The sequence below is a fragment of the Thunnus albacares genome, chromosome 11 (genome assembly GCF_914725855.1).
Source record: "Thunnus albacares chromosome 11, fThuAlb1.1, whole genome shotgun sequence".
Lineage (NCBI taxonomy): Eukaryota > Metazoa > Chordata > Actinopteri > Scombriformes > Scombridae > Thunnus > Thunnus albacares.
This window is the reverse complement of record NC_058116.1, coordinates 15300235-16453490: the sequence shown is the minus strand read 5'-3', so window position 1 is coordinate 16453490 and position 1153256 is coordinate 15300235. Positions and strand designations below refer to the sequence as shown.

Sequence of the window (1153256 nt, the reverse complement as noted above, 5' to 3'; positions counted from 1 at the left end):
TATTGGTCTGCACTCTCACTTTGTGTGTGTCCTTAAAGTTAGAAATTGATACATTATCTGTAAAAATGATCTGTTCGAAGATGTCAACAGCCTTTGCTTATATCATGTAGATCTATCACAGAGAATGAGGTAGGCTATTTTTTTGGAAATGTCTTGCATCTTAAATTGATCTTATACATTTTGATGTGATATATTTTTGCTGATGTGGGGAACTGATTTCTCCATAGGCCTCATTAGAGGTGCATATCTGTTTGAGGTAACAAAATATATTTTTAAGGTATTTTGTCCAGACTATACTGATTGAGACGTGGTTTTGCAGGTTATTCTCCTGCACATCTATATTAACTGTGCATGGCCTTGAAAGAGGGAAGTGATCTCTTCTCCTTTGGGGAAGCATTGAAGGAAGACCCTGGTTAGACACATGATATGAGTATCGGCACCAAAACTCCAATTATGCCCTCTGATATCCATACCCAAGGCCCTAAAAGTGATGCATTGATTCAGCCTTCAGTACTCCCTTGACTGCACCATGCTAATTCCAACTGCATGAGGTCTTTGGAGAAATCCTACCCATAAGGCAGGACACAGAGCAGACGCTGAGCTGCTCTGGACAATGACAGTTTAAGCTCATATCATTCACTCTGGTGTCCCCGTTAGCAGAGAGTCTCTGTTTTCCATCTATGTAATTCCTCCCAAACACGATATTGTATATTGCTGAAAAGCTTATATTAGAATAACTGCATTCATAAACCAAAGTTTAGAGAGAAAAGCAACTGTAGATTCTGTCAAAACTGTCCAAGAATTAAACATATAAACAGCAAAATGTAGAGAATCACAATAACAGAATGAGATCATCTAATCAGCTGCTGGTTACTTGAGGATGCATGAGAGAATTTCCCAAGCAGAGTGGAATAATGGCCTCTTAATACTCATCTGACTCGACCAGAAGTGTGTGTCCAGGCTTGTAGGAACAGCCTGTGGAAATCTCTGTGTGCTATGGAGGTCACAGTGAAAACAACAGCAGTGCATTTCCAGGTGTAGCCACGTCCATTGTCTCCTTCCTCATATGGGCATGTTCGTTCTGTGCCTTTGTCCTTGTGTCAGCAGGCAGGACATTCTAAATTATTTTGCTCAGCTGCCTCCCTGAACTCTTGCTACAGCACGTCAATACACACATCATGCGGACACCTGCACATACAGCTACAAGGTTTACAGTTCATGTCCATCACACACTTAAATCCTCCTTGACACAGATGAAACCTACAGATGAAAAAAAAAGTTATCCAGTTTGCTAAGAGATTTGTCAGATTATGGATTTTGTTAATGATTATCTGAAAAGATTAAAGAGTGTAATATTAAATGTGCTTGTTGTTGAATTAAAAAAAAAAACACATATTCATCTTAACTCTCCCGGAAAAGGGATATTAGAGCATTTTTTTACATGAATATCAGTTCTGTAACGAGCAGTCACCATTTGGAAGAATAAAAACTGAATGAATGTAAATCACTTGCTGACTCTGTCCTGCATGCATTCACACACACACACACACACACACACACACAAACACATACACACACACATACACGGTGAAATTGTTCATTTCCCCAGGAACGAGGTTAGGCACGTCACTGGCTGCTTTTTTAACCTTCTGCCTAAAGACTATTATGTCATGTGTGATCACTTCAGCGATGTTGTCGGACGTTTATTGTTTCTGCCATGAAACACTGACTTTGGAGAAACCAGCTGCATCGTGCCCTTTCTCACAGGAGCATGCATCTTGATGTAACAAAGAGCTGTTTTTATTCCCCTGATCAGTGGTTTGTGGACATGTTGTCTCATTTTTGTGATTTTAACATTGTGTGATAATAACAGCACGTAGCATCAATCTTTAAACCAAATAAAAACATATATTGACAAATTCCACTGGCACTGAAAAGTCATGTTTTCCCATCTCCAAACTGTGTTTATATTTTCTGTCATTACACCACTTAACCAAATGTGGTTTGGAGCTTTTCATGGAGTGATGCCATAATCAACATAATTTGCCGAGATCCTGTACTGTATCTCCGGGCTATCAACAGCCAGCGACTCTGATTAGGAATAGAGATATTTGAGTAGAAATAACACACACATTTTTAAGCTCATGACACTGTAGTCCAATTGCAGCAATGAAACATTTTTATTACAAAAGAGCACCAGCTATTATGGAGAGAAAGATGTATAAAAAGTGAAAAATTACTGGCTTGATTTCTCACATTATTTCAAGATGTGTATCCAAGGCTCTGTATAGACTAGGGCTAAAATCCTAATAGGGACAAGCTTGAAGTGAATAGAGCCCACAGAGGATAAGCTACTAAATCTTGCAATAAAAGCAATGTGATTTACAGTAAATTCCACAAGGCTGACAGTGCCACAGCTGAGGGCATAAACACTCCTTTCAATGCTGCGCCTCAGTTCTGTCTGCTGTGAACTACAATCACACAGGCACGCTGCTCAGCAGCAGTGACTTTGATAAATCACCAGGAAGTCTCACTGTTGGCTTAAAACTAGAACTTGTTCAGTTGCAATTCTGCATTTGTCCCTCTTTAATGTGTATGGAAGTGGCTTTAGCAGTAATCTGTCAGTGATTGATTAGGTGTAGCCAAATCCCCTCTCCGTTCTCCTCTGCTGGCTGACTGTTCAGACACAGCTGTGTATTTACAGAGAGATGGCTGTATTAGGGAAGAGGCTGCCTTATTTACCTGCAACATAAACATAGTTACTTCCACTCGGGCGACTATACACTCAGGATGACCACCAGTGAAAGAAGAGACCAGAAACGACATGTTCTTGTTGGCAGTGAATTCATGCATTGATGGATAAACAAACAGAACTTATAGACTTATAGACCTGTGACTGATTTGTTTTGGGAAGAAGAGATCACATTTGACGGAGTCATGTATGTTTGTAACAGTCAACAATCACACCGGAGTGCAGTCTAGACAGCGGAAAAATACCCACTAATATCTCAATGTTACACAATCACCTTTTATTCTGTGATATAAAAACAAGACTATATGTAACCATTAAAACATATTTATTTTGTATGTGACACAATAGGTTGAAAAAGCAATTTAGAAAGGGTGCTGGATATTGATTACAGTTACCAGCAGATCCATTTTAATTAAATATTAAGAGAGTGTGCTGCATTGATAGCAACTGAGCAGCAACTGTTTCTTGCTTTTCTTTTTGCCGTCATTTAAAAAAAAAAAAAAAAAACTAAAAAAGAAGACATGCTTTAATAAAACTCGCATGTAATTAGACTTGAAGTATTTAAGCAAGGCTGGGCTATATCTGATACATTTTGTATTCAAAGAATATTTTAGTTATTTTTAAAAGATTGTCTGAGTATGAACATCCGTGCATGTATTTTAATGGAGATACTTAAATGGTAATTATTCCACTCAGGCTCAAACGTAGGTAACAAATGGAATTCAATCAGTGTCCGTGCATAATGATGGTCATTAGGAGAAAGAAAATAATAATGACATCCTATCTGCATTAAACCTGCAGACACTTTACACAATGATCCTGCAGCCATTATTGATCTCCATGGAGATAAGCAATTGTCACTTTTCAGCATTGTGCCTGAATGTTAAATACAGCTCATTTTGTTTTTCTGCAAACTATTTCAGCCAACACTAAATTTTCATTTAATTTACTTCACTACTTGAAATCCTTGATCTCGTTCCACATGATTGTAATTTTGGGTTCATTGTCATAGCTGCCTCTCCAGTTCCCACTCTCTTTTCCACAGATTCCACATTTCATAAGCCTTGAATAAAACGAACATTACACCTGAGTATGCCTGTAGTGATACTTTACGAGCTTCTCTTGTGTGTATTTTATATGTAAACATACTATATGTAAGGTAATGTAGCCATCCAGAAATCAATGCTTAGTAGGGACTGTTGCTTCCTCCTTCTCAACGCTGTATTATGTTTTTGAAGTAAAATTGAGGGCAAAATGCCAAATGGTTTAAGCAACATTTATTGGCTCACAAACTGGAGTACACTGATACTAAAATATGTAGTCTTCTACCAGATATTTCATATATAATATAACAACGCAATCTCGTAGTTTTCATCTCTGCATAACTCATTATTAGTTGAATATAGTAACAGTTGCTTACACATATTGTACAGTAGGCAGCATGTATTGAGTCTTCTCCAAGACCGCCACTTGGTTGAATAATTAAATAAGATCTCCAATCAAATGATCCATGATTTGCATGCCTTCTGTTGCCAACGAGCTCCATCTGTTTGGTTTTGAGAGCTCTGACACAGTGGCTCTTATGAGTGAAACAGCAATAATGTAATTGTGGATGTGACAGATACACCAGATGATGCAGGGACTGTTCGAAAGTCTGGTCCAAGGCATACTGTACAGCACGGTGTCATATGGTCTGCAAGAAAGCATGACAAAAACAGTTTCATATTCCGTCCCTTCATCGCGATTATCTTTAAACAGCCTCAATCTGCAGCGACACATTCATTCATTTAAATGCAAGCGCCTAAAACTAGAACTGTGTTTAAAGCACCTCTTGAAGCATGCATTGCAAAGTTACTGTATCTTAATTGAATAGCAGGCTTCAGAGCTTTGAGGGTGAAGGACAATAGTAGCAGGCCAGTTTGGCTGGGTGCCAGTGGACAATGCAGAGCAGGCCTCAGCTCTCAGCAGCGGGCAGAGTCCATGCCGGAGTCCGCATCAGGAGAGACAGCCTCTGCTGCTTTGATGGATCTGTCATAGCTGCCAGTGTCTGCCCTCAGCTGGGGTTCAGGTATTCACCACCAATAGCATGTTACTATCCAGGGTTAGGTTCTTAGTCTGTTTTCTCATGTTCGTCTCACTTTCCTGATGTGTTTAAAGGACAATATATTACCTCTGATCACTTTGTTTTTAAAACGACTTGTGAGTTACGTGTGAAAAGTATTGTTTAATTACAGTCGGTTTTCTAACTTTATCAAGGGTCTTCTAAAGCTGAGACACTCTTGTGTTGCAGATGACTTATATTCTCCACTAGCCTCATTTATTCAACTTTCTAGAGTCTGATTCCAATTAACAGGTAAACATTATTTGGACCAGCAATAAACAACATTCAAGACATGGTCAAATATCTACAGTAGATGTTGAAATACTCGCTAAAACACAATTTTCTCCAGGTGTATGCCTCTTACATTGAAGTGTGTCTGCTTATTAAAACCAGTGATGCCAAGGTCATTCAATTAATGTTGCTCCCCTTTATCAGCTTCAATAGCTCCACGGCGACTGAGGGCCACTTTGCCCATCACACTCAAGTGCTTTTTTGCCCAAGACTGAACTCCACCATGATCACACATTATATTCTTTGAATCTAGTTAATGAAAATGGAGATAAATAATTAGGATATTTTACTTTTGTTTTGTTTTGTTTACAGACTGGGTGTTATTTCAGTAGCTATGGCCATCATTGCCATATGTGGTAAATTAAAACTATAGAGATAAAATAAACTATAGAGATAATTGGTGATAGTGACAATATACACTCACAGCTTTATGACAAAGTAAGTTTTACTGTAATTTATTGTGGTTATTTGAAAATGAAAACAATAAACATTAACATTATAACTCTACACTATTGTACATATGACAGTACAACCCCTCTTATTCATTCATGTACTGTTAATAAGCCTTTCTAGTCTAGTAAAACTATTTGTTTTAATAATTTTCTAGTATCAGAATGTCAAAACAGTTAAAACTGTTTATCAGATGTTTGTCTCTAAAAAGTCTAAAGGGTCTTTAGAGACCTGAAGTATGCAAGAGTGTCTTTTTTTATCAAAGTATACAGTTAGCAGGTAATAGCAGGTGATGTTGTTCTTTCTTCTTTGGCCTCATTTTATGTCCCCAAAACTATGAATTAATGCAGATACAAATATTGGGTAATTTCTTCATGTTACATTACTGTCATAGTAACATGACGATGCAGCGCTGGTGTGCCAGGTTCACTGCAGCACAACGCTTACACAACAAATACTCTGATAAGAGAAACTCTGAAAAATGCTGTAAGCAAATGATGATGAGGATTACAGTTTTCTGCAAAGTAATCAGTCAAATATCTCTGAAGTAAAGCTGGAGTATGACAGTATAACCTAAGAGGTCATGAACTTATACTGTCATGCACAGCCATTCTGCAATGACCACAAGACAATTACTGTGATACATGATTACTGCGCTGAGTGTCAGTCATTGAGTAGTACAATACATGTAGCCTACATGCTAGGCTACATTAGAAGATATCAGTAAATTTTGAAAATAAACTTTTTTGGCATCCATACATGATTGAAAAAAAACACAAACAAATGGCAAAAAGATTGCAAAAATCAAAAATCTGAATCTAAAATCTAAATGCTCCTGTAAGTTATTGGTTGTTCTTTTGTTACGGGTTGCCATAAAAAGATTAACATGAAACTTACATTATCATTAATACAAATAAAACATTGACCCTCGGCCTGAGAAATATTAGCATGTTCACCAAACTTCATTCACAACAGCCTGTGAGAAAATCAGAGCCTTGTGAAACAAACTGCCTGGAGTTGGATTCATTTTGCAAGGCATTGCTTTTCCAAACGGCTCCAAGACTTCCTGATCGTCTGTAATCCCCAGCTTTCACACATAAGTCATTGAGAGCGATGGAGTCCCCTCTGTTTACTCACTCCAAACCAAATGATCTTTCACAAGTAGACCACTTCAGATGTGAAATGGAATTTGCCAAGGTGTTCTATCCCAAGTCTATTTCTCTGTACGCTTTGCCAATTCCCAAATAGGGTTCAGTCGCTCACAGATAATGTCTGTGAGGATTGAGCTAGGCTCCTCTGCTGTTTTAATGGCCCACGGGAAAAGGTATTTGACGGAAGTAAAGAAGTACTCTTAAGCACACACGCAGCACTGAATTTCATTTTGTTTTAGTTGCTGCAATGCATTAGTTCACTGGACAGTAAGAGGTGTTTATATCAGCGTGTGAATGATTTAACATTACAGCACTTGCACTGTATGAAACATTCAACACCAAAATGCAACCAACATGCTCATCCAGTTAATAATCTGAGAAAAAAAGGAAGGATATTGAATTTTTAATAATATATTATGTATAATAATACAGTAATGTAATATAAAGTATAATTTCTTTGCTAAAACAGAAGCTGTTTACTCATACACTCACATGTTAGAGTTAAAAGAGCGTAAAGTAGCTGATGGCTTTATCCTCTCAGCAGCTGACAGTGTTACTGCTTTGGTTCGTAGTTATGATAAATGGTTGTTTTAGGAGGGCTGCATTTACTTTGTAGAGTCATTATGAGAATATTATGTATGAGAAAACAGTCATTAATATTCATTATAATTGCAAACTACTGAGCTGAATGCTGATGGAGTGTGTTCAGATGCCAGCACAGGCCCCGCGTTTTCTACTGTATCTCTCATTGCATCTGTGCAGCAATACATGTAGGTGTTTAGGAAGGAGTCTGTTAGAGAGCCATCGTAACAGAATCTGACTTTTACTCAATTTTCCATTCAATCAGCAAGCTCATGACAGGCTTGCAGGAAGTAGAAATTAACATACAAGAGACATAACATGCTCTTACAGTACAAAAATCACTGCTGTCATGGTAAGGTATAAACTCAGATATTATACATTTATCATTAAACTATAAAAGGCCTCATTCTCTGTGCATTTGACCCACTTTTGTAGAATCCAGTGCATAAGATGCTTCACAGTCTCCAAAGGATACAGTGTTCCTATTCCAGGTGATAAGGGCTCCAATTTTGTTTGTGTCTGGTAATTGGAGCAATGTTGAAGTGAGGAGCACTGATATATTTCCCAGTCTATGTGTGAATGAAGCTGGCTATGGAAAGGAAAGGTCAGGCCCTGGACCTGCCTTTGTCCCCCAGGGCCCTCCGCAGTAGGGGCTAGAGAACACCACAAACAATTAAACATGTTGCTTCGTAGGGTAGAGCAGCTGGACTCCTGTTGGTTAGAGAAGTTTTTACCTCAGTGGGTTGCTGTTGGTCACTCTTCACAGCAATAATCTGCAGGTCTGAGCAATCAATACAGCCGCGAGTGCCTGTGCATGAGCAGAGGAGCACAGAACAGGCATCAACGAAGACATCCACATGCACACACATACACATACAGATATATTCAAGCTCATGCACAGATTCACTTATGTACATGCGGGCACGTGGGCATCAACACTTGTATGTACAAGGATAAACAGACATAGAAGGAACAGAGACAGACACAAAAACATATAAAATACAGAATATTTTGATTCTGTAATATTATATTTATCTCAGACTTTTTTTCTGAGAGTGTAAAGAATCAATAATACTTTCTCCTCTATGTATCATTTTCCCAGAGATTGTAAAATAACCAAACAGACCACTTCAAGAGAAGTGGAAGAGCACTGAAAACACAACGTACACTAACTAGGCCTTTACCAATCCAGCCTGTTCTCATTCCCAGGGTGTCCAATCCTGACACTTTGTCATGCCCCTCAGTGTCTGATACAGACGCACAAGGCCCCCTCTAGTGTCTTTATGGGACAACGTGTTGGCCAATCATAGCTAAATGTCTCTTGATCATTCAGACTTCTTTTTTGTTGTATGCAACGCACTGAAACTATTATATGAAAGTCATTTGCTGCACATCCTGTAGCTTGCAGGATTCTAATTGAATGCATAGAAGTCAAAAGGATGTTGACAGCACCAGATTTCAACAGTGTAAGGATACTGATCCGTACCTCACTGACAACTCCTGTGTATGGTCATCTGTTGTTCCTGAATAGCAGATAATAACAATGCAGCCCTCTGAGCCTCTGAGACAGCGCTGTGTCTGCTGGGGCTCGTCCATCTGTGTGCTCTCGCTTGCTTTTGAGCAAGCACAGTAATGGACTCAACAAGTGAAACCACCATTGGCATATCTCCAACAAGACATGGCCCCAAGGAAGGCAATGCTACAGCTTAGCTTTACAATTAAGCCAACAAAGAGATACCACGCTAAATGCTTCCTAGTGGAAAATCACAACATAGAGTAGGATTTTTTTCAATTATTCCTTGATGTGAAAAACACTAATTGGTTGCCTTGCCTATTGTTTGTCATCACCAGCACAGCAGAATTGCATGTGTCTTACCATTCAGAGTTGTCAGTGTGAACATGGAAAAAGGCTACTTAAGTGCTGTGTAAGGATGACTGTTGTAAAGGAGTTATTAGAACAAAAATCAAAGTCTAACCTTATATATTTCAATGGCAGATTTTATATTTTATTATTTATTATACTTGATTATTTTGAATTAATATTAGAACAATGTAAAACTGTGCAAAGCAATTGTTTTTGTCCTTTTGTATTTGGGCAATACTTCCATTTTTCTTTCTTTTTGGGGGGCAATGAGCAGAAGAATATCTGTGCTGACAAACAGCAGAATGAATTTCTGCCTGTTTGCAAAGTCATTGGAATGATAAAAGGAGAGCAATTCAGAATGTGGAAAATACTCAAGGTTGGTTTAAAAGAGGGCTGTTTTTCTTACATTCTTATCATCAATACCTTTATCACTGTACTGACAATAAGGTGCTGAAAAGCCCTGAGGGAAGGTGATTCACGATCTGGATACACACCACAAAATTACATGCTTTTGTACTGAGCAGATAATGATTAATAAAAGGTCCTAAGTAGTTTAATCTGAACCAGAAACACTTTATACATCTATTGTGCAGAAAAGAGGTATGACCGCAGCTTCCAGAGAAGCCAGCTCTCTATTTTATGATAATGTTATGTGCTTGTCCGTCCTCTTTTTAAACAGGAATGTGCTTTAAAAAACCTGTAAATGAAAATCTCACAGGAATTCCTGTTTAATTGAGTTTTAAACTGATGTCACTGTATTCTGTCCCCCCAAGTCCCAAAATCACAGATGAAGGTTTTAATGATTGGTGTACCCCAAATGATCTTTTCTCCACTTTTCTTCCGATATGTGAGATATACTGTAGTTTTCATTTTGCTTGCATGAGGCAGGTTAATATTTGTCTTGTGAATTTTTCTGTGAGCTGTGTGCAGTCACAGTCCCCTGCAGGTTCAATTTCTCTTAATTGTTCTGTGACCTTTCTATATACCGTTAGCAATTAGCTGATGAGTTTGTCTGTGCTGTGAGTCAGTATCATTAGGTTGTAATCAACACAAACACAGGGAGGCTTTTCAGAAGAGGGACTGGCTTGGCATTCAAGCACTCTTACCTAACAACATTTTATTAATTACAAAACAATAATCAAATACTTTTTGATGAAGGGAAGGCACATAACAAATGTTTACCTCGATGCAGTTCGTGAAATGTGCAGCAGAATAATCAGACTGAACCCTAGATGGAAGACATTCACCTCTGTATTTATCTAAATAAATCTAAATAAATATGTGTAATATCAAGAATGCTACAATACATAAGCACACACACACACATATCCGTTACCACCAACAGACAACAGTGGAATATCTCCATAGCAGTCTTGTAGTGGGAGAGCTTGTTGGGCATAAAAAAGAGCACATTTTCCAGTTGCTGCTATTTGTCCGAAATGTCCATCTGAAGAGTTACCTCATTCATTGATTCAACTTCCAGATATATCTGCCTGATACAGTCTGTATGGTGGACCTGAGTTGCAAAGCACAACAATACTGGATAAAGCACATGAACAAAACATAAAACACAAAGGGTTAATTGTGGGTTTGTTTCCAGAAGCCAAAAAGGAAAGCAAATGAAATACGTTGCCAATGAATGTTTTGCAGATACATTACGTATGAACATTTTACAACTGCTGATATGTTCTTTAAAATTTTTCCTTATTATAGTAATTATACAAGGGACAGGTCATTTTATTTCCTGAAATTTGGTTGTGTTTTTCTGATTTTTTGTTATGTTTGTGTCTGATTTATGATTTTTTATCTTTCTTTCTTTTTTCTTTTTTTTTGTCCATTATTGTTGTACTTCACCTGTTGTACTGGCCTGAGGGCAGACACAGAGAGGGTGATAGAGAGTGTCCAGAGAGCAACAGACTAACAGACAACAGGTTGTACTCGTCATTGCCCAAACCAGCAATTAGGTGTTAGTTCGGCGATAGTTTGGACTAGTTTTATTTAAATCAAAGGTTTGACAGTAGAGTGCAAGTGATAATGGATCCCAGATTTCCTCTTTGTGGTTTTGGACAGTGACACATACATATTGTCACCAGACGCTAGCTTATTCCTACTTAGAGGGCAGCCCGGTTGGGGGCGGCAGCACCAATGAACACTGCTGTAGTCTTGTTCAGCAAGTGAGGCAGTCATTATTGTGTTACCATGGAAAAGATGTGTCACAGACACAGTTTTAACGACGGTATACAGCTCAGTAAACTATTGGCTGAGCTACTGTAACTGGACCAGATTGCAGCACTGCTTCATAGCTTGTTTAATGAATTCCTTGAAAACGAAATATCATTTCCTGTCCACAATATATAAAATAGTACTTAAACATTGCCATCATTGTGTGCTCATATAGAGACTACTGGTAATTAGATGCAGGAAGGTGTTCATTGACACAAGGTGATCAGGTACACCCACGGTCTCCCACCACCTGAGTTGTGATATTCCTTTAAAGCTGCAATTATCAGAAGATTAACAAGTTCATGCTGCTACGACAGGATGCTGTGAGAATGAATTTTGGTTCCAAGAGCACTTGGCCGCTTGCCATCGCTGAAGGTGACAGAAATCTTGCCGATCTTGCACGACGGTGAAGGGGGATGGACAGAGCAGGCTGGGTGGAGCTTAAGAATCTGAAAGTCATTGCTGTTTGGGCTTCCACCCTGCCCTTACTGCCCCAGTCCACCAGATCAGCTTTACTCAGCAGATTCCTCCCCGGTGGGAAACAGAGGAGAGGCGGCAGGCGGCTGAAAGCAGTCTAACCTAGCACGTGGCTAAAACCCTCACTGTTCTGATGCTAATTATTGATCAGATGATTAAGGCAGATGAAGAGATTTTTTTTGAAAGCGAGAGCTGTGATTGTGCATCTCCGACTTGTCTAGAGAGAGCTGCCAAAAGATCAATACTTTCAATCATGCCAGAGAGCTCTTCTGTCAGTCACGCTGAGTAAGGTGATTACAATTGAGTCTTAAGACAATGAAGAACTTCACGGGGCTTCCTCAGGCACACTCAACGTCCTCGCAGGGAGTCTAATGAACTCAGACCTGCTAAAAAGGCCTGCAAACCACTTCAGTTTAGATCCTGAGAGACTGACTCACCTATGAACAAATTCCATGCGCACACAAACACACAGATAGACCAGGAGCAGCAAAGCTGTAACCTTTAAAAGAAAAAAGAACAAGATTAGGTAAAAACCATGAATATGGCTGGACCGTGTATGTAACGCTAGAGGGCTTTTAATATGTGTGTCTCCTGATTATCATCAGACATGGACATTGCAGCATTTTTAAAATGTTTGTTTTTATGTAAGTTTAAGTTTATTTATCTGTACAGCACTTTTAATATTGTGGCTGTAATTCGAGGTGCTGTACACATAAGAAAAACATGAAAAATACTTAAAATACATCACACCAGATTTTGGGCGTAGACTATATAGTGCTGTTGTAAGAAGGGTTGAGTTAAGATTTAGGCTTTTTTAAATATGTTTTATATATTTCACTTACCCACAACCCCAAAAATAATTTCAATGCAGTAACTATTAAGTTAATCATTAACGCTAAGTGCAAATGACCCCAATAGAGTGTGTTTCACGTGTTTAAAGTTTGCATTCGTAAATGTATTTGTTATATCGCTTTTATTTTATATACCATGAACATGGAAGTGCTTTATTTTGAAAAGACACTAGACATATGAAACATGCAGATATTGACAGGAAGTTACACTGACAACAGTGTACAGATCCTCTCTTCTCACATAAATGTCACATGACAGTCTCCTTCAGTAGGTAATCATGCCCCTATCCACTCCTCATAGACTGCTATCAGCTGAGATGACCAACTGGCACCCATTCAGCGACTGCTCACATCTCCGAAAATGTCGGAGCAAATTTTCAAATAGTTATTTGGATAAACTGATCACATATTGGGAATCTAAATGGTTACTTTCTCTCCTGAAAAAATATTAAAACTTAATAAAGTGACATATTAACAGTCCTACAGCAAATATTACAACAGCTTGATATCTGCCATTGCTGTAGGCTGGTGCAAAATGCATTCTGGGATACTTATTGGTTGCCATCAGCCAACCAATGGTGTAACTTCATCACTCAGGCAGTAACATTATAGGTCAGCCCCCATTGTTGCAGTCCAGCCCAAAACAACACTGATAACCATTGAAACCTTGCAGTGAGCCCTTATACAAATCATTATTTCTTATGTGTGGAATCTGGAATTTGAATCCATGTGCTGGCAGGAGATTAAACCTGACAGAATGATGGCTCTTCCTATATTCAAAGCAACCTGACTAATGGATAAGCAGACATGTATAGTGTTGTGTTTTTGTATATACTATTCCTAACTTATTTGTGTTTTAATTTCATTTGACAGTAGATGTATTTTTACTGGCAGTGTAAACCTTTTTTAAGTGTCATCTTTGGAGAAATTTGACAGTTTTTGCCTTCAAGAAAGGACATAAATGATTGGCAAGTTGAAGATTAATGCTGTTGAAAAACTTTCTTTTTGACTCTTTTTCTTTTATACCGACAACTGAAAGACAGCTGACTCATATCAGCTCTATTTAAAGCACTTCTGTGAAAATCTGATGAACAAAACAATTTCCAAATGCAGCCACATAAATATAGTCAAGTAAATACAATGATTGAAAGATGGCAGAGTAAAAAGACCCTAAAAACAATATTGCAGAATACCTGCTAACAACAGTGAGAAGTAGGCATGTCCCCTGCAAGTGTGCAACAAAGATCCACTAATAGTTTTGTGTTGGGGATCTTTCTATGTCTTTAACAGGCAGCATGTTGCAGCATCCGTCCCTCTGTGGCTGACAGCAGCCTTTCAGGGAGCAGGTGACTTGTTAGTACTCTAAGCAACAACGGGAACAGATGTGTCCCTGACAGTGGATGGATGGTCAGGGTCCATCTGGTCAGTGCAGCCCTGGACAGGAATGATGAATACAGCTTCATCAGTGAATAGCTGTCATCAATCGCATGGCGTGGCGATGGCCGGTGACAGCCACACGCCAGCCCTGGGCCCCAGGTGTGGTGAGCAGAGAGCGGGCAGGCTCTGGAATGCAGGTCAATCAAGCAAGTCCGAGCCAATGTTATATATCGCAATGTAAAGTTTATGCATTACAAAGCAGATGAAGTGCATTGCTTTGTCAGGGTGGTCTGCTGGCTCTTAGATACAGACACAGACTATGCCTTAGATTTATTTCAGTGCAATGCAGGGTTGTTACTGAGCCACTGTGCTAAGGACGAGTACCAAGTGTCTAGACAAGTCATGGCTCTACATTGTCTTCTCTGGCAGTCCCAAATGAAATGTGCTGCATCCTTGTCTGCTTCAGTGCATAGACATGCAGAGGTACTAAAACACTGACCTTGCGCTGGACCATTCTGAATATGTTATGGCTCTCAGGTTCCCTTGAACTGTCACAACTTTAAATCGACCACTTCTAATGGTTTCATACACTGTGTGGTGATCATTATGCAGGATGGCCCACCCGCTCTTAGTCCTGCTTCGAAACAAAAATATTACTAGAGATCATACTGTAAATCCCTCTAATTATTTTATTTATTTATGGCTGTTGTAAGAAAAGACACATTAATAATTGCAGCTAAGCCTATCTAGTGGCCAGGAATGCTATAGTGGGAGTGTTCAAGGACCTTAGTGTTGGTGAAAACAGGTAACTCTTTACAGTCTGTAAAGTGGCAGCTTCTAATAATGCATTAATTTTTACCTGGCCATTGCAAAAAGAATTGGGAAAATAAATGCCAAGTGTACAGTACATATTTTACATATGGAACATTTCATGACCAAATTTAGTATTTATTTTAGCATCAAGTACCAAAATTGTCTATAATCCTGAGTGGTGAAAAACACTAGAAGTAAAAGAGAGAAGTAATACAGCAGAATGTTGTATGGAATAAGAGGGTCATAAATATCAACCAGAACCAGAAATGCCTCCTCATGGCAGTCTGAGTAGATGTTTTTTTTTTTTTTTCAGAATCAATTACAGATTAATAGTCATTTTATGCAGCTGTCACTGGTGTCATCTAGACCTCAGTGTCAAGATATAAATAGCCTGACCACTAAAGAGAGGACCTAAACACAGGTGCACATATGACCTATTACAGAGCAGCAGTCTAATACATATTTATTGGCACATTTCACTTCCACTGTTGCTGAACAGCCAGTCTGAAACACTTTGAATTCTGCTGATGTTCAAAAGCCCCAATCAGTCACTTTTTTGATAATTGAAATTACAGAAATAGTTAGACTTACAGATGGAAAATAGCATTTTTATGCTAATCAATTGATCATTTATGAAAATCAAACCTGTTTTACTTGTGTGCTTACAAATATTGCTGATATAAATAAACTTTAAATAACCTAATAATTTATATTTAGAAGTTTTTATAGTGTTAGCCTATGTAAGAAAAAGATCTGTCAGTCAGTTTACTAGAGTCAGCAGATCCTGATCCTATGTTTTGTATTTGATGGCAGTGTGGTCCAACTGTACCTGTAAAGTCTTTATTTAGGTTAAGGCTATGATGTAAATAAAATATGTATTTTGCATTTATTTTTCGTTTTTAAATACCGGCATATTTGTTTTTATGGTATGTGAATGTTCAAGCGGTAGAAATTTGGGTACCACTTTCTGATAAGGCACCCTTTATAAAGGCTTTATAAGCAAAAAATATGATTATTAATGGATTATAAATGATTTATAAAGCATTAGTAAATATTCATTAACCATTAATTAAGCCATTAATTAATGGCCATAAACCCTTTATAAAGGGTGCCTTATCAGAAAGTGGTACTGAAATTAGTTTTTAAAATGTTGACTACTGGATGTTTGCTCATAATAATATGTGCTGGATTTTGTCTTCTGAAAACAAATACACTCATTTTAAATGATTTGTCTAAAAAATGAAAAAATATTACTGGAAAGCAATTTAACAGCATCTAGAATCTATGATGTGAAGTTAATATATCATTGTTATTACACCTCAAAAAATTAGCATGACAGAAGAGGATTGCTCCTCAATTTTTTATTCCTTTGGCATGGTTCAGACATTTTCTCTGTGAGCAGAGAAAGGTGGTGTAAGCCAGCAGAGAGCTAGTTTTGTGCATTTTTGCTGCCCTGTCGTTTTCTCAGCAGGGTGTCTCTTGGGAAAATCAAGGGGAGGGGAAGGCCATGGGGGGAGGGTCTAGCAGAAAACACATATACAGGCATCACATCTCCAAAACACATCGCAGTGTCGGCTGTCTGATGCTGCTTACATGTGATTAAGCCTCTGCCTCTAAACAGGATATGTCTGATGACCCTGTTGGTGTGTGTCTCTGATGTGTTGTAGTGCTATCTCTCTCTCCTTTTCTCTCTCTATTCCCCCTCTGTTTTTTCTCCCTTCCGACAGATGCTGCAGATGACCGTCTCAACAAGAATCACTCTCATGTTTGAGGCTACACTTTGCTTTGTGAGGCTCCCTGAAACTGACATTAATCCACTTTTTCTTCTATAAACTGACAAGAGCATGAAATGGAGGTGTCACACTTGCAGACAGTGGAAGGGGCAGTTCGGCTTTGACAGCCCTGCTAAAGCACTGCTGCTGCCTGTAACAGTCAGAGCACTGCAAATTGGAAATCCAGGAGAGATCATCTGTAAAGAACATGTCCACTGGTGGTGTGGGATACAACTGAGTCAGAGAGTGGAGATGAGAAAAAGCCAGAAAGCAAACAGCCTGGTATAAAACCAATAAAAGCATTCCAGTCATTCTATTACTAGCAAAATATAACCAAGAAATTTCTAAAGCAAAAATTCCAAAGAGAAACGAATTCTGCTCACAATTATCCCTTGAGACATTACCAAAAGAATGTAACATGGAACAGGTAATATATCCTGTCATGTGTGGTCATTCAGCTGTTTGGCAGAAGTGTATGGTTCACATCTTGGCAATCTTCAAACAAAAACTCTCCATCTCTCTGACATCTGCTGGGATGTTGAGTTTTACCAGGTTCCCTGAGTATTTATTAGAGCATGTGGGGCAAATTGCATTACCTAAAGGAATGTGACCAGGTCAGATGCAAAGATTAACTACATGTATTAAAGTAACACTTTTCTTTGGAGGAACATATTGGCTTCTTATGAGGAATATCTTATTTTCTGAGGTCATTCCATCACTGGCCAGTATCTTGGGATTTCCGAAGCGTTACTCTATTCTCTTACATACTGTGTAGCATGTATAAATAAAAGGATCAAAAGTGCTGCTTGTTCTTAACTCAGCACAGTAATACACATGATTACGTCACAGCTGTAACATCGAATTGCATATTAGACATGCTTACTATGATGCAAGGAAAGAGATAAACATAAAAAGTGCAAAAACTGCACTTTACAGAAATGACATAGTGAGAAACTTATGAATGAGAAAATTATAAGTGGTTCATCTAAATATTTTAAAATAGACATGGTAAACTTCAGCATTAATTACAATTAACATTTTCAATTAAGACTGATGAAGCAAGTCATGTAATTGTTTTTCAGTGTAGCACCCAAACTTTAATTGAATGATACATTTTAAGATAAAACTGTGTTTTCTGTTTTTATTCTCTATTCCCTGTGGATCACCAGCTACAGTGACAACTTTACTCTGTGATCTAGGCCAAGATCTTTGCTGTTGGGTAGAATCAGTTGAGTCATTTGGATGCCTTGCTTATCTAATGGTTTGGTGATGGCAGAAGCCTTCAGCCTGCATTAAAGTAGACATCAGCCTACAAGAGCAAGAGAGCCGGGAGAGAGAACTACAGTACAAACTAACAATGGCAGCTCCAGTTTTTTTATATTTATAGCGCCCAGCAGGTGTCAGCCACAGCAGTCTCTCTGCCCCCTTTGACACCCCATGGCTGCTCCTCCGCTCCACCGTATGAAAGAAAAGCGAGGGGGGGGGGTGAGGGGGGGTGCAGCTGCCACCTGGGATTAGGTACCTGAATCCAATCTTGAGGAGCAGTGGGCTCCAGTGGCGTTAAAGTGTTTTCTGGAGAATTTCTCATGTTCCCCACTAGCTGATTATTTCCAGATTTTAGTTCTGCCTCAGCGGAGATGAGCTCCACACAGTTTTGCCAGTCGTGGTTAAGATGTAGCTTGACACTCGCTGGCCACACTCAAATGAGTTGTATAATCCCATTTAGAGAAGCACATCCCACAGGCAAATCATATTTCCCCAAACTAGTATTGGCGTTTGTCAACATGTTTGAATACTGTAATGTAAATGCTGCATTTTAGACATGCAGTAGGTAAAGAGTTGTTACCATCTGTTATCTCTATTTCAACCATCAAAAAACAAAGGCATTCCCTTTTCACCTCTCTTTGCCTTCTTCTTTCACCAGTGTCAGCACTGCTCTGTCTACTCTTGCTCATTAACCTTGCTTGTTCTTCCACTTCATAGCCTTGCTAATATGACCCCCACCCCCAACTCTTAGAAGACTCTGAAACCCTTTGAATAACCAAAGGGAGGGAGGTAGTTATTGAAATGTAACTGTGCAGTGATTTGCTTCCAGCAGACATCACTTCAAAAATTTACCCCAGTGCAAGCATGTGTGCATGTGAAATAAACTGCTAAATTTGTGAGGCTGTAACCTGTCATTATAAGGCTGCGTGAATTGTTATATATTGGCATATACAGTATAATGAAGTTTAGATGAAAAAAAGCATTATTTCAGTTTATTGATTATTCAATATTGTTATTATTATTCAATTGAAAATCTACTCCTGTTATAATACAATAATATTACAGATATAAAAAGAGTAAACCTATAACAGCATCTCAAAACATTAATAACACAGATGAAGTTGTTGTCTATAGTGTGTGCGTCAATTTGGGTGTTTCAGCAGGGATCAATCCTCTTTTTTTTCAAGAGGACTGATCAACCAGAATAACTGAAAACACCGGTGTTGGAGTATATCTCTTTTCTTTTTTCTTTAGTTGCTTAAACAACAAAAAATATGACGTTTTCACAGCAGACATTTTGACTTGTCATAGTTGGGATAGCACAGGTGTTACTAATAACATTAACGATGGCTCTGTTCTGTTCAAGTGTCCCAGTAAGCCATGACCGTGTGACAGTATGCCAGCTAAAAGGAATTCAGCCATCGTTAATGTTATTATTTATACCTGTGCTTTTCCTACTGCAACTTGTCAAAATGTCATGTATAGAAATGCCTATGTTTCAGTAGTAGTGCTAACATTTTAGATTAGATTAGAGTAGATTAGATTCAACTTTACTGTCATTGTGCAGAATACAGGTACAAAACCAATGAAATATAGTTAGCATCCAACCAGAAGTTCAAAAATACAGTATTATTTACAGATGAGTGCAGGATAGTAAGTGCTACAGCATAAGTGATGCTATATCTTCCAATATGTACAATGATGGACAGTGGAGTTAAAATATACAGATATTATATATGTAAATATTTTGATTACAAGAGTAGGTTGTATCTACAGTATGAGCAGCATATGTACATTTGAATAAGTATGCAGTGTATAAACAACATATGTATAGTTGGTAATATGTACAGTAACATTATTTGAACATGTCTCAAGATTTTCAGTCATCCGGATCATGGTTATCCATGGAGGGTTGAATTGAGGGCAACTGGACTTGGTTGAAGATACTTAAAGACATTTTGCCTCTCATCCAAGGGTCACATCTCATCCTTCAGTTCTAACTGACTGGTGGAGTCCCAGGTATTTAACTTCTGTGGGGTCGTTATCAAGGTCATTGATACCACTTGGTTCGTTTATATGCTCCTGATGTAACGACAGTTGTTAAGAGTCATTGGAGTCACCTGAGGTGAGGAAGTGTAAATGACATCCATTGGAGTTGTCACATGAGGCCAAAAGTGAATGGTTTTAAATCTACTGAGAAGGGATGAAAAGACAGTAGAATTGTAAGTGGGCGATAAGTGGTGTCGTAGACCTCCTTCTCCGTTAAGAGTCGTTTCTCTACTTTGACATAAGCCTCTTTCATACATGCAGCCTATACCTGAAATGTTCTGGAACATTTCCTGCATGAGGTCATGTGTAAAAAGGAGCAGGGATCAATATTTAGGGAAATCTGTACCTCCTATTTCCCACCTCAAGACCTAGTAACATTTCAGGGAAAATGCCGGTATAGCTTTGTTGTGAATGAAAGCAGTAACATTGCAGGGACAAGCGCATAAAGGGTTACATCCATCTGATGAAAGGTACTTTTACATGGGGCGAGTGAACCAATCACAAGACTTGACATATGGGTGGTGTACTGCGAGTTGGGCGGTGCTTGGTTTTGACTTGTCTGTTTACACGGTCACATCACACCCTTTCCCATATTACGGCTAAACACTACACTAAAATATGTTTCTGGAAATGTTTGAGATGAGAAATTGGCAATGCAGTAAAATAATCTTGATTCATATTTGATCAGGACTGCCTAGTTTGGAAGCTTGATCTGAATTTCGCTGTCTTCTTCTATTGAATTTTATGGTGGTTGGCATCCATAAGTGTTGCATTACCGCCAGCTGCTGGCCTGTCCCTTGCCCCATCTACGCTAGCATTGCCATGGCATGTGTGAAAAGCGCAAGATGGAAATGTTCCTGAATGTAGCTGCATGTGTGAATAGTGTAAATCACTAGTGGTGGTCATTTACTGGGAACTATGTATGAAAGAGGCTGTAGATGACCTCTTTCACTCCTCTTTCAAACCATCTGTCCTCTCTATCCAAAATACACACGTTGTTGTCCTCAAAAGAGTGTCCCTTATCTTTCAGGTGTAGGTAAACTGAGTCTTGACCTGCGGAGTCGGCCCTCCTGTGTTGAGCCATGCATTTACTTGATGGTTGTTTAGTTTCCCCAATATACAAGTCTGTGCATTCCTCACTGCATTGGACTGCATAAACTAGATTGTTTTTCTGGTATTTGGGTTTGCAGTCCTTTGGGTGGCCCAGTTTTCCAATTTTTCCTCCCAAGTTCCTTAGATACTCTGGACAGGTAAAGAATGACAATGTTGTTGCATTCATTCTTCTTTTCTTCATCACCTGCAGGGTTGTTATTCTTCCTGGATTTGTGGCTGTTTTCACAAAGGTCCAGTTGGGTTATCTGCAACATTTAAGTGCATCCTTCAGGTGTTTGTGCTCCTTCTCTTGGGCCTGGGCAGTTGTTGGTACATTATCAGCTTGGTGTTGCAGGGTTCTGATAACTCCTAGCTTATGCTCCACTGGGTGGTGAGAGTCAAAGAGTTAGTATTTTTCTGTGTGTGTGGAAGCTCCTGTCCTCTTCAATGTGTAGGGCACAAACCAAAAAAGCCAAGCTGTTGTACCTGACATCACCTCTTGGGAACTTGATGTTACTGTCCACTGAGTTTCAATGTGTTCTGTGAAGGCTTGTACTTCCTGGATTTTAATTTTGACCCATGCGTCATTCATATATCTAAAGCACTGGCTCGGCACTGTTCCTCTGAAGGAGTTTGTTAAACCCCCCATTGTACTCGAAATAGGCAGTGTTCAGACAGAGGTCCAGCAGTTCGCAAATCTGGTCTGGGCTGAGGTTGGTTCTATTGTTCAGGGTGTTGGGATGCATGTAAACAATGAGGTCACATCAGAGGACACCATGGTTTCATCTGGGTCGAGTTTCAGTCTTTGAACCTTGTTCACAAAGTCCTTGGAGTTTTGAACATGGTGAGGAGTGTTACCAACCAAGGGGACTAAGATGGTAGATATATGTTTGGCAATGTTGTAAGTGAGTGAGTTGATGCTGCTGATAATGAGCCTCAGGGTGTCTCCTTCTTTGTGGATCTTGGGGAGCCCATACATGCATGGGACAGCTTCTCCAGGATACAAGCAATGGTCTTGTTTATGATTGATAGTTTTCTCCTTCTGTAGCTGTTGTGTGCATTCTAGGACCTTTTTCTTGTATCCACTGGTATTTATTAGTGTAGTGAGTAGTGTGGTGACCCTGGCATGGTAGTCTGCTGTGTTTAGGACCACAGTGCATCTTCCTTTATCAGTTTGTAGAATGGTGATGTTTTGGTCCTTGCTCAGTGACATCACAGCCTTCCTTTCCTGGATGGTGAGGTTGGAAGGGGGTGCCTTTACTTTGGAAAGGGCTGCCGATACCTTCAACCTGAGCTGTTCTGCCTCTGTTTCTCTTAATTTGTTTTTCCTTATGGCTGATTCTGTTGCTATGATGAGATCAACCATTGGCAAATGCTGTGGTGTGATGGTAAAGTTTAATCCTTTGGCTAGGACATCATTCTCTGAAACTTGGGCAAATTCCTTGTCTGACAGGTTCTTCACCCATCTGTCTTATGTTTCATCTAGTATCAAACTCCCTTTCTTTTGCTTCCAGGTAAGTTCTTCTGCTTTCCTAGTGTTGCTGGATCGTAGGTTTTTGAATTTCGATTGCCCTTGATTCAACCCTATTTGGATTTTATGAACAACGTAAGGGTTCAGACTGTGCAAAATAAGAATAGTGCAAATTACGTGTTCATTAAAGTACTGTAAACAGTGCAGTAATGAGTGCAATAATGCAATTAGAGTGGTGGTGTGGAGTTCAGCAGGGTCACAGCCTCAGGGAAGAAGCTCTTTCTGAGCCTACTGGTGCGGGAGCAGAGGCTCCTGTAATCCTCGATGATCTTTCTCACCCTGCCTAGGCGGTGCTTGTGATAAATGTTCTCGATTGTGGGTAACTGGGTGCCAGTGATGCATCGGGCAGTTTTCACCACGTGTTGGAATACTCTATGGTCTGATGCGGAGCAGTTGCCATACCACACTGAGATGCAGTTCATAAGTATGCTCTCAATGGTAGAGTGGTAGAAGTCCCCCAGTATCCTGGAAAACAGGTAGCAGGAAGTAAAGGCATTGTTGTGCCTTTTTGACCAGGATTGAGGAGTTCAGGGACCAGGTGAGATCATTGAAGATGTGTATGCCAAGGAACTTGAAGCTTGACACACGCTCCACCACAGCTCTGTTGATGTTGATGGGTGTGTGTGCATGACTCCCAGCCTGCCTGAAGTCCACGATGATCTCCTTGGTTTTATTTACATTTTGATCACAGATTATACCTTTAGGGCTTTGACTTGAAGGTGCCCTATTTCAAACAGGGTATCTTTACATTAAGGTCAGATAAACTACACTGCATATTTTTTATGTTTCATTCTTACAAGCATGTTTGTGTGTAAAATGGTCCAGTAGATTTGTTTCGTTCCAACCTGTCATCATAAGCCTGTGTGATTTGTTATGTAATCATAATCATGTTATGTAACTAAATGTATAATGTAGTTAAATTCAAATTGTTGATTTCTAGTACTGATATGAGTTTTATTGACATTCTTTGTATTTTTCACTGTGTTGGTGTTGGTGTTGGCCACATTTAGAATAGTTGGCACAAACAACTGTGTTCCATGTATATTGTGTCAAATCTCGATGACATGCTGGTGTTTTAAAAGGGAATTGCCGTAATCTCCTCACTTATGACAGCAAGAGGGCAAACAACCTCCTTTTCCTGGTATCATAAGTTATTTCTTGCAGTTAGTTTCTCACTGGTCAGACAAAATCTTCATAATTCAAATTCACCCTTCGCATCTCTCTGCAGTGGTGTCTTCACAGATTACAATACATGTATCTTGTGAGTGTGACTTGGACAGATGATTTACTGACTTCATACTGATTATGGAGTGAAAAGTTTTGTTGCTCGGCAAAGTCCAAAACAATTAAAGTTAAGTGAATGCATTTAAAGTTTTGATCACTGCATTGTTGCCTTTGTAGTTGTCATGGTCGTAGGTTGTCACTTGTGTTTTGATTAGTTGCCAACCTCATAAAGGCACCTCTTACATAATATGAGCTAGTCTGAGGTCAGACAGCCAGAGAGAAGAGAGTAGAGCTATTGACATATGAGTGTGACATGCCACAGATGAATGAAAAAAGCAACTTTTCATTAAGACTGTAATGGACAATGAGTGATATCCCTCATCCCTGAGGTATTTTGGTTTAGTTTCTGTCTTTTTGGTAACCTAAATTAACTAAAACCAATATTGAGTTCTGTGCACAGTTTTTGACACAAGGTTCCTTGGACCTTAAAGGAAGAACTTTACAACTATCTTTACCATGACACATGAGTACAACTGGCAGATGAGCATCTTAACAATGGAGAAAACTGTAATACAATGACAATACAACTGTGCACAACCTGTAAACTATCAATATCTTCTACTGAGACCTCTGGAGATATATTACAAGCAGCGGCAACAGCAGTTTGTTTTGGCTTAGTGAAAAAGGAGCCCCTCTTTTCCAGCTCAATCTCAGCAGACTGAAGAGACCACTCAACAACTTCTCTCAGGTTCACAGCGTTTATTTCTTGGCACAGCACAGCTGTTAGACAAACACATGAATGTGGTTGTTGGTGATGGTGAAACATACGGCTCCTGCCCCACAGCTGAAATCATCAGCAAGCGAAAGGGTACTACATCTCATGTAGTTTACAACTCTTTTACAATGTGATTGTATGGTTAAGTGAATTTCTACTACAAAATGAAAACCTTCTTATACAAATGTGCATTCTACTTATCTATGTAATATCTTGTTTCATCACATAAACTACAATGAACCCATTTTCTAGATTTATATGAAAAAAAATATAACAACACATGAAGCAGTCGCCATTTTACATAAGTTGCACAGTAGACTGAATCACTGTGACGTTGTGCTAAAAACGACACTTCCAGGTAGACAACTGGCAATTGATTTGAATTGCAGAGATATGTGATAACTATAACTTTAAGATATATCGTTAAACACAGTGGTCCGACCTATCTGATGTTTCTGCTGTGCCTATTTTATGTAGTGTTGCTTTGCTAGCATCTTTGATAAACCAAATCTACCCAACAGCAACATCTCACCGCTGGTCGGACTAACTGGTGGCTGCCTTTGTCATAGTAGGAAGCCACCTTACCGCTTTGTTCATTTATACTTACTTATGCTTACTTTTAATTACTTTTACTACTTATACTTACTTATACTTATGTACATATGCTTCTTTGTTTACTTCTTTCCTAGCTTAAACTGACATTTATTTTTGCTCAGCGCCATTAAATTGCATGTATGTGACGCCAGGGTTTTCTACCCAGAAGTTATTGTAAACAAACATTGTGATTGGTTCTATACTTCCTGAGAACACTAGTGCATGAGGCACAGCAGCTAACCATCATACAAGCTAACAGACTTAGCAAGCTATAGCTTCACTCGGCCAAACAATAGAAACACAGAATGACAACTTACTGACAGTCACAAAATGTGACAAGACTATTCACTGTAATTTTGAGTGAAGTTAGTTTTATAACTTAGTATTTGAAAAAACACAGAGCTGTTTTTAGTATATACCGCAGCTGAAATCGTCAGCAAGCAAAAGGGATGAGCTGATGACTTCTAGTCACTATAGTTACCACCACCCACCACATGAGGGTGCTCCAATAAAACAAATACAAGGAGCTTTGCATTGATAAAGATAGGAAATTAAACTATTTCCCAAGGAAATAAAAAACAACAAGATAACTTGCATGCTTCGAAATAAAGGGAATACTGAATGAATATAGAAATTAATTTTGACAAACTTGCCACCATGGATGTATAAAGAGAACTGGATACAGCGTCAGAGGCAAGGCGCCTTTCATGACAGTTGTTAAGTAGTGCATGAAGCCAAAAAGCCACTTCCCGCTATAAAGAAATTACCTGGATGAAAACATGCTGCGCACACTCTATGGGACACATGCGCCCATGGAGCGTGCTCACATCCGTCAGCTGAAATGGCTAACTTCCAGTTTAGCCCTCCAGCTAATTTGAATCGGATAAAACAATCCAATGATGTGGCTTTTCTAGACTTTTGAAATGTGATTGGACCAAATGGATCAAATTCTGATAGTGAAATGAATCATTTTCCGGGGGTTGTGACGCTCAAAAAAATGCATTCGCTGATTTACAGACATCTTTTTCACAATGCAAGTCTATGGGACAGTCTTTTTGGGCCAGTGTGCATCACGAGATGTTGTAATTATACAGTTTGGCCACTATGTCAAATTTGCCTCAAAGCCCAGTACTGTTCCCGTATCCAGTTCTCTTTATACATCCATGATAACAACCTTGTTACATTAGCACAAGCTACAACATGTAAGAGCAGAGAAAGAACGACACCTACAGAGAGTCAAAGCATACTCTGTACCAGCCATACCAATTGATTGCCAAGATATCCCTGCAAAGGTGCAAAAACACCAATGCTTATGTGCTGGTTACCATAGGAACTGTACAAGGTAGACCTAGGTGCTGTCATCACAATTAACCCCTTTTGTCTTTTTACATTTAAGCTATTTCTGCTTGTGTAATCAGGTACAGACCAGTTCCTATTTGAACTTATTGTCATGTATTTCAGTCTTTGGTTTAGTAGATGTACTTTCTTACAGTTGTTGTTGAGGGGTTTAGACACTTGAAATTGTAGGTTTAAGCAACTTTTGACTTTAAAACAGTTGAGATGCTAAATTTGCTTAGTGTGAGTGACACTACAATGACAGATATTTTTTATACAGGTTTAAATTTCACAGTGAAGTGCAACATTGCAAAAGTTCTGCAAATTGGGCATAATTATTTTTATTTAAAATATTTTCCATGGCACTTTACAACCATGTAGCCACTGCTGGAACAGAATCAGAACCTGATACACACTTTCTCTCCTGATTTTCCTCCAATTTGTGTCATTCTGAGCCAATCAATCATCTGAGTTAAAGCTCATTATGAGTGGAAATCCAAAGTCCTTCTCACTAAAGAATGGACTGAGTTCTAATTACAGTTTTTCTCATTTGCTTAAGCACATTTTCTGAAACACTGTTGCAGTTGTCAAAACATTAGTTGTCAAAAGGTGACCGAGTTGTCAAAAGGTGACAGAGCTTTTTACATCGCTGCTCCCAGACTGTGGAACAGTTTGCCCCTAACTGTCAGATCTTCCCCATCTATCACCATATCTAAATCCCAGCTAAAGACCCACCTTTATAGAATCACTTTTACGTTCTCCTAATTTCTTTTGTTTTATAGCATGGCAAAACTTTTAACTTTGTCTATTACAATTTATTTATCTATTTATTTTTGTTTTGCTTTAATTACTGGTATTTAATGGTATTTTACATTTTTCTATGAAGCACTTTGGTCAACTTCTGTTGTTTTTAAATGTGCTCTATAAATAAATTTGACTTGACTTGACTTGACTTGATTAAGGACAATCTTCAGCCTTCCAGCGTTCTGATGGACTCAAAGGAAGAAGTACTGTGACGTTATAGAGACACAAAGTCCACTGAAGGTTGAATTCGGGCTGGAAGGATCGGTCAACAAAATGTAGGGCTTTGCCAGTCAGCCTTTATTTGGTTTCTTTTAACCATGACCACAATCACTTCCTAAAATTAACTAAGTAGTTATTACTGTAACCTTGACAACGAAGGTCCTGTAATCTTAACAAAGTGGTAACTTTAACCCAAACCACGATGTTTCACTAACCTTAACTAAGTACTTATTTTAACGTAAACCATTTTTCCTGACGTACGTGCTCGAAACCTAACCACACCTTAACCACAGTGTTGTCAGATGATAAAACAGATTTATTTTTATTTCCAGTTTTGGAAGGCACTGACAAAATGATGTCATGCTGTCTATAGGGGTGTCAGATCAGCAAATGCTTGAATGTGTCATTCTAGTGTGAACAATGTATTTTGTCATATAATTTGGAGGACTTGTTTTTCCTTCCATTTTTCCTTTATTGTAGTTTGGTAATTGCACTACCTTGTCATGTGTGATTTGTAAAGAAAGCACAATCTAAAGCATCCAAATAAGGATGAAATTTTTTCTCATGTACACAGAAAGAAGGACCTTTTTTAAGCTGTGGAACTCCTCATCAGAAACAATCTGGTGAATTTCTTTCAACATTTTTTTTATGATGTACAAAAACTCATTGATTACTGTCATTTTCTTTCAAAGTTGCATACAGGAAGGAGCAGAGTTTCTATGTAACCACTAAGGTCTCACATACAGCCAACCCTGAGTGTACAGTATATCCAACAACATGCTAGTGTTGCTTGTCACTGAGACTAGGTTATGCTGCATCTTGAGTTTATTTGAAGGTACCTTAAAGAGAAGCTACAAAAGGTGTGACCATTCTTAATGTCTTATAGGTTGTCCTCATTGACATGTATGGTTAAAAGACTTGTGTGGGTGATCATATATAGTAAATGTAATTAGTAGTGTGAGAAAGACATAGTGAAGAAAATCAGAATGATACTTATGAGAGTCAGGAACTATACATCTAGGAAAAGCTTTAATTCTTGGCTTGCTTAAGCATCAAGAGTAAAAAAGCCAAGGATTAAAGCTCTTTGTTGTCACTATTCCCTGCAATATGATGGCACAGTCCACACATTAAAACCTCAGTGTTATTTCTAATGATGACAGAGGAGGCCAATATGGCAGCAAGATCCAGGGGAATTTCACTAAATGCTCATTAAAAGGTCTAATAATTAAAATATTGATTAATTAGTCTTACATTGATTTACAGTCACACTTTATCAAACCATGAGGCACTAATTACCATGCCATTATGCCACAGACTGACCTACTCATTTTTTTGTCATGTGTAATGAAAAAGAACATTTCTTTAACTGCCTTTTAAATTTTTGACCTGTAAAATTTTAATGGGGAGTACAGTGGGTGTCGAATCTGGATTGGCAGTAAAGTCATGGGTGGCTAATGTCTGTGAGTCTGGTTAAGTGGCTGTACACACCGGGAGCTGAAACACCTCTCTAGAGGGATTGGTCAGGGTTACTCTGTTTAAACAAAATTGCATTCACCAGTCTCTGCAAAGACACAATGAATAATTACGCAAAACTTGACTTTTCTAGTGTTTCAGTGCACTTTTTTTTTTTTTCAACAAAGCATTAAAACATCTGTGAAATACCCCCAAAATGCTTTTAAGAAGCATGGAAATGCAGTTATAAAAGTTGTTTGATACAGGCTCTTTTTGTAGTTGGCATTTGGTGGTTAGTCAATGAAGAGGTGTTGAACAGGAATTGAATCCTATTTTCCACTCCATAGAGTCAGAAAATGGTACTTCAGACACTCAGGAATCCCAATTTTCCTCCTGAAATTGGAAATGTGTAGACATGAGAGTGTGGTGCAAATCATCAACATAGTTTTGACTGACCAAAAGTGCTGATTTCAACTGTCCATATATCGCTGTCTGTCTATCAATATGCTACAAATTATGCTGCATATGGTCATTTTATATACTCTGTATAAAACTAAATTGTCAGTTTAACTTCACCTGTTTTTTGCAACAAGCAGCATTCCCTGATTTTCTGCTCTTGATGCCAGAAATGTTTGGAAGAGATACATGTTTTCCTGTGGGATGGTCCAGGACAAATGATTTTCCCCAAGAGAATGCCATCTTTACGCAGCAGGTCTATTTGATAAAAACATGATAATTGTTATTATTGTTATTAGTGCAGGCATCTCCAGCTGATAGGTACATAAGTTGTTAACAGTCCTGCAAAAGCGAATCCTCAATCAAATGCTACAGTGCAAACGCTACAGTGCAATTGGAAAAACCTTTCAAAGAGCATATTTATTTACATTAACATAACATATGAACACATACAATTATAAAAGTAATAACAGGTTAATATAATGTAACACATAATGGGGGCACTTTTCATAAATTGCCTTCATACAATCACTTAAAGCCTCCCACCAACCTCCCACCCGATTTTAAATGCTTCCCAGTTGCATATTTTACAGAATTTACCACCTAAAAATGAGGCAGTGCCTGCCTCATTTTGTACCACAAGTTTTATAAAGATAGATAGATGGATAGATGGATAGATAGACATAAAATATACATTGACAAAAGCTTCCCATTCTTGAGTGATGGAAATGAAACTCTAAAAATGTCAAATCTCATTACAAAACCTCAAAAATCACAGCAAGCCCATTAAGAAAAGGTTGATGTCTGATGTCTTTCATATTTTAATGAGATATGAACAATATTACACCTCCATGATTTTGCTGCATCAGAACCTATATCCACTCCACCTTTGTTTGCACCCTGTATTTGCATTTCAAAGGGAGCCCCTGGGAAGCCGCTTTGCATATTTACATCTGATTAACAACTTTAAATGAACATGTCAAAATCTGAAAATTGTTCATCACTGACGTGGAGAGGACTAAATGATTCTGTAGCATAAGATGCAACGCCAACAAAACGCTGAACACAAGCTCTCGTTAGAATGACATGATATTGGCCAACACTTGTAAATGCTTCATAGAGTTACTGTGAATGAAAACATCATGTTAATTAAATATGTTTCAGAAATTGTGGCGTACGCACAGATGAGAGCATAGTGTTAGGAGGTGGAGAATCTGTGCCTTGACACATGAGTAGAATACAGCATGAAGGGAAAAAATAATATATTGTTTCCTCTGGCCACATATTCTAAACCACAAGTTTAAACTCGTAAGTAAACTAATTCATGTTTGGAAAGGGCTTAACTAGTCAGAAACTGGCTGTACTGATTTAGGTATACATCTTATTTCAGAGTGTATTCTTCCAAGACGGACTCATTCAAATTTCATGACCATCCCTTAGTGATCTCATTATTATGTATTTTTTACACATCTGCCCATAATAGTGACTTAAAACAAGGGTGAAAGAATGGTCAAGCTCACACATCATTAAAAAAATCCCAAATTCTAGCATTCGAAGGAAAAGAAAACACAAAGTTCACAGTGTTAAGGCAAAGCTTGGTCATAGTTAAGAAGAAAAAACAGTCTGTAAATTTCCAATGGAGCCTTTGTTCTGCTGAGCTCTCTATAAGATATAAAATATGAACTAACTATGTGATTATTAATTGGGCCCATTGTAATTTGAGGATTCTGGGCTGCATATTGTTGGCAGCTCTCCACGGGGTCTGTCTGTGCAGGAACGTGTCGAGGGGGTACCAGCCAGGATGCCTCAGCCATTTAGAGAGCAGCTTGCCACTCGCGCATCGGCATACCAATGAGTGGGGTTAAAAAGGCACGGCTCCTCTCAGAGACAGCCCTCCTTCTCCAGCTCAGCTCCAAAGGGTCTCCACGGACTAATTTCCAAAACCACCTCTTAATGTGGGCTTGTGTCAATCACCTGAACAGACAGCTTCATCCCCTGATATGGAGTAGTCACACAGTAGAGCCAAGCAGACCAAAGGAAATACAATAGTGCTTTACAGTAGCAGCTGTATGGAAAATAATTAAGACAGATATTTAATATCACATGGATTATTAGTATTAATAGCTTATATTTACATTACAGTGGTAAAAACTTAAATCAAAAGAAAAAATAATGTTACAGTGACACATTTTGTAACTAACTTGAAATCTGAATTTCAGAGATTTATTCACAAATTATAAATCTCTCATCTTTGCTTGGTTCACTGTGATTGTCTACTTGATGTCATCAATATAAATCTATTTCATATAATTATCACATAAAGAAATATTTATTCAAGTATTATGTGCATGTAATCAAATCATGTAAATTCTCTTTAAAAAGCAAGTATTGTCCCATATTTGTCCTAAACATAAATATGCAGCAATATGAGGGACAAAAGACTGCATGTGCAAAAAAATAAATAAATAAATTTAAAAAATGGGTGGATAAAAAGGAAACATTCAGGTTTTGTAATCCACCTTTGAGCTCTGTTAACTAATAAATGTCTCAGTGAGTCTCTAAATTAATATATTACACTGCATGGTAACAACAACACAGTGAAATTCACAAGCACTAATTACAAATATGTCAGTAAGCATTTTGGCCCGTTTGTGTGTGAATGTAAAATAATAAATTATAGTCTAATGCAGAGCATATTTGATGAAGAATCTTACAATCTCATAAGAGCAATAATAGCGTCACTGCTAAACTTGATTGCAAATTAGCTGCTGTATTATTAATTGTTTTGACTTTTCTTTAATTTTGTATATTGTCACAAAACAGGTTCAATAAATATGGATAAAAAAGCCATATGTATGAAACAGAAATAGAAAATAGAAATAGACAGTGGAAAAATAAAACAAACATTCAGCCAAACAGTAAAACATGTGATTTACTGTGGCAGTGTGGCTTGTATAGAGATACAACTGTCATTTCTGATTCACAAACAACTACACACTCTACTTAACTCCTAAACACAACTTATCTCGCACTTCTTCTGAAACCCTTTCACGCTCTGGCCTCTCTGCACATTGAATTGCTGAGAAACCATCCCTCATACTGAGTTTTGCTTTTTGTGTTACTATCCAAGATGACATACGACACGAGAAATGATGAGAAAACTGTAGGGAGGCTTCCAGTAGATTGATTCTCCCATCGCTTCATTCTTTTCTAGTTAGTCTTTTATTGGCTACAAAGGTAGAGTCGTTGTGAAGCAGAGTGAGAGAGGAGTGAACCAGCCTGCCCTGTTTAATCCACGGGGCATTGAAGGAGGGTGATCACTTCTTAAGAGCACAAAGGCCTACAAGGAAATCAGTGCAGTCTATGAGATCCCAAAGCTGATTTGAAGGAGAGATGTCCCAGCTTGGGCTCCAGGCCTTTAACAGGAATAAGGCCATTCTGTACAATAACAATCTAAGACTCCAGGGGAAAGCACTATTCATGGTCAAATAAGAAGGTCTCAGGTTTGGATGGAAACCCTGTGTCCCTTATAGAAATAAAGACATTTGCCTCTCACAGACAGGAAAAGTGATATCTGAATTATACACTTGATGCATCAGAGGCATTGCATGCAGTAATTCTAGATCTGTGAAAATCTACTGAAGTAATTCACTCAGATTATATGATTGTTTAGTTATATCTACTGTGTATATCAAACATTTCCAATTACATGCATTTACAGTGAAGAAGGAAATCCTGTGAAATGTGTGCTCCTTTCCTCTTACAGGCTGATCAAGTCCATCTTTGCCCAAAACCCTAATCAAAGCAGAGCTGCCTCGAAATGAAAACCCACATCTTCCATTTTAGCGTCAAAGAGGGAACAGAAGATAAGGATGTTATTTATATGACTGTACTGAATATGAAATACAAAGCCACCAGATGTAAAAAGATTAGCGACACGACAGTTGGCTGGACAGCCAGTGGCAATTTTAGGGAGATAATCAGTGTTCTTGGGCTTTCCTGCGGCTTTGTCATCTCTATTTCAAAGGAATTGATTGCACTTATGAGCTCTTATCTACCTGATGATGTGTATTCATTCACACAATGTTAACATTATCCCAAACTAGTAAATTAAAGTTTATGTAATTTATTGAAAATAACTTTGTACTAGTTTTGTTGCCAATACAGGCTGAGGACCAGAACATTTGTGCACTCTGTTTCCCATTTCTAAAGACTGAGTGCAAAATTAATGAAGGGGAACTCGGACTTTTAGTCAATGTAAAAATTTCATTAATGTGATTATTCAGTCACCTCTATGGTCCTGAATTTATATCATAGAGACCTCATGTGTTGAATCCTGATTGCACATATTTCCATTTCTTCAACATCAGGGGACCTGAGAGCTGAGAGAGGGGCATCAGGGATGCTCCAAATGAGAAACGCATGAGCGACATTAGTGTAACTGAGAGCTGAATATTTTTTCTTTTGTGTTGTACCGTACCCATACAAACCATTCATTTACCTGTAAAACTCCTTTCTCCAGTTTTAATTTTTATGTAATTTATCACATTTAATCTGGAAATATATGTTTGGTATGGAGGAATAGTCAAATATTTTAATGACATGCATTTGATGAATAACAGCAGAGGATTTAGAAGTCAAAATTAGCGGGTAGGTTTCTTAATGCTGTTTGTATATTAAAATATGGCTTAAAGTCATTTTTAAAGCAGCTTTTAAAACACATTCAGTATCTTTAGAGTGATAGATCTGCTTGTTCATTCTGTTACTCTTATGGCACAATAAAGATTAAAATGTGCTATAAAATCAAAGCAGGAACATGATTTTAGGGCAATCCATGCCAATATTTGCATGGTCATATAGCTGAAAAGAAAAGCACCATATTGCTAGACATTTGATATTTTGTTCAATTGTATTAGTACGATGAGTGCATATAGGTGATGCCATTATGATGACCTATTAAATGGAAAACTATACAGACATGCTTTGTGATTAGGGGGAAAAAAAACAGAAAGAGGAAACAGAGAAATATATTGGTTTTAAGGATTGCCTTGGAGTCTCATTGATTCTTAGTATTCATATCAGATCAGATCGTTGGTTTCCTTCGAGCAAATTTGTCATTGATCTTCCTCAAATATGATCATGGATAAATCATGGACAGAGCCAGGCAGTATTTAAATGACAGTGGTGTATTAATTGAGTACTCAATGTCATTCTGCGTCAATATTACGGAGCTGACAAGTGCAGCTCACCTCACCTCGATATGAAATCAACTCAAAATGGGCTTCTGTTTGTTTCCTCCTGTGCTTCTGCTTCAGCAAACAAAAGTTTATCTTTTCACAGAATTATACTGAATACTCAATATTGACTTTAAGTTTGTGAAACCGCAAACAGTCTCAATTTCCTTTAACGTTTAACTCAAAAGTATGGTGGCTCTAAGAGTTTAACACACTGCAACTTAAAAAAAACACATGTAAAAAGAAGAAACACAAGCCAAGAAGGGAAACCTTTTCACCTTTTATATATATTGCCAAGTTAGTAAAGATGTTTCCATTACTTGCTTGTGTGCTTTAGTTGCAGTGATTTGAGCTCTCAGGGCCACCATATAAAATAATCACATATTAAAACAGATCAACACTGAAACACAAGTCAGTCGGGAGTAGCACACAGCAGCGTTTGTTGATGATTACTGATGATTATTATGATGTGGCTTATTAAAATTGATCATGTTGACCAGTTAGCAGTGATTCCTGTAGAAGATCAAATGATCATTGTAATGGTCAATATTGTTATACTGTATCTCCCAATGCACTTACTGAAAGAACAGACAATGTTTTCTCACGACGTTACCAAATCTGAGTCCTTTACTGTTTTCTCTGTGAATCAGGTATCACATTGTTCTGAGCTCAGCGTAACACTCTAACAGCTCGAACCATTAGTAGCAACCTGCAACTACAGCTGTACAACACAACCAATAATTTGCTCATCTGGTTCTAATGGAAACTGCTGGGCTTAGCCTTTATTAAGCTCAGCCCTACACAACTCTGCATGGCCTGATTTGGACCCATGGAACTGGTAAAAATTAAGCAATATTTATCTGTCAGGTGTATGTGAGGGGGCCAAGATGATATATTTGTGTCCCTTGAAGACTTATTTGTTCATATGAAAATGTTTATACTGCTAGACTTTTTTTCTGTCATACATATTTCACATATAAAACATTTCAATGATCTTTCCTGCATCCCCCATTTTTGTTAGTGTAGCTACATCACTTTGATTTTAATTAGCAGGTGACACACTGAAATTGGATATTGAAACCTTAATTCTGGAAGATATGTATAGTGCTGACTTTTTATTTACAGGGAGAAGATGGGGTTTTCCTATTAACTTCATTTCTCACAGTCAGCAGTGGTACTGCATCGTTAGGCCTCCATATTCAGACATGGCAGTTCTCAAATGGACTAGATCAGATAGAGTAAACAGTTTAAACACATTGTCTTTTGACCTAATTAGAGGATTTCCCTACAATGTGTGCTAGAAAAAAAAGAGAGTTCAATATAGTTCTACATGGGTAAAAGATCAAAATCATCAGCACAGCTCAGTTTGTCACATTATAGCTTGTCTTCTCCATACAGTCTGTGGTTTACTCTGATAGAGGTGGCAATAAAACACTACACACTAATTACACTATCTACAGGTACAGCATTCAAGTAATTACTACCCGCCTGATATTTTCTTAAAATGGCTCACTTAATGCCCCTCATTATGCTGTCATTAAACACCTAGACATTTTAATTAAAAATAAAAATTATTTGTTTATTTTATTAGCATTCAGCCTTCACAAAGATCTGACAGAGAGTCTGTATCAAAGACTTGGGGGAGCTTAAAAAATAACCATAAGAGAATATGAAATAGGTGCTCATCACACTGTTAAGTGAAATACATGCTTTTACTTTGGTGAAAAGGTCCTCTGCCAATTGTGTTATCCTCATCACAAGTTCTGCACAGATACTATATGAGGAGATGCCCGTTTAAAAAAAATACAATGTCAGATCTTTGAAATTTCTATAAGTCATAATTAGATCTCAGCCATAAATGGACTATGCATAGAAAAAGCATATGTTGATGAAGTCAAGTCTAGTTTGAGATATACAGTATACATTGAGATAAGGGTATATTGCAGCATAAAGAAACTCTTTCTTGAGCAGCCGCACATAACTACTGACATGAGAAGCTACTGACATGAGCATCTGTATTAGCAGAACAGCAACATACTGTGTCTACATCTTTTGTCAACAACATTATTTCCATGTTTTCACACATGGAAAACATAGACTATACACTATTGATTTTGGCCCACACTACATGGCCAAAAGTATATGGACGCCTGAACAAAGTATGCAAACACCCCGACGTTACATTGATATACAAAACATTCATTATGAAAGCAGAAACTCATCCCAAATATCTATATCATATCATTGTCATAGTTTATATTTGCAATTAATTTCACCCTCCTGTTAAATTTCACCTAATCTAATCTATTTACTTATTTACACATTGAAGTAATTTGTGGCATTTATTATGAATACATTCAATTTTTTCTTTGCAGCAGTTGTCCCGTACAGTATGTGTGTATTTCTGTCGAAGAAGAGGTGATGTGTTTTATGTCTTAATAGCAGCATTTTTTATTTGAAATACACAGCTTAGGGTTGAAATCTTTCATTTGAAATTAAAATATAGATTCATCTCTTTTTTTCTTGACCAGACTGTAAGCTTGATAATGCACTCTGAGGTGTCAGGTATAATACAAATAAGCCTCAGTTCCTTTGAAATGTTATGTTTTGCTACAGTTTTTACATTAGCTGTAGTGTACACTAGATAAAATGTCATGTAATTTATAGAAGGAGGGGAGGGGATTACCAAACAGCAGAGTCAAGGCCACATTTGGACACAGCAGGTTATTTATCTGATTATGTAGTTAAATTAGCAAACATTATGCATGGTCAGCTAAAATTCTTTGGCTGCTGCACTACCACAGGCCGTGTCTTGGCTCATGTCACTGTTTGTCTTTGGAAGATTTGGCTAGAAGAAAGGCAGAGGCCCACCTCTGGACCCCTCTCTCGTTCAACAGCCTCAACGATACTACTCAGCACACCCACTGTACAGAAGAGGACAGAGCATCTCTGGCTTCATCATCCATTGGTGCACAAAAATGCTTCCATAACCAGCACCCCTCAGCAGTTGGGGAAACTGGTGGACTAATGAACACCTTCATCCTTGTGTCTTAGGAACCTACAGCAGTGGTTCTCTACAACTGCTCATCAGCTGCTGAGAACCACTAACAGGTGGTTTAGAGGTAGGGGTCTGTTATTGACTGTCTCATGGCATTGTTTAAATTCAATCAGGTTTGACTGGCAAGGCTTTACCTTCCAATCTCTAATGTGAGAGGGCAGCCTGCCTTTTTGCATGAACCACAGTCATGGACATTGTGTCATGTTAGTACTGATTTCATCACATTGCATTAGATGTATTAGAATTGTGAACACTCTGCTAATTGACTGTGGTAAGGCTGTAGCATTATAATTTCATCGTCTTGCTCAGTGGATGGAGTTTGCACATTTGTCATTAAGGTGTAAACATGTCCCAATATAGAACCTTGATAAAGTGATCACAGGTCATATGTGAGAATTATCAAACCCAGGTCATGTGATGACAATCGAACTATTTTGCTGATGACAAAGCAAAATCACCGAGGAAGACTGTGAGATGCAGTGGAATATGGATGATTTAAAATGCCTAAATAAAAACAAATCAAACAAAGAAATAAAGTGAAAAACATTACACATACTATATGTATTTACTGTGTCATAATTCAATGAAAAACATGTAAAGGGACAACTATTTAGCTTTAAATCCCAAAACAGAAACAAAGTGAAGAGGTGTATTTGCATTTCAGTGTTGACCAGCAGAGAGCATTATAAACCTGCCAATAATAAATGCAAAGCACTGTCATTAGTTTTCATGACGAGATGTAGGAGAGAGCTTTTTTTCCAGATAGAGATGCATTCTCCATGCTGGACAACACTGCAATGCAATACACCTCCTTGTTTTCTGTGTTGGCATCTGATTTTAATGTGGCACAGAAAATTCATGTCACGTTGGGAAAAAATTAATTCAATTATTGAAGTCAAAAAGCAAATTATTGTCCTTTTAACATACAGTATGTTTTTCATTTAATTATGAAACAGTAAATCCATACATGAAAAGGAAATACACATAACAATGTGTATTGTATTTCACTTTATGTCTTTGTTTGATTTGTTTTTATTTAGGCATTTTAAATCTTCCACAGTTGAAAGCTCAACAAAAAAGCTTTTTCACTGAAAACAGCTGCCTGCTGCAGATAGAAACACAGTTGATGAGAGCAATGAGACCGAACTAAAACAGTAAGCATGTTTGTGCAAACTAATATTTGTTTTAATATAACCTACATTGGCTAATTTGTGACATACTTTAAAGTAAGTGTAACAAACAACATAAGAGAACAGTCTTATTCTGTGTGGTGATAAGTAACAACTTGGGGGGTGGGGAAAAGTCTTCTGACCAGTTTTTCACCCAGGGCTAAAATGTGAAACTACATGTGTATGTTTTTATACCCATGTGCTGATGATGCTTTGAGCACCAAACACAAGCTCCCATCCGCCTCCATCGTTTACACACATGGACACACAAACATGTACACACAGAGACTATAGCTAGTAAATTCTTATTGCCATGTTTCAGTTATTGGAGAAATATGACAGCAATTACTCTACCACCATGTTAGTTGACCACCTCTGCAAACCATTACACATAAATATGTTGTGATCCCTGTGTTCAACAGTCGGTTATGGACAAAGATGCATTCCTTTCCTTTTAGTGTGCAGTAATGTCTGAGGTCATGGCCATTTTGTCCATATCCCATTTCCTGCTGTATCTTTAGCAAGCCAAGCAAACCGTGAGCTGTGGCTCAGACTGAAGTCTTTCTCTGTTGTTGTTATATGTGGGTCAAAGAGGAATCTTTTGAAAACAGGAAGATAGGAATACTGCCCAGCACTAAATGAAACAGGTTTACAGAGTTAGAACTATTCTCTTAAATGTCTGACCAGAGCAAACTGATATTCAGTGGAAATACTCTTAAGTGCAAATATTGCTACACCTGCTCCATCACTTTTGTACCTTTATACACACAGAAGCATCTGGAAGGCAGTACTGGACTGAGATTCAATTAACTTGTGTTATAATAAGGGGCAAAGACAGGGAGTTAGCAGTACACAACTAAGGTCCAGAGGTATGATTGACGTTAGCCTCCATTCAACCTCAGCAATGAAAGGAACCACTAAGTAAACAAATAGCATGCTCTGAAAATATTCTCTGTGTATAAAATTGTCAACAAAAAAATGTGTTTTTTAGTAACATGAAATGGTGTTTGAACACGATTAAAAGGTACTGCGCTGTCTACCGGATCAGTGCTGGAATGTGTATGCATTGTGGCTTGTTGATGAATTGAATAAGTCTGTGAGCTGTGCTGTAAATCTCCGAGTTGAAGGACAAGCTGTATCTCATACTCGGCTCTATCTGAAGGAGGAGAAAGCCTCTGGGCAATGATAAGAGAGGTGGAGGGGACAGTGAAGGGCTGGTGTTTTTAATTTTTCATTATTTATATCAAAATGGCAACAAATACTGATTGATCACGGTGGGTTCGCTTTGTGTCGTTTTCCTGGTGTTCTCATAGCTCTCTGCAGATAATAAGTTTCAGTGACAAATGGCTTTTTATGTGTGCTGAATAAATGACAGTGTCAGATGCTGTCGCGAACCTTTTATGTTTCACTTCACTGCACATTTCACAGCCTTTCTCTTTCCCTACAACAGCCACAGAATATATTAGTCTTGTTGTTCTGGTGCTTGGTCATGTTGCCACACATACTATACATATAAACTAAACACTAATCTAACACATTTAACACTGATGTTAAAAGGCATGACATGTTCACTCATGTTTTCAAAAACGCAAACTTTTCTTTCAGAGCATCACCTGTTTTAAGCAGTCTGATTTCAATTTAAATTGCTACCATCATGACAGTATTGCTTGTATCAGTCACAGTGTAATAGAACTGCTGAAACACTGAGCATAGGTGTTTTTACACTGTATAACCACATGCTGTCACCTTAAACAGCAAGCCAGTCTGTCACTCCATGTGGTTGCTTTGTTGGACTGTGTCAGTGTGTCAGTGTGAGTAAATTAACAGCTAATCAGTGGGTTGTGTTATGTATGTTTTGTGCTATTTTCATACCTCTGTGTTGCTGTAGGACTTGTGGGGCTGTATCCACCCCAACAAGCATCGATCACCGTTAGAGGGCCGATTAGTCAGCAAAGTCTCAGCTCTGCAGAGTAAAGACAGAATCTCGTTGTGAACTACAACTGACAGCTTGTCTCTTATGTTGTAGGTTTATGATTTTTATACTTATTTACTTTAGGCTTGTTTATCTTTCTTTTGTTTGTTTTCTCCTACTATAACTTTCTTTTTCTCTCTTTTAAGTATTTTGCTCCATGGAGGCCAATCAGAGAGGACAGAAAAAATTTCTGCAATTTTATTGTATAGTGTAACTCATTCTCTGTGCATGTGACAGTGAAGCTTTGAATCCTTCATCCCTCCAAACTAAACTTTGAATTATCCTTTGTTTGGAATCTACTGAATTTGAAAACATACAGTAATTGTTTTCTGCATAAATCAGTGACAATATTGTCTACTAATTTAAAGCTGAACTTACATTTTAGATTTGTTTTGATTCATGGTGTAGCACAACTGACATTTTATATATTTCTCATAATTTCTAGCTTAATTCAAATTCCTGTATTTATGTTAATCGTTTGGAATATTTGAAATGCAGCTGTTATTTGACAACAAGCTGTTTAACTGCATCCTCTTCATCTCTATAAGATCCATTAAACCATTGTGAAACGCTGATACCAAACGATGAGTGCCTCTCTGCCATGCAGCTGTCTGTCTGTTCCGATGAGGAATAACGGACATTTTCTCCAAAGTACTATACAGGCACCATCGTTAAGAAAGTAAGACCCACACTAAACAAGGGCTGATGGCATATACAGTATAGTATAATGAATTGTAAATTCATTAGATTGTGTGTGTTTGGATAGTCTCTGCCCTCTTGTGGTGGCACTTTATGAAGGCATATAGTGTATAGATACATGAGAAAAATAACAATAATAAAGATTTTGATGCATATAATGTACTGTAAAAGAGAAATAAATATGATCACATGTAATAATGTATAGCTTAAATTACAGAAGCAACAGTCAGTTTCATGCAAATTCGAGTACATTGTATGTTAATTACATTTTTAGGTTTTTGTTGCTAAATTCTTAATATGACACTTTGACTTGTAAAATTAAAACAAAAACATTTAAATAAAGACATCAAAGTAAATGTATGAGCAGAATAGATTAGCATAATTTAGAATCAACAACATGATATAGTAACACAGATCCTCCCTGACTCTGAGCCAGATTATACGGAGAGTGAATCTGTTCGCAAATGCCTAGCAAAAGGTCAGCACGGTATTGAATTTTTTCAAATATTTTTCAAAATACCTCCTGGCATTGCAAATATTTTTGACCACTGCGTAATACTTTGGGGAAGGATGAATCCCCTCTCCTCCATGCCCCCATCTCTCTCTCTCTCTCTCTCTCTCTTCCTCCCTCTCTCCCTCTCTCTCTCTTACACACACACACACAGATACCACTACACAATGCCTGCCAATCTGCACAGAAAAACACCGCTCTGGGTTATTCATCGATTGACCATTCAAATCCCAACATATGCTGCTCTGCTTCTATTCCACTGTGTTCTCAGAAATGGACCATTTCCTAATTCTTCCACAAGGCTGCCTACCCTGTTCAGGAGTCACTCGCACACCATGTAAATGAGAGAAAAAAGTAGGCAGGAATGTAAATTGATCCAATACGAGTGTAAATGTGCTTGTGAACATGCGCACGTGCATCCGTGTGTGCCACTGTGAACGTTTTGACCTATTTTGCAGAAAAATGCAAGGACAATATATCATCCTAAGATCTACTCTGTAACCTTGAAGTAAATTGCCCCGTGATATATATCATGTTGTTTTGAAGTTTCTTTGCCCAACTGCATGTTGTGGTATGAATGATAGCAAATACAGGAAAGTGCATCTGAGAGTTTGGGTGTACTTTTACAGTGTACAATAATATTCACCCCAAGTGCTGCACTGTCAAACATCTCAGCTTAACTTTGCTTTTCATGTCTTTCTACCTTTAAAGTCCAAAAATGTTTTCCTCTCCAAGATCCCCTCCCGATTTTACCCCTGTCGTTTTCCTTTTCTTATCCATCCTTTTGATCACCCAAAACATCACTCCATCACCACCAGAAGCTGTGGTTTATGTCTCCCTGCTGTCCATAGCTCACTGTCTGCCTTCCAGTGAGAGCTCCCCCCGCTGAGCCGCTGCCCCTTTGCCAAACTCGAGTGTTTGTAGGAGAAGTGAGCAGGTTTTACATGGAGGACTGCCTTAATGTTGTTCAGTTGGTGGGCAGCCACACAGGGCGCTGCACTTCAGATTCACTGTTTGTTCATCTGTGCAGGGTGAAATTCATTCCTCTCTCTCTCTCTGTCTCTCTCTCCCCCTCTCTCTCTGTCTCACTCCCTCACATACACACATATAAACACAATCTATTCCTAACACAAACACAATGTTTTCAAATGAAATAATCTGAATGAAATGAATATGTCTTGATAGATGTCAGGATTATCGTCTGATATCATGTAAACACTTGGCCTGCCGGGATGTTACCATTTCGTCTGAGCGGTAGAGGTATGCCTTTCAACTGGGGATTAGGAGGGGACGTGGCCTCTATAGGGCTCCCTCAGAGCAAAGCCAGTCCTCCCATGTTAATTTCTCAAGGTCAAGAAGAACCTCTGCAATGTTTCAGCTTTGAAGGTGGACTGAAAATACAATAACAGGAACCCTGCTGTATAAGGAAAAAAGAACACACGGATTCAATACCACAACATCTACCTGTTTGCTAAGATCGAAGAGGCCAGTTAGAGAGGTGTTTCTGGCGGACTGACAAAAGACATATATATGTCTGCTTAATGTGAGTTCATATAGGACTTAAATTAAACTTCTAGCTTCAACATAATAAAAGCAGTAACTCAGGAAGAAAAAAAAAACAAGCTGATCTGTATTACTTTAATAGAGCATCTTCCCACTCTTGTCGTTGTTGTCTCAGTTCCTGTAGGAATAAGTGTTAATATGACCATTCATCACTTACTGTCTTAACCAGTTATTCTACAAGCTGCACTGTCAAGGTCTAATTGAGCTACTTTAACTTGCAATAAGGAAACAAAATGCACAGGATTAGAGCAGACCCTGTTCCCTTATGTATTTAAAAATAGGGCTTTGGAAAAAGCTACATTGTGTGTGTTTCGCCTTTTGAGATTTAATGACTATCCTGTGACTCCACAGAGAATTACTGCCAGTAATTGATTATTAAAACTTGAAATTGCAAACCACATCCATTATTTGACGAGTGCGTGTGTTATCCTTGTAATTAACAAAGCTTGCTACTTACCATTTGCCAGTTCCCAGACCCCCAGAAAAAATATATCAGAGGTTAGAAAGGCGACTTATAGAGCAAGCACTGTCTGAGCAATTATCTGAGACATAATATATTACCAAAGATACTCAATACACTAACAAAATCACCCCCTCACACTACAGCAGTGTGAAGAAAAGTATGAAAGACATTAATTGTGTGGTAGCTGTGTTGTTATTGTTGCTAATATAATTTCATATATTTTTAAACTGCATGTAAGTCAGAGATTTCAACCACTGAAGACCTTGCTGCAAACAACCTTGCTGAAAAAATATCTTGTATATCAAGCAATGTGCAACTGCTTGGATTTTCTTTACTGATTTTAAAAACCTAGATTTTCATTTCATCCATTAATTATATTTAAAGCAACAAATACATAATTTACTGTATATTCGGTATATTTAAAATTTCGGTGGAAATTTTGAATTTCTTCATGTTACAAAATATAATAGGTTGAAATATATAATTTCTTGGAATTCTGAAGTACACCAAATAATGTGTCACTGTGCATCTATTGTTTTTCACTTAGCAATTATTAGACATTAATACAGGTCTGTGTTGTACCTAAAATAACTAGCACTATTGCTGGTTTTAATAAATTAATTTAAAACAAGTCACATTTTACAGTTTGTTATATTGTTATAAATGAATCCATAAACTGGAGTGGCATCACTGTTTTAAGAGCAATCTCTCCTCAGTCTGGGTTTATATGCACATAAAAGAGAAGTGAACAAAAAAACCCATCCATGTTCATGACATCTCCTGTCTCCAGCTTCTGATCTATAATCTATTAAGATTATTATTATAGTGTGTTTGGACAATGTCTATGAAAACTGAATGTTCATTACTGGAAAATGAATATAAAGTAAAACCAAAAAGCAAAGCACTGCAACTGTGTAATGTAGTCCAAAGTAAACCACAGTCCACAGCTTATATATGATACATAGCCTAGATGAAATCATTAGTTCAACACTGTTTGATGTGTGTTTCATCCGTTATCTGAAACTCAAAACAGAAGAATATCTTACATGCATTTAATAATTTTTTCAAATCGACCTATGGTTATCTCTACTCCGGTCCACTGTGGCCAGTGTAGCTGAGATGTTGGATTTGCTTCTGGCTTTAGATACTCCTGATAGGAGAGCCCTTTGCAGAGGAGCTAACCTTCACTATATTCAATTCCTCACTTTTATCTGGTCAAGTGCCTAATTATTTTAAATCTGCTACAGTTCAACCACTTCTCAAAAAGATCCATCAGTTTTAAATAACTTCCGCCCAACATCTAAACTTCCTTTCCTGGCTAAGGTCTTGGAAAAAATAGTTGCTGGGCAGCTCATCGATCATATGAATGGCAACAGGCTCTTTGATACATTTCAGTCAGGTTTTAGGGCGGGTCATAGCACTGAGACAACACTTCTTAGAGTTCTTAATGATATTCTTTTAGCAGTTGACAATGGCCAAACATCTGTTTTATTGCTTTTAGATCTTACTGCAGCTTTTGATACAGTTGACTATGTGATTTTAATTGAACGTCTTAAGCATTGAGTTGGCCTATCAAGTACAGTTTTAGATTGGTTTTATTCCTATCTTTCTAATAGGAAATTCTATGTGGCCATTGGTGACTTTAAATCCTCCACCTCCCATTTCTCCTATGGAGTGCCTCAAGGTTCAGTCCTTGGCTCTTTATTATTCTCCATTTCTATGTTAGCTATCTCTAGTCAAATCTTTCATAAGTACAACATCAGTTTCCATTTTTATGCAGACAACTCCCAGATCTAATTCTTGTTTGACTCCAATAACACAACACAACTGGTCAAAATACAACCCTGTCTTACAGATGTTATAAACTGCATCTCTCAAAACTTTCTTCAGTTAAACTCAGATAAATAAGAAGCCATTATTATAGGTCCAGACCCCTTCATCAAGCATTCTCTATCTTAGATTCTCTATCTTGTTACATCAAAACCCAGTTCAGAAATCTGGGTGTTACTTTTGATAAACTTAACTTTGACCAACAGGTGAAGTCAGTCGATCAATTGTGCTTTCTGCAACTTCGTTTTTTATCCGCTAAGAATCTGGAAACTGTCAAACATGCTTTCATTACATCCTGCTTAGACTATTGTAACTTGCTGTATTCCTTTCACACTCAATACAATTTCTCCAAACATCAACTAGTTCAAAATACTGCAGCAAGACTACTCAAAAAATCCAATAGAAGAGTCCACATAATACCTATTTTAGCATCTCTACACTGGTTACCTGTATATTTTAGAATTGATTTTATAATTTTAATGATTACTTTTAAAGTACATTTGGGGTTGGCCCATGATTATATCACTGACTTACTAACTCCTTAAGAGCCTGAATACAGCCTGAGATCCTCCGGCAGAGGTCTGTTAGTAATTCCTAGGTCAAGGCTAAAAATCAGAGGAGAACGAGCCTTTGGAGTCAGGGCCCCACGACTCTGGAATGACCTGCCGGAGGAGATCAGGCAGGCTAGCTCTGTGTCTGCTTTTAAATCTCCCTTAAAAATGTGTTTTTTCAGAATTGCTTTCTCTTGAATCGGTTATTCTTCTGTTTTTACTTTACTTGTTTTTACTGTGTTTTATGCCTCGCTTGTCATTATTACTGTAGTACTTTTATTTATTACTTATCTATTAATTTCTCTTGTTTTTATGTCTTTGTAAAGCATTTTGTAACTTGTTTTTGAAAAGTGTTATACATAAATAAATAAAATTATTATTATTATTATTATTATTATTATTGTTGTTGTTGTTGTTGTTGTTGTTGTTGTTGTTGTTGTTGTTGTTATTATTATTAGTGCACCCCATAAACAAACCTAGCCTCACTTCCTCATAGACTCATACTCAAGTCCTGATAATGCCCTTTTGTGGATCAAGAGCAGAGCAAACAGCAAGGTCTTCACTTCATTGGATATAATCAGTAATTGCCTGAAGACAGCAAAGCCAGATAATTGAATACAGACTAGGGGAACACAACAACAAGACGGGCATTTAAGAACAGAGTGAAGTTGACAACTCTCAAGTACAAAACCTGAAGTCATAAGAGTGAGAGTGCAGGCAGGACTAAATTCAGTGTAGTGGAGTGAAGAACGGTGGTGCTTGTCCATGGGGCCATCTTGTCTAGGGCCAAGACAGAGCGGAGAGAGGCTTTCTTTACTGGGAGAAATGCTGTATCCACAGGCCGTTTGTGCTGGATGGAGCTGGATGAATTCATTAAAGGAAGCGCAGTCTCTCCCAGCTGCCATCTCTCCCCCTGCAGCCAGACTCCGATCAATGGCAGGAATACATCCAAAACAACATTTAGCACAAGACCTCGGAAGCAGGGGTGCATTTAAGACTTCTCTGTTTGTGCACATCTCCCCTGGATGTGAGCACTGTTTCAAAATGTGCTATTGAAGTAGAGCAGGGGAGGTATAGGGGCAATGTGTTTGTATCACAACAGAGAAGATTGTTTAACACCAGTGCTTCAAGACAAGACATTCTGCCGTTTACTATTGTGCAGGGAACCACAATCTTACCTAACACAAAGTTACTCATGTTCTATGAAGCCCTGAAAAGCTGAAGTGAAAAATATGATTCATTACATGCACCTGTAATATTCATTTACTCATCATTAGAGTGAGAGCAGGCAAGCTAGATTGTTGTTGGTGTCAGTTAAAAAATACACTTTCTTATCCTCACATAGGTGTACGCATCTCTTGGTGTATTTTCAGATAATTCTTCATACATAAAATATCAGATGTTCAGCACCACTGAAGACTGGGTCACACAAGTTTTAAGTAACTTAACTTTTTTCAAAGTTAACTTTAAGCCATCTTTGACACATTATATATTTATTATGTAATTTAAATTGCACCAGACCCATTTGTGTCAAACACAAAACTGGACAAGCAAAAGCAAAATGCTTCTAGTACCATCTAGTGGTTGTAGGAATTATTAATGTGACAGCACCCAGGATGGCACTGTGGAGAACAGATAAAGTCTTTATGTACTGTGTGAGCACAGAATTCAGTAAATCATACTTGACATTGTAAAACTAATGTGTCTCATACACAAGCTATATAGCATGACTAACAATGTACTCGTTCCTGTGACAAAATCATGACTTATGTATTCACTATAAAAATCTTTCTGAGCAAAGGAGCACCCCACTGTGCACTGATAAAAAGGTTCAGTTAGACATTCAATTTTACTGTTATTTTTAATGTCTGTCATTGCATTTAAATGTAGAAATCACCTCAGCATCAAAGTTTATAACTCCTATTTACTGAGAAATATACAGTATAAAGACCATAATGCAGTGTTATATGTTAGATAAAGGCAGAATTTATTAGTTGAGGGTTATTTTATCTTGCCTTATCCTGTCTTTTTAATTTGATTTTACCCTATTTTATTATATTTATCCTTGTTTTATTGTAAATGTTATTCTTTGCTTTTATGTTAAGCACTTTGTTACATTTTATCCATGAATTGTGCTATAGAAATACAGTTCATTATTATCATTATCCAGGTTTCTGAGTTAAAGTCTTTACCAAGCTGCATACACAGCAAAATCACTGAAACCCACTGTAATATGGCTTTAACTCACAGTGTTCTCACATTGCAGCTTATTATTAAATGTAACAATAAGTCAAACAAAACCATACATTACAGACTTTGTTTATATATAAAACCTTGCAGACCTTGACATTCAATGTTCAACACATTGTTAAAAAAAGAAAAAAACAAACAAAAGATGGTCTTTTCAATCATATCAGTGATTTAGATCACTTTGTTTTTAAAAGCTGATGCATTATTAGTTTTTTGAAAACAAACAGTATCCGACACCGTATGTATCCACAGCTGTGGAAAAAACATCAAAATACAACCAACCCAGGTGTTGCAAACTGTATACCTGAATCTCAGTAAAATATAAAACCCAAATTTCAATTTACATTTAATTCAGATGTGATCAAAATCAGTCATACAGTATTTCTGATTTTTCATCTTAATTGCTTATATCTGAAATTGATATATTTTACTGCCCTTGCTCTAGAGCGAGCTCACAACTAATTTCATGTAATACAAATATTTCATTTAATCACATACATTTAAAATTAATGTACAGTGCAGGCTAGTGAGGTTGTGTGCCGTTTCTCCCCACCTGTACATTACCTCTTTTTTTCTCCCTACAGCAGTCTCAGTCCAGCTTACAAGGCATTGCAACATGACACTTCCTGAGAGGTTGTTTTATCTCTCAACTAGAAAACAACAATCATTTTCTTAAAAAAATACCTGAATACTTAGAGATACAATGACAATGAAAAGTAAGATAGCTTAGTCTTATTCCATTTTAACAGGACAGAGGTGTTGTGTCCTATAATTCCCAGCATAATATGGTTGCAATACATACATATACATACAGAACATGTTGTATATAAATTGTAGTAGAAATTCTTTTTTTAAGATAATTTTTGGGCAGTTTGGCCTTTAATGGATAATTGATAGTGAATAGGCAGACAGAAAACAAGAGGAGAAAGAGATGAGTATGACATACAGCAATATTGTGGTTATGTGGTATGTACTGTAACCATTCAGCTACTGGGGTGCCACCAGTACACATTCTATTCTATTGAGTGAAAACTCAAATACCAGCTGCTGTATGTTACTTGCCAAGAAAAGAAAAAAAAATTTCATAGGTGTCAAAATGTTGTTAGAATCACAAGCTGTTTAGAGTACACATTCAGCTTTACAATATACAGTACAACAAGAGAATGGATTTACTGCCACATATGGGAACATTACAAGGCTGAAGAATAATATCCACAGACAAAATAGCACATTATGTTCAGCACTCGAGTCACTTATTATACAGTATGTTGTCATTTCAGCTTTTGCTAAAAAAAAAAAAAAAAAAAAGGACAGAACAGCCACCACATTATAAATGCGGATGTGTGGATGATTCAGCTAGCATGGCCGTTCACTTTTGCTGAGTATCTTTTTTTCTTCAAGGCACAAGAACACTGGGAGTGCTTGTCCAGAAACACCCTGGAGTTAAGGTGCGTGTGGGCCATCGAAGGTCTCTTGTTCACAGGGTGATCCGGGCACAGTAGTGTTTGAGTTTGCAGGGCAGCACCCCACGGTTTAGCTGGTAAAACTCCACCAACTGGATCAAGTCACTGAACCGCGTGTGACCGTCATCCGGACTGTAGAATAACTCCCCTTCATCATCCACCTACAGTGTAGTATGCACACATACACATGCAATCATCCTCACACAAAGGAATCACACACAAGAAATAGGTGACTTATTCAACATGAGGCTCATATTTTGAGGTACTTGTATAAAATGTATGGCAAAACAACACATTGGAGCTGTATGTCAAAATGGGGCTAGGTTAAGGGCAACTGAACTTGCTTGAAGATGTTCCACCTCTCATACAGTACAGTGACAGATTGGCAGAGAGTCCCAGTCAGTCAGAACTGAAGAAGCCTTTTGGATCAGAAGCGAAACGTCTTACAGAATCTAAAGCAAGTTCAGTTGCCCTTGACTTAGCCTTTCTGGATGTCTCATGACCTGGGTGACAGAGAATCTTCACAGACAGTGGATTGTACTCACGGGTAAGATTTGAAAGTGTTTGATCTTCTGCATGTGGCACATTGACAGTACGAACGTGTTAGGGTTGCTTTGGCTGTCTCTCAGAAGAAATACTCTGAAAGCAAAAAGGAAAACTTGTCACTGTTATTCTAAGCCCCCACTTCTGACCCATCTTAAAATATACAGTAGATAACAATCTAAACACATCATGCAACATTTACTAGTATTTAAAGAGCGACATAGAACAAACTGTCTCTTATAGTCCTGTCTAAAATGGACAACTAGAATATGTAGCCTTAGCTCCCCAGAGACTTGCTTCTGTTGACAGTGTGTGTGAACATGTAAAGATACGTTCAGGTGCTGTGATAATGCAATAAATAATGCTAATTAAATAATACAGTTGTAATTCCGTTTCTCATGTCTTCTGAACAGTCACTCTCTCCTAATGATTATATTTTGTAACTAACAACCATCTATTGCACTACTGTACAGTCTACTTGTTAAATACACATGATTTCTCTTGTGCAAGGAATTCCAATGTGACTGACATTCATTTTATTAAACAGGAAAGGAACCTTTTATCTACTACCATACTTGTCCTTTATAAAAGTGGTTACTGAAAAAAACCCTTCACTGTTCATGATCATGTACCAAATCCAGTTGTCAACTTAGTACCAACAAGCCAACAATTTCTTAAATGGCACAATGTAAACTAAAAAAAAAAAAATGTAGCTGTTTACCCATCAACAAGACCGTGCTGAGTGATTAGACGCTGAGCCTCATCCCGAGACAGTTTGCCGTGGAACCAGGGCTGAGCCAAGTGAAGAGCTGAAACATGAAGAGAGACAATAGGCTACAAATGTTCTTTCTGTTGTGTACATACAGCAAATTGGAATAATATATTTAGTGTCTCACAAACCTATGCTTGACACTGAGCTTTGTGATGTGGAGGGGCTCCCATGTCCGCTCAGACGGTGGCAGCTTTTCCTCTGAAAAGGGGAGAAATGAGTTCCAGCAACGATACCAGCTGAAGTAATGTTAAAGGGGACCTATTATGCTTGTGAGCAAAAAGCACCGGCCTCAGACTGCTCTGAATGCTCGGTTTCCAACACTTTTTATACTTTCAGGCAAAGCTGACGTTGGCTTGTGATGGATTTCTTTTTATGGTCATCAGCTCCATGCACAGTGCACAAGTTCACTGCTCTAGTACACTAATATTATGGCGTTTTCCCATTGTTCTGAGGGTAGTCATGTCGAGCCATGACTCGAGTCAAGCTGGCACACTGTGAGTGTTTTTCCATTACACAGCAGTGTAAAGTAAAATAAATAGCATACCTGTTGGAGGTGTGTAGGTTGTCTGCAGCTCTTCATCAGCATCATCATAAATATGGCTGTTTCTGCTTGTACTATTCCTCCCTGCATTATTTCTAACTGATCTGCTGAACAAAGAGCTCCAAATATCTCCATATTTTGTTGTGTCAGCTGTTTTTTAGCGTCGCTAACAAAGCTCTGCTAATTAGGTGAGGAAAACGTTCAATTTCCTGTAAATTCTTCACAATAAAAGGTCTCCTGTTATTTAGTCATTTAAAAGCTTCTAATATAAAGTGACAAAAGCAGGAAATGTTGGGTTTTCATCAGCAGTAACTTAACACAGCTCTGATACATGCTGCCCCCTCAGCAGGCTTACAGAGAGCTGGCCAATCAGAACAGAGTGGGCTCATGCAGCTGAACTGTGGGGCTACATAAAGGGCCAGTATAAGATAAATAAGGAGTTTTTTGAACTGTGAATTATGCAAAGCTACTCTAGTGGAGTCCCAGAATAAAAATATTGAGCTGGAAATGAGCATAATAGGTCCCCTTCAATACAAAGTTCATTTATCCTGTTTCTCTCACCTTGTTATTCTAAAAAGGTAATATTTTGCTTACAACTGTTAACTTAATGAAGCTTTATTTTGTTGTGTTAACCCAATGTATAGTTGACTATACTGTGTTTTGTGCAATGATATTACATAAATTCTTAACTCTTGTTACAATGGACATTAATACACATGACAAGGTTGTAAATTGTAAGAATACATGATTACATTTGAAAAATATTTGCCTAATTTACTTCAAGGTCGCCAAAGTGTCACAATACATGTTTACACTGGGTGAAACAACAGGAATATTGCTATTGTTAAATAAAACATTATTGGTTCTGAACCTATTTTTTTCCTTTTTAACAGTGTTGGGAATTTTCTCTGTTATTTCCCAGTTTTTTTGAGCGAAACCTCTGACTTACCCTCCATGACAGGCCTTCCTCTACAGCCACAGACAGTGCCTCAGATGGGTTTTCGATCACCCGGCTCTTTTGCCCAGAGAAATCCATGGCTACTAGTGAGTTCTCTGAAATGCTTCTCTGAAATGGCACAATTTTAATACATTGAAATGTTATTTTTGTATTGACTGTATGGATTTATGTTTGTTTAAATTATTCCTTGATTTTTGCTTCATCTTTTCATAAAACTTCATTACATTTATAATGATAGAACAACCAAAATATGTATTTGACTCTACAAAATACCAAAAGGTTTTTCCTTTTTAGTTAAATTCCCTTTGTACACTGTTGAAAGAAAGTAGACTGACTTAAGCTGTCTTGTGGTATTGTATTGCCATCTAGTGTCTGAGTAATGTGACTCCATTTTCATCATTTCTAGATGATTCCAGACAGAATACTCCCATGAAAAGGGATTAGAGTGGCTTTGAAAAGAATGACACATGGGCACATTTCAGTGCTTTAAGCTGCCATGTAGTGAGTGACTCTAAATAACTGCACACACAAGAAAATTCTTCTTATCAGGATTACCAAGAGACTTTTAAATCACCACATTTGTTCCTCTACCACCTACTAAGCTTACAATTGCAAGTGGATGAAACAAAGTAAGCAGTGTTTACTTTAAGGATAGAGACATTCCTGTCCCACTTATCCACTCTGCACCAATTAAATGTGTTACTTAACCTTGTATTTGAATTCAGGTTTTATTTACTTTTCAGTACGATCACATGGAGCAGTATCATCAAGATAGTATGTTCAGCTAAAACAGTCAAGTAGACCGCAGAAGACTCAGCAGCCTAACCCTGCATTTGCACATTCGTGTGCTCTCCTATCTTTCTGGCTAATCCTTTTGGCAAGGCTGTTGGTCACATATGACCCTCTGACAGCAGAGAAGAGGTGATGAGTTGTTAAATCTGAGAGCAGCTGATCATTGTATTTTTAGAAAGCAGAGTGTTCATGAACATGTCCAAAACCCATAAATAGATTGTGTTCACTGCCACAAAAATACTCCCAGTAAAGCCTGAAGCTATTCTGGGGCAGTAAACTTACATTAACACACTGAAGGTGCCTCATTTGTCCTATGCAATTATATTACTACACTGTGTGAGCTTCAGCATATTTTAAAGACATAAAAAAATTGTCTTTAAAGCTGTATTAATTGATTTTTTTGCTCACTTGCAGCAGCTGAACAAGCTGAAAACACAACATTGATTATCACCTTATAAAGGTGTAATGGTGAACATGTTAGCAAACAGTTGCTTATTTACACATCCAGCAGATACAGAACAACATTATCAATAATTTGGAAGTGTGTTTCTGGCCCCCCAAGCCCAATAATCATTCTCTTTAAGCTCTGTTATGTTGTTCACCAAAACATCTGGCCCTTTAGCTTTGTAGATGATCCACTATTCAGTCAGTTTAATTATATATCAAGATAAGCCCCTTGAGATTTACATTCTCTTTTTTATGGAGGGTCTCAAATGTTCACCTGTTAGTGGCTAACTTTGTTTGCTATTTATTGCTGGGAACATATGGTACAGTGAGTTTATCACACAGTAGTGCTTGAAAACAGCTGCCTGCTGCGACTAAAACAAGGGTGACGCGGGTGGATTTTTTGGGCTGGAAAACCAAAACAATGAGCTATGCTAAAAGAGGCTAAAAGGCTCCATACAGCTGAGGGCTGTGAACTGCAAAGTTGTGTGGTATTGTGGGTGTCACTATGTTATGTTAAAGTAATTTGATCCCATTTTAATCTAAAAATATTGACAAGTGCAGCTTAAAAAAAGACATTTTAAAGTCTTGATGAAACCATTTAAGTTTCAAGAGAATCACAAGATATATAAGAGCTTCGACTTACCATTGGTGAAGCTTTTTGTTTCTGGTGTGGCTGAATGAAGTTCTGGTACAGTTGCATCCCATACTGAAACACAGAAAAATAACCAGATTTTGAATTGTAATCCCTAATATTTAATACAGAGTAGATACCAATAAATTACAGTCTGTTGTGTGGTACTGTACATTATTTATAGACTAGCAGCGGAATGACTAATGCTCTAAACTGTATCCAGCAGATATCCAGACAATGAACACATGCTGCTTCTATCAAGAGTGGGAGCACTAATCCAGCATCACTCAATAGTTTCCCTTGACCTCCTCACAAAGCTAAATCTGATTCTAGCACTGACTCAGCATTCCTCCTCTTAGACATCACCCGGAGTTAGTGATCAGCAAGCCAACCTTTAACAAGCGCATGGCCGTGATCCAGCATGTCCTGGTCTGCTCATCATCGGCACAAAGCAGCTTCAAGTCCCGGGCAGAACTACACTTCGTGGACTGGAGAAAGATGTTAGGAGGAGACAAAAGAGTGCAACATGCCGAGAATCAATACTCTGCTTTTGCTCCTTTTATATAGTTTTGGCATTTCTCTGTTTTATGGCAACAATCCTTGTTACAGTTCTTGAAAGAAAGCAATAGTACCTTGACACAGAAGCCAAAATCTGTAGGTGCTCCATGTAGTTTTTTGGCTGCAAAAACTGTGTAGACATTGCTGTCACTAAAGTCGGCAATGAACTGGAGATGCCTTGGTTCCTGTAAAACAAAGAGAGGTCATAATAAAACAAAAGTACAGTATAGATATGAACTTTCAGGCAACATCAAATGAAGGAGTTGGGTTTTAACTATTCATCTCTACATGCCTGCAAATTCAGTTTCAAATTCATGTGAGGGATGGAGACACATGCAAGTCCTGCATATTTATGTTTCAGCATCTGTCTTGCTCCTTCAATTATGTCGTCATAAATGTGAAGAACACAAAAAGAACAAAATAATGCCCAGGACAGTCATTTACTTTTAGAAATGAACATGACATGCTTTTATAGGAAAACTAAAACCTAAAAAAAAAAGTGGATTAATACCACCAGTATTTGAATTAAACCATGATCTGATCTGAATCAGATCTGCTGGGTAGAATAAACAAAAAGTTCATTCGAGACAGAGATGGAGCCTATTACACTTAAACAATACCTATTTATTCATAAATAACGCTTATCAGCCCTTCTGGGTGTGGTAAACATATAAATGTGATGAAAGTGATAAGGATACATTTAGACAAATTGATAAGGGTTATATTGAGACAGTATCAACAGTCACTGTGCCAAAGATAAATTTCCAGAGAAAAAGAAGCACAAAGACTACCATTGTTCGGCTTTCATGTGACAGCTTCGGTCCCACTTCCTTATTTAAAGTAATGCCACAGCTGTTGGTGTCTGTGCTGACTGACTAGATATGTGTCTGACCAAGAACACATATGAATGGTAAACCAACTAGAGTAAAAGTGGGCACCAAACCAAATCCTGGCTGTACTCGACAACAAAAGGTCTTCTGTTGTAGGAAATGAAAGCAGTTGAGAAGTGGTTGTGTTGGCATGGCTGACGCCTAAGTATAAGCTTCACTTGTCAGCAGCATTCAGAGTACTGTTTCTGCATGGCTGCCATGCCAGCTGACCTTAGGAAAATCAAGCTCAACCTGTTCCACTGCCCTCTCGCAACATCAGAGAGATTTATACAGTGCAGAGGATGGACAGGTGATCCCATAGTGTACAAATAGAGGACTAGGATGCATCTTCATGGATTAGTTCAAGAATTTTTATTTTCCAATTGGCACTTAAGTTTTTAGTACTTTTATAGTTAGAGATGTTTACAATGACTATTTGCACTTGAAGTAAGGGAAAAAAACATGGCAAGACCAATATAATGCAATAACAGAATGCAAAAAAAAAATACATACAGTATGCAGTTTTCTGTTTTTTATATTGCTTTTGATTCTCCTAAAATGTATACTGACCTTGGAAGTTCCTTTATTGGAGAAATAAAGCCCTGACCTCCGCAAGACAAAATAGAACTTCTTCCATGACTTCCTGCTTTGCTCTTTGGCATGGAGGTGTCCATGGATCTCTGGACAAGTGCTGGAGTTGAGAAAGGTCTGTGTTGGGTAGAGAAATATTTGTCCATAGATGGGTGTGTACAGTAGATATCAAGTTAACACTCCAACACTGTGACAGAGGCTGAGAACCTCACAACTGCCACTCAAGAACAAAGAGAGTGCACTGTAAACATAAGAACTTGATACCTGTATAAGCTGAGAGTGATCCACCATGCCGTTGGTTTCACTGGATATGGAGACCATGTGATCAGGGAAAAAGTCCTGCCATTTTGAAAGCAACATCAGTTATTACCGCACTCTATACTGTAAAACTTATACACAGTGAAATAAATACAGGTGGGATGGTTAAAACGGATTTCACAGACTCACCAGGGGTTTCCTGAAGAACTCATATTTAGCATAATTCTTCCTAAAATACAGCCGGCTGTCCGTGTCCATCCCCCAACCTGACAGCACCTCCATAACGGACTCATGGTCTTCAATGGTTCTCTCTAGTGACAGCAGGAGGGAACAAAATGAATGAAAATTCAACCTTGGCTTTTCACAGCTCTACAGGGAAAAGATAGAGAGCAAAAAGAATCTGCTGGAACGCCACACCAAAGTTACAGAAATTACAATACATTAATCTCTGCAAAAGATTTTCAGGTGAAGTGTTACATTGCTTTACTTCAAGCAAGGCAGGCAGATTGATTATTAACCTTATTTGATTATTAACCTTATATCAATGTGTAACCTCTGAATGACAGCATGGCTCTCAAGTCAAGCAGTATAATGTAAACATTAATTATTTCCTAGAACTTAAAATGATTGTTGAATTAATAGAAAACTTTTTTTTTTGTTCAGACAGCCGTGTCAAGCAGTGTTGAACAATAAAATATGAACTACCACCAATAACAGAACAAAGAAGTCACCAGATAACAAGCAACTAAGTCATGATTGAATGACTGACATTGACACAGAGTTCCTGCCTTGTTAAGGAATTATGATCTGATCTGAGGATTGTGCCAAAAAAAGCAGCCCACGGCCAAAATACTATGAAAATATCCACAATCTCTGTTTTTTCTGAATTAAGAAAAAGAGCCTTGAGTTTTGAGACATTCTAAACTAATTCAGTGGATTCTTAATGAGTTATGTTGGCTCAGGGGAACTTTTTATGTTTATTTGAAAACATAAAACAACAAATATCAAGATATACGCTTTTCACTAGACAGCAACGATATGTAGCTTTGATTTTAAAAAATAAAACACTGACTGTAACAGACCAGATGGATGAATTATGTAATGTGTACAATAGTGTGAAAATTCTGCTGAGAAATCTTTTTTTTGCAATCACATTTTCACATTGACTTACCCATATGTGCCTGTAATGTCCCTTTAATTTAAAAATATTACTGTCACTGTATATGTTAATATACAGTGCTAACATCCATGTTTACAACTGTTATTTCATTGCTGTTTCTGTAATAAAATGGAAGCCCCTCAGTTAAGATTGGAGGATGCTTTCAAAGTCATATATTAGTCAGGTAATGCTGTTGAGAGAATCAGACCACACATCAACCTCTTGCATTCAACAACAACAGCCATGCACACAATTCTTTACACCATGTGATAATAAATTGGCTTTGGATTCAACAGCACACAGAGGACAGAACTCCTACCACCACTCCTCCCGTCAAACCAAGCAAACCTCGCCCGTTGGACTAACATTACCATCACATGATTAATACCAGCACTTACTGTAAATATGTCAAAATCAAGGAGGTATTTGTTTGATGCACAAATTTAGGCCAACAATCTTTAACGTTAACTGAACTGTTCAGGTTAAGCCACAATTTGATTTTTAGATTGGAGTCAAACCATTAAAGAAAACTTACTAACTAAAGAACTAAAGGTTCATTGAAAGATTATTGCTAACACTGATTGAGACAACAAAATAATTACCTTTTGATTAAATACAACATAATTTTGAGATTTGATTAGGATATTGATTATGTTGTTATTGAGGTTTTTACATTCTCATCTCAATGCAACTGCTAGAATTTGCACAAAAAGATGCCAATTTTGCATGAAACAAAAGCTTACCTATTCCCAGATGGGAGAGGTGCTCAAAAAGAGTCCAGCTGTGGTCATCAATGTAGTGGTTCTTCAAGACAAACAGCTGGCATATGTCTCGGGCAGTGATGTCACTGGGAACCTCCACTGCTCTGCTGGTGTTATCTTCATTATAAACTTTGATTACCTGCAACAGAAGCATCGAATTAACAACCGTTCAACCATTCAGCAGGATTGGATACTTTTTTTTACCTTAAAGCAGTACTTGAAAGCAGAGTGCTGTTTTTGGTTTGAAGAAGAGCAATGAGCAGTAGTTAAGTGTGGAAAAGTATCTGACAAATTAATCAGTTTAAACCACATACTGTAAGGCAGTAGTTGCAGAAGTGGATTGCAACTAAATATTCAGAGAATCGAAGTTGATGAAAGCCCTACAAAGTAGAGAACAATGTACACATCATGTTCCAGGATGTAAAGACTTGAGCTTCTGAAGGAAACAGTGCAGTAATCTTGCAACACCACATTGAGACATCAAATACTTAAATTAATCCATCTGAAAGTAGAACTTACCCCCCTGTTTGGAGCCACGCAGAGTTCTGAGTTTGGGCAAGGTCTGTAACCTATATATGGCTGACTACACAGCATTGCAAAAAAGGGCTTTTGTGAAAAACATAAAAACACGTATCAGACAGCACAGCGAGTGTCAGCTGGGAAGCAGAGAGTCTCCCTCTCTTTCTCTCTCTTGCTCTGTGCTGCAGTGGCGCTGAAAGGAGGTAATTAGACAAAACTGCCTCTTAACACACAGCTTTCCTGATTCCACACATATCTGTGTCACTGGGGCTCGATACCAAATCACCTGCAAAGTTTCTCCACCACTGAAAGTCAAGAAGCCGGAGATCAATCTGCTCATTCACTAGGGGGTGGAGAGTGAGAGAGGCACACAAGGCTCCAACCCCCTCTCTATTCACATTCACACACCCACAGCAAGCAGAGCTACCAGCATAATGCCCTGTAAGAGCCCAGAGAGCAATTACAAAGGTGCTAGTTAAATGTAATGCTAGTTGGGTCAACTAAGTCTAAAGTTGACAGAGGCGGGTGCAGAGATAGGGGGGGGGCAGGGAGAGGGGCACAGTAAAGACCAAATAGCTGTCTCTTTTCTCTCAGTGAGTTCTATTTGTAGTTTAAAGCCAGGCAGGACGAGCCTGACTTCTTTTGTGGACAGAAAGGAGGTCAGAGCTCTCCAACAGAGCTGGGGTTTGTGCCCTCAAGGAGCCATCAGCAAATGGGAGCCTCCAGCAATGACATCACCTCTCAGTATAAACCGCTTAGTGTTTAATCAGTTCCTTAAAAGACAAATATCTTTGTTTGTAGTTGCCTAACAAAGATGAAGACCTGTATTAAACAGATTACTCAAGCAGCTACTGTTAGGTGTTGAACACACTGCATTATAACACTGCATGCTCATTGCACCAAATGAGTGACATTTGATTTCAACATAAACAGAGAACTTGATACAACAGTGCAAAAATAATTTTCTTTTAAAAAAAACAAACCGACATGTTTTAAAAAAAAAGCTGTGTATATGATATGTATTCACTGCACTGCTGGTGATAACTGCATCAAGTCTGGATTCCAGTTGAGTTGCTGTAAAGAAGTGGCTTCCTATGAATTGGTCAAATCAAATCATTTGGGCATCACATTCCACCAGGAACAGGGTAGCACAAGGAAAATTTTTATGTTTGCATTACTTTGCACAAACAAACTGAAGATATTAGAGTTAGTTTTGTGCATTTTTTAGTTGGGATGAAGACAGACAATCAATTCCCCTTTGTAGATGAAATTGTTTTTTTATTCAGATCATAGCCTTAAAAGTGCACTACTTCCAACAGCCTGACTGTCTTATTAGAAAAAGAGTCAAGAAGACTATGAAATGTTAAACAGATGATTTTATGTTATAAATTTCGTTACTACATATGATGTTCTGTAAAGAAGGAACTACTGTGTTCCATGGTTGAGATGGCAGACAATGTGCATACAGATGTTTGATGAAGTGCTTCACCAGTCGCAGAATCATGACAGAGTGACAAAGTTGTGTTTGTGCAAATTTAGAAAAATAATTAAGAGAGATGGAGAAAGGGAGAGTCGTGACGGAGTGAGTGAAGAGCATTAGAGGTGTCCTGATGTGACACAATATCTATGCCATATTTTGGGAAGTGCTTTATCACCAAGATACCACTGTTGGAGAGGGTGGACTATCGTCAGAGCTACAAAAGCAGACCAGTGTCCCCTGTATGTAAGTGCTGTCTCCATGGTTACTGTGATAGTATTATTTTTTAATTCATTTACATAATTATCCCCAATTATTTGATGTCAAATAGTGGGTGTTTGGCCCAAGGCATCAAAATTGTGGTCGCATGGTTTGCGACCAAAAGCTATTTAGAAGTAAGGCACAGCACCAAGGAAAATGAATTCTATTTTGCAGGTTGTTTTAGATTCACTAATTAACTTAGCTGATCTCTGAGTCATGCAGAAATGCACCAGATGTTGTTTCCAAACATAATATCCAAATAAAATTACATGCAAGACGTCCAAGATTTTCCATTTGATGTAATAGCGCAGTCATGTAAAATGCAACTTTATGTTTAAATTATATGTAGATTCTGTAAAATCTTCTGCAAAATGTCAGCATCTTGTTGACCTCTATCACTCAAGTTACATTTCAGGGAGACACCACATAAGAAACTTTAAAAGCAGCAAACTTTCACTTATCAACTGAGAAATATACAGTAAATACTGTTGATAATGTCAACAGATGGCTCTAATAATCATTATTGCAGGAAATCAAAATGAACTACTTACGAATTACTGTATCATTATGCATCATTTTCACTGCAGATTAATTGACAGCACTGAGTGGATATTACTGTTAATCATTGTTGAAGTGTTTCTAATGAATGACCATGCAAGGTAACATGCTGTGTAAACTGATGATGTCGTTATCTGTGAACACAGAGCTGCATTCATCAGCAAGTCGCCCTGATCCAAATGTACACATGCTTTCACCTGAAAAGCATTCATGTCTGCCCACCTCATGTCAGTCAAGTATACCTTTTATGTTGTACTGTGCAAAAATAAATGAATGTTACCTGGAAACTTACTTTTCTATTCCATTACTGTCCCTCACTTAAAAGAGCAAAATAGCAAATTGGCTTCAGCTGTTCAACTAAAAATATGAGTTGTTTTGGAACTGCAAAAAGTCTTGTGCAACAAAATGAGATGCTTCTCTTGAAAAATGTGGCCACTACATCATCAGAGTAGATGGTACAATTAAGTTAACCTCACTGGAGAATATTGGACAACAGTTTTCTCAAAAGTGCATCTTTACACGCTGTAGATGCACAAGGGAATGTGAGTGCAGTTTGATGTTGTTCTACCAGAATGAATGGGATTAATCTACACAAACCTGCAGGCTTGTGACCTGCTGAGGGGTGATGTTCAACAGATGTACAAGTGTATTCTGACTCTGCAGGTACACTAGGCCTACGCCACCTACTGATATTTGTTATTTAACATGAAACATAAACAAATAAGATAAGAACCTCTTAAATTTGTTAACACCATGACCACTGAGAATTCTTCATTCTGACTGGCTGGAAGGTGTGGATTAACTTTTAGTAATCTGACAGCATAACCAGATACCTACAGTATGATGTGGGTGTTTGTTTACTGCTCTAAATTATAGCACTAGTATTAATTTCTAAGTAAGGAAAGCAACATGGAGGCTTAGCTAAAGAGCTTGGAGCTTGTGTTATTAGTGTCACCAAAATCAACAACAAAAAAATAGAGAGTTGACTTCTAAGTGAGAACCACTCGTTTCAAATGTGTTTGATATTTGCATGAATCTGAATGTTCATATCACAGAGGCCTTTTCAAGTAAAGTTAGCTGCAGTGAAGCTGGTAGCCTGTGGGTCTGAGGGACAGATGCAGGGGAGACGAGAGGACATGTGACCAAAACCACACAAAAAATAACAAGATTAGAGAGAGAGAGAGAGAGAGAGAGGAGAGACAGCAGTAGAAAGCCAACATGTTTGTGTGTGTGTCTGTGACAGAGGGAGGGGAGAGAGGCGGCCTTGTGTGTGTATGTGAGCGAGAGAGAGAGAGAGAGAGAGAGCTCCGTTGGAAATAAACTGTTAATAATATTGTGGAGCAAGATGCAACACTATTGGCTGAATTTCATTTAGCTGCTTCAGTTTCAGGGTCCTGATTTGCTGAGACACTTGAGTAGAGCAGAGCCATCGTTAATGTTATTAGTAACACTTGTGTTTTTCCAACTATAACAAGTCAAAATGTCCACTGTAAAAAAGGCTTATTCTAAAGGTTCAGGAACTATATTTTAATGCCGTTTAAAACAGAAAAGTGAGATCAAAATTAGTTGTATGGGTAAATTAACTAATTATATTCTAATTTGATTGCATATGGCTGCTTCATCCATTACAGCCATGTAAAACTTGTCGGGTATTATCTCTTACATATTACAGAATTGAAACCAAGATATACTGTATACTGACTGAGTGACATTTTATTGTTGGAAAATAAACTTGTCAGTGCCCTCTGATGGACAAACTATGAAATGTTTCTAATTTATCGTAATCTTATCTTGGGCATTTTGTGTTACATCAGCCAGCAGATATACTGATACTGATATGTGATAAGCTGTATTGGCCAATAATATCTGAACACCAACTGCAAGCCACATTCAACACTGAGCTGTATCACAGAGATGACATCCACAGAACATAATGTGCTGTGTTACGAAGGCCTTTCAATGAAAAGCCAAAAAAACCCGTCAGGACAAGGCAGAGTAAATCCAGACATTGAGCATGCACTAAATATAGTCTTGTTGAGCACAGACTCTATTAGACCTTATCTCAAGGACAGGACGGTGTGAGCCATTTTGCCAATTAGACTACTCTGGTTTAACCTTGAACTGCACTCCCACAGCTGCAGCTCTATCACTGAGTGATGGTAAAGAAGGAGGTGGCCTCCAGCTTTGTCTATCTCAGAAACTGTTGAGAAACGTCCTCCAAGCTCCTCATGCTATTTACACCTTAACAGTTGCACTTCTTAACTGCATTATTGGTGGGTTACAGCTGTTGGCTCCCAAACATTAACCATGTTACTAGTGCTCTGAGTGCAGAAACAGAACTGGACCACTTCAAAATACAAAGTACTTTCCATAAAACCATTTGCTTTACAAGCATTCAGTGTGCACCAAGGAGGAGATGAATTACAATGGCAGACAAATGTTATCAAGCTATGCTGATAAGCATGCTGGGAAGCTGGTTGCTACTTTAGACAGTAAAAAATATTACTGAGCTGATAGGGGGTCACTAGTTCAAACATGTAAAAATTATTGGCCTATTATTTATTCTTTTTTGTTGGTTTTGGATTTGCACAACATGTTTCACTAAGAAAGGAGATAGAAAAGATACTTGATGAATATAAAAATTTTGTAAGTTATTAGAACATTGTAGCTTTGCACATGTACCCCTTTAAAAAAACTTATGCCTCTCATTCTACCTTTACATGGTTCACAAGAAAGCACCATTTGCCACACAGGTCTACACTTCATTGTAAATTTCAACTTTCTGTGTGGTTTACATTCAAGGTTGCCCCTTTCAGTAACAGGTGATTTCATTGTTAGTGTGATATACAAGTTAACAACACCATGTCAAAGTAAACAGTGAGAACAAGTCATAAAAAGATAGAAATAATGGAGCAGTTATCACTCAGAAATAACAGAACCAACTCTCCAGACAGGTGTGTCCAACCAATAAAGAGCAAATTCATGCTGCACAAATAATACATTAAAACTGTCCGCTCCTACTCCGACTCAATATGTGGGATTGCTTTGTTCAGCATTGTTTTATATTAAAAGTTAACTGCACATTTATCATTTCGGTATATTAACAGCACAATAAATTTCCAGCCACAGTAGTTTCTGAGTTTAATACACTATCTTCCCAATGACATATTGCATCTTCGTCAAAGAATAATTCCAAGAATGTGCTTCATGCTCAAGTAAAATGTCTAAAGAACCCAAAATTTAAAATGATCTTGAAGAGGAACAAAAAGGAGCACTTTGCTAATACAGAGGAAAAAGAGAAAGTACAGAGGAGATCCATGTGAGAGTCCTACCCGCTTTTGCAGACAAAGTGGTGTGATGGCAGGCAACGTAACTCTTCTTGCATGGAAATTCATTCTTCTGCCTTAGATGCGCAATTAACTATGTGAAAAATATCCGTACATAGTAACTGCAGATAAGGATAATCTACAAATTATAGCTCAAATGATGAAGACGCTTCATATTTAATTATTTACATAGACTTTTTTTCTGTATGATAACTACTGTATATTGGAAACTATAGAAAACCTGTTACAGTGAGATCATTCACAATGAAAGTGTGAGAAAATGAATCATGTTGCCTCCCCACAACACAAACTCCTCCTTTGTCCTTGGGAAAGTAAAAGCTCTCCTTTTAGAAAGGCAGCTCCACTAAAGAACTTTGTTTTTAAAAAAGATTCTCTCATGGTGAACAGACTTGAAATATACAAGGTCAGCGAAAGCAAAACACTTGGAATAAATTCTGCCCAGTGATAAAAATAAAAACTTGCAGCAAAGTAGCTGAGGATTTTCCAGCAAGTACATGTATCAGATTGTTTTTGCTGACTTTGTAACCAGACACATGTAGCTATTTTTAGTCTCTGACATGTAATATTGATATATTTCATCAATCAAACATTCATACTGTATGCATATTTTCAACATGCTGTACATTATGCCCAAAGACTGACTCCTCACAAGGCTCATGTTGTGAACTCACGCCTGGTTCAAGTGATAGAGAAGACAGATTATATCAGTAAAGATTGAGAAGAGATGACAAAAACGGTACAAGTAAAGGAGGGAAGCAAATATAAGACATATTGTGAACTAAACCCTGAACTGACTTTCCAACCAGTACTCAAATTTGCCTGATTTGAGTCAAATTTGGGCATAACTCAAATTTCACAATTTTACAAATCACTGTTTATATGTAAAAAGAAGTTATGTTGCATACTTGCCTTAAAAATGTTGGAATGTTACCATGCTGTTGGGTGATTTTGTTATTGTGCTGACAGATTCTTGTGTATGTATGAGAGAAAGACAGAGGGAGAGATCCAAAATAGTGCTTACCCCCGCTGCCACAATCACAACCGACATCTGTTTAACTGTATCATTAGACAAAGAGGCCTTGTGACAGAGAGGCCATTGTGAATATGAATGTGCCACCTTCACAGGATGAGCCAATTTTCAAGCCTCAGTCTTGATCATAAAAGTACTTATGATTAGAGACAAATGTCAAATAAAACCAAGTTTTAGAAGTGTGCAGATATACTGTATTGTAGGTAAAATATACTTTTAAATTTGTCTGTTTTGACATATTACAATACATATAAATTTCATCTATAACTATGCTAATAACCATTTCACAAATGACAGAACGAGTGAGCAAGATATGTATGAACATATGCAAAAAATACAAAATGCTGTGGAGGGAACAAGCCCGTTTCATAAGGCTAGAATAAAACTATTAATTTATGTAGAGGAGAGAAGCTGTTGCAGATCATAATGAGCCTGAAATGTCTGATAAGGACCACACAAACTCATCTGGCTCTGCTACAGTAATACTGTATATCTGGTTAATTTTAAAGACAATGTGTACATATTTAGTTATCTACAGTAGATTACAGACAGTATATGACTTAACAGGTATAGTCATATATAATATATATATATATATATATATATATATATATATATATATACACACACACACACACACATATATATACACACACATCCACACACACACACACACATATATATATATATATATATATATATATATATATATATATATATATATATATATATAGAGAGAGAGAGAGAGAGAGAGAGAGAGAGAGAGAGAGAGAGAGAGAGAGAGAGAGAGAGAGAGAGAGAGAGAGAGAGAGAGAGAGAGAGAGAGAGAGAGAGACAGAGAGAGAGAGAAGTTTCTCATATTATTGCTAAACTTGTGTGTAACAAAAACATAGCTTTAAGTAAAAGCCTAAAGTAAAATCTGGTACCGTGTATTTTAAAATATGCATGGGCCTCTATTTGCTTTATCCTCTCTTCTTATAGACAAATACAGTACGTGTCATATTTAACCTCAGAGCGCTGAACATGGAAGTTTGGCACCAATCACTGTCCTCCCTTTCAACTCATGAGAGCACACAAGACAAGAAGACCCTCCCACAGCAGGCTTCATGTTTATCTAGAAACACGGCACACTGACTTGTGAGAGCCCAGACAAGCAGACGCTGCTAGTTATCACACAGCTAAAATGAATTGGAATTAATGGAGTCAGAATGATAACAAAGTCTCCATAACTCCCATAACAAAGCCAGCTCCAGACACATTGTCCTTGACCAGGGTTGATTCAATCAAGACCCCTTTGCAGGCTCTGTCAAAGTATCAAGACAGCAACCAGAGGTGTAGTGATGCGTATATGCAGGTATAAAGAGTATACCCACCTCTGGGCAGGGGGATTTACACTATTCCCACCTAAAAATATCACTACCCATCTTGCAGAGTGAGGATGCAGTCAGTCATGTTACAAACTTATCTATAAGAGACTTGTTTTCCTCTGACTTTTGTACCTTAAAAATGAAGACTGTCCTCCCAAGAAAAACCACACAATAGATCGTAATGTCAGTTGCCCAAAAATGTCATATAGTTACATTTGAGTGACAGATGCCATCTAGTGGACGTAGTAATGATCCGAAACAGTGGTGCATTTGAGTTGAGGTCATATATGTTGACAAATTTCCCAATTCGGAGGAGGTGCAGCTATAATCCAACAGCTGTCCTGGCCACAGAAGATGGCTGTTCATTTCCAACCGCAACAGTTTTTTAGAAACGCAACTACAATTGTCCCCTAACCTTAACCCTATGGTTATTATTGTAGCCATGATGACGAAGGTCTCCTAACGTTAAGGAAGTAGTAACTTTAAACCACACCACATGTTTCTCTAACCTTAACAAAATGATCATTTTAACCCAAACCATGATCTTTCCCTAAAACTGCCTAAACCAAATCATACCTTAACTATAGTGTTGTCACAGCATAGAACATCATTATTTACAGTCTTGGAAAGCACAGACAAATGATGTTGTCCTGCTGATTACTGCCAACAGGGGCGCTAGATTACAAAATTGGCGTGCATGGTCACATATGCGTATTTGGTTGTTTACTTTGGAGGACTTGTAAAAATGGCACCTAACCTGGGAGAGGCTACATCTTAGGGATAAACCTACACAGGGATTAAAGTATTAGGATTAAATTAAACAGAAAAACACAGAGTATACTGTAGATAAAATACAAAAACACCACTAGCTGTCATGCACACGCACAAAAAACAGTAAGCGAATAGACCGAAGCACATGATTTAACTAAAAAAAAGTCTAGCAATGATGAAACTGACAAAAATCACACATAAAATCCAAATTTTGGAAGGATGATGCCTGCGTGGAGCTGAGTAAGGGATGAGTAAACAGTAACAGCTCAAGAAATGTCTTTTTCATTCACACAACCAAATGTTTGACTGACCAAATCCAAGTCACTCCTCAATGTACTTAAATGTGCATTCACACAGTATTTAGCATGCTCATGATAAGATCAGAAAATTGTGAACACAGCCTTGACAATGTGTGTCTGTGTTTTAATATCATACTAGTCTCGTACTTTAATCCCTGGTGGTTGCTGTTTACACAAGACCCGCATCTGCAGCTGTCATTCCACACATCACAGTTAAACCATACAATTATACCAGGTCTTGTATACTTTCTAAAGATAGCTGTACTTGAGGTTCAGTTAAAATTGTCACAGCAATGTTTACACTGAGCACTCAACAAGAATGCAGAAGAATTGGGGTTACTTTTATTGGATTTACCAATCTCAGAACCCATCGGCTATCTGTCTGATGACGATTTAGCCTCTGGGGGCAATGGCCAATATTTTGGGGCTTCTGGTGTATCCAGCAGATATCCGGATAACAGATATCCAGGCCAAGACTTCCTCTTCTGTGCGCTGGTGGTTGTTTACAGTCCAATTAGCAACTTGAGACGGTCAAGACGACATTTCGGTTAATCTCTATAAACAGATATATGCATATGAAGGCAGATAAATATATTTAAAAATCTCATAAAAAACTAAATCATTGTCAGTTGATGGGTTCCAAGATTGCATTTCGGCTGATGTGTTCTGCTTCTTTTGCTCTCCACATGGACTGTTTACCTGCATGCAACCAAAGCCCGCTCAAACATGATTGGTCAATATTACTCTACAAACGACTACAAACAGACTTCAAATAGAAACCAGAACACTTCTGGTACCAAACTTTGGTCCCATTGCCTACAGATTCTGCATTCATATGCAGATGTCTTATTTATATGGATTTACTACTTTAACTTGGTCTCTTCATTTAGCAAAAAAATGCGAAAGAACAGAACTTATCATTACCTTCCAATATCTTCTATATGATTTTTGTAATTCTTTAATAATTCTACAGTAACTGTATAGTTATCTTATAGTTCTTATGGAAACCACTGTCCACTTTTTTCTTTCAAAGCCAATTATTGTCAGACCCGCATCAAAACCTGTTTAAGAGCAAGGTAGATGATGAATGCTGAGCTGTCCAGAGAAGAACAAGAAACATGATTTTATCCCACATTACTGTTGGGACATAGAGGGAAATAAGGGGCTGCACGTGCATCTAACACCAGACGACTGCCTATATATAACACACACACACACTCTGTTAGGCACAAGGAATGATAGCTATGTGCAGAGTTTATAGAGCAAGACTCCTCTGATTCTGACTCCTCCGATTCTCCCATTGAACTATTGCATTATTGAGGCTCTAAAATCACTGAAGGTGTGTTGTGCAAAATCAATGATGTGATAAATGATCTAACAACACCAACCCCCTGTAGATTCAATGATTCACTAAACACAAGGGGAAGTCTGTAAAATTCAAATGATACATAATGTATGGCATCATCAGAACAGCTCTGTCTGGTCAGTTTATATACTGCAATAGGCAGCGTAGTTGAATGAAGAGAACATGAATAAATGTTTTATATTTGTTAAGTGTGACCCAGAGGACCGTGTAACATGTGCTCTAGAGGAGAGGCTGAACATGGACATGGTGCATCTGAAATAACATCTCTAGAGGGGCAGGCATTTCCTCTGAGTCATATGGCTGAACTGAACACTCAACACCGTCTGGACACAGACTGTGTGCTTATAGTTTTTGGTAAGGGTCCAAGCATGACTGCCCACTATATTCCTGGAGAGTGGAATCTGTGCCAGCTACTCCCCAAAAATGCTTTATTCTACCATTGCATTATGAAGATATGTGCTTGTGTGTTGGTGTTACTATTGTTTTGGCAGTACGTTTTCCATATGTTGTCTGTTAGGTGACCAAACTAGTTTAGATTAATAAAGTTATGCATCTAATCTTTCACTTAATACCAAGTTACACTGCCTGCATTAACAGCATAAACATGGCAATTTGTTTGTGTAATGACAACCTGATAGCATGACAGGTTTCTCTGTCCTACAAACAAGCATCATCATGTCATGATGGAACGTGTGTGTGTTAGATCTGCAGTGACATAGTGCTGTAGCTGAGCAATCAACTTTAGAAGCTAAGCCCTTGGCATTACCAGTGGGCACTTCTCCTGAGGTCAATTTCAAAAGTGCAGGATGATTTTATTTCACAAAGTAAGCTCTGTCACAGTTGCATGTCTGAAACAGCTGAGGTTGTACAGGGCACATACTAATGTATTCCCTATGCCAACAGATCTGTCTTTACAAGCATAGTTGCCCTAACTTAATGCATATATAACAAGTAAAGTTGATGTAAAGTTGACCTGACAAAACACTGGCCACAATGCATTTAAGAATGGATTTTTTTGGAAGCTGTTGTGAGGACAACAAATCCTGGGTTCTCACTGACATAATGTGGCAGTCATGACTTGGTGGTTTTGTTATGGAAATGGACCATGACACTCCATACACAAGGCTAACAGGGGGTTCAGATAAACCAGTTTTGCACTAGTGACAGCTTTAAATCCTTTGTAAAACAAAGCAATGTCAAGCAAAGGGCTCGCCACAATTCAGCCAAGCCATTCAAATCAACTGCAGTAAAACAAAAACATGGTCAGCTAGACACTGAGATACCACAGCGACAGACGCAACTGCCATTTTCCTAGCCTGCTCATTTTATAATCTAAGCCTGTCCCTTGTAGAAGATTATTATGTTCACATAATTGTAACTGATGAGAAAATTACTACCCAAAAAGAAGCTCAATAGACAATTTTCCTTTTAAAAAAAAAAAAAGATGGAAGGGTGGGTGAGGGGATGAGTGCTGCACAGTTGGAGCAATGATGTCACTGGTTTCTTGAGTGCTACTGAAAGGAGGTCATAACCCTGTGACATTAGGATTGTGACACAAAAACAGCTGTTCAGTCTGACATAGTCTTCCCAATACCGCTGCTAAAAAGGCTGAGAGGCTGTCAAGCCCATGAGGTGCAGGCACAAGCCTCATCAGTGAGATACATAAGGATCACTTTAAGATTTGCTAACAAGGAAGCCACATTGTTGCAGAGTTAAGGTCAACTGGGTGTCATTTTGCTCCTTCACTGAGAAACTTGAGGATTATTCTCGCACTTATCAAAGAAAATGCCAAATCCGTGCAAATCCCTGACCTGACTTCACAATAGAGTGGTGAGAGCAAAAGAGAACTGGCAATCATTCTGTAATTTTCTGAAGAATCCTGAGTTGAGTGAGGAGGGAATAGAGTAGAAGGGCTCATTTTAGACTTTGCATATCAAGTGGAGACACTCCAGTGTGAGACAACCAAGCAATATTACTGCAATACATGTAGAGGAACAAATACCAATTTGATTTCTCTCCTATGATAATTAAATTATATACCTTATTGTTCAGTACAATGGAAGTCTCATAAAAAAGTAGAAAACACAACTTTCTGGACGTATATTTTGTGTTCTCATTCTCAGCTTGAAAGCAACACATGAGCAAAGAGAGGTCTAATACTGCTGATAGTCCTTGGTAGCTGCTGAGCTCTGTAATTTCAAGCTTTCCTATGAGTCATTGCTTTGAGCTGCCCCCTGCTGCTACACATGCACACAAAAATACACACATTTATACACATGGACACACCGCAAAGATACTGAAAAACCTGAAATCAACTTCAGCATACAGTATAGGGATCCGCATCCAGGAAATATTTAGTGGTTGACAAACCAGACTAATTTAACAGCCCTGGAAAATGTATAGACAAAAATCCATTTTGAAACCCATGCACTTTTGAAGCAGACCCATAATTGTTAGGCTCTCAACATAATGAATGTGCTCTCTTTTTAGAATGTGGCAGTGAGTTCTGTATAAATGTACAAATCAACTACAGATCACACAAAGGGTCAAATCAAAGAAATAATTTTTTCTGTGCATAATACTACAGTTTCCTCTGACTTGCATTTATTGGTTAAAAAAGAGAAGGAAATAAAGTAAGCAATCTTTGATCACGAGTCATCTGTGTATCACCTGCATTTTGTTTGTGCATTAAAGTTTTTGTTTTTGTTTTTGATCTATCGTCCTAAATCAGGAGATCTTAGCAAACATTTCAGGGGTATAAGCTGTGATACTTATTTTCATTTTTTTTTCTAAGTTTGCTATTTTTATTTATTTTCCCTTCTTTCTCTCCAGATGTTTATTTGTGGTATCACTATTGACTGTAATGGGACTGAGTGTTTCTTTATATACATAGATACTATGAGAATTTATGTCACATGCTTCTCTCTTGTGGCCATGTTTTTAAAAAAAAAAAAAAAAAAAAATCTTTCTACACTGATTATTACACTGAAGGGACAAGTAATAATAGCTGGGTAAATGCCCTAATAGTAGTAAATCAATCTTCTTATAAGTTAGGAAAAAATACAATATATTAAAGACTATAATTTGTGTGTTCTGTCACAAGTAATTGGTGATAAAAGTAAAAAAAAAAAGTAATATATAAAAATAAATCCTCATACACAAAACTGGAGTGTAAACCTTTCCAGCACTAGCAGGTATATCCACACATTGGGTACATTTCAAATCACACACCCTGTACTAAAACAAACGTACAAGAGTGGCTGTTGGGCAGTGAGCCAGGTATTTCTAAGGTAAACCATAGTTATAATCAAATTTCAAATGCAACATCTACACATGATATCAGTCATCACATACAAAACACATTTTTATATTGTTTGGTTGTTATTGTATGCAGGTATAAACCTAGGATCTCAAAGGCAATAACATTGTGTGTGTGGATTGTCAGAGTGTGCTGACACAGCATTTTTATCACTTCACTGAAACTAATTTCCATACTCGCACAACTGGTTAGACCATTCATATGCCCTGAAGTTTCAAACAAATCACGAGCCAAACATCATGTAACTATGCATTTATTTAAATTTAAATATATCCTGCAGTTGTTTTTCTGGCGCTTGTTCCAATTAAAGTTAGCATGACGATGCTGCCTGGGGTAGCATATGGAAAAGGTTACAACGGAGGCCTTTTTTTTTTTTTTTTTTTTTTTTTAAATAATATACCTCTTTGTGTCACAAACATCCTCGAGTGGTGGAAATGGAACACTCACCTGAGTTGCACTACTTTTGGTCCATGGTAATAAACATTCAGAGACGAGGGGGGAGAGAGTTGAGGGGATAAGTTCAGGAAAGGGGTTTGGAACAGGTGAAGAGAATGACTCCTCCCCCTCTTTATTGCTCCTGAAGGACAAAAAAAAAGAAAGAAAAAAACAGACACTGCATGAAATGTTTATTAATACCAACCACTAAGAAAAAGAGATAAGAGTTAGACTCTTACACTTTCAAAACCACCAGTAACCATAAGTTAAATGCTATAAGAGAATCGGGGAAATGTGTGCACATCTAGAATATCTCCATTAGATGTAATGTAAGATGAAGCCATTAAATGTTTACATGGTGTCTTGGAGTTATTACTCACTGTATACGGCAGAGTCAGTGAAGTGTTTGGTCAAAATCAAGCTTTTAAAAAGATCAATACAAACAAATGGAGCACTTGTCTCCCTATTAGCCTGTTAAAGTCAATCGGATTGGGAATATAAATGATGAAGGTGATTAAACAAATCAACATGACCTGAAAGAAACACAATGCTGTCTCTACATGAACCCCTCCTGCTGTCAACTAACAGACGATACCCTCACTCAACAGGCTTTTGATAAGATGGCAGATAATGCACATGTGAGCAGCCCCTCATTTCACCTCTATAAAATACTGTAGTGGCTAACAGACAGAGTCAGCGCTTGAACTGTTGAAGGATGCAGCATTTGTTTCCGCAAATGTTTGGCAAGCAAGCAGTAGCCAGGATGGATGTTTTGTACTTTACTTTAAAAACTCATTCTACTTTTTTTGTTAGTATACAGTAAGTGCAGAACAGGTGTGGTTCACAGGGACAGTTTCAAAATGCACTGCGAAGTAGGCAGAGATAAAAGACCTATGCACCCTAGAGAAGTTGCCATTGGAAAACAAACATTTTGGTTGGTCACCTTTTATCTCATGTTTGGAAAATGCCAAATGCCAGAAAGAATACATGTTTTGTTATAAAAAAAACAAAAAAAAACGGTTTAACAGGCTGTTGGCAATGACATAATTTTGTCTCACTGTATATGATTAAAGCGCTGTTTTTACATTTTGGTGTTTTGTTTTTTTTACATCATATTCCAGTATCATCATAAGCTAAGACTTAGATTTCAGCACACGTGCAGATGAGAGGGCCTCAGTTCTCTGACTAACGCTTTCTTCACTGCTTTGTAAACACAGCAGTTACTGAGTTACTAATTATCTCCCACAAACTAACAGGTGACAGCTGCCTATGGGTCGAGCAAATTGTGCTCACAGGTACAAAGTCTAGACAACAGCTCTCAAATAGACTTCTGTGTCTCGCTACTGCAAACGGTGTACTATTCTTTTGCAGCGCAGCTCACATTGTAAAGTGTAGAGTATAAAACACTACTTTCAGTTTTAGTCCAATTGAATTTGAATGAATTGAGTCCTCTAAACAGAACGGTGTGACTGAATGCAAGTGTAACAGAAAAAATGTCATACCTGTTCCCCTTGCAGAGCGTAGTCCTGGTCTTCTGGGCATTTGGTGTTAGTAAAGGAGCTCGCAAAGGGATGAGAGCTGGGTTGGAGAAGCCACTCACATTACCCTTGCCACTCTGAAAAATCTCTGCTTTCTCTCCAAGGCTTCCAGAAGTGTGTATTTCGTCCAGTGCGTTATTCATATCACTCATGTGGGCCGGCTAAATCCAAGGCATCATCTGGAGTAGAGAGAAGAGGCGAGCTGTTGGACTGGAGTGTGTGCAGTCCACAGTTAGAGCAAGCTGGCTGGCGGGGCTCCTCTGCTCACAGCTCAGCAGAGCACACACATACTGTACACACACAAGTCTCTCTGGCTCATCTGCTGCCCGCGAGGCTGGCTCAGTGGGGCAAAACGATCCCTCCTACCCAAACATGATCCACCACAATAAAGATATTTTTAACGCAATGACTCCCAAAACAGTCATCCTTGCTCTGACACAGTAGCGTATTAATAATAAACAAATTAGTTCAGCCGCCTTTTAGCAAGTCTTTTCTTAGTGTTGTTGCTTTAATTTTCCTTCTTTTGTTTTTGTTTTTTTATATAGTTCCCTGTGCAACCTAAAAGTCAGGAAATGAGCACGCTAAAGACACAAAAAAAGGGTGTCTTTAACTCAGTAATGAATCTGGAAGGGCTGCCTGCACTATAAAACCAAATGTTCTTTTGTCATGGACTTCGCACAGGGATCCAAATTGCACTTTAAACTTAGTACACTGCAGAAGGCATGAGGTTGTACAGAGTAGCCAGCCCAGCAGATTGGTTGTGTTGTGGGCTGTGTCATCCAGTGACAGGCTCCATGAGGGGGATGGTTGGGATGATAACATCTTTCTGAAAGGTAATGTGTAACAGAGTCTGACCAGGGGAGGACAGACTACTGGAGACTCAGACTAACAGGCAGCATAGGGTTAACTCAATACCTCACTACATTAACAGAGGACAGGCTAACTTGATTACTTTGGTAAATATGACAGGCTGGTGCCGTGGTCAATACCCAGTTGTTTTTACTTTCAAATAATACTACAACATTGCACCTCGGAATGATTAAAGACCATGGGCTCTATTTTCCAAAAAGAGGCAGCAGACATAAACACAAGCAAAATCTCTGGGTGCAAATGCACGTAGGCATGACCAGCACGTTTTTGCATTTTGTTGACCACAGGCATTGGTGCAAACTGGGTGCAACGGTTGTAGTTTTGCAAACTGACAACTGCTAACACATTGAAACTCTGCAGTTCTGCTCCTCTTCTGCATATTTGAAAATACTAATTTATATCAATGTACATAGCCTAACTGAGTTCATATGCTAAATATTGGTCCATATTTATCCAATGGAATAAAATCAAACCATCCGCATATCTTTAAACCAAAAAAATAGGGTTTGGAGATCTGTTAGGTAGTTTTTAGAAAAATGCAACCGAGACGTGGTTGCAAGTGGCAAAATGGAAAATTCACTGTTCTACAGTAATCCTCTTAATATGAAACAAAAAAATATTCGATTCTCCAGAGAACTTTGGACTTAGGACAGCCCTGTTACTCCAATTTATTTTACTATTAATCTTGGAATTTGGGATTAATAACTTCCAGTCTGATGTTTAGAAAATGTTAGCTTATTAATTACTGTTAAATCCAACTGATCTTGTCCCATGTCCACAGATTTAAATTATTAATGAATTTACAGCTGCTGTGACATGCATAAAATTACTCACGCCTCACTGCATTGCAAAGACCCAACATTCTACAAGTTGTTGTGGGAAACTCGCTCATCAAACAGAAAAATCAGTATTGAGTTGTATTTGTCACCAGATTATGCTCATGTGGATGATATTATTGTTTAAATCTTCGGTATAAAATCAACAGCATAAAAACAGTCCCAGCAGCGACTCTCCTCACCTCAGTGCAAACACTTTAATTTGGAGACAGGAAATTGCACAAACAAGCACAGACGCAAAAAAATAGACCAGTTCCTTGAGAAAATTGAAACGGCGTTTGTCCTAGCACTGGCTAGAAAAAAGGATCCCATGAATTTCACCTTCATGAAAATATATCACTTGTGTGGCAGAGTTTTACTTTTGAAGTTCAAAAAGTTTGTAGCTGGGAACTGGAAAGTTTTCGAGTTCACCGTCTTCTTCGCCTCATTCTGGTGCGCCAAACCATAATGGGGTCATTACTGCCCCCTGAGGCCAGGAGCTTACAACACCCACTAGTACTTGACAGTTAGTGATAACCACAGTCGTAGTGGGTGTTTTTCTCCTCAACATCCCACAAGGGGCAACAATGAGTCCATTAAAGAGAAAAAGACTTTGAGGATGACTAACTCGTTGGTCTGGCAGACTTACAGTATGTCTGCTTAACTTGCCCACCTCCGATAAAGAGCAGCACACAGCCAATTTGAGGTTATGAGGTAAAACCAGCACTATCAGTATTAGTTTATCGAGGTTAATTTTGGAGGGTGGAGAGCAGAAGGGGATGGGGGCAGACAAATGGTTCTGTGGAGATCCCACAGTGGACTGACAGAAGGACAAGAACCCCCAGGCAGTATGAGAGGGCCAGAAATAACCCATAGCCTGGAACACATTCTTTTGGTATCAGTCAATGCAAATGCTAATTACGTTGGTGTAGGATGAACGCCAAATCTATTTTAGGGACTTAATAACACAGTGTCTCACATAACTGTAAGACACAGTTTTTGAGAAAGTGTAAGAATGGTTGCTAAGAGTTATTGCTAAGGGAAAAAAAAACTGCCTGACTAACTGATAGATAGGCAAGTTTATTTGTTTTAGCTCTTACTGCAATCATTTGCACCACAAACTACGAAATTCATCCCCTCATATTGATGACGGATTATTGACTGTCCTTGTCCACTCAACAGTGTCTTTTTTAATAGTTTGTGCTACATTGGACATCCATACACATGCTGTAGTGTAATGCAGTGCAAAAGAAAAAGATAGAAAGTTGTCAGGTCTTGGCTAATGGACCACTTGGATAGTTTTATTTTGATGATTTTGTACTGTCAAGAATTTTGGTTTTACAACATAGGATTTTTTGGAAAACTTTGGCACAATAATCACTAAATGTAGCAATTAATTATTAAACTACATTATTCTGTCTGCAAATTATGCAAAAATGTATTAATTAATGATAGATAATTTTATATTTATCTATAATAGAATGTTATATTTTTAGGAGCTTAAATTTGATTGATTTATGTATTTTTTCAGTTTTGTTGCCACTTTGCCTGCAAGAATGCTGACTGCCAGGTTTGTCTGCATTAAGGTGATAGTAGTGAAGAAAGTGTTTCCACTATTGTTCTGAAATACAGTTTTCGTGCAAACGCTGAGGGAGTGTAACAGCATCTAATCCATACTTAATTGCTTTGCTCCAGTCTGACAGCCTCCGCCTCACCCATAATGAGGCCATCCTGCAGGGGGTTAGAAGGGCCATCCATCTGCAGAGGTACAAGGAGATGGAGGAAACTGGATATTCCACCCTGCTAACCAGTTGGCAATGGTGGCCAACAACCTGGGGCTGTTGGGAGTGTCCCTATCACAGCTGTAACAACAGGTAAGACTTCTCTATCAGCTAAGAGGATGGATCTTGGGAGCAGCAACCTCATCAGCTGTGTGGCCAACGTTGCGCAATTGCCCCTCAACACAGGGACACTGAAGATCTGCTTGGTTGCCCCATTGTCACTATGAGGGCTGTTTGGATCGTCATGTCCCTCACACCAGCATTGTAAACAAAAAAAAAAACACTTCTAAAGCAGCACCCATTCCTCTATTAGCTCTGAAGAGAAAAGAACAATGTCCAGCACTAAAAAGCTTCAACTCAGAGAGCAGCACAGGATATTTGCTTACACTCTATGCATGCCCAGGCTCAACTGGCTCTACCAGGGCACCCTGTGACTGATGACCCTGTTCTATCTTACACAGGATCCACATGTGGTCTGGTAAGGCCCCCCCACTCCCCGTGGTCCAAGTGCATTGCACATATGTACAGCAGCATCCTGGTCTACCCTTGTTCATTCATTGCTTCTATCTCTTGGACATGACAGGCTCCTTTTCAAGGTCCGTGCTCACAGATGCGACTCTGGACTTGTGACAAGGGTGGTGTGAGTGTCAGCTGTAGTACACCTGACTCCCCCTGGGCAATTATACGCCTGCATTCTCCCGTGATCCAAGATGACTCAAGGAATGGGGTGTGCAGGGTGTTTGGTGCATGACCTATGACCCCTCCAAGGTCAGGCCATGTTTTCACACAGCTCAGGTCCATGTTAACTGGAATGGGTTGGGCCCCATACTGCTCCGCTTAAGCAGCTAGGATTATAAAGTAGTAGGAGGGCCGCAACGACTAACCTATGGCTGGTCAGGCTCAGTGAGTCTGATTTTAGCTTCTTTTTATTTCCAATTAACACTTTTTAAATTGTATTTTTAAATTGTCTTTTTATATTGCCTTGTGTTGCTTTTATATTCTGTCTTGATGCCTTCTATGCTCTATGTAAAGCACTTTGAATTGCCCTGTTGTTGAAATGTGCTACACAAATAAACTTGCCTTGATGACATGTTGCGATGGGGCAAACATTCATTGGACTCCACCGGCTGTACCCATAGAGTCCAGTAGAGAGTGGGGCCTGTGTGAGACAGAACAAAGGTTACGATATCGTAACCCCTAGTTCTGTAAGCACAGGCGGACCCTTCTAACTATGGACACTGCTGCTCCTACCCCGTCTGCTGAAGTGGTTTCAGATTGTGAACAGCAGTGAGACGCTGCTTTTGTATTGTGCAAGGCACACACGTGTCCTGATTGTCCAGCTACATACATGCAAATTTCAGTGGGCTATTGCATGCATGTGATTGGAGGGGAGTATTACCCATAGAGTCCAGTAGATGGCTCCGCCTATGCTTACAGAATTAGGGTTACAATATCATAACCTTTGTTTTCTCCCTGCCTGCCCATCCTATTACCAGGATGCTCTAGATGGTTCAAGTCATTCTGGGCAGCATAGCTGTAATTGAAATTGTCCCTGCCGCATGTCGAGAACTAAGAAGTGCTGTCAGAGGAATGACAAACACATGTCTATAAAGCGTTCCCTGCAGGGGGCTAGAAGGAAATGTCTCCTGTTAACTTCCGTCATGGGAATTGCTTGGTAAACTGTAATTTGAAGGAGAGTTTCAAACCCTGGGTTGATCCAGTTGTTTGTTGTTATATTGTTGCTTGCGTTGACTTCAGCTAAGAGGGGTCTTAGTGTTATCTGAGCACCTATGACTCAGACAAAATCTGACTTCCATGCTTAAGAACAGCTGTCCAGTTCAGCTCGATCTGCCTAATGAAATGGTTACTACATTTGTGCACTGCACGTGTGTTGGCTTATGTGGAATGCATGGAGTGAGGCATAGCAGCTGTTGGGCACAACATGATGTGGGTGGTTGTTAAACACTTGATTTGTTGTAACATCTTTACAGGCAAAATCCACCCTAGCCTATTCATAATGTGGGACACTAGGGATTCATTTCACGCCCCTTACAAGAACACATTTGTATATTCTGAGTAGGCTTTATTGCCGCCACTAACTGCCATTTCTCACTTGAATTCATTATGTCATTTCTGGCATGTTATAAAAAGCAGTGGAGAAGCAAGGACAGCTGTCCTATACAGAATTATTGTTTTCCAAAATGCTGAAAATGTCCACAGATTGTGGACTGTACCAATGCCTTTTCTGCTACTGGCTGTGTGCACATCTCCTCTACTGTCTGTCCATGTCCATAATTATGTTGGATTTTATGGAGTGTAAAGCCATATACAATGCCATTTGGTTTAGCAACATTTTTTTTCCCCTTTAATGTTATTAAGATTTGTTTTATTCTTTAAAATCTACAATGATCCAGAAGTAATTTATCCAAACATTCTTGTAATTTAGTTGTACTTATCTCTATTTTAGGCTACATGGAATACACAAAGTGTAGCCTGTGAATTAAGTTATTTAAACGTTGACGAAAATTAATAGCAAACCTTCACTGAAGTTGCTTTACGAACGTAACACTTGACTTTGACGTGGTTACGTTGAGATATTTTGCTAGCATACATCTCACGGTACTCGGTAGGAATGATGAGCGGTTAGGTGATGGTAACACTCGCTAAATAAGCTTTTAATGGGAACAATAAATGCTTAACTTTAATAGGTTACATATCAATAGCCTGCAGGTTGGACAGGTCTGCTCACCTGCCTTTTATCACTTCATTAAAAATGCGTTAGAGTTCAACCGTTACCTGCCATCGCCACGAGTAACTCCTCAAATATCAACGTCAGGGAAGTTTACTGTCCCCTTTTTTTCTGACACTTTATGACTTTAATCGGGCCGTGAACCTGCGAATCGCATTTCATTAAAGGTTGTTTAAAGATTTATACGGCCTTCAATACAATACAATGCAATCAAGGTAAGTTGTTCAACAACCTAAGAAGTAAAAATGCACGGAACATAGTGAAGGTGTCCGTCGCACGGTCCTTCCTGCTCCGTTTACAGGTCCGTTACCTGTTCGACATGAAAAGCCTGATGTCGACTTGTATAACTGTTCTTACCTTGTGCCTCTTTAAATGCAGTTTCCCATTGTTGCCTTGCACCCCAGTCTTCATATCGCTGCCCCAGCGGGGAATGAACCTGTGTGTGTGTGTGTGTGTGTTCTCACGTGCAGCACAGGTGCTCTACTGTAACGTGCATTGCGTCACATCACGTTTTACCTGGACCTTGCTGAGCACAACAGGCTATATTCAACGGGGTCCGATTTCAGCAGTTTATGCAGGAGGGGAAAAACTGTCTACGTTATTAATGCATCTACTGAAAGCAATGAGTTTAATGAGGGCAACTGGAATGATAAAAGCTTTATTCATAACACTGCTTAACAAGGACAACAGGTGTACTGTACAGGTCAGTGTATTTCTGCATATAGCTTAATCAAAACTCTGTAACTTAAATATAGATTTGATGTATATAGGAAGCATTAAGTACCATAGGTGAGACCTGGTCTGTCCTACACATACAGTATTATTTAGACATTTTCTGGATAAACCCAATAATATTACAACTCAGGAAATCAGTCTAATAATTTATAGAATTGTTCTCATTTACCATTCTTATTCACTCACAACAGTAATGCATTAAATGCAAGATAGTCACCACACAAAATAAAAGAAAAGCATTAAAATATGCAGGTCAGCCAGGGGTATTACTTAATGATGTGAGAGAATAAGACAAAATACAGCAATTATTAATTATCAAAATACATAATTTTATGTACATTGTTGGAGACAAACAAAAGAGGTAAAACAAAAGACAGTTTCTTCTCCTGTGTCATGGGGTGAAGGATGCTGGAGAACTCAAAGTAGACAGGATAAGCTCCTCCTGGAAGAGAAAAAATTAAAAAAAAGGTTCATGCAAGTGTTGTGCAAACATTTGTATATTATACTTCAATGTGGTTGCTTACAGTAGATGATATATTGTCAGAAGAATTAAGGCACTTCTATGGATTTCTCTCTCCTTCCATTTGAACAACCCCACTACAGGCCGGTGGTTCACCCTCTACTCCCTGCAGAGTGGAGCCTTTGTCACTATCCGCCTCTCTGTTTTCATCTTCCTGTGGTGTTAAAAAAGAGACACAATGCTTGCAATCACCAAAAACTTACTGTGCTAGGCAAAAAGAAAAAAGAAAAGAAAACTCCAGTATCTTTTTATAGGTATTTCAAAAGCCTGTAAAACAACTACTGACTCCAACAAAAGTAAACACAGCAAATGATGTCATTAGATTCTATTAACACTGAAATAGTATCTCTACAGGCCAATATGTTTAAGGTGAGGGTGAACAACAGGAACATTTTGTTTTTAGGGAAAAAAGGATTGTCTCCACACAACATAATATGAAACTACATCCATGAACATGATGCCAGTTTGATGAAAATAGATGACCTTTTCAATACAGAAATAAAGCATGGGACATTGCATAGGATGTATTGTGATTATTTTGAACTTAAAATATTGCGTGTATTTAAGTACTATTTGATTAAGAGAAAACTGCATCTAATATATTGTTGAACTTTCATGGAGTACAATAGCACAAGGTGAATAGTGAGGTCTATTTGTTCATATTTGATAGAACAACTCACCCTTTTTATTGTAAATGCATATCATATAGAGATATGTATATGCAGACCATGGGTGACAGGCAACGTCACAGGTTTACAGGTTTATAATTTAAGAAATCATATTGGAACATCTAATTCTGTTTTCATTCTACACAGACTTACTTTGCCCTCACACCATCCCTAAAGCTCAGATAGTGATGAGTTATGTGGTATGTTGCCTTCATTATCTCTTCTGTGCAGTATACACTGCAGAAATAAAAGTTAAAAAAGTGGTTGAATTGTTGTTCAGTTAGAAAATGTCAGCAGATAATGCCCCTCATTTCCTTTGTGTCCCCACTGCCATTTAGTATTATTTATATAGTACATCCAGTATTATTATTTCCTGTCTGTCTTTTATTATTTTCTAATAAGATAAGTCCAACCCATTAGAGACATTAGTCTCTAATGGGTTAGACTGTCACAGGAACTATGATAAACTATTTCGCAACCACAGTTCAGTTGCAAAAGAGGTTTTCGTTGGTAAAAACTAAAACAGTAGTGGGACAAGTGGCACTGTTGTCCAGTTCTATATTCGGCTTTTAGGGGAAAACCAAATAATTGCTTCGATCAGCAGTGCAGAGTGCAATGTTCCAACCCAGCATACTATAAAAAACATATGACCATTTGCAATGCAAGTGATCTCAAGTCTTTTGCTGCTTTCATCTTTATCTATATATTTAAATGTAAGTATGCTTTTACATTTAAAGCTCTGGTGACTCACCTTAAACTTAAATAATCCTTTTGACTCTATGACCGGTGACCGACTTGTAATTGGAGAGAAGGGTGGTGACACAGGCGACTGAGGCAACTTTGGCCTATGGGATAAGGATTGGCTTCTTTTCACAGCAGAGGACACTGCCTGGGCGAAGCGGGATGGGGTCGCGGGAGAATAAGGTCTGGGGGCCGCAAAGCTCCTTAATTTCTCCAAACTTAACCCTAAGCTTGGCTCTTTAGATGGCAAACTGCTTTGCCTAGTAAATCGCATGACAGCTACATTCTTGTCATCCTCCTTATGGCTCAGCTCAACATTAGTGGCCTCTGTTGTCTCATCTTGCCACTGCACAGGAGGTGGAAGGGGAGGGGGTGGTAACTTTGCTCTCTCTGCACTTCCTTGAGCCTCCATCTGGCCAGAGCCAGGACTGGCACTGAGACTCTTCTCTGCTGCTGAAGTTACATAATGCCCAGGTGCTTTTTTGTGCTTTGCCAAGCGGAAAGAACCAGGCTTGGGTTTAGTTGCGGGTGGAATTTTCATCTCCTTGACCTCTGCTGGTGAGTCTGCTTTAGATGCCTCATTAGTCGGGGATGAGATCTTGTCATCTGCTTTAGGTAAACTTACTGGTGATGAGGAATGATTGGATTCAGGTATACTTCCATTAGCAGTGCCTTGGGTAGTAGTAGTGCTAGTCAGTAACTCTTCCCTGGGTATTTTAGAGTGCAGCTCACTTTTTTCCTTTGAGACCTCTGTCTGTTCCCTGGGTGCTGTGCACTCCTCCAACTGAAGAGAACCAATGTTAAGTCCCTCTTCTGGAGGCGTCTCCAGTGTCAGTGCAACTTCAAAATATCTCAGTTTCTCCAGAGTTTTCTGGGGCACGATAGTATACGTTGTCATCCCCACTTTGGGGATGTAGTCCCTTGTCAACTCGTTGGAAGGCTTGGGCTTTGGCTCAGAGTCTGTGGCATAAATAGTTGGTGCCTTTGTTGTGGGAGGGGTACATGGTGCTGAGTCTTGGCATGGTGAGGTCTCTGAGGTGTGGAGTAAGGCTTGTTTGAGGTCAGCAGGGTCCAGTTCCTCAGTCAAAGTGGCCATATCTCTTTTCCCTGCTGATTCTAAGCCAGGCACATTATCTGAGGAAGGAACTTGGTCCACGTTTTGTTCTGGCGGCACAGGGAGTGGTGTGACATCTGTTTGCACCTGAGCATCCTCTCCAGTGGGGCATGATGTGCTGGTGGCCACTGGGCTCTCCAACCTGTCAGTCTGCTCCCCGAGGGTTTCAGTGTTTGCCTGAGCAGAGGCCTGTGCTTCTGCATCCAGCATTACAGGCTGGGGCAGTGAGAGAGGGAGGCCACTGGGTACAGTAGTGCAATCACCTTCGACACTTTCAGTTGTAGACTCTTCACAGATGGGCTGTTGGCTTACGTTTTCAACTTGACATGGATCACTATCTGTATATAAAAGAACATTTGTCATGTGAGACAGATGTGTTGACTTTCTTTGAGAAGCAAAATCCACCAACCACAACTAATATCAAAGTGCAAACCCACTAGTATCTGCCAGTTCAGATGAGTCCATGCCAGCAGTTGTCCTCATATCACTCAGAGTTGCAGAATCATTCACTGTGCTCTGCAGCTGACTGTAAGAATCAAGCATGCAGAGAGCAATTAAGAGTATTGCTAATACTAAATGTAAAAACATGACTCAGCCTTGAGAAGTCTTACTAGAGTTCGTACTTGCCATCTGAGGATAGATCACGGGACTGATCTTCCCCACTGTCTTCCATGGAAATTGTGCTGAGTATCTCAGGATCTGGGGACGGGGAATGCAATGAAACATCAGCTGACAAGCTGAGCCTGCCGTCCTCTTCCTGGGCATCGCTAGCAGTTGCAGACATTATAGATGCAGTTGTCTCCTCTTGTTCCATGATCTCCTCCAGTGTGTTAGCAGCTGCACTGCCTGTAAAACAACATCACAGAGATGGTCAAAATCATAGACATTTGCAGTGCCTAAAATGGCATTACAAGGAAAGTGTTGCTAGAGGATCAGTGGACTATCCAACATCACATTAAATCTGTCAAAGGAAAAACAATTGTTCATATGAAAACAACTATGACTGCATACATTTCTTGATTCAATTGACAAAAGTCCAATTTTCCCACCAAAAGCATGAGAAACTAACCATCTGACATATTTATCACAGTACTCATGGGTAAACACATTCACTCTTTCCAATAAAAAAAGGTTCTTCTGATGAATGAATTCAACTTAATAATATTTTACATTTCATTCTCCCTTGTCTGGTTCTTAATTTAGCATTTCAAGGATGTGCAGCTCAGAGGAGCAGAGAGCAAAAGGAATTTCAAGGCTACTTAAACAAAGCTGCAGCTTCTCACTATTCCCAGCCTGTGATCTCTGTATCTACTGAGCAGAACTGGTCTGTTGGGGAAACAACACAGGAAGTTATCTTTCTCTGTAAACTTCAGTGTCTGAAAAAATCAAAAACCAAGAGCAATGGGAGGAAGGAAATAATGGCGTATACAGCAGACAGCAGTTGTAAAAAGTCTGAGATTACACTTTTTGTTAATGAGATCTGGGAGATATGTTGTTAGTGAAGGGACCATGGGTAGCAAATGAGTTGCAAAATTGTATGATGCAACAGCGCTGAAAAAGTACAAGCATGTAAAGAAAACAAGAAAAAGAAAGGCACAGAGGCATACAGATAGTAATTCAAAAGGAGAGAAGACAAGAAAGAAATCTACAAATTAAGTCGATGAGAAACAATTTTTTAAATTCTGGACACACTGTCCTGCTGTGGATAGAAGATGTCCTAATAAAAACTGTTGACAGTGATGTCTGTAGATTGTCCAGAGAAATTAAATTTTTTCTGCAATGCAATTTCAGTGCTGTGAATATCAAATACAAACTTCTACTTACCTCTGTTGTATCACGGTGGTGGCAGAGATATGCATGGCTAGATACCACCCACAGAAAGTGAGAAAATATGCGTTTTAATTTGGGTGAACTACTGTCTCCTTTCTTTATCACTTCAGTAATGTAAACCAAAGTAAACTGGCTGTGTTTGTTTTTAAGACCTTGGTTTACACTTTCAGTATTCTTGTATTTTGCTTTAAGTTGCTTTGTGTACAGGACGGGTGGAACTTCCATCATAGGACAATACAATGAGGGCCAGATGTGTCTAGACAATTACAGGAAAGTAAGTCCAAAGCGATTTAACTAAACTAAACCAAGGGAAAATTCCAAGGAATTTAGAGCACATACTGTAGTAATTTGGAATGTAGCAAAAAAAATGGCTTTTAAGATATAATATTTACTCAATCTGCATGTGATTGTAGTTTTGATTTTTGATAAAGATGTTTCACAGATCCTAATAACTTGGTTTTGACTCAATGGTTTTGATTTGATGACAGGAGTCTACATTTTGAAAAAGTTGACAAAATACTAAAAAGTTTGACTCAAGTAAGTCAATACATGTAAACACAATAGGAAGAGAGCAGATGGAGACAAACACAGGCAAAGACAAAGCTCAAGTGCTTGAGGACTAAATGAATGAGAGAAGCAGTTAAGAAAACATGTTAGTAGAACCAGTGCAGTACAAATTCTTATTCACAGATGAAGCAGGATCTGTATGGTCAAACATAAAACCTATTTAGATTAATGTGTCTCATTCTTCACATGAACCTAAGGTCCTAACAGGGATGCAATGTGTTAAATATGGGCCACTGTTAAATAATGACCACTAGGGGGAACAAGAGTCACAAAAAGCAAACATTGTAGAATCAGGCTGCATAGTTTGAAAAGACATACAGTATATATTTGTCTTTGAGGCCAAAGTACACATACCAAAACATCACACAACAAATAATATTTTATTTCCAATGCAGCAGTAAAACTAAATGTATAACAGAAATAAACCCTGCAGCCCACTGCATGAGTGACCAATGAATCCTTGGATCTGAGACATGGATAAATAGACACAAACATAAACAAAGACAAACCTTGCAAATTTTCATCTAGAGGTTCTGTTTCTTGGACAACAACACTAGGGGATGTAGGGGGTGGAGGAGCCTTGCGTTTGGTTCTCTTCAGTGAAGACTCTGCTGAGGACCCCCGACTTAAACCAGCCATCTACATAACAAGACTTAATTAAGTTATATTATCAATGCACCTACACACAGAAATCATATGACTGCAATTCTAGCATTACAACGAAGTATTCAGAGCTATGGAGATGTCAGAGTTCACTCACCTGGTCACTGTCCAGTTGGGCATTAGGTTCAGAGTTGAGTCTCTGGCGAGTGCTGAACTCCGAGGGGCAGCTCTGAGACACAAGGATTGGGGGCTGAGGTGCACGTCTCTTCTTAGGCACATCAGTGGGGCTTGTGGAGGATGTGAGCGGAGACGAGTTTGAGCTAGGCAAGGCCATGCTGAGCGGTCGAGGCTTGCTCACAAGCACCGGAGAAGCTGGGGCGCTGGCTGTCGTTGCCTTTAAAGAACAAACACCCAATCAGAACATGATAAGAGGACTGTTCCCAAACAACATAGTGGACGTCAACCAATGACAAACCTAAGTACACAAACCTCCCTCCGAACATTTCAATTTACTTTCTGATACAGTTACATCTTTGCATGAGCTGAACGTCAAACCTCAATGCAGTACAGTATGTGCAACAATGAAATGTTACTGCGTTACTAAAAAAAAACAAAAAACCACATGTATACCTGGTCAGATTTTTTCTTGCTTTTTCTAAACACGCTGAAGAGGCCTTTGTTTTCTTTTTCTTTCTGATCTTTATCTTTGCCTGGCGTAACTGCTCCTGGAAAAAACAAATTGTAAGATAAGTCTTAGTCAGAAACTTTCCAGCTTTGTTGATATAAATCATACAGTTTACAAACTGTTAACAACCTGAATGAGATGGTGAGGCTGGACACACGGGAGAAGCAGATTGTCCTGTAGAGCCAACAAGTGTGAGATTTAGTGCAGAACACGTGCACAAAGCAAGGTACAGTAAAACAAACATTTGTGGTTGATATTTTAAACCACAAAAAATCTCCAAATATACAGAAGGGTATTTCGTACTTACCTTTTGTGTCTCTTGCATAAACTTCCCTTATTGCATAATCATTAAGAGAACTGGACAAGTCCAAAGGGGCCAGTGATTGCACATCTCTCAATAGAACTGTAGTCTCTTTGTCAAATTCACATTTCTCACAAATTGCTGGCAAGATTTCAGCCAGGGGAACTCGAGGATTGACTCTTAATATAGTTTTCTGGGTCTTTTTGTAGTTTATCACCATCCGAACAGTTGCCTGCAGAATACAAAATGTGCCACTTTGATAAAAATCTGTTTACTCAACACAAATAGCAAATAGCAGTGTTTATGTGCAAGCATGGTGTTTTATTGTGTTTAACATACCTCAGGCATTTGAGGAACTGTCTTCTTACTTTTCTCCTCCCCTTTAGGTTTAAGTATGATCTTTTCTGCATCCAAAGTTCCTATGAGAGCATTGGGTTTGAGCTTGATGTTGTTCCTGTTGGCGGTGACCAGTTCTAAGGTGTAACTGGATGGGTTCAGGTGATACTTTGCACAAAGCATCACTAATAAATCCATTAGGGGTTTGCTGAAAGAAACAGAGTAAACCAAATAGTGTGTACAGCATAAGATGGAAGAACTGTGGTGAAGTGCCAGTTATACAATGCAAAATACAACACTATCATCAAAACAATTATGAAACCAAGAAAAAAATCTGATTCGACAATAGTTCTGCGATTGCTTTGAGTTAAAAAGACAGATTATTTCAGCTTGGTACCCTTATTTAAGATTAAATGTTTACAGTAGGTTACAGTAGCAACAGTAGCCACATGGAGGAAGCTTATGTGATACTGTTATACCATACTGTTAAAGCACAATGCCTTACACTTAATCCTAAAAATAAAGTGTTAACTCTGTTGTGCAGGCTCTAAGAACAGGTTTAGAGGGAGGAAAGAAGGTAAAGAATTTAATGCTTAATCCTTTCATAGTGGATTGGTCTGAGCCATTTCTCAAGAGGCCAAGGTGCAAAAGATACCTATGAAAGAATGTTTGTAAACAATGTGAGAAAGATAATGATATCTTAAGTAAACTCTGTTGATGGAAAGTCTGAGCAGTGTGACCGAGTAGACTCAGAGAAGGACACAGAGACCTTGCTCTAACAAACTTTGACATGGACGCATGTTGACACAGTAAAGTTTGTATGTGTCCATACTGCACTGTACTGTAGCACACAATCATGAGATCATCTACAGTGCTTATGTATAAAAGTTCATTCATTCTTATTCATATCATTTAATGAGAGAACACAAATGAAGAACAGCAACCCATTTTGATCCCAGAACACATACTAATTAAAACCACAAATTCAGCTACTCCACCTCGCTGACTCAATCTAACTGGAGCTGAACTTTATGTGATGACTTAATATGACATCAGTCTCAGTAACATTGAAATGCTTAGTCTTAACAAATAGTGTTCTTGTTCAAACTGCAGATCTCCCTTTTTGTGCAACTGTATGATTTAAAATGACTTAGTTTTGAAGTCCATGTGTGGCCATTTGTCACAGAACATGACATTGATTTAGATTCTGTGGTCTAACTGTACCTGCCATGAACCGTGGTCATTTTTTCCACTCCATCGGGCAGAACCACAACCAGAGAGAGGTCTTTATCAATGAGATTCTCCTTCTGATCCATGGTTAAATGAGGGATTCCTGGGTACCACTGAGAGAAACCTGGGGAATCCAGCTTCTTTAATCCTGGCGGAGATGGGGCTTTGCTTTTGGTCGACACCCTGTAGTTGAACAAGAGAGTGTAAATTATTCTCACATTTGCTTCAGCATTTGCGGAAAAAATGGCTTGACTGTTGCTTTGAGGCAGCCTCACAAGTGAATGACACTTACGAGAGGACTGGGGAATGATTTTCCACTCATGTGCATGTGTGTGCATTTTTTAAAATGTCAAAAATGGTTCCCACTATCTATCTTGGACAATAATCTGATTGAAAATCGAAGTGCACCAGATAGCATGAAAGGAATCCTTTCTTCCTCAGGTTTTAGAAAAGCAGTGAGGCTATTACATGAAAGAGCGAGAGAGAAGTCCACTTTGCAAACAAGTCACAAGACAACCAAGTGGACAGATTTACTCATTGAGCCTGAAGAAATGGCTGTGAATGGACAGACATGTGAGAGAGGCTGATAATAAGACGCAAGATAGAGATTTCAGCTTCAGTCACTGCAGATGATGTGTTTAGGTAAGATTTGGTTTTATAGTGTAGTGTATGTTCTTTTTAATGGAGAAAAATCACCCTATGCATTAGTGACCATTGCTCGGTACTACTAGCATTTTCTTTTCAGTGTTATTAACTATGACAATAACTTTTCAGTTCTGAAGTCCAGTTTTGAGTGTTTGCCTAGGCTTAACATTGATGGAAACTGTGTCAATCTGGGAGAGAGCAGTCATGTGAGAGGTACAGACAAAGTATGCCACAAAAAACAAACAAACAAAAAAACAAACCCAATCAAGGCCAATCATTTTCATATACCACTTATTTTATTCTTCCAAAGATTTCCTTTATTCTGGGCACCTGCTGTCTATAAATGACAGATGATTTGAGTTGAACACGGTCATCATTATGACATTTAAAGGACCAGTGTGTAAGATTTAGTGGCATCTAGCAGTGAGGTTGCAGATTGCAACCAACTGAGTACACCTTCCCCTAAGAGAACCTACAGTGGTCGCAAAACTCGCAAAAAAAACACGAAAGGCCCTCTCTAGACCCAGTGTTTGGTTTGACCGTTCTGAGCTACTGTAGAAACATGGCAGTGCAACATGGTGGCCTCCGAGGAAGAGGACCTGCTCCCTATGTAGACATAAAGGGCTCATTGTAAGGTAACAAAAACACAACAATTCTTATTTTCATGGGATTATACATTAATTAAAACATCCTTATGAATATTGTATTCCATTTCTGCCAAGTCTGTTCTACTGGATGCCACTAAATCTTCTACACTGGTCCTTTAAAGAATAGCTGTAGTACATTGTTTTGTGTTACTGTTTGGCTGAAAGGAAAAGCTGCAGATGTTATGATAAGAGACCAAAGTAAACACAAAATCCCATCAAGTTAGCAAAAAGCACGCTATTGTATTGCAATGCCATTCAGTTATTCAGTGAGCCAAGGAATCATTAACTTAGGAAACATTCAAGTGGTACTTCATTTAGTCAGCACATAGATAAAGCGGGTTTTTGCAGACCCAATGTCCTGAATTATAGCCTGTAAAGTCTCATGTGGGGGCACAGAGGAATCTGAGCAATGCAAGGTCACAGGCTCCACTGAGGCACGTCTAGCAAGGGATTATTAGTTTTGCTATGGGGGCGGCTGTCCTCAAACACTATGACATATATGAACACACACACACACACAGTTACAATAGGCTGTAGATATGCCAATCATGAAGTCACTATATCGTATTTGCTAAATGTGTAAACCGGAGCAACATTATTCTAATCATTAATTAATTAGAGCTGGGAAATGTACTATCGATACTATCACGCTCACTTCCTGTACTACCATAATCATCCTCATCATAATCTCATGATTCATCTTACATGTTGACTTTTCCTGATCTTAAAGGGCAACTTAGATATGATCTATTTCTTTGTCACATGGACTAGTAACTATACATACCACATTTATAAACCATTCTGTGGGTCTGGAGTGAGCTGTGAAATTTTGAGAAAAGTATTTGAGTGATGGTACCAGGATAATAACAAGGACTACAAGTCTTAAATGAAAACCTCTTCTTAGTCTGTGGAGTTGACTGGATCTGACTGAAAGTAGTAAGTGTTTACCAAGCCGGCTGCACCCACAGGCTCAGGTGGTTAATATTTCAGTATGCCAATGCTTTAAGTATCTACATCTAGCTCAGACTTCCCAGATTGAGGATGTGTCTGAAATTATTCACTATTTAAAAATACACTGTATTTGTCTGATTTGACTTCTTCTCTTATAAAGAACTGAAATGCCACAATGTAAAAAGTTGTGAACACTAATGACAACTAACTACAACCATCCTGTTCATGACCTGAAATGACCAGTGTTAGTTTTTGACAACTGAAAAAAACATTACACAGTTGTCTAGTGAATAGTGAACAAGCTTAATCATTTCAGACAAAAGGTCAGTCATATATAGAAATGTCAGAAAGATTTTGTCAGGCATTATTTTCTGCTATTCCTGAAACAACTACGTGGCAGGCTCTGAAATTATGTGTGTCAGTCATGAGTAAGGTTTTAGTTCATCAGAAGTTATCCAAAATACAGATAGTAACCTACAGGATGCACAATAATTTAAGGAATTAAAAAAAGACATCAACAGAACAAACCAGCTGTGAGAACTGGGACACAACAGAAACACTCATGTTTGTCTGTTTATCTTTTGGCCAACAGCACCAGTGTCAGCCAGGATGATACACGAGTACTGCAGAAAATTGTCAAAAAATGTATTGCCAAGAGTTGTTGACTATTGTACTTTACCGAACATCAACTTGTCTATATTTGTCTCATTTAGCTGAGTATCACACTAAAAGAACTAGCTTCTGAAATTGTTTGAGATGTCCCGTTAGCTTACAATTTGAGATATGTGCTAGACGTTTTTGCATTATAGTTAAATGATTCATGATTCATCAACGTTTTTACATTGCAACAGAATGACTAAATGTGTTACTAACCCACTGAGAAGTATCACCTGTAAAGTAGAAGTCTATTGAGCCTTTTAGTCCCTTGTTTTGGTTTTACAGCCCACAAATATACTGTATAATTCTTTCTCACATTAACCTGGTTTCCAGCAGCAGCAGCAAACCATCTAAGCAAACAAAACCTAAAAAACCTTCTGAATCTACATTACCTGCTCAGCAGATGACAGACAAAATTAGCACCTAGCTGGTGAAGAAATGAGTTGAAACAAGCTAGATACATATTTTTCTCAGGAGTTGGTGGAGACCAAACCGAAGTTATAGTGAATATTGGATTTAACATTTGTCATATGGCAAAAATTCTCCAAGAAGGCAAATGCTGACACATTAGCCACAACAACATTATAAGGTGATAATATGTTGGTTCTCAGGGCTGTGTGTCTATAGGCACTTTCAGATCGAACAGTTCTGAGGACTACCTGAGAGGAACTACCCACTGGAGAGCTCCCCCGAGAGCTACATATCTTCCAGGGTTTTTTTCTGTTTGCATTGCCAATAGGAACGCTGAAGTGGCGCAAGCCGGCGGTTGGTATACCATTGTCATTTCTGCGCGAGATACAACTTCAACAATAACAAGATGTTATCAGAGTTGTGATCAGAGTTGTGTGTTTGTTGTGTGTCTTGGGTTTTATGTCAATAGCGGAGTTGGAAAGGAGACATGTTTTGTTCCATTGTTTGAAGCAAAAGGCTAATGTTAAGAGCTGTAGTTTACACTGTTTTTTTTAAAATGGCAGTCATCATCAGTGCTGTATTGGCTCATGTGTTCGACCAATCAACATACACTTACGTCTGGACCAATCACCATACACTTACATCCCTCAAGGTTACTCTTGTGCTTGGAGAGAACCTACCCTGAAGGAGGAGCTAAAAAAAGTCCCTCAAAACGACTTCCTAAGAACTACAATCGTTCCTAGCTCCTGCAGTGCGGACACAATGAAAAAGCAGTAGTTCCTGCAACAGTTCATAAGGCCTAAATGCACTGGGAGCGATAACTGACACGCATCAGATGATGCGCATTAGGCCTTTTGAACTATGAAAAAGTTCCTCCAGTCAAAAAGCGCCTTATGTCAGCTTGTTTTGGGGTTCTTTAGGCCTGTAGTGACTAAAAACCAATTAATGATTTAGTTTAACCTGGAGTGACAAGGCTTTCACCATAGCTGCAACCTTCCTCTGTAGATCTATCCCCAAACACATCCACAACTGCACCAATCTATGTTCAAAATACTAATCAAAACTCACCTTTTCAGAACTGCTTTTAATGTGTCATGGATGTAATGTGCTACCTTGTGCTTTTAGTGTGTTGTTTTTTTAATGATCCTTTTAACTTATGTAAAGCATCTTTGAGTAAAAGTGTTCCATAAATAAAATGTATTATTATTATTCCGTTTTTTAATTCAGTTTTGTACAAAATACATTTGACTAATCTGGCTGACCGAAATGATGAATACATGCCTCTATCTGCCTGTCATCATTTCCACAGTCTAAACCCAACAAAACCTGTTTTAGTGTGATACTGGCTCGCAAAAGGGGAAAAAGAAGAAGAGCTGCACACTCACTACTTAGAAGTAGTCTTTTCATTCATACATCTACATCCAAAATTTCAGCCCATGTTGCCAGCTTTTGTACTTCAAGCTTTCATTTATTTATAGACTGTAGTTCTCATGCTTGAGAAGATAACAGTTATCATGTACATAATAGAGTTTAATTCCAGACTACTCCAGTTTAATTTCTCTTCAGTAAAAACATGTCAGGATTACCAACAATAATTACTCCTACAATTCTGCTGTCTGTCCTGAATTTTATGGAGGCTCATCAACTTTTTTTCTTAGAAAGCACACTGATGGCAGGATTGCTGTGATATCTGTTGTTGGTAAAATTTCGAATTCCCACAACATTGCAGAATGTAACTGGCTGATTGCCATAGCATTTGGAAAGCACATAGTTTCTCAGAGCAAAAATCCTTTTGAATTTAGTGATTCCATGTGCTGTTTGGTAGTGCCAACCTGGGGTCAAACATCAAATTTTTAGCCCCCAGTGGTCAAAAAGCAGATTAACTGTAAGTATGTTGTTCATTTTGTCCAGTATTGTAGCTTGTCCCTCTAGGGACCAGCAGAGAGTCTGAGAATAATATTGTTGTGTTGAAAAGTGACACTTCTCACCCCAAACTGGACAGTTTAGCAAGATGCAGAGCAGTAAGGAAGGGAGTTTTAGATGAATAATGATATACATATTATTAACAGTGTTGGTGTGGGACCATCAAATATCGCCATGAATGCCGAGAATTCCCTGCACATACAGTATGTCAACAAAGTAGCTAAAACAGACATTCACACTGTGGTCTCTACTGGGTACAAAGTCCTGATTTCATGGTTCCGGCTGTTTATTTGGCAATGGGATTAGAATTCTTTAGCACTATGTCCACACTTTTTTTTTTCTCCACACATTTTACAACTGCTCTGTAACTAGGCCTTATTGATACAGCTAATAAGTGACTTTCAATGGAGTGTGTTATTTGGCTGTGAATACCCAAATAGAAACAATTGATAAATTAGTATAGAAAAAGTACACAATGCCTCAGGTTCAGGGTCTGCCCAGTTTATACAGCTGTGTGATCAATGATTTTATCAAGACACCTCGAGCAGGTGACAGACACGAAGACACAGGCTGTTTTGTTTTTGCCATCCAGGCCTGTGTTTTTTCAGAAGCCCGGGATGTGTTGCTGAATGAGAGGAGACGTGTCGAAGCTTGACTGTGCTGATGCCTCATTCACAGGGTTTCCCAGGGAGGTCTGACACTCACAAACAAGCCCATTCAATTCCACTGAACATACTTGACAGACATGATCACAGACTACCAGGAAATAACAGGCCTGCTGTCATTGTGCCATCCGATATGTTTCATCATACAATAGTCAATACAAATGGACTCTGAAACAAATATTCACCGTGATGAATAAATACTGCATGCTACGATGTTGTGTTCAACAGACCATCTTGGTTTAATTGCAGCCATCAATTGATTTGCGATGTCTGATGTTCTGCCTCATACCTGGGAGAAATGTGCAGGATGCTAAAAGTCTTCAAAATATTGGTTTTAGCTAAATTTCTACTGACAAACCTCAAAATGATAAATGAATATGAAGCATAATATCCAGAACCTGCTTCTCCTATAGAAATTTTTCAAATACTTTTGTGCTTATGTGTGAAAAAACACAGACTGACAGTGACCCACTGAACAATTGTATATCAAAGTCCCTACATACCATTACACTTTGTTCCAGCTTACATGACTAACCAGATATATCACTTTTATGCAAATTTTCCATCCAATTAATTAAAATCCCTTCAGGCAAATCTTAAACCAAACAGGTAGAAGCAGCTCAAAGAGGAAACTAGACCACAGAATCAGTAGAAATTTTACTTTCCTTTGAGGTTCTGAAGGTGAAGATTAGCAAAAACACCTACTCCGGTATGTTAGCAGCTGCTGTGTAGCAGGATGGCCCCTTGGGGAATAGTGGGCTGATGTACAAAGAAACAAACAAAATTTCAAAGAAAGGCCCTTCTGCTTGGTCACACTTTCAGAAAACACCCCAGTTATTTTAGGAGAACAATTAAATGCTCTAATGACCAAAACATCCCCAGAACTCTCCAGAAGAGTTTATCAGCTAGTAAACAATACTGTGCAGGCTCAAACATGTCATACTGTGCAGTAAGTCCAACACACCCTCCACTTCAAGTCAAAACACACAGATAACCGTCTGAATTTAAACATTCAGTGCACAAATATATTTCAAGGTCCTCTCCAGCACTTTAAGAGGAAGTCTTTAAAGACAATACTATAGACATAACAAGGAGATTGAAGCAGAAATTTGGAGAGCAGGTGTGACAGACCTGCTTTTCCTCTCACTTTGCCAACATTTCATTCCATGCTCCTTACCTCTTTGCTTAAGTTTGTCCCCACTCAAATAATTTCCATTGTGTTGTGTATCTCCCATGAGTAGTCAGACAGATTAAACTCTATCAGTACAGCCTCAAAGGGCCCACCTTAATGCCACGCCCAAGCTGTGACATCAGAAATCCGTCTCCTCTACCCTCACACCAAAGCTCCAGCGCGCCGTGTGTCAGTAGCACTCCCCACACGGTCGTGAGCCGCACGGTAAGCAGCTTTGCCTCCCTGTGCAGACATGAAACCTGTGGGTGGGGCCAGTGGAGCAACAGAGCAGTGAGGTACGCTGGACTGCTGCACGTGGGCTCACACTGGTAACTCAGGATTTAGCATAGACTAGAGTAAATATGTTGGATTACCATGATGCAGTACGTGTTAATCCTGTATGATGAATGAGTCTCAATTCTGATCATGCCAGAAATGATTTGATTATCAGAGCAAAAGAACAAACAAAGGGTCTTGTTAAAAAAGGACTTGGAATCCTCCCCACTCCCTAATTTAATCAGGTAGTTCTCCTGTGTTTGCTTTTCATTATGAAACACACTGCCAACTTTTCAAAGCCACACCTTATTTCTGCTAAAACTGACTCACTCCAAAATCATGTTAAAAGACTTGTCTGTTGAGTGTAATGACAACAATAGTTATTCTGGCAAACCACAAGTTTAGAGCAACATATTTTCCTAACAGTTAGCTGTTTCTCTATGCACTGTAAACGCTCATAAGCCTTGGATTGTGATCATTTCATTGTTTTTCCTCACTTTAAGAATGCAGAAACTCTCTTAATTACACATCATTTTAGGTAACATAATTTAACTTCAACAAAACTAAAATGGGAAGGGCTGTGACTAATGCAATATTCCAAAGTCAACAGATATATTCATGAAAGACAGATGGGTAGTATTGTGAGTAAAAGCTGTCAAAAGAGACTGTCAGCACCTTGCACTTAAGAGATCCAGCCAGACAAAGGCCTGCCCCAGTAGGATGTTTTCGTTATTCGTCTAATCAACACTTAAGGATTGGTTAAATTAAAAAGCATTTGCAATTTATTTTTAGCTCTATTTATCCATGTAAGAACAGACGTTGCTTTAGCTTTCCTGCCTTTCTTTGATTCATTCAAAAGGTTTGAAACAGGATTTGCAACAAAAAAGCAGGAAGCTGTAACTTTGCCTTCTAGCAGCATTAGTAGCCGGTTATGACTTCAGTGTATTACAAATCATTACTTATTTTTTACTTATTTTTTCCTGAATCCTATGACCTACTGTATACAGTATGAAGTATGTACAAGCCATGGCTTTGTTTAGTTAAGTGTGCACTGTCTGGTACGGAAGCAATAAATTTGACTTTCCATTATGAAGTAAGTGGTCATTGCCTTGTATTTTTTTTTTTTTTATCAGCAGCCATACACTCTCACTTAAGAATGTGTGGGTCATTCTACATACAGCACCACCATATACCGTCAGATGATAAGAAGGTTAAGTAGTGAATGGAGACGTTAGTGTGTCTGGGGAGCAGGCCAGAGGGGTGGAGCTAAGGAGTTACTCAGAAGGGGGTTGATCCCAGAGGAAAGACAAAACACAGGGCCAGAGCCACAGCTGGTAATTTGGTGAGAGGTCACTCACAATAAACACAAGCTTTTTAAAGGGGGTCTGGAAAGGCCATTACTTCATAAGATGTGTGGGACGGAAAGAGATTAGGGAGAAAAAGAGCACAGGGACCCTATGAGAATTTCCTATGAGTATCATTTTTCCCACAGTATTTCCTAACACTGTAAAACTCAAACCCTTATGATGCACTTAACACCATTATAAAGAATTCTGATAGATCAACCTTGTGACCTTATTAGGTTTTCAAAGCAGTATGTAATATCCGTTTGTCGTGATCCACCTCATTTTCATTCAGTATTATTGTTCCCTTTGGTGCTCACTCTTGCACATTTGTATGTTGTACAGTGCCTAATACCACGGTAGAGCCAGCGTAAGCTAGCGGGTCAGTATGTCTGCCAGCCAGTTAAGTAATGAGATTTGAGATTATACTGTACATGGTGATCGCTTAGTTCCCTTTACAATGCCCCAAACAGCGGAGTGTGTGAACTGGGCTCTGTTACAGTACATTACCCTCATCTTATCTCAGAGTATTTTCAGTCTAAACATTGCCCTGAAACAATCTCATGGTTTTTGCACAGAAAAAATGTGCGATAAGAAAACATAAGGAAAGAACATCTGTGTTTCAGTTTCTGTTTATGCACAAATAGATTTATTTCAATTTACTACACCTATCAAGAGGTTAACTTGTTGTTGTTTGGGCTTGCAGGCATATACTTCCAGATATTGCTACACAGCTTGAAGAGCATGTAGAGAAAAGAAAAAGGTAATTATCATTCTAACCTCTGGTGACTTGACCAAAGTTGTGCTTTTTTTTCACATTAGACTTTAAATAAAATACCTTGGTGAAGAGAGACAGCTCCCCCTTGAGTCATAATTATAACTCTCACACTATGTCCTTTCATCTGAAACAATGCAGCATTGTCTACAGTGGGGCATCTTTCAAAAAGCACACCGGCATGCTTTTTTGTCCTTTGCTTATCATGTGAACTGAGGTGTCTAAGGTGAGTGAGTGTGCACACAGTGAATCCTCACTCAAACAGGCACACGCAGAATCTTATTTACTTACTTACTTACTATTGCTAATAGTGTGAACAGAATATTCAGTGCTGCACAAACCACGAGAGCTGGAATATCCAAAAAGAACATTTCATTTCATCTTAAAGTAACAAGGGTTACACCCATATCTCACATACAGTGAGCGTGCAAACCCAAGACAAGAACAACAACTGTGCTAATCTTTCTAAATCATGGTCAGGGGTGGAGCATTTCTACAATTTCTATAAAATGTACTTCTGTTTCACTACACATCTCCAGCATGAACTAAATACTGAACGTTAACTGCGGTTTTCAACCAAATGCAGCACCTCAGAGGCATGCTACATAATGAAATACAGCTGAAATAGAAATAGAGCGGATGTTTAACACAAAGTGGCTCTGCTAGAAGTCACTATAGATATCCTCGCTGAAACAGTTGGCTGTTGTTTGTGTCATGCCATGGTTCATTAGCTTGCTACACAGAATGTGAGGAGATGATAAGGCATATCAGCTCATTACTAGTCTGATATTGTGCCAGATTCAACACAGCCAATGTCCATATGCACAGACATTTAGCTGAATTCAGCAGTATCAACAAATTCATAGACATAGTGCCATCTAGAGAACCATTTCAAGGTGTGCAGTTTTGTTATTCCTCATTTTATGCATGCCTATGTCAGAAAATAGTTTAAAAAAAACATTTGAATTTCATAGCACTCATGGTGACATCTTCAAATGTTTTGTCCAATCAACATCAATTATATGATTATCAAAATATTTTCCAATTAACTCTCTGTTGATGGACTAAGCAATTAATCATCCAATCACTGCTGTTCTACTAGACAGCAAGTTATTGTTCAATAAACCAGTAGCAAACCCAAGTGATGTCAGTCAGGACTGGCTCAGCTTTCTCTGTAAATATCTCATCTAAACAAAACAAACACTGATAATGAGGGTCAAACAAATTCAGAAAACTTTCCTCCTTTGTCATATAAAAAAAGTTTGAATGTTATTGCAGATAAGTAACAGTTCCTATTGGGAGCACACAAAGAACTAATTCACACAGGCTGAGAGTGGGAGGCATCTAACTGTTATGCCCTGGAAGAGAGTGTTACAGAAACAAAGGGGGACCAAGACTTCAGCCAGTGCCCAGGCAAGATCTGTGCAGCAAATCTATTTAAAACAGCTCCTTTGCACAATAACAGTATTATATAAATGCAGAATAATGATGTGTACTTTAGAGATAAAAAGAAAAATGAGTTATAATAACCAACAAACTGTGTTTCATAACGCACATAATTGTCCGGTGAGAAGTATTCACTGGTATTTACGGTCAATGCGTTGGCTTGAGTGTGGTGACAAAGACGACCCATTATTCCCTATTCTCTGGATCTTAGCCATTTTGTCTGTTTTAGCCCTTTGAGGCAGAAAGCATCCATCAGATGAAACATCCCAGTATTCAAAGACACACCAGCTCATTACCAGGGCAAGACTTAATGCTGATTTTCCTTCTGCTTTATTACATCAAGTGGGTGGGTATCTTTGAATGACATCCTTTATCTTGCTTTTTGAGCCCAGAAAATCTGAGTGGGTTTTCTGAGGGCAGCATGCTGTATAGCCAATTATATATTTTCCTGAATGAAGACAGCCTTGTTGTCTCTAGCTGTAAGTAAAACAGTCACTGTGTTTTAACTCCAAAGAGGTCAAAACCAGCGACACTTGTAGTATAAAGAACAACTTTATTGTTAAACCGACGAGTATTGGCTTGTGGCCTTCATCAGGGTCATCTGTGTTTTAACTCGACATGCCCGCTCGCTTACTTCGACCAGTCATTCTTGCCATAATTTTCGTCTCTGCACTCATGTGAGCAGCTGTGCCCTTGGACTGCCGGCATGTCTGGAAACAGCTGTGGGGATTCACAATACCTTAACTAATTCCACATTCTGCCCTGAGGAAAGCCAGCCATGTGAGATCATGGTTTAAGGTGTGTCCAATCAACAGGGCCAGCTCTGAGCGGCGCACTGTCGGACTGAATATAAATGAACAATCTCGAAGGTATAAAGTTATTATGAATCTGTTGCTGGATAGTCAAGCTTCCAAAAAGGTTGATTATTCTGATGATTGCATATTTAAAAAGCGTCATGAAATGAGTTTTCAGCTGAAGACTTACAGATACAGCAAGAAAGAAACCCTCATCTGTAATTTTGTTGAGACTAACTCATGTTAAATAATACTTGTGTGGAAGTGTGCTAGCAACATCTGTGCTTGGAGAACAGCCAGCCCAGTGATTCTGGCTGGGTCGGTAGTCGGATAACAAATGTAGCATAGCTTTTAGGAGGGAGGGGGTCACATGAAACCTTAACATATGACTGCTTTTGAACAGCAAGTGGCTGGATTTTCAGAAGCAACAGTTTATTGGCTCCAAATATAAGAAGCCACAAATAAAACACAGAACATGTGCCTTCCCCCCACACCCTGACAGCTTATAGAAGACGGTGGTTTACTTTTCCAAATAATAGTCAAACCACAGAGAGATTTAGGTAGTCTGCTGCTCTCCATTGCCAGGGAGTGTGGCTGTACTCCCAGATTACACAATACTTATGAAATATGAATACAAGTCACACCAAGAATTTTTTTTTTGTAAACAGTATGTGATGTGCTGGAATGCTATTTTTACAAATGGGAAATTATAGTACTGTATGCAGGGCAGGACTGGAAACTTTGCATAGCTACAGTGTCATGGAATACTGGCTTGGAAACTGCATGGATTGCTATCAAGGCTTCATATTCTCCATCTCACCTCTAATTTAAATCTCAAAAACTCAGCAGATCCCCTCTAAATGCCAAAGGAGTGAGTAGTGACTGTACAAAAAAAAAAAGCTCTGGAAACTCACTCCCCCCTTTTTAATGATTCCAACCACTGGAATACAAGCGGCTGACATCATCTCCAAGTCCCTGAATCTAAAACTGATGGGAAATTCCACCGTGTCATATACTCATAGCACTTTGACAGTGATTTTCTTTAGACTGATTGGACACAACCAATCAGATAGAATGATTATAGAATATCAATTTCAAGCACAGTTGAAGCACAGGATTTCCACAAGAAAACGATCATCCGACTCATCACAGAGACAGAGGAGGCACAATGTTTTGCCTGCAAAATACTTCCCATGACCTCAACATATGGTCAAGGCAATTTCTCAGTAAAGCTCTGAGAGCAGGAAATGAGGAGAGTTCAAAGGTTGAAACGTCTGCAACAACTGTGAGTTCGCTGAGATGTACTGAGTGAAAGGAATGCTAGTTGAAAGTTGGTTATTGAGGCATTTGTTTTATACAAAGGTAGCATTATTCTCATGTCTTCAGCAGTTGCAAAACTGGAAAAAAAAAAGCTCCAGGCATTTCTTTCTATTTTTCATGCTTTATCTGTTTTATAACTAACAGCAATATCACCACCATGGAGATTTGGCTCGGAAAAATAATATTGGTTAATTTGGACAACAGGGTACATGGGTTTTTTTACGTCACTGACAAATAAAATACACAGATATGGCAGCTGATATTTCGAATGACAGTGAACAGCCTACATACCTCACAGCAGAGCTCCCTGGATGGGACTGTGATCCGTGATCATCCATGACTAAACTCATTGGTCTTACAAAATCCTTCGGGCTGGTCAAACACAAACAAAAAGCACAATTCATTTTTTGTTATCAGCTTACATACTAAATCCTTCAGTCTAACCTGCTCCTTTGAAGTGATGCAAAGAGGCAAATACTGAAATATGGGCGAATCCCACATGAGGTCATCAGTTTTTCAGTCATATGAACCGTTTTCCCCTTTAATTTACTGAATATACAGCTGAAGAATAAAACTATTTACAAATCATGCCTTACCATAAATGCAGTTGGTTTTCCAAGTAGTTGTCAACTTCCATCGGTCTTCAGAAAGATAACGTTAGTTGTAGATTGCTATGAACAGATTTTGTTTGGATAAATGATCCATCATTTCGCTGTGAAGTTCGGCGTTTTGCGCCTTTTTACGCAAACCATTCCAGTGTGGTACACTTTTTCTGACTTTTCTTAATATGAAATACCTATATCATTTCCCTCCTGACATCGCACACAGTTGTGCCAACTTTTCTCCGCACATCCAAGACGCTGCATGACTCGCAGCACTGAGCTATAAAAGTGGGGCGTACTCTCCAGTTTACCTTCCGTCCATCCTGATGGGGCGTTTGGAGAAGCGGCGTGCTGCCTGAGTTTTGGTTACATCTTGGCAAGAAACACACAAAGTAAAACCACAACCCAGCCAGGTCTTGCAAAACAATCCAAGAAAATCCACTCATTTAGTGTAATTCTAAACAAACCAACAGGACATCTGTGTTGTTTTGTGCTTCCTTTTAATAACTGCTTTGTTTGTCTACAGTGACATCGCGTGGCTGCTTTTGTAAACGACTGTGAGATACAAATAATATAGAATAATAAATATCAAGACAGACTACTCATTATGAAGGAAAAAATACAAATTAAATATTTCCATGTACAATATAATTCAACACAGAGGACATCAGAACATTGCACCAATTTGTGATTCTTAAAACACCAAAGCTCTAGGCAAATATGCTGCTATATCAGCTTCCAGTCTTCTGGGAAGTCTTTTCACAAGATTTTGGAACCTAGCTGCGAGGATTTTCTCCCATCCAACCACAAGCACATCAGTGAGGTTGAGCTCTGATGTTGGGAGATAAGGCTTGGCTCAAAATCTGCGTTTCGATTCATCCCATGAGTGTTTGATGGGTTTGAGGTCAGAGCTCTGTGAGGGCCAGTCAAGTTCTATGGCAAACCTAGAAAACCATTACTTGGTGGATCCTGCTTTGTGCATGATGGCGTTTTCATTTGTCAATATTGTCTAAAATATCTTTGAATGCTGTAGTATTACGATATCCCTTGATTTTGCCCGTGGGGCTAGAATCTGGACAGGAGTGTTGTTCACATGCGTTTATCTATGTAGTTTAAATCTTTCAAGACAAATAATTGTTTGGGTACACATTCCTTTTATACAGGTGGTACAGTGCCAGAGATGTTGGTGTCCGCACAGTAGAACATCTCCACACCGTGTGAACAGTCTTGGTGGTAGAGGCCAGTCATGGTCAAACCAGTGACCATGACAAACACGCCAAGTAATATCAAGATGGAGGGTATCAAGTTTTCACTCTGGAACCAGCGGCCCGTGGAGAGTTTGAGGAAGCATGCAGATGGCATGATGAAGATCAGAGGTATGGCGCTCAAAACACCCTGGATGGTAGGAGAGAGACCATCATTAAGGTAAAAATGTAACACTAAAAATGAACACACATAAATGCACAGTAACCAGAAATAGCATATTTTTAAAGCCAAGGGCATTAAATGCAAACAGATACAGACTGGCTGTGTTGTTAGGACTTACATTCAGCTCCAAAACAACTCCCAGACAGTCATAGGCCAAAGATATTGATGTACAGACTCCAACTATGAGCAAAGTTATGGCCACATGTTCAACTTTTGAAAGATCCCTACTGCAAATGACATTGGATACCACCTGGGAAGATAAACAAGAATGTGCAAACCTATTTTAATTTATGCATTTTCAGCAAATTAAAAGACCATTCTAATTAGCCTTTTAGGAGAGGGTAACACACTCAAACACCTGAGGAGGACCTAATGACTAAGCACTGTAGCTGATGCTGCATTGTTACCCACTGAGCAACTCTGCAGAAGCAATTAGTGCTACGTGTCAAACTTTCTTCTTGTTCCTGTTGTTGCAAAGCCACCTCTCTAGCTCAAACCCTAAGAATACCACTTTCCCGCACATATGTAAACATTTAACTGTTAAATTCTTCAGGCTACATATGAAAGAGTATTACATACTTACTTCTCGTGTAACAAAACACTCCAGTGGAAATGTGGTTATTATGCTGAGGCCAAAACAGAAGCAACCAAATGTTGCCAGGTTATCATTTCTGCAGTAGTTCTCAAATATGTCTCCTAAAAAAAACAAAAAAATCATTTGTGATTATAAAAGAACAAGAGGCATGTATCTCAATACTTCATATACTGTGCATTTGTACTGATACCTTGTGTGTAGCCAGTAAAGGTGGCATAGCCAGCAACAGCGAATACAGCACTGAATATTAGTGCAGAGCCTACAGAGATGTGAGTGACTCGAGACCAGTTGGTTAGTGTGGGCTGCTCCAGAGAGCCATAGATCAGAAAGCTGTTGTGGTGGCATATAAAGGCTAAAGAGACACACAGGGGCAGAACATCAGAGCAGCATTCTCATTCTGAATAAAAAATATTGAAAAATACTGGTTCATTTAGATGAAAACCCCATGACCACAGTTTAAATCATTTTTACTCCTTTGCTTGAACTGAAACTTAAATCTTTTTAAATAATGAATACACAAGCACTGGAGCTTTGCACATATTTATACTGTATATATCATTTGTAGTTTTCTTGCTATCTTGTAAGACGGCCTCTTTCCTAAAAGTAAATTGAGCATAAGTTCAATTGAGCCTAAGTTCAGGCTGTATTGTCCCCACAGTGTGCCCATCCCCAATCAAATTGCCTCTTTTGTAGCATTGATAGGTATTACCATCAAGGCACTTGATTCAAGGCCATAATTTTCACTACTATGTTCGTAAAGGCCTTGGTGGAGTGGAGAATACCCAGCTCTCCACTCCCCAAGAGTCTCACTCAGAAGGCGATGACAACACACATTATTTGAGATGCAGTGGAGCATATAGACAGAGCACTCATTAAATTAATAGTCCAGATCTCCTGACATTAACGCTGTACTGCATGTCTTATGCTGAATAGTCAATAAGTGGAAGCTGTGGGCTTTTTCCCCTGTGATGAGATCGATTTACAGTAAAGACATTTAATTAAAGCTGTATAAATTTATTTTTGGCCTGTAGGGGGCAAAAAAACTCAGCTGACAGACAAACAGTCCTGACATACAGTATGTTGATGTGAGAGACTTTCAACCCCACAGTAAATGCACAGTAACCTGATGCGCCAGATGTTTTTTTACACAGGCCCATCTGAGAAGTCATTCATGGAAACAGTTTGGAAAAGGGCAGGCACTTTCAAAAAATACTTGGCAGGTGATTGGATGAACCATCTATCACCATTTATCACCGTCTTACCTTGGGAGGCAGCTGGATTTGCGGCACCGATTGGACACAAGTGCATAATTTGAAGCCCTGATCTTTTGAATCCAGCTGCCTCGCAAGGTAATATGCACAGGCCATGAAACCAAAAGAATTAGCCAAAATCTTTGTTACTGCGAGTGATTTAATAGTAAAGCCCTGATGAGTAGGGTTTGGAAATTTGACTCGGGCATCTTCAAGCAGTGGCATCAAAAAAACATCATGGCAGACAGTAAATCATGCAAATACACCCCTGTCATCTCCTACCCCACCAAAGATTCAACCTGCACTACATCAGGATTTTGTCTCTCTCTCTTTTTTTAACTAACAAAATTTGTGCCATCATTATTTGAAAGATGCTTTCATCACACAAAATCTCTACACATAGGAGCTTTAATATAAATAATATTGATTCATACATCTATCATCAAAGTGTATTTGGCTGTCATCTGGGCTTAAATTTTTGTCAGCACTACAGACGTTTTGGTGACACATAGCTTCTCTCTAAGAAGGCTTCAAGGCACCTCACATCATCAGCATCATGCAGAGAAACTCACCAAAAGACATTACACCAACTGCCTGAATTGCATTCCACTTTGCAAATGCCCATGCATTCTCTGTAGGGAGGCTAGAAAGTGATATTTTTATTCAGTCATCAAGGTACACAGAACCACATGATTCATTTTGTATTATAACATATGACTGGGTAAGAATTCAAACAAACTCAGTGGTTCAAAATCAAGATTAACAAACTGCAGAATGTGCGTTCATACATTTGTGGGCCAAAGGTAGCTGCTCTGATGATTACAATGACGAGGATGATAAGTGTCAGCACCATTGACAGGAAGGACACCTGGTAACACACATGGATGTTTTACAGGCAGCTATGACATCAACAAATGATGCTGCAAACTGTGTAAAAATCAGACTTACCTTCCCAAGTTTCTCAATGTTTCGATAAAGTGAGAGAGGCAGTGTGAATAAAAATGTTGAGAGCAAGATCACAAAGTGACGCTCTGCAAGTATGTGATCTGGACCAACTGCAAACAGAATATATTATATTTATTACTAATATGAAGCATTTGTTGTACTGTACTGTATATGTTTTCCTTTAGGTGCTACATTAATAGCACACATAGTTTTCATCTAAGGGGTAAGAACTGTAAGCATCATTCCACCTCAGGCTGCTTACCTCCAGGTATTCTCTGAAATACTTTGGTCAGAGTGTCACCAGATGTGATGTTGTAGCTAATCATAGCTGAGGAAGAAAACAGAAGTTTGGCTTATTAATAAGAACTGTTCTTGAAGTCAAAAGGCACAGAACAGCAACAGCAAGACTATAATAGAGTATACAACTACTTTTCAGACCACATTGGAAATTTGATAAAACATGCCAAAGTTTACAACTTTTGGTTGAATATTTTACTAAATTTAAACACACTATGTATAATTTCAAGGGGTCTCTCAATCAAAACACTAACAAAAGAAGGAGTTTGATGATGTGAAATAGGGTGGGATCATGGGAGTTGTTGTTTTCATTGATAAACAACCAGCTGCTTCTTGTGATTCAAACAGGTAAAAACACTGAATAAAGCAGTTTCACATAAAAAATCAGTGTTTCTCCAATGCTGTTCAGTGAGCACAGGACGTCAGGGAGGGGCTGCTAGCCGAGCTGTCTAACATTTGCTTGGCTTGTTTCTCTGATAACTTAAGATCCAGACATCCGATGACTAAAATCCTTCATCCCATTAAAAGATAGTTAAAAACGACAAAGATCTAAAAAAGTTTATTGTAAAAATGTGGCTTAAAACTGAATAAAAGTCCATTTACGACAGTTTAAGACAGACAACCACAATATAGATGTATTATCTTGTATGCATATACTGTTTGGTAGACGCCATTGTGGCAAACAACAACGCTGACGCATGCATCTTGCATGCACCTCTCTTTGGTAGAGGGGGTATGACATCATATACAGGCGACCAAACAAAACGGACCGTTACCTTGATTAAAAATATATAACATAACTTAAGAAAAAATATAACATAAGTCTAGTCACTTTTAGACATTTTAATGGGGAATAGTTAAATATTATAGCTTTAAACAACTTACCAATGAATGGGTAAAGGAACTGCAGTCCAGATAAAATGAGGAATCCAGGGAAACCAAATGTGCTTTGTACCAGTGACTGATAACTGTTTGTCCCTGACAGGTTCCCTCCTTTGATTAGTAATATGATTGAGTAGTCTGCAATTAAATGCAAAACATAATGTTATTCATTTGATAAATTCATGTCTCTGTTGTCATAATGGAACCAACAGTGTATATACCCACCTGTGATGAATGCAACAACTATCAAAAGCAGGAGGCCAAAGGGGAGCCCTGCCTGGTTCAATGCATATGGTAAACCTGGTTTTAAAATAAATAAATGTGAATAAACATCCAAGGTGAATGCCAGCAGCACAAAGTAGCACATAATTAAGACAAGTTGAGTTTCATGTGACAGACACAATGCCCACTTGACATTTGTAGAAGCCATATTTTATCACACTGAGCTCTTCAGACAAAAACAAATGCCAGACTTTATTTCCATACTCTTTATCCAAAATTGTTAATCTGATCCTAAAACCTTTATTTATCTGTACAGTAAACATATATTTTAATTAGCTCCACTTAGACTTTAAAACAATATTGAAACAAACTGAGATTATTGATCTGTCTTGTTAAAAAATCACATGTTTATGGACTTTTGAGGATTCCAGCTTTTGTGCCACACTGACATAAGTGACTGTTTTTAATTAGTTTACACTCTAAATATATCTCTTTTAACCTAAAGACATAACAGACAAAATGAATGTAACGTGCCTGTTGCTGTTTTGTGTTATTTAAGCAATGACTCAGGACATTTTCTGAAGATGAAAGGGTTAAAGGGGAGAATGGGGGTCAACAGGCGCCAGTCATATGATAAGAGGGTTTACCACTGCAGGGCTTCAATGGTATGAAAGCCTCTACTTGTTGCAACAAAATTAGCAACTGAAACTGATTATTAAATAGAAACATAACAGAATTAACAGCATGTAATGTAATAGCCCATGGTCTATAATTCATCTGATCAACTGCATAGAATTTAATTATTTAGGTTTTGTAGAATACAATATACTGTGCTTGAGTTAGGAAGTAAACATTGAACCCTACCTATGATTCCAGATCCTATAATGGAATTGATAAAATTAAAAGACGCAGATATCATTGAACTTCTCGGCTCCCCTGCAACTTTTTGTGGAGGAATTAATGAGGTCCCTTGTTCACTATTTAACTGAAAAATAAGAAAACAAAGCAGTGATAAAAAGAAACAACAAAGACGCACCAGTCTGTCATTCATAGTCTACGAGATAAACATCATTTTAAACCTACCTGCTGAGCCATTCTGAGTACCTGCATATCGCTGATTTGGTTTCTCTTTGTCCACGTCTCTTCACTGTTTAATTCTCAACCTCTCAGTAAAAAAGTCTATTTAACTCAACTAAAGCCTTTTAAAACACCAAAACAGCGCCCCCAGTAGGTTGAACACTGAGTGAACTCCTTGTCCTTTGTAATGCGATGAAATACATCAAAGTAGCAATAATAAACACTGACTTTTTAAAACGCACAGCCTATAAGTCTTGCACTGTGTAACACAGGCTTTTTTTTATTTCCACTAATTTCTGAGCTTGTCCCTGCTACCAAATATGTATTGACACATGCGCGGAAATCTGGAATTAAATGATTAATTAAAGGATTAAAGTGTAAAGCCGAACAATAAAAAGAACCATTTGTTCAGGTCGGAAACGAAACAAAAGGGAAGTTATTGAAGCTATACAGTGTACAGTAGGAAAAAAGGGGGGAATTATTTGTCACGCAGAGAATTATGAGAATTCATGTGAACTTCAGTTGTGAGAAATTATTTTTGTTTTTTCTTGAGGTTGCAGAGAAGGTTAAGAAAATAACATTAATAAAAATAAGACAGCAAAAAGATATTTTGTCAGCCAACTTCTCCACACATAAACAACTGTAAAAACAAGCTATACACAGTTTGGTATAACCGTTTTGTTGTTGTTGTTGTTGTTTTATTTATTTGTTTGTTTGTTTGTCGATATGGAACATATTTTGATCTTACCGATATTGATGTAAATTGTTCATATTTGGAGTATGTTCTCACACTAGAGCAAGATCAAGATAAAAACCAAGATATTTCTGATTTATTATTGTGAATTTATATAATTATGAAAATTTTCACAGATCTCACAACAAACCTTTTTCTCAAATTCGACAAAATCAGACAAATGTAGACAGATGCAATTATTCTGGTACCTGTCTTTATTTTATATTTTCTTAAAATAGTTCTTAAAACTTTATCTCAAGACTATTGAATCTTCTGTTAACAACTTTGTCTGTCTTATAATTGTTGCTTTAAAATGTTTTTTGTTAGTTCTACGTAAGTAGTGTCATGTGTTATGTGTTATTGACATTTATTTATTTTTATCTCGCTTTTTTCTACTTTTTCTATGCATATTTGTGTTCACTGAAACTTCTAAATAGAGTTGTTTAAATAAATATCAACATGCAGTCTACAGCCACTAGGTGGCATCAGAACTACAGAGATCCTGGCTCACGTTTATTTACTGTAAGTCACCCAGCTGACTACAAAATAAAGTATTGCTCGTGTACAATTTTTTTTTTTTTTTTTTTTTTAAGTTTGAACAACAACAACAACAAACAAGCAGCACTACATGTGACATCCTTATGCTGCAGTTTGATTGTATTTATATCGTGTTGTTTTCTGCATGACAGCTGGTCAGAGTTCAAACAGGTCAATGATTGCCCTGTGACCAGATGTTTGATATAGACTCTTACAAAGTGCCCCCGCAACTGACCTCCACACACACACACACACAGAGAGAGAGAGAGAGAGAGAGAGAGAGAGAGAGAGAGAGAGAGAGAGAGAGAGAGAGAGAGAGAGAGAGAGAGAGAGAGTGAGAGAGAGAGAGAGAGAGAGACAGACAGACAGACTTTTAGAAACCTATCTGATAAACAGTTGAGGCTTTAGCTTTTAGTCTCTGCAAACATATATATCTATTCCCGACAATTGCGCACGATAAAGTCCACCAATATTATCCTAGTATCCATTCTGGCATCTCTGCCCCCTCTTTTGGTACCTAGGAACATCCGGAAGCTCACCAGTACAGTACACCGACAAGACTCTGCCGCACGGAGGGCGGATGAAACACTCATACTCTCTCGCAGGGTTTTCATGTTGAAATCGTGAAGATTAGCAGCTCTACGCAGGGGAGAAGACCACAAGAAGACGGACAGATTTCTCTTTAAATAACATTTTCTACACAAGCTGAAGCTCTTTCACCACATTTTCTCGAGTATTGTTCACCTGTCGAGGATGGAAAACTAATGGTGAGTTGAATAGAATCTGCTGAAGTTGTGTCCTGAGTGGTTTGAGTCAAAAGACATTGATCTGAAAAGTTTATTTATTTCTGTAAATGATTTATGGAAGTCTATAGTGGGGAAAAATTGTTATCTATCTATCTATCTATCTATCTATCTATCTATCTATCTATCTATCTATCTATCTATCTATCTATCTATCTATCTATCTAATGGGTCTATATCATAGTATCAGACGCCTTTAAATTGTACATATTATAACTATAGTCCAGTGTGTCTGTTCAGAATGGATGGTCTTCATTTTATCAAAATATTTAATGTCCTTTTATTTAAAGAACTGTGCCTGAGGGGTTTCACACATGACAATATGATGTAGCCCTTATATATCACTTTCTGTCATATGTTTTTAAATGTTACCTTTTATGATACTAACAGTGTTGTAAAAAAGGATGATTGATCTGATCTAGTTCATATAGATGAAGGCTACAATGCAAAACATGGGCTATAGAGTATTGCAGCAGTTAATGGGCATGGCAGCAATTATTAGCCCACACTCAAGCTCGAACGACTTCCTGTTTGCATGACTGTCAAGATCATTATTAGATTGCTGTCAATTAGAGACTGTTATGTTTGCTTTCTATCTTGATCGGCATAGACACACAGTGTAGCCTGGCAGCTCTGCAGATTTAAAAAAAAAAAAAAAAAAAAAAACCCAATCTATTCAAGAGAACTATGTTAGCAGCTCCTCATCATCAACTTTTTCTTTGCCAACGCCCCGAATGAGCAAGATCTAATCCTGTAGTCTGTAAGAGGCGGTGGCAGCAAGCATTAGTTGTGAGCACTTACTGTAAGGGCTGCGAGTGAGTTGGTCCCTTAGGAGGGTATAGATACTGAACTGTGATCACTCTGTATACAGGTATGTTCAAGACGAAAGAACATGCTATTTCAAATTTGCTGATAAATGAATGTCATCCTATTATTCCCTGTATGCTTTAATCATTCTAGTTGCCTTTACTTGGTTAGTCAGTATAACAAAAAGTTGACAAAAACTGAGCTATGGAGTATAGAGTGATGTTTTTGATTAACCATTTCCCTCAGAAAAGACAACTCAATTAACAAAAACTTTTAAGAGAGAAGCTATATAGATAGATACATCTACACTAGTCTAACTTTACACCAAAACACCCTCTCGCATTTGTGGACAGATATTTTTTTTCTGAACAACAAACGTTCAGCAGTACAGACAATAGCTGTGACTGGGCAAAATCAAAATGGACAGATACCAACTTCTCTTTTCGTACTAAATCTTCTGTCTCTGCTCTTGACATTTGTAAAGACCTGATTGTCTTTATTTTATCACGCTTGTGACTGGGTGGCATAGATTGGGTTACAGTTTGTTTGTAGTCTGCTCACAATAATCAATTTCAAAATGTGGACAATATTCTGAGAGGGAGGACCCTGGTGATAGCAAACACACTCGCTTTAGTTTATTCATCACTCATATTCAGACTTTGGAAATATTTCTTGTTTAATATAAAGTACAAAACAACATTAAAATTAATTTCATTAATAAAAATCTGTCAAAATCAATGGTGTCTTTGCCCTTTGTTGACACTGACAGTACCCTTCATTGCTTCCATTGATTTTATTTGGAAGCCTGAAAGCAATAAGCTTCAATCTGTCATAAAATGTACTCCATCTAATTACCAAGAAGCATTTTGAGGTCAATGAAAATATATATTGAAATAAGTAATGTTCATTAATTATTCAAGCTGAGTTTCCCTCTGTCTATGCGTGAGTTTTTTGATACACTTGGTGTATACAGGTGGCCTCAGGTCAGTCATCACTTGCAGGAGTTAAATATATGGTGAAACTAATGTGTTGAAATTCTGGTCCAGTGAGAGTTGGGGGAATCAAATGTATATCCATTTTAGGATAGTCAGCATAAGGTCATGATGCCGACAGGTTGCAGATAAACTGAAGTGGGCCTATTTGAAGCTTCAAAACTACAGCTCATATCTCAAGTTGTTTGTAATGAGTTGAGAGCAGATGAATGATGCATACCTCTTTAGAGGTTGGTCACTGCTGGTTGACCTTGCTGGGTAAACATCAGATCAAGGTTTATTTTGGTTTTTTTACATTCTCAGATAGTTATCAGACCGTTAAGAAGAAGTTTATCTCACTGTTCATGTCTTACAGTACTGTTCAATCATCTCACATCCGAAGCACTTTATCATTGCACTTAATGCAAAAGGAAATTATGTATACTGAACATTTAGAGAATGACCTCAATACCTACTGTACATCATGTAAACCATATGTGGTGTACTGTATGAACAGTTACCACATTCATTTACCACATAAACATTAATTAGTTACATAATCCAACATTTTATGATATATCAACAACTGAGCACAGGTTATGAAAAATGTTCACATATGGTAGATATTTTATTGTCTTTTATACCAATAGTCACCAACACTAATGAGGCTTACATCTTATATCCTACAGCATTTCAGCCTCCCACTCATACTTAACTGTCAAAGTGTGCGGTGAGTTATCAAACACGGCAATATATGTTGCATTCAGCTCTACATAATTTCATGAAAAACATAAAATAACATGTCACTCATGATATGGAACTCTGATCTTAAATGGTTCATTTTTATCTCTGAAAAATGTGCTGTTAAAAAGCACATCTGTAACTGCTTTGGTGTGTTTGTGTTGGAGCTGGATTGCGGCCTCTTCTCTGATAGATGCAATTCAAAGTGTGGAAAGGACAGTCTCTCTGATATTAAACTAAGGGTGATATCTAATCTAAATGCTGATCCCCACATATCCCTGTATTGACAATTACTGAAACAAAAATTGTCATTTACAAAACTCTATTAAATTTTGAGGAAGTCTTGATTCAGGTTTTTAGTCCTCACACATGCTTTGGGCTCTGATGCTTAGATATTTAAATACTGCTAAGATAGATAATACAGAAGGTGTAAATATGTATACCCACCAGTTTACTTCCTGCATTGCATTTGGTTAGTTCAGTCATTCAGTCATTTGTCATCTTTCTGCCCAGAGATGCCCTCACCGCTGATGCACACATGCAAATGATCATCTGTCTTTCCAAGGCATACAAGCAGTCCGGCAATGTTAATGCTATTGACTTTTCTATTGAGGTTTCTTTATAATCTTGATAGTATTTTTTTCTAGAAGACATCCACATTGTACAACACTAAAGTCCTATAATCAAAATTTCATTTAAGTCTCTGTCCAGCTGTGCCTGTATTGTTTTTGTAAGATCACAAAAGTCTGACAGGTTTCTGTCAGTGTAAAGCAGACATTATAGTAGTTTTGCACTGACAAATATGAAAACTCAAAGCTTTTCTTCTTTTTTTCAATAGTCGGGCCTTACTTTGTTGTTGCGATTACGTCACACATGTACAACCTAGTGCTGTGAGCAGTTGATTGACCAGTGTGTTTGTGATTGATTTCTTGCCTCACAGCACAAAGTGTGGAAGTATTCTATTACACTATTACATTCAGATGAGGCAAAAGCTCTCAGTGGCAGGGCAGGGCATTGGCAGTCTGTAGTGCATTTATATTTAATACTGCATAGGTCTTCCTAACACATCAGACCAGTCAGGCCTATTAACAGGATGAATCTTTTCCTCCCCTGTCTCAGGCTCTGAGGGAAATGTGAACTCTTTTCATTTTGAGGGATGGAGGAGGAGGGCGAGAGTCTCACCTGGAATTGATCATTGTCATGTCAAATCTTAATTTTATCTACAGAGGAGAAGATAATTAGGTCTAATTTTACCATAGCTGGCAGGAATTTATGTGTATGATAGCTACGGCTGGGCTCATTATAGCCTGCCACTTCCTGAGATGATGATCCCTGACCAGATAACTGAACCAAACCAACCTCCCTCTCCTTCATTTAAGGCACTTTTAATATGTCAGTAGATTTTTTTTTTTTTTGCCAAAAACATATGATTATGAGGTAAATAATTACTCTTTAATCTGTTATTTGATAAATAATAATCAATCTTTTTATTCATGGATAATAATAATATTTCATGTCAGAATAAAGATTTTTTTTAAACTGTTTTCAAAGGTCATTATCTGTTCTGACCCCTCAGGCCTTTCTCATGTTGGAGGCTAGCTGTTCACTCTGAAGGTGCAGGATGAAAAGATGGCACAGCTGCTTGTACCACCAGGACCAGACAGCTTCCGCCCCTTTAGTCGCGAGTCCCTCTCTGCCATCGAGAGACGGATCTCCGAAGAGAAAGCTAAGAAACCAAAGGGAGAGAAGAAAAAACGCAATGATGAGGATGAGCTTAAGCCCAGTCGTGACCTGGAGGAGGGCAAATCACTTCCTCTTCTGTATGGGGACATTCCTAAAGGAATGGTCTCAAAACCATTGGAGGACCTGGATCCATACTACAGCAATCAGAGAGTAGGTTTGCTTGATTTCAAACTTGAACATGAGGTGCAAAGATTGGATGAAAAAAAAGGAGCTTTAGTTGTCATCACATGAAGCATTGAAGTTCTGTTTTTGAGGTCAAGAATGAACTTTCACACATATATTTTGGTTTTGTTTTAACTGTGTTAAGAAGTAGACATTATTTCTGATTTAGTATTCCTAAAGAGGCTGGAGGAGATTGACACTGATGTGAGGATTCTCTGATCTAGCATTGCATGTCGCTGTTATCAAGGCAGTGTTGTCTTCTAGCCTGAGGCTTTGAATCTTACATGACGGGAAGGCAAGGCCAGTAAAAAGGATTTATATGAGCTTCGAATGCAATATACAAAATGTGATTAGTGATATGTACGATTACTGAGATGCGCGCTGCAAATCATAGAGCTAAAGTACTCTTTGATAGTAGTAGGAAGTAACCACATGATATGATACTCTTTTATAATTTTTGTAAACTATAATAAGATGTGCCATGTCTTTCTCTCAGACTTTCATAGTATTAAACAAAGGAAAGTACATCTTCCGCTTCAATGCCGCTCCTGCCTTGTACTTCCTGAGCCCCTTCAACCCTCTTAGAAGAATATCAATATGGATTTTGGTACACTCATATCCTTTTCATTAAGATATTAATCTTGTTTATGTTGAGACCACTACCTTAAATCTGCTGTTTGTCAACATAATTCAAGAATGATTTGTTTCCAGTGCTGCCTGGCTTGAGATTTGGTAAATGACACATGACAGATGTTGATTTCACTCTGAAATAAGTGGCTTCCTTGACAACTGCCTGCAAATTGTTCAACATGGTGATCATGTGCACTATCATCACCAACTGTGCATTTATGACAATGAAAGAAACGGGAAAGAATGTAGAGTAAGTTTTTCCATGAATCACATGTTAAATCACATATACATGATGTATTGCACAGAGATGACGCCCTGTAGAGTAACAGCTGCATTTTGTCTCCAACAGATACACATTTACTGCAATCTATACATTTGAATCCCTCATTAAAATTTTAGCGCGAGGGTTCTGTATGGGGAAGTTCACATTTCTTAGAGATCCCTGGAACTGGCTGGATTTCTCTGTCATTGTTATGGCGTAAGTACTTCACAATCAATTTAGACAATTCTTTATCAATCTTTATATCTTTTCTCCATTGGTCCCTTAGTATAGTGCTTGTGTTGAAGGAGACAACCCAACAAGTTTTAAATTTTTATGTCTTTGTGATTTCACTGTTGGTAGCAAAAGCAACAGTTTTCTCAAAATGTGTTGGTAGCAGACTAATGGAGCTTTAACCTAAAGCATTACTTACCGTACATCTATATTAACAGTTATAATTTAGTACAAAAGCCCCTTTTTTAAATCTTACATTTGTATCACATGGGATTCAGTGTATATTTTATCATTTTACCTTCAACAATGTGCATGCCTCAGTATATACTGTTGCGTCACCTGTTACTGTATATACCAAAATGTAATTATGTATTCATCAATTTAAGATTGTTGGCTTCAATCTATGGTACATGTGTTATTGTCGAGATTCCATAGTAATTTTAAGTTTCCCTGCAGGTACGTAACAGAGTTTGTGAGCCTAGGCAATTTCTCAGTTCTTCGCACATTCAGAGTGCTGAGAGCTTTTAAAGCTATTTCAGTTATCCCAGGTAAGCAGTAGGAGCATGCACATGTTAGTTAGCATATTGCACGCTGTGCCCTCAAGCCTTCCTCCTCCAATTACCTCCCCTCCAACTCCCCAACTGCCATGACATGCGCATTGGATACTCCCCAACCTTACTTCTTATAACAGATATGTCACAGAGTTGTTTTTTTTAAATACCTAGGTGCTGTTTCATCCCCATTACATTCTTAAATTTTAAACAGCATTTTGAACCTGTTCCTTGTTTTTGCTCTCAAGTATCTATTGGGGCAATATTTGATTTTGTTTTTTGTTTGCATACAATAGTTACTCTATGAGATCTGTGTCTGTCAAACAATATGCTTTTTGTTTTTTCTTGCACTGATTTTTCTGAGTGGATTATTCCTTGACTGCTACTTGCTCCTCTTTGCTTGTGGTTAATGAAGGCATGCATGCATGATCCTAGTTTTCTCTTTTACTTTCATCTGTTTTATCACCACTTTTGACCACAGTTTTGACTGATAAACAAACAGCATCCATGCTGTCAACATAACTAAGAGCAAAATGTTAACAACAGGGTGTGGCTAAAGGCTGCACCAGTTTTGTTCTAGTGTCTTTAGTATTTGAAATAAAAATCCTCAATTGTGAAAGATCCTCATCAGATGATACTGGAGGTACATGTAATCAATCAATGTGTTAGCAACAGAGCTCATTGACATTATGTTGTATTGTTTGCACATGTCTGCTGTTTATATTATATAATGTCTTTTAATAGACTACCCAGAGTAACGAATGATACTGTATCCGGTAGGCCTGAAAACCATCGTTGGTGCATTGTTCCAGTCAGTGAAGAAGCTGTCTGACGTGATGATCCTCACCGTCTTCTGCCTGAGTGTCTTTGCCCTCATAGGGTTACAATTGTTTATGGGTAATTTACAGCAAAAGTGTGTACTGAATGTTGCAAACGGGAGTAATACAGGCCAACAAGCTGGCCAGGAAAACTGCACAACTGGGCCCGACCTCAATAAGAGTAAGTATTTCATTTTCCTCCGTTCTGCTTATGCCTGCATAAAAGAATAAACATTGGTGGGACTTAAGGGAAACAGTATTGAAGGTTATATTTGTACTACCGTTGACATTTTTCCTGCTTTATGTCATTATTATGTTTCTAAGATTTTTTTTCACCACTGCCTGTATGTTTTAATCTTTATGTTTTCTTCCAAAATATGCAGAGTTACCACTTTATTTATTACTTTATTACCTCTACAAACTAATGCAATACAATACAACAACCCAGCAAAATATCCTGTCTATGTGAGGCTTTTAAACTCTTAGCGTCCACAGGTGACGTTACTGTCTTTCAGAGGCTGTAGCGGGCTCAGTTTTAAAGCTCCAGAAAAGATACTTGTATCATATGAAACTAAAAATGGGTATATGGTAGAGGGGCAGGAGTGGAAGAGGTTTAGTTTTTGTTGATGATGTGTCATAGATAGAGCAGATTGTAATTTATGAGGCCATATTTAATGATGGCATTGTACTGGAGTGCACTATATCGAAAGAGTTGTGTATTATTTTTTCCTTAGAAGCACCATTTAATGTAATGCAGCCCATCTCTGTTGTCCAGAATTACCCCTCTGACACAGTGTCACCAAAAGCTGAACATTGCAAACTACCTATTAAACCTGTAATTCAGTGGACTTCCTAGCAACTACTGCTTTTGATTCAATAATATGTGAGATTCTGACAACAGTCCTTACTATAAACAGCAAAACTGTGATTTTTCTTCTTTTACCCCCACCAGGTTGTTATTATTACCTCCCAGGCAAACGGGATCCATTGCTTTGTGGAAACACCAGTGAAGCGGGGTAAGTTTATTCCCCAAGTATTAAAAAGGCTGGATATTAAATAGAATGAATATACTGTAATGCTTGTATGACATACAGTATGTCTCTGTATTAATGTTAAGGTACAGTGTAAACAGGGAGATGGGTGATTCCTCCTGAGCTTCACACACTCTCTGTTCGTTGCAGGCAGTGTCCAGAGGGGTACATATGCAAAAAAGTGGGAAGGAACCCCGACTATGGTTATACCAGCTTCGACTCATTTGGTTGGGCCTTCCTTTCTCTGTTTAGACTGATGACACAGGATTACTGGGAAAATCTCTACCAGCAGGTAGGCATTGGAGTCAGAACAACTGGAAGAAGTTTTCTAAGCATATGATACATATAAACACATTTATGTTCAGTTATTATCGTTTTGATTAGTTAAGGTATGCGTAGATGTTTTTGTATATTCCATATGTAATAATTCTAGTCTATTTCTATATCTGTATATTATCTGTTTTATAATTATCAGTTACCTATTGATTTACAAATAAAGATACAGTAAAAGATCAAAATAATAAAATAATAATTAATTAAAAAAAAGAAAACTCTATTCTGATGCATTGTATACATGTTAAAAAGGTTAAAAGAAAACTTAGTTAAGAAAGCCATTAAGCCTAAGGCGTGTCTTGAGAGGAAACTGACATAAAAAAGGATTTTGGATTTCATTGACTAGCAAAGGTTTGATTACTTAAGTCTAGAAGGGCTGTGTCTAAGAAATGCACATTTTGGCCCAAGCTAAGAAGGTCAGAAATATATTCAGGGGCCAGACATGTTTTATAGTGATCAGTCAAATCTTAACATCAGTTCAAATATGCAGAGTTTCATGCAAAAGAAATTGGAGTATATTCTCTCATTCTGAATTTAGTGAGAAATTTGGCTGGCATTTTTCCCTAACTGGACTCTAGACAGGTGAGACTAGTATACAGTGAGTTATAGTAAACAGTTAAAATGAATGCACAGTTAGTAAATTCTTGAATGACGTAATCTCACATATTTCTAATAAAAACAGGATTGTATAACAGCTGTGCAATGAAGAAAGTTTTCTTTTGATAATGTACCTCACAATTTGCATTGTGCATACATTGCATTACATTGCATTGTGGTACTAGTTTTTTTTTTAGGATCTTGAATTGCTAACCTTCAAAACATTGTTGCTGGATAAAATATAGCTGAGTGTCATCTGCGTATAAATGAAAATGTGTGTCCATATAATGTGACCTAGTGGCAGCTAGTAATAATAATAATAATAATAATAATAGTTAATGCATACATACAATATTACATACATGAAATTCAGTTCAAGGAACTTCACATTAATTGCATAAAAACATTCTACAATTTAAAGGTTTCAAACAAACAAAAAAATACAATAAAACTTTCTTCAGTGAGATTCAATAAAATAAGCACGGCAATACAATTTTAAACAGTCTCCTTAAAAGCAAGATTGAAAAGGTGTACAGAACAGTTAATGGTGTGACTAATCTGGGGGAACCTCAACAACAGAATGGGTTATTTTTTTAAAACACAAATAAAACCAATTAAAAAACCAACCCAGGTATTCACTCACAATGTTTTAAGGCACCCATACAGTGCTGATAATGGAAAAAAGGGCAAATTGAGGAGGAGTAATCTATTTTCTAGTGTTATGTATTTTAATTGGATGAGTGAGTGAGTTAACAATGAGCAACCTCAAACACTGTGTGTAAGGGTTACTGCTGTTAGTTGTTTTTTCTTTTTAATTTATTAAAATATGTGTTAAACTCTCACTCAGGGTGAACCAGTTGCTTTAGCTAATTGCTTAACTTTAAATGCCATTACTGTATTGGTCTTCCTGGGTTTTTTGGTTGCTCAGTGGCCCTGTGAAGACAACGTCTTTGGTGGCATATAGATCAAATTTTTGACTTCACGGGTTGGTCAGGAAGCTATATTTCTATTGTCTGCTTCTTTAAATACATCAACAGCTGTTCTGGTGCTTGCTGTATTAAGGAAGGGCTCCATCAACACAAAGCATTCTCACATTACAACATTGACATTAAAAAGAACATTTGAAGCACACTGTTTAAACAAACCTCTAAATGACGTGCAGGTGCATCTTAGCCAGAGGGAGCAAAAATGAGTCCCGACGTGACTCAGACAAACACATCATAAAAGGCTCTAAAAAGGCATATACTTAACAATGTAAGCAGTGGCCGCCCTTTGACTGCCCAGCAGATGACACCGCCCTGTTGTCTCTTCTTCAGTGCTCAGAGTTAGATCATGGTTGTAAGCCCTACCTGCCTTTGTTAAATGGTGCGATGACATTGACATTAATGTGTTAAAAACCAAGGGACTAATCGTTGATTTTAGGAAAAATAGTGACAAATCAAAGCTAGCATCATACATGGCGAGGATGTTATAATTATTGACACATATAAGTATTTAGGAACAGTGTTCGACTCTCAACAAAACAAAAGTTTCTGTGAAAACAGGTGTCGGTTGTCAAGCGTGGACAACAAAGAATTCACTCAACGTGGAAGGTTAACACTTATGTCTGCAACACTATTTTATGTAATTTTTTATCAATCATTAATTGAAAGTCCCTATATACACTATAATATACACTATATTCACTATAATGCCCGCAGGCCGGTGTTATAATACGCTCCTCAGGAAAACAAACCGCTACTCTAAGTCTTTCAATCAAGCCACTAAACGCTGACAGTGGTCATTTTAAATGAATGCCACACTCTTTTAAAACTATAACAGGTGTTTTGGGGTTTTTTGTTTGCTTTTCACCTGGCTCTGCACATTAGCTGTTAAGGCTAGGCTAATGAACCCACAAGCAGGACACCGAGGCAGGAGGCAGCGAGTGGGGTTGGAAAAGGATTTATTTGCAAGGCAGTAAAACTGGGAGGCTGGGGCCAAGGTCTGGACCGGTAGCTGGGGAACCTGGGGGCTTGGGCTGGGCGTGAGGCTGGGTACAGGGGATGGAGCGGGGAGCCAGGTAGAGGGATAGGCTGGGCAGAGGGAATGGAGCGGGGAGCCAGGCGAGGCAGGAGGACTGGAGACAGGGCAGGGGTCAGGCTGAGGTCTTCTGCAGGCACAGAGAAACAAAAGTTAGGCAATTGCTGGATACTGACAGAACAGTAACAAGTAGGCTGGAAGCGTGACTGACTGTATAAACAGAGTCTACGATCTGGCGGTGAGTAGGACGTTGCACCCAATATTTAAGCAGACCTCTTGATGAATGGCAGCTGTTCGCCCAACTCCCGCACACCTGTCTCCACTCCTGCAATTAGAACACAGACGCAAGAGAAAGAGACACACGCATACACACCCCATAGGAGGAGGCAGAAGTGGAGGGCATGACATTAGCCTGCATTTATGGGGTGACCTGAGGGTGCCAAAGAGTGTTGCTGAATGCTTAATTCCTTAAAACTTATGTGAATTATTTTTGTTTTGCTTGCTTTTCGCCTGGTTCCTCGTGTAAGCCTGCATATAGAGGGTGACCCAAGGTACCTGAATGTGTTTGCTGCTTGTGTTCCCTGCACCCATGTGGTGACCTGCTGTCTCTAACATGTTGTTGCTTGTGTGGTTTTTTTGTGTGTGGACTGGGTAAGCTGTAGCACTGAATTGCCATTCTGGGATAAATAAAGTGGCCTGAGTCTGAGTCTAATCTCAGCAGGTTAAACAAAAAGTAATACAACAAACAACAAATATCACACAAATGAGTGTTTTTAGCACAGTGTGTAATTGGGTAGCATATTAACAAGCTCTCCTCTACGTCAGCCACTCTTGGTCATACTAATAAAGGCAAATGTGATCATCCTCACAAAAAATAGATTTAAACACGCATTTGTAATTGCTGTTTTATATTGGAGATAAATAAGACTTACAGCAACAACAGGAAGTCAACAGACTGCAGACCTCAAACCTCCACCCTGATCCAATAATCTCCATAGTTACAACAGGTTGACCTGAGAGTGACACTGGCATGGTGCATGAATCTGCACAGCAAAATCATCTTTACAAGCAACTGGCATATAAAATCATTAAGCCATCTAACCAGGCTTCACAAATGGTCTCATTACAGCGTCAAAGGGTCAAAAATGTAGGTTTTGAATTAGTTTATAATGCTGATCTAATCATTATAATTCAAAATATATTCATATAAACTGTACTTCTAGGTGGGCCCACAGCCACAATATCATAATCATAATCATACACTTTTTTTTTTTACAGAATATGGCACTTGTATAATTTACAGCAAGGCAAGAAATTAAGAATAGTAAGAGGGAAAATTGACAAGAGTAAAGATAAAATAGCAGGGTAAAAGAAATAGTACTCATTAAATCTAAACAAGCTATCAATTATAATTACCCATACTCTTCATCAACTCTACCAGAACATTGTTTGTGTTTCTTCCAGACGTTACGGGCAGCTGGAAAGCCCTACATGCTCTTTTTCGTGCTGGTGATATTCCTTGGTTCCTTCTACCTGGTCAACCTGATCTTGGCTGTAGTGGCTATGGCATATGAGGAGCAGAGTCAGGCGACCATTAAGGAGGCTAAGGAGAAGGAGGAGGAGTTTCAGGCCATGCTTGAGCAGCTGAGGCAGCAGCAAGAGGATGCACAGGTGGGTCCAGGACAATATATGTCATATGTCACACCATCCCTCTGGTACAATGATTTCTAGCAGAGACTGATTCTGATTAAATAACAAAAAATTAGGACACATCTTGTTTTTTATACTACTCGAAATAAGATTGTTTTTACTGACAGCGGATGAAGAAAAGCGAACGAGATGTGTATTGTTTTTTTTTCTAACCAATGTGTCTATGGTAGTTGACTTAGATAGTATTCACGTGTACACCAGTATCTTAGTTATGAGTCTTGCTTGGTGTTTTATCATATTTGAGATATGATGTTTTGTATGATGTCATGTGGTTGCCAATGGGCATGGATCAAGTTGCTGGACCAGAGCCAATTTTTTTGTTTTGATTGTTTTTTTTAGGTATAATTATGTTTCTTAAAATCTTCCACTGCAATCTGACTTGCTTCACAGTTCATAACAGTTATCAGAAACCTAGACAATTGAAGTTTTTTACGGAATCTTCCAATCCAATCATAACCAGGATATTAGTATAACATGTTTACATAGTTGTTGTATTCCATGTTGTGTGCAATAGGGTGAAGACCCATTGTTCCCATCTATAAAGCCAAGGTGCTCCCATTGAACCTAACTGCTCCATTAATACACATAAGCAGTCGAATCATCACTTCTCTGACACAGTGTCAACAAACACTGAACAATATAGCTTCACAAAGATTTATTCCACTTGTTTTCCCTCATTTTCCTCCTCTAGGCAGCAGCAATGGCAGATGCTGCAGAGAGTGGAGAGGTCAGTGATAAAGGTGGCGGCACTGAGAGCTCATCAGACAACTCCAAGCTCAGCTCCAAAAGTGCCAAAGAGAGACGCAACAGGAGAAGAAAAAAAAAAGTGGAGGAGGGCAAAGGGGCTGATGAGAAGTTTCCAAAATCCGAGTCTCAGGACAGTATACGCAAGGCTGCGCGATGCCGCTTCTCTGTGGATGCAAACCTGCTCAACTATGACATGAAATGCTCGTCTGCACATCAGGTTCAGTACAAATCCAGTGTCAGTTATATTCTGCTACCTATTTATAATGAGCTTAATATGTCCCTCCGTGATTTTAAGCCCCTTTTATGCTGTACATTTTCTACCAGTATTTATTCATATTTATTGATCATAAATCAGTCAACAATGACACAATTTCCATAATTGGTAGACATTTCATTTTTTCAAATTTGAGCCCAACCAAATGGCAATGGCATAAGTTGTAATATTCACTGTTAACAACTAGATTTTCAGAATAACTGGCTTTTTGTTGAAAAATAACAGACAACTACTGTAGATGTAATGTATAACTGACTACAGATGTAAAATCATCCAGATATGTGTTGTAAAGCTTTGTCTAACCTTTGTCAATGAGAAGAGCATCTTGCTTTTGTCGAGCTCTTTGCAGAGCTCAAAATGAATGACAGGCAGGAGAAGGAAATGAATTGTAATGTGATTACCACGCCTGGACTTACAGTACAACAGTTGGCAGATAATTGTAAGCAACTGTTGGACTTTAGACAGTTCAGTACATGTTTTGTTATTTATATTTGTTTACTTCGCTGATCCTATACATTATATGAAATTATGCCTCATACAGAGTTTCTTTCAGTGCTATCACCTTGACACATCATCATCATCATCATCATCATCATCATCTTCATCATCATCATCATCATCATCATCATCATCTTCTTAGTCTTCTTCAACTTCTTCTACTCTTGTCGTCAATCATCATCAAGATGCATTTTTAATTGTGCAATTTTCCTTTCCTTACAATGCTTCATCATTATGACCATCATCATCATCATTATCTTTTTCTTCATCATCATTATCTTTTTCTTCATCATCATCATCATCATCATGGTCATCATCTTCTTCTTCATGCTTACCATTCATCAGTATGCATTTTTGATTTTGCAGTTTCCTTACAATGCCCACGGATATCATTATGTTCATCATCATCATACAGTTTTTTCTTCATCTCACCACAGAAGTCTGTTTTATTGTCATTAGTATATATGACCGTTGTTATCGCACCGTAGTTTCCTCTTCACAATCAACGCTTATCAGTACAAACCACTGAAGAATATCTTTCTTTCTTAGTCCTTTCTAAGTTTTCGTGGACCCCTTTTGTCATTGCGACGGAACAGCAGGACCAGCATTTTCAGTTTCCAAAGCCAAACACAGGACATGGGCTCAGAAAATGAGTTTGCCGATGATGAGAACAGCATTTTTGAGGACAACCTGAGTCGGAGGGGCTCCTTGTTTGTTCCCCGGAGGTGTGATCGACGCAGCAGCAGCATGAGCCAGTGCAGCTTCTTGTCACATTTCCTACATCCATCCAATGGGATCAAGCACAGCACTGTGGACTGCAATGGGATTGTGTCTCTGGTGGGTGGGAATTCACTCCCATCATCACCTGCGGGGCTCCTTCTGCCTAAAGTGACAGTAGATACAGCCTCCGCCGGAGACAATGTAAGAAAGGGTTGTCTAGCCCAGATGGCCCTTTTTCAGTTGTTGTATGGCTCTGCTGTGTCCTCAGTTGCGTTTCTGTTTCGTTCTTCTTCTTTTTGTCCTTTTCCTGTCCGACTCACACTGTATGTTGTACAGTAACTTGTACTGTAGAGCACACATACAACACACTTTGTACCTTCATGTGAAATTAATATTTCAACCTATAAACTACATTATTCAACATTATTGAACATCATTTTGCAAAGTATACCAATGGTTTTAAATACATTTCAGTGTTCCAGGCAGCCGTTGGATTCTGTTCATTTCAGAGGGAAATTTGCAGTGAACATTTTGCTATATGTATTTATTTATTTAATTCTGAAAACTCTATGATGGTGCATTCAGTAACATTCATCACTTTACAGTTGTAATGTAATTTAAAATTGAAATTTTTAAAGGATATGGCTGGTGATTTTCTATATTTTTCTTATTGTCAACAAAGCTCATGTGCAGAGCTAAACCCACAATGAATTGATCCTACAATTACTCAAAAACTATTAAAAACACATCAACAAGGCACACTGTTTGACTGGATGACAAGTTCCTTCACCGCCAAGAGTTCTAGACATGGTAGTTTGTTTAAAAACGGAAAGACTAATAACAGCATTTCACCCACTGGAGAGTAATTCTTTGTAAGGCAGATGCCAATGTGCAAATTACAATTACAACCCCTAGACTTTGTATTAAAGCTGTTTAAAATTTACCATGTAGTACAAAGTTAAAAGGTTGTGATATGTAGTGCAACAAGCTAGCGAAGCCCTGTAAACAGAACAATCATTGTTATTAGTCTTTGGAGCCATTTCAAAACAAACTACCTTACCTAAGACTTTTTGTAGTGAAGGCTCATGTCATCGAATGCAACGGTGTGGCTCATTGACAGCACAGAGGATTACACTATATCAGGCTTTGGATGCACACACAGCAAGTAGGATCAGTTCATTGTTGGTTTGGCTCTGCACATGAGATTTTTTGACAATAAGAAAAGTATAGAAAGCTGCCAGCCATATCCTTTAAAGAGCCCATGCTCACTATTGTATTACCAAACAACAATAATAGCAACATAACTTTGAACACCGGTACAGTCCTCTAAGTTTAAAAATATAAGCAATTAGCAAATTTGATTATCTTTTGAAATTGTAAAGGATAAAGCTGGTATTTCAACTTGAGAGCATTCATGACATACAGGAAGTGATCTGTTCCCACCACCTTTATTAATGCTGTTCATAATGATATGGAAGGACATCAGCAATGTTCCTACCATTCCACTTGTGTGCTAAGTTGTCAAAGAGAGCTTTACTGTAAGATGACCTTATTGCAATCAAACTATTATAGACTGGATGATATTACTCATTACAGTACAATTATGGTCTAGAGTCAATCAATCAAAGATATACGCAGATTTCTAATGCATTATTTCATTTCCTTTTACTTTTGTAGCTTTGCTTTTGTAGCTACTGTATAAGCTACTGTACATGCTGATATGTAACACGGTTGCATCAGTAACAATTGTTTCTGTCTCCAGGCTGACACCACTGACACAGAGTACAAACAGACTGGCGGAGGAACACACCGGGAGTCTATTGACTTCCTCGAGGCCCCAGCAGCCAGAGACAGAACTTATAGTGTAGCTAGTGTCATAACCAGCACACTGGAGGGTAGGTATTGTATGCCACAACATGTTTACCCAATCTTCATTATAACTTGGATATTGAAAAAGATTATGGCTACTTTCAGGCAAAAACATTTTTGTTTTAACTCCCCTGTGTACATCAGAGTTGGAAGAGTCGAGGCAGAAGTGTCCTCCTTGCTGGTACAAGTTCGCCCACGCCCTCCTCATCTGGGAATGTTGTCCAGCATGGCTAAAGGTCAAGAAAGTGGTTAAACTAATTGTAATGGATCCATTCGCGGACCTAATCATCACCACCTGCATTGTGCTCAACACATTATTTATGGCCATGGAGCATTATCCAATGTCTGAGAGTTTCACCCAAATGCTGTATGTGGGCAATGTGGTGAGTGGACTGTGATGAGTAGGATTTTTGTCTTTTTTGTGCAAAATAGGTGCCATTTTCAGTTTATTAATGGTGAGTATTTCTGTTTCTTGAAAAGGTGTTCACTAGCATCTTCACAGCTGAAATGGTCCTAAAGATCATTGCTCTGGACCCATACTACTACTTTCAGGAGGGATGGAATATTTTTGATGGAATTATTGTCAGTTTAAGCTTGATGGAGTTTTGTTTGACAAGTGCGGTTGGCATGTCTGTCCTGAGATCATTCAGATTGGTAAGTGTAAATATGCACAATAGCCAATATATTGCATTTTGAGCACAGAAACATTTGAAATAACTTTTTTTCTTTTCTTTTTCTTTTCTTTTTTTTTTTTTTTTTTTACAGCTGAGAGTATTCAAGTTGGCTAAATCATGGCCCACTCTTAACACACTGATCAAAATAATTGGTAACTCAGTGGGGGCTTTGGGTAACCTGACCCTGGTGCTGGCCATCATCGTCTTCATCTTTGCTGTAGTGGGCATGCAACTGTTTGGAAAAAACTACAAGGACTGTGTGTGTAAAATCTCACCCACCTGCAGTCTGCCCCGTTGGCACATGGATGACTTCTTTCATTCATTCCTCATTGTGTTCCGAGTGCTTTGTGGAGAGTGGATAGAGACCATGTGGGACTGTATGGAGGTGTCTTCTTCACCTTCTTCTTCTTCTGGAGCGGCCATGTGCATCATAGTCTTCATGATGGTCATGGTTATTGGAAACCTTGTGGTACATTATCATCTCTTGTGGTTAATTCATAAGTCCAATTCATCCAACTCAATTGATCTATCTAATTGATTTAAAGAATAACCATCCATGATACAGTTATATAGCTATACATGTTTTTTTGGTATCATGAAGTACAGTAGCTAAAAGATAATGCAATCTTACATGAAGTCATATTATCTGATAGGTGCTGAACCTGTTCCTGGCCCTGCTGCTGAGTTCATTCAGTGCTGACAACCTGGCAGCGACGGAAGATGACAGCGACATGAACAATTTGCAGATTGCCATTGGACGGATTCACAAAGGCATTGCCTTTGCCAAGTCCCTTCTCCGAAGCACCTGCAACAGTGTCTGTCTCAGGGATAAGAACAAAAAGAAGGGTGAGGACAAATCCCTGGATGAGCTCCACAAACCTTTAGGACCAAATGGGGTCCCCAACTATACAATCAAAGACCCCAGGAATGGCAACGGGGATGTGATTGGAGTGGACAAAAATGGCGACAAGTACATTGTCAGCAGCAAGAGTGATGATTCCATAATGTCTTTCATCAACAATCCCAGTCTGACTGTCACTGTTCCTATTGCTGTGGTAGAGTCTGACTTTGAAAACCTCAACACGGAGGACTTCAGCAGTGCCTCATCTGATGCAGCAGTATGCCCAATGGTAAGGATGTTCTTGTTGTAATTGGTCTTTCAAGGTGCCTTTGCTGTTAGAGATAATTTAAATAACACTCCTTTAAAACCAAGTATTATCAGCCATATCAGAAGTAGACTGCAGTTTGTGATGTGTGATGGATTAACAAAGGGTTTCAGTATTGTTTGTGGCTCTCTATGTGTACATCTGTTGTTGTGGAAAGTAGGATGTTCCATTGCAGTAGTCACATTGAAGCACTTAGCCCACAGTCCACAGCAATGAGGTATGAGCATGTGACATGATGTTTCCCCTGAAGTTCTCTAAACCATGACCATTTAACAAGGAGAGGCCATATAGGCAGGAAAATACTAGATTACATTATGTGCCATTTAAATCAGGATGCAGGGGAGCAGAATCCTCCTCTTACGGGGACTGTTTGCTTTATGTTGGAGAAAAGCTCACAGTAGGAAAGAAATTAAAAGAACAAACATATTTTCTATTAAATATTTTCTGTGATGTTATGTTACAAACTTTTTGCTTACTTGTTTATATTTATATTGGTGGATAGGCACCAACATTAATTTACTGCATTATTTTATGTGAAGATTTGTGAGCAGTTTCATTGTTGCGCATGTTTGCTGATCCTTTACAGATGCTCTGATGGGAGACTTGTAAGAACACTTTACTGTACATTACACTTATCATGGAGTTGCCTGCCACATTTACAATAACCATCAACCTTTTAGTGGACCACTCATCTTTTTTTCTTTTTTTTTTGGCCTGACTTCATTCACCTTCCAGTGTTGAATTTGTATGTTTGGGGCTGTGTTGATGCTATAAATGGATTTTTTGCAAAATTAGGTGTTTTATTTGGTTATTAATAACCAAATAATCTGCTTATTATTTGGTTTAGTTTTTTTCTATTGTTTTCCTGTCCTCTTTCTTATGTCCTCAGGGTTTTGACAAAACAGTGAATGGATTTTACTTGTGATTGTTCTCAAATTTAACATGAAGCACTTCTGAAAGAAAACAGAATGGATGGATTGAAGCCTAATTGGTGGCACAAACACATTAACTTTAGTGCTCAGAGTATATCGCAGGAACATGCTTACATCATTCCCTGCACTGCATTAGCTGGTCCCAGAACAGCTTAGTGCTCCTGCATTCTCCAGCAAGGCATTTAGGCTGTTTTCATCTACCAGCTATTAGGAGACACACCCTGTAGAAAGTGATATGACAACAGGCTGAGGGAGAGACCACATGGCTACTGAACAATACTGCCAGAGTTCAAGATTCTCCAATGAATTTTAGATATTTCTGCTTTATTAAATGTACTTTCTTTTTTTTTTTAATTATTTTTATTTCACGGGACACACTTGGGCATATTTTCTGTGTATCTAATTGGCCAAGCAAACATTTGGCAGTTATAACAAGTCATACAAACAGATGCAGTATGCTGTTATCCTTGTACTCATGTTTATCTAAATATATAGCAACCACTGTATATTAAAAAAAAATAAAATTATAGTGACTTTCATGACCTTTGGCATATTGTCATGTCTGTGAGAGTCAGGTTTCCTCTTTTACATTAAGTGGAGTTGATTAGGAGGCTAGACAGCAGTAGAAGCTGTAACATACAGTCAACTCCTCTGGTGATGGGCACTCGACTGCTCCTCTGCTCTCAAGCTAATGAGGGTGCCCTAATGATTGGCATTTTTTTCAGTTGTTGAGACTTGTCTGTTATGCAGAAAGAGGACATATGCATATGTGTTTTCATGTCAATAATTAAACAATTTAAATCTTGTTACAGAGGGCACAGACACTGATACATGCATGCTCTTTATTTTCAAATCCGTACATTTGATTCAAACTTAAACTGAATGCATGTAAGTGATTCTTGTGAGGCCCTTCTTACCAACAGCCTTAAACAAGACATAATCTGTTCCAAAAATACCAACAATTATACTGGTCTTGTACGAGTCTCTTGGTATTTTTGGACTTTTTTTGTATGGAAACAAAACTTTTGGAGAGAGATAGAGTACATGCATTATATGAACAGACAGCTGCTCCTTACATTTGCCATCATAAGCTCATCTAACGCTATATTTTTCTTTGGCTTCATCTACAGAATGTAGATGACGATGGCCAGCTCAGCTCCTCAGAGGGCAGCACAGTGGACTATGGGGAAGGTGGGGAGGGAAGAGAATCTATAGATTTTGAATTAAACGAATCTATGGATCCTGACGCCTGCTTTCCTGCTGGTGAATATTACTGCAACTACTGCCGCCACTTAACCTTCTACAGCTTTGGAGTCAGTCTCATGCTGCATATTACACTGCTAAAACACCATCCCCCCTTTGTCTCTGCGCAGGCTGTGTGCAAAAGTTCCAGTGTTGTCAGGTAAATGTGGAGGTGGGCTGGTGGAAAATATGGTGGACACTAAGAAAAACCTGTTATCAGATAGTGGAGCACAACTGGTTTGAGAGCTTCATCATCTTCATGATCCTGCTTAGCAGTGGGGCACTGGTAAGTCTCTGTGGGAAAAAAAAAATGCTGATAGAGTTGTTTTTGATTTGGCTGCTCTCATTTATTTACATATTGTTTTTGGCATTTGTCATCAGTAGAGTCTCAAACAACTCAACTGCATTTAAAGAGTTTTCCATTTAATGTTATTGAGTTAGTGCCATCTCACGTCAGTTTCTTGTCATTGCTATGGTTTTGTATACATTTAGAAAACGTCTCATTCTCTTTAAAGTACAGTCAAGATTTTGAATGAGGTTAACAGGTTTCTATTGTAAACACATTCTAAATGTCATGCATTTACAGATTACTCCTTATATCTTTAAATAACATCAACTGTGACAATTGGCATATTTGGCATTGCTGAAACTTGTATCCACAGTTAATCACTCACTATCTTTTTGATTCACATCCAGGCATTTGAAGATATCTACATTGAGAAGAGGAAGACCATTAAAACGGTGTTGGAGTTTTCAGACAAAATCTTTACCTACATCTTCATTCTGGAGATGTTACTGAAATGGGTTGCGTATGGATTTGCCAAGTATTTCACAAATGCCTGGTGTTGGCTGGATTTCCTCATTGTTGATGTACGTTGAAACATCTCTCTGCTTATACATAAAAAGACATATAGTGAAAGTTATTTATTTTTAACTTTTTGAGAACAATTCTTGCGATCTGATAGATCACTGTGAAAAATTACTACCACAGTGTGTGGAAATGCTCCCTTTTGCTTTATTTGTGCCCTCTGAGAGCTTGCATGTGTGTGTGTGTGTGTGTGTGTGTGTGTGTGTGTGTGTGTGTGTGTGTGTGTGTGTGTGTGTGTTCCAGGTTTCACTGGTCAGTCTGGTAGCCAATACCATGGGATGTGCTGAACTTGGTGCCATCAAGTCTCTGAGAACCCTGCGAGCTCTGAGGCCCCTGAGAGCCCTGTCACGATTTGAGGGCATGAGGGTAAGAGTCATTGGATTTCCCCACCCACTCTGGGTCCTGGTGCATTACCACCAGCTCACCACACTGGGACAGAGCACGGGCACTCTACAGTCTGGTGAAGAGCAGCATATACAAGCTCTGCCACTTTGCAAGACCTAAACAGCAGATACCACAAAAATATGTTGCATGTAAATGAGGCATTCCTCTTCTTCCCTGATCCTCTTTCTCCAGTAGTTATTTGTGCTAAGAGTTGACTTAAATACTTAAATTACAAAGTTGATCACTTTCTTTGAATAACCTTCTAATTATTCACTAGTGATGCAGAATTTTGTGAAATTATTTTTGTTATTTTTTGCTTTCTTGCAGAAAGTTAGATGATAAGATTGATACTACTAAGTTAGAGTAGTCATGTGCACATTCACAGTGGGACAGAATGCTAGATACAAAAAATCAATACAATTGCAATACAAGGACTACCTGCACTGCTCCCTTTAATTTTTATTATAGATGGGTCAAAACATTGCTAATAAAAAGATTGATACTACTCGCATATCTGTCCATTAAATATCAAGCTGCAGCCAGTACCTTAGCATGGCATAAAGACTTTAAACTAAGGCAAACGGCTAGCCCGGTTCTGTCTAAAGGGAACAAAATCCTACCACCACATCTAAAGCTCACTAATTAACAGGTTATATATCAGTTGTTTAAAGAGGACCTGTTATGCTTTTCCTTATTTTCAGTCATATATATAATGTTACAATGACAGATGTTCATATTAAACGTGGATAAAGTGTCAAATAATGAGGTAAACATTGGTCGCCTACAGTTCTTCATCAAACATCTCACTGTGACTGTTCTCGCTTGCACTATTCCTCCCTGCATTATTTCTAACTGATCCGCTGAACAAAGAGCTCCAAATATCTCCATATGTTGTTGTGTCGACCAGTTTTTAGCACTGCTAACGAATCTCAGCTAATTCAGTAAAGAACACATTTCATTTCCTTTAAATTCTTCACAATAAAAGTCTGGTATTATTTAGTCATTTAAAAGTTTTTAATATGAAGCTGCAAAAGCAGGAAATGCTGGGTTTTTATTAGAAGTAACTTAACACAAATCTGATACAGCTGCCCCTCACTAGGCTTCCTGAAGCTGGCCAATCAGAACAGAGTGGACTCATCGGGAGGGAGGCCTTTAAGAGACAGGAGCCAAGAGTGGCTGTTAAGAGACAGGCTGAACCGAGGGGCTGCATAAAGGGCCAGTATAAGATAAATAAAGAGTTTTTTGAACTGTGAATCACACAAAGTTACTCTAGCTAGCTTTTTTGCCTTGTTTTCAGTCTTAATGCTAACCATACCCTGGCTCTAGCTTCATATTTAACAGACAGATATGAGAGTGGTATCAATCTTGCCCACTAATTCTCAGCAAAAAAGCAAATAAGGGTATGTCTTACAAGTGGCGCCATGTCTGTTGTAACAAGAATAAAACAATTTTTTTTTTAAACTGCTTCTTATACCATTACAATATTTTGCTGTGCAATGCAAGCATGGCTTAAACAGGGGTTGATAACTTATGTAACTGAAGGGGGAGGGTTGTCAGCTGCTGAAATCAATGCAGCATGTATTGATTAGTTGCTTTCGTATTGTGGTGGTCTAGATTTAGAGCACTGTTATGATGATGGTCTTTCCTCACGTGGTAGCCAGTGAATTCCCTCATTTGCATGAACAGCTTCTCATGTCTGTCAGTAGCAGTACATTAGTTTCCATTATAATTTCACAGTTTTGGATATTGTTTGCTGGAGTCTTTAACATTTTTTTCATGTTTTATTTATGCTTTTGTTTACAGTAAGCACATTTTGTGGTGTCCTCCTGCCTCTACAAGGTGTTCTGTTTCAATGTTTCTCTAAAATTTAGTTGTAACCCATTTAAATCACTTTTGGATACATAGTATATTTTATTTCATCAATCTCCTGCCTCTTTTCCTAATTCTTTCCCCACTTTAACCATGCAATTGTCATTGTGAATGAGCTTTGGTGTTAGTCATAGCTGTGATGAGCTCTTGCTGATGTGCATGTTGGCACTCAAACATTCACTCTTGTGTTTTCCTATTCTGACCATTACTAAAGTATACAGTGTTGTGCATCAATTCTACATTCTGTGATCTCTGCCTGCAGTAAATATGGGTTATGTTTGTGTGTTGGTGTGTAGGTGGTTGTCAATGCTCTGCTAGGAGCCATTCCTTCCATCTTCAATGTGCTGTTGGTATGTCTCATCTTCTGGCTCATCTTCAGCATCATGGGAGTCAACCTATTCGCAGGAAAGTACTACCATTGTGTCAACACAACCACAAATGAGATGCTCCTTAGAGAGGTAGTGAAGAACAAGTCAGAGTGTGATGCCTTGGGGAAAGACGTTGCTCACTGGAAGAATGTTAAAATCAACTTTGACAATGTTGGCATGGGTTACCTTGCACTGCTGCAAGTGGTAAGTAATAGATAATAGTAATTAATAGTAATAGTAAAGATAAGAATAAATAGTAATAGATGTAGATAATAGCACAGAGTTTGCATTTTTAAGCTTGTAAATATCTCATTTGCTGTATTGGTGGAAAATAGGTGGAAACATCAAAGGGTTACTACAACATTTTTGTTGATATTTTTCCATTTTGATACAGGCTACGTTCAAGGGCTGGACGAAAATAATGTATGCTGCTGTTGACTCTCCACTCAAGGTGATTCAATTTCAAATTCAGTTCATCCATGTTGTAAACTGTAAACTCTCATAAACTGTGCTTCTCAATTTTCATGAAATCAAACCACATTTTTGATACCTGATAGCCAGTCAATGTGTTTACATTCTGAAATTACCTCTCTATATAATAGTTTTAATTGTTAGTGGTGAAGTCTGCCATTTCAATACTGGATTCGAATTGCCTTCACATACACAGGGGATTCACAGAAAACAAGGAATTTACATAGTGCAGTGTTATTGTAATTTTATGTCATTGATATCAGTCTCACTGTTTACTGTCAGACTGTACAGAGCTGTTTGCATTTGTTCAATTGCCAACACACGTATTGTGAAGTAGTCACAGGAAACAATGTCTTTGTATCTGAGGTTAACACAGACTGTTACTTCATCAAAAATGCATCTAACAAACAAGACAGTGGCATTTTTGGCATTTTTCATCAGCAGATCATTTTTAATTTTTGCAAGGGCATAATAGACCAAGAAGAAGCAGCCCCAGTGAGTTGTTAGATGAAGAAGTTGCCAATTTCTCAGTAAGGTGTTGAGTGGAAGTAACTACGGCTGCCATCAAATCAACCAGGGCTGAAGATTTAAGCATTATAACTGTAACATTCTGATGTCTCCATTTTCTTTCACTTTTATAGCAAGAAGACCAACCAAAGTATGAGATCAACCTGAAGATGTACATGTATTTTGTTGTTTTCATCATATTTGGAGCCTTCTTCACACTCAATCTCTTCATTGGTGTCATTATAGACAATTTCAATCAACAAAAGAAAAAGATAAGTATCTAAACAAAATTTGATATTCTGACTTTAATTTCACTGACATGCAATATTTAAAAGCATTACATGCTGTAATAATTTAACATGCCTTGCATTCCCTCTTTACTTTGGAGGTCAAGACATCTTCATGACTGAAGAACAGAAGAAATACTACAACGCCATGAAAAAGTTGGGATCAAAGAAACCACAAAAACCTATTCCTAGACCATCAGTATGTAACTTTAATCATGACTGCATCTAATCTGCATTGCAAATCTTATCTTATCTTATCTGTTTTATAGAAACTAAAATGTATTTTTGTTTCTCTGCCTTGTGTATATTTCAGAACAAGATTCAAGGATACCTCTTTGACTTCACCACGAAACAAGCATTTGACATTGTAATAATGGTTCTCATATGGCTCAATATGGTAGCTATGATGGTGGAAACTGCTGAGCAGTCACCACGAAAGAAAAACATTCTATACTATGTTAATCTGGTCTTCATTATCCTCTTCACTGGAGAGTGTTTGTTGAAGATGATCTCACTCCGCCAGTACTATTTCACAAATGGGTGGAATATATTTGATTTCATCGTGGTCATTCTGTCAATCATTGGTATGACCCACCTCTGTCTACTGTGGTGCTGAAATGAATCATAATCATTAATTTTGTCAGTATACCTGTAGTGTTTACAGTTTGTCTAATATGTTTTGCTTTCTTTCCTCAGGCACATTTCTCTCAGATCTGATTGAGACGTATTTTGTTTCACCAACCTTGTTCAGAGTCATCCGATTGGCTCGAATTGGCCGCATCCTCCGCCTTATTAAAAGTGCCAAAGGAATCCGCACACTCTTGTTTGCCTTGATGATGTCACTTCCTGCCTTGTTCAACATTGGTCTCTTGCTCTTCTTGGTTATGTTTATTTATGCCATCTTTGGCATGTCAAACTTTGCTTACGTCAAAAAAGAAGAGGGCATTGATGACCTTTTCAATTTCGAGACATTTGGAAACAGCATGATCTGTTTGTTCCAGATCACCACGTCCGCAGGATGGGATGGCCTGCTAGCTCCCATTCTTAACAAAAATGAAGACGAGTGCGACAATGCCACGGAGCATCCTGGTAGTTCTGTTAAAGGAGACTGTGGAAATCCTCCTGTGGGAATTGCTTTCTTTGTGAGCTACATCATCATCTGTTTCCTTATTGTGGTGAATATGTACATTGCAGTCATTCTGGAAAACTTCAGTGTGGCCACTGAGGAGAGTGCAGAACCACTGAGTGAGGATGATTTTGAAATGTTTTATGAGGTCTGGGAGGAGTTTGACCCTGATGCAACCCAGTTCATGGAGTACAATAAACTTTCAGATTTTGCTGATGCTCTGGAGTCACCATTACGCATAGCTAAGCCTAACAAGATCGAACTGATCTCTATGGATCTCCCTATGGTGAGTGGAGAACGCATTCACTGCCTGGACATCCTGTTTGCATTCACGAAACGTGTTCTAGGCGAGGGTGGGGAGATGGACATCCTAAGGGGGCAGATGGAGGAGCGCTTCATGGCCTCCAATCCTTCCAAAGTGTCCTACGAACCCATCACTACCACCCTTCGCCGCAAACAGGAGGACACATCGGCCGTGGTCATCCAGAGAGCATTCAGACAGTATGCAAGGAGACATGCTACCATTAAGCCCTCTGACAAATCCAGGGATAACATTCAGAAGGATGAAACACTCAGTGACAAAGAGGATCTTGTCACAGACAAACTCAATGTTTCTAGTGCGGATAAAAATGACCTAACACCTTCAACAGCCTCTCAACCTCCATGTAACAGTGTGACAACAAATGGAAAAAACAAATATGAAAAAGACAAAAGTGAAAAGGAGGTTATGGGCAAAGATGTCAGGGAGCAAGATATATGAAAGAATATTGGAGATGCAACAAAAACATTTTCATTAATGACAAAATGTTTACAACCTCTGAAAGTGACTAAGACATCCATTTGACTCCCTCTCTTAGTATGGATAACTATGCCAAATTGACCATGCTTAACTGAGTCTAAAGGTTGGTACCTAAAAGGGAAAATTGGTTCATTCAGGCAGTAGTGGGACCATTTCGTTTAGGCTGTTTTCAGGAGCAAGGAAGCCTTTTGGCTCTTTGTGAGGTTGGGCAACATTTCTCAAAGTGTTCTAAAAGACACATTAGTTAATGCTTCAACTTCTATTGCGGCTAGTTCTGCTATCCAGTGTCTTGAATTATGTTATATCACTGACTGTTTGTTAATTTACCTACTTATTTTTCAAGCAGAAAAAAACAGTTTTAATGTTATTACTTTTAGAATGAATAGCTTGGTTGATCGCCTTTTTATACACTTTTTTTACTCTTCAAAAGGGTTGTCCCTTCAGGGGTAGTTTTTACAATGAGCAGCATTGCTTTGAGGCTAGTCTTGCTAACTGATAGCACTTAAAATACTTGACAAATCCAAGAGACAATGTTGGAGTTGCTGCAGTTAACTAGCGATGCAGACCTGCATGAATGTTTCTCCATGATTATGCATGCTAGAGTGTACTATTTTCATCAGCCTCCTTCCCTCCCTGTCCATTACACGTCATGATGCAAAGTATACAGTCACGACATGGGTGTTTTTATACAATAACTTCAAAATCCAGCCAAGTACGTCAAGTATGTTTGAGTATCAGTGTCAGAGCAGTAACACTTGGCAGAAATACTTTGCACATTCAGTTTTGTTGAATCATCAAGAACACTCACATACGTCATCTCAGCTTGCTGTGTGCTACCATTGTTCCATTTACGATATTAGTGATTACTTGCAACTTTTATCATGAAACTGCTAAAAGCAGACTCCTGAACTGAAGGACTGTCTTTCAATGCTGGAAATTCAAGAAAAATTTTGTTTGCACACTGTAAATGACCCTGTTCTAAGTTACCTCGCTTAACCACAAACCTCTGACAGTTTGCTCTGGGAAGATTATCTGTAATATTGTCTGTTTGTAGGACAGGAGCATCACTAGTTAGTGCTTAAAATGTTTAGCATCTCCAAAGTATAGGTCTCCTCCGTGTATCTACTTGTCCCTCATTTTGTCTGTTTTCTTTCTTACTTGTTTTTGATGATGAACCTCAATATGTATTCCATAATGAGTATGGAATTATGGAACAATTAATATTTATTAGCTGTGATATAAAACAAATACTGCATATTCTTCATGTTCTGTTGTATTCAGGCAGACAGGGATATGATACATCCAGCAGTCGCTGTAAGGTAAAAAAAAAATGTATATGTCTATGAAAAAAGTTATATGAATTGTCATTTTTCTTAACAAGACAAAGCCCTGTGTTTAATTACTGGTGATGTTATATGATTATGCTAAGATTTTTTTTAATTCAACCTTTAACTGCATATTTTTATTTGGCAATGATAACTGGGAAAAAGGACAATTGATGTTTTATTTTTTGTGTGTGCTTTGTAAACTGTTTTTCACAGTTTACCTCTCAATCTTTATCATGATAAATATCTAAGTCGGACAGATGATGGCTCGGAATATTATGAATGATTGTCTCAAGGATATGGCATCACACATCGTGTGTGCCCTTGGCTGTTTCCTACTTCTGTTTACATTTTATAGTGCCAGTTCTGTTACTTGTCAGGTCTTCCCATAGCTATGACATCAACCCTAAACTGTGTCGCAACTACATCTGTTGTTCCATGTTATAAAAGTATAATTCCATTAATGTAAGTATATTTTGCATGTAATTAATACACCCAATACTTACACTATACTTTATACATAACGAAAGAATGTTTTGATTACATAGAATTTAACATTTCCCATCATTCATATGCATAATGTTTGTAGTGTATAAAAAACTGCATGCAAGACACTGCTATAACCCATTTCACTGAAAAGCCAAAAGAATAAAGATTACATGTACCTCAAGTATGCCTAACACATTCATTGATTTTATTATGGTATATAAAATATATTTATATACTGGTATACTATGTCACTTATATAAGGTCCGTTTTCATTTAATTTGTGTTTCTTACTTTTGGGATTGAGCATGAGAGTGGGTACCTTTTACTTAAGCTTGTCTAAGGTGGTTTAACAGTATGTAAGGGTGATTAGAGTAATGCCCTTAATTTAAGCTCAATATTGTTATAACATAAAGTCAAGATGAAAACAAAAAGGACATGTAAGTCTGTTGTTCAGAGCAACAGACTTATACTTACAGACTAATATATCATTTTTAAAAGATAGCTAATCTTTTGTTGTTTTTATTTTCCTGAGGCTGAGCTTGTCAGCAGTTGTGTGGTTCGTTTGTCTCTCTGTTGTGTGCAGTTATATGCATTATTTACATACTCACATTTCTTGAAGTTTGAGGTGACTTTGTTGTTCAAACACTAAATGTGTATAATATACCTAATATACTGTAATTTAAAGCACTTTTATTCACAGGAATGAAGGAGATCTTTTATACATTATACTTTTATACCAGTGGGACTGAGCACAGTCTAGTCAGAGAAGGTCTCTTGTCCAAATCAGTGGTGGTCTGTGGTATAAACCACATAGGAAATTAAATAGGATGCCAATACATCAGGGGTGCACAGACTCATCAGCACCCAGTAAATATATTTCATTATAGATTGTAAGGTTATTATTATGTGCCTTAATTGCTTAGCCATGTAGCTTAAAATTGAAGAAATTCTTGTAGACCTTCTGACTGAGAAGGCATCCCCCACTCCCAAACCAGTCCCTCTTCCCTCTACCTGTGGTACCTGCCAGGTAGTGAATCAGCAGTAAGAGGGAGGATGACAGAGAACAAGATGAATGAGTGATAGTGACTGATTACTATGTTTGAATATCACTCAGTGCTTTGATGTCAGGAATATTATGTAATTTGTTAAAATTTTAGATTATTGAGTGTGTAGTGTATAGTGTAGTGTTGTATGTATTCTTAAAATACATAACTTCCAATCTGTCATGAACTGATTATTGATAAAGTACAGGGGGGTGAATGAACGTTCGCAGAGAACACCAAAACAGCCGGGACCACCAATGGTCCAAATAGCATCAGAGATATTCAGTAGAGGCTGATTGCTGACAGGGCATTGAAGAAGGGAATAAATAGCATAAATGTATCACAACTCTTAACTCTTTTTGGCTAAACTGGCAAACCATTCGGAGCATTACTGTATTATCTATTAATCCTACATAAGCATGAGTCAAATTAATCAACACTCATCCAAAATTTACTGTCAAATACTTACTTTCCTCTCCCTGGTATGAATAAACAAAACTTACTTAAGTGTGATTAATTAATATTTCTCTCAATGAGACTTTTCTTTCTTTTTTTTTTTTAGGTTTGAATGTAATTTAGAATTTGTAATAATTTGGTTTCTTCTAATTTGATTGGAAAAGTCTGAAAGTTGCAAAGTCTTAGACAATGTATATCTAAGAAATAACCACAATTCTTAATGCATTTCTTAAACAAAAGAATTAAACAAATATTTTCTTCCTAACATTTTGGTTATATTACATATTGAAGCTGGATTTTAAGAGTTAATGCCCTTCCTCAACTGTGCTTCATTTTTTTTTGGTAAACAAATGTAATTGATATCAGGAAAGCAAGAATTCATCATCATAGTTGAATGAAACTGATAAGTAATCATGAGTCTATCTTAATAACTTACAGTAGAGTGAGGGGATTTAATTTAGAAAAATGGATCTAAAGTGCTAACCATATAAATGATTCAGAAACATTAAGGCTTTACAGTCAGTCTTCATGACTGTTACAATGATGATAGCTACCAAATCACAATCAGCATTAGTCAGTTATCAGTGCCCTTTTCACATGAAAAATGTAATGAGCACTCAAACTGTAAATGGCTCAATTTATCACTTTAATCAAATTAAAGTGGCATGACAATACACTACATGTAAAAATTTCTTCAAAATATTTTAACCTCCAATGGCCAAGAAGGGATTTCAAAATGAAAAAAATTGTACAGGTTTATGATATTTTCATGTTAGTGTGCAGGATGTTTTATCTGTTCAAGGAGCTATATTCTGGTTTCTGAGTGTGCTTTGAGGCTTCTGCCGGAAACTATTAGCATCTTAAGAGGGTGGAACATTTTATTAATTATTAATAACAGTCCAAATATTCATTACAGTCCAACCCTCGCTTTTACCTATTGTGGCTGATGAATCCAGAGGGCAGTAAACAAGAGGCTGATGGCAGAGTGCTGATTATCCCTGCCATTCTGTCTCAAGATGATGATATGATTATCATTTTGCACCACACCCACTCACAGTACTTAATGGCTCACATGTTTTCCTGACAAGCCAGCCAGCAGAGCAATTGAGTGGTCTATGAATAAATGTTTACTAGCATGTTCCCAAAACTCAGGACATCACAATAGCAGCAAACTGGCAATTATATTTAAAAAAAGGTCAAAAGATTGTTTATCTGTAGGCACAAAATCTTTGCTTATAATGTCATCCATCAAGTGATGTAAGAGAACCAATATACTACGAAATGTACCCTGTGATTGAAACCAGCACACAGCCCCACTGATGGCAACAAGTGGGGTTACAGATTCCTTATTTTAATGACCAGTAAATCAAGAGTGATTCTGCAGATTCTCCTTGCCTGTTGCCCAGCAACATGACATCAAGCTCCTCTGTTAGACTGCATTAGGGTGAAAGGTCGGAAGTTGGTCTGCGTCCGCACCCCTGGAGTCTCGCAAGCTAGACAATAATATGTGGACATGTGATATGTGAAAGGATGTCTGTTTGGCTTGGGATCCTGCCACTGGCATGCATGGAGGGGCATGCCGAAAAACAATTGAGAGAAATCTGAGAATGCTACCCATAACAGCTCTGTAATTGTATTTGCTCTAGATAGATGGGAAGAAAATCCCATTAGATTAGGTAGTGGTGAGTTCCTCCCCTACCTTCCCAATGTGCCAATAGACAGACACACACTCTCAACCACTGAATAGCGCGCACACACACGTGCACACACACACTGTTTCAAGTGAACAAATACGGCACCTCATCCAGTATAACTACAACAGACTATTGCACACATTCATGTTTGCTTCATTAAATATTACAACCATATAGTCTATATACAGTAAAGTAACTGCAAACATGTAAGCATATAACAACCCCTGACCATCAATAAAATACATGTTGTATATTTACAAGGGTAAATTAGTACATGCTTGCCCGGGAACTGAAATGCAAAGCAATCAAATTTCAAGCAACTTTTATTGCAACACATGTGGAAAAAGAAATAAAAGAGTTCATTTGCTAGTGAACTACTTGTATTATTGAGCATGGCTCTTTGATCAATAATGGTCTGTACAAACCACAATGGATATAGCCATTAGAATGCTATAGCAGTATATCCCAGGGGGTACATATTCCACAGTCTTTCCTCTAATAGGTTTTCAGATGCATTCTTTGTAAGTGCAACAACACATGCAGTATTTATTGCTCTTTGCTGTGTATAACACCTTGATTGTCTATCATGTAACTGCTCTGTATGAGTATTATTGAAAATGTCATTTATTCTATTTGGAATAATGAATTCATAAGCACAAAATAGTTTAGCTCATATTATTATTCATATAAATTCTGGTAAACCTCTTACAATATGGGTTCAAAACTGTGAGCTACATTGTCTGGTACAGCACACAGACATTTCCCATTGCTGCACATGCTCAGAGCTCGATACCAACCTGATTTACTCTTCCATTGATGTTTGCTGCAGAGAGTAATGATTATGTGCCAGAGTTAGTGCTAAATAGTATCTGACAAGGCATGGAAAGGTCTCTCTTGGAACAGTTGCACCCATGCCGGACACTGGCTGCTCCTGCCATAGACTCAACACTGTAGACATCAAGAGTTCATACTTAACAGTCAATGCACGGTGTTGCATAACATTGGGGCACCAATTACCACTGGCTGGATGGAAATATGTTTCCACTGCACATTGTAAACTATGTAAAGCTGCTTTGTTTACAGGTGGGAACTTGTGCAAACTTTCTTGTTTTCTTGTTTGGATGAGCTGAGCAATAATCTAGTTTTTTATTACACAAAAATTAATAAGGTGTTGACATTATTTCTCCATTTATTTCCTAAGCTGAGGATAGTAAATTGTGTAGGTCTAGCAAACAGAAGATCAGCCCAACACGAGCCCTACCCACCACATTAATCCAACCTGTGTGAGAGTGATCCAGTTTACTGGAACGATCTGAGGTTCCTCAAATCATTTCCATATAATCAAAGTAGGTTAAACTTACTTTGACATGCAATATTTTTTTCTGTATGTTGCATCAAATGCCCTAGAATTCAAAACATGCTATCTTACAAAATCACGGTGCATAGAAATTCATCAATGAATTTATATTCATTACCACAAGCCCCCGCACACACCCACATAAACACACACAGGGGTTACTTTTTTAAAATCTAAAATCATCATCTGAATGAATTTATTTGCCCTTTTTTTCAAATATTATGTTTTCAGTAGTATCAACTAAAGACCTTTATTCATCATTTTATTATTTTTATTATTAAGCCACTGTTAATGCAATCAATAGTCGTAGCAGTAGTAGTGTAGTAGGCTGTGATGACATTTAATAAAAGGATGACTACGCCGCCTAGAGATACAAATACGGAAGTACCTCAACGCAAAAGTAAAGATGGCGGGGAAATTGTCTATTTGTTCCTGAGTTTTGTCTTTAAGGCCTTATCCCAGGCTGAGAGATCCCATACATTTTATCAATAATTGCCCAAAACTTTACCAATCAAATATTTAAGGATAAGAAAAATAGTATCAGCTATGGTTGTGGGATTTGGATCTGCCAATTATACTAATTGAGGCGAGATATACAGGCAGCCGTGAAGGAAGTGGTGCCTGATAGAAAAAACTGAGAGAATAATAACCCATAGTACGGAAGCTTGCTGTTACTAAGTTACGGAACAACGCAAAAGGAGTTAGTTCAATATGGCGAAAATACAACGAAAACTGCAATAATAATAGTGTTCTTATCCTTTTATACAATGAAAACAGGGTAAATCGGCATTTATTCACCCGTCAGTTACTGTATAAGCATAAAGTGTCTCAGTCAAGATGGAGAGCGAAGAGACATTGGTAAGTGAACATGTTTTAATGATTCAATAACGCTACTTGAGGCTCCATATTAAAGTGGAGATTCGCCCAGTGTAAATGAAATAATATTAGTAAACTAAATGATGTTAGGTAGCTAATAGCTACTAAGATATGTAACGGTAGCTAGGTTAAACGAGAGAGGACTGTTCGTAAGACCTTTCAAAATGTTAAGCTGTTGACCGTAAATGAAGCTACTTAAGCTTAAGCTAACATGTACTATAGCTTAACGTCAAATGCAGGATTCCTCTTTCAACTTTGCTTTTCAACGAGCAGCTTGTGATTGAGAGCGAGTTTTACAAAGAGTTTTTTGCTACTGTTTACTAACAGTACATTGATTTCCCCTCAGGCTTTGATCAGGTACCATTGCTATGAAAAATATTTCAGTCACGCTGTAAACGCTGCAGCAGCTGCTAAGAGGAAATTCAGCAATGATCCTATCTACAGCTTTTGGCATGCATATGGTACCCTAATGCAAGGTAAGCCTGAAAGAATCAAATAAAATCATAGCATGAGCCTTCTAGTGTCTCTTTGCCCTCTGTCACATGTTCGCTTATGCCATTATTTCACCACAGATCAAATTCAAGAAGCCACAATAGAGTTGGACACAATAAGAGATACTCGAGATGTATCTCTCTGCACGTTAATGGCCCTTGTCTATGCTGAGAAAAAAAAGACAAACCCAGGTAAGCCAGCAAAGTCCTCTTGTCACAGGTGTTTGCCCAGGACTGTACACACTTGTTGGTAATATTCTAATAAGTGTGTTTGCATTCACAGACAGGGAAGTCATTCAAGAACTTGATGCTAAGGTCAAAGAGGATCGTAAAAGTGCATCTCCCAAGAGTCTGTACAATGCTGGGATGTTTCTCTGGCTGTTGGGGCGAAATGATAAAGCAAGGGAGTACACAGAGAGAATGATCAAACTCTCCAATGGCTCTAGAGAGGTGAGACTTGCATTCTTGTCATATGTCTGAGAACTGTTACTCGTCCATTTTATGCTTATGATATGGTGGGCATTCTGGCTTCTCATCTGACTGTTATTTGTTGTTCAGGGGATAATTCTGAAAGCCTGGATAGATGTGACATCTGGTAAAGACGCCTATGCCAAAAAGGCTGGAAAATACTTTGATGAGGGACTGAAAGAGAGACAAGATGCTTTTGGCCTGATGGGAAAGGTGAGATAGGAAATGCAGCTCCATATTGACTATTCTCAATTTCCTATGCCTCCTGCAGTACTTATTGTGTCCACCTGAGTCACTTTTTGATTTAAATTGTCCCTCGTCATTACTGTGCTGAGTGTACTTTTAGTGTCTTGCAGTTCCTTTGGACATTAATTGGATTATTCCTCGATAATTTTTGAGACTTTGCATCCATTGTTGCTCTTGATAAGTTTATTACTTTTAGACATGTAGATGTTTCATTCGTAATGATTAATATAGATTCATGTATTTTACTAGCCTGTGCATATCATACACCTTACGTAATGGTTTGTCTGTCCTAGGCACAATACTATGAATATCGTCAGAACTACTCTGGAGCATTAGAGATGGTTAATCAAGTCATTGTTAGTTTCCCTGGGTTCTTGCCTGCTCTCATCAAGAAGATGAAACTGTTGCTGAGTCTTCAAGACTGGGAGCAAACCATAGATGCAGCACACAGGTAATCAGTTAGGAGGTTTCTGTCAAATCATACAAAGAGGTCACATCTGCCTCACTGCAAGATTATCTGAGCACTTGTCCCCAGATTTTTAACAAAAGCACAAGAAACACTTACAATGTCTCTGGTGAGATCAGAAAGAGCAGGAAACATTTGCAATCACCACCAGGGATGGAAGAAAAAAAAAACAGTCTGTCTTTACAAATGGCTCTGCATTCAAGTGCAAATGAAACACTAGCGTGATGCCTTGAACCAGTGTATACTGACTAAGCTATTGTTTGTCCTCACCCCTCTGGACAGACGCCAGTGTCAGACAGCATGAAAAGGCCTTTGAGCCAAAGTGCTGGAGTCTAACACCATTCGAAGGATGCGTTGGTTCAGGTTTGCTGAACAGGGGGAAGAGTGATTACTCAGGTTGCACCAACTTCAGAGCCTTGCCCTCACTGAGATGTGAATTAAGAGGGATCCTACCAGCAAACAGTATACTTTACATCCTTAGGCAGACTTCACAGTTCCTTTTAGTTTTAATGTTATTTGTATGGGAGCTTAACACAGTACAGCAGCAGTATCAGATATTCTATGTCTATCAATCAAAAACATCCAAGCTTATTAAGTGTAGGAGATGGACTTCATTCACTGGGCCTTGTGTCATATTTCAGGCTTTTACAGAAGGATAAAAATAACCTGGAGGCCCTACAGATGCTAGCTCTACATTCTTTATGTAGAGATGGAGATATTACAGAGGTAAAGTTCACACACCTTCGCATGTTCATACTTGTAGCAAATCAGCAGGAATTGGAATAAAATGTGAAATACTCACAGTTACATATGATGGATCAGTGGTAAAGTGCTGGTAAATTTACAGAAACTGTTTTTACCCCCCCCTCACTGGCAGTCAACAAAGCAGCTTTCAAACCTCATCACCAGCTTGGAAATTGTGGAACCACACAACCCTGAGCTTTTCTACAGGATGTCTCTAGCCTTCACCCGTGTTGTAAGATTATTTTCTATCTTCTGTCTGCATTCTTGATGCTACAGTATTGGGCCTTTTTTACTGAAGAGGTCCTTGACTTGCATTCTTGGAAATTCAGCATTTATTGCATTTATTGTTGTTGTTTCCTTATAGTGTGGACGAAATGAGAAAGTGATCGAGCAGACGTTCAGAATGGTGGAAAGAGCTTTCTCTTTGGCATCGGGGGACTCAGATTTAGCCACAGAGTTGGGCTACCAGATGGTGCTTCAAGGCAGAATCAAAGAGGCCATGAAGTGGTACAAGACTGCCATGACTTTGGATGAAACTAGTGTTTCTGCTTTGACTGGTAACATGTTACAATGATTAATGATGCCTACATGCCTACACTCCAGCTCTATACATACTTTATAAACAAATTCTTGAGATATAGCATTTTTTCTCTACACAGGTATAATTCGTTGCCAGCTGATAGAGGGCCACCTTGAAGATGCAGAGCAACAGTTGGAATTTCTCACAGAGATTCAACAGTCCATTGGGAAATCAGGGGTAATGTCTTTTTATAAATGCTGATAGATGGCAACATGAAGTGTCTTTTACAATATTAAAAGTATTGTAGAGGATGAGACCTAACATTATTTACAGTCAACTGTTTTTCAAAGCACTAACCACACTATTTTTTATGTCTTTCATCATCGTCTTGTGTAAAATGCCCTTGTCGAGTTTTCCTCCTTTCTACCTTCCTCTGTCTATTTTCCGACATCAAACCATTTTTGCTTTTCTCCTTCTGTAATTCTGTTTTTCAACCGCATTAGGAGCTACTCTACCTGCGTGCAGTGCTGGCAGTGAGAAAGCGGCAACCCCAGGAAGAGGTGACCAACCTGCTGAACGATGCAGTGGACACACACTTCTCCACACTCCAGGGTCTACCTCTGGGAGTGGAGTACTTTGAGAAGCTGAACCCTGACTTCCTGTTGGAGATCGTCAAAGAGTATCTTGCACTGTGTCCTGCTAAGGTACGACTTGGAGACTCATCAATGACTGTTGGTCCTTTAAAAAACTGTGTAAATTCTTGGCCTTAAAGGTAGTCACTGCAAGTGTGCCTCAGTAACTTCTATATGTATTTTGCCACTTGTGATTGTGTTTTACTTCACAGATTTGGGGATGGCACTCTATGATAGGGGTATGCATACTTCTCTTAATAAGACTCATTATGAAAAAATAAATAACACTTTTACTGTTGATGTTTCAGCCTCCAGCCCAGGGCCACCCTCCTGCTCCTCAGCTCCAGCACTGTGCCACATTGCTGGATACAGTGGTCAAGATTGTGCCAGGTCTCCTTCAAGGGGTCTTCCTGCTTGCCAAAGTCAGATATCAGTCTGGTGAGCACTGCATTTGAAATAAATATGATTTGGTTGCTTTTCTGTAGATGCTATTTTAAACTGCATTGCCTCTGTGTTTGTTCAGGTGACATTGACGCTGCTCAGAGCGGTCTACATCATTGCTTGGACCAGTGTCCTTCTCATGCAGATGCTCATCTGCTAATGGCACAGATCCATCTGCTGCAGGGTAACTTCACACTGTGCTCCCAGTCACTTGAACTCTGCCTCAGCCATAACTTTGAGGTAAGATCACCATCAGCATGATAGTAATATCAGCAGCAAAATGTGCAGATACATTGCAGTTCTGCCACATTTTTCTTTGACATTTAGGAGCTTTTCAGCTCGTAATCAGTTAGACATATTAATACAACAAAAGTCATACATAAAAAGAAGAAAAAATAGCATCAGATGGATATATTGTATCTGACAAGATAGTTATTTCTTGCTTGAATAAAGAACTCTACCACAGATTTATGTACATGAGCAGCACAGTATTGATGTTGGTTAACTACAAAGACTGTATGTTGCATTCTTGTCCATTTCAGATTCGAGAACATCCGTTGTACCACCTGATCAAAGCTCAGGCAAAGAAGAAGATGGGTGAGCTGACGGAGGCTATTCAGACATTGCAGATGGCCATGAGTCTTCCAGGGGTCCGCCGGGCCGGATCTTCATCCAAGTCCAAGATCAAGAAGATGGAGCTGAGTCCTGCTGACTGTGTCTCCGTCTTCTTGGAGTTAGCTGAGGCCCTGTGGCTCAACGGAGAACAGGTAAGATAGTGAGTTTTTACATAAGAAAGCTTGCATATGATGTTATCCCGTTTAATTTAAAGGTTTTTTTTAAAGCACTCTAGAGGTTGTTCTTTATGGTTTGTGTAATATATTTTTGTGTTTTACTCTGTTGTGATTACTGTTAAAGGTTTTCATTCCAATAGTGTTCATGGGTTTCAACATACTGTATGCTTAGACTTGGAAAAAATACCTTACACACTCACAAATGGATTTAATGTTTCAGCATGAAGCCGCCAAGGTAATGCAGGATGCCATCAATGAGTTCTCGGGCACTCCTGAGGAGCTGCGTGTCACTATTGCCAATGCAGACCTGGCGCTGCTGCGTGGCGACACTGAGTTGGCACTGAGTATGCTCAGAAACATTACTCCTGAGCAGCCCTACTACATCCAAGCCAAGGAGAAAATGGCAGACGTATATCTGAACCACAGAAAAGAGAAACGTCTGTACGCGAGCTGTTACAGGTGAGCAGTAAATTTGAATCCTAATGAACAAAGAAAGTATACTGAAATCTTCAAGTGATCTTTATGTAAGATAGCAGCTGAACAATTGAGCAAAGATACTCCGTCTGAAACCTAATGCACTGTAAATGTTTGTCTGAACAGTAATGGCTGAAAGTTAATTAAATACATGACTCTAGGATGCCTAACATTTCATCCAGTTGAGTCTGAAGTAAAATTCAGAAGACCACAAGCTTAAACTAAATCAGATAAAATCTTAACTGAAGCCATCCATGCAGTAAAGAGGAAATGTGCAAAGCTCTCTCCTGTCTCTTCCTGGTCCCTGATGCTACTTCAATTGACAGCTGAGAAGTAGTAAAGCATGACTGAACCTCAGACCAACAGAGACATATGTCAACATAATGAAGTACTGTACACCATATGTGATGTAACATCTCTGCCTGTTCTCTAGAGAAATGGTGGAGAAGCTGCCCATTCCTCACACATATCTCTTACTGGGTGATGCTTACATGAACATTCAAGAGGTAAGTGGGAGATGCAATGGATCTGTGTCTGATTAGATATTGTCTTTATCACATAACAATGGATTTGTGTGGGTATTGACTCAGTTAGAGTGGCATTAAAACTGCTGCATGCTTCAAATAAACTAATCATAAGTCTAATCACAGTTATATTTTCGCAAAGTCTTTTATTCCGCTTCCAAAATAGCTTAAGTCAAAGGTTTAGTGAATAACTGTCCTTCTCTGATCGATTATAAATAGAAGAGACATAAATGTGTAGCCTCTGTGTTTCATTGTATTTCTATATATCTGTTCTTACCATTCATGTTAAGGAGCCTTGCTGTTTTCTGATCTTTCCCCTGTTGCTGTGCTGTGATGGAACTGTAATGTAGTCCATGACAAAGGTTTTACCTTGGATGATTAGTACCATCAGTGCACAACTGAATATTTTTGGGGGTGCTTCTCTGTAAAATCTAACAAAACATAACACTCCACAGTGCTTCTGCACAAGTTTAGAGTAGCAAGTTAGCAGGAATTGCCCCAAGCCTTTTGTAATCGCATCACTGTGTGAGGTTCTCAGAAATTTCCACTTACTTCCACTCTTGGCTTTGTTCAAATGTATTGATGAAATCATTCTACTGTACAGTAACTGTCAGTAGTTTTATAAACACAGTGAAGGATGTGGCCAGAGAGACACTTGCTGGAAAATCTGAAAAACTGTAGATAACTTAGTGTTCAAGTTGAGAAAAAGTTAAATGTTCTGGCAAATAATGAGTTAAGAATGAAGAGAGAGAGCAAATAGTAGCAGCAAAAACATCCGTGTGTACGATTAAACAAGAATCAACACGTGATTAATGTATGACAGTATTTTAAAATCACTCACTGCATGCACACAGTGGCTCGCAAAGGAACATTAGAAGCACATTCCATATAAGCAGAAGCTTAACAAAAGTAATAAACAACTTATCACCAGGTCAGTGGAAACTAGAGGATTGTAACACAGTATGATATGTATGGTTTATATAAAAGAGGAAATAGGGCTAATAATATAATAAAAAAATAATGCCATAATTGTAGGTGAATGCTCAACTCAGAATGTTAAATAGGGAAGAATAAATGAACTAAATCTAATTAATATGGGAAGTGATTATTTAGTCATCTCATGCCTTTTTGTAGGAAAAACTGTTAGACCACAGTATAAAACAAACAGCACTATCCTGAAGCAGCTTGGTGTTTTAATTAATAAGCTAAACAAAAGGTGCAAAAATAATATCTGAAACAAGAAAGGAGACGGTTAACACAAACTACATATCTCTCACTAATGAAATCAGACGAAAAGCCAAAATGTACCATTCAATGATTTTATGGGTGGTGAGTTGAGCCTCTTAAGAGATCTTATCTCTTTTAATTGTTCCCAACAGCTCTTTGAGGTGTTTACCATGTGTTCACCACATTTTATAAATAATGACATGTATTAGACTCCCTGAATAATATTTACAAAAACTTCAAAGCAACAACAAACCGTCACACCACTTACGGTAAGATGTGTTTATCCTCAGCCAGAGAAAGCCATTGAGGTTTACGAGCATGCCTTGAAGAAAAACCCCAAAGATGGTGCTTTAGCCAGCAAGATCGGGAAAGCTCTGGTCAAGACTCATAACTACGTCAAGGTTTGTATCGAACGCTTTTAAAGATAAACATGATCCACTCAAAGTGAAACCCAGTGTTGACACAAAGCTGCTGTTACACAGGCGATAAATTACTATGAAGCTGCCCTGAAGACTGAGCAACAGAACTTCCTGCGCTATGACCTGGCTGAGCTGCTGATGAAGATGAAGCAGTATGAGCGCTGTGAGAGAGTCCTGCATGATGCTCTGGACCATGAGCCAGGTACTAATGACTTCACGGTACTCCACACACAGTGAACTCTCTTTACTAGGACTCCTGACATCATGTTTCTAACATTTAACATTTTCTTTGGATATACCAAGTGAATGAACTACCAGCCCTCTCAGATGATTGCCGCTATCTGGTCCTGTTGGCAAAGATCCAAAATAAGGTTGACAAAACTGAAGAAGCTTTACTTTCCCTGCAAAGAGTAAGTTTCTAGTTTCTCTGGTTTTCTAAAACTAAAAGTCATCTGTTAGCATTTTGTATCCAAATTTTTATGTGATTATTTCTAAGCGCTCCTTATTGTTCAGTAACCAAATTCTGCAACCTTTTTTTTGTAATCATGTTTTATTACTTGTTTTTATGGAGGTGATTACGATGATTATAGGTTATTGCGGTTGCGCTTATGCTGTTCATAGGCCCGCGATGTGCAGGCCAAGGTGCTGAAACGGGTGCAGTTGGAGCAGCCTGACGCCGTCCCCGTGCAGAAGCAGCTTGCTGCCGAGATCTGCGCCGAGATCGCTAAACACTACACAAGTCAGAGGGGCTATGAGAGAGCAGTCAAATTCTACAAAGAAGCTCTTGTGTATTGTGAGACTGATCGCAAGGTCAGTGCAGCTGAATCAAAACGTCCTGTGTACTCACTGCAGCTGTGGTTGACAAGCCCTGGCATCTTTTTTAGAATCTCATCCCTTTATTTATAAAATGTTGTGATCCTCGTTAGTTTGATTTAAGCAAAAGATCTGATTTATCTATCGTGCCTTGTTTCACAAAGATTGCTGTCACATTATCTAAAAAAAAAATCATGGTCTCCTTATTCGTAGGTGATGCTGGAGTTGGCACGGCTTTACCTTACTCTGGATGAGGTAGACGCGTGCCAGGAGCAATGCAGCATCATTTTGAAGAATGACCAGTTTAACGAAGATGCAACTCTGGTTTGTTCTGTCTGTCTTTTACCACATGTTTTACCATAACCTTTCTTGGAATTTATTTGTAGAGCTTACTTTTAACATATGTTTGTTCTTAGATGATGGCTGACCTTATGTTCAGGAAGCAAGACTATGAACAGGCAGTTTTCCACTTTCAACAACTCCTGGAGCGCAAACCAGGTGCAAAAATCACCACGTGTCTCTTAAGACATTAATACACTACCATCTCTCAAAGCATAATAACTTGCACCTGTTATTTTCAGACAACTACCCAACACTGTCACGTCTTATTGACTTGTTGCGGAGAGCTGGGAAGTTGGAAGAAGTGCCAAGATTTCTTGATATGGCAGAAAAACATTCTTCCAGGACTAGGTTTGATCCTGGGTTTAACTACTGCAAAGGACTTTATCTTTGGTAAGTCTGTTAAGAGTGTTTTCTTGAGATTACGGGGACATCTGTTTCAAGTCTTGCACATTATGTGACTAACCTTGTGCTTGCTGCTCAGGTACACAGGAGAACCCAATGATGCTCTACGACACTTCAACAAAGCACGGAAAGACAATGATTGGGGTCAAAATGCTGTGTATAACATGATTGAAATCTACTTAAATCCTGACAATGACACCATGGGAGGAGAAGTATTTGAGAATTTAGATGGTGAAATTGGGTATGTGTACTCAATAAATAGTATGGAGCATAGTAACTGAAAGATTCGACTCCTCATTATATATTGTGTTTTAACCCTACAGTTCACAGACTTGCTTCTACTGCTAACATGCTTCAACTTCTTTTTTCTCATCAGGAACTCCACAGAGAAGCAGGAGTCGGAGCAGCTTGCTGTGAGAACAGCCGAGAAGCTTCTGAAGGAGTTAAAGCCTCAGACACCGGGTGGACACATACAGCTCCGCATCCTGGAGAACTACTGCTTTCTGGCGACTAAACAGAAGGCCAATGTAGAGAAAGCCCTCACTGTTTTCACAGAGATTGCAAACAATGAGGTAAGCAAACTCCAGATGGTGTGCATGAGTTACATCACCCTCTCCTGTGTAAATATACCCACACCAGGAACTGTCAATTATTTCAGGCTCTCTTAACATCAGTCATACCATTTGGTTATAAACTACTCATTACAGTGTATCAGGCAAATCTTAAATGAATTGTGTACAGTATAAGTCATTGCGATTACTATGTTCTGAGTATTGTTTCACTTTAAATGAAGTCAGTATGTTTTTGATGTAAACAAATGGGAGTGGGAAAAGTTGGGGAAGATGTTTTCAGATTCATCCTGTCTAACAAGGATTCTTTGGTTGATTTCAGAAAGACCACGTGCCAGCCCTGTTGGCCATGGCGACAGCTTACATGATACTAAAACAAACTCCCCGAGCCAGGAACCAGCTCAAACGCATAGCTAAGATGAACTGGAGCATTGTTGACGCCGATGAGTTTGAGAAAAGCTGGCTGCTCCTGGCAGACATCTACATCCATTCGGGGAAGTATGACATGGCTGCGGACCTCTTAAAGAGATGCCTAAATCATAACAAGGTCAGCCTGAAAATATTGTCACTGCTGAAATATAATTTTTTTTGTTACGAGGCCATCCAATTCACACAAAACCTCCCCCCCCCCCCCCCCCCTTATTTTGGAGATTTATAATGCGGAGGCCGATTTTTATGCTTTTTAATTCTTTGTGATAATAATTGCACTTTTTTCCGCAGTCATGCTGTAAAGTTTATGAATATCTGGGCTACATAATGGAAAAAGAGCAGGCGTTCCGTGATGCAGCACTCAACTATGAACTGGCTTGGAAATATGGAAATCAAACTAATCCAAATATTGGTATGTCAACCAAAATCACATGTCCGGTTCTATTTATTTATTAAGAACAAAAGGTATTTCAAAAATGTAATGTCTGTTTTTTTATTTCAGGATACAAGCTTGCTTTCAACTACTTAAAAGCAAAGAGGCATGTTGATGCCATAGATGTGTGTCATAAGGTGGGTGTCAGAACTATGGGTGCCAAGAGTCATAAGAACTTTGATCTTTTTTTTTTCCCACCATGACTCAACTTTACTTCCATCCACAGGTTCTGGCTGCTTATCCAAACTATCCAAGAATTAGAAAGGATGTCCTGGACAAAGCCCGCGTTGCCCTGCGATCTTAAGAGTTGGACCTGCGAGTGTGTATGTGTATGTTTATGTGTGTGTATGTGTGTGTGTGTGTGTGTGTGTGTGTGTGTGTGTGAGAGAGAGAGAGAGAGAGAGAGAGATGGAACCAAGGTCTCCGCAATAAAATTATTTACTTTGATGGAATCCATTTTTATTGTTTGGCTTTTACTGACAAGTTAATGTGCAGTTGTTTCTATTATTTCTTTGGGATACCACTCAACTTGCTATGTACATTTTTTGGAGTATATGAATAATTGGGTGCTGGCAATCAAGAGGGAAAACACAGTGCACAGAGGTTCAGGCACATTCACAACTGAAAGCATTTTTTTTCTCTTTCCTCCCAAAGTCAAATACCAAACTTCTCATTTTTGAGCCTAAAAACAAAAAGATATAGTAGAAGGGAATAGTCTGTATTAAGGGACATTTAAGCTTTATTTATCAGGAATGCATACATGCTCCCTTATCTATCAGATCACCTATTTTCAATCTGATACATGATATCTTCTTATTGTCTTTCAAGTGATTTCCTAAAGCTCATTTATATGAAAATCTGTGTAAAATATTGTTGGATTGTTTGTGTGTATTTCTCATTTTTCAGCATTAAAAGATGAAATTATTTAGACATGAAGATGTCTCTGGTCTGCTGTTTTTTTCTCCAGATGATTTCATTCATGTTATTAAGCATGTGGGCCTGTCTGTGATTAAGAGTGCACACTGAATTGACAATTTACATGCTCAGTCTCAACACAGATAATTTGCCACATAGACAAACATTTTCAGGCGTGACTGAACAAAATGTAGGACACACTGAACATGTTAATGGACATAATAAACTGGATGCCTGCCGTGGATAGGAAGTGCTGGGAAACACAGTCGCTACAGATGGAGTCACTGTGCAAGTCGAAGGCAGAAAGACTTCAAACCGGGCACCAGAGCAGGCTCCTGCGGCTGGAATCCACGTCTGTACTCCCACAAACATCCAACTCTTCATCAGGACTATCCGCTGTGAGAAACCTGGGAACTTAAAAGGATTAGGGACACCGCACAGAATCCGCGGGTGAGTGTCAATGCCAACTTTTATTAGTAAAGCGCGATGTGATCAATAATCTAAGCAGATTCGCCTCCTTGTGAAGGGATGCTTAGTTTTGTGGAAAAAGCAAGCAGGACCATGTGCGTCTTCAGCTTCTCTTTGGTGTTCACATTCATTAGTTTTCGGTCTAACTATGTGCAAGATGTGGCGTTTTTCCTCAGAGAGCCTGATTAGATGCGGTGGGCTGTGTGTGGTGTATAAGCGCGTTCCTCCGTTATTTGTAACCCAGCAACTGTCCCAGTGAATAACCAGCTGAACAAATCCTATTGACACCATTATTCAATCAGAGGAACTCAGTGGACAACTCAAGTTTTCAATATTCCTCAAGACTGCAAATTTAGTGTTTTTATCAACAGCTTGGATATTCAGCACGTGGTTAGTGGGAAACTATATCTTAAAAGTTTCACAAGCTACAAGGTAAACAGTGCCAACGTCAAACGTGCTTGTCTGGATTGCCGATGTAACGTTGATTTGTGTTTCAGGTATGGATTATGACACGCAGAAATCCTCTCTGCGCAAGCGCACCAGGACGTCTCCTCCCTCTACCTGAGAGGAGCGCACCTGGATCCAACGAGACGGAAGTTTTGTGAAGTACAAATCCTTTTTTTTTTGTTTTCACGGAAAACAAGACTTCTTTGGAGTTGGTGAAACAAAAGAGGGGTCTCCGATCAAAGAAGAGAGGATGCCATTCGTTGGGTTTTACAACAGTTTGAAGAGGCTTTCTAACATGAATCTGTAGTTCAGCGGCTCATATGGTACGTGGTCTTTTTCTCTGAAGGAATCCGGAGCAGTGGTTGTTTGCTGATTTATGCGATTGTGAATTTGTTATGTGATTTGTAGATAGCAGCACTTTTAACTTCACCAAGAGCTTCCACGTAGAGTTACAACAGATTAAAAAGTTGTTTAAAATACAAGATGTAAACGTGGTGACATGGCAATAATGTATCCCCATGTTGCCTGTATTTTTTTCTGAAACTTTAAGGTATTTAAAAAATGTGATAACTACTTTACTGGTTGCTAATCATCAATGAACATCTGACTGTATTCATTTATTTATTGTAGCTGAAACTCAGTCTAAAACCAGCCTGCCTCTCCATTCAAGAAGAATGACAGCTCTCCGCAGAGTGCTCCGAAGGCGACTGCACCCACTTAAACTGGTGATAGTAGCCCTTGTCTTTGTCACATTTGTGTTCTTCATACAATGGGAAGTGGGGAGCCAAAGTCCAGAGGAGGACCCGTGGCTGAAGGAGATTGCAGTGAAGCGGGATGCCATGCTGGGCATGGTGATGGGAGCAGTCAATAACTTCAGGGATGCAATGCCAAAGATGCAGATCAGAGCCCCTGTACGTCAGCAGGACAATGCAGACAGCATGTCCTGTCTGCCGGGTCACTACACTGCTGCTGAGCTCAGGCCAGCCCTGGAGCGACCACCTCAGAACCCTCTTGCTCCTGGAGCCGCTGGGAAGCCCTTCAACACAGACTCACTGAGCCCCGTGGAGCAGAAAGAAAAGGAGAAGGGTGAAGAGAAACACTGCTTTAACCTCTATGCCAGCGACCGCATCTCCTTGAGCAGAGACCTGGGTGCAGACACAAGACCACCAGAGTATGTTGGCTGATACAATCTTTATGCTGTTGATAAACCTGTAAAGAAAAACTCATGTTTACCAAAAATTTCCCTCAAAATTTGCAAAAAAGAGCAGAAAGACCATGGTGTTAGTGATCATAATTAACCAAATAATGTTCAATTTATTTTCCAATTCATTTTGATTCACAAACATCATGTGATTGCACCACCTAGTGGGTGTAAAAGCAGCCTTGGTGCTGTACAAGAAGAACTCTAAGTTACATATTGGGCCAATACACCAATCTATTTAGTTAAGGGAAATGACACACTGAAAGATTCCCACATAGATTAGTGTAATATAGATGGGGTAATACAAAACGGGCTGTCTAACCCAAACAAATTCAACATATTTGCTTTTTGCAACTGGGGGAAGTCTCAGGCAGAAACCTCAGAGATGATTGTTCTGACTGAGACTTTGTTTCAGCATGCCTGCCCAGTTACTGTGGCCAGTTCAGGAAGAAGCACAGTTATGTTTGGCTAATTACACTACATCCAACTACGTTTAAGTCCAAGTACATGTCAGTACATAGTCAGTACATGACACAGACATAAAGCCTATCCATGTACTGGCTATCTTATTAGGGGGAATTACAAAGTCTCTCCCACTCAGATATGGCAGGTATTTCAAAAGGCTGCCACACATGCAGTGGCACAGCTGAAATGGACACCCCACAGGGGAGAGTCTGCAGATGTAATAACTAGACTATTGTGCCACTCAGTAACTATACAGGACAGTTAGATCTTTGTGCTCTTTTTCCTTCTTGCTGCAGATGTATTGAGCAAACCTTCAAGCGATGCCCCCCTTTGCCGACCACCAGCGTGATAATTGTGTTTCACAATGAGGCTTGGAGCACTCTGCTAAGGACAGTGTACAGTGTTCTCCACACCTCCCCTGCCATTCTCCTCAAGGAGATCATCCTTGTGGACGACGCCAGCGTAGATGGTAAAACTCAAAAGGGCCCTTCAGGACCGCCCTGCTCTCTTTTGGATTCGATTTCATGCAGCGTGTTGGGTGGGCAGCTCTTTGGTGTGCCACAAAACTTGCAGAGAGGAGCTCCTGAAGTGGGTTACAGGAAGAGAGGGGCTGCTAGTGAATACTTTCCTAAGAGGAATTAGCAGTAGTTGTGCTTAGACATGAGTCAGACGTAACTCTTGTAAACAGGTCTGATACATAGGAAAAAACAAAACCCTGGAAAGGAGAGAGGTTTTAGGAAATGCAATCCATCTGACACTCTAAATTCAGTTATTTGTTGGGAGGAGGCCACAGATGAAGCCCTGCTGTACAACAATATAAGTTGTGCAGAAACTGGTCAGACAGACTTGACAGCCAGCCATGTTGAAGATGAAAGGAAGACAGCTTTGTCCTTTTTTCATCTGTTTGAGTTTTGCCTCCCTGGCTAAGGACTGTGAATATTTAATCTATTTGCCACCTCAACAATCACTGAGCCTTTATTTTAGGAATGTGTTCATATGAAACTGTTTATATAAGACCATGTGCAACATTTACTCTTATATTATGTCATCTGATTTTTCATAATGTTCTCTTCAACCTCTGTAACTTTATGTCTCATGTGTATCCCATACTTTCAGACGTGTTAAAGGATGAGCTGGATGAGTATTTGAAGCAGCTGAGCATTGTTCGAGTTGTCCGCCAACGAGAAAGGAAAGGACTCATCACTGCTCGGCTGCTGGGTGCCTCTGTGGCCACCGGTGATACACTCACCTTTCTAGACGCCCACTGTTAGTCAACACCGCTTACATCACTCACACATTAAAACTGGTTGCATTAACAGTCTACAGTGAACTGTTTAGTGGTTGTTGTTAAGAAAAATGGTGTGATGCAATGTCCTACGTGTGTGTGTCAACAGGTGAATGTTTTAATGGATGGCTGGAACCTCTGCTGGCCAGGATAGCAGAGAACTCCACTGCAGTAGTCAGTCCTGATATAACTACTATTGATCTCAATACCTTTGAGTTCATGAAACCGTCCCCATATGGCCAGAACCACAACCGAGGCAACTTTGACTGGGGCTTGTCGTTTGGCTGGGAGAGCCTCCCAGATCATGAGAAACAAAGGAGGAGGGATGAAACATACCCTATAAAGTAAGAAAATAGCGTGCATGAATATAGAATATTAAAGTCATATGAACTCTGTCGAAACCTTTAACCAATTTTCTCTACAGGACTCCCACTTTTGCTGGTGGGCTCTTCTCCATCTCAAAGGAATATTTCTACCATATTGGAAGCTATGATGAGGAAATGGAAATCTGGGGCGGTGAGAATATTGAAATGTCTTTCAGGGTAAGACATTACTAAGCTGTCATTCTGGATGTTCAGCAGTCTTGTCATCACTTAGCCCTTTTGCCCTTTGAAACTAGTATGTACTTAGTATGCAAATGGTATCCTAAGGTGTGTCTAACTGTGTGTCATTATCCATCTGCTTTTGTTGACTGACCAACATCCTGCAGGTGTGGCAGTGCGGGGGACAGCTGGAAATAATCCCTTGCTCTATTGTCGGCCATGTTTTCCGCACTAAGAGCCCCCACACCTTCCCCAAGGGCACGCAAGTGATTGTTCGTAACCAGGTACGGCTGGCCGAGGTCTGGATGGACGACTACAAGGAGATTTTCTACCGTCGTAATCAGCAAGCTGCACAAATGGCCAAAGATGTATGTACTGCTTCTGACTTAAACACATCACTGAAATACTGTATGTTTTTTATCCTCGTGATTTTTATAAATCCAACAACTAGCTGTAAGTCTGAAGTGGGGGGAAAAGCACAGAATTAGACTTTTACTGGATAGCATGTCACTAGTGTAATTCTCCAAGCATGAATACTGTAGACTTCTTTGAAATGGAGAGAAGGAGATCATTTAGTTGAGAAGTCTCACTTGAGGCTATTAGGCTAAAAGCTGTTAACCGACAGAGAAAAAAGGGGTCTGAAAGAAGTTGGTTCTAGTAAATGACACAGGCTCTCAGCGTTTCCCGACGTGGTCTCATAGGTGCCATAAAGAGTTACCTTAGGCTACACCTCACAGAACGAGCCAGTCCTCTCCTGCTGGCTTCAAACAGACATGTCGTCGTCAACAGCTTCAAGGAGTCCACTCTAGTAGCAATCAGTGTGCACTAGTGTGAGTAGCATCCTCATCATACCACTAAGTGCTCTCATTATTCAGGAGCACGAGATGCCCACAAATCCTTTCAAATGTGGTGTTAATGTCTCAGTTTAAAAAGAACAGCACTTGTCTGTGACATTTTTACAATTAGTTAATTTGTTAAACAAGCTGTCATTAGAGCACTGATACATGGTCATCAACTTTAGAAGACTAAAGTGATGATAATATTCATAGTCAAATAAAATAATTTCCAAAGTGGAATTCTCCTATTTTCCTGTTTGTTTTTGCAATTGCAAAGTCATATTTTAAAATTTTTGTGAATGACAATTCAGAGCATGGCTCTATGTGTGACCATGTTGGTCAGTTGGTCCATCACTTTGGTCCATACTTGAATATCTCAGCAACTATTGGATGGATTGCCATAAAATTTGGTACAGACATTCATGGCGTCCATAAGAAGTCGTAATGAATTTGGTGATTTTTGCGTTTACTTTCTTCACCAGCAGGTCAAAATGTTCACTTAGTCTGTGTAATATCTCCACATTTATTTCGATGGATTGGCTGAAAATTTTGGTTCCCAGATGATAAAGTCTAATCACTTTGTTGATCCCCTGACTTTTCCTTTAGTGCCGCTATGAAGTTTGGCATTTTTTGGTTTTAGTGAAATGTCTCAACTAGTATTAGATAGATTACCATGAAATTTGGGAGATTCATGGTTCCCTCAGGATGAATTCTTATAACTTTAGTGATCCTTTAACTTTTCATCTAGTGCCACTATCACGTCAAAATTTTAACTTTTTAGCTCCATTACATTGGTTTATAATGAAATGCCTGCAAAATCAATGACATTCCCATCATTCTCAGCTGTACCAAGTTTAGTGCTTATTAGCAAATATCAGCAAGGTAACATGCTAAACAGCTAAACATTAAACTGAAATCATACCTGCTAGCATCAGCATCTTAGCATTGTCATGTGCATGTTAGCATGCTGGCATAAGCATTTAGCTCAACTGCTGTGCCTAAGAACAGCTTCACAAAGCTGCTAGCATGACTGTACATTCCTTGTGTTATTAGTATCCAGCAATGACGAACAATGAAAAATAACTGCTTTGCTCTCCTGCCTGTCATTGTTTTAACAGAGGACCTTTGGAGATATCTCTAAACGCATGGACCTCCGTGCGCGGCTGCAGTGCAAGAGCTTCTCCTGGTATTTGAAGAACGTCTATCCAGAGGTCTTCTTGCCTGATCTCAACCCATTCCGCTTTGGCTCAGTAAGATTACACACCCCACCACCAGCTCTCCTCTTTCCAAACCTCAGAGCTCTGTCTAGCCACTGAGGGTTTCCACTTAGGATCTCCAGAGGGTACTGAGCAGTTCCAATTTGACACCACTGAAAGCACTCCAGGGACTAAAGTTGTTTGAACAGCTTGCAGTGGATGTTAGCTTTTCATTTTGATTCCTCTCACAGCTTTGCCCTTTCCTTCTCTTTCTCTGTAGGTGAAAAATGTGGGCAAAGACTCATGTCTGGATGCTGGAGAGAACAATGAGGGGGGGAAACAGCTGATCATGTACCCATGTCATGGACAGGGAGGAAACCAGGTCAGTAAGAAAATGCTGGCTATTTCTGATTGACAAAAAATGTGATTCAGATTAATCACAGCGGTTGATGGCATTTCTCCTTTTTCCCCATGCTGTAGTATTTTGAGTACTCCACACATCATGAGATTAGACACAATATTCAGAAGGAGCTGTGTTTGCACGGGGCAGAGGGGGCTGTGAAGCTGGAGGACTGCCAGTATAAAGGCAGGAACACATTTGTAGGAGCAGAACAAAAATGGGAATTGAAGGATGTGAGTGTGGTCTTTTGCTTTTTCTGTGAACTAATTTTGGATTTCAGATTTCTTTTCATGAAAGTAATAGTTTTGTCTTTTTCTTCATATAGAACCAGTTATTCTTCATCCCAGGATGGAACATGTGTCTGAGTGCCCGTCATGAGCATCCCTCTCTGGCCCTCTGCAACCCCTCAGACAGATACCAGCTCTGGTCCTTCGTCTGAGTGTGCAAACTACCATTTTATACTATACTGTATGCAGTTAACATGCAGGGGTTTTAGGTTACTGACTACATTGAGTTTTAATTTATTTTTATACATAGAAGAACTGAACTGCTGCTGCTGGAAAGTTTGGACGTTGGGAGAAACCACAGTGTGCCACTGCTGGAAGGAAGCATTGAAACTATGCTCCCAGTCAGACTGTGAACTGAGATTCTTGGAACAATGAAGATGCACTGTGTTGGCAAGTGCCTCTTTTGTGTTTGAGGTGTTTTCACTACTCCTAGTCTACACAACCAATGCTTGCAGTATTAAGTATTCAAAAACAAAATTGAATATTTTCCAGTGAGACACAAATCTAAAACAAAACAAATCAGTGAAAATCGTACTTAACATATCAATCATGGACATTATAAAGAGGTTCAATCCCAAATGTTGTGCACCAAAGAGACTGTAAGTGAAAACCTGAAACACAAGTATGATATGCATCGTCCTTTAAAATATTTTTTTTATAATGCAAGACTTCTTATTTGGCTCCGTCCAGTGCCTTGGATGTAATTTTATTCTAGCTGGGAAAAGCGGTGGGGTTATGCTAGTGGAATGGGTGGTGGTGTGTTGGGGTTGTTGCAGTTTTCTGTTGATGCAGAATAGCAGCCTTTACAGTGTTGCAACCTTCAGATTAGGGTTATAGTTAATACACTTTTATTTAAGTAAGTTCTGGGAGTAATTTTTTTTCTTCAAACTCTTCAGACCAGAAAACTTTTGCAGTACAAAGGTTTTATATTTCCTACAGCGACATTAAGAATGAAGATTGATCATTTTAAAAACTAGTTTGGATGTATATGTCAAGCATGAATTACATACAATTAATTGGAACACCAGACATAAAGTGTTTGTTTCAAATTCTTATGACAGTAGTGGAAGTGACAGCATTATTGAAGATTAAAATGCATTTTTTTTACCTACAGTTCATTCTTTATGAGCAACATAAATGCAGTATGATTTGTACGACTCTTCAAATCTCTTAATTGCTGCGGTCTTTACCAACATTATAAAAAGATGATGTTTTGGTGTTTGTCAAAAGGGAACTTTTCATGTAAAATGGATACACCCAAGGGACTCTATTTATTGATCAAAAGTATTTGCAGTGAGGTGTCTAAAAAGCTCCCTCTACATCTAAACAGGAGTTCAATAATGCTTTTCTGGTGCAGGCACTAGTGTTTAGATCACAGTGGAATATTGTAAATGACTTTATGTTTGTGACTAGAACAGATCGAATGTGTGTGTTTGCCTGAAATGGAAATGGTCTTGTGTTAAGAGTGCCTTGGTATTAAGATGTCTTATTTTGAGTTCAATAAATGCAGTTGGTTAGTGCTGAGATCCTCTTTGCCTCAGTTCTCCCTGTGATCTGCAGAGGGCGCCTTGCACTTAGAAATAACTGAACTGTATGTATACTGTTGATTTTACTGGCACAAGGTGGTCTGTCAGTGACAATCTCAATACTGTTGCATGATGTGTGCATAAATATAGGAACATTACATTATATGAGCTTAAGATCAAAAGAGCAAAGATTTATTACATTTATTTCAAAATCATGTTAAAAATTAAACGACTGAAAATGATGTTGGCCCTATCTACAGTTGGAAACCAAACACATGGAGAAAAAAAATTGTACCATTTTTGTGCAAAACATATGCATTTCACAGAATATGAAAGAATTAAATAAATCAGGCACATGAAGCTTTACAACTCACAACCAGCATGGAACAAAAGACAATTTTAAGATAGTGAAGCAATTTACTCAATACAGACTTTTAGTAAACCACAATAAATACACATTTCAATATATCATTCATAATAAATACTGGAAAATAAAGTCAAACACAGGATTCTTAACTGGATGCAGTGTCATTGTATTTAGCCTTTCTCACACTGTATGCTTTGGCACAATTAATTGGTACTATAGGCCATGTTGATGCCACTGATTGCCTGAAAGCAGTCTGCACACTTCTTTTGTACCACCGAGGTGGCATGAGAGGTCCGAGCTACTCGACAGCTGCACAGAAAGCACCAAAATGCCAGTAGTGACCTCTTCTGATTATAATGAATGGGCAGATATCTGTATTCATGCAGGAGCAAAAGAGCACTTTTGCAATTAAATTAGTATTATTCACTAAATCATTGCAGCCTCCCAGTTGTTGAGCAGTCACTTTAAATTTCTTTTGTGTCAGTGATTTTATAAAGATGAGGTTATTTACAGATTTTTTGGTAAACAATTTCTTCACATCTGGCTGTTAAGTCATTTTTGATGGCTCATAGGACTCCTATTCATATTGTGTAGCTGTTAATTACTGATATGAATCATTTTTGATAATAAGCTTTGATTGTCAACCTTGAACATTTGTTTCACTCACATACAATTACTGTGGCATATGATGACTTTATGAAACTAACTGTGCTTTTTAAGTACAATATTGATTACTGTGACAATCAATCAAAAGCAATCTCAGTCCACTTTACTGAGGGTCCTCTCTAAAAGAAAATTACATGTAAATAACCCTCAAACTATTGCACTTAACACTTCAATAGAACAAATCAGCATCATTCTTCGATCCACATAAATAAACATCTTAATTATTAGACAGTGGAATGTAGCTTATACTGCATTCAAAAGCAGAAATCTCATAACCAGCTACTTTAGGAAATACTGACACATTATTCAGGATCATCATTTTTTTCTGCAATACATATAATTTAATGGAAAGCTGATTTCCAAATGAAGCCTATTATGTAAATTTAATGATGAAGATAGTGTTCTATTGTCTACGAGGAATCATAGAGCTTCTCATACTTTCCGAGATATGTCAAAGTGCTACTTCATTAATATCCCTGTATCAACAAAATGCTTCAAAGAATAAATCTTCATTTGTAGTGACACTTCATGATCATGTTATTCTAAGAGTGAACAGTGGGGGGAAGAAAAACACATGAGGGGCCACATTTTTCCACCGTTCAAGTATTAATCAGTTTAAACCAACTGCATGCCACTGGACCCCTACACATGAGTGCAAAAGGCTGCGAAGTCTGACCTTTTATGTTATTGATATTGTATTCCAAACATACAAATAAGAATTCAGGCTTTTTTCATGCTTTTCAAAACCATAGAAAAGCATATAATAGTGACAAAAAAGAAGAAGAGATGTGTACATTATGTATACAACACATTTTTTTATATAAAACAATGGCAATCATTTTTTTCCCTAAATGTTACTGGGATTCCCAAAACTGCATGCGTATTGTTATCAAAACTTTTACAATATATACGTATACACATAATTCCAAAACAATAAATAAACTGACAATAAACCATTTTTGCACATTTGACACATATAGTAGACATAGAAAAGTTCCATCTACAGTACAATATCTCCTTAAAACTAGAACTTTACATCTGAAATTACAAGATACATTGCACAGCATGACATAACCGATGTTTTTGATCTTTCAATCTTGCAGTTCAGCACACACCGTAGTGGAGAAACCTCAAAGAATGAACAATTCCTCAAAAACATTTCCATCATGAGGCCATGGCTTTATAGTTACAGATGAAAATGTACTGCGGTGCTGTAAATTGCTTTGAAATTTAAGGTCAGATGATGCAAAAAGGCCATGAATATGTTCCCTTAAAATACCACTTGGTCAGGCTTGTTCTCAAGTAAAGATGCAATCATGAAAGAACACTTTAAAAACAAGAGGCCCACTAAATGGCTGTGACCTCGGGGCAATGATCAGGTAAAGGGAGATTCTTGGTACTGTTCGCTAGTAAGGTCAGGTCAGAATGGCCATTAACAGTGGATTCTTCCTGTGGCTGTTCAGCTGTCATACAAGAGCTGCTGTAGGAACCCTGGGTGTTATTGTTCATGTAGTTTTGTAACTGTGTCTGGCTCTGGTTTTCCGGCTGCTCGACAAAAGCTGCTTTAGACATCACCTTCTTCTCCTGCTCAGGTGTGTAGCAGGTCAAGGAGGTGGCTGGAGCAGCACTGGTCAGGGTAAAATGGTGATTAGCTGTGTATTGTTCCTCAGCCTGATTAGGGTAGTCCGTGTACTGCTCAGCAGTCATGCTGAAGGGTCCCTGGGCCAGGCTACCGTTGGTCGCGCTGACTGGATCTTGGAATGCTAAGGCTTCCCCGTAGGGTTCACTGGGTTGGCTTGTTTGGCCATTGGAGGCGGCACTGGAGCTCCCTAGCTGATAGTACTCAGCTGAGGAGGAGTTCATTAAATAAGAGTTTCCGTTCATATGGTTATCATGTGCCACTGAGCCGTCATTGTAACACAGCACAGAGGACAAAGGGACCACCTTAGTGTGAGACACTGATGGGGTTGTCATGTCATCCTCAAAGTTCTCAGACTTCTCCTCATCCTCATCGTCTTCCTCCTCGTCCTCAGAGTCGCTGTTGGCTAAGCTCTGAGTGCTGGAGTCAGACAGTCCGCTGAAAACGCTGCTGCTATCCTCGTCTTCGTCATCTTCTTCATTCTCCTCCTCTTCCTCCTCGTCGTCTTCTTCGTCATCGTCTTCCTCGTCTAGAGGCTCCTCCATCTCGTCTGCGGTCTGCAGGTGCATGCCGGCTGTCTGTGGGACAGCGTCTGACAAAGAGTACTCCAACCTGTGCTGAGTCTGAACGAGAGGGTTTCCGCCTCCCATGTCGTTAGTTTCACCGCGGTAACCGTTGCTGGGGGAGGCTTGCTGCTGCTCACGGCTCTTCTCCAGTTCCAGCTTCATTATGGTGTGCAAGAAATGGGTCCGAACACGGATGGGGTTAAACTCCACTCTCCCAGTTGAATTGCTGCAGCCCTCTTTTGTGCAGCCACATGGAAATGACATACGATCCACCTAAAGAAACCATAGCATTTACTGTGCAAGTCATTTTATTTTCAGTGGACGGACTATGTAGTGTGATATTGACATGATTATATGTAAAAACATCAACATAGGTCATCCTTCAATGTCCTGTATCAATTATTGATCCCTGCACCTTCTTTTTAAATGTACAGTATGTTTTCCTGTTTACAAGTAAAAAGATAGAACATTGAATGCATGTCATGGGATTTACCTGGCACTTGATTCCTGCGTTGCTGCAGGCGCAGGTCTCTGGGTCACAGAAGACTCTGCAATCACAGCCACAATCCTCTCTGGACATCCGGATGGCTCGCAATTCGTGTTTCTCTTCCACGTCAATCTTCTTTACCCCGGAGGACCGAAGCAGTGCCCGACGCTTTTTAGTGGTAAGAGGCTGCAGGAAGAAGTACTCGTCCACCTCTGTGTTGTCCAGATCGATGTCATCATCAGATATGTCCTCTGCCGTGAGCGTGTTGGCCTCTTCAGACTCTACTGTGCCATTCTTAGTCAGCTGAAAAGAAGAAGGAATCATAACCAAGTGTTTTTTTTTTTTTTATGAAAGCAGGGAAATAATGAGCTAATCACAGTTACAAAGTGGTTCTTCAAACAAAGAATCCTAATCTTACAGACCAAAGTCATTTCAAATTCCTTACATCTGATAGGCCTACATAATGCTTATAAAATCCTTTGTACAGCAAGACTGATAACAACAATTGTATTCAGGCACAGATTGCAAATCATTTACCTTGAGTTTGATTGAGTTGAGTTTCTCCTCCTTCAGGTGGTCTCTTAGCATGTCTCTGTGGATCCTCTCCTGTTCCAGGGCAAATTCTCCCAGGGAGTACTGCCTGACCCAGCTGTGCCTGTTGGACATGCCCAGCGTGCTGCCACCCTGGCTAGGCACGCTGGTGAAACCCTGCCGCCGGCTGAAGTAGTACACCGTCACTTTCTCAAAATGCACCCGCCTTGTCCTCAACCGCTTCTCCCTCTTCAGTATTGAGTCAGCTGCAAAGGAAGACGGCAAAGACATCTTGTCATCTTGGTTGTAAACTGTTTTTGATAACTCATTAATCTCATATGGAAAGAATTAAAGCTCCATTCTGTGCATCGTTGCACTAAGAAAACATTCGGCATCGTTTTTTAAAATCATTTATATGTACTGTCATGTTGGAGTAGAACAGTTTTAAAGCCATGTAAAGTCTTGTAAGATAAGTGACATCTTTATGGCAAAATGTGTGACACTGATTTCCTTTGAGTGTTGTCCTTAAATGCCTGAATTATGAGAAATTCTTTCTTGCCAGCTTTACAGCGAGCTTCTACGTATCTTGGAGCACAGCTTCGTAGGGAAGGATTTCATCACATATCTGCGCTTCCGCTTGGCATGCAAGTCCTCAGTGTGTCTTTTTAAGGAGAGTTCTCCGAAAGGGAGGGACAGAGAGGAGGGCAACGGTGGAGCATAAATAATCCCCTGCCTGGCCCTGAGATGAAGAGCGCTCGTTCACGGAAGCAGTGTTCCCAGCGCTCACCCCGTATCAGACAGACAGGACAAATAGAAACCATCTGGTTCCAACAGCTCTGTACCCCACGCAAAAGGGACAATACATTTCATTACAGATGTAGAGCTGTCAGACTGAGCGTACGGAGCAGAGCAGAGTTTCATGCAAAACAGCTATCAGCTCGTGTTTGGTGTCAAAACAGTTAACAGATGTTTTGTTCTATATAATCAGCTTCCGTTTTTAGATGTCTATATTAAAACAGCACCTCATAGGTATTTTTCAGTTTTGCAAGCTGTAATTGGTTTAATGTTCCTTTACCCTTTAAAGACTCCAAGAACCAGACCTGACTGTTTCGCACGCTCTAAAAAAAACAAACACATTACAGATGTTTTTCCTCCTCTCTCTAACACAACAGCATAGGATGTAAAACCACTCAGGACATAATTGTTTTATCTCTCTCACTCGCTCTCTCTCTCTCTCTCTCTCTCTCTCTCTCTCACCAAGACAGTCAATCAGTGTACACGCACATGTCAATTCACAGGAGGGCACTCTTCATAGCGCACCGCTCCCTTGTCGCTGTTAGCTGTCCTCCTCGAGCTCCCAGCTACCAGCAGCTGCAGCTGACACAGAGGCCAAGCTCAGCTTGCAGGGACGCAGCACCCTACTTATGTCTCTCTACAGGAAGATTTCTTTGACACTCATCTGTATGTCATTCACACAGACAAGAAAAAATGCTACATTGTCAAAACACAAATTTAGTGTTGTTATTGACTTTTATTAAAACTAAAATATTTTAATTTATTGAAATCCAATACTAAATAGCCAAATTGTGCACATAAACACAGACACACACAGTCCAAACATGACTGTTTTGTTCTTTAAGAATCCCATTATTTTCTGGCAGCAAATATCTGCTTTCAAAATCCCTCAAAGGATTACCAAACTACCACTGTATAATCTATTTCACTAACATTCTGTCTCATTTCGTTGACACTAAGATTCACATGTGCACTGTGTTACTCCTTAGAGATGACTTCAGTGTGCTTTTGAACCTACACAAAATCTTCTGTAGTTGGTTTATCTTCGATTAAGAAGACTACATTCTTTAATACAAAGTTAGTTCATGCCAGGAATTGCTGTGGAGTCTCTCAGTTGCAAGAACTCTTTTAAGGTGTTTGCAAATTAAAAAGCAGAACTGGTGAGCCTTACAGAATCTCAACTGTGACCTTATCTTAGTAAACCAAAACGATTCTTTTCCAAAACTAGCTTTGCACCCCTGCAGCTGTTGCTCCATTTTAGTCAGTTTTCATCTAGCCTTTTTTTTTTCCAAATTTAGCATTAAAAAGTAAAATATGATTTATATAACCAGATAACTAATTAAGTCACTAACATGTCGAGCATCCCTGTGCTGTTCTTAGAGAGCAGTTGCACGCATGTATACATGTACAGTATCAACAGTGTAGCACACAGCTTGAGACGAGATCAGCTCATTCATCTGGTTGTGCCTGCATGCTGATGCTGTTCCTAATGAAGGAGGCTGCCTCTGCATCCCTCCTTTTTATTACAGCACTGGACTCTAACCATTACTTAGTCTCTGCTCTTCATCTATGACTGTGCATTCATATTACACTTCTTTATCAACAGATAAGTTGATAAGCTTTTCTTTTCCTTTCTTTGACCTGCATCTGGTTGCCTGTGAGCTACAAAATCTGACTCAGAGTTGTATAACCAACTTGATTAAAAAACATCTCTTTGCTTTGGCTTTGTTTTCCCTGAGAAGAAATGATTACATTAATCTCACTGTCAATAGTACACGATAGCCACACTGAGCACACTGTATGAATTTAAAAGGCACAGGCACTCACGGGTAAAAGGGCCTGAGGCAGAGGGGTTGACACTGTCACTGCTATCCCCACTCTCACTGCAGGAGACCTCATCATCAGACTCCCGCAAGGAAGAGCACGGGGAGGAGGAGGCTTCCACCTCCTCAAATTTCCTCTTCAGTATTCCGCTCATGGCCCGCCGCATCTGCACCTGAAACCGAAAGACAGCAGAGGGGCCACACATTATTTAATATCCAGTTTAGGGCCTTCATAATCCTCAACACACTCAATTAGCTGTGAGGCCCAGTCTCCCCTCCTCCCTTCAAATACACACACACACACACACACACACACACACACACATACAATCTCTCCTGCTGCTCTCCCAGCTCCCAGGCGTTCCCCAGGCGATTGATCACCTTGGCACAAAGGAGCTGAGATGGAAAGAGAAAGCTGCTAATTACATACTACGTTTGCCTTACAGGAAGTTCATTTCACTGTCTTTGATTGAGAGGCCGGAGAAAAAAAGACACTTGACCAACTTGTCTTGCACTGCTACAAACCAGGGTGGAAATATATTATGTACCAAATATAAATATAGATTCAAATAAACCAAAACATTATCTGATATCTGCTACACCTAGAAATCATGAAGCATGATGGAAAATATCCACTGGCTTCAACTACAGGACATCTTATGGGAGAAAGAACCCATCTGCCACTTTTTCTAAAAAGGATGCAATAAATTCACAAGTGCATAAGTAGTATTGGTGTGTCATGTGCATCTGTACAGGTGCATTGTAATACCATGTAGCTATTAAAGTGAGGCAACAATCTTCAGTGATTTGTTCAGTATATCATACATCATGTAGTGTTAGAGGAGGAACTGCGGTGAAGGTGAAGCTGCGGTTGACAGCATAATAAGTGACATCCTGTATGTCAGTAATGAGCTTCTGTTAGGTCAGATTGTTCCTGTAGAAAAAAAAACAACAGAAAACTACAGCTGAGCCGGGTAAAAAATCTATACTGTAATAGGCTATAATTCACCTTATAATCTGCTACAAATGCAGTCAATAAACATGTTCCATAAAATATTGTAAAAGTAATACAATGCTTTGTTATACTGCTGCAACAGATATTATCTCTGCTACAGACCTGTGTGATACTATCATTAAATTGTGCCATGATAATAATATTTGGTAATAGTAGCTCTACGGTTCATTCGGATACACGAATAGCACAAAAACTATCCTTGTATCTCTGTGTAGGTGCAAGCTACAGTTTGTAGCTGTGGCACTTCATACAGAGGATGTTGTAACAGAACAGAACACTTCAATGTCAATTGAGGGGGACAATTAACTCCCTCTGACTGATGATGCAATTAGACAAATAAACAAGAACAAGCTCATCAGTCAACTACACTAAAACCAATTACCATTATGCTGCAACTTGCTCTAATAACTACTGCATTTTAACTGTCAAGCTACATATAATTTTGGTCATATCATGCCAATCATTTTAAAATATGTAATTAAGAAACTTATTTAATGTTAATCACAACTCATAAAATTAGACATTGTTGAAAATTTGGTCAAAATAATGTATTTAGCTGAAGATATGTGTGTTCCTTGTTTAAACAGCAGTAGCTGGAGGGTCATGTCATGTTTTAAAATTAAAATAGCAAAGGTTTGCTATGACTGGCAGCTTTTCCCTCACTGCTTTCTCTCTCAGAAACTGGAATCAGTAAAGGCAGTGTGCATCTTCGCCCGGTCCCACTCTGTCTATCTGCCAGAGCAGCTTGTGGGGGAGTTTCATTCACAGACAGCCGCTGCGTTTCATCTGGGCTCTGCTATCAAGTCATTACAGATGCAAATACTGCCTGAGAGACATACTGCCTGAGAGAAAGAGGTGCTACCCAGAGAGGAGTAGCGCTGCCAGCAAGAGGGTCATTGTTCCCAGGAGGCTGTGCTTGTTCAGCGCAGTGACATGGCACTGCCAGCATTTGGAGAACCTCCAGAGTCAACAACTCTACCTACAACTAAGGAATGTGAAGCATCCTCCATTTGAGAGAAAGTGGAGGAGAGGGCAGTCAGTCAGGATAACCTCACTGAAAAAAAAAATCATCCAAATGAATTGAAATGAATTAGAAAAGAAATCTGTAAGTGGGGAGCTAACATGTTTTAGATTCTGTGAAGCCAATAACTGCACTGGTTGTCAGGAAAATGAAAATCTGTCTAATCTCTCTTCTGAATGATTATGACAAATGATAATGACATAAAATGATGAAAGAATATATTACAATATGAAACATATAACATGATTGTCCATTGAGATTTAAAATGTCAATCAACCAACAGAATGGCTAACCTCGCATCAAAACAGCGAAGAAACAGATTTATTTCACAATCCGATTCATTTGTGGGCAAACAGGGGTGGAAATTTCCACCAGAAATGACCTGTGTAATTTCAGTCCATTTCCTGCTGAGGGTCCTAGATGCCATTGTTGGAAACCTATTTGTATGCTTAGCTCTCAGCTGATGCTGCACTAGGCTTTGATACCAAAAGTGGTTTCCATGGAGATTCTAATGTACTCTCACAAGTACTGCTTTCCCATATGACTGTTTCCAGTGTTACATACTGTGTAATGGGGGCTCTTCATAATAACGCACCAATGTTAGAGCAAATTAATCAAAGAAATCATGTATGTACATTTATCACAGTTCCATTATAATTAAATACATTCTGTAATGTCGACAACAGTATGAAAAGTTTAAATCTTGACACTGGATTGGCATGACATCATAAGCTACAGAGCAGTGGGTAAACTAGGGTGAACCTCTTTCATTGTGGCTAAATAAAAACCAGAGACTGTTGCTCCTCTCCAACAGCTCTCTCTTTGTCTTCGCTGTTGCCTTACCACTAATCACGGCTGGGCAGCATACACTATGGTACAAGGCAGAAAATCCCAGAGAAAATAATGCAGCAAAAGCCAGCTTGGAAAGCCCCTCCCTGTGTTTGCCTCTCTGAGCACACACATCAACTGTGGAAACCAACTCTTGTCCTTAATCAACAGTAGCTCACTGCACTGTAGCACACTTGCATTCTGAACGCAATCTTTTTTTTTTTCCCTCGTCATTCACAAGCTTCTCACAATTACAGTAAACCGATGTGACAACACAAGGCTCAAAACACTCACCACGAGTGATGCCAACAAGCCTATGGCATCTGGAGCAAGTCATGACACATCAGTCCTACAATGACCAGATTACACTTCTCTGTGCGCTGGCCCTCACAGGAACAACTGACCTGTATCCACTGGCAGACTGTGACACCGTTCACCTCTTCTCACGGCGGCACAGCCGGACAATCATAAATGTGGCAATTCAAAAAAGGTGAAACATGATGAATGAAGAGGGTCCCATTTTGTTTCAGTCCACTGACTTGCAGCGACCCCAGAGGTCCACGGGCATGAGAAAAAAAGGATGCAGGAGTGTGAGAGAGATACTTGTAATTTTCCAGCTCTGACTGCACTGTCGGTACTTTATGCTTTATTGTAGCAAGACGACAGTCTTTCTCACTTTAACTCCCTCTTTGTCACTGTGTTCCTCTCTCTCTTTCTATCTCTCTCTCTGTGGCCACACAAAGGCTCATTAGCGGCAGCCAGCTGAAAGGCAGAAGCCTGACTGGAGCAGAGTGGAGCAGAGCAGAGTCAGCCTGTGAGATCACATGGGTGGGTTGTCTGATAGAGAGAGAGAGAGAGAGAGAGAGAGAGAGAGAGAGAGAGAGAGAGAGAGAGAGAGAGAGAGAGAGGGAGAGAGAGAGAGAGAGAGAGAGAGAGAGAGTCAGGCGTGCCTCTTCTCCTGCTGTCTGCAGTTATTTTTACCAACATGAGCTGGGGAAGGGAGGGGGGGGCGGGTAGGGGGGGGAGGAGAAGGAGGCAGAGGTATGGGGGGGAGGTTAGAGAGAGGGAGAAAGACAGAATGTTGGAGAGATGGATGGGAGGGGGGGCATTTGGGAGATGCAAGGAGTGGGAAAGGGGAAGGGGGTGTATAACAGGGAGAGATGCAGAAAGGAGGGGTTTGAGAGGGGAATAGTAAAGGGGAGGGGGAGAATGAGGAAAAGGAGGAGTGAGAGGGTGTAGGAAAGGATAGAGAATGGGGCAAAAAAAAAAAGGAAAAAGAGAAACATCTGATGCCAATAAAAACATAATATGATCAAGAGTCAAAACATAAAACAAAATGAATGCTTAAATGACATACTGAAGTCAAATTTAAGGACAGAACACTAAACAATGGCATCATCCAGCTACAAAGTAGTTTTACACAGAATATTTGAACTGGACATTTGAACATATACCTGGAAAACGGTGACAATAACTAGTACAAGTACAATAACTATCAACATACAGTATACAACCTCTTCCACAGGAAATAAGATTTGTCAGCACTGTAGTAAACGTGCTTCCCACACTTCCTATGCCAGGAAGTTCTGTTGAAGAGGTAGTGGGGCCTCAGCTAGTGCAGTCAAAGAGACATGATATCATTCTTGCACTCAATTGGACCATATGTCAACATAAGGTCCTGCACTTCCTATTACAGGATAGCTTTAAGCCTGCAGGGTTTAGGGTTAGGGTTTTTGTACAACCAGCACAGTTTTATAGTCATAATGACAAATAATTTATGAGCACAAACACATATAATGTATGTGCAGCACAGCATACAACGCAGTAGCAAAGAACAGTATTCTATATCTTGCAAAAATGTTACAAAATCCAGGACATGTTGAGGAAAATGTCAGTTAGCTACATTGTCTGTTCGTTACTAACACTAACCAATCACACCAAACCTCACATTTGCATTGTTACAGTTGCTAGTGGGTGGTTAATACAGTGTCTGTTAAAGATTTGCATTGTGTCTTTGATGCAAGTCTAAGGAAACTAATCTCATTCAACCCTGCAATGTCCTGCATCCTCACCAGTATCCTCATTGAACGTCGCATTGACCGTACGGCACTCCTCCTCCATCCCATGGAGTCTCTTCCTAAAATCGCCTCTCTCTTGGATACTATATAACACTGTCCAGCTACATTAAGACACATTAGAAAGCAGTATGAGAAGCATGAGCACTTCAGTTGCTCTTATACCTTCAAAGATCATCATGGATTTCAACCACAGTTTCTTTAAAGCAAACATTACAAAAGTATGACATCACTCTATACAGTTTAATGTATTTAATAAGGAAAATTTTGCCTCTTTCTTTTCCATGTTATCAAGTTGTTAATGATTCTACACTGAAGTCCAGCTGCATTTCTACATTATATGTTACATTAGTACATTTAGTAGTAGTAGTGGTTTATATCCCTTTTTGAGGTGACTGGCTGTTGAAATGGCTCCTTTTAAACATGTGGTTTGAACACAGGAAGCCAGTGGAAGTGTAATAACTGTACTCTGATAGACACGGCTGAGTGCTCATTACAGTTGGCTTTTATGCCTGAATCAGATGGACCAAAGAACAAGTAAGGATAATAAAACAAGTGCAGCAGCAACAAGATACACATACACCTACAGGGAGCAGACACAAAAACAGGAGCACCTATTCAGTCGAATGCAATGTGGTTAGTTACTGTAGCTCTATATTAAAAACACAATACCTGTCATTTATTTTGTCCACCCCTGTACTATCTCTGACACGGTTTCAAGTAAACTGAACATTACAAACACAGAATTGCAGGGCTACTGGGCTAGATTACATTAAATTGCGCCACTGTCCTTGTTATTTGCACCCACTTTAGATAAATGCCACATTGATCTAAACTGATCAGACTCGAGAAGGCTGATGTCCTGATTATCATCATATTTTTAATCAAAACAGTGAACAGTGTTTTCCTCTCCACTAAAAAACCCTGCAATCAAAAGAATTACCAGTACTAATAGGTGACAACATGAGCTGAAGTATATATATATATATATATATATATATATATAACATGAGCGTAGCCTATTTACTACTTCATAATATTATTCAGATGCAAACTGGAAGTGGGTGGGCATACCTGGTTTTCTGTCTTTTAAACTGTTTGCTATTTTCACTGCCATTAAATAAATAAATGTACAATTTTTATTTGTATTTTAATACATCCAGATTTTCTTTGTTTTTAGCTTCTAAAATAGGTGGCTAAATTCTGGCTGCCATACTAAACAATATCAATAACTTCTACTTATTAAACCCAGCAGGTTTAATATTTGTGACAACACAATATTAACCCATGAATAGGCTATTAAATATAAGCTTTACAAGAATCATGAAATAATTCTGTTACAAGGCATTCAGCTTTTATCTTTTTATTGATATATTTGACAATTACCTGAAAAAAATCCACACAGTGAATAAACAATCAAAAACTGCTGCAATCTGGATGCCATGGATGTTTGATGAAAGTGCATTTCATACATATGTGATCAGTTACATCCATTACTTGGTAAGATTAGTACTTACATTAAAGCAGGAGCAAAAACAACCTGACCTACTGCCAAAATTCAGTTGTCTGCATATGATTAAATATATCATTACAGTACAGGTTACAATTTCAATGTAAAAATAGTAACTATTTGGCGAGTGTATTACGATAATACGTATCATACAATATATTACAACATGGTTGTATTTTCTATTACTTCTTCCTGAACCTTTGATGGAAGATGTTATTAGAAGACCTCATCTGCATTCCTTTAATGATTCATCCATGGGCATCACACATATATGCTGTCCTATTACATAAAAATGCAAAACATAAGCTGGAGAGATGGCATTTGTTACTTCATTGCACCAGTGATGGTGACCTATATTTGCTCTGACTTTCAAGACTCTCTCTTATATCAATGAAAGAAGACAGCAACCATACACAAATAAGGTTTAGAATGAATCTATCTTCATATTGTAATTGAGGTCATATACAAAAAAGACCTGCACAACTTCCACTGTAACAGATAAAGGGTAAATTCTAAACATCTCCGAACACAATCCTGTTGTTTAAAACAAATAAGCACATAGAGGATCGCTTGTGATTAACCTTATTCTCGCAGCAGATACTGTAAACCTTTTTTGAAAAATATTGCTGAAGAATACAAAGTATAGGTTAATTTGCCCTGCTGTTTTTCTGTTTCACATGAACAAAGTGGTAATGGAATTATCTAAGAGCTCTTGCCTTTTGTCTCCTCATGCAAATGGTCTGCCTCATCAAAAACTTCCCTGCAATAGCTGCCCCCAGGGTCCTTTGCACAACAGTGTCGACCCTCAGAAGGTGTGTATGTGTGTGTATTAAATAAAAATACCAAGTGCAAAAGTAATCATTGCATAAAGCTTTCAGTGATCTCACCAAAACGCTGAACTGTCTGCCTTAAATACAATGTCAGCAACTGTTCAGCCCTCTTCATCTCATTCAGTGGCAGAGGCCATGAATCAGAACCTCTAATGGCAAAAACTGGGGCAAACCAAGGACAAATCATTGCTCCCACCCTGTTCATCACCTTTATCACAGCCATTATCCATCTCAACACCCAAGACAGCTATCTTATGTCCGAATGCCATACAGAGCAGATGTCTTGTTCTACAACCTATATAGCTTCAAGTCAAGTATCTCCATCAGGTCTCCATCGCATCGCAGCTCTATTAACACCATCAGCCATCATTCAGAATAAGATCTGCAGTCCTTCCATTGTGCATTTCCAAAGGCATAAAAGATCACTGGACTGGCCCAAAACAGTAAGTAGATAGATGTTTGTCTGGACCCCACCAGTATCAACAAAAATGTACAGATCACTAAACCTACTTGACATACTTTCTCACCTCCAAAGATGATACTGACACAGAAATATATCATATCAGCTAGACAAGCAGTGCTTTTGTCTCCTCTGCTGTGTTGTGCACAGCCGTGGACCACTTAATACAAACGTCTCAGAGCCCTGCAAACATAGTACCACAGCTGCCTCCTGAAAATCATGGATATTAACTGCGAAACAGATGCACAAATGTTAGTATGCAAGAGGAAACAAACATTAACTGGATTTGAACCACAACCATCAACAACACCAACACCGGTGCAGACAGATTGGCCATGTAGTTAGAGTGTCTGACACATGTCAAAGCAAACACGCAACTTTAATCTACATGGTGGCTGACAGGCTCCTAGATATTAGAGGAAATTGTACAAGGACGACGTCAGGATCAACCTCAAAAAAACTCCACATCAACACCAATAAACAGAGTGACACTGCACAAGCAGACAGTTCATGAAGGAGCCACACTGAGTGACACAGAGACGCATACAACCAAGAAGGCAGATCTACGTTTCATTACCATCATTCAACCCATACTGCAGTAAAATCTGTGGTTCCAGGAATAGAAAAGACTCTTCTGGTAAGTTCATATGCAACTATTTTTTAACAACAAGAAACATTTAGTGGACACATGATGGGTTTATATCGACTATAGATATGGGTAAGTTAACTGCTTGATTAAGGTTAGGAAAAGATCACGGTGAAACCTGTATTAAGTAGTATTTTTGAATCCCAACTCTGCAGGTTTTAGTTTCTTTTAACTTATTATTTTGGTTCACTTGTATTTTATGGTTGAGTCTCATGTTTCTCATGAATCCACCCATATAAAACTGTGGGCAGCTACTTCCAGAAAATAAGCTCAGAGAGGCCAAGTGCACACCAAGTCCTTAGCAGGAAACACCAGAGGGCCAAAGTAAACAAGTTGCTAGTGGAGAGAGTCAATAGTAATTGATATAATAGTTGATTATGTGTATGACTGACTGTGTTTCTGTGTATTTTGAGTATTTATGGTTTTCAAAATTGCTTATTTTTCAGCTTTAGATATTAGCCTACAAATATTAATTGCATGTTTCCAGGTCTATATTTTTAATCTGGGGTTCTACTGGATTATCTCTGCATGATTTACATGATTTATATACTTGCCCTTTACACAGCCCCTCAGTTCAGCCTCTGTCTGAAACAGGCTGTGTAAGCTCCTGTCTCTTTAAGGTCCCCTTCCCGGGGAGCACACTGTTCTGATTGGCCAGCTTCTAGGCTGCCTCATTGCAGACTTGTGGTGGTTCTGGAGGCTACGTAAACAAACAAAAGTAGTAGGATTTCACTTATTTTTCTCGTTCTTTTATCTCAAATCTCAACTTCTCAAGTACATCCATACATGTTCAACTGAATCCGATCTGAAATATGTGACTAGACAATGAGAACAGCCCGTGGAACAACCTTAGCAACAACCTTAGCAACAAAGACTATGGAAGGCCGTTTTTGGGCATGTGCAAACAATCTGACAGCAGTTTGAGGAGGAAGTAGAGGTAACATTGCAAACTAAGTGTTCAGAGCAGACTGAACCCTGGGCTTTTGACTTTCACCTCAAGTTTTGAAACTTAAACTATATTTAACATAGACATCTGACATAATAACAGTATAAAAAAATAAAAGAAAAAACACAAAAACCACGATATGCCCCCTTTAACACTGACATCCAATATGAAACAAGTCTGAGCCAAAGGCCCCCACACTCTATATGAACATTACATTTGCACTGGTATGAAATGTTGCAGATAAACATAAATGTTGCTAAATAGTTGTATAAGAATATAATTTTTAGCTGCCACAGCTCCTCCATGAGGACAATTAGGATTTTATAGATTGATACAGACTGTAGGAGTATTTGTTTCTTTATTCTGTGTCTGCATCTGCCAAATGCCTATGCCATTCAATATGGCTGGCTGCATCACAGACCACTAGTGTTTCCACAGTGATGAAGCAGCCCAGATGGCATTGCAGATCTTTTTATTAATTCTTTCTCTTTTTTTATGCGAGAAACATTTTTGTCATTGCAGTAGACCCCATGTGAGTGACTGAGGGTGCATTCCAGTGCAACTAACTGATGGGATCACAGAGCAAAGACAAACCCTGAAACCACAAAAGATCCTGAGCCGTGCAGCCAGTCTGAGGTTGTGTTCGAACTCATCCATCACTAGAGTCACACTCAGCCATAAACGGCACCCTTGAAAGAGAGAGAGAGAGAGAGAGAGAGAGAGAAAGAGAGAGACAGAGAGAGAGAGAGAGAGAGAGAGGCTAGGTCTCAGCTGGACTCCCCTGAGGAGAGGCTGTGGCCTGGATGATTATACAGCTACAGATGATGTCAGTGGAGGATCCCTGCCACCGAGAGAACACAAACGCTCTGCGCATATATTCATTGACACTGTTTTGTAAAGGGGTTGCGACAGATTCCTAAATTATACATGAAAAGGCCACAATGGGATGTGTTTTATTTGAGGTCAGGGGACATCTGCTTTAATCTGTATGTGCTACCATCCTGTTTAGGAATAACATAATAACAATATAGTCATTTGCATTCTCTACCTGGAGAACATATAGTCACTGGGACCACACACTGAATAGAAATGAATACAATAGATGATTAAAATCAAATATTTATAGATTGTTTGTAAAGCCTTAACAGAAAAAATATGTGCAATATGAAATTGCTGAAGCACAAACTCTCATAGATTATCCAGTTACTTTCCAATATCCATGTGCACATCCTGCAATTAAGCTACATTATCTTGTACTTAAACATCTGCACAAATCCTTGCAAAATTTGCAGCTGACCTGTCATTACTCTTTGTCCTGTCAGGTACACAGCAGTAAGAAAGACACTTGACAATTTGCTCAGTGACAGTCACAATTTTTCATCTTGCTCAGGCTGTTTTCCCATTGTACAGCAATAAAGGTCAGATGGACAAATTATGCAAATACACAGCATTAATTGTCAAACACAGTCATCGCCGTTCTCAGTCAGCTTTGAAAAAACCACCCATACACAAGGAGAAAAACATTCCACAATTACACGCAAAGGAATACATTTATGGAAACGTAGCAACATCTACAGATTTATGCAAATGAGACTTCACATGCGCTCTGTACATTTGTTAACTTGCAGCCCTGAGGCTGCAGACAGATCTGCTCCACACACATTAAAGGGAGGGGGGGGCAGGAGAGGGAAGGTGGGTGGTTGGGGGGGGGGGGGGGGGGGGGGGGGGGGGGGGGGGGGGGGTGCAGCCCACTGCTCAGCACACAGCACACGGAGGAGCTGCAGCCTGGTACAGCCTAGTGCTGGGAATCATTGATCTGTTCTTCCTCCTCATAGAACAATAGAGGAAGCACGGCTCCTTATGAACCACATGGGTCCAGAGCTAACGATGACCACTACTACATCTTTAGCTGCACCACTTTCATTATATCGTCGTATTATAGCTTAATGAGGTGCCATAATTATGAGAGGCTAGTTTACGATTGTGGAAAATTACTTTAATGAGAATATTCTGGCCAGAACATGTTGAGAGCTCCGACTTTATGGACTCATTTGACTTCTGACAGGGTTTTTTATTTATTATTATTTCTCACCATACTAATGACATTGCCAGTATTTAAAAAAAAATAGAGCTACAAGCTTACATTGAAGTATAATCTTTGAAAAGATGTTTAATCAAAAGCATCTTAAAAGTCTCTGTTGTTACAAGCAAGGATCAAAATAAACTGTAGCAGACAAGTACGAACACAGGAGCTCCACATTCAGACTAATGTTTTGATTTGCTGTAATTCAAGTCACACAGTGTGCAGGCATAATCAGGTACCCTAACCCTCATGTCAATCACAATTCTCATCTAAATTATTCATGCCGATATATTTTATTTATGACTATATTTTCCCATGCCACCTGAAAGTTCGCAAAAGCCGGTTTGCTGGCAGAAACAGAGCTGCCAAAGCATTTCATAGAGACAGGGCTGCTTTCATCTCTCACACAGGCTGGGAAAGCTGTGGGATGTGGGGTTCATATTCTGCAGACAAGCCTTATCATTTATATATAGCCAGTATCATGTTGAGATCTTGAATCATTTTTTTGTATGCAAAACATTCGCTCTGTTATCTGAGAAAATTTGTGAAGTAGGCCAGCTCTGCATGTGATTACAGAATATGGTGAATTAGAGCGATATGAAAAACTGGAGAGAAACAAAATATTTCCTGAGAAAAATCTAGGGGAGTGTTATCAAGGACATCTATTGTAAAAAGTGTTATTCAAGGTGTTATGATTGTCAGGATGTTAAATTATATTAAGATGCTTTTAGGTTTATATGATTCTAATAAAAGTCCTGTGAGAGGATTAATCAAGACTGTAATTTTGAAATAAGTGACAGTCTGTGAGATGATCAATTGAGCTTGTAAATGTGTGAAGCAGCTGCTATGTTCATTTTCACCTAAATGATCAACATATTTTTGATGAGTAGGTATGTTTCCACCTGTAAATGTGGCTCATTTTTATATAGTCTTTGTAACAATAATGTAAATATTCACCCAGATTAAGATAATTAATATTGAGTTAATTAAAAGTACCAGTTAAAACTAACACTGACATTTATTTTTTAAAATTTTGACTTCTAATTGGAATTCTATCATCAAGCTGCACATTTATGTTGGGATCCTTTTAGTAATAGCAACGTTATTAAAATTCATAACTTTTTTTTCTATTACTTTTTAGCAAACTATCAGTGCTTTTTTCTGTGTGGATTTTTGTTGATTATATAGTTAATGAGAGATTAAATAATCAGGTTAAACTGTGCCAATGACAACATCTGTACACTTATCTCCATTGCACCAAATTTATTATCTAAGCTTTCAGTCACAGAGCATTAGACATGCCAAACTGTGCCGTCACTAGCAAAACAGTTTGCATAACTTTTTTGTCACTGAACCACACCTTCTTCTAAATTAGTAGAAAAACAAACTTTTAAGTTTAAATCAGATCTTATATAAAGGGTACAAAATCAACTTTCTTGTCCACAGGCCAAATGGCTAGTGAATGTTCAAATTTTACCAGACGCTCAATCACCATTGTTTGTTTGGCTTGTGAGTGAAGCATATCTATCAGCCACTTGCATATTTTACCAGCATTTGGCTGGGGGCTGGTGCTAATTTTGTGTGCCCTACTATATATATATATATATATATATATATATATATATATATATATATATATATATATATATACATATATATATACATATATATATATATATATATACACACACACACACACACACACACACACACACACACTAAACTTATTTATTTATATGTTTACCTTATTTAATGAAAAAGAGACCTGATCAAAATGTCATTGTAGAGATAGAGATAAAGCACAAACTCATGTTAGAAGATGAATAGCTTGACAATTTAATACAATTACATTCCTCATTAAACATTTTTGAATGTGGTGTGTGCCTGACATGAAGGCAGTGTTTCCAAATGTAATTAAACTATTTCAAGCCTAAAGTGCATAATCATGGTTTGTTATGCAATGGAAATAAATCATATTATCTGGACTGGACTGGACATAACCTATCTTGTTTTTTTTTTGTTTGTTTGTTTTATCCAAAATTCTTGGTTTTACTTCATTAGAGCTTTCCTTAAAAACAAATTACTGTATTCATGCAGTGGCATAAAGTATCACTGATTAAGAATATCAATTGTGTAATTAAAGTTGAAATTTACAAATGAAACAAATAATTAGAGAATCACTTCAAACATTGATGTCTGCACTCACACTGGCTGTGTGAGGCATTTATGTAGTGGCATACCATGCAGTGATAAATGAAAACTCATTAAGGCAGAAAAATATGTCTTGTTTTTTGGGGGTTTTTTTTTCTTATCACTTAATTAACTGGCAACAGACAAAAGATTCCAAATAGGTGTCATGGCAACATCTCAAGAGAGCACAATCCTGAACCGTGAAAGCCCAGAGCTCAGCCAGGAAGGAGCCAACGACACAAAAAGAGTCACATCAAAAGCTTCTAAATTGGAACCATGAACCCTGCTGAGACACACAAAGCCGCTCTGTTATCTAAAAGGTTGATATTAGTTTACACCGCATTCCTACTGTATACTTCATTGATGCTGCATGGATTTGAATTCTATAGAGAAACGTCATTTAAAACGTTTAAAATAATAAGTGAATGCAGAATTACTGAGAGTGCAAATCTGTGTTTTGGTCAGCAGCATTTTGTCAGTATACCACACACATTTCAACTGATCATAAATTAAAGCCACCTTCCAGTCAGAAATGTGTTTTTCTTCTTGTTCCTTCAGTTGGATGTTTGAGCTTCACTGTGCAGAATGATGTATGTGCAGTTTGACACTTGAAGGCTGTTTTCACATTCATCTACTGAAGGTGGAAAGTTTCCCTGTGCTCATCAGAAATCTGAGTTTAAGGGGTGGGCCTACGAGCATGATTTGTGACATCTAATCAACTAGTTTGGAAGCTAATCGTGGTGAAGAATGCAACTTACAAAAGTGTGATTTATTTGAATGATGATGAATTTCCAGTGTGCAAACACTGAGAATTGACTTTTCAGTGAAGTAGGAGACATCTTATGCCAAGCAGTTCAACCTTTGAAACTTTGTGAAAAAAACCCATAACAGACACATATTATTATTCCAAGCAGAATATTTGTATATATTTGAAAACATGTCTGGAGAGGATCTTTAAATTACCTCACTTAACTAATCCAGGTAACAAGATGTCCAGCAAAGTGTAAAACAAGCCAGAACAACAATTACAACTCCAACAGACTGTTTCATTTCTTGCTTGACAAACCCTCAATGTAAAGCACAATCCAGCTCAACCTCCCCACATCAATTTACAATCTGACCTTTAACCTGACTCAGTAAATCTTCCCAGGCCTCCAGGTCAAGCTTAAAGCCATGAATTCTTGTTGTTCCCACATAAAAGGAAACAAAATTGATTTAGCTGTGAATATGAACCTTGGTGTGCAGACAGTTCACCCACACCAGACTCCTGCAGGGAGACTCTCTCTTAGTGCTGTTAAGCCATAACACCTTTCCTGTCAATCTTTAATGGACGACTTTCACCGTTACCAATCTTTAGCCATCTGTGCTACAGTATGTAATACCAGCGTGGCTGAATCACTTATTCAAATAAGCCAGCTTAATGATGCAGTTTTTCACAAGTAAATACATCTACTTAATGTTTCAGTGTCCTTTAACTCTCTGCCGCATGTACTAATTAAATTCGGTTCCTCTGAGGACTGGGTGTTGATAGATTGAGGAAACAGATGGATTGAGGAAGAAAAATACACAGTCACAAGGAGAGGCCCTCACTCCCCAAGCACACACACACACACACACACACACACACACACACACACACACACACACACACACACACACACACACACCACCCACCCCCCTCACCTTTTAGATCTCGATCACAAAGATGGAAATGGTTGTATGACTGTGTGTGTATGGACTCTGCCTTTTTCCTGACAAAAAGAGGCTGGTGGAGGAACAATGATGAAGGCAGGGATGTATAATGATGCTGCCACATTAGAGCCTAATACATAAAAAGAGGACATTTCACATCCGGATATTATATCTTAAGATTACATTCAGGTAAATGTAATAAAACTATGTGGTTTGATAGGCAACAGCAAAAAAAAAAATCTATCTATTCACCTTTACTGCTTTGGAAATATGTCGAGGCCCATGACTTTTCATTTTTGTAGCTCTGATGGTTGATTTATAGGGAAAAATAAATATCGACACCGTAATACAACATACTCTAGAAAGTATGCCCTCTTTCATCACTGTGATATCAGAGGCATCTCTCCAGTATAATCCAGCGAGAACAGCACAGCTGTCTGTATTGACTGTTGTCTGCATCAACATCACATCATATCTCGTTATCAGAGGGTCTTTTGTGGCAGCATAGCAACAGTTGTGCAAGCTTTGAACACCATCAATCTCGCAAGCATGAATTCAATACGTTAATGTGGTGTGATATTTCAGACAGTAAGGAGATGTGGTCTTACCTTTAGCTAAATATATTACACTGCAGCGACTCGCTTCTGTTCTGTGAAGAATAGAAAAATACAAATTATATTAATTTATGCACCAAGCGTAATAATACTGTCTGCATGACAACGTTATAATTTCTGGAGTCACAGTAGATTATGCAAAATGTGGCTTAAAGTAGTTTTATGCTATTGGGAGTGTTTGTTGTGACAGCCAATGTCAGATGCCACAACAAGAGGAAGTAGCACTGCACACAAAGTCACTGTTTTGTAATTCATATGTTGTTATCACAACAGCAGTACAGAGGCTTTGTCAGGAAAACATTACCATTTCAGCATTGATGTATGGATGATCGACAAAGCTTTATCTAAATCTCTTTGAGAGTCACTTTTTCTTTTTATAGCTGTAAAGATGGGGTGGTGGTGGGGGCATCCCCCTGGGGGAGGTATCAGGGGGAACAGACTCTCTGCCTCCTCTGCCTGTTCTGCAGGAGGCTCTGCAGGGAACCAGACTCTCTTCTCCCAGCGGTCTGCATAGAAGGCTGTAAGCCAATTGGCCATATACCAGGCTCATACCGGGCTTCTAGTAGCCAGTGTGACACACATGTGTGCTCTCAGTAATAACACACAAAAGCACAGGAGCTCTAATACCTGTCTCTTTCATACACACACACACACAGTAGGTGGGACACAAATCTAGAAAAAAAAAACCTTTTGTGCACAATGTGTTCATGGTCAATGATTGAGATGGAACAAAGAAAATTTGGTCTTCATGTATTAGTTTAATATAATTCTCAAATTTTGATGACTAGTTAGAGCAGACATTCCCTGAGCAGAGTGACTGCTGGGGTGTGATGTCCAAGAAGAGTTTAACAAATGGACCATTCAGGGATGGGTCCCAACACACTGAGGCAGCAGAACAGCGGGACAAAACACGGAAAATGTCATATTACTTTATGCATTACTGTAAAGAGAAGCGATAAGGTCCTTTATTTTCATCTAATCAATATGCATGTTAAAATATAGGCCCATCAGTTTAAATTGCTCGTACTCACCATTCATTTCGTTATCACTATCCAGCCAGTCAATGACGCCACTCTCTCAATGGACTTAACAATCTTCCCTAAACCATGTCTCGGTTTTCCTTTGACGCGGAGCCTCCACCGCTGTGAGATCATTAAAACCGGTGCCGGTTTTCCCGAATAGTATTGGACTAACCGGCACAATTGTCGCATACAACAGCGCTTTACCAAGCACTCCTTCCGGCTGCTCTGGGAACAATGGTGCAGCACCAGACTGACAGCTTCACGGACAACGTGACTTCCTCTGTCCAATCATGGATTTATAAAGCAGGAATCAGCCGCAGAACGCTGCCTGCCTGCCCACTTTGTGCTTCAACGCAAATCCCACTATAGCATCATATCATGTGCCATGACTGTGGCCAAAGGTGGTGGGATTATTCATTACTTTAAAACAACATGGATATATAGTGTTTTATGTTTGTAAATGAAGATCCTTAATAATCTGCTGTAGGTGTTCAGATTTCTAGAAGTAAATCTGGTTTTGCTGGTTTGGGCTGGACTAAAACAAAAATAGAAAATCCATCAGTCTTAGACTTCCTGCATGTCATACAATACTCTTGGCTCCAACTCATTTTGGAAACTGAACTTTATACTGCTGCAACATTTGTATAACATCCTTCTAAAATGTATTGCATTACTGTTGTCTGGCATGGTTATAGTTTTAAAACATGCTCACATGGTAATGAATCTGATAAACTTAAGAGGCTTATAAAAAGAAACAGCTGCCTTGGCAAAAACCCATGGCTCTACTATACATATCAAATTTAATTAGTCCCTGCTGGGCTCTTTAAATTGCATCAGCCAAATGTAAAAAAGGTTTGTGACAGGTTAGAGGAGAATGCAACAGGGAAGCTTTGCTTGTTTTATATTTGTTGAGTTACATTTAAGATATTGAACATGAAGTCTACTTTACCTTTCAGGAATGGAGGGTCAAAATAAATCACTGAGGCACACTGCCATCTTGTGGCCATAACGTTAAACAACAGATGGTCTGCAGGCCCAGACTAATTCAAAAATCTCTTCAAATAGAGCCAAACGTGTGGGTGGGTATGAGTGCATCTGAGTCTGCTGAGATTAAGGGGAGAGGGAATTATGTTCTTGCTTCATGTTCAGCATGATTTATTTTAGTGTGCGTCTTAATTACTGGACATGAAGGGGAAAGTGAATATTAGATTTGGAAAATTTCATAATTAAAGTTCTTCATTTTCAAATCTTTATTTGATCAGAGAAAGTGTCCAGATTTCCAAAAATTGCTTAATGTTTCATAGTCCTTTTTCACAGCAGATGTTTGAGCCTGTCAGTGTAGGAAATAACAGGTGCTACTAATAACACTAATGATGGTTCTTCATTAATTTTTATTATTTTCACCTGTGATTTTCCTTCTTTTGCATGTCAAAATGTCTTCCATACGTATGCTATTATTCATACTACTATTCATACATGAAGCTGCCCACTGCAACATAGTTATCTGCTATCAGCTTAGTATCAATAAGCAGCATTTCATCTTCCCCACCCAGTCTCCACTTCTCTAACCTTTACTGTCACCCCAGTTATTCCATCCACTGAGGTATTACATTTCCACAAATGTGATAGTAACTTGATCGAGCATTGATGTGGTTGAACAGGGATCAGGGAGTCTGCATGTGTTTCTCTCAATGAGCAGTAGATGATGCTAAAGAGCTAATTCTGGAGAACATCTCTGCAGCTAAACAATTTAGTCCAACCACAGTTCTTCGAGTAGGAATGCACAAAGTAAACAGGAACAGTGCACACTCTGTGTTGGCAGCTGCGCTTTAAAGCACAGCCATTACATTAAGTTGAAACAGAAGCATGCTGTTAGTTTACTCATTTCAAGGAGTACGTTAAGTGTTTACACAGAAACCACTAACAATGAGGTGGGGTTCAAGCACAACCTCAGTTCCTAAGGTTCTTAAAAGGGGAAAAAATAGAAAACAATAATAAAGTATTCAACCAGTAGTTTAGACCAATCAAACATTGGGTATTAATTTCAGTCAATAGTTAATACATACACAGATGTGTTTGGGAGCTTTGCTGTACAGTGTATTGAATGTTGAAGCAGTGCATGTGATTGCCTGTTTCTTTCTTTCTCTTTTTCATTGTCTAGTGTTTGCTTACTTGTCACGTCAAATGAAAGATGTGTTCTAATTAACAGAAATAATTTAAGAGGGTTGAGAAAATAAACAAATCTCAGAGGGAACACGTGCTTACAGAACTACAAAAACTGCACAATTATTTCCGAAGTATTAACCTCTATTGTATTGCAGAACAAAACTAAATAAAAGCTGTAAGGATTGGATTGGGAGATTTGACAGTGCAGGATCCAAATGTATTTTGATGCTCCCTTATGCTTTTTAATGTCAGCATGACTCTGTTTTAGCATCCTCATTAGTGCTAATGAGAAATTGGTTTTCCCATGTACAGTCTCTTAAAAGTACCCTGTGTCTCACATGAAAGGGCTGCCTTGGTGGCACAGGGGTTTAATGCTCTGACCATGAACCACAATGTCACCAGTTTGCTGCATGTCTTTATCCATCTATCTCTGTCTCCTCGTTTCCTGCAATCTCTCTAAGAATAGACACCTCTCACTACGTTTAAGAGTAGGGTTTCCTTTTTGATAAAGCTTATAGTTAGGGCTGGCCCAGGCTTACTGCTATAGGCCTAGACTGCCTGGGGAATTCCCATGATGCACTGAGCCTCTCTCCTCCCCCCCCCCCCCCTCCACTTGTACACATTCATGTACCATTAATACGTTACTAACTTAGCATCTTCCCTGTAGTTTAATGCTTTCTTGTCTCGCAGGTGACCTTTGGCTGCTGACCGGCTGCTGTCTAGCTTGACGCCACCGCTGCTGCTATTATTTTTAGTCATATTTCTATTATTATTATTGTTATTATTGTTGTTGCTGTGCTTCTCTGTCTCTCTCTCTCTCCCCCTCCCTTTTTCCCTTTCAACCCACGTGGTCAAGGCAGATGACCAAATATCTTGCCATTTTAGATGGATTAGATAGATCACAGTATGAAATTTTGTATAGACATTCATGTTTTCCAGATGATGTAATCTTTTAATCTTTTGTTGATCCACTGACCTTTCCTGACGCTCCCCCATGAGGTTGACTTTTTAGTTCTTCATTAAAATATCTCACAACTATTGGATGGCTTGCTGTGAAATATGGCACACCAAATCATGGTCCCCAGAGGATAAATTGTAATAATCCTGACTTCTCATCTAGCATAATGTGGTCAAATTGAATTTGTCCAATAATTTTGTTTATGAAACACCAGCAAAACTCATTAAATTCTCACCAGCTTCACCTGTACTTTGTGTTCAGTGCTAATTAGCAAATGTTTGTACACTAAACCAACATGGTAAACATTATACCAGCTAAACATCAACATGCTAGCATTATCAAAGTGAACATATTAGCATGCTGATGTTAGCATGGCTGTAGACTTGTTATGTTATTGAAAGGCACAGGTTAACTCTGAAGGAAAGTGATCTGCTATCAGTGGTCTTCTATCAGTGTAACCTGATGGCTGTGAATGGATAAAGCACCAGGCTCTACGTGACATTGTGGCCTGGCCTGTTATGAATTATGCATTCCTCTCAGGTTAACAGTGGATATCCGATGTCCTTCTTTCAGCACTTCACTCTGGACAGATCTATGATGGATATGTTTCTTATATGTTTGGGGTTTTTTTCTTTCACCAGAGCAGCTGCAAGAAGCTTTTGGAAATGTTTTAAGAAAAAGGTGAGCTTTAATACATACATTTCAGTTCAATAAAATGATTTCTCTATGGCCTTCATTGCATTAAGTTACCGGCAAATAATTATTTGTATGGGGTGTTTGTGTGTGTGAAAGTCCTCTGCTATAGTGACTCAGTGTGTTTCTCTTTAGGGAGCTCCTGAGAGCTTTTCAGCAGAGCCTGTCAATTCTCTGCCTCTATAGAGCTGCTGATAGTGGACCCTCAGGCTGCAAAGAAAGTGGAACCCTGTCAAGTGCACTGACCTGTGTCCTCTCCCTCCTTTAGTCAGAGTGCTCAGTGATACAATTGCACCACAATGGAAATTCAATCAAGAGATGGACCGAGTGAGTAGCGACTGCTCTCATGTCTGTCTCCAGCTCGCCTGCAAATCGATCAATGAATCTAAAGGGGAACTTTAAACACATCTGGATTAAAGATACTTAAGTATTGGGAGGCTTTTTAGAGATCATCACTTTCACCAACTGTGAGTACAATCATTGTTCTATTTATATCTATGTGTATGTGTGTGACTGTGTGTGTTTCTGACTGCAGTAAAGTTGATAATGCTGTCAGGTCATTGGGTGTGTAGTAATTATTACCTGCATTCAAAACTGTGTATAGTCAAACATGACCAATGCCATGCACTCTTTCAGCATTGTGTCCAGAGTGAATGGTAGTGATGATAAATGCTTATTGGTGAGTCTGTTGCTAAGGCATCACTACCACCATCGATCAGAGTAAAGTGTGTCAGTCAAAGAAACTGGTTTACCTTGACAGACCATGATTTATTACCAAATACAGTTATAACAAGCAAGATTATGCTTATTAATCTTTTAAAATAATAACCTGACAGGAAACACACAAGCACACTGGGTGTTTTTGAAAGACACACTGTTGTTATAACTTCAATTCCAATATTTATATAAAGTTTCTTGCATTCACCCTCATGTGGTGCTTCTACAAGTAGTTTGAGAAGTCAGCACTGATACAGAATTCACTCCCAGCTAACTGGTCTGAGACAGGCATTATGATGATGATGGTGATGTAGTCCCCTACTGAAGAGTAGGGAGAGGGTATATTGGCGAGAAAGGGAATGAACCTCAGAAACTTGTAGGGAATCTTAAGAGGGCCCACCTACACACAATGTAAGCACATGTTCACACCATGAGTACAAATATTACTGCAAATAGATCTCAATCACAGACATTTCGTTCACTTTAAAAAAAAAAAAATCAGACCATGAGGTGCTACTATTGTTCACAATAATTTGCCCTGTGAGTTGAACAATGAGTATAATCAGTCCAACATGAATGATTTTAATAGAGGGAGACAATCTGGCAGAACACAGAAATTCATGATTAGCAGTGTGTGGGAACCAATCATGTCATATTCCAGGGCTTTGAACCACTGATGAATTTGAATGACATGGTATCCATGACAACTATAGCAAATGAGTGCACGCACAATAGTAAATCCTCGTTTAGTTTGAAATAGTTAGCATGTACTGTATGTCAAATGGGCCACGTAGCGTATTAGCCTCCTGGCTTGACTTTTTTCAAATCTCGCAGCTCCTACAAGGCCAGTATTTCTTTCACATAAATAATGAGGCCAGGAGCACTGGATGAATATTGTGCTGTGTAGGCCTTAGGAGCAGTGAATTACTGTTTCAGCAGGCTGGCTGGTTTTATGCATGTGGCTCATTTGCATTCACACTCTATTGTAGTAGCAACAGGCATGATATATTGCAGTTGATATATGTGCACACTTCCCAGCCCTGCAATAGAAAACATTTTTCCTGTTAGCCTTAAACCTGCAGCTATATTTGAGGTCGATGTTGTGTTGAGTGATCATAATTAACCAAAGGTTGTTTATGTTGACGGTGATAAAGTAGCTCAGTGATTAGCACTGCACAGTGAGAAGAAAGAGACTTTCTTGTCTCTCTGTTATTATTGTAATGCAGTTGTCTCTTTGCCTTTGGTACAAAGTATGCAGGAAAAGTCTCCGACCCCTCATGACCTTGAAAATGATTAAAGCAGGAAGAGGAATTTGAGAAAACCCCTCTTTGTCTACCTTAATGCAAACCCATCTAATATTGTAGTAACTGTATTTTGCCACAAGATGGCTGGTAGGTGCACACAGAAATCATGAGGATTGTCAAGGATATTTTGTTGACTGGCTTTTGTAAGTCCCTTCCTATTATAGGAGTGGACTGTTTCTTCAGGCAAAACTGAAAATGTTCATATTTTAAATACTAAAATATAAATAGCTGCCAGCAACAACAACAGTCTATGCTTGAAAAGCTTTCCCCTTCAAATTATTCATACAATGATAATGTATGTACAGTGTAACATTACGTGCTGCAGGGACTCCGCTTCAGCTGGGTGGCCCAAACATATGCCACAACTAGACTGCAATGAATGAATGAATGAATTGTAAAATATATCAAATCCAAATAAACATGTGTGCTTCTAAAACAACATTAATAAAACATTCATTATGACTCTGCTGCAAATCCTCTGACTCTGTTATTAATCTCTCATGAGCCAAAACCATTGCAATAGTGATATGTTTCTACTTTAGTTCAAGCTTAGTGTGACTTATGATTTAATGTGCTTACACCGCAAGACACTCTCACTGCAGCAAAGATTAATTAAGCGTGATACATTTTGCATAATGGGCACTTGTGTTTAGTAAACAATTTTTTGTTAACATAAATCACTATGGGCAGTCTGGTAGTTGATGCAAGGCAAAAAATCTGTCTTTGAGTTTTCCCCCGACCACTGCAGAGCAGAACCGAAGCTTTTCCACAGTCAGCTGGATACAACTACTGCACCCTTATGCTCCTATTGCTATCACTTTAATAACACAGTTAATGCTACATTAAATTAGAGTGTCTCATGACTTCCCTATTAATTAGAGCCCAAGTGTTTTATATCAGTTGTAATGCATTTATGAAATTGAATCTTACCTACGAACCTCAAGTTTAATGAAGTGTGCTATTCTCTAATGATGATGTTTAGTGCTTACAGCTGGTTGGACTTTGAATTAGATTCTTTTGCAAATGCTTTGTGCTTTTCATGTGTGTTTCACATGTGATGTGCTGTTTTATATAGTAATACTTTTCTATTATGACCGTATGAAAATGTGTACCTCCAAGCAAATGGCCACTATACATGTATACAGTAGGGATATAACAATACATTGTCTCTAATTGCACTGTTACTGTATCATAATGGTCAATACAACGCACTTGACTCAATAAAATTTGGTCTCATAGCTGTGGTTATGTCGTCCTATGTAGTCCTGGATTTGTCACCACATTACTGTATTTCTCAGGAATTTCTCCAACCAATATGAATCCCATATATACTTTCACTAATTCACAGAAAATGCCTGTCGATAATATTGTTTTATAACCTTTAATGTTAAATTTAAAGCAAATGGAAATGTCGGGCACATACTCAGATACCACTCTGAAAATGAAAATGTATCGAATTGCGACAGGAAAGTATCAAATATTAAATAAATCCATGAATTTTGTGAATCATTACAGCCCTAGAGCACATTTACCTGCCAAAGGAATGTACTGCATATCTGTAGATGTTATCATTTCAAATAAATGAGAAAATTATGTCACATTTTGCAAATTTTCATAATTTCCCTCTATGTAATGCATTAACCTGTTCAAAACCAATTAACATGGTTAAGTATTAAGTAGTATGGATTAATTAGAACTTATAGAGCTTTGATGCAGATTCAAAGTCAAACTAATTTCTCACAAGTTCATTCAGCAAAATGAGGTGATTAGGCTTTAGCAAATTGGTAAAACCACCTCAAGCTTCAGCCAACCAACTTTTTGAGACATGTTGAGTAAATCAGGACTCAGCTCAGGTTTGGAGTGTCTTAGACCTCTGGCTCTTTATTATACAACAAGACCTCTAATGGGTCAGCATCCTAACTCATGCAGAGCATGACTAACAAGGTAGACTTCACTGTGGTGATGAAGGAGCAGCTGAATATATACACACTGAACCAAACAGGGGGTCGAGCTCCTTGGCCTTGCAGCAGCTGGTAGCGGAGAAATGACCAGAATGAAATGGAACAACAGTGTGTAAATAGATTTTTGACTGATGAGCGTGAAATGTTTGACAAGTGTGAAAAGGACAGGACTCAAGGAAGATGAATAGACATCAACACAAAGAAAGCCAACTTTGACATCTCTGGTCTCTTTAACGATAAATCATTTTAAAATGTTGGTTAAATGATCTGAAAACATGGAAAAACATGACTTTCATTTTGAAGGTGAAAGGTAAAATTGAGTTTTCTCTGATGCCTTTCAGCTTGTTCAAGTTTTACATTACTTACCAAAAGATCTACTTTATTCTTATTCAGACTCATAGAAATGCAGTCAAATTTGTCATTAGCGTGTTTGACCATCTGAACATTTTGTAATGGGTGTCACCCCTCTTTGAGTCATGGATCTCAGTCTTTTGTCACTTGAGACAGTTATTTTTAGGTTCTTTTTGAGTTTCTGTCATGGCTTTTGGTGCCGATATTGGGTGTCAGGCATGACTATGTCATAGGACGAGCAGGCAGGCGCTAAATATATGCCCTGTTGCTATGAATGTCGGTGATGTGTGTTTTGGGGTTTTTTTGCAAATTGCTTTTGTCATTGTCTCAGAGACCACTCTTTTATTTCACACTTATTGCTCATGAAAGCCACCTGAACCTTCACAGATGAATCCGTTTGGGCATTAGGTCTATCTTTAACTGCTTTTCAGCTCTGTTACTGCTCCATGTCAACATTTATATTCCTTGATTATTATTTCCTTCAGGCGGGATTTGTCAGAAATGCATGTGAGAATCTTTTTGGGCACCGTTATGTTTTCCTTCTCTTCTTCAGCTACACATGGCCTCACCAGCAGAAAAACAAAGTCCTGGATCAGAGTAAAAGTGTTGGGTGATTATTTTACGAAAACCTGACACCCTTGACAGACAGCAGTGTGTGGAGGCAGGAGCCATGTACAGCATCTGCCACAGTCCTACATGATGATCATAGGAAACACATACCTGCCATTCCATTTTAATGAGGATCCTCTGCCGGTAGAATGACCCAGATTCAAAAAAGTTGTAATATTTCTTTCTGCAGATTTTTCACATTAGAAGTTAAAACGATCAAATTGTGGTGAGACGTGCAGAGCAGAGCAGCACATGAGGAAAATCGCCCTCTCTAGAGTCGCTGTAATATTGTGTCACTTTAATAATTCTAAAGAGTAATCCTTCACTACATTGTTAATGCTTTATAATCCTCCTTTGGATACCACAGATCTAATTAAGGTGAGCGCCAGTTGGTACTTCACTCAGTTCTCCACTCGTCTTTTGTTTGCTATGATCAGGTGTCAGTCATGAACAGTGAGATGGGGTTAAGGGATGTTGAAATTGTGTTACTTTGTAGTATTACAGACTTTTTAAAACATTCTTGCATGTGCATTTTCCAGGAAGAGGAAAGGTGGTGAACACTAATGGACACATTAATGGGTAGTAAGGGCCATTGCACTGCAATCCCATTGGCCAGATTCAGCAAATATGCCATGGTGCATTCTTGTCACATGTTAGTGCAGTCCTTCTAAACACATCAGCCTTTCACTGGAAAGGCTGGGGTATTTGGTTTGTGTGTGTGTTTCATTTTTCTTTTACATTTAAAATGGTAATATGAAGTCCTCTTCAGTAATATTTGGTTGCCATGGCAAGAGCTGATCTGAAATGAATAAATGTAAGTGAGTCTTCAACAAAGTGAAATGTCACGATTGAGTTCATAATGCTCATAATAAGTGTTAATTATTCATTCTAATGTAAACTCAATGAATTCCTAAATGTCCAACAGTATTTTTTTTACAATGTCCAAAGTCCTTAAAGGAAAAGTTCACAGTTTTTGAAGTGTGTCCTAAAACAATAGTCAAGTGCCCAAATGAACACTGACACATGCTTTTCTTGTTGTGGTCATTCCACCTGTTAAGACTGGCCATTAGAAGATCCCTTCATAATGCACTTTTAATATAAGTAATTTTTGTTATGTTCCTTCCACTGCAGCTGAACAGGAAAACATGAGACACAAATAGGGAATTTACTAAAACAGACTGTAACTGTGGGATATTTGACCAGCTAAGACTGCTGAAACCTCAGATTATCTTCAGATAAGCATTTAAATAAATTTGGAGGGGATCTTCCAATGGTCAGTATGAACGAGAGGAGTGATTAAAGCAAGCAAAACCTGCCTCTATGTTCATACGAGAACCTGAATATTGTTTTAAGACAGACTTGAAAAACTGCAAACCTGTCTATCCTTTAATAAACGCTCTCAGGTTCAGAACTTTCCTGCCCACCCCAAACACACCCTTGACTGTTTTGATCTTGCTACAAGAAGAAACTCAAAACTCACCTTTTAATATTTGATTGTATGTCTCGCACTACTCCACTCTTGTGTTGTGTTTTCGGTTATTTTTCTTACTCACTTAATTTGTCATGTAAAGCGCCTTTCTGTACCCTGAATAGTGCCCTATAAATATAAAACATTACATAACTTCCCTTAATCTTGCCTTTTTTGTGTGTTTATCTGAACTGTGAATTCAACCCATGTTAACCCATAAAAATTAGATGAATCTGAGATCATCACAACAGTTCTCTGAGGATGAATAAGTAAGAATTGAGAGAAATATGAGGGTAGAACTTCAAATATAATTTACATTCATTTCAGGCTGACTGCACAGAGGGAAAATGGCCTTCATGTTGTAGCGAACTCGCAGACGTGACTACAGACGTAAAAAAAAAATCTTTGTGCAGCACTGAAGACCTCTTGATGTTATTGTAGAACTTTGCCCTTGCCATGCAACTGAGTGATTGTTCTTAACTCTATTCAATGATGAACTACTCAGTTGATAGATATTTCTTCCCAAAGTTTCTGTCATATTGATTGGCAGGCCCTGAAAATGCCTGGTACTGAACATACTGTGCCAGAGCGGGAGTCCCTAAAGTAAACCTTGAACAGTTGCAAAACCACAGCAAGTGCAATGTTGCATGTATATGTTATATGTGTGTGTGTGTGTGTGTGTGTGTGTGTGTGTGCTTCTGTCACAGTGTAGTCAACCAACTCGGAGTTTTCCCTTTGCTGCCTGCTACTCACTCCACATGCACACAGAAAAATCTCTGGATCCAAAAACACAAGAACGCACACACACACACACACACACACACACACACACACACACACACACACACACAAACAGTGCATGGTGGGTAGGCCCCTCCCTACTGAGCATCAGAAACAAAGTGCTGCCTGCTTTTTGTTCTCAGTGGTGGTAGCTGTGAAGGTTGGCTGGAGGCGTGAAAACACAAAGTACCTGTATGTGTGGGTAGGCTTTGCCAGGAAGAATTGATTATTGGCTCCAGGGGACACTTCCCTCTGTGCATCAAAGACCTCAGTGTGATATAGACTGTCTGTCTGTTTCTTTTACAGACATTCTAGCTTTTTCCACAATGCTTTTAATGAATTTGTGAATTCCACCAGTATCATAATGTGAGAAACCAAGAATGTTTTGGACAGACTGACGAACACAGCAACATTTGGAGTGTGTGAAAACTGCCTTATGTAGTTTGGTGTGTGAGTTTAATGTGTTTTTTACAGTAAAAAGATGCATTTTCTATATTTCTCCTTAATTGGCAATATGCATTATGCATAATTGGCATTATGGTCTGTGAAATATTGAATCAAGTGCAATGTTGGATTTTATCTATACATTTTCGGTAGAGTAACCTAATTTTAAAGTGTTGTGTCATTTACCAGTGCAATATTTGAGTTTTTGGTACCACTTTCTGATAAGCTACCCTTTATTAAAGGTTTGTAAGCATTAATTAACAGCTAAATTAATGGTTAATAGGTCATTTACTAATGCTTTATCACTTATAAACCATTAATAAGCATAATTTCTGAGTTGCCAGGTTGTGAAAAATCCCTCCCTTCTATACTATCATAACATTTGCTTTATTTAATTTGTTGGTAAGACACCTCTGAGGTACTGTTCAAGCTCTTACCTTCTAAAGGGCTGCAGGGCATCCAGATGAAAATACATTAATAACAATTTATTAACATTTAACACTGCAGACTTTAATTATTTTCATTAATAACTTATTAAATATAACTTCAGACCTGATGACTTAGAAAATGTGAAACACTAGCTCTTTGTTAATGACTTATAATTATTTATAACTGCAGGCCTGATGACTCATCTGTTACCGTGACTATTAAGCAATTATTTACCATTTAAAACACCCAAGAACTTATTACTAAATCTTCTTTTGGGTGAAGCTGTAATAGTACCAGTCTAGTATTACCACAACAATTATCAAGCATTTTTTCAGAGTTTTTTTTTTTACAGGCTGCAAAATGCTGAGACTGCATTCACACTGGATAGGCTTTTTATATGTCCCTGAACAAGTGACCGAATAGATCATCAGAAATGATTATTAATCATTAATTAAGGGTTACATGTTTCACACTTTCCAGTAAGTCGTCAGTCCCACAGTTATAAATGATATGAATCATTAATAAAGGGTTAAATGTCTCACCATCTTTCTGATAAGTCATAAAGGGTTAGTGTCTCAAATTTCCTAAGTCATCGAGCCTGCAGTTATAAATAACTATAAGTCATTGATAAAAGGTTAGCGTTTCACATTTTCTGAGTAACCAGGTCTGCAGTAATATTTAATAAGTCATTAATGAGGATTAGCGAGATAAAGCAAATGTTATTGTGGCCTAGAAAGGAGGGGTCTTTCACAACCTGGCAACCCCAAAGTTATGCTTATTAATGGCTTATAAATGATTTATAAAGCATTAGTAAATTATTTATTAACCATTAATTGAGCCATTAATTAATGCTGATAAACCCTTTATAAAGAGTACCAATTTTTAAAACACATTTTATATATTTTGGAAAAGGAAAACAGAGAGTCTCTGTGAATCTACAAAGAGTGTACAGTACAATTACGTGTGAAATAGAATAGTACAGAAAAGAGGAGAGAGAGCTGTAATAGTTAAGTCATTGCTTTCCTAGAGATTTACATGAGCTGCTTCCATTCTGTCCATCAGTATTCTCAAATGAGACTTTTCCTAAAGGCCAGCTTTGGACAGCTGGGTGTGAAAGATTGGAGCTTTCACAAAAATCCCTCTGTCTTCAGTCTCTTATGAGGCGCAAACACACAGCCGGGGGCGTTGGCTGGACTGTTAACCATCAGGGGCTGAGCCCAGATTCTTCTCCTTCAAAAAACTTTAAAAACATACTTCTAAATAGACTGTTTCCATGCATTTTTTTTTTTTTTTGCATGTGAGGGCTACACATCATTTAAAATGTGAAAATTGGAGAAGGAAGGAAGAGTTTGGATTTGATTCATTATATAATCTGCACATAAATATTTCAGCCACTTGAATGTCTCAAACCAAAATAAGCGTCATGTCAGATACCTACTACCATTATTACTAGACCTACATGATGGAAAATCATTGCTGATGGACCTACTTGATATGAACAACAATATATGATTACACAATATACTGTATATTACACCTGACACTGACCTGCAGTGTCTAAATCATTTAGATTCACTGTTTATTTCCTAGTTTAATCTGATGTCTCTCGTGAGTGAGCAAACTCTTTAAACGGACTAACGTTATCAGCTAGTAGCCTTAAGTTTTGTTTTATGAAAGCTGTGGTAATTTAGCTGTCAATGTGTCACATGATCAAAATAAAGTTGGATTGGTCATAAAACTTGCCTTGGGTGTTATCACTGTTTGTAGGACTACCAGACCAATAAAATATAAAACTTGTTGGCTATCTAACATGAGACTAGGCTAGTTTGGTCTTGCTAGCCAACGACAGGCACAACTAAGCTATCATTGCTAACGGTTTAGCTGACTACGGGGCAGTGCAAAGTACGTTAGCTATATATAACTTATGCTCTGCTCATATTATGTTCACGTAACCTGGAACTCATACAGACATTTACACACTTTGTTTTCTTGGTTCAACATGAGAGGATGTTGCCATTGCTTCAGCTTAAAGCCCTTTACTGGTAAAAACTCTGCATATCCATTATTTCCTCACACTGACTGAATATGTAAGCTAGCGTTTGGCATAGTAACCCCATCGTTTGAAGAATTGACAGAGACCTGTCAGCAAATAAGACATGTATTTCTACGTATTTTCCTGTAAACCCTCTCTTATTGGTCTTGCCTCCGTTACATTCGCTGATACAAAATTACAACACTGCTGTCTTCTTTAGTGACAAACCGCTCAAAAGGGAGAATTATTCAGGGTTTAAGATAAAATCTTCAGGGCTACAGCCCCGAATGCCCAGGCCAGGCAATGCCCATGCTCACTCAGTCTGGCTCTGTGATGTACACGATTAGTAACAGATGGAAGTCTTTAGGGACAAATCTGTAAATTATGTCTTTTTTGATAATACAACCCATGTGAGTCTGCAATGTGATATCATCTACTGAAATGTTTTGTTTGATCAACAAATTGCAATTTGAACTTTTAAGGTAATAGTTCGACATTTTTGGAGACACACTTATCCACTTTTTTCCCCCAGAATTACTTCACAAGATTGAAACCACTCTCATGTGTACAATAACTGGAGCTACAGCAAAGAATTAGTTAGCTTAGCTTAGCCTAGATGGTGGGAAACAGCTAGTCTGGCACTCTCTAAAGTACAAAAATCTGCTCTCAAACAATCAATTTTGCCATTTTACTTTTGAAATATGAACCCTTTTAGGCCCTCTTGATGATTAATGAAATGAATTTCAGAAAATAAAATTATTCTTTCCTGTATTTAACTCTCTGTACATGTGACTGCAGCCTGTAACAGTGGGCTGAGCACGCATTGCTTTATATTAAAGGAGTATTAACCAAAATAGGCTGACACACTGCAACACATTACTGACATTGCTCATTTGAATGTCATTGACTTCTAATACTGTGATTGTGTTGTATAAATACAGTACTTAAAGTATTTTGCATGTATATGATATATGTTGTTCCACTGCTTTCAGAGCGTGTGCCTGTTGTGTGTTACATTTTTGACAGTGTGTGCTGTTCATATTCAGTGATCATGCTGGAAACCACCTTTCTACAGCAGCCAGTGACCCAACACCACACTAAATATATCAGGGACAAACATAGAGTCTGGGAAGCTTTAACTGCGTTCTAAATACTGTAAACTACTTCAGGTCTAAAACGAACATCTAATCTGTACACAGCAGCACTTAAATGTCAGAAATAGGCATGTTGGTTATGACGGTTGGCTGATACTTTTTCTGTTCATGCCACAAGCAAGAACACCTGCATTATTTTGTGTGAATGGTAGTGGGAGAGATAAGAGATCAGAGTGTCAATTTGAAAGTGAGAATAGATATTTCAACGATATTTAGGAAAGACATATTTTGAGCCAGTGGAACAAGAAGCCTCCCGAGGATCTCTGCTTTCAGCTTTGTTTCTTGACTCTCAGATGCCTGTTTAGCATTTCCTCTCCTACAAGAATTTGATTTCAGCCCATCAAGTGTTTTGACGTGTGAGAAATGTGAGAGGGTTCCTTGCTGCAGTTTCCAAGCAGAAACAATGGCACTGCTTCAATTTAAGATTTGTGGTACCTAATTTTGCAAAGAAGCAGCAGGAGATGCACCTTCAGGAGCATTTTTTAATTTGCAAACAATCTGAAGACCAAAGTAGAGGTATTTCTGAGCCCCATGGTGCCGATTAGCAGCTAAGCGGTATACTGTATCCTCATTGCCTCCTGAGGCATTTACACAAATAAAGATAAAGAAGTATGCATATTATTATCTGTGACTGCATCACTTATTATTGCTGGTGTCCACAGAGGTTAGAATACTCCACTCTTGCCAGGGATGTTTTTCCTTGTTCGCATGAAACTACAAGTGATAGAGCCAGAGTACATAATTTCTTGTATGTGTGCGACTCTCTCTGTGGTTGCTCAAGACTCATCTCCCTGATGAAGGTCTTTCACCACAGGTTTCAAATGACTCTGTGCATTAAAAAGATGAGGTTTTATAGAAAAGGCTTTTAAACCTCTGAGTCATCACATTTCATTTATTGCTGCTCAGTAATTAACATCTTAATTATGTGTTGAAAATCATTGGTAGTTTATTGAAGGATTATATGGCAGCTGTAGCACAGTGAAAAACATCACAGATACACATTACATAATAATAATAATGGTAGTAAGTAGTAAAGTATATACACAGGGTATTGATCATACACTTATTATTTTTTAATTGTCCCACAAATATGACACTGATGTTAACATACATTTATTTGATCAAGCCAACATTAAATAAGTGTTACATATGTACATATGTGTACTTGGCTCTAGTGACGGCGTGTGTCAACCAGTCGCCATATTTGAACGGGATAGTTGTGCCTCCGAATGCATACAAGTGTTTTGTGGGAAGAAGTCTATCGGCTCTTACAGCTATTATGTATTATGATAACTCATTCAAATTTTTAGCTGTTTTGGTTCACAGAATTGTCAATTGTTCACAAAAATTTATGGTTTTTGATCAACTAAGTATTCTGTATTACATGTAATTCAGAATACTTAGTTGATCAAAAATTATGGTTTTCATACCTAAATACTTATGTTTCATACAAAATAACAGTAAGCTATTACTACAATTAATCAAAGTTGAGCCTTCCTTGTGTAATTATTTTGTAAGTATATTCTATTTTCTTATTGCGTTGTAATGTGGCTACAAAGAAGATTCTTTTTAAATGCAGAAAATAGAAAGTCACAATCCTGTTTTTTATTCATATTACCACACACACTCTACTGACATTTCTCACACTATTTACAAAAAGTATGCATAAATATACATAAAGTATAAAATGAAGATGAGTTTTGGCCTGCATGTTAGTGTATGAGACAGATGAAGAGCTTAGTCAATGTAAAAATACTGTTTATTCTTTGGGTCTTTGAGGGAGATCATCAGATAGGTGCTTGTTGCTCTTATGAGTGCATGTGGCTGTAACCAGGTTTGCTGTCAATATGGAAGCTGCAAATTCACTTTTTATTTTATTTCATTTGATCAATTTATATTCCATTGTTATTATTGTGTTATTGTATTTTGTCTTTTTGTGAAGCACTTTGTAACATTGTTAAGAAAAGTGCTATAAATAAAGTTTATTATTATTATTATTACTTCACTCACAACTTAACAATAGGAAAGTCCTACTGCAAATACTAATAACCCTGGAACAACACTAAGTAACAAAACTGCCACAGTTACAGAGTTTGGACTTTTGCTGTGTGATGTTGTCTCAATTTGTGAAAGCTGCTCACAAACAAAGAGGCTAAAGTGATGGTTGTCAATGCTATGCTGAATTTCCAGAATAGGTTCACCAATATCAAACACATCTTCCAAAGTGACAACAGTATATTAAAGTCAACATGTTGCTGACAGTAGAATGTGGTAAAATAACTACTCACCTACGAAATGTTATTCCTTGTTCCTTGGTTTTGGCATTTCTCTCAGTAGCACATCCAAACGTAGCATAAAAGTCTTGCACTCTCTACTGTGTAAAACAGACAGATCATCACTGGAATAGAGCAGCAGCAGAGGCACTTCCCACAGACCAGATGCGGTCTTTACGTGTATATATCTATGGTAATAGACCAGTAGCTATCGAATGGAAATCCATTAAACTTTATATAGACATTTATGGCACCCAGATGATGAATCTAATGACCTGACGATCAATCAACTATTCTTCTAGTGTCACTATGAGTTTGACATTAGTGGTTGTGAGTGAAAAGTCTCAACAACAATTGGTTGGATTGCCACAAAATTTGGTTCCAAGATCATGTCCCCCTCAGGATAAATTGTACAAAGCTAGCGCCACCATCAGGTCAAGTATATATACTTTGGTTTATGACTAAAATACCTGCAAAACTAATGGCATTCCCATCAGCCTACTTACTTGCTTCTACTTTGTGACGCAAATGTTAGCATGCTAAATCACTTAATTAAGATGGTAAACATTATATCCTACTGAAAAAAAGTAGAAGTCGTCAGTTGTCCGTTTTCCATTGGTGTGTTTGTGTGGACTGTCATCATAGAGCAGGCTGGGAAGTTAGTGGGTATATTGTGTGCCTGGTATAAATTAGATCTTGTAATGTTTTCTGTGGATCACAGGAGCCTGCAGCTTGTGAAAGATAATGACCTTCCTCATAATGAACAAATAGCTTCCTCTCATTCTTGGCTCTCTATCTGCAGTAATAGAGTTAGCGCCAATCAACGATGTGCCACACACCGTTACATTATTTTACTATGCTCTGAAATTGTTTCCAATTTGTTCCACACTGAAATTTGGAAAGCACATAAACACTATGTGTCCTCCATTATATTTCACAACCCTCCATATACAAACTAATTATTCCATTTTTAACTTGTTCGCTGGTTGAGATGTATGATATGTATGTACAAATGGCTCCCTTCAGTGGACTACTACCAGGTGGCCTGTGGTCAACAGCCAACAGAAAGTGATACTTTCTGTGCACAGCAGAGACCACCACACACAGACCACAGACCAGGAGGAGCTTAGAGAGCTGCTGCTACTCTATGTGACGCCACAGTGTACAGACACTGCCTCATACCGTTTCTTAAAATTCAGCATATCACTGGCCTCTCACACCTGACATCATCCGTTAGGCTTGTTGGGCTTCATGATCTACGTTCTTCGTTTCAGTTCATACATAACATATTTTCCCACTTGAGATGATCAAAAGCCATAGCAATAAAAAATTAATTTTGAAATGCCAGAGTGAAAGAAATCACAAGAATAGTGGAGCACTTTTAGATAGATTTGGTAGTTAATAATTTCAAATTTTGAGGGTTTTTTTTTTTTGAGGTATTGCTTTCACTCTAAATGTGGATCCAGTTAAAGCATAAAAAAGAACAAAATAAAAAAGCTTATCTTTGCAAGTGTGTGAATCCAAGAATCCCAGCCTGATTCACAGCCTCCCTTCTAATGGCATCTGGCGGAGATGTGGCTCATTGTCATGCACTCCATGGTGCTATCTGCCTGTGGTCTGCATGCAGTGCTCACTGATGTGAGCTGCACCGAGCCTCGACTGGGGAGTGGATCAAAATGAAAACACTGTTGGCAATATTTCAACAGAATTTCCAAAAACAGTGATATATTTGCTATCTAAGTTACCCAAGTAATGGATGAAACCATGCAGTGCAGTCAAAATGCATATAAAATTATTTTATGTATCAGCAGTTATGTAGTAGATAGGTGATAAAACAGGAGGTGACGTGTCATAATTCACTGTTATTACAGATTTAATAAGAATTGTTGCTGTCGTAAATTTTCTTACGCTGATGACAGGGTTGTTAATTATCAGTGGCTTATTTCTGCATGTTTCAAAGATTATTGATGTATTTTGTGGAATTGCAGAGATGAACATTTGGTATTGCAATTAATGCCAGCTTAGTGTTGCAATAAAACTGAAACCATTGTTATTTGTTTACATTCATTAAACTAAGACGTGTGTGGAAAATTAGCAATCATAACTATTACACAGGAAATACCAGCCATCATATTAAGACCATGTGCTATCATTAGTCTATGACATTATGTCATTACGACCTCGGACGGTATACAGTGTTTTTATTGCCTCTGACATCCAGACCAGTTGTGCCATCACACAGTATGTCAGGCAAAAAGGTCTGTCAGCCTTCGTCAATGGGACATTTCATTTGTTTCCTCAGCTCAGAGGCATCTCCTCTGGGTCTTTCTCTCTTACTTAATCAGGCACTGTGACCAAGAGCTCACAGATATTTACAGTAACAGTCTTGATGAGTAGTTGCAAGAGGAGTGAGGTTTACTCATCCAGACATTAAGGCTCCACCAAACACTTGTGTTTTGGTAATGAGCTTCTTTTTTTTTTTGGAGGAAGAAGTAATAGTTTTAGTGCCTTTCTCAACAGCACATGAACAGAAATGATTAAGAAAGCAAATAGCATTTACTCAGTCTGTATATATTCATTAAAAAACTATTTCCTTTTTTATGATTTCCTGTAAATTATGTTTATTTGTTATTAATTGTCGCATTCAACACCCCCAAGCTCACTGATATTATAACTTACAAGCTATTCCCTCTTCCCATGTGGCACGATGTTTTACATATTAACCAATGCTGAATGTAATAGTAAGTAATGGTCATGTAGTGGTCAAGTATTTGGACAGTGACACATTTTTTGTGCTGGCTCTCTACTTCACCACATGGGGTTAGAAATGAAACAGTGGAAATGTGGTTGTAGTGCTGAATTTTAGATTTAATGTGAGGGTGTTATTGGATAAACTGTGTAGGAATTTGTAGCCCTGTTTTTTTTCTAAAGTCTCCTTCTTATTTAACTTACAAACATGAACACATATCTTGTCCTCTTCAATGTCCACTGCATCCAGCTGCGTCACTTTCCGGCTCCGTAGCGGCTGCTGTTGATGATCTGTTGCCATTCTAGCCACTGTGACCACGAGCCGCACGTCTCAGCCCTGTCTTTGCCTCACTCTGATTTACATGTCAGGTCTATTTTTGCTGGAACAGATCGCGTCTCTGAGGTGTGAAATTCTCTTGTGAATGTACATATATCAATGCCTGTAATTATTAACAATAATAATAATAATAATCTTTATTTATATAGCACCTTTAAAAACACAGTTTACAAAGTGCTTTGACAGACAAAGCAAAAGTAGTACAATGCAAAGCAAAGACACAACACAAAAAAACAATAGAGAGATGATAAAAAGATGAAAAGACAATACAAAGATGCTTGAAAGACAACATTAAATAAAAGCAAGTCTGTAAGAATGGGTTTTAAGAAGTGATTTAAAAGAAGTCACTGATTCTGCGAGCCTTATCTCCTTAGGCAGGTCCTTCCAAAGCCGAGGGGCCCTGATGGCAAAAGCACGACAGTTGACTTACAATAAATTTGGATTTTATTAAAATGCATTTCATTTGTTATGACTCACTTTGTCTTAACTCAATTTTAGTGTTCTTTCAAACCTCTGTTCAGTCGCCTCCTGCTCTCTGTGATCACATATACTGTGTTTTAGTGCAACTGAATTCACCATAAGGTTATTTACCTATTTTTCAGTTTCCATTGTCAGACATCGGAAGCCAAGTGACATTTGATCATGCCTCATAAATACTACCTCAACCAGCAGTCATTAAAAAGCTATTGCACTGCAGATGAAATCATTATTTTTTGGTCACCACATCGTCTGACAAAATGAACAAAAATACAGGTTAATGACACCATAAAGCAGCAGCAGCTGTGCTGTGAGATTGGCTATATTGACATGTAAATTGAGTGGTTACAGAGAAAGTTAGAGGAGAAGTGACAAAGTGTTGGTTCAATATGCTTGTGAAACAAAAATGTCACTAAACCAACTCTGAACTATATTATGAATGTGGCTGCTGAAGAACTGACACTCCACTTCTGGAACGTTTCCAGTGGACATTGAGACTACGATGGAGCTGGTACGGAGCCGTGTCTAAGCCGGGTCCTGTGGACATAAGGAGTTAGCTTGCTCAGCTGCAGCACATTAAACAGCATTTAAACGTACCTGCAAATGTCACTTTGGTCCCATTAGATGCTGGAGTAGTCCTCACTCTTCAGTACTACTGCGAACAGCACCGTGTCTGCCCATGACTTGTAGTTGTTTGTTTACTTTCCTGTGGGGGCTCAGCCTGCCAGCTGCTGTCAATCAAACACAGATACCACAGCTACACAGCTACTGAGAAGGGCATGTACTTGAAATGTATCCCCAAACACCTTTTTTTTCTTCCTTTTAATAATAAAAAAACAATTAAAAGTTACACTTAAACACATAGGCATTGTTTTTGACTGCAAAAAGGATGACTAAGTGTGATTTCAGTGAAAGTTTGCACTTAAATCATCAATGTGTCGGAGTAAAGAGCCAGAACAATATGAAATGTGTAACCATCTAAGAACAAATGGACTGTAAATATGCACAGGTAGTGAAGATACATTTAATGTGCCATTCCAAACACAAGCTTCAGCCATTTTACCTGAGTTTTCTCTTTGCTTGTACATAATAATAATTGTAGTCCACATTATTACAATGTTTGTTTAACCAAAGGTCCTGCTACATCACAGTAAAGCTGTAGACACAGTGAAGTGGTGAAAGATGCTGTCACTGAAATATTCAGCTTAATATTCATCAGACTGGTCTTTTCTTCTTGGCACTGGGTGTAAGTGTGTGTGTGTGTGTGTGTGTGTGTGTGTGTGTGTTTGAGAGAGAGAGAGAGAGAGAGAGAGAGGAGAGAGAATTTAATATGTTTTTTTCTCCCTCATTGCATGACTTAACTCTGTTATAGATCACAGAGGACTTGCTTCAAGCTGAATAAAGCAGCGTCATCATGAAAAGAACATGAGACCTCTAATGTTCAGATTCCACCATAATCCTTTCTTGCTCTTGCTTTAATTAAGGTTATCAAAACCACTTCAACATTACACTCTCTTGAGTAAATGCCAGGATCATATTAATCTACAAGTTAAATGATGAGGAAAAACAGGTGGACAACATCTTTTGCATTTCAGTCATCTGTGTGCTTCGGTGGGAGCAAGAATCCAGAGCATCTCAGAGAGGCAGGTATGAGTTACACATGCTGTATATGAACGGGGTCATGCAGATGCCTGGCAGACATGTCTGGTCTCCAAACACTGGCCTAGCTTCCATGAGATGCCAGAGTCAGGCTGGCGCCACCGTCTCCAGCTGGGCCAAACAAGATGAGCTGGCTAACACTTCCACGCTCAGAGGTGTCTCTCATCATATTTACAGCTCCCTTAACCGTCCTCTCCTCAACAAATAGCATTACATCACTGACCCCATTTCAGACCAACTGCAAAGCACAGCGCACAGCCAACACATTTCACCACCATTTACTATCACTTGAATTTTCACCTGCCTGACATCCACTTTACACTGTTCATGGATTACCAGGAGCTCTGAATAATGAGAGATTCTCATTTCTCATTTGTTGTGGATTTGTGTGTCTATAATTTGGCATATCATGACAGGCGGTAACAGCTGCTGCATGAGTACACATTGCAATGCACTCTGATGGAAGCTGTGATGATGAAACTAGGGTGACCTGATTTATTAGTACACAAGCATCTGCACAGGAAGTATTTCCATATGGATTTTCTAGGGACTTGACATGGGAGGCACGGAGGCCTCACTCTCTAAAAAAAAACACCCCAGGCCCATCTTTTGCAAGTGGGCGGAGGGTCTAAAATAAAATCAGCTGTCACCGTCTGGTCGTTGGACAGAGGTGAACACATACTACTGGAGCTGGTCTCCAACACTGACTGGGATTTGCTTTTGGCTTGGAAAGACCCTGCAGGCTGGGGTGCAGTGGCCATCGTGTGGGATTCTACCTATTGAGCTCATATTTCTATAATTCACTATCATCCTTACCTGGTAGGTAATGAACACTCTGAGAGAGGTGTTTGTGTCTTTGTGTTGGGTGGGATTTTGTTAAATATGTAAACGATTTTAGGCTTTTTAAATTATATTTTCATGTTAACCAATCTGTATGCAAATAAAATGATGATAGGTTATAAAAATCTCCTGGCAAATGGGCCACCAGAAATGAAGGTTTTGATATTTACACAGAAAAACATTGAAAGTTATTTGATGTTTGGCTTTGAATAAAAAAATCTTGATTGTATTCTCTCATTAACATTATCCTCATGCTGAGTATCCCTGCACTCAAAATACAGGGACAAAATACAAATCTAATGTTAGACCTGCAGGAAACTAAACTGTGACTAAAATACAAAATTAGCTCTGGAATTTTAAATTTTGGCTCGAGGAAAGATTCAATTTATTTTCTTAACTAATTCCAAAAAGATGGAGTTCTGAGCTGCTGTGCTGTTTGTACCAAGGCCAGTTCCTCTAGGTGTTATGCTGCTCTACTTCCACGTTGCCAGGCATGCCATGAAATGATGAATACTGAAGAGTAATTACCAATAAAGTAGCAACACAAGGTTATCAATGCAGACTATCTAAAAGCTTTTGGAAAGGAAAGCCTTGACCCCCAAGCTTTCCTCTATATTTCACAAAGAAACACGACCCTTTCATGGTTATGTTTAAAATAGGCTTGATTTATTTTTGCAAGTACATGGCGCCTAGATTACTTCACTTTCTTGTTATTTGAGCTCTCAAGCCAACCTAACGTGTCATGAGATAGCTTAAGACTGTTGACAGATTTTTCTGGCTACAATTTTTCAGTTCCTATCACAACATTTAACAATATATACAGTATTCCTGAAGTTCAAGGACTGATTTGGAATTGGCTGCAGTACAGAATTTACCACTGGTGAAAGTTTTCTGCTTAAGTCAAGATTCATCATTTTTGAATGGCCTAATTTTAAGAGTCTTTTAATACTTGCCTCTTATCTCCCTTAACAGACTGATTGGTTTACACAAACATACCCACCATCCCTCCAAGGCTAAAATAGGTCACCCTGGTGGACTGGTGAGCTAGAAATCAATAACAGCCAGCAAAATACTGAAAAATGCCAATAAAAAGCAGCTTACAACGGTGCAATGCACCACTGGTTATTATGAAAGGTCTTTTGGCCATGATCCGTAGAAACCAGCATCAATGAGTTACAATTACTAGAGGTTCACTTTACTTTTAAATAGTTTATCACTTGTAGCTCTCTGTAACTCAAAGAACTGACTTTAAAAAATGGATCTCATTTGGGATTTCACTGACTCAGTACTTTATTGAGCTTTCACTACTTTGAAAAATAATATGCAGTGATTAAATCTGTCCTTCACTGCCATAAATAATATTACAGATTTCAAATATAATCTCACAACGCCAGTCTGGCAGCTTTTGCTGAAGTTATCCTTGATATTACAATAAGTGTGATATGGATGTGGTTTCAAGTGCTGCTTATTCACCACAGAGCAGAGCAGAGGTTTTGCTTTATGCTATTAAGTCTCCAAAGTAATTGATAGTCTTATGGAGATTTCTCAATCATCAAAACAATGTGTATTATATATTTTATCCTTATATTTGCATCAGATACATTTACGTATATCCACAACAACTGAGGTGTTAATACTTTGATTTTGCAAACAGAGACAAAAATGTTGAGTCAACAGTTGGTCAGATAAGGAGTCTGTGAGTTGGAAGAGTTTATTATGTCATCGACTGTCTTTTTAGCACATTGCAATACTCTGCAAGGTGACAATAATATTCTTCTGGTTCTGGACTGCTGATTGGTTCAATTTCCAGACATGAATTCAGTCTAATTATGCCTGAGATGATCACTAATTCCACATCCTGGTTTATCTACAAAATCATAAAAAAATGATATCTATCTATCCTGATTGGATGTGCAGTCTACAAACAGCGCCTTTATCGATACAATATGAGTAGTAACACACTGATTTAAAGGAGCAATCACTTCTTTGATGTGAGTCATGAACCTCTTAAAAACTCAGTGTAATCAGTTCAGTTTGGGATTGACAGTACTAAAAAGGCCTGGACCAAAATCACCTCACATCATAAAAAAAACTGTCACTCCAGACAGCTGCAAGTTTCTATATGTGTAATAAATCGTTTGTGTCCTGTGAGTAACTGAACGTCAGAAAACATTGGCCTAATTGATTTAAATAATGTCCCTCTAGAGCATTTTGAATGTATTATTCATGAGAGCACTACCTGCACTCTGCATGACAGCCCTCTTTAGTTTTCTTGGTCAATATATCATCATTTTACAAACCGAACAAACATCACAAAGTGGATCCAAACAAGACTGGTATAGTTTGCAGTAATGTATGTTTAAATAATCAATGTATGAGCCATTACCTGCTATAAACAAGAACATCTTAAACCAGTCTTAAACTTATACTTTAAAAAAGTCATTTTCTTTGTACTTGCAACTAATCTGGCTTTCAAAACATTATAGCACAAACAAAAAGAGATCTGACATCCTAAGCAGTGTTTTAATTGCATGTGTTTACAACACTAAGTATTGTGCGCTACCTCTTAATAATTAGATGACACCTTCTGTAATAACACATGTAAGAAGGATTTGAATTTTAAAACAGTTTTTGGCTCTTATGTGCCATAGCTGCTGGCAGCGCAAGTTTAACCAGGGCAGGACTTCCTGAAAGATTTAAACCAGAGGAACCGGATTCACTCTGTGGACTCAGAGGTCATCCCACTGACCAACTGTGAGGCCATGTACCAAGCAGCTGTCTCCAAGCAAGCAGACAACACCATCTACAGCGGGGTACTTTAGTTTGTGCATGGACATGTATTGTTTCAAACACAGCATGTAGTTACTGTACTATACCTACCAGAGCTGCCTGCGTTAAAAAGAACACATGTGTCATTAAGACTCAACTATTCATGACCATAATTTGCCATCACTATATTGGTTTGTTTGCATTCCTGCTGTATGTTGTATATAGTCTCCAGTTGCTGAAGAGCAGTTAGGATTGTACACTAGCTGCGCCACACTGAGCTGGTATTGTCACCATTATTGTTGATGTTGTCATGCAGTATTAGTGGAGGTGATGACAGTTTTGCAGCTGGGAAAGGAGGGGGGTCAGCAGTCTTGCATATGCAGTACAAATAGAGGGGAATGTATAAATAGAGGGGACACATGAGACTACCTTCACTGGGCAGATTATAGAGGAAGGTTGTAGAAAACTTAAAATGTTGTCGGCTTTACTTTGCAAGAGCTTTCAGAAGTCAAAAGAATTTGGAGCTATTATATGCAGTACAGTGTGTGTGTGTGTGTGTGTGTGTGTGTGTGTGTGTGTGTGTGTGTGTGTGTGTGTGTGTGTCTGCAGAGAGAAAAACTGCATAAACCGCACACAGCATTATACCTGCCACACACATACCAGAATAGCCCTATTAAGCATCAGTTTGATTTCAGGTCATGTAGAAGTGGAGGCAGCTAATGATATTTCCTGCTTCATTAGGTCATGGAGGAGTCGGAGGTCTGTTCCCTGCCTGGGGGACTTGCCAGTGTGAGGAAACAATTTGAGACCCAGGAAACTGCAACATCACATGTAACCCAGTTCCATTTTCATCACAGAACTGTGCAGGTACACGTATGAGAACGCAATTTACGCATTCATGAGACTAATGCTACGAGCATGAAAGAGACTGAGATGCCTCTGGTTAAATGAGGGTAACATTTCTACAGACCTGAGGTGGTTTCTGATTGCACCTGTACTTTTAGCTTTCTATCTGCATCACTGCATGGGGAACTTTGCAAGTAAAAAATGAATATTAACACTGAAGCTCTTATTACATCTTATTGCACCAATACCAGAGCAAAGTGTGTGGGTTTAAGTTCCAGATATTACTTGACATTTTTACCAGCTCTCATGAAAGCCTGCAGGGCACTTTCATCATACTTATGTTGTAGCCCCATTCAGTGGATAGAAACTTAACAGAGCAAAGAGAAAAAAGAATTTCTTACTTCTTATTTTGCTTTGAGGTACAGTATGACGGAACAGCTTGGGACATTCTCTGTCATCATGCCTCTATCTGTGATTAGTCATTTCAAACTGTAGTGAACAGTCTGTTCCAGCATCATCTCTGCATAGTATTCAGTTGTATAGTATTACATTTTGACTGGTGGAGTAAATTGGAGTCGAGTAATCTCACATCTGTGGCTATGACGAGGATCATAGACACAGATGTGAGCCACATTGTGCCATTTTGGGCAGACGAAGGTGACAACCGTGAGAGAAATATGTTGAAATCTTTGGTCGTCAATCCAAAATGGTGGTCCTAGTTCGCACTGTGAGACACGTCTCACTGATGTTTCTGACAGTGTCAGAAATTTTGACCCATGTCTCCAAACCAAACCAATCAGAATACAACATGAAATGACACAGAAGACACTGGTCAACACAACATTTCCTGAGTGCCATTTTTTAATAAAGTTTAGGGGGAAAAAAATCAAACACCTTCTCCTTAATACATCCATGGAACACACAAAGTAAAATGATGGTAAAAGTGACATTTTCAAAACATATAAGCAGTGCAGATGGATGACATAAGCTGATGACATGTTACCTTGCGAGGCAGCTGGTTTCACAAGATCACGAGATTACGCAAGAATCCATTTTGTCAGGCATCAAGTTATGCGCTTGTGGCCGAACAACTGGTATTTTGGACCAATCAGCATCCTAGAACTACTGGCAGCTACGGGCATGGTTTAGGTGTGACGACAGCGAGAAGCAACAGCCTGTGATAGATGGTGATAGACAGATGGTTCATCCAATCACCCGCCAAGTACTTTTTGAAAGTGCCTGCCCTTTCCCAAACAGTTTCTAAGGACATCTTTGCGCCAGATGGTTTGTACACACAGAACCATCTGGCGCGTCAGGTTAGATGACATGCCTATGTTTTCATATACTTTCTCTTTTTACATGGTAGCACTACGATTCACCACATATTCATGGCATAATCTGACATGCCTCAAACTGACACACATTGTGACCAAGATTTTATTAAACCCGTCTTGCAAAGCGTGACATGCAATAAACTTACACAATTGTTGTTGTTGCACAGTCTAAAGGCGCTTTAAGAAAGTCCTCTTTGTGTGTGTGTGTTTGTGTGTGCATGTTTGTGTATGTGTGAGGCATGCACACATTTTTCACTGTTTTTGACAACCACTGTCTTCATCTTCACAGGAAACCTCAAACTCTGGGGTGACAGTGTTGAGCAGCAGCAGGCAGGTCATCCCAGGCAGTCAGCAGTTAAACTTCAGCCAAGAAATGATGGTACTGACTAAACTCTGTCACCATGTTACTGCAGGCAGTGTAGTAAAGCTTTACAATCAATCAGATTTGTGTAATTAATGTTTGTTTAGTTGTCGTTGATGGTTTGGGCTGAGATTAAAAACATTATATTGAACTGAAAAATTAGTTGCATTCATAGGGAAATGTAGCTGTGCATATTTTTTTTTCTTCATTAATTTCTTTTCACCTTTTCTCATTTTAAATACACATAGGTGTCACACAGCGACAATAACTTGGAATCCAGTTATGAAAACCATCAAAATGAAGGTAAGACGTTGTTTATATATTTCTGTTTTCTGCCATATGCACTGTAACTGTCATCATGATTTAAGGCCTGCCTTTATATTTATGTGCTGACTTTTAGAAGAGGAGTTTCCCAGGTACACCACAAAAGAACTGAGGGATCACTTTGAAAGAACAATAGAAGAGGCTGCTCCACAAAAACTAGTTAAGGTATTATTTGCACTTCACTTGAGTTAGGGAAAAGTATTAAACATATAAAAGTATATAATATTTAATGTAAAGAATGAAGAAGACTGTATTAACTGTATTTTTAAGTACTGAATGTAATCATTCACTCATTATGGTGGTTTATTTGTTTGTGCCTACAAGGAGCACAATAAGAAGGACAATTAACCTTTCAATGTATTTTAATGGATTTACAATATTATATTATCCCACAAATTATATTATATTTACCCACAAATATAATTTTTGTTCTTTAATAAGATTGGACGTGACATCAATCGATCTAAGTGGTGCTCAAATGTGACACAAAACAACACAGTGACTAGTGAGGTGTATGAAACATCAGCCACTGAAGCATCAGAGGACACAATGGCTGCAGTGATGGATTATGAGGACTTTCCACCCCCGCCGGCTGAGGATTCTGATTATCTTCCACCCCCACCTCCAGACTTACTACAAATGCCATCAGACAGCCAAAATATGCCTGAGTGCCATTACTCACCTGAGCCTGCAGAACCAGAAAACCCTTCCAAATACCCACTCAACAAAGAGGCTTACTTCAAGCAGAGGAGTATGTATGAGCTGAAACGTCTTTACAAGCACATCCATCCTGAGGTCCGTAAAAATATTGAAAAAGAGTACTACAATGACTACAATGAGACTGAGAACAACCAGTTAGAGAGCCAAGAGTACATGTATGAGGATGATGGTGGTAGTCCTGATGATATCAATGATGAAGACTATGGGGAATGGGAAGAGATCCTCCCCGGGGAGGTGCAGGCAATGCGTTGGATGTTTGAAAATAAGCCACTAGACACCATCAAAGATGAAACTCCAGATGAAGACGAGGACAACAAGAAAATAACTGAGCAGGAAATAATTCTTGGAAAAGATGTGAGACGCACAGCTTGGATGTTTGAGACAAAACCAATGGATAAGCTGGGTTCAACCAATACCAACTCAACAGAGTATAAAAACAAATTCAACAAATTTGACAAAGGAGATGTACGTGCTGCAGCATGGTTGTTTGAAACCCAAACAATGGATACTCTAAACAAAATGCATAAGGAGGAGGATCTGACAAAAGAGGTTTTATTCACAGAAGAGGATGGAAATGCTACCATTTACATGATTGACAATAAGTACATGGAAAGCCTTGGGCACACTGAGACAATTGACGAGAGCCACCTGCTGAGTCTAAGGTCAGTATTAGAGGAAATTACTGATGAGGTGAAAACTGTAACAACCACTTTTGACACTCAGTTTAAATGCATCATCATGGGACAATCCAGCCAGATGCTGGAGATTAAGTCTGTGCGCAAAATTGAAACTGAATTGGAGAACTCTATTGCCTCACGTTGGCTTTTCGATACCCAACCTCTTGATGTGACAAGCGGAGAACCTGACTCTTTGAAACTTGTGTGTAGTCTTTCCATGGAGGACAGCAACAAGGGAGACTGGGGCAGGTGGTTGTTTGAGATAAAGACATTAAATTCTCTAGATGAGTGGGAAAGTTCAAACATAGAGACAAACGAGATCGTTGGAGCTGATGTGCGCAAGCACTGTTTAGTGTTTGAAACTCAGCCAATGGATTCTCTGAAGGATGATTCCAATGCCAGACCTCAGTCCATTGAAGAAATTATCGGGGGCAATGTTAGATCTGCGAGACACTTTTTCGAAAGCAGCCCTCAAGCAGAGAGGAAGATTGGCCCTGAGGTTGGAAAACTTAAAAAAGCAGCAGTAAATGAAGAAATAAAAGGGGATGTGAGACATCAGAAGTGGCGCTTTGAGAGTCAGCCTTTAGAGCATATAAGAGAGGAGAAGAAAGAGATTACTCGCACGGTGAATGTTGAGGAAGACCTCACACAGGAGGATGGCACAAGCTGCAGGGCAGATGTTCGCAAGAACTGCTGGGTATTTGAGACCCAGCCAATGGATACTTTAAAAGATGATTCAAATACTCGCCCCTTGACAAAAGAGGAAATTATTGCAGGTAACGTCAGATCAGCTAGAAATTATTTTGAAACGATTCCAGCTGAGGAGTTGAAGGAGCTTGCAGAGGTGGGAAAACTGAAAAAAACAGTAGCCCTTGATGAGGAGAGGGGTGATGTCAGACATCAGAAATGGCGATTTGAAAGCCAACCCCTGGAACAGATTAGAGAGGAACAGAAGGAAATCATCCGAACAATCGACCTGGAAGAAATTGATAAAGTGGATGTGTCAAACTACAAGTACATGTTTGAGAGCACAGATTTAACTAGAATGGATGAATCTCAGAAGATTCTCATAGAGGGTGTAACATCTGGTTCTGTGAAGTCAAATAAAAACCTGTTTGAGTCGAATCCTTTGTATGCCATGCAAGACAGCTCAGGCCACTTCCATGAGGTGAAAACAGTGCGCCGCGAAGAGGTTGTCAAAGGAGATGTGACAACATGTAAATGGATGTTTGAAACACGGCCAATCGACCAATTTGATGAAAGCATTACTAATTACCAGATTATTAAAGGCATATCCAAACAAGAAATAGAATCTGGTGATGTCAAAACTGCAAAGTGGTTGTTTGAAACACAGCCTCTTGATGCTATTAAGTACTTCAGCAATATTGAAGATGAGGAAATCGTAAGTAAAGATCTTGACATTGTGAAGGGTGATGTGAAAACCTGCAAGTGGCTATTTGAGACAAAACCAATGGATGTCTTGTATGAAAGAGTGGACTTAAAAGGTGAAAATGAATCTGAAGAAATGCTTAAGGGAGATGTCAAAACCTGCACGTGGCTTTTTGAGACACAAGCACTTGACACTCTCCACGACGAGACAGAGACCGTTTTGACAACATGCACTGCAAATCAAGAGGACATTAGAGGAAAAGATGTAAGAATGGCTTGTTTTCTCTTTGAGACTGAGAAACTCGAGGACCTCACTGGAGAGGAGACGGACTCTTTTAAGCGTGTCACAGAGATAGACATTGCGTCTGGAGATGTGTCAAGGATGAAATACATTTTTGAAAACCAAACATCCGACATCATGACTTCTACATCTGAGGAAGTAATGCAAAACCTCAAGAGAGTTCAGACAGAGGACATTCAGAAAGGAAACGTGGTGAACTGCAAATGGCTTTTTGAAAATCAATCCATAGACACAATACGCAATAGCGAAGGGGAATCGATGAGCAGCCGCACAGTGAATGACGTACAAGGAGGAGATGTAGATAAGGGCCGTTTGATCTTTGAGACCTACTCTTTAGATCAAATTCGGGAGGAATCCTCTGAGACGGACACAGAGCTGATGAAAATGCAAAAGATTGTCCGCGATGATGACGAGAAGGGTGACGTGAGAAATTACACCATGATGTTTGAAACTCAGCCCCTTTACGCCATTCAGGACAAAGAGGGCCATTACCACGAGGTCACCACTGTCACAAGTGAAGAAGTCACAAGTGGAGATGTAGTTGGAACCAGGTGGTTGTTTGAAACCAAACCCCTTGATGCTATCAGGGACACAGATGAGGTTTATATAATCAAATCTGTTACACAGCAGGATGTGCAAAAAGGAGACGTCACCTCTGCCAAGTGGAAATTTGAGACACAGCCTCTTGATAAGATTGCTGAAGAAAATAAGGCTTTAATAAAGACTGTGGATGACATTCAAGGGGGCAACGTTAGAGTGAATAAACATCGTTTTGAGTCTGATGCCTTGTCACAGGAATCTGTTAGAACCGTTAATGTGAGTGAAATACAAAAAGGTGATGTCAGGACTGCAAAATGGAGATTTGAAACCCAGTCCATTGATAAAATAAGAAGCATGAGCTCTGAAAACCTGATTGAAACAGTTCAAAAGGAGGAGGTTGCAAAGGGAGATGTTAAACAATCAGTCTGGCTCTTTGAGAAAAATCCTCTTGACCACATCAAAGAGGTAGATGAGGCTGAGGATACACCTGTCAATCAGGAGGAAATTCCCAAAGCGGATGTAAAGACAACAACGTGGCTCTTTGAAACGACACCATTTGATGATTTTAATGAGACGAGAATGGAGAAGACTGAAATCCTGGGCAAGAGTATCAAGGGAACGCTCGACGAACTTTACAGTCAGAAAATGGTGAAGTCGAAGGGTATACTCATTGAAACTGATGAAATTGGAGATGTTAGGATGGCAAAATACCAACTGATGAATAAGCAGGCTCCAGAGATTCAACGAGAGGAAGTGATCAGGGGAGATCTGCAGACTATTATGATGAACCTACTGAACACACAGGAAAGAAAGGAGAGGCAGATAGTCATAGATTCAGAGGAGAAGGGTAATATCAGTTCAACAGTGCAACAGCTTTTCAACCAAGAGAGAGACAGCAGTATTGAAAGGGAGGAAATATTACGAGGTGACATTCAGGAAGCTATAAACAACCTTTTCAACGAGGACGGTTCAGCCAAACATGGAATACTCATCCAGGAGGATGAGAAAGGAGACGTACAGATGACAATATATTCCCTTCTGAATAAACAAGAGAGTGTTACTGCTGAGAAAGAGGACATAGTAAGAGGGGATATAAGGAGTGCTCTTCAAAGGCTGTCCAGCACAGACAAGAAGGATATCACAGTGAAGATAACAGTAGATGACACTGAAAAAGGAAATGTCAACTTTTACTCCACTTGCATTGAATCTGGGGCTCTAGATTATCTTAAACAGCTACACGTAGAACCTGATGAGACTCTACCTGACAAAGAAGAAAAAGAGAAAATTGTTGGAGGCGACATCAAGGGCACAAAACTCATCCTCGGTCGTAATCAAACACAAATTGAGCGAACAGTGGAGGATGTTGTACCAGGCGACGTTCACAACACAGTGAAAGTTTTCATGTCAGAGCCAACCATCTCATTAGAAGGTCTCCAGAAGGAGGAGATAGTCAAAGGTGATTTAAGGGCCACTTTGAATTCGCTGTCTGAGTCAGTGAATCAGGCAGTTGTTGTGGAGAAAGAGGAAGTGGTGAAAGGCAACATACCAAAAGCTCTGCAGTGCCTGGAGAGGGCTCAGAAGCGGTACAAGGAGGTGGAGAAGCCAGATATCGTACCAGGAAATATCAAAGGGGCTCTGAGATCTCTCGAGAAATCTGCAACTTCCAGAGTTGACGCTGTTGTTGAGGATTTAGTTCCTGGAGATGTTAAGGCCACACTGAAATCTCTGGAGCTGGCAAAGCAAACAGTGAGGGGTGTTGAAAAGGAAGAAATTGTGAGGGGTGATATTTACACAGCAATGCAAAGTTTACAAGATGCCTCCAGTGAAAGGAGGAAGTGTCAACAGGAAATAGATGTTCAGGGTGATGTCAGAGGAACGATTCAGCTCCTACTGGAGCCTTCAACTTCTCCAAAAATGCAAAGGAGCGAAAGCCTTGAAGGTGATGTAAGGGGTGATGTCAAGATGTCAATAAAGTCCTTATATGAGACACAAGAGCAAAACCAGCTGGAGAAAGAGGAAGTGATAAAGGGTGATGTTAAAGGTACTATTAAATCACTGCTGGAAACAGCACAGCGGGAATCTCCCAAAGTCAGACATGGAGCATACAGAAGAGTCAGAGTGAAGCAGAGGCCTCCAGTTAAAAACCTAAATGTTGATGCACAGAGGAACATACAAAAGATAAAAACTGCTAAATTAGTTGAAACATCAAAAGAAAATCACTCCCTCTCTAATGAAACAGAAATTGTTCAAACAAAGTCATGTTCTGTGGAGCAGTCCACCCAGCAAACAAAAACTGTTGTGGAGCACAAAACTATCACACAAAACCACGGTATCAAAACATTAAAGACGGAGTTCCGTAATCTAAAGACCAACTCAAAGGGAATGATAAAAGCAGATAAAACTAAAGTAAAAACTGATGTTTACATCCTAAAACCAGAAGTGCCAGAGCCTGATCTGCCTCTTCCACCTCCACCTCCTCCTGTGGTAGACAATGACCTTCTTCCTCCTCCTCCTCCCACTCCTCCTCCTCCCTCTGTTGACTCTGACATTGATCACCTTCCTCCTCCACCACCACCACTAACAAGTGAACAGGACTTCCTCCCACCACCTCCATCTCAACAAGAACTGGAGAGCATGCCGACAGAGATAATTCATCCTTCACCAGCAAAAGCAAAAAAGATGACAGTCAAAAAAGTGAAAGCTCCCGTTTTACACCCGGTCCCGAAGCTGGAGCCTAAAGTAGAATTCAGTAAAACACAACAGGTGACATCTAAGACAGTGGTAGAAATGAGTCAAAACCAATCAAAAACTGCAGTGCACACATCAAAAACCATTTCATGTGAAATCCCTCCACCACCACCTGAATCACCACGACCGCTAAACAAAGTTTACATCTCTCCTGTAAAATTCACTCCTCCACCCTCCCCTCCTCCTTTCATGAGAGGAAAAATGAGTAAATTCACCACACCATTAATAAAGGCAGAAGAAAAGTACCGGATGCTGAGGGATGACAACACACCCCCAACCACTCCAACTCCCACTTATATACATGACTCAGTTACTGCTGCTCTTGAAATGCTTTCCACCAAAGATGCAGAACAGCAAAATAACAACACATTAGAAATCACACAGGCGAGAGCTGATAATACAGCCTTGAATGTTCATTCAGACTCTCTATCATGTGAGTTATCCAAGCAGGTTGTAGTCTCAAATACCTCCCAAAGCAATGTCAGTGCTAGTCATGAAAGATGCCTCACAGATTCCACCGTTATATCTTCTGCCAAACAGCAAATGGTTTCTAATGAGAGTTCTAAGGTTGTCTCTGTTCAAAAGACCTCATCTGTCTCAACTGTTAGACAAGAAATGCATACCACTACACAGAAAACAGTCTCTGTTTCTTCCAAAAAGTCAGCTCAGTCTGTCATGACTGACAAAGTCCAGACCTCAATCACTGATGTTGCTGCTGATAAAAAAACAGATGTAAAGAATGAGAAAACAAAGGGCTCCAACAAAACTGAGGATAAAAAGGAAGATGAAATGCTCATGTGCTCTGAGAAAATCCCTGTTCAAATAGTGAAAGCTGAAACAACTGTTACTATTCAGGAGAATGTAAATTCACAATCTGAGAACAAGAGGACAAAAGATGATACAGCGCCAGAATTAACCAATGCAATTACCTGCAATCACTCCTCCAAAAAAGAAAATGTCACCTTGGACAAAAATGTAAAAACGTCCAAATCACCACAGCATGATGACAGGAATACTGATCATTCTCCTCCTAAGAGCCAAGAGAAAGTTTCCGATCAGCCAAAGCAAACAGAAAAGGCAGCTGCCGATACAAATGGAAAAACAAGCAAACAAAACCAAAAGGCGAAAAAGAACAAGAAGCAAGAAAAGCAAGGAGATATAAAAATGTCTGACGAGAGTGAGAAGCAGGTGACAAAGAACAATAAGCAAGAAAAGCAAGAAGACATAAAAATGTCTGATGAGAGTGAGAAGCAGGCAAAAAAGAACAAGAAGCAAGAAAAGCAAGTAGATATAAAAATGTCCGATGAGAGTGAGAAACACGTGACAAAGAAAAATAAGCAAGAAAAGCAAGTAGATATAAAAATGTCCGATGAGAGTGAGAAGCACGTGACAAAGAACAATAAGCAAGAAAAGCAAGTAGATATAAAAATGTCCGATGAGAGCGAGAAGCAGGTGAAAAAGAACAAGAAGCAAGAAAAGCAGGTAGATATAAAAATGTCCGATGAGAGCGAGAAGCAGGTGGAAGTGAAAGAAGCTATTGAGGTGAAAGTGATCAGTGAATCTAAAGAAGTAAAGACAGAGTTAAAGCAGGGGATAAATAAAGATACTCCCCCTCCTGCTGCTGTCAATGCACCTGCTGTTACTCTGAGTGTCACTCAAAGCCAACCAGAAACTCCAACTCCAACGAAAAAGAAAAAGAGGTCCAAAAAGTCCAAAGGTGGTGCGAAGTCAGGTCAAAGTAAAGATATTTCCACAGAATCAAAGACAGGCGTTATCGAAACCAAGACAGCAACATCTGAAAAATCCCATCAAACTCAGGAAACAATTGCAGTCACCCAAATTCACAAAAGTGTAAAAGAGGAGCACATTGAAGTCAAAAAAGAAGTCATTACCACAGAAAGCAAGGATGATCAGAATTCCCAGCACCAAAAAGCAGTTGAAAAGCATCTGAAGGGATCTCAAAAGAAGAAAGGGGTGACAGTTATTCAGCAGAGCGCAGAGGAACCTCCAGAAGAAAGTAGGGATGTCCCAATTATAGTGACAGGCGAGGAATCTCAGAGGCGACAGGTCCAAGTGTTAAGCTCTCACATCACAGAGATACAGACAGTTTCAGAAAAGAATGATTCACAATCTGTGAAAACTCTGCTTGATACACTTCCAGATTGGCTCATGAGTCCAGAGAAAAAATGTGAATTGGAAAATGGTGCTCAGAAAAATGAGGAAACTCTTTCAGATGTGAGGAAACTCGCAGAGACGAAACTGATGCATCTAGAAGATAATGAGACGATGGAGAAGCATGAATGTGAGCCAGTTTCTGAAAAATCTGTGTCTGGCAGATCAACACCAAGAATATCCAAGATCAGTATTGGTTCTGCTAAAATAGAGAACCAAACTAAGAAAAAGACCACACATGAAAAAAGCAAAGAAGAAATGAGTCAGTCCAAGTCCATTGACCTGCGGGCTCCCTCGCCATCACTGAGGATGCGTTCTCCCTCACCAACGTTTATTACCATCGAGTCCACACGTAGAACTGACTCCCCGCAGAGAGTTACTCCATCACCTACCCTTCTCCACAGGCCGCCCACACCCCCCACACCGCCGCCACGCAGGTGTGACACACCGACATCACGCCTCAATAGAATCACACCTTCTCCAACATTTGACAGAGCAGAAAATTTAGCTCGACTCAAGGACACGACAGCAAAGCTCTCGCGTGGTGTCACCCCACCGCCACTCCTTACCCCACAACAAATCTCAGAGAAGAAATCAGAGATTGTGGAATCGCCTGCATCATTCCATCGGCAAATCAAAATTGAGTCTCAGGTTGTTGAGTCTTATTCTAGTACAACAAAAAAGAGTTCATCAGAGGAGGTTCGGCAGGCTGATACAAATTCTGCAAATGTAGAAAAAGATTCAACTAATATGTCAGAGGGTTTGAATGCAAATGAAACACAATGTAAGTCTGAGACCAACCTGCCATTGTGTCAAAATGCCCCAGATCTTCCTGAAGCCTCAGATACTTCAGAGCTATCATCTGCATCTGTAAAAGAAAAGAGAGAGTTTTTCGAAGAGTCTCCTAAGGCTGAAATTAATAAGACCTATGTGCGAAAGGAGCCCATTGATATCCCTGAAAGACTGGGCCCAGACACAGAGGAGTGTGAAGAAGAAAATGAGAACAAAGAGAAGGATGAGCTTCCCAGGGCGGACTTGTCTAGTCTTGTAAACAAATTTGAATCACCAGAAGAGAAAATATCTATCAGGAAAGAGCTTATCTCACTCGCAGAGCGGCTTCACAATGACACTGGAAGCACAGATTGTGACAAAGAGAATTCAGACATCCTGGAACAGGAAATGCCAACTTTTGACATTCAGGCTATTAAATCTGTTTTTGAACTGGATGAGCAAAATTCCTCATTCAGAGAGGAGAAAAAGGATCAGGAGGAGGCAGTGTCAAGCCTGAGTGAAACAACAGTAGACACTTCAAAGCGGGAAAGTCCTCAAGAGACAAAGGGAGACTCACGGCAGAGCACACCCCTCCCTCCTCGGAAAGATGAGGTAGAATCTTTACCAGGCTTCACTGAAACCAAATCAATCACAGAACATTTCTCAGATGTTGATGAATTTGGCAATAAGGTCACCGGAACAATGACAGCTGTCACAAAGCACTCAGAGAGTGTATCAACGCAACGGGTTCCTTTTTCCTATGCTGACGCAGTTAAAAGAAAAGCTGTGAAGCCAACAGAGACCTACGAGGACGATGCTACTGAGAACTTGCTGAGGAATTTCCACAAAACATGGACAGAGAGCGAGACGGTTTTCAAGAGTCTTGGCTACACAGTTTCCGAGGAAACGACATCACAAGTTGTGTCACATCAGACGAAGATTGTCTCATCCGGTAAAGAATTATGCAGCATGAAACAACAGGAACTAATGGCATGGACCACAGGATGCACGGATGGGATATTTGCTTGTCCTGTGTTACAAAAGCTGTATTTCTAATTTCTGCATTGCATGGATTGTGTTTGCTTTTCTGTAAACCTAAAATTGTTAGTAATAACCAAAAAGTAAAATTAGGTCTTTAGCACAAACACAATTCTCTGAACACAGTGTTAATAATACATTTTTGCACATTTGAGTTTGAAAGTTCACTCTTGAATTTGGGAAAAGTAGTTTGACAAAATAATCTTCACTCAAGGTTAATTTACCAGATTTTTCTGAAGCTTTCAACTGCATTTCATGGTCTTCATCAGTGAATGGGGTTTGCTCAGTGGTCATGGGGTTGTTCAAGAATCAATCACAAAAATCACACATTTGCCTCAGGGGTTTTACAATCTGTACAGTAACACAACATCCGGTATTCTTAGACCCTTGATTCAGATAAGGATTTGTCTTTTTTTTTCTTTTTTTGTACATTGTTTGTTATAAGGATGATGTCTTTCTAAAGACTAATTGGTTTAAAGGACAAGTTTGTAGGATTTAGGGGGATCTATTGGCAGAAATGGAATATAATATTTTTAAGTCTGTTTTAATTAGTGAATAATCACCTGAAAATAAGAATTGTTGTGTTTTCATTACCTTAGATAATGTAGCCTGCCATGTTGCACTGCCATGTTTCTACAGTAGCCCAGAACGGACAAATTAAACAATGGCTCTAGAGAGAGAGATTTTTGCGAGTTTTGCAGCCACCGTAGGTTCTCCTATACGCTTGAAAGGGGAGGAGGAGGGGGAGAGGTATTCGGTTATTGCGATCTGAAACGTCACCGCTAGATGCCACTAAATCCTACACACTGGTCCTTTAATTAGTCTAATTGGTCATGATAAGTACTGTAGCCGTATTCAATTTTCAAGAGGCTGCCCATTAGCTGACCAGCATACAGCCAGCATACTGTGCCTTTCCAATAGGAAAATTACAGTATATGCTGTTTGAAGGCTTCCATTAAACCACATGACAATTTATTTTGTAGCGCTCACAAAATCTGCCAAAGTGCAGCGAAGGGATGAATGGATGGCTGTGCATGCATGTGTGTTAGTCGAATAAATCCTGAGGAAAAATAAACTGAATCATTTTGCTCTCATGACCGCTTTAAGGTTTTTTTCAACAAAAGCATTTTTTTTTAATGGAAAAGAAATCTATTGTAGTGCTTTGTAATAACAAGATTAACCATAATAAAAAACTGACAGAGAAGCTTTTGCTGTTTGTTGCATTGAGAGGCAGCTCAAAGGAAATGCTATTCATACGGGATGAATGAAAAAAATCTAACAATTTGCATTTTATTTTCTTCAAACAGACTCGAGTTCCGAAGTCGGAGCTCTGTGTAGTATGTCGGAGACGAGCTTATCCGATGGATGCTCTGATAGTGGACAAAAAAAAGTACCATAAATCCTGCTTCTGCTGTGAGCACTGCAGAAGTAAATTAAGGTAAATATGGCATTAATTAAACTTCACCATAAACTTGGATATTTCCCAAAGTCTTTGAATATTGCAATACTAATTAGTAAAGGCCTTTTCCATCAAAGTATAAAAAGTACAAACTATATCTTGATTTTGATGTGGTGAAGCTCTTAGTGAAAGATTACTCTTTTCTCTTGTAGCCTGGGAAATTACGTCTCTCTCCATGGACATTTCTACTGTCTACACCATTACAAACAACTCCTCAAGTCCAAAGGGAACTACGATAATGGACTCGGACAGAAACCTCCCACAGGAAGTGGTGGACCCATCCCCTCAGATGAGAAACTTGAATGGAGATATTCCATGAGCAGCCTAAATTCAGTAGACAGGGACAAAACACACAGTGGTGAAAACGAAATGACAAAAATATTTGATGAAAGCAAATCACACAGCAACAAAATATCTGTAGTTTGGCCTCCACAAGCCGATTCCCCAAAGAAAGCCTTTAAAATTGAAGAAGACATCCAGCTAACTAAACCACAGTGGCCACCTCTAGATAATTCCCCAAAGTCACCCAAACACCAACACAGAAAGGCTGTTCCAAGAAGTGTCCTGTGAAATAAACTGTGTACTTTAGGCAAACAAACCCAAAGAATAAATGGTGAAGAAAAATACTAGCAAAGAACTGTCCTGTACTGTAGGTACAATTAAGGAATTGTTTGGTTGAAGGTGATGCAGTGAAGTGATTTAAAAGGGAGCATGAAAAGTATATGGAAGGAAACTGTGTATATACTTGTAAATGGTGTGCGAGTGGAAAAGCAGGTTGTAATAGTAAGTACTAGAGGGATAGATGTGGACAAAGTGTGGCAAGCGGATGTAGACATGAAGCGATGTGCCTTGAACTGACAGGCGTCTCCCACATGCAATGTTTCATTCATTGCATTTTATTTTTATTTTCTCTCATGTTCAGCAGTGACACTGATGTATCATTTAGTATTTGACATGAGATCCAATCAAAGTTGACAACAAAAGATTAGTTTTAAACTGCTAAAACAAATTAATGTCTAAACCTGACAAATCCCACTGCCCTTGAACATAGCACAGTTAAATCATCCATGAATGGTATTTTGAAATATGATTCGGCTCTGTTTCTTTTTCACTCCTTTTGTTTTACTCTAGATAATTATTGGTTTATACAATTGAATCTTTTTTTTTTTTTTGCTACTGTACGCTTCATGGAAATAGTTTCTGTCTGTGGACTCTGCTGTTGTATTATTTTATCAGGGCTTTTATCTTTCAACATACCAACATTTTTGCCTTTTTTAGCACCTGGTGTGCAGACTACTAAAAAGGAAGTTGGAATGATTTTATTTATAATATTTTAAAGTATATAATATAAACAAGTGAATTGGTAATAATCATGTTTGTTTTGGACATTTGTATCCTATTTTGAACAACAAATATTTTGCAATGAAGATTTTATTTTCTAGATTAGCCAGTTCTGCTTGCTTTGTACAAGAAGATTCCTGATTTTGTCATGCTGTCAGGCTGGTTCTCTTATGTTATTGCTGCTCCAAAGGCAATAAAACATTGAATTTAATTGTTTCATTTGTCCTTTTAAAAGTCTATAGCTAACTTTAGCACAGATATAGGGCAGCATCAATGTATTGTATGTGAAATGTGAATCTCTGACTGTATCTACAAAGTTCATCCACATCAAACACAAAGAGGACATACTGTCGCACAGCTTGTCAGACGTGTATCTGGCGGAAGCAGCCTACAGGAGACAGGAGCAGGTCAGCAGATACTTTTCACACCACCGGTATAATCTCCTTTAGAAGCTATCCCCACCCTGGAGGGGATTTTGGAGCTCAGACGGCAGGTGTGCCTACAGTAGACTAGGAAACCATTTTCAAGTAGGGAAAACTAGAAACTAAATATTAAAGAAAGGCAGATGGGAGACAGGTTGAACACATGCAGTGTGATACATGAGCACATGTCTTGAATGAATTTTACAGCCAGTCTAAAATGGGCTTATGACCAAATGTGGTTACTCATCCTCTTACTGCTCCTCACTGGAGGTGCCTGTGAGCTTAGCATACAGTTTGCCACTGACTTTGAGCACTTGTAAAACTGTGAGACAATAGATATGTCGATATATATTTTTTTATATATAGAAAGGTTATTGTCTTACCACGTGAAGAAATATGTCAAGCGTTAACTGAAGTTTTGAATAAGCTAATATTTAAAATAGGGACACATAAACATAATTATTTTGTGCAGCTGTGACATATATACACTCATTATATTTTGTAAATACTGAAAAATTGCACCAGCCACATACACACAGGGCCAATATACACTTAATACATATATTTTTTTCTTATTTATCTTTCTAATTCTTTGTTGCGCACAAGCCTTTTAGCACATGCACACATTGAACGAGAATGTCACAAATATATATCTATATAAATAAACATTTGTGGAGATATGTCTACAAGCTTTAAGAGGCTTACTTCCTTTAAAATTGAGTATAATATAAACCAAACAATAGAACACCTCAACACACACTTGCTTGGTTCATTCAGCTATTTTGTCTTTGGATGGATTTTTCTGAACATGAGCAAAACGTGTTGTTTCATGTAAAAAAACAGTTTGCAGGAGTCAAGCAGGTCTATTTGCGGACGCACGGCACTGCACACCCACTTGGTTAGATTTACGCATGAGTGAGATGGTTAAGGTCGAGGTAAGAATATCAGGGGGTGTGTCTTGTAGTGAAGTGGGTGTGTCGTGTAGTCTGCAAGACTGCAGATGGACCCTGCTCGCAGGAGTTCACTGGAAATTCTCTCACAGCGTCAATCTACCTTGCTACTACTATCTGTGTGTGCAGTCCTTACTTTCTCCCTGTGAGCGGATTGGCACAGTGTCTATCGGATTACACTCTGATTGGTCGGCTGTGGCTCGTCAGGCGGTGCGTCAGCCCAGTTGCACTACCATCATGTTATCACCCCCCCATCCAGTCGAATAACAGTGCTGTGGGATGCTGGAGGAGGCAGCAGCGTATCATCAGGACCACAAGTCTGACTTGGATGCAGAGGCGCTGAGTGAGGTAGGCATAACAAGGATGCTTTTTAAAAAATATATTTTCTATCCGACACACGGTTTGCAGAGCAGGTTGAGCTTCACTTGTGTTGAAGAATCCAGAATGATGGGGTGGCTCTACTTTTTTGTTATTTCTGCAATGTTGGTGGATTCGCCCATCCGCATATAGTAGTCTGTCCTTTTTAATTTCTGTGCGTTTATCCGCATGTTTTCAGGGATTAGTATGGCGCTTTGATCTCTCTTTCAGTGCGTCCCGGTTATGCCCGTCTGTGCATTCAGTGATGCAGCCACTTTGGCTCAGTCCCCATTCAGCACACACTGATATCCGTCCTATTTGGCGAGGGCTGTCACCTCTGCTCTTACGGTTAGAAATGCGTAGGTTGTCCAGGACGTTGGGAGGAGCTGCTGGGCAAGTTAAAACTGAAGCCTATCAAACTTTAAACAGATGTATGTATTCATGTTAATGTGATTTTTTTCTCTCTCCCTTATCTCTCTCTTGCAGAGAGCTGGTACTTCTTAGAATATCTTAAAAATTAAAAAGTAGCCTAGGCTATTAGACTTATGATGAATGTGTAAAAGATATACATAAGAAGAAGAAATGGTCATTTGGATCGTTCTCTTAACTGGCACCCAGCATGTAAAATGCCCCCCCCTTTTCAATGGTCCTATTAAGAATGGTCTTTGATGTCAAGTCTTAATATTAACCTACTAAAATACTGAAAATGAAACTTCTCTGACGTTTTGTTTCACACATGTCAGAGTCTGATGTTAGAAACTGGGCACATGAAATGTTTTGCCCTCAACATATATGGCCATCATATACATGGTGGTCGGCAAGAACATTTATGTCAAAGAGTTTTCTACTATTGTACTACAGTATGTACTGTATCTCTACAAAGCTGGCGTTACATGCTGGAGAAGGTCATGAAAACAAGGTGTGTAAGTACAATGTAGGTGCACCTTTATGGTTAAAATCCAGCTGAGTGAACATCACTTTTAATATTCATACTCAGTCTGTTAAAGGAATTGTAACAACAGCCATTATTCTTTAGAAATTAATTTAATTTTGTTTAAGCAGTTGTATCACAAAATATATGCTGAAAATCATGTGTATGGCTGGGAATGTTCAAAGTCAAAAGTGAGCGAGCTCTCCTGGGAGCCTGTGTTTCTTCTTGCTGCCGTCGCCGGGACATTTTAGATCATTATCTGGATCAAATGCTAATCCTCTTTCTCATTGAGCCATATGATGGTTTCCATTACATGTCCATCTGCCCATACAGTAAGTAAGGTTCTGTGCCAGACTGACTGTGTGCCTGAAAGCATATATTTGTTTATTTTGTTAACTGGGCTTGTGCTTCTACTATAACTCTGTCTCTGTCTCTGCCCTGCTTACTGTGACTGCTCTCACTAATCACATTTCTGCAAGGTGTAATTAGTCTAGGAGTCTAAAGCCTTAATCCGCGGTTTAAGTGTACTGTATCTTTGCTTAGTCAGTGTTGCGTCCCTTGTTTATTTGTTTATTTGTTAGGATCCCCATTAGCTGTGCCCTGAAGCACAGCCAGTCTTCCTGGGGTCCACATTTAAAAACATTCATTAAACATTACAATCAACACAAATGGCAGACATAAGACATGTATTAGAGAATAACAGTGATGTGTATGAGTAAAACGTACACTGATGATTCTCTCAACAGAGTTACCAGCAAAAACTACAAATCTGCATATGCATAGCATCCTAAAAATACGATGTTCCTAGGTGTGTCCTTACTTGCTTATTAAACATTGATTTTTTTGTTATTTTAGCCGGTAACAGTCGTAAAGAATTCCCTGTTTTCATTGCTCTATACTACTGTATGTTTAAGGAAATTACTGTTTGCCTGGCCTTCTGTTGCCAGTCTGGTGATATATATATGACTCTAAATTGTGTTTTAATTAACTGTACAGATATGATGGAGTTTTGGATTATAAGACTTTCCATGTTGAGAGTAGAAGTGCAGCGATCAGCCTGTCTTCAACTTTTAGCCAGTTGAGATGGAAGTGTGTGCTATTGATGTTAGTGCCATACAGACACTGTTCTGTACTAGCTGAAGTTTGCTTCCATCTTTTTTTGTGCCATTCGCCCACATTATCTAGCAGTAATCAAGCTGCAGAAGAATAAGAGTACTTAATACAAGTTAAGTCAAATCAGACGTAAGGTATTTTCTGCATCGCCTTGCTTCAACGAATGCCTGCCCATTCTATTGACAACAGTGTTGATGTGTTTTAACCATTGTTGTCAAGAGAGATGCCAAATAGCTTGGTTTCCTTTACTTGCTAGATGGGTGTTTTATTTATAAAGAGTTTAAGCTCTGGTTCTCACCTTAGAGAATGATTTGAACCAAATACTATGCTTTTTGCTTTGGATATGTTGTTTTCAAGGATCCACTTTCCGATAATATCTAGCTCCCTGCTCAAGATGGCAGTCAGATCAGCAGGTGTTGTTGCTGATGCGGGTACTGTAGTGTTTTTCTTAAGCAGGTCTATAATCAGCACTTATTTAGATGTTGTTAATGTGTTTTGTTAAGAGCTTTTGATTAAATAAACTATTACTTAAAGTCTGCATGAAGCAAGTGAAGGAGAAAAAACTCTTATTTTGACTCATAGATCTGATAGAATAATGGACACTATTGCTTTAATTCTTACTTCTCTGTACTATCCTGGAATATAAATCTTATATGTGAAATGTAACTTCAGGTTTTGCTTGCAAATCTATGTAAAATAAATTCTCATCTCTTGTATTTGAATAATATTGCACAATGTGTTCTGTCCATGCAGGGCTGTAATGGCTATTGTATCAAGTAAAGATAATAGCACACTATTTACTTGTCCAAAACCGCAAGGGCAAAGGCTTGCTAATAATAGGTTTACACATGCACATCTTCTTTTCTTGCTGTATGTCTGCCAGCTCTCTCTCTTTTCTAAAAGCACAGCTTGACAGATTCTTGACTAAGAAATCTATAACATCTCCTTTCCTCTTTCAGAATGGCAGGCCAGAAGGAATGGCAACTTCTTCTGAATTTTCACAATAAATAATTAGGGCAGAGAAACAAAACAAACAAGGGTTATATCACAATGCAAAATGTTTCTTTGCAATTCTCTTAAACCACACTGAAACAGATTTAAAGCACTTTGGTTGTGTGGGCTGTAAGAGCACAATGATTACTCAGGGGGGAACTCTTTCAATACATCAAGTCAGGGCAGCTGCCAATACTGAGTACTGATCCAACTCTAGTGCTCTGTCTTTCCCAAGTTTAAAATCTGTGCATCTCACTTCGTAGAACTTATTGGAAATCATTTATATGCGAGGTAACAAACATAAGGCCAAGAATTCCTGTTCCACTAAAAACTGAGTGAGCAGCCCATCAAACTGAAAGAATGTAACTGATAGTGGAAGCACTGACAAAGAAACTGCATTTAATGTGGATGAATCCACATAATAAAGTCAGTATAAGGCGTATGTGATTGGTGCAGCCCTACAGGGGCAACTAGCTCACACTGTTGATGAACATGTTGACTCTTAAGATAGTAGAACTTTCTGTTATATGCAAATTTTGTGCATGGAATAGAAATGGAAAATTACAACTGTTCCACATCATTCAACTAAAAATTCAAATCCCAATATGCATAGTCTCTTCATTTTACAAAGCAGAACTATACAAATATGTTGGACAGAGCTATAGAGTGAGTCCCAGCTCCACATTTCAATTAACATACATGAGGGATACACATACATAATGCACCCCAGTACAACACCACCACCCACAATGATCTCAATAATAAACATAAAGTAGAATTATTACCTTTCTGACAATGACAACCTGAACTGAAAATGTATAAATTTCATAAAAGTAGAATTTATGGCAGAGCTGTTGTATTGGATTGCCTTAGATTGCACAGGTGCTCCTAGTAACGTGCTTGGTGAGTGTATACAATGCTAAAACTATAATTAATTAACTGATTACACCTCTTCTTAGGTTGAAGTTGGACAGAGCTGTGCAGCAAAATGGATAAATATGTAAAGGAACTCCATATAAGCCACACAATCACAAAGATAACATTTTTGCAACTCTAACAAGTGCCACAAAATTCAGGGAGAGTCGGGGAGATTAAAAAAAACAAACAAACAAAATAAAAACAGTCTATATATGCCCTACTAGTTGTGAAAAAAAAGTCTAATCAGCTAAAACATCTGAAAACAACTGTGTAGCAGTACAGGACCTTTAACCTCATCATTTATCTTTGAGACAGCAATCTAGAGGAGAGTTGATTTACTGTGTGTGGCTCCTCCTCATATACTGTGCAGCGCATCGCTCAGAAATTGATACATTTTGTTGTTCATGTTAAAATTTTATGCAAATTTTATGCATTTTTCCAGTGTGAACATGCTACATGATATATACTGGAAAGACAGAATTAGAATTTCCTTGGAAACTGAGATGCAGGTGTTAATTTATCATCAGCTTGAGTGGAGATCAGAAAGAAGAGACTGTGATGTGTACATATAAGAGTCAGTTAAGTGTTTTTCTTCCTTTTGTGCACGTATTCAGCCTTCTGTCTGAACTTTGGTGCATACTTTAACCTCACCTGTCTATAAAAATAAAAACTCTTTATACAGTCAATAACTGCAATATATTACTTTGCTTTGCCGTTTGTTTTTCTCTTCAGTTACACAGATTTGATATACTGTGCAACTGACAGAAAACCCAAATTATATATAATTGATGATTATTTAACACAACAGAAAAGCAGCAAATTCTCAGATTTGGGAACCTGAATCTATCAATATGTACTTAATAAATGACTTATACGGTTAAGTATGTGTGTGTGTGTGTGTGTGTGTGTGTGTGTGTGTGTGTGTGTGTGTTGTGTATTTTCCTGCTTTTTTGTCCTTTGCCAGTCACATGCCTTCACATACAATATACAACAGCATTCACCTGCTTTTCAGTGTCTTGTTACTGTCTGCATCCAAATATGTTCCCTGCTTTAATCATTCTGATCCTCCTACACAGATATTGTAATGACATTTGTATTCAATCTGGGACTCTGGAGCAGCTTCCCTGTTGTAGCCTGTTTCTTCCCATTAAATGTTTATGAAAATGCAGTATAGAACACTGCAATTTGAAATGCAGTTCTTTATATGTTTAGCTGATTTCATTTAGTCTTTAATGGCTTTTGTCTTGAGGTTCCAGTGCCATGTAGTTTTGCTAAAAGCTGAATTGGATAAATAGGAAAACTAAATTTTATTTGAAGTTATGCTGCTGTTTAAAATATTGGCTGTATATAATATTGGTAGCTTTTTTCTGCTCACATTTATTCATCTTGTGTTGTCTGTTGTTTGTTTGTTTGATTTTTAGCCTTTATTAAACCAGAAAAACCTAATTGAGATTAAAAATCCCTTTTTCAAGAGTGTCCTCGCCAAGATACATAAAACAAATAACACAAAATACTGTATGTCTCAATATCAGAATGGAACACAACAGTTATAAATCATGCATAAAATCTGCAATATAATCATATAAAATATTTATTTCATCCTAAAGACAACTTAAAACTCCTTAAAACAACCTAATTGCTATCTAAATCTCAAAATAAGTGAAATAAAACAAATAAGACCAATCTAAAAAACAATCAATGACACTAACACATTTAGACTCTAAAATACTCCAAAACATCAGCAGCCAGATAGAGAGCAGACAGATAGTGCAGCAATTACTTAAATTCAGAAAGAGAAACCAAATTGTGCAATTTTAGATCAAGTTGCAGAAGGTTCCAGGCAGAGGGTGCAGCATACATAAAAGCTCTTTTACCTAATTTAATGTGGACAAATAAGGTGGTTGTAACCCAAGAATGGTTTTATAGATAAATATGAGCGAGTGCTTTAGTGTACAGGAAGCTAAAGAGGACCAACCAACCCCAGTGTACAAAAAACAATGATATGTGAGAGCCTTACTATTTGTAATAAATCTTACAGCTCCATGATATAATATGGATATAACAATATATGATATTGTTATGCAAATCAGCAATTATTGTCAGATTAATTCAAGAATTTATCTGAAAAAGCTTTCATGATCACACAATGTGGTGGGCAGTTTTCATCATTATTCATTCTTTTTCGTGGGTTCATACAGCATGTGAGACTGAAGAAATGCTTTTTACTGGGAGACACTGAGAAAGAATTCCAACCCTTGACTGGCTTCCAGCTACCTTATTAAAAGAGCAAGTCTGGATGGGGGCCTGTTGAAGTTTGACTTGATTTCCCCAGTGACCAGCACACCAAACCAGTTTTATTGCTGTGACAAAAAGGGCCTTGGATAAGTTCTGCAGGAGCAATGACCCTCAAATGGCAAAGAAAAAAGTTTGCTCCTGACATGAACTAACATCTTGCACCATATAATATATACTGAAACGGATACCAAGCATTGTTACAAGAAGAGCAGAGCGTGTGATGAAATTATAGATCCATTATTGTAGGTTTCAAGATAACAGAGGATATTTTAAAGGCTTATTTCTTCTCTTGTACCATATATGACTCATCTGTAGCATAGTGTGTCATCCTTTTTGTCTTTAAAATGCAGTGTAGACAAAATAATCAAAATTTATTTGGCTGCTGCATATACGGTGTTACAGCTGACATAGCACTTCTCTTATCTTTTTGATTATGCTTTCGAAAGAAAATTATACAATAATATAAGATAATACTTATACTAATGCTAATGCCACTACCATCATAAAATACTAATAAAACTAATGTCAGAGGGCGTAGTCATTAGAACAATTTTATGATTTTCCACTCTGGATGTGCTGCTATTTCTGGTTTTTAAGATTTGCTTATGGATGTATCCAGTGGGGCTTCTACAGTAAGTGTCTCTGCAGTCTACCATAACTGAGCTGTGTTGTAATCCTTTAACATATATGCTCTCTGACTGACAGTCTGTCTCAGTCAGCTGAGCAACTTCATAGTCTTTAACAGTCTCTGAGCTCGACTCAAATCTGATTTATTTTCCTCATGCGTCTACAATTCCAAATGTCTCAAAAACCAACTTGTACATCCAGAGGTAACAAATTGCTCTCTAGGGAAAAGGGGCCAATGCAAAAATCTATGCCAAAATAGCAACTTTTTTCTCTGTCTAAAAACAAAAAATCCAAAATGACTTTCTATAGAAATGTCATAATGTTATAATTTACTCTATTGTGAAGAATACATTTAGATTTTGGACACTTATGAATCATCATTTTGGTGTAGTGTTGTGTTGCACAGCTGTTCATTTGTTGTCATGCACATTACATTTTTTGCTGCATATTGCATAAATTCAGATTTGGACAAAAATGGTGGACATTGTGCAAAATACATCTTCTGGATGCACTGGGACGTATCATCAGTGATGTGACCTTTGGTCCTTGGGTGTTTCGGGTCTCTCAACATCAGACACCCTCGTCCAGGCGACCCAGCGGGGGTTGATCAGGCTCCAACTTGCGTCCTAGCAGCAACCAACTATGAAATAGCCCTCTTGATCCAAAGCAACCTGGTGGCTTTCTCTGTGGCTTTGCTTATGGATTGAATCGCCCTCTTCTTTGCTGCCCCTGTAATGCCCAGTTGGTTGAAGACTTTGCAGAGTGAGCGTCCTGCAAAGCTGCTTGCCCAGATCGACGTGCAGCTGCTAGTCAGAGGCTGCGTTGAGAAGGCCCATCCTCGTTTTTGGTTGTGAGTGGGGTTTCTGTCCAGCTTTGACAAAGGTGATTGACTTCTTTGGGGCATACTGGTGTTTGCTGGTGCTGATGGCAGTGGCTATGCTCTAAGCAACCGCCTTGAGCCCCTGGTCATGGTGCCAACAATAGCGGCCTACCCCAAGGAGCTTCAGGCAGCTACTGAGGAGATATTCTAAGGATTCTATTTCATTGTAAAGTGGGCACGAAGGTGTCCCGCTCTTGCCCCAGACATGAAGGTTTGCTTGGCTTGGTAGGGCATTGTAGACAGCCTGGACAAGGAACTGATGCAATGGAAGTCTGCCTGCATGACGTTTGACCAGGTATTCCTGCGCTGTGCTATATTCTCCCACCTTGTCCCTGCTGCCTGAGCCCCATCCTGTTCATTTGCTCTCCCTCCACACCTGCTAGGACCTCTTCCTGGATTAGGTGGTGTCTCTCCATGCCCTGGGCCTTACCACCCGGGGTCTTTGGGAAGTATCCCAAGCCCTCTCTGCCTATTGCCATGATACTCACCAGCGCCTTTTGCCTTAGGCATGACTGTGCCACCTCCACTGCATTCTCTGCCCTCCTGCTTTCTCCGACCTTGATGGATTCAACTGTTGTCAATGGGACTGTGTGAACTAGCAGAGGCCACAGGACTCGGGGCAGGATGGAATGTTGATAGATCCAGGCCTTGAATCTGCCAGGCAGGCCTGACTTGTCGACTTTGGTGAGCCAGGCTTCAAAGCCTTTGTTGGTTTTTTGAATGGCAGCAGAGTCTTTCAGAGTTGAGTAAAAGAGCTTCCCAAGACCCTTGACTGGTTGCTCTGTGAGAGGGAGATGGCAGTTCCGGACAGTGGAAAGTGGAATTTGTCAACCACCTTCCAATTCTTCAGCACCATGGTCCTTGCCCGGCTGATAAGTTTCTAAGGACCTTGTAGAATCCACCTACTCCCTGGGACCAATGTTGTCATGATGGTAAGGTCATCATAAATGCTCTTATTAGGGGCTGTCATACACGAGACTTGGTTAGAGGGCCTCTGCATTTCACCTTGGCTGACTTGGCCACCATGTTCATGGCAAGGGCAAAAAGAATAACAGAGATGATACAGCCCATTATTATTCCTTTTTCAAGCCAATGCCGATCCAATGTTTCTGACCCAGAAGTGACCCTCAGCCTGAAATTAGTGTAATAATCCAGGATCAAGTCATTGATCTTGCTGGGAACATGGTGGCGGTGTAGTGCAAGCTCAACCAGTCTGTGCGGTATGGACCCTTAAGCATTGGCCAGGTTCAACCACAGAATGACTTGGTCGCCTCTGTTTTCATGGGCTTCTCTGATGAGCTACATGACTGCACCAGTGTGCTCGAAGCAACCAGGGACAAGCAACCTTCCCTTTGACACTTAGCAGCGAGATTGACCAAAACTGATTGATGTTCTTTGAGTTTCCTCTTTGGGGATCCAAACTCCCCCCAGCGCACCTCCACTGGTCAGCAACTCTCCCCCTTCACCATGTCACCTTCAAGATTTCAATAGGTGTCAGAGGAGCTCTGGGCAGTGCTTGTAAACTATGTAGGGTACGCCACTGGGGCCTGGAGCAGAGGCTGAATGTGCTGCCTTGATGACCTCCTCGACCTCCTTCAGACTCAGCTCCCTCAGATTGAACTCTGAAACATACCCCCAGGATCTCCTGGGGGTATGTTTCAGAGTATAGGGAGTGACTTGTACACTCATACACAAGTGACTTGTGTATGAGTTAATAATCACTCAAAGATGTTTCAGTCTCACTCATTAAACTTATAAAGTACACATAGTGTATGTTTTGTTCAGCCTGTGTTCGACACTGAATGTTTAGAAATTAATTATTTATAATTAGGCTTCAGTTAGTTTAGAGAACTACAGTATAATGGCAAAAATTTTCATCTGATACAGTGTGCGATTTGTGAAGTCATGAAGTAAATTTGCTCTCTGCTTGCCTGCAGGAACTAGTCCCTCTGGAGTTATGTCCTGTCATTTTAACTCTTACTGCAGTTCCAATGCTGTGGACACAGGGTTCAGCTACATATGTAATATGGTGCACAAGTGTGTGCCTCATGCGAACCTACTGTAATACTATATTATAATATTATGAGTTAATTCCTCTCATTAGATAAATTCAACAACAATATTCGTTGTTGCCTTTTCCTACTGTCACAGCTTTGTGCTGTTGCCAAAAGGCAAAAACAAAATAAAAAAACACATTGCATGCATATTGTTATATTGCTAAGTCAGTCACCATTTGAACTGTGCTTGTATAACAGCCTGTTGCATAACAGAATGTGGGATTTTACACAAGAAACTACTGTTCAGGAAAAACTTCAAATGGACGGATATAATTATTTGATGAGAGGTGTTTTATTATTCAATTTATATGGCAGGTACAGTCATTTTACCTGCCTTTATTCTTACAGCATTTAGATAAATGTGAGACCAGCCATCTGTGAAAAAAAGTGTTAATGGCTGAAGTGTGAAAATCACAGGTGTCCATCATAAAATAAGTGAAACATGAGACATTACAAGCAAGTTACACCATACAGGATGGATGCATTACATACAAGACTAAATGTAGCAGGATCTCAAATGGTACAAAGATAATTTCACAGCCAAGGAAATGTTCTAGCGGACATATTATGCACATTTACAGGTCTATATTTTAATCTGGGGCTCTACTGGAATATCTTTGCTCATTTACAGTTTAAAAAAACAGCAAGGTAGAAAAAGCCGTCATAACATAACGTTCAGAGTAGGCTTAAGCCCTGGCTTTTGACTTGCAGAGATCATTTCTACATACACAAACCTCAAGTTTTGGAACTTTGACCATGTTTAATATACAGTAGATATCTGACATCATAAAAGTATAAAAATAACAGAAAATTACAAAAAGCACAATATGTCTCCTTTAACAAATAACAGTTCTGAGGGCTATTTAGCATATTATAGTTCAGTTGAGGTACAACCACAAGTAGGTTCAAACTAAATCATCCACTTACAGAAAGGCATTGTCACTGGCAGTGCAAAGTGACAGTGAGCTGTTGAGTTGTTTCCCTTGACCTTAAGTCAAGAGCATTTGTGTCCTAAAAAGATGCATTTGCATTGCAAAAGAAGCTGCTGCCTTTCCATATCCATATTTATGGCTGTGTCATATAGGGCCCAGTGTGCCAAGATGGCAAGTAGATAAAACAAAGCTAGAGTAGAACCTGATAGGAGAACACAAGAGTTTTCAGATGGAGGTGAAAAAAAAGAGGATTTATTTTCTGTGTATGAGTGGCACTGTGCTGCGTGTTACATTACTGTCAACATTATTAAGCCAAGCCACCACGCTGTGCCCAGCTCTTTGACCCAAGTAGCTCAAAGAAGTTTTCTGAATCCCTTTCACTTGATCCAGGGCAGTTATCACAGAAAATATGATGAGATGCCTGTGATCTCAGTGCTATCCCTCGCTCTCGGGGGGTACTGAGCAGTGGGACAGCCTGTGAAGGTGACACCATACCAGCACCTTGCACAAAGCCATGCACAGCTTGCCTGGGATTGATATTCCTCAAAATCCCCAGCCAATTACTGAAGTGGAGCCTTGGCAGTGACTGCAGAAAATGTTGAAGGCATGGCTCAGGGGGACGACAAGTACTTCAGTCCTGCAAAATACAGCATAATGTGCTTTAAACGCAACATCATTTCTGACTTGTGTTTTGTTGTTCAAGTGAATCAATGTCCTGAATCTTTATATCCTGGAGCACTGGAGCTGTCACCGCAATGTCTGCTTGACAAAGAGCTTTTAGTTGAAACCTGAGTTAAAGAGAAACGTTTTAGCCAAAGGAATCGAGGAACCCCAACCACTCGATCATCCCTCAAGCAGTTTTTCACTTGTTATTCCAGCGTGCCTGTGGAGAGCTCTGGGGAAACTATAGGATTGTGTTTCTCTTGCTTGTCATAAAACTTTTTCCCCTTATCAGCTCAGTAATTCCAGGTGATGCATTTGTGTACAATGTAATGACACCCTCAGAGTTTCTATAACAGTACAACTTGTTATGCAGGAGGTAATCTCCCTCAGAGGAGAGAAAAGGTCAACTTCTCTGCACCTTGGAGGACAGCATCTGTTCAGTGATATTTAAGGAGAGAGATCACAGACGAAGTCCTCTACCAGTGTTGTTCTCTCTCTCCAGTTAGACACGTTTAATGAGAGAATGTGATTGAAATCAACTGAGACCAGGGATGCTATCGATTTTTTGGGGATATATAAGTCATGCATCTGAGAAGAATTATATGTGCTTTCTTGTGTATGTGTGTGAAAAAAACAGCTGACAGCAAGTTAACTAAATCAGACCAAATGATGGAAACCAGCATGGTGCTTATTTTCTTCTCAGTGGTGTATTCATTAGTCAGCCAATAATTGTATCAGTTAATAATGATAAAGAAACACAAAAGTACTGAACGAGAATTCAACAGGGGATGATTGAGGCATCTGACAGAGGAAGATAAATAGATACGGTGTCCTTTGTCCATTTGCAGTAATATCAGTTCTCGATTAAAGACACTGTGCTGAAGGCTATTGGAGGCCGACTTTGGGTAATATTTGCCAGGACTGGATGTAAGAATGTGACACAGAGGGAAAATGTGGCTTTTTTTTTACTTCTAGCTTAAGGGAGCTCTAGCCAAATGAAAAATATCTTTGATAAACAGGATATTTTTTGAGTCAAATCTAGCTTTGCAGCAATTGCCAGGCATGATTGCCTGACCAGCCTGCAGTGTTGTGAGAAGCCATTCCTACGGGCCAGTCACTTACTGTGTAGGCAGCAGAAAAACAACCATGACAGATCAAATAATTATTCATTAAAGGTAGAGTTATCATATTCAGCACATTAAAAGATAAAAAAGCATGTATGTGCCTTAGGACACTAAAATGGATGTTAAAGCTATTCAACTGGAAAAACAAAATACTTGCCAAAATTGAAAAGAAAAGTCCCCAAACATATTACCTCGAGACTTCTTGTCTTTACATCTCAAGTCAAGTTTCACAGCCATCCTAAGTCCTCATTTTTGTGAGTTAAAAGATAGGTTTGTGTTTTTTCAGGTGTGTTAATACAATACTGATGTGCCCATATATCCATGGAAATAGGTCACTGTAACAATTCCTATTCCCCATACTGGCCCTGAAGCTTTTCCCCTGGAACGGACAAAACTGGACAAAATCCACAGCCCTCATATTGTCCAAAAATGCATTCAAAAAATCAGCTGAAGCTAATATGAAGCTTCAGCTGTCTGAGTGAGCTAAATCAAGTTGGTATTTTCCAAAGGTGTAGTCTATTTAGTAACTTCCCTTTCCCAGATTTATCCTTAAAGTCCAGCAACTGTCAAAGTCTCAAGTCTCAGCTCTGTTAGAAACAATACTGACAACAATAACAACATAAACAATAATAATCGTGCAATATTTTAGAAAATGTGCTTGCTTGTGGTTGCCTATTATGAGCAAGGCTCTAGGGATAATATAGTGGAGAGAAATTGTTTTCACCTGCTGCATCTTCCTCATTAGCATGGCCCGGTCTGCTCATGAGGTTACAGAGTCATTTTGTGCGATGCAAGTCTTGACATGATCTGCTTGAGGTGAACTGAACCAAGCTTTCAGAGAATGGTGTTCCAGAAAAGGGAAAAGCAGTGAGGAAAATGACGCTTTCCTGACCTGCTTGAATAAAACAGCAACTACTAGTATAGCGTAGTGCATAAGTTATGGAAAAGTTATATTAGCATATTAGCATATCAGCACAATGCTTCAGTTTGTTTAAAGAAAAACTCAAAATTAGCAGCAACAGAATGAAGAGGGTGTAGATAGGTAATGTTCATGCTTGTATGCCGTCTTCTCTTGTGAGCGTCCTCTCACTAATGATGTCTGACAGGGACATGTTGAAAGATAAAGGTTAATCACTCTTTGTCCAAGTGCTCAAAGACCCAAATCCTTTCTGTGCCATCCTTTGTATTCCGAAAGAGTACCTTCAGCTCCTCATTCCCCCCTGTAATTGCTTTGTAGAAGGGCAAATGTTTCAGGACAAAGTATAGATAAAGGATATTTCGTTGTGTTTGTAATGGCCTCAGTGTTAGAGGATTGCCTAATAATCACTTGTGCTTTCTCAGTAATATCCTTGACTAATTACTAGGGCTGCAACTAAGAATTATTTTTAGTATGGCTTATGTTATCACTTAATTTTCTTTAAATGTATCGATCAATCATTGAAGTCCCCCTACACTCAGAAATATGTTTTGCTTATTGTTATTTCACACTTCACTGTGCAGAATTATTTGAAAGTTTGACACTAAAAGGCTGTTTTCACATTCATGTGTTAAAGGGGGAAAGTTTCTCCCCTCAAATTGGAGTCACACAGCATTTGAACTGGATTTATCTATCTAGGGGGAGGTGGGGTGATTTTAACGTTACTTATGCTGGTCAGTGATTTTAATACAGAACAGAGTGCGTATGTGGGTAATTTTTCATTCCCACCTCAGAAATAATTACAACTGCAATTACACACTGCTTTTCTGCAAACTCACTCGTCATTCTGTAATTTAAATCCCATCCAGAGACATGTCCTTGTATTTTAAAGTTTATCTCTATAGCTAAGTTTTTTTTCCCATGGGAAGAGCTGCTTTTCTTTCCACTGCATTTTAGCAGCTCAAGTGTGAAATTTGACTTTTGTGTGAAAATGAAGGAAGTAGAAAATGTTTTTGCTAATCTGATAGACAGAAACATGTTAACATCAACACATACAGTAGGCCTATTTGGGGAACAAACACAATGATGGAGAAAAAAACATTATTTTACATGTAGTTTTTCCTTATCTTCCAAACCAAGTGTTAGATTGCTAAGTCCTCTAGGACATTTTATTTCAAAAAGAGAACCAAGGTAAACAAAGCTAAACTGTACAGTGATGGTACAGCACACAGTGTGTTTTTGTGTTCTGAGACTTAAGGCTCTTTGGTTTGTTTTTAGTCTGTAGTATAGCCTTGAAGAAATGTGGACAAACATTCACCCAAAATATGAGAATTGTTCTTCTACCATATTTCCTCAAATACAAGACGGTGATGAATTAAAAGCAGGGTCTCTGATAATGGGCGGGGGGCATGGTTGACACGAACAAATAAAGGCTGGCCTTGCCGAGGAAAAAATAAGGGTGGTTAAACTCCTGGTGTGTGTTATATAATGTGCATGCCAGTTAAGCATAAATAGTAGTTGCCTGGATATAACTCCAGTTCTATGAGTACATGCGGAGCCTCAAGGAGCCTTCGTACTAAAATATGAGCAAATATACTTATCAAACAGAGGGAATTAGAAATAAAGGCCTCTCTCTTATATAAGCCTGCTTCCAATAAAGGCCTGGTACCCTCTGTAGTTGAGGTAAATAAAGGCCCTGGCCACTATTTGAGGAAATATGATATTCTGGTATTCCACTTCTAAAGCACATAAAACATCATGTGAGACAAAGTGAAAAATATAGTGAAGGTATCCATTTACAACTCAGGGAAGTAACTTTAAGCATATGTGCAGGTCAACAGTCTGAAAAATATCATTTGTTGATATGAATCTCTATTGCAGCATACACACACGAGCCTACTGTATATGTTTAGTTCCCTTTTTAGACACTACTCATGGAAATCTGTTCATATGTTAACACTGCACTAACTGAGATTTCGGAAGATGTATTTTTAAAAAGATTTTCTGCAATCCCTTGCACATTCTCTACTCTGCGATCAAGCGGTTATCTCTCTTATCACTGAATTTCCGTAAAACTGCTAAGACATAATTACAGACCGTAACCATGATGAATCTACTTCTGTAATCACTCTGCAGCTATACTTCTCACTTCTTTGTCACTGACTGTCAGCACCAATTAATATCTGTATAATGAGACTCCTTTTTTGAAACAACATAGTCGATGTACTTGATTGTATAACTTACTCAGGGAGTATTTTGTCAACTCATGTCTCTCATGTCTTAAATAACACAAGGAATCAGAACAACTATTAAAAGGTTGGAGATTTGTCTGGAGATTTAGTGTAGGTCAAATTTAAAAATGTGTTCCTTTGCAACCATCCTTGCAACATCTTGGATAATAATATCAGTTTAAGTCATCTGGTTGGCTTAAATAAATTGCTACAAGATTCATTTGTAAAAACATTGCCTTTGTCAGCACCATCTGCCCATAATGTCTTTTTTCTGGCTTGTTTAAAAAAAAAGCTTCTAGCACAGTAAGCCTATGTACCTCTCTAGTTCTTCCTGGGCATATAAGGGTTGGAGGACCACAGGGGCATTCAGGTGGTTTAAGGGTTTACAGTAAAACATCAACCATGTAATTGCAACATCTCTGGTTGGGGTCCAGCTGGAGGCCTTTGTTGCATGTCATCCCCCTTTCTCCACTAAGTTTGGTGACGCCACTTCAGATCTTTGATGGCTTTCAGCAGGCCCTGAGAGTGAGGCAGACAATTACCAGGAGCTATTTTTAGGATGTTGCCCTTCCCTGTAAACCCTTGCCATGTAGATTAGATCTTTGTCATTATGCTCAGAACAATGAAAATCTGTTTAGCAGCTCCTCAGCAGTGTGCAGCATAAAAAAACAGTAAAGTTCAGTAAATAAAAGTCAATATAAATAAAAGCAAAAATATATACAGAGGCAAACGATAAAAACAAGACAAAGAGAGAACATAAAACTGCACACAAAACAATAAAACTGCACACAATACATGATGAGTGCCAGGCCTCTGCGTGCAACCGCACCGCCATCTTTTTCCCGAATGAATAGAGTAGTAGACATGTACTGCTGCTGATTGTTCACAGTCATTGTTAAAAACGAACACAAAATGCACCTTGAGCCAACTAGGGCTGTTTTGTGTGGAGCAGAGACAGTTGAGCATCTTGATTGATTGGAGCAGGTCGCAGGGTTTGTTGGGAAGTGAAGAGCACTGGAGTTTATGGATTGAGTTTGATTCCAGGCTAGAAACAGGATCAGTACAGACATAAAAAATCACGGTTGGACAGGTATTAGCAAGGCTGAGTGCAAGTTGTCATTTTACTCAATTGTAAAAATAAGTGTTGAGCAGTTAATGTCTTTTGAGGGGGTAACAGTAATGGGATTTTGTACAATAATGATCCAGGATGTGAGGTATTGTAGATTTTGACATTTTTCTTTGGTTGGTTGGTGTGTGTGGTTTCGTCTTTCTTCTAACAGCTTGTGCCATTGTTTTATTTGGGGGGAATATAGTGTAATATCTTAATTGTGGATACCCAATTGAAAACATAACACACAATCCTAAGGTCTCTACGGTCGCTAATGGCGAAGCTCATACTCTGTACTGAATAGGCAAGTGATTTACCCATCCAAACTCTCTGGGAGCCTTGGCTAAAGGACGCATACCTTTAGGACCTTTGGGTTCGATATATATTTGTAATTCAATTTGCCTCTTTTGATTTAATCTATATAACACAGCTCTAAATTACTGAAGACAAATAAGCAGCAGAATACCAACTGAGTGGAATATTGCCAATGGAGGACAAAGTGATGTATCGTCCCATTGTTGGTTTGTCTCATTTATATTGTACTATGCTAACTGGCAAAATACTCTACAGACGGACTTCATTTAGAGCACCATTAATAGTAAAGGTAGGATGTAAAAATGGCTCGCCCACTGCATAAGCCTAAAAAGTTTTCTAGCTTTCAGGTTTGCTTCAGCAACCCATTGTGCGTCCCAATGCACATGCGCATTGGTGTTTTTCCACATAAACTTTACATTGATGATGACGTCACACATCTAAAAATAGCTTCCCTTGGCTCTAGGAGAGTTTTACAAATATTCAATCTTAATGACTTGAAAGTTCAAAATACAAAGAGTAATCATTTACTTTGTTTGCAGTTCGAGGTGAGCAGACATCTTCTGTTACGGTGGTCAATGGGGGAAAATACTTTTTGGGCCGCAGGTTGGCCATGTGGACAAATTGGCTGTTAAGGCATGATAACTACCTGGTACTTCATAGGATCGCAACAGTGTGTGTAAGAATGGCTTTGACAGAGTTCAGTAGAACTAGTTAGATGTCAGAAAAACAATTGTTTAAATGAGTAAATAAATCAGTCAATAAATGAATGAGTAACTATTTTGATAATCAATTAATCATTTTGAGTAATTTTTTAAGAAAGACATGTCCAAATTCTCTGATTCCAGATTCTTATACATGAATATTTCCTGGTTTCTTTGGTGATAGTACACAAAATGTCTGTGGGTTGTGGACTGTTGGTCAAGACAAAACAAGACATCTTCTGATATTTTCTGGACCAAACAACTAATCAATTAATCAAGAAAAAAAATGGAAATAGTAATCGATTATAAAAATAATTGCAGCCCTACTCTCAACAATCCATCCAGGGCTGAAAAAGGTCTAAACCCACTTATATTCAATATTAGAGGTTTTATATTTGTATCCATCAAACTCTACACTCACCTTAAAAGCAGTAACAGAAACTCCAACCACTGCAAAACTACAATACCACAAAAATTGACGAAAACTAAATTAGAAATATGATTTATCACAAACAGAAGTACATGATGTCCGCTTGCTTGGTCTTTCTGGCTGACCCTGAATTGAGAACAATCCATTCAGCACAGGCTGAACATGGAAACAAGCAGAGTGGTCTCCTCAGGAGGACACACTGTTTTGACTCTGTTCTCAAGCAGAGATGGAAACAGAGCTGCACGTCCTTTTACCCTGCACACAATCCAAATAAACATGACTAATAATTTATAACAGGCATAGAAACCTACTGTTTTCTCTGTTCTGTTCAATTATTCGTTCCCTCTGTGATTGTGACGAGATACAACACATCTAGCTGCTAGTTTGACACACTATCTTTCCTCTCTGAGTAATAGTTGGAGTTGGATACTCGGAGGCAGATTCTCAAGTTTACATGAATTGTTTACATGAATGAATTATGTTTTCTTAATATTTTTGTTGTATTTCAGTATTTTGATGTAATTTTCATTGTTAGAGCGATCGTTCACATGCAGTAATCATTGTTACTCTTTGCTTTGGCAAAAAATACTGCTCTGTATCTTGATAGTAAAGCTTATTTTAATATAGGAGATGTAGATTTATTTTCTCAAGTGTAGCCTATAAAACTGTAAAATGTTTCAATTCTACAGAACAAGTAACAGAACGCCACGCAGAGGAGCAAAAGCTGTCCACACAGACTGTTGAAAAGGAAAAGACAGTACATTGGTGAATAATTATATTTTGAAACCTGCGTAACTTTCATATAGATTTTTTTATCTTGATTGTCTGGAACAAACGAGAGCACAGTGGTGTGTCTGTTACTTCCTCTTTCTTCAATCTACACAAGCCAGCAGCATGGTCTTTCAATCCTTAGCCTACATAAAACCACATTTCTCTGAACATGAAGCATTGGCATTTGATGAATGGCAGGCTGTTGTTGTGTTCTGCATGTTATTCCTCTTGGCAGTTGTTCTATAGCCTCTCCCTTTTGAAGAGTATGAGACTTTCTTTACGCTGCTGTGATGGATATAGATTTTCTCTGTCAAGTCAAATACTCATCACATCCAGATTTTTTTTTAACCTTTCACATATGGAAATCTCAAAGATGTGTTTATATGGAATAAGTGTGCACATAAGAGGAATAGTTTATGGGAAGTGTGCTTATTTGTTTTCTTGCTGAGAGTTTGACGTCCATCTATTAAATATGAAGCTACAGCGAGGAGACTGTTACTGTAGCTTGGCTTAGCGTAACTTAGCTTAGCTTAAAGACAGGAAACAGTGGGAAACAGCTTACCTGGCTCTGCCCAAAGGTTTAACCAGAAGAGTCCACAGTCATGCAAGCAAGGCTGTGATGCTGTGTTAAGACACATGGTGCCTGGAGCTAAATGCTAACACATCTTAGCTAAGCATTTCAGCACGCCAGCATTTCTTAATTAGCAATAAACATGAACTACAGCTGAGGCTGATAGGAAAGTCATAGCTTTGTAGTTTTTTGTCATAAGCCTACAGAAAACATTAAAATTGCATTAAAATCATCCAAGTTTAGCTTAGCTTAGCAGGAGCTTTAGCTTCATATTAATTGTAAGGCAGAGCTGCTAACTCTCATGCATTGACCGTGAGGCTCACTCACTCAGTATCGTGCTACAGTGCACATTGTATCTGTTCAGCTCCATGACGGAGTGCAGTCTGCTAGCAGGAGGTTAATGGATAACAGCACCAACATGGTGAGCACCTTGTACCACGTCTCCAATCTGCTGGAGAAATGACCTCCAGTGACAAGGATTTTGGATAAAAACAAGCTCACAGCAGAGCAAACTATTTGCATGGTTCACATCAGGAGCCAAAACTGTTGAACTGTTGATGCTGAGCATCGTCACGTCGGCAGCTCACTAGTTAGCTCACAGATTTGATGCTTGGAAGCGTGTTTGTGAAATCTACAGCAGTTTCAGTGGCCGGCTAGGAGGCTCACCTACTGCACATCATGTTAAACTAGGTCTGCAGGTAAACCCCACCGTTTAGCAGTTAGCTCAATTGCTAACTGTTAATACTAACTTCTGTCATGCTGCAATCCAGCATGATGTCAGCTGTGGTGTGCTATGTTGGTACCTTTTTTTAACGGTGCACATCCTGCTTGTTATATGAAACAATATACTAACACTTGTACACAACATCAACTGTTTGCTTTTCAGCTGTTAAATTAGTTTTGTTGTAATGTTAGTTTGGTTTCCCACTGCAATATCCATTTTAAACAAGGCCAAATAGACTGTCACTACTTTTTAATGCATCTTTGCACACCTGCTCTTATTTATTCAAGGAATTGTTTGTGTTTTAATGTAATTTTATGTGAGTCTTTCATGGATGTATGTTTTTATGTTGTTTATGAGCCCCTAACCTAAGACAAAATTTGTGATAGACAATAATGTTTTTTGAATCTTGAATCTTGACTGCTGTTCAGTGACTTACAAAATAGTCTTAAAAACATGAAAAAGAATCATGATAAAATTGTGGATCGTGAAAAAAATCGTTTTATGATATTTTTGCCATATTGCCAACCTTTACTTTCACAGGTATTTGTCACTGAATGCAGCTCAATCACAATTGAAACTATACAGGAAATTGCTTTTGCCTCTTTATGTGGCAGCAGGTCAAAGTGTGCAGTCATCATAAAGGACATCCAGAGGTCATATCCTTGAAGACCTTTCACACAATTTCATGTGAATAGCATTTGGAATTGGCTGTTGGCTCAGCACACGAGAATTTTTATTTTTGCTGTGTGTTTCCATGTCCTTGATGCCTTTTACCACAGAAACATGGTATTATGGTAATTTACTTTCTCTATTTGCACACCACTTAGCAGACTGAGGCTCCCAGCCAAAATGGCTCAGTGGAAGCATATATTATTACTGCATACACACTTTTGACCTAAAGCATAATAACATTCCCTAACAGGCAAAAGTACCAAATAGCAGCAGCAGAAGGTTTATGTACATCGACAAGGATGAAAATATAAGCAAGGAGCACAAGAATCACCAAGATCTATTTAAAGGTTTTGTCACTTTCAATTTGAGGCCAAAGCTTTGTATACAATTTGTACCTTGATGTTTTGGGTGAAAGAAAATAGAATTGAACACATGGATTTGGTGCAACATTTACTGTCTTCCTTCACTTTTCTTTTCATTCATCATCTTAGGCTACTGTGCCCATTGAATTGAATACACTGAACACTTCAGATGGTGCAAGCTTTTTCTCTGATGATGTGGACATAAATCACTTTGTCACTGCATCACAGACAATAATGATAGAATTGATTTTACTTTAAATTGTGTCGCTTTCTGTGTTTCTTTTCATGATGGAGGATATGTACTGTTTGTCATAGAAGTCTAAAATCATATCTCCTTCATGACTATGAATATGCCACTTGTCAGAATGTCGGTGTGAATTAGTTTGAATGTTGGATGTCAATTATATTCTTGTCTCTGCAGGGGTGCTATGTGGACACATGGCCAAGAGGTGTAATCTGAAAATCATTATCAATAAGGCTTCTGGGTACGTCTTTATTTTTGTCTTGACTGAGTACATGCAGGAAATTCGGCCTAGCAATTTGAGTGCCTTTATGTTTTGCAGCTAATAGTTGTTTTGGATGAACACTGAAAAATCTTCCATTGCAGTCCAAAGTAAGAGTTTTGCTCTCATACGCTGATTCACACTGGAACCATTTATTTTCCAAATTGTTTGGATCTTTTTCACCTCACATGGCACTGACAGGCTGTTTCAGAGCAGGCAAAACTTTTTTGGACTTTAGAGTTTCTCTAGGGACACTTGTCTCCTGTTAGCGTTCTGTATCCTGTATCTGTAATAGGAGCCTTACAGCTGTATGTTTCTCTCACCGTGCCCTGCTTCCAATCCTGGCTCTGCTGCCTCTTTGCTTCATGCTTGCAGAAACACACAGCCAAGTTGCTCATTAAGATTATAACACTGACTATGTTATGATACACCATGAAAAAATATGCATGCTGAGCAAGTTCTGATTCAGTCATTTACTTTAATTAATCAGAATTGCATTCATTCATTTAATTTAATTCTGAGAACAGTAACAGGGAAAGCTGGATACATATCATCAAGAGTCCCATTTTCCTTCATCATTTGATGATCAATGGAGACAAAAGGTCTGAGCCAGTAGCAGACTGACTCACAGAGGCCAGCTGTAATTGTGTTTACCTCACAGCTTTAACTTGTGTCATAAATTATAAAGAGAGCTGTGCTGATGAAAAGGTTGCCAGAAGCGAGAAGAAGCAGGTTTTACTTCTGGGATTGGCAAAGAAAACAGGTTATTCCTTTGGTTCTGCGTGTTGACTCTGGATCCCAACATATTGAATGTGAATGCATATTTCATGACAGAGCTTTGGGAGTGAGGGAGAGGAAAGGCGGTGAATCGAAGAGAACCTTTTTTAGGGGTACACACAGAGACATAGCAGTGTCACAAAATAAACATGTGTCTTTCACTTTGCATTCACAATTCTTTTCTGTTCCGTTGTCTAACACAAGTGCATCACATCGCAGGTGTAACTGTGGTCAACAACATGTGTCACAGTGAAGTGCTTCATAAGAAGGCTTAGTGATCCTCTTCACGTTGCCACGGGGCTGAACAAGGGGAGGGGGATTAGAGGAGTCAGACAGAGGTGTCTTTGGGGTTGATGGGGGAGCTGCAGCTTGTCAGATAATGAGACGAAAACGCCAGATTCCCCTGGCATAATGATTCATCATTAATGCCGATATTACTAGAGAAGGGAAAGGCTGCGGTGACAGGAGGGTCATGCTCGGCTATTTACAGTACTGTGACCGTGAAATGGGAGGGTACAAGAGGAAAATCTTTGGAGCGCTTTAGTGGTGTGCAAAGATGAGCGACCGTGTGTAATGGAAGCTTAATTACTTCCTGTCACATGTACAGGTCCCACAGCTGCTTTTACCCTATCGATACATCAGTGCCTGGCTTCATAAACCACACTTTCACAGACCCCTATTAACCTGGAGATGAGAATCTCATTAGGATCATGTTTGGTATACCAATTTTTACAGTCAACTAAGTAAATTACCTTTTGCTTTTACTGTTCCCAGTGGTCAACATATAAAACGATTTACAATCAGCCAGACAAGGAACACTATCTGCTATACTTGTGACCTTTATCATTAACTATGTTGTTAAAAGCCTAAAAGCTGTGCATGACATTATATTGATGCTGTAAATGCACACTATTATCAGCATTTTAATCAATGTGAACACATAATCGTCTATGTTTGGATCTAACAACATATTTGTGTGCCAGATGAGTTTCAACTGGACAGCTTGGGTTCACCCTCCATGTCAGAAAACATCTGCCTCGTGAAATCTTTTTGAGGAAATCACTGCCAACTCCAAAGGTGATGATCTGTAGCTGATTCTCCTTTATGACCGCTTGGGTGGCGGGGCATCCATTTCATACACAGTGGAACAGCATACTGTCCATTTTGCCACCAGAGCAAAGACTATACAGATCGCTCAGCATTTCAGTGGCCATCTGGACAAATAACCTGCAGATTCTCAGAGTAGCTGTATGGAGTACAAATGCAATACTGTGCATTTAGCCTCCAGATTTAAAACGAAATAGCAAACACATGCTAGAGGGAGGAATCTTTTAGGTCAGGTAAAATGAAATTGTTTGACCCTGGAATTGCTGTGCTGAAGATAAAGCTTTAGCCTCTATATTGCTGCATCTGTTGCGATGGAGCAGTTTCGCTAACAAGCGAAAGTTTAAAAACATTAAAGAGTATGGAGGATTGCATTAGTTCAGAGAGAGACTTGAAGTTGCGCTTCCATTATCTACATAAGTGGCTCATTCATCAACTTTTTGGCTGCCAGCTGTAACGTCCAGTCATATTCATGCAGATGTACAGCATGGCCATTATAACTTGACTCTTTCACCGTTAAACGTTAAGGCAAGATATTGCTATTAATGTGCAAATTAAATGTAAGATGTCCATTGTGCATCGCAAATTAAATGCTAAATATCCATTGTGCATTGCCACTCAGTGGAGGAGTCTCTCCTCTCGGCACAGAGCATAGTCATTGTAGATGGCTGTTGCGGTGGGCAGAAATTACCTTCTGTAATGGACCTTATTGCAGTGGAGCTGAAGGATCCTCTGACTGAAGACACTCTTCCTGTCTGACCAGAAGGTTGTGTAGGGGGTGTGTGGTGTTGTCCATTATGTTGAGCAACTTGTGCAACATCCAACAACCAACCAACTCTAGGGGCTCCACAGCAGCCCCCAGCACAGAGCCCACCTTCTTTCTTTTACTCTTATTACTCTGCTGCTACACTTGTGGTTTATTAAGGGGGGTTTGTACTTCCAGAATACTCATTTTTATTCGGACTCAGGCTTTTTTTGGGCGGGGGGGGGGGGGGGGGGTAGAGCTCAGGTTACAAACTGCTTGCATAAATTTGTTCCTCAGTACCACATGCGCAGAGCAACACCACTGAATTAAAATGTTAATCATGTTGCAATAACTGGCTAATTCTGCCATGAGGTGTCCTGAGGTCATCACTGGCTGCATGACAAGATTATTTTGTCTCTGGTGAGTACACATTATAACACCAACAGACACAGACAGTCTCATACTTACTTTGAGGAAATATCTTTTTTAACTAGCTCAACATCTCTATCACAAACTATTCAGACGATTTGTCGATCAACAGAAAATAAATTTAACCAACTATTTTGATAATTAAGCATTTAGAGCAATTTTGTCCAGCTCCAGCCTATGATATCTTTTGTGTGATTGTTACCTGAATATCTTCGGATTGTGGACTGTTGTTTCGGGACAAAACAAGATACTTGAGGACACTACCTAAGGCTCTGGGAAACAGTAATGGATGTTTTATAGATCAAACAAGTAATAGAGAAAATAATCTACAGATTAATTGATAAAGAAGCTCATCGTTCATTGCAGCCCTACTTGAAATTGTAGAGTTGTAGTTGAAGAGTTAGAATAGCTCAGTCAGTCAATTTGCTTAGGAAAGATTAGATTACATGAATACAGAGTTAATATCTGGTTTCTAGGCCCTGACCTCCTCACTCCCCACAAGCATACACCAAATTCAGCACAGAAAACATTGCTAAAGCCAATACACAAAACTATGTTCTACTAGAGACCTGGTCTGCAGTCAGCTAATAACACAACAACAACAACAACCTCAGGAGAAATGTAGCAAAACTGATTCAGCTCGGTAATACTCAAATGTGAATATTCATTTTTGACTACAGGCATGCATGAAGCATTGTTAAAGCATCATATTGCATATATAAAACAACAAGAGAAAAGTGAGCTTAGCCGTGACAAGAAATTCACAATTGCAGAAATGCAATCAAGCCTCTGTTTCAACTACAGTTGCTCATTTCTGTTACAGAATGAACATGGAACCGCCTTGAGGTTACAGACATTACAATTGCAGAGTTGTTAAAATTGAACTGTGTGTTGCTTTGGCAGACACAGATCTTGCTGGATAACTTAAAAATGAGCTGTGAGTTTTACATAAATTCACCAAAACTGAAAATATATCTCACAGACTTTCTAAAAAAGAACACCCATGACTAATTTGGCTGTTTGTCATGTACTGCAAGACTTTGTTTGCCCTTCACAAGATGTTGTTTTTGTGGGTTTTATGGCAGACAGTTAAAATTATAGATTTCTTCATTTTTTTTATTCACCATCTGGGAAGATCATTCTTTGCTTTAGGAGAAAGGCTCCTAGACACACTTTGCTGTGTCTTTTGATGCCAGATGTGCTATGACAGCCACCATAGAAGTGACCGATACTTTATCTCTTCTCCATCTCGCCTTCATTACTCTTGCCGTGGTTGCTGCATCCTGTTTCATCCCGTTCTGAAATGTCGCAACCTCAATAGGAAACAACATGAGACTTGCAACATGAAATTCGTGTTTGTTCCTCTCCTGGTTACTGGGTTATTTCTAATTCAGAACTGAAAATTCATCAAGAGAGACTTGTGGTTTGATACTTTCTCCACTTTTTAAAGTCTGGTTGTTAAGGAGATAATGGGGATCTCTGGAAATGATAGCTGCTCAGATATTGAAGCAGCCTGCCTCTTCTCTGCATTTGATATTTCATTCTGCACATCCTCTTTCAGAGCACAGACTTACATAAAATCATCTTTACTTGCTCATTCAATCCAGCTTTGACGTTTTCATTTTGCATGTAATCCATCTCGTGGCTGGCTTGCAGATGATTTTTGTGCAAAAGGAACATTTTGAGATGGCAAAGTGACAGTTGGCTATATCGCTTCATGTAATAAGAAGACATGTTTTGCACGTTAAGTCATGAGTAATTCACAAGCCCATTGAGCCCCTTAGAGGCTCCCACACATCACAGCTGCAATAGACCTCCTGCAGATTATCAAAGTCATTTCTGTCTTTATTGGGACCTCACTATTTCCTACATTGCTCACCACTTCTGAAGAGAGGCATGATGAGGAAAAACACTTTCAAATAGGTCAGTGGAGAGACCAATCAGCCGTGGCACCATCTGTCCCTCTAATGACTACCTGGCTGCTCTGTGATGTGACACGGTTGGCTGGAGAGGCTCCATAGCAAACATCCTCTCATTAAGTCGTTGCATTTCTACCCAACTCTGCACAACTGACGACATGTGATCAGGCCTGTCTCCTTTTTATAACACACAAAAATACAGCCTCCTATTGTGCTCCTTCATCACCCAGGAAGAAGGAGGTAATGCTTTTTCAGGATACAGTATACAGTAAAAAGTGAACCTTTGTTTTCAATTTGTCTGTAAAAAGTGGAATACATCCCGTCACTAGTTTCATAACTCTTGTCTGAAAATATTTTCAGCAGCAGAGTAATGATCATGTTTTTTTTAAATCCTGTTGTTTGGCTGTGTGACTCACAGTATTGTTAGATATATATTGGGTAGAAATAAGATTCCCTTCAATAATCTTTTCAATTAGGTTATCATGTGATAATGCAGTCTTAGAAATGTGCTTTAAAGCAGAAACACCGATTAGCAAAGTCAGCCAAAGATGCTGAAACTTGCCTGTAGCTCAAAATGAGGTTTGTTCAGTATAATGTCCATAGTAATTTCGAATAATTACCATTACCAGTTTTCCCATAACTTTTCATATTCACTGTAAATATTGCAAATAGTACATTTTGTAAAACTTCTTTGATATACTGTTTAAACTAAACACGAATTGCCTTATTTAATCATTTTAATCAAACAAGTCGCAACAATATATAAGAGAACACTTGACCCACAAGTACATGACTAATGAATACACTGAAGTCATGTATTTTCATGTTTTTTTTTCTAAAATGTGCCTCAAAACGGCTTCAAAACAGGAATAGGATTTGGTCAAATGCAGAGGACAAAATTTCCTCCTCTAAAGGCTTAATGAATATAATTTAAAGATCCTTCCCAGACATATTTTAAGACATATAAAAATACTCTATAATAATAATAATTACCTCGTTAAAATCCTTAAAATGATATCTACTCCTCCTTCATTTAAAAACCCAGAATGTATGAATATGGTCCTGATGGTTAGTGCTGTAAAAATGCAGTACATTTTTGTTTCCACAGTAGAAAAAAATCATTGAATAATTTTACTGGATATGTCAAGGTTTAGTTGTGCCTGATGATGTCTGGGAACCTACAGTATGTATGTGCCAATGCCCAGATAGCCCTCACCCAATTTATTCCCTGGCTGTGCACTAATGCTAAATATTCAGGGCACTCTCTGTAACATTGGACACATCACTCAAAGTTGTGCTTGCTTGACATTTGAGAACTTATATGTGCAGTTGGCATTTTGTGTAAGATAATCTTCTGCATAATAACCTCTAGCTAGAAACTTTGTAAATCCTTACCTGTGTTGTTATTTTCATTATTTACAGCTTGGAGTAAATACATAAGGGGGCGACTGTGGTTAGAGGTAGAGCTGGTCGTCCACTGAAGTGTCCAAGTGTCCTTGGGCACCTTGCATGGCAGCCACTGCCATCAGTGTATGAATGTGTGTGTGAATGGGTGAATGTCCACATGTAGTGTAAAGCGCGGTGAGTGGTTGGAAGACTAGAACGGCATTATATAAATGCAGTGTATTTACTATAATCTTGTTTGGAATAAATTGCATACATATCGTTATCTTTAATTTAGCCATACTCTCTGCTTCCTTGTATACTTTGCTGCACATTGTTATTGTATATTTTTCTTCTTGTCAACAAATCCCATAACAAGACCAAACCATGTGTTAGAAGTTCTCTCAATACAATACTTTTCCTACGCTGTCTGTGGCATTCATCCCCAACCCAATTGTTTCCCTCTGAATCTTTGGAAACAGGTCACAAATATGTAAATATGTAACATGAAAACTATTTTCCTGATAGAGATGAGCACTGTAGTTTATTGTAAATGTAACTAAAACTAAAACAGTAGTTAGTGCATTAGTTATCTTCAGCATAGATTAATACAAAATTGTGTTCTATAGTATTTATGGCCCCCGGACAGTGAATGTGGTATTGGCTCAAAATAAACTGCAGTGCATGGTAATGAAGGAATATGTCACCTAGCACAAAAGAGTGGCTGATTGATGTGTTTTTTTATTGTTTTGGGGCCAAATGGAGCTATGTGGCATAGAGTAATAATCTATATCAGGCAGAGATGCTCCCCGCTGATCCTAAGGATTGGTTGGTACTTTTGGATCATTATCGGCAAATAAACTAGATTAAATTATGATCATTTCTTTGCACTCTACTGTGTTTTGTCCACCTCAGCCTGCTGTGTACTGCTCTCCATTATGACAGCACCTGCGGCTCTATAGTCTGAGTATTTCTCACATAAGACAGTGAAAATTAGTGTAAGTGTGGAAATGTGAAGAATTATTTGGGCGCACTAGTGTGAGTGATTCTGAGTTCTGACACCCTGATTGGAAAAATATATGGATGCTCTAAGCTGCTATTATTTAATCTTTTATCTCTTATGAGCATACAGCCAAAGATCATTTGTGAGGGAAGAAACTTCATCAGTGAGCCCAATTTTTCATTTCAATGTACCAGATACATATTTAATCAGCATTGTATATCTTTATGCTGCTATGTAAATATAGGTACATATTGGATCATACTCTGTATAGACTCGACAGATACCCAATATTAAAGGGCCATAAAATCTTGATCGGGCCATCCATTATGTACATCAGGCTTTAGCTACACAAGCAATAGAATCATGTCATTGTTGGTTTTGGTCTTTTCATGGGATTTATTGAAGAAAATATTGCCAGTATTATGCTTTAATTGGCCAAACTCTAACTATTCAGACAGTACAGCATTCAGACAGTGGACAGTTATAGGTAAATAGTTTCAGATTTACTATGGACACACTGTCCCTTGCTAAACAAAGCAATCAATGAAAATCTCAGTTTCATCTGAAAGCTATTTATGGCCTTTCACAGGATGTTTTCTTGGACATACTGTATCTACAACAGCATCTATAATTGTTTTGTTTAGGTTGCTCTAGAACAGACCAGTCAGTCATGTACAGTGCAGTGCTCATTATTTATACTCTGTCGTCTCTAACCTCATCAGGTGTTCACTTATTACTCGAGTTTGATGGAGTTCAAGCCATAAATCTATTAAATCTGTTTGACATGTCACAGCATTTCCTCTAGCACCACAGACCCTTGTACACTTATTACCAGGTATGTCATGGAGCAACCTCTAAGGAATAATTAACAAAGTAACTGTCATCACAACTGTACACATATTATCTAATGGGCTTCAAACAGACAGCATGGATTTCTCTGCAAATTTTATTATATTTTTTTAAAATAATATTTTAAAAGTAAAACTCTGGAGGCTTGAGATTATTGGCTAAAAGATGAGATGACGTGCTCATCTGTATTTCTTTATTTTTCTGCTGGAGAGACAGAAAAGTCAGAAAAGTTTGAAAGGGATCAGAGGTTTGGAGTTTAATTGCTGTTCTGTGTAATGTCAAGTCCTGTTTAATTTAGTGTCTTGGCCACAGTAATGACAGACGCTCACATCATATTAATTGGGACAAGACACAGAAACAGACAGGACAGGACTTAAGTCAACACACAGGATAACGTCGAGCACAGTAGCCACCAACCACATTTCTTTTATGGAAGAGTCACTTTTGTTTTTCACAGTATGCCTGATATGGATCTTGTATGTACAGTATTACAACATAGAAAACACAGAAACACATTTTCGCTACATGTTTTAAGAAACCTACCCAGCTATCTGTAATGCCAATATAAATACAGTACACTAAAAACACTACAACTCTATATCATTAACAGCACTATACAGCATTAATGACCATAAAAACTTTACCTTTATCACTATTTCAATAATATACAAAGGAAAACAACATACCCAAGAAAAAAGGTTGTATTTATATTTCTTTAGCAAAGTTATGGTTGTCTGTTGCTTTTTCCAAAATATGCAGGAAATTTGCTGTGAGGTGTTTCATGGACAATTGTGGGAATCTGAGCATCAAAATTATTCAGGCATAGTAGTGAGATGAAGGTGTGAAAGCAGAACTCAAACCAAATTTGTGCAAATTTTATTTGTGTGAAGCACAAGGAACTAACCATCTTTGTCTTCCCTCTAGTCCTCACCTACAAACTGTAAATGTATCTGCATCTGAATACAGCATGTGACGCAACACAAACTAGCTAACATTTTGAAGACTATTAATTAAGATGTTATATTTTTCTTTGAAGTATTGTTTCAGATTAAAAAGCTGTTAATATAATTGCTGACATGACTCTTGAACCTGCATTAACTGATTTTTTTGGCCACTTGTCCACAGCCGAAATAAGTTTGACTGCTGCGTCTGAAAATGTTGCTATGAGAGTAGAGAGAGTGAACCAAAACAGTACCCCTTTCACACACACATAGTCATTTGATAGATTGTTAAATGATTAATATGATGTTAAAAATGATAATAAAAAATAAAAAATGTTGATTATAGCAGCTTAAAATATTGTATGTATAATTTTCTACAAGTAAACAAATTACAAATTATTTTTACAATCAGATTATTTACTGTCTTATTCACAACATTTATTTATTGCTCATTATTTAGTCCTGTGGCTACAAATTAATTTCAAGTTATTGGCCATCACAACATTACATTAGCTGCCTGTGAATAGTTAAATCATCCACATGCTGTTTTCAGTGGCTTGTACAAAGGCCAACACATTAGTTCACAAAGCATTTGATCTGTTTGATGGAGAACAGAGGACTCCATTATTGTACAGTTTCATTAGGCTTTCTAAATGGAAGCATGTTAATTAACTGTATCATTATTGTTGATAATATTTCTATTGCATTGGTTAAGTGTAATGCATTGTAGTAATTGTATTTCTCACATTTCTTGACATTTTCTCAGTGTCACTATTCAATGCTGAGGCATAAAATATCCATCAAGCCAGTTGTGTATAACAATGAGACACCTGCGATACTTTACAGGCTTCAAACTGAGCCCTGAATTTATAATGCAAACTTTAAAAGTAGCTTTCTGTGTTTCATCATTGTTTACAAAGTTTACAAAGCAGCTCATCAAAAATTGAGTGAGGGTGGTTGATGGCTTAAAACTTGCAAGAAGCTGGGTTTTTTTTTTTTTTTACTATAACATGTCCTTTACTGGCATCAAGGTGAGCATTTTTATGCTGTATGCATACAACACCAGGTGCCTTTGGAGAAGGGAACAAAGAATTGTGGGCACTGGGCAGCATCTGTTCAGGGAGAAAAAATGCTGGCATCGTCCCAGCCAGACGCCAGTTTCTTGTTCGTTTCCAACTCTCCTTTGAAAACATCCAACTCACACTGCCTCATCTCTATTTTGCTGTAATACCTAAAGGCAGAAGTCCCCACAGTAACCATTGATATCCCAGGATCTTTGACTCCTCTCTTTATACCTCCTCTAGTTCCTCTGTCACTGTTATTACTCCTCTGGCACCGACCGCCTGCCTGTCATCTCCAAGTAAAACCTGGAAATTAATCTTATTGTTTCAGACTCTGCTAATGATTTATTTACAGCCTCTGCTGTGCCCAGACTTAAAATTAGCAACAACAGTTTTACCAGCAAGTGTCTGAAGGTAGGATCCCTCCGAAAGCTTCATGTTCTGCCTTGTTAATAAGTACAGTCCCACAGGATTGGAGGTTGTTCGAGGACTATATCACGTTAATGAACAATTAAATATATTGGAAGTAGAAATCAACTCCTATTCAAAATATAGTGTAACAAACTGTCTAGTGACACTTATTGTGTAGAATACCTATAAATTGCATTTAAAATTTGTTTTGTTAAATACATTTTGAGGTATATGTAATTGCTGCTTGGACTGTGTTCACTGGCAATGTTTTTTGAGTGAGGGAAGTGCATCTATTTGTATCAACACACAATTCATAATGAGGTGTTCGGGGAGGGAGGTGGACGTACAAAGCGTACAAAGCACCTTAGACCAGAGTTTACCTCCTGAATCCCACATGTGGTTTTAGGTTAGGTTTATAGACAACAAAGCACTAAGGTCAGAGAAAGATGAGAGTTTTGGTTAAATGTTAATAGCATAAACACATCCAGACATGTAGCTTTTGACTTTTTGCAATATTTAAACAAGGCAAGAACCTTTTCCTTACATGTACCTTAGTGCTTTGAGTGCCTTTATCTTACTATACAAACTGTTAATCATCGTTAAGGAGCTGGAAGCACGGATTGGTGGCAGATGTCAGTTTGAAAAGGTTTTCCTCATTATGTTGATAAAAAAAAAGTAAATGTATTTGCTGTGCAAATTAGTAAACGTAATTTAAGAGGCAGGGTTGTTAGAATGATGACAAATTCATCATCACCATAATTACTGTTGCTGAGCCTGTGAAGCTTTCCGTTCTCACATAGCACATATACAGTTTACAGTGATAACTAGCAGATTTGCCCATCTAAATTCTTAGCAATTTTTGAAACAATGAATCATTAATTTCCAACCAAGGTAGATAAAAGCAGGCTTCTCATTTTTAGCTGGCGACTGTCAATTTTAGCATCAGACATTACTTTATGTGTTGGTTGAAACCGCTGTCTCCACCTGACTTTTTAATCTCTCCAACTGGCTTGTTTTAAAACAAGAACCCTGTTAGTCTTGAATATGCAACAGATGACTATTACATACCTGATATGTTCTCCTACAAAAGTGAGGCTAAAGCTACATTTCCCAGACAACAAGTCAAGCATCCTCACCAGTTGATGATACATGTAGTGTAGTGTATAGCTAATTAGTCCTAGTAATGTCAGTGTGATAAGAAAAAAGATGTATGAAGATGTAGACTATTATTTTGTTCAACAATGTGATACAGTTGGCCTTGTAGGTATAGGTAGTGCAGTATAAGCTAGGTAGCCAGGCATGCTAACGAATGTATCTTACATTTGAGCAGAAAGCCACACTATAAAATCCATTCTTGACATTTGAGCTCTTGTGTTTTTGTGGTTTTGGAAAGACTGAAAAAAAAACACCCTCCAAACTCTTAAAAATGCTGAGTATAGTTTGAGCCCCATAACGCCATTTCAGAGTGTAGAGAAATCCAAAGCTTGACAGGCCTTTCGGCTGCTAAGCTTTGTTCAGGGCAGGGGTTTAATGAACAGTCAGTTCTTTCTAGTTTCTCACATTTTAACTCCCCCTCAGTCAGTGAGACAATTAATGAACTGAATAGCAGTGCAAGGACCTTCTAGTACTGTATATGAATATGAACTGTCATTCTATGTTGATTTAACTGTGTTTGTTTGATAATGAAACCTGATTGGTCACTCCTAAGATGCCTGTGTAGAATTATTTTGTGTTACACTTCACTAATTCAGCATAGTAGTAGTGAAATAGGAAATTTAAATAGCCCATTATAAAACCAATCCCGCATTTACTGGAATTATGTAATAGAGAGAAGTTCACACATATCTGTTTTGGAGATATATTCAGTTTTAGTATCAATTATTAACTGATATTAATTTTCTTCACGCACTGGCAAACTTCTGCTCTCTGTGGAATAAAGTAACAGTGATTCCAGTTTTATGTTTTTCAGTCCATCAAAAGTTTTCGTTCAGCTTAATGTAGCTTCACTCATTTAATTCTCTGTATAGATTTTCCTCCAGTGTTTGGCTTGCTATAATAGCAGAACACAATTTAGATTAAGCCCTAAGCATAAAATATGTAAATGACAATATTCCCCCAATGTTTCAGCCAGGAAGCAATAAAAAAGACAGGAGTGTGTAGGAATATAAAGAATCTGATTCTTCATCTGATTTCAAACCTCTCATCTCCCCCGGCAGAATCAGAGACACCATGATGCAGAACATTATTAGACAATCCCTATTGCATAAGAGCCCTACAACTCAAAGTGTTCACTATTAAATAAAGAAGACATTATGAAATAATCATATGAATAAACACAAAGTATATAGTATAACAATTAGATTGTGTATTCATGGTTTATAATTTATATTTTGGTACAATTTTGTGTAAATTGTCTGTTCTCTCATTCAGACCAAAGCAACAACCAATCAGATAAGTGGCTCTTGTATTGTTGACGCTGTGATGAGAGATGCTACTACAAAATGAAGTGGTCAGTGAGGAAAATGCATTGTGAAATAAAAAGAGCCTTCAGAAAAAGATAGTTTGCAATAAAAACTGCAGAAATTTAATAAAAAATACGGTAAATAGACTATTACAGTAGCAAAGAATAATAGCCACAGCACATAAAAAATCCATAAAGGCAGAAATGTCACTATATACGATACAATAAATGAGCAGAAAATAAGAATATAGGTGTAAAAGAATATGTGAAACGGTTGCATATACAGTAGGCTGCTGAGGTGATGCTCATATTTACAGAAATGGACTACATTATTTAGAGGAAATGTGTGTATTCTCAGTTGATAAACTAAAGCCATCTGTGTTTCCAGAGCAACAAATCTAACAGTACATAGCAGTCTTTCTGGAATAGGGCGTTTATTCAGACAAGGAGATGAAAAAGCTTTACAAGCTTGTATTTAAGAAATCTACAGTAGTGCAAAAGTTGAAAAAATGTCTTTTCAACTTTGCTTTTTTGTTTGTTTTATGTTTCTTAATAGAGTACCAGAAAAATGACTCATAGCATATAGAGAGGTTCAAGTAAATGTTGTAAAAAACAAAAAAAACCCATCTTTTTTTCCAAGGTCGATAAAATCTCAGCTATAAACTTGAGCAACATGATGCTGGGCAGGGAGATTTAAGACTTTACCACTTGCTGCACTACAGTTTTCATTTCATTTTTCACAGATCTCTGATCCATCAGGTGGTCCTGTCATGAGTGTTTCATATATCATGCAATTATTTGTTACTGTGACAAAATACATACAATGTATAGGCTTGTTTCATGCCACGATTGTAAGGTTTCCGAGGAGAGGAGTCAAAAAAAAGGAATAATCTAACCCTCATAATGCCATCCATATATTACTGAACATAAACATACTGAATATAAAGCAACAGAGGTCTTTATATTACAGTTTTCTGGATTACCAAGACATATTTCTTGAAATTATGCTCCATTTCCCAAAACTTAAAACAGGAATGCGTAACTGCAAACTCATCTTCACAAACGTCAAAACCAAACTCTCCATTCAAAACCATGTAATCTTACATCTAATCCAAAGTTTGCCTTCAGACATCACACAAAAGCCATAAAATACACATTACACTACAAAATTGCCATTACACACTGGTGAGATCAATTCAAAACGCTACCATAAAAACCTGTTACTGCAATGAATAATGGCGCTTATGATTTTCCATTAGAGCAATCTCTTAACATGATGAACACAATATAAAGACACAACACATGTATACATTTTCAAATTCCTCAAGATACTGTAGTAAAATAAACTGAAATTGAGTGAAAAAGTATATGTACTTTAAAAATACGCAACTGATAAAGAACGTAGAATACAATAAAATAATTTCCATGTATTTACCAATATAAACCAGTGAAAAAAAAACAGTTTGTGTGCAAAGAAAGAAATTTATTCTGCCAGTTATAGTGAGAAAGCGATCGAGACAAACTGTAAAACAGCAAGGTGGAGATACACCGTTGTCTTCATGCAGAGTGCGTAAGGTATTGAAATGCAAAGCATCTATTATTAAAATTAATGTTATCTCTAAATCTCTGCCATTAGTGTGCTGTGTTATTAAAAATATAACCAACAATATTCAATGAGTGGTCTGTCAAATGAAAGCCGAGGTAATCAATTTAAATTTTTGGCTCTCCCCAGTACTCTAGCTTTGTATGTACCAGTTAATTCAATCTGGCAATCTATTAGCTCAGAGACGTTGTTATTGGAAAAACACTTTAGAGACCTGTCTATAGATGGTCATGGGGCCATGAATCAAAACATTTTTGTTGTGTGCAGAGGACAGTGTAATAGCCCTTTTATAAACCAGCCCGCCAAACAGTCAACCCAGAGGCCTGGAGAAAGAAGTGTCATGTCTTGATGAATGGCTGTCTTTGTGCTGTGCTCCCCATACAAGTTTACCTCTTGCTATATAATAAATCATGATAAATTGGGTCTCTGTTGCTATTATAGGCTAATTATTTTCCTTGTTTTATTTCCCTCCTTTGTGTTTCTGTAGTGTGTTTTATGTCCTGAAAGTCCAGTACTCGAAGGTGCTACTGTGTGCACCTGTTCCTCCCTGTATAATATAGACCGCTTTATATTTTACTGTCCTTTCTGCCAGTCACCAGCCCAATCTGGTCACACAGAGCAGGAGATTTTATGACTGACTCTCAGTGTGACATCCAGACTGATTGTAATAATAGCTCTGCAAAGGTCTAGCTGACTGCCTGCGGGCTCTGCTCCATGCTGCAGTCACGTAAACAAAAGCTAGAGCCGCCACATCAAGGCTTCCACACATGCAGACAGCCAGTGTCTGAATCTTCAAGACCCATGAAACAAATAACAGACAGAGCTATGATAACACATCTATTCAAAACGTATTTTTCTTACCACCACGAGTCCACCTAAATGCCTGATTCCCAAAGCTGCAGAGAAACGCTGTTAGTATGAGAATGCCTAAGCTTCTCTCAGTTCTCTCTCAGGAGAATAGGCTATTACAGGCTACAGTAGGTGATATTACTCTGTCAGGTGCAACAGAACTACTGGACAGGGGCCTGCAGAAAGACCCTGAGGCAGCTGTTAGAGTGTCAGTGAGAGAAAGTTTCCGTGCAACTACTGAAACGTATAAGTTGTTGCGGCAAAATATGTCAATAAAAATCATCCGATCTAAAAAAAACTTTCCAGTAAATTGGAAATCCATAATGATGATGAACAGAATATGAATTTTGCATTAAGTTTGTTTTAGCTATATTTTAACTTAGTTGATTTCTGTATCATACTGTATTTAAACTTCAGATTAAAGGGGACATAATGCTTTTTGTGATTTTCTGTTATTTTTATACTGTTATAATGGCCGATGTCTGTGTTAAACATGGTCAAAGTTCCAAAACTTGAGGTGAACGTATGGAAAAAATTCTCCCTGAAAGTCAAAAGCCACTGTTTCAACCTGCTCTAACGCTTCAATTACAATGTTACCTCTACTTCCTCCTCATGATGATGTCAGATTGTTCACACACGCCCCCGTTCCGTAGTCTTTGTTGCTAAGGTTGTTCCATGTGTTGTTTGTATTGTCCACTCTTATATATTTCGGATAGGATTCTGGCTCGAACATATACGGATGTCTAAGAGAAGTTTCCATTTCAAGTAAAGAACAAGTAAAAGTAGTGAAATCTTACTACTTCTGTGTGTTGACGTAACCTCCGAGCTGCCAGAGGTCTGCCAAGGGCCAGTTTCTGAGAGCTGGCCAATCAGAACAGAGTGGGCTCATCGGGAGGGGGGCCTTTAAGAGACAGGAGCTAAAACAGCCTGTTTCAGACAGAGGCTGAACTGAGGGGCTGCAAAAAGAGCCAGTATAAGATAAATAAGGAGTTATTTGAACTGTAAATCATGCAGAGATATTCCAGTAGAGCCCCAGAATACAAATATAGATCTGGTACATCCCCTTTAAGACATTATTATTCCAAGTCAAACAAGTGTTTCTCCCCAACTGTTCATGAATTGTATGACAGGACCACTTGTAAGTTTGGTTTGTACCTAAGAGAAAATTTAGTTTCACTGTAATTTTAAATAGAAAATTAATGAATGCCACAAATCTTTTTAAATCACTTTCAAGTGCCTCTTAAGAAGCATGAGGCCCATTTTATAGTAAGGTACACTTAATAACCTGTTGAACAAAGTGTGGTCTCGAGAGCACATTTTGGGTTTGATGGATGGCTTAGATAGTCCAAATTCATCTGTACTGCAAATAGCATTTTTCCAAGCAGTTGATGGTTGTGCAAACTTTAAACTCCAGTATTATTGGGTTGTTTTGATTTAGCAAATCTTGTCTTACTGTTTTACAGTAATACTGATATATGCTTCCACCTGAATCGCAATGGCAAGAAATCCATTTATAGCTCTCTGTCTCACACACACACACACACACACACACACACACACACACACACACACACACACACACACACACACACACACACACGCAAATATCTGATGTTAAATATAAGTGATGCAGGAAATCACAGCACTGAATGATGCACAATCATCATGACTATAATCATCACACAGATTAGTGATTTAACATTTGGTTTGATTGTGTGACAGTCAAAACACGGTACTGAGCTCTCCCTCGGCCACTTGTTTGGGCTGGTGCGTCAGTACATGAGTCATCGCTTGTCACAGATAGTGGAGCAACAAGACATTATGTAATTAATCTCATTTCAGTTAAAGCATCCTCATTTCATTCCAAACAAGTGAATGTTAGACGTTCAGAAGTTGTAAAATTTATGTTCTTCTATGTCAGTCACAGGGACAAATTGAGCAGTCTGTTTAATCTGGTGGTGTGTGTGCACATGAGAGACCTAGACAAGTTTAGAAATGCTTGTTTTGAAAAGCCACTAGAGTTCATGTTTTACAGACTGGCAGCCAAATGAACTGTCACATTGCCTCATTTCTGTCTCATAAATATTTTTGCTTCAGCATGGAAAGTGAGATTTCAAAGTGATAATGTGACTGCTTGATACCAGCTGGCTCTGGTTATTGTGTATTTGAACATGTGTACATAGTATGTGGCTTGTTTATTTGTGTGTTTGTGTCTTTCACTACATTATTAACCTCAGCACAAACACTCATTGCTTGGTCTGTCATTCTATCTCCACTCTACCTGACCCTCCCACCTCCTCTGGTTATTAGAAAATATCAAGTCTGTGCTTTTACTGTGTCTGAATAAACTATTGCTAAAGGGAACTGTTGTTTGCTTCTCTGAATCCTTTGAGATCTTATAGTAATTTCACAAGAGGAGAAGTCTGATATTGTGAGCATATCCTTCTAACTTTAGAGTTTTACTGAAAGACTCTTGGGAACAGGGTTCACTACAAAATAAACCGAGAAATAACATCTTTCAAAAGACAGACTCAGACTGATAATGTCCTGCTCAGAAATGTATTCTGGAGTTTACAGTACAACAAATAAACAGTATCAGTGGTGGAAAAAGTATTCAGATCATTTACTTCAGTAAAAGTGCCAATGCAGCAATGTAGAAAATGACATTACAAGTGAAAGTCCTGAATGAAAAATCCTACTTAAGTAAAAATACATACATGTTAGCAGCAAAATGTACTTTAAGTATTAAAGTAATAGTAGTGGTTTGATCCCTCTGACTGATATATTATTATATATGACATCATTAGATTATTAATACTAAAGCATCAGTGTGTAAGCAGCATGTTACTGTTGTAGCTGCTGGAGGTGGAGCTAGTTTCAACTACTTTATATACATTTAACTGGTTTAGTCCAGTGGTTTCCAACCTAGGGGTCGGGCCCCCCCAAAGGGTCACCAGATAAATCTGAGGGGTTGTGAGATGATTAATGGGAGAGGAAAGAAGAAAAAACTAAGTCCTGATACACAAATATGTTTTCAGTTTTTGGACTTGTTCTCTAATCTTTGATTTTTGGTGAAATATTGCATCATTTGAACATTTATTGAAGTGAAATCATGTGAGAAGTTTAGAGGGAAAAATCACTATTTGGTGGAGCTGTTGACAACTCATAGACATCTGAAATGTGACCCCGACTACACACTGCTTTTTCAAGACGTCAAAAGCCAAAAAGATTGGAAACCACTGGTTTCATCTTTAATAATGTGTTGTATTTTAAAAGCTTGTTATATTATCCATCGTGTCAAATCTTCATCTGAAAAGTAACTAAAGATGTTGAATAAATGTACAGTATTTCCCTCTGAAATGTAGTGGAGTGGAAGTATAAAGTAGCACACTCAAATAAAGTACAAATACCTCAAAACTGTACTTAAGTTAATGTAGATGCAGTCAGAGTGCAAGATAAGAAGGTATATTTCTCATACTTTACAGACATAAAAGTGCAGCACTAATTCATGTGAGAAATTACTTTCTTCAAAGAAGAAGGCATTGTTTTCAAAGTATGCATGTATCCTTTCATGTTAATGGCCTGTGTTTCAGTCTAAGTAGAGTACCTTGGTATACAATATGGGTATAGACTGCAGGTAATTGCAGTCTATTGTTAAATGGAATTCAAATCATGTCATTATGGCTGCATTTGCCTGCTCAAACTAGGTTTTGGTCCTCTCCAGCTTTGAAGATGGAAATAGAGTTTCATTGTGTAATGGCCATTCTCCTGTGTAATGCGCTGTATGATCTGCCTTCCCCCGAATGAAAAGAAAAGTCACTGAGAGCTTTAAAAGCCAAGATACATGCTCCACATGCCGACATATACATGCCACCTGCGCAAAAAGCACAAACAAATGGCTTTATGCCACTTCAGCGTCCACGCAGCAGAATGACTGCTCAAAAAATAGACATTAAATTGCACAAACCAGGGGGAAAAAGCACCCCGGGGGAGAAGCTTATCATGGCACTGTGTTCCCTTTGTACCACCATATCACGCTGTCATGCAGAATGCTGCCAACCCCACAGCTCTTTTGAGCCACAGAACAAGAAAGCATGTAAACCTTTTCTTTTTTTTTTGCTTTTGGTTTAAATTTTTTAAAGGCCATTTGCACTCTTGCGAAATGTCAGCCTGTGTACTAGGATCATGTATTGAATGTTGTAAAATGTTGTCACGTCTTGCATTAAGTTCTGATACAAAGTTTTACTTCATTCATATGAGCATTTAGTTCAGTTTACAATAACAAAGTAATTGAAAAGTGATGTTATTGATGGCCCCTCACTACTGCTACAGTAAAAGAAAATAAATTGTCAGTGATAGATGTTGCAGGCTCATTTCAAAATCTGCTTTGTGATATGATCATATAACCATTAAGTGTTTGGTGTTGTTTGTCAGTGAATGTGAAAGCAAAAAGAAAATTAAATGGACAATGTGAGCATCTTATACAGTACAAGTCAAATGTTTGGATACACCTTCCCATTCACTTGAATGAGAAAGTGTATCCAAACTTTTGACTGGGACTGTATATATATATATATATATATATATTTTTTTTTTTTGTCTTTGCTAAGGTTCCATTTCTCTTCTCTCTCTTTCAGATGTAAATGGAGAAGCAGCAGTGTCAACAAGAGAAATTGGACTTCCATACAATTTTTAAGTGCTTTGCATTGAAACGCAAACAGCATCACTTCTCTCTAAAGTAATCCATTACTGACAATTAATGTCAAACTGTACGCTGGAGCAGCTTAATGCTGCCTCGCTGGGTGAAAAATTGCTAATGGAAAGAAAGCCTTATAAGATCCAACTCATCAAAATACACCTAAATGCAGCATAATGCCTTCGAAAGTGTCATGTTTATACCTGTTGACAGTGGTCTGCTGGGCGAGCGCTCTGTGGTACTTGAGTATATCTCGCCCAACATCCACTTATGTTGGCCAGATGTCTCTGCCTGTACGGAAGACTGTGAAACCTCACAAAAACATCACCTTCACCAACATCCACACCCGCCCCCTCAACCCACATGCCTTTGAATTTGTCATCAATGAGCCGAAGAAATGCGAAAGTGTCACTCCCTTTCTGGTTATCCTCATCAGCACCACGCACAAGGAGTTTGATGCTCGGCAAGCCATCCGGGAGACCTGGGGGGATGAGAGCACCTTCAGCGACATCCGCATCCTCACCATCTTTCTGTTGGGAAGGAACACGGATGCCGTCCTGAACCAGATGGTAGAGCAGGAGAGCCAGATTTTCCATGACATCGTGGTGGAGAACTTCATTGACTCTTACCACAACCTCACCCTCAAGACCATGATGGGCATGCGCTGGGTGGCTACCTTCTGCCCTAAAGCACAGTATGTCATGAAGACAGACAGTGATATCTTTGTCAACATGGACAATCTGATCTACAAGCTCCTGAAGCCCACCACCAAGCCAAGAAGGAGATATTTCACCGGCTATGTGATAAACGGTGGTCCTATAAGGGACATGCGCAGTAAGTGGTACATGTCCAGAGACCTGTATCCTGACAGTAAATACCCACCTTTCTGTTCAGGCACTGGCTACGTGTTCTCAGCAGATGTGGCTGAGCTAATCTTCAAGACTTCATTACACACAAGACTGTTGCACCTGGAGGATGTGTATGTGGGACTGTGTTTGCGTAAGCTGGGTATACACCCTTATCAGAACAGTGGTTTTAATCACTGGAAAATGGCCTACAGTCTCTGCAGGTACAGACGGGTTATCACCGTCCACCAGATTTCCCCTGAAGAGATGCACCGCATTTGGAATGACATGTCCAGCAAGAAGCACCTGAGATGTTAGGGGACAGGTGGATCAGTGAAAAACAACAACTTTATTTTGCCTTTTTCTCCTTTTCAAACTTCATCAGTCACACACTGAGTAATGTAAAAAAAACAGTGAGGGCTGCTGTGAGTCTCTATTTCATGACAGATGTTTTCATTGACATCCATCTATATGTCTATTTCTGCTGATTACACCTCATGGTTGTTAATGAATGCATGAGGCTTGTAAAGCACGTATTCTCATGCATAATTAAAATGTGGTGTTGTTATTGAAAGTCATTTTGTTCCAGGTCCAACTTAAGCAGAACATTACTTAACATGCATTAAGTCAATCAGTGTCAACCATTAACAGGTTCACAAGTCCATGCCCATATGTACATTGAAAGAGTTTTTTATCTACGTAATTGTTCCTCCTGTCAATCCCTTCCTAAAAGCGAATTCAGTATAAGAGATGGGGAACAAAATCTGTTGTTCTGCTTGAAAATGCACAAACTTGATCAAAGCTGATATAGAGTTTTAGTGGTCTGATTTAGACAAATGTTCAGTTTACTACCAAATTCATGCTTTGTGTTACTGTTCCTCTGCTGTGGCTCAGCAAGGAAACACTGTCCATAGAAACACATAGAGGGAACTCCATATTAAAACATTTTAACTTTGAAAGAAGACACTTTATATGTCTAACTTAGACTGCTGAAGCCTCATATCAGCTGAATTGTGGAATTCGCTTTTACACAAAATGAGGACTGTGGATTTTGTCCTCCATCACTGATGTTGAAATCACTTTAAAAAGGGATCAATTATAGTGGCCATTAACCTTTTCAATGTACATATGGGTATGTCAGTATTGTTTTTAAGGGGACATATTATGGTTTTATACTGTTATGATGTCAAATGTTTATGTCAAACACAGTCACAGGTCCAAAATGAATGGTGAATTGCGTGGTAATGCTTGCTTTGGTTGCAATGTTACCTTTCCCACCTCCTTGTGATGATGTCAGATTGTTCAGGCATGCCCACACACAGCTGTCTGTTGGTAGCCTTTGTTGTTAAGGTTCACGTTGTCTGCTTGCATAAGTCAGATCAGATTTGGGCTCGGCTGGATGTATTTGTGAATTTTTCATCTCAAGTAAAAAACAAGAAAAAGAAGTGAAATCGTACTACTACTATTTGTTTATGTTGCTTCTCGAGCTGCCAGAAGTCAGCTGAGGGGCAGCTCAATCAGACCCACAACCACAACAAATGGGCTCATCGGGAAGGGCAGCCTTAAAGAGACAGGAGCTGAAATATAGTATAAGATAAATAAGGAGTCTTTTGAACTATAAATCACGCAAAGATATTCCAGTAGAGCCCCGGAATATAAATATAGACCTGGAAATGTGCATGATACGTCCCCTTAAAGACAGACATAAAAAAATGTGAACCTAAGTAGCATGACCTAATGTGTAGGGACAGTGTTTCAACGAGACGACCTTGGTTCAAGCCCTGATGCTAACAATGTTCTGCCATGCTAAAGTGTCCTTGAGTGAGACACTGAATCTCTACCAGCTTCATGGCTGCTGACTCAGCACGTTGCTCTTCCTGCAGCAGTGCAAGCCAAAAGAGAATTTCTGTGCAGGAATCAATAAACTATCAAATTACCTTTTTCAATCTGTAATATTATACATTTTAAAATGGTCATTTACACAAATGAAAGACAAGTTGCTGAACAATGACAATGCAAATGTAAATCTTGTGATGACCCCTGTCATCTTGGGTTTGCTGTGTGATTCACCTGTCTGTCTGCTCTGTCTCTGCAGGTGGGTCATTAGCGCAACCGGGAACACCTGAGGGCCCATGGTGTTCCCAGGTTTATAAAGCCTGGCTGCAGCTGGTAGCTCTCTCTCGCTGCAGCTCTCTCTCCTTTCTCCCTGCAGGCACCTGTTATTTTGTTATGTTGCTGCTTTAGTTTCATTTAGGTTATGCAACTTACAACACACACACATATTCACCACTCATGCACACCTTACACCACAGACTTTACTGACACATCCACACCCTCTACCATGTTAAACCTCTGTTGATTCCTTAAAGGGGACCTATTATGCTTTTCCTTATTTTCAGTCATATATATAATGTTACAATGTCAGATGTTCATATTCAACGTGGCCAAAGTGTCAGATAATGAGGTAAACATACATAGAAGTAATCCCTGTGAGCAAAAAGCACCTGCTTCAGACTGAATGCTTGGTTTCCAACATTTTTTTCTACTTTCAGCCCAAGCTGACGTCCACTCTTGATGGATTTCTTTATACGGTCATCTCTCACTGGTGCGCTCCGCTAACACCGAGCCATGACTCCAGTCGAGCTGGCATGCTGTGAGTGTTTTCCATTACACAGTACAGCAAAGTAAAATAAGATGTTTACCTGTTGGAGGTGTGCTGATCGTCTGCAGCTCTTCATCAAACATCTTCATCACTGTGGCTGTTTCTACCTGTACTATTCCTCCCTGAATTATTTCTAACTGATCTACTGAACAAAGAGCTCCATATGTTGTTGTGTGGACCAGTTTTTAGCGCCACTAACAAAGCTCTGCTAATTCGGTGAGGAACACATTTCTCCTGTAAATTCTTCACAATAAGTCTCCTGTTATTTAGTCATTTAAAAGCTTTTAATATAAGGCAGTAAAGCAGAAAATGTTGGGTTTTTATCAGCAGTAACTTAACACGACTCTGATACATGCTGCCCCTCGGTAGCCAATCAGAACAGAGTGGGCTCATCCAGAGGGGGTCTTTAAGAGACAGGAGCTAAAACTGCCTGTTAAGAGACAGAAGCTGAACTGAGGGGCTGCATAAAGGGCCAGTATAAGACATATAAGGAGTTAACTGTGAATCATGCAAAGCTACTCTAGTGGAGTCCAGGAATAAAAATATAGAACTGGAAATGAGTGAAATAGGTCCCCTTTAAGATAGTTACTTTATTTAAAAATAAATTCCTTTTGTTAAAACTTAACACTGGTGTGTCTCCTATTTGTTATGGCCTAAGAGCTCTGTCATAACAAATTGGGAGCTCATCCATTTAGGTAATTTTGTTAGAAAGTTTGTTTGTGCCTCAGGTAGCAGTGGGTGCATGGTGTTGATTGTGCATGGTGATTAGGTGATTTGATCCAGCTTCGTGCCGATTTTGGCTGTGTGTTTTGTTTGCCAGAGTTTGCTCTGGTTTTTGGGAAATACACCATGTGTTGTTTTTCTTCTTTGAAAGCGTTGGTTTTTGACCAAGTGTCCTGGATTGTTGGGTGCCGAACGGAAGGTAAGTGTTACTGATCTGATGCACAGAGATTTCTACATTAGGCTGTAGTGACGTTTCCTCTTTGAGTTACGTCAGTCTGTTTGTTTTTTTGCATTGTTGTAGCGACGTGGTTAGTGTCAGTTGTTTTCCGACAACTGTCTCTGGGGCATATCCATATGATTTTGTGGGGTTGCCTGCTTGCAGGTCCCTTTACAAGTCCGCTGGTTTTCAGTGCTAAATACCTGCCGCAAGTCACATGAAGACTAGGGGTGAGTTGGTAGTAAGTTGTGGTTAGGCAGTTAGGGGGAAATCCTCTGTGAGGGTTAACTTGTGCCTCAAGTGCGTGTCCGGTGAACACATTGCTGTCTTGTCAGTGGGTTTTTTGCCACAGGGGTCATCACAATCTAATCTGACAACAAACCAGGTCAGCTGTTCAGATAAAACTACATCTGCACTCATGCTTCTCTTCTCCTCCATCTTTCTGAGATATAAAGCTAAAAGTGATCTGCTGTGTATTATCAGTCTCCAAACAGACCAAGTCAAAAGATAATTTGGTATTTTCGAGTCAATAACTTTAGAAAAAGTCTTAAGTATTGGTAATGATCAAACCATGTAGCTGAATTTAATGGATCCCCTTTTGTTATGACTTTGCCTAATGTTTTTGTTTACATCATTTTATAATTTCACTGCCTCTTAAAAAAGTCAAATGTATATTTTGGTTTTTAGATGCATTTTGTTGTTTCCCACTTTTACATTTTTCATACTTGAGGTAACTGTGCACCTCAGGTACCAGCTCCTCAATAATCCCACTGCTGCTCTTGGTTTTTATGTATGCTGTATGTCAGCAGCTATTTCAGCTCATCAACTCTTACACGCATCAAGAGAAATACATGTCGTGCAAGTATGAGTTTAACTGTAGCTAAGACCATCACAGACTGGATGTATTATCAAATGTATCTGGCATATCAGTGATTACTGAAGCACTGCTACTGACATCATGGAAAATGTTTTGTGTTTCTCAGAAAATGTGGCTTTCACAGCCACATTTTCATTTCTTTCTTTCAAGATGTTTTGTAGTATTATAAGCTAATGTGACATTTACTGTGAAAGCATCTATCCCGAAAGGGGTTGTTGTTATATATTGTATGTTTTTTACATTAAAAAACAAATACTTGAATAATTAAAGTAATATTACTGCTTTTACTCTGTGCCTGTTTCCCCTCAGTTATAGATTTATAGAGGGTTCTTACATTTTTCGAAGGTTCTCATCAGTAATAATTTCTTATACATTTATACTGTTTTTTATTTGAGAACAAAGAGGAGGTTGTTTTATAGTCCTACACCATTTAAAGTCATTCAGCTGTTTAAAACCAGACTGGCCAAATGTTGCCACAAATCTTCCTGCAACCAAAATCTATAAAATCATATCATTTAAAAACTCTTCTGTCAAGATCAAATATTTCATAAAAGATCTAACTGAAGGTGAGTTTATGGTAGTTGAGATGATGATGTTATGACATTCCCAGCTTACAAATATATAGAATAAATATGCCACACTTTTTTTTAAAATAGCAATTCTTTATTTGTTGCTCCTCGTCACAAATTTGACATCAGCTGATTACAGAGAGGGAACAGGGGTAATATGCTGAAATGGTACACATACTGTACATAGAAAACAAATTACTTCATAAAATAATTTAGTAATTAGTTCAGTAAGTTAATATTTACCACCTCAATACTTAAAAATAATTTAGAGCTACTGGACTTGTTTGGACAAACAAATGGCTCATCGCCCTTTCAATAGTTGCCTTTTGGTTTCATCTTCAGGTGCATTGTCATACAGTACATTTTAGTAACTACTATATATATATATTTGGGAGCAAAAAGTTTTGTAGTGCAGCAGGACAGAGCAAGAAAATTAAACTGTTGTGATTTTGTCTAGTAGCCTGGCATGTGAAAACACATCAGCCAGAGCAGATTACACGACTAAATGTTCTGTTATATTTTATTTGTCTGATGACAAAAGCACACACGTTAACTTGTCTCCGAGGGCTAAGCATCTGCTTGTTGGGTGCATACACTCAGCCCAAAAGTGCATTGTAGCTTCTCATTATGTTATTAAGATGCTTCACTTGAATTGTGTCATTGCTGGAGTTATACATTTGTGAAATGGTAATCAGCAGGCTCTGCTCTTTATGTGGCTCTCACTCACTGACGACTTTCTTAGGCACAGAAAAATGAACAAGGCACCTCTAGCATTTTGAAGCATTAACACTGTCGAGAGCAGCAAATTATACACAGTAGCATCCAGGTCTCGTTTTTTTCTCTGCACACTCAAGCAAATGGTTCCCTTCTTGTCAATGTGAAACAGATCTTGACACAGAAATACAATTCATTCTCTTTTTAGACATTCATTATGTTATTATGAAAATGTGCTTTTCCAATAAATTAACTAAATCTTACATTCTGACACAGTCCTCAGGGAAATATCACAAATGAGTGAGATGCGAGTCAAAGCAAATTTGTCTTCACTGTGGCAACAGAACAATGTGAGAAAAGTAAAAATACCTTCTTCTTTCAATAAATAATGAGAGCTTTGCTGAACACAGAGGTAATGTGATGTAAAACAAAAAATTAGGAAAAAAAATAAATAAAACATTCAAAGCTACATCATAATCACCTTCTTTCACCACCTGAGTACATCTTTAGATTTCCTGGGCTTTATCCTGATCCCGGTCCGTGCGCTGGGCGGTGGAATGTCGTTAAGGTTAAAGGTCGGGGGGACAGTGAGCAGGGGAGTCGGCGCTAAGGAGGTGGAGGCGGGGCGGTGGCAGAGCTTGGCCTCGGGGTAGGTGAAAAGGAGCGGGGGAGGAGTGGAGGAGTGAGTTTACGGGGAGGGTGTCGGGGAGGATGTTGCAGGAAGTGGTGGTGTGTTCCTCAGTCTGTCTGCCCTGAACTGTCTCACCTGCTTCATGCATGAAGAGATCATCAGCTAACACTTAGCTGCGCGAAGCCGATCAGCTTCACCTCGTCCGGGATCTCCGTGTCATCGCAGCTGGAGGCCTGCACGAGGAGGAAGACATCGAGAGGGTCAGCGGAGCTCGGTTGCATCCTGACACTCATCTGCATCACGAAAACTAATCCACTGAAAATCTGTAGAACAGCTGTGCAGTAAATTCCTGGATAAACCAGTGAGTTGAAAACACTGCAAGTTAGTGAGCATATTATTTCATAAAATACGGCTTATTTTCGAAAAACAATTTGTATTATTATTTTAATTACTGACAAAGAAGAAGAGGAGAAAGGAAATATCACTGCTAGCAAAAATGTGACAATTTGGAGTTCAGTTTGGTTTAGATTCAGGCGTTAAACGCTGCATAGAGATTTAAAAGATGATCACATGAATGAGCAGTTTGTAGAAGGTAGAGTGATCCCAGTTTTTCTCTCCACATACCAATTGTGATGCCTGAACACAGGGTATTGACTCATACTGTTAACTAATCTGATAAAGTGATCTTTTTTCTTTTTCAGTTTAAAATCTTTACATCACTGTGTTGGAACCTTTTGAGATTATTGCCTGGGTAACATGGAGACATTCACACATTAAAACACATTTAGACGTGCAAATACACTGGTCAGTTGAAGCTGTGGCTCGTTAAACACGTGAACATCAGAACACTAGATGTCTTTCTCTGCTGCCTACCTGTCTGTTTTGTCTGTCTTTATCCATCCTTTCCATTCTTTTCTCAACTCACTTAGTATGTGTTGTTGACTAAAATGTGTTGTGACATTGATAGGTGGATGTGTACTCTGTGTTGTGTACCATGACTTTTACAAGATGTCATTTTATTCTAATTTTAAATTGGCCAGGAACGACAGATGAAGATTAGCCTTTTAGACTCACTCTGGCTCATTTACAGTTATTTTTTCTGTTAATTAATAAGCATCATCAAACAAGCATCAAATAAATAAAATAAATACATTTTTAAAAATGGCACCAGTGCTGCTGCAGTATATCAGATCAGAACATCACTATGCTGTTGGATTAAATGTGAAAACCAAACTGCCTTGATTTCTTTGTAGTTTGTACACACTGAATCACATATTTAAATCATTTATACTATACATATCACATATATTGTCTTATATGCCCAGAAGTCTGTCCATACTTAAGTGTTGTGTTGTTTGTGTTGTGTTTGTCTGAGGGTATTTCTAAATGGTTTGGGAAAGATCCCATTGTTCCAGCTAAGGGAAATGTTAATGCTACAGCGTATAATGATATTCACATAATAGTTTGCTTCCTAATTTGTAGCAACAGATTGGGGAAGGCCTTGTTTCAACATGACAATACCCCCATGCACAATGCAAGGTCAGTAAAGAAATGGTTTTCTGAGTTTGGTTTGGAAGACCTTGATGGGCTTGCACCTTTGACAATTGAAAAAGCTGACTGCAAATGAGGTCTTATTGCTGTACATCAGCCCTCACTAATACTCCTGTGGCTGAATGGGAGCAAATCCCTGCAACCAGGTTCCAAAATCTTGTGGAAAGCCTTCCCGGAAGAATAATGCCCAAGGTTTTGGAATGAGATGTTAAAAAAAAAAAAAAAAAAAATCACATATAGGTGTAATGGTCCGCCTACTTTGTCTGGGTGTCTGTAAACATTTGTTGATGTATCATCCCTAAACTGATTCGCTACCTTTAATAAAACAAAATATTTTGCTCTCTGCTCAACCTTCCAGCACCTCATCTCACCTCAATCTTTAGGCTGCTCAGATGCTACTCAGGGAGTTCATTCAGCTCCTGAATGAACACCCACTGGCCTCCAGCAATTCACACCTGATTGGGGAAACCCACTCCAGGTCTCAGACGGTATGAGAGCTCTCTACTTGATCAACACAGAGGGATCGTTGTTAAAACCGGTAACAGAGTCTGTAGTGACCTCTTGTTTAGTTCAGTCATAAAGCTGGGTTAGTGCCACCCACACCATAAACTGTCTTCCTAAATCATATGAATTGCTGCCCCAGCGAGGGTAATTACTCTTAGTCCCTGGGTTTGTGACATGGCACTCGTAACTCTTAGTTTAGAAAGGGAGAGTTGAGTAACAGAGGGGATTTTACACTGCGTGCAGTGAAGCAGAGTTAACATATGCAAATGGAAGCATATATATCTACATGGCATGCCCAACACTGCCCTCACTCTGGCTCTCCGGAGACTGGAAGACCACAACACTCACTAGCTGCTGATAAGGCAAATGTGGCAGAAAGGTCACTCTGTAAAGCACTGTGACCTGAGGCGCAGATGTTGTTTACCCACAACAACAGAAAGGTCAATAAAACATAATTTACATATTTTTGTCAAACCCAGAAGAACTGACATTCTTGGTTTTTGGGTTTTTATAAATGTGATATCTCTGTAACACAAAGGGGACTTGTGACTTAAAGATAGACATTCACAATATATAATTAGTCTCTTGCTCTCTCCTCTGTTGTGACTAGATAAAGTAGATAAAACAACAAGTGTGTGTGGATCACATGCGGACTTGATATATCCCTTACTACACTCAGACTGAATGACTGACCTGCAGGTGAACTGTGGAGCACACAAACAAATAAACAGCACTGCACATCACCGAGTGAAGCGAGCGGGGGAAAAAAAAAAAAAGAAAAATGAAACAGTTTGTTGAAAACTGCATTTGACCTCCAGTATTATGTTCATACTGCAGATGAAGAGAGGCTGTTCAAATTCTAACACTGCTCTCCACTAATATTACACAAAACATTGTAGGACATCACACCAAAAAATATAGAAAGCCACCAAAGGAAAGCTGTGATGCGAGGTATATTTTCCTATTGCAGAGGCGTTCAGCTGGGAAACATATTTTAATTGCTTAACTACGTTTAATGTAGAATTACCATAGGCTGAGTGCACACTGTGTAGCTGCATTACACAGGAGAAAATAAAATGAACGCTGGATCAGACTCACACTCGGCAGATACTGAATGTTAAAAGACTTGGAATGGGATCTTGTTAAAGATCTAACCACCAATCAGGAGCTTGTTTATGACTGGACACATTAAAATTGACAATATATGTAAACTATAGTTCAACCAATACTATATTTTTGAGGCTGATACCTGTATCGATATTTGAGAGTTTAAAAATCTGATGTGATATGTGGGCCAATGATCTTTTTTTTTTTTTTTTTTTTACAGAAACACATTAAATAAACACACATTCTTAAACCACGGGAATTAATACAGTTGAAAAGTAAACTTGTGAGAACTTTCTGATACACAAACTATGCAATGGAATCACTATTTCTACATCATGTTGAACATATCTTTGGCATTTCTGTACTGACAATTCTTGTTGCTTATTGGCCGACATAATTCACTAATATCAATATATCTGCAGCCGACTGATTCATCAGTCTACGGTAGCAATCATGTACAACAAATCTATGTGACCTGTGGTTGTTTTATTTATGCAACATCTTTTGTATAGTTCAGTACCACATAGAGTACAATGTAAGTGCATGTATACACTGTACCGTATATAATTTGTATGAAAGGGCAACAACCTTGTGTGAACAATTGAAAAACCTTCAGCAGCAGATGTTGGTTCATGTTGAAGGTAATTGGTTTGTTTGTAGCTTTTCTAATAACTCAAGCTCTCACAATTCTCACTGAACTTTTCGACAATAAGCTGTCATTGTCAGGCAGGACACAGGAGGGTGTCGTCAATCATCTGGAAACTCACCAGCTTAAACGTCAATACTTTGTAGGTAGTTGGGTCATCTACAATCTTCTGAAGGTTAGCAGCAACTGTAATAAAGAGGCCATAAGACAACATAATGTCAGTTGTTAGTTTTACAAAATGCAGAACAGAACACAAGAAAATACAGTTATTTTCTGTCATCACTTTGTATACTAGTAACATTTCAGATGTAAGTAAGTCACTTATATAATTCTATGGTAGAAAAAATATCTGCAATTAATAAAAGCAATTTTTAGTTTAGTCATGTCAAGGTCTGTGGACTTGCCAAATGAAATAAATGTCAATGTCTTGTAATAGCCTTTCTAGTAAGGGCATAATTCTCTCTTTAAGTGATGTTTTATGGGAGATGGGCTTAGATAAGTAGATTATCAAACAATGCAATTTACCAGAATAAAAAGGTGTAACATTACCTATAACAACATCGTGTCCGTTGACCAGACCAGCTGAGAACAACTCCTGGGAAACGCCATCAGCAGTGTCTTGTGAGGGAATAACATGACAAATATTGGGTCTGCAACAGTCCACTTAGCAGGTAATTGTGTTAGGTATTGAATTAGATACTGTCATAAGCGCTTCTATTCACAAACACTGTCATTACCCATTAGACACGCAATTCACAGCGTGTCAAGATATTAACACAAAGGGAATAGCACATTCAAAACCTTGTAAGCTCAGCTCTTACCTCGCCCAGGAGTGAATTCAAACCGGATGTCATTCAGCTCCTTTCTAGAGTTCCTTAAAGGAGAGAGAAGAAGGTGTGAGTGTCAGGTTTGAGTTTCCTGTTGTGTTTCTATGGGCCTCCTGAACAAAAACACTACTATTACAGTACTTAAACGGAGCAGAACCTTGACTCAGCTCAGAGCTGCAGAACATTAGGAAACAAGCAGGAGACCAAGGTTGTGTGTAGACATGAAAATGCCTTCTGTGATTTGGGAAAAGTGATGATGTGTTGAAGCAGTACAGCTGGCGAGGACCACATCAGTGACCTTATCAAACGTGGATGAAAATGAGTATGACAGTGTGTGCATTCATTGATTTTTTTTTTTTTTTTTGGCCACTGTGGAGCAACAGATACAAGCTGTCATCACAACACTGACATCACCTTATAAAGTCAATATGGTGAATGTGTTTGCAAAGACGGGCTTATTTACCCATCAAGAAGACAAGAAGCAACATTAGTATTAGCTTAGGTTCGTGTTTGCCAGAAAAATGTCCAATATTCACTCTCCTTCTAGCCCGGCTCTCCACTAACTCCTGAGGGAAATATCTGTCTCTTTGGCTTCTAAATACTCCATTTTGTTCACCAGCTAGTTACTAACTTTGTCTATCTGCTGCTTGGTGCTGGATTGGTAGAATATTGTGGGTTTTAGAGCTTTAAAATGCAATGCAGAGCTTAGAGGAACTGCAGAGTCAGATGATAAATCTCTGTGTGTTTGTCACTACTAGCAACCCCTTGCATATTACACAAAGTCATTTGATCCATTAATATAAAAATATTGATTGGAGCAGCTTTAACACAAAGGGTATTAAGATAATTAAGCCAGCTAAATATAAATGTAAACAACTTACACCAACTGACACAATGATTAGCTAAATTAGTTGCCATAAAAAGGAAAAATAAATAAGTAAAAAGTTTTAAAAGTATACCATTAAAGCACGTGCTGTTGCAGTGGAACTATAGAGAAGGATATGTCTCAGCTAGATTTCCACATACTGACCAGTATGATGGATGGTAACAATTGTCTAGCTGAACACATCCTCATAATTAAACCACAGTACAGGTCTAAAATTCAGCTGCTACTGTAGATGGTGTAAACATCTGTAGGTCATATTTGCCAGCCTGAATTTAAGACCTATTCTGTCGCTCTTCTTGTGAGGATGGGCTGGTCTAGCTGCTTCCTCTGCATACCTCACACCTGCTGCAAATACTGAAATACTGAGTGTTAAAAGAGGAAACACTGGCATCTTATTATCTGCGCATGTTCCTATAAAAAATTTGAAAACTAAACATGAATAAATGTGATTCTATGTATCCTCAACTATACACTGGAATAAATGTGAAAAAGTGAGTAATGTGAAAAATAAGCAGGTGACAGTATACATCCCCAAAATGTAATTGTATTCATGAAATGTGCCCTTCGGCCCCTTTGCAGCATTAACTTGCATTAATTTGCATCATTTATATTAGAAGTCTGTCTTTAAAATTTGTGCGTGACATGGGAGCAGCCAGTTGCTGATAAAAGCAAGACCTGTCAGTGTTCCCAAAAGAAATGTGCTGGGAAAAGATTAATTTGGTTTGTAGTCTAGTTAAATAAATCACATGGCAAGCCCACAACCCTCATTTCAGATGAGATTAGAGCCATAAGTCAACACACACACACAAGCAAAGACAGCTGCTATGTGTTTGTTACAAGCAAGACTATACAAAATAGTGAGAAAGAGATTTACTATCATTTAGCTGTGAGTCAACTTGACTTTTTTTAATTTAAGAGACTCACTGTTGGGAAAAAAAAACAGGGTAAAAACTCTAGTGGAGCAGATGGACGTATAAAACATCTCTATTCCCTGCAGTAGAAGCAGAGGGTGCACATTGCCAGAGCTGTCAAGGCAACATGTATGTCAGAGGATCATAAGCCTGCCCAAATAAAATGTGCCTAAAATCTGCCACTTCCATAGATAAACCACAGTGGGTGTTTAGAAAAGCATTCTGTCAAACTACGTCAGAACCGTTTGGGATTAACCATTTTAGCAGACTGAACACTGTCGTGACGTGTGAGAGTTAACAGTATGTTTTTAAATACCATTCTGAAGATTTAATGTTTCCACAGTTCAGCAGCACTAAAATTAGCACTTCACACACAGACACCCTTTGACACAGCGGGAACTAACTTGCGTATATGAAATGACATAATCTCACTGGACGATGGCAGGTTTATGACACATCATTTGGAGGAAAAAAAAAGGGTACAGCGTGAGTGTTAAGTGGGCAGAGGTAAAGACAGGTCTGCGATTTTAGGTAGAGGCTTTAATAACCCTTTCACTGGAAAACATCATGAAGACTGGAGAGGAAATCTCTTCAACAGTCCATTAAAAAAAATTTTCAGTGCACACTGGGTAATGTTTGTGAGTGCGACACATTACAGCCCACAGTCTTGGCTGTAATAGAAGTTACTGACAGGAAGACTGAGGACTGAGAGTTCAGACAAAATTCGACACATTATGATGTCAAGGCCAATATACAGATGCCCTGCTGTGTTGAGACTGCATAGATGTATTCTATTCTTCTGTGTGTTTTGGTTTTTGGTAAACAAACTGACAAATAGTCAATACAGGCTTGGGGTGAATCGACTGAAATAAGCGAAATAAGAAAGTCCACATCTTAACATCAGAGCACATGGCTGATTGCACATAAAAAGAAAGGACCCCTGACGATCAATTTTATGCACTTATAAAAGATGAGGTCCAGACACCATGCAGAAAACAAAAATGTAGAGCACTTGCAAAAAAAGGTTACTGTGTAAAAATGTTACTAGAGTTGCAATTAACCCTAACTCATAACACTAATGACCAATATTTTCATAATAATTTGCAAGAAGTTTCCGGGAAAGAACTACATTATGTGGTATTAATTACAGTGACCTGAGATAGTATTCCTTGTAACTATTGCTAGTGCAACCAGGCACAGCAGGTCAGCTAAACATCCAAAAATGTCAAATTTGTCTGCAGGCAAACATACAATTCAACAAATGTGGAGGATACAGTTCAAATAATAAATGACTACTGAATGAATATTCATTCTGGATTAAATTGAGCTTTTCTTTCAAGGAATTTTATTTTTCCCATAACTAGTACTAAATTACATCTTTCAAGGAAAGTTCCATGTAAATTATTTGGAGTACATCAGATAATCATGGTCAAGTAAAATAAATTGTTACCTAATTATTTCATATGCTTCATAAATGTACAGGTAATTTCACAAGCAATAGATCCATGTTATCTGATATTCATCAAGATGATATTTCAGAGGCTGCTCTGACATTTGTCAGCTTCTACTTACCCTTTATAAACAAGAAAACACAAGGAAATGTCACCTCTGGACTAAACTGCACAGTGAAATCAATTTTCATCTGTGCTATTTGGGCTATTTAAGCTTCAATGACATTGCAAAAAGAGCAAGCATATTATGCAAGTCTTAACTTCCCCTTCAAACTGCTGACAATGTTTTTCACAGGAGACCTTAGTGCCTTTGTAAAAAAAAAAAAAAAAAAAAAGGACTGAATGAGTTCCAAGCAAAATGTTGACAAAAATCCAAACAGGCTGCTGCAGTTCCCCAGTCTCTGCTACTGAGGGGATCATGTTACCATAAACGCATGCTAATCAGCTGTAACTCCCCTATTAGTTAGAAGACCAATTAGCTGGGTTGTTTGTTTTTTTTTTTGCTCTCTAAAATATAATTATTTTCATGAATTCTCTATTTTTAATCTTTAAATTTGTACAAATTGTCAAGGACCATAATATTTATATTACTTTTTTCACAACCAGGGTTGTATCATTGTGTTTTTGCCCAACATACCTATGGGTTAGTATAATATTATACCAGACAACTGACAATAAGATCCAGGTTTAATAAAACAATTTCTTTTAATTTCTTTTACAATTAAGACCAGCTAGAAACATAATTTTGTTTACGTCAGCTAGCTTGCATTTGGTTGTAGCTCAGTTGTAAGTCACTCACTGAAGATCAACAAAGTTGACTCATAACTGCTTAGAGTTGTCTAAACAAGCTCTTTACCATAATACATCTGCTTTACCTTAATATACCAGACAAATCCTCCACTTAATCACCCTAATTAAATACACTGCTTCTTGCAGCCTTATAATATCTGTGAAGGCAATAAGTATCTCATGTTTCCCCCCCAAACATGGGAGCACAGCCAAAGAAAAACCCAAAATATGAACGCAATCTCTTATCTTATAGTACCTCCTGTGCTGATTCACTTTAAAACATACCCGCCAAGTCCTACTCAACAATTCCAAAAGTTTTTTTCTCTTTATCTTAAAGACATATTTCTTCACTTATAAGAAAAATCCTTAGATCATCATATAAACCTGTTCCCTTGCCCTTATCCCAAAATCCACATTCAAACAATAATTCAAATAAGGCCAGTAAGTCTTAAAATAGTCAGCAATCTGCTGCTGAGATGGAGATTTGTTGATAACATTTAAAGGATAAATTATACACAAAGCACTTGATCATGTCTAATAACAGTGTATAGTGAAAGGTTTTGGTTATCCACCAGGGCATTTGAAACCCTTATGCTTCTGAGAAAAAAAAAATGCCACCAAGCTTACGAAGTTGCATTCAAGACGGCACCGATCACACGCCTCCATCTCTAACGCTGAATATTCTAGCAGCCACAGTTGGTGACAAACACAGAGAGACGACCTGACAGCCTAATGCTGCGATCATATTGACAACAGACAGAGTGAATGCGTTTCTCTGTAGAGGAAATTAATTCACTTGATTCTGCTTTGACACATTTTTACAAACTCTTTCTGAAGTTTCCAGGGTAACAGTATTTCTCCATTTAATAGGAGCTGCCACTGAAGTCTGTGTTGGAATAGAACCATTGGCTACCAGATCTAATCAGTTTGTTGAGTTTGAGCCATAAAATCCATGGATTGAACAACTAAAATCCACAGAAAAATCATGAACCATCAAAGCACTGCCCATTTATTTTTACCACCAGGTTACAATACTGACAGCCACCAAACAGTGAGTCGTCTCCTGTTGCAACCTGACCAGTATCTTATTAGTAAGCACAGAATAAAACAGTTTTCTGTGCTATGCTGGGCGCCAAGGGAGGGACCTTCAGATGTCTGTTCAACCGCGAGTCTGCTCTGCAACCATCAGGCCCATCAGGGAGCCAAAGCTGACTTTCAACTGTCCAAACATGCATTACTGTCTGTCTGTTGCTGCACCCCTTAAAATGTCCTCTCTCTTTCTCTTTCTTTGTGTTTGCATACTGAGTAACAAGGAGAGATAATGTAAACTATACACAGATAATGTACCTGAACATGTATGCATTCTCTAATTATATATGAAGGTAAATGTTGTTGTTTTCAAACAGGAAGTGTTTATGTTGATCATTCTGAGGCTGAATCTCAAACATCCACTTTATCATTAAAATCTATTAACTAACAGAAATGCCTGGAATTGTACAACAAGACGCAGGGATACAATGAGTGCAACCAGTCTAAGGGAGGAAAGCAGATTGTGGAGCACAGCCAGACAACCAATGGAGTGTAACACTCTGCTCCCCCATAACACGACCGGTGAGACAAAGTGAGATGAAGGGAAACATAGTGATGCCAGATCCACTTCATAGCAAGCAAAGATCAGCTATTAGTAGCCTGCACGTTTAGGACAAAGTGAGGTGATGATCATTTGTCACTTGTACAGCCGCACTGCATTTCTCCTAGAAACAGCGATTTTTAACCATTCGTTAAGCCTGCGTTGCCGTAAATGGTTCCAATATTGCCTTGTACATCAGCAAATGATGTAGAAACTGATCTGAAGAAGAATCATCTGTCTTACCTTAGCCGTAGTACCATGTTCACGGCACCTTGAATGTAGGGCGTATCCTCAAATGGTTCAACCTGCGTGAGAAAAAGTCTAATGATGAGGCTGTTTACGTTGTACGCTAATAGAGTTAGAAATCAGACAAAAAAATGTTTTCTGTGAAAAAGAGAAAGAAGCGTGTACTGCAGAGCGAGGAGAGCTGGTAAATGCAAGATGAACATAATAGTCACAATAAATGATACACAAGAAAGAGAGAGAGTGTGTGTGTGTGTGTGTGTAAGTGGCCGCACACTGAGCCTATGTGGTTTAATTTTTTTAAGCCTATGTCTTCCATTCATTGCAGATGCAGGGAACGTCGTGAGGGGAAAAGAAAAGGAGCAACGCATGCATTGTCTAAGTATCTATTGACGTTATCAATACCATATTATAAATGTGCTCTTTGAACGGCAGAGAATGGCTATTAGGAGTAAGAAATGACTGCTGAGTAGCTGTCATAGTTAATTCCTGACAGGAGCACAAGACTACACCTCAAACTGCTTTGGCTCATTTTCAAAATGACAATAGCCTTAGAAAATGGGTTACAATGGCAGTGAGTCTTTAGATGAGATACACCCAGGCACTGAGCTGGCACTGTCAGGCAGACAGCCATTTACTCTGAGTTATTACTGCTGAGAGCATCCCTCCAGGAGACCTACATTCACACGTGTACACACACACGCGCACACACACATGCACAGAGAGACTCGCACACATGTGAAGTACGGACATACAAAATGTACACAAGCGCACACACAGACAATCAGTGTGGCATCAAGGTCACTGAATCATGACAAATTAGTGCTGCCGCTGAATCCCTCACCTGGGGATGCTGAATAGACAACCCTTCAATAGGGACATAGTTGGCATTCTCCTCATTCTGGGAGGAACAAAATAAGAGGCATAAATGTGCAAATGCTTTGACATCCTTGGTAAATATCAAATCAGAACTCATCTTATTAAGAAAACACAGAGAAGTCAATTCAAAACAATCAATGAGGAGCATTGATGGTTTCAAGCAGGTGCTCGACTGTTTTGATTAAACAGTGCAAAACTGGAAGTTTGTGTTTGGTGAAATAAACATTCATGATGGAGTTCATGATTACTCAAAATTCTTCCCAAGTAGGCCAGTTAATTGCATTTACAAAAATATCCTTCTACTAAGTCATTGAATTATACAGCAGCAGAGAGGATAAAGCAAATCTATTTGAAATCTTGAGAAAAAAAAATGAATTGCATGTTAAAATTTGTACACAAGAGGAAAAGCTAACTTACATCTTTGGCCTCATCTTTGACCCTTCGTGACTGGAGGGGGAAAAAAATCAAAAACAAACATTTCATATTCAAGTTTATCTAACAGCAAGAAACTTGTGATGTTCACTCATTAATATACTTCATGTCTGGCTTTCCATCAGTCTGTGATGGATACATCTGTCCATCCATCTGTCATTCAAAGTCTATTTTTTTTTTTTACTGTTATGAAAAAAAGAGCCGTACAACTGCTGAAAACTAACAAGCCTGAGATCGATGAAAGGAAACTGGAAACCAACCTTGTAAAAATACTACCAGCAACAACTTATTTCTTAAATCATTACTTTAGGTAGCGCATTATTTATTGCATCATACATTAAAGCTGGGTATCTCTATCAAAGGGCCCTTTGATCATAGCTGTCGACTTTCCTCCTGCCTCAAATCCTAGCAGCTATCTTCCAGCTCATTACAGCGACCCTTATGACAGGCTCTCTCTGAGATAAGCCATCTGCTATCCAAAAAAACTAACTGATCAGGGAGGAAAGGAATGCACAGGGTCTAACACAGAGGGGAAGTTACATAACAATGTGATCTACAGGTTAGACATGACACGCAACAATAATTACCAACATCTTGTAATTTTGTCATGATAACAATTAAACCTGAATCTCAAAATGTTATCTTAAACATAAAAAGCTCATTTCTATAATTCATTGTTATTGTTTTGTTCTTACTGTGCAATAATATGCAATTCGAGATGAATATCATGTGAGTGCCTGTGAAAAAGTACACGTTCCTTAGGTTGGCATGAGTCTCACCTACCCTGCCCTGATTCACCGCCGCCTTGCCTTCTTCGCTGCCCTCGTCCAGCTCGTCGTCGCTCCATTCCCAGTCTCCATCCTCTGTCTTGTGCAGGTGGCCACTGGAGCCTGGGACTCTCCTCACCTGGACCATGACAACACACAGCCAGCACACTGAATGTTAATGACCTCATTCATAGATTTTCAACTGCACACGTATGCATATACATTGTGCTCTGTCCATATGATTTTTTTTTTTTTTTTTTTTTTACATGGCTTTTACATTAGTGGCTCACAGTCTTTTTTTGGAGTACTGGACCCCTTGTGATGAGCTGACATACCTCAAGTCTCCCCCCGCCCCTCCCGGCCTCCCCTCTCCCTGAGAGAAATTACGGACATTCCCAGCTGCACATTCGTGGCATGAAAAGTAAATGTACAAAGTCACATTCAAGTAATTTAGCCTGTTGAATATGTCTGGAAGATAAACTGATCAGGCCAAATGTAGCTCTTCATTTTTACTAAAACAGAATGGAAATGATCAGAGATGAAAAAACTACTTTTCTTTTCAAGAGGAGCAAGGGGAGTTCTCACATATGAAGAAACATTTGGTTAAAACATATTTATTTTAAAAATCTTCAATGAACCACTAGGAGTCCACAGACTCCACAAATTAGCAAATACAATCTTTGCTACTGGCTCATTTTCAGAAGTTACTGGTATGAATGTGACCTCAACATTGGCGATATACAATACACTAACTTAAAAACTGCTCAGTACTCCAGTAGAAATTCTATGGTTACAGAATGGATACAGCACAATGTGTACAGAAAAAAAAACTCTTTAAATCATGTGGAGAGGCAATATAAGATGGATTTCCAATCTGACTTCAACTTGGTTAAATACCAGTGGTAGCACAAATGCAACTGATATATGACACATCAAAGCAGGTAAGTATGGCAAAGTCACTGGTAAAGCCTGTAATTCTTTGCATTTCTACAGTTTAGAGAAGTGTAAGGCGAGCAACAGATGGCTAGTCTAGCAGTGTGAGGGAAGTTATGAGAGCACCACAGTGTTATGGAAAAAAACAGCACACAAAACAGAAAGTAAGCCACTAACACCAGGGTCATAAATTCCCCAGCTCTAGACAAGGTCAAAGTTAAAGAAGCACTACCCCTCTGGTGGTGTCGGGTTTATTTTCCAAACCTGACATAGAACCAAGGCTCCACCAGTTCTGCTCAGGGTCCTTGAGCAAAACAGACACAGATCGATCCACTCAGTGGCTATACATGATCACCCGACTGACATTCACACACATAAAACAGGACAAAAATCCCACTGCAAATGTATGAAAATATGAATATGAACAGAAACGTTGTAACATCTGAATTTGAAAGCATTGGAGACAACTCATACAGGGTTTGCAGGGGATAAAACTACTGCACACTGGGGTAAAATGCCTGGTATTTTGAAATCAGGCCTCAGAAAGCATCCATGCAGAACTCAATCAGTTCTCTATCACCGTGTGTGTACTGGACCATACATTTGAACTCAATAACAATCCTTTTCCATTTTCCCCCACTTTTTATCCTGTGACAAATCAATGAGGCCAGCCTTCCACCTTATTTGCAAGCTACTCATGTCTAATCGTTAAACAATAATGCCTCCAGTTTCTCCAGCTGGAAACTCCATCATGGGTGTCAGGGTGCCCTCTGCTGGTTATTCAGCGCATGTGTACCTACAGTTTATACTCTGCATGTGATCTTTTTTTTACATTTCTATTTCAAATATAATAAAAGCCTATCGAAACTGATCCACGCCCTTGTTTGACAGGTCTATAAGACTGGTAATTTCCGCTCTCCCTCATTTCCCTCGATCTTTCAATCATTCCTCTCTTTTCATCAGAAAAAATATTAATTTTGAAATTACTTTACTAGTGACAGCTGACTAGAGGATCTGCCATCTCCTACTCATTTACCGGAGAATTTTCAAGGTGAAGTTAGGTCCCTTAAAGCCCATTTAAAGAGAAGCATTTTATAGTAGCTGTCTGGCTTTAAGTATCCTCTCTTAAGCTCCTATAGTACTTTTTTCCCTGAGATTAGAACTGCGTGTGTTTACCATGACTGCATAATATCACACAAAACTACAGAAACAAAACAAGAACACTAAGGAAAAGATGTGAAAAGAGGGCAACAGCAGTCCAAGGAAGTCAAGAAATGTAAGATGGCTGAGTTAAACTAGGAGGTTTTGGACTGACTGTACAAGATCAGGGCCACTGTGGTCTTGATATAAAGAGGTCAAAGCATCCCGAGATGATGATGTTCCCGCAGTATTGCTCGTCTCTGCAAGCTTTGAGTAATATTTGCTGAGTGTATAATGTAGATGACACTGCGGGTCAAATCAGCACAAAATAACAAGGACACTGGCTTTGTGACACATCTCATCCATCTCACATCTCATCAACCAGCGCTTTCAAATCAGACATTACGTGGACACATAATCTAATCTACTGCTATCTTTATGTGTGATTATACTGTACTGTATTTGACATTTTTAACAGGACTTTGTACAAAAAAATATGTCCAATATGTTCAATAACTGTGCATTTCCATTTTTGGATAAAATGGCTCCACAACATACAAGTTTCAATCTGTAAAAGTACTTTCAAAATGTACCATCATCTGCTTTAATATGAATCATTTGGGAAAGGTTTTGCTGTTTAAATCCTGAATACTGTGCCACATTAAGATATTGCATAATTTGATTCAGAGTTGACTGAAAATAGTCAAAATTGGAAAAGCAGTGTCTGTAACATATTTTATTGACAGTGTGCAATAACGGTAATCCATGACCATCAACAAACCTCACCAACATCATGCCACTTCCACTATACAGTAGTATTAGTAGTTACTTCCCTCTTTATCGACACCCTGCGCTGTCTGTGCGTAATGTTAACGTCATACACAGGAACAGCTCTGCTATCCACTGTGCCCTCCATTTACTCCTGACCAGTGAATTTCCACCCCTCCGCTCGGCTACTCTGCCTTCCGGCAGTGGCCCTCTGTTCCCATTTCTGTCCTGGCCATCCAGGCGGAGTGTTATGTGAAGCCAATATCAGCTGTGCCTGAAAACTGCACTTCCTCTCGGCGACTAGCGGGCAACTGAGCAAGCAAGCTGAACAATAATGTGCTCCTTTCTGTTACCTAATGTTAACAGTTAATTTAAACCTGTTTGTCTAAGGTGTTCCACATGCAGAGAGCTGCACTGAGGGGCACAGACACAAAGCGTCAGCACATCTATACCGTTTGACTTATGCTGCAGTAGCCCATATTTTTACATAATCTACAAAACAGTTTGCACATACAGTGTTTGAGGTGTTGAAGAACGTCAGAGTGCGTAGCTTGTGTTGACTGTAAATGCAACATTCTGGTGGAGAGATCGACTTCAGTCAGTCCCCATTCTCACACATAATTTGTTCATGTAAGATCAATAACTGAGTTATTTTACAGCACAAGTTTATGTAAACATACCTTCTTTGCTCTCTGGGAGATTTTTGGAGCACGACACAAAAGCTTTTCGACCAGATATTCTCTGTTCTGCAAGAGAAAAAAAAAAGAATTAAAGTATCATTGATAAACGTAATGAATAGATTAAATTAATCAAAACCTAATAATGGTTTTAAAAAAACTCAATGAGGTTTTTTTTTGTTTTTTTTTAAATGGTAGCATTTTGAAATCGATGGACGTGCATAGGCTAGAAGACTTGTAAAAAAGTCTTTGTAAAAGTTTTATAGTTGTGTAGTCACTGTGCTAATAAGTCAATGTGTTAATAATGACTTTATTTCACATTTCAGATATTCCAAACCTTTTAACAGGTTTTCCTACACATTTAGTACATCCTTGTAATTCATCATTACATTAAATTAGTAAAAATAGTAGGAGGTCACAGTCAATGTGTTATACTTTAAATAACCTACTAATTGCTCTGGTTCTACTTTTTAAACAGTTTTTCCCAATAATGTACTTAAGATTAAATGAACAAGCACAAGGTAGGGATTTAATTACGGTGAGAGTCATATGTTTTCCATTTTTTATTGTCATTATTTCTGCAATAGTGTATTAAGAATACAGATTCAATGTGGACATTAATACTGTATGCTGTTTGATTTATCCAATGACATATAAATGTATAAACACAGCTGAAATATTGGTAGGAGCTGGCATGAAGCCATAAGCATAACATGAATAACAAAACCAAACAAAGATGTCAAGTCAAATATTTGAGATGAAACAAATACCTTGGCCTTTTGGAAGAATTTACACTTCAAAAGCTCTGCGGCTGTAGGCCTAGAGATAAAGAAAAGTACAGTTGTTAGAAAATGCATCACAACGCATCACTCACTGAATGTTAAGGTCCTTCCTATTGATCACAAATTGCATATGCCCTCTTCACTGAAATACTTGGTTGGTATACGGAATGTGGAGCAAACCTTTTGGCAGGATCCTTCTGAAGGCACATAGTTATTAGCTTCCTAAACGATTTGCCATATTTCTTTAGCATTTCCTTGTCCTCTACGCCCGTCTCTAGAGTAGGTGGATCATTCTGTAGCGTGAGCATTAAGACCTTGAAAAAGACAAGAAAAATGGTCAAAAACCACCCACACGTTTCGTCAACAACACAAATATTGTATGAAGAACAGAAACTCAAAGCAAGAAACTGTTTGCAGAGAAAGTCTTATGTAAGTAAAAGCAACGGGTTACTTTAGATAAAAGGCTGACTCTTGAATACTTGTTTGGGTTCCCAATTACAGTAAAAGCAAGCAAGTCAGAATGTGTTCTCTCCACATGTTTTTTTTCTTGCTAATGATGAAACTTCAGAGAAAGAAAAGTTGCTTTAGAAGTGAATATAGGAGTAAGCCAAGAGTTTATGGACATTACTATCTACTTTTATAAGTCAGTGCTAGTGAAAGCTATAAGAATATGTATGATTAGGACACTACATTGATTATATTACACCTAATGACACATCCAGAACACTGACCTTCATGGGAGGGTAGCGGTGATAGGGTGCAGACCCTGTAGCTAATTCTATGGCTGTAATTCCAAAACTCCATATGTCCGCTTTGAAATCATAGCCTCGTACCTGTGGGTGAAGAATTACATTATCTGTAATATCTCTGTAACAGACTTGCAGGTCAAGGGTTTTATGTAAATGCCTTGGTCTTAGTGATTAACATGACAAAAGGTATATCAAATTATCTAATGATAGTTACATTACATTACATTACAAGTGATGTATTAACACTAGCTCCAAGTGGAAGCAAGCTCACAAGCTCAGGTAAATACATATTACAAGATATGAAATGTAATGAGGTTATGATGTCACCAACAACTACTTTTTTAAGGATTGTTGGACTCACCTGTTCCATCACCTCTGGCGCCATCCAGCATGGCGTGCCAACAAAGGTCTTTCGTACTTTGTTTCTAGTCATATCCCCCCCTGTGGCTAGGAATGCGCTTACTCCAAAATCTGAAAAAAAAAAGGATGAATAAATAATGCATCGTTCATTCTTAATAGAGAAAATGCACATGGCTGCAGCTGAAATATTTTTAGCAAACAAAATAATACAGTATTTTGCTTTAAAATTCTGTGTTAAACCATCTTTATGACTGGTGAAGAACTGAAGGATGGATAGTAAATAATGTACAAGAGTCGGAAAAGAAATCTCCAAAATTCTCACCAATTAACTTCAAACTCTAATTTTAATTTCAGCTTGTTAGCTGTGTCAGCACCAGAGTCCGGTTGCTATTGACTTCTTCTGATGTGAGTAAAGTGTATTTGCTTCTATGATAAGCTGGTCATTGATTACCACTGGTCTAAACACTGCATTCAAAAGTAGTAAATAGTCACAGAGTAAACACAAAACCAAAAATATTTTATACATTAGTCAAGCAAAGAAAGGTCTTTATGTCAAGTCAAGTCATTTTTATTTATAAAGCCCAATTTCACAAATTTGTCTTCAGTGGTTTTACAATCTGTACAGCATATCACATACCAAATATATCTACTAGTCTGCTTCTATACTAGTAGGAAAAGCACAGGTGTTCCTAATAACATTAACAATCGCTTTGTTCTATTCAAGTGACCCAGTAGGCCTTGACAGTCTGACAGTGATCCAACATGCACAAAAGCAGAACCCTTAAAACCATCACGGACCCACTCCTGGACCCTATGCAGTTTGCTTGCAGAGCCAACAGGTCTGTGGATGATGCAGTAAACATGGCCCTCCACTTCATCCTCCAGCACCTGGACTCTGCAAGAATCTATGCCAGTAAACTGTTTGTGGATTTCAGCTCCACCTTTAACACTATCATCCCGACTCTGCTGCAGGACAAGCTCTCCCAGCTGCACGTGTCTGACTCCACCAGCAGGTGGATCACCAACTTCCTGTCTGACAGGAAGCAGGACGTGAAGCTGAGGAAACACATTTCTGGCTCTCAGAATATCAGCACCAGTTCCCCTCAAGGCTGCGTCCTATTCCTTCTACTCTTCCCCCAGTACACAAACAGCTGCACCTCCAGTCATCAGTCCGTCAATCTCCTGTTTTCAGTCCAAGTTTTCAGATGACACCACCCTCACTGGGCTCATCTCTGGTGGGGATGAGACCACCTACAGGTGGGAGATAGACCATCTGGCGACTTGGTGCGGCCGAAACAACTTGGAGCTCAACACTCTAAAGACAGTGATGATTGTTGTGGACTTCAGAAAGAACCCACCCCCACCTGCCCCCATCATCCTGTGTGACCTCCCCAGTGAACACTGTGGAGTCCTTCTGCTTCCTGAGAACCATCATCAACCAGGACCTCAAGTGGGAGCTGAACATCAGCTCCGTCACTAAGAAAGCTCAGCAGAGGATGTACTTCCTGCAGCAGCTGAAGAAGTTCAACCTGCCAAAGCCAATGATGGTGCACTTCTACACCGCCATTATTGAGTCCGTCCTCACCTCTCTATCATCATCATCTGGTACGCTGCTGCCACTGCCAAGGACAAGGGCAGACTGCAGCATATCATTCGCTCTGCTGAGAGGGTGATTGGCTACAACCTGCCGTCCCTCCAGGACCTGTACACCTCTGGGACACTGATACGGGCAGGAAAGATCATGGCTGACCCCTCCCACCCTGGACACAAACCCTTTGAACCACCACCTCCAGCAGGAGGCTGCAGTCCATCAGAACTAAAACCTCATGGCACAAGAACAGTTTCTTCCTGACTGCAGTCAGCTTCATCAACAAGGCCGGGACCCCCACTGACACCACATGTACATTAATGCACATGTCCACACTTGTCTTATTCGTTACATTAACGCACATCTTGCACATATTCTGTATTGCACATATCCTTATACTTATACTACATACTGTGAACTTTTGCAAACTGCACAGCTCTATTATTTTTAAAAACAGACATATCAAACTAATTCTTATAACATTTTTTTCATATCCTCTACTGTTAATTTGTCACTTATGTTTCTTGTATTTTGCAGTACTTGCCTGTTTTTGTCTTTGCACTATGTTTATTGTTATGCATCATCAGACCGAAGCTAATTCCTTGTCTGTGAAAACCTACTTAGCAATAAACCTATCTGATTCTGAAACTGAAGCAGCTAAATGGAATTAAGCCATCATTAATTTTATTATTTACACCTGTGCTTTTTCTACAGCGACATGTCATAATGTCCTCTGTGAGAAAGGCCAATTTGTTATCAGATATCATGGTATAGGTGCAGAAAACATGCAGAAAATCTTAACGTTATTTATTATTTTCTTTAAACATCATTAATTATTTCTTCAACCCTGTAAAATAATTATTTTCTTGAAGGCAGTGATTCATCCCTACCAATAAACTAAACTGGTAGATTAACTTGCTTTAAAAAGCTGCCAGCTTCAATATAGTGATTGAACAAGCAGACAGAATCATTCAGGGAGTAATATAGTCTTGTGTAAGCTTGATTTATGATTTCAAAAAAATGTAAACATGCATTATCATTCTTCATTAGTTGATGTTATCTGTGGATTCAATTCCACCATCTCGGCATACGACCAGGCTTTCAGTTTTAAACTAAAGAAAGACTTAAGAGAGAGCAACAGCAAACAATAGTAGCACCATGTTCAACACACCTGCAATCTGAACAGATCCATCTTCTCCCAGTAGTATGTTCCCAGCTTTCACATCCCTGAGGTCAACAAAACACAAACAGACACAAACAACAAAGTCATGTGGAGCAGCATTGATTCTTCCATTCGTGCAAACAAGCCCACCACGATCTGGATCTCTGCCCAAGGGGCTGATGAAGCGTTAAGCCTCGCTCTCAGTGACCTTGAAATTTACAGGATGTTTACAGACACACAAAAACTGTGTTGTAGCAGGCTGCGGGTCAATAAATACAATCTCACAAACTGGTTTAAATTTATATTAACTTATTACCTATTATATAGAGCATCTTACAACAGAGTGACAACATTTCATCAAAAACACAAAACAACACAAGCACATTTTCAATATGGGGGTTTCTTAATTCTTATAATAAACTAATCATAAAACTGTAATCAAAGTAGCAAATATCAGTAGCAAATTTTAGGGGAAAAAATGTACAAATTAAGATGTGTTACCGGTGAATCTGTCCATTTCTGTGCAGGTAGTCCAGGCCCTCTAGGACTTCTTTTAATATGGTAGCAATTATAGGCTCATCTAGAGATCGATTTTTGTCCTCTTCTTTGTTTGTGTGCTTAATTATATCCAGCATAGAACCTAAACGGCACCAAAGAAAAACAAAAACAAGCTGTTCATTTTATACATAGTAATGACCAACAAAATAAGCTGCAGTGTTGTGCAGAGTCATAACGTGATCAATACCTTTATTATATATCTATCTATATTTTTTTTTTGCTTTTTGCACTGTGTATTGTTTGTTACAGATCCTGCTACCCCCATCTGCTCAACAATCACCTCACTCCCCTCACCTGAGCTTCCCTGCCCATCTCCACACCTGGATCTCATTATCCTCATCAGTCACTCATTCAGGCCCAGATTCCCTTACCCTCTGCCAGATTGTCTAGAGTTTTATGCCAAGCTTTCCATTGCCTGTTTTATTCTGCCTGCACGATACCTTGCCTGATTACCAGTTAGAATATTTTTGCCTATTCCCCTCGATTTTGTCTGTCTTATCTGCCTGCTTGGTTTTTGGACCCCTGCCTGTTTTTTGGACTTGATTAAAGATACTGGACACTCAGTTACTGCCTCTGAATTCCTGTTTTGGGGTTTTGTGTTTTCTGAGTCATTACACTATGACCAGACACAAATTATTTTCATGTCTTTTACTTGCTCGTTGTCTTTTAAACAGTTCAACATGATAGGAAGTACATTATGGTGAGTAACATCACTGCTGTGATTAAATCACAAGTGAGAGTTGTAAGGCTGTGCAGAGGAGCATCACCAGTTGTTTTTTTTATCTATTTGATGTTGTTGTTTTATGACTCAATTATGGTTTTAATGACTTGTTGAAATGAAGGGGAGGACTTTGTATAAGCCCTCTGGGATTCCTTCCTCTCCTGCACAATTAATATAACTTTTTTACTGTGTAATATTTTATTGTAACCTCTTTGCAAATAAAAAAAACACAGATACAATATACCAAAACATGCAACTAACAATTATTTTCATTATTCATTAATCTGTCGATTATTTTCTCAATTAATCGATTAGTTGTTTGGTCCATGTCATGTTAGAAAATGGTTAAAATGTCGACCACTGTTTTCCAAAGCCCAAGATGACTCAAAACAATGAATTGATTATTAAAATAGTTGGCAACTAATCAATTCATCGACTAATTGTTGCAGCTCTATCTTTCATTGCATGAGTGTGCCTCCATATAACTGCCTAAATACGGTGAAAAAATGCTTTTTTAAGGATTTAGATCTGTTATTTTCTAGGATACATGAGGGGTGTGTGAGTAGTGGTACCTCTGCTTGATTATTTTAATTTTATATAATTTCATGCTAAACGTCACTTTTACCAACTAGATATTATCAAATAATTAGTAATGTGATAGCAGACAATCAATACACAGTGAGTATATTCTGTATGACTACATTTATTTTTTTTATTTTTGCATAAGAGAATAATAACACGGGTAGCTATTTCCTAATGGTCAGATCAAAGCACAAACATTAAAAAAGGGCATTTACAGTGTAGCATCATCACATTCACTGAGCATTCATGTATTATTAAGTCAGAGGTAGGATTGGGTTGCATGTAGCATGGCAGGTGAAGCTTACCTCCACTCAAAAGCTTCATGACTAACCACAGTTCATCCTTCACAACAAAGGAGGTGTAATAGGTGACAACATTGGGATGGTTGCACTGGCTCATTGCTTGAATTTCTTTCTGTTGTGAGAGAAGAAAAACGAGATATTTCATATATAGTAAAGGACATTTGACTTGTGTGTCTTTGTAATAACATATAAGAAACCCTGATAACAACAGCATTTACACACACCTCAGTAAAAACTACCTTAATGATACTGTATTATGCCCTTTTAGAGTGCATTAATAGACTTAAACAGGACAATAACAATATGGATCAGAGGGAGAGTAGTAGTAAGGCATTAGCGAGAGAGACAACAAAACTCACCAATAGCTCATCCATGCTGGTTTGGCATTTTTCCAGGTTGATCCTCTTTATGGCAACGCGCTCCTGTCTGGGGGTACAGAGGGCTGCCTGCACCACAGCTGTGGCCCCGCTGCCTGGAATCACAGAGCAACGAAAAATTGCACAGGAGCAAAGTCATCACAAACATCTGGAAGAGAACTCTTAAATACGGCATCACTCTGCAGTTTTAGTGGTATTTATTTTGTCTAGTGTTCCTTTTTTGGTGTTTATGTTGTGGTATTCATCTATTATGTCTGCTGGCTGAAATGTCAAACAAACACAATGACATAAGTTGACTTTAAGCACGTTTTTCTCCCCAACATGAGGGGTTGTTTACATGTTTAACAGCTGCAATACAAATCAGGCCACGCTGGAGTAGTGTAGTTGTTCACACCAAGAAGCTATGACACACAACATAGTGCTGTTAGTGACAGATAAGGAGAAGTGGAGAACACGTGAGATCTGGCTGGTTACCAGTTGATTATGAGAACAGAGAGGTGGGTTTCACTACCTCATCACAGTCAGCAGCAGCCAGCTGTGCTGCTGTTTCTTATCAGTGGTGATATGACTTGTCAACTCATCTGCAGGGTAAATGTATGTGCCAAAAATATTCAGGCAACTTCCCTTTTTGTTTTTGAAACACATTTGAGATTTTTTGCAGTTCATTCATTCAGTGAATAATATTTCTGAAATTGCAAAATTCATGACAACACCAGTTTAGAGCATTCTGTGACTAACGTGTTTTCAAACACTGGAAATGTTGGATTATAGGAAGAAAATACAAAAAGTCCTACATTCATGACCACTAATCTTCAGAGTGCAAGAAAACACAAGACTATAGTGTCAACTGTTTTTATTCTAGATGTATGTGCTGAATAGACATAAAGGTATGAACATTATTAACGAGTGAGTGTGCATGTTTCTGTCTTTGACCCGTGGCTATTGTGGGAGTTTGTGCTGAAACAATTAGTGGATTAATCAATTAACAGAAAATGAATCACTAACTATTTTCATAACTGGTTAATCTATTAAGTCATTTATCAAGCAAAAATAATAATAATAATAATATCAGCTTCTCCAATGTGAGGATCAGCTGCTTTTCTCTGTTTGGACATTTAAATCTCCCTGGGCTGTGAGAAACTGTGATGGGCATTTTTGTACTAATTTTAAAGCCTAATTATTAATTGATTAATCAAAAAATAAATAAATTAGTGGAACTAGGCCTGTTAGTTGCAGCCCTAGTGGAAACTGAGTCTTTCACTCTGGATTAATAGATGTTAGAAATAAAAATATCTTGTATACAAATGTCACTGTTACTATTATTATCATAACCATATTATTACAACTGTAAGCAGAAGTAACATTTATAACATTGTCGTGACAGGATGTTTGAATCTGTCTACCTAACATCACAGACAGTAATGGAAAGTAACTAAGTACATTTACTCAAGTATTGTACTCAAGTACAATTTTGAGGTACTTGTACTTTACTTGAGTATCTGCATTTGATGCTACTTTATACTTCCACTCCACTACATTTCAGAGAGACATATTGTACTTTCTAAACCACTACATTTATCTGACAGCTTTAGTTACTTTTCAGATGAAAATTTTACATTAAATATGTTTTAATATTCTAACTGTTGCTAAATTGTCACTCTTTTATTTTCTTTTTAAAAAACGTGTTTGTGCAAAAGGTGCTATATAAAGTGTACACTTGTATATATAATATAATATGATGCAGTACTATTACTATTAATCTACTATTACTATTAAGTATCTAAAATTGGTTATACATTAAAAACTACAACATTACAATACTCTCACGTGTATGTTTGTGATAGAAACAAACAATATAATATACTACAAATAATATATAACATATATAACATAACACTATCTGTGTAATTATTACTTTTACTGTTGCTACTTTAAATACATATCGCTGATAATACTTCTGTACTTTTACTTAATTCACATTTTCAACTGAGGACTACTACTTGTAATGGAGTATTTTTAGACGGCAGTATCTCTACTGTTACTGAAGTAAAGGATCCACCACTGATCACAGCTAACACAAGTGAAAAGACACATCATGGTCTTCACACAGCCACAGCATCTGTGATTTTATGAACTGGACACACGTGTGCCATATGAACTGGCATCGCTGGTCTCAATCTGATCCATCTACTGTCTGACATTAACCAGAAACGCACTTAGTGAATGTGACATTTTCAACCCTGAACAGTAACCAGAATTTCATGTGATTCGACCTCGTCAGAGCCACAAACACATCTGCTGTAAAGCGGTAGTCTATAAATGTGTTAACATCCGCATTGCAAAGCATCGCAGGAGGCGACTGCACATGAAAAAGCCGGTAGGCCTTCGTCGTCATTAACAGCTGATAAAACCGCCGCGGCGTCTATTTCCATGATAATATACAGACTTCATAACATCTGCGGGTACTAACCAATGACCTCCTGCAGCTCGTACGACTCCCTGGTAATTGGCCAGCTGGTTGTCAGCGCTGGTTGCGGGTGGTGGACAGGAGCCGGAGATTCGCCTTGATCCGCCATGATGATGATGATGCTGCGCTAGTTAGCAGCTTCTCACAGACAGACAGAGGGAGAGAGAGGAAGAGAGAGAGAGAGACACAGAGAGAGAGAGAGAGAGAGAGAGAGAGAGAGAGAGAGAGAGAGAGAGAGAGAGAGAGAGAGAGAGAGAGAGAGAGAGAGACAGGGAGACAGAGAGAGGGAGAGAGAGAGAGAGAGTTTGCCCTCACCTCCTCAGTGTCAGCTGGCAGCTGCAGCAGAGCAACTACCGCCTGCGATGAGAGCAACCCGGAAAATAACGGATCGCACACATGCGCGCAATACCAGTTCAATAAACCCAGGAAGACAGACTGACCACTATAAATTATATTTAAAGACTGCAAGGTGGTGCTGGAGGCTGCAATTGAGAAGCTATGTTAAAGATCCCCTCCAGATATGTATTAAGACATACAAACATACTCTGCTCGGAACATTAATGTGTGTCTGACATCCTATAATTACCACGTTAAGTCCTAAAAATGACATCTCCTCCTTCTCTCTCATTAAAATTGCCAGCGTCCATAAATATGTAAATATATTTCATTTCAGAAATTGAACTGCTGGACACAAGATGTCTCCTACTCCTATTCTCAGTGTTTGTGCACTGGAGGCTTCAGGTTTCCACATCACACCAGTGTAAGTTGAATACTGGACCAGGATTGTCTTCAAAACTAGTTGTGATGTCACAAATCCTGCTACCCACCCCTTAAAAGTGGAGCACAGAGATCTTTCTCCCCTTCATCAGATAAATGTCAAAACAGCCTTTATTGTGTTAAATTGCACATACATCAGTCTGTACAGTGAAGCTGAAACATTCAGCTGAAAGAACAAGATGAAAACCATATTTTTGAGGTGGAGGAGGACCTTAATTATGTTTCTCATGGAAGTATTAAACAGCTACTACTGTCAGACATTTACTATCAGGTTAAATGGTTTGGCAGCTGCTTTTTGTGTCAGGCAGTGACACCATACTGTGTGACGATTTAATATGTCACATGCAGTCAGGACTGAAAACTGATGCCTGACATTGACCATTAGATGGCGACATCACATCTTAAAATTGTCTGATGCATGATGATGACAGTCAAAGTAGTAATGTGGTATTACTAGTCAATTAATTAGAGGCTATAGACAGGACATGAGCAACACATTTTAAAACCTATTCTATTCAGCCTATTCTATCATTGTTTAAGTAATTTTAAATAATTAAAATGCCAAATATTCTCTGGTTCCAGCTTCTCAAATGTGAAGATTTTCTGCTTTTCTTTGTCTTACGTGATAGTAAATTAAATATATTTGGCTTTTCAACTGTTAGTCGTACACAACAAGTAATTTAACGAATTTGCACTAAGGTGGTTGTGACATTTTTCTCTGCTTTCTTGCATTTTATATACAAAACGATTAATCAAAAAATATCAGCAGATTAATCAATAAGGAAAATAATTGTTAGTTGCAGCCTTATTTGTTTTGCTGTGTGTCTATTATTATTCCATACAAACCCTCTGACAGAAAGTTAGAAAAACACGCTGTGTGTCTAATACTATCCAAATATAAAGGTTATTTAGAATAGACACACACAACATATAAAACATAACAAATTCATATATATGTTCAATTTTGTACTCTGCTCATATATACATGTATATTGCATATACACTCAGTTGCCACTTTATATGTACACTTAGATAAAACTAAAATGCTGTCTAATACAACAGGCCTGCAATAACTCCCGTCCTCTGTTTTAGTATAAATTCTAGAGGTGTTGATTGAACTTGACGTTCATTTTAGAGGATGTACTTTATGGTGCTGACAAATAATACTTGTTTAATTTAGCCTTCAATAAATGGGGTGGACAAAAACACATCTCTGTTTAACACAGCACAGTTCGATAGCACCACAACAGCCCTCAAAATGAGGCTAATAAATAAAATAAGTAATAAAAAATAAATAATATTAGGCCAGCAACCACTATTAAGTGATTTGTTTTTTTTATTGACAGCACAAGGTCAGTTTTACACGTACTGATGACTACATCAAACAGTAGGTGGCACAGTTTACCAAGCATAAGGCGATCTAGGCAACCATTGCAAAACAGCTGCCACATCATTTCCCTTTCATCTCACTTTTATACTCAAATTGAATAACGATCATCTTAAAAATGCCTGAAATAACAAACTGAATGTAACACTTCACATAATCTGTATATTATTGCGGGATTACGATGATAGTATAAAAGCAACAGATATGTGAAACGTATACGTAATAAACAAAACAAAAAATCCACTATGGTTAGTTGTCAGTTCATATGGGAACAAATATGTGCAAGGAGGGGGGTGTGAAATACAAGTGGTTTGCCTCGATCACAGCGTGGTACAGCCGGCATAACGGACTGTATTGCATGACATTTCAGTGCACCAATCACTTGCTGAGGAGCTGATTGAGTCTACTTCCCTACACTGGAATAGCTGAGGGGAAACGGACGCAAGGCGATCCAGCAGCACGGATATCTCATCACCAGCCAGCGCGGAGTCTGCTCGGTCAGATCGCCAGTGAGAAACCTCCGGGATTACAAGCGGTGCCATCAGTTTGTCTTTCGACCCGGTCACGGTGTCTGCAGCAGGGAGATGGCCGGTATTTTGGCGTGGTTTTGGAACGAGAGGTTCTGGCTCCCTCATAATGTAACCTGGGCTGACTTAAAAAACACAGATGAGGCAACGTTCCCGCAAGCCGAGGATCTCTATCTGGCGTGTCCTTTAGCTTTCTGCATCTTTATGATACGGCTGGTTTTCGAAAGGTGGGTCTAAGCCACATGCTCCGGGGGGTATAGGCTTGTGATACGGTTTTGGTGTATATCGATGAAATAGTGCGCTGGTGAAATGATGCAGCACGCCGAGCTGTCCGTGTTTTGTCAGTGTGTTACCTAAACAATGGCATCTGATCTGGTTAGCCCCACAAATCACCACGGTTCATCATCCTTGTGTCTGCAGGCCTGCAGCATTACGCGCTGTCTGCATTTGATGCATGTGTCCGCACACACACACTGTGCAGCCAAGTTGCCATACCTGCCCCATCCAGCTACTGTCCTCTCAGCACAAACCCACATTTCTGTAAAGCACCATGCTGGGAGCAGGCTCGTTTTTTTACTATTATTTTTTTACTATTGTGGCTAAACTCTACAGCTCCAGCTTTGCTATGGTGCATGTTGCATCATCGCATCTCTTACTATTATTGTACAATCATTAATATACAGTAAGGCACAGAGCCGTAATGATCACAGCAAGGCTTGTCATGCTTATGTGGGTCAGGAGTCTCTTTAGGGAGTAGTGAGGCCTTAAATTTCCCCACTAAACCCTTCACTCTTGTTCAGTATTTATCTTTGAAAATGTATTATGGGAATTAAAAGTGAGGATCATGTGAGAAACAGAATGCAACAGCCCTGATGTTTGACCTATAACTGTTCAGTCCATGAGATACTGTATATCATGACTTTATATCTGTTTTGTTTATTTACATGGCTGTTTGTTAACCTGAGAAGCCATCTGTCTAAACCTGCATCTCACAGCTTGCCAGGAAAGTAAGATTCAAGTGTTTTACAAAATATGTTCAGAAATGTGCAGACTGTAAATGTGTGTGAAGTGGTTTATAATGCCATAATTTGACTTGATTCATAAAGACTGTCTTCACACTGCTGTCTCGTTCCCAATTCTTCTTTTATTATCCAAGAAAATTCCAGCTTTTAGACCACAAATGGTCTTCTTCGGGATGACCTGTGGAAGACCTTTTGTGGTCCAACTGATAAAAGAAGATCTGGGAACAAGATAGCAATGTGCTTGGATTTTTTGTTTGTTTGTTTTTTAATCTTTTTGTGCTGATAATTGTAACTCAGGAGCTGCTAAGAATGTATGGATATACATGTGCCTCCTGATGACTGAATGCCATGTGTCTCTACCCCTAAATATAATCAATCCTTCTATAATTTGCTGTCTCTGTATTGATCTAGAATTGTGTCATGTTATTTAAATTGCAGGTTTATTGCAAGACCATGTGCCATGGGCCTGAAGATCCAAGCCAACGGGCCACAAAAAGCACAGCCCAACGCTATCCTGGAGAAGGTTTTCACTGCTATAACCAAGGTGTGTTATCTAGTTATTGTTGATGTTGTGTTTCATCTCAAATTATTTGTACTACATCTAACATAAGGATTGTTTCATCCTGTCTCACCAGCACCCAGATGAAAAGAGGCTGGAGGGTTTGTCCAAGCAGCTTGATTGGGACGTGCGAACCATCCAGCGCTGGTTCCGACAACGGCGCAACCAGGAGAAACCCAGCACTCTGGCCCGATTCTGTGAAAGCATGTAAGCCGAATCACTTTGAACGCTACTGCAAGACATTTTCTCAACATCTAATAGTATTCATGAAAGTTGCACAAACTTTAAACGTGCTTGAGATGTGTAAACCGTAAATGTCATATCAGCTTGTGTTGTTGTCACGTGTGTTATTTTATTTTTGCTTGGTAATACACTGCATTACCACTCATTAATAACACAGCCGTGACAGTAGAAAAAGCAGGCGTGACATTCACTGGAATAGATTATCTTATTCAAACAAGTATGAGGTTTCAAATTCATTTTCATACTCCATGGAAATGAAGGGAAACTCCGTGGCTGCCTAAAAGCATATTTTCAAAACTCTAAAATATCCTCCTTCACTTAGGTAAATGTTGGCAGTAATGTAAAAATGATTCTTTCAGGCTGCAACTAACCATCATTTATTAATAACTGTTTAATCTGCTGATTATTTTCTCAATTAATCAATCATTTAGTTTACAAAATGTGACAAAATAATGAAATAAACCCCATCACAATCCCTCAGAGACATAAGGTGGCGTCTTCAAATTGATTCTTTTGTCTGACCAAAAGTCTAAAACCTGAAGATATTCAATTTGCAATGACATAAAACAGAAAATAGCAGCAAATTCTCACAGTTGAGAAACTTGAACCAGTGAATGTTTTGCTTGAAAAACACCTGACACGATTAATTGATCTTTTTTTTTCTGTCGATCAATTAATCAACAAAACATTTCAGCTCTAGTAACTTTTCATAAATAAAATGCTGTTACGGTCCTTTCGCAACCAAAATGCTGTCGTCTCAGTTTTGAGTTGCTGTCACTGAATCTTACATGGCTTATAAAGATTTCAACATGAGTGCTGGTGCTGCTGTGGGATAATAATCAAATGTGTCCCAGTGCGAACCAACAAACCCACTCAGGCTGTAACAGAGAACTGGCTAATCTGCAGTGGAGCATTTGCCATCAGGGAGATTGTAGTTACTTAGCAGTGTGATGTTAAAGGCCAACTAGCGAGTGTGGCTGTCAGAGCAGAGTCATGTCTGACACCAGTAGAGCCAATCTGGCAGTTTGAGACACGGGGAACCTCACATCTTTTGAATCTGAATCGCCCGAGGCTGCTGTTCACTCAGAAGAACACTGCTGGCTGATTAGGCCACTGGACTCCTATTACAACCTCCGAGAGGAATCTGAAAAAGCAAACCTGCTTTCTTACACACAAGAAAAGACCGGATTCGTGCTTTGTTGGAACATGCGTGAGGTTTTTTGAACATGCTTAGCTGACATTCATTACTTATTTAGCAACAATTGCACAAAACCTGCTCTCTCTGTTCAGCATAAATTGACTGCAGATGACATTGGGCTTTGCAATAGTTTGGCCAGGTTGTCAGTCTCGGTTGCTTACGGTGCAATTCTCCAAACGGAGCTGGCTACAGTCTTTCCAACAGAGATTCTGGTCTAATTGGGCCCTCATGCACAGCTGTTGCAGACTGATAGTGTTCTTTGTCTCACAGTCGTCAGGGTGGCTGATTTGTTGTCTGTTCTTTTCATTATTCAGAGAGTTGCATGTCGCAGACACATTTGGTCTGGAAATAATGAAGACTCTGCATAGAGTTTGTTTATCAGCTATTGTTACTGCTTTTCTTTCTCCCAGATACGACTATTCTAACAAGTTCAACTATAGATTTTTTAGTAAATAACTAGGGTTGCAACTAATGATTATTTTCTTCACTGATTAATCAATCAATTATTTTCTTGGTTAATCTATTATAATTTATATAATCGACTGGTATTTTTTCCCAGTGTCAAAGGTGATGTCTTGAGATGTCTTATTCTGTCCGACCAACAGTCCAAAGGTTTGACAAAGAAAAGCATTAAATAACCATATTTGAGAAGCTAAAACTAGATATTTTTTGTTCATTTTTGCTTAAAAGATTACTAAGGCAGTTAGTCAACTATCAAAATAGGTGCCGACGAGATTTTGTGTTAATTGATTTATCGACTAATTGTTCCAGTTCTTCAGTTAACCTACAGTAACCTCTGTTTTTCATCTAAGAAAACATCTTTCCAAACTGTCCTGGAAACAGTTGCCTTTTCCCTGAAAGTCACTAATACTTATTCCAAGAAACAATTTCTGAAACTAATGAAAATTGACAGGATGCAAGTGGTAATATTTCACCACACAAGTGAGTGACACAAGTTACTCTATTCAGAGAAAATGAATTAGATTTAAAGGCTCGATATTAGACTAAATGACAGATTAAGATGGGCAGTGTAGTTTTACCAGAACATCGCTTCTCGGTCAGTATAGGCTGAGGCAGGAGCTGCTTTCATGCCCTTGATATAACCCCAGTTGTCTGATCTCATCTTCCTCGATCCTCCCTCTCCTCTGCTTTCACACTGAGTACAAATTATCATGAGCAAAATAATACAATTCACAGCACAATACAGTTATTTATTAAAACATAAATGCAGGGTAATTCTTTGCCTTCAATATTAGAGGATATAGTTACTATTTTTATCCTGTAATATCTATTATTGGCTTCAGTTAATATTAATGCAACTTGGATAGGTTCAATTAGTTTTGACAAGTTTTTTGAAGTGCTAAAAATGTTACTTCCTTTTACATAATATCATATCAAGTGTGACAACCAGCTCACTTACATTTATGACTGTGGTTTCCTCTGAAAGGTAACTCACTGAAGTTTACTAACTAAAAAGTAAAAATTACTCTAAGTGATACTGAACCAAATTTACAGGGGCACAAACTAATAAAAAGTTATTTTGTTAATTTTGTATTTTCTCCTGTTTGCAATTTATGTTGCAATGATATCTTAAATGGTTTACATAGATAGAGCTGTTAAGCTTTGTGTTCTCAAACACTGCAGTATAGTTTATCAAGATTAAGTGAACATTCATCCCAAATAATGAAACAAAGCCCCCTCCCAACCATTACTGACTGCTTCTGCTTCATCTCAGTTTTATATTTTCAACTTAAACAGATCAAACTTTTAACTACAGTTTTTATATGTAAAATTTAACACTTGCATTTTCTCGACAATGAGTGCCCCATAACTATGATCTCATAATTCTCAATAATACATTTACTGTATTTAACCTCTACAGGATTAATAGCAGCTAAGATTGCCAGTATCTTAATTACTGCTCTTCCTCTAACCAACTTGTAGGTTTGTGATTTTCATACTTTTCAATCAACACGTCTCCTCAGAAGCAGCTCAGTAGACGACAAGCCGACAACTAATTTGCATGTTAGTGCTCAGCAGATACTTACAGGACAGCGGAAAGATGAGTTTACAAATGTTCATGAGAGGCGACGGCCACATGCCTGTTTTTCCTTCCCTAAATTAGTCATGCCTAGTAATCAAACCAAATTAAACAAATTCACAAAGGTGGAAGGGACAGCCATTACTGCCTAAAGAGCAACAGAGGCGTTACTGCTGATTTAACAGCATGGGTGCAATTTATCACAACTGAATTTTGATCAAAGCGAGAGCTTCGTGACCAATTGTTATGTTGAATCATCTGAATGCAAACAGTTGCAGCCAGCTGGTGCTCAGGCTGCCCACCTGGGGAAGTGACAAAGTTGAATTAAGTGAACCAGCTAGACCTGTTTTCATTATTTTTACACCAAAGCTGGGTGCTACTCTTAGAATAAAGCAAGCCTCATTACTGAATTTTTTGATCAAATCAGAGTCGCCCCCCCTCTTTGAATTATTTCCCCCTGCAGGCAGTGTTCTGTCTAAACAGGTACATTTGGTTTAATAGTGACCAGTGGATCTGTTTCAGTTTAAAACCCGCAGTCTCATCAGATATCATGAATGAGTCATTAGTGTATAATAAAGCAAATATTAAAAGATGATGGTTCTCTGTGTATCATAACACATTACATAAGCCTGCTCTTATTGTGCCATATAAACCACAGTTTTTAAGTTGTTTACAGGGCAAATCCATCATAACACACAAGCCTAATTCTGTTACCCACAGTTATTACCCAACACTAATTAATTAAGGTGTGTTGGCAAGTTGCTGCTACGTCTTGTGCTGCAAATTAACAGCTGCTCTAAGATACTTAAAAACAGAACATTTTAGTCTTTTTTTTTCTGAAACCAATCATTATCAACACTGTTTTTGAAAAAAATGAACTCATAATGACAGGAAAAACATCTGCGCCTGACTTCAGAAACAAACAAATCTATTCACAGGGAGCAGTCGTGAGTCATTGTGATTGTTCATATATAGCAGCGATTCAACAGCACTTGAAAAAGACTCTTGCAGGCTTGATGAACCAGTTGCCATGCAACAGTCTTTACTGTGTGTCTGCCAGGTAGACTTGTCCAGTTAATTTGGTTTTACAATACTGTTGATCCAGCACAAAAAGCAGTTAATGACGCCTTCCACAGGCCACGTATTAACATGCTGATCATTTCTCTTGTATTTATTAAAGAGTGACTGAATATCTGGAACAAACATTGTGATAAACATACTAGCACTGAAAAACTGAAAAGCTGTTCTCTTTTTGAGTGTTGATGTCACGTCGTGTGTCAAGGCTGTGGCTGTCAAAGTGTTTTTCATTTGAGGTCAGCTGGAACAACCACACAGCACCACCTTTAATGTATGCAAAACCTCGTCTCACATGACAAGCTGTGCAGCTTTTGTCACAGCCATGGGACTCATCAGTGATGTTTTGTTCCATGTTACAGAAATCTAGCTTTCTCTTTTTTTCTCCTGTGTTTCACTTCGTCAAACAGTACAGTTTAGACAGTATATATAGACCCCACTGAGAGAAACAGTTCAATCTCGCTGGTTAAAAAATTGTGAAATGCTGTGACAACTCAATAATGCACAGCAGGGGGTCTCTAACTTGAGCCCAGCAGTCAAATTTGCTTTTGTTCCCAGTAGAAAGACACATGATTCTCTCTGCTGATGCAACTTCCAGAGCTGTTTAAAAGGAGGGTTTGTTGTGACTAGTTGGCTAGTTTTAAATCTTTTCTCCCAGTTGCTGACTGGTATATATGCACATCTCCCTGCTCAGCAAGCCTTTGATCACTGGATTCTTGTCTGCCTTTAAGCCCAGACCTCATGATCACTTTTCCCTATCATTGTATAGCTGTGGTTACTGTAGATAATGAGCAGGGTTATGAAAAGTACAGAGCAGGCTGGGTTTGGGACTGGACAGTGTGAGCGTCTTGTCTTTCCCTTTGGACCTCAGCACTGTAGAGTCAGTGATGCCCCATTTTCAGTGACTCATCGTAGATTGCAGACTTTAGTCATTTCATTTCTGCTTACACGCATTACAGTCACACAGTGTGCTGCACTTAGGAACAAAACTATATCGTAGTATGTAAGTTATATTAACTTGCACTTCCCATAGTCATGTTTATATATCAGAATGTGTCTAAATTGTATTACAGGATGAAATGCAGCTCCATTATTTTCTAGTAATTGGTCTGAATGGATGAAACACTTTGCTTCTCTCCCTAATCTACTAATTTCTTTGTGAGCCTAAAATTGTCACATAAAGCATAAAGAAACAACATCATAGTTAAGAAACCCTGGACTTTGTGTGGCCTCTGGTTTAGATTAAGTCAGGGTGAAGAAAATTAAGTATGTAAATCATTCTTCAACTTTCATTTTTGATGTTATACTGATTATGTTTTTCTTTTATTTCTTTCAGGTGGAGATTTACGTTCTATCTATACATTTTTACCTACGGAGTGCGTTTCCTTAAAAAGGTAAGTTTTGCTTACAGCCACATTAGAATCAGCCTCCTGTTAAGATTAATAAAGTCAGTTTGAGTCAGTGAATTTGAATCCATTTTCGACAGCACAGATGGAGGAACATGGGTAGCATGCAAATCTTGTGGTGTCTGAATAGGTTGTGTGCCACCACATGAGACTGGCAAGTAAAACAGATGTTCTGAGGTCAGGAGCATTTTGCATAGGAAATTTATAATAACGCATAGTGCTGAAAGTGTTCATTAATAAAGGATCTTTCAAGGAAAGAGGGAGCAGCTGCCAAATAAAAACACTCCCGTTATGCTAAATGATGCCATATATTAAATATGCAATCAATTTTCCACATAGTATGTGGTACGTCAGCAACGATTTGTCACTCTTTTGATCGTAAATGTCAACAGGAAGACCATATTCATGAGAAGACTGTAGTTGCCTGTTGCCAGCTATTTTGTAAATTTAACATACATTACAATTATTCTGTCACTGTTCTGTGGCTGAAATGGCTCAGTTATTGTTATATGATTAAAGTGATTCAAGATTCGACACTTTATATGGTTTATACATCTTTGTTATTAGGAGTTTGCCTCAGTGTGCTCATGACACAACAACAAACAGTTTAGCAATTTGGTGTCAATGAAATATGGCAAAACTGCAGGCTGCTTAAGTGAATGTTAGCATATTTTACATTTGACGTTTTATCTAGCTTATGTGTTTCATATCACTAATGTTAGTTTTTTTTAATGTTGTAAAATAACCTATCAACCAATCAACTGCAGTGCTGACGTACTTTCTGGGACTAGTTTATCCACTGCATGAGTAAGAGGATGCTAACCTATATAACAAATAATACTAACTCTGCATTCATCATATTGAGGATTTTTTTCAAAATACGAAGCACTTTTTACCTTTCAAATGCTGCTCAAATGTTCACATGGGTTATGGAAATCCATATAAGTACACCATGTGTAGTTCAGGGGATCTGGGAGATTAGAGCACTTTAAACAAAAACTCTTCTCTCAGTTTATAAAGTTGTAAATCCCAGCAGCACTTGAGGTTACAGACGAGTGACTGGCATTAATCAGCCACAATTTAGAGCCCTAGCTCAGAAATTGTTCAATCATTTTGTCCAAGGAGCCAGTTTAATATTATTGCAAGGTGTGGTTGAGATGGATAAATATTCATCCATATATTCATGAAAATACATAAATTAATGAATCAACAGAGCAAAAGTTGTGATAGAAGCAGAGTGGGGAAAGTCTCAAAGAAACAAGTTGCATGACAAAGCACTTTGTGAAAATAGTTCATTCTCTGGCAGTCTCAAGTCTCTGTGAGATTTATTAATAGAGCTGGTCTGGAGAGCAGGGTAGGAGACATAAACTCAGTCACAATGATGGGTCACTGTTTGCTTATTGCGCAAAGTATTACAGCTATAATTTGTCTTTCACCCTGATGTCATTAGGAACTTACATCAGGAACTTAATATGATGAACGCCCTTTAAATATACAGTATATCTGTAGACCAGCTCTCTTTTATGACAGAACATGCACTGTAACAAACTCTGTTATAACACCCACTCAGTGTTTCATAAACCACTTTGATTTCATCCAGAATCCATCAAGGGAAGTATGTATTTTTCTGTGGTCACATGGATGTCCATGTGTTAGATCTTAAATAAGAAAGAAATACTGAACTCCGACTGTAAGTGTGTTGAACAGTGTAAAACACTGCATTGATATTGCAGTGGAGTCTGCTCTGTTTAGGCTTTATTGAAAGGCTTTAGTGTATTTTTTTGTTTTGTTTGGTTTGGTCAAATGACAGCATCGTGAGATTATTTATAAAACACAACATATGAGACTTTGTCACGGACAGAATGACAAAGTCTTGGGCGTATTTCCATTGGTGTCCCTGGTGTTTTCACAGTGAATTGAATTATAGCACGGTCTTTACCTCAGTCACTCAGTCACAGTTTTATGATCTTTTACATTTGACAATATAATCTAGTTTATGTTTGTTTCATATAGGTGAACAAATATTGATTTTAAGCGTCTGTTTTCATTTTCTGTAGACTCCATGGCTGTGGAACACTAAAGAGTGCTGGTACAACTATCCTTACCAGGTAAAAGTTTCTACAATTCTTTTTTAATGCACCAATTTTCACCGTAAATAATAAATCATATCATATTTTTTGCTTGTTAGGGCTAGATGATTTGCATTACCAAAAATCTAACATCTGAAATATTTATTTTAACCTTGTTGCTTTGTGTGTTTATGCAGCCACTGACTGTGGACACCCATTATTACTATATACTGGAGCTGTCTTTCTACCTGTCCTTACTCTTTTCCCAATTCACAGACATCAGGAGGAAGGTAAGAATAACTAAGAGTCACACCAGCACATGAATCATGCATCTCTGATAACATGGATCATTGGATGTTTGTTTAGAAGGTGCACTGTAATGCAAAAAGTGATGCTTTTTTTCACTTTTTTTGTGTTGAATCAGGAAAAATAGGCTCTGTTTATGCCATTGCAAGAAATGCTATCACAGAAAAGACATCATTATCTTTGTCTGACTGTCCATCTATTTTCTTACTGGTACCATGACTCTGTGGTGTTCAGGCTATTTGCTTGTGAACATTCACTTTCCGCCTCAGCATATTCTCACTGATGTGTGAAATAACAAAACGTGGGTGAAAAGGATTAACATTTTTTCAAAACATTCAGAAATTGGATCCGCTGTCAAACTTCATAAAAACTTTTGTCAAGCTTTCCTGGTTGTTGAAGAGTTTGTTTTTGTTTCATTAAAAGTTTTTGTATAATCCCTTCAGCAAATTGCTGCACATATAATGACGGTGCCATGCAATACTCAGATATCATATTAAACTTTGAAGAATAGATCCACTGAAATGATGGAATTGTCTACTCATAATGGTGTATTTCAACTAACCCTGATATTTATATAGATAATTATAGGAGATAAGAATTTGTCCCTGTGGGAATATAAATAGGCTAATTTAGGATTGACAAAAGGCCTGTGGACAAATGCGGGTTGCAGGCGGAAGTAGCCCAGTCACCATTACTGTGCTGGCACCTCACTTGTAAACCTGCATATAATTATGTAAAAGGATCTCACTGTTTGGATGTTTTTGCCACAATATGCATCCAGGCGATCCAGTAAAAGCAGTTATATGTTGAACACAGTCATCATTTTCCATTTAAATACAGATTATAATCTACTAAACTTAATTTTTCAGCTAAATTAAACACTAGTCCACCAGTCCAAATGCTAGGCCATCCCACTGATTTCTTTCTAGCTTGGTACCAATCTAGCCAAAGTTCTACTTTTACAGTACTAGGTGTTTCCGATTTTTTTTATTAGCTTAAAGGTATACTATGCAGGATTTGTCAGTTGGTGTTTGTAAACACACAGCATTCAAAGCTGGCCCCTCCTCCCCGGCTCAGAGAGAGAGAGCAGCAGTGGTCGAGCAAGCTAGAGAGTGAATGAAGAGAGTGAGCGGTGCTGGCAAGAAAAAAGCCATGAATTGGATAAATGTTATTTTCTGATTGTTTCACGGTGCTTATGTTCTATAGCACAAATAAACACACCCACACCTCTGCACAACCCTGTGGAAAGGTGCTGCATTGCCAGATTTTGTGTGACTGCAGAGTTTCATCCTGTCCGTTGTGGCCTCTCTGCTCAGGTCAGCCCTGCCCTCGGTCAAACTGACATGCAGACCTGCCACTCTTTATACATCCATGACACAGAGACAGAGAGCAAAGCGGAGCAGAGGAGAGAGATGGAGAGAGCAATCTAACCTAGTCTCTACGCTACAAGTCCTGACCTCATACCTTGCACGCTGTTATTGTCAGGGGGCTACACACCCACTGCCCAAAGGTTGATGCCCAGAAGCATCCAAACACAGCAAAATAATAATAATAGAAAATAATAAAATAATAATAAAAAATACAGGCAAAGGGCAGGGTCTCTGCAGATAAATACACCACCACACGCTTCTAGTGGGTCCTAAGTGATGTCTGAGAGTGATTACTTTTGTATGAGTCTATACAGCAGTTTTTTTTTTTTGGAAAATCCTGCATAATATACCTTTAAATTATGCTTTTATTCTGATTGCATTTCAAGAAATCATGGAGTTTGATGAATTAAATCATGAGCTAGAAAGTTATCCTAGTGGGTTTAATGAGATAAATTAATCCACACAGCACGTTCACAGACTGTGGAGGTCGAAGCGACATATTCATTCAGAGGCAATATGTTGGTGTTATTTTTTCACAAAGCCTGTGTTGTAATCAATTTCAGACTAGTGTTCAGAGGCTGAATAACTTCCACATTCATACAGACTACCTTCATCTGTTGGTTGTGGCGACTGCCGACTGTAATTAACCTAAACATCTCTGCTTTCACAGTGAGTGTAAATGTGTTCAGTTACACTCTGCTACCGCAGTGATGGCAGAGACGATTGAGAGAACAACACATAAATCAGCCACCAGATTCATCCATAGTTCTATACCTACACCTATTAATACTTAAATAGAACACAATAATACACAATCACACTTATGTAATTGTTATGTCATCTTTTATGAATTAACCAGTTAGATGTAACCTCTCCTTCCACCAAGATGCTGCAGGTGTCATTAACTTTATATCCATGATTAAGAACCAGATAATCAGTTTGTGTTGCATACACATTATGCACTTTGTACTATAAATGAGGTATGAAAGGTCCAACTTGGTCAGCAATTGTAAGAACTGAAATTCAGTTTCAGTTCGTACAAACATTCTCAATGGGGCACCGACCATCTTTAACCCACTTTTATCTTCTTTTTGTTGGTTATAAAAAATGGCCGCACTTTTGGTTCGTTCAGTATCAATTTGCATGCCTTCCAGCCATGGTCTTACTCCTGTCTCCAGTTCATCCCCAACTCTGCCCTGTCCACAACACACTTCACTCACTGCACTCACAGCAGCCCTGTGATGCCACGCTGTGTATGCCTTCACTCTGTCATCTCTTTGTTGACTGTTGGCATGTTGTCTGTTTTTGTTTCTCCTTTCAGTTTTTTCATGCACAGTACTACACTGAGGAGGTCCTCTGCATCCCCTGCCAATTCCAGTATGTTCTCCCTGCACACTCTCGCCTTGCTTTCTTTCTGTATCTTGCATCATTACTCTTCCTTCTCATCCTCTTTCTCATTCTCTTGCCATTTTGGATCGGTTCGGGTTGCTTTGAGCTGAGACATTTCAGTAGCTAAAGGTTTGCTAGATGACTGCATCCCCATGCCACCTGTCCGCATCCTTAGACTCCTGGAGCTCCAAGGCTTCAAGGCTATCCCAAACCTAATGGCTCATGGCTCATACCAAGGCGGGACCAAAACTGAACTGTCATATGTTTTCAATAAGCATTTACCTACAATAGTAATTGTTTTAGATCATATTGAGGTGATTCTTTCTGCATGATTTTGATTTCCAATGGGTCAGTGGAGGAACAGAGCTATTGCTCACTTTCAAACTGTGGCGGAGTGTAACTAAGTACATTTAATCAAGTATTGTACTTAAGTAAAAATTTTAAGTACTTCACTTTAGTATTTCTGTGCCACTTACTAATACTCCATTACAAGTCAGAAAAAAATATTGTACATTTTACTCCAATTCTAATCTAAACATTAATTATAGTTTAAGAGTCACGGGGGCCATTTTCTGCATTGAGTTGTTATTTTGTTGATAATACTTGCGTACTGTTACTCAAGTAGCATTTTTAATGCAGCAATTTTACTTGTAATGGAGTATTTTTTCATTGTGGTATCAATACTTTTACCTGAGTAAAGGATCTACATAATTCCCCCACCACTGCTCTCAAACTTATTTCAAGGTGACTGTATTGCAGTTTGACACAATCACAGCATTGGATGAGGAGTAAAATTTAACCAACACATTCAGTATATGAACACATAGGGCCTAATTTCAAAAGCACAATTGCAACAGCACAACAGTACTTGAAATTGTTGCTTGTATAAGTAGTGATTTAATCATTTTCTTGTCAAAACTGTGTATGTCTTTTCAATAGACGTGCCAATCAAAGTGTCAAGTGACAAAACTGACTGAGCAAAATAAAGGTTTCATTTTGAAGGATACACAATAATCACATGAAGCAACTAGGTTAAAGCACATTCAAGGTCATCAAAACACAAAGATGTTGTAGTGTTGCTTCCACCACTCTTAAAAATAGGGTCCATTGTGTTGCACAATTGTCAGAAATAGGGGCCATGTCATTTTTAAAATATTGAATTTTCATTAATTGTTATGAATTACTGCAAACACACAAATCTATTTTGTGCGTGCACACAGTAGTCATGTCCCTCTCACTTTATCACGTCCTCTTACTGCTCTGGGTTTATGCTGCATGCATGACTCAAACAACTGTGAGGCTGTTTTGAAAGTACTTTCAGTAATTGTGAGACATTTTCTTGCCGACTGTGTCCCCAGGATTTCCTGATCATGTTCCTGCACCACGTGGCAACGATCTCCCTCATCACCTTTTCCTACGTTAACAACATGGCACGTGTGGGAACTCTGGTCATGTGTCTCCATGATGCAGCCGATGTGCTGATAGAGGTGAGGATGGGTGACAGAATTAAATGCTGTGGATGGACAGATAGGCAAATGGAGGCAAAGATGGTTTGATGTGTGGGTGGAGTGTTTGGAGTTTAGATGCTCTGCTATCCATCTTTATCTACATTTAAATACAGCTCTTGTAATATGAACATCGTTGGAGTGTATCATACAACTAAATAATGCTGGAAACAAAAGCTTCTTAATTATTTTATTGTCAGAAGTATTTCAAGTTGTTGTTGACATGATTTTTTTGTTTTTTAGGCTGCCAAGATGGCCAACTATGCCAAATGTCAGATACTGTGTAACCTCCTGTTTGCAATGTTTGCAATTCTCTTCATAAGTTCCAGGCTGGGAGTTTATCCTGTCTGGTAAGTGTCACTTTCCTGTACAACATGGTTAGCATCTGTCTGATGGTTTACCTCACTGAGGTAGTGTTAGACTGTCATTTGTATACAGCTCTCGCAGGCACGTAGACACATAAAAGACCCGCGCAACACATTCCAGTTTGCTCTACACATTTCAGTCGACCATCCCTGCAAATCCGTGTCTTAGCCATAAAGATCTCCATGATGGTTTGCAGTGCAGACACATCTCTGTGAATTTTGTTGCTAAGTAATAGTTACTATGGATACAACAGCTTTAACCTCTCAGAGAAAGCCAAACAAATCAACAAATGAAAAGCAGATCATTATGGTTATTGCTTTATCATTGAAAACAGAGTCCAGAGTTTCACCTGATTGTTAAAACATCAAAGGCTTCTCTTCTCATTGGGGTCTTTTGTCATTTTGTGGTCTTGTGTTTCAACTTGTAGCCATTCCATCCAGATTACTGTGTCAGAGAATAGAGGCAGTTTAAATATTTTAATTTGTTTCTTGTGGCCTTGCTTTATCCGGACATTAAAAAGTCTAATTAGATCATGAATGCCAAGTATAATAGGCCATTCTGATATTCCTACCAATCAAATTTAGTCATTAAAAGCAGTCATCAGCAGCAGTGTTATCATGCCTTTCACAAGTGAAGGGAAACATGATTTAGTTTCCAAGTCAGGCAGCTTGAGTTGTCTGTGTTTGTTTGAAATACAATCCATTCTTGGCCAGCACAAAAATGTTACTTCAGGCATGTACATAAGAGCTTGTTGTCTTGTATAATAAGGACTGCAGGTGATAATCACACATGACATTCTGAAGATTTGAGAAATTCGGAGGCGTTTTGATTAGTCTGTACAACATTTGAAGGTGTTAACCAGCTCCCTGCAGCGCTGTCCCTTTGTTGCCACGCTGTAATATGATCATACACTACATTTTAGTCAGCCTCCACCTCACCATAAAGTTGTCATTGCTGTAAAGCTGTTGCCATGGCTTCAGTATCTGGAGGATGATTCACAGACAGCCATTTACAAGAGTTGGCCCCAAGGATAAATTTAACACAGATCCTGAACATTTTGGTCGTATGTCATGTGAAGCCTGGAAGATACATGGCTTTTTCTACTCCATTAGGAATTTTAATTACATTTAGATTTATTGCAGTACACGTATTGAAACATAAACAAAGACGCTCTTTCAAAGACGCACACCTGTTTATGCTACTAACACAGGTGCTCCATGAAAGACGAAGAGCCAGAGCACAGCCCGCCTCATTTCTTTTCACTGGCTTCTGTTTGGCTTTATGTACCTGCTCCTCAGGGCATGCAATAATTCCCCCACAAAGAGAGAGTGATTTTAATACGTCTGGGCTGTGTTTTTCTAATGGAACATGTTGAGTTAATTGTCTCCCTCCCTCTCTGTTGGTATGATAGGATTTTAAATACCACCTTGTTCGAGAGTTGGGAGATTGTAGGGCCCTACCCATCCTGGTGGGTCTTCAACCTGCTTCTGATCTTGCTGCAGCTTCTTCACTCTTTCTGGTCCTACCTCATAGTGAAGACAGCGTGCCGAGCCATCTCCAAAGGAAAGGTCAGTCACATGTTAAATGTGTAATCCTTCCATTAATACTGTACCTGTTATTGCATATGGTGTTGTGCTGCTAATACTTCTATAAATACAATACAATAGCCACTTCTGACTCTCCTTTTTTATTCTTTATGCTGTCCTTCAACCCTCAAGGTGGGAAAATGGAATCCTTTACATGTAAGTAGCCTTAAAGGGGAAGAGCTTAATCTTAATGAATTTTAGTTTGATTATATATTTCTACCTGGCATGTAATCATTTACATACATTATAGTGTTGACTGTCAACCAGCTGTAAGCAGTGCATTTTTAAGCAATGCTATAGGATAGCATTGTCGGTATGTCATTGGTTGGTCCTTTGATTAGTCCAGACTGAAATATCTCAACAACTTTAGGATGGATTCAGATCAAATTTTGTACAGACACTCATGATCCCTGGAGAATTAATCCAATTGACTCTGGTGTTCCCCTGACTTTTCAACTAGCACCACCACGAGGTTCACATTTTTGTTGTTTTTTAGTGATATACAGTACCAGTCAAAAGTTTGGACATACTTTCTGATTCAAGGGAATGGGAAGGTGTATCCAAACTTTTGACTGTTACTGTATCTCAACAACTTTTGCATAGATCGCCATGAAATTTGATACAGATATCCATGATGCATTGAGGATGAATTGTAATATCTTTGATAGTCACTTCCACATCCAGCGCCATCATCTGGTCACATTTTCAGTGTTTCTAATTCTTTGATATATGACAAAATACCTGCAAGACGAATCATATTCCCATCTGCCTCAGCTGTACTTTGTGTCCAATGCTAATTAGCTAATGTTAGCATGCCAACATGTTAAGATGGTGAACATGGTAAACATTATACCCTCTTAGCATCAGCATGTTAGCATACTGACGTCAACATTTGGGTCAAAGACTCACAAAGCCACTAGTGTTGCTATAGACTCTTTTTTAATATCTAATCTTCATATTGTTTTAGCTTTTTACTGATATTTCTGCAATAACATCATCAATTTATTTGTAAAACTTCCTATTTTCCTATTATATTTTGATAAATCTACACTTGACATGTTAAAATTATGTACAAATTATCCCATTTCCTGCATTTATTGATTAATATCAATCTTGCAAATAACACGTTATTATGATGTTGGTTATCAGGATTTCCAAATAAATGGAAGTCTAATAAAAAATTGCAACGCTGTGTAAATTGTGGTATTATTAATACACCAACTCCACTTAATAACACAGATTCTTTTCTTTTACCTGAAAAACAAAACAAAACAGAGAGGTATTTTTTACAACCTCCGAGTAGTACCTGAAGTGCTCCTCCCAGGCTGTAGGTACAACCTCCACCAATCAGAGGGGCAGTAGCCTCTGCGTAACCTGAGAGGTGAAGCCCAGGGAAAAGAAAGTCATTACATATCACTTCTGCATGTGCAGCTTAATTGCTAAAAGTGCAGGATAATAATTTAAAGTGACATAGTTGAGCAAAATAAAAGGACTGGTTCACATTTTTCCCAATACTTACTTTTACATTAATCACCAGTTTTCATGATCAATTAATCATTTATCAGACAAAAATGCCAAACACTCACTGGTTCCAGCTCCTCAAATCTGAGGATTTGTTGCTTATCTTTATTTTATATTACTAATATCTGTGGGTTTTGCACTGGTGATTAGATAAAACAGGCTGGGTGCTGGGAAATTGCTCTGGGCATTCTTCATGTCTTCTGACATTTACAGACTAAACAATTAATCGTACAAATAATCCAGATTAATCAATAATGAAAATGATCATTATTTGCAGCCGTCATGTTCAGAGGTTTGCAGATAGATTTTATGGCTCTTACTGCTGGTTGCTTGATATTGACTGGGAGGACGAGTCCCTGTTTGATATGCAAAAGCCCATTTGTTACACCGCCATGCATGGCTGCCACAGATAATTACACAGATAAGAATTTTAATGAGAAAAACGTCATCTTTAACCTTCCTCTTTTTCCCCCACAGGTGTCTAAAGATGACCGCAGTGACATCGAGTCCAGCTCTGATGAGGATGACAGTCCCCCAGCCAATCAAAAGCACCACAACAGCACCACCAACGGGACCAACAAAACTCACGGGACCAATGGCTACCTGACAGGAGCCCCTTACCCTGACGAACACTGACTAAGCTGATGTCACAACACTGGAGCTACAGACACCATCCATCAGTCTGTGTGTGCGCGTGTGTGTGAGTGTGTGTATTCGAGCGTATGGTGGAGACATGAACAACATCGCCTGTCTGGTACTTTAAGTTCTTGATAGGTTTATGTGAATGCAGTTTTGTTGTCAATTTGATTCTTTACTAATTTCCTCAAGCAATTTATTCTCCTCATCTATATACTTGCATCAAACTGCACTCAGTGAAATATCAAAGCACTCCTATCAGTACAACCCACTCTGTTTAGCCGATGAATGAAAGCATTCCACTTTATGGTGTAAGCATGCTACTTTAATATACACTAGTCTGGCATTCTGGGGGTGTGTTTCTTCTTATGTTTGTGTCTTTCTATGTTATTTATTTTTTCATGAATGTTTGCAGATGGTAGCTGGATATCTGTTCTACGAGATGAAATGATCTTGAACGACAACAACACAGCTGTTTCACACCACACACATCACAACGAGTATTAGCAAAATGCTGAAGACCCTGGGTTTACTTTTAATGCTACACCCCCAAAGATATGCCAAAATGATGATGATGGACGAGTTCGTCTTCACTCACAAATAAATTGTAATGTGTGAAGTTTACTCACATTTGAAAATACAATGCATTCTCCACTCGAGCTGTATATGAGATGTCAATAACAGTATTACATGTGTGCATCAGATATGGCTAGATGCTGTATTCCCTATTGACGCATTTTGTTAAGTATTCTGGTACATTTCTGGTAAGCATTTCATCAAAGGCCATTTGCCCTCTTATGAGGCAGACATGAGTTGTTTGAATTATTCAATAAAAAAAAAAACATGAAGATTGCAAATATGTGTGGGTTGTTTGAATCAGTGAAGAAAACTTACTCATAAAACCCAGCTAACTATTATTGGAGTGCCCTTAATGATGATTTGATATAAAAAATAGAGATATTCAATAATTAATGTATGAATATATATGAAGCATTATGCTGTGACACACAAGGACAGCCACTGGCCTTTTTAAGCTAAGACTTCTTGGCGTGTCACAGCAGGAAAAGCACAGATGTAAAATAAAATGAATGATGGTTGAATTGTTTTTCTGCATGCTGGCTCACTGTCACGGCTTACTGACATACTTAAAGTCCCCCTTCAGTCATAAATGTGTTTTTTCCTCTTGTTCCCTCACTTGGATGTTTGAGCTTCACTGCGCGGAATGATGTATGTGCAGAGTAAGACACTAGAAGGCTGTTTTCACATTCATCTACTGAAAAAGGGCCAGTATACAGTTTCCACAAGTGTGATGTGGAAACTTGAAACCTCCAGTGTACATTAACAGTAGACTTTTCAGGGAAATAGGAAACGTCTTGTGTCCAGCAGTTAAACTTGAGAAATGAAACATGCTTGTGGATTCAGAGGTTATTTTTAATGAGGTGTGAGACAATGCCATTTTAAGGATTTCTGACATTAACATTTTTTTGTGGAAAAACATGTCAAACACAATTTATTATTCCAAGCAGATGATTTTTATATGTCCTAAAACATGTCTGGAGGGGATCTTAAAATAGAACAGAGCCATCGTTGATATTATCAGTAACATCTGTGCTTTTCCTTTTAAGACTTATTCCTCATTTTACACTACTGTACTACTGAATAATCCCACAGTTTGGGTAAGAATCATCCACTCCAAATAATTACTTGTACTTGCATTAGATTATACAATGGTCATATATACACTAATGAACCCTTTACACAGGGATTATCAATTGTAACTAATGACCAATAATCCTTATCCTAAATGATTTACAAATGCTTAATAGATTTAGTTATAAACCATTAATTAGTACAACTTTTGGCTTGCCAGGTTTTGAAAACTCTTAACTGGACAAAGAGCCATTCATTAATAGTTTATTGGATTAAATACTATTTATAAATAATTTACTTAAATAACTTCAGATGTAATGCCATTTATTAAAGGATAACCAACATACAAAGGGTTTTTGGCAGTGTAGACAGACAGGAAATGTGGTACTGGGTGGAGAGTTTCTGCAGGCAACAAAAGTCCCTGATCAGATTTCAACTGGGAACATTGTAAGTATGATACACACCTTAAAGTGGTTATAATTAATATTTTATATAAACAATGGATCACACAGTACTTGTATGTGAAATATGTAGCTTGTAGTGATGAATCCATTGAGCATTATCCCCCGACTCAGCAGTTCCCCTCAGCTCTATGGAGTGTCTTTATTTAGTGTCTCTCAGTTTGTTTTGGTTTTGGTTCAATCAGAAGTTGTAGGTTGTTGCTCCACTGTGTTGTTTTCAGCCGCAGCAGGCAGCTGTTTTTTGTTTTAAAAAAGGACCAAATAGTTTTCCATATTAATGTCAAAGGTATGTAAGTGTTGTGTTTTTAGCTGGTTTCCCCTGGACCCAAATGCAAATTTCAGCTAATACAGGTTTAATGCATAAAATAACACCATTAGTTACAACTTATACACCCCATATAAACTGTCATTTATTAGAAAATCATACCCAGCGGGGTTACTTTTTTTTAACATGAAATAGAGAAATCCTGATTTTGTCACATAACTTCCTTGGTCACCACTGAATTCACAGATACGAACATGAATAGGCCTTTGTGTTGTGTTTATATCTTTTTCTTTCTGTGAGGGCCCTGCCTAACCTACCTTAAATGTATTGATGCTGGTGTGGTTATGAGTTATTGTTCTTTTGTGTCCATAAAAGTATCTGGAAGAATGTGGGTGTGGCAGCCAGCCAGATTCAGAGCACCTGGGCCTAATGCTCTCATAGGATAAAAGGCCAACTCGATTCATCCCAGCCAGCAGCTGCAGGCTTCTGCTTTTTGTTTGACTTTAGTTTTGTTTATACTCCATAAGACCTTACACCTCACTGTTCATGCATTCACACCTACATTAATACGTTACTGACTGACAATCCATATTTCTTCAGTTGTTTACTTTATTATAATAAATATCTTTATTTTACTGCCATTCATTGTGTCCGTTCCCATATTTGTCTTGGCCTAGGAGCTGGATTATTACACTTTCTCAGTATCTGTGGCAGACTGACTTGGCATCCTGCTCGAGTTTACATTTGCAGTTCCTTTTTTTCACGCTCTGGAATTTTCCTTTGTAAAAAGGGGAAAAAAAAGCACAGGTGATTTCCGCATGAGTGAGTTTGGGAGGAGGTGGTCAAAGTTCCAGGTCCAAAGTCAACAAACAGCTACAGTCTTTAAGATGAAGGACCCTATCAGCACCTGCTCCGTGAGTATTTGTTAAAAAATGACTGCAATGTTTATTTTGGAAAAGCACTGTAGCACAAAATAATGTTTTAATATACATTTTAGTATTATAGATAGTTTACAACTATCACAATCACAGCTAACTTTGTATTTATTATTGCCACACGGCAAAAAAATCTCATGGAATCTTTTTTCACCGTCTTTCAGTATAACCAACTGTATCAAAATGTGAAACGCTTTTCAAAAGCTGGGGAGTCTTTCTGCAAAGAACTTATGACAGTTTTTCAGCAAAGGTAGGTTAAATACAGTTATGGCCTTCAAAAAAATGTTGCAAGTTATTGTTTGACTCAGTTAATGTCTCTTGCTGCAACTTCTTCCTGTTTTAGGGCTGAGATGGAACATGCTTACGCCAAAGGACTACAAAAACTTGCCGGCAAACTCATCAGGGCATCCAAAGAAATGTCAAACAAGTAAGGGACACAGTGCTGAATTTTTAACTGGCTCTGTCTTTTGTCTGCTTGCGTTCAACGTGACCTCTTTTAGGGATAGCTGCCAAGTGGTGTACAGAAATAATGGGTGTCGTGGGAAATGACATGTGCCTTGCAAGTTAGATGTGATCAAAACACAGGCAGGTGTCAGATTAGCCCACAGCTCTAACCTTTTCATGCTGGCTCCCCACTCAGTTCTACCTACAGTGCCTGGTGTCATGTGTCAGATGAGATGTACTCAAGAGCAGACGCTCACAGGTAGTTTTCAACCCGAGTTCACTTTATGGCTGTGCCTGTCCAAAAATTAAACCAATGTGAGGGAGATTTAGAGTTAAATATGGCATTGTCTTCTCATTTCAGATCACTGGGAAATGCATTTCAGCAAGAAGCAGTTCTGGAAATACGCCAAGTCCTGGACGAGCATAATAAGAGAAAGAGGCCTGTATGTCATTTATTCTTTATCTGTCAGATCTAGCTTCCAGTCATAACGTGTCTCTAACTTTCTCTGTTTTAATAGCTTGACAGCGCCATTGAAAAAACTGGAAAACTTGTGACTGCTAACTGGAGCGAGCAACTCAAGGTAAAGAATCTTCGAACATGTTTTAAACACTAAATAGATGTAAAGACGAGTATCAGCTATGAGAAGTTATTGTAGCTTTAAATTATTATATTATGGTAATTTTTACAGTATGCATAATAGTATAATAGTATATGTGTATATGTATAAATACATATATAATGCATTACAAAGCATTCATAATGGACTTTTAGAGAGTCTAGATTTTAAGCCTTAAAAATGCATTAAACAGTTATGAGGCCGTTAAAGGTGGGATCACAAGACTTCACAAAGTCAGCAATAGTTTATAACCATTTTAACCATTTTGCACAAGAGGTTATAAAGTCTTATAATCATCCCAATGCTGTCATGATATACTGTATTATGATCAGCCATAACCACACTCTCTGCCCATCATGGTAACACAAAATCATTATTGTTCATATAACTTTAAAACCTTTCATGCATGGTTGGTAGACGGATCATGAGCCACTGTGACGTTTGAATGAAGTATTATGATCATACTTAAAATGACCTTTGGCTGTTGCTATGAAAAATCATATGAATGAAGGGTTACAGCAGCTTTTATGGTGAATGTGTCATAATGCGTTATGTAATGGTTTCACAGAAAGTATACATATAACTTGTGTATTTATTTTACATAAGGGAACGACTGAATTCAATAATGAATAAAATGAAAGTTGAAAACTTAGATTTCCTCAAATGTGATTTTAATAAATGAATGTCAGGAAAAGAAATATTCATTACATAAACGTTTCAACTGGCAGGTTTGACTGAATAAGCTACAAACTCTATGTGTAGCCTGATATTCTCTTGTGTATTATAGCAGCTCAAATTTATAATCTGGCTGTTTAAAGTTGCTTTAAAAATACCTTAATTTATGTCAAATGTGGTTACTTCAAATATATATAAAACATACCTTACCAGGTCTCACAACATACTGTATGATGAAAACTATGCTTTAAAAATGTTTTAAATTAGATCCACCTTTCCTCACACACACAGACATACACAAGCGCAATTTAGCTATAATTTGTATATGCTAATGATGTGTTAATGTGATTTCTTGTTTCCTTTTTTCTAAAAACAGATTAAAAAGAAATTGAGTGGATTAACACGAGAGCACGAGGCTCTATTCAACTTTGTCGAGAGCAACAAACACATTTGCACAGAGAAAGAAAAACAAAAGGTATATTTTTCACCACCACATACTGCGTGTTAAATATTCGCTGTAAAAACTGTCAGCTTGGTTGCTAATTTTTTTCTCTTCCTTCCTGTTCTTGACTACAGATGCTTAACAGGCTGACTAAGTCAGCAGAGATACAGGCGCGGGTGGATGAGGAGTACTTTAACATCAACATGGAGGGTCATCAGATGAGACTCAAGTGGGAAAACACACTGAAAAACTGCTACCAGGTGTGGGAAACTGCCTTCCTACTTTTCATATTATAGGCATTTAGCTGTTCCTCTTATCCAGAGTGGCTTTCTGCAAGTGAACAGGCAGGTTCAGTGTCTTGATCAAGGACACCTCATTTATGATGAGCATTGAACCAGTGAGCTTTTGGCTGCAGAATACTTTTTATAAGCACTAGGTTAGTCTACCATGCAATTGCTCTGATTGGAGCACCATGTAAACACATTTTTATCAGTGAGCAGCAGCACAAGGGGAAATGAGGTGAGCCTTGTTCAAGGACACTTCAGCAGGTTATGTGACTGCCAGCCTGCTGTAATGATCAAACCCATGAGCTTCTGGCTACTGTTCAGCCTGACAGTCACTGTTTCTCTCAGTGTTTTTATTTAAAATTTACCTCAGTTCTACATGACAATCATCTAACATTTGGTGATATACAGTATTAGTGTATTACATGCTTCAGAGAGTAAATGACAAGGAAGAAGAGTCTAGACAGGGATTAAATGTGCTATTTGATGCTTTGTTTCAGATCATACAGGAGCTGGAGAAACAGCGAATTGAAGTTCTTTGCAACATTCTGATGAGATACAATCTCCATATGTCGAGTATTGGGCAGACACTCAAACACGTAAGAAATCCCGACCTCAATGTAGCTCACAAGTTAATACCTGGATGGATATTATTACTTACTGTATGTGTACTTGTGATACTTCCAGGGCCAAAGACAGATAGAACAGTTGGTCCAAAGGGTGGACATGGATAAAGACATACAAACCATGGTGGAGGAAAACAGCGTCACAGCTGAAGATAAAGCAGAGTTTTTGATGGCGGATTATTTTGTAAGTCTGCAGTTTTGCCGTGAGAGAATCTGTTGTTGCATTTTGGAGGAAGGTTCATCTGCAGGCCACAGACTCAGTCAGTAACTCGCCTTCTCTAAGACAGACGCAGTCGTCTCTGCAGGGGGTGTCTTTTCAGAGGGGGGCTGCAAGCTGCAGATATAAAAATCTACTTAACATTTCGTGACAGGGCCTGACATGAATAGTGCTTCTTTTTACTTTGCTTTACTGTTTATTTATTAACATCTTGTATTTTAAGTTATGCTGCTACAAATGTATTTATGTATTCAGTTCTCTCTTGAAAATATGATCTCAACAGGATTTAACTGATGTATTGAAGATAATATATTATGAACATGTGTAAAATTTCCAAGGCAACTTTTGTAGCTTTGGCATATAGACCATAAACCGTCATAGCTACTGATGTGTTTTGATAAATCCCTGTTATCTGTGTCTTGCATGCATCAGGAGGAGAACAGCAAATCACTGATGGCCAAAGACCGAAGAAAAGAGGCCATCAAAATCAAGCTCCAGCGCCTGGAGGACGGCATCACAAAAACAAAGAAAGACTGTGAAGGCAAGTTCAGTACATAATCCATTAAAATTACTTTATATAATTCAACGGAGGCAGAAAATTTGTCTTTCAGTGTAACTCAGTGATTCATAACGGACAGTATTAGGTGCGGTGATTTTGTTTATAAGTCACCTTTAACATTGTCTTTGCAGGAATTGAAAAACTGATGAAAACATACTCTGAAAATCCATCCTTTTCAAACCAGAAGAACCTTGAGGAAACTGAACAGCAGCTTGATGAGGTACAGACTTTATGGTGTGTGCAGAAGGACTGTTGAGTGGAGGGAAAGTGGTGTGTACAGACTGATGTTTACTGTAAAGCTGATCATAAAATAGATTTGTTGAAGTGTTCACTAAACCTCCTTATCATCTTGTTACCTGCAGAGTGCTCTAAAACAGGATCTGCTTGAGGCCACTCACTACAAACTCTCAGTAACGCTGTCTGAATTAGAAGGGAAACCCAAGTCCTTACACCGATTTAGTAACAGCATTGTCAAATGGAAAGATAAGGTAAGAATGAATGTCATCATCTTCAGCAGAGAGTGTTGGCACACCTATGATCTCAGGTAGTGATAGACTGTTGGTTAGCATGGAGGGTTTGTGGTTGTAACCTCAAAATAATGAGAATGATTAAGCTCTTTCTCAACATACTGCAAAGATGCATCAGCTCACTATGAATTAGCATTTTGGTTCACATAAATTTATGTGTAGTGGTTATTATTATGCTATAATTGCTAAGTTAAGGAACAGTTGTCTGGATTTATGTTGTGTAATAAACTGTACATTTTTTAAGGGTTTCAGATATTATAGGACAGTGAATCCCAACCTTTTTTTTACTTAAGTACCTCCACAGCACTGTCAGATGAGCTTAAAGAACAGATTCACAATTTTTTATGTCAGTATTAAATCAATAGTCAGGAGCCTAAATGAACATTAAAACAGGTTTTTCTTGCTGTAATCATTCCTCTTGCTCATACCGGCCTTTAAGAGATCCCTTTATAACCTGCTTCCTGCGTCTTCATTCTGTGCAAAAAAATGTATTTAAAAGTTTATCCAAAGACAACAAGAAATTTCAGCAATCCGAATTCGTCAGATCAAGCCAGCATGTTTCAATGTTACGGTCTTCTTAGCACCAAATTCCCTTTTTGTTACTATACTTCCACTGCAGCTCAACAGGGAAAGAAAAAGAGGGAATTTAATACTTAAAAAGAAAATAACTCTGGAAGATATCAGTTTCATTTAAATATCTCAGATGGCTGAAGCATCATATTAGCTTTAGATAAACTTAAGTAAGTTTTTGAACAAAACAAGGTCTTTCAATGGCTAGTATGCACAGGAGGAATAACAGTGAGCAAAACCTGTTTCAGTGTTCATTTGGGCAACCTACTGTTGTTTTTAGCCAGACTTGAAAAATTGTTAATCTATAATTAAGCATCCCTTCATAAAAACCACAGGGATGCCATTTAGCACTATTAAATATGTATCTTCAGATACTGTTACAAATGTTTCTTTAGTACAACACAGTGCTCATGGGATTGTTGACATTTGACCTTTTTTTCCATCAGGTTTGTTCAAGCTTACTGCTGGACGTTTCAACCATTTCTTTCAGACATCCATTTTGACTTCCCTGCTTGCTAGTTTTAATGACAGCATGTGCTCTTTGAATTTTACAACTGACTCGGGTTAGCGGGAGGCGTGTCCTGTGCAATCAGCCAATAATAGCTGCCAAAAATAATCAGCCAAAAATAGGTTTTTTATTAGCAGAGCTACTCCACAATCTTAACATGTATCCCCTGGCAACAGGAGGAACAAGTACCTCTGCTTAGGAGTCACTGTTCAAGCATATTTTTTTCCTACAATTTATGACATTTCCAAAGCTGAATCATGTGGATTCAATATAACCTAAACTATGTTTCTGTCTAAGGACTGTGAGCACAGTGTGGTTCAACTGACTCGTCCGGTCAAACTCAAGAAGACACCATTCAGATCCAGACAATCACTGAGAGCCTCCATCATTTACAAAGGACCTGTTCAGGCTGTGACACAACAATCTGTGGAGCCTTCGCAAAGTGCCGCTGACCTGGTCTCTTCCACAGCGTCAACACATGAATCTGAAGCTGGTGAGTGTGGCGGCACAGTTAATGGAGCCCTGCCTCACACAGATGACAACAGAGAACAAGGTAGCACGTTTACAGAGCATCAACTTAAAGATTTATTTGTAATTACTTCTATAATGCAATTAAACAATGAAAAATATCAACATTGAACAGGTCAAACAATACCAGAATACTGCAGTATAGGAAGATGCAAAGCCCTCTACAATTTCACACCTGACCAGGATGATGAATTAACTTTGAGAGAAGGTATGTGGCTATTCAATGGCAGATCATCTAAAACAAGAGTAGAGATTAATAGATAAAATAATACAGTGATTTCTGTTTTACAGGAGATCTTCTAGATATTTACACAAAGGAAGAGAGTGGTTGGTGGTTTGGAGTACTTAACGGGCGGACTGGCCTTTTCCCATCAACATATGTTGAGGAGCTGCCTGTGTTAAACAGCATCAAATCATCTGACGCCTGATTGACTCAACTCATGAACAGCACAAATATAAATCTCACCCAGAATCTGCAGTAGCACAAGAAAGCCTCATGTACACTTACAACCCAAATCAGGTTTCTGTGTATGTACTTTATTGCTTTAAAATTGTTAATAAAAAAGACAAAAAATTAATTATACATTTTCTTCTCCAAGACCTCAGTCGTCTTTCTTGAACATGAAGCCCTCTGTGCTCACATCAGTTCCCAAAGCAGCATGAAGTTCGCTGCGAGTTTCTTTATCTTCCTTTCCTTCCAATCTTAGCAACGAGCCTGTGAGATAAACTCCTTCCTGACATTTGCCAGGAATGCTGGTAAGTTATTGGTCTCCTGAAGCCGTTTTTCCAAGACAGGCAAACACTCGAGCGAGGGGTCACTCGACACAACTGTAGAAATGGAAGATTTGGGTAAATATTATGGAGGCCATTTACATTGTTTGTTATTGACTATTAAAGGATGACGCTAGTAATAATTAACATTTTTATTATTGTCAACAATAAAGCAGTGTGTTAGTGTGTCTCTCAACACATTTTTCTCACACCCTCGCTGACTGTGGCACTCACCCCAAAGCCCAAAATTTCAAAACTGGTCACAAATATATTGTTTTATTTTTTTAAAAGGCTACATCATTTCCCAAAACAGCTGCACACTGTAGTTTTTATAAAGTGTTTTTTTAATGGGTGTAAATACTGCATTTGTTGGGGACCATTTTCAGTTGAGGATCAATACACATTTGGTGCTCTAGAAAGTATTCCCGGCAGCAGGAAGTTGTGTGTGGGATAAAAGTAAAACAGCAATGGAGGTCTACAGCACAGAAGAATCAACCATATCAGGCTTTGACTTCAGACAATACTCGTTGATAGAATCGATTCATTGCTGGCTTTGGGATTTGTTTTTGTTTTTTGGGGGGGATTTTTGGCATGTTTTGCCCAAACTAAACCAGAGACATTGTGTTTACGTGGCATGTGCAGTAACCATTCGGCTATTGGGGCGCTCAAGCTTCGGGATTTGTTGATATGAAAAATATAGAGTATTAGACTTAAAAATGACTTAGACTTAAAATGAAGGGCATATATTGCTAGTGGTTTGGTTGTCATAATTTCATTATGCAAGATTTTGCAATATTGTTTTCTGATATACCATTTTTGTGTGTGTGTATGTGTGTGTGTGAGACTTACTCTGGTATGATCCATCTTCTTTGATCCCCATTGTGACAATGTAGGCGCTGTCCTGATCAGCGGGATTGATATGCCGGAAAACAAACTGCAACTTTTCACCTTTAAAAAGAAAAACAAATACATCCTATAAATTCACAAGTCATATTTTCTTCAACTGAAGTGAGACCCGGGACTTTACAAGAGACAAGCTATAATTACTGTGTGGCTGTATTTGTGACAGCGTATTATTCCCTTTTCTTCCCATTCTGGTATGGCCAATTAACCCTGCAAGACGGTCCATGCTGCTGCTAACTCCCACTACTGACCTGATGTGCCACACCTCATACATACATAGATGTGTGTACTGACCTCAAGTCTCTGTGGTTGAGTCTTTTGCTCCGTCACAAATAATATACAGTATTTAACATATAATATATAATGTTGGATCCTGCCACTGAGTGAGTGTATTCAAAAGTATTCTAACCTAAAACAGCATTTTCCATTTGTTTTGGGGGTCATCAGTAGGGTGTGAATCATATCCAAATTGCAAGAACTCAAATTTGTTTCTACACCAAGAAAACAACAGCTGATTTCAAACAAAGGTGCTTTGGGAGATGTATTCACACAGATAAGATGAAATCCATGAAACAGCAGAATGATACTGAGCAAACAGCTGTGCATTTGTTTGATATACCTTTCACCAGTTGTGTTTTGCCTTGGATTGTTCGTATCTCCAGTCCCAAATGATCCTGGAAGACTACTCTGGCTTTCTGGAGATTCCTCAGTCTGTCCTTGTTTGCTTTATTTTGGGATTTGATTACTGAGAAAAGGAAAAAAAAAAAAAAAGATCTGGATGTCACTTACTGAAACCATCATATGTCACAGTCACAAATAACTTCTGTGATACGCCACTGATTCCATTTTATATCATCAACTTACAGTCTTTTCTCTTGACTTGTTCCTCTTTAAGTTTCTCAATCTTCTGGATAAGGCTATCTTTCTGCATCTCCTTCTGCTGAACCTCAGATATTACTTCAGAAATGGCGTGCTGTTTCTCCTTCAGTGACACACTTTTTTGTTGCAGGTCTGTGGGACAAGCATTGCATTGGTCCAAGAATGCACTCTCACATAAACAGTGAAACTGCTGAAGTTGCATCATAACCTATCCCCTTATCTCCAAAACCACAAGTATCAGCCCATAGTGTACATCAGATAATGAGAAAAATTAGAAACTCAGCACATAACAGCAAATAACAAATGCAGTGGGGCCAATAATTGGTCATTTCAGAAGTCTTGTACACAAACAAACAAAGCTACAACTGGGTACACAACACATGTAAAGCAAAGGTGTAAGACTTTGTAGCATAATGCAGAAACTCACCTCTTTTGAATGTTTGAATTGTGTCAAACAGCATTTCATCATCCTTACATTTCTTTAAACATGTATCTGCACCAAAGGAAAAAGAGAAAACATCATTAACCATCCAAAGCAGTCTACCATAGCACAAAGGCAACTCTCATGGTAAAATAAAAAAAAAATGTATAAAATTGAAAGCCTTGGTCTTGAGTAATACTCAATGTCACAATCAATTGTGTTGGGGGTTTTGCTTTTCAAGTGATGTGGAGAAGTTTTCTTTTTAGATTAGACTTCCTGTGGCTTAAACACTTGAGCATATAGGAGCTTTTGCTTCACACATGCATTTATATTACAACTTCAAGCATAGCCTAGCAATGCTCCACAATATATCTGCTACATATTGGCTGCAGGGATTCATGACATTAAGTTTTGAATCAGTACTATTCTAAAAGAAGTCCACATCTCAATCTATTTTATAGATTATATCTATAAAATTACTACAGAGCACAGTATTATACAACAAGAAACAGTTATAGGCAAATTAACAAAAGGACCACTCACCATAGCTCGTTTGAAAGATTTAACTATGTTAAGTTCAAAATCATGATTAGTTAGTTGGAAACGTACCAAGTGCAGATTTCACAAACTGTCTGTGGGACTGGCACAACTCCACTGTTGTGTCGATTATCTCCTCATATACTTTAAGATGTTTGTTGTGGATCTCCCTCATTGAATTGGTAAACATGTCACTCATGTTTGGGTCAGTTATGGACGCCATGATGCTCTGGAGACTGAAAATCTGTTTAAAAAAAATGAATAAATAGATAAATAAACAGAGCACAATGCTGATCATGAGCACAACATAAACCCTCACTTTGTACTTTTAACACTAAAAATATCTCTTAAATATACACTGTTTGTATGTTTTTGAATATAGATTCTTGCTGTTAATGTCAACTGTGTATTTTTGTCATTTAAATGTGTTGAACACCTGGCTGCAAACAAAATGTCCTTCAGGATATTAATAAAGTCGAGGTTGAAGCTGAGAAACAAATACAAACAAGTTCATTGTTTCAGGCATTTCAAGTGCAACGGCCCTAAGCTGACGGTTTGCAGCCAAGTTAAATAACAGTGTTACGACAAGAGTACAGATCAGTATTCCCACCCACTAGATAGGAGCTGCAACAATTAGTTGATTGACAGGAAATTGGTCTATTTTGATAATTGAATGATTGTTTTAGTTATTTTTCAAGCAAAAATGCCAACATTTCCTCAAATGTGAACAAGTGAAGCTTTCCTGTGTCATACATGAGAGCAAAGTAAATATAATTTGATTTTGGACTGACAAAACAGACGTTTGAAGACATCACCATAATCTCTACGACATTATAATGACATTTTATAGACAAAACATTAATCAAGAAAATAATCAGCAGATTAAATTGATAACAAAAACAACCGTTTGCTGTAGCCCACCATATACTATACCACCTAATAACATAATCAATCATTCAATTGTTTATGTATGATGAAAACTGTGTGGTACAGTTGAAAGCTATAGAAGAAAAATAGTAGTAAGTGGACCATTAGGTGGGATTGTTATGTCCTTAAAAGCTACTAAACTCACATTGACTGACTGATTTGATTTATGGATTAACAGATAACATGTTAAAGTGAAAACACTTATTTCCAACATGGTCCCAAAACCAAGAAACATAAAGAAACACAAGACATTCAACATAAAAACAAAGCAATACAATCATGAAATCCAAAAACTCAAAGAAATAAAAAATAACTCCCGCATCAAAATACAAGGAAAGCTAAAGTAAGTAAAAAAAATCGAAATGGGGGTTATTTTTGTCGAACTTAACCGCGTTAGTTAACGCTAGCCAGTTAGTTAACTTGTTACTTAGTATATTATAATTAACATTAGTGTAGTATAATTACGTTACCAATCTGGTTGTGATTAACTAGTCCCAGAAAACACCGGTGTGACACTGAAACTGACAATGAACGAGGCAGGTCTGAAAACGTTAAAAGTGTAAACAACTGATGTCTGAACAGGTGACGTCATACTGCCTACATGGCCCCTATTGAGCACAATTTATAACCGTTTCCATCACTCCGTTCGAATAAACGAGTACATAATGCTGAGGTCACAACTGTGGCTACAGTGTCCGTTAAGAACCGTTAATACCTCCAGTTAAACCTACCGTTAAAGTCCGGTTAACTTATCGTATCAACATTAGCACTTCAGCTAACACTAGCCTGGAAACATTAACGGTTGACGTTAACGTAAGTTAAGTTAAATTAAGTTAGCCGTAGCATGCCCAGAGCACACGCGGGGAATTAAAACAAACGGACGCTTTCACGTTAACCAACCGGCATTAGACTAGTTCACTATACCCGACACTCACCTTACAAATATCGGCTGGTGAAAATGAACCTCTGTCTTCTACTTCTGGACTTGTCGTTATTTTCAAAAATCCGCGGTCTGTATTAAGGGGGCGGGCAGTGAACACCGGAAACAACGTTTATTCGTTTTTCTTCTTCTTCTTCTTTGGTGTTTAAAGGCACCTGGCATCCATATTGTCGCCTTACTGCCATCTCCTGGAGCTAATTATCTACTGATGTGTCCTCATTGTTAGACTTTTCCTATCAGCCCTGTTCTTCGAAAGTAGCTGATCAATTATCTTCTGCCCTGTCCACTTAATTTATTTTTCTTCCGCTTACAAATCAGCTTAACATCTTATTATTACTTTTACCCTTTGTCCTGTAACCATGTTGGCTGTATCAACAAACTGAAAGTGAAGTCATGTCCTTGATGTTATCTTTATTTCATTATGGTGCCTAATTGTTTCTGTTATTCGATTAATGTCAAAGTGAGTTGTAAGTGAGGATTTCTATAATTAAAGTGATGGAAAACAAATCAGCTAAATATCTATTGATGAACATTTTATATTATTTTGGAAATGTACTGTTTGGAATACTAGAAGATATTACAAATCTTTTAATCGTATTGGTCAAATTTCATATCCATAAAATTTACAGGTAAAGAGCTGAACTTGGTTTTTTGCAAAGGAGGTCAAATAGTAGCCTACATTTGACTGAATAGTTTTTGTTTGAAATCTTTGTATGAATTGTAACTGCTCCTAGCTCAGTTTGTTTGTTTGTTTGTTTGTTTGTTTGTTTGTTTGTTTTTTACTTTTCTGCAAACCACAAGATAAATATTTTGATATTTTGTATATGATCATCAAGTAGAGGAAGAAAATTATAACTGTTTTATGTCAGTAAAGAAAGAAAAAAATCTGCTAAACATCTGCTTTTCTCCTGCAGTCTATAAGCCTTATGAAGAACCACAAAAGTGCCTGACTACTGTCCCCACACTCAGAACTCACTCATGTAAACGTGTAATCTTTATTTAGTTAGTTTTATTTATTTACTTATTTATTGTCTTCAGTTCTATTGTTTCTTTTGCGGATGTATTTTGTTTTGTTTTGTTTTGTTTTTGATATATGATTTTATTCCTTTGCCTTTTGTTCTATGTTTGTTTTGTGTGATAGTTTTACTGTATTAATGTATTATTTGAGTGTGTTGTTAATTTCAGTATTTGGCCAATAAGCCTCACTGAATGTAAATGTATTGTTCAATAAAGCATTTTTACAAATCAGTTGAACATCGCTATTACTACAATTCAGAGGGCCTAGTTTTCTATTCTTTAGCTGCACTAATTAACACCATCAAACAGTAGCCTACTATTTGATGGTGTTATTTCTAATTAGTTATTTCTAAGGCTAAATCTTAAAATGCAACCTGGAGGTTCTCACAAAGCAACTTTCATGTCTTTTGGTGTAACTTTATACCCCCTTGTGGTGAATCTGAGAAGTGGGTCCCAACTACTCTACTCAGCATCAACTTCAAAATGATCAATATAATATTATTTTATAGTTTATATAATGTAAGTGATCTAATAAATAGGGTAGTTTTAAAATGGAAAAGAAAAATTGATGATAGATCTACTGGATATATACTTGACTGTGGGCACCAGATGGACTCTGTTTTTCAGTTACAGTATCATGTGAAGCCCATTTTGTTGCTACGTTCACTGAGAATGAGAATATTAATGAGGCTGAAAGGATCCACAGGGTTACGTTGGTTTCTTTTAGTGTGTACAATGGCTAATATTTAACAATTGTAAAAGCAATGGTCTGTAAAATACCTGATGACTGCACAGGGTGTAAACAGTTTTTGTAACATGTCTTAAAACGCTGAGCTCTCATGACCTGGGAACACATTATTTTATTTCTTGTGTGTTTGAACTCAAGAGCTTGCAGCTGTTGCCATGGCTCCGCTGAATGATTTTATGATGCCAGGATGAGATATAAAGCTATCTGAGAGGTAGCAGGGGTTCATGGTGCTTTGACTGATGCTGAAGGAGCAACCTCAGATGGATTTTGTCTACAGTAGTGGGGTGCTGGTCATACAGCACCTCCAGACCAACTACAAGGAATACCACGACTTCCTCAACTTCATGTCGACTGTTGGTGACCCCCGTAATATTTTCTCTGTTTATTTCCCCCTCTGGTTCCATCTCAGTCATGATGTGGGCACCAAGATGATATGGGCGGCTGTTTTCGGAGATTGGTTCAATCTTATTTTCAAATGGTAAGCCATCATGAGTGGTGATATTTTTCTATTTCAGACTATTTTGTGTATTTTTAGAGTTTAATTATATACTTGTTTTTCCAGGATTCTATTTGGGCAGCGACCTTACTGGTGGGTGCACGAAACTCACTTCTACCACAATGATTCAGTCCCCTATTTGGAACAATTTCACATAACATGTGAAACAGGTCCAGGTTAGTATCATGTTTGCAGTACTTTTTCGCTGAAGGCATTAAAAGTGACACTTTACTGTCAAAAACTCTCTTCAATGTTTCTTTGTGCAGGTAGTCCATCTGGTCATGCCATGGGCTCATCATGTGTGTGGTATGTGATGATCACGTCTGCTCTCAGCTTCATCCGACCCTCCAGTGTCAAATCTGTCCAGAGTTTTCAGAGGTAGGACGCTCTCTTGTATCATGTCATTGCAGTGAATGGTTTCCTCATAACTGGTCTGCTCTAAATATTTGTATCCTTTCAGGTTTCGTCTTCTGAAGTCTTCTTTGTGGATGACTTTTTGGCTCATTCAGATAAGTGTTTGCGTGTCCAGGGTTTTTATTGCCACACATTTCCCACATCAGGTTATCCTCGGTCTTTTAGCCGGTGAGTTCCAGCTTCTGATCCTTAACTACTTCCCTACTGTAGTAGTTCATGTTAGACTTAATAATACTGTTTTTCTACTATTTGTAGGTATGCTGGTTGCTGAAGTGTTTGATCACATCCCCTCAATCTACTATGCAAACTTGAAAGTGTACATCCAGACCAATGTTTTTCTTTTCTCTTTTGCTGCTTGCTTTTATTTGCTACTCAAATTAACGGACATTGATCCTCTGTGGTCAGTTACTAAAGCCAAGACATGGTGTGCTAACCCAGACTGGATCCATCTTGACACCACTCCTTTTGCTGGTCTGGTGAGAAACCTGGGAGCCCTGTTTGGTCTGGGCCTGGCCGTGAACTCGGAGATGTTTATTCAGAGCTGTAAGGGGAAAAACGGCTACAAAACCAGATTTAAACTCATGTGTGTGACAGCAACTCTCACATTTCTGCAACTGTATGATTTTATCAAAATGCCCACTCACACTGAAGTTCTGTTTTATGTCCTGTCATTTTGTAAGAGCGCTTCAGTTCCCTTCAGTGTAGTTGCTGTTATTCCGTACTGTGTTCACCTGCTGATCGGAGAGGAGGACAGGAAGCTACGTTAAAGTTCTAAGAAAACATCTTGTAACATAATTCATATCACTTTTAATTTTCTTTTTTAAGCATATAAGTGGGTATGCTTTCATCACCCAAAATTCACAGTTAGGCTACTGTACAGTCACATAAGCAATGGAATACGTTTTTATGTGGTGTAACTTTACGTGGTGAACATATGAACTGTGACACATGTATCTGAGTTTTTATCCTTTATTTGTTTGTTTTACATACAGTATAGTTCACTGTATGAATGAATATGTGAAGCTTTAATGACATGATGTGAAAGATTGTTGTAATTAAAACAATGTTAAGATTATTAAACCTTTATCCAAAGTGACTTAATTTTTTCCCTAAATATTAACTTGAGTATTTCTATTCTGCGCTACTTTATATTTCTACTCCATTACATATTGTACTTTTTACCCTTTTTACTCTACTTTTTCACTACCTTCACTTGGTAACTTTAATTACTTTTCAGATTCAGATTAATAATATAAAATATGATCAACAAATAAATTATGATGTATTATTATAGGTTAAGATAATAATATCGATCCCCAGTAGGAAATAGAGCCTAGAAAAGTACTTTTCTTACTTTCACACTGTGGTAATGCTACTTTTCCTTAAATAAAAGATCAGAGTACTTATTTCACCAGTGCAGTTAAATGGACAAACACAGAGTGCAAATGTTGCCAAATGCCAGTTTGTTGTAAACATTAAATTCAAATAAATTATTAAATGTTTTTGCTGGAGTGGAGACACAAAAACAAGGTCAAACCTCAAATCTATTATTTCTTTAAAATATATGAAATTGTTTCCCTCAAAGTTTATAAAACTGTTTGGACAACTACTACTTAATTTCCACATTAGTCCACTTTATCAGTGACAAAACACTAAAACAGAAACATTATTATAACTCTATTTGATCAGACTGCATTGCTGCTGAGTTTAAAAAAATTGAAACTCTACATTATGATTATTTTATGACAGAGATGAATGTGAGATTCTCAAAACGTTGATTATGCTGCACAAATTTAAACAACAAATCTGACTCGATACTTGTATAGTTCGGGGTTTCTCTCCTGCAGCACAGCGTGTATGTATGTATATCCCGCTCTGTGTGAATTACATAATTCCTCATGGGTCACTTCTCTTCTTCAGGCAAATTCAGGTATTAATCAGCCAAAATGTAATGAGGTAGAACAGAGTCTCTGATGCAACTAGATTAGTTAAACTCCCCAGCAGAGCCCATTTCACATCTTTCCCCATCGTCCATGGTTGCTTAGCATCCGATGGCACCTGAGGCCTGGCACTAAATGATGTAACTGTCCTAAGTGCGTAGGCTACTTGTTAAACCAAGCTTGAAGAAACATCTGTGTGTCTGGGTACTTTAATGTCTCGGTGCTGGGGGCGACAGCAACAGAGCATTACTTAGCATCCTACAGCAACTTCAACATATTAAGTAAAATATTTAGAAACGTAGCCTCAGTAATGAACAAATCTGAGAAATCTGACAGTAAATGCATTTTAATCACATCCATTGAAATTATGAAATGACTTTTGTCTAGGATCCCGCAATCTCATATAATTGTTTTGACTCCTTCCTCAAGAAAAACATATACTTAATTAGATATCAGGAACTAAAAAGCAACATCCTTTATTTCATTCATTCATCCATAATGAGCACATTTTTTTCCAGTTAGAAATAATCTTTTTGATTTTGTTATGCTGTCCAAAACTGCCCCCCAGCTCATTGTGGATGTTTAAACCCCAAATGTAAACTGTGTGGAAGTTTAAAACATTGGCATTGAGCTGGAGAAAAAATACTGCTTACTATCAAGTGCTGTTCCAAAATCAGGGTTGTTGGTGAGTATTACACAACCTTTCAGGGCTGCATCAGTTGCTATGACTAAAATAACACCAGAAAGATCTCTCAAGAAACTATTTTGAGCAGTCCTTTCCAACTGAAACAGTATAGTTTGATATTTTTTACTAAGATTTAGATTATGAAGAATGATTGAGAACAATAATTACAGTCCAACAATATGAACATGGATAGAAGTGCATAAAAAATTCTACTCCTTCATTTACAAATGTAACTGTTCATAAACAAATGAATATACAATAAATGTTTCTATTTGTGGCCAGGAAAAATGAAATATGATTACAAAAATATATTCTCCAGAAGATGAGAGCAATTTGTACTCTTTTTTATGCCAACTGAAAAAAAGTATTTCTATGATTTATGTACAATTTTTGAGGGCAATGAATAAAACATCAGTGCCTCATCAAAGACTTTCTCAGTGTGATACCACAAGAAAACATCACATTCATTCAAATCTACAATAAGGCCTAAACAAAAATGATTTTCATCATATGCACATCATATGTGGCTGCAGACACCTAGCTGATAGGAGCACCTGTTGTGACCAGTTTATAATAGGCGCCCCTCGTGGCCATCAGTTTATCATGTGTGCCTTGCTCTATGACAACTCCATGAGACATCACTGCTATGATGTCAGCAGTCTGGATAGTAGAGAGCCGGTGAGCGATGACGATGCAGGTTCGTCCTTTTCTTGCCTCGTCTAGAGCAGACTGGACGGTCTGCAGGAAAACACAGCTTTGTCATGAGTCCACTTTTCAAAAAAATTTTCAAGAAAATCTATTCGTATATTGTGTCAGTATTTGGAGATTATTTTAAAATGTTTCATTTCATGTACAGAAATAGCTTGCTTTATTTTTTTGCTGTTTGATGGTGTTTAGAAATGTATCACAGGGTACCTTTTCACTCTCTGTGTCCAGGGCAGAGGTAGCTTCATCTAGTAGCAAGATCTTAGGATTCCTGACAATGGCCCTGGCAATGGCAATACGTTGTTTTTGACCTCTTGACAGCTGGGAGCCCTGGGCACCGACCTGAGTCTCATATTTCTACCAATTTGCAAATGTATCGAGAGAAGTAGAGAAAACAAAGCAAAAGGTCACAAGCTGAGCACACAGTGTCACAGGTACTGCATACATATCAGGTATGAAGCTGACAGTTGGGATTTAAGTTTATTCTTGACCTTGGACACAATAGCTGAACAAACAATCTCACCACAAAGTCCATTTAGTAACTCCTACTACCTACTACATTCTAACTAGTTGTAGTGACTTTTCAACTTTTTAAGTAAATTATTAATGTCCGACTCAATACCTGTCCTCAGTGCTCTTCTTAACAGCTAGGTAGTGGTTTACCATCTTAATGCCTCCTCTCATGCTTGTCAAGATTTCATTAGCAATGCATGTAAAGTCATAACATGAAGTAAAATGCTTCCACTCACATCTGGTAGCGTCATCACAAAGTCATGGAGGTAGGCTTTCTTGGAGGCCTCAATAATCTCTTCCATGCTGACACTGTGCATGTTAACTCCATACTGTATATTCTCAGCTATGCTGCAGTCAAACAGCACAGGCTCCTGAGACACTATGCCAATCTGAGATCTTAGGAAGGGCACATTGACTGTATGAGACGGGTGGCCATCAATCAACTGAAAATAAAGGATGACATAATTAAGACAGCGTTGCCGGCTTTGTAATAGATTGAACTCATTTTGAGATTAGTAAAATTAACATCTAAATCAGTCTACACACCACTTGCCCTTCATCAGGGTCGTAGAACCTTTCCAATAGTTGAACACTGGTACTTTTCCCACAACCACTGCTCCCAACAAACGCCAAAGTCTGACCGGGCTTCACAGACACAACCAGGCCTTTCAACACCTGGATATCCGGTCGTGTTGGATAGGTGAACTTGCAATTGCGGAACTCTACTTCACCTCTGAATTTCTCCTGAGGATAAAAGACCAAGCTTAATGACATTTAAAGAGCAACATGACAAAATGACATCTTATTACAGGATATACAATGTATTTACTATATGTAAATTCACCAACCCATTTCTCTCCAGCTGTGTGGCTCATGTCAATTTTTGGTATTCGGTCCATCAGTTTGAAAAACTGAGCAGCAGCAGTCTTAGCTTTGGCATAATCTGGGGTGAAGGAGGAAGCTTTGCCCAGTGCCGTCCCACTGACTACTATAGCTGCGATCACTCTGGAGGAGCAACATATGAACACTGGGTTGATTTTTAGTAATCACAAAATCTGAAATATATTGTAATATTTGAGCTGACAAAGACTGATTTACCACATGAAAGAAAGAATTTTACCAACCTGAAAACCAACATATATTGTAATCCTTCAGAGCTAACCAGGTAGCCTCCGTATCTAAATGACGCAGCATATGCCATGAAGATAACACACTGGGCAAAGCCAAAACAGAGCCCATAGACGTGGGCTTTCTTCTTTGCAGATTTATATGGACGCTCAAGTTTCTGCTCGTAAGATTCCACAAATGAGCTCTCTTTGGCCAAGCCTGCGATGGTCCTGATGTTACCAAGAGCCTCGCTGGATACCTGAAGGAGAGAGTTCAGATGTTATACTGGAACCTTTGACTTTACAGAGACATTCATAGAGCTTAAATGGAAAATCACATTATTATCACATTATGATGTTAGGACAGCTTACCTGACCTGCTTCTTCCATGGCGTTTTTATCTTCATTTGCAAAACCTGACAGCATTTTGGCTTGCAATACCCCAGACAGCCCGATGAGTGGCAAGAAGCACATGATTACCAGAGTTAACTTCCAACTGAAGTAGAAGGCGATAATGAAAGAGGCTCCGATGCTGGTCAGCGAGTTAACAATCATGCCAATCTGAGATCCTGTTGCCTGCAGAAAATCACACCAGCCACATGCAAAATATCTTAAAAACTCCCACAACACCCACGTGAATTCCAAAACTGTGATTTTATAACTTGAAATATAAATGCAGGACTGTAAATTTGTTACGTACCCCCTGGACCATGGATGCATCAGAGGCCAATCTGGTGGTCAGAGCTCCAGGGCTGTTTCTGGGGTCATCAAACCAGCCGATCTCCTGTTTCAACATGGCCTGGAATCCCACTTTCCTCAGGCGGCGTGTCAGCAGCTCTCCGGACATAGCAAAAGCATATCCCTGGAACATTAAATTAATGAGTCAATCTAAATGTAAATCCTAGCTTTTTATCTGCACTATTCTATATCAAGTTGACATAGAGATGTATAATCTAAATAAAACTCTCTATTATATTGCAAACCTGTAAAAACTGCGAAAAGAAACTAATCACAGCCACAATGCAAAATAGAATGCATATCCCATTGATCTGCTCCCTCTGCTCGTTCACATCACGTATGCCAAAAGTCTGCAAACACAAAGATCTTACAGGTAATTTGCTCATTAACAAACTACCTTAACTAGTAAAATAATTAATAAATATATCATGAGCGATAGAAGCAGCCCTTACCCCGAGAATTTGGCTGAACAGGACAGCATAAATGGGATTGACAGAGCCATTGATGGCAGCTCCTAGAGAACCCAGGAGCATGTAGGGCCACTCTGGTTGGTTGTACTTCAGGATACGCACTACTGGGGCAGGCTCTGCATGTTCATCTGCATCATCCTCACATATCTGCTAAAGAATATGCATTATTTAATTTCCACAGGAAAGTTGTAATAAATGTATTACATAGCAAAAAAATGGAACCTCTGTACATTTTCTGGAGTGATATCCTCATCCAAATGGACCTTGAGGCTGCCTGATATTGCGTCAGGAACAAAATCATTGGACAATGTGCTCTGAGATCGCAGTCGAACAGAACTCCTATTGGAGTGATGAGAACATTAAATTATTTTAGTGATGATATATCATATAGATATCTGTGTCTACATTCTTTCAGCTGGATTTACTGTACCTTTTACTGGATTTGCAGCTTCCACGGCTAAAACTCCTCACTCTAAGATCAAAGTCCTCTTCAACAGCTTCACTGTCAGCACCTGGCAGAAAAAAGGAAATCAATACAGCTTTAATGTAAGTGTTAGAGCTTCTATTGCTCTTTAACAGATCCGGCAGAACCTTTAAACACTATAGAGTTGCCCCGTGACTCCTGCTGAGAGCTTTGAAGTGTGCTGTCTCAACCAATCATGACCCAACAGGAGGGATTTGTGAGGATGATGAAGGATGAAAGTTAGAGGGTCTTTGCCTCCACTCAGAGAACTTGGGTCAGAATACTATTTTTATTTCATACATATTTTACCCTCGTAGAGACTCTATAGACCTTTTTACAACAGATATTTTGATTTGTCATAGTAAGAAAAGCACAGGTGTAATTAAAAACATTAACAAGCTCGCTGGCTATGCTTAACGAGACACCACAGCTGTGCTTTTTCTGCTGTGACATGTCAAAATGTCTCCTGTGAAAAAGGCCTGTAGACTTCAAGTGACAAAGCCAGATGCTTGTTCCCTCTGGTGACACAAAGCTGTGACCCCAGGTCATGCAAAACAAACACAGGCTGTCGCTCTAGGACCTTCCCCAATAGATCTGACAGAGTAGGGACACACAACAACCACCATCTCTGACTGTGTCTGACAGAAGAAGGCAGGTACAATAAGTGACTGGCCATCTTGAACCAGTATGTGCAAATTGGAGTGCACTGCTCCACAGGGGTGGGTAGGCAAGCCAATAGACCCTTTTCACAGCAGACATTTTGACTTGTCAAAGCAGGAAAAGCACAGGTGTAATTAATAACATGAATTATGGCTGTATTCCATTTACGTGTGCAAAGCTTCAGGGCTGTTGCATTGCGCAAGCTGGTTCACTGGCTTTGCTTACTGGGACACCTAAATGGAACAGAGACATCATTAATGCAATTACTAACACCTGTGCTTTTCCTGCCACAACAAGTCAAAATGTCTGTTGTGAAAAGGGTCTATATGGACTCTTAGAGGGCAAAACCTGCGTGGAATAGAAAGTAATTTGTCAACAGTATTTATGGATGTGAACATGAGACCTACAGTACATAAGACCTACCATTAGCTGTGTTGGATGTGCCTTGGTTTTGAAGGGTGACCAGGGTGAAGTAGACGCCCTGCCTCTCTAGCAGCTCACTGTGTGTTCCCTTCTCCACAGCCTGTCCGTGTTCAAATCCGATGATGACATCTGCATTCCTAATTGTGGAAAGACGGTGGGCTATAGAAATTGTGGTCCTGCCCATACGCACCTGTACATATACAAGTTATTGAATTACTTTCACAAAAACAATGTGTTAATGAAGTTAATGGTCAGAGTGCACTGTTGTATGTGTTGCACTGGCAGAGAGTGGCTCACCTTATCCAGTGCTTCCTGGACAACAGCCTCACTCTCATTGTCAAGGGCTGATGTGGCCATATCCAGCAGCAGGATCCTGGGGTTTCGGATCAGAGCTCGAGCAATAGCAATCCTCTGCTTCTGTCCTCCACTCATCTGACCTCCACTTTCTCCCACCAGGGTATCAAATTTCTGGAGAATAAGTAGCTACATGTTAGTTTTAGGCTTATATATGAGTGTTAAGTATCATAACTACTGTAATTCTGTTCTGTTATCTTTCAGTATGTTAATGTACCTGTGGCAGGTCCATAATAAAATTATAGGCATTAGCCTCTTTTGTGGCCTGGATAATGTCTTCCATGGTTACTCCAGGTCGACCATAGCGGATGTTCTCTGCAATGGTTGTAGAAAACAGCACTGGCTCCTGCTCCACAATACCAATGAGAGAGCGGAGCCACTGGATGTTTAAACTTCGGATGTCATGTCCATCCAAAGTCACCTGTGAAGTTTAGATGTGACATTACATACTATAGTCCTAAAACTTTCCACCAATGTTCTGTGTGTCTGTGGAGATGCTCAGATTGTTACCATTCCTTCCTTTGGGTCATAAAACCTCTGGATGAGTTGGACTGTGGTGCTCTTTCCGGATCCACTTGGTCCAACAAAAGCAGTAGTGTCTCCCGCTTTGATCTGCATGCTCAGATCATTTAAAATCTGAAAAAAGTAGCGGGCTCTTTATGAGTTTAATTTTTAGAACTGAAAAACTGACATACATAACTGGTAGTTGAAAGAAATGTACCTTGACTTCAGGTCGGGATGGGTAGTAGAAAGTGACATTGTGGAACTCAATGTCACCTTTTACTTTATCTAATTTGTGACCATCCTCTGAGAAACAATTAATTTCTGGTTCCTGTGAATGTAACAGCACAGAATTTTATTTTATTATGGCAGTTCTTCATGTTACAATTTATTATTCAGGTATCCATTCTGCATCATATCTGCAAATGCAACTCTGCACGTTTTTTCTAGAATGCTGATTTTACCCGGTCAATCGTGTCAAAGATGGCCTTCGCAGCAGCACGACCAGAAGCGAAGGCCTCAAGGCACGGTGAGGCCTGACCCAGGTTCACAGCTGCCATGAGTACTCCAAAAAACACCTGCAAGCAAACACAGCAGCTGAATGCCAAAACAAAGGCCACTGTTTCTGAAATGTGTGAATTTAAGAGGTATAAGATAAGAGGTTGAATGCATTTAATTTTACACACCTGAATTAGACCACCAGGAGACAGCTCCTTGGTGTCAATGACCAATTTAGACCCATACCAGAAGGCCAGAGCGTAGCAAAGGAAAATGATGCACCACAGGTATCCTTGAAACACTCCTATGATCATGCCCTTTTTCACACCCCAGTTCTGAGCTTCCACAAGGTTTTTGTCATACCTGTCCAAATTTCACATTTTAAATTAATTTCAAATTGCACACGATCACCTAATGATCTTGGAAAATGCCAAAATACCTTTCAGCTTCCTTTTCCTCCCCACTAAACGCTGCTACTGTTCTGATGGACGATAGGACCTCGTCAGCCACTGCCCCTGCCTTTGCGTAGGCCCTCAGCTCTTGTCCTGTCAGTCTGGCAACAGCCTTCAAGAGCAAGGAAGAAAAATACAGTAAAACATCAAAAAAACATGTCTGAAGTAAAACAAAACATACACTTATTACTTAAACCTTTCAGTGTGACTCACCATAGCCATCAGTCCAGCAGCCATACCAATCAGCGGGCTCACTGCAATGACCACCAAAGTCAGCTTCCACCCACCCATGAAACCAACCATGAAGCCAAACACAAACGTAGAGAGCCTCTCAATGAAGATAGACACCTGATCAGCAATGGCACTGTTGATCTTGTTGATATCACTGAGAAGGAACAGAGCACATCAGAAACAATAAAACATTCTCATAACCACACCCTGATAACAGCCTGATCTGTAGATAGGGGCTCCCAACTCACTCTGATATTCGTGTGTTCAGTTCACCAACAGAGTTGCAGTCAAACCATCCAATCTCCATTCGCATTACTTTTCGGAAATAAGTCTTTCGGATTCTCTGAATCTGTCTTGCAGCGACTGACACCCAGAGAGTGATCTAGATTGGTGACAGTCACAGTGGTAGGAAATTTTTTCTTATGTACACTGTCATTAAGCTGTAATTACACCTGCTTTCACAGGGGTGCTGAATGTGGAAAGCATACATACTTACCTGAAAATAGCTAACAAACAGAACTGCTAATCCAATTCCAACGTAGTAATATGCAAACTTTGTCATCTGTCCTTCAATGTTCACCCTGCCAAGAGAATAAACCAGGTAATAATAACTCTTCACAGTAACATCAATCTATAAACTATCATCAATAAACTAATGACTCACCCACAGTAGACTGTTCTGTTTTCAGGTGTTTCATAAATGGAGCCATTTTTCCAATAGATGGTGTTGTTGTTGCACTCCTTGTTTGGGTCTTTCAGTTCTTGGACCTCAAGTTCATAAGCCACAAATGTGTCGGTCATCATGCCGTACACCAGAAGCATGAGAGGTGAGGCTGCACCGTGTATGAGTGCGCACAAACTCCCCACTACCATCAACACATTGTCTTTCCAGGTGGCAAATCGAAACTGCATTAAAGAAATTGAAGGGATGTGATTTTCATTCTTTAGTTGTTTTTCTGACATGTAATAATCAAATCAAAGACAGGAAAAGGAAACTGATGTTGTCATTTATGACTAATATGAGCAAAGATATTACCAGCTGAAAGTATCCAACACTCAATGTGTTCTCTTTATTCTTTTCTTCATCTCTATAAAGCATGAAATGAATGTAAGGCCCAACATAACAACTGCAAACAATATGAGTAATGTCAGTCTCACAATTCAAACTTACCCATCCTCGTTGCATGCTGAGAAAAGAGGGGAAATTGGCTTCAGAGTTGTTTCTAATTAATACATTTTCATACAAAACTAAGATATTATTGTGTCAGTTTTATACAATAAAAGTAGATCACACACCTCCGTCATCTGCACCCGGTGTTGTCGTAAATTTGATCGATTTCTTCATGTCTTCGTGTCCTCACTTGGCAACTGTGGATTAAAAAAACAAATCCTAATTATAATTTGGATGTTTAATTAATGGGATCTCTGAGGTTTAATGGGATTTCCGAAATAAGATCAACAGAACCAAGTTAGACTTATTTTAGTCCATGTATACATCTCAATTCAATTCAATTCAATTGGCTTTATTGGCATGGCTGCATACAATACAACATTGCCATAGAATATTTATGCATACTTTACAATCATGGCAAATACATAAATAAATAAACAATAAACAAAATAAGAGAGTAAGAGTAACATAAGATTCAACTAGTACAGGAAATTGGCTTCATTCAGCTCTGCAAGCAGAGTTGGGAGCTCTTCTCTGCACATGGAGGATACTTTTACAGAACTCTGTATGTAGGATTTCAATGGGATGTTTGTCCCATTTTGTCCAATCTTGTTGAGTTTTTGTACCCCACACCTTGCTGCCATATAATGCAAAGGGTTCGATGATTGATTTGAATATTTTGAGCCAAGTTCTAATTGGTAGTTCAGTGTTTATTGATCTCTTGATGGCATAAAAAGCCCTTTTTGCTTTGTCTTTTAGTTCATTCACAGGCAAGCTAAAAGTTTTTGTGTTTGAAATTTTTAGTCCTAAATATGTGTAATAATTTGTTTGTTTGTTCGATAGTGTTGTTTCCAATTGTGAAACTGGTGTTGTTTCTCTGGAGTCTGGACCTTTTCTGAAAAATTAGCACTTTGGTTTTGGGTTGGTTGACTGTTACGGCCCAGGTTTGACAGTATTTTTCCAGTTCTGGTAAGTGTTGCTGTAACCCTTCTAAGGTGGGGGACAGGACCAGATCATCAGCATGTAGGAGACACTTTATTTCAGTGTCTTTTAACTTTAGTCCAGGTACAGGGGAATTCTCTATTTGTTTTGCTAAGGTTACAGCCTTGTCTTACTCCACGTATCTGGAAAAAAGATTCTGTTTTCTTTGTTCCAATCTTTGCGTTAGTATACATTGATTTGATCGGATCTTATACTTTTCCTCCGATACCACTTTCAATCAATTTAAAGAAAAGGCCATTGTGCCAGACTGAATCAAAACCTTTTTGAAAATCAACAAAGAAAGCATACATTTTTTCATCATTTTTGTGCACATAATTCAATCAATCAGAGTTTGCCATGTGGTCTGTGGTTCTAATTTAGATAGGAATCCAATTTGGCTTTTGCTTAATAAAGGATGTTCTCTAATGAAGTCTATGATTCGTAAATTTAGTATACTACATAAAACTTTTCCCAGGCATGAATTTATGCAGATCCCACAGTAATTTTGGGGGTCTGTCTTGTCCCCACTTTTAAATATGGGGCTTAATAGTCCTTCACTCCATATCACACGAAAATAGCCAACTCTGAGTACTGAATTGAAAAGTTTCAGAATGGCTGATCTGAATTTAGAGTCTGTGTGTTTCAGCATCTCATTAAGGATGCCATCAGGTCAACAGGCTTTTCTATTTTTTAGGGTTTTCAGTTTTTGGTCTAATTCGTTTTCCGTAATTTTGTTATCTAATCGGTTTAAGTAGTCCTTGATTGTTTCTAATTGGTTCAATTTTTCTTGTATTTGGTCTTCTTCGGGTGTGTTGCGAGTTTCTTGGTATGACTCTTGAAGTGCTTTATCCATATATCTCCATCTTGAATGGCTATTTTTTTTTTTTTTTTTTTTTGTCTAAGGTCTTCCAGTGGTCCCAAAAATTATTTGAGTTTATTGATTCTTCAATTAAGTTGACCTGGTTTTTGAGGTGGTGCTCTCTCTTAATTCTCAGTATCCGTTTATATTGTTTGAGTGTGTCATGATGGTGAACACGTAGGTCCTGATTATCTGGAGCTCTGTGCTTTTGGTTGGATAATTGTCTTAGTTTTTTCCTCATGTTTTTGCATTCGAACAGTCAGTCAAACCTTTTTCTTGCTCTCTCTTTTTTGGGTTTAGTTTTAGGAAGGATAAGTTAGATTGTTGTGCCACATGATTAAAGAAATTGATATTGATGAGATATTCTTAACTGTGTGGACATGTGTGGGCCAGGAAAGAATTTAAAAGCTCTTGGATTCCACGGCTGCTCATTGCTTCCTGATATTCAAGTAATCTGTTTTGTTTCCATATGTAGTGAGCTGTTATATTATATAGTTTACTGGGGTTGGGGCATGGTTGGTTAGAGTGTGTTCTTTTTAGGTAGATCCTGATCTGGTTATGGTATGAAAAGGGGGTTTGTTGCTTTACTGTGAGTGCTCTGAAAGAGAAAAGGTCCAAATCTGTCACTACATAATCTACTGTGCTACTGCCAAGAGAAGAGCTGTAGGTGTAACGGCCAAAGGAGTGTCCTCTTAACTGACCATTGACTATGTACAGACTGAGGGCCCGGCAAAGCTGCAGTAGTTCTTTCCTATTTTTGTTTGTCATTTTATCATAATTATTCCTTGGGGGAAGAGTTAGACAGGTGTTAGTTTTGTTATTCATGTATTTGTCTCCCTTTGTGCTAGTAGTGTCTGATTCTTCTGCTGTGCGTGCATTCATATCGCATACAATTAAAATATTTCCCTGAGTTTGGAAATGGCGTATATCTCCATCTAGAGAAGTAAAGGTTTAATCCTTAAAGTAGGGAGATTCAGCTGGAGGGATATATATATATCTCATAAAAAGATATGGGTGTTGCAGGTCAGGTATTTTTTTAATTTAAGCCATATATAATTTTCACATTCTCTGACAAGTTCAATGGAATTTGTATATTCAGCTTTAAACCAGATAAGTATTCCCCCTGAGCTCCTTCCTTGTGTTACTCCAGGAAGCTTTCTTGATTTGACATAGCCTGGAGGACGGCCAGTGGGAAAGTCTCCCTTGTCCCATGTCTCCATTAAAATGATGATGTCAGAGTTTTTGAGTTCATCAATAAACTCAGTTATTACTTTTTAGTCCAAAAGTTGATGATCTCAACCCTTAGATGTTCCATTGGATGATTACAAAAGATTCACATTGTTTCATGCTGCAATATTAGTTGATGAATTTGTTGTTGTTTTCATATAAAGTGGAAACACGTTCTTTAAACTATGGATTATATACCTAGAATTGTGAGAGATTATTTTAAACATATATGGTTTATATAGACAGTATTGATATTGTATAATTGCATTGATATTAATAAATATTGATCAGTTAACAGTATTCATAAACAGCTTACAACAGCAGTTTATAACAATAACAAGGGTATAGTTTTGTGTGTGTATGTGCATGGGTGTACATGTATGTGTGTTAGTGTGTGTGTGTGTGTGTGTGTGACCCCTCAGGGTCTGGGTGTGTTCATACTATGTCTTCATGGTTGATAGTTGTTGAAGGATGGCTTTGTTTAATTGTCTAAGAGAGTTTGTCTGGAGGGAAATTTCCTGAAGTTGCAATAGTTCACTTTCCATATGTGCAAGCTCATCTCTCATTTCATTCATGGTGGTATATATGAGAGGGGGGATATTGTTGGTCAAGTCCCTCTCCTTGCCACTCTGTTCCTCCTCTGCCAGGATACTGAGTGTTGGTGATGGGGGGGCAGCTGAAATTATCTGTGGGGGATCCAGAGGGAAAATGACAGCAGTGCCAGATTTCTCTCTCTGAGCTTCTGCTAATGTTTTGAGGGTTTGATATTCAGACTGAAAGTTCTTTAAGTTGCCTGGCACCATAATTTTCCCAGTTTTGTAGATGTTGATAGTTGTCATCACTGTATCTGGGTCCTCGCTTTCTTTTAGCTGTAGTTTCCATCCATTACAAATGCCTTTTCTTTCTGCAGACGGGTGGTGGAGGATGATGGCACTGTGCCATGCACTTGCTAACTTCTCCATTTTTATAAAGATCAGCAAACAGAGTCTCAGGTTTTTCTTCCTGCAGCTTCTGTTTAAACTCTCTTCTTCCTCAGAAGGGTAGTGGTGATAGTTAGCCACCCTATTTGAATGAAGTGACTGACAAGTAACTGTCAACTGTCAATGCTAATGTTAGCCTAATTTAGCTAGCTGTTTAAATAAAACATGAGCAAACAGACTGATCAAAATACATGTAGAAGATTAGTTTTCAGGATTTTCCAGTTCCTTTTCACATTTTCATTAAAGATACATCCCTCCATGTCCTAGCAGATGCATGTTCAGTACCTTTGATGTAGATTATCCTGGTTTTGTCCTTGTGTCTGTTCCTCTGGTCACTATTGTTCACTGTAGCCTTTGTTTGTTTTTTTGTGATTGTTGTTGTTGCTCTTTTGAGGTTGTATTTGTCTTCTTCTTTCTTTCTTGTGGCATATAAGTGTGAAATTTAGGCATTTCACTCTGTTTTAAACAATTAACAGATCAAATATATCTAGGAGCTCTTGCAAAGAATGTCTTTCTCTCTAAAGATTAAGAAAAACGTGTGTATTGCGTCATTCAAATGTCAGCCGAAACTTTTGAAAACGTGTGAATTCAAGTGTTTTGCTAATGTGAAAAAGTAGCTTTGTTCAGGATTTACAGTCTTCATCCAGCTGCATGGACATAAGGTGTGAAGAAAAATACAACAGCAACAACAACAACAATACACTTTTTTGAACAGCTTATCATACCGGCATCAATAATAAAACACTAATAAATTATAAACTGTAGCTTCTGGCAAGAACAAAAACTAGTAATGAGGAATCCTGGTTGAGTTGTACTGTGGCATAGCAGTTTGTGATGGAAGAAAAGCAAAATATACTGTACCTGGACTGCACTCCTCCCCGTCAATCTCTGGTTTCTTCTGAAATCCACCAACACAACTGACAGGTTCATCAGAGGGAATTCCTGTCTTATTTCCAGGTGCCCTATGCCTCTCCTTTCTTATTATCTAAACATCCATTAGACTGATAAGGGTTGTGTCAGCATTATTACATTTACAAGACTGCCTTTGCAAGGCAAGATTCAATCCAAGTTTATGTACATTGAAAGCTATTAGTTTGTGTCTTCCAAAACAAACCCAGTGGGGTTTTTAAAATGTTAAAATTTGGTAATGTTGTTTGGTTATAGAAAGAGTAAAATATCCTATGAATGTGTTAAGTTGTTATCAAAGGTGATTGTAAAATAAGTTAAATATAAAGCCATTAGTCATGGACAGGTGCTGACTCTAATAGTAATAATACAATTAAACTGTCATGGGTGGCAACATTGAGGTTTTTATATATCATTAGAAATCATCAGAATGGCTTCAAGAAACTTTTATTAGTTACAAATTTTATTCATTTTACAAGAATAAACAACCAAAGTAGTTACTGTAATAGGGTAAGTTAATTATATACATCTATCTCTTTCCATCATTGTCACTATGTAGTTTGTACTTCACAAAAGTGGTGTTTATTTAATTTATTGGAACATACTGTATATTTATTTTTTAATATTCTATTTCTATCTATTATTTTTTATTGCTTTTTGTGTTCTGTTGTCTTTGTGTTTAATACCCATCTGCAAACAAGATTTCCTTTGAATAAAATAAAACTGAAGCTGAAGTACCATGTAAAATATGAATGTACAGTATTTACAGTGTGTTTTACCAAAAACATGCAAATGGAGACACAGTTAGATGCTCGGGGGGTTAATGGCCTCAAGGACAAGTCATTGGGTTTGGAATTTGCTCTTTCTTTACAGCCGGTTATTATTCACAACACAGGTGATTGATAATGCCAAAGGAGGGAGGGGCTCTCGTCAAAAGCACACTGTGACTCACAGAGCAGCCTGCAGTAATAAAACGTGCAATCTAAAAAACATTTACTTAAGTATATTTAATATACTTTAATCTGCCTTGCATGAAGTAGTATATTAAAGCAGGGGACACTTGGTGAGTAAAAGATTAGTTTAATATATTGAACACATACTTTTAGTGAATTAATGATTACTTTTTGGTGACAAAACTATTCTTTATACTTAGATATGTTGTATTAAATATATTGTTTACTGTACAGTATATGCTTTAACAGAAACAAAGTCAAACGAGATTTGTTGTCTTGATAGATAAGCATGTAGCATTGATGGAACGTTTCCCAAATGTTCTTTTAAGGGATTCGCACTAATAGTCTTCTGGGAACCTTCAGGCAACAGTGAGGAGTGTAGAAAGTTCTTTAAAGGTTGCAAAGACGTCAAGAACATTTGGGGAACGTTCCATCAATGTTACATGCTATCAAGACAACACATCTTGTTTGACTTTGTTTCTGTTAGTTATTTGGTTCAATAGATAATTTTTAACCTTATAATTCTGTTTGTGGCCTCTGTTTTTGTTTCCAGCCTTGAGTCAAGTTGTTATAGCTGGCCATATAACAATAAAAATTCCCAGACAGAGCAGGTATTGATGAAAGTGACTATTGATAAAGGCAGCTTTAAAGGACAGGCTCACGTTTTTAATAGTCTGTTTTAATCAGCAGTTTTACTGCTTCGACAAATCAGGTCTTTTTAGTAACAAATTCACATTTTGTATTATTATCTCTCTGCTCAGCAAGTAAACAACATCTGTTGAAGCACAAAGAGAGATTTTCATATTAAATCATACATTTTAGTCTATTATTCAGACAGCTGATCATTCAGCTCATACTAGATTCAGCTGAACTTCAGAATGTATTTTTATACACATTTGTGGAATGATTACAGCAAGAAAAACCTATTTTAATGTTCATTTGGGCACCTGACTGGTGTTTTAAAGCAGACTTAAAAAATGATGAACCCGTCCTTTAACTCAATCAAGGTTTTGTCATAGTTCCCTGAGAGAGATCGATCCATAAAACTCCAAGACCACCATTCTGCTTCACTGCAATTCATCTATTTGGGAGCAAGAGGCTAGCTAAGCATGCAGTTAGACAGCTACACCTGTACTCATAGAGCTGGAGTTACATCCAGACTGATATTTCTATCATACGTGCTCTGCTCTCTAAGGAGCCAAAAATACTCAAAAATGAACACAAACAGCAGAAGCTCATATGACATTGTGTGTCTGAAAACATGCAGATGTTCATAGTTTGTCCACACGTACAGCCCATGCAGTCATAAACTGTGGGTTGCACAAGGATGGACCACGCGGACCCTCGTAGATGAGTAGATGATGAAATTTACATCACATGGACCCTTGTGACTACATAGATAGAGGGACAGCAACCAATAACCCCTTCAATATAGCTATATGTATACTGTATATATATAGAGATGTGACCCTATCCTTTAAGTATAAGTTTTAGAAAAAGTTTAGACAAAGACACATAAAAAATAAATATCCAACATATAGCATCTATCAGTCTCTCTTCTTATCTATCTGTGTTCAACATTATCATGTTGTGTGAGCTGTGGGGCCATAAAGACTACTGCAGTACCAGCTTCATGGATGAAATGTCTGTGGAAATAAGAAGAACACAACAAGCATTAACATATTGGGCAAACTTAAGGGGACATAATGAGAATCATCTGGCTCGGAGTTTATTAAAACCTTGTCAAGAGAAGGAAAAAGGACAAAGAGTTCTGGTTGGACAATAGAGAACAAGGTCAATGAAATAAGAATAGCTGATAAAATGTTAAGCCCCACTGTGCTATTCTCTGTTTCCCACCATGGACTCTAGAAGAAGTATTTGACCCAGTTAAAGAAAGAAAAAATGAAAAAATACGGGCAAAAATGAAGTCATTAGATACATTGAGGGAAATTATTCTAAATATGTTAAAGTATATTCAGATATATCTAAAACAGTGGACAATAGAGTAAGGATAGCATTTATTATTCCACACTTAAATGTAATGTCAAATAAGAGGGTTAATGATAACTTAGCAGTATATAAATGGGAACTGACAACTATTTTACTCAATCTAAGTTAAGTCAAACCAATAAAAGTTTTAATAGGGTCTGATTCCAGTTGTACATTAACAAGTATCAAATACATGCAGTCAGATACAAGATATGACATTGTGCTTGACATATAGCTCAAATGATATTTAGAATTAAGAGGGCAGGAAAAGAAGTTTGGTTCATGTGAATTCCTGCACATATAGGTGTGGACAGAAATGAGTTGGCAGATAAATAAGCAAAAGGAGCAACATGGAAAAGAGAAATAAGTAAAATATTAAAATATAGGAAGGCTGAGGTTAAAAATATAATCAAATCAGAAATTAAAAAGAAATGGCAGGAAGAGTGGGACAGAGGAAATAAGGGCCGATACTCAAAGGAAAGTAGGAGAAATGAGGGAAAGCAATTGAAATAGAAAGGAGCGGGTTTGGTCTCGCCAGTCTGAACATTACACTGAATATCATGAATACGCTACTGGTGATTGTGAGCATTGTGGACTACAGGAAACAGTGGAACGTGTATTTTTGCACTGTCTTGGCAAGAATGACAGATACTTAAAGCAGAATCAGAATCTGTTTATTAGCCAAGTATGCAGCATACAGAGAGTTTGTCTTGGTGTTTGCTCCCACGAACATAGAAGAAAAAAATTAGAACAAGAGTGAGGTAATAATAATGAAATAATTTTAAAAAACAACAACATAGTGGTAGTAAAATTAAACTTACACTTTAAAATCTATTTACAAAATGGAATAATAATAGTTTTGAAATGGGATATAAAATTTGAAATGAAATATTGACTGTGCAACGGACCAAGAAATGGTGACAAGTGCAAAAAATAAATGTGACAGGTGCAGTGAATAATTAAGCCATGTAAGAGTGGGGGTTGATGAATGCAATGTGCGATGTAAAGTCCAGTTTGATTAAATATATGAAAGTGACCAATGCAGGGATTAAACAAGTGATGTGAAATGTTAAATCCAGTTTGATAACAGTTCAGCTGTTTAGTAGGACAACAGCTTGTGGAAAGAAGTGTCTGCTGGTGGAGGTTTTTATGTTCCTATGGAAAGTTACACTTCAAAGGACTCACATAACACCTGGCTTTAGAGAAATGTTACAGAGCAGTTCAGGGGATGTGAGTTATAAGGCTATTTTTAAATGTTTAGAAAGCACTCGACCTTGCAGGAGAATTAACGTAGTAGTATTATGACTGTAATGTAGTGGTACTAAAGTAGCTGCACTCCAGTCCAGAAGATGGCTGTGATGCTGTTAAAAGCTATTTGCCAACCACCAATAAACAACAAGGGAAGAAGAGGAATATTAACATGTTGTGTCCAGCAGAGGGCGCTCCGCTCCTGGCACATAACTCCTCCATGGACGTAATATAAGGGCTCTTATTATACATCCATGCACTCCCATCATGAATAAAGAGAACTCCTCTTTATAAAAATATGATCCGCATTCGGCGAAGACCCGCCCTACTCTGCCTCTGATTGGCTAGTTCTCGTTGCCTTCGTTGGTTAGATTGGTTAGATTAAGGCACGAGGAGTGAGACGGTTGGGTTAGGGTAAGAATATCAGTGTCAGAGCCAATCAGAGGCAGAGTAGGGGCGGGTCTTTGCAGAATGCGGGTGGGGAAAAAAACATGGATGGAAAAAGGTCCTTCAGAGAAGGGCTTATCTAGAGGCCACAGGAGGGCATCTGATTTACCCGGATGTTTCAGTAAAAATACTCTAAATAAACTTTTAAGAAGGAACAAACTTTGTACCCATGTCCACCTCTTAACTTACCTCTGCAGGGTCACATCCTGCTGCTCTTCAATGCGACTCTGACTGCAGAAAATATACATGTAAGTTGTGTTTCTGCTCTATTTAAAGAGATGTTCAGTTAGTTTATCCTGCCTACTGTCCTGTCCTTTCTGGAATCTTCGGGTACACATCTAGAAATGTTATCTAGCTTTCCAAAAGGAATAATAATAGCAGTATTGTGAACGGAGATACCTTTCAGTCTGATTATCAGGCTAACCGTTAAAACGGTTAAAACGTCAGTTAGCAGTCAAATCTGTGTTGTGTCGTGTTATGTCACCATAACACGATATTATTATTATTATCATATCGTTAAACCTTTAAACCGTGAAACCTTTGTGATTCTATAACTTTAAGTGATATAAGATATATATATATATATAAGATAACTTTAAGTTATAGCATCACATAACCTTAAGTTTAAGTTATAGCATCACAAAAAGGTAGATTCTTGCCTCTATTTCCTCAAATGTTTGGCGTTTGCTTGAAGTGTCTTAAATTATTAAGTTGGTGTTGAAAAGTACTGAAGGAGTTCAGGAGTTTTGTTTATGTGATTTTTCTATGTGTTTAGAGAAGAAGAAACATCTTACAATTTAGACTAATTTAGACAAATATTTTTACAAAATATTTTTATAGCTTGTCCACTGCAGTAGACATCAGGATGATTTTAATGTGATGTTGTCATGTATGACTTGACAATACAAAATGTAATGGTTTCAAGCTGTACAACCACCTTCAACCAATAACATCATTAACTTTATTTCACTTTGTATTTGTTTTACTTTTTTTGTTTATTTCAGGCCTGTTGTGGTATTCAGAGACACTCTTCTAATCTAAATGTACCTTTGATTTGTGAATGCTGACAAGTCTTTAAAGACTTTACTGTCAATGTGCTGGGAAAAATACTGAATTGGACTGCGATTTGCAGTTTGGTTGTAGTGTAGCTATGGTAACAAAGAGGCCGAGGTAGCGCAGGTGTGAATCTATGATGATGGAAAAACACCAAGTGTAAGGCAGTAAATGGGAAACAATACAAGTGCTCGTTATAATTCCTTAGAGCCCAACAAGCTGACGTCTTCTAATGTTTTGTTTTCGTCCCATCAACAGTCGACTATCATGTATAAAAGCTTCAAATTCTCACATTTGAGGATCTGCAAATCAGCAAATGTTTGTCATTTTTTTTATGAAGAAATGCTAAACTAGTATTTGAATATCAAAATAGTTCATGATTAATTTTCTGCCAATCAACTAATTGATTAATCAACTGATCATTGCAGGGCTAAACTGTTTATATTTTAAGTATCTATCAATTTTGCAGGAGCATATAAGAAATACCTCCAATGGTTATGTTGTGGCTTCTTTCAAGGACCTTCAAGGAGTTCAGTTCCTTTTTGAGTGGATTTAATTTCAGATTTTACTGTTCCAGGTGGTATAAGTTGGTTTCTTCTTTCCCCTAGAAAAATGTTCCTGTATATCCTCGGACTCGTGGCCCTTTGGTTTATCTATCGTTGGTTCAAGGAGTCCAAAAGAGTGCCGAACAAAGAAGATAAATATGTCTACATCACTGGCTGTGACTCTGGGTTTGGTAATCTCCTCGCAAGACATCTGGACAAGCTGGGCTTCCGTGTGGTCGCCGGTTGTTACACGGAGAAGGGTGAGGACGAGCTGAAGAAGATCTCCTCTGACAAACTGACTACCACTCACCTGGACGTCACCGACTCTGAAAGTGTCAGCAAAGCAGCAGGACTCATCAGGACTCTGGTTGGACAGAAAGGTGCGTATTGTGCTCACCTCACAAGACGAGAGACGAGAGATCACAGTAATCCTATGAAAAAATTAATGTTATTTATGTTTGGGCAGTGATGATGATAATGTATTTTAAATAACACCCACCAACTTTAAAGGAATAGTTCCAACTTTGTGTGTGTATCTGGTTGTGGTTGTGTTGCTCCAGGACTTTGGGCTGTCGTGAACAACGCAGGAATCTCTCTCCCGTCTGGTCCCACCGACTGGCTCACCATCGAGGATTACAAGCCCATGCTGGCTGTCAATCTGTGTGGTGTCATCGACGTAACGCTGAGCGTCCTCCCTCTCATCAAGAAGGCCAGAGGCAGAGTGGTGAACGTCGCCAGTGTGTTTGGGCGAATCAGCCCGTTCGGCGGGCCTTACTGTGTCTCCAAATACGGAGTGGAGTCCTTCAATGACAGTCTGCGGTGAGAGGAGATGTTACTGTTTTACGCTGCACGTGCATCGTTACTTGTTACATTTACAGCAACCTCTTTTGTGTGTTTCAGTTTAAACTTGGCACCTTTCGGAGTCAAGGTCTCAGCCATTGAGCCAGGCTTCTTCAAAACAAACGTCACTGATACAGAGATGGTGAAAAACAACCTGAAGAGGCTCTGGGACAGATTACCTCAAGAAATGAAAGACGACTATGGACGTGGCTTCTTGGACACATGTGAGTTACCGTATCTTTGTTAATGAATATTAAAAAAAACTGTATTTTTATTACAACAGCTCAATACCTTGCAGAGCAGTCACGAACATAAAGGAGATTCTGTCAACAAGTAATATAAGATAAGAAAATGAAGTAAAAGACTAATAAGAGGCTTAGTTCTGGCAGAGCTTGTACAAGTGGTGTTTGTCTCTCCATAGATATTTGTTTTCACTTGAAGCTTTGCTTTGATCTTCTCCATGACATAAACTATTTTAATCTTTTCTCTTTACTATTCAATATGTAAACGGTTGCAGTTTTGTTTTTTCTACTAGAAGAAAAATCCTTGATACAAACTTTGAATTATTTTCTGGTATGTTTGTCAAGTAGGATACAAAGAATAAAAACTGCTAGATTCAGAGTCGAATTGATACTCCAAATTAAAGCTGCAAGCAGCGATGAACGGGCCCTTGTGCCCCGTGCACGTTGGACTGTGACCTGGTTGGTGGGTCTGCATGTGGACTTCTTCATACGCAGGCGTTTTTTTGGACAGTGCAAGAAGTGGTGAAGCTATTTGTAGCTAGAAAACATCCACAAAGTAACAAACACACCTGCGAAATAAAGGCATGTCGTAGTTTATGTTGTTGAGAACATACTATGTAATATGTGTACTGTAAGGTAGACTTCCTGTGCACAGTAGGTAACACTATGAGAAACAGACAATATGGAAGAATAGTGAGATTGTGTCTAAAACAAATTAATTTCCTAATTTTCATCAAGTCTATCTTTAGAAAAGGAAAGAATTTGAACCCACATGACCTGGTCAAAGTTTGATTGAAACATGTACTGTCAGGTTTGTAGAGACAATAAGTAACTGCAGCTGGACACAGAGAAATACTCATATATTTGAATGGAGAGTTTGAGCGAACCCACACTTCGTTGAACATTTACTGCTTCCACATAGTTTTAGATACAGACTTCATTTGAACTTTAAATGAGTGATGAGACTTTGACCTACAAATCTTGAATTTACATGTCAGACATGTAGATGTCTTCAGACCCAGGCTGTGTTCAGACAGTGCAAGAAAAAGATAAACATCACTTCCTTCGTCCGCTATTTTGCCTGCTGCTGGGGCTGCTTCACTGAAATTTCATAGGGGGTGCCAGTTTGCATCACTGATGGATATTGTCATGTAGATGTGTTCAGGCCGGGAGTCTTATCAAATATGTAAAGTTTGGGGCAGACTGGAGCATTTACAATAAAGTTATAGGAACTTCCTCTGTCATAGCGAAACATCAAATCTCAAAGATGTGAGGATGAGAATTTTCTGCAGGGTGAGACATGTCTGTCTTGCTCACACCTGTGGCATCAAAATTCAGCAAGTTTTTGGCCCATTCACTTGAATTTCAATTAGTAAATTGAAAACTCTTGATGAGTTTGGTTGTAAAAGAAATTAATTTCCTAATTTTCATCAAATCTATTTTTAGAAAAGTAAAGACTTAAATCCACTTTTAACCCACATGACCTGGTGAAAGTTTGATTGACATGTGTACTGTCAGGTGTGTAGAGACAATAAGTAACTGCAGCTGAACACAGAAAAATACTCATATATTTGAATGGAGAGTTTGAGCGAACCCACACTTCGTTGAACATTTACTGCTTCCACATAGTTTTAGATACAGACTTCATTTTAACTTTAAATGAGTCACGAGACTTTGACCTACAAATCTTGAATTTACATGTTGTTGTTTTTTATCTTTTACAATTTTTGAGATATTAGAGTGTGAGTTTTAAAGTCTTTTGTTGCTCCTCCTGTTATTTTATAATGAGTGTGTACAGCACTGAGGGAGTCACATAACGAGGAGCAGTTGGAGAGGAGTACACTTCTGGTGAAATCTCCACATAAATCCCATTACTTTGGCCAAATCTTACATTAAAAATCAGATTTTATGAAGGAAATTTCATCCCGAATCCATTGACACAGGTTTGAAAGTGGTCAAAAATGATCAACTAAAAACAGTAGAATGGAAAATAATCCCAACACAAGGAGAATAAAAGCAAAAGTAAGTTAAGCTAAAATAGAAAACAATAAAAATAATAATAATAATTTGAAGCACATTTGTAAAAGTGGGTTTTTATAAGAGATCTAAATGAAGAAACTGTTGGTGTAGCCTTGATCTTCACAGGCCGGTTATTCCAGTTTCTAGGAAGTCTGACTGCCAAAGCACAATAGCCTTTGTAACTAAATCTGGCCTTTAGTTCAATTTAGAGGAAAACACTCGGAGATTATGTTGGGGTTAACAGCTCAGCATTGGCACAAGGTCCGGTCGAGTTTTAAAAGTAATCAATATCAGTTTTAAAATGAACTGAACTAAAGACTCTCAAAGGCCAGTGTGGGGATGTAAGGATCAACTCCAGTTGAAAGAGTTTTGACCGATCTACAAACAGCAAAGAGATATTCTACTAACATTAAACAGGGCAGTAGTCCAGATGTGAGTTAATGAATGCATGGGTGACAATTTCCAGATTTAAAAACAAGAACATAGAGGTAATCTGCACACTGAATATTGCAAACTCTAACTCATATCCCCAAATAATTGTCTACTGAGGCAACATGTTGATCTTCATTGTCTTTATCAGACAAACATCCAGTTTGAAGCCCTTGAAGGTCAAAACGTTGCATCATTTCTTTTTTCTTTTTTCTTTATATGTTGCTTTTGTTCTGCACCTGTACACAACTGGGGTTGGATTTGCACAGTTTCCAACTTTTTTCTTATCCATGTTCCATATTTTTTAACAGAGAAACAGTCTGGTCTGAAAGAAATAAGCCTGAATTATTGATTTTCTTGCTCTTTCTAATTTTTTTTAAGCTCTGATGCCCACTGGCACAGAAAATGATGAAATCTCAGTTCTACTTTTAGAAGTTTTAATGAGTTCCCATATGTCTGTTTGTCATCTTGACTATATATTTAAATATAGAGTACATATGTGTGAAATGTTTCTCTTTCAGCACTTGAGAAGGTGGATGAAAATTTTGCGCAGCTGACGGACGGGAACCTGATGAAGGTGGTCGGCTGTATGGAGCACGCCATCTCCGCTGTTCATCCTCGCACCCGCTACTCTCCTGGATGGGACGCAAAGTTCATATGGTTGCCTCTGTCGTACATGCCGACCTTCATCTCAGACGGACTTTTCCTTAAAAACAGCCCCATGCCAAAAGTATCAGTCCTGTAGTTTCTGTCAAATCTGAGAAATTTGTCTCCCTAAAAGAAGATCAATGTCTGTTATTTTTACTGCAATAAATATTGACACCATATCACCATATTTTGTTGAATAAAACATGTTTGGCTCTTCATTATGTCTTTTAAATTGCCTCCAGACATTATCATGCACGCCCTATTGGCTTTAAGATGTCTCGCTATGTCTCAGGCAGTGACCTTTGACCTCATACACTGGCCTTAATGTATTGTCCTCATTTTAATCACAGCTTTTGTTCTTGATGGACTTTGGCTCCTCTGCTGCTGCTGTTCAAACCTGCGCTTTAGATCTGGATCAATATTTTTTTCTCTTTAACATTAAAAACACACAACACGGGTTTTCTCTGTGACCTTTGGGCCCAGACGTTTTTTCACGGCTGGTTTTAGGTAAAAGGTGAATGCAGTTATCAAAAGCGGGGAGTATTACACAACTTCATGCTAGTGAAACATTGAACCCCGTTGTTATATGATGTATGGACCTTGACTCTGCAGACACACTGAAGTCGATCCTCAATAAACAAAACTTGCCCTGAGAAAGGACCGTCGCTGTGTTCAGTTCAGTCGTTTTCTTGATGAGGAAGACATATCTGCATCCCTACAGCTGTAGTCATGGTATGTTTGCATTATTATACATGTTGCCAGAGCTGATAACTAACTACATTCATGTATATTTAAGGCAAAGTCAGGATCAGATACTTTGAGTGACAGGCTGGAGTGAAAATTTAATGGGGTCTCTGTTTTTGTTTTTTTTTGCATTTACCATCTTCATGTGTTGTGATGCCCTCTGGTGGTGAACAGAGACATTTTGCATTAAAGGATCAGTCCGAATACATTTTTTTTTTCAACTCTTACATTTACATTTAGCGATAATTTGCCATGTGAGTAGTTTTCAGAGTTCCACAGTACAACAGAGGTCAGTGGGATTTTATTTGTGGTGCACAAAGCGTGTATGTACATTTTTAATGGTTTGAGCACCACAAACAACACTCAGTTTTTCTCTTATGTCTTGGTACAATATGTTTGTACTTCTGTATTGCACTGTGGTGGAAGAAGTATTCAGATCCCACAGTAAAAGTTGTAATACTACAGTGCAAAAATCTGTTACAAGTCAGCCAGTCATGTCTACTTACTAGTAAGTAAAATATTGGGAAAAAAATGTACAATTAATTACTTTTAATGTATCAATACTAAAAGTATAGTACCATTATACAGAAAAATGAACCAGACATTAAGTTATCGGATAGATCAGATCTATTACTGATGCATTTATATGTAATTAGCATTTAACATTTTGTTGGTCAAGATGGTGTTCAGTTTAACTACTGTTTGATTTATCTGTAACAAATATTTTATAAGATGACATGTTTTATCTGTAAAAGCACAATCTGAAAAAGTATAACAAGCTGTCAAATTAATATGTAGTTATGTAAAATATTTGCATCTTAGATGTAGTGTAGTAGAAGTTTAAAGTCTCCTTCCTCTCAAAAATGTATTTTGTTTACTGCTACTTGACTTGGATGTTTTTGTCTTCACTGTGTAGGATGATGTATGTGCAGAGTTTGTTTTAATATTCATCTGCTGAAGGAGGAAAGTTGACTTGAAGCCTCCAGTGCACAAACTTGAATAACAGACTAAACAGTGAAGTTGGAGACATCTTGTGTCCAACAGTTAAACTTATGAAATGAAATATATTTGTATATTCATAGATTCTGGATTTTTCAATCAGGGAGAAGAAGTATATGAAATTTTAAGGATTTCAACAAGGTAATTTAACTTTTCGGTGGGAAAAAAGCATTTTTCTTAGCAGAGCATTTTTATATATCTTAAAACATTTCAGTAGGGAACCTTTAAAGTAGAACTAATTGAGGGTACCTCAAAATTGTACGTATGTACAGTATTCGCGTAAATACGCGGAGTTACTTTTCACCATTGTATTGCAGCATAAGTTTCAGAGGCAGATATCTAAAAATCTGTCTGTGTGGCTTGATACCACTTTAGGGTGAAATGACCCTTTAGGATTTTGGTGTCTTTTATTATTACTGTTTAAAGGATTCTTATTTAATCAGTCAATATGAGGGCTTTAAAATGGCTCTATTTCTGTGTTTAAATATGTGGATATATATATATAGGAATAGATGTACGAACCCCGACTTTAGTAAAATACTGGCACTAACATGTCTGGTGTGTAGGTACGTTATTTCCATAGCAGAATAAACCAGTACTGAGCCCCTATTGTGATAATGTTGGTACTTTGGTTAAAAAACACTGTATTTGGTGAATTTGCACCTTGTAAATTTTGACACAGACCTTTAGATTTAAATGCATTTTTGAATATGTAAAGATGTGTGTGCTCAAGTTAATGGATATATACAAAGGTAATATTCTATATTTTCTGAACTGTCAACAAATCCCATAAAAAGTCGAAAACGAACTATGTTAGTCCATCTCAGAAGTAGGGTCCCACCTCCCTGGACTGCTTGTGACACTCAGCCCATTGGCTCCCATTGAAGACGTACATCTTTAAAAATGGGTCACAAATACATAGTTTCATCTTTTATAATGGCTAAATCATTTCTCAGAGAAATTGGACACTGTAGTTTTGAGTAAATGTCACTCAAACAGGGGTAAATGTTGCCTTTTTGGTTGATTATTTTCAGCACTGGATGTAGTTCAGTAGTGACCATCAACAGCATCAGGATGGTGTGTGTAAATAAACTACGGTGTTGATGTTCATGGTAATGAAGGAACACGTCACTGAGAGCAACAATGTGGCTCACTGATGTGTTTTCAAAGGTTTTTGGACAACAGCGGAGGTTTGTGGCACAGAGAAATAAAATAAATTGAACGTCGGCTGCACAGACGATATTTGTTAATGTGATCAGTTCATTGTTGGTTTTTGTCTTTTCATTGGATTCATTGATATGAAGGAAACTATAGAAAATCACCAGACTTATCCTTTAAAACAGAGTATAAGATGCTCTTTAATGGTGCATATCCTCAAGCTCGATATACTCTCATGTTAAGTTTCCATGCCTGTGTGTGTGAACATGAACAGCAGAAACTCATCACATGTTTCTCCTCTCAGGTGTCAACTGACAGCCTAACAACAGATCTATTAGAGGTAAGTTATTCACCTTTTTAGAGAGATTATGTGATAGAAGCCATAAAAAATGTTTCTTTTAAGATCCTACAGAAGTCAAAGCTGTGAGTTGTGTGTTTTCAGGTGATCCTGTCACACCTGGCTTTAACCTCTGCTTTACTTCTGGCTGCTCTCGCCGCCCTCAGCTGGTACATCAGAGATTCCTACAAGGTCGATGGCTTCAACCAGAAGCATGTGTTCATCACAGGCTGTGACAGCGGCTTTGGGAATCTGCTGGCCAGACAGCTGGATCAAAAAGGTTTCCACGTCATAGCTGCGTGTCTCACGGAGGAAGGTGCAGCAGCTTTGGCATCCAAGGCCTCCCCCAGACTGAAGACCCTCCTGTTGAACGTTACAGACAGTGAGAGCATCAGGAGGGCGGTGGAGTTTGTGAGCAGAGAGGTCAGAGAGCGAGGTGAGCTGGGCGGACAGTGGGGGGTACAGGCTGATAGGGTGCCAGTCAGAGTGAGGCACTGGGAGAGATAAGGGCAACCTGGACCACCCCATCATCAACTCATCATCCTCCTACTGATATGTTTAACAAACTTTCTTTTTTTTCAGTAGGAGGGAGAAAATACTTACCTCATAGATTGCAATTCAAGACATTAATCGTAAATCCAGAATTACTGAACATGTCTGTCACACTTTTCTTTTTTCCAGTGTGTCAAGTCTATCTTAACACGATACAGTCTGTACTGTTTACAAATCAACATAGTATTTTTGTATAACAACTATTGTTATGTGAGAAAAAGTGCCATTCCATTATTTTATTAGGATTTTCATATCAGCCACTCTCCTTAGTTTTCTGGCTCCAGTAATTTAGGACTGGGCAGGTTCATTCCTCTGCAACACATAATTACGAGACCAGGATATAACCTCTAAGAATTTATTAAATCAAGTACAAGGAATATGTTTTTGGTGCTGGTGTCAGTACAAAAAAAACAAAAATAGGAGAACAGAATAAGAAAACAGTAAGTTTAGTTAAGTTAATAAATATATATGAACGTTATATGTTAATATACAAATATGCACAAAAAACATATTATGATGAGTTTATAGAGGGAGTAAAGTTCTGATTAATATGTTAAGTGTACATAGTGTGCAGAGATACCAGGAATGCAAGATTAGTGCAGCACAATCATTCAAATATTTGTAGTGTGTGAAACCGTATGTGAATGTATTTATATATATGCAAAGTTCAGAGAATGAAGGACATCAAGACCCTTTTTTTTAGCTTTTTATTATGATTTTGGTACTCATGTGTGCCAACACCATCTAAATTAAACATTAAACTAAAAACTAAAGCCAGTGTTAGATCTCTACAGAGGTGCATGTGAGCTGTTGAGTATTTAAAAATGACATAAAAGGTTGCCAGATCTGATCAAACTTTCTGGTAAAGCCCTGAGTAGTATGCTTTCGCTGTTTGCGTTTGAGATGTGCCTTCACATCCTCCAGCCAGTGTTAATGAGATGATGGTACAATCTGTTTGAGGAGAATCACACCTGCAGGTTGGTCAGCTTTGACCTTTAAGTCAAAGGGTCAGGATCATATATCAGAAAGGGTATTCAGATGTATGTGGACAGAACCAAATTATAAAGCCCTGTCACATGTTTTGACCTTTATTAACTAAAGAGAAAAGAAGATCAGAAGTTGATTATCATCCCACTTGTTTCCTCTGCAGGTCTGTGGGGGCTGGTGAACAACGCCGGCAGGTCCATACCGATCGGCCCAACAGAATGGATGCAGTTAGAGGATTTCACAAAAGTTTTGGATGTGAATCTGGTCGGAGTCATTGAAGTGACCCTCCAGTTTCTGCCACTCCTGAAGAAAGCACAGGGTAGGGTGGTAAATGTGGCCAGTATTCTGGGCAGACTGGCGCTCACAGGTGGAGGCTACTGCCTGTCCAAGTGGGGAGTGGAAGCCTTCTCCGACAGCCTCAGGTAGTGATTTATCACACACCCTCTTCAGGTCAGATCAGGGGCAATGTGGCTTACAGACAACACTCATTTATAAAAGATATAGACATAGATATATATAGACAATAAATACCAAAAACACAGGTTAGCGCCAGCGTCACTGCAATCATTGTCACCAAAACCATCTAAAGAAAGCCAGATGAAGAAGAAGCCAAAAAACCAGTGGGCCATCCCGTCCCATCAACAGCTAGTAATAAATTACATTTTGTTTAAAAACCCAGTAACCAATTAAATAAATTACTTATTTCAAGGAGGTTAAACTTTATGTCTTAATGGAGGCAAATGAAACTCACAGTGTAAACACTGCTTGAGTCCAGTAAGATGACCTGAGCTGTCTGTAGCTCTGACGTGGCAAATAACATGTAAATTTACACCAGTTAATATATTATTTCGTATTCACAGTTGTTCTCAGAGGGTTTTTGTTTTTCAGATAGAGATTACAAAACCAACAGATCATCATAAATGTTGAGAGATTTACTGGAGACTTGTCAACACTGAAACCTCTAAGTTTCCTTAAGAAAAACAATCTTTGGTTTGTATTTTTACAAGTAAAAATAAATAAAATCAGTGTTTGCATCAAATTCCTATTTAAGTAAAAGTACAGAAGTATTATGAGCTAATTGTACTTCATGTCTAAAGAGTAAAAGTACTTTTTTACTGTACTTTTAACTGCATACGGTTAGATAGTTTAGTCTAGTGGTTCCAAACCTATAATGGTCAGGGTCTCTCCAAAGATAAATCTGGGGGTTTGTGAGATGATTTAGTGCGGTACAGAGAAGAGGAGGAAAAAAACAATGTTCTGTTTGATAAATTTGCATGAATTATTTCAAAACTTTTCTTTTTTTTCTTTTTTTTTTTTTTTAAGGAAATGGGTGAAAATGAAGTTATATGTTCTGAAATATAAGCAAACAATAAAGAATGTATATTGACAGGCATCAGTGTAATTACACAATTATACAGGACATAATATATCTATACATAGAATATACATGACTCTATATTCAAAATATAAGTGTTTGAATAAGATACGTAATAGTAAACAATACTCAAGTACTACAAAATTGTACTTAACTACAGTACTTGAGTAAATGTACTTCATGACTTTCCACCGCTGCACACAAATTCTTCTATTCTGGACCATGAGCCAGACAATTAAAGTCAAAGTTTTAAATATTAACATGATGTAAACATGCTTTTAGAGAAAAATCACAGACTGATGAATAAAATAAAATAAGAACTGAGTAAAAACAAAAACATACCGTCTACTTCTTTTATCCAGGAGGGACATGCAACACTTTGGCATCAAAGTGAGCATTATTGAACCTGGTTTCTTCAAGACAGCCGTGACCCGGCTGGATCTTATTGAAGCCGACCTGAGGAGGCTGTGGGCCCGCGTCCCTCAAGATGTTAAAGACTCCTATGGAACGACATACTTTGATGACTGTGAGTGGATGTCCAGTAAATTGCAAATCAGTGTCAAATAAATGTTCTAAGACTTCTTCTACTTCCTTTGTTTTTCCCCTCAGATTTGAAAGCTCAGGACTTCTCTATGGGCATGTTGTGCAGCCCAGACATCTCCAAGGTGACCAGGTGTATGGAGCACGCCTTGACTGCCTGTTTCCCACGCACACGTTACGGTGCAGGGTGGGATGCCAAATTTTTCTGGATTCCTCTGTCCTACCTCCCATCATTTGTGTCAGATTTTGTCATCAGTGTGCTTCTTCCTCGACCTAAAGATGAGACGAAGTCCAGCAAGCAGCACATAAACTAAAAGGACTGTAAAGTAGCCTGTGTGACACAGATGTTTCCTCCTGTCAGCAGTGTAAGAAAACATAAAACTGAGAGGAAATGAAATATATTGTGGCAATAAGGGGAAAAAAAACTGTCAAGACTGTGTTACAAAATAGGAAATTTATTCATTCATGTCTCAGCAGCAGCAATTTAAACCCTATGGGCATCTTCTGGATGATCACAGATACAGTTTTTTTTATTATTGATGATACAAAATAAATCATTCTGTAAGTTAAGAATTTATTCACCGTGTTTATAAAATGACATCTGCATCCTCAGGTCACATGTTGCTCTTCAAGATAATCAACTACATAAATTCATTTCCATGAAACAGACATGGGCACGTTCAAGTATTGCTCCAAAAACAATTTTGGCCATTGTTCCAATATCATTATGTTAAAAAAAATCATGTTGATTCAAAGTCACAAAGCCAAGGATGGTAAAGGTAGAAATGCGTTTGATTAAGTACAATTAGCATGCTTCGCACACATATTTTAGCTCATGCATCTGTTTATAATGGAGAACATATCTTTGAAAAATTAATGGCATAAGTTAAAATCCAATTTATTTTGTGTTTATTTTGTTTGTTTTTCAGCCCTGAAGGTACGTGAGGTATATAAACATGAAAGATGAAATAAATACATCTTCAGTTTTTGTTCAGTGGCAAAAAAAAAAAAAAAATCATTATCACATTTCTCTAATCACCTTCGATGATATAAGTACTGTACATTCAGAATGCAGCTCATCTTTTTTATGTGTTATTGTGTTTAAGTGGAACTATTCATAAGATCTATTTCAAATAGTCTGAAGATATCTCTGACAAAATCTTACTGTTCAAATTTACAAATATACAACATATTTATTAACATTTCTATCAGCAGCTTCAGTGCAAAGATATACATATAGTACATCGGAATAAAGAAAAAAACATTAACACAAGAATTGGCATAAGAAATGTCAGAAGGCATAGTCGCAGAAGACTGTTTTCTTCATTCTATAGACGTGTGTGTCTCTTACCTAAAACAATTTGAGTTTTGTACACAGGCTGCATAAAAAAATAAATTCTGTGCAAAGTGTGTTTCTTTTTTCGACTCCCATCTGTGAGAGAAGGGTTATACGTCACTGTCCTCTTTAACGAGGTTGGCCGTGTCTTTGAAACTGTCCTCAGTTGGTGAAAAGGTGCTGGGACGATCCCTCTTCGGAGGTTTGGCGGGGGGCGCAAACGGAGAGGGCTCGGAGGCGGAAGTGTCCCCGCTGCTTCCTACAGGCTTCTCATCCCTCATCTGCGACACAGTTCAGAGGGTAAACAAGTGCATAACGACACCTGCGCTTCCTTTTTGTAACTGGTGTTTTCAAAAATATCTTTTTATAGTGACTAAACTTCAGCAACATGTCCAGACTTACCTCTGAATAGGAAGGGTTTTCAAATGTGGTGCTTGGCTTTAATTTTCGCTTGAATAAGCTCCACTTTGACTCCTACAATCAAACACAAATGATGAGGCGACATCATACTGGACTGATTTAACTTACACAGCTTGATGTGGACTTACTCACCTCAACAGGTTTGGTGCTGACAGATGACGTGTTCACGATGCCTCCAGTCTGATCTGCACGATACGCCGGGTTTGCAAAGTTGTTCTGTAACTGTTCACCACTCACATTAACAGTAACCTGTTTAAAAGTAAGGTTGTCATATCAATTATAACTACAAGCTGTTATAACACCTGAACTACTTGGTTTAACTTATAACCACAGTTTGACAGTTTGCAGGGAATCATCAGGAGACACGCATCCATAAAGTCTATGCAGGTGCTGGGTAACAATCATCTGCACAAAAATACAGAAAAATACCAAATTCTTGTTTTTTTAAATAGAATAAAAGAAGAACTGGGTTTGAAACAGCAATGTGAAGGTATTTTTTCACCATTTTGCTAATGAAATATTGAGCAGTGATGAGGCTCATGTGGCTAGCAAACACTAACACTGAGCAAATCTCCAATTTTCAGTTACATCCAAAAATATTATTCCTCATTATTCACTCAGATGTCCTTTAAGATGTCCTCCAGACATGTTTTAAGACATTAAAATAATCTGATTTGAATAATAATTTGTGCCAAATGTGTTTCCACAAAAACAGTTATATTACCTTGTTCACACACATTAACTCTTTCTCTCTCATTGACAAATCCATTATCTATGAATATAAAAATGTTTTCATGTTCAGGGCTGCTGGATCTTGTAAGCTGCACACTGGACCACAACAGGCCTCCAAACTAGTGTCACTAAATCATGTTGTTATATACTGGTCTTTAACTCAGATTTAAGGTGAGCACAGAGGAACTTTCCTTCTTCAACAGATGAATGTGAAAACAAACTCTGCACATACATCATTCTACACAATGAAGGTCAAAGATCCAACTGAAGTAACAATCAGCAAAATCCATTTCCGAGTGGAGGAGGACTTAAAAATAAAATTTCCTGATTGTGGGAACAAAATAAATTATAAATCAAACTTCAGAAGCTGCCTAATGGATGTCATCAAAATCAATGAATTGTTCTTTGGCTGGCTTTCTATTTATCTACTATATTTCAGTGAAATGTGTTCATACTAAATAGTTCTGAGATGTCCAGCTAACACAGTTTAAGTCTAAATGAAATGTTTGTGTACCTGTGTGGCATGAATGACGGCAGGATCACTGGACGTTGCAGGAACATTGGCGTATAAGGGGTTCTCAAATGTGACTGGCTGCCTCCCAGCGTCCATGGAAAAATTGTCGTCCTATGGTGATATTATATTAATGAGAATGCTTTTTACATTCATTACTGAACCTCAAAAGATAAACAATTAATATGTTAACGTGTTCTTTCTCAAACGCTGCTGATACAAGCAGTTTTAGGGGTGATGTTTAAGTGAAAGTTGTCAATAAATACTACACATAAAAACTTGTTTGTCAAGCAGAAGTGACTCAAAAATGCTGACGGTAGATCGTCGGTGACTTGGGGAACTATTTAACTACCGGAACTCACCATCTGCATGGCCGTGTCAATGAATGACACTCCAATGTGTGAAGGTCCGAGATCCACGTTATCGCCCGAGCGAAACGTTACCCCGTTCCCCGTGTCACCGGACTTCACCAGGCTGCTGAGGCTGGACAAAACCGAAAGACTCCTATTTATTTGCTGTGAGTATCGGTCCACATTTAGTGAACGGGAGTGAATGAGACTGAACGAATCAAAGCCGAGAGATACCTGGGTAGCTTGGGCATGGAAGGGATGAAGGACCCTGTTCGTTTGTAGTTGAGGAAAACCCCGACGGCCAAAGCTCCAGTAATCAAGATGATAATGACCGCCAGCAGAACCGCCACAGCTAAAGACAAGAAGTGGAAAATATTCAGTTGTATGCATAGCTGACACTATCTTTACAGTACTGATCTTAAACACTGCTAGTAATATCTTGCTGACTCCATTACTGTTTATGACTTCTGCATGCTTCATTAGTCTGCTGAACCATAAGAGAAGTTAAACAGTGATCAGAGGTAGCATTATTGAGGTTATCTATTAAGAAAAGTGTGATTTTGGCCCTTCAGTATTTGCTGAGCAACACTGTTTTTCTAAGTTGTTTTGTTGGCCTTAGTAACCTTTAGTTAGATAAGCAAGAAGTGTGACTTCATCACTTTTGGCTCTGATCTACTCCAGTCAAGCCAACATTATGACTGTTACTATACAGTAGCTACTGCGTATCAGCCGGAGTATGAGTGAAGAACTCCCAAAGGTTTTTGGTTGTAAGAATTTGTTTAGTCAGCTTTTTTAAGTTATGACTTCCAAAGAGTGATTGAGAATAATTAAATAAAAGTTAGATAACAGAAGAATTACAGTACCTGTTCCTGCTGGAGCACCCCTTGACTTTCCCATCTCACAGTAGCTGCCCACATAACCGTAAGGACATCTACACAAAATGACGATAACAAATCTTTAACAACACAACTTACATGCGACAACAAAATCTTAAAGTGAAAAAGGTGGAATACCAAATATCATATCATCAATATCAGGCATTACTGGGTTTGACAGATGCATCATTCTCTGATATAAATGGCACCTGCTACTAAACTCACTTGCACTTGGGCAGACCACCTTCATCAGTGTAGCAGGTTCCACCATTCATGCATCTACATGCAAGGGGCATTGCAACTGCTGCCTCAATAGCTGCAGGAGCAGAAGCCAGGCATACACAAAATCAACAACAACAAAATAATATCACACCACAATAAAACAAAAAAAAACAACACAGGAGACGCCAGGCAAACATGGAGAATGAACCTCCGAATGCAAACTGAGATGCAACAAAACAGGTGACACACAAGTCAGGCAGCAAATGCAGTCAGGCTGTTGTATACCTGCATCACATTCGTTGGAGTCGAAATTTACTGGAGAGGAGCCTTGCGGGCAGGTGCAGGTGTACCCACCAGGCCGGAGGAGGCAGAGATGACTGCACACATTCTTACAAGGGTTGGGCACTGAAGAGGACAGAGCATGAAGACACTGTTAAATGCTGTTTAAAGCAAAAGAAAGAGAATCATTCCTGAAGATACATCCTTTTAAATAAACTCATAGCAAATTGAAGCTGTTCAAATGAAATATTTCAGGTGGCCTTGGAGTGAAGGACCATGAACTGCAACGTCCCTTGTTGCATTTCCCATCATTCAGTGTCATCTCTCTACTGTCAGCTACAGAATAAAAAGGCATAAAATGCCTCCTAAAAATGTAATTTTATGTATTTATGATTTCATCATTGCAGTTTGTCTATCTTGGCCAAGACACTCTTGAAAGAGATATTTTTAATCTCAATGAGTCTTTGTACTTTTTGGTTTGAAGTAGTAAAAATTCTGCAATTTGCACAAGATAAAAAGTGAAATCTTAAACAGACTGGGTCATGTGAATGTGCAATCTGCAAATATTTTGGTAAAACAGTCAAAGGAATGAGCGAGCCAGCATAAATCCAATATTGGTTTTGTGATTCCTTCAACCTGAAGTACATAGTTTATTATTCTGAACAATTATCACATGAACCCCACTGTTCTCTGACCTGACTGGTTGTGTCGGTGCTCCTGGTAAATGCGGACTTGAGTCAGCCAGGGGTTGATGGTTAGAACTTTGACTTTACTTCCTTTCCCAAACTTATTAGTCCTCCACACTTCACCCTTCTCTTTTGTTGTCCAGTACACATGTCCCTCAAAGACATCCAGACTGTATGGATGTCCAATGTCTGGAACAGAGAAACCACAACACCATCAACACACATTATATTCAATCTTTAATCACCTCCAATGTAGTTTTAATTAAAAACTGAATGCATCAGTGTCTGTCCATAAAACAACATGCAGACTGTCTGTCCTGCATATCAATGCTCTGACCTCCTGATATGACGATCTTTCTGTCCGTGCCGTCAGGCTTCATGGACTCAATGATGTTTTCTTTGGAATCACACCAGTAGATCCTATTTCCATTCAGATAGTCCAGAGTCAGGCCAGTAGGCCAGCCGAGATCCTCCTCATTAACTAGCACCTCTCTATGCTGACCGTCCATCCATGCTGACTCTATTCTGGGTTTCCTGCCCCAGTCTGCCCAGTACATCATTCTGCCAGTACAGAAACAATCACAGAAACACTCAAATTACTCATGCTGAAAAATGCAATGAAGGATGCAAATAATATATTTTTCAAACTAAAGGTCAATATTTTCATACCCCAGCGATGGATTGACAACAATAGCAGCAGGCTGGTCAAGGTCAGTGTGGATCAACCACTTCCTGTACCGCCCGTCCAGTTTGGCCACTTCAATTCGATTGGTGCCTGAATCTGTCCAGTAAATGTGCCTGTACACAGTAATAAGTGTAAACTGATCAACTGGACAAAATTTAGAGCAACTTCTACAACAGTGAAGTGGTGAATTACCCGCCAACCCAGTCCACAGCGATGCCGTCGGGATTAGCAACATATCTCAGGTTGAGATCCACCTCTTTCACTGGGTTGTTGCCGTGGTCGTTGAACGTGGTCATATAGGCCCGTTTGATAGAGCCAAACTGTGATCCTCGACCCAGAACTGTCCAGTACACAACACCTACAGCACAGCAGGGTGGAGGATTAAGATTATCCTACTTGAACTTGTTGCTTTTATATTCACTGTAGCCACACAACACTAAAAGTTCTACAGGATTAGTCTTACTGAGGCCTTGTCCCTCTGGATCCCACAGGTAGTCCAAAGCTTGGATGTGCTCAGCGTTGTCCACATAGTCTGAATACTGCTCAGACGACACGTTGAAACGACGGATGCGAACGTTGTCCGGCAGGAGCAGCACTGGTGGGTTTCCTATACAGAGAAGGGGGTGTGGTGAATTTTATGAGGTGAGTTTGGTTCAACACTCTAATGAAACATCAGAGGGAACCTGCGAGGAATTTGCCCTACGTTTGAATGTCGAGCTCTTACCCTGAGCAGCACACTCCGTCCCATGCGGCTCACCAAAAGAGACAAAGCCTTCAGCGCAGAAACACTCGTAGCTGCCCTTTGTGTTCTTGCAGTCCTGGGGACATGTCCCGTACACCTCACACTCGTTGACATCTGTTTCCAAAAGCAGGAGAAAGAGAAAAATAAGAAAATGTAAACTGAATTTCTGTGTTAGTATTAAAATGGAGTAACTACATGACTGAAGAACTGATGTGTCCTTCACCTTCACAGGTGTGTTTTTCTGTTGTTCTGGGCTTATAGCCGGGCCTGCAGGAGCAGAGGAAGCCTCCATCTATCAGGTCAGTGCAGTTATGTTCACAGATGTTGCCACTGCAAGTGTGTCCACCATGCTGGTCTAACAGGAGTAGATACAACAAAATATTGAATGTCAAACTCAGAGAGGTAACTGTACTTACTTTATATAGTATGTTTAACAGTTTTATCTTGTATTTATTTTTGCACAAAGTCAACTTGGGGTCAAACAAAATTACCAAAATAGTTCATTGCATTATGATCACAGTGGTGGTATTGAATGAATCCACTGCAAGATATGTTCATTTACTCACTACAAATAGCCTTACTAACTTAATTCAGCTGAATTTATGTTAAAGTGATATATCTTTCCTTTTGATTTCACTGTTTATGACACTGTCATTAATATGCTCTTTGTTAATGTTACTTACGGCAGCCAAGCTCATCTGACTGGTCTCCACAGTCATCATAATCATCACAGGCATATTGTAGAGGGATGCATTGTCCGTTACTGCATTTGTACTCATCATCTGTACAGGGACCATGTGTGGGGCTTTGGCCTAAATGGAGAGAAACATCAACTTGGGAGATCAACAAAAGATACTGTAGATGTACAAATACATTAACAGAATATTAGCTTGAGTAGGTAAATATAACTGCAACTGCTTAAAATGTGTCCTGCACTCTCTGTTCCAAAAAGTGTCATACGTACAGTTTTCCTGTCTCTCATCAGAGCCGTCACCGCAGTCATCAACAGAGTTACACAACTCGTGGCTGTAGATGCAACGGTTGTTGTCACAGCGGAAACGGAACGGAGCCTCACACTGAATTTCCACTGTGGAAGAAAAGAAAAGAAAAGAAAAGAAAAGAAAAGAAAAGAGAGAAAAGTTCAGCAGATTCAGTAATCCAAAACATCCACTTAGCAGGTCAGTTTTTATGGTGTTTATTGTGATTCAGGATTGGACAATTTGGCTAGAATGTAACAGGTTTTGGTTTTGTGCGCAGTGGCTGTGTGAGTGTTTATGTCACTTACAGCAGAGGTGAAGCTCCTCGTCTGAACTGTCCCCGCAGTCATTGTCTCCATCACATTTCCAATGAGGCTGGACACATACGTGGTTCTTGCACTCGAACAGGAAGGGGGGACAGTATGTGCCGTTCGGAAAGCGGGGCGCTGAAAGTCAGAGCCATGCTGTTAAACTCGAGTTTGTGACTTACACACCTGAAAATGAATAACTCACAATCCTCATGAAAGCAAAACTTCAAGGTCATTAAAACAGAATCTGTGTCTCTTTTTGTGATGGAGACAATAAACTTATTTCTAAAGAGTGTGCAGAGAAAACCATTTTATGTTCAAACTCACGACATGACGTCTCATCTGTATAGTCCAGACAGTCGGCGTTGCCATCACACTTGAAACGTTCAGCGATACAGTGACCACTGTCACACTGGAAGTAACCAGGATGACAAGTCCGCAATTCTGCAACACAGCCAAACAATGTAGAATTACTTCACATAAAAGTACATTACAGTCACGGAAAATATCTACAGTACAATAAAGAGACATTTGCTGCAAACTGAATTTATTTTCTGTCTTCCTGTTCTAGCAAATTGAATAAATGACTATTGTAAAATTTTAAGTCTCACAGCAGCATATTTTTCTTTATTCCTGCTCATGTTCATCTAGAATAACTTCTAGATATATGGTGTGGTGTGCACTGAGACTTGTCCTGCAGTCATTTGTCCTGCACTCTACCAGAACTATATGGAAGAAAACCTTCAGTTGTAGCAGACTGATTAAACTCTTTCTGAATAAATGACTATCGGTGGTCCTGTCTGTCTATCCTTAAAAACTTGAAGTTTTATTGCTTCTTTGTTTAGCAGCCCTCAGTTACTCACAAACAGCCAGACCCCGGGCCAAAACAAAGAGCCTCCACTTACCACAGTCCCTTTCATCTGAGTTGTCCTCACAGTCGTTGTCATGGTCACAGACCCAACGGTCGGGAATGCAGCGCAGATTTTCACAGCGAAACTCGCTCTCTGTGCACGCGCGTGGAGCTGAGGGAAAACGGGAGAGCAGAAATTTCACAGTGTGGAATTAAACACATGCAGATCTTCATTCTGTTCATGTTAAATTTCCATATTAGACACACATTAACCAGAAGGAGTAAAAGCCCTGGAGTGAATTCACACACTTGTAACAATACATAAAGACGATTAAAAATGCCCCGTCTTATTTTCTTCCATATTATGACATAAAACATCCACACTGACCCAAATAACAAGTGCAGCCGTTACTCTGCAGTGAGCTCATAGAGTTCACAGACAACAAACTCTCTTAGCATCAGCAGCAACAAGGGGAGTGGCAACACCGTGATTTAACCCCATTCACTGTTTCTCCTTTGAGAGGCTACATTATCCTTATGAACTGGCATGTTCTCAGACATGTTTAAATTCTCCAGGGCAAGAGGTGACAGACTCCTTTCACTCCCTCTCTTTGACACGCTGAGGGCAGCCTGTTTCTCAAGCACCTGATAAGACTACCTCTCTCAGCACTCTCCTGTCGGCAGAAGTGTTGAGCCTCTTACAAAACATCCCTGCTGTCTGATAAAATGATTGGAGGACTTTTCTTTGCCATCAGCACTCACGTTTCATTTGGACGTTTCATAGTAAGAGCTAAAATCCCAAACTAAACATACTTAAAAGACTCTTGAATCATATCAAACTAATCCCGCTTTTCATAGTTTACACTCCAGTCAGTGCTCAAACTAAACTTCAAACAAAACCGGATGATGTCTGTTGATCGGTGATAGCGAAGAGCACTCACCGCAGCTGCGTTCATCAGAGTTGTCTCCACAGTCGTCGTCCCCGTCACATCTCCATCTTAACGGGATGCAGCGGTGGTTGTCACATTGGAAGTCTCCGTTTGGATCACAGGTCAGTTCATCTAAGAGAAGACGAGATAAATTACATCAGTCTGTGTTTTTATACATTATGCTGATCTAAATGCTGCCTATGAGTGATTGAAGAACATATATTTTCTATGACCAGCAGGACTTACTGCATGTGAAAACCGAACAAGTACTTGGCGCCTGCATTCTTTTTTTGAGACATGAGATTTGTGTCTATAAACTCTACAACTCTTCAAGTACTGCAAATATGCAGGTGCTGCACCTAAGGCAAGACCACAGCTCTATATTGTTGTGATTTTTTTATCACGTATAAGTTAATTAAGTAAATCAAGGCCTAGTTTGAATTTGTAAGACACACTTACTCAATTGTTTGGGTAGCATGAAGTTGTGTTTTTCAGACACTAAATTGTAGAAGACGAAGCATGCAAACATTTACATAAACAAATTTTGAATGTTCTGAAATATAATAAGGGGAAAAGACAGAAGCCTCTAAAATTGATGCGATTATGATTATGATGCGAGTATTTGCAAAGACTTGTAATTTTCATTTTGATAATATTTTGTGATCAATATACACCCAGTTGGCCATTTATTTGATAAACCTAGCAACAACTAATGTAGTCTAATACAACAGACCTGCAGTAAATCCTACCTTTGTGAAGGTTATAATGACCTGTTTTTGTTTAAACTGTTTCAGAGAGGTATTGATTCAACTCTATTGTGATTTTGGAGGCGTACGTGTCGCTGTTTGTATTGCCTTATAATGACAGGTGTTTCACACCATTTACATTAAATGAGGCTGTGTTTCAGTTTTACAGTTTCAAAGGCTTTCATTCTCATTAGCTCATCAACACAGTGGCACAAACTTGTATATTAAATTTGACACATTGAGGAGTGAAAATCTTTGAGTGACAGCGTGATGAGCAAAGAGTTCCAGTTATTATGTTATTATATTTATCAAAAGGAGCAACAACTACATGATAGGACTGGATTAATGACATTTTCAGTGGTTAAGTAATGATAGAAATGTCAGTTTGAAATGAAAGGCATCTTGTTTTTTAATTAAACTGCAATAGTCATAGAGGGAGGAGAGCAGCATGCCTGAGACAGATGGGTGACCTCTGTCTGTAGCGGATAAGACTGTCGGAGATGAGAAGCACATAAGGGAGAGAAGTGGAGGAGAGCTAGTCTGAGCCGTCTCTACCACACGGTGCTGGGGGTCAAAGATAGCGCAGTGTTAGCTAGTCCTGCTCTCCTAGCCCTCCACCTGGCCCATCTGCTACATTCTTACAGGAAGATTAGCACGGATCTCCCCTCCTGCGCCGGCATGGCACTAATGGAGCGAGGGCCTCTGATAAGAGACGGGAGGGCCACGTTGAGTGTGTTTGGATCGTAGCAAAGTACAAAGCGACTTATGTGAACCCTGCCCCCACACAAGGACAGAGCAACAACACACACACACACACACATATATGTAGACCCATACTACCGAACAGCTCATAAATCTGTGTAGCTCTCAGGGAGAGGCAAAATGGTGGGGGAGGGTGAGTGGTGAAACCCTCTCCATCAGCACCTCCCACTACCTCACTGTGTAATGTTACACTGGAGGCTGAGGTGTTGGCTAATTGCCCTTCATTCACTCCTTCAATACATAGTCTTGTCTCCTTCCCGTAAATGTTTTAATCCTTTGAGATCTCTGGAATCATCTTACTATCAGTGAAAAAATGCGACTTGATCATCCTGGAATGTTTTAACTCAAGGTCTGAATAATTTAATAATAATTAAAATTGCTTGAATGATATAAGCAGAGGTTCAGCTCTGTCTGAAAGGATGCTTGTCCCAGACTCACCACAGCCCTGCTCATCGCTTTTGTCTCTGCAGTCGTTGTGGCCGTTGCATACAGACCACAGGGGCACACATCGGTAGTTGGTCCTGCAGCTAAACTCTGTGTGATTGTCACATCGATATGCTGGTCCCACTTTGGAGAAAAAACACAGGTGTCAAGTAAAGAGGACTTTTTTTATACATCAAAACCTATGGTTTAGCTTGATACAATGTGTATCCTGATTTGGATGTAAAGTGCGTCAAAACTTTACTGCTTGTACAATAAAAGAAAGAGCCTTGGGTAGCGTAATAACAGAGAAAGACACAGACTCCAATGTGTTTTACTTACTGCACTCTTCTAACGGTTCATCTGAGTTATCACCACAGTCATCATCAACATCACATTTCCAGCTCTGGGGGATGCAGCGTCCATTGCGGCATTTGAACTGTCCGGGACGACAGGTCCTGGTGGAGCAGTGGGCAGGGTCCTCGTCAGACTGATCACCACAGTCATCCTCACCATCGCACTGCCATGACTCAGGGATACACTGCTTATTTGCACACTGCCACTGGTGGGTTTCACACTGGTGTGTAGCTGGAGGGAAGACAAGTCGCTCAGTTGACAGAGATACATTTTTACAAACGTGAGGTCATAAGAAACCCAGACACGTTAGAAATTACACAAATAAATGGAAGTAAACGTACGTCAGTTTTAATTATAGTTATCAAAATGAGAAAGCTAAGAGAACACAACCGACCACACAACACAGGGTCTTCATCTGAGCCGTCATGGCAGTCCCGGTTGCTGTTGCACAGGAAGTGCGGACTGGTGCAGTTTCCATCGTTGCACTGAAATTGGCCGAGCCTGCAGTGGCGCGTAGGGCAGGTGGAGGGCTCATCTGAGCCGTCTCTGCAGTCCCTCTGACCGTCACATTTCCACCAGATGGGAATACAACTGTTCAAGCAGAGGCAGAACCAAAATGTTCATAGATTTTTCCCGAGATGTGGAAAAAAACATTTATGTGTTGACTAATGCAGTGCAGAGCATTTTAAAAGAATAACTCCCTTAACTCCCTTTAACTATTCAAAACTCATTACTCATCCCACATGACTATGACATGGCTGTGAAAATATAAGTGAGCTTAAAAGTTAAATGTAGCATGTGTAGCATTTGACATAAGTAAATTATTTCTACATTCATTTTTCATTTTTAAACATAAATATGATTACATAAATATATGTAAACCTCTGAAAAGAAGATTTGCAGCCTTGGTTGCCCTCATCACTGCACTTTGTTTATGAACAATCTGGTGGATTATATTATCACAAACAGCAGGGTGCGCTGTTTTTCCAATACACAGGGTGATGAGACTATTTCAGTGTCTTGAAATAACAGATGATGGACAGATGCCAGAAAATTAAGTAGTGTTCTCATTTGTTTATGGTTCTTCCACTAATGTATCACAGTTTGACATCATATAGATGTTTAAAATGCTACACATCACACAATAAGACCACAAGAAGAAATTGTGACAAACCGTTCATTGTTAGCACATCTGTACTGGGTGCTGGTGCACATGGGAAGGCATCTCGTCACACCTCCTATTTGGACCGTCAGGAAATGGTCGGGGCAGTCACAGGTGTGTCCCCGCCCCCCATGACTGATCAGGCATAGGTGAGAGCAGCCTCCATTGTTCACCGCACAGGGATTGTTTACTGTCAGAGGAAGAGCCACAGAGGGTCAAACGATCTCAATTTACCACAGCTGAAAGGCCAGGTATTGTTCAGCTGGTAGTCAATACCTGTACTTAAATCAATGTAAGAAGCTGCACATGTAAAGATAAGTAACAATTATCTCAAAATAATTAACATTGTTATTATAGAGGTTACAAAAAGCTCTTGAACACAAGATTCTGAGGTTTTAACTCACCAATAGGCTGCCTGTAAGGATGGCATACATGAATGTCAAACGGTCTGTGTGTGGTATTAACCAGGACCTGACGACCAGAGCCGTCATATTTGTTGCCTTTTTCCACTGTGCGTGTGTTCCAGTCAGTCCAGTATACAGTCTCCTCAAACACAGTCAGGGCAAATGGGTGAGGCAAAGTTCCATCATACACTGCATGTCTGTGTTGACCATCCAGGTCTGAGTACCTGAGAAGAGAATTAAAAGTTAAAGAATTACAAGTCTCACAGCCTTTGTTGTAAGCTAAAAGAGTGCAACCACTTCTTGACTAATGTACTTACTCAATGTAGTTCAGATGTGCATCGGACCAGTAGAGCTTGTCATTACTGTAGTCAATCGTGATCCCATTAGGCCATTCTATCTTGGTGGTGATGATAGCTGCTTTGTTGGATCCATCCATTCCAATGCGGCCTATAAAGGCTTTGTCTCCCCAGTCTGTCCAGTATACAAATCTAACAAGAGATGCAAGAAAATTACTTTATATCACATGGTATCTGTATATGTGAAGAAAAAGAATCTAAACTTCTGTTCTGAACAGAAACCTATCAATAATTCAACTCATTATGGGGTAAGAGTGGCTGATACAGTAATTTTTAGACGCTAGGATCCGTATTTGACTTTCATTTTAAATTTTTTACCACTGCAACTACATTTTGACAAATGTCCCTCAAATGTGGTTATTTCAGAGTTGTAATAAAGGAATATCTGAGACAGGATATTTTTCAGCTGAATAGTTACCTTAACTAGTAATTAAATAGTAATTTTATTTCACAGGTCAATAATTACTTATTAATTTCCTGGAAAGAACTCTATAACTTGGTCCTAGTTATAGGTACCATTCAGTTGATACATGTTCAGTTAATTAATTACTATCACTTGTTAGCGTAACCTTTCAGTCAGTGCACAGCAGGTCAGATGAATTTGCAAAAATGTGAAATTTGTCTGCGGGCAAGGATGTAATTCAACAGTTTCCAACAATAAATTAATGATGAATTATTAGTAGTAGATAGTAGTATTAATTAGTAGTATTAGTTTTTAAGTTTCTAGGAAATTAATTATTAATTATTATTAATCTAGGAAATTATTAACTCACGTTACCAATATAAATATAAATATAATAACACTGAATTAAGTGAAAGTAATACAGTGATACCGATATATTGTGATAAGCCTATATTGGTGATAATAGCAGCCAATCCAATAACGTTAGCCATGCCAATATATCAATCAGGCTTTACTGTGAGATTTCTCCTCCTTGCCTCCTACCCACCCATATTTAGGATGCAACACAATGGCTCTGGGGTTTTCAAAGCAGTAGGTGTTATTGGCATCGACGCAGTGTTCAGCCAGTTTCTTCACAAAGCGACCGTCCAGTTCAGACACTTTAAGGCAATCCAAGAAGCTGTCCACCCAGTAGAGTTTCCTCGCTACCCAGTCAACTGCAAGGCCCTCCCCGTGCAGAACTCCATTGACCACCACCTCTCTGTTACTACCGTTGAAGAACATCCTCTCAATCACTCTGCGGCTCACATCAATCCAATACAAACGCTTGTCGACACGATCAAAGTCCATGGCCACCACACTGGTCAGGCCCTGCAGGATCAGAGAGTAGGCCTGCCCGTCTGTTGACAGGTTCCTCAGGTAATAACGGTTGCTGAAGATGAGATAAGGCGAGATGTCGCTGTTCTGACGGCAGCTGCGCCCGTCCGGCTCTCGGAGGAATCCTGGGGCACACTTACAGACGTAGGAGCCGACAGTGTTCTCGCACACCTGGCTGCACACGCTCGGCGTCTCTGTGCACTCGTTGACATCATCGCACGTTTTGCTGTCGGACATGAGACGGTAACCAGGACGACAGGTGCAGATGAAGCTGGTGGGCGTGTCAGTACAGTTGTGATCGCAGCGGTGGATGGATGGGTCTGTGCATTCATTGATACCTTTAGTCAGAGAAGCATAACAGCAACAGTGTTATTATAGTCATCAGCAAAGACAACACTTTGATCCTGTCAGAACAAAATATTCTTAAAGGAAGCAAACCAAGCTTATCGGTTGTGTTTTATTTGTGTTTATTATTTATTTCTATTTTTTGGCAGGTCTTAAGGTAATTCATACCTTAATTACAAATGTGAGCAGCATCAAAATCACAGTATGTTAAACTGATTCCAGTCCCATCTCTGTGGTGAGAATGCTAAACACTGTATCTCTAGACTCTCTTTGGTCATTTGCTATTCATCTGATTTTACCTCTTTACCAAATTATTATTGTGCACACAGCTCAATTGTCCCATATTTTTTGTGTTATTGTCATCCAACCATTAGTTGATCATTTGTGACAATTTGTGGCTGCATTTCTCTGTCTTTCCCCACACCACTTCCAGCACTTCTTTGATATCTCCCCTAGAGGGAGCATGCACCAGCTGGAGAAACCTGACTGCAGACAAACACTCAAGCCACTGAAAGGCGAGAAGGATATTATTCATGACATAAATACTTTAACTTTTCTGAAAAATTCTTACAACAGAGTCGCACTCACCGCATCCCTTCTCGTCGCTGTTGTCAGGGCAGTCATCATTCCTGTCGCACACCTGGCTCAGAAGGATACAGTGTCCATTGTCACATCTGAACTGTCCAGGAGGGCAGGTGGGTGCTGGTGTGAGGCACGTGTGCTCCAGCTCATCAGATTCATCCCCACAGTCATTGTCCCCATCACAGACAAAGTCCTGGGACACACAGCGGCCGTTCTGGCAGGTGAACTGGTGTTGCTGGCACGTCTGGTAGGTGCAGCCCTGCTCGTCACTGCTATCTCCACAGTCATTACGCCGATCACACCTGATTTAGGATGACAAGGCACAAGTAATTAACTCACAGTGCCAGAAAGACTGATTAGTGATTTATGATGTTTTATAGGAGTTAATTCTTTCTAACCTGTAGGAGCTGCGTATGCAGAGGCCATTGCTACAGGTGAACTCATTGATGCCACATGATCTGCGCGTGCAGTTTTGATGCTCATCTAATGCATCCGCACAGTCTGCGTCTCCGTCACACACCCAGTCACGAGGAATACATTTCCGCTGAGGTGGTTGGTTGTTCACACAGGTGAACTCTGCACTTGAACATGTGCGATTGGCTGAAAAAACAAAACAAAAACAAAGTCACACGGTTGATTTGATGACCCAGTGTCAACCTGCATCTTTGTCAATCCAAACATTCCAAACTGTATTTAAAAACATGCAGCCGTGACTTGAAATTCTTTATCCATCTAATGTGATTGATCCACATTGTTTGAAGTGAGTCTCCTACAGAGGTTCAGGCAGTGCTGAAGTTTTAGCTTCAGGCATCTTATTGTTGGAGCACACACTGGTGAGTCTTGATCCACCCTGAGCCAGGAAGCCAGAGAAAGGAGACATGCACAAAGTAACGAGTGAGGCAGGAGAAATCAGGAATGTCAGTTCCTTGGACTGGAGACCTTCTACAGGAGACTAAGATGCTGGGCACTGACTACCAGTGTCTCCCCACATAACACTCCCCAGTGGTGTGTATCCTAATCCATCAGTGTCCAGAATAAGGAGAGGATGAGTGAAGCGGGGGGGGGGCAAAGTGGAGTGGTGGGGAACAAGAGGATGGCCTACAAGGGGAGGAGATAAAGAACTGGGAAGATGCAGAAAAGGATGAAAAAAGACAAACTGAGAGGGAAGAAGGAAAAAATAGAGAACAGAAGAGGCACTAAAAGGATGCATACCGCAATTGTGTCTCTGGTCTTCATCACTCATGTCACCACAGTCGTTGTCCCCATCACAGATCCAGGATGAGGCAATGCACCTGCCATCATCGCATCGGAACTGATCTGTGTTGCAGGTTCTGACCAGCGTGGCTGCAGAGACAAATAACATTAAATTGTAGATAATACAGGTAGGCAATTCCAGTACTGTGACTGAATAACTTATACCAACTAATTTATATTCAATGTAAATGTTAATCCTTTTTTGTAATGACTTTTTTCCTTTTTGTAATTGCCAATTACCTCAGGTACTGCCCCCACTGCTTTTTAACTAATAGGCAAGGCACAATACAACACTGCCAAAGCTTTCAAAATAGTCATGGCAACTCCACATTCCCATGCATGGTGAGCTATCTAAACAAAAGCCAAAGTGAGGCTCTGTAACCCCTGGTGGACAAAGGGAGGGGGAGGTGCTGTTTGTCAGAGGACACTGAGGGGCGTCACCACAGTGGAATGCAACACACAATAGGAGGCCTGGCTGACCACATCGTCAACAAAGAAATACAACACTGACTCGCACTCTCCGCTACATCACTCACAGCACTCTCTCACACCAGCACACAGATGCAGATTGGCGGACAGACACAAACACACAATAACCAAGCAGCTGATAACGGGGGGAGGCCCAGACACACAAAGCCAGCAGGCCCGTTCTGGGGGTGAGAGAGTTGTGCGACACTCACTGCAGGAGAGGGGTTCGTCAGAGCCGTCAGCACAGTCAGCCCCTCCGTCACAGTACCAGTGGGCGGGGATGCAGCGGCCGCTGGAGCAACGGAACTCAGTCTGGGAACATGTGGATGCAGCTATGTAGAGGATGAAGAAAGGCATGACGTCACTTTTCTTTTTTTTTGTTCGTGTGTCAATCTTAACATGCTGGTGAGGGGGTGAGGCAAACACTAATCTGTTCTTGACTAATGGCCTCCTAACGTTTGGTAGATTAAAATACTGTTTTGTCTGGATTGAGCAGACTTTCTAGAATTCCTTATTTGCTACATTTCATATACTCACAACACTGTGAGTGTAATTTAAAAATATTAAATGCAAACTACACAAGATGTTGCACTTTTTGGTTTGTTTTGCAGCATTTTACACATGTACTTTTCATTCTTCAACTGAAAAAATCATTTTAATTTAGTAAAGGATCATTTTCTGGTGATTTTGGGAGGCTGTATGAGCTACAGTATGCTATTTCCTTAAAACTAGGGCTCAAAATCACTCCCAGTTTGCTATGTGGCTTACATTTACATCCCGCTATTACATTTGAGTGTTTGAATTCTCAGTGTGAAATTTACAAATTGTATTCCACAATGGAACAAAAACATTGTGTATATAGCATTTTAAGGATCCCTTAATGTAATGTCAGTAATAACTGAAATCTCAATTTCCTACTCACTATGGAGTAAACTAGAGTTTGTTATGTAGAGGATAAAGAATGAGTGAATGACTGTGATTTTAGACCGTAGGCCTTTTTCACAACAGGTGGTTTGACTTGTCATAGCAGGAAAAGCACTGATGTAACTCCAGGAATAGTATTAAAAATGAGTAAATTCCATTTGAATTTCCCAGTAGCCATGAGAGTGAGTCAGCATGCATAATACCAGGATCCTGGAAATTATAATCCTAAATGGAATGCAGCCATTATTATTTTTTACTTTTTTATGCTATGCTGGGAAAAAGTCTTATTCATGGTTATGACTACATGAGAAAAATATGATTAGTAGAATGACAGAAAATATAAATAAGAAACTAAAATAGAGGAAACATGATTTTGCTTTGATAGAAGCTGATGTTGAACTCACCACAGTGTGTAGGGCTCTCATCACTCATATCCCCACAGTCATTGTCTCCATCACACAGATATGAACGTGGGATGCAAATGTTGGTTGACTGACACTTTGTGTGTTCTGGCTGACAGGTTCTCTCAGCTGAGATCATCATAAAGGAGGACATACAGTATTTACTATGAGCAACTGTGGTGATCATTTACCTCCATTTAATTTCTGTGTTAAACTCGGGATACTCACGGCAGTTTTGCTCATCTGAAGTGCCGTTGTCATAGCAGTTGTTGATTCCATTGCAAACATAATCCTTAGCAATACAGCGCCCATTGTTGCATGTGAACTCTGTGTTGGGGTCACACGGTCTAAACAGACAGCCCACTTCGTCACTGTTGTCTCCACAGTCATCATAGTGGTCGCAGCGGTAGTGGTAGGGCACACAGCGCCCATTGCCACAAGTGAACACTGTCGGCTCACAGGTGTGGAAGGCTGCCAATCAGAATCAAAGACAGGTCAGATCTCTGGTCGAGAAAAGGGGCTTATACAGACATACAGTGGAAGCTCATTTTACCTGACAAGGCAATAAAGGACGACAGCAACTGTGGGACTGCGTGCAAAGATATAAGCATATTCATTCACATGTTAGTGTTGATTTGTGTTATTATTCAAGGACTAGGAGCTTAATCATGGAGATGAAATCATATAGTGCAAGCATACACACCCACAGAGTTGAAATCAGTCTTTGGTCCTTAGAAAGAAAGGTGTTAAAGTGAAAGATAGAATTTGTTAGTATTCGTAAAATTAGGAAAAATATCAAGTATTGCAGTTCACAGAAAAGAGAGTTCTGATTCACTTATTCAAGAGGACTAAGGCTTCTATGGGGACCACTGTGACAGAGAGATTTTAGATTACTTAATTTCAGAACAAAATGAGAGAGAAAGAAGGAAGAAGGAAGAAAGAAACAAGGAACATCAAGAATTCAAGCCCCTTGTATTTAAGGATACCCTACCACAGACTCTCTCCAACTCATCGCTGCCATCTCCACAGTCGTTGTCATTATCACATTTCCACTGGGCACGAATACAGCGGCCATTCATACATGTAAACTGGCCTTGTTGGCAACGAGTCCCATTATCAGGGATACAATACTTGTTGTCAGCCAGGTACCAGCGGCCCTCTGATGGACACTGACACTCAGCTCCATTGGGTCCTAGAAAGATAAGATTTCACAGAACAGTTTATAGTTAGTTGAGGTTTTCTATTTCTGCACCCAAGTAATATTATGCTAATAAACAATAACAATGTGCTTTGTACCTGGTGTGCAGATGTGGCTGCAGCCTCCATTAAACTGCTGACAGGGACTGTCACACTGCCGCTGCTTCCTGCTGGCCAGAACATGGACATCCATTGGCCGAGATGGAAGGTTCTGAATCATTACCCTTTGGTCAGAACCGTCATGTTTATTGGCCCGGTAGATGCTGCGTGTGTTCCAGTCAGTCCAATAAATGAACTGCCCAAACATGGTCATAGCAAAGGGGTAGATGGCTGTGCTGACGATAACCTCCCGATTGGCCCCTGTGAGAGAGCATCGCTCAATCTTCTGCCTGATGGCAGAACATAAGAATGAACATAGCAGTGATTTAGAGTAACAAGGCAATGTGAGAGACATAATTAAGTGCTTTACTCCATAGTAAATTTTTGATCTTACAAGCTGGCATCTGCCCAGTACAGCCTCTCTTCTTCGTAGTCCAGGGTCAGTCCATTGGGCCACACCAGACTGCTGTTCACAATCTCTGTTCTGAAGTTTCCACCTAAGGTAGCACGTTCAATCTTTGCATGGGTTCCCCAGTCTGTCCAGTACATGTACCTGTGGAACAAGGAAAGATTCATATCTACATGCCAGGTTTAATCTAATGAACAAAGAGAGTGTGTTGTTGTCTTACCCCCTGCAGGGATCCAACATGATGGCCCTTGGCCTGGTCACATGGGCAATAATAGTCCGCTGAGAGCCATCTACTGACATGGAGCTGATGCTCTGGTTAACATAGTCACTGTAGTAAATCCTTCTATTTATCCAGTCATATGCAATGCCATCAGGAGCCCCCAGATCTGACAAAAACACAGCGACAACAACATCAGTAATTTCACTGATATTAATTCCATTATTCATATGAAACCTCCAAGAGGAACAAATTGAAGTGTATATCGAAGTATAACTTACCTGAAGCCACCACTACAGGAGTTGAGGTGGGAGAGGACAGGCTGATGTAGCTGATCTTGCTTGATCCTGCGCCTGAGCTTTGTGTGAAGTAGATCCTTCTGTCTGTGAGGTCAAAATCCAGTGCCACTGAGGTACGAGGCACATTGACCACAGGGAAGGGCAGTGCATGGTCTTCGGGATCAAGGCGTAAGCTGCGCACCGTGCTCTCAGTAGTGTAGATGAGATAATCATCCCTCGACACCACACAGCTCTCGTTATCTGCTGCAAGATTCCCAAAAGCGCAGCTGCATTTCTTGTTCTGGTTGCCTGAGCCAGAACCTGGGAGGGCAAAGCAGAAGTGGGCACAGCCTCCATTGGCCTCCATACAGGGGTTGTAGTTAAGCTCCTGAGCTGTAGTCGGCTGGGCACGCTGGTCAAAGATGGTTATGTCCCTCAACATGTTGATGTTATCTCTAATGACAGCCGGCTGCTCTGTCCTGCCAGGCTCTTTGCTTGCTTGGAACACCTTCTTGAGGTTCCTGTCCACCCAAAGGATACTATTCTCAAACACTGTGATCCCATAAGGAGTTGGGTAGCGGCTGCCATACCTGACTATCTCTGTCTCCCCTCCTTGAGAGTTGATCCGGGCAATCATATCCAGGGAGTCATCTACCCAGTAGACATAGCCAGTTTGCCAGTCCAGAGCTAGACCTCGTGGAGTAATAATCCCTAATGACACTAAAATTGTGCGGTTGGTTCCATCCAAGAGTGCTCGCTCAATTTTGGGGTGCTGACCATAGTCGGCCCAGAACAAGAATCTATTTCTGGGGTCCACCACGATGTGGCGTGGCATGTCCACCTGGGTCTTCAACAACACCCTGCGGAAAGTTGTGTTCAAGCGAAGCACTTCCACATACGTCTCAGTCAGAAAGGCGTTGGTGAAATAAAGGTTCCCTGAGGACAGAATTCAGTGAGCTCAGTGTTTTAAGTGGCATCATATGTTATCATATGTTGTTGTCATGGAGAGTGAAGTCATCATTCACAAACTGCTAAAAATCATAGGGCACTATGAAAGCCGACAGTATGACAGTATCAATACAACACAGATTTTCTGTTGTGTCCTCACTGCAATGCAATCATGAATGTGTAGGAAGCAAACTACTTTTCCTGCCTTCTGCTGTCTCTGCTTTTCCTAAACTCACTGGTTAAATCTTCTCTCCTGTCACCTGCTCAGGACTGATCTCCAGTCCTGAGTTCAGCACTGTGATAAAGCTCCTTAACTTTAACGCTACCAGGCAGTCTGCTGCCTGCGGGCTGTATCACGAAGCAAGTTCAGATTAGTCAGGCTCTATTTTAGTTTTCTGATTTACATCAAGAGATTACAACCAGTGTGTTTAGTCAGACAAAATAAATCCCCTAATTGTGGTGAGAAAATTAGGTTGATGTAGAGGCATTAACAACATGAGTCAGCAGGTAAAATACATAGAATAGAGATAAACAGAATATAAAAGAAACAAAAATAAGAAAGTAAAATTAGCACACAATAAACTTAAACTTTATCATGTGGTTATCTTATAGGCCGTATACACTTCCCAACAAAATTAATTATTGACATTTATGCTCTTAGTCTTGTGTTGAAAACAACAGATGTAACAGATGTATCTGTCTATCTATATGTAAGGATAAGACGCTTTGATGGTGGTGAACTTAATCTACATCTATTTCAGAAGCAACACCCCATAAAAAGTGACCGTGAACGTCCCTCTAAAGTGTTACTGGTATGTAAGTGAAAACTAAAATGACAGTTTAGTTTGCTGTAGTGACTTAATTGTCACTAATTGTATTAATTGTCTTAAGTACGGTAGTTAAACAAACCATAAACCTCAATGAACACAACAGCATACCTGCAGCCCAGTCCACAGCAATGCCTCGTATCCCGTTGCGTCCTATTCCAGATGTTACTATGCTACGTAATCCTGAGCCATCTGGCTTGATCCGTCTGACCCCATTCTGTATCCCCACAGTGCTGCTGAAGTCACACCAGTAGATGAAACCAGAAGCCATGTGCACATCAACGTGTAAAGCATTACGGCCTGAAAGAGCATAATGCACTCATTAGACTCATTATTTAACCATAAGTTGAACATTTGACATTCAGTTACTCTGTCAGTCTGTTATTCAGTTCATTATTTCACCTAAACTGAGTTAAGTCAACATTTGGATTTAGCTTATTACATAATTTATGCAACAAACAGTATTAAGAAACACTGACCTCTTCCAGCCACAGGCACCATGGCCTCAGAGTGGTCTTCCCCTTCGAGACTGAAGCCTTTGATAGCAGACAGAGTAGAGATGACGACGTAAGACTGGTAGGGAACGCAGGTCCTGTTGTCAGCATTGAGTTTAAAACCTGTGGCACACGCACAAGAAAACAAACCCTGCGGCCGAGGCAGGCAGAGCTGCTCACACATGCCCATGTTGTTCGTGCAGCCATTGGATGTACCTGCGGAGGCTGAGCGTATGAAGAGAACACAGTGTGACAAACAGCAACAAGCCAAAAACCATGAATGAGAACTCTGCTTTTCTTTCTGATGACGATGATGATGATGTGTCCTTGCATTACTCACTCTCTCGATAATGAACTTTTAGAACTCTGAGTCCAGATACGTTGTCTCGCAGCACAACCTTGTTGGCACCTGTGGACTTGTCCACACGCTCTATGACCTCAAAGTCACGGTCAGTGAAGTAGAGGTAGTTTTCATGGACAGCCACACCCCAGGGGTGAGACAGGCCTGTCACTATAGTGATGCGGTTACTCCCATCTGGATCACCACGCTCAATCTGTTGAGATTCAATACCAGACAGGCAGTCAAATACAATATTTGTATTTTATTCAATTACCAATAGTCACATTAAGTTACATATTTGTCAGAACTCTACAGAAAGAACAAATAATGATCTTTGAGAGCTAATTAAGTGAAGACCAACCACGCCAGTGCTTGTAACAGCCCAGTACAGCTTGTTCTCTCGAATATCCACAGTGAGGAACTCAATGTGATCTAGGTTGTTGGTGAACAAGGTGACAGGGTTTAAGCCATCCATGTCTGCAGATGCCACCTTGGCAGGAATGCCGCTCTCTGTTCCTTGATCCGTCCAGTATAGTTTGCTTGAAAAACATGCAAGACTGTAGGTCAGTATTTGTTTCAAACATTTACAAATTGGTCATGGACTGCTATGCTTATTACTTTTTAATAGTCGCAAAAAAGAAATACAAAATGTCACTGTTTGGTTATAACCTTTCATTTCAAAATTTTAACCTTATTAGAACCTAAGAAAAGCAGCCTTGCCTTTTCTTCAACAAAAAGGTGTTTTCTGATCTGCTGCAACCTTTAAAAGGTTTTCAGTAAGTTTTTCAGAGATTTCTCTCAACACACAGGGGACCACATCATACATGACATCATTGAATCACCAAAATCAGAGACAGAGTGTCAAATTTTTCACATTAGAGTGAGAAGGGGTGGCTTAAAAATCTTTCTTGTTTCTTGATTGTACACTATTGTGTGTTGCTGGGGATTCGGAGTGCACCACAGTATTCAGTAACACTGGTCGAGTTCTCTCTAGAGGCAGAGCAGATGGCGATGAGGAGGCTGTTAAAGCTCAGTAGCTGTGGGGATGAGTGTCTGTGCCAGGACTGTGTTAAAAGGGGCTTACCCACGTGCTGGGTCCACTGCAATGCCAACAGGACTGCCAGCACCAGTTGGAGAGCCGTTATTTGTGATTAGAGTTTTCCGGTACTGTACCTCACCTCTCAACTTCAAAACCTGGCCAAGTACAAACACAAACACGTGCAACTGTTGTACCCTGTTTACCTATTACAAGTGCAATTACAATACAAAAAAAATAATTCATTGAGATACCAAAGTCAAAAATAACTGGAAAAAACAACAACAGGATTAAGTATTATTTATCTCACCTCAATAGACTGTGTAGCTGGATTGGTGTAATACAAATTCTCCGTCATCCAGTCCAAGGCCAGGCCGACAGGGGAGCCCAGAATGGCTGCAGGGGCAAACTCTGTCCTGTTAGTACCATCTGACTTCACCCTGTGGATCTCACCCTGGGAGACAAAGGAAGACAGATCAATCTTGACCACTGCTGAATGTAGATGTCTAGAGTCAATCTTGTGTTTTGTTTTTCAGGCATTTTTTTAGTTTTTATAGTAAGTAAAACTGAATAAATAAGTAAGTTCTGAAATAAACTCTGACATGTACAGTTACATGTACTGTATGTCTCTAGTATGTCTTGAAGCGATGCACCTCTGCACCGTACATGAGTTCTATGTTTACTGTATTAGGTTGGGAAAACAGAAGAAGAACTAAGAAACTGGGAATATTGTTTCCGGACAGTGACTTACTGGGTGCTCTACCCAATAGATGGTCTGTTCGCTGTCATCAAAGTCAACATCATAGCCGTTCTGAAGCCCAGCAACAGGGACCATGGCATCGTTACTCTTGTCATCTGGGTTCAAGGAAATGCCATAGATGATGCTGTCTCTCACAACCACCAGGAAAGGATCCTCAACTAAAAGTAAAAAAGATGAAGAGGCACGCAATAAATAAAAATACAATTACAAATGACAAACACAAGCTAAATCTTTGAGTCTTGTATTTTTTAACTCAATAATCTTACTCTAGAACTTTTTATTTTTCTGGAGTGATCATAAACTAAATGTGAAACAGAGCCAGGAAAGCATGCTTCCTGAATGTAGATTTAGACCACAGTAATCCAAAACTAAAAGTTGCTTTCAGTGTATAATATCTGGTGCAAATTAGGAATCCTAAATTAACAGGCCTTTATCTATAAAGAGGATTGACTGGTGAAAGTTTGTTCCACAATCTGATTTGCTTCGTCATCAGAGATTAGAATCAATGAATGGTTGTGGGGCATTTTCATTCTTGGATAATCGTTGGCCTCAGGGGGAGACTGTGTTCTGCTTGGCTGAAACCTGAGATGAGTTAAGCTGTAGACCTAAAGGGGACCCTCTGGACTTTGAATTAAAGGTCCCTTGTCTTCTTAAGACCTTGGAAGACACGCTTATATGATTCTTAATATTTATGACTGGAACAGCAGTTTACAAGAGAATCTAAATGGGAGACTGATGAAAAATACTTGGATTGATCTATAAAACAAGTTTAGCATTTTCAAAGATTTCTCCTCCTACCAACACTGAGATGGCTGCAAATAAAGTGTGCAAGAACCATAATTTCTGCAAAGACAGGTTTGCTTATACAACAATAACCACAGCTAAGACGAATGCCTTATGAATATACCAACTTATCAACTGCATCTGACCCGACTTCCTTTTTCATCAAACAGGGTGATGAGTGTTTTCCTCCATTTGGCAGGATGCATACCTCTGGTGCAGGTGATTTGGTCTGCTGCCAATGTCCAGCCTGAGGGGCAGGCGCACGAGTAGTAACTCGGTCCCACAGCCGAAAGCAGGCAGATATGAGTACAGGGGCTCCTGGAGCAGTGATTTATACCTACAAGTTGTAAAATCACACACAAAAGTGTGCAGAGAAGTGCACATGCACACACAAAAGACTAGAATTAGCAAAACCAATTTTACAAGTTCATTAGGATTATTCTGAAAAGTAATTACAAAACAGCGGACCTACTGCATAGAGGCACCACATTATTCATATACAAGAATTGTCAAACCAATTAAGCTTATCTTTGCCATACCTGCCGGCTGCCTGGCTGGGTGTACTGCCACCAGACCCATGGGCTGAGGGAGGTTGAACAGCATCACTGTCTGGTTCTCCCCATGCCACTTATGGGCTCGCATCACGCGGTTGATGTATCTGTCGGTCCAATACACAAAATCCTCAAAAATGGTAATTGCGTGGGGATGTTGCAGTACCTTTTCACAGAGAGTAACAAAAGAAAAAAAAAGTGTCTTACACATGTTATTCAAAAGAAAATGGTTTGTGCTCTGTTCACTTTTAGATGTACTTAATCACATTAATAATATTTCAAAATATAATTCAGAATAAAGCCTGCCTTCTCATACACTCACCAGGTCACTGGCCAGAACTTGCTTCCTGTTGTTGCCGTTATAATCGCAGTAGTCAATGAAATCCAAGTAGGCATCAGCAAAGTACAACAAATTGTTTGGATAGTCTAGAGTAAGACCATTGGGCCAGTACAGTTTGTTACTTATGATAACGGTCCTTGCTTTCCCATCCATACTGGCCCTCTCAATGCGGGGGTTCCTCCCCCAGTCAGTCCAAAACATCAGGTGAGCACTGCAAAACAAATGTTCTTCTTTTAACATCAACTACTTAGACAATGACAAGCAGAGACCACAACATGTATTATATTCCAAGACTACAGTAGGTCTAAAACAAACTTGTCTCTCTGACCTGTCCCTTGGGTCCAGCACCAGGCCTCGAGGGTTAGTGACATTTTCACTGACTAACACAGTGCGGTGGGTGCCGTCCAGTTTAGACACTTCAACAGTCTCCAGGATGTAGTCAGTCCAGTACAGGTTCCTGCCCACCCAGTCCACTGCAAGGCTCTCTGTCACGGTCACTCCACTGTCAAATATCTGTTCACAAGAGACTTAATCTTAGCTAAATATGTTTACTGGTGACAATGACAATACATGTAAAGCAGGAAATAAACATACAAAAATTAACACAAATTTTATTTGCAATATGTCTGTAGTGACAAACCAAACTCACCACAGTTCTATCACTGCCATTTTTGTGTGCGCTCCAGATTCTGTCCTGGCTTGTGTCGGACCAGTACACACGGTCAGTGACTGAGTCAAAATCAATGGCCACAATGTTGCGTCCATCCCGGACCAGCGAGCGAACCACGTTGGGCTGAGTTGTTATGTCATCTTGCACAATCTGATTCCGACTGGCCACTAACAAGAATGCCTGACGAGAATCTGTAAACAGGCATCAAATCTCTGTTACTTATTTCTCATTCTTATGCTAACAGGGGCACTTATCAGCTTTTGCATGTCTTCCAAAACTATACAACTGGACTGTTAAATAGACCCTCCTCAAATGACAATCCTTAGGGAATGGACTTTTGTCCAAATAATGACCTATTGTACTACAGAGCCTTTCAGTGGGTTATCTCTGTGGAAGAGGAGCTCATGTCAGGCACGCTCCCCATAAACAGCCCTTTGTTGGTGATTATGTCCTAATTACACCAGTGATGACCACTGAGTGACATATATGTTATTTGTCTTATCTAAAGAAATCAGAGGAGCAAGGAGAGACAAGGGAGAAGAAAGACAGTGTGTCAGTCTCGCAGTGTGGGGGCCAAACTCCCCCTTTATCATAGTTCATTCCTGCCCACCAGCCAGCAGAGTGAAGAAAGCTGAGATTTGTGCTGTATAGGTAAGTCGTCTTGACATCCAAATCACTGTTGGAGTAATAATATTTCCTTTTTTACAGCATTATGAATTTGAAGGGTGTAAATAACAAGGTTTTGGGAATATCCCCCCCTCACCTGAGGCCTTGCAGGTACGCTGGTCTGCTTCAAGAGTGTAACCATCCTGGCAGTGGCAGCGGAAAGAGCCTCTCTCATTAAAGCACTCCTGGCTACATAGTCCAGGGGGATTACATTCATCTATATCCTCACAGGTTTTGGAGTCATTACTCAGTTGATAACCCACAGGGCATGTGCACTGGGCCCCAAAAGGCCCTTGGATACAACCGTGGGTGCAGCCGGCGTTGTTGTCGGAACAGCTTTCCTGATCTGAGTTGGAAGCAGGAAAAGAGCAAATCAGGACCAACAAATGCAAATGATAAATTAAATCAAGTAAATTATAACTTACACAACAAAAATAAGACATCTAATAAATTATGCCATTCATATGAATTCTCTAATGTTTAAATGATGAACACTAAAGATGAAGTCTTTAGAGTTGCTACTCTGAGTCAGAACTATTTTTTATCTATGTTTGTGGCACATAATTGCTACATTTACCACACATGCTTTACTAACAACCAAATTTTCCTTTTGTCTTGAAACAAATGAATGGATATTAAAATGATTAATGGTGATACTATGTTTGTTGAAAATGAATCAAATCTACTTGCAGAATTTCTACCAATGATTGAGAGTTCGTTCCTACCTGGCAAACGCTCGTCTGAAAGTTTTGAGAAAGGCAAGAAAGGAAAATCACAGATCATTTTCAGGTTAATACAGGTCAAATCATACACATGCATGATTTTAACACAAGAATCCAAAGACATACAGATATCCTTCAACACATTTCTTTGTGAAATTATGCCCTTCCTTTCTGATAGATAAGGAACATGTTCCAGGTTGATAAAGATTACAAAAGCCGAGAACAGACTTACTGCAGAGTGGAGACTCGTCAGCGCCATTGGGGCAGTCAGGGGTGTTGTCACACACAGTGGTGAGGTTGATGCACAGACTGTGGCCAGGGCACTGCCACTGCCAGCTCGGACATCGGAAAGGTGGTGTGGGACATTCTCTTTCATCACTCATGTCCCTGCAGTCATTGTCCCCATCACAAATCCAACTGCGTAACACACAGTTTCCATTGTCACAGCGGAAGAGTGAGGAGGGGCAGGTGTGAGGCGGGCAGGCGTGGTGTTCGTCGCTGCCATCCTCACAGTCTGGATGACCATCACATTCCCAGGTAGAAGGGACACAGCTCCCGTCTGACTGACACTGGAACTCACTCTCATAATGGCACATCCCTGGGAACCTGGTAGCTGAGATAGATTAGGAAACACCACAAACATCATGTTAGCAAAGCCCGAAATAATGTATATTAAATTTAAATTAAACTATTTTATATTAGAAAACTTGTACATAATTATGGAAGACTATGTCATGCTTCAATAATATGACCTGTGACCAATGGAAGTATTTAAATACTTACGACAGCTTTGCTCATCTGAGCGATCACTGCAATCAAAGACTCCATCACAGCGGTAGTAGGAGTTGATACACTGGTGACCATTGGAGCACTTGAACTCATTCACAGTGCAGTTGTAGACTGAAAAATCCAGTTGAGTATGTTAAAGCTGATGTTCAATATTTCTGTTATTGTGTATGTATGCTGAGCTCAAGTGTTGTGCAACACAGGTAATGAGATCAATAAACTAAGAAGCTTAGCACATGCTTGTTGAATATTACACAGCTTTCAATTGACCTCTACAACTTTTAGCTGGCAAAAATATTTGTGTCACTGAATGTATGAATGAATGCATGAATGAATGACTGAATTTATTAATTCTTAATTTGGAAATCTCTAACCCATAGCATCTCACAATGAGAGACTATGCTGAAACTAGTTTACAGTTAAGTAATAGGTAAGTCTACATGGTCATGAACCTGATGCAAAGGAATCTGATCAGCAATCTCAACAGATTTTGATACTTTTATGAATACAAGAGGAATTATTTTCTTTCAAACATGAAACACACCAGACAAGTAACTATACTGTTTATGTGTCCAGGGAAAACTGTAATCCAGAAAGGCACTCACTGCATCCTTGCTCATCTGCTCCGTCCACACAGTCCCTGTCCCCATCACAGACATAGTTGGGGTCTATGCAGCGGTGGTCTGGACACTGAAACTGGCCTGGATGGCATGTGCTACTCAGATCTGTCAACAAAAATTGTTAGACCACAATGAGCCTGTGAGCTAAATTCCAAACTTTCCTGGGCTAATAAAACTTTACAAGTCTTAGTTTAAAGTTTTTTAGAAGAACAAAAACAATGCTTCTATAAGAAGCTAATAAATGTCAACTGTGTTCCATTGTGTCCACAGTAGCTTCAGTACAGTACAGCCATACATCATAGCTTTTTGAATAATTTCACTTTCCTGTTAGGGAACCTGGCATATATATACATTTATTCTTAATTTATACTTAAGTTTGACTGATTTATCCACTAATTATATATTGGGTGATTTTTTAAACACTTTATCTGTAATTTAAGGCCATCTAGTTGCATATACAATTATCAAAAACTGTGCATTAAAAATACTTCAAGGCATATTGAACAAACTCATCATACATTAATGATATGTATGTCAACTTATTTGTAGTCTTTTTTTTTTTATAATTGTATTAACTTTCCACTCAAATATGGGCTAATTGTTTGCCCATTTTCTGCTTATATTATGCTCAGAATGAACAAATCCTTCAGGCAAAGTCTTTAGGCAAAACCTGCGACGTTTAAGTTGATAGCCTCAGTGGGGATACTCACGGCAGTCAGCTTCATCTGAACTGTCCCCACAGTCATTATCAGTGTCACAACGCCAGGTATTTGGGATGCAGCGGTGGTTGGCACAGGTAAATTGATTGGCAGTGCACGTTCCAGGCACCCGTGTAGGGCAATTGTTCTCATCACTGTTATCAAAACAGTCATTGTGCCCATCACAGCGCCATCTTGCAGGCACACAACGCTGATTGGCACAGGTGAATGCAGAGGGGGAACAAGTGGTGTCTGAGAAAAAGAGATGGTGATCTTGATTAAATACCGAACTGATTAAAAAAACCCAGTGGCATGAACTATTTTTTTTGCTCTGGTCAGGCCTGGCCAGTATAATAAACTAGATTTACAAAAAAGAAAGCATTACTGTTAATTCCACAGTTGACTTCATCACTGTTGTCATGGCAGTCGTCAACACCATCGCATCTGTAGCTGTTTGGGACACATTTGCCGTTGCCACAGGAGAAGGAGTTGGCTCCGCACTGCAGCGTGGGGGGCTCACTGGAAGGGTCCTCCACACACGTCCGCTGGTTGGGCGACAGCTTCATGCCATACGGACAGCCACACACCCTCTGTGAGTCGGGTGCTGGGAAGCAGAAGTGGCTACAGTCTCCATTAGGATTTGTCGGTCTGTTGCAGAAGTTGGAACCTGAGAAGGGGAGTGGAGTGTAATTACGAGGAATATGACTGAGAAGTCCAATGAATAGTGGAGTGAAAAGAGCCGTGAATAAAGCTACTAACCAATCTGAGAGTTGGAGTTGAAAGACTTGACATGCATGATGTGGCTGATTCCTCTTCTGATAATGACCATCTCCCCACCATCGGTCTTTCGCACACGTACAATGCCACCCAGGCGCCAGTCAGTGAAATATGCATAGCCTTCATGGGACAAGAGCAACAGAACATAACCTCACTTACTTCATCTTTCATCAAATCCTGGTAACAGTAATTGCTCTTTCGACATGAATGACAAACCACAGTTCAAGTGAATGCCAGTGAAATGAACTCCATCTTAATTTAGATCAAATATTTTTTTCCTGTACTGGAACTTTATAGAGAAGCAGTTGTTTATGCCAAGACTTATTACCTTCAAAAATGGTGAGGCCAAATGGATGGGAGATCTGGGTTATGCGGTCCAAAGAAAGTCTGTTCTGTCCATCAAAATTGCTGTGCTCAATTTTGTCAAAGAAGGCATCCACCCAATACAGACGCATTGAGCTGGGTGGAGATCAAAGTAGAGGCAAGGGTTTAAAATAAACATAGTCACAATATTACTGCAAGGGGGAGGGATCAAAATCAAGGGACTATTCTTTTTAGGCGCGTGGCTGTAGGACGTTTGGCTCACCTCCAGTCAATAGCTAGGCCATTTGGCCAGCCAAGGGTAGTGTTTACAATAGACAGGGCATGTGATCCGTCACCCCAAGCCCTCATAATCTTTGCTGGCCGATACCAGTCCGTCCAAAAAATATACCTGCAAGAGAAAAATAAACCATTAAAATCCCATTAAAAAATATACAATAAACATCTACCTGGGTAACAAAAACTATATTTTAGAAAAACTCTAAAATAACTTTATGTACACAGTATTTTGGATACTGGAATATTGTAGAGATTTCTGTTTAAGCCCACCTCTTAGTGTTCACTACAATACTGCCCTTCACGCTGAACTAATCTCTGCTGTTGGACACAGAGGCCTTATGACTTTGAGGCTATTGGAAATAACAGCTTGTTCTAAATAAGGATTCTTTCTATCAGGTGGGGGCTTAATTTGAGGAAATGGGTGAGCACCTCTTAAGGTGTGTAACCTGACATGCATGCTTAGTTCTATAAAAGCTTCACTATCATTACTAGCAAAACAAGCTACAAATACCTGAGTTATATTATCAACAGCTAAATAATAAATAGCTGTTGTGTAATTTTAAGCACTTTAAATATTTAAAAAAATATATTTTACTGATAAATGTTTAATCAATGGAGAACATTCAGTGAACATGAAGCTCTTTAGTTCATATATATTGGGGCAGTATTATGATACTGTCTATCTGTGTCCCACTGAATCCCTAAGTACCCACAAAGCACAGTTTTATAGTTAGTTAGTTAGTATAGTAGACCCTGCATTATCTGCTCATCTTGATTTACCCAATGAGAGGATGCACCACGATGGCCCTCGGATTGTTGAGGTTTTGTATGATAGCCCTCCTGGACTTATCAGCTAGCTTCATGACAGATATGCTCCTGTATCGCGGGTCAGTCCAGTAGAGGTTTTTTGAAATCCAGTCGTAAGCCAGGTCCTCCACTCCATCCACTCTATTGGCTGCCAGTACCTCCCTGCCTGTGCAGATCAAAGAAGTCAGACCACCGTTTAACACAGAGATGAAAGAGGAACACATTTAAATAAATAGGCTGTCAGCTTGCATTTTCCCCATGTGGACCGGACAGAAAAAACTAGAGCTGCTCCAAAAACAACATCTCTGATCAGAGCAGCGGTGTCTTTTTATTGTGTGGTGTGACTTCTCGTGGATTATCACATTTGTAACTACTTCAACTTCTTGGATGATAGGTTAAAAGCTAAATATTAAAACAGCTTGGTTAAACATTCTTTATTAGTCTGTCCTACTCATTCTCAGTTCATTAGTTTGAGATGTTAGCTGATCATAGGATCCATTTTCCACTGTCCATTCCCTCCCCCGTAGTACCAGTCGGCCCCATCAGGCACCCCCTTAACTCCCTGTATAAGCCTGGCCAGATCACATGGTAGAGCTCTCTGCTAGGAAAGACATTATCCAAGGATGTAAGCACAGTGGAAAACACTGAAACATATTAGCTGCTGATAGTTTTTCATACTCCACAGCATAGCTGTGTTTCGATTGCAGGAACTTTCCCCAGGTACTAAAAACCTTTTGAGGAACTCAGTTCCTCTATCTGCATTTCCTCATCCTCATTCATTTTAGCAAGTGAATGAAGAGAGGGAGTGGCGGTAGAGAGAAAAAAGCCTCTGAATGAGAGAAATAAAATGTTTTTTTCTGATTGTTTCACAGTGATTATGTAGCAGAAATAATTAACAATCAAACACTCAACAAATGTTATACCGTGGAGACTCATGCAGCAGTTAATACAAAGAACAGGACAAATCTGTGTTGTTGTTTCCTCATGTGTTAATACTGTGTCTCTAAATGCTGCCATCATTTTTAAATTCCACATGGTTCTAATTTGAATAATCTACTTGGTTCCTCAGATGTGGTGGAAATGCAAACCTATTCCTAATATTATTACAATATTACTATTGTTATGCTGTGCATATGAAGAGTAACAAGGGCATTTTAAACAGTTCAGCTACATCAACAGAGAAAATGCTCACCAGTCCCATCCACTTTCTGTTTGTAGATAATATCTTTGGATGTGTCTGAGAAGAAGATAGCATCGTCTTCAGCGCTAAAATCCACCCCAACAAAGTAGGATGGTGATCCAGTGACTGGTAGGATGATGTCTTCCTGAGTAGAGAGGTTAAAGGGGATCCCCCTCACAGCCAGCTGGCTAGAGAACAGCAGAAACTGCCTCACAGCTGAAAATAGGAAACCAGAAGATCATATGCCAAAGATATTCAGCCACACAAAAACATCATAGCACAAAAGAATGAGATAAAAACACTGTTGGTTGCTGCACATGTGAATTTGGGCTAAGCTATTAAATTCAGTATAAGTTTACACAAGACACACATTAAGGTCTATTATCTTCTCTTACCCAAACATCGCTTGCCATCAGTATGTAAGTCATAGCCCATGCGACATTTGCAGCGGTAACCCAGTCCTCCATTGTCACTCCTGTGACTGAGAACGCAGATCTGATCACATCCACCTCTGTCTGCACTGCAAGGATTTGGCACTGGAGAAAAAAACAACAAAAAGTTGCACTAACAGTTGCACTAACTGTCAAACGTATATGAGATGAATTACAGATACTGATCTTTAACTATGACTATCTATAGCACATCTCTTACAAGCACTAGCAGTTACATGGCAGAAAAGTTGGGGAAAAGTCAGCATTATGCTGCAGCATGATATTCGTCTGACAAAAACTGTGACCATCCCTGCACGCTTACAGAACCACACCGAAGAAGACAAATATGCATATGAGGGGCTTACCGTGTGGCTGTTTGAGCTGATGTATCACTGCTACACCATGTGGAGTCTGAGATGTGTTGTAAACCACTTGAGAACTGCTGTCAGTGAACTTGTTGGCTTTCATTACAGCCATCTTAGTCCAGTCCGTGAAATACACATTATGCTCAAACAGACTGATACCAAATGGGTGTGGGATCACAGCACCTCCATGGACCACTGTTTTTCTATTAAAAAATGTTGAGGACATTGATTTATTAGAACATGAGTGCATGGATGTTTTCTACTTGATTATTCCACAGAATTCTTAGTATGAAGCTTTTATGTTTTTATCAAATACATCCAAAAATGACATGACACATGACATATTTACCTATGAAGGCCATCATAGGTTGCAGTTTCAATGTAATCATAGCGACTATCAACCCAGTAAATGCGCTGTGCCTCGATGTCTAGTGTGACGCCAGCTGGCCAGCCCAGTTTACTCCCAATGATCCCGTAACGATTGGTGCCATCCATGAAGGCCCGCTCCAGACCTGGTTGTCCATTCAGTGCCTCCCAGTCTGAGAAGAACATATACCTGTGAAAGAGAGGAGAAAATATTTCATCTGTCAGTTTTCTTTGAGGTGGGATCCTTTCATCAAGACTGGTATGTATAGCTGGACACACAGAAATACTATTACATGTATTTAATTAAGATAAAACATAGGAGGTTTTCCTCTTTTTAATTACATCTAGCATCAATAGCATCCTATTATATCCCCAGGTGGGTGGCTGTGCATTTCACCAAAGAGCTGTACATTAATTTACGATAAGCAATTTATCTGTAGCCACCTGGCTCTCCTCCCCCTTTGACCTATACTATTGGATTACAATGAGGGCCATCACTTACATTGCTCCTCACTAATCCACCCAGGGCAATCTGCTAATCTCACACACACCCCCCATTATTCGATGCCAATGGAGCACGACAAAGATACTGTATGTGTAGATTCAGAATGGGTGGACGGATGGATGGAAACTGGGAGATGTGCTTACCCGACAGTGGGGTCCACAGCCAGTCCTCTAGGGTTTCCGAGGTTTTCAGTGATGAGTGTGACCCGGTTACTTCCATCAAAGTCCACCATGTCAATCCGGTTGACGCTGGCCTCCACCACATACAGTTTATTGTTCACCCAATCCACCGCCAAGTTCTCAGGGTAGTCAACTGATACATTTAAAACCACCTGCATGTTGGAACCGTCCATATCCACAGAAAACACCTGTACACAAAAGATGGCATTGTTGTGAGGAAATTAGGCCTTAGGTGGTCCCTGCTTCCAGAAATAAAGGAAAGATATTAAGAAGTAGGATGTTGTAGGAGTGTGGCTGTCAACAGCAGTCACCAGTAATAATGTATAGGTAACGATAATAAACACATTTTAGCGAGTAAGAAAAGGCAGAGAGGGTTTATTTGTTTGATTGTCTGTTTTCTGTCTTGTTATGAAGCTTGTAAGGTGGATTTCTAAACTTGGCACTCTATACTGTACTATACTTTATGTTAAAATACTCTATAGTAATACTATAATGGCACTAGTCACTAAGAATGGAAGCCTTGCCATCATGCATCTAGTTAGGGGAGTACTGCTCTTAGCAGCTCTGCTTCTTTTGAAACAAGATCCAAATGTCTAAAAAGCAGGATTTTCAACTGACCTGGTTAAAGAGAAACTGAAGATGTGGAAATAGCCTGGTAGTTTAACCTTTCTGGTTGCATTCACATGCCCTGTTTGCGCTCTCCCTACTTTTAATCTGACATGCTGCCATGGAGGTGGTTGATATACACAGATGCCCTGTCAGAGCTATGTCCTAGCCTTTCAGCCCAGTGGCTGCAGTTCAAACCATTGAGAAGCCAAGGCAAAGGCTGAACAAAGACTTTTTAACTGGGCAAAGAATGCATATAGATGGATGGTGCCACTGAAAACAAATACAGCATGATTACCTTGAACAAGATCAAGTTACAAAAATTGTACCTTGGTATGTGAACATCATACCAGCCTATCTGACAGGTTTCAAGATTAGGCCATTTGGATTCCATTTCACTTCTACTTCCCCTTCATTATGACCCAGCCGCACAGGAGCCAGCAGCCATCCCATTATTATAGTATCAACATTGCTGATATTTTAAAGGATAACTGAAAGAATTCTGTCTTGGCGAGCTCCAGTCCAACTCAAGTATTTCCTCAAACAAGAAACTGGTCTACTCCCTGTAAACTGTTACTCAGGCACAGGTGGATAATGCTCTAAGAAAAACATCGTAGGTAGCAAGACTAAATTCTCCAGCCACACTAGCAGCTCTGTGAGGCTGTACTTAGGCACAATAGTGCTATGAGCTAAATGCTAACGTCAGCATGCTAACATGCTCACGAGGACAATGCTAACATGTTGATGTTTAGCAGGTGTAATGTTTACCATGTTCATTATCTTAGTTTAGCCTGTTAGCATACCAACATTTGGTAATTAGTAGGGTTGTCAATCAATTAAAAAAAAACTAATCAATTGCACAATTTGCTGGGATTAATTGCAATTAATAACCCTTTTCTTCTTAATATTGAAGCTTGTAATAATGGATATTAACATGTAAAATAAAATCGAGAAATTACTGCAGAATCAACACCAAGAAAGTAAATTCAAATACTATTGTTTAATAGCATTTTTTTTACTTTGAACACAGATTCTCTCCTGTGAACTACAGATTTACAATAAAACCACCAAGGCCACTGACAATCAGCCTGAAAGACATATATCTTTTATGCACAAACAGAAATAATGATAAAACCCAGGCCTTTAAAGTGCCTGAGGGGGATATTAATGTCTGTACCAAATTTCAAAGCAATCCATCAAATAGTTACTGAAACAGTTCAATAAAAAACACAAATATCAGTAGGCCTCATCCTCTGGGGACCATGACTGTATACAAAATTTTAAGGTAAAGCATCCAATAGATGTTGAGATATTTCACTCTGGACCAAAATGGTGGAACGACCAACCAATAAACAGGCAAACACTGCCATCCCTAGAACCACACTGCTAAGGTAGTTAAAAATAACACTGGATATGAAGAGTGGATAAAAAATACCTTATTCTGAATAGTATCAGTCCAGAAGATTGTATGGAGATTATAATGGAAGTCCACTCCCACAGCAACCCCTCTGTTCTGTGAATGAATCAAAGTGCGCAGACTGTTGCCATGGATGTCGCCTATCAGCAGGTCTCTGCCATTAGAAAACACCAAGGAAGGGACTCCAGCTGCAGGGAAAACATAACAATTCACAAAACACAGCATTAAGAAATCATTATCTTTGAAAATTTCAGATTAGAACTAGATCCTGATCAGTATCAAAACAAGTATCAATTTTATAATGTACATGCTCAGCTGAATGATGAGTGGAAATTTACAGAATTATTGTCAGATCCCTGACTCAGTCTCAGCAAGGTAAAGTGCTTTTTAGCCACTGTCATTACACACTCTTCTCGAGCAAAAGGCAAAGAGGTCAGCCTCTCAGTCAACACTCTTTCTATGTTCCACAAAGGCAAGAGACTAACTAAAACAACATTCAGTACGCAACAATGCACCAGAAAGAACTGCAGACGCTCAGTAAAGCAGCCACAGGGGTTGGCAAACAGGAAAGGGGCTATGCTAATGGGCCTCATTTGGATGGATCATTCACACATTCAAAATCTGAGCATACTGTATGTAAGACAATCTGTTCAAATAGAGAGGAAATCACACTTACTCGAGACATCAGCTCTACAGTATCTGTGCTGCTCCAGGATGTAGCCCTCTCGACAGCTGCAGCGATGGGAGCCCATCCGGTCCTCACACAACTGGTCACACACGCCCCACATTGAGCAGTCATCAAAGTCTTAAATAAAAATCACAGCAGATGAGAATTAAACACAGATAACAGATAAAGATAACAACATAAAGGTGTAATGAGGTGTGAATGAGGTGTGAATCAACAATACTTTCCCATCATTTCTCTTCATTTCTTTTCAATTCAGCTTATTCGTCCAGACAGTTTTTACGCTGTACTTTTGAGTCCAAACACAAACAGCAGATTTTATGTAAACTGCTAGGTCTCGCAAACCTAATTTGAGTTAATTAGCCTCCAGTCACAATGAGAATCTGAGTGTACTGCTGCTAGCGTCAATGTTTGCATGCACCGAGTCTTATTTGGATAAAGCTTTTACTGTGTACTGTCGCTGTCCTGTAATTGAGTATCTCTATTGAGGTCTTGTTCTTAAGAACAAAACCTAAACTCACAAAAAGGTTTGAAAAGATTCACCTGCTAACTAGTGTTTTAACTACTCATTTACTGAGCAAATGTAGAAAACGTTTATTACTCTATCCCAACAAATCTTTGTTGTTGTCTATAAAAAGAAAGAATCTCAATCTCTGGGTTAAGAGATACTCGATAAAATTTTACTCAATAAGAACCTTGGGATTGTACACAGTTGCAATTAAGTTAATGAAGGGTATATACCTATACATGAGCGACTATCGTTAGTGCTGACAATATATCCAGAAGGACAGGAACAGGTTCCTCCATTAGGGGAAGGATGACAACGATGCTCACAGCTCAGAGAGGTACATCTCCAAATACCTGACCAACACAGAAACCATAATGAATAAATATACTTATATATACTAATATATATACTGTATATACTAATAACAAAGTTTCTGTAGCTAGACAGTATATATTATTAGATGTCCTGAGTACTATACACTAGTTGCATTGGTACTGACTGCAATTGTGCCCAGCAGTGATGTTGGTTTCATCCTCTCCATCTGGACAGTGAGCCGTCCCATCACACAGCTGATCCATGGGAATACACAGGCCAGAGGACGGACATGGCCATTCTCCTGGGTAACACTCCCGTGGCACATTATCTATGGACAAAACAAACCTATCGTGTCTGTGCAGGCTTAAGCATAGAAAATCAGAAAACAAAATCAGAAAACAAGACAGCAGAGAGTTTTACATGTGTCACACTGGTGGGCATGCAAAGATATTCAGAGTGTGAGGTATATATTAAAGACAGGCAGCCTTATCTCCACAGGAATGTGGTGCTGATCTTAAGAAATTTGTGACTAAGACTTCATTGTCAGGGAAATTACTGTCACTTTAAATCAATGCAGGGGAGTGGAGCTTTGGGGGGGTCACAGAGGGCTTCTGCAGCCCATCCTCTAAAAACACACACTCTTCACAGCCGTGTGGAGGAATTCTAAAGCCCTTTGGGGGGCTGCGCAATCTTGTGCCACAAAGAGGCATTTGAATAACACACTTAAAGGAGCACAGGCATAGCGTCTTGCTGGCGTGAACCAACCATGGAGACTGGAGATGAATCAGGTTCACACACAGAGCTCGGGTTGTTACCAATTCTGGTGTTGCTTAACCAGCCAAATGTCTAAAGCTTCTGGTCCTAATAGTAAAAAATAACTACAAATGTGACAGCTTGTTTCCAATTACTGTATCCATACCACAGCCTTTTTCGTCTGCGTTGTCCTCACAGTCGTCCTCTCCATCACAAACCCAGACTTGGTGAATACAGCGGCCACTGGGGCAGGTGAAGTAGTTTCCTCTACATGTCGGATATGCTGCAGGTGATAAGGAAATTATTAATACACAGAAAACATCAGAGACTAAGTTATGAGTATATCTATCTTGGTGAAGATAAGAGTCATAAGAGACAGTGAGGTTTGATTGAAGGAGAAAAGAGAGAGAGAGGCTACATACTGCAGTTTCGCTCATCACTCCGGTCCCCACAGTCATCGTCATGGTCACAGACGTAGCGTTGAGGAACACACATTCCATTATGACATTGAAACAGGCCTGTATTGCAGTGCTGTGCTAAAGAAAACAGACCAGAAGTAGACAAAAAGAACCATTTGGTGATGATGTAATGCTATGGTATAGTATTGCTTTTTTTGGTTGCATTTTTTCAGCTCAAGTGAAGGTTGTTGTTTGGGAGGGCCCAGTCCTAAAATCGGCTGGCTACTTACTGCAATTTGCCTCATCAGAGCCATCACGGCAGTCGAGTATCTGGTCACATCGCTGGGTCCGGTTGTAACAGGCCCCATTAGCACATCTCAGCTGTGTACACTCGGGGTAATCTGAAAGATTAAATCATCATCAGGGCAACATTATGCATTCTAGTCAGCCTGACAACTGTGTTCTTTTCAGCTTTGAAAATGTGAAAAGCTTAGCAAATGGGAAGGATAAGAGACTAAAATTTAACGCCACCACCATAACAACAGCAGTCGCCACAGCATTCTTTATGCAATTGTGAGATTACCACGGTGTGCAGTGCTGTGAGTCTACCATGTCGGCACAATAATGGCATAGCAGCTGAACTTCAGCTTGACTAATCCACCAAGGAATCTGCAATCAACCTCTGACAACAAGAAGCATATTGTGGCCCATTCTGTCAGTCAGCGAGCCTCTTAATCTTAACAAATTGATTAAAATGCCACAGGAGCCTGAGATAAAAAAAATGGAAACCACCCTGGAGAAGACTTACGGCAATTTCTCTCATCAGCCCCATCTGAGCAGTCTGCCAGACGGTCACATCGGTATTCTCCTGGGATGCACGCCCCGTTACTGCAGCTGAACTGGCCACTGGTGCACGTCCTTCCAGCTAGGGACGAATTGGACAGAGTTTTAGCAGCACAAACAAAGTTTTAAGTAAGATATTTGTAACATGTAGATAAAATACAAGGTATTTGTAGATGTAGGAATTTATAGAATTCCTTAACACCCACAGCCTCATAAATCCTTCGACTTATTGTTCAAAACCCACATACCTTCATTTGAAATGATCATAGCTATACCAAGATTTCATACAATTCTAAATATGCAAAACTACAAGGACGTGTAAAAATGATATTGAAATATAGCATCTTGGATTGCAATATTTTATTTAAAATAAGTAAGATAAAGTTTCAATAAAGCACTGGACCAAACAGACAGTGAATAAATATGAGATGAATAGTGTGACTTTGAAGCTTCTTCAGGTAATTTTTAAGGGAACTAAATACATAAAGGTTCAGGTGGTTAAATATCAACTCGTGAAGGACAATTAGAACAATGATTTAGTATATTTTCCATGAAGAGTAGCCAATATCGTAAGATGTACTTACGACAGTGTTGCCTCTCATCTGAGCCATCCTCACAGTCTTCCTCATCATCGCACACCCACACATCCGGGATACACTCGCCATCACTCAAACACTGGAAATGACTGGCATCACATGTTACCTGAGCTGTGGAAATACACACAGAGCATTTCCTTCTTATTATTATCTGAAAACTTTAGTTACAAGTTAGTCACATCAAGATTTTGCAAACAAAGCATAGGTGAGCAACATATAAAATATGAGTTGATCATATATGTAAATTAATTTATGATCACCTCCATATATGACAGATTAAGTACTAAACCCAATAGTGGGCCTATATAAAGCTGTTGAAATTAGCTCCACCATAACCTGCAACTTCATAAAAAGTGCCTCTTCAATCAGTAATAATAATAATATCATAAAACACTATGAAAGGGGCAACTCTACATAATGACTACTTTTACTTCAGTAAAATTTTGAATGCAGTATAAGTATAGAGTCTGAACACTTCTTCCACTGCTGCTGCAATGCAGCGGTCAGGCAGGAATGACACTCACATCAAAACAAACATTATAAATATGCCAACTCTCTCAGGTTGCGTATATTGTCCTTCAATTTGATATGATGAGTAACTCACGGCAGTTGTGTTCATCAGAGTCATCTACACAGTCTGATGTCCCGTCACAGTGCCAGTCCCCTGGGATACATCGGCCTGTCCCACAGCGGAACTGCCCCAATTCACATCCTACACACAAGCAGAATTTGGCATGATTCAATGCTGAAGTTGAAGCTTTTCCTTACATGATATTAGAACTTGTTATTGTAATGTTATTGTTGTTATTATTGTCTAAAACTTTTCTCATCCTGTCCATCTTGGGGCCTTATGGGGTCTGTTATATACTCTATATGTTAGAAAACATGGTATATGGGGTTGGGATGCCTTCCACTGATGAAGCATGTTGTTCACAGCGTTGACAAGCTTTGGAGACAAGCGTGCCAGCCATCCCCCAGGCAGTTACACAACCTTCACCGCACTCATCGCAAGCCTCCTTTTGATGTTCTCACTGAGTGGCATCTGTAGAGATAAGGTACCACCACTCTACCTTCCCTGACGTTTTCCAGGAGATTGATTCAGGCAGCATAGTTCAGTGGCAGAACACTCCATCAGACCCGTCCAAATAGGAATGTGCAATTCTGATTGTCTCTCTGACAGCCTGATTTATGGTGCATGCTGTTCCTGTCCGGTCTGAAATGTAATTGGAATAAATAGTGGTACTGGGTGGTACCACAACCATTTCGGCCTAAATTCTTCGTGAGAAGAGCTGTGAGGTGGTGATTAGAAGTGAATGTTTGGGGATGGTGGTCTATCTCTGCCCTGACAGAGCTGCTATTTTAGAAACATTCTTCTTTCTTGATCAAATATCTCCCTACACTTGCAAAATTAATAGCCTACTAAAATATTGGGAGTACTTATCTAAAATAAAATGCTTCAGTACCCATTGGCTATAGCTCTATAATTCCTCCATAATGCCTTAAAGCCACTACTAATAAGAAAATTACACGGATATGCTGTGAAAAAATTGTTATTCTTACAAGTGTGTTTAAGTGAGCAAATGTGACAAGTAATGACAAGTAAAAGTAATGGCTTGAAGCAAAACTACTAAAAGAGACAAGTCAGTTGCCTATAAACCAGCAGCCTATTGGCTTGATAAATGCTGCATGAGTGAGACATTGATTGTATTTAGTGTCAGGGGTTTATCATCTCCTTTATGTAATATACTCTTTTAAAGATGGATCACTTCCACAACAGTTGTGGGGTCAGTGCCAGTGCTACTGCACTAAAAGCCTTGCATACACTCATATCAAGAACTCTTGTCTCAGATTAATTAGCCAGCAAACCACCTAACTGCTTTGCAAACCAACCCAGCAAAACAGGCTGAATATTTAACTCCTTCGGCAGCTACGCAGGAAGTAAACCTTTTTTCCTGCTCAGTTTACTAATGATGAAATTGCTCACAATCTGCTCAAAGGGAGCCTTTGTTGCAGGGAAGTAGTCCCAGAGGTTTCGGCATCATCTATAGCATGGCAGGACGGACAAGTGTTGCATACAGTATGTGAAAAGTTCAGAGATGCACTCAGTTTCACAAAAAATAATATTTCCCCCCACAATTTAAGGGTGATCACTCAAATACATGAACATACTGAATGTCCACACAACACTATTGTATGTACAGGACTACAAAGTTTAAAAAATATCATATCACTGCAACAGTAACAATAAAGTATTTTGAAAACATTACTTGTATAGAAGGTTATCATATTATTCTAACAAAACAAAATTATTAAGGTAAGAATAAACAAATGAAATGAATAAAATCTGCTTTGGGAAAGTTCAAGGTGTTGCTATACATTCAGATCTAGGTTGACAATTTAACACCACATATGCCAAGGAGAAACCAATCTGCTGGAGGCTTTCAAATGCAGCTAGTGTTTCCTAACAGTATTACTTCTGGGAAAGGTGACAGATACACTGAAGCTGAACCTTTCAACAGCACTATCTTGTGTGGGGGTTCTTCTTACAATCTAAAAAGAACGTCTTCTTTGTAACTTTTCCTTAATCCTCAAATTTCTACGTCTTCATCCTGACAAAGTTTGACCATGTCAGTCAATATCAGGAGATGGTAAAGGTCAGGAAGAATGGTGCAAATCTGCTATTAAGAATGTAAATGTCTGATGATTTTATTAATTAGTGTTTTTGTGTAATTTGATGTTTTCCTTTCCCTTTTTTTCTACCCTTGTCTTTTCTAACTAGCAACTTAAACCCACAGCAGGAGAGGGCACTTCACTATCCGTGGAGGAAGATAAGGAAGGCCTACTATTGTCCAACAAAGAAGAGCAGTAGAGGAATTTTCATTAGAATGAAGCCCCACCAAAAGCCTAAAACCCCATTGGGAAATTACAATGGCACAAAAGAGGTGCCAGCAGGGATGCAAACTCATAACTGGAAGTGTCACCCTAAAAAAGCCACTTTGGAGATGGACAGCAGAAAGCAGAGTACAGTAAGGCATGCTTCCTGTGATAAGCTTAAACAAAACTGGCCCTCACAGCCACCCATTAAAAAAACACCTGTCCATTTCCACTGAAACATCTCCCTCTTGTCACATGGGGCGCCTGAAAGATGTCTTCAAGATTTCATCAATACTGTCTTGTTTTGGCACAGCCCTCTGCACTCACTGAATGTGTGGTGAAAACGGCTGCTTGGCAGCATGAAACGTTGGACCCGTCGATGCTGTCAGAGCGAAGTGCTGCTGCCTATTTCATATGGAAATCAATGCAGCAGAATGCAGTCAATTGCCAAACAAGTGACTTTGGCTCTTACTGCTACACACAAAACAGTGAAAAACCAAGGGGCTTTGGCAGTAGCATGGGAGCAAAAGGAAGAAATAAATGGAGTGTGGAATAAAGCCCTGGTCTAGTTAGAGTTGAAAAATGTGATTTTTGGTATGTGCCTTAACAAAAACATGAGTGAAAATAATCATAAATTAAGTTGTCACAATGTAATGAGACAGCCTACTGGACAACTTTTTTTTCTTTTTTTTCTCTGTACAGTGAGTCACAGCTAGACTAAGAGAGCTGCAGGAAAAGACAGGATATGTTCTCTATTTGTGCCAACTGTGTTCCTGTTTCTAATGCAGCGTTACTGTTGTGCAAGGATTTAGGCTCCTGCACCGGAAAGAAGTCGGCATGCGCGAGGTTTAACGTGCACGTGTTGGCCAAGTTTGAGTCCTGAAAAACTGAACGCAACAAAAGGCATTTTTAACTGTCATTACAGACTCATATAATGGTTTCTGCCTTCAGATAACTGATACCCCTGCCGATGTGAATAAGGCACCAACAGGTGGCTGTCCTCTACCTCTGACCCAGGTATCGAACAAGTTCCCAAAATCTATCAAAATCAACCATCCTAGCCTTTCTTAGGGAACCAGAGTTCAGCCTGGCTTCTATAATCACCAGCTGTCATTGAACCACTCCCAACAGGCCTATTTAGTCAGGAATTCCTAACAGCCCGGTCACAACAAAGTGTATTGGTGCAAATAGGTGTCGGAGGTTTGAAAGTGGCAAAAGGACCTCAAGTGACGACCCAAAAAGGAAGCCCAGAAAGAGACCTCAAAAAAGAAAGACCTCAAAAAGCCCTAAAAAGAAAAAGCCCTAAAAAGCCCTCAAAAAAGCCCAAGTCTGTCTTGGCTTTTCTTTTTATATCAATACATCTTCCTCTTCTCACATTTTTACATCCATATATGGTCCTCCACAAGGACATAAACCAGCTACATGCTGATGTTTTATGACTTTGCAGAAACAGTTACCTTTCTTTGAGTGTCTCTCAAAACACATTTTGTGGAAATTTGAAACTTCTACTTTTTTCCATTTGAGGTTAAAATTTAGGGATGTCTGCTAGGTGCAGGAACCCACAGCTTCTCCTTTGGCCTCAGGTTCTCTACCAGTTATCTATGTCCTAGATAACTGTTTGTGTTTTTCAGTCACGCTTGAAAGTCCAGATAAACTTCAGTAAACATTGTGCAAGTTCCGCACAAAAGGTGTGAGACATTTGACTATGTTTTGACTTATCACCAATTATGATGACTAAATAATTTAGTCAAAGGTAGGTTTGAGTGGAGTTTGTCTCAGCCACTTATAGTGGAGCTTTCAAAACCTTACTCGAAGATCTGAGGTAGGTCGTTTGTGGTTAGTGGCGGCGCTGGTCAGAGTGACAGACTGCACATATCTGCAACATCTGCAGTTTTGGGAAACCCCATGGAGGACTACTATGCTTCTTGTCTACTGCCCTTTCCTTCCGACTGGCGGCCTCTTCACAGCTACCACCTGCATGACTGTGGTTACACATCAGCACAGCACCCTGGTCGAGATAGCATCCATCTTACTATGAACTAGTCAATTTGCTAAGTAGAGGCCCCAGCTGGGTTTGTGCAACTGGCATCCCCCTTTCTGAAAAATATCATACATATAATAAAAAGTAAAACAATAAACATAAAAAAATCATCAACAGTTTACATCATTGATTCAACAAAATGTAAAAATGTAAAAATCTTAATCAACCATAATCAAACTCCAACTATACGAGTATATAGATCAAAAATAAAAATCAATTTTCTCATTCTTTCCTTCCTTGACCACTTGGTATATCACAGCACACTTTGTGACCGGCTTCTAGGGTGCTATAGGATACTCTGACAGATACATCAATAGTAGAACTGAGAGGTGCTTTTCACCTGGTATCTTTCATGCTTAGATTGCTCGGTAAACACTAGCTCCCAGTCATTCCATGACTTCTAAGTCACTGCGGGGTGCTTCACTCCCGTGGTTAACGGTTTAAGGGCGTCCCCTATATTAGCGCTGCTACGTTTGTAAGTAAACGTTCAAGTGACATGTCTAACAAGGTACAGTAATCAGCTTTTACAATCTGGAGGCCCCCTGGTCCTCTTTTAACTCTTCAGAGGTCCCTTTTTGGGAGCCATGTGATGGTTTCTGCCTTCACATAACCGATACCCCCTGCCAATGTGGATAAGGCACCGGCAGATGGCTGTCCTCTACCTCTGACTTAGGTATCGAATGGGTTCCCAAAATCTACACGCAAGACCATCCTAGCCTTGCTTAGGGAACCAGAGTCCAGCCTGGCTTCAATAATCACCAGCTGTCGTTGAACCACTACCAATGGGCCTATTTAGTCAGGAATTCCTAACAGCCTGGGTCACAACGAAGTGTATTGGTGCAAATAGGTGTTGGAAGTACTCCAAGATGGCCTTCTAACAGGTCATCACTGGAGGAGGCCAACTCTGACGGTTGAGGGCACTCACCCAGTTTTATAGCTTTGATGCTCTGGTGCTAACAGTTTAGCCAATTAAACACTTATATTAAACCTTTCAACCTAATTCTGTACTGAAATTATACCTCTATCACAGGTGCAGCAAAATGATCTCAATCATTAAATCTAAACCTATACAATTCTGTTATTCAATAACATTGCAAGTTTATCCTTAGTAAATTTCATTATAAATTTGTAATCTAAATAAATTTAAATCTCATGTCAGCCATAGCCAAGGGAGGGCCCTCTTACATGGAAGGAGATACCACAAGACCTCAGAGATGAGCACAAGTCAGGAACTTTGGTTGGAGTGTATTAAAAGACAAACCAGTTTTATTTGGTTTTTACAAAAATTAGTAATTTAAAATACTAAATACAAAAACTTGAGTAAAAAAGTTAAAGATACAAACAGGCAAACTGGCAAAAGGACCTCAAGTGACGACCCAAAAAGGAAGTATTTTTATCAATACATCTTCCACTTCTTACATTTTTACATCCATATATGGTCCTCCAAAAGGACATCTACCAGCTACATGCTGATGTTTTATGACTTTGCAGAAACAGTTAACAGTTACCTTTCTTTGAGTGTCTCTCAAAACACATTTTGCGGAAATTTGAAACTTCTACTTTTTTCCATTTGAGATTAAAATTTAGGGATGTCTGCAAGATGCAGGAACCTGCAGCTTCTCATTGAGCCTCAGGTTCTCTATCAGTTATCTATGTCCTAGATGGTTGTTTTTGTTTTTCAGTCTCACTGAAAGTTCAGATGTACTTCAGTAAAAAGTATGCAAGTTCCGCACAAAAGGTGTAAGACATTTGACTATGTTTTGACTTATCACCAATTATAATTAAATAATTTAGTCAGAGGTAGGTTTGAGTGAAGTTTGTCTCGGCCACTTATAGTGGAGCTTTCAATACTCAAATTAAAAATAGGTTTGGTCAAATCAAGACAGTCTAGCCTCCAATCTGACCAAAATATTAGCAGACCACAATTACATGAACAAACATGTTGCCTGTTTTCCCTTTTCTGCTTTACATTCCTCCTGTGAAAAAAAAACATAATGAGTAACATAATTGAAGTTCTTACTGTGCACTTTATAGGTTATTAGGATTTCACTGGCAACTGATTAATGGAAGAAACAACTTAGTTTACTGCGAAAACTTGTCTGAACAGCAAAAATGGCAGAAGATAGTTAACAAACCAGCACCGTGACATCTCCTCAGACTGTTACATTAGCTATTAATGCCAGTGTAAGCATTCTGCAGCAGTATCAAACCCAAGGCCTGGATAATGTGTTACAGAAGGTCATGGACGAAATAATTATCAAACTTAAAGTTTTTCGAGGAGGATCAAGCAGAGATAAGAGAAGTTACCCACTTCCCTCACAATAAAAATGACCAAAATAAGACATTTCTAATATTGCTGAGTGTATTATTAGGTGAGACATCTTTCAATCTGACTCACATATCACCAGATAGCCTTCAGAAAGCACATACTTGTTTAAAGGTAAAGATATGAATGGATATTCACACTACTTAAAGATAAATGATGGAACATCATCGCACAAGATGCGGTCTACGTCTGTTAATCACAACAAATCCTTACTAATAATCAACATGAACATGCTGACCAAAGTCTAGTGAGATTCTGTGGTTTCAGTCAAGTCATCACTTTGTACACCTCAGTCGTCAGGGAACGGAAATGCTGAGGGATTTTTTAAAATGCAACAGTTTAAGTGTCAACACGGTTGTATTGTCTTGCTGGCATTTACAGTCCAACGTTTCTGTTTTATGAGGCAATAGATCAAGGATATTTCATAATAAATACATTAGAAAGCTGTCGTCATGACCTTCCTCTTGGTACAGTTTTTTTTTCTGAACTCCTTAGGTAGAAATGGTTCCATTCTGCAACAGCTGCAGTGTAATTAGTTGCTTGATTCACACTAAGGAGCTTACATACTAAGGGTTGAGCAAAAAGAAAGCAGATTACAATTTGAGAAGTAGGATCTAGCCGGGCTATACAAACATATGAGACAAACAGGACACTGTCATGTATAAAGAGCAGTATTTGGGCATTTCCTCTGTCTCTGTCTCATGCCAGAAAATAAAGTTCTCCCTCGACCTGGGATCGAGTTTGAATCAGTGGTTTGCAGCGTAAAATCTGCTCCACTGAATGAGATTTGTACCAGCGCTCTCAGTCCTCACAGATTGTCTGTAAGTCACATGCTCTTTTCTGTTACCTAGCAACAGTAAAGCTCAGGCAAAAGTTCCTCAAGAGAACTTCCAATCTGTCTGAGGAAGGCTTTGTGCTCAACCTTTAAAGTAATACTATGTGGCAAAACATGTAGCTCTGGAGCCAATATTATTTCACCAGGCAGCCGCATCAATGTAACTGGCAGAGATGGTGTAATTCTATCAAAAATGGTGGCTCAGAATCATTAACAAGGTTATTTTCATGTTTTCAGTTGATTGATCCACTTTGCTACTGTTACCCATTAGATAGATACTTTAAATGCCTTTGATAAAAATACAAAAGCAAGTTTAATTCAGCAGCAATTCCAACTTCTATTCCCCTACACGACTATAGTTTGTTTTGATGAGCAACAAGTGCACTGGGTGAATCACTAGTGGCACTCAGCAGCTCCTCAATATCTCATTCAGCTGACAGCCTGTGTGAACAGTAAAAAAAACAAAAAGTAGAAAAAAAAAAACTACTTACCTTGAGAATGGCACCAAGTCACACAGTATATGAAGACAAGAAAGAGTTTAGGCAGCAGTGCTCTCCACATTCTGGCTGGTCCGTCCAGCTCCGCTGTGCAGATGGAGGAGCTGCAGGGACCGGGGCTTGGATGCTGTAGCTTTCCTCTGTCTGTCTGTCTTGGCCCGCTAGTTGATGAAAAGGGGCGTGCACAAAGCACAGGAAAGCCGCTCCCCCCAACCCAGCCTCGGCCCTCCGGATAAATCCCTCAAGCCCTGGAATCTGCATAATGCCAAGCAGGTCCCCACTGCCAGTAATTTTTTAGTCACGGTGAGCTATCGTCACTGTTTATTTACTTTAATCTAGGGTTACTTCCAGATGCTTGGAAGGTAAACAGAGATAGGAGTACCCCCCAAAACATATTAAACTATTAAAAGCGTTCAATTATGAGGTTCTGGTCAGGCCCAGACACGGCACGTAATCTAATTGTCACTGGTTCGAGTCCGACCCTTGTTGCATGTTTTACACACACACACACACACACACACACACACAGAGAGAGAGAGAGAGAGAGAGAGAGAGAGAGAGACAGAGAGAGAGAGAGAGAGAGAGAGAGTAAACAAGTAGTGTACATTGCAAATCATTAAGATTGTCTTACATATTGCACCAATGGCACATGGTGTTGCGTTAAAAACTGCGTAATTTGCAATAGATTCATGATCGGGTGCTACGGACGCATTACAAATCGCACAGAATATGTAGAATATTTCCACAACATAGTTGTTAGGAGTAAAAGATCGATCAATTGCACAGCGAATTGTCAAATTTAAGAGTAACAAAGGATAACGGCCACATAAAATTTAATAACGTTAACTGATAATGTGCCAAACTTTAGCAGAATTTAGGCAACATAAGAAAATAACTTCTACCGCCATGTGTTTTCGAGATGGTCCATCCCTTCACTGTGCTGGTAGCTGGTTATAAGCCCGACACCGCCACCGTGCGGCCGAGCAGCGGCACCGACACTTCACCTGCCGCAGCATCTAAATCAGGGGAGAGGACGGTTCAAAGATGGTTGCCAATAGTGACCACGCAACTGAAACTTGGAGATTATCTTTCCACGAAAAGAATAACCCAGGCTTGAGGGGAAAAATAGTTTGTCTGTCTTTGCTTTTTCTTATCATGACAACTCCACAGAGAAATACAGAAAACTTGGTGAAGGCAGAGGGCAACAACACGGAGGTAACTGTGTAAAAGTTTTTGATTAATTTACAACGATAATAGTGGTAACGTTAGTCTGCCGTCATCCTTACAGCGTAACTTGCCAGTTAGCTGTCTCCTAAAAACAATGCACGCTTACAGTGTCGATTTATACTTTTGTAAGCGTTACATTATATTATATTACATACTTGTGATGGTAATTTATTTTTTAAAAGTCTTTCAGTGAACTGGAAACTTGCTGGAAACGTGTTTCTGAGAGCTAAACTTGCTAGGTAACGTAAATCTTTTTTTAACGTTACATTTATCTGTCCTTTTTACCGTTAGTTGTCCTTTTTTACGCTACCTTTAAACTGTCCTCTTTTTTACCGTAGCTGTCCTTTTTTACCGTAACTGTCCTTTTTTTTCACCGTAACTCGCGCTTGTCATTATGTCATTAGTCAACGTCAAGTAATTTAGCGTAGTTTGTAACGTTAGCTCTGATGTATAACGTTAAAAATCCACTTTCCTCTAAAAGTATCTGGTTTCTTGGTATTTTTGTTTGTTTGTTCGTATATGTGTACATTAATGTTCACAAAAGCGACTGTTTATGTTCAGTGGTGGACAGAAATAAAGGAACGTTAGCTAAATTTACTCTAGTAACGTTATTATTGTAAGTTACTGAGGTAACAGAACGTTAAATGTTGCGTTACTCATGTATTACCATCATTTGCTACCTTAAACTTACTTACACATTTCAAGGGTAAATATGTATTTCTTAATCCATTAACTACATTTATTTGACAGTTATACCTGACAGATTATAGAAAATATAAAATGGATTTATAAATATTACATAGTGCTTTACTGCTGCTACTTGTATATAAAGTTTAAAAAAATGCTCCAAAGCCATTTACACATAAATGTGTCAGTAAAAACAATCTAATTATATAATTAATATAGGCCTGCAACCATATATATTGTAGGCTATATTATAGATATTATCTTATCACAGATATATTGGTATCAACTACCGGCCAATAAATTATAAGAAATTGCAGTCCAGAAATGACAGATAATTTTTAGGTTATTCAAGCAACAAACAAACAAACAGTGTCATTGTTTCATAGTTTGACACATTTATTTTTCAAGTGGTCAAAATTCTTTGAAAATGAAAGGGATCTTCATCAAAATGTTTTGTATTTCAAGTACAAAAGGAAACTCTGGATTTTTTTAAAACTCTAAATAAGAAAATAAACAATGATATTGGTATTAACTTTAATATTCCAGTTCTGTCTAACTTTACTAAGCGGTTATCGAAAATTATTACTGCCATGGTTTAACAGTGGGTTTTCTTCACTTTTTCTCAGCATATGGACAGTATTCAGAAGTTACTGGAGAAACTTCGGAGCCTTCCCACAGAGGATAAAACAGAGACAGAGATGCTGCAGTTCAGGATAGATGAACAGTCAAGTTTGATTTGCTTACTGAAACAGAGAGCAGATGAGCTGCTTCTCCGATGTCAAGCCCTACAGACAATCAATACAGAGCTGGAGGACCAAGTAACGGGCTGTCAGAAAGAACTGGACAGCGAAAGAAAGAAAGCAGAGATTATAGAAGGAAGATTTATGGATTTAGCTGCCAACAATCAAGCAATTATTGCTTTCATGGATGAGTACAAAAGTCAGAATGCACAGTTAAAGCTGGAAAACAAGCAGCTGCAGTCAGAAAATGAATCACTTTTCTCCCAAAAACTACAAGATAAAGAGGTGGTTGTTCAAAAACTTATGCAAGAAGTCAAACTGCTATCAGAGAAATACACAAATAAGGAAAATGAATATCGGTAAGATTTTCAAATAAATAATAAAAATCAGTTATGAATAAAGCTGAAAGACTAATCTATTAATCTAATAGTCAATCAACAGAAAATGAATCAAAAATTTTGTTTTTTATGAATCCTTTACGTAATTTATCCAGCAAAACTGCTTTACGTTCACTGGTTCACCTTCCACTAATTTTTAACACTTTATAGACATAAAGGATTAATTCCTTAAATCTAGAAACGGATCAGATTAATAATGAAATAATCATTAGTTGCGGCCTTAGAAGTTTAATATGTAAAATGTACATTATACTGACGATTTGGATGGTATATTTTATAATAACTAATTATATATTCTACAATTGTTTTTAGGGAGAAATTAGCTGAATGTCAGTCAAAACTCTTGGAACAAGCAACAAAGCATCAAGCCAAAGAGGCATCACTATGTGAAAAATTGCATAATGCTCAGAAACAGCGTGGAGATGCTGCACAGAGATGCAAAGGTGGGTAGTAAACATTTTATCATTTTGCTACAAAATACAAGCAACTGTAAATTTGGGGCCTTTTCACAATCAGACCTGAAGCTGCAGCTACAAAACACTGAAGAGGAGCATGCTTTGAAGGAAATCAACATGAGAGAAAGCATAACAAGCCTCACCAAAGAGAAAGACAAATTATTGTGTCTTTCTGTGGAAAGAGGGAAAGTAATACAGGTGATTGAAAAGAGTATTTGTTCTTATCGCTGAAATGACAACTCTGCACAGACTGAACGTATCCCTTCACATAAACACAAATTGGTCTAATAATTACAGGAGAAACAAGAGGAAATGCAGCAGCTGGAGAGAAAATGTAAAGAAGAGAGAAAAGCCCGGGCCAGAGCAGAGGGCAGGTAAATTGTGTTTCCACAATGTTTAAATTGCACTGTTTGGAGAAAAACTGAAGTACAAGTTATGTCCCAATTTGTCCCTGATCTCAGGTTTGAACAAGAAGCAGAAGCTGTTAACGCAGATGTAAAAGTGAAGTCTCTTCAATGTGCCCTTGATGAATTCCGGACAAAGTATGAGAAGCTAAATAAGGTTTGTTGAAATCTTCAGTTCTGAAGTGTGATATTGGCAGTGGCCTATAGAGAGATGAGGACATGCTCAATGTTTCTTTCTCATCTTACTTTACAGGATTTTGAAGCTTTCAAAGAACACAGCACCAACCTTCTTACTCAGGAAAGGGAGTTAAATAAGAAACTCCGCCACATGATGGGCTAAACTTAAGTATTATTTAAGTGTTGTTTTCTCACCAGTGTGACTTCATTAAAACAAGTCACTTTCACCAGAAAATGTTTCCACACTGACAGTACTTACAATGGAAGGAAGGAAAGAAAACATGACAAAACGATGTATATATATCACAATGTTTTTTTAATCTCATTTTAACTTTTCCAGAGAAATGGAACCACAACACAACATACTTAGCATGACACATTAGAAGTTCCTCAATTATGTACAAATGTTGGACTCATAAAACCTTGCAGACAAAGCATTTATGAATGTTCCTCTGCCAGTTTCTCAGCCTTCTGGACGACTTCTTCAATTGGACCCACCATGTAGAAAGCTTGCTCTGGCAGAGCATCGTATTCACCTTGAAGAGGGAAAAGAGCAACTTTTACAATTTAAATTCCATTAATTTCATCCCATTTTAAAATGTTTTTACTCTGGTGTGGCACCTACCTCCTAGAATGCTCTGGAAGCCTTTGATTGTTTCCTTGAGAGGTACCAGCTTGCCCATGTGGCCTGTAAAGACTTCTGCTACCTGGAAGGGCTGAGACAGGAAACGCTGGATCTTGCGAGCACGAGCTACAGTCAACTTGTCTTCCTCAGACAGTTCATCCATACCCAGAATAGCAATGATGTCCTGCAATGATTTGTAGTCCTAAAAAAAGAATGGTTAGGTTGTTAGAACATTTTTTTAACTAACAATATTTGTTGACAGTCATTAAAATTTGTTGACATCCAATGTAAGTCTTGCCTGAAGAATCTTCTGTACGCCACGAGCAACGTCGTAGTGTTCAGACCCAACAATGTTGGGATCCATGATACGGGAGGTGGAATCCAGAGGGTCCACAGCAGGATAGATACCAAGCTCAGCGATAGCACGAGACAGCACAGTTGTTGCATCCAAGTGAGCAAAAGTTGTGGCAGGAGCAGGGTCAGTCAAGTCATCAGCTGGCACGTAGATAGCCTGTAACACAATGAGCACTTTTTAATTAGGACAATCATGAAAAAAAAAAAAAGAGAATGCTGCTGATTCACATCATGTAACTTCTTACTTGTACAGAGGTGATGGAGCCTTTTTTGGTGGTTGTAATTCTCTCCTGCATGGTACCCATATCAGTAGCCAGGGTGGGCTGGTAACCCACAGCAGAGGGGATACGACCCAACAGGGCAGACACCTGAAGAAGAATGACACGAATATTCAGACAGGAGATATATCTGTATATACACCGTGTTAATTTGTGGGTGAACTCTGCAAATAATGAAAATCTATTTGGCATTGCAAACCTCTGATCCAGCCTGGGTAAACCTAAAGATGTTGTCAATAAAGAGAAGCACATCCTGTCCCTCCTGATCACGGAAGTATTCAGCAACAGTCAGACCAGTCAGAGCAACTCTGGCACGGGCACCTGGAGGCTCATTCATCTGACCGTACACCAGCGCCACCTGAGAACAAGAAGAAATGAATCAATCTAGGGGGATCATACCAAATAAATCTACATGAAGCTATCAAAACTGATTAACTACATGTGACATGCAACTGCATCACAGAAGCTCGAATAGTGTTATTAAAACGTTGAGGGTGTCACCTTTGAGGTGGTGTCCTTCAGATTAATGACACCAGACTCAATCATTTCATGGTACAAGTCATTTCCCTCGCGGGTTCGCTCTCCCACTCCGGCAAACACAGAGTAACCACCATGAGCCTTGGCCACATTGTTGATCAGCTCCATAATCAACACAGTCTTGCCAACACCAGCACCACCAAACAGACCTGAAGGAACACAACATATACAATAATCATCATGATATGCATGTGTAAAAATGTGAGTACACGCACAAAAAATCTAAGGTGTAAAATAATCCACTGACCAATCTTTCCACCCTTGGCGTAGGGTGCCAGCAGATCTACCACTTTGATGCCAGTGACCAGGATCTCCTGCTCCACACTCATGTCTGTGAACTCAGGAGCTTCAGCGTGGATAGGAGCAGTCCTGCGAGTTAAGAAGGGTTATTTTAATTATGCTGTTTATAGGATAAAGCTGGTGGTATTTACGTATATATTTTTTTATTTTCAACAACTCCCATGAAAAGATCTAAGCCTACAAGATAAATAGTTCCCAACATATGTACCATTTACTCTTGTTTGAGCAATGTTTGCAGATTTATCTTCTGTAGAGACAAGTGGGTTGGGGGTGACTACCAAAGACAGGGTTGAAAAGCTTTGAGATATTGATTTTTTTGTCTGTTCATGGTGTTTGTTGACAAATAGAAACATGTAGTATAACATGAGCATTGTGATCATCTCCTCAAAACTTACTGTTTGGTGCTAATTGGACCTCTCTCATCAATGGGTTCTCCAATGACATTCATGATCCTGCCCAAGGTCTCCGGCCCCACAGGGATCCTGATTGGGGCTCCAGTGTCGAGAACCTTCTGACCACGGACAAGACCCTCTGTGCCATCCATGGCAATCGTCCTGACCGTGTTTTCACCTGAAGAAACACAAGGAGAGATAGTAAAGATGGTGTTTCAAGTTCATAACAGACATCCAAACACTGACTTGTTGAGTTTGAATTCGACAGACTCACCCAGATGCTGTGCCACCTCAAGCACCAGCCTGCTGTCACGGCCAAGCACCTCCAGTGCATTGAGGATGGGCGGAAGGGCTTCATCAAACTGGACATCCACCACAGCACCAATCACAGCTACTATGCGGCCATTGGCCAGTGCTGCCTGAGCAGCTGGGGTGGCATAGCACCTGCCTGGAATAACAATTGCAATTTAGAGGACATTAATGACAACACAAGTTCATTTACACATGACAGCAGCAAATTAATATGAGAAGTCAAAACATCTTACAGAACCTTTACAAGGATTTGTATTTACACTCATTTTAAAGATTAAAAAAAATGAGCAAAATGTCAATTATATTTCCACATTTTGGTGTTTCATGATTGCATTGAGCATCTTTTTTTTGCCACTGACTGACACACACAGGCTGATAAACTGCAGTAGACTGTGTGTGTGTGTGTGACCATTTGACTTGTGCTGAAAGGTCATTGATTAGGAGACACTGGACCAAAGCATGACTGGAGCAATAACGTCCGATTCAAATATGACCAAATCATTATCTATCTCTTATTTCAGAGGCTCATATAAAAGTTATGCACTATTGTTCGCAAATGAATGAAAACACTTCACCGCTAAGTTGAGGCCTGACCTACTGAGCATGCATTAGCTTTAAAGATAGTCAGAGGACATTCAATGCTGTCAGTCAGTCAGTTTAAAAACGTGTTTTCACTTACTCGAATTAAGAGCCGCATGTCTCCCACTGAGGGTCTTTAACGAGTTGATACCAGGCTTCAAAGCCTGCAGAGCTCCGCTGCAGCACCGTCCCACAGCTCCTAGCATGGTTAAGATGGCTGAAGGTGAAGTTACACACACACACTCAACACAGCTGTGAGCGAACTTGTGGTCTGTCTGAGCATGCGCACTCTGTCGTGTCTTTATTCCCCTCAGATACCGCAGGAGGGCAGCAGCACTAACCTGCACACATTTCTGCTACTGTTGCTGTTGCCATCATGCTGCATGAGGTTGCAATTGTATTCATTTATTTCACAAACTATTTAACGTGTCATAAATGTGGTTAGTAAAGCCATCTTCAATACAGGTACCATAGAACTGAAAATAAGGTGCATTTAGAAGTTGTTATTGTATATGTATTGTATCCTCCAGCACCTTGTAGGTGTTCATTTGGCATAGATTACACGCCTGTGTTTTTTATTTTACCTTTATATTACAAAGGACCAGAGTGTGCAGCTTTTTCTGTTCTGTAATCATTTGTTCATGTAGGAGTTTTTCCAATATGGTCACACACTAATACGGCATCATTTCTAAATTCCTACTGTATGATGATACTTCATATGAAGATCTTATTGATGAGAAAATAGCACATACATGGCACTTTCTTAAAGTAACCAATATGGGCACCCTTCAGGCATGCCATAATCAAGTAGTGACCCTTTGAGTCAGCAAGACATAAGTTTTATTTCACTCTCAACTGTTAGACTTTGATGTACGCAGTGACAAACTCTTAAGATGAAATCTAACTAAAATCGATTGAATCCAAATTCGGGTTTTACTTTATTTCTCATAATGTATTACCACAGTGAAAAAACAAGCATTGAACTGTGACTATAATTGTTGCTCTGACTGCTATTTATAAATGACATTATATATCAAACAAAGATTTTAATTTTACATCCTATATTTCCATTAAGCATATACGGGGTAAATTCCAAAATCTAAAGAAATCTGCTCACAGAGATGAATGCAATTAAAAGAAAACCTGTCTTTGCAACATTTCCACAGCACTCATTGGACAAACAACTTTATTCTGTGTTACAATAACAGTTTTAAATATTTATTTAAACTAAACTACTCGAATCCTTCTCTAAAATTTACAAAATGGCTTGTAGGAGATATGTATTTGATATATTAAAACCCAAAAACAATTTAGTGGCCCATGAGTATGAGGAAGACAAAAAAGTAGAGACAACCCTCCACCTAAAAAGAGCATTTGAACTCTTTAAAATGGGGTTTAGTTGAGCTATTAGTCGATCGATTTGACTCAGTCGGTCTATCTTTTCTCACCTCGTTGTAGGCTGCTGTATATGGCTTGTGATACTGTCATTGGTGGATGCACTTTCTGTATGTCTTGGGATGTCTTGAGTTAAAACTTGCAATTTGAAAACAAGTCTCCACTTTTGTAATCAGAAGTGAGAAGTACTCACAAACACCACGGGGAACATAAACAAAATGATTCAGTCAGTGATGAATGTACGGAAAAGACAGTAATTTTCACAACTTACAAATGTTGCTCCAGCATATAGGAACCCTATGAATGGTTGTCATTCATCATAGAGAAAAGTGACAGGGTGGATTTTGCCAAACCATCATTCAATGCAACATTCTTTTGTGTCAGAAAGTCTCTAATTACTTCTTGCCTGGAGCTTTGTAATACAAAGCCTCTTAACCTCAAGCACAGCAGGACAGAAAACCCCATGAATCCTCAGCCAGTATGCACAGGAAAAGCCCCATCTCTCTAACCACACCAGGAGGAGTACGCTTAAAGGTCACCTCTACTAGTGAACGGTCAGATGGTCATCTTTTAGGGTCTGGAAGGTGAAATACCACCTGAAGATTCCGGTAATTTATTTTTTAGAAAAAGAAATTGCATGCCATTCTGAGTGCTACCCTCTTTAATACAATGATAATTAAAAGAAACAAATCACAACAACCAACAAAAGGTATTCTTAAAATTACACATTAAAGCTCATACTTTCATAGTCTGAGGTTACTGTGAAGGCCTCATTGCTCTTCTACCTGCTCATACTTTGGAGATGTGTCATATTCACCTGAAGAGGCTGGACAGTAAATGTCCTCATCATCATCTTGATGTACTTGCCTCTGTTTAAATAGCTCCTGCTCGTCACCTCAAACAGAAATATTTGGTTTTCTGCCCAATAATTTTGATGTAGGGAAATTTTATAGACCTGTGTGTAACATGCCATCAGAGGGAGTTCATATAGAAAGCTCATACTCTCTGGATGTTATTTTGGCGATATTGTAGAGCTTTTATCCTTTGCTGACCGCTTGATGATCTTAGCCTATTTTCATTGATCAGTCTAGTTTAGGCCTGCATTGAAAATAATGTGATCATCTACTGTCTGATAAGTAAAACAGACCAGAATCTAACTGGAGCATATCCACAATAGCTGCCATTTCTTGGTCATTTTAGGACCTTTTAACTTTGTTTTCCTCAGGCAGGGCTCTTATGGTCATTCCAGAGTCCAGGTTGGAGACCAAAGGTGGCCAGGCCTTTGCCATTAGGACCTCTGAACTTTAAAACACTCTACCTGTGGAATTTATGCTGGCACCAATGCCACTTTATAAATTATCTGCCAAAAACCTCTCAGTCAAAAGGTCACCTTGTTGTAAATCATATCGGACATTTTTTGCTACCTTTTCTGACTTTATGAACAACTTTGCTGGCAAAAAAATGCTTTTACAGTCCAGAGTTCACAATTTGTTTGTATAGAAAAGGAGAATTAAAATATAACCCTGACTCTCTGCCAGTGTCTCAAATAGTTAACTGGTGCAGTTTCAGAATAAAGATGTACTGGACAACTGTCCCATTCCTCCCTATTTAACATGGAAACAACTTGCTTATTTTTCAGCTTCAAGACTCACATCAATAAACTTTGTCTAAAACATCATCAGACATTTTTTCCTCACAGTAACTTTCACTAAAAACATAACAAAGTGTGAGAAATACACTAAGATGCAATTACAGTCCGTGATGACTATAATTTCTGGTGTTTAAAAAAACAAGGTACCCCCTAGTAAACATAAACATCTGTAGTTGATTGTCTTTGTGGTGATTAAAATACCAATTTCAGCAAACACACATAACATTGCCTCACTGTTGGAAACATACTCCAGCCTTCCCCTGCCCTGAGGGCAGAGCAGGAGTCTTGACGAGGCTCCATTGGATCTGGTTTGTCGGTTCCTCCTTATAAAGGAGGAGAAAGTGTTTCAGGGTCTCTCACTCTCTGCTCCCATGGATGACTGACACTGCTGCTGCTGCTGCTGCTGCTGCACCACAATCAATGAGCTAACTGGAGCTCACTGTGCACCCTGGTCCTCGGCTGTTCCTGCAACCTTTTTCCAACTCTGCATTTTGGGCTGCACTCAAATTAGGACACTGAAATACTAGAAATTGCAGCATTTCTAAAGGAGGTTGGAAAGTGAGTCAATTTGAAGATAAGGACATTTTAAGGACAAATAGTTTTTAAAATGTACTTAACCTAAGCAGATAAAATGTATGGATGCACAATCTATTCCACTCTGATTTGATGCAGAAACTACTTTTGTGGACAGTGACATTGATTGATTTTGAATTGTTGTTGCTATTTTGTCTCCATAGTTGGAAGAAGGATGTTCCCCTCCTTCATGTCAGTGCTGCTGGTCACAGCACTGACCAGCGTCTGGGCCCAAGACTTGTATGAGGACAGAAAAGCTAACAAGAAATCTAGGATAAAACCTCTGGCTGAAAATATTCATGATGGACAAGGTAAGAAAATGAATTAAAAATGCAATGAATAAAAATATTTTTATTCACAAACCAAAAACTGTTTCTTTTGGTGCTAGTAATTCATCATAGTGTTGCTACAGGATTGTATTCAGTCTAAAAGTGTTTTGCGTGTGTGTTTTCCTTTATTTCGCCAGCTTAATCAATATATTACAGTACCAAAAAGGGTCTGGACGTGATCATTTCTTACTTTGATTTATTTCTCCTCTGTGTGAAACTTATAGATTTGAAAGAAAAAAATATTAAGTTACATTAAAATGTAATCAGTCATTTAATCAGTGAATGGAGTAACACTTGTAAACAGTCCTTGATCCTGTTCTGTGTGCTCACAGCCATCCTAGACAACGACTGCACCTTGGAGATCTCCTTCCTGTTGGACAGCTCTGAAAGTGCCAAGGACAATCACGAGCAGGAAAAGCAGTTTGTTATGAACATGGTGGATAGACTCCAAGAGGTACGGCTGCAGACTGGCCACAGCTTGAGCTTGAAGGTGGCTCTGCTGCAGTACAGCAGTCATGTTATCAAAGAGCAAACCTTCAAAGACTGGAAGGGCAAAGAGAACTTCAAGACCCGTATAGCTCCCATCATCTACATCGGGCACGGTACCTACACCACCTACGCCATCACCAACATGACCAGGATCTACCTGGAGGAGTCCAGCCCTGGCAGCATCAAAGTAGCCGTGCTGCTTACAGATGGCATTTCCCACCCAAGAAACCCTGACATTTTCTCTGCTGTCGCTGATGCCAAGAACCAGGGTATCAAGTTCTTCACTTTGGGCATCACCCGAACAGCCAACGAGCCAGCCAATGTGGCCCAGCTCCGTCTGCTCGCCAGCTCTCCCGCCTCCCACTTCCTCCATAATTTACAGGACAAAGACATAGTCGAAAAGATTGTCACTAAAATAGTGAGTATAATACCATGTCATTCATCAGACAGCGCTGAGAAGAAAAGTGTTGTATTTGCTTTGAGTGAGCATGTATTCAGAGTTGACACATGGGCAGGCTTGTTCAGGTATTCGTGTAGAGATGGAGTGATGACAAAAGCTCTAGAGAAACAAATGAAAGAATGTCTATGACAGCTCTGGATTTTAAGCTTTTTACGCAGCTTTTGGGAAAAAAAACCCTGTTTGATCTCTACATGAGTATATCCCCTGGGATTTCCTTCAGCCCAGCGATTTATTCTTTTTTGTCTCTTTTTCTGGGAAAGCTGTCTTACTTGCAATGTCACAACACAATTATTTGAGTATAAACAACTGGGTTTGATCAGTTATATTCTCTTTACAGTAAGAGTAAATGACTTACATTTAGACATTCATTTATTTCTTTGTCAGTCACCATTCATAAAAAAAACTTGAAAAGCTGTTCTTAATGTTGATATATTCATTCATTTTTTTCAAATTGAAATGCCTATTTACCTGGTTTCCCAAAACTACTGTTTGTATGAAGTAGTTTCATAGGCATTTATTGTGCTACATTGAATTATCACAACAAATATACTGTACATTACTGATTAGGGTCTGTAATATTGCTACAACTCAAATTCTGTCAGATATTCATCAGCTTTTGTTTTTCTTTGCAGACTGACTTGGCTGAAGAAGGAGTAAGTATTGTTTCAATTGAACAACTCTTACACAGAATCTTCTGATATTTATTAATGTGTAATTAGATGAAGGGGATCCACTTTGACTGTATAGAATTACGTTCATGACAGTTCAGCAAACATGTCTCTTCTTTTTCAAGTGCCCTCTGATTCAGACATGTGCTTGTGAGAAAGGAGAGAGGGGACCCACTGGGCCTGCGGTGAGTATTTAACCTCCAACTTTTCAAAATATCCTGCAACCAAATAGAAGTTTTCTTTGAAGTGTCACTAGTCAGTTTGTCAGAAGGACGGACGTTTGAAATTTTGTGTGGGGAAATCTAACATGATCCTGATATTTTAGGAATGGTAATTGTGCAGTTTCAAACAATCAGGATAATTACTTGCCCACCCCCCTCCACCTCAGTATAGCTAGCAGGCATTTGCACAAGCAAAGTAATGGGATAGGTGGTCTTGTCCCACATTCTACAAGTAAACTTATGGCAACAGGGAAGGAAAGGAGAGATAGTGGTCTGCTATTCCCAAAGAAATATGTTTGTTGCTACTTTGTGTGCCCCGTCTTAGACAGTTATTGTGCATTTCTCAAGCAACATAAGATATCCCCCATGGAAACCAGAGGCACCACAGTTATAGCTCCAACTGCCTATAAAGCCGGACCTTTGGCCATCATAAATCACACCCCTACATCCTGGTCAGTTACGCAGGGATAGAAGGACTACAGTACATAATGAGGCACCGGATATTATGCATCATTGTGCTAGAAGATGGTACGGGCCCCTCTAGACACAGATATTTTCACTCATCCGCCCCTCTCCTCTTCAGATAGCTGACAGTTCATGTAATGTCAAGCTTTCCTGCGACCAGGCAGATAATCATGTTGCTGACAGACAGCTGCATGGTCATTAACCAGGTGCTTTATCCTTAGAGAGATTCTTCAAATTCTTACACTCAGACTAAGAGGCTCTCATAATTGCTCTCATTAGTTTAATGGTCAAAAACTAGCGATTTCTGGTGAATAGCAACTGACACACACTGTCCAGGTGCAGCTCAAGACAATGACCCCTGGCCCTGTGGACAAGACACCTCATGCCCACCTATGGCTTCAAATATCATACAGCCCTCACATGTAACACATTCAGCCCTGTGACCCTTTTCCCCTTTGCTGTCTCAGTTTTTAAACAATACCTGCCTACAAAATATATGTTGCTTTCACTTTGCAGAAACATAGTTAAGATAACCTTTCATTTTCAGGTTATGGGTCATAGACTTCTTTGTAATAAGTAGTAAAAAAGTGTCAGAAGAAGAATGAATCAAATCTAAACCCTGATTTTGTTTCATTCTCCAGGGGAAGAAAGGTCGCCCCGGAGATGACGGAGCCCCAGGGCTTAAAGGGCAAAAGGTGCATGCCTTTTGATGGACATATGGGCTTTTTTTTTTTTTTTTTTTTTTACAAGTTATGTAATACTTCCTAGGTGTTCCACACCTGACATCAATTTTTCAGTTTTGGAAGAAGTTGTCAGGCTTCCTGAACCAGGTTATTCAGTGTCTGTAAATTGTGAAGTATTTGGTCAAATAATGTTTGTAAGCCCAGAGTAACCAGTAGTTAATAATGAGCTCAAGAACTGAATTGACAAGAATTGTTTATAATGTAAAACACTACCTGCTGTAGTGCAAATGGAAACCTGCCAATAGTTCACTATTTATCATTTATTACCAATGTACATATAATTTATAGAAGTCCAAATGGATAGTGATGTGCTCAAACAGTAACTATGAGGAGAAACGCTATAATGTTCTTGAGGAAATAAAGGGTTGGAATCTTACAATTTACACAAAAAGTAAACTTCAGGCTCTTATGTGTGTAATGAACTTAACTTTCATTACTATCTGTTATTACTAATAACAGTTAATCACATGCATTGTAGGTCTTTGTCTTTTACTTCCCCCTCTTCACCCATCTCCTGTGGAGTACCACAAGGTTTGATTTTAGGCCCTTTTTATTCCCTTTATATTTATGCTCCCACTGAGCTCTGTTTATAGAAAACACAGCATCCCTTGTCACTATTACAGTGAGAGTACATAGCTGTACCTTCCTTTGAAACCAGATGATGCTCACTGGTGATCAAAGTGGTTAAATGTTGGATTTATAATTGATCTTCTTCAGCTACACAAAAGTAAGTCAGAGGTTCTGATTTCCTGCAGATGTCAAAAGTTCAGTTGTGTCAAATGTGTATCCACATGTAATATTTACCTGTCATGTGTGAGTCTGCCTTAAAATTCAGCAAACAAACTCTGTTGTAGCTTTTTACACCTAAACGCAAGTGCAAAAGTAAAATATTGTCTCTTGTTTTGGGATTGCTCTTGACACAGCTTTACTCACTTTTATTTCTTCACATCTTGACTGTTGTACAAAAGAAATGCATGTCAGGCTTCAAATCAAACATAGAATTGATTATAAGTTAATTTGATTTGTTTCTCTAGGCACCCATTTATGTTTTTGATCTATGGTGTAATTATGAATCAAGTAGTGATGGAGCTTGACGCTGTCCAACAGTTGAACCACACCATCCCTCCTATTGGCATTTTAAAATCCCGCCTTAATCTTACTCTTTGAGTCTAGACACATGTTAATTTGGCAATATGTCTTCTGTCTATTTTATTGTTTGTCCATTAGGTCCATTAGAAGTTAACGCTATTATTTGTGTTGTGTTTTGTTAGGTGTCTATCTCATCAAATGTTTAATTTATATGTTTAATTTTGGAACCAATCACTTTTTTTTGGTTTCTTTCCTCTACTTGTTTATACATGCAAATTCAGACAGTTTATTCTGCATTAAAGTAAGAGTGGATAAACTTATACTTATTGATGTAATGAGTCCGTATAATCTTGTCATATCAGGGTGAAGCAGGACTAAGTGGTCTACCTGGACGAGAAGGCGCTGAGGTAATTCGAACCATACATTATAAAGAAAGTTAATACATATAATTAGCACTGTTGCTTTTTCACACATAACATGTGATTACACTTATTTTCAGGGAAAACCAGGCTACAAAGGAGAGAAGGTAAGTGATTCAGATTAATGACAACAGTATTTTATTTCATTAGAAAGAATTCAAGCAATACTTGTAATCTCTACACAGGGTGAGAGGGGTGAATGTGGCACTCCAGGAATCAAAGGAGACAGGGTACGGCAGCACTAATGACACCACATGTACCGAGTATCATGTTTAGTTTCATACTTATCTCTTAATGTATTTGACATAATGTTCATTCTCTTCTTTATGTGATTTGCTACAGGGTCCCGAGGGTTCAGTTGGTTCAAGAGGAATTAGAGGTCTGCAGGTCAGTACCAACTGAGGAGTAAAATATGTAATTCTTCTGATGTTAGAGCTTGTCTTTAATAGTTAATACTTTATATTTCATTGATAAGCAGACAAAAGAGAGAAGACAGCTGTTTTTAACTAAAAGATATGGGTATTCAGGTGTAACTTGAAGTACAGTACAGCTGATTTCAGATTTAAATAAAAAATAAACAATATTAATATATTTTTTAAAGATTTGGCTGTACATTAGCATAACAGTCTACATTTACACAATTGTGCGTTATTAGGACTCCTGTGTGTGTTAGGAATACTGCATGTGAATTCCTAAACTAAAGGAAAATCCACTTTATACTAAAGAAAATAAAATCACTAATTCATGTGCTCATGTCAAACATTTCCTCCTGTTCAGACAGACTGGCACACAAACTCAAATGCAGACACATATCCGAATGTATTCCTTGATTAATGGTTGTATGTTGTCTCCGCTCAGGGGTTGCCAGGACCACATGGAGACATTGGACCAGAGGGCCCTCAGGGAAAGCAGGTCAGCCCCTTTTTAACAACTTTTACTTACCCCATCGTGCACATCTGCTGTGACCTTTACATTTCCTTTTATGAATTAAGTTTAAACAAGAGGTTGGAGCTTTACCACCCCAGTCTTTAGCGTGTTTGTCTGGTAATAGAGCCCTATGTGAACATTTGGAAATGAGCCAAAGTCTTCCCCATCATTACTGCAATTCACCATAAAAAGGAAGGAACCATCAGCAAAAAATCTTACTACAGGTTCTCCCAATAGCTTGTATCCTGTTTCTAAATACAGACTAGGAAGTGCCTACAGCAGGGTCTGTAGATAATAATATACATGGAAAACCAGTGTATGCTCACCGTCTCGCCATGTGAGGACATGTAGGCAGCATTTGTACGGATGAACAGAAGTCACGGTGGTCTTCATGTAGTAAAATTTGTATTTATGACTCCAGTACGACAAGCCTTGTCATTGTATGTTTTTACTTGTTGTTTTTATTTATATATATTTCAGAAAAAGAATTAGATATTAAGTGTCTCCAAATACAGAGTCCTCACGTTCAAATTAACATGCCTGAAACAATGAATGATAACTCTTTAATTAAAATTTCAGGCTAAATTTAAATGAAATGCAGTGAAATATTACATAGGTCAGGCTCTTCACCTTTTGTCTTTTATTTTTAGATCAAAGTTATCTAAACCTCAAGTAAATCATGTAATGGATCTAAATTTTGATGTTGTAAAGAGTCTCCAACAATCCTTTGTTGTTTTGAGACAACAAAGAGACAAGAGAGAAAAAATAATTATAAGCAAGGATAACACTAAATTTTTGGTTCAGGACTCATGTTCTTCCACTATTTTGGTACAGTATTTAAGCTCCAATATGCACTGGTGTTAAGTGTTATTATGTTTGTGATCACAGGGTGAACGTGGCCCACCCGGCCCTCCAGGAATTCAGGGGGAAACTGGTATTGGGCTTCCTGGACCGAAAGTGAGTCATGTTATGTTCTCTCCTCTGAATACTTTGTTGTATATTGTGATTGTTTATTTGCTATTTGCATTTCCGTGTGTTTCTCTTCTTACACTGACTTATTATAAATCTGCAGGGTGACATTGGATTCCCAGGCCGCTCAGGTCCACCTGGTCCTCCAGGAGTGGGTGAACCTGGCCTTTCTGTGAGTTGTTTCGTATTTCTTTACCAAATTGTCAAATCATATGATTTTTGTGTCTGTGACTATGCGTCTATTTTCCTTCATTGACAAATGAGGCAAATGTGATCTGTTCAGGAAGCCAACAGGTCCTTTGATCTGAGCTTTTTGGGTGACATATATCTGGCTTTGTTTATAGGGACCTCCAGGACCACAAGGTGTTCAAGGGGATAAAGGACCCCAGGGCGAGGGATTTCCCGGACCAAAGGTATTATTTTGAGTCAGAGAACTAATTACACAATGGTAACATTGTCTCGGTCAAAACTAGAACATGCCGTGATACTTTTGTTAATCTTTGTTTTCTAGTGTCTAGACTGCCAAAAGACCAAAATGTCCTTCGGTGTGACAGGCTTAACAAATTATTAAGATCAATTAAATAAAGTTTCAGCTTATCATAAATTTATCCCTAAATATCCCCAAATATGCACAGACATGTATACATGTTTTGCAGAAATCCTGCCAACAGTGGCCCCACTTTTCCTGCACTGAATAATCAAGATACCTTTGAGCAAAGCAATTGACTCCCAGTAAAGCTGCTCAGTAGCTAACAGCTCAGGTGTAAAACCTATCAAAGTTTAAATAAGGCAATGTTCTTAATTTATTTCCCAGTTGACAGGAGAAGCAGAGAGGAAAAGCAGACAGAGAAATGGTGATGACAAAGTTCCCTACTCTGACTGAGTCAATCCTTTGATCTGTACTTTGACTTTGGGAAATTTAGCTTTAAGCTCTGCTATCAATGGTTAATTCTGTTGTTACATTTTTTGTGCAAAGACCGAGTGATTTTGCCTTTGTTTGATGTCATCCAGATACCAGTACATGATTAGGGGCTACAGATAAAGGCTGTTTTACTTGAAGACATTTTGACACATCACAGTAGCAAAAGCACAGGTGTAAATAATAAATTAATGATGACAGGATTCCATTTCACTTTCATTTCAGGGTCCTGGTTACTGGGACACTTGAATATGACAAAGTCACCATTAATGTTATTAGTAACACGTGCTTTTCCTACTATGACAAGTCAAAATGTCTGCTGTGGAAAAGGCCTATTGATGAGAGGAGAGTGATATCTAAACGCATCTGCAGCATATATAAAAACAGTATGAAATGATGAAATCGTAACTACTTAACCCAAATTAGCCATTGCCCATAAGCTTTCATCTCTATCCAGATCTCTATCCTTGGAGAACTAAAACATCAACATAACTCTCAGGCCTAAAAATACACTAACGTAAAAACACATTGTATTGACCTTCTGACTGATGTTTGAGGGTAAATCTTTCAGTCCACTTGGACGTAACCGGGCCAGTCCGCAGTTCATGGCCTGCATCTGTCAAAACCACAGCTCACTCAGTTCCAACTTACTGACTCACAACTCAGGTGTTCATTCAAGCGTTGCCACTCACTCTGTTGTTGATGTGTTAAGCCTGTTAAAAACTGTGTGTTTTTTTTCTTCATGCTGCAACATGTTGCACTATGGTACAGTACATGTACAGTATTTTTACAATAGACTCTGCTAACACCCCATTCAAATGGAGAATGCAGGGTTTTCAACCTGTGGTTTAACAAGACATGCAACACCGGGAGTAGTAATATATGGCTTACAGTATACAAAAACTGATGAAGATTATTGTTGCTGGAAGCCTGTCTTATTGTATGGCTGCATAGAAGAAAACCTAACCACAATTAACTGAGATTAGTATGTAATACTTGCAGCAATACCGTCTCACTGTTTATTGCTGTTCAAGACAGAACTTGTGGGTAAATTAGACAATGAGAGGAGCGTATTTATGTGTAAAGAAATATAAGTATATTTTATTCAGTGGTAGAAGAAGTACTCAGACCTTTTACTTAAGTAAAAGTAGCAATACCACAATGAAATAAGTACTCAAATACAGGTAAAATCCCTGTATTCAAACTCTTCCTTAAGTAAAAGTATATAAGTATAGTCAGCAAAATGTACTTAAAGTATCAAAAGTACTCATTATGAAAATAGCCAATTTTAGACTATTATTTGAAAACTGATTAATTGATGTGTAAATGTAAGCAGCATTTTAATGTTGTCAAGGTGATGCTAATTTTAACACCTTATACTTTCTATAACAATGCATATAGACCTTGAGGTCTACATTTATCCTACAAAACTTAAGATATTTTATGTTTAAAATTAGATATCAGTGTCTTGCCATTTATAAAACAACTGATTAAAATATTGATTTGCAAAGTAACTAGTTACTATAGCTGTGAAATAAATGTAGTAGAGTAAAAAGTACAAGATTTCTCTCTGAAATGTAGTGAAGTATAAAGTTGCATGAAATACTCAAGTAAAGTACATTTACCTCAAAATTGTACTGTACTTGAGTAAATGTACTGGAAATGTCCTCAAACGAGTACACATCTGTTTAACCTGTGCCAGACTTTCTGGTTGTTGTAGGTTTTACTCCTCTGTTGAACTCTATCTCTTATAAAAAGGGATCAGGGTGCTTGTGTCCAAGGTGGTCAGACCCTTTCTTCTCCACACACACACACTCAGAGTTTATATGATTAGATCTTTTTGTCGTCCGCATTTCATTACACTTAGGATGTTGCTCAGGCTGCTCCCATCAGCAACTCCTTTCACTTTATAATTCACTAGTACTGTAAAGGGGTAAAGAGCCCTCTCAAAGGGGAATCGCGTAGTCAAGAGGTACCATGAAGAAAAGGGGAAAAAAATGCAGTTCCATTCCTGGAACATATGATCATTTTGTATCAATCACAAGAACGTAACAGGAGTCAACATGCTCTTCTTCCATACTCTATTCTTAGAGAACAATGTTGACTTGGCTGTGAACCAAAGGCAAATGGCTGGCTGTGATGTAACTGACAGAGATGACCTGATTTTGTTCCACAGGGGGATCGGGGGCTTCCTGGACCGAGGGGGCCGCGAGGGCAGCAGGGTGCAGGAATCAAAGGAGAACAGGTGGGTTATATAATGATCATTTAGGAAACAGAATTTACTGCAACATGTGTACACAAGAAAGGCACTAATGAAATCCATAAGGGAGCCCAAATATCCTCTAGGCTACAATTATAAAGATGGCTTCTTGGAACGCCAGACTGATTAAGGCACTAGTACTAAATGAAACATCTGGTTACTTAAAGTTAAAGGTGGCACATGGGGTGCACTATGTACTATAAATACTGTGTAACTATATACATAATACACAGGTGAAGTTATCCTTGTCATGGACACACTTAAATGTCTCATTTACTGCTTGAGACACGTACATTTCCAGGCTTTAGGACTGTGCTATATTGGTCTATTTATGTAATTTTCCTTTTTATACCTGCACTGCTCTCACATAATTTATAATCCTCTTTTAGCAGCGGATACCAGTGAGTGCTGGGTTATAGTTCTTCAATTAATTTCAGTTCAATTCAATTTTATTTATATAGCGCCAAATCATAACAAAAGTTATTTCAGGGCACTTTTCGCATAGAACAAGTCTAAACCATACTCTATAATTTGCACAGACCCAACAATTCCCCCATGAGCAAGCACTTGTTGACAGTGGCAAGGAAAAACTCCTCTTTAACACAAAGAAACCTCAAGCAGAATTGGGCTCTAGGTGGGCAGCCATCTGCTTTGACCGTTTGGGTTTGGTAGTTTTTCTGCATCTTATTGCAGAATTTAAAACTATTGACCATTAACATATCTAGACACTGTAATCATTACAGCTGCATGCTGTAGCTCTTGGTAATTTCCTATCTGCCAAAAAGGATAGACTGTGCATAGGTACTCCTGAGTAAAATACCTCAAGAGTCAGTTCTGTATCCAGTGTAACTTTTCTCCTGGTGCCACACTTTACCTATCCATATATAACTATTCTGTCATCTACTCAGTACAATGTTAACACCTACATAGCCAAATATGTGACTGAGATCAGATAGTTATGTATTAACTGGACTGTGGTAATTTACTTCCAGGGTGAACTGGGGCCCCCAGGTCTTCCAGGGCCACTTGGACTGACAGGAGTGGGCATACAAGGAGAGAAGGTCAGCAAAATGTCTTCATCTATATTTACATAAAATAACAACATAGCTTTGTACTGATTTCCCTATAACTGGTGTTATTGTGCAGGGAATGGAAGGTCCAAGAGGTCCACCAGGAGTAAGAGGAATTCCAGGAGAAGGTTTACCTGGACCTAAGGTTTGTTAAAACACCTATTGTTTGAAATGCTGCATGTGTTTGTTTAACACCTGTTTGGTTGTAGAGAGGAAGCACAATGGGTTGCACTGAGAGGAAAAGGAATTGTAGTCCTGATGCTCAACATTGCAAGCTCCCAAAAAATTAATGCAAACTTTATAATAAATATAATATAACTTTATATTTATTATAATAGAAAGGACAGAAATGCTGTATTTGAAGCTGAGTGCAGGACTTTTGTTTCCCCCTTCTGGCAGTGAAAGTAATTATAAGAACAGTGTTGACGTGCTTAAATCATATGCTCCGCCGTAGCCTACTTTGTCTCTACTGTTGCAGCTGTAAAACGGTGGATAGATTGTTTTAAGCGTCACACAACCCCCATGAAGTGAATCGTTTCACTATCTGAATTTGATCCATTCAGATATCATTTGTAGTCTAAAAGAGCCGCACGATTAAATTATTTTATTCCACTTCAAGTTAGCAGAGAGCCAACCGGAAGTTATTCGACTCGGCTGGTGGAAGTCTCTAGTGCGCATGCTCTGCCCATAGAGCATGTGCAGTATGCATTCATCCGGCAAGCACAGGAATGTCAAACCTGACACCAGATTTAAAAACTCTGTATAATGTGAAATTCACAGAGATATATCTGGAGGTGATAGGCTTAATCAGCATTGTGTCAACTCGTTTGGCAAGGGCTTGAATGTAACAGATGTGTAAACAGCACATAAATATGTATGTACGATATTAAAAAAATAAAGGTGTAGCCAAACCATAAACTGGACAAACAACATGTTGACAGGCTTGTTACATTTTTTTTATTATGACTTATGTTGTCATGCTGTTTCTATTTCTAGGGAGACCAAGGTTTACCAGGAGAGCAGGGAGCTCCAGGAGACAGAGGCATTGGTGAGCCTGGTCCAAAGGTGAGACAACTCATGTGCTGATCCAAATTAGTTCACTTAAACATGGTCTATTATAGCATAAGGGAGGTGTCAGTATACTGAATACATCCAGTATCAAATAGTGCTATTTTACTGTTACAGGGAGAGCCCGGAGCATCTGGTTTAGGTGGCCTGCCAGGACTTCCGGGAGAGGATGGAGCTCCAGGACAGAAGGTATGCTAATTCTGTGGAAAACTTCCCACTTTGTAAACAAGTTTCCTCACAGCATCTCATCCTAACCTTTTTTTGTCCATTGACTCATAGTGTAAACAACTGTGTTATTTCCAGAATCCTGTCATCGCTGAGTAGGTTTAAAAAAAGATCTTTTGTATCTCTTATCTATATTTAATCTCTCAGGGGGAGCCTGGTTTACCTGGTTTAAGAGGTCCTGAGGGAGCACAAGGAATTGGCACTCAAGGGGAGAAAGTATGCTAAAGATTATAATGCCTTTTGTTTACATTTCATTTCACAGCAAACAAATCACTCACATGATGTGTGTTGTACTTCTTCTTAGGGTGACCAGGGTCTAAGAGGCATCCGTGGGTTACATGGGCCTCCAGGGATCTCAGGACCCTCTGGACCAAAGGTAAGAATGAAATAAGTATTTTCTTGTGGTGTGATAGTTCCCAACGTCGTTCCATTTATTCTACAGTGAATATATTGTTGTTTATGCCTTTGTATTCAGCCAAAAGCTTGTCAGACTTAACAGGAAATCAAGTCCTTTGCAAGTTGTTAGCAACACAATTATCATGAGAAAAAAGGACAAGCATGAATTAGATCATAAGTCTCTTGTCGACTCTTATCTTCCAGGGAGAACGTGGGTTACCAGGCCAGCAGGGCATGCCAGGACAGCCAGGACGGTCCATATCAGGTCCAAAGGTAAATAACTAAAAATGTATACTCAAACTGTCTCTTAACACTGATCCTGGCATGTAGACAAGTAGCAGAAGTGCTGCCAGATAGAGTCTGATTCAATGTAATGTATCACAACAGTGTTTCTGATAATCATCACTACAGCTTCATTGTCTTGTCTCTAGGGGGATATAGGTCCTGCTGGCCCCCCTGGCCCTGTTGGAGAAACAGGCCATGGACTACCTGGTCCAAAGGTATTTTAGAGTGTTTTTAGAACATTTATTAACCATATTAGTAGATAGACAGTATGTTGTCATAAGTCTTTACCACTGAATTTTGTTTCGTCAGGGTGATCGTGGTCATTCTGGTTTACCAGGCCCAGTTGGTCCAAAAGGCGAAGGCGCCTCTGGCCCTGTGGTTTGTACCCTCAAATACACATCTTATATTACATTATATTGAAACTTTGCACATCCTAAACATCTGTAACCAGTAAATTATATTCAAGATGGTTTGAAATAATTAGTGTACTTTTTCTAGGGTCCTCCAGGCTTACCGGGTTTACCAGGCGAGCCGGGCCCAGAAGGAATAGGAATTCCTGGTCCCAAGGTTTGTGTCGACAATTTTTATTTCTCTGATGTTTTTTTTGTTTCTTTGTATGTTTTTTCACGTGTGTGTATGGGAATGCTTAAAAAACATTTGATAATGTCCTGTCTGTTCCAGGGTGACATTGGCTTTAGAGGATTGCCAGGTTTGCCCGGCCCACCTGGAGAGGGCTTACAAGGACCACCAGTAAGATTATCACCAGATTATCTACCAAACAGTTTGATCTAATTATAATTGATATTGAAATCGGAATCATAGCTAATAACTAAATAAAGTCAACCTTTGACAACATATAAGGTTAAAGGTTGTCCTTACCAATACACACTAATGAATCTGTCCCTTTACTATATGCATGTTTTCATATTGTTTGCTCATAAACTAGTGGTCTGATTACTTTTAACCATGTGTTTTAAGGGTAATGTTGGGAGACCAGGACCTCCTGGTCCAACTGGACCTACGGGAGAGGGTATTCAAGGACCAAAGGTAAATGTTACCACTGTTTTACATATTGAAAGTGCTGCTGTATCATTTGGAGCTTACATGTTACACTGCCAACAACTGCCTGACAAACTAGCCGCAGGAAAAACAACAATAATTCATGGTATACCAAGAATCAAGAACTGTCTTGTATCATTCAGTTCAACCTAATCTAATTTCAGGGTGAGCCAGGATCTCAAGGTATGACTGGACCTAGAGGGCCTCCAGGAGATGGATATCCTGGAGCTAAGGTGAGGGATTTTGATATATCTTTCAAATATTTTATTGATTTCTGATTAACTGGTCTCTGACTGATGAATTACTCTCCCCTTTTTACAGGGTGGTCGTGGATTACAGGGTGAGCGCGGAATGAAGGGTACAAAAGGAGACTTAGGAGATCCTGGAGTCCCTGGTGAAGCAGTGAGTAGAACAGATCTTGTTTAAGTATAAATGAAGCTATCTACTGACTTGTAGTCATAGTTTAAAGTATATGAATGTGAGGGAATGAACATAAAGGAGAGCAAACTTATCAGTTGTTTGATTGCAATGAAATGTTGGGTAATTGTCATCACACTATTTTTTAATAACACAAAACTAAAACAGTGATATTGTTTGTAACTTTTCTCAAATCTCAGGGAAGACCAGGAACAAAAGGAGATCCAGGCCTCACAGTAAGTTAATTAATTCAACTAATGTTTGACCATTCAAGTAATCATAGAGCTTTTTTACTAATGTAAATGTTGTCATGTTTTTCAGAGAGAGGACATTATTAAGCTGATTAAAGAAATCTGTGGTAAGACACAAGTCAAATCTCAACTGTCATGAACGTAGAGCCAAATTATTGATGACAGTATAGGTGGTTTGTTGTCAAATGTTATTGGTTTTGTCCAGATTCTGGCATAAGGATTTTCTATATGCTATATGTTTTTAAAGCTAGCATTAGGTAAACTAGAGTACAGGGGAATAGTAGAGTAGTGGCTATATTTTGTTGTTTTCAGGATGCGGCATCAAGTGCAAGGAAAGGCCAATGGAGCTTGTTTTCGTCATTGACAGCTCAGAGAGCGTCGGCCCTGAGAACTTTGAAATCATCAAAGACTTTGTCACAAGGCTGGTGGACCGGACCACAGTTGGACGCAACGCAACAAGAATCGGGCTGGTCCTCTACAGTCTGGATGTCCATTTAGAGTTTAACTTGGTTCGCTACATGAGCAAACAGGATGTGAAGCAGGCGATCAGAAAAATGCCTTATATGGGTGAGGGAACCTACACTGGCACCGCCATCAGAAAGGCGACTCAGGAGGCTTTCTTCAGCGCCCGGCCTGGAGTCAGAAAAGTTGCCATCGTCATCACCGACGGTCAGACTGACAAGCGAGAGCCTGTCAAACTTGATTTAGCTGTGCGGGAAGCTCATGCTGCAAACATTGAGATGTACGCTCTGGGGATTGTCAATTCTTCTGATCCGACACAGGCTGAGTTCCTGCAAGAACTCAACCTCATTGCCTCTGACCCTGACAGTGAACATATGTACCTCATTGATGACTTCAACACTCTACCAGGTGAGAACAATCAGATTTAAATATATGCTGTGTATCAAACATGTAGCAATAAAAGCTAAAGTGTAAAATAAATGCTTCCTTTATTTCTATTTTCAGCACTGGAGTCTAAACTTGTCAGCCAGTTCTGTGAAGATGAAAATGGCGCCCTTATCTACAATCACATTGCAAATGGACACTGGAACAGCAACAATGGGCATGGACTTGGTTTTAATGGAAACAATGGGCATGGACTTGGTGTTAATGGAAACAATGGGCATGGAGAAAATACCAATGGATATAGTGGCTATGGCAATAATGGTTATGGAAACAATGGATATGGAAACAACAAGAATGGTTATGGTTACCAAGAGGAGATCCAAAATCATAGACGCACCGACAGCAGAGGCCGAGGAGACACTTTCACATTACCTATCAGTGCTGATCCTCTCCCTGTTCAGGTCTCTGCTGAAAACACATCCTGTATTGTTTTACTTTACTGTGTACTCTGTTGTAAATGTCATCACTGATGGTACAGAATTCAACTCAACACTGATGCATTTTTATGTTGTTGTCCCACTCTTAGGTGGTGGAGGATGATGAAGGTGAAGATTTAGACTTAAGGGCCCATGTGCGGGGTGGCAGCACTGTGGCTGTAGTTAACAAAACAGCATCTTTATTACCAGTGAGAGAAAACTCCGTCTCCAATGAGGCAGTCATATCATCGTCATCATCTTCATCTGCAAAATCTTCATCCACACTAGGCTCAGTTTCATCCTTAACCTATAATCAGTTGCAGCCTGTGGTGAGTCCAGTCATACCTGAAGGTGAGTAATGTACTCCTAAATTCATCTCAATTCTACATCAATATGCTTTTTAAAACATGCATCTCATAGACTGTTTCTTCCTCAGAGGCCCCTCCTCTCAATCCCCGCTGTGAACTCAGCTTGTCCCAAGGCAACTGCCGAGACTATAGCATCCGCTGGTACTATGACAAGCAGGCCAATGCCTGTGCACAGTTTTGGTATGGAGGCTGTGGTGGAAATGACAACCGTTATGAAACAGAGGATGAGTGCAAGAAGACTTGTGTTCTATTCAGAACAGGTGATGTTTGAAGATTTTTAACAGCAAATGTGCACACTCTCTTTTTACTATTCTTTTTTTAAATATCATACTTTCTTGTTCCCAGCAGGATAAAAGGAGAAGAAGCCATCAGAAAATGGACTCTTCTTCCCTACAGTTTGCTGTTTTGTAATTTTTATAATGATGCATTCTGTCATTTGTGTTCAGAAAATTTAATGCACTTTTCTAACACCTTTCTTCTAACACACATCAGTTAGCAAAACAGTGCTAAAGAGTCACAACCAACTGAATCCAATCCAAAAAAATCACAGTTTTAACTGAAAAATGACTGACTGACTTAAGTTAAGTTCTACAAAAACTGTCTTTATTATCTCAAAGAAATCGTGTTACGCTTAATACACCAGGAGAAATCCTTTATTGGGTTTAAAGTGACAACTAAACAATTTAAAATTAACCTATAGATCATCTTATACCTCTCTGAGCCATGTACTTTACATAGACTGAATATTTCTAGCAAGACAGCAATAGTGCGATGCTTGTTTAACTTGTGTTGATATGATTTGCTTAAATATGAACCATATGCTCTGAGTACTTTTGTGTGTACTGTTTGTATGACATCGTGTCTGTTCAGGTTATAACTGGCAGCTACAATAGAGGGCCATTTCTGTGTAGGTAATGCTTGCAGAGGTCTACTGAGAATGCCAACTTGTGAGGAATGTACCACAAGGCTTTCTAAATCCATCCGTTAAAGGTGTTTCTATTTGGGCTGTGTGTGAATATCCAAATAAATGTTTTGTATGTTTTAGTAATAAAATATAAAATAATGGTGGTTGTAAGTTTGTTTTTTCTTAGTTCTTTTTAGCAGTAGAGGAAATGGTGGCTGGTTGGTGATCCAAGTAGTGGAGGCATGCAGTAAGTAGCAGTGGTGGTGTTGTAGGTAAATTTCATTTCATTCATTATTAATTATTATTACATATTAATAACTTTGCACTGCCATTCAGCCTTTTGTGGACACTATTTTTGTAAATTCTCAAGCAATGTATTTGCGGTTTCCTAGCAAAAACAAAATATGGAGAAAATATTGATAGGCCTAAAAGTCATGATTGAAAATTACCTAAATCTAACTTTATCTATAATGTAAAGCACATTGAGCTTCCCATATGTGCACGAATTGTGCTTTATAAATGAAGCATGCTTTATCTTACCCAGGTCTGTCTGTGTGTTTTTCACATTTTCATTAGGTCTTTCCAGCACACCTGCCTTTAATAAAGAACTAATTAGGAGTCCCATTGGGGTTTGATACTAAGTACATCAAACACAAGGTTAATGAAAAATTGCATCTGTCACAGACAATGCAACCCTCTGTTCACTCAGAAAAGCCTCCTCTACTCACTTTATCCAATCACTTGCTAATCTGTCACACATTCAGGTACTAGCCCTGACCAAAACCTGGATCCGTCCAGAAAACACTGCCACACCAGCTGCATGACTTCATTTCTTCATTTATTTTTCTCACACACACCCTGCTGCTAAAAAAAACCCAACCCAGCCTAGGTTGAAAACTACAGGTCAGTTTCGCTCCTACCCTCCCTATCAAAAATACTTAAGCACGCAGTCTCTGAATTCTTTCTAAGAACAACTTGTACTTGTCCAAATCGGTCTAGGTTTAAGTGGGGTCACTCTACCGAGACTGCACTCCTGTCTGTAATGGAATCACTACATTTGGCTAGAGCTGCTGGTCAGTCCTCAGCTCCATTGCTGCTAGATCTGTCAGCTGCCTTTGACACAGTTAATCACCAAATCCTCCTCTCCACACTCACTGAGCTCGGTATCTCAGGATCTGCCCTCCACTGGTCCATGTCCTACCTCTCAGGGAGATCTTTTAGAGGGTGGAGGGGTCCAAACCACACAGCTTATCCACAGGGGTTCCTCAAGGGTCAGTGCTGGGTCCTTTTTTCTTCTCAATATACTCCACCTCACTTGGTGCAATCATCCACTCCCATGGTCTCTCATACCATTGCTATGCTGACGAATCCCAGCTATTCCTATCGTTTACGCCACAAGGCCTCACAGTCTCAACATGGATCTCATCATCCTTCAAGTTATGTGCTTGCGTCCAGAACCACCGGTGGTTCGGACCAATCAACGTCCAATGAGGATTCTCTTGTGATCTCACGAATCCAGCTGCCTCACAAAAAAAGACAATGATAGACCAATGGTTCATCCAATCACCTGAAAGTGATTAGATGAAAGTGCCTGCCCTTTTCCAAACAGTTTTCAGGGATGACGTCTTTGATGCTTCTGTGAAACAAACCATCTGGTGCATCAGCTTATTTTTCCCCACCTTTATTGAAAACAATCAAATTCAAAAACAGTAACATATAAACAAGTATGAGGAACAAAAAGAAAACAAAGTGCCAGGGAATTCAATTATGATATATATCTTTTTAAATGAATTGTGCAATAAGCTTTTTACATTCAATAAAAACAAAATAATACACAGGAGGAGGAAAAATAAATAAAATAAATAAATAAGGGGGTACAAATATTCAAATCATATTAGTCAATAATGGGTTTATGTTATAAGTTTTAAAAGTTGTTTGAGTATTTGTCGCCTTTTTATTTTGCAGCTTAACCATAAAATAAAATAGTTGGAATAAAAAGCTAACATTCTTGTCCATTGAGTTGTTTTCAAAATATATCAAAATATCACCACTATAAAACATGACCATTTGACCAGTTTTCCTAGATAGAAAGTTTTGTTTTTATCAATCCAAAATAATTTGGTATAGTCTACATACAATGGACAAGAAGTGAAATTTTGTTTCTTCACAAGATTAATTAATATTCAACATGAATAAATAATAAATTACCTAAATATTAATTATTCTTGTGACGAGAGTAACATTCAGGGTCTAAAAGATGTTTGTCCCCCCGGCTTGCCGTCTGTTGCCATGGTGATAATGACTCCGAATGCTTTTTCGGATTAGCCAACCTGCTAAACATTCAGCCAGCAAATTACTACGTACAGCTACCAAACAAACGCGTTAGAGAGACAACCTGCAGTCATGGCGTCTGTTTTAGATGCTCTTTGGGAGGACAGAGACGTCCGATTCGACATAACCGCACAGTAAGTTAAGTTAATTCACTAAATTATTTCACCAGTTTAGAAGCTAGTTAGCTTAGCTCAGCTACGCTAAAGGTAAGCTTGCTAAGTTACTAATACTTAGCTGCAAGGTGTTTTCTAATGTTAGTTGCTTAGCTTCCTGTTTTCTCGTGGAAAATGTTTTGCGGTATACCACACATGTAGTGTAGAGACGTCTAATTAGATGAATACTATGCATTACTGTAACCACCTACAGCAAAACTAACGTTAATCTAAAACAATCCTCTCCATACTGGTGCTGCAGATATTACCGATCAATCTATCAATTTGTCCCGTGCACAGGCAGATGAAAACTCGGCCAGGAGAGGTGCTGATAGATTGCCTCGACTCAATAGAGGACACGAAAGGCAACAACGGTGATCGAGGTAGTTATCTTGCTGTCTTGGAGGTAAAAACTATCTGGGCAATTTGTGTGTAGCTGGTCAACTAAAAATAATGTCCACTTATTTTACAGGACGACTCTTGGTGACAAACTTGAGAATCATTTGGCATTCTTTGGCCCTGCCAAGAGTCAATTTATGTGAGTACACCTGCATCGTTAATATGTTTTATCATTTGATTCTACCTGTCATCCAACAGTAAAAACTCCTTGTATCTTTAATTTAGGCATTTATTTCTGCTCGTGAACATGCCATTCATCCGTCCATCTATACTGTATATTAAATGTACACATCATGCATCTCCACCAGCAGCCAATCAGCTGAATATTTCTGCCCTCTCTTGAAAATGCATGGTATTAAATTACCTTATTAAATGGTATTATGCGGTCATCTTTAAATGATCATGATCATCATTGTAGGTTTAATGACTTTCCTGTGCACCCTCCATTTAGTTTTCCTTTTTGCTAAAACCTCATCTAAATCTAATGATGTGAGTGACAATTATAGTCACGATTGTGAGAATAATCTAATAGTAAATAAGCTTTTTCTAAACACCCTAATTTCTACTAACCTTTTCTAAAATAGACTTGAAGTATCAAACATGGTTTCCATTTTTGTGGCATTATATATGTTGTACTGTATGTTCAGTCAACTTTATTTTTAAGAGTTTTAATGAATGAACACTACATGTAATATTGATATGATAATGAAAAGCATGCTGAGGAACAAAATAAGAAACTGACCATTATCAGACATCATATCAGATATCCCAGTGTGGTTTCTGTCTTAAAGGATGGATTCACAGCTTTTCAAGTCTGTCTTAAAACAACAGTCAGGTGCCCATATGAGCACTGAGAGAGGTTTTCCTCACTGTAATCATTCCTCCTGTTCGTACTGGCTATTAAAAGATCCCCTTCAAATGTGCTTTCAGTATAAGTGATGGGGGCCAAAATCCACAGTGTGTCCTCACAGTCATTTTGTGCAGAAATGCTTTTAGTTTATTTGAAGCTTATATGAGGCTTCAGCAGTCAGCGTTAGTCATATCAAGTGGATATCTGAAACATTTACAGTCTTTTTAGCATCAAATTCCAACTTTGTGTTTCCTTGGACAATGTTTTCCTGTTGAGCTGCGATGGAAGTATAGTAACAAAAAGAGGGACTTTGGCACTAAAAAGACCGTAACGTTAAAATATATCTACTTCATTTGAATAATTTGGACATCTGAAGCTTCATGTTAGCTTCAGATGAACTTTTAAATACATTTTTGCACAGAAGGAGGACTGTGGATTTTGTCCTCCATCACTTACATTGTAAGTGCATTATGAAGGGATCTTCTAATTGTCAGTATGAACAGGAGGAATAATTACAGCAAGAAATACCTGCTTCAGTATTCATTTGGGCACCTGACTATTGTTTTAAGGCAGATCTAAAAAATTGTGAACCTGTCCTTTAAGGTTCCCATTCTTTTTTGAGTGCTTACATGTGCAAGTACTTGCCAACAAAGAGCAGAATCAGGATGAAGAAGCCATGTGTTAAATCATATGAACCTAAATGCAAATCTATAATTTCTTTCAGCTGTTGGTTACAACTCCATCATTAACATCACAACAAGGACGGCTAACTCAGTAAGTAAAACTTTGTTTTATTTCTGTAATTATTAATTCTTTTGTTATTGTCTTAATATTTCAACTCAGCAGTATTTCTTCAGAATCATTTTACATATTTTCACACGCAGTATACAGTATACAGTATACTGTTTAACTTAAATTCAGTATATAATAAATGTGATACAGACAGATAAACATGCTAATTTAAGAATTGAATGTTCTTCTCCAGAAATTGAGAGGCCAGACTGAAGCACTCTACATCTTGACAAAGTCCAACAACACAAGATTTGAGTTCATTTTCACAAATGTGGTTCCAGGAAGTCCACGGTTGTTTACTTCTGTTATCGCTGTACACAGGTAAAAAAAAGCAAGAGGGTTCAACTCCCTGATTACAGTCTGCATAAAATGTACAATATGTCCTACTAAATGTTTTAAAATGTGTTTGTTTTTTCCCCAGGGCCTATGAGACCTCTAAAATGTACAGGGACCTGAAATTGCGAGCTGCTCTTATTCAAAATAAGCAGCTAAGACTCTTGCCCCGGGAGCAAGTGTATGATAAAATTAATGGAGTTTGGAATTTATCCAGTGATCAGGTACAGCTGTTCCTCCTGAAATTTGTCTGTTCAAATCTTCTTTTTTTCTTTGCTTTTGACAGCTTATTTTATGTACAAACCTATTGACAGTTTCTGTGATTACATTCATGTACAGACTAACTGTAGAGGTGTGTGTTCTTTCTGTTGTCATTCATAAGAATTTTATTTGAAGTAGCAGAGCAGTCGTATGAAAATGTTTTCCTAATTCCTAATTCTTTCTAAGGTGTCCACATATAATAAGATTACTCTTTTATTTAATAATTGATATGACATAATTAATGTGCAATATGAGTAGCTGAATTCCTTTTCCTTGATTGTTGTTGGTTTTTTCTTTCTTTTAGGGTAACCTCGGAACCTTCTTTATCACCAACGTTCGGATTGTGTGGCATGCCAATATGAACGAGAGCTTCAACGTCAGCATTCCTTACCTCCAGATTGTACGTACAATACACTTTAGAACATCACCTATCCTACCTGACCTGTCTAAAGCTGAAAACTGAGCCTAAAATGCTGAGTTGCAAATATATTTGCTTATTTGCTGTGCAGTCACAACCACTGGAGGGAACAGATACTGTATTATATGTAGTAGTCTTTGCCTATTCCCAAAATTATGTACCTTCCCTGTTTATATAATGTTATAACAAACTCACAGACCACTATTATGTGCTCAGGAGCTTTTCAAGAGCCAAACTCTAGTTCTGTGGTTGTTTTGTGCCTTTAAGTTTATACGGTTTACAACAGTCATTCAGAATTACAGAATTCACTGTTCACAAACCATTCAGTACAATAGAAACGCCACATTTGTGAGCCACCTGTAGATTAGTGTAGTGCACCAATCTACAGGTGGCTCACAAATCATATTACATCATAATGCATCCTCAGAGCAGGACAAATGTCTGAAACAATGTAGTGACTCTTTTCAGCAGCAACTCAGGACTCCTAATGCAAGTGTTTCTGTTGTACAATCATGTATTCTGTCCAGTTTAGGATGGTGTATGTATTCAATGTCCTACCTTTTTTCCCCCAAAGTGGTCTATCAGAATAAGAGACTCCAAGTTTGGCTTGGCTTTGGTGATAGAGAGTTCACGCCAGGTAACTTCTCTGCACTTTGAGTCACATTTACCCGATATAATCACATTATTGGGGTTGCTTGTGATTAATAAATTTACACTGTTTTTTTTTTTGTTTTGTTTTGTTTTAGAGTGGAGGCTACGTGCTGGGATTTAAGATTGACCCTGTGGATAAGCTTCAAGATGCACTTAAAGAAATCAACTCATTGCATAAGGTGTACTCTGCCAACCCCATCTTTGGAGTGGACTATGAAATGGAAGAAAAGGTAGGTATACATGAATCACTGATCCTGAACGCCTCATTAGTGTAACTTTAAAAGACCACTGTGTAAGATTTACGGGATCTACTGGCAGAAATGTGAATATAATATTCATAAGTATGTTTTAATTAGTGTATAATGAAAATAATAATTGCTGTGTTTTCATTACCTTTGAATGAGCCCTTTATATCTACATAGGGAGTGGGTCCTCTGCCACTGAGGCTGTCATGTTGCATCGCCATGTTTTTACAGTAGCCCAGAATGGACAAACCAAACACTGGCTCTAGAGAGGGCCTTTTGCGTTTTTCGCAAGTTTTGTGACTACCTGGTTCTCCTACACACTTGGAAGGGGAGGGTGAGGGGCAATCAACTGGTTGCATTCTGCAACCTCACCACTAGATGCCACTAAATTTTACAAAGTGGTCTTTTAAACAAAGTGTAAACTTGTGACTGGAAACAAAAATGAAAATACTCTACATGTCTGTTTTTGAATTACTGCGTCGTTGTTACAGATGTCTTTTTTTCTCGCTACATTATTATAAATGTGATTGATTACTCCACTGTTCAGGAGATCTTGTTGTCATAGTGCTGTTTGTCCTAACATTAAATCCAGCCGCAGCCGTTGGAAGAACTCACGGTGGAACAAGAACCCGATGATGTGGAAATTGAGCCTGACGAGCAGACTGATGCTTTCACTGTGAGTGTGCCTGTTGGCCACCATTGCACTCATCAATCCTTTGGGAGTCAGTGCTTTAGTTTCCAGATTCTCAGAATAGCTGTAAGCTAATGCCCTTCAACACCATGAACAAACATGAATTCATGTTGCCTAGAGCTGATGCTGATAGCGTGGCGCTCATCAGACAACAATAACCTACTATAACACTCAGAATATTCTGGTTATCTGATTATTAAATGTATTAATTGTGTCTGTTGTTTGCAGGCCTACTTTGCTGATGGCAACAAGGTAAAGTCTCACAACAACTTTTATCCCCTGCTATAATTGTTAAATATGCTGTACAAAATGTTGTGCTCTATGATTTGTAGAAATGTTTAATTTGTTCACTGTTTCCAAAGCAACAAGACCGTGAGCCAGTTTTTTCTGAGGAGCTGGGTCTCGCCGTTGAGAAGCTGAAGGAGGGCTTCACACTTCAAGGACTGTGGGAAGTCATGGGCTAAAATAAGACAACAGTCTATTATTTATACGTAGGTTAGGTTAAAAGTTGTACAGTTTATGCTTAGATACTTTTTCATAATAAGAAAAAACTAAATTATATGTATGTAATATTTATTGTGAGGTTATTTCTATAAAATATATTTTCTTGTGAATAGAATGTGAAATATAATGCAGTTTGTATTCTTTAAAGTAAATAAATGTATTTAAATAGAAATCAGAGTACTTTTTTTACATCTCAATAATATTGTATTAGTAACATTAATTTAGTAGATTTGTTCTGTCTTATACACAGTCTGTTTATATGTGAGAGGAACAATGTCTCTGACTAAAATACATAACTGCACAAGGAGCTCGAAAGAGGAAAAACTGTTCACTGAGCCGCCTGTCTACTTGTTAAGTAATTATAACCTCTTGGATGTACTTGCACACAAATACTGAATCACACATTTGGAAGTGGTCATTACTATCAGTGAACTGTGACTCATGTCACATGGAAACAGACTGTAGTAAATACCAGCAGTAGCGGTAAACACAAAGTAGAATACAAGCCCTTGTGCACCACTTTAAAACGGTATCCTCGGGACAAAAATGTCTGTGTCAAAAAACTGCCATAAAAATATTATTTATTATTATTTTCCACTTTCACTGAGTTCATTTTTTTTGACCAACATCAGTCCTGATCATAATAACCAAATATTCATTCATTTTCAAGATTTTAACCCTTTAAATGCCAGTTTGTTTACATAATGCCACTGTTGATTTTTATGGAAAAAAAAATATTATTATCAGTCTGGGATAGGTCATTATTAGGAACAACATTGGTGTTTATGCATTATTATTTTTGTGCAGTTTTAAAGTAAAGAATCTTGTCTATTATTGTTTTTTTTATTACTATTACCCTTCAAAGGTTCTACCTTCTAATAGCCTATTATTTTACTTTGCTCTAGAAATAAAACAAAGTTCACTTTGAACAAGAACAAGATTTATTTTTCAAAATCCAAGACTATTCAGAACATAAATAGAGTGTGTGTGTGAGAGAGCTCATTTCAGTTTGTAGCAGGTGCTGCAGATGAATGACGTGTGGTCTTTGCAGGCACACTTGCCACACTTGATGCAGGTGGTGGCCGTTTTTTTCCTTTTTCCAGTGCATAACTCACACAGCCTCCTCTTTTTGGGGTTGTTGTCTGAGTCAGGGTCTGGGTCTGTGTCCTGTTGCCGTAGTCTTGCCACCATGGCGGCAGCGGCTGGTGTGTGGGGAAGGCGCTGTCTCCGTGCCATTTGCGGAGACACAAGCATTTTCCCCAGTTCGTCCAGGAAAAGCCTCCGTCTGAATTTCTTGGCCTGATTCCAGGAAGAATCCACGGATGTCCACAGTACAAAGGCGTTGTGGGCAGAGACGTCCAGCATGTTGTAAAAGAGAACCATCGGCCACCGACACGTCTTTCTCCTACAGCTGTAGATGCTGACAAGCTGCAAAGGAAAAAAAAAAAAGACGAATGAAAATCCACTATTAACCACTTACTGAAATCAAAATATCATTAGAATATGAACACAACCAACAAAGATTAAATGAAACTTTTTTTTAACCCTTTAGACTCAACATAGTCCCATGTTTGTCTTTTTTAGGGGGGGGCAGGGGATCTTTAGAGGGAGATAGCAGGTCAACATTGTACGCCACATAGAAGTGATATACATCATCTGAAAGCTGGGAACCTGAAGATTAATTTGAGATGCAGCTCAGCACTGTGTTTTTCTAGTCATAAATCTGTAATAAACATGTTTTGGTTAGGCACCTATTCCAATTTTGAAAGTTCAGAGTGTATAAAGGCCTAGAACATTATGATGGAAGTATATGATGGCCATTCCCATTCTCAATTATGTCTCATGCTGTGATTTGCTATGACATTTGACATTTGGAGATTTCTGTAAATTGCATTTTTTGGCGATTGGATGGTGAGCACGGTGGTCTATGGGGAAAATGCTTTTTTGGCCGCAGGGGGATTTTTGCGCTGCAATACCACAATAGTCCACTAGGAAAAATTGGCTGCAAGGCTGAGCGGAGGCGCCCAATCCAGCTCTTATCATACATCCATGTAATTTACCCATGTTCACTAAACGCCTCGCATGCAGGCTATCAGTAGACACTACAATTTACCAATGCTCCCTAAACACCCCACACTCAGAATATCTGGAGACTACAATTTTGTGTTGAGCTGAAGTTGATTGGAGGAACTGCAGTGCCCGTTCAAAACGGCACTAAGTCTTGAACATACATGCCAAGTTTCGTTCACAGTAAAGTTACACAGTTCAATAGTGGAGCTTAAGTCGTTTAAACGCTTTTAAGTCATTATCACTACGGATGTAATCCCACCTCCGACTACAATGTGGGTTGCAATGGCAGAATGGCGCTGTCTCTATTTCCGCTCGTTAACTTCATAGGCAGAAGAAGTAAATCAACGTTGTAGAAGCAACTTGTTTATGAGGTATTTCTGTATATTTCTTAACGTGCCTGAGACACCCAGCACCAATTCTTGCATGTACATGCCAAGTTTTGCTCATAGTAACGTTACATAGTCCAAACAGCAGAGCTTAAGTCTCTTACAAGTTTTCAAGTCATTAACACTATGGATGTAATCCCACCTCCGACCACAATGTGGGTTACAATGGCAGAGTGGCGCTGTGAGGTATTTGGTATTTTTTTACATATTTCTCGAGAACCGCTCATTCAAACAACTTCACACATCGACATTGCACTTCCTCATTTCCCCAGCAATCCACCCGCCAAGTATGAAGTAGATCGGATGAACTGTTCTCGAGATATGCGAAAGACATATTTACATACAGACATACATAAATACAGACAGAGAGACAGAGATTCCTTGCTTTATATGGAGAGATAGAACAGACCTTATCCATGTTGTCGACACCTCCTTTGCAGCGGTTGTAGTCTGTGAAGATAGTTGGCTTCTTTTTCTCAGTGTCGCTCACAGCCGGCTCCCGGTGCTTGGTGCTGAGGAGCAGCACAATCTTCCCCCGTTTGGGTACGTACGACACCACTGTGTGCGTCCTGGTGAAGGCAAAGAGGGAGGACAGGGGCGCTCTCTGCCTCGTCTGCAGCAGTTGCGGGGGAAGCTCTGTCTTGGTCTTACGAACAGTACCGACAAGGGCAATTTTCCTCTTCAGAAGCTCCTCTGCCAGCTCATAGGAGGTGAAAAAATTGTCACAGGTCACGGTGCTCCCCTTGAGGCCCTCAGTCATTTCCAGAACAACTCTCTTTCCCTGGTCCACCTCCGGGGCACCGCCATCAGATTTCCCCGTGTAGATCTGCATCTTCCACGCATAGGATGTCTTGACGTCGCAGGTGACCCAGATCTTTAAGCCATACTTGGCTTGTTTTTGAGGCATGTACTGGCGGAACCTGCAGCTGCCCTTGAACGGGACGAGCTGCTCATCCACACACACATCTCGACCCGGATTGAACAGCAGCGGGAGGCGTCGCGTCCACTTCTCCCAGATGGTCCGAAAGGCAGCCAGCTTGTCTTTCTTATTACGCTCAGGTCGTGTCATCCTGTCATCGAAGCGCAAACAGGAGCTCAGGAGCCTGAATTTACAGTGGGACATGGTGGCCCGGAAGATGGCCCGTCCGGTGTGGTCATCCCACAGGCTGTGGGTAGACTCGTTCCGCGACCTGTGCACACCGGCCAGGATCAGCAAGCCCATATACGCCTGCAGGTCAGTAGCATCCACGTCTTTCCAGTCTTTCACGGTGCGTCTCCCCTGCAGGTTGGTCATGTCCACGAGGAGCTGGGTGATCTCTTCTGTTATGAGGAGATCGAAGCAGGACTTGACGTTGCTGATCCGGGCGATGGCGTACCGTGTGGGTCCCGGAGTCAAAGCGGTGGCTGGAAAGTAGCGCAGCGTCTCGGCGTGACTGGGAGACCAGACAATCTGCCCATTCCTCGATTTCCATCCAGGATCCTCTTTCTCCTCCATGTACTCCCCGTTCTCTGTCCTGTCCTCAGAGGACTCATCAGAGGAATGTTCGGTGGACTCAGAGTCCAGCACATCATCCTCTGTGTTTGTGTCCTCTTCATTTTCGGAGACAACAGAGTCCTGCTCGCTATCAGATGGCTCTAGGACCAGCGTTATCTCCGGATCTTCTTCTTCCGTTATGAACTGTGTCTCCATCTCGCCGCCTATGCAACAACCAGTATCTCAAGCTGCATTCATGGCGTATATCCCAGTTGACACATACACGCCGCCGCGATGTCCGCACACTATGGTGAGTAACTTAAACAATTTTCGCGCGTCTGTTGCTGAGTAGCGCATGCGTGAGCGGGGTCCGCCCTCTTGGACAGCTAAGTACGGCAACTCCTCTTGGACAAACCGTGGAAAAAATGAAATTCGCTCATTTTCATCTTATCTGTCTCTCTCTGTTTATTATTTTCAACTAGAACAGTCACAAGCCAAATACAGTTCTGTCCTGCAGTTGAATTTTGAGGGAACTGTTACTGATAATAGGAAGAAAATGTCTAAGTTTTGTTATTATTCTACTTTATACAAAACTAAGTTCAAAGAAGATGCTATGTCAGCATTTTCTAATTATTTGGATGGTGTAAATTCTATTTGCCAAGAGGAAAAGTTAATATGTGACTCTCGAATTACTATAGAAGAAATTATAGATGCTGTAAATCATCTAAATATAATAGGTCACCTGGGAATGATGGAATCACCTCTGACTTTTATAAACTTTTCTCTGAGTTGCTAGCACCATTAGGTCCCACTAAATGTTTTAAAATGTGTTTTTGTTTGTTTCCCAGGGCAAGTGAGACCTCTAAAATGACCAGAGGAGCAGGTGTATGATAAAATTAACGGAGTTTGGAATTTATCCAGTGATCAGCTACAGGTGTTCATTCTGAAATTGTCTGTTCAAATCTTCTTTTTTTCTTTGCTTTTGCTAGTTTATTTAATGTACAAACCTATTTACAGTTTCTTTGATTACATTCTTACTACTTTCTGTACTTTCTATTGTCATTCATTAGAGAATTTTATTTTAAGTAGTAGTGCAGCCATGAAAATGTTTTCCTAATTCCTAATTATTTCTAATGTGTCCACATACAATAAATGTAAGGTTACTCTTTTTATTTGATAATTGAGATAATTAATTTGCAATATGAGTAGCTGAATTCCTTGATTGCCTTGGTCTTTGTTTTTTTCTTTTAGGGTAACCTTGGAACATTTTTTATCACCAACATTCGGATTGTGTGGCATGCCAATATGATCGAGAGCTTCAACGTCAGCATTCCTTACCTCCAGATTATACGGACAACACACTTAAGAACATCAGCTATACTACCTGACCTGTCAACTAAAGCTGAAAACTGCACCTAAAATGCTGAGTTGCAAATATATTTGCTTATTTAGTAGAAACAGGGTTCTCCAGGCATCTTCCAACAAAAAGCAGCTGAATCAGGTGCTTCTCAGTTTGAGGACAGCAGACTTCAAAAAACAGAAGAGACTGGAGCACACTGATTAATTTGCAGCCTTTAATTGTGCAAACAGACTAACGTTTCAACACTACTGTGTCTTTATCAGAGTCAGGGTGACCCTCCACCCTGACTCTGATGAAGATGTTTTTTGATATTTGCTAATTTGTTGTTCAGTCACAACCATTTGAGGGAACAGATACTGTAATATATGTAGTAGTCTTAATAACTCTGACCTATTCCCAAAATTATGTAGTATCCCTGTTTAATGTTATAACAAAAACACAGACCACTATAAGGTGCTCTTCAGGAGCCAAACTCTTATTCCATGGTTGTTTTGTATATTTCTGTTAATACTTTTTACAACACACAAGTCATATCAGAATTACAGAATTTACTGTTCACAAACCATTCAGTACAATAGAAACGCCACATGTGTGAGCCACCTGTAGATTGGTGCACTATACATCCTTAGAGCAGGACAAATGTCTCAAACAATGTAGTGACTCTTTTTAGCAGCAACTCAGGACTCCTAATGCAAGTGTGTCTGTTGTAAAATCATGTATTCTGTGGTGTATGGTGTATGTATTCTGTTTCCTCCCTTTTTTCCCTAATGTCTGTTTGTGAATTACTGTGTCATTGTTATTGATGTCTTTTTTCTCTCTACGCTACCATAAATGTGTTTGATTACTACACTGTTCAGGGGATCTTGTTGTCATAGCGCTGTTTGTCCTAAAAATAATTCCAGATAACTCACCATGGAACAAGTCCCCGATGATGTGGAAACTGAGCCTGACGAGCAGACTGATGCTTTCACTGTGAGTGTGCCTGTTGGCCACCATTGCACTCATCAATCCTCTGGGAGTCAGTGCTTTAGTTTCCAGACTCTCAGAATAGCTGTAAGCTAATGCCCTTCAACACCATGAACAAACATGAATTCATGTTGCCTAGAGCTGATGCTGATAGCGTGGCGCTCATCAGACAACAATAACCTACTATAACACTCAGAATATTCTGGTTATCTGATTATTAAATGTATTAATTGTATCTGTTGTTTGCAGGCCTACTTTGCTGATGGCAACAATGTAAAGTCTCACAACAACTTTTATCCCCTGCTATAATTGTTAAATATGATATACAATATGTTGTGCTCTATGATTTGTAGAAACATTTAATTTGTTCACTGTTTCCAAAGCAACAAGACCGTGAGCCAGTTTTTTCTGAGGAGCTGGGTCTCGCCGTTGAGAAGCTGAAGGAGGGCTTCACACTTCAAGGACTGTGGGAAGTCATGGGCTAAAATAAGACAACAGTCTATTATTTATACGTAGGTTAGGTTAAAAGTTGTACAGTTTATGCTCAGAAACTTTTTCATAATAAGAAAAAAATATATATATGTAGGTAATATTTATTTTGGGGTTACTTCTATAAAATATATTTTCTTGTGAATAGAATGTGAAATATAATGCAGTTTGTATTCTTTTAAGTAAATAAATGTATTTAAATAGAAATCAGAGTACCTTTTTTTTTACATCTCATTGTTATATTTATATTAATGCAGTAGGTTTGTTCTGTATGTTATACACAATTTATTTGTACGTGAGGGGAACACAATGTCTCTTGACTAAAATACTTAACTCCACAAGGAGGTCAAGTATTTTAATAATGTTAAAACAGGATAAACTGTCACCTCCTGTTCCAGCAGCTGTTCACTGACCCTGTCTAGTTGTTAAGTTATTCCCCTGTGGATGCACTCACACACAAATACTGAATCACACATTGGGAAGTGGTCATTACTATCAGTGAAATTGTGACTCACTCCACATGGAAATGTCATCTGTAGTAAATGCCAGTAATAGCGGTCAACATATCAAAGAAAATACTAGAACAAATGGCCCTGCCAGCATGTTAAGGGTATTTCTTGTTAAAACTATATTTTCATCGTATTACATAGACAGCTGTAAATCAAAAGAAATGATCATAGTTTATTTCTGTGTGGTCGAACAACAATGCTGTTACTAATCACAGGAGTGACAAGGCTACGCAGTTGTTTTTACTCTATGACAGCTGTGTGAGCTCTCTGATTTGGCCAACCTGAATTCTTCATGGATGGGGTGGCTGGCTATATATAGAGGGGCACAGTTATATTGAAGTGGCCTCAGACCTGTCTGCCTATAATTCTCTGTCTTCACCAGCTAGAACAGTCACTGCACTGCCGACACTTCCATCCACTTCTATTGTAAAAGAATGGATCCCCAAGGCTTGAGGGAAGATCTCCGTCTGTTTCAGAGCACTTTGCTCCAGGATGGACTGAAAGAGCTTCTGAATGAGAACAAGTTGATCGACTGCATCTTAAAGGTTGGAGACAGGAGCATCCCCTGCCACCAGCTCATTCTGGCAGCATGTAGTCCATATTTCCGGGAGCTTTACTTCTCCGAGGATGGGGAGGAAGTGGGCAAAAGGGACGTTGTTCTGGAGAATCTGGACCCTGATATAATGGAGGCGATTGTGAATTACATGTACTCGGCAGAGATTGACATCAACGACAACAATGTGCAGGACATTTTGACTGTTGCCAACCGCTTCCAGATCCCCTCTGTGTTCACAGTTTGTGTGAATTATCTCCAGAAGAGGCTGACCAAGAAAAATTGCCTTGCTGTCTATAGACTGGGACTGATGCTGAACTGCCACAGACTGGCAGTAGCAGCTCGAGACTACATTGCAGATCGGTTTGAGACCGTGTCCAAGGATGAGGATTTCTTAGGGCTTGCTCCACATGAACTCTTTGCTATTATTGGAGCAGACGCATTGAATGTAGAAAAAGAAGAGTTGGTGTTTGAGACGCTCATGAGATGGATCCGGAAAGACAAAGAGAAGCGCGCAAAATCTTTAGAAGAGGCCTTCGAGTGTATTCGTTTTCGCCTCCTCCCAGAGAAGTACTTCAAGGAAAAGGTCGAGAAGGATGACCTCATCAAGGCAAATCCTGAGATTCTCAAAATAATCAAAGTCATCAAGGAAGCTTTTGCAGGGAAGCTGCCTGAGAAGAAAAAGGGACAAGAGGGTGAGGAAGGAGAGGAGGGAAAGCTGCCTGGCTACTTGAATGATAACCGCAGATATGGCATGTACGTCAAAGACATGGTGCTGATGATCAATGACACGGCTGCTGTGGCGTACGACGACGCGGAGAATGAATGTTTTCTTGCTGCAATGGCCGAGCAGATCCCTCGAAACCATGTCAGTCTGGTGTCCAAGAAGAACAATCTCTATGTGTTAGGAGGACTGTTTGTAGACGAAGAGGATAATGAAACCCCACTGCAGTGTTACTTCTACCAGGTATAGAAAAAGTCTTGTTTAATTAACATTGCATTACAAAAACCCCTCACTTTGTTTTAAAAAATCGTAAATATATGTGTTTCAGCTGGACAGTCTTGCTGCTGAATGGATTGCTCTGCCTCCTATGCCTTCGCCCAGGTGTCTGTTCGCTATGGGAGAATTTGACAATCTCATCTTTGCAGTAGCAGGGAAAGATTTACAGTCCAATGAGTCTCATGACACTGTTATGTGCTATGACACTGAGTAAGTTGCAACTATTTGGGTAGTTCAGTGGATTTTTTATTGAGAGCTCTGACATGTATTAACTTTTGAACACTTTCTCTGATTTATAGAAAAATGAAGTGGACTGAAACAAAAAAGTTGCCCATGAAGATCCATGGCCACTGTGTGGTCTCACAGAACGGGATGGTCTACTGTATTGGAGGAAAATCAGATGACAAGTAAGATGGCCATGCCAGAACATTTTACATGAAGTCAAAATCTTGATTTTCACAATATATTAACCAATCTTGGGAATCTTTTTGTCTTGCTGGTAAAGTAAAGCCACCAATAAGATGTTTGCATACAACCACAAGAGGTCAGAGTGGAAGGAGGTGGCTTCCATGAAGACACCCAGAGCGATGTTCGGGGCAGTTATCCACAAGGGGAAGATTATTGTGGCTGGAGGAGTCAATGAAGAAGGCCTCATAGCTTCCTGTGAAGCCTATGACTTTGGAACCAACAAGTATGTGCTGTTATTATTACGATTTGTATATAAGTTATTAAATGTTGTACCAGGCTGGTTATTGTTGTTGTTTTTTATATCAATATGTATTAAACTAGACTACTTAGTGTTTAAGTCATTATATGCTATTTCCATTTTAATTGTGTCCAAATAAGTTTCAGTCAAATATCCATTGTACTGTATGTTGCGGCTTTTTTCCATATTTTGATGCTTTAAATGAGTGACCTGTCATCACACGTTGTGGCCTTGTGCTCATTAGTTGTGAGTAGTCCAACTAAGGAGTGATTTTCCTTCTCAGATCACTCAATTTGAAGGATTTTTAGAGTCTTGAAGAGATGAAAGTATCCAATATCTCACAAGAAAAAGCACAAATTAGTGGAAAACTGAAAAAATAAATACATAGATTTCTCTCCTATTCCTTAAATCATTTTGTGAACCCTTGTGGGGTCCTGAACCCCAAGCTGGGAACACTGCTTTGAATCAACAAAGAATAAAAGATATCAAGAAAATCCTGCTGATTTTTTGTTAAAGGAGCAGACACATTAATTCAGCTAAATGTACCTTGTTGCAGGTGGTCACCCTTCACAGACTTTCCTCAGGAGAGGAGTTCAGTCAACCTGGTCAGTTGTGGAGGGGAGTTGTTCACTGTAGGAGGCTTTGCTATGGTGGAGAACGAGGACAAAGAGTGTGCACCCAGTGAAATCATTGACATTTGGCAGTATGTGTGGATTTTTGTTTTGCATTGAATATTGTTGTACATTGTGATACATAACATCACTCTCTCAACTGTGTAACACAACTCAATGTTTTCTCTCCTTTCAGGTATGAAGATGACAAGAAACAGTGGACAGGGATGATTAAAGAGATGCGTTATGCAGCTGGAGCCTCCTGTGTGTCTATGCGTCTGAATGCAGCCAAAATGCCCAAACTGTAACAACAGTGCAGGGTCATACTAGGGACTTTCATGTAACACTTCAGAGCCTTTGTGTTTTAATAAAATATATTTTACTTTTAATTGGCTTGTTTCTTATAAGTCATAAGGGTCTAAAATTAAACAATCACTTTTGTTTGGATCAGAAATCAACATTCATGGTCTGTAACATATCTCTTGTTGGGGAACCCCCACCACCCCAACTCCTTAAATGTGTGCATTGTTATTGTGACAGAAGTTTTGCATAGAATTTAATGCAAACATCAATCAATGTTTCTCTTCAAAATGTCTGCTGATGTTCATGTGAATTTGCATCCAATGCAAAAGAGGACAGATGTGTTGGGCCTCTGCTAAGGCAAACCTTGTTGGCTTATTTGTTTTTCTGCAAGCAAGATCCATGATAGTTTATGGTCCAAGATTTCTAAACTTCAGTTGTAATCTTAAGAAAATACATAATTATCTACGACAAAATATGATTTAATTCTGTTGAGTAACACTGACAATGTTGCACTAATGCTAGATATGTATATGTAACAGAAAATGAAGCATCACATTTTATTTAAAAAAAACGTATTTAATAAAAAAGCATATATTGTAATATACAATCTCAATTAACATGAATGAGGTAGATTCATGTCAACTTTAGGCTTCATCACTAAGAATAAGGGGCACTTGATAAATGTTAATTTATTGTATTTAAAGCACTCAGCAACTGCCTAGAAATTCTTCAAAACCAGGCTAACATTTCAGTGTTAAATGTAACATTTTCTTCATTAATCCATAAATAAGGCCTTCAGGAAGAAAGCTCTCCATATATTTTCTTCTTTAGATATTTCTTCCAAGCATCCAGTGTAGAAAGCTCCATAGAGTTCCATTCAAAGTGAGGAATCTGTAAAAAAAAAAAAATAATAATAATTTCACCATCTTGTGTGCATCTTTTGCAACATCACTAACATGTAATACGATTCGGATTTACAATACCACATCCAGTGTCACTGTAAATGACGTTTTCTCACCTGAATAACGCGATATCCCAGAATTTCAAGGTGTCTTTTTCTCATCAAGCCTTCACCTTTCATATGATGAGAATGTTTGCAGAAGGACTTTGAATCAAGGAAGTCCACAGCAACGCTGTGAGAGAAAAATAACAGAGTTTCAAACATATTTCAATGCTGACTGGTAGCAGTAGTAATTTATCTTTAATAAATGGCGTCTGTGTTGTGAATGTATCCCTACCGCTGTGCTCCAGGCGGCAGCTCATCACTGATGTTTTCCAGCAAGTTTGTCCCCCAGTGAACTTTTCCTTTGTCCGAGATCTGTAGTGTGCTTGGCTCGCTGTAGGGCAACGGCTGGAGGTTCTTGTCCAGTATGCATTCAAAGTCTGAAAAGACAAAGAAAAATACCTTTTACAGTCAAATAAAATCACCTCTTCAATCCTGTGGTTTCCCGCATATTCTGTTGACAAAGACTTTTCCATTATAAGATTTTCTTGTCTTGTGTTTCCTTGCACAGACTGAAGCTCTAAAAAATACAACGTTATGCATGCTTGTTGTGCCAACATGTTCTGCATTTTGGGGTTTGGTCCTCCTGAGAATGGATCAGTAAGAAGGATGGCATGACAAGAGCAATACACTGTTTAAATGAGGATGTTAGGATGAGGGTTAGGTCTGTTAAACCCGTCCATGTAAAGGCTTCTTGTTTTGTTGGGTATGTACACCATTTTGTTCTGTGATTGAATGAAAATTCATTAGTCAATTCAGCTTTTATCTATGAAGCCCAAAATCACAAAATTTTATTAGTAAACGTGCGTAAAATTTGAGTGGAATATTATCAAATCACTGCCTTACCCTGAGACAGAAATAACTCAATATTACTCACCTACGGTGTAAAAATACGGAGTCACGACTGCTACTCTGACACAGTTGATGCCATCAAGAACTTCACCCAGCATTTTGTGGATTTGCTGCTGCACAGGACTGATGGAGACATTCCCTGGAAAACATTTTGACAAACAATCGATAGTATACAGCACATTTATTCCAACTTCAAACTCCACCAAAATCAGAAAATCATATCTATGTGCATTTACCTTTCTTTTGCAATTGCTGGCAGTAGCGCTCATGAAACCACGGGACCTGGAACTCAGGACACTCAAGACACACGGCGCGATTGAGCTCCATGAGGCGCAGTCGGGTCCGCATGTTGAGGGCATCAGGAAGGGCTGTAGAACGTAATGTAAACACTATCATTAGTTCTACTGAACTAGTGTGGCATACTTACATCTCAAAACTAATATTTTCCTGCAAATTCCAAGCAATTTGCAGACATACTTTCAAGTTGGGCATCCAGCTTTCCCAGAAAATCTATACTGAATATTTCTCTGACAAGTTCTTCAGGAAAACAGTCGGCTACTGCCAGGGTGTACGCCAGGAGAACTAGCAGATGTGGGTCAAAGGAGCCTACAAATACACAAAAAGGTGTTAGTATAAGCTTAAAATAAGAAAAAAGAAACTGTGAACTGACAATTCACTTACTGATATGAGGAGTGAAGCGCCGTATACAAACATCGTACAACTCATCTGCTCTTACAGGATCATAATTCAGGACAGAAAAGGGAAGCAGGGTGGCATATGTCGCAGAGTGGTGAATCTTAAAAATGGAACAGGAAAAGTATAGTTAATATATATTTAATTCGGGCTTAATATGCTGCCATGTATCTTAAAGCACCTTGTCAATGTCTTCAATAGCCACGCTGGCTATACGCTCCATCAACGGAGGGCAGAGGTGGTTTATCCTGGTTAAGAAGAGGGCTAAATCCGGCACATTTGTCCAGTTTATTTGGTCCATCATCCTCTGCAGGGTGACCATCGTCTCGTCAAGCAGCATTTCGTCAAACCACTCCCCCGAAATGAACCTAAGCTCCTCAAGCACAAAGTCTAGTCTGTCAGCTGTTTGCAGCCTCTCATGCCCGCAGCGGTTCAGCGTCTGCAGCAGACGGACGTACTTACTGGGGGTGTTGTGGCGGTAGGAAGGATCGTTGCGCACCCACTTGGCAACAGCAAAGGAAATAGTATTGAGATCATTGAGACTGCATTGGGTCACCACCGCATCTACCCGCGAGATCACGCTCTCCTCGAGTCGTGGGCAAGGCAGCATGGACAGAACACGGGTCAACATGGTCACTTCATAGGGAAAGACGCTGCACTGCAAAAAACTGCAAGACAAAGTGTAATCAGTCTTCATTTTACTAAACTGGTGTGAAGCAAAAAGGACTTAATTTGCTCACATACACACTTACTTGACCAAAGTGTTTCTTAGTTTAGTGAAGAGTTCGGGATTCTGATACTGCAACAGAAAAAGGGCTTGGGTGATTCTGGCCACCTCCACCGGCTTGTAGACGTGAAGGTTCCTTTGGATTACTGATGCAATTCTGAAAAATAATTTCGTAATGATTACATTTAACATACTTCTCCAAGGACAGGTACATACATATAGCATGTGACGATAGTAGTTCAGATTTTTTCCAAGTGATGAGATCAGGACTACTTCATTATGTGTTGAGAGTTATGGGTCACTGTAATGGCCTGGGAATGCTAAAAAACAACAACATTTTGTTCTCCTATTCTCCACAGTTGTGGCACAAGGGGATCTTTTCATAGCCAGTATGGAGAAGTGGAATGATTACAGCAACAAAAAGCTCTCTCAATGTACATATAACACGTGTTGTATTAAGATACACCTGAAAAAAATCGGAACCTATGCTTTAAAGCTATCCAGGTGCTAAATGATGATAATGATTAGATATGAACTTACTTGTTCATCAAGCTAAGGTTCCTGCTCTGAATCTCTTCCAGTGCTTCAGCTACAGCCAGGGCCTGCTGTGCATTTAACTCATCCGCCAACAGGAGGGCAGTGTTCTCCAACCTAAGATGAATAAAACCACATTGGAAGAGCGAGACTCAAACTGCTGTAAAAGATTTAGATTCCCAATCATGTATCATTACACTGATAATGATAATACAGACCCTTCTCTGATCTCTTGACTGGCCATAGGAGCCAGAGCGACAAACAGCTTAGTGAACGAGAAAGGTTCAGTGCTTGAATCAATCAGTTCTGTCAGCCTTTGTTTAACAGCAAGCCTGAAGTCACAGTTGTTGTACTGCAGGGACTGATACAGCCCCATGATCATGCTGATGTTCTCCGCGTCCAGCCCGGGAATGTTGGACAAGAGGATCTGGTTGCACTTCTCCAGCAGAGGACGGTGGCTGTACTTGAGATGACGCAGGAACTGCACCACTCTCCGAGGGTTGTTGTAATGTGAAGGATCCATGGTGTCCAGGAGATGCTCTGCCCTGCTTATGAGGGCATCTCGTAGACGAGGAGACACCAGGGATGAAATGCTAATCATGAATGTAGTTAGGATCCTGGGAAAACAACGCCAAAGGGTAAATAAATACACACAACATGAGGCACTTGTTCTTTGAAGGTATTTGATCATAACTGTCATAAATGACCGACCTGGCATCATCAATAGATGACAACTTCTCATCCACAATACTGGCGATGTGACCCATCAGAGGACTGTGTTGAAGTTGCTGATCACTTAGACAAATGGCAAACTTGGATAGGGATGACAATGGAAATCTGCAAAAATCCACATTTGTGAAACAAATTATTAGTTCTGAAACAATTAGTCAACGGAAAATTAAACACAAGTTTTGATAATCTATTTATTCTTTTAATTTATCAAGCAAAAATGCCAAATATTTTCTTGGTTTTACATCAAATTTAATATATTTGGATTTTGGATTGTTGGTTCTTCACCATTTATAAAAATAATTGCCAGATTAATTGATAATTAAAATAAGCGTTAGTTGTGTCCCCATATATCATGGAAAGACAGGTTCACAATTTGCCAAGTCTGTCTTAAAACAACAGTCACGTGTCCATACGAACACTGAAAGAGGTTTTCCTCGCTGTAATCATTCCTCCTGTTTATACTGACTATTAAAAGATCACCTTCAAATAGGCTTTCAATGTAACTGATGTGGGCCAAAATCCAAAATCCAGTCATTTTGTGCTAAAATGCAGTTTATCTGAAGCTTATATGAGGCTTCAGCAGTCTGAGTTGGTCATATCAAGTGGATATCTGCTATATTTACAGTCTTTTTAGCATCAGATTCCCTCTTTATGTTTCCCTGTTGAGCTCGGCGGAAGTTTAGTAACAAAAAGAGGGACTTTGGCACTAAAAAGACTATAATGTTGAAAGATATCGACTTGATTTGACTAATTTGGACACCTGAAGCTTCATATTAGTTTCAGACAAACTTTTAAATACATTTTAGCACAGAAGGAGGCTACTGGATTTTGGCCCCCATCACTGACATTGGAAGAGTGAAAATTGTGAACCCTTCCTTTAACTCAAAACAAACTGACACCAAAGAAAATGTCTTTTATATGACATATATATTTATAACACTCTTACCGGTCTATTCTTAGCCAAGCCTCTGAAACCAACTGCTGAACAAGAGAGTCGTGGTGATCCACATTCAGCCTAAAACAGAGATGATAATACAGTATGTTGTCATGACTGTCTTATATTTCAAATACATGGTCTTGAAACTGATGGTGTCAACATTTTAATGTACCTGAGGAAACTGTAAAGCATGTCCACCAACATACAATCATCCATGAGAGCAATTTTGTTCTCCGCCAAAACCCGGAGGGTCAGGAACTGTGGGTGACTCTTGATGAGCTCAACTGTCCTCAACAATTGTGGTTTCTCTTTCTGAAACTGCCACAGCATCTCCACGGCACAGCCCACATGCTTCACCGTCAGCTTGGCCTTGTTCTTGCCCACCACATCAAACACATTGTCTTCAGCTGAGCAAACCCTCAACTGCTCCAGAACCTGGTCTCGGTTCACCGTCCCCCCATGGAGGAGCCTTCGAAGGCAGGAGTTCACACACCGGAGACGAAACATCACCTCAGACCCTCAGCTCAAATTAAGTATGCACACGCACCAGGGTGTTCATTGTACCAACACAGTGTCCACCTCAATGTCAAACTGACAGGCAGGTTCAGACAACTGGCATCACATCCACAAAACTACAGTCTGGAGGTGACGTTAGAAGATGTAAGGTGTCCCTTTAAAATGAAGAAAACACACACACACACACACACACACACACACACATTAAAAAAACTGAATCGCAAAATCTTACATTATGCCTGATATACTGTATTCAAGGGGAAACTTGGCCAATGCTGACCTCAGCTTTAGAGGAGTTCATCTCCTAGAAAAGAAGCATACAACCAGCCCCATTCAGACACAGCACATGACTTTCCTTTTAGTGCACCACTACACTGAAGTTCAGTTTGATAACAAGATATCCACGTGGGTAGAGAAACAATCACCTAAAATGTCTGACCACCACAGACTCCCCCTGCTCGCTGGGTTCCTAGAGAGATTTTTGAAGATTAAGCTGTATATATCACACACAGATAGAAAACAGTCCTTAAAATCGCCTATTCAAAGTCAAAATCACCTAGCATGTGCGCTATGATGTTTCACTTCCGTAGCGGGTGTCATAACGGATCGTGAATTTTTACTCCCTGGGTTTTGTCTTTCAGGCAGCAGCTCGATGCCCCGGCAGTCGACAAACATTTATAACAGTTTACCAACAGCTTAAATGCTTTGTGTATCACCGTTAATTTCCCTTATCAATCATACAATATCTATAAATATAATAATGTATCATTTTTCCATGCCTCTCTTGAGACGTCAACACTCTGTATGTTACACTGTGACTCAATCATAGCGTTCCCTATGTAAACCTTAGGGGAACAGTCAAAACGTTATTTTCTTCCTGTTATCCAGGTTTAAATTATGCATTAAATTACATTTTTGTGATTCTGTAGATGTCTACTGTCTATCGGGGTGATAAAATGCTTGCCGAGGACGAAACCAAAGTTTAAATCCAATTTCTACAGTCCGCTCTGCACCTCCCTAATGTGCCGAAGTCGTCCAGAGGCGGTGACCCTGTGGATTTACATGTCGGTATAGCCACAGACAGACATCTTACACACATGAAAAACAGTTTAAAAACAAACATTTTACTCATCTGCCAGATTTACATATCGGACGCAAACCTAGCCGTATAACTGAACAAGTACAAGTGAGTGGTGAGGTCACAAATTGGGCTTCTGTTTCCCATGAACCGAAAGGAAAAATGGTATGATAAATGAAAACCAATTGAACCATCTCTCACTTAATTTGTAATAAACAAAGCTGAAAGACTGAATTCTTGAATGCACAGAATTGAGAGATGGGGAAGTTTTATGCAGCCACCGAGAAAGTTATACCTGACAGGTAAATCCGAGGGTTTAAAATCCCATATTCGAATCAGATTTACGTGCCACTCCTGCTCACAAATCCATCGCCTCCAGCGTTAATTGGCAGTATAATCTGGGCATTACCACACATACGTGGGCACTACAATCGGGTAAAGCCACAGTAAACTGTCACATGCGCAAATTAAAGTGATGACACTAACAGAAAGCAAACTGAGTGCGCGACTAGATTTTAATGAAAAGCTATTGATTTTGTGGTATTGGATTGAGCAGGTTGGGGTTCAGGAGGGTTTTTATGGGTGCCGTCATAATGTTGGCAGCAATGTTGGAGTGAAGGGCATTAAGAAGAGATGTAGACCTAAAATTATGCATTTTGACTTAAAGGATGGGCTCATAATTTTTCAAGTCTGTTTCAAAACAACAGTCAGGTGTCCATATAAACACTGAAAGAGGTTTTCCTCGTTGTAATCATTACTCCTGTTCATACTGGCAGTTAAAAGATCCCCTTTAAATGTGATTTCAATGTAAGTGATGGAGGCCAAAATCTACAGTGTGTCCACACAGTTATTTATGCAAAAATGTATTTAAAAGTTTATCTGAAGATTATATGAGGCTTCAGCAGTCTGAGTTAGTCATTCAAAGTGGATATCTGTCACATTTACAGTCTTTTAGCATCAAATTCCCTCTTTATGTTTCCCTGTTGAGCTGTGGTGGAAGTATAGTACAAAAATAGGATCTTTAGCACTAAAAAGACTGTAACATTGAAAGATATCTACTTGATTTGACTCCTTTGGACAGCTGAAGCTTCATATTAGCTTCAGATAAACATTTAAATACATTTTTGCACAGAGGGAGACTTGTGGAATTTGTCCTCCATCACTTACATTGTAAGTGCTTTATGAAGGGATCTTCTAATGGTCAGTATGAACAGGAGGAATGATTATGGCAAGAACAACCTGTTTCAATGTTCATTTTGGCACCTCACTGTTGTTTAAAGACAGACTTGAAAAATTGTTAACCCATCCATTCTGACACTTTTTTTAAACTTCAATTTTTTTGCTTTATTTATTATGAATTACTGTATTTAATCTCCTCAAGACTCTAAAAGTTATTGGAATAAAGTAAAATATTTTATTTATGCGACGTGTGACAAGGGGTCCCAGGTAGAATTTGCTTTATTTTAAGAGGTCAAAAGCCCAAAAGGTTGGGAACCACTCCAAGTGAAAACCAACCAATAATTGTAAAAGCTGTTCTCGAATTCACAGCCACCAACAGGCTTTTTCAAGCCTGACATTTTCAGACATCTTTAAGAAGGCAATCTACCTCTGAACTGCGGGAGGCAGCAACGTGCAGCGAGCAAGTCAGCCAGTCTGCAGGTGTTACACCGTATTTGGTGACCCATCAGATGATGTGACCTTCAGTGTTGGGAGCGAGAAGTACTTAGATCCTTTAAAGTAGCCTGTCAGAGCCACAGTGTAAAAACACTTAATTACAAGTAAAAAAAAAAAAAATCTTCATAAATCATACCTAAGTAAAAGTATAAAGGTATTGCCACATACATTTTCCTGAAAGACTACAGTAAAATTACCAATTTTGCAAAATTACTGGGGCTGATATATGAAAATACTGCTTATGCATTGGACTCATCAGTATTAATGATGTACTTAATATATCAGATACTTTAACTTAAATAAAGGATCTGAGTACTTCTTCCACCACTGCAGGTCACAGAATATGACGGGTCACCAAATACGGTGTAACACCCGGAAATCCCCCCAAAAAACTGGCGCATGATACTCAACATGCATTGACGTCCCCGCCGCGCCATCTTCAGAAAACAGCGAGCAGCCGGACACTGAATGAAACTTCACGTACATGTCGCTTGAGAGAGCCAGCTGCTGTATGGAGTGATATTCTTGGTTTTTCAGGTACTGTGACTTCACATCATTCATGTCTTTAGCGAAATATGTAAGCAGTTAACACGTGGAAGTAGCAGGAACTCAAATTAACGTATGTAAAATAATCCTTGTCAGTGCTGTGTAGCTGCGGCTGGCTAATGCTAACAGCAGGCCTGACGTTACAGATGGATACTGTGGGCGACCGTGTGTGAAACATAACCTTACAATCAATGTTAATGAGAAAAGGACAGAGAGTGTGTGAAGGGGAGCATTTGTGATTGTTAAAAGCAGAAACTTTTTTTTCTCCGCAAACTCAGTAAACCAGGCGAGACCTAAAAAGCGTCGCCGGTCAGTAAGCTAACGTTAGCCTGCCAGTCAAAAACAAACGGGAGCGTTAATCAAACTGTTTACTCAAGCATATCTACTCAGTAACTTCACGTTTATTTTGTTTAGTAGATATCTTGAGTGATGTACATTAGACACTTTCATTATTTGTCCCCTTACTGCTCTTTAAAAGAATAGCTGCACAATCTTTCAAGTCTGTCTTAAAACATCAGTCAGGAGCCCAAATGAACATTGAAACAGGTTTTTCTTGCTGTAGTTATTCCTCCTGTTCATACTGACCATTGGAAGATCTTTTCATAAAGCACTTATAATGTAAGTGATGGAGGACAAAATCCACAAGCCTCCTTCTGTGCATAAGTTTATCTGAAGCTAATATGAAGGTTCAGTCGTCCAAATGAGTCAAATCAAGTAGATATAGTTACAGTCCTCTTAGTGTCAAAGTCCCTCTTTTGTTACTGTACTTCTACTGAGCTCAACAGGGAAACACAAAGAGGGAATCTGATGCTAAAAAGACTGAAACCGTGACAGATATCCACTTGATATGACTAACTCAGACTGCTGAAGCCTCATACAACCTTCAGATAAACTTTTAAATGCATTTTTTCACAAAATGACTGCGTGGTCACACTGTGGATTTTGGCCCCCATCACCTTCATTGAAAGAGCATTTGAAGGGGATCTTTTAACAGGAGGAATGATTACAGCGAGGAAAACCTCTTTCATTGTTCATATGAGCACCTGACTGTTGTTTTAAGACAAACTTGAAAAATTGTGAACCTGTCCTTTTTAAAAGTCTTGAAATAATTTGTTAAACTAGTAGGGGCGCATGTTTTCCAGCTAATTATATTTGACCTAATTTTCCATCCCAATTCATCCATAATAATAACCTAACGTGACCACTGAAGTTGTCACTAATGTTTGTCTTATCTATGTGTCTCAGGTATTTATTCAGTACAGGAGATCATGGGGATCAAGGTTCAACGTTCTCGGTGTTTCCTTGACATTGGAATCGGCAATGTGCTCGGTAAGAGAGAAACCTTAACTTCCTGATTGCTCACTGATACATTCATTCAGTTTGCTGTGTGTTGAGTTAAAACTAATGCAGTCTAACATGACAGCCCTGCAATGAATCCCACCTTTGTGAGTGTTGTAAAGGTCATTTATTGTTAAAGCTTTAAGGAGAAGTGATTCAATTTACTGCTTTCAGTTTGTGGTGTTGTTAAATTATATTATGTTTTGTTGTGCTTGTTTCTAAAATGTAATGTTCCCAAAAAGGGGGTAGACATAATAATAGAAACACCCCACAATAAACTTCAACATCACCACAAACTACAGCCTCAAAAATGACCACAAAGTTGAATCAACACATCTCTAAAACAGTTTTAACAAAACCTGGCCATTACACCTTCATGTAGGTAGGATTTATCATCGGGCTGTTGTATTAGACGTCATTAGTTTTTGCAAGGTGTTCCAGATACACTGACAACTGACTATAGTGTCCCATCACAATAAACAAAAGTAAATTAGTATGACATCGCTTTCTCCTCACAGTCGGCCGAGTTGTGGTCGAATTGTTTTCAGACATCTGTCCCAAAACATGTGAAAACTTCAGATGCCTTTGCACAGGTGAACAATTATTTTATTTTTTACCATAAGAATATGCCAGCAAACTTTTTTCCTTGGCACAGACGAACATTGATAAGTACTGTTGTTGTTCATGCAGGTGAGAAAGGTATCGGCAAAGGAACTCAGAAACCTCTCCATTACAAAGGATGTCTGTTCCATCGGATCGTGAAAGACTTCATGATTCAAGGAGGAGACTTCAGTGAAGGTGAGTTTTGATCTGCTACATGTAGAATAAGCAACGACTAACAGGGTTTCATAATGCATTAAATCTTTCCTGCAGCAGCTCCTTTGCTTATGTTTTCTTTGTTCTTTGTCATCGTAGGCAATGGAAGAGGAGGCGAATCCATCTATGGAGGCTTTTTTGAAGGTAAAGAGGCGACTGTCAGAGGTGTCAGTTGTTGTCGAAACCGACGTTGGCTTCAAGATGGCAGTACAATCTTATGCTTTTCCCCCAGATGAAAGCTTTGCTGTTAAACACAACAAGGAGTACCTGCTGTCTATGGCCAATAGGGGCAAAGATACAAATGGATCACAGTTTTTCATGTAAGTAGCACCTCAATTGCTATACTGTATATCACTGATTTGATATATAAGTTGGTTCTGTCATCCCTAAACCTTATTTTTTTTCTTGTTTTCATTGATTCACCTTCTGCGGCACTTCAGAACAACAAAACCCTCACCACATCTGGATGGGTAAGTGCTGCTTGAAATTCTGATTTATTGCACAGTACCCACAATATGTTTTGCTTGACATAGATCTACATAGCTACTGTCTTTTTGTTTGTTTGTTTTCAGTGTCCATGTGGTTTTTGGCCATGTGATTTCTGGGCAAGAGGTTGTCCAAACTATGGAGAACCAGAAAACGGATCATAATAGCAGGCCATATGCTGAGGTGAAAGTTATGAACTGTGGAGAGCTCATCCCTAAATCTAAAGGTTTGTTTGTGTGAAACATTTTCAGAATTTTCAAAATGAGTTTCAAACTTAAACTTAAGATTTTCTTCCCAACTGTTGTCTGAGCAGATCTCGCTTTAAGATTTTACAAAATAGTACTTCTAACAGACTGTTAAATGTATGCAGCAAAGAAAAATGAAAAAAAGAAAGAGAAAGCCTCCTCAAGCTCCAGCAGTAGTTCCAGTGACTCTGAGAGCTCCTCCGAATCCTCCTCTGAATCTGAAGAATCTGATAAGGAATCTAAGAAGCGGAAAAAGAGGGCGAAAAAACAAAAAAAGAAACAGAAGAAGAAGAAGGACACCAAAAGGTATTTCATTTATTTTCTTATTTTCAACTGTCTTCACTGTAAACGGCACCAAGTGTCTTTTGTCTGAGCTATAATGTTTTCACAGGTCAGAGCCTGAAAGTGCTGAAGAAAAAGAACAAGAAGAGTTGGTTACATCTACTGTACGTCCTGAAGAAATACCACCGATCCCTGAGAATCGATTCCTCATGAGAAGAAGCCCGCAGGCAGTCCAGAAGCCAAAAGAAGAGGAGGCTGAGAAGGAACAACGACATAAAGAGGAAAGGCCAAGAGAGAGGTTTGTCCTCTTCCTGACAAACATCCAAACATTTTTAATTGTACTTTACTGCATACGTTTGTTAATCTTCTTGTTTTTCTCTTCGCAGTTCTGGCATAACATATAATTCTCAGTCAGCATATCACAGAAGACTAGTGATGACACGATCCGGCAGGAAGATAAAAGGCAGGGGTCCGAGGGTAAGTGCACTGCTGCAAAACTTTATACACTTTGTCAGTTTCTCATGTGTATTAAATGAAACTGGAATATACCAGATGGCGTTTGTTAATGCAGTGGCAGTAACCTTTTTTATACCAGTCTGTTTGTATCTAGAAAGTTTGCGTAATGTAAGCGGTTTGTCATTTCTCCCATCCAGAGGTATCGGACTCCATCTCGTTCAAGGTCCAGGGATCGTTTTCGGCGTAGTGAAACTCCTCCACACTGGCGTCAGGAGATGCAGCGTCAGAGGATGAGGGCAGTCACTGGAGAGCGCTGGATTAAGGGTGACAGGTAAGATACCCTCACTTATTAAAGAGTATGTTAACACACATCTGCCTTGTGGACAGTTTTGTTAGATATAGAAAAAGAGGGGTGGAGAGGGAGCATCATAATTTGGGTCTGTAATTAGGGTTTACTTACTTCTAATCCAAGACAGTTGAAATGTTCTGATAAGAATTAGGCAGGTATGTTGTCTTCGGCAGGGTTTTCGTGCAGAATTTAAGTACTTAATAAAAAAAAAAAAAAAGCTGTCAACCTAGGTAGGGGAAACACTGATGTAAGTTGTCATATTTGGTTGGTGACATTTTCTCTCCACTTTTTTTTTTTTTAACAGAGGTGACATGAATGATGCCAAGGATGAGGCTGCTAAAGCTCCAAGAAGAGAGCGACGGACCTCCAGCACGAAGCATGAACACTCAGCTGAGGGTAAAAAAGACAAGAAAACTCGATCTCATAGATCCAAAAGCAAAGAAGAGGACACTGAAGAGAAGGATGAGAAACACAGCAAACAGAAGGCAAAGAAAAGCCGCAAATCTCAAAGCCGCAGTAAAAGCCGAGAAAAGAGTAGAAGGTCAAAAAGCAGAGAGAAGAGTCACAAGCACAAAAGTGATAACAAGAGAGACCGCTCAAGGAGCAAAGACCGAAGTGTTAATAAGAAAGAAAAGGAGTCCGAATCTGATCACAATAAAGATAGAAATAAGGGTCACGAGTCTGATAAAAAGCATAAAGAGGATACAAAAGGAAGAAACGGTGAGAGGACTAGGACAAAGTCACAAAGCAAGGAAAGAACTTCAAAAGACGGGCACAGATCTAGTAGCAGAAACAGGGACAGGGGCGGACCTGCGGTATCAAAAGACAAGGAGGAAAAACGAGAAAAAGACAGAGAGAGGGGCAGGGAACGCAGCAGGAGTCAGCAGAGGCGACACAACAGTGAAAAGGAGGATAAGAGGCGAGGAACGTCCAGGAGCAGGGAGCCTCGACCAAGAAGTCCAGACAGAAGTAAGACTAGAGACTCGCACAGGAGCAGGCGCTCCAGAAGTAAGAGCAATAAGAGAGACCACAGCAAAGAACGGTCATCTCATAGAAAAGACAGAGAACCTGCCAACCAAAGGAGAAGGCGTAGCAGCAGTTCTGAGAGTGATAGAGATAAAAGGAAGAGTCACAAAAGCCCAGATACCAAGCGAAGAGGAGCAAATAGTACCTCCAGAGACAGAAGAAGCCCAGCCAGACCAAGACCAGATAGTACAAAAGGCAAAGACAGAAACAACAGCAAGAGGAATAAATCGAGCTCTAGCTCAAGCTCTGACAGCGACTGAGCCTGTGAAGATATCCCTAAAGAAATAGTTTTTGTTCCTGTTTTTTATCCACTACGCATTCAAACTTACCATCCAGAGTGGGGCACATTCCTCATTCAGTGCAAAAAAAAAAAAAAAGGAAATCCACAGTCCAGCCCAAGCTTAAATGATTCTACAACACAGCCTGTCCGACCTAGATTCCAAAACTGTAATAAACGGAGAAGCAGGGTCAGACTGGGACAACAAAACACTGCTGGTTGGCCGCCGACGCATCTGTCTCGCTCATGTTTTTGTATAATGGGTTGCTTAAGCAGCCCACATACCGACCGGCCCATCGGGATTTCTCCCGGTGCTCCTGACGGTCAGTCCGACTCTGCAGAGAAGAGAGCGCAACAGATGGAAGCTGTGCAGGAAAACAGAAAAAGATCAAGCAGAAAAAACAACTGTTGACATTTAATACAACCGTCGAAAGCTGTAATGACAGACTGTAGCATCATGTGAGATTTGGCTGGATGGATTGTGAACTGAATTTTGTGTGGATTAAGTGCTCTACACTACTGATGGGTAGCTGGAGCTGCATGGCCAGTGATGAGGAAATGATTTGTGACTGAACAGGAATTCACCTACAGTGCGGACTTCAGAGTGTAAAAGTACCCGGTGTTCTTTTAATTGTACATGACCAGAAGAAGTCTGTTTGCAGGCTGTGTTTTTTTAATTTTGGATTATTTGGTAAATTTATATTTTGGCTTTACAATAGTTCCAGTTTCAGACAGTTTGTAAAAAATAAAATTAAAAAAAAAAAAATCTTAAGATTTTACTGCAACAGAGATCTTTTTTCCCCCAGTACTTTTTCTACTGAAGTTTGTTTTAATGTTATTTAATGAAGTTGGTTTCGGGGATAAGGACCGCAAAATGTCTGTTTACTTGTCACGTTATTTTCACTATAGCGGTCAGTCTGAAAGAGAAACACACTCATAATTTCTTGCATGTTTACCCCTGTTAATGATGTATTATGTACATCCATGACTTTTTTTTTTTTTTTTTTTTTTTTTACATCCATGACCTATTACTGTAATCCTCATGCTGTAAGTACAACATAAAATCAGTTTGTATGAATTGTTTTGTGCACGCTGGTTTTAAGGACGACTGCAGTGTAGAATGAATTAAAAATTTCCATTTTGATTTTATGCAGTTGCTTTAATATTCTGTAAATGCAATTACAAACAAAATCATCTCATCTTTTGGTGGTCCAAACATTATTAGCACGCAAAACAGTAATAAACAGTGATAACATTATTATAGGAAATTTACACTGTCATCCATGCTTGGTTCAGTGTTTCCCAAAGTTCATATTATTAGCCCAGATGAGTCACCTCCTCAGCTTAGGGTGCTTGACCTTACCTCAGTTTTTGGTTGTGTCCCAAATCACTCCCTATTAACTTTATAGAGTAGTGTCTGTAATGCCCTCAGATTTCAGGAAGATGGGAACAAACAATGACAGATACCCAGCTGGACTTGTGGTCAGCAGCTTGAACATCTACAGTAGGCCACCAGGACGTACTATGGACACTACTTTCTGCTAACAATCCCATAATGCAATATATTGCATTTTATAGCCAAGAAAATTAGTGGAACACTTCACCCTGAGTGAAAAAGCAAAATGATTACTATTTATACGTACCTGAAATCCCAATTTACTGCTCGCTACAGAGTGAAATGTTGAGTGTCTTCTATATGGGCAACAGTGAATGAGGGAGTGCTTACCAACAGATTTTGTCAAAATACTTTAACGTTAGTAAAATGTTCAGATTATTCATCGATGGTAAATTTAAGGGAACATTCTTTGAACCAAAACTAGCTGAATGTGAGTGAAGTATCACCATGTAAATCCAAGTCTCCTCTTTGCTTCTTCAATATCTACGACCTCATGAAGCTTTTTAATGTTCTGGGTGGTGCTGGAGACGTATTTGGGCATTTGAGCACCAGTAGTGTCCTGAACGAGGTAGCTAGGTCTCACTCCACAAAAATTGGGACCGAGTCCCCCTCCAATCCCTTCCCTCGCAGCGTTGCACAGCGGAAACACATTTCGCTGAGCCTCTGCTGCTGCGTTGATGATGTGCCGTGAATATTGCTGAAACTGGTTTTCCTCTTCAGCGATGACTTCTGCGTTCTTCATTTCAAATGCGTGTTCATCTCTTTTCAGCTGATGATGCCTGGCGCTTTTTTCAGCCTGTAGTCAAAAGATGGAAGTTAATTGTCATCGTCTTCTTTCAGAGAACAACCCAAAAAAAATAGTGTTTATCTTTATAATGATGTGGCAAGGCAGCTTTATCTGTATAGCATATTTCATGCACAATTCAAAGTGCTTAACAGAGTAACAAAAGTACAGTAAAGGTAAAAGATTTACAATTAAAAAGTGCAAAAGTAAAGAAAAGGGTTACAAATGATAAAATACTTTAAAAGTAAACTAGAGTAGTTCAAATCAAGTGAAATGGATAAAAAGAACACAACAAATCTCCCACTTTTAGATGCATATTGTGAGTGAGCCCATATGTGGTGGAAATAGCTTCAATGTTACCATTTGTGTGGCGTTGAAGTCTTGTAATTTTCTTTCTTCCTCTCTGATCCTCTGAGCCTTCAGCTGTTGTTTCTCAGAAAATATTCTGTCGGCCTCTCTCTTAGCCTGGAGCGCGTCCCGGGTGTCCTGTTGTCTGATCTTGTCCCTCTGCTCCTTTTCTTGTCTCTGAAGGGACACAAGTTATGTTACAGTTTGGGACAACATTACGTCTGCTGCAGCTGGATGAAAAAACACAAACCTGATTGCATTTGCACATTTTATTGCTTGACGCCACACGTACCAATAGATTAAAAATGTTTTATGCAATAGCTGTGTTACCATGCGTTCTCTGTATGCAGCGATCGACTCCAACATTGCAGCCCTCTTCTCCTCCTCATCCCTCTGCTTTTGTGCCTGTTTTATATCCCGCTCAGCCACAGCCTTGGCGGTTCTCTGCTCCTCACTGTCCACTCGCTGCTGCTGTGTGACTGTAAGCTTGGCCGTGATCTGCTCTCTGCGCATCTGGGCCTCACTGAACAATGACACGAGAATTCATAGTTATTTTTGTGATGTAAAGGCAGATGATTGAATGCACAAGAAGGTTGATCTCCAATTATATCGTTTTCCTGGATCTTACCTCAGCAACTCCTTTTCTTTCTCTTTCCTTAACTTCATCATTTTTTGCTTTGCAGAGAGAAAAATGTTTCTTCGCTCCTCCTCCGCCTCCTGTTTTTGTGCATCTGTTGCCCTAATGATGTCTCTGTTTGTGAGATGTTCCTGTAAATGTGCACAAGTAAACTTTTATGTTACGAAATAAGGACATGAATACTTAACTTAATACCCTGTGCTCTTAAGACCCTACCAGGTGAGCTTGCATAACGTTTCTCTTCTGCTTTGCCTTCTGCTCTTCCTCCATTCTTCGCTCCCACTGATAGAGCTCCTGAAGTTGTTGGATTTCCTCTCCGTCCTTCCTGATCTCCAGCTTCTGTCGCTCTTTTGCCAGCTCGTTGTCCTTTATCCTGAAGAAAAGGAATCAAATATCCTCACTCCACTTGCAAAACAGGATGTTCTCATGAAATTTTGCCATCCAATAGACATAATACAATAGTAACACATGTCCTTGAAATAGAGAGCGCCATCATATCTATTAAGACCTTGAAACTGGTGTAATTGCATCCTGTTCAAAGCTAGTTGTGGAGTCTGATGTGAGACTTACTGGTTTTTCAGGTCCTCTGCTACAGCCTGCCTTTTGAGCTTTGTCTGGAGAGCCCTCTCCTGCTCCTGTCTCAGAGCTTCATCCTCTTTGGTCTTCACCATCTCCAGGAAGTCCTTGTCCACATCTTTGGAGGCGCTCTTTATTCTCTGCTTCAGCTCAATCTGGGCCTCCCTCTCCTTCAGCACTTCTGTCAGCAAGAGCGCACGCTGCGGAAGCAGTCAAAATCATCGTTATCCTATAACATTAATGTATAGCCAAGTGACACAATGATGCTGCAGCAGTGGTGTCAACACTCAAGCGATACTAACGTGTAACCCTTTGACCCGGTCGGTTTGATAATACAGCTGTTTCTTGGCTTTTTCAATGGCCTCTTTCCGCTTTTGCTCCTGATATTTAGCCTCTTCTATATCAGTCAATTTCCTTTTCTCCTCCTCAGTCTGCTCCCGAATCTTCTTTGCCTCAAGCTTCTTCTGCCTTTGACCCTTAAAATGAATACACCCACAATGTGTTAGCCATTTGCTTTACTGCAGGATATTGTGCTTTTTTTTGCAACCTTACAAGCACATCTGGATTTAATAAAGCAGATGAAATCTAAGTAGAGTCAACTTACAACAATGGTATTGGACCACTGCTTCACCACCTCTTTGGACTGCAGGTGCAGGGCCTCTCTCTGTTTCATCGCCTCCCTCATACTCTCCTTGTCTTTATTCACTTGGTTCAGTTCATCTTGAATCCTCAGCCACTCGGCCTTGCTTAAGACGGTGACTTGTCGGAGATCTGGTGGCTGGACCATCCTGCTGGCTTCCTCAGCTGAAGATGCTTCGAATAAAGCAGAAAGTTACCACAAGAAGACCTCCTGAATTTAGATAGTTTGGTGCCGTTCACATTAATAATTTACAATAATTATGTTGTAATGCTTTTCTGTAGAATGTTATAGAATATTTATTTCCTGTGTGCAAAACAATGGCTGATATGTGCAGGGCTGCTATCATTGAGCACACTGAGCTCACGTCTCCTCATGTTGTTTTATGGGAATGTGGAGATTTGAACAATTTCAGGACCAGTTTACACTATGCAACCACACATAGTGGTTTTGAACAAAACAGCGGATATGTTGAGTGATGAACAGAGTGAGGAATTGTCTTTCAACATTACAGATTGGCATTTAAAGGAAATAACTGAATGGTTTTTTTTTAGACTAGATACATTAAAATTTGGCTGTTTGTAGGGGGGAAATGTAATAAATTGAAATATAATGAAGGAATTCAGTATTTCTCCATCAGAATTATATCTTGGGATTGTGAAGAAGGCTTTGAAACAGTATCTACAGAAAATATACTGTAAGTGAACTCTTTTTTTTCCTTTTTGGTGGCTAGTCAAACAATTTTTCATGGGATCCTGGCTACAGCCCTGCATATGAGAAACATAAATGAAAAAAAACAAACTTCATTTATACTACAAACAAAAAGCAATCCTGTTTCCCCATAAAATATTGTGCAGAAAGTTGTTTTCCTTTGAAAGTGAATAAATAAGTGCATTCATCTGGCTGCATAATAATTAAACAAGCTCAAAGACATTGTTCTGAACTTAGTGACTGACTGATACACTGCTCGTTTAACATTACAAAAATACAAGATTGCCTCTAATATCAAAGAATAATATGTTATATGAGTCATAGCTAACCTGAGGTCAACCCATAACTATGTTTCTTTAACTCTCACCGCTTTTACTGGCTCCTCTCCGTCGGCCGTGCTGAACCACTGATGCCATTTGTATTCGTTATATTCCCCAGTAATTAGAAAAGAGTATATTAGTGCCAAATTAAACACTTGATAAGGAAAAATTGTAGCTTTCTGTAACGTTATCCACGGTACATAAAGCTGAATCAGGTCCGCATTTGTTGCGTCGTATCTAAGCAACGGTTGAACACGACAGGTGGCGCTGTGTTGTTTGAATTTGACCATCAGCTCACTGTCATGACTGTTTCACTTCTATATACACAGCTGCCTCAGACTGGATATCCGCTGTGAAACTGTCACGCAGCTTTAGTTACCTAAAATTTATGTAAAACTAAGTTTCAAATGAATTGCATGGTGTAAAGCCTTCACTTGAAACTTGTCTGAAACCCAGCTGCAACAGTTGTAAAACTCAACTTTGTTAAACTAGTTTCATCCAACAGCCAATCAAAACGTTGGTAACGTGTCAGGTGACGACGTCAATCTACCGTTGATGCTGTGTCAGTTCAACTGATTGATTTCAACTCGACAGTCTATCACCAAAATGAACAACATAATAAAACAGAAGACGGCCTCTTGGACGCTTCTGAAGGAGATTATCCTCATAGACTTCATGCAAGGTTGGTAACACTAAAGTTTTTTATTTTGTCAAACAGCTGAGCCATCTCAAAAAACAAACACGAGCTGGGTAAAGTTTGTTTACATTGCAGTTAACCGGTGACGAGCTAACCGCTTAGTTAACGTTAACATGACGGTTGTTTGAACATTTTGCTGACGCTTGTTGCCTGTTTTGTCAGCTAATCTTCTGAAATCTGCTGCTGTTATCGTGATCTACATAACGTTAGGTTATTTCCTCTCTTGACACCCGCTTAATTTTACACAGAGCAGAGATTCATTTGGGACCCGGAGGATGAAACCCATTACAGAGGGGGAGACAGGTGCGGTCCTGGGTGAACTTACTGCTCTACTTGGACAGGATGAAAGAGGCATCAGCTACAACCGTAAGTGGCTACTTAAAACATGAACTTACAAATGCTATGATCTGTAGTAAAGTAATCAAAAAGATAACCCAGTAGCCAAGGTGAAATGATTAACATTGAGCTGAAACATGACTTGAAATACAAATACAACTGTATTCCCTTATTGGGGCAGTTTCGATTAAAGCTACAGTAATGTGCATCAGTAGGATTAACGAACATAGGACAGATAAAAACCGGACAAACAGACAAGAACCACATTCATATAAATAAATATATAGGCTAAATAAATAAAATGATTCACAGTAGGTATCCATCTAGCTGGCCTTTTCTCGTTGTATCCAGCTAACTTAATCTAACTTTACCTAACAGGAGTTTCACAACATGAAGACCATCTTCAACCATAAGGCCAAGAACATGGAAAGCTCACAGCGATCTGGTGTTGGGACTGATATATGTATATTTGCCATACCGCAGTTCCTGAGGGATGTGTCGAAAGCAGAGCCAAGCCAGGATAGCATGGACCACAACACTGTTCTGGGGACAAACTTGGTGAGGAGGTTACCCCAGCTACATCTGTGCAGATGGGTGACACTCCTGGCATCCTTCTAGAGAGTGTTTGAATACATATTCAAACACTGCTGTAAATACACATAAGAAGTAGTGTAGTAGTCTTTTTTACCAACAACTCTAGTTTGGGGAAATTACATTGCAGATCCTTTTTAAGGGTGTTTACACCAGATATGAATGACTTGAAGCCCTTTCTGGACATAATCCTGACACAGCCAGCATTTCATTTTATAGGAGGAAGATGGCAAACAGGATCATGGGGACACCAGTGCCAACAGCGGTCCAAGTACCAGTGACTCCAGCTTGACAACGCCTGATGCACCAACAACAAAATGAAGGAAAAGAAGAGCAGATTATAATAAAGAGAATGATGGCACCAAGATGGAAAATTGAAGTAGCATACTGAGTTGTCTGCAGCAGCCAACAGTAGTAGATCCCACTGATACCTTAAGCAAACATGTTGCTGAAACTCTGAAGGGCAAGGGGTTTTGGAACAGAGAGCTCTGCAAACCTGAGACTCAGCAGGTTATGTTGAAACACCTTTTTAATTATTTGGGTAATGATTGAAATGTAAAGTTGACTACGAAGAGCAGCAAGCTTGTCCAGGACCACATCTGTCACCCCTTTGGTAACATTAATAGGTTTCATCTTCTTTGTATGTTATTTGTTATTTATTGAGCACATTGTATTCTAATGTATTTATTAAATCATTATTTTTCAAAAATTCTGGATGATTTTTTAACTAATTTTTCCAGATAAAAAAAAGTCTAAACTAGCTTGCTAATCTTAGTGAAATAAACTATTAAATCATGTTGCATGAGACTTTGATTATTTTTGAATTGCTTCATGTAAGTGTCAAGTTGCATTGAAATTATGTTTCATGCAATTTGCAACTTTCAACTAGTTGTGTGAAAGTTTCTTTGTGTACAGTCAACCTTAACCATGATTATTTTTGAAATAATGCAACATTTTTTCCAGAAAAGTGTTAAAAATTAAAAATTACTTTAAATAAATAAATCTTATGCCATATAGAAGTCCTATAAGGGATTTAGAAATCATTGCAGGTCACAATAGTCTTAGCACCTGCAAGAGGTTTTAAGAGATAATAGGATTTCAAGCAGCTGATTCTCCTTCAATCAGTAGTAAAACTTACCTGTGTGAGTCGCAGGTGTCTGCCATATAAAACAATCAAACTATAGTTTAAATAGAGAAGAGCTGTTTGTCATTCTGCTGTTTTGTGTCACTGAGTAATGTGCTGAACATGAAGAGAATAAAGAAAAGCAGATAACTGTCAGAGGGAGTCAGACACAAGATTGTAGCAAATCACCAATAATCTAAAGTCAAGTCTGTTTCCAGAGACCTTGTTTCTGTGTCCACTAACAGGTCTTTATCACAAAAGACAATTTCCTACATGTGTCAGTAGGAAAAGCACAGGTGCAAATAATAAAATGAATGATGACTGGATTCCATTTAGTTACTCTGGTTTCAGGGTTCTGGTCCTGTGTTAATGCTAGCTCACTGTCATCAGTTACTGGGACATTTAACAGAACAGAGCCATCATTAATATTATTAGTATCACCTGTAGTTTTCCTACTATAACAAGTCAAGTGGTCTGCTGTGGGAAAGGCCTATGTTATCAAGAAGGCCCAGCCTGGATATGGCTGCAGGGGAAAAGTAAATGACTGGTGGAGAAATGATTCCGATTCAAGTTATCCTTGAGACACAAGATACAACAGTTTCAATATGTAGCATCTGTCGCCAATTCAATGAGAAGGAGACATACTGGGAAAGCCAGACTGGAGTTGTGGATTGATAAAACTAAATTAGATTTTTTTTGGGTCAAGTATCATCTTTATGTTTACAGGAAACAAATGAAGCCTTTAAGATCAGCATCCGTGCAGTCAAACAGTAAGAATGCGTTTTTTGGGGGGCTGCCTCGCTGTTTCTGGCACAGGTTGTCGTAAATCTGGAAATTACATCATGAACTCCTGAGATTTCCAAGACATTTTGGAGCCAAACAGTCCTTGAAAGCTCCATTTTTACTACATGTCAAATTAAATTTGTGCTAATCAAGTAGAGAATGTGTCCGTTAATGTGCACCACTAAAATAAAACATCAACATGCATGGTAGGGCCTTACAACAGGTCCTGCTTTATTATTTGAGTTTGATGTCCTGCTTAAACATTTTTAAAAGTTCTAAGACTTTGGACTGGTGCATATTTCTAAATTAATGTGTTTAATTAAATTACCACATAATTACCAAGAGGCCACATTGTATTCCAGTATCCAAGCCTCATTGCACAGAGACTGGGATGAACTGGGGGGGTTAACAGGCCCCCCTAGAAGGTTAATGTAGCAGCCATGGATTCATCTGACCAAACTGTGTTCACCGTATCAGTTCGGTCTTTATTGTTCTTCATGAGGAATTTGGCTTACAGCATGACAAAAACACACATTAAAACAAACTCATCTGTCAATAAAACAGATGAAGATTCAAATATTAGAGATTAAAAATAAGTAGAATTTACAGAGTAACACGCTATCAATAAGAGCAAACTGTAATTGAAAACAAACAAGTACAAATAATAAGGACAAGTTAAAAACTAATAAGACAACAGGACAAAGAATGTCTTTTTAGTAACTACAAATTATGTAGATTGATTGCTGGAGTGCAAATTCAGCGATTTTATTGCACATATTGAAAATGAATGAATCTGATGCACCTCAGCTCAAACTCTTGATTTATTTGCATCTTACCAGACTCCTCTATTAATAATGTCTGAGATTGAGGGCTGTTGCTCACCAGTAATCTTCTTACTCACTATCATTATTCATTTATTCATTTGGTTTTTGCCAGACAATCCTATGAGACCAAAAGTTAAAACTCAATGACAGATGTGCAAAACGAGGTCATCAGTTTTCTATCAATATTAAAAACATTAAACCAGCTTGTAATGCTATCAGGTGAAAGTGAATGTGTAAACTAAGTGACAGGATGAAAGATTTTGGTTTATTATATAACTCCCACAAGTTCATACTTGTATTCAGGCATTCTTTCCTACCTCTATTCGGTGTACTGAAGGCAGGGAAACACACTTAACTGGTCTCCAATCCATCACAGCTGGCTGACATACATAAAGACACTTATGCTGTTTCTGCACAAAAGCAAATTAAATGTGTTTTAAAGTTTAGCAGATATAATAGTATGACTGTGACAGACATGTTGAATTACTGAGCCGGCACTGCAACAAGGGGGGCTGTCATGTGCAGGCTAATGAGTCAGGTGATGAACAGCGTCTGTTGAATTAAGACTCAAGAAAAAAATGACCTGACTGACCTGACCTACTGTTAAAAGGAGGAAGATGTGAACAAGTTTGATGTTCCTTTAGGAATTAAAATGATTCCTGATGTATTTCAACAAAAACATCTGTATTATAATTTCTTCCATATCTTCACAGGAGCTTGTGTGTGACTTTATGGTGATCACTTCTCTCTTGTTGACATAACCTTTGTATTGTGTCCTTATAGCTAATATCCTAAAATTAATTACAGGATGGTTCTTTTTCTTTGTCTCAGATACTTAACTGTACTTCAGTGCAATTTTGAGGTACTTGTACTGCACTTGTATTTCCCCTTTATGCTGCTATGTACCTCTGTACATTTTGTACTTTTTTGCAATACAATATTTTCATATTTTGGTAAAATGTGAATGCAGGACTTTTTTCTAGTATTGGAGTAATTTTAAATTGTATTCTTGCAATTGCAACTACAACTTTTTTTTTTGCCTAGTCATATCAAACTGATCTCCAGCATGTTCTGTTCAACTGGTTTCCAGTATGGTAATGTGCACGTTTACGTCAGAGCAGGAGATACATGAGAGGCGGGTTTTACTTTGAAAGGGGCCGTCTTAAAATCCAGATAACCATTCAAAACCAGCAGAGGGAAAGCGACTCCCAGTCTCCATCACTGCACGGAGCGACCATTCTACACAAGTTGCAATCTACCACAAAAAACACCCCCAAGATGGCCCCGATCTCCATCAAGACCGTGTTAATCAGTGAAAGTGTTGACCCCCGCTGCAGGGCGATTCTGCAGGAAAATGGCATCCGTGTCACGGAGAAGCAGAACATGAAGAAAGATGAATTAATCGCGGAGATTAAGGTAAAGTTGGCACTCTGCATTGCATAATTACTTTTTTCAAGTGTCGTCTTTTTTTTGGCTTACGCAACATGCAGATTTTCTGTTTTGCTAATAGTTTCTGAAACACATTAAAAAAGTTGCTGTAGTCGCTGTGAGCAGCATCATTTGGCCGCTGCAGATGTTTTTGGAGAATATCTTAAACTGCAGATTAGTAGCATGTGATTTTAATGTGCGTGCAATCTGGTTAGGGGGAACTACTTTTCAACTGAGTCAGACACGTTTTGTTTTTTTTATCAGGTTGAGGTGTGACAATTGATTGTGAGGTTTAGAAGCACCGCCCCTTGAGAAGCTGATGCAACTTAGCCCATCACTTTCTCCTGACTGCCACATGCAGCAGTTTATCAGTATTCAGGAACAAATGTTTGACTTGGCACTGAATGAGATGGTCAGACTGGAAAACAATGAAACCAACCTCATGAATTATGCTTGTTCTGCTGCAGATTCATGGTTGGATTAACCCACTGATGGGTCATAGAGCAAAAATGAGCTGCTAACCACTACTACCCTCAACTTACCCCCAACCCATTTAGTCTCAGTACAGTTTGTGATAAACACAATTAACCACAAATTTACTCAAAAAATATGCACTATGCATGCTTCATATCTGCTGAAATAATAAGTATTAAAACTATATTTTGACACAATTCTCCTCTAGAAGACAGGACCTCCAAGATTAGGTGATAATTATGGTTTTAAGGTTTATATTGTGCTTTAGTGGTAAAAGTTGCCAAAAATGAGTAATTGATCAAATGACCCCAGACTTAGGTACAATCTTGAGTCGTGTGCCTTGTGTGGATGAACCACTGATAATGAAACATCATGAGATCAAAGTGCTTTTCTCACTGTCGCAGGACTACGACGGCCTTGTGGTCAGATCTGCAACCAAGGTCACGGCTGATGTTATCAATGCTGCTAGTAATCTTAAGATCATTGGGAGAGCTGGGACCGGTGTGGACAATGTGGATGTTGATGCTGCCACCAAAAAGGGCATCATTGTCATGAAGTAAGTGTTGAGTTTATGCAGGGATTTGATTTACTGTCCAATTTCCAGTATAATGAACTGACCATTGAGTGTCAAATGTTTTATCCAGCACTCCAAGCGGTAACACGATCAGTGCTGCAGAGCTGACATGTGCCCTGATCATGAGCCTCTCAAGGCAAGATGAATTCTTATTTATGAACAATTATTGACTTGCAAACCATAGTCTTTATAATTGCACTTAAGTATTGTAAAAGTGGCATTAATATGTTTCTCTGTTTTCAGACATGTGCCTCAAGCTACAATGTCCATGAAAGCAGGGAACTGGGATCGCAAAAAGGTAAAGCAGAGATTTTAGGTCGTCCGCCGACTGTGTTTGCAGTTGGCACACAAAGCGATTACTGATGCATGGTCGGCTCCATTGTTCAGCCAGTCGTCGCTAATCAGATGTGACACTTGGTTCTGTTGGTTTTTCTAATTTTGCAGTTCATGGGTGCAGAGCTGTATGGCAAAGTACTGGGAATAGTTGGACTTGGAAGAATAGGAAAGGAAGTGGCCTCTAGAATGCAGTCTTTTGGCATGAGGGTAAATAAAGACATCGCAACATGACAAGACTGCACTGTAATGTTTAGAGCAGACAAACAGGATAACGTCTTTTTGTTCTTGTCAGACTATTGGCTACGATCCAATCACTCCACCTGAGGTGTCAGCCAGCTGGGGGGTGGAGCAGATGCCTCTGGAGAAGCTTTGGCCCCAATGTGACTACATTACTGTCCACACTCCCCTGATGCCCTCTACTGCTGGTGAGGTTCACTGAGGCTCTCCTAATTATATAGCTATTCCAAACTGTACTTGCATGTTCAGGAATTTCCTTTCTCTTTCTGTCCAAGGTCTGCTCAATGATACATCATTTGCTAAATGCAAGAAAGGAGTGAAGGTTGTGAACTGTGCGCGTGGGGGCATCATTGATGAGGCTGCTCTCCTCAGAGCTTTGGAGTCCGGACAGTGTGGAGGAGCTGGGCTTGACGTCTTTGTTGAGGCAAGATTATCGGAGCATCACACAAATAACTCGCATAAATATTGTGCTGTATTGCAACTATAGTATTTGTTTTTACAATCAAATGATGTCTTTTAATCACTCTAGAATATCAATAATAGAGATACTGTGGTATACATCTTACTCTGTGTTCATGTTTGGCCACAGGAGCCACCTAAGGACCGCTCACTGGTCGACCATCCCAATGTCATTAGCTGTCCTCACCTGGGAGCCAGTACCAAGGAGGCACAGGCGCGCTGTGGAGAGGACATTGCTCTGCAGATTGTGGACATGGTGAAGGGCAAGAACTTGGTTGGAGGAGTAAGTTCTGCTCAGCGTTCTTACACCTTTTTTTTTTTTTTTTTTTCCCTCTTTAAACAAATGACATTTCAGACCTTGAGTCTTGTTGCAAAACATGTTAAAGAGCCATTTTAGCATTGCATTGTCAGAAAGTTGGGACTTGTCAGAGATGGATTTAAAAAAAAAAAAAGTTCAAACAATGTGACAGAGCCGGAGCTATTCTGATTTTTAGTCCCTAAAATGGGTCAACCTCCAAAACTAGGACTATGATATTAGACCCCAGTTTGTAACACAGGCTTTCTGTCTAACTTATGTCTTGTAAGCACACGCAACCGAGACATTATACCACTGTTGTCATGGGCAGAGTAATCCTCAACATGACAAGAAAATGGATCTTCTTGTGTAGAATTTGTCTTTTTTTCTTTTTTAAATTGTAACATAAAATTCTAAATTGAAGGAATTTGATAACAGGGAAGAACCAAGATGCAGTAGTTATGCATGTTTACATCTTGCCACTCCATGTTTGAACACATTTTGTCATTTGTGATTGCATTTTTAATAAAACTCTCCATGCCATATCTAGTAACAGGGCACCCCGGTTAAAAGTAAGCAGGGAGGGGGGGAGAAAAAAAACTAAAAAATAAGCTTCAAACAATGTACAGACATCTACCAAGGTAGCCTTTACTTTTACAATTAACATTTATAAAAGACTAGCCAAGATGTGGCCTGATGGTGACATTAATCCGGTCATGGGGTCACTATAATAGCTCAGTGTCCAATCTAACAGTCTCTCAAACTTTAAAACACAAGTCTGGTAATTCCATGATGGCTCAGAGCCGTCTGTCTTTTTGCAGGAATTTTTTTCCACAAAGTCTGCGATTCTTCAAACTTTGCTTGGGGAAATAATACTCATTTACCATGAGTGGTTTATTTTGAGGGTCCATCGAGGGTCCTACAATGTTTCCTGTTAAGAACTATGTAAGACTATGTATGTAGAACTATGAAATTTGGTACTAATTATTTTGTAGGAAATATGAAATGGTACATTTTCATTAATTCCAGTTAATGGCTAATGTATCCTAGAGAGTCTCTACTCGTTGGACAGCTTAACTTGTGAAAATGTGTCTACAGGCAAGCACACAATAAGAGATAAACTTTCAGATGAACAATGAGGAAATATTAACATGGGTTTAAATTGTTATTTGACAGTTATTTTAGGGAAATCCTTATGTTCCCTACATTTTAGTGCTGAATTAAATAGTTATTTACACAAAACTTCCTAGAAAATAACTTATGAAATTACAAAAAAACTCATTCTCAGTCTTCCTTTGAAATGATAGACAAGTATCAATATTGAACTAGCAGGAGATGGCAAGATGTGATCTAAAATGTGTGATCACTCTGTTCATAAAGGCTCTCTGATTCTGTTCTGTCTGTGAAGGTAAATGCACAGGTTATGGCCAGCACATTCTCCCAGGAATCTCACCAGCTGATCAAACTTGGAGAGGCCATTGGAGCTGTGCTGCAGTCTTGCAGTGCTTCCAAGAAACCATTCAGCCATCTTCAAATCACTACTCAAGGTAAAACTACTGGTCTAACCTGTTTGTTTAGTGACTTGCAGAGAAGGAGGCAGGGTCATACTGTATAATAGGAGGATAATATTGTGATAGTGGGATTTTTCTCCCTCTGCTGGTATGATTGTGAAACAGGTACTGGATTCGATGTATGACAGGTGTTAAACAGCTAAACTATGAAGATGTAAATCATTAATTTTGTTTATGATAACTGTTTTGCTTTGAAATGTTTCACTTGATCATAGTAGCAATTGACTTTGCCTGCTGTTTTCCACAAACCAGGGGATTGCATGAAGTCCTCCACTGGCTACATGACTTCTGCCGTACTGGTTGGACTGCTTGACAATCAATCTGGCTGTTGCCCAAACCTCATCAATGCTGTGAGCCTCGCCAAGGAGTCTGGAATCACGGTACAACATCAACATAATCTGATAAACACTGCATAACAATAATGAGCGTGTGTCTTTGGAAAATAACCTTTTCGTACGTGTAAACCGACTCTTCAGGTCAACCAGTCCCACTGCATGTCTGACGGGGCTGCCGATGGTGTGTGTAAGGTGGAGATTGCTGCCAGTGGCTGCAGCTACAAAGCCAGCGGTTCAGTTCAAGGTGGTGTGCCAGTCCTACTGGAGCTGAGCGGCAGCGTGTTCAGACAGCCAGTCTCTCTCACTGGGAATCTGCTGTTCTTCAAGGCCTCCGCAAATCCTCAGCTCCTGTCTTCAGTGGCTGGTGAGAACATTTGAAATGAAGCAGTAATCCAGTGATGACAAAGGGGAGATCAATCCTATAACACTGTTAGAATAAGTCTAAAAAGCTAATAGCTCTGTTTTGACACACATTATCTGTTGTGGGTGTGAATTTGGGTGTATCATTCCTTCTGTTAGGTGGTGTGACCAAACACATTAGACATGCCAACTATTAGAGCACATACATAAAATGTAAAACATAGATTTTAAGACTCACAGTCTTCTTGTCAGAATCAGAGAGCCTCTTTAGAGCCTCAACTTTCTGCACAGAGAAACCACAATAAATGTATTGTACTGTACAGTGTGTGGGAGACCATTTTTGCAACCAACAGTAGTCATCATTTAAAAATGATGTAATAGTGCAGTTATCTAATATTTAAACATTTTTCTTCAGAGCAAGATATAATTTCAGTGGAACTGGCAGATACAAAATATATAGTATTTGATGTTGTCTGTCAGCTTGGATAAAAGGGGTTTTCCATTTGGATTGAAAAGCCTTATTGAGTTATAATTCTAGTGTTTCCTGAAAGGTTTTTCCTCTTTAAATTCACACTAATTTTCTCCATTTTGTTCTTTGTGTAGGACTGTTGGCCGCAGAGCGAGTGGAAATTCAGTCTTTCAGTGCTCCTGCAGACCGCACTGGAGATCTGTGGTATTGTGTGGGGGTGTCCTCCCTCCTGCGAGACCTCGGTGCCTTGAAGCCTTTGGCGAAGGAAGCAGCGCAGCTCTCCATTTAAATGAGAAGAGCAACGCAGTGCTGGGATAACATTCAGTATCTGAAAATTGTGTCTTAATATAATTGAGCCGTCTTGTGATGCTTCGTAGCATTTACAACTAACAACTTGTTTAGAAGTTGAACACTTGCAGTTTAAAACTTGCATTTTGATAACATTCCAGTGTTTAGATGTTTTACATGCGCTTTGTTGAAGTAAAACTAGATGAAAGTGTTTCAATGTGATGTGCTGCTCGGTTTGTTGTGTGACCATTTTAAGCAGAGATGTAAAATAAAATGCACTTACTAAAAGTACTGTGGTAATGTTTTTAGATATTCTGTGAAACTTAACACATGAGGGATTATTCCACACTTATTAGGCACACCTAGACAATTTAATACAACCCAATACAACAGCCATAAATTGGAAATTGTAAAGTTATAATTATAGAATTTTCAATATTTTAATTCTATGGTCATTTTAAACAGTAGTTTGTAGTATTGGATCATATTGCATTGTACAGGGGAACATAATAAACTGGTAAATCAGTGTAAATAAGTTATGTAGCAGATTTTTCATGCTATAAATATGAAGTGTCAGGCCTGTCCTCCAGAAATGTCCATTCTTAGTGTATGTGAACTTGTGATGTGACAAATTCTGCTCTGAACTCAAAAACTTTAACCCTTTTAATCAAATCTGTAGAACAGAGATTTAATTTATGGCTACACATGGATCTATCAATCATTAGGAAGATCCTTGATTACTAAAGAAGAAAGAAGGCCTATCAAGATTAGTGCACACTGCCCAAGTATTAAAGAATGTTTCACATCAGCAGATCAATTGATCCACAATTTTATATGGAAAAAGCTCATCTGTTTTTAAAAAAATATATAATAATTAGTCTAATCAAAGGTGGGATAGATGCCTCTGACTTTTCAACTCTCAATCTAACATTTAAAAAGTTAAATGGGTTAAAAATACTCTTAAAAATCTCAAATCTATTTGTAACTTCATACCCATGATTTGTTTATTTTTTGAATATTTTATTTTCAAATTTTAGATTTAACAAGACATACAAAATGCACGAGTCCCCTCCCTGTCCAAAAGGACCTTACTCAAAAGGAGAAAGTATTAGTCAATTAAAATGTAAAAAGATAGAAATATATATATATAAATAAATACAACATAGACTCCTACCCAAGTTTTCAACTCTATTAGTTTTATACCCCTTTTTTTATTAAGATTCAATTATAATATACACAAGAAGAAGAAAAACATGACATTTGAGTGGACTAATGCACTCATAGGTTTGCACTGAAATATTTACTTAAGCATATGATTTGGGAACGTTTTCCACTATTTTAAGCATTTCTTTTTTTTTTCTAAAATATTGTATTTCAAGACTTCTTCTCTCCTATATTCATGCAAGCTTTCTGTAAAAACAAACAAACAAACAAACAAACAAAAAAAGACCAGCTCATGCAGTCATGTCTCTGAGATCTTGTGCAGGAATGAATATTGTGCACTGTGCTGTTAATCCTTGTTAGGATTAGGTAAAGCCTTGGCCACACTGGAAATGGGTTCAAAACGCCATGGCAACGACAAGAATGAGGGGAAAAAACATGAATGGTGAAGTGGCTGCTTGTTCTACATTGAAGTCGATGCTCATTTGTATAAGATTTGTATTCTGTCGGTGATGCCTCTCCGCCTGTTGGGTACACTAATGTGCCGTCACTATCACAAGACTTAGTGGATGCAGGTTATATTTAGGCTCTGGGAGAAAATAGCGGTGTTGGTTGGTGATTCCTCTTGAATGGTTGCTGCTACCAAAGACCTGCTGGTTGAGTGTGGTGCAGGAGAGGAGAGGAGAGGAGAGGAGAGGAGGGGGCCTCTCACACACACTGCACACAAATACCAAAATAGGATAGAGCTGCCTGCGACCGTCCTGCGTGAGCTAAATTGAGGCTCATGTGTTTTGGAGAGGAGCTGTTCGAAGAGAGAGGACGCTGCTCACTGTCATTGTTGAACAGCGAGGGTCATCCATGGGTGAGAGGTAAGCCTATTGTATCCCTGTTTATTATTTTACAGCGTTAAACTGTACGCTTCATAAAGAGACATTTACTATGAACCCTCGTTAAGACTGCAGTTAATTATAAATGAGAGACATGCTATGTTTTTGTTTTTCTCTCTCAGCCAATAGGTGGTGTCATTTGGTCATTAGTGATGGGAATTCCGGCTCTTTTTAGTGAACCAGATCATTTGGCTCAGCTCAGCAATAAGAACCGACTCTTTCACTCCTAAACGGCTCTTCATTTAGTACCGCTTCTGTTTTTATAATTCAACCAAATTTAGCAATGTTTTACCTGTGTGCACATATATCATTTAAATTATTCAATGTAATTATACTAAACCTTATAATTTTCAGAACACCATAATTTTACATTTTGTTTGGTATAAAAACCTTAATGTAAAAACATCAGACACATGTGTATTGAACAATTTATTTATACTGAACTATCCAAAACCGTGTCAGGCCAGTGCTAAAAATGCTAAATGAAATTTGTAAATCAAAGAGAAAACAACACAGGGCAGCTACAGTCCCGTAGAGCTGATCACACGTGATTGATCGCATGCACATACAAATCAACACAACATTCAGTTAGTGCTTGGAGTGCACGTGGCCAAAAGATCATCCTATTACTCTATTTACAAAAAAAAAGACAGAAAAAAGAAATCGGCTCACAAACTCGTTTGCGACTGACACATCATACTTTCACACTGTATTTTTTTTCTACAGATGTCACATGAACAAACTGAAATCTACACATACAATTTCTGCGATGGAGACCATCCAGCCGAGCTCCTGGAGGCTCTCAGGCATTTCTACATAAGTGGCCTGTTTACTGACGTTACCCTGCAATGTGGCGAGTCCGGACAGGTGTTTCACTGCCACAAGGCGCTGCTGTCAGCCAGGAGCTCCTATTTCAAAGTCATGTTCACAGCTGATATGAGGGAGAGGTCGAACAGCGTCATCAAACTAACCGGGGTTGACTGTGGGGTTCTGGGCGCCCTGGTGAACTATGTGTACTCAGCTCAGGTGTGCATCACTGAGAGCAACGTGCAGAGCCTGCTGGAGGCTGCGGATCTCCTGCAGTTCATCTCTGTGAAACAAGCATGCGAGGAGTTCCTCATTCGCCTCCTGGATGTGGACAACTGCCTTGGCATGCATGCTTTTGCTCAGCTGCATCTGTGTCCTGGCCTGGAGAGGGAGGCCCGGAGAGTGATGCTCAGCAGGTTCACAGACCTTATTCAGCAGGAGGAGTTCCTAGAGCTGGATCATGATAAGATGAGATCAGTTTTGGCTGCTCAGAACCTCAACATGCAGAGGGATGAAGTGCTGATTGATGCTGTGACCAAATGGGTAACTCATGACTTGGATAATCGTATTCATCATGCTGCAGACCTGCTGCATTCCATCCATCTTGACCTGGATGAGATTTACTTCAAGGCTACTTTAGAAGTGCACAGAGAGTGCTTGCTGAGCAGTGAGGGGAAATTTAAATCCATGATCATTCAGGCTTTAAGGTCCAGCAGCAAGGAGATGTCTGCAAGCAGAAAAATGTCTCCAAGCATGTACATCATCGGAGGGTACTACTGGCACCCTCTTTGTGAAGTTCACATATGGGATCCTATAAGCAACACATGGGTGCAAGGAAAAGACATGCCTGACCATGCAAGAGAGAGCTACAGCATCAGTTTACTCGGAGCAAATATCTATGTGACTGGAGGTTACAAGACAAACACTGTTGAGGCCCTGGACACAGTTGTGATTTATAACTGTGACTATGATGAATGGACCGAGGGTTGCCCCATGATTACAGCTAGGTACTATCATTGCTCTGTGGCTTTGCATGGCTGCATTTACGCCATCGGAGGCTACAGAGGAGGAGCTCCAGAGCGAGAGACGGAATTTTATGATCCCCTGAAAAAGAAATGGTTCCCTGTGGCTAAAATGATCCAAGGTATGCAAAACATAAAAGTGATATATGTTATATCCTGGGATGAAAGAGAACAAATGAATGCTCTTTATTTGTATCTATGAGGACTGTATTAACCTGCTGGGGGGCCTATAGTGACCACTGCTGCCTCTTTGTGCATTATGCATGTACTTGTCACACCAAATTACCCTTAAGTACAGTGCACATATAACAGCTTCAATATTTGCCCAAGAATCAGAGATCAGCCAGTACTGTAGTGGAATATTGCCTCTTGGGCCAATATCTAGAATGGGTTTGTGCTAATTTGATTAAAGGATAGGTTCACAATTTTTCAAGTCTGTCTTAAAACAACAGTCAGGTGCCCAAATGAACACTGACACGTTTCTCTTGTTGTTATCATTCCTCCTGTTCATACTGACCATTAGAAGATCCCTTCTTAATGCACTTTCAATGTAAGTGATGGAGGCCAAAATCTACAAGCCTCCTTCTGTGCAAAAAATGTATTTAAAAGTTGATTTGAAATCAGGTTTATTGCCAAGAAAGTTTGCACACACAAGAAATTTACCTTGGTGTTGTGGTGCATAACAATGAAAAAATAGAAAGTATCATAATTAATATACATAAAATGTTATAGTAATATAGATACAGTACAGTATAAATAGTAGATGTAATGTAAACATGTGCAAATTAAATAATATAAAGAATTGCATTAATGTATCATATTTATATACTCATTCATTTTATATGAAACACAACAGAAAATAATACATTTTTTCACATGTGTACAAATTAAGTCATTAACACTTAAATAGGGAGTGATTTTCAAATGCTAACTATCATAACCTCTGTTTCCTTTGCAGGTGTAGGAAATGCTACTGCCTGTGTAACGGGAGATAAAATCTATGTTACTGGAGGCCACTATGGGTACAGAGGAAGCTGCACCTATGAAAAAATCCAAGTTTACAGGCCAGATGTCAATGAGTGGAGTATCATTACAATAAGCCCTCATCCAGGTATGAGAGGAAGAAGAAAGAGATAGAAGCAGTAGATGTGTTGAATACTGTTTTCTAATTTGTTAACCCTCTGTTTTCAGAGTATGGCCTGTGTTCTGTGTCTCTCGATAACAAGCTGTATTTGGTGGGTGGACAGACAACTGTCGCAGACTGCTTCGACACCGAGAGAGACAAATGGAGATCGATATCGGTGATGAAGGAGAGGAGGATGGAGTGTGGGGCTGTGGTAATAAACGGTTGTATTTATGTAACAGGGGGATACTCCTACTCAAAAGGAACTTACCTGCAGAGCATTGAGAAATACAACCCTGAACTGGACTCTTGGGAGATTGTAGGGACTCTTCCCAGCCCAGCCAGATCACATGGATGTGTTTGTGTTTACAGTGTTTAATGTCAAGACTTCATTACAAAATGTTTGTTGTCATTTTGTGCCAAATGGATCAAATGAATAACTGTATTCTGTCAAACTGTGCAAGTGTCAGGTACACTATCACACCAAGATTTGTCAAGTTAACCCATGTTTTGCACTGGATAATTGCCTATAGACAGCTACACATTTGCCTGTAAATATAATGAAGAACAAGTATGTCACTAAAAACTCAGGGGCCTCACGGTTAGCGTTTTAGTTTACTATATGAGTATTTTGGTTTTAAAAGACTGAAAGGAAATACTGGGGAGGAAAAAGACCATATTTGTGTAAGGTTAAAATCCACATTAAAAAACATTGAATCCAGTTTAGACCAATGATGCACTAGTTAGTACACAGCAAAGCATCATTTTTAGTAGAGCTGTACCAGCAGGCTGCTACTTGATTAAACAAATCAATACACATGTGAATGGAATTTCTGTCCAAATCAGTTCCATAAAAGGTATTAAATTGGCCTTAATAACTATTTGAGTTTCGTCACATCTTATTTACACAGTGACAAAGATTACATTTTGGCTCTGCTCTTAAAGTTTTGATTTATTTAAGGTGTATTTAAGGTCTGTTAAACATTTATGGTATAAAGTATTGTGGGATTTAGAGTTCATTTTATAAGGCAAATGATTTATAGACTGTAGCTCCTTTCAACAGTGAGGCATCTCAAGGTGCATCACTTTTTACAAATCATTACAAATGATCGTAAAGGCAGCAGCTCATCGTCTAGATATCAGTGGGCTGACATGGGAGGAGGTGAGGAATGATCTCAGTGTTCAAGCAAGCCAGGATCAATCAAGGGTTGGATAGTACTAATAATGGTCCTCCTGCTACGATGGAATGCTAGAAGTTTGTTGGCCAGCGAACAGGAATTTGAAAAATTATGTAGATGACTTATCCAGTAAACTAGATGTTATTTGTTTACAAGAAACATGGTTGAGACCAAATTTGGATTTCAGAGCAGTCGCATATGTTTCTGTTAGGTTTGATAGAGGGGACAGAATAGAGGGAGGATGTGCAACATTTATTAGAGAAGATATTTCATTTAGAGAGGTGAGTATAGGAAATCTAATAGTGCTTCCGAGATATATGAACTCTCCTGTTGTGGGTAATTTTGTTTGATCTACTTGTATTGTGGGAGATTTTGTGTGTTCAAGGTCATCTCCTCTGATTTCTTCAAGCTAATTTTCAGTCTTATTTGTTGTGCAAAGATGTTGAGATGGGATGTTTTTTCTTGCACATGGTGGTGGGTCTGGGAAATCAGTGGAAACAGCAACCTGAATGATGTATGATTTACTTTAAAAGAAATGAAGAGGGCAATAGTAAGATCTGGACTAACATCTCCAAGGAAGGATGAAATATCCTATTTAATATTAAAACATTTAGGTGTTTTAGCATCTATGAAACTGCGAGGGTTTTATAATAAAGTATTGGAAGTGGGACGATTACTGACTTGTTGGAAAGAGGCGGTGATTATTCCTCAGGAAACCAGGGAAGGACCCATCAAGTCCAATGAACTATAGGCCAATAGCACTGACGTCATACATAGGAAAGATAATGGAAATAATGATTACAGAAAGATTAGCATTTAATATGGAAAGCAGAGGAATCAGAGTGAATTTATCAGGGGTAGAGGAACCTTGGACCCTGTTATGTGTCTGGAAACAGATTAAGAAAGCACACCTTCATAAAGAATCTTTAATAGCACTTTTCTTTGATGTAGAAAAGGCACATGATGTGATTTGGATGGAAGGATTAATGATCAAATTAAATATAGGAATAGCAGATAGAACATGTAATTGGATTAAAGACTTTTTATTCAATTTACTTATTTGATAGATTTATTCAAGTCGGAACTGGCAGAGCCTTATCAGGAAGATATATGGTAGATAATGGTACTCCTCAGGGCAGTGTCATTAGCCCAGTACTCTTTTCTATTATGATAAATGATGTTTTTTCTCAAGTTCAGGGCAATATTGGATGGTCATTGTTTGCTGATGACTGAGAATGCGGAAAAGGGGAAAGAATATTAATCATATGCATATCATATTAAAGGAAAAAATACAAGAAGCAATTGACGTGGTTGAAAAATTGTCATATTTGTAGGGATTCAAGTTTTCTGTTGAAAAAAAAAAACATCAATGCTCACTAGAAAGAGAGGTGTTGATACACAGATTAAGATATATTGTCAAAGGATAGAACAAGGATAGAACAAGTGAAAGATTTTTGGGTATGTGGTTTGATGCAAAGTTAACATGGAATGAACATATTCATTAGATGAACTCCGGGTGTAAAAAGATATTAAATGTGATAAGATGTTTAACAGTGTCTGAATGGGGAGCGAGCAGATCTGCAATACAAATAAATAAATAAATGTAGCACTGATTAGATCAGGGTATATTACCTTATAGTTCAGCAGCAAAAACCTCATTAAAGAAGTTGGAGGTAGTGCAAGCTCAAGCTACTTTGTTGTGGTGCTTTCAAAATGACTCCTGCATCTTGTGCATCTTAGACACAAACAGTTAATGATGAACTACCGGGCAAATCTTCAAGGGCGTTCTGATGATCAACATCCAACATCAAAGGTAGTTCTCCCATGTTGGGAGGGTGAAAGGGCTAAGCGGGAGTATTTTGAATGGAGCAGTGAGGAAATAGCTAGAGACAAGACATTAAGTCAGAAAATATATATCCCTACAGCATCATTACCAGTAACACCACCTGGTTGTTCCCCTCACTGTCAATTGATTGCTATATTTTGGAAGAAATGCAGGTTCGTAAAGGTTTTGGAAAGCAGCCCAGAACGGACAAACCAAACACTGGCTATAAAAAGGGCCTTTCGCGTTTTTCACGTGTTTGGCGGCCACCGTAGGTTCCCCTACACCCTTGGATGGGCAGGAAGAGGGCGAGGGGAGCATACATCCATGGAGGGGAGGAGTATTCAGTTGGTTGTAATCTGCAAACTCACCGCTAGATGTCACTATATTCCACACACTGGTCCTTTAAGGGGATAGATAACTCAGGTTCACACTCTAACGTTGTGGGTGGCGGTAATGCACCTTAAGGCTGGTTGCCATCCGCTATAAAACGGGAAAGGAAGAAGAAGAAGCAGAACAAGTCTCCTGGTCGTGACTAAATCATGGATGTATAAAGAAATCCTAGTCCACGGTGAGCTCCGTAGAAAGTTACTTAAGAGTAACTGGAACAAGAGAGAGAATGTAGTTGTTTTTTCTCCCTACTTATCTACTGTTCCACACTCCAGTCCAGTAGATGGCAGTAATGCGCTTAAAAGCTATTTTGCCAACCGCCATTAAAACCCCAGAAGAAGAAGAAATCCTCGCACTCTTCTACGCATGCGTAGGACGCATGGTAGCACGCAGCTCTACAACGTGTTGAGAAGTGAGGACTTAAGTCTGAAGGGTTTGAACGGTTATAATTGCTGCTGGCGGTGATTCAGCGTATCGTAAGTATAAGTTTTAAAGGCGGTGTAAAACGTCCTTTTGTGGTTTCTCATATATTCCCCGGTAAATGTTTCTGTAGGTTTATAAAACAACATCCTCATTTAGTTTGTTTGAACGACACGCTGCTGCTGCCAGAATGGAGTTAAGTTACGCAGAGTGTAAATGAATAATCAAACATATAAAAAAAGTAATTTATAGCTAATTAAATATCACCCTGAATAAACCTTGTGCTGTTGGCGTGACTAGACAGAAAAAGCAGGGTGACTTGCTCTTTTAGTGGGCGAACACAGCGTGGCCGGTTGCTAGCAGTTTAGCTCTCATGCTAGCTGCAGCATGACATCAGGATGCGTGAGAACTGTCCACTGTTCATACACGGATGTGCTGTTTCTTATATTTTATGTGCTCTTATTGGTCTTAATAGAGGTTATTTACTGGCCAAAGCCGCTCAAAGTTGTTGTTGTTATTATTCTAAATGATTATTTAACTGCAAATAATTGTTAATTGATTCACTACAGAATGATACACACAGCTCTCCTCAAACAAGAGCTACGTCCCTGCTGTGGGAAAGGAAAGGTTTAAAAACTCTTTTCAGATTGCTGAAAGTGTTCGTTCGAATCTCAGCAAATCATAAAATAAAAAAAACCCTTCTGTTATCTGGCCTCGTAGATATTTTAAAATATCCACAGTTGAGTCTTCTCTTCAGTACTATGGAAGTTAATTGAGTTGCTGTGCTCCCAGTCTTGGAAAAATTACATCTGAACAAATCACAGCAAAGGCTTTTTCCATTAACAGTGTCTAGGTTACACAGAATAATCCAGAGACACAAGTACGGACAGTTTTTACCATTTTGAAAACCTTCAATAAATAGCTTTGGATGCCTGCCAGGATCGGGGCAGTGCTCAAACACACATCCTGAAGATGAACAATTGTTAGAATAAACTAGTATGAATAATTCTATTTTTATTATGTGTAGACATTTATAAGGCAGTCAACTAATGATTATTCTCAGTGATTAATCTATAAATTATTTATTCAATTAATTGTACAGGTTCGAAAATGGTGAAAAATTGCTCAAATTTTTCTAGTCGCAACATTTTAAAACCCTAGAACCAAAGTTTGGCATTTTTGCTTAATACATAATTTCAACTTTTACTGGATCTTTTCTGTACTTAGACTAATTGTTTAATTGACTAATAATTCCAGTGTTTACATATACATAAATGTGTCATATCAATCAAAGAGTAAGGTTTTATTTTTTTTATTGAGAACATTTTTTTAATTGTATGTTTACTGTGTCATTCACAGAACAGTCATGGCAGAAAATAAAGAAGAGATGTCTCCAATTGAGATGAAAGTGGCACGACAATTAGAGGTAATTCATATTTTTGAATTTTTATTTATGTTTTGCACCTGACAGTTATTTTCAGCACCAACAGTGTTTCTGCTTCTTGCCTCTAGTACTACTTTGGGGACCACAATCTTCCAAGAGACAAGTTTCTCAAAGAACAACTGCAACTTGATGATGGTTGGGTGCCTTTGGAGACGATGCTTAAATTCAACAGGTATGTTACACTCCACTCTATCGCATGCTCTGTTTAACTGCTGTTAACCAAGAACCACTCATGTTTTATCCATATTTGCTTTCAGTTATGAATTTATTGGTACCTGTCCCCTACATTTACCTTGTACAATTTAGAGATTTTTAAAACAACAGTGATCTGGGAGGAAATTAGGAGGTGCTATAACAAATTCCGGCAGTATTTCTCTTAACACATTTCCTAAAAATATATTTTTATTCAAATTTTACAGAGGTTGCAGGCTATTCCCAAGAACAATAGCACCCCCCAACCTTCTGACAACAGAAGAGAGGATGACAATAGTAATAACAAAAATTAAAATAAATACAAAATAATAAATAAATCATAAAAATCACGTGTTGGAGATCTTTTAACACATTTTTTGAATTTTCATTTTGATAGAGAATATAACATTTTTTTGAAAAGCTTGGAGTTCATTTTTTCACTGACGTTAGGCATCCCATGCAACACAAAACCAAGTAATGTCAGGGTCAGTCCATCAACCCTCATTAAACCCTCCCATTGCTTTCTCTGCTGTACTGGACTGTCTGCTCAGTTGACTCATCAGCAGAAATCCAGTTATTCCAACGGCGTACAAAAGAAATATAGCTGCAGCGAATAAGATTATCTGACAATGTCTGTTTCATTGCCTGTGTCGTCCTGTATTTTACCATCCTCTACTGGTTGTAGCTGTCTTATGCATGTTGAGACATACATGTGAAGGAGTCCGATGTGACTTTTAAGTCCAGCAAATAACAGGGGTTAGCTCCATTTGTGCCTGTAGGTAATGTTAGTGTTTACTTGCAATCACACTGCTGTCACTGTATTGTTAAGGTGGTTTTCTGCTGTTCTCACCACACCTTCAGTGTTTTAGATCAGGCCATTAAATAGTGGTCAACAAAATTTGTCCTGGATTGCACCCTTTTTTTTTTAGGTTTTTTTTTTTTTTTTTTTTGATGAACAGTTGATGGGGACATGCCTGCTTCAATATCACTGACTAGTGTGTCACCAGCACTGAATAACTGAATCAGATTCTGAATCTTAGTAATAATCAATATTAGTATGGCAAAAATCAACTAAAAGCAATGTCCACCAAAGCCTGTGAGCAGTGATGTGGGAAATGGTTTCATTCGGGTGCAGAGAGGAGAAGAAAAGGAGGAATTGTTTGACTGAGCAAGAAACAATGATTCCTAATTAGTTTTGGACCCATTGTAGGATTCATGACAAGATCAGTGCATGTCCTCACCCTGTCCCTCAGGATTTGACACCAGTCAGATCTCATTACCAAGTAAAATTTAGCTGGATTGAAGAGCTACTGCAGGGCATTTAGACCCTTCTATTGACAACTCAGCAAAATCCAAGTGGACAAAGTCTGCATATTCGAATTTTGTCGTAGACAGAAGTCGGTGTGAGTCAGCACTCTGTTTTCTCATCAATCCTAATTGCTTGAAAGAGCCGTGCAGCAGTAACTCAGTTGCTTGTGTGATTTAGATTTTATTTATATTTTATTTTACGATTCATTTTGCAGGTATCAAGCAAATTCTAGCTATGAGTGATTGTGGCAATTCAGACATTAAAAGGAAGAGATTAGATCATATGCAAATGTCCCCAGTTATGTACGGTGTCACTGCAGTGAGATGAAGAATAAAAATTCATGTTTGGTATACACTCGTGCACCAGGACTGTTTGATTTTTTTCCTCCTTCCTCTTCAGAGCATCTGTTGACACATTTTTGTTCTGTTCCCAGACTGAAGTCTTTAACTACAGACACCACCATCATCATCGCAGCCCTCCAGAAATCAAAGAGCGGCCTCTTGGAAATCAGCGAAGACAAGACTAAAATCAGGAGGTCTCTAAACAAACCTTTACCTGAACTGAATGATGAATACAAAGATGCCCTAAAACACAAATCTGTGTACATTGTAAGTTTTTTTAAGTGGTATACACACCAATTTATAATTTTGATTTTAAATGAAAGATTTGTCTTTATGGTTACACAATGTCACTTATGTTTCCATTATATCAAACTATAGAAAAAGGTTTATTTTATTCCCCCTGCAGTTGTTTTCCAAGCATAGATCTACATGTCATGACACTTTGTATGTGCTTTAAATTTACAAACATTTACATAAAATTTCCATTCTTAGACTACAAGCCCTTCCTAGCTCATCTTATACATACTGTAATTTCACTCGGGTATTCTGCTGTTATTTTTAAACACAGGGATAATAATTTGTCCTCTTTTCTCATCTAGAAAGGTTTTCCTCTCGAAACTTCCCTTGATGAGATTCAGGAGTGGTTGAACGGGAAAGGCACAATAGAAAACATTCAGATGAGGAGAAACCTGCAAAGGCAGTTCAAGGTAAATTTAGTGTATTTGGTTACAATTCCAGTCATAGGATTTTACTCCTAATTTGGGGGGATTCACTATTATTTCTTAAATTTCTTTCTTTACAGGGGTCAGTGTTTATCTGTTTTGACACAGAAGAATCATCCAAGCAGTTCTTAGAACGTTCAGACATAAAGTCATTCAAGGACAACGAAATGCTCGTGTTATCAAGGTACGTTGAACTGTTTCTTTTATTTACAGTGGATAAATGGTGTGTTTTTTAATTTAGAAATAAAGTCAGCACAAGATTTGAAGGGAACAAATGTGATTGTGAAATACTTAAATCTAAAATTATAGTGCAGAATTATGCAATGTAACAGAATTGGGGTTGGAGAAATTAAATGTAGCACGTGCAGAGTCTCTCTCTTCTAGACTCAGCCTTTAAGCCGATTAAGCTATTTCCACTAGATTTGTTGACTTTTTTTTAACCTCTCAGGAAGCTTCCTATCAATCTATGAAACTAGTGTGGACACAGTGTTTTTTGTCATTTATTGGGGGATAATCTGTTTTCCAACAGTATGACCATACAAATCAACACACAGAGAAGGGGATGATGTTAGGAGTGGTTTGATAATTCTTTATGGGTGATCTAGTTTTGGAAACTTGTTACTGTTGGAGTACATTTTAACTAATATGGATTCAAGCTGACCACAGCCGCTGTTCTCTGTTAACTACTTTTGCAATGGCCTTCAGTCGCAAGACTTTTCATATTATTCAAAGTCTTTGAGTCACACATATTTGAGATGTAATCAAAGAAATTTCAAAACTGGACAACCACAATGTATGCTAGAAGTTGTTGCAACATGTGGCCTGATAAGGTTCCTATCTTTTCTTGCACAGGCTTTGTTCAGGGTTTTATTTTTGCAGTACTTTCTGACATTAAGCAAATAGATGAACTGTGTTAAAATGTGCCTTAATATTCCAAGTTCAGGTTTACCTACAGAGTGAAACTTTTCATCCAGATAATCAACATGTGTAATTTGTCCCCAGCTGGCCAAACTTGTAAATATCACTGTATCTATTAATCATGTTGTTACTGTTCTACTTTCAGAGAAGACTACCATGCAAAGAAAGCAGAAGAGAGAAAACAGTTCAAAGCAGAGACAAAAGCAAAAGCTAGACAGTGAGTACAAAAACAATAATATTGTGTCCCTAAAAATGTACCATACATTTTGTTTCAAATTACTGACCCTATGCATCCCAAAAAATGTCATCCAGGGACAAAGAACAGCAGCAGAAACATGCAGAAGACAAAGAAATGGTAAGATCCCCCAAAACTGTTACAAGCTCAAGTTCTCTCACCAGGATGAACTCTTACATACAGAATACGGTCACGCTAATGATGATTCATTTGTGTTGCAGGGTCTGCTTCTGGATGAAAAGACGGGTTGCTTATTGAAGTTTTCAGGAGAGCTTGAAGATGTTTCACGAGAGGACTTTCACGTATTGTTCTCTGGGCATGGAAAGATCAAGTGGGTCGATTTTACAAGAGGAGCCAAAGAGGTAATTAAACTCTCTCCCGCTCAAGGTCTCCTACTCACAGATGAAGAAACTTCATCTGGTTAAACATATGTGTTTTTATTCCCAACAAGGGCACCCTCCTTTTTGACGGAAATGCAAAAGAGGCATTCGATAAGGCCAAAGAGGCAAGCGGAGGGGAACTGAAAATCAAGGACAACAGTGTTACATGGCAGGTGCTTGAGGGAGATGAGGAGAAAGAGGTACTGAAGAAGATCATCGAAGCTCAACAAGAATCTTACAACCGATCCAAAGGCAGAGGTAAACATTGTTTTCAAACTATCTGCTGATCTAAAATGATTTGTAAATCATTAATAGCCCATTTTATATCATCAATGTTTTATTTTTATCTTGTCTGACTTAAAAGGAAGAGGAAGATCAGGTGGCAGAGGAAGAGGAGGCAGAAGGGGAAGAGGTGGCAGAGATCAAGGCAGAACTCAATACCAAGGCAAAAAGACGAAATTTGATAGTGATGATGATGACGATGGTAAGTTCAACATCTTTTCAGAGAGCTTCAATATTTGGTTGGATAGCAAAATATAAACAGTTAATCATGTCGCATCTACTTTATGGTTTTTTTCCCCTCCAGCACCTGCAGCCCCAAAGAGAGAGCTAGAGGACGCCGACGGTCCCGCAGCAAAGGTTGCCAAAACTGAAAATGGATCTTAGTAATAAGGTCACACCCAGAATTTTTTCCTTTGTGAAAACATTTATTATAAACAGTGAAAATGCAGAGGCAACTTAAATCCATTCCAGTGAAAGCTTCAGGGTTTGGAGAACCGTAGGAAGTCCACCTGGATGTCAACCTAGAGAACAATTTGCAAAGCTTGGCATCAGTTTTCAGCCTTTTAAGTCCTTGTATGTCGTGCCTCTCACATGTGTACCTATGTTTTTCTTCTTACATTTGTTTTGATTTTATCATATATAACATTGAATCAAATCTGTTCTTTGACAGTAATTTAATTTGGTCAGAACATTTTTAGTTGGTTTTGTAAGACCTGTGTGAAATCTGGAGTCTGTGTGCCATTGTTATTTTTTTCATGTAGATTTCCTACATTGAGTGAAAACATTCGCTTTGCTATTTTTTTTTAAGTTCGCATATGTGAATAGCAAATAAAACGTTTCTAAAAATTATTCGGCAACAGTTTGAATGTGTTGTGAATTACAGCATGAGATATCTGCCTCAGACTGATGGGATATGATATGTGAGCTTACCGATTTCTTCTTATGGAACTTGTAAGATGCGGGCAAGTCATATCTTAGTTCTGTAAAGAAAGTGATCACTTTGAATATTTTATTTGTAGAGAATATGAATATATTACTGTATTTTCTTACCTGCTATTACTTCCATCTTTACTCCCCAGTCATTAGCCTTCTTTTGTATGTGCTGTAATTACAGAAGGAATTAAACGTCAAAGAATTAAAGCATTACTCAATCACTGTTCAAGCAAAACTGGTCAGATTTCTGTTCTTCTACTACTGGAGATGAAGACTTGAATCAAAGGACCACTGTGTAAGATTTAGTAGCATCTAGCGGAACAGACTTGGCAGAAATGGAACATAATCTTCATAAGTATGTTTTAATTAATGTGTAATCCCATGAAATAAGAATTGTGTTTTTGTTACATGAGAATGAGCCCTTTATATCTACATGGGTCCCCTTCCACAGAGCCCGCCATGTTTCTACAGTAGCTCAGAGCAGACAAACCAAACACTGGCTCTAGAGAGGGCCTTTTGCAAGTTTTGCAGCCACATGTAGGTTGCCCTACACACTTGGTAGGGGAGGGATATTCAGTTGGTTGTAATCTGCAACCTCACCACTAGATGCCACTAAATCCTACATATACTGGTCCTTAAAAGGTACTCTGGAGTTTTTGACCTATTAGCACATTGGAGGGTTTTTTAAGTCTGTCATTGTTTGGTTTCAAGAACACACATGCATGCTGGTGACCTGACAATGGATTCACACTTCCATTGATCTACAGGTGGCTGTAATGCACCAACAAAGGCAGAGAAGAAGACAAAGCTAGTAAACATAGATGGTAATGCTGGATTTTAAATAGTTGTGCTTTGCAAATGTTTTATGAGGAATCCATCCACACTTTTGTTAGACCTCAAGGATACACTTAAAATACTGTAAATATAACTTTTTTTTTTTTTTTTTTACTAGAACACTCCACAGGTCACCTTTAGTCATAAAAATGAGCACTTGAGATGTGACTTGGACTTGACTGTTGTGAGACTTGAAAGCCAAAAAGACTCCAAGTCTGAAGTTTTTACCCTTTCATTGAAAAACATGGTCTCATCTATGTCAAATTACTATTTTTACTAAAAGCTAACAGCATTGAACAGAGAATGTCATTGTAATGGTCTGTATTCACAGACTTACAATTGACTACCAGTTTCTTCATGAAAGCTTGTGATCTGACTTTGACTTACCCCAAAACCTGTCTAATACCAAAGTGCTGTAAATGCTATCAGTATGTATACTGAACTTACCTCTCGTGTTGATGTTTTATGAAGTGAATATACTGCTGTCTTTGCCATTGTTAAGGCGGCTCTCAGGAACTTCATGTCCATGCCTTGTAAAAAAAAAGAAAAGAAATTAAACTACATGTTATACAACAGGGCTACGCTTTAGAGTTAAAGGGGTTTTCCACTGAGTTTACACATGAAGATCAGTTTACTCATCTCAAGGAACTATACAGCCTGTGAAAACAGATGTATAACGTCTTCTTTCTAATGCTGCCTTAAACACTGTTGATGTCAACATCCAACTCATAATTATGACTGAGAAACTCAAATTTTTCTGAAAGATCTGACTATCCAACTTGGCCTTTAGCACCTGAAAAAGCAAACAAATATGAATGCCTCACATCAGCCAAAGTCCATCGTTTAAGGCAAATAAACCCAAACTTAATGGATGTAGAGTGACATGCACAGTATTTTCAACTCTTAAACAACCAACTCTGCAATCTGGGCTTAGGAGGGCTGTGAGATGCAAATGAAAGCTCTGGAAAAAGCTGATAAATCGAGCTTGAGATTGTTTTTTTGGTCAAACTTTTCTAAACATATGAATCCTCTCCATCTCTTCTATCCATCCCATGAATGTGGCATTAAGCTTGAAAAAATAACCCCTGATGACGCCATCAGAGTGATTTGTGCTTAGGTTTTTTACATCGTAGCTTTCCTCATATTAAGGGGGTGTGGAGTTTTAAAGATTTACCATTTACCAGTCAGATAGTCTACTGAATGATGCTATTGAGTAGCATTATGGGAAATGTAGGCTCCACTGTTTTTGCTCTTGACACAATAGCGACACTGCTGCATTGATTTTGACCTTTCTTTTTTAAAATCAGTCTTTAGGAAGTCCCTCAGCTTTATAGAAACATAATACTAAACCACCCGAGCCCTTTAAACTGTGTGCTCACCTTGGTTGTGTTTCGTCCCAAATGGTGGATTCATGATGACTGTGTCAAACCTCTTGGCGTAAGCCTCTGCCTCCAGAGCACATAGGTCACACTGGACCAGATCGACGTTAGAAATCTCAAATTCCTCTGCATTTCTTCTGAATATGTCCAGTGCATCGTCGTCAATGTCAAAGCCAATGCACAGACTGAAGAAAAGAGAGCAGAGAGTAATGAATGAAGCTTAGCATGTGTTAAAGGGCGGGTTCACAATTTAGTCTATGCTAAAACAATAGTCAGGTGCCCAAATGAAGACTGAAACAGGTTTTTCTTGTCGTTATCATTCCTCCTGTTTGTACTGACCATTAGAGGATCTCTTCATAATGATGGGGGGGGCGGGGTGGACAAAATCCATAGTCCTCCTTCTGTGGAAAAATGTATTTAAAAGTTTATCTGAAGCTTCAGTTGTCCAAATTATTCAAATCAAGTAGATATCTTTCAGTCTTTTTAGTGCCAAAGTTCCTCTTTTTGTTACTATACTTTTACAGCAGCTAAACAGAGAAACACAAAGAGGGAATTTAATGCTACAAAGACTGTAAATGTGGTAGATATCCACTTGATCTGACTAACTCAGACTGCTGAAGCCTCATATAAGCTTCAGATAAACTTTTAAATGCATTTTTTCACACAATGACTGTGTGGACACACTGTGGATTTTGGCCCCCATCACTTACATTGAAAGCACATTTGAAGGGGATCTTTTCATAGTCAGTATGAACAGAAGGAATGATTACAACGAGGAAAACCTCTTTCATTGTTCATATGGACATCTGACTGTTATTTTAAGACAGACCTGAGAAAATTGTGATCCTATCCTTCAACATAACATCTTAAGAAGGACGGTTTGATGGTCTCACCCTGCATCAAGCATCGCCGCCCCGATGCTGAGGACCCCGCAGCCGCATCCCAGATCCGCCACTAGTTTCCCCTCAATGTCATCAAACGTGTTGTGTATTGTGTACAACATGCATGCTGTGGAAACATCAACAAGTTAAAAAGAGAAATGTGCGCTGTTAACAAACAAAAGCTCACATGTTGTCGCCTCACCAGCGATATGAGGACTGGTTGGATATTGCTCAAGAAGGATTTTTGGCTCCTCAAAAGCGTCGACCTGCTGCAGGCAGCTCTCTAACTCTTTTAGTTTCATGTCCCAAACACGTGTGTCACCGGAACTGCGGTACAATGTGTTTTATTTATTTATTTACGGGTTATATTCAATTTAAATCATTGTGAATCTGTAGTTTTCAGCATGGTTAAAGATGACTTCCGCAAGCGTGTGTACGTCAACCAAAACAATCCGACATTGACTCGGTACGTCATGATAGTGGTTCCTCCCTTGCACAACATTTGTTTTTGATTTATGAACTTTATTTATATATTTTTTGCTGTTGATGTATTCATTTTATATATATTATTTTTGAGTTAGTGCAACATACCGAGAACAGCTGCCAACTGCCACAAATACAGAGAAAATTAAGTAATACATCAATTAAAAAGTGATAAATGTATAAGAGACTAATGATAAATGAAAAAGTAAGATAAAAGTTTCACAACGTGAAATTTAAGTGTCTTATAAATGTGTGACAAAGGGGGGCTTCTTACATACATGTCTAAGGATCAAGTGCTTTCAGGAATTTTACTGCTAATAGAAGTATTTCAGACATACAGATTTATTCAAAGGTCAATTAATTTTTAATGCCTCCTTCCCTGCACAGTATATCAGTTACAATGCCAGTTTATAATTCAACTCAAATGTAGAAGTCCAAACAGTGGAAGAAAGTAACTAAGTAGCCCTAAATGTACATGAGTACTGTACAATTATGAAGTACTTTACTTGAGAATTTCTGTCATCTACTGTGTACTTCTTCCTATTTTACAGATTATCAATTTTAATACAAAACATATCCAACAACTAACATGTTAATGCAGTATAGTGTATATTCAGATAGGTTTGTTTTGTCTCTTTTGTCTATCTTTTTTTTTTTTTTTTTTTTTTTTTTAAAAACAACAACTTTATTGAACAGTAAATTTACAAAAGCGTGGCAAGTCAACCATGGTATTAAAAACCTGTCTGTAAACAAACAAACAAAAAAATACAAAAACTGTTGAAAAAAATTAGAAAATACATAAAAAATATATACATTGTAAATAATACAATTTAAATAAAACAATAAAGTTAAAAAAAAACTCATTATAAAAAGCATTGAAAATGGGTGGGATTTCCATATATTGTCTCTTTTGTCTATCGTCATCAGTCTGATGATGATGGGATGTTCCCAAATGAGTCTGTCAGTTGCCTAGAAACAAGCAAACAAAACACAACTTAGATACATGTGTATGAACTGAGCTGTTTAAACAAACTCGACTCATTTACTTAAATTACTTCAATAAAGCGTAATTGGACCAAAAACTTTTATATTTATTTTGTTTTTGTTTGTATATTCAGATATGGTAGAAATGTATTGTTTGATATGGACAGTCAGCTCTGAAAAGTCTGAAAACTTTTTGTTGAAGAATTTGGATTTGTGAATATAAAATTTTGTCAAAAATAATAAGCAAATTAATCAAATAGAACTGCGAGCAGAGATTCCTGTCATATTCACTGAATCCAAACAATACATTTTTCCAAAGTAATAAAAAGTGAGGGTAAATATGATCAGCAATAAAACTTCGCATTTGTTTTGTATGCGGGCAAAGACCAAAATAAATGTACCAGCGTTTTGCTGACTTCCCCACAAAAGGTAGAACTTACATCAATGTCTATCTTGAGTTTCTGCAAATAATGATTAGTTGGATAAAACCTGTGAAGTACTTTAAAAGATATTTCTTTGACTTTGTTAGTCAGAAAAAAACTTGTGGCAATAGAAATGTCTCTAACAAATGTGGACCAATATGATATGGCAGAAGGTGTACTTATGATATCTTGTTGAAAAAGTTGATGGATTGCCTTATTTTTATTCTTAGTTTGTCATGAAAACAAGTTTTCCCAACAGTTGTTTCAGTTGCATCTGTCAATATAGGGTGATTTTAATTTCCCTTAAAACCTTTAAAAAGTGAAATAATACCAGAGGGGAAAGTATCAAAAACAATTGATAAATCCTTTGGAGAAACAGGGATTCCAAAGTCATGAATAAATTCAACATAATTATAGAGATGATCATGTCGGTTGAATATTTTTTTGTACAAAATTCAATTACAAAGCTTTATGGCATATTTCAATTATACAAAACATACATCTGTGTTGGAACAGTGTGTTCTGATGTTCAGAGGACTCTTTAACTCTCCCTGGTGTACACATTCAAACAGCATGGGCATGGTACTAGCAAAGAAACTTATTCTCAAAGACTGGAAGACACCGACTCCTCTGTGCTTCAGGAACTGGTTGCATGAACTTGTTTAGGTTATTCACATGGAGAAACTGTGATTTAATAGTTTAAAATGTCAGCATAAATAGGAAGGATCTTAGGGTCCCTTTTTGCAATATCTGGACTCAGTTTGACCCAATTTGTATGTATATATAGATTGGGTTTTTTCTTTGTTTTGTTTTTTTACTCCTATTTTTGATGGGTTGTAATAAACAATCACATGTGGATGATATGTACTGTTACGAAGTTTTGTGTTCTTGATATGTGGTTAAGATGAATTTCTCTTTGTAACTTGTATCCCTCTCCCCAGGCGTGTATGTGTGTGTATGTTTAAATTGGGCTTTGGGCATTGATTTTTGTGTGGTTTATTTGTTGCTATTAAAAATGTGTCAAAAATAATAATACTCCAAAAAAAGATTTATTTTTATACTATATATATATATATATAGTTCTAGATTTAAAAAAAAAACTGTGAGGAGTGAAGTTATTCTTGTAAATTTGTAGATTATCACGTTTGCATATTCTGTAGCCAATAACAACGAGCCTACCGAGAAAGTATCGCGAGAAAACCCGAGAACATGGAAGCAAGACAACAAAAATAAATTTGTGGTCAACAAGCCAGAGTGCATGATGGCGGCGTCGCTGCTGCTGCGCCGGGACAAGAAAGCCACTGCCGCCCACTTAAAGGCAGACTTAAACCGGACTGACAACACCTCTGGAGTCCGACAACTTCAGGAGCTGCTTGACGTCGTGTTAAATCCCGAGAAACCAGCGGCGGACACGGATGCTCTTGACTGGTGTAAATGTCTGATCGCAGGAGGCGACGGTTTCGAGGACTTCTGTAAAACCGTCCGCTCCTATGACAACGCGACACTGTGCGGTTTGGTATGGACGGCTAATTTCGTGGCGTATCGATGCCGGACCTGTGGCATCTCTCCGTGCATGTCACTCTGCGCTGAGTGCTTCAATAACGGAGACCACACGGGCCATGATTTCAACATGTTCCGGAGCCAGGCTGGCGGGGCCTGTGACTGTGGAGACGGTAATGTCATGCGAGAAACGGGGTAAGTCCGAGGCTAGCTGTGGGCTAAACGAGCTGGTTATGCTAACCGACGGGTTACAGCCAGTATCGTTTTCACTGGTCGTGGTGGGAAAGTGGGCGGATATTCTAGCTAAAAACATTTCCTCAGGTGCTTTTTGAGGTCAGCTTCCAGATTATTCTGCCTTAAATGTGCTCTCTCCTCTCATTTATTAATAGGATAGCCTCGACTTAGCAGCTAGCCATAACAAAAAATCTTATACCTGAGGCTATTTTCTATCTATATATTACCGATATATGACTGTTTATATGTGTGCTGGGGGTTTAATTATCATGATAATCTCTTTTACTGCAGTTAAAAGCTGCAGAAATCTTTGAAGTTAAATTATTTAGTTTCAACTGTGGTATTTGAGTATCTGCCTCCTTTTTTATGTGTCTCTGTATGTAACGTTACCGTATTTGTGTATATGAATTTGTATATTTATACATATGACCCAATTATTTCTGTCATTGATTGCAGACCGAAATAATTTTCAAAGATTGAATTACTGTTAATTGCTCTGGATTAAAGTGTAAAACGGTTTGTCACATCAATTCTCTGATAGCTTTTTTTCCTCTACAGAAACTGTAATACACATCCTTACATTAGATTGAATATTATATGTAAGAATCAAAATCTATACACAAAGTATTGTCACAGGTTGATATTGTATAGCTGGGTAACACAAAGTTGGTCGGAGTATAACAGTGGCCTGCTCAATAGTTCATTTTTGTTTTGACAGTCAAATACAGTCTTATCGATATGAGCAAGAGAAGAGGTAGTTTCTGTGTTGCTATGAATCACGCTATACTTATGGGAAGAGAAAAAAAGCTTTCCAGCCCAACCCAATATTTAACTCTTGAGACATTGATATAATCACAAGTATTACATCTGTAGAAACGTTTTATTAAAATTAATTTAAATAGATGGTTACAGATATTCTACCCCAACTGCACTTACGTTCTGCTTTCTTTCACCTGTAAAAATAATTAAAACTGCCCAAGAATTGCAACAAAAGTTTATTTCATTTTCATTTGTTTATTCCAGTCCATATGTTTAACAGACTTAGAAGAAAACATTCACTGCATAATTTCTTATAATAATTTACTCAAGAAAAGTCTCTCTAAATACCGGAAAGGACAGGCTGAAGCCTAAGCTTATTACGCCTACCCATTTTAGCTTCATTAGAGAGAGAAAATGATGGTCTCTGTCAGAGGTCTGCAATATCAACATTTGTTTTGTTTTTTTCTTTCTTTCTTTCTTTCTGACAGGTTTTGCCGACGGCATCGGTTGAGAACAGGGGAGAATGTCCCTTCAATACCTCGAGACCTTCTCTTGATGTCTGAGATGGTTCTTCCTCGCTTCATCCTGTGTATCATACAGTATCTGAGGGATGGATACATTGAACCAGGTGAAAACACTCATGACAATAGTCTTCTCTTTCCAAAGACATGTACATATACATATATCTTGACCCACTGACCAACTCACACAAAAGCCACGACTACAAAAAATACTTTAAATGTGTCTGTGTCCTTCAGAACCCTAGCAAAAAAGTCTAAAACTCTCTCTTGACCTTCTTACATATGATGTGGATCTCTTGTTGCATATCTTATGAAAACATGGATCTGCTGTGCAAGCTGCATACCAGTTGTAAACAGCTGCTTGCATCAAATATTGCGTTCACAAAGTAGTTAATATCTCTTATCTCATTTTACCAGACACCTCAACCGAGAGAGATCTACAGAAAGTCCTGCAACAGCTGGAGCCTCAAATCTCCTTCCTGGAGGAGCTGACGAAGATGGGAGGGGCAATGAGGACTGTGTTGACAAAGATCTTGACCAATCAGCAAACATTCAAGGAGTTGAGCATGGGTAAATATCTACACTACTTATGTAAGAGTGTATTAATTGACAAGAATTTCTATGCCCCTGAGTTTTAATAGTTCCTTTGTTATTGGGCTGTTGTTTAATATTTCTAGTCTGTTGGTGTTGCTATATGATTTCTACTCACAAGGAAAAGTTTAAGTGAAAATTTCAAAATTTGAAGTAAAGCACAAACCAAACATTTTGGACTTGAAGTGTTAAACTGTTAAAAATGGGGGAAAAGAGATCTTATTGATCTGTACCTTCATCCAGGCCATGCATTTTGTTGCTGAATACCTGATCCAGGTGTTTTCTAACTTTTTATGAATTGCTGCACATTTACCTTTTTGATAAAGGTTTTTGCTCATCTTGAGATTTTAACAATATAGTAATTGTTGTTGCAATTTCTGTTTTGCTCCACTGCTGCAGGCCAAGAGGAGAATTTGTATGCTAAAAAGAACTATGAGAAGTATTTGTCGGCGTTGAAGAATTCAGGTCTGGTTTCTGTGGAGGATAAAGCCCAAGGTGCCGCTGCTGATGTCACTGTTGGTGCTGAAGGAGGTGCAGGAGCAATGGTCCTATTGGGTAAGATAATCTTTGTGAAATTCTTGATTGTCTGCATGCATTTTTTTTAAGGAGTCTGAGCCCTGCAGGTGCCTGAAACCTTTCCTTTTTCAACAAGCAAACATCCTATTGTGCTAAATTATAGATCAAAAAACGATCAAATGATCGGGACTGTTACTCCTGAGCACCACGTTCTTTTGAACTGGGCGTAACCAATTTCCCTTCCACTTTTTACACACTGTATACTTGACCTGCCTCCATCATAGGTATTCAAGAGAATGTTGATGACATAAAGATGATTATAGAACAGCACAAACCACAGAAATCTAACTTAACATACATGATTTAAAAGGAATTACAACTCACTTTGTGGCCAATGCTGAATATGGCTTAGAAAACAAATTGGCAGCAATTTTGCAAACTGATATCTCGGTAACCTTTGTATTTGTATTTGCCCATTGATTCTGCTGATGTCTACTTATGAATAAATGTTTCTCTTAATTTTCATAGGAACCACTGCACCAGGGAGCCCAGATGAGTCCAGTAAAGAGGTACACATCAAGATCACACGTAGAATAACCAGATATAACCAATTTAGAATTAAGTTTAGTTCAGTGTTCATTAACCTTTTATTTTTGATAAATATTTTTGTCTAATAAATATAGTGACCAAAATCCCTTGGATTCAAAAATAAATTGTCCAAAATTTTTTTTTTCTTTTACCAATCAGCATTTCAGGTGGTTTATTTTAATGTGACTCAAACTGATCCATGGTTGTTATTGTTTGTACTTTGTGCAGATGTGTTAAAATTAATGGTGTTGGATTTTATTTTCTTCCCAGGAGGACCAAGACGCAGGGCAGTCTGTTGGACAGAGAAAGAGGGTTAAGTTGAGTAGCAGTACGAAAGGTAAACGCAAAGGAAATGTAATGCACTAATATACTTTATGTTAGAGGAACCGCCCTTCTTATTATGTGCCTTTTCTGCCCTCAGACCCGTGTATTATTGAGTCTCTGAAGCATAAATGCTTTTTGGAGGAGCTGCTGTTTTGGACAATAAAATATGAGTTTCCTCAGAAGATGGTCACCTTCTTACTCAACATGTTGCCAGATCAGGATTACAAGGTATTTTCTTTTCCATGTTTACATTTGTCTGCAAAAATGCAACAATCTAGTGTAACTTTGAGTTGTGTGCCTAGTCTGTTATTTATATATTTGTGATACAGTTCCTTTGCACTGTCATGCCATAGACTCAATTATCTGAAATGTTATATGTAAAGTTTTTAAAGCAAATTGAATCCTCCTTAAAAGGAAGCAACATAACATTAAGTCTTAATTATTTTTACTTCCTTTCTGACAGATCACCTTTACAAAAACATTTGTTCAGCATTATGCATTCATCATGAAAACGCTGATGAAAAGCCACGAGTCGGATACAATGTCCAACCGCATTGTACATATTAGTGTGCAACTGTTCAGCAACGAGGAGCTGGCTCGACACGTGACAGAGGAGTGTCAGCTCCTGGACATCATGGTCACAGTCCTCCTCTACATGATGGAGAGTTGCCTTATTAAAAGTGAACTTCAGGGTAAGTGAATGTGTTGGATTATGATTCATTTTGATTAGTAGTAAACACACCTCGTCATACTTAAAAATAGTTGGGTCATCACACCACCACATATGAAAGCAAGAGTTTTTTGTCTTTTGCTTTAAAAAAAAAAAAAGATTTCTAATATTGGTGACTGATCATTATCTCCTTTGGCCTTATGCATTATTAAATTTTTGCTTTACCAGGCTGATTCTGTTTTAAAGATGGAAAGTAATGTCAGTGGTGTAATAACCCGCAGCTCACGTTGTAAAGACCTGATGCTATGAGCCGGGAAGCATGGACGAAATTATATCAGGAGGTTTTATGCTGCTGGATCACCATTAACTTTAAATTTGACTGCACTGTCTCATTTTTAGTAATACAAATATTTGAAACATGTTAAGATTTTAATAAATGCAGCTGTTAATTTTCTTTGTATTTTTAATCATTGTCAGCGCAGATGTTTCATCCTTTTGGCCTTTCTCATTGTGCTGGTTTTAGGTGAAATAAGCTTCAATTTTTTATTTTTGAGTTTTTTGTTTTTTATCACTGACACTGACATAAACGCTCCATCAGTATGCAGGTGTTGCATTTTGTAATTGTTGCATTGGCCAATGTCTTTCTCCACATTTTTTTTAATTTGTTGCTTTTAAAGAACTAAATTAACCATGAGCCAAATGTCAATAACTTAATGCACGTTTGTCCCTATTTCTTGTTTTTTTTCCCCCTTCTTTAGATGAAGAGAACAGCCGCCATGTTGTGGTGAACTGTAGTGAGGCTCTGTTGAAGAACAACACTTACTGGCCATTAGTTAGTGACTTTATTAACATCCTGTCACACCAAAGTGTAGCAAAAAAGTTCCTGGAAGACCATTCATTGTTGATGCTATGGATGAGCTTTGTGTCGTTTTTCCAAGGTAAGTCATAGTAATTGATAAAGCGACTGCACTTATATGCTGCTTCTGTTACCTGAGTAGGAAGAAGTGCTTCACAGTGCCTCCCATTCACGTACGCATTCACACACTGATAGCAGTGGAGTTTGGAGTTCAGTATGCTGGCATTCAAAACCACTTGTGGCCCATGCTTTAAATTCAGAAGTTAATATTGTATCTACAGAGTGACAGATACTTTTGGTGACCTAGCGTGTATCCACCTTTGTTAAATCAGACTAGAAGTTTTACAGACAAACAGTCATTAGATCCCATAGCATCCTCTGCTTGTACATATAACTCAACCTATTGTTATTTATCTGTTCTTGATTAATAAGGTTGTACTTGCTCACTTGTACCCCACCTATTCAATAATGGCAGCTCAGTGATTCGATAACACCACTAAACAGTTTAATGACGCTGTCATTTGTGATGGAAACTCCATGAAGTCAACCACAATAATTTATTTAAATGATTGCTCCTGCTTGTGCAGATTTCCAGTTAGACTTCATGTACCAAAGGCTGATCTCATCTATACTGTGGTAATAATATAATGCCTCATGAAAAAGTGAGTTATGGGGTGTACAAAATGAATCTTTGTCAGTGAATTAGAACTGAGGTTAGTGCTGCTCACTTGAGATGTGGACTCTACTCACAACCCTATAAATAACACTCACCCTTGCACAGTGGGCTTCAGTGTCCTCTTGCTGATGATATGTGCAGTGTCACTATTACGTTCTATGCATGTCTGCAGCACAACTCTTGCTTTAAATTCTCCTGTTTTTATAGAGATTAATCTGGCTTTTACCAAACAGATTTGGCAGATTTATAAATGTAGAGAATAATCTGCTAGTATGCTAACATTTATACAGCCATTTTTTATATTTGCATGAGAAAAATATATCTTTTGATTTGTTTATATGGGTGTTAAGAAGCCATGTAACATGTGTTCACTGTCTAACCTTTGAAATAATTTCCTGTTGTCATAGGTATGAACCTGAACAAGCGGGAGTTGAATGAACATGTGGAATTTGAGTCTCAGACATACTATGCAGCGTTTGCAGCAGAGCTTGAGGCCTGTGCACAACCCATGTGGGGTCTCTTAACACACTGCAAAGTCAAAGTAAGTCCTGTTTCTGTTCTCACACATAGCTCCTGTGTGCATCCTTAGTGATCTTGAAGGATTAATGGAATATGCAGTTCAAACATCCTGCACTACATGCACTTACTGTATAACCTCATATAAATTTTTAACATGTTAAATTGTCTGTGTGCAGGAGACACAGGAATATACTAAAACTGTGGTACGCTACTGTTTGGAGACCCTTCAGATCTGGTTTGATGCCATTGGCTTCATTGATGAGGTAAATTTAAAAGACAAATCACTGTATTTACAAGCAAAGTTTTTTCCTCCCCCGTTTCTCATGGCTCATATTTCTCCAACAGCCTGCTCCAAATCAAGTGACATTTCACCTGCCACTGCACCGCTACTATGCCATGTTCCTCAGTAAGGTATGCAAGAAGTCCCATCTCTTAAAACACAAACACACAAGAATACACTGCAGAGTCATATGTGATAAGCTAATTGTTTGGTTGAAAATTCTCAGGCTGTGAAGTGCCAAGGCTTGGACCTGGACAGCCTCCTGCCTGACCAAGAGATGCTGATGAAGATCATGGTGCATCCACTCCAAATTCAGGTATAGCATCAAAGGCCTGTAAGCAGATTTTAGGGTTTGTATTCATGTATGCATCTCCTCCAGGTCTGCAGCCACATGTTAATACTTTGTCTGGCTGTAGGCATGCCTGTCAGAGATCCATAGCAACATGTGGGTCAGAAATGGTCTGCAGATCAAGGGACAAGCCATGACCTACGTGCAGTCACACTTCTGCAACTCCATGATTGACCCAGACATCTATCTGCTCCAGGTTAGCATTGCTCACTGTCAATATCATATACTGTAGTTCCTTTTTTTGTCCCTATTCTGAATTCCTCATTCTCTATGTGTTTTGCAGGTTTGTGCATCAAGACTCGATCCGGACTACTTTATCTCAAGTGTTTTTGAGAGGTAAGCTCCAACTAATGCATGTGTATTCGTGTAATGTCTTACCACATAATGCATTTATAATTCAACACAGCTTAGTGGTATTGTATTTTACATATTATCTTCTCTCACACAGATTCAAAGTGGTTGACCTGTTGACCATGGCGTCTCAGCATCAGAATGCTGTGTTAGACTCTGAGCAGGAGAGACCAATGCTAGAAGGAGCACTGACCTTCCTGGTCATATTGACGAGCCTTCGCATTCATTTGGGTAAGTGGTACAACAGAGAATACACACAGTCTACAGGGAGTAAGAAAATAACAAAAACTTAGAATGCAAGAAAATAGCACCACAGTAAATTTCTGTTTCACAAAGCTCATAATGTATTTTCTGTCTAGCTGGAATCAGACTATACAATATTTTTGTCCTTCACGAAGGTCACCATGTTAGATTAGACAATCATAGTGCCATAAATTCTTGCCGTGTCTTGGTTGGGAGACTGACGACACTACAAGTATGACCCCGACCAATCATCGTTCAAGATGATTTCAATTATAACTGAAAAAGTATATAGTAATCAAGAAAACAGTGGTGACTGACGGTAGGTTTTACTGCCTGTATCAGCCTGTAGAGGAGGCGAGCCACTGCTCTCCCTGCTGTCTAAAATGCTAAATGTGACTCTGCTCAACTAGACAGCCGCTGGACAGCTTTGACTTTCTCTGTCAGTGTCTACATATGTGCGCCAGAGAGCACTGCCATCCTGTTGGTCAACGTCAAGGAACATGTCGTGGACGATGTCAAACTAGGCAGGAATATACAAAAAATTCTGACATGCTAGACTTTTCATCAGGGTTTCGTGGGGTGTCCCAGCTGCCACATCACTTTTCTTCAATTATGCCACACTACATGCATATTCTTCGTTCTTTACGTTCATAATCAGGTCTGACAAAATCCTGTCAAAAACGGGCTGGATTCATGTAGTCTGATCCCGGCATAAGGTGTTGATACACCCAGTGGTTGCTGAAAAAACAGAGTCTGTCAATAAATATCCTATGTGTGTCTTGGAGTAATTGTTGGTGAGGGTGCACTCGTAGTCACCATTTCTCTTTTCTAGTGCAGTTTTCTAATGTTTGACAAATGGCTTCATGATTTTTGAGACTTTAACTTTGACACATTACATAATTTTCTGACTAATGAACCAGCAATTCAATTAATGGTAATTCTTGGAGATGGCCAAACTACAAAATTATATTCTTGGCAGATTTCTGGCTAATATGTTCTCTGTCTGCTGTGGTTTGTACTATTTTCAATCAGCCAAAGATGATTTAATAGAAAAAGAAACCTCAATCCATATAATTATGTTTCAGAAGACAGAGTGGACCGTGTCTTTTTGCTTCACGTCACTCTTGACTACTAACGAGCCAACTCATTAGTTTAAATTACTGAGAGCTGGTGGATAGTGGATGATGGTCAGAAACTTCCAGTTGAACTTTCAGGCACATCATATCATTGTTGAAAGCTTTGTCCTTCAGTTGGATATCAAAACATTTAGTTAAATTATCAGAGATGAGCAACCTTCTGTTTTTTGGTGTTACCATAAATGCAGCATGACTAAATGGGATCCAAATAGGTCACATTTTCTATTAACAATTAGCAAAATTTACTTTGAAATGAAAGAACCTTGAGAGAACATCAACAACAATTTAAGTTTAATAACGGTATGCCTAGAATTTCATTTATAGACAATAATAGCAATTTGATAAAAATCACGATCGCCTTATCGGTCAGAACATTTTCCTCAAGCCCCACTGAATGGAAATAAATGGAAAAGAGTTCCTAAAGTCACATTTGTTCAGTCAGGAATTCTCTAGCCAATCTGTGGGATCATGGTTGATGTAACACTTTTTGATGGATCATTATTGACTATATAAAGCCTAAAGTGATTAGTGTGTAGCTAAAAAAACCCAACACAAAGTACTTTGTTAATGCTGGAGATGAAGAGAGGTTGCCCTTCATCCCAAGCAGATCTACATGAACCCTCCTTTTTAATGTATGTAACACAAAACACTATAAAAAGTATTTATCATTAAAGAGAAGCTGTTGTGCACGGTTAATGACACTGATCCATCCTTTGTTAATAATCCATCTGCCAAACACAGCAAAACATAATTTCATAGGAACAGGCATCACAACTAGACCCATGTTTACATTGAATAAAAGACTCCTAATGGCAAATTGGTTGAAGACTGCAAACTACATCCTCAAAATTGCCGAATTGAATCAACACCTCTGATGATTATATGAGCCTCAGTGACTGTTTTTTAATCTTTTAATCTTTTCAGTTTGTCCTCACGTTCTACATCTCACTCTCATTTACAGGGATGACAGATGATGAGATCCTTCGGGCTGAGATGGTCTCCCAGTTGTGTATGAATGACCGTACACACAGTGCACTGTTAGACCTTGTATCCTTCAATACTCAACGAGTACTTTAAAAGAGCATCTAGTATCCAGTCCATCAGAATCAGAATCTGTTTACTGGCCAAGTAAGTAAGCATACAAAGAATGTGTCTTGGCATTTGCTACAGAATGGAATAATAATAGTTTTGAAATGAGAGATATAGAGCTTGAAATGAAATATTGACTGTACAAATGAAATATGGACTGTGCTACAGACAAAGAAATGAAGTATATGAAAGTGACAAGTGCAGGGATTAAACAAGGGATGTGAAATGTCCTGTTTGATAACAGAACAGTTCAGCTATTTAGTTGCAGCCTCTGGAAAGAAGACACTGTTCAGTGTCTGTCCATGAACATCTTCTTCCTTAAGATTTTTTTCTTAGATCCCTGAGAATCCCAACCCAAAGAGTGGCATCGTACCAGGGAGCTGTAGTTTTGAGGAGATGCTCTCTGCCGTGGCTGACTTCAAAGCACCAGTGTTTGAGCCAGGAGGCTCCATGCAGCAGGGCATGTACACACCGAAAGGTAGGACGATGATGCTGAAGTTGAATGCATGATTTACTAATGGACAACTGTAATAAGTAACCTGTTAAACATATGGAAATTACAGTGGGTGTTGTCACGGCATTGTTGAATGTTTAATTTGCATAAAACTGTACATGCATGGAAGTGAATAAGGAAGGTTTAAACCTAGAAACCAAAAGAACTTGATGCTTGTCAGGTGTTTGAGCCACAGGACTGAGACAGAATAATTTCTGAACTGAGAAAGATGAGACTTTGTGCCTTCATGTAGTCTGCAAGTACTAGAAAACATCCATGCTTTGACGAAAAGCTCTCAGCCACCACTGCAAAGACTTGGGGTTAGATTCTCAGGCTTTATCATGTGTTTAAAAAAAAAAAACACAATTAACTCTGTTTGATGGTGGAAATTCAGCAAGGATTCTTGTCCTTGATGCTGCACTAGTAGCTGAAAAAGTAACGTTTGTCTGCCTACTGCCCTCCACTGGCCAATAGTAGCCTTAGCATTGACAAGGACTACAATGTGTAGGTAATTGGGCTTTCCAAACTGAGAAAAAGAATCACAAAAGTATTTAAAAAAAGACACATTGTGTCATTTAGTATCAAGCAAATCACTGGAGCTTATCCTTTAAAAAATACATATTTTCCCAACATCAACAATGTTGTATTTGCTAATTCATGTCCTGTAACTCACAGCAAACATTAAGTTTTGGGTTGATGATGTATGTTGCAGTTTGTGTATTTTCATGATGAGTCTAAAATATATAATAATATAATATATATAATAATGTAATTTAATACCCTTGTGTGTTCAACATTATGCAACAGATCAGAATCTTTATTGTAAAATAGTCATAGTCTCATATAAGGTTTATAATATCGATTATGCGTGTCACATTTATGCTTAATGCCTAGTCTTGTTATAGATATCTTGCACAACTGGCTGAGAGAGAATACATTCTGTCTCCCTTAAGTCAGTATCTTTTTCAAATATATTGTATTTCACACTACTTACTTTGTTTTCTAATTTGTGAGTAGAAATGAAGAAAAATGCTGAGTATGAGGCTTGAATAGGCTGAAAGTCTCAAACCTTTGCTTTGTGTCATTAGTCCTCATCAGGCCACTTGGGGGCAGGCTTACACCACTTACACAGAGAAGATGAAAATAGGAGAAAATTGAATCAATGTCACTTTGTACCAGCTGTTACAAAGCAGATTTGTCCCTTTTCTCAACTAGCGGAGGTGTGGGAGAAGGAGTTTGACCCCATCATGGTTGTTCTGAGAACAGTCTATCGGCGTGACGTTCAGTCAGCAATGGACAGATACTCAGCATTGTAAGTTAACCACGTTGCCTTAATTTCCCCAAATAAATTGTTTTTATATTATTTAGATTTTTAATGAACAATGGTTTCCAATTTAAGTTTTGTACCCTAGGCAATTGTGTGTTGTCCCTTTTTTTTTTTTTTTTTTAAATCTGCATTTTGTATGACAATAGTACATTCTTTTTGTCGGGGTATTCATGTTCAGTCGTCCCCGACAAAGCCAACCTGCATCATGCTCTGTTCAGTGTAGTAAGGTCAGCTCTCTCACCTGCTCATGAGGGGACATGATAAGAAAGGTCAGGTCTGCTGGGTGCTAGAGTTGGTTTCAATTAGATAGCTGTCGAGGAAAATCAATATTTCAGGCTAAATTGTAATAGAATTGAGGAAATCTGTCTTGTTTGATTGTGGAACAGACGCCTCCTAAGACAAACATGTCAGCGGAGGTGAAGGGGATACCTTGGGGATAATTTTCTTTATGGTTATTGGAATGAGTGAAGATGCTAATTATACCTCAGTGAGTGCTTCTGTGTTTCAAATGGTTGTTGGGAAGATAACCTTTTTCTAATGGGATTTTAGGCCTTTTTTTGTGTAGCTGTAATTGAAAGTATGTATAGATAACAGATGGTTAGTCGTACTTCTCTTAGACACATATATACCCTTTTTCTAGACCAGTTTTTGATGTTCCAAACTATGTGAAACTAAGCCATATTTCTCCTTGAAACATATTGAAGCTGCCATTGCCACCTTCAGAGTCTGATACCAGACTTATGTTGCACATTCACAGTGTTTGAAAATGATGGATTGCCTGTCAGGCTGGCCCTGGTTTATATAACAATGATCCCATCATCACTAATAGAGCGAGGGACCCATGGGCTCTTCTGTTGCATAGACTAAAAGATTTTGCACAGTTTATTACTCTGGGCAATTTTCGGTATCACATCATCAAAATCTTATTTCCCTCATCATCTTGCTTAATGTGTAAATTCAACCTTCTGTTGCATATAATCTAACATACACCATCATGGCTGTGGTGATTACTATGTGCTATGTGTTGCTGATTGTTCTTCTGATATGTCCTCTCTTGTGAATGATTATGTCACCTAGTTTAAAACAGTCTGGCATTCACACCGGCAACCCATGGCCACCTTACAAGGAGAGGACTCCTCTGCACCCGTGCTACAAAGGCCTAATCAAGCTGTTGCACTGCAAGACTCTGCACATTGTGATATTCACTCTCCTTTACAAGGTGAGCCCTTCAGCAGTGATTCACACAGTGTAATAGCGCTGCCCTTGCATCTCAATTTCCACCTTGAGCTAAACCAGAAATGCTTCTTTTTGCCGTATTTAATTGGTGCATCGGTAGTATCTATTAATTGGTGCTGAAATGTTACAAGATATTGGAACAATACAGGAATGGCAAAGTGCAAAAGATGCAGCACAAAATGAACAGACCTCATAGTGTTTTTAACTATAAAAACAGACAAAGCATTCACAGATGAGCATGTTTTTCATCTAACAACATTGGTATGGTTGGTATCAGTAATGAGGGGGATAATATTTCTGTACCATGGAGTTATAATACATAGAATACAAATATTGTTTAATATTACATGTAAAATTGCAATGAACTAAGCTGAAGATTTTACTTGTTCTCCACTGTAAACAAATAGTTTGATATGTTCCAGATATGGATGGATCATCAGAACATGTCTGAACATGTGCTATGCATGGTGCTGTACCTGATCGAGCTGGGCTTGGACAACCAGGTTCAAGACAACAAGGAGGATGAGGTGAGATATGGTGGCTCTGAGTCACAACCAGTTTTCTCACTATGTGGACTGCAAACCAGTGTCCTACACAGTGTATGTCTTATGCTTCCAGGAGCCTTGCATCGAGGAGCACTGTCATGACAGCTGGTTCCCTGGCACTAACCTCCTCTCCAATCTGCACCATGTCATCAACTTTGTGAGGGTTCGGGTTCCTGAGACAGCCCCCGAAGTGAAGAGAGAGGCCCCTCCCAGCACCAGTGCTGAAGCTTCATCTTATGGCCAGGTAAAAGGAGGCTCTGCTAAAGACTGAGCTGAATTGCAGTGCTATTAATTACAGTCACTTTAATCATAATAAATGGAAGTAAAACTTGTAGTCAGTTTGTTAATGATTGTTTGGTAAATCAGCCAAAGGGCAACATCAAAATTCACAAGATCCTGATATTTTTTTCTGGAGTGTGTTCACATCAGAGCCAAATGGCCAATGATTATTTGAACTGTGTTCATCAAGTGGCCAAAAACATGTTCGATGAGATGTTAGTGTTGCTCTGTCTGCTGGATTGTTAGTTGGCAATAGTCTGCTAACAGGTTAGCCATGAACGCTTGCTGTCAGTGCTTTCTAGTATTCTTTCTAGTGGTCAGAGATTTTGTAATGCAGCTTTAAAGAGCAATATGACATCAGGCTAAAAAGAGGTGTTTCACTGCCCTCACTGGTTGAGAGTTTCAGGTCTGTTTTACCTCCGACCGCACCCAGCAACACTGCTGTATGGATGTGGTCACAAGTGTGCTCTGTTGCACCTGTAACCACACCCAACAATGATGTAACGGGTTCCTGGAGTACACCTCTACATCACTGCAGCAAGATCACAATTTAAACCACTGGAGGTTAACAAAGACAAAATTTTCAGGTGGTGTTACGATACTCTCAGTAATTCACTTTCTTACCAAGTACCAATTAAAATGGCTTTTCCTTGAATGCAGAGACATGTGGTGAACAAGTGATACTTTATATGCAGATCAAAACGTTTACTGTACTTGTCAGACCATACCTATGTTGCTGGTAGGATTTTATATATATATTTTTTTTTCTTTCAAGAACTATTTTCTGGTCCAACATCCATATTTCAACAACGCTTGGATGGATATCCTTGAAATTTGGTACAAAATTTGGTACATGATCCCCAGATGATAAATCCCAGTGACTTTCAGAAAAACTAACACTGAAGTTCATGACAGGATATCTCTAAGTTAATTAGTGAATTTCCCTCACCCTTTTTTTGAAATGTAACATTTAGCATGCTAATGTTTTTTCACATTTTCCTTTAGGTCTTTTCTGACATATGTACACGCTCTATATCAGATGTTACACTGTTTGTTTGGTACCTTCATGTTCCTCCTCTCTTATCAACATTATTATTGTTGTTCATTTTGCTGCACTTGCTCCACAGAATTCCAGGCGTCTTTCAGGGAATTGGAGAGAGGTAGCTGTTTGCACCCCTTGTATAAAGAGGTTGATGGTTTTGATGTCATTTGCAGCTGTATTTGTCTCATTTTTTTTTATGAAAGAATTACTATGCACATGTTTGTTTTGTACATTTCAAAGGTCGTCTGCCTCGGTGTGTTATGGTGTGTGTGTATAATGCTGTGCTTCAGCAGTTCTCCTCCCTCTTGACTGCTGAAACTAATTATGTGTGTAATGCAGGTTTGGGTAAACGCTTTTTAACTGCATGTCAGTATGATTGATGTTGCCTTGACTGGGCAATATGATGTATGTTTATTTAACAGTGCAGCTCAGGTCCATGTTGTCAGGTCAGGTCACGGCAATCCTTCAGATAGCTTGTGCGATTTTTACATTAGGATGATTTGAATTTTCTCCGGGAATACGGTTGTTTTGAGCACTATCAGCAAAGGTGTTTGTGAAACGTTGGCTGAAATTTTATAATAGACATTTAGCTTGACTTTTATGTGTGTTGTGCCTGTGTGACTATGGTAATGAAGCACCCCTCCAATCCATCAAAGTCCATCAGTTTATTAGTGGTATAATTTTAGATGTTTTTGCTCAAAGACAGATCTGCCAAAGCACCTGGATGCAGGTGGAGTTGGAAGGGATGTTGGTTACACAGGCTTCTCTTATCGCTCTACAAGCATATTTTGCTGATGCGGTGTGAGCTTGGTACTCAAAATATTGTGTGCTGTGAAACACTGTTTTGGTATGTGTGTGACATAATTTATTGATGTACCATATGCGTTTACATTGGGTCCAAATAGCTTTAATCCTACAGCATGACATAAACACTGCCACACATAGGGGTTGGATCCTTGGGTTGGATTGATGGTGTTGTAAGGTATTTCACATAAAAATGTTCATGAAATAATTGTATTTTCTGTAATAAATACATAATTAAAACTTGAAAGTCAAAAAAGTATTCCAGCACACACCAGGATACTGGGATAGACACAATTATTGAGGAATTACATTAAAAAACAAAAGGAGCAAACTATGTGTTTTGCACGTTGCTTCATCAGATTGATTCTCTGGTTCTCTGCTTGATTGCTATCAGGTGTGTCTTTAAATAGCCAGGTTCACACACAGCATCTCACTCTCCAATACAAAGGCAAAAAGGGCAAACAGCAGGCCATGATTGCAAAATATACATTTCCATAAGACTCATATCCACAGATAATGAGATGCAATTAATGTTAGAGTACAAAATGCACAATAAGGCTGTCCCATCTCTAATATCACAGAGGATGAATACATCCATGCACACCTTTTACATAAAATACCATATATCATAGAGTACAAAATACAAGAATTTACTCATAATGAGATAATAAAGATAAATAGAGAAAAGTAGAAAACATATATATATTAGAGAAAAAAGGTACTGTACAAAATACATTTCATTGTAAAAATTACATCATAATACATCTCAAAAATATTTCAAAAATGGGGGGAGAATACTATTATAGACTGGATATAACTGTCTTAATGGGGAAGGGGGGGGGGGCTTGTGCCAGGAGCGGTTTTAGTGGTTCAACTTAACCTACATATGAGGTCACTTGTAGGCACAGAAAAACAATGTAGGACATACAAGCACAAGTTATAAAAATGGACTTAAGTCTAATGCGTCGTTCAACCCATGTGTTCATCTTTTTGACATAATTAAAACCTATTTATTTCTTTTTTTGTCTTAGAACCTGCGTGAAGCTCAGGTATTCAGCCTTGTGGCGGAGCGCAGGAGGAAGTTCCAGGAGATAATCAACCGCAGCAACACTGAGGCCACCCAGGTTGTTAGGCCCAAGAGCTCCTCAACACGCTGGGTTCCACCAGGCACACCCCCCCAGCTGGTGACAGAGATCCTGGAGATCCGAGAGAGCATGCTGTCCCTCCTCATTAAGCTCCACCAGAAGTTGTCGTCCAAGCAGAACTCACTGTCGGCATCCTGGCTGGACGATATGGACACGAGCCGTCACGCTCATGGAGACGGCATTACAGCCATTGAGCGCATCCTCACCAAGGCAGCCACACGCAGTTGCCAAATCAGGCGTAGCATTCAGGACATTTGTGGAAAGGTGTGTCCTCCAGTGCCACCAAAGAAGAACAGTCCCACAGACAAGAAAGCCATGGATAAAGAAGAGAGGTAACATAATGATGATTCTTTTATTTACCTTAATGGATTTACATTTGTACAACTAAATGCTGTATATTCAGTACTGCTTATTATCTGTTTGAAATGGCTGCACATTGATATTGTGTCCATCTGAAAAGGGCTTTAACCAAAAGCGCTAATTCATATGTCCAGTGACAATTCTTTATATATGCACTGCATGCTAATCATTATCAATTGTTGTCCTCTCAGCCTCGAGCTTGACAAAAATGGCTCAAAGGAGTGTGTAGGCTTTGAATAAGAAGCTGAAGTAATATTGTCAGGGAGGTGCAAAGCGTAGAGATGCAAATGTATTGTATGGCACCACACGTGTCAGAAGCAGCAACAGATTATGTCTCTTTTTAAAATAAGATATTAAGTCTTCTTGCTGTTTTTTTTTTATTATTTTAAAAGGCGATCTACACAATTATCATATGCAGAGCTTCAAGGAACGATTATTTTCATACTTGGTCATTCTGCTGATTATTGCTGAATATTGCTGATTCTCACTATAAAATGTCAGATAATTGTAAAACATGCCCATCATCATTTCCAAGTCCAAGGTGACGTCTTCGTGTTGCTAATTAATGTCCAACCAACACTCCAAAACTCCAGAGATATTCAGTTTGCAATGATGCAAAACAACTATAGCAGAAAATACTCACATTTGAGAAGCTGGTAGCAGAAAATGTTTTGTTTTTTGCCATTTTTGCTTGAAAGGTGACTCAATTGATGAATTAATTATCAAAATATTTTCCATTTAATTTTCTGTCAAACAACAAATCAATTTATCGACCAATCATATGAGTTCTTATCATATGTGTTGCTATTATCACTATAGTACATCTTTTCCCGATGAAATTGGGTCCATTGGCTGTTCAAGTCAAACCTAGTGGGTTTTGGCTTTTCACCTCACATCCCCCCACTAGTCAGTGTCTCCTATTTTCCCCCTCTAATGATGATGGAATGGGCTATAATCACTTGATAATGGCCTGGTTTGGGGTTGGTTTCACCCCACAGACGAAAGAAAAGGTAGAATCTCCCCCATTTACACGAACTAGAGCTGTTTCCACGGCAACTGTCAGGCAGCAATGTAGTCAGGGCAATGAGAAGTGAGAAGCTGCTGCCCATTCCTCAGACTGGTTGTTGACACCCTGAAGCCGTCAGTGAAAATTATTTAGCTTTGATGCTCCTGTCAGTATTTGTTTATGCCCTCTTATTAGGGACTTAATTTACAGTCAGCTCTGCACCCTGTGAGTCTGCAGAGTGGGACTCAACCCCTTTATATTAGTTCAATAATCAACCTTTCCAACTTTGACAACATAGCCTTGTTGAAATCAAACACCTGCTGTGTATGTAACAGTGTCCCCTGCTACATAGACGAATCTGTTGCACAGGCTGTGGATGAACAGGTGAAACATGCCCTGAACATAAGTACATACTTATTCTCAGAGTACTGTAAGTCTTTTGTGAAGTGTAAGAGCAGTGATTCATTCTCTTAAGGAGAGGAAGTGGTTGTCGAGAACTATAATCAGGAGCGGTGCATGTTTTCAATGTATAAAATCTCTGTTTTCACTCACAGTGCGTCTTTTCTAATGGAGATAATATAATTTGCTCAATAGAGTCTCATTAGTAGAATTAAAATAACTTTGCATATTCATTGCATTGAATATAACTGATTGCTCTTTCTTTCAGACGTCAGCGGGCTAGAGAGAGGCAACAGAAGCTGCTTGCTGAATTTGCCTCCAGGCAGAAGAGTTTCATGGAAACAGCCATGGATGTTGGTAAGAAGAGGCCAGCTCAATTACTTACACATACATCAATCACAGCAACCGCTGCCCAAAGTCTGTTAGCAAAGAGTTAGCCTCCCATCATGGCAGGAACAGCAGTGGGCCAGGGTACATGTGCTTTACTTGGCATACTTACTGTAATAGTTGTAAATCATAGTCCAGTATTCAGTCTACTGTAACTTTAATGCTACACAGCCCAACAGGCCTGCCAAGAATAGTGAATGTATTTTATTGAGTTGCTGACTCCCATTGTTGAAACATTCATAGTGAGGTGAGGTGTGCAGTGGAGGTGGAGGTGTAACAAATGCACTTGGATTTTTATTTTGTTTCTAGTTTAGTTTGAAAGAAACATACATTGTGTTAAAACCGTGCTCGTTTTCAAAGTCTCATCATACATATCTCAGACCACATAAAAGTATGGTCTGATCAGACTGTATAAAAGCGCTAAACACACATTAACACTTCTTTTTGAAGGACTTCCTGCTACTGTAGTATTTGAAGAAAAGAGCTGCAGGCTGAAATAAACTCATCATTGCTGTGCCTTTTTTCACTGGGGCAAGGTGACAGTGGGCCGAGTCTGCGCTCTTGGTCTCTGCAGGCCTGTTAGGAGAAATTGAGAGGAGAGTGCTCCTGTGGGAGTGTGGGTGGCTTTTGGCTCAGGGCACATAGGATCAAAGCACTAATAGTGGGCTGGACTCCCAGGGCCCACCCTGACACAGCATGGTTAGTGGATGAATAATGGCTGCTGTGATCAGACAGACTGTTCTGGCAGCACTGTACTCTGACCTCTATCTGCACACTTCTTACTGAGCAGTAACATTATTTGCTTTACTTCAAGCTTACTGTAGGGTTTGCATCACCTACTCCAAAGATTTAAATGTGACGGGGAGATATTTAAATCAAGTGAATGCAATGCAGACTGCTTGTAGATATCTTTCAATTTGCCTATTATTGAATATAACATTTGGTCTTATTTCCTTCAGGAGGTGTAACATATTTGAGGCAGGTTTGCCTCTCCTGCTGAGGTTTCTGTTAACATTGGCTCAATGATCTGTGAAAATTTCAATTCATTATCTTGGAAGTACTATTTCGAAGGCAGCTGAACTTGCTGTTTGGCCTTAAATTCAACATTGCAATCAAATTTTGTCACAAAAATAAATGAAAGTTCATGAAAAATCTTGAGTTATATCGGAACCTCTTTTCTTATGTTAATCTTTGTATTGCTTGGTGTACATCTCACCACTCGTGTGGCTGTTGGGGCAAAAAGTTTACATTAGGGATGTACTCCAAAGATGCAGTAGGGCAATCTCAGGCTTGATTTTCTTAATCATTAGTACTATAATATTGAATTATATAATATATATTTAATTGCTCACTTCACCCCCAGTAACTTTTCATCTTGCAGATAGTTTTGGGTCTTTTTTCCCCATGTTTTGAGATATCTCTCTGCTTCCATCCCAATACAAGTTGAATGAAATTTGGTTTGTTGTACTCACTGCAAGGAAAAATGATATTTTACGATTACATTGTAACTACTCTCTTCTAAAGAAAAAGTCCTTATGAGAACATAAATGCTTTTCTGTAAAGAGATGTTGCAGTTGAATAGGAGGCAGAAATCTCAGACAGATATGCCAAACCTGAACAAATAACATCAAACCTATCTTCAGTGCTACATAGAGGTTAACACGCTTGTAATGTGTGAAGCAAACCTTTTAAACCAGTTTCTGTTCTTTACCTCAGTTTGTGTGTCCTTGTAGTCTTACCTTTTGTGTGTGTATGCGCATGCGCGTGGATGGCTCTGAGGTGGCCTGAGGCTAAAACCGCGGCGTTGACATCTAATGCAAACATCTTTCATTTTCCCCAGGAACACGGTGACCTTTCCTGAGAACATATTCTTCCAAAGAGCAATAAATCAATTTCCAACACAGCTTGACATTTCTCCACAATATTTCCTGCTCAAATTGAACACAATTCTTAACATTTAAAACTAATTTCACATCAGTAATTAATTTCTAGTGCTGTGCCAATCGCAAAGGTAGGGGTAGCAGAGAATGACAGTCCTGTGTTGGCAGTATATTCTCATTCTTCTTTCCGTACCTGTAGTAAGGAACTTAGGAATTATTGGGTACACCAGAACATCAAAGTCAGAAGTTGGTTATTTTCCTTATAGTTATTTGATTGTTTAGTCAATGACCTCCCTTCATCATGGGTTGTTGCCTCAATTTTTGGTCTGCTTAAAGGAAAATCTGTTATACTACAGTACATTGTTTTTGTTTTTCACACAGTTGGAAGCTTTTTGCAGGTGAATGTGACACTGACAAATCATTGAATACGATAATTACTTTTTTTGGAATTGTTTCTAAAAGTTTATTTTTCCAGGTTTTATTAATTGTTAACATCAGCTGTTGTCCACCATATTTATGATTTTGTGTTTACAAAAGCACGATTGTGTGAAAGTATTTGTGAGAAAGCTTTTGCACACTTAGATTTAAGAATTCTTAAAGAATTTTTTCTTTCTTCTTTTTTTGTACCAGAATCTCCAGACACCGAGGCCGCCATGGACCTTGGACCATCTGAAGTGATGGAATCTGAGGTTCTTTATGACTGCGTGATCTGCGGTCAGAGTGGACCCTCCACGGAGGACAGACCTACTGGCCTAGTGGTTCTCCTCCAGGCCTCCTCAGGTATTACATTTCCAAACATCTTCCCCCTCCATTTTCAGATGATGGTTAATAGGAATGATTTGTGAAATCACTATCTCAATTGTGTAGTTTGCAGTTTAAAACAACCAGCAATTTGCCAATTTCTCTATTGGCAGTCAGCCTATTATTCATGGCACCTTAGATCCACCATATTGAAAGTTTTAATAGTCGGTTAACTGTTGTTCTCATTGGCTCATTTATTATTCATGTTGATCCCAGGACTCACTTGTACATGGAACCAGCTATTGTAAGAGGCAATTTATTTTCTATTTTTGTTGACAGAGGAGGATCACTCACTGTCATCCACATAAATGGCATGTTTGATTAGTAATTAATCACACTGTAAAATGGTTCAGAAGACTCTGACCTCAGTGTCAAATAACTTCTCATAAAATCTATTCCAGTGACTGACAGTGGATCCATAGGGGCGTACAATTACATAGTCCTTTTTGGTGACCAGAAACCATTGACATTTAATGCTGTACACTTTCCTAGTGTGCTTTCATTTCTGTTGAATGCAGAGGAAGGTGCCAGAAAAGCATACTGTATGTTGTTGAAATGATTACTTGATTTATTGACAGAAAGTTAATTGCCAGCTATTGTAACCATCAATTAATCATTTAAGTATCAAGCAAAATGACAAAACATTCACTCGATCCAGCTGCTCAAATGTTTACAAATATTTGCTTTTTTCTTTTGCATCATTGTAAATTAAATGTCTGCGTTGTGGACTGTGGGTCATTTGTCGCTGTGACTGTGCTTATGTGAAATTATGCTGGGCATTATTCACTATTTTATCATCATAGTCTCAATAATCAGTTAATTGAAAAAATAATCATCACAGTAATGGATAGTGTAAATAGTCATTAGTTGAAGCCCTTAGACTGTATAAACTCTGACCACAATCTCAATCCTGGACTTTTTAATGAAATGCTGAATACATTACACAGATTGACTGCTGAAACTGACTGCCGTGATTGTCTTTCAGTGCTCGGGCATCGCTGCAAAAACAAAGAGGCTAAGAAGCTACCGACTAGTGATGAAGAACATATATACCCTGCAGACACGTGTGGAGTGGCTCATGATGTCAGACTCACCCTCATGCAACAGTACTTCAAAGATGTAGGTGTCTCAGAAACTATTGCTAACGGTACAGAGGAGAAAAAAAAGGCTCAAAGCACTTAGAACACTATTAAAGATATGATTTCCTTGTGCAAAATAACAACTTTAGCAGCTCAAATAAAAGGGTTCTCGGTCTGTTTGTTTCTTGATATTTAGTTTCTGTGCTAGCAAAGTCAGCATCTACATCTGTTGAGGTCCTTAAAAAATTGTGGGATGTTGAAGAATTCATCTCTTAAATGTTTGTGGTTGTCACATTTACAGGCCAGCTAATGGTTGTCACACAACATTGTGTGACAAACAGCAAAATAAAAAACTTGAATGCACATGCCAGTGGGCAGCACGCCAAGTTAATATTCAAAATATCTCTCAAAATTAAAACTAAAGAGCTTGAAGCTGAAAATTGGCTTTGGCTCAGCTACTTCTGTGTATTGGCTAGCTTCCAACTCAACTCTAAACCAACAATGATTACATTAGTTGACTTGGACATAATCAAATAAAAAGCTGGTCATTCATTCATGCAGGCTAGTTGTCAGTTAAAAGATGCTTTTAAATACCTTATCAAACAAAGCGGAATGACAAAAGCTAGTTTGTTTTTTTACTTTGTTATAGGATTTTATAGGGATTTTTTTTAGTGTAGTTTGTTGATTCAAACTTGAAAGAAAATCTATTAATTTATCAGCACCACAAAATAAACAAACGACCAGAAGGTTGATTGCCTGAAGACATATGTACATACAGCTATTGATGTGATTTTCCTCCTGTGAATTCTGCAGAGCTCTTGTCTGCAGTCTGTGTCAATAGGTTGGGATGGGGGCGTCTATGTCCAGACCTGCGGACACACTTTGCATATAGATTGCCACAAGTCATACATGGAGTCTCTTAGGGTAAGGAAACCTTGACCTAATGAAATGATTAGTTAAATTGTGTAATTGATTGACAGAAAATTCATCAATGACAGTTTTAACAATTGATTTATCATTTACGTCATTAGTCAAATTCATTAGCTGAATATCTTTTTTGACCATTGAAAATCATTGCAGCCTTAGATCCACTGCCTATTAATTGTCCAGCGTAGAAATGGTACGGACTTCTGAGTCATATTTTCAGAAAATGTGCAGGCCTTCGTACTTCATATACCTTAATTACCTTACTTTTGAAAACTCCATTGGTAGTTGCCTCTTCAGTTTTGAGTTCAGACCAAATTTAACTTTTTATGTTTTTGGTTTTTTTGTTTTGTTTTGTTTTGTTTTTATTTCTTTCCAGAATGACCAGGTCCTGCAGGGTTTCTCCGTTGACAAGGGTGAATTTACGTGCCCACTGTGTCGACAGTTTGCTAATAGTGTCCTTCCCTGTCGCCCTGGGCGGGGCACAGAGGCGGGTACATGGCACACACCCACAAACAAGAAGACGTGTGTGCTTGTAAAGGAGGTGGAAGATCTTCAGGAGAAACTTGGCCTTTTCCCAGTAAGTTTTACAGTAAGACCAGGACTTTATAATTACTAGCATCCTGTATTGTTCCACATCCGTTCTCCAAACACACTATCAACTCATTACTGACTGATGGTAACACAGACAGTAATTATGCCATCATGGAAGTGTCAGTATCTACTAGATCCTCAGGCATGTACATGGACTGGCAGTTGTTTTTTTTTTTCATGCAGTGCTAATGTTAGTCTGAATGCAGCCTTAGTGTTGCATGAATAAGGTAATCTGTCACAAAGGATTTCATGTCTGCTGTCACTGTGTTCAGAGGTCTTATTGTTGCACGGTAATGCAGTTGTAAATGCAGACTGATATGAAATCTCATGACATTACTATGCTACTATAACCAAGAAGGTTTGGATCTTCTTTAAGCTACTATTCATACTGCTTTGAAATGAATGAAAACCACTGGCTCCATCAAAACACATTGAAAAATGTAAGACCCTGCAGCATGCCCTGCAAAAGTACTGGTTTGATCTTTTAACAGACGACCTACAAAGTCTGTCCAAATAGGTTTTGGACATCGAACAATAGATTTTAAGGCCTGAAATTGGAACGAACATCAAGGTACTCTTTGTGGCAGAAGATCATTTCTCTAAGTTGACATGCTGTTCTCTTAAAACCATGTAAAAACAGATTGAGGAAAAAAGGCTTAAAACTTACCAGCTATAACCAATCAATTGGACTGATGTTTTTAAATGTAGTTTTTTTTTTAACAAAAATGCCAAAGAACAGTTTGATGTGGCTTCTGTGCTCTCTGCAACACATCTTAGCGAGTTGGATATCATAAAAAATACCAACTATGTCAGTTTTGTTTGGTCATTGATGTATTGTAAACATGTAATTATGATATTTATTACTTGAGTTCAACATGTGTTCCTGTGTATTTTCTGAGAAATGCTCTCAAGAGCAAAGTGGAGCCAAGAAAATTTCAGCTTTCTCCATATGAAATAATGCAATGTGAAAAATTTCTTGAGACAAAGCACTGAAAACTGCTCTAGTAAAAGCTACAGGAAATTGTAACTTCCTAGTATGAAGGGGGAAAGAACACAAGAAAAGGAGATTTATTTAAATTTAGGAATAGTTCCATAGTCACTGGTAGATGATAATAAATGTGAGTACTATATATGAGAAGTGTTTGGAGCACTCTAAACTGTTGACTGAACCGTTGTAAAAACTAATTTGTTCCATCTTCCATTAAGATTTTAAGTAGCAGCTCAATGCTGTATTGGTGGAACGTCACATAATCACAGAGCACTTTATAGTCGGGTCTACATTGGCATGTGAAATACTCTAGTTGTTGGTTTTACTGTTGAAGGTGCAATATTCTGGTTCAATGTGTAATACTTGTGCAATATTTCAGTTTTACTGGTTTTATTGGTTGTATCGGTTTCATTGGTTTTTACCTTTTGAATGTATTAAGTTTGGCTTTTTTAAGTTATTTTATGATTGTAAGGATTCTGCTAAATATGTCTTCAGAAGAATACTCTTTCATCTGTGATGCTGAAAAATTCTCCAAGGGGACAATAAAGTATAGCTTTTATAATGAGTTGGTATATTTGATTGCAAACTATGTATATTATTGGCTTTATTGTAAACACCTGTTTAAAATTTTGTCACTATTTGACAAGGAGGTTGTGGACTTAACTCTAATTCTCTAATCAGTCTCAATTTGCTTTTAGTTGCATCTTTCTGGAATTGTTGATCATATCTTATAGAAATAATTTTGACTTTTGTTCTTGTTTTCTTAGGCGGTGTCTAACCTGAGTAAGGAGATGGAGTTGGTAATCAAAGACATCAAGAACACCACCCAGAAGAAATACATGGACTATGGGAAGAACCCTGGCTCTCCAGACAATGACTTCCTCTTCATGTACTCGGTGGCACGGTAAGAGCGAGAGTGGATACAACATAGCTACTAGGACCTTCCTTAGCAGTGATAATTAAAATTCTACATTTAATATAATTCATAACCTCTTATTCTGAGAGATGATAACGGGGAATGTTATCACTTGGGTGTATGGTGAAGATTCTCTATTTTTAAATTTCTATGGAAGTGCAAAAGTACAAGCACAAAGGTGAATTGCCACCTCAACTTGGTGGCAGTGGTGTGCCAGTGTAACCCTGTGAGGTTGAGCTCTACTATCATACTGCTCAGCCTCCTTGGGAAGCCTACAGCCTGCTGTCTTACCTCATATTCAGAAGGAGCAATGCAAATTCTTTTGTGGTTGTGGAACAGTAGACCAAATCTTTAGTCTTGTTAGGATGGAGGGTTCATGGCAGTTTTTGTTTGTTTTACTGAACAGGATTGTACCTTGTCGCTGATTCTGTTTATGATCTTCATGGACAGACTCTCCATTCACAGCTGAGCAGTGGCATTCTGGTGTAATTCCATCAGACAAAACTTACTTTGTGGCAGGTTTCAACAAAGTGTAAAGCAGCCGAGGTGTGATAGTCAGCACCTCTGAGCACATGGTACAGTGAATCTCCCTCTTTGACTTGGAAGTAAGTTGCTGCCCCACAAGAAGTAGAACCACAGCTATGTCATGTTAAAAGGAGATGATATTAGTCATTCATTTGCTCAAGATGCCTCCTGAACATCTATGTGGAGGTATTCAAGGCACAATCATCTGGGAGGAGACCCAGAGACAGGCCCAGAACATGCTGGAGGGATTTTATATCCTAGTTGGCCTCGGACAGCCTCAGGATCCCACAGGAGGAGCTGGAGGACATAACTGATGTCTTTGCTACCTTATTTAGACTTCTGCTACCGTGAATGTCCTGTAAAACAAGCAGTGTTGTTATGGCTATTAACTATTATTAGTATTGTCATTATTATTATGTTAATGCACCTAGTTTTGTAATTCAATGGTCTCTTCTGCTTTGTCCCATTCCTTTATCAGGATCTTGACTAAATACCACCTGAGAAGTTAAAGGTGTGGCTTGGTCATGTTGGGTTATCTCAAAGCGAGTCTTTGTAGTTACTGACCTCTGTGACTGTAGTTCTCAAACTTGGAGGTCCTCTCTATGCATCCCCTCACACATTTTTACACACATGAACACACTACTGACTGTCGAGACCAGTGGAATAAATGCCAGCCTGCTCGTCCACTCATCTGTTAATGCCAGCTCCTCAACTTGAATAACAAAAACAGTAATGTCCTCTCTTCAGTTTTAGAAACTTTGTTAATTTTTCACTCCTGAAAGCCCTACTTGAAATGAAACTGAAATTCAATACTGCAGTTGTTGCATAGCACTTGCACCTAATATATGGATTGCTTTCCCTTTTTTCAAAGTTGCTCAGGGAGCTGTGAAGGTTTATTTGATTTGTTTTCTTCATACTTCTCATTATACTGCTGTATTGGTCCTGAAAGTGTTGCAAGAACAGTGTTAGCAGCATTAGCAGTGTTGTCACTTTAGGCAGCAGTAAAATGGTATTGACTGTTGCTCTGTCTTCACTTATTAGGTCTGACTGAGTATGGATTCATTTCTTTAGCTGAGTTTTAGGACCACTGGTCTTCAAGTGCTCTTTCTTAAGCTTGCTTGCTCAGTCACAGTTCTGCTGATTGGCACATGTATACATATCCAGCAGTTACTTGACATTACATGGTGTTGGGACATCTAGGGTTGAGCCAGTGGTCAAAGACAAATATTATACAACTACAATGTCCCAGTTTGATTTTGGCCAGGAATCTTAATTGCATGGCACCCATCACCTACCCTTCAGCAAATAGACCATAAAACATAATCTTAAAAAGAAATTACAGAATCCTTTCTCAGGTATTTGTATCTTCTCAACGAGCTGGTCACAGGTCAGAGAAATGACTGGCTTTCAGTTCACCTTGGGGTCTCTGACTTCTCACCACTCCCATCCCAAAAAGTCTGCCCTTTTGTGGAGCGTAACCATCCAGACCTTTTGCCCACCCAATGTTGTGGTTCCCTCAGCCCTCCACCCTGAACAGAAAGATCCCCTGAGTGTGTCTGGGTGCCTGTTGGCTCTCTGAAGTTCAATGAACAGCGCAAATTGCCTGAGGAGTGGAAAATTCCTCTGTCACAGGGGCGCTCTTATCAGCAAAAGCCAGATGGAGCTTCACCGTAGCTGCATTATCTATGTGAAATTGCTTTTTCTCCCAGGAAACCCAAGGATTTGCCCCCACCCCTCTGGCCCATAGAAAGAAATGGCCGGTGGCGGGATGAAAACAGGCCCAGATCAGTCTAATTTTAGTAATACCTATCTATTTTCACCATCTATGTACTTTGTTAAAGGTTTTAGTTTATTTTTTCTCTGTTTTGGTATTGGGGGGAATACGAATTCAGAAGTGAAATGTGTTTTGGATATGCATGGGAAATGCACAGTGGGGATTATGAATGAACTGTGGTTGGAACAGCTTTTATGCTAATGGTCCAGCTTGTGCAAAATCAGTCTTGGAAAGCTGCCATTTATTTGATACGGAATTGCAGCTGCAAAACAGGCGCATTAAATGGCAAATGGCTTGACTAGGCAGCATCTTTCATCTTCCTAATCAAACTGGTAAAAGAGGGAAGCTACGTAACCAAACGCTGAATATGATGATACATCAGCCATTTATACCAATAGCCACACTTCCTATTTCACACTCTGCTTTAATGGTCGTCTTTAAAAGAACGTTGCACCTATGTAGCCTGCAATACATGACAAAAGATCCTTCGTACTTGCTTAGTCTCAGAGAGAACAGGGTGCGAAAGTAGCAACCGTGGTACAATGAAGGTGATCCGTCTTGGAGATACTTTATAACAACAGTATCATTTTAAAAGAATAAAAAAAATCAACATCTATTAAAGATAATACCAAACTTAATTTGATTTTTATTGAATAGCTACTTCCATCTCATTTTTAGAATGGAAAGCCAATGATTCTTGTTAGTGCCACTCTTTATGGTAAAGCCAAAGTTTGAAATTGCTGTGACTGTGAAGTGAGTGATGGTATGACTCAGCAGGACTCTGTGCTAGTGAATAAGCCAGGCGGGTTTTTGATTCAGTACACAGTGGTACGTGAGAGCTACACATTTTATGATGTAGAGAGCAATATTTTACCAAAAGAAATCATGTATGCCTCGTCATCTGCACAATCTTGACAGAAGAGAGTAGATATGGCAACAGTGGACAAATGGGGCCCAAAAATGAACAAAATACAGGATGTGGGGTAGTCTGATGACATGTGTAAGCTAGTGTGCTATCCAATATCTGTTGGGTATTCATTAGCCAACTGTCTATAGACTGGGCAGGTAATTTGATATAATGTAAGTTAAGTTTATAGGGTGTGGCATGTCAGAATATTCAGCACAGTCAAACAAAACAATAAGTCTAACCATGATAATCTCCTGTTGTTGAAAATGCCCAATGTAGTTTTTGTAGAATTTTCTGTTCTCTTACATGTGTCTGTTGTTCATGTCTGTGGTGGATGTGGGTTCTGTATTGTCTAAGGTTGGGTGGGTGTTTGCTCATACATTTTTTTTGTAAAGCACATTGTGATGAGTAATGAAATATAAATAAAATTGACCTGCCTCATGGAAGGCAAATGAGAAAATCTTTTGGACTTGCAGGAAATGATGATTTTTGGGTTTAGAATACCTTTTTTTAAAAGGTGATGCTTGACAACAAAGGTAGGGTTGGAACATGTGTGTGTTACATATGAACACATTGAACTGTTTTCATGTGTGTATCTCTTACCTACTAATATTCATGGCTCTGTGTCCTCAGGACCAACCTGGAGTTGGAACTTGTGCACCGGGGAGGAAACTTATGTTGTGGTGGGGCCAGTGCAGCTGCCAAACGCTCCTGTCTCAGTGAGTAGTCACTCCTAAACCACTTCATCTTCTGTCACATACACAAGCTGAATAATATGCATTGTGGAAAGTCAGTTTTTTTGTGTAAGGTGAAATGCCTGTGGCCTGATGCTAATATGTCTATGAGATAATTAATAAACAAGTTTTAAGCTACAAAGGGCCATTATTGTGAAAAATATTGGTCCCTTTTAATTTATCCAGATATAACATTGTTGTAGCAATTTTCAAGTCAAAACTGCTTGTGGAACATGCAACATTACAATAAACAGCATCTGATATTAATTGCCATTACCATAGAGTTACAATAGAATGACAGTCAGTAGATAAATGGCCAATTTCATTTTCCTAATAATGTCTGTATACTGTGTGTTGTATCTGCAGTGTAACAGAAAAGTTAGACTTAAAATAAGAGATTAACCATTTTAATCTTTGACTGGGTTTTCAGTGACCTGCTGTGTTTTCACAGCTTCTTTAACAAAATGGTGGTTTAATGTGGTGCTGTGTCAGATGTATTTTGTTGTTTAAACTGCCAATTGCAATGACGTGTGTTATTGCAAGTGATTGTACATCACTTCCCACCAGCCTCTGTGCAATAAAGTGTCTTGAGCTGGGATCAAACAAACCCATTCTTCCATGCCACCGCTGAACCATTAAAAGAAGAGAAAAAGGGTGGATTAGTAATGGATCAGTCAAGGATAGATGCCGTCCCAGTTGAGCTGTTGGGAACAGTCAGAGTAAATGAAGCAGACAAATGGGTCAAGTGCTGGTTTAGTTGATTGTGTCTCAGCTGACAAGGGCATGTGTCTGGAGGAGGATGAGACTATGGTCCTAGCTAAATCATTAAGGAAAAGCTAACCACTTGCATCAATGATTAACCACTAGCAACATTCATTGTATCGATTAGTGATCAGAAGCTTCAGTTTGAATCAATTGTTGAAATATGTATAGCTGAAGGACAGGATGTTGCAATACAAAGTGTGTATGAAGGTGAATTCTGATCAGAGTCAAGTTTGTGCAAAGTGACTACTCCCCATTTTCTATTTGTTTAATTATTCTGTCAAAGTTGTGGCTGCCGGCTGCTGCAGTGAAATGGCCTGTCATCCTTGAGTGGCTGAAAAGAGATTTCACACTGGAGGTTTGCCATTTTTGAGCTACATTAACCATGTAGCTGTGCTGACGGCCAAATTTACTCTGTTGCAGTACATTAGTGTTCGTTCTTCTTAGGGAAATGGATTTAAAGGAAAACGGCAGACGTGTGCTAACTGTGAGAGCCCAGGGGGTTCCTAAGCTTGTATCCCAGAAGGCACTTCTTCTATTTAAATGATTAGGATACCATGGACCACAGAGGCAAGCTGCCTGGATTTCCCTTGAAATGAGCTAAATCAACTCCAGAGAGGCCAGACTCCAGATAGCATGCCCTTAGTTTATTTATCTGCAAATGTTTGACGTTTTGCTGTTGCTGACACTGTGCTGGGTGTTTAAAGGCAAATCATGTTGACCCTCATGTGTGCAAACTTGGTGATGGTTGACAGCTTTATTTGACACCCCCATTGCTGATAGATGATTTCACATGTAGATCATTGTATAATCTGGGAAGAAACATGTAGTTTTCAAAGAAATAACTGTTATTAGAGTGTTTGAGTGTGAATGTGAATGTTGACGTAAGGGCAGTTCTTAAAACCCTATCTGGAGGATTTGCAGGGAAGTGCTTGTGGAAGAACATGTATGTCAGCTGATGTTATTGTTTGTAATCTAGAAATGCTGAAGGATACACTGTATTTTAAAGTTTATAATCACAACCGCAACAATGGAGAGCTGCTCATGTTCCTGAGTTGTACTGCACAGTAGAGCTGCGTTGTGTTGACTCATCTCCTGGCGGACTGTTAAACCTCTGTGGCACACATGACATATCCCATTACCTTGGAAATGCTTCCTCCTGGCCTTCACTATCTCTCTTCCTCTCTGCTAATTAAAGTTTGTCTCCTGTCTTGCAGTAGTTCCCAGTATCATTACCTGCTTCACTGTTAGCTAGCTTTGTAACAACTTTGACAGCACAGGCTGACTGTAACCTTTCAGAAACTATTTTAACTAAAGTCATATGCATGACAAAGAGCTATGATCAGTTTATGGATCTGAATCTTTTTACTAAAAAAAAAAAGATCCTGTTTTTCCCATTTGTTTTTCTACCTCCCTGTCATGGCCTCCTCCAGTTTAATTCCTAGTAAGAGTTGAGTGATAGTGAGGGAAAGGGAAGAAACAGTCCATACTGAGGACAAATGAGATGCACCTAAGGACTGACACAGATACTTTCCTCTCTTTATGCTGTGTCTAAATTTACCTGTGGAGGGCAGTGTTGCTCTAAGTACTGATAGTTCACACAAGTCGAATTGCAGAGCTGATTATCCGAAGCACTTTGCTGCATTACAGCATCATAAATCCCTGTAAAACAAAATCAAACAGGATTAGTGTTGCTCATTGGTTGTCTGTAAGTGTTGCCCAGAGGCTTCGGTTATGCAGACGGTTGTCAGGTTCACCTAAAGACAAGACTAAATGTAACTGATTGGTTTCAAACTGGGCTCATGTGTGCTTTAAATCTATTGCTGTTATGCAATTTTAATTTCTGCCTCTAAGAGGTCTTCAGTTCATAATTAGTAAAAGTAGGTTAATTTGTTTCTGGACTGATACGAAAGACAAGGACATTTCTCCACTTACTTAACATCTGAAATGAGTAGGCCAGCTTCCTGCCCTTTAACCATGTTGAGGCCAGCTGTAATGTCATAAATTTTGGTACTTGGAGGAGGTTTGTTCCACACAAAGACAATAGAGGCTATGAGGTGTCCTGCTATTAAAAGCCAGTGTGTGTGTGTGTGTGAGGGACTGTGTGTGTGTGTGTGTGCGCACAGGGGGTCTCTCTTCATGTTCCATTAGTTTCACAGCGAACAGGTGTGACCCAACCAAAGAGTTGCTCGGGGCTATCAAGCGCTACCATGTATCCATCTGGCCTGGCCTGGTTTTATCAGAGCCAAACCACTCGCCTGCAGTCCGTTCAAGTCAACTGCTTTCATCGTTTGATCTGCACTGTTTGCTGGTGGGGTGTGACAATGGACACTGAGATAAACAGACACTTGCTGGTTTTGTTCCTGTCAGAGCTTGTTGGAACAAAACACTGATATGTGTGTGTGTGTGTGTGTATGTTTTTTCCCTCTTTCAGATCAGCTGTTCCATGTGTTGGCCATGCACATGCGTCTGTACAGCATCGATTCAGCTTACAACCCCTGGACTAAGCTGACTCAGGTTACACCAAACCGAGAGGAGGAGTGAGTGACTTTTTCTCTTAGCTACCTCTGTGAAATGCCAAATCCATATATCTGTGCATCCACTCTACTTCTCCTTACGCTACCCCTCCCTCACACAAACATGCAGTCAAAGCTCCACCTTGTCCTCTCTCTAAATGCCAGCATTTCCTCCTGCCCCCAACAGCTTCTCCTCCACACAAAGGGGAGCTAAAAACAGAAAAGGGACCATGCGTGGTTTCCATAGATACCAATAATTGCTACATCTGGCAAATTACCGGGCACTCCACAGAGAGCAAAACGACCCTGTCAAATTCACTGTACTGAGAAAAACCGCTCCACACCAACACCATACCAGCATGGCCTCTCAGCTCCCAGCTGTCTGCTGAGCTTCAACAGAAACCCATATTTAACAAAATACAAAAGACTTAGTTTCTACGACAAACGTCTTTTTCTGTGTTCAATCACTACTGTACGTCAGAACATGGCTTTTATGCGCAAATGTCTAAAAACATTGTGTGAAAAAACGGAACTTGCAGCACTTAGCAATACAAGATGAGCTTTAACAACCTTTCCTCCCTGTTAGTGTTGTAAGACAGCTTTTACACCTGTTACTATTAAAGTGCTCACAGCCATGCAGTATTCTCAGAGGAGCCATTTAGGGTTTAAAAATACTTTGTCAGGGTTTTGGGAGGGAGCACTGTCTTTGACACCCTTAGGCGGTCAACCTGAGCTAGCCTAGTTAAATAGGACAGGGAGAGATGCTTTAACATGAATGCAGAACATTGCTCTCTTTTTTATTAGATTAATTGAAGTGGAATATATTAAAATTTGTGTTGGTATAGATTGTATGTAGTGGTCTTAGCAGGGTTGAAAGCTCAGTCCTTTAAGGCTTTCCTCTGATGCACAGTGGATTTAACTAGTGAGTGCTCTGGTAATGGAAGGTATTATTCTTTAAGTGCAGTTCGCCTCATTCAAACCCCCCCGAGGCCTTTCAGGAGTGGAGAGATTGGAACTTCGCTGAATTGTCGACAGAACAGAAGACATTAAAATGGAGATAGCACGCGATACAAAACTGTGACCAGGGATACATTAAGGAAGGAATACAGTGAATGTATCTTTTGATGCCATGTATTTGTTAAGCAAATTTAAGACTATATACACAGGGAGACCTTTGCTCCTATACAGAACCTTTTTAAATAAAAGTAGCATCATTACCATATTTATAATGGCTCTGAGATTACTATCTAAGAGAACCTGCATTTCACCATTTGCATGAACATGTTGATAAATGCAGGGATTAAAGGTGCAGTATGTAGATTTAGCGGAGGGAGGGGTCAACTTAAGCTCATAGTTCTGAGTGACAGATCGAACATCAGAATTCGACATGATGGAGTTACAACAGTAAGATTTGTATTATTGTTGTTCAATCACTGAAAACGAGCTAGCAAACGATGGACAGATTAATAATAGTTTGCTGGCCAGCTAATGTTAGCCTTGTGCTTGGCAAGTTTACATTTAGCCTACCAATTTAAAGTTAATAACACATTGTTATTAAAAATTGTTGTGTTGTTATTCTGTGTAAGCACATTGAGAGCCACTAAACTGGAATCAAATTCCTTGCATGCATACTTGACCAATAAAGATGATTCTGATTCATAGAGTAACGTTATTAGTTATTTACTATTGAAGGCTGTGGCATTTTTGATTAAATGTTAATTAATTGTAAGATCTGTCCAACACATCTAGTCTGATCTAATTAATGTCCTCTAGTGAAGCTACAAGTTGTGCAGCTGTTTGCTGTCTTTAGTACTTGGGATTTTGTTGGGCCAGTTGTTGAATAGTGACAGATGCAAACTCTGTAATTTTAAATAAAGGGGCCATATTATACCTTTTTCCACAAGTTAACAGTTCCCTGGTGTCTTAATAAAATGTATCTGACATGCTTTGGTCATAATACCAAACGGATCAAGCACCACAGCAGCCTTCTCATCCTGTTTAAACAGCCCTGTTCAGAGCGGGCAGTTTGAGTGCCTATCCTCTTCTGTGGGTTGTGCTGGCTACCATGGCAACTGTTTAGCATGAACCCTGGAGAGACATGGCTGCCGGAGAAAACATAGTGGTGCAGTAAACACACCAAATGCCTCACGCATTACTTGTGTGACTTTGACTGCTGGATCATTTGTGTTTATTCACCCCAGAACAGCCAGCGAGCAACGGCAGGCAGCGACTGGTCCCCAACCAACTCAGTGATGTTACCGAAGTTCAGCGTGAATGAACTTAAAATAAACTTAGATTTTACTTTGATTTAATTGCAATATGGATGCCAAAATGACTACATCATGATGCTGATTTGTAAAAAGTCTGAATTCATGCTTTGTCAGGTCTGTCCACAAGACAACAAGCAAACAACTTTTAAAATGCTGAATGTAGTTCACATCGATCAGGAATATGCTAACATTGTTGCTGCTCCATCCACACTCAAAATAACTTCATCTAAAGGCATAAATATGGCAGCAACGTATAAACCGGACGGCTGCCAAATCTCATAATTTTACATGATATTTTTTAGTAGGTATCAAGTAATGTACCCTGTAACATGTTTTACAAATTGAAGATGGGGAATATGACTTGGCTGCGACTTGAAAAAAATTTTATCAAAAGATTTAAAATTTTTTTTTTTTTGCTTTAATTCCTGTAAAATAAATACATATATTTTAAATGGGACCGAATGCATCCAGTCTGATTAATTAAAAGCTCCATTGCTTGTTTTTCAGTGGCTTTGATGAAGAGAGACCTGAAGTACCCATGCTGTTTCGAGATGTCCCTTCCCTACTGATTATCTTTGTGCTGACGATGCCACAGCCTCTGCGAAAAGGTACGGTTCCTGTGTTTGCATCATGACACTACAAAAGAGCGGAGAGTCTTTCATGCCCTGTTTACACCTGGTATTAAAATGCGTCTTGGGTGATCTGATCACAAGTGGACAGCTCCATGTACATGTGTGAATGCACCCAAGATGCAATGAGATCTGATCGCTCAGAACACATTCAGAGGTGGTCTCGGCCGCATATGGCCACATTCTTTTAGCAGTGTGTATGCAACGTGTCCTCGGCCACATTGAAGGACTGCCCACTCAACAGATGTCCTCTGCGTGAGCATAAGTACGCACTCATTCGCATGCCAAAGGTGTCACATTAAAGTGAAAAACAAGAAGAAGCCACAACAACAGGCAAAATGGATTCTCCTGGAAGGAGAACATATCAAACACGCTGTCTGATTTCCATTTGGGCCGAAGAGTTTTGATTTTGCCCGTTTGCCAAGATCTTTGCAAACTACTTCTTCTTATAAATTCCAGTAGACTAGGCATGGGAAGTGCATTGTTGCCTTTCGCTGGTTAAAAACAACATATTTGGTCTTTGCAAATGGAAATGACGTACATGTTCATTTGCATATAGAGTGTGGAAGTGGGATCCGATCACAAGTGGTCACTCGAGACACATGTGGAGACACATTCTAATGCCAGATGTGAACTGACGTATTTAGAGCTGTCCACTTGTGATCGAATTGTAGGAGAATGACAGAGCCAGGCAACCGTGACCTGGAATGAGTGCCAGGTCGCTGTGACCTGTACCGATGCCAAACATGTCAGTCCACCGAACCAAAAACAGGAGACATCTGGAGATATTGGGAAAGAGGCGGAATACCACACACATAGTTCAGAGACGCCTACTCAAATTTGGTAAAAGTTGAACGAACACATACACACACATAGCCCGTCTTCAGTATAAAAAGGCATGTCATGTCCTGTAATTTTGGAATTTATCTCTGACTACGTTGTTAGTAGGGCCGCTGTGAATGAAGAGATTCCCCATCTGACACCTGTGTCTCGACCATCTGATTCCTCTTTCATCGGCCTCTTTCTGCCACAACAGAATCACGCAAGACACATGTTAATGCCAGGTGTGAACAGGGCCAGAGAGACACGATGATAGGAGGGCTGTACCTCCTTCTTGTGTCCTTTTTCTCTGGCTTGTTGCCGCATCTCCTCCATCTTAGCTCCTCACTGCACACAAGTTCTAAATTGACTTTTGACTGAATTTGGTTGACTGCTGGCAGGGACAATTTGAAGTTTTGGAACATGGAAATGGTGGATTTATTGAAAAGTGTAGTTTTTGATAGTATTGTGACAACTCAAAAATAATTAAATATGCCTAGTGCTTTCATTAATCATTTTTCTGACAATGTATTGGGGATTGTTTGTCATGTTGTTTACAAGGATGAGCCTATGCCATGTTTGTGTAATTGAAAAAGCAAAAACAAAGCATCATTAATGGAGTAATTGTTAGATGGAGAGAATTGATTTTATTATGTTTGTTTTTCTGTATAATAGAGTGAGAAATGCACATGAATTAAGCCATAATCGGCTTAATTATGCACAAAGCATAATGGGGTCACAAAACCTCTGTTTTCAAATAGATTTTCTGTTTTTAAGAGAAATCGCAAGGGTGAGCAGTGTTTCCCCTATATGCTTTCAACAATGGCGCAGTGCCGCTGCTAAATGATGAACACCACTGCTGAAATTTCACGTTGTACATAATAATCACGACGAATGCAAACCGCACGCACTTCCTCCGCTTCAAGCAGCTGACTGTAGCTAGCTTGGGAGAGAATGGAAACCAGTGTCATGTATGGCCTCTCCCTGTCCTATGCACACTGGTGGCTGGTGCTAATTTTGTGCCCTGCTCTGTTTAACAAACATAAACATGTAGAAAACCGATATTTGCATTTGCTTTGCCTGTAGTCCTTCATCCACCACTAGCATTGTTAAAACGAAAGCTGTCTGTATGTAGTTGCTGTAAATGTTTAGCTTAGTTTGCCACGTATATTAAAACTATTCAAATTTTTGTAAACTTAGCTGCTGGCTGAGACAAACCAGCGTCCCCTCCCTCTACCAGCAGTACCTGCAGGCAGTGAATCACCTCAGCAGCAGAGGGAGGAGGACAGGAGGAATGACTGATACTGACTGATGTCTGTGTTCTTCATTCTTTCTAAACTTCACTCAGTATTTTGATGTCAGGAATATTATTTATTTTACTGACATTTTAGATTTGTTTCTAGTGAGATATTATTGAGGTTATATAGTGACTTTGCTGTTGTAAACTGCTCTAGAAACAATATTTAGTTATATTTAAATTATAAATCAATTATAATCCTGCTCTCAATTAGGATTACTTCAGGACATAGCGCTTACTTCATTCTTGCTAATTTCTGACTGTACTGTGAAAGAAATCTATTTATAAACCTTTTAAGTTATAAATATTGTAATGGTAATAGTCCAAAATGAATTTTTAGTCAAATAACATCAAATTTTCTTGGGGGAGGACCCCCAAACCCCTCTGACTGTGTTGTACACACAACATGACTCTGTGGACATGGATAAACCTAGCTGGAGCAGATCTGAGCTAGTTTTAAGTTATTCCACTTTGTGGGCTCTGTGCACGCAAAACAGCACCGCTGCTGAAATAAATCCTATGGGAAACACTAGGTGAGGTATGATCTGTCCCTGCCTGAGTCTTTTGCGCTTGAATGCTATAAAGCCTCTTTTTAAAAATTTTTTACCTGTAATTGTGTGTGGTGACACCTGTCACAGTGATCAGGACAGTGCAGCTGTCAGCAGCCTTTTGCTGTGGAAGAAAACAAATGGGACCCTTTGTTGTTCTTTACAGCACTAAACTTAAATATCCTTCAGGCTACATTTTCCACCTGAACCACTCTGCTAATTATCCTGCACACTGAGCTCACAGCTAAGTTCAGCTCAGCTGTTTATGCAGAACTGAGGAAACAAATTCAATGCCCCGGTGAATACCTGCAATCCTCTGTGAATGAGCTTTTTTTTTTTTTAATGTTTTTTTATAAATTCAAACTAACAGCCTCACATATTGAAGCAATGTGCTGAATTCATTCTTTGAGTAATTTATCTGTGTAAATTGTGCTTCTCCACTTGTATTGTTTAGGTTTCCACCTGGCTTGGTTTGTATAATGAGTGTCTCTCTCTCTCTCTCTCTTTGTCTGTGTAGAGCACTTTACTTGTGTGGTGAAGATGCTGTACAACCTTCAGTTCACCCAGGCTCTGGCTGCACTTTCAACCCAGTTCAGTCCAGAGGAAAGGCAGGCCTGGAGCACATCTGGAGCACTGAAAAAGGTAAAAGTGAAATAACATTACAATAGCCTGAGACCTAATTCACAATGTCCTGCTGGGGTTAAAGTTGCCTACCTTATATTTTCTATTGTAAAGTGTAGGTCAAAGACGGCCGTGATGTAGATAATAATGGTGGCGTGGCCTGCACTTATCACTGTTTTAAGTGCGGCTGAAATAGTTGTCATTGTGTTTTCTGTGCTCAGTGCAATGTCAAACTGTGTTAAAAGTCTACTTGTATCCGCTGCTTGTTGATGCAGTTGAGTCTTCTGATTGTTCCCAAGAACCAGCTCACAACTATAGTAAATCATTGCGTATGACTTGGTATTGAGATGAATTAAGCCCTTTCCAAATTCATTTATGTGGTTTCCACAGTAGACAGTATCGATCTTCATTATCTGGAAAAGTGAGATTGCTTCAGAGTGTTGCATTAATTGGCTATTTATCTTGAGTCTATTAAATCTGAATTAGTGAGTGACTGGCTTGAATGTCGAAAGACAAATAGCCGAAACCCTCCCCTTTAGGGTGTTTCCATCCATAATGGAGGTGTGGATTAGTATCTTCCTCCTTCGTTGTCATGAACAGTAGTGCAGGCATTCACAAGTTGCCATCTAGATGGATTTTAAATCTGCAACGAGGACTGCATCCATATTTGGTGGAATGCGATTGTAATTAAATTGAAGTTGTTAAAAAAGATGCAGTCTGAACAAAGATCAGAGCCTAGTGGAAGGAAATCCATGGACTTGAAATTCCTCCCCTATAAATCTATGACAAAGGACAGCAGACGAGATAAGACTGCTCTTTTATATTCTACCACCTTCAGCTTGATAAATGCTTGCAGCTTTTCCTTTATATAAAATAGTAGCCAAAGCAGTTGAATTTTTATCAGAACACACATTCAGTAATGTCTCGACCGCTTATCAGATGTTATATTGTACGAAAAGAATTATTGTCCTCTGCTTATTCTGCATAAGTCATAATATTCCTACAGTGCAGCATATTTTATACATGAGGACCATGAAGATGCACAGGTGAAACATTCTGATCTGTGTTATTTATTCTGATATGTGACATTCATTTACTTGGAAAACTAACTATATATTGTAGTGATGAGCCATCAGCACAAATGGATTTTTTTTTTTGTGTGTGTTTTGTTGTGAGTTTAGTGTCACTAGGTTGTCCGTTTCTAAAGCTCTACACGCTATCATATATGTTCAATACAAGTACCCATCTGACATCATTAAAACAGGTGACATCATTAAAACAGTATGAAAGGAAATAGAGCTTAAACAAAAAATGATGGACTATTTTGTTGTTGTTTCAGAGAGACTTGAAGAATTTATATTCCTTGACAATTTCAGTCTGATAATCAAACTGAATTGCCATGTTGTTTCACTTCATTATTCAGCCTGACATCATGTTCATGTTAACCAACTTCTGGTAGGAAGAGGCGGCATTTTGTTTTGTTTTGTCCTTATCAGTTGTTTCACTAACATCATTTTCATACGACACAGAAGCTTTTGTTGCAGTTGCTAAGAGCAGTTCATGTTTTTCACAACAATCGAAGACATTTAAGAGTTGTAATTTCTGTAAGTTAACTTAAACCAACCTGTACAGCTCTGATTGTTTGTGTTTTTTATAAACTGAGGAAACAAACGTCAATGAGCACAACATTACGTCTATTTGAATCACTGAAAAAATCAGAGATGTGCTCCAACAATATGGGAAGAGTTTTTATAGCCGGCTAAAAAAAAATACATGTCGCTGAATTGATTTGATTACATACTGTCAACATTTTTATTTTCTGCCACAGAATGCTTCAAATGCGGAGAAGTCTTTTGAAGCGCTGCTCAGTCATGTCATCAGTGAGCTCTCTAAGGACAAGTGTGTCTACAAGGCGAACACTGAAGGAACATCAATGGTGAGATGCTGAAATAACTGTTTAGCACTTCAGAACTTAACTGCATACAGCCTGCTGCTCTCTCTTACCTGCCCTTTTTGTTCTTTTCATTTTCTATTAAACAATGAATTGGCCGTTGCCCTGAGAGACAGTGGTCTAATATCTCTACTAATCTCGATCGGAGATATATATCACGGTACTATCAGCAAGCTGTTGGCTGGTTATTGATCAAGTGTTACTGTTGTTTCCCTCTCCAGCTGAGCTCCAGTGTGTGGTCCCCGCAGTCTATCGAGTTCAGCCTCCAGCAGTTCTGCCTGCCCTTCCTTCGCCTCTCCTGCCTCCTGCAGCATCACCTCTATGGAGACAACCTGACTGGCTGCCTGGTATGTTTTATCATCGATGGCATCCTGCCTGCTTTAACTACCCTTGTGTTCTTGCAGCAACACTGCTCCATAGATCTGCACATCACAATGAAGACGATGAAATCTCACCCAGCAGGATTGATTTCTCAATTAAAAAGAAACAAGGCGTTTCTGCACTTCAGTAGACGAGTTGAAATCCTCTGACATCCTGCCAATCACAGGCGAGAGTGAAAGCAAAGAGAGAGACTCACCGGTTGTTTTCTTGTTCTCAGGAGGAGGAGGAGTTCTCGTCCTTGGCTGTGTGTTTGGGGCTCTTACCTTCGGCCCCTCAGGCTTCCAACAACGTGCACAGTGCCTCATGTCTGGAGTGGGCAGTCAGCGCCTTTGAATTGATGACACAGTGGTGTGCTGAGGTCAAAGGGCTCTCTCAGATGCAGGCTGAGCAATCACTGGTATGTTCAGCCCACAGAGTATACATGCAATATGTAATATGACGATGCTATATATCCAGAATAACCACATATGTAAAGCTTTTTGTCATGGATTATTGTCCTTATGGGTCATAATGTTGTCTTATTAATATTTGAAACCATATTAGCTATGATTCATGTCAAAGACAGCAGGAATCTACCAGAAAAATCACTTCTTTTTTTTTTAATTCAAAAATTTAAAAAACGAGTAGATTGGATTGTGACAATTGTTCATATTTTTTATTTTAATTGTAATTGTTTTAGAACAATTTCTAATCTTAAACTGAAGATTTTATGTTAAGGTAACAGCTGAATGTCAACATAAATCTCTATTGAGAATGACTAAATTAGTTCTGCCTCTTAAACAAATTAAAGCTATTCGTCAGTGGAAACAGTAGTAGTATATGTCAGTACTATTAGTATATTTCAATAGTGGTATATTTCAGTGTGCAGGTTAAGTTTGAATTCAGAGAATATCGGCATATGGTCTTATGAGAAGCTGAGTTTGAATCTGAGCGATGAAATGTTCAGGCTAGGTTAGTAAAGTGACACTTTGAATGTAGTTTCAACCTTGTTGTCTGACTGTGAGCTGAGCGACTGCACAACTAGCCATGTGTCTTACACCCTTGTGATTCAGCACTGCAGTAATCTTGGATGTTGTACGTCATTTGGTAATCATTAACTTAGGACATTATTTATCATTACCTCCTAAAGCTGAAGGACATCATAAACACTTTATTGTCAAGAGACCTGGGTAGATTTATTCATTGGAGGCTGACAACAAGTCAGCTTTAGCCTTTAAAAACAAGGAAGCACAATTTATTGTAACTTTCAAAGTTTTAGAAATGTATTCCTTATGAGTCACAGTTCTTCTAATCTGGTGATACTAATAAAAATTTTCACAGGTCTGTAGAGGACTGAAGCTGAGAGTTGAGGGAAGAGCAGGGTTAAGTTTCAGGATAAAATATTTAAGTATTGATGGCTGCACTCACACAAAGCTGTCACCTGAATATATTTTAAATATTTCTCTTTCTTCTCCTCTGAAGACCTTGCTTGTTCAGGATCCTCAGTGGGCTGCCCCTCGCCTTCTCCAGCTACCTGACAACTACAATATCATCTTCCAGTACTATCACAGGAAGGCCTGCACTGCCTGCAAAAAGGTGCCAAAAGACCCTGCACTCTGCCTTGTTTGTGGCGCCTTTGTCTGTCTCAAAGGGGTGTGCTGCAAACAGCAGGGTATCTGTGAATGTGTTTTGGTAAGTTTCTCTCAAAAGCAAAGTTATATTGTTGCTATCAGTTCAATGTCAGAGGCATCACATATTTGTAACTGTTGACCTAAATGACTGCTTTAACCCACACTTACTGCAAGATGAATTTAAATAGCCGTGGTCTGTTTCTACAAAACTTACGTGTTGCTTGTCACTTGTAGCACTCCCAACATTGTGGCGCAGCTACAGGCATCTTTCTATTGATAAATGCCTCAGTCATCATCATCATCCGTGGTCATCGTTTCTGCCTGTGGGGTTCTGTTTACCTTGATGCCCACGGAGAGGAGGATCGTGATTTACGGTATGACACATCACATACAGATATAAAAGCCACATAAACAATTTTATACTCCTCTGCTGTGTCCATTATACATACTTGCTGTATACAGAGTGTACTATACACTTATCATTATATACTATTTCAGTAGTGCACAAGAAATCAATGAACTTTTCTGTTTTGTACTAATGGAAAATGAAGTAATATGTGTGCTGACAGACACCACTGACCACTACCTACTAAACATCATACAGATAAAGAAACATGGTTTTCCAATATTTAATTTTTATTTTCCAAAATCTTCCTCCACCTGTTTCACCACCATCCACAATCTGTTTGAACTTTTTCCAGCTTTTTTCCAACCAATTCTTTATTGCAGTGCATTGCAGAACAATAGTGCACATTAACAGCACTCTCAGAAATCCTGTGTTTTTTAGACTTTTTTGAGTACTTAGTAAGTTTTCGAGTACAAACGCACCATTTACTCAAAACCTACCTAGAAACTAATAAAAACTTTATTTGTAAAGCACCTTTGGTATAGAAAAAATGCAGCTCAAAGTGCTTAGAAATTAGAAATTAGTATCTAGTATGAATTTGAGACACAGCTCCTTTTTTAAACAATTGTTGCCGCAGTGGAAAAAGCACAGATCTCACTTTTGTTTCCCCCTCCCTGCCTCTCTTCAGCCGCGGCAAGCCTCTCTTCTTATGTGAAGAGAGGTATCGAGTGTTGGAGCAACAGTGGGTTTCACACACCTTTGATCACATCAATAAGCGTTGGGGGCCTCACTATAATGGACTCTAAGATCCTCCAAAGTCCACCGAAAACTGCAACCTGTGACGGAGAAGATGTGTGTTTTTTTTCTGGCTTATGTGTCTGCCTCGATCAAAATATTTGGGAACTTTTGTGTGACGAAACACAAACATCCAGCGAGGGTGTTGCTGCCACAGCCTTGGTTTATGTGAAGTTTGGTGTACAATCATGCCTAAAGATTAACACGTGTGTGTGTTTAAGTGATTTCTTGTGTGGTTTTCAACAGGGAAAAAAACAGAATTTGGTAAGATCAAAGTAAAAAAGCACAACTTTGCCCAGAAATAAAATTGGTTTTGAATTGGCTTTTAAAGCCTGACATATTTATTTGGGTTATAAAAAGATATATATCAAGTGCTGAATGTCCCTGCAAAGTTTGATTACTTTTTGCACCATTTATGATGATGTTAACGCATATCCCTATTATTTATCGAAATGTGCTCTGCTGTGCTGGCATGAGTTTCAAGCTCCTGATGAGTGTAGCGATGTTATTGCAATGTGCACTCATTGTCTGCTGACATGTGAAGGTAGGCAGGACAAGTCCACCCATCAACACACTAGAGTTTTTTTGCAAACAAGCAAAGGCTCTTTTTATGGGTCTAGTTGCAATCCATCCTCAGGAATTTTTTTTTTGTTTTGTTTTTTGCTGTTTAAAATACGTTTTAGATATTTAAATAAATGCTGCTGCTCATTGTTCAAGTAAGTAATTTTAACTTTTGTGAATATTTTTTTTTTTCTAAGGTTGTGCTTTGAGTTTATGGTAGATGGCTGGGAATGTTGACTCAAACTCACTTTAATGTTTAAGGAGGTATGCGGTCACCTCATTGCGCTCGCTACAGATCTCGTAGTCCTGCTCTATCTGCGCTTTTTTGTTTCTGGTTGGTTTTGAAGAAGAAACTCCAAATACCAACTCCAAGAAAGCTAAAGCTACAACCGGTCAGAGTTGATGAAGAATCGATGTTATTGCTCCACAAAAATAAAAAAAATAAAAAAATATAAATTAGTTACAGGAATTTGCATTGTAGGAAATGTCATTGCACAGAAATGGTGTCCTGCTGAAAAAGTGAACGCCATGTGAGAGCAGAAATCCTTCACCGGTTCTGTCAAAAACATTCTCTCAAGATATGAAACTCAAAGAAACTCAATGAAATGTAAGTTGCTTTTGACAAAAAAAAAATGCCAATACTCTTCATCTTTCTGTGCTGTCAGAAAAAAAGTTTTTCCCTTTTCCCCCTTTTGACTGTGGAGTCATAACTGCAGTACAGAGCATTTATTGTGATGACTATCCCTTACTCATGCATCATCTAGCTGTGATTTGTAGTTGCATTCCGACTTTACATGACTATCAGACTTGAGTATCCGTTATACACTGTGCATGACATCCTTTAAGCCACCATTATTTAAGTGTCTTAGCTACTTAATTTTCTGATTATCATCTTTTTTTTCCAGAAGAGAGGAAATTTATCCAGTCGTGCCTGCGAGACTAACATTCATTTTTGTTTGAGTGATCAACAGCATAGCGCTGATATCTCTGATGTCTGGCTCTCAAATGCTGGGCCGCATCGTGCTGCATCAAGGAATTTTTTTAAGGAACAAGTTAACACTTGAAAAACTTCTTCTTGAATTCATGCATGCTGCTTTTCTGTTTACCAAGTTTCTCCTCCCTTCTTCTTTATTTTGCTGTACCCACTTTGTAAATGACCGCAACCAAATAGCCAATGAGTAATGGGTGTAAATTGTAACTGAAAGCTCTTGTGTGTTCTCCTGTATGAATGAAGAGAGAATACAGTACATTACTGTAGGTGCTGACTCAAACTTTCTGAGTTTGACCAGAAAGTATGACTTGGACATTTAATGCAAAATGTAACATATGTGAATAAAATATAAACACACTGATTTGTGTCCTTTTTTTGTTTCCTGTTGCCAGTTTTGTCTGATTTTGAGTAGTGTTCTTACTTAGTGTATTAATGTACATCATATCCTGATCCTGTATTGGTTCTGGCAAAGTATTCAGTCCAGATATGACACTCAATGTTGCTATCGTGTCTTAAAACAATAGTCAGGTTCCCAAATGAACATTGAAACAGGTTTTCCTTGATGTAATCATTCCTTCTGTCCGTACTGACCATTAGAAGGTCCCGTTGTAATGCACTTATAGTGTGATTGGGGACAAGTATGTCTTGTCCCCAATCACACTGTGAGACATGCTTGAAAAATTGTGAACCCATCCTTTAAGATACACACATACATCTCAAACTGTGTCCACCAGAGGTCTCAGTTCATTGGAGCTTAAATCTGAAGGGGGAGAAGCCATCAGATCATAACCTCCAATGAAGTTTTGAACACAAATTTTGACTATCTACCAGAATATAGACTGTGAAGGAAAAAAAAAAGATGCAAAACTACTTTCAAAATGCCACAGACCAGATACATCATTACCCACTACCAAGATAAATGAACTATCAGTGTATATGACAGTTGGCTGACATATTTTCCACATCTTGTGTCATTTATAGCTGCAAATAAATAAGCTGCAATAAGCTCTATTGATAAAACTCAAAGAAAATGAGCTTAAAATTGCACACAAGTTTGCAGTATTGGTGATTTCTTTGCATACTGTTCAAGTTAATCCAACTAGTCCAAGTGCTCTTTTCTGGACTGAGAGAGAAATTTCTCAGCCATGTGACCGAGTGTTCACTGGATAATTGGGTCGAACTTTCATAAACAAGAGAGGCCCTCTGGATAATGACCGATGGCAGCACAAAGCCTCTGTTTTATCCCAATTAGGCGAAAGAGAGAAGTACAAAAACCTCCGAGATTGTGCACCAAGTTTCATGCTGAGAGATGTTGGTGCTACAGGCGGTGCTTCGGCGAGCATCTCTGGACATTTCCTCCTTTATTCCCTGTCCAGGTAGGTACTGCTGCTTCACAGATAGTGTATACACAGCAGAAGCCCATATAAGGCGGTGTTGGTCAGATAGGAGCTTCCTGTGTGCAAGACAACATGCTCAGGTGTATATCAGCTTGCTGTTAATAATTAAAGTCTTTCACAGGCAAATCAGTTCGGATATGTTGCTATGGACGGTAAGCTGCACGTTAAGAAATGCTCTTAGTTAAAGCCAAAATATTAAAGTTTGTGTAGAGGTGTCTGCAGTGTTGACTGTGTTGACCCAGCTGGCAGGAGATGGATACAAGACTGTGCAGTGATCCGCTGATGTCTGAGACACTTTCTCCTGTTTTGCAGATGTTAGAGATGGAAATACGGAGGCAGAAAAGTCAAGGTAGGAATCCTGTTTCCTCATCTGTGAGTCTGCAGATAATACAAAGGCCTCTGTCAGCCTTTATACTGGTGCCACTTGATCATTTTACATTGTGGAATAGTGAGCATGCAGTGGTGTTGACACTACACAAAAAACTGCTTTAGCAAGTCCACATTTGTACAACAATTACAGACACTGAAAAGAGAAAGAATGTGTAAAAGTTGGAATACAATTCATACAATTATGTTGAGATGGTCATTAACAGTGACAGACTTTATGGATTTATTGGTTGAGTGTAATTGTTGCCAGTTTTGGAGGAAGACAACATTTTTAGGGCTGCAACAAATGATTATTTTAATTATTGATTAATCTTTTAGTAGTTTGGTCTATGAAATGTCAGAAAATAGTGAAAAATGTCCATTACTGTTTCCTAAAGCGACATCCTTGAATGTCTTATTTTATCCACAACTTGAAGAGACTAAAGAAACCAGAAAATTTTAAATTCTGAGGAGCTGTAATTAGATCATTTCTTTTAATTTTCTCTTAAAAACAACAATGAATCGATTATCAAAATAGTTGGTGAATAATTTCCTGTTGATCGACCAATCAATAAATCACCTTATCATTGCAGTTCTTTCTTTTTGGCCTCAGGATCTCACATAACACACAAAATGTGAACATCAGAATAGGTAATAAACCCCAAAGTACGTTATCAGAGCATCACAACATTCTACATGTTTCACTGTGAATTTTAATAATCATTTCTGTTTTAAATATTTAAAACAATAATTCTTATCAAAAGAGAGTTTGCAGTTATCCTTTCCTCAAGATTATACCAATAGAAACCAGTGAAAGAAATGCAGAAATCAGTATTTCAAATGATGTAGAGTAAGACTGTAATATGCCGTATTACTGTTAATATAGATAATGACATCTTGAGTCTGACTTTACACTTCAGTAAATCCTACATTCATAGAAGCCAAATGATTGTTATTGTACTTAACTCCAGTTTCTCTGTTCTGAATCAACCATAGAATTAGTTATTGTTCAATACACCAAATCTAGATGTTTCACTCACTGGTAAGTTTAATCATCTAAAATACAATAAACTACCGTGATCGTGTTATGTTGTAAAGTGCATAACGTTAAAACACAGTTTAGACTACTATCATGGACACTCAATACAGAAATTTCACATCTCTTTTTATATTTTTCTTTGGTGAAGTAATTAGAAATGGTCTTGCAATGCTGCATACCAGAGTAATGTAATTAAAATAAGGATAAATGCTTGCAAACACATGTTGCATGATTCAGATTGTGCAGCATGAATCAATTTAACTTAAATTTACATCAGTCATTTAGTGTTGTTGCACTTACGCAAACAGGAGCATTAACCTGCGCTGCGTCACATCTGTAGCTACTAAAACAGCTGTGATATTTGTGATTAGATGGGAGAGATTATTGTCTGACTGTGATTTGACTTTTGAGATTGATTACTTTTGTGATGATATTGGGTTTTTCTTAATCAGGTTGATGTTTTTTGTGTCCAAAGTTGTCACTCGGAGATTAGATTATTAATCATGCAGGTGCACTGCTATGATTAAAGGGCTTAAACTTTAAGAAAATGTGTTTGCTTCTGGTCGTGTAAGGCTTTGGTCGTCCAGGGTGACAACAAGGGCACATTGCTTTGGGCCTGGCTCGTGGCTGCAAAGCCTCTTCATATCCCCTTAAAAGGGATTATAGTTCAGAGGTTTTTTTTTCTCCACCGACTTACCAAAGGGTTTACCAAGTGGAGTTCCCGCAAGGTTTTAACAGAGAGGGTGGGATTGTGTGAGTCTGATGGAAGCAGAAAATTAGATTACTCACTTTTACTTTGCACTGTTTCTGGTGACAAAGACAGTCCCTGTGCTGCAGCTGGTCACATCATCTAAAGCTGTTACCACCTCCAACCATTACTGAACCTGGGAATTATGTAGATGCACCATAAATGCAAATGTTTGTTGAGCAAAGGAATAGAAGGGAGGGCTTTTTTTTTTACTCACAATTACAAGCAACACATAACCTAGTTTTTACACATTTGTCACTGATTTTAATGTGTAGTTTGATGTTGTTTTGGACTTATTTCCGCTCCCAAACCATTTCACAGTGTTACAGAGCAACATTTTGAACACCAGATACGATGTGACGTTTTCAGATATGCGGACACAATACAGAAAACAAAGGGTAACCTGAGCGCTGCCATCTGGGACCAGTGGTGTCCTGTTCTACAGCAGCAGCAGCAGTGGTGTATCTCCTGTCCATTTAAAAGAACAGCGTTTAGATTTTCTCTTTGCTTTGCAGCAGTAAGACAAAAAAGATCTCGGACAGCGGGCACGGTTGAAGGAAAGTCTGTGACATGAAGCATTGTGGCAAAAAAAATCCCCACAGGCTTCTGGTTGTAGAAGGGAACTGAAGTTACATTAATAGACTCAGGTTAGCACACATCAGTCAGACCAGACTATCTTTCTCTAGAGTTGAGAGAAACAACTTGTTTGGCTTGTGACCCTTTAAAACAAGGTAACCACTCTAGGTAACACTTTTTAGAGGTCTGGAGGAGGAAAATTGTGCAATAATTAACAAAGATTAGATAAAAGTGAAAAGAATAAACCTAATTTATTTTGTGTGGCAGAAGTGTGTTTTTTCTTTCTCTGAAGATTGATCTTGTGACCCTTTTTAAGGGGTCATGACCCACATATTGTGAACCACTGTTCTACTTTACTGTCAATATACATATAACAGAGGAGCTCTTTGTCTTTTGTATAAAAACGTGCACTTTTTTCATTTGCATAACCAAAACACATCAGAAATCATAAAATTCAATTTGGCTCTGTTTGTCATTAGTTTTCTCAGTATTATTACAAGTCGAAAATACATTCAGTTGTTTTACATGTTAGAAAAAGGGTGCAGTGGGCTTGGTCTTATTGTTTTTTTCCTGAGCTCTCATTGGAACAAGTTCTGCTGATATTAATGAAGCACCTTTCAGCGGGAGTATCTTTTCACTTTATTAGATCCCTGGAGTTTTGGACTCGTGGCAACAGGAACATCCAATGTTGTGTTTTTTCAAGCGGAATAATGTCTTACTGTTAGCTGTCGTCATTCAACATCTAAGTTATGTCACTGTATATCATTAATGAAGCCAGTCCCAGACTCAGTTATAATCTTTCACAATTAGACTAAACAATGGAATTTCTCACATACTTATTATCTTATTTCTTTGACATTTATGGACAGATCTTCTGAAATCATACATACTATATATACTACAGGAATCCTTCCTTTTGCCATAACAGATTCACTATAATAACTAAAACATCATACATTGCCTGATGAAGCTGCAACATCTGAATGTGTAACGGTGACATTATTTACAGAGGGTAAATGGACAGGAGTCATGTGACCTGGCAACTATCGTCCACTTCCTGGTTACCTGCATGCAACCTGAGATGCTTCATATCAGCCTCCATTATGAGTAGATACATCTGCCACCTGAATAATTAACTCCGCTGCAGATCAGGTTGCAGATTACTGGTGAATTATTAATCCCTATAGATTATCATGAATTAGTCTGGGGCATTTTTCGGTGTGAGGGAGAGACACACTTTCACAGAAACAGGTATGTATGACTTATGGCTTTGTGATCTTAGTGTTTTGACCTTTGAAAAATATGTTATAGTGAATAAATGTAGATGAGAAAATGACAACATTGATGTGCTTGCAAATTGTTACTGTGAAGTAAATGTTTTTAAGATGAGACAGAAGGTGAGATCAGTTGTGCTGATGAAGTCTGGTTGTGGTTGTACTTTTCTTGCACAGGAATAGACATTAGCTAATGAAAGTTATTGTACATTTAAACATAATTTGCTGAAAACAAAATGTTCTGCACCTGCACATACCTGAGACTTAAACCATTGTTTTTATTAGGTGAAGGAAAAGGTTGATATTGTAGTGCAGGTATCTGATGCTGCCGGTCATTAGAGGCTAAAAGCTGCCGTGGAGGAATATGAGCTGTCTGTGACAAGACGTTGATGACGGTGCCTTTGTAGCAGGTGACTGGTAGTGTGTTTAAAGCACTGTGTTGATTCACAGCAGGTTAGACACATGTGACACAGAGTGGCAGTAATAAATTGCAAGTAAACAGGTTTGCATCTTATTGATTAATAAGGCAAGTGTGGTGCATTATTCACGGACTGTTTAAGATGGGTGATTAACTTCAGACCAATCATTGATGGATTATTAGACTGAAAACCAAACCGGACTTGCAAGTAAGTGATTTGGTCGTCACTTAGTTTTTAGTAATTATTATTTTAAATGTGTGATATATAAAAACGCAAAAGACTGCTGTCACACGCTGCTCATTTAAGGTCACAGTGAAGGATATCAGTTGGATCTCTGTGCTACATATTTGAACGTCTCCACATATCTATCTAATATCTACCCGGATGCCATTGCTCAGACTGCACGCACAACAATTCATAAATCTGTCCTCACGTGTGAATTGCCACAGCTCCTGAGGGTTAAACATCATTCACGTTTTTTCACATCAATCTACTGATCTCCTCCAAAAACGACTTCCCCCTTCCCTCCCTCAGGGTCACCCAGCCTCTGTGATGCGTAACACGTTTATGACAAGTGGAGCAGTCTTGAGATTGTGCACAAACATTACTCTCCATCATGTTTATCAGGAATATGTGTCATTTTCCAAAAATGGGATGCATGTATCCCAACATGGCAATATCATTCACTAATCCATCATGTTATCCTAGTTACCATCTCAGCTGTTTTGACACTTCATGCTTTGCCTCATCGGTCATACATGTTGTATTTGATCACAGAAACATCACTTGAAGGATGATTCATGTCGTGCTTTTGCGTCGCTGTGACATAGGCTGAAGACTTGTAAATAATTTTACAAAACACTCAACAAAATGACAATTTCTCCAAAGTGTTTGTGTAGTGGATGGAGGGGTGTGTGGTGCCGGTTCACTGCTCATTCAGGACAGCACTTGTCAGGTTAATCTCAGTCCAATCCAATTGATCTTGAGGAGATTGCACTTCTTAGCGGGCAGTGACAAGTTCCCCGTGGAGAGGGCTAAGCCAGCGTCTGTGTGAAATGCCACTTGTTGCCCGTCCTCTTGAGGAAGCAATTGCGGTTGCTACTGGTGCTGTTATATTATGATCTCTAGAGACTCTTTAGTTGTAATTTTTCTCAGCCCTGATGAGTCAGAAGAAAATAACACTTGCCATGTAAGTAGAGCACTGTCACTCCCCCCTCCACCCTCCTTTAGCTGTCTGCCTTGTTTTTGCTTTGATTTTTCCTGCTTTAAACGTGTTAAGTGGATCCCCTGGCAGATATTGTTGTTTCACTGAGCTGAATGAGAAGGCCTTTGGGACTTAATGTACTGCTCTGTGCAGTACATACACATTAGACTGTACACAGTTCATATATTGTAATTAACTGCGTCTCTGTGATGTTAACTGGGAGACAATGTGTTTTTCTGTTGTCCTGCAACATTGTATCTGGTCTGTTGTGAGGCTCGACTGTTAACACTTTGTTCTACAAAAAGAAATACGTATTAGAAAGGGATTAACATTTCCCTTAAATGCACCACAAAAGTATTTTTTAAGCAATGATTCTTCTTTTTTTAAAATTTTGGCTCTATCTTTGATTTAAAAACCTTTCATTCTTTGGAAAATTTTAGCCACCACAGATATTTATCTGGGATTGTGTTTATCATCTAGCAGGTCACTGTATGGACTGTATCCCTACAACTCCAGCATGATCGGCCTGGAGAACCTGGGCGATCCATCAGGTAACTGGGACATAGTGGAGACCATCGGTAAAGGAACATATGGCAAAGTCTACCGCGTGACCAACAAGAAGGACGGAAGTCAGGCCGCAGTAAAGGTTCTGGACTCAATCAATGTAAGTCAGATAAAAGTATGTTTACTGTGAAACCGCTGTGGCTACTATACAGTATGTTGTCTGTTTTCAGTCACTTGTCCCATATGTAAACCAATAGGGTGTTGATACAATAACTACTAATGACTGATTCATGTGCAGAAATAAATTGTAGCTGTGCCCAGTAATGACAGCCAATGTGTGAAATGAATAAATAAATAATTTGGTTACCTTTTTTGTCACCTTTTGCTTGACTGTAGAGAGAAGAGCTGACTGTATGGTTGATGCAGAAACAGTTCATTATATAATATATTAATCTGAAGTATTAGTCATCCACTCATCTAATCATTCATTTAATCATTTAATGCGGCGGTTCCCAACCTTTTTGACTCCTTAAAATGACCAATGACAATCGTTTTCCCTCCTGTTTTATCAGAATAATTAAGTAAAATTTAGAAGTAAAATTATCCAGCAATTTAAAAGACAAACCGCAAAGATAAGAGAAATGTGTGGAAAAAAATATGATTATATGTAGCCATATTTGTTTGCCACTTTACTGTCTTGCTAACTGTCTTATGACCCCTTAGATTTATCTCGTGACCCCATGAGGCGTCCCAATTCCAATGTTGGGAACCACTGATTTATTGCAAAGTGTATAAATGTATATCTGAGCATCTTTTATTGTGTCTCCTTCATTTACCTGCAGATGTAGCTTCTACTGCATGCATAAAATATGGTAAATCTCACAATTAAAAGGCAACAGAAAAGCATTTGATACTTGGGGAAAGTTTTGGGAATGTTTTTGTTAGTCATCTTAAAATCTACCTAATAATCAAAACACTTAACACCTTTCTGTTACGTCATGACTTCTCAATAAGTGTTCTTTACTGACCCGTAAGAGTTTTAATTGAGCCTGTGTCTTGTTTATTGTCTCTTTATGACTCAGCATGTGTGCTCAGCTAACCTACCTTGTATAAATAAAGGTTATATAATAAAACAAATAAAACTGCGTAAAATGTAGTTAATTTACTTGGTGGACAGTTGGAAAGTGTTGATGCTATTTTTCTGGCTAAATTACATAATATGAACACTAATCTGACATCACTGTGTGTGGCTCCCCACTGTAGGTCTTTATTGTTATTGTCGGTGCGGGAGCACACCTCTATCATCCATTTTGACAGTTTTTTCATGACTGCTAGAGCTCATAATATTGTGACAAAAGAAAAAGAAAAAAACTAAAACCATTGTGTTTTTCTTTATAATTATGTGACTTGTCTCAGCATTCAAGCCATTCAAACAGAGTAAGTTGCCAGTACTTTTTCCTCCTTTTCATCTTGATGCAGTTATACTTGCTCCAGTGATGTATATTAATGTCTCCCCTTTTCATTTATTTCCTGTCATGTTAAGTCAGCCTCACGAGAAAGTGTAGCTTCTGCATTGTGCTGTATCCTCTCTGTAAATCCATTCATTTGTCTGGCGTGATAAGGACGCCGTAGTCCGTCCATTGGCACCGTATTGTGTTAGCGGGACTTGGTCTGAGGCGTGCCTGTGATTGTGTCAATGGAACAATCCCCATCCTGGCAGTGCTATCAACCATGATGCTCCCCTGATGGTCATGAAGATGAAACGACCTCCTCTCTCATCCCTCTCTCTGATTAGACTGCTGAAACTATCACTCAGACATCCAGGAAGAGAAATTCTGCCCCTCTGACTGTTTCTCTTCCCTCCCTCTGAGATTTACTTTGATAGAAAAGCACTTCCAGAAATAGTTTAACACCATGGGTCCACCCCTTCCTTTGTTACTGAGTTTATAGCCTTATCTTTAGGTTTCTAATTATAGTTTAGCAATTACTTGGTTTTCTGCTGTGTCATTTTTATCTCTGGCTTCTATGTTCCAACTTTGCTTGTTTTCTGGTGTTGTTGAAAGGATGTGGATGAAGAGATAGAGGCAGAATACAACATCTTGAGGTCATTGTCCAACCACCCTAACGTGGTGAAGTTTTATGGGATGTTCTACAAGTCAGACAACTTATCAGGTGGACAACTCTGGCTTGTACTGGAGGTGAGTTCCTCATAATGTTTCAGTCTCTGTATCAGTGCAAATGCTGGATCAGGGTTTACTGTTTTGTCCAGTTACATCTTTTATCCTTACAAATGACCCAACAGCAAATAAGCTACTTCACTGGTTACTTTTTTTACTCTTCTGTGTTCTCAGTAAAACAGTAAATAAGCTGACTATACTGTAATATTATTAATGAATATCAAGTTGTTTCCCACTACTCAGTAAGTTACAGAAAAAGTAATTATTACTGTACCTAACGCGTTATTGCCCAACATTTATCCTTACACACTGCTATAGTATTCATAGTTTTCCAGCTGTATGGCAGTGCTAATGGTTTTGTGTTTCACTTAAAGGTACTTTGTGGAGTTTTTGACTACTAGTGGCGCTATGGAGCATGTTTTGTTGAGCAGGTCCCCATTTTGTCGTGCTCTATGCACATTAGTACATATTCCTACTGAACGCACATTTTGTGTGGGGAATAAAGTTACAACACAGGAAGAAAAATAAGATAAATGAAGCTGCAGGGAGAGTTAGCAAACAGTTGATGGACATCTTTCTTTGCCTGGAAACATCTCATTAGTTGCTGCATGGCAAATCGCCCAGTGTGATCATAAATTAAACTGGCATTTAGCTTAAAGATTAATCATGTCTATCAAATGAAAGGGGAGTTAGAGCGTCCCTCTGTTTCAAGGCAGGAAAGAAGAAGACTGCAAGCTGATGTGCTAACAAACGCATGTTTCAAAATATTCAAAAAGTCTGATTTCTAATTGTTTTATGAGGAAGAAAATCTGTTGAACATGTTTGGCAGGCCTCAAGGTTACACATGATTTTTGGTGAATGTGTTTGTTTACAAGACTACTCCACAGGGTACTTTTAAAGGACCAATGTGTAAAATTTAGTGGCATCTAGTGGTGAGGTTGCAGATTGCAACCAACTGAATACCCCTCCCCGTCCAAGTATGTATGAGAGCCTACAATGGTTGTGAAAGTTGTGAAAAATGCAAAAGGCCCAGTGTTTGGTTTGTCCATTCTGGGCTACTGTAGAAATATGACAGTGCAACATGGCGGGCTCCATGGAAGAGGAACTGCTCCCTATGTAGATATAAAGGGCTCATTCTAAGGTGGCGAAAATATAGCGATTTTTATTTTCAGGTGATTTTAAGTTCATACACTCATGCTAAGTCAATTCTACTAGATGCCACTAAATCTTACACACTGGTCCTTTAAGTCTTGTTATTCCCGTCCACATACCTCATTTTTGTGCCTGTTTAGCCAAAGCTCAACATTTAAAACTCTTGAAAAGCTGCTGTTTGTCACACAACCCACCTACATGAATGTTGATGCTATTGGCTGCCATGTGATGCTGCACTGCTTCCTCTTAGTTGTGTGTGTGGGCTAGCTCTCCACATGAATCATAATCTAGAGTGGTGAGTGATGGACGAGTCACTGGAGTTTCTCTGTCTCCTTCCCAGCTGTGCAACGGCGGCTCTGTCACAGAACTCATCAAAGGCCTGCTCATGCGAGGCCAGCGTCTGCAGGAGCCCGTTATCTCATACATCTTATACAGTGCCCTCTTGGTAAGCTGGCCCGCTGCAAAGCTGCTAATGGTAGGGAGGAGGTGGGATGCAAACATGCAGAGTGCGTGCTGAGGATTTATTTTCAGCAGGGGTAGTGTGGCAGGCAGTAATGAATGCCTCTCCTTCTGACCAGCTGTGGGAGTTCTTTTATATAGTTTGTACTGCTCAACTTTTAATGCATCGTATTCTCATTTAATGACAAATGACTAATAATGTGATTCATGCTGAGCACCTTGTGTTTTACTTAAAAGGGACTTCAGCATTTGCACAACAATCGGATTATTCATCGTGACGTCAAAGGCAACAACATCCTCCTGACGACTGAAGGAGGAGTCAAACTGGTTGACTTTGGTAATGGTCTTTAAAAGAAGCAATTTAACCAATTCAGGGATTGCAAAACAAGACAAATGCATCAAGGTCTGAGAGTCGTCTCTCAGCTTTATCTTTTCTCTGAAGTGCAGATAAATCAGTATACTACTGATCTGAGTGAAGTGTCTGCAGCACATACCTGCAACATTGTTTGTGCAGGGAATATAAGCACAGGATCAAACATAACATGCTCCACACTTTAGTCCCTTACTCACCATAACATCTTTTTATTTCATCGACCGTAGCCTTAACCCAAGGCTATTATTGCTCATCTAAATTGCATTATTTGATCCTTTGCATATTAAAAGAAATCTGTTATGGCAAATGACTTTGAGTTACCCCCAGGCATGTTTATGGAGATGAAGTGGACTCATGCTGATAAAAATCTGTCCTACATAATTTGAAATGATTATAGCCCATTATTATGACTGCTTGGCAGGTTGCCACACTAAATTATATGCCAGGATTTATTGATTAGTTCAAACATTTAGTGTCTGCTTTAAATTAGATTTTTATTCCTAGCAAATTCACATGGATAAACATACTAATATCTAAATCTTAATTATTGAGATTAAATGATTAAATTATATTTGATTTTTTTTAGGTGTTTCAGCACAACTGACCAGTGCACGATTGCGGAGGAACACATCAGTCGGGACTCCATTTTGGATGGCTCCTGAGGTCAGAGTCCACGCTTCAGTTACCACACACATGTTCTTCTCTAATAATGCAGCAGTAAAATAACACACGTGCTTCACTGCCTGATGGAGAATTTAAAATGAGCAAAGTCTGATATATGTGTTACAAAGAGAGAGAGAGAGAGGCTCAGTCATTTCTGTGTGACTCTCCCCTGTGTCATTGTGTATTCCCCTCCACGGGCGCAGCTCTTGAGGTCGCCTCAAGGTTAATAGCTGGGAGTCTGTGGCCCCCAGCCTACTCTTTGGCAAAAATGAGGTGCGGTGATTGGGCTGGTAGAAAAGGACCTCAGGGGCAATTAGAATAAACTCAGCTGTGTAATGTAGTGTCAATTATAATTATTGACTGTGGCAAAGAGAGGCTCATACCGCTGCCAACTGAACTGACCTACCTTTCAGTGTTTAAATACCCCACGTTAGTAGGAGAGAGCGCTATAACAAGGAAGAAGCTTTAAGCTATTACTCAGTTTCTTTCAGATGGTATCAAATTGATAAAAACAAGGTGCTTTATTTCAAGTATTTGACACAATGGTGTCAAACTGGCATACTTCTGCAAGTCATAACTGACTGGCATATTTCTTTTAAGAAAAAAACTAGATTTCAGTACTCAGTAACAGTCTTAAATGAGTTCAGATGGTCACTGTTGTGTTATGTCTCCAGGTCATAGCCTGTGAGCAGCAGTATGACTACTCGTACGACGCCCGCTGTGATGTGTGGTCGCTCGGCATCACAGCCATCGAGCTGGCAGACGGAGATCCCCCGCTGGCTGAGATGCATCCAGTGAAAGCACTTTTCAAGATCCCACGGTGAGTCCACTGGAGGGCGCTCCTACTACACAGCTGGAAGCAGCACACACGCGCGCACACACACACATACACACACACACACACACACACACACACACACACACACACACACACAAGAACACTCAAACACTGCTTCCCACTTTGTCAGGAGGACAATGACAAACTGAATTTAACAGTAGAGGTGGAAAAAATAACAATGGCTTTCCTGACAAATGGAATAATTTTACTCTGAATTGAAATTTACAATATGAAGAGACAATAAATCTATTTATTTGTGGTTATAGTTGTATTTCTTGTTGCCACTGCATTTTCATGATTCCTATCTAAAAGGCAGCATCTGCTCAATAATCTTTGTTGAAAAATCTTTGTCATAAAAAATGTAGACGTGTTTGGCCTTAAAATTAATGCAGTGCTTCAATCTGTAAAAATATTCACTGCTGGAGACAGTTTGTGTCTGATAATCATTTGAGAGCTTAGTGGCTACACGCGGTTGACCTTTTGTTATCAGCACAATCGCGCAATTATCTCCCAGTTAGGTAGAGATATGCCCTTCTGATTGCAATTTGCATTGGTGATTAGCTCCATTCACATTGAGATGAGGCTGTCACCTCCTCCCCGTCACAATGTTATCTCCTCCCCGCCAAGCCAGAGGAGGAACAAGCATGCCTTGCGTGGTAAGAATTATGGGAGCACTAACGCAGCATTTCATCAGCACCAAATTCAACCAGAATGTAAAATAATTACAAGAGCGGGGACGGCAAAGAGCAAGACACCTCGTTAAAATGGATGCTACCAATTCAGACTTCTTTTTTTTTCAGACATTCACTTTATAACACGTCATCTTTTTAATGGAATAGATGTAGCTTGGGGCTTGTTTGTTTGGGAAATTTTTAAAAAAGCAACCTGGAACTGGATGAGTGGTTTCTGTCAAGTCAAAAGCAGCAAGTTTCCTTATCAAACAGCAGCCATAATAAGAATGGGCATATGCATTTCCCTTGTCACTGTCCAATCCCATTTCATTAGTGCAGATTTATGTATAGTCTAATATGTTAATAGAATTTGACATATATCATTAACTGGCATTTCTCAGTCTCTGTTCAAATCAAAATAGATATTTTGCCCTTTTTGGTTGGAATCGGGACCTTTTATAGGCTTATAGGCGGTTGCAGTGTAAATCACAGCGAATGTGTTGAACCATGAAATGATTCTGTTAACATGTCATTTATCTCGAATATATTTTCCCATCACTGCAACGCGGCAGACAAAATCACAAGGAAAGGTGTTGTAAATTATGACTCCTGTGTGAATGACTTTCTAAATAGGGAAATGTGTTTCACCTTTGAGTCGTTAAGTGGCGCCGAGAGTGATTCATGATGAAATCAGAGGGATTCATCTTTACAGGTTTTGAGGATTGTAAACTTCTAGATTTTTTTTCCCTCTATGTAATACTTCACAAGCCATTTCTGAAGTATTGTCCTTGGGTAATGCATGTTGTATGAAATTCATAGAAGAATAAAACATGCAAGAAGCATTTTCATCATTCTGATATTTTACAGTTGCACACAGTAATGTGTTTCCAGGCGAAAGGATTCACTGTCATATAGTTAATCTTGTGTGTATAATCCATCCTATCATTCGTCCTCTCTGGAACACATCTAGATAGTAAAATACAAGAAAAATACGCCCCAGTTGAGGTTCATGTTATACATTTCCTTATATGCTATAGCAGTGTGTAGTCAGCTCTTCGTAGTGGCACTATCTCTCATGCCTGCGATGCTGTTTGTTATTTGCAACCTCTTCTTTTCTTTCTTTCTTTTTCTAAGAACGCCACACTGGATAGTCTCTCTTGTCAAGCTGAAAATTGAATGGCCCCTGGTGAGGACCAAATAAACACCTAGTGCTATCGCCGCTTTGACTACAGGGGCTAGCAGCAGATAGCCATTTTGTCACTGTTTTGGTTGCACAGGTGGAAATGATTCTAGTCCCAGCAGGCTATAAACGATAGAGGAGCTCTGATATCGGTCAGAGAGGACGCTGATGAGCTCCATGAATTAGGGTCACCTTGGTGCTCAGTCTGTTTGTGCTTCAGAAATATCAGATACTTGAGGAATTGTGACATACACTCATTCCTTGTATAAGTTTAATCATTCTGTTATTTTTTTCGATGTAAAATCCAAAGTTTTTGTGAATTATTCCACTATTTCTGCTTTTTGTTCTAATTAAAAGTAATTGAGTGTGTATGACAGATATGTGGTCGTCATGATGACCATGAATGAAGGTAATGGAGCATGTCAGAGGGTAAAGTTGTAAAATCATCAGCTGCAAAATTAATTACGGATACTAGAGTCAAAGAGGGTCTGTGATATTTAATATACTGGAAGGTTAATTGCTTGAGCCAATATTCTCTCCGGCGTACACAGTGTCTACGTAACATTAAACCAAAGTGTGTGTAAAACGTGTTGTAAAGGTTAGAAGCAACTGGCAAAGACGTCCAAGGTTGTGTTCATCCGGCCAGATCCCTGTAGATATTAGCTACATATTTAACAGTGCGTGTATCTGTCTGAGCCGAGACCAGAACCAGCGGGACAGAAGATGGAAGTAAATGATGTCTTGTCAGAGGCAACAAAGGCTAATCAAATCATGAGCTCAGGGAGAGAAATCCAGACCAGAGTGCTGGTGAGAGACAGCTCTCATGGAAAAAGCCTGAGTCTGTGGAGCACAACAGCCAGGGGTGAAGGATATCAACACTGTTTCTGACACATAGAATGAAATCTTTCAAGAGGTGAAAAATCAAGTTTAGAGTGAACTAGAGTCAAGTCCTAAGGTTAAGGTTGATGCTTGAAACAAAATAGTTCATACATGTCATTAGACCTCGTCTGAAGGCAAAAGTGTTTATAGCTGTTCTGAGCGGCCATACTTGAAGGTGGAGTGAAAAACCAGCCGTCTTAGAGAGGAGGAAGACGTGATAATCATTTAAATATGGAGATAATGGCGCACGCTTTTGGAAAATCTTTCTTCAAAGGCATTTATAGCATTGCGCTCAGGTACGCACACAAAAAGTGACAGAAGTAATTGTGTGACAAAAGAAAAAAAAGAGAGAGAGAGCCAAGAGAGAGGTTCAAATCTGTTCACCTGGCCAATTGAGGCGTGACATGAGCATGGTTGGCGGACTGCCGGTTTCAGAAAGTCACAGGAATTGTCAGATGCAACATACTGACACCTTTAATGTGCAAATGCTTGACATGTATTTTAAATAAACTCTGTGGAAAAGCGTTTAGCAAAAGTGAAACATTTTACAATCGATAGCCTGTCAGTCACAGAAGAATGCCAGAAATAATGCTGATTTGGAGACTGTGTGCAACCTGCCAATGTTTCAACAAATTGTTCCTTGTTACTGTGAAAACAAGTCATCATTCAAAATAACTCAGATGACTGTAATGCTCTAGCTTTGTATTTTATATTAAAAAAGTCTGTTTGGATGGAAAGCTTATACCATGATGTCACAGATTTCCCATTATCAGACATTGATGCAGTCTTGACCCCTGACAGGAGATCACTGGCTGGTTGGATGACTTTCCAATCACGAGTAAAGGCTATAGCATCTCCGTCTTTTGAAGCAGTTATTTTACTGCTCTGTGTGGCGTCCAGCACTGCAGCATTTGGTGATGCATCCGCCAAAGACTTGATAAATGTAGCCATAGTTCTCTGTGTTCATGCATGTATGCTCAAAGAAGTGCTGGTGCTCTGGCTGCGGTGATGGATGAGCTGAAATTTTAAGCGGGCGGTCCATTCGCTGAGTAAGTCTTTATATTGGGCCTTCATACTCATTCTCTGTTAAGCTTGTGTAAAGGCCACTGTGTTTCTGCTTTAAGACACCGGTGCTCTCTACAGTATGACTCTCAAGCAAAGAAATACATGGATCTTGCTCCAGTTATTATCTTCTTTAAGTACATCACTGCTCACCTCTTATTCTCCCCAATTTTAATCAGAACTGCACCAAGAAGGTTATGTAGGGTCGCTTCATGATAGATTCACAGCATATTTAGATGTTTTGCCTTTATAACTTCACTGAAGTGGAACAATTCAACATTGCTGCCTGTTGTTTTTGCAGTTTAATCACCTCCAAAGACTCCATGTTGTCTGGTTTAGTGGACTTCAGTTGTGGAGATCTGGCAAAACAACTGATCATTTCAGGCTTTTATATCTTAATAATGATGATTATAATGATTCAAGCTCTTCACAGCATTTGTTTCATTTGTTAATATGTATGTTGTATGGAAGTGAGCAAAGTGAGCACTGACAAAGTTGAATTAAGTGCAGCAGTCAAAGTTTAAGTGTTGAACCGAATAATGGCTTGAATGAAAAATAAACAATACATCCCATGGGAAATAGAAATTAGGAATTCTGCATACCAAGTATCACATTCATATATTGCATTGGCCTGAATTTTGTCTTTCCTCGTGGCTTAGTTACAGCTGTCAAGTGCTATTGACACCTCTCTGATTTTGCCTCAATCCACTCCGAGGAACGTTTGACAGTACAAGCTCTGCCTGGACCTAGATTTGAATAAGCCATTTGTGTTTACAATATGAGCCAGCACTCTCACAAATGCTGAGGGAAAAAACTGCCTGAATTTGCTAGGCACAATGAGCGCACTTGACAGTGTTATCAGTAGTGTGCTGCTATATTGACTTTGTAATGTATAAGCAGTATGGTACAACATCAAGGCGAGAACATGTCTTCAGGCTCATATTAGAGGTTGCATTGAAGCAGTCAGTTACTGGCTTTGATCTGCACTTTGGAAAGGATTGCCTGTCTGAATCCTTATCAAAGACTCGACTAACTTAGTGCTGTGGAAAATGACAGATTTTGTACCCCAACATCCTCCCCATCCTTCCAAAAAAAAAAAGAGAAAAAAGATGTCAAATATGTTGTCGTTTAACGTGTAACTGCACCTACTTTTGTGATTAGCAAAATGAAACAGTTCATTGTTAATTCAAATTAATGCACCCTTTGTCTTTCACTCCTGGGAATTCATATTCTATTTGTCATTCTGATGGCTTTGTAAAACAACACACAGGAGCTAATTACTAGTTAATAAATGTCTCGACCAGGTCTGTCACTGTTTGGCTGACAGTGACAGAAGGCTCAGCCTCCAGCTGTCAGACTGGCAGCTCCTGGTGAAGATGACTGTACTCAGGCCCGTCCAGCCTTGGCTCCTCATACAGACCTGCCTGCTGTCATCGTGCGCACTTGAAAAGTGTTAGCCTCATTATAGATGGCCTCCGTAAATGCTGCTGACAGAGGTATAACTAGCTCCCATAACTTTTGGCTCCCAATGGCAGATGCTTGCTGCCAGACAGTGGAGGAGCTGTTATCATTTGTCACTTTTTCTATGGCTGCCACAGACCTGGACACCGACCAGCTCGTCCTCGGACCAAAAACCTCACACTCTGCCTGCCAGCTATCATTTGTCAGCTAACTCAAGAGACAATGCTCAAAGTCTTTAGTTTCCAGTGAGGATCATGTCATTTGAATTAATCTGATAAAGTCACTGTTTCTCAGATATTATGCTGATTTTTTTTTTATGTTCTAATTTTGTTTCAGAAATCCTTCCCCTACATTACGAAATCCAGAGCAATGGTGCAGAAGTTTCAGCCATTTCATCGGCCAGTAAGTGCTGTCTACCTCAACAAATCAACTGTTGTCCTCTTTCTGTCTTAAGACTTTTTGGAAAAGTGGTTATGTTTACAAGACATCATGGACACTAAATGACCAGAGAAGAGCCTTGCCCTTCCTGCATTGTTGAGGCAGACACTGATATTTTGGAATAATAAAAGTCATTAACAATTTATCAGCTTATATAGGTTTTTCACGTAAACATCAAATGAACAGACATATTTGGTAAGGATCCCCCTGATTTAGTTTATTAAGAGTTGGTTTGATTAATAAATAGTTATATGTTAAGATATGTCTGGGGCTGATAGGGAGGTGGAGTGGGATGGTTTAGGGATGATGTAGGAGAAATGATGTGCATTTGTATTTACAGTAAGATGTAGTCAGTCTTTCAATTTATGTTTATTTGCTAAATTCAAGTTATGTCTTGTGCATCTACCTCTTAATATATTCATGCAAAAAATGAAGAAACTAAAGAAATAATTGCCAAAGAAAATGCCCAGGGTAGGATACTTTAGCTTCAACCAAAAAACTTTATCACCAAAGATGACAGTAATCTGCAAATTTGAATAAAAATTTAATTGGGAAGACACATTTTTATATATATATATATATATATATATATATATATATATATAAAACAAGAATAACAACAAGAATAAACAAGAATATATAACATGCTAATTAAGCCTATTACTGCCAGGTAAATCTCTCTGTATTTCACAGTATACAGACTTTTTAAATCTCGTTTCAGGTTTGATATTACCGCGCTGGCCGAATGAAAGAAACGTTCACATCACTTACTTGGAATTATAAACAGCAGCTAGTCATGAAAATGACATTACACAGTTTTAAATATTTTATGTCGCAGTTGCGCCATATGAAATTATAAAACCTACATGGGTTCAAAGTTGTTTTCATCAGACTCAGCAGGAACAGTCAAACATTAGCTATAGTACATTATCAGTGAGCAGCATAGTGAATGTAAACATGGAGGGAATTGAAATTGATATTTTATAGGCGGATTCTATCAACCCTCTTGTCTTTCTGTTCATTGACTTTCATTTGTGTAAATCTGCTGCAGAGGAATAAACTAAATCACCTGAGTTATCAGTTCTATCTGAGACCCTGATAACTTATCATTTCCTCCACTGTGCAAAGCTAATAATGTCAGTGGTGGCTTGTAATGGTTGCTCAGAATATACAACCTTAATATCTACAGCGCAGAGGCGTGTGAGCCTGAACCATAATGAGAAAATAAAATTCAATTTGTTTGGAGAATTACTTGTGAAGGCACAGTTTCTGGCTAACATTTATGTTGGCATCAGTGCAGGTTTGCATTGAAATGCAATAACTGAAAAGAAGCAATTGAAAAAACAAATAGGCCATCTGCCTTAAGGGCCTGTTGGCTTTTTTTTTTGTGTCACTTGAGTTATTGATTGGTCAAGACAGAATCAAGAAGTATTACGCCTTAAACCAGCCAACGCACATTGAACTGATGTTAGTTTTTTATACTTTTTGCACTATACAGTGTCATTGCAACGGTTTTCATTGATACTTTTTTGGATTGCATTGTAATCAAGGTTAATTGATTGTGTGGTATCATATCAGCATTAATCTCCCCAAACAAAGCCCACCAGAGTTCCATGTGGGGAGGCTGGACAATGTTATCAAGCTTTGCAGGCTGTTTGTGAAGCCTTTGCAGCCCTGTCAGACCGGTGTGTGTGTTTGTGTGTAAGGGGGGAAACGGGGTGGGGGGTGTTTTTTGGGATAATAAATCCATCACCAGTGTCTGCACTTGTGCAGCCAAAGAGCTGACTTCTGTGACAAAGTGGCCCGCCGCTCAGCTCCCCAGCAGCACAGCCCTGCTAATAGCAGCAACCTCTACTTAATGTCCTGATGCTAATGAATTCATGGAATTAACTTTCAGAGCTGAACAAACTGATAAAAGAAACTGAATTCCAGTGAAGATTAGGTGCAAGGAATTAGAGTGGTGTTTTTCTCCTATCTTGCCTCTGCTTGCAATTGTTAGTGCTGTAGTGCTTACACACACATTCAGATGTTTTAAGTCTTTAGCTGAACAAGTAAATGAACACTACAAACGTGGGTTGTTGATGAATGCGTTCTTGAGTTCACGTTGGGGATTTCAAGTATTTTAATTTAGTAGGTTTTTGTCTCTCAATATATCCAAACTGTCAAAGATGAAAGAAAAATGTGTTTTCTGCGTGTGGTTTTGCGCTGGGATGTGTCCTGTCTGGTAACAATATGTTGTGAGCATCTGTATCAGCAGCAAACTGATGCTGTAGTGCAGCTGTCAGCCTGTATCACAAAGTGACATCACCTATCGGCAAACACTGCACATCACAGATAGTCTCGCTGCTGTGCCATAGCAGGGCTTGTTTGGACTCGGGGGCCATGGTGATAGTGACCATGTGGTACTCAGACACAGAACGACAGATTAGTGACCCAGACTTTAAAGGAGCTCTCCACTGGTGTGAAAGTCTGTCAGAGCTGACCCCGACAAATCAGGTTTCTACAATGTTTAGGTGATTGCACAGTTTCTCATTAGCTGATTTGAAAATTGGTAAATGATAATGTGGTAGTGATGTTTCATCTGTCTGATGGTTTCCTCTATTTTCTTTACCGATTGCTAGTAAGGAGATGGAGATGAGGTAACTTTGTGATGCTTTTGTATTTGTAAGGTGTCTGATAAAGGATTTTGAGGCACGTCCATCTGTGACCCACCTCCTGGAGCATCCCTTCATCAAGCAGGCCCACAGCAAAGATGTGGCACTCCCACAGCAGTTAGCTGCTCTCATCCGGGAGCAGCAAGAACTGGGTGGCACAACCAAAACCAAGTAAGTCTCTCAAAATGTTTTTTTTTTTAAATTTGCCTTTGCAGAAGAAAATTAACATGCTGAGATGAAAAAACTAGTTGCTTGATTTGTGTGTTGTCAGACAGCAGACTGACTCATTGGTGATATTGTTTTTGTCCAGCAGGGGGCAGGCTCTCATCTTCTTACACTCAAGCTCTGAAATGATGATGAGTCCCAGTAATGGACATTACAGTATGTGATTAAAGAGAAGTTAGGGGACTGTGACTAATTCAAAAGGAATGATTGTGCTGACTAACACTAGATTAATACCATTTAGGCCAGTGGATATTGCAACCATCTGACGGGGAATCCTCAGTACAAAACATTTCTCCACCCGTGTGATTAAACTAATGATGGAGTAAATATTCTGTTCAAGATTGATTTACTTCTGGAGGCAAGTGACTTTTCAGCTGTACAGTCTTCTTTTTACATGTTTTTAACAAGCTAATCAGATTAATGAAACAGTTTTTCTTTAAAGATTATAATAGCAGCTACTGCACAAGTTCTATGTTTTGTAGAGAAAAAAAAAATATATATGTGGGTATAATTTGTAGTGATTTCATCCTAAAATGTGGCGTGATGAGTACTTCACCCAGATGCTCTCAGTGAGTGCAGCAAATGACAGAGCAGAAACTCTTCTGTTATTTACTGGAGAAATACTGACTTTGGCAATGCTTAATCTTCATTATAAAGGAGTTCGCTGAACCTGCCCTTGACTGAGAGTCTTGATGTTGTGCCAGCTCTGTTTACTCCCGAGAGTGTGCAGAGTCGGTGCCTGAGCCTGATCCCGAATTCCTGTCCACAGTGAAAGTGGATAATGGGATTAGGAGCTTGTAGGGCGAGAACTGGGCTTGCCTGGTTTAGTCTCTCATGCCACAGATCAGCACACAATGACTCCAGATAAGAATAAAGACATAGAGAACTTAAAAGTAGCTGCCGTAGGTGGAATAGTGTGATTTACTTCAAAGCAGAAGAGTGGTAGAGGCTAACGGTCTCTAGTCCCTCTCTAAAGGGACGGGATGACGAGTATTCACTTTATAGGGACCACATATGGAGCATGTGACTTTATTTCTGTGCTGCTGCATTTACACTATATTCAGAATATAAAATGAATAAAAAGGCAGAGGAGGAAGAGGAGGACATGATTCTTAACCTGAAGCTTGAATATTTTTATCATGATAAGATTGATTATTTAATATAATAGAATATAGATGCATCTTATGAAGGAGGATATTTTATTGTTATTGCAGTTTTGAGGATCGAGAAGTAACCAGAAAATCATCCATCTTTGTTTTCTGACTTTCCTATCCTGTCTGTGGCAGTCAGCCCCGAGCCAGTACTCACCAATACTCACTCGGCTCACACTTATGTAGTTTCACTTTTAGAAAAAGCTAAAGAATTTCTGAAACTGCTGGGCACTGTAGTTTTTAGCAAACATCACTCATTAAAGGAGTAAATTGTGCATCTTTTAGGGACTATTTTCAGCTGTGCATTAATCCACGTTTGGTCAGCTAGTGAATATTTACAGCAGCAGGACAGTGGATGTGGGATTGACTCAAAATAAACTTCAGTGACCATGTTCACGGTGATGAAGACACATGTCACCCAGTCCAATGATTTGGCTCATTGATGTGGTTTTTTTTTATGATATAGGGATGACAGTGTCGGTTGGCCCACCACTTTGCTTCAGACTGACATATCCCGACACCTATTGGAATGTTTTGCCATTAAATTTTGTACAGACTTTTATATCTCCCTCAAAATTCATTATAATAACTGCTCATCCCTTAACTTTTCATCTAATGCTGTCATCAGGTCACAGTTTTTAATTTAGCCAATTGTTTGGTTTATGACCAAATGCCTGTGAAACTAATGAATTCCCAATTAGCAAATATTAACATGCCAATGCACTAATCTAAGGAGGGTTAAAATTATGCCTGCTAAATATCAGCATCATTGTCATTATGGGCATGTTAGCACGCTGACATTAGCATGTAGCTCAAAATGCCGCTGTGTCTGAGTACAGCATCACACACCCTCTCCGTCACTTAACCTTTCTGTTAGTTTGCCTCAGTGGCCAACTGCAGTACTGCAACAAAAAAATCCTCTGCAGCATTTTCCCCATAGACCCTCATTATAAAATAGACAACTTTACTCTTGGTATAATACATTTTTAAACGTTTTGTATGTGTAAAGCTTTTTCCATAGCCTTGAATAATTATTTTATGTGCATGACATCATACCGTTGTAAAATGAATGGGCTGAGTGCAGGTGGGACCAGGGATAAAAGCACTAATTTGAATGTGCAGTGTTGCACAACACAGGAGCAAACAGAGAGGCAAGAAAACTCTCATTCAAATGAATGGGCGCCATCTTGAGTCCGCTATCCAGTCTTGTTAATACTTTTTGGATTACAATGAAGGTCTATGACGGAAGAATAAGCTATCAGGCTTTGGCCACACAGACAGTACATGTTAGTAGGATTAAATTTCATAGAAATGGCTGATTATCGCACACTGCAGTCTACTGTGCACACTCACACATACATGCATTATAGACACACACAGACTGAGTTCTCTTTTGCTCTCGTTCACACACTCTGGTGTCCCCTGAGGTTTTCCCCAGTCCTGTGGAGCCAGCTGGCTCTGTGCTGACCTCTGCCCACTGGGGCTCATTGGAAAGTGATAGGTCAAAACGTAGATGAAGTGCAATCACCGCCTCTGATAATGGGGGATGTGTCCCCTGGGAAGGCTTTAAGGGCTTCACACAAACCTTGGAAGTGACTGGGTCTTACATTCAGCCAGTCAAACTACTGTTTTCTCATTTGGTGGTCACTTTACTGCTTTCTGAGGCATTATCATGTCCTTGGCTTCATACAGGCACGAACGGATCAATACTCGTAAAACCCTCATAATAGAGAGCTGTCCCGATGATGATCTGGTAAACCTGGAGTTCTTAGATGAGGTAAGATTTAATGTGTTTATCTCATTGTGCATTGATCGGCCCTAGGTACAATGTTCTTGATATAATGCAGGGTTTTTTTTTCTTTTCTGCAGGAGAGAATAATCAGCCATCTCCAGAAGAGGTATGATGAGCTGCAGGTGTACACTTATGTTGGTGACATCCTCATTGCTCTCAATCCTTTCCAAAACCTCAGCATCTACTCTCCCCAGGTTGGTTATGGACCAGTCACACAATGTTCCCAGCAGTTTCTCAATCACATGGATATGATGAATGATTGCTCGTAAATGCGGGCACTGGTCCCACCTGAGTGGGTGAACATACCATACTCTATGTGTCCTGCTTGTTATTTGGTAGTGACTGCACACACAGCCTATGAAGATGTATGATCAAAGATATTTTATTAACATTGATAAGAGCAAGAGCTTCATTAGGCTTGTTCTCTCTCTTTTAAATATGAAAAAATGGTGAAAATTGGATTAAAAAAAAGACACTAACAAGACAAAAATCTTGGATGAAATCAGATTTTAAAATACCACTTGCACCATAAACCATGCTGTAATTGATCAATTTCTGTTCTTTTAATACATATTTTAAGCAATTCTGGTGCATAGTCAGCAATTTCCTCCAATTTTTTCCTTCACTTTCAGTTACTGAAAGTGTATTGTGAGCTGTCCTCATCACAAGAGGACCTCATTTGTATCATCTTTAAACTGCGATGAACGTTATCTTCTTGTAGCAGGGAACACAACAAGTCTTGGGTGTGTGGGAGCATAAAGTCTGGTGAAAATTAGTTTAAACTGACCTGCTCTTTAAATAAATCAAGGTATTTTTCTGCATGTGTCTTCTCTTAGTTTTCTAAGCTGTACCACGGTGTGAAGCGAGCTGACAACCCTCCACACATCTTTGCTGCTGCTGATGCAGCTTACCAAGGCATGGTGACTTTCTGCAAAGACCAGGTATTCTACAGAACACCCTTTGATTGTAAAATTATTGTAAAAATAAGATAAAAACACAGAATAATCTTGTGTATGATTTAGAAGAATCCTTTCTTGATGTTTTCCTTTTGTTTCAGTGTATCATCATCAGTGGAGAGAGCGGTGCTGGGAAAACAGAGAGTGCCCATTTGATTGTTCAACATCTTACCTTCTTGGGAAAGGTATAGTAGCTGTGTGGTCGTAGGCCCAGTTCCAGTGTCCCCTCCCAACAGTTGTTGTTGAATTAAAAATATTTGGAAGTCACCATCATGTCATCACAGGACAAACAAGTACACATACATACAGTATGTTGGTTCGCTTCTGTTTTATTTTCCTTTTTTTCCTGATTTGCAATTCCATGGTCATTGCTGTTTTGGTGTCACAACGCGAGCATGCATCGCGAGTTATGCCGTTAAGCAAGAAAGTCTGCAAGAAGTTGATTTAGAGAAAGCACTTGTCAGAGTCTGTGAGAGAGTAAAGGGGGACATTGCAACTGGGCCATCCTCTTACACTGATAAACAGTAAATAAGAAAGAAAATAAGAAATATGTTATTGCTCTCAGGCCAACAATCGGACACTGCGTGAGAAGATCTTGCAGGTGAACCCCCTTGTAGAGGCCTTCGGAAACGCCTGCACAGCTATCAATGACAACTCCAGCCGCTTCGGAAAGTACCTAGAGATGAAGTTCACACCCACAGGAGCCGTCATCGGGGCCAAGATATCAGAGTACCTGTTGGAGAAGTCGAGGGTCATCAAACAGGCTATGTACGTGCCTCTCACACTCGGTCTCATTGGAGTTGTTTTTGTTATATTTCTGATGACTTTGTTTTCTTTCAGGGGAGAGAAAAACTTCCACATATTTTATTACATATATGCTGGACTCTACCACCAAGATAAGCTGAAGACTTACAGGTTACCGGATGGGACACCTCCAAGGTCAGTGCTGCAGTTTGGCCTTGACGTGTTCATACAGTAGAAATCCTGCCATTTTTCATTTCCCATCACGGAAACTGACAGTGACAATCAATAATATGCATCTGCAGGTACATCGACAGTCAGCACTGCAAAGTAATGCAAGACATCGTCTCCAGCAAAATGTACAAGGAGCAGTTTGATGCAATTCAGGAGTGCTTCCGAAACATCGGCTTTACTGAAGAGGTACTTTTATACTCAGATGAATACACATAATTTTGGTTACAGATCTGTTGAGTGCTATGTTATTTGTATCTGCTTCTCCTTTTCATTTCAGGAAGTCAACTCTGTTTACAGAATTCTCTCAGCCATCTTGAACACTGGCAATATTGAATTTACTGCTATCACATCCCAACACCAGACCGATAAGAGTGAAGTGCCGAATTCAGAGGCCTTAGAGAACGGTGAGATATATTTGGCACCGTGTGTTGTTATACTCTGCGATACTCTTGTTGAAGCCATAGAAACATGTAGGTTTACTGTAATGGTCTCCCTGAAGAGAGAAGATTTGGTTATGTGATTTAGATGAGATTAAAAAAGGAATCTTTTTTATGTTTAATTCTTCCTTGTGTGATTTAAGGACTTCACTCTGTAGTAAAATACCTTCCTTGTCTGCAGATATTTTCTGGGTGGATGATTTTGAAAAGACCTGAGTTGTGTTTTAAGAAGGGAACCTTTTTTTGTGGCAGATTTTAGCTGTAGAGTGTCGGAGAGGGGAAGACAAATGTGTTCACAAATCATCTCTTATGTTGTGAAATTATTTGTTATTGTTGTTTCACTATGGCAACTATATATTAGATGTCTTATGAGTCTTTATGTACATGACAAAAAGTTAATTAAACAATCATATCTTGTTACCAAGAAAAAAGGGGAAAAACAAAATATTCCTGTAAGAAAATGAAACCATAAGACATCCAAAAGCACAGAACTCCCTGTCATTTACATAAAAAATGTAAAGAAGCAAAGACAGCCGCATTAAAATGTTGTTGGGGCTTATTTTTATGCTAATGATAATGGCAGACGAGCTCTTGATTATCAAACTATCTCATCTCTCCTCTCAGCTGCGTCTCTCCTCAGCATCGGCCCTGAGGAGCTCCAGGAGGCGCTGACCTCCCAGTGTGTGGTCACTAGGGGCGAGACCATCATCCGCACCAACACTGTGGACAAAGCCGTTGATGTCCGAGATGCCATGTCCAAGGCGTTGTATGGACGCCTGTTCAGCTGGATAGTCAACCGCATCAACTCTCTGCTGCAACCTGACATGAATATCTGGTGAGTGTGTGCTGGTGATGAACATCTGAACGGACGTCCACAGTTGCTCTCTCGTGTCTCTGGTGATCACGTAGAGTTTCTGCAAAGCTCTGATGACCTTTATGGAAGTCTGTAGAGGTAAATGCAAACATGCAGAGGAGAATATCAATGGGCGAGCACAAGACAAGCAAAAAAAAAAAAAGTTTTAATAAATTTTTGATACAGAGTTGCGTGCAGAGAAAATAATGTTCAGATGATTAAAAAGACTTCAGAGAGACTGCAAAGAGGCTGTTCATTGATCCAAAAGAATTCCTTCATAAATATGAGCGTCGACTGTCAAGGAGTCATCTCTCAGAGATGTATAAAAGCCAGAATCCTGTCTGCATTCCAGTCATCTTTTTGGTTTCCTTAATGCCATTAATAACCTGGTAGCACTGGCTAAAGGTGACCTCTACATACAGTGGGAAAGGACTGATCATGAAAGTAGCAGCTCCAAGCACTGAATATAAAATACAGGATGTTAAATCTTCATTCTGTATTGTAGAAATATGTATTGTTTGTGCACATATTGAAAATGACTTAAGGGTAAATCAATGCAGAGTGAAATAAAGTAATTTACGAAGCTCTGACATTGTGAAAGCTGATGTTTATGATTTCTCACCAGACTAGGCCGTCCAGACCAGACTCTGTATTTGGGTTGAACTTGCGTTATCATTAATTTTTTATCAATTAATATGGCTGCTGGGATTTGCTTGTTCCGTTACACAGAAGAATAAGTTTGTTTGTCCCCTTTTCCTCCTTTGAAGTGCTGCAGAGAGCGGCATGAATGTGGGAATCCTGGACATCTTTGGATTTGAAAACTTCAAGAAGAACTCTTTTGAACAATTGTGCATCAACATTGCAAATGAGCAGATCCAATTTTACTTCAACCAGCACATATTTGCCCTTGAACAGGTGAGTTGAAGATTATGGATGTTAATAGTACGTCTGTGATAAATGCATTTTGCTTAAGATGCAAATGTACTATGCTTGGAATGAAAGCATCCACCAAACAACACTCCTCAGCAATGAAGTATATTGAGCCTTTAAATACTGTTATGCAAATCAGTCATTTTAATATTATTTGTGTGTTTACGCATCTATCAGGGCAGGGATGCTCTCAACACAAGCATTTTGTTTGTTGCCGGGGTTGTGATTTGTAAAGAATTGTTGTGCGCCACCAAATTAGTCTCTTAATTGATTTAATGAAGTTGTTTACGCTGAAGTGCGAGAAGTCTTTATTTTCCTTGATGGATATGAATAGACCTTAATCAAAAAGCATTTTACCATAATGCCTTTAGTCTGTTTTAACTTTGCAACAGTCCTTCTAAAAGCAATTACAAGGCAACAGGTGACTATTTTATTCATACAGCACATTTCTTTACATGCAAACTCAAACTACTTTACACTGAAATGCATACAGCAACACATGCACATTAGAATACACTAAACAAAAGACAAACAGTATAATTAATTCAGGGAACAGTCTCTGCTTATTCACTTACAGTTTCCAGCACTCTCCAGGACCAGAACCGTTATTGGAATCTACATTTATACATTGATTACAGTAGTGATCATTAATAATAAGGCCTTAAACCCTCGGAAGAGTTTCGCGTCTACAAAGATTTACCAGCTGCCCCTGATGTAGGGCTGGTGTTTTTTTATTTGGTGTGGATGTCTTGCTGTACACAGAGACTGATTATTCTGAGTTAATGACTTAAACATGAGGACGGTTTAGATCCATTGGTTCCACTTTATTAGTAAAATATATATTTAAAACAACTTTTTGATCTGAAATTAAATAGATGCAATAATATGATATGACTCTGGGTTATTTGCTAATTGAAATAAATTATGAATAAGTAAGTGGCTCTATTTGTTAGTTCAGAGCTGTTTTATGCATTCAGTAAAATACTCTATTATGCTGTAAACTTCAGCCATAGACACATACACAGTCGGCTGCAGCTGTTTGGTTTTGTTGATTAGAAACTTATTTTTCCCCTCACACATGCACAAAATCATATTTAGCCCAGATTGTTTAATTGGGTCATTTAGAGAAAATCATGAACTAGATTGTTCTACATTCACTCATTAGATGGAATATCAGAGTGAGGGAGTGGATGCCAGCCTGGTGGAGTACGAGGACAACAGGCCCATCCTGGACATGTTCCTCCACAAGCCCATGGGTCTGCTGTCCCTGCTGGATGAGGAGAGCCGCTTCCCTCAGGCCACTGAGCAGACCTTAGTGGGTAAGACTGCAGCCACACCTGCAACATGCTCAGACATCAAACAAACACAAATCAGGAAGGTATGAGGTTGAGTGTAGCTGCAGCTTTTCACACAGTTTATACAGTTTTTACTGCACTGCACCACATGAAGCCTCTTTTTTGTGTCTTTGATTTGTTCTTTCTTTTTCATTTCTTGTTTGCAGATAAGTTTGAGGACAATTTGCGCTGCAAGTATTTCTGGATACCTAAACGTGTGGAGCTTTGTTTTGGAATTCAGCATTATGCAGGAAAGGTATCAAAGTCTGTGCATCACTTCAGTTTCAATATAATTCATTTTTATCATTTATTGATTTTCTGCAACTATATGTTTATATCATGTTATGCTTTTACAAAGTTCTGTTGTTTAAATTAATGATTTTAAGATAATTGTAATTAAAAACCAAAATGATTAGGTATTAAGTGTGTGAAGCAATATTTTTGATATTATGTATCAAGAAATCATCAGTTTTATCATTTTTATATGTGACTTTGACCATCTACCACATCATGATATACATCGATATCAGAAATATATTCTTCCTAATACGATGATATTAATTTCAGTCACATTTCCCAGCCACACACAAGAGTTAACAATAAATCAGATTGACCCCTTAAATTTGTGAGCGTAATATTCAGACTGTTCTTCTATCCTATTCTATCCTACTCGACAGGTGATGTACAATGTGAATGGATTTTTGGAGAAAAACAGAGACACTCTTCCTGCAGACATCGTTGTGGTGCTGAGAACATCAGAGAACAAACTTTTGCAGCAGCTGTTTTCCAGCCCTTTAACTAAAACAGGTACGCTGTGATACAGACCTCAATGACAAATACACATACTGTAGCAATGTAGAACATCTCAGCCACTGACACTTAACAGGAACATTATCTACCGCTAACCACAATGGGAATCAAAATGGAAACTTTTCTTTGAGACAAACTATTGTTAACAATAGCAGGGTTCTGACTGTATTACTGTGTGAATTGTGCTGGTGTCTACTGCTTCCATAAATGTTCAGGTAAGTGGGTTTCTTAAAGACGCGGCTCCCAGGCATCTCCTGGTCCCTCTTCATTTCAAGCCTCTATGTGCCGTGCTCGGATAAATCTGCAGTCTCCATTATCTCTTGAGAGGCTCAGCTCTCTGCACGGCGCTCTGTTTTTATTTTCACTAAGCTGTCCCTCTTGGTTTCCCACTGCTGAATGCTATCTACAGATTGTGGGTGCAGTGGGATATTTTTATGATAAGGTTTCTAAATACCCAGGGGATGAAGAAACCATATTTAGAGAACACAAAGGCAACTCTTCCCACCTCTTTTCTGTTGGTTAAATGAAGGTAGTAATGTGCTCGTCATTAGCCGTGGCTGAGGCCTCCTGGTCACTTGACTTAGCTGAAATGCTAATAGATGTGTTAAATTATCAGATTCCCACTCCCTACTTTTTTTCAGCTAAGCCACATAATGTGATTCACTTCCTTTTTAGGGAGCTGTAAATGCCTGCTTTCACTCCCAGTGGCATTAAAGGAGCTTCAATTCACAAAAGACACCTTAGTTGAGACTCCAGTAGGAATCTGTGTGATGTGTCTGTAAACTTCAATTGCAGGTTGTGCACAAGGGAGCCTTCAGCCACTTCCTTTCTGCAATTAATGGCTTCAGAGGAGTACACTCTATAAAAACAAATTCAGCAAACACTTAATTTCAGCGCACAAAGGCACTGAATGCAAACGAAGATATGCTGTAATGTTTACTGCCGCTGCCATTGTGTCAATTAGGTCTAAAAGCTTCTTTATTTCATTTTGTGCTACTGCACGTTTGCCCGCCATTCAAAGTGGTGGATCAAGTCAGTGTTATAATTTATCGCAGAAATGAACAGTTTGAACAGTAGTTTTAGTGCACGCCTTTTTTTTCCATGTTCATTTAAAGGAAGTGTGTCTGCAATACGCTCGCAGTCAACTCTGTTATTTTTTGGGAGTTGGAGGTCCAATTTTCTCATTGCAGTTTGTGAAACTGCAGATCATCTCATTAGATAAAAGCTATGAAACGCTCGGCTCCGTCTTATCGTCCTGGAAAAGATGGAGCGCCGTTTTAAGGGAGATACAGTATAGCATAAGAAAATTATAAATCTATTCTTCAGGGTAAAATTTGTGGGGGGATTTAATTTGCATTTTACTCCACATTTTAGATTCACTGTTATCTGTGAAATTACCATTATCTGGAGGGATCTGATGGAAATCTGTTATACCAGGGTGGTTTCACACTCTGGGTCGACTCCTCGCAGTGTCACCACTAGGGGACACCCTCGTAGACCTGCAGTTCTGACTGATTGTGATGGAAATAATGGATCTTGGATGTCAAGACACACACATACACACACATACACAAACACAAGCACTGTATATTAATGTTTCTGCATCAGTACACATATCAAACAGCACTATCACTGAAATAATTCCTCTAAATCAGATGAATTGCCTGCACTTTTTGATCACTTTTTTTTTAAAACACAGTCCAAATAAATGTAATATTTCAGGAAACTTTCATTCCTTTCTCATGCCAGACTGAGAATGTGATGGTCTGACTATTGATGCAGTTCATGTTTGGAGAGCAGTAGGAAACTAGCATGGCCCCAGAAAGTAAAAAGCTCCCAGGCGGTGAATAGAGAGGCCACTTGAGCCCTGCAGAATGTGGGTCCTTGAGGCTTGGACATGTGGTGGTGTTTTGTCAGAGGAAATGGGATGTATTTGCATGGACAAATTCCTCAGAGCTAGGGCCTTTCCCAGATCAGGGGGATCACAGTGTTTGAATTGGCTGGGCTCAGTTGGGCCTACCAGGGCCTGGGCAGCCTGCGGTCACAGTGTGTGTGTGTGTGTGTGTGTGTGTGTGTGTGTGTGTGTGTGTGTGTGTGTGTGTGTGTGTGTGTGTGTGCGCGTGTGTTGCCTCAGGGCTGCCTGGCTCTGCTGCTTGTAGCACAGCACATCTGCACACACACACTGCACCTCAAGACTTCCAGCTCTTTGTTAGAGCACAATGCAAATGGAGGATGTGCAGAGTGATGTGAAATTTACAGATACTTGAGTACAAAGAAATATATTTCCTTCATTTGTACTCCTTATTGATTTTCACTGTCGATCTTTGCCAGGATTTTAACACTTCATAATGTATGTTTTATATGTGTGTGTGTCGGTGGTGGTGGTGGTGGTGGTGGTGGGGGGGGGGGGGCAACTGGTGTTTTATTAGGAATCAAGCCAGCTGAGAATTTGAATTATTCATGTGATTAAACTTAAACACTGTCAAAATGTATGTAGAGCTGTAGATGTTATGTACAGTCTGTACAGAGGGGTAAAAATTTTACACCAAGCACACAGTATTTCCTCTGATTTTAGCAAGCAGACTTTTGGTGGTGATTTCTTTTGTGCTGTTCTTCTAAGAGTTACTGTGTTTTTTTGTTTTAAAAAAACCCCATAAAAAAGCAGAAAAACAAAACTTGAATCAGTCTCATTAAGGTGCAAAACTGATGGTTGTGAATTGGTGACTTTTGGGGAATTTGTGGGTTTACTGTCCAGACAATTTCTGCCACATATTTCCATCTTCAGCAGAGTCTTGTTCATATTTGCAGCTACAATTGTGAGGTGTGAGGTAACAAAACAATCTTATACTTGCAATTCTAGTTTTCATAATATTCTCCTCTGAGATATTAGAGGTTACAAGTTCAAGTCCGTTATGTTTGTCGCACAATTTACATATTGGTTTTACATCTTCACATGAAGCCACGGTTGCATCTCTCCCATGCTTGGCATCTCCCTCTGTCTCTTTTCATGTTAGGAGATCCTCCTGTGCAGAAATGACAGGCTTCAACCAGCGATATGACACATTTGGCTCTTTGTTCTCTCCCAGTAGAAACCCTTTTTCATCCCAGTGGGCAGATACCACAGTCTTTCACTAGACTTCAACACTCTGCCGCTACCTAGAGAGACACTCACCAAGTAATTCATAAGAGTGGGGACAAATCAGACCCTAGTAACTATCGTGCATCTGTGTCAGCAGTTGTCTGGGTAAATTATTTTGTAGTATTCTAAATAAAAGAATACTAGATATCCTTGAACACCCCATCTTCAGTAAAAATCAAATTGGCTTCCTCCCAAAGCATCGCACCACCGACTATGTATATACCCTTCACACTTTAATTAACAAACATGTACACCAAACAAAAAATTATAAGATATTCACTTGCTTTATTGATTTCAAGAAAGCTTTCGACTCTATTTGACATGAAGAGCTCTATTACAGACTTCTACATTGTGGGTAAAATGTGTGATCTGGTTAAATCAGTGTATTTGGAAAATAGGTGTGCTGTTAAAACTGGAGACAAACAAACTGAATTCTTCACCCAGAGAACAGGAATTCGTCAGGGTTGCGATTTAAGTTATTTAATGTGTGTATACATGAACTTACTGTTTATTTGGATCAATGTGCTGTCCCTGGCCTCTCCCTCCTATATAGAGAAGTGAAGTCTCTGTTTTATGCTGATGACCTTGGTCTACTGTCTCCTACTGAACTACTGCTGAAGGACTACAGCAGCAGCTGGACATAGTAGAAAAGTACTGTAAGAACTGGGCCCTGGCAGTAAATATGAAGACAACTAATGTCAAGATATTTCAAAAGCGCTCCAGATGTCAGGAGAAAAAATACCAGTTTACCATAAATAATCATATCATTGAACATAGAATGAGTTATACCTACCTTGATGTAACCATAGCAACATCAGGGAGTTTCAACATGGCGGTGAATGCACTAAAAGGTTTGAAGAGCTCTAAATGCAATTATTATTCAAAATCTTATAATTTCCAAATTCCAATTAAAATCTGGCTCAAAATATTTGATAGTGTCATCCTGCCCATTGTGCTGTATGGTACTGACGTATGGGGTCCACTCAGTCATCATAGATATACCCGTCGGGACAAACAGATACATTTTACACATAGCCTACACAGAAAAACACCAACAAATGCAAGTAGAGCAGAATTAAGAAGATACCCGCTGATAATTAAAATTCAAAAGAGAGCACTCACATTTTTTAATCACCTTAAATCCAGCCCCCCTAGACACCCTCCATTCCAAAGCCCTCCAAACCCAAGAGCTGAACCCCGAAATGAGTCCCCTATGTCAGTTGGTGCTGAGACTAACTGCCTCCTCTCAGACACACTCTGACCAGTCTCACATCATCACTGTTTCCAAACACCAAGAGTATACCAAACTATAGCGCAATGTAAAGAAACCAATCTGGAACATTGGAAAGAAGAAACTAAAAGCCAAAGTAGATTAGAGTGTAATCTTGCCCTAACAAGAGATTATGAATTAGCAGAATATCTCTCTGTACTGTCAGAGATAGAAAGCAGAGACAGATCCTAACCAAGTACAGGCTCAGTGAACACAAACTGGCAATCGAAAAAGGACGACACAAAAAAATCATAGCAACCAAAAGAAAACAGAATGTGGTCACTGTTCAGCAGATGAGGCTGAGGCAGAGATGCACTTCCTCTTACAATGTAAAACTTTCAATCAAATAAGGAATATTTACTTTAACAAGTTCAACTCTGTAATTTCAGATTTTAAAGAGTTTAATGACCCCTCAAAATGAAAAATAATCCTAGGAGAAGGAGACAGGGCACATCTCGCTGCCCAATATGTATCAACATGCCACAACCTGAGGGATACACACACACACACACACACACGTATATCAATCTTAATGTTGTGTTAATGTTCATATTATTACAATATTTTACTGTCCAGATATTTGGACAAATTGTATTTTGATGTTTTGGCAACATTGTTCTTGAAACTTTCATGCCATTAGAGCCCATTGAATTGTATCGAATTAATACTTTTGTTCAATTTCTCCCCTAATCGCGGTATTGGGGAACGTTTTGAGTCAGCAGTAGGAATTTGACGGTCTTGCACATCAATAGCGAGGAGCAGGCTCTCCTAAGTCACATGGTACAACATCCTTTGATAAATGCAACACTGTGTTGTGTCACTAAAAGCCAATTACACCATGCTTTTTATGATTGATCTGCTCTGACAGTAGTGGATGGCATTTAAATCAACAGCCCCCGGAGCCATCTCTAGGCATAAACGGTGGTGGTTATGGAGGGTGGGGAGGGTGGCAGGGGGTTATGGGTGCTTTAATCTCATTTGCTTGGTTGCTGAGTTGAGTTTCTAGATCACATGTTTTCAAAAAGAGAGCGGGAGAGCGACGGAGATATCCAGCAAGCCTCTGCTCACTCAGCTCGGAAAGGCTGCTCTCTCTTACAACTTTGATTGTCCCCCGTGTAGACAGCTCGATCCACAGCTTCTGAAGTACAAGGCGCACACTGGCACTCATAAAAGCGTGTAGGGAGGTGTCATATTGAACGCAGGATTGCTTTTTAATCCCAAGCACATTGACTATTCTTGTCAATAGAACCCCAATACAACTGCCAGCTTGAGCTTTTTTTTTCCCTACAGGATTCTTGCTGGGCTTAATTTTCAAAGTGAACGCACAGATGCCAAGGAAGCCTTTTTTTTCTCTTTCTACCCCCCACCCCCTTCCCTCTTTCCCCCACACTCTCTGTGTTTGTCCTGGAAGTCCATGCCAAGAGCAACATGCGTGAAGCAGAAACGATCAGTGGGACGCTCCTCCACCGCCTGTTTCTCAAGACTGAATGACCTGATGGGAAATATTCCCCTCACCTGCTCTCCTCTTAGCCTTTTAATTATTACATCTCTATATGAAAACTCTACTTTTTTATTTTGATTTTATGACAGTTTGAGAGCCCTGACAAAAATAAGAACTGCTCCTAGCTGTAATTTAAAACACATGTGGCCTTTTTTCTTCAACCGAGTCTACTGTCAAAGAACAAATCTTCCCTTTTCTTGCTCGTCTCTGTGTTTGAATAATTATTATCCACATCATTAGACAAGTTCCCCACTGTATCTAAATTAGAAGGTCTTCTTTCAGGCCGGACATCACAGGTGTTCCCTTGGTTTCATGTCTCAAGAGGCGGAAATCTTTGAGGATACTGACTATTAACCCATGCTCTAATCATCTAGTCAGGAGGGGATATGAAACCCGCCAGAAGAATGAATTAATACGACCCGCCAAGGAATACATGAAGAAAGCAGTGAGTGTCCATTTGCAAGGCTTAGGTACAACTGTCACAGTTTCTCTCATCGCAGCGCAGCCCCTTCATCTCCCCTTGATGGTGTCATGGAAGTGAGAGGCGTGAAAGCACAGTGACACTCCACGAGCCCGTTCCACTCGCAGCCGCTAATTCATCATGACAAATGTGCTCAGATGATCTGGCCCAGCAGCACTAATGGGGAGAGGAGAGAGCGCACTTCATTTGCACAAGACCCACTCCAATTAATCCATCCAGCTTTACTCTGGGCTAATTGGAGCGGGGCCCTCCCTGCCTGTGTGCTGGTAATATACCCGACACAGTTTAACAGCTCCTGTTCTCAAAGATCATACTTTTTTTTTTTTGTGTGTAGATTGTGCCGAAGGGGCGTTTGAGGTTGTAAAATCTGTCCCCCTGATCCTAAACACAAGGCCCTCTCAAAAACATGTGTTTATAATGAGCAATTCTCATATTTCCATGGTATAATAATCCTTTCTTCTATTTTCAGGTTCAAATTTACAATAAACAGATATAAAAGTGCATATTTCAATGTGGCATCTTGAGTTTTTTGTTTGCCAAATGCAAAATTTATTAATAGCAGAATGAATGAGTAGATAAATAAATAAAAATTAGCAGATAACTGTCAAATGTTAAAAGCAGCACCATCGCTAGCTTAAAAGACTGTTTGAGTCCTTTTGAAGTGCTCTCACATCATGTGTTTTGGGTTGTTTTGACTATAACTGTGTGTGTGTGTGTGTGTGTGTGTGTGTGTGTGTGTGTGTGTGTGTGTGTGTGTGTGTGTGTTTATGCACATATATATGTGTGTTTGTCGTATGAGACAATCCTTTGGCTCACTACAAAACCTTTGGCACATGTAGGACATTCTTTGTCTAAAGTTAGCAGTGGCCTCACTGTTAATTAATCCATCATAAATTGATTTTGATCTCGCCAGTGTTTGAGTGATGTTTCTAACACACACTTGATAGCGCCGAGTCCTCAGAGAAAAGCAAGCCCCTTGTCATACCGTGTCCTTAACAACTGACGTGAGTCTTGAAATTGTATTGCAGAAGCCGACTCCATATTTGCATTTTAGAAGTTCGCCCGTGTGCGGTAGAAAATCTAGAACAATTGTTGGCCTGTCACTTCAGCTTTATCTTAAAAAACTTACAAAGGTTTTCCTCCTCGCCGTACACGGCTGCTTGGGTAATGCAGCCTCCTGTGTCTGCAGACGTATTTTTCTAAAGGTGTGTGTGGCACATCTGTGCAGCTATTGTTTATTCATGGAGTAAACCCTTTGAAATGTGTTAAGATACTTCCCACTCATTATAAAAATCCTGCCACCCATGGATTAGGACTTTGATGTCACCAATCCTGCTTCAAAGGCTTCTTTCACTGCTATTAATCACAGTTTAGCCTCTGAAGATATAGCCAGAGAAAACATTTGGACATCTTGTGCAGAAACTTTGAAATGTTCAGACTGTCTTGCATATGCTATGTTCATATCCTTTCCGCTGTGTGTGGGGCTGTTGGACTGCTGTGCACGCAGCTGCACTCCTGAGTCCATGGGATTCAGCTCAGTTTTAGGCTCCTTCTGAACTGTCTTTTGTGTTGTGCTGCAGTATGAACACTACCATGAGTGTAGTTGTTCACTTTGTCTTCCTTTTTATCTTGCTTGTTGAAAAGAATAAAACATCCAAAGTGTTTGTTTGATTGTTCCCCCTTAATAAGGATTCCTTCCCTTTATTTCATACAGCAGTTCAAACATTTTCTAAGATTTAAAAAAGCTCTTATGACTGCAGATTTCACCAAAATTAAATTTTCTTGTTATGAATGTCTTATGGTTTGGTTTTGTTTTGAACAGGAAATCTGGCAACGTCCAGAGCCAGGGTTACTGCTGCCTCCAGATCTCTGCCTCCGCAGCTCGGCTCAGGACGAACCAAGGTGAGGCTCCTGTAGCACAAATCATCACATCTGAGAGCATAATGCTTTTTATTTGTTGCTCACAGGCATCACACCATAAGAAAGCCAGTAAAAACCTGTGCTGTGAAGCATAGCCACATTAATTGACTACCCTGTTATAGTTGCTCTCTTGCTTGTGGTGATGCAGCATCGCCATCTGGCATTTGGTGTCGACGGCATAAAAGTAGCTTTTCAGACTTTCTAACTGTTTTCTGTTAATGAGAACTTAAGTATCGTAAAGATTTAAGTTTCTTTTTCATAGGTTTCTACAAATTCACAGAATCCGCTTAAATAACTGCATCAACAAGCTGAGGCCATGATAGTTTTATGAGCTTAATATTTCACAATGATTATTGATGTAGCAGCTCTCAAAGGAAGAAAAAGTTTGAATCCAATATTGTCTATTAATCATGTTCATACTGAGGTTCTTCATGTAGAGTTTGTTTGAATGTCTTTTTTTGGCGTCACTAACACAACACATAGCAGCATCAAAAAACCCCAAAAGGTTTCTTCTTAGCAGGAGCTTTCAAACTTTCCCCCTTTTGGACACAGTCTGTTTTACTTTATTTAAGGGGAAGCATTTGGTAAAATCATAATGTTTGTAAGATATAATTTCTTATGAAACGGAAACTATCTCTGTCCTTTATTTTTACCAGGCTGCACATTTTGTCTTGGTTTGTTTAAAAAAAAAAAAAAAAATAAAGAAACCACATGATGATTTACATTGGAAAGCCCCTTAAAAGTGAATTTCAGCTTCTTTACTACTTGTCTATCCACTTCTCTCTTCCTTCCTCTCTTCCATGTGCTGTACTCAAAGTCTCCCAAATACCTATTGAAGGTAAGGCTCCTGTTGCAGATAACAAAAGTTTCTAAATCTGAATATATTTTTGAATCGTAGATCAGCTCCAAATTGCGAGCAGTCTTTGAAAGCACATAATTTGCTGAAATCAAATGAACATCATTGTAATTCAGAATTGAAACTTTAACTATGTTTCTCTAACTTTGAATCATATGCAGCTTCTAACATCAATCACAGTCTGGCTTTGGAAAATGCAAATCATTTCTTTTGAACTGTTTCTCACGCAGCCACAATTCTGCGATATTAATGTAAACAAATGCACTGTGATGTATCTTTTTAGATTATAGAAATACAGGCTAACATTAGGGGGAAAAAAATAACATTGAAAAAAACAGTTCAACTTTGTTGAACTTCCCCTACTCAGTTAGTTATTCTTGAACAAGAAAGGACAACTCAGTGGGATTGATGTAATATGTATGCCGTCATCTTTTCAATCAAAGTGGGGGAAAGTTGACAGAAACCGACACTTACAAAAAGTTGCCAGTACAACCAGATTAAAGTGACGGTTGTTGTAATAGCGCAAGTGAGTTTGAGATAACTGTTTGTACTTCTGTGTGATCAGAACAGAAAATTCTCAAGGCGTTCGATTACTCCCTTCATGTACCTCAGAGAACGTACCTTTCTTTCTCTGTTCTAGGATGAAATAAAGTATTAAGATATGCACTTTGCTACGTAGACTTACCATAAAATATCTATTGCATCATTAATTTTGATGAAGCCATGAACTGAGAAAGCCATTAGAAAGCTTATATTGTGTCCTCGTTAATCCGTCGACGGGATGACTGTCTGCTTGGTGACGGCTAGTCTCATTACTCAGAATGCTCTGCAATTTTCCCGTGCCCCACAGCAGTGCAGTTATTCTCTAGATTGTTAGCTTTAAGTGTTTATGGGGCTATGTTATACAGACAGCTCAGTTAGTACAGCTGTGTATTCCCAACTGTCCCATTTAGAGGAAGGAGACCTGCTGTAATAATGCCTTTATCTCTACAGAGCTCAATGAGGACGTCAGGTTGCAAATGAACGGCACCTAATTTGAATCTGCTTCTGGCCTTGTTTATCATTGCATGGTGTTCATTGTCAATATTTGTGTTCAGGTGGACACCATGGAGATGATGCGTCACCCAGAAGAAACCACCAACATGAGAAGACAGACTGTGGCCTCCTATTTCCGTGTAGGTTTCTTCCTCTTTCACTCTTCTCAACAGTCTCACAACAACCAACAGAACATCATAATTTTACTCTTCTATTAAATTTTAAACGTTTTTCAGAAATAACTACAAAGGAGAAGAAGAACTCTGCTAATGTCAACAAATGTTTTTGGAAAGTAAGACTGTTGAATTGTTTGTCTCTAGTTCTAGTTTAATGGATATAAATGTTCATACATTTTTACTTGCCTCTAATAATGACACTGATGGCTACATTTCAAGTTTGACAGAGCACCTCATGATCTTCATCACGTATTTCCAAGCTGAAAACTGTCTTGATTGTAGTTCATAATTGTACCATTTCAACAACATCTAGAATATACAGCAGTGCACAACCCAATAGAAAGAACAAATTGAACTGTCTTAGTCATTCCCTGCAGAAATGTAAAATACAGTGACTGGATGCTTTACTGTTGTAGCTGGTATAATAGACTTACAGTAATAGCTCACATGGTAAATTCAGCATAATCTACATTTCTACATAAGTAATTTAATTAGTACATTAACACTACACTCACTTCTATGTTGCTCTGAGTTTCTCTTTTTAAGACAAATACTCTTTTCCCTCACTGATTATTTTTGGTTCTGCTTCTCTGCACTTTCTCAATATTTAATTCTCACGCTTTGTTTGCATAAATTCAACACCTCCTGCAGACGTTTCACAATTAAAGCATTTCAGGATAGGGATGGGATTATTCTTCCTTATAGCTGCTGGAGGGCTTTTAATGTGAAACACACAAAGGAAGTGATGAAATTTCAATTAAGAAATAAAGGGCTGCCTCAAATAAAAACCCTAATGAAATAAAAGGTTATGTCTTCAGTTGAAGTAATCAGAATTTACAGTGATTTCATCATTATCAGTAAATTATTTAAAGCTGCACTAATCTTTATGTTTAAAGAGTACTGCACTGATTGTAAAATTGTCGGACCCATGATGGACAGTTTGTTGTTTTAACTGAAGCAGTAAAACCAGAGATATCATGTTTTTTATTCCATGAATTCTTCTTGTTGGTCTACATTACCCACAATGCTACTCGACTTTAGTCAACTGTACAGATTCAGTTGTGTTATACAGTTAAATTACTACGTGTAATTTGACTATGGGGTCTTAGCAACGGACCCACAGTATAATTATCACACGATTCTGCAGTTCAGCTCTACAGAGTATTTCAGCATCTTCCCACTCACTGTTTTGTTTTTCCAGTCTCCTTGCTGTCATAGTTTTGTCTTCAGCCACAGCAAACAGCTGTTTTCAGATAAACCTGCTGTATATTACCTCCGCAGCACCAAACGAGAGACAGACAAAGCTGAGGAGCCAGATATTTGCCATCAAGAGTTGGTCAAATACAAGAAAAAGGAGCTAAGTGGCCAGCAACACCACTCCAAATGAATGATAATGTTGCTCTGTTTCTGCTGGATGTGTGAATAGGCAAATGTTTGCCATAAAAGCTTTAAAACATAGTAGATGTTGTGTTTACAGGTTGTTTGGCTGCCCCTAAATGCATAAAGATCAATGAATGCAGATTCAAGCAAAAGGATATTTTAAACATTACCTCAAATTATTGCAAAAATACCACAAAGAATGGAACTAACTTTACTGCAATTAATAAAAATCCTCTGCACATTCGACTATTTGTTTTTGATATATGAGAATAAAAACAATCTGCCAGATTCTGTTGGGACTGATTAATACTGTCAGTTACTATTCAGCTTGTTATCAAACACATCTATGTCTGGAAAAAGTTGGACGCTCTTTGAAGACAATCATCATAACTGAACTGATGATATGAATTCACATAACTGCTCTGTGGTTTTCTTGTGTTGCCCCTGCCCACTGTTTGTTGTCTTATTATGTGTCTGCAGTACTCTCTGATGGACTTACTGTCCAAGATGGTGGTGGGTCAGCCGCACTTTGTGCGCTGCATCAAACCTAATGATGACAGGCAGGCTCTGCGATTCAGCAAGGATAGGGTGATGGTGCAGCTGCGCTACACGGGGATACTGGAGACAGTGAACATCCGCCGGCAAGGCTACTCCCACCGCATCCTGTTTGAAGAATTTGTCAACAGGTAAGAATTGTGTCGAAACAAGCAGCACCTCCACTCTGCAGCACGCGCACGTTCTGAGCGCTGACACTACCCCAGAGATAGTGCAGAACAAGTGAGCCATGCTCTGCATCACACAAAACACGGGTTCTTTAATTAGATAGGGGTACAAGTTGAGCAGAGCAAGAGGCTGACTAATTGGTAGTCATTAGTGATAGTGCAAGACTAAATCCTACAGCTCTTTTAACTGGGTGGATACTCCAGTGTGGAAAATATGGATAAAATTCAAACAGGGAGGAACTGTGATTATAAGGGGTGATGCATTTTAATGGATTTCTTTTTACTATTCATGAAGAGTTTGTTCTTAAACTCGGTGACCTGGAAAAGCTCAAATGTAGTTTCCTTGTCCCATTGGTATTGCATTAGAACACAATTAAAACAAAATTTCATCATTAGGGGGGCTTTACATAAGTTGTGTTGTTTTTGTTTTTAAAAATGTGGGACAGGATTTAATCACTGTTAATAAGTGCTACACACTTCTGTTCAAATGTCCAACCCCAAATTTAAAGTATATATCAGCTCTTATATATATGTACATAGAGTCTTTGGGAAAACGGAAGGAAACTTATGTTTGATCAGTTTTCCTTTGAAAAATATTCTAGCCACCTCTAATGTGGAGACTTTAAGATGATATAAAGTTTAATTAACTCAGGCTTGTAGGGAAAAAAAAAACTCAGTGGAGATGGTTGGTTAGTCTCACTGCTTTAGGGAAGCTTTAAAAAATTGTGCTTAATTTTTTTACCAAATGGTTTTTCTTTGCATGTCCTAGTTTTATGGCTCAGTGTTTCAAGAGTGATTATTAGAAGATCATCAATCACCTCAACTGATGATTTTACTGTTCTCTCTGTAACACCTGTGCATGAAGTGTGTTTGTGTGTGAGATTGAGAGAGTATTACCACTTCAGACTATATTTAAACCCCGCTATTGAATCCATATCATCCTACCTGAGCCAGGCAGAAGTCGTACAGACAGATCCGAATGGCTAAACTGCACCTTTAGTGAAAACTGATTTAAATTTGTGCTCTCATATCAAAGGCTCGTCTGATGTTGCCAAGCAGTGCTTTGTATTTACCATCAAAGAAATAACAGGTATCAACAGGAATTAGAATGAAAGCCTGTAGACTGAGGCGGGGAGGGGAGGGGAGTTCAAAGAAGTTTTTCTTCTTGTTGTTGTTCTTCTTTTTGACCAACGCCAGAACACAAGAGATGAACTAGTAGTTTAGAAGCCTTGATGTCCCTGAGCAAACAGTTAGAGCCACTTTGTCCTATGCTGGTATTTTGTAAACTACAACAATAGGATCAGTGGATGGCCCCAGTCAAACATGCAGTAGAGCTGATGCACACTGATAGGACCAGGCTGATGGGCATCTACTGTGGCCACTGAAATTAGAGACGATCATCCATTCAAAAGAGCTTCAACAATGGGCCTCTGTTGAAGACTCATGTCTCAGTCAAGCTCATTTTTCTGGTCAGAGTAGGCAGGCGCTTTTCCAACTGTGGGGCCTCTAATGATGTTTCTGGCAGAAAAAGGTATTAAGATTTCTGGTCTCTCCTCTCGAACAGGGTTGGCTTAAATTACTTTAAAATGTTGCCAGTTGCTGACGAGGAGCTACATGCTTGTAATTAGTTACATAATCCGCTGGGCTACCAAAATTGAGGAATCTAATTAGGATACTTGTAGATTATCTTTGGATTATTCACTCTTTCAGTAAGCCTAAATCTCACAGTTAACATTATATAAACATAAAACTAGACAAAAGTAGTAGTCGTAGTAGTAGTAGTAGAGTTTGGGAAATAAGCCTTTACGCTTTCTTGCGTAGATGTGAATATTGATTACAGCTCTCCCGCCTCAAGTTTTGTATGGATTAAATTAATGAGCTATAACATGTTGATTATTGAGTTTTAGAGGTGCTGATAGGTGAATATTGTTACCTTTGGACAGAGCCAGGCTAGCTGTTTCCTCCCGTTTGCTAAGCTAACCATCTCCTTGTCTCAGCTTCATATTTACCATGCAGAAATAAATGCTATCAATCATCTCATCTAAGGGAAGTGAATGAAGCTAACTATTCCCTTTAAATTAAAAAAAAAAGAATTTTACTGGCAACATGCAGTTATCCATCATCAATACTGATGTCTTGCTCCTCTCTCTCCACAATTTGGTGCAATTTTCTCTCAACTTTTTTGGTAGCTACTTTATGTTTTTGTGTTTTATGGTTTACTTTTAACACCAGAAATGAAAATGGTAAAAAAAAGAACAAACATTCAAAAACTAATCACGTATTCCTTAAACTGTGACCAGTTAACCTTTTTTTTCCAAATCTAATCTTTGATGATTAGGTTATTACATGATCTGACATATTATCAGCTACAACTCACCTCTGTTGCTACAGCTACATTAAATCAAATTACTAATTATTTCCTGCTTTGTCTCCTCATCTTGTAGATATTACTACCTTGCGTTTCGGGCTCACCAGATGCCCGAGACCAGCAAAGAAAATGCTGTTGCCATACTGGAGCGAGCTAAACTAGAAGGCTGGGTGCTGGGAAAGACAAAGGTAATGTGATTATTGCATGAAAAAACAGAACAATTAATACATTTGTGTTTGTATTACACAGTTACCTGTGCTCAAGTACCAAAAACAACATCTTTGGCTGCCCACCTTGACTGAGATACTCCTAACCTGCTCTGAACGTACTGACAGGTTTTTCTGCGTTACTACCATGTGGAGCAGCTGAACCTGCTGTTGAGGGAGGTGATAGCTCGGGTGGTGGTGATGCAAGCTTACACGAAAGGCTGGCTGGGGGCCCGGCGTTACCGAAAAGAGAAGGAGAAGAGAAAGCACGGGGCCATCATCATCCAGTCAGGTACTGATTTTAATTCATCCGTAAACAGAGGAAAGAAATTATTCAAACTTAAGAATTCTGATGTATTCTTTTATCACCTAATGATGAAACAGGTGCGAATACGTTATGAATGTGACCGCTGGTTTCTTAATGACCTCTGGTCTATTATGCACCGCTGAATCTTCATAAAAGAGATGAGTTTGATAACCACAGCTTGACCTATGAGGGTTAAGAGCAATGCTTCAGAGCAGACAATAAGACTTCAGAGAGTTCAAAGGGATCCATCCCTCTGCCACCTGGTTTAGCAGTGTTTTGAAGTGGGATCTTGTGTAGTATGTGCCGTCTATTTTGTTTCACAGAGGTAGGTCAGCAATCTCTTACCCACACACACACACACACACACACACACACACACACACACTGTCTCTTTCTCTTTCTGCAGCCTGGAGGGGCTACATTGCACGGCAGAACCTCAAGCAAATAAAAAAGGAGCGGGAAGTGGCCGCCGTCCGCATACAGTCAGGTAAAGAAATGCTTATGTTTTTCTCTGAAGTTCTTCATACACTCAAGTGCAGACCTCTGGAATTTCTCGTGAAGCTGTGTGTCCGGTGGAAATTCACGCCACTTTTTTCATACATTTTGAAAAGGAAAAAGGATGAAGGCCTGAAAACCTTACATCTTTGTGAAACACCTTTTTGATCTCAATGAGTGGCCTACGAAACAGTAATAATTAATTAATAATGCATAGAGAAAAGCTTTTGAAAGTTTGGGCAGCATTTGGTCCCCATGTTTCAGAAGAACAGTGCATACTGAGATCCTTTTTTCCTTTCATCTCTTTCCCAGTAAAGGCAAGAGAGGGGCTTATCCCTTCTGTTTCCTCACGACTTCCTCTCTCAAATTCCTGGCCTATTACACAGCTCTCACATACCAGAAACAAGATGCCTTTTTATACTGTCAACCTTTTCATCTGAAATGTAAATTAATTCTTACTCAGTGTGCCTTGACGAAGATCAAAGTGGGCACATTAACCTTCCTGGGTACCCCCCCCCCCTCCTTGGAGCCTCTCACTGGAGGACAAGGGAGGGTGCCAAAAGGGGCAGGAGAGAGGAGGGCAGGGGGAGGAGATTTGGCATTGTTTCCCCTGGCTCTCCTAAGGGCTGCCCTCATCTGGCACATGGAGCATCTCAGTCGCCTGCACACCTTGTGTAAATGTCCTCCATTAAAACCCTTGTAAATAACGCTGCAGAATGGATAAACAGGGTTCTTGTGTGAGGAAAGCCTCTCTGATGCCGCTGTCTTTCTCTTTAGAAAAGTGTGTTTGTGTGTGGCCGCTGGGGTTCAGGGGGGGAGAACCTGAACCTGACATAAGTGGGGCCTCAGCCCCCCGGCGGAGCACTCCAGCACATTCACATTGTGTGTTCTCTGCAGCTTATAGCCTTTGAGGTGGGCTGCATTTGCATTCTGAAAATAAACAGATGCCTTTCAAATGTATGAGCCTGGTGGCTTCTCAGATCTCAGCGGGGCCTGGGGGACATGCTCACCATCGATCAGATTAGACCATGCAAAATAGAACCATGGCTCAACAATGTACTTGAGCTTTCTTTTCCTGTGCATATAATTTTACAAGAAAAACACAAAGCCCTTTGACGGAGTAAGTCAGCAGGCTCCGTTTACCATCCATCTGAGCCCAGTATGTCTCAGTAATCACACATTGTTTTCCCTTTGCTCCACTACGCTCCTTAAGAGGAAGCTAAACATATTTTACTTCCTGCCAGCAATTGCTGTGTTTTCAATACGAGGCTGTTTTAGTGCTTCAATAAATTGTTGTAAACTGTGTTAATTGGAGCAATTACATTTGATATCTGCCTCACTGGACATGTATGTTTTTTGGATGGATGGCAGAATGAAAATGGTTTTCTGAGTGTTTGAGTACATATCTGACATTCATATCTTGTGCAGTTTACAGGGGCCATCGGGTGCGTCGGGACCATGGACCCCAGGGGCACAGATGTCACCCTGAGGCTGGAGGAAAGACCACCAAGGAGGAGCACATGGGGTGAGCCTTGACATCCCATATCCTTGAGGATCTGTTCTCATTGGAAGAATATTTTTCAGCAGTTAAATTTTTGTTTTTTCTTGATTGTTTCTACTTACGGCACAGACAATAGGCTTCAAATATGACTGAAATGAGTCTGCCATTAGAGACGGCTTATTGAGCATGAGGGCTCACATACCTGTCAATCATCCTCAGCCCTGTCAGTTTGGCTCCTTTTTCCCCTCTAATGCACTGTTGTTTGAACCAGAAGAAAAAGCTCCTCCCTGCGCACCTCCTCTTTCAGTTTTATAAACGTAATAAATATCTTTCCAGCAAGATAGCACACTTGTCTGACCACAAATGGGGTTGGGCGCTGCACTGGTCTCCAGATGTATGAGCTGAAGACTTTGTGTTTATTCAGCATATGGGCAGGCCAGTCATTAAGAAAGTATGTGCTAAGCAGGAGAGCGGCCACTGACTAAACAGCAGCACACGTGGTGTTGATGGCGGCTTTTTAGCTCTGTTTAGCTTCTCTCTGCACACAAACTCAAAATGATACCTGGTTATCTGTTTATACAAATTCCCAAATGTTAGGTTTGGGATTATGTACTAAAAAATATAAAAGGAAAAGTATTCCTCAGTGATTTTGGTTGTGATGAGGTTTTGTATGTGGAGCTGAAAAAGAATCCAAAATGTTTACGACGAATGCCATATGTGCGTGTAAAATCCCATTTCTTTTCAATTCACATCTTAAACCAATTCATTATCATGTTCAGATCCAGGGTGACTTTTGGTCAACGTTGTGCATCTCTCTCCAGACTCAGACTCCAAAATATTAGATTTACACATCTAAAAATGTTATGCTTGTTGTATACTCAAACCAAGCGGAGCCTCATCTGGGATTTTTCTCTCCGTGTTTACAATCATATTCCTTGGTGAGAAAAACTTCAAACCTCCACTTAACAATTCTGTTTAATCAGTGCTGGAATCTCTCCATATAGATTTATTTTGACATGATCTGGCCCATTTTCCTCCTGTAAGATCTATGTTCTCACCTACATGCTGTTCTTTTCCCGTTTGATATCCCTCCTCTCTGCCACGCATGAATTCTGTGTTTGCATCCAAACAGCAGAGCCTCCAGTTGCATCACCAAGTCCAAACTGGATTCTGATTTTCTAAACTCAAAACATGACTGCGACTGGCATGCAGCATTGTGTTTGCAGATGTTGTCTTTTTTGGTGTTTGTCTTTTTTTTTTCCCCTTTTTAAATAATGCAACAATGAGTGATCACACACAGAAACACGTCTCTCTCTCTCTCTCTCGCTCTATACAAATTGCATAATCATAAAGCAGAGCTGTTTTTGCCTTTTAAACAAGAACACAAAGACGATCATCCTCAGCTATATATGAATAGTATGTTGTTTTATGACATTTTATGTTCATTTCACTTAAAAATGCTTCTCACTTTCTCAGGTCTAACAGCCCAGAGAGCAATGAGGCAAATACAGATCGCATACATACAGCGAATGTGAGTAACAGAATATCAATGAAATGAGCATTTTTCTTAGTCCTGACTTTAGCTGTGTATGTTAAATGCTGCTCCTCTACAAAGCAGCTTTAACCCAGATTAATCTTTGGGAATTTTTTGAGTCCTTGAGACAAAAGAGTTCTCTTGCTCCAACCTCCATCTCAGCGGAGAAGACAGGGTGGTACGGGAACGAGAGTATCAAAAGGCTGGAAATTCACGGCTGAGAATAAATGCTCGCTCTTCCCTGAGGTGATTTGTCTTTGCGCTCCTCTTTCTACAGATGTTAGACCCCTTTTTTAGTAAAGACCTGAGGTTCTTTGGTAGCACTTTGATATCCTGCTCGGATTCAATATGTGAAATAGAAGAGCCACTCCGTGACTTGGAGCACATCACAGTCTTTGAAGTCTGATCCAATTTTTGCTGCTCACCATTTGATGTTGAAAGGATGAAATGAGGAAAATGTACAGTTTTTGCCAGTAACTCTGCTGAGCATATGTAAGATTAAAAAAGCAAAATCCTTTGGAGGATGTACTTAGAAATGTTAAGCAGATTAATACTTTCCTATAGCTCTTTTATTCAAAGATAAAATTAAATATGAGAGGAAGCCTGTATGTGCTGTTTTTTACTCTCACAATTAAGTCAGTGTGGTGCTGTTTGCTAGGAGGTAGGGCTAGTAAAGGGGGATATGCAATTGCATTAGCATTTGATTAACATTGCAAAGCACATTAATGGGTTTGAGTTATATGCATGCCAAATTGTAAATAAATGAATACAGCGTCTACATGACTAAATTAAAAAAAAAAACAAAAAAAACCACACACATTACAGGGCTTGCTTTAACTTGTGTCTATTTATCTTGTGCTTTCATTGACATTGCTCTTCTGGGTGTGTTTACGCCTCCTCTTTCAAGGTTGGCCCCGACAGCCGAGACAGACAAGTGAAAGACATCAAGAGAGACAAAGGCAGAGCAGAAGACAGTGTAACGAAGCCTTGCAGGGAGACAGCTAGGCTGCGAGACATGCAGTGTAAACAAGGTAAGCCCGAGCACAGAGCTGGCGGGTGCAGGTAATTACACAAAGAGACAGCAAAAATCCTGCTTTAATGGATAAAGTGCCATTTTTAATACGGGACCCCTTTCAACCTTTCATCCCAGCCAATCCTCTGCTGCCATTCTTTGTTGACAGCAAAAAGAGAGAAGCATTATGGGTGATCATTTCTGCGGTATTTTAATAACCCAGGTCAGCTCATCATAAACGTCTCATGGCAAGTGGGGGGGCTTTTGAAATGGCATGAGCACTTCAAAGCTTTCGTTCTCCCGCATGGCGAGCCCTTCACTAAGGATCTCATCAATGACTCTTAATAGACCTGCACAGTAACGGTGACAAGAAAATACACAAACCCTGATTTGTTGAACATATGTTTGGTTTGCTTTTTGCCCCAGGCGATGAATTACATTAATTCCGGCTGCCTGGAAGGCAGAGTGGGTGGCTGTGCAGGGGGCCGCCGATTACGGCCGTCACCCAGCCCACCGCTAGGGTAGTCTGGGTAATGGGGGCCTGGCCCTTCATTAATGTTATAAGAAGAGTATGAGGTAAGAGATGGAGGTGGAATAGCATTTAGCGGCGCGGCTGAGAGATTACGGGGATTAGACATGATAATGTAACACAGACAGGGCTCTCCAGCGGGCCCGGGATTAGTGTCAGCACGCCACAGCAGGTCTGGGTTAGATAGCGGCTAATTCGGTAATGCTGCATACAGGTGACCCCCCGCTCCCAGGCATCACTGCTGCTGAAGGGAGGCAGTGTTTGATTTATAATGTCAGAGTGATTATGGAGGGAAACATTGCAGTACATTTTGCTCAAATGTGTGTTTTGTCCTGCGTCACATATTTCTAACACAGAACTCTGCGTTCACAGCTGAATTATTTCCTGTTTTTTATTGTTTCTTTGAAAACCCTGAAACCCTAAAAGTATGTATGATGTTTCATTTGATGGGCAAAACACATTCCTTTGCACACAGGACACATGTTTTCAGTTTGAAATTAGTTTGAATATACAGTGTTCAACTACATTAAAATAGAGCTTTATCACCTAATGCACTGGTTCCCAACCTTTTGGGCTTTTGACCCCTTAAAATGAAGCAATGTCTTCTTACCCACCCCTCTTTACAGGTTATTGCTTCAGTGTGGAAATAAATTATGAGCAATCTTCCTTCTCAGATTGTTTCATTACACATTCCAGAGGCCTGAAGAGGTGAAAGTATTCAGTGTTTGACCAAAACAAAAAGAACAGCTGATGAAAAAGACCTTTGTAACGAATTGATTATCAATGTTAAAAATCGCCATCCTCTTAAGTCATTTCAGTCTAGAATTAAAGAGAATTTCAATCTGTTTCCAATAGAAATCGACTTTTTTTTCCCTGAGAATATAAGACTTTAAGGTCTTTGATTACTGGGTATGGAGGAGATTTTTGCAGGGATCTTGTAGGTTGAGAACCACTAATGCAACCTAAAACCCTTCTAATTCAGTCGCATTGGCATCATTTATTGCAGCAAGTCAAACACTTCTTGTTATTAGGTAAACCGAAAGGTCACCATACCGACTAAATTAGCCTTGGGCACATGAATAACGTTTCATATCTCACAGTTCAGTTATATCGTATTCAAATACCTGACCAAAAAAAATCCACCGTGGGCTTTGCTAACGTTTTAGTTATTTTGTGTGGAGAGCACACAAATTTTCAGGTATTCATCGTTGCTTCTTTTCCTGCCTCGTTTATGTTCCAAGGTCTGCTTGTGGCTCCAACTGCTTTCAGGAAACCCTATTTGAATATGTTGAGGGAGGCCACGGTGGCTCAGGCACCCAGGGCACACTTTGATCCCTGCAGATCTGAGGGCCTTTTTTTTTTTTCATCCCGAGGTTGAGCGAGTCATGGAAGCCTTGCCCTGCCAGATGTTTGGAGACCGGGCTCCTTCCTGTGTCTCATCCTGCTGTCGCCTCTGGTGATCGCATCGGTTCTCTCGGGCTGGAGCTCGACCTGGAGTGTTTCAGGACACCAGTGGAGAAAAACAGAAAATTAGCCATGGAAATCAAATTACCCCACCCCTCCAGACACATGCACACTCGCACACTCTCTACACCCTGCTCCCATTAATGCCAAAACACCGGGGCGTGACCTGGAACCTCTTAATGTGTTTGACGGACGTTGGGTCTTTTCTAAGTGATTTAACTAAGCTTAGTGTTACAAATGACTCGCTTAGCTCAGTTTTTCTTTCATGTATGAAACAAAGCAGACCAGTTAGAGAGATGATATGGTGAGATGTCTGTTTCACTGTATATCTGACACCGGGCTAGGCGACTATTCTCACTCTTTAGCCAAATACCCACAGTACTGCATTTTATGGTGGGAACAGAACATTAAAGCACTTTGTACTCCAGGCGCTCTCAGATGTCTGCAGCGCCAACCTTTGATTTCCTATGTTTTGTCAGGGAAAAAGTTACACATACACAGTGTAGTCATGTAAGCTACACACTCAAGACGATGTCACCTCTCGTCACCTGTCTCCAGAGCCTGAATATTAATGCAACATGTTTGGAAATGAGTCACAGAGGCGTGTTACAGAAAGAAAGACTTTGCTTGCAAGCAGCAGATATGATCAGAGTGCTGCTTATGCTCCTCAGCGTGGTAAACAGGATGGTGCCGAGGATCAGTCAGAGCTGACTTTGTGGTTTATGAAAGCTGAGCTACTTATGTTAACAGGCTTTTTGAAGATTATAGTTGTGGTAAACATACATGTCAAGAGAGAGACAGTGATAAAGTGGAGCCACAACACAGAGACCAATTACCTCTGCGCCTTGGAAGATAGTTAACCTGGTCGTTTGAAGGGATGAGACGGAGGAGAAGAAAGAGAAAAATGAAAAGGTTGCGGAGAATAGTTGAAGTTAATGTTGACTTATTGGTGATAGTTACATCCCCTCAGTGCATAACATGGTACAGTCAATAAGAATTGATTTTGTTTGTCGCCCAGAGCTTTCTCTCTCTTCGCTTTAAAGCTACAGCTGGGAGAGAGCTCATTGGAAATGTGGACGTAGTTTTACCCACGCTGAGGTCAAACCCACACTCACCAGTACATCACACTTTCCTCTGCTCTCGCTCCCTCCCTCAGCTCTTAAACATCTTCCCACATGTCCTCCCACAAGGTTTGCAGCTACCAGGTGCTGCTCCACAAGCCTCCACCACCACCACTACCACCACCACCACCACCACAGCGGCAGCATCACCATATCAACATGCATCTGCCAGACAAATGATCCACCCTCTCCATGTTCTCTAGACAAATACTCTCCCTCCCTCTTGCTGTCTCTCAGCCTTTTGATTTATCTGTCTGTCTCCACATATTGCTGTGTCTCAACCGGATGCCTTCAGTTTTAGGCAAATTACAGGCTCGGCATAGCGGCAGCAGAGATTTGGAAGGGATAGGAAAGACTCAACTTAACGGAAGGAGTTGCCTCTGTCTGACGCTACCTACGTAATCCTCTTAATGTCAGTGGGAGTAGTTAACAGGATGTACTTCCAAACTACTCATCATCACAATTCCAACAGAATAATCTCCCCAGACATAAAATCAAGGTGGAATATGATGCTCCAAGTTCTCTGTAATTTCGCATGTGGATTTAGTCATTTGATGTAGTTTAACAAAGTTTTTCCCAAGCAACAAACCTTATTAATTTGTTATTATAGTTGATAAAATACAGTTTAATGTATTCAAATAAACATATTCATTCATATTTTATTTAATAGAAGTACTAGCATCCTACCAATCAGGAGGGAAGAGCTTAATGCCCATCATTAGCATATTTAATCTATTTTTGGCCTGGTTTTCTTGTCATTCATGGATCCCTCTTCACTACTTACTTTATACTCATCCTGCTGGATCACAGTTATACGTAACGCGTATTATGTCTCTGACAAATGATTGACTTCCACAGAGTTCAGAGATTTTTTTTCCTCCACGCAAACATTTCTTCAGGAGTCAAAGTTCCAAATCTGCTGTCAGGGGAAATGATTGATTTCAGTGTGAAAAATTGGTTGTAAGTAAAAACATCCTCTGCTCGCATTATTGAAAACAGATGCAGGAACTACTCTTTTTCAGCATTATCTGTTTGTCTTATAATGTAGAGCACATGACTTACTATTTAACTATGATGTCCGAAATGATGATGGTGGTAATAAATCTCAGGAGTCCTGAAAAGTTCTGGAAATCCTCTTCAACTTCAGATATCTGTTTGGGGTCTTTGTTTGCAAGTGAGGAATAATGTCTGTGTTTGTCTGCGTGTGTGTGTGTCTGTGTATGTACACGCACGTCTGGTTTCATGTGCCTGTGTGTGTGTGCAAAGAGGCGGTTGTGAGGTAAAGAGAGGGGTCTGGGTTGCACATGCCTCATTTAGACATCAAAGGCCCCTGCTGATGATTTTTCCTTATAATCCATGCCTTTTGGTGCCTCTGCTCCCTCCATCTGAATAAACAAAGCCCAAGTGGTTCACTGTGGTCTGGGAGAAGTCAGGTGATTGCAGTACGTGATTTAGGAAGTAAATCGATACATCTCTAATTTATTCCACTAAAAATCGCTTTTAGCAGCTCTTTTATGTTGTTTCTGAGGCGCATTCAGATTTTCAAGGGATTTCAAAGTGGTATTTAGAGATGTAATACGAGTCATCTGCTGCTCTTTGAAAATGAAAGAAATACCTATCTCAAAAAGAATTCAAGCCCTTTTTATCTCAAGAAGCAAACATGTACAATATGTAAGTCTCTCACCAAGAAGAGCAAACTCTGCTTGGCTTTCTTTTGATAGGGAGAAATCAATATTGTATGAACCGCACTGCCTGCTGTATTCCCAGTTGACCATTATTCCTCCCCACCCCAAACAGCAGACGTTACCCACGATCATTTAGCAAACCCCTGGTGTGAGCCACTGTCTGACCCCTTCCCAGCTCTGCTTTTCCATGTCCAAGCAAGGCTCCCATGCCAGAAGCCAGTTTGGCAGCTTCCCTGCCTGTAATATATCTGCAGGAGCAGCATTCCTCTGGGGCTGGCCTGGATCAAATGGCAGTGATTTCCCAAACAGAGGCACATAGATGGGAAGCCTGACCCATCCTCTGATCTGCTACACGCTCTAATCGCTGCGGGTTAGAATGGATAAATGGTGATGTTGAACTCTTGTGTGCCGTATTCTGGAGTCCTGATCTGCAGCGGTAGATCCAGCAGGATGAAGAGCTAACCAACAGATTAAGGCTGAACAATTTTAGGAAAATATCTAAATCCGATTTGCAACTTAAATAAATTGCAGCTACTTTTTATAAACTAAACCACAGGCCTGCATTTGTGGAGTTCATAGATTTAAACAATAACGATTGTGAAACTTTTATCTTGCTTTTAATTGCTACCAACCAATCTTGTGTCTGCATTAATAGAATCAGATAAAATAATGCAGTTGATTGGTGTTGAGGACCTGCTATGGTTCTTTTTTTTCTACCAGTCATGCAGAGAAAAGCAAACTTGTCTGGTTTTCTATATATAAACAAGAGCATGATATATTGTTTACCATCTTAGCATGAAAACATTTTTGATATTGATCATAAACCAAAGTACTGGACAAATTTTAAAAAATGACCCGATTATGTTGCCAGATAAAAAGTTATGGGATCACGTTCAGGATTCATCCTCTGGGGAGCATGAATGACAATCCATCCAATAGTTGTTGAGATATTTCAACCTGGATCAAACTGGTGGTCTCACCAAAATGATTTATTAAGATGTCACATTAGTGGTATACTTGACATTGATCAATAATTGAATATAGTTATGATACTAAAAAGTGAGTTTATATTTATTGATAACAGCTGCATAGTTGGCCAGTTATGGTAGTAATAACAAGCTGATGATAAGTTACATCAGACTGCCGACCCTGGCGCGAGGATGCATGCATCAAATGTGACATAATCGCGCCTGTATCATTGAGCATAGGCTACACAAGTTGATGTGGCCCATTGTTGTGCACCTTCCAATTTTTAAGACAAGGCGCCCTCTGCATGCACAGGGTTTTTCATTTTCAAGATGGTATATGGAACATCTGTATGACCCTTCGCTGAGAGACCACAGAGACTGTCATATGGCCTTAAATTCACAGAATGAGATGGCCACCATCTCCATCACCTTTTTTCTCTTTATTAGTCGTAAACACACCAGTTCTTCCTCAGCATTGAGGAAGTGTGCAGCCATCTTTGCTCTATGACATCGTTCTGGTAGCATTTATTGATTTCATGAGTCTTCACAGAATATTTCGTTCATACTCCTCCTGGCTAAGCCTCATCTGCAGAGGCATAAACAAAGCTTAATGCTAAAAGCTCTGCACTGTAGCTGCTGCAGCTAATGTTTACATGAGGTCAGACCGCTAGGACAGTCTGCTTCACTGTATGAAATTGATGTGAACCAATCACATACATCATTTTGGACAAAAAGATTTGTCACTCTGCTGGTCTTCATCATTAAAAATGATAGATTGGTGTTTCTTTCTCTACACAACCATGTTTGACTAAACTGAGCAGACACCAACATGCAGACAATGATGCATATTAACCAGGCAGTAGCCAGTATTTCTTTGATACTGTTTGGCCAACTCACACAATTAATGTTAGCTACAGCTGAGTAAATTTGAAGGCAACAGTTGTCATTATAGCCGATGAAATCAGCGGTTGCCAGCTTTAACTTTCAGTTGCTACTGCCTGTTAAGACACAGTTTATTATATGATTAAAGGATTAAATTGCAGCACATCTGATTTGAAAATTGGACCCCTTCAAATGCGATTTAATAAAAACTGTTAATCAAAACCTTCATCCCACAACAGATCCGATCTTTTAGCTGCAGTGGAGAATCCACAGCACAAGGAATTGGAAGGTGTCATGCTTAATGTAGTTAAGAGTCAGTGCATCACTTTCTTATATTTATGTTGCTATTTTTTAAGTATTTTTTGTTGAAAACACATAAACAGACTACGCAGTCTATTTTACAAAATGATTTCATTCTGAAACTTCGTTCAAGGCCATCAAGATTCATAATTTGTGATTGAGTGCTTTGATGCAATTTCAGGGGAATAAGAAATTTGCTTATCAAACCTATTTCAGCATCATTAGTGGAACAATGTCCTACATAGACATACTGTGTTAGTGAAATTTAAGGTGTAAACATTTATTTGTGCTAGTTTATTTCTTCTATTACTGTAATGACAGTATGTCATGCAGATAGAGTAACTGTTTCAGGTTTCACAAAGGTAGTTTATCTCATAATATTCATACCTAAGTGCGTCTCATGCAACCAAACCAAGCTAGTTGTTTACACATAGCTGTTTTTTTGCGGTACATAAGATCTATCCAAAATATCCTCAAATACTCAAGGGTAACAAGGATTCACACGGTGGACGGTTAGCACCTCTGAGGCAAAGATAGATAAGATTCACGTTAAAAGTTGGCTGACAGGAACTGACTTTCTGGGCATTTACAAACTGTGACTTTAGTAAACCTGTGCTGGTTTGAATAACATCAAGAAAGCCGAGGAAAGATGTGGGGTTGAGGTGTGGGGGGGAGAAGGGGGGTGCTCTTTGATGTATAGGATTGAGATGTGATGAGGTCTGTTCAAAGTGAGTACAAAGTAGTGTTAAGATGGAAAAAGCAAATGCAGCTTTAGTCAAGGTAGAGAAGCCGAGGTAGCAAGACATGATGAAGAAATGTCCTGTCTCACCCGAAACGTCGGCAAAGAAGATGAAACGTTATCTGATATTAAATATAGATGCTGCTTCCTTGTAAAAGTGTCTCGGCTTTAAAACACACTTTTGTATCCTATGAATTTTGAAACCCAGGGTGTGTTGTAGTAGAGGATTGAACAAAGCCTTCATAATTGTCTTACGTTTGAATAATCAGGTTATCACATGGCTCATTATCTTTAGTAAGTCGTCAATAACATATCACTTTCTGTGGTGCAATGAATAATTCATTGTTCAGTACACTGTTTTGAACAATCAGTAAAAAAAACGACTACGCTGACAAAGATTCGGCCTTCTGCTGGAAGAGAGGCAGCAGCAATAGAAAGCAGAGACAAAGCAGTTCAATCTGCGGCAATCTGAATGTGCAAATGGCTTCTTACTCTGTTTAACAGCTTCACCACAGCTTACATTTGTGCCATTGACTTCTGTAGGAAGCAGGAGGGTGAAAATCAATATCTAAAGCCCCATAGATCTGCTGAGTCACTGTAAGATTTTTATTAGGTCCTTGTTGAAGTGTGTGTGGTGGAAATGTACTCTTTTCAGGCCGGCTAATGGCTATCACTTCACTTTAAAGGGTCTGTTCACCCAGATCACCATACTTTTAATTTAAACCACTCTATTGTATTAGAGTGGCAGAACAAATTGTAGATGTAGATGTCTTGTAACCTCATTAACTTGTTCCAATTTGTGCCGTTATGTGACAGATGAAAGTCTGGAGAGACAGGAAACAGGGGTAGAGAGAGGAGTATGATATGCAACAAAGGTCCACTGCTGGAATCAAACCGCCGATGCTGCGGTTTTGTGTTATGTGTCCCAACCAACCAGAAAATAAAGCTTTTGATTTAAGTGAACTGACTCTTAAAGGAATAGTTTGACATTTCCCAGTGAGCACCAGCCAGTCCATTATTTGGAAAAGCACAAATAGTGGATTTTTATGAATATTTATTTCATACAAATCTTGTAAAACTTGTCAAATAAGCGCACAGGTCGGGACTCGAAGCATAGCGAGGTTACATTGCTGTCACCAGTGACCATAGCCATTTTTTAAATGTCTTTTCAACTGGAAAATGCTCAGTGGGTTAAGTGATTATTCACTTTCTTGCTGAGAGTTCAATAAGAAGATCGATACCACTCTCATGTCTGGAGAGTAAATATGAAGGTACAGCCAGGAGATGTTTAGCTTAGTTTAGCATAAAGACTGACTGGTGATGATAGCACTTCCTGGAGTTTTGCCGTCACCATGAGGTTGCCAGGCAACCAACAGAGGCTCCAGGAAATCACTGTACCTAGCCAAGGAATAGTTTGTAACCTCCCGTAAAACCACAACTGGTCATTTTTACAGATTAAACAAATGAGATATAAAATGATAATTAGTGAGCTTTAGAAGTGCTGCTAAGTGGATTGTGTAACCTTTTGTAACAGCTAGCGCCAGGCTAGCTATTTCCCCGTGTTTCAAGTCTTTATGCTAAGCTAACCATCTCCTGGCTCTAGTTTCATAATTTATGGACAGACATAAGAATGGTATCAATCTCCTAATCAAACTCTCAGCAAGATGAGTGGATTTTCTAAAATGTTGAACTCTTCTTACACATATATATATATTGGCTTACATTGTACAGACACATTTTATGTAGTCCATTTTTACACTATTTTACATATTGTTGGGATAATTGTCAGTGTCTCCATATAGTTAATTTCATTGACAATTGCGTTTACAGTCCAGTTGTCTTTTGTTGGAGGGTTTACGTGCAGCCATTTACGTTTAATGGCTTTCTTTCTAAACTTGCAGGAGTTTATCCAGATGTTGCTCAGGTATATTGTAATTAAAATAATCAACTTCTACTCCAAAGGATTTCATTATCTCTTCAGTGATCTCCTGCCAAAATTTTTTAAAAAAGGTCAAACATTTTTTTACTACACTGCCTCCAGCATTAGCTTTCAGTTGTTTTTAGTGTGAACTCAAAGACCTGATCTGATCCTGCATGTAAATGCATCCATAGAGGAGTCACTTTATTTGATGTTTTGATCACAGGTAGTGAAAATACTTGATTAGTCAGAAGTGTCTCCAATACCACACACTACGAAATGATCACTGCCTGCTTCCATCTGAATTTAACTATGTTCTGCTGTGCACCTGTGCTGAGAGATATATTTATATGTGGGTTATATGTGTGGATTTATGTAATGTTAAGCTGTTATTGAGTAAGCTCATGTATGGAATTGCGTAATGTTACCTAAGTACATTTAAAATACGTTTCTGCCACTTCGGGACACAGATTTAATAAGTCAAGGGCAGAATCTGTTCACTGCTGCTGTCATCACCATCTGCATCATCTTGGTGCTTCTTGTTGTTTTGCCTGGTTGGATCATTGCCTCTGTTTTCCTCAGTTGCAGGTCCAGTGATGAAGCTGCAGCAGAGAACTCCTCGCCGGCGGGGCCAGCAGCCCAAGCTGCTCAACAGCCCTGAAGACAGCCTGTACTACAACCAGCTAAATGTGAGTTCAAAGTGCCGATAAAGGCCTTTGTCTGACTTTGGTTCCACATGATAATACAATTAAACCTACCTGTGCCAGACCCTGGAGCCCCACCCCCACGCTTCTCTGCCTCTTGTCTTGAACATGTGCTTATGCTCTTTATCTGTTGCTTTCATGTCAGGATGTCTGCCTTCACGGTGAATAATTGATGTGGTTTATCAAAGCTGAGCAAGATGCATGCTTCATCAGACTCACTTGAGCCCTTTGATCAGAAAAAATTATGCTGTGACTTCTGATATTATCAGCATCTGCTCGCATTCAACACAAAATCACTTTGAATTAAAAATTAATGACTCTCTGCTCATCTTTTGACTGTGTGCTCTTGGCCCTTTCCTCAGAGAACTCTAGATTACCAGGGGAGCAAGAGGAAGCCGAGAAAACTTGGGTAAATAACTGCTTTCCTACTTACAGCAACTCTAAACAGAGCAGGCCCTTTGTGGAATAGGAGAATCCAGAAATGGAGTTGTTTTCTTATAATGTAAATGGAGAGCCGAAAATAACAGGCTTTTTATGAGCAGTTGCTCTGCGTCATTAGAGGGGGGGTAACATATTAAGGCTTTGTCAGCATGCTAATTTTAATTGTTGAAGGTCTGACTTGTATTTGTACTATAAATGACATCCTGGTTCAGATCAGTATGCTTAAGAAAACGCCTGAACGCCTCACTGCTGTATCTGCAAATGTTGTTTTTATTCTAAATGTCTAGTTTCTCACATCAAGAAAACTCTGTAATACTCTCTTCTGTATCCCTGTAACTCTCCTCCAGCCTCTCACCACTTTTTCGTCCTCTTTCACATCACAGTCAAATCAAAGTGCTGGATGGAGAAGATGAGTACTACAAATTACTGTCAACTGTGGAGTCAATCCCTGAGGAAGAGTACGCGGCGGCACCCCCCTCCCATCCTTTCTAGTGGGCCTCTCGTCAGTCAGAGCTGAGCCTTACAACCATGTCAACCGGTAAGACAGATGCACCAGACATGTAGACAGACACTCCAAAGAACATGCTCCGTGTTGGATGTGCTTTGGTATGTGGAGCAAGTATCAGCGGTGCAGAATAGGCGACCTGTACAGGCGATGCCCTCAGCTGTTAATCCAACAGTTTTCTATAAGCACTTTGCCATTTTTAGTCGTAAATCACGACAGTTTCTCATTTCAGATCAGGCTTTATAGACATGATGCTTGATAATAGATGTTATATTTTGTCAGAAGAGAGGCTCCAGGCTTCTTCCAGACGCACACAATTAAACTTTTATCTATTCTTGTACTTGACTTACTGCTATTGTGCCTCCATATTTGGCAAAATGTTATGTTGTTTTATTTATATAGAATATGATATTTTATGATGTCTGTCATTTTTCTGGATGCTTTTTCAGGGTCTGAAATCTTTCACTAAATAAGAATAAGAAATTAGTAGTCTGCTTACAAACCACTGTGAAAAGGTACAGATGTTGCATCAATAAATAAATTAATGACAATACACATAACACAAAGAATACAGCATCATGTGATGCACTGGGAGGGGAGGTCTCATTAATAAAAAAAAAACAAAAACATTTTGCAAAGTCACAATGAAACACATGAATACGGAGCATCCAGTCAAAGTCTTAATATTGTTATTAGGTGTGTACGCTCTACGCAAGAGCTTCTATTAATGATTATTCTCACGATCCATGTATCTATTAATTAGTATATTGACTAAAATGACAAATACCTGAAAGTATAGCGATGCCTTCAAACTGCTTCTGTTCTGTCATAAATCCCATAATATTAGATTAATAATGATATAAACTAAAAGCAAGTAAAACCTTGTATTTTTAAAGCTTTATCCAGCAAATATTTGTTTCCTATCTCAATAAATGACAAACTAACAAGCTAACAAGCTACTTGCTTGTTAAAACTGTCAGTGATTATTTTCTGTCAGTTGACTGATCTATTATCATTTCAGCACTAATCTACATTCACACAAAGGAGCCCCTCCTCTTGCTGGCAGTGTGTTTTTAAACTCAGTGGCGTTAACTTGACATGGAAACATCTACCTATTTTTGAGCGTTATGCCTCTTGTCTAAGACAGATCCAAAGACAAATCCTTCTGAAACCCAAAACTCTCTCCGTATGACTTCTCCCACAGCGAGCTGCCAGTAGTCAGAGAGGCTTTGTGCTGTCTGAGTGCTGGAATCACCACACATAGCCTCACAGAAGCAGAGCTAGACCTCACTTTGAATTTCACCCTAAATACAGGAATTTTCTTTTAAGATGTGAAGTGTCGGAAATGCAGGGCTGGCGAGTTGATTTGTAGAGCTTTTTTTTTTTTTCTTTTCAATTTGCATATCATTTACTGCATCTCCCTTTGTTGACACCCGAGGGCCTGAGAGGAGATTTTGATCTTAATAGGAAGAGTAGGGTGGTATGACTGAGGATCTCATCCTCCTTATATTCAGCGGGGAAAACATTAGAGCTCTGCCTAGATAGCTAGACCGGCTTCACTTAAGTTCAGGTTCAGGCTCACAGAAGTCCTGGCGGGTTTAAAGAGGCCCAGAGTGATCATCAAATCCCAGAGTTCAGTTCTGTTTGAGGTCAAGCTCAGGCTGAGACACTGAGGATTGACCTATCACCTAAACATCACTGCTTATCCGTTTCTTCTGTTTTAGCATGAAAAAAAATGTAAAGGAAGCCTATGCCTTACATTTTATGTAACTAAAACACCCTGCAAGTGAAATTTAAGATGATAGATGGCTTCATCATGTGACAACACTGTGGTTTTAACCCTGTCATTTTCCAACCATAACTATGCTGTATGTTGTTTTGAACAGCCACAATGCTCGTAGTGGTAGTAATCCAAATTGTTTGAAATGGTACACAGCTCCTGAAAGGATATAACACACATAAGCATCCCTTATGAAAAGATATCTTAAAACAATCTTTATTTAAAAACTGTTCTTATGCCATTTTTATGACTCTTGTGAATGTTTGTGGTTTCGGTTCCTATTTTTAAAAAAAAAATCTGTGGTCATGTTTTTCTAGAAAAAAGAGAAAGTAGAAATCAGCTGTTCCTTTTATCAAATTAACTTGTGTAATTAAACTGCATCCATAATAAAGCCAGAGTGTTTTCATTTTATTGTCATATTTAACTCTACAAAAAAATCAAAGAGTAATACCCCAGACCACTGGCAGTGTTATAATGTGGTGTCACAGTTAGTTCAGAAGCATTTTACCTCCGGTCGTAGCCACAGATCCTGCAATAATTAAAATCCTCGTTGTGCATTACTCCCTTGCTGGGATAGTTGGTTCCTCTGAAGAGCAGTCTGAAATAGGTCACCCCAGCACCCTGTAGTGCATCTTAAAAGTACACTGAATCAATTAAGTGTGATCATGCTCCCTTGATTATTTTGGCCCTGTTTTACCATGGAGAGGAATTTCAAATAGGCTCACTAGTTTGAATAACAAGGTTGGACTGTGGTGACAAATGGTGCCAGAGTGGGTGTTTCTTTCCCTGTTTTTCTCTGCCAAATTAACTCCCTGGCTGATTGCCTGCGTTAGCATATGAGGGGAGGTGAGCGGAGGTGTGTGCGTAATTGCCTTGGTTAGCTGATTATGTGTTGCAAAAGGCAAATGTTATGAAATACTGTCATCACTCTCATGAAAGATGTTCTGACCTGATGAACTGAGGCTTCTGTGTTTGCTTGGACCACTTGTTGTCTTGGGTTGAGTGTGCAGGTGGGACGCTGAGCGACAGAGAGCATTCAAGGCCTGACACCTGTGTTTTTTTTAATACGTCTTCGTAAAATCCAGCTCCCTCTTGTTTTTCCTCATTAAATCTGACAACATCTGGCGTGCAAGAGAGGACTCCTTTAATGTGGCTAGCGTTACTGCTGGTGTTGTTCTTGCCATTTTAGCTATTTGCTTCATACGCTACACTTTCATTACAACAGTATCCGAGGCAGACCCAAACACTGTTATCCAAAGTTTTAAACCACCTTTATGAAAATCGTTCGAGCCGCAGCCTTAACAAATGATGAAAAGCTTTTATTTTCTAAAGAAGCATACTTACCTTTTCACCTAATAGTGATGTCTCACTTCAAAGAGCGAACACGATTAGGCCGACATTGTCCTGTTTCTATATCCTTTGAGTTCAAAGGGAGAGTTTGAATACCAGTATTTCATGTGCAGCCTTTTCAAATACTGTTTTAATGCAGTTTACGTGCTTTTGATATCCAGATGTGTCCGATTTTCAGCACACTATAATATATCACACTATATTATGATTGCATACCACAGTGAAGAATTAATGACAAATCTTCTTTAGGAATAGTTTTTGTTCCCAAAAACTTAATGTGAATGCAGATTGGACATGGGACAAACATGCCTAAAATAGCCACAAACTTAGCATTGTGATGCTCTTTGCTGGCTAATGATTAATGCCAAAGAATACACAAGCATCAACCAGATGTCAGATGTGTGTTGAGGGCTCTGAGCAGAAGAACATTCCCTAAAGACGGCATTAATAAAGAAAGTGGTCGAGCTGGGTGGAGAGACAGAGAGAGTAAGGGGCATAGAGGAAGAAGGAGATAAAAGAGGCTGTTGAGTACGTACATCAAAGGTCTCTTAATGACAAGGGATGCCATTAGGGTTACTGTGGCTTTTGTTTCAGCTTCCTCACACCTGCAGTTTGTTGAGGGTCTTCTATGCACTGTTTTGTTGTTAACATTTGCATGAAGATAAAATGCATGCATGAGGAGTTAAGAGTTTGTTCTTGCTAATCTTGGCGGTGACCGCATGTTTTGGTCAAAATTACAGCTTCCTTTTTCATTTGCAAAAGAGAGAACCATTCATTTGCTTCCCCGTGTAAAGAAGGATAGCACTAGAAAAAGGCTTACATAGAACAATAGAAACAGTATGTTATCCTGTACGCCATGAAATTTATTGACTTAAAAGTTTTCTTGGTGCCTCCGGTGCTGGAATGGGATTTGACAAATCAGAGCGTGAAATTGTGATTAGCCTCTCTCGGTTTGTAGACTGAGGGGGCACTAGCAGACTTGGCATGGCCAAAGGTGTAACCTGTTTTGTTTTGCCCCGGCACTGCTTTCCCAGATGGTGGGACCAGCTGCCATTGAATAAACGCTGGACGGGTAACAGTGTGAGAATTAACACGGCCTTGTTTCAGTTTGGGATGCATAACGGAAAGCTTATCTTTTTGCCACTGCCAGGAGGAACGGGAACCTTTTGATTGAGGTCAAAATAAAATAATGTCCGGCAAAACTTGTTTTAAAATCTGCCCAACAGCTCAGGCATTTGTCTTATTTGTGTAGATGTGCATGCAGACCCCTACTTTCATATTGCAGAGTGTAACTACAGGTTTTTTCTTCGCATGTTCCCTTGTCAACAGAGGAGTCTTTCATAACTACTCCTTAAATACATTATTTAGACTACAACGTGGAAATCTGTTGTAATGTTTAAAGAAAATTACAAACCCGAACAAACTGATGTCATCACAAATATTTTTTGAGTAAGAATTCATCATTTTGCTAGTATTTGGAGTCTCCTGTGTTTCCTTTTGTTGTTTTGAAGGAGCTGAGAACTAACAATTAATTGTATAACCTTGAAGCATATGTAGATGAAAATGTGTTGATAGGTCTCCAATAATTATGTCATTGCAAGCTGCCGTACAGTAGTGCGAGCCAAGAGCTTCAAGAAGCATGTATTGTCTCTCTTGCTCAATCTCTTTGGAGCAATGATACCTAGAAAGTGGTGAAAAACAGCTAAAAAAAATATATATATATATATATCTGATGATGTTTTGTGCACGGCAGCGCAGGATGAGGATGGGAGATGATGTCTTTTTATTTTCATTTATCATGGGAGAGCACTGCAGGCTGTAACCCAGTACATCATCATGGAGGGGGAGAGTTTCCCTCTTTAAGGCTGGATTATCACATCTAGGGTGGGCTGAGAGAAGGTAAAATGACCTGTCCCGCCTTACGTGACCCCAGGCCAACCCGCACATTGCCAAGGCTTTGCTCTTTGCTCTTGAATATGCAGCGATCCCCTGCTTCATAGGCTTGGAAGAGAGGGAGAGAGAAAAAAAGAGTTGTATCGCATTGCAGGGAAAATTAGTGAGACCAAAGTTGGAGTTTCTGTGTGTTGGGGGCTGCGAACAATGGCAGCTTTCTGTCAGACAGAAACTTCAAAGGTCTGCTGAGTGACTGCTCTGAGTTATACTTTGTTGTAGATCACTGAGGAAATTCACAGATGTTTTCTCATACGAGACACCATTATAGCGGCTCAAGTACCCAGTAGCCTCGAGCGTCTCTCCCTCTCCCCCTCTGCCTCTCCCTCTCTCCCACACACTCACTCTCACTCTCACACACGAACCTCCGCCCCCCCCTGCTCCCACCCCCCAGTCTCTGATATCTCTCGTATGAGACAGATGTGGAACCTGTTTTCTCTCCAACTGTCCAGAGAATATGGAAAGTTAAAAAGGGTTCGTGTTGTGGCATCGCCCCCTGACTCTGTCATATCCACAGTTCTCACTGTCAGTTCGCTCAAAATGTCAAGATCACATGCAGCTAGACCGTCTCACATCCATTCGGAGTCGAAACAATAAGTTCTTCATCATTCAGATTAAGTGATGAACACTGATAGTGAAAAGTATTTTGCTTGTGCTTCATTATGGGCATGTCAATGTAGTTTTTCTCTTTTCTCCTCTGCAGATTGCCTTCTTCAACTCTGAACTCGACCTGTCCTGAACCAAAACAAACTGCATCTCAACAACACACATGATATCTATTGTTCATTTTTATTTATTTATAGCAAACTGCTGTTTTATATGAGTCAAATAAATGTGTTTAAACTGCTGAGTTTTGATTATTGATGTATTTTTTTCCTTCACAACCATTGCAAAAATTATGGTAGAGAAATATATTTTATCCACCACAAAGGCATTATTATGCATATTTTCACGTGCTGATTCTCTGGTATGTTTTTATCTCAGTTAGCGCTGCAACTAACCATTATTTTCATTGTCAATTGGTATGCCCATTATTTTCCCTGATGAATTGTTTCAGCTATAAAATGTAAGAAAAATAGTGAAAGACTTGATGTTCAAATGTGGTGATCCGGCGATAACTGCTCACAGCCCAAAGAAACATCATCAGATGTCTTACTTTGTCCGACCAACAGTCCAAAACTCAAAGATATTCAGTTCATTATCATGTATTACAAAGAAAAGCATCAAATCCTCATATTTGAGAAGCTGAAACTGGCAAACATTTGGCATTTTGCTCAAAAAAGGACTAAAAGGATTATCCAAATAGTTGCAGATTAATTTTCTGTCAACCAACTAATCAACTAATCCTTGCATCTCAATTTGTGTAATATCAGTATTTTAATTGCAACAATCTAAACAACACAAAAAAATCAATCTGTGTGTCTTCGTTTGGACAATGCACAGGATTACTTAATTGTTCTGCTGTCATTTGCACCGTATTTGTTAAAACTACTGGCAATATGAAAATAACAAGCTCTACTTAGGAATTTAACATTTTGCCTCAAGTGACCTTTATAAGAGTGACCACCACCTGTTGAACCTTTAGGAAGTGATTTTGCTTTAAACTCAGGAAATTTAGATTTCTGGTCAAAGTAGAAATATGAGATGACACCAGATACTAACCATTGCTTTCTCTGCCTCTTAGTAGATTAGAAAATGGCTGCTTTGGTTTCTTGTCCCATAATTACTACAGCTGTGAGAGTTTTCCTGTCACCACCACAAGACTGTATCTTCCTTTTAGATAGTCTGCTAATCTTTAAATGCAGCTTCATACATGTCTGCGCCAGTAATTCATCTGTATGATTGACTCTCTGCTTTATCCTTTAGTAAAATATGAAATACACAGATGGTGCAGACTGACTCCCTGTTCAAACCTTTGAGTATACAGGCAGAAAACTATTGCAGTGGGGGTTCCTCCAAGTTAATTTCCCATCAAATGCTGCAGGAAAAATTTCCTTTAGCCATACCACTGCTGCGGTGACCCTGGAAAACTTGAGGCATGGCCATAAGACGGTAAAGGTTTGAAGCAAGTAAATTACCTCAGGGACTGGACATTGTGTCAAGCACATAGTCATGAATTTCTTACAAACTATATCAAAGTGCTGCTTGGCCAAATCCATCCCTCAGCTGGAGTCCCATTGAGATGCATTAAAATGTAAGGACTTTAGGGCTGAACCAAGCATCTCAAAGGACGATATCAATAATTTGGTAATGCTGATGGTTCGCAAAATTAATGCAGTTATCATATATGGCTGAAATGCGCCTTGCATGGCGTGACAGTTCACACGTAAAGCTGATTTAAGTGGAAATCCACCCGAAATCTGCTATTTTAATGTTCATAAATCGCTGCTGCTGTTCAGGATCATATTAACATCTCATTTCTGTTTTAGGGTGGATTCTCCCTTTACTTCAACAGTTGTGTGATTTGACACGAGAGAGCAGATTACAACATTTGACATTTATCTGACATTTAAACCTCGAAGCCAAAAACTAACTGACAGCACTTTGCTGCACAAACACAAAATACAAACTTTTGGAGAAGACTGTAAAAATGTTTACTCCATAGTGAGCTGGCCGGTAATTCAGTCTGTAACGGCTGCTTAACTGAACGTGCAGTTCGGTCTTATTATTATTCCCTTCTCACCTGTTCTGAGTTTGTGTCAAAACCGTTTAATACCACAATGCACAAAGTGAATACATGTGCACCAATAAAGTAGAAAAAGTCTGGGTCAGATATTTTGGTATCACTTTCTTGTAAAGCACCCTATATAAAGTCTTTATAAGTAGTCAGTGATGTCTTTATTTCATTTATTGATGCTTTATATGTCAGTTAGAGGCCATTTTTGGGTTGACAGATTGTGAAAAATACCTTTGGTTAGTTTGTATACTTTCTATTTGGTAATAAGTTGGTTATAAATGTTGCTAAAACAACAATAAATACTCAGTTCTCACTTTCTAATAAGTCTGAAGTATGTTAATGAATCATTAACAAAGGGATTTGAACAAAAATCCATGTTATGATGAATTAAAAGACAAAGTTTTATGCTGAAAGAGGATAAACACTAGCAAAAGGATTTTTTACAAAGTTGCTCTTATTAGTTGTTGGTAACAGATTATAAAGTATTTGTATATAATTTATTGACCATTAAAAACACTTATAAAGGGTGTCTTATTAAAAAGTGATACCAATATTTCTCATCTATGTATAACCTATAGAGGAGTTACAAGTAAGTACACACACTGTATTTAAGCTTTGGCTCAAATCAGTGACCTTCCTGTTTGCTCCAATTCTACATATATTTATATTAAACTCTCCAGTAAAAGCTTCATCACCGACCACTGCCTTAACTCAGTGTAAACAAGGTTAATCTCAACCAGTGTTTTATCAGTCAACAGTGTGACTACACCACTCCTGTAGCCAGTTTTTGTAGTTTAACATGGCTCCAGTACAGCCCAGCAGGACTCCCCCTTTCCCTCATGACTGTGTGTAAAGCCGTGGGAGAGGACTGGGAACATTAATCCCTTCAAAGGAACAGATCTAATTCAAAATCTGCCGCTCCAAACTAGTTGAGAGGACAGTGATTGTTTCTGCAGGGAAGCATGATAAAGATCAGAGGGTTGATATAGAAAACTACAACTTCCATTTCTGCAGCTGAAGTCAGCTGCTCTGCCACAAAAAGTTTGGATATTATCTTATGAAAGCTGCATACTTTGCCTGCATTAAAAATTCTAAAACAAAAAAAAGGACAAAATACGATAAGATGTGTTAAAGTTCCCTCACATTATAATACCTCTGTTTTATTTGGATGCTGTAGTGCATGAGATCCTCTGCTTTATATATATATATATAGCATCTTCCCCAGACATGTTGACATGACAAGTTTATAAGGAAACATAAATGAGACATCATCGTTTCAAGAGCTGCCTTTGTCACCTGATTTTAAACAGAGGTTTCCCTCATGTGTCATGTTAAGTAACATGTTATAGTAATTTTAATTAGCTGCTGGGGATTTCTCTTAAGGCTCTTCAGAGTGTAAATCTGATGTTGGACAAAGAAAAGAAAAAAAAAACTAAATTTGCAGTTTGCTTCTGATAAAACAAACGACTGAAATGAGTGAGGGGTAAATTTAAATTATTCAGAGAGGACATAATTAAGTGTTTAATGCCGTGTTGTAGTTCAAAGGCACAACAAAGAAATTTAATTCAAATTAGAAATGTAAAAGAGACGCTGATTCTTAAGAGATGAGAACTTTGTGTTGAGTCACTTGATTTGGTCTCTTTCCTCCATCAAACAGTCAGGCAAGGCTCTTGGAGATCTCCAGAGATAACAATGTCACATTGTCACACAGGGTTCTGCTACAAATCCTTAATTACAAAAAGAGGATCAGATGACTACAGCATCCAATACCGGGGTCTCCAGGCGGCATGGGGGTCTTTGATCAAGAAAATCCAATTATTTGTGTATATACATTTCCCACATAGTGATTACTTCATTAATTGTCCCGCCTTTATCTCCTCCCTTCCCATCCCCCCTAATAATCAGCTCCTTTATCCAGACCAACAAACACACCATAGGAGCTTTGTGGATTCAAAGGATTTGCTTTCCTCTCTCAAAGAGCCGCTATTCTTTGATGATTGGGCAGCGGCAAACTTCAAAGTAATAAATCTTATTTCTGACTGGCTGGCGGCCCACCAAAGTCCTTATCAAATTCTAAGAAGTGATCCCTCACTCTTCAGATAGTCCAAGGATATCTCGGAGAGAGGAAGCACTGAGGAGTGAAGACCTGCTCGACAAGATTTTTTTTTTTTACTGCGAATGCACACATTTATATAAATTATTGCTTTTTTATTTTTATTTGTTTTCATCGAGAGGGAGGAGGACGATTACCATGGCAGCAGTGGCTGTACTGCGGAATGAAACACTCCAGGCTTTTCTCCAGGTTTGTGCGCAAGTTTCTGTTCACTTTGACGACTTTAATAACTTGTAAACTTACTCATCCGAGTTGATTTACGATCGGATTACGATTTTATATATACAATAAAGATTTAAGTCGTGCTACTGTGATAGCCCAGTGCCATCTAATTGAATTACCAATTGTTTTTTGCGCGTTAATGACGCCAACTTTTTATGTCACATCATCACGATTCTGCAGGATCGATTTAGTGCAGAAGGAATTCAAACTAATATTTAGACCCACTATCATTTGGCTGAATTATAAAAAGTAGGGCATGCTTTCAGCTCGGTAATGGTTGTAATATAGAAAATGTCTGTGCCGGTTTTCCAGGATCGCACTCCAAACTCTTCTCCAGAGAACTGTAAGCACTCTCCTCTGGCTCTCCTGGCGGCCACTTGTAACCGGATCGGGCATCACCACGGATCAAACCCAACAGATTTCATCCAGGTCCCTTACGACCCCACTCTGAGCTCCCCTTCGCGTTTATTTCACCCGTGGACTAACGAGGGCAACCATCAGAGCAGCCTGGCCAGCAACTCCACTTTCGGACTATCCTCCAAGCCTCAGCTGTCTGCGCACATCCAGAGCTCCTTCAGCTCGCACCACGAACTGCCCCTCACTCCTCCGGCGGACCCCTCGTACCCCTATGACTTCTCCCCTGTGAAGATGTTACCTTGCTCCATGCAGTCTCTGCAGTCCACCTGCCCTCCCACCTACGTCCCCGCTGTCAGTTACGCAGCCCCAACACCCATTCCGCCGGCGATGCCAAGTTTTGTCACGGGACCCTCCGGCCTTGTGCACCACCAGCAGCAGAGACAGTTGTCCCCAAACCCTGGAGAGGATATTCCGTGGTGGAGCCTCCAGCAGGGGAACCATGTAAGCCACTCTTCTTCTCTCGGCCCGCATCGCTTCCAGCTGCAGAGAGGCTTGGTTCTGGGACATACGGACTTTGCGCAGTATCAGACGCAAATCGCGGCTCTGCTGCACACAAAGTCCCCTCTCGCAACTGCGCGGCGGTGCAGGAGATGCAGATGTCCGAACTGCCAGTCCTCCACGTCCAGCGACGAGCCTGGGAAAAAGAAACAACACATTTGTCACATACCGGGTTGCGGGAAAGTTTATGGCAAAACTTCTCACCTCAAAGCGCACCTGAGGTGGCACTCTGGAGAGCGGCCGTTTGTGTGCAACTGGCTGTTCTGTGGCAAGAGTTTCACCAGGTCGGACGAGCTGCAGAGACACCTGAGGACTCACACGGGGGAGAAGCGCTTTGTATGCCCGGACTGCTGCAAGAGGTTCATGAGGAGTGACCACTTGGCAAAACATGTCAAAACTCACCAGAACAAAAAAAGCAAGTGCCACGACAAGACACTTGACTATGTCAAAAGGGAGGACACGAGGAATATGTTGTAACACACTTTATAGTCATTTCAAACAGTAGAAATCACTAGTGCAATACAGTCAGTCCTACATTAGTTAAAGTACTCAGTGAGCTCCATTTCTATAGGGTATTTTCCTTATTTTGTTGGTTAACTTCTTACATACTGACAATAGTTTCTAACATTGCTGGTCTGTGTAGCACATTTCTGTGTATATATAAAGTTTCATAAGTTAATTTGGGACCATGGAGAAGTTGTTGCTCATGAGTTTGAATTCACTGTCTATATCATATCAAGGAAGACAAGTTTTCAACTTGTGTTTTGATCATTGTCTTCGGTGGAAGATTTCACTCCCCTGTAAATTATATTTAATAGCTTTTGTTGAATGAAAGTGTCCGTTTTTGCTCCATATGGGGTGTTTTTAAGCATGCTCTTGAGAAGATCTGCTATTGTTAATATGACCCAAATACTGTGTGAGAATAAAGAATATAACATTTTCCTCATCTCAGATTAATTTGTTTAAATCTCCCTCAGTTATATGGGTGATGAGACAGACAAGTTTTATATGTAGAGATTTAATGTGTGTGTGTGTGTGTGTGTGTGTATGTGCGCGCGCCTTGTGAACTGTTGTCAAAGTTGTACAACAGTTACTAATTTCAAACCACTTTGTTGAGTAAAATTTAAAATCCAGAGATATGAGTACTTAATGTTGTCCTTTGCAGTTCAAAATGTGATAATGTTTAGCAGCGAATGAAAAGGAGTAATTCATCCAAAGTTGAGCATTGTTTAGTATTACTTTGACTGTACAGATTTTTTTTTAAATCCAGTTTATTGTTCTGGTACACTACCACTGGTTTTGCTGTTTTGTATAACCTTAAGCAACATTTAAATAGTGGTGCAGTTGAGTTTGTCTGGACTGTGTCACAGGAATAATTTAAAAAAAAAATGTACATACACTGTTTTAAAATTTACAAAACAATGCTTAACAGTGTAAAATTGCAGTGCGAGCCCTGAAATTTTGCCGCCAAATGAGTAAAAACTGACATAAAGTGTAACAGATTTGTCTCCACGTAGACCTGAGCGCTTCAAAGGTGCACACAGGTGATAGTACTGTGAAACATAATGTATTAAAACACGCAGTATATTTTTACTATGGAGTTATTACCTTCAGTAAATTATGAGGTGAGAGTTTTCATAGGTAAAGATCTGAAAACTCAGCAAGAATAAAATGAAATAGTACATCAAGTTGTTTGGAGAATATCTCACATATTCACATTTTCTTCACAGTTGATGTTAATTCTTCTGCCATTACAATCAGCTGTAGGAACGCTCTAATTTGTTAATGCACTCTGAGAGAGGTGGGCTATTTGTTCTGTGCTTCAGTTTCTGCGGGTTACATTTACCTCTGAGGACTTTGCAGTGACACCGTAGGCTGACATGGGACCCATTAACAGAGAAACACTTTGCCTTTTAGCTGGAATATCACTGGATTTATGTTATAAATGTGACACACAGGATGCACAGACAGTTTAAAGAGTCACTCCGGGGGCCTTAATGGACACTTGGAGCTTTTTTGACCAAACAAATTGGCTTTTTTTTTTAATCAACAGAGTGGAAACATAATTGCATTTGTAGGGCAGGTTGCACACTTACAGCATACTAACACCTGCATTTAGTGTCATATAATATTGATCACAGCACTTTACTGTGAAGCGCTGTTTTGCTCAAAGGCACTTCGGCACGCTGAGACTGTGTGTCACTGTGTGCTTCTTGTTGATCTATGGTAGTGTTTCATCTTGACTTCCTCCATCCACAGTTTCCCACGATTTAAAGTGTTGACCTTCTGGGAAAAGCACTTTGATTTTTGAACTTTGAGGCAAAAGCTTCCATGAAACTAATCATCACAAAGAAGTGATGAACTCTTCAGCTCTGTAGCAGATCTGAATGACAGTAATGCAGAGAGTAACATCACTGCCCGCCAGCAGTCACACTGTTGTTTTCCGTCTGTCTTATGTGGGATCACTGAAAATGTCAATATGAAGAGAGCAACCGCTGCCATTCATTGAGATTTTGAACTGTCAGTTTTCTGCCTCAACAGCGCCCCCTTTTGTAAGTTGCGTCAGTTGTTCATCAGAGCAGACAAATATTATTCTGAGAAATGTGACTGATTATGACAGAGGTCCATGCTTTTAGATTCAGAAAGAGCTTTTTCTGTTCTTTTACATGTTGTCAAACGAAAGACGAACCAACAGAGCAGACATATTCAAGTCCACATGTGCCCAAACCTTTATCAAACGGTGCAAATACAGTTTATTTTGGTTCCCTTGTTGTGTGGTGGCAGGGTTTTTACCACAATAACAGCCAGAAAGTTTGGCCTTTTTGAAACCCAGTTTAAATCTGGTGACTTAAAGGTGCAACTAAGCGACTTTAAGATTCGATTCAACATCAAATTGTAAACAAAATGGTTCCTTTCCTGCCAAAATTTAACCTGTTATCACTCCCTAACTGACTTTAACCTGAATTTAAAGGCGTTACCCAGAACACGGGCTGCAAGTTAGCCTCAGCTAGATGTCCTCTGTTGTATTACTTCTCCGCTAAAATTTGACAATGTGACTGCTTATCAGTATTGTCCCTATTAAATAAACTAACATATAAATATTTTAAAATGGATTAATAAAAGACAAGAACACACGTTATTGAGTTTGCTGGTATTGTTAAAGGTATGCTTAACTGCAAACCACATCTATATATATATTTTTTTTAAATGATCACATGAAAAACACACGTGCAGGCTTTGACAAACAAACAAATTTCCCTGCTGGAACAATATAGTCTATAGATTATACAATATGTGAATGTACTTGTTAAATAGTCAAAAGTCATTGATTGGATATTTAAAACAGGCAAAAGTTTATAATTATCTTGTGTAGTTTTATATGATATTTATTCTGTGTAGTGTTTGGATCAGTTTGGCATATTATACTGTTCTATATGTTGAATATACAACCTTGTTGTACAAGTGCTGATATGTGCAGTCGGTAGGAGACGTGCAAATGAGACAGTGACAGTTTTATCCAGTTTTACCAAATCCCAAGAATGAAGAATCTGCATGAATATTAACATACAGTGTAATCATTACAAAAAGGAACACATGAAGGGAAAATCTATAATTGAGATATGACCACTTGACTTGAACTGTAAATCCACATTTTATGATCCTATTATAAAATGATGCCTATGGACGGATATGTTGAATGCACCCAGATTGGCTCCCCACAAAGGCATTGTTCAGCTCTGATTTGGCGTCATTGTCCAAGATAGTCACTATTCTTCATCACTGTGGGAGGCCATAACGCTTAACTGTTCATAGAAAGGATATTATATGTTGTGGCTTAAGTTTATTTCCTAAAACTGAATGAAAGATTTAAGAACTTTTATATGTCTGTCCATACAGTACATGACTCCAAATGATCAAACCTGTGCTGTCTGATGGAGAGAAAAGGATCATTAGCATTATTAGCATAAGCATTATTGCAGATTAAATGCTCATTCCTAATTATATCATATTCTGTATATCATTCACTTTATTTTATCCCCCTTACTTAACATGTATAAGCAATACACAAACAGTTAATAAATAGTTTATAACACACTATAAAGTATTTGTGAGCAGATTTCAGGACATTTTGTATGTGTTTATTAATGTATGTTTCAAAAACTGTAACTCTTCCTGTGATGCAACAATAACTGGTGTATAAACAGATGATGAACGACTTATGATATAATATGAATCAGCCATAATCATATTAGATATGTCTTCATATTTTATATGAATGCAAAGTATTTGTTTGGTTATATTTATTGATACTATTCACCATTTAATTACATTTATTTATTATATTTATTAATTAAATATTTATGTATTTACAAATACTTTTTTCACTCTCCACAACTACTACAAACACCGTCCACTGATGAAGGTCATGGGATGTGGCTCAAAGTTCCAGAAGCAATCTAGTACAGTAAGTGGACCTTGAGTTAAGAAATTTTTGTCAAACTACTATTTCCAAGATCAAGAATGAACCTTATGGCTCAACATGTCTTCATGAGCTTTGAATACATGTATAAACAGGATTTGTTCACATATGTAATCACATATAATTAAATATGATTGCAGCTGTGTTATTCTGTGTAATTAAACATTCATTAACTGTTTATTCACCAGTTGCAAATGTTAAATGAGAGAAGTTAGGAGGCCAGATACAGTAATAAACACTTAAAATGTCATTATATCTGTTTAAAATGACATTATAGTGTTTAAATAAACAATTTATGAAGTGTTTATATACCTGCTTATAACTGGTAAATATGGAGGGGAGGAGTTTAAGTAAAGGGGGTTTACAGATTAAATAATGAGTATTTAACTGCAATCTTAATAGTGACAATGCGTGCTGAAAGAAGAGAGTTTATTGTTACATATTTGGTTTCGAATAGACATAATATTCAAATGTTAACCACCATGTTTAGAAATCATATTGAAAATAGAGGTTTGAAATGAAAAATTACATTTTTGACCGCGGCCATGTGAGCTTTGGGGATCAGGTTTCAGTCAGACATGGGACAGACTCTTTCATCAGACATGATCCTACTTCACTGTGTAGCTTTGGCTCTGCAGTGGCTGTTCAAAATAAAATGAGTGACGAGCAGTGGCGTGAATCAAATCCCTGACATCAACGTCTCTGCTGCATGGATACAGAGGATACTGAAGTGCTGCCTGCCTCCTGCAGCTTTGTGGAGAAAGTAAAAAGAGTTTGTCTGATCATTTCCTATTTGAGAGCTGAACACACATTAAATGTACATTACTAAATGTGCAACCATCAAAGTTAAAGTTCAGAAAAAACACAATTTAATATAGTCCTAAACTCTGTGTGGGTGTAGTTTGATCAGATTTGACTTACAGCGCTGGCAACAAAACAAACAACCACACAACTGTAATCAGCTTTTTATCAGAATATTGCTAAACTCTGATTGGTGCACAGAAATAAACGACATCACCTTTTTTTCCAAATGGAGCCCTGCCCACTTCAAACCAGTCAGAAGACCACAGAGCAAATCACAAAATACAAGAAAAATGTCTCATGTGAAACGACCAAAACTGTTCTAACTGTGACAGAAAATTCATGTGTTCATTTAGTAGGATCACATCGCTCATAGAAAGAAGCTGATTGAGAAAATACATTTTTTACATTTTTAGTAAACTATGACACCATATTGAAATCAGTCTTCTCCATATGAAGAATTAACTAATCAGCTACGAGGCAAAGTAAATATTTAGGTTTTTCAGGTGTCTTTTAAGGCTCGTCTGCTAACAAGCAAAAAGAGAAACATGGTGTAAAAAGCATGGGCAGTAATAAAATGATAACTTTATGTCTGGAAGTATAAGTAAATGTAAATTCAATTAATCATTATTGGCTCCTAAATGGCAGTTTGTTTGTTGTGAAGCAGTGAAACAGGAACACGCACATAACCACGTAATATAAATACAAAAGAGAGGCCACAAGTTCACAAAACAATAAAAACAAGTGAAATTATGACAAAAAATATATAAAATATTTAGAATTTGGTCTTAATGTTGTGTGTATGAGTTAAATTGAGAGTTGGTTTGAAAGAGTTCCTGTATCTGTTAGTTTTAGATAGTGAGTCTAAAAATCAAAGATCATGAGCACAAATAGAGCCAAACACTAATTTGTCATTTCATGTCAAAAGGTCAGTAATAAAACCTCAGTGCAGAAATGTACTCATTAAAACATGATGGAAAGGCTTATTGTAGTGAAGAATACATTTTCATCTCTGTTATATTTTTTATTAAAGTTCCTCCTGAAGTTCATATAATATTCAGCTAATTTTGTTTCCAAACTATATCCGTAGTAGAGTAGTAGTAGTCACTTAGCTTCAAGCTTACGAACACAACACTCGTGGATTTGAGGTTAGTTTTGTTTTATACTTTTTGTTAGTTCTTGCTGGTAACTGTGACATCAGTGTTGTGACTCATGTCAAACAGTCCAGAGCAGGTCTGTATCTGGATTCCCTCTCATGACTTGTAGAGTGAGTCTTGGTTCGTTGTTGTAACAAACCTAAAGCAGCTTGTTAACCTGCTCCCATGTTAGGAGTATTTATCTTTTTGCTGATTCAGAAAAGATCATTTTTAATGGGAAACTAACCTTCTTCCAGGCTGATGACTACAGGTGTTCAATACATGTACGAACAAATCTTTACACTGATCTGACTAAACTGAATCACTGTTGTTCCTAACTGACATTACTTCCTGGTTAAACACTTACTGAAAGATGAACTTGTGATCTTCGGCCGTTCACAATCTACAATGAATCTACCTACAGACACCAAGATGCTCGGGTTGATCACAGCCAAGAGACTCTTCACCCCCGTTTGTTTTCGAAAGTGAATTAATTAAACTGATTCAACCGTATATATACAGAAAAACTGAGGTTCACGAGAACAAATTCCCTGCAAAAATGCTGAAGTATTTTTGATCCATTTGTTGCCCAGACGCCCAACTGGACAACCCCAAGACTTCTTCAGACACACTGTGTAGCGCTTTCAGTGTATAAGCCTTTGGCAGGTCTCCCTCACCCTCCTTTTTAATTAAAAAAAATCTATTTTGTTTCCTTTCTTTTTTGTGACTTGTTTATTTGGCTGTAGGCTACTGGTTGTGTATTGTGTAATTTTGTTGTGTCCTTTGCTTCTTTCATGTTTGTTCATTGAAAATTTCTCCAAAAAAAACTTACTGAAAGACCACAAAAGCCACATAAACAATTATCATGTTATAAATCTGTTCCAAACAAGTGGCTGCTGTGCTATTAACCTTATAAACAGTGCTTGTGTGCAATGTCACCAACAGCTGCTTGATGCTGGTTTCAAAAAGTCCCTGAATGCTATTGACTCCCATTCAAAAAGCTTCAACTTCTCTCCAGAAATAGTAAGTCAATCATTTTTTTCAATAAGACATTTTGGTCTCGATCACTAAATCCTGGCCCTGTAATAGGTGTGCTGGTGGTCATTTTGAAAACAATTGCTCCATTAATAAGATTTGAAGACTTATCTTAGTATGCAAACGCCCCACACTCCTTATTTGAAAGGTCCTGGCTCCAAACAGAAAAGATGGCGCCGATCGTAAACTGCAACTCTGGGCTTCAAACCAGCTCCAATACAAACCAATGGGTGATGTCACACCTCGCTATGTCCATGTTTATAGACAATCTATGGGTAAAACAATAGTTTACAGTAAAAAACAAACAAAAAAAAACATTAAAATAAGCTTTGTACAAGCCAGAGGAGTCCATTAAGTCCATTCCTTGAAGTTCATTTTAGAGTTCAAATAACATTTATATCCTTTAAAATGTTGAGAGTCTTCTTAGCTTTTTTGTTTGTCACATCTGCGATTAAAGTGCCGTACTGCTTGAGTTCAATAATAAATTGATGAAAACAGGGTTTGGAGCCAGACTGTTTATATTTGATAGTATGAAGTTTACAGAGAATGCAGCTGAATTATAAGCCTATAAGTGTAGTTATTAGTAGTATAATTATAGACCTAGGTTATATTACTTTTCATTCCACTGACCACAAAATACAACATCACATCAAATACATCAATCTGCACATTATTACCAGTTTTCCTATTGATAAAAGTCTGCATACTCTGGGCTTCAAACTGGCTCCAATGGGAACCAGTGGGTGATGTCACACCTCACACCTACATCCATCTTTATACAGAGCAGCCTAGTGTTGCACCGAACTGACCATTTATGGGCAACATGCTGAACTGAAGACAGTCGGAATCAGCAACAGTATGAACAGTCACGCGTTCACTTACTGACATACCTACTGAAGTTAACAGTGATCTCAGCGTAGAAAAAAGTGAACTAACTGCATAGTCAGTGAATCTCTGAACTGAACTGAACCAAGTGATTCAAATCAGCATAGTGATTCATAATTTCCACCTCTATCCTGGACTTACAGTATCCGCACTGGAATAAGTGGTTAGCTGCTTTCTGGCTCCTGTAACAGCAGCAGATAGATACTCTTAAAAGGGCACCATGTAGTAAAAGCTTCAAGCTCAGCTCTTATGTGCGTTCACAGAGGAGCTGAAGTGTCTGTAGCTGTGAGAGGGTGATGGGGGTTTTCATGTCTCACAGGAGACACGTTTAAACTACACCCAGCGGTTATAGGACATCACAACAGACTCATTCAGTCAAAGACGATAAACCTCATATTGTTGTGTAATCAACATGAACTCATATTGCTTCTCTTCTCATTTGCAAAGCATAACAGTGAGTGAATATAATGATCTTCAGTTTATTTAGTGTATGTGGGTTATTTTAGCTAATACAGAGATGTCATTGCTTTATAATTTCATGTAGACACAATGATTTATATTCCATTGTTGAATAATTCCTCTGATTGTAACTAGCCATTTTGAGTCATTTACATTTTTATGAGAAAATTAAAGGATTGTACTTCTGCATATTTTAATTGGCTTTTAAGGAAAAAAAGGGTATTGAGCATTTAAACCATGAAAACTCATTAAATTGGATTCTAACTTTGACTTGTTACATCGAGACATATAAAAGTGTTGTGATAAAGAGGAAATTTCATGCCAGTTGTGATTAGAATGGCGACTCTTGGATGGAGATTTACTGAATGTGTAAAGGGTCAGCAGAGTCAGCCTCACACTGGGCTCCATGTTTTATACATCAGTACACAGTGATTAAAATCTAATTAAGACGTGTGATTTTCTTCATAACTGATTCCCATCTCTTTATTGAATACATAAATATGTTTAGATGCAGATAAGCATGTACATCGCAGTGCAAGTATTTGAACCAGCTTCTCTCTGTGGACATGTTTTTATTCCCGGAGATGCTGAAGATCCGACCTTGTTTACATTCTGTCCTTGACCTGCTTTCAGCTTAAACATTTTTTCTGCTTCTGTAAACCTCAAATGAAGGAGGAACATCTTTAAAAAAAAATAAGCCAAATTTATTTATATATTATATTAGCTTGAACTATGCTCCTGTATGCTGTATCTGTGTCGTTTCTTCCACAATAACATGGAATCATTATACTTCAGTGTTGTCACTGTTGTATTATTGATGACACTGAACTCATGTCTTCAGTATACGTTGTGTGAATTTGGATGAGTTTGTGTACTACAGTTAAAAATTTACACATGATGACGATTGATTCAAGTATTTTTGTACTCACATAGGTGTTTTATATGCTGATTCCAGTATTTTTAGAGTCACTATATGGAAAATGTTCTACTTTCTGACCAAATGATTATAGAAATAAAGGATTCAGTACATCAGTAACATCAGGATTTTATTACTGGTAATGTAGGAGAAACAGTATTTAGGTCTTCATGTTGCGAAATAAGATTTTCATAAAATACAAAACCATGACACATAATGTAAAGGTGCACTAAATACTGAGTAATTACCAAGGAAAGAGTAAGAAACAAATCAGGAATGACCTGATAATTGATGAATTGTTAATAAGAAATAACTCTACATTTAGAACCATAAAGTAGATAATGATGAGTTACTTGAGAGCAGACTGGGAGACGTTAATAAAACAATTAGGTTATGATTAGTTTGTGTCTCTGTGCTTTGACAAACTGACAGCTTTCTTCATGAGTCATCCCTGATTAACAGTTATTAGCTGCTGAGTGCAACAAAACTACTCATTAATTACTAATTACTTAAATATTGTTTACTATTTTTATGACCGCTCAAGTAAAATGGTGCGTCATACTGAGAAGTTACCACTAGCCTGTCATCACGTCATGAGTACACAGTGGTGAAAGAAGTATTCAGATCCTGTATTTAAGTAGAAATAACAATATCACAATTGGAAAAATACTTAATTACAAGTAAAAGTCCTGCGTTCAAAATGTCACTCAAGTAAAAGTAAAGAGGGAGTATCAGCAAAATGTACTTAAAATATCAAAAGTACAAAATACTAATTAAACTGAACATAGTGTAGTAGAAATATAAGGTAGCATAAAATGGAAATCCTCAAGTAAAGTACAAATACCTCAAAATTATACTTAACTATGGTTCAGTAAATGTACATAGTTACTTACTTTCTACCATGATGGTGGATTTGTGTGTCCCCTCAGATAAAGTAAAGCATTATCCTACTAAACTAATAAATAGCTACTGAGTTTTTGTTGGGATTTCCTAATTGGTTCCTTAATTAGAAACAAGAGACATCAGGATTCTCAAAAACGATTGATGAAGTAGTGAAGGATCACTACTAGCTACTCAATGTGATGCACAGCTTTACTTGAGGGAGCACAAAAATAGTAACTAATACTTAAGTAATTAGAAAGGAGAAGTAATTATTGTTGCTCCACTCAGCAGCTGATTCAGAGCTATCAACCAATCATAAGTAATGTCTCCTTAACATGCTATCTAAAACTTGTTCTCAGTTAACATATGCTACTATATAGTCCTTGATTCTCAGAATTAATCAGGAATTAACAATTCTCTTAATTATCACTTGTTCCTCTCTCATTCTTTGGTAACTATTTGTTTCTTTTTTGTAAATTGTTACCTGTTAAACAGTTAATTGAATAAAATATGATAGATTATTAGGAAATGGTGCTGAGGTGCACTGGGGGAGACTTGAACTCATGACCTCAGCTTTTCTAAAATTCTGTCTACAGCTCTGAAGTGGTCACAGATGATTTCCAATGATAGTATCACAGCTTCACCTGCTTTAAGAAGATCAAACAGGGCTTTTCACACAGTTAGCCTATTTTATCCTTCATCAGAGTCGAACTTCACCAGCATGTATCTTCCATGAGTTTTACAATGGTTTTCTACGTATTGATTTTGAAATATAACTTTTTATTGATTTCTCATTACCTTTTTGTCAATTAAGAACTTTATTTGCCTTGATTTTAAGCAGACCTGGTGACTCTTGCATCGTAATATGACTCAGCAGACTCATCGTCTGTAGAGTCGGAGCGCCTCTTGAGTTAAAGACAGGCGGAAAACATGAAAAGTTTTCAAGATGAAGCAGACACCAGTGACACCAGTGAGACACCGTGTGACAGCCGAGGGAAATTCACTGACAGCTGCAGGCTCACAGAGAGAAAACAACTGGACCAGGCAATGTTTGTTGTCTCAAGGCGACTCTTTATTTCAGACTCTCTCAGTCACTGAGATTCCAGACAACTAGACTTTGCCTGCAGGTTGCAGTGAGAATAATCACTGTCACAAACACAGAAACAGAAATCATCTCTGTCTCTCTGACACCTCCTCCTCTCTCTCTCTCTCTCACTCTCTACATTTGGATTATGCCCCATCTTGTGGACAGTTTGATACAGCTACTGGTGGAAACCAACCCCACCCCTCTGCCTTTGGTTTTTACGTCTTTTGTTGTACTTCTTTAATCCCTTCTTTGCGACTGAGAGACTAAAAATAGAAAACCTGCATGTGTGTAATTTCTGCCGGCAGCCTTTTAATGTAACTAATTCTTCATGGCAGTGGATAGATATAAAAAATATGTGTGATGAGGAGGAGTGTGTTTGTTGTGATGCATATTGATTGTACACAAGGCTGGATTACCAAACGGGCAAAATGGACAAATTTGTTAAAGTACAATATAAACTGAAACAATAGAGGCATTACAGGATAGGGTCACATTTTTTCAAGTCTATCCTAATATAGTCCAATACTTACATATACTTACTATATACTTACATATGTGAGTTATTGGTCTCTGTAATTATTCCTCCTGTCCATACTGTCTTCCAAAGTTAGTCTTTGCAAAAGCTGCAACGTCAGGATTGTAACGAAGGGGAAATTCCAAACGAAAAAGACTCATTTTGGAAGATACACACTTAAATTGTCCATCTCCAACTGTTGAAGCCTCATATTCAGTTTTTGCTGAACTGTTGAATGAATCTTTGCACAGGATCTGTATGGACACGAGGAATGATTGCAGTAACCAATAAAATATAACTATTTCCTAGCTAATAACTTGAAAAATGTGATCCTATCCTGTGAGGCAGGTCCTGTGTTCCTGTAGCTCAGAGGTCAACAACTAGATTCAACCAACTTTTTTTTCAGCACTGTTTGCTGGAGGGCTGATGTCGTACAGAAACTGTGAAAACCATCATGACTGTTATGTTTTCAATATGTTTTGTTTGTTTATTTCTTTTTATAATTTCAGGAATAAAATGGATTAAGTTTATAAGATGTTGTGAGGTCACATTCTTTGGGGTTTACATAAGCTTTGTGTTTACATTGTTATTCACTGTAGGTTTATGAAGAGTCGTGTAAGAGTCAATGGTTCTTAGCATTCTGGTGCTATGGTTCTTAATATTTTAGCATCTGGTTGTTGTCTGTGATGCTGAAGCTACAAACTTGTAACTCTCAAATGGTAGTTTGAGTACCTGTGTGTGTAAACACATCATATACTATAGGAAACTAGTAACAGACACAAATAAAAAAGTCATGTTAAAGTTTTGATAGAAACTATAAAAGGGAAAGCTTCAGCCATTGTAGGCTATTATTTGTCTTCCACTGTTGTAAAGGGAGCCTGAATCAAAATCAAGACTTCATTATTTCAGTTGATATTGTGGTTATATGGTGCATATCCCTAAATAAATGTATGTTTATTCAAATTACCAACATCTAACTGACACACAGCATTTTTTTTAAGATTAGATGAGATTCAACTTTATTGTCATTGCACAAAGTACAAGTGCAGAGACAACAAAATGCAGTTGGGCATCTAACCAGAAGTGCAAAACAGGGCAACAGTTACAAACATTATATACAGAATACTGGGTAGTATAAATATGTAAATGCAAGCGGATCGAACTAAAATGTGTATATGAATGGTTGTATGTATACTCACAGATATACAGCACTGTGCAAAAGTTTTAGGCACTTCAGATTCTTATCCATCACACAACACCATCAGAGAGGTGTCTGATCGGCCCCAAATTTATTCTGCAGCATGACAACGACTCCAAACATACAGCCAGAGTCATAAAGAACTATCTTCAGCGACAAGAAGAACAAAGAGTACTGCAACAGATGGGACGCCCCCCACAGAGCCCTGATCTCAACATCATGGAGTCAGTCTGGGATTACATGAAGAGACAAAAGTAACTGAGGCATCTTGAATCCACAGGAGAACTGTGACAACTTCTCCGAGAAGCAGGAACAACCGACCTGCCAAATACCTTGAAAAACTGTGTGTAGGTGAACCGAGGAGAACTGCTGCTGTTGTAAAGGCAAAGCGTGGTCACACCAGATATTAATCTGATTAATGTTTCTTCTGTTTACTGAACTTTACTGTATGAAGTTAATTGATAAATAAAAACCATTCATGACTTTATTTTTGAAAGCACGTCCACTTTACTTTTAGTGCCTAAAATGTTTTCACAGAACTGCATATAATAAGTAATATAAATAAATGATAAATATTATGGGTTAGGATGGATATATACAATGGAATATATGAAGTGGGATGATATATACAGATTAAATACAAAACCTCAATAAAATCACTTCATTGGCTTCCAGTCTGTTTTTAGAGTGGATTATAACATTTTAATGATCACTTTTAAGGCTCCTGAATATATAAACAGTAGGTAACCTCCTGACCCCCTACAAGCCTGAATGCAACCTGAGATCCTCCGATAGGTCATTCCTCAGTCAAAACCAAAGACTAAAGGTGATGGGCCCCTCAATTGTGGAACGACTTGCCAGAGGAGATCATCGCTATTCTAGACTTGCTTTTTATTGATTTAACTATTGGTTTTGTTATATTTCATCATTTTATTATAATATTTAATTCATCATTTGCTTTATATTGTTTTTTTGAAGTGCTATATAAATAAAGGTATTATTATTATTATTATTATTATTATTGTTATTATTATTATTATTATTATTATTATTATTATTATTATTATTATTATACATAGGGAATAAATAGGGACATATGCTCTAGGGGCCTCTATAGAGAGGAACTATGGGGTCAGTAAGAGCCCACAGCTCAGTTTTGCCCCTAGTGGGTTAATCCAGCCCTGAGATTGTGGAGCTGTCCAGTGCTGAAAACACAACACAGACCTACAGTACACATTATACTGCCTACATGTGAAGCACAGGTTGTGTTTGATGTCAACCGAGTATCACAACACGTGACTTTTTTATTTTTATTTCTTTTTATATCAGATTCATGCTGATCCATCACCAGAGGAACAATGATAACACATCTCCTGTAGGAGTGAGAGTGGCTGATCTTTGCATGTGATTGGCTGTCTGTGTGTGTGTGTGTGTGTGTGTGTGTGTGTGTGTGTCCTCTCCTGTCCCATCGTCCACGTATGATGGTGACGTGTTCCAGATTAATGGGTTTGTTTATAATTAGCTCCATGAAGTGTATTCCTGGAATGGCCCCATTTGCGCTCATTGCTCCTCCAGGAAGTCATTCTTGGTTTCTCACTGCCACCTTGTGGATTTCATGTTCTCGTCTCTTCCAGTGTGTCATGATGTCGCACAGGTTACATCTTCACCAGTCAACGCCATTCTATCCGCACAGAAAGTAGAAAAATCACATGTCCAGGACAGGTGCATAGTGCAAATTTAGTGACAAGCAGCGTCACGATCACCTGCGAGCGTATTTATTGATCTCTGTTCATCATGGCGAGATGTTAAAATCATTCATGTGATTTGAGGGGTGTGTGAAATAAATAAATAAAAACAACTGAAGGAGTATCGTGATTGTGGCGCTTTCTTTTTCCCTCCGTTGTCCTCTTGTTTTTTTCCACAAGAACAAAAACCAGCGCTCTCTCCCCCTCCCCTTTTTTCTGTCTTCTTCCCCTCCTCACGTAATGTGTTGCTCACAGCATCAAACTTCAAGTCCATGTTCGTGACCGGGATTCAAACCAGAGCTATATAGATCCCGAAGACAATCAACACTTCCACAAAAAAAAAAGTCACACTTTAGGGCCGAAACAGACTCCCAGACAGGCTGCAGACGCGTCTGCTCCACAGATATGCAGCACCGGCGGAGGCGCTTACCGTACGTGGCTCGTTCGTGCGCAATGACAATAAACAGACAAGGCTTGCTTTAAATGTCAGCAAATCACATTCACTTCAACAAAAGCAAGGTCACCTTGTGTGGGATCTAGCGGAGAACTGAAGCTCGGGTCTGTTTTGTCTTTTTCCTCTTCTTCTTCTGTGTGTGTGTGTGTGTCTGTCAGGGAGCGCAGCAGTCTCCTTCAGGACTTAATTTGGTGGTGAATTCACTTTTTATTTTTTGGACTGCACCTGTTCACCTGGATCCACATAATCACGGTAAGTGGCTTTCTTCATTTCATCTAAACTAGCCCAAACTAAAAAAAAAAAAAAAAAAGAACTCTTCTTTATTGTCATTGAAGATGCTCTAACAGGTGTTTGATAAGGTTTATACTCACCGTGAAATAAAAAGGTTTGAGTGAATATTATTGGCCTGTAATTTGCATTTGAACCGCATGTGTGTTGAAACTGTTGATATTAAATAGTTCTGCATAAATAGCGCTGAGGAAAATTCTCATTTAGCCTTTAATAGCCGGTTGGTGTTGGTTTGTAGAGAAAGCTGCACGTCGTCTTTTAACCTGCATCACGGTCATCAATGTACTAATCACCTTGAGCTGATATTTGTCAAGTTTCTGAAGCTAAAGCCTGGCTGTTGATGACCATTTAGGCCATATCATTAATTTCATGAGGTAAAAAAAATAACAATAATAATCTGCAGTTTCTTATTTCCATTTTTTGTGCGCATTTTTTTTTTTTTTTTTTTTTTTTTGCAACATGAGAGCCAATTTTGAGGCTCTGACATCTGTAATTTCCACCTCCTTATCTAAGAACAATTAACTGTGCTGTGTATTATGACGATGAGGACAAACATGAAGCTCTCTGGCAGCTGTGAACCATTATCCGTCCTGAGCAGGATCAAGATATGAAGCTGAAATAATCTGCTCCTGTCACCGGCTATTAAACGGTTAAATTAGGTGCACTGATGCAACTTGTCATCCAATATCTGTTCATTTAGCCCAGTTATTTATTTACTAGATCTTGCGCCGACTAATTGAATCTCAACTTGTAAGACGGTCTGTGTCCTTGTCGTCTACAGGTCTGTGTCGCCAAGTTAAGCACCTCTTTCAGTGTTAAAGAGCAAGAGGCACATATTTCAAAACACACATGCTGTACATACATTCCTATGGATTCTGTCTCTTTCCCTGCCAGTGAGCCGCACTTGTCATCTTGGATATAGTAGAAAGAGAGATTTTGTTGAGGGGGAATAAAGAGAGAGAGAGAGGAAAGAAAAGTGACCAGGCTTTTTTTGAGGTGAGGACTTTGGCTCAGGGTCTCTGGAGTGATGGCGGCGTCTGCACCCTCCTCCTCTGGCAGCGAACCGGATCCCAACTCGACAAATTTACGACCACCGGGCTCAAGTAGGTCCATCACAGATAAAATGCTATTTCACGTGTGCTATTTACTTTGTGGGCATCGCCATTAATCATTTCCATCGAGGAGGGGAGGGGAGGGAAGGGGAGGGGGGTGTTGGAAGGGGAGGGATGGATGAGGAGGGGTGGGGTGGGGGGAGAGAAAAAAAAATCCGCTGCCATTTGAGAAGGCTTCCTTCGCCACAAATCACCGCTGCATTTCATTCACCACACGGACCTCCCGGCATCTGCGTGACAGCTGAATGCTGCTGTCAGAAAATGATGTCCTCTAACATCACACTGAAGGCAATCAGCCTGCAAGACAAGCCCGAGGCTGCAGCACCGGAGAGTGTTTGCAAAAAGGCAAAACATTTTGCCAAAACAAGACTATTAATTACTCAAATGGACATTATTATTATTATTATTATTATTATTATTATTATTATTATTATTATTATTATTATTATTATTATTATTATTATTATTATCATTATTGGTGGTGGTGGTGGTGTGTTAATGCATTCATGTTTATATTTATTTATTTTTCTTCTTGGTTTGGCTAAATGTGTTCTGGTAGAATAAAGTGGCTGCATGGACAAATGAAAATTGCCCCTGAAGTGGTTGTTAATTCAGCCATATTAAATTGCCCCTAATGGCACACTTCAGCATTGTGGCTACCACAGTCCTTTCATTGTTAAAAATCAGCCTGATTTTGAATGAACAGAGGTCTAAAAAAAACAAAAAAACAAACAGTGTTACAGGTGTAGATGTGTTCCTGACATAAGACATGCTTGTCAGTGTTTATGTTTTGCAAATAAAAAGCACTCATGCACTTATATTTCTATACAGTGCAGACATAACTCGTCCACTGAAATCAGAACATTTTTATTATTGTTGGAGTGGCTTTGTGCTGTGAATTAATGTGTGTCTGATGAAAAGCAGTGGTTATTATATCACGATAGGCCGATGCAGAAATGCCTTGCACCTCTGCAAATGTGCAGTCAGCTCTGAATCCTGTTTGTCAGCTCATCTTCAGCCTTTTTCTTTTCTTTTCTGTTTTATTTTTCTCCTCTTTGTTGTCCATCTCATTTCCTCTGACTAGAAAAAAAAATCATTGTGAGGAGTTAAAGTGCGCCCACTGAACTGAGCAGGGCAATGATTTATCTAATGATCCAGAGCAAGGGTTGGGATGTGGATTTGGGATTGCTCCCCCACTTCACATCCTCCTCCTCCTCCTCCTCCTCCTCCTCCTCCACGTCCACCTCCTCTTTCACCCCCTCCCCTAAATTGCTGCTTTTGAGGATTTCGTTTACACTTCCCATCCAAGGTGCCCCATCCCCTCTCTGGCTGGAAGCCCTTGATAACGCAGTAATTCTCTATCTGTCACTGGCCAGCCGGCTCATGTCTGGTGATGCTCGCATTTTAACCAGCATCTTTTCACTCAATTAGATCTTTAGGCTGGCATAGATCCAAGACGGCTAATTAATTTTAAGTCCTTGCCTATAGGTCATGAGCGGTGACAGTAGAAATAGACTAATCCAGATTCGGGGCCCGGGGAGTGCGGCTAAATGTTCAAATAATCCCAAGACACTCCCAGTGCTGGCTATTTTAGTTTCAGAACATCACTCGACCTCATACGTGTCTCCATTTATTTTCACATTCAATTGTTCAAGATAAAAAGGCACACTGAAATTGGATTTTTTAAATATTTTTTTAAAGGCTTCTGTAAGGCCCTCTAATTGTTTTTTTTTTGTTTGTTTTTTAAAAAAAAATAATTTCAGGCTATGATGCATGGTGTGGAGTTGCTCATGGGTGTACGAGAAAATTGGGAATGAAGATATGTGGTAAGTTCTGCTTTTAATACAATTGAGGAAAAAGTCGTGTTGTCAGGGAAAGATGCTGTGTGGTTTTATGACTGCATGGCCTTACATCATTTTAGCCGCGGCTCAGTGTAAAACAACGCGGGATTTCTGGACGAATGAGATTTAAAAATCCAAACAAGGATTAACCATGTAGATTAACCTGTATTATTTAGTTAATTAAATTACCATCATGTCTGATCTTGGTAATTTCACCAAAATGGGAGGGGAAAAAATGCAAGTGGCAAAACTACCAATTTGGAGTTGGAGCTGATGAAATTAAAGAGGGAATAATGCAGGATGGATTTTCCCGATTCCCAACGTTAGGAGTCTATTTCAGTCTCCTGCTCCAAGGACAGACTGACATCTACCATAATAGTGGATGTCATGCACCGGCGCGCAGTACAATTTTCTGCTATTTTTGACCGACACGTCCGCTGGTTTCATTAAGGCCATGAAATTACGCAGAGCTATTAAATCTGCAAAGCAAAATCAAAGAAGATGCGAGGACAAAACTGATTTTTTTTTTCTTGGATTAAAAACGTCTCAAAAGCAGCTTGTTGCGCAGCAGTCAGATGATCTTTCAGTGAGATTTACTTGTGGACAATATTCTCCTCCAACAGGCTTTACTGATAAATTCACATTTATCACCGCGGCCCGCTCAAATGCCCCTTTAGGGGGTGTAGTGTTATCGGTTACTTGCCCACTGAAGTGCACTCTTACTGAGGAGCTTTCATAAGAATTTACAGCCGCTACATGACAGCGATTTGTTTTTGCTTGGCTGGAGTTTGGTGCTGATGTCACCGGGGCTCAACCTCCCACACAACCCTCCGCCCATAAATAGGATTCCCCGCGCAGGATGGGACTATTTTCTAAAAAAAAAAGAAAAAAGAAAAAAGAAAAAAGGTACAGTGTAGATCACCAGAAAGAGACAGAGAGAGAGAGAGAGAGAGAGAGAGAGAGAGAGAGAGAGAGAGAGAGAGAGAGAGAGACAGATAAAAGTCAGAAATGTGAGAGGAGAATAATAATTAGTGGGCCTGATAGAATAAAAAAGGTGCATATCTCAACATGTACAGGGAGTGTAATCACGCTGCGGACGCCTCTTCTTCCTGTGATCGTTTAGGATTTTTGCAGAAGAACAACAGTCTGGAGGAGAGGAGCAGGATTGTGAGTTCCTTCAAGGAGCGCACAGCCAAGAACCTGCTGACCTGCGATAACAGCGGCAGAGACGCGCGTTTCAGACGCACAGAGACCGACTTCTCCAATCTGTTCGCCAGAGGTAAACCTGAGATAAAGTTACATATTTATCATTTGAAATTCAACGTGATGCGTTTAACATAAACTACAAAGCTTTGAGGAATTAGTGGAAATTTCAAACTGGATCCAAACATGCAAGAAATGCTATAAAAATAAATACAAGTTAATATTTTGTTGGTGAATCGTTTTGCTTTTGCCAGGAAATGTAATTGTTATACTTGAATATATTCTGGTCAAACTGCCTTTATTGCATTTGGTGGTCATGACAGCTGAATGCTGCTGGAAGATATGCACAAAATAAATGATTAAAAGTAATTATCAACCTGCTGAGAAATCAAGATATCACAAGAAACTCAACAGTAAATAGTGAAAATGACAAACATACAAATTCTCTGCATGGAAGCAAGAGTTTCACACACACACACACACACACACACACACACACACACACACACACACACACACACACACAAAATGACCTAATGGATGGCTTTCATTTTGCAGATCTGTTGCCTGCCAAAAATGGAGAGGAGCAGACCATGCAGTTCCTGCTGGAGGTTGTGGAAATCCTCACCAACTACATCCGGAAGACCTTTGACCGATCCACCAAGGTCCTGGACTTCCACCACCCCCACCAGCTGCTGGAGGGCATGGAGGGTTTCAACCTGGAGCTCTCTGACCAGCCAGAGTCTCTGGAGCAGATCCTGGTGGACTGCAGGGACACCCTGAAATATGGAGTGAGGACAGGTGAGAACAAAGAGGGGCCGAAGGAGCAGCAGAGCTCGCTGCAATCAATAACTCTCATTAGCTTACATGCCAGTGTAATGATTACAGATAAGCCTCTTTTCTCTCTCCGATTCTCAAATGATGAATTGTTTTCTGGGGATTATGTTGCACTGTTGTCTCTTTATCAATCGCAGGTCACCCCAGGTTCTTCAACCAGCTGTCTACTGGATTAGACATTGTTGGGTTGGCAGGAGAGTGGCTCACCTCTACAGCCAACACTAACATGTGAGTGCTGTGATTACTGATTAGTTAGTCATCTAAATTATCTTTTCAGTCCATAAATGCAGATAATAATTGAGATAAAAGCATGCAGTTTTGAGATCATTAAGTTCATTTCATTCTACTCCTTTAATTTTTTTGTACTCATTGTTTCTAAGGAGAGGCTTTCATTCAGGGGAGTACTTGTCGTGACGTACAGTAATCACTGTCTTTGGTGTCCCTTTGGCTGAATAATAGCATGTTCTTGTATTGTCAATCAAGCACGAAAATAAAAAGCACAAAATAAGTCATTTGTACGGTTCACTCCCCTGCAGTATTGTCAGTGTTGGCCTGCGTTCAGGCTGTGGTCACATAATTCAGCCCTGCAGGCAAACTAAATTGCATATTGATTCACATTCACAGTTTACATGGTGTCTTTGTTTCATGTAATGCTCGTTCCTGTGACATAACAATGCCAGGAGCAGGAAAAGAGCTTCTGCCCTCACACCATCTGTACACAATACCATCAGTGGGACTCAGCAACGACTGTAACTGACTGTTTGTACATCTCCATAATCTAATGTTATCCAATACAACAGCAACTGCAATAAATCAAGGTTTTTTTACGGAGTCGATTCAACTAATTTTCAAGGCTGTAGTTTCTTTATTTTGTCGAACAAAACATACATTACACAGCTCTTGTATTTAATTACATTTCATTGTACAAGTGGACCTAATAAACTGGTATCTCACTGTATGATGTGACTTACAGTGACTTAGTGGTCCAAGATGTGCACCATAAATCCAACATAGCAGGTTTGATTCCAGACAGGGGAGCTTGCATGTCATACATACTTCTATCCACACATGTTTCCTATAGTCTAAATTATCTAATGAAGGTGAAATGCTGAAAAAAAAAAAAAAAAAAGTTCAACAGTAACTGGGTTACATGTAGCTTCAAGGAACTTTTTGATAATTACAGGCTGTTCAGTTTGGGGGGTTTAATATAACATGTAGACAATTAAATAGCTTTGTATAGATGATAATACATGTTATAATGTTTCTGTTATGCCTATAAATATGTGCAAATGGATAGAAGACAGTTTTTAGTACAGTTTGTACCACTTTCTAATTAAGGTCCCTTTAAAAGGTAATGAGTTGTAACTAATGACTTTATTGATGGCTAGTAAATCATTTTAGATGCCTTATGGACTATTTATAATCCATTAATAAGAAATATGTTCTGGGTTCTCTGTCTGTGTAAAAATCCCTTTGACTGATTGGACCACATGACTATCTGGACCAAAATTTAATTTATTAACAAGTTATTAAGCATTTATTAATGGATTACCAACATTTATACTTGTATTATTACCAAATGGAAAAAGATAAACACCTCAAAGCATTTTATTCACAACATGGCAACCCAAATCTGTTGTGATAAAATATGATTTTTAACTATTCATATAGTACTTACAACTTCTAACCTTACAGAACATAAATGGTGCCTTGATAGAAAATGGAACCAAAATTTATATTGTGATGTTTGCACTTCGATTTTCCTCTGCTTTTCTCTGATGAACCTCCTCCTGCACAATACTGTATGACCTTGTGAAGATCAAATTAGGATTTAGAGAGTGTAGTCGTAACAGAGGAGGAGACATGAGTTTCACATGACCTTAAACCTCTAATACAAATCTTAAACCTTCAGTGAAAGTCCTCATGTCTTTCCTGTTGGTTCTTGCTAATTCAGCCATCAGTCTACAGCCGATCATAAGAAGTGCTTTAGTTAGCTTAGTCTGTTGTTGGCGACAACACTGTGGAACCAGAGGGTGGAGGTTTCATACATACTTGTAATTTACCTTTATTAATTACCCCATCAACCCTAATTACCCCTGGCAGATATTGACTGACACTAATAGACTGACAATCACATCCAGGTCTTACATAATCAGAATGAGTGAGCGTTGTCTGCATGAATGAATGCGGTGAAATTAATGTGCGGCATCTGCGAAGTGGCATCTGACTTGTTTATTTTTTCATATTACTGTATGTGCTGAAGACGCTGTGGGGCACAATGCGACATTCTCTAATGTTCCACTGATTCATTTACTTTCTTTGCATGAATAGACAGATACTTATGTAATTAGAAGAATATTGGTCGGGAGAAGATGGATGAGCCTGCCTGTGCTGTAATCCCAAATCCACTGCGCTCTTCTCTGAGGCAGAGAAGGTTTTTAATATGCTTTGGTGATACAGAAAAAGTATGTAGTCTAAAGAAGATACAACATAAAAACATGCCTGAAATGAGAAATTCAAAGCAACTTTAACATCTTTGTTTTGACTGTAATAGAAGATCATTCTTATTTCTGCAATGTTTACATGAAAGGTACATTATTTTAAACATTCTCATTGGACTCATTTTCTCTCACGGATGCAAAAACATGCTCCTGATGTTGTATTAATGGGTTTAAGACTGTCTGGTGTTTCCTGTCATTTCACTGCAGCAGAAGGATTTCTAAAACAGCAAGATGTTGTTGTTATTGAGGTGTGACCGTGCACAGAAGGCTGTATTTGTTCCATTCTTATTGGGAAAGCAGCACACGCAGTTCCCTTTCTGTACAATTAGAGTGTACAAATGCATGTTGTTAAATGTCAGTGTATTTCATATTGATCTCATTGGTCTCTGCTGCAGTCTTTAGGTGAAAGGGAATTTAACTTGAATGAAACCGCAGAGAGAAAGGAAAACATTTAACACACATCTGTTCTTGGTTTGTTCCAGGTTTACCTACGAGATCGCCCCCGTCTTCGTACTCATGGAGCAGCTGACACTGAAAAAGATGAGAGAGATCATTGGCTGGCCCAACGGAGAGGGTGATGGCATATTTTCTCCAGGTAAGAACCCAACCAGTGATTGAACAGGAGTGGGAGGATGGTTGAATAGGATCTGAGCCCTTAAAACATGTCAGGCTCTGGTTATTATGTCATCAGATACATGTAGAAGTGCTGTTTCTTAGCTACGGTTTTCACTGCTGACAGAGCTCATCTGGTTTCTGCAGGAGGAGCAATCTCCAACATGTACAGTGTGATGATTGCCAGATACAAGTTCTTCCCTGAAGTCAAGACCAAAGGCATGGCAGCTGCACCCAGACTGGTCCTCTTCACCTCAGAGCATGTTAGTCTAACACTGCTTCTCTGGAGCTGATTATTGTAACCCTCTGCAACACCACAATTTGAGTGCTTTTATCACTAAGTGTGACATTTAAGACACATGCTGTATTGTACTGATAGTCAACATATGTTCTTCCAGAGTCACTATTCCATCAAGAAAGCCAGTGCAGCTCTGGGCTTTGGAACAGAGAACCTGATCCTGTTGAACACAGATGAGAGGTTTGCTTTATACTCCACCAACATGGAGACAGTCCAGCAGGAAATCAAATGACTCTGTGACTTACTATGTGATCTTGTTTTCAGAGGGAGAGTCATTCCTGCTGATTTGGAAGCCAAAGTAATAGAGGCCAAGCAAAAGGTGAATGAATCAGACATCGTTCTCTCTAACTTTTGCTTCCATTGCGCAATGAGAAACAGTCATATGTGTGCTGTGGAGTTTAACTGTAGCTACAGAAACACTTACGTGTGCCAGAGCAGCAAGGTTATATCAATAAGGTTAATGCTTCTGTCTACTTACATATGATGCTGTCCTGGTCTAAAGTTCCTCTCCTGGAAGTAATTCTTCAAAGGCAAAGTGATGTGCAGACCAGAAGAGATGGGCAAGCAATTTTGCCCCAAACAATAGCTGCAGAAAGGAGGAGTGCCTTATTTGAGGAATATGTTTTAGCCCATCTCTTTGATGTCAACAATGATAGGGAGAAAAAAATATATAACTTGGATTCAGCCCATAATTGTAGCCGATGTCTTTTTTTTTCTTCTTCATGCTTGTGGTGTGCAGGGGCACGTTCCAATGTTTGTGAATGCCACCGCTGGTACCACCGTCTACGGAGCCTTTGATCCAATCAATGAAATTGCAGACATCTGTGAAAAGTACAACATGTGGCTTCATGTGGATGTAAGGGATTATTGATTATCCTCAGTGCACAGTTAAGCCGTTATGGTCAACACTAGAGTCCTCACTGATACGGATCTATTGTATCCTGTGCAGGGTGCATGGGGAGGAGGTTTGCTGATGTCAAGGAAACACAGACACAAGCTGAATGGAATCGAAAGGTAAAAAAAAAGGAAAGCAATAAACATACTGAAGACAGTGATTGTAGTATAGACAATTATTTTAGAGATGCACACCACAGATGTTACTCTTCAAGTTCAGTTAGCTCATCACAAAATAGTTCAATAATTTCTTCTTTCTGACTTTTTAAAGTCCGAAAAAATGACATCATCAAGGTTATTTTGGCATGGGCTTGGAGATTTGGTGCTTTAACACCTAGTCTATCAGTCCCCCATCCACATGGAAGTGCAATACTAAATCAATGGAGTGCCCCCTTTAAAATCTGAGCTAAAGAAATTCATGATCTCAGCTCACATTACCACAGATATTTCAAATTGTACCTTTCAAAAGACTCATATGCACAGATTTCTCAATAAAATTGAGAGAAGCTATGTATTCTTAGATTGCCACTTCTGTTTCTAGACGTGATACACACACACACACACACACACACACACACACACACACACACACACACACACACACACACACTCTCTCTCTCTTACACACACACTCACAGAGCTGTTTACTGTTTCAATATCTGTGCAGGGCCAACTCAGTCACCTGGAACCCTCATAAGATGATGGGAGTGCCGCTGCAGTGCTCTGCCATTCTGGTCAGAGAGTGGGTGAGAATGTTTTTCACTTTCCTGCTGCACACAATGCCCCTCCTGCACACGTATGCGTACAAGCAGAAAAAACACTTTTTGCACTTGGGTTTGGTAACCCTCCCCATTTCTCTCATTGCAGGGATTATTACAAGGCTGCAACTCCATGTGTGCCGGTTACCTCTTCCAGCCAGACAAGCAGTACGATGTCACATACGACACAGGAGACAAGGCCATTCAGTGTGGCCGACACGTAGATATCTTCAAGTTCTGGCTCATGTGGAAGGCAAAGGTGTGCACTTCTCTACAGCCATGTGTTACTCGTTACATCTAGCAACTACAGCTAATCTGTGACAGCACAGTAACAACTTCTTTTTTTTTTCAATCTGCCTTAAAGGGAACAGTAGGATTTGAACAGCATATCGACAAGTGCCTGGATCTTTCAGCATACCTCTACAATAAAGTAAAAGACAGAGAGGGCTTTGCGATGGTGTTTGATGGGGAGGTGAGATCATTATTTCCACAGAGAGCAAATATCTTTCATATGGACACCTTAGTATTCACTGCAATGAGTTATCAATTCCTTATAAATCAGAATTCAATAAATACTCCCAATGATCAGCTGCAGCAACATAGGATAATTTAACTGTTCATATCAGAGCTTTTCTGCTTTACAAAACAGCTATTTTTCTTTAGTGATTAATGACTACAACATGTTTAACATCTTAACTTGGTTTTGGGATAATTTGGATTATTTTGCTCTCCTGACATGTTGACAAGAAATGCTGAAATTACAAAAGGCAGTTTTTATTGGTGCTCATTACAAATGTTGTTCCCATTTTCTCTTATCAGCCGCAGCACACTAATGTGTGCTTCTGGTACTTTCCACCGAGCCTGCGCAGCTTGCCTGATGGTGAGGAGAGGCGGGAGAGGTTGCACAAGGTATTGACTCATCAATCTGCTTTTTAAGCTTAATTTCAAGCTCCCCTGCCTGTTTAAATGTATTCTTGTAGATTTAGGGATCCATACAGTAAAGTCTTGCTTGCATAAAGGTATGGAAGTAGACCAGAGTTTGCATGATAATGATGATAATGATAACGTGTGTTTTCCACAACAGGTGGCCCCAAAGATCAAGGCTATGATGATGGAGTCTGGGACTACAATGGTGGGTTACCAGCCACAAGGAGACAAGGTCAACTTCTTCCGCATGGTCATCTCCAACGCTGCTGCTACCAGGTCAGACATCGACTTCCTGATCGAGGAGATCGAGCGACTGGGGCATGACTTGTAAGAGCTGCACCTGTATTGCAAAAACTTTTTTTTTTTTTTCAAACATTTGTCTTTTCCAGCTCTGGAAAGCCTTGAGCTTGGCTACATGCCCCTTTTTTGTCTCATAAAGAGATTTTTGCTTACAGGTCTCTTCTGGCAATGCACAACAAATAATTGGCCCCGTGTGTTTCTCTGTCTCTTCTGTCTTTAGCAGTGACGTCATATATTTAAAACCTTTGCACACCAGATTATCTGAGTAAAAAGGACTTAAGTCAGAACTTGAGAGAATTATATAAGCAGACTGGTATTCTTGCTAAACCATATGCTAAGTGGAAACAAACCTATATTATGGTAAACAGACTCTTGTCAGTGCAGTGAGTTTAACGCTGGTTCTTTTTCATGTAAATATGAAATTGCAAGAATATCCGAGCACTTCATGATTCTTTCTACAGCAGCTATTAAAACGTCATTATACTGTTGTACTATATGCAGATCAGTATGAAAAACAGAACGAGATCAAAATATTTTTTCACAAGTAACAGAGCACAACGTACAGTAGGGAACCTTATAACATTGACATAAACAGTATTAATGTAATATATATGATGTAATGACTGTTGGTGCTCCATGTTGTCTACGTAATTATCAAGCCAGACGCACCACCACATTGTACCCTAGCTGTTATTTCCCTTTGATATCACATAGGTGGGAATATATAACACAGTCATTGTAACAAGTACTGTACTTGATTGCTGTGTTTTTAGAGATTTTTGTGTAGATTGTGTATAGTATTGTTACATTGCCTTTGTGCCAAATGTGTCCTAGTTTTACAGTGAGAAAACCCTATATGTAAAGCAATCATACAGTACAGTATGTAATAGATTAACCACTTTATTTATATTAAGAGATTATAATTGTGAATAGGTTATCTGCTATTCTGATCCATTTGTAATGTATCCTCCTTCATACTTGGGAACTCTGCTGTATTATATCACAATGTTTTGAATAACATTGAAGTCTTTTAGTGTATTTGTGAACCAAAGAAGGGTTGAGTTACATTTATGAACATGTACATGGCCCTTATTCTCCCTTATGGATGGATTCAGATATTTATGTATAAGAATAATTAACTTAACCGCCCCTTAACGTTAGTGCAATCTATGTTGTGTATCTGTGCAACGTCATTGTGATTCACTGACTGAATGTTGTCAAGAGGCTGGCAGTGCGGCTGCTACTGCCAGTGCTTTGTTAATGATAAAAAGCACAATGCTAAACCATGATCATGGGGCGGCTTTTATTCTAGGGACATATGATTGTCTGTATTATTATGTGTTAAGTGGAGTAAAACTATAATATGCAATTTTTTTTGGTTTGTCTTAACATGCTCACTAAAGGCACACTTATGTTGAAAAAAAAGAGTTTTGCTTGAACAATGAAATGCACACTGTTTGCTACTGTAATAAGGTTTACTGAACAATTGTACATTCCTGAATTAGTGGGATGAAATGTCCCAAATGTCAAGTTTCATGTAGGCACTTTAACCCATCATTTGCAGAGTATTACTGTTGTATCCACAGCACAAATAAAGACATATAAGCTGTAGAACATCTGTGGGAACAAGTTTTTGCAGTTTGTCAAACCTTTGAACTTTACAAATAAATATATATGGTGAACAACGTTGATGTGAGAGCATCTTGGAGAAGACTTAGTTGACATATGCTTTATTTCTTCAGACCCCACTGTTTTATGTTTGAAAATAATATTAATTTCAAAATCATTATTTTCCTTAAAATATTTTTACATTTTTTCTGATCTTATTCAAACCTAATATGTAGAGCAGCACTGAATTACACCAAATAACAACACTGTCATTATAGCAAATAAGGAAATTTTACCCGTTGTATGGGCTATGCATGAACACATATGCCTTTTTTATCCAACATTTAATTTAAAATCAAAGAAGTGTATGTTATCCTGCACAGGGTTGTTACTTTACACTCACAATAACAGAAATGCAAATGGATTACTCTACTATGTAAAAAAGTACTGTCAACTCCAATCACATGTATATATAAAAAAAGAAAATCCATTGTATTAAAGGAAACAATTTCACGATTTTCTTGTCTAAAACAATATTCAGGTGCCAACATGAACATTGAAACAGGTTTTGCTTGCTGTAATCATGTCTCTTGTTTAGTAGACATCAAGAGATACCTTTCTAATGTGCTTTCAATTTAAGTGATGGGGACAAAATCCACAGTCCTCCATCTGCACACAAATGTATTTAAAAGTTTACCTGAAGCTAATATGAGGCATTAACTAATGCCATCCAAAGTAATCAAATCAAGCAATATCTTTCAAAGTTACAGCCTTTTTTGTCATTATCCTTTCACCTCAGCTAAACAGGGAGTTTTGTATTGAACAGACTGTAACTTTGGAAGACATCCACTTGATTTGCCCAACTCAAACTGCTGAAGCCTCATATACAGTATACATTTAATACATTTTTGCACAAAATTAGGACTGTTGACTTTGCCTCCTATTACTTACATTGCAAATGCATTTGGAAGGGATGTTTTAATGGTCATTAATAGCAGGAGAAATGATCACAGCGAGCAAAATGTCTCTCAAAGTTCATATTGGCACTTAACTATTGTTTTCAAATAGACTTGAAAAATTGTGAAATTTAAACCATGTTTTACAGCTGCAGTCTCTGAGACCCCAAACAGATGTGAAATGTTTTTAGGTAGCAGATTTCTGAAGTATGTTACAAGTTCTAAATAATGTTTATGAACAATTCACATAAAATTGGGAAAAATCACGAAGTATCAAGCTAATAAAACAATGTTTAGTATGTTTTTTTGAGTAGGTAAAGAAGGCTCAGATGGTCCCAAACTAAATTTTAGGATTACAAAACACATTTGCTGTTCATCATTCGTCATTCCTAAAGAGTGGTTGAGTGTATGAGGGTGGTGAGCTCCAACCTTTAGACAAATATATGCCAATTAAATTCAACATATGGGGAAAAATTCACAATTCAGTAAAAATGTCAATCTTGGCCTCAGATTGTGTGTATAAAATCCTGCAGTAAGAGAGTTTTTTTTCCTTTTCTTTTTTTCTCTTTCATTTTTGCGATCCACCTGGTTGTCACCAACCATTGATCAGATTAATCACCCTGGAGGGACTTGCACTGATTATCTCACATCTGAGATTTCATGAGCTCCCACCCCCTGCCAATTACATCCCTCCTTTCATTACTCACACTTTTAAGATATTTATCATAAAATGCATTAGACTGTGCTCTCTTAACTTTTTTCCCCTAGGGAGCTTATTTCAAGGCTCTGCCTGGCAGCATTTTATTTCAGCACAGCAGTAGAGGGACCGGCTGTTTCAGTAGCTCCTCTCCCATCCTCTAGCAGATGCTGCTTCTTTGTTTCATGGTTGAGTGCAGCGATCATTACAGGCCCGGTGTCACTGGCTGCTTTGTAAAGTTACTGGGAACAGAGGATTAAAGGAATAAACGCTAATAATGGGGCAATAGAAATTGCAACCCTTGACTTTTTGCCACATCTAAAGGGAGAGTGTTTTTTTGTTTGTTCTTATAAGGAAAGCCATATTATTGAAGGTTAAACTTGCCAAAATGTAATGACATGGCTAATTTGGAAGCATGTGTTGGAGAATCTAGGAATGATTAAATGCAAATGAAACCAGACCGGGCCTTCAGCTGCTATAGTTTGTCACAGTCCAGTAAAGACATGAATAAATGGCCACCCAAAATAAGTAACATAATCACTGGACCAATGATTTGATGCAAATATCAGTATATTCAGTGTGTTAACTCTATATAATGTATGGAAAGGTTTAAAATTTAACCCTGATGCCTGACTATAAAATTGATATTTAATAGTATTTCAAGTGGTTCATCACTTTAATCAACAATCAGTAAGCTTATCTCCATCAAATCTAATTACAAGCATAATTAAACTTTGATCAAGAGGAGATCAGGCCAGTAAAATAACAAGGAGCGGCTCTGTTTTTGCAGTAGCTTCTGTCTCTGGAGGGTGGGCTGGCTGACTCTGGACACCAGACTGTGAAATACTTAATGTCTGCCTCTGCACTAGTCTGTTCACCCTCCATTTCACACCTGGCACACATGCACACACACAAAGGATTTAACAGTCATTACTGCAAATGAAAGATCATCAGATTTATCGGCTTCATTGCATTGCCTTTTCCTCTTGGGTTCATTTTGTTCCCACATTTATTTATTTATTTATTTTTTTGTTTGTGAATTTTGTGAAACAATAGGTCGCTCACCCATCTCTCCCCTCTCAGCTGTGTTACTCTTCTCTCTTATATATCTATGAATCTTGTCAGTGCTTTCCTGATGTGCCAAATATATCTCCCGCCCCTGGGAATCACTGCCACATTAGCTTCCTGATAGATACTGACATTCCCATTGTGTAAGGCAAGTCTAATGAAATGATGATGATGATATTGACTGCGGGCTGCTTGCCAGCCAGCCCTTCCCCCTCTTCTCCATACACCATTCATACACACACGCTACTTTGTCCACTATTTAGCCTAAAACAATTGCTTTTTATAACCTTTTAATTCTTACTTTACAATCCACAGTTCAACATGGGCTGCATTTTTGCTCTTGAACTTCAATTGAAAGGTCAATAATTACATGTTCTTGTGCTATAAAAGGTGTTTTTTTTTACTACCGCAATCTGTGTATTATGTTCTCAACTTCAAGCCAAACAGAGAGCGTGCTTGACATTAAAAACCAGTGATATCCGAATCAATTGTAACACCTTAAGGCCTCTGACTCCTAAAGTAATTATAATGGGTTACACTTATCTAAATAGCCTCCTCTTATTGACTGTGTCCACGACTTGATTAATCTTGGCAGAAAGTACATTTTAAGCAGGAGATTAATAGTCCAGGGACTGTAACTTGCCTGTCTCCATGGCTGGGGAGTGTAAACCTAATGTGGCGCTTGTTAAAGTTGAAAGGCTGCTAGTAAATGTCTCCGTCGGATATTTTCTAAAGGAATAAGCATGAAGCCCAGGAGCAATTACGCTGCAGCTAACCAAGTCTCTGTGTGGCGATTGCTATCATGCATGCTAAATGAATAAAACAGCCTCACAGCACATGACTGTAATCTAGTGCTCTGCTGTTGTCTGCATCAGTATGCGGATGATAAACACTCAGCCATTTTTTTCTGTCCTGAATGGGAATGATGGTGTAGGGCAGGACAACAAACATGTGTCTGATGATGCTGAAATTAAAATGATAAACAACAACCATAATGACGTGATAACTACTTGTACTGGTGTTTGGCTCTGCTGCACTGTCTTCTAATTCACTTAGCATTTTATCTCTTCCTCCCAGTACAACAGAGTGCATTATGTCAGCACAGACCATGTGTTTATTAGACAACCCTTTCATCCTGCAAACAATGACCCCTCACAGACGCACCACATTAAGCAACTAACCCTGACAGGAGCAGCTCATGATGTTTGTAGCTGTGGCATTGCTTACTGTGTAGAAATGCAGCATGTGTGGGGGGGGGGGGGGGGGGGGGGGGGCACAGTAAGCACGTGGAGCTAGATGTTTATCAAATCATGGACATTTTAATATCTGGCCACTTCTTTGTTAATGTCTTCCTTGCCCCCTTCCTTCCTTGCCAAGGTGTCTGTGCAATAAACGCCTGAACAAAGTATAGTGCATTTTTTTTCAGCTTTAGTTGTAAATTCCTTGCAGAGCTGAGGAAGTATAAATCTAAGAGAGTGCTATCCAGGGCAGTGATCGCAGAGTTTTAAGGCGTCAGCAAGCTTCTGCTGAAATACAGAGTTTATTTATCTGCTCCTTGAAGAGCAAGTGTCACCATGTGAAGTACAATTCTCACTGGTGGTAAATAATGGATGTGATGATCTTTTACACTAAGGAACAGTGAATGATTTAAGTCTTAAATAAGTATGGTGTTGATATACAAAAGGTAATGTTAACTCAAGCAGTAGACACTCCCTCACTCATTGTATAATTAGTATGACATAATATCAACAGAAAAGATCCAAATGATCTTAAATAATAAAAAACATTATGTCAATTATTGATTGCCTTTATTACTAAGAAAAAAATCCTAAATACCATGTTACTCTGTGTTGAGATGACGAGCCCCTTAGAGAATTTTCAGTACAAACATACACCAAGGAATTTAGGAATATATAATATTTCAGGCCAAAATTTGACATCAGAAAAGCTTCATAAAAACAAAACATTCTCAATTGTGCAATGGCTTACTGACAGTATATTAAAGAAGTAAAGTTTCAGAGTCTTTCAGGAATGAAGGACAGAAATTGAACTTAAATATTAAACGATGACATGAAAAGAGTTTAACTTCCTCTAATTGCTTATGAAAGTGATACTCAAAAGACCATGGACCCCCATTTGATAAGATTTTTGCATTTAGATGTGTTATTACAGAAAGTGTATGAAACCCATGAACAAAATAGTCATACATTCTGTCATTGTGTTAATTATGGATGGAATCATAGTGAAAATAAATTGTTCCCCTTTTTGCTAAGGACCTCCTGGAACCCCCTCAAGGACCCCTTGGGGTTCCCGGACCCCACCTTGAGAACCACTGTCTTATGAAACCACACTTAAATTTCTTCGTCTTATATTATGGAAACACAGTACTAGTAAACTGAGGTGCACCTGGTCTTGTAAAATGTAAGCAAATTTATTCCATTGTTGAGAATCTATGGAGGGATTTGAGAAGAATCTTTTGGTTTTCCTCAAAGGGTAAATCTGTCTGAATGTGGGGAAAAGGTGACAGATTCTCATAAAACAACATTCCTGGCACTGAGCTTCTTACAACAGGTTATACATATAGTCTGAATGGCAGCTCTGCTGTAAACCTCAGTTCTGTAAAGCTGAAAAATATTAATGTGTTGCATCAGTGTCTCAGAGATGTTGATGAAATTGTGTGGTGAATTTTGATGCTGTAGCTGTGATGAAACGACCAATCACCTTGTTTAGTGTCTGTCTATTCCCGAAGCATGTTATTCATGTTGTGAATTATGTTTTCATGTTTTTTTAGACTGATTCATTTGCAGCATCAAATAATCTTGCAGTTAGTATTGTTACATCTGCCCTTGGGACTCATCCACAATGCCCTCTATCTCTATTTCAGTGTCTCCCTTGCCTGCTGCTGCTCTCTTTGTGTCTCTCTCTCTCTCTGTCTGTCTCTCTTTCTCTCTCTCTTTCTCTCTCTCTCTGTTTGGGTGATTGTGTGAGTAGAGACAGGTGTGCTGGAGTCAGGGCAGATCCACACCAGCTGCACCTCATCTCTGCAATCAAGCCTTTACAAAGACTCAGCTCTACCATGTCCACACTGACAGATTGTAGCTTCTGCACTAGTCAGTCAATGCCTTGAGCTATTTTTCATGCATTAGTAGTTTTTTTTGTTGTTGCCTGTTTTTTCTGTGGCCTAACTCTGTCTCCTGTTTGTCAGCGGTGCTGTCTGCTCTGGTTCCAGACGCTGTCTCCAGCCCCTCTTCTTGTCTCGTCAGCCCTGCTTTCCTGCCCTGGACTCCTGCTCTTCCCAGTTTCCAGCCCAAGCCCCAGCCCCAGTTACCAGTCCAAGCTTCCCCAGGCCTGCGTTCCCGTCCCCTAACCTTCAAAATAAATACCTTGTTGCTATTATATCCCTGTTTCCTTGCCTTGAGTGTCCGCACTTGGGTTCACCTGCTCCGTCCCACATAACAAATATTCATACTATTTTGTGTCCTTTCTGGAAATATGTCATTTCGGTGATGATCAGAAATGTTTTAAGCTGACATTTTTTTGAAACTAACAATTAAATTAATTTCATTTTTTTGTTTGCACATTTGAAGCAGGAGACAGTGTGTACTAATGTTTGTGATTTAATCATTCTGTAATTATATGAATTGTTTCTTGACCACAATGTCAAGAATAAAATCCTCCTGTTGGAATATATTGTACCAATGCTTAATCTCCTCTCTTGGATGAGAGTGCAGTTTAAGCTTCATCCAACACAGCAGAGAGACAAAATCAAGGAGAGCTCTAGCGGACACTGACAGGATAACTGATGATTGATGAGGAGAATCACAATCCTGAGCAAGTTTATTTCAAATTATTTGATAAGACCTGCTGCACTACAGAGATATTCAATTACATATACATTAATCTACTCTTTGGGCCCATGTCCTTTTTATATCATTGATATGATATCCCTTATTATCACTGTTTGATACAGAGACAATTGTATTCACTCGTTTCTGCTCTGATGTGATTATACGATCAAATAAAAAGCCACTGGGTCTGAATAAAAAAAATAACAGGCTCATTATTCACCTTAAAAGAATACAGGGTATGATGTTTTTATTCTACACATATCTAATAAACACTCCTTCCACACAGAACCTGATTCCAGCAGCTGAACGACAACATACCAGGAAATAAAACTGCAAGGAAAAGGCAGATGTGCAATTTCAGACACATTACTGCTGTGACCTTGAGCACTGTTTTCTGCATGCGAATATGTGTATGCACGAGGGGAGAAGTGCCTTCAAGATGTTACTTAAGAAAAAGTATGTAGGAGTCCACAGAAAAATGTAAAGTTTAAAGTGATTCATTTATCTTGCCTGGTCCAGGTGGTGCTTAGTCAAACTGTACTGTTAACTAATTTCAATAATAACATCATCATATCTCATGGATTTATCATCTGTAAAATAACTGGTAATGGTAGATTAAGTGGTAAAAAGAACAATATTTATTACTGAACTGTACAGTACCAGACAGACCTTGTGTGGCCACAAACCTTGAATATGTAATTACTGGGTCTATGGATTGACTTGGTCTCAGCTGTGTAAAAACTCTGTTAACACAGCTTTGAAAGAAAATTGTTAATCTGTCTTGACATTTTAATGGTCAGTATTCAGAGACCTGAAACACTTGGACTGTATTTATAACTTGCAATTTGCTTATGAAGACATGACTTAACTTACTCTCATGGACTTGAGACCTGACTTGAACCTGTCTCAATTGACACTCGACTTGTTCCCTCCAAATTTTCCATTAAGTACACAGCAGATTACGCATTAGCTTCACTGTACACACCCAGAGAGATCCAGAGACTGACAAATACTCATGTGCTGGATTAGTCCCTGCCATCATGTTTTCTGTGAGTCTTTGTGGCAATTTGATGAACAAATTAACTAATTTATTTAGGAATAGGCACCATGTGAGCACAAAATAAATTAAGGCCCAACACTAGATTTTGACACAGTGCCACAAGTTTAAGAAATGACACATCTCCAGAGTTTGACGCTAGAAGGCTGTTTTCACATTCACCTGGTGAAAGTGGAAAGTTTCTTTGTGCTCACCTTAAATCTGAGTTTAAGATGTTTGGAAGCTAATTGTGATATAATATGCAATTTACAGAAGTGTGACGTGGAAACTTGAAACCACTGAGAGTTGACTTTTCATTGAAGTAGGAGACATATTGCAGTAATTGAACTTTTGAAATGAATAATATTAGCATATTCATAGATTGTGGATTTAGTGGATCTAAATTTAAGATTTTCTAAAGAGGTTATTGAACTTGTTTGTAGAAAAAACATATCAGACACAAATTATTATTATTCAAAGCAGAGTATTTTTTTTTTTTTACATATCTTAAAGCATGCCTGGGGTTTATCTTGAAAGTCCCCCTTCACACAAAAATATGTTTTTCTTCTTGTTCCTTCAGTTGGATGTTTGAGCTTCACTGTGCAGAATGATGTATGTGCAGAGTTTGGCACTAGAAGGCTGTTTTCACGTTTAACTGCTGAAAGTGCAAAGTTTCTCTGTGCTTATTGAAAATCCATTTTTAAAGGGCGGGCCTACGAGCAGGATTTGTGACTTCACAACTAGTTTGGAAGCCAATTCTAGTCCAATATTCAACTTACACGAGTGTGATGTGCAAACTTGAAGCCTCCAGTGCACAAACACTGAGAATTAACTTTACAGTGAAGTAGGAGACATCTTGTTTCCAGCTGTTGAACTTTTGAAATGAAATATATTTGCAAGTTCATAGATTCTGGATTTTTTAACGAGGGAGAAGGAGGAGATGTCATTTCAAGGATTTTAACAAGATAATTTAACTTTTTTTGTGGAAAAACTATACACGAATTATTATTCAAACGAGTACTTTACATACATCTTAAAACATGTCTAGAGGAGATCTTTAAGTGATATTGTAGGAATCATCTTAGGTGAAATTGTAGTTTATTTGTATTAATTCCCTAACAAATTGCATACAGACATGCACTGAACCTCAGACTTTAGGAGCTCCTACTCTCTGCAGCATCTTGTATGTCTGTATAAAGTTTGAGTGTGCCCATGCTCTGAGCATTATAGAAATCGTGACCATACTATACTGATAATTGTTTCTTTCCTCATTTAAGTCAAGTGCAAAAGGTGAATTGTCACGACAAGGGCAGAGCTGTTTTTAAGACCTTTGCTAAAGCTAGTTTACCAAATGCTGCAGAGCCCCAGACCCTAAGAGTGGGGTGAATACTCCTTTATCTCTTTCACATCAACCTGTATGAGTTGTTGTGAGGATATGCTTCAGCATAAACAGATGTTCCTTCTTTCTCTTTCATACAGGAACTTACTGTTCAGATGCACAAAAATGGTGTCTATGACTCAGAAGTTCACACAAGCATTTTTTTCCTATTTATACAATCATTTCCTCACACCCTCCACCTCTGGTCTAATCAATATACTTGAATGATTCACAGTGTGATATGAAGCAGGGGTGCACTGCAATGAAGGTTTATGATGTGAGCACTCATGCAGTGTATCAGGCAGCAGGATTGTAGCTACCACAGGAAGTGCTGAAAAGCAGGAACCGCAGGAAACACTGCACAGTGCGGATATGAGCAGGTGGAGACCCGTCTGCTAACCACCACAGCTTGCCCACCCTCTCACACTCACATACACACACCTACACACACACACACACATCCAGACACATATCCAGGGAAACATGGGAGGGTCTCAGAGCATCGAGATACCAGGTGGAGGAACTGAAGGCTACCACGTCCTCAGAGTAAGAGCAGCTTTCATGTCGCGGTGATACATCGTCTCTGTTTGTTTGTGTGAGAGCGAGATACCTCCTGTTAGCTGCAGAGAGGCTAACATTGTACTTGTTTTACAGCTTAACACTGATATGTATGTAGTCATTCAGTGCGTATTTGATAAGGCACCAGACAGGCTTCACATACATGTGTTTGTCGCAAAAACAGCCTCTGAGTTAATGAACTATCTGAGGTTAGTTACCGTCAGCTGCTAGCTGTCAAGCTACTTGCATGAATGTGTTGTTATGAAGCTCCACAACAGCTGTTTTAAATAACATTTAATATACTGACCTGTAAGCATTTTATGCGCAGACTGTCTTTAGTAATTATTTCGTGTTTTATCTAACTGGTTTTCTTTTTTTTTTCAACTTTATTAGTCAAATATTGAAATGCAAAACACACACAAATAATACAAGAATAAAGTAAAAACCTTCAAAACAAACTGTCAAACATAAAGGACAGAGCAACATAAAATGCACAGGAATAGAGTCATATATTAGATTAAAAAAAAAAAATCCCAAAAGAAATAAGAGAACTGAAGACACAGAAATGAATAAAGATTACATGTTTACATAAGTGAGTTGTGAGTGTGTTGTGAGGCACTTTTGTGGTTCTTCATGTGACTTAAAGACTGCAGGAGACTTCATTTCTACAAGGAAAGGCAGCAAACTAGGCGGGGATGTATAAAATTTGGGTTTGTTGTTATAATATTTAGCCATCAAAATATCAAAATTGACAATGTCCTTAAAGGAACTGTTCTTGAGTTGGAAAAATAAATAAATACCATTACTTCATATAAAATAAAAGTATAAGGCTCATCAATGAAGCTGAAAATATGGGAAGCAAGTTCTTGCTGAAAGGTCTGAACCACAGTGAAAGATGAGGAATACATTCTCTCTAGTGATTACAAAAAGTACAAAGATCTGCAATGTCCATGTATTTTGCAGTAAAAGAATTAACATGATGAATACAATGTAGATTTTTAAAATGTATTTACTCGACCTTATTAGAAATAGAGTATTTATAAGGTAAAAGCCATTTTTTTCCCAATTTATGTTATCAGTGATAGACGCCCAATAGAATTTACCTTTTGGAACAATTTTCTTTTGGTTGTGAAGAATTTCATGTATAAATGTATTGCTATCTTATCTAATTTGTCTTGTCTGTTCAAACTGTTCGATGAGAAATTCATGACTCGTCAGTGATACCTAGTATTCTTCACATCAGACCAGTCAGTGCTCTTGGTGAACTCCTCTGTAAACTTTCAGGTTAAAACTACAACCTGCCAGAATAACCGGTGTGGCTACTTTGTATGACGTGACAGGACGGGGTGTGTACATACATTCCCAAAACCTGTTGTGGTTTTTGAATGAAAAGGTTATGCCATTTACCGTCTCCTTTTTACACCATCCCTCTTTTTATTTTAATTTTTACTCAGCACTGCATCGACTACTTTCCTTATTAATTAATCTATGATCACACCATTTGTGGTATTGTGCATGCTGGCTCACTGTCACATCGTTAATGTTATTAGTAACACCTTTGCTTCTCCTACTTTGACAAGTCAAACTCTGCTCATCACTGCTGTTATCGTTCTTTAGTGTTTAGCCAGTTTTTAAGAATTTAAAATCAGCATGATACAGCTCCACATTTGTGAGGTTTAATCCTCGTCTGTCTGAATATGTAAATCTTCAGCATACAAATTTCTAATAATGGCATTATAATGATATAAACACTGGATGTGCAAATGTAAGCATCATCAATAAACCCTATTTTGGTACCACTGTTATTTTCCCCTCATAAGATATATCTTGACATTTCCATCTATCTATGCTCTGCCTAATATTTTGAGTATTTATTTCATCTCAGGTGGATTTTGATTTAAAGAACACAGTATGTCATGTAATCCTGTGTGCAGCTATTTCAACTGTGTCACTGTGGACGATAAACTCAAATAAGCTTTGCAGATTTTTATAGAGTAATGAAATATCTGCAATTACAAACAACCATCTGTATTTCTAAATAGTTGGGTGCATAATGTAAAAAGGGGAGATAATCTTTCACCACCTGAACTCTCATCTTCAAAGTACTTCTCAGAATTAACTATTTCACCTGTTTGCAAGGCTTTATTTTACTGTTTTTATTTTACAGGTGCAAGAAAATTCTCCAGGTTATCAAGCAGGACTGGAGCCATTCTTTGATTTCATTATTTCCATATGTGACACGAGACTGGTAAATTTACTCTTATGGCTACAATAAAACTGTTGGACATGCTTTATCAAGTCTCTATACAGCCATAAGTGTTATGACAGAAGATGTGAATGTATTGATCTCTGACAGAACAAAGACAATGACACCCTAAAAGAGTTGCTGAAGATGAACGTGGAGAGACCCATCAAGATGCAGTTATACAGCAGCAAGACGCTGGCTGTGAGGGAGACAACTGTTACACCCAGCACCATGTGGGGTGGCCAGGGGCTTCTGGGAGTCAGCATTCGCTTCTGCAGCTTTGAAGGAGCAAATGAAAATGTTTGGCATGTCTTGGTGAGCATGCTAATCGGATACTGAAATATATTAAAAGTGGCACAAAAGTCATAAAATAACTTTCAAAAACAAATGTAATTTTATTGCTATGACCTAATATGATTTTTTTTTGAGTCCAGGAAGTAGAGCCAAACTCTCCTGCAGCCCTGGCTGGTCTAAGAGCACACGCTGACTACATTATCGGAGCTGACAGCGCCATGAATGAGGTACCTGCTTTGTAGATTGGTGGTAATGTTGACTTCAAGGTGGCAGCCGGCTGACCTGCTGTTTATTGTTTGCTCTTTGAACAGAGTGATGATCTGTTCTCCCTTGTTGAAACCCATGAAGGGAAGGAGCTGAAGCTTTATGTTTACAACACAGACACAGACAACTGCCGTGAGGTGGTCATCACGCCAAACGGCGACTGGGGTGGAGAGGGCAGGTAAGATAGTCATCAAGGAAATCAAACTTTTCTTCTTTTCTTGCCAGTCGAAAACTCTTTACCACCAGTCTTTGAAATGTTCATGCTTCTATCAGATTACTAGCAGGATATTCGTTTCAAGTGATTTAGGAAAATAACTACGCTTATGAAACCCTTTAAGAAGACACTTTACAGGCCATTTCACTGACTCGTACAGTACAATGAAACTATGTAGGTGCAAATCTGGTCCTGAACCTTTGCTGCATGGCTAACTCACCACTCCTAAGCATCAACTTTAAATGACAAAAAATAATCAGAAATATATTATAGATATAGATTTTTTTTAACAAAAATGCTAATAATAATGATGATAATAAAATTGTCAGGTGTTCGTCAGGATGCTTTTCATCACCAGAGTCATAAGTATTGCAGTCATAAAGATTAGTGTTTAGATGTGTTGAAAGGGTTTTCATTGGTTTTTATGTAAACAGTTTTCAAATGTATTTCTGTTTGGGTCCAGTTTTCAGTCTGGTTTCAGTAGTTTTGTTTATTTCCAGTTCAACTTTTAGTATATTCCAAAGACAAATAATTCAAAATGTAACATTTACATAAATTTTTCAGTTAGCATTCAGTGAAAATGAATCTTTGTGTCCAAATGTAATCGTATTTGACTCTAAACAGAAACTAAAAAACAGGTTTTTTTTGTTTTGTTTTTTTTACTACGTATCATGTTTGATTACCTACATAAACACTGAATGGAAACTAAATCTTAAGTGAACAGAGTGCCATTTGAATGAAAGCTGGACTTAACAACATTAGTGCTTTTGTATCCTTTTATATAAAATAGTCACAGACTGGGCAGGTTTTTAAATTGTAGCATACTATCAATGCTGTTATATAAGATGATTTCCCAGAGTTGGATTTTTTGAGTAACAACTTGTCATTTAGAGGCCGAGTTTGGACATGCTGAGGACGGTGGGTTTCTCCTCACAGTTGTGCTCGTCTCTTCAGTCTAGGTTGTGGGATTGGCTACGGCTACCTGCACAGGATACCTACAATGCCATTTGTAGAGGGCAAGAAGATCAGTTTCCCTGCACAGACTCGCAGTGAACCAGCTCCTCCACCTAAAGATGGCTTCACAGAGGTAACGAAACATTTTAACACATAAATAACTGCATCCAGCAGACTGAACATTATTTGGATGTCATATGAACTTGTGTACATCTACTGAGATGAAGTACTTTTGGTTACCAGGTCCATCTCTCTGCCGTCATTCCAACCGTTCCAGTTGCTGTGTCGTCTTCTGCATCGACTAGATTAGAACAGTCTTTCAGTAGCTTGTCAGTCAGCTCGAACCCGCCTGCTGTCCTTAACAATCTGCAGACAGGTAAACTACACTACTGTCTCTGTTGAAATATCCTATTTGAATTTGTGAGGTTGAGTCAGCAAAACAATTTTTGCTTGGTGGAAAATTTCAATTTAGACATCAAAATTGTACTTAAAAGAACAAAAACACAGAGGACAATAACATTCTGTAACAAAAACTGTTTCAGGAGCTCCTACTGTCCCACTGTCCAACCACATCACCTCCTCACATCGTGTCCCACTGTCAGCCACCACACCACTAGGTTGGTACAAATTATTTTGGGGCTTATAGCTTCACAAGTCTGGTCCCAAAGCCAAACTTGCATGACGTTACTCTGCTAACCTGACATTGTCTAACTGCTATTCTATTTGTTGCACAGGCTTAATTCCTTTACCTGGAGGTCTTCCACCATTTCCTAATTTACCGAACCTTAATATGACCTTGCCAGATAGAGGCCACATATTGCCACCTGCAGTTGGTGGATTACAACAACCAGGTATTTTGTTTTAAAACTTTAGTTTTCTTGATTATGCTTGAATTACAAATAATTTAATCTAAAAGGTTTGTAGAAATAAATGTACATTTTGCTACGTGTTAACGCTGAGACATTTTCAGCATTCTGTCAGTTCTTGAATCCATTTACAGTGCAGAAATATGTGTTTTATCGGGGAAAAAAATCCTATCTAGACCTAAAAATGTTTGCCTGATCGAATCAGGCTCTCCTGGGTAATGCTATCAGAACTTTCTATGCAGTAGTTGGAAACAGTTTGTGTTGTGCTCCGCAGGTCTTCCACCTCTTCAGCTGCCCAGTGTGGCTCCCTGCGTTACTCTGCCTCCGTCTGGATTTGTTCTTCCCCCCATCACTACTAATGCACCTCCTGCTGGTACACAGGACACCACGTCTCCCTTTTCCACTATCCAAATGAACAGCTCACTAACTAAAACTGTTATGTCATTACCAGTGACCACCTCTGAATCAATAAATATCACAATGTCTGCAGACTCATCTTAGCAGAGAGCACCATTTAAGGTTATCAGCTTGCTCTCAAGTCTGTATATAGCCACAATATATAATATACAATATAGCCTATTACTGTAGCTAGACCACTCAGCTGAAAAATTGCAGCTATACACACAGTTAGGACGTGATTGTATGAGCTCCAGAGACAGATTGGAACCAAGAGTCATTCGCACACTCTGGTGCAGAACAATGTTGTTAAATAGCTCAGAGCTTAGTCATAGTAATAGGTATATACTGTATATTAACTTTGACTATGTGGGCTTTTTGAACTTTGCTAAGAAAAACCAACAAGGTGACTGATAAATGTGAAGTCAGTATCTTTGCATCTCTCTTTAGGAGTCCAACTACTTAATATCTTCAGGGGAAGACGGGACAGTAACTTATACTACTGGGAATTTTCCTTTAAAAAAAAAAAAAAAAAGCAGGTTTGCTTGCTGCAGCATTGTAGCCATTGATTAAATGGTTTTGTTTTTGTACAAAATTTGTATGTACAGTGAGACATCTTGATTAAACTGATGTATTTTTTCCTAACTCTGCTTTCTGCTAAATTTTCATCTATATTTAGTGGTTTATTTCATATTTTGACCATCCTCAGTTAACCATGTCATGACGCAGTACCCAGCAAAGCCACAGAGTGTCAGTGTAATCTCAGAAAACAGAGGCTAATACTGGTAGATTGTGTATTAACTGGGTGATGAACATGAATGTTAACATTGGAATGAAAGATGATATATTTAACAATATCATTCACTGGGAGAAAAAAAGTTTCCTGGCATTTATTATTCACTCTTAGCAGAACTGTACAATTTGTACCCGAAGTGAAACATACAGCCCTTGAAAAAGTAAGAGCAACAAAGAAGCAAAATGAAACTGCTCCAGGAAACCACTTTCACAAGGGCAAATCTTAACTCTTTGTACATGTTACTGCTGCAGTTCAAAATTTGAAAATTCACCCTGTACAGAATATACAGTTTCCAATTTATTTGTTAATTAATATTCCTGCATAGGATTTTATACATTGTTATTTTTCTACATTTGGTTACTTTGTGCATTAAATGTAAGTATGCTGCCCCAGCCTATACGTCACTAGATGCCACTTGTATGCTACACATTACATTCTCATGGCTAAGTAACTCAAATTAAAGCCTAACATTTGTGAAAATCAATAGTGAGATCTTTGTAGTTCTACTTAACGATGACTGTCCTCTGCCTCACAGTAAATTAATTTCTAGCAGCTCAATCATTTGCACCCTGGCAGGACCACGTTATTTAATCTAAACAGCCGCTGCCAAGTCTCCCTTCGGCCCTTTAAGGCTTTATCCCTCTGCAACATCTGAACCGAGTGTCCAGTCACATTTTCTTCAAGGTACGTTGTCAGTTTCAGTGCTTTTGTCGGACCCTCTAAGAGGTCGATTTACTCATGTCCTTTTAAAACATCCCTTCACTGTCCCTCCATTGACGAAGCCCTGGTAAACAAGTAGAAGCCTGGCACAGGTCAGGAGGCCAGGTGAGATCTCCCCACCAGTGTCCTGCTCCTCCTGTTGCTGGCTGTTCCCTCCCTCTCCCACGAGTCTGAGCCTCTTGAGAAGTTCTGCAGATGTGGCAGCCCACTCGATCAGTTTACATTTCTGTCACAGTACAAGGCCGTCAGTATGAGATGATACTGGAGGAGGCTGGTCCTGAGCCAGCAGCATTCATCTGCAGATTTCCAGAGGAGCTTGACCTCCGCATATGAGGGAGCAAGTAGGGGTCACTTCCCAGCTGGTGAACATCGATCCGGTCCTCCTTCCTGTATGCTAGGCACCGCCTTATGAAGGCCTAAAGAGGGAGAGGAAATAATCCAAAATGTGTAGGTCATTTAGCAGTGTTTGTGTGTTTTAAGATATTTTTACTTGATAATACAATACTTGGCTGAATCCCCTTTGTATGCAAGCTCAACCAACCTTAGCTTCATTGCTGGAAACAGGCTTCACAGGGAATTGAACATCCGTAGCTTTGAGTATAGTATTCTCCTGCAGGATGTCCTGTTGAGACTGATTGTGGCCAAAAGGCTGCAAAAGAGGGAACAGTGCTTTATTATCAGGCAAAAATGACAAAATGTATTAAAAAAGGGACAAATCTGCATTGCCTTCCTTACCTTCCTTCCATACAGACACTGGAAAAAGATGACACCCACAGACCACACGTCCACCTTATTGGAGATCTTTGGAGGCTCTTTACCAACCACAAAACATTCAGGAGGCAAATACCTGGCCAGATTTTTAAAAGAAATTTAGTGTCTGTACTAGCCACCTTATATACATTTCAAAGCACTTATATGTGATTTATCTACATGTGGGATATTTCTTCTCACCAATAGGTCCCTGCACCCTGTGATGTCAGGTCCATCCCATCTACACCATAGTTGTCATCATCCATGATTTTGGACAAACCAAAATCGGTGATTTTGATTTCCCCACAGGCTGTGCCATCCACCAACAAGATGTTGCCTTGAAATCAATAATCAACAATGAGTCAACAGTAGAGGAAAAAATAGCAAATGATCACTTGAGACTACTTTAGCTCACAAGGTAACTGATACTCTGATATAATCTGATTTAATTTAACATAATTGATATATTCTTGATGTAATGAGAGTTATCAGTTATCCAGAAGGGTATGTTTACCTGGCTTAAGGTCATAATGGATGATAGGGGGTTTGATTTCATTCAGGTATTTTAGTGCGTTCACAATCTGCATGACTATGGACCGTGCCTCCTTCTCAGACATTAGCTTATGCTGCTTCAAGTAGAAATCCAAGTCATTGCCTTCGCAGTACTCCATAACGGTGCAAAACCTATCGAACGGATAAAAAGAATTACAGCCAACAGCAACCAAATGAAAATTGCTGTAAATGCATCAACAAGAATGCGTGCAGTGACTAACGTGTCTGTGTCCAGTGAGAAGTAGTCGTAAAGTTTCACGATTCTGGGATGGTCCAGCTCCTTGTGTATTCTGTACTCTCGACATGCATGCCTGTGGAATGGAAGGTAATTAATTTTACTTCTATTAGTAACCAAAGCAGGATCTGCCAGCTACTGGTGCTTATGAAAGAGATAAACAATACACTGGAAGTGAATTTTAATCAGGACAGCTTGTCTTAGTAAGTCAAGCTAAAACTAATTATATATTTCCATGTGGGCCAACATACTTGTGATAGTTCTCCTTTTTCTCTTCTCTCCAGTTCTTGTTAAGTTGATGGATTTTTACAGCAGCATATCGTTGCTCAATCAAGTCAAAGGCCTGTAGAACAAGCACACAAAAATTGTCTTAATCTTTGAAAACAATACTTGTTAACAGTATAATTTTATTTTGAGTTCATGACTTACCTTGTAAACTTCGCTAAAGCCTCCTCTCCCTAGAAGGTGTAGAAGCAGATATCGTTCGTTCAATGTTGGGTGATCTTTGAATCTTTGGATGGAGAAAAAAAAAGAAAGCACAGAAAACATTAAAAATTACACATATACAAATGTCTATGACAAATTCTTCACTCAGCTCTCTGAGCCAATGTAAGGCAGATGTGGAAAAAGACAAGAAAGCTTCATCCAGTTGACAGGCAACTTTACGTCACCACAGCCGTGGATGAGGATACTGGCCTTGTGTGTACATCATGTTCCAATGTCAATGCAGTAACTGCCAAAGAAATCAAATCAGACTCACTGTGAGCTGTCTTCGTTATTTATTCTCTTCAGCTCCCGAATGTGAAGGTTGCGCACTCTCTCCAGACGCTCCAGCTCCGCCTGGATCTCAGCTTCTTCCTATAAATGATTCAAGCACACAAATGCACAGAAGGAACTTTAATGCACCGACTACAAGGAGAGGATCTCATCAGAACCCACTTATACACAGTTGACTAGTTCTGTATTAAATATTAACAGCTGACTTGGTACAGAGTCTATCAAAGGCTGCCTGTAATGTTTATTCATTGGAAAAACAATGAAAACGTCGACAAACTACAGGCTCATTCACACTAAAGGAGCAGCTCAGGAAACAAGAGAATTGGGCTGAATGTTTAATTATCCTCATATAGAAGACAAAGATTTGCTACATTTAATAATTCACTGACTCCAATTAGATAACATCTTCTAAAATGTTTATTCCTATTATATTGTGGGCCCTGGATGAAGTTAATTAATACACCAAGTCCTAAGTCTGTGCTGAATATGTCGACAAACTCCCTACTGGAAGAATAACAAAAAGTTCTAATAAAAATTCTCCTTCTATTTGCCAGGATGAGTATTTGACAAACCTTCTTGAGATGTCCAAGTCGCAGTTTGAAGATCTCTTCCTGTTCATGGTATTCTGCTAGTGTCAGCCTTTCCAGGGTGAGACAAATATGGGGAAACAAAAACAAGAAAAGCATTTGCTTTTGTACATTTACTGTAGTTACTCACTTATTGTGCATTCAGTCAACCAACCAACACTGCTGCAGGCTGTTGAACTTGCTTTACAACTGATACTCTGTATTTCTGAGGAATGATTGTGCTGATATGTTTTTATGTACACAAGGACTTACAGCTGAGGTAGGCTGGGTTTTAGAAAGGGATCACTTTCTGCTCCATTCACTGCCTTGGTTTTGCGTTGCTTTGGCTCTGAGTTTGTGGTTAGTGCTTGGGAGTTGCTGGAGGATGGAGGTTTTCTCTTGGCCAGCAGTTTTCGCTGCCTCTCAATGTCCTCTCTCTGTTGGTTTATCCATTCCTGCTGTCTGCCGATGGAAAATAGAGCTTATTGTTAGAGCAGATTGATACCATCTCCCTTCTTCCATTTGTAGTCATGACTCAAAATATTCAACTAGAACATCTTATCAAAACACTGTAATAAAGATAAAGACTCTTTGGGCCTATGCATAGAAAATGGGGGTGGGTGGAGTTACTGCATCCAATTAAACTCCAGCTCATGTATAGAGCAGCTGCTCAACTCCTATAATAGCCTTCATGTCAAGTCTCATGTTTTATCTGTAAGACTTTATTGCCTTTACTAGAACTGAACTTTATAATGTGAGAGCAACAGATCTTTACAGTCCAAAAAAAAAGTGTAATCCTAGCTAGCAAACTCTTGCTTGGCTCCTGACGGTACCATGGTGGACACGCTGTATGGTTGAGGAAGTGGTGCCAGTATCTGATCCAGGAGTAATTTAGCTGAACTCATTCAGCACCAAAACTAGCAGAAACAGGGTTGGAATCGTGCTGCAATGCTTCATGCTTATCAAGACTATAGTATTGTTTACACAGAATGTGTTTGATTGTTTGTAAATATTTTGTAGCCTGCCATGCAATTATTCTGTGTTGTTCTGTGTAAAAATCACACAGCAAAAAAATAACTCATGATGGATGTTTATGGGGCAGCCCTACTTACTTAAACAATGAAATACTATTAACAAGTGCAAAAGTTGCCCTATACTACACATTTTTGTGAGTTAACTTGCTCCCTATAACAATTTATTGATAAGTTGTGACAGGAATTAATAATTGGAATTAAAAGGGCAGCAGTGGCGGCCTGAAGGTTAGAGAAGAGGTCTTTTAGCAGGGCCCTGAACACATAAACTGCTCAGTGGCAAACCGACCAGACTGAGGTTGTACTGGGCAGCTTCCAGGTATGAATGTGATATATGGAAAAAGAGGTCTTTCCTCAGGATGATTAAAAGGTTAAAAATTTAAAAAATGTATGAATAAAATATATAAAGCAATAAAAAAATGGTTAATGAGTTACAGACAATGTCATTATTGTAAAAGCTTCTCACTTGACAAGGTTTTGGAAGGCATAGCCGTCTGTCCACTGTTCTGTGAATGAGGCTCCATGTCTCACTGTAGTGAAATGGCCTAAACGTAGTCTATCCTGCATGCTCTTCTCCCGGCAGGCCTGCTTCTCCTGGTTGCTCTGAAGGATAATAAAAAATATTATATGTATGTTAGCAAGCATGTTTGCACAAACACATGAATGTTCAGTTTTCATAAGAATTAGAAAAACAATGTTTACCTTTTCTATAAGCAACTTCTTGCTCATGGTGATGCATTTATTCAAGCGTTCCTTGTACTTTTCAAGTAATTTTTGTTGTTCATCTATCTGTCTCCTGAGATCACAGTTTGCCTGTGAAGCAAGAAAAATGTCAAATCAACAGTCAAATCATAGTATACTCCCAAACCTGTTTTATTTCCATGTATGAATTACTTTTTGTTTGGCACTACAGCAACATCACAGCTTGCTCAGGCCTTTCTGCAAGGTTGTAAATAAGGTGTGACTTCCTCCTTACCCTCAGCAAATCATCTATTCTCCCCTCCTTCTTCTCAAGGTCTAGATTCTTTGTACTTTCAAGGGCAGCCAATTTCAACACAGTAAGGTCAGTCTAGAGTGGAAAACAACAAAAGAAATTATAAACTGCCCAGCAATCTCAAAAATATTTAAGAGCAACTAAAAAGAGCCGATGGTGGCCAGAGTATCCACGGTCATTCTCCTCACCTGAACAAATTTGACTGCTAGTTGCTTTGGATGCGTCATGTGGTCCCCAAAAGACAGACTAGTAGGAGATGAGCTATTTTGTCTAACCTGCAACAGAGGAGAGACATCACTTCTGTTAAGACAGGGCGACACCAAATGGAGCAGCAAAGGAGATTTTGAGTACAACTTTTGGCACATCTTACAGCAATGCCCTGAGCGGAATGGGAATGCGAGTTCTGGGGCGAGCGAATCACTGGCGGGAGACCTCTCACAGGACTGGACCCGTTTCCTCCCTGAAACTAAAAGGAAAAGAGAGTAGAAGTGACATCTTTGCCTAACACTTGGTAACAGCAGACCCACGAATGGCTCCTTTTATTTCACAGTGCTGTTATTTTAGGGACAGTTGAACAAATATAGCACACATGACTCACTCTGCACTTCCTTTCAACAGATCAAACATCTGACGCCAAATGAAAAACTTACATCAAAATAATCACTTATTTTGGGTCCTCGCACAATTGATTTTCCTGTGAGGGAAAAGAAGGAAAAGAGTGTTTATTAAACTCTTTTAAAAGAAATACTGCAATAACTCATCTAGTCATAATTCATCTCTTAACAAAAAAAGACTCACCTTGGCTGCTCTCTGATTGGATGTCAGGTTTCCTTTTTCTGCCTCTGCTTGTTTCAGACTGTTTTTTCTCCGGAGTCTGAAAGAGAAAATTCATTCAACATTTTACAAAACAATCACTGCACAACAAAGCTGTTTTGATACTTCATCAATACTAGGACTGCTATCGTAATTGCATCACAACACCACCAACTGTTTATTATTTTAAGTTGACAAAAAACTGAAGCTACAGTTGCAAGATATACATATGCACATTTCACAACAAGGAAAACTATATTGTGCATATAGAGTTGACTCCAAATGCATTAAGACTATGGATAATTATGATAATACTCCTGATCTCTATATGAGCAAAATTACTATGATTGATTTTGGTTATAACAACTACAGATTTTATTTTGACTTGTGTAGCTGCTCTAATTGCAGTTTCATATTACTTTTCTTCTTTAGAAATAATATCTGAATTGTCTACTGGTATTATTTCTATATAATCAAAGCAAGTGACACCAATAACATCTTCAGATTTCATCATATACCCACCGAATAAGCAGGAGAACTGCCTCTTTTCACATCTGACCCCTATTAAGTGAGAAAGAAGAGAGAGTTTTAGGCCAAAGTCATGAGATAAAGGTTCCGTTTACAAAATAGTTAGAAACTTTTGCTACATGAGTATTTCATTACAACTAGACTCTTGATCAAAAAAGGTCTGGGAACTCCTGAAGGATGACCATAAAATAATCACCAAATTAATCACAGTTCCAGATCGTATACAGAAAAACTACCATTTCACAACCACAAAAATCCAACTTTGCACAGTCCAGGCATTTGTCAACAGGCGGTGGTCTGAGTATGTTACTTTTGCATCATTAGGAACAATGTCAAGGGAGTGCTGAGCAACTGCAACCAATTTCAGTGGTAAATACTAGTTTTTAACCTAAGAAATACATTTTTCCATTTAACTGCAATGTGTAAATGTAAATTCAACTGATCAAAATATTCAATTAGAAATTCTATAAAACAGCAAAAAGCATTACTACAAAACAAAGGTCTGCAGTGTGATGCCACAGCATAAAAGAACATGAAATATGAACACAGAGGTTCAGTTTGAAGGCTTATTAAATGGAGGACAACATGGTGGTTGGCATCCTACACTGTGCAAATGCAGTGGTCTCACTGAAATGAGTGAGGAGGCCTTTGTTGGTCTGAATGCAGTCTTGCACCCAAGGACATATAGCCAAATGGCCAAGTAGTTGATTTTTAGAATCTTATCAAAGATCGGTCACATATATTGTCTGGATGATGTTGTTCATTTTATTTTTATTACTATTTTTAAAACGTGCGCCACCAGAACTCACTGACCAGCACAAATGACCATTAACCTTGACTGCAATTTTCAAATATGGACCGTTTTATGAATGGACCAAAAATAAAAACAAACAAACAAACAAACAAAAAAGCCAAATAAAAACAGCTTTCTCTGATTATCTGAATATGAATAAAGATATTGTGCAAGCAAGCTTATGTTGAATATGTCAAGTTGTATTTGTGTTATTGAAAAGCAGACACACTATGTATATATCTCAATCCCAGTATGTATCAATGTCATATTTTTTTAAAAAGGTATTTAATGACACATATGGCAGCCAAGCTGCTCATCATGTTGGCCTACTTTCCAGGGGAGGAAAACTTTAATTTGGCAGTGTGTTGTCACTCATTAATTGGGCTCTGCTCCACTGCAATAAGCAAGAATCTAAACAGAATAGTTCTGTAGGTAACCGATGTAAACAGCTTAACTGAGATACCATCTTTTTAAAATAGTTAGTAGTCTGATTATTCTAGTCCATGTAAGTATAGTCAGTGTCAATGGGCTGTTGGGCAAACAGGAGCCAAGATGTGAATTTGTACCTCTGACTCCTTGTCGCTTAAGGATCCCAGGCTTCCAAAACTGTGATTTGAACATTCATTATTGGTCAAACCCTGGCAAAAGAAAGCAAGCATTTTAGGATAAAACTCAGCATGGACTCTGAACTTAAAATTTAAACAGATTATTCTACACAAATACTGAGAAAACACTGCTAAAAAAAAAATTCACTCACTTTGGTTCCCCCACTTGTGCTGCCTGTGCTGCCCCCAGTGCTGCCGCTGACCCCGCCCATAAAGCGTGCCTCCAGCAGCTCCTGTCTCCGGGGGTCCAGGCTGTGCAGCTCCTCCATGGTGCCTGAGAAGATTAGAAACAATGCACAGTGTTACTCTGTTATTCGAGGATCCGCCTCATTGAGGCCTTTGAATACCCACTCAGGTGCAGATGACAGCAGCAATAAGGATGACAGCAGGGTTCTGATAAATGTAGCATCATGTATATAAAATTTATACCTTCTCAAACCCTGACAGGTGATAATTTTTTTTTGTCAAAAACCAGTATATAGGGCAAGACTAAATTTATGCCTATTCCCTAGTGAAAATGTTTTCATTTTACCTTTATGCATCATTGATTGTGTTTACTTCTGTTACCACTAACAAATGTAACAGTGGCAGCTTAATAATGCTAAAGTTACAAAAATGATGTTAAAAAACACAGAGGAGAAGTTAAAAAGTAACATTTCTGTGCAAAACACTATTATCATGAGAGTCCAAGAGCAATGTTTTGACTGCTAGGCAAGTATGAATACTGTGTTCCTGTAGGACTGTTACGTGAGCTCCCTGGCCTTCAGTGTTGCTGCAGACTCAAGAGGGGTCTGCTTACTAAACCTGTGCTTTAATGAGACAACCATTTTGAATCTACAAAGGGCTAGTATGCAGCCTTGGCACTGTATCTGTGCAGACAGTTGGTAGGGGTTTTTCACGTCAATTTTAGTGGAAAAAAACATTTCACAATGACAAAGTTTTCCTAATACTAACTGTAAAATCATAATAAACCCTACTTGTGGTGACGCACACATTAGTCAAATGATAAAAACGTAAACCAAATCTAGACTAACACACTAATGACTAACAGCCGCTTAAAGCCACACACCCATCAACGCTGATGGCAGCATATGGAGTAAGACTGTCTCCAAAAACTAACTGCAACATATGTGCAATTAGTATATGTATATGTGTATCAAGTATGTGAATGGGAAACCCTGCTGACAGGAGAAGGCATGCTAGGATGCCATCTAACTCTCCCAAGATAAATATGACTTCAGCTAATCGTGAGGCAGGAAGGACATCAATGCATCAGCAGTGCTGCAGAGAACCGACACAGAAACGCCAGATAATAAGCCAAAGACAAAAATCTCCTGTAGATATAAGAGAACAATAACTATAATCAGAACATAGTTGCCCAAATTATTCATGTGAAACATGTTCATTATTTAAAAGCCACTGATTAATAAATATACCCAACGTGTATGAGTTGTGGCAAGACAAATGCTACTTGTGCCAACGTCCTTGTTGTTATATGCAAATGATAAATAAAACCACGCATACTAAGTTTTATATCTTACAGCAATCGTCAGTCATCTTAGAGCTGGACAGTATAAGGTCCATAGTATTAGTGATTGTGCAAACATTCCAATTTTTGTGTGCAACATGAAGCAACTTGAGAAATGTGTTGCAACCGGTAAGAGACACCGCCAACCCACTAAATAATACCAACTTGTGACTATACCCCTTGCAAAATATCACACACTTCCCCAGATCAGGACAAGTAAGATCATCAATTAAGTGCCCAAAACCAAAAGCACAAAATCACTCAGGTCACAAATTCATATCATCTCCAATCCACCAAGTCATCTTTTACACTCCAGAGAGAAAAAATATTCCCATCTACAGAAATTCCACCACATACACACAGTATATGTGTGTGTGGAAACAACTTGTCAGTAAAACGAGAAAATAATTAAAAGATTAATTGATAATGAAAATCATTAATTGCAGCCGTGCTGTCATGTCAAATTTTATTAATACAGCCCAATATCACTACTTTGTCTCTAAACGTTACAATGTGTCCAGCACACAACACTCTCTATCCTTAGATCCTCCATTCAGATAAAGAAAAACTCCCCAGTCATTACAAATGAGACTGTGTACATCACCTGAACTTTGTGCACTGAAATGCAATCAAGTGGCAAGTCTAGAAACACACAATCATAGTGAATGTAGGCCACAGCAGTAGAAGTACTTGTCTGACTGAAATTAATTTATGGAATGCATAAAATAACAGATATACTCATTGTCTGCAGTTATAAGCAGACTGAAGACAACAGTGTTGTAGTTTACTGGTTGACATTTCTGTACTGTAACTTGCCCACTTACTATATAAATAGTGATCAACTTTTCAGGAGTTTGAAAATGTAAACTAACCTTTACTATTAACATGCTTTTCCCTGATAATACTCGGAGATCTCATTAACAATAATTACCCTCAAATGCTTAGAGACACTGTGCAAGGTAAAAAAATTTAAAAAAAAGCTAATAGGACAAATCTTCGCTAAAACATCTAAAAGACAACAAAGTAGGCTTGTAACAATCCCCATGATGTGTCTGTGACTTCTAATCAAATTGTCAGTCTATATGCTTAAGAAGTCATCTACTGCGGTCATCTATCTTATACAACTAAATGGACAATTGTATAAGATATTACCTGTGGTTGCTGCATGTGGTATCTTCAACAGTTATGAGAACTATTTTCTGAAATCAGTATATACAGCACTACTTACTTAATCTATGTATTCACCAAACCAAGCAGTTTTCTCACTTCCCAATGATTCAAATGAATGACAGTTTTCACCTTTCACCTCACTACAGTTTGACTAGAGAGTATAACTCATGTAGTGAATAAATGACTGGTATGTTCAGTGTTCAACCAGCCCTTTTGAAATCCTGTGATTGTACCTATTAAAAACCATCATTTTTACGAGAAGCTGTGGTTTCAAAACCCTTTCTACTGCAGCTGTTTGGTGCAATTTTGGTTTTCCTGAGATGGAGCCATTGCCATATCTCACTTTTCCCCCAGAACGTTATGCCAGTTTCACATCATAAACACAAATCATCTGTGTGGTTTCAAGGATTTCCCTTTGTTTCAGCATGAAGGCCTCATAGCCTAAGTATTATCTATATTTCCAAGCCCCTGCAGGACCAAGCGGTTGAACCCCTACAACTCTTGCTGTGGATGTCATTTTAACTCCATGCTGCTCAGCAGGGTGACCACCTGTTTATGGCAGACATTTGGAAAGTCTTTAAAATCTCTGTCATAAGCTGAAATAGACTACTTCTAACAAGGTTCATTCAAATGTGACTTTAAAAAAAGTCCCAATTTTCAATATTTGCAAGTGTCATACTGATGCAGGCAACCACCATTAATTAATGTCAATGAATGCATGTAACACTGATAATACCAAGACATGGAGAAGCTACATCAATGCCCCAATTTCAGTTTAAATTCTCCATCGTTTCAATATCTTCATGAGGGTGCAAGGAGGCATGTTTAACAACAATGACAACTACATAAGGTCACTAGATGTATAAAATAAGTAAGCAAGCATCAGTTCTTTTGATTGTATGTGGATTAGCGTGCTGCACATCCGAAGGAGACACTAAACACCATTTTGCACGGACATCTACACTAACAGTTAGGTCTTCAATCTAGGTTGATTGTGCTAAAAGGTCACATAAGGCTGCCTGCCAGCCAATGCAGTAGCAGCTATAGCAAAGGGCTATCTGCAGACAATAACTAAATTTAACATTAGATGCATAATGTTGTGTTTAAAGACAATCCAAGACCCTTCCTCTCGGTTAACGTGATGTTTAACGTGAGTTACACATGCACAGATATTGTGAACATCGGTTGGTTAAGGGAAACACTACAGTCAACACATAAACGATGCTCACTTGCTACCAAGCCAGTCATATAATTAACGTTAACCATCACCAGAAATAGTTTAATTTCTCTCGTTGCAATTGCTGCTCCATTTCACATATCTACCATTAACTTGACTAGTGTTATCTCCTACAACGGCTGCATGCTTGGAAAAGGATGCACCGACTACAACAGTAACATTTCTGCTCTCGTAAAGGTTTATCGCCATTATGCACGTAGCTGTTTAATTGTCTTTAGGTTACTGCACTGGCCTGGGCACAGAAAGACAGTCCTGTGTCTTCAGTGCTACTAGCTAGCCAAACAGGCTGAATGGACTTTGGAGCTGACTGCAACGTTAACTAGCAAGCAGGGTTCGTCACTAAAGCTTTGCTCGGGTCATTTTAATACCCTTCTCTTTCGTTCTGCCCCCAAAACGACCGAAACGAGCAAGAAGAAGAGACATATGCGTCTTAAATCGTTTCACGATACCTTCCTGGGCCTTCACCACTGCCGTGGTATGTTGCTGAAAACACAGTCCGTGTTGGGGACGTGGAGAGCTTGGACCAAAGATGGCGTCCCCTCCAAACTTCCACTACTTTGGACACTCATCAAGCTACTTTTCATGTGTAAGTACTGCTGCGCGTACGGTTAATCTTTCACGCTGACGATGAAATTAACCGACTAGAGAACCACCAGTCGTTTTTACATGGGTACAGTCGACTGCCACAGAGTGAAAATGTCTAATTATAACATGTTTGTGGGGCACGAACCTCAGCACACCTCAGCAGTGCGTCCTGGCTTCAGAGCCGCCTCTCCGTCTTCAAGTGGTTGCCTTGACTATGAAACGTCACGCATCGTGTGCAAAAATTCTTATCGCGAGGGGGGTACATCACATTCTCCTCGACGTCAATGACAACATGCAGAAAAACATGTAATATGTGATCAACTTACAAGTTATAAATACAAACACACATCAACTGGAAAAGGAAAGCCTACAAATCACTTGGAAATATATTATTCTATCTTATTAATACTTTGGTGTTTTATTATAATCTATTTTGTGTAGTATTTCATAATTTTACTTTGTAGTTTGTATTGCTTATATTATCCTATCTACCCATCTTGTATTGTTGTCTTATTCAATTAACTTTTTAAATTATTTTTGGTGTGCATTGGTCTCTAAGTCCATTTTTAACATCCCACGTTTAATCAGTCGCTTGCAAATCATTTTGAATTGTATTTGATTTGTTTGAAAGGTGCTATATAAATAAAGTTTGATTGATTGATTGATCATGTTCGAAGCTTAGACTTTTTCTTTAAGAGAAATGGAATTATCAGTGGGACGATGTCAAAAAGTTATGGAAGCCAATTTCCGCCAAAAGAAAAAAAACTGCATGAAGTTTAGTCATGAAATAAAAATAGTGATAATAATTTTGACTTATTAGGTCGAACTTGACATACTAACTCAAAAAATTGATTTGCTAAATCAAAAATGATCACAGATTATCTGAAGGTTTAGGCATGATAAAAAGTAAAATACCCATGGTAATGTTGCTTTAACAATATTTTTGAGATACCAAGTCAAAGTTTTGACTAAGTCCGAATTGTGAGATAGTAAGTCAAATTTCTTAAATAGTAAGTCAAAATAATGAGATGACTTACTATCTCATAATTTTGACTTACAGGTTCCAGGTTGGACTTACTATTTCATAAGTTTTGACTTACTTTACTTATTCATAATGGGTTTCCATCATATGTAGCAAAGCTTAAAGATGAAAATAAGGAGACAATTTTATTCCAATTCTAATAATCACAATTAAAGTTTAATATTTCAAAGTGTATTCTGTGTTCAGTATCTTCTCCCTCATAGACCTAGAACAGTTTCTCAATATACCCAGCTCATGGATATTAATCCAGTGATCTATAAAAAGAAAAATAGATGACATAGCAGTTCTGTTTTTACATGTTTTATACAAAAAGTTCATTTCATACAGTTTTGTTGTTGTACAGATACACAGACAAGACTTTTATAAGGAGTTATTGTTTAAAAAAGTAAATAAATTTAAAAAAAAGAACAGCGAAAGTATAAAGTAAAAAAGACATATATCTCCAAATGATCCTGTGGTGGGGTGTTAAGATTTCCTGTACTTGCTCTGCATCCACACCCGCTGCATTACAACTTTCTTTCCTCGGTTGACTTGTAGTCGTCTGTCCTCCAGATTCTGAATTTCTTCCAGTCCAGCTTTGGAAAATAAATCATGAACCTCCTCTGTAAAAAAATAAAATAATAAAAACACAGGCATTAACCCCCTACCCCTGACTCCAAAAACTCACAATTGTTTAATTATTTGAATTTGTTTTAAAATATAAATAAATAAAAATATAAATATAAATTTTGTTCTTTGTACAACATTGTTCAGTTATATTGTTTTACATTGTGGATTTTAAGTCCCAACATGAAGGTTTAAATGCTGTTTCACAGCTTTCTGCAAATTATCAAGTGTAACATTCTGAAATGTCTGTCTGTATTTCCCAAAAGTCAGGAAACAAGGTGGCAATGCAGTGGTCAAAAACAGCAAGAATCACCTCATGTGTTGATCTTTTGGGTACATTTATTTGCAATCAATAGGTTGACTTATTTCAGCATGAAGCCTTCATCCACACATGTGTGACAGCATTAAGTTATCTTTTTAAAGGATATATCAAATAAAATCACCAATCAGAGACGACAGACAACATATTTTGACATGCCAAAGCAGGAAAAGCACGGTGCAATTAATAACATTAATGATTGTTGAATGCCATTTAGTTTTCATGACTCTGTTATAGTGCATGATTGTTCACCAACTTCAATGGGTATAGTCAACATCACTGCCTCCAGTGGTAGCTACTGCCCTTTCAGCAACTATTTACTGCATGCAGAAAATAAAATGTTGATCTCATAGTGCAGAAATACCTTTTGTGAAAAAATAAACACAGGTTCCATCTCCACGTGTGTAGAAATTCTCTGATAAGCACCGCCCTGATTGTAAAAGATTAAACAATTACATTAAAATATTAAAGAATAAAAACGTTTGTCAAAAATCACATGAGCACACACAGTATACGGTAGACAGAATATACAAGAACTTAGGTTAAGTAGATAAAATAGCTGTACTCATATTTGGAGGCTCACCCTTTTTAAACCGGAGTTGTGAGAAGTCGTATCTGCCATAATCACGGAAGAGGAATGTCCCTCCATGTTTCAGGTATGTAGATAGCCGGTTCACGACTCCTTGCATTCTGTAAATAAAATGTCAGTTAATGGAAAAATAATCTTATATAATAAGATTGCAACTATTGAAGAACCCAGGACAAGATCCACAGTAGGTTTTGAAGAAATATACTCATTGATGCCTCAAAACTTAACAAGCAAAGTATTAAAAGATGAAACCATTTTACATTGATAGTGCTTAGATGCCAGTGTAAGTGCATTTGCTATAACTTTAGCCTAAAAAATGTAATATACATGCTGCTCTTTATGGAAGCCTACAGGGGACTATATTAAAATGATTAATGTATACTTGAAAATGAAAATGTAATTCTACAATAGCATTATAATTTCCACATACATATGTTATTTGAGTAAAAATTAAAATGGAAATGCAATAATCCAATTTGCATTTCAATTTTCACATACTCGTATGGGCGTTCTATGACCATATTAAAATGAAAATGAAGAAGCTGTTTGACATTTAATTTTCAAAGTCGTACCCTGTACTTATCCATAGTCAGTGTATTACCTGCAGTAGATGATGTTTATCTGGAGAAGCAGGCATGAGTACCAGCATGGAAGCTAAGTAATGTACTGCTGTGGACAGGGGCAGCAGCAAAATGTATTTTAGCCACCTAAAAAAAGGCCCACCTAAAAAAAAACAATGTCAGTTTACGTGTACACTAATATTTGCAACACTTTACCTTGCTGTCAGACAGCCCATACCTTCGGCACTACATTTTCTCAACCATAGAACTTCCGTATTCCTACACATGCCACACACTGTATTACGCCACAGATAAGCTGTTTGGGTCAGAAAGTGCTCTTGCGGACTATTGTAGAATTACATTTTCATTTTCAAATTTACATTACCAGTTAATATAGTACCCTTTAGGCTCCCACATATCTTCTTAAATTCTTGTTTAATGTAAAACAAAAATTGAAACATATTGCACTCAATGACAAAATACGGTCTGTATCTAAATTTAGGTTTGGGTTTCGTAATAACATTCAGACAAAGCCTGGGCAAGGTGAAGGTGGGGTGGGAAGGTTACAGAGGTTAGGGAGTGGGGGTCTGGCAGTCTGGCAGGTGATAAATGACATCAGGCTCTCCTATCTTTGTCCTCTAACCTTCACCTACCGCTCCGGATGAATGGAGGACAGCACAAAGACTGCCATAATAACATCCAGGCTCTGAGGAGGAAAGGGAAAGGAGGCCATCTCTTCACAAATGTCATGGACAAATGCATGACATACAGAGTCATCGTAGTCTGGATGGTCCTATGTGAGGAAAATAAATGTTTTATTGTGTCTTAACAAGTGAATATTATTTTCAAATTTCACAGGCATTGAAACAATTATTTTATCTTTTCTGCCTTCCCATCACTTCTCTATATCATGTAGGATGTGTGTCAGCTATTGTACAGGCACTGTGACTTTGACCTTTGCTCTCCTGTTAGTGGTGGCTTATGTTATTTTAAGTCAGATTAAAATGTAAATGTGCAGTATTATTATGAATGCTGCTAAAAATCCAATCAATGTTATTATATAACAGGAAAACATATCTTAAAAGATGTCTAGTATGATGTAATCCCAAAGTGCGCAAGAAAAATGTATGTAATAGTTTTTTCATCAAATATTACAAGGAGTATATTATTTTATGAGTTTAAATTGTCAGTCATGCTTCTTTGTTTACTTTTTCATTTCAACTTTCAAGTTATCTGTCTGACACAATTACTTTCTATAAAATGTTAAGTGCAGCTCAATAAAATAAATAAATACTGTATAGTGTCCAAGTTAATTTTGGGTCAAGTTTACTTGTAAAACAATATTTGACTCCATATTGTGCTGAGACTCCTTTGGTCATTTTATTTAATGCAGTTTGTGTACATGTTTTGATTTCTCGTGCCTGTGTCACATTTGGAAATTTCACAGAGATGGCAGTTAAATTTGAATAGTTTTAACTTGAATCCCTTAGTTATAATAAAAGTTGTCACTCTGACATTTTTGATTTATGTTCTTACTCTAATGAGAAATGGCTTGTTAGATTTCTGTCAGCTTTGGGTTTTCAGCAACAAAACATGGAAAGAAATAGGTCCCATTATTTCAGGATACAACTGCAAACATATTCAGACAGATGAAGATGAGTTTCAATAAGATGAGTTATTTGTCAAGCCTGAAATAAAAAAGAAAATATTAACCCTGATACACTATATACAGTTCATACCAAACAATATTAGAAACACACACCTTAACCAGCTGAATAGCACGCAAGGAGAAGTCACAGCAGTATAAAAATGCACCAGTTTCTCTGTGAAAGAGAGCAGCCAACTTATCAACACTTATCAATCATCATCATCACATATACAGGTAAAAACAAACAGTTTGATGAAGCAACTTTATGGCTACGAAACTTGTTTTACACTCTACACAGAGCGATACTCTGTGCAGCAAATTTCTATCATATACCAAGGAGATAAAATGGAATATAAACTGTGCATATTTTCCCTTCCATTGAACTCTAATTAAGATTATGCACTGAAGCCATCATTATTTTCTTTTCTTGACCTTGCAAAATCTACAAATGTTTGTTTTCTTTGAAACAAGATGGCACAAAAATTTGCAGGAACAGGAAGTGAAAGTGTTAAAGTGCCATTTCGTGGATTTCATCATTTTAAAGTAGAGAGAACATGTCTGCACCTGTCCCTACCACTGCTGGAGGGTTAATCATCCCTACTGGTGACAATGTGAAGTGTACTCCAATACCAGCAAAATGTGCCCTCTTTTCTTCCCCTACCTCTGTTTTTCCTTTGTTACTCAGAAACTGATATTGACAGCTGCTCCAATAATGTAGGAATTAATTACTTCAGGGCCACTTTCCAGAAATCTGTCTAAAGGAGCACTAGAGTATCTTTTTTTTTTTTTTTTTTACAGTATTTTGTAATGACACAGGGATTCATTGAAAGACCACTTTAAAATCCATTCTGACCAACTAGTGCTCTTTAAAGGGATAATATTCACACTGATCAGCATCAGCCATTATAGAAATATATTTTGTAAATTAATTCCCACTGTTAGAGAGATAATTCCACATATATAAAGACTGTAAAAGAAAAGAGTTGCCTACACATGCAAATATGCTTCGTATCTATTTTTGACTTCCTACGTTTGTTGCAGCTTGTATTTCAAATTCAGATACAGGTAAAAAAGGAAAGAACAGTTTATAACCACCAATGTAAAATCTTTTTCAATGTGTTTAAGGTTTTCCACATTGATGAAAACATTTAGTTAGCCATAAGTAAGGATAAGGATGCCAACTGTTTCAACTAACTGAACCACATGGAAGTAGTCTTGTACTATTGTTTGGTTGGTGTATATTTTAATATTACATGAATATTTGCGTATTTATGGTAATTATGCTCCTGTCCTTACAACACCAATATGAAAAGACTGAAATATTTGTGCTAGCTGGAGATGCCCAGTTGGATGATGTTATAGTGTGTGCACAATATACATTTTTAACAAAATAAATAAAAATGTTGTTTCTCTTGGCCAATATTGGGTATATATGAAATGAGGATTGACATATGATACACATTAATGATGTTTAAGTGGTTAGTTAAAATACAAGATATATTAATATCTCAAAATATTTACTCACTTGATGGAGTTAACAATGGGAAATACACTGTTACCAACCCCACATCCAACCTGTGAAGAGAAGTAGTGAAACATGGCAAAGACTTAAAACCTACTACTTTTTTTTATATAATAACTGTGTAATGATCCACACATAACAATCAAAATTATAGCCATAAAATCAATATTAATTATAAATTTAGAAAACCTCCAAGATCCTGAAAGATGCATGCTGTCCAGGAAAAGAAGTCTGTATGGCAGCTTCATTTTTCTCCAGTGCTGCACCTTGACAGGACTCCTGACGATGGGAGGAGTCTGTATTCCTGTGATGGTGTGTGTGGCAGCTGTGTTGTCTGGTTTCTCTGTCGGACCCACTCGGTAGTGGATATTCTGCCTGCTGATCACCCGGACACCTGTTTGTAGCTTGGCTTTTTGCATCCGAAGGAAGCAGTTCTGGGAATTCTAAAAACAACCACTTACGATCTTTGAAGAATTTATCCTGGTGCATCTCATAAAACTTGTCCCAATATTGGCAAGCTTCTGTGTCAAATTTACCTGTGTGGCAGAGATTTAAGAATATTTTTACAAAGCTATATTTGCCATGTAACCCCAAACAAATCTAATTTGGAAAAATAGTTTTGAGGGAACACATTCTTGCCTTGTTCCTTTAAAGGAATTTGTACACTGGAGTTTTCTTCTGCTTTCTGCCGTGCGTTTTCCTTGTCTTCTTCTGTCCACTGCACATGATCCCTAAAATATTAATCATTACAAAAGCAGCTGCTGATACATCGGGTCAACTATGACTCACAAACTGCCCAGTGGGTGAATGTTCTCATTTGCTCCCATACCAAATACCTTTTAATACATCTTAATATAATAAAAATAAGTTTCATGTATTGAATAAAAGAAAATATACTAATATTTCCAATTTCAGATCAGGAAAGTGTCTTGGACAGGTGTTGAGCTACCATGAGTCAACTACATGACTAACCACATGTTGTGCTTAAAGATGTCATCATGATTGGTCAGAATCCTTGAACCCAGCGGAGCTGCAGGTCTTCCTCCAGTACTCTTTAGTCTCGTCAACAATCTGCTTAAAACTTCAGCCAGTGTGGCCACAGAGAGGCTCCGCAGTTTATGCATTTACTCTGTAAAAGTGCATGAAGAGTGTAATTCATTTCAAATACACTTACAAACTCACTGATTCTCGGCAAACAAGTATTTTGTTAGCATTTAACAAGTACACCACCCATAGTACTTTGACATTTATTCTATTAGTCTATTAGTCATGGGAGCTGTTAAATGTTTTAAAAAATGTTTTGCTGCTGCACATCATCATCATCTTATTTTCTCTCTCTGACTTGCATTTTACAAACTTACCACTGGTAATGTGTCAGTAGATATAAAGGTACCCAAATCAAAGCAAATTTAATTTTATATTTCTTTTCCCCATGAACAGTGACCTAAAAAGTCACTCTTAAAAAATATATAGTTTAAGAATCTTTTCTTAATCTATTTGTTTTGATAAGATCGATAATATATTGAATATATTGATTTTTAACAAGCAGGTTTTTATTCTGGCAAGAATGACACAAAGAGAATAAACTAAGATACAGCTGACTGTGAATTGGATATGTGAAATGTTTTCAGAAATGCTTTATTTTACAGGTCCCTTAATCTTATTTTAGTAATTTGTAGGTATTTCACAGTTAAATTTTTACAAAGAGGGTGGTGCAATTTCATGCAAATTATAAGAAAAAAATAGAAAAAAGTGTTAAGTTGGTTTAGTTTAGAGTGGTGGTACCCACCCATTAAATGTAGGTTCATATGTGGTTCTTTTTTCTTCTTTAACTGACACTGACATACTTAATTTTCAGTGTGTCAAACTATATATTATATTTTAGAATATTAGGTTTTTTCCATAATTTCCTAAAAGTAGCTGCTTTGAAGCTGTTAATTCTTAGGACATTTCTTTGAAATGGTAAGCATAGAGTTTTTAAGAAAAAGCTGACAACTTTTAAGAAACCAATGTGTAGTTTGACCTCACAATCAACATCTCTGACTTTTCTCAGCAAATCAAATAAAATGAACTGAAGCAAAAATAAAATGATTACTCCAGTCTGAATTTTTGGCTAACTGGTTGTCGGTTTGTGTCTTGTTTGTCTCTTGAGCTGGGCTTCAACTTCAACTAAAAGCTTTCCCTACCAGTTGGTAGCGGTCATGCACCATCTCGTTGTTTGCCAACCGCCAAAAAAAACATCACGAAGAAGAAGAGGAAGAAGACGGAAAAAGAATGCCAAGAAGAAGACGCTACAAAACTACAAAAATGGCGCAGGACAGGACAGCTAACGGTAGCAACTAGCGTTAACTGACGCCACACCGGTTAAAATGCGCCGTAATTGTACACCGAATTTTTAAACTACTGACTACACTTAATTTCCACACCTCCGGACAACTCCTAAGTTCAACCAGCCCTTACAAAGTGGACTAGGTACGACTTTTGAATGAGGTTGACCAGATATCCAGGCTCACTAGCTCAGCAACGCTAACTTTAGATAGCTGTGAACTTCTAGCTGGAACCGGGGTCTCAGGAATATGCAGCGTAGTGAACGGTTGTAAAGTTATCGTACTGAAAAACCAAACCGTCCTCACCTGCTGTAGCTGTGGTCTAGTGTTAGGGTCACCTCAGGTAGTTGTCGGCTCTTGACATGCTACCAGTCTTCTTGTAGAAACAAGTGCCGCCTGCTGATGGCGCCCTACCGGAGAAAAAGGAGCGTTAACGCCGCTCAGGTGTTGAGCTGGAGGAGCAGGGGTATCGGTGCTGGGACTCTCATCAGGCACAATATGAAGGTCCTTAGAAGTATCATCCTCCAGGTAATGGAAAACACTATACATTTAGCATGAAATATATACTGTAGCTAACTGGTTCAGCTAATATATATATAATCTTCTTACTTCTTACTGTTATATTGTAGGACAACAGGAATTATATTAAAGTGTGGAGCAAGACCTCAAAATCCACAATAATGTATGAGGATGGTAAAATCTACTTTGAAAATTACCAGAGCTGCTACAGCTGGTGAGTGTGAATAATTAACTTGCAGTGATTTTCAGTCTTCAGTAAACATACAGTACAAAATAATACATTAGAGCCAGGGTCGGCCCTGACTATGTTGGTGCCCAGGTGAGATTTTACATTGGAGTCCCCCAAAAAAGAGCACCAATGGTACTTTCAGCCCAGACTTCCAGTTCTCCCATTCCTCCAGACAAAAAGGCAAATGGGGGTCAAAGTGTATTCAAGAGTGTTTGGTGGTATTGCCGGAGGTAGAACATGATAAGGCTTTGAAAAACAAACCTGATGAAAACCCATGCAAGTCAATGGGGAAAAAAGAGAGGAAAAATGTTAAGAAGAGAGAACAAGTGTGTATTTCCAAAAGCTGTGCATAAGTGCACACTATGTGGCCTATGCTACGAGCCGCCCCTGATCAGAGCTACAGATAAACAACGACATCATTCAAATTGGCTTACATACTGTAAGTCTCATATTTAAGTCAAAAAATGCCCACTAGTTTTATTCATATCTAAATAAATCAAAATCAGATAATCATCATACACCCTTTGTGAGATGCAGCTCATAAACATATAATAAAACTATATCAAAAAAATTACCCATTTACCAAATTACAATTAGCAGTGAGATTAGAGTAAATTGTAAACAGAATCATATATCATGACGTTTACAGGGTAAATGGACATTGCATTCAGATTCACTGGAGGTACTGAATATGTTTAGTGACATATACTGTCATTTGTAAAATTGTAAGAGATAATAATTTTTTGTTTTTCACATTAATGGGATGAATCCAGGTATAAGTTATTTTACTAGATTTATTTCTCTTTCTTAGTGCTAATGGAAGCAGATGAGTTACAGCAGATTTCTAGTTTTGGAGAAAATTGAGACTTTAATCGTACTAAAGTGGCTGCAACTAAATATCAGGTTGTTTATTTTGAATGCTGCTCATATCTATAACACTATGCTTACTAACGCTGGCAACAGAAGAAAAGTTTAATACTCTGATAAACAATATGTTCATGTTTCAGTGTTCAGTCTGAGCCTCAACTTCTGTACAAATTGCCTAAGCGATCTAAACTGGAGAAATTTGAAGATGCCTTGCTGTGTCAGAGCCCACTTGTAAGTGAAGTTTTTTGACTGTTTTTTCACTGAACTTGAAATGAACTGATTTTGGCAAATGAGTGTCAGAGTATTGTTTAATTTGATCTTTAATTATTGACAGGACAAAACATTAGCCTCTCCTTCTGATCATAAACCCAGCCTCTTGGCTTTGACAGCCAATAACTGGCTTTACCGCCTGTCAGCCAAAACAGGAGAAGAGCTGGAGCGAGTTTTCCTCTCTTCAAACCATAAGTTCAGGTATTTTCAAGGCTCCAAGTTCTTTGAGTGGAAATTAATACATTTATTTTCAGTTGTAGTTAATTTAAAAACCTTTTAACCTTACTGTGTGTTGAAATTCTTTCTAGGTATCTTGGCTGGGATGTTTCTCAAGAGATGTTTTATGTTAAATCTGTTCAAAAGAAAGAAACACCCTCAGCACGACAGGTGAGATTAATCTATTTTAATGGGATTTGTACCTTTATTAAAGTGTGACATGACAGTGTATAAGCCCCTGATCTCACTGTTCATGATATTTCTTCGGTTCTTGGATTTTGAGAGGCTTATTTGCACAAATTAAGTCAAATAAATGTGAAATATTGCAATGACTTTGCCAAGGAATTTAAACATCATTTTAGTCTAGATTTGAGACTAATGATTATTTTCATAATCAATTAATGTAGACTATTTTTTGTTGGTCTATTAATAGTTTAGTCTAATGCAAGAAATGCAAGAAAATTATCACCACAAAATTATCAGAGCTCAAGGTGATGTCTTCTAATTGCTTGTTTTGTATGAACAACAGCCCTGAATCCAGAAATATTCAATATACAAAGATACAAAACTGAAAATGCACTGGATCCTCACATTTGAGAAGCTGGAACTTGGCATCTTTTCTTGATAAATTACTTTAGTTTAATTATCAAAATTGTTGTTAAATTCTCTGCAAATGAACTGATGGAGTAACTGAGTATTCATTTTATGACTAGTCCTCGGTAAATGATCTGTAATGCGGTGAAGAGAAGACTGAATTTTACATCTTTTTAAAAATTTTACAGGCAGGTATCACTGAAAATACAGTGATGCACCTGGCCATCTTTCATGTTTTCCCCTTGCAAATTGTGGGCATTATGGAGATCAACAAAAAGGTATTCAGATTTTTTGTAGTTTGTAACATTTTTCTTGTAGGAGTGACATGTCACTATTAAGATGTTCCTCTTAATCTCTCAGGTATTTGGGAATAGTGTCACCGATGTTGTTCTGTCTCAAGGTGTTCTTGCTGTGTCCTACAGCACCAAGTCAGTGAAGCTCTACAGCTTTGAGCACATTGTGCAAAAGGTGGGTATTTTTTTTTATTCTACACAATATTGAGCAAGCCGAATATTTTGTTTAATACATTCTTTTAAAATTTTCATTAGAAGTACATTTGTGAATATTTACTCATCCGGTGTAAACCAGTTTATTATCCTTCTGGTTGCTAACATCTGTTTATTTCATGAGTATTTTCAAGATCCCTTTCTTTGTTTTCAGTACATGGCAGAGAAGTTAACTCTTGGAAAGCAGAGTTCACAACTTGGAGGCAAAACAGTGGGAGATGTTCCGTTTGGTATCCCAGTAAACATCCAGATCACAGGTGGGTCACTATATGAAGTCTAGACTGGTGGCATCTTTTTGTGTGAAAGATGTTATTAGACCTACTTGGCCACAGTGAGCAGGAATGTTTTTCCTTACAACCTAAGCATGATGTTTCTTTATTAATCTCATGACACAGATTGCCCTCCAGTACTTTTCGAGGTGTCCTGCTCTAATAACGGTGTCCAGATTGGAGGCTACCCATGGCACTACATCCACACACCGCCACAAAAATGTCACAAGGGGACTCACCACATCTGTTCACTCAAGGACAGCACTATGGTATATTTAAGAACTCTTTTTTCAACCATACACTATAACATTAAATTTCAATAACAGTGGTAATTTGAGTATAAAATATAGAATGTTTTTGGATGTAGTAGGTAATCCCAATCCTGTTGTATGGTAGACTTTACTGCTGGCAAGTTGGTCTGAAAGAGCCTTTCTGACAGTCAGCTTCATTCAGCTGCTGGACAGAGCAGAACAGAACCAAACCTGTTAACACCATTCAAAACAACACAAAATGGTCCCACTACTGTGTATTTTTTGTAGATAATTCCAGATATATATTTTTTTGACAACGCTGCTCACATTTTTTTCTGTCTTGAGAGAATCATCAGTAACTAAGCTAATGCAGTTCTCAAAACACAAGAAACCACAGTTCTGTTTGCTTTGATCAATGTGATGTACCTGCAACATTGGTGGTATGCTACTTACTGCATAAGCTTATATTAAAAAAAAAACACATTTGTGGTATTTTTAACTTTATTAAACTGGTACCCCACACAAAATTTGTCCAGGTATTAAAAAGCATATCACACACCTTGAAGATGAAGCTGCACCAAAAGCACTGTGTTTTACTACCACCTTTTAAGTCTAGAGTGGTTGCGCTGAGCTCATACAATAGATTTTGGGTGGAATATCACTTTAATAAATCAAGTGTTTTTTTACTCAACTTCTCCACATTGGTTTTTGCACAAGTTGTTGGTGCTCTAAAATTCACAATTACATCAGTTACATCACAGATGTGGGACTGTAGAAAGAGTTATGTGCTCGTGGTACTGTGTGCAGTTTGCCATTCAATAAATACCTTTTTGTATTTTACTAAATTAGGCATCAAATGGAATACAGAATATGAACTGCTGCTCTCTAGAGAGTGATGGGATTTTCTTCCACCCTGATGACTCAGGAAGAATTATTCATGTTGGGCCGACCACCATAAAGTGAGTGCTACATTCAACTTCTACATGACAAAATGAACACTGAGTAAGGCATCAAAAGTAAACTTTCCCTGGTGTGGAGGCAAATATGCCAAAACAAAGGAAATCCAAAGACATTCCTAACGGTTTTTGCCTTAACCTTTGCCCCTAAAATCCACATCATCATGTTCAGTGTACATATCATTTTTTCTTTTGGATTATTTTATTGAGGAAATGTTTTTGTTTTTCTCCAAGTGTCTTAAAAATCCTCGGTGAGCTGAACAGTGGTTTGCCATCAAAGATAGCTGAAGATTTCTCTATGACAACCCATCGAAACAATAATGTAAGTTTAATGCTTATTTACTTAATAGACTGACCATGGTAACCCACAATACTGTACCTGTGTTTCCATAATCTCAGAGAATTTCATGTTTCTGCTTTCTGTCTACTGCAGTCTACCTCACAAGTCACTGTCACCTCATCAGGCCGCACGGTGAAGAGAAGATTTCAGCAGCTGGATGATGACCCCGATCAAGAGGTACTTAAACACTTAAGCTGTCATCATTATTCAAGTATCTCTGCAAAGAAAATTGTACTGTGCAGAGGTCAAGCAAATTAAAGTACATAGCATACATGGAATCTACATTGTATTTGGAAGCCAGAACACAAAACATGCCTTGCATATTGGTGAAATATAAAATTCCTCAAAAATCTGCAAGTGACATCTGAGATATCACAACACAACACAGGATGCAGTAAGTATCACAACTTGGTAGAAAGCAAGGGCTTAGAATAAAGGGTAAGTAGTGCACATGTTATTCCATGAGCTGACATTTTGGCAAAGTTATACCTTCTTAAGACTTTCAATGTAATTAAGAAAATCTTATAAATAGCTTTCGGAGCAACCAGGAGCCAGATGTATAAAGCTCTGTGTTATGCACAAACAGAAATATGCATACGCATTATTTTCAAGAGATTTATAAAGCTGTGTATGCATAGCAGGGGTATGCCATATCATATTATTCATGACCGACTCCACAGTGGAGGAGTTAAAAAGGGGAGCGACTTCAGTAGTGTGGAAGTGGTTTGGTTACAAAAGATCAGATGTACAACCAACCACAGTAATATGTAAGAAGTGCAAGAAAATGTAACAACCACATCACCATATCAAGCAGAAGCACCTGGTTGAGTATGAGGAGAGCCAAAAATCCTGTGAGGAGTATTTTGTTGTATCGTCAAGGATATCATTATCGCAGAAATACCCTTTAAATATCGTGATATTATTTTAGGGCCATATCAACCTCCCCTAATACACGGTTCTGTAGGCACACATGCATGAACCTCATTTCCACTCCCACAGACAGCCATAAACGGCTGTAGAAACACCCTTAATAATATGTTTGCAAACCAGTACTTGTGGCTGCTCCACCACTTGTTAGAGATGTTTATGAGAACAGCAAAGAAGTGCAGATTTACAGCTGTCATTATGAATGACCATTACACACAGCTGTGGCTATTTATATCAACCTGCATCATAAATGCATCACATGTACCTGTGAACCAGAATCACCAGTGATATCTAAATCCTCATTATAAAAGAGCAGAAAGATAATCAGTGATTTCAAGACTTCAAAGACTTGTCTTGCCTCAAATTGATCACACAAAAGTTTGCATCTGATGGGCATTTTACAAATCATTCTGTTAAAGTCATATGATTAGTTGAGTTGTATATTAAGGCTTTATACTTTATTTTTCAACTCCACCTCATTGTGTTACCCTTGGATTGCTCTTCTAAATAATGCATACACATGATCTGAAGATTGTATGAATTATGCACCTTCTCACCACGCATTGAGTTTTTATACATAACAGTTTACAGTATATGTGGGAAATGGTTTATGCATGATTTTGTGTACAAGGATTGTTTGTACATCTGGCCCCAGATGTACTGTACGTAATCTCCAAATTGAACCTACATCCTACCGTCAACATACTACCCTACATCTTACCTTCAAACTTGATCAAAACCAAACCAGTGGTGCCTAATGTACCACCCGCGATATCTCTTAACAGATAAAAATACAGTTGAGTAATAATGGTTCAGAATCAATGAGACATTTGGGAAAGTCAGCCATTATTGTTGGGTTTCAAACATATCAGAGCTTCCTTCATCAGATCACTGAAGGAATATTATTTTCAACATTTATTTATGCTTTTCTGATAACTACCTCTTCCTCTGGCCACATCATTGTTGGCTGATGTCAGAAGTGCACTCTGTTGCACCTGTAATCATTTCCAACACTGAAGTCACAGTACTGACAACACCCCTACTATACTTCAACATTTGTGCTGCAAGTTTCAACGCTGCTGTGAAGCTGCCCTTCAATAAGAACGCTGATAAAGCTCAGGATACAGGGCATATGTAAGTAACGTTCAGTTAGCGTAGACAGTAGCGATATACGATAAAGAACTGTGCACAGCCTCTGTGATGACAGAGATTCACAGTATTGACCCTTTAATTTTGCAGACTTTCCGTATGGTGGAATATGAGGATGAGCTGGACCTTTTGGCAGTGGTGGTAACGAACGGTGAAGAAGGAGAGGGAAGAGCTCACATCCGTCTCCATGACAACCAGAGTGGGCAGTTACTGCGGACGGTTGATCTGGTTGAACCGTGGGATGAGGTGAGTAACGTGACATGACCAGACTAACGTTAGACTGAAGTGTCTGTGTTTATGGATTCATTTGTGCTCTTATCTTGTGTTTCAGACTTATCGACATGAGCTTTTCTTTGACAAAGACACAATCGTTCATATTGAACAAAAGAACACCAACTTCTGCTGCCATGTTTACAAATTGAAAGCTGCCACAATATAGTGGTGCAAAGGTGAATCAAAGCTGCTGTAATGCATTTAACTTTAAAATGTTGCAAATATTGTTTCAAACTTATATTTTTGTATAGTTGTTCTGTTAAACTCATAATGCTGTTTTTCACATCTGGATAATTGTTTCTTTTTTGCATAAATTACACTTGATAATCAAGTTGCTACATTAAGTCTCTGTGCTGTATTGCAAACTGTTAACCATGTTCTGTCTGCCACCTGTGAACATACAGGATTTTTATAGTGTCTCTAAAAATAAAGTGTTATATTTTTCCCAGTAACTTTGTGTGTCTGTCTTTCCATCATAGCCATCCAGATATTAAGATATGTAGTAGTTGTTATATGCTTCTCTGTATTATGTAATATTGCTATATATTTTTTTGAAATTTTAGCTTGTGTACCAAGCTACAGTTGTACCCACATGCTGTAGTTTGATAAAGGTCCTGAAAACAAATTCTATCAATCAGCATCTTACTCTTAAGGGATGGGGTCCTACATAAAACCACAATTTTCAACCGAATTTGGAGCAGTTATGTGACAATTTAGTAATATTTCAATTATAACTTGATGACAGTTGTGTGGTTGTTTGCTTATGTTGCCAGGCAACTGTTGATCTGTGTGTGTGAGTGAGAGAGAGACAGAGAGAGAGAGAGAGAGAGAGAGATATGTGTAGGGTTATTAAGTGTTGGTTGTGTGTGGTAGGAGGATGGTTGCCATGCAGCCATATTCTGCTGAAGTCCGCACAGCTTGTGTGATGATGTGATTATTTGTAAGGAGGATTTGCATTTTGCTTAAGAAATTAGCTGTTTGTTTTGGTGATAACTCACTCCCTCCGTGCTGTTTGTTCGTTACATTGGCTGGATTAAGGTAGCGTCTTATTTTTGTTTCAGAGCAGGAATTGTCATAGATAACGTTTGCAGTACTAAAGGAGAGGACACAATAAGTTGGGCTGGCAGTTTGCTTTTTTCCCGACGAGGGAAGGGGGGTCTAAGGGCGTAAGAAGTTTATGAGTCACGGTTCGCTATTAAATGTAATGGTTGGAAAAGGTCAGCCTTTACTTTTTATTTTCTCCAATACTACCCACCTTTTGTATGGATATAATAAAATATGGTGGAGGGAGAGTCATGTATTTTCCCCCAGTCACTCAGGAAGGCTCAAGGAAAAATATCTCCGGGGAGAGTCAAGATATAAAACAAAAAAAGTCACACCCAAGCCACCCCTCTGATAAATAACGAACAGGCACTAACTGGCCCCCTGCCTCAACAACAATGCGTACATGCAGATAACAAATGGAGGCAGTGTCATGTGTCACGTGTTTTATTATCTGGAGATTCCTGATAAATGTGGGATTCTTGTGTCCTCATGCAAGTAGGCTTTAGTGTTTGTTTTGATGAGTGAAAAGTGTTAAAATGAACAGGAGAGGCAATGATCTTCTGTTGCAAGCTGCAGTTTGCATGTTGCAAATTTGGTGAAAGTTTTTGACTGATGAACTAATACTTAATGATTATCACCTAAAACTTGAAACTTAGAAGCTGAATACCCGAGATTGACACAAAGTTTTCAGGGGTTTTGTGTGAATTTGGGCACCCTGACAGGTTTTGCGTCTCCTGTTTTAATATTTTCCTCCATTTTGTGACTTTAATATTAAATAAGTGATATTAATACATAGTATTAAAAGGCACCTGAGCTGCCCAGCCTGATTCACTTACTGCACACCTGCAGCTCAAACTGTGAATGACTTTACAGAGAGGAAAACAACACATGGTTTTTATACACGTCAGAGGATGACACAGCACAAACCAGGAGAAAATTATACTATTTAAAAAAAGTCTTCTGTAACAACGAAAGTTACAAAACGTCTTTCCTCCAAACATTTGCACAGCACAGGGTCATGTGACCGTGGTCCGTCCTCCACAGCCACCACTTGAAGTTGTTGAGAGGACAGCTGCTACAGTCAAGTCGCGCCGTCTTGCTGCTGACGCTGATGGCGATGGAGAGTTTAAAACAGTTCCTGATCGTCCTGTCTGCTGCCGCCGCCGTCGGGTTTGTCGCCATAATATTCGTGCTGAGATGGGTCCTCCACTATAAAGAAGGTTTAGCCTGGGATGGAGGACCGGCCGAGTTCAACTGGCATCCGGTGTTGATAGTCACTGGGTTTATTTTCCTGCAGGGCATAGGTGAGAGGAGTTTTTGGGTTTTTCTTATGAAATATGGTGTTCAGACGGCAGGCTGTCTGGGAGTATGTTTGGAAGGAATGTAAACAACTAAAGGAAAACATTGCTCAAGGCCCATTCACACAAGGCGTTCAAGGATCTTGAGGTGGGAGGTTACTGCTGAGAAGTGTGCGTAAGAGACACAGTCACCGAAACTGGGCACTAAAATATCAAGTTTCCACTTGTGTATTGTACATCTGTGACAAAATATTACCAGGTGTTATGCAGTGTTTTGAAACTTCTTCATTGTATAACTGTTATGAAAAGTGAGTTTGAGTTGGTTATGAGTTGGTCTGATATGGCTTGCACACACAGGCTACCTAAGCATATTTCTTTCAGTAACTTAATTCATGACATATAGGTCTCTCATAGTTTTACGACTTCATAGTATTTTTTTTTATCATGACAATAGCAGTGCATTTATTTAAATTGAGTTTTAATATCCACCACATCTATCATAGCCTATCAAACTTAAAGATCCCCTCCAGACATGTTTTAAGATGTCTACAAAAGACTCGACTTTAAATGATAATATATGTCAGATATGGTTTTTCCACAGAAAAAAGTTCAATTATCTTGCTTAAGTCTTTAAAAATGACATCTCAAAAGTTTAACTGCTGGAAACAAGATGTCTCCCACTTCACAGAAAAGTCCATCATCAGTGTTTATGTGCTGGAGACTTCAGCTTTCCACATCACACTTGTGCATACCGGACGAGGATTAGCTTCGACCTAGTTGTGATGTCACAAATCATAGGTCATAGCTCATAGGCGGATGAATGTGAAAACAGCCTTTTAGTGTCAAACTCTGCACATACATCATTCTGCACAGTGAAGCTCAAACATCCAACTGAAAAAACAAGAGGAAAAACACATTTTTGAGTGGAGGAGGACTTTAAATATGTGCATGTCATGCATAAAAGTAATATAATGGCAGATGAACCTACTTTCAAAGGAGGAAATGAGTTTGTTTTGCCAATTGTGTATCATGGTTACATCAAGAATTGGTTGAATGACTGAGTGAATTATCCTCTCTCTCTCTCTCTCTCTCTCTCTCAGCCATCATTGTCTACAGACTCCCATGGACCTGGCAGTGCAGCAAACTAATGATGAAGTTCATCCACGCAGGCCTGAACTTACTGGCGTTCATTTTTGCTGTTATATCTATGGTGGCGGTTTTTGACTTCCACAATACTGCCAAAATCCCCAACATGTACAGCCTGCACAGCTGGCTGGGCCTGACGGCTGTGATACTGTACTGTCTGCAGGTAAATCAACTCTATTTTTTCAACTTTTTTTATAGTAATGACTAATAAATAGAGACTTATTTGAGATCCTGTACTGATGATGCTACTGGTAATAAATAGTGTGACTTTAAAGCAGTGGTGAAGAAGTATTCAGATCCTTTACTTTAGTAAAGGTTCCAATACAGTAATGTAAAAACACTCATTTACAAGTAAAAGTCCTGCATGAAAAATCCTACTTGACAAAAGTACATAAGTATTAGAAGTAAAATGTAGTTAAAGTATTGCAGTAAAAGTAGTGGTTTGGTCCCTCTGACTGATATATTATTATGTATGATGTCATTAGATTATTAATAGTGAAGCATTGGGCCTGTTCAAAGGGTCACCAGATAAATCTGAGGGATCATTAGATGATTAATGGCAGAGGAAAGAAGAAAAAACAAAGTTCTGATACACAAATCTGTTTTCAGTTTTTGGACTTTTTCTCTAATCTTTGATTTGTGGTGAAATATTGGATCATTTGAACATTTATTGAAAGGAAACCATGTGAGAAGTTCAGAGGGAAAAATCACCATTTGGTGGAGCTGTTAACAACTCATAGACATCTAGATATCTGTTGTATTTTAAAAGCTTGTTATATTATCCATTGTGTCAAATCTTTATCTGAAAAGTAACTAAAGTTGTCAAATAAATGTAGTGGAGTAGAAAGTACAATATTTCCCTCTGAAATGTAGTGGAGTGGAAGTGTAAAGTAGCTTCAAATGGAAATACTCAAGTAAAGTACAAGTACTTCAAAATTGTACTTAAGTACACTACTTGAGTAAATGTACTTTACTTGGTTTCTTTCCACCACTGATTTAAGGTCTCATACAGTGTTTTGACATTGTGCACCATTAGCTTTATTGTTACAGTGTGTTCAAACCACTACTTTTCCCACCTTGTGTCTTTTATGGAGTTATATACTGGTGCAACACAATAGGTATAGAGAAGGACGGTATGTTTACTGTAACTCACAGAGATTCTCTTAGATTAGAGAACTCCAGAAAACAAGAACTTCTTTCTCTACTGGTTTTTTCTAAAATGTTTAGTCATTGTGAACAACAGTCTCGATTGGTACTTTATCTGACAAGTGAATGTTTTTTTTTTTGCTCCTTCAACGAGCAGCTTGTTTTAGGAGTTGGCATGTACTTGATACCGATTACACCTGTATCCTGGAGAGCAGCGTTTATGCCCATCCATGTCTACAGCGGTCTTTTACTCTTTGGCAGTGTTATAGCTGTGGCACTCATGGGCATCACAGAGAAACTAATTTTTGGCTTGTAAGTATTAAAAAAAAAAGAAATGAAGACTTAGAACAGTTTATAGAAATGTACAAACTGCACATAAAATGTGAATCTGTTATTTAACAGTAAGTATAACTTTCTTTTTTGTGCTTAATCACTAAGGGACAATCCAAAGTATAAGGACTCTCCACCTGAGGCAATTTTTGTAAACGTTCTGGGAGTCCTCTTAGTGGTTTTCGGAGCTCTGATCCTCTGGATTGCCACTCGAACATCTTGGAAACGCCCCAGTGACCAGATCCTGCATACTTTGCATACCAATGGGGGAAGTGAGGACAACACCAAAGTGGGTCCAGCCCTGTCTCAACTGTCTGATGAAGCTGATGCTGAGGCCTGCGGGGATGTTAGGAGGAGGAATAACAAGTCTGATGATCAGGGTAACTGAGTGCAAAATAACTGTGTAAGTGTCGAATGTATGGGTGACCACACTGGTCAGAGAAAGTTTAAAGAAAGAAATGTAATCATGCTGATCTTTCCATACAAAACTTTCTGCACCTTAAAAATGTTTTTATATGTTTGCATTTTTGAGCTTGGTTTTGTTTCCTGCAACATCTATTGTTGTAAGCAAGTATAAATAATGGTTGGCTACTCTAACAGGATTGTGATGATGATGTGGGAATTTACTTTATTGACATACACTGTACAAATAATCCTGACTTTTTATATATAGTCCTGCTATGCTGATATCTGGGTTTTTTTACGTTTTACATAAATGTCTTTTGAATATTTAGAGAAATATTAATGCTCTATAATAATTATTGACTGCAGAGAAGGAAAATATTAATACAATAGGACACAGTCAATGTTATGTGCACTAATTTGTGATTGTTATAGAGTTACTGCATTAAGACTCTGTACCTGATGAAGAGCCAATTTGGGCTCGAAATGTTGTACTCTTTCTAGATGTAATAAAGACGATTATTTTAAAGTGAGCATTGAGTTCTTGGGAAGTAGAGTGATTACATTAATGGACAGGTTCACAATTTTTTAAGACTGTCTCAGAACAACAAGCAGGTGCCTGGGTGAACATTGAAAGAGGGTTTCCTTGCTGTAATCATTCCTCCTGTTCATAGTGGCCATTAGAAGATCTCTTCATAATGCACTTACAGTGTAAGTGATGGGGGCCAGAATCCACAAGCCCCCTTCTGTGCAAAAATATTTATAAGTTTATCTCAAGGTAATATAATGCTTTGTCCAAATTAGTCAAATTAAGCAGATATCTTTCAATATTAGTCTTTTTAGTGCCAAAGTCCTCAACTGCTAACTCAGACTGCTGAAGACTTATGAGCTTCAGATAAACTTAAGTACATATTTGCACAAAGTGACTGTGGATTCTGACCCCCATCACTTATACTGAAAGCACATTTGTAGATGATCTTTTAACAGCCAGTGTGAACAGGATGAATGATTACAGCAAGGAAAACCTGTTTCAGTGTTCATATAGGCACCTGACTGTTGTTTTAAGACAGACTTGAAAAACTGTGAACCTGTCCTTTAACCATTAGGCTTCTGTTACAGTTCAATATTAATTACTGTCAAAGATGATGTTTTTAAAAATGAACCACTTAGTTTAAGCACTTAATTTAAGCACTATATCCAAAGACTCGTCTTGAAATTAACGCTGCTGTTTAAATAATATTTCACCAACTCAAACACTTGACGCTTGACCCCAGATGACAGCAGCACAGACACGTCAAAGCCACATCGCTGTTTTGACTCCTCGCAGCACCCGTAGTTGGTTGAACGCTCGTTTGTTTTGGCTGAGTGTTGCTTACGGGCATTTGCTATCAGGTCGAAAACCTGCTTTAAGGTTTGTTAACTACTCACAATTGTCATGTTAATTGTAGTATCACAACCTTGTGGCATTTAAAGTATTTGTCGGTGTTTCAGTAGGGATGAGAGTGCATGACAGTAAAAGGTAGTAAAAGGGTCCGGCTAACGGCTACCGTTGGGCTAACCAGTAACGCTAACCCAGCTAAGCCAAGTTACATCGCTAAATACAAGTTATAGGCTGAATTGTGCAAATCTCATATTTAGTGAGTGGGAAATATTTTACTGCAGGCGTCACATTTCATTAACGTTCCGTGTGGTCTTTGTAAGGAGTTATTGTATAATAGGGATGGCTAAGCTAGCTATTTAGCCAGTCATAACAAGGAGAACTAGCCGGGGCCGGGTTGATGCTGCAGTGTTTTCCAGTGAAACTATGGTGTAATAAGCGGAATAAAATATGTAATATGGAGCAGGTTTATAGTATGAATGCGTTTATAATAAGCCAATATAGATTGGAGGCATATATCTTAAACGGATAGATAAGGCAGTGCTAAGCTAACCGGTGAGAACAGTAGGGTGGGGCTCTTTATTAGCTAGCTGACAATGACTGGTTAGAATGACTGCGGTTTAAGCTGAGTGACGTTTAATAGAGAAACTGTCTAATTTCTCTCCAAACATTTGAAGATTCCCTCCAAATACATTTTAAGATGTATGTAAAAATACTCTACGATATAGTTTTTCCACAAAAAAGATGAATTATCTTTGAAATCCTTGAAATGACACATACTCCTTCTCTCTCATTAAACATCCAGAATCTAAAAATAAGCAAATATATTTAATCTCAAAAGTTTGAATGCTGGACACAAGATGTCTCCTACTTCACTGTGAAGTCCATCCTCGGTGTATGTACACTGGAGGCTTCATGTCTCTACATCACACTTGTGTAACGTGAATATTGATTGGACCAGGATTGGCTTCAAAAGTATTTGTGATGTCACAAATCATGCTTGGAGGTCCACCCCTTTAACTCAGATTTTCACTGAGCACAGAGAAACTTTCAGCAGATGAATGTGAAAACAGCCTTCTAGTTTCAAACTCTGCGCATATGTCATTCTGTACAATGAAGCTCAAATATTCCTCTGTGGGAACATGAAGCAAAACACATTTTTGAGTGGAGGGGGACTTTAAGGTATCCAACTCACGCAGCAGCAGGGATGACAGAAAACACTGTGACACACTAAGGTTATTACAATTGTGTGATCTGCTAAGTGGAGTAGCTTGCTGTCTCCAGTACAGTAAAAGGTGGTGCTGAAGCTAAGAGCATCAGCTGTCAGGAGATACTAGGGTTTCTTTTTAAAGCACTGTTGCCTTTATTCATCAGTACACAGTATAGTCTGACAGGAAACATGTTGATACTTTCTTGGAAACTAGAGATTTATTTGTCCAAAAGTACATCATTTTCCAATGTACTCTTGACAGAACATGAGGGAAAAACAAAAAATATGTTTTTTTTGTGTACAGCTGTGGCATCATGTCTGACAAAAGCGAGCTGAAAGCAGAGCTTGAAAGGAAGAAGCAACGTTTGGCACAAATCAGAGAGGAGAAGAAAAGGAAGGAGGAGGAGCGCAAGAAGAAAGAGGTATGTTTAATATTTTGGAAATGTTATCATGTCATGTAAATGTTTTTCACTGATATTGAATGCAAAAATGAATATGGTAAGTAAACACCTTCAAAACTATTAATGGCTCAGTGTGAACATGGCAAAATCATTTTCAATTCAAATGCAAATTGCCTCTGTATGCTTAATTCTTCTCCAGAAATCGACAAGATCTCACTGACAGCCAGCATTTGTATCTGAGTCAAATTTAGTTCACAACAATTTAAATAAAACTGGAAAACTGAAGGTTATTTTGACACACATGCACAACATGTTCTGAGGACTTTTACAGAGATTTAAGATTCTTCTGAGACAAGTGGTGTACTGATCTTAAAAACAGCAGCATTGTTTTTACACAGAAAGTCATCTGTAACTTGTTTGTATTTATTAAACTCTTGTGAATGAGATGCAATGCACATACGTTTTTTAAAAACTTTTTATTTATGCCACACAAATCAAATATTCCATCACTTGGTACATTAATATCTCCACATTCTTTTATTATCTTTACATATAAACTTCATGGAATATCATGAAGACATCATGTAAAAGAAAAACAACCACGGTATAACTCAAGAAAAAAACTTAATTAACATAATGATGGTAAAAAAAGAAGAAGAAAGACAGTGGAAAATTGCAGTTTTCTATATTCTAGCTCTTTTTTCACATAGATGATGTCCATGGACCATATATCCATGAAAATATTGTGTACTGTATTTTTATTTGTTTTAGCTGTGACCTTGTCCACAATAAACACCTCATTAACCTTTTTTGCCATTGTTTTAAGTTTGGGAGTTGTGGCTGGAGCTATAGGGTTGTAATCTCTTTTTTTTAGCTATTAAAAGTAATAAATACATTTTCTTTTTCACGATTTGATTTCCCAACGGTATGCCTAAGATAAATAGCTTTGGGTCAAAGTTTAATTTTGTATGCAAAATTGTTCTATTTCCTTTTTAATATCCTCCCATATACCCCTGCAGTTTGGACAGGCCCATCACATATGTGGCGAATTAAATATTAAAGTTAATATTTAATCACATAATTAGCTGTGTGATGTATATGAAATCGAAAAATCTCTTTATGATCCAGTTTATGTGCAGATTAAGATGTTAAACTTGTTATTTGACACTCTGTATCATAGTTCTGTCATCAAGTACTTCAGATTTGTGCAGTTTATATAAATATGTGTGTGTGTGTGTGTGTGTGTATCGAGTAGAAAATACATTGTACATCGATGATCTAAGACATCAAAATAAAGTTAGCAAAGGAAAATGTTTTTCTAGTGTAGTTTTTTGCCAGTTGATTGAGAGTAAGTAGAGTTTATGAAAACACTTAACTTGGCCGTTACCTCATACAATCAAAGCAAAACAACAAAACAATACAACTAAAATGAGTCCATGTGTATTATCATGTATCATCTGACTGAATTTTCATAACAATAATAGGCAGCATACAGTTTCTTCTGAAGATAAGAAAATAAGCTCTGATAGCCTTGTCTTGACATCTCAAACTACTGTGTGTGCAGACACCAGCAGGAATAATGTACAGTAAATGAAAGCTTCATACACACCTGCACCCTGTGATTTGGTCTGAAAATGGTTGAGACAATCTTCATCTCCACCACAGGCTGAAGGACAAATGATACTTGTCACTCAAACGATGGACATGTATGCAAAGCTGTCCTTTTAGTATACATGCATTAAATTAAATACTGCTTTTGGGTGTCCTCTTTTTTCATAAATCAATGTTCTGTGTACTCAAGGTGTTACTGATGCTGAAAAAACACACCTTTAGCAAGCTGTTACAGTTATTTAAACTATTTTATCAGGCACTTTAAGTTGGATTCTTATTCACTGTTGTTAACTTTGGACAGCTTCACTGGCAGTGGGTTGACTGAAATACAATAATCTGCAGTACTGACCATGAGCAATTTTCACATGTACTTCTCATCATTGGAAAGTAATGATGTAAACATAGAAAAACTGAGGATTATCAACTGTGGTACGATCACTGAATGTATCCTACCCTGAAAAATGTATTAGTGGATAAAAAACATGGTACAGCTGTGAACAAGTTTAAGTCCTCTATGCTGTATTTCTCAAAGATCAAAGCAATGTAATGTGGATATTTAGAGATTGCATGAATATATGACATATTTTGTTTTAATGACCAAACAGGCGGACAATTTGAAAGATGCAGCACTTCACCAGGACGACTCTGACCTGGAGAAAAAGAGACGTGAAGCTGATGCCTTGCTACAGAGTATGGGCATAGCCCCAGAGGTTCCTGTTGGTATGTTTTATATGACCTGTTGTGGGATTGTTCATGCTTAACTGTTGTGATTTCTGCCTTTTAAATATAACCGTAGGAAAAACATGTCTTCAAGAAGCCTGTTTTCATGTATCCTCTGATACACCTGTTTATAAACAAAAACAGTCACAGTAGCTCATTTTGCCAATATATGTCACACACTTTGCTGTCATGATATTTGGACAGTCATATTTTTCCTTGTTATGGCTTCTACAGTATATGTATAAAGAGGGCAATAACTTAAATTACTAACTTAAATTACCAAATTAATGCTTAAACACAGCAGTTTAATCTCATAATCATTCTCATTCTCATAATTCTATTATTATAAATTCAAATCTAATATGCTGAACTACAGATCTAAAACATGTAGTCAGCTTAATCCCCTAGCAGCTCATTTCAAGTTGGTTGGCCATAATATTATACTTTAATATACTTTGAGATATCTGAGCTTTGAAAAAGTTGCAAAACTGCCTAGAAGGGGCGGGAAACTCATTGGATCTACTCCCTCAACACCTTGTCCCCTCATGTTTTAAATGGATATACCTACCTGCCTTTCTTGTAGACATATGATGTAGATGATTTTGATGTCACTGGTCATTTTGCCATATCCCTCATTTCCTTCCTGTAGGTATTTTCCTCTGGAAGCCCTGTAGTTGGTTAAAATGTTGCTAAGAAAATTAAAGAGAGCTTTGATTTAGTGTGCAGGTACTTCTTGTATTGCAGTTTAATTGATTTTTGTACCCATCACTTATTCCACTGAGGCTTTGTGGATGTGCACATGACTACTCTGACATGTTGCAGTTTATACTACTTTTTTTTCCTCCTAAGCAACAGAGAAAAACAGTTAATAGTTTTAAAGAATAAAAGTTTCAATTTATAGATAAAAGTAGATTTCACAATAAATACCTATACTGTACTAGTGGAAGAACTGATAAAAGAAACAAATATTTGTAAAATAATACTAGTATCTGCTGTACTTGTGTTGGTTTCCACCCAGAGCTGGATTTTTAGAGCACTGTCACTTTTCGAACAGCAGGTGGCAGAAGAGATCCATAAAAGACTCTGTAGAAGTCTCAAAAAACCTTGAACCGGAAATGAGAGAAAAAAAATCATTTTCGTGTGTTTATCTCATAGTCTTTCTGTTCTGCAAGGTATTGCATTTTTTTCAAACATTCATTTAATTAAAATACCACAAAATAAAAAACACAAAGTCAATTTAGGCAGGCTGAGCTTACCACAGCTTCTGATTTGTATGTTTAGCTTGCTTTGCTACCAGTTTCAAGCTGTACACACATTACAACATGCTTACTGATATTTTAGGTGGCAGGAAAACTACCTCCCAAGATTTGACAACATTTGATTGAACAAAGCTGCCACTGCGGCAACGATGCATTTGTACTCATTCTTGTGAACCGCTTAGCATCTTTACATTGTAACAGATTATTATTGTCTGTCTCATTATGTAGTCCCTCCTCCCATGTCTCCGACTGCCAAATCGGCGGGCACGCCAAGTGAGGCAGGGAGCCAGGACTCTGATGGAGCCGTGGGACCCAGGTACACACACACATACACACACACACACACACACACACACACACACACACACACAGTCTTCAGAAAATGTTTGAATCACAAAGATCTTTTTCTCCCTTCAGTATATTACAATTGTAGAAACAAAGTCAAGGTCCATTTTTGTAAGAAATAAGTATTTCTCTACCTAAGCCAAAAAAACGCTTTATTCGTATCTATATCTGTTTTTTTAAAGCTCTTTTGTGCTTTTTGCTGTAACAGTTGTGCTTATGCCAGCAAGAAAATGTTCCATTGTCCTTGTAATTGTTTTTGCTTTGTGAGCTTTGTAGCACTCAAAACTCTAGCTGATTATATTAAGAGCAACTGAGCTAAAACCTTTACAAAGTCTCATACCATTACAGTGAATGATGATGAGTTTGTGCCAACAGAGTGCATGTTTATTTAATTTGTGTGCCGTTGAATTAAGGCGATCCTAAATTAACAATAAAACAGCAGGCTGCTGTGATGCCTGGGGGACTTTTTAACCCCTAATTAGAGCCCCTTCCCTGGGCTGAAATTTAAGCTCCCCCAGTGTCCCATCAGGCCCAGGGAGCTGTTCCCCCTACGTGTTGACTCATTTCCCTCACCAGCATGGCCATTTCCTACACACATGGAGGTCATGTTTTCTCCCTGAGGGTTCTCTCTCTCCCTCCCTCTCCGTCTACACAACACTCTGAGCCTTTGGTGTGACACAGTTCAGGCTGTATCAGCCCCGCAGGCTGCACATTACACCCTGTGTCATCCCCCTCAGAGGGTCTGTGTGTCCATGCATTTTAAGCAGATGAATTCTTACATCTCTGGGTTCGTGTAGGCAGACTCAAGCTTGATCTGAACACAAAAATATATCAAAAAATCCAGTTTTAGGTGTGTTTTAACATCCAGGTTTAACCGACCAAAGATCCAATCAGCATGTTGTGTGCCATAATGCTAACTTTATCTCCTCTCCTCATTTGTGCTTGCCTGTCTCTCTCACTAATGCTGCCTTGTTGCTGTGACACTAACCAGGACTCTGCACTGGGACTCTGACCCGTCCACACTTCAACTTCACTCTGATTCTGAGCTGGGGTACTGGACACTCTCTTCTCTCCTTTCCTGGTCATTTTCCCTTCTCTCAATCTATGGCATGATTACTTGTCTCAGTCATTACTCAGTTAATACAGTCCAGTAAGACAGTCAAGTCGTGCATGCACGATTGGTCAGAGAATATCTTTTAATTTGCACTGGTTGATAAACTAATCTGAAGTCCATCACATGAAACACTCATTTACTTACTTTGATCAGCACAAGATTCTTCCTGTAAGGAGGTGAGATTTTTTTACAAAATGAAATGATACAATAGTAGGAGTATTGTTGTATATTTTCTCTTGATAAAATCATAACTGTTATACAGTGATCTTGATCTTTGCAAAGTTTGAGTTGTTCTGTGCTTTTAGGCGGGGAACTCCAAAACTGGGAATGGCCAAAATCACTACAGTGGACTTCCCTCCACGTGAAACTGTGTCCTACACAAAAGAGACCCAGACGCCTGTCATGACCCAGCAAAAAGAAGGTGATACTAACATACTGTTGTACAGGTTAACTTTGAAAAACCAGGACAACATATACTTAACTGTGTGCTTGAATACGTGGATTCATAGAGAGTTTTACAGAAATGTAATTGCCCATTAAAAGGTAGAGCTTCTTTGCTAACAAAAGCTTATTTTGCTACAAGAAAAGTGCACCACTTCCTGACAAATAGCTATAACACGGGTATTGTGCTCTGTATGAGCGTACAAGTGGGTACCGGAAGTGAACAACAAGTGGAGGACATTTGATTTTACCAAGCGCTGAGATGAAAGTGAAGGAAAAATGAGGCCCAGGAAATGTAAGAAGTCAGGGCACAGATTAAATTCAGACAAGACCTGCTCCTCTGAGCCCCACACGCAGCTCTACGACCAGCGATGCTTTGGTATAATTAACGAGCAGGATGAGAAAACCAGTGACAGGAAGAAGAAATGAGATTGGGAGGGAAGATATGAAGCGCTGCACATACGACTGTTTACTGCCTCTGAAGCATGTCGATATGTATGTAATTGCCGCTCTGAAGCTTTCATGTGGTTGGCCAAAGAGAATATTTGGGCTAACATCCACATGTTGAACACATGTTCTATAAAATATGCAATATTTGTAAGTGTGCCGCTTGTTTGTGGTTGATTTATGTAATGACAGATGGAGAATAGTATGCTTGACTGAAATCCTGATTAGTATTTTACTTTTTTTTTCTTTTTCTTTTTTTTTTCTTTTTTTTTACAAAGACATATCAGAACTAGCCACAGATCCTAAAATACTTCAACCACTGGAACGGGTCTGTCTTTTTAGCCGTTTGCTCGATTTATTTGCATCAGCTAACACATCTTTTTAAATACGCCTGAAAGCCTGGTTAGGATTTTAAACAGTATACAGATTGTTGGTTGTCGTTCGATCAGGTGATGTGTAGAAAATTCTGAGGTGGCATGCAGAGTGAGTAAGATAAAAAAAAAATTGTGTGATTTTGTGGAAACAGTCTTAGCAGAACTAGTGAAGGATGAAGAGCATCCCTCTGCTCCTCGTCTCCCTTTTACTCTGGACTCTACTGGGTATTGTAAAACTGTGTTAAACAACGATGGTTTCTGCCAGCTGTTCAACACGAGGCCCCCTTCCCCTCTCTGCCACTATGTAATCATTTCATCAACTCCCTCGCTTCCCTGTCTTCTCCCTTCACCGAACAGGCACATAACAAAACACACTCAGTGACATTGTGCATTTTCACACCATCACTTCTGGCACTCGATGAGACGGCATCCCCTTCCCAGCTTGCTCCCCTCGGCGCATTTTTGATGTGTGGGGTGGCGTCAGGCCTGTTCTCTGATTGAGCGATTTATCATGTTGTCAAAAGGAGGCAACGGCGCGGCACTCTCAAGGTCAGCGGGCGGCGGCAGCAGAGGGAGCGGCTCCCGTGCCCTGGCTGCCACAAAACGAGGGTTCCCACAGTGTCTGCGAGACACCTCAGAGAAAGAAGTAAAAGATTTAAGTTTTTTTTTTTTTTTTACATCACCCGCTCTATTGACCCAAAGAAAACCCCCTCAACAGTTAATGAGAATCTTCATTTTATGTGATTTTGTGTTTCTTGACAGTATCACCTCATTTCAAAACACAAGATGAGCTGCACGGTCAACGTTAGCCACGTGTGTCCTGACATCTCATCATCTGTGTCCTTTCAGATGTCTACAAATTTTTAAAATTTATTTTTAAATCAGTGCTATTCCATCTGTAGGTTCAGTAAATACATTGATTAAAGCCCGGAGATCGTTGAATATCTGTGCCGCCGCTACAGTGCTCCCACTAGTAGGTAATATGCAGCATCAGCATGCACTCCTCAACAAGAGGCTGTAATTATGGAGTAAGATATTGTTGGAGGTTGGGGGTGGGGGGTTTGGGGGATGTGGAGTGGTTGGTCTGGTGCAGTTTTTAAAAAGGCTTGTCAGGAATATGAAATATGTAGAGCAGTTTAGTAAATCTAATATTTAATTGAATGTGATTGTTTTAATCACTCTGAATTCAGAGGCAGGTCAAAACTTTTAATCACAAAAGCCCTTAATGGCCTTCTTGTTTGAAGTGCCACTTGTAATTGTGGCCAGCTTGTATGCACTTGATGATCAGTACTGTTAAATATCTATTGTGTCCCTCTGTCATACAGTAGCTTATCATATTTGAACAGAAATTTTTGTATATTCTCCTTTTTTCATTAGTGTATGGTTGTATGATTTCAGTCTTGGCACCTTTTATAATTTGGTCCATGTTTTCAGTCTCATTTAACAGATTATGAGTTTTCATGTTATGTGTGACAGACATTTTTTTTGAAGGAGGCGAGTATTGGTTTAGGACCTCTGCTTTCTGTTGGCCTTTTTGTGATCTTTAGACTTCATTGTCATCAGAGACAAGTGTAATCACTGGTGGAAAAAACTCATGTTTCACACATGACAAAGTCTTAAACAGTGACTGCTGATGTGTTTTTATTTACCTTGCAGCAATTCTAAATGTGTTGTACTTCACACAAATGTTTAGCACTATGATACAAGCACAAATGTCGACATTGCACTTGGATAAAGTCAATCACAGTTTTTAAAATGCATTTTAGAAACTGGTGCTAGAAGTACTCTATTTTAGGAAACAATAAATGATAGTGCACGTGTGTGGGTTTGTGTATCGATGGAGTTTTGTCTCCTGCCGTTTCATTATCGGCCTTTATACAGGAGAGAAAGAGGTCTGTAGTTTGTGCAAAGTGATTTGCACGTGGTGAAGTCAGACCCTGGTGCTGTTTGGGCATATAGAAAGGGAGAGACATCTGCAGCAGAGAGCAAAGGTCATTTAGTTTTACACTTGCACATCACTGGCCTCATGCCGTGTTTGCATTAATATATTGTCTATTGAATAAGACCTGTGATTAGTCCCCACTCCCCCCCCTCCTGTCCGGCTCTCCCCCAAAAAAGCTTTTATTTCTTAAGTGGTACAAAAGCCATAATTGGGCTTGCTTTGAGAGGAGGTGTTAGTGGATGGGACATCGATGATCCGGGTGAATTCTGTTAAATGCAAACCCCACCCCCCACCTCTTCCTCCACCACCCACCCTCCCTATGCGCCCATGCTCTACTTCCCCCCTACACATCCCCAGCGGGGTCACCAGGATCACTAGCTTTTCTCCAAATGGCCATTTTGGCTGGCAGGTGCATTATACCCTTTATTTTCAGATTGTCTATCCGCTCCTAATGCCTGGCAGGTTGATTGCTCTGGCTGCCTCACCAGGGAAAGGGCTGATGAGCACGGCCGGGACTAGCTGAAAGACAGTGATTACTGTTTTCCTTTAAGCCTGATTGAGGCCCTTGAAAGGAAAGATTTTAACCTTCTCCTGTTGGTTGCAGAGTATGGCCGTACATTGAAATGGCTTGTGTCATCAACCCAGTTCTGTAAACTCATCAGTGCACCCAATACCCTTCTTCCCCAAACCTCCATCTGAGAAAAGGGGATAAATCACTTTATGGACAAAGTGACAGATGACATTATCATTTAGATTATCTCAGTAGGAAGGAAATTCTGGCATGCAGCGCTGTCATCTTAGATTAACTATAAGGCTCATACCAAGATAAACGCCTGCATGAACCAGGCAAGTATTTCTCCTCTCCTCATGAATCTGTTTTGTCCTTCTTTTGCTATTATTTTTTTTTTACATTGAAAGCATAGGCTATATACCGTCTCTAAGAGATGTGTTTTGAAAAAGCGCATTCATCTTCTTTGAGGTAGAACCGGTGTGCAGTTTGCCAGCTGGTCTGGCCTGTATTTTGTTGTACATTCTCTGAGGTTGAATAGGAGTTGCAGGACCTCCTGCTAGGACGGTAATTGCACAGGCTTGCCGTTCAGGGAGAAGCTTGTCTCGGAGCAGCCAGGCGGAAAACCTCTGTGCCATCCCCATGCCACCTCTGAAGAGCACAAGACAATCCCAGCATCACCATCTGCTTTTGCACCATGCCGTCATCTGGACGGACCAATGGGATGGGCCCGGGCAGCTGCTCCACACCCCTCTGCCCTGCTGCCCCGTGGCCTAGAAGGGGGCAACCTGCTACTGGGACACAGAGGAAACAGCTACACTGACAGCTAGACTCTCTGTTGAATGGCTGCAGTCTCATTAACAGTTGGGAAAGACGGGGGTCCCTATGACAACAAGACACCCGCTGTGCTGTGTCCCTTCAACACAAATGACAAACTTCCCGGCTTTAGAGGAGCAGGTTCTTTTTGAAAGGCAACATTGTGCTGACAAACCAAACAAATGCAAGGCATCAGTCTTTTGCTGTCCCCATAATCACTGGGTGGAGCTTTTATTGAAAGAAGAAAATAATTAAGTTGGAAGATGTTGTGCCAAAATGTATGAAACCTCTGTATAGAGGCCTCATCGTTTGTTCTGTGAAAGTTGTTAGTTTGAATTATATTCTGACAAATCTGATATCACAAAAAAATCATTTACAGTTTTTAATGTATAGAATTGTAATTCATAGGTGTGGTTTTTCTAACGTTCATTGTGTTTAACATAGTTCACGTTTTGATCCACAGAAGAAGAAGAAGAGGAAGAAATTTCTCCGCCTCAACCGGTAGTCGAGACTCAGACTGAGAAACCGGACCAAGCAGAGGAAGAGGAAGGTACTCCACTACTAGCGATGATGCATAATTGACATACTCTGCAGAAATTGAGCCACTTCAGTTCTTCTAGGGGTTTTACAATTACATATTATAATAGTTTTCTGCAGAGTACAAAGAGGTTTCTTTTTCTATATCACAAAGGCAGTGAGCAGTGAGGATCTTCACTACATCTCAGTGTGTGTGTGTGTGTGTGTGTGTGTGTGTTTCTCCATACAGCACCCCCCCACGAGCTGACAGAGGAGGAAAAACTCCAGATCCTGCACTCGGAGGAGTTTGTGAATTTCTTCGACCACAGCACTCGCATTATTGAGCGAGCTCTATCTGAGCATGTGGACGTCTTCTTTGACTACAGTGGCCGTGACCTGGAGGAGAAGGAGGGGTAATAAGTAGACAACAAGTGTTTTTTTTAAAGCTTGTAATTGGTCTGTTGAAGAAGTGCTTTTATTGATTTGTGGTGCTTTTGTTTTTCCCCAGTGAAATCCAGGCCGGTGCAAAGCTCTCTCTCAACAGGCAGTTTATGGATGAGCGCTGGTCCAAGCATCGTGTCGTCACCTGCCTGGACTGGTCCCCTCAGGTCACTTTTGTTTTCTGTTTCACAATTGAATCAACACATTTCTCAGAGCACCGTTCAGACATGGTTTGCAATTATCAAAATGTCAATGTTAAAACAGATGTGTGCAGAAGCATTGCTAATTGACTGTTGAAACAACTTAGCTTTGCACAGCTATAATGCTTTATGATTACATAGCTTGAGTTTGACAGCATTTACTTTTAGCTACAAGTCCCGCAGGAAAAGTAAGTTATGTCCCACACAAATTGTCACTTACTCAGAGGCCGTAATGATTTGTTTCCTCTGGTGTCTAAGGTCATTTCATGCATGATTCTGCAATGACTTTTGACAGTGATTGAACACCAGCTCTTTGTTCGCAGGATTTTCTTGCTCAGAGCGAAATCCATACCCTTGTGATTTAAGATTGTGTATTCACAAACTGTAAATTACAGATCAAGTATTAGAAGCAGCAGAGGTTAATGGTTTGTTTACATCTGGATAGTGTTTCTATAGTCTCTGCCTGTGTTTTAAACACTCATTGAGGGCTTCAGTTTTAAAAGAGCCTTGTTTCAGTCTACTACTGTGTTCCTCTAATTGCTTTAAGCTTTTAGCTTTGGGTTAAAATTATGAAAGGAAATAAAAACGTTAATTTACCAAAGTTCTTAGGGGGTAGGGCAACTTTGACACACGTAACTAGGGTTACTCATTCTTTAAGCCTCTCAGCAGCACCACACAAGGCAGGCCAGGCATGCTCATATGGAGCCAAGCCTGGGGGGGCATGTCTGCCTCCCCTCAAACATTCATTTGAGCTGATTTTTCTGTCACCAGTATCCTGAACTCCTGGTTGCCTCATACAACAACAACGAGGACGCTCCTCATGAGCCAGACGGCGTGGCCTTAGTGTGGAACATGAAGTACAAGAAGACAACACCGGAGTACGTCTTCCACTGTCAGGTACCCAAAGCAAATCCTCTCAGCTCTTTAATCTTCCCCTCCTTCGTTGTCACTCTCCCTCCCCTCATCCTAACGAGTGGCTTCTTCCATGACAAGCGTGGAACCCCGCCAACCAACCCCTGTTTGCTCACCCTCTCTCCTCCTCCTCCTCCTCCTCCTCCTCCTTCTTCTACCCCCACACCCCTCACCCTCTTGCCTCTATCCATGTTGTGAGTTCACCGTGCTGGCATCCACCTCCACCACATCTATCCACAAACACATGTTTGTGAGACGCCGGAGAAGACCTGTGGCGCAGGAGTTGAATGGAATCCGAGCACTGCAGCAGGATTAAGTGTGTGGGGCAGGGGTGGTTATCATATGCATCTAAACAAGGGCCCTGTGTTCTGACAAGCAAGCAGGGAGAGCAGCAGAGCTCCTCTGCTCTGCCCAGCTTTATTATACTGCCTTCCCCGAGGCTCCTAGAGCAAGACAAGTTGAGTAGAACCACATGTTGTTGCCTCCAGAGCGGATGTCGATGCCGGCGTATTGCTCAGATGAATAAAACTGAACAGAAGTGTGAACGCAATTTGCACTGTGCCTTAAAGTTGGCTGGAAATGAGATTTCTCTCATCCATATGTTGCAATTCTGTCAAAGAAAAGTCCATTTAGAAAAAATGTGAAGGTAAGATTGTGAAAGGTTAAGCAGTGAATGCGTGTGGACCTCCTAAACACATAATAATAAAAATCATGCGTAAAGTCATAATCTAAAAATAAATAATAATCCTGTTGGCCAGCCTTGGGGTTTGTTTTGTCTGTACTGAGGCTTGAGTGAAGAAAGATGTGTAGGGTTGTGTTTCAAGAATGAGGGAACACGCACAACAAGAGTTGTATAACTTTGAGATGAAGCAGGAAAAAAGCTGTTGCAAGTTGTTGTTTTCTGTGTACAAATTATTGGCAGCTTTGAAGATTTCAAGTGTTGCTGATATAAAACTTACCACCATTTAGCCAGACATTTGATACAGTTTTGCCTGGAGGTCACTTCCTTCTGTGGAGGATTTGTTGTTTTGACTGTTAAGTTTATAACAGTTTTTATTGTTCTGAATGGAAAACCAATTTCAGAGAAGATACATAAGTAATATACTTTCATGTAATTTCAAAAGACCTAAAACTAAAAACTTAAAGATGCTCATGCATGACATAGGCCTGGATGTGTTCTTCCTTCATTGTTTGATTGGATGTGACATTCTGCTACATGGCAATCGGCCTATTGCCGGGCTTTCTCATAGCTAATGTGCACATTTTCATCAATTTCTCCACTTTTTCTTCTCTCTCAACAGTCTGCTGTTATGTCTGCTGCATTCGCCAAGTTCCACCCGAACGTTGTGGTGGGGGGCACGTACTCAGGGCAGATTGTGCTGTGGGACAACAGGAGCAACAAGAGGACCCCAGTGCAGAGGACTCCGCTGTCAGCAGCAGCACACACGGTACAGTAAACACCTGACACAGTGAGTTTGTACTTTATTTTAATATAGCAGAAGATGAAAAAAGAAATCCTTGTTGTCTTTGCAGCACCCAGTGTACTGTGTGAATGTTGTCGGCACCCAGAATGCCAACAACCTGATCAGCATCTCCACCGATGGCAAGATGTGCTCCTGGAGCCTGGACATGCTCTCTCAGCCACAGGTAATACATACAGTAAATGTGTGTGGGATTTTTCCCCCTATAGGTGATCAGTGGAATATTTTTAAATTACATGCATGATTTAGGATTAAAGACTCATAAAATGTGAATTTTATGTCAAAAATACACCTTCTTTAAAGAGTTGAGCTTAGCTTTTACATTTTGTGTTCTTTCTGTCTCTTCAGTTTTCACATTCCACACACTTCCTTTCATGCTAAATGTCAAACATTTTGGCCGAACTCCTTCCTTTTAGCATTCCAGTTTGGTATTTCCCCCGGCTTTACCCTTATTTGTTCTACAACTCATTTTTCACTTTCAAGGAAATTAACTTTGCTAGCTATGTCATTTCATCTGTGCTGCCAAGACCTCAATGTCAAACTTCAGCTTTTTATAAAGTGCTAGTTGGATTTAGATTATTCATTAATAAACTGTCAAGTGATTTTTATAGGTTGTGTTTGGCAGTGTGTGTGTTAACAGAAAGCCTGAGCAGGGAGCTTGTTATGGATGTTGTTCCATGTTCCCTCCCCTCCGCAGGACAGCATGGAGCTGGTGTTCAAGCAGTCCAAAGCTGTAGCTGTCACCTCCATGTCCTTCCCTCTCGGAGATGTCAACAATTTCGTGGTGGGCAGCGAGGACGGCTCTGTCTACATGTCGTGTCGTCATGGAAGGTGCATACATAACCAACCACGTGTCCCTCCGGGACCCCGCCAGGAAACTGAGGCAACTTGTTAGGCCCACCTAGAACTGTGTGTCAAATAAATATAGCCCACTCACTTCCCAGTGCAACACAAATCCAACACTTGATCTCCTGCCGTTTGTGGTTTCACTCCTGCCCAGTCATCCTGTTTTTCTTTTCCGCTTGTCAGTTGTGTTTGTAAAGGTCGTTCAACATAAACAGGGCACACATGCAGGGGAAACAAATCATTTTTTCCCAGTCCTTTTTTTTTCTCTTTTGGGTACGTTCCTCTGGGTGAGAGAGTTTGTTTACAGTCGGTTGTCCCAGTGAGGATTAAAACTGCAGTTCATCCCACAATGTTCTCATTTAACAGACCGGGGCTCCGCTCATGGCGGATGGTCCTCTGTCAGGGCAGCGTAGAAATGTGGCTTAAATCAGAGCTTCCAGTGAGTAACATGTTCGCCCGAGACGAAATGTCCTGCACTGTGCCCAGAGACCGCAGAGAGGGGGTAGCTGCTAGGTTTTGCATAGCAGAATCACCTCTGTAATTGGGAGAATAATTTTCCACCTCATTTACAATGGTATGATACTCTCATCACAGTTAATAATGCATAAGCATCACTCATGCTGAGTATTTACCTCTCTACGTTAATTATTAGAGCCTCAGTTGGGTAACAGCTCTGCAACATGTGGTTGAGGGGTTGCAGACACTTTTGCCACCCTGATGGTAATCACATGATATAAGTAAATGATTAATATGAATACGTCCATCTGCACCCGATGCTTTCTTTCATGCTTAATTTAATGGCTAAATGATTTAGAAACAGGAATATTAACTGTTAACCCTTTGGGATTCCACTCAGTCCATAACTAATGTTTGTTCCCTTCATGCAACGTATGGAAATGTATATTCAAATGTCATCATTACTAAACATCGTCATCCCTTTCTTCTGTGTGCTCCACAGCAAAGCGGGTATCAGTGAGATGTTTGAGGGCCACCATGGGCCCATCACAGGGATCAACTGCCACACAGCTGCAGGGCCCCTGGACTTCTCCCACCTGTTTGTTACCTCCTCTTTCGACTGGACTGTCAAGCTGTGGAGCACCAAGGTATGAGGAAGTTCTGGGACATGTTTAAGATTTGAGAAAAGGTCCAAGAGAACCTCGGTATTACTTTATTTCATCAAAAAGGCTTGTCTGTGGAGAGAAAGAAGTTTTATTTCTCTGTGTGCTAAGTAGATCCACTCTAATTTGTTTTTGACCCTTGTGGTGACATGAAGGTAAAAAAAATAGCCAGAGGGTGGTGTAAAAAAAGTATAGCATAGCTGGTAATTGTGCGCCTCCATTGCTTAGACAGAACATCACATTATCTGTTCAGATAAAAAAAAACGGCAGACCATTTAGTCAAAGAACAATTTAAAGACCACTGACAGCTGATCTATCTCTTCTGTGCACCTTAGAGAGAAATTAAGGGATAATTAGGGGAATTGGTATGTGAGGGAATTGGATCATTCAATGAGCAGATCAAACACAAGAATCTTCAGCAAGAATTGTTACCACCATTGTTAGCCATACTCCCTGCTGCTGTTTGATCGTCAGCTCATAAAGATTCAACATTATACCTTCTGCCTACACTCTGTTTAAAGGATACATTCACAGTTTTTCAAGTCTGTCTTAAAACAACAGTCAGGTGCTCACATTAACACTGAAAGAGGTTTTCCTCGCTGTAATTATTCCACCTGATCATACTAGCTATTTAAAGATCCCCTCTAAATGTACTTTCAATGTAAGTGATGGGGGCCAAATGCCGAAGTTTATCTGAGGCTTATATGAGGCTTCAACAGTCTGAGTTAGTCATATCAAGTGGATATCTGACACATTTAGTCCTTTTAGCATCAGATTCCCTCGTGTTTCCTCAGACAGTGTTTCCCTGTTGGGCTGCAGTGGAAGTATAGCAACAAAAAGAGAGACTTTGCCACTAAAAAGCCCGTAACATTGAAATATATCTACTTGACTAATTTGGACACCTGAAGCTTCATATTAGCTTCAGATAAACTTTTAAATAAATGTTTGCACAGGAGGCTTGTGGATTTTGGCCCCAATCATTTACATTGTAATTGCATTATGAAGGGATCTCCTAATGGTCAGTATGAACAGGAGGGATGATTACAGCAAGAGAAACCTGTTTCAATATTCATTTGGGCTCCTGACTGATGTTTTAAGACAGACTTGAAAAATTGTAAAACCCGTCCTTTAAGCCTGTTGGTAATGTTCAGCAGTTAATTTTTACCGTCATAGTTTAGCCTATTAGCATGCTAACACCTGCTAGAATGCTGATGGGAATGTCATCACTTTTGCAGGCATTTGGTCATAAAGCAAAAATACTTGACAAACTGAAAATTTGACCTGATGATGTTTTACAATTCATTCAACACGAATGTCTGCATCACATTTTTTACCAGTCCAGCCAGTAGTTGTCAAGATACTTTTACTGCAAACCAGTCAACTGGCCAGTATCTCTAAACTGTCACCATTATTAGCGTGGCTAAAAATGAGGCAGTTTAAAAGGAAATGAGAAACGGATGGTTTTAAAAACATCATAAGATTATGCATTCTTTAACTATGTTTGACCAAATCTAAAAATCACGTTTGTATAGAGAAAGAGAGACATAGAAACCCCTACAGCATAAACTCATTTTAACTTAAGTCATAAATATAATGTTTTTTCTTTTTGCTTCTGCAGAACAACAAGCCGCTCTACTCATTTGAGGACAACTCGGATTACGTGTACGATGTCATGTGGTCTCCGACTCACCCTGCTCTGTTTGCTTGTGTGGACGGTGTGGGCCATCTCGACCTCTGGAACCTCAACAATGACACTGAGGTACTACATCTCCACCAACTGTATACATGTTTAAAAAAAGCTGTTTTCTGAAACCAGATTGTGTATTCTGTAAGAGAGCCACACTCAAATCTTAATTAGACAAATCTATATAAGACTCCATGTGTGGAAGCAGTATTAGAGGATGCGGAGCATGATCCTGCTCCTTTGATTGGTATTCTACTGCGTTATGGTTTTAGGTCCCTACCGCCAGCATCACAGTGGAGGGTAACCCAGCCCTCAACAGGGTCAGATGGGCTCATTCTGGCAGAGAAATCGCTGTGGGAGACTCTGATGGACGAGTTCTTGTGTATGATGTCGGAGAGGTGAGCAAGCATGACGGCGCTTTTTACCACTACATTTCTGATTGTAGTTTAATTTTAAATCCTAATGTTTTTTTTAATTATAATCACTTATGCATATTATTGGAGATATGAGTCAGCCCCTTACCTGCTGTAATTTCTACTTTAGCGATCAGTGATTAATTCCACAAAATACGTGTCTGGTGAATTTAACTATGTGTAAAAGTTCTCCAACCTTTCCCTATGTTTGAGTATGATATTTAGGCATTAAACATAACATATAGAGTAGAGCAGGTGATTTGTGGCTGCTTTACCTGTGATCGCTCCCTTTGCTGAAGGCTGTTTGAAATTCAAGTCATGCTTCTATTTTGCCCCCCACCCCCACCCCCAGCAAATTGCGGTTCCACGAAACGACGAGTGGACCCGTTTTGTTCGCACACTGGCAGAGATCAACGAGAACAGGGATGATGCAGAGGAGCTGGCAGCTCAACGCCTGGCTGCCTGATCTAGTCGCTGTGGAACGTGATGCTTTAGGGACCAGTGGTGTGCTTGTTAATATCAGCCCCGTTCTGATGGAAGGAAAAGAGGAAGTTTGGATCAGAAAGCAGTATGGACATCTCTCTCTGCAAACACCTGGTTTCTCACACCTTCTTATTTGCCTTCTCAGTTAGCTGGACCATCACCAGTCTTCCTTGGAAAAACACAAGCGACAGGGCTATCAACTTCAGACACTAACATGAAGCCATATTCACAAACACAAAACAGTCCTTTCTTCAACCAGTTGCCTTAAAGTTTACTTTTAAACTTGATTGTAAAATCCTATCTGTCTTTATTTTGGGCATTTTATCATGAGCCTTAATTTTCAGTGAAGTTCTTCAAGCCAAATAGATGATCTACTCTACATATTTATCTTCAATCGATCAATAACTTTCAGAGCTGCGCCCTGTGTCCACACAAGTTGTAGTAAAACAATCACATCTTTATACACCCAGGAATGTAAACATCTCATAACTGTAGCCCATGTTGCCAATATCTGTTCCTTCAGACTTGATGTCCTAAATCTCCACTTATTTGTAAAATACTAAAATGTCAAAAATCCAAATGTCTTTCTACTTCTGTATTGCTCTATAATGACCAGCTTCCACTCAATCGGTGCAGCTGGTTAGATTTGAGATAGTTGGAATATCCTCTATGCCTAAGAAGATGATCGTTTATGCTGTAACTGCTCAATGATTTCCAGATCTGTAAATGTATGTTGATCTGAATAGAGATTGTTTGTTTCCTTAAGAATCTCAAAGCTTGGTGTCAAATTTGAGAATGTACTTTTCACACGTTAGAAACAAACAGTTTGAAATGGTTTATTTCAATAAAATACAATAAATACATTTAAATTATTTCCCAAGACCCTGGTCATGATTTCAAAATAAACACTTTGAAAACATCTGTACATCCTCGTGTCTCTGAAATATAACTGACACATGCAAACCAAAGCTCTTGCTCACCGTAAAAACGCAGTAACAATCCTTTGTGATGCCATAATGTCCCTCTATAGAGAAGTACAATATGTACAATTAAGTTGTGCAAGCTATGCAAAGGAAACGCAAAAAAGCCATACTCATGCAGCATTCAAAGTAAGACTACCACTCAAATGCATGTAATTGAAACATGGTTCAATAAAGCCATTTGGAGGAAAGATAATGACTGGAGGAGCATGCAGCCCTCACAGTCATGACGAGTGACGGTTTACGAGGCCTGTGGCTCCGTTTTGGACTCCACGGGTTTGATTTTCACCTCTCCGGAGGGCTTGAACTTAGGGAGGTGCAGACCAAACTTGCTCTCCACCCCAGCAAAGGTTGCAGCAGCCAAACGGTAGCCACCCACATGGTCTGCAGTCACAGAGGGAAGGTCCTTGATCGCGGGTTTGTGAGTGGGCTCGGAGCCAGCAGGACGACTGAGGAGAGAGTCAGATTAGGGCAAGACGCACATAGTGGAATTAATAAGCAGCACATACTTGTGCAAACAGGGTTAAAGTACTTACTGTCCTCCAAAGTCAACGTAGAACCATCTCTGCAGCAGTTCATAGGTCACTAGGGTTACACCAAACTGCGGCGACGATCTGAAGACACGAGCTAATGGAAGATAGTTTGAAAATTACAATGTGGGATTTAATATATCTCCAGTGGCTTCTAGACAATTACAGCCACCACAGTGAGCCTCATTTCCCAGTCATGAAACCACTTATGGGAAAGTGAGCGTGTGTTTGTGTGTGTGCGTGTGTATCTACCTCCTGCGCCCTTCCAAAATGCCCTGAAACCTTCCTCCTTGAGGATCTTCCTAAAGCAGTCGATGACTCCATTGTATGTCGTCTGGCCTGCTCGGGCCGCCACCTGGAGCCTGGTCTTGATGACATCAGCAGGGGTCACCAGTGATGCCGCCGGTACACCTTAGGAGACGTTTCACAACAGACATAATGAAGCGCTTTCACTATGCACAGATGTTGTTACATTCTGACATCCCTGCTGCAGCTTCAAGCAGGGCTTGAAATGGGTATCGCTTTATAGTGCAATATGACAAAGGCACTGTATATACAGCCAGGCTGTTGTGAGATTCAGTGGGTGGAGAGAGTAGAACATGGGAGGAAAATGCATTTGTTGGAGCAGAAAATATGACGCATCCCCCAAGAAAAACACAACATGTTGCTTTTTGAATATCTAGAGACCTCCAGCTTTCCAGATGTTTGTTACCTGCAATCGCTCCAGCAGTGAGCAGCTGCAGTGGACCCAGCCTTCCGTCATCATCTGCCAACTTCTCCTTGGTGTGGGCATAAACAGGGAAGTAGATGGCGGAGAAGGGGATGTCACGCAAGAAGCAAGCTTTTGCACCCTACCAGAAAAACACAAAAATATCATGTTAAATATGTGGACATCACAACAGGGCCGTTAAACGGGCAGAGGCAGTGGTTGAGGGGGTTTATCTTGGGGATTAAGTGGCCTGGGAGCTGTCTTGTTTAACCAACGGGGGGTTTTAGTGTTGATGATGGAGCCAAAGAGCCCCAGGCAGAGCTGCAGCACTGGGCCTCCAGAGAGAAATCCATCACACACACATACAGAGCACCACCATGGACTTTGGTCTTTTTTTTAAATAAGCCACACACTATCTGCTACTCATTAAAATATGGACTATGAACACATGACTGGAGCTGTAAGTAAACCCACAAGGATCTGGAAAGGAGCAGTAGCAAAGCATAATTCCTCACTAATTTGCTGTTGGTTGTTGGCCACAGTTCTTTTTGCATGTTCAACACTGTTTTGGAAAATTGCAAACAGTCAGCAAAAGCGCTGTGTGATCTTCAGATTTCAGATTCTGATGTCTATTATGACTGTGTACACACAAATGTTTGTACAAATACAGTAGTATTTCATCTGTACATCATTACAGTATGAAAAAACATTTAAGTACATTTACTCAAGTACCATACTTTACTTGACTTTATGCATAGTTATATATAAGCGTACAGTTAAAAGAAGCTTCACCTCCACCAGTTACAAAATGCTTTTTACAAGTGAATGATCATTAATAATAAGCCAATAATATAACACTTGGAAAGGGGTCATTCTGTGTAAGGGCTACTTTTAGATGTACTTGAGTACATCATGCTGGTAATACGCATATATATATATATATATATATATATATATATATATATATTATTTTGCATGGAGGACTTATACTCCTAAATGGCAACTGATTTATTGTGGTCTTTGCAATTACTTTAAGTAGAGCTGAAACGATTAATCAATAAGTCTGTTGCCAAAAAAATAATCTGCAACTATTTCTAATTGTTTCAGTAATTTTTCAAGCAAAAATGCTAAAATTCTCTTTTTCCAGCTTCTTAATTGTGAGTATTTCCGGCTGTTCTGTCTTTTCAGTGATAATAAATTCAAACATCTGAGTTCTGTTGGTTGGACAAAAGTCATCTTAGGCTTTCAGAAACTGAGTTTTTTAGAGCACACAATTAATCAAGAAAATACCCACCAAACTTCTTCCACTGTTCCTACGTACACAATAAACTCCTCCTGTTGTTAGTATTGTATCTCAGCAACGTCTTTCCCTGCCCTTGTATGACACTTAAAAAAGGTGGATGCTGCAGACGTCATGGTGCTGCAAAGGTGATGACCTACCTTGTAGAGGCCAAAGAAGCCCAGGTCTCTCACAACATTCAGGGCACTGACCCTGGGGCCTGTAGTGATCTCTCCAGCCACCTGCAGACGGATCTTAACGATCTCCAGAGGATTGGTGAAAATCACCTGGGAAGCTCCAGCCTGCAGGATTCAAGAGAACAAAAAAAAACCAACAGCTGATTAGCAGTGTACATGTTGCTGTTTGCAGTCAGAGGCATAGAGCTGGGTGTCTAAGTGCATTTTCTGTGATTAAGTGAGGTCACACATGTAAGGGAGGAACTTTGGTTTAAGGTAATGATGTGTAAGCATTTCTCCCTAGTAGGACTTCTCAAATTATCTCAGTAAACTTAAGCACAAAAGATACTTTTTATCCCTGATCTGATCTCACATTGTCAGAGAATGGCCTTGGCAGGAGGAGGAAAAAGCAGGCATTGATAGAGGAACAACTGGGGTCAGGTCAGAACAGGCGTAGGGTGAAGAGAAGCCCCGGCTCATGGTTGGGAGACGGTGACCCTGGCACCAGCCCTCTGCCCCCTCGCTTCCCCCTGAGGCACCTCCTGTGGCAGGGTGAGCGGCCCAGCCTGGCCCTCGCCCCGCACACTTCCCCAATTCAACCCTCATTCCCAGGGGAGAGCGCTGAATCACCCGGATGGCTTGGGGTCCGGGCAAGCAATGCCCCGAGGCACAGCACCCTCTGACTCAGGCACATTTATCACCCTCCCCAAATCTAATCAGGCCCCAGGATGGCTGCTGGTGACATTCAGGGCAGGGGTCTTATCTGTAAACATCCGAGCAAAGGTCTAAAAAAAGCTCCGGCACATTTAGTCATTTTCAAAGTGGAGGGGGAATATCCGCCGCTCTGAAGATGGATGCACTAGTCCCGTCTCTTTTATCATCTTCAGTTCTCTCTGATGGGAGCTATAATTAAACAGGCTTTCATAAAACAACATAAGGATGTGGTCCAATTCATACAAAGCACTCACAATGAATATTGCTCACTGAAGGAAGGCCATAGATGGGATACATCCTTTACAGATCCAGTAGTTAACGGTGTGTATTGGAAACATCTTCTTGTCCTGTGTGTGAGTAAGGGGGACCTGTACTGTGTCCGTGGGCCTGCAGCTGACCGAGCCTGCAGGTATGCACCATGGTGTCAAACTCAATCACACTGAGCTATACCCAGCTTCATCCAGGACCCTCCAGGGCCTCCTCCTCCAATTACATTCTGACAGGGGTCGCAACCCCACAGACCCTGCTCCTCTGTGAGCAACCTGCGGGCTCTGCTGCATGGCCCGCCTGTTTCACTTCGCCACAACCAAGCCAATGGAGAGGCAGAGTGAAGGAATTAAAATGTTGTAGAAAATTAGCCCGGATTTAAAACAAAACAAAAAAAAACAACAAAACGCCACATTTCTCGTGGTGATTCAGGAACAAAGGTTTTGTATTGAGGCGAACTATGTAAGATGGCAAATGGCGAGTTGACAGAAGAAATTAAGACATCATGATCTCCTACACACACGAAATAACTTAAGATTTACTGATGGAAATTTAAAATGAGAAGCATATGCTGATAAACTGAACCGGATGGAATTCAAATGGAACTAAATTACCTCAATTAATCAGAATACCAATTTTAGAATTTCACCAAATTATGGATCCACAATGAACAATTCAGTCTAAATGCTGGTAAAACGTGTCTTTGTCCAAAGCGGTAAATTAGTTAGGTTCCTCCATCACTCTAGCTGCTATGCTTTTTTACTTTTTGAATCACCAACATATACTCACCATACACTTTATTAGGAACACCTGTGCAATCCAATACAACAGCTCTGCCATAAATTCTACTTTTATGAAGCTTATACATTTTCAGTTTTTGATGAAATCCAAGTGTCAGAAAGGTGATAATTCTACTTTATGTTTATTATTGAGGTTGTAGTGGGTAGTGGTGGTGAACTGAAAAGTGTTATTATCATATTTTGCCACCCCCATATATGTTAATGGGGTGGACAAAATATTAGGAACACTTTTTAGTTTAATATATTTATATATATAGTCTTCAGTTTTTGCCTGTTCTCAAACAGCCATCTAGTCCTGCAGGTATATGAGCATTTTTATATAAAAATAATCAAACATTCAAAAAGCAGTGTGTGATGGAAGGAGTATGCTTTACATTTTTAAATGCTTTCATTTAATTTGATTTCTGTTGTACTTACTAATTAACTAAAACTGTTATCCATCTTATAAGTGAAAAAGCAATTTGATTATACATACAAAAATGTATATTGAGAAGTAAAGTCATTCATTTGTTAAAAACTGTTGGCAAGTAAATATATTTAGTTAACCACCTCATGACAAACCAAACTGGATCTTGTGAGTATTTAAATTGAACAATAAAAACAACCAAATGTACAAAATAATTTGAAATCTTTCCCCCCGTTAATTACTTTCAATCATGCATCTCTTCCCATCCTGTTCTTCCCCTTGGTTTTTCAGCTCATCTACAGACTGACTTTATGATCACTAAAGTAATGCTTACACATCCACCAGCAAGAATCTCTGCAGGCACAGGGATGGTATCATCTTGTGTGGTGAACTTGTCTCTGACAAAATCATTCACCTGAAAAAAAAGAAGAAATAAAGAAAGAAAAAGGAAGAAGACATGAAGAAAAAAGGCAGATGAGACACAATCCCAATCTTGATGGCAGGGCATTAATGTTAACTTGTGGTTGCAGTCACATCTTGATTGTGAAGAGTGCGTTTTCTCTATGCACTATGCATGTTTTTCATTCACAGTGAATCATTCAGAGCAACTTTTTGAACACTCTAAGCTACACAGTGAAATGACTTGCCGTGAGTTTGATAGCTTTCTCCGGGGCAACGCCAATGAGCTGCGGGAGGAGACCTGCAAAATATTATTCATAGATACCATTAGAATACCTGACAGAGAGAGAGATAAAGTCTGGCTTGAAATGAATGCACATTTTTATCTTTGTTGAATGAATACATCCACTGACAGCTAGAACAATATAAGCTGCAGGGTTCTTGTGCGCGTAAAACAAACCCATAAATATTTACAGATGTGGATGATACATCTGATACACCAAAACACAAAGGGTCCCATTCAAAATGAACAAAAGTCTAAAATATGACACTGCTGGTGCATATGGGATCAGCACTGTTGAGGCCTGATCCCACTGTTGGTGGGGAACAGAGAGAGAGCTGTGTGGTCACGGACAAGATCAGGAGGGGGGAGGTTGGGTGCTACGGTGGCGATAACCGCCATACTGTTTCACCGTCTGTCCTTCATCAAGCCAGATAAACTTCTGAAGGAGCTGCTGAGTGACTGCTGCTGGTATGCAGCCAGAAAACAGCCGAGCGTGTCTGTCTCTGAGTCAATCACCCTCTTATCATGTGCAAGAGAGGAGGAAAGGGGGGCCAGAGTGAGGCAGATCACAGCAACAAAGAACTGCAGTGGTGGAGGTAGCAGTAGATGGCAGTCTTGACTTCCTTCATATGAACAGCCCAAGGGTCGAAGTGTTGTATGTCACAAGCCTTCAGCACCATTATCACCACCCGGGTAGAGTTAGATCAGACGCTGCTACTACATGAATTCTGCTGGTCAGTCTCCTCTGGGAGCTCTCACTGGTATTGAGATAATGAAAATGCGACCCCTGGGTGTTGCTTTATTCGCTGCTGAACAAGGAGGGCAAAGGTTTCTGGTATCAATTAGCAAACCATGCTGCTGACATTAGCACACTGACAAATCCTGATGCGTTCCCGTCAGACAATTTGTTTTGCACATGTTGGCCTGCAAACTGATTTCTGGTCTTTTTTACATTAAGTAAAACCTGCAATGGATTACCTCTGTAAAATCCGAAGAATCCCTCGTAACGGAGCACTTTCTTCGCGCAGTCGAAGCTGTTCTTGTACATCAGCTCTCCTACAAAGGAGCCTGTAGAGCGCTGATTCTGCATGCGTGTCTTCACCAGGTCAATGGGATACACAGCCGTGGCACCGGTGGCTACAAAACACAAACACAATAGTCACTGATTGAAATTTTTGTTCTGTATTTCTAGAAACAATATTTTCACAGTATTTTGAACATCTGAACAATATGTTACACAGAGTAAATACAAGTATATTAGCTTGTATAGTTTTCACAGACGCATACTTGAAACTGTGAAATAGATTGGGGCTGAAACTAATAATTATGTCATTGATAAGTTGTCTATACAATGTCAGAAAACAAGGGAAAATTATATTTTTCCAGAGCTCAAGGTGGGGTCTAATCCTTTGTTTAATCCAACCATCAGTCCAAAACCCAAAGATATTCAATTTACTATCATATATGACAAAAAAGCAGGAAATCCGTACTTTTTATAAGCTGAAATCAGTGACTGTTTGGCAAATACGCATAAAAATAACTGAAACTATAAAAGGATTATCAAAATAGTTGCTGATTAATTGGACAGTAATCTGACGGGCCACCTTGACACCGTCATTCCCTCATTAATACCTTATACAACTGAGCTATATAATAATTAGTAATTCAGTAGATATGTTTGGAGGGGGTTGTCTAATGATCACTCAGAGTAGGAATTTTGATAAACATGTGAAAACTGTTGCGTAGAGTATATTTAGAGGGGGGGGGGCAAAGCTGCATAAAGTTTTGCTAAATCCTGCTCTCAGCTATGCTTGCCATGTCTTGTCTGACATCAAAGGCTGCTGAAGTGACTCTTCTCTCTCAAACATGCAAACAGCTCAGTCAGCGAGAAACAGCTCATTAACGCCACAAAGACATGGCAGTTTCACCATACTTTGTGATATATGTCTTTCTAACCCTGTCTGAAATAGCCAGCAGCGGTGAATGAGGATTGATAAGTCTTGGGGGGAGCGCACACACACACATAACCACACACACACACAGTCGGGCAGTTATGTCAGAGGTTCCTTGTATCAGTTCCTTCCAGTGTAATTAGACAGAGATTCCAGAGAGTGCGGTTCCGGAAGATTTGTGTCATTCCAAAGCTCCGGCTCCAACGACAGCCTGGAGCCACCGGTGGCACGGCAGTACAATGCCGGAGCCTCATATCACAGCCCCTCTCCATGCAGCACAATGGCCAGCCCCGGGGCCTCAGTGCGCCAGTCTAGCCGGCTAAGGTTACCCCTCAGCAGGCTGGGGGCTCTGCAGCAGACATGTCACTCACCTCCAGCGATTGAGCCCAGAGCAAACCTATAGGCAGACTCTGCAACCTGGAGCCAGATGGGCCGAGACGTTTCGTGATCGTGCTGTATGGGAGAAAAAGACACCAGTGGTCAAATGAATCTGGAGAAAGATGGGGGATCAGAACGCTAACCATGAATCGGCTGGCTATTAAACTATAGTGAACCAGATACATTGTGGAAAGAAAAATGCAATGGAGTACTCAGCAGTGGAGGAAGGCGATGGTATGTGGACATGTCATGGTATAACGTCTGATTCATCATCAGCCGGTATTAAATGTCACAGACAGACCAGCTCTACAGTACAGTAAATGACTATGTGAACCTGCAGCCCAGTTTTCCACAGATGCTACATGTGGGAGGCTACAAGCTAAAGGTCTTCTTTTATTTCTACAACAAAGTATAATTTCTCTCTTATCTACTTGATCTCTGGATTGGTGTTTGATGTTGAAAGCGGAGCCCCTTTGTTTTCACTGTGGTGCAGGGGAACAGATTAGCCCCACAAGCCTTTTCCATGTACAGATAAGTATCTACATGAATATTACACAGTCCGAGTGAGACGCTATTAAAGTATGTGTGTGTGTGCAGGTCGAGGCAGTGAGTAACTTCTCCCAGACCAGACGAGAAGGGAGTAGAGCAGATCACTCTTTTCCTCTTCCCAGATACTTCCACCGAGGGTTGCATGCTAACAAGATCAAGGTCTTGATCAAAGGGTTTAAACAATTAGCCTACTTCCACTAAGGGCAGGCCTGAGAATTGCAGCATCCCCCTCAAAGGAATCAAATTCCAGACCTCTGAGCAGAAGTCCCAGGAGCATGAGTGGCCTGAAAGTTCTGACCACAGCCTGATATAGAGATGTGTTATCCGGTGGAGGCAGGAACTATTTTGTTCTCCCATATCCACCTTGACTCCCACTCCCCTCCTGCCATTAGCAGACTTTGCTAAAGGCTCCTAAAACTCCTCAAGCCCCACACTGATAAAAGCCTCTTATTAGCTTCTCAGATGTGTGATTGCAGCTGATGTGTATGTGCAACTATACTGAATAAAATGGGGGAGAGCCTTTCATGGAGAGGTGCAACGCAACAATCCATTCCTCTTCTATAACTATAATTGCTGTACTTTTATCTGGGAGTTTAAGTAATGCACTTCACAAGGGGAGAAAAACATGGGCACTCTGCTAATTCACTCACTGAACATTCTCTCTTTTTTGGGCTCCTTTCTGAGAAGGAAGCAGAGAGAGAAGAGCAAGAGGCTTTGATAAAAGGCAGGAGGATGTGAAAGGTATTATAGGAGTCAATCAGACTACCTGTCTCCGGGCCTCAGCTAGGTGGTACGGTATGGCTCCTTCCTCCAGCGGGGCTATCCTCTCGATGTCTGCGAGGTTCAGCCGCCTTAACACACAGCAGCAGGGGAGGCAGGGAGTTAGGCCAGGAAAAAAGCAAAGCCCTGCATCTATTGCGAGCTGCAGCCAGTGATGTAAGATTTTCCACAGACTTTTTACTGGCACATAACTTGAAGTTACAGCAACTTTAATTTAAGCTCATATAAACAACAGACAAACAAAGCTGGATGAATGCCTGTGGCCCAACAAGTAAATGAAAGTGTTTTGTTACAAAATGTTTGAGACACAAATATTCCCCACTGGCCTGACGCATCATAAAGCCTGTATCCATGTTTTATGTTTGTCTTGTAAATCAGCCAGTGGAACCACTGTTGTTAAACTGAATGAGCAATAACTTCATTTTTACAACCAATAAACAGAGCTGTAACATATTTATTCCGCTCATGGTGGAATCAAAAATGACACGGTTTTGTACAAATGTTTTGAATACACTAAGTGGATTTGAGGAACAGCAGCAGAACCTACCTGGGTGATTGTATGGACAAAACACACACAGTACAGTGTGATTTAAAACAGAGCTTACCCGGAGTGAGAGTGGAGACCAGAGAGCTGGTACAGGATGTCAATCTCCATTGGAGTGACTTGACCAAACTTATTAGAAACGTGAACAAACTCCTCTAAAATGAAACAAAGAGAAGAGGAAATCATACAATCATACAAACAGGACTTCACTTGAAGTCTCGACACATTAAACAGGAAGCACCGTACAATACAGCTGAGGGTACACGCCAGGTATATTTTACAGGAGGCTAGTATTACATAGTATTTGCAAATATTGTTCTTGCTGGTTTTAGCGTTATTGTAGATGCTTGCTGGTAAACAGGATATTTTAGGAGATTACAGAAAAATATTCTAAATCATTACATTACTTTTGCATTCATGCAGCCTCTCAGCAGCACCCTGTGTCACTCTCTTCTATGTGCTTCATATTCAGTTCTTTACTGTTGCCTGCTGAGAAGCTCCATTACCATCAGGTGGTCTTTCTCAAAGGAAACCTAATGGTAGCCCTGGAAGGAGGGAAAAGACTTATTTTTTCACTTCCCCCACAAAGACCTTCCTGACAGGTCCAAGGACTGCAACCTTCAGTTACAAGCCTGCTTCCATGACCCCCAGCACCTCGATGACATACTTTTCTATGACTGACATGTGATTTTTTCCCGTTATACTTAAAGCCCAACCAACTGATATGTGTGGTAATACACATAGCAAGAATTATTTGCAAATACTATTCACCAAAAGTATTATATAAAGCAGGAAAATAATGGAGAGACAGTAGAGGAACAGTCTACAGTTTGCATCTCAGTGGGAAACATACTTTTAGGAGCAGATGTGACTGATCAGTTACACAGATCTACATGTAGGGTGATGATCTGATTACCAGGTTAAATATTCTCATTTACCTTCGTATTTTAGTGCTACAGTAAATGTTCCCTGTGTGGTCACTCACACCACTCTGTCAAGAAAGTTGAAATATGATTGCACAGCTACATTTCATATCTCATATGACTGATTTCAGTAATGTCAGGTTGATCTCGCTCAGGAGTACCTTTGGTAACAAGCGTGTCTCTTTGCGTGCCGGCGAGGGTGCTGTAAATCTTGCGGACCAGCTCCATGTTGTTGAGGAGGGCGTTGAAGGCATTGAAGTAGGAGAAGCTCACCATGTGGGAGGTGCTGCCTCCTGCAGCCTAGAGAAAGATCCAGAGTCTGTCATTCCACCTGTATAGGAGGACTTTGGCTAGATCTTATTATGAATGACTGTTGAATGACTATTAAAAATATAAATTACCAACATGGGTGTCCAAACAAGGACTGGATTGTTTCAAATCTTTAATAACTAGTGTAAAAAAAATTTCTACAACTCACTGAAACCAGGTTTTCCTCTACAAATTTAGTCAGCATGTGGTGTCTGATGGTGGCCATGATGTCGCTGAAGTCCAAGGCAGTGATGGTGCCACTCTTGTTTTTGTCTTTTTGTGCAAAAGCCTGGCGGGCGTGCTCCAGCTGCAGCTCCTGCAGCAACAGAGAGAGAGAGAGAGAGGGTCAAGCTGTTAGCTGACAAAAGTACCAAAGGGTTAGGTTCCTCCGATGAGGAGCATCACATTATAAGTAAGCGGTGAAATGGAAATTTGGAGGAACAAAGCATATTAATATCAGTGTTGGACAGATGTGAAAGTCATCAGATGTGACAGTGTCAGACACTGGCTTTTGTAATCACCACCGTCTCTCTGGAGACTAATGGAAACCATGTCCCGAGAAGTCTGATCCCGGAGCCGGGTGGAGCGGTTTAGTGAGACGACCAGCAGGTGTGTCAGCAGGAAAATGATTCAATATGACAACCATGCAATCAGAAAGGGATGCAGGGGGAGGCTGACCCCGGGTCAATGTCTGCTGTCAAAGCTCATCGTGTATAACCAGAGGATCAGAGAGTAACGTCACTGCAACATTCAGCTGTTACTTCCTCTTTACACTCTGGTTCTGATAACCTAATCAGTGGATTGTTGCTGAAGATTAAGTCTCACAATGTTTGCTGATTATATTGTTAAAAACTCATGATGATATGATGCCTCACAAAACATTATACTTACCAAAGTTTCCGAATGTTTAACTACTCAAGTCTAGCCAAATACTGCAACAACCACAAGGTGGCAGAGCCAAGACTGTTAAATGAGTAACAAACGTTAAATGAGTACAATAGACTTGTACTTCTTTGTATTTTAAGTAATACTCGATGTGCTTGGACATGACAGAAAAGCAAACAATAATAATGATAGATGTAGACGAAAACCTGTACACACAAGGGTCTTTGGTGTAGCGGTGGGAAGCCCTAGTCAAGTGTGATAAACCACAAAGTGCTCTGAGGGATCCCACACTGCAGTGGAGCCGGAGCCCAGCCTCTCTGACTCTCGGACCACCCAGCTTCTGTCTAACACCACAGGTCTCGACTCTAAACCAGGTTCCTCTCTGACCGTGGAGAGCTGCTGCTGCAGCACAGAAGTCTCAGTACACTTCAGCTTTTCTCTTCGTCACAGTTGTGCTACCTCACCACAGGATTGTGAATCGTTTAACCTTTACTAATGTGTACATACTGTCTAAGGTGTTGGAAAAAAATACATGTACTGCGTGTCCTGTCAATATGTTCTGAAGCCCCCTTTACAAAAGCGTTTTATTTAGGTTAGTGGGTATCTGTACCTCTTCTTATGAGCTGATAAGTTTAATACTTTTACACTGTACTGTCCTATCATGATATACTGGCTTCATACTATCCTGTCTTGATATTGGGGGTTAGGGTCAGGGGTTGGGATTTGTTTTCATGTCAGCTCTTGTTTCAGTTCCAGGTATGTTTTTAATACAAGCTGTAGAATTTAAAGCAATTGTTCATCATTTTGAGAAATACACTTTGCTTTCTTGCCAGGAGAGCACAAAAGATTGATACCACTCTCATATCTTTCTGTTAAATATGAAGCTACGGCCAGGAGGTGGGTGGCTTAGCTTAGCATAAAGACGGTACACAGATGTGCACACATGTGAGGAGAAATTGTTAAAATTCCCTGCAGTCCAGAGCAGCGGCTTCCATCTATTCTTAAACGCATCATCTTCATCACTCTGTATCATCTTCCCCTGCTATCTGAATCTTCCTTCTCTCAGTCCAAGCTCTCATTGTTACATTAAAGGCCTTTGATTTTATTTTGGCTGTACTCACTCAGATGCTTTAAAAATAATACATCCAAACACTAGCAAATATATACAGTAAACTGCAATAAATGTGTTAAGTTCAACATATATTAAATAAGATTAAAAACATTTAGCCACATCTATAATATTATCCCATTAATTTCAAGCTAGGTAGGAATATTATTTGATCATTTAATGTGTGACGAGACAGTTACGGGGGATCACATTTTCGTTTCGGTTTTAAAGGTCCTTCACAATTGAATTCTGTGACCTCTATAATTTCATATATACAGTATAAAATATGCTATTAACAAGAACCAGTGGGGTGTTATCACTGCAGTCTTTTATTATCTTTTTAATACCAGTCGGGTCAGTCAGGCACAGCCTTCAAAAGACTGTAAAACAATAGGAAGAAAATGCAGTGTGATCCATCTCTCCTTGTTGAAGCTCAGTTCTCAGTTAGTAGACTCTAGTGTGCTGATTGCTATGGAAACCAAGTGCTCACTTCATATCTGCCATTCATATCTAAAATTAAAAGTTTTCATATCTGCTTTAACAGTGAACGCTGTTTTTTTTATCTGTGAAATAGTATTAGCTAATATTCTGCAGAGCAACAGACACCAGCTGTTGTTTTTTGCATTGTGTTTTGTATGCTGATAGTTTAATTGCAGTTGGTTATTGTGACTAATTAATGTGAGCCAAAATAATCATTTGGGAAAAATGTTGATATCCTACATATGTATGTACACTATGCAGGCCTACACAACCACTATTTTTTCATGACGTTGCATGAATGCCTGAAAGTTACTCACTCATTGATTTCGTCTCTCTCAGTCTTCACTGACAGCATCCCAGGCAGGTGCACATCTTTACAGGGAGATCTATAGATTTTGACACAATTGTGCAGCACTATTTGCCCATTTAGACTAAGAAAAACTCACTTTCATTTACGAGGACAACCAAAAAAAATTTAGCCTGTTGTAATAGTTATAAAGGAATAGACCTTTAGGACCTCAATGGTTGCTCCAGCAGTGCCTGAGAGTGATATTGGTCTTCTCACTTAGCATATCTATTTCCCAAAATGTTGTACTATTCTTTTAATTGTAAATATTGGTTTATCATGCAGCTCATCAGTTATAAAGTAAAACTTAGAAATAAAGTGTATACCTGCAGAAACTGGGTGAACTCTGTGTAGCTGAGGTGCCTGTTTCTTTCATGGCCGAAGTGTAGCTTGATGAACTCACAGTCCCAGTTGAAGGGAATGTGGTGATGTACTGTCGTCTGGCTGAAGATGTCACGTACATTCTCTGCAAGAGTGAGACGTGGGTCAGCGACAACAAGAGACAGAGGAAAAAACATGCAAGGCGCAATTGTAACCTCCACATCTCGTCTTCACTCCATCCTTGTTAAAGCAGAGGAAAGAGTCCATTTGGACTGCGAAGCTGAATAGGCTGTTTGACAGTCCCACTCCTTTTACATTTTGAGGGTTTTCAGTCCATCTAGGACATTTTTTGTGTAACCACTGCTCTCAATTTCAGTCGCCTTTATGGAGACCCATTGCACAGAAAGAGCATAGCAGCAGCTCCTTTGTAAAACGCTGCATCTCTTGGTTTATAACATGCTGAATTCATTCCTCCTCTTGTCAGATGGAGATAGTTATTATGTGATGTTCCTCAGAGCTTGCTTGCTGTCCTGCCCTGAGATGAGACCTTAAGAATACAAGCTGCTGGTGTCTATAATACTCTATAGGCTCCAGAAGCCAAGAATAGAGAATCATAGCTACTTGTAAATTCATTGACTACACATGCTTGAAGAAGAATAGCACCTAAGACCCACAATTTGCACTCAAACTTATACACACCCTGAGTCCCCCGTCTTAGTGACGGTAATTGTTTTAGGGCTATACAATCATCAAAGTTTTCATTCCTCATCCATGAAAACCACAACAAAATTACCCACATCAAGTCAGCATCTTTAAGCAAATAGAGTTGTTCTAATATTGTGTTATTTAAACCATGGGCGTAGATTTGGGTATGGACAGTAGGGACATGGGGTTACCAATATGAAGGTGTTGCTGGATTTTCCCTACGAATATATTTTTACCTATGTCAAACAATCTAGCCGATTTAAAGGGTGAGTCTGTAGGATTTAGTGGCATCTAGCGGTGAGGCTGCAGATTGCAACCAACCGAATACCCCTCCGCTCCCCCTCCCCTTCCAAGCGTGTCGGAGAACCTACGGTGGCAGTGAAACTCGCGAAAAATGCAAAAGGTCCTCTCTCGAGCCAGTGTTTGGTTTGTCCGTTCTGGGCTACTGTAGAAACATGGCGGTGCAACATGGCGGCATCCGTGGAAAAGGACCCGCTCCTTACGTAAATATAAAGGGCCCATTCTAAGCTAACGAAAACACAACGATTCTCATTTTCAGGTGATTATACACAAATTAAAACATACTTATGAATGTTATATTCCATTTCTGCCATAATGATAACAGTAAGATCTCTCAGAGTTGCCAGCTTTGTGTGTTTTCTGCATAAAAGGTGCACTATTATGATAAAAAATAAAAGAGCAGGATATGGGAGATACTCAACCTGATGATCTGGCAACCCTCAACTTCAAGCTGTACGCATTGTTGACTGGCAGCAGCCCGGCAGCAGCAGCAGTAGTGGAGTCGGTGAGGCTGAAGATCTGAAGCGGTTAGTATTTATAGTTTAAACGTCATACGGTCACAGAATTGAAAACGACTTCACTGGACAAAACTAAGATCATTTGATGTTATATTTAATTTCAGGCGTTAGATTTTGTTAGCTAATTTGTGACTGTTGCTCAGACATGCTGTTTAATTAAACAACTTTATGGTGAAAAGTCCTCCAAAAGCAAATTAAGACATTTGGTGTTTTTTAAAGAAGAACCAAAGTGTCAGTAACTGTTGAGCTTAGTTAATAAGAATGTTCTGTAATCAATCCAAACATTAATCTTTGAAATTAAAGAGAAATAATTAGTGTTTAATGCCATCTCTCCCCTTTTCCATGAGTGGATCAAGAGCAGAGTTATTGCTGCATATGTGTCATTAAGAAATGAACATTATTCATAAAGTTGGACAAGCTGTGGCTAAATTAGCCACAGCTAACATGCTGTGGACATAAGCTTGTCCGTCAGCCATCATATTATTATGTAAATCCTGTCAGCAGCAGCCTGAGCAGCACTGAGACACACAGACAGATGAGCTGCAGCCTCTCAGGTGAGCTCTGATGTCATAGTGAAAGATCTAGCCAAAAGTTCAGGAGTTGAATGAGAAATAATACAGAAGTTTTTGAGATTATTTAAAGATAGGTTTGAGTATCACTGTGTCATTAAACTCTTGACTTGTGTCGCCCAAATCCACAAACTGAAAGAAGGACAGAATGTCAGGTAGTGTTTGAAAACCTTACAGCAGCGAGTTACAGAGCAACATGTTACCTACAGGTTTCTATAAATTAATTATGACAGTCTATGATATGTTATTTTTTAAATTTTGGTCTCAGATTTATACTTAAGGAGTCTATCAATAAAAAAAAATCTAAGAAAATATCATGAACCAAGTCTGGTCTCAGACAAATGCATATTCAGTAAAGTAAACATAAAGAGACAGGCTCTTTATATGTGTATGTGTGTGTGCACATGTGCCTATGAAAGAGAAAAGAGTGAAAGCAAGTACACACACATGACAAAAAAATGTCCCTACCAAAGTTGAAACCAAACCTCTGCCCTTGGTTTAAACTACACTGTATGTAACATGATGCCAACATGAAGTACACTCCGACATCAGCGTGCTGATATCCACCACCATTTACATACCAAATGAGATGTTCCCTGTGCCAGTCTTGTCAAACAACTGAAAGGCAACTATGAACAGGGCGTCCGGGGCACATAGAACTGATTCAAAGGCCAGAAACTCCTGGAAAGAGATCAGTCTGTTTGGACAAGAAAGAAAGAGTGCTTGCTGAACAAAGGATATAAGTATGTTTGACAAAATTGCAAAAGTTACAACAACATCACAATCTATCCTGCCAGCTGGACTGACCGCAGAAAAACTGATACTGATAAGAGTGCTGATGTAAAGGACAGCAAGCAAATGCAGTCATAAAAAAATCCTATTTTTCAGCTGAGCTTCAAAGTTTATTCTTGACTGTGGAAAGAGCAGTTGATAAAAGAATTGCACCTCAAGGTCCATTTAGCAGCAGTTCTGGAGCTTCCAATCACATCACATGATCTTCATCAGATAAGATGAAGTTGTCATGGAAATTGTAGCCGTTCACATTTCTCTGATTTCTGAGCACTTTAAGCTCTTCTCATCCATGTTGGCTTCAATGTTGAGCTTAAAAGTCCATTATATTATATTTTATAATATATTATTATTTATTTTATGAGTTAACTATAATACATTTATTATTATTATGAATAATAAATGAGAATGAACTTTGAGGCTGAACTTTAAGCCAACATGTACGAGAAGTCCTTAATGCGTTCAGAAAAAAGGGAAACATCTAAGGACCTTGAAGTAAAACTGAAAAAGTTTGAGGTTTTTTTTCCCAACAATTCTTCAGCTGTTCATAAGACATATTTGCTGCTCTAACTGCTGCTCTATGCTGTAATTATGAATATATATGCAGAAATGATCAGGTACTTCAGATATATTCTGGCTTATTTTATTGTATTTTAAATCAGTCGTAAGTGTAAAACTGACTAATAAAGACATATTGACTGATAAAGGTGGCCGTTTACTCAGCTGACACTATTGAGATAAATCATTAACAGTGTCTTTGGCAGCTCTTACACATGTTTGTTTGTTTGTTTGTTTTAGGGGTGTTGCACTGCTCCCACTGAATCTGCAGATTTTTAATCCAGAATTCTTAAACAGAGAACAACATGTGGATCAAGTTCATTCACGGTTGATGAGATCTGGGCGTGAAAGTGGCCTTAAAGATTAATTGCTGCTTTGATCATGTGATATCCAGATGGCTTGTTGGTTTGAAAGTACCTTAAGGCTCAAGTTAAACAGGAATATAAGGTTTGTCATAAATACACATAAAAGGGGGGCGGGGGGTGGGGTTAATAGATGTGAAATATTAGCCAAGACCACATTTTACATATATTATGTAATAATAATGATACATAATATGTATATATATTATATATTAGCGAATAAATGTATCAACAGTATGTGTAATTAAATAATGTAAGTACATACATTTAACACAACACAATCCTCATTCAACAGCCAAAAAAAAGGTCATGTAAAATCATAGTATTGTGCTGGCAGCATGTAATCTGTAAGTCCCCATCTTCCCTGGTTCTTATATTGCTTTCAGGACAACCAACTATGAAAAGCAATACATACCAAATATATTTATATGGCAGCAGCCGCCTCCAACTACAGAAATGTCGCCACTACTGGTGAAATGTAAACACAATGGAAAAGTCATGTTGTTCACCAAATAAGATAAAAATAGGACGATCAGTATACAGAAGAAGAAACACGAAAAGGCGATTTTGAACCCAAAAAAAAAAAAAAAGGAATTAGAGCTTAAATTGGCTATAAAGATGTGAGGAGGGTTGTGCCCTAAAATTAAAACATTTGTCGGGGAAATACAGAAAGAAGAGCTACAACCTTTATACATGTATTAACATGTCTCAATATAACAGAGAACATACATAGGAACTTTCACATCGCTGTAACACAACACTCACCCATCTTTAGTGGTGTCAGCCACTCCAGCTATCAGCCCCACAGTTTTGGGATTATGTTGAGGCTGTGTATGCAGACCCAGGTAGCGCTGCACAAAGTCTTTGGGGGTCATGTAATGCTCCCCATCTTCCACCACACTGGCATACTGCGGAGGAGACAAGGAGGCAGTTGAGGACACTGAGGACGTTAAACTTTTCACTACATGCATGGCTTTAGATTAAGAATCTGTAAGGTAGAAATTACATTATGTGCATGGAAAGAAAATAATGTGGAGTACTGCATACAACGATAACAAACAACCAATGGGTGATGAATCAACAAGTGCGGGTCTCTGAATTGGCATCTCTCTGTGATAATAAGCTGTTTGTGTAGAGTTTTCTATACCAGCACAAATCATTCTCTATTTACTGGTCTTACACAGTATTTTAAATTAATGCAATGTTTTTCCATCATAACAAAAAGTATTGAAAAGCATCTTTTGACTTCATGTAGGGCAGAGACACGTCTCCTTGGGCTGAACACAACTATATACGTCTCATTATCAAATTAAAGAGATACTAAATTACATTTTAAAAAAAAGCTAAATATCGGATACACAACATGCAAAGTAAACACTGTGGTGAACGTAATTGAAGTGTTTTGCTTAGGTTTAGTTAGGAGAACAGTGTCTATTTTTTTACCTATATTTATCCAATGCTCTCTTTCTCAAGAACATCCTGTTCACAGTTACACGTTCACTCCTGGAAGCTGCCCAGTAAAACAAGTCTGATCTGCTCATTGAGCAGCTCCACTGAAGCATTTGGGTGTTCAGAGCGCCTCATGGACGGGTAAGTGCTGCTCTTTCACTTTCCCCTTCTAGATTTATCTTGTTGGTCTGAAGGCAGAGCCGACGACCTTCTGATCACAAGCCCGTATCTCTTACCTTTAGGTCACCACTGTCAACGGAGTGATATGGATCAAATCTTCTATCATGGCACATGTAACATCGATACGTATTGCGATACAGTCTCAGGAACTTCAACTGAGTATTAATTGATACAATAAGGAGATGGGAATGTTTATTTTTGGCTAATTTTGTGAATTAAATGCCTGAAAAATCAAGACACAAATCCTGTGAGTCTAATATTACCATAAAGCAGTCCTGCTCATTGATTTGCAATGTCTTAAAACTAGATATTATAGATATTAAAGGGCTACATTGGTATAAATGGTACAGAAAAATCTCTGACTGAGTAACACACTTACATTGTCTCACAATATACTATGTGTTTCCCTTCACCTGATTGAACCATGACATGCACAGCCAACACAGAGCTGTGCTAAACCCGAGATCTCAGTAAGGCTTTAAGACATACTGTAAGTTCATTTTTAGAGCCTGGGTTGGGTTTCAAGTTGGAACAGACATAGCTCTGGAAGCACAAGCGCCACATGAACTGGCAACAGAAAGGCCAGATTCACGGAGCGGAGCCAAGCTCAGATAGAGAGCGCATGAGACAGAGAACAGAGAAAGTGTGTGGGAGGAGACCTTCACGCCAAGTGTTTGCAGGGCTACAATTTAATGCACTCTGCTGAATTAACGTTTTAAGTGAAAATATTAATTCCAAGCAATTTATTGCCACATTTCTCCTTTACATGATTGTGTATCCATTCACCCTCACAGTAGGCCTCAAGTAGTTCTTAATTAAATTATACAGGCAGTCAGAATGAGCTTCCAGTAATTAACTCTTCCACCTGAATATGCATCACAAATTACACATTCCTCTTATAACAGAGAGATGCGGAAGGACCTTAACTTGTAACTCAAGTTTACGCTGCAAACAAGAGGTATGGCGGTTAAACAAACGTACAGCGGACAAAGAACAAATTCAATGACATGCTGAAGATCAAAACACAAGCCATACACACACACACACACACACACACACACACATATACACGTGAAGTCAAGGCATGGAGAGATACTCTGTTGAAGCAGATCCAAAATTAGTCAAAGCATTTTGACCTTTACTCAACTATGTACCCCAATGGACACCAGACACTACACACTGACTAGTTAGTAACCTTGTTATACACACTTTCTGTGTGTTGCCATGTATATAAATGCACATAAATGAAGGTTTCTATAAATAACAGTCTTACCTTCAGAAAGATTGTCTTCAAGTCATGGGGGTCGGCTCTTTTTGTTGCTTGCACCTATAAAACACAAGTTGCAATTTGCTAAAAGAAAACAAAGTTATGCATTCAGAGAGTCATAATATCAAGATGCTGCCTATAGATATGTTCAATCAGCAGATCAATAGAACTGAAGTTCAGCCTGTCACTGTTTAGCATTGATTTTTTTTAAGTAGTCGGCTCAGCAGGATCGATCACAGCCGATTGTAACAGCAACAACACCCCTGCATGTGAAAAAAAAACAACCGTGTCTGCTGCGATCACTTCACACTGCAAAAAAAACCGCTTCAAGCCTGAAATCTCTGTGATACACAAACGCAACAGAGGAATGAAGAGACAGACGTCTCTCTACGAGGCCAGCAAAGATGCGCCTGTGGAAAGATGCAGGAAAAAAATAATAATAATAAAGGGGGATTCCGCTGCGTTTCAGCCAGACGCGTCAAAACACCGAGCTGCCCCTGCGCACCGTACAGCGGTAAAGTCACGGCCCTGTTAGCGCCTTTTAAAAGTTAATATCTGATAAGAAATATTGACGGAGTCACCTTGACCGCCATGCTGGGTGTGACGTCAGCTGCAGTGAAGTAGCGCAGGCGCTGGGCATCAGGATGACAGCAGCGGGCATGACAGGACACTCAAATATATATCCAGCCAAATATTGTCCTTTTCTGTCTGCGGGGCGGTGTGACCGCGGAGTGACGAGGCGCTGAGAGAGATGATGAGAAAGTTATCAGCAGACGTTTCAGCGTTTCCTGTCTGCTCGGGTCAAACGAGGACACGGTTCACTGTGCTGCACTGTTGCAGTGCTGGAGAGTAATTAAGTACATTTGCTCATGTACTGTACATATTTTGAGGTACTTGTACTTTACTCGAGTATTTCCATTTGATGCTACTTTATACGTCCACTCCACTATATTTCAGAGTGAAATATTGTACTTTATGCTCCACTACATTTATTTGGCAGCTTTAGTTACTTTTCAGATGATTTGACACGATGGATAATATGACAAGCTTTTTAAAAACAACACATTGTTAAAGATGAAACCAGTGGTTTCCAACCTTTTTGGCTTTTGACGTCTTACAAAAAGCAGTGTGTAGTCGGGATCACATTTCACATGTCTATGAGTTGTTAACAGATCCACCAAATATTGATTTTTCCCTATGAACTTCTCACATGGTTTCATTACAATAAATGTTCAAATGATACAATATTTCACCAAAGATCAAAAGTTAGAGAAAAAGTCCCAAAACTGAAAACAGATTTGTGTATCTGAACTTTGTTTTTTCTTCTTTCCATCTCATGACCCCTCAGATTTATCTGGTGAGCCTTTGGAGGGGCCTGACCCCTAGGTTGGGAACCACTGGACTAAACGACAGTAACATGCTGCTTACACACTGATGCTTCAGTATTAATAATCTAATGATGTCATATATAATAATAATATATCAGTCAGAGGGACAAAACACTACTTTTACTGCAATACTTTAACTACATTATACTGCTAATACTTATGTAATTTTGCTTAAGTGCGATTTCTCATGCAGGACGTTTACCAGTGATGGAGTATTTTTACTTTGCTATATTGGTACTTTCACTTAAGTAAAGGAACTGAATACTTCTTCCACCACTGATACTGTTGTAGCCTGCAGACTATATACAGTTCATTATAAAGTGTTCATTCATTCACTAAATGCAGCTGTCAAGTCGAGACGAGAGATGTAATGATTATTAATTACCTTCAAGAAAACTTGGAATATTTAGCTTCAGAAAACGAGTGTGTAGGGCTGCAGCTAATATTTGCAGTATGGCTTTATTGATTTTTTTTTTTTCCAATTTATCGATTAATTGTTTCAACTAAAAGTATTGTCAAAAAGTAGTGAACATTTTCCATAAAAATAGTCATGTCTTTAAATAGCTTGTTCGTCTGACCAACAGTTCAACCCCCCCCAAACATTCAAATTCAAGTAACAGTGTCATAAAAAGAGAGAAAACTGACTAATTTGTTTATACCTTGACACTGCAACCAAAATATTCATGGCAGCTGTTATACACTCTATTTCTGTATGCAGTTACATTTACTTTTGTTCCCCACAACTGGAGCTAAAATGACTGATTGATCAATTAATGACATAAAATCAATTGGCAACTATTTTAATAATCGAGCAATTGTTTATGCCATTTGATGTGACAGTAAAGTGAATACTTTTTGGAGTGTTGGTCAGACAAAACAATCAGTGAGAAAGGTCATCAAACATTTTTCAGCATTTTCTTGACATTTTGTAGACCAAATGATTCATCAGTTAATTGAAAAAATGACGAGCAGATAAAGCTGTAATGAAAATAATTGTTGCAGCCTTCCCCACAACAAACCCCTGTGATGTGTGACCTCAAATCACAATTAGTGATCCACTTTTTTACAAATAAATACATTGCATGACTAAATACAGGTTGTTGAAGTGGCCTCATTTGAGAAACTTATACAAGCTGGATATTAAGAGCTGGTTTTCTCAAATATTCAACTTCTTAAGAACATGAGTGAAGGCACCACTATGTAAAGCAAAGTAAAGGAAATACAATGCACAGAAATAACTGCACAGGAAATTATTGCTTGTCCACCAGCACCACAAAACCTTCATCTTGTTTTTTTGCGCAACGTTTTGTTTCTTCTTCATTGGTTAATCTGAACGTCATTTTGTCCTCTATCATTTTGTTGTACTGTTGTGTCTGTTGTAAGCTGTTTATGTTGCAGTTATAGCAGGAATCAGGCCGGCAATGTTTGAAAGCTGAAAATCATTCAACATTTTTACTTAAAGTAGCCTAACCCTTCTCATAAATGTGTTTTTCTTTGTGTTCCTTCAGTTGGATGTTTGAGCTTCATTGTGCAGAATGATGTATGTGTTTGATGAGTTTGACACTAGAAGGATGTTTTCACTCTCATCTGTTGAAAGGGGAAAGTTTATCTGTTCTCACCTTAAATCTGAGTTCAAGACGTGTACCTACGAGCATGATTTGTGACATCACAACTAGGTTGGAGCCAATCGTGGTCCAGTATGCAACTTAAACAAGTTGGAAATTTGAAGCTTTCAGTTTATAGCACTGTTTAACTACTTTTAAGTCCTTATTTATCCAGGGAAGTATCACTGAAAGCAATGCTCTCTTTTTCAAGAACATCATGTTCACTCACACATTCACACCTGGAAGCTGCCCAGTATAACAAGTCTGATCTGCTCACTGAGCAGCTCCACTGAAGCCTTTGGGTGTAAATATAAAACCTTTTATCATGTATCATTTTGTTTCACAATGTTGATAGATATTGTGATACAGTTCCAGGAAAATCAGTTGAGTAACCATTGATTGATACAATGAGGATATGAAAATGTTTGTTTTTAGAAAATTTTGTGAATTAAATGCCTGAAAAATCAAGACAAGACTAACACAAGTATGATGTGGAAACTTGCAGCTCACCAAGTCTGAGAACGGACTTTTCAGTGAAGTAAGAGACATCTTGAGTCAATTAAAAATATTTACATATTCATTGATTCTGAATTATTCAATGAAGGAGGAGTAGATGTCATTTTAAGAATTTCTAATTAGGTAATTGAACTTTTGTGGAAAGACTTATTTAAAGAAGAGTATTTTTGTATGTTTTAAAACACGTCTGGTGGGAATCTTTAACTAAAAGTAAACAAATGCAGTGTTTTTATGTGTAGCAATAAAATTCACTTAATTATCCAAAATGTTAAGTTATAATTCCATGTAAACAATAGTCCCATTAAATTATTATTGCACTGATTGGTCGACACTTTAATGTTAGTGTTTTACTAAACTTCACAGCATTTAATTATATTTTATGGGCTGATTTTTGTAGGTAAAATCGTAATCTTCTTATCAGATAAATGTGATGGAGTAAAAAGTACAATATTTCCTGTGAGATGTGTCACACTAAAGGAATACAATCTTACAAAGTGTACAAACCAATGAAGTGCATCTCACAAGTGTACTCACTACAGTTGAGTAAATGTAATTTGTCACTTTTGGGGCTTAAAACTTTGGGCTGTTAGTCAGGAAGTTGTCTGGAGGTCAGAGGACACAGCTCATGTCCAAGAGGTCAAGGCTTGCTGTGCTATAAAAAAAAGTATTTTTAAATTATTAATGGGAATTCTGAGTAATTATACGGAACATTTAACTACCAAACTACACTGAAAACACAAAGACACCAAAACATTTAACTTTGCAACACCTACTGTATCTCACCACCTTACAAATTACAGTTTCACTTGTGAAATGATGCAGCAGTATTTGCTATTTCAGTATCTACTCTCATTTCATTACATCACATTAATTTTGCAGACTCTTCTGTACAAACTGATTTACTTCTTCCCTACACAAATGAAGAGCAATGTGAGGTACAGTGTTTTTATTCAAGGAGCCACCGGGGATCAAACCATCAAGCACACAATTAGTAGCCAAACTGCTCTACCACCTGAGCTACACTGCCTCTTACTTGCCTGTAACACAGTCCCACTGCTGCTGAAGTCAATTCAGACTCACACTATGAAATGTTATAGAGAATTTCAACCAGGTGATTGGACTGTAACAAGACTGTTTAACAATACAATATTGTATTTCCCCCCTCTGCTGTGTGATGCTCTCTTCCCCTGCATTTCCAGACAAAAAAAAAAGTCTCAACGACTGTAGTTTGAAGTTCAGAGATCAAGCAGCATGTATTGCCTCCATGCAGACACAATTTGTTACCTAAGGATTGTAAAAGGTATGGTATTGTTCAGGAAAGGGATAATCTAGTGCTGACAGTGCAGTAGAGGTAAAATTACAGTGGCTTAAACATGACTGGGTAGGTCATTCATTGGTGCACCTGGAGGACAGAATAGCTGAGGCCGGGATGATAGCACAGCATTACCCGGTGCTCAGAGGGATGTTCAGAATTGCACTTTTAGCCCCAGAGAGTCAATTTCTGTTTATTTTTATTGAGATATCACCCTAGTCTAACCTAACCACTTTTTTGAATGACAAGTTTGTTTTTATTTTCACTAACTTGTCCAAATGAGGTGGAATTTTATCCAAAATGTGAGTCAGTGTTCAATTTTTATGCTCCACATATAAACTGCAGGTCTGCTGTAACTCTCAGTTCTTTTAAATCGAGGCTGAAGACTTTTCTATTTGTTGCTGTTTGTTGTTCTGTTTGTTCTGTGTATCTTACACTACACTGTAACTTTTACTCTCCTGTTTCATCTGTCTTATTCTATTTTAGCTTATTTTTTTTATTTACAATTTAATATTTTTTAATTGTATTTAAATGTCCTTTTTATTTCCTTGTGTTGCTTTTATTTTCTGTCTTGATGCCTTTTATGTTCTATGTAAAACAATTTAAATTGCCTTACTGTTGAAATGTGCTGTACAAATAAACCTGCCTTGTCTTGCCTTTCATCTCACATAATGTACATAACAATAATCAGATGGTCATTGGGGTGGTACGGGCTCCCCTTCAAATACTTTCATTAGACTTGATTTTTATTGATATGTGGAAAGAAAATGTAGAAATAAGCATTTCACTGTCTCAGTTAAACACAACAAATCACTGTAATGACTCAGCATAAACAGACTTTCACTGGGTGTCGCTGACTTTGGCTCCGCTCTGCTGCATCGAGCAAACACAATTAGAGCTACTTTCTCAATTTATTGATTCATTGTTTGGGCTATAAAATGTCAGAAAAAAATGGTTTAAAAAATGTTGATTACTGTTTCCAAAACCCCAAAGTGCAACCTAAAATGTCTTGACCAATAGTCCACAACCCAAAGATATTCAGTTTATTATCATAGACAACTAAAGAAACCAGAAAATATTCACATTTAAGAAACTGGAACTAGAGAGATTTGGCATTTTTACCCAAAATGATTAATTGACGATCAAAATAGGTGGCGATTCATGTTTGTCGATTGACTAATCAATTAATCAACTAATTATTGCAGCTCTATACACAATACAATACATTCACAAATGACAAAATATGATTCAAATTTATACTTCTTCAATTTTAGGTGCCAAATATAACTGTACCTTAATCATTTTTTCACCATGATGCTTTTCTTTCCATGACCATAAACGTAATATAGCATGACTGATACTGGATTATGAGACATATCCTGTTACTGATGTTTGGGAATTTAAAAAATCTGATGATATGTCAGCCTATATTCTGTCTTTACATAATCACATTGTTAACAAACAAAAACATGATAAGGATCCCTTAAATTTGGCTATTAAAGAATTGTGACCAACATATGCACTGAGCAGGACATTTTACTGTTGAAAATTAAACTTGTCAGTGCTCTCAAAACTTGAATTGGGCTCTAACCAATGAATCCGTCAGGACTGAATCAGCCTGACTTTAAACCAAAACCATAAAGACCTTTGATAACGCTCTGCTGGCCAGGATAAAAACATTAGCAGTGAACATTTACAGTCAACATAACATTAAACATTTCAAAGTTATTTTGATTTTAAATGTAAAAGTGTAATCCACCTACCATTACACTGAATTAAAAACAAACTAGCTGAGTATTCTTGTCTCTTACACAGAGTAATGTAATGTACTTAATTAACTATAACTTGTACTACCATTTATATGTGCTTAATTTATCTTAGTAATGAAATTAAGTTCCTTAATTCATTATCATCACTATTAATTACTCATTTTTAAGCATGTAACTGCTTAGCATTTCTTTTTACTCAGTGTTTTTCAGTGTGAAATGTTGCAGCATTTTCTTTTTACAAATGGAGGTAAAAGTTTTTAGGGGCTATAATGGGACAAGTAGGTGCTGATAGTGGTTTGAGATAGCTGTTATGTGTATAACCTAACTTAAGGAAGAAAGTTGAAGTTAATATTTCTCTTTGCAGTTATTTCATGACATTAATTGTCTGTCAGAACCATGTAAGCAAAACTAATCACATGGCTTATGTTGGTATATGCTGTTAATACAGATGATTTTTCCAACAATACACATATTGTGTGTAAAAGCTGCTTTTTAAGCTCAAAATTATCTTATTTCTTATTTGTCTGCTGATATTGTTGTTGTCTGTTGATAATAATGTCAATATGAGAAAATAATACTAATCTGCAACAATTTTGATAATTATTCATTTAAGCTCTATATAATGCTGAAGGGAAAAAATGTTACAATTTGTTGATACCTTCTCAATATTAGAGGATGTAACTTTTGAAAGAAGAAATAACACAATCTCCCTGTTACAAATGAAAAGTTGAATTCACAAGAAATAAAACACCATGTCTGAATTCAATACAGGTTTTGCTGCTACAACCATAATCTCATTATTGTCACTTGTGGCCACAGTGGCCACTGTTCAGCAACAGGACAACCTGGAAATGTTAGGGTTTACTGCTTTTATCTGTTTTCTTGTCATTATTAAAATTAAAATCTTTTGAAGAAATAGAACAATAGGACTGAAAACATTAATGTTCATGCTACCTTTTTTTCACATATTATCAAACAACTAGTGGTAGTCGATTAGCCAATCGAAATAATATTTGACAGATTATTAATACATAACAAAATAAACAATAAAAAATAATATACACAATGAAAGTAAAAATAACCCATTTCAGTGTGTAAGTGGGTGTCTTTTAGTGTTTAACTCACCTTCCTTCAGTAATTCTCAATTTGCACATGCAGTTTTTATTCACCATATGAATGTTAATATGTTGTAAATAAACAGGTCATATTATTAAAACTGTATGTTTTTAAAAATGAAATATATCATTAAAACATCCGATGGTATCAGATTGTTGTCAATATAAAGCAATGCATTGCCTCAGGTTTAATGAGAAAATCCATCAGTGTATTTTTTACTAAATAATAAAATGTATTATTAAAGTATAATAAAAACATATTACAAAACATAATATTAAATATGATTTTAAATATATATATGCATAAATATAATACGTAAATATGATGTTAGAAGATACAGGGGCCGTTAAAAAAACTACATCCTGTTTCCACGGAAACACACGGACCCGGAAGTGCTCATGATTCCGCGGGTCTTTTGGGACAACACAACTCCGCACAACACAGTGTGTAGAAATGGCGGGTAAGTCGCTGAACGCTTTCATGCTTTCATTTTATCGTCTTCGTTTCAATGCATATTCACCAGCGAATGCACCACAGTCCTGCTTTAAGCCCGTCGGGAATGTAGTTTACCTTTGTTGCTTCGTTCAAAACACAGCGAGCTAAGCTAACGGCAGCAGTGGCCTGCTAACGGCAATAGCATGCTATCAGGCTGTCACAACATGCACTGTGTGTTTAGCTTTGTGTGTTTATGTTACGTTTGAAGGTGTGGATGGATGCTGGTAAAGTAACGTCTGTTTGATGCCTCTTTTTCCATATGACTATACTGTGTTGCTAACTGACAGAAAGACCCGTCTTTAACTCACATTTGAGCATAGTTTGATGAACGTTTCCGCCTGAACAAATTTTATAATGTTACTTCGTTTTAAAGGATCCCATTAACAAAGCTCATCCTAAGGCTCTGGAGGTACTACCAGCTGACCTCCAAAATAACCTCTTTCATGACCTCAGCACTTCATACCTTACTCCATGGTGTGCACAGATGCAGCTAATGATAATAATCATAATAATCATAATAATGAGAATTCATTTCATTTATAGAGCGCTTTTCAGAGTACTCAGACACTTTACATAAGTTAAAATGATCAAAACTACATGTTGGTAATAAGCAAAGTCCACAGGAACATGTGTCTGATGTGTCCCTCTTTTAAACCCTGCAATGGTCACTTTCATATATTTCATCAAACTGGACTTAACATTGTACACTGCATTCAACCTCCACTGTTACAGAGGTGAATTATTTATTGCACATGTCACATTCAGTTGTTGCTCTTGTCACCGTCATATGTTTCATACACTTCATTTCTTTGTCCATAGTGCAGTCCATATTTCCTTTGCACAGTCAATATTTCATTTTAACTTTTACATCCTATTTCAAAACTATTACTATTCTATTCTATTAATAGAATAGAATTTAGATTTCTCATTTAATTTTAGCACTACTTTGTTTATTGTATTACTTCATTATTATTACCTTGCTCTTGTTATATTTTTTCTACTATGTTGGGTTTGTGGGAGACAAATTCTTTGTATGGTGCATACTTGGCTAATAAACTGATTCTGATTGAGTTATTAACATTTTGTAATCTAGTAAAGCTTGAATTCATGCTGTCATATAACTTAAATTCCCACACCAAAGGCTTTTATGGCTGAGCTGCTTGAATACTTGTCGTCAACAAGTGTCCGCTGTGTCTTCAGCACTGTGTTTTGATCAATAGTAGAATCTAAATATGGTTGTATGTCACATCCTGTTTTCGAATGAATAATTACTGTCATTGTGCAGCAACAGATCACTGAAACTCTCAAGTGATCTGTGAAGTAAGGAAAATGACAAAGTAGAAAATGAGTCTATAGAAACCACTAATGTTAAAAAAAACTAACCAAAGACTCTACAATTTCAGCATGGTTTATGGTTTGTTTTCTTTTCTTCAGCGGTAAATACCATGGAGAAGAAACTGGCCGAATACAAGTGTGACACCAATGAAGCTATATGCTTGAAGCTAAGTATGTTTATTTTTGTTTTATTTTAAAGTATTTATTATAAATGAAGATGATGATATGTATAAATACAATGACAATGTTGTTTGGAAGTAGCTTCAAATTTCTCACTTACACTGCTTGAATCTTCTTTTACGCTCAGTTCGCTTTCCAGAGGATGTTGAAGATGACGGCACTACATTCCACCCTGAGTACAGCCACCAAATATTTGGAGATGAGTGAGTCTCTTTTTCCATCATTACTTTTCATTGCTTGTTATAATAATACACAAACTGTTACACATTTTTCCCTGTGAAAAAGTTCACACATCTTCAGCAGTGCCACCTCACTTAACATTCATACAAGTGTCAGTATTGACAAATGTGCGCTACTAGATACAACCAGTCTAACTATTGGCCTTTGAGCAGCCGCACAGAAGCAATAGTGGCTAGGCCTGCAAAAAATGATTACTTTCATTATCGATGATTCTGTCTTTTCTTTCGATAAATCTATAAAATGTCAGAAAATGGTGAAAAATTGTCGATCAACATTTCATGAAGCACAAAAATCAACCAAAAATGTCTTCTTTTGTCCCAACCAAGAGTCCACAACCCAAAGATATTCAGTTTACTGTCATAAAAGACCAAAGAAACCAGAAAATATACATTTAAGTAGCTGGAACCAAAGACTCTTTCCTAAAAAAAAAAAAAAAAAAAAAAAAAAGATTCAAAACAATTAATTGATTATCATAATAATTGCTGATTAATTTTCTGTCCATCGACTAATCGTTGCGGCTCTAATGTGTTTTACCCAAAAGCACATTGATGGTTGTATTTTAATCTATTCAAATATGGCTGAAAAGAGTCATGTGGTCCTGTTTACACTTACAACTAAAGTGTGTCAAGGATGAGGGTGTAACAATAGAGTCAGCTTATGATCCAGTTTAATACATCATACCAGTACTAGTCTCATTGTTTGATACCCTTACCCATATACTAGAGAACTACTGGTATTTCGCTACCAAAGCAGACATATTCCTGAGTCTCTCAGCCACTCACAATAATCCTTCAGTATGTGAAGTTGCTTGGAAAAATGAATTATAGGAATTAAATGGTGATTACAGTCTAACCATTGGGGTGTGTTGTGCTATCACTGTGGTGAGAAAAATCTCAAATATTTGAACTTGGTTTGACTAACATTCTCAAGAAACTGTAGTTTGCCACAAACCCATATTTCCAAAACCAATGTAAATGCTGCTGTTCAATCCAAAACAATATTTAGAGGCAACATGAACGCAGTCAACTTCACGTATGAAAACAAAGAACGGCAGATTTGTTTTTCGCACAGACACATGTGCTTGAGTTGAAAACCTCTGTGAAAATGTGTGGTTACTGTATACAAAGATGAAATCAAATGTGAGCAGGAAAGAAACATCCGATCACAAATGGTTACTTGATGTATTTGAGATACATGTTTATGTCAGCTGTCCATTGAAATCTGTCTCAACGGGCTCTGAACAGAATCTAGATCTACTGAATTACTGCAAAACACTGACTTTACTGATATAGTCACATAATTTATCCACTGTCCATCATATTCAAAAAGCAGTCCATCACAGAACCACTAAAGTAGGCACACACAAATTAAATTGTCAACCAACCTAAAAACATAGTTGCTGGTTTCTGTCCTCGCTAGACTTGACCATTACCTCTTCCTAATCTGCTGCCTGAAAATACAGGAACTGACAAGCTGCTCTTTGCTATTATTTTTCAACAAGTCAGTACAAGTATTGGTGCAACAATGAGCTAGTTCAATATGATACTTGTGCTTCCCTATTTACCTGAAAGGTGCATATTTATAGGTACTTAAGCCCAGTTCATGCTTGCTGCATCCATGTGGCGGCGATAGTCTGGCTGATGTAAAATTTATCATCTGCCATTGTTTGTGAAGGTTGAAATATATAATGCGCGACAATAAAACAAATTCATTAAGTTATCAGCATGATGAATCTCAATCAATAACAACTTTTGGACATTTAACCAGACGTTTAGCCAACAATGTATCGTAAATCCAAATGATTCAACAGTTATCCATGTATTGTGATGAATGTCACCTTTAAACAGGCTCACAGGCTGTAATTCCTGGTTTAAAAATTATAGCAGCAAAGGAATAGCTCAACATGTTGGGAAATAAGTTTTCTCTCTCTTTTAAAGAGTGAGATGAGAAGATAGTTTTCAGTCTGTCTGTGCATTTAGTAAAGAGGTGGAGTCAGGATGACGATAGCTTAGCAGCATAGACTGGAAACGGCTAGCCTGACTCTGTTCAGGGTCATAAAATACACCTACCAACTCCTCTAAAGCTGATGTATTTACAGTGTTGGGTGAGTTACTTGAAAAATGTAATCAATTCCTCATTATAAGTGATTGAAAAAGTAATTACATTACTTTACTAATTACTCAACAGCAAAAGTATATTTGTTTGTTTTTTACTCAGCCCGGCTTCATCAGGAACCTTTAAACTACTCCAAAGCCTCCGCAACCCCTCGTCAAATCTTCTGTGTTTAGCATACGTAGCAATAGAAAATAATAAATTGTGGTTTAATAAGCAGCCAGCCTAAGGTGACCATCAACATGTAATGTTAGTTTAGCCCCAGTCCGCATGCAGCACTGAAGGCCAACAGAATATAGAAAAAGCTACTGGTGGCTAGCTGGCAGCTAAGAAGACACAACATGTTAATTAGATAACTTTTGAGTTACTGGGAGATGATTTTCTCATCTTTTGATAGCAGCTAACTGCCTCCCCAAACCTCCAGCCCTGGCAGCAAGCTAACAAGTGCCGTAGCAGTCAGCTCTCTGAACGCACAGAGACCAAACTGATAAACTTCCAGTGAGACAAGCCGACCCCCAAATTGTTAAAGTAAAGGAATGTTACTGGGATTAGTAACTGTAATCTTATTATTGAATTTCAAAACATAATCCCTTACACTACTTGTAATCACATTACTGTAATACGTTACTAAGAAATGCATTACTGATTAATCTGAAGCACTTCTGTGCAGTCTCGAGTTATGGCGCTAGGTTGCCAGATATTGACATTGAGCACAGGTCTTGATTCAGGTCTCTGTAAAGTTTGGCGACCTCATTGTGCCAACAAGACTCTGGAAAGATGTGCACAGTCACTGCCCCCAGCTGTTGTGGAGGCACCCCAATAACTTACTGGTAAACATGCGTACCATAAACTTCAGTGTCAGCGGTTCAATTCTGGCCGCGGGCATTTGATGCATGTTATACACCTCTCTCTCTACCCATGTTTCCTGTCTCTGCACTTCCAACTATCAAATAAAGGCAAACAAATGCCAACAACACATTTGCATATGCCCTGCATGTAATCTTAAAATCCACTGTATTGCTCCAAATTAATCATAAATTAATTAATCATCTTTTGTGCAGCCAACTTGAAATGATGCCCATCTCACACAAATGCCTATTTAGCCTCACCAGACCAAATGTGGGCTGGCTTGTTGAATCCAGGATTTTGATTAATTAACTTTCTGGCTACAAACCAGTTACTCCACTGAGTATTTGCAGAAGACTCTGCCATCATATCTGTAATCCTCAGAGCCAGACCACCAACACTACAGAGTTTCAGTTTTCATGTACAGTCAAAAGTTTGGACACACCTTCAAGGGAATGTCCTTGAATGAGAAAGTGTGTCCAAACTTTTGATGATTATGATTTTTGATGTTTCAATCACATCATGATTTACTCAGATTTTGTATTTTGTCAGTACAATGGTCCAACTCAATACTTAATGTTATTACCAGTATGTAAGGATTTCTTAAAGTTTCTTGTGGTTTCATAAAACCTGTAGGAAAGTTTGCAGTGCCAGATATGCAAAGGGGAAAATAACATCTCTCTTGAATACTATTTAAGCCTCACAAAGAGTCACAGTGTTGTCCTAATGTGATAAAATAGGCATTGCTGTTGGACCTGAGCGAGACGACATTCTTGGCAGTGACACCTGTGCGTGCGTGTAGGCTTACAGTAGCATGTCGTTACGCTCTAAATTGCATTTCCAAATTAGTCAAAACTAGGATTGGTTATTTTTGCACTTGCTGCAATCAGCTCAAAGGGAACACAGTAATTGGAGCATTAATTATTTCAGCAAGCGTAATTGCTAGTAAAGCTCAATCACATAGTTGCATAATGATGAAATCTATTTTAGCATAAACTGTTAGTGATCTCGCAGTGGAAGAAACAATGCAACACAGTGAAATAAATGGCCAGACCTGCAGTAAACATTTATCATCAACTCCAGGTGTATATTTGACAGATTTCAGTATATGAGAATGATTATCAGGTGTTTTGTTATTGTCCTCCTGATATTGATTTACACCAGACTGCACAAGACATCATTTTATTGTTTTCTCTTTGCAAGTCACTTTTCTAGTAAAAATGTGTGACTAATGATTTCACTTACTTCTGCAGTGAGGTGGCTTTTGGATACAAAGGTCTGCAGATACAGCTCTTCTACACTGCTGGAAACTTGAGCACCCTCTTCAAAGTGAAATATTCCTCAAAAGTCACTGAAACGTTTGACTGTGTGGAGGTAAGATTTGTATTTCTTTATTCTTTTAATTTAAAAGCTGTAGCACCCTTCAATGTGACTATTAAAGGTGTGGTTGGTTCACTGTCAGTTTGTCTTGATAGTTGTTCATGCCTACTCTACTCATTTTGCCATGATGCCATTTTCTTCTATTATTTTGATTATAATGGTCTGATTTCACCATCATCACCTTCAGATGCTTCCAGTATAAATAAACTATGCTTTAACATGCACAAATATCATGGTGTGATTTAAAAAAAATACCTTTCCTCCATCTGAAATGTCAGAAAGCTGCACCATTATGTTTTAAAAAGGGCTTCTTATTGAAAAGTAGAATAGTCGAGGCTTAGGTTGGATTTTGCAGTTAGTGTTGTATTTTATGTCCTGATCAAATTATTTGGCCCCAATCCCGATGCGAGTCCTTTAATATTGGGTATCTACAAATACCTAATCGTATCTAGAGCTGCAACGATCAGTCGATTGACAGAAAATAAATCAGCAACAGTTTTGCTGATTGAATAATCGTTTTATTTACTTATTTATTTTTAGCAAAAAAGCCAAGAATTCGCCGGTTGCAGCTTTTCAAATGTGAGGATTTGATGCTTTTCTGTGTCATACATGATGGTTAACTGAATATCTTTGGGTTTTGGGCTGCTGGTTGTACAAAACACGAAGGTATCACTTTGGACATTATAACAAGCATTTTTCTCTATTTTCTGATATTTTATAGACAAAATGTTTCATCAATTAATTGAGAAAAGTTGCAGCCTTAGTCGATCCGATTTACCTAAATGTTTATTAAATTTGTAGATTATCTGATACATTGAAACGCAGCTCTAGACTACTGAATGCTGAACATTATTTTTCATGAGCTACTTGATCCAAACAGCAAAGGTCCTGGCTCAGAACTACTGAGCTGATTAGCTTAAATTATTGATATATAAATTAAAGTTTAACAAGAGAATGAGACCAGAGAAGATGTATGACTCTGTTGGGGAGCTACATAAACACTCATGATTGTACCAGAGTAGTGTTACAGATGTGAGTTTCTTCTCTCACAAATGATCTTTGGCTGAGTACAGACTTTGATGGACAAATACTGGGCAGCTTTACTGAGTGGATGCCTCCATAATTGGATGCGAGAAGGACTCTGAGATCAATTATTCTTTAAGGGGAGTAGATAGATCTATGGTACCTTTTTGTGGGCAGTTTCTGGTGCCTTTATGTTGTTTCTTCACTAACTGAAGTAACTCATATAATGGCCTCTCTGGGTGGTGACATTATTCCAGTAAGGGATCTCCTGTTTTGTTAGAATAATCTCATCCCTCCATGGCCCCCCGTGCCAGTACACTAATCCTACTCCTCCCCGTCGGAAGAGAAGGGTTTTAAAAGGTTTTGTGCGTGGGGTCTAACATGAGGCATTGATTTTTAGAGGGTTCTGTGATTGAATCAGCAGGAGGAGTAATGTCACTCTGTTGGGTATCTTGTGTGTGTGTGTGTATTTACAGGAGTGAATTGTTCAAGTCATCGACAATCGAAATCTTGGAAATTGAATATCTTCAAACTGATCTTCAGTAACTTTAAGTTCAGTTTTATGTAATGATTAACTAGCACTGCTTACAAATGTAAAACTTTTTTGTCAGACATAATAATTTACATATCAACAGCTAGTATTTGGTCAAAAGTGGAAAAATGGTGAGACTTCACAAAAGGCCACTGAGAGCTTTGAATATTTTCCTCAAGCTATCAATGCAGCAAACATTTAGAACAAGTGCAAGTATTAGCGAGGGCCCCGTTGAGGTCAGATGATTCAACACTGGGACATCTGTCCTGTCTGGAAACAGCAGGGGGCTCCCCTACTGGACAATGTGGCCTCAACTGGTGCCAGTGGGACCAGTGGCATAACCTCTAAACTCAACAGTTTCTTTAAATAACTCCATACAACAGTGATTGTTCCATCCGATAAGGCTGATGAGCACCACATCACAAAAAAATACCATGACAACCAGTTCAGTGTCTTTTAAAAAAAAAAAAAAGAGCCATTACACATTTTGGGAACATAGTTTGAAGCCACAGCTGATATTCAAACCGAAATGTGACGGATGGCTCACGGTCTGTGTGCGCCGCTGCTTAGTGTGCTGCGCGTTGACCCCTGAGTGTTCACCTTGTTAAGGGTTTGAGTGCAGCTGGTGTAGAGGTAGAGAGTGTGAGGGGAGCAGCAGAGTTCAGGCTGCATCTGAAGAGTGTTTGTCTCCGAGTGCATGTGGACGGTCGGGGTGCGGTGCAGCTGGCGAGAGAAGAGAGCTAGAGACGAGGGGAGGCAGAGATGGAGTTTATGCAGCTGTCACGTTGATCAAAAATCACCTTTTCCCCTTTTAAATCAGCCAAAAACTCTATACTGCTGGATTTTTCACAGGCAACACTGATTTGGTGCCAGATCTTTTGTGTGCACAAGGGCTGCAAACTGGGGGAAAAATGCTGAACGTCTGTAGTAGTTCTATGTTATTATTTATAACATTTGTAATCCATATAGGTGTGTAAATAAGATTTAGAAATTAAAGCAGTACTTTACAAATAATTATAAACTGAAAATGACTGCAGATTTTCAGTGTAATATGGCCTTTAGAGCAGATGAAATAATACCAACACAACAAATTAGATAGTTTGTACTCCCTTTGTGCTTATTGTTAGAAATCAAAGACATTAACAAAATGTTCTAAAGGAACATTGTTAAGTTATATTCATGCCAAACTGAGGCATCTATTCTGGAAGGCTGTGCAATTTAGTGTCTAGTATGTAGGAGAGTGCTCGGGACAAAGAGACTTGTTTGTCCATGGCCTTTTAAGTATGGTCCTTGTTCCTTAGAAATGTGGCTGGACAATTACAATGGTTAAGAGGCATTCAGCTGCAGGTGCATTACTTCCAGTTAGATATTAGCTGATGTCTGAAAGGGGGGGAATTAGCAGCATGTTGTATTAGCCTTTTGTAGTGCATTTTGCTCAGACCTTCTTCATTTCCCAGTTTTCAATGCTGAGCAGCAAGGGTCTCTGTTCCGAAATAATGCCCATCACACATGTAAATGGTGTGAAAGGGCTGCTTAGTAAAGTGTTCTCATGTCAATCCTTGTGGAAATGGATACAATGCAAACATTACAGCTGAACTAACCACACGTTGCACTGAGTAAAAAGTCCAAGGGTAGGGCCCCTTTGTCTCGGAGGCTCTTTGAAAATGCAGGGGCAAATTCATTTGATTGGGTTCACTTGGCAGGATTAGAGGAGAGGCCTCTATTATGGATGCCCAAAGGTTTGTTAAGTTGAGATCAATTCATAAGATTTTATTTCCCAGTGAGAAGCAGAAATGCGTTATTGTGGCAACTTCATCACATATTCATGGTTTAACATAAGTAGTAAATGTACTGATTTAAGTGGTCTTTTCACCGGGGCAGGGAGGGGGGGGTGTGCTGCTGTGGTCTCTGCTCAGCTGACAGTTTTAATTGCCTAATGGTTTTCTTTTATTGGCACAAAAACATGTATGCTTGCAGTTTTATTTCACAGGTTATTTTGTACTTTTCTTTTTTGCAGTCTCACCTTATCTAAGAACAAAAATTTTGCTGAACACGAAATCTGTGCACACAACAAAAAGTGTATTTTAAAGCTTTAAAGCAGTTTATTAGAAAATACCTCACTGGTCTCATAAACATATTCTAGATTATCTTTTATTGTTCTGATTTGTTTGCTGCGTTACTGAATTCATGTTGTATTTTCCAGCCTGATGATATCGAAGGAAAGATCCGGGAAATTATTCCTGCTGGCTTCACCTGCAACACTGACGACTTTATCTCGCTGCTGGAGAAGGAGGCCAATTTCAAACCCTTCGGCACCCTGCTTCACACGTACACAGTCCACAGCGAGGACGCAGGAGAACTCACATACCAGATTCATAAGGTGCACACCTCACCATACAGGAAGCCTTTGAGATTATAGTATCAGTTTTTTTTAATCGTTTCTAGTTGTCGTCACTCTTACGTCATCACGGCAGGGATGAGATTTAACAGTAAACCTCATCAGATATTTGTTTGTGTCATGTCCACCGTAGGCTGACTTGACCTGCCCCGGATTCCAAGAGTACCACGAACGCCTGCAGACCTTCCTCATGTGGTTCATAGAGACTGCAAGTTTCATCGACGCGGACGACGATCGTTGGGACTTCTTTCTTGTGTGCGTGCCCTCCTTAATTGACATCATCCCCCCCTCATGCCCACCCCCCTACCCTAAAGCCTTTATTGTGTCATTGAAAAACAAAGCCCCCCTTTGAGGCGCTTGTGACCAATTACCAGGCCAGTTTGATTATATTTCCCCTGTAGGAGAATTGTTGATCAGGCAAGAGCTTTCTTTGTGCCAAAAGACCTTTTCAAATTTTTCAGGGGCAAGAGCTGAATTGAATACTGTTGTCTTTTGAAACACTGAACAATGTCTTAACAGTAAAAAGAGCCTCTGCCAGTGTTTTCTTTACCCTGGCACCTATTAATACTGACAATGGGGAAAATAGACTGAAGTGATTTTGAGGAGCTCAGTCCCTCCTCCAACCCCTTCTCTTCCTCTAAGTTGCAGTACTCCAATTAAGTGCATAATGTATTCAGGTTGTAGCAGGTGTACCAATCGGGCCTGGCTGCTCTAACATGCTGACGTCGGTGGGGGTGAGGGGTGGGCACGAGAACAGAGAAGCTAAAATGGACACTGCATGGGAGTGTGCCTGTAATTGACCAGTTTGCCTTTGTGTTTTATCTGCAGATTTGAAAAGTACAATAAAGATGGGGAGACTCTCTACGCAACTGTTGGCTACATGACAGTTTATAATTACTATGTGTACCCAGACAAAACCCGACCACGTGTAAGGTAATTGCCGGGGCAGCACGTGCCTTCCCATTCTTTTGTATGAAAAAGGAGTGGAAAATTATACATTTCTTTATCCTCTTTGCAAAGAACGCAAATTACTGGCTTATATAGCCAACCATTCAACCAGATTTTGTTCATTACGAAACCAGGGTGATTTGTATCTGAAAACAACTTTATAGATAAGCTTTTGATTTGTTGCATTGATGGATCAGTATAACAGTCTATTTTTTTTCCTGCTTTCAATCAAAGAGTTTCTGCTCCTACTCAGACACCACATAAATTTGTTATGTCACAAGACTTATTTTAAACAAACCTGCTTCCTCATTGGTTCTGTGTTTGCATGTATGTCTGTTCTTTAACTAAAACAGCCAAATGCTGATCCTGCCTCCGTTCCAAGGCGAGGGTCACGGAGCTCAGCTTCTGGAGGCAGTGCACAGATTTTATTGCATTCTGCCCAAAGTGCAAGACATCACAGGTGAGAGTAAAAATGGTATTTACTGTGTTGAAGAAGGCGTGGAAAAACATTAAATCTGAGGTCCTTGTGTCGCCCACAAACAGTTTAAAAGATTTGTCACTGCAGTTTTAGGGGGTGAGTTAATGAGGAGGGCTGGCATGTATACCAGAATGTGCCGAAGCTCTGTTGAAACTTCTTGGATCGAAATCATTGCTTTGCATGGAGACAGAGGATGAATACTAAAGAGGCATCACAGTTTTTCCTTTCAGAGAGGAATTCTTTCTAAAAAAAACCCCAAAAAACTAAAAAGCTACTTGAAGAGATTTGAACTTCTGACATTTATTTCAGGGGGATGAGATATTTTCAAAGGTTGTGAATCACTTCAAAATGCTAACTAATTGTATTATGTTTTTTGCAGCTGAAGACCCCTCTGAGAACTACGTGAAGCTGAGAGACTATGTGCTGGTCAAGCTGTGTCAAGGCCTGCCATCCTTCGCTGCAGACAAACTGCCCCTCGGCTTCTCAGCCGACATGGTCACAGAGGCACAAGACAAGTTGAAAATTAACAAGGTGTTGTATGAGGCTCAAACTAACAATCAATTTCATTATTGAGTGATCTGTTGATTATTTTTTAGATGAGTCGCTTACTCTATCAAATGGTTGTATAACAGCTCAAGGTCACATCCTCAGATTTGTTGTTTTTCACTCAATAGTTGAAAACCCAAAAGAATTCAGTTTACAATGATTTAAAACAGAGAAAAGCAGCAAATCCTCACACTGGAGAAGTCGGAGCCAAGAGAATGTTTGACATTTTTGCTCAATACACGACCATAATCGAGCAATTGTTTTAGCGCTGGTGCTGCACATATGTAAACAGTTCCAACATTAAGACCATAGCTTGAAGCTTCACAGCACTCTGGAGTATAAAGTAAGTTGATCATAATGGTTGCAAAATAGAAACTTGAAAGAATATTTTACATTTTTAAAAAGTAGGCAGCAGATACATGCCTCCACTGTTCATTTCACTCACCTAGACCCATGAATATAGATATTAATGGGACTCAAAATAAGTTTATGTAACTCAGTTCTGACAAAGTCAGATCAAAACTTGTAATCCAAATGTCAAAACATAAATGAAGATGTATTCTCTATTTCAACTTGCTATGCTCACGTTTTAAAAGTTATTTTCAATTATATAAACATTGCAAAACTTCTAGTATATTGTGTTCAGCAACCAAATTTACAGCTTTAACCTTTAAGTACTTTTCTGTTGGTCCATGTAGCTGAGTATCAGTGTGTGGAATCTGCGATGTAAATGTCCAACAGTACGTGTTGGCTTTTCTTGAGAAAAGTTTCTTGAGAACAGATAACTAGAAGTTCTGAGTAGCTTCTGATGTCATGTAGCCTTTGTGCTGTGACGTCTTTTAGGTTCCTGTTGAGGCAAACTGGTGTTTTGTAAGTTTGACAATAATTAAATGAAATTTCTTTTATTTTTATTTTTTATTTTTTTGTCCTTCCTCTACAGAAACATGCAAGGCGAGTATACGAAATCCTGCGTCTGAGAGCGACAGACATGAGTGATGAAGAAAAAGCAAGAGAGTACCGTTTGGAGGTGAAGAAGAGGCTGTTCGGACCATACAGGGTGAGGTTTTAATCATCACAGCTTCATCGGTGTATTTTGCATTTCAGTGCGGAGTTGGTCAAAAAGACGCAGACTGACATTTTGAACAAGTGATTTCTTCATTTATTCTGAACACATCTGAATGTCAACTTGTCTCTGTTGCTGTCAAACAAGACTCCAGCAGTCTTCCATCTTTGTTAGCATAACATTACAGCTGTTCAGTGTAGGGAGTTAAATGGCCTGATTACAGCATGCATCGGCTTGCAGCTCTGTATTGTCGCTGTTTATTATGTTGCCTTTTAAAACAGCAGAAAAATTGATCTTCAGCTCTGTGAAAATTGATAGATTACCACTGCCTTATTGTTACATCCACAATAGGGCGCACCATTTGTCTGTGGCATTACTAAGCTTTTTTCTATTCAGGCACACATGTCATTAGTCAGGATTTGCATTTCTTTGGGAGGAATAATTTTCATGAAAGTATGTTTGAAGCACTTTGTCAAGAAGCTGCTACTATTCAGAGTTCTGTAGCTTTACTATTGCAGCGCTTTTCAAACTTCAACAGGGAAACTGCGATTTTATCAACGCTTTTTGTTTCCTGGGGGGATTTTTGGGTCACGTTTTTCTTGGCAAGTTTTCTTCGGAGTTTCTAAGAGTTTAGTGTAACACTCAGATCTGGTGAACAGAATATTATAAACTCCTATGATACTGTTTCACCAGACTTGGCTGTGGGAAAGACTACATAGATCTCTGCGCACCAACATAAAGCCCTACATCCTGTTTGCTTGTGACATTTTATATTTGGGCTGCTCACTGCTCCTTTGCATACCAACCATTAGAGAATTTGCTGTCAGCGGGGTAACCGCAAGTCTCAAAAAAGGCAGAATCTGACGTGGAAAAGACCTATGTGGTGAAGTGGGAAATAGGAATTCCTTGGGAGAGTGGCAAGGAGAGATCTGGTGGCCAGATGCAGACTGTTCGTTTTTCCTTCCCTGAGGAGATTTAGCATGTAGTTAGTTGAATGGTAGAGGCCGCTGCTCTGTGAATGCGAGGGGGATTATACATTTCTGCTCAACCCGGGGTTCGCTTACCCCCAGTTCCCCAGAGACCATGTCTGCTTGCATGTGCGTGCAGTTTTTCAGCACTCTGACTTCACTGTAGGGCTGCAACTAAAGATTATTTTCATTATTGATTATTCTGACTATTATTTTCTCCGTTTGAACCGTAAAAACTCAGAAAACGGTGAAAGATGATCACTTCTCTCAAAGCCCAAAATGTAAGCTAAAATGTCTTGTTTAGTCCCAACCAACAGTCCATAACCCAAATATATTCAGTTTACTATCATAGAGGAACAAAGACACCAGAAAATATTCACATTTAAGAAGCTGGAAACAGATCATTTTTGCATTTTTTTCCCCCTTAAAAACGATTAATCGATAACTTGTTGATTAATTTTCTGTCAAACAATTAATCAACTAATCGTTGCAGTTCTGCTTCACTGTTAATGTTTGCTCCACTGTTTCATAAGGCATACTTTATAAAAGGTTTATAAATTGTAACTAACAGCTTTAATAACTCTTAATAATAATAAGTTATTAATAGTTTATACTAGTTTATAGATTGATAATGAGCCTGGGTTTCCATCGTTATCTTACATAACGTGCTTTGTCTGTTTAACCCCTAAATGGACAACTTGACCACTTGCCGAGCTACAGAGCATCTGCACCAAAATCACTTCATCACATTTACTTAATAAAGGTGCATTTGGCCTAAAACCACAACCGTCTTCAGAGAAACAACTATCGAACAGTTAAAGATTCAGCCTGTTAGAAGGTTTTTGGACGCTGCTGGATGATCCAACATGCACTTTGTGAGGAACCTTTTTATTAATGATCAACTTGTATTCTAATAATCAGGTCTGCTGTTTAAAATGTCATGAATAAAGGGTCATAGGTTTCTCTTGTTACTCAGACACAAAGATCAAAGTTGCTTAAAAAAGATATTACAACATCACAACCTGAAAAACCCAAATCTGTTCTAGTTAATGGCTCATTACATATCTATAAAGCATAAATTATATATAATAATGAATGGATTTAATAATAAGGATTTTTTTGGCAGACATACGTAACCACTAACCATCATGTTACATAAACACACAGAAAACTGAACAGTCTGGTAATAACCACATTACAACCAGACAATATATGACAGATATCATATCTATATCCTCAATAAGCACAGAACAAGTAAAACAACCAAAGTCTACGATGATAAGCTATAAAAATGCTCAGGTACCTTGTGTACTTGGAAGATGATAAAACCAGTTGTCCCAAGAAATATGCCCAGACTTTACATGCAGTTAGACGTGCAAAAATTAGTCAGTTAGTCAATTTAATGGACTAGTCAGTTGAAAGACAATTAATTGGCAACTATTTTGTGTATTGTGTGTATACTATATAGTTTTTTTTTGGGGGGGGGGGGGCATCTTTGCTTAAAAATGAATTGGATTTGATGGTTCCAGGTTCTTTAATGTGATAATGTGATTTTTTTTTTGGTCTTAAATTACCATAAAGTGATTATTTTGGACTGTATGTCAGACATTTGAAGATGTCACCTTGGGCTCCAGGATATTGTGATCGAGAAAATAATCAATTGTGAAATAAATGTTAGTTGCAGCCTTAAATGCAGTATTAACATGTTTTATTCAGAGTTTATGTTGTCCATTAGGAACTGATGTTTCCGCTAGATTACAAATGCAGGTGGTGAATAAATAAAATCCAAAACCAGGACAGTCATTAAAAGACATTTTATAAACCTTATAAAGTTTTAAAAAAAACACATATTCCTCATCACATGTTTGGTATTTAACATGTTTATATGCCTTTTGGAGGGAGTGACCAAACCGATGGAACAGCCTCACTGATGTGCGTCTGTGTCGTTTCTGTCGTGCAGAAGAATCAGAGGGAGCTGACGAAGATGAGGAAGTGCCTGCGGCCGGAGGAGCTGGTGTCCCACATGGGTCAGATGGACACTCAGATGCAGCACGAGGAGCTGGAGAAGAGTTATCAGGTTGTGGTGGAAGACTACAGGAGAATCATTGAGAGGCTTTCAGCGCAGGCCTGATCAGACTCTGAGACGCTGCTGGCCTGGAAGCCCACCCTCTCAACACACAGGTGGTCTGCCCCGTCTGTACAAAGCCCACATAAACTACAGACTTTAGCTGCAACCGAGAAGAAACTCTCCTGATGTAACAAAATCACAGTTTTAATTGAAGAGTGTTTATAGTAGCTGAGTCGGTCGGAGCAGGGATAGGTTGCGGTGGAAAAAGGCCTGTCTGTTTCCCAGCTGATGTTGATACAGTAGAGCAGGAGAGTAGTGCAGCTGGAGGACGAGACTTCCTGTTTGTCCCACGTGTTTAATCACAGTGTGTGAGATTCAGTGATATGTCATAATTTACAGGTGATAGGAGGTCCAATATCCTACAGATGCTTCTTCTTCATTGTAGACATTTTCTGAAGATTTTTTTGTCAAACAATTCTCAATGTCTGTTTTGAAGCACTTCATACGGAAAATAAAAAATGGTTTTGTATATTGCTCAAATTGTGAGTTTGTTATTGTAAAGAAAATAAAACGGAGCAGTTCATCATCTTTCAGTTATTGCTTTATTACTGCCTGGGAATGTTTTATTCTAATTTTGAATAGCGGGCTATATTTTCTGGAGTATTTGTTGGTATTCTCATATGCTCCCCCATCATAGTCTGTTGATTAATGATGTGAAATTGCGAAGAAAACATGATTTTTAACGATCAATCTAATCAGGGCTGTAGAAACTTAACTATTCACCACTTAAATGTCACCTAAATGCAACCTAATATATAAAGGACACAATATATAGATAGTCATATGGAGTTTGAAAACTTTCTTAGTGCATTATACTGTACTATAGATCCCAGCTGGCCTGATTAATGCATTTTCCAGTATGTGTTGTATATATTCGAGCCGATTTAGGGATGTAATTTTGTTCAGGCACCCTCTTGTGGCTAATGCAACTTCTGATTGCCGCTGATGTTGAGTGTTACACTAATGAGTATTATGGTTTTCAATTGAAAACCTTTGTGCCACTGTATTGCCCCCGCTTGTGCCGATCACTGTGATGAATACCCATCATACTTTATGATACTTTAGCACATTGTCACTAAATGAAGGCTGCCGGGTCAATTTTCAATTTTTCCCCCCCTCTCCACTTGAAACAAGACAAAACCTTGGAACTCTTCACATCTCTAATTCAGATTGATTGAATCCACTCGTGGCCACAAGGGGCCTCATCTCACTGCAGTTTTCTCTGCTGCGAGTGCACATTTCGCATCGCACTGCACTGCACACGCTCAGCCGACTGACCTGCTAGTGGGAAGTGGCATTATTGTTTAGTAGGCACCATGGGTTTATGTGCTCATTAATTTCACTAGCAGTACACGGCAGTTTAATAGAGCCATGGTCAGGCTTTTATGTGGCATGTTGATACACCTACTCCAGTCTTCAGTCTTCGTGGACCAGGAGAACAAAGTTTGGATGATCTGCAGGCCTCTGTGTAGTTGTCACTGTAGTTTGTGAAAGCTCTTATTGGTCCTTCAGACCACACAGTTGGGTTTACAGGAGCTTAATTATGCACATTCAGTCTATCCTGCGCTCTCATGTCCCATCACACTTGTCTGTAGACATCAAAATATTAAAAAGTATGTTTAATTTTGGTGTCGCACCACATTGAATCATTTCTGACATCCTTTAGAGTAAACAGTAGTTGCTAGACTGTGCTCTTACCTGAAACATCTTGTAACTTAGAGATTTTCTTTATAGTCTGTGCCGCTTGGTTCAGGGTGGAGTGTTTACCTCTGATATGAATTCTCATCACAAGTGGTGATTTTTTTTCATTTGAATATTACGATGATTGTTTCTGATGTCAGAGTGAGTTCATTTGACACCATGAAGCCAAATTTCATGAACTTTTTGAAAATAACTCTTTGCTAAACAGTTGACTAAAACGATTTGTGGATTATTTTCATTCCAGCCTAATTATCATGAAAAGTCACAGATTACAAATCAGGTACCCTGATCATGAAGCATGTTTCTGTTTTAAAATGGTTGTTCTAGTATTTTAGATGTCACAAAAAGCTTTTTTTTTTTTTTAAAGAGCTATTCAAGATGTCAGATTTATATATGTATAAAATAACAAAGCTACATCCAGGCTGAGAGGCGCAACATTCAACATGTCCACTTCTACTTATTTTCTCTCTGCAGTCGATCAGCCATTCAGGTGCAGTGAATTGAAATCTACAGAAGGCAGTGCATTTTCTTCCGGAGTCGAGGCTATTACAGTGGATCCAGCAGTGGGCCCTCAGTTGCTGCGCTTTTGTAAAGGGGGACACAGACTGTCTATTATGCTGTGTCAGAGTGGAAATGTGGGAGGTTGATTTATGTCTGAAACTCTCATGAGTTTCAATCTCCCCTCTCTCACTTTTCATATTTCACAAGCAAAAGGAGGGAGGAACATCCATTAAAGGGGACATATTATGTATGTTTCCAAGTCTATATTCTGAAGTGCGAGCTCTACTGGAATATCTTTGCATGATTTGCAGTTAAAAAAAAATTTCTTATTTAACTCCACTGGCCCTTTACAAAGCCCATCAGTTCAGCCTCTGTCTGAAACAGGCTGTTATAGCTCTGGTCTCTTTAAGCCCCTCCTCCCAATGAGCCTGCTGTGTTCTGATTGGCCAGCTCTTGGAAGTTGCTCCTTAGAAGACTTCTGCTGACTCCAGAAGCAACTTCAACAAACCATGAAACAAAGTATAGCAGTAGGATTTCACTACTTTTTCTCGTTCTTTACTCAAAATGTCAACTTCTCCAATACATCCGTACATGTTCAAGCCTGAATCCGATCCAAAATATACAAGTGGACAACGCAAATAATACATGGAAAAACCTTAGCAACCAAAACTATGGAACAGATGGCCGTTTAAGTGGATGCGGTACGAGCTGGCGTCAGCTCGTTGGCAAGGTAGAAAAAAACGGTGCAAGCAAAGCGTGACTTACAGGAAGCATTTTTACATACGTCAACCTCAAGTTTTGGAACTTTGACCATGTTCAGCATAGATATCCGACATCAAAACAGTACATAAATATCAGAAAACCATAAAAAGCATTATATGCCCCCTTTAATGTGTGCATTTCCTCTCTTTCTCCATCATCTTTCAGTATGTTTAATCATGCCAATAATTGCATTTAACTTGCATTAAACAGGCAGAAAGGCTTAATGCCATTATTTTGTGAAATGACAACAACAGTATCAAGCTTGACTTGAATATTTGGTTTCACCTGTTGGCATTTCTGCTACTGTTACCTTATGGCGCCTCCACATCTCTCCTCTGAGGCAGACAGTTGGAGTCTTGGACTGGAGCCCAGCTGTACTGAATATGATACCTGTGTGGAGGAGCTGCAGCGTCTTAGCTGCCAGGTTCCCAGGAGAGAGCAGGGCAGGAAAGTTGGAGTCCCCCCCACCACTGCCTTTCTTATCGTGTTCCAATTTCTTTTGTGCTCCTTGGATACCCACATACCCCGAGGCTACCTAGCCCCCTCTCTGTACGGCCGGTGAACCTGGCCAGTCCCTTTTCTTTGCTAAATGACTCCTCTTTAAGATAATGTTTGATGCGCTGACAGCCAGAACCAAAACAGTGTAAAAGAAACCAAGTTTGACATCTTTTAATTGTGTGTCAGAAAGCAGGAGATTGTGGTTCTTGGACTGCTTTCAGATCACGCTGCTGATATGGTAATTTGCTCAAGTGAAGGATGTGATGAAAGTGGTGGTGTTGATAGTTTAGTAGTAGAAATCCCTGGAGTCCAGTGTGCTGGTTCACCTCATAAACCTGACAAGGTTCCTTTTGAAGGGCATACAGTATTTGTTTCACCTTCAATATCAGTAAATATAAAAATAGCAGCAAGGTTTTGTTTCCACACAGGAAATCTAATCTCCTGCAATAAACAGACATGAGTGTTCATTATGATTTAGAGCAAATGACAGATGTGCATGAAATGAATAAGTCCTGGGAGTGTCAGTGCTTTTTTTTTTTTTTTTTAAACAATATTCATGGTAATTGATTTCCATCTGTGTACAACCAGAGCTTGCGGTTGTGATTACATCTCTTGGCTAAACGATTTGGGATCATGGTGCATCTCAAATCGAGCATGTATTAAGCTGGATTTCTATTCAGATGACATGAAAATAGATCATTTCGTGTACATAAAGCGCTGGATTTTGTTATGGTGATTGACAGTTAGTGAACAGCTGCATGACAAGACTTGTTATTTTTTTGTCACAAATGAAGCATGCTAGTAGAAATAAGCCTTTCCTTCATTACATGATGAAGATTACACTGTTCAGTGTAGCTTATTGAAAAACACATATTTTTTTAACCTCCTCTCATGTTTTCTGATGGGCTTTTTTAATTGATTTGAACAAATGCAAAAAAAAAAAAGCTTTTTCCTACTGCATGCAATTATCAATGACTGGAACCTGCTGTGGTATTTGGTTTTCGTTTACTCACTGTGCAGCACTAAAATATGACATAACATCTACCAGGGAGTTGGATTGTTGAATTGATGAAAAGCCACAGATGGTTGATTTCTAATGTGTGCTTTAAATAAAAAAAATAGTTGTAAGTAATTATTCATTGGAGGAATGGGAATTATTTCTCAATGTACTGCACAACATGGAGGATTTAATTGTCAAGTTACTTCTGTAAAAAATTCAACAGAAAACACCAACAGTGAGCTTTATGTTTTGATCTGTGCATGAATGGCCTCCTTGACTAGCTGTTACTTCTCAAGACTGACTTTTCTTGTACTGCAGGGCCCGCCTGAGTATTAATCTCTTAAATGAGCCATGCTGTGGAGTTGGATGAACATGTGCTTTGCTAGATGTCGTTTTCTAATTAAAACTGTCCCATTAGGCTGTAATTGGTGCTATCTGAGGCTGGGACAGAGCCGTATGGGAGTGGAGCGTGAGGTCAGTCTGAGATGGTATCGGGCCGAGGAGACAGGAAGCCTCTGTGTAATCTTGTCAGGTTGGAGATGGCGGCTGCGATCGGGCCGACTGGACTGAACTGTACTTGTCTGCTGCTGCTGCTGCTGCAGCTTCACAGTGAGTGTGCTGAACTGCTATGAACTCCTCTTATCTGAGAACTACTGTACATCTTTGTTGTTTCCACAGGAGCCTGGATTTCACCTGAGTGTTTACATGTTGGAATATGTTCAACTTTATATATAAAGAGAGCACAGTTGATGCCCTGTTATAGTTTTAATATGAATGGATCAGTTTATGTTAAAACTCAGGGGAAAAGAGGAAGGGTGGCTTTGTGGAATAACACCAGTAAAGGCTAAACATGTAAAAACAGGTTGTTTCTTTGCTTATGTTTATGGGAACTAAAGTCCAGTCAGGTTGTGTCCAATTTAAACTCAAATTTTCTTCTTGTGTAATGTTCTCAGTTGTTCAAGAATCACAGAGAAGTGATTCAAATGTAAAGTGGCTGAAGGGCAAACAGACAGGGAACACTATCCTTTTTAAACGGAACCACTGGAGTAATAGATGTAGACAACAGTGATATCAAGACCTCTAAGGACGAGGGCTTTTGCTCTTGATTCCACTCTTAACAAAATCACAATCGGTAGCAAGCTGGGCCATCCAGGAGAATTAAACAAATCCATGTGAAGAGTATTCTTACTGCACTTACACAGTAATGCATATGTCGGCGGTGTGCATGTGACCTACAACCGAATGAGAAATGCTCCGTAAACCTTAACCGTATGCAGGAATCAGGGGATAGTGAGAGGTGTGCTATTGCATTACACATATGTCACTCACAATATGATAACAAAACACTCCCAGGACCTCGGACTGAAGCTCTGTGAAGCTCTCACGATGTTTTTTCCAGCTGAACCCAAGCTTACTAAGTAAATAGGAATGCTGCACACAGACACACACTGACATTTGCCAGATGCTCTGTGCTAATTAGGGCCAAGTATTCCCCCTCGTATGGAGTGTGTGAGAAACCACAAGTGCACCGCTGGCCGACCTGTAAGACCTGACTGGGGTGGAGCTGTGTGTTTGTGCTGAACACATGAACATAACAAACTCAGGGCAAGAATTTGTTATTTCAGTTTTCATACAAGGCACATTTTTTCTGGTTTTCTTTGATGTAAGCTACAATATTTGACTAAAATTTATTTATTGCAAACATGAGTGCTAAATAAGCAAGGAATTTTTCCAAGCACCTGGAAGTCAGCTGTTGTGACACCCATTTTCAAGGCTGGTGACCACACAACCATGGGAAACTAGAGACCCATCAGTATTCCACCCGTAGTGTTCAAGCTGGCCAAGAAATGGGTAGCAAAGCAGCTGACTGCTCACCTGAAGAAGGGCAATACCCCTCTGCACCCAAAGCAATTTGGATGTCACACCAACCACTCAACAGAAACAGCCAACTGCTGCTTTCTTGAAAGTGTAAAGTTAAAATTAGATGAAGGTGGTGAAATAGCTGCAGTTTTACAGGATTTAAAGAAGGCTTTCGATACTGTGAACCATGAGGTACTCCTGTCAAAACTATCCTTTTTTAATTTCTCCACTGATGCCATTAAATGGATGAACTCATATCTAACAAACAGGAAGGAAAGTGTATGTATTGGCAATACTCAAATCAAAATACCTTAACTGTAACATTTGTGTCCCTCAAGGATCAATACATGGCCCTATTTTGTTCAGCTTGTATATTAATGACCTGCCTTTAATCTGCTCATCTGTCAACATACAAACATATGCTGATGATGCAGTTCTTTATGTACATGATAAAAACAAACAACAAGCTGCAAACAAACTAACTGCAGCCATGGTCTATGTATCTGATTGGTTCAATTCATGTTTATAACTGAACATAAACAAAATTTTCTGTATGTTTCTCACAGAAACCCACAGAAACTCACCAACCTGATGATTTTGTTAAAGGAGAAAAGCTCAAGGTGGTGTCTGATTTTAAACACCTTGGAATCATTTTCGAGTTGAATTTGACATTTAAAAAGTTGACAGATAAAAATGTTAAAAAGGTGGCCAGTAATATGAAATTCAACCTGGCTAATTTTAGCAATATAACCATACTTAACAGTAGAGGCAGTTAACCTCTTTATGCATCCTATGATCTTCTCCCACATAGCATATTGTCTTAGAAGCTGAACACAAGCAAGCATGACAACTCTGAAACCAACTGAGTCGCTTTACAAAGAAAAACTAAAAACACTAGACTGAAAGGCGAATAGCTATCACCGTTGCCATATAGTACAAAAGTACAATTTATTTAATTTTGATCATTTCAAACGTTTTGTAGATTTTTGCTTCATCTCTAAGGTCTTACATGGGCTTGCACCTCCCCCACTGAGCCAGTTCATAATGCAAAAGGATAGTAGCAGCAGGGCAACAAGGGCACCTACCAAAGACATGGCTTAAAGCAAACCAAACATGCAATCATGAGTAATCATACTACCTCAGCTCCGGCACTGCCTTTACATAAATACTCTCATTGTTTTATACATTGCTGATACTTCTGCAATGTATTTATGTATTGTATTAAATTGTATTGTTCTGTAGTACTTGGTGAAGCATTGTATTGATGACATTAGGTCACAAATTTGTAATGACCTGCCCAGGGACTACGGATGAAAATTAGCTCATAAGCCAACTCCATCACATTTACATTGATGTGGAAACTAAAACGTTGATTAATGTGCACTGTTCAGATAGATGCATGAACAGATATCGCTCTGCCTCTTGTCATTTAAGATACTAACATTCTTGCAGTTCAGTGCTGCCTGTATCGGTGAACCACGGCAACATGCAGGTGCTGAGAAGAAAAAATGCTTTCGCCTTGTTGCTATTTTCCCCCAGTGAGCAGTTTACCATCGGCACATTCACGTATGACATTCATCATTTGTCATCTAGCCTCCATGTTTTCAAATCTAAGCCATCATGCCACCTACAAGCTCCCAAATATAATCTACCAGTATCAAAGAACTGTCCCACCCTCCTGCATAATAATCCACTCTGCAAACCCAAAATGGTGGCGGAGGGGCACTAAGCAGGAAGTGAAAGGAGACCTGAAAGCTCCAGCCACCCACAGACCCTCCCCTCCGCCTCATCCCACCTCACCCCTCCTCACCCCTCCTCACCCGGCTCTCCCAGGCTGCAGCAGGGGCTCTGTGTCCTGGCTCCTGTCCAGGTTCTGGTGCTGTGATGGGGAGGGTCACGATTTGCGTCTGACCCCGGGCCTGCATGTTGGATGTTGTTATTATTAGTGCGCTATGCCCCCCGGGCCGGCGGTCCCCAAAGCAGGAGGAACTGCGGGGCTCTGGAGAGGCTCTAGACCTGGAGAACAGCTGTGCGGGTTAGAGGCTGCTGGGGCCCCCTGCACCCCCATAGTCCCCCGAGAGCACCGCTGCACCGGCCCGCCAGGAGGTACAACTGGTTTTTATACAGACTCACTGCACAACCTCATCATACACGGCTGCACACCCGGACCGAGGTATGTTCCTGGATATAATGTGGAATGTACAGGAGGCGGACATGAAGCTTCCAAAAAAAAAATGCAATAAATCATAAAAACAACACAGACATTGACTTTACAAATGATGATATGACAATATTGTATATACAGTGAGAAGATATAAATATCTAATGTCAGACATATGTTGTTTTACCATGATATCTATTTCTTACTTTTTTTTTTACATTAGACTATCAATGATCAGGATTTCTTTATGGCAATATTTAAATTTTTATGTGATTTTTGTATCAATGTGATGAAGTACTTTGGTTTAATTCGCTGGATTAGCCAAAAACAGACAATCTTGTCTTGTATTTTATCCATTCACAATTTCTCACTAGATTTTTACAGATAATTGAATATATCAATATATTTATAGCTATATAAGGGTTTTATCCATATCATCCCACATAATTAATCCAACACCTCTTAGAATATTATAAGCGTCTCAGTGGTTCAGTCGTGTTTATTTCAGGGCTGTTAAACAGTGACAGGTGCTTCTGTTAATGTGTCAGCTCCCTGAATTTAGAAATGTATTTGTGAATGTGTCTGTGGATTTCCATCTATTTATGTGTCATAACTCACATGTTGCAAACTTATATTTTTAATTTAGCCATTTGTTGCTTTGTGAATGAATTACAGCCATGGGAGGGCAAAGGGTATTTAAAAGCCCACCTTACCTCTCTCTACCATCTTAATTCTGCCTATTCTTGGCAGTCCTAGAGGGGGCCTTCTAACTGTGTAAATAGCTCTGGAAATTGCGTGTGGCCTTTGACTGTCTCTGTAATTGCGAGCCTCTTTCAGTATTTTGCTTGGCAGTCTGAGAGGTTAACCCCTGAGGGCTGGAGGCCTGGAGCTCTCCGTCTGACTGGCAGAGGGCTCCTCAAAGCCCCACTTGTTCACCTCCCAGCCTGGGCAGCTCTAAGCTGCTGCTGATCCTCTTCTAGACGAGAGGGAGAGTGGGAGGCTGCTGCATTCAGCCGTGGCTGAGACTCTGCAGGGTGAAGCCCGGGGAATTGCAGGCCCACACAGACGCAACATACTCAGCCTCCCTATAGTTGCACCTGGACTCATGTAGCTTTGTCACCTCTGCAAGAAAGCAGCAGCACTCAGCCGAGGTTTTAATCAGATAATATGAACGCTGCTGCAGTAAGTGGTTAATACTTTACTTTTTTCAATATTCCCATGAAACTGTGAATGTGGACTGATGCTCTGGTTAATGATGTGCAGATCACATGGATGCACTTAGTTTGGTTATATTGAATGAGTGTTTGATGCTATTGTGTACAATTTATACAATGTATCACTGTTCATTTACAAAAACGGTCATTACAAAGCCTCAAAATGTATCTGGCAGTGGTGAAAATGATAAAGATACAGTCAGACGAGTATTCAGAAGTGGCCAACAATAATGTCATGTTAAATTAATTTGAACCTACAGAGAAAATAACACTTAATTCAAGCACATTAATTCTGTATTTTGAAGGTCTGCACATCCATGATACTGTTGATTTTGAACATTTCATCTCGGAAGAATTCAAGGGTCATGTTGGAGATTTGTGGAAAAGGAACAGGGTAGACGCTGCAGTCTAATCTGTCCGCTGTGATGGATGATGTTGCTGTATGAAATGGTCTGTAAAGATGCAGCCTCTTTTTGGAGTCACAGCAGAAACTGTAGAGAAAAGATAACATGTGCAGTTTCCTCCTTGGATTCCCACATTGTTCTCGCCAGCTCTGCTCCCCCTGGGCCTCGAGAACTACTCTGTACACCCCAGACAAAAGTACACAGGCAGAAAAGAAATATCAAGACACAAAGGCTCTTTATGTAATGCTGTCAAGTTGCATTGATTTTTTTCCCCCCGTATGTTTGACAGACAACATAAAATCATTGCTTCATGTCATGTCAAGCTGGGCCTCGGAGATCGCGTTGGCTCTGCCAGTATCACTCAATTCTTTGGTAGAAATGTTTCTTGGACCAGCCACTGTGGAAAGATGTCGACTGTGAGTAATTCATTTGTGTGAACTCTGTGCATGTTTGTTGCCTTTACACAGTGACACATACACAAACTCTTCCACAGAAAGTCAGGCTCAAATCAGAGTTAGTTATGTGACAAAACTTTGTTCACTGGACCACAAGGCAGTGTGGTGTACAGTATCTGAGGCCTGTTTTATTGGTGGGAGAGTAGATTGATGGATTCAAGGACTGGGGTGGGTTTGGGGTGCTGGTTTGTCTCTGGGTGTTTGTGGAGGATCAGCAGCTGTGTAATCAGACCTGACTCTGACCCTACCTGTCCGGACATTCCTCCACACCCTCCATCATGTCCATGTGTCTCGCACCCGCTGATGAACCACTGGTCGCGTGCAACCTCTGAGCTGGCTTGACCTGAAGTCTGATTTAGTGAGGATGTGCCACAACTACCAGCACTGTAGGAACTCACTGTAGGAATACAGTATATTATTCTTTTCCCTTTAACATTCATCAGGACTTTATTTAAACTCCCACTGTCGACATGTGGCTACTCAAGCTGAACACAGTGTCTGACAGAGTGGTGAAAAGTAACTAAGAGTATTTATACAATTTGGTGGTGCTTTGATATTTCCATTCTATGCCACTTTCTACTTCTACTGCACCACATTTCATGGGGAAATATTGTACTTTTTACTCTGCTACATTTATCTGACAGCCACTTACTGCACTTTTCAGATTCAATTTAAAACATACTCTATGATCATCAAATAACAGAATATAATGCATAGTTGCAGAATAAACTATCCAGCAGTATATAAAGTAGTTAGAAACAGCCCCCTTGACAATTACAATAATGGTTCAGTCTTACATATACAATAACTCATTATTGCACATTAAGCACACTTACGTACTATACTGCATATGGCCTCTAATCTCAATTTGTTGTGCAGTTTGTTCTCTACGTACTGCCTACTTTTTGTCTCTGTATATAGATTTAATTGAATTTAATTTGGATTTATGAGTACTTCATTCTCACACTCATTTTTATATTTCTATTTCTATTCCTAGTTGCTCTGCCCTTTTTGCACCTATAGTATGTGGTCTGTATATTCTTGTGCTGCTGTAACACCTAATTTTCAATAAAGTGTTATCTTATTTGACCTTAAAATGTTGTCTGCATGTTAATGCATACAAATATACATATAAGTATATAGTATGGGTAAAGCACAAAGACTGAATTGGCTACAAAACACTTGTTAGTTAGTTGAAGAAAGCCAAGGAGACACTGGAAAAAGCCATCTATCAAGATAAACTTTAGGCTTGTAGCAATTTATTTTCTTTTTTATGCTTTTCAGTGCACTAAAAATCTTTATTTTTAGTTTGTATTTTGTTTGAAATTTTGCACGAGTTAAATTATAAATCAATAGTGTTATTGTTGATGTTTTTGTTTTGGTTTTGTCGTCTGAAGATGTCTTAGATTTATGATGTTTGATGTACAGCAGTGTCTTATAATCCCATGTGGATGGACCAAAGTTCTAAAAAAAAACCTAACTTTAATAATATAATATAATATAATATAATATAATATAATATAATATAATATAATATAATATAATATAATATAATATAATATAATATAATATAATATAATATAATATAATATATATAATATAACACTCTAAAAGCCTCCATTCTGTGTGATGAGAATTTTCACTTTTGATACTTTAAATACATTTTACTGATGATACTTCTGTACTTTCTCTGAGACTTTTACTTGTAACAAAGTATTTTTAAGTTGTAGTATTGCTACTTTTACTGAAATATCTGAGTACTTCCTCCACTACTGCTGTCTGGTAAAGAACCACATTATCCACTGACACTGAATGTGACACAACAGTAGAAGTAGCCTGTGTTAGACATGTGGATGCTCTGTGGTCCCTGTTGAGAACACTAAGCTCTGTATTTGCACTCCTCTCACTGAGGATAACAGCCTCTCCAGCCCAGGTTAGGAGTGGGGCTCCCTGCAGCTGCTGTCTCTGAGGCTGATTAGCGCGATGATGAGCGAATGAGGGCCAGGGGAGCCGTGCACACACACTCTGAAAGGGTTAAGCAGCCGGTTAGGGAGGAGACCTGCTCTGTGTCCAGGATGTTGAGTGCTGCAGCGCAATGGTGTGCTGTTACACTGCATGAGGCCTCTGCTCCACTTGATTGGGCCTGTAAGATCACAGCCACCCCCCACCCCCACCCCCCACCCCTCCTCCTCTCTCCACCAACCCCCTCCTCCCTGAGGGTTTCTCTCTCCACATCCTCCCTGCTGATTATCACCACTGCCAGAGCTGACTCTTGCACTCCAGCTGCTGTCCACACTCTGGCTCTGGGGCTAATTTAACCAGGCTGCATAGAGGGAGAAAACTTTCTCACAAGGCCTAGAGAAGCTGAGCTGCTGCACAGCGAAGCTCCTCCCAGGCTTTAGCTAGTTGCCCTCTGCAGAACTCTTCATCCACCACTGCTGCTGCTGCTGTTCACTGCATGCCTTTCTGTCAGGCTTTCCCTAGTGGTGTATTTAAACAAAATCCAGAGCTACAAATGTTCAGAACAGGGTCACAGTCCTCTTTACTTGGAAATAGTTCATCAGTGCAAAATAGACAGCGGAGACCAACATGTGTCGCTCCCTGCAGGTGTTTCCTCTGAGCAAAGCCAGGGCAGAGTGCTGCCTTCACTGTCCAAAGGGTGACTCTCGACAGCCATCTTCAATGTGAAATTCAACCGTTAAGCTCCTAATATGAAACACACATTCACTATCTTACCAGCTACTGTATATGAAAGCATTGTGTGCTTCCATCACAATACTACCATGAATAACAGAGGTGAATGATGTTTGAGTCGGGAAGATTGGTGCCTTGATGACTCCCCTTTTTCCAAGACAGAACACAGAGGCTGCAGCGTGAGTTTGAATTTCTCCCTGAATTGCTATTTCTGCATTAGGGTATTTCAAGTTATTGTTATTTGATAAAAGCAAGGCTGAATAATTCACACAGACGTTGTCGTAAGCCGGAGCTGTGAAAACATCCATTTGACTTTGTGAGGCTGTGAGGGAGAAAAACATAGTAATTGACCAGTCAAACAAGTGACTTTGTAGCAGGACAAAAGAGGTATATCTCAAAGAAGACAGGAATCAAAATGAAGAGCTGCCTTAAGGTTTTGCAAAAAAAAAAAAAAAAAAAAGAAATGTATTCTGCTGAAAGTTTTCACTTATATTGAAACTAGCTTCTTAAATATATGAATAATATCAAAATGACAGATTATCACTCTAAAAATACAGTTTGTACACCTAGATATTTTATTTGTATCTGATTCTGTGTGACAGTCAGCAATTCAAACAATATGCACACCATAAACATCAGCTCTATCCTCTAGCCACTTGGACACATGCCAGCAGCAAGTCTTACTTGTGAGTCTGTGCCTTAGCAGCATTATATGAGTGTTGATGGGGAGAGTCCTCTGTCAGCCTGTGGGGCTCCGGTGTCTCTCTGCTAGGCTGTTCTGGTTCGTGCAATTGGACAGAGAGGGCAAGACGCTGCTCTACAATCCCAGTCCGCCCCCCTCAACCACTGCTATGTTAAATGGGAGCATTGTGACTGCAGACCTGCTCTCATCTTCATGTACACTTTCTTTTTTTCTCCTTCTCCCAGTACATAATGACCCTAGACTATGTGACGACAGGCATTGTATCCGACTGTGCCGACCACATAGAAATTAAAGATGAGGATCTGATTCAGAGGCAGCTTTTTCTGTTGTGTCACTGGGTCCAGAGATGGTTAAAGTGTGTAGGTGTATGTTTGTGTGTCTGTGTACTGCATGTGTTTGGTTTAATCTGTATCAAATCACTTTTTACATTCTCATTCTGCGTGTGGCCTCTTAAACTTCAAGCCAGTAACAATTGATTAAATCAAATTTCTGCCCACAGCAAGAATGCAATTATGGCATTAGACATGTAATCTGATGCATACCTTCCTTCACAAGTTGCACTGTGTAAATTGTCATTATGAATATCCATCACATTAATCCCTGTAATTCAACATTTTTATGTCGTTTTAGGCGTGTTAGGAGTTGCCGCAGAGATTTCACATGTGAAAGGATTTCAATATCCGATGTGTATTGTGTTCAGAGTGCATGGTTTGAATATAGATGAACATTTTCTGAGCAGGTGCAAAGCCGCAGAGATCAACAAGGACAAAACAACCTGTGTTCTTCGTTTCAAGATTGAAATCATTCAGCTAAACTTGTCAGAAAAAGAAAATCACAGCTTCTTCTTTCTTTTTTCCCCAATCTGCATCAGTATTTACAGAGAACAATGTGGTCACAGTACACCTGACAGGTATTTAATCTCTTGTTGCCATTTTATCTGGGAATCCCCCCTCTCTTTCAATTATGAAGTGCAATTTAGAAATCAAACCCAGGAGCAATGTTCACTGGCAGAGCAGTTATGAGAAGATTTTTTTTTTTTTTTGTCACTTAACTAAAACGCTTCAAGAACTCACAGAGCGAACACGCAAACTATTGTGCACAAATAGATGAAACAGATGGGGGATGATGTTTTCTTTTCAAAAAGGTGACTGATGTGATGACAAAAACAATACAAATCACATTTAGGCAGGTTATACATGAGTTTGTATTACTTACAAAGCATTGGAATGTGCACTTGGAGAAACACTTGTTATACAAAGTATGAACATATGGTATGTTGTCAGTAGTTTATTGTTTAAATGTAGTCTTTACATCTTTAATGTTGCTATCACACAAGTAGGATCAGCACCATAGAAATCAATACATTCTGTAGCTACTGTAAGAGTATGAAATCGGCACTCTGGTGATTATGTTGCAAAGTCAAACTGTCCACAGAGATAACATCTCATGTCTCAGCAAGCAATTAAAAATGAATTAACCGAGATTGTGGCTAATTTTGTGTTGTCTGCTGTTTTTCTGTGTTTATTTTGAGAGAGTTTTCTTGGAAACTCCCGCTTTTCAATTGCACCAAATATTTATTTTAGATTTTCTCTCTCTCTCTCTCTCTCTCTCTCTCTCTCTCTCTCTCTCTCTCTCTCTCTCTCTCTCTCTCTCTCTCTCTCTCTCTCTTTTTTTTTTTAACCAGTCTGCCTTTTCCCCCAAAAGCTGTAGATGCTATCAACAATGATGTCAGTGTGGCTATTTCCATCTCTCTCTCTCTCTGTCTCTCTCTCTCTCACACACACACACACACACACACACACACACACACACACACACACACACATTATCCTAACCTCAACCATAACCACTACATGCCTAAGTCTAACCCTAATCCTAACCCTTACCCTAACCCTAAACTTTCGTTAATTTTGAACCAAGTCTTCACCCTAACATTAATGATTAACGTTAAGCGGACTTGCTTTTTGCCCCATAAGGGAGTCGAGTCTCCACAACATGACTGTGTAAACAGATTTACGTCCCCACAACATGTGGAATACCTGGTACACACACACACACACATACACACACACACACACACACACACACATGCACTGATCTGGTGCATGTATAAATAATTCACATAGGTCAAGCTTTGATCCTCTGATGCAGCCTCTCAGATTGCCAGTAGTGGCAGGAAAACCAGTAGATTGAAAATGAGGAATGCATCAAGGGGTGTGCTGTTTACTTGTAGCGCAGGCAGCTGGTTAGCCACCCCTTTGGCGTTTTACAACCCCCTCCCTCGCTTTTCAATTCCAGCCAGACCCCAGGCTCGGCAGCTAACTGGAGGCTGGAATATTGTGCACCGGGGATCAATGCGGTCCTGAGTGAAATGTCAACTGTGGCCCTGCGATGTGTCAGGCTGTGAGGGAGTTGTAATGGCTATTGATCCACTGTGCGCTTAATGCAGAGCTGCCCCGCCACGATGCCAGCCAGCTGCAGTAGAGAGATGTATGTATGAGATGAGATAAAACTGAGAAAATAGAAGAGAAAGAGCCCACAGTTTTTCCCCCTCCCTCTATCCCTCCCTCTCTGGCTGCAGATTGATCTTCCTCTTCCTGCTGATTCTAACTGGGGTCTGTCATTATCTTACTCTGTCATTAGGGGCTCCATTGACAGCCTTGGTCTGTCTGTGTCACTCTATTGAGACAGCAACACTTTTCCCATGCAGAGTCCCTACATTTATTAAAATCTCTGACAGCCTTGTCTTAGCTTTCTCCATAGATGGCTGAGTTTCAGGCAGCGGCGATGCAGTGTAATTGGAAGAAGCGTCTTTCTGTCCCTGGCTAGTAATATCGGTGAGGTACAGCTGTAGGTCAGACTGGTTTAGACTCTCTTTATTATCAGCCCATCCATATACAAGTATACATTTGGGATATATCAGACAGTTTATATCAGACTGCCTGCTATGAAGAACTAAATCAGACTACCTTTGTCTGGGGGTCAGCATCTATGCCAGTATAGGAATAGAAATGATTATGCCTACATCTGTGAATCTGTCATCACATGTGTATGATCAGGAGTTTTTCACACTGTCACTGTTGGGAAAAAATAATATTTCAAAAAAGTGAAGTAAGGGGAATAAAAGCCCTTTCATTTTTGGCTTGTCCACCGTGCATTTTGGCTTCAGCCAAAGAGATTTAATCAGGCCAAAGGTGGAAGAATTTTCTCTACTATTACAGTCAAGACAGTTTTATTTATAAAGCCAAGAATCACAAACCTGCCTCAGAGAGGTTTAACCCAAAACATTCATAATCACACTATGTTATAGTCCTATGTTACATAAACAGGAGAACATAACAGCCATCATGTTTTTAATGAATGTTACTGAATGTTAAGAATGCAACAACATTTTTGATATATGGGTCAAATTTAATCTAAATACTACCTATTAATACCTATAATATAAAGTACAAAAATGTGTATGAGCTTCACAAATTTTTTTTTTAAAAAGTTGAAACATTTCCATTTTGTATATTATAGGTCACTTTAGGGAAAGTCATAAAATTTCAGGCTAAAAGAATGGTGTTAAGTGTGTTTTTACTGCTCTCAAATGTAAAAACGGGACCAATTTGACCTGAACGGTATGTACCACCCAACACCCTCCATCCTTAGGCCCTCAACAGAGGAGCATGAAGATTAAATGACATAGTACATGAAAAATGGTTGGTTTTCACAAGATGACAGAAACATATTATTTTAGTCCATTGTTTTTGTATTATGTGCAACACAGTGTTTAGGGACTGTTCAAAAATTATTGGAGAGGGGCGGGGAGCTGAAACTTATATTTCACTTTTTAAAAATTGAAAAACCCTCCCTGGTGTAATTCATCTTTTCATGACTTGGAAAAAAATTCCAACACCCTACCTATGATACCTCACAATAATTGAAGATGATTGAGTTCATAATGATTTGTTTTGCCATTAGTAACTAAAAATGAATGAATAATTTAAGATGATGTATTTCTATTTAAACCATAATATCTTAATGAAGCAATAGCTTTCATGTAGCCACCACATAACACATTAGAATTATCTATTGCTAAAGTTATGCTAAATATAGTAAAATAGTGCATCTTGTTAATCAAACATTCCAGCCAATGCGAACTGTTATTATTGAAAGCCATAACAGATGATATTTTGTAAATTAAATTAAATAGAATAGAATCTATGATGAGAAAAAGTTAAAAGAACCTCCCCTACTCTCCCAAAAAGTTCAGATAACCGTCTTCTTTTCTGATCCCTTCATCACTATAAACAGATATCTGCATATGAATGCAGAATCTGTAGGCAACGGGACCAGATTTTGGTACCAGTAGTGTTCTGGTTTCTGTTTGTAGTCCATTTGTTGTCCGAGTAATATTGACCAATCACATTTAAGCGCGTTTTGGTTGCATGCAGGTAAACAGTTCATGCGGAGAGCAAAAGAGGCGGAATATATTGGCCAAAATGCAATCTGGGAACCCCATCTGATGATGATTTTGCTTTTTAAAAATTTATCCGCATTCATATATCTGTTTATAGAGATTAGCCAAAATGTTGTCTTGACCATCTCAAGTTGTTAATCAGACTGTAAACAACGACCGGCGCACAGAAGTGGAAGTCTTGTCCCGGATATCCGTTATCCAGATATCTGCTTGCTACAGATATCCCCTGAAATATTGGCTGCTGCCCCAGAGGCTAAATCGTCGCCAGACAGATAACCAATGGCTTCCGAGATTGCCTTCCCTCTAATAATTTTCATACAGTCCCTTACTGCATTTAAGCTAAATTAACCTGTTTGTAAAAACTTGTTTTTGCTCTCCTACCACGACTGCTGTAACTATAAAGAAACACGTTTGAGGAGCCAGTTTGGTTTAGTGTTAAAGTGACCCAGCAGTAAAAATGTTTCAGTTTTCAATGTGAAACAAACTCAAAGCAGCAAATGAAAGAAACAGTTTTATTCTTACAGCCTTTACATAAACTAAACTTCTGATATTATGATTATTGTTTTGTTGTATTCACTGCTCCAGGACTATTACTGTAGGGAACTTGACAACTTGAAAAACATTTCTGGAGGCTGTCAGGAAGTGCACAGTGGGGTGCGTTGAATTGAGATTGGAGGTTTGTGGGTATCTGTGTGTTTGTGTGCTACACAAAAGCGATGTTGAGTATAGGCTGGTGGTGGGACCAAGCTGCTTCTCCATGTTACAGGAGGCACAATCAGGTAGGTCCAGGGGGTCTCTGGCTGTCTTGGCCTCGTAACACACAAGGCTGCTCAATGGGATGGAAGTTATTGGGGGGTTTGGGGGTGAAACTGATGACATGGTGTGTGACAGAGACTCATCATTTGAGTCTGATACATGTATTTGAGCTGCAAGGCTGTAATGTTGCTCGGCTTGTCTGTAAAGATTTATTCCAGATTGCAGTGCCTGAGGGGTCAGCGGCCGTACATGTGTGGGAGGTTTGTCTAAAAAAAACTGCTCCTTTTGAGGAAGAGGCTGTGAACATGAAACTTAACAGAAAAATAATTAAGATGTATCCATCCACCTATCTATAGACCAGACATTTCAATGATAGTTTCTCCAAAACACATAGAGACAAAGCACTGAGCTCCCTTACAAGACAGACTGAAGAATTAATTTAGTATTTGCTTTTATGCAGATGTGCAGATGTTGGACATTTTCCTAGAATACAATGAATTTTTGTCTTCACAAAAGTTGAATTTATGGCCCTGCTCCTGCCTGACAGAAAGATGTTTTTTTATTTTTTCAGCAAGGAGAAGAAGAAATGTTTAATCCACCACACGCTGTGAGAGGAAAAAGTAATGCATATCTCACTATCTCGCCTGTCTCCCAGCGAGATGAAATTGAAATTTTAATGCATTTCAGAGTTTTTCCCCTGAATGGAGAAGCTGATAGACATGGGGATGTCATATTTACAGTATGAACACCCATGGTTTAATGCACTCTACAATACTGCCATCTCCAAGTTCTCCTGAACAAAACATGCTCTTCAACATAAAGGAAAGGCGAAGAACAAAATTATTCCTCAAGCTTTCTATCAAGCCTCTGCATTCATGGCAAAGTCTAAAGGGCATGTCAGTCCTCCTGCCTCTGAGAGAGGTAATTATCCTTTTCCTGTCAGAGAACAACAAATGATAGCCAACTATGGGGGTGCGTTTTCAGGAGCTGAAATTTGTCAAGGAGGTTTAATTTTGTGGCAGCTGCATATCTACTTTTATCATGTTTTTTTTTTCAATGGTCATTTGATGCATGTTTTTTTCTATTCACAGGATCTTGCACAGGGTAGGGCTGTTTGTTTATGTCTGTGAGCTTCTGAGGGTGTATTTATGTGCCCTGCATTAATATACCTATTTATAGTCCTACACTTTCTTACAGTCATCTTTTTTTTCCTGTTGTGACCATTTCACAGATTATATATTGTCCAAGCAATTTCCCTTTCAGCATCTGTGTTTTTTACCTTTCAGAGAAAGCAGTGAATGGAGGGAAAATTATCACAATTACTCATATAATTGAGCCGTCTTTGTAGCAAGTGCAGCTTCAGTAGCCCTTTCTTCCATCAGCCAAAATGGTTTCATTATATGGGTTTTTCATATTCCCTGACACAGGGCTCTGCTGAGGGTCTGGCGCGTGGATGAGATGCAGGATGAACAGAGCGAATCATTAAGGTCACAGTAGGAATAATTATCCCAGCTATGGAAAGAGCATCTACAGCCTTTTTTCTCCCCCGGCACAAATGCAATGTCCACGGCTTTTAGTCACAAAGAACTTTGTTACAAATGGAGCTTCCACCTTCTACTTATACAAAGAAGAGAGGGGGAGAGCAAGACTTGTATCAACATGACAATTTTCCATCATTAAGACTAATGACAGGCACAGACTGTGGGGATCAAGGGGAGCACAAAAAAGAGAGGCGCATTCAGGTGTTGGCTGAGTGCTGACCTCCTTCCTGTCTTTGTTGGAGACTTAACTCTTAACAAAAACTAAAAAGGGGTTTCAGACTAAAGGCGCAGCTGAACGTCAAGCAGCCCAGCTCTCCATGGGCAAATGACTTAATTGGCAAATTTGCATGTTTTCCATTTGCAGGGAAATTAATTCAATAAGACCTACATGTAAAGATGTTTAATCAATCATTGTTTTAGTGGGTGTGAAATAATTTCCCCGGCTTAAAGCTATGTTGTATGGATTTTATTCATGTAATCCATCTCCCTCGCATCACTACACAACCAAGAGTTTGTTACTTTCTTTTTTTTTTTTTTAATCGATTATCTGCTAAATTGATTTTATGATTAGTTGACCATCTGATGCTGAGATCTTCACTTAACAGGTGGGGATACTGTAACCTGTAGCAAGTATGAAGCGTCAATGTGACACTAGTTTCATAATTAAGTAAAAGCCATATTTTTCAAAGTCCTTTCTCCCCAGCCTTCACTCAGGTAATTGGTCATTTTGCAGCCAATTTCAGGCAGGTTGGATGCTTGCTGCCATGGCCTGACCCCTGCTGCTGCTGTAATGGGGACAGCATTTCTACCAGTTCGCTGGGGGCTTTTCCACACTGTGACCCCGGCTCTCTGAGGAGAGAGCTGCTCTGAACACAAAAGGGGAGGAAAAGGAGTTGAAATATGACTTTTCAGCACTGCAATGACCAGCTTTAAGTCCTGTATTACACACGTGTTAATTATAGATTCCTCCTTTTCATCCACAGAATATGTTGGTGCAGTCAGAGGTGGGGATGCTGGGGATGAAGGAGTTACTTGGGCACACAATTTTCCATAAATGTTCAGCTTCCCTCTGTGATAAGTAATAAAATGTAGAATCATGAGGGAAGAGCTACAGATTAAAAAAAAAAAAAAAAAAAAAAAAAAAAAAACTATACAAAAGCAAAACAATATTGTATTCAATTTAATGCCACATCCGCTGGCTCTTTATTTCTGTTAGCAGCAGGCTTCAACACTCAGTGACAGAGTGGAGCAACAAGTCCAGTTAAGAGTCACAGGAACAGTTCATCCCCAGCTGATGTGATGCAGGAGCTCTCAGAGTCTTCACTGCCTAAACACAAAGAAAGCAATCGTTATTTTCCTGCACAAAAACACGAATATACACATGATTTAACTGCTTCATAATTTAATTACCCAAAAAAAACACTGATAATATTTTGTCTGTTAATAAAGCAAATGATTCTACTTTTTAGTGTGTGTGTTTGAAGCATAATGTGAAATCCAAACATGAACAAAAGAGAAGCACCAAGACTAAAATCTGAAGCTGCTATCACTCCCAAACTGACTGACAGCTCTTTTAATGAAAGGAATAACAAGTTATTCATCTTTTCTGATCTTTATAAACACTTAATTAGGATCAAATGAGAAACATAGAAATGTTTTAAATTTAGAAGTAAAATAATCTGGATAAACTTTAATTTATACAGATAAAAATGACCAGTTAAGTCCTTCAGAAATGACAAATTAAACCATTAATTCATACTATAATTTTATTTGAGTGTGACCTTACTTGCAGGTAATAAAATCAAGTTTTAAAATCTGATTGTCATTCAAAAATACACTACAGCCAATATGTTTTTTTTTTTTTTTAATAATTGTGAAAAAAAACTGACAGAAAGGAAAATTTGACAGTCCAAAAGAAAATTTACTCCTCTAAAAATAACAAAACCTTCACATAAATTTCGTTTTTCCTCTGCATTCCTCCTGACCCTTATAATAATAATCAGTTACCCAATATAACAATTCTCCTTATTAGATATTATAACTCATTTTTTGTTTGCATATAACCCAGTAAACCAAATCAATTCGCATTTTCATGCCACACTGAACATGAAAACAGACACTGAATCGAGTTAATTGTAGTGCATCTAGTTTGCGTTCATTGACGCTGCAAATTGCAGGATGGCAGCGAGCAGCAAAGACAGAGAGGAAGCACAACAAAAGGCAATTTCGCTTGTTTGATTCACAGCCTTTAAAACGCCAAATAAAAACCTCCATATAGTCTGACATTTCTGCTGGGAGTCATTCACCGAGTTACATTTGTGTTTGTAGGCTAGTTGAGGTGATGTGGTAATAATGTCCATCATGGGGCAGTTTCAGAAATAATGAGCTACTCTGTTCATGTAAAAAAAAAAAGAAAAAAAAGAAAAGCATTGTACAATGTGAGAACAATTTATTTATTGTTGTGAACATAAAATATAAAAATTAGGGAGGTTTTGTCTGTATTAAGATGGAAATCTGATATTTACAATCAGATTTTAAAGAAAATGTAGCTGGAAAAAATAAACATATTGAAGTGCATGTTGTAAAGCTGCAGAATGTCTCATTTATTGGGAATGGGAATAAAAAAAAAAACAAACTTAGCTGCACCTCCATGACAAATATTAATCAGTGCTCACATGCAGAGTCTGCAGGGCTCACAGGGGAGCTGAGTCTTCACACAGCAAGGACGCAGTTTACCAACGCGCCGCGGTCGGGATAATATTTGGTGGCTGTTAAAAATGTGGGTTGGCATGGCAGTTGAGGAGGGCTTTCCATCACCGGACTGAAATGAAGTCTGTGACATCTTTACCCCCCCCTCTACCCCCTCTCCTCCACCACCACCACCACCACCTCTCTCTCTCTCTCTCTCTTTTTGTCTCTCCACCCATGCGCTATAACCCTCAGGTGAAGAGCAGCAGGTGTTAAAACACCCTCAGCCACAGAGCTACTCACTCCTAATGAGTCCTGCCTCCGCGCTCCAGCCATGCATGGAGGACTTTATTTTTAGTGTGGCTAGTTAGAGCTCCTGCTGCCGGGGCTGCAGGAAGGACCGCTGTGGCCTGCACATGCCCTCCTGCCGGCATGTGCAGGAGTCAAATTATAAATTAAAGTGGTAATATTATCACACGCCTGACCCGTCTTAATGACACTGAGGGTGGCTTTGAGGAAAATCACTCCAATAAAAATTTAATCCTTTAGGTTGATCAACACTTCAATGAAAATGATTCTTCAAAAGCCATTGAATGAATATAGTTTTCCCATTTGAGCCTCTTTAGATCTAAATTACATTTAACTTAACAAAAAGACTATTTAGATTATTATGATCACATTATCATTATTGATATTATTAGTAGCAGTACTCGTGGTGTTATTTTACTTATTTTTCCCTGCAAATTCTGCCTCTGCTCTGTTAATGGTTTTGCTCACAGCCGCGTTTCAGTTTGCAGATACTATAATCGTGGGAAAATAATGACAGTTATCAGTCGCACCCACCAAGTACCCATAAAAATCTGTCCTCTGTTCTGGAAGATGATAATTATTGGTTGTACTACCATTATCACTGTCGTTGTTGATAGAGCAAATCTTGAAGCATTTTTCGAAAGTAATTCCAGAGAAATCACTTCAAATTGGCCCATTTTTTGGGGGACAAGGGACCAGCTTTCGTTATAGCCTAATATTTCACAGAAATCTTTAAATTCAGGTGTCCGCAGCCTCTTGGCACACTGTGGCACACGCGCCGTGATGTCAGCGACTGCATTTTTTTTTTTTTTTTTTTTTTTTTTTTGATAACACATTTTTGCAACTTGCTAGTTCTGTTTTGAGTTCAATTATGTAATTACACTGCTAATCACAGTGACGGAATTTAACTGGCTTTAATTTGTTATTCAGGTGGAGATGGAGGGACTGCGGATGGAGCAGCCAGGCGGTGTTTCAGCTCTGCACAGACACCAGAACAAGAGCTGCAGCCTACAAATGAATCCTAATAAAATGAAGAGCTGGTGGATACTTTCTTCTTCCTCTTCTTCCACCAAGTGCATCCCGCGGCGGCTTTCTGACCCCGGATGGCGCGGATTTATTTGCTTCTTTTCCATCACATGACCTCTTAAGTAAGTCCATTGTTTTTAGCTGCTGATTGCAATTATATATTTTTTAATATCTACCTACAGATGCAGCAGTAATCCTGCATGAGCTTTGTGTCTTTTTTTCTTCTTCTTGTGGAGGTTTAAACCCGCAGCTCAAGAAAAATGTCTCCTGTTTAGCCGGTCGTCAATTCAATTAAATCAAATGTCCAGGGATAATTATTCCTGTTAGGCGGTGGGAGGCTGGCCGCACCCCCCCATCCTCACTTATATTCATAATCAGAGGTGCCAGTGTTTAACAAAACTGTGACCATTAATTGATTGCCATAGAAGGTGCGTAAAGTCGTTTGGAAAGCATTAAAATGTGATAAGAAAACAGGCCTACATGCGTGCATGGCTGTGTTGTTAAAAAAAAAAAAAAAAGCTGTGATGGGGGAGGAGGGTGGGGGTGCTGAGTGGGAAAAATACACCCGAGTAAGAAAATAAACACTAAATTAACACTAATTTACCAGATGCTTTGAAAGACTTTGATTTAATTACACATTGGTAAGTCCAAACTGAGCGCAGAGTCAATGAAAAATCCTTGTTTTACTACATTTCCTGGCTTTTATAAGGTTTTATATCTTTATCTTTAGGTCTACCTGAGCCAATGAACCTGCTAACTTCACATCAGAGCACAACTGTTTTACCGTCCCGCACTGCTGCCAGGTGTAACTGAGCCCTCCAGCCACTGTAAGTGTTAAATACATGACTAATTACAGCCCTACTTATGAAAATTGAACGCCAGTGTTATGCTAATAAACCTTCCTCCAGACAGAACATTGGGGAGCTTTAATCAAAGAAGCTTTTTATTTAAACCGGTCAGACAGAGCAGCTTTAACGAGGCTGGAAATATTATTTAACTTTATTAAATGTCGTTTAAACGGATATTAATTCATATATTAATATGACAGAACTGCTTCTGATATATTATGAAGCGCTTTAAAAAATATTAATGACAATATTCAATCAAACATCATAATTTTGGGGTTTTGTTGAGACAAAAGTAGATCAGAAAAAGATGATATCACCATATGATATCCAATATTTTGAATACTGGATATGTTGATGTTACATTTATGTTATTATTTGATGAATTATAAATAGTACTACGACTAATAATAATATAATAATATATAATAATAATAGTGAATCTTGACATGTCACGAGGAAATCTGAGGTTTTGTAGTTTTCCTTGACATTATCAGGTTCTTCGGACCCAGCCCCAGCGTCGCCAATCGGCTTCCCTCTTGGAGAGAGTGGACCAATCAGCGACAGTCTTTGATGAATATTCATGAGTCCGAGATTCAAACCTTTGAGCGAGTTTCTCTTGGTCCACAGCATCATACCTAGGACTTTTCACAGGCACAAACTACATTTTCTTATGAATGGAAGGAGAAAAAGTCAGTTCGGCTTAAATTGGGACCCATCCTTCACTGAGATCATAGAAGGAAAACAACAAAAGCAAGACAAGGGGAACCGCCAGAAGAGATGACAATGACTACAATTCCAGAAAGTCTTAATAGCCCTGCCTCAGGAAAAACCGTTTTCATGGAGTTTGGACCCCCGAGTCAACAAATGTCGCCTTCCTCCATGTCTCACGGACACTATCCCATGCACTGTTTACATTCTGCAGGTCATACCCAGCACGACAGCTACAGTCCAGCCTCATCGTTCCCCAGATCTTTGGGTTATCCATACGTAAACTCCGTCGGCAGCCATTCCACCAGTCCATATCTCAGTACAGTACAGACCTACCAAAACAGCTCGGCACTCACACAGACTCGGTTAGAGGAAGCAGGTAAGTGTCCAACAGCGTATTTGGATCTGAAATATTAACTTTCTATGTTTGGCACGGCTTTCTAATGTATACAGTCCTCGCTGCATCGAAAAGAAGACCCAGATGTTGGAATTAGGCTTGGTAATTATTTATTGCGTAACGCTATAAACAATGTATGCAATTAAGGGTAATTATACCTAAAGTACAGCCTGTAAAACTTGCGCTGGAGTATTCATTGCTGCGCAGCACTGTAGGCTACAACTGCCTCCTCATTTTTTTTTCATCTTCTCTTCTTTTGCTCTTTTCTGTCTCGCAGCGCCAGAAGCAGAGAAAAACACAGTGGTCGAAGGCGGAGAAGTTCGGTTCAACGGGAAAGGGAAAAAGATTAGAAAACCAAGGACTATCTATTCCAGTTTACAACTTCAAGCTCTGAACAGGAGATTTCAGCAAACTCAATATTTGGCGTTACCAGAGAGAGCTGAGCTGGCAGCATCGCTGGGTCTCACTCAGACACAGGCAAGTCCAACAAACTAACGCACAAATAGCTTCACTCTGCAGCAGCAGCAGCAGCAGCAGCATTTTACACCTTTTAACGTCATTCCTTCTTCCAAATCCTCTAAAATTATTATTATTATTATTATTATTATTATTATTATTATTATTATTATTATTATTATTATTTACAGATTATATCTAATACAAGTCATCATATAATATTATGATGCACAATTTTGGACACCAAACCAAGGATGCATTTTGTTTATCTCTAATTATTATCATGTCATTCATGCCTTAATATCAATGACGTGTTAAGACAGTAATATCATAATCAATGGCAAGATATTAGCATCCTATTTTTCTCGCTCTGCATTTGTGTGTGAAATCTACAACGTGCGTAAACTGTGCGTAATTCTTTTTAAACTGCCGTTTAATTTGTACTCTTAATTTAATTTTCTAATGCAGATTATATCCTTTGTTGTCCTAACAGGTGAAGATCTGGTTTCAGAATAAACGATCCAAATTCAAGAAACTGATGAAGCAAGGCGGCGGCACAATCGACGCCAGCGCTTTAGCCAGTGGCCGTGGACTTTCGAGCGGTTCTCCCTCGGTGGCACCTGTTTGGAGCTCGCCGACCACTGTGAAGACTTCAGTGGGGACGACCGGATCTTACATTCCCAGCTACACCTCATGGTATCCAACCACACACCAAGAGTCTATGCAACAGTCGCAGCTCATGTGAACAGAGACCTCAGCCATCGACTCTGCCATGGCTCGTGTATCAGGATGGTGAAGGGCCCTGCAGCCGCTCAGCGCGGCCCAGCACTGAAAATGCACAACACCAACCCCTGAGTTTGCTCCCGCATGCCGCCAGCTGACACAGTGGCCTCCTCATACCGGATGGCGGCAAGCAGCAAAGAAGAAGAAGAAGAAGAAGAAGAAGAAGAAGAAGAAAGGGAGCTGAGAGACAGAAAAGGCACACAATGCGCCCAAGGGCAAGAAGTCCGTGACAGTCAGCGGAAATCGAAGACAAATGGATCCTTTTTTTTTTTTGGCTGCTGTTTATCACATTTCTGTCAGTTTCTATTTCTTTTTTTAAATCATATTTGTGAGAGCAATTCTGTTGTTGAGCTGTAGGCTATATGTTTATAAGAAAACACATGTTTGTTTACACCAGATTTCGGACCCAATGTGATGAAAATAAATTTACATTCATCTACAGGTAAAGATCAATTAGGCCATGGGGGTGTTTCTTTCACCAAAATAATAATAATAATAATAATAATAATGACTAATAAATTCCACCAGTTACCACTAGGCCACATCCAGAGCATATTGTGCAAAGCCTCAAATCGCTACTATGTTGTTTATATGTTTGTTATTTAAGTTAAATTATTCAGACTAGTTTTTCTGTTGAGGTCAGTCTGTGTTCATTTTGTAAGTGTGTTTGAAATAACAACACTGTGTTGTTAATGCTGCACTAACGCAAGCAAAGCTTTTCTATGCCGTGCCCCGGTGTTATGTGAACAATGTAAAAGGCCTGACGATTTGCTGCTTTAGAAAAAAAAAATATGATCCTGAGGGCGAGCAGCTCATTTGTCACTGTATTTTGTACATAATTTTCTGATTTGTTTTTGTGCTGTACTGGATACGCTGTGAAAAAGGGTTTTAGGCTTTCTGTATTCGTCGAGATGTGTTTAGTCAACATAGAAAATATTTAGTTTTGTATTGATCACTTTAATTTATTTATCAGTTTCTGGAGTTTATGTACATATTGTGCAAATTTTCAAAAAGCAGTAAAATAATGATTTAAATTATGTCAAGAAAGGTGTCTGATTCAAACTCAACTCTTCATCCTCCGCTCGCAGGAGAAAGAAAAAGGCTTCAGCACGATGCAGGTTTAATGCGAGCTGACACAAAGCAGTATCATGTTGGTTATTGTAGCAGACACCCTGTGAGTGCGTTTGTGTGAGCTGCAAAAGGCTCGTCGTTTAGATTTATGGTCATGTTTAACATTTAGCCCACATGGTTTTGTGCTGCTGCTGCTGCTGCTCACTGGTTGCAGATGTTGTCAAACATCTGCAGCGACTTGAGAATTAGAAATCTGACTCACTTATTCATCTACATCAAAATATCTTTACACGTGGCTCAGCTACATTTTATGCATTAAAAGGAAAAATTTAAAAAATGAACATACCAAGCTAAAAATGACAGAAACAACACGAATCTTTTGCTCGATACAAGCTGGATCATTTCTATATTTGTGATTTAACCGTCGCGTTGCGGGAGATCTGGATTCATTCAACAACACAGCTTATTTCTTTTCAGCTTTTCTTATAGATAATCTTCTTTCTACTTGTCACAATCCCCGTTTTTCTGCCATGAATGGGAAAGATCAACTGTGTGCGTTAAGTGAATAATTGCGCAAGAGGCAGGTGCTGCAAAAAGACTGGATGAGCAGACACAGAGGAGATCAGTGAAAGTGAAAAGTTCAAAGGCCTTCTCGTTTGGGGTTCACACTTCATTCATTTACTCTATTAGTCAATCTTGTAGCAAGGCTTCTATTTATTTTGATCGGGAAAAATTGGTAATAATTGTACCAGTTTGTGTATTTTAAAAAATGTATTTTGATCTTTTGATGTCTGTCTCAAGGAAAGGAAACAGAAACTAAGCTGCCCATTCAAACACCATTAACACTGGACTGGTTATACACGGTAAAATACAATTAAAATTAAATTAAGAAGATAAATAGGAAAAAAATATTCACGGAAACTACACACACATTTATTTTCTGAAATAATATGTGCCTGAGAAAGAAAAAAAGAATGAAATTGTAAATGCGTGACTTGTCCTCGCTCTCCTCCAGCTGCCACATGAATAGACAATGTTGTATTTTGCAATTATAAAGACAAATTTGATGCAAGTCTGCACAGAATCCCTTTAAAAACAACATGAGTCCAGAGATGTAACATCACAGCCGAGCACTTCATTCATTTACAATTAGTTTCATGCTTAAAAAGGGCAAATCAGACCATCATAATGACACATTAATTGATCATATCTGCATTTATTATTATTATTATTATTATTATTATTATTATTATTATTATTATTATTATTATTACAGTGCTGAAGGCAGTTGCTGCATTATCTCACCATCACATGTTAACAAAAAGAAAGCTCTGGCCTAGTTTATGTATATTATCTGTTCTGCTTCAACCTTTGCTCTCTTTTTTTTTTTATTCAAATGCAAAACTCAAAACATATACAGTCCTTCATGAACAAGCCTACTGAGAATAGGCCTATTCGATACCATTAAGAAAGAGTGTGAATTGTGCTGCTGTTGTTGCTGCTGCTACAGTGAGCATAAATCTGGCTACCCAACCCCAGAAAGGCGCAGCTGCACATCCAAGAGGGTCAGTGTTATTTCGCTGTATTCTCCCCTTGATTATACGAGCTGAGCCCATCAAACCCAGCATAATTACAGTAATTTCGCCCCTTATTTATTCTAATGCAGTTTCTTATCTCTGAGGTAATTATGGGCAATTTTTTTTCGCACGGAGGATCTTTCGGCGTTGACAAAAGAGATATGTGCTCTGAAAGAAATTTGCTGCTGCAATAGAAAGAAAGAAAAGAAGAAAAAAAAACAGCGAAATAGGTGAGCTGCCATTTCGTCAGTGTTCCCCTTACAGACTTAGCCTATGTATAAGGCTGGCAAATTGCTTGCAGGTGTAGGCGACATCACGGAGTTGTCAATGCGAAGAGGCTTCAAAATTAGCAAAGCACAATGTAAGAGTAATGAGAGCTGCAGCGACTGAATTAAAGGACAACTTCTGTGTCTCCCCTTCCTCACATTTCCTCTCGATGTGAGCAGATTCCCCAGCTAGAGGACTTTTATTTCAGGAAAAGAAGCTCCTTGGTTGCATGTTAGTTTAACCGAATTTAAAGGAGGGTATAAGGTATATTTTCACTTTTAATGAACTAGTCTTTAAAATAGTTTAAAATCATCAAATAATCCGCAACAGGCGCAGAGAAAAATAAACAAATGTGGGAGAGGAGAGGCAGGTAAATCAAGCATATAACGAGAATCAAGTCTGTTTTTAATCATCACCAATGCAGCCAGTCACCACATTATACTTTCATTGCAAAAAAAAAAAAAAAAAAAAAAAAATCGAAGAAATAAACGGATAATACACACCTTCCAGCTTGAAGTTGAAGTGGAAAACTGTGTCTTTCAGAGATCAGCATGGAGGCAGATGAGCAGCAACGAGCATCCTGCAGCACACACACAAGATGAGCGCTTAAATCCCCACTAAATGCGTCCCATGTGTCGGTCTTGTCCGCTATAGCAGCAGAGTTCAGAATATGACTGAAAATGTCTGCTTTATTTCCCCTCTTTATAGCTGATGGAGAAAAAAATGTAGATTATTAGCATAAATGTTTACTCCTCATTACGCTGATGACATTGTGCACTCGAGATCTTGGTAATCTTTGGGGGAAATTATGAGTAATTTTTTAAAATTTAAAGCAGCAGTCACCATGCAATTCAGACTAATTCTGCGTAGGCTCCACACGGATATAATTATCGTCGAGTCAAGATGTTAGGCTAAAAACTATGCATTGATATTCCCATTTATTATGTACATACAACTTTGACAATGTTGATGCTTGAAATAGCGGGAAATTGTCTTGTGTAAAAATTACACCCCATATTAGGACATCTAAAATTGCGAAGAATTATATAGTAATTGCAGGCTTTCACGTTTGAAAGCCAGAATGCTCAAACCAGAGCAAATGTGGATAAAATTACAGATCAGGGTATAAATTAGGATAGGGGGGTATGGCATTTACAACTTGCCGAGACAAATGCAAAAGTATAAACCACAGCTCAAATCCATGAATGAAGTTACAACAACAACAAAAAAACATCCAGAAATCCCTCTTTTAAATTTATTTTTTTAAGGAGGAAATCAATAAATATTCTAATATAATATCATTTATAGGGAAAGTTATTGAGATGTGGAGAAAACCTGAGAATATTTTGCTACTTCAGTGCCTGCAGTGATCATGATGTTACACTTAATAACAGAAGAGACTAATTAATTCTACAAAAGGTCCACTCAGGCCTATATACACCTAGATGTAATGTTGTGTTGGCTCATAGCACAAACCTGCTGCATGCCTGGGATTTGATCCTGTCAGCCTCAGGAGGAGGAGGAGGAGGAAGAAGGGTGGTGGTGGTGGGGGGGCTCCATCATGTAGATATACTATATAACCGCTGATGACAAGCTACAGTCCTAATTATGTACAAAAAACAAAACGATCCCACTTTATGGCCCGTGGTCGTGTGTGGGATATACAGTGATGGCTCTCTGTATCAATAACAAGCTCCCTACTCTACAACAGGCTCTAATAAAATAGCTACAATAAAATACTTTTTCTTCACTTGGATGCAGTAAATTGTGTTTTTGGACGTGTGCCTGTGTTTTCCATGTAGCCTACAGTCCCCCTACATGAGCAGGGGCGGATTTAGTGATTCGGGGGGGCCCGGGTTTTGCTTTACTTTTCACCCATTCTTCAACTGGGAATGTTGGTATTGGCAGTGGTAGAAGAAGAACTCAAAAACTTTTATTCTGAAGTAAAACTATTAACTATTAGCCTAATAGTAAAACTATTAGAAGGCCTACCATAGAGTAATAGTTAAAGTCCTGCATTCAAATTTTTACTTAAAGTGAAGAGTGAAAGAGAGGTTTTACTATCACAATGTACTTAAATTTACTTAACGTCTGATCAAGGTGGAGCTTTTAATTCTTATATAATGCTGGATAGTTTAATGAATAATAATACGTCATATTTTTATTTTGTCATATGTTAATTTTGTGAGTAAAATCTGAATCTACAGTGTAACCAGTAACATTTATCTGTCAGGTAAATGTACTAGCACAATGTTTCCCTCTGAAGTACAAGTACACAGTAAGTAAGTACAGATGCATTTTGTTTTAAGTGCTTTTGGGACCTTTTGTAAGTTATTTCGGGGGACAATGAGTTAAAATAGTAACATAATTCAATATTTTTCATATCCTAGCATCATAATAAATCTCTATAGCTGTTCGGGGCCCTTTTAGTTGGGGCCCCAGGCAGTTGTACCTTCCCTAATAGTACAGTCCGCCCCTGTACATGAGCCACCCACTGTAAATATGTAGGTCAATCTGTGTGTCTTCAGAGATCAGAGACTTTACTTGTGAGACGTGAGAAATGTTTCCATGATGTTGTAGCTCCAGGCTGTCTTGGACCTAGTTCCTCTCCCCTTTTTCTCTTCTTCTCAGGCTGAGTTCATAAAACGTCTGGAAAGCGACTCTGTGACTCCACCGAGTCTGAGGAGCTCGTGCTCATTCATACCCGCCCTCATCTTCCTCTGCTCGCATGCCAAGGCGTGTTGTTGTGCTCCCACCCCACCCCTCCTCCCCCAGCTCCGCCTGCGCCCCGGGCCTCTCTCTGCCTCTGCCTGCCTGCCTGCCTGAGCTCCGGCTCGGCTAATCATCTGTTGACGGACCCGGGAAAAAATTTTTTTTATTACCCCCGAGACAGGAATTATCTTAAGCTTGTCCACACTCGGGTTATCACTCTAAAACTCTTGTAATACGCTACAAATCAATTATTTTTTGGTATTTTCCGACAAATTTCTGCCTTTCACATCCAAAAAAACCTGAGAAATTGTAATTTTAATAAACCAGCATTAAATATTTGTGGTAGCCTGCACCCATAAAGAGATGAGGGAACAAGTTGTATTGTGTGTTTTTGTTTTTGTTTTTTTTAAATTCTCATGACAATTTCCTAAATTAAACCAGTTAATGTGGGAAAATCATGCAGCACTTACCAAGCACAGATGTTATGCTTTAAAATAATTTAAATGGCTATAAAATGAAATATTCTAAACTGAAACAGGCTAATAACAACATAACATGCAGACGTAGCTACAGGCTACTTGTAATGAGGCCCACTAAATAAATGCTAAATAAATAGCAGGAACAATATACAAATTCTCCCAGTCATCCATAAATGTCTGTTAGGAAAGAAAAAAGGAGGGATGCATGTGCACAGAAAACATTTTATTTAAATAACGTCTGGCCATATATGAAACACTGCTAAAATAAATAAGACAAAAATACAATAAATTGTGATACAAGTAAATCAGAGGGTAGGACAATCAGTAGCTTACGGTGGTTAATGGATTTGCACCAATAGCCTAAAAAAAAGTCAAAACGACATGAGCTATTAAAAAGCTGTGGTAAAATATTTACAAACGTGGATTCAGACACTTACCCCCCAATATATTCAAAACAGCTAATGACATGAGGAATGGATAAAGGTAAGCTGTTCTTTCTTCTTCTTTTTTTTTTAAATCACAACAAAATGAGGTCATATTGAAAAAGGCACGATACAGTTAACTTGTGCTACATCTGTGACAGGTTTGTCCTGCTGTGAAGGTTTTTGTTTCGCAGGAATGGCAAAAAAGTGACGTCCGCGTTAAAGAAGGCTTTGCGCCCAGGCTGTGATTGCTTTGGGTAATAGTGGTTCATTCATCCCTCGACATAATCAAAATAAATAAATACAAAAATAACTGTAGAAATCTGTGTCTAACATTTTTTGCCAGCGCGACAACTGGCAAGGTCCATGAACCTGTCTGGCTCCATTAACTTCTCCTAGATGCTTGCGTGTAAAGTTCACATGGCGCACACACGAGGTCTGTAAAATGAAGGTATTGGCATTTTTCTTTTTTCACCAGTATTGTCCGATTTTTACCCGATGTTTGTTGTTTGTTTTTGTTTGTTTTGTTTTGTTTTTTTTCTTAGAATATCGTCCCCGCACTTATGGCGGAGTTGTGGTGGTGCTGGAGCAGAGGAGGCTGCAGATGCGTCGTAGAGTTCGTGGTTGAGTACCAGGAGTAGTTTGCCAAAAACGATGAAGGCGCAGTCGTGTTGGGAGGGCTGCTGCTCTGAGGTAAACTGGAGTTGACATTGTTCATTCTTTGAGTCTGTGGAAAGTCCCAGGCAGTAGTTGGTGGAGACGTGCAGGGGGGTGATTCACTGGTCGCAACATGTTGGTCTGGGGGGATTTCTCCACTTTTCCACAGCTTTTTGAACTTGGAGCGGCGGTTTTGGAACCAGATTTTAACCTGAGAGAGTGACAGGTAGAAGCATAAAATTGATTAACCAATATGTTTAGGCGCATATCCCCATTTGACAGTTTTAATTTATCTTCATATTAAACATTAAGTGGATATTTTACAGCCTACAGGGTCCTGTGTCTCACATGTACCCACCTGTGTTTGCGTAAGGCCCAGTGAGGCTGCCAGCTCGGCCCGTTCTGGTAGAGCCAAATACTGCGTCTTTTGAAACCTCCGCTGAAGTGCAGCCAGTTGGAAGCTGGAATAAATGGTTCGAGGTTTCCTGACCTTCTTTGGTTTTCCATTAACCAACCGGATTTCTGGCTCGCTCTCTTCTTTCTCTGGAGAAACATTCAAATGCAATTGACGTTATGCATGAAGATTATTGCCAGTTGGCGTAGCACTGTTTGTGTGTGTACAGCTAGCCTAATAATTAATTTTATTTAATCAGATTTTAATATTATAATGCAGATGAAAAAATCAGGCGAAATTGTCAAAATTAGCTTGAGATGGTCTTTAAAATATATATGTATTAACTGAACATTCATTCATGCGCGTCTGTGTAAGAAAGACGTGTAATAATTTCTGACCATATAATAATTATCTTGTCAAGTATGTGCTGCATGATTCAACTTGCTCCTCAGACATTTCATGCCATGAGCACGTTTTGAAGTTCTGACCTTGAACAAAAAACATTACATTCACTTAAATGTGCTCAAAAACGACTTAAGACCGTCCTTACCTGTATCGGCTGGAGTAGGAGAGGGGTTGGAGCCGTAAGAGCTGTATGCACCGTACGATGAGTTGAAGCCAAGGTCGTATGACTTTGCGTTATATGGCACGGTGCTGGTGGCGCTGGCATGGTACTGGTAAGCGCCGAGTTGGCCAAACGGAGACCCCGCGCAGTGGCCGGGCTGCTGGCTGTTGTAATAGCTGCTGTCCGTCGCCGTGGACACCGGCAGAGTCGGGGACTCCTGCGATTTGTGCAAGCTGTGGTAATTGCTTGAGGTAATCTGGTTCGAATGCATATCAGTATTTAAGTTCTCAAAAACCCCAGTCATCTTCGGGTTGGAGCGGAGTAGTCGTTAAACCTACGCGTAAAATTTGCAAAATTGCGAAATAGCGAGCTGAAAACACGACTCAGATTTTGTGCTGATGACACCTTTACGTGAGTCAAAACGCATCCCCGTGTAAACTGTGGCAAAAAATCAGCGGAAGGTGTGTCCTTCTCACAGTGGCCTGTGATTATCTGCTTCTCTCGGTGGTGGGAGCGCATTTATGAGAGAGTGAGAGGGAGAGCTACTGTGTCTGAGGCAACCAATGAATAAGGGCTGCACGACTGACTACTCCCCACCGCGTCCACCCTCCATTATGTGTTCAGGTCTGTCGGTCCCGGTTGTCTGCAGAGTTTCACATCAAAGCATCTCCAAAGAATCAAGAGAAAGGTACCGTGACTAAACCTGTATGTCCCAACAGGTTCGGTCCTAACCCACGAACTCAGTAATTCATCTCTTTGCGTAATTAGCCGTGTAGAGCGAGAAAAAACGTGACTTCATATGGATAATGTGTAGGTTTCACATCAGACAAACACCATTAAAATCCGTGCAACAAATTTGTTTTCAATGGCATAACGGTTACCCCCCTCTTTTGTATTTTTACGCTTGTCAGTAGAATATTTTCACGCGTTTTTTTTAGTTTATTGTTGGAGCTTTGTTGGAAACAGGAGCCTGCATAAAATCTAAAACTACATTTTGATCTAAACGTCTCAGACAACTAAGTGAAAGTAACAAAACAGAGTCGGAAAGATGGGATCTAGGTGTTAATACAAAAAAAAAAAAAAAAAAAAATCACTGTGGATGATGCTGCAGGTGGTGTTGGGTGATGGTAAAGGAAAGCTACAGCGCCCCCAGGTGTTAGAAATATCACTTGCAACCTTTTTTTTCTATTTTTGCATTTCCTTTTGTCTGCACTGGGAGCAGCAAAGTAGAGACGGACAAACGTCCTCAGACAATAACTCCCTTCAAAGCTGTGAGGAGGTCCACATAGTCTTGGTTCACCGGAGGAACTTAACATTGAGATTCTACTGTGTGCAACTCTAACGGACTGCAGGAAATGAAGTGATGAGAGTTCTTGAGGCACTCGTCTTTATTGCCACAAGATGGCAGCATATTTCCTTTTATTAACGCTGCGGGCACAGACTGACCCAGTTCAACACCACTGCATATGTTGTTCACACTAACTTCCAAAATCTCAAGTTGGTTTTTGGTTTCACTGTCAACTGGAGCATCATTTAGCACTCCGGTGGTAGTGTGATGTGGATATACAGAGATGGACAAAGTAACATGAACACATGTACCATCAATGCAAGCCAATACAATTATACAGTCTTTATAATGTTAAATATTTTGTTGAGTCTCTGTCAAAAACACATTCAGCTCTGGAAACTGTGAGGTCTTGAATGAATGGGTTTGCCATCTTCAATATTTACAATAGCATCCACAGACACAAACATTATTTTGAATCAACACCTTGTCTGATACAGTCTCAAAAACATTTTAATATTAGAACTTTCACCAAGCTAGTGGGATGTTTTTGCAAGGCTGTTGTACTGGATTATCTTGTTTATGTGTTATTGATATTGTGTCTACCCCTACAGTACAATGGACCTGAACACTAAAGCTCTGTCTTGCCTGTTGGAGACTCCACACCCTTTTGTAAATAGCAGCACTTGTTAAATCTTACAGGGGTATAGGATGATGATAGAGGTTGTTAAAGGGATGGGAAAAGGGCAGAATATGTACAAACAGGCCATCTTTCATCACAGCATTAACCTGTTGATGAAATCCTGCTTAAAGGGGAACTGTAGTGATTTAGTACTTCCATAAAACACTTCCATAAAGTCTGGGGACTTGAAAGAGACAGATTTTCCCGACTTTTAGTCCTTATTGGTCCTTCCAGCTTCAACAATTCTCGTAATGCAACTCGACAGCGTCTTTTCTTAGACACTTTTGGACCGTTTTATTAGACCTGACATGTTTTATGTCAAGTTTGTAATAAGGTTTTCTTTCATAAATTTGGGTTCACCAAACTCAAGCCGAGATACCTGGATGTTGTGTTTTGTGCAATTTTCTTAGACGCCCTTCCAGAGCCACAGAGGACATTATACAATTGTTTTCACTGGTTGAGTAAAACTCTTTGTGATGGGTAAACGCATCTTCATAAAATCTGTGGATTACCCCTCCTAGTCTGGGAAAGCTTTACGCCGTTGCAGCTCTATTTCAATAAATCACCCTTCACTTTGATCCGTTTCGTGTTGCACATGTTGTTACTTTCCTTTATTTGTCCCAAATGTCAGTGCGTGCATGATGAGTTATCTGGCTTCTCTGTGGCAGGACCTCCAGCTCCAGTCTAGGGAGGTTTCTATCCGCCCCATTGTTTTCCTGAAAGGCAAGCGCTCCTCTCCCACCACGGGCCAATGGGGCTGCATGTCACTGCTCATTAGCAGAGCACAGTCTTCAGCTGCGAGGCATGCAGAGCCAGAATGAGCAAGAATTCTCCAGTCAGAGTCATGTAGAAGCTGAAAAAAGGCCTGTTACTGCAATTAATTATTCTCATAGTTAAAAATGGAAGTCATGTAAGCAATTATCTTCTCTGTTCAGGATGCTTTTCATCAAAGGTTCGGTTGATGAGGTTGTTTGATGGCTTGAATAAGTGTAAGTATGTTTTTTTGTTCTACATTACAGTTTTCTGGGAAAGAAAATACAAATAATTTCTTATGTCTATAACTTTTTGCACAGCTGAGTTTTCTTTGAAAGGGCCTTTTACCCATAAACCCAAATTTATGTAATTCATGCCATATAACTGTGATCCTGTATGTTTTCTGAGCTCCAGTGTAAAATATTCAGTTGTTTCACAAGGAAAATGAAAACAGCTTCAAAGTCAATTGAAAGAAGAAGAAGCTTCCTTTTGAGGAACAAAAGTCATAGTCTTTAACATAGTGGTCAGAGAAGATTACACAATCTTAGAGTTCACAGTCAATATCAGGATGTGCCAGAGTGTTCGAGACAGCACAGACTGTGAAGTAACGATTGGGCAGCATAGTTCTTAATCTACCTTCTCTTCCGGCCTTAGAAATAAATGATTGCAGCTAATGTTCTAGTCCAGTTAATTGATTATAATGTCAATGTTTTCTCCTCTGCTACGGAGCAGCTGGTACAGTGGAGCTTCCCAGTGTTCAGTGACACGAAAATGATGCCAAAAGACAGGACACAGACGTAGGCGCTTTTAGTATGCATTCCAAGTTCCTACTATTACAGAAGCTTCTCCTGACCTGCTCTTTACACCCATTAGTGTTTAAGTAGCATCTTTTCTTCCAGTTTGTATCATCTTTATTTCATCTCTGTGTTATTAAGGACACAACTACACTGTACATAACAGCAGCATTTGACCTTGTCTTTTGCTCTGCTATTAATAATTTAGCCTAATGCTTATTGAAATGCCCATCCATTATTTAATATTTCTTGAATGCTAGAAAACATCGCCACACATTATTAAAAATTATGTAAAAATGTCCATAACATATTTGTCTCTGAAGTATTACTTAGAATTCAACACACTTATAACTTGCCATGTTTTATCCTTTTTATGAACATGTTCAAAATATATTTGAAGAAAAAGAAAAGTTACATTTAAAAGTTTGCAACAAGCAAACAAAGTGTATCTGACACCTTGTATTGGAGACATTCTCGCTATATACAGTATAGTCCATATAATTATACTGCAGCCTATTTCAATCAACACTGGATTATGATTACAGCCTGTACACGATGGCAGCCTCTGAGTTCCCCTTAGAAAGGTTGGGAATAGAAAACACACGTTCATAAAATGGCAACGCTGCATGGCTGATATTGACATTGTGTCTAGAGGAATCAAAGTGCAACAAAACAGGAAGTCATTGGGAAAACTAACAACCCTGACATTTGGAGGAGTTATTGAGCGTCTGCTATCTTTTTGTGTTGTGGAAGCTCAAAAGGCAAACAAAAGCTGAGGTCTTTCCAATGACACACCATTTTCACACCGTGAGTTGAGGTTTAAGAAACATTAACTGAAGTCAGGGCTCAATAGAGGAATGTGAGTCACAGAAATCATCATCACACACTGTCCATTTGCACTGGCAACGATGGTACTGCCATTTACAAAATTACCACATGATATAGAATAAAACACAATACAGGAGGGCTGACAGAGCAGGAGTAAATCTCTTCCTGCAACCCTGTCCTCAAGAAATAACGTTTATATACTTATGATGTGGTACAAAATACAAGAACAGGTAGCTACACCTCAAATTTCATGAGTACACCCTAAAAGTTAAAATAACAACCTGCAATAATATGGTCTATGAGGAACTGGAAAGATACCCAGTCTGTGTCACAGTTAAAAAGAGAATTATTGGCTTCTGGGGGAGGCTGATAAAAGGGTAAGACACTAAACTCAACCAGATAATGTACAACTATTTGCTCAACCTGCATAATTCAGGTGTATATACTATGACTCTTGCAGGTCAAGCAGATACTGGATGATTATCTTACCTCTGACTGTTGAACAGAGGCTGAAGGATCAGTTCATGCAGAAGTGGCAAAGTGGGCTCAAAATATGACAGTGTGTGATCTTTATGTAGAATTTAAACAAGAGCTTAAATTGGAAAAGTATCTATTAGGTACAGAAAGGCTATTTGTAACTTTAGGGTGAACAACACCAGAATTCCCCTGGAAGATATAAAGAGCTGGATACATAGATGGACAAGAATCATATTTTGTAAATATACTGAAATATAGGCAAAGGTACTTGCCAAAGCATTACTTATACTGCCCATCTATGCTTCAATTATTAGCCAAAGGTTATTTGTAAATTAGGGGCTTTCTTGAAGAATTTAAGTAAAATATGTTGTACTTTATCCATGCTGAGTGCCATTGTTTTGTTATTTTAATATTTTTCTGTTTTTGCTCCACATGGGTTAGGGTCATGGTCTTGATTCGAAATAAAGGAAATGAAATGAAACACATCTCTGAAGAAACTGTACATTAACCTACTTATTTTACAATGTGTTCTGCATAATCTATTGTGTGCAGAACAATGATAATGATGATGATGTCTTACTTGCAGGAAGTTTGACATTGCTGCCATTTGGCAAGATGTGGATGGTGTACACACCTACAATGGTGAAAAAAAGATTCACTGTTTTTATTTTTTGGGGTTTTTTTGCATGAAAGTCTTGTTTGCTTTTGTTCTGTGAGGTGGGAGTCTCCATGTGTTTGCTGTTCTTGATTAGTGGACACAATATTTTACCACGTATATGAGCTGTTTTTGAGATTTTTTATTTTGTGAGAGCGTGTGAACTAAACTAACCCATCATCCCCACCCCTGTGATTCTGCTCTCACTAAAGGATGCAATATGTTTTCACTGTGTGCTGCACTCGGGGTCAACAGGAGCAGTATACTCCTGTGTTAAATGCGGGCAGGTTTCTAGCTCAGAGTGATTTGGCTGTTGGTGGATTCTCTTAGCTGGTCTCCTGCTGGGAGTATTGGAGCATTCATCACCTTGGCAACTCACCCTTTTAGTCAAATCACATTACCATGACTTTTTTCAGCTTTGGCTTAAAAGTTTAAATACCTCCATGAAACACTTTTGAACAAACCAAAGTAACAGTAGGTGGTTTATTTGTCCTTCCATTGTTTCCAAATGTTTTCAAGCATTAGCCCAAAGACGCATTGTCAGCAAATAAAGCTTCTGCAGTGTCTGCATATACATGTACCTCATGTGCTTCTTGTAAGCATGGAAATGATCTTACCAAGTGTTTCTTGACCTCTCTGTTTGAGGGGTTGAGCCTGTTCTGCAGCACTCCGGACACAAGAGGAGATGGAAACATTCACCAGGGTGTTCATGATTGAGCATGTGTTTCCTAAGCATTAGTCACAGCGGCTTTTCCCCCTGAAGAAAAGTTATTTTTAACAACAAAGGCTCTAATGACGAGCACTGTAAGACAATAACAATTGGAGGGAAGTGTTCAGTTTTGAGCTTGTAACAGATGCTTTGGTTAATGTTTGATGCTCCGTTTCAGGACCTCTTTCGGATCGATTCAGTTACCGTCAACTATAAAGTATATTTTAGATTAGCCTATCTCAGAGAAATGATGATCCTGATGTTGTATATGAAAACCAGAGAAGTCTCAGAATTAAAAAATGCTCTACACACCTGCTAGTTCCTTTGTGTTCATGAAAATCTTTATTTCTCTATTTTGAAAGATGCGTTTTTCAGAAAATAACAAAGTCCCAACTCAGGTAAAATCCCTGCCTAGTAAATAACAAGATGGTCATGACATAATGATAATACACCCTCAAGGGAATTCCTTCACACCAAAGCAAAAATGATTTTGCACTTTGCAGGGGTAACAAAGGAATCCCCAGAATTCCCTGTGTCATCTGCACGGCCTGCCTGAGAAAGAATTCAGCGAGGTCTGCGAGGTCCCGCTCCTTTCATTGTTGATTCAGCGGCACACACCCCCACCCAGCAGCCATAAATGGAGGCAGTCCTTTGTGCGAGAGGAGAGGAGCAGATTTACTGCGGATGGTCTCCCTACAAAGGACCGTGCCACTGTCACAACAGGACCAGGATCAGCTGCTCCCACTTTCACACAGTGTGATTTAACGCCGTGCTTCACACGGCCGCTGATGCAGACACAACTTCTACAGTCAGTCAGCATCCAAGCACCTCAACAGCAACACAGTGAGGGGATGAAATACACTGGTACTATTATCAATATCTCTTTCAAGAATAGTGTGAGTTGTCCAGATTCCAGTACTGTCCAGAAGTCCAAAACGTACTCTTTATCTCTTTATTTCCCTCACAGCTGACGCTTTTGCACTGATATTTGAGACTACATCAGTGAAGATTTTGGTGTAGAAGCGGTTTCATTAGTAGTCTACTAAACTAAGATGTAGAAAAATAACAAAATAAGCATAATATGTTATCATTTTACATGCCTTTGGTGCTGTATAAATGTCATTATAAATAAGATTGGGCCTTCAGTCTATCAGAAGTCCTTAAAGCTGCAACATCCATCTGTTTTAACATTGTGGTCTTCAATACGGCTTAATTCCTTGGCCCACCAGCTGGCAAAGTGCCTATGCCAACTGTGCATTTTGGGCATGTTTCCTTGCCTCCCCGATAACTTCGGGGCTTGGTTTCCTATGTCAGTCCCTCTTATGTTGACTTAATTACTGTGAAATGTAAGGAGCTGGTCCCTCTGTCTTACCAAAGGTTTCAGAACTTCTTTAACTTAATATTTTGAGTCTGATGGTAGCTTATCAGTAAAATCTGACCTTTAACACTGGTATCACTCATATCAGCATCTCTCAGCATCTGTTTGCATTGCATTGTAGTCATCACTACAGTTTTAAGCCTTGGCACACCAGGAGCTTGCCTATGCCAACTGTGCATTTTGGGGATGTTTTGTCTGATTACTTCTGGGCTTGGTTTCCTCCATCAGTCCCTGTTATGTTGACTTCATTACTGTGAAAGTTAGGGAGGTGGCCTGTCTTCTGGGTTTAGATTTCAGAGCTTCTACGACTCATAGATCCCCTCCAGACGTGTTTTAAGATGTAAATACTCTACTTCAAATAATAATTTGTGTCTAACATGGTTTTTCCACAAAAAAATCAATTATCACACAAGATGTCCATTCTCAGTGTTTGTGTACTGGAGGTTTCACATTTCAACATCACACTTGTGGAAGTTGAATTCTGGACCAGGATCGGCTTCCAAACTAGTTGTGATGTCACAAATTATGATCGTAGGTATATGCCTTAAACTTAGATTTTCAATGAGCACAGAGAAACTTTCCTCCTTTAGCAGGCGAAATGAAAACACCTTTCCAGTGTCAAACTCTGCACATACATCATTCTGCACAGTGAAGCTCAAACATCCAACTGAGGGAACATGAAGCAAAACACATTTTTGAAGGGGGGCTTTAAACATTTCAGCATGAAGGTGGCAAATCAGTGAAATCCATTGACAAACACAACCATTAACAAGTATGCTTCTCTGAAGAACACCTGTGTTTACGCATAAAGTGAGAAGATTTGAAATGGAAAGTTTATAGATTACAGCAGCTAGAATCATCCAACTATAAAAAAAAATGTTCAGAGGAACAGCCTTGCAGTAGTGACAAATAAGGGACAAAGTCAACTTTCAACATATGGATATTGTAAAAAACAAAAAGTATGTCAGTGGAAGAGAGGCTGCAACATTAAGAGAAATTTATATATTAGAAGGTGTTATTTCCTCAAATCATATTGAAAACTTTCAAGTGGTTGTTTAACTGTGAGGTAGCATGAGCAATATTTTACCTTTAACTGGCTAAATTTCAGTAAGCAAACATGTAGAATATATATGTAGGTAGCATTAGAAAAGGGCTTCAAGTCTCTGTTCGCAAATGAAACTTAATATCTTCACCGGCAGATTGACCAGGGGGCCACACGGACCTTTCTCAAGTCGGTGTTCATTTTGTTCCTACAAAAGTAAAGCTAATCTGTGAAGAGAGGCCTCGTCACCTGCAGGGGTCCATCTGCTCGACCTGCACCATCTCTCTGGTTTCTCTGGTTTTTCTTCCCACTGACCTGAGACAATACAGAGGCCGGGCAGGTTCACCTCCTCCGACAGCTCGTGTTACACAACCACCCAGGGCAATAGTGGACATGAAAGTGCTGTTTGTGTGGTTGGTTGAACCCAGGTAAAGGCAGTTACACACCTTTTCGCTCACGGGGACACACACCGGATTATCTCAAACAAGCCATTGAAGCAACAGATTTTAACCCAACTTTAACCCAAATTAGCTTGGGTTAAAATTGCTATAATATACAGTATATGACACATGTCGATTTCCAGCTTTTCAGTCTGTTTCAGTCCGGATGTGCAGCTGTTAACTTTCTGAGACGGAGTTTCACATGTTTTTCAGTTAGAGAGTCATTTGAATTGTGAAATACAGCAGAGTTACAACCAAAAGAGGATGTGAAAAAGCGTGCCCAAAGTTGAAAGAGTTGTCTCACACTCAGACTGTAAATGAGCAGACATTTCTTATCACTGTACATCTGATTTCTAAATCTTTATTAGAATATATGTTTTTCATTATTGAGAGGCTAGTAGAAGAGACACTGATGTGTACCAGCCCTCAACATTTAACCAGGTTTTCTGCCAGCCGTTACTGGATGTAGGAGATCTCACACTTTCAGTAAAGAGGCTTATGATGATTAAGTCTGATGCATCTGTTACCGAACCCACAGCAACAGAGATGCCATTCACATATCTCACACTGGAACCTCCTGAGTCATTTGCTGCAATTAGGAATGTGGTGAAGACCCCACTGAACCCCCCAACCCTCGCCCACTGACCCACAGAGTTACAGAAACACACTCACACACACATACATACACACACACACACACACACACACACACACACACACACACACACACACACACACACACAAAGACACGCATGGGGCTTTCTATCTTTGACAATGCCTGCATTGTGTTGTACTCCGCTGAGTGGTTGTGGCCCAGACTGGTTCAAACTTCACACTACCATCAAACATCGGCAGATATAAAAGTAAGCGAGTGATACAATGGAGCTGTTTTGTGTCGCTGGCAGGTTTTTTAGAAGATAACACATACTGACTCATATCACTGCTAATGGTGGGTAGAAACTGCAAATCTCCAAAATGACAGTTAAGTTAAGTTTGTGTAAAGATTTATGAATCCTGGAGGACAATAAAATGTCCCAGATGGAGGATAATCCTTCGGATGAATTTAAAACCTTAACCAAAACTAGAAAAGATGACTTTCTGAAATGCAATCAGTGTTGGGATCTTTTGTTGTATATTGATTACTTATTTATCAGCGTAGTCACTCAGCAGGTGTTATTGATGAGAGCATACATTAATAATTCATGCATTTCTTCTTGGATGAATAATCCCTGTTCAAATCATTTTTTGAGTCAGATAACACTCCAATAAATCCTGATATAACTGAACTTCCAACCTTTCAAAGATACAACAGGCTGTTAATGACCTACAGCAGCTTGGCTCCTTGTCTGGCTGAAGGAGGTTTATTTGTTCAGCTGACTGACACACTTGCTGTTTAGCTGCTTCCACCTCAACAAAAATAGCAAAGTAATGCTCATTAGCATGTCTTGGTTGTTCCATTTGTCTGCTTGCTATTCAAATATATTACCCGAAGGAGTATGACAGATGACAACACAATACGAATACAACAGGATACTCAAAATGTAGGAGGAAAGTGGCCACATATGATGCCAAGATTAGGACAGATAGATAAACAATATGTATTTTGTTAATAGCTATTCTGCAGTTGTTTTTTTAAATCTGCAATCTGCAATCCAATCTTTAAGTCTTATCATTTTCAGCAAATCTTTTTGATCTGTAAGCCACTAAATTCTTATTTTTCTTGTGATTCAACAACAGTGAAAGAGGAAGTCATGTATTGTTGTCTAACTTGTCATGTGATTTTGGATTTGACATGAATGTTTTGCATTTTCAGCATGGGGGAACATGAAGGAAGATGCAAGTCAATTATAATGAAATTGTTATTGTATTTGGTTTAATCTATAATTCAAATGTGAGCAAAAAAAGTAGAACCACTATCAAAACTCAAAATGCAAAACTGGAACATGTTAGTACACTCAGAATTATTGACAGATTCTTTCATACAAGTTAAGTCACTTTTTATTTATGGAGTCCAATATCACAAATCAAAAATTTGCCTCAGGGGCCTTTACAATCCGTACAGCATACATCATCCTCTATCCTCAGACCCACGATTCAGATAAGGAAACTTCCCCCCAAAAAACTTTAACAGGAAAAAATTACAAGGACATACTGTAGAAGGACTTAAACAAGCAACAATAAGCAGCGGAAAGTTTGATTCAGTTCAGATCAGTTCAGAGTTCCATATTGTCCCTCAGGGGGCAAAAGGCCTTTTTCACAGAAGACATTTTGACATGTCACAGTAGTTAAAACACAGACATTGAAATGAATGATGGCTGAATTCCATTTAGCTGCTTCACTTTCAGAGTCCTGGTACTGTTCATGTTGCCTCACTGTCACAGCTTACTGGGACACTTACTGTATAGAACAGATCCATTGTTAATGTTATTACCTGTGCTTTTCCTTCTATGACAAGTTGAAATGTCTGCTGCGGCCTGTTTGAGGCAAGCTGGTCTGCAAACATAAAACACAAAATCATAATAAACAACTTATTTGCACACAAGACTAAATATCTGAGAAGAGGAATACAATCATAAAAATGAAGAAAAAAATCCATGGCTGACCTGCAGTGTACAATGAAAACACATTATGTCAAAAGTGCAAGTGCATTTGCAAAATCTAGACATGCACCAAAGTTTATTGACAACTTAATTTTTCTAGTTTGAGTCAATTGGGCCCATATGTTTTTATATATATTGGGGCTTTTTATGCCTTTTTTCATTATAGGGACATTGGAGAGATGACAGGAGTTGAAGAGAGAGAGTGATTGTGGGTGACAGACAAACAAGAGTCCGGAGCCGGATTTGAATCACAGCCATTGCATTTATAAGGCGTGAATCTTAATCAGTAGGCTATCTGGGCGCCAATTGGGTTCATATTTTTGAATTATCATCAGCTGAGAAACACATAAAACACAGATTGTCCATCTTAGACAAATGTTTCAATTATGTACATGTAAACACAACCTACATCATATTCATATAACTTTTAGTTATTTATCCAATTTTAAATGGAACTTTGATCTATTGACTCTTGGAATATAAATTTATTTTGTTTAATTATATTTACTTTTAAATATATGCATTTATTTATTTTTGTATATGGTTATTGTAGCCTTACTGTTGTTTAATTTGTTTCTTTTTCTGTAGGAATCCATTGTAGTTGTTGCTACTAGGATCTGTATCATGAGTACGTAAGTAAACAAAGTTGTAAAAAGTATAAAGGCTGGTCAAAAATATACTGAACACTGTTCATCCTGGTGACCAGTGGTGGCGCAGTGGAGCAGGAGCCCGGCCGTGAAACAAGCAGCAGCAGCAGCAGCAGCTTCCAGTCAAACTGCACCGGCTGAGCGCAGAGGAGCAGCGGGCTGAGCAGCTCTAACTTCGGACTACAGGACAACATCTGGACCGCACTGCAATGCTGCTGCAGGGAGCGCACTCGGCTGTTTATGTTGCACTTTTATATTTTCTCGATCCCACTTTGGTGCTCGCCTTCAACCTGGACACCACTCATGTCATCAGGAAAAACGGAGAGCCGGGGAGTCTGTTCGGGTTTTCTCTTGCCATGCACCGGCAACTGAACCCGGATAAAAGAATGTGAGTGATGTCTGCTTTCCATCTACCTGTGATTGTTTTTGTAAAATTGCAGCTCCGTTATCAGAAGCACCAGATCTAAACATTTTAAACATATCATTAACCTGACTTCTCTCCATCCGAAGTTATCTGGATTGTCCTGGGCTGTGTTTCAAGGGGCCACATCCTCTTAATTTAAACAGGATTCTGCATTGGCAGCACTCATAATTTCAGGCGTAGAAGCATCCTATAAAAATTTTGCTCCAGTACCAGTCTACTAAAGCCTTTTAAAAAGAGATTGACTGTCTCCATGGGATGCCTTGAATGTGAAATGGGAAGCAGCCTAAAGACAACAAGTGAATAAACAATGGTTATAACTGTCATGCAAATGCATCTGTAAGGTCAATGTAAGGAGCACTGAGAGGATAAATAATTGCTCAAACTTTTTCACAAAGAAGATTTTTCTATTAAGTTGCTTGCCTACATTTTTATCCTTAATGATCTACTGTTAAGTGGTGTTTAGAGAACTTAAATGTTATTTTAATAATTAAACAGGTGCATTTCCACTCTACAGTTTTACCTGTTAAGTTTGGTCTGTGAACAGCAGTGAGAAGTTGCGTGAGGAAGCTTTTTAGTTGACTTTGGTGTGTATAAATGGAAAATTTACAGATGGCACATTTTTAGGAAGACATTCACATGTACACAAAGGATCCAGGTCAGAGAGGTGAAGTTGTAAAATGTGTCCTTGATGCAGGAGTTGTAGGGATGTCTGGTGATGTTTCAGTGCATACAGTAAGCCATTTCCTTTGGGTGGCTCTGAGGGGGTAGAAAAGACGTCAGCGTGGTGAGCCAGATCATCCTGCTACGGGGGCAAAGTGAGAAGAGGGGTGGCATGTCAAAGCCTGCGGCGAAGAAGCATGCAAGAGCTACTATATAAGACCCTGCAGTGGCATGTTGAGAGAAAGAGAACAAGGATGAGAAGCCCTGATAACAAGACTCAAAGAGAGTTTTGCCAAAGATCACATAGATTAGCTTTAACTTGTGGAATTTTATCTAACTGGTGTTTTGACTTCATGTAGGATTTGAACTGAACACACAAAACTGGAAGCTGTTTATAAAATGTGTTATTTTACAACACAAAGGTCTCTACATCTTAAAATGAGTCATTTTTACATCTGTCAGAGCTGACAAGTGTAGACAGAGTGAAAAGTCATGAAACTGAATGTAGTATTTGTTGGGCAAACAGAGGCTCGAAATGTGACACTGGCTTGATAGTTGGGTTTCAGCCAATAAAAGTCAGAGGAGAGTGAAGGTTTGCCGTGTTTACATGAGACCTAGTTTTGGCAAACATACACAGAATTCAGCTTACTCGTTGCTTCTTGTGAACATAAACTGTGTTAAAGTTAGCGTGTAAAATTTAACAATGATTGAAGGCACGAATTTTTACAGACATAACAAGAGCTGCAACAAACAATTATTTTGATTATTGACTAATCTGACTATTATTCTCTCAATTAATCAATTAGTTGTTTCTTCTCTAAGATATCAAAAAAATAATTAAAAATGTGCATCACCATTTCATAAAGCCCGAGCTGACGTCGTCTAATTGATTGCTTTGTTAAACCGACTGTCCAAACCCAAAAATATTCAGTTTACAATCACATAAAAGCAGCAAATCCTCACATTTTAGAAGCATAAATTAAAGAATGTTTGACATTTTTACTTGAAAGTGACTTAAATGATTGATCACTCGTCAAAACCTATTAATTTTCGGACTAATCAATTAATTGACTAATTGTCAGCTGAGCTCTAATCAATTTATCTATTAATGGACAAAATATATAGATAATGAAGTCAATCATTAGTTGCAGCCTTGGTTATAACACATCCACATTGTCTCTTACATCTTGGTTGAAAATATATTGAAACTGAGTTGCTGTACTGAAATGTTCTGCACTGCTCGTCGTTGTGATTAAGTAAAGTATGGAATAAACAGCAGCTCCCTCCGCGTGGCCATGATCTCCGCTCTAAATCCTCATGTGACCCTGAGCTAATCAGCCAGACGAGTCAAGTGAAAGCTCCGCTGAGCGCCGACGTATGTAATGCAACAAAACAGCCCTTACTTAAAGCTGTGAGGCACATCGGCCTCTCAGACCCACTGGGCTCATGAAACCACAAGTCAGCAATGTGTTACACACGCTGCATCTGTCTCTTTTGTTCTTGTACAGACACGTGTTTGATGATGATCACTAGCAGCTGTAAAACTCTGCTGGCCATCAACTGCTTTCATTAATCTCATCATAATAAATCATATGTGAGGAGATGAACGCTGGCATCTATAAACACTGAATCTGAGCAACATGTGTAACTTGATAGATTACATTTCTCTTATGTCAAACCCGAACCCGAGCCTTTTGTCCCTTCTGTGTCTCAGAGCTAAAATACAAATCTCTCCCACTTTACTGTAATTAAAAAACTAATCCTCTGCTGATTCAAGAGATATCCATGTTGTTCCTCTAATGGTTTCAGTGAAAGCACTGTGTGTTTACGTCTTCCTTCTCATATTGGTTGAGTGGAGGAAACAACCAGATCCATGTTTCACCACCAGACTGGACATAATGTGCTGTATTGGAAAGAGGCAACTGGATGCCTCTTCCATGAATAATGTGTCGGGTTGATGATGTGGTTAAAACATTCTCTCAGTGAAACCAGAGAAAAAGGCCATTTGACTGGACATGCAAGGCCATCTGTGCACATGTAACCTGATAGATGAAGTTTGGCTTGTTTGAAGAGACATAATGTAGCTTAGAAAGGGTTAATAAACACATTTTAAACAAGTGAATTTGAGACTATATAAATCTTTTTTAAAAAACTTTACCTCTACTTAAAGTTAATCTTTACTAATCTAAATATTCATGCTTCCTTTTGTGATGTGCAACTAACCGATTACAGGTCAGCACCAATCATTACGCATCTGTGTGTGTGTGTGTGTGTGTGTGTGTAAACTGAAACAGTTAGAACAGCTGCAGTAGTCCTTGTGGCTTTAAGTACACAGCTGTGAGGGCACTGCAGCACATCTGCTAACAAAGACCAGTGAGATCACTGTGTAAACCCACACCGGTCACTATGCGTTCCCATTTACGCTGCAGTGAAAGACATGTTGCATGATGGGATGTGGTTTCACATTGGCTCTGCAGTGTGTAATTGGATTTACCAGGTGACTGTCCTGGGAAGGAAACATGGATTGCAGCTGTAGTCAGTTTGGTTATGACTTACTTCATAAAATAAGGGGGAGGATTTCTTGTATATTAGTCTCTCAAGAAAACATTGTGTTCATTTTTTCTGCAGAAAATAACACAAAATACTGAAATGCATTCAAATTGTAAACTGAAAAGCCAGTTCCTGTGTCTGCTAGACTGGTGTGTAAATGTCAATGTTACCCCTCAGTTACTTGCTAAATTCTTCAACTGGCACTCTCCTGAGAAGCCCTGCTGTTAAGTTGGAGGCATTTTTTTCTTTATCTCTTCACAAATGTGGTGTTTTCCTGCACATGACCTTGTGGATTTAAGTGGTCTTGCATTGATTGTGAATCAAAACAGCAGGAGGGAGCTATTAGTACTGCAAAACATATGTTTAGATAGTAGGGTTAAGTCCTACTTAGACAAATATTTAATTCATAGTCCCATAAATGTACTACTGCATTCTTTTTGTCATTGCATTTTCATCGTGTAAGTGCTGCTTCTTTGATTTGAATGAAATCTCTGTTTGTGGGAATAAATTGATGGACACCTGTGAAAGTCAATGCAATCCAATTTAGTGTATTGGTTTTACTTACTGGTCATTTCTGAGGCCGTACAGTAGATTGCAGTGTTATTGTGTTGGATTGCATTATATCACAAGGTTTATCTAATATAAAATAACTGAATAACGTCCTCACAGCCCTTCTAATTACACAGGAAATATATTTTTAGTTTGTATTCAGCTTGGCATTCAGTGTCACCCTATATGACACGTGTTAGGCTAAACTGCTGGCGCTCAGGAGCTGAAATGTCAAACTGTAGCAACTTTGTAAAGGCTCATGTTTGTATTTGCATTTCAGTGGCCTTTGTTTGAGGGTTTCCAGTTTGGTCTTCAGTCTTACATCAGACCCCCTCAGGAGAGTCCTTGTTTAGCAAGTGAAGAGGCACGGGGCCGCATAGATCAATAGGTGGGTTACAGAGGGAACCACAGAACCATGGCGAGAAGAAAAGGGTGGAGAGGATTTCCTCTCTATCCTTTGAGAAAATTCCTACACTGTAAGCAGCGTCAGGTCTTTCCCACATTATACTGTAGCTTCCTTACATCTCTGTGAAAGTTCATATTCTAAAACAATGGATCTTATTTTTGTAGTTTTGGCACTTATACTTAAGCATGAAAAAAGACCGAATTGACATTTCATTATTACTCCATTATTCATACCTACTATTGTTGCCCTCTTGTTAGCCATTTCCTGTGAGGCAAAAATGTATTTGATTTGGCTCTAACCAATCATTGGTGACTGGCATAGCCGTTAGTCTGGAGTCACATTCATTAAAGTCCTGATCTCAATAAATTTACTGTTAAACTTCTGGTTAAAAAGTCTCAAGTCTTCATAAGAAAATTGCAAGTCAGTTGCAAAGTCTCTGAATGCTTTCATTTCAGTGCTGTTTGTTAATAGTTATTTTAACGCAGCTAAGACCAAGTCGCTTCAATGCATAATGTCTAATAATTAAACATTCAAGGTGTGCAGCCATACAGGGCTGTTACATTTTTGATTACAATACTGCACAGCAAATTGGCATCAAGGCTGACTGGCCACACAGTATCAAGTTCTGGTCTATAACCAGACTAATCATACTAAATAATTATGAGTATTAGAATATTTTACTTGCCAGCCTCTTTGCATAGACTCAGGGATGCATCTCATTTGTCCATGGGGCACAGTACCACAGTCCATCAGTTTTAAACATCACACAGTTTTGTAACTGTAAAATTATTAAATAAGCTCTGATCACGAGTGGGGGCCTTTCACTTATGGAACAAAATGTGGTCTGTTTTTTTGTGCCCATCAGGCGGTAACTACCACTGACAGGAAGTTTTGGTTTTGTTTATCTCGCAATATAGCTTGCAAACAGTTTGTCAGTATGTAAAAGGTGAGAGACGTCTCTGCGTTCCAGAGGTGTGAAGAACAATTCGTGAACTTACAAGTACAGCAAGTTTAAGACCTGTTAAGTTAAAAAAACAAGTGTCATTTAAATTCTTTGTGATTTTTTTAGCTTAAGCCACATCAGGTCTTAGTGTGCTGCTGAGAAACCACTCTGAATGAATCTGAAATATTGAGTTGAAATACATTGAAAACAGAAATGTAAAGCAGATTCTCAACACTCTTTATCTAATTTTTTTGGTTGTTGTATTACTGCTGAATTGTACTGCATGTGATCAACACAAACACAAAGTATTAAAATGGTGTCAGCAGTCAGACACAACTATATCTGCTGTAACCACATCAAATTATCCTTTACACAGGCATGATGCACATTGTTCATGCTTTTCTCTGCTGACGCCCTGCTGTGGTTCCCAACCTGTTTGGCCCCTTAAAACAAAACAGTGTCAACCTGCAAACCCTGGCTGCAGGTTTCATATATATATGTATATGTGTATATATATTTATATATATATATATATATATATATATATATGTGATTCATGGTGGCTGAGTTTCAGATTGTGTCATTTGAATAATTGGTTCAAAAGTTCAAAGAGGTAAAACTACTAACACTGACCAGTATTTCACAAAAAAGCAAGATTAGAGAAAAGTAAATCAAATCTATTTAGCAGAACTTTTCTTCTTGTTTCCAAGTCTCAGATTTACCTTATAAGCCACTGGAGGCTGCTCCAGTCAGTCTGTGGCAGTACCATATAAACCATATGGCCATTGACTTAACAGAGAAATGAAGTTACAAAAGCAATTAATACTGAAATTATATTATTAATTTTTTACTTTCTCTTTTGAGTCATGATGAGTCAGAAACTTATAGGTCAGGTGTCAAGTCATCAATTAATTCAAAGACAAATCACATTATTTCTTTTCAAAGTCCAAATTCACAAATATTTTGATTGTGATGTGAGTTCACATAAACTCACACAACTTATAAATTATATAACTATACAACTTATAGACTTTCTATAATGTCTAGTTCACATGGGTCTTAAAACTGACGTGTAAAAGAAAAGTTGACAAACCCCTTTCATCAGATAAGTGTTGCTAATAATGTCACCCCAGTGCCCTTCAACATGAGTCACCCGTGAAACACTTCACTCTTGTTCAGGCTACGTGAGAATGTGGGTTTTGGGGAGAAGCTGTGGTCTGCGAGCTAAGACTGGGCAGAACAAGTACATTATTGAACCTGCTCCAAACTAGATTGTCTGCCTATGTCTCCCATTTTCTTTTTTATCACAAAATACAGAAGCTCTTTTAGAGACTAATTGAACCAGTCAAATAGCCACATGACAGCTTTGTTTGGCATGTTAATAATATTTAATAATATTACTTAGATAAAGATACTATATAATTACTTAGATCATGTTAGTTAAAAGTAATGGCTTGAACGGTTGGAATAACTATAGCATTAAAAGCAATGGATAAATTGGCGAGCCTGTTCTCCCACGAAAAACGACACTTTAGATCGTAAATTGACATGATGACAAAGGTTGCCTAACTTTAAAGCTATAATATGTAATTATTCCACATTAAAATGTCTCAGAACAACTAGACCTATGTTATATATTTTGTTGAGTTGTGTACTCACATTATCCCAAATGTTTCCAACAATTAGAAATCTGTAATTTTAATCAAGGTAACGGACCGTTTCATGTGGTCGCCTGTCAATGGCGTCATACCCCTCCACCAAAGAGTATAGTGCATAAGATGCATGCGTCGACGTTGCGTTTGTCCACTACAATTGTGTCTACCAAAGAGTAACTTACACACATACAAGATTATACATTGGCGTTGTGGTTGTTCGACAGAAACTGTTATAAATTGACTTTTATTTGGTTTTAAACCACATTTTCATGACAAATTTAGGTTGTTTTTAACTATATCTTTTAGCTGGATGAAGGATTTTATTTATCGGACGTCTGGATCTTAAGTTATCAGAGAAATAAGCTGGGCAAACGTTAGCAGCAGCTCGGCTAACAGCCCCTCCAGGAAGTCCGGTGCTTGTCAAACATCATTGGAGAAACATTGATTTTTTAGGTGAAACAGCTTTATTCAGTATTTTTACTGATTTTAATCTGTGTGTGCATTTATTTTTGGAGAAGAGGAGACCTCTGTGGATAATTTGGCTCAGCTAACAGCCCGCACCGGACGTCCGGTGCCAGCCGAACAGCGTCAGAGAAACACTGATTTTTTTATGTGAAACGGCTTTATTCAGTGTTTTTACCTGTAATCACCGGGTCTGTTTGTTTTGGTGAGGAGGAGACCTCTGCAGGTAATTCTGCTCCCAGTAAAAACATCCTGAACGGTGAACACTGGAGTAATCCTATTCCGGAGAAGCTGGTTGTTTAACAATGAAGACAACAACTCCCATGATCCCACACTACTTCACACCATCATCACTCTCCGTCTTCTGTTATTGTGTTGATTGAGAGACCCCTAGCGGCTGAAATAACATATTGTACGTTTAAGTACTAACCACATTTTAAGTGATATTTACCCAAATACCAACCAAGTAGTTTTTGTGCCTTAACCTAACCAGACCTTAACCACAGCTTTGTCACACCATAAAACATCATTATTTTTTAACAGTGATTTGTAACAGTTTTGAAAAGCTGCATTCACACTAGCATAGTTAGCTAAAAGTAGCCTAATGGATGAATGGTTTTAATACTAAAATTGTTAGCTAAAAGTAATGGATGATGTTAAATGAGTAAAATAGTTAGCAAGTTATGGATAAATGGTTAAAATTGTTAACTACAAGTAAAAGATATATGGTTTAGAAGTCTAGCTTCGGACACCCTCGGTAGTTGTTTGCTAAAAATAATGGATAAATGGTTGGAATAGCTAAAAATAATAGGTAAATGTTTAAAAATGTTAGCTAAAAGTAATGGGTTATGTTAAATGAGTAAAATAGTTAGGAAAAGTAAAGGTAAAAGGTTTGAATAGTTAGCTATAAGGCTGGTTGAAACGTCCAGCGTGAACTCAAGTGGTAGTTGAACAGCTGGACTGTTCAATTGTATGAAAAAATATACGCTTTTATATCATGAATAGTTCAATAATGTCCAGTTATTCAAAAGGATGAGTACCTACTTGAGTTCATCTAATATGCCTGAGAGAGTACGCCTGACAAATAAGGTTGGGAACCAGTGCATTACCCCACCAGGACATGTTGTTGTTAATCCTTGCAGATGACAATTGTAATAGAAAACATAAGTGCTAAATGTCCACTTTTACTCCCTCAGATTATGTGTTTTAGACTTTGTTTTTTCACTTTAACAATCAGATGGAGAAAAGAAGACGTGGAACGGATTCTTCTGCCAACATTGGCCACAATGTTAGAAATGCAACCTTCGACTTTTTTGAACAAAATGTGGTCTGTTTTTTTTGTGCCCATCAGGCGGAAACTACCACTGACAGGAAGTTTTGGCTTTGTCTATCGAGCACACAAGTCTTGCAATATAGCTTGCAAACAGTTTGTCAGTATGTAAAACGTGAGAGATGTCTCTGTGTTCCAGAAGTGTGAAGAACAATGCATAAATTTAAAACAACAGCAAGTTAAAAATTTGTTAAGTGTCAATTAAGTTCTAGGTGATTTTTTTTAGCTTAAGCCACATCAAGTCTTAGGTCTCATATTTTAATGTTATACATAGTTTTGTGTTATACTGTATATGCTGCTGAGAAACCACTCTGAATGAATCTGAAATATTGAGTTGAAATACATTGAAAACAGAAATGTAAAGCAGATTCTCAACACTCTTTATCTAATTTTTTTGGTTGTTGTATTACTGCTGAATTGTACTGCATGTGATCAACACAAACACAAAGTATTAAAATGGTGTCAGCAGTCAGACACAACTATATCTGCTGTAACCACATCAAATTATCCTTTACGCAGGCATGATGCACATTGTTCATGCTTTTCTCTGCTGACGCCCTGCTGTGGTTCCCAACCTGTTTGGCCCCTTAAAACAAAACAGTGTCAACCTGCAAACCCTGGCTGCAGGTTTCATATATCTGTGAGTCATGGTGGCTTAAGTATCAAAGAGTTTCAGATTGTGTCATTTGAATAATTGGTTCAAAAGTGGCATTTCCATAAAATATTAGAAATGCAACAAGATGTTTTTGTCATTCTTCTTGACAGTGTTCTTGCTGTTGCTATGCCGTCACTATCGCTGTTACTATCATTATTTATCTTTTCACATACATGTAATAAATTCAACAAGATGCTGCTGTGGAGCTTGTTGAAAGGTTGCAAATATAGAAAATTACTTACTGAATGTGGTAACAAGCAACTACAACAAAAAGAAAATTTCTAGCTCTTATCACAAAATCTTGTAATGCTTCAGAAAATAATAGTTTCATTATATTGTTTTTTGTTTTTTTTTCTCCTTCTTTTTCTTCAGGCTTTTGATTGGTGCCCCCAGAGCCAGAGCTTTGGGAAAACAGACCGCCAACATCACAGGAGGCCTCTATAAATGTGAAATTACCCAGTCCAATGATTGTGAGCGCATTGAATTTGACACTGAAGGTGAGAAATGATATATGTATCAATCAATCAATCACTCTATCTATCTATCTATCTATCTATTATTACACTTTTCAGATTTGTATTTGAATTTGTTGTCATAATCTAAGCACAAAGTTTGACTTAATTAGCTTTAAAGCTTTGAAATCTCACATGCAAAAAAGATAGTAAGTAGACGGTTTTGATTCAATTTATTTATTTCCAAATGTCAAGGATTAATATCCCTGTTTATGTCATTGTCTTGCTAAATTTTGAAAGAGGACATATCCATTGAGAACAAGGAGAATCAGTGGATGGGGGTGACGGTCCAGAGCCAGGGTCCTGGAGGAAAGATTGTGGTAAGTCAAACTGAGTGTCTGAAAAATAAGTGATCTTTAGTCCTGGTGTTATCTTTCATCAACATATGAACTTAAACATAGATGTGCTCTGTAATTTCAGACATGTGCTCACCGCTATCAGAGGCGCTTGTTTGTGAACACCCCCCAGGAGTCCCGTGACATCACAGGGCGCTGCTATGTCCTGAGTCAGGACTTGACCATTGATTTGGCCTCTGATGAGGACGGTGGCAACTGGAAATTCTGCGAGGGCAGAACAAGAGGCCATGAGAGGTTTGGATCCTGCCAGCAGGGTCTGGCTGCCACCTTCACCAAGGACTACCATTATGTGGTGTTTGGAGCACCAGGAGCTTACAACTGGAAAGGTTTCCAACCAACAATAACTAATTAACCATAACTACACATTAAATTTACAGTAATTATTGTAGGAACCAAGTTTCTCATTCTTTTAAACAAGTAATGTGATCATTTGTACTCCATTTGGTCTGTTTTTTGTTTGGGGTTTTCTTTGTCATCCTAAAATAAACATTTATAATGCAGGTATTGTGCGAGTGGAACAAAAGAACAACACTTTGCTGGAAATGGGAGTGTATGATGACGGCCCTTATGAAGTTGGAGATGAGAATCTCTTTAACCCTGACCTTGTGCCCGTACCTGCCAACAGCTACCTCGGTAAGTGTCTATGCACAAGACGGATATACTGTAGCTATTTTTATGTGTTTGCCCGTATCCTGTTGGCTCAATAATATGTTGTGATTACTTCCTTTGTAGGACAGCATTGTCAACAAAATTATGTTGTGAGTCGTGATTTACTGTTTGGATATATTTTCATGCTTACCTTGAGATCAGTGTTCGTTATTTCTCGAAAAAATCATCTGTTGTTCATTCCATTTGTGTTCACAGGAACTAGTAAACATGGCATTTCATGTAAATTTTCACCTTTAGTTAGTTTTTGGTTTTGGATTTTTGTTTCAAACAAAGATACATGTAAAAGCATTTCCCACCAACACAGAGATGTTCAGTTCCCACAACAAGCCACAACATCAGTGTGTTCCACTAAAACAGTGGATCCAATACTGGGTGGCACATATGATGATGATGGAAAGTTGAATATATAGTTTTTCACAGCAGACAGTTTAACTTGTCAAACACAGGTGTGACTAATATTATGAATTGCTGCATTGGAATAATTGCTGTAACTGTCACAACGTCACAGTCATTATTGTTATTAGTTCCTCTCACGCTTTTCCAGTGGAAGTCAAAACATCTGCTGCGAAAAAGGTCTTTGGATCTGATTCATTTGGGAACAATAAGATTGAGGTTTGCAAGAATGATTTAGAAAGCAAAATGACGTGTAAAAGTACAAGACTGGCAGTGATTCTAATAAAGCAAACCTATCTAAATATGAAAAAGCTTATTTTGGTCTCAAGTTGACTGTTAATATAGCAGAAGAGCTTTGTGTCTTTTTGGAAAGTTTAACTTGCATTTTTTATTTTCACAACAAGTAACAAATGAGAAACATGCACTGAAGGTCATGTTCTTGATAATGGTATTTTAATAAAGCTAAACTTGGCTTCTTTTGGTACTAGTTTTCCAAGTATTGCTACCAGATGACAAAAAATGCAATAAATATAAATTGGAAAGGGCATGCATTTTTGTCTTCCTTTGGAGAAGGGCACGGCATGAAAAAGTGTGGGAACAACTGCAAGAGATCATGTCCTTGCTTCACTAGCGACTTCTACAGGTTGGTCAGGGTACCTGTGCAGAGATCGGAGGATATTGTGAATCTTTGTAGATAAAAAGAAATGGCTGAAAACTCCATTTCTATCTGAGGAGACACTTAGATGTCTACACCCTCCCCAAGCCATCAGTGGAAGTTGGCAATGACCGTACAACAGGGGGAACTCGCTCTTCTTCTTTTATGTGAGACAATCATGTCGTACAACATCTGTCGCACTTTAGGATTCTCCCTTGATTCTGGACACAGTGTCACCAGGAGCCGTGGCCTAACAGTGGTGGCTGGAGCTCCCAGAGCCAATCACAGTGGAGCTGTGGTCCTGTTGAAAAAAGACAGCAAAAGCTCCACCAGTCTCTCTAAGGAGCATACACTGTACGGGCAAGGACTGGCATCCTCTTTTGGATACGACGTGGCTATAGTGGACCTGAATGCGGATGGGTATGTAACATGTCTCACTGCCTTTTTTCTGCGCTAGTATGCAATTAATTTGTAAAAAAGGACCTGACATCTTTTAATATGACTATGTCTTATCTATTTCTAAAATGTCAATGTTTAGCTTTCAGTGGACTAATCTATTAGGTTATATTCTGTATGCTTCTGATAAATATTTACTTCCTTTGTTTGATCTAGATGGCAAGACATAGTTGTAGGAGCCCCACAGTTCTACATGAAGGACAGAGATGTTGGTGGGGCTGCTTATGTTTATATCAACAAGGCGGGAAGGTGGGACAGGGTCACTCCTCTCCGTCTCAATGGAACCAAAGATTCAATGTTTGGACTGGCAGTGGAGAACATTGGAGACATCAATCAAGACTCATATGAAGGTAATTTAGCTGTTGGTTTGTACTTTATTAATGGTTTCTCTATCAGTAGCTGTTACATAAACTGTTTTCTTTCTCTCTCTCATACAGACATCGCCATTGGAGCTCCCTACGCTGACGGCGGGGCAGGAAAAGTCTACATTTATCACGGGTCTGCAAAAGGAATCAACACCAGCCCTGCACAGGTTGGTTTTGTGGGGCTTTGTTCAAGAAATTCTGGAGAAAACTTTTCAGATGGTCAAGACATCGATTTGTGGAGGGTGTTATGTGAAAAGAGATCAGAGAATGGTATTTTTATTTATGCAGAATTGATAATTATAGAGAGGCCAGCAGACAGGGAGGGAGAACACACTGGACACAGGATGTCTTTAATGTTGTACTTTAAGCGTTTTCTGCTCTGTTTGTAGTCTTTTCACCCCTGTATGCACCACTGACCAAATTAATTTCCTCTTTTGGACAATGAAATTTGATTGGATTTGAAAAAACTTTTACCTATATATAAAACAAAATAAGAAAATTATATTATAAAATGTTTTAAATTATAATTCTTTCTTTATTAGATCCTTTCAGGAAAAGACCATAACATCCGAATGTTTGGATATTCTCTGGCCGGGAACATGGACCTGGACAGCAACTCTTATCCAGACCTGGCTGTAGGCTCTCTGGCAGACACAGCTCTAATCTACAGGCAATTGTTTCCTTACTCATGATAAGTGAATTCAAACCCCACTGATTGCTACAACAACTTCATTTAACAACCTTTCTTACAGGGCACGGCCTGTCATTAGCATCCGCAGAGATGTCAAAGTATCTCCACAGGAAATTGACCTCACAATCAAAACCTGTGGTAACAGCATTTGGTAGGTACTCTAATATTCAAACATTTCAATGGACTTCATAGTAAAAACTCCGTGTGTTATAATTGATCAAAAATCCATTTTCTATTCATAGCCTCACTGTGGACGTGTGCTTTGCCTACAAAGCAAACCATGCATCTTACAACCCCAGAATAAGTAAGTGACAAACAAGTATTTCCCAGATCCAAGATAGTCCAGTCATTCTTTCTTACATGTACTTTCCCTCTACACTGCAGCTATCAGCTATTCTGTCGAGGCGGACAGAGACAGCAGGAAACAAGGGCTGCCCTCCAGAGTGATGTTCTTGAACAAATCCCGCACCGAAACAGACTACCAGTTTAACGGCACCGTGGACCTCCGTGGCCAAAACCAGGACACGTGCGTCAAGATAAAAGCTAAACTAAAGGTAAAAGATATTGATCACAGTTACATCACATTAGCGGGATATAATCCACTCAGAGAGCAATTTGGGTTAGTCAGCACCTGTTGGAGGAATTTACTGAAAGATCTACTGAATTTAGAGTAGTGCTGGCACAATATCTTAATGGTAGAAAAACAGAAAACTAACCTTTAAGGATCATGTGGCCTCAATTGCTTGATCGTGTCTATTTTTTGCCCTGAACATTATCAGGAAGATTAGATCCTACCTGTCTGAGCATGCAGCACAACTCCCGGTACAGGCTCTCATAATATCATGCATTTACTACTGCAACTCCTTACTGGCAGGCTTCCCCGCATGTACATTCAAACCTCTGCAGATGATCCAGAATGCTGATATCCCTCCACTGGCTCCCAGTCGCTGCCCGCATCAAATTCAAAACCCTGACACTCACTTACAAAACACCAACTAAAGCAGCTTCTGCCAACCTGAACTCCCTCATTCAGGTGTATGCTTGCTCATGCTCATTACGCTCTGCCAATGAAAAGCGCCTGGTACCATTACCACAACAGGGCCTTAAGTCGCGAGCCAGAATCTTCTCTTCTGTAGTTCCCTGGTGGTGGAACGAGTTACCAAACTCTGTTCGATCAGCAGAGTTCCTCTCAGTCTTTAAGAAAAGAGTAAAGACCCAGCTCTTTGGTGAACACCTCCGCACTTGATGGACTGAAAAAAAAATAATGATCTGCTTCTATACACTCTATGCATTGCCTCAATGCACTTACTCGCGTTGTTTTCTCCTGACTAGATCCCTGCTTGTGTTGTATCAACTCTCAGATGTATGTCACTTTGGATAAAAGTGTCTGTTAAATTAAATTCTAAAATGTAAAAGAAAAGCTATATAAATGTATTTTTGTAGCAATTCATCGGAGTGCTTGCACATCATGTATCAATACATTTTTGGAGTTGCAAGCTTGTAGAAATCTTTTTTCTCGTCAATACAACTCAACAGTCACAATATCTCTCTGCTTTTCCTTTCTTATGTGTATTGCATCACAAATAGAGTAATTCATGTGCACATTTTTGCTACAGTTGCTGAAGTGAATGTGGGATAAAACATTCTTACACCCACCAAAAAATTTTTACGTCACTGACAAAATATGTAAAGTCTGCATGCATACTGTGACAGAAAGCTGCAGAATATTTTGACCATCATGGTCTTGAACCTTAGTTGAGCCTCTCTCCTCCTATGATGGGAGCCGATCAAGACTAAGGCTGGTTATGATAAAGAAATGGCTTTAGACATTTTGAAAGACGCCTGCAGCAGAGGATAGTAATTTAATTAATACAAGCAGAATATAATGTTATCTTTTTTTTCAATAAAATACTGACAATCTCTTCTTACATAGAGAAACATTCCTATTGTAAAATAGTTATTATGCTCTACACTACCATGACTGTTTCTGATTTTCACAGGACAATATTAAGGACAAGATGCGTAGCGTTCCTATTGAAGTGTCTGCAGAAATCATGAGTACTAAGCGTCACAAGGCAAAGAACGGCCTCCCCCAGCTTATGCCCATATTGGACTCCTCTCAACCGAGCAAAGAAGTCATTGAGGTAAACAATCAGGCTGGAATAATTATTATTAAACATAGAAACTCAATAAAGTTAATGACATAATGCTCACAGTTTGTATATGGCTTTGTTATTATTTGTCATTGTTGCAGGTTAACTTTGTAAAAGAGGGATGTGGAAATGATCATATTTGTCGGAGTAACCTGAAGATGGACTACAAATTATTCTACAAACAAAACAACAAAGACATCAAAGACATTTACACTCCATTACCCATGTAAGTTCTAACATTTCAACTCTAAAAAAAAAAAAGTGGTTAAATGCTATTTTAAAATTGTCTTAAGATAAGGTATCATGTATTAATTAAATCTGCATTAAACAACTATAGTACAGTATATGTGTCTGCTCAATGTGGCAAGTAATAATTGTTGGATAAAACATCTTGATAAGCCAATATTATTACATGAAAACAATGTACCACAAGCCTGTTTTCCTCCCCAAGCTCAACCTGAAATGAGTGGTCATGTTTGTGTATCTGCAGCGAGAACAACATCCCTGTGTTTTATCTGAATTACGAGAGAAAGGACTTGGCTCTGCGGGTGACAGTGAACAACATGAATGGAGACGATGCCTATGAGGCAAAGCTGGTGTGCTCGGTCCCAGATACTCTGTCATATTCTGGAGTCCGCTCACAGCAGATGGTAAACCAGCCACACCAGTGACCCCATGTGGGTGTAATGAATGTTGCATAGATGAGAAATGATGAGATAACTTTACTACCACTAGAAAAAGTAAAGTTTGGCCTGAGGTGAGAAGAGCTCAGTCTCAGCCTCAGCTTGTCAGGCTCAGTCCTGCATTATCAGACTTGGCTCAGATTTCCTCTTTCTAAGCTGTATTTTTCCAGACTCGACGGTACTTAGGCTCACCTGTGCTTTAGTGTAATGCTATCATTACCATGATAACATTTAGCATTAGGGCTGAGTAGTTTTAAAACATGTTAAGATACAGTATAACAAAATGAGAAATTCAAAATCCTTTTTTTTCACGTAGGACGCCAAACTTCTCAAATGTTGTCTAACCACAAGCAGCTTTACAAGAACTTTGTCTAAATAAAATAATCTGAGATTGTCAAAACTTTGTTTGCTGTGCTGCAGACACATTTTGGTTGGTTCCAAAAGTTACTGAGGTTTGATATCCAGCTGTATTTAGCATATAAATAATGTTACAATGTTAACATTTGTTCAGGTCCCATAAATATCTGGATGCATTCATAGGAATAATGGAACCACTGTTTCTAGGTCACCTCAAACATATCTTATGATTTCTGTTCAGCAATGTCTTGTGAGATTTTGGTCAACAAATATGCAGATATCTATCCATCTGAAATAAGCTAATATTGGCTGATACGTTTATCGGCCGGGCGATTTATTGGTTGGGGTATAGTTACAAAAAAATTGAAAATTATACTGCAGCTGCAATATTTCTAATGACTGTGAATTGTAGTTTAAACACCATCCAGTATGTATATGTATATATTTTTTCAACATGTTTTCCAGATGGAAAAGCAGATTATCTGTGTTGCCAATCAGAACGGCTCTCAGGCGGACTGTGAGTTGGGGAACCCTTTTAAGAGAGACTCAGAGGTACGAACTCGCTCTCATCACATGCTCATCCTGACACTTAATTGTTGTACGTCAAATGAGAGAGCTGTTTTTCTTTTCTTTTTTTTCCCCCAAAAGACTTCATTTTACATCATCCTGAGCACTGTGGGTATGACTCTGGACACCACAGAGATCGACATTGACCTGCAGCTCCAAACGTAAGTGCAGCTGCTTCATGTTCATGCTTATTTCCTGTATTTTTAAGTAAGTTGCTGTTAATACAGATCAGTGCATGACACTATATTGGTGTGTTTTTGTCCTTCAGAACCAGCGTACAAAAAAATATTGGCTCTGTGAAAGTAAAAGCCAAAGTGATGATTGAATTGCCGTTGTCGGTCAGTGGGTAAGTGTGTTGTTGTAGATCATCTTGTCAAACAACATTTTGGCTAGAGATACAACAACTGCAACAGTACGTGAAATAAAAATGTTTGCTTGTCTTCCTCAGGGAAGTCAGCCCTAATTCGGTGTCTTTTGGAGGTTCTGTGAAAGGAGAAAGTGCCATGAAGACAGAAGAAGAGATTGGAAGTTTGATTAACTATACATTCAGAGTATGTTTATTAATCAGATGTTTGAATCAGTATTATCATATATTTTTTTCATATGAAATAGGCAAATCCAACCGTATTGATTTTTTCATTAGATAAATGACTTGTGGAAGTCGTCTGTCAAAGCATCACTACACATCAAGTGGCCCAAATGGAACAAAGATGGGAAATGGCTTCTGTACCTGGTGAAGATCACTGCTAAAGGAGGAACAGAGGACATCTTTTGCTCTCCTGAGTCTGAGATCAACTCTCTCAAACACATCCAGGTAGTGTTTTTTGAACCTTTATGCAAAATCAGGATTGGCCAGATGTCAGCTATCACAGAAAACCTGCGCTTGTTAGTTCAACTTTTGAATTCATGAAAAGAAATGTGCTTTCAGGAGTCCTCTGCATCCAGGACAAAACGGGAAATTGGAGAAATAAAAACTGGTCGCAAAAAGTCCTCACTGTCAGGCAAAAAGAAGGTTTTGGTGAGTTTTGGTTTAGATGCATTCATGTTTCATAGAGGTATAGATAGATATGATGTCTTACAGATCTCTTTCCTTCCTAGTCGTGTGAGAATGGGCTCAAATGTGTGGAGTTCAAGTGCCCCCTGCAGGGATTGGACGGTACAACAGTGGAGCTGAGATCTCGTCTGTGGAACTCGACCTTTCTTGAGGTAACACACATTGTGTGTTTCAACCATGTCTCATGATATTGCTGGAATCACACCTCTTGACACACTCTGTCTTATCTGAGCGTCTGTTTTTGTTTTCACACAGGATTACGCTTCTCTTTCGTCCTTGGATATCATTGTGAAGGCCTTGCTCGTGCTTCATACTCAGGCTAAAAACATGATCCTGAGAACGCCTGACACTGACGTAAATATCACAACGACCAGACCAAATTATCAACTGTTTACTGTCTTAATCCGAACTCACATTTGATGTTTATTGCAGGTGATACTGAGGGTGTCTCCAGAAAATGTGGTTGCACAGTATGGAGGAGCTCCCTGGTGGATCATACTGGTGGCGGTTCTCGCAGGCATCTTGATTTTGGCGTTGTTGGTATTTCTACTCTGGAAGGTGAGTGCAGGGATGTTACATCTTCATGTTGCCCATGTTTGGTAAGACACAAAAAAATAAAAGACAACGAATGAAAATGGGAGATAAAACATGAAATTCATTAAACCCTGTCAGGACACTTTGAACTTGTAAAAAAGTAACATGAAAAAGTTTTGTTAGTTTTAATTTGCTGGTTAACAAGCTAATTTTTTTTCAGGATTTGCTGCTTTTCTCTTTTTTATATTATTATGAATATCAGGAATGCGTTGATACAATTTTTTCAGTCCTGATACTGATACCTGGGCTTTGCTGATACCAAGTACCGATCTGATACAAGTGTTGAATTAATAAGCTGTATGCCTCACTGTATGGAAGAGACTGGGATCATTGTTTTATGTGTAAGGCAACATCAAGCTTGACTTTAACGTTGCTTTCCTAACTTTGTAAAACAAAATGTAACAAATAAATACATAGATATAAATTTACTGAATTGTTAATTATTAAAATAATGGTATCCGATATCAGATGAGTCAGTATCAGACCAATATCTGATATCGGTATCAGTATCAGTGCATCTCTAGTGAATATATTGTTGTTGTTTTGATTGTTGGTCAGATAAAATAATACCTTTGAAGACCTCACTTTGGGTTGTAGTAACTTGTTGCAGGCATTTGACCTTTATAGGTTTAATTATTACTTGATTAATTGGAAATTGAAAAAAAAATCTGATTAATCAACATGAATTAGTTTTAGTTGTGCTTTTGAATTCACATTATATTTTGTATTATACAAAATATAGTAGAGGAAAATATATAGACCCTTAGAAAAAATCTAAAAGGTAGCGTGACTGAACAAATGTTTTATTCACAATGCGTACTACTGTTTATTGTCCAAAAAATAATTAATTTAAGTGGTGACTGATAGTTTGAACAGTTAAGAAGCAACAAACTTTATTTGGATAATGCAAACTGAAAGCAAATAAAAGCCATAATATCATTTTAATTTAATAAGCAACTGATTACCTGATTTTGAAATGTAATCAATAATGAATACTTAATATTGAAATATAAATACCACTGAACTTACAGCAGTGAAATGTAGTATTTTACTTTAAAAAAACCATCTGCCTGAATTTAAGTAGTGTGCGGTTTTTTTAGGGTTCACAAATTCAGACTTTTCTTGTGTCAAATATCAAAAAAATTGCTTAAATGTATTTAGTATTTTCAGTTTAAAAATCTAATTAGATTGGTCAAATCCCGACACAAATTCAATATGAAAAATTCAAACATGATCTTTGGGCTACAGAACCTGATCAGACCTCTGACCTCTCGGACTAAGTTCTTTCATTATCTAAAAGAGAGAAATTCAATGTTCATATTTTTGGAATTGCAAAACTTGAAATAAAGAGGGGAATTCAAACCACATATATTTAGATAGATGGTTGTCAAAGTAAAATATTATTCAGTCAGTGGCATTTAAAGGAATATTTTTGACATTTAGGGAAATTTTTCTTTCTCGTCAGGAGTTAGATGAGAAGATTAGAGTGGTATCGATCATCTCATCTAACTCTCCGCTAGACTGCGAATAAGCTTAAATTTCAGTATTCAGTTGCTTATAACAGTAAAACCTTTATTTGCTTCCATGTAAACCTACTATCAAGTATTGTATTCATCTGTGTAGAAAGATCAAGATTTAGAGTTTCAGGTGATGTTCATTATTGTGTGAAAAGGGAACATTTGAGCTGTCCAGTATTTTCTTAACATATATTTTCTGTTGTTTGCTGATAGAAGTCATATTGGCAAACTATTTTTACTGATTTAGTCTGTCACTCTTAACAACTCATCACCCTTGCTCCCCCTCAGTGTGGTTTCTTCAAGAGAGCAACAAAAGACCAATACGATGCTGCGTATCACAAGGCAGAGATCCATGTTCAGCCCTCTGACAAAGACAAACTCTCTGCTGAGGCCTGATTTATACTCTCTGAACAGGGGTAAAAACTAGCTGTCAGCATGTGCAGTGACTAATGAACTCACTAAAAAAAAGCTAAATCTGCAGACTTTATACTTTAAATTCAATCAGACACATATTGTACTGAGCTAATGAAACTGGTCATCTGGGAAAATATACATCACACAAAAACATTTAATCCCAATTGTGTATGTGTAAGAGTAGAAATGTGTACTCTTTCATAAGGTTTCTGGTGTTTGTACAATATGTGTCTCTGAATTTTGCCAAAAAAATCAATGCTTTTCATACCAACAGGCTTAATATTAATATTTTTTGTAACTGTGTGCTCTGCAGGTGCTTTGCTGACATCGCTTTTACTGCTTGGCTGTTTGTCCTATTAAAAGCTGCAAAGCATGCTCAACTTTTCTACACATCTCTGTAACTCTGTTGTTTACAGTGTGCACAATTACTCCAGATATTTATCAATTTTAATAACACATTGTGTTTTTTTTCCCAGTGTGGATTCTTCAAACGCTCCAAGCAAGATGACAATGTCCCTCGATACCACGCTGTGCGAATAAGAAAGGAATGTCCTCAGTATACAGATGGACAAGTCAAGCTGGATACTTTTGAGAAAAAACAGTGGATGACAACTTGGGTCGATAATGAAAGTTACTCGTGAACAATTTTTCTGTTAGATGATTTAACAGGGATAACCTGTTTTTTTTTTTTCTTAAATAGTGTCACAAGCCACAAACCCACTGAACCTTGTTTTTTTGTTAATTTGGTGAACATGAAAAATGTATCATGTCATCATCATGTCTTTCAAGTTTTACACTGTATAGATGATTAAATGTCTTTTTGTATGTTTTGTATATATTTAAATACTTCTGCACACTGTATATTTATTTTTTTTGATAAAAAACAGTTTCATTCAGCCAAAGAGTTTTTTTCAGTCTTATTTTTGCCCTGCAAGCAGAACAAGAAAGGGGCAAAGTTTGCTACTGATTTTAAGGAGGCGTACTGTCTGAAACCTTACCGGACGTAAATCTATGCAAAGAAGGTACAGCTAGCTAAGACTCTTATGAATGTAAATCAATATAAATTTTGATGTTTAGTGTTTGACATTTGGATATATTATCATGAAAAATGTACAAATGACCGCAGCTGACTCAAAATGCGAGCAGAGGCCTATTTTCACTATTGTGGCATCCAGGTAGCATCCACTGTACTGTAGGTCATCACTGAAGCGAAGATAACTCTTTTTGTTCCATGTGAGGAATCCAAAGGGAACATAGTAAAAAGAAAAAAGCACCTGAATTGTGACTTTTTAAAGATTTAATGAATAGTGTCTTGTTGAACTGTCAAGTGTAATAAAAATGCCTAAAAACTGAGTGCTACTGTTGAATTTCATTACCATTAGTGTATCCTGTATACAAGTAGAGCTGCAATTAATGATTGATTAATTCTTTCTTTTAATGATTTTTTGATTTAGAAAACGTAAAAATAGTGAAACATTTCCAACTGCCCAGTTTGATATTTTCAGTCAGTACAGAGACTAAAAATATTCTGTTTACTATCATATAAATCAAAGAAAAGTTGCAAAACATCACACTGAGAAACTGGAACAAAGGAATGTTTGGTATTGCTTAAAAAAAAAATTAATCAATTATCAGAATTAATTTTCTGTCATTCAACTAATCAACTGTTTCAGCTGATTCTATCTGCCTGTGTCTCTTGTAAACAAGACAGATAATTGAATATTAAGCTTAAATATACAATAAGTGACAAAATCTGTGAACCAAAGTTTACCTTTGACTAAAACATTACCACTGAAATAACTGGCAGCGGTTCTTGTGTTGCTTTACGGACCCATAAGGCACATCATTAATCCAAAGATTTATTTAATCACACTATTTAGAACAAGCATTTACATGAAAACAGATGATCATTTTCACAACTCTATATAAAAGCTATTGCATTGAAAAATATTCATTTTTTTATGCAACCCAAACAGCTGAGAGAAAAAGCAGGTTTTAACAGGAATAGTGATGAATGCTTTGGTTGTACATTCATATAATAATGACCCCTCAAAAGGCATCCCTGTTTATGACTACTGCCAAAACAAATATTTCAGTATTAGCATTAGGAGAATATACATATCAGCATGTTTATTGTGGATTAGTCAAATGTTAAACGAAAGGTTTTCTCCTGCTCCTTGCGCTGGTTGTCACACAGTTTGGACACTTCCTCCACTCGTCTCTGCAGAAGAACTGAATTCTGATCAACCCACTGAAGTGAATCCATGTGGGCGTTAAGAATTTTGCAGATCTGCTGAAGCTAAAGGAGAGAGAGAAGAAACACAGATGTTAGTTTAAATGGTGACAATAAATGTCAAAGCACTAAACTTTGTCGAGGCAGGTTTAACTGATATTTTGTCTCGTCTTACTGGGTCACTGGTGTCTGCGGGGCCACTGGATGTGTTCAGGTGCTCGATGATCTCCTTCAGGTCCTGTGACATCCTCTTAAGCTGAGCATCCACGTTCTCAGCGAGCTTGTACGTTCTCTCACGTTCCTCATCGGCGTTCTGCATGTAGATGGTTCCACTCTGCTCCTTAACGGACTCCTCAAGCGGGCAGAGCAAGTCCTCCAGCTCCTTCTGTTGGGACAGGATGAAATCCAGCTCCTGGTTTAGCCTCCTCTGGTCCAGCTTCACCTTCTCCATCTCTTTATGCAGCGCTGTGATCTTCTCGCCATTCTCCACCAGCATGCGGTCCCAGGCGTTCACCTGAGTCGCCTGCTGTAGGAAATGTCTCTCTTGATCCTCAAGCTCAAGACTCCACTTGTTTATGAGACCTTCTAGCTGGGCGTAGGTCATTACTGGAGGAGCAGCGGTTGTAGTGATTGCGGAGGCTGTAGAGAGTGTTGTGGTACTTGTGCCGGATGCAGGTTTGAGCCCCAGTGAAAAGCTGGTAGCAGCGCCTGTCGTGGCAGCTGCAGTTGAGGCTGGAACAGAGGTGGAGATAGTGGTGGCTGCCCCCAGAGGTTTGAGCATAAAAGACAGACCACTGGCTGCTGTGCTTGTTGCAGCAGCGGGGGTTGCTGTTGAAGTTGGAGCAACACCCAATGTAAACCCTGTGGCTGATGCTGGGGCAGCAGCAATAGGAGCAGCAGCAGCAGCAGCAGGTGCTGTAGAGACAGGAGCAGAGAAGAGTGAGGGGCCTGAAGGTGGGGCTGCCTGGGTTGATGCTGGGGGAGCTGGGGTTGATGAGGGCTTAATCCCAAAGGTAAATCCTCCACCCTGTCCTGTTGTGGCTGCGGCGGTGGAGGCTGGCTGGGGCTGGGGCTGGGCCTGGGCCTGAGGCTGAGGCTGGATACCCAGGGTGAGGTTGGAGGGAGCGCTGCTGCCAAAGGAGAAGCCTCCCCCTGTGGGAGCAGCAGTGGCTGCAGCTGTTGTCGTCTGGACTTTGGTAGCTCCAAAGCTGAACCCTCCAAATGAGAGGCCACCTGATGTGGTCGCTGCTGCTGCTGCTGCTGCTGTTGTTGCTGCTGCTGCTGCTGCTGCTGCCGCCGCCGCTGCCGCTGGTTGTGGTGCTGGTTGGGTCTGAGCTGGAGCGGCAGCGCCAAAGCTGAAGCCCCCTCCTGCAGGAGCGGCCGCAGTGGGTTGCGCAGACAAACCCTGGCCCAGGGTGAACCCTGACCCCGCCGCTGGCGCTGTTGCGGAGCCTAACGTCAGCCCTGCTGCTGCTGTGGTGGTTTGAGGAGCTGCACCCAGCCCAAATGTGTTAGCGGGGGTCCCAAAGGAGAGACCTCCAGCGGCTGCAGTGCTCTTGGCAGGGGTACCAAAGCTAAACCCGCCGGTAGGATTGGTATTGGCCGCGATAGGAGTCCCGAAGGTGAAGCCCCCTCCGGAGGGTGCAGGTGTGGAGCCTGTCATACCAAAGCCGGTGCCCGTAGCTGCGGCGGCGGTCTTTTGAGCTCCGAAAGTGAAGCCCGTGGGGGCCTGCCCAAAGTTGAATCCGCCACTCATCCTCGTTTCCCAGATTGAGCTGTTAACGTTACCGACTAACAGCTAACCTACAAAATGGTCACTTCCTACGCTGTAGCTTTTGGCGGGTCACAGATACGAGCTGGTTCAACGGAAGTTACTGGAGGAAACTTAAGTCCAACGATGACGCTCGACACGTTAACGGGTGATAAAGTCTGCCACAGGTTTAGTTAACGTTACCTTGAACGTGACGGCGACCAAAAACTAACAACACATCCCTCACGGAAACGTGGTTCAGAGCCTCGACGTTTCTTTAATCAGGCGTCTGTGTAGCTCACTAAAGGAAATGACGGCAGTGAGGACCAACTGTTTTTGGTGTTCTGTGCCCTGAGTTTTGCCTGTCAGCCGCATTTGCACACAAGTCCCGCCTCTCTTAGTATGATTGACAGATCCAACCACCAACCACGTGACCTGTGTAGACCCAAGCTTAAATTTCATTGGTACAGCTCGTTACCTGAGAAACACGCATCAGGGAAAGATGACGAAAAATCTTTCAAAGAGTACCTAGTTTACGAAGAGAAATCAAATCAACGACTGTTAAGCGTAAAAAGAAATGAATAAATGACGGTCTATTTGATGTTAAACAGTGTTAATATTGTTTGGTACTGATTTCGATATCGAATATAAACAGTTTTAAACGGCCTATAACCGGTGTAAGCTAAAGAAAGAAAGCTTACACTAAAACAAATGAGCACAATCGTATAATATACCAATAAAGGAAAATTGTAATAGTTCCTACATGTAGATTTTTATTCACAAATGTCATTCGCCTTACAGTTTTTCTTAAAGACTGTGAAATTTAAATACACAACTTACCGACAGTTGTCTTTATAAACGTTTGAAATGCCATCATGTTTTTCTCTCTTTTTTTCTCGACTGTACTTGTTTTGTGTCATATAGCCGTCAAATTTCACAGTTTAACACTGTAGTTATAGCGAATATAAAAAGGAAACATTTGTCAATAAAGTTTTCAAAAAAGTATTTAAACAAAGTGGAAGGCTACTATCTTGACAGCGCCGTGACTCTTTGGGCGGACTAGCTGCCTGTCCGGACAGCCTTCTCGACATGTTGACATTTCTGCCTGCAAGGGTTGAGCAATTGAGATAAGGGACCATTTAACAGACATATTTTTACTGTAGCGATGCCCATGGATGCCCATATTTCTTCAAACCGCTTGATACCAGGATGTTAATCCCAGCAGTGTCTCTGCGAGCTGCTGAAGTTAGCATTAGAGCTAATGTCAACACAGATTAAGGAGCTGTAATCACATTTAATAATTACAGTCAGCGGAGGACCGGCGGCCACAATGAGGATTTTAAGATTTTTGAGGAGCAGCGTGTCCATTGGAAAGGACATAGACTATTATTCTAAATTTTCGCCATCCCCTCTTTCAATGAAGCAATTTCTGGATTTCGGTAAGAGGTGACACAACACACACACAAACACATATGAGCTCATGGTCACTTTTAGGGACATTACTTAGACTTACATTAATGTCCCGGAGACTTACCTCAACCATAACCACTACTTTCCTAACCACTGACCCAAAAATCAGCTTTTTCCTGATTGGGAACTCGGCTTTTGTCCCCAGTTGGATTATCTGTCTGTCCTCAAGTAACTGGTCCTAAATTTGAAATTTGTCCCCAAAAAGGGACAGACCACACTTCTTCAGATCATAAAAATCCAATATTGCAGTGAAGCACACAATGGCCATAATTGTATGATGATAAAATGTTGGCAGGCATTTTTTTTTTGTTGAAAGGTTTACTTTCTGTGAAGACAGACTGCTCACCTGGACTTTTATTTTACTTTATTAAATTGTCCACAACATCTGTTGTATTTCAGATTCATATTTTCGATATATGCTGCTGCTGTTATCATATGTATTGTGTAGATTATTCAGGTATCAATATTTAGTCACTTAATTCTTACATCAAGAGACAATCCTGCACCTTATTACCATAGCGATATCCACCTGACTATGCTATTCTTTCTGCTCTATTAAGTTTTTATATACGAGTTAGTTCATGTAGTTACATATAATTCAGCCTTTAATTGCATTTGTTTCTTTTACCTTTCTTACCTCATTGTTTGTTTGTTTTTTACCTCATTGTTGGCTGCTGAAACATTTTAATTTCTCTTTGGGGTTAATAAAGTATTTATCTATCCATACTGATCTTTTGAAATAATAATAATACCACAGATTTCTCATATTATTTCCCTCCAGGTTCAGAAAATGCATGTGAGAAAACATCATTCGCCTTCCTCAGACAGGAGTTACCTGTGCGGTTGGCAAACATCATGAAAGAGATCAATTTGTTGCCAGACAACCTGCTCAGGACTCCGTCAGTCCGGCTGGTCCAGAGCTGGTACGCAGGTTTTCGTTCTCTTCTTTTTCCCTCCATCATCTCTCAGATCCGCCTGCATATAAAATAGACAGTAATGTGTTTTCTTCATATGCAGGTATATGCAAAGTCTTCAGGAGATTCTTGAGTTCAGAGACAAAAATGCAGATGATGAGAAAGTCACATATGAGTAAGTTAAAAGAAACACACACAATATTGTTTTATTTCTTCTATTCAACTCTAAAGCTTGTCTAACCCTTACGAAACGTCTTTATTATAGTTTCACAGACGCGGTGATAAAAATCCGAAATCGACACAATGATGTCATTCCGACCATGGCTCAGGGAGTTGTGGAGTACAAGGAGGCTTACGGCACCGACCCGGTCGTCAGTCAAAACCTTCAGTATTTTCTGGATCGTTTCTACATGAGCAGGATATCCATCAGGATGCTGCTCAACCAGCACAGTGAGTAGATTAACTTCCACGTAATGAAATATGATCTCTTTCTTTTATTAGTCGTAGATTTTATAATGTTTTATCAATGACGTAAAGTCGTTTCCTGCCACAGCATGCCAGCAGCAAACAAACCACCAGACCTGAAGTCATTTTCTGGCGTTGCCATGTTTGTTTTTGAAATGACTTGCACGTTATCCACACCCACAGTATGACTGAACGAGTTGCTAATTCATGCGTAAAGGATAAGTCAACCTGCTTAGATTTACACTGTGAAAGATAATACCACAAATATTCTTTTGCTCATGAAAAATATGTCTCTGCATTACTTTTACAGTCTATCTTTTGGATTCACTTCATTCAGTGGATTAGTTTACTTCTGGCAGAAAAACAGCAGAATCATGTTTAAAAAAAAAAAAAAAAACACGCTGTCAGCCAAGTCGGATATAAAGAAAGCTTTTTCAGCAGGTTTCCGGCTCTCCCAGACAGTGAGCACAAAGAATCAATAAAATTATAATAATAATATAATAATGATGACAACAAAAACACACCAAACAGTAAAAAATAATAGATTGAATAGAAAAAATGCAGATAATAGGTCTAAGTAACAAGCAGATTAAAAAAGTTAATAAAAATAACAAGTGGTTAACTGCATTTAAAAAGTTTTTTTTTTTTTTAAATCTAGTCTATTTCAGGTGTATTTTCCTTTTTATAATAATAATCACTTCATACTGCAGTGCATAATCACATCCCTGTGTTTTATTCAAGCTCTCCTCTTTGGTGGGAAGGTGAAGGTGAATCCAGCACATCCCAAACAGATCGGCAGTATTGATCCGAACTGTCGCGTCAGTGATGTGATCAGAGGTGAGGAACACAGTTTTATTAGGAACCTGCTGTGACTCGGTGATCAAATATGCTGTCATTCAAGTTTTCATGTGATCTTTCCTGTAAACAAACCCTCTTCCCTGTAGATGCCTACGAAAATGCAAGAAACCTCTGTGACAGGTATTACATGAACTCTCCTGATCTCATACTGGATGAATTCAACGGTAATTTGTTTGGATATTAGTCAGGAAAAAATATTTAGTGACATATATATTCTTTAATTAATACAGATCGGTTGTTTGATTCAAACATATCAGTCTAATCTTTAATTATCTGTTTGTCCTGACAGTAAAAGAGGTAGAAAAGCCCATCACGATGGTCTACGTTCCATCTCATTTGTATCACATGGTGTTTGAACTTTTTAAGGTAGGATTTGCTTTTCAATCTTTTCCCCTTAAACACGTTGTGAGGTCGTTTGGGTTCGGACGGCTGCTACACAACAGTTTTAATCTTGCACATGACGTCTTTCTCTTGTGTTAAACATCTGGAGAAACTCTTGTGTGCTTTATCTTTTGTGTAGAACGCCATGCGAGCCACCATGGAGTTATATGGCGACTCCATGGAGTATCCTTCTATCCACGCACAGGTCGCTCTAGGAACTGAAGATCTCACCGTCAAGGTGCAGTTGTGCTGCTACAGCTCCGTCTGATCTGCTGAATTTATGACTAATTTATTCTTTTTTTTTTTGTTTTTACTGCTGTCCAGTTGTAAAGTGAAGTCTAGAAATGTTAAAGCGACATATTTTTTTGTGATTTGTATGTATCGCTCTCGGCAATCAGCTGGATTCTTGAAGATGAGGTTGCTGGATAAGGACAGTGTTGATACAATAAACTCTTTTGCAGGTGAGTGATCGCGGAGGAGGCGTGCCGCTGCGTAAGATTGACAGGCTGTTTACCTACACGTACTCCACTGCTCCTCGGCCGAGCATCGACGGGTCACGTGCCGCTCCTCTGGTTAGTAATCCTGATATCAAGTTAACAGTGTATGAACGACTGTGGGTGGATGTGAGCCCACAGTGAGCCCACTTTTCACACTTTGCTCTTGACTATCAGATGTGTACTTTGCACCATCAAGGTCTTGAAATGCTACAGAAGCACAGACTATAATCTTATACTTTTTAAAATCGCTTTATGCAGTAAACACTCACTACTTCAGACATTCGTATCTTGGCCTCAAACATATCAGACTGTTGGTAAGATTGTATTGATCTATTAATCAGTAGTCAGTGTTGCAAAGTCCCTCGTTAACCAGGATACAGGATCTTTGTTCCGGAGAATTCTGTCATTCGTGTGCTTGTTTTGCTTATTTTATGTCATTAGCCGACTCGTAAACTCAACGGCGGTGAATTAAGACAAATTGATGTTCTGGGCTGTTGAACTGGTCAGTCACTTCTGTTTTCTAAAGCTGATGAAACTTTAAGATTTGGACACAAGTCAGAAACGACATGTGTGTATTTATATTATATTACTGAGCAATTCAGTATTATTGTCTTTTGTTGGAAACAAATCATTATGATCACATTGTTTTATCATTTTACAAAATGTCCAAATTGATTCCAACCGAATTGTGATTTTAAAAAGTAACAAAATAAATGAATCTTTTTTTTGTTTTGTTTTTTACATGAGAGCATTTGTAGAGTTTTATCTGAACTTGTGATGCAGGAAATCAAACTTTCTGAATAACTGAATCAATATGAAGCAATTTAATTGAAAATGGTTCACTGTTTCGAAGCATTTGATAGTCAAACTAGCGACATCTGCTGGCCAACTCATGACATAGCATTTATATGGACAGATAAAGAGATTAAGATGAAACAGTTAGTCAGAATGTAAATGGTCTCACTGTTTTTTGTTATTGTTAATTTGTTCAATAACGTCTATACTATTAAATCTGATCACTGTTGTAGATGTCGTGGCAGATTGTTGCCATGGTATCAAAACATCCTGCTGTGACACTGTGGAATAATCTGTTTAGAGCGAAACATCACTAGTCTGAACATAAATTTGATTATTTTCAATGTGATTCTGTAAAGATCTGCTAAATATATGTCAAAATCTGATCAATATTCTTCTTATTGTCGTATTGATTTCAATCACACCACAAGCTGTAAGAACAAAGGCTGTAATCAAAATCTTTTTTTTTTTTTTTTTTTTTTTTTTTCAAATCTTAATCTGTCCTCTTACTGAAATCATTGTACAATTTGTACAAAACAGACTCAACTCAAGGTCCTCTCACTAGCTTTTGCCAGAGCTTTCAACCGTGTCACACAGTCTTCACAACGAATGTTTCTTCTCGAGCTACAAGGGTTAGTTGACAAAAAATTAATCAGCAACTTTTTTGATAATCAAATAATCGTTTTAGTAATTTTTTTATGAAAAAAATCCAAAAATTAGCTGGTTTCAGCTTCTCATAAATGATTCTTTGATGCTTTTCTTTCTCTAAAATGATATTAAACTGAATATCTTCAGTTTTGGACACATATGAAGATGTCACCGTGGACTCTGGGAAATTATCACGGGCATTTTTTAACAATTTTCTGACATTTTAAAGACAAAACGACTAATTGATTAGTTGAGAAAATAATTGCCAGATTAATTGATAATGAAAATAATCGTTGGTCGCAGCCCTAGTTTGTTCAGTTGTCATGGAGATGGATCTGTTGACACTAGTTCATCATTCATAGCACTTTTAGGACTTTTTCGTCCAAGTTGGCTTAAAAGTTGATTCTTCACTTTGAAACAGACAAATAAATCCCACTCAAGGTCCACTTACTAGCTTTTTTTCTGAGCTTTTAACATGATTGTTACATTTCTTCACTGACTTCACCATCTTTACTCCAACACATTTGATTGTAGAAGTTTTGCTTTATACCAAAACATTGCTCAGTTATTTATTATTTATATATTTTTTCCCAGGCTGGTTACGGGTACGGTCTACCCATTTCACGCCTTTATGCCCGGTACTTTCAAGGGGACCTGAAGCTGTACTCTCTGGAGGGTTACGGAACCGATGCAGTGATCTACATTCGGGTAAATGAGTTGTGTGTATATGTGTGTCTTTTTATACAAGCTAAGGAGCATTGATGCATAATGACTGGTCTTCTCTCAATCACCTGTTAGGCACTTTCAACAGAGTCCATCGAGAGGCTCCCGGTGTACAACAAGTCAGCCTGGAAACACTACAAGACGATCCACGAGGCCGATGACTGGTGCGTCCCAAGCAAAGAGCCCAAGGATATGACTACATTTCGTAGTTTCTAGAGTCAAATGGCTGCGATCCCGTAGCAAAGCAAGCAAGATTGTTCTCACAACATGGTCGGTGGACTGGTGTAAATGAACGGTGTGTGTGTGTGAGTGTGTGTGACGGTAACGAATCAGTTCAGATTTGTTTGTATGAACAAAGACAGAACAAAATTTTAGTGCCATATATTTCATAAAGAACAATAATTTTGTTACCATGAACACTGTAGAGTGCAGCCACCCCCACAGACCTAATGGTACTTACACCGATGGTAGTAACATTTCCTAACCAATGCTGGATTTTTTTAGACATTTGAGTTTAAAATAATCCTGATATTGATAAACTGGCCAATATTTGTTCAGGATATCTTGAAAAGTCTTAAAAAGCATCAAGTTCAGTTCTCTCATAAAAGGCCTCAGAAGGTATTAAAAACTCTGAATTGAACTCTGAAAAAACTGAATTTCATTGACAAAAAGTCTTGAATATTTTACTACAAGTGAGGCTGGTGTGACGGTGGATTGTGCTGCAGGAAGCTGTTTAATCTTTTCAAATTCAGTCGGCACCATCACAGCTGTAAACACCGTCACTACTGCTCACTACTGTAGGAAGCTCATTAACTCAGTTTTGAAGTACAAAATCTTTGTATTATTTTGTAATTGATTAATCCATCCATCGATTTTCTTTTATTTGAGCCCAGGTGACATTAATTGATCAACTACATTTTTATTGCCAAGAAGTACAGACAAAAATGTCAATAGATGGTACTCTTGGTACAGCCTTCAGGAGCAACTTTGGGTTCAGTATCTTGCCCAAGAACACTTTGACATGTGGACTGGAGGAGCCGGGGATCGAACCACTGGACCACCCGTTCTTCCTCCAGAGCCACAGCAGCCCCTAATTGTAGGCCTTATTGTCCGTCATTCTGTTATTCCGATATGATCATAAAACAGGTTTTAAATTATGTTCAAGGTGGTATTAAAAAGGCCATAAAAAGTCTTAAATTTAATTTGGTGAAAACTGCAGGAACCCTGTTGTTGTTTTTATCATAATCACAAAACCATGAGGTTTGTAAATAAGATGTGTACTGAGCAGACACATCTGACAGTACTCCCTGTAATGGCAACTCTGTTTTTAAATGACCTCAAACATTTCTGAACCCCTGATTTCTTGTTACAACATATAAAACATATATCAGCAATAAGCTAACATCAGCTGACAGGTAAAATGTCCTTTTTTTGATGCTTTGAGCTCCACAAACAGAATTCAATTAATCGTCCGTGTATTGAGATCTCAAAACCTTTCAAAATCAAATTGGAGCAATCTGCATGGTGTGTTACAGTAGGTCATTTGGGTGACCTTTAACCTTTTGAGCTGATGTGTATAGTGACACATTGTCTTTACAGTAAGTTTTCAGTTTGCTGCTTTTGGCTGATTGCTTCACTGCTTATATTTTGATGAAAGTAGAACAGTAAGCGCTACAGTTTGTTCAGCTCTGTCCATCCCCTCGACTTTGTGTGATGCTCTGAGAAACACGTTACAGAAGTAGTTGCTGCTTGTTTCTTGGTCATTTTGGTTTTCCTGCTTCCATAAAGGGCATTTCTATTTAAGCTGTATGGTAACTACAAGCAACATGTGATAGAAGTATTTATTTCACCATCTGTAAAGGTAAAGTGTGCACACACTTTTACTGTATGTAACATAGCTGAAGTCTAATAAATATCTAGGCTGATATGAAGATGCAGTCTTGAAACAAGCTGTTTTCTCATTAAATTGTGTCACCTATAAGAGCATAATGCAGTTTGGGTTATATTATTAGGACTCATGTTAAATAAGCTATGATTCATATTGTTCATATTAAACTACAGTCGTAGTTAGCATGACAAAAGCATATTATGCTGATTGGATCATGTTCCGTTAAAAAAATGACTATTTGAAGCAGACAGACTCTTGTTTTGTTAAAAAGCTTGAAGCAGTTGGAGTAAAAGTGATGGAAGTCAACTTGAAATGGTAGATTTTTTTGATTTTGTCTAAAGGGACACTCCTTGAATGTGCAATGTAAATTTAAAATAGAGTGACAGTGATGTTCTAGTTGAATCCTGGCACAGTTCACCTGAGGACATTAAAATAAAAATCATTGTTAATGTGGAAATGTTTGATTTCCAGGCTGGTACATCATTGGATGAAATGAGTTTGTAAGAGGAAACTTTTCCTGCAACAATCAGTGTCAAATGTCAACGTCTGTATTTCCCCTCCAAAAACAGAGGACATTCCAGAGGAAAAAACTGGCATAAGAATCACTTCCTGTTGATCTTTTGGGTAAATTGATTTACATTCAACAGGTTGACAAATATGCTGACATGTTTTGGCATGAAGCCCTCATCAGATGCAGATTTGTTAGCCTACTGATTGTAAATAGATCAACACGTGGTGATAATTTTGCTATTTTTATCCTCTGAAGTGCCACATTTTTCTCTAACTTTGCTTTTGGTAAATACAGTCATTGGAGGAAATGTTCTCAGACCACCTGCCCACTGATTTAAGACTAAACAGTACAAAGTTTAGAGTTCACACCAGGCCACCGATTCTGAAAGTGTTTGTGGCATTTTGTTGGAGGAATGCATCTGAAGAAATGTTATTTCTGATGATTTAACACTGTAAATGTCTAGAGGCAGAAAATATATTTTAAGAGTGAATATTCTGTATAATCTCAGGAGTCCACTGTGTGTAAAAGTTACAAAAAAAAATGTTTGTGCTTACATCTTCCGGCAAATTAAATTATTGCATATAGAAAATCCTACCTGACAGAAAATTGTGACCAGAAAATCAACACCTGTACCCTATTACAAATGCAATAAATACAAAGACTTCAATTAAAATGCTCAATTTCTGTTTAGGTCTATGCTACGTATTGAAGCTGTAATTACTGTATGGTGTATTTACACACACAATATATGACGGAGCAAAGATATGATGGTATAAGGCGGTCTAAAATATCAAAACTAGTCTCAAACATTACCATACAGGTAAGTTCGTATTTATTACAGAAGTTCTGTGTCTGATTGTATTATTTCTCTGGTGTTGATTTCTCATGTATTAAATGTATAAAAACACGTCAGTTTATTCTTAATGCAAATCAGGAAACCACATACAGTTAAAATCAGTTTATCGACGCTGCATGTACCAAGAAAAGTTTCTCTGATTCAGAAGATGTGAAAACAAATTTCTTGCAGTCCAACATGTCGTTTTCTGTACAGAACATGGAGTCACGCTTGAGAGGAAGCAAGAAAGGAAGCACTTGGGGGTTTGGCTGTGAACGCTCATCGTTCAGCCGCACATTCATACACGACACTGTGCTCCTGACTAACAAGTCCTTGTCGTAGGCACATCTTACCGTCTAACGGACCGGTGAAGCATACATGTAGCAGACCTGCGTGTTGTGTGTATTTACATGGAGCATCATGGTACCATCCCGGCGACATACAGCCAGAATCAGCAGAAGCAGCATTCATCTGGTCCCTACTTGATTTGTTTGTTGCTTTTCATTCAGCAAAAATCACGGCCTTGCTATTCTACTCAGTAGAAAAATGTAGATAGTATAAAATGAACAATGGTTTTTGAGTAAAAAAAAAAAAGAAAAAAAAAAGTTATGCAGTTAATATGCACATGTATAAAACTTATTTATACATTTAAAACCTTGTCGCCCATTGAAGCTTAAAAGACAAATATAGTGCTTTTATCTTAACTGTACAATAACCGTTACTGCATAACAGTTGTACGTGGAAACAGGCAAGTTATACTAGCAAAAATATAAAATGCTGACAAAACAGGATACATTTGACTTCCACAGGTACGTGTGTGCATGATCTGCGACAACTACTTTATAATTGACTTTTATAATTATAAGTTTCAAGCTTTATAGTGGTAAAAAAAAATGTTAGGATACCTTTTTGGTCTCATATCCACCTTTTTTGATGTTCCCCATCTTGTAGTTAAAATATTTAGAGCATTTGTTAAAAATGTGGCAGAAACAGGAGCTAGAGTATGAACATTAATCACACCTCAGTTAGCACAGGTGCAACTGCTGGCACAGTCACGTCCTGTGGCTGTTGGCATTAACACCATTTGACAAGAACAGCATGGCACTGGTTTGAGAAAAAGGTTTTCTCTGGGTTCTGCATGGTGATGAACTTTATGAGCTGCATGAATTTAGACCACAGAGCTGCTGCCTCAGCAGACAGAGTCAGTACTGGCTGGAAGTCTCCCACTGCGTCGAACCTCCTTCTCTCTTTTTTCTCTCTGTTTCTCCAGCTTCTCCTGGGTCTTCCGCATGTCCTTCAGCTTTTTCTTGATGGTTGATCGGTCACTCTGACTTGACACACCAAGCATCTGAAGGGAAAAGTGCAGGTTTAGGACAGAATGGTGCTACTGTATTTCTCTAACATGTCACAAACTAAGGACCAAAGTAGAGCTGCGACAAATGTTTTTCACTCATCAATTAATCTGCTGAGTGTTTTTAATCACTATCATTTATTAGTTTGGTGTAGTTTGGTCAGAAAATACTAAAAATAACACAAATCACAGGCTCCCAGAGCTTGTCTTTAGATTGATTTGTCCAAACAACAGTGCAGAACTATAATATTAAATTTTCTTTCAGGTACAACAAACTAAAGTGGGACATATTCACATTTGACAGGCTAGAGCCAGAACATCATTTTTACTTGAAAAATAAGTGTTACACATGATTCAATAATTATAATCTTTCCAATTAATTTTCTGCCAATTAAAGTCGGCGTTAAGGAAAATCAGAGATTTCTTTATAAACACATCACACATGTTAGAAAATAATTGCTGAAAACATAAAGAGACTGAACTATGTAGTACTGAATTGTAAAGTAAGAGCTTTAAACAGGATTTTTTGGACAGGCCTGAGATGGTGGATCCATGACGTAGAGGGGTTACTAGCATGACCCCCACCCACCACTACTATGTAAACACAAGAGCGCACGTACTCATAGTTACTATTTTTACACCAAGTAGTTTAACAAACTTTCGTCAGAGACAACTGGGATTGATTTCGGTTAATCCGCTGTTACTGATGAATGAGGCCATTTTTGGTCAAGGAGTTATTTTAAATCCAGCTGAAGTGTCTATTGACAGGTGGAGCCACCTGCTGCCGCTGCTGTGCGGCTGGGAGGTCCCTGGCCAGAGGGAGAGCATTTGCTGGGCAACACTTCACCAAAAAGCACAGCGTGAGAGGCTTTTGCTCCAAGGGGGACGGCCACAATGAAACTGCCAAGGACTTTCCAGCAGAAAAGTGAGTAAGTTTAAGTACATCGAAATCCATTGAAAAAAAACTTCAATTTAACGTAACGATGATTTGTGATGGTTTGCTTGTTAACTAGTCATTTAAGTTACATTTTTACATTTACCACAAAATATGCACTGAATTAAATGGTGGCTCCTAACCTTTATTTTTAGAATATTATCCATGTTACTTGCCTTACACCTACAAACAAGGCCTATTTTAAATTGTGTAGTTTCATACGGGAGTTTGGTATGAGCATTAACTCAGAGGCTGTTCAGTTGGACCGTGCTTTCAGCGCCTTCACGCCTCCAGTGTATCTGAGCAGAGAATACTGCTCATTTTTCCACGATTTTGAAACCTAATTTTATATACTTGGCTGGCTATAATTTGGCTGAGTGGTTAGTTACACATTTTTCTGTAGAGTGACAAACTCAGAACACATATTTATTATTTACACAGACTTTAACAAATAGATTAAATGACTGTTTCATTATGATTTCACAGATAACCAAAACAAGTTTAGTCTTATCTTCCCACTTCAATATTCTTGCCATCATTTTTCTCATTAATATAACAAACTTTTCCTAAGAAATTCACCACAAATGTAAAATATAAATAGTGAGTCAGAAAAAAAACACTGGCCACAGGGTGGCAGTCACAGGCTGGCAAGGTCTGACTAATAATGATTCTGCATTGAAAGGTTTCTTTGTATGATAAAAATAAAAATAAAAACTTCATTACAGCCTCTGATACATCATACATTACATCATTATGCACATCATCAAAACTAAATTGCTCTTCAAAATGCTGTTTTTTACCTTCAACTTGTCACTGTCCAAGTGTAAGAGCTGCTGTCCGTCCACTCCCTTAGCTGTGAATTCAGCTGTGTATTGGTCCAGATTCATGCCCATCAACCAGTGACAGACCTGCTGATTGGTCCATTCAGAGACAGGCCGGTTCTGCCACTGATACTCTTTTCCTGTAGCTACTGGCTCATCATCCAAAGTCTACAGGGGACACAGATAATAAAATCACATAGAAAAATAGATATACTCTTGCTCTGGTAGGAGCACTCACTCTCGTCTACTTTAAGTATCTCAAAGTGTGTTTATCTGAACATTTCTGTGCAGGATTTCTGAAAGTCTGAGTGGATTCAATCTTTTGTTTAACAGATGTGAAAAAATTTAAAAAGAAGTCCATAAAAATATATTGTTGATGTCTGTCACTGTGTATCAGTTATATGATTCCGTGTCATGTATGTATTAGGTTTGGATGAGCAGTCCTAATGCTAACAGTCAGGTGACAAGTCATGTGATCCACTTCATTAACAAAATCACCTAAAATAAATACCATTTGAATGATTTCATATGAGTAAATGAATTCTTAGTATTGTGCTGAAAAGCAGTTCAAGTTGGGGGTCACCTACACCAACTACAGTGTGTATACAACAAACAAAAAGAACATAAAGTAGTGCGACTTCTGTTGATGAGTGTGCAGTGAACAAATCCCCATGCTAGCACTGAGAAAACAAGCGTGCATAGGGAGCAAGTTAATGAAAGCAAAACACCAATGACATTCTCAGATGCATGTCAGTGTCTTCACGTATTTTACTGAGATGGACGGAGACACTTGTAAAGAATTGACTAACATCAGAACAAACAGATGCTGAAACACCACTGAGCAGGCAGCAGAGCAGTCTAATTGTTCTGTGGTCTGCCAAAGCTTGTAAAGAACATGAAGCACTGGTTGATGGTTCTATCAGAGGCAAACGTACAAACTACTAACATCACAGCTGCCTTTAGAAAAGCTGGGCCGCAAGACTTGCTTTAACACAAAACAAAACAGCTTTAATACACACATGCAGCTCTCTTCTATTCTCTCTCCATTCGTGATTTAATCTCAGCTGTGAAAGGGGAGGCTCAAAGAGCATGCTTGAGAAAATGTCCCCTTTCAGCTTCATCAAGGCGTCACACACAGCTTTTGTGACTGCGCAACAAGGAGAGCACTCACCTCGCTGGAAGAGAAGATTAAAGTGTGTGAGCGCCCAGACAGACTGGGTTCAGCGACTAACCCAGAGATGTCTGAACTGGGACTGGCAGGGTTAGAATCATCTATGACTGAAAAACTCTGGAACAAGTGGAAACAAGGAACGCATTTACTAAAGTAACACATCACCAAACAACAGTTCTGCACTAGGAAAGGAACAAATACAACACGACAGGGGTGAGAGAAGGGCTGTTTCAAAAAGGACTGACATTAATATGATAAATGATTAAAACTGTGATCAGTGTTAGCAATCCAGGTCATTGATTTTGAGTCACTGTGATGTTCAACATGTGAAAGGAAAGAGAGAAGATCAAGTGTCTACTATGAAGCACAATGACACCCATTCACCACCAAAAACAATATAACAACTTCTAAACTACAACGACTAACACGACTACTGACAAAACACAAATATATTCAGGTATGGGGTAATGTTTTCAGTTTAGTCCGGCAGATGCTATTAGAGTAACTATTTGGTTAAAAGGTATTATATTTACATGTAATGCAGGCTAGAGTTGTAAACAATTAGTCGATTAATTCATTAGTTGATCAACAGAAAATTAATTGAAAATCCCAAATTCTCTGATGCCAGCTTCTCAAATGTGACTATTTTCTGGTTTATTTAGTCTTCTGTAATTGTAAACTAAATATCTTTGGGTTGTGGACTGTTGGTCGGGACAAATCAACACATTTCAGGTTGGGCTTTGGGAAACAGTGATCGACATTTTTCACCATTTTCTGACATTTTATAGACCAAATGACTAGTTGATTAATCGATAAAGAAGACGAGCTGTAGTTGCAGCCCCAATGTCATCTCAAAGTTAAACTGTGGTTTGGCTATGGTTTGTTTTTCAGACTCAAATGTGCGAATATTATCCAGACCCGCAGGCTGTTGCACCAGCTAAGTACAAGCTCAAGTGCACTTTAATTTCAAAGTTATATGTAAAACAGTTTGAACACTACAAGTTAGTTACATGTAGCAGTTAGTGTTGACTTAACACTCAAATCTCTGATCAGACTTCTTATCAGCTGGTGCAACAAAACCTAAAAACTACATTTGGCTTCATCTGTTTCCTCTAACATAAGCCACAAGGCTTTCTGAACGTAGATAAAAGAGAAATGAGTTAACATTAGTTTCCTGTAACACTACCACATACCCACTACAAAAGAAGCAGTGAATTATTCATAGGATGCGTTGAGGTGAGAAATCCCAGAGCTACATTTGTTAGTGATGCTCTACCGTGTCATCTAAAATCAAAAAGGTAAAACAAAAATGTGCATACTGTACCAAATCTAATGAGCGACTGAATAAAGAGGACCAGGAGAGATTTGTCTGTTTAAAGGAAACACGGTTCAGTGAGATGTATGTTCAGGCGGCAAAGCACTGACAAAAACTACCATAATGCACAGCGACATTCTCTTGGTAATCACTTCGTCTTGGCTCAGCCTGTGTCTTGAACTCATTAAACAGTATCATGGGAGTGCCAGCTCAACCGCAGCATGTGTGACAGTCAGCCAGGCTTTCACTGGATGCGTTTGATGTGTCACTATTTGCAAATTCATTGAAAAGCCACCAGATCCTTCCCTGCTAGCTCTCCCGATGGCCAACATATGGATTCAGTTATTGTTGCCTTTGCTTGGTGTAGCTTATTTGGAGAATTAGTCAGTGACGGCACATCTCTGGAAGCAGGAAAACAGCCTCCTATTTTGTTTCTACTAGTTTTACCCTTTCAAAAGAAGACAAAAATATGTTATGATGATGGAGGACAGAAGATGACTGCCTGAAAGGGATCATGCTCTTGACCCCATTCACGTTATATCTCATTTATCTAGTGTTAAATACTATAAAACTAATATTAACTTAGTCTTGGATACAAATACTCTGTGCCTATAATTAGCTTTCACAGAAGGCAACAAGAAGCTTCGTACCTTATTCTTGCGATCCTGGCTTTGCTCACTGCTGGTCTCAGTTGCAGTGTATGGCAGGCTGCTGCTGGAGGACGAGGGCTCCCTGTCTCTGTCCCTCTCTCTGTCTCCGAACCAGGAGAAGGGCATACAGGTAGGGATGGAAGTCATCGAGTCTGCAGGAGACAGGTTACCTCCAGACTCCTCCAGTAACTCCGCGGACCCCCTAAGCATTGGAGAAAGAGGATGTTAACAATAGTCAGGCAGCTTATCACATGTGTTGCATTAAAAATGAGTCATTAAGCAATAACCATCAGATATAGGAGGAAACAGATAATCCATATTAAGATATGGCAACAATAAAGCAGAAAGTTAGTCCTGCTTAGCTAAGAGGGATTCCAGAAATACTGCTGTTAAAGTCTTTTACGAGCCTTGATTATCCAACAATGGAGTGACATTGTTTCCATTAATAATCCAATAATAAAAAAAAAAGTTTCCATCTATCTTTAAACGCTTGTAGAAGCACTTCCAGCATTATCTCCAACAAAAGTGTTGCAAAACATGGAAAGGGACCAACAAGTATATGTTGTTATTTATAATATTTAACATTAGTGAATTTGGACAGTAGTACCTGCTGTCCAAAGATGCTCTCATCGCCTCCTTGTCATGTTTTTTTCCTTTGCCACCTGACTTCCGGAGGCCCCTGTTTTGATCATTAGTAATGTTGGATTAGGAAGCACAAAATTGTGACACCTTGGAAATGAATGATAGTGATTACTGTGGAGATTTACCCAAAGTCAGGAAATCGTCTTTTAGGTTTTCCTGCTGTCACCGGCTCAATTAAGTCCTCTGGAATGAATCAATAGTGATTAGATTCAGTAACAATGTAAGATAAAGCCTTGCTATTGCAGCCATCACATTTGGGTCTTTCATACCTTTGGACTCTTTTCCCTTGCCTTTGGACTCCCTCTTCTTCACGTTGCGCATGAATCCAGGGGGGGTATGTGGTGATGAGGAGTCTTTTGGAGAGGACAAATAGGGACTTCCACTGCTCTCAATGCTGTCTGCCTGTGATGGTGACAAAGACGGGCTGCTGGAGAGCTCCGGCTTACTCCTGGATCCATCTCTCGTTTCACCAGGATCATCTTTCTGTCCGTTCCCTAGATAGCAGACAGGCACTTGGAGAGAAAGGCTCTCCTGGATGGATCTCCTTTGGGGAGATTCCTGCCCCTCCTGGTCGTCGTCCTCTTCAGTTTCCTGTGGGGACAGCGCTAATTATTTACAAGGACAATGCAAGGAAGCGAGGATAAAAGCTATTTATATAACAGAAAGTTCTTCTTTTTAGTTCTGATTGGCTGAGTCATTTACAAACTCACTGTGCATGACACACCTGTGATACTTACATATCACAATTAGGCTAAACATAATACAAGCAACGTTGTACTATTACCATGAAACTGCTGCTTCATTAATATGGTGTATTATTGTTTTGAAAAGGCAAAAAGACACCCAACACTGCTGTAAATTATAAGCTACCATCAGATAATATCAAACTCTGTTCACTGTGATTGGCCAAGTTAAATATTATTCATGTTAATGAATGCTCTGCTTCTTCTATACATGGAAGGCACAGGGTGCTTTTGTCACTATTAGTTTTGACTCAAGATGACTTGTTTTGGGTTTTGTGTCGTAACATTACATCTAAACATTGATCAAAAATCCAATCTGGACCCCTCAGTCCTCTCCAATTTTAGACCAATTTCCAAACTCCTGTTTCTTTGAAAAATTTTGGAGAAACTGGTACTTCTACATTGCAATCTCTTTTAGACATTCATGGCATTCTTGAGGTGTTCTAGTCTGGTTTTAAAGCCCTTCACAGCACTGAATCTGCACTTTTAAAAGTTTTTTTTAACAATCTTTTATTAGCTACTGACTCCAGGGATTGGGTTATATATGCTTTTATCTCATCCCAACTTAACTACTGTGATGCCCTTAATGTTGGTGTCAGACAGGCCTCCCTCTCACGCATGCAGTTGGTCCAGAATGCTGCAGCTAATCGTTTAACAAGAACACACAGCAAGAGCACATTTCCCCCCGTACTGGCCTCCCTTCACTGGCTCCCTGTACATTTTAGGATTGATTAAGATTTTATTTTTTGCCTTGAAATCATTAAATGTGCTAGCAACAATCTATCTCTCTGACCTTTTACAACCACGTGTCTCATCAAGGTCACTCAGGTCTGCTGACCAGTTGCTTCTGGTTGTCCCAAGGTTGAAGCACAGGGGAGACTGTGCCTTTGCAGTTGTAGCCCTCAAATTCTGGAAGAGCTGCCTCCTCTTGTTAGGCTGGCCCCTACACTGCCTGTTTTTAAATCCCATCTTGAAACATATCTTTATTCCTTGGCTTTTAATTCAGTATGAAAGTTACTTTTCTTTTTCTTATGGTCTTATTGCTTTTTTATTGTCTTTTCGTCTTTTAAAACTAGTCTGAGTTTTTATTGTGGTGTTTTGTGGTTTTTGCTGTTTTGATTGTACAGTACTTTGGACAACTGTTGTTTTAACATGAGCTTCATAAATAAACTTGACTTGACGTCTGACCTCAGGTGGCTGACTCTTCTATCCAATATCATGCTGATACAACGTGGGTCTTTGGTTTGCAGCAAGTATTACACTTTCATCTGTTTCTGGCTGACCTGAGAGTGACATGAGGCCACAACAAGGTTCTCCTTCAGTCTGCTTCGAGATGGAGGCTGACGTTTGGCCTTCTGAGCCAGCAGGCCTTTTGCTTTGTGTGCGCTGGTGTCTAGCCGCTCAGTCTCAGGGACCAACTCACTCCAGTCTTGCTCTACAGGAGCAAGAAAACAAACACATACCAAATAAATCAAAGGACAGTGCACGGTTTAAATTATTTACCAGAGTTAACTGGAGTTTATGGTTTGCACTTGTGAATGTTTTACAGAACACAAAATTAAAGTGTGATGTTGTACTGTTGTTGTAAATTTTATTTTATTCCACCCTTTGTACCTAACAGTGAGTCAACAGACTGTGTGTTGGTCACTGGGTCTTGGCTGCTTTGTCTCTCGTCCACTGCTGAGTCATGACCACTCTGACACTCCACACCTGAGGCCCCTCTGGACTCCAGGGCAACTACCTATGGACAAAACAACATCCAGATTTAATGTCTCTAACAAGTCTGCTGTGGTGTACAAACCTTTTTTTTTTGTTTTGAGATTGGGTCTTACTCTGTTCTGCAAGCTCTCCATCTGCTCCTTGTACCACTTGTCTTTTTCATCTAGATTTTTTTTCAGCTCCTCCTCCTTCTTCACAAAGTCTATCTCTCTGGGGAGGAAAACAAGGAAATGTGGTTTCAGATCAGTCCTTCACCTTGTAAACATATTCTATTTTATGTGATTATCACTAAATTCAGGGTTTCCGGCAGTGTACTGCAAGCCTGGCAGCCCGCCGGGCCTCAGTTGACCCCCTGCCAGGCCTGAGCAACAGGGATTTAAAAAAAAAAAAAAGTATTTTAAGATGTTTTCTAAACTAAAATGCATGTTATTTGAATATTTTGAATGTTGATTTATACAAGTCGCGTAGCTCCTTTAGGGAATAGCTCAGTGCGGAGCGAGTGTGAAGTTGAAAGAGAGCGTGCGTGTGACAGTGAGGCTGCAGCTAGTGAAGCAACCCGCCTACCATTCAAGAGCAGGCTGAGCAGGCAGAGAGCGGGAGAATTTCTGCCGCAAACAAGCACTGGGACTTGGGGAGTCATGAGAGCAGCTTCTCGATAACAGCTATGTGTGTTTACAGCAGAGAGCAGGAGGGAGGACAGATGTCTCACTCCGCTACTCTGTGCCGAGACTCTGGTGCTACGGATGTTCACGGAGCAGACGCTTTCAGTTTATAACTGTAGCATCTGTCATCCCACTAAGTATTGATATCACGTTTAGTATTTCATACGGTTTTTTATTTGATGAGGGCGCTGATATGCGAAAATGGGTTTTATTTCTATAAAAAACCGAGCAAAATGTCGCAGGGGTCAGTGAGCAAGTAATGTAATGGGTGTATGCCCCAACACAGTGTATCGCTGGTAACACCTTTACACATGGCAACACGTTTTGCTTGGCACCAACTCCCCTTCAGATTATTTCCAAAAATTCCCATAGACCCAAATTATTCAATACAATAAAAACAGTAATAAACCACAATGTCACTATTTATCTAGCTGCAACACCTGCTGCATATAAAAATTCCTTTAAACTGTGTATTGGCAAGATTGAAACGATCAAATTCCTTATCTCAACCCCTCCCACGATCCCACACTCACTTCTGCTGGTAGTCCTTGAGTAGTTTCTTGGCCTTGTTGTACTTCTTGTCCAGGGTCTCATACTGCATCTGAGTCTCAGATAATTGTTCGTTGACGCTCTTACACAGGGCCTGGGCTTCCAGCCAGTAACTCTCCATCTTGAGGATCTTCTCGTTGCCATCCTCCATCTTTTGCTCCAGCGCAGACTCTCTGGCTTCCCACAATGATTTGTCCTCCTCAGACACTCTTAGCTATGAAGAGATGGTGTCATGTTACTTTGGTTGACTACATTATATTTGTTTAGCAGTTGGGCCACAGCACTGAGACAGTTGGTGTGTCACTTCCTGTATAAGTTAATCGTTTAAAAAGAACTGGGTGACACATTTTGTTGAGCATTAGCCCATTTTCATCAATATTTCACGTACAACATTTTTTGATCTTGCTACTGAATTTAAGTGTACAACCTAACCTAACCAAATTTACAAAACATAACTTCTGATTAAAAAACAAAGTTTGGAAGCAAAGACAGTCTACTGAGAAAACACCAAAAAAAAGATATCATATATACGGACTTGAATATTTTGAATGTTGATTTTAGTTCCATCATACCTTTTCCTTGAGTTGATGTATCTCAGCTATGGCAATGCTGTGTTTGAGCTGCAGCTATGGAAAGAGGAAACATTTTGTTACAACCATTATGTTATTTAATCTTTGGTTGCCTAAACAGAGCACTGAAACTTTCATTTTGATTCTAAATCACATGAGACTGAGAGTCATGGTGCGGCTGATACCTCTTTGAACTTGAAGGCCATCTGAGAGCTGTCCATGTTGGTCGGCATAAACAAAGACTCTGAATCAGGCAGCTCAAACACCTCTACGTTCTGCCCTGGAGAGAAGTTGGAGCCCAGAATTCTCTCATCCAGTCCGTCCTCTTCCTCATAGCGCTCCTCCTGAAATATGATATCACACATGGCATCAAATATTCCAAACGTAAACACACCCTACATGCCTGGGAACATGCTCAGCATGTGCCAACAACACTCCCAGTGGCAGAGTTCACCGCAGTCTGGGGAGAACATTGCAATGCAATCAATACATCATCATATCCAAACATCAGAGGGCTGGTCCACAGGAGGCACCACAGAAGTTTGGCTACACGTCTGTAGCATGGCTGAGTCATTAAACACATTAACATGAACTAAATTCTCAGTGAATACAGACACTGTGCATAACCACAAGGCTACCAAGAATGGTGTGAACTTCCTTCTTGTAAATTATGCCACATTCCTTTTTTGTCTGCTCTAGTAAATCCTACATATATTCGAAGCGGAGCTGCAATGATTAGTCGATCATCAGAAAACAACTATTTTGATAATCGATTAATCGTTTCAGTCATTTTTCAAGACAAAAATGCAAAATATTTGATGGTTCCACCATTCCAGCTTCTGAAACGTGAAGATTGCAGTTTTTCCCTTTTCATATATGATATAATATATATATATATATATATATATATATATATATATATATATATATATATATATATATATATATATATATATATATATATATATATATATACATATATAATATAATACATTTTAATTGAATATCTTAATATTTTAGACCGTTAGTCAGACAAAACAAGTAATTTGAAGACATTACTATGGCCTCTGTGAAATTGTGAATGCCATTTTTTTTAACATTTCATAGCCTTAATGATTAATTGACTAATCAAGAAAATAATCAACATATTAATTGATAATGAAAATAATCGGTAGATGCAGCCCATATTCTAAGCCCATATTCTCGGTATGTGTACTGTAAAAACAGAAGCCTGTGGCTGCTTGAACTTCAGAAAGCAAACATTTCACAACTAAGGCAGACAGCCGGCGGCTGAGTATCCACCACAGCAGAATGGTGACACACCGCTTACTCATAGCCAGCTGCTCGTTTCCCTGTTGAGCTCAGTGAACCTGGAAGATAGAGGGGTGGTAGAAGGGCTTAGGATCAGCAGTGACGAGACTTTCTGACCAGGTGACTCACCTCCTCTGTGGAGTGTTCAAAGGGGTCATCAAGGTGTTGTTGCTGCTGCTGCTGGTTCTTCTCCTGCTCTAGTGTCTCACTTATGAGGCGGGCTACCTCACTCTGCGTCCCTGGCTTTTCCCGACCAATCAAGAACCTGTTTGTTAGAGCATGTTAGTGTGCCATATAATGGTATATTTTACTAGCACTACAGCTTCAGTCATTTCTTGCTCACTCACTACAGGGAAATGCAAATTTTTGTGGATTCAGTTAAAGCCTGATCCTATCATGTGCCTAGTGTTTCCTCTTTTGCTTAAAAGGATAAACACTACTCATTCATGGCCTCTGGACTCTCAGGAAATAAAACAGTTTACCAGTTATTTCTAATGACTGTGAGATAACAGCGGCTCAATCTGGTCATCAACAAAATCTTTGCAATCAGGTTATTTCTAGGAGCAGAGGAGATGGCCTTTGAGCTGACCTCACTGTGCCTTTGGTGTTCTTCAGGACTGTAGCAGCAAACAGTTGGGTGACTCCCACCAGACTCACACCATCCACCTCCACTATCTGATCATTCACCTGTATGCTAGAGAGACAGAACGCAATAATGACAAGGAGAGGTTTTCAAAGCATTTCCACTCAAGAGTTATGCACCATCTTTAAGGTAACTGCAAAGATTTACAAAACATACAGTAGCCTAAATGCAGCTGGCAATAAATCAAATCTAAATTTGCCTGGGAAACAGAAGTAGTGAGACTGTTTACTTAAGCTTCCTCGAGAGGTTATAAATAGATCTGGTTTGAGGAATTCCTGGAGTATGACATTAAAAACTGTTGTAGTGCAGTGTACAGTGAGTGTGCGCCATGTTTCCCGTTGTATCAAAAACATTAAGAGTGAAACCCTTATGAAGAGAAAGAGTGGGGTTGTGCAAAAAGAGGGTGTCAGCATTGTAACTCACCGTCCATCTCTCTCAGCTGCTCCCTGCTCTGTTATGGTTTTTACAAAAATGCCAAGCTTCTCAAGACCCTGGTCGGCTCCCACTCCCATTCCTATGATACTGATGCCAAGTCCATTGTCTCCTAGATGCAGGGACATTACAGAGGACTTAGAAATGAGCAAAGAATTGTATACAAATTTGCTTAATTCCACACATTTTTGCCCTTGACATTTAGACATTGTGGGAATTGTGGTACTGAGAAACAGCTTTCATGTTTATATATCATTTTATAGCATGTGTCAACATAAATATTGCCAGTTAACGCCTGAACCATCAACCCTCATCATAATTATCTAAATCACAACCCTAAAACATTCAAATACACAAACCAAAGTCACACATACTGTTTATCTTTGTAGGGCAGCACATATGAATATTTTCCTCCTTATGAAATGCTCCTCACCACTTGCTTATGACTCGCAGGAAATTATGTTCAGTGTTATTAAACTCACCTTTCTCAATCTCCACAGGGAACACATCCATCTTCTCCACTCTCTTCTCCAGCTCATACTCTGCAGACGCTGCAACAGGGTCCACATCTTCATTGCGTCGATCATAATCTTCATTAGAGAAGGTACTGAAGACCTGTGTTTGTCAAAATATAAATAGTGCTTAGCAACAATACAACACCTCTTGTGGCCTGACCAATAACTTAGGCTTCTGACAGATTCAGGAGTATCTCTGGGAACTGCACACATGTAGGCATATTATTTTCACTTTTTAGTCATTTTAAATGATCATTTATCTGGGCAAACTGACCAAGGACGTATTCTTAATTTGGGAGAAATTACACAGGGAGGGAGAAATACAAGCATACTTCAACCCTTCACGGTGCCTTTGTAGGGAAAATCCAGGGTTCAGCGCATTCCTCAAGCACACTTAAACAGATGCTGATGAACACCAGAGAGCCCTTTGATGAAAAGTCACTCCTTTATTTATCAAACTGTGCCCATTGTTCTCATCGCCACAATAGTGTAAAACAGATTATAAAGCTGCATAATCTTTAGTCATCTAACTTTATGGGCTGCGTTTCTCTGCAACTCTTGATGAATGTCTTTTGTTTCTTAAATGAACGATTTATTAAATCACGTGAAAATGTTGAACACATGTAAATCAAGTGTCATACTGACATTACAGTATGCATTCCCAAGACATACTCTTGAGGACTCTGATCAGAGTTTTTAAGAAGCTGTGAACTTTGCAGGCAGGCCTCGCAAAAAGCTCTGGATGAGTCCCTGCGGCTGTTTTCTGGTTGGAATTACAAAGCACACACTCACACACACACACACACACACAGTGCGCCAGAACATGAGCAGTGCAGAAAGTAGGGCACAGCTGGGGAGAGCTAAGCAGTGAATGCAGCATAGATCAATGTTCAGAGGTGACAAGTTTTGTCATCAGTACTATTTTTAAAAAAATTACATAAAATAAAGAGCAATAAAAACAAACCCCCCCAAAAAACAAATCCCATAACCTTTAGTGAACTGACCCAGTGCTCAACACCAGCCTTACGGGTCATTTCATAAACAATACTCTGTGCTATTTACCTTGAATAGCACTGATACTTTCAAGCTGAAATGGTATCCATAATCCACTCGGAAAAAAAACTCCCAGGGTCGAGCTAAATTGAGCACTACAGTATTCTGCATAAAATGGATTGGAAACGACCATCTGTTGTGACTCTGTTGCTACAGCGTAGTAACAGTATGCAGCTCATTCAGTATTAAGACAACATTAGCAGCACTGCAAGGCCCCGTGAATTCTCTTCAAGCCAACAAGGCCTGCTGGGATATCCAAGCAGATTCTTACAAGTCTTCTTTGAACTCTGCAAGATCACTGATCATAGTCTATTAAAATATTTCCAAGGAATCTTTTCATAACCAACGAGTGAGTTCATTCATGAGACAAATTTATGAATATAAAGCATTTAATCAAATAGATTAGATGTTAGAGCAGACTCCATCAGGAGCTAATGCCTGATTATGGGGATGAACCCAATAGTGGGTCCGTAATGTAAACCCCCTGCTAAGTCATCATCAGTCCTCCTAATCTGGGTGGAGTCATGATGGTGGTGGTGGAAGGATGTCAAAAGATGCACCCTACAGGTGTAGCTGATTGTTTGGCTCCACTGTGTGTAAGTGTGTAAGTTTTAGGCTTATTGACAGAATGGAGCAAAACAGGAGAAATTTGCCTCTGGAAAATTAAACAGAAGACAGAAGGAAAACGTTATGGAAGGAATGAAGCTAAGAGTCATGATTTATATGAATGAAAAGGATAAAAATAATTGAATTAAATACATAAAAATGATTTAGAAGATAGTCTTAAACCTCACAGTTGCAACTTCAGAAACTTGAGATTTGAATTTGGGATTTAATTTTGGATTTCATCCTAGTCTTGACGCAGGAGGATAGACTAAAATTTTTTGATTCATTATTCCATATAGGCACACAAGCATCTTGAACCGTGACTAATTGAATCAAGTATTGTGTGTGCTTTGACCAGATTTTTTTGCCAGTTTCTCTTTTTAAATTACATTATGTTTTTTGTGGGTATGACATTATCAAATTAAGTTAAGTTAGAGAGCTGGGATAAAGGTTTCCTTGGAAGAGCAGGAGCCAGGCTATAACATGCACAAACCAAGGCATGCAAACGCCCGCAAGCTCAAAAACACCCTTTGTGAGGGCCGAGACAGAAGCAGTCTATTTGAGACATATTTTGGGCAAAATATGACTGTTTGTTGCCTGTGATACTGTATTCTGAATGACAACAAAATTTACAAATCAACAAACTTGTAATGTGATGTACACTCACTGGCCACTTCATTAGGAACAGCTGTGCAATCTAATTCAATCCAATACAGCAGTGATGCCATAAATTGTACATTTATGAGGTTTATACATTTTCAGTTTTTGTTGACATTGTCAGAAAGGTGATAATTCTACTTTATGTTTATTATTGAGGTCGTAGTGGGTGGTGGTGCTGTACTAGGCTGCATTACATTGAATGGTGTTCCTAATATTTTGTCCACTCCATTGGCATACATGAGGGGGGCAGAGTAACCTGCTGGGGGACCCCGGGGCATAAACGAGGTGTGGGCCCAAAATGACCCCCTGCTCATCCCCCTTTCTGTGCAATGTTCAATAACTTTCTGCTTTTACACACTGCAGACTATAAATAACATATTTTCCCCCAAGCCTCAGAAACCAACCACTACTCTGTATTTCTTCGGAGAGTTTGGGGATTGTAGGGAGCTCAGGAGATTTGGATTCTGCAGTTTAAATTTAAACATGGTGGGTATTTCACAGACTAATTCCAGCATTTTTGAATTTTGTTGACATTGGAAGTATATTAGTTTTTATATGATATGAACAATGCATGAACAAATATTCCTTGTTTGCCAAAATGTCATTCACAGACAAAGATATGTACAATTTGTTATTCTACATACTGCAATGATGTTGTTTAGAGAGGTACAACAACTATCTGTTGGAGATATATTGTAGTTATAAGAATCCAACAACAGAATCCAAATAGACTTGGTTTGGGAAGGGTAATGCTGTGAAAAAAGTGCCGTCAACACAATTCCGCAATACAACGCATATGAAAATCCACTGTATTTTACTATAGAGAAGTGAGAATTTTCTGTAGTGGGCATTTGAAACATGTCATTGGTATAAAATCATGGTTAAAAGCAAATCTCATAGAAGTCAGTCTTAGGAAAAGTCAGTCAGCATTAAGGTAAGGTCCAGAAGTCTGAGAATGGGAAAGTGGTCTCAGACTTTGGATGCAACCTTGGTTTGGGGTCACGGTTCCGTTTTCGTATAGCAGGGGGAAAAATAAAAGGTAGAAAATAATTTTTTGGTCCTCACAGTTTAGTTGCTGCAGTGGAAACTATTACTGAAACAGTTCAGTTGTGCCGCAGTAGAAACTATTACTGAAACACTTAAGTTGTGCTGCCGTAGAAAAGAAAACAACTTTTCTGTTTCTTGCAAGGAGTCAGAACCCCTGCTAATAGCTGTTTTATTGTCTAACTGTACATAAAGCAGTTGAAACTAGCTCCACCTCCAACAGCTACAACAGTAACATGCTGCTTACACACTGATGCTTCAGTATTAATAATCTAATGATGTCATAGATAATAATGTATGAGTCAGAGGGACCAAACCACTACTTTTACTTTAATACTTTTAAACTACATTTTTCTCTCTCAGAACTGGTTCTTACGACGTGTTGTTTGAAATCAAACGTGTTTATCGTTGTTCTGAACGGCTCCACTCAAAGGCAGAGTGAAAAGTCGACCGTCACAGAGAGGGGAGGGGGTCAAGGGGACACAGTATTGTTTCACTACGAAGATAATGGAGCATATTTTAATAATAGTGTTGCACTTGGTCAGTGTTATGGGTCTCTAGTTTGTCATTCTGACGACAGCGACACTACAGGGCATCCATGTCCTGTGATATTCTCTGAGCTTTTTTGCTACATTTCTCAAGTAACAGTACAACTCTGTGATTGCAACTTCAAATCCCTCAGATGTTATTTACTGTTAGTGGTGAATCATTACAATCCAATGACTCATCAAGCTCCTGCATGTTAGAACCTAATAAACTGGCTTACTCAACACACAAAAATTGAGCAGTTAGGTGATGAGTTGCATTCTACTGTATATCTTAGATATCTGAAGCCACTTGTCCTTGTCCCTGTGGCAAATGTTTGAGTTGTGTTCCCATTATGTAAAGAGTGGCAACCCAAAGTGTGGTTAACACAATCAAAATCATTCCAACAACAAGAGGATATGACCATTAACCAAGTAAAAAAAAAAAAGAGGGAGTAATGCTATAGGACTACAAAATTGACTCAGACATTTGCCATGAGGATGTCTGATGTAATCAAGTAAATATTTCCACTCTGGGCATCAGAGTCTGAGGTCTAGATCCTGCAGCATGTCCAGACTTGAGGAATCGGCCACAAACAATCTCCTTCTCCCACTGTCTTTCTGTCTCCTCACTGTGTAGCCTTTGGACACGGCCCACAACAGCTGTGCAGATAGTATGTTTCCATAATAACTCACCAAACTCTTACATGGGGGTTTCAATATGTCATGGTGAATTACTACCATTTCCATTTGACAACATCCATGCTCATTTTTTTACACACAGGGTCCAAAATTAACTTTTCACCTGCAAGTGGACTGGTAGATAAAAAAAATCCACCGTTCAAGCATATTTTTTTACCAGCCAAAATAATAAATTGCCTTTTTTGTCAAATATACATTTGTTTCAGTACATTTCATTGAGATAATAAGGTATTAATTTAGTTTAGCAGAGAGCTGCAATGTTGAGTAGCTGATGTCCTGTACGGTAAACAGTGCAGCAAAACTGTAGGAGGACTCGAGACGGTCTGTAGCTGGCACTCTTTCACCTCAGACCGTCTCAAACACTCCTACAGTTTCACCGCACTGTTTAGACACACGTAAAACACACATATGGTGCTTGTATCTACACTGTATAAGGACAAACATGAGTAATTTCCTCCGAGCCATCATGCCAGATATTTTATTACATGACTGTTTTGGTACAAACATTTACCCACCAGTGTGGCGGATAACCTCCCAAGATTTACTTGCCAAACGGAAAATCTTCCCGCATTTAACAATTGGCGGGTATTAATTTCGGATCCTGTTTACAAACATTTTATAAAAGTGGAATAATACTGTTTTATCATGAAAACAAGATGCACGTGTATTTGGTATGTTTGCAGGTACCCATCTCATGCAGCCTCCCAAACCGAATGACAGAAGAATGCTAATCATGAGGCCTCTACCCTCTGTTAACCTTAGTGAGTTCTCCTTCCTTTATCTCTTGAGCAAAGCTTATAACAAGGCTTTGTTCCCTCCCCCAAAAAATTATTTTGTGTTTTCTCCCATGGCAGATAGATCTCTTATCTTTATTACACAAAGGCGAGGCCACTGCACAAAACAGTGAAGATTAAAACTTTTTCAAATAATCAACAAGTAACTCATTTTTGCCATGCTTGCTTTGTCCATGTCTGTGAACAACAAGTTTGAAAGGGCTTCTATTAATAGGGCAGACAAAGCTTATCAACTTCTAATTTAGATGCTTAAAAATGGATTCATAGAACTAGAGCAGACAGAAATGTCATTAAGGCTGAAAAATGCTTTTCACTTTCTGACTTTGGAGACTGAAAGTAATCAAGGATCGAAAATGTAGGTTAATAGAATATAGGGAGCCCCACTGCATCCTGAGCCCCAGCAGTTCAGCTCGACTTCTCCCTCCTACTTCCCCTCCTGACTCCCATGTCTGACTTTCCTGTTGCCATGGACTCCCAGGCCTTTTTCGAACAATGTTCTGTTCTTTGCTGTAACCTAATCACTCAACCACTGTCTTATTTGCAAGAAAGACAGAAATCAATCTCTTTATTAAGCACTCCCTCTGGAAAAATCTTTACAGACAGCTCATTGTTATCACTGTCTCCAGTAATCAGACCAAACACACAACTTTTAATCAGGCAGGCAAAAAAGTATTCACGTTCATACGTAAAAGGATATTTAATGTGTCCTTTTGATGCCAATTTCTTCTAAAATATTACTGTGGCCACTACAGTTGTGATGCGGATCAGTAGACTGTTATGCCATCTTCATATTTCCATTTCCTCCAGAACTCTTGGTTCCAGCAGTATGTGTGGGCTGGTCATCCGTCTTCAACAACTACAGTGGTCTGTTTAATCTAGATGTGCTCACATGCACAGATGTACACATGCCCACACCCAAACTGAAAACCTTTCCATCTTTCCCTCATTCCCATTCCCACAACAGAATACCAATGTGGGAAATGAGTCAGCAGCTGCGAGGAAAGCAAACCAGAGAAATCTTTTGCCAGTGCAAAACGAGGGCTGACCACTGGATTGGAGGGCTTGTAATGTAAGCGGGCCTACAAAAAGACAACAAATCAAAACATGCTGCGTGAGCCAGCTGGGGCAGGGGTGGTGGCCTGGCGCTGATCATAGAGCAATTAGGAAAGAAGGCATGAGGCCCAGTATTTTAGTCCAGTGTAAACACACCAGGAAAAAGAACAAAATATAGCCACAAGCGGCAATGATCAGGGTCCAAGCAGATTGGGAGCATTTGGATGCTTGTGTCTTTTTTAATTGACAAGGAGCAAAACTCTTGATTTTCTTTAAAATAATTAATTGTGATCATCACTATATGCTGATGCTCTGTTGAAGTATGAAAATCTACTCTCAGTAACATTTAGCTTACGACCTACAACCTTCGGTAAAGATGTGTTTCACATGACTACATCTGTAGCTATTTTAATAAGAATTGATTTGCTTGTATAATTGGAATGGATTGATGTATCAAAATTTCTCAACTTAAGATCAGTGAAGTCTGTAGAAGATCTTGACAAAGTTTGGGATGATTGGTCCAGAAAAAAATATATATATAAATTGCAAAATTTGACATTTTTAGAGCAGAAGACCAGTTGAGCAAAGATGCAAATGAGAGGTTAAAATGATGAAAGAATTTTGACTCTAGGCCAATATATATATATATATATATAGACATGCCCTTGAAATAATTAACACTTTTTGAAGTTCGCACTGATGAACTAAAACAGATACAATCATGTTTATCTGCCTGAAACTTCAAAGTGTTAATGCATGACCTACAGCAGGAATAGGTGGAGTCTGAGAGGAACACAGTGACATAATGGAATCACATTTCCAAAGAACATCAAACACAAACAGGCTAAACAGGTTTGTTTATAAATGGCCCACAAAAGCTACTTTTGTCCCACAAGGGCTGCTGAAAACTTTTAACACACAGTTACTGTTAACATTCAGTAAAAATACACAGCACCCGCAGATGTGTCTGCCTTTAATCACATAATGAAAGTGTTCAAGGCAATCGCAATCAGCCCGAGACTCATCCCATGCCAAGTCATTTAATGAACAGCATTGAGCTGCCCGCATTAGTATTCCACCCATGTGGCGATAGTCTTGTCAGATAGTCACCCGCAAGCCCAGGTGGCTGAAGGGAGCCCAGATACTATGAGGGCCTTTCTGCTGGTTGGATGAGGGTGGAGTCTTGTCAGACATTCCTCTGGCCCGCAGAAGACCCATTTCAGATAGGAAGTGGAAAGTGTAACACTACCGGATGAATTTGCTACAGGGGCTAGAGTCCAAACTGTGAGTATGCCCTTTTATGCTTTTCACTCACATGAAATACAGATGGAGAAGCCCTACTGAAATCAGATGTTAACTTTCCAGCATATGTGATTTGGCAGAATGTGCTTCTGCAAAGACACCACAGGGCACAAATTAAAATTTTGTCATCATGCTCCACATTACTGTCTACAACCTGTACTCTACCTGACACAGGTGAAATGTCTACAGATACTAAACACAAGTTTTACTGTTCATATATGGGACATTAAACTGACAAAAGGAGGTGTGTGCTTGAATAATGCCCAATGTGGACAGTGTAATTATCTACAGTGCAAACAAAGAAAGAAATGCTGAATTCTCTCCGTTACAATGAACTCTACAATCCTTCACCACACCCTGTGTGTTGGAGACGTGACGCTGAGTTCACTTGACCAAGAACTGCTGGCGGTACTTCCTGATACTCTGTGAGGATGGGGAAAAGCAGCAGGTGCCTGGTTTCAGACATTTTCTTTTTCTGTAATAGTTAACAGGTTCTTGACTCCATTTCCACATGCCCTCATGTGCAACGTGACACAAGACACATAAAATCCGAGTTGACCTCTCCAGATATCGAACATAACTGCCCTGGAAATGACTGTGTAGTCTTTGTCCTCAAGCAAATAACACACCTGCAGCTGGGTGTGTGAATCATTCAATAAACCTTGGCTTTTTGCTGCTACTATAGGGTTCAGCGTTTAAGTAAATTCCAGTAGATGCTAACCTGTAAACTGCTAAACAAATGTGATCTGAGGTTGAAAAGTTTCTCTGGATAAAAACATTCCCATGCACGCAAACTGAATAATACAGGCCTGTTTTTCATTTGCACTTGTAGAGGAAACAACATCCTCTCTATGGAGACCAAACTTATATTTTTAAAGCAGTGGTGCAATATTTATACGGCTCATACAGCCAGAGGGTATAACAGACTTATTGATACAGCAGCAATGGGAATGCAGCAAGTGTGACTGTGTTACCATATATGCAGAAGAATCTTCTTCTCACAAAACATCATAAAACAACTGTAATACTTTTTTCTTTCAAACACATTTTGGCTATTTTCATCACAATGCAACTACATGCCATAGCACATTCAATAGCAACTGTAGACATCCAATATTTGCCTTGACATAGGACTTTCACTTCTAGCAATCATCAAATCACCCTCTACTAATCCTGACTGTCTTAGAAAATCCCTGTTCATCCAGTTTGTCTTTTCAGCATTGATAAGAGTGATATATGTTGAGAATGGACGTCTCCTCTCCTTCACAAAGAGAACCTTTCTTCCACACAGGACACCTCCCCTGTCAAGAAGACTTGGGTTACGTAGGGACCTAATCCCGTTGTGAGCCAGAAGCACAAAGCACTTCCTCTCTCCTAGTCGGCTACAACACAAGAGTGCTCGCTCACAGTGGCAGCTCTGACTAGCAGACTGTGGAGAGTCATGCAGTGCCAACGGGAGGCTTTTGTTAGCTTGGTCACAGGTAGAAATGTTGGTTGAGGGACATGTGTGTGACTTAGTTGGCTAACACGCATACCACGCAACCTTGACCCCATAGTTTTAATCCAAGTGTATGTCACTGTTCTGAAAAATCTGTTCCTTCCAGTCTGTCTACTACATGCTCCAATTCATGCAATTATAAACTTAAAATAACATGCAGACATTTTTGGACTGGCTAAGTATCTTCACATTACATTGATTCTACTTTCCATATTTCAAAGCAGACAGGTGGCAGGGTGGAATAGGGACAGGGTGCAAAACTGTCTGAATTCTTTTAATATTGTACATACTTACTAATATTTTAAGTATTTACTGAACACTACATACTATTAGTCCATACAATTCAATATCGAATTGACTTTCATGTCCAAAATACATACAAGAACTTTGTTGCCATATTATTTAGCTTTGATGCAAAGCTAACACATACTTTATGATCAAGATGTTAGAAATATACGTTGATTATGATTTGGATTGGTCAACATAAATCACCATTTTTCTTGCTCAGTTGCTATTCAGAAAAAATCCACTGACATGGACAATACCATAATAACCATAGTACTTGTCCCATTAGTATTGTGGGAGAGTTTGATCATTCTGGTAGAGCTGAACCAATTAGTAAATTCATCAATAAGTCAATCATCAGGAAAAATAATGTGCTATTTTGATGATCAAGTAATCATTTAAATCATTTAAGCTTAAATTCTGCTTTGCTGCTTTTCTTTGATAGTGATGGTAAACAGAATATCTTTGGGTTTTGGACTGTTGGGTGGACAAAACTCAAGATGTCACCTTCTTTTGCATTTTTGTCTTCATGTGACAGCTGAAAGTGCACAGAGACCAGAAACAGGGGTAAAGAGAAATCTCCATAAAAAATATGCATCTTAACCAATAGGCTAGACCAAATGACTAAGCAGTTAATTGAAAATATAATCTGCAAGTAATGAAAATAATTATTAGTTGTAGCCCTTCATTCCAGGACAATCAGCTTGTAATACCTGGTCCATGTTGTATGCACACTCATACTTTTCACATAAAACTCACATAACTTTACGTGCTAACATTGCACATGCTAAAATGTACAATGTACAACAACTGGACACAGCAAGTGTCTTTCAACCAACCCTGGTTCAATCATCTTAACTGAAAACACCGATCCCACAAAAGAACACCATTAGCACAGAAAAAACTTTCTAAAAATAATTATTTGTCAAGATGTACACTGAAACAAGCTAACATATCAACGGCTACAACCTTATGTCAGCTATTCTCTTTTGCGTAAAGTCTCCCTGTTGTTATGAACAGTATGTGAACTGCTACAGAGAGGAGACACAATCTAGCAAATTGTTGTGAACTATAAAAGTTGTGTTTATCTCTGTTACTGCTCTACTTGGAGCAGAGGAGACGCACTGTTGTTTGTGTCGCCTCCAGCAGGTCAGCTTCTGGTCCCCTCTCCCAGGACCCCCTGCCAGGATGACTGGGATGGTGGGGAATCCACACCCTGAGATAACAGCACATTTTAAAGCCTGGATAAACACTGAGCTGTTCACAAGCTGTGTGGAATGCACTAGAGTGATTTGTTTTTCCCTGTTTTAGCAAAAATGCTGATTAGATATGGTGATGGTGAAATCTCTATGATGGAAGATATTACCTCCACTTCCACCACACCCCTAAAACACCCACTGGCAATGTTTACAACACATGATGCATGGCAAAACCAAAACAGAATACGCCAGCTGGAATACCAGTTTCAAATACAAAACTGTTAAGCTGGAAGACATCAAATATGAAATATGGATATTATGATATCAGTCTACACACAACATGAGAGATTTTAGTTGCTGTAATGCTGTGATAAAGTGCTTTGTTTTCCTGGTCATCATTTGATACAATTATCAGAACTTAGTTGATTGTTATAGGATAGTTAAATGAATGTTGCTCCTCTCTCTGCTTGGCCATCATCATCATCACTTTTTCCAAACTATTTCTCACATCCCTAGCTGAGATTAGATAATATACAAAAGCGGCTACAATCGTATTTAAAATATCATCACATAATTTACACAGATACAGACTTAAAAATCATGTGATACTAGTGACTTCAACATCACCTAGCTCTACAAAAACAAGACTTCTTCCCTCAGCCTGACTGCTTTTCACAAAAGATTTATATCCTTAAAAATATATGGATAACAAAAAAGAAAAATCAGGAATTCCCCAGCAGTAATAAGATAACTTAGCCATGGTCTATAAAAGTAATTATAAGGGGGAAAAAAATCCCTTTTGATGGGTTGATGGGTATAAGTGAAAAGTCCCTTATGAGTGCAACACATGATTCACAAATTGGGGGAACCACTCTAAAGGAGTAAAAATACCCATCCAGCACACAGAGTCAGGGGTGGCCATGATTTCTTACTGTACATTCTTAAGTTTCTCATGTTTCTACCTCACTGCTACACTCATTCAGCTGTAGCTCTGCTCTCACAAACTCTTATGCAATGTGAACAATGTCTACAAAAATACAGCAAACAATGTTGTTACCTCATGTCCCCAGACTACCCCTACTACTCCTGATCTCCTCTCTAGGGTTTACGAACTAGGAGATAAGGCTGCCAAACTGCCAGCCTCCCTGGTCACTAAGATTAAATAAACCATAGTTTAGAGTTTCCAAACTGTGAAAACACTTGTCTAATGATACAGTGCAGTAGCTGTGACGTCAACATGCCCAACACAAGCATTCATTCACAGCCTCATATACTTGTACTGTCTTGTGTCTACAGGGAGACACCTAGGCCAGACACATTTGCTGAATCAGTGAGACGGCGATTTATAATGAAGGTGCTGTGCAATATGTTTTTAGGAGCTTGAGCTGAGCAGCAATGATTCAGATGTAAACATAAAGTACTTACCAGAATGGGGTCTGTGGAGAACTTGATTTTCCTCTTAAAGGGAGGTTCCTCCTCATCTGACAGACCGGGGGCCTCATAAAAGTCATCATACTCTCTGTACATTTGATCCTCCTCCTCTTCCTCTTCTTCATCCTCTTCTTCCTCCTCCTCTTCCCTTAGGACCTGGTCTACATCCCTGTCATCCACAAATGCTGCGTTCTCAATACCGTACACTACCGGTGAAGCTCTATCCAGGATGCTCTGGCCCCCCTGCTCTCTCTCCTCCTCCACTACCTCATCATCTTCCTCACGATTCTGTTCACCATCTTGACTCATACCTAAACTGCCTTCCTTTCTCTCCTCTTTCAGCCCGTTGTCCTCCAAGACTCTACCTTCACCAACCGTCTCTGCTACCCTTCGTGTCTCTTTTGTGACATCTCTTGCCATGATATGACGAGCATTGTTGCTGTTCTGCAGGTTCCGAAAGATTCTTTTTGGGTCTGTTGGTGGGTCTTTGTTGCTTTGCACCTTCTGCTCCTCAAACACATTACCTTCAACGTTCTCATCTTCATTCTCCTCACTCTCTGAAGACTCATTCTGAACAACTACAAGTTCTGCCCGTACCATACCCACACCCTTGGGATCCAATGATGATGTTTGGCTGGATGTCTTATCCCTGGTAGGACTATGTACCACATTGTCATTACTCTTGGCTTTTTCAGAGTGTTTGGCCATGTTGGTGTTCTGAAAGCCACAAGCGGATGGAGGAGGCTGCTTCACATCCCTTGGGGGCGGACTATGTGGCTTGCCTTCATCCCCACCAACAGATGTCCTACTTAATCCATCCCCGGATGATGAGGAGCGCTTGTAGCCTTGGCCAACCGGGGTTGTTTGCTCTGGTGACAGGGGTTTGTTAGTGGCATCAGTTGTTGGAGAAACAGATTTGTAAGCTGCATTGGAAACTGGGAATGTTGGTTTAAGCCCAATACTAGACCCAAAGGATGCTGCCTGGGATATATTTTTGCTAGTAGCATCAGTTACAGGTGAAGAGTTAGTGACTTCTTTAACAGGAGAAGTGGGTTTGTGTATGCTGTCCCTTGTTGGAGAGGTAGGCAGTAAATGTTCAGCGGTGCTGTGTGGTTTAGCAGACACCATTCCCCCTTTAGTAGCAGATATGTTGTTGTCTTCTGAGTCATTCTCAGCCATGTAATTCTCCAACCTCTTGGATATGGGTCCTGCATTTAGTGACACTCTAGACACATGCCTTTTCTCGCTATCAGCATTCTCATCTGGTCGACATTTGACTGTTGATGTAGGAGTTTGCTCTGATTTGACAGTGGTCTCAGAGGATCCCGATACTCTGCGTGCACTTTTCCCCTCATCAGAAGCACTTCCGAGAGACAAGCGAGTTACTCCTCTGTTTGGAGACTGCTTTTCGGCTGCAGGCTGCTCTTTGATGCCCCTCTCGAAGAGTTTTCTGGTCACAGAAAACTTCTCTGCCAAAGCCACTTTGTCAATCTCAACATCCTCTCCCTTGGGTGTTTTATCTAAATTAAGAGATTCTGGGCTTGTAGCACTATTTACGTTAGCTCTGTGCGTGTTGACTGGAAACTGCGGCTTTGGCGGGGACACTGGGGCCACCTCAGACTTTAAGGGTACTTTCGCATCTTGGCACTCCTGTTGCTGACCATCCATCTGTAGGAATATGTTCTTTATCTTGTTCACTCGGGTCCCAAAAGGCCTCCCCCTGGAGTCCTCTCTGGTGTCACTGGATCCATTTGCATATGATTTGGCGGCGCCCTCGGACTTTGGCCCATCAAAGGAGCACTTAATGGCGTGGAAGTCAGACTTGTATGCATTTCTGTGAGGGGACGCGCTCCTCAGGGTCCTCTCGCCTCCTTTACTTTCCGCTTTGATCATTTTTGTTTTCTTTTCTATTGATCAATTCGAAAGACTGTTTGGTTGGAGTGGTTTTTTTTGGTGAACTATTATTCCCCCACCTCTACGCAGGCGGTGCCATGGGTCCGGCGGAGCTTCTTTGGAGCACTGTTGTTTCTACTAACGAATCAAAGTGAAGTCATCTGAAGAGAAGAACCAGTAAACTATGTTAATATAGAGACCAGATATCATTATCTCACCATCCCCCATAGTTATTTAAAATGATTAACGTTAAATGTAGGAAACGTTATCTCTATCTACATGCAAATCAAAACAGAAAAAGTGACGTTAAGTAAGCTAAAGGTACGTTAGAACTTGAAGTAACGTTAGGTTAACGTCAACGGTTAGTAACTTATAACGTTAGTTAACGTTAAAAGGTTTTTTTAGTGCTAGTAACTTAGCTGTAGTAGCTTTATATATTTCGCTGGTTGTCTGACTACTGGCGTTAGCTACACAAAAGTTGACCGTGAAAAATAACTTTAACACGCCATGACTTTTTATTGTACGTAGTTGAACCGGTTAATCAATGTTAGCGTTGTTGGTAGCGCCACATCACAGACAAAAAGACGGAGCAAAGTTACACTTATTGGGCCAACAGTTCAATTCAACCCGGACGTTTAGTGTCTCAGTGAACAATTCATTGTGGCAGTTTGAAGTCCGAGCCGTTGAAAATGTGAACACTGGTCCTGAACACAACAGCGCAGAAATGTCGACAACTTTACAACGCTCTCACCTCTTACTTGCTTCATCGTGTAAGGCGCCGAAAGATCGCCTACAACGTCCCAGTTTTACAGTATCAAACTTGTCCCTTCTTCTTGCTCACCGCCATCATTCCCCGCTCCAGCGTTTTCCTGCCTCCTCCTTGCACTTCCAGACCTGTCGCGGGCTGCGCGCGCACTCGGGTCTGTCTGTCTGTGCGGCGCGCCGGATGAGAACAGAGAGACTCCGACTCGGGAGCGCGCACACATTCCAGGACTGAACCCACCAGTCCACTTCACTCCCTCCCTCCTCCTCCTCCTCCTCCTCCTCCTCCTACTCGTACTCCTACTCCTCCTACTCTCTCAACAGCACGGCGCGGACACACGAGGAGTTGTAAGACAAAAGCGTGGGAAAGAGCTTACTGTATATCAGACCTCTGCACTGGCAGAAGTCCACACCTAGACTATAAAAACAACTTACACGAGTTCATCTACGCTGCGAAGGTTTTGTAGCCAAGGCTTTAAGATATTTCCAGTAGGAAAGGAGCTTTCCTTATAACCCTTCCACTAGCCTGTGCAATGTTCTGCGAGTTATTATATTTGAGTTATTATAGTATCTTAGCATTAAAGTACTTTGCTGAAGCATCAGTTTCCTTTCAAATGATGTAACATTACTGTACTATGGATGGGAAGTAGATTTGGCAACTGTGGCCCCAAAGCCCCAGGTTCACTGCATGTCAGTGGGTTTTGGTTATCTGATTAATAGGCCCTTTTCATAGAATAAAAAGCACAATTAATACAATTTATGATGTTGAACTTCATTTATCTTAATTCATGTGCTTTAGTTTCAGGGTCTGGCATTGTGAATGCTGGCTGACTGTCACACTGTCATCACGGCTTACTGGAACACTTGAATATTAACAGACCCATCATTAATGTTATTAGTAACACCTGTGTTTTTCCTACAATGACAAGTCAAAATGCCTGCTGTGGAAAAAGCAAGCTGGCTAAATTTGATCCCTGGAATTTGACCCACTCAAATAAAATATAAACTTTGGCAGGTCGTTATTAGCTCATTTTTCATCTTGTAGATGAGCTCTCTGTCAAAGTCTAGTTATAAGATTGTTATTATTGTATTTAGTTCATATTGTACATATTTCTAAATAAAGTTGTATTTAATCAAATTACAGAAATTACTGGAGAACTGATTGGGCTTCATATAACCAAGCTGCCATACAGTCTTCTGTCTGCACTGTACCTCATACAGGCCCAACAACAAATTTGTGCCCATGCAGGAATCCCCTGACCAGGTAATCTGGCCATGACTTGGCACACAAACACAGTAATAAACCCTTTTCACAACAGACATTTTGACTTGTCAAAGCAGGAAAAGCACAGGTGTTACTAATAACATTAATGATGGCTGCATTCCACTTAGTTGAGCCAGTTCCAGCGCTCTATTGTGCATGTTAACTCACTGACATGGTTTACTGGGACAAGTAATGGAATGGAGCCATCGTTAATGTTATTGATTACACCTGTACCTTTCCTGCCAAAAAAAGGGGGGGGGGGGGGGGGTCTATTACTGAGAGGTTGATTTTGAGGTCACATGCTTCAGGGCAGCGGTAATTTTTCCTTTTTCACATTTTTTTCATTTGAATGAATTTTATGGGCGTAGAAGAGTTGAAAGTATCCAGTATTTCACTAAAAAAGTTAGCTTTTGAGAAAAGTCAGAAAAGAATCAACCAGATTTAGTGTGAAGTGCAGTGTGTGTATATGTTTTTCTTTGTTACCCCTTTAATCATCCTTCAGATCCATCTTGGAACTGACCCCCAGGTTGGGAACCACTACAGGGCTCCCTTTAAATCTCATCTCACTGGAGCAGGGCTGCTCTTAAAGGACAGGTTCACAGTTTTATCAAGTCTGTCTTAAAACAATTGTCAGGTGCCCAAATGAACACTGAACGAAGTTTTGCTTGCTGTTATCATTCCTCAAGTTCAAAGTTAAAAAATCCACAGTCCTTGTTCTGTGCAAAATTGTATTCCAAAGTTTATCTGAGGCTAATATGAAGCTTCAGATGTCCAAATTGGTCAAAGCAAGCGGATATATATCTTCCAAAGTTAGTCTTTTAATACAAATTTCCCTCTTTTGTCACTTAAACATGGAAGATATCCACTTGATTTGACTAATTTGAGTGGCCAAAGCCTTATCTGAAGGCTCTGTGAAACTATGCTTTAAGGTCTAAAGGTCTCTCAGTAGGTCTACATCCCTCTGTGTCACCTCTTGTCAGGTTTTAATGTACTCAATGCATTAAAAACAATAAACAGGAAACACAGCATAAAATATTCAGACATAAATAAGGGGATAAAACAATTTAAACAAATAATTAAAGACAGGTAAATATGTAAGTGCAAGGCAGATAATGATGAGTGCTCAATGTTAAGTCAAAGGCAGTGAAGAACATGAACGTTAGTCTTTGTCTATCTTTAAATCAGTCTGATATCCTGTTGAAGTTTGTTCCAGCTCTGTTGTGCACAGTAAACAAGCTGCATCCTCCTCACTGTATGAATGAACACCTCACTAGTGTTATTCCAGGTTATGATGTGGGACTAGTGCAACTTCTGAAGTCACAGCAGGTGCGTCTTGTGGCTCAGTGTTCCTTCGCATAAAATTGTCGGTTCATCTGCTCACATCACATTTGGCCTCGATAAAAGTGGGTCGCCAGCAGAGATCCTATATTCTGCATACATTTAGAAGGCTGTGCATGGTATTGTGAGACAACTGCTGATTTCTAACTTCATTATGCTAAAATGATCTGTTCTTCAGTGACAACTGAAACACACTTCATGGATAGAAAGCTGGATAGAAATTGAGCTCTCTCTCAAAACATGATGTAGATAGTTTTAACTTGTCATACTCAGTTAAAATTAGGCCCCTTCCCCAGAGAGCAATAGTGTGCAACTCTTATTATGCAAAACTGTCATGTACTATATTACAGGTTGTACCTGCTTGTTTGAGTCACACAATACAGAGGTATTGTTTTCATTCAGATCGGTCACAAAGATACTGAATGAGAGTGCAGATAGATTTCCTTGGTGGCTGAGAACCTACATTGCAAAAATATCATCCAATCAAACATAACCTAGGAAACGCAAGACAGATTAAGTGGGAGAAGATATTCTTTGATCTCCACTTTTATGTATATCAACTGAATATTTGAATATATTGTAGAAGATATTGAATTTGCATTGCTCTTTTTTAAATTTAAGATTATATGTTTTCACTAGTTTTGTATGTTAAATTTGATAAATTGTCTTTGTTTCCACCTACATATTGAAATCATTTGAAACCATGTATGCAGCTAAACATGAGGATAATTATGTAACAAAATACAAACAATAGCCTGGACTGCAGCGAGAGGCATAAACAGATGGTGATCTATTTAGCAGGAATGTTTTTGTGAGAATAACAGTTGCCTAAAGTGTAATCCCATCTACATATTTAATTACACAATACATAAAATATTGAACCCTCATCAACACTGTGAGCTTTTTCTTCTGGAAAGCATCACTTTTTGCCCTCCTTATCAGATTCTCTTGAAAACATGCTATGAATATGTTGCTGCATTTTAGGCTACTTCAACCCATCGTATCAAGGTTATAAATTAGTGTTTTAAAACATTCAGAAAGACGTCTCTGGAAAAGGTCCAATCCTCAGGCATTTCCTTTGGAGTTATCTGCCCTCGCATTCCATTTGAGACGTGGTTATCTGATATGTGCAGTTTTATATAGATTATTAAAACTACTCACATATACATTGTTTATTTAAGTGTCTTGTTTGATTGCAATGAACATTGTGGCTTTCTGAGGTGTTCTGTATTCATTTGTTGTATGTAAATCCTATGACATTTCACCACCATGGTGCTGTGAGCTCTCAGAAATGGGAGTGAAATCTTAACAGTGTCAATTATGGAGCACACTGTCCTAAACATCATTTCCTTTTGACTCTGGAATTTAAACTTTGCTCTTTTTTAAATAAGACTCATGACTGCTAAAACAAATCTCAAATTCTCATCTGACAAGAAGAAACAAATAAATTTTAACTGAATCTAAACATACAGTATTTTATAATTGCATGAGTTTCTAACAGTTTTACATACCAGCAGTAACAAACATATTTCCAAGTGCTCTTCAGCATTTGAAATTATGTTGTGTGTGCACATAAGGGCTGCATGTGTCCGTGTGTTTACCATTTCAAGCTTGCTGGATCATCTCCTAGCAACTGTGGGTCTGAAAAGCCATATATACACAGTCAGTGGGCTTTTTCCCAGGGGTAACATGGCACGCCGCAGCCAAGCCAGTGGTCCCTATGGCAACCTCTCAAACAACATCGAAAGACCAAGACTAACCAAATGGAAACAGGAGCAGGTGAAGATCTTTGGTCAGAGCAGCCAGTGGAACCTTTGAGACAATGTCTCAAACTCAATCCAACACAAAACTGTCTCCACACCTGCTGTTTTTACCTTTTGCTGTAATGTGTGTGATGTTTAAATACTGTCACTGTCAGTCAGACACTTTTCAGTATAGCAATACTGGAGCCTTTTCAGGATGCAGGACTGCTTGAAGATTTACATGCAAAGGTTAAAAAGATGAATTACCCACTCGTGTCATTGTAAACTTTAAGAGTATCCACAAATGTGTGATTAATTGGTATCTCTGAGAGAACTAAGCGAATGCAAGTGAGCTTGTAGCATATGTGAAGTAATACCAAAGGTGTAGTACTGCAGTGAATAGTGACATCGTCGCACATTGTTATGTGTTGGTCTGTTGCTGCTGTGAGTTGGTGGTATGCAGCACTACAGGAATGTATGTTTTGTGTGTGCATGCCCCAGCCTGAGCTCAGTCTGGCATCCTTCTCACTATTTATTATAACAAGAAAAGGGGCAGACTATGTGATGGGAAGTGCTAATGCCACTCACTCTGAGGAAAAAGATGAAGATTTGCACCCATAAAATGTGAGCATCATAGTTGATTTTTGTCCTTAAACAGTATAGTTTAACAAAATAATCTGAACTCAAGAACTTTGACTTTTAGTTGAGTTTATTTTGTCAAAAAACATGTAAAACATGTAAAAATTGTCAACATTGTTTCCAAAATAATTTCAAATGTATTACATGATGGATAACATTTATGAGAACCCACAGTGTTGTGGACATTTTTGCCCATATTAGATATTTCATTGTCAGACTGAGGCCTTGGTTCAATGTTACTTGTTCTTTGTTATATATACTGTTAAGTGGAGTGAATTGCCACTGTGAATTGTGCTTAACATGCAATGACAATCTTTCTATCTATCTATCTATCTATCTATCTATCTATCTATCTGGTTACAGATGTAAACAATCTGTTATACACAAGGTAAGTCAGAATTTTTCTCATTTTTCTCTCTAAATGGGGAGTTGAATATTTGTCCTATGCTCATACTTTGACTTTTTACACAGAGAATGCTGCCCTCTTCTGGTATATGACAGTACTGGATTTTAAATATTGATTCCTAAAATGGAATCAACAAAAGCTAATTTATCACACAACAAAAACACTATGTAGCCGCTTCACTTATTAAAAAATGGCAGCTAAAGACTTGTTTATATTGATAATGTTCAGAAACACTGGCGAAATGGGCCTATTCTTTTAATTATCTATATAAATATTGTTAAATTAAGATTGTATAAAAAAGACTGATTGCACCTTTAATAAGTCAAGCTTTCAAATAAAAGGCTTATCTTTACTTTGGTTATCTAAGGTATTACAGACAATGAGTCATATAACCCTCCATTCTACATGATATAAGATTTTTATTTAAGCAAAAGGACTTAATTGTTTGTTTTGTGTTATCTTGGTGATTTTGTGATGTTTTGTGTTGATATAATGACAGAATATAAAAAAAACCCTTGTAATAACAACCGCAACCCAAAAAAATGTTCTCAGTTTAAATCAAAAAGAAAAAATGTAACAACATAAACATACAAGCTGTTTTCCTCAACATTTCGTCTTCTGGAGCTGCACCGCTGAATCTCTATACTTCTGTCTCTGTCGCAGTTTGTTGCCAAGGTAACTGAAAGAGACCAATGACCCTTTCATTATGTGGCCTCTTATTACAAGCCATCATTTTCTCTGGGCCATTATGGAAATGTTTCCCATTTTTATAGAAGACGAGGTGTCATACCAGTTGAAGTCAGCTATACAAGAAGCTGTTTAACTACAGACATTCATGTTGGTAGTTTACATAATTTGCTTGATCCCTGTATGTGTCCCTGTATATTCCCAATGAGCTATAATGTGGATGATGACAGTGTGGATGTTATTCTATAGGCTTCCCATAAGGTTACCACCATGTCCTCTATCCCTCTTTTGCAGCAGTATGCTAATAGTATACATCAGAGAAGTGACTTATTGTGCTGACTGGACACTTTATTCAGGTCACATGGCCCCTGTATGCAGTCATGCACTATCACATCTCAACTTTAATTTGATTATTCTTCTTTTATATGATTTACTAACTGATCCTATTTGTACACCGGCCTCACTTATTTCCATTCTAGCACTTGTTTAAGTTCCAACATTTCAACTGATAATAAAATTTGTTATATTTAGAGCCAAAATGATCCCTCTCAAAATAATATTTCTGCAAGAATGACAAGGCTGCTGCAACTGCAACTCACGAATCATCAAGCTTTCGTTTCCATCATGTTTTCAAGAACAATGTGTTGTGGGAGTGAGATGGTGTTGACAAAAGCAGAGGCAGATTCAAGGCATTAGTTGGTGTGAGCTGCTGCACTATGTGGGCTACATCTAACACATCACTGTTAATATTTTACAACTTACGTTGTATCAGTTAATTAACAAGAGGGATATTGTTGACATCCAGGTAGAACATTGTTACTCACCAGGTCATTATTAAAGGATAGGTTCCAAATTTTTCAAGTCTGTCTTAAAATAATAGTCAGGTGCCCAAATGAACATTGACACAGGTTTTGCTTGCTGATACCATTCTTCCTGTTCATACTGACCATCAAAGGACCCTTTCTTAATGCACTTATATTGGAAGTGATGGAGGACACAATCCAGAGTCCTCAATTTGTGGAAAAATGTATTTAAAATTTTATCTGACATTATAAAGAGACTTCAGCAGTCTGAGTTAGTCAATCAAATCAGTCATCAAGTGATATCTTCCAATGTTACAGTCTTTTTATTATGAAATGCCCTCTTTGTGTCTGGACAGACAGTGTTTCCCTGTTAAACAGCACAGGAAGGATAGTAAGAAGAGAAAGAGGCAATTTGGTACTGAAAAGACAGTAACTTTAAAAGATATCCTCTTGATTTAACTAGTTTGGATGGCTGACGCCTCATATTAGCTTCAGATAAAACTCTAAATGCATTTTTGCACAAAACGAGGACTGTGAATTTTGTCCCACATCACTTACACTGAAAGCACATTAGGAAGGGATCTTCTAATGGTCAGCATGAACAGGAGGAATTAGAGCGATAAAAACGAACATATGAGCACCTGACTGTTATTTTACAACAGATTAGAAACACTGTGAAAATATCCTTTAACCTAAAACAATTCATACCACAATAATACATACTAATTTAACCAAAATCTTCAAACAAACTCAGTTACACACAGCTGCCAGTTCATTAGGTACACTTAGATCAAATTAGTGCAGTCTAATGAAACTGCAATAAAATAAATTTTACCGTGAAGGAGGTTTGTTTGGTTGGACTTATACAATAAATGATGTTTTAAAGTTTTAATAGTTGTCCTCACTATAAATGGGGTGGATAAAATATTATCAGTAAAACACAACACAGGTCAACAGGACCACAAACTACAGCCTCCAAAATTACCCCAAAATCATTAGATTGAACAAGCTGATCATTATTTCTTACATGAAGGTGGGAATTATTACTCTACAGCATTCCTGGCAAGGTGTACCTAATAAACTGGCAAAGTGTGTTGTAGTTATCATGTTGAATTGCATCAACTGTGCAAAAATGGGCAGAAAATCACCTTCAGTAAATGGCCTCTTGCACATTTGTCTATAATTGTCCATCTCAAAGGAGTCTTTGCACACCAAGTTTTCTGTGATCACTAAATTGAAGTGACTATGATCTTCATCTCAACTCTGCTGACAGAAGTTGCCATTTCTGAGCTGTGCAGTCACGTTTCCTCAAAGAAATGAGCCATGGTTGGACTGGCTTCACACTCCCGTCCCCCAACACACACCTCTCGTGTATTTCCTGTTGATGCAGCTCCTGGACAGGTGAGCTGAGCAGCAGCAGGGACGGTGTGGACTGTTAGCAGAGACTGTTATTTTGGTCCAACCCTCTCCTCCTCTCCCGCCGCCGCCGCCGCAGCATCAGCATCAGCAGCAGCAGCAGCACAATCGCAAGATGGTAGCAGCGCACACTTCTTCACATTCGTCGGAATCTGCCGAGTGGATTATTTGTCTGGATAAGAGGTAACACATCTATATCATGTCTCTGCGTGTATACCGACTCATTTGATATCACTATAGGAGTGACGAATAAGGGGGTATCAGTGCGATTTTGATTTTACACCATGAGCAGCTTGGGCGTTGTGTTTCAGTAGCTGCATTAAAACGGCTCTGTTGCTTTGATTTAAGACTTCAGGCTCCAGAAGTTGATGTATATCATCTTCGAAAGCGCCATGTGTAAGATTACACCACTCATATATCATATCAGGACACGTGTTCTTACCTACCGGCTTGAACGGTGTTACCTTACTGTTGGAAAACTACTAGGATATAAATCAGTGGGCTATACAACTGTAGCTCAGAAATGACCAGGGAAATATTGGAGGCGTTTGATAAGCTATATGCTGTTAAAATGTTTATTTGCACCATGTGCATTGACTACATTCATCACTGTCTGCGCGGATATTGATTTCAAGGGCAAATGCTGTGAGGGTTCATTCTTGAAACTGTTCAATTAGTCTGCTTTGCACTTAAAACAAGAACATGGAGGTGAAAATCTGTAAAAAGACATGTTAAAAATCTTCTGTCTGCAATAAGCAGAACTACATAGATTCTTGGACGATGACCATACTTTGAGTTGCCAGTTTTTAATACACCCTGAATTAAACACCATCTTTCTGAGGTTTATGTGTCAGAGAGGATGATGAGGGTGATTTTCTGTCTTTAATCAAACTGTATGATTTCTGTATTTCAGTGGGTCACAGGTTTACTTGAGAACAAAACTAGTAACCCATTTAATATGCCATGTGGACCACTCAGATCATTATGGACTGTAATTTTTTTTTTTTGTGCTTTGCAACCATGAGCTTGTCCACATGAATTATTTTCATTATAGGTTAACCTGTCTATTTTCTCAATTAGTAGTTTGTTCTATAAAATGAAACATGTCAACCACTGTTTCCCAAAGCCCAAGGTGCAACCTCAAATGTATTGTTTTGTCCCAAAAACAGTCAACAACCCACAGATATTTAATTTACTATCACAGAGGCCCTAAGAAACCAGAAAAAAAGCTGGAACAAAAGAATATTAGTGTTTTTTCTTAAAAAATGACTCAAAACGATTATATCAAAGTAGTTGCTGATTAATTTTCTGTCAATCGACTAATTGATTAATTGACTAATTGTTGCAGCTCTGCTAAATTCTGCTCCAATTCACAGTTGAGCACTTGATGCCTAATCAATAAGTGCAATTACTGTGTTAGAAGTATCAAACCATCAAGCAGCTGCAAAGGACTGCTTTAAAAACTGATCGAACAAGACAATACCCCATCATGAGTGAAGTTAAGTGAAGATCTAACAACATTTGATATCATATACGCCACAGTGGGCATTACATGACATTTATGAATCATCATCATGTTGCGTCATGTGGGATTTTGACCAAAAAAACAACGTAGGCTGCATGAAAAGCACACTAATTTATCCATTTCATTTTGGTTTTTTAGATGACCACATAGTGCATCATTTTAACACTTTGAATTCACACACTGTGACAAAATGGTGGAAAATTACCATAGGTGCCAAACAGGCAGAGATATTGGACACAGCTCAGGTGTAAATGGGAGGGAGAGAGGGAGGGGCGCGTCACAAAGAAAGGTCCAAAGTACATCAGCTATAAACAGCCAAGTGACGCAGTGTGCCAGACGTGTTTACACAGTAATGTCCTCCGGTTAGTCGTAGGAGCCACCTGTGTTGCTCAGATCAAATGGTTCTTGTATGACTCACCTCTTCCTAGCAAATAGTGTGCATGCTTCACCTTCACCTGGTTCTGTTAATTTTTACAACGAAATGCACATTTGGTGATGAACATGTATATTTCCATGCATATGTCACTCCATTTAAAAACAAAGTTAAGTGTACTTCATTGGCCTTTTTCACAGTTTTCATTATAAAATGGATGGATGTCCCCTTTTAAACTGTTAATATTACTTAAACTGTTTCAATTAGAACAGTTAGTCGATTAAATTAATTGCTTACATCATGTATGAAGCAAAAAATCATTAATTTCAGCATCTTTAATGTTAGAATTTGCTACTTTTTTTATTTTATATCTTTGTTACCTGAATATCTTTGTGTTTCGGCAGTTGGTCAGACAAAACGTGACATTTGAAGAGATCAAACTTGGACTCTGGGAAACTGTGATGGACATTTCTTGACACTGTAGAGTCTAAATAGTTAAATGATCAATCAAAAGTAGATTGTAGTTTAGTTGATAATGAAAATAGTCTTCAGCTGCAGCCACACATAGAGTAACATGCTGCATCTGACAATATGAAATCACATTAAACTTTGTAGTCTAACACTACATTTATCATATCATACTTATGTTGTGTAATTTATTTAATTAATATTGACATTCTTTTCTCCATAGCGTAATTCTACTGCGGCTGCCCTCGTCTATGGTGTATACAGCTCCTATTTGCATGTCTGTCCTTACATTTTCCATTTTGATATCAATGGTGTAAGGATTTAGAGTGTAGTATGTTGTATAGATTGTAAAGCCTCTAAGATAAATTGATGATTTACCTATAAGTAAATGAACTTGACTTGATACTGTAACAAGCTGCTTTATTCTTACAATTAAAACATTATGTCTTCCCTTGGACCCAAAGGCAGCACTTTTTTAAAACAGGTTTCCTTGGTGTCATATTCAACACTTTGCGCTGTTTCCCACGTCTTTGTTTAGTGCCTTGTTGTCCTCACTTTGTAGTGTGTGTTATGAAGTGCACAAGGTTGTAAAAATGGAGGGTAGACTCGCCCTCTTCCTCAGTAATATTACGGAGACGTTTCTCAGATGTGGCCGCAGGTGTGATTATACAGTCCAATCAGGAAGTACGTGCATAGTATAGACATAATGTGACTACTGTGAGTTGAAAGGCTGCCAGGGAACACATTATGAAGAGTCATAAGCTTGCAAGGTGTTGCTCCATTGAAGCAAGTTTATTGTATTATGATAGACCAGATAATACAGTACAATGGATAATTGTTAGAGCTACATAAAGCCAGACCAGAGCTTGTTTCTCTTTCTGAATTATTGATACTGTTTGGTTTCATGTATTTTAAAGGATGGCTGCAGATTCAAAGGTGATGTAAGCTACAGTATAAACACCCACATGTTACATCAGAACCTTCAGTGTAACAAATGTGAGGCAGGCAGTGTAATACAAGTTACAGTGGAGGGATATGACACGCACTGACACATCTGTGATCTTGTGAATGTGATGGGCATTATCTGCCACAGCTTAGGTCACTCACTTTTTTAGAACTTGTGATGAATTTCTCTCTGTGATCGCCTTAAAACTGAACTTGAAGCAACTCTTTCCTTATGTAAATAGTCTCTTTTTAGATGATCCACCAGAAACAAATGGTCAGTGAACAGCTTGGTGAACAGGAGCCAAGACTGCTTTATAAAAAGACTAAAGGAGATATATTTCACAGCTGCAAAGCTCTGTGTGATTTTTCATTATGAAATAGTAACTTTGAACAAATTTGCAATTGAAATTAAATTTTTATTTCAACCTTCAGACCCTTCAGAATTGCCTATCCTGATATATGGATTGATTGGAAGATGGGCTTCAAGAGGCTTCAAGAAATTAATTTATTTGACATAGTGTGCTCAATAATAATAATAATGATAATTATGATAATAATAATAATAATAATGATATTAATAATAATACACCTCTATAGCACAATTCATGCATAAAATGCAACATAATGTGCTTAACATTAAAGCAAAGATTCATAACATTTATATTAAAACTGTAAAACAAGGATAAAAGTACTAAAATATGATAAAGTTAAATTAAAAAGGCAGGATAAGACAAGATAAAATAGCCATAAAAACACTTTAGGAGAGAGCAATGTTAAAAAAACACATCTTAAGATTTCTTTTCAAAGGTGTCAACAGAGTCCCCACAATAGAAGAAACTGAATAGATATGTGAAGAGTCTTTGATGATTTTTGGCTGAAGAGAAAAGTGTGGAAGCCCTTTGCCTCATTGAGTTGGAAAAAAAAATATATAAATAGAGTAAGAATGAAAGATACTCTTCCAGATTTCACTAAGCTTACTGTACAGAGCCGTGGAGCTGCACAAACAGCAATGTGTATTTTTTGTTTGTTTATAATGAAAATGAATTATTAATAACAATATTTTTACTATTCTGCACATGTTTCTTAACTGTGATCTGCAGCACACAGTTGTTTGTTGTCTAACTTCATCAAATGTGCAATAGACTACAGTTGTGATTTCTGACCTTCTGTCTGGGATGCTGCTATTGTGCAAGTGTAGATGCCACTTATGTTATAAGAGCTTAACATAAAACCAAAGTACAGTGTTCCTCAGAGATGAATTGGTGTCACATTTCTCCTGCGGAGCTTCAGATAATTTCAGAATCTAGGCCAACATGAACTCTTGCTGCTTTGGCTGACACAGGCTCTGAAGCATATTTAGGTAGGCCTACTTTATGTACGTTCATTTTGGCAGTCACCTGTACATTGTCCTTTTCTTTTTATTCCTCCAGACCGGCAGAACGCTCTGGGGAAGATGTTGACATAATCTTGGCACGTCTGAAAAACGTTAAGGCCTTCGAGAGATTCCACCCCGGTCTGCTGCAGCAGATATGCCTCTGTGGCTTTTATGAATGCTTGGAGAAAGGAATCACCTGTAGGTCAAAACACACTCTGCTCTGAAACTTTCACATATCTGAAGACAAAATGGTTCATTAAAGAGCAATCTGTGCTGTGTTTCCCAGTGTATCGCCAAGGAGACATTGGCACCAGCTGGTATGCCGTCCTCTCTGGTTCCCTGGATGTAAAAGTGTCAGAGACATCAAGTTATCAGGTACGACTGATATGATTTCCCACGCATGATATGATACACCAGTTTCAGCTGAAAGATAATAAAACAAATGGGACTTACAGGTGGGGATGGCTCTCTTCTTTCTAGCCTGTTAATATATCACATACCAGCATATCAGGCATGCTCACATCTGTTTTTTAAATAGATGTTAAAATAGTTTGGTGTTCCAATCCCCACAATTTGCATCTAAATCTGCACTTTCTCCTAGATTTTACAATCGTTCTTTGACAATTTGAATGATTTTGTGTGCAAAGCCCCACTTGAAATGTATCACACATGCAAAAGAATCCACATCTAACCTCAAGCTTGTGTGAAGTGTGGGCTGTAAAGAGCATTTTGCTTATTACATTACTGAATATTTTTAATCCTACAGCTTCATGCAACTCAGTTTGTCTGGGTGCTGATTGGAGTAATTTCTTTGCAGATTGGAGTCTATTCATCTATCTGTCACAAGTGTTCAGGTGATTGCCTCTAACCTTCGAGAGTGATCTGATCAGTGCCGAGCACTACTCCTCAAGTGCCGAGCACAAAAGCCCTTTTTTTTTCAGCAGAATAAGGATGTTACATTAGCATTGTACTGTGTCTTACTGACATGTTTCATCTTTTCCTTATGATAGTGGAGGAGTGATCCCTTGTCTATTTCTCTTTTAGGATGCTGTTACTATATGCACACTGGGCACAGGCACAGCATTTGGGGAGTCGATCCTGGATAACACTCCCCGGCATGCTACCATTGTCACACGGGAATTCAGTGAGCTCCTACGCATTGAACAGAGGGAGTTCAGGTCTCTGTGGGAGGTGAGTACCTCGGTTTGCTCCATCTGTACTTGTATCAGCCTACAGAAATTCTCCGACTACAGTTGCAATCTGTGACACATCTCAGATATTAACTCAAGGTAAGAGGTGTTATCTGAGGATCTGAAAAGATTGTGAACTAAACTGAATGTTAGTCTTTTCTTTAGTCTCTTTTGATTCCTTTTAGTCATAGGACTAAGATTAGGTACACTGATATAAATAATAGATGGTTCTTAAAAACAAAAATGCCAAGCACGCATTTAAAGGTGCAGTATGTAGAATTTAGTGGCATCTAGTGGAACGGACTTGGCAGAGATATAATATTCATAAGTATGTTTTAATTAGTGTGTAATCACTGGAAAATAAGAATTGTTGTGTTTTTGTTACCTTAGAATGAGCCCACTATGTCTAGGGAGCGAGCTGGTCCTCTTCCACAGAGGCCACCATGTTGCACCGCCATGTTTCTACAGTAGCCCAGAACGGACAAACCAAACACTGGCTCTAGAGAGCCCACGCTTGGAAGGGGAATGAATCTCTGTCAAGTCCTCTTTTTTCAATGATTCAAATAATGAAATGGAACAAAATCAGCGTGATTATGAAGCTATGATGAAACAGGAATTGTATGTGTAGAATGACCCACAATAACAGGTACTTTTTACATTGTTAAGTAATTGATTGCAGAAACAAAACAAATACCTAACAATGGAGTGGGTTACTTAAAGACAGCCCTCATCACTGTCCATTTATCCTTTAATTCTCTGATCTACTCAGGCTGCTGCTTCAAGCTACTCAACAGCCACCTGTCCTAGTCTGTTCTAGTTGGAAATGAAATGTTGAACGAGAAAACTGTGTCGAATTGAGCTGAGTGAAAGCCAGTGTAGGTGGTGTATAAAGTGTCTTGTTGATTAGTGGAGGTCGGATCATGCATTTATTGTTTGAATAACGTGAGCTGAACTACTTAGGACACTGTTAACCTTCTGCTCCAATGTAGGTGTGAAAACACTTCCACCAGGTTTCACCAGGACACTGGTGGTTTATGCCTTTTGACCACTAGATGGAACTACAGTGCTGAGAAACTCGCTCTGGTTCTGTCTGTTTACTGATGTCTTTATTGCATGCATTATTTCAGTCACCCAAACACAACACAGACTCACTGTTAACGTAGCATCACATGACATTCATGTATTTATATATATTGTCAGCACAAACATTACATTTAGTCTTGTAAGAGATGGCTTCAGAGTTTAAAATGCATGTGACAAGACACTAAAGATTAACAGTATTGTTAGGTTGTTCCTCTGTGCTTTCACGCTCATTTACTAATCTCCTCAGACTACATGTTGTCTGGTAGGTGTCATGCTGTTTAGAGGCCCCTCTCCTCTCTCAGCTCCCCCTCTGCTGGAGCTGCTGCACTGGGTTGGTTTCCTGAGTGTGACAGCCCATTTCCTCTGGGACCGAAGGGCATAGGGGCTGTTAGATCAGGGGCTGTGTGTCTGTGTTAGCGCACTCGCCAGCAGTGTGACTGGATGCTTAACTCTGGCTGGATGAGTGCGGAGGATCACGTGGAAGTACTACTAGGCTACACATATCACCTCTGCCCTGGGGCAACCTCCTCAGTAAGGTTTGTTTCAGATGTGATTTTACAGCGTCTGATATTCCTTCCATCCTTCTAGCTTTGGACTGTTTTGTGATGTAACGACACACTGTAGAGGGACTGTTTTACGATGTAGTTTGGCACAGAATGTTTAACAGATAATATTGGACTGCTTTCTTTTGAAGATGTCTGGCATGGTTGCAACTTTGACACTTTGGTTGTCTAGAAGGAGCAAAACATCTTTATATCAGACATTGTAACAAGTGCAAGGGGCTTTTTTTTTTTTTTTTTTTTTTACACATTTTAACATATTTCAAATTATATTTTTGGTTTAATCTAGTATTATCTGTTTGAATAATTAGGCTGACAGCATTGAGTAAAATATTTCTCTCATCACATATCATCTTTCCAAGCTTATGTCTTTATTGAACCAAATAGGACTCCATTGGAGAATCATTTTTTTCATTTTGAAACATTCACATCAGTTTCATCCCTCATGCAGATTGATTTACAGGTTTGCCAATAAGATGTTCACTCTTTTTGCTCTCAGTGGGGTTTTACAGTGTTTCCAGATGCACTTCAGCCAAAAACCATTACAACCATTTACAGCATTTGCATCACTACATCAATCTTCTGTTGTTAGATGTGCTGTTAGATGTGCTGTTTTGACTGTGTCTGACAAGTTGGCCGAGCTGTGACTAAACTGCTATTGAGTCAAAATCCATATAATCAGCTTGTTAACAGATAATCATCACACTAGCTTTTCAATGTTTTACAATTTGCTCATATAACAGTTTCACCAAATAATTCTGCTGGCTATGGTGCTTATTTATTCCTGCCAGTGTTGCCGCAATGCACAAAGATTGCTTATGTAATATCTTTTTACTGGTGGCATCAGACTTCAGATTTCATTGTGCCAGTTTTGATGTACTGTGGCGACAAACTGCTTCAGACTTCCCCAGGTGGCTTCCCGGCTGTTTTAGCAAATGAAGTTCAGCTACTTCACAGAGGCTTGAATTACATTTTCGGCTCATGAAAAACATTAAAGGATCTCTGATCACCCTGGTTTTCAGGGCTGGAAGAAATACGAATACGTACCTCATGCAGCTTAAAGGATTAGGCTTGCGAGTTTCTATATTTTTCTTATTGTCAACAAATCTCATGTGCAGAGCCAAACCAACAATGAGCTCATCCTACTTACAAGTATTGTGCGTGTATCCAAAGCTTGATAAATCGCAATCCTATGTGCCGTAGACCTCCATTGTTGTCCAAAAACTATTAAAAACACGTCAGTGAGCCACACCGTTGCACTGGGTGACATGGCTACTGTAGTTTGTTTAGAAATGTTTCCAAAGACTAACAACAGCAAACACATTTTCAGTCTCATGAGAGAAGTTCCTTGTACATGGTTCCATTTACAGAGCTTTGCTAGCTTGTCGCTCTACATATCACATTGTGACTTTGTAGTGAAATTCTTTGAGAAATTTACGATGCAGCACAAAGTCAAGAGGTTGTGTTATGTATTGCAACAAGCAAGCGAAGCTCTGTAAATGGAACTACGTACAAGGAGCTTCTCTCCTGAGAATGAAAATGCTATCGCTGTCATTAGTCTTTGGAGCCGTTTCTAAATAAGATATGTTAGCCATTGCCCTCAGGGTGAAGGATCATGTCACTCAGTGGAACAGTGTGGCTCACTGACATGTTTTTATTAGTTTTTGGACAACAATGGAGGTCTATGGCACGATATATCAGGCTTTGGATACACGCACAATACTTGTAAGTAGGATGAGTTCATTGTTGGTTTGGCTCTGCACATGAGATTTGTTGACAATAAGAAAAATAGAAATAGAAATAGAAAGCCTAATCCTTTAAGCTGAATGAGGTATGGATCTTTGACGTGTTTTTAATAGTTTTTGGACAACAATGGAAGTCTACAACACAGAGGAATTTATATATCAGATATAGCATAAGATATATCAGACTTTGGATACACACACACTACTTCTAAGTAGGATGAGTTAATTGTTGGTTTGTCTCTGCACATGATTGACAATAAGAAAAAAATAGAAAATCGCTACCCAAATCCCCTTTAAGCTGCGTGAGGTCCATATTGTTTTTGCTTAGAGCCCTGAAAACCAGGGTGAACAAAGAAATACTGTACACCCTAACACTGATTGATGCCAACTGATATGGGGGGATGGCAAAGGAGCGTAAAGGGAAAGGCACTACCTACTCCACTGTAAGCTGAAGAGGAAGCCCTGAAACAAACAAACACGCCTCCTCCTCCTCCTCCCACACAGATCTGTCCGCCTGCAGAACGCCTGTAGCCAAGCGCTCTCAAAAAACTATGCCAGAGTGAGCACAGTATTGCCCTGATGAACTGATGGATAATATTTCTTATTCATGACTGTTCATGTCAATTATTCAGTATATACAGTACCAGCCCAAAGTTTGGACACACTTTCTCATTCAAGTGAATGGGAAGGTGTGTCCAAACGTTTGACTTGTACTCTATCTCTCTCCAATCTTTGCTCTTTCTCCTAAAATCTTTATGGAACTGTTCAGTAAATGTGAGGGTATGTATATGTCTTTTTCAATATTTCTTGCATATGGCTGTAGAACAACCACATGTGGCAAAGTCCCTGCATGTATGAATGGTCCATGGTTATCACTCATACATACAATATTAATATTTATTTTCCTCATGCTGCTGACTGCCACAGTTGCTACAATAATGGCTTTCATGCAGCTTGGCACGTGACAGAGGCTGGATTCTGTTACTGGGAACGGGCAACCGTGTGCTTGTTTGTTTAACAGAGCAGAGATGAGCCGAGCTGTGCACGCACTGACCGAAGCTCAGATGGCCTGATCATCAATTTGCTCTTCACTTTGTTTCCTGCTTCCGATGGCCTCGGTGATTGAAACAACTCAATTGTGATTTGTGTTTTTAGGGTTGTAAGGCAGTTCCCTCACAGCCAGGAAGCTTTGCTGTTTTGGATTAGATGTTGCAAATTACACATCATAGAAGGACAGTTTTACAGGCCTGCTTTGCACATGCATGTAACATGTAACACAGTGTTACAGATGCTTACGGTTGTATGTAGTCTGCACGTGTGTTTATGCTTGGGGCGTATCTGTTGGGTGCTGAGCTGTGTGAGTGGGTGGACGGGATATGCGTGTCACTATCATCAGTCCGTAGAAGCAGCCTGGTGGGCAGTCAGTGCAGAAAGCTGATGAAAAAGGAAGTGGCAGGGACAGAGCGTGCCCTCTGGTGTCTGAGGATTTTGGGTGGAGGGTTGGAAAATGAGGCCACATGGATCCTCTGTGGGTTCAGTATCCAAGTAGCAGGTCACTTCCCAGGCCAGAGTCTCTCCAAGTGTCCAGCGGATATGTGCATGGAAAGAGCGGGAAGATTGTATCAAAACATTTTTGTATTACTCCCTTATCTCTGCTCACAGAGTTGTTACATCATCAAAAGCCTGAAATCTGAACTCTAACCTATAAAATAAAACAACCCACAAAGAGACAGTTTTTTTTTTTTTTGGAAAAGCCACTAGGTTCATTTCAGAATTTAGTCAGAAGGATTTAAATGAACCAGATGGATGAAAGAAATAGAAAGATGTGGATGAAAGTCATCTGTAAACTCACAAAAACAAACCTTCTATTGTGCAGGATAGAAATGTGCTGATGTGAAATCATCAAAATGGAACAAACAAACCAGCTTTCTCTTAGTTTTAGTCTTCCATATCATTGCCTTGAAATGAGGCGTGTTTGTGTATTTACACATGTGACAGATGTTTTGTCTGTGTGTGCTTTGTTGAACCCGTATCTCCAAGTTAAACCCCAGCATGTAGGAGCAGAGTAAATTGAATTCAAAAGGAAAACAGTCCTCATTGTTACTAACATGACGAGAAAAGAAGGAACATGTTTTCTCTCTGGTGCTTCTGTTTGCCTCAGTCCCTCATAAAGTCAACCGAAATACATTTTATAAATCAGCTTTGTCTTAAATTGGTGCCTGTTTAATACAAGCTTTTATCCCATCAAAATCAGGACGACCAATGTCAAATCCAAAATAGGACATGATTTCCAGTCTCTTGATTTCCCTGATACTGTAGTAGCTAAACTGTTTTGTCCTGCTCTGTTAAGTCAGTAGGGAGTGTAAAGTGACAGATTTAACATGGTGATTCAGTGAAACACATCTACACCTGCTCTGTCTTTGACCCCTCCCCCCCATCTCTCTGTTTCTCAGTCACATATCCATTTGATTCTTTTCCTCTCTCACAATCAGCAGGATCACAAGATATATCAAAAGTTAAATCACCAACCATGTACAAAAACCATGTACAAACCCCTTTAAAATGTGCAAATTTTGATCAAATTCACTCCCGAAGTCAGTGAGCATCTTATGAATAATTATCGACTCTTTTCTGTCATTAAATTCAAATTCACAAATTAGCAGCAATGAAATGAGTTGATGAAGATGCTTGTGTGATTTATAAATGTGAGTGTGATTTGTGTGATTTTTGAAATTCATAATGAACATTTTAATGGAAAGTTTGAACGAGGTAACAAAGACAGACAAGGATCACTTCAGTTAATGGGGGACCTATCAGAAATAAACATGTACATACACACACACACACAAATGAACACAAACACTGACATCTTTGGTTACATCTTTGACCTCTAAGTTACAGATAGCCAGGCAGTGAAGGCGCTCCATATAAACATACAGTATATTGATGCATTCATAAGCAGCAAACTGAGAATTATTGTAGCCCATTCTTCATAAGAGGGTTGACATTATTAGCATGATTTTTTGCTGACATTTTTATTTCCTTTACATATTTTTAATTAAAAAACGGATGTTTAGGGGATGTTATTCATAGTGGAAGTTTTTGATAATGTGGTGAATTTCTTGATTGGAAAATGCTCAGGGAATTCAATACAGCTGTCTTTTGGCCTTGATAAGTAACAAAGTCAAAGATAAGACACCATCTGGTCTCTGTCCTTGAGAGGAAGGAGCTCACTGATAGGAGCAGGATACTGGATAGCACTGTCTGTACATTTTAGAGTTGGACTGGATGCTCAAAGGATGATTCTCAAGTTTAACTAAATTCTGCCACTATATTCACAGCTGGACATGTCTCACTGAAGATTTAATGGAGAAAGCAGTGACATTTTTACAATATATTTGTATATTTCTGATTACTGATCTTTACATCCTGTGTAACTGACCACTTATGTGTGTGTGTGAGTGTGTGTGTGAGAGAGAGAGATGGAGCATGTGTGCTCAGTGACTGGAGTTGAGTAATCACCTAGCAACTGCTGCTCAGAAGAAGTCAGCAGCTGACTTGCACTCGGCTGTGCTCTGAGGCTGACACAGTCTGCTCGCTCTGCTCTCAGAGTGGTGTGCAGGCTGTTGTGATGGAGCTGCTTGGATCATGTTGGACCATGCTCGATATGACCCATGACTAGTGTGGCACTCTTGGACGTACTGGACGTGGATTAAGAGGGTGTGGAGGACCTTCCTGTCATTAACAACAATAATAGGCTAAGTACATGTGTGAGACGCTGATAGCGTCTTTAGGTAATCTTTGCTAAACTTTTGAACAATGTAATGCATTTGATTCATGAGAAATATTGTATGAGATTTGGGGAACGTGAGAAATAGCTGGATATAAAATTTGTGCAGATTTTGGAGCAATACAAATGCAGGGATTGTCTTCCAAATGTCAAAAGTAAAATTTAGCATTTTTCATTCCAAATATAAATATGAACATGTAATAGAAGTGTACAAGTGTCATAAGTATTTCTTACCGTAACTGCAGACATGAAATTGAACTCTTGGGAGGGTCTTCCCCCAATTGTTCTCCCAAGTGGCCTGAAATGTGCCTGTAAGAGTTCAGAATAAACAGAGAATGGTTTAGGAACAGTTTGCACCATGTGGGTTATGTAATCTGGGGTGAATTATTCAAAATACAGGAGTGCATTCATGCACGTTGATGCTCACAATGCAATAACGTGCTCAAGCATGAAAGACCGAGGAGTGGCTTGTACTGAGAATGCACTGAGTTAACAGATTTGATATCTTCACTGATCTCTTGTTATGACACAAATAAACTTATCCCTGAACTCCTCAAAGCTTAGTAACCTTGTGCATTAGATATAGATATAGGCTGTATATTTGGCAGTATTTCACTCCAAGGTGAGAATCTCTACATGTGTAGGGGGAAAATTAAAAATTCACATTATTAGTAGAGGACAGGGTTAAGGGATATGTGAGAGCTCTCCTGCTGCTGTGAACAGTGAAGTCAGTGTATCAGAGCAGATAAGCACAACAGTTGACCGAGCTTCACTGGATACAGAACGGCACATCTGTTATTGCAGACATTTCCTCATTTTATGTCAGGATAAGATCTGTGTGGTGATGAATGCAGAATCATAGACAATTTGGGATTCATTGGAACTGTATGATCATCATTTGTTTCATCATTAGACTATTGTGAATGTTATGTTTATCTTAAATGTGTCCTGTATTTATGGGGGCAAAATGTTCAGTGTCTGTGAATTTTAGTATTTTGTTGGCCATAAAATGCTTCTCATTTGACCCAAGTTTGAATGCTTTATACCTGTTACTACAAAGGCTATTTAGTGTATTTTTATAATGCCACAACACTGCCCAGCTACATGCTCCCAGCTCGCTTAACAGTTCCGGCAGTTTGAGCACTTTTTGGATGGGCATGACATTTTTCCAGTTGAATCATCATTAGTTGGAGATGAGCAACTGCAATAAAAAAAATATGTCTCTTTTATGGACAGTGGGCTTAATAATGTAAGGAGAGAAGACTCCAAAAGAGCAAAGTGAGAAACATCCACTCACTGAGATTAAAATGCAGTTGCCAGTACCACTAATGGTGGGTTTGAGATTGTGTAGGACCCTGTTTATACATTTAGCCATTTAAATCAATTCACCCTCAGATTGTGGGTCAATTTTGGATGAATTTATTATCAGCTACTATGCAGCAATTTGTTCTTGATTGCAATGATTCTAAATTTGCCACAGCTCTGATTGACATTTCCTGCTGTGACTGGTGGGAACCCTGTTTAAAGCCATTTTCCTTATCAAACTGAAAGTGGAAACAACATTGTCTCTTAGCAAATATGTCGAAATACTGTATGTAGCACTGGTGGTCATAAACCTATACCTGCTAAAATACTGTGAAAACTGGTTATTTGTGTAAAGAACTTGTTTCAGTGAGATCTCTGTATGAGTCCACACTCAAACACCGGCCCTGAATATTCCTCATCATCCTTTTTTGGTCAGTAAACCCCAAAACTGTTGACTACCAAATAGCCACAAGTAAAATTAAATATCCAGAAAATGCTGCATTCAAATTAGTCAAAAACCTGAAAGATTTGGAGACACAAGTGGTAAATTGAAATATTGTAATCTGTGATCTGAAACATCACACTGAGATTAAAACTTATTTCTGCTGCAATGTGGACATGCAGTGGTAGAAATCTGTCCCACAGCATTGCTTTGTTGTAAAACATTGAATGACAACTTAAGAAAAAGCTTGTGCACTTAGTAATATTTTTAAAACCATACATTATGGTTTTGAAAATCACAGACACTGCCACCATTAGTCTAAGATCTGTTGGAAGTGAGTGTTTATTCCCAGTGTCAAGTCATGAAGGGATTTAGACTCAAACACCTCTACCTGATTAATATCACTTCAAACAACATATGTCTTATTCCTGAAGTGTTTTTTAACACCTCTCAGCTATTCTGAGTAAATCCACGTGAAGGAACAGATCATAATCTCCTAATGGGATGGGATCAGTTTATAAAAATAGCACAATAATTCATAGGAGACAGGACTGAATCAGAAGCAAACATTGAGCTTAATGTCTGGACGTCAAACGTGATGCATTATTTGACCCAGTCTAATATGCCTTAAGGTCTGTCTGCCAAAACATTTGCAACGCCAGTGCACCTTCTGTGCAGAGCTTGCTGTGAGTCCCAGTGGAGCTTGTTTGTGTCTCATGACTATTGACTGTCCATTTGTCAGTAATCTGCAGTAATAACTACAGTGATATAGAGTGATCCTAAAAAGCTTGTACAGGTCTATCTTATCCCCATGACAGGAGATAATAGATGATTAGGACATAAAGTAGCTGCATAATCAGACCCAATGGTTGTTAAAGGACTGTCATAAATATTTGAATCCACCTTTCAAAGGAACATGGCAAGCACATTTAGTTCTAGATGTCTTTATGAATAAGGCTTATATATCTTTTATGTTGGGATGTCAGACATGCCTTTTATGCATTTATCATCACATTTCATCACAATTCAAATATATCTGCACGTAATCTCTAAAGTAGTATCTGTATTTGACGTGTTAGATGATTTAATGCTCTAATATTCTCCTGGGATTAAAATGATAAAGGTAAATATGTGAATAATGTGCTCATTTGCTAATTTTCTTGCTGAGAGTTAGATGAGAAGATCAACACCACTCTGATCTCATGTTAAATATGAAGCTACATACAGTAGCCAGTTAGCTTAGCTTAACACAAAGACTGGAAGTAGGGGGAAACAGCTAGCTAGCCTGACCATGTCCAAAGATAACAAAATCCACCTCACTATATCTCGTTTGTTTTATCTGTACAAAAACCAAAGTGTAAAATCGACAGAGCCAGGGTAGCTGTTTCCCGCTGTTTTTATGCTAAACTAAGCTAATGGTCCCCCAGGTTCGTATTTAGTGTACAAACATGAGAGTGGTATCAATATTTTCTTCTAACCCTCAACAAGAGAGCAAAAAGTATATTTATCCACTCTTCACTTCATAGTTATGAAATTCTCAACATTACTTTATTTACAGGGTTTCCACACGACTCCTAATTCAGCACGACGGAGTAATGATGAAGGTGAAAACCTAGATGCTTTAAATCTCGGTCACATCTCACTTCCCAGAGCATTAATGCTAACACTATGAGATGTTAAGAGATATATCGTAATTTTATAAATGATCATTTGCACTGTCATAGATGAAATAGACTCAAATAAGAACATGCATCATTGCAGGAAATATCTCCTGTTTGTCTTTATTTGTATGGCACTTTTTATAACAACAGTTAAATGTATCACAGAGCACAAACAAAGACAAGAATATTGACAGACAAGAGAGAAAAATAATAAAATGTCATCTAAAATGCTCTAATATACATAAAACTTGTAAAACCAAATCACACCTGAAAAGACAGCATCTTACAATGAGCTGGAGGTTGCAAAATGGCTCCTTATGGAAACAAATGCATTGTGTGTTATGTGAGTCAATAACGTCATTACTAACAAAGTAGAAACTAAATGCTTTTTACACACCTGACTATGGCTCTAATCCTCTGCTAAAACAACACCCCCACCCTGCCTACTGGATTCAACCCCTTAGGGAGCGCAGCGTTATTGGCTCAGAGGGTTGAGTTCATTTGTTCATGTGCTGCTCAGTTTAAGTGCTCCTCCCTAATCCTAAATCCTTTAATTGTCAACAAAGTCAGTTAGGCTTGTCCAAGTGACACTGAAGGCTTCATTACAGATGAGCGTCTGTGCATTGATTAACTTTGAATAACTAAATCTGTACACTATTCCCCCTGTAGACTCAAACCACAGATTTTCATAATTTGAGCATTGTACTGACATTAATCTATTTCATTTAGTATTTCAATGAGCAGCAAGTCAGTCCTCAATTTGGAGTATATATGTGGTAATGCTTTTAAAAACAGTGAGACATTTCTAAATGGCTTCCTAGTTGAGGGGGGAAGCTGCTAAAGTGATTAACTGACATCAGGGGGAGGAATTGAATTTAAAACGTGACCTCTGAGAATACATTACCATCCAAATGAACAAATGGCTTCAGACTTCTAGCTTTCATTCAGTCTCCTCTGACTAGAAGATAGGAAGGTAGAGAGAATTGACCAACCACTAAGTGATCCTCAATCAGCTTATTATTGACCTAAAATGTTGTTCCTTTTGCACATAACCAGTTTTTGCTTGTCTTTTTTTAATTTATTTATTTATTTTTACCACAAATTAATCTTGAACCATCGGCTTAGTTGACAAATTGTTTAATAAATGAGTTTGAAAATCTCTATTTCTTGGACTTGTCTCAAGGAAAAAAATGTTCAGATGTAGGTGATGATCAGGACATTGAAATTCCAGTAATCATTTCTTAAAGAGGTTTTTTTTTTTTTTTTAGCTTGCATGCATTGTATAAGGTGGCATTTTTTATGGCTCATTGTCCATGGTTGGATTGACCTCTTTGTACATCAGTGTCATGAACAAAAACATGGCATTTACAAGAGTGCATGGGTTCAGTATAATGTTCATTACATAATATCTGTGATGCTGCAGGGCACACTGATGGTATAAGTCACGTACAGTCATTTTTTCATGCTCTGTTGGCTCTGAGGCTCTCTGCATCTTGCACAGCATTAAGGAATAAGTAATTGAGAAATAACTAAAACTAACAAGTGCATAATAGGGAAAAAGAAAGAGAAATATGTAATGTTAATATATAAGTTTTTAAAAAGAAGACTAGAAACTGAAATTGAGAATTTAAAGTTATATTTAAAGTATTATCAAAGATTCTTTCATTTTTAATCGCCAAGCTGTAGTAGCCTCACATTTTCAAAATAATCTGGTCTTCTCCTCACTTAAACTGTGATTATCACTCGACTCAACCGTTTTTACATTTGTGTGTTAGGACTAATGAGGATGAAATATCAACAAACACTCTGAACTGTCGCTGAGTTGCTTCTTGTCCTCACAGCCTGGGCATGAGTAAGACAGGACATTAATGAAAGCTAGAAAGAGACAGGAAATGTGGGGGGAGAGAAAGAGAGAGGGATGACTGGCAACAAGGCTTCCAAGCCAGAATCAGACAGGGGACTTTGCATGTTGTCTCAGACCACTTGACTACGGAGACACCCCAGAAGGGTTGATTTTTGATGACCAGTGTAATCTCCTGTCATTTATTTCCATCTTTTAAGCAAAGCAGATTTAGCTGTTTTTCCAGATAATGTACTGCTAGTTGGTCCAAGTAATCTGATCTAATGAGGAGTTAGAAGTCCCACTTGAGGTGAACAAAGGCCACTGGACAGAAGTATCAGGAGTATATTTTCATTTACTAGCCATGTGTGAGCTGGTAGAGAAAGTATGAAAGTCTAGATCAAGAAATTATCCTGAATCGTAGGACTTATATCAGCTGTGAACATCAGCTGTTTGATTTACAACATATAACCCACCTATGGTTAAATTGATTAAGTGATGAGACAAAAGGACAAAGTTTACTGTATCCACTTTTATCACTGCTATTATCTTAAAGATCTCACTTACTTATCATTGGTACATAATGTGATGATGATACAGTATTTTTTGTAATTTTGTTGTTTTTTAGATGACAAATGATGATGACAAAGCTGTCAACTGCTATGTACTTGTATTTTCTTCATCTTTACAGAAATATCATCAGTGCATGGCCGGACTGCTCGCTCCACCCTATGGTGTGATGGAAAGTAGTTGTAGTGCTGACAGTAAGTAGCCCTGCATTATTTTTTATCATTTCTGAGTGGTTTAGACCAAGCAATCACACATATTAATCATGAAATGTGGTGAAAGCTGTGGTCGTGAATCCAAGATCGAACTGTGAGACACATCCGCTGATGACTGATGTGGAGCTTTGGTGACCAAAGACACACTGAGGCAAAAGTCTGACCAAATTCTCACAATGTGACTGCTGATGACCCACATCTTTGAAACAAACCAATCAGACTACGACATGAAATTACACAGAATACACACCAGCATGACATTTTGTAAGTGCAGTTTTTGAAAAAAGTGAAAAGACACTCATTCTCCTTAATACATCCATGGCAAAGTGAAACAAAAAACACTGTTTGTGTGACTTTGCTGCATTTTGAAAACATCAGAGCTGATGACAGGCCGCTGCTTTCATTTACTTTTTTCTATTTACAGAAAATTTACATTTATTTTCTTGATTAATTGATTAGTTGTTTGGTCCATAAAATGTCAGAAAATGATGAAAAATGTCAATCACTGTTTCCCAGAGCCCAGTGAGATGTGCTCAAATGTCTTGTTTTGTCCAAAACAGTCTACAACCCAAAGATATTCAGTTTACATTCATAGAGCACTAAAGAAACCAGAAAATATTCACATTTGAGAAGCTGGAATCAGAGAATTTGGACTTCTTTTCTTAAAAAAATATTCAAAACAATGAATCAATTATTAAATAGGTTAACAATAATTTAAATATTTGGCAACTGATTGATTAATCGACTAATCGTTGCAGCTCCAATGTTATTATTGGCACGATGTGACATGCATTAAATGTACATGTTGTTGTCGTACAGTCTAAAGACGCCTTTATTTATTACTTTGTCACAGTTATCGCTGGTTGCCAGCTGTTTTAGATCTGAAACCATTCTTCAAACTTCACAGTGCAGATGTTGCCAAATGTTCAAACACATCAGTCAGTTGGTGCTCATGGTTGGGTTGGATGTTTTAAAAAAGGGTTCAGGGACGGTACCTCGTCAGAAACAGGCACAGCAGTGCATTTGGACCATTTTCAGCTGCTTTCACATCAGTTACTTGAGATATTACTGCATCGCACAGATAAGAAAAAGTATGAAATTATAAAACTGAGGAAATGTATTTCCTCACTTTCAATTTATAAATATTCCCAAAAGCAAGCCTTTGATTCTCCACTTGTATGTGTAATGAGATTTTATATTTTTTAAACTGGTGTAATATAACATAGATTCTCATTTTGTTCGATATTTTTGTCTGCCTAACTGCATTAATGCCCGACCCTCTTCTTATCTTCTTGCATTGTGATAAAGGCTGATACTTTTATTTATGGTTTTCTGTTGCAAGTTAACTCAATATTGACTTAGCTTTGCTCAAACAGAGCACTTAAGTTGCTTCAAAGTCATGTACCATAAAAATGATGAACAGCAGTGTGCAGTGAAAAAATCAAGTCTGCTGGCTTACTGGCAGTGGGTGTACTGCAAATTGCAATTTATTTTTTATAAAGATAGATAGATAGATAGATAGATGGATAGATGGATAGATAGATAGATAGATAGATAGATAGATAGATAGATAGATAGATAGATAGATAGATTAAACTGTTCATTAATGTAAGTAAATGTCAGCTATCTGTGAATCACATGAAGAAAGCATCAAACATTGTTACTTGTTGAAGCAGTTGTAGACACTGTACAATCCATTACACCATCAGTAACAATTATAGAAATGTCCAAATACAAAAACATGAAACAAAACTACAGTTGTCTTGTGTTTTTGGGGAGAAAGCATATTGTTCAGCCAGCCCTTTCCCTAAAGATTGCGAACACAAACCAGACAGCTTTATACCTCTTCAGAAGCAAAGGTAAAAACAGTCAGGTCCCTAAATGGACACTTCCACAAACTGTTACATCTTGTTACAAACAAGTATGGTCTTACAGAGACCTATTTTTCTTAAATGTTGAATGCATTTTCAAGAAAATGTTTCTCTATTTCATGTTTCAGGCTTTTTTCAGGACTTACAATCTCAACCTCACTCATGCTAAAATACAGATTAACAAGCCTTTTGGGTAGCTTTTAAAATTTGATGCTTCTGCTTTAGTATTCATCACTCTAATGTGCTTTGGAGCACTACTGTAAGAGCTGGGCTCTGAATATTTTTGCAATATACAGTAGAGTACTTAGGGAATTCACAATATGCATGCATGAATACACCAAGACAGAAATCACATAAGCATCAAGCAGCTGGAGGCTGATGCACTCTCCTGTACACCCACAGCAGCTCAGTGGTTTTCTAACTGTAGTGGCTAAATCGACGCATAAATTAAACATGTTTTAAATCGTTTTCTTACTTACAACAACACTGCACTTTTACAGCACTTTAATGTTAACAGGTGGAGCTTTTAAAGTCAGCATTGTGTCATTCACTCCACTCATGCATTCAGTAGTACTACTCCACCTGAGCACCTTTTAAAGTACCAAGCAACGATGCACCATTGCAATGAAATGCTTTGCTTTCAACTGTGACAAAATAATAACTTTCAGATTTTTCATGCTTCATTCCTGCTGATGTGATTGAACTGATGTGACACTTGAATGAGTGGCATGATGTCACATGGACCGGCACGACAGCTTCACAAATAAAATGATGGACAGCTGTATTAACTTCTCAATACAACAACAAACAAGCACTGATTCTATACAGACACGCAGCGTATAAATAGAAATACAGTTCAAGGGCATGCAAGAAGAGGGAAGACACCAAAATAAGTGTATGATTCCAGCAACTAAAAATCACATATCCTATATCCATATCCTCACATATCACAAGTCCTCCAGCCTAGTTGACATACAGGTTATATATGTAGGTTGTTTGTCGGTGCTTTCCAGAATTAAACATGTAAGGGTTTTCTGGTCTGGTGCCCCTATTGTTAGGACACTATTTGTCAGTACTTCGATGGTCTAAAATGAAAAATATACGTGTTTTCTGATCTGCTAGCTCTAAATTTAAGGTTTCGTTACAGTAAGTTTAGGCTTCTAAAACTAGGGTTAGGAAAAGATCTTTGTTTGACACCGCTCTCTCCTCTGTCAAAATTGGACACTTTCCAAGGCTATAAATAGACTTTCGTCTATTTTAGCCCTGTACTAAAAAATATGGCACTCAGTTTAGGGGTGAATGTAGGTGACACATTTGGATGACAGATTATATTTTTTTCCAGATTTTCCAGAAATATTTTCCCTGTTGGATCCTTGTTTGCCCAGTAGTCAGATGGTCTAAATGCTAACACATATTACGCAACAAGAGGATAACAAAAGAAAAATCTTACAGAGAAGAACATTTACAAAAATAACCAGGAATTACACAGAACACAATGAACAAAGTTAAAGCTGGAGTGCGGGACTTTTGTCCCCCTCCTCTGGCTGTGAGAGTAAAGGGGGCGCTTGGCATGCAGCACACTCTCATATGCGCCCCGAATGACAGGCACACAGAGAGGGACAGTAAAAACGGATATGTTTTGACAACCCACCAGCCCACTTGGATTCGTCCCAGTACATACTGGCCGTAACTTACTGTTGCAGCTGTAAAACAATGGATAAATTGTTTTGAGCATCACACAACCCCCGTGAAATGACTCACTATCAGAATTTGATTCATTCGGTCCGATAACGTTTGAAAAATCTAGAGGAGCTGCACGAATAACGGCGAAACAGCAAGCACGGGAATGTCGTGCCCGACATGAGATTTAAAAATTCTGTATACTTGAAATGCAGAGAGATTTATCTGGCGGTGATAGGCTTAATTAGCATTGTGTGAACTCATTTGGCAGGGTTTGAATGTAATGGACGTTCATTTATATGTAAAAGTTCCACACTGCAGGTTTAAAGAGATACAGACACTTTTCTGTTATTCCTGGATGTTGAGCCACAAGCGTAATATTACATGTCTCCTTTTCTCTCTGTGTATTGTACAGATACTATATCGTTTTTTCATGGTATCAGCAGTCTGAGAATCAAGTCTAAGAATAGAGTTTTTCCTGCAGATACAATTGTGACTGAGCAGCCATGACTGATTATACTGTTTGTCCTGAGGGGGAACAGTCAAGCTTTAAACTCTTAACACTGAAAAATAACTGCAAGCCTCTAACAAACCATCTCTGAGGCTGTCAAGTCGAATAAGAAGACTGAAAAAAGTATTTGTTTATTGATTTTCATTTTTTACATCACTTCGCCACCTCTTTACAATAATAATCACAACCCCATGTAGTGAATCACTGTCTAATAGTATGTTTAACTAATGAAAGAAACCTAAATTAGAACATTACCGACATTATTTGACTGTTCAGTTTAGATTTCTGAATATAAAGATAAACACATGAAAGCCCAAATGGTTCATTATGTCTCTACAGTTAATAAAATTATGCAAATGAAAAATAGCAGCTGTTTAACATTATGGATGGTCACATTCTCTGGGTCATAATGGTTACAACAATGGATTGTTTCTCATTTGATCTCATGAATAAAGAGAATCTATTTCTAAAGTAAAAAAAAAAAGCATAAAAGTTGCATAAACAATTAAGAAGACAATTAGTTTAATTAGACAATGTATGTTGAGTATTATGCACAATATGTACCATATATGTATATCAGTACATATTTCATAATGCATACAAATTAATTTAATGTATTTTGCATCTATTTCAAAGTTCAAAAGTCTCACTACACTTTATGTAAAAATGATTTTGTTGTTGTATCCAGGGTTAAATGGATTCTCTCTCTGGCAACTTTCATGCAGCTTTTTGTTTATATGTTTTCCAACAGGAAACTTTACATAATAGTATGAGTTTCTTGGTATTGTATGTTCAAGTAAAGTACACTAACTAGTACATTAACTACTATTACACATTACATTACTATTACATTAAACTGTGCATTTCTTCTGGGGTTGGTGAGAGGACACTTCTTAGTCATCTCAGTATTTATTCCCACCTTTTTCACAGATCCAAAGGCACTTTCTAACTAAGTACTCTGATTTTTCCCGACCAGGAATGCCGGACAAAGAGAACATAAGAAACAACTCATTTGTTTCTGTCTCCAAACATCAGAATAAGGTAATTTCTCTGACATTGTACAAGCTGACACACATTACTTATTTAAGTCAAGACTCATTTTACATCATTTAGTGACAGAGAGAAGCTGTTGTGACAATGCTCATTTATTACCTTTGTTCCTGTCTAGCAAAGACTTCATGTTACTAGACTATAACTCATTCTGTACTTCCACTTCACCTGACGTAACACCACCCTTTACGGTCACCCACTTCTCCAGAAGAGGATAGAAATAAGAATGGGAAGTTTATTTAAAGTCAGTCTAAATATAAACAAGGTGACTGGAGTTCTTGTCTCCATACAACATTTCCTGTCCCACCTTTCTCCTGTTGTCGTTTCCTGGCCTCTGACTGGGTTGATAACGTGGCACTTCAGCAGATTTATTGTGCCCTGTGCTCTGTTCCTGTGGAGGGATTGACACAGAGTTTAACCAGAACATGATGACAAGATTAGTCTGTTATGTAAAAAGGAGAAATCCATAGCTTGCTTTGCTGTTATGTAACAAACAAACACAGCTATAATTTTACTTGAACATATACAAATAATAACCATGAAAGCACAGCTTCTTTGGCTACTGAATGGGCTAATTTACTTGTAAATAAGTGATGAGACTTTAGAGCCCTCACATAAATACATGAGTCACGATGTGCTCTGAAGCATGCAGAATGCATTTTAAATGTCACAGCCCAGCAGCCTAACCCATGGACTCAAACAAACAAAAACAACAACAAATCCAACACTTACATGAATATCTGTGTCCTGTTTAAGCAATTAAATCCATCAGTCAAGACTCTGCTAACAGACTATTACTTTAGCTCAGTGGCAATATAGAAAACCATAACTTCAATTAAAATTGGCAGCTAATAAACACATGATGTCAACTGTGAGTCACACAGCAGCAGTGAGGAAGACATCATGTGTTTCACAGCAAGAGTAAAAAACACCCGCTATTTATCGTGACTTGTCTGACATGTTGTTTTCCTGTTGTCTTTTATTGTCAGTTACTATGTGCAACAACAAACCTTTCATTTCACCATTTTCTGTGATGTTGAGTCTTATATCACCAGAAGAGTCTCGGTTTCTTTGTCATCTGTAATGTGTTATTTATTTCAACCCCTGTTATTTTTTTGTTTTCATTTCATTTTGCAGACTTCATTCATTGAAAATCCAGCCAAACCTCACCCTAAATGCATTTCTCAGGTAGTAAACACAATAACCTCTGTATGCAACAGTCAATTATTGCCTGTTTATGTGGCAGGCATTCTGCAGGCCTCTACTGTGCTGAGATTTTATCTAAATTCTAATTTGCAGGTGCCCTCTGAAAAGATCCTGCGGGCGGGGAAAATTCTTCGTAACGCCATCCTCTCTAGAGCGCCTCACATGATCCGAGACAGAAAGTACCATCTGAAAACATACAGGTTAGTTGGCGTCTTAATACTAACAGAAATGTGTGAAAGAAACAGACTAAGACACACAAACAAGTCATTCACAATCAAAAACTACAAAGATGATCGTGTAAACATTGAAAGACAGAGAAGAAAAACTGAACAGGCAACAAACAGGTAAAATAAAACAGTCTGGACAGCACCGACTTAAAGCTGCACCAATCAATGTTTTTAATATCAACAGTGGATCAGATGTGTCCCTCGTGATGAACTCACAGAAAATTATTACCCTCAGCTTGATGAAGCGTTTTAGTGTCTTTCAGCTCATTGTTTTGGTTTCACAGTCCACAACTTTACTGTTTTGTTTACTCTCACCGGTGTCATTTCCAACTGTAGCAAGGCGAGGCAATTTTATTTATATAGCACATTTCATACCCAGAGGAAACTCAAAGTGCTTTACAGAGTACACTGGCAAAAGCCCTAAAAACAAATGATAAAAACAATAAAAGCAAACAAAACAGCACAGAGAATAAAAATAATAAAAACGTACAAACAAATAAATTTGAAAAGAAAAATCATAAGGACAATAATAAAAAAGTGCACGTCGGTTTGTAATCAGTTGTGCATGTATATAAAATTGTATATCGGACCACACAATACAGAGCATTACACAATTACACAAAAGCAATGGCAAACAGGTGAGTCAGGTAGTTTGGATTTGTAAGTAGTCAGCATGGCAATTTGTTCCACATTTGAGCAGCATAGAATAAAAGCAGCTTCACCATGTTAAGTTTTGACTCTGGGAATAACCAGTAATCCATAACCAGCTGACCTGAGAGGTCTGCAGGGTTTGTATTGGGTCAGGAGATCTGACATATATCTAGGATCTAAACCGTTCAATGATTTATGAACAAGCAATAATATTTTGAAGTGAATTCTCTGGTAATCAATGTAATGATGTGATAAGCATCTAGCATCTAACTGGTGAAGAAAGTGGAACATTCAGCAGCTAAAGAGCCAGATATTTCCCTCAGGAGTTGATGGAGGCCAACAACAAAGCTATAAAAACAGAGTGATTATTTCACTAATATACATCGGATGGACACAAACATGTCTCCAAATGAATGATAATGTGATCTGCTGGAGATGTAAACAGGCAAATGTTCGCTACACTAGACGTTTTCTGTATCAACTTTATAAGGTGATAATATGTGTTGTGTTGACAGGTTGTTAAAAAAATGTATAACTGCAGATTGAAATTAGTCATCCAGTACATACATAGACATTGACTGTAGTACATGTCTTGCTGTTTTGTCTTGTTTTTTTTTTTTTAAACCAGTGTCTTGATCATGAGCAGGCGTAGGTGGGTTACTTAGAAAATGTGTTATAATTACTTGTCACATCATTAATTATCTTTTATTTTTTCCACATGACTCTAATAAATCTGTCATTATTTTGTCCAAAAAACAATATAAATCAATTTGGTTTGTCGTGGGAATGTGACACCTTTGCACGTATCTATTTATTTCTTTTTTGATTTAACCTTTATTTATACAAGGCTATATAGTTTCTCAACATTCAGGCTATTATATGGCAACGCCCTGTTTAGGGACATATGACGTTACAGCCTTATATAAGTTCTTATATAGATTTGTGTCTTTCTTAGGCAGTGTTGTGTGGGGACAGAGCTGGTCGACTGGCAAATGCAGCAGAGCTCATGCATCCACTCTCGCATTCAAGCTGTGGGCATGTGGCAGGTGCTGTTGGAAGAAGGTGTTCTCAACCATGGTGAGACTCCATGTGATGTCGGCGTCTGCGCACATGTAACCTGCAAAGCCGAGATTTTGAATTTAAACCCTTCTGTCTGTGCTGTGTTGTTGTGACGCAGTGGACCAGGAGCTGAGCTTCCAGGACAAGTACCTTTTCTACCGTTTCCTGGATGATGAACAGGAAGACGCTCCTTTACCCAGCGAGGACGAGAGGAGGGAGAGCCTAGAGGAGCTGCAGGACACCCTGCTCCTTCTCTCGCAGATCGGGCCCGACGCCCACATGAGGATGATTCTCAGGAAACAGTAGGGTTATGAAGCAGTTATCTCAAACAATATTAAATAAAGTGAATCAGTGTGATGGTGTTGTGATTTCATTTACATATTTCCTGTTTTGTAGTCCGTCTGAAAGAGCAGCAGATGATTTGGAGATAATTTATGAAGAGCTGCTCCATATAAAGGCCTTATCTCACCTCTCCACCACTGTGAGTACAGTTTCTATAAATCCTGTTGTCACTGTGTTTTTAATGCAGCAATAAAAACAACGCTTAGCTACTTTTTTTTTTATCACATTTGAGACCAAAGTGTTGACAGTAAAGGAAAAGATTCAAGCATGCAAACTGCACAACCACATGCTTGTGTGTATTCATTTCAGCACCAATCATCACATACAATATTTATAAATGTTCTGCAAGTAAAATCATCAATTTGTGTCGCTGCTTTGTGGGATTTGTTGCTCACTGCATATCTTTCCATGAACTCCAATTAAATTTTTTCTGAATCAATTATACACCCCGTACCAGTAGGGAAATACAACTTTGCACAGATAAAATGCTGCACATTTTTAGTGGCTCCCTGCTGCAACAGCCATAAATAAAGAGAATGAATGCTGATATTAACCTTCCTGGGTTATAAATCTGTCTCCTCTGCTTGCACAGGTAAAGAGAGAACTGGCAGGAGTGCTCATATTTGAGTCCCATGCAAAGGCAGGAACAGTGTGTAAGTAATGTGATGAAATAACTGATGTAACCCTGACCACACTTTTCATGTAGTTGGTTCTAAATAAATGAATTTATAAATGCATTACAGAGTTGGTATTAGTCCAGAAAGTCCCAGATTAGGTTACATAAGACTACCAATTCTTTTCTTTCTTTCTTTTGTCTGTCAGTGTTCAGTCAAGGGGAGGAAGGCACATCATGGTACATTATTCTAAAGGGCTCAGTCAATGTCGTCATCTATGGAAAAGTAGGTGTTTCCCCAGATTAAATCACTCTGTTTGTTAAAGCATCAAGCTAATCATGTTGCACTGCCCATGACATTGATTAATCAGTTAGCGTCTGCTGTGCTCTGCAGGGTGTCGTCTGCACGCTTCATGAAGGAGATGACTTTGGGAAGCTGGCTCTTGTCAATGATGCCCCCCGCGCTGCCTCCATTGTCCTGAGAGAGGACAACTGTCACTTCCTGAGAGTGGACAAGGAGGACTTCAACCGGATTTTGAGGGTGAGTTTCTGTTTAACACATCTCCTAATGGTGTTACAGTAACAGTGAAAAAAGCACTATTGCCCTCTGTTGGCAGAAACTCAGTAATGCAGCAATGTTCCCTCTTGAGATAATACACCAGCCCTCTGCACCCTTTAAGATCCTACTAAATATGAAACATGAACATAATGACTGTTGCTTCAAGCTAAATCAAATAATAAATAAATGGCATATTTGGGGTTAATTAGCTGTGGATGCAAACTTGTGTGGAAAGCTTTCATCTGTGAGCTCTGTGCTCAACATAAATTCCTGTTCAAAACATTCCTGCTTGAGTTGAGATACAGCAGCAGAGATATAATATATTATAATCTAATAATATAATACCTGAAATATGTAAATGTTATGAAATGGTTGTGAAAAAGATCTGTTACTGTAGAAGTGCTGGATAACTTAATGACATTACATATTTTTATAACCAATTTATTAACATGCAGTTTCACCTTTTGTTTGTCCTTATGTTACTTTACGTTTGTTATTATCAACTTATTCCACCTGAGTGAAAGTATTACATTCATGTATTTTGTATCAGCTTGTTCCATTTCATCAAAGCTATATGATGTTTACAGATTCAAATATTCAAAATCTTTCCATGGCTGCACCATTTCATCAAAAGGACATATTCTGCATTTCTTGTGCATGATTTTATACGCATTTGGCAAATATTCAGCCTGGTATACTGTATATGGTATGTTTGGAAGCTTTGAGATCTCCACTAGAATTTAAGGTAAATCTCTGTGATGTTTGGCTGCACAGAATGAGTTTGTAAAGACTGAACCACCATCATGATCACTGCTACCTTATAAGGGGTGTAGTGCTGTATGTTTGCCATTGATCATGCAACAATAATACTGAGAAATAATCTACTCTCTTGGAAGAACAGTTAGAACTTATTAAATAAGTACTCTACTTAAATAAGTAGTCCAATGCCTACTTTCAATAATTGCACATCCTTTATTGATGTAACAATCACCACTTGACACCAGAAAAACAATCAAATATCTGATGAATTTTGAATTTTAAAATTAAGATTTACCTCTCGTCAGATTTACAACAGCAAACTAATAATTATAAGTGTGTTTATTCCCTTTGTGGTCTTTTCCAGTTTGCAAGAAGACATTGTAACATATTAGGCACTTGGTTTAAACCTCCTGCTCACTAAAGTTATTGTAGCTTATGTGCTGACTGTCTTCTGAAGAGCCCAGTAACACAGCCCAGTGTCATACCGCTGCCTCTGCATTAGGAAAAATGACAAGTAGTTCTTCAGAAAGCAGGGAGTCAAATGTGTCTGCCATTTTAGGATGACTGGTGGTGTAAACACTGTGTTTAGTTTATGACATACCATTCTCAGTTGTGGAAATGTCTGTTCATACTCACTAAAACTACATACAACCCTACAGTGTATCGTAAACATGATCATGGCTGTTTTGGATTCCAACTCAATCAGCTTCTGTTTAGGTCATCTGTTTTTATAGTAAAATGCTTAACTGATGTGTATTCACTGTGAAGGATGTGGAGGCCAACACGGTGCGTCTGAAGGAGCATGGTCAGGATGTTCTGGTGTTAGAGAAGAGTCTCAGCAGCAGCCGAACCTCCGTCCAGGGAGCCTCATCGTCCCATTACAAGTAAATGCACCAACTCTCACCTGTGTGTATCTGTTGTTGACCTTATTTAGAGCTGAAATGATTAGTTGATTCATTAATTAGTTTAACGACAGAAAAATAATCAACTATTTTCGATGAACTGATGAATTTTTCAAGCAACAATAGTGAAAAAATGGTGAACATTTTCTAGTTTCAGCCTCTCAAACTGTCATATATGATTGTAAACTGAATATCTTTGGGTTTTTGGACTGCTGAAGGTGTAATCTTGGGCTCCTTCATACATACACTTAAACTCAAGGTGCTTTAAATAAAATTTAACATTTAACATTTAAAAAACAAATAAATTAGATGGTGGCAAATGAAGCATTAAAATACAGGAAAGCAGGTTATAATAGGAATAAAATTTCAAATAATATTAAAAGAATTAAGTAAACTTTCAATAAGATTCAGTAAGTGCCAGGAATACAGAATACAAAGTTGCATGGCAGATATTTATGAACAGATTGTTCCACAGTTTTGATCCATAATGAGAAAGCGCTGCTTCTCCATATTTCTTTGTCATAACTGTTGGTACATTTAGTGCTGTAGTGTTTTATGACCTAAGGCAGCGTCTAGCAATATCGTGGGAGGGATACTGTTGTCGTACTAAAAACGGAGGTGGTAAACTATTCATAGCCTTGTAAACCAGAAAAAAGACAGGGAGCCAGTGTAAAGATGATACTATGGGTGTAGTGTGCTCCCTCTTACTTGTCTTTGTTTGTAAAAAATGTTTGTAATAGTTTTTTGGGTGACAATGGAGGTCTATGGCACAGAGGAATAAGCTGCATCAGGCTTTGACTGCATAGAAAACACTTTTCAAGGGATTTGTAGCAATAAGAAAAATATAAAATCTCACCAGCTTTATCCTTTAAAACACTGGAAGTTCTTGGTGAATACTGGACTCTCTCAGCCAGCGTGAGCAGCTTCCTGAGTGCGCAGGCAGCACGAGCACAAGAGCGATCCTGTGCTCTGCGGCCAACAAGTGTTATCTTAATTGAGGCATCTGTCACTGCACCGTGGTCGCTGTAATATAGAGAGACACATTAATGGTAATAATGGCCTAGCTCCTAGGGGAAAAAGAAGGCCTGGCAAGTCACAATTACTTGTTCGGGGTCGCCCTCTAATCAACTCTGCTCCTCACACATAAGAGTGTCAAGACTGTGTTCTCCCCCCCGTAAGTGGGGAAGACACAACGTGGCTTGTGCGACTCCCTCTTGTGATCCGGTTGTCAAGTAATGAAAACAACCGAGGCTGGATCGTGTTGATTCTCCTTCACGTAAAGATGCCCCCACATTTTTTTTTTTTTTTTTTAGCCTTCTCTCTCGCGGCACTTAGCCCAGACTGCCCTTAAATCTTCAGCCGGCCAAGAACTCTGTGATTGTAAATAGGATTTTTATCAAATGAAGCAATCACAGGCACATGTTCGAGTAACACAAATCAGTGGAGGGCCACAGCCAGTGTTTCTTGATTAGTGGAGGGTGTGTGTTTTATTCTGTGTCGCTCCAGATACAAGGTAATGTCGGGGACGCCGGAGAAGATTTTGGAGCACCTCCTTGAAATGATGCGATTGGATTCTCAATTCACAGAGTCAGGTACTGCTCACCGTGCAACATCCAGTGTGCTAGATTAGTGCCATCTAATACAATCTATCAATATGAAGATCATTTACTGTGAAGGGTTTCTGTGCAGTGTATTTACTCCCTCTGGCTCAGCGTTTCTCTCTTCTGTCCTCTGCCTACTGCTCTGCACTGACCTGCTTGTTCTGCTCTATAATTAGCCACACATCACAGAGCTGATCTAATTACTCTCGCTTGTGTGGATCCATATGGTTTTCATTTGCTCTCACAGGTGACAGAAACAGGGCCGTGTAGATCAAGGTCTGATGGCTCTGGACAGCCTTTGATCTGCTCTTACACTGGCGTCACAGGTGTTTGACATGACCTCCTCTCTTTTTTTTCCCTCCACAGATTCAGCTTTAGATGACTTTGTGCTCCTGCACTGTGTCTTCATACCAAACACTCAGCTATGTCCGGTGTTGATGGCCCAATATCCTTTCGGCATCGGCGCCATGTTTCCCAATTAAATGTTCTCCCCCCCTCTACCTTCTTACATGTTTTGATCTTTAACTGCTGTGCACCTACCATGCTCAGGCCTCGCAGGGCTCTGCGCAGGAGAAGCTGGATTACACACTTAACAACAAGCGCAGGGTGATCCGCCTGGTGATGCAGTGGGCCGCTGTACACGGGGATCACCTGCAGGAGGAGGACGTCTCAGTAGCCTTCCTAGAGGTCAGCCTGTAGATATGAGTGCTGTTGTAACCACTCTTATAGGTCCAGATTATCAACAACAGCAACACTTTAATAATGAATGTAAAGTAAATCTGTGTTTCTATTAGAATGTTTTTGTAATTTAGATTTTAGTGACAGTGCACAATGCTGCAGCCTAACAACATGTAACATTATACAAAGTTAGAATAATAGAAGACATGAAGTACTCCGAAGTCATCATACATACAACATACATGACTGACAACAAAAAAGTCACTAAATTTTTCATATATTTTTCTTGATGTCCTTTATGTGACTTTATGTCATTGTTGCTGTTCTTGCACCTGTCATCCAATCAGAACAGAGAATTCTCAGCGATAGTGGTATAAAACAAATCTTGAAAACAAAAAGCAAAGCCACAGGTGTGATTGTCATAGACGTGGGTTTCATGTCGATTCAGAGATCCATGATAAGACTTGCTCTTATTAGATATTTGCAACATGATGTAATTTATTCACAGTTTTACTGCTTGTTAATCTAGTTTTTATTTTTGGGCTTTCCCTGACAAAAAGGCCAGATGATGAATATTGATTATATGATATTGACTGTTTGTTCTTCCATTTGTGCCTCTAATCTGATTTCAGATGTTAAACTGAATTAATTTGTGGTGCCTGATACATCAGTGTTTTATATATTTTGAAGACTGGTCACTCAGGCGATAGACAGACAGACAGATACGGTAGATGGATAACACAATAAAGCTAAAAGCTCCATATTTTCCAGCAATCCACCTCAGCCAGACGACCGAATTACAAAATTACCTCTCGTTTTCGTTCGCTTATTACTTCTTCTGAAGCTTCTTCTTATTCAGAGGTTGTTGTGTGTTGCAGGAGTTTCTCATGGCGGTATCTAATGACGCAAAAGCGATTCCACCCCTCAGGGATCAACTAACAGAGTTGGAAAGAATCGTAAAGCGCAAGTAAGTTCACTTTTTTTTTTTTTAAGATGTTTTGGAGAGAAAGATGAAAAAACTGTCATGATGCAAAGAGCCCCAATCTCAAAACTGCCAAATCAAAGCTGCAACTACCTAACTTTAGTATGTTTAATTGTTTGATTGTTACTTTTTTCCCACATTTTAGTGCTGAAGATGCCAGATCCTCACAGAAAAAGGTATGAGACTTTCAAATTAAAGTTCATGTGCAGATAATGTTATATAGTTTTTATGTAACTGTTGTGATGACTGAACCTGTTTAAACTCTGTCACAGCACAAAGTTCTGCTGCGGCAGTTCAGTATGGGAGATGAGAAGCTTCAGAAACGTCAGCCCATCAAGAGTAATGATGAAAGTGAGTAAAGGGCATATCTACACAAGCCTGAGTCAGTGTATCATACAAGGATTGTCCTGAGGATCATATACTGTTGTTGTTGCTACTCGAGGACGACTGTCCGCCACTGTTATATTAGATCTACTGTTTGAAACTTTTATTTAGCATTGACTTGACCTCACCTGATCTTCAGTAGACATACTGTAACTTCATGTTGGAGTAGAGTGTTTTTGTTAAATTTGAAACAGTAGGAGACAATGTCAGTGCTATGTAAAGGATGGATGTTTCACAGTTAAGAGTTTTAAATTGACTCAGAAACTTTATACTGAAATGGATGTTTTTAATTCTTCAACTTGTCTCTCTAATCTGTCTAATATGATTTAGAATGATTTATATATCTTAAATTTATGTCACTCAGGCCATGCACATGCTACTGATAACAATGTAAGAATACAAACACAATTCTGTTGATGCAGATTTTTTGTGTGTTTTTATCTCTTTTTTTGTCTGCACAATCACACACTCAGACATTTCTGTTAGCATAGCCTTGATTGAGGCCAGTTCTTGCCTGGTTCTCGTTGAACTCTGACTGTGTGTTGGCAAACTCCTGTCGTCACAGGTTACAAATGCTTATGAGTTGTGAAAAGTTTAACCAAGGAGTAATTTTTCTTTCCCAGGATGTGTTATTTGAATATTTTTATATGGTTAAATGGGTAAAAGTGAGAAAAATTAGAAAAAGAATTTACAGTTTAGCATCTATAAGCAGTATATAAACTAAAATAAATGTTTTGTACAATATTTATCAACAATTATAACATCTCCTATGAAGACATATTTTATATTATTACAACTGTGCTTTACTATATTGTCATTTATTATCTATTTATACACCAACTTCCATTTATTGGTGTCCACAGGAGGAGTTACAGTTGTTGTCAAATACATTAATAAACTCTTATAATCGGCTCACAACTACATTATAGTGTGTTATAAACCATTTATTAAATGCTACTGTCTAATGTTAAATAGGGGGACATAAACTAAACTTCTTCTTCTCTCCTAAGATGGGAACAAGTGCATTAATCAAAGTATTACTAACTGTCCAGTACTGCTTTATGTCTTCATTATTCCTTTGTGCTGACAGTCCTGTGTTTGCTCTGATTCATATGTCCAGTTCTGTTTAAAGTCTTCTGCTGTGACCACACCTACACCACAATCCGCTCCCCCGTAGCTGCCTCAGTCAGGGAGGTCATCAGTGCTGTGGCTGACAAGCTGGGGTCAGCAGAGGACCTGCTCCTGGTCAACCTCAGTTCGGCAGGAGGTGAGAGTGGCGGCAGCTACATGTTAATCAAATGATTGGAAACACCGCAAGGGACAGCCCGAGCAGGGTGTTATACTAATTAATCCCTGACTGATTAAGTGGAAAATTAATGGCTTTGAGTTTGCTGACTTTGACTGGCTGCTGCATTAGGTGCTAAGGAATGGCCTTCATAGCATCTTGAGAAAAACCGGAGCTCAGTTTGTCTCATTACATTCAGCACGAGGCTGCTGCTGACACTTACTGCTCCCTACTGTAGTGCTGTTCCACTGTCTCTGCCAGACAGCTCCACTGCAGCTCTTACTAGTCCATGTTTGACCTGGACATTCTTCACCACTGGCAAGTAAACAAATACAGAGCTGCGGCTGCTCTCTTGCCTGGAGACTATTATCATACAGCTCACATATCTCAGATCAGTTAACTTTAGCTTAGCAAGACAAAATCAAGGCTGCAGCTTGTATGTTTATAACCAAGCAGAAAATTACTTTTTAAGGACAGATAGTATGATATGATAATAGTACTGTATATGGTGTCATATGATAATAGTACTATATATGGTGTCATATACCATCATCATCTCTCAGATTGTCATTAGTGTGCAAAGGCTGTTCAGTATACTCTGGATTTTCAGAAGGCAGTTAGGAAACTGAGACTTTGCAATCACCTTGTACAGTAGTTTTTAGAAATAAAGACATACAGTATATATATTTAAACAACGTTTATTCACACAAGTCTATAGCCATGCAAGCAGCTCTGTGAGGCTGTACTTTGGGCCGAATACCAACATTAGCATGCTAACATGCTCACAATGATGACAATACCAGCCTACTGATGTTTAGCAGGTATCGTTTTTACCATATTCATCATCTTAGTTTACTGTGTTAGCATACTAACATTAGCTAATTAACACGAAACACAAAGTACAAATGAGGCTGATGGGGATGTTATTAGTTTTGCATGTATTTAGACAGGCGAGCAAATTAAAGTTTTGACCTGATAATGGCACAAGATGAAAAGTTAGGGGTCCACCAAGAGGGACATGAATGTGTGCACCACATTTTATGACAATCCATCTAAAATTAGTAAGACATTCAACAAATGTGAACCTTGTGATGGTGCTAGAGGAAAAGTTAGAGGATCACCAAAGTCAGTAGGATACGTCCTCTGGGGACCATTAATGTCTGTACAAAATTGTATGCTAATCCATTAAGCAGACACTGAAATATTTCAAAGGATATGTGAAATGTTTGACTTGCTGATGGTGCTCGAGGAAAGTCAGAGGATCACCAAAGTCAGAGGGCTTCAGGAACCATGAGTGTCTTTACAAAATCAATCCAATAGTTGTTTGGATATTTCTCAGTCTGAACTGAAATATATTACCATTCTTAGACCGCACTGCTAGCGATGCTAACTAACTTAGTCACTTCAATATTTCTTGTGTAGGATCCATTTTTTGTGTTTTTGTTACATTGAATTGATTGTGTGCATCATTTTCCATAAAATGCCAATTACAATATGTAATCTTTTTTTCACCCTTGTGTGTTATGCGTTTGTTGTACAGAGAAAGTCGTCTTCAAGCCCAACGATGTTTCAGTGTTCTCCACACTCACCATCAATGGTCGGCTGTTTGCCTGTCGGAGGGATCAGTTGGATTCTTTGGTGTGTTTATCTCTCCCAGAAAACACTTCTTACACTCTCTCATCATATAAAAGTAGAACTCCTCACCAAGTTGTATGTGTATCTCTGAAAATCTGTTGCTGTTACACGTTACATACATGTTTTCTGCTGATCTTTGTACAAAAATTGACCCCAAAATCATAGATTATATGAATATCACATATAAAATATAGTTTTTTCCCCTGTTTTCTAGACCCCTTTACCTGAGCAGGAGGGTCCCTCTTCAGGGTCACTGGCTGGCTTTGAGTTGATGAGCTCTAAGGATGTGGCTTACCACATGACCTCCTATGACTGGGAGCTTTTCCACTGTGTACATGAGGTATGACTCAGATACCGGGTGCCATTAACAGAACTGATTTAATATCAGTTGGCAAGATCGATATAGTAGTTAATCCACTATTTTTATTCACATGAAGGTCAGTTCTGTTTTTCTTTGGTATCCAACAGCTTGAACTCATCTACCACACATTTGGAAGGAAAAATGTCAAGAAAACCACTGTGAACCTGGATCTGTTCCTGAGGAGGTTTAATGAAATTCAGTTTTGGGTGATCACAGAGGTCTGTCTGTGTTCTCAGCTCAGCAAGCGAGTGCAGCTTCTCAAGAAGTTCATCAAGATTGCCGCTCAGTAAGTGGACCTCTTTTCATCATCTGCTCTCTGTCTCACTTTGTTTTCTTTGACACACTTTGTAGTTTTGTTTACTTGCAACTCTTTCTTACCTTTTTCATATATCTTTCGTAGCTGTAAGGACTACAGGAATCTGAACACCTTCTTTGCTATCATTATGGGACTAAGTAACCCAGCAGTGAGCCGACTGAGTCAGACCTGGGAGGTGGGTATCTGTCCACAGTCTATGCTTGTTTATTAATCATATCAATACAGCATTTTAACCTCCACTGTCATCTGTCTTTACAGAAACTTCCAAGCAAATTCAAGAAGTTTTATGTGGAATTTGAAAACTTGATGGTAAATTGAGACAACTCATTTTATATGTCCAATCATACTTTTTGTTGACTTCAAATCATCTCCATTTTTTTAGGTTTTATGTCTGAGCAAACGCTGAATAGAAAATCAGGAGTCTAGCAGAGTCAGCTGGTTGTTAGAATTGAATGTGGGTTTAGCAGCAACATCTCTGGCTGACACTGTGATGGATCTGTTTTAACACAGTGACGGTAGATCTCAGAACAGTGTGACTGTTTCCACAGGACCCGTCCAGAAACCACCGAGCGTACCGACTGACAGTTGCCAAGCTGGAGCCTCCCATCATTCCTTTCATGCCACTGCTGATCAAAGGTCAGAGTGTCGGCGTGACCGTTTATTTTTAATGTAACATTATTTTGACCTGTGTGTCACAGTTGTTCTGTTGTTGAACTGCTTCTACAACAAACTTCTAACATCACTCCCTGTATTTTTCTTGTGTTTTTTTCCCCCCAGACATGACATTCACTCATGAGGGCAACAAGACAGTTATCGACAATTTGGTCAATTTTGAGAAAATGGTGAGGCTCTGAAGGTGCAGATTGTCGTCTGACAGTCCTTTTTAACTGATCAATTAATTGCTGATATCTGCTGCTGATTATAGCTTTTTGTCTCACAGCGGATGATAGCGAATACAGTGAAGATAGTGAGATACTGTCGGAGTCAGCCATTCAGTAAGTCCTGAATGATCATTTCATAACAATGAAAACTGGGATGAAATAGAAAATAATCACCCCGTTTTTCTCTGTTGATTTTTAGGGATTACATTGTGACATTTTTCTCATAATTTGTGACATTTTTCTGCAACACTGCTCATCTCAGGTCCAGATTCACCTCTGGCCAGCAAGAACCACCCAGAAGTGCGGAGCTACGTACGTCAGCTCAATGTGATCGACAACCAAAGGACGCTAACCCAGCTCTCTCATGGACTTGAGCCTCGCAGGTCTTGAAACCACTCAGGGACAGAAACGTTAAACGCTGATGCTGCTTCACTACATGACATGTGCTTGCGCTGGTATGAATTTACTCCAACACAGGCAATCACTTGGAGGACCTAATGACGTATCAGATAATGAGATATTGTTTCAGATGCCATTGCCTGACTTCTTAACCCTTTTATTACAGTAATTTTAACAACAGTAATTGTTGGCGGATGAAGCACCTCTCATATTACTGCGCTGCAGTCATAACCATCATCTCCAAGTCAAACAAGAGCAACAATTGAAGAAATTAAAGATCTTTGGGGGATCTCTTCATCAGATTATTGTGTAACATTTCAGATGTAAACACTATGTGATGCTGAAGCTTTAAAAATGCAAAGTCTCGATATTCCTGATATTCAGTTGTTTCTTATCTTTTGTATCAAACAATATTTATACATATTTAAGTTTGTGAGATTGTTACGTGCTGTAAATTGTATACAAATATTTATTTTGTCATCAGCATGCAAACGGTTCTGATTGTTTGACTTTTTATTAAGCATTGAGCACATTCCTCTTTTAAAGTCTGAGATACAGTAAATGTCTGAAAACCTTTTGTGTGCTGTAAATATTAAATATTTTAGATGTATTTCTGCCTTAATGTCTTTAATGTTTTGTTATGTTGTTTCATTAATATGTTAATTACAATCATGGCATGTTAAAATAGCATACTTTCTGTAGTCTGCAGGGAAGTTCGGAAGAGTTTATGATTTCTTATGCAATAAGAACTAGTCTGTTAGTCATTAGGGCATGTCCAGGCCTCCTCAGAGTGATTTGCCATGTTGATTTAGGTTTTTTCCCGGGAACCTTCACACGAGATGGTTGATGTCAATACTTAGGTCAGCAGGAGGAGGGAAAACTCAGTAGAAGTCAGTTATGACTCATGGTCTCTTGGTTCAGGCTCCTAATCTATTGAATAACGTGTTAAATCACATCCTGAAGACAAGTTTAGTTCCAAGAACACTTGGGATGATTTGTATTGTTGACTTAGTGTAGTGTAATAAAAGGGAACTCAGTCAGTCATTTTGAAGGCTTTGTGGAAAAATTGTATTTGGGATAAAAGCTGCAATTTGTATTAAAGAAAAGTATGTATTTTCATTTTACATGATATGAAAATTAACTGCAACTTTCCGAAAATAATAATAATCTTTTTTTTCAGATGATATCAATTACATTAATAATGTTCTGAGAACAAGTAAGTTAACATTGGCTATGATGGTTGTGTCTTACAGTTGGTTGTTAGTAGGAGGAACTTTAGATACATTTAGGCTTTCTTAAGATACGCGCATTTGTACAGCACCTTTCGATAAAATAAAGGCAATTCAAAGTGATTTACACATAAAATCACTCAAATATACTTAAAAGACACTGAAAATGGAAATACATTTAAATGAGCTACAATGAAACAACAAAGCCTAATAACTGACAAGAGTAAAAGCCATATTGAGTTCTGTTAACTTAAAGGCTACCAAGAGGATTTTCCCCAAAGTTGCCAAGTAAAGGACTTTTAAGAGACCCACTGGACACTGGACACCGCGGTCCCAGGACATGTGCAATAAACAGCAAAGAGCCATGGAGTGTGTCTACTTTAATCCAGTGGGGGGAGCTGTTGTCATCAGGATTGTGGCTGGACAGAGGCCAGTTCACTGGTAAAACTACTCAGGCGGCTGTAAGAACAAGTTGTGCAACCAGTAAAACCACCGTGAACTCAGTGAAGAAATCGAAAACATCACGAGATTTTCCGGAACTCAAAATTTATCAGTTTTTCTCACTGTAAGTTTATCTCTTGCGCGGTGTAACCTGCACCCACGGCCCGCTTTGAAGCCGGAAACCTCACATTTAATGTCGGTATGTATGTTGGTAATGTGACTGAGAGTCAAAGTTAAGTGCGTGCTGGTAGCTTTAGTGGCATCCATATGTACAGCGTACATAGTCTATGGTGCATGAAAAGTTTCTCTTATAGTCATACTCACTTCCTGTTGATTTTACAAGGATGCATTTGGTTCAGACTAAACAGGATGTTTGTTGGTTTACTGTTGTTTTAAGGTTTCTTACGATCACACAGAGAAAACTGTGTATTTCTCAAGGGTCGCTTAGACATAATCTAATGATATTTTTAGCCCTAATCTTGTAGTGAACTCTGCTTTATGCCTTTTCATGGTAAAATATTCTTAAATGTTCATAATGCATTATATTCCCAGTTATATAAGACAGTGGTTCTCAAGCTTTTTTAAGGACCCCTAAACTGACAAAAATTAGACCCCCATTTGATAAGATCATGTCCAAGGGTCCCCATCTGATAAGATTTTTGCTTTTAGATGTTTTATTACAGAAAATGTGTGAAACCCATGGATAAAATAGTCATACATGCTGTCATTGTGTTACTTATGGATTAGGGCTGAGCAATATATTGATATTATATCTATATTGTGATATGAGACTAGATATCGTCTTAGATTTTGGATATTGTAATATCGTGATATGGCATGAGTGTTGTCTTTTCCTGGTTTTATAGGCTTTATTACAGTAAAGTGATGTAATTTTCTGAACTTACCAGACTGTTCCAGCTGTTCTATTATTTGCCTTTACCTACTTGGTCATTATATCCACATTACTGATGATTATTTATCAGAAATCTCATTGTGTTTTGTGAAAGCAAAATAATCATCCCTATGATATTCTCACAATATCGATATTGAGGTAGTTGCTCAAAAACATTGTGATATTTGATTTTGTCCATATCACCCAGCCCTATCATGGATGGAATTATAATGATAATCAATTATTCCCCTTTTTACTGAGGACCCCCTGGAACCCTCTCAAGGACCCCTGGGGGTCCCCAGACCCCACTATGAGAACCACTGATCTAAGCAACCCAGATTTCAAAATACATTTCTCATACGCTGTAAATTCAATGGTTAGTGTTTAAGATTGTGCATCAACATGTGATAGCCCTGTTTTTGGATATTACCACGCTGCTGACTGTGAAGATGTGAAATGGAAGCTGGCAGGTCACCGCTTTGTGTAATTAATTTTTCATTTAGTTTTGATCACAGTAACTACCTGCGGTTTGACATATGGCTATCAGGCCCTTATTGTTGCAGTGTTTGCTATTAAGCGAGAACTGGCAGGGAGGAGTGCTACCATATCCCAGTAACCCTGGCGTCTTGAGTGGACAGACAATACTGTGGGGGCTGGTCCACTGAGCAGATTGGTGTGAGGCTAAGTATAGCATGAATACAAGTAAATCAGCAGAAAGCAATGGCTCCCCTCTGTGACAATGGAGGCATTTCCCGCTGGGATGGATAGCAATCCCAATGAAGACCCAGGTAACAGCCTTTTAAAAGCCGTAATTGCTCAGCTGTAAATGAACAATAACAGAGCTACAATTTCCTGTAATGATGGAATTACTTCTTTACAAGATGCTTTTATGCTGTTACGGACAAACAGAAAGGATGGCATAATCAATCTGTGTGGAAGCGTTATATTTCTAACCCTGGCTCACATAAATACCGCATATGTGGCCTTTATGCAGATAGGAAGAGCCACTTTTGAAGGTGACAGATAAAGATAATATGAAGGGGGTTTTCCAGGTTTTGGTCTTAAAACAGACAGTTAACATCACACACTTTTTTCTGCTATGACACTTGTGCTTCTCTCTCTCTCTACATGTGGCCTTACTTGTACTGAACACAGTAGGCTGTGCTGGAATAGTCTGTGACTTTGGCTGCATGATCACAGCATACCAGGCATGCCATCGTCCTTATACAAGCAGAGTCTGGACCCTGAGCTCATTGCTTACTGGTACTGATGATGAGGACTGTGTGTGGAGTAGACAAAGCGACAGATGACGGTCAAACCGGGCATATTACACTGACACCGCATGCAGAATCAGCTAATGGCACAGCAGCTTCTTTTCGGGTCACGCTGGAGTCCCGTCTAACCTCTCAATCTTTGAAGTGTCTCGCACCACAGGAGTTTCTTTTACCTTTGTTGAGCAAACCAGACTTCCTCCCTCCCTTGTGATCCTCCAGAAGCTGAGTCGGTGCTGAGTGTCATTATGAGATGTCGTCTCATAGCGCCTCCTTCGTGCAAATCAAGTTCGATGACATCCTCTTCTACGAGAACTGCGGCGGCGGCAGCTTTGGGAGTGTGTACCGAGCCAGGTGGATCTCCCAGGACAAAGAGGTGGCGGTGAAAAAACTGCTCAAGATTGAGAACGAGGTAGGAGTCATAATTGCTTGGGCTTTTCATATACTTTTTTAATTGTCAGTATAGTAATCACTTTAATTGCTACCCCATTTAACAGGATGTGGTGACTTCTGTACTCATCACTCATGGTCATTATACTCCCCCACTCTGAGGATTGTGCTGCAAAAGAAACATTATTGCCAAATGAGAGGATGTATTTGGCCCAGTTACAACACACACTGTTCTTGAAACTTCTTTCAAAGCACGGGCTCATTATCTTAAAGACAAAAAAATAATTATCTTTGAAATGTTTTCAGGGAAATTGTATTACATTTGTTGGCCTTGTGATGGGATGTTCAGAAAATTATTCATCGTTTCTTCTATGAAAGTCTAAAAGATCACAGATATCCATTCAATTTCACTCAAGTGTTGGAGAGATGATTGTTCACTGAAAATAATAATGTAATCCTTTCACACTTGAAGCAATTGTTCATTTAATTATAGTGTTTGGCTACAGTTAAATGAATTGGTTTTGTCGGGTTTCTGTTCTTTCTGGTTTCACAATGATCTTTCTCGGCCAGTACTTACTTTAATTACTTTACATACTGTACACTCTGTTTTTTCTTTATACACTGATTCGCAGACTTTTGTATAGAAACCTTTTATGTTGTCTTCTTGCTCAGGCTGAAATCCTCAGCGTCCTCAGCCACCGTAACATCATCCAGTTTTATGGCGCCATTGTTGAGGCTCCCAACTATGGGATTGTCACTGGTAAGTTTTTTAAAAATTATATCTCATTATTAAGCAGCATAAAGCAGATCTACTGGATCACATCATGTTGGAAAACGCAGCAGCTGAAATCTGTTTGCGCCAGTTGCACGGTTTGCTCAACACTGAATGGTTCAGAGGTTTCTATGGAAGCATTAGTGAATGACAGAAGGTTCAGGAAGTGCACACATTGATGCAGTACGTAGTTGTGTGCCCCTGTTTTTTTGTGTCTAGGTTAGAAGCTGAGAGGAGCAAAGCAGCCTCTAAAGCAGCAGTAAACTTCAGAAAACAAGAAGGCCTTGATGCCTCTGGATAAACTTTCATCTGGCAGGAGAGTAGAGGTCGTCCTGTGGAGATTTAATATGAGTTTCTCATTGTAATAGTGTTGATCTCTGCTATATACTGTAATGATAAACATCTGCATTTGGATTTTAGACTATCAACAGGATTATTTGGTCAAAATGTTTGTTTGTTTGTTGTTTGTTTCCTTTTGTTGATGAACTGGGAGGTGTTGGAAGTAAAGGAATGTTGACGCTTATCTTAATTTGTACCGACATACTGTCTGCTGTCCAGATGGTGCTCCAAATCACAAGTTATTGCTACGTTACTACACAGATTACTAGGGCTGCAACTAACAATTGTTTTCAGTATCGGTTAATCTGTTCTCGATTAATAGATTCCTCATTTGGTATCAAACATCGTAAAACAATGTAAAACGATGATCACAATATCCTGGAGCTCTAAGTAACATCATCCAATGTCTTGTTTTATTCAACAAACAGTCCAAAACCTCCAAATTATTTAATTAACAATAATTTTAAGAAATAATTTTAAAGGTGCAGTTTGTAGAATTTAGTGGCATCTAGCGGAACGGACTCGGCAGAAATGGAATATAATATTCATAAGTATGTTTTAATTAGTGTATAATCACCTGAAAATAAGAATCATTGTGTTTTCGTTACCTTAGAGCCCTTTATATCTACATAGGGAGCGGGTGCCCTTCCATGGAGGCTGCCATGTTGCACCGCCATGTTTCTACAGTAGCCCATAATGGACAAACCGAACACTGGCTCTAGAGAGGGCCTTTCACATTTTTCATGAGTTTTGCAGCCACTGTAGGTTCTCTTACATGCTTGGAAGGGGTTAGTAAGGGGTTATCGATAAAATCTGTAAATTTTCTGTCAATTGACTAATTAATTAATTGATTAATTGTATATATTAACAATTACTTTATTGATAAATCTGTTATAATCTGCTAATAGTTTCGTCTACATGATGTCTGTAAATGGTGGAACTCAAGATACTGGGTGTCCCCGACAGTCCAAACCCAAATATATTCAGTTTACACTGATATGAAGCAAAAAGACATTTGAGAAGCTGGAAACATCAAATGTTTGACATTTTTGTTTGATAAATGAATTAAACATTTAATCAGTTATCAAAATAAAATTTCTGCTAATCAACTAATCAAAAAATTGACCAACTGTTTCAACACTATTTGCTGTTGAGACTTTATTTGCAGTAGTACAACTTAAAACGGTCTTGCTGGAAAGCCAAACAAAAGAGGCAGTTTATATTGAAACAACAAACAGAGCATCACCAGCTATACGTCCACGAGGCGGCCCTAGAGCAGCAGTTTAGTACAAAAAGCTACATTTAGATGTGGAGCTGCGTTAAAGGCTCTTAATATATTTACTCTACATCAGAGGCTGAACTTCTGAGCCTCTTTTCATATATGAAGAAATACAGTTTCTGTTTGACTGTGACATTATTAAACATCTTGGACATTGATTACTGCATGTTTGACAAACCTAGTGACTACCCCCAGGTCATATATTTTTAATGTCTTGTCTACATCGCTACAAAGATTGCCTTCTCTTAAAGGAAAACAGTCAGTAAAAATGTAACAGCCCAGACTCACATCCTGAACGGGGAGTATCACCTCCTTTCATCATGTAGACAATACAAAGCGTCTCTTAGTGCAGCTGACAAGATCTTCTTTGTTCCTTTGGTCACTGAAAACAATAAATATAAGCCTCACAAGGTCACATCTGTCCTCGGTAAGTCAAATGTTTATGACGTGTAACCTAATATAGAAAAAAACTGCGATTTGTTTCTTTGCCATAATCAGGGGTGTTGCTGTTTTTCTAATGTGCAGACCCAATGTCCTTGAACAATAAAACATAACATTTTACATAACATTCATGTGCAGACACTTTTGTCTAAAGAACTTTGCAAAAAGTGCATTCAAACTCTACAGGAACTCTCTCTTAGACAAACAACTAAAGGTGTGTAAAGTACTACGATACAACTGCTTAAAGTTCTCAATGTACATAAGTAAAACAACACTATCAAATCTCAGAATTGTATTGAGAGAATATGGTATAAACTGAATTTATATTACTATATCAGTATGTTTGGGAAACATTTATGCAGAAGCTCATGGTGTGTTACATACATTCATATACTGTAGAGTACAAATTCTCCCAGAATTTAAAAGATAAATTGATTGAAAAAAACCCATTTACTCATATATGTAGTTGATATACTTATTTGCATGTATCTGCTTTTACCTGGATTTATGTTTTTCTTCAGTTCATCTTAAACTCCTGTGATCTGGGAGCCCTGGAGGGTCATGTAGGAGGGACTGGGGGTGGAGAAGGAGGGGCTAAAGTGAGGATAAGGCTGTTGACTGTAAATAGAGAACCATGAAGTGTATTTAAAAAAAGCCATCACAGTGAACATGATGTCTACGATTATGTTCAGTTATCAAGTTAAGCTGTCATTGTATGGTATTGCAGTTGAATGCACAGACTGATTTTTGCACCACATTACTACACAACAGTTATATAACTAACAAAACTCGCAGTGGGCATAATCTTCACTGTGATGGATCCCAAACAAGTTAAATGGAGTGCTCAAATTATTAGCTTACAGTAAATAAGACAGCAGTGGAAAACATGTCAGGTCAATTCAAGTCAGGTTAATCTTTATTTTCCCGTGATGGAAAATTTGGTTATACATGCTGTAATCATTTTTCCTGCTCATACGGATCATCAGAAGATCTCTTCCCTAAAGCGCCTTCAATGTAAATGATGAGGGACAAAATGTACAATCCTCATTTTGTGCAAACATGTATTTAAAAGTTTATTTGAAGCTTACATGAAGCTTCAGATGTCCAAATTAGTTGAATCAAGTAGTAATCTTTGAAAGTTGAAGCCTTTTTAGTGCAGAATTCTTTCTCCTTGGACAGTGTTTCCGTGTTGAGCTGCAGTGGAGGAAAAGTAACAAAAAGAGGGATATTGGTACAGAAAAGGCTGCAACTTGGAGTGGACTGCAACTGGAATATATCTACTTGATTTGACAGATGTAGACAGCTGAAGCCTCATATTAGCTTCAGAAAAATGTTTGAACACATTTTTTGCACAGAAGAATGAGTGGATTTTGGCCCCTGTCTCTTACATTCAAAGCATATTAGGGAGGCATCTTTTAATAGTTAGTATGAACAGGAGGAATGATTACAGCAAGAAAACCCTGTTTCAATGTTCATTTGGGCACCTGACTGTTGTTTTAAAAAAAGCTGAAAAATTGCTGATATCGTTTAAAGCACCACGCTAACAGATTCAACAACAACTCAATAGTTGCAACAACATAAGAGTGAGAGAGAGTTAATTTGGTATGATTGGGTGATTTATTTATAGAAGCTCTGTCAGTGTGTGTATAGTTGTCATCATCTTACCTTCACACAACTTTATGAGACTATGTGAGACTTCTTACTGGTTATGGTCAAAACTTTTGCACCTCTGCATATTCTCGAGCTGTGAATCAGCTGACACAACAGGAGCAGATCTCTCTTCGTTTGGACCGACACCGAGAGTATTAAACTGTCAGATCAAATCTGCACTCAGTGTCTGCACTTGTGTTGCAGTTTTAGAGCAGCACTAGCAGAAGTGCACCTGAACACTGTGCAAAAAGCATGTCTCTTCTATGTTCTTCTCAATAACGCAGGTAGTATTGCTTTTAATATGACATTATTAGTTGACATTATTAATTTCAAGTTGCCATTGCGGGTGTATGTAATGTGCTATTGTGTGTAGCTTTGTATTTTGTATAATGTGTTCTGTGTGTTTTTTGCTTTGTACTGTTTGTTGTTGTGCTGTTTGTATTCTTTGATTGTGGGGGACTGCAGATGTAAATTAGCTTTGAGCTAACTTTGGTGCAGTGCATCATATATGTTTAAAACTGTACTCTGTCCCGATAAAAATAAATACAATACATGACAACCTAGCAGCCGCTGCAGTATTTTGCAGATGTGAAACAGAAAGCTTTTGTTGTCAAGGAACCAATTGGTGTCTATATTTATCACAGCAGAACATACAGGGCAGTGTTTATGGCCATCCTGACAATGTCCAACATTCATCTACTCTGTTATAAATTTTCTGTTTGTTGACATACAGTACAGCATCAAGCTGGGCAGTCGCCTCTTTCTAACAGCCAACACCTACATCTTATTTTAGAGACCTTTTTTTTGTCTGTTGACCAGCAAGAGCTCAACAATTACTGCTGTCACTCAGCAGCCTCATAAACCTAATGAATGAAGGTTAGTTATTAATTTGGAACAAAAGTACATTAAACTCTGACACACCCTGCAAGGCTGTTTCACACAAGACAATTAAAACTCCTGTGTGACTTTAGAAGTTATTCACTCTGAGACTAAAATGAAAGTGCAGTTTTACATCAGACCAGCCCAGTAGTCATATTATCTATGGAATGTGGGTGAACGTATTCAGGTCCAAAGTACAGAAACAGACAGGTCTTCGCTTGCTCATACGTGTGACGTGAGCTGAACTTTATTGTATCTACAAAACAAGCTTGAAAAAAACAAAGTATAGACTCATTCATAACAGTGTTAATGTGTGTGTTAATTAAACTCCTATCCTGGTGTCTGTGCATGTTTACATTACCCTGATTGGGTAATTATGCACAAACAGATGTTTCCTGCTGTTTTAGCTGGTGCTGCTTTATTTTTATCCGATCATTTAACTTTATAGGATAGTCTACACATAGAAATGTTTGCCCACTCTGTATGTCTTTCATTCAGAAAGGCTTTATCAAAGCTTTATCTTTATGTCTTGGTAGTCTCGTGATGGGGATTTTACTAAAAGATACATGATTGTCAAGGTCCATAAGGTTCACTAATGTCAGGTTTATACTTTTTAAAACAAAGCGGGATTTGACAACTTGTCTTTTGGGTTTCTGAGGGAGCAGTGGGGGCCTCAGTGTGTTCACAGTTACATTATGATAAATTGAGCTCATCCACAGTGACAGGTCAGTGACAGCAGCAATCTGTAAACAAGACACTGTCAACTGGCCTCCAGGAGTCGTCTGGCACAATTTCAGTCTTCAATTGTTTTCACGTAATGCTCCCACATACTGCACTCATGTGTTTCATGCAACACCCTCAGGAGAACAGTTTTGTGACTGTAAGGCAGTCTACAGTCACACATTTTTTTTATATTTTAGTATCATTCAACTTAATCATGTTTCTCCACAGAGTATGCAAGCGGTGGATCACTGTATGATTACCTGTCCAGCAATGAGAGTGAGGAAATGGACATGGGGCAGATTATGACCTGGGCTGCGGAGATTGCTCGAGGTAAAATTGACATTAGTTTATCTCTTTGATTATATTAGTGAAGAGATCTTATCGAATTAACATTGTTTGTATAAAGGTAAGTCACTGAGAGCAAGCTCACCTTTTTATGGTACAACAGGTAACAGTTGGTTCAAAGATAAAACATTTTTGCAACTACAGTATAGCCTGACTGATACTGGATTGTCGAGGCTGATGATGTATAGACCAATATTTGTTCTTTTAAAGAAATAGTTTGAGATTTTTTGCTTTCTTGTTGAGAGTTAGATGAAGATCTGTACCACTCTTATATCTAAAAAAAAATCCACTTACCAGCACCTCTAAAGCTTACTAACTAAGTAAACGAGTCATTACAGTCATAATAATTGTCAGGTGACCAGAATAGACTCCAGGAAGTTACTGTTCACACCCAAGAAAACCCCACATAAAACCACAAGTTGACATTTTTGTCGTGAGCTTTAGAGGTGTCGGAAGGCAGATTCTGTTATCTCTGAACAGAGCCAGGCTAGCGGTTTCCACCTGCTTCCAGCCTTACTAAGCTAAGCTAAACTAATCGCATCCTGACTTCAGCTTTGAATTGTAAATTGATGCAAGAGTGGTGTTGATCTTTTCATCTAACTAAGGATCCTCTAAAATAGTTAGAAAAGAAGTGTGACCCAGATGTGTGCTGAGCAGGACACTTTACAGGTTAAAAAAATAAACTTGTCAGAGCTCTCTGGTGGACAAACTATGTAATTATGACACCTTTTATAAATCACCTCAAACATATCTTTTAATGTATTTCTGTACTGCAAGTTCTTGTTGTATATATCTTTGATAAGCCGCCAATCTAATCAGCCAATAATATCAACCTGGCTGATGTATTAGACAGGGTCTAATTGTAACAGAAAATTACATTTACCATATTTTAAATTAAAATTTAAGTTAGTTAAGTTAAATTATGTCTGCATTTGTACATTATGAACTGCATGCATATGTTGAGAATGATTAGCTGACATAACCCTAGGTATTAATGCAGACCGTAAACAGGACAAGACGTAAGATTGAACTCTGAGGAACGACTGTATTGATGTTAAGAATTTCAGTTTCGAAGATAATATCTAAAGTAATCACAAGCAGTCTTGTCAAAGACAGTTTCTGTAAGACTCATAACATATTGTGATCTACAATATTGATATCTTGTGAATAATCAGAGCCCTTAAAAACCTAATGAGTGTTTGAAGTGTATGAAACAGATAAGAAATGTGTGTATGTTTCCACTGGAATAACTTCTTTTTATTCCCCCTTCAGGAATGCACTACTTACATTCAGAGGCCCCAGTTAAGGTGATCCACAGAGACCTGAAGTCCAGAAATGGTGACAAATTTACTGTTTTCAAAATACATACGAATTAGTTTTTATATGAATGCTTCATATTACTGAACAGAATGCCAACTTTTACTGACATTTGAAATACTATTTTCTCTTCCAGTTGTTTTAGCTGCAGACAAAGTTCTCAAGGTAGGTTTTTAATATGTAGAGTTTTATCTCAGATTCATAATGCTGCACGATGAACCAGATCTGTGAAGCTGAAAATGTTGCTGAAAAAGCTGTGTTAGCTGAAAATTTCAACTCAGAACTTGAAAAGAATATGTGCATGAAATATACTGGTGTGTTATCTACCTACAGTATATAGACACAAGAGGGCAGTGACTAACTTAGCATGTACAAGAATCCCCTGACAGCATTACTGGTGTGTCTTAGATGGTGGATGAGGCCAAGAGAGAGGAGATTTAACAAAAACTCATGACAAAATGGGACTATCAACATCAAAGGTTTAAAAAAGAGGAGGTATATTATGGAAAACTCCTTAGAATCTCCAAACATCAAGCAGGATTTTTGAAGTCCCTTCAGGAACATCCAAACTCTAGGGTGCATGTTTCATCATTTTTTTTTTTATTTTTATTTTTTTTATTTGACAATTTGAAAGTGCAGGGAGACAGGCAACATATGCAACAAAGGTCCACAGCTGGAATTGAGCCACGGACGTTGCAGTCATGTGGTATAATCTTAACCAGTAGGCTACTGGAGCCCCCAGAGTAACATTTTCTGAAATGAATCAAGAGCAAAGTGTGCCAACTTGAATTTACCTGTGAAAAACTAAAAAAATGGAAATTATGTGATTATAATACAGTAAACACCCACATCTGTAGCATTTATATGCACACTTGCAAATTATCCAAGCTTCCATTGTTTTTTTATGTATTACATACAATAATAAGTAAGTCCATCAATCACAGGTGGCTATGGATTTTGATTTAGTTGCAACATTTGTCTCATCCCTGTTTTTTATCACTTCAGATCTGTGATTTTGGAGCATCCAAGTTTCTAACCCACACAACACACATGTCCTTGGTGGGCACATTTCCCTGGATGGCTCCGGAGGTGATCCAGAGCTTGCCTGTGTCTGAGACCTGTGACACCTTCTCCTATGGTGTGGTGAGTGTCAAGAAAGAAAAGAAGGGATAGTTGCAAATCTGATGCAGGTTTTTTTCATTTAAGAGCAATGCATAAACATTCCTAAGTGTTCATCTTCAGCTGCATTAGATGAACAGAGGCAGAGGACACAGACTTTCCAACAATGACCCTAAGGTCTGTCCCAAATAGCCACAATAACCTCCGATTCATATGGTTCAGCATAAATAAATCAGTTTTTCCCAATGTACACATTAAACATACACAGATATAAATTATAAAAAGTGAAATACTTACACTGGCCGGGCTGTGAAATGCAAGAAATCTGAAGTCTTTTAAAGAGAAACAAACCTAGAAATTACATATTTGGTTATCACTTAAAGAGCAACTAAACACTCCCTGTTATTATAGTTTTATTCTGACCTCTGGTTGTGAATTTCTCACCTTGCTGCAGTGATGTAGAGGTGTAATCCAGGGTGTTGTTAGCACTCACTGCTGGATGTGGTTACAAGTGCAATAGAGCCCACTTCTAACCACAGCTGATCAGAGGTGAAACAGACTGAAAACTTTCTGTGAGAGAAGGCAATAAAACACTGCAAGTTTGTCTTTCAAATTGTTAATATACTCTTCTTTAACTCATTGAAGAGTTTACATATATAAATAATATTCCAAGTAGCATATCTGATATTGTCAATATATAAAATTATCATAGGGTCATATCTTTTATAAGCTTCCTTCTCGCAATATACTGAAGCATTTAAAATGTTGGATACAGTGACTGATGAGTGGTTAATCATGACGTGTGCATGAAGTTGTGAAGACTGATGTGATGCAGCCCTGACCTCTAACATCTGGAGTCCTGCTACTGGCTGATTTAGTGCATGAAAGAGGGTATTGTGGGTAGGCATAATTGTAGTCCTTCAAAACACTTACAGTAGAATTCGCTGCAGTTAGGAGTTAGTTAAGAATCACACACAGACTTTGCAGCAAAGTTCTTTTTCTGATAATTTTCTTATTCTTAAGTCTAAGTTTTATACATGCTGGTTGATTTCTGTCAATTCGTCTTCAATTGTTCGACAAATAGTGTCATTAAATAAAGAACAATGAGACTCACAGCCTGAGTTGACCGAGTTTGAACCCATTTGTAAAATGCTTTTCTGCTTTTAAAGAAAATATCTGACAGACAAGAATGCTTTTTATTTCAGTCTTAAAACTCAACTCTTCTTTAACTGAATCAAATATATTTGAAGAAATTGCACTAAAGTCACTCATGGCTAAAAAAAAAAAAACATCTGGCAGTCCCACTGATATTTTCATTTCTGCATTTCTTTCTCTGCTAAAGTGGACCGTAGCAGGAATTTTGATCTTTGCAGGAGTACAGCTTCTTAGAAACTGTCTTTTTCTGTCAAGACATTTGGAAGATTTGTTTCAAAATGGAAACCATTTTCAGTTCCCCTTTAGCTTACTTTAATGTTGCAGCCCCTGTTATTCAAGAGTTCAAGTATTGATGTGAAATTCTAAGGTATTAACAAAATCCTTTGGATTACGTTTCCTCAGATCTATCTGGGATTTTACAAGTCAACAAGTTATTGCAATCAATACAATATAAGTTATTGCAATCATAAGTGCTTTTTATGTCAGGTGTACTGCAAAATGATTGCAATTTTAAGTGTGCAGTTTACCCCTCGAACACATTTCTGGGGAGTTGATTTCTACAGTAAAGTGTATACATGTAATGAGAAGCAGCTGGCAAGTGAAGAAACACAAAGAGATGGTTCACATATACTGCAGGAGTCTAGCGTGTTTAAAAAATGTCTCTCCTCCACCTTTTCATGATCTCATATTTTTGAGATGTAAACGCAGGTTGTTATTTCTGACACTGCTGAATGCCAAATGAAAAGAACGTAATTTATCAAGGGGGTACTGTTATTGTACGTCATTTCAGTCTTTTAATGGGTGTTAGAAATCTAAAATGAATCATTTCCTCTATTTTTTATGTTGCATTTGGTTTCTGGGAGAGACAGACAAGTGTTTTTAATGTTTATATGGATACACATACTGTATAAACAGGTAAAACATACTTACCTGCTCAGTGGTATTTATGTATTTCTACTTTTTTACTGTGAAAGCCTACCACACAGTTGAGCAAAACAACCGATTACTGGCTGTTTTGTGTGCTGGCAGTGCATACATATACATGTATGCATAACATTTTACAGTATTTCAATGTTGTTTGTTTACTACCCATAGCTCATGACTTCTGTTACAGGTGCTTTGGGAAATGCTCACCCGTGAGATACCCTTCAAAGGCCTGGAAGGCTTACAAGTGGCCTGGCTCGTGGTGGAGAAAAATGAGGTATTCTACTGTGTGATTACATGTATATTTACAGTATTGACCCTTGACGTATATACTGTCAGGAACAGTTCCTAACTGTGCAATTTACCTTAAAGTACTTGATTCAAGTCTATGTCCCTGTTGGGGTCATAGGTGTGAATTATCTTGTTGAAAGTTAAAGAAATAGTTCAACACTTTGGGAAATACACTTATTCACTTTCTTGCAGAGGAGAAACACTTTAATTTTTATGGGATAAATATGAAGCTACAGTAAGCAGCCTGTTAGCTTAGCTTAGCATAAAGACTGGAAACAGAGGTAAGCAGCTAGCTTAGCTCTGTCCAAACGCAACAAAACGCCAACAATAACAATACGCCCACAAGCACCTATAAAGGTCAGTATTTGACAAGTTACTTCTTGTTTGTTGATGTCGTACAAAAACTGAAGTATAAAAATGGTAAGTTACAGCTCTATGGACAGTCATGTGTGGGACTATTTCCTGGCCAGGTGTAGTGACTTCAAGGCAAGCACCTGAGACACCAGGACAGAGCCAGGCTAGCTGTTTCCACCTGTTTTCACTCTTAATGCTAAGCTAAGCTAAGCGGCTGCTGGCTGTAGCTTCATATCAATCCTCTGATCTAACGCTCAACAAGAAAGTCAATAAGTGTTGTCAAAATGTTGAACTATTCCATTAAATCAGCACTCCTTCATCCTGACAACTGATTCTGTGTTTGTTTCAGAGGTTGACCATCCCCAGTGGCTGTCCTGCCAGCTTTGCTGAGCTCATGAAAAAGTGTTGGGCAACCGAACCAAAAGTGAGCGATCCACTAAGTTACATTAGCATGCAACTGAACAACATATGTATGTTTTCACTGGAATCAGATACAGAGCAATTTTTTTTTTTTTTCTGCCAATTTAGGAAAGGCCAATGTTCAAGCAGATCCTCTCCACTTTGGAGTCCATGTCTAATGACACCCAACTTCCTGAACAGTGCAACTCTTTTCTTCATAACAAGGCTGAATGGAGGTAATGTGATCAGCCATTCTACAGGCCAAGTAAATGTACTTATAACTCTCTTTTTTTCCACCAATATACTGCCTCAGCCTAAGGAAATGTGCAACTGTTTTCAAAGAATGATGTGGAAATGTTGCTGATGGGGGCTGTGAAATACAAAAAAGGAGTTGAGATCGTGCATATAGATCTTTAATAATTACACTGATAGCTACATAAAGGCATAAAAACCTCCAAAGAATCATCCATCTGGATATACTTCCTCTCTTTACCCATAAGGCCCTAAAAATAATCACCATCTTTTTCAAGTAGAAGTGTTTAATTGGGCTGTATGAGCAGCTGGAGGTTTGGTGATGTTCAGCACAGCCTGAGTCTCAGCTGCTACTTTATTCTCTGTCTGCCTCTCGGCGGGGCTTGTCTGTGCTCTGAGGTTTTTCCTCAGAAGTTGAGCTGGTGGCATCATGTCCAGGCAGCCATCTGCAGGTGAAGCAGGTTGGAGTGAATCTCAGTGCTGGAAAACAGAAACGGAGAATGTGTGACACAGATAGGCAAGTTTGTTTTATCCCAAGAGGTTGGATGCTATCATCTTAGTTGGCTGATGGTGGAAAGAGGAGAGGCTTGTGGGTGCTTGGAGCACCAGAAAGGGCAATGAGGTGTTATGTTGACTGGAGCAGAGAGATTTGTTGTGCTTGTTATTATTTTGCTCAGTTAGCTGATGTGCATTACCCAGGAATAGATACAGAATACAGCGCAGGCAGTAGGTGTTAGGACACTGTTATTCATGATTTTGGCTTACCTTGAGCCACCGGTAATTGGCCAGTAACTATGAGGTTAAAGAGTTGGAAGTTAAGTTTTAAGAATGTTTGTTAGAGTTTTCACATCCATATTGGGTGTGCAGTGAAGCAATCGTTAGCCCTTGTTACCCTTATGTGGTATGTACGGTATGAAAAGGAAACTTCCTACGTAGTTCATCTGATGTAGATAAACACCCTCAAAAAAAAGCTGAGAGTCACAACTTTAACCTCATAGTCATAGTTTCATGTCAAATCCAGTCTCTTTACATTGAACAATACTTAAAAATGCCTCTTTGTTAATATCTTGTTTTATGTCAGTTAATTACTTGGTAAAGATGGTAAATGTAAATTGAGTCCTATTAGATGAGTATCAAATCTGTAAGACTAAACAGAAGTCTCGTGTTACACTCTGAATTAGTTTAGACACAGCCTTGAAAGATGAGTTGAAAAAAAAGAGAATTTGTTTATTTATTTTGAGTGTGTTTGCAGAAGTATAAACGTGTCTGACGTATGAAAAAGTTGCAGGAGGCAGGGAGGTACGAAATGCCGAGAAAGTCTGTCAGGAAACTGGGAAGCAAGAGAACAAATTATTAGGGAAATGGAACAAGAGTGGAAATTGTATTGAGGTGGGAAGCGTCAGGGTGGAGGAAACCGGGAGAACTGGGAGCAGTAAGAATGGGCTTTCCTGCCTGGATTACGTGGGTTTGTGAGAAGAGAGTGTGAGAACAAAGTTTTTGTTGAGCCTGAAGCTCAGCGTGGATTTCCTCGACACACTGTGCAGCCCCACCTGCTGGGCAAAACAAACTTCCGCAGCATGAACGCGAGACATTGTCCAGTTCTGAGCATCCAAAGCATCTAATCACCTTCTAACTGCAGGGCATCACTGGGTTGTTTACAGAAGAGTTTTTTATGCTGTATTATGTGTCAGTGGTAACTGTCTCAGCACTCTAGCTGTGCCACTTGTTTTTAAGTCTGATAATATTCTATTTTTTTAACTGGAGGAAAGAGACAATGAATTGGTCTTGCTAAAAAAGTATTGTCTGTGTAGTCTGATTTAGTTTATTCCTCTGTGCCTCCATTATTGCTCAAAAATGATTGAAAACACAACAGAGAACCACACTTTTACATTGTAGATTTGCAATATATATTTCTGACTTGATTTTAAAGTTTTACATCTTCGATAGAAACATTCGGCTCGGTGCTGAGTATTACAAACAGGGTAGAGAAGTCAGAAAGTGTTGAGAGACGGACTAACACATTGTTGGTTTTGGTCTTTTCACAAGAGTATCTCATGTACTGTATCCCAGTAATGTGGAGATATTTGGTGACTTGTTGACATTGTTCTGTCGCCGTGTAGGTGTGAGATTGAAGCGACACTCGAGAGACTTAAGAAGCTGGAGAGAGACCTGAGCACTAAAGAGCAGGAGCTGAAGGAGAGAGAGCGGCGTCTAAAGATGTGGGAGCGCAAACTCATTGAACAGTCTGACAGCCCGGTGAGTTCCTCATCATCCCCTCTTCACTTTGGTTCACCTTCACCCTCGGGGCACAACAGCCACCCCGCTGTCAAGTGGTCACAGCAGCACCTCACTTTTTTTTTTTTTTTAAATTCACGTTATGTGTGTTTCTTCACTCCCGTTAAGAGAAAGACAGAATTCTCCCTTATCCTTTTCTGGGGTGAAGTGGAAATGGGAAAGCAGTGAAATAGAAATAAAAAGCGTGGAATGAGAAGGAAAGGGGAAGCACATTATGAGAACATTATGTGTAGTAAATATTATTGGCAGCACTACTTTCATGTGCAGTGTAGTACATGCTTGCCAAAATCATTTGCATCATGATGCACAGTGAATGCTGCATTCCTCATGAGAATTCATATTGAATTATGTGCGTCCGGTTTCTGACCTGCAGTTCACGGCTCTGAATTCTCCCAATTTTATTTTCTGCATGCACAGAAGGTTGTGTGTACGCCACCAGTGTACACCATCCCTAACATCACACACAGCTATGTAGTCTATGTTCTTTTGTCCGTTGTTTTCACATGTGTTTCTGTGAATGATATGCAGTCGTTTTGTTGAATTACGTGTGACCGATTGCCACAGCGGTATGCAGTATAGATATTGTAGAAGCTGTCACAGCATCGCACCATTTCTTTAATCTAACAAAACCGTTGAATCAAGTACACTGAAATCGTTTCCTGTATTTTCCTTCTTCTCTTATCCTCTTTCCTCTGCTGTTCTGTTCTGGTAGTTCTCTTTACCATCTAGCTTTCTAAATACATCTCGGGTTGGGTTCAAAATGATCCACTTTTCTTATTTTACACTTTATTCTGTGGTGTTTGAAACTGATTGCTTTTCTATCCTTTCTTCTTTTATATTTACCCCTCTTTTCCCCTCTCTCCACCTGTCTCTGCCTCTCAGCTCTTCTTACCCGTGACAAAAAAGATAAGCGCTAAGTCATTCTATCAGTCTAAGACGGAGGAGTCAAACAGTTCACAGATGTCATGTCAGATCTCAGCCTCCGGTAACGAGGACGTGAATCTGCGATCCTTTATGAAAGGCTTTGAGGACATGTTTTCCCCGGACTCTGGGAGGCCAGTCCTGCACTCGGGCATGCAGGTCAACATGCAGGCCAAGCAGAACTCTTCCAAGTCCAGCTGTGTGAGAGAGGGACACAAAATCAACATGACTCTGGGGACGGGACGCCTCACTTGGTCTGACGACAGTGAATAAGCCGCTCCGCTGTTCAGTGCATCTGTCAATCACTGTGATCTCAACTAATGCATGATTGGTGTTGTGGAAGAACTATCTCTTAATGAATTACTTGTTAAGTTATGTTGATTATTTTGTCATTTCAATATTCATTACTTTGTCTCTGGAAAACATCTTGGCACACTATCTCCTCTGCTTTGGACAAGTTTTATCCATGATGTCCATTCAGAAAAAAGCTCAACGTGGCACAGAAACGTTGTCACGATTACAGAATATATTTGAAACCCCCCCACCTATGGATATTATGGATGTAATTTACTGTATGCCTAATGTACTGGGTGTATAGTGCCATGCTGTGAAGAAAGAGCCACGTGAGCCAGTTGCTTGGAGAAGGCCAGGCTTTTATGATGAAGTGACATTTTGCTGACATTAAGATTGGCCAATTTGTACTGGATGTGGTGGAGTGCAGTTGTTGAACGCAGTCTCTTACTGAAATGAGAAAGTACATGTTTTTTCCTCTGACTGACCCCAGTTCAAAACAGCAGGAGAGGGACTTTGCTGTGTGACTGTCAGCTTCATTCCCTCATTTTATGTTTTTTTTTTACTGAAAAAGAAATACTTAATACTGAGGCCAAAATAATAATAATTATAATAATTAATAATAATGTTTCTGCACGAGCGGCCTTCATCAGAAGTCGCACTTTAATCGGCTTTAATTGCACATGGCTTAACCAAGTAATTCACAATACAGATTTCAATGTAAATACTTCCTGTCTATAGACAGTATAGAAACAGCATTTTAAATCCTAACCAATATTAGCCTCAGGATCTGCACTTTATAGTAGAGAAAATCGTATTAGCATGAGTGTTCAGTTAGGTATTATGCTTCATCTGGGGGAAGGATATGCTTCCTTGAGCATAGCCCATTAAATTGTCCCCTTCGCTTGTTATCATTAGTCAGTCTCATGAGGATGTAATCCTCTGTACTGCTGTGTTGTTGCTTGTTAGCTTCCTGCCATGAGCTAATACTCCTATTCAAACATTGCCTGTACTCTTGTGTCATCACCCTAGATGTACTTGACTAGACATAACAATTACCGCAGACTCTTACCAACACTTACATTTCCCTGTGTGAAAAATCCAGCCCCTTTGGGCATTCTGAAACATTCAACTTCCACACTTGTTAGTTGTCTCCATGAGCTTCCATCGAAAAATCATACAAGTAGCAGCTTCATGATGTGACTTATTTTTCTGCATCTTTCACTGTTTGTCAATAAATCGTTCAACTCTCTGCTTCTCTGTCTATCTTAGACTGTTTTTATTACTTTCCATACATGAACAAATATTGATGAAAGGACAAATGTTTCAAGAGAATTATATGGTATTATTATTATTATTATTATTATTATTATTATTATTACCAAACTGTTTTTGATAGGACACAGAGCAAAAAGTGGCTGATACAATTTTTTATGCAATTGTAAAATATATATTTCTTCACAAGGGATTTTGTTTTGCTGCTTTTTGTGATATTAACTTCTTGCCACTTTGTGACTCCCAGTATCCATGGCCTGGTTACCCATCATCCACTTAGTCCACATGGGGGCAGGATTGTGTGAACTAAACCCAACTCAAAATCTTGCTTCTTTCTTGAGCACACACACAAAAACACAAACACAAAAACACAGCCCCCGTTTAAAAATATGAGATTTAGGTACCTTTTGTCAACACCATGCCATGTATCTTAATAAAAGAAGCAAGCAGTTAATTTGTGAAATAGAATATGCAGCTTGAAGAGTGATGTTTAGTCACTTCAGTGAGACTTTGGCATCTGAATCTGTTTACTTCCAAACAGCGGCACCGGAGGAGGCGGAAAACGCCGCGGGGCTGAGTGGCTTTATGAGGCTGCACTGAAATGTATGGCAGCGACTGTCTATTGAAGCCAGCATTCAGTTCATAATCTGAGCTGTTATCAGATGTCGTGGGAAGAAGACAGTGAATAGGGATTACTCATTCAGTTAGTCATCATTCCTCCAATTTTACATGGCATTATTTCTGTCATTACACACCAGTCTCACGATCACAATGATGAAATCTTTATTTTGGCTGATAACTTTCTGCCTGATTACATTTAATGAGCTATAAATGATTTTTCATTCAAATAGATCCCGTTAGATCAGTCAGATGGACATTTTGGTTTGATGTAGACCATTAGAGGCAAGGCGTCTTAATCGCACAGCACAATAACTGGAAGAAAGTGATGGCTTAAAAAACATGGAAAACATGGCTATTTTCCATTTTAATAACATTTACTTAAGTTTTGTGATTTTTTTTACTTTAATATCTGTCCGTCATGAACACACACACACATGCTATCAGTGTCCATCCATATTCTATTGCTGCTACTTTTATTTGTCTTTTGTGTCTATACAGTTGCTGCCCACTCTTGACATCTATACCTGGACAGAGGAGCATGTGGTCAGTATCAGTGTATTTACTGCCCCTAGTGACTCATATTTTAATAACATTGCTATTAAAAACTAATATGTGACCGTTTTATTCCTTCAGTATTTCTGGATGCAGCAAATATTCGGTGCAGGTTTGTTCATTCACTTTATAGGCAGCACAATGCAAGATCATCTATAATCAGACTTTATCAGATTCAGACTCTTTATTTGTGAACTGATGTTGTTGTTCTCCTTTTCTGTCTTAGGGGAGAGTGCATGTGGCATGCAGCTGTATGCCGACCTGTTTAGAGAAAATCACATCACCGGAAAGACTCTGTTATTACTCACAGAGAACGACATGCGGGAAATGGGAGTCAGGTCTAAAGGTCACATCATGCACCTTAAGGCAAGGCTTTGTTAACCATTAACCACAACTGTCAACTTATAAACAATCCACAAATTCTTTGTCATTAATAGTATAAAATCTGTGCTCATTGATGTTTGGAATAACAGTCAGTCTTACATTTCCTCTTTCACAGAGTGAAATTGAAAAGCTAACTAATGATTACCTCGGGCTCGTCCACTTCCCACCGCTGTTGAAGGTAGACTGCTTATAAAGTTTCTCCTTTTTATCCTTTGGAAGAGTTGTTTCTGGTTTTCAATGCAGATTTGGGCCTTTTCTTCTCAGGATGAGCTGGAAACAGAGGTTGAAGGGAGTAAAACTGTAAATCTGGAACTAGTGTTTGGGTACCACTGGAAACCAGGGACTGGAAAGTCTGTAAGTTTGTACTTGAACAACACACACAGACACTGACTCCAACAACATATTCTACATCTGTGAGCACCTCATATAACTCATCATTCAATAAATGCATCTACTTTAATCAGGGTGATTATAAATGGTTAACATTTTGAATGGGTTTGGTAATAACCATTACTTTCTAGATGCACAGAATCATGTTTTTGCTTCTCGCACTAAAGCTGTTTGTACTGCGGATTCATGATGACTGCTGTTATACTGACCATTGCAGGCATCACTAGACATGTACAAAAGCAGACAAATAAACATTTCATTCTCAGCCATGTATCACATCCACCTCGACTTGCTCACAGCCCTTTGTTAGGGTCTCAAACTGTGGAGAAAGGGTGGCTCTTCACTTGCTGTTTGAATTTAATCAAAAATAGCCCATTTAGCCAGAAGTCATTTTCTTTTTAAAAGGCAAACGTTATTTAATCTTTCAGCTGTTCATTGTCCCATCATAAATAGTCCTCTTTCAGTGTGTTCGGCAGGGCTGAAACGAGCCTGCTAATTGCCTCCCATTTCTTCTGACATGTGGTGGTTTAGTGGGTAGAAAACACAGCAGGGAGAAGGAAACAGGAGGCTGAGAAAATGAGAGCTAATTATTTTCCCCTGCCTGGTGTCAGGTTCCGTGTCAGCCTTGTTTTTACAAACTGGAAGGTTTTTTGCACTAAATAAAACAAACCCGCACTGCATTTTTTTTTTCTTCGCCCCTCTTTGCTGGCGATGTCATGGAAGCAGCTGCACTTCTCAAAGACAAAATGAGGGCCTGCGATTGTGCGGCCACCATCTGACAGCCACTGAGGGTTCCCTACTAATGAGGATATCACCGTGCAGCCAAGTGAAAGGTGCTGAATTATGTATGAGTTGTCATTAGATGCACTCGGGTCCTAGGCATCATTACCAGACATTGTTTCTGCTGGAGTGATTAGACTAGCATGGACCTGGGAGCCCCGGTGCGACCGTCCAGGGCCGACACAGGGCCAGCGCGGGGCCACTGGTGTGTTTCTGAGCCAGAGGCTTGCTGGAGCTTCCCTTTTGAGCTGTTTCCAGCCCCTGGGGACGATGTAGGAGAGGGCGAAGGCTCCTCAGACGAGTGTGTTAGTGCCACTCCTCTGATGTCTTTCTCTGTGATCACCACACAATGGATTGGCCTGTGCCATGAACCCTGTGTGGTTAAGCAGTGACCTGTGGCTTCGTGGCCGGCTTTTGGGGATTGGCAGAATCATTACTGCTTCGTCAGCATTCAGTATGCAGGAGAAGAGGGCTGGGGAATTGTTCCGATTTGTGCCTCCTAGTGAGGATTTGATGTGTGCCGCGTGCAGCAACGCATGAGGAAAAAAAAAAGGTTTTCAACCTTGTCATCTAAAATCAACCAATCTCCTGTTCCAAGAAATTAATCTTGGATTCAGCTAAGAATAAAAACATCAAACGTTTGACAAGGAATTTTAGAGTGTCTGCTTAAAAATAATTGCTATTGCTGCAATTTGTTTCTTTCTCTCTGCTAAAATTTTTTATAAAATGTCACAGTTCTCACTGCACTGTAGGGGACATTTGTATAGTAAGGAGGAGAATTAATTTCCATTAAGATCTGTTTTTAAATAAGGTGTCTCACAATGCATTTACTTTGCTTATATAATGTATACAAATTGTATTTGATATTATTACTCCTTTTTTGACCCCTTGTAATTTATTTTTATCATATTTTTATATCTATTTATATGTTAGAATTTCTGTCCTTTCCCACAATATGATGCTTTGTGGCCACTAACCTGCCACTGCCATTAAACTACCTCTAGGTTGTGCTGTTGGTTTATATACAAAAGTAACCAAGTTCTCCACACAGAACAGAGCAATTACTAACTTTTTTTTACCAGAAAACCTACAGTGTCTCACAATTAACTTTTTTTTTTTGAAGGACTGCAAATGGAAAATGTACTTGGAACTTGATGGAGATGACGTTGCAGTCACCTACATCAAAGATGTCATCTTTAATGCCAACCGACAGGATGTGGAAGTCCTGCGGATGACTAAGGTGTCGTCAGAAACACGTTTCCTGAATAAGCTACAAAGAGCATCCTATTGTTTTATTTGTACTCTTCCTTCATGTTTTAATCAACGCTAAACACTGTCTGACTTCAATGGGTGCATTTTAACTATAGGATTATTCTGTTGTGGTTGCCATAGTCTGATTTTTTAATGCACCAATGTTATTGCAATGCAGCCACCTTTTGTGATGGACAAATGGATCGTTGGAATACAACAGAACCAGAGAGTGGACTATACAGTCAATTATGAGGTGAGTCATCTCAGCAGGTGTGGGAGGCAGCTCACAAAGCAAATCTACACATCACCCATTTTAAATTTATGTCCATTTCAGTCACAAAACCCTGTGCATTGAGAATAAGCATTTTTCTTGGCTAAATAGCCTTAAATCTTGTTTTCTTTTGACTTCATAATATAGAATGACGTCAAATCACCAAAGTCTACTAGACACAGTTGCTCCGTGACATGGAGTCTCAGTGGTGGACAAGATGACATCAAGACTGTGGAGCTGGTCATCGAAACAGCACCAGCTGACATTGAGTGGAACCCCAGGAGCAGGTCTAACTCTGGTAATTGTCTTGTTTATAGTATTCTTGTCTTGGTTGACATGAAGAGTTGCAATCAGGTTTTTTCTCTGCTGGTTAAATGAAGATGGTTGCTGTTGAATTCCCTATAAATTTAAGATATGATCAATATATTTACCAGTATATTCAATATATTTAACTTTTTTTATCAACGCATGTGCTCTGTTTTAGATATAGATCCCAAATGGATGCACAACGTAAGGCAGAAGCAGATGATGACCCAGAAATCACTGCCGTCAACTGCTGCTCTGACTGCCCTTACTACTTCTGATGCCCGCACTCTCCCTCAGTTCCTGTTTGTACATGAAAGCCAGGAGTTTTCTTATGCTGCAGCTGTGCGTCGCTCTCCAAACCGCATCCACGGGTCTCACTGGAATGATTCACGCAGCTCTTCGCCAACTCCCGGCCTGTCGGCCAAGCTCTCAACGCTCCATCTGGGGTCAAAGGGCAGCAGTCCCTCCAGCACTACGTCAGAGAGCGCCTCAGAGAGAGAGCGAGAGCGTCCACTCAGTGCCGGGGCAGTGCACGACCATCGCAGATACGGTTACTTTGGCAACATGTTAACTGTGGGAGGGGCGCAGGGTAGGGGCAATACTAGAGGTAGTTATATTCATAATAAAACCAGCAGAACTTCACGCCAGCCAGGGAGGCCACGGTCCAACAGTTACAGTGTCACACCGCAGAACCGCCCAACCATGATACCAGGTATATTGTCTGTGACAGGAAGCCCCAGTGAGGAAAAAGAGGAGACCAAAGCCAGTGATGGCGGGTGGATCAAAGTGGAGCGTCAGAAAAGATTACCACGTCAGGACAATAAACAAGTCAGAGGTCGACCGAGGAGAGGTGGCAGGGGAGGGCGTGGTGCTGGTGGTGGAAGAAGTTAATGTAGACCACACATGAATTAACAGCTTTTTGTATGCACTGAAAAGGTTTTACACATGAATTACTTCTACTATTTACATGCTCAAAAATGAACTGCTTGGTGCAAGAGATTCCCACAGATGCATATGATGTATATATAGTTATGTTTTTTATAAACTTGCTGCTGTCAAGTTAATATAAATGAGCCTAAATGCTCTGTGTGTATTTATTAAAGTTACCAAATGCTCAAAGAGTTGTTGTTTTTGGATTATGATAAAAATGAACAATTCATATTCACTATGTTTCTTCTTCTTTCTGCCATCTAATGGCAAATCAACATCTTTAAAATAAGAATATGTTTATCAGCCAAGTTCCCTCAAGTATAAATAAATAAAACATAAAATATAATAATCATAGCTCAGACCCGACATTAAATACATTTTCCAGACTCCCTTCTTGCCATCCATACTTGCTGATTTGCTTAGTGTCACTATCTCTTTCTGCACAGTATTTTTAGCACTGACTTTCATTATCTCCTGGTTCAACTGTTAGACAATGGTCACATAACCCAGATGGATGCTTGTTGTTTTAATCAGTCTTGTGTTTCCCAGCCCCAACCTTGTTATTATGTTCCTGGCTTTGATGCTTCGGTCATGTCCACTTCATGCTGTTTATATAAAGATGTCAAGCTGTTGTCTAGTCCAAATTTTGTTGCCAGTCTGTAACATTATTCTCTTTTATTCACCTTTACTAAATGCAATTTCCATGGGCTCTTCCTGTTTTATGCCTCATTTGCCAAAAAAAATCTCCAATTTCAATTGAACTTGAGCCCACATAAATGTAGCTGAAATATGGATTTTGAAGTCTGAACAAAGTTTCATATATACAACAAGATGAAAATGACTAAGCACATATAAACATGTGTCTGTGCACAAAATGAACTTTGACCTGTGAAAAAGATTTTCTTCTTCTTCTTCGAGGTTTATTGGTGGTTGGCAAACAACAAATTGGTGCTTTACTGCCACCAGCTGGTCTGGAGTGTGAAACAGGATGTCTATTGTTTTGTTCAGTTTTTATTACTATACTGCCGTGCACTTTTTCTTGTTTATGGCTATGGTTACTTTTATCTTGCTGTCTATTTTGGCTGCTGTGACACCACAAATTTTCCCCCTTGGGAGATCAATAAAGTCTTATCTTATCTTATTGACAATATTCATAAAACAAAACAAAACCTCATATCCTCTCAATAAAATTAGCTAGTCAAAGATACTGACATAGGATTCGATAGCTCATGTCCTGATTTCCTTTGTAGAATATCAAAGTATATAAGATAGTATTATCTTTCTGAGGTTTTGAATCAGAGGGCTTCTCTCTGCCTCATATTTCTGACAGTGTAGCATAACATACTCTACAATATCCACATCTGCCTGTATTATGTTTACCTGCACTCACCGACCACTTTATTAGATACACCTGTGCAATCTAATGCAATCCAATACAACAGCTCTGCCATAAATTCTACTATTACTTTTACATTTTCAGCTTTTGTTGACATTGTCAGAAAGGTGATAATTCTTCTTCATGTTTATTATTGAGGTGGTAGTGATGTATTGGGGCGCATTATATTGAAAAGTGTTCCTAATATTTTGTCCATTCCATTGACATACATGAGGAGGGCAAAATATTAGGAACACCATTCAATATAATGCACTCCAATACACCAGGAGCACCCACTACCACCTCAATAATAAACATAAAGTTGAATTATCACCCTTCTGACAATGTCAACAAAAACTGAAAATGTATAAGCTTCGTAAAAGTAGAATTTATGGCAGAACTGTTGGATTGGATTGCATTAGTTGCACACGTGTTCCTAATAAAGTGATCAATGTGTATATTTGGCATAGTGTCTGTGAAAAACTTGGAGAGTACTCCAGATTTTACGCGCCTTGTATGCAAAGTGGAAATAAAAAAATTCGCGCCACGGAAAAGTACATGGAAGACACGCAGCTTTAATTTCATAAATACCTCAGAAGTTAATTAGTTTCTGAAGTTGTATAATTCAGAGGAATGCGAAACATAATTAAAAATGTTAACAACGAGTTACAGTCATGAGTTTGGCTTGGAGTGTTGTACAGAATATTTATTATTTAGTTTACATGTCTGTCTGTGTTTTATGCAGCTTTGAGGACTTTCCGGTGGCGCGGGAAATGAATGAGTTGGGACTGGCTGCAGCTGCAGGAGCTGCATTGTTCACTGCAGAACTGCTGCATGTGTGACTGTGGTTTCCTGTGTGTAAGACAGTTTGTAAAAAGAAAAACATGCCATCCACCCGCTCCCAGGTAAGAAAAACAGCATGAAAGTGTATTAATCTGACTCGTTATTAGCTTTATCTTGTTTTGTTATATCGTTATGTTTTATTACAGTTAACTGGACTTTTAAATCTTTCCCTTTAAACGCTTGACCGACGTTGATTCAACGTTTAAAAGTTTACAGGCTCGAAACACAAAATGTCGAGGAGCGTCACTCACAAAAAAGACATGAGAAGTTTTAATATAAACTATAATGTAATTTTGTGTCAAACTAGCAAAATCAATGATAAAATGAGTTTGTGTTAATGTTGTGTAGTCTTTCTTGGGTAACTAAGAAAAAAGGGTAACTAATGAGTTTGCATGACTGAAATTAATGTTAATTATAGTAATGAGTATTTTAAGTAAACTGAAGTGTGCATGACCTGGTTACCTTGTTCATTGTCTGGGTTTGTCTTCAAGGGTGTGTCCTCTTTAACTTGAGCTGAAACATTAACCTTACTCGTTTAAAGTCAATCGACATGAAACAGAAGCTGGCTGGCACAAACATATTTGACCTGATTAAGTTATTTTGTAAAAAAATGCCAGAAATTAATTGATTCCAGCTTCTCAAGTATGCATATTATCTTTTATGATGTGCACTGAATTTCTTTGGGGTTTTTTGGACTGTTTGAAATAACAAGCAGTTTGAATTTTCTGATTTTTTTTTTTTTTTTTTTTTTTTTTTTTTAAATGGACAAAATGGTTAATTTAATATCTCAGGTGGCAGGTTGACCATGTAGTTTAAACTGCCCTCGTTCCAGGTTAAAGTGTTATTAAGTAAAGTATACAACCCTCATGGTTTAAGGTGCTGCAGAGCTTTATATCTGATGAATTTGCCCTCTAACACCCTTTTTTAAATAAACAAAACAGACACTCCCTTCTAAATGTACCTCTTATCCTTCATAGAAACAAGTAGTCCAGCCTCCATCCACCAGGATGAGTTTGAGGAGCTTCCGCAGCGTCCCGCTGGTTCCCATGGAGACTTCCTCCTCTTCCTCTGATGACAGCTGCGACAGCTTTGGCTCCGATGGAGGCTTTGCAAATACGGTAACAATACAATACTAAGTCTCTCCATAAATTAAATCCTATCAAATTGTGGTGAATGTGTAGGCTCTTTGCAGCACCATCTGCAACTTTTTTTTTTTTTTTTTTTTTTTAGAGGAGCAGTTTAAGACAGACGAGGAGGATGGGAGAGAAATCAAAGGTGTTTGAGGCCACATCAGAGGAAGATACATGCAGCGGGTTTGAGAATGTGATCAACAGTCAGATGAAAGCCATGGTGAGTTAAAAGGGGACAATACAAGTACAAGTGTGACAATGTTTCAGACCTTCATCAGACACTGTTGCGGTTTCCTCTAACGATAAAATGCATCTTCTTACAGAAAGTAAACTCTCAACCTCTGAGACGTGGCCGCAAGTCCAACGTCCTGAAGGTTGCCATGACGTTCCCCAGCAGGAAGATGGGCAAGAAGAGGCCCTCATCTGAACCACTCCCTCAACCTCAAGCAATGGACTCCGACTCTGAGGAAGAGGAGAACTTCATGAACAAGAGAGCTCTGAACATAAAGGAGAACAAAGAAATGGTACAATATCTTTCACATTTGTGCACCATGTGGTCAAAACTGCCCAAATTGTATTTGTTCATTCACTCCTCTTTATTTATTTTAGCTTGCAAAGCTCATGGCAGAGCTGAACAAAGTGTCTGGACTCTTGCCGAGACGAATGTCAGCATCCACTACGGTAATCTAACTTTGAAGTAAATTATTGGATTTGCTGTCTCACATCTGACACATGGCAGTTTATCAGTACCATGTATTAATTGGTGCAACTTGAACCTCTTCAGCCCCGGCAAGCACCTCGGCGGTCCATGGGAACTCCAGCAGCTTGTAGGAGAAACCCAGAGCGTCAGTCCCGACCCCACACGCGGTCCCGCACGCTGGTGGATGGACCCCCCAGCCCGACTCCAGAGGAGGAGCCTGAGGATAAGTTCAACCTGGTTCGCAAAAGCCGCTACTATGAAGAGGAGGATGAGCCAGTGAGTCACATTTGTCTTGTCTGCTGCACTTTTATCTGCTTTCACATCAGAGAAAAAACTCTTGAAATACAGACATGAATCACATTCTAATTAAGTGCATTTATTTCCACAGCCCCGTCGCCGTTCCTTCAACGGTTCCAAGGCCATCCCTCATGTAGTGCGGCCTGTGGAGGACATCACAGAGGCAGAGCTGCAGCACATCTGCGAGAACGTGCGGGAGAAAGTCTACAACAGCTCCACTGTAGGTCCCACACTCACCGGAAACTCTGAATATTTGAGCAGCTGCATTTGTTTGTAGAGCTCTGTTGCTGAAGATTAAAAAAAAAACCAACGTTTTCTTTCTCTTAGGGAAGCACGTGCCACCAGTGCCGTCAGAAAACAATCGACACCAAAACCAACTGTCGTAATCCAGAGTGTGTGGGGGTGAGGGGTCAGTTCTGCGGCCCGTGTCTCCGTAACAGATACGGAGAGGAGGTCCGAGATGCTCTGCTGAATCCGGTGAGTACTGACACATGATATTGTTACTCACATTTGGACGTGAATGCGTCGGGTTGGTCTGACTTCGTTTCTTTTCGTCCCCCGATAGGAGTGGCAGTGCCCGCCATGCAGAGGGATCTGTAACTGCAGCTTCTGTCGGGCCCGAGAAGGCCGCTGTGCTACTGGAGTGTTGGTTTACCTGGCGAAATATCACGGCTTTGACAATGTGCACGCCTACTTGAAAAGGTGACCGGAGCATTTTAAGATGTGATACATTCCCCCTTTTTTTCTCAAGGTCTGTTTTTAACACTGAGCTTCTTTTCTTCTCTGCAGCTTGAAGAAGGAGATGGAACAAGAGAGTAACAAGTGAAGTGTGACGGAAGAAGCTGCTCTAACTGACCCTGGACCTGACTGACATGCTCTGTGACCACTTTTACATTCGCACAGACAACATATTCATAGTTTTACAGCCATTAGAACACAACGGTTAATGTTCTTGTTTGTGAAATTTCATATTTTTTTAAACATTGATGCATATCTGGAGGAGATGTGCACACACTTAAAGCTTGCATTGCATTTGTTCTCTGGTATTTTTTCCTACTTTTTTTTTTTTTTTTCCCCAAGCGCTTAGCCTTTACATAAAGACATGGTTGATTAGTTACGAAGTTAGAGCACAAAAAAAAATCTGAAATGTGTCAACCATAAATTGGCGACCTGTCTGATCAGCTTTGGATGTACATATTCCTGAGCCTGTAAAAATCACTTTTTTTTATAGCTGAATCGTACCTGCTGCAAAAATAAGCTTGTTTAGATCCACAGTATTTTACATTGTTTTAAATGTACATATTTTACACAGACATGAATTGACCTCCAAGGGATCCATCTTTGTGCCTTTTTTTTTTTCTAGTTGGAAAATTTATGCTTGTGTTTTTACAAGTTGCTAAGCCTTTTGTAAATCTACTAAAAGTTTTAAATGTTAAAAAACATGTTTGCTTTACTCGGGATATCCTATAGAAATGGCCCAATGATCTGCATGCTGCCGAGGTGGTGCAGGTAGAAAGGGCATAGACTGGGGTCCACTGCCTCTCACTTCTAAACCGAGAGGAACTGTGTGATATACTACAGCGCCTGGTTAAATATCCTTCATTAGATAACTGTCACTAATGGTGTGGAAACAATTAGCACACTCTAATGGGAATCTCATACCTGTAAATCATTTTATCCTGTTAAAGCACATTCTCGCTCTGCTCCAGTCTCTTTGGCTCATTTTCTGCCTTACACTGTTAAGTAGGAATGGTTGAAGGTGCCACTGAAGTGGTAATAGAGTTATGGCCTGCATTTTCTGTTCAGAAGTGATACTCTACACAGAATGACATGAAATTAACCTTTGTGTCATTCATCTTTGAAACGTACTTCATACGACCTGCACCAGGACAGACTCTGATTATATGATATTGTTTCAAAATAATCAATGGTTGAGATCTTCTTCTTCATTGTAATGGCAGGTGGAGGTTATCTTAACTGCTGCTTGTGTTTATCAGCCCTGCACTCGTAACAGGAAGAGTAATGCTTAAGTGCTGATGGGAGAATCTGTTATGGTGATGCTTGTTTTGTGCGTAATGGGTTAACTGTACATTTCTATTAAAGCGGTAATCACTGCAGAATCATGTTATCACTTTTCTTTGACTTGACCATCACTCTATGTAGAACATTGGCAGCTGTAATTACTGTTATTGAAACATGGAGGAGAAATCCTGAATGCTAGTGGTGATTGAAGATCTCAAGAGCTGTGAAGTCTGTAGGTTTATCATCATTTCAGTTACTGTTAGCTAGCTATAGTCTGTGTTAAGAGTGAGTTTGTATTACTTCTGAGAAATATCTATATAAAGTTGTCACCGTATCCCTGTACTGGGCTGACACAGCTACTGTGCAATAACCTACATTACAGGTAATACGCAAATGGAACTTTGAAATTTGATAAAATTTTGACGTTGCAGCCAGTAAATCTGAAATTATTAAAAAAAAAATTAGATTGGGCTGCAACTAACGACAATATCAGTAGTCCAAAACCCAAAGGTCTTCAATGTAGACATACAAAAAGCAGAAAATCTTCACATTTGAGATGTTTGTTGTGATACTGTAAAAGACACAATTGATTCTTAAAATTGTCGATAATTTTTCTCAGTCGACTGATCGAGTAATTATGTTATAGCCAACCTCAGGCATCGATATTAAATAAGTACATAAATGCATGCCGTCATCACTGCAGTACAGTATTTCAGAGACACAGAGGCCAATATTTGGATTCAAGGGTCCATTACAATGTTTAAAATGTCAATGGGGCTGACGAAATGAGGGTTGACTTTATGACATTGTGGTCAAGACCTCATGGTGGTTCTGTCAAGACTCACTTTCTGTGTTCACACTAATCAGAAGCATTAAAGTTCCTGTCGGCTCCAAATCTAGGGGCCATGACAGAAATGTGGCTACAGGGAGTGAAAAATGTATGCTGAACAGAGGTTACATAGAGTTTTGTGTTGGCTTTGCCCGTCTGTCCGCAAAAATGGAGTAGCCCTCCATTACAGCCCACACCCTCACTGCTCTGCATCAGTGAGTAGAAATGTATACAGGAGAGTGGGACTAAAGATAGTCAGATAACTGCAGAACTCATGGTCCGTTCTTTGAAGCGGTGTGCCTTAACCTGTTGGTCCAGGGCGCCTCCGTAGTGGACGGTTTTTGAAAAACTGCAGCAGATTATCCTCATACATCATGTATTTTATGCCATAGTAAAGGGCCAATAATGATCTGTGTAGGAAAAAGACACACAATACGTTAAACAAATGACAGTACAAAGTACTTTTATGTAGCAAAAAAACAAAAACTGTAAGTAACCGGTAGTAAAACCATCACTGCTAAAGTATGATATAATGTACATTAATTTAGATAAAATACAAATTCAAATTATACTTAATATATTCTATGTTTGCATTTATGAAGCTTCCTAACTGCCAAAAAGTCTAATAACTGCTGTTTTAATCAGATTAATTGATTGTAAAATGGGTAATGGTGAATAGACACACACACACACAAAATGTACTTAACCTATCACAATCCTCTTGCTTGACAATAGGAGTATAAGTAAGAAAGTAGGAAGAGTGAAAATCTGCAATAAATCAGTGTTCAGGTCAGCGGGTTTACTTGAATGTCTAATATATATATATATATATATATATATATATATATATATATAACCAGAGAATTTGATGTTTAAAAGACGCCACATATATATAACCAGCAGCTTTTTAAAAAAAAAAAACCAGAAGGCACTTCAACATTTGCTGAAAAGATTTCCAACATATTTCCCAAGTCATGACTCTTTCCAAACTCTTGGTTTCTCAAAGACTGCCGAGTATTTATATTTCACAAAATAGATGCCTTGCTCTGTGATATATGACATAATAATACAAAGACTAATAATCGACCGTCTTTGCAGTTTGAGGTGTTCTGTCAACAGTTTTATAGATGTCTCTTTTATAATGGTGGTCTATGGGGAAAATGCCTTTTGGGCCGCAGGGGATTTTTTCCACTGTGATAACGCAAGTGGCCACCAGGGGAAATTGGCAGCTTGTTTGCTATCCTAACATTAAAGGATAGGTTCAAGATTTTTCAAGTCTGTCTTAAAACAACAGTCAGGTGTCCATATGAACACTGGAAGAGGTTTTCCTCACTGTAATCACTCCTCCTGTTCATACTGGCTATAAAAAGATCCCCTTCAAATATGCTTCTGATGTAAGTGATGGGGGCCAAAATCCACAGTGTGTCCACACAGTCATTTTGTGCAAAAATGCATTTAAAAATGTATCTGAAGCTTATATGGCTCTTCAGCAGTCAAAGTTAGTCACATCAAGTGGATATCTGCCACATTTAAAGTCTTTTTAGCATCAAATTCCCTCTTTGTGTTTCCTTGGACAGTGTTTATTTATTGAGCTGTGGTGGAAGTATAGTAACAAAAACAGGGACTTCTAAAAAGACTGTAATGTTGAAAGATATCTACTTGATTTGAATTATTTGGACATCTGAAGCTTCATATTAGCTTCAGATAAACATTTAAATACATTTTTGCACAGAAGGAGTCTTGTGGATCTTGTCCTCCATCACTTACATTGTAAGTGCTTTATGAAGGGATCTTCTAATGGTCAGTATGAACAGGAGGAATGATTACAGCAAGAAAAACCTGTTTCAATGTTCATTTGGGTACCTGACTGTTGTTTTAAGACAGACTTGAAAATTTGTCAACCCATCCTTTAAGTTAGCCTTACTTTGCTTTTCGCCCCCTTCTTGTGATAATCATGACTTTGGAAGTGGAAAATTTCTGAAAGCTCCGAGTTCATGAGTTGTGATGTGTTGTTGACATTTTCAGAAATGGCGGAGGCCATGGAAGTTCAGTTTTCAGTGGATGGTAAGTTAATATATTTTAATTTTAGTCGTATAGAGTTTTTCTTAGCAATTTTATAATATGTCTGAGGAAATTGTTGATATTCCCAACGGCCTCATCTCTTTCCTCTGTAACTTTGTCTTTGCATTTCCTGCATTACATTTCCCGCTTGCTAGCTAGCTAAATTGTTAGCCTCGGTGGCTTCTAGACGCCAACAGTAAAATTAATATTAATGACAAGAGAACAATGAGGAGTCTTTTGGCGTCCATGTTGCCTAGCAGCGGTATTCTCACGAGTCATGACTTTATGTTAACCACTTGAACGCCAAGCATATCGTGTACACGGCTTCCCAAATTGTAACCACAAGCTCACAAGTTACATTTGAAGGCAGCAATAAGCCCTCCCTCTAATCAAACTATGTCGATTTACATTTCCAACAAGTCGCTTTCTATCATTACATTCCTAATTAAGTCTGTAAATCTAGTGTTTACTAATTACACAGATATTGACACAACAATAAAACAAAACAATAAAATAAAAAATATTATGGACACAAAAATATTCCACGGATATTGACACAACAATAAATATTTAATTCCAATAAATATAAATAATTTTTATAATATTATTTATATAATAATATATCAATAATGTTTATATAAATAACATTTTGCAAGGAGACCAAAATACACTGAATAACTTGTTTATTAGATACATTTGTGGAATCTGTACAATCTGTGATATTTAGTCCAGTCCCAGGTATTTTTAATGCAATATTAGAAATAACCCTCTATTTAACACAATTCAGTTGAACTCTTATTAAGGCATATGGTTAAAAATGACCATACTGTTGAACTGACACTTCTTTGGCACAAAAACATCACAATAGAGATAAGACTTATTGCAGGGTTGTTGTATTGGATTGCATTAATACAATCATCATATCCTACTTTTTAGGCTACATCACTATAAATATAACTTCCAATATAACGTCTCCACCTTTTTTTCCCTCCAAAAGGAGCATTTCAAAAAATATTATTAGTATAATAAAGATGCACTTGAAAATACTAGTCCTGTATTAAATACCAATGATCATCCACTTTGGGGTGATGAATATTTAGGGAAGTAATTGTTTACAACGCTCAAGCATTGAGCTGATCTGGTAATCAGGCTATGAAATACAATATTTATTCATTAGAGCAGATTTAATGAGGCCTTGCGGCGCTAATTATGAAAACCAGTGTAGCAGTAAATGAGTAGCGCATGGTGGCGGGCTGCGGGGTACCTGTAAGGAGGGACTGGGGGTTAAAGTGCCCTGAGTGCCATGGCACAGTGAGCAGCAACACACAGCCCTAAGCGTGGCCGTCCAGCCCACAGCTATACATCACCGGACCTGCAGACAGGTCGCAGATGGGCCCCACATCCCTCCATGCCATGCTCTCCAACCTCCAGGAATTAAGGCTGGATTTCCCCAAAGCATCTTAATGTCCAGATTATCTGTTTTATTGTAGCTAATAGACTACAAATTAGAAAATTTCTAGCAGCTTCAGGTGGATGTGGTCAACACAAGAAGGCTTTTAAATATTGTTTCACCAATACACTGCCAGCCATAATGCTGAAACAGGTTGAGCGCTTATTCTGCAGTTTCTATTTGTATGCGTGTCTGGAGATATGTGGTAGGATTTCACAGCATAATGTGGGTTTTGATTGACTGATATTTTCATTATGGCTGCAGGGTAGTGTGAAGACTGTTAATTTGCCCGAGAGTCCTGCAGGTCTGCGATGATTGTAGTAGATCCAAAAGAAAAGCTGAATAAATGAAACTCACAGGGCACAATCACAATCTGTGGGTCAAAATCAACTGATTAATTATAATTTAGAATCAATCTGTCAGGCCTCTGTAATAAACACCTTTTCAGGCTCACTGCTTCACAATTTTTGAAGACTGTGTTAAAACAGTACTAACATACCCATGTGTACATTGAAGGAGTTTTTGTTCCTCCTCTCCATACTGGCTGTGAAGAAAGCTCTTCCTAAAGCATACTAAGTGTACACAAAGGCATGTTAATATTGGATACTGACAAAATCTGGAGTCCTTGTTCTGTGTAAATATACACTCCAAAGTTCAACCAAAGCCAATATAAAGCTTTAGCAGTCTGAGTTATACAAAGTTAGTCACATTAATACCAAATTCCTGCTTTGTGTTCCTGTCCTTCTGCTGTGACTCAGCAAGGAAACATTGTCCCTGGAAGCACAAAGAGGGAGTTTCATGCTAAAAACATTTTAACCTTCTTCTAACTCAAGACTTTTCAAGCTTCATATTAGCTGAACATTTTCAAATGGGATCTATCTGCGGCCAGTATGCACTGGAAGAACCAATAACCCTGTCAATATAAATATGGGCATGTCAGTATTGTTTTAAGTGTAAATGTCTGCATGGTGCACCATGTAAAGTTAACTGTGGATACAAGATAATTAAAAATAAGGTAAATACTTGCATATTTCTCATAATAAAATGATGATTGAACATTATGACTGAACAGAGGACTTATATTGACTATTGGTACTTTTTGATGCAGCTCAGCGAGACACTTTTCACACAAGAATCTCTCTCTGGCTCTGACCTCTACATCCTGGAAAGTGTAGTGAGGAGAGTGCTGTTAAATGCACACTGAGTGACTCTGGGTGGCAGGAGGCTTATGACATGTTCTAGCCTGCAAAGTGATGGAAACAGCAGTTTGGTCCAGGTGTCAGGGACATTATCAAAGAAAGGGGCTGCCTGCAGTTGCTCCATCTCACAGGAAATTGCCAACTCACCCTAACAAAGGAAGGCATAAGTGCACTTGCTGCTGCCTTCAAGGGGAGTGTGATAAGATGACATTATAAATACAGAATTGTTCATGGAGGTGGAGGGATAGGCACATCAGGCAGCTGAACTTGACAATTCTGTTTTTTCACATAAAGCCTGTATGAGTTTATCTAAAACAAAATCTGCGTCTTATCCACTTGAGAGTCATACATTTCATAAGTGTTAAACTGTAATTGTAGATGTTTATAGCTACTTAAGATTGTTGCTTCACATATAGTTTGCAACATCAGCTCCAGTATGACTGAGACAATTGACAAGCCAAAACTCATTATAGAGAAAAAAAAAAGATGATATAGAGCAAATGAAAATTATGCAAATATTTTCTGTCAGTATACAAAGTGGACAGTATATAATAAGTACCCAGTCACCTGTAAATAATAAAAATACATTTTCATGAGTCTACCTGCACATTTTGCAAATGCACAACACATTAAGAACAATTAGTGCAGGAATTACACTGCATATTTGTTCAGACATGAAATTTTCACATTTATCACCACAAATAAATGGAGGTGACTTCACTGCAAAACTGAGATTAAAAAAAATGCTCACTACCCATCACTGCCTCTGATAAATAATGTGGAATATGCTGCCTCTCATCATCATCATCATCATCATGTGGAAGAGTTTTGTCTCCTGATACATAATTCTCCATGACACCTGAGGGGGGAGCTCTAATACAGGCAACTTGCTGCAATTCATCTCATTTAAACTTTCAACAAGTCTTCAGGGCTGGACGAGAAAGTGAAAAGAAAATGAAAATGACCACAAGAACACACACGTACCGCTCTGCAAACCAGAAAACACTCAGACATTCATAATGTCTGGCAGGAAATCTGTGCATTTTGGTTCCTCTCATGTCTTTAAAGATCGTTGATGTAACGGTTTTTTACCTGCAGCATCAGAGTATTCAGCGGTGGACGGGATGACACTGTCTGTGCACAGTGTTGTGAAACTTCACATTAAATTTGCTAAAGGAGTCCAGCAGCACACTTTGGCTGTAGGAGGAGAGGGTGGAGGGGTGGGTAATTATGACCAGGGGAACACAGGGCTGTAATCTGTAAATCTATTCTTACCCTAAGTGAGAACTGGTACATTGGATTGATTTTATTGAGATCATACATTATAAATGGGGCATGGAAGAGCTTACAGCCTTGAGATGGTGGTGCTCACGTGCTTCATTAATTTTTACTTCATTAACTCTCTCCTTCAGACCCTTCAACACACAATTCATTGCCAGCCATGAATCCAGGCTACAGGCAAATGGACAAGCCCAGGACGACTTTCAGTGGAGTGGATAGGCTACACCGAGTAACGCTGTCAAAACAAATCAGTAACACATGAAATATACATAACCTCGAATCAGTCCCTATTCATGCACTAGGTCACTCCTTTTGAACTTGTGGCTTTACATTTAAAAAAAACATTTAAATCATAAAGATACAGCCACAGAAAAAAAAGCTTAGAAACACAAACTCTTCTCTGGAAAAGAGTCCATAAGAAATCTTACACATTCTTTCAGTTCTTTTTAAAAACTCTGCCAAAGGCAAACAATCTAAAATCCATCTATTGACAACAAGGCATTTTGTTACAATTATGTGTCACTATTGTTGTTTTTTCAAATCATCAATGACTGGTTAAAATCCAGCAAGATAATTACAGAGTACAGACCCCCATCCTTAGATTGCTGCAGCATTTTCCTGCAGTGTGCTTACTTACTTCTGTGGTTACCACTTACAAACCAATAGGTGCTGTAGCTCTCGCTTTTTGTTTCACAGCAAGGAATTTCAAAATTCCCCATGGGCTCTTTAGAATGCACCATTTGTTTAATATTATAGCCTTAAACCCAACAGTATCAATCAGTCATGAAAGCACCTATGCATGCTGCTCTGCCCTGCGTCACCATTAACTCCAGACAAGTGATGGCCTCCGCTGGTTTGCAAGGCGAGCAAAGGGAGGGTGTCAAGAGGTAAAGAGGGATAAATGGACGGTGTCGGTTTGCTTTTGACTCTTTTCTTTCTTTTTTTTGTGATTGACCTATTCAGCAACAATAGGAGTGTTTGTCACAGTGAAAAAAAATCAACACTGGATGAGGAATTCTTGAGAAAAGTTGGAATGAGACTTGCTGAAAGTGTGTTTGGTGTTTTCACCAGATCTGTGGCAGCTGCAGCTGGATAGTTTAAAAATGACTTTAAAGATCCCCTCCAGACATATTTTTAAGACATATAAAAATACTCTGTTTGGAATAATAATTTGTGTCTGGTATAGTTTTTCCACAAAAACAAAGTTCAAATGACATCTATTCCTTCTCCCTTATTGAAAAATCCAAAATCTACAAATATGCAAATATTGTTCATTTTAAAAGTTTAACTGCTGGATACAAGATGTCTTCTTTACTCCTAAGTCCACTTTCAGTTAATTTTCAGTCTTCATGCAGTGCATGAAGACTTGAAATGTCTACACCATCCTTAACCACAATTAGTGTCCAAACTAACTAGTTGTGACATCAGAAATCCTGCTCATATGTAAACATCTTAAACTTTCCACCTTCAGATGAAGTGTAATATATCAAACTATGCACTTACATCATTCTGCACAGTGATGGTCAAACATCCAAGTAACAATAAGCAAAACACATTTTTCAACTGGGATGAGGGGAACCCCCCTCCTCCACTTTAACAGGGGGGAAAATTGAAGTAACCACAGGAAGAGCTACAGAGGAGGGAACTCTCTTCCAGGATGGACAGACATGAAATAGATGTCATGAGTACATGATAGACCAATATAGAAAAGTGATAATATGGAAAACCAGGGTGACAATATTATAGATAGATAGATTGTAAACATACATTAAGAATGTGGATCCAGGAGGACGAAGAGGACAAACTACACATTCACACAAGAGGCAAAAACTCAACCACATCATTCACACAAGGGACAGAGAAAAGTCCCAGCAGATTACAGAACTCAGTCAAACAAATCTGCTTATATGACAATAACATTTGAGAATAAAATGTCCACGAATGCTGAATCATGAATGTTCCGTCACTCTCTGAGGCTTTTGGATGTTGTTGAGCGTGTCAGTGTTGGACGCTGTGAAGTTGTTCATGCTGCAAACCTTTTGTCAAACTCTTCCCTCACTGAGCATGAGAACAACACACACCAGTGAGCAGACGCTGAGTGCTTTTCCTCTGAGGCAGCGCAAACTTCTTAACATTTCAAAATCTGTTACGACAGCTGTCTCGGGGAACATTTGCGAGCTCTGTTTCACCACACATGTTGAAATGATGATTCCCTCATTACATTTGCCATCAAACAATATCTCCAAAGCTAACAGTTGAAAAATCCAGTTAAAACATTTGGGGCAAGCTCTTAAAGGAAGAATTAATGGGAGCAAAAGAAAAACAGCTCTTAGACAATTAGCACCAGAGACCACTCTATAATCTTAAGATTATTTTCACCACTTAAAAGCAGCACACATGGTTTGTGTTGCGGTGGGGCAGAATGAACAACACTTGAGTGGATTTGATTTGGTCTCCCTAATCTGCATTTCCTTTAACATGCTTTTCTTCTGTTCCAAAATGTCAGTGTTGATCAACTCCAGCTGGAATAAGCCAGTGTCTGTCATCCCGGTTGCAAAATCTTTGAGAAAATTTTTCCCAAGAGGATGGAATAAAGTGTTTGGTCTAAGGCGTGTTTCTAGTTGTCGCCTGTGATATTATGCGGATGCGACATTTAGCTCACACTTTTTTTTTCTGATTCCTGCGTAAATCCTCTTGAAATGAGGATGCAGTGTCTGAAATTCCTTACTCTAGTATAAATGTTACAAAGATTTAGAACCATTATTATTCAGATCACTTAAAATGTTATCAATTCTGAATTATTTGGGGGCTATCATAATAATATTGTAAAACAGCTTTACAGCCTTCACAATGAGTATAGAGACGTCTTGTTGATGACCCAAAAACAGACAATCTATTCTCCCTATATGAAATTATGAGTTAAAATAGAGTGAAATTAATCTACAATTCATTTTTCTGGAGAACCCCTTGGGCACTCCAAAGGGCCCCACAGGGGTCCCCAGACTTCACTTTGAGAACCACTATATTGGATCTGGTTAACAGAAACATCCCAAAGCTATGTTCATTTAAATAACACTTTGTATTTTTGTGGATTAAAAAAAAAAAAACTGTAATTGCAAAATCAGAAATTTAACCCTGGGGCTGGTTGCTTAACCAAACATGCTTTGGCTGGTTAGGCTTAGTCACAGAGGAAATGTCTGGCACACAGATTGAATTTGTTCTCTCTGAAGTCAAAGGCAGGAAAACAATTAAGTGTCTGCCGCACATTTCACTGTGTACCACTTGACACAGTTTTTCACATCACTGGGGCAATTGTCTGCAGAGAGCGACGAGACAAAGCCATTACTTCCAATGTCTCAAAAAGATGGCATTGTTATTTTCTGATTTTGAAACATTTCAATTAAGCCACTGATGGAGATAATAAACATAATGGTGTGAGACTTGCACTGTTTCCTTTTGTGCTGTCATGTCCATATTCGGGATGGTTACTGCTGTTAAGCCAGAGGTTCCTCTGAGGGAGCTTTGGTGCCAGAGGTAGGTAGGTAGGTGTGTGTGTGTGTGTGTGTGTGTGTCGTTATCCTCGGGAGCCCCTTCCCCTCCTCAACCTTCGTCTTTTCATTCAACGTCGACTCCTTTCAAAACAAGGTGAAGTTCAACAAAGTTTCTCTGCAGAGATGATCAAACAGTCACATCACTAATGGCGATGGGTGACAGGGCCAGTGAATACAGATCAGCTTTAATTGTGGTGGTTCTTACTGCCACTGTCTGTCAATCTGAGCCTTTGAATTGGCGAAAATTTGCTCTGTTCATTCTGTTAAATGATGTATCCAATTAAATGCTTTAGAATTCATGATCTTCAGTCAAGGTTAAATGAAAGCAGTTACTCCTGTCAGTAAGGTGATTAAAAGCTGCCTACATCAGGCACATTCTGTGCAAAAATTTAAATTTGGGACCAAAGCATGAATCTTTATTCATTATGTGCAGTCCTGCTATATAAATGTCCAGCACAGTCGCTCTTAATCACCTTGTTCATTTTAAATCTCACTTTAGTCCTTTTTATTAAAAGCCATCCTGATATCGAAATTATAGTGTTTTACATATTCACATTAAATGGTGGTCTATTCAAATAACTTTTTCAACAGCAAATTTCTTTTGTTTTCGGTTCTTTTTATACGGCAAATTCACATTTGGTTTGGGAAAAAGCAGCCTGAAAGCACTTCCTGGTAAAATAAAGCAAAATAATATTTGTCTCATTACCTTTTTAACTATGATAGAAAAGATACAGCAAATCCTGCTGTGCAACACAAATAATAAGGTTCTTAGCAATTGGTTGAAATGAACAACAGCAAGGAAATTAATTTTCTCTCTGCAAGATGAATGGTTTACCAGGTTATTAATGAGTGTATAATGTGCTTGTGCAAGTAAGTTTTCTGTGTCGTTGTGATAAATGTGACGATGGAGGTGAGGAGCATGTTGACTAATGAGTATCGTCCAGGGATCTGATCTCAGTGCCCTCTGGGGAGAAAGCCACCGTCTGGATTTCACACATCACATGATGTAAATATCCCGACGTCCACCAGTCAAGCTGCTTGTTTAAGAATCAGCTCTGTCATTTCTGCACAAATCAGGCTCTTGCTGTGTACAACGTATTTCAAAATGGCGACCTTACAGCTTCTTCTCAGATGGTATTTGCCTTTAAACATCATTTACTGTTAATATGAAGTCAGAAACAAGCCGTCCTTGCCTCTCTGAGACTGTAACTTTTCAGTTACAACTAATGAGAACTAACATTTCCGGTAAAGGTCCTAATGTTTTTTTCATCTGTAATAAGTCTTTACAGATGGCCAACTAAACTAAAGGCAAACTGAAGAGACTTTTATAAGAATCCCTTTTAAAAAAGTCCAATGTCTAGAGCCACATGTGAATTTAGAGCATGTGTTTTTTCATTGATTGAATTTATCTGATGCTCCAAAACATACAGATTTAAAATAGTTACAATCATTTAGGGCTAAATCACAAAAAAGCCAAAAAATGCTTATTTCCATTGTGGTCTTCTACACATAACAAACAGCATGACAATAACAACATTTCAACAATTATATACACTACATACAATGGCAAGATAGCATGGTCTGCATCCTTCGTTATAAATTAGTGAGAAACAATCTTTTTAAGGCCACTTTCAATATGTGATGAGTTTTAGACTTAAAGGAAGGTTGTCCTATAGTACAGCTGCAGAATAAAGAATGTATTGTTTTAATATTAAATATGGAAGACGTTTTTGCATCTGTAAAAGCTGTTACACATGGTACAACATAGATTTTTTTTTTTCCCCATACAAAAACACAAAGTGTGTCCAGAAGGCACATGTGCTTCGAATTCACATGTTTGTAAACATGGAACAAAAAACGCATTGAAAAATAGCTGAGAAAGTTGGTTCACACATGAGATGCCAAAATTAAAAGTGATTATGCGAGTGATGTGATGTTAGCTCGTGTTTGCAAAGAGCGTGGCGCAACTGGTCGTAAAAGTTATGATGAAGAAAGAATGCAGCAGCAGTACACATAATTTAAAGAGAAGAAAGCAAAACCTTCATAGCTTTCTGTATACTGAGTCCTATAGATACATAATGGCACACAGGCCTGAGGGCCAAGACGCAGCATTTGAATGACTGCCAGATACATAAACTTGGCTCACTCAGGGGTTCATGGTGAATAAATAAGGCTGTGGATTACATCAAATCTCTTCTCAAACCACCACTCCTGCACGCCACTCCCAGTGTAGAGACCATTTAAACTCTAGAAGGGGCCAAACATCAGCAGTTGGTCTCCTTTAAACAAGTCTGAGCAAAGTAGAAAAATAAATAATGCCCCCGGCGCTCTACTTTAATGTATTCAATTAACTGGGGTCCCTCTAGAGAACTCCAGCGCACACTTGGATAAAGAGAGAGCATATCGCCTGGAGATGAATACGCTGAATGCACTCATTCTGACGACCGTGATTGGAAATCTTCCTCAACAGGTTCTTACTTAATTAAACTTCCCTTCATCTGACTTTCTGTCGCTTTCGAGGGAAAATTGGGAGAGGCATATTCAAAAGCCAGGGAAACTTTGTTCACTATTGCGTGTTGTTTACGGGCCAATTCAGGGGACGTGTAGGGCCTGTGATAACCTCCACCGTCACTGTGCAAAGTCAACTCAGCCTGAAAGAACAGAGAAGTATGTGAAATCTTCAATTCAATCATAGACAATTATGTTGTGAAATGAGAGAAATTCAGCAGCAGTCAAGTCTGAGTGGGAGGGATAATTATCTGGCAGTCATTACTGCTCCCATAATAGCATTTAACGACATTCATATACTGTGTGAACATACTGCACTTGTTGGAAACATGTAAGTTGAAAATAATAAGAGCAGCCATTTCTTGAAAATATATGAAAATTCCCCTGTATGCTCAGAAAGGTAACATGTTCATCATGTCCTTGGGTGAAAGACGTATGTTAGTGTGAAATTTATCTAATTATCTCAAATATGTCTCGTGAGAATCCATTCAGCATCCCTTTGTACCTTATTTTCCCTCCGCAGCCCCATTGTGCAGCAGAGCCCCAACAGAATTTCCTATCTATTAAAATCAATCTCTCATCACGTCGCCTACATTCACCGTTTTCAGCACTTTTTCCATAACAAATCAACTTAATCAAGCTCATTAAGTGTCATTATTAGCTATTTATTGTTATCTCCCTCAATGTAGCGCTGACAGGTCCACCCCGCCCACGCGTGTCCCCCCTGATACCGGGACCTTTTGCTTGTCACAACGGCTCTGCACTCAGTTCTAATTGGCCTTCATTGTGTTGTTCTTGCAGGGAAGAGAGGAGGGATGTGGCGTCCCTTTTTTTTTTGCTCGCACACGAGCATCTTTTTACTGCTGTTTATTCTTCAGAAGTTGCCAGAACAAATCCTGTGAGGGGAAGAAGAGTGATATTCCTCTTAAACAGCTGGGAATATGTTGCAAGCACATAGAAAACAGGCACGGGGGAAGGCGCCCACAGATTCCCTTTTGTGTTTAAGTGTGGTGGTAACACTGTGGACGCTCCTTAATGCGGCATGGCGAATGTATTTCCACAGCTGTCAGAGTGATGGACAGAGGGGCGAGTCTCTCCATTGCAGCGGCATGCTTCTACCTGCACACAATAGACCTGCAGGATGGGAGTGTAGACTGATGAGAGAGAGAGGGAGAAAGAGAAAGGAGGGTGGATATATGTGTGTAGTGGTGGGGGTAGAGGGGTGGCGGTGGTAGGGGGGGAGGGGTGGAGGGAAGTTTGTCCCATCGCAGGAGTTATTAAGTTTGTCTCTCGGACACACTTGGTTTCACCAGGGTGCTCGTCCCTCATTCATAATAGATGCTAATCTGTTCAGGGCTGACTGATGACAGAGCTTCCTGCCCTTCATAGAATTAGTCCTCAGCTTTATCAAAGGATCCAAACTGCCTGCTAATTAGACTCATTTCCTCCAGCATGAATTATTTATTTCCATTGTAACTGATCAGAGGCGATTGTGACGCATCATGCTGCCACCAGTTTTCACACAGATGCGCATGCCACCACAAGTTCTCAAAGCCTTTGCGAAGTATACAGGGTTTAATAGGAAACAGGGGTTGATTCAACTGCTTTTTCTCAATACAGGAAGGGATTTTTTACAGCTGCTTAAATGAGACAATATGACGGGATGGCATTCAAATATTGAGCAATTGAAGGATGCACATTAGTATTACTGTGCAGAAGTAGCCATTATTAAAACAATCTTCATGCTAATGACTTGTAAATATTTCAGAGTTGATCCTTTTTTTTTTTGGAAATGACACTTCAATGAGCGACTCTACACTGAGAGGTGATGTTAAACAGAGTGCCTCCTATAGCTGAGTGAAGGTTTATGGATATATTCTATAAGTTTTCTTCTCCTCATCAAAACATTCACTCCATAATTACATCTACTTAAGCAATTTTGTGAAGGGGGAGAAAAAAAAACCCCACTGTGCTTAATTGCATTACTATCTGGAAGGCAGAAATATGCAGAGCGAAAAAACGTATAGCAACGTGAGGGAACTGCTAATTAGTCAGATATTTGGTTTGCATTACCAAATAGCACATTACACCCGGCAAAGATAGGAGGCTAAAGAGAGAGAGGGCTGTGTTCTTGAAACTGTAATCAAACAAAGACAGATGTACAGATAAACACTTAGAGGGAAAGTTTGGAATAATTGTTCATCTGCTCTTTCTGTTCACAGAGCTGCATGTTCTTCTGCAATTGATCGGCTTATTATACACACTTTCCTCTGTGATTTCACATCTATAGGTGCCCAGGTATTAGATACAGAGCGTATGGCTGAGATGACGGATCTCTGACCACAATAGCTACTGATAAGGTTAATAAAAACAATCCAGGTATTACAATAGCATGAAACGTGTAAGTTGAAATATTCATGATGGGGTATTGTGTTGCATTTCAAAAGCTTATATTTACAAATCAGTCCAACACAATGTGCTCTAGAAGCCTGCCATTTCCTCTCTCAACGAGGGTCAATGCACAATAAAGCTCAGTTTCATCTCACAATTTGAAAGTTTATTCAGACTTTGAAGCAGTCTTTTAAAAAAAAAGATGCCCTGTCTCCACAATAACACTTTAAATGCTCTTTTGGTTGCCATTTTCACACGAACAATAGGAAATTATGTCAAGGCAAGAAAAAAAAAATCTTTTATAATGAATAATACATTTAGTGATTGCAAATAATTGCGTTAAGTGGCTTATTTGCCTTAGGTCGGGGAGGGTGACTCCTGTATAACTAATATAAGGATCTGAACCCTCACCCTCACTGATGAGGCCTATTCACAGCTCCGCTGCCCTGTGCTCCCTCCCAGCTCCTTATGCTCCAACGTGATGAGGAGTGTGTTGTTAAAGTTTCAAAGCAATGATTTCACACAGCGACATTCATCCTTCGGTTATGTAGCGGGAAGTAACGGACCGGTGCTGCTTCTGAGGACAGTGGAAGCTAAAAGACACACCAGAACCTGTATGACAGGAAATTATGCACAGAATACAAAACCCAAAACATGCTGAGAGCTCAAACTACATTACAAGGTAGAGGGGAAAAAAGCTAATGAGCACTAAAGAAAACAGCAACTACTGAATTAGAGAAAAACTTGAATTACAAATAAAAACACAAATCACTGATACTCTTTGGACCCCATCATGTGGAAAGTAACTAACTACAATCACTCAAGTGCAGTTTTGAGGCACTTGTACTTAAGTTGAGTGTTTTTAATTTAATGCTACTTTATACTCCCAGTCAACTACAATTCAGGCTGAATTATTATAACTTTTATTACACTATATTACTTTGCAGACTAAAGATTTTACATACAAAACATATGTTTAGCCTCTAAAATAAAATGATTTTATAGATAAAATACAGTACATGTTTTACATAGTATGTTAAGTATTAAGAACTAGCTTCACCTTGATGAACTAATTCAACAATATATCTATAATATTACAAGACTCTGAAAGAGGCTGTCCTGCATAATGAGTACTTTCCCTTTTGATAATCTAAGTACATTTTCAAGATGATGCTTATTTTTTCACTACTTTTACTTGAGAAACATTCTCAATGCAGCACTTATACTTGTGTTGGAATTGTTCGACCCTCTGCTACTACAACTTTTACTTAAGTAAAGGTTCTGAATGCTTCTTCTACCACTGCTTGTGTGCAGTATATAGCCAAGGTAACACATTATGAAATTAACCCATACAAAAACGTTTTTTATCAGTGGGAGAATAACTCTGAATAGCTTTAAACATTACACAGAATAAACTGCTCTTTTGTATATTTGTACAGTTAAATGTCATGTATCTTTCACTCTGGCTTTCAGCCCACTTTAAAATAGTGTGAGTGAATAAATTCCTAATTCCAACATCTGTTAGAAGAGGCGCATGCGATTGTTTTCCAGTTTGTTGTACCTCACACTGAGTTGTGTGCATCTGTTTGCGACTGAAACATTAACTTCATTGCAACATCAGGTACTAGAAAAACAAGGTTTTCCGTGTCTAGTCAACATCTGTTTATCTCATCTGAGCAATTTAGCATGATCTTGAAGCAATCTTTGGAAATAGGTTGTGCTGTCTATTATTCATGGACACATGCCACGCAACATGAAGCCTTCTCTAAACACAATTTCAAAACAAAAAAATCTTGATCTGTTTTGTTTCAGCACTGATCCTTCCCATTTGGCTGCACTCAGTTACAGTTTACCGCTCAGAAAAGGCCTTCATGGATTATTAGCAGTATTCTGGCTGCTGGCGGAAAACAAAAATATAGAAATGATTGCACACATTGTCCTCTATTTGAAAAGAGATACCCAGGGAAATCATCAAGAGAACAAAAAAAACAAAAAAAATCAGGATGCTTCAATAATTACTTTAGGGTATCCAGTACTCTCTCATGGAATATATCAGTGGCCACCATGTCTGAGGTTTGACCCGCAGTTGCTGCACAAATCTCAAGCAAACGAGGGACAAGAAATGAAACTCCCATTATGGTTTGCTAAACAGTCCCTGGATAAAGAAGAAAACCCTGCAAAAATCAACCACCTGGACAATGACCATGCAGACTGTCAACAAGACTCACAGTCATATTCAGGGCTGTTCATAATATATAAAGAAAGTTAATTTCATAAAGGTAGGTATTAATGCAAAATTAGCATGTATAAATAACCAAGTAAGTAAGTATGGCTTCTTTTTTACAAGGACAGAATGTCTCTGCAGATAAATGAGGACAAGGATGTTAGCAGAAAGCAGTGGTTATGTTACAGTATGTCCTGATGAAACCAATTTGAATCTGTAAAATGTACAATTTTACATAAATGTCATAATTATGTATGATTTTACATATATTTAACAATTATAATGCCAATTTCCTCATTTTATTTTATGAAATATCTGTCAGTCTTTTTTAAATTCAACTTTGTGAACAAAAAAATTTTATGCTTTATTGTGTGTGTGTTTTAGGTGTGTGAAGGTTTCGCTATTTTGTTGTCAAATATACCATCACCCACTATAAGAGAACTTTATTGTCATGCCCTCCATATACAAGTATACAATATGGAGTACATTTTTAACATGGATGGCAGCCTCTGCAGGAACTGAAGCACAATTTATGGCAGTTGTGGTGCCATACTGACTTCACCACCAACATACAGTAGAATATTTCATTTTTTTTCAGATCATCTTCTTACAAATACACCTGAATACATTTCAGTTTGAAACTACAAAACATTTTACTTGAAATACTGCTTGTTTCACTTCCAATAAGATCCACAAAAGGCGATTAGACTGTGATACATTAAATATTATTGATATAGCATTTAACAATTCCTTTACAGACACATTTCTGAAGAACGAATGGTTTCGTCTGTAATTTATTTGAAAATTTGCGCAAAACTAATATGATGGTGTCAGAAAGTATGATTTCTAAGATGATTAAAATAACGAGTGGTGAAGGTGCAGTAAGGAGGAAAGTTTTGCAGTTCATATACAGTTCATGTAGACACCGTAGGAGCCAGCACTTAGCCTATTAGGACTAGTGCCTCTGCAGCACGCAATTAAATGTCTCCATGCAAAATGAGCACTCAGGTCATGTTTAATGGGCAGAGAGCTAATAAAGGTTGGGCTGAGCAGGAGGAGAGGTGACTCACCCTACAGCAGCAGCACAAAGGTGCTGCAAAGCCAAGAGCAGGGCGAGTCGCTGGTCCCCATCCGGACTTCGTCAGGCACCCTATCATCCTCCTTCACCGTGCCACAGCTCATCAGCAGCGGCTACAACCCTGCAACTGCACACAAACTGAAATATGAATCTCCTCTCACTGTGCAGCAATTACATCAGCAAGTTCAGGGTGAATAAACAGCTTGTGTCCACATATTTCCAATATGTGCTTTAAATGAGAACTTTATGAGACATCTCTTCTTGTTGCAGCTGTTCTGTTGTTATGAATGTGATGTTTTCTTTAGCTGGGACATGCAATATTACAGCATCATGTTGGATGATCATCATCATGGTTCTGCAGCTGTGTAGCTCATGTTTTCTCAGTAACAGCGTAGACAAAGAGAAAACATGACACATAACATAAACCTTTGAGTCGATACTTTGCTTTTAATGGAGAAAGATGAAAATATCAATACCAGCTCATTTACAAATGTGTTTTGTAGCCCAGTTACTTATAGTTAATCGATTTTAACAGCCTCATGGAGTACGTAGCAAGAAATCAATTGAAGGGCCAAGTTAAGTGACTGCATGACAGTTGATATTGTGGCTAATTCGACATAGTCTAATCTGAAAAGACAATAATCCAGAGAGGACAGGCAAGAGGAGTGAACATTATAGCCGAGTTTGACACCCCACCTCCCTCCACAACAGCAATACCAAGCTGTCTGGCGAGAAAACATGAGATGAACTGGAATAAATTCTCCTGGTAAATGTTATTACAAACAATATGCCTTCATGAAAAAGAAAGAGGGAAGAGCAATCTGCGCAGACTGACCATTCTGCGAACCGTTTATCAGCTTGAAATGCTATTTCATGCATTAATACTCCACAAACTGCATTCCCCCCAACACTTTCAGTACAAAGCCCACCGATTTATGATTACCAGTCAACTAAGCAATAGCCTGTGGCCCCCGCCGACACACCACTTCCTTTTACTTCCCTCACTGTGAGCTCGTCTCAGGGCCCCTGCAGGTTCAGAGACAAGGCTGTCAGGATAATGTGATCAAGGTGGATGCAGGCTGAGAGAAGCTAAATCGTGGCTGGGTATGACATTCTTTGATTTTTAACCATTACAGAGTTTTCATAAAGCTGCAGTCAATTTATTTTATTTATTCTAATGAAGAGCATTAGGAGTGCCATAGTGTGCCGCACTGCACATTGATCGCCTCGTTAATCACACTTTGCAGACACTCGCAAATCAAGTTCTAACAGCAAGCACTGAATCAAGTGCAATGAAGCATGAGCTCCTTCACAATTTATGATCTTTCAAATTGCATCTTTTCAACCATTAAATTGCAAGATACCATAAATTTTTATCCTCTCTTCTTCAGTCCTGGTATTGATTCTGTCGTGTGAAAAATAGAAGAGTAGTAAATTCAGGCAGTTAGACAAAATTTAAGCCTTGTCTTCAGAAAGGAAACTGAATGGCATGAGGAAGGCTGTTAATTCGCCGCTGAGAACAAATATCAGGAGTGATCAAAATTTTAAAGTCCAACAGGGGCTTCAAAGACGTGGCTCAGATGAGTTTCGGTCCTCAGCAACCTTGAGATCTTTTACTTCACTACCTCTCCAATGCCAGTGCACCTTCAGGGTCTTTTACCAACCATTTTTTAAGATTAGGTACCTGATGTGCTGCAGAATTAGAATTAAGTCCTCACTATATATGAAAATGACTAGATCCTCTTTTCATGTACCAGAAAGTCACAGATCTGGCTACTTTTAAAAGGAAAAAAATGGGGAAAAAAGTAAAAAGGACAAAGAGCAAGAAGTGGTGAGAACACAAGAGCATGCAATTCATATATTACACTATATATTCTTATACATATATACTATGGTAATATGTGACTTTCTTTTCTCACCCAGCAGTTAGCTTTGAATAAAAAAATACCTATAAACTCTGAGTTTCATCACTTGGAGAGGTCATTACATTTAACCTGTGAAAATCTAAAATGGTTCTTACCTGCCCCATACTGTTCTCAGAAAATGACATAATTGTTCTTAGATTGCATCTCACTCACACCAAGCTGTAAGGAACACTTGTCAAACAATACAGTCAAATTAGTTCTTTGTGATTGAGCATGTTGAGGATCTATCCAGTACATTATATATCTAGGAAAAGAAACAGAAGTGCCGTGAAAAGAGTCTCAATTACCGTGATAAAGTAAAAGAGAGGCAAGAAAACCAGTCAACACTTTCCAAAAGTGAAGGGTTAACCTCTTCACATCTGTGCGGGGACCAACTCTTAAGTTATGATTGGAAAGAGTGCCTGCTGTTACATGTGGCATGGAAAAAAACAATGCTGCAATATAAGACCCAGCCTCAGAAAAGTTCTAAATCAGACACATCTGGTCTTATGTTTGCTCTTTGAATTTTATATCAACATTAAAGGAGAACGTGTGCTGCCACATTTACAATGGAACAGTAGCTTGATGATTCACGTACATAAATATCTTAGTATAAAATGAAACCCTGAAAAAAAACCAGCAAAGGTTGATGTCTGCAAGTTTTAAAAAACTAACAGAGTACTGAAATGGTTTAGCCAAAGCAAATGACATTTTAAAATGTCTACATTATTTTTTTACTCCTTTAGAATTGTGGGGAAGAAAGCCTTCACTAACCTCACATAGCGCTGTGCCAGACAACTGCTCTGAAAAGGTGAACAGTGAAACTGCAGCGGCACGGCAGACAGGCATGGAAGATAATGCTGCTCCAGTCACTTTCATGGGAGGTGCTGCCCAACACAGACAGCACACAAATATGACTCCACATCCTGAGAGAAGTAACGCTGGTCAGGCAGCAAAAGTGTTTTTGACACAGACCCTCCCCATGGGAAGGCAAATCAGCAGAGGAAATAGCACGTAAGGAAAACAAACCATAATAAAAGGCATAAAAGCTCACAAACATTGGATTGATCAGATAATTACAACCCATCTGGCTTGTTAAACTCAATCTGCTATAACACACAGGCTGGCAGTTTGGCTTTTTGCAGTTGGTGCAGTTGGACTGTTCCCAGACCTGCTAATGACTGAAACTTAAAGGACAAGTGGGGTGATATTCTTTTATAATATAATTGTTCTTAGTGTCAACAAAGCTCATGAAAAGACCAAAACAAACAATGAATTGATCCTGCTATGCAAGACAGGGCAACAAATACTGTTTTTTGTCGTGTTTTTTTTAAACTTCCAGCACCATCTCAGGCAGCATCCTGTCACAACTGATCTGACCTATTTGTATTGGGGTTTTTTTTTAACTACTAGCATCTTTTTAAAGGCATTTTTCTCCTTTTAGTCTCATAAAGAATACAACCTGCACATTTTTTGCCGTTTTTCTGACGTTTCTGCGCTGTGTCTCAATTTGCATTCTTCTGTACTTACACATGCTATTTTGAGTGCATTAAGTGCGTTCACACTGACAATTATGGCAAAATGCAGTACGCACTATGAGTGCCTGGATGGTGTACTTGTTACAGTCAAAAAGTTGAGTGTGGAACGCTGGACACTTCTCACCCTCAATGGACCCCATCTTGGCTACGAAGCGGAAGGGGAAGGACCACCAACCTAGCAGAGATTTTAAAGCAGGCTAGAAGCTGTTGTAATTTTCATAGGACTGTTAATATGTCATTTTATTAAGTTTTAATATCTTTTCAGCAGAGAAACTAACCATACAGATTCCCAAATTGTGGTCAGTTTATCCAAAAAATGCCTGTTTGTGAATCTGCTGCAACGTTTTCAGAGATGTTTTGGAGCTGCTGGCCAGGTGAGACCAGCCGGTCATCTCAGCTTTTAGCAGCCCAACAACATCCGTCGTCATCCTGGGAGAAAATGACTGGATGAACTCATCTGCAGCTCTTTTTTAATTTACCACTGGTACTAATGTCTCCGTAGCATCTTGATAAATAATTCCTTTTGGAAGATACATGTTGGTCTCACAGACCAACATCTAACAATGGTAGCTGCTGCATTAATTTGTCTGAATGTAAAGTGATGCTTCATGTTTTTACATGACAGAACAACAGCCCTGTCTCTGGCGCTCTATAAGTACAGATATCACCACATTACAATAAAGACAAATGTATTAAAATTAACAGATCACTTTATATTAGATTTCGTTTTAATTTATTAAGCTACATAACAGTTTGGATTGTTATTATAGCTACATTATAGACTGAATACATAATTTACTGGATCTCTCTGTCAGTGACGTTATTTTTTGGTGAGTTGAGATTTGGGTTGAGATGATTTTGTCACAGTACAGTCAGGTAGGTGTGCTGAGGACTTGGCAAGTTCGCCTCAGGAGTACAAACTTCTAGGGACGGGAGGACACCATCATAGTTGCGATCATAATGTCAATGGCTAAGTGCACTCCCTTTGTTTACATTCGGGAGGAACTTCTCCAATGGCGAAAGGCGACTGCCCCTGAGGAGTACCACCAATATATTCCAGGTGAATTAAGGAGGAAATACCGTGGCTGAAGAGCGGGGATTAAACAGCGAATGAAGAAGAGGAGATACAAGCCATATCTCCCTTCCATCGTTATGGGAAATGTGAGATTGCTGGCAAATAAGACGGAACTAACGGCACTGGTGAGAAGTCAGAGGGAATTTCGGGAGAGCAGTATAATGTGTTTTACGGTGACATGGCTCCATGAAGATATCCCAGACTACAACTCCTCCATCACCAGCTTTGAGACAATATGGGCAGACAAAGACCAAAGGAAGAGCGGTAAGAAGAAAGGAGGGGGGCTTGCTATTCTCATTAACGACAGTGTAATCCGGGGCATATTACTGTCAAGGATCGTGTCTGCAGCCCGGGTGTTTAAATTTTAGCAGTGGGCCTATGTTCCTATTATTTGCCAAGGGAGTTCTATAATGTTATAATAATAGCTGTTTACTTTCTGTCACCAGCCGACACGACCGCAGCATGTGAAGTCATCCACTTGGTCACAGTAAAGCTCCAGTCACAGAATCCCAGTGCTTTGATTGCAATATCTGGGGACTTCAACCACGTGACTCTCTCCTCCACCATGACAAACTTCACCCAGTTTGTTGACTGCCCAACCAGAGACAATAAAACCCTGCATTTACTGTATGCCAACAATCCGTATTAGAGCCAATGAGTTAAAGCTCCCATCCCCCAGCCCCTCAACCATTCACACCTCTCAAATCACCAGGCAGCCCCCCTCCAGCTCTTCTCAGGCCCCTGTATCTGGAACCGCATTGAGCAGCACAGAGACCCCCCAAAGGACTGTCCTCTCTCCCTTCCTATTCACTCTGTACACCTCTGACTTCAGGTACAAATCGGAGTCATGCCACCTTCAGCCATCATGGGGTCTATCAACAGGCAACAGGAGGTAAGATACAGAGGCCTGGTGGACGACTTCATCAAGTGGTGCAGCCTGAACCATCTGCAGCTAAACGTCAGCAAGATGAAGGAGCTGGTCATGGACTTCTGCAGGAATAAGCCTACTCTGTCCCCTGTTTCCATCCATGTGGAAGATGTCAAGGTAGTCCACTCCTAGAAATACCTTGGAGTGCATCTAGATGACAAGCCGAAGTGGACTAAGAACACAGAAGCCCTTTACAAGAAGGGCCAGAGTCAGCTCTATTCCTGCAGAGGCTACGATCCTTCAACGTCTGTAACAAGATGCTGCAGATGTTCCATCAGTTAGTGGTATCCAGTGCCATTTTCCACGTGGCAGTGTGCTGGAAGTGTGGTCTGAAAACTAGGGATGCTAACAGACTGAACAAGCTTGTTAGGAAAACCAGCTCCATCATAGAGGTGGAATTGAGCTGGACTTCCTGGGGGCAATGACGAAGAAGAGGATGCCAACCAAACCTGTGAGCATTCTTAACAACACCTCCCATCCCCTCCACAATGGGCTTGTCAAACAGAGGAGCACCTTCAGTAACAGACTGATCTCCCTCAAATGTTCCACTGAGCGACACTGAAGGTCATTTCTTCCGGCGGCCATCAAACTTTACAACTCCTCCCCTCTCTGCTGTAACAGGGGATTAGGTTGATGCTTCCTGTTGTATGCTTTTCCCCTTCTCACAAATAACTGATAACTGGGTAAGAACTGCACTATATAATTATTACTATTGTTCTGCACAATGTATAACAATGTTTTTATTACACATTGCACACCGTATAATTAACAATATTTCTACTCTTATTTTATTTTTTATCATATTTCATTATATACTATGTATATAATCATTGTGCAATGATAATAACTATTTTTCTTAATTTATCTCACTATTCTTATTATATTATATACTACATATAAAATTATTGCGCAATGTATAATAACAACCTTTTCTATGTTATTATTTAACTACTTATTTTATTTTATTCTATTGTTGTGTGATGTGTGCTGGTCGGTGCTGTTATGACAATTCAATTTCCCTTCAATTCCACTTCAATTAATAAAGTATTTCTTATTCTTTATTTCAGTGGAGTTTTTTTTTAACGTATCACTTTTTTGCTTCATTTGATAGAGAGAGACAGGAAACATAGGTGGAGAGAGAGGTATGATATGCAACAATCGTCAATAGCTGGAACTGAATAGGTGTTATGTGTCTTAAAGGATATGGCTGCAATTTTCCATATTTTTCTTATTGTCAACAAATATCATGTGCAAAGCCAAACCAACAATGAACTCGTCATCTTACAATTATTGTGTGTGTATCCAACGCCTGACAGGTCTGTGCTTTCATTGTTGTATAAAATTATTAACATGTCAATAAGCCACACCGTTGCACTGGGTGACATGTTCCTTCACCACAAAGAGTTTGGGAACTGTAGTTTGTTTAAAAAAGGGCTCCAAAGACTAATAACAGCGATCACATTTTCAGTCTCTGGAGAGTAGTTCTGTGTACAGCAGATGCATACAGTGCTTTGTTTGCTTGTTATGCTACATATCACAACCTATTGACTTTGTGCTACATATATATTGTAAATTTCTCTATAGTAGGAGGTTCACCCAGTGCAGCAGTGTGACTCATTGTCATTTCAATCACTGGTGAGAAGCAGCCTTTTTTGTCAGACATTTTCAGCAGGCTAATCGCATCTAAACCTAAATCTTTCAGAGCAAATCTGGACCATCCTCTATTTAAAAGCTCCTCCATTCTGATCAGATATAAAGGTTTCTGAAAATGAGGCGCAACATGTACACGTTTTAGTTTATCCTCAGTGCTCTTAATGTCAATATGCACCACAATGCACCACCAACAATATCGACCACATCCACCATTCTGCTGCTATAAATACTATAGCGCACCAGAATCTGTGGTTGAAAATAGTCCCCAACAAATGGACTATGTACTCCTGTTTGAGTGATGTTTGCTAAAAACTACACTACCAAACTGTACTAGGAAATTAATTAGCCTTTTTAGAAAGTGAAAGTATATCTATGTGAACTGATTTTAAATATTTACCTTTTTAGTAAGAACAAATGGGCTTGGGGCTGAGTGCCAGCGGTGAAGTTGTAAAGTTGTGCGATACGGATGAATACATTGTTGTTGTCTTTTTCATGGGATTTGTTGAGCCTTATCCTTTAAACTGCAAGCATACAGATTCAAAGTTCAAATGTAAACACAAAGGGCACACCATACTAAACATCTCAATATATAACAACACAGCTACCACATAGTATTTAGATCTTAAATTGATGATCTATGATGTGGGATCTTCTGAGGCTCTGTGCTGACCTGTATTCTCAGCTGAAATGTAAATTGTACCACATCACACATTCCTCTTGTGATAACTCAAAAAGATAACTGGACCAAAACACAATCTGACTCTATAGGCAAGCACATATCAACAAGCACACAATAGTGCACTCAAAAAGACACTTTCACTAGCCCAACAAAGGGAGATGCTACGGAGTATGACAACTTCTTGTGAACGACAAAATGCTGCCTGACAAGCTTTCAAGGGATGGTTGAGCTCTGGCAGATTACAGAGATCTTTATCTTTTCATAAAACAGAGTGCAGCATTTAAGTGCCAATGACTGAGAATACAATCTGAATTGTAAAGTGTGTCACAGCCATTACATGGAGATGTAGGGCCAGTAATGGTGAGAGTAATTGTGTGATGACAGTTTCACTGCACAGTGACATTCTCCAGGGCATTGTCATCGTCCCTGACAGGTAATACGGGTCCACTGGGAATTGGGTATGTCTTACAGTTAGAGTTTCTTCTTCATAAACACCCACCAAGCCCCCAACCCATCTTTACTTACAGCTTTGTCAAACCCCAGAACTCGCAGTGGCTTTTCAATATAGCTGCGGGTCTGAGTGAGGTAATTAGATGTTAATGTGAAATAATGGAATCATGGCAGGTTGTTACATAGGGAGAAATGCAGACCTCTGCGTGATCTCAGAGTGAAAAGCACAATTGCTTAAAAATCAAAACATGCTGTCAGTGGCTCACCTAAGCAGCGGAAAATGCCCTGACTTTGGAATACATTACAATGGTAATTGCTCTGACAAAATTACCTTGTCTAAGATGAGCTCGACCAGACATCTGAGACATGCATGTCGATTGGCTCAATTTCATGATCATTGGGAGGCTGAAATCAAGGCTTTTATGTGAGAGAAAATCAACAGAGAAATTGACATAAACATCTCATCGTAGACATTATGCTGAACGGTAGACAGAGCTGCAGTTTTACACTGCATTGTTACGAATATTTAATGTGCAGCTATACTTTTAACCATTGTTCAGGTGGAAACTGATGTAAAGTATGTGGCCACATTTCACTGCAAGACATCAATGTAGGGAAGCGACAATTGAAGTATTGGGCATAAATCATTAATTTGATTTAAAAAAAATTAGAGCTTGTTGCTCCCTCTAGTGGTAATTCACCTTTTGTAAATGTAACAAAATGCATTCATTGCAATGTTTGCCTTGAACAGCTGGATGTCAGATTTAGGAGTTTCTGTTCCAGCTCAAACAAGCCTCTCTTTTCACTGCTGCGTTTGTTACCAAACCTGTGCTTTTGCATCTTTGCGAGTAACAAAGGGGGCTGAACAACAGCCAAGGCTGAGTGAAATGACTTAATAAACAAAAGTATAGCATCATGCATGGACCCCACCTTTGATTGTTAGTTGTGGCTCTTTTCTGTCTGGGCTTTTCTTCGCACGTGTCAGGACGGCAAGAGTTAAAATGCCTCTCGTGTCTGTGATCTGATGAGGATCACCTTCATCCGTTTGAAAGGTGATTTCCGAGCAAAATTGTTTCTCCGAACACATGCTGCTTGAGCCGAGAGCACATTTTTCCAGCATGTTAACAAACATGTAATTTCCATAAACACGTCCAGTAATTGACAGCTTGATTTGGGCTCTGCCAGGAAGCTGACAGACAGTTCTTGGCTGCTTTAATGCAAGCAGAACAGGCTTAAGGCCTCACCAGGCTGTAATGAGCCTCTCAGGGCTTTGTCTGGATTAGACCACCAACAACAGACAAAATCTCACACAAATCCCACCCAACATTCCTGATCTTGTTAGATTATACCATCTACTCTAATTCAGAATTGGCTTCAAATTAATAAAGAATTTAAGTCAACTATCAGCAGCGACAAATTTTACATTTCAATCTGAATTAACTGATAAATGGGGTGATTAGTCAAGTGGAATATAGGGTGTCTGGAGATGTAGTATCAGAGAGTTTTATGACTACATTTTTGGACCGATATTTGGACAAATAATGGAGGAATGTTTCATCTGATTTCTCTTTGCAGGTATTGTATGGCAGTTAAGAATAATGACAGTTTAGTTTATCTGAAACAGAAATATGAAACAGGTATGAAAAATGTAAAGGTAAACATTAGATTAATGTATTTTATTAACCATATAAACTTCTGATTTTGCTGCTAAAGATACTAAATACTTCTAAAAACAAGAAAAATACAGCAAATCAGATATATGTTCATATTGGAATTAAGACCTCACATTTTTTAATATAAAAAATGTCTGATATTTGTACAACTAACTTTGGAACATTTTGAGACTTTTTAAGGACTTGTGCATGCAACGTTATCCAACAAACACATTCATTAGACTCATGGTACACATGGTACATTTCCCCACTTTTTGTTAGTGCTAAAATCATGTCATACCATTCAAATAACTTGTGGTCACACCATGTAATATTTCTTTTTGGAATTTAATGGAATATCTATTTTAAAAATGCTCACAAGTGGATGATACAAATAAACAGGTTGATTTTGTCTTGTCTGTGTGCTTCAGCTGCAGACTATCACCGGAGTCTATGTTGAACCTGCAGTATCTGCAGGCAAAGATTTGCTGCTTGAACATCAGCAGCACATTCAGGTCCTTTCTTGTTTGTAAAAGGCTGTGGTTCAAGAGCAGCAGAGAGATGATGGTGAGCACAAGAGGAAAAATAGACCCTGATAAATCTGTATTGAACAGTGTGTGAAGGATGTTAATACATATTAATGGTGACAGGAATATTTGCAAGTGAATACACGGGCAAAGGGGATTAAACATAACTCTCCATAGAAGGGGAGGTATCATCACTCCCATTCTGGCGTGGGACTCGGCCGTATCAGATTCATCCCCATGCACATTGCCAGCAAACACTAAGCCCTTATCTCTTCACTGGGCCTCTCCGGAGAGTTTACAATTTCTCGCTTCGCTGGAGCCTGAGCTGAGCTTGTTACTGGCACAAAGGCTGAGAGGTGGCCTGGTTGAGAGCACAAAGCCGCCCTCACCTCTGGACGGACACATTTCCCTCAGATAACGGACGACTTGTTGGACAGTGGCACTAGAGTGTCCCTTTACATTAGTGTAACAGCCACACATGGTCCTCACAGTGGGACTCACAACAAAGTGAAAGTTCAGAAAACACATGAAACACCGACATGGCTTCAGTAAAGGATCTTTATTAATGAATTGTGTTAGAGGTGACAGAGGGACGGGAAACCCAGCAGATGTGGCTGGGTCCCTGGGAGACACTTTACTGTCCCGCCAAGGGCGCTATTCTCTGAGGGCACAAGCATCAGAGACAACGTGCCATTTGCCTCTCTGCTGATCATATTAACTCCTGAGGGGATTAATGATAGGAGACATGAAATTTAAGGTAAATGTGTCATTTAACCACACCAAAATATCCGTTTGGTTATTTTCACATGAAAAAGCCCATTTGGTACCTAAACTTATCAGGATAAAGACCATGTACAATTTCCAGCCCTCTGACCCCTGCTCTTTATTCAGCTGTACTCTTTTAAAAATCTCTCTTAAGCAACAAACTCCAACATAAAAAGGTTTTTTTTTTTCTTGGGCGACCATTTTGACAATCCAGTTGCTGCATTTGAAACATACTACATAGAGAGGCTGGTTATTAACTGTAAATTAATCAACAAACAACTCTGATTTTGGATTAAAACCTAAATTAATTTTAACCTGCGGTAAAGACGTAAAATTTTAAAGATGCAAATTGAGACAATTTTAAGTAAAACAAGCTTGTGAGCTTAATCAGGAAATTATCTTACTGGGGGAAAAAAACGATGGATTTAGGGTTTAAAAATGTGATACCAGTGCATTAATATGTCTTGTTTTATTAAAATATGCCTGCATTGTTCCTCTGAGAATAAGCCATGTCTACATTAACTTTCTTGGAATATAAATAGATGTGAAATTATACATTGCCACCCTCTGAAATTAAAAGGTATATTTTCTGCTTTGCAACTGATTTATAAAATAATTCTTAGTGGAGTAATATTGTGCACACATGATCAGCCTCCAAGTGATCGTCTAAGAAGTAACCCAAAGCTGTACTTACTGATGACATCCCAAGTTCAAATGTTGACACTGTAATTTACACTTTGGGAGATTTTTGGGAGATGTTGATTACACTGACTAAGACCGCAGAAACAGAAAACTTATAAACTGTAGTGGTTTACAGAGAGACACTAAAAACAGGGTGGGTCATAAGACAAGCTCTAAGTGTTCTGTTGAATAAAGGCTTGCATGTGGCCCTCGCTTTGCTGCAGTGGAGGCAACGAAAACATGAAAATGACGCGATGTTTCACTCTATTTTATCAAAGAAGAGTATGCCAATATGGTTTCAGTAGGTTTTAAGTTGACAAGTAATATTGGATTGCTGCTTGTCTTACAGTAGGTCTCTCAGTCACGGCAATTTCAGCAGACATGTTGCTGAGACAGCTCTGGCATTGTTTTCTGTGACACAGTGAAATTCTATTTTCAGTTTTACTTGGTGCAGTAATTATCTGTATTGTTGGTGAGAATAAAGAAAATAAAGTGCATGAATATGTGCCGGTCAATTGGATTCTGTCAGTTCAAGCAGAATTGGGTACACAAGCGAGCAGCTTGCCAGCTTGTAATAACGATGGTGTTTGCGTGGAACAATTTCCCCTCTAAAACAGCTCATCAACAGCAGAGAGAGTCTGTCACCCAGGGTACGGAGTGACAAGTCTTCTGCATCTCCGTCTGTTATTAACATGTCTCTTACGACAAGCTCAATTATCTGACACTGCCCGTAATTTCCATTCCTTTTTCTGGCACAATGTAAAGTTCCTCTCCTTCATTTTCAAAGCTGGTCGTTTTGGATCCAGCAAATACTGATATAAGACATGTGTGGGAGGAGGAAGTGAAAACTGGGGGAAAAACATCTGCAAGTCAGAGCGAAGTTGCCACAGGCTGGCTATGCCAAGGCCTTGATAATTTCTGATATTTGTCATTTAAAAAGACTGAATGCTAACAATTTTTATGACAATACTGTAGTTGCTGGTTTCTATTTGAGAATGACTGTCAAATATATAGTGAGGGGGTTTGGATTATTCCAGTAAGGGAAAAACAAAACTTTCTGAGTGAAATACATCATGTGAGAGAATGATTAATACAAATACGTAGCATAAAATTGTTACTATTACAGATTTTATTCTCACTTTCCTGTCGTCTGTCTTTCAAACTTTATCAGCTCCTGTATTAAAATGCTCTAGAACAGCTACTAAATTGACCTTGTGGTAAGATTATTTTGTCGGGAAAATCTGTACTTTTTAACTAAGGCAGATGTGAGAAGTGATTTGATTTTTACTCCCGAACATCATCCTCATCTGTTTTAACAGCGTAACCACTGTTAAAGCACAAAAGGTTTGTGGAAAATGTTGATTAGACCAGATTTCGGATAGCTTTGTAATCAGTAGGCGGCTAGCTGAGGATCTGTATGTGTGTGATGTCTGTGACCTTGTACCATCATAGTTCTGATTCCTGATGGGTCTGTAGTATAGCCGCACTCATTTTAATGTACAACAATTTTCTAAAGGATTACTAATGAAAACGAAAGAGCAAAAAATACAAATTAAGTTAAAGGTGCTTTCCGACAACATGTCTTGATTAAGATAACTAACGTAGACGCTTGTTCCTTTTTTTGATTCATTTTAATGAACCATTCAAACTGCTTTTTTTTTATAGAACTGCCTAATGATTATTTACTGCACAATCTTGCAATCATTATGAATAATTCAACTAAATTAGAGGAAAAAGCCATTCAAATGACTTGGTGATAACCTCATATTCTTCATATTTTGACACTGAGAAAATATGGGTAGAGACACCTTTTACAACTTTTTATATTCATGATTTTTTTTCTTTCTTTTTCAAAAGCACAGCTCTCAATCTGAAAAGTTCAAGTCAGAATCATACCAGGTAACAGGGGACTACTTTGGAAACGTTATGTTTTAGTGCGGACCCCAAAGGCCTGTTAGAGGTTACCTTACCGCTTCAAATCTTAAGGCTAGACTGCCTTCACTGGTGTACGGAGAGATGCATGATAAAAAGTGAAAATGTTCCACCAAAGTGAAATATCGCTGTAAGTGGGAGTGTCTGGGTTGCTGTGGGGGAACGTTAGAGGAAGTGGTAATGATGACAGCTCTAACTCAGTGCAGGTGCAGTAAAGCATGGCAGGTTGGTCAATTGCCCAGAACCCATTACTTCTCCCACGAGACCAACCTTGTAATGTGCTAGGTACCTTCTGTAAAGGATTGACCTATTGTCAACAGTGAAATCTTCCAGATTTTACATGAAGACGCAAGTGTACCTCACAAGGTTATACAGGCAGGTTAAGAGCGTGTTAAATGTCTGAGTGCGCTGTTTGCAAACATTACATATTACACAAGAAAAAAACCTTGAAATACTGGTTCGCTCCATCATTAAACCAGTGGAACATTTTCTTTATACGGAGAACAATTGAGTATTACAGCTACTGGCAACATATTCTCTGTCTGAATGTCATGGTTGGCCTAGTTGGACAGGTTTAGTATTGGCCTGTTGAGCTGTCGGAAACACTTTGCATTTTGTAATCCCAGAGCACAATGCCGGTGAATGTAAAATTCATGATATTGTTTCTCTCTTTGTGAGTGCCTTCACAGGGCCTCTAAACATTTGAAACTGTGCAGGAGATGGGAATAGGATGACCTTGGGTGCCAGATACATCTCTGTTCCTGTGTCATCTTCAGACAGCCACTGTTTGACCACTATCTACCAGATGCATCCTATCCGACACTTGTAACAATAGTGTAAATGGGACGAAAATTGAGCTCACCTTAAAGGCGGACTTCAGTCCTCTTGAAGGCTGAAAGCCATGGATGAGCCCAGTGCCCAGTGGCAGCTTAGAGTCCTTGTTTTGCTCCCTGAGACGTGTGTAATCAGAAAGAAAGTCCAGCACAGATTACAGTCTTCAATCAGTCAGGGAGGAAAATGATATGTACATCATTGTCTCTCCCGCACATCCCAGGCACTGTCAGCCTGCATGCATATTACCTGTGTCAAAGCTGCCAGGGACATGACGAGCGAAACTGAGAGCCATCACAGAGCCGCCACTCAGGGGGGGTGTCGAGTCTTCAAGCGCAGCAGCGAGATTCAGTCTCCATGGGGACTCTACTCTGACCTCCGGGATGTTGTTGACACCATTTAATGTACATTTTCAGATACAAAAAGTCTCCTTTCATATCTGAAATCGTTTTCAATGGGCTGAATAGCACTGAAGGCTAGCTCTTGTCACCAAAAAAAAGAAAACATTGGGCGCGCACACTCGTGGTTTTTCCTCGACTCGAGTCCAAGGAAGTTGAAGCCGTTGTCACATTTGACCTTGAGGCGCACAATAAAGACAGAGTTATTTTGTATAGCGAGGAAAACTATACGACTGCTGTGAGGAATGTCAAAAAATTATCCCTCCTAATCTTCTCATAGATCCCAACATCATCTTATGCAATTGTCTCTTCACTAAAAAAGAGACGCATACTGTGCGTGACTACAATGAACATCATGATGTGGAATATTTGATGGAGGTGTCTCATTGTTGTCAATTCAATTTTCACAGTTGGATGTGGAGAACACATACATACAGTAAATGCAAAGCCGCAGGAGAGAAAATTTTTACAATATCTATAGAAAATACTGATCCGCTCTGAATTCCATCCTCCTAAAATAAGAGTCAAACTATAATTTCCCTGCAGTAAGAGTGTTTAATTTGAAGCCGTGAATGGCACCTCTGCATATAAAAGGATGATGGAAGACGATTTGCAGCCACACCAACACACATACATCATACTTTTCTACCCAGTGTACATCCACAGCCATACCAATTTAAACAACCACCCTCACATAATTGCTGACAGCAAATAATGACCGAAAATACATGAAAAACTAAATCCACAAGCGTGCGACTGCTGGCCATGGCCATCAGGTTTGCATAATAGCCCCCCTGTCCCACACCAGGTATCAGTTCACCTTGAGAAGTCCAGACGCAATGTCAACACCAGCACTTTCTACCTCGACGATTCTGTTTGTCTCCTCCGGTCCTGCTGGGGCTCAGGAGGGAGGTCACCAAATTGTCTCTGGAATAAAAAAAAAAAAAAGGTGCTGACCTTCTGTTAAATTGGCCACATTCAGAAGACGGGGAATATCAGGTTATTGAGTTGATCCATGCTGTGTTTCCTTGCCTGGGGAAAATGATCTGCGCTATTGTCTGCCTTCTGCAGTTGATCAAGGACAAGAATGTGTCAGGAATGTAGAAACACGAGACACTTTTTTTTTTTTTTTTGTAGTTTCAAATGTCCTAAAGGTTTAAGAGAAAAACAACATTAGTTGCTGTTGCTGTAAACAATAATATTAAGCGGGATGGCGAGTGCTTTTCACTTATGAAGAGACTTGTGGTTTATATCAAAGAAGAAATTAAATGAAGGCTTTATGCTCTAAATTCTGCGAGATGCTTCATAGAAAAGACATGAATGCAGCTGCAGAACCCCAACAATTCATTGCACTGTACACTCAAGTTGTTGATTCCTTGAGGAAGGCAAATAATAGTCATTTTGCAAAATTGCAGACCTATCCTCCAACAACTGGGGAAAACAGTTAAAATTGGGCAGGAATAGGGAAGAAGCAGCTCTCTCGCGGAAGTATTTTGTATATTTGGGACAGTATAATGAAATAAGTCATTTCTGCCAACAGTTCACATTACCTCCCAATGGTTAAGAACCATAATCCCAATAGCATTTTGAATTCTATCACACATACAGTTGGAAATGTTATTGCATGATTACAGTGTTCCTCTCCCTCTGCATAGTTATTGTATTTATGCATTTTGCACATGAATTGGAAGAGAAGTTGAGCACTATGTACAATTACACCGCTATTCAAACTCAGCTAGAAGAACCAAAGCTATTTGGTATAATAAAAAGACACAAACAACTTGTAGTGTAAGCACTGTTTGAAACGATACCTGGCTATCAACAAAACACAATACTGAAGCGGCATAATTGAAAAAAGCTTTCCTTTTTACGCTCCAAAATAAGGTGCAAGTTGAATTGTGTTTCTCTCCTCTTTTGCAAAATTTGTTCCACACAACGTTTGCTTCACCAAATAAAAGCCAAAAGACGATTTACTCGCCTTGCAACCGTGTCAGTCTCTGTCTCTGCTGAAGCTTCCTGTCTGATTTTATTAACTGGGCTGAAAACTGTTGAACCTCTGCTTATTTTTCTATAAGCTGACATAAACATGTAAGAACACTAATAGAAGGGCTAGAACAGTTAGTCGACAAAGTTGGCCTAAAACCCAGGCGGTCAGTTTGAAATGACGGAGTGAAATGACACCGTTTCTCAATACATTTCCAGCTCTGGGTGCTGGGTTGTGATTTGCATCGTAATAGCTGAAGGCAGAGGCCATATACAGGCTTTGATGACCAATCTTCAAGCACAGAGTAAAAAAAAAAAATCCAAATAAAAAAGAAACTATTTTGTCAAAAGGCACTCACGTTCTTCAAATCTGCCACACGGAACAACTGGAAAAACCACGAATCTTTACGCAGACTGTCCCAGAGGTGTGTGTATCATAGATTTCATTCCTGCAGGGGAGTAAAGATTATTACAATATTCAGATTACCGAGCAGGGGAAATTAATTGGACTAATTAACATACAAGTAAATGATGATACCGTTAACACATTTCATTAACTCAAACTGTCATTCTATGTTCCTGCTGCACTTGGTATTGCATTACAATGAATTGGATTCATTAAATTATGCAAATGAACGGACGAGTCCCTTTTTAACGTTACCGACCACATTTGCGGACTCGTTTTCAGCAAATTGACTCAGACTCAAAAAGCATGTGCTTTCCACTCTGATTTACCTGATAAAGCTTTTCATAGACCACCGTTTTAATTATGTTCACAGGCACTAGAACCAGGTAGGCTATAATACGTTCCCAAGTCTCTCATGCCGCTGTCTTTAGCCTTATCTTAAAGAAAAAACAGCAACAGCACCTAATTTGTAATATGTCCTCTTTAGTGTAAGAGGTAAAAATAAGTGATACAGCATGTGTGTGCTGAAGTGGGCTGGCAATATCAAGCCAATATATATTTTTTGACAAGAGAAAGTAAGATAAAACTTTCAAGTGAAAAGCAAGACAGAGATATCAAATATACACAAATCCAGGAGCAGTTACATCTCACACTCCTGTAGGGTTTGTTCAAAGTCATGAGACAGCAGCAGAATATGTTCCTGACATTTCTGTGTGACATTAACTTGTGGTTAATTGAGGGTCCGCACCTCCTGTTGGCCTCAGTGACTTCTGTCTTCATCTTAGCAGCGCTACACGAGGAAGGTCAAGAGGTCAAACATACCTCTTGTCTTGCTCCCTTGGCTGCAGTGACATCTACTGGACTACAAACCCAGAGTGTGCGCCGCGGGGGGAGAGTGAACCTCCTGGCTGGCTGACAAGTCTTCAAAAAGATACAAAAGGTTTCAAGCACAAGGAAAAATTCAAACTTGTCTTACGTTTAGTCATTTTAGTGGAAAATATCAAGCTGTCCTGAGAAAGAAGACATTGTACGACTGTGATACATTAAAATAATTTTAAAATAAAGCAAAAAATGAAAGGAAATTCAAGTGTAACAGAAAGGTTTATATTGATGATATATTGACATATTTATACAGAAGATTTTTGAATGAGAATAAACCTTCAGTGTTTTTAAGTACATAATACGAAGAGGCTGTGTGAGTGTGTCAACAGCATCCGGCTATCTGACTCAAAGGGTAAAGTATAATCTCTTGAAGGGGACCGTGTGTCCATGTGAGGAAAAATGATCTTATCACATACTTTCATTATTTGTCACAATGAAGGAAAAAAAAAAAAATCAAATATGCCACCAGTAAATTCACTGTTCAGTGTGTACGTGTATTCAGTTTAACAATTCAACAGTTGGTGGAAAGGGGGTCGGAAATAATATTTAAAAAAAACACATAATTAACATATAAAGGAAATACAACATACAGTTAATGAAAAATAAATCAACACAAAGACAGAAACATTGTACATTTACTGACATGGGTATAGAGGACAGTTTTCTTGGGGAGTATACAAAACATTTTTTTTCATACAAAAAGGATTAACAAGAAGATGAAAGTGATGAGAACAGTGCTGTTAAAAGAGTACCGCTGTCAAGAATACGCTGACACTTTTCAAACGCCTGATAGGACTGATGGAAAAAGATACTGCTGAAGAATTCTGCAAAGCTGCTTCCATAAGAAGAACGGGGGTTGTCCTCATCAAAGGGAAAAAAAAAAAAAAAAAAAGACTGACATGATCAGATTTGATAAGCATAGGTAACATGGTGACAGCTTAATTCATCTCAGCTTTTGGTCCATCACATAACATTTCTTCACAACACCCCAACATGGCCAGAGAGGCTACAGGGGTGATTTACTCTACTTCTATCACACAGTCACAACTCACCCTGAGTTTGTAGTCAAATTTGGCAATTACCTCCAAAAATGGCTTTTTGTCTTCATATTACAATGGTTTTTTTTGTGTTGTCCTCCAAAAAGGTTTTTACAAAAACACATTTGATTTACATATAATGAAGCCATTTGAAACATTGTGGACTTTTAATATCACAAATGCATTTTCTATGTAAAGCCCAATATAAATAGCTGTTCAGTCAAAATATCTAATAAGCAAATAATGTGTATCATATCAACAGTATTATGTTCAAGAGGAATTACAATACAAAATTCTGATTGTTTTTCATTTTCACCTGCAAAATAGAGTAGGTGTGAGCAAATAAAGAAAATGGAGGAATGAAGGCTTGCTCATTTGCAAGCGCACTGACTGCAAAGAGGACACTGAAAAAAAATGCATAATGTAAAGAAACAAACCAAACACATAACATGAATAAATTTGCATGGACGTAAGCAATAACATGACTTCAGCTGGATAAAATTAGCTCGGTTGTGAGATTTAGTCTTTGCTCAAAAGGAATATGGAACAAACCTTGCTTACCAAGGACATCATCAGAATATACCATCAACAAAAGGCGAGGAGAAAATTGTTCAACTTATCAATAATTTTCTGTGAAAAACACGTCATTAACAAACAAACAAACAAAGGAGATTCAAAACAAAATGGCACCCTACATTTCCAACTACACAATATTGTACAAAATAAGGCATTTCCTTGTGTGTTTACTGCAATGTCTTCTTCCACCTTTATCTTCCACACTGCTAGTTTCCCCTCAGTAAAAACTGAGTGTGGACAAGGACTGACTATTTCTGTGTTAAAATATATATATATTTATAATTTTAGTTTTTCTTCAAAACTTAATAAAAATGTAGGTAGGAGTATATGAGAGAGGTTGCTGAAGTTCATAAGTGGAGTGTAAATCACTCCATGACTTCGCTGGCCGCTACCGTGGTGACGAGCTGGAGAGGGATCTCTGCGTTGGCCAGGATGTCCTGGGCGTTGCTGGAGCCCTGCTGGATGTTGGTGAGGATGAGGGTGGTCCCGCCTGCCGTGGTGATGATACTGTCTGAGGACCCCGCGGATTCCATCGAGGCCACCACAGCGCTGCCAGAGTTCACGCCTTTTTTGTTCTGATGAGTTTTAATGTGCTTCGCCAGGTGGTCGCTCCGCATGAAGCGCTTGGAACATTCTGGGCAGACAAACTTCTTCTCTCCTGCAAAAGAGAAAATATAGTTTGAACGATAAAGAGTTTGATACTGAATACATTTGGAAAGGGGCAGACACAACATCTATCTGGGAATACGTATGTTTCACAGGTCAGGAGATAAGTTTAGCACACATAGTTGTATTTTTTAATAATATTAAGAAATTCTAATAAAATTAAAGGGGACCTATGTCTTTATTCTGGGACTCCACTAGAGTAGCTTTGCATGATTCACTGTTCAAAAAACTTTTTGATCTTAAACTGGCCCTTTATGCAGCCCCTCAGTTCAGCCTCTGTCTCTAACAGGCAGTCTTAGTTCCAGCCCACTCTGTTCTGATTGGCCAGCTTTCCAGAAGCCTGCCAAGGGGCAGCCATATCAGAACTGTGTTAAGTTACCGCTGATGCAAACCAAACATTTCCTGCTTTACTGTCACATATTAAAAGCTTTTAAATGGTGCTAAAAACCGGTTGGCACAACAACATATGGTGATATTTGTTCAGTGGATCAGTTAGAAATAATACAAGGAGGAATAGTACAAGCAGAAACAGCCACAGTGATGATGATGTCTGATGAAGAGCTGCAGACGACCAGCACACCTCCAACAAATAAACAACTTTTGACTTAATTTTACTTTACCCTGCTGCGTAATGGAAAAACACACACAGTGTGCCAGCTCAACTCCAGTCATGGCTCGGCGTGACAACCCCCCCAAAACAATGGCTAAATGTCATAATGTTAGCGGAGTGGAGCAATGAACTTGCACACTGTGTGTGGAGCAGATGACCATATAAAGAAATCTGTCATGAGTTGACGTCGGCTCGAGCTGAAGGTAGAAAAAAACTTTGGAAACTGAGCGTTCAGAGCGGTCTGAAGTCTGTGCCTTTTGCTCACAGCAATTACTTCTACATACGTTTACCTCATTATTTGACACTTTGGCCACATTTAATATGAACATCCGACACTGTAACATTATATATGACTGAAAATAAGGAAACGCATAATAAGTTCCCTTTACAGAAAAATAAAAATGAAAACGCAGGACTGTCACTGAAGTCCAAATTCTTAATATGTCTTTATTTTATGCTGTAGAGTCAACGCTTAAGCACTGAATTAGTTGCTGAATGCTACTCCAACCTGTCACTGACAAACATGACAAATAAATTGATGATAAATTGATACTATAGGACTGATTACAATCATCACTTATTATCAGTTGCAAGAAACCTAGAATTATTGAATATCCACTTGCAAAGTTAACTGTGAGCACTAACTGTTCATATCTGAGCTTGCAGCTGACAGCGTAATGAAATGCTACTTTAGCCCATACTGTCAGAGGCCTCACTCTCAGCCAATGATGTGGCCTGGCTTTAGAAATTGAACAGTACAGTACAGCCAAATAATGTCCCTTTCAAAAGTCTGCCTAAGCATTATCTGTCAGATACTGTCAGATACTGTATATCACTGTGTTGTGCTGGTATATTTGACTGGATTTTTTCATACGCTGCAGCTTCCTGCATTTACAGGAACATACATGTATATTTTCTTTAGCTGTGTACATGACTGTGCACATGACTAAAGATAATGCTAATGTGTTTTAGAGTATTCAATAACATTCAAAGCAGATTAGAGGAACCAACAGCCTGTGTTCAGATTCAATGGAGAATAAAAACAGGTGACAGCTAAACTCTTGATAAGTACAGCATGTCACTGACATCTTTTTTTTTGTTACATAATCTGATGTTATCAGAGCCTGAAAATTAGACAGCAGAACAAATTCTGTAAACCCCTTAAAACCTCTTTGAACTGGAAAATTACCACCAAGTATGTGAAATCTGGATATGTTTTTCTCAACAGTCTTCAATACTAACCTGACATTTTACATGTAAATCCGGAGGGGGACAAACGCTGTTATTTCTTACATGACTCACACTGTGCACGGCACAAATTAACACATTTTACTGATTTTCCTGATGTTTTCCTGATGTGCCATCGGCATGGGAGCAAAAAAAAAAGGGCACCTGTGTGTGTTCTCCTGTGTCTCTGCAGCTCGTCACTGCGTGTGAACCTCTTCCCACAGAACATCCAGCTGCAAACAAAAGGTCGCTCCCCTGAATGCCAGCGCAGGTGTGCTCGCAGGTGTGACGTCTTTCCATATACTTTCCCACAGCCCGCGATGTGGCAGATGTGCTGCTTCTTCTTCCCCATGCTGGATCCCCTGAGCAACACAGTCATGGACAGTTAGTATCCGGTTTATTTCCCATGCAGTGGTGAGGACCTACATCTATGCACATACAGTTATCAGAGTGAGAGCTTGCAGAGAGAAAAGCACCAGTCACGCTAACTCACCTCCCTCCTGACTCTTTACAGTTGGGGCAAGTGCACGCCACTCTGCGCAGCCTCTTGCCCTCCTGGCCCAACTGATCCTCCTCATCCACCAGCCTGACGTGAAGGTGGGACAGATCGCTTGTGTTCAGGGTGGAGTCACTGCTTAACTGCCAGTCTCCGGCGTCTGGCTCTTCCTTTATCCGAATGTCTGAGCAGCAAGGGCAGAGAAATTAATGTGCACGTTAATATCAACACAAGCTCTGGTAATAATGTGCCACATAGTCAGCAGAAAACCCACAGTGAGAACTGGTTTATTTTTGTGACTGGCAGCTAAGGCTGCCCCATAAATGTCAATGATTCAAAGCATCTGTTTAGAAACCCCAGACTTTTTAGCTGCGTCATTGTACACAAAGCAACACAGGATAACATGACAGGCTGTGAAGTTTTACAAACTGAGTACGAAACCATAAAACTAACTGTAATGGATACAAGGAAGGTGATGGAAACAGAGGGCGGTGCGACTCGTTTCTGTTTGCTGCTTCAACGCGCTCAGCTGGTGCTGAATGTTAGTCTAGTAACTAAACTACTGAAAAAGACACTGGTACAACCTCTACTGACGTCCAGTGCGATTGACTCTTTGACAGACAGCACTGTTAGCAGACAAGCAAAACCCTGAAAGTTTCTAATTGGGGCACAGGCCTACTGGCAGCACGGCAACAAATTTCACAAGTAAAACTACATATAATAGAATACAGGTAAAATCCTTACTTCATCGACAGAAAATTATTCAGTGACAAGTCCAATAGTTAATTAAAAAGGTATCCTATAGACTTTTTGGCCCAGGTAAAGAGCAGAAAATGGATGGATGGATTTTTTTCAATCAAAAACTTCAGTGTTTTGAGACCTTTAATCGGATCAATCATCTACACATAGTGGCTGTAAGGATATTCACAATGTGTTTTGTTGAGAACACTAAATGCAAACAAAACTATGTTGACAATGAAAACGCTAATTATTAATAACAGCTTGGTTGATTTTCTACATGTCATATAATAGAGAATTTAAAAAAAACATTTTGATTACTGGACAGAAAAAATGATCAATTATGATGACATTAAGCTCTGGTCATTTTTGATCTACATTGGTCCTTTGTTGGTTTTATAGACTAAACTATAGACCTTTTCCACAGCAGACTTTTTGACCAGTCATTGCAGGAAAAACACAGGTGTCCATAACAACATTAATGATGGCTCTGTTCTATTGAAGTGTCCCAGTAAGTCATGACAGGGTGACAAGAGAGCAAACATGCACAATAGCAGGACTGAAACTGAAGTAGCTAAATGGAATTCAGCCTTAATCTTATTAATTAAACCTGTGGTTTTCTTACTGTGACATGTCACAATGTCTTCTGTGAAAAAGGTCAGTGCACGTGATATTAAAAAGACAAATACATGTGATTGACAAGAGCCCTGACATTGTTCACTACATTGAATTGTGTGCTTTGAGCTCCACAATCACCTGTGTGGGTTTTATCATGAGTGTGCAGGGTTGGTTTCCTGTGTATATTCTCATAATACAAAGAACTACTGTACCTCCAGGGGTGTCTGTATCTCCTTCCTGTTGCGCCACTGAGTTGACTGTCACTGTTTGCAGGTTGGGGATGTGCCCTGTGCTGATGCTGACTGGATTGGAACCCAGAGACAGAGTCTGGACTGGAGCCAGGGTTATCTGCTGGGGTGGTGTGGTGGGCAGCTGAAGGTTCTGCAGGTTCTGCACTCCTTGTACCTGGAAGGTCTGCCACTGTATCTGGCCTGACGGCGTGACCGTTTGGGCTTGGATGATGAAGGTTCCCGGGTTGATCAGCTGCACATTTTGCAGGCCCTGCCCGTCTGTCGCCACTGACTGAACCACCTGACCGTTGCTGGTGTGAACAGGAACCTGCTGCAGCTGGATGATGGGCTGAGCTGAGGACACCTGGACATTCTGCTCTTGATTCTGTTGGATGAAGCCCTCCTGGAGACCAGAACTCGAGTTGACTTGCTCTGTAGCCATTGATGACAATGAAGTGTCTTGCGTCAGCAAACCAGATCCATTTGCTGGATCATGTAGCTGAGAGGAAGACGTTGGCACAAATATCTCAGGATTTGCATTTGAGTCATTTACTGGTAGTGTCTGTGACAGGTGATCATCTGTCTTCGTCAGACTCTCTGAGCCATCCGTAGGATGACTTGCCATGATTAACTGCCCATCAGCAGTGACCCCTGTTGCTATAGTCTGAGCACCAGACAGGCCGAGGGAGTCCAAGTCCACACTATTAATAGGAACAAAAGTAATGTTCCCGGGCAAACCCACAGGCACATTAGTAACAACCTGACCCTGGTTGTTGAAGGCGGAGCTGCCAATAGACACCCCTTGGATCTGCTGGACATTACCAGTCTGTGATATGAGGTTCTGGTTGTTATTAAGGATGTTTGCAGTTGATGTCACACTGAGACTCTGGCTACCATCAGGCAAGATCTGAATGTGCCCCGTGGCATCCTGAGTCAGAGTCGCTGCTTCCATGCCGGATGTGGAGAAGCTCAGCTGTCCATCTGCTGTCTGAATCTGAGGAATTACTTGGTACTGAATGTTAGGCACTGAATTGGCAGAAGAGGCGTCTGTTCCTGACGACACAAAAATTGGCTGACTCTGTAAGTTCTGGAGAGGAACAACATACTGTCCGTTTGATGTTAATATCCCTTGACTTTGGATTTGTATCATTCCAGATTCATCCTTTGCTGATGTTGTGGGGGTTAACACCTCCCATTTATCAGTCTCAGTAAGCTGCGTAGATGTTGCACCTGTTGTCTGAGAAAGAAAACGACTGACATTAACAAATGCAAAGATTACGCACTTATTCTTAATGAATTAGATTAAGCAATGCGAAGCACTTAGAAGAATAGTTATCCTTTTTAAAATTTACAGTCAAACAATTTTCAACAATTTTAGAGTTAGTATAAGCCCAATAGTTAAAGAAAAATTCTGCTAGTGATTCATACAATCTGTGTCAGAAATGTGTGAAGGCAAAATGAGTAAAATTTGGCTGTGTTCATACTGGTAGTTTGATTCTTTTGGTCCAAACAAAGGAGGAAAAATCCATTGTTGCCTTTTAGTGTTTTAGTTCTAGTCTGCTTAGGGGTCAACAAGAGTTGTAACCCTGAAGTCACACCTACAGTGCATCGTCACAAACCCATGAGGGAACTTTTATTATTGATGGCAACTCATGTTACACCTAATTGCGTTCAAGGTTTTATTTATTTTCTTGAATCACCGGGACCAGCTTTTCAGGCTTCCTTTGTGCGTCTGTTTGATCCACACCAGATTTGCATAATGGTGATCTCAATATCCAGAGCAAATGCACAAATACACCAGTGTTTGTTCTGACTGCTTCAAACAGGTGCTGTGTGAAGCCTCACAGTTTCCCTGTGCACATTAACTGTTAATTTAAAAGAAATGCAAACTTGACTCTCCTGCAAATGCTTTTTAGCAAAAGCCCTTAAGTGGCATCCCTTGCTTCATGTCTTTTTTTCAGATTTTCTGTATTCCCAGCACTTTTGGTCTAATTTGATTTTGAGAAATATTTAGCAATACTATACGTTCAGTTTGAATACAACACAACTGAACATCTTTCTCTTAAACAAAAACAAAGTTTGCCAGCAGAATATATGAAGCTGAAGATCATAATCGTAATCTTACTGCTTTCATCTAAGTTCAGTGTTTTCTGGATTCATGTATAAATCAATTTACATCTTTATAAAATCATTCATAGAGATCCGGAGAAAATCATGTCGACTAAAATTTTAAATCCTGATTCAGTTGGCTGTTTTGACACTAACACATACGACTGATGATAAACAGTCTCATCAGTAAGAACAAATGCAAAATCAAATCTAATAACAGAAACAGTGACACTACAGCTCAACCTACATAAACTTATCATGAGTTGTTAAAGAGCTGATGAACTTGTGATTCATGGCTGATGTTGCTGTCTTTCAAAGCACATTATAGATTCAGCATGAAGCGTTAGAATGAGTTGTCGACTGCATGAAACAAATGAAAGATGTCAGGCCTGGTCACACTGCACTCCCTGTGATAACCGTTCTTTGGATTCAATCTGTCATATATAGAAGAGGTATGGTTGTTTAACCCGAGTACATGCAATACATAAAGGACCTGACACATGAGCATAAGGCTATGGGTGCCCTCATTAATTAAGGTTTTCCCTCTTACACTACACTAAAATTTACTGAATTAAATAATACTGTAGCTTGAAAGGGAAAAAATGTTAATGTCACACTCCAGGTAGAAGTACTACTAGGACAAAGGGTATTTTCTGTGGTTCCTGATTCTGTTGTTTTATCACAAGTGATAAACACTGAGCATTATATGTTAAACACATTCATAGTAATACAGTCAACTTGAAAAAGTTGGCACAGTCTGCTGCAGTTGGTTAATGGTTATTTTAAATCAATATATGAAATGTAACTTAGATGGAATTTCAGTCGTTAAACTGGCAAAAACATCCCTGTTGCCACAATGAAACATCCCTGTTTTTGATCCCAAGAAGCAGTGGCTATAATGCAATTAAAGCAAATGCAAGCAAAGCTACACTCCCACCACCAATTTACTGCAACCCAGCTATGATTGGAGGCTTCACTTCAACTGCAGCTCTGTCGACTCTAGCAGAGGTGCTGACTTACCACATCAGCGGCAGCAGCACCTCTGTCCACCTCTGACGACGGTGACCCAACCTTAGTGCAGGTGGTTGCTAGCAGGTCGAGGGGTGACGGCTGTGTGTCCTACCCACAATGGGCATGTTTAAAAGGAAGAAAGCGTGTGGCCATTAGTCTGGGCCACAGAGAAAGTGTGATTCATTCACTAAAGATTGGAGGTGAAAGGACTCTCTTGTTTTTGTGTTGAGCCCCTCAGGCAACACTTGAGATAACATCCAGGTGATGTCCAGGTGAGGCTTGGAGTTTGAAGTCTGTCACTTCAGCCCATCGATGTACAGCCTGAGGGGAAGTGGTGCCTGAGGGGTTCAAATCAGGGTACAATACCCCTCCTCCTCCAAGTGTGAACTTTCACTAAGCACCTCTCAGTTGCTGTAAACTGACAAATAAAATCTTACCTGACAGCCCCGGCCTTCTTCATGCTGCAAAAACCCGCTTTGACTGCTGTCCACGTCCAAGGCAGCCATATCTCCTGGTTTCATTGGCTGTTCTGGGGCTGAACAGTAAAAAGCACAAAGGAGTTAATGTTAAGTAAATAAACCTGATGCCCACGTACAGGACTAAAGCTGGCTGTTACATCTCAGCAGTGGTGGAAGATGTACTCAGATCCTTTACTTAAGTAAAAGTACCAATACAACAATGTAAAAATACCCTATTACAAGTAAAAGTCCTGCATGAAAAGTCCTACTTAACTAAAGTAAATAAGAATTAGCAGCAAAATGTAGTTAAAGTATTAAAGTAAAAGTACTAATGCAAAATGGCCCCGTTTGAAGTATCATATTGATTATATATGCATACAGTATATATTATTCGAGTACTAAAACTGATGATGATGATAGTGATAATGTGTACATATAATCAATATTTTAATGTCAAGGTGGAGCTCATTTTAACACCTTATACAGCTGATCAATAACAACGTATATATAACAAACTGATCATATGCTTTTATAGATAAAATCTTCATCTGAAAAGTAACTACAGCTGTCAAATAAATGTAGTGGAGTAGAAAGTACAATATTGAAATATAGTGGCGTGAAAGTATAATGTAGCACCATATGGAAATACTCAGGTAAAACACAAGTACCTCAAAGTGCAGTAACTGTTACTTGAGTAAATATACGTTACTTTCTACCACTGCATCTTATAATGTTGGGTAATGGACCAGCCAACAATACAGTCACAAGCACCGCTAATAACTGTGCTTACAACCATAAATAAACAGCACTGTATCATTAATTAGTCTAAGGAAGGCGAAATACTGATGTGTCCTAAACAAGCTAATCTAGTAAGCTAAGCGCAGCGTTAGCCGCTACTGCTAACTTAGCCGGCGATGATTAGCACTATCACCATACAGCAGCGTTGATAGCCTGCTAGCGAGCTAATTTAGCCAAGAGGATAGATAGCTGGTTAGCTTTCCGTGGGTGAAGAATAAGATCGATATTTACATACCAGTCATTGCGTGACTCGTCGTCAAACGGAGAGTCCTGGTAGTCACAAGCCACCGGACATGATCATCGAGTTATATTGATTGTATACGCGTAGAAAAAGGTTGATAACTGTCAAGATTTTGTTTCTGTTTTGATTGACGGGCGGTGGGTAACACAAAGGGTGGGGCCTGCAGGGGTGACTGGGTGTGTGTTTGCGTCACACGCAGGAAGTCCCGCCTTCCTTCTCACAGTTGATTGGGTTTCCGTTTTGCACGCCGTGTGACTGATTGGTCAGGTGACATATCAATCATCCTTTTGTCGGACTCCTTTCCTGTTTATTATTCATGTTCCAGTTTTACGGTGTTGACTGTAGTGAAAGCTGCCTGTTTTTTAATCGGTGAATTAAACCTGTTCAGTCCAAACACATTATTTTATTCATCTTCTGCATTTAACCCTCTTAATAATTAAGCTTAAGTGTGTTGTGACCTGCGTCACTTCTGAGTCTCTATCATCAGAATCATCTTTATTGGCCAAGTGTGTTTACACATTCAAGGCGTTTGACTTGGCTTAGTGGCTCTTAATGTACTTACGCATAAGAACAGCACAACAATCTGCAGAAATAAACACAAGGAATGTCTACATACAGATGAGACCGTTTCTGTGGACTGTAAACAGGATACAAATAGTGCAAAGAAGTGAAGAGTGCACCTAGTGCTGAGATAAATATTAAATGGTTAAAAAAAAGACGCTACTTTATATACTAATCATGTCCTGCCAGCTGTTTTAAAACAACATTTACCTGGAAATACCAGTCTGACTGTACCACAAGTCAACCCTCCTCTATGGTGGAACGTCATTAGTAAACCTGGAACCTGAGCCAGTTTTGTTATGCATTGCTACCATTTACACATATTGCAATTTATATTCATCAGCAAATAAATATACTTACAGTAAGAAAGAATTTCAATATTGATCAGAAGTTTACAATGACACTGAAAAAGGAAATAAAGTGAACTTGATTAGATTAGTGCAACCCTAATTCAAGTTTACAACATATATTCTGTTTATGGCACTGATACATAAAACCACGATGAATAAAATGAATGTGTATTTTGCTATGATGCTGGCAGGTTTTCTCCCATGTGTCTTTGCAAACTGCTAGTGGAATTTTCTTACTTGAAATTCATCAGCGATTGTGTTTTAAGATGTATTTTGTGTTGATTATTTTTTTAAAAAAACACACAATCAAGACAAAATCTGAGTTTGTATGTGATTTGATTTCACCCCCCATACCCCTTGTGCACATTACAACATTGTGAAAGTGCATTGAAATGAGAGCCTGCATGCTATTGTACCTGCTCTGTGCCTGTGATGCTATCAGGACCCCACTTCTGAGTATTATTTGTGGTGTGTCAGTTCCTCACAGTGCGCGACCGCAGTGAGGCTATTTCTCTCAACCTTCAATTCAAACTTGGCCCATTACAGCCAGACTACAAAAGCACTTTCCGTGCACTCAGGAGCTCACGGCAGTGAATGGTGGATATTTCCAATCACTCTGCTGTCAATCCAAGTGTCAGGTAAACACAGGCCAATGGAAACAGCTTTAGAAAAACCTTTGCAGCTATGTCTGTCTTACTCCTGGAGTCCTTGGAAACGTATCAACAATTTCTACAAAGACCTCCAAGTTAAAGGTAAAAGTCAAATATCCTAAAAGCAACACCAAATGGTGGATGCAGTTGCCTACATGAGACACATATCTGCCGTGGTGTTTGTCTTCAGACCTGTGAGTGTTGTCTTCTGCTCCAGCTGCAGACTGTATTGACAGACTTTGTATTCCCCTCCTGAGAGAAGTCTGTACAACAATTACCCAGTGGGAGCTTCAGTACATCTATAAGGATTCAGTGTGATAGATATAACTGTAAACAGACCTGTATCTATGACCTGTTCACTGCACGCACACAGACTGTCTAGCTTTCTGTTGTCTTTATTATTATGGTGGAGAAATATGATACAAATGATGTGTTTTATTAGCAAATCAGAATTTATGGATTTGAAATTATAAGCAAAACATAATTATTCAATGCAAGCCTCTTCTCAGTATCGCCTGGGGGTGGATATTGTTATTGTTGTGGCACAGTGCAGAAATATAAAGGATAAGAGGAGTGACCAAGTGAGTCCACAATGGCTCTTTCATATTAACATATTGACAGTTGTTTTCATGAAGGCCAGTCCAAGAGAGAGTGACCCCACGGAGAGAAACTGCCCTGCTGGAGGCACCTTGTGGGACACTGTAAATGGGACCTGAGAGAGAAAATTGAAACTGGTGCAGCATGGAGACGTGTGGATGGAATATCAAATGTGTGTTATGGACAACTCTGAAGCACCTGAGACAGGAACAATCACACTGTTTTTGTTGGAGGTAAAAAGAATGAACTGTTGTACGTAAAGATGGTTGCACAAAATGTTTTTATAGTAATTTTTACTGTGGAAATACTTTATAAAGATGCACACTATATAAATATAGACTCGAAACTAAACAAAGACAACAAGGTTAATCAAATTTAAGCAGACAATATAGATGTTATATACAGGTAAGAGATATATCCATATACATAAACATCTACTAGACAACAGACATACAGTTAGTCAGTCCAGTGTCTTTATACAACATGTGTAATTGTTGCTGAAAAATGTATAAACAGGGATAAAGGTCTCGTTGGTTGTGCATTAGTAGTTCAAGATTGTATAGCAATGAAAAGAATTCTGATTAAATATTATTTAATAAGATGTTGGTCGATATATAGAGGTTGAAACATGTTTTTACAGTACATACAGCCTGCAAGATATTATGCACATGGTTTTGTAAAATGTGAATGTGTATGTTAGGCTTTAATATACTGTATATGACTATATGACATGTATTTTATTGCACTGGGTGATTTAAGTGTTCGATATGATGGCACGTGTGAAGAAACATTTAGTGAAAATAGCTAAAAACATATTTTGCTGCAATTCATTAAAAACTGAAACCTAATCCTAATCTGTTGCAAAAATGCTAGAATGGTACAGAAAAGTAACTTTTGTGGTTAATAAAAACTTCAGATGCAAATGAGATACTACATTTTTCATATCTGTCCACTTTTCACTCAACAATGTGCTGACAGTAGTTTATCACTCTGACATAGGCAGTAATAAATCAAAGCGCCAAATTGTGTCAAAATAGTACAACACGAATGGTTGGAAATTGTTGCATAAACCCTCATAAATGAACATCAAGTGTTACTTTGATTCTGATTCTATATTAATTTAATTTCTATTCTGTGTACAGTATAGAGTACAAGTGTCAGACTGAGAAGTCACACAATGGCAATAATTACAACATGGCAACAATTATTGTCATCCAAAATAGAGATAATTCCCTCTTTCTAATGATATGATACAATACTTATATAATAGCCATTGAGTTTCCCAACACAATCCCTTGTGCATAGTTATGGCTCTGAAAAATGTTATATAGTTATTTATATGTTTATTTGTTACTAACTCAAACATTTCTTTTTGTAATTCTTCAAAGGTCTTTGGTGTGCATGTGATTTACAGCAGCAGGCTGTGGTCTGTTTTCTTGGGTGTGTGTTTTAAAGCACGCTTTCCACTTTGTGCCCGTTTTGGTTTGATCCCGCTGTGGTTTGCCTCGGGGCAGAGTGGCACCGCTTGATTGATGGTGCTGACAGAACATTTGTACCAACAGAGAATTTGTCACATTTCTGAATTGGTTTAGGTTAGTCCGGTTTGGCAGCTTTAACCGTCCACCCACGTCACCTGATAATGTTTATTAACACTTTTATGCATATTTGTTTTCACCATTAACTGTTGGTTATGTCTGCATATGTATTTGAAATGTGCTCCATGAAGTCAGAAGAGAAAGGACACCAAACAAGTTTTACTATTTAATAATTTTTGCCTCTTATGTGGCAAAATTGTTGGTATCCACAATATTTGGGGACAGAACAAAAAACTTGTCATGGTGTTTGGCTCCTATACAACATCTGCATGATTTTAAATAGCTTTACTACTCTTCCTAAAAAAAAAGATTTATTGTCATTTTATGAAAAACAAAATACTCCACCACCCAGACCACTGGGAACAACTCGTCAGTTACTGAGCCTCAAAACTACAGCAGATGAATAATCTCCTATGTGGGGTTTAGGTTGGCCAACATCACCACCAACCCTTGAAGAATGCAAAAACAGTTTTGTTTCAAGCCCTCCATTGTGCTTTCCAGAGGATTTGCATGGTTTCACTTAGCAAACAGTTGGCTGAAAACAGCCTGTTGTTGTATAGAACACAGTATATGAGAGCTGTACATGTCGGTAGCAACAACTTTCCTATGAAGAAGTTCCTGGATCTGTTGCATGAAAAATGTTTGGGTGATTACAATCAATGGTTAATGCTGAAGCTACCAAGCAAAGTAAGCGTAATGTTATTTGATTCACGTTGTCGTCCGTCTTTCGTTACATCTAACCACAATAAACACCATCCTATATTTTGCCACTGATCTCAAACCTTAAAGACTATAATCCACCTTATTTCCATGACAAACACTATGCTTTGTAGTGCTAGCACAGGCTCTGCTCCATAAAACATCCTATCCAAAACTTGGATATGCAATACTATCTCTGTAAAATGACCATTTTTATTCAATCTTTTTGTTCCCATCAAAAGGCCATTTTGTTCTCTGCAGTCTTAATGGTTACAAGATATTCAGCAAAGCACTGCTGATCTACAGCTCTTTGTTCGGACTCCCACGGAGAATACAATCTTACTTTGGAGCACCGCGGCTGCACCCATACAATTCCATCAGCATAAATTCTTCACAAACACTTACACACAAAGTATAGGGGAGAGAAAAACACTACTCCAGACAACAGGAATCGTTTTCTGGTTGTGCTTGTGGATTGTGTCAACTTCTATTTTCATACAGCATATCAAATATGTGGACTTTTTGTGGAAAGAAAAACATATTTGTAGGAGTGTATTTGCTTTTAGTAAGAAAACTGTTAACAAAGATGCTATGCTGACAATAATTGAGGATTGTAGCTGAGTACTGTACTGATGAGGACACATATTCATCAATCATAAATGAAATAAAAACTGCAAATGAAAGGTTAACTCAATCACTTCACAAATAATAATTTAAACTGACCACTTCTTTTGGCCGAAACACCTGCATCCTGCATTTGCCCTTCTAAAATCAGCATCACTTAGCAGATTTAATTATAATCGTCCCCTCTCTGCTACAGTCAATGTCAGCTGTGTCTTTTAATTCTCTAATCAGTGGTCGGCAGGACCGCTATCACCATCCCCATGCAGCTTCCCACTCAATACAGACATCCCAAAACACACACAGACTGGTTTTGTCAAATGTTTTATTGAGTGTAGACATCTGGGCTACTGTAAAACATGCATTATCTGCAGAAGGGGGAGAGGAGCAGGTGGCATTGTCCCCGCTGTCAGCTGTGTCAGTGCTGGCACCCGTGATGGAGATTAATGAAGTATCTGGAGAGTAATATGCTCCTTCAAATGCTGCTACAATTTGGAGTGGGGGCCGATCCTGATCTTAAATAGCAAAGCTGTCAGAGTTTACTGAACCTGTGCTTTAGCACAGAGGGGGGATTTGATCCTACAGGACAGAAAACAAAAAGTGAGAGTGTGGCAGTGGGTGTCAGACCAGCACAGTCAGTCAGTTATGTAAACCAGTGAATTCTTCTTGTATCACTTTTTCTTTGGTGCATTTGGTGTGTTAAATTTGAAAAAGATGATGTCTCCATCTTCAACAATGTAGTTTCTCCCCTGTTGTCTGTATTTTCCTGCTGCCTGTGAGAACAAGAACAAGAAAACAATATTATTAAAAGCAAACATATATTGTATACACTGTTATATACTTTAGCTATTCATTAATTGGTAATAATAGGAATTATAGAGTGCATAATAACCATGTATATTGTAAATAATAAAAGAAAATAATAGTGCAGGATTAGTATCCAGTCTCTTTTATCACCTACAATAACTTAACTCCAATTGCAAATGTCATACTCTCCCTCTCCCCCTCTCTTTTTCCTCTCTCTCTCTCTCCCACACACGCCTGCATCCATGTTTTGTTCAAGGGGTGCCTGAATTCCCACTGAGTGAATAATCCTCTCTTCTGCCCATTTAAGTTTCATGTGCACAAGCACAAAATGTTAATAAGTCTTTGATTATAGCACTATCAAACTTCTCAAGGAAACAAAATAAGTTCTAACATTTCTTTTGTATACAGTAAGTGTTTGTTCTCCTTCCCGGCAAACTCAAAATAATTGACTTGAAGTGCTAATACGGACAGGTTTATGCATTCTGGTTCTGCACAGCGCACAATTAATTAGAAGAATCAATGTCCCTTTAAAGGCTCAGGAGACCATTTAATCCAAGCTCAATACCACCAGAAACACTGGATGGAGAGGGAGACAGGAAAAAAAAAAAAATCAATGGCTATTTGTGATTCCTGAGTATGTATTAAACCAGACACGTCTAACTGGTTCATTTGCACTTGAAAGCAGCCATCTGGAGCAGCAAGCTTGGCTTAAGCAGATATGATTACTAATAATGTGATATCCCCGTACATGGGCCCTTTTCAGACAGCCTATTCCCACAACTGGCATTAAATAGCATGGACCTTAATGCCACAGTAAGAAACGCTCCATGTTGTTATGAGGCCCAAAAAGGGATTAGTAAGAGAGCATGCAGTAAGGAGCTGACACTCAGATCTCAACCTCGGATAACAATGGTGAAACCCCCAAGAGACCGACACATTTCACCCTTTGTTTGCAGCTTATGAAGGGTGTGGACAATACACTGCTGCTGCATTAAATATTAAATACTTATTTTTAAAAAAGGGCTTGAATAGGAAAGAGATTTAAATGTTTTCATAATGCTTCATTTCCACACTGGTCCCTGCAGGTCCCTGTGTGTCACCATAATTACATTAGTTGAGTCTGTAAGTGGGCACACGGAGCTGATAGTGGTGATAGTATGGGATTTTAACAGCGTGGCTTATACAGCTGCTGCTCACAAATGTCACACATAGCAAGGTTAGAGTCACTTCTGCTTTAATTCAATTAAATGAGAATGAAATTGAATTTTTCCTCTACATAGAAATTAAATTAAATTTAGGGAGGGAAAAAAAAACATCTTTGACGTGAAAGGCATCCTACAGTGTTGATTAACTGATTATTAACTCTGTACCTTCACTTACTAAATTACAGTTTGCTGATATGAAACTAAATTAATGTCAAATCTGGAACAATTGTTACATAGCATTTTAAAGCATTTAGCAAAGTACCTGCTGTACGCCCAGTTATTGTCTTCACAAATTCACCATGAAATCATTTGACAGGAGTGTGCACATGAACAACCCACAGCCCAGTTAAAAGGTCAAAACAAACACCGGCCATCATAAAAATAAGATATGCAAGTCACATTTCCTTGCCACCCATCCATGAAACAGTCCTTATTTGAGGAATTTCACACTTTATTTAACTTGCTGCTTTATATCACTGTCACATTCTTACAGTGGCTTGGGGATTTGGCGACAGAGAGCTCTAAGCTTACAGCGCACTCTATAGATCTGATAAATGCCTGGCGAGGTGAAGAAGTGCTACCTCTGAGCAACTGTGCTGAGCTACGAGCAAGAACTACCATCAGCCAGTTAAGACACATTGTGATAAAGATATGCACAGCTGGAGCAGAATGGCAGTGTTTAGAGCCAGAATCAGTTGGCTTGTCAGGAGTGGTGCTGGAGTGTGTGCAGTAATTTCTTCCCCTGAGTAAAGGTGAAGAGCAGTTTGCAGTAGGAGCTGTGTGGTGACTGTCAGCTCCACTGATCACAGGAGACTTCCCCTCATCTCCTCTGGCACCCTGACTGCTCACCTTGACAGCGTTCTCGCTGCCTTCCTCTTTAAAATCCTGGAATTTCATTACTTCCGCCATAATGAAGCCCTTCTCAAAGTCTGTGTGGATCTTCCCTGCAGCCTGTGGAGCCTTAGTTCCTTTCTGTCACAAGGAAGGAAAAGAGAGGACAAATGAATTGTTTTGGAGAAGATGGATTACAGCATGCGAACGACACAGTGTTTGATAGGGTGATAGCGTTGTGAGCATCACTCGGGGGTGTTTTCAGTCAGGGGTTTTCTTTTCCTCACTCCTGATTTCTGGATAGCTTTCCACTAGGCTGTGCCCTGCTAGGACAGCCTGGACACCGATAAGGACCCGGCACTGCTATCAATGCCTTCTGATTCCCATTCCGTGTTGGTATTGATTTCTGTCCAAGCAATCTTGCCTCATTGTGGGTCGCTGCTCGGTTCTCTGGTCATAGCAGCAAGAAGACCCAGTGTTGCAGTGAGAGGCCAGGGTGGTATAGACCATCAGGCCTTGTGATTTTGATACACCAGAGTTTGGTAATTCAAATTCAATTCAAACCTTCAATAATATTTCTTTGTGGTAAATGCAGGACTGCATTAAATTCTGGAGTATGTGAGTCTGTTTTGGATGTCTTTAAATTGACTAGACAGTAATGATTTTATGTTCAAAACATACATTTAAATGTGACTCTAAAGTTATTTCAGATGCCAGTTTGATAGTTTTATAAATTCTTTGTACCCTGAAATCCTCTTTAACACTTGAAGACACAACTGGTGACTGATAAAATGTGCAATTTATATGCACTGAAATAATGCTGGGCAGAAATGACAAATGACCCAAACAAGTGACGTGGCTGCTGTGTATCATTATGACTCCTGCCTGTCGACCTGCTCGCTCTCTCTCTGCTCTGCAGCTCTGTGCTCAGGAACTGTTGAGCAGTTTTAATTATGTATATAATCAGGTTGGGGTCAACATATTTCATGCCAAAAGAATGATGCGTATTTAATGACTCTAATACATTACCATCTCTTTGCAATCTCATTGACGGAGTGCTTGTGAGTTTAACTACCATTAATCAGCATCAAGGTTTGTCTATCTGGAGAAAAATAGATTAAGGGAGGGATTTTTTTTTTCAGACGGCGCATTACAAGAGATCCACATTGTCCTAGTTAAGAGCTATGCAGAGCAGGCTGATAGATAATGGTCACCTCGAGGCTGCCTAATAAAGCATGTTAAAGGACTTAGGAACACGACATTACTGAGTGTAGTTTTTACAATGCAAGATGTATTGGCTTAATATAGTTACTCACTGATGCTTACCTGACTAAATGCCCCTCACACACAATCAAGGCTGGCTGTAATCAGTTATGTCGAGGAGGACAACCGTGTTTTTGAGGATGTCTTTGAAGTGTTTCAGGACTTTTTTTGTAAACACTGAGGACATCAGTCATGCTGAGACGAGTGTGCGCCTAATGCCGGTGATGTCATCTGACAAATGTAATGCATCCTGTGTAAAAGGAGAGAGTGAGCTCACCTTCCCCTCTGGCCTGTACACAGTCTGAGACGCCATCCCCTGTTTACAGATTTCCATAGACTAATACTAATATTACTATTAATAAACAATTATGCTTAGGTGAGTCATTTAAAGATGATGTTTCTTATTTAGAAGTCTGATTTGGTCAGTGGCAAAAGAATCATAGCATTTTAGCTGCAATGACATCACCTGCATTTGCATTTCTGTGCAAAATGTGAATATTTGTCCAAAGTAGCAGCAAGGGGCATTTTGTTGACAGGTAGTCTAAGGCTCATGCTGTTTAACTGTGACATCCTACGTCAATAACTAGCCAAGAGGGATCTTCTTTGTCAACCATCTGACAAAGCAAAATAACCTGAAAAAATCTTGAAAAAGGAATAAACAGTACAGAGTCTGTGTGCTTATTTCCTAATGTGTTGCAACATTACAAGGATATATTGGATACTGTGATGAATTCTCATTTCCACTGCATGTTAAATATATGATATGATTAAATAAAAATACCTGTAACAGTTCATCTTCATTTAAGAACCACATATCTATTATTTAAAGTACATTTTGACCTTCCACCACCAGAGATGTCCTCTCATGAGGGAACTGGTCCAGCCCTAAATCCAGCTTACCACATGTCAATGGGGTTTATAGTAAAAAAAAAAAAATTGACAAGTGCTTTGTTTTTGTGAGAAATCGATAAATGGATCTATAGTTGGTGTCTACAGGTGTTATGACCCAGAGCTCATATTCCAGCCAGTGCTGTCCTGCCAGGTTCACCTCAGCAGTTAGGCTCCTTCATACATCGGTTTACACTGATCTTTAGAAAAATGAATTAAGTGGACTAGCATAAGGTCTGCTTTGGTGGTGAGTGGTAAACAGTACACAAGACCAGGGTCCTGACACTCACTCACTCCTTAAATGCCATTAATTCCAGTTTGTACTAAATTACTAAGGACCATGTAATTCATGTAATCATACAAGCGTCATGAAATGTCAGTAGATGGGCTCAAACTTGCCAGATAATTATATAAATATTTTAATAATTTTGTTGTGTTGTGGACTTTGATAGTGGACTGATCCGAAATAGTGTTTCAGATGAAATTTTATCATTGAGCATTTAACATTTGCTATTGAATATAAATCCTATTTAGTTTGAAGTATCAGTTGTAATGCTGCTGATCAATTGTGCACATTCACTTTGATACCAAGAAAACTAAAATTCATACATCTTTATACAACCTGCTGCTGGTTCCTAAAAGTTCTTAAGAAACCAGGTTGAGACCTTAAAAAAATCCCTTATAGGCTTTTTAACCATAGTATCCTGTCAGAGAATATGATTCACAACAAAACCACAGCTCTCATTCTAAACTGAAACTTCACAAGATTTTTCTGTCATTGTTGCTGCCAAATAAACAGAATTCAACACACAGCCTATTCAACAAACTGAACAATGAGAACCTGGAGAATTTCCATGGCTCATATTCAGGGAACAAAATCTTGATGTAAAAGTTTGATTCAGTGTCAGAATTGCAATCCCTCAAAATGTCTGAGGAGATGGAAGAAAGACTAGTATACAACCCAAATCTTAAAAAGTTTCTCAAAAAGTTACTTTGTTGTATCTTTAAACCTCCTACATGTAACTCCTGAATCAGTCAAATGCCTTATTATAACTGTACTCAATCCTCCCATTTGCTAAAAGAAAAGATTTTTTTTTTTTACACAACACCAGCATGCAAAGCCAACATCTGTATTGATGTAAATCCTGCGATCCCGTTGCACAAAGCTCTCAGCGGGCCAGGCTCAGTAAACTGAGACACACAGGGAGGAGGAGCTCCCAGCAAGGCCCACAAACAGTCGAATGAAAAGCGACATCAATTTTGGCACAGACAACCTCCGTCACACAGATTAGGCAGGCACAATGCACAGGCTCCTTATCTCCAGCGGCAGGAGGAGGGCAGGCAGATCTGCACAGGATGGAAACATTCTCATGGACGTAATGGGCAAAATCAATTGTTGCCCTCCTCAATCAATGTAGCCCCCACTTTCACTGTTCAGCAGCTCACCAGTAATTGAAGTTATCCTTGGCCTGTAATGACTAGCTAAAGCACAACCATGACAAAGTTGAAAGTGTGTGATATCAGTGAGGGTGCCAGCAGGGTGGAACGTGGGACACTGTGTGTATTCGTTTGTGTGTGTATGTGTGTGTGTGTGTGTGTGTGTGTGTGTGTCTGGTACACACTCTCGCAGTCTGCACATGTGCACAGCAGGCAGCTGGCTCTTACCCGAATGGTCCATGCACGGACCTCATCTGGTCCGGCAGTGAAGAAGTACTCCAGCTGCAGGGCTGCATAGCCTGCCTTGATGATCTTGGTCAGGGCGCTGGTGGGGAGAAATTTCAGCTTGAATCGAAGGGTCTGAACTGTTTAAGTATTCTTTATTGCCGCTGACACCTAGACAAAGTTCACTTCAGCGGCAAGGCCCCATTCATTCCAATATAAACTCATTAAGTGAATAAGATGGGTCACTTCGTTTCACATAAGACATTCAACTCTCCAATGGTTTCTTTGATTAATTAGAAAGCTTGTAGACTCATTTAGCATTTTTAAGAATTCAGCCCGATGCCTTGTTCTGTGCCGCGAGAAAAAAAAAATCAGCTGTCACAATTTTTCTCTCCATAGAGGTTTTCACACGAGAACAATAAACCCAAAATGCCCAAGTTATAATTATACCTACAGATGACAGATGACAGTTAAAAACTTAATTTAGAGGAAAACCCTTTGACTGAGTTGTTCAGTAAGAAGAGGGATCCTTTGCTTTATAATGGTAATTACTCTGCCATTTATTATTCTATCAGCACATGCAATTAAAGGAGTGCATGGAGGACACAGCTGATAATAAAGTGTGGGGAGACTGAATGCTAATTAACCTCTGCGTCTTGTGCTCTGTGCAGTATTTCTCCCTCTCCTCTTCACTCTGGTCCTGTAGTTGGCTCTCCAGGCCGCCGCTGAAGGGGATGACCAAGGCCCCGGGGTCGTGACTGTCCACCCACTCCTTGATTTTCATCAACCTGGTAAAACGGCAGCCACAAAACTAGTTAGAAGATTTAATTTACATTAAACTATTTGTTATACGCTGATGCATGCATATTCATGAAAGACGCTGAACAGGAGACTTGATTTCATTTCGAGTTTGACTTTCTCTCCATAAAATTTTCCAACCAAAATCTCTGCTTGTGCTCATATGAAAGAGCACAAATTCACAAAAATTTAAAAAGAAATGCACACTTCATGACCAGTGATGGAAGAAGTATTTAGATCCTTGAAGTAAAAGTAGCAATACAACAATGTTAAAAAACTCCATTACAGTAAAAGTCCTGCATTAAAAACCCTACTTCAGAATTGGTAAAAGTGCAGATGTACTAACAAGAGTACTTAAAATGTGATATATATATACAGGATCATTATTATTGATGGATCAATTAGTAAGAAGGATTTTACTGTCACACTGGAAGTCATTTTAACTACTTTTTGTACTTTTGGGCAAATTCATCTGTAAAAGTGCTGATCGTATTTGCCATTTCTATCTATGACTGAGTTCTAAAACCCTTGAACAAATGAAAGAAAAACTGTCACTGAGTCTTTTTGTAAATTAAATCAACTTATTCTAAAATGTTCTAGAAATGAGTGTCTGTATCTTGAAACAACAAACAATGAGGTTTGTCAGATTGCTGCACTCGAATTATGAAACATAAAATACTTCAAAACATTAATGACTTGGTGAGATTCTCTTTTCTCCGAACAATACATTATGTTTTAGAGGTTGATTACATCATTTGTATAAACTTTCAAAGTAACTATAGCTGTCAGATAAATGTAGTTGAGTATTTCCCTGAAATATAGTGAAGTAGAAGTGTAAAGTAGCATAAAATAAATACTTGAATACTTGAGTAAAGGTACAGTTACATTCCAACACAGTTCAAAACACACACAAAGTTTTTGTTCCTTTGCCTGATTTTTATATAACACATAAATAGTTCATTCACTCAGTGAGTATCCAACTAAACATTTACCTTAAAGCCAGGAAGGAGTAGCAAAACTAACCACTAAGTATTTCCTTACTTATAAATGTCTTTGTCATTCTCTTAACTGCCTGAGTTTTTTTCTTTTGTCTTCCAATCCAGCAGGACACCTGACATTGCAGGACAAAGATATCCTCACAGTTAATGGTAACTCTCAGTCAGAACAATATAAGGGGGTTAGGGCAATTATGAGATTAGCCCCGCAAACTCTCAGGCTGGGATTGGACAGGTCTCAAAGAACAGCATCACACAAATCCATTTTCACACGGCGGGCTGACAGAGCTCCTAGGCTGGATTGATTCTAAAGGGTCCCTGTCATTATCTGTAATCCTAGTTTCCTGTTTAAAGCCCATAAGAATCAAAGACTGGGAGGGACCCAACCACCTCAATACCACATCTATTCCAATAACAATGTCACTACTTTATCACCTACAGCCCCATATCACTGCTCCTACCTAATGGTTATCAATATACAATATATGACAGGGTAACAGGCCCAGGAAGACCATAGTTTTGCTTTGATTGGATGTTTTTCCCAACAAGGTAGAATCAGATGACAGGGTAAATCTGAAATGACTCATATGCGAGTCCGTCTGTCTGGTCAGATGCACATCTATTAAGAGCCGTAACCTAATATTTCCCTTTCTGTTATGTATGCAGAGAGGATGACTGCAGCTGCAATAAGGTGTTCACCAGTATCTCACCAATAAAGGACAGAAAAATAAAACACATTAAGTCAAAGCCAAAAACCTGAAAACAAAGGAGATGGCTGCTGCTCCAAGAGGGGAAAACAATCCAATCTAAGATAATAACAGCTGTAGTTTGTCACTTTTAGCAGTAAAGCTGAACTGTCTCCCCTGCCAATGCCTGATCTTTCTTCTACTGAATGCCTTGCTCTGAAATGTAAACCTCAATACTCCCTGACGGTGCTTCTCATCTACCGCCCCCCCACAACCAAACTCATCTTTCCTCCCTGAGACACACAACCTCCTCGCCTCACTCTGCTCCACGTCAACCAACATTGTCATTGTTGGTGATATGGATATACATGTTGACAACCCCTCCTGTCATTTTGCAGTGGAGTTCCTGAGTCTGATTGAGTGTCTTGGCCTGAAGCAGCATGTTGATGTTCCTACTCACACCGGGGGGCACACACTTGACCTGGTCATCACTGACTCTGCCCCCATCAATAACCTATGGGTCTATGATCTCAGTGTGTCCAACCGCAGGGTGGTCTCAGTGGATCTGACATTTCTGTCACCCCATACTAAACCTAAGCATCAAATGCTTTTTTGGTACTGGAAAAGCATTGACCCAGCCATCATGACTATAGACCTCCAGCACATCACCTGCCCAGCTCCTGCATCAGTAGATAAACTAGTGGCACTCTACAACACATCTCTGAGCAGTGTGTTTGATCTTCAAGCCCTGGTCAAGATGTGTGAGGTCAATTTTTCAAGCTCTGGTCCCTGGTTCACTCATGACCTGCAGAAAATAAAGACAGGTCTGGAAAGATGCTTCAGACGTTCTGGGCTCGCTGTCCATAAACTGGCCTTCCGTGAACAGGGTTAGGGTTAGGTCTCAGTTCTACTCCAACCTACTTAATAACAATCCTGGCAACCCAAAGCATCTTTTTTCCACCATAAGTTATCTCCTGAAGCCACAATCATCTTCCCCAATTGAGGCTACAGAAGAGCGATGTAACAGCTTCATTGACTTTTTCAGAGTCAAGGTCAACAACATGATGTCCAGCTCTTCCTCTCCGCCTCCTCTTGTCATTGACCCTCTGTCTGGGAGCTCACCAGCTCCTTGATCACCCAAACTATTAACCTCTCTCTTCAAACTGCTAGTGTTCCATCTTCCCTCAAGGTCGCAGTCATCCGCAGTCACCCTGGACCCAGAAGTTCTTGCCAAGTTCTTGCCATCCAACATCCCTTTCCTGTCCAAGGTGTTGGAGAAGGTGGTTACTTCTGAGCTTCAATAACAACCTATTTGAGAAATTTCAGTCACATTTTTGTTCAGCATGCAGCAATGAAACAGCTCTGCTCAGGGTTGTGAATGACCTGCTGATGGCATGATGGTCCCCCTTCCTCTTAAAGCACCTCCACACCGCCATTGGACTCTGCACTTAAGTGGTTTCAGTCCTACCTTTTTGGTAGGACTCAGTATGTCTCACTGGGAGGATGCAGGTCTAGATTGCTCCCTATCACCTGCGGTGTTCCGCAAGGATCGGTTCTCGGCCCCATCCTGTTTACCCTCTACATGCTCTTCCTTAGACATGTCATCAGCAGACAAAGGATGTCTTCGTATTGCTATGCTGATGATACCCAGCTGTACATTAAAACTGCCCCAAGTCCTTCTGTGGCCATGTCACACCTCAACCCCTGTCTTAACGAGATAAAGGACTGGATGAGCACACATTTTCTCCAGTTAAACAGTAGCAAAACCAAAGCTCTCCTTATTGGCACTCCACACCAGATTCAGTCATCCTCACCTTTGACAACCAGGACATCCCCCTTCCCTCCTTAGTCACTAATCTGGGTGTTAGGTTTGACCCTCAACTGACTTTTGATGACCATATCTATGCAAAACCTCTTTCTACCATCTCAAAAACATTTCTAAACTCCACCCCACTCTAACCTTGTCAGATGCAGTGAAACTTGTCCATGCCTTTATTTCCTCAAAACTGGACTACTGCAATGTGCACTTCATAGGGATCCCTGGCAGGAGCATTCAGAAGCTCCAGTACATTCAGAACAGCGCTGCCAGGATCCAGATGAGAGTGCAAAACCACAAACATAAAACACCAATTCTGTTTTCATTGCACTTGCTCCCTGTCTCCTTCAGGATTCACTACAAAGTCCTGCTACTTACATACAAATCCATTTAAATCAACAGACATGCGTCTCCCTACCTACAGGAACTGATCACACCACAAACCTCCACCCGCACCCTCAGATCTGCCAGCGGCTTGCTCCTCTAGGCCCCCAATACTAAGCTCCGCACCATGGGGGTTTGAGCCTTCTGCTCTGCTGCACCACGCTTGTGGAACAGCCTTCCTAACCATTTGAGGGCAGCAGAGACCCTAGACTCTTTTTAAAAAAAGGCCTAAAAACCTTTTTTATTCAGGAAGGCTTTTTCATCATAACTCTTATTACTATTTTCTTTATGTCCTGTGTTCTATGTTATTAATACTGTAGCACTTTGAGTTTCACTATGAATGAAAAGTGAGGTACAAATTAAATGTATTATTTATTATTTATTATTTGGTGGCACATTATTTGCATTCCTCAGGTATTGCATTCTCTACAGGCGGCTGAATAATGATTCACAAATCACTCTCTCCACACCAGTCAAGGGCTGTGATCCTTTGAATAGACTATTGTACCTGAGACTGTAATTGGTGAAGACTTGACAGAGCTGAGCCAAGCCAGCCAAGTAACAAAGAGGCTCTTGGTAGAGGGCTGAGGGATGATTTTAATAATGTGAAGGCGAGACGGAGAACGTGAGCTGCAAATGAGCACGGGGGTCTCTGGGTCCTTGCACTGAGTGACACAGGACCAGACAAACACCTTGCCACAGGAACATGAAACACCCCCTTCCCTCAACTCCAGAAACAAAGCACTGTCAATTAAGAGCTTTGATGCTCCGTCAACATGACTCCCAAAACCAATTCTGTCAACTTCTCTGCTGTCTACCCACGCTACTTTGCAATTTGTATTTGTGTCCTTTCCAATTATTTGCTTGAAATTTTGTATGGATTGTGTAAATTGGGGAAAATGTTTATGTAAAACATGCCACGGGTTTTTTTCCTTATCTTTCGGTCTTTCATGACATTTAAAATTATAAAGGATGCTGAATTTCACAGAAAATTAAAGTGCTGATAAGAATTATGTTTTCACTGCATCATGGCCTCTTTATGTTTCAGGGTTAAATCATCTCTGTGACATATAGCATCTCCTCTTTTTCTGTAACATAAGAAATAGACTTGATTTACTTTTTAAAAGAGGGTGTATTAGCTATATCTCTTTTTTCCTTATCATCCACATCTTATATGACAAAAGTGAAAAGATCCAATGTGGACTTGTGAAATTTTACAATCAAAATAATGTATAATGTAATGTAAAATATTTGTTAGCGGAGGTGCTCTTTGAAAAAGCTTTAACAAGTCTGAGTTACACAAAAAAAAAAAAAAAAAATCCAGTGATAAAATGTGTGTGTGAGTGTGCGTGTCTTGTCAGTCTCCCATTATGTCCCGGCATCGAGTGCCATCTCTCACTGCTCGGTTAATAGAAAGATTCAGCACTTTCTGGTCTTGATATCCTTCTCTGAACAAATGATGCCTGAAATTTTTATTCTTTTTATAATGGAATTCCAATGGCCTTTGCTGCAAATCAAGTGGAAATTTTTGCATATCAAGTGGGAAAAATTAAATGTTAACCACGTTTTAATGTGATTAAGGGTGACAGGGACATTATTTCTGCTAATCATTCACCAGCTTGAAGGCTCAAACAAGGCAGAGGAACAAGCCATGTTTGTGCTTTTCCTGATGCTCTCTGACAGTAGTTTTCTTGCATATGCTTTCATCTAACTTTTACAAATCTAAAACATGAAATATATTTATATTTTTAGTTCAAAAACATAATTTGTCAATCTGTTTATCTTACATGTAGAAACAGCTTTAGATTTCATGCTTCCTGCAATTACAATACATCTAATTTAAAGCTCAACATATTGTGAAATGACAAAATAAAAAAAAAATTAAAAAAAACAATTGGAGCTTCCACAACAGACTGGATCTGAATGGAGACGTCCCACAGGGGGCCACCCTCCGGGGCTAGTCTATTTGTCTTTTTGTGTGGGAATCCTGAGGGGGGGATAATTCCTCTGTTTCTGCATGCCTGGGGCTTCCCTGGGCTTTGTCAGAGCTTTGATCTGCTTAAATGGCTCAGGAGGGGAAAACAATGGGAGCTTCTAAAGTACAGGGGCAGCTACCTGAGACAATGACCTGGGCCTGCGTCTGGCATACATTCATACAGGTTGGCTTTATTAGGAGTGCTTAGCCAGTTAAGCCTGTAAAAGGTGGGCCATCTTCTCCAGTTTGAGTGCTCCTTTCAGATGCAATTGAATGCTGACAGACCTGAAGAGTAATCCACTACCTGCATCCTCCGCAACTCCATCACTGACACACCCGCAGGTGGAGGGCCCAGCACCTGAACCTGCCAGCCTTATGTGTTACTGAGACATTTCACATTTCTTTGCAGCTGTTGGCTTGCATGCCAGGCACAGACTCATCAAGTAATAAACCCTGGGTCCCCTCTGTTCTGCTGGTCACAGGTTGCAGGGACGAACATCCTAGGGGGTTAGGATGCTGCGGCACACAGCATATACTAACCCCCTCCTCTTTCCTTCCTCTGTGAAGGGAGACAGAAATGAGAGGTATGAGCTCATGGTGGCTTTTGAGGCTGGGAAGTCGGGGGCTCTGTGGGAAGCTTTTCATCCTCCCAGTAGTGAGCTCCTGAGCGACGAGAGTGCAGACGCTCTCTGCTCCCTGTGGCCATGGCCGCATGGAAAGCCATTACACATCAGTATCTGAGAAGGAAGGATATCTGACACACACACACACACACACACACACGCACACACACACGGACACACTATTGCCAATATTGTCAACTTCTTTTAGTCTTCAAAGCAATCATGGGCTGGAGGAAACAGAGCCCATTGCAGGCACAATGGGAGCAGCTTTAATTAAGAGCATCATCTCACATCATACCTAAAACAAACCTCGAGGGTGGGCTGGTAACAAGCTTTTTTTGAACAAGTTTCTTTACTTTGATAACTAAACCCATTACACTTTTGAAGACAAATCTTGTGACGTTAAATGTTTGCACATGATAGCTAAAAAAAAGAGCCTAACACACAAACCTCCCCAGTTTCATCTTTATGATGGTCGTTGAGACATTATCAAAGCTATGGCCTTGTTTAGGGCTATTTGTGAGAGCTGGATGAAAAACATTGGAAATTCAAACAGTAACCCACAGGAGTACATTGTACATCACCCAAAATAATTCTCTATATGGGGTATCCATGCTGTCATTCACAGCGGTTGACTGGGCGAGAGAAAATAAGGGGGCTGGGGTAGAGTGGGGGAGTCATCAAGATGTGACAATTGTGACAAGAGCAGGCAAAGTGTAGCGCCGAAGAACACCACACGGATTTCTCCATCTCTTCTTTTTTTCCAGGATGACAGCTTAATGTCTACCACATGCAATATTTATTCTCATCGTGTGTCAGACTGTCTAGCTGTCCTAGGGAGTACAAAGAATGCCACTTATTAGAATAAAAGCAGAGGGAAGGTAATCAAGGACATATGTAACATCAGCCAATCATGCCCCCTTCCAATCCAGCATCTTTTTTCCAACAATAATCCTGATAATAAGCGTTGAGGAGCTGTATGTGGCAACACTAAATTCATTTATTTTTCTCATTAGAGCTGGCAAGGCTGCAGGCGACGCTCTGTGGCATGTGTGTTCACTCTTAACCTTATCACAAAGATAATAAAAAGCATAGTCCAACAAAGCAAAAGCTATCAAGATGTATCATTAGACAGACTTGAAACTTGCAGACATTTCTTTTTATGTCAGCAATGCCAAACTACAGGCTTTACAGGGTGCCTTCAGGAGAAAGCAGTGCTGCTACAGAGGTGTCCACATACGTTATGAACAGCAGGAGACTCACTCAGCATTAGCGTCTTTGGGCTCGGACCTGATAAATGAGGGAGAAGTGACAACCTGTATTGGATTTTGGAGAGCAAATCTCTTGCAGGATCATTATAAAGCAAACAAGAGGCTCATTTGCTTTTGTGACAAAAGAAATGTCTTTTGTCTCAAATGTAGGGTCTATCTCATTAGTTACAACAACAGCACCATGTCTTGACCACCAGGACAAAACAAAGACAACGGGGTGACATGTGACATGTCAACAGTGTCCTTTCATTGCATGAACTAGGGGCAGTCAATAACCAGGCTAACTGGACCGACAGGACTTTATTAGCACCATCTGTTTCGGTTTTACTGTACAGCCTCTCCTGTTGTTTTCTCTCATTGAAAACTAGCTAAAGGGATCCATTAGGACTGACTATGGGCAGTGGGGTACACATGTTACCATGGAAAAGTGTTTCCCAGGATCCCACACTGCACAAGGAGAGAGTGGACGACTGTGCACAAAATAAAAAAAAAGAGCAAGTGATCGTATATCTCCCACATGGCTTTGAAAAGTGAACTGTAACTCCCTAGATAGTAGTGCCTAAAAACTTGGATGGAGCCAGTGGTTTTGCACTCAATAAAGTTTCAGATGTGTTTATGAGAATTATGGTTTGGAGTGGCTGAAGTGGGTTGCAGAAACTGCTTTCATGGAGTGTCTTTAAGTGAATCATAATAGTCCCTTCCCCTCCCCCCGTCTCAGTTTTTCTGCTGTCTCTAAAATCTTGTGGGGTACTCAGAAATGGCCAGCTTTTTGTCAAAATGATCAGACAAAAAGAAAATGCATGCTCTATTTACCGTATGACTGGTTTGGAGAAGACATAGGTAAAGCAGGTATAAGCTCTCAAGGCAGCACATCTGACATGCTGCTACTTCTGGTGGAGCCTCCTCTACTTTAATTGTCAAAGCTCCTCCTACAGGCCAACTAGAGTATCAGACTCAGAAAAGTAATGTTCCTGTCTCTCTCCTCCTTGAAACGTGGTTGGATTTATTTAAACTTTGCCCCAGAGATGTTATCTTATGTTTACACTGTCATTTAGATGACACCTCACCAGAGTTATTCTGGAGTTATTCTACATTTTTTTCTTATTGTCAACAAATACAGTATAACTTCCCTACTCTTCCACAACTAAAGACTTTAAAAAGAAGTTACAAATACACAGTTTCAGAAAATAATAAGTAATAAGTAATTTTCTGCAACAGCTGGTTTTTAGTAAGTAAATTAAGCAATCATTACTCAAAAAGGAGAAAACTGTGCATTTGTTGGGGACTATTTTCAGCCGTGGATACATATGGTGTGCTAGCGAGTATCTGCAGCAACAGGATGGTGTCCATGTTCATTGTAATGAAGGATCATGTCACCCAGTGCAATGATGTGGCTTATTGATATGTTATTCATATTTTTGGATGACAATGCAGATGGCACTGAGGAACAAGATATATCAGACTTTGGCTACATAGACAATACCTGTTAGAAAGATTTTTAGGACAATTTTTGTGAGATTTGTTGATAATAATAAAAATACAAAAATTTCCAGCCTTATTCTTTAACTTACAACGAGAGAAGAGGTTGGGGTTCAGTGTCTTGCTCTGAGGACACTTCAACAGACAACAATGCTGATTGCTGAGATAAAACCGATAACTTGTCAATCCCAAGTCAGTCTCACCAAACAAGTTCTTTTTCAACATCATAGTTATCTAAAATGGCAGATGACAAAAAATGTGGCACAAGAAGATTTCTCAAATGTTCTATTTTCTGGTATGATTTTCTTATATATAACACCATACCAGACAAATGTGGGAAGGATTAATTATGGAAGATCAATTTACGCCTTACTGTCATCAAAAAGATGATTAAAAAAGGTTGACTGGAAGAGCAACTGTGGTGCGCAACTATTTCAGCTGTGGTTTCCCAACACAAAACACAAAGAAAAGCAGGACAGAAGTATCTAATGTGACACATGTTGGGAGGCAAATCATTTTCAAAGAGATACTGTACTGTACATTTAAATGATTGTTATAATAAGAGTTAAGGCAAGTCTATAAAAACAGAAGTATGCATGTCTGTGCCCATACTGTACATACATACATACAGTGCACACACACACTTGCATACAAGCAGACATACAGGCCCAGGCACAGTCTCTCTCTCTCTCCCTCAAACACACAAACACACACACACACACACATGCACAAACACACACATATAGGCACACTTAATAAAAGCTTCAAGCAATGGTACCCTGCAGTTCTTACACTCACCAGGAGAACCCACATGGCAGAAGCATTCACAGACAGGTCACGCTTGCTGGTTTCCTTAAAGGTCAACTCATCTACTTAAGAGGCACCAATTTACTTTAATGCACATTGTCCAAAAGAAGAAAAAAAAAGAAATGACAAGAAAGACATCACAGCATATCTGGAGTGTTCTCCACTTTGTCTTTTGCCTTTACAAAAAGTGACTGCTCTTAGTTCTCTGAGGAGGATGAGGATTAAATAAACATTGGATATTGAACCTATTAAAAGAAATAAAGACTGATAAAGATGGCGAGGCTACAAGCTTTTAAAATAAACAATATCTTAACTGACAAGTGAAAACACGCTAACGCTGGGAAGGCTGCAGCCACCACATCATCAACAACGCTCTAATGACCCTCTCTAACACACAAACTACAGTATGTGCACCAGAGAAAAAGTCTTCCAGGCAGCTCACTGACGCCGAGGAAAGAGGAGAAAGCCTCTTGATAGACTCTTGTAGATGCCATTCCCTATCACGCAATGCCTCTCAGTCATAAACACATGACAAATGCGGCCTTAATCATTTTTTACGAGCGGGGATGTGCAGGGGGCAGTGCATGGCTAGAGGGGAGAGGGGAGCGGTGAGCAGCAGGCGGCCCCCTCTGCACAGAGGAGAGGGCTGTGTGGTAAAGTCTCCTCTGGAACATCACTCGGCCAGCGCGCCTTTGATCTCCACACCGCAATTACGCCAGCATCCAAATGAGCATGGAGTCGCCTCTGAAACAGACTTCAAACATGCACATGTACGCATTCTCATACACATGCACTGTATAGGATTGGAGCCATGTGCTCCTCTCAACAGTAAATGATGTACTGTCTCCAGCAGAGAACCTGGGGATGAAAGGAGGCCTTGCTCCTCGTCTGATCCTTCCATTAATGATGGCTTGCTAAAGCTAATACTGTGTATTCTTGTCTAAACAAGGGCAGCTTGGTATGTGGTTCCCGTACTCCAAACAGGATGATCTTGGTTAACAATGGACTGTTTCTGGAGCCTCAAAAAGTCTGTTAAAACTACTATAAACTCCAATGTGTGACCAAAGCTAGTGCAATAATTCATAGTGTTCTTAAAAAAACTGTCTCCACAACTTGCAATTGAGTGTTCATAAAAATAAAATCAATTAACTAATATATATTAAACCCCAAAAATAATGTTTGGTAGTGCATGTTGCTGAAATGAAAACATTAACATTAAAGCCTGACAGGCAGCACGCATTGAACAAAACACCTCAAATATAAAACAGTGCTTGAAAAAAACTCTGGGAACAGAATCTGTGAAATGGCCTGAATGAGAGAGAAGATGAAATTGGCTTATTTGCCTCATTCTAGGATTCGCCTTCTTTTCCTCCACACATTAAAGCTGAGATTGCAATTTGTCTTGCTGTTTGCTTTGAATAGTCCTTAACCGTATCATCATCTCAACTGTGCTGGTGGAAAAACACGGGAGCATGGCGACAGCCAAATGGCAGTCTGGCGTCTCTGCTGCAGACTAGCTGCCATTAGGGCTGAGAGCGGCATTTATTGTATACAATTAGGGCCAGCTAGATCTACCTGTAATCATCTCCATACAGGTGTGAGCTCCTCTCTGGACAAGGGAAGTGACTCATCACTTGTCAAACATCAGCACTTTGATGTTGGCATTGTTCATCATGAGGCCCTCAGGACACCTGAGCACTACCTGTTTAAAAACGCTTTATGATTTATTGCATTTCACACAGTTTAAAAAACACACACGCAATGAGAAAAAAAAACTCTTCCTACAGGTGACGGATGTTCCACATGCCATGAATCATTTGATTTATGACTTCTCTCCCTCCTCCCACCGTCTGACAGTCATACTTTTGTGTCAGGAACATTTTAGCGAGCAGTCATAGGTAAACAACTTCCCTTGTAACACAATGTTGCCAAGTAAAGCGCTACAAAACAAATTTTGTAAGAACTGACACCGCAAGCCTAGAGGGCAATTGGAAGAGTTGGTGTTATTGACAAAACGGCTGTAGTGTGGAAAAGTAGCCCTTTCAGATATAATGGATATCTAACACCAGTTGTCTAGATCTGCTCTTGCTGCGGCTAGATGAACATGACTTTAAAAAGTGTTTCTGACAGAACAGGAGGATTACAAACTTGAAACATAGCAAAGTTTATATTAATGTGTTAGAGGGCGTCCTCAGGCAGTTTAGATCATGACTGGTGTTGCCTCTGCAAAGTAAAAAATACAAATGTACCCTGTATATTAGCATCCAAAAGCAAGACACCCATCTTCTTCTACTCACTGTGTATAAACAAAGCCTCAGTTGTCTTTGTGATCTGTGGGAATCTCACGCTTGTAAAGTGAAGCTTGTAAATCATGCTACTAATAGCTATTCTTGTCTTGAGCAACAACATGTGAAGACAAAACCAAATATTTGGAGCACAGCAATTTTAGATATTACAGTATCTAAAGTTACTATAGGTAACTTTCATCTTGTGTTGATTTTGGCAGCCCCTGTGGACAAAAACGGTAGTGTTTCCTGGAATGAAGACTGCATTTCCCATGAGCACCACTGCCTCGTGTCATAAAGATCTTGATCTGGCATTTGTTTTGGAAGCGAGTTAAAGACGCAACTTGTTTTTTTTGTTTTTTCACTGCTTTGTTCTTCCTACCACTGCTCCCTCGCTTCAGTCACTCTCTAGCCCACTTGACCATTGCTGCTCTCTCTCTCTCCCTCTTTTTCTCTCGTCTTTTAAGTCTGGAAGCTGACAATGAGTCTAACTTTAGTTTCAACATTATCAAACAAAGAGAAATGTCCTCCCCTCGTCCCAGTAAAGTCTTTGTACTCCCTCATGTTACAATGCTAAATGTAATGTAAACACATGCTCTTCCGGTCTGCATGCCATAAATCATTTAGCCGGTAGCAGGCATTTCGAGTAACGATATAGAAATAGCTAATCTTCTTGCTGATGGTCTCTTTTGCTTATGTAGGTCATATAGAGGCATCCGTATTAAACTGAGACTGTTTCATAACCAGTTAAAAACTCCTTGTAGTTGCTTTAAAGAGTTATCCTTATGATTTATTGACTGTCTCCAGAAGTTATGAATTACTTGTTTGGCTTTGAATGTACTTGTGTTTGTTGCTTTGTCATTTAAAGCTTTCACTCTCTTTGATATCATATGGAAATGAGAAATTTTGATGGAAAATGGGGACCATATGTTAGTATGTGCTTAATGAAGTGCAGAGTCTGGGGGCTGGTTGGGGTTTGCAGAGCTGGATGTTGTGTTAGAGCATACTTAGTGCCACCTCCAGGCAGATCCTCTCACAAAGATGTGACCGTTTCTGTCAGCAGGAGCTCACAGTCAGTAGATCAGTGCGAATAACTCACACACACACACACTTTTCACACCCAAGCACATGCGTACACAGACACATGCACACATTCTTTTCGTAGCTGAAATGCAGATCCAATCAAAGTTAGTAGAAATCAATGTAACTCCACACATAAGTAGAGGGAAAGCTCTTTGGTGATGATTAATGAGCGAAATGAGTCGACTCCCGCCCTTCTTCGAAGCACTTACCATTTGTTCTTTTTCCTGATGTAGTCTTTCTCAGAGAGGTTAACGAGGTAAATCATTGGTTTGGATGTCAAAAACAAGTATTTGTTCAACACTTCAATCTGTGACAAAGACAGACAACGCAAGTACTGAGAATCCAAACTTTCCAAAGTAGCTTTTGAGGACAGCACAGACAGAGATAAGTGAAGCCAAATCAAATTAGGGTCTGGTGTAAAAGCACGGTGGGGAGCAACTATAAAGCCTCTAAATCAGGATCAGCACGGCCAGATGTCATTAGCTTGTACAAAAGTAATGTCAAAATACATCCAACAAAAGACTGTGCATAATATTAAGTTGTGATTTGCACAAAAGACGTTTTGCTAAAATAGAAAAAAATGAGGGAAAAACTGCAGTTGGACTTATAACCAGGATAAACCACATTAATAAATTTGACTGTAACATCAAAGGCTTACCTCCTTGTCGTTCCAATCGTGACAGTAGCGGACGTGTTTCTTTTCATCCAGTACCCAGCTCTTGATTTTCAACATAACGTCCTGTTTGGGGTTAAAAGAGAATGAACAAGAAGCCATTAAAGGAGATGAAAAAGAATATAAACCCAGCAGGGTATGGGGTAATTATTTCCTAAATGCATGGCATCCTGATGCCAAAATGAACAATGGCTGTGCTCACATTCAAGCAGGAGTGGCCTGGCTTTGACAGGGATAGCATGCACAAGACCCCCTTCCCTCCTCTAAATCATGACAAAATGCCTTCTGGGGTGTCTCGCTTAGAGTCACAGTTTTGAACATCAATATTCCATCGGGACTGCTTAATGAAAAGGATAGAGAGGAGACAAAATTGGAAAGAGCAGGGAACTAATTGGAAGTTGGTTAGTTAGGTGTAAATTATTGGTCCTTCCTCAGGCACTTCGGAGAATGTAGTCTGAATATGCACTAGTGAGGTACAGAGCTAATTATTCACTGTTTCTTCTGGAGAAAATATTGAGCATTTCCAGCTATGTATGCCACATTCATTACTGAGGTACTTGTGGGTTGAGACCACAGGCAAGACTAGGTCTTGACAGGATCTGGAAGCGGAAAAGGGTGGGAAAATGGGAGGGAGGTAGTTATAAAATTTGTAATAAAGAAATTGAGCCTATTATTGTTGATCCAGCCCCACAGAAATTAGCGGAACACATTCTTTTTGTTCCTGTCAACTTGACCTCCCCCGTCATATAAAAACTCCCCCACCCCCTGAAACACTCCCCCTACCTCCTTTTCCCTCCCCAAACCCTTGCAGCACTTCACAATCATACTCCCTTTTGAAAGAACTGAGGAAAAAATCCTGCCAGAGCCTCAATTACACAATGGCAGAAAAAGCTCCACACACTGACCCCCAGCCAGCTGCATTCACTCTCTGCACATCTCTCTCCACAGGAATTCTAAAGGCCTTTTAGTCAGGCAGCCAGAGTGCAGCCAGCGGGAGAGAGCGCAGGAAGAGCTGCATACACTCCGCCCGCGCCGGCCCAAGTCTTCACAGAGAGATTAATCATCTGTGAAATGGAAACAGCAAACGGCCAGTGACACAGGCTGAACCCGCTCCAGGTTTCCCTCATCAGCTCGCAGCCGCCGTGCAGCGCTCCTCTAACAGGCAGGTGTTAATAAAAGGCATATAGGTCCCACAGGGGTCAAACACATACGCCTGCCACCATGAAGCGCCGCTGGTGGGCTGGCTTCTTATTATTGTTTTGTAAGGATAGGGATTTTGAGGATTCATACGGACAAAAGCAATGAAACATTGTTCTTGTAAACACAGCACCAGCAGAACGGCTTTAAATCTTTATAACAATGCATACATATGAGCCCTGCTCTGCCTGCATGCACATAAATTTAGCTTAAACTAACAATGAAATATGAAGTGACTTTTTTATCCTGACAACAAGTTTTAACCATAATATACTACTTTACAATAAATTCTAAATTTCTGGATTTTGGTTGTATTTTTCTTACAAAATCCCATTTTCTTAAATTCATAACGCATAACAGCAAATCTACAGCGGTGAGCTCATGCGGCAGCAGCAAGTGTATGAAAACTCCAACTAATAAAACCTCCATGTTTTTTTTTTTTCATCAGTTTTACCCCCTACCGTGCAGATAAAACTACATTCCTCTCCCTAAATGATCCTTTGTTGTTTACAATTTTAATCATCCCCTCATGTTATCTTTGTCTTGCCCAACATCCTGTTTCAGCAGGAAGGACATTAAAAAAGAAGCAAGATGCCCTCAAAACGCTTCATGTTTCATTTGTGTCACAAACCGCAAACGTTCAACTTTATTCTTCTAGGAGTGCATGCGCTATATTTTATAATTATATACTACTATATAAAGTTGTTCTCCTCCACAGTATATGGTATGGTATAGTGTTTTTATATCTTGCATAGTCGTAACAAGGTGCAGTAAATTTCCTAAACTGCCTGGATTTTTCTGCAAGAAACTACTTCACTCCAAGACTTCATGAGAACAAACAGAAACAAAAATGCAATTTAATTAAGCTGATTTTTTTAATCTTCTTTTTTTTCATACAGCTAATCACTTGTTGGTTTAGTAATTTTGATGTCCACTGACAGAACATATGAAAATGTGAGAAAGTGTGTTTCAATCAGATTTTGTATTTTGAAGACACATCTCAAAGTAAACTACATCCACTAAATGAGCTGTGTAAGTGAGAACGGTGCGTCATCCTGAGTCATATTAGATCTAAAAATGTGATAATAAATAGCTGCTTAAATAGTCAAATAAGTTTCCCTCTCATTTTAATTTAATTAATATGATTCTTTAAATATACTACAAACTGGATAAAAGCAGTCCTTGCTCATAAAATTTTGGGCCACATACAGACTTGTAGAGATTAAAGGCAACTGCATATTGACAATGGAAATTTAACCTTATTTCAAATTACTGAATAAAGAAGAAATTCTAAATAGTTACATCAGAATTTCCCTTTTATTTAATATAATCCAGTACATTTATAAAAGAAAATACAAGCACTATTGTTTCTTTTAAACTGTATGCTTACAGACGTAGGCTTGATGCATATGTTCTGCATATAGATGCTGACATAAACATGTGTATATGTGACAACTCACAGCTGAGAGCATCAAACGCCAGGCTCAGCCTGTGAGACAATCACACAATCCCTCCCATCTAAAAGTGTGGTGCAGCCTTTGATAAGCACCATTCTTTGCCATCTAAAGAGGTCTTCTATAGATTTCACTTGCCGACGTGTGCACAACCTTTGACAAGTAATGTAGATCATTTTTATTCATTGCCTAAAATTGTTAGCAATTATGTGCGTAAACGGCCACCTGCCTAGCCTGAATGGCTCCTGTCTGTGGGGCTACAGGGGTGTTGGGAAGTGCTGTTGGCAGTAAAGGGGGGAGGAAAGGGGGGGTTGCTCAGGCACAGGGCTTCTGCAGCAGGTGAAATAGCCCCTCTCGTTAGTGTAATGAGTGGTCAGAGCCTCAGTGTGTCGGGGCCTGAAATTGGGCATGCCGCTCCAAGTGAAAGGCCAGATCCCCTCGTGTGCTGGCCCATCCTGTCCTACTCCGATGATGGAAGGGCATCATGAGACATTTACAACCAAATCATTGCTCAAGTTGGCCGTTCAGCCTCATTACCTTAACAATATGCCCAGCTGAATGTGTATGCATCCACATACATTTTGATCTGACATTCAGTGTTTTTTTTTCTGATCTTACCCTGCATTTTGCCCTGCACCTTGCTGCATACAACCAAGGAATCCTCTGTCAAAGAATATCCTAAACATTTACGGTATTCATAGCGGGGTATAGGCATATGTGTCACCCACTGTATGGCCTTACACAATTTCCCGAGCTGCTGTAGGTGTATAAGCAGGAGCGAGAGCTCTGCCATGATTTGAGTATTACTTTAGATGTAAAGAGCTGTGTGGAAACACTTTCATTAGCCCAGTGCTGTGACCCGGGGTCGGCAGCTGAATAAGTAACTCTCTATTAATGATTTCTACAGCAGAAAACCCCTGACCCCTGATCACTTTCAATCTCAGAAAGGGAGAAAATGGGGCAGGGGGAGGGGTGAGACCTATTGGAGGGAGATTAAAAAAAACATACTTTTTTTTTTCTTCTTGGCCATGTGTGTGGGAGGGTTATTATTTGTGCCTTGCTGTGAGGGGGAGCAAAGGGCCTGCTGGGACATTGACTCACGTATTCTGGTTTGAGTTTCTTGTCACCGCCTCTAATGGCCGTCTTCTCCAGCTTGTCAATAATAGGGCCGATCATCTCCTCATCCTTCAGCCTCAGCTCCTCATGGATGATCTCCATATCCCTCACGGGGTCCACTGTCCCCTCAACATGGATGATATCCTCATCGTCAAATGCACCTGCGGCGATGGGACACAAACACAGAGAGAGAGAGAGAGAGAGAGTGCATCAGTATAGAATTTTTTTTTCAACAACAACAACAGCGCATTATACAAACACATACAGTACAAGCAACAGAATCGGTGGAACAGAATCAATGACATTGACTTTTTTGAGATCGAATGTGAAACAGTGATTAGATTTAGCCCCTAAAAAATCATTAAATTTTTTTTAGAGAATGTGGGAAAAATATACATCCACATGAAAAAGCACAGTGGGAGTCACAGGAAAGTCACAACAAAAGCAATAACATGTTCTGGAATATATTTCATCTTTCTTTTCAGTGTCAGAACTGTAAGAAACCAGCTTACAGTGTCAAAGTAAGTTCCACCAAAAATGGGCTTTAAGTGCAACAAAACAGGCTTGTCTGTCAATCTGCTTAAAGTGGAGAGTGTTTGCTCATGTATTCTTATACTTCTCTGTCTAAAAACCATTAGCCATCCATCAACAATAAGTTAAAAAAAAAAAACACAAGAAATGAACAAAACTGGATATGATTTAACAGAAAAGAGTCAACATTCATAAACAAAAGAGGACAGTCTTCCCCTGATCATTTGTGTCTTATCCGTGGCTGTGCTGGTGATTAGGTAATGAGGCTCTGAAGCAGACCATTTAGCCAGCAGCGGCTCTCAGGGCTCCTTCTGATTCTCCAGCAGAGCTCACGGGTGAGGGAGGGGTGAGGGAGGGGGGACATGTGTGTACATCTGTCACATAAGAGTGATGGCCCTTAACATTACCAGTGGCAAATGTGGTCGACTGCTCCCCAGAATGTGACTCCAATATGTTTTTAGCCAGTTTACAACCCATAAGATTTGCGTACAATTTTATTTTTACAGTAATAATACTTACTAACATACATACTCAAAACACTGTATGGTTGGATTTAAACTACAGCAACACACCTCACATTTAACATGATTTACAAATTTTCATAAATCAATCAACAATAGTGACTCATGAAGTTTCACACTGTGTGGCATAATGGGAATGCCATCTCATTCAACAAGGGAAGTGCGTGTCAGGTGAATGATGACTTAGCTTCAAGTATTGCTGTGTTGAGCGATGTTATGTTTGGAATGTGCATGGTGGAGTCACTAAATATTATTAACCATCCATATGATAATCTTGTCGACACCTGAATGTGTGAAGGACTGTTGGCAGGTGAGGCCCTGCGAGGTAATAACATCAGCAGAGTGATCTGCGCTACTCATCACCTAACTGTCACACCATCTCTCAACAAGTTCAAATGGTGATACATGCTAGAAATATTGATGATTCATAGCTGTGTGTAGTTGTCATGATGGCTAACAGCATACCTGAGATTCAGATAAGAAGCTGCATCCTGTACAAAGAAATCAGATCAGTAGAAAGACAAATGAAAAAAAAGCAGTAAAGTTGTATCCTTCCACTCCACTGATTAGATGATTTTTAGCCACACCAGTGCCATGGCTCTAGGAATGGTTGGTCGGTCCATCACTTTAGTCCAAACTACAATTTCTCAACAACTATTGCATGGATTTCCATTCATTTTTGTCCAGACATTCATGATCCTCAGAGGATGAATTTGAATGCTTTTGGTGCGCCACAGTGAGGTTGAGATTCATGGTTTTGAGAGAAATGGCATGAAAATTGGTACGTTCCCCAAAGGATTTGTACTAACTAGCATGCCAACCATAGACTGTATATAAAGATGAACATAGCGAGGTGTGATATCACTTATTGGTTTTCATTGGAACCGGTCTGAAGCCCAGAGTTGCAGTTTATATGGTTGACATCAAGGTACTTATGCTTGATGCTATCATGCTAAACTAAAATGGTGTGCATGTTGAACATTAGTTGCTAAATATCAGCATATATATCAGCAAATACATATCAGCAATATTAGCATTGTCATTGTAAGCATGTTAGCATGCAGACATTAGCGTTTAGCTTAAAGCAACGCTGTTCCAAAGTAAGCCTCAGGGAGCCGCTAGCATATTTGCAGACTCAGTCTTGTTCACAAATATGAACCAGAGCCTCTCAGACCAGAGTGTTTTTACATTGTAATAATAAAATATAAGGGAATTTGTGAAATTGTAAACAGAACCAAAATAATTCCTCCCATTTTTTCCCACATCCACAAAATCTTGTTCTTGTACTGGGTTAAGGAGAGACAAGTACCTGATTTTCCATGAAATTAAACTACAAGGCTTTTACAATCTAGCATCACTCATCAGTCACATCTAAATATCACCGCTCAACAACAAAATGATAGACACCCCAAATCCTACACCAGTGGCCCTATTACTCATGTGAGTCAACAGAAGCTGTAGACTTTTGTGCAAGCTGTCATCCTGTGCGTTGTCCTCATGGTGAAATGAACTTATCCAATTACTCTTTGCCTAATCAGGCTGTTTTGGTTCCTCTCCTCTTGCAGAGGTACTCCACAGTATAAACAGTTCACTTACGCCACACAGAAAGGGGCTAATCAGTGGAATTATTGTTTTGCTGCTCCAATTTACCAGCTCCCTGTTCAGCACTGATTGGAATGAAAATTTGCTATTGTGTCTGCATGAACTCAGAAAATATAATGCAATGTAATCATTTTGTTAGCTGCAAGAATATACATACATTATAAACAATTATGATGTACAGTTTTGACTAATCTCACTGTATTTCAAATAGAAAATGCAGTTTGTTGTTCAATGTAGCATGTATTAATTAGGAGCAAATAGGTTTAAAAATGGTTCACATGGTTAATAAACCACTCATGATTGATATAAATCATTGTTAATGAAAGCATTAGAAAGTAATATATACTAACTAATATAGTATATATCAAATTGTTCAAAATGTTATAAACAGCTAAAGGAAGCACAAACATTTTATAGCACATTTTTTACTTTAGTAATTAACAGTATAACTATTGTTATACATCCCTAATAAAAAAGCTGATAAATCAAAAATTCAAAGCTTTCAAAGAGCAGGAGCAGCTGATCACTCACTATTTAGACATCAGCTGACACTCTCCTCTGACTACCACATATTCCAAAGTAATTTGCTTTAATTAATTTCGCCTAATTTAACATTCACATCTACTTTACCGCCGTCCTATTCAAGGCTTAGAGCAGGAGAACAAATGCGTGAGGTGAAAGAGAGAAGAGAAATCTGAGGGGGCAATCTCCACAATTAGTCCTTTAACAACTGGGTCTGGGAAGGGCTCCGTGAAGACAGCTCTTATGAGGCTGCGGCGCCACACAAAGCCACATGCAAGACAGTAAAAACACACGGAAAAAGAAGAGGTTAGAAAGGCCCAGTTTCAGGAATCAGGTCTGTCTGACAATTTAAATTTACTGCTTTATTTTCAATGCTGTATGTTTTGAAGACACTATTAACAGGTGCTCCTTTATTGACAGAACAAAAGGATTAGTCTCTGGAGGGTGAGTGGTGCTCAATGGCCCGATTAGGGATCAGGCTAAGCTCTGCAAAATTATAGACTTACAGCAGCACTGCAAGCTGGTGTTGCCTGAGAAGATATAACTCCATGAACCAACACTGGGAAATGAAAAGTGCAAAATGAAAACAAATACATTTAAAGTATTTTGTTCATGTTTTTACTTTAACTTCATCATGCAAAATTTCACTGCAACACATTTAAGAACAAAATAACAAACTTAAGTTTTAAAAGAAGTCTCCTATTTTCCGTTTGTACAAGTTTAACACCTAAAAACACAGAGCGAGCTCGAGCTGGCTTACATCATTACTTTTCTGTAAGGTAGACAGACAAGGCAGTCATCTGAGTCAAGTAAAGATCAATACTGATTGAGCTGCTTCCTCTGATGTTGCTACCTGGGAGGATATGTGGTCAACATAATTCAGTTAAATTACAGTATTCATTGACTTCTAACTTCCTGTGCATGTTTTCACATGCAAGATGGGTAAGAGCACATCTAAAGAACTTGCATTCCTTGAGCTGCTTTTAAAATGTTCATGCAAACTCAGTGCCGCAATTCTCCTGGTATTCAGAGCATTAAAAGCTATTTTATGAGTCTGTCAGGGAAAGCACATTATGGATGTCTTCCCAGCATAAAAACACTGGCAATGCACACAAGAGTATTTATGTTCATTCAGGAAATATCTTCTTGACATTCATTTTAGGATACATGAAATTGACAGCAATTTGTAGTGTGCTACTACTGTAACAGAGTTTGTGGCATATTCAGCCTTGTTTCTTTGCGTATTTCAATTATGGCAAATGCATTGGCTGCTAAAAAGCAGTTTGACACCAGAAAATGGCATGTTTGAGCCCTTCAGGAGATACACTCATGTTTTCTACATGATCCCATCTTTCAAAATAGATCACAGTGAAATCACAGTGCTCGATAGTATGAATATCAGTACCTCACAAGGTGTCTTCAATTCCTATGTAATCTACTGTCAGTTGCAATGTCTCATACCAAACTGAGTATTACAGGTGTATCTTGTCCCCCCCCCCCCCCACACACACCCCTCCCAACCCCCTCCACACACACACACAAATCCAGCATCATGCAAGGGAAAGCCGTTCAGACAAGCCTGATGTGTAGTGCAGTTGAAAAGTGAATGTACAGGGGAGGCTCCAGTTTTCAATGAACTCTGACAGAAAACAACGGTGTTAATTCCCTTATCATTAGCTTAACCTCTGACTCTCCATTTTTGTTAAACCACAGAGCAGGAGAGGGCCTTGATTGAAAGGAACTGCCATATGCACACCGCTGTTGTCCCACATCATTCAGAGAACAAACCTTTTTAGATCCTTAACTACTATAGTGCTGCTGATTGCACAGGCACCAGCAATTTCCTAACCAACCACCACCTGAACAATGATGTGTTCAGCTTTCAGGCCCTCCAGCCTTTCAAAGGTGAATCATTTCACAGTTTGGAACGAGATCTCCATAGCAACTCCTCTTTGAAGGGTTTAGAATCACCATCCAATAATTCTATGATCATCGGGCCTTTCCATTCCCAGTGGTTCTTTTCACAGCGGACAGGCAAGGGGGGGCACGAGGGAGGAAGCAGGAAGATTCTACAGTCTATTTCAGGCAATTCATCTTGCAGCCCCATTAGAATTCAAAATATTGCGACCTTCAATCACCGAGCATGTTATCTGGAGCTGTGGTGATCTCCAGTCAAGATGGGTAGACATTTTGCTCTAATCATCCACGATGAGTGGAGGCTGACAAAAACTCTTCATTCTCGCTGAAGCAAAATGCTCATTTAAATGCTGTGACAGCAGCCCGAAAACACACAAAGGGAGGATGATCCCACCACAGCTAAATAAGATTTAGAATTGCAGTATTGGTTAAAACAACAACTAACATAAAAAAGAACCACATACAACACAGGGCAGTGTATTTTTCTGACTGATGTATAAAACAAAATTACAAGGAAAGACAGACGAGAAAGTCAGTTGCTACAACCCGGCGGGGACTGTCATACAACAAGTGTATTTTTGTCCAAGGATGGTGAGGGAAGAGGGTCGCTTGCTCCTCATAAACCTCTTAATTTTGCTACAATAGAGTGGATCATGGCTGAACATTAAAAAAAAAAACTGATGAAGAAGACAAAGAAACAATATGATCAAAACTGATGCTCACATGCTTCAGTAGAAAAAATAAAAACAAGTTATTTAGACTAATTTAGCTGCACTTTAACACAGATCACACAAGTATACATTCATGTAAATTCATCATAGAATAAAAAATAAGTGATGAGATTTGTCCAAGCACTAATAGCTCTGCATTTGTTTCCTCTTTAATAATGTTGTTTCAATTTCATCAAATGTATTTGATTGACAAAAATGACAGTTATTGGCACGCTGGTACCTCAGCAAGAAATAATGTTTCATACAGGCCTCAGAGGGCTTTTTAAGTCCATTGCTTTGCATTAAAATAAAATTATATTTTATATAGCAAATACTGATTTTACCAGAATTACTGTTCAAAGATGCCTCATAATGGATGAGGGATTAATATGAGAAAATTTGTTCCAACTATAATAAAAGTATTTTGTATGTACTGGACTTGTGAAAAACAAAGTATTTCACTACCATCACTGAAAAAAGGTTGCTTCTCTACTTTTGAGGAGATGCTACTTGATCTCATAGACGTCCATAAAGTGAGCTAAGCTAAGCTCATCTCAATGTTCAAAATACCTTAAAGGGCTTAATCTGTTAATAGTTCTGTTAGTATGTAAGATTTAGTGGGATCTAGTGCTGAGGCTGCAGGTTGCAACCAACTGAATACTCCTCCCCCAGGAGAACCTGCGGTGGCTGCGAAACTTGTGAAAAACACGAAAGGCCCTCTCTAGAGCCAGTGTTTGGTTTGTCTGTTCTGGGCTACTGTAGAAACATGGCGGTGCAACATGGCGGCCTCCGAAGACAGGGACCTGCTCCCTATGTAGATATAAAGGGCTCACTCTAAGGTAACGAAAACACAATGATTCTTATTTTCAGGTGATTATACACTAATTAAAAACATTCTTATGAATATTTTATTCCATTTCTGCCAAGTCCACTCTGCTAGATGCCACTAAATTCTAATTCTTTAATATTCAACATAGTATCATGGCAGTTTGTAAAATAGTCCATTTTTAAAGGACTTTAATCTATAGATTTGTGTACGTGGACACCAATTTTCCATTTTTTCATGACACTAAGCACGACTGTCAAACTAATGTATTTCAATTGGAGTATCTTTCGTACCTGCACCACATTTTTTTTTTTTTTTTTTTCTGTCAGTCAGGACTCGGGAGCACACAAGCTGTATTGTTTAATCAGCAGTAATCAGCAGGAGAACATCATTTGTCTCTGCTTTCCAAAACTGTTACACATCACTGTTAAAAAATAATTATGTTTTATGATGTGACAACACTGTGGTTAAGGTCTGGTTAGGTTTAGGCACAGGAACCCCTTGGTTAGGGTTAGGGAAAAGTATAGTTTAAAATGATGACTTGAAATGTCGTGTGGGTTAAAGTTACTACTTCCTTAAATTTAGGCAACCTTCATCATCATGGCAACCCTAAACACCATGACAATTATAGTTACCCGACTCGTGGTTGGAAACATGACACTTGGGAGGTGAACAGCAGTCTCTTGCAGCAGGGTTCACTGGTCCACTTTTTTACAAGTTAGGATCTAACCAGCCACCCAACCCACCAACTCTGAAATCTGTCACCTTATATAGATGTCATCTGAACTGCGTCTGTCACTCAAATGTGGTGCAGGCATGAAAGATACTTCCAAATGAAATACATTAGTTTGAGAGTCATGCTGAGTGTCATGAAAAACATGGAAAATTCATGTCCATATACACAAATCTATAGATTAAATTTCATGACTATTTCACAAACTGCCGTGACACTGGGTTGTAATATTCAATAGTTTTCTTATGGACAACAAATCCCATAAGAAGAAGACCAAATCCAACAATGAATTGATCCTTCTAACAAGAATTGTCTGTGTATCCAAAACCTGATATAATTCATTCCTCTGTGCCATAGAGCTCCACCGTTGTCCAAAAACAATTACAGGTAGCTGGGTAAACATGACATGTTTCTTCATTACGATAAACACATCTACTGCAGTTTGTGAGTCAGCCTCTATATCCTGCCGCTATAAATACTCATTAGTGCACCAAATGTGTATCAATACGCTGCTGTAAATAGACCCAAATAAAGGCACTATTTACTCCTGTTTTAGAAACATTTGCTAAAAACTACAGTGTTCAGCTGTTTAAGGACGTTACTCTGACTTTTTAAAGAAGAAACTAAATATTTGTGACCTGTTTTTAAAGATTTACGTCTTCAGTAGGAATGTATCGGCTTGGGGCTGAGTGTCCCAGGCAAGGTAGGGAAATCAGAAAGTACTAAGAGGCGGACTAACACATTGATTGTTTTAGTCTTTTCATGGGATTTGTTGACAGTAAAAATGATATAGAACAATGTCAGCCTTTTTGAGCTGTAAAAAAAGAAAAAAAAGATACTATTTAATAGCTACTATTGGTTGTTTGAATTAATACTTCAGCACAACAACAGATTCAGCAACTGAACATGCCGACAAATTCACTCATTGCCGGATCTGTTTAGATAGTTACACACATGGAAGTCACTGGGCTGCGTTAGTTATTTTGGATGTTTGTCAGTATGAGAATTTGCGAGCTGGTGAGTGATTCTTTCTTGGAGAGCAGCCATTACTGGCGTCAGTGGTGAGGCAGGATGGCCATAAATCATCTCTGTCTGAATAGTCAATCCAGTTTGTTCTTAACGCCTGTAGCTAGACAATCAGTTTGATTTGTTCACTGCAAGCGATTAGTGGAGTGTGGGCTGATGTCTGAATGATGCAACAACCAAACACAAATACAATGTCCTACCAGATTCAGCAATTTGATAGCCAACTAATTCAATCATTCATGCTTTATCATCAGATTTGGATATTCATCGAGACACAATTATTGGTGTCTAATGTTTCTGACTGACATTTTTGATCATATTAGCCCCACCACCAAAAACTGAAGTAAACAATTAAAACCTGCTAAAACCCCTACAGTGTTTGACAGGTGTTTTCATACACAAACCAACACTAGATAGCAATTAAATCTAAGTTGGTAACATTTTAGATTACAGTTAACAAACATATAACAAACATATGCTTGTTTACATCAATAATATTTGTATACAGGAGTAAAACATCATTTCAATTATGATAAATTGAAAAACTCCACCAATAAGTCAAACTCTTGCATGTGAATAAAATGACATGTTCAAGAAATACTAATTGGACTTTCAATACATTAACAGATAGATCTAAAAAATTAAGCAATATTACTTCACACCACATCCATGACTTTTGAGAACAATATTGATAACTACATTACACATTCATGAATACTGATTTAACTTTCACATGGTGCTCATGTAGTTTTGTGTCTGATACAGCTTCAGAACAGCCTCTGTTGTTTTATAAAGGTGTTTTTATTAAGGTGTTTTCCTGGTTTAAAAAAATACAAACCAAAAGGTGTCCATCTGAACTAAAATATTAACTCATTGGGTATTGGTCTGTCAGATGTTGTACAAGCTGCTGTTACCACAAATCCTGGGTTATATTCATGGTTTGTGAATATTCATACTTGACATGTACACATGTAATATGCTCATTCATTTTCATGCCAAGATGATACCTGAGAAGATTGATACCTCTCTTCTATTTGTATGGTGAATATAAAGCTACTGTGAGAAGCAGTTTAGCTTAGCTTAGTATAAATGCTGGAGGCAGGGGGAAAGTGCTAGCTCTTTCCAAAGATAACAAAATCAACCTATAAGAATATCCAAAGCTCACTAATAAACATGTTATAGCTTGTTTGTTTGATCCATAGAAAAGCTGAAGTGTGAAAATAATAAGTTGTGGTTTTACAGGGAGTTAGGTAGGGACTATTTCTTGGCCAGGAGCAGTGACTCTGGAATTTTGTCATTACTGTGAGGTACAATCAGAGTCTTCAGGCTAGCTGGTCCCCCCTGTTTCTTTATGCTTTAGTCTTTAGTCTTTATGCTAAGCTAAGCTAACTGGCTGCTCATTCTAGCTTTATATATAATGGAATGGTATTAATCTTGTCATCTAACACTCTGCAAGAAAGCACTATCCCTTAATATAAGGATGTCAATAGCTTAAGTACTCACCAGAAAACAATAAGGTAAAAAAATAAAAAAGGTACTATTGTAAGGTCCAGTATTATGTAGAAGACTGGATGCTGCTATCCCAGAGCCCAAGGTGATGTCTTCAAATATCTTGTTTTGTCCAACCAACAGTCCAAAACTCAAAGACATTCAGTTTATTACAATATAAAACAAGGAAAGACAAGCAAATCCTCACATTTAGGAAGCTGGAACCACCAAATATTTGGCATTTTTGCTTGAAAAATACCTTAAAAAATTAACTGACTTTCAAATGAATTGTCGTTAATTTAGCTAATCAAGTCAATCAACTAATCAGTTTAGTGGACTAAAATATTTCTGCCTTTAAAAACTGCTCCATAGCCAAGATCTCATGTAATTCGTCAACATTATTTCCCTAAAAACTGTTACCATTACTTTATAAAATGGAAAGATATTCTTGTGTTTACTTCAGGCAGTAGAAGAGGACAGTGGGAAACCTTAACTTAACCAGGAATTCAGGTGCTGAAAGCATAAATATCACAGTACGAGAAGAGTCTGTGCCAAAAATAACAGCTACTTTCTGCCCTCAACCACAGCCAGTCCCTTAAGATTAAATGTGAGTATCTCAAGGCTAGATTCTTACGGAGTGTCGTGTGACCGTAGACAAGTCTTCATTAGAAGTGAACTAGAGGTTTCCTGCGGTGACGGGGGGGACACTGTGTGAGAATTCAAACATCTAATTGCTGGAAACCAAACATTTGGGAATAAGGCCAGGTGAGCTGGCAGAGTTGCTAGCGGGGAACAGAAGAGTAGATGAAGTAGAACATGTCTATGTCTTGTCTCAGCCAGTGAGGATCCAGCAGCGTTCCAGTCACTGCAGAAGCACTGGGAACACTTAGCCTGCAAACCATTTTGTTACGAGACCAGGGAACACCAGGCATTCAACAGAATCAGCTTTCAGGATGTCATCACGCGCCTTAATAGTTTTTGGAAGGTTTTGTTGAAAGTAAATCCACTGTTTACACAGGCTTTTCAAAGCCATTAGAGGTTGAAATATATTCATAACGTGCACACTACTGGAGGGATTTTGACATCAAGAGGAAAATCTAGTCAGACCACTCCCTGGAAAAAAGTTAAAGCTTGTCAAAAGATGTCAGTATTAGACGCTGTGCCGTAACCTATTCCATCATCATGCTTCTGAAAAGATTGTTCGTTATTTCTCAAGTTTCCCAACGCAACCCACAAAGGACTGTAACCCGAGAAAGGGAATTAAAGACCATAACATGATTAGCTCAATGATTTCATAGACAGAATTGGCAGAAACTTAGGGCTGATCTCTTCAGTTTGAGAACACTTCCGACTTAACTTCCTGTGTTTGCGATCGTTTTGCGATCGCAAACACACGCAAACATCTTCCTGTAGTACAAACCCTTCTGCTAATTCACAGACAAAAAAAACATACCGATCCAGACATGAACGAATGTGATCCCTCACAACCATATAATCAAGCTATATAAAAGCAGTGGCTTCAAAACTGCAGTCTGCCAGAAACCAGATAGATATAATTACAAAACTAAACCAGCTATGTTTAATGGTTAACTTGTGAAACATACCAGATTGTTTCCAAGGACTTTGCGAGAGTGAAAACAATGGCATACCAAAGCAGAGAGATGTAAACACACACAAGAAGAAGCTTTCGATCATTTGATTTCCGATTGTTGTGGATGAGTGTCTTCTTTGTGTGAATAGAAACAAAAGAGTTGGTTTTGGGTGACAATCTGTCTTATACATTTGGTCCATAACAAAATAACTGTGTGTGTTTTTAACCCTGTACATAATAATGAATAATGTATATACAAATACACATAAAACAGAAAAAATAATGATAACAATGTATATAACACATCATATCAATTTGTGCCTCAAAACTCAAAGGAAAACAGATTGATTCTAATAAATCTAAAAAAAAAACCCTTACAAGAATAAGGCTGGTGACGTCATTTATGTTACTTACTGTCAACAAATTCTAGTCAGACCTTCATTCTCATGGTTAAAACTATAATCACTTGGTTTCGGTTTGGGAACAACCTCTGCTGTAGTTAGATGACAGCAGTGTTGACCAACATGCAGCGGTCTCCTGTGTTTATGTCCAAAGTTTTGTTTTCCCAACCATCCACACCAACCTCCTCCATCTGTGGCTTTATAATAATGTCACACTATTTCCTCCTTTAGACAAGAATCATCATTTCTACGGCTGTTAGAGGGCTTTTTCACTTGAGCGTAAACATGTTATAGTTGTTTTTGGTCATTTGCTGACTGATGCTCTCCTTTTTCTTGGGAGGTCAGTCTCCCTGGGTGACATGTCCTTCATTATGATGAACATGGGCACTGTAGTTTATTTTGAGTACAAACACCATCCTGCTGCTGTAAATACTTACTAAAGCACCAAATGTGTATTAATCTGTGACTGAAAATAGTCCAGAAACAAATTTACTGTTTATTTTTGTTTGAATAATGTTTTCTAAAAGCTACAGCACCAGTTGCTCATTGTTTTTAAAAATGACACTATTGGAAAGTATTAAGAGAGATTAACACGTTGTTGTTTTTGATCATTTCATTGAATTTGCGGACAATAAGAAAAATAATGAATAGCACCAACCTTATCCATTTACTCCATTATTTTAGCAAAAGACAATTAAAAACTGAACTGACAACAGTTTATCTCATCTGTCACATCTTGTCCACTCTGTAAATCATTACTAACTCTAAAGGTGGGTGGTCTTCCAGTTCTCACAAACTACGCAGAGTATTTTTGAAAACTGCACTGGAACAGAACTAATACACTTGTCAGTGATACGCAGGCAAAATGGTCTTAATCTTAACCCTTTCTGTCCGTCCGTTCTATGACTGCCACCGCTGACTCTCTAATCACTGTATGAAAGTCAATAACAGCATACAATGAGTAAACAAATCCAGCTATTTTTAAAAGGACCCCTGTATTCATTTCAGTGGCTGTAATTTGAATTATTCTAGCATGTAACACTTTAATTGTCTAAGACAAAGGGATGTCAGAGGCACAGAAGGACTTGAGGCAGACTGAGACCTAGAGAGTAATTTGAAGGCTGCTACATGGGGACAATCTGTAATCACATCTGTGTATTCACAGAGTAACAAAAGAAAATATGTCTAATGTCCAAATATACAGCATTACTTTTACTACTATTAATGTTATCAATATTATAATTATTACTGTAGTAGCAACAGTGGTGCATTATTTTATTTCTTTTTATGACAAATGTTACAAATATACAAGGTGTAAAAAAACAAAAAAGTAAAGTAGAATAAAAGGAGACCTTCACTCTCAAAAAATGTTTATTAATAACTTACTTACCTCTTCTGAATCAAACCTAATCAAAAGTAGCATTGGGAATGTTATTACAATAATATGTGGTGCTCCATCTCAACAGTCCTATAATGCTTCCAAACCTCAGAAAATGCTACTGATACTACTGTGAAGCTTAAACCAGGCACAGATCCTTTCACTCCCCACTTCTGTCATTCTCATTCAGGGAGCCTCCCAGTAGGAATGTGAGGTTTGGTCTGACTTCATTGGTTCTGACTGTCGTGTTGATCCTGGCACCCACCACATGAGATGCCCTGCTAGCAAAATCTGCACCACAACTAAGGCCTCTGCTTTCAAAAAAGTTGGTGCTGGAGCCTTTAAGCATGACCAAATGTTGCGGACGCAATATAGCTTCAGCTGTAGAATATCACATATACAACCACACATACAGGCTTTATGTTATTTGTTGATGATTCGAAATCCTATGAGGGAAAGCAACCCTCAACCTGTGACTCACGTGTCATGTGGAAGATGCCGTCACAGGCGCTGATATGGGACAGGAAGGCATTTCCAAGGCCTTGGCCAGCATGAGCACCTTTCACCAGGCCAGCAATGTCTACAACATTAAGGAACGCTGGTATTTTGCTGCAACCCAGGGAGTAAAAAGAAAAAAAAGTCAGCCATTTCAGACTTTAAACATTATCAGTATTATTTGAACAAAATAGAAACTACTTTGCATTGTGCTGAATTTCAATATAACAGTCCTGTATTACCATTGTTAAACTTTTTAATTGTTGTTGAAGTTGTGTTAGAATGATGCTGATTAAATTCGGATTTGTGATTGGTTGTTTTTTTTCTAATAGCTGAGCTAGTGTAATTTGTGATGTTGTGTTGGACTGTATTATAATGTTAGGTATATTGCAAGGTGTTTTTAATAGATTGTTCCCACATAAATGTAAAAGTGGTGGGCAAAATACCAGAGATTCTTTTAAATGTTATTTAATACAAAACTCAAAACCACATAGTTGAGTCAACACAGAAACTAGTAGTTTTAAACAAAGGGAACATTTGAAAGGATAAGGCTGGCGTTATTTTATATTTTTCCTTTTGTCAATAAATTCCATGAAATTATTATGTTGTTCTTCCCTTCCCTGTCTGTGGTTCTCAGCCCCAACTGAACACATAAATAAATCTTTACTAATAAAACACAAATATATAGTTTCATTTATTAAAGAAAGCCTAGTAATTTACTAAAACAGCTGGGCACTGTGGTTTTTAGAAAATGCCACTCAAACACGACTAAATAGAGCCTTTGTTGGGGACTATTTTCAGTTGCGGATTAATACACATTTGGTGCACTAGAATTTAAGGCATCAGGACGTTTTCTGTGGGACAGTGTCCAAGTTCATAGTAATGAAGGAGTGTGTCTCTCTGTTAGACAGAGAGACAACAGTAGATGTCTGTGGCACAGAGGAATAAACTATATCACAAGAAGATGATGATGATGTAAATGTTTGTTAGTAAGATCATTGATGGTTTTGGCCTTTTCATGGGATGTTTTTTACAAGAAGAAATAAATAGAATAGCGCCATCCTTACCCTTTGAGACAGGTAGTTATTTTGCAATGCATTTAATCATAGTGAGGATTTCTATTTTTCGGAATATTGGTCTATTTGTTTATAAAAAGGAATAGGACAATTTTATGAACAGTGGAATCTGTTTTGAATGTGTCTAACTTTCACTTTAGAGCATATGCAACATAAGTAGAGCAGACGTACACACAGACCAGTGAGATTCATGCTGCCATTTGAAAAGCGGGAGCTTAGTTCTTGTGACTGAAATTCATGTAGTGAAATATACATGTACTGTGCTATTCAACATACCAATTATTGTCAGTCCAAGAGAGATATCTCACTAGTAATTTGTCAGCCGTACAGCAAATCTGAGTTCAACCTGCTTTAACAGCCTCTATGAATGTGTATGATAACCAGGTATTGAAGGTTCAGATGCTTCAGCTTTTTCTTTAACAGAAAACCTTGAAGTAGGGCAGCAATCATACATCATATACAGAAACTGGTAGCTACATGTCAACAACATTGTTATATGTTTTCTCATACCTATAGCAAGGAGACCGTCAGAGACTACAGATCTGAAGTGTGAATAATACGTGAACGATGAGACCCCATACCTGGCAGGTTTGTGGAATTGGCAGAGGAAATCATAGCGTTCATCTGGAATGGGCACTCTGCTTTCATTTGGGTCAATGGTGCAGAAGGGGAAATTTTCAGCTGCCGCCTGACTCTTTGTCAGCACATTGAAAAAGGTTGACTTCCTGAAAATAAAAACAGCAGTGAGGTCAATCCATCTAAAAGTGCTACTGTAGAACCTGGTGGTTTGATAGTATAATCCCAAAACACTTCAGTACATTATGCAAGAATGTTTTTTTTATTTTTATTTTTTGCACAAAAAAGAAAAGGTTGTTTTAATGGATTTAATATTTGAGCACTTGAATCAAAAATACTCTAAAATACTATGCCCAATTACAAGGTCAGATAATCCCATAATAGATCAATTGTACATGGAATCGAGGGGCAAATTACATTTCTTATAGATCTCAGCTGTTGAACAGGATCAACCAAATGCTGCCCCATGTTGTGATCATAGAGAGATTTATTTTCTATGGCACAAGCAGCTCAAGTGTACTTCAAAATCTACAGACAATAGCAAGTGTCTAAGAGTAATAATGGCATGGCGGTTAACTATAATCCAGGACTTTCCATCTTTATTCCCTCACTCAGTGCTTCACATTGAAATGATTGTTTGCTAAGTCCTATGGGCATGAAATTGCTCAAGATTGCTAAAGTACATGCATTAATTCGTTAAAGCTAGATTGTTTCTAACATACTCAAAGGCTTTTCTTGGGTCAGCTTGAAGAAAAGAAGAAAAACAATCCAAATAAATGTTACAACCACCATCAGGTGTGAAAATGGATGTAAGAATATAATTACTAAGCAAAGTACTTACTTAAACGCAAATTAGAGAGTAATCATTAAAAAGAAAGTACGTGCACTGAGAAGTTTGCAGCCAGATTTCGGCAAAGTGTTTTTCCACTGGTGGGGTTTGGAAACTCCTACATTTACGAAGACACGCAGTTATAAAAACATATTTTAGGTAAAAGATCAACTTAAAGCCTTGGACTCTGAGTTTACTGTCGACTAGGAATATTTATCTGCGAACTACTTCACAAATCTGTAAACTTATCATGTGACAAAATTCCATTATTAATTCTTGCGATGATCGCTGACCCATCACCATGAAAACTGTGCAAACTCCATCCCCTGATGAAGACTGTCAAAGATGATTGAAAGCTGCAGAGAAAGCTATTAATTAAACCTTGTCTCAAAATAATATGATCTTCTGGTTATGCTGACATTAAAGCATACTTTATAAAGTATACAAAGTTAAGGTGGAGGAGAAAAAAGCAAACTGTACAGTCAATGTATGTACAGCTGAAATTTGTGATTTGACATATCCCTTCCTACACATATGAATTTCTTCACAGAGGTCAGACTGCATGGTTAGCTACCTATTTGTGTGGACAACAGTCTATATAATAAATGACGACTCCCTTAGCTTAGGGGCGGCTTTGGCTCAGGAGGTAGTGTGGGTTGTCAACCAATCAGGTCAGTGGTTCAATCCCCGGCTCCTCCAGTCCACATGTTGCTCCTTGAAGGTACTGAACCCCAAATTGTGTGCGTGAATGGGTGAGTGGATAAAAAGCACTATATTGCTCCTGATGAGCAGGTTGGCACCTTGCATGGCAGCCTCTGCCGTCAATGTATGAAATGTGTGTGTGAATGGGTGAATGTTGGCATGTGTTGTAAAGTGCTTTGAGTGGTCGGTAGACTAGAAAAGCTCTATATAAATGCAGTCCATTTACCATTTACCATTTAGCTAGTTTGCCAGCTTGAATCAAGATGTGAGAGTCTTTGTTTTTCTGCTTGAATGCCTTGTTAATCTCAATCATCTTGGTTAATTCAGTTCAACGATGACACTGTTAAATTGTTTCCCAGAGCTCACCATCTATCCACTCTGTATAAATAAAGAGTTGACAAAGCACAGGCTAGCCATACTGTAAGAATAACAGTAGAGTTTGTCTGTTGAAGCTGCCTTACATTTTATATTAGACTCAACTATCAGAAAAAACAGCCAATATGTATTCATATCTATACATAAGAAGTATTTAATAACTCTTCAGGAACTGAGAAAAATATGTGCATTATGAAACATAGTCTATTAGTGGGCTTTTCTGAATTAATGAAGATTCACAAGATACACAAATGTATTACTTAGAGATGATTTTTTTTTAACATTGGCTTCTTAATTTACATCTCCTACATGTCCTTAAACAGTAAAACTTTACTTTAAGTCCACCCTTTTAGCATCTATAAGCAGTATTGTAACACCCTATATTGTAGTTGTAAGCAGGTACAGTGTTAGTCAACAATTACAATTTCTCCTATAAAGACATACTGTGTTTTACTGTATTATCATTTATTATCTGGTTATATACACACATCCAGTTTTAGACGCCAACAAGAGGAGTTATAGATGTTGACAAATACATTAATTCACATTTACAATATATCTGCTTACAACTACATTATATTGTGTTATAAAGGATTCATTGACTGTTTATATACTGCTTATACATGCTAAATAGGGGGACTTAAAGAAAAGTGTTACCAGCGAAAGGTAGGTACCCCTGTGTAACTTTAGCATTAAATTCATTTCAGTCCAGGTGAAGTGAAGGAGAGTTTTAAGAATGACTTGACTTGAGGCAATCATAGCAAGTCATGTCCTGTGTAAACTGTACTGTATATCCCAAAAAGGGGTTAAATCAAGACTAAACTTTGAGCTGGAAGAATGGCAGTAAGTAGGACATGCGCTGGTCTAAGTGTATGAATAGCTGCGAGGTCGGCCACATCATGCTCCCAAGTTTTCCGTGTGTGAAGAATGGTCAGTTACGCCCATGTAACAGCAGGCTTAGCATCTGAACATGGTTCATTCATGAAGAAACCACAGGAGGGTTGACAAGTTGTACTTTGACACAAACATGGTATGGCAGCCCACAACCTCAATGAGTTCTACTTCTTAAACAGGGAAGAAATTGTGGTTTTGGTGGGGTAGGAAAGGAAAACACTGGATACTAGAGTCAGATGTTTGCGCAATAAGCGACGAAATCCACCACATGTGAAGCAGCACAAACTTCTGTAGGAAACTAAATGTGTATATGCTATTTTTTTCCTCCATTATCAATATCTAGCATCCAAATATATAATTAATGAGTACAGAAAACACCATCAGCCTGTCTAAAATTCAACTGAATCTGTGACTCCAATTTGACAATATATAATATAATTGCTCTGCATCATGTGATTATATATCTCTTACTAAACTTGCAGTTTTCAGGTCTTACAAAACTTTCTACGCCGCTTGAAAACAACGGTTGTGTTGTAAATGACTTAAAAATTTGTCTTCATAGTGCAGCAAAAAAGAACCTGTCAGCTGAACATGAGCTGACCTATCACTGTAGCCCTTCCTGTTGCTCGAAGGTGGGCTACAGGAAAGTCATTTGGGGTCTGCCCTGTGATTACGCTCTGTCACTGATGTTGCTGAAGGTCTTGGTGGATGCTGACAAGGTGGATCTGTCTGACCAGGTCTGACATGCAAGACAGTGTGTCAGCCTCCTAACACACTGCAGCCATGCCACACAGGACTACAACAAGGATGCTTGTCAAGTTGTCCACCTTACCGATAAAAAACTCTTGCAGGGAAGCAGTTTAAGACACTGAGTAACTCTCTGACTCTTCATTTGTCATAAAACAGGTTCATATTTTAGAGAAATGTTTAAATTGATGCACGATAACTATTTAAACAATCATAAATGCCCCAAGTTATTGACCAACAAGAATGTCAAAACACCTCGAATAGACACTTTTACATACTTCCTATTCCCTGCATCAGTGCCTTTCGTAGTTTGTCTTTATGGTGAAGTACCATCTTTTTATTTTCACCACTTTGCTCAGTGTAAACTCTATTTACATATATTCATCAAACACATCCTCACCACTTACTGTACGTAATATATGCACCTTCCTTCTCTGCTCCTATAATCACATCATTTGACATAGAAGAAAGAGGCATGATCCGGGGCTCCGTTTCACATCCTGTAACTTAAAAAAAAACAGACTACGTCTACCAGAAATTAATTTAGTTTTAGCTTGCATTCCTTTAGTTCACTGTGCTAAAGAGGAAAGTTTTAGGATTACCTAGAAAAGATGACATCATAATCATTCATAATTGAGAGACACCAAAGAATGTCATACACATTTAAACTTATGCTTGAAACCTTATACCTGTAGTCCGCTCAGATGGAAAAACAGACAAAGAATACACAACACAACAGGGTACTTTTTTTTCAGTGAATTCAATTCTAAAACACGTTTATGTTTGTGTTGCTTAAGACAAGTAAGTGAATCTTACAATTTCCATGTATTGTGTTAAATGTGCTGTCTCCGTTAACATAAGAGTAGTATGATTTTTTTTAAAAATGTACAACACAGACTGGCTTGCAAGGAAGCTCAGCGATAAGCACTGAAAGTCCGTGGTTTGTGTTCTTCTTGTGATTGTGTGGGTTTCCACCGGCTCCTTAGATTTTCTCCCACAGTTCAAAGACTTAAGACGCAGGTTAAGGTGAAGTGGAAAGTGTAAATTGTTCAGGATATGAATGTGAGAGTGACTGTGTTTGTCTGTCTACAGTATGTGTTTTCCCTGTGATTGACTGGATGAACTGTAACTTTCCACTGGTGCACCTATGAGGAGTGATAAGTGGGTATTTAAAATGAATGGGCATCTGAGTTTGTTAAGGCTTTTCATCCGTTTAAGATGCTTTCCTGCATTCATAGTAGAGTAGGAAGAATATAGGTTCATTTTTGCTTGCTGTCATACAGTTTTATTCAAATGTGGATGGATCACGACAAGATCATGACAAGATGTCACACCGAGCTAAAGTAGCATTTCCTCTAATTGAAAATACACTGCTGTAATAACACATTAAATTTAACTCAACAAGTTTATCACGAGATACAAGGATACCTACAAAATACTGGTAGCATATATTGTAAGATGATCGAAACTTAAACTATTTTATTGAAACCATGTTTTTTGATGTGCTGGGTTGTCATGGGTTTACCCTCAATCGTAACACTTGCCATAAATCATGTGCATCATGCTCCATGTGATTTTTCTTGTTTCAGCTTAAAGTGTGACACGCACGACGTGTAAAAACTCCTTTCATAGAAACTTGCTGCCAAACATTCCAGTTGAATCTGCAGTTGTCTACGTATATTTATATATATGTTCAGCATATGTACAAACCTCACACATTTCTTTAAATTTTATGTCCAAATTTGTCATGGATGACTGTACTCGGTTTACATGCTGCCTTACATGCATTTATATTTATGGTATCATGGTAGGCAAATACACCGGTAGTACAGATTTGGACAGAGCACATGCTGCAGCATGCAGTGCATGGTGAGAAGGCCGCAGTCTCTATGTAAATAAAAACCTTTTTGCTTACCCAACATTGGGAAGGCCGACAATCCCTATTTTCAGTGACGTGCCAAACCTTCCAATCAGTGGTGGCGGCTTTGGTGCATCATTTCCTTTTCCCTGTAAAGACAATGAGGCGATGTCTGCAGTCAGAATGAGCACTTGCCATTACATAATCTACAGTGCACCCTCATTTCAAAACAGAGCTATTCCTCAACAAAACACACCTTCTTTGGAGCCATCGGTCACACCTAAGTTTTTGCTGACTTCCACAACAGCTCACCAACGCAGAGAAATAAACATTTATTGACAGAAAACAGGCTAAGCTAAGTCCCCACAATGTAACCAGCCGACTGCACTTGAACTGGCTCGCTCCCCGCTCTGAAAATAGAACATGCAGCCTCTGGAAATGAAAGTTGACACTGTAAGCTGGCGAGCTGACCTGTGCTTCCTAATTTAGCTGTCGATGTTTACCAATGCAGGTTGATGAGCTACTTTTAGATCAATCTTGCACAGAGCTGTTGGTTGAAAAGTGGGTATTGAAAGTGTAGTTAATCTTTATCTGAGATTTGACTGTTGTCAACAGCTGCCTGCTTTCTATTAACATCTGAATCATTTGTGTTGACAGCCGTCTAACTGAAGACATCCATGAGTTGCATCTCTACACAGAAAGGTCCAAGCAATTTTGCCATGTCCTCTTGCTTTATAGCGCATTAACTTCCTACAGCAATAATCTTCACTATTGAACAAATGTTTATTTCACTCTGCACTTTAAAGTACGTCAGTTCTATTTCCTAAACAATGACCTGACAGCCTTTAAGTATAAACTTTTGCAACAGGCTATCTTCTATAATCTGCAAGTGATAAAACAAATGGCAAACGGCAGATCAGATGCAGACATTGTCATTTAACGCCACTCGTAACAAAACAAAGAAACAAACAGAATTAATGTCACAACCTAAAAAACTCTGCAAGATAAATAAGATATCAATATTCATTCTTGTGCCCACTTTTTTTCTATTTACTGAGCTTCCTCTGATCTGGTGTTACAAGTGCAGTCATCAGATAACAATGCACAGCCTCAGCACCACTGATATAAAGTGTAACATCCTTGCACTCATAGTTTCATCCAACCCCCATTTGAGAGAGAAACAGGTGTAGCCACACGAGCACACACAAAATTACGACAATTAGTTAAATGTCCTCAAATAAACTTCCCTCAGCAGAAATACAAATTAAAGCACACAGGGGCACAACCAAAAAAAAGCGTTGCCCAATCCAGCAGCCTGTCTGGTTCAACATACAGAAAATGAGGCTTTAATAATCTGGATTTGAGGCAAGTGAGGCTGCCTTTGTAGAAAGAATTTAAATGAATAGGTCTGAATTAATCATTTATCTTTTGTTGATGGATGCACCCCCACTTAGACTCATCACAATAGATGCAGAGCATTTTGTTCGACCAAATAAATCATTCCCATTGTTTAAGGTACATTGATCAATCTAATGGCTTGTAATAGGCTCCTAATTGCCACAGAGAAGTGCTCACAAATGGAGTCCAGAATTACAGATTCAACTCAAAATTCTCACTTGAATGACATAGCAAGATCATGCTCTCGCCTTTTGTCACAAGTAAACATCTTGAAAAAATAAAAAAAAATCATCACCATTATTTTTATTATTCTGGGTTAATATGACAAATACACTTCCCTCCAAAAATATTTAAAGCGATGTATGTAAAAAAAAGACGTGAATTTATTGATAAATAGAGAGCCTGTGATTCTTATACAGATTTCTTTGTTAAGACTTGGAAGCGTCATTACTCCAATCTGAACGGTCACACTGCTCCTCATTAAGACAATACTACAGAAATAATCAGAATATTAACATCTGAACAAACGGACCAAAAACTGTATTATCTATCTGTTATTACAGGCGAATCAACCCGGTCAAATCCTGTTTTTTTTTTTTGTTTTTTTTTAAATAATTTTACAATATCTTAATCAAAGGATAAATCTATTGTCCGATTTTTTATTATAATGAAAAGAAATGCCCTCACACTCTGCGTTCATTTTCATTTAACGCCCGAATTAATTTACCTTCTTAAGCGACAATCAACTTTGTTTATGTAGAACAGACATTTAATACTGTTAACAGCACTCTGCCAAATTGTCATGATTGCAAAAATGATTCAATTTTCTTGGCAGCGCTCGGTATTTGATGAGACTGATTTTTATTCACCCTTCCAGAGGTGGGGTTTTAAAGCAAAAAAAAAAAAAAAAAAGCAAAAAAAAAAAGAAAAAAGAGTATTTGAGCAAATTGCGCCTGTGTTGACTGGCAGCATTCACACTCTATAATGGAGCATTATTTGTCCGTTTTGAATACTGTAATGCACATCTTTCGGTCAGGCCTTTATCTGGAAAATTGCTTTAACTTTTAAAAGGATGATGATTCACATCAGAGCAGGTCAATTTTACATTATGCCATTATCCCTGAGCGCTTTAACAAGCTATGGAATATCCTGGTTTATTGTATTGTGATATTAAAAAAGGAATAAAAAAATATGAGTCGCAAGTTTAGGAAAATTGGTGAAACACGACATCCTTTTAATTGTCCACAAATTAATCAAATATGTGATTTGGCCGACAAGACGTTTCATTGCTCAGCTACAAGACAAGGTATCGTGGCTCTTGTTAAATCAGTCTAATACAGATGACTGGCGGCCTTTCAGCTGGCGTCCCCTGGATGCTGAAACTTTTTTCCGCCTACAAATTTTTTTTTTTGTCTTTGAAAACAGATCTACAACACGCGCCGATAAAGCAAGCTGTCATTTTTAATTAACCCCTCACCTGCACTCCCCCAACAAGTAAGCAGGGGGAGCGCGTACGGCACGGCCGCGCGCGAACACGAGCATGGACGCGCGTAAATTTTGTCTGGAAGTAAAGGTTGTGCTGCTGTAGGTTAGCTGATCAATTACAAGTCATAATCTGTTTTGCTTCATGTATTCACTGACAGTCAGTTTTTTTAATCATTATCAAGCAGCTCATAAATAACCTGACCGCGCTGCAGGAGAAGAGAGGCCAAGCTGCTTCTGGACTTCTTCAGCAAAACTTAATCCATCTGTGAGTTTTCCAATATGAACATTAAAACTTTTTTTTAGGACGGAGCATATGACATCAGTTGTTTCCTCTCGTGCCTCATAAGCTGTGCCATGCCGAACACACAGCAGCATGCCCTGGCTTTGCTGTTTTTGATAAAGTCATCAGCAACAACAGTCTCTCACATTGTTCAGGATACTCTGCGCTTAAATAGCAACAATTTCTCAATGACGTGTTGCGCATGATCTGAATATTGAAAATCAGAAGGGAAACCTACACAGATGAGAGTGCCAACACAGTCCAAAAAACGATTTAAAATTATTAAAAAAAAACAACAACAACAACTTACCTCTTGGAGAACTGACGTGTGAACTCAATTCTGCAATGAAAGGAGACATTGAGCCTTCGTGTGAGAATACATAAAAAATAACCGTATGCATTAAAAAAAAATACCAAATCGTGTCTTGTATGACAGTCTGAGCAGAGGCTGCACAACAGATGATTGACGGCGGGGTTTTTGGTGTTTCTGTCTGTGGTCTGTTCTCTCATTGGCTGACTACAACCCCAGCCACGAATGCAGCTATTAGATTGGCTGCACATCCTCGCCAGCTGTACTTCAAAGAACACGCTCTCTACAACTAGGTAGTGTTGGGAGCTGCGAGCCAAGAGAGAAACCGTGTGACCTGAGTCAAACACGGTGAGTCTTGAATCACATTGGAGCCGTACAGCATTGACATCGCGGACACTCTCACAACAGCACAGACCCTGGATATGGCTACGTCTATACTTGGGGTGAGTCTGACTTTTTTTTATTTGTGCGCAAAAGTTGTGCGTAAAAGTTATTGGAGCCCACTTTTCCTTTGCCACGGAGGAAGTGTTTTGCCTTTCATAAACACGCATGCTTTCACATCTATTAAGGTTATGGATACTTTTATGTTATTTATCATGACTTGACTTGTTTTGGTAGCTATTTTATATGAAATACACCTTTATTTGCTGACAAAGCTCGACGCTATCTTGATGAAAGATGATCAAACTTTATAGAGCTTTTAGTATTTTCTACTCACTATATACACTGCTCTTATCTGATGCAGGTAATATTTTACGACAGTGTTAATTATTATTACTTCCACTATGTTTTATTTATGTTTCACCTCGTTGAAACAATAGCCTACATTCTCTTTTCTCCCAACATATATCTGATGAAATTATAATTTTAATAGTTGTTTTATTAGTTTAAGTTCAAGTTTTGTTGAGCATCACTTCCAAGTTTACCTGCTCAAGTGGTTTTATTTGTGTCTAATTGCCTGTTTAAACTCGAGCTTTGTTGTGTTTTGTTTTTTTTTTAGGAAGAACCACGGTTTGGAACTACACCTCTAGCTATGCTGGCTGCAACTTGCAACAAAATTGGTAACACCAGTCCCCTTACAACTTTACCTGACTCGAGCGCTTTCTCGAAAGGTGGATTTCATCCGTGGAAAAGATCCTCCTCGAGCTGTAACTTGGGATCCAGTCTGCCCGGTTTCACAGTAGCAACAAGCCGCGCGACGACAGGACTAACACCGACGAGTGGCACAGGCAACAGCGCCTTTTGCTTAGCCTCCACCTCCCCGACCTCGGCTGCGTTTTCCACAGAGTACAGCGGTTTGTTTTCCAACTCCGCGAGCGTCACATCCCAAGAGTCTGGACAGTCAGCTTTTATCTCCAAAGTCCACACATCAGCAGAGACTCTTTACCCGCGGGTTGGGATGGCGCACCCGTATGAGTCGTGGTACAAATCCGGTTTCCACTCGACCATCTCTGGTGATGTTACCAACGGGGCGTCCTCGTGGTGGGATGTCCACACTAACCCCGGGTCGTGGCTCGATGTCCAGAATCCTGCAAGCACCCTCCAGACCTCGCTGCACTCCGGGACACCCCAAGCCATCCACTCCCAGCTGAGTGGCTACAACCCGGACTTCTCCTCGCTGACCCACTCGGCGTTTAGCTCCACTGGAATCAGCCCCTCTGCGTCTCATCTACTGTCCACCAGTCAGCACCTGTTAACGCAAGACGGATTCAAAACCGTCATCCCCACTTACACAGACGCTTCGACCGCCAACGCCATGATCTCGGGGGGCAGTTCAGGAATAAGTAGCTCCTCAAGGTCGTCCAGGCGGTACTCCGGCAGAGCAACATGTGACTGTCCCAACTGCCAGGAGGCTGAGCGGCTGGGACCCGCCGGGGCCAGCCTGCGGAGAAAGGGACTCCACAGCTGCCACATTCCCGGCTGCGGTAAAGTGTATGGAAAGACATCTCACCTCAAAGCTCATTTGAGATGGCATACCGGCGAGCGGCCTTTTGTGTGCAACTGGCTTTTCTGTGGCAAAAGGTTCACTCGGTCCGATGAGCTCCAGAGACACCTCCGCACCCACACCGGCGAGAAAAGGTTTGCGTGTCCGGTGTGCAACAAGCGCTTTATGCGCAGTGACCATTTGAGCAAGCACATCAAAACGCACACGGCCGGTGGAGGAGGCAAAAAGGGGAGCGACAGTGACACCGACACCAGTAACCTGGAGACCCCGAGGTCCGAGTCCCCAGAACTTATTTTGGAAGGGGTAAATCCCAGGATCACTGTTAAGGATCCGTCTCCTCACGACGAGCCCTAATGGGGCTTCTGAGATCACCCAAAATCAAACCAGATTTAAAAAAAAACAAACAAACAGAAAAAACAAAACTGCACAGCATTGAAAACGGGTCTTATTTGACAGACAATAAAGGAGAAAATATTTCAAGAAGCGATTGCAAAGTCTAAAAAAAAATATATTCTCCAACAGGCGTCACGAGTATTTAATTCGTAAATCCATCTAGAGAAAATCCAGAGTGATATACTGTAGGCCTGTGGGGAAATTTTTAGGGGTCAACTTGAAAATGAAATGGATGTTTGCTTAAAAGGGTGCGCGGAACCTGTTGAACTTGGTTGGACAATGTGAGTTACATCTTGTATATGACGACTAAACTATGTGTTATTTTCATGTAAATGTTAGGCTATGATTGTTTTATTCGTGTTGGTATCCTGGAAATCAGGGAGTTTACTTTGGACGCACTTTGTGGATATGTATGTACACAGCTTTTTAAACTTTTTGGTTACCCATTTTATTTCTTTGCTAAAAAAAAATATCTATATATAAATGTTTACCTGTATAAAGTCACACGTATAAGACTTTCATTTTATCGTAATTAAAACATCTTAAAAAAGGCTGTTATTGTGTGATGTAGATTGTTATATTTTTATTTAATGATTCGCCTTATTTGGATTTTTTTTTTAATATTAAGGAGTTTATTTTAAAGTCAGCGTTCTGCTCATAGGTTATTTTTCTTAAAAATCGCCTATAAAACACCTTGACTTTCACTATTTCCCCCTATGGAATAAATCAATGTTTAATGCCCCGGAAAAGACATTTCATGCCCAAATGAAAATCTTGTTAAATGGTATTAATTATGACTTCGAGCACATCGCAGCCCCATGTGTCTTGTATTTGCGATTAGGGATTCGTGTCTTATCAAATATCTAATTAATCTCCGAGACATCTTTTGTTCAGTTTCACTTTATCGGGGGGTTTCCAAGGGGGTTTGATGACAAAGGTCCCTGAATATTTATTCTAATTGTCCAAATTAACTGCTTTCATTTGCATACCAATCGATGGGCCGAGAATAAGGATGTGGTTTTTCTTTGCCAGGAGCCACAGACATGTTATGGGAGCAGTTTTTTAAAAAACTTTAGAAAAAGAAGGGGCAAAGAGTCACATGCAAATGTTGAATTTGAAATGCTCTTTGCTCAGCGCAGTCACATGGAGCCTGCATGTTATTTGAATATCAGTGGCCCCGTATTGAAAGGGTTCAAGGATGCTCTCTGACTTCTTTGTGCTTACCCAGTGCAGCGTCCGACTCTCAAAGAAAAAGCCGGGGAATAATTACAGCGTGAGTCCAGGACTGGGAATACGTCAGGGAAAAGCATCTCATCCAGACACTCTCTTTTTCTTTTTGAAGAGGATGTTAAATTGACCAGAAGGCAATAGAGGGAAATTATTTTCATTTCCTTTTGTGCAACAGCGGCTTCAAGGAAACGGCAAAGATAGTGAAAACTATCAAATTAGATTGCCTATTTGAATTTCATCAAAATATAAAAAGACAAACTAGAGGCAACACTTGCGTTAGAAAGGCTGAATTTGTATCTTTAAGAACACAAATTTAGCATCTGTTTTTGAGATCAATTTTAATTGTTTTTGTTTTGTTTTTTGGGGGTTTTTTTTGTTTTCATTGAGATTAAAATTGATTTTCGATTTTTGGAGACTAAACGTGTGAAATTAAATGTGTGATTTTTTTAGGCCTGGAAGTTACATGTTCACATGTTGGCTTCAAATGAAATATGATGAATGAAAATCAGATTTTTATTTATATTCTACACCGACTCCCATATCAAAATATTAAATACTGGTCTGCATGAATAAAAAATATGGTGCAGCGTTATTCTGTCTATACGCGGTCACTGCTGTGTTTTTTCTACAGTATTTATATTTCTGTAGTAGAATATTTACTCGCTGATATTTGGACATAAATCATATTTGTTATGTGATCGTCGTCAGAAGAGATCAGAGAAGTTTGACGGCAGGACAACCCAGCAGGACATATTTCACAGCTTCAGACACAGCGTGGAAATTTTACACAATAACAAAAAAATATTTGTGCAAAACTGTAATAATTTGCTATCAGGTGTCCAGAGTTTAAAAGATTTAAATTTAGTGGTAATCAATCAACAGAAAAAAAAAAAAAATCAGCAGAGTTAGGAGCTAACGTTCATTTATCCCACTGCAAAAAAAGCAAAAAATTGGGAAGATTCAAATTTAATCAGAAATTAAATGAAATCCTGTTTTTTTTCCAGGAATCAGCCGTCTAAGTTACATCTTACAATGTTGATATTTCCAGAAAAAAAAAGACAAGAACACAACCATAAAATAAGATAAAAACTGCAGCAACAGAAATAGTCTTTCTAATGGCCAACTGACCATGAAAATGAGTCCAACATTTTCCCATCAGCGGATCATAGCTGCAAATTGCTTCCAATGGTAATCAATTAATTCAGATCCCTTCATACAGTAAGAGACAACACAGAGTGCAATGAGCTGCATCTACATATTTTCTGTCGACTGCTTCCCTCTACTGGAAGAAAAAGAAACCCTCGGCGCATTATCTGCCATTTGAATTTTAAATACATGGATGCTGTGTGATAACTAAGACAGTCGCTGCCAAAAAAAATATCCAAAATATTTAGACATTTTGTCCAATATTGGACTCAATGCTTTCTTTTTATTCTGTCTTGGCTTCTCTCTCTTCTTTCCCTACTCCTACTCCTGCTTCTTCCTCTGCCCTCCCTTTCCTTCCTCCTTTCCCTGCTTCTACTCCTCCCATCTGCTGTTCTGCCTCTCCTTCCATCTGTGCTACTTCTGTTCCTCTCACCATCTCTACTGTGATGCCTGTCTTTACCTCTATCCTCCCTGCCTCTCTCGCGGCTCCTACTTCTCTCCAAGCCAGACTTGGAGCCGCTAGGTCTCTGCCTGTCCCTGCTGTTGTGCCTCTTTCTCTCTTGACCTCTCTCCGGCTTGATCTTGTTGTCCGGGCTGCGCTGTCGACTCCGGCTTCTTCCCCTCGCCGTCCTTGTTTGTCCATAATCTCCGGACTCCTCTTCAGGCCGCCTCTGTCTAGTGCGAGGGCTCGGTGACCTGCTCCTGTGAGAGGAGGCCTTTCTCTGACTCTTGACTTGTCTCTTGCTCTCCGAGCTGTTATCCCGGCAGGATTCTTTTTTCTTGTTCTTCTTTTTCTTTTGGCTCTTGAACTTGCCATGGCTGTCTGATTCTGAGCCACTATCACTGCTGCTGCTGCTGCTATCGGACGACTCACTCGAGCTGTCACTACTTTCATGCTTTTTCTTGTGTTTTCTTTTGCTTTTCTTCTTCTGTTTTTTGCTCTTCTTTTTCTTGGCCTTCTGCTTTTCCAGGTGATCAAGTTTTCTGTATAACAGGAACGCAAACATTCAATTAACATTTTCCAACAAGGCAGCAGATAAACATATAATATTAGCACAAAAAATTATATGAATCAAATCAAGGTTTTAAGAAAAATGTACTGCGTCAAAAATGACAGAAATATAACAACCTGATAACAAACTAGAATTTTTTTACAACTGATATATTGCATAAAGGCTACAAATACATATTTGAAATATATTTGAAAGAAAACATGGTAATCTTGTAATTCATCAGATCATGTAATGAGATTCCCCCACAGCTCAATCTCAACCACCTCTGGTGAGGCTTAAAAATACCAAAACCATGTAAAAAAAAATTACAATAATGTAATCTTGGCTCAATGATCTCAATTCAAGTCTGTTCCTTAAAGTTTTAATGAATTAAAATTTGTAAATTGTGCTTCATTTTTACCTGAGGAGCTTCTGTTTTTGTTTGGTTGTTAATGACTTCAAAAACTCCACCTCGGGATCTTCCTCTTCCTCACTCGCAACATATTCCTGTAAAGTACACGGCACATTGGAGCTTGCATCGGAATCGGAATGACAACAGAAGACGTTATGTTAAACAATGTTTTATCTAATCTGTTCACTCGACTTAAGCTGCCCCACTAACTAGCCGCTTTGCAGTAAATCTATGTAAGCTATGGACGTACCAAAGATATAGTTCGTCTTTCCTTTGTCAAGGGTAAGAGTGTATGTGTGTGTTCGTATATCATCCTATGTGTGTAAAGATGGGAGTGTGAGACAGACAATTACCTGCGATGGATCACAAACAGTAGCATTCCTACCAAGGACACATTTTTTCAGGGCAAACCCACTGTTTCGCATCTCCGCCATTAACTCCGAGGGGTGCATCGACGGACCTGTTAGCACAAATCACAGCCTCAGAGTCCCATTGATGTAAGACCCATGCCAACCACTATCTCCACAGTGGGAATTTCAGGGGCGGCTTTGTTAACAGAATGGGACATCAAATCAACTCACTCCACTTCCGGCTGAGCAAATCATACAATATCATTCTCTGCCAAAGCAGCAGTTAAGGAAATCAGAATACACAATAATTACATTTTTTTTCTCCCGGCACAGGAGGGGGACCATTACAGCACTCCACCATCAACACCATGCACTGACTGGACTCTCCCAGGGTAAACATTATTACTTTACTACTCAACTTGCTGATTGCAGAACTCAGAATCAGCTCTAGACTTGGAGCTCCGGCTGAAACCCGAGAGGAGAGATACAGTAGGTGTACCTGCAGCACCGTCTGTGACAGACAAAAGCTCACCCACTGGCTGCAGATATCAAGCAGCACAGATATTCTGGCTGCCTGTTCATTGGTACAATTATTCTGCAATTATTCCTTTGCATAACTAACAACAACCAGAAATATATATATTTAGGAACCAAACTTCATCAGGTAAAATGTCTATATATTAATTTACCTTGTAATGATCAGTTATTGTAAATGTTATATATACACATTTACTTATTTGCACTGATGTTTATTTTAATTAATTACTCTCAATCAATTAAAAAAATAAAATCTAAATAAAATCTGTATATAAAATAGTGGATTTTTACATATGTATCAAAGCATAGTAACATTAAATCTTAATTTGAAAATATTACCACATACAACACAAAAGAACTGCAAGTGAAAACAAGTAAAATAATGACTTATTATTGTATGTATCCTACCTGCTGCTTCCTCTGAAGCCACAGAGCTGGCATTGATACCCGACAGCCCATAGAGAGGACATTCTCTGTCAGTGTTCACATGGCCCCATTTGTGACATTTGATGCATCTCACGTTGCGCACCTGTGAAGGTAACAACAACAAACATCACTTTGAATTGTCTCAATAATGGATACGTATGCAAAATAATTGAAACAAAACCGCACTCTACAGATTGCTTTAAAAATTATGGCAACACCCAATTACAAGAGAAAAATACATTAACCTGGCATAACAAGCTGTTTTATAAGCTCTGCAACCAAAGTAGAACTTTTTTTTTCCTTTTCAAACTGCTTCATTTGTTGGATTTTCAGAGAGCTGAAGAGTTGAAAATACCCAGCATTTTACAAGAAAAAAAAAAGTGAAAATCTGAGAAAAATAAAACAATTTTGTGGAGGAGTTTCATTTTGTCTCCTGTTTTTGTGTCCACATGGGGGGGTGGTGGGGGTCCCAACTCACTTGACTCGACTTGGGAACCACTAGTAGACTGTAAATGCTTCAAATAAAAACAAATCACAACACACCTGGATACCAAATGGCTGATCTCTAATATTCATGTCATCCTTTGCGTACCTACATGAGAATATTAGAAAGAAAAAAAAAGCAAGATGAAAATTCTGCAAGAGCACCAGACAACACCCCAACAAGATTTCAATGTGTGTAAAAAATCAACTCTTTACTTCTCTCGAGGAGCAACCTTCTGCCACTCAAACTTGTACTCTTCTTCCCCCTCCTAAGAAACAGAACCATTCTTGTTAGCATGTAGACCATTCAAGCTAGAAATGAATGGAAACCAATGTAAAGCATGTCCAACATGCAGAACATGTATGTATATGTGGAACTGTGTAGGATCATTATTTGTTCTACTTTACCTCCTTCTTTTCCTCTTCAGCACAGAAGACAATTAGGAAGGGAAAAAAAACAAATGAACAAATATTAAAATGTTAAGCTTTATTTTCTTAAGCATCAGATGTTTGGAATTTGAAATGATATTTATTAGGGATCAGAACTGTTTGGCTCAAGTGATCGTTTACCTTTGGATGCTCCGGGTGGAGCCTCGTACATGAAGTTGAGGCCATTTTTAACACGATCATCTCCCATTAACAACCTAGAGGTGAGAAAACAATATGTTGAATGTCATTTTTCAAAAGGGTATTTACCAACATATTCTACTTGTACAGTTGGAGAAAGTCCAAGGCTACGTTCATACTGCCTTAATGCTCAATTTGGATTTATTGCTTGGACCCAATTTTTTTGTTTGGCTGTTCACATTATTTTTTAAATGTGGCCAATATCATATTCCAGTGTGAACTCGTCACAGTCCTGAAGTGCCCCGCATGCACAAAAGAACAATAAGAAAGACGTCTCAGGCAGCACGCTGTTGTATGAGGCCACTGAAGTCAGTGTTTATGGTTTCATTTATAAGTCGGTGTGCAGTGGAAGCCAGCAAATTCATGAGCAGATGATAACTAGGATGAGCATGAGGAGAAAGAGAGCCAAATTTTTAATTATGGCTTTTTGTGGAGCTACTTCTGTACAGAGGTGTGTGTGGATGTGGAGTTGGAGCCAGGAGTGGTGAGACTGTGACGTGAATGGCTTCACAGAAACAGATTTCATCCAAAATTTCAGGATGTCAAGGGCTACTTTAACTACATCTGTCAGCACCTCTTCACAAGACTCTAGCAGCAAGACACTTAGTTCAGGCGACCGATCTCACTGAGAACGTGAGTAGGAGTTGGAATAGAGTCGCATGAATTCCAATATGATTGTTCAGACTGTGGTCACATTGAAAAAAAATCAGAGCCGTATCTGATTTAGGAGCACATATGAAAGTGGCCCAAATCAGAATTGAAATGATCAGATTCCATGTGATTTGTGTTATTTACACTGTTATGAAAAAGACCTGAGTCAAATATCAGCCAAAAAAAAAAAAAAAAAAAATCAGATCTGGGCCACTCAGATTTGTTTTTTTACATAACACTTTTGCCTGCAGTCTGAACATAGCCCAAAAAAATGTCTACTGGGTTTCTTCAGCTAGCAGCCTTATTGCTAAAGTTGATGTTGATTCTGGTTACTGAGTAAAACATTCAGTATGTATTTATTGATTAATAATAATAATATATAATAATAATAATCTAATATCAAGAGAGCAGTGTATTAGGAGATACAAGGTATCATCATGTATATTTATCTAACCTGTTATTGTAATTGTCCTGCTCTTTCAGGTACGCCTGCATGAGATCTTCTTGCTTCTTCTTCTCGAAAGTCAGTTTCTGTTCTGCTATCCATACCTGTAAGATAGAGTGAAAAGGAGGATTAAAGCAACACACACAAGCACACATCCTCCTTACTTCTTCATATATTCCAACACTGTTGGGTAACTTGCCTGACACAGAAATAGCTACAAGGAAGTTAGATTCTCGTGAGCTATGTGCAATTACTGACCTTTACCTACCCCTTACAATGTATCACTGCTGAGATAATAGTCAGTTAACTGAAAGGTTGATCAGCTGAAAATTGCCAGTAGCTTGCAAGAAACTTGATAATCACACAGTTATTCAAACAAAACTGCCAATTTTTTTATGATCTCAGCTTTTTAAAAGAAAGGATTTGCTGCTTTTGTTTGTCTTATATGAAAGTAAATTAAATATCTTTAGGTTCTGGACTGTTGAACAGTAAAGTAATGTGAAGACATCAGCTTGAGCTCTTATATATTTTATAGACCAAACAGGAGTGTAAAAGACACACTAATCAATAGTGAGAGTTCCAGGCCTACTGCAAATGAATGAATAAAGCATACAACATTTCTTATTACATTTATTTGTAACAAGAACATCACATTGCCTATCAGCAAAATCATGAAAACAGCAGTACAGAAAATAGTACAAAAAATTTGAAAACAGTCATATTAATAATAGTAATTTGATTTGTTTCACCAAACCTTAATTATGGGACTGATTTTTCTTTCGTGTAAATCATTAGCAAGCCTTCAGACTGTACAACAAGAACTGTGTCAACAGGATAAAACAACCTCTGGGCTTTATTGTGTTAGTCTGACTTTTCCTTTTATATAACCACTCAATGTCACGGCAGAGCTGGTGTTTTTAAAATGAAATTGCCCAATGAAATCAAGCAACAGCTGTGAAGGCCCACCACCACCAATCTCCATCCCACCCCACATACTCCTCCATCCTCCAGAGCTCTGGACTCAACTATTGCACACAAATTCACTTTTGCACATGAACTATAATATGTAGAACTATAGATGACCTGTGCAGAAAACACTACTGCATATTTTATTTATATTTTGTATTCTCTACTTCACCTATATAACATCTACATATATAATTGTAGCTACACTGACAATAACCATTACTTCTGCACATATTTTGCACTATTTTTTCAAGTCAGGTCATGTATACAGCCTATGTATTGTGATGTTTATAATGTATATAGATCGAATTCCATTTACTTGACTTCTTATTTTGTTTGCATTTATTACTCCTAGTTGTTGTCTGTGTCCTTGTCTCCTGCACCGCTGTAACATGTGAATCTTGGGATCAATATAGTTTTATCCCATCTCATTTGTATGTTGTATAGCGATGGTTGGTCAGCACTGTTTTGAAATACGCACATTTCAATGAAACAGCTCGTGATGAAAAAACTATGCTGTGATGACTATACTATGATGTTATTACTCAGAACATTAACATTGTCTCTCCCTCTAAATACCACGACAGCAAAGTGAACTAAAGAAGCTGAAGTTGTGACTTTGAGCTATGAACTGTAAACGCTTTAAATTGACGTTATCAACGTAACTTAATGTCACGCTAGCTCACTTTAAGAGTTTGTCGTTGTCACTGCTGTGATTCATATCGAACAAAATGTTTACTCTGGGGTCAGCATTTCTATCAAATGATGATATACAAAAGTGGATCTTGGTAAGAAGCAGCCAGGCTAGCAATAAAAGCGATAGCTGGTTAGCATAGCTCGTTAGCTTGCAGGCTAACCTGCTGTCCTTTAGCCTCAAGCAGTGACGCTAAATGTAGCTAGCACTCACCTTTTTGATATTTGACTTCGACGCAGGGTGGAAATCCTTCTTGCACATGAAATTTGCGAACGACTTCCCCATGGCTGACTTCTTAAAACGTCAGCTAAGTGGAAAACGTAGCGTTAATTTTAAGCGCTAACAGTAGCTAGCGTCGCTTCCTCCGCATGTAAACAAACACGTCTGAAGTCAGTTAAGTGTTGGAGACGAGGTGGAGCCGTTAAACCATAGAAGTAACGTTTCTGTATAACTGTAACTATATACACGTTGTAACGTTACAGCTATCTGTATAGATTTATATTTATATAGCCACAATATCTGCATTTAAACAGCAAACTCCATAATCAATAAACTTGATTTGTGCATGTAGTTAATGAGGAATGCCACATTAAATAATGTTAATACACAGATATACATAACAGATGAAATGACAGTAATTAGCCTTGTTTACACTTTGCAGCAATGTTATAATAATAAAAAAAAACTTGCTAATGTGTAATACTGTAGGCTAATAGTGCAAAATGCTAGTGTAAACTAGAATGAAGGCAGTGAAGAAGTATTCAGATCCTTTAAAAGTAACACAGCAAAGTAAAAATACTCCATCACAAGTTAAAGTCCTACATGAAAAATCCTGCATAAGTAAAAGTACACAAGTATTAGCAGTAAGATGTAGTATTAAAGTAAAAGTAGTGGTTTGGTCCCTCTGACTGATATATTATTATATATGACATCATTAGATTATTAATACTGAAGCATCAGTGTGTAACCAGCATGTTACTGTTGTAGCTGCTGGAGGTGAAGCTAGTTTCAACTACTTTATATAAAGTTAACTAGTTTAGCCCAGTGGTTCCCAACCTATGGGTCAGGCCCCTCCAAAGGGTCACCAGATAAATCTGAGGGGTTGTGAGATGATTAATGGGAGAGGAAAGAAGAAAAAAAACAAAGTTCTGATACACAAATCTGTTCTCAGTTTTTGGACTTTTTCTCTAATCTTTGATGTTTGGTGAAATATTGCATCATTTGAACATTCACTGAATTGAAACCATGTGAGAAGTTTAGAGGGAAAAAATCATTATTTGGTGGAGCTGTTAACAACTCATAGACATCTGAAATGTGACCCCGACTACACACTGCTTTATGTAAGACATCAAAAGCCAAAAAGGTTGGAAACCACTTGATTCATCTTTAACAATGTGTTGCATTTTAAAAGCTTCTTATTATTATCTATTGTGTCAAATCTTCATCTGATAAGTAACTACAGCTGTCAAATAAATTTAGTGGAGTAAAAAGTACAATAATTCCCTCTGAAATGTGGTGAAGTGGAAGTATAAAGTAGCATCAAATGGAAATACTCAAGTAAAGTAAAAGTACCTCAAAATTGTACTTAAGTACAGTACTTGAGTAAATGTACTTAGTTACTTTCCACCACTGCATGAGGGTGATGGATATCTTTATATACAGTGTGTGCAAGGAAGAGACGTTTACTTGTCATGTAATTAATAATATAATAATGTAAAAATCTAATATCTTGTCATGGCTTTTTAACCACGAATATAAAACTGACTTCAGCCCGGTCACGTGACTGTAGTGTTTCCGTGTCAGGTATTGCGAACTGTGACCGATGAAATAGAAACATAACCTAGATGTGAATAGAAACTGACGCTGACAGTGCTGGAAAAGACTGGCGAACAGCGGTAAGGTTACCTTGTTGTTTAGAACTGTCTGGCTATCTAGCATTAAAACTGCATATTTAAGGCTAACAGTAAAAGTTAATCTGAACTTATATCAGTGAGGAGTACTTAGTATAGATAGATAGATAGACAAAGAGACAAAAGCTAAATTATATACAATAACTAAATAAACTAACTCAAATATAAACAAAAATAAACATAACAGAAAGAATAGCATGGTCAGGTGGATACTGCTATGGTAGTAAGCTGCATGATTGTCCATGGATGTCAGAATTGAGTGTACTAAGTGTTAATACCTGAATAATCTATACGATACATATGATAACAGCAGCATATACCCAAAATATGAATCTGAAATACAACAGATGTGATAGACAATGTAATGGAAGTCCAGGTGAGCAGTCTGAGTCTAAATCTGATCATCAATATGACTGTTTGAGTTAGTTAACCCAACCAGTCAACTGTTCTTACTCTCCTCTAGTCTGTGATTCAACATGCACCCATCTTCCTGTGACACCTTTGTGGCTCTGCCCCCCTCCACTGAGGGACAACGCATCATCTTTGGGAAAAATTCTGACAGGCCTTGTGATGAAGTCCAGGAGGTGGTGTATTTTCCTGCCAGAGACTGTACTGCAGGGGAAAAGGTCGAGGTAGGTGACACAGTACTGCCCTCCAACCTTAAATTTCCCACAACATGACTGCTCCTTGCTGAACCTTACCTTAGATAACCATTAACAGCTTTCACCCCTGTGTCTTGTTCTTCTTGTGAAAAGTGTACATACATCGAGATTGATCAGGCAGCCCACACTTTTGCAGTTGTGTTGAGCAGACCAGCGTGGCTGTGGGGGGCAGAAATGGGCGCGAATGAGCATCAAGTGTGTATTGGAAATGAAGCGGTGTGGGGGAGAGAGAGTGCTGATGGTGAGGAGGCTCTTCTCGGCATGGATCTTGTCAGGTAACCCCCCTGTATAAGACTACTACTACTTTGTATTACTTGACAAAGGTTAAATACTACCCTTTAAGGTCACCATCCAGGAACTATGGCATTTTAATATTTCCTCAGTTGGTTTTTCATTTCAGAATACATTTGTGAGAAACACTCACAGACCTTGCAAACCTGAAGCTGTGACTTTACAATTTTCCAGGCTCGGACTTGAGAGAGCCGATACAGCTGAGAAAGCTGTGGATGTGATTACAGAGCTGCTGGAGAAATACGGCCAGGGAGGATCATGCATGGAGGATGAAAGTGGCTTCACCTACCACAACAGCTTCCTCATCTCAGACAGGAAGGAGGCATGGGTGCTGGAAACTTCAGGGAAGTACTGGGCAGCAGAGAGAGTGGAAGGTAAATCACAAAAAGAACATTAAGAATGGTCACATATTAATGAGTTTGAATGACAGTCTATTGTTTAGCTTGCAGTTATAATTGAAATCCACAAAGAAACAGCAGAAAAGTACCATTTGAGTCAGCAGTTTTTTATACAGTAACACAAAGAAAAAAGACCGAAAGAACACAAAAAAGCCTGGCCTGGCAGCAACTCTGCATTGCAGTGCGTTTTAAGCTTGGCTGTTGTCCTCAGGGAGCACCTGAGAGACTTTGAAACACGTTACACCTACAGTAAAGTTACCAATATGTTTGAGGTCATTTAGAAAATGTCTGCATTATATTGTTTGTCCACCAGAGAGCACTGTCAAGTTTATTTTTCAACAGAAAAATGTCCTGTTCAGCACATCTCTTGGTCATAATTCTGTAATCATTATATTTAAGACATCCTCCCTGAATATTCTTGCTTATGTTATGAGTTTATGTTAAAAATGAATATGATTTTTTTTTTCTAAAATATGGGTGATTCAGCCTTAAAAAATTCAATATCTGCCTGGCTATAGTTGCAATCTATTGTAGCAGCTAGTCAAAGCCTTTTTTCTGTTTTCTGTGCCTTTCTCACTTTTCTGCATTGATAACTGCAGACATTTTAACGGAAGACAGCTTAAAACAGCCATGCAAGAGTCTTAAATCGCAGATACATAGATGTAGAATCACATTGACACTGATTTTCATAAGGACCTTTGACCATTTTTGAACAATGCATTAAATTGTTTAGGTTGCTGTCAAATCACATGTAGCATGAATATTTTATTTCTTGTGGCTAATTATCACGTTTTATTTGTCTCTAGGAGGATATCGCAACATCTCAAATCAGTACAGCATAACAACTAAGATAGACAAAGAACATCCAGGTATGAGAGAATATGCAAAAAGCAAGAACTGGTGGGACGGAAAGGCTCAGTTCAACTTCGCCACGGTCTACTCTTTCATGACTACCGCCAGGATAGATGCCTCCGGGAGCCGATACTGTGAAGGGAAGAAGTTGTTGGAAAAGAGCAACGGTTAGTTAATGTGCAATTCAGGAAAAAAAAAAGTTACATGACTTCAGCCACTGTTTATACACGTGTTGATTTTATTTACTGCAGGTCACATCACTGCTGAGACGATGATGGATATCTTGAGGGATAAGGAAAGCGGCATCAACATGGAGGGCATGTTCATGTCGACAGGAAGTATGGTGTCTGTGATACCCACAAATCCTGATCTGCCAGGAGTTCACTACTTAACAGCAACTCCAGACCCTGAAAGGTGCAGCACTTGATCCTGCTTCAGATGGTAAAACGTCTTTTACATTAATTTTGCAGTTTGGTAAGATTTAATAGATCTTTCTTTTGTACAACAGGTCTGTATTCAAACCCTTCATCTTTGTGAAACATATTGGGGAGTTGAAAGACACTGCTTCTCCCAGTTATGGTCCAGATGACCCTGTAAAGAAGAAGCCCCGCTTCCAGAGCAAACCTGACCGCAAACACAAGTTGTTTGTAAAGCATGAGGTGGTGGCTGCCATCATTGACACCAACAAGGTTTAACGATTTAATTCAAGCCTGCAATTTACAGAAATCTGTCATTTGGTTTACTGCGGTCACAGAAAATGTATTAACAAGTCATCTTTTTCCTCTATAGGACAGAGGACAGAAGATTGTGCAAAGCATGAGGCAGCTAGAAAAGGAGAAGATGACAGAGATGGAGAAGAATCTTTCACAGGGTATTGAGGAACCTGATTTTTTGGTGAATCTGTTCTCAAACTGTGTTGAGGAGGAGATGAATGTGTACAGCAAACGCTGAGAAGCCTGCAACTTGTTGGAACCACAAAAAAGGTCTCCACTGTGTCAGTAGATGCCTCAGCAATTTATCTTTAATTCAGGTACAAATACTCACATGCTCATATTATAGATCAGTGTATCTGAAATGAAAATCAACCATCATGTAAAAATTAGGCATCCCAGGATACTCAGGCTGTAAATCTCGTAGATTCTGTGTTGTACAATATGGATTAAAATGACTTTTCATTTATGTATAGAATAATTGAGCAGTAATACGGGCAGAACATATTCATTGTGGGATACATGACTTGAGGGTTCAGTAATAAAATGTATTTAAAAATCAATAAAGACAATAAATTTGCAGCATTTTACAAGAATTGTTTGCTACACATTGTATTATAGTCATTCTATTAAAAATGTTTACATCAGTTTTCTCAATATGATTGAGTTAATAATAAATACAGACATTTGCACTTAAAAAGCCACAAAAATTGTTGACTCTCTTATTATATTTTTATATACCTGAGAGAAAAGATGAATTACAGCAGCTTGTATTTTCCCAACTTAAGTTCATGAGGAGGATGATACCATGTTTATCAAAGTCAAGGCAAACATTTTCAAATATTCACATGCGTTTACCCTCCCTAAATGCAGTCCTAGGGCCATGTTACCACATCACATTATGTTCATAACTTACTGAATTTACTCAATTTTTGTCACTTAAAAAAGCAATAATAAACAAATATTACCATGATGTGAACATGGAAATACTTTCTTTTCAAACTGGCACGTTATTTGTTGAAATGGTATTTTGGGATACTGCTAACATAGTCCTGGTAAAAAGTGTAACCACTGTTTTACATCAGAGTCAAGTCATGTTAAACAACAGGTAACCAAAACAACAATACATGTTACATTAAAAGTTAACCACCTGGTAAAACTAAATTAATCATAAGTTAAACTGAATATAAACAAACTCTTAAATGGATGAAGATTCAACCACATCTTCCCCTTTTTCTTTGGCTTTGGTAGAAGAGTGATAATAAACTCTGAGGTGTTTCATGTCCTCTGCACTAAGCAGAGGATAGGAAAATTTTGCCTTTACCTGTCATTTGCTATATGAGGACACCTTGCACATTATTGCTCATATCAAGTCACAAAATAAAACTATTGAAAGTTTAAGTGCAAGTATTAACTAGCATAAAAAATATGCAAAATATCAACAAAAGCAGCAAAGTCTTATTTAATCCCTTTAGATTAATAATATTTATCAGTGATGTTATTCTCAAAAATGAAAAACCATGGTCTTATTTTTGTAGTTTTGGCCATCAGTCATATCAATTATGTTATTTTACTCTCCAGCTTCATTGCAGATTAAAGGATGCAGCATCATGAGAGGATTATAAACACAATTTCAGGTTTGCCCACTTTCGGTCTCTTCTCCAAATAAGTAGTTTGATAATATGGCTAAAAGAGGGGTTTATGTATGTTATCATGTGACTATTAGCAATTTTGCCACAATCCAAATTCTCAACAATTAACCAGATGAGTAAAATGTTAAATATAAAATTGCAAAAATAAGACCTAGATTTTTAATAAATTACTTTTCATTTAACCTTTACACTGCTAATTCCCTCAAAGACCTTTAAGGTTTGAAAGGTTTAAGTGTGTTGCACTTTTGAACACACCCAACATCACAGTCAGGTGTGGTCTGTCCCAACACACAACCAGGAAGTTTCTTTGCACCATAGTGCATTGTGGAGTGCTATAGTGCACAGGGTGTGAACAGCACATGCAGCAACTGCCTAGATGGCAGGTCAAACCGGGTGTAGATAGATTGATGGGAGTTGTTCTTCCAGTTGTCAAATCTCAAGATGTATTTCAGTCATATTTATTAACTGAAATGCCATTTACCTTTGGGATAAATGAAATGTCAACTTTTACCCCTGGGCCTTATGTGATGAAATGGTAATAAAGTTGACTGTCTTGGAAGTCATATTCCTGCTTGATGTGCTGAAGCACACCACCCTGCTGTAACCGAGTCCCGTAGAGTACCGCCTCACCATGATCCTGAGCCAAGCCCACCTGCTGGAGCCACTCCACTAGTTCACAGCCAAGAAAACAGTCCACCAGAGTCCTCATTCCACACCTGAAAGTCAGAAGAAGCATTCACCAAAAAGTCTATTAAAGGTGCAGTGTGTAGAATTTAGTGGCATCTAGTGGAACGGCAGAAATAGAATATAATATTCGTAAGTATGTTTAAGAATCATTGCATATTTATTAGTTTAGAATGAGTCCTCTTTATCTACATAGGGAGCGGGTCCTCTTCCATGGAGCCCGCTATGTTCTTACAGTAACCCAGAATGGACAAACCAAACACTGGCTCTAGAGAGGGCCTTTTGCATTTTTCGTGAGTTTCTCTACCACCATAGGTTCTCCTACATGCTTGGGGAGGGGTGAGGGGAAGGGTATTCAGTTGGTTGCAGTCTGCAACCTCACCACTAGATGCCATTAAATCCTACACACTGGTCCAGAGTAGCCATAGAAGAAGTCAGGGCCCACATACACCAAAAATATGAGAAATTTGTCATTGTGGCCTTGTGGTACCTGTTTGTCCACAAATGACAGGGAACATGTTTATTCAAAATATTTCATCAACCTCCAACAAGAGGAGCAGGAAGTGAGACTATATGCTCTCACCTTCTCTTTTTGACAATGTCACGAAAACACTGGTCTTTGTGGTATTTGGTGAACTGGGTGCAGGTGATCCTGATTTCCTCAGGTAGATCAGTCTGCGGTTGCTCGTCTTGCCTCTTTCCATACCACAGTCTGTATAACCTAATCACCATTCACAAAAACAACAACAAATATATATGTATAAATATTCATACGCACAGTGGTATATTCTATAGTAAAGAGTACACAATATAATAAACTATATACACACTATGTAAAATACATATACTGCATACACTTCAGTGACATATATATGTAGATACAGGTACTGTATATACAAACTTTGAATGTGCTTCACATTGTTTCTTAACATTAATGTTCTTTACCTCCTCTTAAATGGCAGTATAATCAAATGTTTGTCCAGTCCAAACAGAGCAAAGGAGAGAAAACCCTGGCAAGGGAAAACATATCATCAGACATACTATGTGACAATACATGCTCACAATCTTGGTACTATTTGAAACATCTACCTGTCCATAGTTGGCCACAGCACAGAAGAACTGCAGCTCCAAGTAAAGCCTACCAGGCTTTGGGTTAAAGAGTAACCACAGGCAGTTGGACAAGTTCTGTCAAAACAGGAATTAGTAGGGGGTTAATGTTAAACTAGCAAATAATGTTGGCAGTCCCAGCTTGTAGAACTGGTTAAGTGAAACACTACATAAGGACAATTCATTTAGTGTCAGTGACATATATACATATATATGCAATGCTGCACTTCCTTAAAAATCCTGTCTACTTACAGTCTAAAACACGTAAGTGTTCAAAAGGTCTCAGTCTTGTTTAATATATTTCTTGTCTGTTAAATAAGACCAATATTTAATAACCTAAATGTAAAAATGTTCTGATGGATTTTTTGAGTATGTCTCTTTTGAACAGTCCTTCACCGATGCTGACAAGAGTTAGAAATTACACAGCTCAGCCATTTGTATCCGATTTGGTTTGTGATGCACTAAATATAATAATGCAGGCGGTAAGGATGACTTCATGTCGAAGTGAAAGGTGGTAGTTTACTCACAGCAAGCAAGCTGACAGTCAGAAGCAGACATAACAGCACATGACGTGCCACTTGTCTATCCGCAACCTGTTGGAGCTCCTCCACTTGGACAAGCAGGCAGTCTGTTGACTCACACCTGTTCTCACACTGACCTGAAGGGGGCAGCAGATCACAGTTTTAAAATACAAAATTATAGGCAAAAACAGGAGGTTTGAGGGTCTAAAAAGATGTTTTAATTCCTCAAACAAAAAGTAACATTTGAAATTCTCACCAAAGGAAAATGAATGTCAGTTACTTATCAGTACAATACCTGTGAGTGTGCTTGGTGTGTTGTTCATATTTGTGCTGATGATCATGTCAGGCATGGGTTGGGGTGGTGCACAGTCACATATGAGGCATGCTGATAACAAAGTGACAAAGGTGAAAGAGATGTTGTTGCTATACAATATCCTCTAAATTGTCACTAGAAGCAGAGAGTACATACAGTATAGGAGTAATACAAGTAATACACTAAAAAGAAAATAATACACGATTTACAGAATTTGGATGTGTTCCAATAAGATGTTAGGATCTTGATAAAACATTGTAGTCTCCTACTGATCACATATATTGGGCATTTAATGAATAGGTTCACGATTTTTTCCATTCATTCAGTTCATATTAATGCAATACTCACATGCCTGTATGTACACTGAAAGAATTATGGGCTGCTGCAACTGTTCCTCTTGTTCATACTGACCTTGAAGAGATTCTTTTGTAATGTGATTTCAATGTAAGAGATGAGCAACAAAATCCAGACATTGTTTTGTGCAAAAATACATTTTAAAATGCAATCAAAGTTAATACAACGTTTCAGCAGTCTGAGTTAGTCAAATCAAGTTGGTATCTTCCAAAGTTAGTCTTTATAGTACAACATCCCCCTTTGTGTTACTATCGCAACTGCAGCTCTGCAATGAATTTCTGTGGAAACAGAAAAGAGGAAAGTTTGCACTAATATTAAAAACTAAGACTGACTTTGGAAGATACTTGATTCGTCCAACACAAACTGCTAAACCATCATATTAGCTTTAGCTGAACAAGGCTGTGGAGTTTGTCTAACTTACACTGCAATGGCGTTAGGAAGACATTTTTTCATGTCCAATATGGACAGGAGGAATGATTACTGCGACAAATAACTTTTCTAATGTACATATGGGTATGAGTATTGTATTGAGATAGACTTGTAAAGACTTGTTTACCTTGAACACTTTCAGTAATGGTTTGCATCAACTCAGCATTTACATTTATATTATGACTATGACCAAAGAAATTGGTTATAGAGGGTCTTTAAATCTGCTACATGCAGGAAATGTAGGAAAACTCAACACCTCTGGTCACCACTCCTTTATTTACATTTTAAAGTTAAAACACAACTTCAGCCAAGGGGGATCTTTTACAAGTCTAAACCATGTGACATATTTCTGTTTACTGGCCAAGTGGTGCATAACAACATTTGTGGTAGATTATGTGGTTAATGTTGCCTTGTTTGTTATAAATGAGGAACTAAACTTATCAGAAACTCAACTTATCATATTTCCCCCAGGCAACAACAACCAACATGTTTTTGTTCTTCTTTGGACTCCTCACTGTTTACTTTGTATTTTTGTAATTGTTTAGCTGTTTTCAACTCATGTAATTATCTGTGGAGGAATGGACGTCAAGCAGAAGTTGTATTGTCTATGTGGCTGTTTGCTGTAGATAAGGGTTAGTATTGATTTTGGATTGATTGTGCTCTTCCTCTCCTCTCCAACCGTGGCTTTGAAAACTGACAATCCATTTAAGATGTTCTGACTGCCCCCTCTGTGTATGCTCCATTGATCATCATCCGCTGTGATTTTAATCACCATCCTATTGTACATGGCAGCCTGGTTTTTACTCAGTGTCATCAAAGTGACATCTTCAAACAAATGTTGAATTGTTGAATATATCATTTAGATTAGTCAAGTCTATGTCTGAGTAATCTCAGGAGACAGTACCTCTGTTGAGATCTCCTGATGGGGTGACTGGCTCAAACAGAGTCTGGTTTTCTGGTTCGACTTCATTCACAAGGTCCTCTACAGTGTTTCCCTCTTGGATTTGGTCATTTTGGACCCAGCTTCCTCTACTGAGACACACCAGACAGCCCCCTCCCAGCAGTATGCTGAGGGAAACTACTACTGTGGTGCAGATAATCTGTCAAAGAACAAATATACAGTAGACATGTAGACTTTTAGTAATTCTCTGCCATTTCGTAAACAGCAAAGAAAATGATTTCCACTTATGTCATTACCTGAGGTTTGCCGTAAAAGTATGATGGGTCAATGGTGTCAGACATTTTTTCCCCAGAAATAAGCAACACAGCAGTTACTAAGGCTGGAATCCTGTTGATATAGAGACAACATTTACAACAAAATCAAAATGTAAAACATAAACAGCTCAATGACACTGAATTGCTGATTAAATTTGCAGGAATTTTCAATGTTTCCATTCAAGTGAGGTGTCACTGTCCTATTCAAATTAACCCTCAGCACTTCCGATCCAAAATTTGGTTGGTGCCTATTAATGTATACAAAGTTCAACATGTAAATTTCTTAAAGGAAGGTGATCTATTTATGGTGCTTCCTTTTAATGTACCAGACAAACTAGCTTAGTTTCATTTCTGTGCTCATTCCTCTTTTATGTGACTCACCCCCAGCCTGCCATGACCAACACGCCTGGTGAAACTTTCAGATCCTCAAAACTTTTCTTCAGCACAAGTGACAGTGCTATTAAGCCTAAGACAAAAAAATATAAATTAGAAAATTAGTAATCAAACTTATTGTGAAGATGGTGGGTGCATGAACATCTGCACACAGCATACCTGGCCACACATAAGTACTGTAGAGTGAGGTACACAATAACGTGAAAGTCAGGGCATGTCCGATGAAGGTGTCTTCCTTCACCACGAAGTTCCACAGGATCATTCCAATACAAGTTAGAAACTAGAGACCATACCATAAAAAATTTACTGATGTGAACATGCATATACAGGTAGATTTCTTCTCACAATTGAATTAATTTATAAGAAAATCAATATTGAGAGTATGTGTTAATGAGCTCACTTGTGCCAAGAAAAGATTGACTGTAAACATGTGAGGTATCCTTTTGAATTTCTTGCTTAAAAACATGACTGCAATCGTCCCCACCTGTCAGATAAGACAAATTATTCATGTTTGCCATACAAAAAGTAATGAACAGATGCTAATATAAATAATATTAAACATTGTTGTCTGGTTCTTTAACTTAAAAGTAAAGAATAGGTGGAATTATCCAGAAGAATGACTTATTTATGAAACAGAAACCATGAAGAGGATCACTTTAAGTATAAGCAGAATATTAATAGAAATGTAAACATGTTTCATTGTTTATAGCACTGGGGTTCACGTTCCTTAAAAGGTATGCTGCAAGTGAGAATAAATGAAGAAGTGGGTCTGTAAGTCAGTAAAACATCTGTTTGTCCACACATCCTCTAAAATACTGAGGCTTTTAAGGTTACCCGACAAAGTGGTACCACATTCTTACTCAATGTCGTATCTCTGTACTTTCCCTTTTGTTGTCCCAAACAAGGCCACATCAGATGAATAGGAGTTGTGTAATGTCAAAAGTGAATCATAAGCAGGCCAAACTGCTTTAGGTATCAAGTGGAACATGCTATAACAAATGGTTTATGAAACAAGTTTGACTTCACCTGAGTTTGTTATGTACTTGAATAAAACAAAATGAACAAAGAGAACCAGCCAATAAAAGGTAATTTACCAATAGATTAGCCATTAACAGTCCTAACTATGTCACATTGAAGTGTCTAGTTGCAACTCACCAACGCAACTAAGCTCACTATGCTTATGTTAAAGCTGACAGTCTGCAGTGAATTCATCAGAAGCTGAGGATCCATCGAGCTCATTGTAAGCAGCCAGGCAGAAACATACATTATTGGAGCTGAGAGGAAAGTGCTGATCACCATCCCAGAGGTAACCTGTTGGGAAGCAAAATTTTAAATCCATACAGTGAATTGCAAAGAAAAAAATGAATATGGCAGATTGATGATTGTCAGGTAGATAACTCACAACTTCCAGCTCTGCATTGTAATACACAGCATAGATAGCCACGCTTGGTGCAGTGGGAAACACTCCATAAAGAAAGGCATAATTGGAGAGGCTTGAGTGGTTGACAGCGCTGGTGTTGCTATTGTCCAACAAATCCACCATGTCTTTACAAATCAGGGGCATCAGCAACCTGGAAGTCAAACAAAAAGCTGGTGTCATGTGACCATTATTTTAGCGGCTAGTTAAAACTACACTGAAATGCAGTACTACTGGAATATTTACATGCTATCATGCTGTGCCCTACTGAGACCTCTTGACTTGTCATCCATCTGGTAAGAGGCTTGTGGTGTGAGAAAGGTCTGAGTCATCCAAACCATCAGCACAAAACAATATGTTGGGAGCACTTAACACGGCTAAAACCTGCTGACCCTCACTACACTCCTATGACATATGTCATTACTAAAATATGAGGTCTTCTGACAACACAAAAATCATCTCTTGTATGAAATGACCATCAAGTACAGTAAAGGCATCAGTGGTTTCTACTTACAACTTCGCTGTGATGAGTAATATCAGCGTCACAACGGTGGACCTGGTCAATTTCCTCAACTGGCCCACCATGGACAGACCCAAGTAGAACAGAGCCGCTCCCCCGAAAGAGTTGGCCAAGCCATCCACAAATTCAGCCATGAAGGCGGGAATAGTCTGGTGCAGGACAAAGTGGGCGATGATGCCGATGACAACCATAAACACTATAGGGTTCTTCAGGACCTTTAACACTACTAGTCCCACGATCACAAGTTTGCTCTGCTGGTGGTTTCCCTGATTCTTCCACTTCTGGATCTCACAGAAGGCAAAGCCGATGGGATTTAGGAGCATTAGGGAGACAGGCGCAACCAGATAGATGTACTGGAGGTACTCTGGGTACGTGCTCTTGTATAGGGCTTCAACTGTGGATAAAGATGAGGACACAAAGTTGGACTCACAGAAATATTTTGGTTTACACAACATTTTCTCATCAATCTCATCATGCTAGTGCACAGTCAATCTCACTTACATAAATGGCTCTGAATAATTATTTATAGAAAAAACCTTCACTGTAAGAGCTACAGGAAATGTGACTCACTGCTGACTTTCAACATGGAGCAGAAAAATAGCTCAAAGATCAAATGCTTTTTCAGATGCGGGAACTTAGGTGTTAGTGAAGTGAAAGCAAAACAAAAATACTGGTTGAAAATGTCACCACTTGCTCATCAAATTAGAGAAAATATGGCTTAGGAGCAGGATGATGACACAACATCACAAACTCTGATTAACTGGAATTGAAACTGAAATTAATATCCACCAAATTTAAATTTACGAAATTGTCTCTTATTCAATCATGTTTAAATGGATTCTTTATTAATTTGTCAACAGACAGTGAGACAATAAGCAGTCTGAATGTCATACTCTTACTTTTTTTCTTTAAAACTATTGGCCAGTTAGTACAGTTTCATTGCTACTTCATTTACAGCTCTCCATTTCAACCACAGGGAGATGAGCATAAGCATGATCAGAGATGTGCGTACGAGCACAAATAAATAAATGAATCCCACTTTGCTTGGAAATGATCACACTCACAGCTTAGGAGCATTTCTGTCTGAGTGCAGTGTTGATAAGGGAGGGCCTTAGAGGATAGGTTCACAGTTTTTCAAATATTTGTTAAAACAACAGTCAGATGTCCATGTAAACACTGCAACAGGTTTTCCTCGCTGTAATCATTCCTCCTCTTCATACTGGCTATTAAAAGATCCCCTTCAAGTGTGCTTTCAATGTCACAGTCATTTTGTGTAAAAAATGCAATTAAAAGTTGATCTGAGGCTTATGAGGCTTCAGCAGTATGAGTCAGTCATGTCAAGTGAATATCTGCCACATTTATCTTTTTAGCATCAAATTCCCTCTTTATGTTTCCTCATACAGTGTTTCCTGTTGAGCTGCGGTGTATAGTATAGTAACAAAAAGAGGGACTTTGGCACTAAAAAGACTACCGTTGAAAGATATCTACTTGATTTGACTCATTTGGATGGCTGAAGCTTCATATTAGCTTCATAAACATTTAAATACACTTTTGCACATAAGGAGGACTGTGGATTTCTTAATCTTAATGGCCAATATGAACAGGGGGAATGATTACAGCAAGAAAAACCTGATTCAAAGTTCATTTGGGCACCTGATTACTGTTTTAAGACAGACTTGTGAATCTGTGCTTTAAAAACTGATATCGAATTGTGTTTACACAGTATTTTACAGTGTAACACGTATGATTACACTTCAGATGTGATTGATGGGTGTACAGTGAGACAGCATGTTTACAGCTGCAGTGTTGAATGAAAGACACTGTTGGTGATAGGCTTAAAAGCATTATACTTACCAATAGGATATCCCAAAGCAAAGTCATTGCTTTGAGTGGCAAATATTGAGAAGAGCCCAGCTTTACTATAGCGACTTTCAGGACTGGCAACTATCAATGTTAGGACGCAGACGAGGACAAACACAGACACTTTGGCGATGAGGATGCTCCAGAGGAAGGGCCAGATGACATTTCCAAAATCCAGCAGTACCATGTTCTTGAACAGCAGCGCTGGCAGGGCAAACTTGGACACAAAATTCCCCAGTCCTTTAGCCTGAGTGGATGTAATGATGTTTGCCCTCCCAGCGATATACCCACACAATATTATCCCAAAGCACTCCAGGAGAGCCGGGAGGAGCTTGTCAATGGACATGGTGGCGGTGGAGAGAGCGGAGAAGTCCTGGTCCCCCTCCTCATAGGAAAAGTTGAAGCCGGCGGTTCTGGCCGGTGCCTCCGCCTCCATTGTGCCGATGCTCCCACCAGTGTCAGCTGTCATGCCTGGGCTAAGGGCATCTTAATGTCGTGACCGTCACCGCTCAACACTGCCAGATATCAAAACAGGGAAATACAGTCAAAGGAGGAGTTACGGCAGTTAGCAGTTAACGTAACGTTACAGCCGTTAAAACGGTGCAAAGGTAACCAGATAACCGTTGGCTGATAACTACATACGCAGCAATGCGTTAGTCAAACCCAAGCAATATCATACCATTTAAATGACTCTTTTTTGGAGAGATTGTTAAGTTTTTAAGTTACCATATGGTCAACTACAAGTAGATTAGGTTGTTTAAGTCACTCTCACCTCTCATGTGTCAGTCAAAGTCTCAGTAGTGGGAGTAGCCATATCAGTTAACGTTAGCCAGCCAGCTAACGGCAAGGTGGTAAAAACAAACGTTACCCGTAGTGTCGTCGACAATATTACGTGAAGCTAGTTACGTGAAACTGAAAAGCTAAGTGAGTCCGCTGTTCACATACGTGCTCATATTACTCTGGAAATGACTGTTTATATAGTTCGTGTTACATAGCCACGTTAGTTCAGATCCCACCCAGCAACTTTCGTAATCTCCGATTTGCGACAGCGACTTCACCAATCACATGTCCTAGAGAGGGAAGAGGGGCGGGGCCTACTCCAAACACCTACCTACCTGCTTGCCTCAGGGCAAAACACTGGGCTTAAGTTTAAGTAATATACAAATTTACATTGTGTAATATAGAGCCGGAATCAGATATTCCCTGTTTTGTGTTTGCCCCTCATCAAGTAAGGTTTCGACAGATAAAGGCTGTGATAATGATGTAATGAAATTTAATAAAATTGGCATTATGTTGCCAATGTAGGGCAGTGGTCACCAACCCTGCTCCTGGAGAGCTATTGCCCTGTATGTTTTAGGTATTTTACCACTCTAACAGACCTAATTCCTATTAATAGCCCATTATCAAGCCCTTGACAAGCTTTAGCTGATTGGCAGCAAGTTAATAATTAGACTCAGGTGTTTTGGAGGGGGGAGATACCTAAAACATGCAGGGCAGTAGACCGCTGATGTAGGGTATGTAGCCTATGTGATGTAAGACATTATCCATTTCACATTATCCAACTGATCATTCATGTTGAATGTGACTCTTAATGGGTACATTTTACATAGGCCACACAAAACAAATTTAAAGTCTCCCCCTACAATAGATGGCTTTTTAGAATTTCACTTATATGCTACTTAGATAGTTGTTTGTCCTCCGAACAAGGGTAAATTTCTTTTTCTTTCTTCTTCTTCTTTATTTGGTATTTTTGCCCTTATTGTATTAGTTTTATATTAATTTTTTCGTTTTATTTAATTGCTTGATATAACCTTGAATGATATCTTATCACACAATAATGTACCATCTACAAGTGCGTGGATGCTGAAATATGTCTGTATGTTTGCTGATGTTCTTCAATAAAGGGGGAAAAAAGGTGGAAATGCATAAAGGTCAAGGGGAAACACCAATCGACAGGGAAACGGACTTTGGCATAAGAGAAGACTGAAATACCCTAATCAGATCACAGACTATACAAGTTATAATGTAACAACAACAGCAAATAAAAAGTCAGTTATAAACAGGGGGTCATGAGTCCATGCCCCCCACACACCCCCAGACACCCACCCACACACGTTTCTGGTGGAAAATTTGGATTTTTCATATTTTATTTGTTCATTTAAAACTGTAGTAATGAATATTATGTTAAAAATGGATCATATGGCTGTGTAATGTGAAAGGGGTCACACAAGGTCACAAACTGATATGAATTGATAATTATTTCCCTCAGCTTTTTTGAACTAGCATTTATTGTTTTTGTTTTACAACTTAACTGTTTTGATCTGGTCTCACCTCTCTTATCAGTGTCCTTGCTCTATGGCTGCTGAATGTAGGCAACTTTTCGCCAAAACAACTTTATAAAGTGATAGTATGTCAGTGTTGTGTTTACAGCTTGTTGCACTGCCCCCAGTGGCACAAAGTTTTTTTTTCTTTGTCTGATACATCAAGCAGTTTAAATAAGTTGTTTAAATTCTCAAATTCCCTGCAAAAATAGAGGGCATGACCTCAGTGGTACCAAATGGTAACTATGGTAATGGTTAGAAATATCTAATGACAGGCCTATATAACACACAGTTGTCTGCAACTCACCAGAGCAACTAATCTCACAGGCTTATGTTAAAGCTAAAATATGGTGTAAATTCACCAAAAGCTGAGCTGTGGGAAAACTAGGAGTAAATGTAAAAATATCTTAGGAAAAATATTAGGATTCATGTATGATTGTATATCTGATAAAATTTCTACTTTTGGATCTTCTAGTAGATTTCTCTTGGTCTCACTGGTCAACTCACCAAAGTCATGTACTGTGTGTCATTAAACAGGGCATAAAGGATTCAGCAACATGAACTAGACTGCACTTCTAAATCAGTCACCCTGAAAACTGAAAAAAAAAAACCTTTTTATTCAGTTGTTCCCTATGAACATGTGAAGGAAAATGTACAATATTCCAAAATGTTGGCTGTCTCTTGAATTACTTAAAAATTTCAACTACACACATATACTCGTTAGAAAAACAACGCTAAAACATGCTATCATTACATCCAAATACTTCTTAAAACATCAAAACACAAACAAACAGGGACCTCCACATGTCTTATAGGCAGTGTAGACTGTGAATGCTGCAGGACAGCATACAGTAGCTTCAAAAAATGCTTCACATTGCTTCACATTGAGAGAGAAAAATATGCTTCACATTGAGCAACAAACTGGTCGTGTGAGAACTGGTAAAACATATAGCAAAGGCCTCTAGAGCATGCTTAGCTCAATGAGACGGCCTGCAAACACGCCTAATGTGCCGATGAGACACACAGCCATGAAGACACACAGCAGGATGTGATCCAACACCATGGCCACAAACTTCCACTCTTCAGCCGCCTGGCAAAGAGAAGGGACAGTATGTCACATACACAAAAATAGGACTCATTGAAGAACCGTATTAGAAACACATTTTGTTATAAGAAGGATTACATTGTTGGATTCTTCATCTGATTTCATGGTTTCTGCAATGTACTTGACCCCTTCAATGGCACTGCGGACATCAGGATTCTTAATGATGGGTGAGTGGTAGGGCTCAGGGGTGGCCTGGCTGCCAGAGATGTCTGAGATGTCAAACTCGGCACCATAGATGGGTTTACTCTGCTTTTCCTTTCCTGGGCGCTTCATTGTTGAGAAGAACATGATGTTGGGGATGGTTTCAATAAAAACCTGCCAAGGAGGATAAAATATTTGCACTGTGTCAAGGATTATTTACAGCGGCAGAGCAATTTAAAAAAAAAAAAGATGTTCTGCCTGTCAGCACTAGATGGCAATATAGTACAAAGGATAAAAGGATAACTGAAGCTTGCCAAGTAGCTTCAGAAGGAGAATTATTCATCTCTAGCCATTCAGCTCTATGATGAAAATTATTTGTCATCATTTAGTTCCCCTCTGCTCACCGTGCGGACCCAGTCAGGCATGGTGTGAGTGCTCGGGGAGCGGTGGTGGGTGTTGATGACAATGACGGTAATGATGATGGAGGCAATGACAAAGACCATGGTGAAGAGCATGTACTTCCCAATGAGAGGCACAGCACTGGAGGTAGAGGGGATCAGCTCCACAATGACCAGCAGGAAGACAGTCAGAGACAGCAAGACGGAGATACTGAGAGTCATCTTCTCACCTGGGAGACATAGCAAACCGTCGTCACTGTTTGTACTTCTTAATTTGTCTAAAAGTCATCAAGGGGCACAGAATGCCATGAAATATGCAGTTGCTGCAAACATAACACACAATCTTCATCAGCAGATGGATTTTCAAAAGCTCCAAAACATACTGGAGGGACCTTGATGTGAGATTGTTTTACAGGTGCTGTTTCCAAAGTCACAAATGAACTTATAAACTCAGAAATTAAACTATATATTTTTTCCTCACACAATATTATGCATATTTTTTCAGACTTTCCCCTAATTTTTGCTTTTTTCTTGTGAGTTACTGGATAATTTAACTCTTCATGCTTCTAAAATTATTAAAATAAAACAAGGGGGGAAAAAATCTGTCACAGATAGGTCACAAATAGTATATATAACCACTGACAGATTGTGAGCAGTTTGTAACTACATTGCTTTGTTTTCAGGGGCCACAAAGGAAAAAAAGGTTAGCAACTCCAGATTTAGACCATAACATATGTGCCATCTGCTGAAGAACTGATAAGATGTTTCTATGAGCATATAGTTAAATAGGACAAGTAGTATCTTAGTAAGACACACTCTGTGTTAACCATCTTTACTTTAAAGGATATGTTGAAATTATCTTAAATGTGGCAGCTCCACATTTTCCACTCTATTTTTAAGTGCCTGCTCCTGATATCTACATCATGCAATTTTATTGGATTGCCACAAGGGAGAGCCCCTTGTATGAGCCCAACACTTCCTTAGCTATCAAATCAGGAATCCACTCTCTAGCATTGCCACACAATAACTGTACTGTTCACTCATTCAAGCAAATTATGTTTAAAAAAGCATTATATGCCCTTTTTTTTTGTTTGTTTTTGTTTTTTCTAAAACCAACAATAGAACAAGAAAGATGGTTTTGACACCATTTCACAACTAGAATGCAAGACATGTTGTTTTTGTTGCTCAGCAAGAGTGGTTATCCCAGAGAGAGTGTCTTTTGGCGCCAGCTTCTCTTCCACACTATCCTGTCAGCAGCCATATCAGAAACAGGGATCAAGTGATGTATTATACATTAAAGCAAAGGCCCGCTTTCAGACATGACAGCACAGAGGGACCCTGGGTAATGAGGCAGACCTACACACTGGGAACACAGCCAGATGTGCACAGGAGCTGTGCAGCCGATACAGGGACACCTCAGACTGACAGGAAGAATTAACAAAAACATTTTGTCCAACACAGTGTCAGCTGATATCACAAAAGCACAGATAATAACGCAGACATGTAGCAAATCTACAGTAGATATGAACCCTTTTTTTCAATTTGCAGATATATTTACTGTCATGCAGGTTAAATACAGACTCCCTTCAGTTCAGCATTCGGTCTACTTGGAAAAACAACTTGAGAATGTGAAGCAAAAGCAAACACGGCATCATATTATGTCTGAAAAAGGACTGTTACAGTACGGGTAGCTGGCTCAAATAGTATATGAATTAACTAGCAATGGGCCATGCAGCTTATACCCTAGAACATAATTATCCTGGACAACAAGATAGATGTTTGTTGTATATTGGTATGTGATGTGTGTGATGGATGTTTATATACTGACATCTATACCAAAAAAAGCAGTGAGTTTCTTTCTTTAATGTCATAATGTCACTATACTATTGAACTTGTGAAGGGAAACACTGTGGAACCAGTGTCAACGTACCAGAGTCTGTAGGAAGATAGAAGACCAGTCCAGTCAGGAAGGAGAAGAGCATGCAGGGGATGATAACGTTGACGATGAAGTAGAGGGGCAGACGCAGCATGAGAAAGTGGTAGGTGATGTCCAGGTAAGGGGTGTCTGGGCAGCAGGCGTAATACACCCAGTGCTTCCAGCTGCGGAAATCCTTCATCACCCACTCTCCACTCTCCATGAAGTTACTCAGATCAGGACGATCACTATCCTGGTGAGGAGAAGCAATAAAGAGGAAGATTAAATGATTATTTTCTCATTCAGTTTCTTTATATATGTCTATTATTTAACTTTTATCTTGTCATGTGCATTAGCCTACCAGTGTTAAACTGTTTTTATTTACCAGTATGCTGTTTTATTATTAGTGTGTTTGAATTATACTAACCTGTAGGAACATGGGCTATACTATAAATATTCATTTTTATTGTTTGAGATAAATTATTTTCTCCTGTTTTAATTTTGTTTTGTGATAAGCTCCCTCAAGCTTACCTTGTACTCTGAATATGTTTGGGTTCAGAAGTGACTGGTAAATAGAGCATTAAACTAAACTGTTTAGTTTGTTTGCCTACATTTAAACTGTGTACACAGATGTTGTATTTCACAGTGGGATTTGATGTCACGGTGCAAGTAATGTTGGTATCCTGACGAAAAATGTCAGTTGTATATCATCATTCATTGTGGTATCAGAAGTTACGTCACATATACACTTGCGCTGTTTAAAAGGGTTGTCAAGATGTCATGTAAAGCCTTTTTTCACAAGTGGGGATTTACACTATTTGTGTGGTTAAAGGAATATTTTAACATTTTGGGAAATACTCTTATCCGCTTTCTTACCAAAAGTTTGATCAGAAGATCCCACTCTTATGTCTGTACAGTAAATATGAAGGTGGAGCCAGGAGAAGGTTAGCTTAGCTTAGCATAAAGACCGGAAACAGGAGGAAACAGCTAGCCTAGCTCTGTCCAAAAGCTGAAAAAAGTGTACTAATTAACATGTTTCATCCCTTTTGTCTAATCTGTACAAAAACTGACGAATGAAAAACAGCAAGTTGAGGTTTTTATGGATGATTATGTGCACAACTACTTCTTGGTCCATTATTATTTCTTTCTTTCTACCTGATGACAAGACTGAAGGAAGCCACTGCTCCCGGCCAAAGAACAGTCCTGCACATAACCCCCCTGTAAAACTGCAATTTATCATTTTTGTACATTTTTTATACATTTAGTTAGCGGCTTTTAAAAGTGCCTGTCAGCAGATTTTGTTATGGTTGGAGAGAGCCAGGCTAGCTGTTTCCCCAGCTGCTGGATACAGATTCATATTTACTGTACATAAAAGATATAAGAATAGTATCAATTTTCTCATCTCACTCTTGGCAGAAAGCGAAATTTCCAAATGATTCCTTTAAAGAGAAGGTTTTAATGGAATTACAGGATTGACGACGACCAGGTTTCCATCGTAAGTCCAGGTACCCAGCTTCATACTGCAGTTCTGGAGGTCAAAGGGGAAATGTAGCACAATAATTTCACAGTAGCTCTTGAAGATGGCAGGTGGGTTCCATGTGATCATTCCTGTGTGCTCCAGCAGCACTTTGGTCTCATGAACGATGGCAAAGTCACCATCAGCGCTGCGGGCACAGACAAACACAAGCAGCATCAACATAGGCGGTAATAAGCTAAATGTTAATGCAGGGGGACATCATTGCCTGAGGATGGGTCGCTGCTCCCGCTGCACAGCCCAGCCAACCAGCGCTCGACTCGGCACAAGTTGTTGTGGCAGCGGAGCTGGTTGTCAGGGAAAAACAGCAGTGTGTCAGAGCAGCATATGGTGTGTGTGTGTGTGTGTGTGTGTGTGTGTGTGTGTGTGTGTGTGTGTGTGTGTGTGTGTGTGTAAGGGGGGAAGGGGGTGCAGGGTGGAGGGGGCTGCAATACAGAGGCCAGATTTAGCCTGATGAAATCTGAGCTTTCACACGCCACATACTAGAGTATAGGAAAGAGTGATTAAAAACATCACTGACAGGTGTGGTGATTGTTTCTAGAGGTCCGGATGCTTGAGGTCACATAAAGCACATAATAATGTATGCAATGGTCTTATAGAAAAAGAAGAACATAGCATGGATCAAATATAACCTGAGAACATACTTGTTGTAGAGAACCAGATCAGGCCGCCAAATGTCAGAGGAGGGAACTCTGATCTTTCTGATGCCACCGTAATCCTCTGGGTTCCACTGCAGGTTCACATCTTTCCATTGCTGGAAAAACAGACAACCAGACAACCAGGACTATGGGAAGCAGTTCAACAATAATAAATAACATTATAATGTTTAATTTGTTTATTCTAAATGAAAATATGAGCAGAAGATTGATACTTAAGAAAATGTCTTTTGCATTTTCAAAAATTTTGACACATTTTGTAGAGATAAAAAATCACATCCCAATCAAAAAAAAAAAAAAAAAATCATCCTCTAAAACATATTTCTACTGTAAATGAACAGTTTAATTACAACATGCTACAACATGTTCTTTCCTAAACCTGATCAGCTCACAGAAGAATGAAGCAGCACATAACTTTTACAGTTACTGTACTAAACTTTATTTTGTTCACTTGATTGAAGCGGTGAAGTCATGAATGAATTAAAATATTAAATCCCTCTGGTACTACAGAATAACAGATGACCTTTTCTGGAACAAAACCAGTGCTATGCAGTACAAGACCAGTATCTATAACCTCCATAAAGAAGATAGCACAAGAGAATAACATTTTCTGGTACAGGATACAAATCCTTCACACCAGACTCTGCAACTAAAACAAAAACCAAACAACAAAACAACAAAATTTGTCTTCTGTTGGCTAGAATTTATTCAATCTATTTTTAAATATATTTATTATTTATTTAATGTTTGTGCTGCACTCTCACAGTAAAAACTTGCTTTTTATTATAGTCAAACCATATGAAGTGTATTTTATTTTTACTTGTTGGGACACCAGTATTCGTTTATAACTCCACAAATTTTGAAAGTGTATTTTTAGCATTTCCTGAGTAAAATATTTGTATATTTGAAATGAATTTCTTGGATATATGTTTTTTCACATTTAAAATTTGTAGCTAGAAGCATGATGGTGTAATCTTGCCCTCTGCTTTCTTATTTATTTGAATATATACATCCGTTGGGGGTCTCTACACTATGATCCAATGTCCTCTCTTCTTTTATGATTTTACAACAAAAAAACAAATGTTTGAATCAAACCTGTTTCAGCCGCACGTTGCTGCTGACGATCTGGTTGACCTCATCCTGTGGATCCAGATCAATGTGTTTATAGACAGTTGATGACAGTTTGACAATCTTAATACATATGGTGTGACATGAGACCTCACCACACTGATGAGCTGGATGAGCTGAAGACCCACTGTCACAACGACCGGGTCCTTGAAGTGATTGACAGGACGGACAACCTTATTGTAACCAGTGAAGAGGGTTTTAACCAGGCGTGTTTCATCAGTGGAGGCCCAGGCAGCACCTAAAACAAACAAGACACCATACAGGATACAGACTTAGTTGTATGAAGGGATTATTTACATCAGCAGTATTTAAACAGTGAAATGACTGTGGAGGGATTGCATGTAACTCCTAAAGGTGCTTCTTCTGTTGGAAAATTAGTATGTTGCGCCAAAGTGGAATATTGCTTTAAGAACATCTGATACTTGATGTGACTTAATCTAATATGAGTTGAAAATAGACGTGACAAGTGTCAGATGCTATAGGTGTAAGATTTGTGCGAATATATTTGCATGCTCATGCACTATGATGTTTGATTTTTAAAGTAGACGGAAATGGATCCACTTGTACATGGTATGTAAACAGTATGTTTGTTTTAGTTTTGTGGGCATTAAATATATCAATTCTGGCAATCAAAAAAAAACAAAAAAAACAACATACACCATTTTCATTTTAAGGGTGTTGTTTTAAATTCAAATCATTATGAGTATGTATTTGTGTGATAAAAAATATTTTCGTCAAGTTTCCAGGTTGCATAACAAAGATAAAAAGTACATGTTCTCAAACTTCACTGTATACAGTATATAATTGTGAATATACTCATTCTGTTGGATTTTGGGGACTAAATTTGGCAAAACTACATTTAAACATGTAGTGGTAGTTCTGTACAGGTCGTCAATAGAGATATTCTTATGCTATTTCCGCTACATATGTGTCACAAGCCAGAGCAGGATCCCCTTTCATTTTTCAGCTGACCTTGAAACGAAGGTCATTTTCCAGCAACATGTTGTTTGAATGGCTGAATGATTCTTGAGACATTCTACTCAGCAAACTAAGGAAATTGGTCGGCACATAATTATGCAGGTGACTTTGTGTGCTGACAGACAAGATTGAAAAGCAAAATGAAAAGAGGACACATGCTCTTGTCAATCAAAGAGCCATTTTGCACAAAATTGAAAATTGCTCATTAGTTTGGTTGTTTGAATTGGATCAACCTTCACTGACCTGACAGCAGTTTTATTAAACATTATTAATAAAAAAGAGGGTTTAGTCAATGTTTATTCAAGCTTAAACTATTTTTAACTTCACTATGCTTTAAAGACTCAAAGTAATTCAAGTAAAAAGACACTTATTTACACAGTGAACAAGCACACATTTTCTTCACAGTTTTAAATAAGCTCTTACCTGCTAGAATGATTAGATGGAAAATGAAAAATAAAGTATTCATCCTTGCCAATAAACCACGACATCCAAAACCAAGATCCAACTTCAACACGTTGCCTGTTGACCACTTGAGAATTAAAAAGGTTTGACCCACCTAAAACATTCTTTCAGCACTGGCAAATGACTTACTGTACAACCTCCAGGCTCTCCACTGGCAGCCTTGTTGTTATTGTCTGACAGCGGATGTGAGTGACTGACTGCCAATGCTTGTCATTTGAGAGGGCCACATTCTCTGTCATCTGTTATAAGATCAACATACCAGAGTAATCCACCACTGAAATATCCCATCGTGAACATGGCCACACAAAACCTGGAGGTGCAAAGACACGACACATGCTCATTGCTCTCAGTTTTTCTTGAATCAGTGATAAACTTTTAATGCTGCCTTATAATCTCTGTATCTTGACATGTTTATCCCCAAAATCAAAGATATGTTTTCACATTGAATAATGATTTCACAAACATAATCTAGATCTAATGTATGAAATATTTTAAATCTTGACTGGAATTTTAAAATGAAGCTTTGTCAAGACTGAATGTTCATTCTTGACCTTGGAAACTTGACCTTGGAAACAGTAGACAAAACAATCTCACTATCAGATGGTCACCAGATTTCCATGTGAATGTCTCGGTGGACGCTCTACTGGTCAAACTTGAGGAGTAAACAAGTCAGTTTGAGGAATGCATGGCCAGGCAACTTGCATTTACATGTGAAAGATGTTGAAACATGTTAAATCAACATATCACCTTCTACCTGAAGTTAACTATTCTTGCTCTGTTTATTTATATCTGTTTATTTCTGTATTTTGTATTTATGTATTCAGTTTTTATTTAGTTACAACTTCTTTTTTCTCCCCCTTTTTTGATGGATTTACACATTGGGTGGTGCACCGTTCTCTAATTGTAAACATATATGTAAACATATATAGTATATTCTCATGCTATAATTATGAAATTGCTCACTTCATGAATTCATGATTTGATGATATTGAACAGAATGAATAAAGAGCTTTAAAAAAGACTTGTAAATGCTCCACAATTTATTTTTTAAGGAAAATCTTAACTGTTAAGATATTGCCCAACTAGAGCTGTCCTGTGCAGAATTTAAAGCTACAAAACCCCAGAACATTACTTGTTAGGTAGAGTTACTGGGAAAAAATCAACAACGACTTGAAGCTGTATGAATTCTCTGAAACTATTCTGTATATGAGATGTGCTGTATGTATATAAATGCACAAGCATTTACAGATCATAAATTCATATTTATATCTTAATATTATTATTTATTATCTTAATGAATATATCAATTCTGGTACAGGGACAATGTTGCTGTCTGAATCAGCTAGTAGGGCTTTAGGTGGAGTCATAGTAAAACTAAATTTATTGGTTTGGTTTCTCCAGATATATTACACTCTACCAAGCCTGTGTCTCATTATGATGCCAGGGTGTGGGGATTTAAGACTTACAAAGGATGTGAACATGTTCAGAATAACATCATGACATACATTATGGGGGTAAATAAATTTGCTTCAACCACAGCTGTGACAGGAGACTCTGAAGTGCGCTGGGCTGTTTGTATGAGTAGACTGTCAAACAGACTGGTGGGTATGAACGATAGCAGACTGTGAAAGAAAATCCTCATGTGGGACACACAGACACGCAGTACTGGATCAGATTATTCACACTTTATTTGAAAAAGTATGGTGTGAGGAAACGTCCAACTTGAAAGAAAAAGTTAAAATTGGTTTGATTAGATTTTGTTTTCAATTGATTTTTGGAATAAGCCAAAACTTAGAACATATGGTTTTATAAAAAATGAGTATAGTACTGAGAATTACGTGAAATTTTATCTTCCTAAAAAGAAAAGATCTCTGTGTGCCCAACTGAGATGTGATATTTTACCATTACAGTTAGTAAAATATCAGCTAAAATATATATATATATATATATATATATATATATATATATATATATATATATATATATATATATATGTAAATTGTATAGGTAGTTATTACTTTTTGTTTTATTTTTCCCTGTGTAAAGCATGTTTTCCCACATTACATGTTTTTTTTGGAACACAGTTGCCAGAAGTGATTATTTATATATTGTATTATTTTGTGTCATGTAATCCCATGTTGAAGGGACCATTTTAATAATATGAACCAGCAATAAAAAAATAAAAAACATTAATCCATTCATTTATGTGTCTGTGATATAGTCAAGTACATTTATAACATTAACCTTTAACCTTGAAATTAGAGGCAAGTAGGATGAAATAACACAGGCTTAATAAGAGTTTCAGTGTTTTAGTTTGTATTTGGTTGATACTATGTAATAAATAATCTTAATTAGTCATATTTTTGTTTGTTTGTTTGTTTTTTCTTTGTTAAAATATAATAAAGAAGTTCTCAAAAAAGAGAAGTGTGAATTAAATAAGAATTTAATAACAGTTTAGTCATGTAGCCTTTAAACCAATGTGATTAAGTTCTATTTATTTATTTTAAAAGTATTCCAGTGCTTTTTTATGTCTAAAATAATGCCTGAAAATAAATAATATGATAATCTTAGATCATTCATATTTTCAACCAGCCATGTGTTTCCTGAAGGCCAGGTGTTATACCCATGTCTCCTTTCTTTGCTCTGCACCTTCCCCACCCTGTCGGGCCAGTGATGGGTCAGGCAACTCAATTTCCTCACATCCCCAATTCGTTCAATCAGCCAGTCACTCAACCACTGGCCTCATTCATCTCACTTAGGGACAAATGACCATTTTGGCAATGTCTGAATTAAGAGAGATTTGTCTCAACCCTCCCCCCGCTCTTTCTGAATTGACACCATGTAAGCACCGCTTTGCCTTTCCCCAAGTCTGTCATGTAACAGGGGACAAGCCATCATTGTATCTGCTCACCCGACCTGTGGTCCCAGATGGACACTTTGGTGCTCTGTCCACTGTTAATTACAACACTTTCAGGTCTCACACTGTGATTCCAGTCTCCAGATGAGCATAAGCTGTGTTTTTATATCTGCTTTGTAAGTGAATAAAATGTTCAGTGAATCTGAATGAACGTGCCTATATGGTATCTGCAGGGGGTTGATGAAAACTGGACAACATACTGGATGTTTATGCCTCAATGAAGATTAAGAGGATTATAGTTTTTACAGAAGAGATTATGTTTTGAGCAATATATTTCCCATAATGTTCCAGAATAAATATAGGAACATTTTAAATAGGACAGCATTGTAATAATCCTTCAAAAAGAACATCCTATATTTCCATTACCCTTAATTTTACTTTACTCTTATTATGTTATATTACTATTTTTAAAGTATTTCAGCTAGTTTGTCAAGATGCAAATATCACAGACCAAATCACTGTTAATGTAAATTTTGTAAAGAAAACTCAGGCACAGAAACAAGAAAACAAGAAAAGTATGTAATAAATAATACACCCTATTTGATGTTCATTATTGATCCTGTTATATGATTACACTGATGCATTTTCTATGTGAAATACAAAAAACTATATCCAGCCATAGTGGGCAATTAAACATAATTTCCTGTACTTCACATGGGTGACTATTTCTGAATATGTTTTTATATTTCAACATTTGCAAACATATTCAGGTCAGTCTTCTGCAAGTGGAAAGCATTACAATCCAGTCAACAAAGAAAGGTCAGTCCTCTCATGGATCACAGCTTTTCAAATTTAGTTTCATTACTGTGAATAAGGCACATCCAGCACACAATACACTTGGCGGACATCGAGCTCTAGCATGGTGTTATCACAGCATCTGACTGGGAGACAGAAAACGCGATAGCTTTACTGGTGTGGTTTACCTCCTTTCACATTCAATGCCTAATATAGATGACGGTATGATATATTTAAAATGTCTGATAATGGCGGGGGGAGGCTAAACGGTTGGATGAAAATCCAATTTTGCCACACAATCACCAGAGACAAGTCTGAATTTGGCTTACATTAACTCAATGTGATGTGGTCACAAAAACCAAGTGATTAAATGTCAAGCAGTGATTGCTTCTGTTTCTCTAGCTTTGTGGGGACATTTGAGCCACAAAAAACCTAAATGCAAGGAACAGCTGAAGCTACAGACAACATGAGATGCCAAAACATTTACATCAATTTTTATTCCTTAACCTAAAAGCTCTCGTCCCCAAAGTCACTGCAGAGAAAAAAGTGTGATTTAACATAAAATGTGATGTACTAAATATACAATCCAAACTATTTATATCTGAGAAAACAGTGATCATGTAATGAGCCACAAATGACTGTTTCTGGCTGGTTCTTGGAAATTGCTTGGAAAGACATAACCTGTGAATAGTTAGACCTAAAATGCATAAATTTCATGTGACAATGTTTGCACATATGTATATCCAGTAATTAACGATCTCTTGCATGCATACAGTGGTGTTGCCTCAAGTATTGTGGGTTTGGTTTTAATCTCACCGTGAATCAGTGTGACTGATGCATTGTTAGAGGGGTTTACGTACAGTCATGTCATGTGTAGCTTTTAGGAACAAACTGTCATTCTGAATATGCAAGATGAAGCACTAACATGCCCTTCTGCTAAGGTCAAATATGCTGCTAGTGTCATTATTTTAAAGTCGTATTAAATATTTTACATATTTTTTAAGCTTCATTTAAAGTATACAGATGACATTATTCTGTATCTTTTTTATTGTCAACAAATCTCATTTAACCATTTCTCAGTTCTCTCTAACTTCTCCAGCCTGTCTGTGGCTCTCAGTCCCAAACCCATTGGTTTCATTTTTAAAACCAGGTCATGAATATAAAGTGTAATTCTTCCAAAAGGCAAAGTAATCTCATGAAACAGCTTGGCACTGCAGTTTTTAGGAAATATTACTGAAACAGGACTAAATAGTGTCTTTGTTGGGGACTATTGCCAGTGGCAGATTAATACATACAGTATTTGGTGCTCTTATGAGTATTCAAAAGCACCAGGATGATTTATGTAGGATTGACTGAATATAAACACAGCACCCATTTTCATTGTAATAAAGGAACATTTCCACCAGTGCAACAACGTGGCTTGATGTGTTTTTGGACACCAATGGGGGCCTATGACACAGAGGAATAAGCAATGTATATCCAGCTTTGGCTACACAGGCAACACTATAAGATACATTCATTGTTGGTTTTGGTCTTTTCATACTATTTGTTGACATTACAACAAATATAGCATATTGCCAGGCTTGCCCTTTAAGGCAAAAAAAAGATAGTCTGAAGGAAGTTCATGTGTAATTTCACAGGCAGCATTTACACCTGCATCACTTCAAGGGTCACCATCTCTGAGCAGTCTACATGAATATGACTGTTCTTTGCCATGATGAAACATTTTATTTAAAAAAAAGCTTAGTTAAAGCTGCTACAATCACAATTTTTATATTCACAATGGATTAAATGACTATTGATTATTTGTCAGATGCAGCAGGCAGCTGTTTACAGCAGAAAACACTGATAAATCTACCGTACACTACCTGCTCAGCACCACATGGATCACAGAAAATGTTAGTGACTATCTGGTGAACATAGTGGAGCGTTTAGCAGCTAAAGAGCCATAAGCCTGAAGGTTGGAGCAAAACAGAGCTCCAAATAAATGTTTGTGTAGTAATAATAATGTTAAATAATGTTATTTGTAAATAAGAAACTGTTTGCTAATGCATAAACAAGCTTGTTTCTGCTGCCCCCCAATGGCCAATAAATCAGTTGATGGTACTTTAAACAGAAATTTAATGCTGATTTTTATTCTAGCGATTCAGATGACTCATTAAGTATTAATTTCTCAAAGCGAGGTTTAATAAATTAAAGTGATCATGCACAAGTTGTGTACAAAAACATTACAGTAAAAAATTAAATTCACAAATAATGCTGTTTATAACACAATAAAAGTGTTAAGGTCTGGCAAATGCACCAGTGTGTACACATGGACAGGAAAGTCTTAAAGGCTCATTCAACTAAGAACTGCAGGTTACATAAAAACAGTTGAGGAGATAAAAAAATACAGCATCATAAAAATTACCCCAAAAGATCAGTAGCTTATCTTTACATCCAGCTATACAATGTTTCACAGAAATAACTGCGCTGCAGGCAGCTGGGAATGTGGACTATAACTACTACAGAACAGACGAAAGCAAAGTCACAGCGCTACACGATCTTTAACACATGCTGGGTTACAACTACAAAGCAACAGAGACCTCACACCATGCATGCTGGTCTGTCAACTTTTGAAAATCCCCCGACAAAAATGGGGAGACATAGAGTACGTACAAGTGTAAGGTTCATCGTCCACACCCAGTACATGGGAGGACTGGTCAGCACTAGTCCATACACAGGGCATTTTAAAAAAAATGTATCAATCAATGTACAAACAGTCATTCAAGTCTTTACACAAACGAATGATTAGAGAGCTGTTCTATAAAAGTCCTGATTTGTGTTTAGAAGAGCACATCTTCATTTTTAATGAGCGCCTCCACCACCTGTCTCTGGTAGCGGATGTCATTGAGTGCTGTCACGGCGTCCAGGTTTGGAGCGCGCATTAGGGTGGGCCCAAAAACAATGGCGAGGTTCTCTGCGTTCATCAGGTTGAATTTCTCGTTCTGTGTCACCCTGAAATGTTAATGAAAATTAGAAACATACACTGATACTGAAAATACTTGCAGATTCTGATTTTAATCTTATAAGCAAGAGGAGACAACATAAATGAACATGTATGATATTCAATGTAAAATATTTCTTTGCCATCAATTGAGCTCTATTTAAATTTGAACATTAAGTATTCAGCAATGATTAAATTTAACAATTAGGTATTCAGTTGCATAAGATTCAAATCTTTATTAGCTTGCGTTATTTGGTTGGGTTGCTCACCTTTTTAAGTGTGCCATGAGGTACTTAAGAGTTTCACTGTGTGATGGCGGCAGCAGAGCTAGAGCCTCACGGAAAGCTTCAAGCTTCTTTTCAGGGTCTGTGAGCTCTGAGAAACAGAAAGTTGTATGCTGTTAAAATGACCAGAAAAGACTATCTGAAGTTATTTCCCAAGTAGTAATAAAAGCCATTAGTCTTTAGGAGGGCGTCTGAGGACATGCTGCTTGAGATAAATAACGCAAATGAACACTTTGACTGTGCTCTTGACTGTATGGTCGTGGTTTTTTGCAAATTAGGTGAACAATTGGAGTTGAATATTTATTCAGGACTTGTGGACATAAGTTTGGAAAGTCATTGGCTGATTCCAAAAAGTAAGTATAAGGCCACATTTTCACAGTTCTACTGTTATCTGTTATTGAGGAAAATTAACAATCAACACTTTGTTATTTCAATAAGGTGGAAAAAAGAGGTGGAAAAAATAACAAAAACTTCCAACAATGTAATGCAGTTCAACATAATAACAGCACCACAACTGCAGCCTCAAAATTTGAAATAAATTATATAAAAACTTCTAAACAACATGGTCTCCATAAAAATCAAATAGCATTTGGTGGATTCCATTACGTTGTACAAGTGTTGATACTGTAAATATTGATGTAAACAAACAATGAATAAATGTGGAGTCTCGTTTTCATGACCACATGAAGCAAAACGCACAAAATGTATTAATGACTGTCAGTGAAATCCAGCGCGCTGAAACAGGTGTGCCTCTGACTAATTTGTCTAGTTGTGACTTACTCGCAGCCTCGATGAACCTGGGGTAAGCATCGTATGAGATGATGGGAACAGGCAAATCCCTGAGGTACAGTTTCAGTGCACCCGTGATGATATTGATGTCTTCATAGGCGTTCACTGAGATGTCTGTCTTCTCGCCAGCTGTGAGGATGCGTGATGGAACAAGAGAGACAAAAAGAAGAAAGGGAGATTGAAAAAAAAAACCAAAAACGGCTCACATCAGCACTTTCACATCACAGTGTGAATTGGGGAATAAAGAGATTGTGTTACTGTGGGTGGAGAGAAGATCTACTCTCGCTCTGTATTTTGCATAGTAGCTGCTATCATCCGCCTGGCCTGTTTTATTCTGACTTTCCCTCAGTTATGCATGCTTTCCAGAACAGGCCATGGCCTACTTGTGCTGGCAGACTGAACATCACAGTGCTGTGAGCTGGAATGACACTCTGTCATGGATGATCTCCCACATGCGGATCTGGCTAAGAGTTTAGCCCATTGCTGCAGGGTTTTTCTTACAGTTAAAATTCACACTGCACTGGGCCAAGACAGGCTCATTCTCACTAAGTCCACTATTGAATCCCAACACAGCAGAGGAGTTGTTTTTTTTTCTACAGATATATTTAAGTCAGAGAGAGTATATCCATGGTTTGTATCCCCTGAGGTCTCCCCTGTACACACTGTGAAACCCTGCGTGCAAGGGACATTTCCGGATCTGCACTCCCAGATGGACACTAATCCCTCACAAATGTGTCACTTTCTCATTAATCTGAAATGTTCTGAGCGTCTTATGTAAACATATGTGAGCACACACTGTCAATCGTCATGTTGTGAGTTGACAGAAATCTATAAAACTGTTAGTACACGCTGAACCAAAGGAACACAAACCTTTGTCAAATGCCACTTTGACTTCTTCGACTGAATCACTGAATCCAGATATTCTGTAGAGGCCTTCAGACTTCAGTCCTTCAGGAAACAAACAAGAAGTAAACAACCTCTCAGACACTGTAAGGGCTGTCATGAGTAATGTAGAAAAATTCACCTGCATGTATCGCCTTGGGTAATTTTGAAAAATGCCATTAAACACTCTTAAATATGCATAAGGAATTATGGATAAAATGTCCACAATGTCACACAATGAAATAACATGGGCAGATGCATATAGTTTTCTGCATCGCTGGGCAAAATAATAAAGACATAAATCAAACTTAGCTACAGACATATATTAGAGGGCAGACAATGAGTTTCCTACATAGTTGAATGATTTAACTGAGATGCAATCAACTAAGGCAGCAGGAAACAGAGTAATGTATTCCTCATTACACGTTTACAATTACCAGCACTCTCATCAGTCCTCTCAGTCATAACCCCCCCAAAAACTCATTAACTCAGTTAGTAAGTAGTATGCACTGTGGATTGTTTACTCTTAAATTAGAGGAAAGCAGTTTTACAACAAGCATTGTAAATACAGTGTAAACAGGTATAAAGATGTCAAATGTTGCTAAAAATGAGTTTTGTTCAAGTTATCTAATTTAAAAATATTGCATTGGAAAGAACAACATCGTTTTTTCAGAATAACTTTAGATAGATTTAGATTTAGATAAATAGATTTGAAACACTTCCTTTTGAAAACTATGTATCTGAATTTATGTGGTGAGAGTTCCCTTCTTTAAAATGTCCATAAGGTAATTTCAAGTTGTTTCAGTTTCAAAAACTTGATATTATTATTACTATTACTGTTGTTGTTTTTAGGTTTCACAAATTCAAATGGAAAATTCAAGTATCCAATATTGAAGTTGCTCAGATTTCATTTTTAGATCTAAAATTCAAGTCAGATCAAAAGATGGAGTTGCTCAAATTGGATTTGCAGAGTTCAAAACCCAAATTCAAGATGAAAAATTAAAACTCAAACATTCACACTGTCAGAGATAATCAATCAAGCATGAATTCAGTCAATGAGACACAGTGTAGGTTTTGACAGTCACATGATGCAAGAAAGAAAGAATTATAAAAGAAAAAAAAATACAAAAATGATTTTTAAATTCCAAAACTTGAAATGTCTCCCTGGAATTACAGAGAAATTAAACCACATTCATTCAGATAGATTGTTATAGATAGATAGAAATAAAATATCCCAATACCATAAATTCAGTGGCATTTAAGTTAAGTGTTGAGTGGGATTCAAATTCACAATTAGGTATTCAGTTGCTTATGAGAATCAAATTATTATAGCTGATGCCATAGTTCTCTGCATTTCAGACCCTTTAATGTAAAGCCTCCATCCAGAGAATTATTGTCAGCAAGACAGAGTCTAGTTTTATAGCTGTTAGGGCTTCAGGGATTCAATAATTCAATTAGCACTTAAACTAAACCATTCATCACATTTACATCTAGGAAAATAATACTTTTGACCTATAGAACATTTGAAAGACACCTACACAACTACACACACATACACAACTAACCTCTGGACTCGATTTCTCGTATGCACATGTCCACCACCATGGGTCGCGCTGTATTATAAGCTTTCACCAGGGTCGTGAGGTCACAGCTGTAGACTTTACGGATGTGTCTCAGGTCTGGCTTGCAGTCGTTGGGAACCAGAGGTGAGCATTGTTTGTGGACATTCAAACCACAATCTACAGAGAGACAAAGAGCAGGTTTAGTTGAAGTCATTTCATCTCTGAACTGAGGGCTATTATATTGTGTGATATTATTGTGTAAATTCACATTCAACACCAAGTCAATTTTGAATCGGTTGGCCTGTTTAATATGTGTTTTGGCTTGCAATAAAGAGTTCATCCCTTTGATCAATATTTGCTCCCTAAGTGTCACGAGACTGCTGGAGAGCTCCTCTCTCTACCACGTGTGGCATTGAAGTCACCTTGAGCAGCAGAAATATCCAAAGGCACCTCTAGAGGGCCTTTTATAGATCAAAATAGAACAATAATGACCCACACAGCACAGAACAGAAAATTCATCTAATGTAGGAATGATTTGTGTGCATCTTTCATTTCAAATTGTGTAAAAACAAAAAACTTAGTGATTCAAAGAACAGGCAAATGCATTCATTTAATTATAATTAAGCTACGTGGGGAAAATCCCTTATTGTTTGGGGGGGGGGGGGGGGGGGTTGTCTGCTAAATGGTATTTTAGGATGCATCTCACTGGGTGTTCAAATGGCATATTAGTCATGATGGCAGTGTAAGTATCCCACACTGTGTTTTGTCTTCAGTCACAGTGGATGGGGCCTGAGGCACAGCTGTTTCATGGCAGGATTCACCTTGTTGGGAACAGAGGAGCCCAGGGAGAGCAGATGCAGAGGGAGACTCCAGCCCAGCTTTGTAACAGAGACGCATGGAGAGAATTAGAGGAACACTGAAAACGCTGTGGCCTGGAGGACAGCAGCACTGCTGCGCGCTCTATTCTTTTCTCAAATCCAAGCTCACACACAATGGCTGTGGAACTAGCAATTCAGGCGCTGCGGGCTACACTAGACCTAGTTTCCCAGACTTAAATGGGGCAGCTCTTCAAGCTCTTAGATCTTTAAGCCTTCTTCAAGTTCTGAAAGGGTTTTTTCAGGGGGACAAATACCATATGTTTTTTTATTCTAAAAAATGAAAAAATAACATTTTGATATCTCAGAAGAATTTTACCTTTTAATTTTATATTCAAATAAAGCCTCAACTTCTGAAAGCATAGAATCTATGCCTCTGGAGGACTTCAGACAATATTTTGATTAATATGGGTCCCTGGAGAAATTCACGCAGCCTGCATTTATATGCATTGATGCAGAAATGTAATTACCTTAAGAGACGATTCTCTTAAGGACACGAGACAGGCAGTATAATAGAGGAGGGCTGTCATCAGATATGTCTGCTGTGCTCAGGTTGTCTATATGTGTGCACTGATGGCCCTATAGGTCCCATGTGGGGCGGGTGAGAGTGAGACAGGGGCCCGAGGGACACCAGGAGCCAGGAGACAGGCTATGCTGCTTTACTGCACCGTCAGCTCTGTTGCTATGGCGAGGAGGCTGCAGCTCAGGTTTGGCTAAAAGGCTCTGAGAAGACGTTTAATGGTGGCTTGCTGCTAATTTCTAATCAGCACATTATCACTGTGTCTAACCCCTACTATGCTGGAGACATGCAGTGCTGAGTTACTAGTTGAAACTGGTCCCTTTGAAAACAAACAACACCACTTGTATTTGTCAGATGGTTTGGTTTTTCTACGAAGTATTTAAGTTGAATAAAGGTTGAGCTGCGTGACCTAGCTCTTTGGTTGAAGCCGCTGAATTTTAATGTGTGTGGAAACAGAGCTCTTTCCCCACGCTCCGAGCTCTGCTCCTCATTAAAGAGACATGCCAGCTTTGTTTTCCTTCATGGGCATGATGGGATGAGGCTGGGGGGCGTACTCTGATGAGGAAATGTGGCACAACAAGCACAAGCAGAGGCTGGCTTCCTGGCGCACGGCCAAAAACAGTTCACACATGCAAAAAGAAAAGGGGGTGGGAGAGCATTTTTTGGTATGCAAATTTAAGCATCATGTGAGACTTTGCTGCCCTAGATTCTGGTAGCTGTGGTCGAGTGTGAAGGAATGGCAGTGTAAGAGTCTATAAAGATAGGCTGCAAACGTATGTGCCTTTATTCTGAATGTTGTCAGCTCTCAAAATCAAGACATCAATAATTAACGTCTGATTCCCACAGATTTGTGGAACACACTTTGTTTCATCAATAAAACATCAAAGACACACATAAGATTGTATTATAGCTCTATTCTGGGATGGGAAACGAATTCCAACAACAGCTTCAGTGTAGCAGAAATCTCATCAGAGTATTTGATAAGCAAAGGGGCAGATATACCCTTACAATAACATATATATGTTAAATCAATCACATAGACTAAAGGAATATTTAAAAAGACTATTGTTGCAGATTATAGGTGTATATTAAAAAATATGCTCACACCCTAATGATATAAAGCATTCATAAAAATACAGAGAAATATAAAAAACTGAGCTTAAAACACATTAATTTTGTCAACTGCATGATACTATAGTTAGCCTACTGTTACATGTTTACTGGATTATATTGCAGCTAATGTTTATCCATTACAATCATGAAAGTGGAAACACAGACAGCCTTTGTTACTGTAATAACAGCCTAACCCTGAGCTAAAAAAAAAAATCTAGTTGTTATTTGTGAAAAGAGCCACTTTTAGATATTTTAAAATAATCTGTCAGTACTGAAAAACTCCTTCTGCTTATTTTCCCATTCACAAAGAAATAAGTGGGTCAAAAATAAGGTTATAACACTATGTAAAAGGATCAGTTACATCATAGCTATAGAGCCCTCATTTCATTTATTATACAACCCCTAATCCAGTGCACAAATTACTGTTAGGATTTTAGATTAAAACCCAGTAATCCAGCTCCAGATGCACTAAAAACCAAGTAACCCATATACAGTAATGCTCACTTTGTACTGTATAAATGCAATTAGAGAATGCTTTGAAGTGATGAGACCATGTTTGTGTACCTGCACATTTGACCCCCTGAGCCATCAGTCCCCACATGAAGCTGGCACAGTGTTCACACCAGTGAGGTCCCCGAAATGTATGGACCTACAACAGAGAGGAGGACAGTGACAGATATTAGTGATGAGGTGCAATAACGAGACAGAGAGAGAGCAGCTGGGAGTTGCATCTATTTACTCCATAGATACCCCATCCCCTTCTTCAGCAGACCAGGAGACCCGTATGTGCTGCCATCTTAAATGAGGCAGAGACAGAGGAGGAGGAGGAGGATCTGTGTGTGGCGGAGGATTGTTGTTTCAACAGATCCTCAAACTGACAATACTGAGGTGGGTGCTGCAAGGAGGCTTTGCCATCATGGCACAGTAGGATTCTGACACTTCACCGGAGCGATAGTGCAAGTTGTCAGGGAAATTTGCTATGGAAACAGTAGAGGGTCTCCTTGCTCCTGTAGGAAAGGGGGAGCCCCACACTCCACCAGGTAACAACATCCCAGCCAATCAGGAAGGCCTCTGGGAACAAGAAGCCACAACTCTCCCAGTTTGCATCATCTCAACAGCAGCTACAGCAGGGAAATCATATATAATTACTGTATCACCCTGTAAGTGTTCCTGAAAAGTTCCAGAGCAGTTAGCCATCATTAATTAACGGTGAACCAGTTTACCTGGAGCGATATCATCTGTCACATCTTTCAGTGTCTCTTCATGTTGATAAAATCTCAGTATTGTACCTTTAATGCATGCCCAATCAATTTGTGCTGTGAGTGAATTTGTACAATGGTATCATTATTTTTTGTTTTGATGCGTGACACATAAAACGCCTGTTTATAAGCAAGAAAAATGTCTTAATGTGACCTGCATAACTAAAACCATTTACTCAGAGTAATTCATTTTAGAGTTTATGGTATGTGGTCGTCTCTTGGTTGTGCTGGAAAACGGAAATGTAGGAGGCATATTGTAGCAAAGCTTTGATTAGTCCCAGATCTATAATATTCCATAAACACCATAAAGAAGGATATAGACTTAATTTGAAAAGTTTTGGATTTAGACAGCTATATCTGGTCCAAGACATTGTTGTGATGTCTTAAATGTTTGGTAATAGATTAAAATATTCTGGTTATTATAGTTTTTCTTTGGTTGTGGGAGGAAAAACACAGGCAAATGTTGAAATGCAACATTCAGTAACACAAGAGAACAAAGAAGCAGAAAGAGACTAGTGAGCATCAGCAGTTCAAAGCCTTGTAATATTTATCTCCTTGCTTTCTATCCCATTAACCAGCCAAACTGGGAGACTGAGCCGGAGCCAAATAGAGATACACTCCTCCACTGTTTCCCCTCTCCATCGGCCTAATCTCTCCATCTGGTGCTCAAACTAACAGCAGTGGTCCACAGACCACCCAACAGATTTTCTTTTGATAAAGGCTCACTGGACAGACCAAAACAGCTCAGTTTTTCATCCTCTCTCCCACTCAGTAACCCCCCCACCCCTCCACCCCCCATCAAGGGAAGCATGAGAAGCTGCCCTCAGGCCACACATGATGAAATGAAAGCAACATTTTGCAGATGACAAAAGCTGCCAAGAGTTTTTTGTAAGTTGATTGGAGTCTCACCTTGAAGTTGTGGACTTTCTCAGATTTCGGTGTTCGGTCGCTCTCCTTCAGTGAAGCTCTGCGTACAAGTGAGGTGAGCTGTGAATAGGCGAATAGTTTAAGTGGCTGCCAGAAAGTAGCTGGCGGTTTCTGTGGCCCCATCCTCATCCCCAGAGCTGCCGCCAGAATATCCTCCTGATTGGCCTCTCGCTTGGCCTTTTGCACTAGAGACTTCTCTTCCTTGTGAACCTCGTAGGACTCTTTAGACGGCATTCTGGTGCTGCGGTCTCCCAAACCAGACGAAGAAACAAACCCAATGAACAAGTCCAAAAATGGAAGGAAAACTCCTTGATGCTCAAAGCAAGTCTACATCAAGCAGCATTGTCCCTATCAAATGGAGACATCACAGACAAACAAATTGCTCATTCAAACTGTGAAAAGAGGCTCTTTTAAAAGAGTCAGACAGAAAAAAAACAGAACCCCTTTTTTTTAAATCCTCTCACAGCAGTGACAGTAGATCAAGTGGAGCCTCTGTGATGGGAGTACCAGATTTTATACAAAAGAGGTGCAGCCCTGGGTTTTCATGTGGTTCTCTGGGAACGTGTATGCAGATGAGCAGAGTGGTTGCGTTAATCCTCTCCTCCCTGTGCAGAGCTGATATTCTCCCTGGAACAGAGACAGCGCGCTGTGTATGGATGCTGTCAGGGCGGGCAGAGTGAGGGGGAGGAGTACGGGGGCGGACCCTGTGTAGTAGTCACAGCAGATTAAATGGATCCCATCAGCCAATCACAGCATGCACACACAGGCTTTATAGTGGCGGCTTCCCCGCCCCCACACAGCCACCTCCATCAGATATCCAAGCAGGGGAGCCTGGGTAGGATGAAATGAGAGTGGGATGATAATGAGCAATGAATGAGTCATGCATCAGGAGTGGGCCGCTGCCTGGAGAACTTGCGACAGCAGTGGGCCGTTAGAGAGAGGATGCTATTTTCAAAATCATGTTGCCACAGAAACTGGTCATTTGCTGGGACCACAAAGAGCAAAATCACAAAGCGTGCAAGCAAAATATGAGGTCACTGATTTGAATGCGCCCTTTAATACAGTAATGCACTAGCAATCAAACAAACAAAGAGCAGCAGTTAAAGTAAAAATTAACACAAAAACTGAACATATAAAATAGAAAATGTATTAAAAATAAAATAAAATAAACAGAAATGTAAAACAATTCTTGTTTTTTCAAGAGCACATCATGTTTTAAACAATCCAGCCACACAGCAATGAAAAAGCTTGAATGTGCTTGAACTTCAGTAAAATGCACATTATAGACATTTCCTCTTTTGCATATTTAAGCGCCAAATGAGTGCTCTGCTTGAGAAGACTAATCTGTGCTGTAACATGCTATGCTGTATTTCTTAATTAATGTATTTTATGCTTTGAATTATTGTGTAGGAAACATGCAATATGAATAAACTTGCCTTGCCAAAAGAACAGCGTGCACACCACCCTGCAGAAATCATGAAATACATTTTAAATTTGATAAAATATTACCCAGTTTAAATAATTTGTATTATAAATCAATATTCACCGTTAGCAGAAATGTATTTCATCCCATTATATTATGCTAAATTATACAATAAAGAATTAAACAACATATGTCTGAGCCAGATATGTGATCTGGAGGCTGGGAGCCTTTTCTTTCCTCTCTGCAGTCTTTGTGAGAATGTTCATTTCCTTGAGGTGTATACTGATGCAAGCGCTGTGTTGTGTGTATGCAAATGAAGTATCAAATATAGCATCACGATAGCAATGTGGGAGAGAGGATCTGCAACCTGCTTCTGTGATTCACGCTGCAAGTCAAATGTGATTATGCTCCCACGTCTCGTAGCCTAATTCAGACTCAGCCGTTAAAGTGCAGCGTTCTCACCTTTATGATGGGGCAGCTGGTGGAGCAGCACACAGGAAGCTACTGTACAGTACTGTATAGTTCATACTGCCCTCCAGCTCAGCAGAGAGGCATCAATAAGCGTATGAATGACAGAGGGGCGCAGGAAAACGCTTTGAAGAGCAGTGTACTTATGTAGAATGGCATCCCAAACTGTGGCGTCTGACAGTGACTGGATCACTCCATGAAAGACGTGAAAGCGAGGGCTTCCACTGCAGCTCTGCTCTCATGCTCAGTGAAAGTCTCTGCTCAGGAGGGTACCTGAGTGGTATAGATAAAAGACAGTAAGAGCCTTTTATATGCATCAGTTCATCCTCTCAGACCCTGACCACTTTTGCAGCATAATTGTGTTGCCTGCTGTTAAGTGCGGAGGGAGTGTCTGACTCCCAGGATGTGGTTTACTTTGAACGCAGCTCTAATTGACACTGATTGATTTGCTTGTTTTCCAAACATGTCCAGAGAGGACGGGCGGATGCAGTACAGTATCTTTTACATCTCTGTAATACCCATCTGCGTCAAGCCTGGACATCTGATCCTATTTGAATGTTTGGATCCTGCCAAATTTAGGATTTATGTGACAATTCAATCTCGCTACTAAACTATTTTAACATTTCCAATCTCAGCTTTGATCTTTATTTGACCTGGACACCAGAACAAAAACGTTCTCAATCTTTATTCGCTCTTTGCTTGCTTTGTTTCTCTCTCTCGCTCTCTTTTAAACCATTAAGCTGTTGAAGATATGCTGACTATTTCTGTGGGCTAGAAAGGTTGTTACATAAGGAAATGTTCTTCTAATGCACTGCTGACCCAGCACCAATATAAAGACCCATTAAGAGGACAGACGCATTCGCTGTCTTGATCTGTTTGTGAACTTTCAGTGCTCTGACTTATATCTTTATGTTTCAGAGAAATAACAGTTGTAATAATCTTTATCTATAATTCCTGAAACATTGCCAAAGGAAATGCCAGCATGCAGTTTAAGTGATGCGCAACATTAAAAGGCTTCAAATGAAATGTAAAAAGGCTGCTGATCCACCAACCTCATCCTTGAGCAAAGCTGTAGATCATGAAGTTACATAATGTTACATAATCGGAAACCACAGCATGATGACGAGAGTGAGAGTCAGGACGTTGTAATAAACTCCAAGAATATCGAGGACTGATGTCTGCACACTGCTGGGTTTCAGCACAGCTACACTTCCATTAATCGTGTGAAATGACCACAAGAAATTTGAATCTTGTCATGCTCTGTAGGTCATCGCACTGTGACAGGAATGGCGTTACACTTTCTAGCCATTTAAAAAGAAGCAAACAATACTTAATAATATATTAATTTCACAGTCATTCATAATTAGATCTGGATGGACGAGAACAATGTGAATGATGCAGAGAAGCTATTGTACATACAACTGCCCAGAAACAGCACATGAGCATTAGATGCAGCTCAAATTGCTACTTTTTTTTGCTGGGCTTGCAAGAAACCTGGAACAAATTACACCATATTTTACCGGGACAAATAGATTACCTGGATGTGGCTGGAACAGTCTGTGCTTTGACAGTGATGTATGGTAAGCTGCTATCATGGTTTACTATTCAAACAGCAAGGTCAGAACATGTGCAGGGTACTCTCTTTACAATGCACAGGCACAATATAGTGTGCTGTTATAACTGCAGCTGTGATTTAAACTGTGAATTTATTCTAGTCTGTGACATATGACATAAAACTCTACATAAATATGTTACAGTCACGTCTGTTTTTCAAAAAAAATCCCTTTAAATGGAGGAATATTTGCTCACTGAAACATTTCTGATAAATGCATCTTACTGCATGTCCTGAATTAGTGTAGCGCTCCCTCTGAAAATGTCAGAAACACAGTTAAGCACACTTAACAGTGACTCAGTGCCTTGATGATGTGGATGACGGTGATCACATCCCTGCTGTCACACTTCACACTCACAAGAAACAACACGACCCTGACAAAAATCCTTGAAAAGCTGTAATTCTGTTTACAGAGAGGAAGGCAAAACTGGTAAAAAGGAATGAAATACACATGAACATACTGCTCCCTAACAACACAGGAGGGTAATAGTCTTACATATACAGCAGGAATCCTGGTATCACTTTATAAACTTTTATTATGAATCAGTGGAGGCTACACTATCACAGCTACAGACTACACACTAGTGTAAATACTGTCATTAATCTTCTACTTGGGAATCACCTACTTTTATAAAGAAAGACTGGGTATTTCATAGATTGACAAATGGTTGTGAAGAATAATTAAAAGGCTTGAGTGGTTCTTTATCTCTGCGTGGTTCTACAGAGAGTAGTTTCCCCCAACAGCAGTCTGAATAGCAGCGTTTAGAGCATGATGAATGACTCATTGTGCCACGGCTATTTTGGCAACAGGGTGATGATAACAGGATAGGGTGATTTACTTAATGCCTGGGATATTCAGTCTGTCTTTAGGTGTTTGAACAGTAGAGAAATGCCAAATCTGTAGAGAACAAATAGATTTACTTTTCCATCAACAATGCATTTTCCATATATTTTTATAGTAGTAATTTAACATTTTGGTTTCTTTCCAAGAATGAAATGAAAAGAACATTATGCTGTGTTAGTGCTGCCTTCATGGGATGATGCTGTAGATGGGAAAGATTCCATGTTTACAGCTTTTAAACTTTTATATCATCAGACAACTCAAGACGGATGTATGATTAAAATGTTAAAAAAAATCCTGTCCATTGATGATATATTATTATATTCATTAAAGTAAGGTTCAGTTACTTTGAAAGCTGGACTTTAGCTGAAGTGAAACATCAGTGTTTGGAGTTTTCCTGTTGAAATTACTATTTGGATGTTGACATGACATTATTTATGAACCAGAAACTAGTAAGTAACTCCAATTATATTACATTAACATGGTATTAAGTACTATCTGGAGTCAAGGCATTGTTAGCCTGGAACAGCAAACCTGGCTCTATCCAACCTTCAAAAAAATGTCAACCAGCATTTCTAAAGTTCAGTAATCAACACATCTGGTTCATTTGTGTGTATTTACCCAGATGCCAAAATAAACTGATAACTGAAATGGTTAAACTGCTGTTCGACAAGAAATGACTCTAACTTTTCACATTTCAGTTTATGTATGGATTATGCAGACAAGATAAAATTTCTTAATTAGTGAGCTTTAGATGTGCTGGTAGGCAAGTTACCTTTGCATAGAGCCAGCCTAATTGTTTCCTGCTGCTTCCTTTATGCTAAGCTAAGCTAACCACACCCTGACTCCAGCTCCTTACTTAACACATATACAGTGCATATGGAAGGTTTTTACAGACCCTTTTGAGTTTTACACATTTTGTGGAGTATTGCGTGCAGATTGATGAGGAAAAAATGAATTGAATCCATTTTAAAATGAGTCTGAAACATAACAAAATATGGAAAATTTGAAACTTTCCGTATACACCATACAATTTACAATTTCATTTAGCAGATGCTTTTATCCAAAGCAACGTACATCTGACAGTTGATACAACACAAGCAAGGATCTAGTCAGGAGAGAACAATGCGAGTAAGTGCCATAAAGCTAAGTATGAGACTGTACATGAGATTGCTGTTTATATTCTCATGTCTTTCTGAGGCAATGTTTAGGCATATTTATCAAAATGTTGAACTGTTCCTTTAACATAAAGCTTTTAAGTCATAAAAACTAACTTGGCAAAGTCTCTCACAATATGCCTGAAACTTTCTGGGCTCAAAGACAACTTATTAAATATCATCACCCCTGACTTTCCCTAAATATTGCAAAAGGCAAAATGCCAATAAATCCACCAAATTCTAAACACCAATTCTGTTCTCAAAAAAGTAAATCAAGATATCTGCAAGCACAGCTGTGAACGTGTGTGAATGCTTTGTACTGCATGAAACGCTCCCTGTGTGGAATATAAGCACAGAACATCACACACTGTTCTCATAATCAGAGATGGATAAAGATCAGCTATATTTTTTTCTCTCTTATGTAACTGTACCTCCTCTGCATGTCTACAAGCTTGATGTCCCTGTAGCTTCCTGAAGAGGAGAGCAGTCTCATGATCAGCTTTAGCATTATCTACAACAGGCATTACACCAGAACACTTTATAACACTTTGAACAAATTATTTAAAAAAAAAAAAAATGTGAAGCTGGGATTGGATTCAGCAGACCCAAGCATGAAAAAACTCCTGGAAGAAATCTGTGATTTCAGAGCCATTACATTATGTCCTCTAGTCATATGCTGGCTTGTGTAAATTAAATACACTTTCTTCTTTGCTTGCATTATGGTTGAATAAACACAGAAGGCATTCAAGGATCTCAACATATGGTTCAGATCTAAAGAAGTAAACTGTGGACTCTCATACCCTATATGGCCATAAGTTTGTGGACAGAATCCTCCAATTTTGTGTACTATTTGTTCTGGGACTGATTTTCCTGGTTTGGGCTTGACCCATTTTAAAGAAGTGGTTATCTGAGTGAAGTGTGGATTAACGGACCTGCACAGAGCCCTAATCTCAACCCAATCAAACACCACTGGATGAACCGGAAAGCAGACGCTAAGCAAATTCCAGAGATGTCCACTATGCAGTGTATTCATTTAAAGTCAGACAAATCAGAAGCTATCATCATTGATTCTGACTTCTCTATCAATCACCCCGCCTACCCCCCATTTTCACAGAATCAAACTGGATGCATGGACGCCTCATTCTGTGCTTGTTACAGCACAAAAAATGTGCTTGTAAAGTACTTTTTAGTAGAAAAATGTCCTGCTCCTCTAGCTCCATTTTTCTGTGTTTGGGGACAGGTGGCCCAGAGTCATATTTTGGCAGCAGGGCATGACTCTCTGATCAGTAATCTGCTCACTGTCTGCTCTGGCTGAAGAGGACACAAACCTGTGGAGTGCTGGCCATATTGTATCTGATTATGTTTCACTCGCTGCAGAAGAACAGCATCTGTTTAGAGTGCCAGGTTCCCATGAGAACCATGTTTCTGAGCCGGTGGACTTCCTTTATACGCTGCTGGTTGTCTCACCAGCTGAAATTAGCTAACTGGTCCCATGAGGAGGTGATGTTAATAGATATTTTAGAGTTGCTGATGTATGAATAATTTTGATTAGTGTTATACTACTCTCCATTGAAACATATTGCATTCTAAAGCAACAGAGTGAGAGCCATAAAACAACAGAAAATGTATCTCACATTTGTAAATAACGTCAAAAAGAAGTAAAACTCAATACTGAAATAACAAAATGAGACATAACGTAATGCCACGAGGGTTCTCCAAAACTGTGGCACAGTAGCCTGCAGCCATAATCATCCCTGAAAATATTCTGGGCTCAGCTTGTGAAAATGCCTGACAGGTTTGGAAACAGCAGTGTGAACACCTCTGCAGTAAATGACAGAGTAAGTTAAGGAAGCAGGCAGACAGTTGAGTAAAAATAGCTCACTCTAGTCATAGAAATACGTCGTACTCCCCCAAAACCTTTTCAGTGCTAATGATTCATCTCCTGTCTGACTGAAAGGGGTTTGTTTAGCCCCGCAGCATATTTCAGCAACGTGTATCCTCAGTATGTTCAGTACAATAAATGTTTTGCCTTAATAGGACTACATACAGTAGTTCTGTGTAGTGTGACTTTGCTCCTCAATGTTCGGTAAAAGGGCCACTAAAACTGCAAATATTACTGACAGATTGGTTGGGCAGCTTTGTGTTTCTGGCAGTAACAGATCCCTCTATTATGACATTTTCAGTTTCTGGCTATTGTCAAATTAGACAACGCTATTGTAAAATTGGCTGATGTTAAATACAAGTTCTGTGATTCTCTCTTTTTGGGTGGATACTGAACCTGCCTATGAGGTCAGTGGTTAAGTGTTTGTGTTTGAAATGTTAACATTTCTTGTTGGACAGTCAAGTGCTCTGTCAAAAGTAGGGAACATTTTGCTGATTCCAGTCCAAGCTCTTTAGCATTGAGTATCTACTGATCCCAAGTCTGATCCAAATATTATTTTGAGGGTTGAGCATTTTGTTTATTTTCTCCTGCACAATACAGCTGTACAGTGTATACTTGCTATAGTAAGCAAACATAAAACATTAGTAAAACGATTTAAATATGTTTGGCTTTCACACATCTGTCTCATGATCTGTTTATGTTGAGAAGTACATAACAGTATGTTGAATGTGTACGTTTCTTCAGATTTCTTTAAACAGACATTAAAATGTAACCTG

At 39.0% G+C, this 1153256-nt stretch overlaps 60 protein-coding genes, 6 long non-coding RNA genes and 1 pseudogene across 119 annotated transcripts; 38 read left to right on the top strand and 29 right to left on the bottom strand.

The window, feature by feature from the left end:
- Positions 1–50079: 50079 nt before the first annotated feature.
- grb14 (growth factor receptor-bound protein 14) lies at positions 50080–76091 on the bottom strand. Of its 4 annotated transcripts, none has more exons than XM_044365068.1 (14): positions 75396–76086; positions 73906–74035; positions 59127–59283; positions 57414–57535; positions 57231–57305; positions 56946–57083; positions 55581–55691; positions 55341–55436; positions 54961–55023; positions 53070–53186; positions 51708–51777; positions 51529–51616; positions 50810–50903; positions 50080–50425 (listed from the first exon to the last, which is right to left on the bottom strand). In XM_044365068.1, the coding sequence occupies exons 1-14, from the start codon at positions 75581–75583 to the stop codon at positions 50279–50281; spliced, it is 1596 nt and encodes a 531-aa protein (XP_044221003.1). In that variant the 5' UTR covers positions 75584–76086; the 3' UTR covers positions 50080–50278. The 4 variants fall into 4 exon arrangements, with proteins under 4 accessions (XP_044221003.1, XP_044221007.1, XP_044221004.1 ...); XM_044365069.1 differs by having other exon boundaries at positions 50333–50468; positions 75396–76091; XM_044365070.1 differs by having other exon boundaries at positions 50333–50462; positions 75396–76090.
- A 6197-nt stretch (positions 76092–82288) lies between these two features.
- On the bottom strand, positions 82289–105033 carry cobll1b (cordon-bleu WH2 repeat protein-like 1b). 2 transcript variants are annotated; one of them, XM_044365066.1, is made up of 15 exons: positions 104914–105033; positions 104597–104671; positions 104292–104372; positions 90971–91159; positions 89750–89954; positions 89417–89642; positions 89239–89283; positions 89055–89149; positions 88582–88818; positions 88331–88460; positions 86048–86270; positions 85862–85950; positions 84321–85762; positions 82906–83055; positions 82289–82823 (listed from the first exon to the last, which is right to left on the bottom strand). In XM_044365066.1, exons 2-14 carry the CDS (start codon positions 104635–104637, stop codon positions 82942–82944), a joined length of 3117 nt encoding a protein of 1038 aa, XP_044221001.1. In that variant the 5' UTR covers positions 104638–104671; positions 104914–105033; the 3' UTR covers positions 82289–82823; positions 82906–82941. The 2 variants fall into 2 exon arrangements, with proteins under 2 accessions (XP_044221001.1, XP_044221002.1); XM_044365067.1 differs by lacking the exons at positions 104292–104372; positions 104597–104671; positions 104914–105033 and adding an exon at positions 98053–98227.
- Positions 105034–105108: 75 nt separating this feature from the next.
- On the bottom strand, positions 105109–112803 carry slc38a11 (solute carrier family 38 member 11). Its single transcript, XM_044365073.1, has 12 exons — positions 111305–112803; positions 111086–111206; positions 110225–110299; positions 110003–110137; positions 109083–109148; positions 108824–108930; positions 108664–108743; positions 108448–108518; positions 106816–106977; positions 106614–106726; positions 106149–106280; positions 105109–105997 (listed from the first exon to the last, which is right to left on the bottom strand). Exons 1-12 carry the CDS (start codon positions 111329–111331, stop codon positions 105758–105760), a joined length of 1329 nt encoding a protein of 442 aa, XP_044221008.1. The 5' UTR covers positions 111332–112803; the 3' UTR covers positions 105109–105757.
- A 115-nt stretch (positions 112804–112918) lies between these two features.
- Positions 112919–142763, top strand: scn1laa (sodium channel, voltage-gated, type I-like, alpha). The gene is made up of 27 exons (XM_044366844.1): positions 112919–113335; positions 117467–117783; positions 118292–118412; positions 118597–118675; positions 118775–118903; positions 119375–119466; positions 120250–120468; positions 121240–121303; positions 121469–121610; positions 125732–125938; positions 126669–126941; positions 128046–128417; positions 129979–130111; positions 130230–130468; positions 130566–130739; positions 130851–131228; positions 131413–131889; positions 133988–134120; positions 134231–134385; positions 134796–134969; positions 135211–135333; positions 137517–137792; positions 137983–138039; positions 138701–138838; positions 138948–139052; positions 139167–139437; positions 139550–142763. Exons 2-27 carry the CDS (start codon positions 117520–117522, stop codon positions 140737–140739), a joined length of 5985 nt encoding a protein of 1994 aa, XP_044222779.1. The 5' UTR covers positions 112919–113335; positions 117467–117519; the 3' UTR covers positions 140740–142763.
- A 5026-nt stretch (positions 142764–147789) lies between these two features.
- On the top strand, positions 147790–159385 carry ttc21b (tetratricopeptide repeat domain 21B). Its single transcript, XM_044366845.1, has 29 exons — positions 147790–148000; positions 148365–148494; positions 148591–148701; positions 148793–148959; positions 149068–149190; positions 149517–149674; positions 150331–150415; positions 150567–150665; positions 150798–150990; positions 151093–151190; positions 151457–151657; positions 151894–152023; positions 152109–152266; positions 152569–152793; positions 153038–153276; positions 153725–153797; positions 155333–155443; positions 155525–155663; positions 155765–155871; positions 156083–156271; positions 156488–156598; positions 156691–156772; positions 156856–157006; positions 157098–157259; positions 157395–157590; positions 157910–158134; positions 158308–158428; positions 158519–158586; positions 158676–159385. Exons 1-29 carry the CDS (start codon positions 147980–147982, stop codon positions 158751–158753), a joined length of 3951 nt encoding a protein of 1316 aa, XP_044222780.1. The 5' UTR covers positions 147790–147979; the 3' UTR covers positions 158754–159385.
- A 73-nt stretch (positions 159386–159458) lies between these two features.
- On the top strand, positions 159459–168015 carry galnt3 (UDP-N-acetyl-alpha-D-galactosamine:polypeptide N-acetylgalactosaminyltransferase 3 (GalNAc-T3)). The gene is made up of 12 exons (XM_044366846.1): positions 159459–159814; positions 160330–160602; positions 160910–161450; positions 162242–162414; positions 163062–163211; positions 163340–163574; positions 163655–163772; positions 163940–164140; positions 165727–165858; positions 166085–166186; positions 166285–166437; positions 166530–168015. The coding sequence occupies exons 3-12, from the start codon at positions 160954–160956 to the stop codon at positions 166641–166643; spliced, it is 1875 nt and encodes a 624-aa protein (XP_044222781.1). The 5' UTR covers positions 159459–159814; positions 160330–160602; positions 160910–160953; the 3' UTR covers positions 166644–168015.
- Positions 167343–192182, bottom strand: csrnp3 (cysteine-serine-rich nuclear protein 3). 2 transcript variants are annotated; one of them, XM_044366847.1, is made up of 6 exons: positions 191833–192182; positions 190796–190836; positions 174896–175064; positions 172280–172539; positions 171749–172045; positions 167343–171528 (listed from the first exon to the last, which is right to left on the bottom strand). In XM_044366847.1, the coding sequence occupies exons 3-6, from the start codon at positions 175056–175058 to the stop codon at positions 170398–170400; spliced, it is 1851 nt and encodes a 616-aa protein (XP_044222782.1). In that variant the 5' UTR covers positions 175059–175064; positions 190796–190836; positions 191833–192182; the 3' UTR covers positions 167343–170397. The 2 variants fall into 2 exon arrangements, with proteins under 2 accessions (XP_044222782.1, XP_044222783.1); XM_044366848.1 differs by lacking the exons at positions 190796–190836; positions 191833–192182 and adding an exon at positions 178160–178578.
- A 3608-nt stretch (positions 192183–195790) lies between these two features.
- xirp2b (xin actin binding repeat containing 2b) lies at positions 195791–234224 on the top strand. Of its 2 annotated transcripts, XM_044366168.1 has the most exons (9): positions 215037–215202; positions 217875–218036; positions 218734–218859; positions 220462–220551; positions 220782–220836; positions 220934–221022; positions 221299–231127; positions 232521–232651; positions 232825–234224. In XM_044366168.1, exons 2-8 carry the CDS (start codon positions 217986–217988, stop codon positions 232610–232612), a joined length of 10332 nt encoding a protein of 3443 aa, XP_044222103.1. In that variant the 5' UTR covers positions 215037–215202; positions 217875–217985; the 3' UTR covers positions 232613–232651; positions 232825–234224. The 2 variants fall into 2 exon arrangements, with proteins under 2 accessions (XP_044222104.1, XP_044222103.1); XM_044366169.1 differs by lacking the exons at positions 215037–215202; positions 217875–218036 and adding an exon at positions 195791–196107.
- A 1340-nt stretch (positions 234225–235564) lies between these two features.
- b3galt1b (UDP-Gal:betaGlcNAc beta 1,3-galactosyltransferase, polypeptide 1b) lies at positions 235565–280242 on the top strand. Its single transcript, XM_044366875.1, has 2 exons — positions 235565–235733; positions 277752–280242. Exon 2 carries the CDS (start codon positions 277987–277989, stop codon positions 278971–278973), a length of 987 nt encoding a protein of 328 aa, XP_044222810.1. The 5' UTR covers positions 235565–235733; positions 277752–277986; the 3' UTR covers positions 278974–280242.
- On the bottom strand, positions 243811–245188 carry LOC122992555 (annotated as a pseudogene).
- LOC122992876 lies at positions 245829–249192 on the bottom strand. The gene is made up of 2 exons (XR_006406158.1): positions 249000–249192; positions 245829–247125 (listed from the first exon to the last, which is right to left on the bottom strand). It is a non-coding gene; the product is annotated as an uncharacterized LOC122992876 (long non-coding RNA).
- Positions 280243–283775: 3533 nt separating the features above from the next.
- Positions 283776–311235, bottom strand: stk39 (serine threonine kinase 39). 4 transcript variants are annotated; one of them, XM_044366258.1, is made up of 18 exons: positions 310841–311233; positions 308353–308465; positions 307997–308105; positions 306332–306470; positions 305840–305895; positions 303082–303191; positions 302703–302804; positions 302152–302285; positions 301960–302008; positions 301193–301258; positions 297688–297810; positions 296890–296919; positions 296438–296494; positions 295594–295655; positions 289678–289730; positions 289406–289474; positions 288978–289042; positions 283776–285281 (listed from the first exon to the last, which is right to left on the bottom strand). In XM_044366258.1, the coding sequence occupies exons 1-18, from the start codon at positions 310944–310946 to the stop codon at positions 285207–285209; spliced, it is 1518 nt and encodes a 505-aa protein (XP_044222193.1). In that variant the 5' UTR covers positions 310947–311233; the 3' UTR covers positions 283776–285206. The 4 variants fall into 4 exon arrangements, with proteins under 4 accessions (XP_044222193.1, XP_044222194.1, XP_044222195.1 ...); XM_044366259.1 differs by lacking the exon at positions 296438–296494 and having other exon boundaries at positions 310841–311234; XM_044366260.1 differs by lacking the exons at positions 296438–296494; positions 296890–296919 and having other exon boundaries at positions 310841–311235.
- A 1768-nt stretch (positions 311236–313003) lies between these two features.
- cers6 (ceramide synthase 6) lies at positions 313004–332676 on the top strand. 2 transcript variants are annotated; one of them, XM_044366721.1, is made up of 12 exons: positions 313004–313755; positions 314497–314535; positions 314989–315094; positions 315186–315316; positions 321002–321059; positions 323129–323179; positions 323338–323430; positions 327564–327692; positions 327954–328060; positions 329488–329644; positions 329795–329818; positions 331661–332676. In XM_044366721.1, exons 1-12 carry the CDS (start codon positions 313586–313588, stop codon positions 331817–331819), a joined length of 1224 nt encoding a protein of 407 aa, XP_044222656.1. In that variant the 5' UTR covers positions 313004–313585; the 3' UTR covers positions 331820–332676. The 2 variants fall into 2 exon arrangements, with proteins under 2 accessions (XP_044222656.1, XP_044222658.1); XM_044366723.1 differs by lacking the exon at positions 314497–314535 and having other exon boundaries at positions 313014–313755.
- A 2349-nt stretch (positions 332677–335025) lies between these two features.
- Positions 335026–341640, top strand: nostrin (nitric oxide synthase trafficking). Its single transcript, XM_044366640.1, has 16 exons — positions 335026–335109; positions 335295–335380; positions 335474–335557; positions 335771–335833; positions 335936–336017; positions 336093–336155; positions 337243–337341; positions 337443–337568; positions 338093–338191; positions 338280–338402; positions 338868–338976; positions 339126–339214; positions 339357–339482; positions 340897–341152; positions 341243–341335; positions 341419–341640. The coding sequence occupies exons 1-16, from the start codon at positions 335083–335085 to the stop codon at positions 341553–341555; spliced, it is 1662 nt and encodes a 553-aa protein (XP_044222575.1). The 5' UTR covers positions 335026–335082; the 3' UTR covers positions 341556–341640.
- A 3-nt stretch (positions 341641–341643) lies between these two features.
- On the bottom strand, positions 341644–346608 carry spc25 (SPC25 component of NDC80 kinetochore complex). 2 transcript variants are annotated; one of them, XM_044366643.1, is made up of 7 exons: positions 346501–346608; positions 344711–344882; positions 344108–344173; positions 343666–343812; positions 343421–343546; positions 342748–342846; positions 341644–341955 (listed from the first exon to the last, which is right to left on the bottom strand). In XM_044366643.1, exons 2-7 carry the CDS (start codon positions 344859–344861, stop codon positions 341831–341833), a joined length of 714 nt encoding a protein of 237 aa, XP_044222578.1. In that variant the 5' UTR covers positions 344862–344882; positions 346501–346608; the 3' UTR covers positions 341644–341830. The 2 variants fall into 2 exon arrangements, with proteins under 2 accessions (XP_044222578.1, XP_044222580.1); XM_044366645.1 differs by lacking the exon at positions 346501–346608 and adding an exon at positions 346036–346116.
- On the top strand, positions 346194–350208 carry LOC122992743 (glucose-6-phosphatase 2-like). 2 transcript variants are annotated; one of them, XM_044366642.1, is made up of 6 exons: positions 346194–346378; positions 348680–348748; positions 348833–348942; positions 349033–349144; positions 349227–349348; positions 349436–350208. In XM_044366642.1, the coding sequence occupies exons 2-6, from the start codon at positions 348699–348701 to the stop codon at positions 349945–349947; spliced, it is 906 nt and encodes a 301-aa protein (XP_044222577.1). In that variant the 5' UTR covers positions 346194–346378; positions 348680–348698; the 3' UTR covers positions 349948–350208. The 2 variants fall into 2 exon arrangements, with proteins under 2 accessions (XP_044222577.1, XP_044222576.1); XM_044366641.1 differs by lacking the exon at positions 346194–346378 and having other exon boundaries at positions 348271–348748.
- Positions 350209–351450: 1242 nt separating this feature from the next.
- abcb11a (ATP-binding cassette, sub-family B (MDR/TAP), member 11a) lies at positions 351451–365062 on the bottom strand. 4 transcript variants are annotated; one of them, XM_044366629.1, is made up of 28 exons: positions 364999–365062; positions 360216–360287; positions 360091–360106; positions 359956–360007; positions 359584–359825; positions 359416–359500; positions 359168–359301; positions 358902–359073; positions 358676–358800; positions 358425–358599; positions 358203–358316; positions 357959–358069; positions 357748–357873; positions 357455–357658; positions 357181–357351; positions 356884–357073; positions 355768–355849; positions 355568–355676; positions 355320–355487; positions 355113–355217; positions 354830–354991; positions 354502–354705; positions 354148–354389; positions 353872–354028; positions 353570–353767; positions 353260–353466; positions 352721–352867; positions 351451–352543 (listed from the first exon to the last, which is right to left on the bottom strand). In XM_044366629.1, exons 2-28 carry the CDS (start codon positions 360262–360264, stop codon positions 352343–352345), a joined length of 3948 nt encoding a protein of 1315 aa, XP_044222564.1. In that variant the 5' UTR covers positions 360265–360287; positions 364999–365062; the 3' UTR covers positions 351451–352342. The 4 variants fall into 4 exon arrangements, with proteins under 4 accessions (XP_044222564.1, XP_044222563.1, XP_044222566.1 ...); XM_044366628.1 differs by lacking the exon at positions 364999–365062 and adding an exon at positions 364423–364717; XM_044366631.1 differs by lacking the exon at positions 364999–365062 and adding an exon at positions 364423–364717 and having other exon boundaries at positions 355320–355484.
- Positions 365063–369705: 4643 nt separating this feature from the next.
- dhrs9 (dehydrogenase/reductase (SDR family) member 9) lies at positions 369706–375674 on the top strand. Its single transcript, XM_044366406.1, has 5 exons — positions 369706–369928; positions 371342–371658; positions 371839–372097; positions 372179–372342; positions 375330–375674. Exons 2-5 carry the CDS (start codon positions 371346–371348, stop codon positions 375551–375553), a joined length of 960 nt encoding a protein of 319 aa, XP_044222341.1. The 5' UTR covers positions 369706–369928; positions 371342–371345; the 3' UTR covers positions 375554–375674.
- A 114-nt stretch (positions 375675–375788) lies between these two features.
- rdh1 (retinol dehydrogenase 1) lies at positions 375789–382876 on the top strand. Its single transcript, XM_044366405.1, has 6 exons — positions 375789–376188; positions 378662–378697; positions 378800–379130; positions 380397–380655; positions 381971–382134; positions 382218–382876. The coding sequence occupies exons 1-6, from the start codon at positions 376186–376188 to the stop codon at positions 382460–382462; spliced, it is 1038 nt and encodes a 345-aa protein (XP_044222340.1). The 5' UTR covers positions 375789–376185; the 3' UTR covers positions 382463–382876.
- lrp2a (low density lipoprotein receptor-related protein 2a) lies at positions 382588–434839 on the bottom strand. 8 transcript variants are annotated; one of them, XM_044366395.1, is made up of 82 exons: positions 434758–434839; positions 433850–434337; positions 425887–425994; positions 425271–425393; positions 424652–424768; positions 424134–424244; positions 423868–423981; positions 423612–423728; positions 422877–423020; positions 422611–422730; positions 421861–421989; positions 421203–421372; positions 419126–419349; positions 418461–418667; positions 418112–418314; positions 417711–417851; positions 417328–417531; positions 416109–416301; positions 415315–415440; positions 415057–415187; positions 414711–414848; positions 414337–414618; positions 413964–414203; positions 413239–413358; positions 412631–412747; positions 412080–412460; positions 411851–411865; positions 411223–411471; positions 410439–410650; positions 410118–410302; positions 409772–410000; positions 409438–409615; positions 409107–409235; positions 408107–408273; positions 407666–407809; positions 407404–407513; positions 406681–406858; positions 406320–406533; positions 405965–406204; positions 405597–405785; positions 403714–404646; positions 403436–403601; positions 403201–403359; positions 402807–403096; positions 402502–402702; positions 402214–402240; positions 402064–402099; positions 401739–401981; positions 401514–401639; positions 400398–400517; positions 399676–399807; positions 398862–399063; positions 398470–398765; positions 397208–397874; positions 396219–396389; positions 395902–396125; positions 395510–395687; positions 394730–394926; positions 394321–394566; positions 393997–394125; positions 392063–392182; positions 391177–391293; positions 390599–390715; positions 390272–390409; positions 389951–390073; positions 389670–389798; positions 389210–389341; positions 388969–389100; positions 388708–388851; positions 388437–388602; positions 388229–388357; positions 387897–388120; positions 387569–387748; positions 386880–386999; positions 386598–386688; positions 386361–386428; positions 385732–385849; positions 385510–385651; positions 385151–385261; positions 384037–384153; positions 383887–383958; positions 382588–383765 (listed from the first exon to the last, which is right to left on the bottom strand). In XM_044366395.1, the coding sequence occupies exons 2-82, from the start codon at positions 433917–433919 to the stop codon at positions 383595–383597; spliced, it is 14073 nt and encodes a 4690-aa protein (XP_044222330.1). In that variant the 5' UTR covers positions 433920–434337; positions 434758–434839; the 3' UTR covers positions 382588–383594. The 8 variants fall into 8 exon arrangements, with proteins under 8 accessions (XP_044222330.1, XP_044222329.1, XP_044222332.1 ...); XM_044366394.1 differs by lacking the exon at positions 434758–434839 and having other exon boundaries at positions 433850–434359; XM_044366397.1 differs by lacking the exon at positions 434758–434839 and having other exon boundaries at positions 385510–385630; positions 433850–434359.
- Positions 434840–434899: 60 nt separating this feature from the next.
- On the top strand, positions 434900–438236 carry zgc:172182 (coiled-coil domain-containing protein 89). Its single transcript, XM_044366404.1, has 7 exons — positions 434900–435070; positions 436396–436868; positions 437220–437350; positions 437424–437560; positions 437660–437736; positions 437824–437923; positions 438020–438236. The coding sequence occupies exons 1-7, from the start codon at positions 434900–434902 to the stop codon at positions 438104–438106; spliced, it is 1176 nt and encodes a 391-aa protein (XP_044222339.1). The 3' UTR covers positions 438107–438236.
- Positions 438237–438240: 4 nt separating this feature from the next.
- On the bottom strand, positions 438241–441633 carry LOC122992562 (ATP synthase subunit beta, mitochondrial-like). Its single transcript, XM_044366402.1, has 10 exons — positions 441421–441633; positions 440704–440877; positions 440433–440607; positions 439985–440106; positions 439702–439886; positions 439400–439558; positions 439168–439290; positions 438867–439079; positions 438569–438770; positions 438241–438479 (listed from the first exon to the last, which is right to left on the bottom strand). Exons 1-10 carry the CDS (start codon positions 441524–441526, stop codon positions 438382–438384), a joined length of 1557 nt encoding a protein of 518 aa, XP_044222337.1. The 5' UTR covers positions 441527–441633; the 3' UTR covers positions 438241–438381.
- Positions 441634–444678: 3045 nt separating this feature from the next.
- Positions 444679–462386, top strand: col28a2a (collagen, type XXVIII, alpha 2a). Of its 2 annotated transcripts, none has more exons than XM_044364808.1 (36): positions 444679–444924; positions 445104–445250; positions 445601–446175; positions 446850–446870; positions 447011–447070; positions 448213–448266; positions 449766–449810; positions 449903–449929; positions 450008–450052; positions 450165–450209; positions 450681–450734; positions 451638–451706; positions 451822–451890; positions 452063–452131; positions 454814–454882; positions 455890–455958; positions 456044–456112; positions 456964–457032; positions 457153–457224; positions 457408–457476; positions 457565–457636; positions 457861–457929; positions 458088–458156; positions 458251–458319; positions 458440–458508; positions 458623–458691; positions 458920–458988; positions 459165–459233; positions 459322–459402; positions 459618–459653; positions 459739–459775; positions 459981–460538; positions 460635–460975; positions 461101–461341; positions 461427–461618; positions 461707–462386. In XM_044364808.1, exons 2-36 carry the CDS (start codon positions 445115–445117, stop codon positions 461709–461711), a joined length of 3732 nt encoding a protein of 1243 aa, XP_044220743.1. In that variant the 5' UTR covers positions 444679–444924; positions 445104–445114; the 3' UTR covers positions 461712–462386. The 2 variants fall into 2 exon arrangements, with proteins under 2 accessions (XP_044220743.1, XP_044220742.1); XM_044364807.1 differs by having other exon boundaries at positions 461704–462386.
- A 2160-nt stretch (positions 462387–464546) lies between these two features.
- Positions 464547–470014, top strand: bbs5 (Bardet-Biedl syndrome 5). The gene is made up of 12 exons (XM_044365486.1): positions 464547–464727; positions 465046–465128; positions 465218–465283; positions 466719–466768; positions 466980–467107; positions 467208–467343; positions 467685–467780; positions 468373–468435; positions 468545–468679; positions 469287–469370; positions 469614–469637; positions 469748–470014. The coding sequence occupies exons 1-12, from the start codon at positions 464666–464668 to the stop codon at positions 469847–469849; spliced, it is 1029 nt and encodes a 342-aa protein (XP_044221421.1). The 5' UTR covers positions 464547–464665; the 3' UTR covers positions 469850–470014.
- Positions 470015–470807: 793 nt separating this feature from the next.
- Positions 470808–474039, bottom strand: LOC122991979 (piggyBac transposable element-derived protein 4-like). Its single transcript, XM_044365485.1, has 2 exons — positions 472755–474039; positions 470808–471317 (listed from the first exon to the last, which is right to left on the bottom strand). The coding sequence occupies exons 1-2, from the start codon at positions 474033–474035 to the stop codon at positions 470889–470891; spliced, it is 1710 nt and encodes a 569-aa protein (XP_044221420.1). The 5' UTR covers positions 474036–474039; the 3' UTR covers positions 470808–470888.
- On the top strand, positions 471705–476793 carry LOC122991982. 4 transcript variants are annotated; one of them, XR_006405958.1, is made up of 4 exons: positions 474046–474129; positions 474668–474753; positions 475071–476151; positions 476529–476792. It is a non-coding gene; the product is annotated as an uncharacterized LOC122991982 (long non-coding RNA). The 4 variants fall into 4 exon arrangements; XR_006405960.1 differs by lacking the exon at positions 474046–474129 and adding an exon at positions 471705–472330 and having other exon boundaries at positions 474668–476151; positions 476529–476793; XR_006405959.1 differs by lacking the exon at positions 474046–474129 and adding an exon at positions 473505–473579 and having other exon boundaries at positions 474668–476151; positions 476529–476793.
- Positions 476794–477482: 689 nt separating this feature from the next.
- klhl41a (kelch-like family member 41a) lies at positions 477483–480402 on the top strand. The gene is made up of 6 exons (XM_044365484.1): positions 477483–478663; positions 478749–478906; positions 478996–479103; positions 479202–479387; positions 479959–480105; positions 480210–480402. Exons 1-6 carry the CDS (start codon positions 477578–477580, stop codon positions 480319–480321), a joined length of 1797 nt encoding a protein of 598 aa, XP_044221419.1. The 5' UTR covers positions 477483–477577; the 3' UTR covers positions 480322–480402.
- A 289-nt stretch (positions 480403–480691) lies between these two features.
- fastkd1 (FAST kinase domains 1) lies at positions 480692–486956 on the bottom strand. Of its 4 annotated transcripts, XM_044365481.1 has the most exons (16): positions 486867–486881; positions 486591–486779; positions 485967–486465; positions 485804–485872; positions 484837–484962; positions 484344–484742; positions 484132–484242; positions 483617–483748; positions 483046–483532; positions 482853–482967; positions 482649–482777; positions 482408–482539; positions 482197–482310; positions 481555–481699; positions 481335–481449; positions 480692–481207 (listed from the first exon to the last, which is right to left on the bottom strand). In XM_044365481.1, exons 3-16 carry the CDS (start codon positions 486299–486301, stop codon positions 481112–481114), a joined length of 2505 nt encoding a protein of 834 aa, XP_044221416.1. In that variant the 5' UTR covers positions 486302–486465; positions 486591–486779; positions 486867–486881; the 3' UTR covers positions 480692–481111. The 4 variants fall into 4 exon arrangements, with proteins under 4 accessions (XP_044221416.1, XP_044221418.1, XP_044221415.1 ...); XM_044365483.1 differs by lacking the exon at positions 486591–486779 and having other exon boundaries at positions 486867–486956; XM_044365480.1 differs by having other exon boundaries at positions 486591–486912.
- Positions 486957–489456: 2500 nt separating this feature from the next.
- Positions 489457–496032, top strand: ppig (peptidylprolyl isomerase G (cyclophilin G)). Its single transcript, XM_044365362.1, has 13 exons — positions 489457–489599; positions 490854–490937; positions 491465–491539; positions 491637–491744; positions 491862–491906; positions 491995–492082; positions 492203–492232; positions 492335–492474; positions 492619–492799; positions 492885–493073; positions 493162–493252; positions 493429–493562; positions 493885–496032. The coding sequence occupies exons 2-13, from the start codon at positions 490877–490879 to the stop codon at positions 494864–494866; spliced, it is 2124 nt and encodes a 707-aa protein (XP_044221297.1). The 5' UTR covers positions 489457–489599; positions 490854–490876; the 3' UTR covers positions 494867–496032.
- Positions 495839–500527, bottom strand: cfap210 (cilia and flagella associated protein 210). Its single transcript, XM_044365365.1, has 9 exons — positions 500340–500527; positions 499229–499437; positions 498927–499100; positions 498619–498824; positions 498265–498421; positions 498040–498179; positions 497742–497934; positions 497424–497588; positions 495839–497075 (listed from the first exon to the last, which is right to left on the bottom strand). Exons 1-9 carry the CDS (start codon positions 500386–500388, stop codon positions 496722–496724), a joined length of 1647 nt encoding a protein of 548 aa, XP_044221300.1. The 5' UTR covers positions 500389–500527; the 3' UTR covers positions 495839–496721.
- Positions 500528–505826: 5299 nt separating this feature from the next.
- phgdh (phosphoglycerate dehydrogenase) lies at positions 505827–511763 on the top strand. The gene is made up of 12 exons (XM_044365363.1): positions 505827–506062; positions 506953–507104; positions 507193–507258; positions 507366–507420; positions 507567–507665; positions 507751–507883; positions 507971–508119; positions 508285–508437; positions 509858–509996; positions 510273–510400; positions 510497–510719; positions 511319–511763. Exons 1-12 carry the CDS (start codon positions 505925–505927, stop codon positions 511471–511473), a joined length of 1590 nt encoding a protein of 529 aa, XP_044221298.1. The 5' UTR covers positions 505827–505924; the 3' UTR covers positions 511474–511763.
- A 1207-nt stretch (positions 511764–512970) lies between these two features.
- Positions 512971–517297, top strand: klhl23 (kelch-like family member 23). Its single transcript, XM_044365721.1, has 4 exons — positions 512971–513502; positions 514247–515471; positions 516308–516460; positions 516541–517297. The coding sequence occupies exons 2-4, from the start codon at positions 514247–514249 to the stop codon at positions 516849–516851; spliced, it is 1689 nt and encodes a 562-aa protein (XP_044221656.1). The 5' UTR covers positions 512971–513502; the 3' UTR covers positions 516852–517297.
- Positions 517298–520024: 2727 nt separating this feature from the next.
- ssb (small RNA binding exonuclease protection factor La) lies at positions 520025–526954 on the top strand. 2 transcript variants are annotated; one of them, XM_044365724.1, is made up of 12 exons: positions 520025–520043; positions 521642–521708; positions 521795–521898; positions 523661–523835; positions 524168–524275; positions 524371–524474; positions 525354–525425; positions 525521–525563; positions 525665–525805; positions 525895–526081; positions 526188–526307; positions 526410–526954. In XM_044365724.1, exons 2-12 carry the CDS (start codon positions 521649–521651, stop codon positions 526487–526489), a joined length of 1194 nt encoding a protein of 397 aa, XP_044221659.1. In that variant the 5' UTR covers positions 520025–520043; positions 521642–521648; the 3' UTR covers positions 526490–526954. The 2 variants fall into 2 exon arrangements, with proteins under 2 accessions (XP_044221659.1, XP_044221657.1); XM_044365722.1 differs by lacking the exon at positions 520025–520043 and adding an exon at positions 520201–520338.
- mettl5 (methyltransferase 5, N6-adenosine) lies at positions 526403–530588 on the bottom strand. 2 transcript variants are annotated; one of them, XM_044365726.1, is made up of 7 exons: positions 530335–530588; positions 530145–530259; positions 529252–529436; positions 528320–528402; positions 527156–527207; positions 527036–527085; positions 526403–526626 (listed from the first exon to the last, which is right to left on the bottom strand). In XM_044365726.1, the coding sequence occupies exons 1-7, from the start codon at positions 530432–530434 to the stop codon at positions 526585–526587; spliced, it is 627 nt and encodes a 208-aa protein (XP_044221661.1). In that variant the 5' UTR covers positions 530435–530588; the 3' UTR covers positions 526403–526584. The 2 variants fall into 2 exon arrangements, with proteins under 2 accessions (XP_044221661.1, XP_044221660.1); XM_044365725.1 differs by having other exon boundaries at positions 526526–527085.
- A 2654-nt stretch (positions 530589–533242) lies between these two features.
- On the top strand, positions 533243–579826 carry ubr3 (ubiquitin protein ligase E3 component n-recognin 3). Of its 2 annotated transcripts, XM_044366836.1 has the most exons (40): positions 533243–533716; positions 535003–535142; positions 535453–535605; positions 536026–536181; positions 536671–536711; positions 537001–537067; positions 537152–537282; positions 537518–537746; positions 538483–538662; positions 539664–539797; positions 539952–540038; positions 540121–540186; positions 540282–540371; positions 540472–540600; positions 540688–540740; positions 540853–540986; positions 543096–543181; positions 543560–543701; positions 544932–545028; positions 546121–546262; positions 546702–546806; positions 546898–547068; positions 548231–548263; positions 549981–550426; positions 552128–552216; positions 554757–554906; positions 555913–556046; positions 556820–556930; positions 557310–557510; positions 559280–559416; positions 563268–563353; positions 566565–566670; positions 569424–569524; positions 572727–572851; positions 574659–574766; positions 575003–575128; positions 575380–575559; positions 576624–576833; positions 577007–577146; positions 577807–579826. In XM_044366836.1, the coding sequence occupies exons 1-40, from the start codon at positions 533280–533282 to the stop codon at positions 577922–577924; spliced, it is 5571 nt and encodes a 1856-aa protein (XP_044222771.1). In that variant the 5' UTR covers positions 533243–533279; the 3' UTR covers positions 577925–579826. The 2 variants fall into 2 exon arrangements, with proteins under 2 accessions (XP_044222771.1, XP_044222772.1); XM_044366837.1 differs by lacking the exon at positions 548231–548263 and having other exon boundaries at positions 533244–533716.
- Positions 579827–580074: 248 nt separating this feature from the next.
- On the top strand, positions 580075–647551 carry myo3b (myosin IIIB). 4 transcript variants are annotated; one of them, XM_044366838.1, is made up of 38 exons: positions 580075–580841; positions 581175–581211; positions 586969–587152; positions 588409–588429; positions 589056–589190; positions 590662–590766; positions 591018–591117; positions 591740–591816; positions 592491–592636; positions 598244–598309; positions 601015–601170; positions 604068–604152; positions 604245–604361; positions 605004–605108; positions 605225–605308; positions 605689–605891; positions 605964–606062; positions 606170–606284; positions 606376–606502; positions 607160–607370; positions 608156–608303; positions 609484–609637; positions 609820–609908; positions 610330–610459; positions 618676–618755; positions 619591–619611; positions 620727–620804; positions 622701–622906; positions 625387–625498; positions 625646–625808; positions 626230–626310; positions 627747–627843; positions 629296–629350; positions 630261–630384; positions 640554–640660; positions 641038–641084; positions 641500–641654; positions 647405–647551. In XM_044366838.1, exons 1-37 carry the CDS (start codon positions 580775–580777, stop codon positions 641606–641608), a joined length of 4041 nt encoding a protein of 1346 aa, XP_044222773.1. In that variant the 5' UTR covers positions 580075–580774; the 3' UTR covers positions 641609–641654; positions 647405–647551. The 4 variants fall into 4 exon arrangements, with proteins under 4 accessions (XP_044222773.1, XP_044222774.1, XP_044222776.1 ...); XM_044366839.1 differs by lacking the exon at positions 588409–588429; XM_044366841.1 differs by lacking the exon at positions 619591–619611 and having other exon boundaries at positions 580076–580841.
- Positions 647552–651393: 3842 nt separating this feature from the next.
- sp5a (Sp5 transcription factor a) lies at positions 651394–653680 on the top strand. The gene is made up of 2 exons (XM_044366135.1): positions 651394–651680; positions 652026–653680. The coding sequence occupies exons 1-2, from the start codon at positions 651630–651632 to the stop codon at positions 653103–653105; spliced, it is 1131 nt and encodes a 376-aa protein (XP_044222070.1). The 5' UTR covers positions 651394–651629; the 3' UTR covers positions 653106–653680.
- A 14268-nt stretch (positions 653681–667948) lies between these two features.
- Positions 667949–681451, top strand: LOC122992868 (glutamate decarboxylase 1). 3 transcript variants are annotated; one of them, XM_044366865.1, is made up of 18 exons: positions 667949–668197; positions 668379–668472; positions 669290–669611; positions 671384–671446; positions 672585–672740; positions 673223–673465; positions 673639–673729; positions 676485–676597; positions 676762–676877; positions 677013–677092; positions 677177–677231; positions 677652–677768; positions 677862–677926; positions 678474–678552; positions 678674–678823; positions 678929–679036; positions 679384–679473; positions 679649–681451. In XM_044366865.1, exons 3-18 carry the CDS (start codon positions 669536–669538, stop codon positions 679820–679822), a joined length of 1776 nt encoding a protein of 591 aa, XP_044222800.1. In that variant the 5' UTR covers positions 667949–668197; positions 668379–668472; positions 669290–669535; the 3' UTR covers positions 679823–681451. The 3 variants fall into 3 exon arrangements, with proteins under 3 accessions (XP_044222800.1, XP_044222801.1, XP_044222799.1); XM_044366866.1 differs by having other exon boundaries at positions 667949–668472; positions 669403–669611; XM_044366864.1 differs by having other exon boundaries at positions 667949–668472.
- A 5619-nt stretch (positions 681452–687070) lies between these two features.
- On the top strand, positions 687071–687518 carry LOC122992652. Its single transcript, XR_006406093.1, has 2 exons — positions 687071–687230; positions 687326–687518. It is a non-coding gene; the product is annotated as an uncharacterized LOC122992652 (long non-coding RNA).
- A 3190-nt stretch (positions 687519–690708) lies between these two features.
- Positions 690709–696818, top strand: gorasp2 (golgi reassembly stacking protein 2). Of its 3 annotated transcripts, XM_044365108.1 has the most exons (11): positions 690764–690928; positions 692225–692333; positions 693108–693188; positions 693297–693500; positions 693620–693706; positions 693791–693921; positions 694912–695044; positions 695155–695287; positions 695454–695528; positions 695646–695762; positions 696052–696818. In XM_044365108.1, exons 4-11 carry the CDS (start codon positions 693333–693335, stop codon positions 696276–696278), a joined length of 1071 nt encoding a protein of 356 aa, XP_044221043.1. In that variant the 5' UTR covers positions 690764–690928; positions 692225–692333; positions 693108–693188; positions 693297–693332; the 3' UTR covers positions 696279–696818. The 3 variants fall into 3 exon arrangements, with proteins under 3 accessions (XP_044221041.1, XP_044221043.1, XP_044221042.1); XM_044365106.1 differs by lacking the exon at positions 692225–692333 and having other exon boundaries at positions 690709–690928; XM_044365107.1 differs by lacking the exon at positions 690764–690928 and having other exon boundaries at positions 692225–692286.
- Positions 696819–697047: 229 nt separating this feature from the next.
- On the bottom strand, positions 697048–709988 carry tlk1a (tousled-like kinase 1a). The gene is given in 24 exon segments (XM_044365103.1): positions 697048–698105; positions 698231–698338; positions 698425–698536; positions 698641–698776; positions 698954–699123; positions 699213–699302; positions 699478–699569; positions 699656–699737; positions 699987–700084; positions 700576–700642; positions 700843–701031; positions 702067–702203; positions 702303–702413; positions 702577–702669; positions 702783–702869; positions 702965–703060; positions 703245–703288; positions 703393–703468; positions 703930–703968; positions 705295–705366; positions 705486–705607; positions 709718–709766; positions 709768–709794; positions 709796–709988. Coding segments are annotated over 24 exon segments (2325 nt in total). The 5' UTR covers positions 709853–709988; the 3' UTR covers positions 697048–697934.
- A 1191-nt stretch (positions 709989–711179) lies between these two features.
- On the bottom strand, positions 711180–718861 carry mettl8 (methyltransferase 8, methylcytidine). 2 transcript variants are annotated; one of them, XM_044365109.1, is made up of 10 exons: positions 718773–718861; positions 717112–717268; positions 716779–716870; positions 716329–716675; positions 716143–716192; positions 714732–714792; positions 713623–713762; positions 712404–712510; positions 712185–712250; positions 711180–711497 (listed from the first exon to the last, which is right to left on the bottom strand). In XM_044365109.1, the coding sequence occupies exons 2-10, from the start codon at positions 717261–717263 to the stop codon at positions 711361–711363; spliced, it is 1152 nt and encodes a 383-aa protein (XP_044221044.1). In that variant the 5' UTR covers positions 717264–717268; positions 718773–718861; the 3' UTR covers positions 711180–711360. The 2 variants fall into 2 exon arrangements, with proteins under 2 accessions (XP_044221044.1, XP_044221046.1); XM_044365111.1 differs by having other exon boundaries at positions 716329–716582.
- Positions 718423–726284, top strand: dcaf17 (ddb1 and cul4 associated factor 17). Its single transcript, XM_044365104.1, has 15 exons — positions 718423–718611; positions 718850–718994; positions 719096–719199; positions 720222–720312; positions 720416–720552; positions 720660–720738; positions 721350–721439; positions 721522–721629; positions 721822–721924; positions 722063–722205; positions 723037–723146; positions 723378–723465; positions 723577–723660; positions 725650–725805; positions 725891–726284. Exons 2-15 carry the CDS (start codon positions 718869–718871, stop codon positions 725996–725998), a joined length of 1527 nt encoding a protein of 508 aa, XP_044221039.1. The 5' UTR covers positions 718423–718611; positions 718850–718868; the 3' UTR covers positions 725999–726284.
- A 1007-nt stretch (positions 726285–727291) lies between these two features.
- LOC122992869 (plasma membrane ascorbate-dependent reductase CYBRD1) lies at positions 727292–731727 on the top strand. Of its 2 annotated transcripts, none has more exons than XM_044366869.1 (4): positions 727292–727371; positions 729275–729483; positions 730624–730778; positions 730905–731727. In XM_044366869.1, exons 1-4 carry the CDS (start codon positions 727293–727295, stop codon positions 731182–731184), a joined length of 723 nt encoding a protein of 240 aa, XP_044222804.1. In that variant the 5' UTR covers position 727292; the 3' UTR covers positions 731185–731727. The 2 variants fall into 2 exon arrangements, with proteins under 2 accessions (XP_044222804.1, XP_044222803.1); XM_044366868.1 differs by lacking the exon at positions 727292–727371 and adding an exon at positions 727861–728180.
- A 773-nt stretch (positions 731728–732500) lies between these two features.
- On the top strand, positions 732501–752730 carry LOC122992893 (dynein, cytoplasmic 1, intermediate chain 2a). 3 transcript variants are annotated; one of them, XM_044366892.1, is made up of 17 exons: positions 732501–732609; positions 734091–734208; positions 736404–736518; positions 738006–738093; positions 739114–739173; positions 739542–739657; positions 744228–744314; positions 744531–744693; positions 744789–744888; positions 745693–745818; positions 747135–747281; positions 747367–747480; positions 748012–748145; positions 749119–749263; positions 750897–751037; positions 751235–751360; positions 751728–752730. In XM_044366892.1, the coding sequence occupies exons 2-17, from the start codon at positions 734101–734103 to the stop codon at positions 751839–751841; spliced, it is 1884 nt and encodes a 627-aa protein (XP_044222827.1). In that variant the 5' UTR covers positions 732501–732609; positions 734091–734100; the 3' UTR covers positions 751842–752730. The 3 variants fall into 3 exon arrangements, with proteins under 3 accessions (XP_044222827.1, XP_044222826.1, XP_044222828.1); XM_044366891.1 differs by having other exon boundaries at positions 739114–739203; XM_044366893.1 differs by lacking the exon at positions 739114–739173.
- On the bottom strand, positions 752679–774341 carry LOC122992895 (calcium-binding mitochondrial carrier protein Aralar1-like). The gene is made up of 18 exons (XM_044366894.1): positions 774255–774341; positions 773680–773733; positions 771543–771685; positions 769650–769765; positions 766982–767121; positions 764006–764152; positions 763689–763827; positions 762666–762759; positions 762047–762131; positions 760725–760806; positions 759380–759538; positions 758367–758419; positions 758054–758134; positions 755518–755658; positions 754081–754219; positions 753621–753779; positions 753375–753465; positions 752679–753287 (listed from the first exon to the last, which is right to left on the bottom strand). The coding sequence occupies exons 1-18, from the start codon at positions 774264–774266 to the stop codon at positions 753080–753082; spliced, it is 2043 nt and encodes a 680-aa protein (XP_044222829.1). The 5' UTR covers positions 774267–774341; the 3' UTR covers positions 752679–753079.
- Positions 774342–781732: 7391 nt separating this feature from the next.
- Positions 781733–798581, top strand: hat1 (histone acetyltransferase 1). Its single transcript, XM_044366388.1, has 11 exons — positions 781733–781838; positions 783308–783379; positions 783516–783591; positions 787840–787960; positions 791725–791901; positions 792053–792174; positions 792748–792852; positions 793221–793327; positions 793725–793876; positions 794832–794948; positions 797883–798581. Exons 1-11 carry the CDS (start codon positions 781832–781834, stop codon positions 798051–798053), a joined length of 1227 nt encoding a protein of 408 aa, XP_044222323.1. The 5' UTR covers positions 781733–781831; the 3' UTR covers positions 798054–798581.
- A 25596-nt stretch (positions 798582–824177) lies between these two features.
- Positions 824178–826991, top strand: dlx1a (distal-less homeobox 1a). Its single transcript, XM_044366223.1, has 3 exons — positions 824178–824723; positions 825019–825218; positions 825691–826991. Exons 1-3 carry the CDS (start codon positions 824414–824416, stop codon positions 825940–825942), a joined length of 762 nt encoding a protein of 253 aa, XP_044222158.1. The 5' UTR covers positions 824178–824413; the 3' UTR covers positions 825943–826991.
- A 5322-nt stretch (positions 826992–832313) lies between these two features.
- Positions 832314–835196, bottom strand: dlx2a (distal-less homeobox 2a). Its single transcript, XM_044366066.1, has 3 exons — positions 834110–835196; positions 833524–833708; positions 832314–833376 (listed from the first exon to the last, which is right to left on the bottom strand). Exons 1-3 carry the CDS (start codon positions 834426–834428, stop codon positions 833050–833052), a joined length of 831 nt encoding a protein of 276 aa, XP_044222001.1. The 5' UTR covers positions 834429–835196; the 3' UTR covers positions 832314–833049.
- An 11298-nt stretch (positions 835197–846494) lies between these two features.
- itga6a (integrin, alpha 6a) lies at positions 846495–868837 on the top strand. 3 transcript variants are annotated; one of them, XM_044365656.1, is made up of 26 exons: positions 846496–846802; positions 856421–856545; positions 856801–856880; positions 856981–857242; positions 857418–857549; positions 858840–859053; positions 859246–859439; positions 859527–859621; positions 859997–860124; positions 860207–860296; positions 860388–860449; positions 860530–860699; positions 862146–862289; positions 862400–862524; positions 862789–862948; positions 863804–863890; positions 863987–864066; positions 864174–864251; positions 864354–864456; positions 864549–864719; positions 864834–864923; positions 865004–865111; positions 865215–865313; positions 865392–865517; positions 867359–867486; positions 867961–868837. In XM_044365656.1, the coding sequence occupies exons 1-25, from the start codon at positions 846624–846626 to the stop codon at positions 867464–867466; spliced, it is 3210 nt and encodes a 1069-aa protein (XP_044221591.1). In that variant the 5' UTR covers positions 846496–846623; the 3' UTR covers positions 867467–867486; positions 867961–868837. The 3 variants fall into 3 exon arrangements, with proteins under 3 accessions (XP_044221590.1, XP_044221592.1, XP_044221591.1); XM_044365655.1 differs by lacking the exon at positions 867359–867486 and having other exon boundaries at positions 846495–846802; XM_044365657.1 differs by having other exon boundaries at positions 846495–846802; positions 867359–868017.
- A 492-nt stretch (positions 868838–869329) lies between these two features.
- nup62l (nucleoporin 62 like) lies at positions 869330–871812 on the bottom strand. The gene is made up of 2 exons (XM_044365658.1): positions 869893–871812; positions 869330–869783 (listed from the first exon to the last, which is right to left on the bottom strand). Exons 1-2 carry the CDS (start codon positions 871471–871473, stop codon positions 869625–869627), a joined length of 1740 nt encoding a protein of 579 aa, XP_044221593.1. The 5' UTR covers positions 871474–871812; the 3' UTR covers positions 869330–869624.
- A 488-nt stretch (positions 871813–872300) lies between these two features.
- Positions 872301–880167, top strand: pdk1 (pyruvate dehydrogenase kinase, isozyme 1). Its single transcript, XM_044365659.1, has 11 exons — positions 872301–872906; positions 873719–873860; positions 873955–874026; positions 874117–874301; positions 875058–875153; positions 875261–875338; positions 875464–875540; positions 875695–875793; positions 876017–876127; positions 878090–878203; positions 878294–880167. The coding sequence occupies exons 1-11, from the start codon at positions 872798–872800 to the stop codon at positions 878432–878434; spliced, it is 1224 nt and encodes a 407-aa protein (XP_044221594.1). The 5' UTR covers positions 872301–872797; the 3' UTR covers positions 878435–880167.
- A 1340-nt stretch (positions 880168–881507) lies between these two features.
- Positions 881508–910476, bottom strand: ppp1r9ala (protein phosphatase 1 regulatory subunit 9A-like A). 3 transcript variants are annotated; one of them, XM_044365651.1, is made up of 20 exons: positions 910275–910476; positions 907625–909684; positions 895447–895579; positions 894956–895076; positions 894479–894583; positions 894019–894154; positions 892764–892922; positions 892582–892635; positions 891994–892223; positions 890912–891008; positions 890694–890820; positions 890363–890514; positions 888606–888927; positions 888462–888519; positions 888302–888373; positions 887695–887896; positions 887054–887098; positions 885730–885846; positions 884538–884726; positions 881508–882800 (listed from the first exon to the last, which is right to left on the bottom strand). In XM_044365651.1, exons 2-20 carry the CDS (start codon positions 909521–909523, stop codon positions 882642–882644), a joined length of 4377 nt encoding a protein of 1458 aa, XP_044221586.1. In that variant the 5' UTR covers positions 909524–909684; positions 910275–910476; the 3' UTR covers positions 881508–882641. The 3 variants fall into 3 exon arrangements, with proteins under 3 accessions (XP_044221586.1, XP_044221588.1, XP_044221589.1); XM_044365653.1 differs by lacking the exon at positions 887054–887098 and having other exon boundaries at positions 910275–910475; XM_044365654.1 differs by lacking the exons at positions 885730–885846; positions 887054–887098 and having other exon boundaries at positions 910275–910472.
- Positions 910477–918555: 8079 nt separating this feature from the next.
- On the top strand, positions 918556–958226 carry rapgef4a (Rap guanine nucleotide exchange factor 4a). 5 transcript variants are annotated; one of them, XR_006406149.1, is made up of 32 exons: positions 918556–918763; positions 923322–923464; positions 923553–923641; positions 924311–924457; positions 937574–937646; positions 942703–942767; positions 943914–943964; positions 944076–944182; positions 945816–945937; positions 946038–946221; positions 946316–946400; positions 946854–946914; positions 947084–947160; positions 947269–947415; positions 948961–949076; positions 950601–950686; positions 951062–951140; positions 951232–951382; positions 952252–952340; positions 952501–952531; positions 952628–952706; positions 953860–954006; positions 955565–955662; positions 955874–955999; positions 956128–956306; positions 956421–956511; positions 956595–956645; positions 956885–956972; positions 957114–957178; positions 957277–957331; positions 957480–957672; positions 957783–958226. XR_006406149.1 is itself a non-coding variant. In XM_044366795.1 (31 exons), exons 1-31 carry the CDS (start codon positions 918696–918698, stop codon positions 957605–957607), a joined length of 3078 nt encoding a protein of 1025 aa, XP_044222730.1. In that variant the 5' UTR covers positions 918557–918695; the 3' UTR covers positions 957608–958226. The 5 variants fall into 5 exon arrangements, 4 of the variants coding, with proteins under 4 accessions (XP_044222730.1, XP_044222732.1, XP_044222731.1 ...); XM_044366795.1 differs by having other exon boundaries at positions 918557–918763; positions 957480–958226; XM_044366797.1 differs by lacking the exons at positions 918556–918763; positions 923322–923464; positions 923553–923641; positions 924311–924457 and adding an exon at positions 925948–926075 and having other exon boundaries at positions 957480–958226.
- A 1019-nt stretch (positions 958227–959245) lies between these two features.
- zak (sterile alpha motif and leucine zipper containing kinase AZK) lies at positions 959246–984534 on the top strand. Of its 2 annotated transcripts, XM_044366800.1 has the most exons (20): positions 959246–959485; positions 961672–961861; positions 962512–962599; positions 968151–968252; positions 969540–969605; positions 969721–969749; positions 970590–970727; positions 972973–973059; positions 973777–973851; positions 973956–974062; positions 976199–976334; positions 979980–980024; positions 980115–980145; positions 980260–980399; positions 980533–980595; positions 980682–980771; positions 982711–982827; positions 983017–983091; positions 983257–983407; positions 983594–984534. In XM_044366800.1, exons 2-20 carry the CDS (start codon positions 961703–961705, stop codon positions 984304–984306), a joined length of 2412 nt encoding a protein of 803 aa, XP_044222735.1. In that variant the 5' UTR covers positions 959246–959485; positions 961672–961702; the 3' UTR covers positions 984307–984534. The 2 variants fall into 2 exon arrangements, with proteins under 2 accessions (XP_044222735.1, XP_044222736.1); XM_044366801.1 differs by lacking the exons at positions 979980–980024; positions 980115–980145; positions 980260–980399; ... (4 more) ...; positions 983257–983407; positions 983594–984534 and adding an exon at positions 977256–978837 and having other exon boundaries at positions 959278–959485.
- On the bottom strand, positions 974071–987611 carry LOC122992836. Its single transcript, XR_006406150.1, has 3 exons — positions 987525–987611; positions 980563–980687; positions 974071–974558 (listed from the first exon to the last, which is right to left on the bottom strand). It is a non-coding gene; the product is annotated as an uncharacterized LOC122992836 (long non-coding RNA).
- On the top strand, positions 986515–990810 carry cdca7a (cell division cycle associated 7a). Its single transcript, XM_044366802.1, has 10 exons — positions 986515–986625; positions 987541–987681; positions 987794–987913; positions 988017–988217; positions 988303–988374; positions 988478–988669; positions 988782–988910; positions 989018–989167; positions 989256–989392; positions 989480–990810. The coding sequence occupies exons 1-10, from the start codon at positions 986605–986607 to the stop codon at positions 989514–989516; spliced, it is 1200 nt and encodes a 399-aa protein (XP_044222737.1). The 5' UTR covers positions 986515–986604; the 3' UTR covers positions 989517–990810.
- Positions 990811–991273: 463 nt separating this feature from the next.
- LOC122992191 lies at positions 991274–1025110 on the bottom strand. Its single transcript, XR_006405996.1, has 4 exons — positions 1024149–1025110; positions 1023931–1024018; positions 1009277–1009411; positions 991274–991951 (listed from the first exon to the last, which is right to left on the bottom strand). It is a non-coding gene; the product is annotated as an uncharacterized LOC122992191 (long non-coding RNA).
- A 2658-nt stretch (positions 1025111–1027768) lies between these two features.
- sp3a (sp3a transcription factor) lies at positions 1027769–1038554 on the bottom strand. 2 transcript variants are annotated; one of them, XM_044365874.1, is made up of 7 exons: positions 1038378–1038554; positions 1037324–1037421; positions 1036896–1036994; positions 1033749–1035003; positions 1032178–1032364; positions 1031850–1032046; positions 1027769–1029839 (listed from the first exon to the last, which is right to left on the bottom strand). In XM_044365874.1, exons 1-7 carry the CDS (start codon positions 1038382–1038384, stop codon positions 1029547–1029549), a joined length of 2136 nt encoding a protein of 711 aa, XP_044221809.1. In that variant the 5' UTR covers positions 1038385–1038554; the 3' UTR covers positions 1027769–1029546. The 2 variants fall into 2 exon arrangements, with proteins under 2 accessions (XP_044221809.1, XP_044221810.1); XM_044365875.1 differs by lacking the exon at positions 1036896–1036994.
- A 2771-nt stretch (positions 1038555–1041325) lies between these two features.
- LOC122991963 lies at positions 1041326–1064490 on the top strand. Its single transcript, XR_006405954.1, has 3 exons — positions 1041326–1041335; positions 1044672–1044674; positions 1063879–1064490. It is a non-coding gene; the product is annotated as an uncharacterized LOC122991963 (long non-coding RNA).
- Positions 1043765–1089970, bottom strand: LOC122991962 (obg-like ATPase 1). Its single transcript, XM_044365446.1, has 11 exons — positions 1089809–1089970; positions 1089610–1089701; positions 1084153–1084296; positions 1082482–1082609; positions 1068740–1068915; positions 1064973–1065053; positions 1064524–1064621; positions 1050760–1050900; positions 1050116–1050212; positions 1046318–1046440; positions 1043765–1044229 (listed from the first exon to the last, which is right to left on the bottom strand). The coding sequence occupies exons 1-11, from the start codon at positions 1089821–1089823 to the stop codon at positions 1044128–1044130; spliced, it is 1197 nt and encodes a 398-aa protein (XP_044221381.1). The 5' UTR covers positions 1089824–1089970; the 3' UTR covers positions 1043765–1044127.
- A 3093-nt stretch (positions 1089971–1093063) lies between these two features.
- sp9 (sp9 transcription factor) lies at positions 1093064–1097872 on the top strand. The gene is made up of 2 exons (XM_044365444.1): positions 1093064–1093468; positions 1094026–1097872. Exons 1-2 carry the CDS (start codon positions 1093448–1093450, stop codon positions 1095322–1095324), a joined length of 1320 nt encoding a protein of 439 aa, XP_044221379.1. The 5' UTR covers positions 1093064–1093447; the 3' UTR covers positions 1095325–1097872.
- Positions 1097544–1104722, bottom strand: cir1 (corepressor interacting with RBPJ, CIR1). Its single transcript, XM_044365443.1, has 10 exons — positions 1104536–1104722; positions 1102672–1102766; positions 1101510–1101583; positions 1101348–1101361; positions 1101156–1101208; positions 1101000–1101048; positions 1100439–1100559; positions 1099497–1099603; positions 1099153–1099238; positions 1097544–1098723 (listed from the first exon to the last, which is right to left on the bottom strand). The coding sequence occupies exons 1-10, from the start codon at positions 1104605–1104607 to the stop codon at positions 1098009–1098011; spliced, it is 1386 nt and encodes a 461-aa protein (XP_044221378.1). The 5' UTR covers positions 1104608–1104722; the 3' UTR covers positions 1097544–1098008.
- A 1381-nt stretch (positions 1104723–1106103) lies between these two features.
- scrn3 (secernin 3) lies at positions 1106104–1109727 on the top strand. Its single transcript, XM_044365718.1, has 8 exons — positions 1106104–1106217; positions 1106696–1106864; positions 1106988–1107169; positions 1107360–1107559; positions 1108390–1108602; positions 1108687–1108849; positions 1108944–1109124; positions 1109225–1109727. The coding sequence occupies exons 2-8, from the start codon at positions 1106709–1106711 to the stop codon at positions 1109384–1109386; spliced, it is 1257 nt and encodes a 418-aa protein (XP_044221653.1). The 5' UTR covers positions 1106104–1106217; positions 1106696–1106708; the 3' UTR covers positions 1109387–1109727.
- gpr155a (G protein-coupled receptor 155a) lies at positions 1109339–1120654 on the bottom strand. Its single transcript, XM_044365717.1, has 16 exons — positions 1120383–1120654; positions 1119605–1120125; positions 1117745–1118144; positions 1117216–1117384; positions 1116969–1117124; positions 1116214–1116297; positions 1115973–1116093; positions 1115802–1115886; positions 1115403–1115493; positions 1115110–1115305; positions 1113405–1113494; positions 1113116–1113246; positions 1112571–1112666; positions 1112427–1112491; positions 1112065–1112202; positions 1109339–1111513 (listed from the first exon to the last, which is right to left on the bottom strand). The coding sequence occupies exons 2-16, from the start codon at positions 1120077–1120079 to the stop codon at positions 1111318–1111320; spliced, it is 2493 nt and encodes an 830-aa protein (XP_044221652.1). The 5' UTR covers positions 1120080–1120125; positions 1120383–1120654; the 3' UTR covers positions 1109339–1111317.
- Positions 1120655–1122525: 1871 nt separating this feature from the next.
- LOC122992845 (acetylcholine receptor subunit alpha-like) lies at positions 1122526–1130489 on the bottom strand. The gene is made up of 9 exons (XM_044366834.1): positions 1130210–1130489; positions 1128904–1129046; positions 1128776–1128820; positions 1127669–1127778; positions 1126959–1127154; positions 1125506–1125743; positions 1123582–1123805; positions 1123115–1123351; positions 1122526–1123021 (listed from the first exon to the last, which is right to left on the bottom strand). The coding sequence occupies exons 1-9, from the start codon at positions 1130250–1130252 to the stop codon at positions 1122893–1122895; spliced, it is 1365 nt and encodes a 454-aa protein (XP_044222769.1). The 5' UTR covers positions 1130253–1130489; the 3' UTR covers positions 1122526–1122892.
- A 5119-nt stretch (positions 1130490–1135608) lies between these two features.
- On the bottom strand, positions 1135609–1145813 carry chn1 (chimerin 1). The gene is made up of 7 exons (XM_044364809.1): positions 1145080–1145813; positions 1143476–1143560; positions 1140407–1140580; positions 1138830–1138907; positions 1137951–1138088; positions 1137156–1137261; positions 1135609–1136897 (listed from the first exon to the last, which is right to left on the bottom strand). The coding sequence occupies exons 1-7, from the start codon at positions 1145329–1145331 to the stop codon at positions 1136726–1136728; spliced, it is 1005 nt and encodes a 334-aa protein (XP_044220744.1). The 5' UTR covers positions 1145332–1145813; the 3' UTR covers positions 1135609–1136725.
- Positions 1145814–1153256: the final 7443 nt, after the last annotated feature.

What these genes read in the sequence shown, in the direction of transcription:
- grb14 (XM_044365068.1), bottom strand. Translation starts at nt 75,583, where the DNA reads ATGAGTGATATGAATAACGCACTGGACGAAATACACACTTCTGGAAGC. An exon ending in CCTCTCCCATCTGGGAATAG is followed by an intron (nt 57,536 to 59,126) that starts GTAAGCTTTTGT and finishes TGCTGTCACTAG; the next exon opens with AGAGAACCATTGAAGACCAT. An exon ending in CGGCCATGCGCTTGTTAAAG is followed by an intron (nt 55,024 to 55,340) that starts GTTGGCTTGCTG and finishes TCTGTGTTTCAG; the next exon opens with TATGGGATGCAACTGTACCA.
- cobll1b (XM_044365066.1), bottom strand. Translation starts at nt 104,637, where the DNA reads ATGGAAGTTGACAACTACTTGGAAAACCAACTGCATTTATG. An exon ending in CAGTTCCTCAAATGCCTGAG is followed by an intron (nt 89,643 to 89,749) that starts GTATGTTAAACA and finishes TGTATTCTGCAG; the next exon opens with GCAACTGTTCGGATGGTGAT. An exon ending in TCTAGATGAAAATTTGCAAG is followed by an intron (nt 86,271 to 88,330) that starts GTTTGTCTTTGT and finishes GTTGTTTTACAG; the next exon opens with GCAGTGCAGCTGCTAACACA.
- slc38a11 (XM_044365073.1), bottom strand. Translation starts at nt 111,331, where the DNA reads ATGCAGGTACTCAGAATGGCTCAGCAG. An exon ending in GTTCCTTTACCCATTCATTG is followed by an intron (nt 109,149 to 110,002) that starts GTAAGTTGTTTA and finishes TTTCTTCCTCAG; the next exon opens with CTATGATTAGCTACAACATC. An exon ending in GCTACCTTTGGCCCACAAAT is followed by an intron (nt 108,519 to 108,663) that starts GTATGAACGCAC and finishes ATCACTTTCTAG; the next exon opens with CCTCCCTACAGAGAATGCAT.
- scn1laa (XM_044366844.1), top strand. Translation starts at nt 117,520, where the DNA reads ATGGCACAGCTGCTTGTACCACCAGGACCAGACAGCTTCCGCCCCTTT. An exon ending in TGCTGTATGTGGGCAATGTG is followed by an intron (nt 130,469 to 130,565) that starts GTGAGTGGACTG and finishes TTTCTTGAAAAG; the next exon opens with GTGTTCACTAGCATCTTCAC. An exon ending in TGGTTATTGGAAACCTTGTG is followed by an intron (nt 131,229 to 131,412) that starts GTACATTATCAT and finishes ATTATCTGATAG; the next exon opens with GTGCTGAACCTGTTCCTGGC.
- ttc21b (XM_044366845.1), top strand. Translation starts at nt 147,980, where the DNA reads ATGGAGAGCGAAGAGACATTG. An exon ending in GAAAAAAAAGACAAACCCAG is followed by an intron (nt 148,702 to 148,792) that starts GTAAGCCAGCAA and finishes TTGCATTCACAG; the next exon opens with ACAGGGAAGTCATTCAAGAA. An exon ending in GCCTCAGCCATAACTTTGAG is followed by an intron (nt 152,267 to 152,568) that starts GTAAGATCACCA and finishes TGTCCATTTCAG; the next exon opens with ATTCGAGAACATCCGTTGTA.
- galnt3 (XM_044366846.1), top strand. Translation starts at nt 160,954, where the DNA reads ATGACAGCTCTCCGCAGAGTGCTCCGAAGGCGACTGCACCCACTTAAA. An exon ending in GGACGACGCCAGCGTAGATG is followed by an intron (nt 162,415 to 163,061) that starts GTAAAACTCAAA and finishes CCATACTTTCAG; the next exon opens with ACGTGTTAAAGGATGAGCTG. An exon ending in AAAAATGGGAATTGAAGGAT is followed by an intron (nt 166,438 to 166,529) that starts GTGAGTGTGGTC and finishes TTCTTCATATAG; the next exon opens with AACCAGTTATTCTTCATCCC.
- csrnp3 (XM_044366847.1), bottom strand. Translation starts at nt 175,058, where the DNA reads ATGCGGCGGGCCATGAGCGGAATACTGAAGAGGAAATTTGAGGAGGTG. An exon ending in TGCCTCAGGCCCTTTTACCC is followed by an intron (nt 172,540 to 174,895) that starts GTGAGTGCCTGT and finishes CTTCCTTTGCAG; the next exon opens with CTGACTCAATACTGAAGAGG. An exon ending in TCAACTCAATCAAACTCAAG is followed by an intron (nt 172,046 to 172,279) that starts GTAAATGATTTG and finishes TCTTCTTTTCAG; the next exon opens with CTGACTAAGAATGGCACAGT.
- xirp2b (XM_044366168.1), top strand. Translation starts at nt 217,986, where the DNA reads ATGTACCAAGCAGCTGTCTCCAAGCAAGCAGACAACACCATCTACAGC. An exon ending in ACTTCAGCCAAGAAATGATG is followed by an intron (nt 220,552 to 220,781) that starts GTACTGACTAAA and finishes AAATACACATAG; the next exon opens with GTGTCACACAGCGACAATAA. An exon ending in TGAAAACCATCAAAATGAAG is followed by an intron (nt 220,837 to 220,933) that starts GTAAGACGTTGT and finishes GCTGACTTTTAG; the next exon opens with AAGAGGAGTTTCCCAGGTAC.
- b3galt1b (XM_044366875.1), top strand. Translation starts at nt 277,987, where the DNA reads ATGCCTTCGAAAGTGTCATGTTTATACCTGTTGACAGTGGTCTGCTGG.
- stk39 (XM_044366258.1), bottom strand. Translation starts at nt 310,946, where the DNA reads ATGGCGGATCAAGGCGAATCTCCGGCTCCTGTCCACCACCCGCAACCA. An exon ending in AATTCTTCCAAAAGGCCAAG is followed by an intron (nt 301,259 to 301,959) that starts GTATTTGTTTCA and finishes TTTCTCTTGCAG; the next exon opens with AACAGAGAATATCTGGTCGA. An exon ending in TGAATTCACTCCTGGGCGAG is followed by an intron (nt 289,475 to 289,677) that starts GTAAGAGCTGAG and finishes TTCCCTCACAAG; the next exon opens with ACACTGCTGATGGCGTTTCC.
- cers6 (XM_044366721.1), top strand. Translation starts at nt 313,586, where the DNA reads ATGGCCGGTATTTTGGCGTGGTTTTGGAACGAGAGGTTCTGGCTCCCT. An exon ending in ATACGGCTGGTTTTCGAAAG is followed by an intron (nt 313,756 to 314,496) that starts GTGGGTCTAAGC and finishes TAACCTGAGAAG; the next exon opens with CCATCTGTCTAAACCTGCAT. An exon ending in GAGCCATCTCCAAAGGAAAG is followed by an intron (nt 329,645 to 329,794) that starts GTCAGTCACATG and finishes TCAACCCTCAAG; the next exon opens with GTGGGAAAATGGAATCCTTT.
- nostrin (XM_044366640.1), top strand. Translation starts at nt 335,083, where the DNA reads ATGAAGGACCCTATCAGCACCTGCTCC. An exon ending in ACCCTATCAGCACCTGCTCC is followed by an intron (nt 335,110 to 335,294) that starts GTGAGTATTTGT and finishes ACCGTCTTTCAG; the next exon opens with TATAACCAACTGTATCAAAA. An exon ending in AACAAAGAAAGACTGTGAAG is followed by an intron (nt 338,977 to 339,125) that starts GCAAGTTCAGTA and finishes TTGTCTTTGCAG; the next exon opens with GAATTGAAAAACTGATGAAA.
- spc25 (XM_044366643.1), bottom strand. Translation starts at nt 344,861, where the DNA reads ATGGCGTCCATAACTGACCCAAACATGAGTGACATGTTTACCAATTCA. An exon ending in ACAAGTCAAGAGAAAAGACT is followed by an intron (nt 343,547 to 343,665) that starts GTAAGTTGATGA and finishes TCCTTTTCTCAG; the next exon opens with TAATCAAATCCCAAAATAAA. An exon ending in CAAAACACAACTGGTGAAAG is followed by an intron (nt 342,847 to 343,420) that starts GTATATCAAACA and finishes TTCTTTTTAAAG; the next exon opens with GTGAAAAGTTGCAGTTTGTT.
- LOC122992743 (XM_044366641.1), top strand. Translation starts at nt 348,510, where the DNA reads ATGCTGAAGGAGCAACCTCAGATGGATTTTGTCTACAGTAGTGGGGTG. An exon ending in TCTGTCCAGAGTTTTCAGAG is followed by an intron (nt 349,145 to 349,226) that starts GTAGGACGCTCT and finishes GTATCCTTTCAG; the next exon opens with GTTTCGTCTTCTGAAGTCTT. An exon ending in TATCCTCGGTCTTTTAGCCG is followed by an intron (nt 349,349 to 349,435) that starts GTGAGTTCCAGC and finishes TACTATTTGTAG; the next exon opens with GTATGCTGGTTGCTGAAGTG.
- abcb11a (XM_044366629.1), bottom strand. Translation starts at nt 360,264, where the DNA reads ATGAAGAAATCGATCAAATTTACGACAACACCGGGTGCAGATGACGGA. An exon ending in CTGAACACACGAATATCAGA is followed by an intron (nt 359,074 to 359,167) that starts GTGAGTTGGGAG and finishes GTTCCTTCTCAG; the next exon opens with TGATATCAACAAGATCAACA. An exon ending in TCTTTGACACGATTGACCGG is followed by an intron (nt 358,070 to 358,202) that starts GTAAAATCAGCA and finishes TTACATTCACAG; the next exon opens with GAACCAGAAATTAATTGTTT.
- dhrs9 (XM_044366406.1), top strand. Translation starts at nt 371,346, where the DNA reads ATGTTCCTGTATATCCTCGGACTCGTGGCCCTTTGGTTTATCTATCGT. An exon ending in TCCTTCAATGACAGTCTGCG is followed by an intron (nt 372,098 to 372,178) that starts GTGAGAGGAGAT and finishes TGTGTGTTTCAG; the next exon opens with TTTAAACTTGGCACCTTTCG. An exon ending in ACGTGGCTTCTTGGACACAT is followed by an intron (nt 372,343 to 375,329) that starts GTGAGTTACCGT and finishes TTTCTCTTTCAG; the next exon opens with CACTTGAGAAGGTGGATGAA.
- rdh1 (XM_044366405.1), top strand. An exon ending in TAACAACAGATCTATTAGAG is followed by an intron (nt 378,698 to 378,799) that starts GTAAGTTATTCA and finishes GTGTGTTTTCAG; the next exon opens with GTGATCCTGTCACACCTGGC. An exon ending in CAGAGAGGTCAGAGAGCGAG is followed by an intron (nt 379,131 to 380,396) that starts GTGAGCTGGGCG and finishes TTTCCTCTGCAG; the next exon opens with GTCTGTGGGGGCTGGTGAAC.
- lrp2a (XM_044366395.1), bottom strand. Translation starts at nt 433,919, where the DNA reads ATGTGGAGAGCACTGCTGCCTAAACTCTTTCTTGTCTTCATATACTGT. An exon ending in ATGTTGGATCCCTGCAGGGG is followed by an intron (nt 403,360 to 403,435) that starts GTAAGACAACAA and finishes CTTGTTCCACAG; the next exon opens with GTACATGTACTGGACAGACT. An exon ending in CTCCAACGAATGTGATGCAG is followed by an intron (nt 386,689 to 386,879) that starts GTATACAACAGC and finishes CTGCTCCTGCAG; the next exon opens with CTATTGAGGCAGCAGTTGCA.
- zgc:172182 (XM_044366404.1), top strand. Translation starts at nt 434,900, where the DNA reads ATGGTTGCCAATAGTGACCACGCAACTGAAACTTGGAGATTATCTTTC. An exon ending in CAGAGGGCAACAACACGGAG is followed by an intron (nt 435,071 to 436,395) that starts GTAACTGTGTAA and finishes ACTTTTTCTCAG; the next exon opens with CATATGGACAGTATTCAGAA. An exon ending in AATAAGGAAAATGAATATCG is followed by an intron (nt 436,869 to 437,219) that starts GTAAGATTTTCA and finishes AATTGTTTTTAG; the next exon opens with GGAGAAATTAGCTGAATGTC.
- LOC122992562 (XM_044366402.1), bottom strand. Translation starts at nt 441,526, where the DNA reads ATGCTAGGAGCTGTGGGACGGTGCTGCAGCGGAGCTCTGCAGGCTTTG. An exon ending in GCGTACAGAAGATTCTTCAG is followed by an intron (nt 438,771 to 438,866) that starts GCAAGACTTACA and finishes TTCTTTTTTTAG; the next exon opens with GACTACAAATCATTGCAGGA. An exon ending in CTTCCAGAGCATTCTAGGAG is followed by an intron (nt 438,480 to 438,568) that starts GTAGGTGCCACA and finishes TCCCTCTTCAAG; the next exon opens with GTGAATACGATGCTCTGCCA.
- col28a2a (XM_044364807.1), top strand. Translation starts at nt 445,115, where the DNA reads ATGTTCCCCTCCTTCATGTCAGTGCTGCTGGTCACAGCACTGACCAGC. An exon ending in AAGGCGCCTCTGGCCCTGTG is followed by an intron (nt 458,320 to 458,439) that starts GTTTGTACCCTC and finishes TACTTTTTCTAG; the next exon opens with GGTCCTCCAGGCTTACCGGG. An exon ending in CTGGAGTCCCTGGTGAAGCA is followed by an intron (nt 459,403 to 459,617) that starts GTGAGTAGAACA and finishes CTCAAATCTCAG; the next exon opens with GGAAGACCAGGAACAAAAGG.
- bbs5 (XM_044365486.1), top strand. Translation starts at nt 464,666, where the DNA reads ATGGCGTCTGTTTTAGATGCTCTTTGGGAGGACAGAGACGTCCGATTC. An exon ending in TCTGTTATCGCTGTACACAG is followed by an intron (nt 467,108 to 467,207) that starts GTAAAAAAAAGC and finishes TTTTTTCCCCAG; the next exon opens with GGCCTATGAGACCTCTAAAA. An exon ending in ACTATGAAATGGAAGAAAAG is followed by an intron (nt 468,680 to 469,286) that starts GTAGGTATACAT and finishes CATTAAATCCAG; the next exon opens with CCGCAGCCGTTGGAAGAACT.
- LOC122991979 (XM_044365485.1), bottom strand. Translation starts at nt 474,035, where the DNA reads ATGGAGACACAGTTCATAACGGAAGAAGAAGATCCGGAGATAACGCTG. An exon ending in GTGTCGACAACATGGATAAG is followed by an intron (nt 471,318 to 472,754) that starts GTCTGTTCTATC and finishes TTTCCTTTGCAG; the next exon opens with CTTGTCAGCATCTACAGCTG.
- klhl41a (XM_044365484.1), top strand. Translation starts at nt 477,578, where the DNA reads ATGGATCCCCAAGGCTTGAGGGAAGATCTCCGTCTGTTTCAGAGCACT. An exon ending in GGAGGAAAATCAGATGACAA is followed by an intron (nt 479,104 to 479,201) that starts GTAAGATGGCCA and finishes TTGCTGGTAAAG; the next exon opens with TAAAGCCACCAATAAGATGT. An exon ending in TATGACTTTGGAACCAACAA is followed by an intron (nt 479,388 to 479,958) that starts GTATGTGCTGTT and finishes ACCTTGTTGCAG; the next exon opens with GTGGTCACCCTTCACAGACT.
- fastkd1 (XM_044365483.1), bottom strand. Translation starts at nt 486,301, where the DNA reads ATGTTTCGTCTCCGGTGTGTGAACTCCTGCCTTCGAAGGCTCCTCCAT. An exon ending in TCATCTATTGATGATGCCAG is followed by an intron (nt 484,743 to 484,836) that starts GTCGGTCATTTA and finishes TTGTTTTCCCAG; the next exon opens with GATCCTAACTACATTCATGA. An exon ending in CTATTGAAGACATTGACAAG is followed by an intron (nt 482,968 to 483,045) that starts GTGCTTTAAGAT and finishes TCCATTTTTAAG; the next exon opens with ATTCACCACTCTGCGACATA.
- ppig (XM_044365362.1), top strand. Translation starts at nt 490,877, where the DNA reads ATGGGGATCAAGGTTCAACGTTCTCGGTGTTTCCTTGACATTGGAATC. An exon ending in CTATGGAGGCTTTTTTGAAG is followed by an intron (nt 491,907 to 491,994) that starts GTAAAGAGGCGA and finishes CTTTTCCCCCAG; the next exon opens with ATGAAAGCTTTGCTGTTAAA. An exon ending in CCCTCACCACATCTGGATGG is followed by an intron (nt 492,233 to 492,334) that starts GTAAGTGCTGCT and finishes GTTTGTTTTCAG; the next exon opens with TGTCCATGTGGTTTTTGGCC.
- cfap210 (XM_044365365.1), bottom strand. Translation starts at nt 500,388, where the DNA reads ATGGCATCAGTGGTTCAGCACGGCCGACGGAGAGGAGCCAGTAAAAGC. An exon ending in AGTGGTCCAATACCATTGTT is followed by an intron (nt 499,101 to 499,228) that starts GTAAGTTGACTC and finishes ATTCATTTTAAG; the next exon opens with GGTCAAAGGCAGAAGAAGCT. An exon ending in ACTTCAACGCCACACAAATG is followed by an intron (nt 497,076 to 497,423) that starts GTAACATTGAAG and finishes TTTTGACTACAG; the next exon opens with GCTGAAAAAAGCGCCAGGCA.
- phgdh (XM_044365363.1), top strand. Translation starts at nt 505,925, where the DNA reads ATGGCCCCGATCTCCATCAAGACCGTGTTAATCAGTGAAAGTGTTGAC. An exon ending in TGCAGTCTTTTGGCATGAGG is followed by an intron (nt 507,666 to 507,750) that starts GTAAATAAAGAC and finishes TGTTCTTGTCAG; the next exon opens with ACTATTGGCTACGATCCAAT. An exon ending in CCTGATGCCCTCTACTGCTG is followed by an intron (nt 507,884 to 507,970) that starts GTGAGGTTCACT and finishes TTTCTGTCCAAG; the next exon opens with GTCTGCTCAATGATACATCA.
- klhl23 (XM_044365721.1), top strand. Translation starts at nt 514,247, where the DNA reads ATGTCACATGAACAAACTGAAATCTACACATACAATTTCTGCGATGGA. An exon ending in TGTGGCTAAAATGATCCAAG is followed by an intron (nt 515,472 to 516,307) that starts GTATGCAAAACA and finishes TTTCCTTTGCAG; the next exon opens with GTGTAGGAAATGCTACTGCC. An exon ending in TACAATAAGCCCTCATCCAG is followed by an intron (nt 516,461 to 516,540) that starts GTATGAGAGGAA and finishes CTCTGTTTTCAG; the next exon opens with AGTATGGCCTGTGTTCTGTG.
- ssb (XM_044365724.1), top strand. Translation starts at nt 521,649, where the DNA reads ATGGCAGAAAATAAAGAAGAGATGTCTCCAATTGAGATGAAAGTGGCA. An exon ending in TTACAAGAGGAGCCAAAGAG is followed by an intron (nt 525,806 to 525,894) that starts GTAATTAAACTC and finishes ATTCCCAACAAG; the next exon opens with GGCACCCTCCTTTTTGACGG. An exon ending in TAGTGATGATGATGACGATG is followed by an intron (nt 526,308 to 526,409) that starts GTAAGTTCAACA and finishes TTTCCCCTCCAG; the next exon opens with CACCTGCAGCCCCAAAGAGA.
- mettl5 (XM_044365725.1), bottom strand. Translation starts at nt 530,434, where the DNA reads ATGAAACTAAAAGAGTTAGAGAGCTGCCTGCAGCAGGTCGACGCTTTT. An exon ending in GCGGCGATGCTTGATGCAGG is followed by an intron (nt 529,437 to 530,144) that starts GTGAGACCATCA and finishes TCTTTTCTTCAG; the next exon opens with TCTGTGCATTGGCTTTGACA. An exon ending in AAAGATGGAAGTAATAGCAG is followed by an intron (nt 527,086 to 527,155) that starts GTAAGAAAATAC and finishes CTTTCTTTACAG; the next exon opens with AACTAAGATATGACTTGCCC.
- ubr3 (XM_044366836.1), top strand. Translation starts at nt 533,280, where the DNA reads ATGATGGCGGCGTCGCTGCTGCTGCGCCGGGACAAGAAAGCCACTGCC. An exon ending in ATGGACAGATACTCAGCATT is followed by an intron (nt 545,029 to 546,120) that starts GTAAGTTAACCA and finishes TATGTCACCTAG; the next exon opens with TTTAAAACAGTCTGGCATTC. An exon ending in CATCTGGAGCACTGAAAAAG is followed by an intron (nt 572,852 to 574,658) that starts GTAAAAGTGAAA and finishes TTTCTGCCACAG; the next exon opens with AATGCTTCAAATGCGGAGAA.
- myo3b (XM_044366838.1), top strand. Translation starts at nt 580,775, where the DNA reads ATGTTGGTGCTACAGGCGGTGCTTCGGCGAGCATCTCTGGACATTTCC. An exon ending in ACGGAGGCAGAAAAGTCAAG is followed by an intron (nt 581,212 to 586,968) that starts GTAGGAATCCTG and finishes TTTATCATCTAG; the next exon opens with CAGGTCACTGTATGGACTGT. An exon ending in AGTCAAACTGGTTGACTTTG is followed by an intron (nt 591,118 to 591,739) that starts GTAATGGTCTTT and finishes GATTTTTTTTAG; the next exon opens with GTGTTTCAGCACAACTGACC.
- sp5a (XM_044366135.1), top strand. Translation starts at nt 651,630, where the DNA reads ATGGCAGCAGTGGCTGTACTGCGGAATGAAACACTCCAGGCTTTTCTC. An exon ending in CACTCCAGGCTTTTCTCCAG is followed by an intron (nt 651,681 to 652,025) that starts GTTTGTGCGCAA and finishes CCGGTTTTCCAG; the next exon opens with GATCGCACTCCAAACTCTTC.
- LOC122992868 (XM_044366865.1), top strand. Translation starts at nt 669,536, where the DNA reads ATGGCGGCGTCTGCACCCTCCTCCTCTGGCAGCGAACCGGATCCCAAC. An exon ending in TAATAGAGGCCAAGCAAAAG is followed by an intron (nt 677,232 to 677,651) that starts GTGAATGAATCA and finishes TGTGGTGTGCAG; the next exon opens with GGGCACGTTCCAATGTTTGT. An exon ending in GGCTCATGTGGAAGGCAAAG is followed by an intron (nt 678,824 to 678,928) that starts GTGTGCACTTCT and finishes TCTGCCTTAAAG; the next exon opens with GGAACAGTAGGATTTGAACA.
- gorasp2 (XM_044365106.1), top strand. Translation starts at nt 690,866, where the DNA reads ATGGGAGGGTCTCAGAGCATCGAGATACCAGGTGGAGGAACTGAAGGC. An exon ending in AAGGCTACCACGTCCTCAGA is followed by an intron (nt 690,929 to 693,107) that starts GTAAGAGCAGCT and finishes TTTATTTTACAG; the next exon opens with GTGCAAGAAAATTCTCCAGG. An exon ending in GTCAGCCACCACACCACTAG is followed by an intron (nt 695,529 to 695,645) that starts GTTGGTACAAAT and finishes TTTGTTGCACAG; the next exon opens with GCTTAATTCCTTTACCTGGA.
- mettl8 (XM_044365109.1), bottom strand. Translation starts at nt 717,263, where the DNA reads ATGCATAAACTGCGGAGCCTCTCTGTGGCCACACTGGCTGAAGTTTTA. An exon ending in TCCTCCATTCATCCGGAGCG is followed by an intron (nt 712,511 to 713,622) that starts GTAGGTGAAGGT and finishes TTTTATTTACAG; the next exon opens with AATGCAAGGAGTCGTGAACC. An exon ending in TGTTTATTTTTTCACAAAAG is followed by an intron (nt 711,498 to 712,184) that starts GTATTTCTGCAC and finishes ATTTTTTTACAG; the next exon opens with AGGAGGTTCATGATTTATTT.
- dcaf17 (XM_044365104.1), top strand. Translation starts at nt 718,869, where the DNA reads ATGGCGCCCTACCGGAGAAAAAGGAGCGTTAACGCCGCTCAGGTGTTG. An exon ending in TGCTGTGTCAGAGCCCACTT is followed by an intron (nt 720,313 to 720,415) that starts GTAAGTGAAGTT and finishes AATTATTGACAG; the next exon opens with GACAAAACATTAGCCTCTCC. An exon ending in AGTAAACATCCAGATCACAG is followed by an intron (nt 721,925 to 722,062) that starts GTGGGTCACTAT and finishes CTCATGACACAG; the next exon opens with ATTGCCCTCCAGTACTTTTC.
- LOC122992869 (XM_044366868.1), top strand. Translation starts at nt 727,988, where the DNA reads ATGGCGATGGAGAGTTTAAAACAGTTCCTGATCGTCCTGTCTGCTGCC. An exon ending in TGATACTGTACTGTCTGCAG is followed by an intron (nt 729,484 to 730,623) that starts GTAAATCAACTC and finishes TTCAACGAGCAG; the next exon opens with CTTGTTTTAGGAGTTGGCAT. An exon ending in GAGAAACTAATTTTTGGCTT is followed by an intron (nt 730,779 to 730,904) that starts GTAAGTATTAAA and finishes TTAATCACTAAG; the next exon opens with GGACAATCCAAAGTATAAGG.
- LOC122992893 (XM_044366891.1), top strand. Translation starts at nt 734,101, where the DNA reads ATGTCTGACAAAAGCGAGCTGAAAGCAGAGCTTGAAAGGAAGAAGCAA. An exon ending in GATGGAGCCGTGGGACCCAG is followed by an intron (nt 738,094 to 739,113) that starts GTACACACACAC and finishes GACACTAACCAG; the next exon opens with GACTCTGCACTGGGACTCTG. An exon ending in TGTCAGCAGCAGCACACACG is followed by an intron (nt 747,282 to 747,366) that starts GTACAGTAAACA and finishes TTGTCTTTGCAG; the next exon opens with CACCCAGTGTACTGTGTGAA.
- LOC122992895 (XM_044366894.1), bottom strand. An exon ending in TAGAGGAAAACCTGGTTTCA is followed by an intron (nt 763,828 to 764,005) that starts GTGAGTTGTAGA and finishes ATCTTTCTCTAG; the next exon opens with GCTGCAGGAGGCAGCACCTC. An exon ending in AGATTCTTGCTGGTGGATGT is followed by an intron (nt 755,659 to 758,053) that starts GTAAGCATTACT and finishes TGAATCCTGCAG; the next exon opens with GCTGGAGCTTCCCAGGTGAT.
- hat1 (XM_044366388.1), top strand. An exon ending in CGTTGGGACTTCTTTCTTGT is followed by an intron (nt 792,175 to 792,747) that starts GTGCGTGCCCTC and finishes TTTTATCTGCAG; the next exon opens with ATTTGAAAAGTACAATAAAG. An exon ending in AAAACCCGACCACGTGTAAG is followed by an intron (nt 792,853 to 793,220) that starts GTAATTGCCGGG and finishes TAACTAAAACAG; the next exon opens with CCAAATGCTGATCCTGCCTC.
- dlx1a (XM_044366223.1), top strand. Translation starts at nt 824,414, where the DNA reads ATGACAATGACTACAATTCCAGAAAGTCTTAATAGCCCTGCCTCAGGA. An exon ending in GACTCGGTTAGAGGAAGCAG is followed by an intron (nt 824,724 to 825,018) that starts GTAAGTGTCCAA and finishes TCTGTCTCGCAG; the next exon opens with CGCCAGAAGCAGAGAAAAAC. An exon ending in TGGGTCTCACTCAGACACAG is followed by an intron (nt 825,219 to 825,690) that starts GCAAGTCCAACA and finishes TTGTCCTAACAG; the next exon opens with GTGAAGATCTGGTTTCAGAA.
- dlx2a (XM_044366066.1), bottom strand. Translation starts at nt 834,428, where the DNA reads ATGACTGGGGTTTTTGAGAACTTAAATACTGATATGCATTCGAACCAG. An exon ending in TCCTACTCCAGCCGATACAG is followed by an intron (nt 833,709 to 834,109) that starts GTAAGGACGGTC and finishes ATGTTTCTCCAG; the next exon opens with AGAAAGAAGAGAGCGAGCCA. An exon ending in TGGGCCTTACGCAAACACAG is followed by an intron (nt 833,377 to 833,523) that starts GTGGGTACATGT and finishes TCACTCTCTCAG; the next exon opens with GTTAAAATCTGGTTCCAAAA.
- itga6a (XM_044365655.1), top strand. Translation starts at nt 846,624, where the DNA reads ATGCTGCTGCAGGGAGCGCACTCGGCTGTTTATGTTGCACTTTTATAT. An exon ending in GTCCTGGAGGAAAGATTGTG is followed by an intron (nt 856,881 to 856,980) that starts GTAAGTCAAACT and finishes CTGTAATTTCAG; the next exon opens with ACATGTGCTCACCGCTATCA. An exon ending in TGAGAACGCCTGACACTGAC is followed by an intron (nt 865,314 to 865,391) that starts GTAAATATCACA and finishes TGTTTATTGCAG; the next exon opens with GTGATACTGAGGGTGTCTCC.
- nup62l (XM_044365658.1), bottom strand. Translation starts at nt 871,473, where the DNA reads ATGAGTGGCGGATTCAACTTTGGGCAGGCCCCCACGGGCTTCACTTTC. An exon ending in CCGCAGACACCAGTGACCCA is followed by an intron (nt 869,784 to 869,892) that starts GTAAGACGAGAC and finishes TCTCTCCTTTAG; the next exon opens with CTTCAGCAGATCTGCAAAAT.
- pdk1 (XM_044365659.1), top strand. Translation starts at nt 872,798, where the DNA reads ATGAGGATTTTAAGATTTTTGAGGAGCAGCGTGTCCATTGGAAAGGAC. An exon ending in CGTCAGTGATGTGATCAGAG is followed by an intron (nt 875,154 to 875,260) that starts GTGAGGAACACA and finishes TCTTCCCTGTAG; the next exon opens with ATGCCTACGAAAATGCAAGA. An exon ending in ATGCAGTGATCTACATTCGG is followed by an intron (nt 878,204 to 878,293) that starts GTAAATGAGTTG and finishes ATCACCTGTTAG; the next exon opens with GCACTTTCAACAGAGTCCAT.
- ppp1r9ala (XM_044365651.1), bottom strand. Translation starts at nt 909,523, where the DNA reads ATGATCAAAGCGGAAAGTAAAGGAGGCGAGAGGACCCTGAGGAGCGCG. An exon ending in CCCTGTGGAGATTGAGAAAG is followed by an intron (nt 895,077 to 895,446) that starts GTGAGTTTAATA and finishes CCCTGCATCTAG; the next exon opens with GAGACAATGGACTTGGCATC. An exon ending in CTCAAGGACTACCAGCAGAA is followed by an intron (nt 891,009 to 891,993) that starts GTGAGTGTGGGA and finishes TTTCCTCCCCAG; the next exon opens with AGAGATAGACTTTGTGAAGA.
- rapgef4a (XM_044366795.1), top strand. Translation starts at nt 918,696, where the DNA reads ATGGTAGCAGCGCACACTTCTTCACATTCGTCGGAATCTGCCGAGTGG. An exon ending in AGAAGGTGTTCTCAACCATG is followed by an intron (nt 945,938 to 946,037) that starts GTGAGACTCCAT and finishes GTTGTGACGCAG; the next exon opens with TGGACCAGGAGCTGAGCTTC. An exon ending in CCAGATCCTCACAGAAAAAG is followed by an intron (nt 952,532 to 952,627) that starts GTATGAGACTTT and finishes ACTCTGTCACAG; the next exon opens with CACAAAGTTCTGCTGCGGCA.
- zak (XM_044366800.1), top strand. Translation starts at nt 961,703, where the DNA reads ATGTCGTCTCATAGCGCCTCCTTCGTGCAAATCAAGTTCGATGACATC. An exon ending in CTGCAGACAAAGTTCTCAAG is followed by an intron (nt 969,750 to 970,589) that starts GTAGGTTTTTAA and finishes TTATCACTTCAG; the next exon opens with ATCTGTGATTTTGGAGCATC. An exon ending in CAGGAGCAGGTCTAACTCTG is followed by an intron (nt 983,408 to 983,593) that starts GTAATTGTCTTG and finishes GCTCTGTTTTAG; the next exon opens with ATATAGATCCCAAATGGATG.
- cdca7a (XM_044366802.1), top strand. Translation starts at nt 986,605, where the DNA reads ATGCCATCCACCCGCTCCCAG. An exon ending in TGCCATCCACCCGCTCCCAG is followed by an intron (nt 986,626 to 987,540) that starts GTAAGAAAAACA and finishes TATCCTTCATAG; the next exon opens with AAACAAGTAGTCCAGCCTCC. An exon ending in TAAAGGAGAACAAAGAAATG is followed by an intron (nt 988,218 to 988,302) that starts GTACAATATCTT and finishes TATTTATTTTAG; the next exon opens with CTTGCAAAGCTCATGGCAGA.
- sp3a (XM_044365874.1), bottom strand. An exon ending in GTGCTGCTGCCGCTGATGTG is followed by an intron (nt 1,035,004 to 1,036,895) that starts GTAAGTCAGCAC and finishes TTTCTTTCTCAG; the next exon opens with ACAACAGGTGCAACATCTAC. An exon ending in TGTAAAGAGTCAGGAGGGAG is followed by an intron (nt 1,032,047 to 1,032,177) that starts GTGAGTTAGCGT and finishes TGTGTTGCTCAG; the next exon opens with GGGATCCAGCATGGGGAAGA.
- LOC122991962 (XM_044365446.1), bottom strand. An exon ending in AGAAACTCAAACCAGAATAC is followed by an intron (nt 1,065,054 to 1,068,739) that starts GTGAGTCAATGT and finishes AACCCCAAACAG; the next exon opens with GACGTTATGTTGAAAATCAA. An exon ending in TCCGTGCATGGACCATTCGG is followed by an intron (nt 1,046,441 to 1,050,115) that starts GTAAGAGCCAGC and finishes TCCTTGTGACAG; the next exon opens with AAAGGAACTAAGGCTCCACA.
- sp9 (XM_044365444.1), top strand. Translation starts at nt 1,093,448, where the DNA reads ATGGCTACGTCTATACTTGGG. An exon ending in TGGCTACGTCTATACTTGGG is followed by an intron (nt 1,093,469 to 1,094,025) that starts GTGAGTCTGACT and finishes TTTTTTTTTTAG; the next exon opens with GAAGAACCACGGTTTGGAAC.
- cir1 (XM_044365443.1), bottom strand. Translation starts at nt 1,104,607, where the DNA reads ATGGGGAAGTCGTTCGCAAATTTCATGTGCAAGAAGGATTTCCACCCT. An exon ending in AAGGTTGCTCCTCGAGAGAA is followed by an intron (nt 1,101,049 to 1,101,155) that starts GTAAAGAGTTGA and finishes ATTCTCATGTAG; the next exon opens with GTACGCAAAGGATGACATGA. An exon ending in CAAAAACAGAAGCTCCTCAG is followed by an intron (nt 1,098,724 to 1,099,152) that starts GTAAAAATGAAG and finishes CCTGTTATACAG; the next exon opens with AAAACTTGATCACCTGGAAA.
- scrn3 (XM_044365718.1), top strand. Translation starts at nt 1,106,709, where the DNA reads ATGCACCCATCTTCCTGTGACACCTTTGTGGCTCTGCCCCCCTCCACT. An exon ending in CTGCAGGGGAAAAGGTCGAG is followed by an intron (nt 1,106,865 to 1,106,987) that starts GTAGGTGACACA and finishes TCTTGTGAAAAG; the next exon opens with TGTACATACATCGAGATTGA. An exon ending in CCATCATTGACACCAACAAG is followed by an intron (nt 1,109,125 to 1,109,224) that starts GTTTAACGATTT and finishes TTTCCTCTATAG; the next exon opens with GACAGAGGACAGAAGATTGT.
- gpr155a (XM_044365717.1), bottom strand. Translation starts at nt 1,120,079, where the DNA reads ATGACAGCTGACACTGGTGGGAGCATCGGCACAATGGAGGCGGAGGCA. An exon ending in ACTTTTACGGCAAACCTCAG is followed by an intron (nt 1,115,306 to 1,115,402) that starts GTAATGACATAA and finishes GTTCTTTGACAG; the next exon opens with ATTATCTGCACCACAGTAGT. An exon ending in CTGTGGCCAACTATGGACAG is followed by an intron (nt 1,112,492 to 1,112,570) that starts GTAGATGTTTCA and finishes TTCCCTTGCCAG; the next exon opens with GGTTTTCTCTCCTTTGCTCT.
- LOC122992845 (XM_044366834.1), bottom strand. Translation starts at nt 1,130,252, where the DNA reads ATGAATACTTTATTTTTCATTTTCCATCTAATCATTCTAGCAG. An exon ending in TCATCCAGCTCATCAGTGTG is followed by an intron (nt 1,128,821 to 1,128,903) that starts GTGAGGTCTCAT and finishes CTGGATCCACAG; the next exon opens with GATGAGGTCAACCAGATCGT. An exon ending in GCAACGTGCGGCTGAAACAG is followed by an intron (nt 1,127,779 to 1,128,775) that starts GTTTGATTCAAA and finishes CTGTTTTTCCAG; the next exon opens with CAATGGAAAGATGTGAACCT.
- chn1 (XM_044364809.1), bottom strand. Translation starts at nt 1,145,331, where the DNA reads ATGCCGTCTAAAGAGTCCTACGAGGTTCACAAGGAAGAGAAGTCTCTA. An exon ending in AGAAAGTCCACAACTTCAAG is followed by an intron (nt 1,143,561 to 1,145,079) that starts GTGAGACTCCAA and finishes TCTCTGTTGTAG; the next exon opens with GTCCATACATTTCGGGGACC. An exon ending in TCAGGGGGTCAAATGTGCAG is followed by an intron (nt 1,140,581 to 1,143,475) that starts GTACACAAACAT and finishes GTCTCTCTGTAG; the next exon opens with ATTGTGGTTTGAATGTCCAC.